The following is a 906,123-nucleotide window of genomic DNA, read 5'->3' as shown; positions in this document are numbered from 1 at the left end:
GATTTGTCAAGACAGTCGTGCGGAGTCGTCATTGGCTCGTTGAGAAATATTAAAGCACTTTTTAAAACATTAATGCGTCGCAACTTTATATTATGGTATCTGTACTGAGTGTTTGTACGCTAGTTCACTCATATTAAAACCAATTAAATATGTCTTAAATTAAAATGCCGAATGCCCGGACAATTTTCACTAAGAATATCGATTAGGAAATGCGAGATTTTACTTCAAAACGAGTACACGTGTTCGATCGCGTGTGTGTCCGGTATGGGGGGGGGGGTAGAGTCGTGTACGGCTGAGTAGTTGAGACGTGAAAGCGTAATAAACAAACTAACTTTAGCATTTATAATATTAGTTAGTACAGACATTAAAGGCAATAAATAAATAGTTACCGCTTAATAAATTAATAGTTAAATGTTACGCAAAACATCTAATAAACATAAATATACACAAGTCTTTCACAAATTTAACTCTTATCTTTACAAATGGTATACGAGAGATTTATTTATACTTCATTAAAATGTTAGTAACGTGTTAATGTCGGGCTCAGCTGATAAATAGGTTGTGTCCTTTAAGTAAAGGCTTTACGTCAATATTGCGTATTTCAACTTTAAGCGAGTGGCTCTGGAACATAAAGATGTAAGCCAATTGGAAAGGCATCTCGTTACAGAATCGTGAGAACGCGGAATATGTTGTTTGTGTTCAGAAATTGTCAGGTGTTGACAATTAAACGATTTTTGATCTTTTAACTGTAAAGTGGGTGACACACGTACGAACTTTAAATAGGCGGATTTAATGGTCGTGAATTTAATCAGCTCGATGTCGGTGACACACGCGAAACTTGCTCACGCAGTATTGAGATGTCGTAGATAGTAGCTTTGTGTTATTTAGGAATTACAGCACATTGCATTTTAAAAACTAGCAAATAAAGACGAAATCGATAAGTGTAGGCTAAGCACTGGCTTGTACAAGCCGAGCTATGCGCAAGGTCTTTATTAATAATAATATATACATACATATATGTCTTGGTATGGGCCTGTTATGCGGAGGAATGAGGACCATGTTGTGAGAATGGTTTTGAGAATGGATGTGGATGGATACAGAGGTAGGGGACGACCCAAGAAACGATGGATAGATTGTGTGAAAGACGATATGATTAGAAATAATGTTACTTGTGAGATGACGTCCGACAGAGAAGTATGGAAGAAGAAGACATGCTGCGCCGACCCCAAGTAAAATTGCGATAAGGGCAGGAGGATGATGATGATATACATACATATATATAATGATAATAAAAAAAAATTAACGTCATGAGATGTCGAAATTAAAGCTACATTACAACTGTTTATAAATATAAATAATGACGAATATTGTCGTAACGCCATCACAAACCTACGCGTATTGCGAAATTCAAGTTTTCAACAATTGTATTTGTGGTCGTTTTAAAAAAAACATATGGCCTCGGTTTTGAGACGAGTGTAGGCGTCGTCCTTAAAAAGAAATGCTGTCAGGCTCGAAGGACCAGTTCTAAATATTGACAATTGTTGTATTATAGTTCGATCATTTGACAATAATGTGAGTTTTACGTATAATTATTATAAAAGTATATGTAATTGTTAAAATATTGATTAAAACATTCTTGTCAATAATCTCCTTTAGATTTCGATGTTGAAAAAGATTAACTACTGAGTTTCTTGCCGGTTCTTCTCGGTAGAATCTACATTCGTTCAGTTTGTTAAAATACATGACTAACTTAATTTAACACATCACATACAATAATTTATACAGTATTTTAATTAGAATCCTACTAGGCAAAAGCCTTCTCCTTTTTAAGAAATATACCAAGCTGTAAATTTCCCACTGCTGGGCTTCTCTCCGATTAAGAAGGTTTGAGCTGCTAAGCTTATTCGTCGTTATACGTGTGGCGGATTTGCATCCAACATATACCTCATGGTGTTTTTCTTGTCTGCCGAGATATATACGTAACTTATAGTTAATAAGTTTGATAAATGAGTTTGTGTCGTCGTTTAAGACCTATTTTTTATAATGATAAATTTTGATAAACAAAAGCTGTATACATTTGTGATTTCGTTAAAAGAATATCACATAAATATGACGACAGCGCACAAAGCACAGACGTTAGCACAGATAAAGATAGAGTATGGATAGAGAAAAGAAGAAAGAAGTTTAAAAATAAACGAGTGCAATACATGGGCTAAAAATAGTTTGCAAAACTCATCGAATGTTCGCAACGACTGGCACATCGCAAACGGCTGCGGGTAGAGTAACAAAAGCGATCGTCGCCCGATTCGCTGCATACTACTGTTACGCCCGAGTATGCTTGTGAATTCAATTAAATTATTATTAGTGTTCAGTGCAATTGTTGTTATGTGGTATGTTTGATATGTGTCATAATATGTTGCATGTGTAATATAAATGTTGAAATAAATGTATAATAAAAAAAACAACTGAGATGGGACAGCGGTTAGATATACGTTGATCTAAACCGTTCCGGTTCCATTCATTATATATTTTTGCTAATAAATCATTTCGAACTCGATGAGTCTTGATCATGCCAGACAAACTACCGCTTGATAGATGACTAGATACACAATAACCTATGCTCAAATAAATATTACCTAATAGGGTACGCAGAGTAATACGTACTATTTTTTGTTTTGTATCATTTTAATAATATATTCTAAATTAAAAAAAAAACTATCTGAATTCGATATTAATCCATATTAAATGAAAGATAACTTTTCTACTTGAATATTATAAACCTTGGTACAGAGCCCTACCTAAACCACTGAGAAAATCTAAATATAGAGAATTCTAAATATATGAATTTTCAGATAGAAAGATAGACAGATTCATTAAAAAATTTAAAATAAACTTCGACGAATACTGATTAACTAAGTTTTAGAAAACGTTATGAAATTCATAAAGAATGCAACTGACAGTCACAAATTTGTTACCACCGTGAAAGGTGACGTCACTTCCTTGACCACGTCACTCAGTTTTCGTTCTACAATAATCTGTAAAATTTCAGTTATATGTATCAAATTTCATTTTAATCCATCAAATGGTCAGAATTATTAATCTCGCACGGATTTTTACGGCATTTTTATACATATGATAACATCAACTTAAATCAGTCAATTAAATTATTTCTGTTAAAAAAAATATCGTCCGGGTATTATTTATATCTTAATATCCTTAAGTAAATTAACGATATAACTGTGAAATTAACGTTAAAATTCGCGCCGGGCTTAAGTTACGTTCAGTGTACCGAGTAATGTATTATACGTGTTAACTTGCAACTTTGTAACAATTATAAGTTTCGGTCTTTATGTTCTTATGTAATCGTACTTAAATTTGATTCGTTTTTTTTGACATGCTTGAAATTGCATTAATATATTTTTTGATTCTTAAATATGACATATTTTTCGAATTTGATCCCATCTTACAAAAGTTGTGTTAGACTCAAAATAAAAGTTTTATGTTATTTTTTGTTTTAGTTATTATATAATTTTATTTTAATAATAGTTACTTTATGATAGACTAGCTAAACATGCAGAGTTTCTCGCGATAAATTTGTAAAACTTTACGTCAACCGTCAACCTCCTTTTACGCCCTCGAGGGGTGAATTAAAAGCTTATGTCCTTCCCCGGGACTCAAACTATCTCCATACGAAATTTCATCTAAATCGGTTCAGCAATTTAAGCGTGAACAGGTAACAGACAGAGTTGCTTTCGCATTCATTAATTTTGTAATAGATTATATCAAATCAAAATATAATTCATTCAAACAATTTTTGAATCGGACAATTTACAAGATCAAAGCGGTAATTTTAAGTTACCGCCGTTTCGTTATGCAGATTCTATCGAGAAAAACCGGGAAAACACTCAGTTTAATAATAGTGTTTTGTTTTAATTGCTCGCAATCATTTTTTGTTCAAGCTGGTCACTGAAAAACTTTTAAGCACTCGTATCGTTGATATTTATTACACGAGTAACCTTGGGGCAAGATTCTAGTTCATAAAAAAAGACATACCGAAGTTTTCTTTTATCTTTTTTTTTATATGAATTAGTACCGTCTCGTGGTATTGCCTTTAAAATGGTATTGTGAGACAATTTGAGTTTGTCTTTAATTAAGTCTCTTTATATTGTATAACTTAAAAGGTTATTAGGATATTTCTATTTAAATATGTAATTTAATTGTTGTCGCTTATTTATAGGAAACGTAAATGCATCCATGCCAGACTATTTCGAAGACACGTATGAAAAAGATTTAACAAGTTCTCACGCGATTTCTATTCTAGATTTATGGGATTCGTAATAACAATAAAATGATAGCCCGGGTCACTGACCCACCGTAGTAATAGTCGATAGAGTGTTTAGTTTATTGGCTAGGTCTGCACAACAGATGTTTACACTGGCGCGTATAGTTTTTAATAAAATTGCCGCTCTGGCTGCGCGCCAGCCGATGCAATCGCCAATATGGTGTTCGCCTGAACGTTGGAAGGACCCATCGCTTTATATGCCGTATTTATGATACTTGTGCAACATGTAAATTAATCTTAAATTAAACTTCGAATAATAATAATCTCCTCATTGTTAAATGAATAATTTATAAACAAGTTATTTTTTCTTCTGATTTCTTATCCTCAGTATATATTCAATAGTTTCCTTACATTAAATTATATGCTAAAAATAAAAAAAATCTGTAAGTAAAATTAAATGTCGCCCAACGTGGGGCTCGAACCCACGACCCTGAGATTAAGAGTCTCATGCTCTACCGACTGAGCTAGCCGGGCTTATGATCGTGTGATGAAATTGTTCATAGGTATACAATATTTGTTTTCGCTGTAAATACATATATAAATAAAACTTATATAATTACAGATATACGTTACAGTAAATAAATTATTAAAGCAACGCCTACGGTTACTCGCGGGTATTATATATTGTATTTAAACAGTAGGTTGTTGAACTTTCCCCTATTATTGCCAATTCATCTATAAAACGTCTAACAAATTGTTTTCAACTATTGATAAACAAACAATGGTTGACTTAGGGCAATCGTAACGACATTTTGAGTGTCTTTTGTTTTGTCAATTCAAATGTCAAAGAGTAAGTACTGAGTTTCTTGCTAGTTCTTCTCGATTTAGAATCTACTTTCCGGACCGGTGGTACCTTAACATTTAATTCAACACTGTAACTTTATTCAAAAGTTTCAAAAGCATAAATTACAACGGGAATGTATTTACAGATACATATTTACAATGGATTCAATCACAGTTCATTTAAAGCAACACATACCTACACAAGACGAAGAGCAAAGAATACTTGCGTAGGTTCCATGCTCGAGCCCGCGCTGTACGCTCGAGTAAGCGCGCGTATATACTACAATACCCATTGATTTATCCATCAATGTAGTGCTTACGCTCGCGCAGACGCGTTTCTGCGTTTCCTTTTGCACCTCTATCCGCTTTCGCATTTCATGCTCTCGAGATGCAGTTGCTTAGTTTATTAATATCAGATTTTGTTTGATGTATGCAATGTTCGTTCGTGCTTCGTCAAATGTGCAACATTTGTTATAAATGTGTAATATTTTTAAGATTCGAATATCCGTCCTCAGTCTTTTGTTACAAATTCACAACAAAAAACTCGCATTACTCTCGGGCATTCTTTTGAAATAGTTGCCTACATAATTTAATATCTTGCATCGTAATAATATGTGTAGACGCTTTTTAAGGGCGACAAAGTTTAATCATTTCCGACAAATTTCGATTGTTGAAATGTTAGCACACACTGCAAATATTTCGATTATATTCTCTAGTCGTTTTCATGTATTAGTTAAGGCCTAAATGTATATTAATAAATCAAATAAACCGTAGTCTATAGTAAATTATCGTTTAAAATAACACTGTCCGCCCACTGCGTTGTTTATATCGAGTTTACAAGAGTTACATCTGTAAGTATTTAGAATTGTTAGCATAAATTTCACTTGGTGACTTTTATGTATAATAATTTTTTTTTTCTTATTTGAATATGACAAAGGCACAAACTTATACGGCTTAAAATTAAAAATAATTACTGTAAAAGTCATGACCGCGTGAAATGGTGGGAAGAACGCCGGCGGTATACATTCGTTTTTTTTAGGTTGCCAAATAAACTGCGAGTTTGTTTTGACGGGAAGATTGTCTCTTATCTATGTATGTTTTTTCGTGGTTAATATATTTTATACATTTTGAAGGATACACTTATCATTTTACTTTGCCTAGTTCCATTAAATTCCATTTATGACATTAATAAATATAATTGAATTGCTCACAGTCACCAGATACAAATTTATTAAATACAAAAAAAATATATTTGTTATACCTTTAAATGTGTCAGTGGTGGGGGGTACGAAGGTCTAAGACAGATTTTATCTGAGGTTCATTCTAGTGTTCTTGACAGCCGTTCATTCTGGGAAAGACAATTGTAAAAATAGAGAGAACATACTGCCTTTGAGATTTCCAGAATTGTTATTGTTTGATATTTTATGAGAATTGAACACTCACAAGTGAATTGCAATCAGCTCTAAATTATGGTATTATATTCACAACATATATGTGTATCATTAATATATCTGCGTAATTTCATAGCGGATATAATTTATATTGAACGAAAATATTAAATAACTCGATGAAAATCTGGCTTCGCTCGGGTGAAATAAATAAAACTAAATAAATACGGTTTATCATTAACTTTTCATATATATTTTTAAAAAACGTTGTGGTTATTAAACATCTATATTTTATATTTAGATGGTGAGAACTAACAATTATCATTTGTGAAACAGTGCTCTGAACGCACCCGTAAACATCAAACATGGCCGCCCGTGGAACTGTCATGTCATTGAATTTCATGGATTTAATATCGAAATATCTCGATTAAAGTAATTTTGCGGATATATATTATCAACAAAAAATCATTAATTTTTTAACGATCAATAATGGTGGATAAACCTTTGCGAAATTATTAATATAGAAGATATAATAATTTGTTAAATTTTGCCGTCAAATTTTATTGAACTTTCATCTGATGTAGTCGCACAGCGTTCATTGATCATTTTGGAAGTAAAGCATTGGTTCTTTATAACGACTTGTATTTTCAACAGTAGTAGAAATATCACAAATGAAACAAGCCTACCTTGCTGTCATAATGAAAATGACTTATGTTCGTGTGATGGTATTTAACCTTACATGCTATGAATTAAGCGACGGTTCTGATACACCCATATATAGTTAATACGTTTGACGACGATTGATATGATATCAGTGTTTCTTAATTAATTTATTTTATTGACACATAAATATTTATTTATTAGCAATGTATTATTTATGTATGAACTTATGAATACATACGACACGAGAGGTATTGAAATGTAACCTTCGGTAAGTCGCTGTAGTAGTCATTTCCGGCTAATCCTATCTCTTAATAGAAAAAAAACAGCCTGTTGGGTTTAGGCCATTGATAACTTTAGAGCTTATCCAAAAACGCTAAAATACGAAATCATATAAATAATTGCGCCATCAAACACTTGGTTATGTGCCCCTGTAATTGGAGGGCTATGCAACTAATAGCATTATTTTAAACTTTTTTCAAATCTCACTATAGCTGTATCTCTTAACTTTTTATAGTATAGGCAGTATAGATGGGTAGTATGGAGACGGATAAATGGACCATCTGATGGTAAGTGATCACCACAGCCCATAGACATTAGCGTTTTTAGAAATATTGAACATTCATGACATAGCCAATGCGCCAAAACATTGGGAACTAAGATGTTATGTCCCTTGTGCCTGTAGTTACACTGGCTCACTCAACCTTCAAACCGATCACAACGATACTGAATATTGTTGTTTAACAATGATGAATGGATTGGAACTACTTAAACGGGACTGTACATAGCCTTACTTAATTTAAAGAATACCTAAACACAAAGATTGTTTAATGAGTAAGTACCGTAGTTTTGTTATTTTTTACTTAATTAAGCATTATTTAGTAATTTACAGTTTCCCGTAGCACCATTAACGAGTTCATTAATTCTAGTGTATTAAATGCCTTGATCTAGTCTAGTTTTATATCTAGATCATGAAAAAAAATGAGGCCGTTTTCATTGTATATATGCACATTATCTATTCTTGACTGTTATTATTTACTATTATTACGATTGTAGAAGTATTTGTTACAGATATATTTTTTTACTGCCAAAATTCGGTGAACTATGTCGCACTGAGGCAATCAAATTGTAATCCTATAGATTGTTATTCCTGTTTATAAAAACAGGCAAGCACTTCAAACTGAATGTCAAACCATTATAATTTTTTTATAATGTAGCCACCTTTTTTTTCTCGCTGGAAAAACCCACGTGAGGGAAAGGCGTAAAGCACGCGTTTCCCCCACGTGGGTGGGGACTCGCCGGAGCCCAGGACGCCGAGTGCGCCCCGGACAGTGCACAACGGAATACCCACTGAAAAACCAGCGGTACTCTCCGTCTCGTCGATGGGCGCCACAGGATCGCTTTCGCATGCTACCGTGACGCCCTGACGATAATGTAGCCACCTACTTATATTACAAAAATACGGGAAAATTGGTCAATGGGATATTATGGTAAGTAGTCACAATCGCTCATAGACATTGCCGCTGTAAGAAGTACCTAGTCAATACCCAACCAACCCTGGGAACTAAGATGTTATGTCCCTTGTGCCTGTAATTACACCGGCTTATTAATTTTAAGCCGGAACACAACAACACTTAATATTGTTGTCTGGCTGTAAATATGTGATGATGGGGTGGTACCTAACCAGACTGGCTTGCATGAAGCCCTACCACCATGAAAACGGTCTTAAAAATTGTATCAAAAACGTATTATGCGACAATTTGAGACTATTTAATCGAGTTTAAAAAAGCCCTATCATGTAAATAATAATAGATGACTTAAACCAGACCATGTCTGTGGAAATTTGTTATTAGATATCTTGTAGTTGGAGAAGTATTGACGGTGTAATACTTCTTACTGATGATGTCCATGGCCGAAAGTGACCATTTAAGAACAGATTAATTTTATACCGATATTAGAGCTCTGCCAAGTCGCTTCCCGTTCGATGTTGTGATATTATTATAAAATAATTATTAAAAAGATTATTAATAATAAAATTACAACAATAACTGATTAATTAGTTAATAAACCGTTTGATATAAACCACTATTGAATTATAAAATGTTAAACAGCTTCACCTACAAAAATTTTAAGTCTGTAATCAGTAAAACAGTGTGTCTTTTTCTTACGAGTGTAAATTCATTGATCGCAGAAAGAGATAAATTTAAGTAAATTACCAAACAATACGCAAAAACTAACATTTATAAGTAAGGTTCCATCATCTTTGTGGATAGCAGTCACTTACCCAGAGCATTTCCAGAGCCTGTCTTGTAACAGTTCAGATTCGAGCATTACATAACCAAAAAGGCCTGTGCATACCTGGAGTGGTAACATTTCTACAGCAGTAAAACAAAAGAACTGAGCGTAACATAACTTCATACGATTGTAAAAACTACTGACTCAACTGCAGATGCTTAAAATCGAATCTTAGATTTTTTTATAACAGATCATATAGCATAGTCAGTGACGCAGTACTGTAACGTAAAGCGTCAATAGCGCGATAATTTACGGAACGCCTAGCTGTGTAAAAAGTCGCAGGATCGATCCTGAGCCCTTGGACTATTCTCGTACCCACTTCTAACACAAGTGATAAGCTTAAAAGGAGGCGTAAATAGGAATATTTGTAATTCCGTAATTAATATTGGGCATTGATATTATTATTTAAAAAAAAATATATGTTGCTCAAAATCAGTTTCAGTACAGAGGAGTGCTGCCAGTGAGGAACAACCCTATCGTTTAAATTATAAATACGATTATACGAACAGCTATTGATTATTATTAAACGTTGGAAATCTAATGAATATTAAATAGCTTAATAGCTTTAAAATTAATACCACAGATACAATATGTCTTACGGAATGTTAAATGACTGTTCGTATCTCGGCCGGACCCTTTCTTCGAGTTTAGATTACATTGTCACAGATTGTAAAGTTAATCATCCACTTATACAAAGCGATAGCGATAAATCTTTCAATGCTATTTATGAGCGATATTATAAATGTGAAAGTATGTCTATTTCGATCTCTGTCACGTTCGAAAGTCTGGATTCTAATTACTTTGCTTATTATATGTCGAGGAATGGGACACTTTTCTCGTATAATTAGTAATATTTGTAATGTTATTAATTAATCGGTTTGTATTTTCACGTATTTTACAAATTTTAATTTCATTTTTTTGTGTATAACTTTTTTGTTTGTGAACCGATTTTATTGGCAATTTTTGCGTTTGTTTTCGTATGTTCCAAGGTCATCTCAATTTCATTGGTATTGGACATTATGAAATTTTTAATGAAAGCGTACTTTTAGATAATTCTTACGGTGTTTACTTTATTCTTGCATAAAAATGTTTGTGTTAATGAATGTTTTTTTCGTCTTGAGAACGAATGATTTTATCAAATGATGTGTACTACGCCTAATAGTACGATTCACAACTGACTAATTTCATCAAATTAAAATACTTAATGTTTTCAATGATAGATACAAAAATCAAGGTATTAAATAAAAATAGAGTGACCTCACCAAATAATAATCAGTCGATATTGTTTATTTACGTAAAAAGTGATTACTTATATATAATTTTCGACCTCTATAATTTTATGTTTATCGCAAAGGTTTAATATCGATGCACGGAAAAGTTTAATAAATAATCAAGTTCACAGCATGGTACTACTTATCCGATGAATTATCAATCGAAGCGTAAAAATATTTAAAGTAAACGCGATTAAATAAAGTAGGGCTACGTCAATACTCCATAAAACCTTGCTGGACTCTGCAATCAATCACAACGATAAGGACTTCATATATGGTCACAGACAGATGCAACAACTTAAACAAGGCGGCAGCTGCGTCAGTATATATAAACCAGACTGCCTCGTTGGTCTGGTGGCTAGATATAACGCCAGAGATCTCGAGGTTCTGAGTTCAAATCCCACATCAGACCGAAATATTAGGTTTTTCCGTCAATAATTTTCAGTAACAGCCCGGTGTCTCAAAGTTGGAAGTGTGTACCGGGAGTGTACATCTGTGTGTATCTCGGAATGCAAGTATTGCCAATTTTTTGTGGTCGCTCTTTCCGGTCGTGTCAGATTTACCATCCCATTTGTTTATGTAAGATAGGGGGGACCGAGAGTGCTAACTATTATCTGAAATAATTATCTGTCTGTTTTTATTTCGCTGTCAAACCACTCAACCGAATTTGATGGAATTTGGTATGAAGCAAGCTTGAACCCAAGGATGAACATAGGATTTATACTTGTTATGCCTAGCACCTGACGACAATACCCTAAAAGCGAAGCCGAAAAACATGTAACAAATATGTGCAACGCATTAAAGGCTAGATCTTTTAATAGAAAATTATTCCAGAAAACTTTTAGGTTAAGACGTTTCAAAATTGAGACCAAGTATCTGGTTCATTTATTTATTTAACATTCATACCAAAAATTTACATTACAATATTATAAATTTACAATTAGAAATATTTAGGGAATAGAACAATAATATCAATATCGGTTCAGTTATACTAATAACGAATACAGAAGTAATTATTCATTGTTCAGACACAATGAGATGACTGCACGATGTTTATAGACTATGGTTGAAATTTTTCAAAAAGTTATCAAGCAGCCGTAACGTGTCTTCCTTAAACGCCGACACTGAATCATAAACGTAATAAATTGTTATTAAAAACACCGAGAATTAATTGCTTCGTCTGAAATGTAATCGCTTCAGTGCTACGACGGTGGTTTTCCTCATTTATATTTAATGGAAAATATTTTGAGATATATCTGTGTATGAGTTAAGTTAATATGGGTGGTCCTTGTTCTGTAACATTGACTTCATTTGGAGGGGATGCGTGTGAGCCAGCTCGTCGTGCTGATTTTGTATTGTCGGGTATTCGATCAGCATTTTTTTAACGTGATACGTCTATTGGGGATAAGACAGTATGCCATGAAATGCGGTTTGACACTTAGTAAGAAAAAAACCGATGTATACTTCATACGCCAATAGTCCATTGCCTAGTTTAATTAAATTGCTAGAATTATGTATATTTTGCATTGTTCTCTAATTTAAATATACCTCATAGTATGTATAGTATAAAAACAATTGTTTTTCTATATATGTGCATTACAAGTATTAATAATATATGTTAACGAAAACATTAATTGTTTTCGTCATCGGTATATAAAATGAAAGTCCTTTATCTGTTTCAATAGAATATTAAGTTAATTGAATTATAAATACTGCTCATACATCAATATATATCAATCAAATTATTTACTTAATCGGTGGTAGTACTTTTTCTGGGGAGGTACCATTCGCTCATCATAAATTCTATGGTTGATGGTCTGATGGTTAGTATTTCTTACAGTGCTCATGTCTATGGGCTAAACCTATATCAAAGCCACAGTTTACCTTTCCGTCAAATTTCATTACGGTTTCATATTTTGTTTAGTCGTGATGACGTCATCAATATGTACGGAGTTAATCTCGCACTTATAACATAAATCTAATAATGATGGAGAATGGGAACAACTAACGGTAGCACAGTGTATGTGGTGTATCTAAGTTGGGTTTGATTCACTCACCAGGTCCACCAATCAAAATTGCGTTATTCCAGTATACTTGATTATATTTAATTAGAGCAGTTTTAATTACAAGTGCCAAACTGAGAAAAGACGTGCAGTTGTATGAATGGAGTTCTTATAGAAAATCTATAAGAACTCACTTCGTATCTCACTAGTGAAATGTTTTAAGCTATTTTACGGTGCTACACTGTTTTGATACGTATATAATTTAATTATTATGGTGAATGTCGCATATCGACACAAGCCACTTATCTTCGAATCTATTCTCACGTCTGCTATTTCAGTGTAAATAAAAGCTGGTTTATATTCAACAATTAAAAATATTGCCTTTAGTGTATTTTTTTTTTATTTACTCTGTACTCATTTATGGTTATACGAGAGCGTTTTAATAAATTTTAATTAATCGATTTGTGCCAGCCGTCGGTCGATATCGATGGCTTGCTTGATTATTTATAGGCAGATCACGCTGCCCTTTGCTATGCAAATCGTTGTTAATAGGTTCTCTGTGATGCTGACCGTCCAATAAGTCTTAGTGTAAGCAAAGATAAAGATTCTTTTTTTTTTTTAATTTTAATCGATATTTGATTCTTATATTATTTATATTCGAATGTACAATCTTTCGATATGAAAATTTAATGTTGATTTTGAATTAGGAATTGATCAGATCACTGACACTATTAATTGAGATTTTATATTTGTATATGTACGAATATAAACGTTATAATAACATGGTATAATAAGGTGTGTGAGAGAGAGAGAGAGAGAGTGAGAGAGCAAAAGGTCGCCTGCGGGGCGTAAACCTTTGTCCTTATGTGACCCAGTATAAGTTGTCAATTTATTACTCATATATTGGGCTAGTACAAATTTCAAAATACTCTGTGGACCACGGCTAATAATATAGACACAATAACAATAGCCAATAGTAAGTTTTCATAATAATCTATTTTTCATAGCTATACCGAGCTATACGACGCTAAGTCAAGTGGAGCTTAAGTCTAATATATGCTGTAAGCCATCATCACGAATATTCCCAATATGGGAGTTATAGTGCAGTTTTATTTTAATGACTTAGTCATTGCAGAACGGCTGTTTATGGAGACGAACAAGATTATATTTAGATTAATTAATGGATGGGTTTTATATGCCTAGAACTTTGTTATTATTGTTTAATTAGTATATATGCTTAGGTATTTTAATTGGCGTTTAATAAGTACAACAGGGAGTATTCGAGACGACGTAGTGGCTCGATTGATATTTGAATGTATTATACATGGGTAAAGGCTTCTCAGATTAGGAAGATACTTCGAGGTTACTTTGGCCCCTGACAAATGCAGGATCATAATAAGCACTCGTACTTAATCGGATTAGAACCCGTGAATTTGTTTTTGGTTCGTGTGTTCTCCGTTGATTTGTCGTTGAATTTCTTCATGAACAAGAAGAGAAGAATAATGAGCCTGCCGATGCGACGGCAGTGCGATTCTGTAAGAATTCACTCGTGACATCATAACCGAGTTACAGTGATACGCCAATTTGATACGTGTATTCTATACAGTATAAACGTTAATATTATAGTCGATGTCCCATATCAAATTCTGACACTCACGCACGTGTTCCGCGGTGAGTTTCGAGATTTTTCTTACAGAATAGCTCTAATGACCGACATGTTTCATTCGGTGAAGGGTTTATCATACATTATATGTCCTTAGTATTACATTGTTGAAGGGTGAGTGAGCCGGTGTAATAAAAAGTACGATAACATTTTAATTTCCAAATATGGTTTAGCATTGGCAATGTAGCGGATGGTTCATATTTCGTACAGTGCCGATGTCTCTGTAAAGTGGTGACCACTTGCCATCAGGTAGCCCTATGTTACGTGGAAATGTTGTACATATAAGATATAAGATATGTGCATATAACATGTATTTATAGGAACAAAACAACGCGGATCTATTAGGTACGTTGAACCTAGTTCTCACAGCCTTGCATATATTGTAAGCCATTACATCATGCCACGAGACTGGTGGTCCCGGGTTCAAAGTGAATATTTGTTTATTTAAAAGGTAAATTAACAGTGTATATATATTATACTAAAAGACATAGACTTCGTATTCAATCAAATAAAAAATTACATAATATTCACAGATTTTAACATACATGTACTTAAATTATTTTTTCAATATTTTATAATTATACAATATAGGAAAAACGATAGGAATTACTCACGTTAATGGAGTTTAATAATATTATATAAAAACAGCTTTAATATTATTACGATTTTATAAAAACGGTAGCGTAACTGATGGTAAGTGATCACCACTGCCTATAGACGTTCACGTAAGAAATATTAGCCATTCCTATCTAACCTTGAGAACTAATATGTTATGTCCCTTGTGTCTGGTTACTCTGGCTCACGACACACACACACACACACGGCTCAGAACACAACAATATTAAGCATTGCTCTTTGGCGGTAGAATATATTCTCATTGAAGTTATTTGATCATTATTTCCCTGTGAAACGTTTACTGATGGTTTAGGCAATCAAATAATTTTAGACGTCACGGGCTGTTTTACTCAATCGCTAATTTAATTTTTCATTTGATTGGCCATAGCTATTACTCTCATTTAAAGATGTCCAGTGGTTAGAGAATATGAAGCTTAACCGTAGACTGCGGGTTCAATTTCCAGCAAGCTTCGCTCTATTAATGTGCTTAATTTTTGTTTATACGAATAATTCGTCTCATGCTCGGTGGTGGCTAAGGAACATTTGCATGTGTGGGATGTAAATCTGCAACCAATGTATTCTCCAACCTTCATTGGAGCAGCCTGATCGAAGCTCCAAGCCTCCTGAAGGGTGCCAAAATCGACAGATTACTTTATTGTTATACTCATTTCCAACTTGTTCAATATTTCGTTGTCCATATTTACATACACAGTAATCATATGTTGCACTCTCGCTAGCATTAAGTGTCGGGTCAAGGCTGGTATTGAACCGACATAAAGTTAGTGATAAGGAAACGTCAGACATATCTCGCTCGGGATTTCGACATCGCTGTAATTTTAAGAGCAAAGATATGAATATGGAGCAAGCCAATAAAATAGTGAATCTACGTAACCGATAATTATAATGCAAGCGAAAGGCGTATCGATTCGTTTGGTATTTATGTTATAACTAAGACATTCTTAGAAGATTTATGTTTTAGGTTTTTTTATGTGTTTTGGTATTTACTTGTCTGTAGGATAATAATTAATTTGAATTATAAAAATGCTAAATAACTCATTGGTGATTTTAGTTTGAGCGTTCAGTTAATATTAAGGCTTTAAATATTTATAAAAAAAATAGTTTCTGTAACAATTGAATGCGTACAATGGTGACAAGAATGCTAGCAGCTTTTCTCCGTTTAATTTCAATTCCGCTCATCTGCGGAACCTCTAATAGGAGGTGGAGGCAATAAGGTGAGGTGTTATACTTTTGATTAAAGTTATTTGACTGTTTCTCCTCAGGTACACAGAAATGTTTTGTTATATTTTGCGCATTCAACCCGCAGGATAGCGCTGTTATACAAAAAAGCGCCAAACCTTTTCGTTTAGAGGACAGCCGGATTTGCGTAACAGTGGGATATTAATCTGATCGTAATTATATGACAATCCTAACATCTTAAACGATTTTGACAAGTCTGACATTACAATTACAAAATATCGTATTGTTGACAGTTAGCATCTTTGCTTTAAGAAAACCATTTTAAAAGACGATTGCATACATCTGGAATGAGGATGCTAAGTTGAATGTGTGGTTTGACAAGGCTGACGAAGATAAGGCATGATTATCTACATAAGAGGAAGTTTGGAACTGGCGCCAATGACGGAAAGCTTAGAGGAAATTGCTTATCGTGTTTTGGGTATGAAATGAGAAGAGGTGAATGACTTGTCATTAAAACGAGTATTGAATATAAAATCCGACGAATTGATGGAAGATAAAGGGTAAGTAGGATGCATTATGGGAAAGGATTTTGAATGAATGTTTGAAATTATGTCTGATTGAGATGAATGGGAGCAAAGAACATACTGCATCGACTAGAAGTCCATTGGGACAGAGTTACAAGAACTGAGACTATTTCTTTTTTGAAATGTAATCAGATATCGTTTGATAGTGTGGTTGTGTTATTTTTCTTTGTAAATTGAAGTTAAATAATAATTTAATTCTATTATTTAACAGTATATACATTAACAGTTTATTAAGTACCGTTGCCAGAGCGTTCCTCTAACTGTTTTATTTCTCAATATGAAAATAATGCTGCAAAAATCCGATAATCCACAACTTCACCACTAATAAAGCCAGTGCAGATATGTGATATAATTAAGACGTGTTTGTATCAAATCGTTCCATATAATATACCACTCACTAACAACTTTTGGAGTCTTTGTCGCATCGCTCCAAAAAATTTCTTCAAAGGTACTATTTTGTATTCGGAATATATTTTTCCATATACTGAACCAGTATTTCGTAACTCGACGTCCGCGAGCCTCGTTTAATTGGCAACATGTGCAAGTGACATAATAATCAAATGCCAATATCGCTACGGGGGGTCTGTGTGCTTAATCAATCCTATATATAATGAGAGAACTTCCAAAGTCGGCTGAGTAACTGGAATATATTTATAAAGTTTGCTTAACTTAAGCAAATTTAAAATTTGACTAATAAGTAACTTTATCAGATGATGAAATGGATACATGAAAAGTTTTATACAAAGAGAAGCAGTCTGATAATAAAAAACGTCGGCTTAGGATCGGAGCCAAGAATTCGATTAGCCTTGATGACTCTTAAGACCTTTTTGAATGTTTATGCTTAGATTAGAAGTATTGTATAAAAATTTAGGACACCTTTTTTATGGCATTGGTTGGCGGACGAGCATATGGACCACCTGATGGTAACTATTACTGTTATTACTTGTAAGCTTAGAAAAATTCATAATTTTAGTATTACAAATGATTGATTAATGAATGAAATGAAATAATAAGTTCCCTAAGAAATATGTCTTCAATATATTAAAAATATCACTCAATAACAAATATATCGAAGAGTTGACCGATACAATTACAATTGCTTATTATTTTGGCAGCTTCGTCCGCAACTTTGCACTCACTCACTCATTGATTGCATTCATTTGTTTCAATGAATCTTCATTCTTTAATTGTTTTATTTAAGAGTGAACGATTCTTCTTAACGGCTCTGTTATGCTGTCTATCGGTAGTGACAGAAGTTTCAAAAAATGTTTTCGTTGATTTTATTATCTGTTAAGATTTTCTCTCTTCAATAGTATTAAGATCTATTGATTTGACTACTTGGGCGCATATTTCTCCAAATTATGTATGTTGAACTGCTCTAGTAGTTTTTGTACGCATTTCTTTTAAATTTAAATTTTGTTTGTTACATTAAAAATTATTTTTATAATTTTAACCTTTTTTTAAATTATATAAAATGTTATAAAAGTGTCAATTCGCTAAAATCCGAGCCGTTAACCCACTTCCCACTGCCCATATATCGGTATTGCTAGCCCAATGCATACCTTTGGGATTTTCTTTGAATTTAAATAATAAAATTATTTATATTTATTTTATCAGTGCAGTGAAATAATTATCAAAATTAGATTTTATTATCTAATTCGTTTGTAGTATTTGTTTGGAAGTCATTTCGCATCGTTTCAGATTAATTATAATATACATCTAAAGTATCGAATCGTATAGAACGTGGATATTCTAAAAGGGTTAGTCTGAAAATAGTTTTCATTCTCTCTTCGTATCATTGTATCCAAAACAAGTGTATTTTTAATTCCGTACAATTTAAAAAAAAAAATGAATTCTGAACCAAAATCAAGAACCAGTCCAAGCTATAAAATGACCATCCTATCAATAAGTAACTTTACGCACATTCAGAATTGTAACAGTACTGAAAACTAACAGTTGAATATTTTAATTTTCACGCCATACCAGTGGTAATAAACTAGCGTAAACAAGATCGCCCTATTTACATGACTCACGATCGTAACTCAACTCTATGCGCCTGCGCCGGTTGTACAACGACCTCCGTACACTGCCGATTGTTCCGCATTGTCCTTATATTTTAATAAATATTAATAAACACATTAGTACTTAGCGAACGTAACTTAAATGCGTTATTTTATCCGTTTTTGTTTCAAAACTTCTTTGTTGATTCTAAATAAAGTGTTGACATCATCTGCATTGTTTTCTTCAATGATATATTTCGTTTTTATATATACATATATTACGTATTCAAAATACGTTATTCTTGTGCGAGTTCTATATAATGTTATTCATAATTTATAAATTTAATAAATAATTCATAAACATGTGTATATATTATAAACGTTGCGTAAATTATTTCGTTAATCTTTAACTGCTCAATATTATTATCACAAAACATGTGTTAATACGAGCTATAAATAAAACAGACAGATCGCCTACAGCTGTTAAAAGTGCCGTAAAATGCCATGTAGGCGCAGGCGCAGCTGATATTTCATAAACAGAGGCATTATGTTTTAGAGAACGACTTACAAATCGTCCTTGGGTTAACATAATCTTTGCGAAACCACAGCTAAATCATAACTTTGGATCATCGATGATTCTTTATATGTTGGTTTCTCTTTCTCACATATACATATACTATGTGATGGAAATGGAATGGCAGTTAAAGGTAAATGTTTTGTCCGTTTCGCACCGTCTCCGGCCAGTCTCGCAGCGCGTGCGGCGCCGTTCGCGCGGTTGTAACGCGTTATCCAATTCGAATTGATGAATTGACGCGTTCGAAATTCGAAATTTAAATCGAAGTTTATTGATGTTTTTGGCGCGATCGTGAGATAGTGCATGGTGTGATTTTTATTTGTTTTTTTTTTTTGACAAGAGTTACCAGTAGAAAATGTTACCCAATTACGCCTCTTAAATGTTTTCTTTTTTATTTCAAAGAAAAAATTAATTACTTTGTCATGAATAATAAATTAAAGTGAAAATAAATAATTATTTATTTTTCATCGTAATAAAAACAGATATAAGTCGAATACATAATATTCGATATACTTAGTATATCGAGAAAAAATATATAGATTTAAAGTAATTATATTAATCTTAATAAAGGTAATATGAAATTCAAAGAATTTAATAGGAAAAGTTCAAGCCACTTCTAATGACCGCTTACAAACATTTCCTCGTAAATAAATATTTCTATTATAGTAAACGTGTAATATATTTTAAAAAATAATAATAATTGCTTGCACAATGCAAATATATGTTGGACTAAACGTGGGCTTAAAGCTAAAAGCATTCTCTTAACAGCTAACCTTAAGAAGTATCAGAATGCTGGTTAGGTGTGCAAGAATATAAAGACATATTTACATAATTATAAGTAGTGGCAATTATTTGTCTAATAACGAATGAGTGAGCGATATTTTTTTTTTAACAGCGGCGTTTTACTAAGTTTCATAAAACGGTATACCAGTAATAAGCCTAAATATTTGTTAAATATATTACAATAAAAATCCTTTGTCACTTTGTATATTCGAGATAGGTTTAGTTAATTTGTAATGTTTTTTTTTATCGATATATTTAATCTGTCTGTTTGTCCTAGATTTCTTAACTGAACTGCTAGAATTTTTTATTTTGTTCTGATTACTTACGATTACATTTTATGTTAAAATATCTAAGTTAATTTTTTAAGTGATTCCAATCAATCTATTAGTTTCTGGGTAGAGGATATAGTGGAGCACTGTAGTTAGTTATGTATGGAAATATTCAAATCAATTTCCGTTTAAAGTCAGACGCGGAGATAGACTTTAAAATAACACCCTAGACCTTTATATAAGGTCTTAGTTAACACCTAATTAAAATAAGTTAAAACGTCAACATTAAAATGAGTATTAAAAATATATGTAAATATTTGATATAAACATTTCTAGACGAAAGTGATTTAAGACTTATATTTGAATATTCCAAGCGTGTTCGACAAGATCACAGATAAAGTAGAAAATTAAAATCACGTCTATGTTCTATTTCGGACACAATTTTGTTCACAATATAAACTAAACAAATTATAAAAAAATAATAATTGCAATGAAATATAATAGGTACTTAATGTTGTAATTTTAAGTACTTTGTTGCAATGTGCATAATTTTATTTAGCACATGCAGTTTTCACGTGTTATTTAATTAAATAAAACATACTTGTTTCGGGTTTGAACCCCAGCAATTTTCGGTTAAGAATTGTATTTCAAGTGTAATTCAGTACTAGATATCGGCTCAGTTACGGCTTGTTTACTAAATATCTTCGAATTCCATTATTATTTGACCTACCTAGGGGCCCCCAGTCTACTGCTAATCCGGCCCTGCATCGATTGCTATATATTATTGCTTGAAGTTCTGTGCGATTATAGAGTCACTAACTTGTTATAATATTCCGTCTTCGACAATAGTCCTGCGTCATGCTATAAAGCGTAAATGATATTTAATTGAATATAATTTCGAATTCCATGCCACTTCTGTTAATGTATGCACTAAGGACGAGACGTTTGAACGGCTATTCGAGACTTGGAAAACGTCCAAAATTCAGAATTGGCCTGATAGTTTCATTGTATTGTAACTTATAAAACAATAGGCCGTTTGTGTGAGGAGCTTTTAACACGAGCATCAATAAAATTGCGGTTCCAGTTATTCGTATTGCTTTGATGGAATTAGTGGTTTGTTTAAATTGTATACATATATGTTCGTATATATATTAAATATCCTTTTTTTAAACACTTATTGATATTGTCAAAGTCAAAGATAAATAAATAAATATTGGACAACATTACATTCATTACTCCGATCCCAATGTAAGTAACTAAAGCACTTGTGTTATGGAAAGTCAGAAGTAACGACGGTACCAAATACACCCAGACCCAAGACGACATAGAAAACTAATGAACTTTTTCTACATCGACTCGGCCGGGAATCGCACCCGTGATCTCAGAGTGGTGTACCCATGAAAACCGGTGTAGACACTACTCGACCACGGAGGTCGCCAAAAAAGATACCATAAGTTCAGAAAATGAAATCATGAAATGCGATCGGGCGAAAAATATCGGACGTGTTTTGTCTTATTTTGTTTTGTAATTTCTTTAAATTTTATATATAATATAGATATAAACATACTAACTGTTTATGACTTCGTCGAGAGGTTGCAGCGTGATAAATAAGAATTATGAATAAATAAAGAAATATACATTAATATCTATCTAATATCACAATATCATACAAATATATATAAAGCCGAGATGGCGCAGTGGTTAGGAAACTGGAATCTTAATGAAAGATGGCGGATTTGAATTCGGGCTAAGTCAGCTGAATTTTCACATACTATCTTGAGGATAGCCCAACCGTGGGAATGTTACTGGATGTTCCTTTTTAGTCTATATATTTTTAGGTTTATAAAATAAAATAATTATACCATTTGATCTCATTAAAAAGATATAAAATTCCTTAACGTAGTTGCGTAGCTAGAATGGTGAGATTTGTTTTGAATAAGAACGCATCTAGTCGTGAATGCCATATAAAAGCTTTTAAACCGAAATCATTTGTTAAACAAAATAAACTATTTCAAAAACTAAACATCTTGCTTCTTTAAAACCAGCTGTTGTAACTCAATGTCTCTTAGTCGGACACCGAAAACGAATTTATGACTATGTCGTCGTTAAATTTATTTCCTTATTCGAACATTGATGTAGTCTACGGACGTTTTCTTACAAACTTATTAGATAAGGAAAGTTTTGTTCTCAAGAATTTTAAAAATAAAGCGCTTCCTTCTTATTATGTCCTCCTGACCGATTTCAGTCACGGCGGCTATTCTCAATAGAGAATAGTCTCCTACGCCGGCGATATTATAGGGCTGAAACACAAATGATCTCTATATTATATCGCTTTCATAATCCGATGGAACGGATTGACTTGGAGGCACGGAACTGCTTACATCCTCACATCCCAAATTTGGGGCAATGAAATATGATATAAAGCTAACTGAAAATCCCCGGAAAGATCTAACCACGACCTACTTTTTATGCCTAACATCTGACTACCAACCCTTAAAACCCGATCGAATATAAATTACATTGATATCATACAATTTTCTTTATTAATATTGCACACATGCAAAATCGGGTGTGTCGCTAGTGTTATATAAAACAGAAGAGATAGTTTGTTTGTTTGTTTGTTTGTTTGTTTGTTTGAACTCGCAAATCAAATCAAAAAAATATATATTTGTTTTAGATAAGCTATTTATTGAGAGGGGTTATGACCTCACGCCGTAATAGCATGTAGGGTCGTAGGAGTAATGTATATGAAACTTCGCGGAAAATGGCAGTTACCGAACTAAAATATATAAAATTATTAAATAAAGAAGAAAAAATAACCAGTATTCAGTTGTTCTATGATTGCAAAGTTTTCGAATTACGTGTTATATATTTGTAGTCCCGGTAATATCAAATTTCCCAGAAACTTATTTAAATTTTAATATTTTTTAACCCAACTCCGAAGTTAGTCATTCCGTGACTCATTTGAGTCAGTAAGTCGGAAATAGGATAGTCGCTGGTTTGAACTGTCATAGTGACGCCTTCGTTATTTCTCTGGAGAGAATATACTGTGACTCTGTTACGATGTTTTGCGTCTCTGAAATCGTCTCGGTGACGGTTTTTTAGAAATAAACTTTAAATATAATCAGACAACAGACATCTAACAAGAAATTTTAGAACACTAATGGCTTTTGTCTCAAATTTATTTGGTGAAATACTTGTTAAATATATATTAACATGGGATCATGAAAATTGACGTGTTTTGATTCAGTATTTACAATAATGGGAGGGACACGATATTTAGAGCTATGTTACGCCATTGATACGTAAGACTAGATTATCAAACTTCCTAAAAAATGTGTGCATTTCGAATACGATTGCAGGTTCGTATTTCTATGTTCGAACGGAAATAGTTTCGAGTTTTATATAACTTTAATTTTTAAATCAAGAGATTTTAAGAATGGACGCGGTAATGTTTTCAAGCTAGACACAAATATTTTTAATTTTACTAAAAAGTTAATACTTGTTCAAAAAATTATATTTTGATATAGAATTAATATTCTACGCCAAAATATAATATCAATTTAACTTCTTTAAAATTATATTTTTGAACAAGTGATAGTATTACTTCAAGGCTCGTAAAAAATTAAAGGTTAAATAAAGCCGCGGTCGACATTTAGTCCTATATGAAAATGTAACACGATTGCAATAAAAGTATCTTCATCCACCTCGTATCAGTGTTCCGGCCATTATCTTAAACGTTCCTAACAATATATTCGATGTAAATAACCACGTATCGCGTAAACGCTTAAAGACATGTCTGTCGTAATACAGACGTCTGTAATACTAGAGATTTTACGCAAGCGACTAGAAATTATGGGCCCGACGTAATAACCCATTTCTGAGATCCGCAAAGCGTCGGATCGAGGAACCGAGATAATGCTATAATATGTTCCGAATTTTCCGAATTCATCCTCATATTGGGATTGCACTATGTGATATGATGTAATCGTTTCTGTATTATTATGTAAATCAAATAAAATGTTGATATATGTAAAATTTTGAGATGTAGCATTGTGTCTTTCCAATTGTCTTGTGCTGTTTGTTTATTTATTTTATTTTGAATAAAGGTGTTTGTTACACACGATAAATAAAGTGAAACAATTAATTGTATCCGATTAAATAGAAATAGAGCATGTCAAAATATAAAGCCAACTTGTAACCCATTAGCGGCTCATAACATAACATAACATAACATTAGTAATTTACAATAAACATAATAGGTGTCGTATAGGTAAAATCAAATATACATATTATTCAAGAAGGCCGTCATAAATGTGAAGCTATCACTGCTTCGCAATGTAGATTCTACCGAGAAGAACTGGCAAGCAACTAGTAGTTACAATGGTATCTTATTCAAATACTGTTTAATTATTATTTATTTTACAACGAATGCTAAGTCTTTTTAATTGTAAGGTATGTTTTTGAGGACAATTCTCCATATACCTTAGAACTATAGTTCGCTTTTATATGTATGTATGTATATATGTATGTATGTATGTATGCATGTATGTATGTATGTATGTATTGTGTATATATAAAAGCATGAATAATCACGAAATCTCAAAAACGAAAACACCTAAAAACTTGATATTTGGTAGGTAGGTTCCTTAAAGGGTGTAGATATCCGCTATGAATATCCACCCCTAAGGGGGTAAAACGGGGGTTGGAAGTGTTTTATAAATCTCGCGTGTGTAAAACCGCAGTTTCAGCTTGTTAAATATATTTTTTCCCGTTCCAATTAATTAAAAAAGTAAGTACATTTTGTGTATTTTAATATCTCAGTTTTTCAATTCCCATTACGCGTCCATATTAGCTAAGGTAGGTATTTCTGACGATACGAATCTTTGAAGTTATTCTTAACCGCGGAATGTGAACGCGAGTGGATTATAGGTTCATGTCATCTCATTATATTTACGACTCGTCCACTGTGTACACTCACGACAGCTAGCGGCTGTTGTTAAACAAATAACATCTATACAAACACGTCTGTGCTGATTCAGAGATCCAGTTCATCTGATGTATATTTAGTTAAAGTATCGAATTACTCGAGTGATGATGTCTTGCTCTTACCGTTGTTTTTTTTTTTATCTATGTATATGAAATTGTTTTTTTTTTATTAATATGTGATGAGAACTTTGTAATTTGTTGTATGGAGTAGAAGCGCATAGAGCAAAAATTTACAAATACCTTATAATAAATATATTTATATTAATAAATATTATTTGGAAACAATCAACAGCCTATCTTAGACATTTACATTTTATGACATTTCTTTGGGTCTTTCTCCTGACCTACTAACCAGCTTTCCTAGTTTTCAAATAACTCGAAAATTAAATCATAGAAATCATAGAAAAAAAGGATTATACTTCTGTGAATTCAGAATTGTCTATTTTAATATTTATTAGCAACTATTGACCCGTCGCGACTTCGCTCGAGAACAATTTATTAAAAAAAACATTATATGATATAAATATAATTTACACTTCAAAGTATTCACGAATAATGTTGCTTTCTACGATCGAAAAATACAATTAGATCAACACTCTACCTTCCTTACCTTCTTCATACAAACAAATTTAACCCCTTATAGATCTTATAGATTTACCACTAGTTTCAATATGATTATTTGATGTGCTGAAGAAACTAACAGCGAATTGATTAATAATATAACCTTCTGAGTCAGACACAGTCATCCTTATTCCAGACGCGTTACGCGTGCGTTATTCTATAGTTAAGTTTCGTTTCATAATTTCGAATGTTATTTCGTGAATAAAAAGTCAATCCGTCTCATTGAATAAATGACAAATAGGTTTTATAGACGTGCCTTTTTAAAAGTAAATATAAAAACGTATTACTAATATCGCGAGACAAAAAACTGGTTAATCAACGCGGTTATGATAATTATTGTTATGACAAAAAATAACCGCAAAAATTCTTCAATCGAACGCGTCCGGACGTGTAAATTGTATACTTAATTTTACTACTTTAATTTTCCTGCAAGTATTTAATGATTATACGTTAACTCGGCGGGTAACCTTGGCAGAAATACGCGGAAATAGTAGAAAAAAAAAATGGAAATTAAAAAATGTGATGGTCGTTGTGTCATTAATTTGAGTAATAAGTGAGACGGACCCCTCCCACAAACAAACATGGCTAATCACCGACTTCCATGTCGTTAATGGTGATTTCAATGATTGATCAGGACTCGAACGCGTTAATTTTGAGATGTCAAGGTTTACACTGTCAGAATTGTCCATTTTTAAAGATTACAAATGTTGTTTTTTTAATAGCTTTGCTAATATTCAAGTTTTCCTTGTGATAGAGGGAGAGGGAATGGTATTAAACCCAGGTCAAACGTTGACGTTCGAACTGGGTTTTTCTTATGAAGTTACGATTATAGTATGTGTGACATTGTATTGTTTTATTGGTAAGCTGTTCTTGCTTTTTGGGATATTAACGTTAATATTTTTTTACTATATTATTGTGTCTTTTAAAATCAATTTTTTAGCATTAGCAGCCTGTAAATTTCCCACTGCTGGGCTAAAGGCCTCCTCTCCCTTTGAGGAGAAGGTTTGGAGCATATATAAGTTGGCGGAATACACATGTGGCAGAATTTCGTTGAAATTAGACACATGCAGGTTTCCTCACGATGTTTTCCTTCACCGCCGAGCACGATATGAATTATAAACACAAATTAAGCACATGAAAATTCAGTGGTGCCTGCCTGGGTTTGAACCCGAAATCATCGGTTAAGATGCACGCGTTCTAACCACTGGGCCATCTCGGCTTATTTAAAATCATTAGTTACTACTAATTCAAATTCATTTCAAATAAATCTTATTAAAATCCAAATAAAAGTTTGTGAGAAACATCCAATCATACATATATATATACATGTTTGTTTGAGTTTCTTTCACCGGTTTTAGTATTTCCTTTTCCGAACCGGTGGCTGTGTTTTAATTGACAGTCAATAAGTAAACGTAAAGCTTCTGTAATGAATAAAGGTATTCAATTTGATTTAATTCGTTAGTCTTATGTTAACGAATAATATCAATTATTTTTCTGCTATTTTAATGAGTTTAAGTTGTTCGATGTTCGTATCGAAATTACAAGATTACAATTTAAATTGAATTCTACTTTTTTGTTTCCGAATTATTTATTTTTGTATGTATGTATCATGACAATAATAATGAACTAGTTTTGAAAAAATGAACTAGGTTTTTTATGATACCAAGTAAAGGTAGAGCCTATAATGCCTAAAATTCAAATGTTATTATTTAGATGATTTGACTTTGTTTTGTGCTATAAACTTAGTTTGTTTTACAGACTATATCTTATTTACTGTTTCAGTAACTTCATGCTTATCTTAGAGGAAGCTGTGCGTCTCTGACGATGATGTTATCTGAAGCCCACTTCATTAGAATGTCCGCAAACAAAACCGATTGTAAAAGGAATGTTTTATTAAGTTTTAATGATTACTTATCAAAAACTTGTTGATGATTTTGGGTTTTTTTTTATAACTTTTTTAAATTTGGCGCCCAAAACAGATTTGAGGCTTTTTATTGGGCTTATATTTCGGGTAGTCTATTTAAACACCTTGACGCATTGACGCTATGACAAATTAAAAAAAAAACGAGGTTGGATGACCACGACAACTACAGACTAATTGGTATAAGTTTAGTTCTTATCTAGACGTGTTTGAGTCTTTGATTTATTTAAAACAGCCACTGTCCAAGTACATGAGATTCTTTTTATGAAAAGGTTTCTTTAATATTTGATTTATGAGTTTTTTATAACCGATGACTAATAACGTATAATTGCTATGACGTATTGAATGTCATGCATATTAAGTTATTTAATTTCAATTTGTTCTTTATTTAAATATCTTGTATATAAAGATAGATGTTGTTATATAGACTGTTCACATACAAAGGCGCGCCCTTCCAAATCAAATTATCGATGCGTATTAGTAACGCTAATGCTTACAAGATGTCTAAGTGTGCGTAAATTAATGTAAAAACAAAGACAGCAAAAAATATATACAAATTTTTATTTATTTATTCTTAAAATACTTAAACTAAATTTGACATTTGGAGTATCAAAAATTGCATGAGGTGCAACAGACGGCAATCATTGGACAAAAGACTGATAGTACATGCATATTATATTTTTTTAATGACCGTTGATACAATTTAACGTAAATGCGCGCGCCTGATTGAGTAAACAGATCTGGACTTCGACACCGTTTGGTCGATCACTATAAAATTTGGCACCTGTTTTTTTTATAGAGTTTGTCTGTATAGCCACTTTGTTTTATCTCTGCTGTTCATGTTCAATTGGTATACATATATACGCGGGCCAACGTCTACTAGGTTGTGTGTATTACTTATTTAAAAGAAGTCTAGTGGCTACATAAATGGCGCAATCCCGAGGATTTTCGGAAAATTCTCATTAACAGTTGTTCTCGGAAATTGGAAGTTTACACTCCCGTGCCTCTGAAAACACGTAAATCCGTTATTCCTGCCCTGAACTCTTTCAGGTATGTCCTGCGTCTCGGCTGGTCTCTCTTGAGATTGCCCGCTGTGGTCAAAACACCCGGACGTTACCATCATTATCGTGAACATTTAAGATTTTTATTTTGTTTATTTAAATGAAAAATGCTAGCCGGAAACATAGTTATCTGATTGGTCGAGTTTTATTATCTGTCGAAATAATAACAAGGTCATTGTCTTATCTTCAAGCACACGGAAAGCGTTTAAGGTCGTTCTCTGAAAATATGCTTCTTAATATTAGTACCGACTTCCCTTATTTATGATATTGATAGGCAGAGCAAATGGATCTGATGGTATGCTGTCACCAACGCTGATAAAGATTGGCGCTGTAATTTTATTCTTTACATGGCCAATTCGCCAACACCAACCTTGGGAGCTAAGATGGGAACGCAGCTCACTCATCCAACCGGAACAAAACAATACAAAGTATTGCTGCTTGCCGCTAGAATATATGATGAGTGGGTGGTACCTACCGAGACGGGCTTGTACAATGCCACCCTAAGCCTGTATAACTTATGACTTTGCTTATAAATGTTGCTTAAGGGTTGATTGGTTGAACCATGATGTGTCTTATTCGAATGACAGAATTCATTTTTTAACTTAACTCCTGTTTACAAAGTTAACAATTAAAGCAGGTCATTTCTAAAGTCATAAAATGTTTGATGAAGGGAAATGGATATTAATTAGTCAACTATTGAAAAAGATTATTTATTTCTTCGTGAATTAAACGGTAATTATACAAAGAGTTTAATTCTACTGAGATCTCCAAAAACTAGTACAAACGATTTTATTTTAATTGACAATGTTTATTATTCAAGAAATAACTACAAATATTATAGACGTAAATATTTGAATCAACACAAGTTGAAATTCGCTGAGCTTTTAATGAATCGATATTTGTTTGTTTTAATTTGATTGACATCTGTTGAGACGATTAAATTAGCTTTCAATAAAGAATTTGATCGTCTAAAAACAATACAGACGAATTAATAACCTCCTCCTTTTTGAAGTCGGTTAAAAATATAATGTCTGTACTTGATTATACTATTAGTAAAATATAAGATTTATAAAATGTATATACTAAATGCCAATGGTTTTATACTAGAGGTGTTGCCAATTATAAAAACTCCTTTTTTTTTATAAAGCTAGTGAGAGGCTAATTACACTTACTTGCTACTGCAGAGGACAACCACTTCGGTGCACGTTTACGCGAGCAAACGTTGTTTATATTTATAAAATTGTAATCAAACTCTGATTGTTTCATATATATCAGAAATATTTTTATTGGAAGTAGCAAAAAAATTTTTTTTAATGTTTTCGGCAATTTTCTGTGATGTTTTGATACGTCAGTATGAAACATTACAATGAGATGACTGGACTGAACACGTGGATTTTAAAAGAATAACGTTCGATCAAATCCAGACAGAAAATACATTACGTATTTTCGGGTGAAAGGTATAAATAAACATGTGTTATTTCCAACCAAAATCTTAGAAATAATAAAAGGAAATCTATGTTACTATATAAAGCTAAACCTGTCTTTATCTCAAGATCTAGCAGTCCGATTTAAAATAAACGTTTTGCGTTAGATAGTCCATTTATTGAGAAGGGTTTTAGGACTACATAACATCATAATAAGATGTACGGAGGAAATTCTACTAATTTATAACGTTTACGATACGTTTCCGATCTAACTTCGACTGGACCACAACTGGATTTTCTTAGTAAACTAGAAAAACGTCTGAACGATTACGTTTCGATTCGATTGCGATAGTAAGGATTTGTTAGTAGAATTGTCTAATGTAGCAGGTTATCGATATAAAAGCTCTGCATCTCAATCAGTTATAAACAGTTTATTAAAATATTTTTAACACTCAGACAATGTTTTGTAATAATAAAATGATCTATCGTATTACTTGTATGATCTTGGCCTACGTACTCGTTCTGTATCCGACCAGTTTGGAATAACTTTCTACGGGGCACGCGGTATGCGAGCGACGTTTATGAAGAAATGTTATCACCGCTGGCTATCTTAATTACTTTGATCGTTCACTGTTTTTACATCAGTAAAATGTGCCGCTTTATCAAGTACCTGATGTGATACTTTTTTTTTAATTTGATCTCTATCAGGTATTTTGATTTAGCAAAGTTCAAAGAAATTGACAGATTCAGGAAGAACTTTTGGAACATGTGCCTTGTTTTATTGGTCAATTAACTTATTTGTTTTAAAAATGAATTAAATGTCATTTAGTAATGTACTTGTTTATTTGTATTTCATGTATTCACCATTTTGGATGACAAAATGTTTGATTTCATCACGTCTATCGTATTGTGTTGCGTATTAATAGATGCTAAAAACTCATTTATGAGGCTAATCCCATAACCATTCTCTGATTTGTCATTCGTTGACGTATTTTCACCGGAATTGTTGAATTGAATTTAGGATGGCGTGATCCAATTTCATGCAGTAGGACTTGTATCTATTGCCTCATCTCTTTTATGTGCAATTAACTAACTGACAGTGACTCATTGGGTAAACTGTGTTGAGTTTAATAACCTAGTTCAGGGGTTCTTAATCTTTTTGTAGTAGAGGAACGCTAAATTGTTTTGCATTTATGAAATATCGCCAGCCTCAAAGCAGGGGTCTTCAACCTTTTCTGAATTCAAGGACGCCGTGAGAGAGATTTATCGTAAATAGAATTTCATTATAAGCGAAGAAAAAGCGAAATAGATAGATGCTTTGAAGATTAATTAAGTATTGTATAATTTTTCGTCTTATTTTGTAAACCAAAATAATATCATTTTATTTTCCAATAGATTTTAATCGGGTGCTTAAGTTCCTTGCAATGAACACTTGGAGTATCTTAACGAAAACCGCCGACCGCGCCTTAAGAGCCACTGACTAGAGTATTTTAGTTATTATAGTCTGACGTCCATTTATGATGATAGATCAATAAATAACATTCTCTTTAAATAATAACTGTTTTTTAATAATTCAATGATAATTATTTTAACTAAAATATAATTATATATTACTATATTGGAATGTAATTGTTTCTAATTTGAATTAGGTTAAATTTCGATTTTTCATGATGAATGATTTGGGCTTATTTTCAAAATCATCGTCATTTTTAAGATTGTGTGCGTGCGTCTGTGTTCGCGTTGAAGACTTCTTTTTAGTTTAGACAATTTTAGTTTTCTCTATCGGAATGAAATATTTTAATCTTTATACTTTAAATTTTAATAGCTTTAAAACTCTCTTACGGAGTAAATTTTTCTCAAATATATTAATCGTGACTTTGAAAAGTCTACGATTTTAGGTTATATTCATAGCTCCATTATTATATTTTGCCGCCAAAATTCAGTCAGCTTTCAGTTTTGTTTTGTTTCGAATATAAATTAATATAAAATCATTCTCTGCAAAAAATCGCGTCTCGTGCTTAAGTATGCCCCGCTGGTAATGTTCTTAAGTACATTTTAAAAACGTCTTTCATTTGTCGCATTTAATCCAGCGTGTGTTGTTACTCCAATTTCTGGGAGTGACTCGTCCATTAGCTAAATTGCCTGAACGGCGTTTTGGTCATTTCCCGCTGTTTACTCTGTATGTCCTGCTTAGCCATTAGTTACATAATATTCGGTATTTTTATATTACTGTTCCATTTTCATTTTTCAAATCGAATAAACCTTCCAGCGTTTAACATTACGTCTGACGTTCCTTTGATAACGATGATGATTGTATTATTTTTCATTTTATGCGTGAATACAAAATATTTTCGAGGACAAGAAATTGCGATTCATGTTCTTGCGAAAAGATCACTTCTGACCTAATAACCAAGTGACAGGCATCGGTTACGAGTTCAAAGAAGTCAGCGATCTGTCAACCTACGACGTAGTTATGAATGATCACTAAGTTTTATGTTATTATATCGTTTGTACAAAAGTAAGAACAGTTATGTATAATGAGAAAGTTAAGAGTTTTACTTTAAGAAAGGTTAGCCTGTAAATTTCTCACAGCTGGGCTAAGGCGACATTTTGGAATTTATTTTATCCTACACGGGTAGGATTCCTCGCGATGTTTTCCTTCACCATCGAACACGAGATGAATCATAAACACTACAAGTCATCAATATATAGGATCCATAATTTATTAATATATAAAATAAATTTGAAAACAAAGAATGAACATCGAGGAAGCGTAACATCGATGTCGCTTCGACACAAACGAGCATATTTACAGGAATTCCCTGTTCTGATTCATCGGATCCTTTGGCGAAGCTCCAGTCTCACCCGGTAATAAATAATAAACAACACCGCTACGCTCGTTTTAATGATCTTGCGGTTTGATGCAATTATTGCTTTAGAATAATTTACTAAGTTAAATATTACACATTGTATTGAATCTATAAGATTTACGATTTGTCTTATCTTTTGAAAGATTTTGGATATGTTTGAGGCGTTTGGTTGTAGTAATAATTACGGTTGAAATTGTTTAATTTTTTAGCCGAGGTGGCCCAGTGGTTAGAATGCGTGCATCTTAGCCGATGATTTCGGGTTCAAACCCAGGCAAGCACCACTGAATATTCATGTGCTTAATTTGTGTTTATAATTCATCTCGTACTCGGCCATGAAGGAAAACTTCGTGAGGAAACCTGCATGTGTCTAATTTCAACGAAATTCTGCCACATGTGTATTCCAGCAACCCGCATTGGAGAAGCGTGGTTGAATATGCTCCAAAACCTTCTGCTCAAAGGGAGAGGAGGCCTTAGCCCAGCAATGGGAAATTTACAGGCCGCTAATGTGAAAAAAAACATGTTTAATTTTTTAAGTAATAAATGATGTTTACTTAGTGGTAGGGCTTTGTGCAAGCCCGTCTGGGTAGGGACCACCCAGTCATCAGATATTCCACCGCGAAACGGCAATACTTAATGTTATGTTCCTGTTTGAAGGGTGAGTGAACCAGCACTACAGGCACAATGGACATAACATCTCAGTTCCGAAGATTGGTTGGGCATTGGTGATGTAATGAATGGTTCAAAAAGCGCCAATATTTATGGAAATTGGTGATAATCAGCGAGTAGCACATTCGACCGCCCAACCAATTTGAAAATCGATTTAAGACTAATCTTCTTTCAATGCGTGTATCCCTTCAACTATAATTGTTAAAGTCAATGTCGAATATTACATTGTCATATTTCATTCTTAGAAAGCATATTTTGTCTCTCTCGTTTGTGGTAGGGTTGGTAAATATTCTTTTCGAATATTTTCTACGATCTCTCCTTTCGGTTGTTTGAAAGAAATAGTTCAATCGAAGTACACACCGCGGAAATATCTTCAACATTTTTGATCGCAGTTCTGATTCAGCGCGTCCTTTGGCGCAGTTCCAATCCCGTACCTAATATCGTTATACTAATAAATAATAAACGAAACAACGCTTTAATGGTCTCTCGTGGAATATTGTGAATGATTTTAGAAATTGATATTAAATTATCTGTGTGCCGCTTCGCTCGGCTTTAATTATATCTCGGCAATAATAATGGTTTACGTGTTTTATTTAGTTTTTATTTTAAATTAAATAAACAACACCGCTACGCTCGTTTTAATGATCTTGCGGTTTGATGCAATTATTGCTTTAGAATAATTTACTAAGTTAAATATTACACATTGTATCGAATCTATAAGATTTACGATTTGTCTTATCTTTTGAAAGATTTTGGATATGTTTGAGGCGTTTGGTTATAGTAATAATTACGGTTGAAAATGTTCAATTTTTTTAAGTGAAAAATTTAGTTTTTGTTAGAGGTAAATTATTGCATCGTCGGTATAGTTGGCTTATAAGGTTACGGGGGTAAGGCTGCAGTTTATTTGTGTAGAAATTTTCATGCCAGAGTTCGATAATTATTATTTACTCGAGCCTCGGAAAGTATGTATTGGCTCGTTCGATCGTTAGCTTTATCCTTGAAGGCCCTCTGATCGTGTCAGTCTGTTCCATTCCATCGGATTATGACGAAAAATAGAAAAACGGGTGCGCCTGTTTCCGTTTATACTTATGTACGATGTCATACGCAGTTTAATAGGTGACCTACATCGGTCGGGAGTCATAACTTTAAATTGGTAATGTATTCGAAAATTAAACGCTATTTAACAGCCAAAGAATTATTACTAACTATTATACAATACGGCCATTAGGAAAGCGACACGAATATGTTATTATAATTATTGCGTTAATGTGAATAAAGTGGCAAGCCTGGGCTTTAAATATTCAGCGCATTTAAAGCGCTCACCCGCTGCTTTAAGCCCTTTCATTTGATAACACGGCAATTTTTTTTTGTACAAGTGCTTATTGGTCTAAGGAGCTCCATATACAATTTACTTTGATGTCAAATAGCTTATAGGCAGTGGACGATCTAGACGTTTCTAATGACACCTCATTTGACAAATTATAATTTTTAGCCGAGTTAAAAATTTGTCGGGTAAAAATTAGTATAATACGTTAGTCTCATAAAACCAAATTATACTGTAGTGTACACAGATCTATAGTAACATATTCATTAGCATTAGATTTATATTTTATATAAATATATATTATCTGTGTATTTTATGCATCTGTCATCTCGAGTGACACACGTCGCAAAAGCGCGGGAAAAGAGGATATATAAAAATGGGCGCGCGGTGAAGACGGTGTGTGTGCACAGCGAGCTGATATTTAAATATAATATTTATTTTATTTAATTGGTAGATCGACTTTACATGTGAACATTACATATACAAAGCTAAAATATCTTATTAAATAGTCATTGTAATTAATATTAATTAATGTAATTAAAATAGCTTTCAGAGAGCGAAGCGTTTTAACGAGTTGCAATCTATGTTACTCATAGTGATAAGATCATAAAATGACTGAAAGTAATATAATATTATAACTTTAGTATAAAAATATTGAACAAATACGAAATCTATGTAAAACAAATAATTGTCATTCCATAAATATCACCGACTGACACAACGATGGCCAATGGTCCATTGAGATATAAACAACTTGGAGCAATATTTTTTATTGAGACTTGGTGCGCGGGCTGGCTATTGGTAACCATTGCATGTAGACATTGGCCGTAACACATCCTAACTATATTTTACATCGCCAATGCACGCCAACCTTGGTAACTGGTAGTTACATTGGCTCACTCATCTAATGCTAAGTAGTGCTGTTTGGTGGTAGATTGTATAAGATGGTGGAATCAACTAAGTGAAGACGAGAAAGTTGTCCTATTTCTACACAAAACAAATTTCTGCTTCAATAATGTGCATTTTCATAACTGATTCAATAAAAAATCTAGTTCAACACTTTATACTTTAAAACTAGAAAAAAATACAACCTTCAACCTTTATTGACGCTTATAAAGCTCTCAAGCACTTAACTGGAAGTCGGTGCTTGAGTCACGCTCACTCGACGTCTCTCCTTTATCACGACATCGGTGTTACGTCATCTGATAACGTAATACGAATAAATTAACAATTTAAATTAAAAAATGTATACTAGAAAACGAAAAAAAGTAGCTAGAAATCAGGCTCGTATTTGTTAACCACTCAATTTTAGTACGCTTTATTTATGTTTTAAAATACATCTAGTTCTCGGCGGTGAAGATGTACAACGCTTGGAAATGCTGCCTGCTTGTCAAATGTGTAATCACCAACTCGCATGGAAATTCTGGAATAAGCTCCTAATCTTCTCATGAAGAAGGAAGTCTTAGTCCAGACACGGGATATTATTAGGGCCGTTACTTTATGGAGGCTGACTGGCAAATAGACCATCTGGCAGTTGGTGGTTACCACCGCCCATAGACTTTGGCGCTGAAATATTAACCATTCTAGCGGGTTGGCACAAATCTAGGGGTTTCTACTCGTATATTTACCTCCAAGTAAATGTACGAGATGACGAGAAGAGAAGAGGATCTTAGTGTTCCCTCGTCATACGGTTTTGTGGAAACAAGGTACAAACCACTTGTCAGCTGTTCTATCGCTAAACAGTGAATAGTTTATTTTGGTCTGTTTCGTTTTACCAGAACAACCAGTGCAGTACGAAGTATATCATATATTAAATTCTGTAGTTGATGACGTACGCACTAAATTATTGCAATCTTTTCTTTGCGTTTATATAACTTAAAAGTTACTCTATATTTCCATTTTAACACGTAATTCAGAATTATAATTGAGTTCAATATGAGAAAACTTTAGATAATTTATAGTGTCGTACTACAAAAGTGTGTTTTTACTTAGTGGCTTACTGTTGGCCGCTACTTTTTTCGACACGTTCTCGTATTTGACAGTCTATCTAAACGTATAAATAATGATAGAAGAAAACTCATGATTTTCTTTCTATTAACAATTATCATATTATTATATATTATATATAATAACTATTAAGTATCTATTAACAATTCTTCTCGGTCACTTTTTGTACCGTTCAAGTTTTTCCTATAGTTGAAGTTATCAATAATTTGTTATATAATTTTTAATGTTGCTATTTTTCGGTCAGTTTGATTAATTCTTGGATTTCCTCTTTGATTGAAGATAACAAGTTGCCCATTTTAATGAAGATTAATTATGAATGTGTCATGTTGAAATATGTTGAGAGAGAAACACTCGTCAAATATTCGTTTTATTTGAAATCTGCATTGATTGGCTTGTCCTTGAGATCGTCTGTCGTAGCCGAAACTCAGTTTGGATGACACAATTACAACATCGAGCATTAAAACTAAAAATATAAATATGAACTCTGCAATCAAATTTTTCATCAACATCTAATCGCGATAAATTGCTGATCAGGGTCCTTTCCCAATGCACGAAAACTGTTTAATTCTGCCATATGTTTTTTTAGAGATTAATAAAGAATGTTTAGTACGGAATAGTTTGTGGTAATAAGCTTGTTTATATTTCAATAGAATCACAAGGCAGTTTAGTTCGTCTGTTCCGGTTCCCCGTACCGACAGACGCGTCGCAAAACAAAACTTCGAACAGTTTATCTTACATAATCGTATATAAACTTTGCTGCGCGAAATAGCGCTTGTAAAACGCCAAAGTAACTTAGACAGAAGAGTAGGTTCGTTGTTAAATTAAAGTGGAATACTTGTTCTGTATTTGAAATTTATTTCTTGAAATCACATATTTGTCTTTTACTGTATTAATACACGTATGTGTGTGTATAAACATCGTACATATATGTAGTTAGAATATTATGTATGTAGTCGATACCACAATATTACAAAGAAGCATTTTTTCGACGTAAATTATTTATGTATTTTATACAATCTATTTACGCACATATAAATTTTAATTTTAATCTGTTCTATAAATAAACCTATGCATATATGATTCATATACTAGTATGCGGGGTCATACGTTCAAAGAGTAGGTATAAGAATCGAGTTTTAAAACTTATGCTGTAGCAAGAAAAATAATTATGAACTTTTGCATTATTTAAAAGTAAACTTAAAAATCACCGCAATCATAATTGTCAGAACTTTTTTACGATTTGGAATCTAGAATAGCACTGTAGGATCGAATATCCTACCTTTGGTCTAAATGTGAAGTTATCATGGCGCTAGTAGGTATTCATTAATTCTTAGCTTTTATTTCTGCTAGAACTACTGACATATTTATTTCTTAAAAAAATATAATGATAAAATATTAAAATTATATGCATGTGGTTATTTCTACGCAAACTTTTATCACGTATAATGATGTAAGAAATAAGTTGACATACTTAGTTAAGTTTAGTAGGTTTTAGAACTAAATATCAGAATAATTTATTTCTTTTATTTTTATGATAAACTTTAGTATAGTAGAGTGTAGTGGTTAGAACGCGTGCATCTTATCTTTGATTTTTATCATGTGCTCACCGATAAAGAAAAACATCGTGAGGAAACTTGCATGTGTCTCATTTGAGCAGCATTTTTTTGAGCATTGGAGCAGCCTGGTAGAATTAGCTCCAAAATCTTCTCAAAGGGAGAGGATGCCTGATGTCCAGCAGTGGGATGTCTGCCATTGCTGGGCATACACTGCTAGGCATGGGCCTGTAAATGTTTATATATGTTACTTTATTACATACACATTAGTTATCCTAAAATTATTGATATTATATTAACAGTGATGCTGTCTGGAAATTAAAACAATAATAATAATATTTTAATTAGCCTACAACGTTAACTATTTGACGACAACAGTTCTACGTCTTACAAAATCAAGGTATTTGTGATTGAAAGAACTATTAATTAATTAATCAATGATTTGTTCATCGTTATCTAAGGTAACTTATATCGTTGCTAAATTTACATTCAGCAGCAAAAAAGCTCTATCTGGCTCTATAGGATGTACAAACGCCATTTAGAAAGAAAATCGATTTTGGTTATAAAAATAAGTTCTTCTCCGAAATGATTGACGCCGTCCGTCACGCAGTTTATGTACCATTCGTCAAGATTTCGACATTTGCATCAAACGTGCCATTAAATTCGAACCGTTAGCAGAGTTTGCGACGTGATATATGATGAGAAGTGACGGGCTGATTTAAACAATTTATTCAGTATAGAAGTTTTATACGATTTAGTTTTATTATGACATCGATCTGATAAGGGTTAATGATTTTTGGAATCGGGAAAGGGTGTTTTCCAAACCCGCCTGGTTAGTTTTACCAATTCTTCTATGACCAAACAGCAATAATTTGTGTTTCTGTAATCAGTTTTGAATGGCGAGTAAGCCAGTGTAATTGTTCAAGAGATTTATCAGCTTTTGTTAGATGCATAAGGGAGCATTGAAGTTCCAAATATAACGAAGGTGAATGATTCGGGTGATCCATGTTCAATTGTTCAGGGTAAACCCTCTGTTCGTGAATTCCATTAGAAAAATACCCGGTAAAGTTGCGGACCATCTAATATTAAAATATTCAATATGTGATACTTAAATTTAATTATCGTATTGTGATTCAAGATATAATAAATTCGGTTATATAAAACTCTTTTTGACAAATTACTTAAAGCAAAGCTATGCTTTGTTATGTTCTCCAATATTTTGCAATTTATGAAGTTATATTAATAAAAATCGTCAAATTTAATATAGTTAAATCGGAGAAGAAAACGTATATACTGGTGTTATATACTTAAATGTTCTCATTAGTCATGCTGTCACGGGAAACGTATATTAATTTAGGTGTGTTGAGTTGAAGCTTACCATGTGTAAAATATTTATTCAAATGTAAGGTACATTTCAAGAGATCTAAATAACCCATTTGTTTAATGGCGTTAATCGAGTTCATTATCTATTTGCACGTTCTATAAATTCGATGATATATATTTAATACTAGCTGTGCCCGCGATTTCGTGCGCGTTGTTTGAATTTAAGTTATTTGGATATTGTAGCGTGATTTTATTTTTATTCTATATATAATTCTTAAATAATCTTAAAGTAGCCTAAGTTACTCCTTATTACATCCGCTATCTGCCAGTGAAAGTCCCGTCTAAATCGGTTCAGTCGTTCCAGAGAATAGCCGGAACAAACAGACAGACAGACAAAAATTGTAAAAATGTGTTATTTTGGTATATGTACCGTGTATACATTTAGTAAAAATGGGTTAGTTTAATATTACAAACAGACACTCCAATTTTATTATATGTATAGATTTATAACGCATGCGTATCGTCTTCAAACTTCCAAGCAACTGTCATTCGATCACAATGCATACGATATTAGGTGTGTATATGTAGCTCGTTTTGCGTCCCACGTTTTATGCACAAAATCACCAACATCTGAACAAACGAGAACGCTCTGTGAATGTATAACAATAGAGATCAAAATTCCTTGCTAATAATAATGAGGTAAGTATATCAATGTTACCAATTACGCTGTCTGTATTGTTTGTTCCGGCTATTGTATGCGAGTTCCCCTGTTTTAATACGGGGACAAAAATATCATTGCCTGATTACTTAGAATGTCTGCTGGTAGACTGAGGCCGTACTTGTGTGATATTGTCGCACACTACGAACTTTTTTGTGGACTTCTACATCATCTACATGAGACCTGAGACTACGAAAGCCGAGGTGACCTAGATAGAACCTATCCACAATTATAGACCGTTAAAAAATTATTATTTTTAGTCGACAACATAGGTATATCAGCAAAATTCGTATAAGCGAGACTTTTATATATAAACCCTTAAATTTTATTACATGACAGTTCAACGGGCGGCCATATTTGAAGTTTACGGGTCATGTTATGGATGTTTGATAATAATCACAACTTTAATGAAATGTTATATGAAAAGTAAATGATAAGCCGTTTTTGTTTTGTTATTTTTATTTTACCCGAACGAAGCCGCGTTTTTCATCAAGTAATATTATAAAATCGATACAAAATTAAGTCAATTTCAATTATTAGAACAAGTTTCCATCACCGTAATTGAACTGTCATTCGTTTCGATAGTATTTGTATGGACATACGTAATGGGTCACCCTAATGTCTCAGTCGGACCGTTGATATCGAGATCGAGTCGTCTGACTCATAGAAATGACGATGTCTATACAATGTACGTATACTTTTATTTCCTGCGATTCAAGCAGGCTTCCTGCGGCTTCTACATTAGGCGGCCTTTTTTTGTATATGTAATTTATCACCAGACTGATATACCTACTCGATTGGTATTCCGTTATGAAACTTTCTGTCATATAATTATACCTTATTGAATATATTCGTGGCATAAATGGTCTGCCAGGATGTCCCAGTGTACAGAACACGTGGATCATAATAGGTGGGATTGAAGTCAAGTATAGGCTCCAGAACTATTTATTTGTGATTCAAAAATCTTAATTCATCGAATTAAACTTTGAGACGTTTACGATGGGAATTATAAATATTAATTTTTACTTGCACACGTTGATTTCGCCCAGCAGGATATTTATGGAATGCTTACTAAATAGAGCACGAATCGAAATAATACAATCTACATTTAAGATACCAATATATTAAATAAAATGCAAAATTCAAAAGGATTATTTTCTTAAACTATATCATTTCAAATTTGTATTCCGACTATTTTTTTGTGTTGTTTATATTAATTAAAATGATAGCAATTATACATAAAATAATTACGTGTGACGCAACATAGAACATTGTTGTTTGACCTGCCTTAGCTAATTACGAATATGGGTTACTTTTGGCTTTACAATTTAAACAACGAAACATTTTTTTAAAGTGTTGTTTCAGGGTAATAGTTATGTGCTTGTGCAGGTTAATTTGCGCAATTGTATATTTATAATACGTATATCCTCTTGATAATTCAATGGTTTTACAGCGTCAAATTCAGTATTCTTTTCATTGTCTGAGTTTCTTTAGCCGATTCTTCTCATATTCTTTTCCGAGCCGGTGGTAGTGTTTTATTTGACAATCAATAAATCAAACCACATAAAAATACTCCTCATTTCCGGCTCATAAAAGCACTTTTGAATCGTCATGTCTTATTTATCAATGTTTTTTTGACGTGAGCATTAAATTTTTGAATAGGTCAAGTTAAAAATAACTTTTGAATCTTATTATAGAAACGGACGTGCCCCAGGAAAGATGTATTATCTTTGCGGGGTCGGAAACTAGGTACTATTAGTTTGTAAGTGTAATGCTTCCATATATAATCTTCTTATCTTATATATGTATATATTTATTAAATAAAATATTTTTATTTGATTGGTTGCGTACGAATAGAGGTTATAACTAAAAAGGTTATATATATATATTATAAATATAAAGAAATGTTATTTAAAAATATTATTTTAATATCGTTAAATGTTTAAGATGTTATCATAGCGACGTTAAAAGACAATTCTAATGTTTATACCGAGTATATCAGTATTAAAATGGCGAATAGATTACGTCCTGTCGCCATTTCCTGAGCGACCGTTTAGTATGCAATGTTATTCGAATACATCCTACCATCGCCCATTACATACAGTAACCATTTTATGGTTATCCCTTTTTGATGCAGATGCTTGACAAGATTGTGGGAAATCTGAAGCTTAACTAATGTAGAATCATGGTGAAGCGAAATATTTGTATAAAAGAGAAATTGACTCATGCCTTCCTGCCATCTTAGGTTCGGATTTTAATCCTCGATTTGAGCCTGTAACGAGTTACTAAGTTTTCTTTTCAATAAATTCTCATTAATGAATTGGAGTTTAGGTTCTCCCGTATCTCCGAAAGCACAAAAATTTGTCAGTCGTGCGTCGGATGCTCCTCAAGATGCAGATTTCATTTTTGGATGGTGAAAGTGAACGAGAGCAGCAATGTAGACTTTATGCACTTACTCATGATAAATGTCATAACAGCAGTATTATAATTTTAATTGAAGAAAATTTAATTTAGTTCACTATATTTTAATAAAACCAACATATATATGTATTATTGTATAGTTATGGTTAAGAAATTAAACATCACGGCATATATTATGATAATGAAAATCGACATAAAATTGATTACGTATGCAAATCGCTGTTAAGACTTCATGCAAAAACAAACATCAATTTGAATCAATAAATGTCGCTTACGTCATTTTAAAATAATTCGATAAAATATACACTTACAATGATTTATTTAACGAAGTTATCGTATCTTAAATGTGTTATAAGAATAGGGGTCAATGACACTGAAAATACTAGCATAACTACGTGATACAAATTGATAAGTTCAGAAAATCAATGTCAAATGTTTGCTAAAAATGTATACCTACTTATCAATTGCGCTGTCTTCAGCGTGTTTCATCAATTTCTTGAAAAACGATTACATTCCTCGGAAGTTAAAGAAATACTTCCTAGAATTACTAAGGAATATTACTGGTAAAAAACCCAACAACAAATAATTATACAATGATCGTTCATTGTTTTCAGGAAATAATAATAATAATACAACTTATTATAAAGCAAGAACATGTAAAAGTTTACAATATCAATATCATAAAAATATCCAAGACGCTAACAAGCTATCTCTTCCAGGATTACAATTATAATGTAACGTCTAATAGGATTGCATATGATATCATTACAAATCATAACAAATCCAATGATAAAATAATAGAAAAATGAAACGCGATTATGGTTCAAATCATAGCACTTTATCGGGTATCCGGTTCGGACACTCCAGTAGCATTCATTTATCTGATAACCATTCATCGGAAGGTAGGAATGATACCTTATTGTGATGCGTTACATATGACACTTGATTCATTCGTATCGTTCCGTTTTATCAAGAATTCGTAGGCGTAACGTGTGATTGCGTACCTTGGTGGGGGATTGTTATGCACATTTCGCTCCAACCTCATATAGTCAATGAATTACTTTCGGATATCACGCACGTTCGTCTTCAATATTTGATTTGATTGATTACGTGTTTCGCTAAACTTGTGATAAGTGTAATATTATTCATTACTACTGGTAACTCTACCTCGTTTATGCAGTAATAAGCATCGATAAAGTCGAAGTGTTAATTTAAAGTCGAAAGTTTGAGTGTTTTAACGAAATAAAATTAAATAAAAAGTGTTTAAAAAATGGTAATGGAGTCTGCACAGCCCAATGGGCGGTTTTGGCCATTATCTCCGCGATTATGGCGTCGTAGCAACGAGTATTCAAAAGTCGTATTCGAACCGAGACGACCTCCGACTTCGCCGATCGAAATACGAAAGCATGAGAGAATCGACGAAACGCCAGATTTGTTACGGTCTAGAAGTTTCATTAATGATAAGTTAGATCATTTAAATCTGGACGAAGGAATAGAATTAAGGAACAGTCTAGAATATAAGAATAGATGGAGCGTAGATTCTAAGAAGCCACCGGTTAAAGAAACTAAAAAGGATGACGTTGTCAAATTGAGATCCAAGAAACAAAGACAGCCCAGACCGAACAGTCTCCAGCTGTTACTTTGCCCTTCAAGTTCGGGACACTACAGCAGTAACACGTGGAGATACACCAGGGTTCGATCGAAAAGGTTCGTTATTTTACGTCTAAAATGATTAAATTAGAATGAAAAGCTTTCATTTTTTTTTTTAAATAAGGTTAGACAATTATATAGAAAATAATTTATTGATTCGAACATTGTTGAAACTTTTTAGGGTACCATTTAGGGTCCTATTTGTTATCTTAGTGAAAAATCTGGCACGTTTACAAATGGATCCAGTTTCTCAGGTATAAAAGAAGTATGCGTTGCTTAATTACATCTTAACGTAATCAAGTTACTGATGACTGGAATTAATGAATTCGTACACTTTCCCTTACACTCGTGGTCGTAAATGTCTCCACCTTGCTCGACGATGTGGGTGGCGTGTGGAGGCTATTTTGAAGGCTCGATAAGCGATATTAAATTCGACTTCAACTGTTTGTGATGGAATTCGATAGGTTCGAATTAACATTGATTTATGATTCTACATATATTTGGGATGATTAACTATTAAATATGAATGAGTATTCATTATGATGTCGTTTAATATGTACGGTTCCACGTCTTGCTTTATATCTGTGTACATCTTAAATGTATCGTTCTTCATTTTTGCTCTGCGCAGTGTTTTCAGTTGTCTGTCAGTCTTTATTTCTATTAACGGTTACTGCTTCAACATTTGATTGAAATTTATAAAGGCTAAGCAAAGACTTAAGAAAAATGTTTTGGATTTTTTGTTTATATCTTGTTGATAACACTAGTTAAAGTACTAGTTTTTTAAAGAATTAGCACTATCTAATAGAACTTTACGAATTTACTAACTTTAAATGTTTTTCCTATGTGACTTGTTATAAAAATAATGAGAATGCGGAGTATAGTAAATATGCATATATATAGGAATACCTTCTTTTAATTTAAAAGAAGATATTCTCATATATTATAAATATATAGTTGTTATATAGTTTTCGTACACGGCCTTTCTCGCGTTTTAGCGTTCTTTAACAAAATAATATAATGTAAAAAGATTTTGCTTTAACTAATATACAAATTTAATTAAATAAAAATGACCCGAATATAAATATTAATTCAAAAAATAATTATTATGAAATGTATGAAAAAATAATTTTAAGTCGAAAGCAAAGAAATAATTAATTATGTACTAAGGATATCTCCTTATCAATTTTCTCATAGGTGTGCCCTGTAACTGTTTCTAGGTATATAAATATAATATAAATAATATAATATTAAATATTGGACAACATCACATACATTACTCTGATCCCAATGTAAGTAGCTAAAGCACTTGTGTTATAGAAAATCAGATATAACGACGGTACCACATAGACCCAAGACAACATAGAAAACTAATGAACTTTTTCTACATCGACTCAGCCGGGAATCGGACCCGGTACCTCGGAGTGGCGTACCAATGAAAACCGGTGTACGCACTACTCGACCACGGAGGTCGTCAAATGTATGTGATCTTTGTACCAAGCTCTGTTAAAGTATTCTGTTTCTCTAAACATCTTTCCCACATAGAAATCTATCGAGAATAAAAATATAATAAAGTTATAGGCGACATTAACTACAATAATTTATATATATAATACTTACTTGATAGATATCATACAAGCCAGGTTTCAACTTAACGACCCAGTCGAGCATCAAGTGTCAGTTTCTTGCAGCTTTTGCTGGACCAACCACGCTGCCGTTTATTAATTACACTCAATGCCCATTGGCTATTAATTAATTAATTTAATCTATAATCAACCCTCATTGGTTCAATTTTTGTTCCTATTCATGTATATAAATATTGTCGACATGATTAAACGTAATTAGCGAATATTTATAAATAAGTTGCGTACGAATCGTACGTTATGATTTACGTGCGACGAATAATTTATTCGCAAGTTATCGTCGGACGTCGAAATAATTGTGTTTTCCAACAACGATTTTGTTTGTACTATTGTGTCAAATTTTCGTTTTTTTTTTTTAATATATATATATGGACACGTGGACGTAGACAATTTTTAAACTGACAATTAAACAACTCCAAAAGTGTATTATATATGTTAACATTTATTTTCTATTTAAAAGTAATCAATAATATGTTTATTTTTAGGTTTTTCACGGGATCTTATTTATTTTTACCTGTTAGTATCAGTGGTTCAAATTTGGAAATTGAACTTTGCACCAGTTTCGGCCAGTTGAGCCGTTCGGCTGATATTATACACGATTTTACTGGTTGTATACTGTTAATACAATTTAGTACTAATATTATTAATTTTAATTAAAACGTTTAAAAGATGGCTTAGCTTAACAGTTCTAAGCTTGAAGTTAATGTGGTGATCTCATTTGATCGTGATTGAAGGTTTTAATTAGACCACGGTTTCTATAGTAACCAAGGTCGATAGTGTGACAGTCTTGTGGAATTACTATTTGTTTTGTTCCTTCGTAATATGAATACTTCTACCATAAAGCTTTATGAGTTTTTAATATTTATATAATTTACTATACTTATATAACAATTTAAATATACTTCATACAAGATATTTTTTAACATAAGATAAAAATAACCCAATAAAATTAAAGAAAAATACGTGCAATGTGATACGTATATGAATTTTAATGTAGCTGCTAATTCATAGATAATCAAGAGCGTGGGTAGTTAGCAGGTCAAGGACACCTAGTACAACTCAAATGTGAAACAAATATCCGCTTAAATCGACCTTTATCGAACCCGTTGTTTTTAGAATAAGAAATTCACCTCGGGCTGAAATCGCAGTAATATATTTTTGTCTTTAGCCGACGTGTGACATATTTAAAAATGAAGACTTTAATTTGGTTCTATTAAAACTAAACACTGAATTCATCACTTCACATGACTCTGTGCAAACCCGTCTGACTAGGTACCACCTACTCATCAGATATTCTTCCCTGAAAAAGTGTTTTGTGTTTTGGTTTTAAGGGTAAACGTGTCAGTGGCGCATTGGCGTAAAGAACGGTGGTCACCACTGACCATCAGGTGGTCCATTTGTCTAAACATGAATAAATGTACATAAAGACTATACAGTTACATTGAGAACGTCCTCCTTTTTCGGAGTCAGTTAAAAAAATCGTTCAAAATCTGTATTGACGTCCATTCGCGCAGCATCGCGTAATGAATATTCAACAGTCTAGATCATAACGAGGGTTTATGGAAACCAATTTAAAATAAAGACGGACAGTATTGTACGATAGTTTCGAACGTTGAACGGAATTACATTTTAATACATTTATTAATCCGTAGCTTTACAGGCGATATTTTTTAATTATAAAGGTTTTGAAACGATATTACTTTTTTTTCCGATCCAAATTAGGCAAACGTCTAGTTTCATTTACTCACTGTCCATTTAATTGTTTTTTTTTTTATATTGAATTTATTGTTTTTAAAATAAGAATACGTTGTTATTATTATTATTATTATATAATATATATTAAAATAAGAGGAACACTTCGTACTATTATTATACTTTATTATCTAAAGTATGTTGCAAACTACTATATGCATGTAGATTTATATATAGGTTATTTTATTAGAATATTTATGGATTCCTATTGTGTTTTGTATCAATAAGCAGTGTTATTAAAAGTTATCCTTTATATCCATAGTATTAGTTATTAATAACTATGGGTGTTAACAATATATTACTTTAATAGTTTCACTGGCCTATATATGAGCCCACACGGTTTAGTTTCAACACTCGAATCTTAGCAAAAGATTACAGCTTCAACTCATGGGATTTAGAGAAACGTAAAAATTTTCAAATGATGTGATAATGGTTTTAAGGCACAATATAAACGAAAAATAAATAGGCATTTTTTTGTAATAGAAACAGCAACACCGTAAAGCATGCGAAATGCCTTATCCCTTACTGTGATGTTTTCTAGGTAATCTGAAAATGAAGGATTAAGGTTAAGAGTTAAACTCAACCAAAATCGTCCATTACAAGTACTTAGTTAAGCCGTAACTCCTAAAATGCGAAGTATAATATTAGCTCTTATATTGTTAATACCAAGAAAAAGTGACTCAGATTTTCAGATGGAACAATTGATAAAAAAGGTCGAGATCCAACAGTATTTACTCACGCTTTCAAATCAGACGATGCTGCAGAACATAAATTAGCCGACCTAATTACGTAGTGCTGAACTAGTTTGTGTTTACAAATCGTGAATTACCTTTGTAAGTTCGTCGACCTTTACAATAATTACACTAATTTGTTGCATGTTTGTACTATTGTACATGTCAAGGGGCAATCCTTTACTTCTTCCATATTAATTATATGTTCGCGATTCCATTCCGATGTAACTTCTACGACCAATTTTTTTTTTTGTCTCACGATCTAATTGGCTATATGATGGTAAATGGTAACCACTTCCCATAGAAGACGCGCTGTAAGAAATATTAACCATTCCTCACATCGTCCATGCGCCACCAACCTTGGGAACTAAGATGTTATGTCTTGTGCCTGTAGTTACACTGGCTCACCCTTGAAACCTGAACACAACAATGCGGAGTACTGCTGTTTGGCGGTAGAACATCTAACGAGTGAGTGTAACCTACCCAGAAGGGTTTCCACAATGCCCTACCTATACGATCTCGATTATACTCCGATCCAACTTTGACCGAAAGGCAACTGGATCTCTGCGTTTGTATAATAGAAAAATAACTTAACGGCAACAATTATGTTTCGATTCGATTGAGATAAACTGTCAATGTGTTAGTAGAATTAGTAATTAGAAGTAGTATTGTCATAGCATTGCATTTATCTGCTGCTCTTATAGCCATACCTACCCGCTTCACGTCTTCACACTCAATAGATCATCATGAAATTTAACTTATAACGTCAGGAGTACATAAAAGAACATAGGGTTCCAAACAACCCTTATCCTGAAACGAAACCGCGGGCGGATAATTAGTGTTCTAGTTTTTGTTATATAACTAAAACGTTATCACAGTAATATGAAACGGTTGCAACATTAAACTAATGGTCAGTTTCACAAGTGCAATATCGTTATCATATATTGCGATCCATATTAAGGTCTTCAACCTGCATCGTCGTATGCAATTTTAGTTCACAGTGAGGTAAACGCAACACTCATACGAAACATTACTAATGAAGAATCGATATTTAGTTCAAACTGTGCAAAATTGGTGAGCCAATTTTATTACAACATTTCTCGATGTTTTATCTGGAATCATCTTTATAAGCATATTTTATACAGCAACGATATTTTTATCTAACGTTGGTAATTTATTTTATTGTGTCTGTTGTTTGATACATAATATATATCAAAAACAACTTCGTGCCAATCGGGTTCCATGACAGCTGTTTTATTTACGTATGCTGCATATTTTTTTTTTTATCGAAAACCATTCATTTTAGCCGAGATGAGATTGAGCCGAGATGGCCCAGTAATTAGAACGCGTGCATCTTAACCGATGATTTCGGGTTCAAACCCAGACAGGCACCACTGAATTTTCATGTGCTTAATTTGTGTTTATAATACATCTCGTGCTCGGCGCTGAAGGAAAACATCGTCTATGTGTGCATGTGTCTAATTTCAACGAAATTCTGCCACATGTGTATTCCGCCAACCCGCATTGGAGCGACGTAGTGGAATATGCTCCAAACCTCCTCAAAAAAGGGAGAGGAGGCCTTTAGCCCGGCTGTGGGAAACTTACAGGCTGCTAATGCTAAAAAGAATTCATTTTAGCAATTATAGCGGTAAGTGTCTTTCTTCTATTTTGACTGAAGTATCATTTTTTTTGCATCGATCTGCGCAAAAGCTGATAGATTATAACTCGCTGCGATAACCTATATGTCTGTAGGTATGTCGTCATCTATCTCATTCTTATCTAAAACAGTTCCGACTGTTACAAAATCGTATTAATTTCTTTTATTGTGATTCACGTCGAACACGTCTCAACCTGTTCCATATGAATCACTCTCCTCTTGCCCACGTCGTATTGTTTGTTTCCTTTTGAAATAAATATTGATAATAATATACATAGATCGAATTCCATAGCGAGCTTACGTGTTAACAACCACGCTTACATATAGATAAGTATTTAACCAACCGCATTAGTTGACGGTCTTTTTAGGGTTCCGTACCAAAAGGGTAAAAACGGGACCGTATAACTAAGACTTCGCAGTCCTTCTCTCCGTCAGTCTGTCACCAGGCTGTATCTCAAGAACCGGAATACCTAGACAGTTTAAGCTTTCACACAATTACTAAAAACAAATAAAATGAATATTTAAGGGGGGGGCTCCCATACAACAAACCCGGTTTTTTTTGCCCTTTTTAGCTCGATATCAATAATGGCAACAGATAGGCACTTAATATATTCACAAAATACTCAGTTGTACTTTTATTTTAATAATAAATAATATTTTATGCATGCTGTTTAGCGGTGTTCGGTTAAACAACGATTTCATTCTTTCTGTCATCATTGACAAGGTGACATTCTTAAACGATCTCGGTCCAATCGTTGGCGGAATGTCTCGAAATAAATTCCGCCAACTATTGGACCATACCAATTCCTTTAAAGCCCTTTGTCAAGTAATACATAATATGTTATTGTATATGCTTGTTATACGCTTAATGCTGTTACCATATATGTTCGTGTATTTAGTTATTTGTTACTGAATTATAAGGACACAATAAATATAGTCGGATTTTAAACTGGCGACCATTTCTACTGACGGAAACTGCACTGGAATATTAACCAAAGGACGCATTGTTGAGTTTTCATAAGCTTAATTAAATAATCATTGTTTGTGATGTAACTTTTGACAAAAACAAATGCATTATCATCAAATATATAAATAAAATAAAACATAATAGAACCGAGATGGCCCAGTGGTTAGAACGCGTGCATCTTAACCGATGATTTCGTGTTCAAGCCCAGGCAAGCACCACTGAATTTTCATGTGCTTAATTTGTGTTTATACCTCATTTCGTGCTCGGCGGTGAAGGAAAACATCGTGAGGAAACCTGCATGTATCTAATTTTAACGAAATTCTGCCACATGTGTATTCCGCCAACCCGCATTGGAGCAGCGTGGTGAAATATGTATGCTCCATACCTTCTCCTCGAAGGGAGAGGAGGCCTTAGCCCAGCAGTGGGAAATTTTCAGACTGTCAATGTAATGTTAAAAAAAAACATTTAACAATTTGTAATAATTATGGTAAAAGTATTATAATTTAATCAACCGAAAGGCAATTATTCGTGAAATCTAATACATAAACACAACGAGATCGACCACTAAAAGGGTTGTCAGCCCCTTTCACATACACGCAGCGCATTTGCATGCTCCGAATGCTGCCAATCGATGGAACTTCCCCCTATAAGGGGGGACACCCTATTGTACCTTGCGGCGGCTCCACACAGAGCCACTAGCCTGTGGATAATTAAAACGAAGGCCGCGTGTTGGCCGAGTGCAACTGTGGCGTTGCGTGCAATTTTGACTATTCGTCTATAGCTTTATATGTATATCGATCTTTATATTCAAGAATATACTTTATTCTTAATTCAAAAATTAATAAATCAATTCTATGTCTGATTTACAATTGGCAATATGTTTAACTGATTAAAAAAAAAACACTAGAACTCTTGTTCATCTGTCTTTCTTAATATATAAGAATACTTCATCATAAATTGATAAATTAAATTAAGGTACGATAAACAAATGACAATATATTTAAAAGTTAAAATAAATAACAGTTTGTAAATAAACGAATAAAAATTATGTTGATATTAGTTGTTGAAATTAATAACGAGTGTATTAATCAGAATTAATTGTTATTGAAAAATCCGTGTAAATAAATTATTTCAAAGATACGCTATCTTTTCACAGTTGAAAAACATAGATCATATTTTGGAATGTGTACTTATGTGTATATTTTTGTTACAGCCATGAGCCCGAGGGCGGCGGCCGGTGCGGCGAGGGGCCGCTAGCGCGCGCGATGCAGCCCACGCCGCAGGGCGGCTCGCCCAAGCGTCACGCCACACCTGCGTCTGGGCACGGTATGATTCTTTTTTTCATAAACTTACCAAATATAAAAGTAATTATCGAAAATTAACTACATTACGGATATATGAATAGTTACGGATTCGAAATTATTACTCTTTATCCGATTGTTTCGTTTGGTTTTATTTACAAATATTAGATTATTGAGAAATTGTAAAAGGGATAATTGTAAGGTAACAGTTTGACTTTATTTGTAGGCTTATTACTTGGTATTAGTTATAATATATAAAAACAAAAGCCTGAATAAAAAAATATTATTTATATCGGATTACGGTTTCAAAGAGATTTTTATTTCGGATATCCGATAGTTTTCGTTACGGTTACAGAGCTCCATGATATCCCGCATTTAATGTGAATTCATAAATCTACTAACGTATGAAGGCTTCAAGTGACTTCTAATAGTCCTAAAATTTAGATTGTGACACAGCCTGTTGATAATAATATGCAGTCACATTGGAATAACGTAAATCCAAGAAAATACTCACCAACGCCAAAATCTCTGTGTAGATAAGATGTCGGAAAATGTTATCGGATCTACCATTATAATAACTATTAATAAGAACATGTTTAAATTGTAATTCTAGCTCATCACAAACTCTACAAATTTTAACATTATTTCTGTATTTATTTGACGCGATATAATTAGTCCATAACTTGATTAATCCGTGATATTCATTATGGATTCACGACAAAATGGCGAAACTTTGGGAGTAAAATTAAACTGGATATAATTAGTTAAGTTACAATGTTGTATAATGAATAAAGATCTATTCATGAAGAACTGTTCGTAGAACATTATTTTGTATAGCCATAAGCTTATTTGTTTATCTCTACTTCGAATAAAATAGGTCATACGTCATACTCGTTACTTAGAAACTAAGATTACTACGAATAACGGATGGTAGGCTGAAAAAATGTGAACGTAAATGAAACAATTCTACTGCCAGTAAGCAAAACAAAGCGTTTTTTTTGTATATAGTTAACCGGACGTTATACATTTTGATTTTGACCCACTTTTTTCAGTACATTTGCTCACAAATTGAGAAAACTACTTGAAAATGCATGAAAACACCGGCCAAGGTTGCGATGCGCTGAAAGGCAGAAACAGTGAACGCATTTTTCTCGTAGCGTCATTTCCATAATGAGTTTTATCATCCAACTCGTTACGTACAAAGATGTTTAATTAAAAGTTAAAATTCGTAACAGATCTTAACTCGAAACGACTCGGTTCTCGGCGTTCGCTTTTGTATCGAATTTTAATTAACTTTTCCATTTGAATATTATTTTAAATTCAGCGAATGTGCGATAATTTTTGATTGAATTTGTTCGTCTGATATTGGTTGTCTTAATGGAAGTAATTGTTAATAATATGCTAATTTAAAAAACTCATATGAAAATATAATAATATTTAAAGTATATTATAGTTACTGTGCAGTATTACATCTTATATATTAACAGTGATTATGGGACGATAGCTGCACATAAAAAATCGGTTATGGTCTCATTTTGAAGAGCTCCAGCCGTAGATGTGCGGACAATTAAAAAGGATTCTTGATGGCATTTTACTAAATTGTTACGAATTAACAATGAATTTCTTTCGAAAAATGTTACTGGCCGCTCGAGAAAGCGGCGCTATGGATGTATAAGAAAAAAAATGAAAAACGTAAACAAAATTAAAGTAAATTGTTTTCGATAAACTCCAATACTAACTGAACTAATGTAGTGAACTAATGTATTAAATGTATAAAAAATATCATCATTTTGGCGCCAAATGCAGATGAGTGACTTGCAGTTAACAATGAAATTAAATCAAAACAAAACCTCTCATAGGTTTCGAAATTCCTAAAGAATCTTTTCAAACGCGAAGTTTCGCTTGCGACCCACTAGTCTATTTAAATATTATAAATACGAAAGTAAATCTCTCCGTTCGTCTGTCTGTTGCTCTTTCAAAGCCAAACCTCTGAACGGAATTTAGTCTTATGTTTTTATGGCTAACACGTGACGACCAACCCCTAAAACGCGATCATCACCGCGGGTGGCTACGGCGAGTAGATTATTAAACAGCTCGGCGTCAGTATTCCTTAATTTTAGTCAGGATTCATTAAAATTGTATGCGATTAGTAAATAAGAGTGCGAAGTTGCTCGGCGGTTATTCTCGTTAGAAACTACATTCTGGACCGCTGGTAACTTAACATTTCATAGCTGATTCAATAGTGCTTGTAAAGGATTTCTTGAATAGAGTTTTTTTATTTTTTTTATTTATCGTTTACAAACATAACAATGCATTTACATTTATTAAATATACGAAATAAGAAACGCCGACTGTATGTCAATGTGACTTGTTTAAAGCAGCTGGGAGACTCACATATTTAAAAAAAAATATTTTTTTAATGGGCGATTTAATGCTCGATTTTATTAATTTTTAATTAACGTTAATAATACATCAAAATCAAAATATTCTTTATTCAAGTAGGCTCATAAAGGCACTTTAGAATCGTGTCAGTCAGTCATGTTACTGTAATGAATTAAATGTGCAGCTGCTACCGGTTCGGAAAGTAAGTTCTACCTAGAAGAACCGGTAAGACACTCGGTGTTTACTCTTTTCCACCATTTTAATTACAAAGTATGTCAGTTAAGTACAATTACATTTTTATACTATATACGACTTCCGTGGTCAAGTAGTGTGTCCACCGGTTCTCATGGGTACGTCACTCCGAGGTCCCGGGTTCGATTCCCGGCCGAGTCGATGTAGAAAAGGTTCATTAGTTTTCTATGTTGTCTTGGGTCTGGGTGTTTGTGGGACCGTCGTTACTTCTGATTTTCCATAACACAAGTGCTTTAGTTGCTTACATTGGGATCAGAGTAATGTATGTGATGTTGTCCAATATTTATTGTTTATTATTATTATTATACATCTTGCCTAGAAATCAATAAAAACTACGTCCACGCCTTTTTATATTTAATAAAATCTTGTATTAAATATAAGGTAATTATATATAATTTTATGTTTAAATATAAGTGAGAGTAACAACAGATATCAGTGAGATAGATAGATTGGAATGAGAATGTCGGAATAGATAAGACACTTCGACGCTCGTTAGCCGCCACTAAAAAGAAAATGTCAGGAGGCGTCATTATAGGAGCCGGCGCTGATGTCACCGCTTCCGATGTTGCCGACGATCGCGCCACGTGGTTACTAACGAGCGGTCCATTTTAAGGTCTCTTTACCAAATATAGTTCAGAATTTTGTCATGTCCGGTTAAAAATGTAAAACTACAGACGTTTCAGTGTTGAGCTGAATCCTGTTCTCCTACTAAATAGAAGGTTTTTGCTTATTCCATAATCCTGTTCGAATATAGGTTGGTGATTACAGTGGCAGAATTACATCCGATACATGCAAGTTTTCTCTCAATGTTTTCCTACACCGCAGGGCACGAGATGTGTTGGTGCTTGCCGGGAACTTATTCTAGCCACTTTTCTAATCGTCCGTCTGTTCGTTTTTCATCCTTAATTTTTTAAAGTCTCGTCTTGCGTCTGAACTGTATTCGTTTTCCAAGTTGTAACTTCAATTATTCTTGACAAATCTGTACTGAATGAAAATGAAAATGAAATAAACCGGATGGAAAAGAAACTGAGATTCTCGTCGGTTCATTCCATTAGAATCTACATTCCGAACCGGTGGTAGCTTTATATTTAATACTGTAACATGACGATTCAAAAGTGTTTAGAAAGGGTTCCTAAAAAAAGTCAATTTTGATTTTCGTTGGCGCTATTAGATATCGATCTGATTGGTGTACATTACCGTGATACCACTACAGGAGGTACCACCACCTAAACAATTAATGACATTATTTTTGTATATAAGTATAGACAAACACTTTTATTTATATACTTCAGAAAAGAACCGACTACAAACTCGGTACTTTAAGCCACCAACTTACAAGGACATGTTAATTTAAAATTTAATAATATAAATGTATATATACAACCAGTTTGTCCAGGGAAGGGGCGTTCATGAATAACTCTGACGTATTGCATAATGGGTTATGGCGGTCGGTAAAACGACAGATAACATTTATTTATGGCCTATCCAGCCTGGCTTCGGCGACATCCTTCCGCCCGCATCGCTGTCACGAAATTTAACCGAAATAAAACGTTACGAGTTGTGATTGATGCTACATCAGCTAGCATTAGGCTCTCCATGTAACAATATAACAAAGGTAAAGTACGTGCCTTTAACTCCTATAACTGAAGCCATGTCTCCTTTTGATGTGGTGACACGTGGTGATCACAATGTTTGTCCAGATCTGACGGTATTAATTTAGACAATCAGCATAGGCACACTAAATTATGGTGATGCTCGGATTTGATTTTATCCGCAACCCACGTTTAATATTCTTATCTAACCTTACGTGAAACGGGGATCATTTAAAACAAAATGTATTTTATGTTAACGCAAATCACAACAACACTTCGAGAATTGTTTCTTAAGAAAATTAAAACTTATCGCTACAGTAATTGACATGGCGGTTTAATTAATTATAGTTGTAATATATTTTATATACTAGAAAGAACATACAAAAGCATATGCAATTTAATTTACTAGATTTTACTAAAAGGTAATGTGAACTTAATGAGATGTTATACACAGCCGGTGGTGGCTGTTTCTAAAGTGTTTCCGGTGACAAAAAAAAAATTGGTACTAAAAAATCGGAAGTTGCCTTAATAGAGATGTGGAATAACAAGTTTGACGAGTATTAGATACGGATGTTGAATCGTAAAATCAAATTCAAGTGTAGGTGGGAATATAATTACAATGTCGTAATTTAATTGGGACAATAACATGTTAGTTCCCAAGGAACCGAGATGGCTCAGTGGTTAGAACGCATGCATCTTAACCGATGATTTCGGGTTCAAACCCAGGCAGGCACCACTGAAATTTCATGTGCTGAATTTGTGTTTATAATTCATCTCGTGCTCGGTGACGGAAAACATCGTGAGGAAACCTCCATGTGTCTAATTTCAACGAAATTCTGCCACATGTGTATTCCACTAACCCGCGTTGGAGCAGCGTGGTGGAATATGCTCCAAACCTCCTCAAAGGGAGATGAGGCCTTAGCCCAGCAATGGGATATTTACAGGCTGCTAATGTAAATGTAAATATAAATCCCAAGGTTGGTGGCGCATTGGCGATGTAAGCAACGGTTATTATTTCGTCCAGCGCCATTGTCTGTGGGCGATGGTGACCACTTACCATCAGGTGGCCCAATGGCTCATCCGTACTTATATCGTAAAAAAAGATCGACACTTCGCACTGGATTTTTATTGATTTCCTACAGTTATACAAACATATCCGTTAGTAAAGTAAAGTAAGCGTGCTAATAATTCATTACTTTGGAGCTTATATCATGTCGCTGCTCCAAAGCGGATTGTGGATTCACACGTGGCAGAATTTCGATGTAATTAGACACATGTAGGTTTCCTCACGATGTTTTCCTTCACCGCCGAGCACGAGATGAATTATAAACACTAATTAAGCACATGAATAATCAGTGGTGCTTGCCTGGTTTTGAGCTCGTATTCATCGGTTGAGATGTATGCGTTCTAACATCTGGACCTTCTCGGCTCGTATATGCCTTATGTATGCCGTAACATTTTGATTTAATAGTTGGCTCAATTTCAATATTTGAATACCCGACCCATCGACGAAGTGATGAGATATCTATCGTCGCAACTTTACTTTAAAACTGTTTGTTTGTTATATAAGTGTTCTATTCTATATTATTCCTTTATAACTCTATCGATTTATAAAGCGCACACAATCAAATCAAAATATACTTTATTCAAGTAAGCTTTTACGATCACTTTTGAATCGTCATTTGACAAAACTATATTAATTTAAGAACTCAGATATGTTATATAAAAGGTCCGTCGTTTAAAGCTTTCTGATAATCCACGATCGTCTTTACGGTGAGTTTAAACTGAATTCTTACAGAATAGTTGATACATTTCTACTATTGCTCGACAAACACCATCGAGAATGGACTGAAGGTAAATTTTCCGCCGTGCAAATCACCCGTGTGTTATATTTTTTTTCCGAGAAGAAAATCAATAGGGCCGGTATTAAAGTTTCCTCATGGAAATCTTAGGAAAACCTAATTTTCCGGTAATTTAACGCTGTCGCGTTTCCAGCCCGTGAGTTACTTAGCCGAGTTCCACTGAACTATACAATTTGATTATTCAATGAGCTACACTATTTGCATCTCAACTACTTGATGGTCTTCCATATAACTACGTTACAATCGAATCGCATGGATTTATTCATAGGACTTGAGACCATATAAGGTATGTAGTGGCATTTATTGGTGTACGTCTCTACCGCTGACGAGGAAGATACGGCCCGGTTACTTAAGCTCAATAGCGAGTGATTGAGATGTTGGATTCCTGTAGAGCTTATCATAAATTAGTATGTTTATATGAGATTAATATACTTCGACATCGATTAACATGAACATTGACACGTTGACCTATCATATCATTCCGTGGAGAGGGTTTATATAGGCTGAACTTGTGGGATGATCCTCTGTTACATATCAACTTCTACCGTTCAATCATATATACACAAAGACAGCAGAACTCTGTCACGTTTCTGGTAGTCCTGTATAAATCTCTGCAAAAAATGGATCACCTAATATGACCTTTTAACCTTCACCTTTCACCTTTGCTAATTGACATTGTCGTGAATAGTAAAAGCCGTACCATTAATGCGTTGCCAACATGTTCTCCTTAAAAATATATAGAAATCCATGGGAGACGTATAGGGTACTGGGTGGTACCTGCTTAGGTGTCACTATTTTACCTACCACCAGTAAACATCGATAATATGAACTTGTCATGATGTTATTGTTATATAGGAGTCCATATTGATATTCCCATACTTGTTAAAACTATTTAATCATTTTAAAGGCAAGCTGTCCATTATCTAAACTTAATAACGCTGATTAGATACCTACTTTCACTTATATTGAAAAATATTTAGAGCACAATATGCTTAAGTTCTTGAAAATATTCAAACTAATTTCAAACTTTTAATTAGAGTTATATCAATTATTGTTATTTAATTATTTGATTGTAAGAGGATCTCGATCTTGAAGCTTAACTTTCTTTTAGAAAGACCACCTGAAAAAGTTCGTATATAATTATGGGTTTTAGGAAAATGAAATGGTATTGTGTATTATGATGTTATTATTAGCTCTAATTTCTGAATTAATATATGTCATCGTAAAATTATAAATACCGTTAGATTGTAATCTGTCTCGCGAGTAAGTCTAGTAACATACTGCTTACAATTTAACGCATTACTTTTCGGTAGATAATAATCTATCGAAGTGCGTAATTTCAGTTCTCATATAAACACTAACCTAACCGACCCTATCGTAAACTATCGAAATTTTATTTTGACTTAAATCACCGTTCACAATATTTCCGCAGTTTACAATCTCGCGAGATAAATAACAAACCAACGGTTTTTACAATTCTACGGTGATATATATGTATGTATATAACCTTGGCAGATGTTGCCCTCGCTGTTAAAGTTATGTAATGGATATATTGACGGTTTATATGGATTGTACATAAATTTGAATAAAGTAATAATATAAAGACGCTTCTTGGGATTAAGAACGGGTAGGTGTTGAATGATAATCGATTTTTTTTTATCGACGCCAACGATTACATTCCTAGAAGTTCAGTATGCTAATTGTATGTTGGTTAGAGAATTTGACTTGACTTGAATATATATATATATAATAACAATTATAGAGTTTGTTCTTTGAGTATATTCGAATCCTAGTTTTCTATGGTAGTTGCCCGCCCCGACTTCGCACGGGTGAAATAAGATTTTTTTTTTAAATAATTTCTGATATCCAATCGCTGCGCCGGCTAACTTCCAATCTAAACTTTCCAGAAGGCAACTCCAATAACATCAAAATCGGTCCAGCCGTATGGCCTATTTATATATAGGGTATTTTCCTATTGATATTAGAGAGGGAGAGAAATACGCAGATTCAAAACAGGTCAGTACTCTGCTCCTTTGTTTGTCTCTAGATATTTTTTGCAAAGCTCAACTAATAAATATGGGTATATTTATTTGTCGTGCTTTGTTTAGTTGTACTAGCTTCGTGTATTTTGGTATTCAAAAAACATATCTCGCTTCAAATCCATTCGTAAGTATAGACTCTTATATTTTATAGTAGTAGGCGAACAGGCAAATAAGCGTACGCCACCAACCTTGGAGCTAAGATGTATTGTGCCTTTAATAACACTGGCTCATCCTTCAAACAGCAAGGCTATGTATTGCTGCTTAGCGGTAGAATATCTGATGAGTGGGTGGTACCTACCCTAGACGGTCTTGCACTATGCCCTGCCACCGAGTAAATAAATTTTTGAATTTCCTATGGGTCAAAAATTACAATCTGATACGATGGGTAGTGCTCGTGACTAGTTTTACATAATTTATGGTGGGTTTTGTAATCCCCGATAACGTAGATCTATATGACAAACGCACTCTCGGCTTTTCATCAACATCAACCACTTCTTCTTCAAAGTTTTTATATACTAATCTTTTCGATATTACTTACTTAATTTAACAGTACGACGTATAATATTAATATTTTATATATCTAATGTTTCCATAAAGCAACAAATGTCCATTTCGGGGCTAACTCCTCTTCCCTGTTCAAGTCTGGCTCACGTCGCTTATCCTCACGCTCCAATGCAAGTTGGTAAATACACTTGTTACATCATTTCAAGTGGCACAGGCAGGTCATATCACGATCCCTTCACCGGCACATATTAGGCACGTGAAAATTAAGTGGTGCTTGTCTAGGTTAGAACCTAGTACGTTTAGGACCTATTCAATACACTGGGCCATCTTGCATCTTTAAAATAAAAATATATCTTAAATCTAACATTTGATAATCTTAGCTGTGCTTGTTTGAAGTTGACCCGTGACACGACTATCCACTGAGCCATTCCAGCTTATCTTTTTCAGAGCATAAGTAGTTTTAAGATACTTATAAGGTATTAAGTTAAATGGAACGATTGGGGATTAGCATGGATTCCTCCATTTGACGGCCTACTTTACAAATATAAACGAGATTTAGACTTCGTTGAAACCGTTTTAGTTTAATACAATTATACGAACTAATAGGATTTATACTTGCTTGCAATCAATGTGACTCTATATGATAAAATATTTAAAAAAATATATATTTATATGCAAATGTAATTCCCGCGAAACTTCGCTATTTTTTAAAAGTTTTTTTTTTATAAATTTCGAAACGTATGACAGGTTTTATTTTGATTTTATTTCATTTTAAACTGCAAGTCACTCGTTTATATTTAGCGCCAACCAATGAAAAATTATTTAAATGAAATTTTTAATGTCAAATAGTTATACGTTAGTTCAGTTAGAATTGGAGTTGGTAGAAAACAATTTATTTTAATTTTGTTTACGTTTTTAATTATTTTTTTCTTATACAGCCATAGTGCTCTCTAACCAGCCAGTAACTTTCGCTCTCTAAAATTAACTCTTTGTTAAATCGTAACAATGTAGTAAATTGCAGTCAAGAATGACCCAAAATATAGTAGGAATTCATGAAGTCGTACAAATTTGTATTTTTAATGAATGACAATGATTATTTATTAAATCGATTCTCTGCTATTTCATTATGAAGTATAAACACAGTAATTTGTTACACGTATTTTAAGCAAAATATAATATCGGCGTGTGTGTGTGTGTGCATAGTAATTTTCACGGCTAATTCATTTGTTAAATTAACTTGAATGCTTGAAAAACCTTAACAGTTTGACCAATATTGTATCTGTCTTTTAATTATGGTACAATAATTGCTAATTACATATTACAAAAAAACCTGTTCCTACAATATATGTACCTGTATATATACCTAAGGTAAAATTTTATAATTATATAAATTTGAAATTAAAATATTCTTTATTCAATTAGGCTCATAAAAGCACTTTTGAATCGTTGTGTTACAGAGTTGAATTAAATGTAATGCTACCACCGGTTCGGAAAGTAGGTTCTACTGAGACGAACCGGCAAGAAACACAGTAGTTAATTTTGTCCACTATGTTATCGACAGGGACAAATCAACAAATACTATATCCACGTTTTTTACCTTTAATATTATATTATTATTGAGTCATATGCCTTATTTGTCAATGATTTTGACATGAGCTTTAAATATTAATAGGCTTTAATAATTTTACTTGGTGGTAGGGCTTTGTGCAAGCCCGTCTGGGTAGGTACCACCCACTCATCAGATATTCTACCGCCAAACAGCAGTACTCAGTATTGTTGGGGAACAAGGGACATAACATCCCAAGGTAGGTGGCGCGTTGGTAATGTAAGGAATGGTTAATATTTCTTACAGCGCCATTGTCTATGGGCGGTGGTGACCACTTACCACGTGGTGGTCCATTTGCTCGTCCGCCTACTGATACCATAAAAAAAAAAAGTTAAAAATAACTGTTAAATCTGAATACAGAAACGAATACCGTGCCCCAGGAAGATGTTATAACTTAGCGAAGTCGGAATCTACGTGTTATTAGTTTACCTTTCCTCCTCGTGTCCATACAATTATTGTCACTGTTTCTTTCAAAAAGAGATATATTAATGTGAATATACATAATATTATGGTAAACTTACTGTGAAGTAAATATACCAACTTTATTAAAAATATCCATTTATGTATAAATATATAATTTATATTAAAAACTTTCATTTTGCACACCTACTGGTAACCTTTCGTGAACGTATTGAGGTTGGCCGGTAGATATAGCAGTTTAGCTTTAATCCCACCTTTTGTGTAATATAATTTTGTTGCACAACAAAGTATATTTATTTTATTAAGTATATGTTAATTAATTCAATCAATACATCCTAAAATCTTATCCAATTGCATCCGTTTTACTAAAAAATAATTATATTTGTATTGAATAGAAAAAGTTAACGTTCCCGTTTCCCTGTCCGGTCATATTTTTTGTTTTATTCTACTAGTTTCCGCCCGCCGATTCGCACGTGTATGAGCGTGTGACGTACTAGTGTAAGGAATAAAAATCTATGTGCTATTCCAGATTGTAAACTATCTTTGTGCCAAATTTCATTCAGATCTGATCAGCCGTTCTGACGCGATTAAGTCACGAACATCCATTCACACAAACTTTTGCATTTATATTATTTGTAAGATTTATAATAAATATGTTAAAGGTGGTTTTCAATTTATGAGTAAGGTAAACAAAATAGTCCACCGATAGTCAATTGTCCGACATGTCCGTTACGCCTTTGATCACACGGGTTCACTCTCACTGCAACATAAAGAATATTTGAAACTTGCTTTCAAATGCGGTTTGTCCGTGTTGTGAGAGGGTCAGACGTTGGACGGAGCAGCAGTGTAGCCTATCTCTATTACAAATTTCATATAAATCTGTTAATTCGCTTTTGCGTGATTTAGTAACAAACAACGAAATATACAATATTAAAACATGAGTAGGACTTCAAAAGAGCCGTAAGTAAAAACCGATATGAGATGCCTCGATCCCCAAACCCTACAAGAAGACGTGAATTTTGACCGAATATTTTGGGTTCTACTAAAATTTCATAGTCTTATGTGCTTATATATAATTTCATGTTCGGATGTAAAAACATATTTTATGAAAACTTTCTTGTGTCCTGTGCACACTTAACCAGTAAGAAGCAAATTATCTCCAAACCTACGTTTCATAAACAATTTTTAACTTTTTTTTGAAGTAATAATTTGTTTATTACAGGAGCGGCAACAGATCCATCAACGTTGAAGGTGCACCTGCCGAACGGAGGGTTCAACGTTGTAAGGGCGTCCGCTGACGAGGATGTAAGATCAGTATTGCGGTGTCTCGCCGCCAGGCTAGCGGCGGGCGATCGGGTGTACGCCTCGTGTTACGCGCTGCGGGCACGCAGGCTCACCAGTGGAAAGGTTCGTTTGTTTCAAGTTAATCATATAAGAATAATGTAATAATTAATGTCGGTTGGTGTTATCGTTTTGTGCATTACCAAACATAATCTAATTTGTATTTTTTGCTCTCTTTATTTTTCTGTTAATCGTTTACGCACACTAAGACATCTTGTAAGCAAGAGTGTTACTCAATACTAATGAGTCCCGGTGATTTAACGTGGAGGGACGCGTCATCGCGAGTGAACAGATCTTCAATAGTCCACTACTGCGCGAATGACATGAATGCGCGAAGTCTGTCGGTTAAGATACGTTTGGTATAGGGTTGGAGAGTATTCTACTACTCTAAATTTAGTTGGCACTATCTCAAAATTACAGACTGATACAATTTTCTTTTTGATTCATTCGGTGGCGATAAAGAATAATTCTTTATCGTCAAACAACTAGATGATTTTCATACGATAATAAGACACTTGAAAACGTTAGTACTTACATGGATTTGGATCCGAAACGACCACTATTATCGGTTAATGTGTGTAGACGTGTTTGGTCCACTCAAGTGGGCGTTCAGGCCACCTCTTATCGCCCTAATATTATTATTATTATTTAATTTAGATCCGATGGATACATCAAGACACGCCAGTATCGGAGCTGATAACAAAATGGCCGGCGAGCGAGTGGCGGCTGGAGCTGCGCGTGCGCTACTTACCGGCGAATCTTCGCGACCTTTGCGACTCGGACCGCGTCACCTTCCACTATTATTACGATCAGGTCAATAATTTTTAAATTAATCTCAGACATTTTTCCTTTATACTCAAAACTGCCTCTGCTAGACAAAAGCCTCCTTCTAAGGAAAACTTGGTGGTTATTCCTACTCTACGAAAATTTTATACGACACTTTCTCCTGTTATTTAATTTTCTCAACGTCGATATTAAATTCAACTCAATTTGCTCTGGATTTGATATCGCTCTCTTTGTTTAAGATACACGCGTTCTATGTATTTGTCACTTGTACTCTTTCTGATACATACATTGATTTATCTGGTGATATTATTTATAAATTATATTGGTAACAATAACGTTAATTCTAGGTCCGACATGACTACCTCAATGCCAATCATCCAATGGTGGACCAGGACTTGGCGATACAGATATGTTGTTTAGAAATAAAGTAAGTATTTAATTTAATTCAATTATTAATTCAAATATCTTGACAAATTTTCATGTTAAAAATATAATTTTTATCTGATGTGTAATGGCAAAATCTTTCCTAATTTTTTCGCAGAATTACCATAGATAATACAAGTTTCCCAAAACAGTCGTTTTCTTGCTGCAGATATTTCTGCAAAGACATGCAGATCTCTTTGGACAAGAAGTCCAATATCGAGTACCTGGAAAAGGAGTTCGGTTTGCACAAGTTCCTGCCCAAGTCCGTGCTCGAAGCGATCAAACCGAAAGTGCTGAAGAAGGCCATACAGCAGCAGTTTAAAAAGGTCAGTGAAGTTATAGGAAATAAGAACGGCAGACTGTTGCAAAAGGCTGGTGATGTTCTTTAAGATATTTTTCTTCCCCAGTGTAAGAGGAATTGTGCATTTGGAGATTTCAAACGGGAAACTTAACTAACTGTATTCTCTCCGTTTAAATTTCGATTGTAATTTTATTTAGTTCAATTAAATCTTCGTGTATCCGTGTACATATAACTAATAAATAAATATATTTGGTGACCAGACTTGATTACGCTTATACTTTCTTTAATTTTCTTTGCCTTTGGCAAAATCGAAAGTAATTGCCGATAGATTACAATGAATGCTTGTAACATTTTCCCAGGTGGCAAACCTGAGCGATACAGACTGCATGCTCAAATATCTCGAAACGATGCACACGCACTACGGCTACGACCGCGAGACGTTCACGGGCGCGCTCGGCTCCGGCTGGGCGATACCCGTCGAGCTGGCGATTGGACCTGACATAGGTACGGCCGTTGCATTTGACTCGCAAGATGATCCTTTTCACTCGATGTGTTTATATTTTTTGAGACTATTTCTATATTCGTCCATAATGAATGTTGATACGCTGACGCCACACTCCCAAGATGTAGGACGTGGAAAGATGATGTACGGTTTTCCAATGAACTCTAGGATTCTTTAATATTTTTCAAGCATTACAAATTGTCCCCATTACAAATAATAATATACCGTTAATCTCATGCTGGGATCGGTACAATACTAACAACAGTTTTCAAGGTCGTACTAGTTTTGCTCACAAGTACTGAACATCATTAGTATATTAAAAGTTTAAACGTATTGTTGCATTTGTAAACGTTATGGTAACAAACGCTGGTACAATGTTCTATGTTTTTTTTCGATAGATATATCGTACGTCTCGCACAAAGCCGGTGAGCCTCCCACCTACACGAAGATAGCGTCGTTCAGCGACATCGTCGCGGTGCAGACCTTGAAGTCGAACTGCACCCAACAGTCGCAGACACAGGTACCCATCTGCTCACGATAGACATATGCCCGTTCAAATATAGTTCCAGCAAAACGCATTGTTAAATCTCTATATTATTTTTTTTGTCTACTTTATAAAATGTCTTTATTTATTTTTGGCACTAGTTATGCAAAGTCAGATTGACAAAGGGTTCTCGTAGTCAAACCTTAACTGAATCTTCGGAATGGAGCGAATCACAGTTGCAACCGACTTTTTTGTTTTTTTTTGTCGCTATTTTTTTCATTTTCTTACAAAGAATCTTTTTTACGGTTATGGTTATATATTTAGTCTTATTGTCAATTGTTACAAGTTGACAACCTCCGTGGTCGCGTAGTGAGTACACCGGTTTTCATGGGTACGCCACTCCGAGGTCCCGGGTTCAATTCCCGATGTCCCGGCCGAGTAGTTGTAGAAAAAGTTCATTAGTTTTCTACATTGTCTTCGGTCTGGGTGTTTGTGGGACCGTCGTTACGTCTGATTTTCCATAACACAAGTGCTTTAGCTACTTACATTGGGATCGGAGTAATGTATGTGATGTTGTCCAATATTTATTTATTTATATTTTCTGTATTTAGACGAACTCATCGTGCGGTAAAGCGGCGTTGCAGCTGCGAGTGAAGGGCGCCACGGAAACGTTAACTATAACGTGCAGCAGTGTCGAGGTATACCCTTTTCGTTTATTTAAAATAAGTCTTGATACTTGATATTAAACGATCAGGGACATTGGCGTTGCAATAATAAATAACCATTCCTTTAAACCGGGACACGACGATGCTAAGTATTGTTGTGTGACGGTTGAATAAGTTAAGCGAGTGGCGCCCGGAAGTACTTTCACCAAATTCACCAAGTCTGGGAGATTCATTATATTACGAATATATGATAGAAAAGTTGTACTAGAATTTTTTGTTACAAATTTTCAGGCTGCGGAAAGTTTAGCAGATTTAGTAGACGGCTATTGTAGACTCGTGACAGACTCGCAAACGTCGCTTTGGAATCGGACAAGTGAGTATCTATTCGAAGTTCTTCTATTAGGTTTTGTTATAATTACGGTATATTATTATAAAAGTATACATTTTCAACAAATATTATTAAAATACTCCGAGAGAGCCGAGATGGCCCAGTGGTTAGAACGCGTGCATCTTAACCGATGATTGCGGGTTCAAACCCAGGCAAGCACCACTCAATTTTAATGTGCTTAATTTGTATTTATAATTCATCTCGTGCTCGGTGGTAAAGGAAAACATCGCGAGGAAGCCTGCATGTGTTTTCTTCATCATTTCCTCAAAGGGAAAAGAGGCCTTACCCCAGCAGTGGGAAATTTACAGGCTGTTTATATGTATGTTTATGTATGTTTTCGCTGTGGTCCGTTTATTTTTATGACGTTTTCTTTCTTTGCAAGCTACTGTATGGAAAAGTCTGAACTGTCAATGTAAGAGTAAGTATTGGATCTAAGCTCAACATAGAAAAGATATTTAATTATAATGTCACTGATAGATATTAACAGTAATAATCATACTTCTTTAAAATTATAACAAAAGTTGAATTATCTCAAATAATAATTCAAAGACGTAATAAGTTCGAACTCAATTGATTAAATTCAAGCGAAATATTTTGAGCTAAAACTGATGACCTTGACTATCATGGTGGGAAGCTTGATAATCTATTATTGTTTGTGTCTGGTAAATTTATCTTTAAGAGATTATCTCCTGAAATTAGGACGTATATTTGGGGTTGTTGTAAACATAATCACTGGTACGTTACAGCGGAGATGAGCAGCAGCTCGTCTGAGGGCAAGACGAGCTCGTGGGAGGCGCACACCACCGCCACCCTGCTGTCGGAGGACTACGCGGAGATTGTGGACGATGACGCCGACTACTCCACGCCAGCAGGTAACACCTAACGACAACGTACTGACTGTTCTGAGTGCATTAATTATCTTAAAACTAAAAAGCAATATCTGACCGCAGTCGCCATATTACATTTCATGTGACGTCATAAATCACTTGTACCGTTCTACACTGTAAAATGTAAACAGTTATAAATTCAAAATTATGTTCTACTACAGTAGTTCAGACATAACGAAAACGTTTCAGAGTTTAATAGTTCCGACTCAGAAACTTTACATATAGACACGCTGCAATTAAACTCGACTTTCGAAAACAATTGGTATAAGGTATTATTTTTAATGATGTATGTGTGATTAATTTTATTATTTTACTTCACAACAGTTCGGGACTACGAATTGGTTCGTAATCAAATCGAACTTACGGGTATCATCGGGGAAGGACAATTTGGTGACGTACACAAAGGTATTTATATATTTTATACTCTGTGTATATCATGGTCTCTAACGTCAGTCTCATTATTAAATATAAAACGAGCGCAGAAAGCCATTAGAGTGTCACCCGTACCCCCAGGCACGTGCCGCGTGTCGGGCGCGCCGCGCGGGCCGCGCAGGGCGCGCGGGGCGGACTGCGTGCTGCCCGTCGCCGTGAAGACCTGCAAGCTGGACGCCGACCTCGACACCGCCGAGAAGTTCCTCGAAGAGGCCTGTGAGTGACCGTCTGCTCGTTGATTCGCTATCATCATTGCTTTTGAACAACGACTTTAATTTACGACTTTGTAATTGTAATATGTACTTGTTATAATTTAATAATATAGGTTTTTATGCGAGGAAAGTACAAATATAATGTTAGAGGATTTTGAACTCTAAAGTTATATAGCAGTAGGATGCACAGTCCCACGGCATAAAGAGTTAAAAAATATGTCCACTTTATTTGCCTTATGGAGGTTTTTTATATTATAAAAAAATAATCATTACGTATATATTTTCCAGATATAATGCAGCAGTTTTCTCACCCCCACATAATCGGTCTGGTCGGTGTGTGCAGCACTCCGCCCATCTGGATCGTGATGGAGCTGGCCACGCTGGGCGAGATGCGAGCCTACTTGCAACAAAACGCGCACAGGTACCGCTTCAAAAGTATTCAGTGTACTAGTTTCTGCCAGTTCAGTATCACGTCGGGGCACCAGATGTACCCTTTTGTACTCATTTAAGATATAAATAAAAATCAGTTTTGTATTAGCACTGTAGACGTACGACTGACTACAGTATATAGTTTATTGAAACATATGGCTGTACATCATATTCGTTCCAAATATAGAAGAGTTTATTGCATTATTATAAGAGCCCGTGCACACGTCACATAGTTAACAGCAATACGAATAAAGCGCCTATGTCTCCCTTAGGTTAGAGACGTGCACCCTGGTGCTGTACATCTACCAGCTGTCGACCGCGCTCAGTTACTTGGAGAGCAAGAAGTTCGTGCATCGGGACATCGCCGCGAGAAACGTGCTCGTCTCCACCGCTACCTGTGTTAAGGTAGGGTATGACAGGGTCAGGGAAACCACCAGGACGCGTCTAGACAGGGTTATCGAGTGTTTGGGGGGGGGGGGAGATTTATTAGTAAACCCAAGCTGCAATTTACGAGACGAGCTCTTTATGTTAGTTTTGATGTAACTATTTTGTATTTTTTGTATTCTTATTAATAAAAAAAAATCACATGCTATTCATGGTATCGGTACCCTACATGCATACATGAAACAAATACGGTACAGATTAAATATAAAAAATAACAAATAAATGTGACAACCCTCATTGCCGCGAAAAGCGGCATTTGGCGAGACTTCAAAGGCTTCAAAGATGATCTTCTTAGTTTTTCATTACCGTGCTATGGACCCACGAATATATATGCATTACATAACTAATTTGTTATTATTGTATAGTTTTAAGTCTATAAGTGTTGACAACGAATACCGATGTACGGATAAATCCAATAGGGTTTTTGTTACATCGTTTTTAATACAGTACAATATAAATAAAATGTATATTCACTTAAAATAAAAAATAAAATGTATATTCACTTAAAATAAAAATAAAATGTATATTCACTTAAAATAAAAATAAAATGTATATTCACTTAAAATAAAAATAAAATGTATATTCACTTAAAATAAAAAATAAAATGTATATTCACTTAAAATAAAAATAAAATGTATATTCACTTAAAATAAAAATAAAATGTATATTCACTTAAAATAAAAAATAAAATGTATATTCACTTAAAATAAAAAATAAAATGTATATTCACTTAAAATAAAAATAAAATGTATATTCACTTAAAATAAAAAATAAAATGTATATTCACTTAAAATAAAAAATAAAATGTATATTCACTTAAAATAAAAAATAAAAATAAAATAAAATTATAAATATTATATGATAAGTGTTTTTTAACTGCTTCGTCGGTCTAAACAGTTCTTGGGATAAGGGGAACACTTCACGTTGAAACGCAATAATATTTATTTCTAACAAGAGTAAAGAGATATTGTCATCCCATTGAAATATAAAAGAGAACATAGACTGAATTTATGTTAACGCACACAATTGTGCTCTATAATATGGCCTGTGCATTCTAGGTTGTGAATGGTGGTTTTAAACATTGTCTTATAATAATACCTTTTAAATTATGAATCAAATGTATCTATAACGTGAAAAGATACAAATATAAGAATTTACTCATTTTCTGTTCTATCTTTCCGTTAAAGTAAAAAGTTAACGCAAGTAGAATATATATTAGTAATTAAATATTTATAATCTGTGTTTTTGGTGACAGCTGGCGGATTTCGGTCTCTCGAAAATGGTGGAAGATAAGTCATACTACAAGGCGTCGAGAGGCAAGTTGCCCATCAAATGGATGGCTCCCGAATCGATTAACTTTAGACGATTCACGTCCGCGTCGGATGTCTGGATGTTTGGTAAATATAATTTATTAATCGAATGTATCGTAGACTAGTCAGACTAAAGTACCGAGTACTTATTATTTTATTCGTTCAATGACTAAATATCAAATATCATCTTCCCTGCAGGCGTCTGTATGTGGGAGATCCTGATGCTGGGCGTGAAGCCGTTCAGCGGCGTGAAGAACAACGACGTGATCGGCAAACTGGAGAACGGAGAGAGACTGGCGCTCCCTCCGCGCTGCCCCCCCAGGCTGTACTCCGTCATGTCCCGCTGCTGGGCCTACGAGCCCTCCCAGCGACCCACCGCGCACCAGCTCAAGGAGACGCTCTTGTGAGTGCACCCGAATTAGTCGTTTATTATTTGTTATTGTTTGGCTTAGTGCGATCTCGTGTCCGTAGCTACCGCCAACTCATACCAATATCTGCTGTCAAACAAAAATACCCTCTACCCTTACCCCTCTATTGCTATGTTTAATTTAAATTTACTATCGTATATTTAAAATAATAAAAAAAGGAAATCCGGCGAGTGATTGGATACCTTCTATTCATAGATTTCGTGACAAATTAATTCGCAACGGATCTATTGTCCACGTAAATGTGGTTCAGTTACGTTACCAATATGTAGCTAACGTGCCTTTCGTTCCTTTAGCGAGATCCTGCAGGAGGAGCGCAACACCGCGTGGGACACCATGCGACGGGAGAACAGGAGAGTGGCCGCCGCCTCGTGGGGGGACGAGCCGCCCCCCAAACCCTCCAGACCCTCCACCAACCTCACTGGAGGTGAGCATGCTCTCTTACTCATCTATGGTGTACACAATGGCCACTTGAGAGTTCAATTAAATGAAATATAAATGAATTGTATGCAATACATGCTAACGGCGTTAATGTGTCGGCCAGCGTCGGAGGGCGTCGGGCCGCAGACGTACATCGTGGCGCAGAACCCGCAGGTGCTGGCGCAGCTGCTGCGCGACAACCCGCGCGCCGACCCGCACGCCTACACCACGCCCGCCTCGGTATTCAACACGCTCGCCGTCGACTTCGCGCAACCCGACCCCGCCCTCGCCGAGCCCGCCGCCCTGCCCTCCCCCCCGCTGGCCACGCGCCCCATCCCCGTCACGCAGCTGCACCGCCTCGACCCCCTTGCCCCCTCGCCCCCCGCCACGCTGGCCGGCCATGTGGCGGCGCCCGACAGCTGCGACAACCTGTGCGCCAACCCCGCGCCCCGCACGCCCGGCACCCCCCGCGCGCCCTCCCCCGAGGACCCCCGCGAGGCGCTCGCCCCGCTGCTTCCCCCGCTGCTCCCCCCGGTGCCCGACGACAAGGAGCCCGAGTCGTACCCCAGCCGGGTCCGCTCCCTCGAACGTAGCCCCCGAATCGTCGAACGCGGTCCGATCCGAATGGGCTCCCTCGAGCGCAACAGGGGGAGCCTCTCCCACCGGGGTTCGCCGGTCCCCGTCGCCCCCTTCGTTCGCCAGCACTCGGTTCCCGCGTCGCCCCCGCCAAGGAGTAGGCGCGACCAGGACATAGGTCAGTTCTCGGTCCAGGGAGCGATAAACGCCCAGCTGGCCGCCAGCGTGCTGAACAAGATCCGGCAGCAGCCCGAGCCGGCGCTGGTCGAGGAGATATACGACTTCGGCGGCGACAATGTTAAAAGTTGCGTCGCCATCGCCGCGCACAAGGCGGGCCTCGCCAAGAGCCAGTTCCGTCCGGTCGCGGCCGGCATGGCGGCGTCGCACCCGGCCGCCTACCCGGTGCCGGTGGGCGTCGTGACGGCCGTGCAGTACGGCTGTCCGATCCGTCCGGCACAGACTCAGCTGTCCAAAGCTAGCCACGTCCGGCCGGCCAGCCCGCTGGTCGCGGCCGACGCCCAGCAGGTGACTACAGCATTGCACCGGAGAGCATGATTGGCATATTCCTTTCGAAATTTTGTTTTGCATTCGATTTGTTTGTAGATAGATTCAATTTTTTTTTGCGCATGCCCAGTTACGGTACTGTCGGATTATTCCTGTAAATATCTCCTGGCTCGCGTGTGCGAGCGGCGGATAGTGCACTTCGGAATTGGAATGGTCGATAACAATCGCTAAAGACAAATGTGGCACTTGGCAGCTAACGTGGATGTAACAGGGTGGGAATCTCGGCGGCAACTAGCTGTGTAGCTGTGGTGTGTAAACAGTCGTCACATGTACAAAGGCTCCTCGCCCCGGTCCGATTGTTCCTCCCCCGTCCTTATTGGTTAAGAGCTTTTAATTTTTCTTTTTCACAGAGTATGTGTGCGTTGTTTTCTGCGGTAGACTTGGTTTTTATTTATTTACAATTTTTTTTTTATTTTTTCAACTGGCAATTTTTTTACAATAATGTCTGTAATTGCTCTAAATTCTCGCTTAACACATATACTCGTTTTATTTTAGTTTACACTTTGTCAATATTCTGGTTTTTTGTTATGATAATGTATATAATGTGTTTCTCTTTAATTTTCTTTATTAAGAGCTAACTTTGTGGTTGGTTATCTGTGGCTGGTGAAAGTTGGAACCGAATTAACACCGGAACCTTTGTTTATAAAATTACGAAAAAGATGTGTAAAATAAAAATCAATTTATCAAAAAAATTACCTCATACAAACTACCATTTAAAGATAATCCAAGGAATATTTATAAATAACTTAAAATTTTAATATTCGATGCAACCCTACTAACCACAATGATAGTTCTTAATAATATTTAACCGATAATGAGCTCTGTGTATATGGCCATAGAGTCCCGAGTTCGATACGGAGCAAGCAGTCGAGAGGAGGCTACTGGCGGAACTGGCGAGACAGCAACACCAGAGCGAGGAGGACAGACGATGGCTGCAAATGCAAGAGGATAATTTGGTAAGTAATTTGACTATAATTTAAATGTAAACGTGTCCCGATATTTTATCGTTAATAACTTTGTGAAGTCTTACTTAATTAGTCTACACTAGAGAGATATTTAACAAAGTGGTACATTTTCCAGAAACGTCTATCGAACGTGCAGCTGGCGCCGCCCGACGCGGATGGGGAGAAGGCGGACGTCGCGCAGACGGGCTCGCAGGAGACCAAGTCCACTAGTCAACCACATTCCGGTAAATATTTACAATTATATGACGATAAGTCGACGGCATAATTATTTAAAAGTAACCTTTAAACCACTGCTGGGCGGGGCAGAGACTCGTCTTCAAAATATATTTTAGAAGTTATTGCACCACAGCACACTCGTAAGAAAACTTTATGAGATACAGATAGTATCTGTATCTATATAATATTTTGTCGAGTTTTAAATGTCAGGTCAAGATAATTTGTAGTATTTTTACGAATAATACGTGCTAACTAATTTAAGTGGAATTAAGTATGTAACATTAGTGCCAAGATAAAACCATATATATAATATTAATATTACATTATACATGTGATATATCTGATTTACTTTACTTGAATATTTACGCATTGAAACCGTTCTCGGTTTCATTTCATCAATTCACATTTGTAACATTTATAAAAGGATTTATTATTGCGAACTACTCCAATTCCAGCTACGAATTCGTCAGAGACGAGTCCGGCGAATACCGTTAAATCCAAAGAAACCAGAACGCCCAGCGAGGACAAGGTGAGTACGATAAGTTTTATGAACATGTTTATAATCGACTTATCTGTACTCCCTCTTCGATCGGAACACGCCACGGGTACCTCTCATAAACGGGACCGCCTGCCCACTCGAGCGGGACACCGTAGCGCCTGTTCCGTGACAGAAGGAAAGTAATGTCGCAGGGCGCGGGCGAGCCGGTGTACGCGTGCACGACGGAGGTGGTGCGGCGCGTGATGCGGCTGGCGGGCGCGGCCAGCGGGCCGGCGCCGGCGCCCGACGCGCTGCTGGCCGCCGTGCGCGCCGTGGGCACGCAGCTGCGCGCGCTCTGCGCCGTCGTCGACGCGCTCGTCGCGCTCTACCCGCCCGCCGCGCAGAGGTCTCGCGCTCACAGATCACCCCCCGCTTACCTTTATTACTTTCACATCATTATATTTTGATTTCGACCTTGGTTTAATTATATGCATAATCATAATTTTAATAGCAACATCTCACTGTCCCTACCTACGATGGTAGGTTTCTTTTTTATCTAAATTGCGACTGAACGCTACTCGTACTCATATTTTTAAACAAATCGAAATGTCCGACCGAGGCCGGACGCATTAAGACACGAATAGATATTTCGTGAAAAACTTAACTCCGAGCTCTTTATTTTTCTCATTCTTTTTTTAAAATGTCACGGACGGATGTTGTAGCGTTACCCATTTACGTACACTCTAAACATCCACGAATTAATATAATTTCGCCTCCAGAACATTTTGTAAAAACGTTTTTTTGACGACTACTATAGGGAGGTGGAGATGGCGCACCAGGTGCTGAGCAAGGACATGGCGGCGCTCGTGGAGGCCATGCGTCTCGCCATACACTACTGCCGGACCACGCTGCATCACGACTACACCAAGTGAGAATATTTCATAATAGGTCGCATTGTATGTGCCTTGTGCCCTATTTTATATAATACGCTAAACGATATAAATGTCCAATTCCTTAGGAGCATGCTGGCAGCCGCGCACGTGCTAGCCATGGACGCCAAGAACCTCCTGGATGTAGTCGATTGCATCCGCGAGCGACACCCGCACGTGGACTGGCGTTCCGCCCTCGCCGACGAAGGCCCGGCCTGCGCCCCGCGCAACCAGACCCTCAGCTCGCAGAACCAGGTGTACGCGCCGCAATGTCGCACGCTCACACCGCAGAACCCAGAGCCCGCCGACGAACCACCGCGACCGGACTTCCGGATCGACCGGCCCGTCACCGTCGCTCCGGCCCGGCTGGAGCCTTCCGATCCTGCGCCCAAGGAACACAGCAGTCTGCCGGCCTCCTCCAACCGGGTGTCCACGCTGATTCACAACTACAACTTGTACGGCAACGTCCGGGAGCCGCAGCACGTTTACGGAAACGAGGGCGTGCCTTTCCAGCACTCGCAGTCGTGCGACGAGTCCAAGGTCGACCTGGCGCCTCTGGAGTCGGTCAAGAGTCGCGTCCAGGCGATATCGGGAAAGATCGAGTCGCCAGTGTACGCGGTCGGCAAGAAGCCGGTCCCGGTCGATCAGAACGTCGCTCCCGGCGACCGGGGCTGAGACGGACGGCGACCGGAGGGATCGATTTTAGTTCGCTTGTAGTGCCAGTTTGTTTGACGTTGTCTCCTCGGGAGGTCGGAGGCTTTACTGTTGCGAGGCTATGACGCATAGTGACTAGTACTTACAGATAATCAATGGGTTTACTTTATACTGAAGTATACAATGCCGCTTAAGATTTTTTTTACTTTAGATCTATTTAGAAGCTTCATAAAGACAATCTCTCGTTTGCTCAATGTCTTAGCGAATGTTGTGGATTTTATGATTTAGCCAAAATTTACTCCTCGACTATACGTCTATGTATATGTACTGTTATAAACTAAGATTCATTTATTGGACATTCGGAGTTTATGTAATTTAAATGTTTTCGTATAAGAAGTATCGACAGAGTCATGTGATTTAACAAGTTGAATATTGTTTAATAAGATGCCTAAACTTTTGAAAACAAACTTTAGCAACCCTCATTTGTTTAATGAAAAAAATATATGATTTTGGTTTGTAAAGAGATCATTAAAAATTTAAATTTATTTACAAGTGTTAAAAAGAGTCAAATTTGATTTTGTTTTCTTTTTTAAGTCTAAACAATCCAATAATCATTTTGGTTAAAAAAAACATATAGATACATTAACGTAACATATCATCGGCATTGTTTCGCTTCAAGTTAAATTTATAATCGTATTAACGTGACGCTTCATAAATTGTTGGTCTACATATCTATATCATACAGAACTATGTGTATATTATTCATTTACAATATATCCCAATTTTCATATTAGACCTCGTTTCAAACATAATTATTCATAATATAACAGATTATAATTTATCTGTTATTACATTGCCCATAAACAATAATAATAAAAATGTTATCCACGAAATTACACTTTTGCTTACATTTGAAGGATTCGTATAAAAAAAATGAAGTTGTCAATGTGACAGCAGTTGTTTGTAACATTTGTGGGTCATCATATTTTTTTATATATAAATTAACTCATGCAATCCAGACAAGCTCATATTTTATTCATAATGAATCAAAACTGCCTCAGAACAATAAATATTAAACATCGTTTTATGATTATAATATATTCTAGTATTATTTTGTAATGTTACTGTATTAAAAAAAATGTATATTATTATTTAAGGTGCGTAATCTGTCACAACATTGCATTTATTTTCTCGACAAATTCGTACTCAGTATTTTAACTGAAATGAATATATTTTTCTTTGTAAAAATGTACAAAACAAATCGATTGTCCATAATTATTTTAACTTTTATCCAAAGTTTTATTATAAGCGTAGATCTCAGACGGAATTTTGTAGAGGTAGATTCGTTTATTTGATTAGTTGTACAATTGTATCAGAATTTATTTATTGAAGAATCTTCTCGGTTTAATTTGTAAAGTTGTTTTATAATGTGTTTAGAGTAAGCAGGATGTCATTCCAAAGTATATGATATTGTAAACAAGCTCTTAGTCCCTGTATCGTAGTCGTGAGCTGGTCGAGATTATTTTACAAATATCCTATATGACGTGGACCGGATTTTGTTTATGCATTAAACTGAATAAAGGACAGGTCAAATTATGTCTTTCATTTTAACTCGGTTCCAAACCATCCAGTCTTAATATCCATTTATTAAAACAAAATGGCAACACTATAACAGGCTTCAAAATAGCTGGCAATCAGCATTTCAAATGATAATGAACTGATCATTATAAATGAATAATGATTATGAATTAAAATGAATTTGAAAAATTATGAAAATAATTTAATAAGACTTATAATAAATATATTACTTCCTGTTTAGTTGGTCAATCACAATTGACAATCGCCGACGAGGCTGAAATAATTTAAAGGATTTTTTTAATTCGATTGGTAACCGTTTGTTTTTTAGCTTCACTTGAAATGCTTATTTACGGCTTTGATTTTATAATTAATGATATGATGAAATTCTTGGATTTTAATCTTTCAATAAATACTCAAAGATGACCCTTATAGCTAAAGCCCGTTAACTAGATTTAAGAAACGATTCGTTTTGCTTACGGAAACCGGAATCGTCAAATTGATATATCTATGTAGACCTACTATCCGTTCGTAGCCTTTTAATACGTAAGTAATAAGCTCAGTTTTACCCAGTTTTTGAATTACGCCTCATATATTTTACATTGAATTCTACGATACATAAAATAACTAATCGTTTCTTGAAAATAGAAAACAGGCATTATTGAATTAGTCATAAACATACCCAGTGTAGAGGAGAAGTAACAAAGTAAAAAGTAGTAAGTAAAGTATAAAATATAAATAAATAAAAGACAAGCCGTTTTCAATTCTAATTTAATAGACAAAAAGTATAAATTCAAGCACGTTATGAGACACATAAAACAAATGTTCGTTACTAATTATTAATAATAAAAGTGACTAATGCGCTAAATTACACGTTATTTCTTGTAAATAGCAAGGGTAATTTAGTTTAAAACTAATAATAGTAAAATAAATCTAAAATTTGAGAGCTTGACATATTATCATCTATTACGATTAAAATATTAGCTCGTATCTAGCTTGACTATGTAATTATTCTACCCCAAATCTTCGATCTGTTAAATAATATATTAAAAACTCCGTAATATTACTACTGTTAAAAATAAAAATGAGCCTCTAAAATTGCAACACTTACATGAAACAAATATATTAATAAGAGTTTCAAGTTTTTGAAATAGTACTTGTGTACTTATCGGATACAAAATAAGCGTTTAATCAAAAACTGTTAATTTAAAACAAACTTCCTAACATAAATTTCAAAAGTGCCTTTTTCTTCTTAATTTGAATTATTAACGGTTAATGGCTACCTTAGAATGTTTTCGCATCACTCTATGGTTATAATAGGTTTGGATAACATTTAATACCAGCGACCATTTCAACGGATAATTATTGTTTAAATACATTAAGTACATAAAGTCCAAAACTACAACGATTTTCCGTATCTATGGTCAATTTTTTTTTATTTCTGTAACGAGTGTCAGCTAATTGAAACATACGACATAAAATAAAATATTAATATGAAACTGTAACATTATAGTTGCTTGACCATTTAATTTTTACTCCTATTTTAGTAACATAAATAATTGAACTTGTTTAATATCAAACATTCCAAATATATTTCAAGATTTACTAGATAGTTAATATGTTGTAATATAGAACCAAAATTTAAATAAATAAATAGGCCACTTAGAAAAAGACATATAACTTTATTCTGTTGTTACACATATTAACAGTCGAGGAAATTAGCAGCCATGAGGAGTTCGAGAGCGATTTCTGGAGCGATGGGGAACTCGGGGATCTCTGTTGAGGAGTTTGTGTAGCGGACCTTGTATGTAAAGTACATACAAACCTTTTGCAAGACGTGCGACCTGTGAAACAGAACACTATTGTTAAGAAAATCTCTAAAAGTAACAAAGACAACCAAAAATTGATAATTTTGGTTGTTTTTATAACTTTAAGTAAATTTAATCTAGATTTAAATAAAGTACATTTAGATTAAAAATACTTAACACAATTTTTTTTATTCAATTTCAAAAACCATAGACAATATTGTTGCTTTGTTGATTATAGTATTGGAAAATAAATAGTCAATATCAATCAAAAAAATTACAACACTTGTAAATAGATGTGTTGTACTGTATGAAATGGGACCCTTTTGTCCAACACTGAAAAGTTTGTAAATTTATTCGATGTAGAGTTTTCTTATATGTAATATTATATTAATCGATTGTAGTAAATTATCTGTGCTATCCCAAAAAAAAACTATTCCTTACTAAACTATCTCGGGCTTCATTCGAACCAGAACCCATCCATTCAAAGATTTTTTGCTTAGTGCTAGAATAACATGAACCCACCCATAAATTATTCTTTGTACTTACGGTATCTCCCTGAAGTTCACTTCATTGGCCTCATTCTCAGCAAACTGGCCAGGTCCACTCAGCATGGCCTTGATTGTACCAGATGTGAGAGCATGCTCCCGTTTCACTATGAACTCGTGTCCATCAGACGACACCAGCTTTACATACATAGCATCTGGTCCCTCACACCCACCATAAACTTTCTCCTCTGTGCCTGTTAACAATTAGAACTCAGAGATTACTATAGATTTTTAACCTAATGCACCTATGAAACCTGTGATAAATATTTAAGCTCACATCTATACTGGGACCTTCTCAGGTATAAACAATAACAAGACAAAGGGCATATAGTACAATATAAGTTATTAAGGATTTTCTTTTTTAAAATTCATAATTTTCCGCTGTTTTAGAAGCTTTCAGAATTATGGTTTCATTCAAAAGAACATGTACCTAACCTTATCCTACATTAGTAAAAATTAATTATATTTCATGGCTTTTTAAATAGTGATTCAAAAGTAACATAATTTATTTAATTTCCATGTTAGTTAATAATTTTTCACATTGAATTAAAGTGATTTTGACAGAACTTATCTTTTATTGGTTGAAATGTTACAAATTGTGTAAAACAGGAAAAAATAACTTAGTTTAGATAGTAAGAAGTAGACAAAAAAAATTATGAAACATTTTGAAATAGCTGTAAGCTAGAAAATTAAAGAATGAATTGGCAGCTACATGTCCTGGCTTCACGTGACTTCAATAAGGGTCTATATACTTATTTATAGAAGAAGAAACATAAAAAGGAAATTTCTTATTTTATTGCAGCCAAGAAAGTGGAAATTCTCGACTACAATATGAATGCATTGTATTTATGCATTATTATCTTCCTCTTGAAACACTCCTGAAAACCGCATTAAAATCCATTGTGTTGTGAAACAAAAAATTTAGTAGTATGGTTAGATCTTTAATTTTAGATGGCAGGAAGCAAATTTATTTTATACCATGTAAATATATCTCAGTATTGTCAATTTGGGATTATGTGATTATTCAAAGACAATTTTACCTTAACTGCCAAATATACAAACAATTTTTTCTCATTAAAAGCAGTATTAATATTAGCAATATTAAACCTTAATAAAGGGTAATTTGACATATATCCACTTCTCAAGAATATCTTACATACATTTTAATCAAGCGTAGGTTTCCTGACTACACTATTGCAATAACTGTGTTAAGTAAAAATTATAAAATCGAACTCTAACATACAAAGTTGTAAATGTGTAATCTGTTAAAATAAATAATATATTACCAGAACCAGCAGCAGCACTGGAGCGTTGCTCATCACCGACGCTAACGGCTGAGGGTGCCGCAGATGGCAGGGCAGATCCGACATCAGACATTCTTCTGAAATTTAAATAATTAAGAAAATTTAAAATAATAATAAAATAAAAATAATCAGAAATATAATCTTTGAACAATTATTTTGTTTGTTCAGTTAAGACTGTATGTCTATTTTCTCAAATAATCAAATAACATTAAGCCACTACATACTGAATAATACCTGAGCCAGTAGTGATGCCGAAAATTCACTTTAAGCTGAACTTAAAACAAGCCAACACTCATCACACAGACTCTACACAACACCACCCAGTGACTTATATTTTGCATCCAAGAATAAATTATACAGGATGCCTAACAATGTCTATATTAAAGCAATTCAATATATATACAGAAATATGATTATCCCTTACTACTACTACTGGTAACAATGTTTTATTTAGGCCTTGTTAGGTCCACCAAGTGATCACTCATTTTATGGCTAAACATAAATATTTTGCAAATATGAATAAATGTTACATTATAGGTATTACGTACATGTTGCCTAAGCCTATCAATAAAATAAAAAAAATAAATTTAAGATAATAAATCTATACTGGAAATAAAATATGATGTAGTATTAATTTTAAATACAGTCAAAATCTGTTATAACGATATTGAAGGGACTACTCATATTTAGTCGTAAAAACCGATAGTCGTAACAACCAGTGATGCTTATTTTTTTATGATGTGGTATTATTGAATGTGTAGGTCATAGGTATTAATAGGCAAAATATATAAATGAATGAAATTAAATTATATTTCGTTTATTTCAATCAAATCATACATATTAAGAAAGAACAATGTCATTTTCCTGTATGTATAAAATCTGTAATTTTAGTTTAGAACACTTTTGTCTTGTATACACATTTTGCAATTCACTTCGGAGTTTAATCAGCATATCGTTATAATTTCCCTGCATGTGAAACTGTTTATTAAAAAGAACAATCTTGCATAATACACTAACAACATTGAGATCATCATTTAAAGTTGCCACTGTAATTTGTTCATCAGTTCGTCATTTTCTTCTTCTTCAGCTTGTTGTTCTACAGATATAATTCTCCAAAAACATTAGCCAACTGTGGTTGTTTAATGCGGTATTTTGTAGTAAGCAATGTCGTTCAAAGCAATATTTTTGATAAGACAGTTATATAGCATTCAGCCGGGACCTTTGATTTTGGTCAATATAACTGATATGTTGTTCTAAACAATGTCACCATAAACGGTTTTAAATGTACATTAAATGTTAATGTACCAGTAATTTGATTGAATAATTTGAAGATGTTTTAAAAAGGTTGTTTTAAAAGGTCCAAAACAATATATGATAATAACTACTAGTATTCACCTTTGACCCCATATTGTGTATCTATGGCACCAAAACAAATATCAATAATTAAGCATCATATTTTGTATTGATAAAATTATAAATTAGTAATATGTAATTAAGCTTGGTTTGTTATTTCCATAATTATTAATTAACAAATTATTTTATATAATGTCTGAAGCATTGTTCAATAGGATTAACAGTACAATGAAAAATTTATTATTACAACATCTACAAAATTCTCAATAATAATTCTTAAATTTTATGATTATTTTTCATCCAAATAAAACTAAAAACAAAAAAATGCAGTTATTTATTTTTGAAAGACCATACGATTGATATGGATATACTGGCGAAAAATTTATTTTTAACATTTTTCTAAACAATGTAACTTGAAATCTTTTTTCTAAATACAAATTAAACTCACCCTTTATTTAATATATTTGCTTCACTGAAATATCGGTAACTAGAAATTAATATACTACTTTGCTGTTAAGAGATAGGTAGGTCTTATTTTGTTATAAATAAAACTTAATCATCTAATGATTCAGGTTATTAGATTTGACAAATTTTATATGACATAAAGGAATTATGTGTTGCCATTTGTTAGTGTAATAACTATAATTTCTATAAACTGCTTCAAAGAATGGAAAAAAATATTATGACAAATTAAAAAAAACTCTTCGAATATATATATTTAATAATATTATACAAAGCAAGAATTTATATATATATATAAATTCTTGCTTTATTATTACAAAATAAATTATTCATCGATAAGATAACTAAATACGAATATTTCAAAATCTTATTTTACAAGTTTATAAGTCATACCAATATATTGAAATAACCCTAAGAAATAGTCTAATAGATTTTATTACCAATTGACTATTATATTCATTAACATTTATATTCGAATGAAATATTATTTAAGTATTTAATATTTCCTTTTAGGATTAAGTTTAAAAAATAATTTTTCGATAATTCCTGCAATGGATTGTTTATAACCTTAAATACATGTTTTATTAGTAATTAACAATGACAATTTTTCTACTAGTATAATATATAATTATAATATAAAGTAAATTTTTTTAATAAAAAAATGGCATCACTTAACAAGGAGCCGTCGACGACGAATCGGCGGATTTTTTTTGACATGGCTTTTTGGCTTCATTTCATTATTTTGACATTTCGATGTCAACCGCTACGTATTTCTTTGAAAAAAGTCAAATTCACTTAATATTTCTTACCTTCTGTGCTATTTTCATTCAAATAGAATTGTGAAGAGTTTAGTATGAATCGAGCACTAACGGGAATCTAGGACAAACTCCAGAAATTCCGCGAGAACCATGTGACACGAATACGAAAAAGGGCTTCCAGACCGTCAATGTGACAGAAATGTTTTCTGCCATCACGACGGACCAGCGTTACCGCGGAGCCGTAACTATATCGACGCGTGATAAACATAGGGAGATATAGGGTAAGAGCGTTAAAAATGTGCGCGAGATGGCCAGTCCGCCACCGAACCCAAGAGAAGGTGCGGAGAGCGGTTCCCAGTTCACGGAGGAGACGGGCGGCCAACGTACGGCCGCCCCGCAGAAGACATTCATAGCGCCACCTGCCTCACAGCTGCCCACGAAGCTGGAATACGTCGCTCGTAGCGGCACTGGCCGCAGCGTCAAGCATACCTTTCGCACCGTCAAGTTCGCTCGTAGAGTGCCCACACTGCCGCCCAAGAAGCCCGACAGTGCGGTGGGCGGCGCCGGTGGCTCCAGCGCGCCAAGCCAGGCCAGTGGCAGCAGCGCTGCGCCCGAGCGCCGCCCTCGCCGCGACCGCAGCAAGCGACACGTCTGCACGACCTGTGACAAACGATTCTCTAGCCCTGGTAAGCTCAGCCAACATGTCCTGTCCCATACTGGTGAGCTTCCATTCTCTTGTGAATTGTGTGATAAGCGTTTTAATTCTAAATTTAAACTTGTGCGCCACAGTCTCATACACAGCGAGGCGAGAGCTTTTGCTTGTACTGTTTGCGGTAAGACTTTTAATCGTAAAGATCATCTTACTAATCATGTAAGGGTGCATAATCCTGTTAAAAAACTTTTTAAATGTGAGCGGCCAGATTGTAGGAAGTCTTATACATCTCTGCTTAGCTATAGAAAACATTCTGCATTACACTCTGCAGAAGAAGGTAATTTACAATGTAAAATATGTGATGAGGTATTCAATACAAAGCCAGATATAGTGAATCATCTCAAAGTTCATACAGGGAGCCGCACACCTAAGAGCGAGACAGATAAAAAGTTTACCTGTGATCATTGTGACAGAAGATTTTTTACAGCAAAAGATGTTCGACGACACCTCGTTGTTCATACAGGTAGACGTGATTTTTTATGTCCATACTGCCCACAAAAATTTGGACGTAAAGATCATTTGGTTCGTCATGTTAAAAATGCCCATCCAGATGAATCATGGAAGTCTGCTGCTGTAGGTACTTCGAAAGACCCACTCCCAGAAACTTCTTCATTTGAGGATACGTTTACTGATTTTCCAATAGAAAGTACCGATTTTGGTATTTGGAAAACTGTTACTCCTAAAGAGGAGATACAGGAGTGTCAGACAGAGGTGCCCGAATCTGATATAATTGTTGAAATACCAACAGATCTGGATATAAAAGTGGAGCCCTTAGACATAAAATTAGAGAGTCCACCATCTCCTAGTGAAATTCTCGAATATCCGGTAGTATATATGGTCCCACCGCCTTATCCTCAAACGCCGTCCGACTTGCCATACTTGCCGACGCAGCCTATTTCCGATCCATTGGATGTGCACTTGCTCGGTCCTGGCAATGTTCGATCTTTATTAATAGACCCAGGGGAGGGGCCATCGGGATTATCGAGTCAGATGTTAGGGTTGCTAGAAGAACGTGATCCTACATTCGTGAGTGAGGAAGGTCGCGTGCAGCAGCGGCTGCCAGCATTCACGCAGGCCTTCCAGACGGCTCAGAGTCCGAAGCCTCCTCCGCCCCCACCGCCGCCACACTAGCCTCGCCTGTACCGTATTAGCTGCATTTAGCTTATATCAATACCGAACTACCTCATTAGGTAAGGATGGTCTAAGCTGTAAAATATCTGTAATAGTCCATTAGTGATGTGGTTATACATATAACGACTTTCTTTTGGACTTTAATAATGCATGATCCAGATGGAATTTGCCAAATTGTGCATTTGTCTCAGGATACCAAAATATTTCCGAATTCTACATGAATGTTATCTAGTCGTGTATGTACTTTCGGAATTGTATATTGTTTATTTATAGCGCTTATGTATGACGTTTATAGAGTATAAATGGGACCAACTCTGTAAGCAATAAGAAGGTTAACAGCGCGCGTAGTCCATGTCTTCTTAGTTCTGATTTAATATTTTTTAGGACTGTGTAGTTAGTGAGCAGGATTTGTGTGAAGGTTTATGACTCTTGAAAGCAGTATGCTGTATGATATGTTTTAGAGAGGCGTGCTGCTTTTCGACGCGAAGCAAGTACAACAAAGAGCATAATCCTTGTTTTGGAAGTAGTCTTAAAAAATGATCGTTGGTTCAAATCAGATCTGTCAATTATAAATAACAATTATGAAACATACCATGGAGACTAATTAATTATATGGGAATCATTTTTATTCTATTTTACAGTTTAGTTTCAAACAACTCTAAACAACATTCAGTTAACTTACCTCAGAAGCACCCTGTGTTTCCTTAGCATTAAGACAATAAATGATTGGGTCTAAAGCAGAACGAAGTACATTGATATTAAATGATGATTGAAATAAAATGTGCCAAAATTCCTAAATTCTGGACAAAAAAAAAACGAAAAATAATAAAAAAAAATCTCTTTTGCTCAAATGAACAAAAGATATTTATTTTGATGTTTTCAATTTAGAATTTATCAACAATAAACTGGTATTATTATACGAAAAAGAGAAACGTATAAAATAGTCTCAGCATATTTTTAGGAGTATGAGCCAAATTATGTAATTTGTAGGAAGTTTCACTTCGAGACTAGGTGAGTGTGTCAAGATGTCTGTAAAAAATGTTGTAGGAATTCAAACGACTTGGTACGATTGAAATGAAATGAAAGGGTTACAGCTTTATTAGGTGCCTTACATTTATTCTCAAGTTTTACATAAATTTTTCAATGTCGAAAGAATTTCAGAGAACATATTTTCGGTGTAATTTTATTACTTTTAAAAATAAAGGATTAAGTGAAAATAATATCAATGAGTAATATAGATACGTAATAAATATTTTTCATGATTATCTTGCTCTGCGATAACTATTAATCACTTCGTCATTTCGAAAATTCGTTTTGAACAAAAATATCTTCCGATTTTAAGTAAATTTCAAAACTTTTAGTTATTATTCGTTAGTTGATTCTGACTTTTTTTTAAATCTTTACAACTTAAATCGCAGTGTGAAGTTTAATTGTATAATATTATTATTAATATTCATTATCAATGTTGGGCGTCTAGTAACAGCGAGAAATAAACAGAAGGATCCAATGTTGTACACGCTTCATATTATAGAATATGTAAATATTTCTAATCTTTTAGGTTAATAGGACTGTAAAAAATTTAATCTACCTCAATTGAAACTTATTCTTACGTCTAGAAATTTAATTACTATATTAGGTTAGTGAGAAAAGAGAATGTTAGTTTTTTTTCTTTTTGAGAAATACATGCAACCGAGGGCTGGTTAACACTTAACATAATTCTTGTTGTGTTAACGATTAATGTTAGTGTGTGCTGCAATATCGAAATCTTTATTTTTAAATCATTTTAATTATATATCATTTTGCTTTTTGTTATTAATTAGCAATTGTCTTTGATTATATTTTGAAATAAAGCAGAGTAAATGACATCGATTCTGATCAGAGACATGTAGATTTAATATAACAAGTGTAAAAAATTCATTGAACAAAAAAAAAAAAAATTAATAATTTTCTTTCATAACGTAGGGCCATTCCAAACATATTTTGGTAAATGTTTATATTATTCTGTGTTCATATTATACTTTTGAATATTAAATCAAAAGATGTTCAGCGTTTCGATGTGTATAATCAGTATAGAACAAAATATTAACTAATAATATTTATATTTAAATACATTACAATACAGCCTATTTTAGAATATCAATCGAAAATAATAGTATTATTGCAAATGTACATATACAAAGGTAACCATTTAGATAGGAAAGAAAAGTTTGTCTAATTTCCTCAAACGAGAGACAGTAACTAAACATACATTGATGCAATCATTGAAGATTTTAATGATAAAATTACCATTCAATTTTCTTCTACATCAGTCTTAAGCCACTAGTCATACAACAGCAGCGTTTTTATCAAATAGGTAAGAATTTACCAAGTGATATTTACCAATTTATAATATTTTATTTTTTTATAAATAAATAATATTTATAAAAAAAAAAACTAGGTGCAGATCCATTCTGAGTACAAATAGTAATTATAGCACAGGATTTATATACTATATTGTTTAGTATTTATACAGAGATATACAACGATATATGCAATATATTTTTGTATTTAAAAAAACTAGATTATAAATAAGAGACCTTAATTTTTTACATATCAAAGACTTGTATGACCATTTGTTGTTGCCGATGTTCTTCAATATCAAATATTAGAGTACATAGAAGTTGGCATTTATTTATTGAGCAGCAGTCAACAGACGATAAAATGTAAATCTATATTGTTTTTGAAACACAAAGTGTTCACTTTATTTCTTTTTAAAAAATATTTTTATGCATAATTTTTATTGTTACTATTTCTACTTTTCCAGTTTTTATTAAATCAGGTAATGAGTTTAACTCATTATATGTATTTATCTTTTTTTTATTGGAAATATGTTGTGTAATACCAAATAATTACATAATTCTATTTTGTGTTTACAATTGTAAGAATTCGAATATTTTTTTTTTATTTATGTAAATGTAAGTGTAAGTTCGGTTAACTGCAACGAAAGTACTGCGAGTAAGAAAAAACATTAAAAAAAAATCAAAAACATTTTGTTACGTATAGTTGAAACCTTTTTCGAATAATCATCACAAGATATAATTTTCAGTAGAGATTTTAGAATGTTAATAAATTTTCGGTTCTACATCATTTTTACGCAGCAGATTGATTACTCGTAGCTGAATGCGACACTGATTCGTAGGTATACGTAATTATGGTACATAACATAGGGGCCTTTAAAAAAATCTAGTTGTTTGAATTATAACAAAAGAAAAAAAAAATATTTTTAGATATCTACGATGTATGTACAAAGAATCTATTTTGTTACGCTTTTTTCGACTAAAGCATTTTTTATTAAATGTTAAACGTACTATGAATATATAAAAAATAAATAAATTGTGTAATAATCCCGTTACAGTCTGAAATCAGTCGATTATAAGTTGAAACAGTTATGCTAACTTTACTTGTAAAATAAAGGTAGTTTGACATTATTACTAACAAACAAAGGGACACGTGTACCACAAGTATCCTCGCAGGAACGCCTATTAAATAATTCTAAACATTGTACCTGTTTTATAATAACACAATGTAATATGGTCTTCATTGTAATAAATATTTTGGACATCAATTTGGTTTTTATTTTTACCTTCCATTAAATTTAATGTAAACTATGAAATAAAAAAAATCGGACATGTATTGAATGAATGAATGAATGAATTAAATGTAATTAGTTGAAATATATTTTTATTGCTGATCAATCCATTAACAAATAACACATAGACTTAGAACCAGAAATAACAAAAATAAATACCCAACCCACGGTACAATAGTCAAACGAAGAAATGCAGGTGTAGAATATACATTACAAATATGATTTTTTACATGATGTGTTTACATTCGATAGTTATTTAGACAGACATACATTCAATTGTATATATTAAAGATTATTCCGAAAAACACGGAAATAGGTACCTAAGTGTCTAAATCTGAATTTGAACTAAAATTGTACTAAACACTAACCCCCCGGGAATGCGAGACCGCAGGAAAAAGTATATCTATAGAAAAATATTAAAATTTTTCCGCGTTAGTCGAAGTAGCAATATTTAGGTCGAATGGAACCTAATAAATGCACGTGTTAACACCAGTCACCGGTATAGGAATGTTCAGAAGTGCCCGCGGCTCCCGTCGGCTTCTGCATCAGCCTGTGAACGAACTGGAAAGCTAGAAAGAATCATTTCACTGTCCGTCTTTTGATTTTCCTCACTTTCCCCGCTTTCGAGGGTTTATTTCTGAGTGATATACTATCTAAATTTGGCAGTTCCGTATCCGTCGACCTGTCGGTCTTCCCCGTGAACACGGGGTTGTCGTTAGCGTCGTGGTCCGAGCTGTCCACTCCGTTCTCCATCCTCACGGGGCTCACGTCCATCTCCTCGTCCGAGTCGTAGTTCCCGTTCGGCTCGTGCCGCTTATACTGGAAATGCCTGTACGTTATCTCCTCGTCGGAGTCTGCCTTCTTGTATCTACGATTGATGTTTTGTAATGATTGGTTCTTCTGCAGCTCGCCCTGCACTGAGTCCCTGATGTTGACCTCGGAGGTAGACTTGGAGCAGTAGTCCTCCCGGTCAGATTCGGAGTAGTTTCTGGCGAGTGCGCGCGCAGTGGGAGGCGCGGGGGCGGCGGGGGCGGCGGCGGCGGGGGGCGCCGACAGCCGCACCTCGGGCCCTCCACCGTAGATGTCGGTGAAGAACCGCCACAGCTCCTCGCTGAGCTGCGCGTGGTCGGAGCCCGCTTTCAACACGTAGGTCGCATTGCCATCGATTTCCTGGAAAACGAGACATTTATGGAGGTGCAATGCCGACATTTACCGACAGTATAGTTCATTTCTGTTTTTCAATAAGAATAGAGTGTATCAGCATATTAGTAATATTTGGCTCTTTTCTGTAAAGTTCATTCTCAGAGGTGACCATTTATTAATAACCTTTCTACTATTAAAATAAAACTTAATCTTTATATCAACGATGACGCGTTAATAATAATTTGTCTTCAATAATAACTAATTATCTCAATTTTAAGTGTATATTTATGACAATGTACTTAAAATTTGAATGCTTCAAATTCAAATTCTTTATTCAACATACGAGCTTTTCTTATTGATCGTAAAAAATCTAACACCGGTTTGGTAACCGACGATACACTCAACCAGACATTTTGACTCATAAATGCAAATACAATAAATAAATATTTATTATTGAAATATTATGCAAATTATATTATTCAATTTTCTGATATAGTTATATATTTACCTGCTTAGTGACGATGGAGGTGTTGTCGACGGGCGGCGGTGGGTGTCGCGACTTGTTTCGCACGAAGGCCTGCCACTGCCGGAACCATTGCATGCTGATCGCGAAAATAGCGCGGGGTCGTTCTTGCTCCTGAAAAAAAACATTAATTTGTATAATAAATATATCTTATTGATATTTACCAGTAAAGGGTTAACCAATGTAAGTGTGAGTAAACCATTATTACTACAGGAACATTGGGCATATTGTTTGCCGATTCACAATGAAAGTAATAATAGCAACACAAATTAACATATACATTTCAAATAAATAAATAAATCGGATTAGAGACTATTGAACGAACATATTAAATCAAGTTTCGTTTAGTGTATTGGTTAGATCTATTTTCGTCTCTAAACTTTTTGTTATGGTGTCGCCGTTCGTCGTTCGTCCGACGATAGAATTGCATTCGTTTACCTGGAACAGCGCGTGCAGGTCCGCGAAGGCGGCCAGCTCGCGCGCGCGGCGGGCGCGCAGGCGCTGCGCCGCACGCGCGCACACGCTGCACTCGTGCGCGTGCGACACGGCCGGGCCGCCGCCGAACCTACGCACCGATAGGTGTTAGAGTAAATTAAATATACAAGCACAGAATTAATTATTACAATGATGTTCTTTTACTTTAAGTTTAGCATAAAAAAGGGAACTCTTTGACACATTTCTAAATTTATCTTTACTCTTTCATACTAGTATTCTTTTGCCCCGAAATATCAATTCCTTCTCGGAACAAAGGTGTTACGGTAGACGGGCACCATACCGGACCGTGTTTGCTTATGGTGAAACTAAAGGAGTATTCGCAACGCATATAAGGGGTAGGGCAGTAGGGCGACGCACGTGTCGCGCAGGAAGTCCCAGAGCGGCTGCGGCAGGCTGGCGGCGAGCGCGTGCAGGTGCGGCGCGCGCTCGGGCCGCACGCCGCCGTGCACGCACACGAAGTCGCTGTTGTCGATGGGGCCCGGCTCCGCCCACGTGTTGAACCTGCGCGGCGCATCCGTGTGCTGTTAGTCTCAAATATGTTTTGGGGTTATTGTTTACTATTATGATGTCCGATTGTTCTTACTGAATCGCTGGTCGGTCACTCAGAGGTAGCAAAGCTTTGGAGTAATATAATATTCTAAAATAAAATAACTCGATAGTTTTACGAAACCTTTTTACCAAAATTTGTGGTAAAGGATGTATTGAGAAGTTAAGAGAAAAAGTTTATGACGTTTAACTAATGAAAAAGATAGAACTTTTGAAATTGAGTATGCAAGACTAACAACTGAGAATATCTTGACAGAGGAACCTTGTTGCTTTTATTGAGCCTACTCGGATTTAGACTAGAAGTATACGATATAATACTCTTTAGGTATTCATGTTGAATTTTTAATACTCACTTATTTATCCATGTTTTTGAAATGTAGAATTTGAGGTCATTTGGTTCAGAGCTCGCCGTTTCTAATATCTCAGCTGCTTTCTGCCGCAGTATCGTCATTTGAGGGTTCACTTTCCTGTGAATGTTTTTTTTCAATCATTTCAATCTGGTTTAAGATCATTTTTGGATTCGTTTAACTAATTAAAATAATTCTTAAATCAGTTATGCGTTTTTGAATAAGCTGGAGTTAAAAAATAATGGCTTAATATATTTATTTCTGGTGAATACTTAGTCAAAATGGGTGATGAATCGATCTTCGTTTATTTTTTTTGTATAGTGCTCGCCTGTAGAAGGGTACGTGTCGCGTCTGGCGAATTGCGTGTGCGTGCGTGCGCCTGCTCACCTGTAGAACAGCACGTAGGCCTCGCAGGCGGCGAGGTGGTGCGGCGCGAGGGGCGCGACGGCGGCGTCGTCGAAGGCCACCCAGCGCCCGTCGGCCGCGCGCGCCGCGCACGTGTAGTGCCCGCCGCCCGCCGTGCCCGCGTGGCAGATGACGGCGCACAGCGAGTAGCGGCTCACCTTCGACGTGCAATCTGCGGACACAGTCGCTCGATTGATTGCTTAGGCCGGCGTTTCCCGAGCTCCATTTGCCGTCTTTTTTATGCTCGGTCATTCTTGCTTGACAAAACATAAATTACTTGAATATATTGGTATATAATTAGCAGACCAATAAATAATTCAAATGTTTTGTATGTCCATAATATAGTGAAATAATTAGAAACATTGTTTTTATTTCACCGTCCCAACGAATTGCTTACAAATTTAATCATTTACAATAAATAACCAGCGTGGAGTTAGTGCCCAGGCGACCATTCCTTTCGCGAAGAGAACATTTGTATATTATATTTCTCAAAAATAAAAAAATAGATTTTCTTATTTTATTGTAAGCCGATAATCTCGGTATAATAAGATGCAATAATCAATCCTTATAACGTAAATATTCTGACAACAATTACCTCTCGGTGTACAACAAAATAAGATTTTACTATTTTACAAGAGAATAACTGATAACTCCCAAAAATAAAAAAAATAAAATAAAATCAAGTTATTATATATATATATCAGATAATATTTTAATGAAAAGTAACAAAACCTCACCTTTATGGGTGTAAGGAGCCATATTCAAATCGTTGATAGGAAATGATACCCGAGCGGCGACTTTAGCGCTGGACATTAGCTCGTGACGAAAGCGTTTCAGATGCACGCAGAGGACTTCCGGGAGACGGATCACGCCGGACATCTTCACGCCGTTGCGGAGCTTGTTGCAGCGGGAACAACTAAAATAGATACATGAAGCATTAAGTATTCCTAATATAATGAAAAAATTGGGAATAGACATATTTAGTAGCTATTACTATGTTTTTCGGATTATACGTGACTTTTTCATATTTATTTATGTAAAAAATTAATAAGATTATCAAATTAACTTTAACCATCTCACTGATTAAATGACTACCTTATACATGCAACTGAGCTGCAAAAATCGCCAAGTAGGTACTATGTTAATTGTTATTAACTTTTTTTTTTTTAATAATTGGCATAACTAATACGGTGCAAAGATATATTTTTATTTATCAATTATCAAAATAACCATATACTAATATATAAAAAAAAATTGTGTGTGCACGATAAAATTCGTATTGAGATGAATTTATTTGTGTTATTGACGCAATTAATGCCAGCTTACCTATACATGTTGTCCCCTTTTAGCTCATCGGCACTGAAGAAAGCAGCGAGACAGTCCTGCAGTGAGACGACGGGCCCGTAGAACCAGGACCGCAGCCAACTCAACAGCCACCATATCTGAACGAAATATTGGTAACGTCATTTGGTTGGTTTTATTAGATTTAAACGTTATAATGGTATCCGTATCGTTTTAAATCTATCTAGGATCACTATATTCAGCCAAACTAATTCTGAATATTTTACTAAGAGATTTTCTGCCATACAACATAAGCATATGTGCTTGACACTTAACATTATCTTTGTCATACGAAACCTTCGGTTTAAGAAGAGTAGTCTGTATTCATTTTGAGAAAAGGAAAGCCAAATGATATAGTAACAAAATATCCATAAATTATAATTTCTGTAATTATGTATAGCAGAAAAGACTTTTAAAGTAAAACATCGATAGAATTCAAGTTAACGTTTATGGTAAAATAATGGGTCAATTCTAAAGGGTTAAATTAAAAACATTTTTTTTTTAAATTAATTACCGAAAATACCTTTTTTTATTTTTCTTCACTTACTAAACTAAAGGGTTATTTAAAGCAATGTATGCGGTTTCGATTTTGTCTTAAGATTTTTAATAAAATTTTAGTTCAAATGCTACAGCTGTTTCAAAAATATAGTATTTACACTAAAAAAATATAACATCAATTACGAAAAGTTAGTGATTTTGATATTTGTCAGTACTGAATTAAGAGTGCGACGTTACACCACATTCATACATTGGGGGTCGCCCTCTGGAGGGCGGAGTGCTCACCCAGGAGTCCTGCGCGGCGTGCGGCGCGTGCTGGCTGAGCGCGGGCTGCTGGCAGCGCAGCATGGCCAGGTGCTCGCGCGACGGGATCGGCAGCGACAGGTCCTGGAACGTCTCCATGCGCGTCGACACCTGCAGCCACGCGGCGGGAACGAACACGTGGCACAATGTTACGAGTCTCATCCGGGGAAGTATTAAGTAGTAAGGCATCGCCGTCGGAGCGTCCGCCGCACTCACCCGATCGCATATGAGACACTGCACGGAGGAGAGCAACTTCCCGTCGAACACGTCGGACACGATGCTGCGGCACCGCGCCCCCCCGCCGCCGTCCCCGCCGCCGCCCGCGCCGCCCGCGCTCCACGTGTGCGTCCTGCAAGTCCTCCTATAGTAAGCTAATGTATAATACGCGGTCGTTGATGCTACTAGCGTGAAACATATTTCGCATTTTTTTTGTAAGTACGATTACGAGTGTGCTGCTATTTTTTTTAATGGTAAATGTTGCCTTTTCGTTGTAAGTGGTCACCACTGCCCCTAGACATCGGTGCCTTGTTACATTGACTCACGGGGGCTCCGGGCGGGGGTCGCGCGGCTCGGGTGCGTCGCTGGCGCCGCTGGAGCACGTCTCGTAGCGCTCCTCCGCTTCGCTCGAGCACGACAGCTCCGACTCCGACCCCACGTCCCGCTGGGTCGAGTCGGAACCTGGAAACAGATCGGTGCACCGTTACCGCGTCGTCCTGACACAGTTACGGCCACGGCGGCCGGTGTCAAATAATATAGGCATAGGTATTACAGTGTTAAATTGTATGCGCAAAAAAAACACTCTCTACACTGCAACTCTACATCGCTTTCATAATCCGATGGTGTCGAATTGCCACACGACCGGTCAGACTTCAAACACAAGGCCTTACCTTGTTTCTGGGCGGCTTTAAATGCCGAGGCACAGGAGTACAACACTGCATCTTCCTAAATCCAAGCTGTTAATGATAATGGCATGACAGATAACCTATCCTAGAACCTCGATAACTGCAGCCTTAATAATAATTCTACTAAACCAAAAGATTTTCGATTTCCGCAACACTAGGTGACCTGTATTCCCTTGAACTATTCAAGTCTTGTAACCTAAGCTAGACTTGACTTCTATAAAATAGGATTATGGAGTAAGGAGTCAAAAGGAGTTAAAAAGGAGTTTAAATTAAAAATAAACAGATAACATTATAACAAAGATACCGTAGACCTGATACCAATAAATGGGGGTACAGAATTCTTACTATGTTAATGTATTTAATCACCATTGATCTGGTGTGTGAGTACGTTGTAGGTGAAGTGGTGGGTGCCCGCGAAGCTCGCCGACCGTCGGTGTCGCGATACGCCTTCCGACTGAGACTGTACCCTGGTAACAGAAATATTTGCATATGTTTTATATAATCATTTATCATTCTGACTGTACCTATACTCAATTCCAACCATTACAGGAAAAAAGCCAAATAAACAACGTTTGACAGCAAATTGACGCGATTTCATTGGTCGAGCTTGATTAACCTATTATATGATATTCACTATGGATTTGCCAAAAAAATGGCGGTTTGAACGTCAACGAAACTTATCGGAATTTTGGAAGTAAAAAGTGGAAATAAGTGGTTAACTGCAATGGTATTGTATTATAAACAAATATATATTAATCATAAACTCTTAGTAGAGCATAACATAGCTGAGTTATTAGCAAATCGCATGAAATACTTCCAATGGAATAGGCTATAATATAGGTTGGATGGTTAGAAGCCCAGACTTAAGGTAGGCTAGATTAGTATCTAGCTATAAGCGACCAAAGCGTGAGCGAAGTTTGTGTGTTGGACGAACTTACATGCTACTTCTATGGTGTGTGTTCGTATAATTGTACCCTTATAATTCTAAAAACTCTTCTATAGTTGTGACACAATTTTATTGAAATTAGACACATGCAGGTTTCCTCACGATGTTTTCCTTCACCGCCGAGCACGAGATGAATTATAAACACAAATTAAGCACGTGAAAATTGAGTGGTGCTTGTCTGGATTTGAACCCGAAATCTAAGATGCAAGCGTTCTAACCACTGGGCCATATCGGCTCAACTGGACCATCTCGGCCTACTTAGCTTTATTTAGCTGTAATTAATTTTAATATATTTATGTGACGTCATCGGAAGTATAAATCGTTATTCTGCGTATTGCCTATCAGGGGAGTCCGAGGTTTAGCAAAGCATATTACCTTAAATAGCCATCAGCTCTGGTGTCGCTGTAAGCGGAGGGTGCGGGGGATTTCCGTCTCATTCTCGCGAAGTACGGCGCGTCGCTGGCTGTCGATACAAAATATATTTAACCATCGATCAACATATCATTCCAATAATATTGCTTATACAATGTACGTTACTAAGGCTCATGCAGTTTAGTTATTGAAAATATTTTATCACTCATTATCAATCATTAATTAATATTATTAATTCATTTTAAGGCCTTCTTGAAAAACGGATTTCTTTTTAAATAAAGACATGAACATTTTTGTTTCAAAAAAATCCATAACAATTATTTCTCAGTGGAAATAACGCCGATAGCCTATCAATAGGTTATATTTCTGTGCATATTTATTGACTATTCAATTGCACACATCTTCTAGCTAAGAAGAAAACCATTCACAAGATTGTGAACTTGTTAAACCAGCACGTAAGAAAGAGATAGCAATATTATGTTTGAATACACGTGTGTATAGTTATTGTAACTTCTGGTACAAATAATTTATAATTGTTTAATCTTATAAATTAAATCAGTTAATATAAAAACAATTTAAGAATAATATCATTGTGCTCCGTATTACGACCTCCGTGGTCGAGTAGTGTGTGCAACGGTTTTCATGGGTACGCCACTCCGAGGTCCCGGGTTCAATTCCGGGCCGAGTCGATGTAGAAAAATTTCATTAGTTTTCTACGCTGTCTTGGGTCTGGTGTTTGTGGTACCGTCGTTACTTCTGATTTTCCATAACACAATTGCTTTAGCTACTTAACATTGGGATCAGAGTAATGTATGTGATATTATATTATTTATGTATTACCTCCCGATGAAGCAGCTCTCCGTCTAATATGTACATTCCTGACATCATGGTCACCGTCTGCTTCTGAAGTTAGCTTATCTTCTGACGTGCTGTCCCACACCTGGGGGAAAACTTGTTGTTTTTAATATCCCTTCAATGGAATATATATATATATATATATTAGTAAATGGTAATGTGTTATTACTATAGGCAATACTCTGATTAAATTATAGTTATTATTGAACAATCTTGGGAAGAAATGTACTAATGTAAATAATGAAACCTTTTTAAAGTAACAAGCTCATCATTATTGTTACATACATAAGTAATTTAATCCAACAGGGTTACTGACATTATGGTTTTCACTTTTGAATATTAATAATTTTTTATTAGTCGTACAGTCTGTTGGTACATTTTTACACAGCATGGTTCTTATTAACGTGTAACATCTATCATCTCGTTTTCCTACAACATGTCTGTTTACAGAGCCTTTTTACGAATTATATCCCACGATTTTCAATTTTGTCTATTTGAGTATTTAGTACCTAGTATCATTTCGCAGATTTGTTATTTGTGGATAAACAAATTTACCTATTTGTATATTTTTATACATATCAATTTTTTTTAATACCCATAATATCATAAATATCCCACTACTGGATTAAGGACACTTTTCCTACTAAGAAGAATTACTTTACACATATGTATCTGATCAAGTTCAAGTTCGACTAATCTGATCAAGTTAAATTTGAGTTACAAATGTTAAATGGTTACTGACTAAAACAATTTTTTCGTACCGGTTCTTTTAACTCTTCATGCAGCTGATCGAGGAAGCATCGCAGGAACTCCTGCGTATCATGTTGGTGGTATCCTCGGAACATGGGATGTACCTGATGATCAATAATATATTTAGCTTTGAGCAAGTACTCGTATTGCTATGTTGAGAGCAATACCTTTTATTTCTATAAGTAAGTGATCTAGTAATTAAAATGCAGACATCTTATTTCTTATTACAAATATCACATCAATATAAACATTATTTATTATAATTTAATTCTGATTTATTAAAAAAATATATATTGAAGTATACATACATTCCGTATTCCATAGAGAATGCCATTAGGTACGACATAGCCTCTAGTCTTCCTGCTCCACATCTCTTTAATTAATTTTTGGTATGCTCTGGAAAAATAGTTACAATTACAAAATATATATATATATATTTAAATGTAAACAGAGAAGAATAATCAATTATATCTAAAGATGAATATATAAATCGAATTGAGCAAGTGTTGTGTGTAGAATTTTATATTTAAGGACTCCTTTTTATTAGTTTGTAACAGTAATATATATTGTCGAGGCAGCTAGTCGTTTGAGTGTGGACTGTGCTCGTGTTGAGTTACTGTTAGTGTTGTGACGGCGTCCGTGGTTGCCAAGGAAATAACAATGGAAAGAGATATTATATATAAAGAGATAGAGAGTCGAGATGGCCCAGTGGTTAGAACTCGTGCATCTTAACCGATGATTTCGGGTTCAAACCTAGGCTGGCACCACTGTGTTTATAATTCATCTCGCGCTCGGCGGTGAAGGAAAACATCGTGAGGAAACCTGCATGTGTCTAATTTCAACGAAATTCTGCCACATGTGTATTCCACCAACCCGCATTGGAGCAGCGTGGTGGAATATGCTCCAAACCATCTCCTCAAAAGGAGAAGAGGCCAGCCCAGCAGTGGGTAATTTACAGGCTGCTAATGTAAGAGATATTGTGCGTTTCAATGGCAAGAACGGTTATAACGTTTCTAATAATGAATGATTCGCAAAACGTCACAAAACTAAGCGTTCGTCTGTCGTGCTTCCTGGTGGGAGGTGCACAGACAAGCGGCGGCCGCGACGCACCGACTGAGGCCCGGCTTGGCGTCGCCGGCCAGCACGGCCACGGCGGCGGCGCACTCCAGGAAGTAGGACGTGAGCGGCTGCGTGTTGCTGAGCGCCTGCAGCGCCGCGTTCATGTAGCACGTGTTGCCCATGTTCTGCAGCCCCACCAGCCCTGCACGACGCCACGTTTTATGTAGGATTATAACGAATGCATTTATAATTATTAAATATATATATATTTACAGCCAGTTTTGCATTATGCGACACCCCACGGGGTCACAGTAAAGTTTACTACGGTTGAAAATGCATGTAGCAGATGATGAGCCTACAATAATTATTTTAAATATAAATAATTAAACTTACGCTCTATGATACACGATATATTATATTCTCCAATTGTTCACAGTAAGCAATATTGATCATTACAAATCCGTCTGTCCAAAGTGATCAAAGCAAAGTGTATTATTAAATGAGTTCCCGGAATGGCAGGTAGTACCTTTTGGCCGCTGTTCTTCGTCGTACTCCATATCATCCGGGTCGAGATCCTCGTCCGAGTTGACACTGATCCCGACCAAGCCGGGACGTGTGGTCACCGACATATCTCCCAATGTTGTTGAATCTGGACTCATCTGAAAATTATCATATTATTTACTTCTTTAAAATTGATGCCAGAAATTGATGTAGTTTGTACGTTGTTTTTATGGTTAAAAATTAAGAATCTTATATTTTACCATTCCTTATCTGTCTGTATACATATTATATTTAGAAATGTTTTCGATATAATCCACAGAAGACAAACATGATATTTTAAATATTAGTTTTGGAACGCTATTAGCGATTATAACTAACTAGCTATGCCCGCGACTTCGTGCGCGTTTTAATTTAAAAAAAAAGTTATTGCTGTAGCATAAGCTACTCCTTTATACATTAGCTATCTGCCAGTGAAAGTACCGTCAAAATCAGTCCAGCCGTTCCAGAGATTAGCCGGAACAAACAGACAGACAGACAGACAGACAAAAATTAAAAAAAATATATGTTATTTTGGTATTTGTATGTACCGTGTATACATACATATGCATTTAGTGAAAAGCGGTTATTTTAATATTACAAGCAGACACTCCAATTTTTTTATATTTATATATGATACAATGTACTTATTGTTACTTTTTTTCAAGCTGAGAGCCATAAAAAAGAGGTAAGTTAACTAATAGACGGTTTGTCTGAGGATATTGAAAAACAATAATTTTACTTTATCTAACAAGTAAAACTTCAAGCTAGCAACAGAAGGTAGTCAGACAGATAAAATAGTGAAATATAGCCACTTCAAAGTTTTCTCAGATGATATTGATAAGATATTCAAATTTAAAAAAGATAAAATATGTAAATATGGCTATAGGATAAATGAAAATAAATAATTCCTATTTTAGAGAACACATATTTTATATAGGTAGTGTTATATACTTAATAATAAAATATATAGAATGATATTCCAGACGTGTTACTTACTTTTGCCTGCGCAAGCGCGGCTCTGATGTGTACCTCTTTTTCGCACAAGTAGCACCATATTCGCTCGGTCGATATGTTCATATGAACACAATGGGATGAAAAATTCTGTAATTAAAAAAAATAAATTTTATAAAAACACTGGTATTCTTAAAAAAAAAAAAAAGTGTTTGACAAATAATTCATCTGCTCAAGGATAACTCATCATTTTTATAACACCAATACCTTCTTAACCAATAAGCTGCTTATTAGTATTTTTTTATAATATATATCTAAACAGACATGCTAATTCATGCCTTGGGTTACATTTTTTCCTAAATATAATATCATTTTTACAAATGCATTTGATTTCAGTCGAAGCGATTACGATTGTCTCTACAAATTATGATGTGAGACTCTGTTATATGTAAAAAATAATACTCAGAGCAATGAGAGACATTAAACATCTAATATGCAAAGAAATTGAATCTCTAAATACTTAGTATTTATTGATTTCTAGGCAGGATATACGAGAATTTAATTGTACTCTAGCCAAATATTTCGTAATTAAAATAATGGAAGTAACTACTGAGTCTTGTTGGTTCTTTTCGGAAGAATGAAATACATGTAATTCAATACTGTAACATGATGATTTGAAAGTGCTTTTATGAGCCTAATATATATAAAAGAATATTTTGATTTTTGACTCCGAACACAAGCAAAGGCACGTATTAATTTTCGCATTGTTAGTAGCCTTGTGTTATTATTAAACGAACTCCAGATAATGACGAGACCTTCATATTTTTGCTGACAGTTGAATGCAATCGATAAGAGCGTGTTGATTAAACGATTAGATTAAATAGCACGTGTTCAATTAAGCTATTCAAATGTAATTTAATTAAAAAAAAAAAAAATTCTTCCTACTTTGAACACCTAATTAACAGATTACCGATTTAGTTTTCCTGTTATTAAAGTTATCTTATATATTATAATTTAAAAATACTCGTCGCATGTTTTTGTGAACGTATTTAATACTCGCTTTAATCTCCGAAGTAATGTACGTGTTACTGTAAAAGCTCGAACTAAGGTAAATCTTAAGATTTTCCAGTAAAACCTAAGATTTACCGACATGATTTGGTAAATGTAAGTATTTATTATAAAGGGACGACTTTCTCGGACTTTTACCATTCCAACCTAACATGTAAATCCTAAGATTTACCAAGTGAATGATGGTAAAAGTTCGAATCTCAAAGTTTTATGGACATTTACCATTCATAATCGGTAAATAGGTTTTACTGGAAAATCTTAAGATTAACCGTAGTTCGAGCTTTTACGGTAACATACGAATTATCAGTTTATTTTCGCAGCTAGAAAGGCTGATTCTCGAAGAAGTCTAAATATTTTGTGCAAATTTACGAATATAAGACGTTTGATAATGAAGTCAGAATAAACGTGTCTTCGGAAAGTTTAGTTAAATGAAAAGTTATGTAAGAAACAAAACATTAAAGAAATGCCGGAGACTTGAGATTTATCACGCTTTCAGTAAGAATGTAAGAAATCTTTTCAAGTTTTGAAACAAATATACGTAATACAATAATTAACATTAAAAGAAGCTGTTGATTAAATAGTTATCGTAAGATTTCGGTGCGGTTAGGTATGGACAAGTTGAGACGTTCACGATGCTCTGCCAATAAATTTACGTCGAATTTCTTTACAAGATTTGTTTTGTTTTAATTGGTTTAAATTATATATTCAACTGTAAACATTTATAAAGATGTCTCTATAGAAGTCATTGGTTAGTTTAAAAATGTTTCGTTAGTTCAGTCGGTTTATTAATAGAAAATAAGTAGGTAATTAATTATGTCTTTGTGTATTATTTTGAAATATGTGTCGGATCGTGAATAGCCAATTGGATATAAACCTCCTTGCCTCTTAAAATGAAAGTTTAAAGTTTTTTTTTTATTATATATGACATTGGTTGGAAGACGAGCATATGGGCCACCTGATGGTAAGTGGTCACCACCACCCATAGACAAAGCGCTGTAAGAAATATTAACCATTCCTTACACCTATGCGCCATCAACCTTGGGAACTAACATGTTATGTCCCTTGTGCCTGTGATTACACAGGCTCACTCATCCTTCTAACCGAAACACAACAATACAGAGTACTGTTATTTGGCGGTAGAATATCTGATGAGTGGGTGGTACCTACCCAGACGGGCTTGTATAAAGCCCTACCACCAAGTAGAACGACAGAGTGTGCGTGAGACGACTAAGAGTAAAGGCAGCCAAAAAAAATACAAATTATCTTATATTTTTTAAGTTTATTTCAGACATTTATTTTTTAACGTGGAGGGGCGCGCCTTTTATATGAAAGATAAGCATGACTAAACAAAATTGCCATTTCACATTAACCAATTGATAGTTTCTTTCTTTTCTAAATATAGATTACAAGTGTCCTTTGAGGATCAAAGAGATGGCATTGTGCGTAACCGTTTGATTATGTTCAACAAAGGCGATTATGTTCTTGTAACTCTGTTATGCACTTTGAACTCTGAGCTATATCGGACTTGTTTATGTGTATATTATTTTTAGTCAAAGCTTGTTATTCAGACTAATATTATAAGTGAGAAAGAGTTTATTTGTTTTTTTTTTTTACGCTTCCACGCCTAACAAGGCAAACGATCGCTGTGTCATTTCGCATACACGTTGCCAGAGTTACAGAGAAGGGCAGAGGCGGGGGGGAAACTTGTGATTAATAAAACAAGCGATTTAATTACTTTATTGTATTTGTCTTTGGTTATGTCTACCAATTATAAAACTCTTGTAATATTCTAAAAAAATAAAATAAAATAATTTATTTTCAAATGTATATATAAAATAATTATGTCGTTAATATATTATTTATTATAAATTTAAGTTTATTATATTTATATTACTATATTTAGACGAAGATTTATATACTTAGTTTCGTATGATTATTGAATTGAAACATACATGAGGGTAAAGTATCTGAAGGCTTGGCACGGGTTCATCTTATAAATTGACCTTAATCCAAACATCGCTCTAGAGTCTTGGCATTGATTAATATCTTAATTATTTAAGAAAAAAAAAAAAAACTACATATGAGTAATTTTTTTAATTGGCAACTAATGCGTCTCTCTTATAAAAAAACTAATTTGATTAATTACAGGACTCGCAGGGCTGCAAACCATACGATCTGTTTAATTTAATAAAATTATGAATTCTTTCGCATTATCGACATTTGACTTGACTTAGCTGGGGCCCCCTTGAATCCACGGGGCCCTGGGCTGAAGCCCAAAAACCGTATGGTAGATCCGGCCCTGCACCGACCAATGATGCAAGATTACAGCCAAACGAATCTATTCGTCTTTTCAAAAACCGTTTGTTTGATTTCAAGGTACTTTGACATAACTTACTATTCCGTACAGGTACAATAACAATGCGTCGTTATGTTTTATCTAATAATTTAGATTTAACTAGTCGCCCGCGGTTTCGTTCGCGTCTTAGGGGTTGGTCGTTAGGTGTTAACCTATGGCCTTCCTTGGAATTCACACTTGCTTCAAACCAAATTTCATCAAATTCGCCGCCGTAGTCGTTTTTGAAGCGTCAATAGCGCAATGGTTAACGGGCCGCCTAGCAATGTAAAAAGTCGCAGCATCGATCCTGACCGCTTGGGCTACTGTCGTACCCACTCCTAACACAAGAGATAAGCTTAAAAGGAGGGGTAAACAGGAATATGAGTAATTCCTTAATTAATTTGGGGCATTGGTAGTATTCTTTAAAAAAAAAAAAAAAGAAATTTGCCCGTGAAAGAGCAACAGTCTTGTCTGTTGCTCGTTCACGGGCTTGCTTTAGACTAGAATAAAATATCATCGGAAATAGCTTTTACCTTTTGGTGTAAGGTGCTGTGATCATTTTTAACTTCAGAGCATCCGATGTGACGGCAGTCAGGCTGCAGGCAGATCCAGAGGTTTGGGCCGGGACATCCACAGTCGAAACATGTTAAATTCTGAAACAAATGTCAAAATATGTAATTACGCATAAAATGTAACTCGACGGAAAAATAAGTGTAAGGTGTACAGGGTTCATATTCGTATTAAAGTTTCTTTATTCCATCATAACATTTAAAATTCCTGAACAGGTAGGATGTGAGGAAGTGTTACCTTTCATACCCGGCTGAAACTAGCTTTTAAGTTTTGACATCGCTATAATTAGTTATTTCTACTAAATTTTTAAGTGTTACTAAGTTCTCTAGGTTTACTGTGTTGTTCTTGTTATGTTTACGGAAAAATACAGAACTTTTTGGGGGTCTTTAATATTAATATACTATTGTATTTGGGGGTCCGAAAAGCTGCATTATGGAAAAAGAGTTTAGAAAGGACAGTTTCTAAATGGATGAGGGTGATCCTATATTTTGTTCAGCACGAAAGAGAATAAAAAGACATAAATATTGAGCCATGGGAGACCTGTCAAGATAAATCTGGGCAGAAGAGAGAAGTTGGTGTATACCTGATATTAATCTTTAACTGATTTAAATTATATGAGGATAAAATGAATATCTGCTGTGAGTATTATTCCACTTAACAATGGTGTTTAACGCCTTCTAACGAAAAATCGAGGGGTGGAGCCCATTTTTCATTAACCATTCAAGATTCATAAAAAGATGTTCAGTGATCTTTGCCAAAGTGGATGATAAATGTTTAGCTCTATATGAATGGGAGAGGTTAGAATTGGTTTTGATGTGATGGATACCAAAATTTTAGACTTTCAAGGACATTCTCTTGAATAAAACCGGTTTCAATGAATTTTAAATTAATCTTAATATTTGTGTTAATCAATGCATTTGCTAGCTAGGCATCTTATTTATTAATGTTAGGAAAACAGTTAGTAAACAGTAAATGACAGTCTTTTACTGGTGTTAGTATATATAATATTTGACAGTACATACACCAAAAGACTATGTAAGAGCAGGATCCATGCCGGACCACTCTGCACTAATAAAATCAGTCATATAGTGTTACCAATAGTGAAAATAATACAATTATGAAGCACATTATTTCATACACCACAGTACATTTTATTACTGTTCAATAATAATTATAATTAATAAACAAAAAATAATTAAAAAGAGCGAGCCTTTTAGTTCTATAGAGCCAAGATGGCCCAGTGGTAAGAACGCGTGCATCTTAACCGATGATTGCAGGTTCAAACCTAGGCAAGCACCACTGAAATGTCATGTGCTTAATTTGTATTTATAATTCATCTTGTGGTTGGCGGTGAAGGAAAATATTGTGAGGAAACCTACATCTGTCTAATTTCAACGAAATTCTTCCAAATGTGTATCTACTAACCCAAATTGTAGCAGCATGATGGAATATGCTCCAAACCTTCTCCCGAGAGGAGGCCTTAGGCCAGAAGTGGGTATTAATGTTGTATGTTGTCTTAGTCCGATATGATGTGTAACATCTGACATTTCACTTTCGTACGAAGCAATATTAACATAACATCCTCTCGGAAAATAGGTTGGGACCATCTGAAGGTCATCTAGAACCATGGTTAAATCAAATAGCGCTCCTCCCCAGCTTCCCATTAAACACTTCCATTTCTTTTCACGAAATCACTTATATTTCAAGAAAGCGAGAGGAAATATTATGCTAGCTGGTTTTGGTATAAATTTACTTTTATATTTTTGCATACTATGTATGCGTATAGTATGATTAAATGAACTTTTTATTTCAATTTCAATTTGCGGTTAATGTTTGGCTTTTGTCCTATTGTGGTTAAGGTAGATTATATAGTAGCTGTATGACTACTCCTTGGAAACCAATGATTGAGTACTTTGAGCACTGTTTGAGATTTATATTGGGTGTTGGTTTCTGATGATGAAATATTGAATTAGTGTGATATCATAAGTTTTTCCTGTTATGTCAATAAAACATTGAGTTTTAAACTTTATTAATAATATTGATTGATTTATTCTTCAAATAAATAAAATATTTCTAAATTCATTGTAGTGCAATATAAAAAACATACAAATATCTAACAATGAAGAATATAGTTATTCATATTGAACTCTGTACTATATTTGCATGTATTTTATTCAACACTTTACATAATGTTTGTTATATAAACTGTGTTAGTGTGTTATGGTTAAAGTTTTTATTTACTTTGTCATTATTTACAAGGAAATCTATATGAAAGAACATTTACGGAAAAAACTTAAATAATCTATAAACAACAACAAAGTACCAGGAACTCATAAAGTATTGGTGGTACGAACAGTAACGTTTTGCCAATTGAATTTAGTTTACATAGCAGACAGTACATTGCACAATAAGAACACAAGTAAAGAATGCTAATTACCAATTACACTGATATTACGTTTGAGGTTAGGTGTAATAAAAATTATATGGGCATACCTCCTTAGACTGCCACAGGTCCTTTTCCAGGAAGTCAACAAGCTTGTTTAGATGTTCACACGTCACGCCTTTGTCCATTGCGAAAATTTTAACTTTGTAGCGAGGAAATACGTTAATATCAATAAGAAATTATTGAATCATAGTAGTCCCGCAAATAAACATTTTCTAAATTGTGAGGATTGCTTGAGTTGTTGTAAAAATAGTGGTAATGGATAAGAAAATAAGATTAAGAGAGCACATTTCGGATAAAGGCTGATAATTTAATTTAATTTACAGGAATTTCTAACACAAAACGTTCCGTGACGAGCGAAAAGTCAGATCAGAATTCAATAGACTATAAAATATGCGTTTAACGTATGTTTTTAATTTTTTTTGTCAGTAATCTTTAATAAATGTCATTTGTTATCAATCAAACTTTTTGAAATATGAATAGCGTATATATTTAAGTCATAATTTATAAGTAATCATAACTTTATTTAAGTTTGATCTGTTAACTGCCTTTTAATTTGATAATATAATTCTATGTTAATATTTACGAATTTAGTTCAAAAACAAATTATTACTGTTATAAATAAATTATTTTGTGGAACTTGATGAAATATTGTTTTGTCTAAGAATTAAGTAGATTTATTGTTTTATTTTTGTGGTTCTTACGAAAGATAATTATGCTTTGGGATATTGCTTTGTAAAATTAAGGCTGTAGACAGACGGAAAATTGGCTAATGTGTGTTTAATGATACGAAGAATCTTTTATGAATAAAATATTTTTATACAATTAATTCTGGTACTAGCTTATATATCAAGGTGACAATGACAGTATGACGATCAGTTTCTAAATCTTTATTACACTTATCTTCGTAGTTTGGTCCACAGATTTAAATTAATCTGTGCTCCTTAAAATTACAATTGACATTGACAGAATTAGTTCGCTGTTAAATCAAAATGTAAACAAATATTGATCTGTTCTTATCAAATCATTTTGAAGCTATATATTTAAAATATTACCATTATGACATCAGCTTCATCAAGCAGTGCCCGATCTTTATTTGCTGAGTCTAAGCAACGTTTAGCTGAGAGAGTTCAAGTTAATATGAATAATATAGCCTCTTTGGCTCGACAGATACAGAGAGGGTCAAAATCAAACGAGGCAAGTTAATCAAATAAGTATATTTAGCTAATTTACTGTATATAACATATTATTCATGCTTATTTAACTATTGTGTCGGCTATTTGGAGCTCTGTTAAACTATATAATAATTATGTGACAGTTTAAAAAATATATAAAACGAAATAATGTTATCATTAATAAAATTTTATTAAACACTATTATATTAAATGGTTATAACTTAGAAATAAAAATACTTTCTTTCTTTTTATTTCAGCTCCTGTCGAAAGCTGCACGAGACTTTGCTGCAACTGAGCACTTGATGGAAGGAAGCGAAGAAAATCTTAAAAAAATGCAACTGATTTCAGTTCATATGGGATACCAATACGAGAATATACATAAATCTGCTCAAATGTTAACTGAAATTAATGAACAGATTGCTATGATGCATAGATGATAAATTACAATATTGTTATACTGTTTGTTAATATCATCATATCAGTTTTAAAATAAATTACCTAATTAATTTAACTCAGTTATGTTAGTTATTTTGAAAATGGTATCAGGTGTGATTTAGATCAATCCTGTCATAAACCATAAAAACAAAAAAAAAAATACTGAAAAATGTATATTTATTTTTGAACAAAATAAAAAGTAAATGTTTATGTTATGAGCAAAAGTAATATAATAGATGTTTTTTTGTAATTTGTAATTAGAATGCGGTAAAAATTAAATATCTGTAGTGTATCTTAAATTTAAATTTGTTGAATTAGTATGAGAACATAATTTGCTTTGAACATCACTTATCATTTTATTATACATGTTATTCATTATGCATTATTTTAAATTAATAATGACAAGAATAAAATATGTTTTAGTAAAATGATTAAAAAAAAAAAACATACATACACTGAAAAATGTCTAATAAATTATTACCTATTAATATTAATACTCCGTGGTCTTCAAATTATGTGTTTCTTTATAACTATAACCTTTAAATTTAATTTTGGAAGCCTGTCTGGGCACAAATTACCTACAAATCACATATATAGTATTTATTAGGTGACAGAAGGTTTGAAGCAAGATTTGCTCATGAATTAGATTAAATAGAACCATATAAATATTAAAAAACAAAGTCGGTTTCTGTCTATCTCCACTTGCTGCTTCTACACTAGTCAACGGATTTTGATAAGGTTTTCACTGACTGAATCTTAGATGATACATCAAAAAAATGGCCTAGAAAATTGCAGGTTTTAACAAGAACTACACAAAAGTAGCCGATAGCATGTGTTTATCTTTTAAGGTTCTTTCATAATAACTATTTATACCCATTATAAAGTAATAAAAACTATAGACTATTTGTGAACCCATTTTCTTTAATTCCTTATTAATCCTTATTCAGATAAAATGTTTGCCAAGTCGTATTTGTTATAGAGTTGGTATGAATTTGAGCGGACGGGATTAATGCAAACAATGGAGATAGCTTGATCGTCGGTAATTCGAGCCTCGAAGCTGGTACTGGGAAGCTCCCGCTCAAAGTTTTGAGCAGTACTCCATATGAGGTTGAATTTGCGCCTTGTATTGTATTAGGCGATGGGCCGACGTGAAGTACTATATGCCTGTTTGGCTTTACCTTCTAATTGACCGCGGACCTGAACGATGCTCGAAATATTGATGCCAAGTATAGGAAATACTAGCTGTAGCAAGGGGAATGTTATTAAATCGTGGAGATATTTTACAAATGGGATTTTTTTTGGTTGAATTAGACTAGGTTTAGCCGGTCCCAGTCCGATACTTTGGTTAACAAAGACTCGATTTCAGACACAAGTTTATTTCGGTTCTCATCAACGTGTATAAGATGTCTGTAGTGCTGTCGTCCGTATATCAGTGAATAGTGAATATTGCTGATGTGCCATAAATAATTTATATGCAGAGTAACAGAGTATGTCATAGTACGCAGGCTTGAGGAACATCAGAATTAAAGAGGAAGAATTAAGAAGTTCCTTTAATTCAGAGTATGCACCGTCGAAACAACGGAGAACAAGTATAGGATAGCTATAATTTGACTGGTCTGACCGGTTTTTTTGAGGATCGGGTGCACCAACGTAGTATTCCAGCTCAAGGTCACGCCTAATGTCAAAAAATCCGGAAAAGATGTGTTAAAAAGAGTCTAGTTGGATGCGAAACGATAACCTAAAATATATGCTTTCTCCTTTGCGGAGCCAGCCAATGATTCACTGTCCCTGTGCGGAAATGGAAAAGAAGGGTGACAGAAATTCCCTAAAACATCGTTAACGAAAAATGTTTCTTGTTAAGCACTACATTTTATTTATTAATAAATTGCAACCGTGCGACGCCGGGTCGGTTTGTTAGTACTATATAATATATAGGTATAATATAAATACAATAAATTGTGAAAAAAAATATCATTAAATTAATCAAAACCTAACATCAAATTGACTAAAGTAACTGAGACGACTGAAAAGCAAATAGTAGAAAACTTAAAATAAGCAATCACACTTTGACCAGCTGCGAGTTCAGGAGTGAAATTGGACCTTGAACTGCTATACAACAAAAGCGGCACAAATTTTCAGTAATAAATGCCGTTTTATGATATTTGTTATACCTCTACAACTAACACATTATTTTTCAAATTAAAACTTTATTTTTCAGCAATAGAGTTTTGATTTGCTTGATTGCTCTGTGTAGTAAGTGTTTAGTTTGTAAGACGGCAGAGGTTTATAAGCAAATATTCAGTGTTGACCTTTTAGCAGATTTCACTGTTCTTGGATTTGGCAAAAAATTAGATATGAACGTCAATGTAGCGTCATGTCGTTGTGTCGTTACTTCAAAATGGTAGCAATTTTTTGCTAGACTGTAAATAGGAATCTGTAAGCTAGACTGTAAATAGGAATCTAAATATTGTACCCTTAATGATTACACATAAAAGGTGATACATAAAATATGCATTCTTTTTTTTACTCATAGTAAAAGATTCAGCTCATTTTTTTTTATTTAGCTAGGCAAATACATACTTTAAAAAAAAGAAATGTTGGATGTTGACTCATTTTAACCTTCTTATATCATCAGACAAATAATAATACTTGAGAATAAATAGCGTACTAATGATAAGAATAATGATTTACCCATTAATCCTACTTAGTAGTTAGCATTAAATATTGTCTATTTCTAATCACACGTGAAAGTAAATCAATTATGTTATACTTAACAATTTACTCGTGATGTAACTTGTAAAACTTATTAAGTTGCTCTAAAGCTCACATTAAACCTTATATAATCCCACTAATTATAAATTTCAACGGATAATTCAAACAACTGAGAAAACAGAACAGGTAAATGCTAGGTAGACGCTTTACTTCATTTGTTTCATAGTAATTATTTATTGAAGTTTGTTGCGCAACTTAACTTACGTGTCATCTATCTTTTAATCTCCATACACACATAGAGAGGTTGCTATAAATTATATATACCTTAATAGCCGATGAAGTGATGCAAATTATGTCTTAAGAATCGACGGTTGGTATAATGTGCAGTATAAATAACACGAATACGTTTCGGCACGTTATGAATGAGTGCGTATGTGTGCCAACCAAATTATATGTAACCTTTTTTACCGATTTATTTTATCTGTAACAATAATACACTCATATCATGTCTTTGGTTTTATCTTTTTACGACGAATCGTGTCTACCGTGCCATTGTATCCATTGTCCGCTCTAATTCTTGCACTTTCGTTTTTTTTTTCTGCGACATCCATTATTATTGTATTGGGAACGAGGTTATGCAACCACTGCCTTTGAAGTTTTGATATAATTTTTGTTGCTTTGTGTCGTAACAAGTTTATTATGATCGTGATAAAATGTTTAAAGTTAAATGATATCTTTATGATAATGAATTTAAAGTTCAATATTGTTTGTTTTCCTAGAATTAATGGTAAAATAATATTGGTGAAACAATTTGATCGTGACTACAGAAGCGACTAGGGTTATGCAAGTCAAGTTATAATTATCTACGTTGAAAGTACAAAATTAGCGGGTTCACTTAGCGTACGGTGGGCGAAGAATTAGCAACACATTGTGAAGAATTTTGAACTTTATCTTATAAGTTTATAAGGACTATATTTGAAATTAATTTATAATTAAATATATCAAATTGATTTGTAAACTTATTTCATCATATACAATTCGTAAATATACAAATTGATACATAATTAGTTCGAGTATTTATAGATGGATGTAATTGATTGTTAGCAATCATGACCTATTGTAATGAAATAGTTTATAAATAATTACAAAATTAGCGATAAAAAAACATGAATGATAGTTACGTTAGTTATATTTCTTCTGAGCAAAATGACTCAGTTTATCCTGAACGAAGGTGAATGGTATGAGTCCGGACAAGAACCTCTATGTGATTTTAATTATATTTGCACTGAAGGAAAACATCGCGAGAATACATGCTTGTCGAAACTAAACTCTACGTCGTATATCATATGAATATGTATATAATCAAAATCAAACTTTTCTTTATTCAAGTAGGCTCATTAAAGTTAAAGTTCGTCATGTTAAAGTGTTGAACTAAATTAAAAGCTACCAAACGGTTCGGAAAGTAGTTAAATTTTTCCACCATTTTAATTACAGAGTATGACAATAAAGTAAAATGAAATTTATATATATCAGTGATGTTGGGGATAGATTTGTTTTCAATAAGTAAGTTTAACTACTATAACCCGTGTGTAGGTAAGGACTGATGAATTAAACAGAGAATAGCTTAACTATTGAAGCGATCTTTGTATAGGAAACCAAATATTTTCGACAATATCCTTTTTACTATATTAACCTAATTTATTTATTAACACGTTTCAAACGCGTTTATCGCTTATTAGAGATAAATTATCTTCAGAATTACTTTCAACAGAGAAATCTATAAATACTATTATATTCACAATTGACTTTTGAACAAAATAAAACCTTAAAATATCGCACTAATTCTGAAATTCAAACGAAAATTCTCTGACTGAGGTGATCGACTCCTAAATAAATGTATTTCATTTTAAATATAGAGTTTAAATTGTACAGTCTCAATCGTATTATTATTTTATTTGTGAGCTCTGTAGCTTTGTCACGTACTAAGATTTGGTACGTGAGAGAAAATGATACAACCAATGTTATCACTCAATTTTTCGTTCACAGTTTTATAATATTAACAATATTAGGCCAATAATGATATATAAAGGGTTTTTGGTAATTCGACGTATTCCCGTTAGTTTAATCTGCAAGACAAGTTACATAACGATGTTTTTGGGTTTTAAGGCATTTTTGTAGAAAAAAAATTAAAAAAAAATTTAAATCATATCGTTTTCCGTCTCGCCTTTTTAAATTTGGACCTATAATTATTATTTTAATATTGATAAATAACAAATGTTTAATCCTTTTTATAAATTAGTAGAAAAAATTATTCACTTTTGGATCATTCTCCTAACGGGAATACATCGATTTACCAATAACCCTGTATAATTATGACACTGTTTATTACTTTTAATGAAATAATTAGATTTAGTTTTTGCTGAATGCAATATAGTATCGTATAAATGTTTAACAGAAATATATACAAATATCAAATCAAATAAATTTTATTCAAGTAAACTTCACAACGAAGCGTTTTTGAATCGGCGATAAAAAAATTACCACCGTTTCGGAAAGCAGCCTCCAGCGAGAAGAAACGGCAAGAAACTCGAATAGTCGCTCTTTTCAAATAAACAGATATACAATGCTGTTTTTTTTACAATAATTAGTGTCCTGTGATGGAACCCGAGCATAAATCCAAGCGTTTTTTTCTGAAAAGTACTCATTTAATGAATAATAAGACTTATTTATTAATTTAGTATTAATAAACTTTTTAAATTTCGTAATTGCTAAATTGGTTACATTTCCCGGTATCTTATTATATATGCGTATACCATTGCCCAAAAACGTTCTCTGTACCGTATGCAAACGGAAAGTAGGGGTTACAAGATTATTCTTATTTCTTGTATTAATAGTAAGTATGTTACCTTTTATGGAATACTTTTGTATATTCTTCTGTATAAACATTATATTATCATAAATATATTGTGAAGCAGCCGTTAATACACCTATTTCTTTAAAAAAAAAACAGAATAAATACTATTTCAATATCTGCTGCATTACCCCATAACAACATACCATATGACATAAGACTTACTTAATACTGGCAAAATAGAGATCGGTCTATAATTGTTTGGGTCATTTTTATCACCTGACTTAAATAATGGGATTACTTTACTTAATTTTAATAGATCGGGAAAAATACCAGATTGTATAAATTTATTAAGGATGATAGCTAAACAAGGAGCCAAGTCGACAATTACGTTGTTAATAATTGTAACTGATAGATCCCATAGATGGCTGGTTTTTTTAAGATTGAATGTTTTAAATTTTTTAATATATCGTACGGAATTATACTCTCAAAAGAAAATTCTAACCCATTCTGGGGAACATAACATTTAAGTAAGTCTAAGGCGTCATTGGGTGACGCATTAAGTCCTTTAGTAAATAAATATTGATATAGTCAAAACATTAGAGAAGTGTAACTTTGTATACTCTATTCTAACCATAGCAGGCAAAAGGTCAAATAAACAACATTTGACAGCAAATTGACGCGATATCATTGATCTTTGGGATTTTTGGAAATAAAATTAAAGTGGAAATAAGTAGTTAAGTGTGTTGTATTATAAATAGATAAATATTAATCATAAACTTTTACTAGTGCACAGTATAGCTGAGTTATTTAGCAAATTGCATGAAATACGTCTATGGTTTGTTTATCATTTTTCCTACTTCCATTGGAATAGGTTTAAAAGATTGGTATATATTAATCGTTGTATTATAGTTAAATATGATGTATTTTTAAATAAGTAGTTGTCACTTCACCTCATCGGCGCGGGCGTGTAGAACCTTACAAGTGAACAAAGCTGGAAATTATTGCTTTTTATCCGTCGAGCCTTAATCTATTCAACTTGAACATTTCCAATACAATAGAATCTGTAGAACAATACAATGCATCTACCTTCATACGTACACTTATTGAATACTCATCGTCAAATGTTAAAGGAACGATTGTTAGGTAAAAGTATCTAATTGTTGTGGGGTATCCATTGCAATGTGGTCATTGACCTGAAATAAAATTAACTTAAAGATCCTTTGGCAACTTATTTAAAGTTCATCATCATCATCATGATCAGCCTGTATTACTCCATTGCTGGACATAGGTCTCCCCCAAGGCGCGTCACAGAGCCCGATCTTCGGCCCTTCTCATCCACGTTCTACCAGCCAACTTTCGTACATCATCGCTCGAACGTGCCACAGGGCGTCCTCCACTACTAATGGCGCGACTAAGTGACACATACCGATGACGGGCAGCAGAGTCACCGGTGCGAGAAGTAGCAACCTGCTGCAACCAACCCAACCCGCATGCTCAGCGTGGCGGTGGTATTAATTAATATTAAATGGTATTATTAGTTTTGGTTGTTTTAATCATTATAAATTGTTTTACTTGCTTGGGCAGGCTCTTCAATCACGTGAGAAAAAAAAAGTCTCTCCCTTGTAGGGTCATGCCCTGTCTCTACCTGGCTACGCAAATGGCCCTAGAAATTTAGTGTGTTAATGCATCAGTTTTGAATACAGACGATTATTTCTCGGACTATAGATGTGTTACGCTCCAGATGATTTTGTCTAAAGCCTTAAAAATTTTATGAAAATTAGGTTGATGTAAAATGTATATATTGTTTATAGTTGTTATTAGGCTTGTCTTAATGAAGAATGCGGAAGTGTAAAAAATACCGGGCGCCGTGGGTTCGAGTGAACCTCGCCGGCGATGGTCAAGTCTTGTACCATAAGAATTGGACCAATAAGATCTTTTTCGAGGGGGATGAAAGATCGCTATAACATTACTAGCACCCGGCTGCTTGTAGTGGTTAAGTCAGGGCTGGTTGTAATTCATACTTATATATCTACTGTAATTTCGACTATCTGCTGTAGTCGAAAGATAACTGCAACCAATAGATGCAACATTATTGAAACATGTTGGCACGTCGATACTCGTAATATATATTTTTTGGTAACCTTGACCTTGAATCTTAAAATCAGTTATAAAATTTCAAGTTAAATGAGCTAAACATTGTTAAAAATCGCTAAATAAGTCTAGTCCATCAGTGTTACCTGCATTAAAAACCGAACGTATCCTTAATAACAAAAGATTGGCAACCCTCGGATATAACTAGTGTCTTTTTATTAATGTTAATATGTTATCAAACCAGGCAATGGTCAAGTAACCAGAAATAATTGTTTTAATATACATTATTTCTGTCCTTACATGCAAATTAATATTAAGGAAGTATGATAAGATCAATAATAAATAACAAACATATAAAGGGTTTGAAGTGCATCTTGAATCAATGTATGTAGAAGGTAAATGTATGTTTCACTTGTCAGAGAATAGTTAAGGAAGACACGTTAATATTATGCAAAAATAACCTTAACGTAAAAAAATATTTATTTACATACTTTATCTATGTAAAAGACGACATCCGTGGTCGAGTAGTGTGTACACCGGTTTTCATGGGTACGCCACTCCGAGGTCCCGGGCTCAATTCCCGGCCGAGTCGATGTAGAAAAAGTTTATTAGTTTTCTATGTTGTATTGGGTCTGGGTGTTTGTGGTACCGTCGTTACGTCTGATTTTCCATAACACAAGTGCTTTAGTTACTTACATTGGGATCAGACGAATGTATGTGATGTTGTCCATAATTTATTTTTATTTATTATTATATACTTTGTAAGTATGTTACCGCCAAAATAAATGCTTTTGAAGGAGTTGGGGCATTTGAACATATTCCTCCTGAGCACATGGGACAAACATGTGCCAATAGAAGTTTCATAACGATGTTTATTTACCAGATATTCTGGTATGTCTTTAGCGTACTAGGTATGTGCGTCAACTGTGTCGACGTAACTGCGCGCAAAATTTGTGGCCCCTGTTACGTAGATTACGGAGCAGTTCTTTTTTTATGGTATAGGTAGACAGACGTGCACATGAGCCACCTGCTGGTAGGTATATGGTCACCATCTTCTATAGACATAAGCTCAGTAAAAAATATTAAACATTCTTTACATTGCAAATGCGCCACCAACCTTGGGAACCAAGATGTTATGTGTTTATGATGGCCCTTGTGCCTATGATACACTGGTTCACTCATTCGAAATACAAAAATACTAAGTATTGCTGTGTAGCGGTAGAATATCTGATGAATGGGTGATAATTTACACAGACGGGCTTGCACATAGCCCTACCACCAAGTAAAGGTAAAAAGTAGATCCAACAGCATCCTGAAAATGATTGCGAGCAGATTAGACTGCAGGTATGCGAGCCAGCGATGACTCGAAATTCTTACTTACATTGACGTGACGTCATAGAAGTCGGAAGTTAACGATGCTATTTATTAATTTCTTTTCCCTGCCCATGCTCCAAACTATTTGGAGTTCACGTCCTTCTCTATCCAATCCCCCTCATACACTCCGTCCATGTCTTCTTAGGTCGTCCTCCTCCCCTTTCTTTCTCTATAAATAAAAGTAAACATTTTATCCAATAATGAATATTTTATGTCTGAATTAATCTTTAGTCTATGATAATGGTATTTTGTTATGTTTTCTCATGATCGTGGCCAGGAAATAGGAATAGACGGCGAAATATGTCATTTATATTCAGTATAAAACTGTGAGAGTTATAGTCTTAATAAGGCTGCTATTTATTTTATTTGTAAGCATGTGTTTTTCGTACAGATAATGAGAATGAAGACAATCAGATACTTCGCGAATGTGTCACAATTATCATGTTTTTCATGAAATCGTCCCAATGTGAAATTTAAGTTTATAATAATTTACTATTGTTTAAAATCTCCGTGTGACCTCTTCTTGGTGGTGACTTGGATTCGCGTCCGTGTCTTATTGATGACGTATTACTTTTTTTTTTTAAATCAAATTTCTCATTGCCATTATCTTATATCTGTCCGTCATTTCTTTATTATTATTATTTATTATGGCTCTGTTACATTATTATTTTTATTTAAAAAAATGTATGTGTTTTTTAATTGTTATTATAAACGAAATACCCTTTTGTTTTTGAGGCAGCGTTCATAAGAAACGCTAGAGACGCTCCGAATGAAAAGTGTTTTCTTACTTACGTTGCAAAATCGGGCTCAACGAAAACTATATCATCCATCCTAAATATTATTGAGAGGATTTTTAAAATCGGTAAATTGTTTTGTAGATTACGTCCTACATTAAAACTTATAAGCATACAAACTTTACTTATTTATATAAACAGGGTTTGCAAACGAAACTTACGTTTTCGCATTTGAAGAAAACATGGGTATTTTTTAATTTTTTTTTTTTATATCTTAAAAAATCCCAGGATATTATATAGTAGTAAAATAACGATTACTAACATATTATTGTAAAATAGCTGGATCGATTTCGATGATTTTTATGTGTCTGTTTATTTATCATTAATAAGGAGTTAGGTTGCCGCGTAATTCATGCAAAAGTAGATCATAACACAATATTTTTGTTAACTTTATTTTAAGTTAGCTGTTTACACTATTGCTAAGATAATGTGAAGATTCGACGTAATAAAATTACTTTTTTATGTCATTTTAATTACCTATCTAAGATTAATTAACATATAATTTTAACTGAGAAAGTATGTTAAAGGGTGAAAAATATGCTAAACCGAACGTACTTTGCAAATTTCATTCGTAATTCTTAAGTTCCGTTCCACGCTGTCATGATTAGGAACTATTTTAAAGTCTGATTTGTACAGTACGTTACAGGATAGTATCGTTATTTTACGTGAACTATTTTTTAAATGTAATTTATAATTTAGCGTTTTTTTGGGAGAGAACTCTTTCTAAATTGCCTAAAATGGATCGTATTATTAAAGTCGACGGCTTTGGGTTAAGGCTCTGTCTACTCGTCCAGCGACTGCCTACTTTTTTGGCTAAGAAAATTTTGTACTTAATTTCAAATCCACATAGTTCACAGTAAGGAGTTTGTATTGTTACATATGAGATCAAATGGAGCGTGATGTTACAGACAGGTGCTTAGGTAATACACCGGAATGCATTAATAGCTGTCCAATCATTGCTTGCGTAAACTATTATGTAGTTTATATTCATTCAGTGAAGTTAAATCCGAACCCTATATATTTACGAGTAAAAGAAAATTGATCGAAAGAACGTTAGAACAGTAATACCATACACTACAAAGGAAAATGTACGAAATATGTACATATTTTAGAGACGACTTTATCGCAAAGACAGTGATCTCTTTCAGATAGCCTTAAACCAGAGAAAAGAGAAAAGAAAAACAGGACACAACATCCCAATCTATGCAACTCTAAATATACATTAAATTGAAACGTCACATTTTTTTTTTAAATTTTTTATTCAGTTAATATGGATATTTGCTAGTCCCAATTAATAAACAAAAGTTTAATGTTGTCTGTGGGTCTGAAGTAACACACAAAAATAACAGTAACAGTAACGAATGAGTAAATACTGCTATAGTTACAATAACTTAAGTTTGCGTACATATTTTTTAACTGTTATTTTTAGACATTTAATTTGTAAATTAATTACTTTGCTGAGGTTATGTAATATTGTTGTATTTTATTGTTATTCCATGGTAAATTGAACGCGTGTGAAACGCTAGGGGATATGTGGTAACGACTAGAGTAAATGTAACAAAGCCTTCATTAAACGAAGAAATTTCAATTTTATATTTCGGTCCGTGAATATGAATTGTATTCGAACAAGGAAATACAGCTTTTCTGTCATCGTTCCACGCAGTCACGATTTGTACAGTAATTATTTTAATTTTGGTCTGAATAATATGTATACAAATATTTCCTATGTAAATGTACTTATAACAATATAATCATATCAATAATTCTTACGTATAATGTAATTTCGCTTCCATTTTTTGCTTAAATCTTAATCCTAGACTTGGTTGACAATTGTAATAAAGAAGATTTTATTTTTAATTGGGCGAAAGCTTACATTAGCAATTGAATCTCACATCGTGATTACATCCGATCTGATAAGGCTACATACACAGAATTTAATTGGCAATCAGATCGTGTTGTGTGTATTACGAATTAGTTCGAATGATATATAATATGTATTTTATATGCTTATATATTTCAAGAAGAGATCTTGTCCAATTTAATGAAACCATTTTTCTTACAAACAAATCACATACGCAATACGAACGAATAATTTCTATTTGACAGACATTTTAAGGTGATTTAATTTGGGTGCATTGTTTGTGGTGAATATGTTTCCTGATCATTTAAATATATATTGGTTATAACCGCTGACATATTTGTTGATTAATCTAACCTTAAGTATTACAGGTTTACATTAATGTGCTGCAAAGGTCAGATGGCAATCGCTCTGTATCGAAAATGGTAATCAACAAATTATATGAACTCTATTAGATTCACGTCAAGATTGTCATGTGATGGCAACATATAACCTATTAATAAATTACACCGTTACCTTAAAAATTTAATACATCCTAATATTTTATTATTGGAATGTTATTGTTTTTCACTATCGGCCATTTGATGTTAAATGACCAGGGAACATAGATATTGCTGTTGAAAGAAATATTAACCATTGTTTACGTCACCAATACTCCACTAACCTTGGACAATTAGGACGTTATGATCCTTGTGGCTCACCTCACCTTTAAACTCGTATTTTATGTCAAAGGTAGACGAACTGGCAAACGGTTCACATGATGGTAAGTCGCCAGGGCTGCCCATAGACCTTGGTACTGTAACCGATATAAATCTTCTCTCATATCACCATCTGTTTCCAATCTTGGGAACTAATATGTGGCTTGTGCCTGTAGGTACATTGGCTAACCCAAGCTTCAAACCGCAACACAGAAATATTCTCAGTCCCAGTGGCGTAGCTAGGTCCAAATGCATAGAAAAAGAATCGGGCACTCACCCCCTCTTTAACTTATATTGCCCTTCAAAATTATAGATAGGAAAAAAAATCTTGTGAGCAGGGTCGTGGTTTTCCAGCTTCAGGAGCTGGGAGTTGGCTGATTCGTTCTTTTCAATGCTTAGTTTAGATATCCCCCTCAGCTCTGGGGCCCTGGTGCACTGCACCACCTGGCCCTACGATAGCTACGCCACTGGTCAGTCCCTATTCAAACGAGCTGGCACAAAGTCCTACCACCAAGTAAAACCACTATTATGTTTTCAAGAAATTAACACTTATGTTATTAATTTAAATGTATCTTTAAGAATCAAATCGAAATATACATTATTCAAGTAGGCTTTTACAAGCACTTTTGAATTCATTCAATTTCAATTCAAAACGAGCAAGAAACTCAGTAGTTACACGTTTCTAAAATTTGAAATACAAAGCTAAATATCCTGCTTGAAAGTCGACAAGTATTAGCCAAATTACTTGGCCCCAAAACAATATACCTAATGTCAAAATATAATTAATGTACTTATTCGTAACATTCCTATTACAGAGAATATAAATCACACATAAAGCATTACAATGATATTGACAGGTTGTATGTTTAATTAACAAATTGATGATTACAAGTGATCTTTAGAGTTGCTTCATATAAATCCGTATTACAAAGATCCGGTAACGAAACTCATCAATTACATAACCGGGACGTGCGCATACGCAAGTATCCTGTGGAACTGTGATAAATGTTGACATTTTTATGCCTAGTAATTCTCTTTAATCGGCATTATCTCATTCTCGGTACTTGACCATTAATTATCTGTGTGGTTGACATTTCGTACAAATATATATTTTTTAATCCTTTTCAGAATCTTTATGCGAGGGATACAAGCTGCAATTATTTAATTCATCACAACGTAATTTTTTAAATCGGGCAACCCAATTTTGAGGTATGATATAAAAGTTAATTTTTCGAGTCGTATTTCACAAGCTATTTTGTCCATAAAAAGATATAACTATAATTATGTTAAAACGTCTTGTATCATATTAAAATCGTGTCCTACGATATAACTAGAAGATATAATAATTAGAGTATGTATATACGTCTAACATTAATATATGTCTATCTGAAGTATATCGTCCATCATATAACCAATCTGATCCTATAAATTATAGTTGATACAATGAATTCTGCATTACTGATACGTTTTCACCAATTAAACTTAGCACATAACATCCCAGATAGAAGTGATTTTATATAAATTTATTTATCTTTGAACTTCTATTAAATCAGAGTATAAAGTACATAAACATCGGGAAATCCTAGCAATTGTAAACTATCGTTCATCGTATAACCTATAAGGATACATCTGAAACGAATCTGCAATTAATTTATAGAGGACATCGAGTATCTCAAAGTGTGTGTAACACAAATGCACATCTTCACATAAACAAATCATTTGATAGAAAAATGATAAAAAATGTTTTTATTCCTGTTTAAGAAGATTAATTAAAAGAACTAAAGACGTCTAGTCTGTCTATGTCTAGTTATAGTTAGTACGAAAAAGTATAATTTCATAAATTTAGATAAAAACGTTTCAAATGTAAATAATTTCTTATTTTCAGAACGAAAGTTGAGATAATCCAGTGGCAGTGGATGGAACACGTTAAACGATTATTGCTGGTTCAAGTCCGACTCGTACTGAAACCTGCGTATATCGGCTGAAAATCTGATAATCACATTCATGATCTGGAATATCCTCAAACTTCCACCCGAAAATGATGGAGGCTTTAGCCCAGCAGAGGAGCATTTACAGACTGTTATGAAGCAATCAGCTATTAGATTTATATGAACATAAAAATTATTTCGCATAACTACAGTATAACGTAATAAATCTTGATAATTATAAAGGACTTTAAAATTATGATCTTTTAATCTGATAATATTTAATTAAATCGCTGTCAATAGTAACAAAGTTAATTTGAAATCATATTTTATATGCCCTCCGTACTGAACGCCCTTAGCCTAGACTAGAGATATACGTGAGGTTGAAACCTTATCTCAAAGTAAACGTGGTAATTGTTTAATTTATTAATGTTTAATTACAATGCAATTATGTATTTTATTGGAAAGCCTCGAATTTATTTTCGTTTGAGTATTTCTTTAAGGACTATGAATATCATTTCTAATATTTAGAATTTTTCCGTGAAATACAGGAAATCTAATTGTAAAATATAGACAATAAAATTAAAATTAATTTATTATTCAATCTAAATTATTAATTTATTTATTACTATTTACTGTTTTTTTTTAATTTAATTTATTTTGTTATATTTTATTAATGTGATAAATTATATTAGTGCACTTGGTAATTATACTATTTATTGCTTTATTTTTGAAATAAAATCTCTAGTATTTTAGTAATATACAATTATTTTACTAAAAAAATATACTTGTATATGTACCTTAAAATACAGGTTGTGGCCATCTCATAGAGTCGCACACTTTATATCAAATATAAATATGTTTGTTATGTATAACAAATGTAATAATGACTGCTGAAAAATAAAATAAATAAAATTGATAATTTATTTAATTAATTCAATATGGCGATCGACTATATCGTTAAAAGTAGTAAGAAAACTCGACCAATGACAATACTTGTTATACACATATCGGAGAATAATTGTTCCGAAATTATTATTTTTTATTTAATATACACATGCCTGGCATATGGCCCACCTGATAGACATTAGCACTGTAATAAATATTAATCATCCCATCAGTCTCGTGAATAAGACATTCGTAGATAATGTCGAAGTATCGAGCTCCACCAAAATAAAAATAAAAAACATGGTGAATATCCCGTTTTAAATACTGTTAGTAATATTAATCATCCCATACATTATGAGTGCGTCACCAAACTTGGGAACTTTGGAAATGTTACGAGTATGTACCTTGTTACACTGGCGCAATCACCCTTCAAACCGGAACACAAAAATACCAAGTATTGCTGTTTAGTAGTAGAGTATGTGATGGATGGCTTTTAAGACATTTTCTGCCTCGCACAAGCACTCTGTGGAACCAGCATTCGCCGACGGTTTTGCAGAACCGATACGACTTGGGAACCTTCAAGAAAAGAGCGTACTCCTTCCTTAAAGGCCGGCAACGCTTCTGCAAGCCCCCCGGTGTTGCAGATGTCCATGAGCCGTGGTAGTTACTTTCCATCGGGTGAGCCATCTGCTCATTCGTCATATATCACATAAAAAAATAAATACTCAGGCGGGCTGGTTAAACGCCCTACCGCCAAGAGTAGGAAATGATGATTAATGGTAATAGACAAAAGACTGTTGTTAACCTATTTTAAGTGCAATTAATTCTTTAAGTATGTTATCACGTATATATAATGTAAACACAGATAGAACTTCACGTATTTACATAAAATACATACATAATAAATTATAACTTGACACTTGCGGATGTAGATGTATATTATTGTATTCGTGTATTTTTAATATACTGCTATTCCTCACGATAAATTACGGTAAAAGGATATTTTAAAGATGGCATCAGTATCGAGTATCTTAATGATGATTAAAGTCTAAGGAAGTGTCATTCAACAATCGCACAATGAGATATTAACATCGTCAACGAACAAAGAATACAACAGAAATGGTACACTTGCTACGACTATTTAATTAGTATCAATTAATGGACTATTAAAAATAATATTATATAACTTTGTTTTGAAATTGAAACTGTTAGTAATCTTTTAACATAAGAATGACGTAACAATTTTACCAATGAGTAAGAGTTTTGAAGAGAAGATCCTATATATTCTATAAATTGTCTGGTGAATTACGTGAATATGGAAAGGTGTCTGAGGGTCAATGAATACGCTCGTGGCAAATTTTTTTTTAATTGCAGGTGTCCTTACAATGTTTTCCTTCACCGCTAAGCTCGTAATGGATTATAAATAAAAATTAAACATACTATAGTTTCGTGGTTTTTGTCCAGATTCGACAGTATTCAGACAGTACGATTTTCGGTTAAAGTTCTTGTGTTCAGTTCTGGCAATTCTGGCAAACATCGGCTAGCCGAGTAAGAACTTTCTTAACAGTAAAGATAAATTGTATTTCATACAGAAATAAAAAATGATTTTATTCATAATTTTAAGAGACCGCGACGACGTTATTTTTCTTCGTAGATTTATTTTTCAATTAAAGTCGTACTCAATAAGATATAACTTATTACAAAATAACAAAAGATCTAAACAATATAATACATACATTAATTAGATGTGAAAATATATTTTGTATATATAATGTATGAATTAGAATTTAGTTTGAATATGTATAGTTAATCAAATCGAAATTACATAAATAAAACGGAGCGAACAAAGTCTACGAAGAAGCAACTATTATTAATTATTTAAACAAAAGTAAACGATGAGACTTTCAAAGATGTTTGTTCTAAGGACTTCATAAACGATCAAGCTCGCTGTGCGGAAGTAGTGTATTATCCAGCGAGTTTATGATGCGAATAATTTAGGCTTTTAATACATGAGCAAACATCTTATATATATTTTGTTAATAAACCATCCCAAAAACTTTTCATTGTAAATTTTTCTTTTCTTTGATAGAATTGACTGTATATATCTCACTGATGGTCTAAGATCTTTCCTTTTTGAGAAGAAGGTTTGTAGCTTATCATCGACATATTCCATGTGCCGCAATTTTTCATCCAACAGAGGAAGGTTTTTTCACGATGTTTTAATTCACTACCGAGAACAACATTAATTTAAACGAAATCTAGCACATGTACAGTGTACGTATAGTGTTACTTGCCTGGGCTTGAACCCAAAATCGTCATCTATCTCCTTTTTTCCTTGGCGGACAGGCAAATGACCTCTTGATAAGTCGCCACCTCTCATTAACATCAGAAGAAGCTATGAGCGAAATGTATTTCGGAGTATGTTATATACATATTTGTGTAGTAGTTTTTTCAGTTAGGGAACATGAAAAATACGTCTCCTTGTTTATTAATATAGATAATATTCCTATACAATATCATAGGTCATTAGATGTAAAACATTGGATGCCTTGCTTTAAGCCGGACAACAGCAAAAAGTATTGATGCTTAGCAGTAGAGTTAATGAGAGACTACTCTCTAGATGAGGCAGAAATATTTTGAGAAATATGTATCAATAAAATAATTATATGAATGCAATCTTAGCCTAAAACACGCTCTGATTGACAAATGTGACAAAACAAACCAATATACATATATGTGCATATAACATAAACATAACATAATCAGCCTGTAAATTTCCCACTGCTGGGCTAAGGCCTCCTCTCCCGTTGAGGAGAAGGTATGGAGCATATTCCACCACGCTGCTCCAATGCGGGTTGGTGGAATACACATGTGGCAGAATTTCGTTGAAATTAGACACATGCAGGTTTCCTCACGATGTTTTCCTTCACCGCCGAGCACGAGATGAATTATAAACACAAATTAAGCACATGAAAACTCAGTGGTGCCTGCCTGGGTTTGAACCCGAAATCATCGGTTAAGATGCACGCGTTCTAACCACTGGGCCATCTCGGCTCTTTATGTGCATATAGAATTTATAATTAATATATTATATTATGTAGTTTAGACGTTAATATGAATTACTGCTTGAATTTCAAGAAGAAAATTGTATATCTTTCAATTTAAATATATTAATAATGCAGTTTCTTGCTTCTAATGCGTCCATTTATATAAATACAAACAGAGAGTTTTACGAATCTATGTCTATTTTATTTGTTTTAAATTAAAAACAAATAGTACCATTAGTTCATCATCTGCGAGGAGACGAATTATATAATTTTAATAAACAGTCTTACAATCAGTGTTTTTGATCGTTGAATCTGAAGGTAATAAGTTCTAAGAAGACAATTCAACGATTGCGATTACAATCCAGTTTTAATACGTTTTTACAAGGAATTAATTATTTTAGTCACTCTTTAAAAAAACACATTTACTTTAATTATATATAAGTAACACTATGAGAGCCGAGATGGCCCAGTGGTTAGAACGCGTGCGTCTTAACCAATGATTTCGGGCTCAAACCCAGGCAGGCACCACTGAATTTTCATGTGCTTAATTTGTGTTTATAATTCATCTCGTGCTCGGCGGTGAAGGAAAACATCGTGAGGAAACCTGCATGTGTCTAATTTCAACGAAATTCTGCCACATGTCTGCCACCAACCCGCACTGGAGCAGCGTGGTGGAATATGCTCCAAACCTCAAAAAAAAAGGGAGAGGAGGCCTTAGCCCAGCAGTGGGAAATTTACAGGCTGCTAATGCAACAGTATGAATCTGTCCCTCAACTTCACACGAGGGCGAAGCCGTAGGCGGATATTAGGTTTCTATGTTAAGCATATAAAAAAAGGTATTTGGTATAAGTTGGAACTTTATAAGAAATTCACGTAGTCCATATTGTTTCATCTCATTTTATTTTAATAAAGCAAACTGTACAGAACTATAAAAAAAAATGTTATTGTAAGAAATATACATTCACTACTCGTCTGCGAATATCTCATAAACATAGAGAAATTCATAATGAACTAGAGGAAATGTTTCCGGTTCGCAAGGTAAAAAAAAACGTACAATCGCTTCCGAGAGGAGATAAATAAGATGTAAACATCTGTTATGTCAAAGGTAATATAGATAAATTGTCTCTGGCGAATCAGACATTGTCAACGGTTTTAAAATAAAGATTTCATGTTTTATTTTCTTTAATTTGTTTACATATATTGAGTATGCTTTTTTGTGACAGTTATTTTTATTGAGGCTTAAGATTTTATACGTCTTTGACATATTTGTTATTATTAAAAAAAAAAACGTTTTCATAAAACATGGATCTCAAAAATAACTTCCTGCTTAATAATATATATCAGTTATTTTTTTATTTAATTTACAACATTCACGGGCTACGAGTTTCCCGTGCCTTTTTTTACATTTAACTTTTATACATTTTGGCGTTTTATATTTTATATTTTTACTAAACATCAGCAGATCTTGGCTGGACTTCAAGCTTGTCGTCTTCTTGGAAGACGTGGCCCACACTGACTTATTTTTTTCATTTTAAAATAATAATCCATAATAAATAATATATAAGTAATTCTTTTAATTCTATTTACTACAATGAGGCGGGCCCTGCTCCGCGCTCGATTAGAGAGCGTACAGCGTCGGCGACTCTGATGATGCGTTTATGTATAGATATAATATGTAATGATATAATTATAATATGTACATATATGTAGATTTATGATGCGCATGATATAAAAAAAGAAGCGTATTACAGGTATTTTAAAATAAATTACTTGGGTTAAGGCTTTGTGCAAGTCTATCTGGGTAGATACCACCCACTCAGCACATATACTACCGCTAAAAAGCAATACGTTAGTATTGATATGGTGATGTTTAAATAGTGAATGAGTCACTGTAACAAGGTATAGAACTGCTTAATTCCCAAGGTTGGCGCCATTGATGATTCAAGGAATTAATAATATTTGTAATAGAGCCATTGTCATTGTTCAATAGTGACAATTTACCATTAGATTTAACTGTCCTTCTGATTTCCTATTTTACATGAAAAACACAATTCTACCGAATTTACATTATTCTCAAACGTTTTTATGTAAAATAAATAAAAAATTTAATATGTAAATGTTAGGATGACAGATAACTTGCATTGAATTCATCATAAAATTGTGACTTTTATATCTACAATTATCACTTATAGACTAAACTTGCTTATGGTCGACTTGCATAACATTTTAATAGCTATATTATTAATATTAATAAAATAATTCACTGAATGCAATCTAGCTTTGAATACAAAGATAAAAATGTTATTATACAAGATGTTTACAAGTTATAAGCTATTTTTGTTATTATTTCAAAACTTTTTTAAAGGCGTATTTGCTTTTGTTCACTTACGATGGCGCGGACCTTTACGTTTATCGGTTGCCATAAGTGTGAACGACGCTCGTGTATAATATTTATATGAAGATACGAGATGTCTCAATGTGGGGGAGACGACTAAGTGTAAGGAAAGAAAAAAAAAACCAAATTACATAGAACAACATATTTGAAAAAAAATAACCCCATCATGTTATTTGCTTTGTGAATGAACAGATGTAATGTAACTTCAAAATTACTTTCTTCCTCACAGTTAAGGGTAACCATCTATCCTTGTTTCCTAGGATCTTCCGAGATTGGCAGTCTGTTGGCAATATTTTTGTATCAATAATTATTATAATACTAAAATAATACAATGACAAGAAATATATTAATATATTTTATTTTAATACAATTCAATAAATTTTATAGTTAATGGTTTCTGTAAATGATTTCTGCAGACCGCCATCTGTGTTTGTAATACACAATTCTAATTACTAAATATTTGAAATCTCTACCTGGATAACATAATCAAATAACATAAAACAAATAACATATTTATTTTTAATACTACAAAACTAAAAACTGTGGATTTGTTGTGATCATTATTTTAGAAAGTAAGGCATTTCACCACCTTGCATTTGATGGTAAGCAGGGATTTGCGCTCGTAGATAGCACTGCAAAAAATATAAACCAATCATGATACTGCCAATGTTCTCAGATATTACATTCATTGCATGAAATTACACTGGTCCACCCATACTCCATAAGCGCTATAATAATAATTGACGTGTGAGGGTACAATCCACCTGGTTGGCTGCTCTTTGTCCTAGATTTATCACGTTAAAGATGGTATCCATGTTTCAGTTCCGTCAGAGTCGTCATGACGATTCAATCAACTCGTCTGAATGTATAAATTTCATAGTTTGGTCAATATCTAGGCTTCGCGTGTTAAAACGTATGTAGAACCTAAATTATTTCGTCTGACCGATCGTGTCGACCTAGTTCTGTACGATTATGGTCACGCCCGCCGGTTCACGCGAACCACGTAATCTTTCATCTGTTGCATTGTGGGTTACGTTTTTATTGATTTATCTTTTAAATGTTTTTATTATTGTATTAACTAATAATTAGATAGTTAGCGCTGCTATAATATACAATATACTTAGACCGGGAGATGATGACACAAAATACTAGGTCATTTGTACCAGTATGGCGGTTCTCTAGGGATCTAATTACGTAAAGGCAAAAAGGAAAATGATGGTCATAGCGCTCGCACCGGCGGCCCAATCGCGTGGGTGTTAATCGAACGCGTCGGATAAAAAACGAGTGTCGAACGATTTGTTCCACAAAAATGCTTGTATTTTCAGATAGTCGAAAAAAAAGTAGGCGGTAGCGTAATGCCATACTTCTCGGGTGTGATTTACAGCCCGCCATATCGACGCGACCATCATTTTCCTTTTTGCCTTTACCAAATTAGACCCCTGAAGAACCGCCATACTGGTACAAATGACCTAATATTTTGTGTCATCATCTCCCGGTCTAACTGCGTTTGTACTAAAATAAATATTGTAATAGTACGTTTTACCGGCAGTAGAGTCATAGAGTCAATAGTATATCTATTCCAATAGCAGGAGTTAAGATAAATAAACAACATTGACCTTGAATTAAGATGACATAATTGGTCAAGATGTATATAATCTGTGTTATTTATCACCGATTTGTGAGTAAAGGGTGTTTTTAATTGTTTACGAAATAATGGTAGTAGAATGGAAGTGTTCCATTATAAATAAGGATTTATCAAAAAAATATTTTTTATAGTGTATAATTTAATAGAGCTATTTTTTTATTTATTTGACAACACAAACAAGTAGTACAACAAAAATACACAATAAACCCAAAGTCATCATAAGTAATCCGGTAATTGCCTACATTTTTACAGGTGTCCTGAAAGCTTTTATCAAATCGTATGGAATATTTTAATCAAAGGTTTGTTAATTTTTACTCCTCCTGCCATGGAAATATACTATTGCGTAACGTCAATATTTTGTCATTGTGGTCCACTATAATGGGTAACCGAGTTAGTGTTGCTATACGTAAGGAATGACTGATGTGAAGTTATCTATTTATTGTCGCATAAATCGAGTAAGAAATAATTGTTGCAATGCCTATATTTTCTTTTACATGAAAAAGATGGTAAACGGGCAGGAAGCTCAGGTAATGTTTTTTTTTTTAAATAAAAGTAGCAATGCTCTATTATAAGATATTATTAATATTGCTAGTTAAGATTAAAGCTTGTGTTATGGATGGCGATGACAGTAGCTGAAGGGGCAGGATTGATCTTGTGACTTTTTACATAGATAGATAGATAAACCATTGCGCTATTGACGCTTCAACATATGTCTACATATATAGTAACTGCGCAACATGTTTTTACTTTCTTTCTCGAAGCAAACGGAACAAACGTATGAATTTATGCTGAAATAGTATTTTAATAATTTAAAAAAAGACGAAAACGCAACAATCGAAAGAAATATCTTTATAAAAATACCCTCAATGATGACTTAAATGTTGTAATGAAAATTGGCCCTTTATCTATGCACGCATCGCGTAATAAACATTAACTATGAATTTTAAATAGTTCGATATGATTGTTATTATTATCAACTATTCCGGTTTCACTTGTGAAGTTATCGTGAAATGGTCGACCTGTTTTGAAAACGATACAGTTTCATTATCATACGAATATAAATTAATAATTGAAATGACTTTTGTGTGAAAATTGAGATACTATTTTAGATATTTTTTTTATTTACTAGTGGTAGTTGTACAGTCACCTGGGTAGGGGTGACCCGTGACACTTATTTACTTCACAACCAAATAATATATTCGTCTTCTATTTCTTTCTTTAACGAAATAAAAAAGTAAATAATTAAATTATGGGAACCCGTTGAAGTCTTTTCAATATGGCGCTCGTTAGGTTAACATTACTTATATTTCTTAGTATCGATAACTTCGATTTTATATTTCGAAGTTTCGTGCAAGTCTATATAAAAGTGTTATATATAATATATGTTATATTATATCAACCAATCAAATAATATTTCTATGTATTGCATTCTAGTATATGACGACACAAGATGAAACGGGCTTGAAGTTAAGTCAAATTAGATTGCAACGCAACAAAATAAATAAAAATAATTATTAGAAATATAAGTTCTCAAAATAACTGTTATTTACATATCTCCCTCTATTCTAGGGAGGAACGACGACGAATTAAATCTGTTGAATCCATTAAACCTCATTGATAAATTCTCATCACGTTATAGATTCACTTACGAAGGCGCGTCTCTCCGCGTTGAATTATCGGAATATTACAAATTTATTATATGAATATATTATACAAGAATATATGTAAAATATAATTATTTTATTTCTATTTGTACACACCAAAAGGTTGTTCGGTAACGTTATTTATATCATTAGTAATAAAACCTCTTTTTGAATATTATATTTCACATAAAATTAACAATAAACAACTACAAACATATCAAATTGCTATAAGAATTACGAAGTCTTGGATTGAAAAAGATATGTCTATAATAACTCAAATCCATTCTCGAATAACGTTCGGTAGAAATTAAACGTTTATTCCGAAGTTCGTAGATAATTTTAAACTATACAAAGAGGGTTATACTAGTGGGTTCAAACTTTGTGTTCCTGTGTTTCGGTTAAAGATCGAGTGAGCCAGTGTATTAGAAGTACAATGATTGTTTTATTACTTGCTAATGTGACATATGTTGACTCCATCTCATACTAACTCTAACATTCAGAGCCGTAACTAAGTTGGCGTCTTAAGTTGATTGTTCAAACTACAGAGTACACACTTGGCAGACTCACAGACTAGGCAACCGAAGCAGATAAAGCTAATTAGGATAAAATAAACAAATAGATTAGGATAAGCACCATGAAATGGAACAATTAAATTAGTAATACTCTCAAAATTATTGCGTCAATTCTTTCTTCTACAAGGGGGCATAAAATTTAAATATTGCCCGAATTTTGGTCATGACCCTAAACAGCGTAAATAATGTTACCAGTCTATTCATTATAAATATCTTAGATGCTGTTATATCGGAACTCTTCAAAAAGTTAAAAAAAATAATAATAAAATAATTAAATACTCATTTAAAATTTATTGAATATAGAATTAGAATAAGATATAGAATAATCTTCAGGCAGCCATCGTGAAAGTAGTTTTTAGGAGAACTTAACTCCTGCCGAGCCCTGCTTCTGTCCCTCCTTCTTATACTGCTGATCCAGCCGCTGAGTAGGGCTGTAACAATACGAATATTTTATCGTCAGCGTTGACGTTCAATAAATGAAATTTAAAGACGAACTATACGTTATCTGTTTTATAGTGCAATACTAGGTACGATTAAACTAATTCAATAACTTTAACATTAATGCAATATACGCAACAGTTGTATTCAATATACAATTATTGTTTATGTGCAAACGTTTTATATGGACTGTCGACATGGTTACCGCAGTAATATTATTTTATATGTGTCGACATTATAAATTTCGTAACAGAACAATGTTTAGATTTAAAGTACTTTAAAAAAAACATATGGTCTTTATAATATTCAATGTAAAGATCAGAAACTCAATCTAAAATTAACTGCATGCTTATGGAATTGTTTTCTGGAAACCATTAGATAGATTTAAAGTGAGATTGTTAAAGCCATATAGTTGTATATGGGTGATAATATTTGTGTATTAATTTACTGCAGATTCAGGATCAGAGGTAGCAAGGATCCAGTAGTACTTTAGAAGATTTTGACATTATCAAATTATAAATATCTATATATAACAAAATGGTACTAAGTTTTTCGTGTCAATTTATGTTGGTTAGACATGTGCCTGAAGGCATCAGTGCCTATGATCTCTCTGAGGTTTTTTCAAGTTGCTGTTCGGTCGGATTGTGAGAGTAAGGAAGAATAGAGTTCACCGCATTTACGAGCACACTTGCGTGCGCGCATCCGCTGGCTACTTAATGCTTATATGATCTCAGAACTTCAACAATATCTAGAGAAAAATATGAGAAGAAATATTTTTATTATTTGCAGAGTTCGTGACATTGCGAAGTTTTATGAATTTATAATATGACTTGTAACATATCAGAATTTATATGTAATAAAATGTCATAAATGTGTCGTTCTGTAAAATTAACGGAGACAATGACCCTATGCAGATAGATCAGCGCTATCTTCTCGAGTGATCTGTTAATAAAATTAATTATTCATTACAGTCCGTAACGGTATTTTAAAACGTAAAATTTTCATCAATTCATTGTTTTACAAGTTTTCATTAAAAATAAAAAAATAAGTAAACTTAATTCGAATGTGTTCATGCGAGTCTCTTTGGATCGCTATTTTTACAGGATAAATAAGGTAATAAACTCGGTATGGCTCGGAATATTCTAAGCCTTAGGGGTAAAATGGCTCGTATGACGTGACGGTGAACGGCTCGACGCTCTTTTATGCCGTCATGCCTTATATGCCGCTGCTACATCCTTGTGTGCGTGTAGCTCGGATACTGTTAACTTAGTTGCTATATATTTAGAAAATTTAGAAATAATAATAAATATAATTTTTTACCAAGCATTCCGTGATATATATATATAATTTTTTTGGTATTCCTGGTAAAATTGACATGGCTATTCAAATTATAATTGATGATAGATTTAGAAGGAGCATATATGGGCTATATGTCTCAAAGCTGAATATTTTTTGCGATATACCTTATTATTATGTTAATGTAAAGGGAGAGATAATTACCATTATTTTTATTTTTACAATTGAAGGTGAAAAACTACCAAAACTTAATATCTGTTAATATAATATATGTGAATACTTTTTAGATACGTATTATAATTTATTTAATTTTAATGTGTTGTTAACAATATTCTTCCTAACCAATGTGTCACGGTTAAAATGGACTCCAATGAATAAAATAATGATGCGAAAATAACAATGGATTATTAATTTAAAATAAAATTACGAAATCACGAAAAATATAATATTATATACTTTGTACATACGTATTTTATAATCGTAAATTTTGAAACAGGAAAAGATAACTAGGTACCGTTTTCAAAAAAAATTAAAAAAATCATTCGCCCCACTCTTGAAAGGCGAATGTTTATTCCGTGGGGAAGCGTACGCGCGCTTCAGTCGCCCATTCGCCGCCGCTTGCGCAGTCCGCGTCGCGCGGCAAGAGTTTTCCAACTACGGAAAAATTGTGTCGCGAGTGTTGGACACAACGCACGATCGTCCTTCACCTTACCTGTGCTAGACTGTGTCACTCTGACTCTGTGTTAATATGGATAGTGTGTATGGCTTTTAAGTGTAAACGTAGTGATTTTCTTTACGGCAGCGCCCCTGGTCCACCCTTCTGCTGCTAACTTCCTTAACACGTAAGTAACTTAAATAGTACCTAAATGAAAGGAACATTACTATACACTTGATTGAGACGGCCTTTAACTTTTACTATAGTCGATTAATTTTAAAATGGATTGGCGTTTGTTTCACTTAAAATATAACCTGACTAATTTCAGTAGTGCGAACAATGTAAAGTATTAAATATTTTTATAACGTGTTGCGTGTATTCTTTAATATGTCATGTAATATTATCCTTATAAAAACAATGATAGTTGTGTATTGTGTAATATGTTTGTGTAAGTGTGTTTTGAAACTGAAAGTATTGCGAGAACGCCGAAATGTCTGAGAGGCGTCAGAGGCGCTAATGGGTCGTTTTATTAAAATATTGGCAAGATTTGATTTTATTTATTTCATTCTTTTATTTCACGTATATATATGATATTTCAATATATTATTTTTGAGAATGCATTTGTAATGTGAAATTACTGAAATATTCTGTACCTAATATACTCTAAAAGTAAGTGTCATAAATGATTAATAATAAAATAAAAAAAAATATATTAAATTGAAATTTCCACTATCGTAACGATGAAATAAAACTAACTAACTACATATTTTAATAATTTAAATTAAGTTTTAAAAATAAATATTCAATTCTTTTTTCTCAAGACAATTTGTATATTAATTTTAATACGAGTTGTCGTCGATACTTATTATAATATCGATTTGCGACTTGACAAACCAGTAACACCACCTTTGAACTATAAAGGTCCTAATAAACTATACGTGTAGATTTTTTTTTATCGACTAATATATTACAAGATTAAAGTATATTTATAAGAAGTTAAGATAATAAAGAAGCAAAAAAAAAAAGAAAAACGTGTCGACTAGGGTTAATTCTTAATTTAAAAATAGTGTCGGTTTTTATTTCTTTTATTTTTGCACTTATTTTTTTTTAGAATTAAGGCTCAAAGAGGCAATAAGGAGGTAACATAATATACAAGGAGGTAAAAGGCTTAATGCAATTCACGTCTATCGAACACGGAAAACATTACGATAACTATTAAATTAAGAGTCTCTTTGACAGATCAAGTATTAAAACAAGTTTTTTTTGTTATTCCACCGGTGATATTTGCAAGTTTGAGTTAAAAAATATATCTACATATGTCAATAATTGTTATTTTCTACAACGAATATTTTTAAGATCAAACGTCAGCGATTTGGTTTGTTTTTCTTTAAGAATAGCTTCAGTAAGATTTATTTTGTATAGTTTATATTTTTGTCTCTTGTACTTCAAACAACAAAAAAAAAACAACACTACTTAAAAAATATTGATTTATTGTATGTAATTATTATATCATATGGCAATACTTTTAATTTTTATAATGATAAGTAAGAATTGATCGATTAGTAAGCTATATAGTCTACAGTGACCCTTAAGCGAAAAGGCTTTTTTTCTGACGCTATGTGCTTATATAAATATTTGAGAGCGTCGCCGGGCGTCATGCGGATTTTACTTGTTTGGTTTTTGCCGTTACATCATCCTTAATGGGGTATAAATAATATTTTAACTTCTCACGTAATTAATAAATCTGTGGGACAGTCGAGCTACCTATTTAACAGATTATTTTATGAGTGATTTCTTGTATTTTTTTTTTTTTTTAAGATTGTTTTGTCATTGATGAATAAAAAAGTTATTGACTGTTTTGAAATTGGTGTTTTTAATCTATGTTATTTTTATTGTAAGGCTAACAAATAAAATAGAACCTAACCAAAAGTTTGTCAATTTTTGTTGGATTGGACGTTTTTAATAGTGTTTTCTTGTAATTTTATGTTAATATCCATAATGTCATAATGGTAAAAAAAAACTTTTTTTTAAAATTAAGTGTGATTTTATCTAATGATTAGAAGTTAATTTTTTAATTACGTTTATAAATATATTTAAAACGATGAGAAGTTTACTTAACATTTATCATGAAAAGAAGTTTTTGTACCGTCAACACTGTGATATAATTTACTGACACACTTACGTACGAAAATAACTTACTGGAGATTTCATTTGCTCGAAATTCCATTTTAATTTGGCTTGGTTGATTTTCAAGTTGTTAAGGTAACAGTAAAGTAGTAAGTATGTTCTTTTTTTTTAAATACATGATATAGTATGAAAAAGTATTATAATAGATGATGTCCTTTATCTCTTTCGGTCGAGGCGGTCAACCTCAAGAGACTATTGCATAAGAGATGTCATAGCGGACTAGTGTGAACGCAAACACCGGTGCGATAATTCCCTCAGCATAATCCGATGGGACTACAATTCGACACGACTTTAATGAGTTCAGATGCAGGACCAACGGTTTAACTCTCTTTCCGACAGGACAGTTGACAACTTATATAATTCGGATTGCTATTGAGATTAGTTTTCACAGAAACACTGACTATATATTTTACTGCCCTGACGCGGGGTTTTGAACCCATGACCGGAATTTGCATTCTTATATAGTAGCAACTACACATACAAGTGAAACAGGTAATGTCTGAAATATTTTAGTATGTAAATAACAATAAATATATATATATATATATATATATATATATATATATATATATATATATATATATATATATATCTACATAAAGTCGCTTCTCGCAATTTGTACGCTTAGACCTTTTAAACAACGCAACAACTGATTTCAATGTTGATTTGGTCAAATAACAGATTAATTCGAAATAAAGAAACCAGCACAGAGAAAGGAAAATAATATCAAAATACTGCCCGAAAAAAAAAACTTAATATTCTTTTTTTCAATCTAAAATTTGAATATAGAACCTTATTGTACCCGTGTGATGGGTAGCTAGTTTATAAAGTTGAAAATATAATCCTTTTACAATTCAATGATTTCTAGTCAAAATTAGAAATAAATAAATACAGTTAAATATTTGTATATTAAAATTTTGCGATCGACATTTTGATTATCGTATTTATAACTTCTCCGTGGCAATTTGTATAATTATATAATATGCTCAACAAATGTACGATTCTATTTGAATGCCTGTCCATAAATTTTACTATGATAATTATTTATCCAAGCCTCCAGTAATAGTAATTCTATTAAGATTATCAGTTTTAAAGTTTATTCGTTTCCCATTTAAACAAGAATGTTGTCATTTTATTGAATAGACGATATATCTATAGTCTATAGTAATAATATAAAACTGAAGTGTTTGTTTGTTTGGTTGAACGCCCTAATCGCAGGAACTACTGGTCTGATTTCAAGAATTCTTTCAGTGTTAAATGGTTCATTTATCGAAGAAGGTTATAGGGTAAATACCATCACGCTACGACCAATAGGAGCAAAATCGTGTATGGCAAAATCTGTAATACAGCCGAATCGGACGAGCAGCTAGTTTTAAACATAAATAATTATTCAAACGAAAAAACTTTTCAACGCGCTAATTAATTAACGCTTATTTGATTTGTACTTCAACGAATTTAATATTCACTATTTTGTTGACGCCAGTGTAAAAAAAAAATGTGCAAAATTTTAGCTTAATTATTTGTGTAGAACTGGTTTAACGTTCAATTGCAAGGATTAACCCACACATAAGAACGTCACCTACTTATATAAAAGTTTTTCAAAAGAAGAAAATCATTAATTTAACTCTTTATTATGTATAGCCTACTCATTCCTTAAATTCCGAAAACGCACCTGCAAAACGGGAAAAGGAAAAAGAATTTAGTTAAATAAACAAAAAAACTTACAGTCTTACATAATTTACATTTAAATATACAATGAAAATTAGATATGTTCGTAATTTATCTTAGAAGTTCGAAATGTTGTTTAAACTTTTTTGTTTTTGCTCTAGCCAATCAAGGTGAAGTAAAATGACATCCAAAAGTTATGTCAATTGGGCAAAGTATACGATATTATTTATCTACAAACTTAATCTTAAAAACTACATTTTTTTTTGTATCATTGGCATAAAATGAACACACCTGTGCCTTATGGTATTAATAAAAAAAATTAACCAAGACTGATAATGGTTTGACATTAATAATGTTCTCAGATACTGAACGAATCTGTGTTTATAATAGATTAACTAATATTTATCTATAACTCATATATATTTATGTAATGAAGATGAGAGCACGCTTTAGGATCCGAAATTAGTAACGGAGTTGTTTAGTTTTGTGGGCGTTCTTTTACATTACGCATATATATTGTATTACAGCTTGCCTCGAAGATCTATTGATGATGATGATAATTGTTCACCATCGCTCAAAGAACTTAAATATTATGGCCCTTTCATATACTCAAGCGCTGTGATTAACTGGCTTGCTCACCTTTCAAACCCGAACATGACAATGCTGCGTAAAGCTGTTTGGTGTTATAATATCTGATGAGTGAGGTGGTACCTATTCAGATGGGTAGCACAGAGCCCTACCAAGTAAATTTTATTGGTTTTTGTGTCACAATACTCTCGATACCAGTTTGGTTATTATTATTGATAAAATAGCTTTGACGTTTTTTTTTATTAAGTATGTTTTTTTAATTAAACAAAGGGTTTAATTTCAAATATTTTTAGATATATAAACGTATTAAGGCATAGTACATTATATAGTGTCACATGCATTCTCCTAATGTCCTTCGTATTTTTTTATAGTTAACATTCCGTCAAAAAATAAACTCTGACGCATATTTTTTCTATGTTATCTTGTAATTTTGATGTTTGGCATATACCATTTTGTTCGTTAAACAAACTTTTTCTTAGGATATTTTAATTGTTTATATTACATAATAATATCAGTACATTTTTATTAGTTTATTTGTACTTGCTTTTCCTTAATACTAAACCGATCGATCATATATTTCTCAACTCACAAAACCATTAATCGTTTATCTAATTACAATTAATAAAAATACGCTGTAATAAAATAACACTTATTCCAATGATGTAAAGCCCAAATTAGTATGTATAATATTTTTATACATTTTATTGTGTTACCAAATACATATCTACTGTCAACGGATCTGAAATACCTTTGAAGGATTATATCCTTTATATATCAAACAATAAGAGTCATTTGTGCGTGTACGTTTTGTTAGTATGGGTGTATTGTATAGTTTGTGATGCAATTTGAAAGCCACTTTTAAATGTGGACTTTCGATTTCGCCTCTGAAATAATGTTGTAAGAGAAACAATATCCTTGTCATAGCTTTACAAGCTCTTGTTCAGTGTTTTGCTCGGAATGTATTATGAAATCAAATTAAAACGTTGTCTAAACCGATACGTTTCAGTGCGAATTACAAACATTTCATATTTTAGCCGTGAACATTTTACTATTATGAATGTGAAATTATGTTCACAAATAAAGTTGTTTCACAATAACGCCTTAATTGCTGAACATATTTAGCAAAGAGGTTGATTGCACGATAGGTAGATACTATTATTGCAAATATTTAATAGAACGACGTACCAACTAGAGAAATATATATAAATAGGTGAAATTCGCCCATTTCGCTGGCCATTAAATAAATAATTGCAAAAGGATTTACGGAATTCAAAAAAATCCTTTTTCAAATATTTATGTTCACGTTCGTCTTTCGGCTGTCACGTGTTCTTCTACGTCATACTGACGTTGCCAGCGTGTACGATAAAAAATAAATAAATCGTAATTAAACTTGTTGATGCTTCGACATAGATATAGAATATAAATTAATACAAGTATATACATTATTATACAAAGTCTTATCACTAAGAGTGCTCTTACCACGGAGGGAGGGATTTGTAATGGTGAATAAAAGATCAATAATTAATAATTTATATATAAATAGAACCAAATTTATATTTAACAAAACTAAAGTAACCGTCAGGATATATTCCAATCTTGGATCATAGTCCAGTTTCAAATATTAGATTTAATTACAGAACACAGCTTCTCTGTGGTCCCATAGACGGGATTGACTGTAAATACAAATCTTAAACATACAACTATAACATAGAATCATGGTCTGAATTAGAACTTGAGTTTGAACTTTAGATTTTTTATTTTATTGGAGAAAAAATCAAACAAAAATTAATACAGATAGAAAATACACAATGAAGACAAACAAGACCTAAATCCTTAGACTATACTCGCTTATACAATACCAATAAAGTACTAAAAAACTTGTAGGTCGCTGACAACAATAATCAATATAAAGATTGCACGGAAATGCAAGGAAAACAAAATTATTCATTACATAGTAAAATCAGAAGTATGGGTGTTTTGTTTCTAACGTGATTTTTAGTAACTTACCGTAAAAGGAGTTTCTAGGTTATTAACATCTATGAAAAGGGAATCCTTATTGTAGGTATATACATCTCTCGTAAATGAACGCAAGATTCTGCACTTGTAAATATTTAACAATAGACAGTGGAATATGAGAGGAGATCTGGGGGATAATTATATACATATCAAAACCGTAATGGTTTTGATACGTGCCCGATTCTATTCAGATCAAACTTAGACTATTCTTAACAACAATAAAACTCAGCTTAATCTTAACTGCTGACCAATTCTATTTATTTACGATACGATTTCGATTATATTCCGATCCAATTTCGATTGATCCAACTGGACCGCTGTGTCTGTAGAGAATTTGCTGGATATAAACACCATAAATAACGTTTCGATTTGATTGCGATGAATTATGATGTGACAATTTGTTAGTAGGATTGACACCACGAAGTGTTCCCGATGAATACCTAATTTAATTTGTTCAACAAGATTTGGACAATTGTGTTCACTAAAACATATATTACAAAGCGTTTACAAATTACTAAACGACGATTGCTTAGAACACACAACACAGTATCATACACAGTTCAGATATACTTTCTATACACTATGCTATCTTGGCTATTATATAATATATGTTGGTTTGTTTTAGTCATAATAATAAATATATTTTGAATGACATAGCAAGAATAAACTAATTGCAATTACGGAGAAAGTGACAATTTGCATGACTAACCGCCCAAATGGATTTTGTTGTAATATTAATATAAAATATCTGTTTAATAAACCGAGAAGGTCCATAAGGTATAATTTGTGTTTAAGCAATGATTACGGGTTCAAAACAAGGCGAACACACTGAAATTTTTGTTTATTTAATTTATGTAATAATAATATATTTCACATCGGAATACATCGTGAGAAAATCTGTATAATGTTGGATGAAAATCTTGCAAAGGTGTACCAAACACCGCTACCAATCCGCATTAGAGTATGGAGGACAAAGCTCCAAATCTACTCCTTAAAAGTAGAGGAGGCCTCTGCCCAGCAGTGGGTCTGTTATTTATTGTGCAAGTATATCTGCTTAGGTCATGAAAAAAGTAAAAAAAGAAGAATCAGATTTAACGTAAGTCATGCCACAGATAACAAATAGTTGAAATAAACGTACTTTAAACATACGTGTTATTTTTTTAATTATATTATCTCAAATGATACAGTTTTGTTATCTGTGACTCATTTATAATATAAAAAATCGTGATAAGTCACGTCATGGAAATGGTACGTCAAAATTAAAATGTTAATATTTTTTTTTGAATACAAAATCTACTCTTAATTTGATTTAGAACAATTTAATAATATATTATAAATACGTGTATTTATACAGGTATCTATTTTTAAAACAATTGTTGCAATGCACTTAAAATTGGTTAATTTATTACATACTTGCTAACTAAGCATGCCGTCTAAGTTATTTATGTGTACTGGTAAAACAAAAAACATTAATCATGCATTACTTGATTACTTGAATTATAACATAAATTATTTATTAATTATATTGTAATTCTATGGGAAAATACTGCATACTGGCAACCTTTGTATGAGGTCATACTTTATAGTAATCATAATTTTTCACTTTAATGTTTAAACCTATGCAAGCTTCATATAATTTTATTTGTTTATGAAACTATAGATATTATAAGTATATATTTGCTTAAAGATGTATTGCCAGCAACAATTTAGGGGAAGATTTTTTTGCCAATAGGCTATTTGACAATGCGAAAAATAAAGTGTCAATTATTGTAATCAGTATATATTATGAGTTTAAAAATGGTTATTTATTAACGAAAGTTGAAAATAATCATTAATTTATTCAAAAATCCATAAATAAAAATGCATTTTTTTAAACGTTTGTCACGTGACACAAAACGCTCTTGATTGGTCGGGTTTATGATGACGTCACTTGCTTGTTAACCTCGTTTACCAACTGTATGTGGATAATTTAAGCCACAAATTACAAAACAGGCAAGTGACATCAACAACCCCATTGCAGCGCCATATTGTCAAAGTAGCGTTTTCGCGCACTATTTAAATATAGAATTTTTAATTTGATATTTTTCACCAAATATGAACTAGAATTTAAAAAAAAAACAACTTGTACTGAGTTCCTTAACCTCTACTGAATAATATAAATTGGATTTTAAAAACCAGTCAAATAACCTATTATTTACATAGAACAATATGTCACAAGAAATGTATGTACAGATGCGGATGGATCTGAGAAGAATAAAAATTTTGGTAGAATTCTATGACATCTGGATATGACGTGGCCGTCTGATGTCAGGGGCCGCTGAAAATCAGTGTTGGGTATGACTTTAACACCACATTGCGTCACACTATTTTGTCGATTTTTTTAATGTATTTGAGTATTAAGTTTTGTGCAGACGTTTTGTATCTATTTAAGATTTTTTATTTCGTACGACATTGGCGAAATTATCTGTAAGGCACAAGAAAAAAAAATAAACGTTATTTTTGTAAAAAAAAAAACTGTTGTGTAAATGTATAATAAATGAAGTTTTGATGTATCTATGTGTTTGGATATAAATAAAGAGAATTAAAATAAAAGTTATATATTAAAAAAATGGTGTAAGGGCGAGAAAATTTGATTTCATTGAGATTCTTCGAAAGTGTTTTTTTATATGTCTAGAATTATGTATAACGGTAGTATTATAAATTATTATACATTAAATACGCATTGAACCTGCACATTTGGGTACACCTTACATTTGTGATTACGAAGATGTTAATTACGATACAATAGTGAGAACAGAACTGGTTTTTGCCGTATTTGATTTGGACATACAAATCTGCTTTATATGCCGTGTGTTTATTAGCTTTAGTGGAATAGCAAATAGATTTTGTCTGAGTTAAATGCTAATTTATTTTAATACGACCTAAAAACTATTATTTTTTTGTTATTTTTATTTTAAAATGATTGCGTAGACCTTAAGCTATAGGCGATAGTATCTTAAAGAAATGTATTCGTGTACATAATATAGATATATGTATGTATATACATACTCACACAGCTAAATCTCTTTGCTGACAAAGAATCGTATATGAGCTTCTAAAAATTCGACCCGTAATATCAAAATTAAAATTTAGACCAACAATTAGTCGAAAGAAAATTAAGGATACGCTTTAAGTGCGTTATGTCAGAAAGTTTTAAGATTTACATAAATTATGTAATTATATTTAATATAATTACATTGAACCTTAAATTAAATTTTGCAATTAATTCCGTATCGAATTAATGAAAAGGAAGCTGCGTGTATCGTAAGAGGATATGGACGTGTATAGTATTATTAAATTTAAATTCAAGGAAAAATATAAAGAACGAAGTTATTTTACTATTAAGCCGGAATAATAATATTCAATTAGGTCATAATCATCATCCGACGATAAATAGAAATTATCCATCGCACTGTTTATTTACATAATAAGCTTATTTACATAAGAACCGGCATACGTCCTGTCTTAGCTACAAATATACAATTCGAACTGGAATAAATAATAATAAAAATAAAAACGAAAAAATATTCTGATACGGCATAAACGCCCTTAAGTATTCTGAACATTTTAAATTTTCTGTGCAATTCTCTTTATTTATTTTTTCCGTAAGAAACTTGTACATAAATGAATGAAAAGTTAATACATTTTCCAGTTACGACGTGACCAATAGAAATAGGGATTCATTTTTGTATATAGATTTATTTCTTTTGAATAATGAGATATGAAATTATTAATAACAATTTATTAATATATTGGGGTTATTTCAACGTATTAATATTCTCAATCTTAATCGCTAGTTATATAAAATTCTGGTTTCATAAAAGAAAAATTAAGGCTTGCTTTCCTCTTGAGATCAGACAGTTTAGGATTATTTCACCACGCTGCTTCAATTCGGGCTTGTTTCATACTTATAATATAGTGGAAAACGTCTGTATTATCTGTTAATATAAAGGTATATATAATTTCTCAATCTTCAATGTACCCTGTGTGAGCAGCTTGCACGTTTGAAACGATTAAATGCCACAATGTAAAATAATCGTGTAATGATTTCATTAACCTTTAACATCTTCACAACTATTAAAAAATCTCTTCTTAGATAACAATCAGAATCAATCCTTTAAATTACATTGTACCTGTGTTTGTAATTATTTTAGCAAACTATTATTAATTAATTCTAACATTATTGGTGTATGGAAATACCACTGACTTGACATTTATTTATTTAACTCTTGGAGTTTACCCTAATACCTTCAGTGATCTACTGTATCTTAAAAGATAATTACACAACATAGGTATATGTAACTACAGATACAAGGGACATAACATCTTAGCTTCCAAGGTTGGTGGCGCATCCAAGTGAGGGACGGTTAATATTTCTAACAGCGCCAATGTCCAATGTGTTGGTGACCACTTAGCATCAGGTGGCCCATTTGCCTATTGTCTACGAAATTTGTCTACGAAAATTGGAACTTCGATATCACTTGGTAGAGATCACTTGTTTGACATTGATGAAACTTGGCATGCTGTCGTGCTATGTAAAGGTATAGAGGTAATATAGGCATTTTGTAAATTAAACATAAGATTGTCTTAAAACTATATACATATTAAACGTCTGTGCGAAATGAACATTTAATGTAATAAATGCCGTCTCATCAAAACCGGCCTGCAAATATCACGTTATGAAATAAACATTTCGTTGATATTAGAATGTATTAGAAGGTGCATCGCATGCAAACCGTCCGAGAGGTGAAGGTTGGTGAACCGGTGGTCATCTGCCCTTATACGTTAATATAATATCAGTATGAAATAATAATATTTTAAATCACGAAGAGTTTATGACTTTAGTTTTTAATTACTGTTTGTTTTCTTTTATCAGGCTCGAAGGACCAAATATTTGTTCTTTTTTTTCTTTTTAAAAATTATAACGTAACATGTGTAGTTTAGTTACTTGTAAACTTTATGGATTTAAAATTTACGATGATGGTTAGAAGATGTGATTCTTAACCGACCTGAATTATCAAGTGCTAAATTTTTGTGGATAATGCATCTCGTGGTCTTCGGGAAGAAAACCACCGTGAAGAAACCTGCATGAGAATCTACCGTAGCATATTATCGTAGTGGAGTAAGCTCCAAAACAAAAAAAAGAGCAAGGCTGTTACTTTTTTAATAAATATTTTATAAAATAATTACAAAGCTTGATTAATACTAGGAAACTTAGGAGACAAAATAAAATGATCATAAAATAAATATTATTATTCAAATAGACACGAAATAGATACATATTATAATAATTTTTACATCACTTTTACAAACAGTACAAGTAAATTTGAAAGGGTCACAATTAATGACAATATTAAAACTCAAAAATACCATAACTAATTACTTAGATTTAGATACAATTTTTGACTTATAATTATTTTGTATCAATAATTAATGCCATTTCTAAAACACTCACTCCTATGTCGCAGATTGCCATTTATAAAACGAGGATTTCTGTCATCGCAATATAGATATTACATAAAATATCCACAGATCTATGCATCTTTAGAGTTTACATAATGCGACCTTTAAGTACCCCAAGTGTTTTGTAATCGGTAGCATCACTGTAAGTTATTTCATTGCTTTCGCTTCGTGGGACGTGACCTCTCACTTCTGTGTGTCTATTTACTCTATGTTTTCATTACGAAATGTACATTTAAAGTTTCAGTGTTATATGTATTGTCAGTAAGTGATTGGAAATTTTAGAACTTAAGCCTTTATAACTATAAAAACTTGGACGATAATTAATATTTCTCAAGCGTAAAATAAGTTTATAATAAGATTTACTACTGTTAGATATGCTACTGTTTCTTTTTTTTTTAAGATCTATTTACTTTTGTAATACAATACGTTTTAATTTAATTTACTAACAAATTGCATAAATGTATTATTTAACGTGCAATTGTTTTAAAATCTTCATTATTGACCAAAGTAGATATTTATATTTTCGAAGAATTAAATCAGCGGGACCGTCGTTATTTAAGTTATTCTACATGTTGTGGTTAATTTTAATAAAGGCATATTGAAGAAATGGTAATTATCACGACAGTGCATCAAATGGTTTAACGTAAGCGACGTGAATAGCCTGCTTACAAAGTTAGCTTCCTATTTGTCGTACAATAGAACTATTATTGTTCGTTTTTAGTGCAAATATTGGGATCAGAAAAGAATGCCACTCACTACAAAATTATATTAAGTTCGCCTCGAAACTTCGAATCGATGGTTTCTGCAATTTTCGTGTTGTACGTTGATAATAATCGATCAGAAAATAGACATCAGTCGAATGGTTTTAACGTGATAAGCGCACATTTTTAAACGTACTTATGGCTCAATATTTGTAAGAATGTTTGCTTCAAACAATAAATCATAATATTAATGACTATACAATACATTATAATCAGTTAAATCTGAATTGAACTAGTAAGTAGATAATAAATTATTCTAGAATGATTATTATTTCGCGTCAAGATGTCATACAATAAATTTATATAGGAGTAATGAACGTTTTTAAACAAGCTACCGTTATAAGGCGTATACACAAAACCCAGATCTATGTGTAAACTGAGAAACTGTGTTAAGAAAAGTGCAATGACCTATACCGATACAGACCCGTATGTAAGATCAATGTACGAATATATAATACAAAGAGTATTTAGGCGTTAACATGTTTTTTTTTTTTTATTTATTACGTATGGCTTGTTAAAAAGAAAAAAACCTGTGTATTAAAACTGTGAAGTGCTTGCCGGCGATCTTTACTTAAGATCATGGTGTTGTATTTACTAGGTCAAATCTAATATGATGAATGAACATTTGAATGAATGAACCTAACAATAAGAGAATGGAAGCAATGAAGGGAATTTCTCATAAAATAATACATGAAGGTTACATTTTTACTGCACATCAGTGATACTTAATATGTTATCCATTGAGCTTCTCCTGCCAATCTAAGCATCATCATCTAACATTATGTCCTCCTCCTTCTAATTCTGAATTAAAGACCGCCTCACAAGAACCCTAAAGGTGGTACCCTAAAGGGTCATCAAATATAAAGATTTGTAAGTGAGAGTATAAGGTTTTAATAGATTTAAACTCATTTTATAAACGTTATATGTTATATGTTAAAAGAGTTTTCATCTTTATTTATCTGAATTCAGACTTACCCTTATTGTCTCCTCTATATATATATATATAAAAGCGAAATACCACTCACTGATTAATCACGAAATCTCTAATAAAAACTATCCAATCTAAGAAAAATCTAAGAAACTATTACACTTACAAACTTGGAATTTGGCAGGTAGGTTCCTTTTAGGGTGTAGACATCCGCTAAGAACTGATTTTACGAAATTCCACCGCTAAGGGTGTAAAACGGGGGTTGGAGTTTGTGTTTTATAAATTTCGCGCGGGTAAAGCCGTAATTTCAGCTACTAGTAATATAAATGTGAATTTAATTTTCCCTGTCTGTTTGTTCATCATTAATAAATCATGAAACAGATTGTTATTAAATCCGCTATAGTAGAGACCCTGGATAAGGAGAAAATCATGAAATTATATAAATAAGGGAATTTACAGGAAATATAATTATGACGAAGACAAAGTTGCGGGAAACATTGTGTGTCATTAGGTTCGTTTAAGTTTTGGTAGTTTGGGTGTCATAGAAGAAATATCTTGAAATGGTTAAGTTTGTTATTTCTATTAACAGTTTTTTTTTTTTATTCTGGCTTTTATTTGTGCCAAGAGGGCACATATTATTTCGCCAATGTCACGTGCGATCTATTAACAGAATAATCATGTTTAAGACATACTTGAGTCGGAACACGGTTAATAAATGCCTTGTTTTTAAACATGAAGTACTCGAAGATGCATTGACGTTTCGAGTGTTTAACGGAATACACATACCGCCGTATACCGTTCGTCTGGTTGTTTGGTTTCGCACTTTGTTTATTTAAAATATATTTTGTGCATTTAATGAAACAAACTTTATTTAAATTTATCTTGAAGTGGTTTTACAGTACTATGTTATTATTGGCATTGTAATGTGATAGTCTATATTAATGTTATAAATGCGAAAATAAATCTGTCTGTCTGTTGCTCTTTCACGGCCAAACCACATGGACCGAATTTGATGAAATTTGGTATGAAGCTGGCATAGGCTCCTTTTTATGACTAACTTCTGACGACCAACGCCTAAAACGCGAGAGAAGTCGCGAGCGACACTTAATTATGTTATTAATTTTTGGATTTTGATTATATATTTAATTTGCTCTATGTATTGGCGACATTTATATATAAAATAATTTGTTATTCAATTCTGTACATCCAAAAGTTTGCATTATTGTAAATTTTGAGGCGTTTATTCTGCTAAATAATTTGGTTCGGGTTATATGATATAAATATAAAAATCATAAGCGTCAATTTAAAGGCAAATTAGATTTTTTTCATATTAAAAATCATTTTGGTAAATCGACTTCTCCTTAATGGTTTTGTGTTATGAACGTCCTTTGCCAATTAATTTTCATGTGCTTAATTTGTCTTTATAATTCATCTCATGCTCGGCGGTGAAGGAAAACATCGTGAGGAAACCTGCATGTGTCTAATTTCAACGAAATTCTGCCACATGTGTATTTCACCAACCCGCATTGGAGCAGCGTGGTGGAATATGCTCCATACCTTCTCCTCAACGGGAGAGGAGGCCTTAGCCCAGCAGTGGGAAATTTACAGGCTGATTATGTTTTATGTTTTTAATTAGAGGAAAGTTATTGTCGTGTTTTAAGAATTATTATTATTAGTTGCGTCAATTACAATATATTTAGGCTTATGAAATTAAGGAAAAACTCTTGATGTTTATATAAATATGTGGTCATCACAGCGTGTAGATATCGGCTCTGAACGAAATATAAACCGTACCTAAGATTAAGTTGTTATGTCTCCTGTACTTTATGTTACAATGGCTCGCTCACACTTCAAACCGGAACACATAAATACTTATAATATGTTTTGGTAGAATAATAATGGAGTTATAATGAAATATGGTTAGTCACTAACTGTTTAAGTAAAATGTTTGTATCTAAAGTTTGATTTTGATTTTTTAATTGGTAACATTTAGCATGTACCTTTTAATTGTTTGTTATCATGCGTTTATTTAATATAACATATACTTAAACATAACTAACGCAAGGCTAACAGCTATGTCCCTTTACACTTTATGTATTATATACTATATATACATATTATGTACTAAAATAACTTATAAAGTCATGGAATGTGACCGATTTAGATAATCGATTTTTTTTCAAATAAATATTGGACAACATCACATACATTACTCTGATCCCAATGTAAGTAGCTAAAGCACCTGTGTTATGGAAAATCAGAAGTAACGACGGTACCACAACCACCCAGACCCAAGACAACATAGAAAAGTAATGAACTTTTTCTACATCGACTCGGCCGAGAATCGAACCCGGGATTTATTTTAGGGACTGATTTTGCAAAATCTTCGAGATATATTTTTTTATATTGGTTTAGTTACATTTAAGTATATGTTTAACTAGCGACCCATCGCGGCTTCGCACGGGTGCATTGCTGGTACTAAATATATTACAGAAAGTCTTAGAACGTTCACAGTTTATCAATCATTAGGAAATACAAACCGCTATGTCCCTGCATTTTAAATCTGTAATATCTTCGAAAATATTCATTTAAATTACATACTGTAAAGGATGAAAAGTACTTTATTGGATAAGGATTAATGCTGTATTGCTTAAAATTGTTTCGTAAATAAGCCATTATTTCTCGTAAAAAGTAAAAGATAAAAAACGGTTATTGTGGGCTATCCCTAAGAGATAGACATATACACTCCAGGACTTTTTTGTAGACCCTTTCAAGGTGTACAATACTGTAATACATTATTTTGGCCTATCTCGTTGGGCTTAGCCAGCGTTTGCAATGTAAGCTCAAAAATGTGTTTATTTACGACATCGCATTAGAAATCTCTAAAATTATCAGTGTTTCTCTACTATATTGTGCATGTATTATCCATATAAACCTTCCTCTTGAGTCACTCTATCTACTAAAAAAAACGCATCAAAATCCGTTATATAATTTTATAGATCTAATTATACATGGTGAGAGACAGCGGTTAACGACTTTGTTTTAAGCTATGTAATGATTATATGTGTCGAGATAAAAATAAGACAGTTTTTCTGAAGATATATTTTTACAAACGAAAATTTAAATGAAGATGACATAGCTGTTTCTAAGCCTTGCAAAAGTTAAAACTCTGTGTATTGCATTAATTAGTTGATCTTCATAAACTTGTTTTCATCATAACGTGTCGAATCCTGTCGTGACATGTTCGAAATTACTAGGTATTCCATTTTATCGGTGTAAGGTGTGTCAGTGTAGGAATTTGGACTTTTCTGTGTGTATAGCGGAAGTGACGTCTAACTATCACGTGACCTATTTGCTATAAGCGAAATAAAAATAATGGATATATTTTTCAAGTATGTCAATTCAACTGCAATGTTTTTAGATTAAAGTACAAATATATATATATATATATATATATATATATATATATTTATATTGGTCAACATCACATACATTACTCTGATCCCAATGTAAGTAGTTAAAGCACTTGTGTTATGGAAAACCAGAAGTAACGACGGTCCCACAAACACCCAGACCCAAGCCAACATAGAACACTAATGAACTTTTTCTACATCGACTCGGCCGTAAATCGAACCCGGGACCTCGGAGTGAACCCCACGAAAACCGGTGTACACACTATGGATCTGAAATTTGGACAATAACTGACTAGTTCATAAATTCAAGGTCTCTCACCTTGCTATTGAAATAGTGATTATGTTTGTAATGAGGATCATATTGTAATATCATTTTAATGGAGATGTAATCCGTAGTAGAAATGTCAAATAGACTTCAACGGGAGTGAGGCTGCGTTTGTTATTTACTTTTGTAATGATGAATTTCATTTCAATATTTTAGTATTATAAATGCAATAACTTTGTAAATATAATAATAGCTTTGATTATAATATTATAATTAAAATTAATATAAAAAAGGAAAATAAAAATAACCGAAATATCAAGCCTTTTTGTAATGTTTTTTAACTTGCATTTTATTGAAACTTTAAACGTGAGAAAATTACGCGTAAGGCATTTGCATGTAATAAGCACTGATGGCCCAGTGGTTAGAACGCGTGCATCTTAACCGATGATTTCGGGTTCAAGCCCAGGCAGGCACCACTGAATTTTCATGTGCTTAATATGTGTTTATAATTCATGTCGTGCTCGGCGGTGAAGGAAAACATCGTGAGGAAACCTACATGTGTCTAATTTCAACGAAATTCTGCCACATGTGTATTCCACCAACCCGCATTGGAGCAGCGTGGTGGAATATGCTCCAAACCTTCACCAAGGGGAGAGGAGGCCTTAGCCCAGCAGTGGGAAATTTACAGGCTGCTAATGTAATGTATGTAAATGTAATAAGCACTTTACTTTCATTTCACACCACAAAAAGTTGTATTTTTTTATATACATCTATACATATATATACTTCCCAGAAATTATGACAGGATTGTATAACTGTACGTAACACGATAAACAAATGATAAACGATTTTATACCCTAATAGTACTTTATTAGAGTACAACTTTGCTCGTAATAACAAAGGTATCTGAAAAAACATTAACGCGACGATAATGAACACTTTGATTACGGAAATAGAGTCGATTTTCGAGTGCCATAAAAAAAGTTCGTGTCTGAAAACTGGACCGCAGTTCAGTACACGTAATTGCATAATATTCAAGTGCTTTTTTTGGCATTATAGCACTAATCTCTAAAACCGGAACGGAACGATTTGAATCGACATTTCGAAATAACCTAACCTTCACAATTTAAATATACATTGTAAATTTACCGCTTTGTCTTGTAACTTTGCGGTTGATTTAAGTATTGGTGTTGATTCTGGTGTACGTAATATTTGAACTAAAATTATTTGACAGTGACGAAAGACTATCCTTTTCACCTCTACGTACCCAAATATTTATTTTAGTCCAGTTAAATTCGTTTGTTTTAAAGATACTAATAATACTATACGAAATTGGGTTTGTTTGTTACGTCTTAACTACGAAATCTGTTTCTTTCCTCTACCTTAAGGTTAACCTGGAAGAGATCGCTGTTTTAGCGATATGGCCGCCTCTTGTGCATTTTGTTTTGCTTTGAAATTTGGCATACACGTTGTCAAGGAAACAAAAAATAGACGTAGGGTATCTTACACTGCCCCCCCTCCCTGGGCGAAGGCAAGAAAACTATTTTATATAGAAATTTAATTTGCCTTTTTCAATGAAATTCAATTTATTTCAAACAAATGTAACAAAAACAAAATGGAATTTCCAAACGGACCAGATGCAAAAGTCCGTCTAGAAAAAGTAGATAAGACCTCTAATTACAATTTATTATTAAATACCAAAAACAATAAAATAAAAAAGTATCTCGATATTACAAAGTAATGTTTTAAAGTAAATTGTTTTTAGAATTCTACCTAAGTTTTCTATTTAAATATACTTCTGTGCGTTACTGATAAGATCATTGTATTTCCCACGAAAAATTCCAAGATAGAACTCCTCACGATTTCATTCTCGACAGCAGATCACGAACTCAAATGTGACAAGAATTTAACAGTTGAAATTTTCATTTGCACAGTTGTTCAAATTTTAATTTTAATATTGCTATATATTACAGATTCACAAAATGAAATATATAAAAATAATCTAATAAAATGATTAATGATCGTTTTAATTTTATAAACATAAATACAAATATAAAAAAAATTATAATCGTATTTCATTAAATAAATATTAGTCTAATATCTAGACTACATTAACATTTGTTCTTTATGTTCTGACGTGGAACATGAATATTAAAATATTATAATCAACTATTTTTTTCTTTCAATTTATTAAGTAACATTTGTAAAGGTATTGTATTTGAGTGCAAATATTTAATTAACGTATGCACACGTGACTAGAAGGCGAGTTCAAATCGATCGGTGAAGATCGAATGTGATGAATATCTGCCGTATCTGCCATATATGTTGCTAGTTTCTACCAATCAGCATTAGAGACTTCGTGGTAGAGTTGTGCAAGCCTGTTTTGGTATGTATCATATATTCTGTCAGTCAACAGTAATACTTATTATTGTTGTGTTTCGGTTTAAAGGATGAGTGAGCCAGTGTTGGGGGACATAACATCTTGGTTCCCATGGTGGTCCATTGCATTATTATTTATTACAGTGTCGTTGTCTATGGGTGTTGGTGACCAATTCGGTAGCCCAATTTGCAAGACTGTCTTCCTTTTTTTATATAAAAAAAATCCAACCTCATAATGAGCCTTATAAACTTTATCTTTAGTGAGAGAAGTATAATATATATCGTTCTTTAACATTAAATTGATTTAATATACATAATTGTATTTTAGAAATATTTTAAATTAAAAAATACACTAATAAAATATCAATCACAAAATTACATACTTCAACACCTTAGTACAAATATTACACACTCACCACAAGCATTGTCGTTTATCATAAAATTTATACACAAAAACTGCCTTTATTATTAAATACGTAAGAACGAAATTCGCGTGTAATGTTATTCATTGGTATCTAAGCAACATTCGGTACGGAAGTAGAGCTGTTACGTTACTGGCCAACTTTCGTTCTACGATTGCGCTCGCGCCGGCCTGTGAACATATTGAATATTGCAATGTATCGATTCGAATGTAACCGATTGTTTGTAATGGCTTTTTTTTAAAGTTATCAAAGAGGTTTTATAATAAAATAAAATCGATAATTTCTTAAAGAGATATTATTATATTATTGAGATCATTTTTTTATGTTGTGAATGTTTTTACTTTCTATTTTTAAATTGTTGTAATTGGCGAAATTTGTGCAACTTGTAATTTTGACAAATAATAGATCTCAATTTTTTTATAAAGAAGTGTGTCTGTGCGTGTGCGTAAGAATATTAAAAAAGCGTGAATGGTTACAACATTCATATAAATACAACATTTGTCGGCATGATAAAATCTTCGTGGCTGATTGTCAAATCGAAGAAAACTAAATTTGAATTTCGAATAACCTATGAAGTATGTTATGTGAAACAGTTTTTTTTTTTTATTATATTTGATAAAGGAGATACATTTGGGTGCATTAACTCTGCCTTTGTAAGTTGTCAAAATAGCAATGATATGGTATTACATTGGGTTATTTAGCGGCATCACCGAAGCGAGCTTTGTTTTATCACTATTAAATATGAAACTCTGAATATCATAAAGTACCTTAGTAATTATTCCTATTGCATAGCAGAGGTGATCTTTACGATTTTATATAAAATAAAATGTAATGATTGTTAATTTGATATAAAATCCATAAATTATTGGCAAAATCGTAAACTTTGATTACGGTATACCACCTAATAAAACCTTATGTTAATAATAAAATATACAAAAACAACTTTTATGAGTTTTCAGTATTGTTCAAAATATTTTTTTAATACATGAACCCATTCCAACTTGGAATCCGCCTTGACTTAAAAAACATTATTGAAATTATAATAACCTATACTAATATTATAAATGAGAAAGTAACTCTGTCTGTCTGTCGCTCTCCGATTTAATGAAATTTTGTATGAAGCAAACTGAACCCGAAGGACCATGTACTACATATAAAATAGGAGCAAAGCCGCGTTCGATACTAGTTATCGAAGTTAAGAAATAAAATCATTTTTTCTATGGCCGTATATACATACGTATAGCAGATTTATATATATATGTATGTATATATAATGATAATTAATGTTATATCATTTAAAAATAAAATAAATAAAAATCATAAAACATGGCAACATAATTTTTCTTCTAAATGATCATCAATTCAGAAAAAAAGTCATATCTTCGTGATCAAAAGGATTAAGCGATTCGATTGGACACGATTACCATAAAGCGCTGGTTTTAGTGCTATCGTTTGATAAATTTTACGATACGGGTCCGATTGTGATATCGTCTCTTTTGTCATGATATATCAGTTTCCCTGTATATGTACAAATGCAGGTAACGTGTTACCTTGGTAAGTTGAGCTTCAAGGGAATTTGGATTCAATTTACATTTTGTATTCGCTTTCGTTGCTACACTTTAATGTTCCGTGCGCTTCATCTTGCTTTTTGTTTCATAAGTAACGTTCTAAGTTACGAAGGGTTTCGATTTAGAAGGCTTTCAGACGTTTTGATTTTATATGTTATGTATATTATATAATTTAATTTTGAGTCACAAAAGTGATATAAATAAAAATATATATATAAATGGTATTTGTTTTATTATCCAATTCAACTAGACCGGACTTAAAGAGGTACGATACAAATAGTATTTATTGTACAAAATGTTAAATTGATTGAAATATACAAAAACAATGATTACCATAAAAAGATTAACGCTACATACACAGTCATCTAGAAAGTATTTGAATAAAAATATATATCTTAATTTAATGATCCATTGCTTAAACGTCAACAAAACATTGTGCCGTAGTCCATCATTAATTCATTTTCATTTAACGTAATATATATGTCGCAGCCAATTGGTTAAATTAGCCTTTTCATTGACAGCCTAGATACTATACTAAAAGGGGCCTTTCAACCAGTTTCCTGAATGACACCGGCTAATACATCTTCCATTCATAGAATAGTGACTCTCATGTAAATAAAAATATTTATATATATAGTTTAGGTTAAGTTAGGTTAGGTTATAGAATATAGAATTTAAAGTAAATTTCCTTATTTTATGAACGGAAGTGAATTGGCTGAGTGTCATTCAGGTCGCTGATAGAACAGCGCCTTTTATTAAAGTTGCCAGGCGTTTAATTGGATGGTTAATTAAGCTAGTTGCCTGCGACACAATACATTTGACTCGTATTAATATAATTAAATTGTATCAATACTTCCTTACTTATTAAATTTAAAATAGAACCGAGAAGATTATGTCATTTGATAGTTACCTTATCAGTATTGTACTTTGAAACGTTTAAATTTGCGTTTAACGGTCACGTCCTCGTGGTTTCGGTATTAAATAAACTTTATTAAGTATGAATTGGTAATAAAGTCACGGTACGCCTGCGGTGAAAATAAACGGTGACCAGTCCAAAGAGATATAGTCATCTATCAACAGCGTTGTATACTTGTTTATAGAAATTAAAAGTGTTTTTTTTTTATGATAGATAACTGTGGTTAAGCAATATTTCTTAGCGACATAGAGCTTATTTATTAGATAACTATTTTGTTTTTATCAATATTGTCTTTCAAAATTTACATCAAACATAATTTATATAAGATATTGAGACTTATAAATATTATAAAATAAAAATATATTTATCGAGGAATGCTAGATATACAAGCTGACGTCGTGATTTAGACGCGTCTCTTCTTAGACGATATGCCACGAAACGGAAACATTTCAATTGTTAACGTAATTTTAATTGGATTATGACGTAACAACAGTGAACATATTCACGAGTCAATTGGTCATGATTATTAATTGTCAATTTGACGACGATAAGACACTAAAACGTCAACACATGACGCTAAAACATATATGTATATCAATGGAAAATGAGGTTTAAAATTAAGTTAACAAATCTCATTTCGCAAAAGTACCATTTTGGCGCTTCAGCTTTTTTTCCTTTTCGCTGACTGTATGACGTCACCCTTTCCTATTTCGATCACAGTGACTATTCTTAACGATGCCAGGCGAACTATTATAGTGTTTAAGTGTTTACACAGCCACATGTGCACTCCCTATTCACTCATTTTCATAATTGGATGAGATGGCACTCTGACATCTCCAGACAGAGTTCCAGGCGTAGACTCAACGCCCTTATGAGCTTCCCAAGGAACGAAACTGTTAACACTGTCAATACAGACAATACATAAACCTATCTAACGGAAAACTAACATCGGATTGATTTAAAACATGTATTACAATTTTCTTCGCCTTATGTTTATATCCTGTTTCATTCGGTTTACCAAATTTATTCATGTTTATAGTTATGTTAAGATTGTAGCATTATATATATACTGACTAGTATAATATATTACACGACAAAAATAGAGAGTATTTACGTAAAAATAAATAATGTAATATGTAGAATATGGAACGATTCGGAAGAGAGAAGATTTTGATATGTAATATTAATAGATAAGCAGTTGAACTTCGTAGTTTCACTCGTTTTAACTTAACTATTAACGTGACAAGCGTGATGAGAGATGATATCAGATAAAATCCTAACGTCACATACGTTCAAGGGGTTAATTCTACTAATTTATAACGATTACGATACGTTTCTAATTTAATTCTTAAACTTTGAGTATACCACACAAAAAGAAACCTCAGCTGAATAATTCTAGTAATTTATAATGTTTATGACATGATCTCGATTCTATTCCGATACAATTTCGACCGACCCGCAACTGGATCATTGTGTAGTAGAATATTAAAACGGCTGAACGTTAACGATTATATTTCGATTCGATTGCGATACAATTACAATTTGTTAGTAGAATTGACCCCCAGTATGCTCGGTCAGTTCCTGAGATTGATGCATTTAATGAAACAAACTCTTCATCTTTGTAATAAATGTGGATTATCAATTACTTACCAACTGTAATTATCATTGGATCAGTCGATTTGATAATCGGTTATATGAATTTCAACATAGTTATTATTAAAGATTAAAACGAACATTTATATATTTAACGCTTGATTGTTAGTGATTTATGAATTATTCGTTTTATAATTTGCGGAAGTTGCAAATACTAAATGGTTAATAACTGATTTTACAATCACTACATATAAAACAAAGTAAATACTTATTATGTAAGTAGGTTAGGTACAAGTGCTGTATACAATAATGAAATGTTTTAGAAGATGAATTGTTTTCAACTTAGTTTTCATCAACACGATCCAGTAACGGAATATACAGTTTTCAAAAGATTTATATACGTACTCTAGGTATTTTGTATGTATTTCTTTATAATAAAAATATATGTGCAATACAGGAATGTAGAAATATCATTTCTTTTTCACGCATGGGAAATCTTCGAAAGATATCACGTGGCGATTTACGTGGGATTAACAATGACTGGCGAGGCTGAGTTATCGTTTTGACATATACGTCCTCTTCCCGTGCCGTTCTCACCTCCTGGCTATACAGAGATTTCCTCAAGACGCGAGACGCCCCTATATAATACTCGCCTACGAAGAAATTGTTGACATCTCATGTTCATCTTTCCTGTCTGGGTATTGAATATATATTTTTATTATTAGAAAAAAATACAGGTTACTAAATCTATTTAATTCGAATGCTATTTTTAAAACATTAAATTCATCGAATAAATAAACGAATGATTTATCGATTACGACAAGTCGACATTAAATATGGCAATATAAAAAAATATATATTAAAAGTAAAAACTGCTTTTAAATGTAATTTTAAATAATAAATGTTAAACGCTCTATAATAGTCTATGATTAGGTTTTTCCCAGAACATAATGTCACGTGACACGTGTCAATTTGAATATAAATTTGGAAAAAACCTGATGACTTCCCACTAGTTTTAAAAGACGTTGACGTAGAAAATGTTGTAAATTTTTTGAATCACACATCCTATTATATTTTAAGCTAGCCAATTCTTACTTACTTTTTAAACAAAAGTATCTACGATTGAAACCGCCTCGAAGTGTGTTCATTCAATCACGGACTTGTCAGGAACGCACTCAACGACCGGACATTAGCAGCGTGGAACCGACTTGAGAATAACTTTTTTGAAAAGTGAAAATAACAGAAGGCCTATTTTGTATTGGTATTTTATCCTTCTATAGAAAACGAATATATAACGTATGGATCTCATTAAGCTTATATAGATGCCTAGCCGTTGCCCGCGCATTCGCTCGCGTTTTTCGTTGGTCGTTAAGTGTTAGACTTAAAACAGTAGGCTTTATGGCAAATGCCATTAAATTCGATTCAGTGGTCGGGTCGTGTAGAAGTTACTTTATATGCATTTATAATATTAGTATAATAACTATAAATATAGAGTGAGTAGACAGAGATAGAGATAAATAATTAGAAAACCCTCGTTTTGGGATGTAGAGGCGAGCTACGAAATTATTTGGAATTTGTTTTAATTTCAATCAAAGTGTAGTTTTTAGCATAGCAAGACAAACGAGTGCATTGGTGAAAACGCACTAATTATTAAAGATTTGCGTTGCTTGCGTTTGAGAGGTTGGTCGTTAGATGTTAGGTGTAAAAAAGTATCTATAGCCTATTTCAATGGAAGTAGGAAAAAGATAAACAAATCTTAGATTTACGTATTTCATTAAATTTGCTAATAACTCAGCTGTATTGTGCACTACGAAGAGTTATAGAGTATATCTTTATTTATAATACAACACTATTGCACTTAACTACTTATTTCTACTTCAATTTTACTTCGAAAATTTCGATAAGAGTTTCGTCGATGTTCAAAACACATTTTTTTGCAAATCCATAGTGAATATCATAGATTAATCAAGCTCTCGACCAATGATATAGCGTCGATTTGCTGTCAAATGTTGTTTATTTGGCTTTTTTGCTGTTATGGTTGGAATAGAGTGTATGTCCTTCCTTCGGCGTCCTTCGTACCAAATTTTATTAATTTCGGTGCAGTGGTTTGGCGTTTAAAGAGTAACAAACAGACAGACAGACAGAGCTTCTTTCGCATTTATAGTATTAGTATAGATAACGCCTATCAGTTTCTGATAATTCACGATCGTGTTCCGCTGTGAGTTTCGATTTTGTTCTGATGTATATCTACATTATTATTAGTATTATGACTATTTCATGTCATTATCTATAATCCTATGTTAATGAGTGACGTTTTGATTGTCACGGATTCATTTTAGCGAACACAAGATCCGGAACAGCAAGTATGTCGTTACGATTTCATAGCAAGATAATGTGGTGCAGAAATCATTCATTCGACATGTTTAATCTTAATAATATACTGAGTTATTGCAGGCATTACCTTGGCAATAGGATATCCTATAGCTGGTTCCATTAATTGATAAATGATAACAATCGTTTCTCGTTTGACCACAGATAATGCAATCGTAGTGAATGTATCGCAGATTATAATGTTGCTCAATTAAAGTGCATTGTTATCAAAACTTTTTGATGGTAGCTGTTCCTTGATTGGGACATCAAAATTATAAACTTATAAAAATATATATATATTAAACCGCGTTTTATACATATTTAAAATATTGACTTTGAATTTGTTTTTTAAATAGTGTTGCATTTTGTTAAATACAGCGACCATTCTTACAGTCAAATGAAACTTAAAAAAAAAAAACACTAATTTAAATATATTAATATTATAATTCAATAATTAAACGATTCGATGTCGTCAATGCAAAAAGACGAAATATAAATTATTATAATAAAAATCGTGTTGAAAAAATTAAACGTCACACTGTTGCTATGAAAGGAGAACCGTGTTGTTGCAGCGGTGTGTGTTTGTTTATTATATTTGTGTGAAATTGCGTACATACATACGTATTGTATTTGTGTGAGTAACTACGAATGTACGCGTATCCATAAACACATTTATATTAAGATTTTAATTCTAATGACCGCGATATTCGGTTGTATAATAATTTCTGTATCGTTGATAAGAAAGCGATTAAAAAAAACGATAAATGGCATAACTATCTAACCGGGAGATTTTCTCCGTAATCGGAGCGTCGTGATCTATCTACTTCATGTTTTACATAGATACTATAACTATAGTATACTAAAAGTGTTACTAAGATTTTATATTCATTTTTTTTTTTCATAAATTTATAAAATAACATCAATTTAATGTTTGTCACGTCAATAGTGTAAACTTAAAGCGGGTGGAATTTTGAAAGGCACTTATATAATAATATTATATAGGTACGAAAACATTCTCCGCAAATCGCATTATGCTGCAACTTCTGGTATACGGTTTGATAGTTTTTCACTGAGACATATAAAAAAAGTATATATGTGTATCTATATAAACAGTTTAATTATGTTAAGAGTAAATTTCAATAAATATACTAAATGAAGTTAAATCATTGGTACAGTAATCATTGTTTATTTGTTTAATCAATATATGTAAATTTAATAACTGTTGCAATGAATATTATATTAAAAACTTAAATAAATATTGACATAAATTAACAATTTAAATATTACTAATGATTAAAAAACAAACAGAATCACTTCCATTTAACGTCATCTCCGTGGTTCTTTCGTGTGTCGCTTCCTGACTTGCGCGGGCGCTATACACACACTACGATGAACACGTGCGTTTTACGTAACACGTGTGGGCTAGTGTGCAACACGTTCACTTTCGATCGTTGACATAGCGCGAAGTTTTATTCATTGTTTTATCTTTATTTTTAGTGATTATAATTTATTACATTAATTAATACCATTGACATTCGTAGACTCACTTTAATATGTAATGGTTTTAAACATGTATTATTTCCATAAATATATTTTGAGTAAAGTAAAACATACTTATATGTCTTAATACAAATATACATTTCTTGATGAGTCAACGAATGTGTGGTAGTACTTGTATACTTATAATGATTTAGAATGTGAATGTTAAACAAGATTGCAATGGCAATATTTATGTCGTATATATTGTAATGAAAATTTATTGAAATGTAGTTTTGTGTGAAACTTGCAAGTTTTTACGCACTGGCAATACCGTGTCAAAACTTTTTTTCACATTTAATGTTTATTACGTATAGTTTATTTGTTACATTTTCGACGATGTTTCTTTGACGAGATATTTGTAGAATACGGTATTTTTAAAGTGCAAAAATGTGCGGCCGAAATCGTTTACTGAAAATGTTTAATGTTTTGCTTTGTCAAGTGAATGTACAAGAGAAGAAAGAAAGGAGAGAAAAGGAGGAGAAAAGAAGAGAAAAGAGAAAGGAAGAGATTGCCAGGAAATAGATAGATAATGAAAAATATTCGAAATGTCTAAACACCAAAATTGACTGAGCACTTGTTATATCTAACATGTAGAAAAAAATATTGTCTTTGTAAACTTTTTATTCGGGTATTGTAGAAGAAATGGGTCAGTCTGAACTGTCTGTACACAGACTATGTCGAAAGTCAGGTTCAAATGCCGCTAAACACCAATACGTGAGCACGTAAAAAGGTGCTTAATTCGTGTACAAAACGTTTTGTGTCGGCGATTTAAAAAACCGTCAAATAACCATAAATAACCTGTGATATAAATCGGATGGAATGTTCACATGAACATGTATCTACAAAACCACAGTAAAGCAGTCTGGCTGTGCATACACTTAAAAATTTTGTCCCTGAAAGAGAAACATCTTCTGCCCAAGATTGTATATTTTGGATTTTCCAAAAAAGTTACTAAATTATTACAAAACTTTGACAAAGGAATTCCATATACTTCTCGAATAAAAAAAAACTCATTAATAATTTTCAGCCATGACCCTCATTCTCAGGTGATATTATAGTTCACATGTTTGTATGCCAACACAAATACACTTCCCATTTGAACACTCGTATGCAATGGATCGGCAACGACACAACTGGAAAGAATTTAAACACATGATCAACAGCTTAACGCTTTCCCAGACACAAAATGTTCACAAGATAATATACTTTTAACGTACTAACTCGAACATAAAAACCCTATAGTTAGTCCTCCGGGATCTGTATCTGCAGCCTTGTACGTTAGAACATAGCATCTTGTTATTAAATTGCGATGTATTGTCGGCCATATTGTTTTAAAATACAGATATTTCTCGGAAAGCATTATTCGCCGCTTGGTACTAAAAAGATACTAAAATTTATTACGGAGAGTTCTAAATACAAACCGCGTAGTTTCAGGAAATGGCAACACTTTGAAAACACCTATTGTTAGCATATTGTAATTTCAATGTTCCGTACAACTGGATGCATTGTTTGAAAATATTTATCTTCTATGCAACCGCAGTCTAAGGTTTTAACACGGAAAGGATAATTATGAAACCTATTTATTTAAAGGATAGGAGTGAACCAAAGGTACCTATGGGAAGTGTTGCTACAAACAATAACGATTTGCCCGTTCTTGATTTATTCTAAGGTGACTGAATTCCCGCATTTCCTATACGGTAAGTTGCAATGTAGTCTGTCAATCTGCTTGGTATCGGTCTTGCTAAAAAATACAAATAATTGTTTATTTCATGAGACTTAATTTTGGTATTTATTGTTTAAAATTTATATTAGTTATTTTTTTTCAACAGGGCAACATTTATGCATACGTCATTGTTGCTTTATCATTAGAATTAGGAGACGAGTCAACGTATACATATAAAAAAGAGGTATATTGTGTATTTCTTGCTAGAAATAATAATAACAATATTTTTTCTATGTCTGACGATTAACTTAAATGATAATGAAGCTCTCATTCCCAAAATACTATTACAGGAGTCAGATCTTTTCAATAAAATTTGACAAGATTCATTACATTTGTAATAAATAGATTATTTAACAATTATATTGATATACTTAAAAAATATTTCAGAATAATTTGTTTTATAATGTAAATGACTAAATAACTATAAATTGTTTGTGTGTCTGTATTTTCGGTAAAAACTACAAAACCGACTTTAATTAAAATTAAAAATTAGTATCTATTTCTTTTAATCAAGCCGAAGAATTAACAACCAAGCCAATCGACCTTAAGACCGCAATTAACTCAAATCTAAGTGGTTAACGCTGCGTAGTCTTACTATATAAATATTTATCTTATGTACGCCCTTTTAATAATACCTCATCATCTATCCTCCTTATATGCTATTGCAAAATAATATGTCCTAAGTTACAACAGTTGTACTATGATTATGTTTCGATTATATCTGTCCGTCACCTACATGCTCATGTACATGTTACGACAATAGGAAATATGTCGTAGAGGAAATTGCACTCTTGCGCAAATAAACGACAAACGTCTCAACATACTTGACAAGTATGTTTTATGAATCTGTCGGATAAGTATTAAGTATATCTTTATTTAACTAGCTGCCTGTACTGCACAAGTTGTTCGCACGGATAGGAGTTGGGGTCAACATAAAACGGTTATACAGTAATAGCCTGTAAATTTCCCATTGCCGGGCCAAGTCCTCCTCTCCCTTTGAGAAAAAGGGTTTGAGCTTGTTCAACCATGATACTTCAATGCGGATTGGTGGATACACATGTGGCAGAATTTCGCTGAAATTAGACACGTTCAGATTATCTCACGATGTTTTCCTTCACCACCGAGCACGAGATGAATTTTAAATACAAATTAAGCTCATGAAAATTCAGTGGTGCTTGTTTGTATTTGAACCGGCAATCATCGTGTAAGATGCACATGTTCTAACCGTAGGGTCATCTCTGCTCAACGGTTATATTAAAGGTCAAATAAACTACTAATCCAATTAATATTACTTATAATATCATTTTGACGTGGCCTGTGTAAAGTAACAAAATGATGGTGCTCCATTAACATAATTCAATTATTTACTCAATAGTTGGTCACGTGTTAAGCATAAAAGTCACCTCAATTCATATAGATGAAATCATCTATATGAATTGAGGTGACTTTGTCGATGTTGACATCTTGGATGAACTTTGCCGATTTCGCTCGAGTTTTAGGGGTTGGTCACGTGTAAGAAATAAAAAGTACGCCTGTCTTTCCTTGGTAATCAAACTCGCTTCATAAAAAAAATCATCATATTCGTTTCAGTGGTTTAGCCGTATAAGAGTAACTGACAGACAGAGTTACTTTCGCATTTGTAATATTAACATATATTACGTTCTGTATAAGTAATGTTTTTCATGGATATATGACGTTTTACTTCTGTCACGTGTATCGAAATAAAATTTTCGCGCGCATTAATTTTTTTTTAATTTAATTTATGTTTGTTCACGGAGACATATAGAACCTTATTATATAGGAAATACTTCATAAAGATATCATTTCGTTATCTCTTTGTCTCGGCTAACCTAAATTTGATAACGGACATTACAGTGATTTATTAACAAAATTTGTGAAGGGATTTTGTACGGAACTACTTGTTAGGCAATGGAAAATTATACTTAAACCTAAAATTCATATTGTTTATGGGCTATAATTTTGAAATGTATGTTTCCGTACTTTTTTGATTTACGAGTTACGGTCGAAGATTTATTCGCTTTGATCATGGGGATATCGTTTTTATATACTTTAGGTATTATTCATATAACAGAACAAAAATTTTATTTGTTGCAAATATATATTTAAATAATATACATACCTAAATTAGATATGAGAAGAAAAAGGACTTTAGATATCCAGATTTTGATATTATCATTTTTTATGTCTAATAAAAGTTTGTCATGTCATGGTGCAGTGGTAGTTGTAACGTACCACTTAAAAAGAGGCAGCCTTCCTAACAATGGGAGATTTCCAGGTTCTGGTTTATACCAAAATAATAGACTGATACACCAAGTACACGTACCTCCATGTGGAGATTTGTTTTTCAAAAATACTCTTATTTGTTTTTTTTTTTTAATAAGATTGGTTGATAATTACGTGTTTAAATATCGCTTAGAGCTTTTAATAGTGTGATGGAAATACGACACAATGATAAGCTTGTACAGTCAGCCTCGAAAGCATTGATAAATATAAAAATTTAATTGTTATACATAATGTAATCTTATTCGTAGACAATCATTAGACGTCTAAAATAACTTTAAACTAAACTATTCATTAGAAGAATAATTTTTGTTTTTATTTTTCGAAACAAACAAACTGCCTCTTTCGGTTGACAAAAAAAAGGTAGATGAAGCCTGGTAGGTATTGTTTTCATTAATTTTCTATATTGTCTTGGGTCTGGGTGTATGTGGTACCGTCATTACTTCTGATTTTCCATAACACAAGTGCTTTAGCTACTTACATTGGGATCAGAGTAATGTATGTGATGTTGTCCAATATTTATTTATTTATTTATATTTATAAGTTGGATGTGAAAAATATAATTTTATAATTTTTTGTGGTTCACTGTACACGTACCATGCACAATACGCCTGCCCACGTTACACGAGATGAATAACTTACTATTAATAGGCGTTAAACGATATGTTTCAATTGGTACTAATATTAATATTTATTTTATATAATAATAAATTATTAATTTAATATAACATATAACATAACTTTTGCAATATTTCTATCAAACTGCAATGCCAAATTGACTCATACTAATTTAATGATAAATTGATGTAGCAAAAACATACTAGTTTGAAAATGTGCAATGACTTGAAACCATCGTGAGGAAACCTGCTTATGTTGTATGAAAATCGTCCACGAGCTGACGAGGCCCAGTATTTCTTAATACTTGAATCATGTAGGTAGGTATATAATTCTTACAAGTGATTTTTTTTTGTATTATTTTAAGGCCAGAAGTAATATCATACAAAAATATATCATCATCATCATCATCCTCCTGTCCTTATCTCAATTTTATTTGGGATCGGCGCAGCATGTCTTCTTCCATACCTCTCTGTCGGACGTCATCTCACAAGTAACATTCTTTCTAACCATATCGTCTTTCATACAATCCATCCATCGTTTCTTTGGTCGTCCCCTTCCTCTATATCCATCCACATCCATGCTCAAGACCAAAAAAATATATATGTTATAGTATATTCCAGTATTTACTTAAAGCCCTATTATTATATTTGGTGCACGTAGAGTGGTTCAGGTAAGCACCTAAGTAGTCAGAACTAAACCTGCGACTTACCTTTATACCGTTGTACAAGCTGTTACGGCTGTTATTTGAAAGTTATAATATGACAATTTAAATAGATATTTTTGTTACTGTCTTAAGTTGACAATGTTAAATAAATAAATGCTAGTTTTAAGTCACGACTTAAACCAACGCATTATAAGTTACTTTGATACAAAACTGTTTACCTTTAAAAGTTACTTTAACTGCATTTTAGTGTTGATTTTAAGCCCAGGTCTTGATTATCGTTGCAAAAATCTAATGCAAATGTTTAGTGGCGAGTTGTTGAGTAATTTGAGGCAGCTGTCTCGATAATTCCGTTTAAACAAACCAAAGAGGTCAAATGGCATTCTATACAAAATTTAATTTGAAAAGGCTGAGAGTCAAGAGGCGCCTCGTCCTTTTTAGGTTCTAAGAGCCTCTTTTTTTAATAAATTGTTAATTATTTCAAAATATTTAACACTCAATTACATAGCTTTTAGTCATTTATAAAAAACAGGGGTTGGTGAATACACTTGTGGCAGAATTTCGTCGAAATTAGACACATGCAGGTTTCCTCACGACGTTTTCCTTCACCGCCGAGCTCGAGATGAATTATAAACACAAATTAAGCACATGAAAATGTGGTGCTTGCCTCGCTTTGAACCCGCAATCAATGGTTAAGAAGCACGCGTTGAAACCACTGGGCCATCTCAGCACTTCTCAGTTTAACCCGCTTTAAATTTGTGACGAGACATTTGTGAATTTTGCGTTTTTCTAATAACAAAATTATAATTTACGATTGATTAATTTCTAGTTTTATAAATGTGGTTCAAATCACTCAGTGCAAAGTGAAGTCAGACCGAACCATAAATGTCCACGGAACCTTCATAGTTACTTTCTATCCCGCACAATGGGGCATACAATATGAAAAAAACAAAAAAACAAAACGTGTGTGCAAGTATTGTATACGTTTTTACGATTTAATTCAGATTAAATGTGATTTTGAAAGCGTTTTCACTTTTACAAATTTCTTATTAATGTACCAAGCTCTACATGCTTTCTTAGTTTTTGAGAGCATTTTATGTTCTGAAATGTTCGGTTTTAAGTGAGTTTTAATATTTAATATATAAATAATTATTAATTCAATCTCTTCCTCGTATAGTTTATATTGCATTAGCATTAGCAGCCTGTAAATTTCCCACTGCTGGGCTAAAGGCCTCCTCTCCCTTTGAGGAGAAGGTTTGGAGCATATTCCACCACGCTGCTCCAATGCGGGTTGGCGGAATACACATGTGGCAGAATTTCGTTGAAATTAGACACATGCAGGTTTCCTCACGATGTTTTCCTTCACCGCCGAGCACGAGATGAATTATAAACACAAATTAAGCACATGAAAATTCAGTGGTGCCTGCCTGGGTTTGAACCCGAAATCATCGGTTAAGATGCACGCGTTCTAACCACTGGGCCATCTCGGCTTAGTTTATATTGGGGGAGAAGTAAAGGCAGTTTATCTGGTTGCCTGTAGCCTTTCTCGTAGTATCGTCATCCTCTCATGATTTACATTATTATGTCAGTTATACTTAATTTAAATGTATTTTATTAGATTCACTTTGATCTTCATTAGGTTAGAAGTCTAGTGTGGGTAAAAAGAGGTTTGGGGAGTATTGTGTACAAGATTTATACGGATGAATATCGCTGTTACAAATCACTAAAAGAATATTAATATTTTAGTTTCGTTATAATTTTGTAGAGTTTATTTGTACTTTATTGTTAAGAGGAAGAGATTAGTATTTCTGGTTCTACTATAACTCTACCATTATCTGTGGTGAGGTCTGCAATATTAAAACATAAAATTCCGACCAATACTACTGGTGCGTTAATATAGCAATTTTATTTAAACTATTATAAAATAAATAAAATATAAAACAAATTCGAAAATTATTGCATAGATTTTATAAGTAGAAAGTCAAAATGAGAAGTGTTGTTCTATAAAGATCTAGAAGTCCAATATAAGATATATTTTTTTTAAAGAAAGAAAAATAAATTGTAAAGGAAAATAGTTGTGCATCCTAACAAAAATCTCTGCTCAATTCACATATATATATCTGTGTTTCTTCCGAATAAAAAAATACGTTAAACTATGATTATCGAATAATTTTAAATAAAGAATTTTAATACAAAAATGACAACATAATATGAACTCATTGAATTAATTTTGTATATTTTAAATAACAATAAATTGTCAGTGTCAACGTGAAGTCATCGAACAAGTGATATAAAATTAACATAAATGTTTAAAATAGTTACGGTGTATTGTGTAAATATAAATTTAGTGTCGTTTGTGATAAATTATGAATAATATTTAGTGATATTTTCGTGTAAATTGTTTGTTTACACGAAGTAGTTTAGTAAAGTTCAAACTGATTATTTAAAGAGGTTTCGTTCGTTGGGTTGCAAATAAAGTCTGAAATATATTTAATCAAGCTCGCAAGAAGTTTAACGCATGTCATTATTCAAACGTAATTTTAATTGAATTTTCATATTTTATTAATATAATATACATTTGTCGACGAGATCGCGTTTTCCTACCAACAGTTGAGCTGAGTAATACTTCTACTTTTTTAAGAATGACTGACTGTTTTATGTTATTTTATAATAGTTAAGTTATTTTATTTTATTTTATGATAACTATAACAGTTAATTAATACAAAGTTAAATAGCTAACAGTGTTTGTTTGTAAAAGTTAATAACTCTAAACGTTAATGTCGGGGCAAAGTGGAATATTAGGCAAAGATCGCAAAACACGTACATACTTCATTAGGAATATTTTGCAAATGTTTAATTTCCTATTCTATAGTTACAATCACTAAACGTAGTGTGTATGAAATGAATATTTCACGGTTAGTTATCCACAACCTTTGTTTGATGTTTCGTTATGTGTTCGCTACAATGGGAGCTTTAAAACGTTGCTTATATTTTTTTTAAATGTATTTTTTTTGTTATTTAAAACTCAAAATTAATATTGTATATTAATATTAAAAAATCGCTTAAAATTTATATCGTATTATAAATAAAGAATGTATATAAGTAACATAAAGTATATATATATAAATGTTCTGTCTTTTGGCTTCTTCAAAAATAATAATATTTCATTTAAAGTTCGATTTCCTTTAAAGAATATGCACTCTTCAAATATTCTGTTGCCGAACAGCAATACTTAGTACTGTTGTGTTTCGGATTGAAGCTTGAGTGAGCCAGTATAACCACAGGTATAGGGGACATAACAACTTGGCTCCCAATATTGTTAGCGAATTGGCGATATTAGGAATAGTTAACACTTCTTACAGGATCAATGTTTATGGGCGGTGATGACCTCTTTCCATTACCAAGCTGCCAAGTAAAAAAATATATCGAAATAAATTTAAAAAAAAACAGATCAAAAACATATTAAAAGACGTATACAATATTAGTAGTTCGTAATTGTCTCACTGTTCAGCGATGGCTATTAAGTATTTACTTAGTAAAATTTGAAGCTTATTCGTGGGTTATATGTGTATATTTATTGTTTCTGTTCGAGCACTATCTTATCACCTAGAGCCAAGATCGTGCGACCAGTTACAAAATGCATTGTTTGTCCTGTAATTACTTATTAAGCAAGATGACATCGACACGGCGGTGTACTCCGCGCCGCGACCTTGCGTGTGGCGAAACGCACTATATGTGACTTTTTGCATATTTAAATTATAGTTTTTAGATTCAAAATCTTATTATATGTTACGTTTTGGTTGTGTACAATACTCGCTCTATTGAATTACATAGATTTGACGATTGTTTTTTTAACTGTTGACGCTGGCTGTCCTGTAACTTTTTCTGATCTCATTACTATACTGAATTGAATATGGAAAAAAGTTATTCCATGTGTCAAAATAAAAAAAATCGATAAATCCAAAAGTACACAACTCAACGCACATTGAAAAGCAAAAAAAAAAAACAATTCTACTTATTTCCAAATCTCTAAGTTAAACGAGAAATAAAAATAATATATATCTATCGTATTAAATCAATTTTAAAAAGTACGGAATTGATCTTCATTAAACGATGTTTAGAACTATCAAATTAACTAACAACAGTATAATATTAAAATAGATTCCGAAATAGGGCTAAACATTTTTTCTATTGTTAAGCATCAAAGATGTCTCGCTTCACGAGTCGTGCAAACATGTCTGACTATTTAACGAAATAAATATGAACGATCATTATGGTTAAGTTACACTTTGTTAATATGTCATTAGCTTACATCATAGCTATTAAATCCAAAGTCGATTATAGATTTGTAAATACAATCACACAAATCAAAGATTGGTAACGATCAAATGTCAAACTGCAAGAATTATTTGTAATGTTTAAATTTTATTTGAAATATTTTTAATTCTCTAAATCTTCTTTCCTATAACATTTTTTTTTTTAATTGTTAAATGTTAGCTATGCAAGGGCGTGGTTTCACCCTGACAGAGTGACCGTCAAACTTTTAACTTCCAAATATAATTCCATTGTTTGTCTAAACAGTTTTTGAACAATGGAAGAAAATTCCTTCGCTATTACATTGAGAATATTATTACTTTAGAGTCAGGGATTATTTTGTATTCAATATCATAATATGTTTTAAAAATATTTTTTTTTTAAATTACATTCCTTAGGCACGCGTTAAATATGTAACATCCTGTCAATTTTTTTATTGAAAAAACCTCTCCTTATGAGGAGTTTTGGACCTACTTCCAGCACGTTGCCCCAACGCGGGTTTGGACACAAGCAAGATTCCTTTATTGCTTAGCACGAGATGATTTATGAAAACAAATTAAGCACATGAAAATTCAGTGATGGTTGCTCGGAATTGAACCCGCACTAGTCTTTTTAAATTTAAATATCGAACCGAAAAATATAACAATAATATTTTCCTTTTTTTGTCGTCAAAATTATCATTGTGATTTACATTATAAAGATTTCTTAGCTTAAATGACTCGGTGCGTTTATTTTTGTTGTTATTGAAAGTGAAGTAAAAGTGATTTATTTATTATTATTAATAAAATTCAAAGCATTAAAATAATGGCTCCGTTGCCAAATCTGCGTGAAACTACAGAATGTCGACAAACGCTGTATTGCTTAAGATTTAACGTGAAACGAAATTACCTTGTAATTAGTTACTTTTCGCGCTTTCCAAACGATGTTTCGAAAAACTAAACCGCTTATAATATTGTATAAATAATTTTAATACGTTTAACCTAATTTTAGAAAATATAGTTTTATCAGAACTAGCCGTTAACCTTTACTCCTCACTACTTGTTCATGGTTTAGTATAAGTAGAGTTGCAATTAATCTTTGGCTATTAATTAGATGCATTTGGCCGCTTGTATTCATGTATTGTATTCGATAGAACACATATTATTAAAATATTACTCGCATTTGTACTGGGTATTAAAGAATTTATTTTGAAAATAGATATTAATTAAAATGTATAAAAATAGTTTAAGTATATTGCGAAAAATATTCCTTTAATAATTACAAAATAGAATTTTGAAAATCGAGATAACTTCCCGCCAAAAACGGCTGCGATTTCGCCAAATTAAAAATAAATGGGAATTGCATTCGTTCTCTATTCAAAAGTATGTTACGTATCCACAGATAAAGAACATATTCTCTATTCAAAGCCACAGATTATAAATATTTTCATTTAAATGTTATCTCTTGAAATGAAATAATGTTTTAATTTATTTTTTAAGATAAAATTGCAATTGCCTTTTAATATATTTTTAGTACACTATTTATGTATGTCATAACTTTTTATTTACTCATAATTTTACATATCTTTACTGTTTATATTCTGTGTGGGTTTCAATTGTGTATCTATTAATATTATAAAGCTGAGCATTTATGACCTTGAACGCGTTAATCTCAACATTTACAGTCTTAGAAAAAAATATTGCTATAGGGCTTATTTATTGAAATAGGTTATTGACTGTACAGCTTTACGCTGTAGCCCTCAGGCGCAATAGCTAATGCAAAAAAAAAATGATTCGAATGATATCACTTATCTTTTTCTTCTTCTTTAAAAAATATCTGACATATCATTTCATCAGTCTCGTAGCTGTTGAAAACGGTATAAAAATGTTTTATGTTTTTATTGTAGATTAAACTAACAGATAGTTATTAAAAAAAATCATTATCTATGGTTCAAACAAATAGTCTGCTTTCTTTGTTCTGCTCTGTTGGATACGCGAACGTTGAAAACGATTTGTAATGTAAATTGTAATTATTTTATGTAATTGTAATTATGTTTAACATAAGAGTTTGCCTTCATTTGCACTTCTTTTTACATTTTAAATTATTTTTTATTGCGAAAAAGTAGTACTTTTTTTGTTTTATAATTACGAAATTTAGATTTACTGTGCTGAGCGTAGCGCAGCCGAATAGCATAGCATACGTGGTTCTTAACCGAATGTCCCAGGTTCAAGTCCTGAGGAATAGTGACTTTTATTTGCTTTATTTAGAAAATGTATTTATACTTTAGATCGTGTTTCATTGTCAGGATAACAACTTGGCTCGCATGAAATTCTGTTCCTTTAAATTGACGCCCTGGAGATGCTTGAAATAAGTTGGAAATATTATCTTTTCTAGATTAGGCCTAGTTTCTGATTAGTATATAGGGGCTTTTGTCTATACGCGGGACATAAACGAGCTATTACGGGTAAATATAAAATAAATTTGCATAATGCTTTGTATGCGAAATCTTTATCATATACTTAATTATAACAAATATATATTTTATTTTTAGTTTATTTAATGTGTTAAATACATTTATTAAGTTAATGATGTTACGTAAAGCATTGTATATAAATGTTTAAGAGTATTACAACAGACAATTGTATGTCTTGTCTTTGGAACAAGAGTAATAATTAGTTTAAGCACATTAGCGTTGTGGGGATCGTGAGAACTGAGTTCGTTCTGTTTACTTTAAACATCACGTAATATATTTTACTTAAATAACACCTCAATTATTTCCCTACACGGGTAACCGTCAGGAGTCCAGATATAAACGGAATTATGGCATGAACTGGCAACATTGTGATTGTGAATATCAAAACAATATAGTTTTACAAGTATCCGAACTCGTTTGTTTCATAACGGAGTTTTGTTTATTATTGTGGTTACGATTTGTATATGCCGGTTATATTAAGGTTCAGTGGCTAGAACACGTGAATCAGCAGAGTTTATTTCCGGACATGCTTAATTAATAATAATAAACGACATCGTGAGGTAATCTGCATATGTTTTATGAAATTTTACATGTTTTTTCCTTAAAAGGAGGGGTTACCTTTGTCCAGAAGTGGGACATTAATAGACTGTTTAATTTCTTTTATTTTTCTTACTTCCTATTCTCTACCTGCGTGACTAGGCACAGTTACATACTTTGTAGTCGTCGTGAACATATATACATATATTTTGATTGACGTTGTAACAATTCAAAAGCTAATTTGACATCTATGCGTCTAAGAAATTTTAATGTTATTTGTAAGTCGGTTGCTTGCACAAGTGTGACCGTAACTTAACAGAATCCATATATAGCAATGCACATTGTGGTTGACTTTATAATGTTTACCTTATTTAATAAGTGTCAAATATTGTTTCATTCACAGGAAACATAAAATACTTTTAGTAAGAGGTGGGTGTTGCGAAATAAACACAGGATATAGATTTAATGATTTTTCCAAGTAAATGGAGGATGCGTTGTATGTTTTAATTTTATGACGTCGTGATTTCTATTTTGTTTAACCACACGAGCAATTTTCTCAGTATTTTTTCACTCATTCGTCGTTATTATTTTTTATTTACGTCATGAGGCTATCGTTATTTTATTTTGATTATTTTTTAACTTTAATTTTGTAATGGCAACACCAAACAATACACTTGTAAAGGTTTAAATATCTCTGGTTAATATTATTTTAAAAACTTGAAAACTTCAGATATCACTATAATAATCTATTTATACATATGTACATATTGACTTGTGATAATAATAGTATTTTTTTCTTTCACAGGTAAGTCCCGGAACTCTCTACGTACAAGCACCTGATTCCTACAGGTACTATTTTTATTTATTAAATTTAAAATAGTGTTCGTATGTTTTGTCTCTGTCTTACCGTTGAAAGTTATGACGTTTTCTTTTAACCGTTTTCAGTTCGGCTAGCTCATTCTCAATGGTCCAGGAGATATAAAAATGGCTGTTTACTGTTAAATGCCAGCGTTCACGGAGAGAAGGTTACATATAAATTAAGTGGTCGTCCATTTACCTGTTCTAATTAAAAAATCACGATATTACTGTCTGTTCCCAGGGCGGCATTCACGGTCATTTTTATTTCATTAAATCATGGGAAATCCCATTCTATTTGCTGCGGTTAAAAGATAATCAACATATGTATTTCAACATATAAACTGTCCACCAAAGGTCGTGTTTATTTAACCTTATGGTAAAGAGTAAATCGATTATACTAATTTGCATTAATACAAGAGTTATCTTCAAACGGATGTGAGGAATCCGCATTCTTTAAGGTTCCTTCGTTTGGCATTAAGAACGGTTATGTTTAGGCGGAATATTGTGGATTTAAAAAGTTTATTCTTTGACCATAGTTTAAATAAAAAAAAAAATTAATTCCCTAGAATATTTGCTTACTTAGGAATAGTTTATAATTTCTTCATAACTTTTTGTAAGCCTGAATTTCTACGTATATGTGATTGAGTAAATTTTAAAAATAGAATGAAAAAATTAATGAATTACAATTTACAGAAAATCTAATAGAGTTATTCTATGAGAATAAACTCGAATTTATTGTATAACACGCTCGTGAAATGTCAGAAAGTATGAAACGATATTGCCTTTAACATTTATAACATTTAAAGTATACTCCTAATAAAATAGCGGATAGTCGTTAGTCGGTTTTTAATAACTCACGATTGAGATACGAAGTGATATCTTAGAACATGTTTACAACATGCTTAACAATAATATACATTGAACCCGAGTGGATTTTGGCGGTATGAAATATTTATTTATTATATTTCATTATCTTTACCAAGCTATAAAGTCAGACTGCCATATCCTATTCTAATCCAAGGAGTAAGATATACAAATTATAGATTTACGTATTCCATGCGATTTGTTTATAGCTCCGCTATGTTATCAACAACAGACAGTTCTTGATGAATATATCTTTGGTCATAATACAACAGTATATGTATGTATATATCCACTATAATTTTACTCCCAAAATTATTATAGACATAGACATTAAAACGTTAATTTTTCTTATATACACAACTAGTTTTCGTCGGCTTCGCTCGTTTTTTAGGTGTCGGTCGTCATGTTAGGCAATAAAAAGTGTCCTTCCTTGGAGTTGAAACTTGCTTCATGCGAAATATCAATAAAACCGTTTCAGTTTCAGATGATTTAAAATCTTAACCAATGATATCGCTACAATTTAATGCCAAAGACTCCTCTCGTGGCTGAAATAGACATTAATGAACGCTTCACATTAAAAAGGCACATTTGTTTGAGTAATCTCAACAGTTATCATCGATTCTTAACATATACGGTTAATATCAAAGCGTAATCAAGATTTTTGAGACAGAAAGGGAAAGTGTCGCTTTAATATACTATAAACGCGAAAGTGTATGAATTCGAATATAAACCAAATAATTAATCACCGATTCAATCCACGAACAGTTTTCACGTGAACAATATAATAGCCTTTCAAATAATGTGCTTCGAATCTAAAGCGCTACTTTCTTCGCCTTATCTTACGAAAGTGGACGTTTAAATTATATTAAACTATTGTCTCCGAATGTTATTTTAGAAAATTTCGATATTGATCGCGATTAGATATGAACGTCTGCACCTATGGGCTTTTCTTTTGACAAATGGGCCACCTGATGGGACTGGTCTTCATTGACCACAGATATTGGTGGTATAAAACATTTTCGCCATTCTTAATGGGTTACCAACCTTGAGAGCTGAGATGTTGTGTCCCTTGTGTCTCTAGTTATACTGGTTCAACCTTCAAAACGGAAGACAACAATACCAAGTACTACCACTAATGCTGGCTTTAGAGGAGGGGAGACCTTTACCCAGGACAAATTTACAAGCTGCTACTTTACCAGTGTTCGGGCTTTGCACAAACGTCTGAGTACCAACCAAAATTCTGCACACAAATTTGTACTAACAGCAATAATTATTGGATAATCTTGTTAAGGCTCATTTACTTTTTTGTAAATCAGACAGGATATTTGGCGACGATTTAACGGTGCTATTAATGGTTAATTATTAATACGGAAAATAATACCGTCACCACAATCTATACGCGGTCATCACGTCCCATTAAGTGATGGACTTGTCTTCGTACTGAACATTGAAAATCATTAAACAATTGCTTTAAATATGTTAATGAATGTTGTGAACGAAATCGGTGCTCCTAATATTGAATATATTTACATTGTATTTCTTTTAGGGTTCCGTACCTTTAAAGGAAAAAAGGAATCATTATAAGATCACTTCGTTATTTCTCTGACCGTCTGTCTGACTTCTTTTTCTGTCCGTCCATACATTCGCAAAAGGAATCAAAACCTATAGGGTACTTCCCGTTGACCTACAATTACGAAATTTGCCAAGAAGTAATTGTAGCATAAGGATATGAAAAATCCTAAAACCGGTAAATCTTTCAGTATGTTTGGGTGGTACGAAACCCTCGGTGCAAGTCCGACTCGCACTTGTTTTGTTTATCATATTTCATTTTCATGCTTGTACTTCAATCACATCGAAAACAAATCGACCTTGAGAATTGCCCACATTGTCTTTAGAAACTACGTACTCGGTTGACGCATCAAATTTTTTAAAACTTTCGTATTGCGAAACAAGGTGACGATTGGGATTACGTTCGTAACCCCCTTTTGAAGGGGATATATCGCATGGTGTTTTCTTCCTTGTTAAATTCTCAAAACGTATCCCACATATCCTTTAGTTTACTATTATATAATCAATCAATTTATTCAATAAAACTTTTTAAGACCATTCCAAGAAACTGGGTCGTACTTCTGGTGACTTACGAACTGGCGCTTACTTAGTTTCAAGACTGAGCCTCGTGATCCAGAGAGGTAATAGAGCCACCGTCCTGGTTATAATGCCACAAAAATCTATTTGGTGGCTTGTTTTTTTCTATAATTTATATCATATCTGTATACTGCATAGTTTTATTTAATTTAATTTATTTGTTTAATTGCATATCCTTTAAGTATAACCTATAAATAATTTGTCATGATTAGTTCAAAAATATATTTGCTTAGTTCGAAGTATTTTAGAGTAAACAAATCAGAGGTAAGTAAAGACTATGACGTGGTGGAACTAGTCTTGGAAGAAACTTAATTGGTTTCCATTATACAAGAGACAGTTTATACAATCATAATAAAAAATAAATGATCTGGTATTGTAACTAATATAAAAGTGCGGTAAAATATCTGATGAGTGGGTGGTACCTATTTAGACGAGCTCGGACAAAGGCCTACCACCAAGTAAGATGGACCCTTGAATATAAGAGCCTACTTACCTAGAGTAATTGTTATTTATCTGTTTCGTTTTTTTAACATAATTGTTAGGCAGACCGGTCACTTCAGCCCATGACATTGGCGACCAGTAAATCTTGTACAAGACTCATGTCCGAGACTGGGGGGTCTGATGTTTATTCGAATATCATCATCTATTTACCCTATTTAAAATGTAAGCATTGCGTACTACGTGGCGCAAGGAGTAGTACATTAACATAGAACGAAAAAAAATTTAAAGGAAGTCGAACAAGTTTTGTCATCAACGATATGTTTTACACACTTAAACTGTGTATGTATGTGTGTATAATTCTGGAATATTTATGAGTGAAGTAACGATGCTGCTGATTGGCTGTGGTAAGATCATTAAAATGCACAAGAATGCGCCTAATTTACGCCCTTGCATGGTTTACGCATGTTTATGTGCATTTTTCAGAAACGCCTTTTTATGTGCGTTTAAGTGGGTCAAGAATTTATCAATATTGTTTACGATAAAGGTTAACTGTATGTTTTTATAATTCGTTATAATTCGTATGGAAAATCTAACATTTGATTAGTGTTTATTTGTCATTGAAATTTTAAAACGTGTCTTAAAATATATTTATGTCATGTTTAGATCATCGTTAAGGATTATTTAAATTGATAATTAAAAAAAAATGTCTTGTTCTATTAGTTATTTTTAATAGATGTAGAAAATATTTAAAATTAGAGTTAAATTTTGGTTGGTGATAGGGCTTTGTGCGTGCCCTATCGGTAGATAAGCTGAATATTATTAGTTTTCCGGTTTGAAGGGTGAGAACAGCCGTCACTAGTATGAGAATTTGGAAATATGAATTAGTTTGTTAAAAACGAAGGTTTTTCCTGGGCCTAGATTTCTTGAGAATTTGAGCCTTATTACTCTAGTACACAAATAACTATACTATTGGTTGTTGCTATATTGCAGTCGGTATTTTAAAATCAAGGTGTTCAAATTGCCTTTTGGAAATTAGATTTTCCAAAATCAATGGAACTATTAGTTTGCAGCCCTGAGGTTTCCTTTTGAGTGGTTGGCCAACCATGCCTTCTTGAAAATTATTTGTGTATGTTTAAAAAATGTTTGTATATTAACCAACATTTTGTAAACGGTCGTTTGTAAAGATCGAAATGAATAATGACCAGGACTGTTTAGATTGCTTTCTTGAACATTTCAACCGTCTTAAAATATAAAATGCAATAAAACAAAAGATTAATTAAATATTTTTTCAATGAAATAAGTTTCTCGATGCTTATTGTTGTAACAATTTAGTTTTACCCAACTTTAAATGAGCAAACCATGAATTGAAATAGATGCAATTGTAAAAAAAAAGGTAAATTGCATGATTAATGAATTTTTTCCATCACTAATTTCATTAAAAAATCGATTTTGCTTTTGTAATAATTTTGACATTAAAACAATAATTTCGTTGCATCAACACGGATCGTAGCCGATTTGTTAAGCACGGATTCATTAAATTAATTCATATCTGCCTCGTTGGTCTTGTGTTTTAAAAGGCTAGAACCCGAGGTCCTGGGTGTAGTCGGGCCTTTAAATAGTTATTGGGATTTTCTATTGAAAAATTATCAGTAGCAGCTATGGGCTTTGGAAATTGGCAGTTTACACTCACCTGCCTTATTAAGTACGTTAAGACTTTGGTCTTGTGTTCCGTTCTATTGGATTATGGCTGTGAGGATCTTTCTTAATAGTAAATAAATAAAAACATTCAATTGTTTTTAAATAAAAATAAAATACAAAAATTTTGGTCTTTTTATTAAATTTTCGATAAAAATATATTAATAAACAATTTTTAAATAATCGATGTAACTTAATACGGAAGGTATATAAGGTTCAATGACTTTAGGCGCGATATCATTCTGAAATAAATTCGACCAACGGTAAAATGTGTATTTACTTAGCGACAATTTCGGAATTTAAACCTTAGAACAAAGTACATCAGAAATGACATAATTAAATTTTGAGAGACGCTTTTGTAACATTAAAAAATTGAACGTCGAAAATGATAATTTTGTAACCGCTGTGCGAATTAATTTTAAGGTGGAAATCCAATTTATAATATAATACTGAGTTTCTTGCCGGTTCTTCTCGGTAGAATGTACATTTCGAACCGGTGGTAGCTTTACTTTAAATAGTTTGTTTAATGACGATTTAAAAGTCTACTTGAATAAAGTATATTTTGATTTGATTTGATTTGATATGAATAAACGAACGGGCAAATGTGCTAACTGATAAGTGGTCACCAATACTCATAGACATTGGCCTGTAAGAAATATTAACCATTCCTAACATCGCCAACGCGCCACCAACATTGGGAGCCAAGATGTTGTGTCCATAGTGCGTGTAGTAACACTACTGAGTTCCCTCACCCTTCAAACTGGAACACAACAGTACTAATTATTGCTGTATACCGGCTAGTATAAATACCTGTACCTGTGATTGGAATCCCTTATTATCCTTAGAAAGAGATAGTTTATATAGTTATAGATTATCTCTTTCTAATGCTAGTTCCTTTTTGTGTGTAATCAAGATCAAACTTGTTTTATTACAAGTACCATACATGCCACTTCCATCGTATATCTCTTCTATGATAGATACAATCTTCAGACTTTTATAGTGTCGTCCAATTAGCAGAGATGTTTAACACCTTGCTCCTCAGCATATTTAAAATTAAAACTTATGTTAATGTAAGGTAATTTAAATTAGGTTAACGGTTACATAAAATTTGCATAACTTCGGCTTTTCTGTTGTATTCCATTTAAACGGATTTAAATTCGAGTTCCAAATTTAAAAACTCGATTGTGAATGAAACATAAAAGAATAAGGTACAAGTCATGAGGTTTTTTTTTTATTTCGTCCCTGTGATCTGGTAACACAGTTTATTAAATAATGTTACGTACCTACTTTAAAGCTGTAACTGCTAATCGATAAGATAAAATGTATTTTCTTGGAAGTTTTGTGTATTATAAGTTTTTTCACAGGAAAAAGGTTGCATATATTTAAATTCAGTTGCATCATTTTATTTTGCTTTTTTTATTAAAGCAGACGTGTCAATGATGACTTGTGGCTAATATTACTTTGGTACTGTGAATATATATACAATACATCTTACGCCGCCAATGCGACCAAATTTAAGAGATTAGAGTATGCCTGTAATTCCACTGGTTCATCATTCCCTCACCATTCAAACCGGAACGCAATCCCATAGCATATTCATCTTTGCGCGGTAGTTTCAGTGATATTCAACTAGGTAGGGCCCAGATGGACAAAACTCTACTCTAAAATAGGAACACACTTTCCATACTAAGGGGAATTAAAACTCCGGCCACACATAAAGTGCCTCAGATTTCAAAAAAATAAAAATGTTGAACTATCTCAAGTGTCATCTCCATCTATATACTCGTATATTATTATCTGTGCCATCGGAACTCAATAGATATGAACTATTCAACTAATGTCAGACATTTCGTAGTCGTCTTACACAACCGTCGTTCGCACGCTGCTCGCCGCTCGCAGTATATTTTTGTAATATACCCACTTTTGTCTGTTGCAATCAATGAAATCCATAGCTAGATATTGTTGCTAAACTAATTTATTCGAAAATTTGTCCAAATACGGTTTCGATGTTTTTAAATAAATGCTATAGTATATCTATAGATTTTTTTATGAACTTGTAAGATAATGGAGTGATGAGTGAAGGTATCTATGTGTATAAAATGTATCTCTCACAAACAGAATCAGTAACAGAACACAGAACACTTGCAAATTATTCTATTAATCTTTATAAATCCCAATGAATACACCGATGATCTATTCTCTCAAAAAGGCGCGCCCCTCCGTGCTAAATTATCGTCGTACATTATGAGCAACACTCGTATTTATAAGATGTCTTAGAGTGCGTGAGATGACAAATGTAAGAATACGCATTGAGTGAACAGATCTATACCATTAGCGCCATTCTGCAAGCAAGCCCAAGGAGCGTCGTGGTCGTCAATTTTCTTCATCGTGCTCGTCTGCACACCTATGCCATTTTTTTGGGTGAAGACTTGATGTGATATGAGATCTCATTACCTCTTCAACCCTAAATGTAAATGGTTGCACTAATACGAAAGGTCTATTCGTTAGCGCGTAAATGTGACAATGTCTGAGGTACTAGCTCGAGCTGACTATGTGTTCAGTGCAAAAGAAAGTTGTGAATGAGAGGGAACGGTAGACAGGTCAGCTTCCGTTCGGATATTGAATTAACTTCCATAATTTAACTATATCGTAACTAGTCAGACTTGCGCAGTACCGTTTGAATTTATTATTAATAAGGAAGAAACAATTTTGTATAATTTTAGATTAATAAAAAAATAACAATCTTTTGATTTTTTTTTTTGTTTATTTAGAGCTTCATCTTCCATTTTTATACTAATATAATGATATAACTCTAAAAATGTTTTTACTGGTAGAAAGTCACGTTGTTTCTGAGTGCTATAGCGGGGCTTAAATTATATTAATATCATATATTTTTCTTTATTAATAAATTTCATCTGCGCCAAGCAGGGACTTATAAAATAAATTTTATTTAAAGAAATGTGATATATCTATACCTAGTTTTTATATGTGAATTTAAATTCCTAGACAAAAGAATAAAATTTAAATATATCGACGAAGTGTCACGGACACAAGGGTACAGAGAGCGCCAGCGGAAAAAGTTATGTCGGTATAAGAGAACTCCGTACCGTTTGGCGTCATGACATGCGAGTCAGTCTTACGCCCAAGGCGTGTCAATAAATAAATCACATTAAAAAAAAAATAAACATATTTCATGAGTCACTACAGGCTATACATTGAGTTGACCATCCTAAGGCTGTATATAAAGAATATGAAAAAAAAAACCTAATTTGTAAACAGCGTTATAACATTGCAATTTAAAATCCAAAAATTAAACAAACATAATCACAGATAAGATTGATGTGTACAAATATAAGAACACGCATACACGTAACAATTTAAAACAATTCCACGTATAGTAAATGACGGCTATAAATCAGTGGAACATCTTAATTCCCAAGTCAAGGTGAATCGGTTAATTATTGTATGAAGACTATTATTTATGTTGACGCTTCCTCTCGACTCGACCCTTTCTGGACGCGTCAGCCAGTAGTTTTGTATCCGTGTGATATGTCAGCGTACTTATATATTGTATTTCTCAAGGTGTATTTAATAATTGGGGAGATTTTACCATTTTTAATTTGTCGGTGATTTTTTAAACGTAAATTAATGAAGCGGTATTTTGTTTAAACATTATGTGCTTTTTATTAAAGTTTTTTTTTTTTTTATGTATTTGAATACATAGTAGAAAAAATCTTATTACTCTCCTCGTATCGTAGGAGTTTCTTGGATGATTTGAATTTTATTTTTAATTGGTTTATAACCATATATTTTCTTATATATTTCATATCGTATAAATTTTCGGTAAGATAATGAAATATTCAATTCAACGGAATTTTTGAAATGACTTTTTTTCCTTTATCAGTTAATATTTGAAAGTAATCAATTATCCATTTCCTTATATCCAATTCTGATTTAATTAAATTTCACCCCATTAATAAAATCCATTCTGTTAGCTTACAGATCGTATTATTAAAGACATAATTATATACCTGATACGCTTATAAAACAACAATATATTTGCCATTTGCTGACTTAAAATCAAGTTAGTCCGTTGCTACGCGAAAGAAAATTAACAAAAATGTAATATATTTTAAGTAAAAATTGTAGGTTTAAAAATGTCTAAGAAATGTCAAACAATAATACTTTGAACCGTTTTGACATTTGTAATTCTTCAAGGATGTATTCATATCACAATTTATGTTTTTTAGTTTTATAATATAGAATCACATTCATTCTAGATTTAAATCAGATATTTATTTCAATGAATATATCTTAAATTTATAGATTGTTCTTAACATTTTGTTAAAAACTTTTTTTTAAATATTGAACAAAAAGATCAAGGAATCATTTTGTAGTCTTAGACGAGTATTTATTATAAATAGAATATGAACAAATGGTGACTATAAAAAACGTGTATAATTTTTATTTTATTTTTTATTTTGAAGCTAATTTGAATCTGCAACGGAAAATTCCATTTGTTTATTCAAATTACTGCTGAACTGATGGTAAATTATCCACTGACCAATGAATAAGGAAATAACTTGGATACCGCAGACGAAATTCAGAGAGAGGACGGGTCATAAATTAAATAAGGCTTTCTACACAGTTTGATTTACGCAGATTCGAAATGTATTCAATTCGCCACGTACGAATTATTTAAAACTATTAAATCATTTTAATTTTTAATAACGGCAATAGAATTGACTGAATTGAATGATGTATAAAGTTTATATTAGATTATTTTTATTAGATTTCAAAATATTATACAAAAATCCAAATATATTTTATTGGAGTAGGCTCAAAAACTTTTAAAACGTCTGTTTACAACGCTAATTTTAATGTAAAGCAACGACTGGTCCAGAATCTAGATTCAATTGAGACGAACCGGCAAGAAACTCAGTTGTTACTCTTTTTTATTTATAGTAGATTTGACAATTAACTTTTTTTGTGATAGTATTATTTTATAGGATATGACATTTGAAGGCAACGATCCTATACGTAAAGTTTGTAACGCAAAAAGGTTAAATATCATTTTTACTCAGTGTATGAACGGCCTAAAGTAATGCGCAATTTATCTTCTTAAATCGTATATAAAGTATGTCCAACTACCAGGATAAGGACCCGGTTATGTAAGTTTTAATTTACACAATACATTACATTTAGTGTTATTTATTGATTACGCATAACGTGAAGCATCGCGGATGTGTTCACTGTAATTATTCTAATAATGGCTGTACAAAGTTATGTCATAGCATTTAATTTAAAATATAAATTATTAATTTTAATCCTGTATATATAAAGAATAGTTAGACATTTTTAAATGACTGCCTCGTGGTTTAGTGGCTAGTTTGTAAAGTCGCAGATGTCAAGGTCCTAGGTTCAAACTCAAGGTCGGGTTAAAAAAGGGGGTTTGGTTTTTCCGTCTGGAAATTCACAGTAATTTCCTAACGCCAGGAACGCTGGTAATGTTTACAGTTCCGTGCATCAGAAAGCCGTTGATCCTACACTTTAAATCTTTTCTGTTGTATTGGATTCGCCGGCCCATCGGATTGAAAGTGTGACAAAGTACAGAGAATTATTATGACTGTGTTTGCGTACACATTCGTGTACTACAATGTGTCCTGTACTGGCCAGTCTCGCTAAAGAATGGTCCGAAAACTATCTGGTGGATATCTTTAGATAGATAGTTTTCGGAGCATTCTTTAGCGAGACAATAAAGAAATATGTAATAGACGCTTTAACTTATGAGCTCTAAATATGAGTTATCTGAATGAGAAAGCAAAAATATTGATTATAGACATTTTTTTTCCAATACTATAAATCGTACATTACATTAACATACATTAACAGCATGTAAATTTCCCATTGCTGGGCTAAGGCTTCCTTTCCCTTTGAGGAGAAGGTTTGGAGCATATTCCACAACGCTGCTCTAATGCGTGTTGGTGGATACACATGTGGCAGAATTTCGTTGAAATTAGACACGTGCAGGTTTCCTCACGATGTTTTCCTTCACCGCCGAGCACGAGATGAATTATAAACACAAATAAAGCACATGGAAATTCAGTGGTGCTTGCCTGAGTTTGAACCCGCAATCATCGGTTAAGATGCACTCGTTCTAACCACTGGGCTATCTCAGCTCATACATCGTACATAGGACGCAAATTACCTCAAATTTGATCAACCTACCGAAAGCTTAAGAAACGCGTATTATTTTGTGGACATATCAATAATTAGTGTAAATCCAGTGCCTATAAATCTTTCAAGGTGTCAAAATTGTGATTCATGGTTACCAGGACAACGAGTTCAATGAACCAATAATTGATTAATAACTTATTATAAAATCAGAAAGAATTTATTTTTCCCAAATTAATATTCTTAAATTTCGCGCCAGGAAAACTTTGTCACACAAATACTTTCGTGTTAATAAATAATTTGTACGAATTCGTCTTTAAAGCGTAACGAATGTGTTGTGCATGTAAATTAATTTAAGTGACACAAAACGACGTGGTTACGGTAAAAAGTGATGAATGTCGGTCATTCAGTGGAATATCCCGTGTTAAATGTACGTTAGTTTGTCATTACAGTTGGTGATATATATTTTTGTTATTATGAATATATATTTTTATAAAAGTCATGTAGACTGGTAAAGGGGCCTTATGGTAAGTGGAACTACCAGCGATAGATATAGGCACTGTAAGAAATTACATTATATTAGTTAATACGTCAATACCTAATCTTAACCTTTAAAATAAATCTTGATACCAATCTTGGGAATTAAGACTTTATCAAACCAGAACGCAACGATAGTAAGTATTGCTATTTGACAGTATATATGATACTTAACCATGGATATTGATATTACCTACCGGGGTGGGGGTGAAACAGGAACAACAGTGCTATTTGTCTTGATATTATAGAACTCACTTTGTATCTCACTCGTGAGATTTTTGATGCGTGCATCTTAAATGTTATAATAAACCATAATATTTCACGATCGTGTGCTGCAGTGAGTTTTGAATATGTTTCAAAATTAAGAATGTATTTAATGTATAGAATAGAAAAAAAAGATTCACATATATTTCGAACACTTTCAATTGAAAAAAAAATATGGTCTCTGGGCAGCAGGTTTGATGACCGAATGCAAAATGACCTTTGTAACCTGACTTCCGAACCTTGAAGGGTTCATTAGCTGTCGGTTCCACTTATCGTTGCAAATATATGATGATAATAATTTATATTTAAACATTCGTTCTTTGTTTTCAGTCTTCCGCGTTCGCTGAAGAGTGAATATAATTATAAAAAAATTACTTATTCTTAGAAATACTTATTTATGTAGTTACATTTATATTATAATTATATATTTAATAAACACATATTTTGTTATTGTTTCCGATTTCATAAAACTGTAATCGATTTCAGAAAGTCATTCGTATGGCTTTAAAAAATAATACAAGATGGTTTCCCGCGCAAAATGATTATTAAAAAATAAAAAGAGAGTCACGCATGGAATGAGAATAGGAGATTTTTGTGAATTGGATATTTATCTTCAGGACTATAATATTTATAAAATAAAACAAATAATAAATATGTAAATATTCTGTGTACTGGTGTATTTATTATTATATTGTATGTATATTGTTCGTCGTTTTGAATCATGGCGTCATTTACATGGGTCGCTAGATTTCTATGAAATAACATGTCATTGTTTCGAATAAGGACTCGGGATCGATATACATAAAAATATTCGATGCAAATTGTATATGTATTATATTATTCAGACGTCGAGGTCAATGACTTATTGTGATAAATATGTTTCATGATAAAAATCAACAGACGTCCAATGTCCAGTTTCCTGTATATGCTTTTGAGACTATGATTGCAACTTTAACCAAGGGTTTTGGTTTTTGTAGTAAACCTTCTTCAGATCTAATACAAGTACATTCAAGTATTTGTGCTTTAACACCATTTAACATTAGTCTTTGAGGTGATTTTAATTAGTTATTATGCATGGCTTACATAACATATTCTGTAACCATATATGTGTGAGAAAAAAATAACAAAGTTATTATTATGATCATTTATTTCAATAGAAATCTACAGATGTCATTATTGTAAATATATTAAGCAATCCACAGATAAATAAACGTCAGGATGACGTTTGTAAATAAATACTATTTACACAGATAACACTAATACTCTTGTGTTTAAATAAGATATCCAATTAGAGGAGTTGTCATTATTGTTCGGCCAGTATTTCAGTCATTGTGACAAAAAAATATAAATTGAAATGTAAAAATCTAACAATATTGTTTAGATTTTGATCGACTGTAAAAAATGTCAATTTAACTGACAATAGATACCAATTATAGCTTGCACATTTTAAATGTTTAAATGTTTACAGACTTATAAAAATAAATATTAAATATACTTGCTTAACTTTGGTGTGTATTCAATACGTTGTATTACCTATATAATTTAGCTAACATAGCATATACACAGCTCATGGAAGAGAGTACCCTTTTTCTTTCCTATATATAGTTTTATAATTACAAAAAAAAAACTACCCAGTTCTTCTCAAGTCAGGGTATTTTCTTATCCGAATCGGTTATATATTAATATATTTTATGACATAGAAAGGTGGATAAGCGAATGGCCTTTAATTTGACCATAGTTAAATATTGAATACAGGATTTCGATTTTATCACAATATTAACTAACAACTAACATAATTATTATATTTAAAACCACGTTTAAGTATGATATTAACGAATTCTATGCAATACATCAATAATTATAAAAAGTATAGGTATTTATTTTTGAGTTATATTTATTTTGTACATATTTTTTATCGCCAACTGTACGTAAACAAGTATTAACTAAAACTTTTATTAATATTTGAGCCCGACTTCTGAGAAAAGACAGTGTCCTTTTGTGTGGAACGTTCATCGACCTCTCGATATTTTGTTTGTTTATGATCGTATCGGGCGTTATTAATCTATGCTTTAGTTTTTTTGCAACTTTTGTTTCAGAGTTGCCATGACTAATTAGATAAATTGACATTTAATGTAATGTGTTTTAGTATGGTGTATAATTAAATTCTTTTGCTGATTTTACTTCATGTATGCTGTTTTATGATAGATTTATGTGATTTATCACATAGAAATATTTCACTTCGTAATATTTATTAACATATTTTTACCCATTAAGTACATTAAGTCCAAATCGTTACATTGTAATCACACTAATTTTTTTACACTTACATTTATAAATTGTAAATAACCTAATATGCCTGTTCAGTAGTTCGGATTAGTGGCTAAATTATCATATTAATTGAAAGAAAATTTAACTACTGCAATTATTTGAATCCAAAAGATTATGAATTTAAATAATTTATTGCGATTTGTGATTGTAATAAATAAAATGCACTGGCAACCCTATACTAATTCGTATTAACAAATGGGTTCAGTTAACGAATATTAAATTAATATTTCAACTTAACCAGTCGCTCCGATCGCCGTTGGCGAGGATCGCGTGCTTGATTCCATCTTTACGTTTTGTTAATGCTTAATCCAAAGCGTTCAATACATCTTAACCAATATACTTTGATTATGGATATGGTGACCATAACTTTATTGATTCTAAATGGGACATGACCTGTTCATTATAAAAACCTAATATTTTATGTTTTATGATTTATAATATTAGTGCCCATTTTTAAAAAAATAAGTAATGAATTTATCGAAAATTAAACAATTTGCCAGACTTTTCTCGAAGACAAAGGGACATATTGCAGAAAATCGGGACGGTTCTACTTATGTCGGGATGTATGGTCACCTTAAATTATGGTTTATTTAAAGTAATAAAACAAAATTTGTTTGCAAAGACGGAGTACATTTAAGTATATAATTGAGTGAACGCGTATTAAAATTATAAAACCAATTATTTACTGCCGAGAACATAAATACGAAATTTTGCAAAATGGTTGTGTAAAAATTACAGAATCCGTTATCTGATGACAGAAACTGACTTAACTTTGTGTTGGGAATTTTGCATTTGATCGCAGATATTCTACTGTCAAATAGTATTACATGTATTGGTCTTACACCGCCAATGCACCAACCTTGGTGACTAAGATGTTATGGTCCTTATGCCAATGATTAAACTGACTAACTCATCTCTCAAATCGGAACACAACAATACATTATGATATATAATAATTTATTTAATGTTTGTTGTTATTAAACGTGTATTTTGCCTTCATTATTATTTTATTAATGTTTATGACGGAGTGGCATGTCACAGCTTGTTTTTAAAGACATGACGTCAGCATTGCTGATGTCACGAATGTCAGGATTTGGATTTCTATCGATCATCGAAGGTATGAAATTAAAAGCCGGAAATATTCTTCTTTGATTTATTCCAAGCTTAGGAGGTCCGATCGCTTCGACGGCTCGAACAAACCTTCCTATACCGTTTTTTTTTTTTTTGTATCTGGATTGAGTAGTGCTGTTGGCCCTACTGGCCTTTACAGCGTCACCGAACGTTGGGGCGAGTGCTAAGACTCTGCCTTAAGGTGAACCCTTTTGGGCTCGAAAGTGACGTTCGTCCTGAGGGTGTCTCCTATGAGATCGCACCTCGGCTCAGAACGTAGTCGGTGGGGATGCTATGCCGGCGGGTGTTCGGCCTTTTATACCAAAAATGAGGGCACTATTCACTCAATATAACACCTATTTATGGACGGTAAAATATTTCAAACTAATTTAACATATCAAAATTCACTAAATATTATTAATTTAATAATCAAACAGTTTTCAATTATTAAAAATAATTAAAACAATAATTTCAGGGCACGTGTTTTTCTTAAATACGCGATTTTCCGCCGACATATACGTCGTTCATCTGTTGCGAATTTTTAATTTACTACTTTTTTAATGACACATCTTGTGTTTCTATGAATTATTTTCTTGTGAAAATTTTATAGGTCTGTGTTAAGAACACAGACCTTTATGTTCCCATTCAACTTGTTTGTTATATTGTTTGTACAACGTTGTTTTATCTTGTATTGTTTGTTTCTCTACTAAATGTAAAATAAAATTAAAGGGCTTGAACAAAGTCCTACTATCAAGTTTTTTTTTAATATTTTATATATAACTATTTGTGCCCCGCGACTTCGGTCTCGTTTTAGGGTTCGGTCGTCAGGTTCAAGCTTCCTTCATACCAAATTTCATCAAATTCAGTTCAGTTGTGTCAGAGCAACAGACAGACAGAGTTAATTTCGCATTTATAATATTAATATAGTTTTTTTTTAAAGAAGAGTTGCAATGCCCCTAATTATTTAAGGACTTAATATTCCTATTTACCCCTCTCTTTTAAGTTTATCACTTGTGTTAGGAGTGGGGACGATAATAGCCCAAGGGGTCAAGATAGATTCTGCGACTTTTTAAATCGCTATGCACGTAAAACATTGACGCTTTAAATTATAATTATTTTTCATGTTATGTGTATATAACAGAGAACAGACAAACAAACAGTCAAGATTAAAATTTTCGCTCGAGTCACATTGATAATCTCAAATAGTAACCGCTTAAAATTGTCGTTATTTTAAATGAAATCAGGCCATTACTAAATTTAGACATTGTTTAAAGATAAGAAATTATTCGTTTTCTTTCGTATGATTTGTTTGGAGTCAGCGCGTTAATTTTTCTGGTTGATTACACCTTAGTTACTCTCACAGCACATAGCAGTTGGGATGGGCTGAATCTGTTATATTATGTCAGAACTACAACATTACAAATATCGCCGTAGGACCGTACTCATAACTTTTTTTTTCTTTCAGTTTCACTATGGAGGCGACACGCCAAGTGTCGGCCCACTGGCTGTCCGCAATAGTTCTTATATGTTCATTCTTCTCAACTCATTCGCTCAATACTAAGGTAAGTTAAATAATATTTAATTTATATTATTGAACTATTTTAATCTTACAACGATACTTAAAGGACTAAAAATTTAATTATTCTTTTAAATATTATTTTTAGTTTTTTTTTTTTATTATCAGATTAGTTAAAATATATATCGCAATCCATAGAGATTATTTTTTTCTACTTAATTGGAGAATAGAAAGTGTTACATGACAATTGCATTCTTGTCGACATTAAACAGTGTTCAATACAATCACCATTATTGAGATGATTTGTTTGTTTTTAAGCGCGAACATTTTGACACCTGTCAAAATCTAATATTTAAAAACACGTCGTCTTGTTATATATGATAAGATATATTATATATGATAAGAAACGCTTGGTCGCGTGCATCAATAAAATTTTGCATTTTTTGATAGTCAAATTTGTATGTAGTTATATTAATTGATAAACATATATTAACGTTAATATTTATAAAAAACTATTTCTTACATTTTTTAAAGTATATATATTATATACTATATAACTATGCCGCAATAATAAAAAAAAAAACTAAAAACTCCTTTCGGTCAATCAATCTAAAAATTCAGCAATCCTTTCTACTTTAGTTCAAATAAAATAAAAAATATATACGAAAAATTAAACTTTAATAAATACTTTTATTAAATATGTTTAAATAAAAATTATAACTGATGCGGTATCAATAATTAAATTCGGAGCAAGTAAAGACCACCTGGTATCCACCACGCCCAATTTCATAATGAACCGGTTGAGTCCAACGGTTTGGGAGTAATTTTGTAACATATTATGACGTCATAACCTGTCTTCGTTCGATCGGCAGGTCACAAAACAAAACTACCGAAATTTATGTAAAAGAGGACCGAAGAAATTAATACAACCTTTAAATTTTATATTTTTTTTGTGTAGCAATTATACGTTCTATTTGAATTTCGATATAATCTGTTATGAAATACAGATAATAAATAATTGGTCACAGTGTGTAACTTATCTAATGACAGATAATGTTAGAAAAGTATGGGTTCATTAACATCAAAAATCAAGGTCTATTATTTATTAAAATATTGAGTTTATTATGTCATATTTTTTACAAAACTTTTGTAAGATATTTTGGACATATCCTCGAACTTTCTATCTAGACCTAATGCTACTGATATGCTAGTAGGTAGGGTAGTTCTGAATGAAGTAATTTTGTATCTGTACAAGAAATACAGACTAAATACTAGTACAAGAATGTTGTGTGAATGATAAATATAAATGTACTTGAAAATATATGTAACATATATGTAACAATATATAATGGGTATTATAAAATAAGTAGGAATCTGCTGTTGGGCAGGCAGAAACCCCTTTCGAGTCGAAAGTTTTGGGTATTATTCCACCATGCTGTTCCGTTTCCGTATAATTGGATACAAATGTGGGAGTTTTGTGATGATGTTTTATTCCGTCTAATACGAGAGGAGATATAAATTAAGGACAGAAAAATGTAGTTATTGCCAACCTGCAATATCCGGCTTAGTTTCGTGTGGTTTTACCACAGAGCCATCTCGGCTATGATATGGGTATAACCCATACTAATATGCTAAAATAAGATTTAATAATTATTTCAAACACATATAATTAGAGTTATAAATCAAAATGTTTTGCGTGCATTTAGGACGATTTTCTTGCATAGACAAATGCTATTTTCTTCCAAAAAATGCGGACTTAATTCGTTTATTATAAGTATATATTAGTGTGTTACTTCGAATTTCATCACATATATTTGGTTTAGATTATGTGTAAAGTGTTTCTCATTATGGAAATCACACGAAATTGTCTAGTGGAAATTAGTTACGTGAGCTCATAGCCTATGGCGGTGATTTGTACGGCCTGCACATATTACTAGCGGGAAAGACGTTAAGTATTGATTAAATTTGGATAGTGGCGTCATAATTCTAAATATAAAATATAATACATGTAGTATTTACCCCTTGATCGTCGTAAAAGCCAGTAAAAAGGGATTTATGAAAAGTAGTAGTAGATGTTCTAGGAATAATATGCTGAACTGAAATGTGAAAGCTTTATGTGTGTGTGTCAGTCAAAACGTAACGTGTCAACGTATGTATTTGTAGCAGCGTTGCAGAACTATCGATAGTTGACCTCGAAAACTATTCAGGATATCGATAGTACTGTCGATAGTATCGATAGTTTTAGACTATCGATAGCCAGCGATTTTTTTATAGTATTAGTTTTTTAATGTGAGTTATGTATTCGTAATGTATTCTAATCGCTACACTCAAGATTACTACAAAAAAGTTTCATTGTAATGCCACCGTCCTCCTAAAAGTTTAATGTTATGAGTATTTATAATGTTTATTCATAAATCAAACACAAAAAATATTGACAACATTTTTCACATTTATATATTTCATTATTCCTTATTCCGCACAAAATGTCTTAATTCTAAAAACAAATATTGTGGTAAATTTGAATTTTATTTATTTAAATATACACTATAGTTGGCTTACTAAATTACTTATCTTGAAAAAGTAATACTATCGGAAATTACTGGCTATCGATAGTTTAGGTTAAAAGTAATGGTTTTTGCAAAACTATCGATAGTACCAATAGTATTGCTCATGGGAAGCTATCGATAGTATCGATACTATCGATAGTATATTAACTATCGATAGTCTATCGATAGTCTATCGATAGTGGACTATCGATATGCAACACTAATTTGTAATGTTTTGTCTTATAGAAATAAAATTGTTTTATAAATAAGAGTTAAACATAGTTAAAAATAGTTACTGTACAATGGTGGCAAGAATTTTGTTAGCATTTCGCCGTTGAACAGTAATTCCGTTCCTCTGTGCAAAGGATGAATCAGCCCTCCAGTCAGCAATGGAGGCAATAAGGCTAGGTGTTATACTTTTAGTGAAGGTTTTAGGAGTACAACTCCAAGGTCCACGTGTTTGAACTGTAAATAATAATAAAGTTAGAATAATTCCAAGTTACAAAACTTTAATTAATAAATAAATCAAAATATACTTTATTCAAGTAGGCTTTTACAAGCACTTTTGAATCGTCATTTAACAAACTATATTAAGTAAAGTTACCACCGGTTCGGAATGTACATTCTACAGAGAAGAACCGACAAGAAACTCAGTAGCTACTCTTTTTCAACATCTAAAAATACAGTCATGTTAGTTAAATACAATATATATGTATGTTATATATCCTGCCTGGAAGTCAACAAGCATTAACTCTACGCTTTTTTATCGTCTGTATAATCTTGTATCGAATAATATGCCTTCTTTACTAATGTATTTTTTACAAATGATTTGAATTTATGAAACGGCAAAGTTAAAAATATCTACTACTAAACATATCACAGAAAATAAGGGTGGTGTCGCTCAAAACGAGACGCATATACGTAAAGAAGGATATTAGAGTAATATTATCCTGGTGTTTCTTAGATAGATTTCTGTCTTCCTGTAAAAAAATTTATTTCAAAACGACTGGAAGTAGGTTAGATGAAAGTTAGAGGGGAGTAACACTGCATAACATCTATGATAATAAGTTTTAGTATAACAACTAAATATAATTTTAGAGTTATCAGAACAAACAAATTTATAACTATATTTGCTTCAAGACGTAATTAAATCGTTTGAATTGTTAAATAAGCAATTTGATTACATAATCTTTTGTATCGAGGTCGGCTAGGATTCACTAGATTTTATGTCATTAGCTTCTGATTTCAATGCGAGTTACACCATGCTATGTTACAACGTATTTGACATACTTGGGTGGCCAATGTTTGTTAACTTAGCCTTATTCATCTCCAACTATAGACGGTACCAGTCGCGTAGTGATTTAGTGGTAGTATAGCTTATAAGACTAGAGTCAGAGGTCATGGATTCGTATCCCGGAAAAATATCATTATTTATAAGTAAGTATCCATAGACTGGCAAAGCAAAGAACGTTTCGAAAAGTTAAGTACACGCATACTGGAAATGTCGTATGACGTTTAGCGAGTGTCAAACGTACTTGTCACGCACACAAAGACACTAAATATGGCTCGTTTTTTTTTTTTATTCTTTTGTAGTTCGACTCCCCAGCTAGATATATAAATAGTATAAGGTTATTGTATTTTTATGTCAGGTAATTTTTTGTTTGGAAATTTGTAGTGACTACACTCTCGTGCTACGGGAAGTACATTCTCGCCGGTCTAATCGTTACTGGGACAGTCATTAAGTCCCAATTTAAACCTTATATAGTCTTATCATATTGCTCATCATCTTTTACTCATCACACTGTCATTAGTTTATTTTAAAAAGACGTAAATCACTCTTTCGAAGTTTTCATCTACGTTATTTATGAGTTAATGTAAAAGATATACATATGTGTATGATATGAATAACAAACGAAACTTAAATATGTTACTCGTGAAATAGTTCGATAACCCTTAGTCCACAGATTAATAAATGTAAGAGTTTTTTTACTTTTTAAATAATGTTTTATCGTGTTATTATTCTAAATTTGAAAGTTTTCTTATTGAAGAAATATGGAGAGGTTATTAAAAAGATTGTTTTTAATTACATATATCTACATAAAAAAAAAAATATTACTAAAGGTTAAATACCTTTAGTAATAATTCAGTACGCCCAGCGTAAATGGCTACTGCCGGTTTTTGATTCATTTTTAAGACAAGGAAAAGGGATTTTTTCTTTGATAGTTTCGTTGCTTTTGTTTGTTTTTAATTTTAATTGCAAATTCTTTCTGACATTTATATTTCTTTTTTCTTTTGAAATATTCTAAAATTATTATACAGTGCTCTCGAGCAAATTATTTTATGCAGTATTTCAAATATAAAACTGATATTTATGCAAAAGCTAAAATTAAAAATACTAGGAAATCAGTTACTTTACTTCATTTTTAATAGAAACAAATAATATTAGTGTAATATCTTATTTCATAAAGCCTGTAACTATTACTAGGCAGAAGTAATATTATCTTTGCCTCAATACTCTATGGTAATCAAACCTATTGTCCGTTGTCTATTGTTACGCAACAGAATGCCAATCAACAACACAGTTACGTGCGAATAATTTATTTTCCTCGAAAGTACATTTGGTTGAGTTTAAAGTTCGTGTATTCTTGACGTGTAACGGTAAAAGGCGAACCACAATACATTATTTTCTTAAATAAAATCTAATTACAATCTGTTATGGTTAAACACTGTAATTCGCCAAATTTTTTAAAAGATATTCTATCAGTGTTTGTTACCTTGTAAACCTGTCTAAATCCAGTGTTCAAGGGGTGCGATTTTGCTGATATGGTCAAGTCTTGAACCATAGATGAGGCGCCACAGAAGGTCTTTTAAAAATATTTTTTGGGGGAGGGAAGCTAGCCAGAACACGGCTTGCATCTAGAGTACAGTAGGTATAGTAGGGTTAAATTGGTGCAAACTTGAACCTATTATTTTATGACATAATTGTATTCATAGTTCATGATCATTATTTTTTTGATTTGAGTAAAATGCAGCAACACAAAATTTGCACGTACATTGCTGTAGAACTCGCTAGAAAGGACAGCAAGATAATCGTACATTACAGTTAAATAATTATCATTGAATATTTTATTTAAATTTCGAAGCGATTCTCTTTTGAAATAATAATCATTATATAAATCTTAGTTTAAAACAAAATCGCTTAACGCTGTCTGTCCCTATGCATGCTTTGATCTTAAAAATTACACAACGAATTTTGATGCGGTTTTTTTTAATAGATAGATTGATTCAGGAGAAAGGTTTATATGTATAATACATGCACAATATAGCAGAGAAAAATGTCATAAATAAACATTTTTTTTTAACATCTTATGAAGGTCTTCAAAAAAGTCGGCATAACTCACAATAACCATTTTTTATCCTTTACTTTTTACGAGAAATAATGGCTTCTTTTCGAAGCGATTTTAATTAATACAGCATTAATCCTTATCCAACTAATTACCTTAAATACATTGCGAATTTAATATAGATCAATATGGCCCTTTACAGCATGTAATTATATAATATATAATAAAGGAATATTTTCGAAGATATTACAGATTTAGAAGGCAGGGGCATAGCTGTTTGTATTTTCTAACGACTGAAAAACTGTGAACGTTGACATTCTGTAGTATATTTAGTTGCAGTATTGCACCCGTGCGAAGCCGGGGCGGTCGCTAGTAACATATTGTCTGAATAAAACAACGATCTAGTACTTCTCAAATAAAATGATAAAATAAAATAAATACAAAGAGTGAATCACCATGACATTTTCTAGGATGTTTTGACATTTAAACATACGTTATTCAATGTAATCTATATTAGTTCTTTTTTTTATTTATTTGGTCTAGCCCATTTGAGGCTATATGTGACTTCAATAAAAATGAAGTTTATCTTTTATAACTTTGGATTTTAATTTTTTTACATAATATTCCAATATTATACTATACAGGAAAAAAAACTACATTTTAATATGACACCTAGCGAGACAGTTTATTATGCATCTATTCGCTTATGAATACCGAACCCCCCTACCCCTCCTCAGACGGGTTGGTACAAAGCCCGACTACCAATATATCGTATTGCTTGAGATGTATATATGCTCAGACAGAAAGATCGACAATGTAAAATAACAATTAAAGGTTTCGAAAAATATTTCATACACATATATTGGTTCAATAATTTTTTAGTGTTAATTGCGAAAATATGCATTGAAAGTAGGTAGTTAAGCTTTACGTATTTTTATTTTATACGGTTATTAAATTTTACACCATAAATATGTAGAAATCAAATATAGAAAATATAAAAATTGTCTTTGTATGTAACTTTCTAGATTGTCAATCTACTGTCCGGGAAATAAGCTCATTTTAAGTATCATTTTTGAAATATTAAATTTAACTACTAAGTATAATGATAACACACAAATTGCTTGAATTAAGGACTTAGATAAATAAATAAACAATATTATATAAATTTTATTAACACGTGAAATGGTTGAAATTTTCCCGGTTTTAATGGGCGAAATGAAATAACACTGTTGCCTTAGTCAGTGGAAGAAATTAGCTAAAAAAAATATTGATCTTTTATTTATTTTTCACGTACAGATACTCCATACTACTAGCACCAGCAAATGTCCAAATATATTCGTAGAAGAAACAAATACTTGCGGTGTCATTTCTAAATATTCTATGTTCTATGTAATATTTTTAGTCAGTGTATTGACCGTGTCTTTCTTGTACCGCTATTCGATTTTAGTATTATTAATCACTGTAGATATATTATTGTGATAGATCATTATCTTTATTCATTGATGAGTGTAATATTAATTATTTAAACATCTTTTAATTAAAGTAATATATTTAAAGTCAAATATGGTTCTAATTTTAAATGATTGCTAGTTGCGGTTTCTCTAATGTTTGATTAATATTCTTAACGTTACCTGATCTAAAATAAAAGGAGATAACATTTTTTATCTTTAAATTAATAAGCGATAAAATATTTGAATGTTTTAAAAAGTGATATGTTATATATTTTTTAGCATAAGGATGTTTCTTTAGATTTTTAGGAACATATTGAAAAATAAACGAATCTTTTCAGACGATATTCAAGGTAATATCAGTAGGGCTTTATATAAAATTAATTATATAATAAGAGTAGTAGTTATTATTTAAAAGACTTGGTGCTTTTATACTTCTACATAATTTGTTTTTTTATTATTTTTCAAAACATAACGTTATTTCAAATAATTACTTACGTAAATGTAAATAAATATATTACCTAATATTGATTTAAATATCTTAATTACATTTAAAAACAAAAATCTTGTAACTGTTAAGTATATGTCACCGTTAAAAAGAGTAGAATTTTTTATATATTTTTAGTCACTTTCTTATTTTCTTTTTAAAACTAATGATACAATTCTGGCAACATTGTTTAATTTAAAAGTGGCAAGCTAAATATATAATGTTAATAGACTTAAATAACTTTTGTTATCTTAATAGCTTTATTTTTATTTTGTTTAATGTACGCCTCTAAATCTTCAATGTTTCATACGTTGCATTATAAGCGGTAGGATTCGATTTTACTGTACGTATTTACGTCACCGTAACGTACGATGGTTAGTCATATTGCCAATGGAACTCCATTAGAGAAAAGATAGAAGGTTTTTTTGAATTATCCTTCATTGAAACATAATAAAACCTAGTAATAGTTTAGTTTAAAAAATGTTGTAAATATGATTTTTTGTTTACGACTAAATATGTTTAAATTAGAAATAATTTACGAAATATAATCTATCTATGATTTTTACTCTTAATATACTTAGTTCTTTCCTGCTTACACAGATACTCTGGAGGCTACGAGCGAAAACGATTTTTGGAGTAACAAAAACATGATATAAGCTATTTCGAAATTCATGGAGGAGTTTTCATGATAGACTAACTTTTTTATTATATACTAGCTGTGCCCGCGACTTCGTGCGCGTTGTTTGAATTTAAGTTGTTTGGATATTGTAGCGTGATCTTATTTTTATTCTATATATAATTCTAAAATAAAAGCAGCCTAAGTTACTCCTTGTTACATCCGCTATCTGCCAGTGAAAGTCCCGTCGAAATCGGTTCAGCCGTTCCAGAGATTAGCCGGAACAAACAGACAGACAGACAGACAAAAATTGTAAAAAATGTTATTTTGGTATATGTACCGTGTATACATACAAATGCATTTAGTAAAAATGGTTTATTTTAATATTACAAACAGACACTCCAATTTTATTATATGTTTAGATGTAAACGGGCGAGCTAATGGGTTACATAGAAAGTAGTCACCAGCCATAGAAATTGGTGCCGTAAAAATATTAACCATTCCTTACAACGCCAATGCGCCACCATCCTTGGGAACTAAGACGTTATGTCCCTTGTGCTTGTAGTTACGTTCGCTCACTATTGCTGTTTGGCGATAGACTAAAATATAACTGTTGATAAAATAGTAGTGTACCACAAAATAGAATATTTAACTTATTAGTCTGAAATTTGTAATGACGTTATTTATTATAAAAGGTAAAATAAACAAAACTACATCACTATAATAATTTTGTGCGTCTAGGAAGGAATCAAATTTTAACCCAATTCTCCGAACTTTGAAGCCAAACAAACGTTGACAATGGCGAATTAACCACATATTGTATCGCAATAAAACACGCGTAGGAACACGAGAGAGAATCATACAATGGTTGTACGATAATCGATTCTAATATATATACTAATATTATAAATACGGAAGTACTCTTTGTCTGTCTGTTTCTCGTTCACATCTAAATGACTGAATCGAATTTAATGAAATTTGGTATCAAGCTACTCACTCCAAGAAAGGAGTTAGGCTACTTTTTTATGACCAAAATAAATAACTAAATTAAGCTGATTATAAATAGGAACAAATATTATTATAAATTTTAAACATTTTATAAAATTTTAAGAAACTGAAACTGACTATTTATATTGTTTTTGCTTTAATTTGTAGAATGAACGAATGGTTGTACGAACAGGACGGTTTTGTGGATCCGAAGATAAACATAGTTATCATAAACGATAAAGCTAACGCTGTATTATAAAGAAACAAACAAGTATTATTCAGACAATATTTATTTTTTAATTTAACAGCCCGTTAATGTCCCACTCGTGAGCTGAGGACTCCTCTTTTTTTAAAGGGAAGATTTGAAGCCAATTACACCACAAATTAATAAAAGATGGACGAAACAAAAAAGGAAATCCAAAATGGCACGAACACTGTATTTGCACTCTCTTTGGTGAAAGAAATATATATTTAAAAAAACAACTTTATATTAATAAGACATTCCACACGCGTCAATGTTCTTGGCACATATTCTATAATTAAAACCCGTGATATCATTTTTGTCACTTCCTTGCTAATATCTGAGAATTGGGTCGGAGTTGCTCAATATGATATTACGTTCAACTAGCTGTTTCATGGGATTTCCCATTGCCAACATCTCAGGAAGTATCCGATTTTTGTCGAATGTTACGAGTTTTCGAGTAAAATGATGATGATATGTCGTTTTATAGCCATCATCACTAACGAAGAATACATTACTTTTCTACACATCCCGTACAACCTTCATGCTTAATTTTCTAACCTTAATACTGGCAATTTCGACGCGACGCAACTGATTTGAATTACGAATATAAACATACATACGTCAGTTATGAAAAGGGTTTTATTTTTTTTGATTTTGAGAGGAATAATTGAATGACTTTCTCCAATTTTAAAATCAAGAACAGACAGTAGTCGGCAATAGTTGATCCGTTACATCTAGATCAAATTTATGGAGCTATTGTATTTCAAAACCAATAGTAATCTTAAATTAACTCGATTTCATCGGTCGAGACCTACTTAAGATCACTGTAACACAATATTCATTATCTAAGATCAATTACGCAATGAGCTACTTTTGAATATTTTCATATGTGTTTTACGGATTAAATCTTTTAATTTTAATTTTGATCATCCTTTAGACATAAATATAGCTTTCAAATTAAGTTTGAAAGCTCTATTTATCAGCCGAGATGGCCACTTCTAACCACTGAGCCGAGATGGCCCAGTGGTTAGAACGCGTGCATCTTAACCGATGATTTCGGGTTCAAACCCAGGCAGGCACCACTGAGTTTTCATGTGCTTAATTTGTGTTTATAATTCATCTCGTGCTCGGCGGTGAAGGAAAACATCGTGAGGAAACCTGCATGTGTCTAATTTCAACGAAATTCTGCCACATGTGTATTCCACCAACCCGCTTTGGAGCAGCGTGGTGGAATATGCTCCATACCTTCTCCTCAACGGGAGAGGAGGCCTTAGCCCAGCAGTGGGAAATTTACAGGCTAATTAAGTTATTATGTAAAGAACAAGCGTTTGTAACCCAGTAACACAGTTTCGTGGCTTTATCGTGGGACATTTGATTTTACAAAAGACCTTACACTACGTCTAAGTCTTTCGATGAGTAAAGGACGAATGGAGAATGAATGATTGAGGAATGGTTTCTGTTTTGTCTGATATACTAAAAACAAAGTATTCTTGGGATGGGATAATGTTGTTGATTTTATTGTATACCAAAATTATTATTAGAAAAGACATATTGTATACGTCGGTTCTTCTCAGGTATGAGTTTTTCCTTCCGAATCAATAACCAAGTGTAACGATTCTATATTGAATGAATGACTGAAAATTCATTCGGCGCATGCAGATTTCCTTGCCATTTTAATTAGATATTAAACAAGTTAAAAATTACACACACATTCTACCGTCAAACAAAAATAATTAATATTTTGTTTCGCTTCGATGGTTGAGTGAGCTAGTGTATAGGCATACTGCAGGTATATCCTTGAGAAAAACTTTTGTGGCCCCTTGGTGGCGTAAGGGATATCTAATAGTCTCAGGGCGATCGTGACCACTTACCATCTAGTGCCTACTGCCGCTTACAAATAAAGAAGTAAAACAGAACCTAATTTATTAAACGGTACTATTACTATGAAAATTATTTTTTAAAAAATGTTTAAAGTTTTTTATTACCGTTTACTGAACCCTGACCCAAACCCTAGTTGTATCTCCGTTTCGCTTCAGCGCGCGCCCTTGCTGCGAGGTCGGCTTTAAGATTATGACAGATTTTGCGGTAACTTTTTCTTTTACTTAATTTAATATTAAGCCACTTTGAATGCGGTGAATGTAATGGTTCCGTAGACAAACGAATTCGTGTTTGTCGTCCAGTGTTGTGGGAGTTATATTTAAACGATTAGAGCAGTATTTCTCAGTCTGTACTCCGCGAAAGTGTTCGACATTTTGACTGTTCCGTAGGAAATGAGTACTCAATAAACAATAAACAAAATTTTTATTTTAATATATAATTGTTTTTATTTAATAAATAATTCCTTTTTCTGCGACCACGAATTCAAGAAGTTTTCAAAAGATTATGAACCACTGGATTACAAATTCATTCGACTTGAGTTGAAGCAATTCCAATTGTCCTTCTTTGGTCAATTTTTGGTCACGTGACCATAAGAAGTCATTTAGATTTATGTTGATATTCTCTGCAGACGAATCCATTCTATTAATTATTTGGTGCTATTTTGTCTGTTTTCTGTGTTTAGTCGAAATTCCCTGGACGACCTGAGCCGGTAAAAAAAAATCATTGAGATAATCTTAAGTTGCATCCGGGGGACTGGAAATTGGTGTATGTCTTTGGCAATGTACTTGTACCTCAGAAAGTATGCCAAGGATAAACGGTATCCTGATACAGAACTCTTCCCGGTCTCATCGAACTTCCCATCGGATTACGAGAGTGAAAAAATATAGAGTACTCGTGTGACCTCACGCTCATATTCGTACACCATAATATTTGCTACGAAGCTGGTTGTCAACCTCCCCTGAGAATAACCGCCGTGACCGAAATTATTCAGGAAGACATCATCATCACTAACATGGCTAGCGCAGGCTTGTCAAATCAAATTGATTAACGTAATTTGACAAGCTCCAGATGCACGCAAGTGACAAGACTTTTTCCTCTTGCCTGTTGATTTGGTAATCTTTGATATTTCAAGCCCAAATGTCGTAAATAATAATCATTTTGTTAGATACGCCACAGAGCTTGTGAAAAACATTGCGATTGTGCTTTCATTACGATATCTATTGTAGTATTTTATAGCATAATTTGATCGATATTGAGTGAATAGTTTATTAAATCAATGTACTATATAACTACGAAGAAATGTGTTTCAGTATTTAAGTGTGTGTGTGTGTGTTGATGGATGTCAAATGTCATTGTAGATTAAAAAATATAATTTAATTGGTATAGCGACTGAATTACTAACCGGTCCTTTTAAATAGAATCTACATTCCGAAGAGGGGAGTTTCCGTTTAGTGATATCTCAAAAGTGTTAATGGATTTGATTGATTGTGTTAAAATCCATCTTCTACCATCAAATATTAATTAATTTAAAACAAAAAATAAATAAACGTTTAAATATTTTTGTCAATATGACAGTTGACGTTGTGCGTCGATTATTATTTAATATTTCTATGACGTCATGTGGTCTTGACACTCGAGACACATCTAGGAATCTTATATAATATATATAAATGTGAAACACACACGCACATAAAGCAACAATAACATATCACATACCTTTATAAATTTCAGCGTTGAATCGAAATACGTCTACTATTTAATACAGATAAGAAATTAAACACGAATTGCAATATGGAAACTTAATTATAACAATAACCTCGTTGAAACGCAATTTATATTTATATAATGTACCAGTTTATACATAAGACATTGTATAATTATTTTATATTGAATTAAATAATCTACAATTAAATATTTGTGTTAATTGCATTTGTTGTACCGTGAGAGCACAGATTATTTTGTCAATGTCAATTAAAATGCAAAAAGATAGATTAAACTCTACTTACCTATTGATATTTTTTTAAAAACAAATATTTGTCGTTGTTTTAATTTGTTTTTTTTTTTAGCAGGCAATCTGTGGCCTTTATAATCTGAATAGGATAGGATATAAACTAACTATTTATATTATAACAACAATATATGATATAAATATTATCGTAACATTTTAATTTAAGTGTTTTTTTTTTCAAAATGACCCTCATTTAGCTGTTTATTTAGTTGACGTATCATACATAACTTTAAAAGTTATGATCAATTAAAATATTATTGACATATTAAAAAAATCGCTATATATACATATATATAGGTATATAAAAGTATGAAGACAATTTTTTTTATTTTGCAAGGTATTTATTTATATGTATATTTTTTTTCAATTTTTAACAAAATAAAATTTGTAATAAAAGTTTTTCTATAACGCGAGTGACACTTAAAATTCATGTAGGTGAAATTGGCTGTTGATATTTGTATGAAAACAAAATGTTATGTGCAATAAATGTACTCGTATTTTATGTAACAGTTTACTGAAGTATCCGTTTATGTGTTATAAATAATATTTTATAAATATAACTTCACTGGTTATATAAAAGTGGTACGTTTTTTTTAAGATTATGGAAATAAAAAAATACCGTTCATAAAAACAACCTCAATCATGATAGCGGTAAAATTGTATCTTATTAGTTATGATATAAAGCTGTTTTTTCAATGTACTTATGTAGTACCTATAACATTTAGTTTCGCTGCGTTGAATGTAAGTTTGTTGGTTCACAATTACGTACGTATACTATGAATTGGAGCGTAAATTATTTCTTAAGGTTTGTGACTGACGAATTATAGAATTATTTCGATGTTATGTGAAATTATGTTTATGTTGTCTACTTTACCCGATGATATCCGATTGGAAACTTAAGAATTTTCTTAAGTATTAGAGGTTTTGGTGTTCAGCATTTTTTTATGTAATAGGTAGGCGGATGGGCCGATGGGCCAGATGATGTTAAGTGTTTGCCACCGCACTGTAAGAAATATTAACCAATCCTTAGCCAATGCGCCACCAACTTTGGAACTAACATGTTATGTTCCTTGTGTTTGTAGTTACACTGGCTCACTCAACCTTCAAACCGGAACACAAAAATATTGCTGGCCTGTCCGCCTACCTGTATCATAAAATAGTTAAACAATACATATATAACCTAAATATGTTCAATCGAAGTTGCAATAAAGAAAAAAACCTTAGATTTACGTTTTTCATGCGATTTGGTAATAACTCGGCTATATTGTACACTACTAAAAGTTTATGAATCATATATATTTATTTCTTATCCAGTATTATACTTAACTACTTAAATGCTTAATTTTACTTCTAAAATTCCGATAACAGTTTCGTCGACGTTCAAAGCGCCATTTTTTCGCAATTCCATAGATTAATCAAGCTCTCGACCAATGATATCGCGTCAATTAGCTGTCAAATGTTATTTATTTGGCTTTTCTTCTCTTATGGTTGGAATAGTACGTGCCAACTGTCGTAGTGTCAAATTATTTAAATTTCGAACAGATATAACTACGTTGATTTTTACCTATATATAAAATATGTTGTGTGATTAACTATAGGCCATTTTATAATCATAGCATACCAAGTAACAAAAAGACAAATTCCAACTATAGCGACCATTAAAGTAATTACTCAAATGCTATTTCGTGTAATCGAAACCTTCGAATTTGATCTTGGACTGGATTAGAAATGTTTGTCATTCACAAAAGCCATTGATTCAGCGATTTATTTCAATCGCATTGCTCTGGGGTCACTTATTGCATTACAATAGGGCCGATAATTATATGGCATGTGTTGTTTTGAACGAGTGTCGCTTTAATTGGCTTAACACGAGCTGCGAGAATTTTCAGTCGCTTTGAACAAAGGTTTTTTATGGTGCATTTGTATCAAGTGTGTAATGAAGTATGTTTATTGCTTTTAAAGGTTTAACTTATACTAATCATTGCGGTTACTAATTTTATCATATAGTTGATTTCAAATGAATACAGGATTTGTAATTATTTAAGCTGTTGCGATCTTATTAATAATAATATTCAAATTTTTTTTTATAGAACGACTATAATTTGTACGTCTCTAATTAAGCTGTGTGATTTTTGTTGACAACAACATCTTTGATATCTATTTATTACGTTACTATAGGATATCCTTATTTATATATTTAAGTAAACATTATTTATTATTTCGACATAAATGCCAACCAAGACAGCAAAGTTGTTTTACACTGGCTCACTAATGTAAATGCCGCTTAAATATTTATTATAAATGAGTTGTCGCCCGCGGTTTCGTTTGCGTTTTAGGGGTTGGTTCTCGGGGGTTTGGTATAATAAAGTAGCATATGTCCTTCCTTGAAGTTCAAGCTTTTTTCATACCAAATATGGAATCATCAACAAACAGACAAACAAAGTAACTCTACTTTATAGATATATTTATACTCCAGCTGCATTATCATTACCTTTGCATCGTAATGAATATCTTAGAACTTCTTAAATTGGCATTGTACTTACATCGTAAGGGTGAGGCAATATTTTTTTTATATCTATATTCTGACTTTTTTTTTTAATTACATATGCATACAGAAAACTTGTGATCTTGCAGTGGACAAATAAATTATAAGTCTCGTGTTGGTTATTATAATTTTATACAAACGTTTCTAATAAGTAACATCCTGTATGCAAAAGAAAGTTGTAAGTTAGGTTCAACAGGACGCTTTGAGCGTGAAGATGGTTCTTGAGAGAAAATCAACAATTAACATTGGTGCGACGTTCTTCCTTTACATTTGTCGGTCTCTATGAAATGTATATTCGAATTTAATTATTTGTGTATCCGTTCTGCTTTAAGTGTATTATTATAATCTGTTCGTTATATAAAAACGAACTTTTTAAATTATAGTTTGTGAAGCAGGCTGTATTATCTAATGCTGATTCGACTATTGTTTTACTTTCAATGTTGCCATCCTTCTAAATAATGATTTTTTTTATATTTTTGTAAAACTCAATAATAATAATAGATGTAATTAAAATATTAACAGCTTAGCTATCGAGAAGTAAATAAAACGATATTTTTTAAATATTTTTATAACTCCTTAGTAATCTCTTTTGTTTCCGAGTTTTAAGTCCTTTTTTCTATAACAATCTAATTGTTATATTTTGTTATCTTCGAAACAATGATTTTAATTACAACATTATGTAATATTTTTTTATCACTATAATATAACATTTTTTTCTTTTAAAAGATCTTTATTTCTTTTAAAATGTAAATCTATAAATAGGTTTATAAGCTTTGTTCAAGGTGCTTATAACAAAAATAAAACTTAAGTAAATCAATGACCATTATAACTAGACCTCAACCGTATCTTAACAAGAGAAAAAAAAATATTGAATTTGTAAGATCAAAGCCCCTCGACGAGTTCTTTTAAACTGGTCGTTGATCAATATGACAGATCCATTTAAATGTCCATGGAAAATAACGAAAGGCCGATGATCTTTAACTTTTTTTTATTTGTGTATAAGCGGTATGATATTTTCGCAAGCAAGTGTAAATTTGTGGTTAGTAAATAAAAACTCAAATATTCAACATTAACTGACAGGTAAGATACACTACGACGGCGCGGCTTGGCACGAGTGACATCTGTCATAAGTCATACGTCATGTTTCATTTTCTGCCATAGAACCATAATTCCAATAGGAAAAAAACGATGGCTTCTAAGCACAAAAAACCCTAATAGTATAATGGAATTGAATTAGTCATTTTTAATATTGAAAAATGGGTGGGTTTTATTATTTTTTTATTTAATTTTTATGATAAATCGGCTACTTATTGGAAAGTCTTAATTCAAAGGTTATTTGTGCCTGTAACATTATCTGAATTAATATTATGTGAATATTGAAATATTATGTATGTGGATATTTTCTTTTAGCATTTTTTTTTATACATATTTTTTTTTATATTTATATATATTATATTTATTTCAAAACATAGATTAGTTTTATGCACCGAGGATGTAACGCATTCAATGTTCTACATTTTGACGTTGCAAAAATGCAATAAGCACATATGTCAGTAAATGCAATCGTTATGAAAGCTGACCGCACCATTTTAGCGGTTTTAGGAAAGCGTATAAATCTATGTATATCAGTGAAAAATATGAAACATTAATGCGCCAAATTAGTACTTTTGATAGATGTGGTTTAAAGTCAAATTGGTAAACCTCATTTCTTCTAACGACGTTTTGAACTGACAATATGAAATTGCTTAATCGAAATCTGTAGTTACTTGAATTTAGTTCGGTGTTAAATAATTCGAAATAATAACGGAATACTTTACCATTTTTAGAAACTCTGTATATTTTTAGAATCTTAAAATGTTAATGATATTTGGTTTGTTAGCGATAAATAATCTAGCAGAGCTTGTTAAAAATATGAGCTTACCATTGATTTATGGAATTGAAAGGCCTTTTACCTGATGACTTATCACCACAATAGCAGTAAGTGATCTCAGTGAACCCATACCGGCTTAAACAAACCATTTGTTTGTGTAAGTGCGTATGAGTAAGAACCTCTCACTCATCACCATTAACAAACAGCAATACTCTTTTTTTTTATTATGAATCAGTGAAATTCCACAATGGACGAGAAGGTGTCGCATTGACTAAGTAAGGAATTGCTTATATTTAATCCAGTCCCAATCACAATTTTTTTCTGTCTTAAAGGAACTAGAAGTAGTAGTCGTTTTCGATAACTGTCAATAGTAATTAGCATTATATTTAATTCGGTTGCAAGCCGGGTATTAAAACAGTTTGCAAATATCATACAATTACCTTAAGGATAATATCACAAGAATTAATGGTGTATATATTTATTAATGCAGGTATTGTTTGAATGTGTCGACATGATCAGTACAGATCTTTGTCTTCCAACCTTGGTTAAATCTTGCACGTCCGACTGTCTAACTGATAACGACTCATTTGATACAATATCATCGGCCTTGACATAAATAACACCGGAAAACAAACCGACAATGGACTTCCTCTTCCCTTGTCGTGAACTTCACGATACCGTCAATAACTTTCTTCTATGCGTATAACGGAATACTATTACGTCAGCAAATAACCTCAGCCTTGTGCCGCGAAAAAAAAAAAATAGTTTCCTAATTCAATTTAACCGGATCCAGCAGCGCTCAGTGGTGAGTGTATATTAAAATTCGATTCGCGTATTGTCTCAACGTTAACGCCCAATGTCAAATCTAAACAGTATTTGACGCATGCGCCGTTATTTTACATTGAAAATTGCGTTCTGTTGACGCTACTAATAGTTCATTTTTGTGCGTACCGTATTTAAGAGTTGTCGGAACGTTTTTTGCACACGCGTCTTTATTTGTGTTACTGGGTAAAGGGCAAACGTGCGAGCTATAACATCTCTGTGTACTCGCCCGAAGTGTCGGTTTTTGCCTCTAACTATCGTGTAATCGTTGTCAATCATTAGGTTCTTTTTTCATGTTTAAATACAACATTAATAGAATATACTTGTCCTCAATATAAATTAATTAGTAGTTTCGTTGCACGAGTAATAAACTTCAGTATTTTTTGATAAATAACAAACAAACTTATTACGAAATATGTACTCATTTTATGTACAGTAGGGTTTTTTTATAAGTAAATAGTCACCACCGCCCACAGACTTCTGCTCTGTAAGAAATATTAAGCATCCCATACGCCAATGCGTCACCAAGCTTGGGAACTAAGATATTAACTCCTTTGCACATGTACATAGTTACACTGGATCACAAATCCTTCGATCAGAAATACAATAATACGCAGTATTGCTGTGTCTGTATGAGCGGGTGGAACCTACCCAAACGATCTTGCACAAAGTCTCACTACCAAGTATCAGTAATTATCTGTTAAATCTTTGAATGTTTTGGCTTATTTCAAGTCTTGTTTTGAAGAGAAAAATTGATAAAAATCTTTAAATCGTAAGCTTATGTGTTGGTATCAGTTGTCAAAACCGTTACTTTTATATCGTTGAGATTATTTTTTTAACTTAAATGATACAAGTTAGACCTCGCAACTTCGCCTTGCTATGATTTTTTTTTTTAATATGTTACCTGTTTTCACGAACAACCTTACAGGTTTTTAACCTTACCTTATAGGTTTTTTATAAGCTAGTCTATAACAATTTTGCTAACGTTAAGTTTGAGAAATGATAATATACATACCTCCGAATATGAATTGTAATATAGATGGTAAAAAAGTGAAGCTAATACCTGTTGACTGTTGACAGGTAGGATAGTATGTATGTAAAGAGTAACTACTGAGTTTTTTACCGGCTTCTTAATCTACTGCGTTTTGAAACTGCATTAATTTTAATAAAGTTGTGTAAAATTATTCAAAAGTGCTTGCCTACTGGAATAAAGTATATGATTTGATTCGTCTGTACAATAAAATAATTTCGTGTTTAATCTATATGGACTGAATTCAAACATAAAATAAGGCGATAACATAATGATATGTTTTGTGACTCATAAGTTATATGTCAAGTGCATACCGCATATATTTTATTTTGTTTTATGGCTTTTACTTGTGCCGAATTGACGCCGAATGGAGACTTCTTAATTGGACCTAATTCATTAGTCAGACTGTCATTTTCAATTGTCAAAGTGACAGACTCGTACGAAAACTTATCTGTGATGTTTTAAATTATATAACGTCAATTCGAATCAATTAAAGTTTTATTACTCAATTATTTATTAATTTTTTTCATTTAAGAAATAAAGGTTTACAATAACAACAAAATATTGCAGCATTAATCAATGTTATATATTTTGTTTGTTTATAGATCAACGTCTTTTTTTTTTAATTTCTTATGCTTTTAAAACATGACTAAGCAACAGACATCCAATACATTTGTTGAGTGTATAGTATTAATTTTTTTTTTTATATTTTCAAAAAACATACAAGTTCATTCAGAAGCTCTAAATGACATGAGATTTGATATGTCAAGTTAAATTAAGGCACACAGTGGTCGTTTCGAAATAAACGAATGGGAAATGGGCTCGTGTAAAGAAGGTACCGTTTCATATTGAGAAATATTAATGTAATGAAGATCGTTTGTGGTGATACACGTTGGCGCCACTAGCGAATAAGGTTCTATCGATGTCGTTGAAAAGATATTTGTTAGTGTGACCAGCTCAATATAATTTAATTATATTTTATTTCAAAAGATTGATAATACCCAAATAAATGAAAATATTTATTAAGCCTTAGCCTAGTTGCTCAGTCCTGTTTTGTTTCGATAAAAAAAAAGGAGGACGTACGATCCCGAAAGACAAAACTCGCCTATGACATTAGTAAACCGTATGTCTACCATAATTAATCAATGGCATAATGGAAGAATGGCATAATTAATCTTTACAACAATTATGAATAATTAATGAACATCTATAATGAAAAGCTTGCACACAGTAAGACATTTGACATTTCTAGACGCTTCTTTATCTTAGGGTAGACGTCACTTCTAGCGGCCATTTTAAGCGTGATCGCCTCATAATGATACTTCATATTTGAATATATATTTTTTTATTCTACATTAATGTAGGCAAATGAATTATTTCGCTATGCCTAATTTTCTTCTCAATTTTAGAAAGACAATAATAACAAAATCCAATAAGGACGATAGAACAGATTTTATGTGATTCCGAAAAAGTCTCGACATTTGTGAGACGTCTTATTATCTACAATAAGGTACGGAACTGTAAAATATTATTATCATGCGTTGAAATTTATTTATCGGATTGAACACAGTGTAGACCGTTTCGCTTATCCTGTTAAATCGAAGTTTTATTAATGCGGAAATCAAGAACACTGATATTAAACACAATTTTATATTAAAACTTTATTTGAATACACCTTACGCAGGCTAGTGAAGGTGTTTTTTTTTATTGAATGAATCAGTCTAATTATAGGCTCAAGGGTCTTAACGTACCAAATGCAATACTAGTATGTATGTACAAATAAAATTGTATGTTTTTAAGAAACTCGTCACAAAGCTATCCTTCGGACTTATACAAATGAATTCGATTCGAGTGGAAGCTATTTCTATCGTGAATCTTTGATTATATTACATAAAACCTTATTCCTTTCTTTGCAATGTAGTGTTACCTACATACATACAACTTCATCAATTTATGTCTAATTCATTTAAAGCGGCACCCAACTTGTACAGCGTCTACCATTTTAGTTTACATCTGTTTGTATTTTCCATTACATACGATACATACATACGACTAGTTCACCAATAAGAAACTATAATAAAAGTGTAATATAGTATACTAATAAAAGTTTCGAGCATGCACCTGACTCAATTTTTTGCATAAATAACCGGTTTTATTTCACGTATCATACTTTTTTATAATTATATTTTCCAATATTATGTCATCCTGTTATTTTATCATCTAGATTTCTCAGAAAATTATGAATACTTAAAGTTATATTACGGAAATCCGCGACATAGTTGCGAGTATTTTGATGTGTGAATTGTTTTACTACACAGCTGATCCGCACGGTGTCATTCGCGTTAAGCGTTACTGTATCCGTGGCTAAAGCGTGCTGTATTTAGTCTGTATAAAAAGTGCTTACTAACAAAGATTTTTTTTTAAATAGTACAGTTTGAAGCTGGGATTAGCGCATTCAGCCAAACAGACTATTTATATAATAATCTATATAGAGATTATATTACACCAATTACAAGAAGTAAACTGATACTGTAAGTACAAGTTCCAATCACGTCTATATTCTCCCTTATTGTACTCACGCAACAGCAGTGACATAACACTCCTTCCCGCTTCCGAGACCGCCATATTGCGTCACGTGTTGCAAAACTCGCACAGATTACAAATTTGTACAGATAATTAATAAACTTGAATCTAATCTTTTATAAAAAGTAGTTAAAAAAATATAATTTAGAACAGTGTCTACTTATAGAAACTTGGATTTACGGCGGTTTTCACGTGATTATGTCTTCTAGTTTCAATAAAGATATAAACTGTAGTAGATTTATTATGTTGTGATGCTTAAAAGATTCGATAAATAAAACTTTCTCAATATATAGACAATTGTGTGAATAATTCGAGTATTCTCTAGCTCGTTTATAAGAAATGTTATGTAAATAATAGAAAACGGCATCCCTTTAAAGACATTATTGCAATTATTAGATAAACGTAAATAGGATTTTCATCATAAGCTGTCAATATTATCTATAAATAAGCAATTTCGACAGCGTATCCAGTACATCACACTATATATGGAATGCAGGAGGCATTGAATAAACGAAAACACAAAATGTATTTAAAGACCCTTATATGGTGGGGCAGGAAGTCCGGTAACAATTATAAAGAAGCGTCAGTCACGGTCGAACTGGTGACCTTTACCATCAAACTAAGCTCTAATAGCAGTCTAAGCAAATTTAATTCTGAATTGATAAAAGATGGAATTGTGACATGATAATTACTGTATATTTATTACTTGAATCAAACTTACGTTTATCAATCATCGTCAGTCGACGTGTTTCTTTGCCGTGTCATATCTATGATATCAATCTCGCTGCCGATTCATAAGTTATTTCGCCAAATTTTGTATGACAGTGGTTCGGCTTGTATCATGAGTGAGCCGATGTATCAACGGACACAATCTTACATATTTATAGCGTAAGCTGATTTTTGGCCCAGTGATTATGAAACGATAGCTGCATATTTTCTTAGGTTATGATCTCATTTTGAAGAGATCCAGCCGTAGATGTGCGGAAAAATAAAAACTATTTTGGAGAGTATACTATTTGATTTTTTTTTATTTAAAAGAGGTCTCATCATTTTGGCGCAAGTAGCAAGATGAATGGCTTGCAGTTTACAATAAAATGAAATCAAAACAAAACCTGTCATAGGTTACAAAATTCCTAAAAAATCGTTTGAATAAACGCGAAGTTTCGCGGGAGACCCACAACTATTTTTCAACTGTTTTCTTTTGCGTGAAAATTCTGTAGCATTAAAAATAATCAAATTTACTTTAACCTTAGTCAATTTGTCTAACAGATGTTTTTAATAATATGTAATAAAGTTGTATTATTTTTCTGACATCCTTTTATGTTTTATTGCAAATTTATGACACACGTGTGAAGTAAAACGACAATGGTAATGTTGTCATAATTTTATTGTTGTGTTAAAACACAAGTTGTGTTTGTTGTAAGCTTCCTACTACGGCAAATTATTAATATCTTGATTATTATCTTTAGTTAATAATGGAAAAAATATTAATATGTCGATATTATATTCTTCCTGTTTACTTACGTATTTCAAATCCTTGTAAAATTAAAACTGAACTTGTTGTCGGATCTCTTCAAGCTTTTAACTGCAAACATGTCTCCTTCGTTCTTCTTTTATAATTTTGACGTTTCATTAATTTTAAAAAGTTAAAATAAAATATCAACTATTCAAATTCCAATTTTGAATAAAACTTTTTTAACGAATCGATATATTTCTGAGTAGCAGCGAGTATTAATTATTCTACATATTATATGTTTTTTAAAATAATATTGACACAACGGTAATTAACAATAATAACTCACCGATTTATATCATCGTAATATAACCGGTAAATATTCAACTAGATCTTGAAAAGTATTACGCAAATTTAAAAATAGTCATTAAAACAGTTCCCACAACCAGTTTAATTGCACAACAAATTAAAACAGATTACGTCCATGGCATCGCAGTTGCGGTGAAAACGAAAGTAATCAATAGAAAACGAAAGTGGTAGGTCCGTACTGTAGGAATCTAGTGTCGTAGACGACCTTAATACTTTTTAGAGCATTTTTTAGCATACAATTTAAATTTAAAAAACATACGGTGTTGCCAGACTTTTATGAAACATTTTTGCATGTTTATAATACTTTTAATGATAACAAAGCCTTATGTAATACTAAGTGTGGCTTTGAATTCTGTTGCGGCAACTTTGGATGAAAGGTTTTATTTAGAAGCAGAGGTCATGTCTGTATAATTTGCCATAAACATTTTTTATTTTTATTTCATTGTTTGATAATTTTTTAAAAGATGGTTAATAATTAACAAAGGTGGGAAATTAAAAAAAAATACTCTAGGAATATCAGTATATATTGTAGCAAAGAGTGCGGATATATAAAAAATGGCTGATATTTTTCGAAATGTAATCATAAGATATGATTACGTTTCGTAACATCCCATTATATCTCAATGCTATCTCATCTTCAAATTGTATCGAATGACATTTGAACCCAAGCAACGCCATCTGTTAGTAAGACATCCAAAATATTTTTACATAACAACTTTCTATTGTTTATTAATAAATAATGTGAAGCCGATACAATTTTATAAGACTCTGTTCATAATGAGTATAGAAAAATAAAAGAAATTGTTTTGACTTTTTTTTTTCTTCTATTTTCAATACATTCATACGACAAAATAATTTAAAAAAAAACATTTATAAAACTATAAAATAATAAATGATTGTTTATTATCTACAATGCGTGATATAAAATCTATAAATACGCTTTATAATTTAAGTAGAAGACAATTTTTCAATCGAAAATTTTAAATCGTAAAGAGATCGTCAAGGTTATTCTGCATGTTCCTTTCAGTTTTAAGTTCAAGTAGCGTAATGAAATGGTGTTACCGACCTATTTTGCAATAATGACAATCACCCACTCAAAAACAATAAAAATTCTATATAGGTACTTAACAATAAGTACTTTTTGGGTACTTAGCTGTTAAAATTTAAGGTTTATAACTCTTTGAAAATAATGCACTGTTATGTAATTATGCCGCTGCTTCCGAAAGAATAGATTATACAAAAAAACACTAATAAATATTGTAAATGCGAAAGTAACTCTGTCTGTGTATCACGCTATCATTTCTAAAATTTTGAACCTATGTTGTAAAAATTCGCAACAAACCAAGCTGGCGTCCCACGGACGGACATAGACTCCTTCTTTACATGGTTGTATGCAAGTTGTCGAAGGATTTCCATCACAAACCGAAATCTTTATGGGTAATGCCGCGGGTTCAACTAAACTTATATATTTAAAACAAGCACGTAACAGCCTTTTTGGTATTCAATAACGTACAGAACTATTTTTACTGGTATGATAAGTAATGGCATTGCAATTAATTAATATTTTAATATTATTACATATATTTTAATACTTTGTTTGATTAATGCCACCGATTTAAAGAATTTGAACAAATTAATTGTTTTTGAACATAACACGAGTTCCGGCACATTTGTTTTATTATTGTTTTACGTAATATTTAGGAAATAAGTGTTATTTATTAAGTTTTATTATATTTATTTTATTTGTAAAGTATATTATATAAAATGAACTTATTTTCAAATACTTATATATTCTATGCAGGTAATAGCAATGTTTTTTAGTACGATATACCGCTATGAAATATGAGTAAGCCCGAAAAACCGGGACATTAAAATTTGGCTTGAGTTAAAACTTTGGTATTCTGATCGATGTATGTCTGATCGATGCGTAATATAGACCAAATAATGTATATGTTTGTTACATTTAAAGCCATACAAGAAAATTATAGCTCAGTGTACGTGACAGAATGAAAATATTTTTCCATTAATATTTCGCTAGAACGTATACGAAATAATTTTCAATACAAAACGTTTTATGACGTCCATTCCACATCCATATAATTAAATTTTGAAAGTTTCGTTTGTATGACTGCAGCTTTATAATACTTTCAGCCTCGGTGTTCTGTCAAAATGTCAGTCAAAGGAAACGGAACATCATAGGTAATGATTATTGCTTGAGAATTTTTTCGTATAAACTGCTACATGCTCGAATCTTCGTATAATTTTTTTTTTTTTAGTAATAAATAATATTAAATCGAGATGACTTAAATCTGGGTCGGCATCACTGAGATTTAACGTGCTCTGTGCACGTGAAATCTGAATGATTAGTACTTGTGATTCATTTCGCACCTGCAGTTCTATTGCGTGGTAGAAAAAGCTCCTTACCTTAAATTTAGTTACCTGGCTCACTCACCCTTCAAACTGGAACACAACAAAATTATTATTGTTGTGTAACCAGCCCCGTCTTAAGCACAACAAGCGCTGTTTGTCAGGAATGATTTCTTGATGTCCCACCCTACTTAATATTCTAGAGACCTTTTGGGGGGCCTCACCGATGGTCCAAGACTTGACATTAATTGCCGAGGCGCTCCCCAAAGCACGTCCAGGTTTTTTACTCCCCAATATCCTAGGTAAGGTCGGACCGGTATGTAATAGTGTTGTTGTTTGGCGGTAGAATATATAATGCTACCTACCCAGGCGAACTTGGACAGCCACAAAGCTCTACTTAATTCAAAATTCTTTCCGATTCTTCTCGTTAAAATCTTTATTCCGAATCGATAATTGATTTTAATATGATCCTATTAAAACTACGATTCAAAAATCCTTCTTCAATAAAGTATATTTTGATCTTGATTGATGATAGTAAAAACAAAAAGACTGATAGGTAATTGATCATACAACAATTTTTATTAAATTCTAAACTCCATATTTCTCTACTAATTAACGGCATTTAGAACAACATTTAAAGTTAACATTTAAGAAATGTACAAATTCAAATTCCGAAGTCGCGTTAACCGTTATCTGCGCGTGCGCAAATAATACACATTACTTGTAAACATTCCTAAGTTTAAATGTATAAAAACAACCTCCTTAGTCCAATCAGAATTTTAAAATAAACTGTTGAATAATATTAGTAATTATTTCGTATACGTTTCTTTTGTATACTTCTGATATGTATCGTTTTGCTTATAATATATAATGATATTTATATATTATTTTTATTTTATGAACTTGGACGTTAATTTGACTTTGTCGTTTCTTGCCGATTCTTCTTGCTTGATTTCATATCTGATCATATATCTTTGCTAAACTAAGCTGTCCCTATTTATAAATTTTAATTTACTACTAAGTAAATGTTCTGTTAGATTTTTCTATCCTACCCATAAAGTAAAATATGTCTGGAAAAATTTACGTCTGTACATCTTGTTCGTAACAGATACCATTAAAATATGGTAAAGTATTTTATAAAATTTTATTATCGGTTAAATATTATAATAATTATGTTTATTACACAGATAATATATGTATATGTATTTAGAAACAAAATGCACAGATAAAAAAGACTATCGATTTTCAATGATAGAATTTATATTACCCTGCTTAGTTGGTTCGTAGTCCAAAACTAATTTTAAAATCTTGGGCTATGGTTGCTATGTACCCATACTTGGTGAAGGGGAAGTTGTTTTTTTTTTTAAATAATAGTCTTTATGGTCTTGTAAAACTAAACGTGTCTATGTCCGGTCTGAGAAACTTTTTGTGTACGTAATATAGGGTTGTCATTAGTTAACATGCTTTAGTCTTAAAAACTGAGAAAGATACTCGAATAATGTTAAAATTTATTTAACAGTAACGACGAAAAATTCTTTTTGCAGTAGTATATTGCAAAATTTAGAACTTAGAACGATATCGGTCAGCATATTTATTAAAAATGTATGTTACAGACGCATTAAAAACAAAACGATTATTTACACAACCACCACACCACAACCGCCACCACAACCAGTGAAATTGATGTTACTCTAAAATCTAGGTAAAGTAAAAATGGTGGCAACCCTAAGTATAGCATTCTTTGCCTATATATAGAAATACTTCTATATATAGAAATAGTCAAGAGTAGGAAAATAACTTGTAACCCGAAAACTATGTAGTTTTTAAGGCAAGACAAAACATGTCTTTAATGTGTAAACACGTATTTTTAAACGAAAATATACATGTAAAGCAACAAATTGATTTATAAATAAACCTATTTATCATAAACTTAAATAATTGGTTATGTAATTTTATTGGACTCTTAAGCAGAGAATGTTATCCGAAATTCATTGTTCTTCTAGAAAGTTTAGGTGGGCCATGCTACTGAGCGTAAAAGCGTTACTCCTTTTCGTGACTCACTCGGCGAGCCGTCATACTGTGAAAGGTTAAAATTTTGGAAGACATAAAACTCAGTAATATACTTCTTATTATGTATAGATAAGATAATTATAAATGATATAGTGAGTATATAAAGTCACTATATCATTTATAATTCACTTTTTATATTGTCTTATTGCGTTTGTTTTTTTTTTCAAAATAACTTATTCGTTTATAGGCCAAAGTAGTGTAATGTACATTTTTTTGTTAATTTACCTGATCATTTAGCCTATAAGAGTTACTCTTTTGTCTTTAAATTTTGTTGTGTACATAGAAAATAATATAGTAAATTGTTATTTAATTTACTTTTATGAAATAAACTAAAATTAGTTTTAAATGACTAATTGGTGGTGGTTATCAAACGTAAAATTTGTTTGCAAATCATTACCTACCTCAAATCACATAAATATTAATATGCCATAATGCAAAAAATAATAAAAACATAATAACCGATAGACAAATTTTCTCACCAACGCGTTACGACACGAACCGGTGCGTTTCTGGAGCAAGGTCGAGTAAAGATGGCCGCCATGTTAAGATGGAGGCACATCGAATGTCAGACGCTTTCGCGCCAATTTTGCTGTCATCGATATTTTTTTTTACTTTTATAAATCGACCATTATTGTTAAACATCAGAAAAATTAAAATTATTTTTAGTACTGATGTTAAAGTTTTGTAATGTTCCAAGGCTATCAGTAGAATGGCGGACGTTTAAATTACTGGTTTCGTGTGAAAAAATGTTAAATGTTACCAATACGTTTTAATAGGAAATCATATGCACCTATGCTTCCTTGCGAAATATTTATTCAACTATTCTGATCGTAGAGGTTCCTTAATTAGATTTCAGAGCTAAATGTGCTAAGATACACTGGTATGTGTGTCAGACTGCTGTCCCTCAGTTGGCAACAAACTTGACATTACAATTATGATATTTATGCAAAATAAAGGACGACCTGTTCTGAATTTTGCATATTCATATCAAATTCTTCAAAAGTTGATTTAAATAGACAAATTGTACTTGAAATTCTTCGACGTTTTATATTACAAAGTCATTGTAAAAAAAAAGTCGTATACGGTTTAGTTATAAAATACCGCAATGATTAAGTCATAAGATACAATAATCGGAATCCCTTATAAATAGCCATTTTTAGGACTTTTTTAAATTTGTCAGATAGGCATTACGATTTTGTAATGGAAATGTGTCCAAGAAACATATATATTAAGCCAAAGAAAGTAGGGAAAAGTTATGATAGATGGACAGCGTATATATGGACAGAAAGACAAATGATCTGAACAAGATATAGAAGCTTTGCATACTGATGATAAGCATGAAAGGATGCTTGGAATAAGAAAGCATGACCATATGATGTCATCATAAAAGTTAGAAAGATTTAAAAAATTTCAAATGCTTAACATATATAATTAAAATACATCATTGTAAAATAAATGGTGAAGAAGCAAGCTACTTAACAGTAATAGGTTCAATTCTCGTTCGAGAAATATAAACTTACTTTGCCAAATTTCACACTACTCCAAGCGCGTATGCTTAAAAATGGTCTTACTTTTGTATTAATATTACATTGTGCACGTAATTCACGCTGGTCACGACCTTACATAAAAATATTCTAAAACTTCCTCCGAAAGGCGCTCTTACGCCTCTTCTTATATAAGTATTATGTATATTTGTTTAGATTTTTTTTTCAGTTAGGTTATATAAAACTACATAATTCCATTATAATAGGACTAAAAGAAATATTACCTTACATCACCAATATGCCACCACGCTTGGGAACTAAGATGTCCCTTGTGCCTGTAGTTAAACTGGCTCACTCATCCTTCAAACCGGAACACAAGAATACTGATTACTGCTGTTTGGCGATAGAATAGCTGATGAGAGTGTGGTACCTACCCAGACGGGCTCGAACAAAGCCCTACCATCAAGTAATTGTATGTATTTGCGCACACAAATGTACAATTGTACACTATTTATAGTATGCCCTACGTAGTTAACTGATCTCCTTCGAGATTAATCGCAGCGGCCGAGATCGGTCAGCGGACATAATTAATTTACTTAACTTTTATCGTAAACGTTTTAAAACACGGTCATTGTTCAATAGCAACAAAATCATGATTTATTTAATACTTTCGTTTCGGCAACGGATTAATTTATTAAACCAAGGCCTTTTTTAATGAAACGTTCGCCCTCGATATTTCAATTACGTGAAGTTTTGCTATAATGCAATAGACAGCTACTAATAAATGTCTGATTTTATTACACAAGCATTATTTTTAAATTAATGTTTTAGTTCCTTTCTTTGTTTTAATTAAAAGTATCGTTTTATGCTTAGTTACTGTATTCAAGAAACGATTCGTTGAGCTTCCGTATAACGGAATTGTCTTACGAGGCGTAATTCAAAAAAGTTTCTAAGTTTCAAGTTACACGAGTGTTTTGATGTAAAAAGTTATAGGAATTACTTCAACGTCTCGTAACTCAAACTTGACCGGTACTTGATGTACATCAACGATTAGTTAAATATAGACCCTGGACTTTTCTTTATCAGGGAACTGGTATATCAAGTGGCGACTTCGGTCAAGTAATATAGATAGTTCAACGTAGGTAACGACAACTATATCATTTTTGTCTTGGTGTGCTAGAAAAGTGTTATTCTTTATAACACTTTTCTCAAGTACCTACTTAGTGTTTTACAAATAACTAATGTATTTATGATTTTTGTTTTATAAGAAAAAATCTTCTAAGTATTTGTATAACTATGTGTTTTTTTTTTCGTCAATGAACCCCTATTTTAGGAAGTTTATGTAACTAAGGGGAATTAATGTTATCTGGTAACACTGAAAGGTTTGTTACAAACTATGAACATTGTCACTGTAGTAATGAACGAATCGAGTAAATTGTGTCAAAGATTAAGAGGCGCTGCGTCTCCTTTATGATAACCATTCGCACTTTTTAATTTTTCAAAAAGAAAATATGACTAATGAGACTGCTACTTAATTTAAAGTAAGAAACTTTTATAATTTAATGTAAGAATATTTGAGTTAGTTTGGGCTGTGATTACATTACATAACATTTTAAAAATGATTTTATAAGCAGAAGTAGTAAGTTGAAAAACGTTTCAGAAGTTATAAGGTATTTATTAATATTTGAAATCCTTTAAAAATATAAACTGTATCCCACAGAATATAATCAAAATAGCTAATTTTGTGCTATAGTACTATGTCAAAATTCAGTCGCCTGTTTCTTAATAAAATTATTGGCTCACTGTAAAGGAAATATCGCGAGTAGTTAGCGAAGATCGCTTATGTCCGGAGAAAATGTGGCGTACCCATGCGAAAATCTCTAACCGTGGCTGTGACGAATTTAGCACGTAAATGTACCATTTGTCTAGAAGTCTGTCGCTCGCTGAACACGATCCACGCCAAACGTGTAAATTATGGCCTGTCTTTACTATTATGTAATACGTCTAACAGTTTGTTTGTAAACATTAGAGAATGCTCTAAGCTAGTAGAAGGATTTTGATAGAACTGTTTCACTTGGTAAATAGGGCTTTGTACAAGAACACATCAGATATTCTACCGCTACACAGCAGTACTCAATATTGTTATCTTCTAGTTTGTTAGTGACCCAGTGTAACTACAGGCATAAGGAACTTAACATCTTAGTTCCTTAAGTTGGTGGCGAATTGCGACATAAGGAATGGTTAATATTTCTTACAGCGTTATTGTCTATGGGCGATGGTGGCCGTTTTCCATCAGGTAGCCCATTTACTCGTCTGCCTACCTATGTCATAAAAATACTAACAGCATAGCTAGCTACAACATACTGTAGACATACATAATATATATAGGAGATAGGACTATTTGTAAAAAAAGTCGTTACTTTTAAGATGCACGAGCGAAGATTCCGGAAAGAACTAGTTAAGAAAACATGTTCTATCGTATCATCTGTCATTGAATAAAGACTGAGGCTTTATAGCTAGGCTAGTCTACCTATAAGTGCAAATCTCTATGTATTTTAACTTAGGTATTGCATCACGTGTTAGGCAGTATATGCATAGTGCATAGTGCATAGTGCATGCATAGAATATATAGCATATGCATAGTGGAATATATTATATACATTAATTACTTTTATTCGTTTTACTCGAGAGCTTTCTCGAAGACCGAAAGCAATTACCAGTGGTCACCAGAGGCCTCCCTCAAGAACTTGTTCATTACGGAGAGCCTCAAGAACCAAACCTTACCTGTACGCAAGAAACACAGTACTACGAGGTACTAGATCTCTTACCGGAAGGGAAGAAAATCTTCAGCAATAAACAAAAATAAAATATATGTTGAAAGTTTACTGAAATTAAGGGATTATTCAAAGTAAGCTTGTGGTATGGTTGTAATTAATGTATTATATAATATAATATAATTGTAATAAATTAGTAATGTAATGGGCGGATTGATCTCTAACGCAGCGATCGCCTCTAGGTAACCTAGGTAATCTACAAAGGGCCAATTATAAAATATGTGGGAAACATTCATTTAATTGAATAAATAATAATAAATTAACATTTCATACAATAAAACGATATATTTATTTTAAATAAAACTCGTATATACATGAATCTTTATTTATTATCACTGAGAATATATGTGAAGATATTTCCTAGAATATGTTCAAATAATTTACGTTATTTTCCTTCTCGGTAGAGCGTAAGATGATTTGCAAATACAAATGTTAACTAATACTGTAATTGTACATGTGTGCAATTAATTGCACACATACTAAGAAAACAATTATAGGTTTCGTTTGTATTGATGATACATGTTTATATGTTAATATAATAAGAACAGACGAAACACCCTGCGAGTAAAAGTGTGAGGGTAAATATAATACCAGTATATTATGTCCCAAAGATTCAATCATAGCGTTCAGCGCTATTGACAAAGCGTCAATAGAGCAATAGTTTTAAAGCCGCCTAGTGATTTAAAAAGTTGCAGGAGATTTGAACCCAAAGGGTCACGATCGTTTCATGTCCTGGCTAATTGTGACATCAATTCCATCGCGCACGAAGAAATTCAGCAAGTCTTTTCTTTGTCGTACCTCCAAAAAATGGAATTCTCTACCAGCACACGTGTTACTCTCCTTTTATAACTTGGGTTCCTTCAAACGAAGCGTGAAGAGGCATCTCAGCCATGGTGAGGGCGACTAGTGCAGTTCATTCTACCTGACCGTACTGGCCGTCTTCGCATTTGCCTACTATCACTTACCATCAGGCGAGGTAGAGTCATATTCCTACCCGGTGTATACATATAAAAAAAACTGTAAGCTTAAATTGAGGGGTAAATAGGAATATTAGTTATTCCTTATAATGGGATATGGCTGCTAAACTTACAAGGGAAACCTTAGAAGTAGCAGATATATACAGACTGTGACCTTTGGTTTTATTTAAAATTAATGATTTGAGAGCAAAACGAAAGCCCTGGGCGAAGTCTTGAGCAACCATTATGCAAAATTGATGCTTGGAACGTTAATCATAACTCATAACATTCTCTACTTCCTGTCGTCTGAAACTATTTGAATCCTACAATTTGTCACGAAAATAATTAAGGTCATGACGATTACCTAGCTCTCTAGGTATTGTCTATTATATTCAGTGCCTTTTATGCGGGGTCAGATTATAGTTGCTAAATTAAATTTAAACTCAAATTCCGAGTAATAAGGCTTAAAATTGAACGGTTGCAGTGATCATCATACCTAACCCAGGTTACCTAACTGGTTTCCTGTTCGAACTAGAATTACGTTACATTGATTTGATTCAGATATTCTCGGTGAGCAAATAAGAAAGTTCGTTTACGTAAGGCTTTGTTTTGTGTCATTATATTAAGGCCGATATCGGTAGGTTTACGTTAAAGCGATTGAAAATAACTTGAACAGTACATTTCCTACGGCACCAGGTTAACAGACAAGCCTTAAAAATATGTGGTTTTTTAATTGACATTAGAGTATTATTTTGAAGATTTTTTTTTAAGTGCTACGATTCCATTTTTTAGTTATACAGACTTATCTAAAAAAATCCTTATATTAAGAATGGAGTAGTTGATAGAATTATGTGATTCCACTCCTAATATACAGTGCCTTTAAAATATGATTCCTTAATGCTAAATCCGAAAGCTTTTATCTAGCAATCAATGTGCTAAATCATAAGTGGACTATTTAAGTGCGAGTTGCGGTTTAAAAGGCGCGGGCAATTGAGAAAGGAAGATATAAGATTTGATTAGCGTAATATTTGTATTAAGACAATAATTAAAAATATTATTACATTTCATATTTCGTTGATAGGACAAAATCTTTGAATTAAAGATAAGATTTTTTTTTTTTAATTGTAACTCAAATTCAAATTTTATAATATATAAAAAAAAAATGTTATTGCGATTCGGACTAAAAAAATACTAAGATTCCGTCTCAACATCACATATGGTATTTGTTTTAGCTTTCTACAGACACGACTTACCACTGGATTCAATGTATATATTTTCGTGACTCATACATAATCAACAAAATCTTGTATTTATCGTTACTTGTAATGTAAAGCATTTAACCAAATCAGGTGAGACAACGTTTTGTCAAACGATAATAATCTTTACGGAAATATGAGTAAAGTTTATAATTCTTTGAATGGTCAATACGTTTTTGGCATATCTATAAAGCGATAAAAGTTCAAAGTTTACATTTTTGGCGAATGAGACTTTATATATTACGTGTTAAAGTTGGTAATGCATCGTTTCAAAATTAGTATAAAATTGCAAGGCATTTATATCATAGGTCACAAATGCATTTCCATGATAAGAAGCCTTTTAACGCAGACACAAATGCAATAGTTATCGTTTCAAATAAACGCAAGTTTTGAAGGTTGAAGCTTGTTTTACACCTAAACATAAGCTATACTTACCTATCATATTATACAATATCTTCCTATTTTTATATGTTCACAGAACATATCATAACTTCCACTTTACATTAAACTTCTGCTTGCGAGAGCTATCGTTGCAAAAATATAATTTGAATTTCTTCTATCTATCTAGACAAGATTGTTAGTAATGCCTTATTATAAGGAATAACTCTTATTTACGCATCCGTTTATGCTTAAAGTTTGTATTAGGCGTGGGACAGGATCGATCCTGAGACTTTATACATCGCTAGACGACAGCGGCACTTAAACCATAGCGCTTTTGACATTTAATGTACAGTCGGGGTAAGAAAAGGTTCGTCACCTTAAGGTTTATTTTCGTGTGCTCAGTATGAGCGATAATCTGCTTTACCGATTGAGTAATTGCGTCGCAATGTACACTATTTTGAACCTAGTTATCATACTATGTTAGTTTAATTTTACATGCAGTTGTCTGTAGTGCTTTAGTTTCAAAATGTACTAAGAGTTTACAACTTGATAAAGGAATGAATTTGAAAACTGACGAAGGTTTTCTTACTCTGACTGTACGTAGCTATGCTGAAAATGATGCCTGTAGTTACTACAGGCTCGAGTTAGGTTACGTTTTGCACTGACAGTGTATAAGCGAAGATGAATACTGCATTATATAGTTCTTTCTCATTCTACTATACACTACTCGACATTTTAATAAAATAAGTGTTTAAAACGGGATATTTACCATGTTTTTTATTTTTATTTGGTGGAGCTCGATATTTCGATATTATCTACGAATGTAGTTCGATATTATGTACGTATCTACAAATGTCTTGTTCACGAGACTCACCAAATAAAATTAAAAAACCCTTTCATTTGATATCCATACCATGGGGGTGGATTTCAAACAGCCAGTCCGCCACCTTGGGGAGGCCGCCATATTGGATTTGTAAAGACGTTTCTTAGCTAGTCATGTATTCTCATCAGAACTCTGCATCAGAAAGCTGTGCAAAGTTTCATCCTAATCGAAGACCGGGAAGTGGGTCAAATTAAGATTCCAAGATTTTCTTACGTACATAGTTAAAAGTGAAGCTAATATAAGCGTGTTTAAAACATGGTAAATATCCCGCTTGAAACACTTTTAGTATTAAAAATAAACATGTCAATTTAAAATCTTACATTTTAATAAAAGTCTGTAGTATACACATACACTTGATGATGTGTCACTTTTGACAAATTATAAAACAGCTCGCTGCCTAATGTCTCAGTCAGAACAATGGATAAGAATCCATTCTTAAATAGTAGTAATATTACAAAAATACAATTAAAACACATCACCGCTTTCGTTGCGTCAGACGTGACGATCTAATTTCCCACGGACGTATAACAATTCTGTGCAATAAAGAACGAGTGTTATGTTAATTTTATGGTACTATAAGTACATAAGTCTTTCTAAAGTAGTAAATATATGTTTCTTTTAAAAAGTTTTGTTAAAAAACATAAGTTTTCTTAAAGTAAAATTCTGTATGTAACCCACTGAGCAAAAGCCTCGTTAGGATCGTCTGAAAAACGCTGTTTCGCGATTCCTCCACTTTGTCAACTAATTTACCTTTATTTATTGTTTACTAGCTATTGATTAGCTCTAGTGTTGCCAGTTAAAAATCAAATTAGAGGAGAAAAAAAATGATGTGTCGTAGGAGACCTGGTTAGGAACGAAGTTCCTTTCGCATATAGCATATATGATGTATTAAATAAGAGACAGGCTTATCGTCCTGATAAAATTAACACCTTTTAAAAATGACAAATTTATAATCAAACTATTTTTTTAAAACAATAACAAAAAAGTAATTGAAATAATATTATATTCAAATATAATATTGCTTAAGCGAATTTTTCATCCTGTTGTTATTTAATACATAATATATGTTATTACAAAAACGTATAAAATAATTTATTCTAAAAAATATCATTCACGTTTCCTTAAATTTTTCAATATTGATTAAGATCAAATTTCGAACTAAACGAACGCTAACACATAGTTAATCAGGAAATGTTAATGCGTTAACAACTCGACCACTCATTTTTCATCATACATACATACATACATACATCACAATAACTACGTGATATTGGCTTTCTTTACAACCTTTTTAGCCTAGAAAAAACTCGTTCAAATCACATTACATAATAACTGGATCACAATCGAGGCCAACCGACTCTTAACACTATACAATTACAACTCCAATTATGAAATGCACTATGCCATTTTAACGTTTATCAACATACGATAAGAGCTAAGATCCTGAGAACGTTATTTTATTCTGTGATAACATTATGTACGGACGACCGAATCATTGTGTCTTTATTTGAAAACATTTCAGGGGTTTTAGGGTCTAATGCGTGATGTTATAAAAGCGATAATCGTTTGTATATAAAATAGTAATGTATAATATTATTGTTGATGAATAACTATTGATCTACAAAACTTGTCATCCTTAGGCGATTTCCGGTCGCGAAGGAATGCGTATCAATGTGTATCCATCTATCAACATTCATTGAAATTATTTTTGCACAAAAATAGAATGTTAAATTGATACGATGTCGTTTTAAATCATAATTCGTTTTGCTCCTGTTATTTGGACTAGAATTACGGGAATTAACTTCTGGTGGTTCTTTATTCAAGCTCTTGTATCTGAGACACCAATAATATTCTACTACCAAACACCAATACTAAGTATTAAAGCGTCATTTTCTTAGTAAATAAACGTTTGTACATCGCTACACCATTCATTCGATTGTGATGAAACTTTGTTGAGTGGTTCTGCGTACGCTTCGGTTGCTGCCACAACAAACAACATAATGTATGTTTGTCAACATACACGTTCTATATAGTTTATTCAACCCGCGTGAAGTTGGGATGAGTAACTAGTTAAATATAAGCGATGGGCACAAGGGTCAAAATATCCTAAAGCCTATTCAAATCGAATAAGGTATGAAGATAAACAAACCTTAAAATTTGGGTAATTTGTTAATAGCTCAGCTACATTTTGCTCTACTAACAATTCTTGACAAACATATCTTCCATTTTAATATTCCTCTTTATTTTCGAAGGAACAGCTTCGTCGACATTCAAGACGCCTTTTTTTCGCAAATACATAATGAATATCATAGATTATTATACTTTTCGACCAATGATATCGCGTGAATTCAATGTCAAATGTTGTTTATTTGGCTGTTGGTCTCTTATGGTTGGAATAGACTATAGATCCTGTACTAGATAAGAAGACGCTGACGTTTCTTAGTATCAATACGGGTTCAAGAGATCATTTGATCGGTTGTTTTGACAGATTTGCACTAGTGTCATAAATTAATTTAAAAATAGACAAATGGAAAGTTAACCCTGAAATATGATCTCGTAAACGTGTGTTTTATGCTATTGAAGATTTCTATATTTGTTTAAATCTTAAGACTTTATAAATGTGTTTATAAAGCAAATCTGCGAATAAAATCTACTGTTATTAACATTATTAAGTAGCAATAACTCAAAATGAATACAATCGAAATTTCGTTAAAATATTAATATTTCAATAAAAAAAATCCATCTTAAACATAACAATAATTAAGGTAAAATTGTAAAAAAATTATAATATTAAAAGTGTTTATAGAACGTTTAATATAAATAAAATGGCAATAAAACATAGACGTATAAAGGATTGCTAGATAACATTATGTAAATGGCGAGAAAGATTGTAAGGTACTGTTGACCGCGACCAAGGTTTTCGACTTCGACTTGTGACATTCGAACGAAATCACTTCGATACGGATGTACTTTAAACCGATACCGCGCTAAACTAGTTCTTAAACGCATAAATGCTGTAAGCATAAAAATTGTAAAAAAATCCCAATCGTCTTAAAGGCTAATCGTTGCCTACGGCCGAATATATGTATTTTAAATCGATTGAAGTAAATTTATTGCCATTTATGTATCATAGACTATTTGAAATTTTGTTATTGATTTTGTTGAAGATTACACGAAAGAAAATCTAACGTATGTTCTTTTATAAAATTCATGATTCATATTATATATTTCATAATCACTGTGACATTTCTTTCGTTCTTCCATTGCTGCTCCACTACGGAACGTAAGGATATCTTTTGATATGTGTTAAGATTTTTTTTTCTATATCAATTAACCCTCTCACTGTCCTGTGACTCACGAGGTATTCGTGGTTATTACCTATTGCGTCTTCTTTGAACTAGGAATCTATAAAATAAGTTTTCATATACAAAAATATTAATAAAAATATTTTCATTGTTACAGATTCACGAGCACATGACAACAGAGGAGCTCAGGAACGTCTTCCACGTAGACCACCACAGTCACGTACCACAGTACCACTTGGTACACCTAACCCACCATCTCTCTAGGCGGAACATTCCCACATCGCACTCATCGAATTCACATTCACTAAACTCCGGGAAAATACCCCATGAAAAGATCTCAAAATCTACCAAGTCTAATAGTCAACCTTCGCTCCTCAACGATGAGATGTTCATCAAAGCGAAGGAGCACATAAAAGACGTTGATATAATTGGAGATTTAAATAACACAGTGAGTGTGCAGTTTAATGTGACAAATTCTAGTGAAGTTAGTGATAGTGTTAGTGATGGTGTTAACGAGCATCCAGTGGAAGGCCAAGAAGAAGATGTGCATAAAATCGAGCTGGAGGCGTTTGGGAGACTACTGAAACTGGTGCTGAAGAAACAAGATGGATTGGTGAAAAAGGACGGATTGAGGATGTGGCGTGTACTGACCAATGATTCGCAGCCGCATGGAGTGGACTACGAGGAAATGAATGCGGTGAGTTTAAAGAAATCCACTTTTATTGAAATTTTAGTTTTTTTTCTGTCTAAAATATAATATATTTATGTTTTTTTTTTATTTTACAAACTTTGTAAGCTTAACATACTCTGTAAAATAGATATTTATTGGATTAAGATATATTTCTTATGTGTTCCAATAAATATTCGTGAGTTATATTTCTAATGTGTTCCAATAAATAAATGTTCGATTCCGATGTTTATGAAACAAGAAAGTCCCAGACAAGACGTATAAAATCATTTCACTTTTAATTGCTTTAGAAAATTATTTTCCCATATGTTAATAATTAACCCATATACTACACCATCAATAGAGAAAAGGGAAACTGTCCATGAAAAACTAGAAACGACAACAACGATTGAATATTATACAACTGATACGGGAACTGTACAGAAAGCAAATTTCTACTATTCAAAAGAACTAGAAACAAATGTAGTTACTATTTTATGTAGCAATAGATACTAAATTCGCTTAAATAATTTATCCTTTGTTGTATAGTGTTCCCTTTGTTCTCGTGACACGCAAAAAATTCGCTCATCTAACGTAAGGTGAAAGCGTTACGTCTTCCCACGGAGGCTTATCTAATGAAGTTAAGTGAAGTCAGGTGATAACTTTGAGAAATTAAAACATTGCTTGCATTGTGTAATTATGGTAGAATAATTATGTTTTTATAATAATAATAGGCGATTATGCGTTTAGAGGTTAATTTTCAATGGGTATTTAATTTGTGCCGGCTATTGATACTTTGATAACGGCTATTTAAGTGGCTATTAGTCTTTTATAATGAAGGAATATTTATTTCGAAGTATTCTTCGTAACTATAATAATCCGAATAAAGGGTAACTCTATTGAGATAAACTTTACTCCAGAAACATCGATATGAAAGATCATTATTTTGTTTTTTTTTTTAAGATTTTTTTGGAATATGAAATGAGAAATATGACAACTTTAATCTATTTTAAAAGTTGATTAACTATTTTATGTAATCCTTTCCATTTGATGACCTCCGTGGTCGAGTAGTGTGTACATCGGTTTTCATGGGTACGCTACTCTGAGGTCCCAGGTTCGATTCCCGGCCGAGTCGATGTAGAAAAAGTTAATTACTTTTCTATGTTGTCTTGGGTCTGGGTGTTTGTGGTACCGTCGTTACTTCTGATTTTCCATAATACAAGTGCTTTAGCTAGTTACATTGGGATCAGAGTAATGTATGTGATGTTGTCAAAAAAAAAAAATATATATATATATATATATATTCGATGTTTCTTTTCTATTTCTTAATACGTCTTTCTCCTTTTTTCTCCTTGTATTACTTCTACGAAACTTTACGTCGCCTACTATAAAGCAATAAAATGTTTAAATTCCAAAGGTAACTAATAGTGGCATATGACTGTTCACTCAGATGACCAAAATGGTTTTGCCGAATAAAAATTTAACCGAACTTAAATCGTAACTGAACTCACGAATAATTATAAATCGGGGAGGTTGAAAGCAAAAGATAGGCAGCTTGTTTCGACAAGTTTCTATTTGATTGAACTCATTTTGATGATTAAAATTGTTTTCGGCTAAATTTAGTTGATCGTCTGAAATTATAATGGATTTATTTAGTTTCAAACTGCTTATTTATACAAAAACATCGCGTACCAACTGAGTTATGTAATGTAATTTACATTGTAAATCCATTTGTCGTTTAGCGAATTTGACTTGAGGATTTAAACATTACTGGAATTGGCAATCCAAAATATTTTAGCTGGGAACAATGTTATGCTTCTATTACGTGATGATATCAGTAATCTAGTCTGTCTATTTTTAAATATTAATTTATTTGTATGAAATATACGCGGTTTCCAGGAAACTTAATATTGAAGGTCTATGTTATTTTTTCTTAAACTATATTTAATTTAATGTAATTAACCCGAAAAACTGTTGGATATATTATAAAGTCTAGCACAATAGTAGATACTGGTATCATGAAAATATTGTCCTCCTTGTCCGAAGGCATAGCCAATTATAGGATATATAAAAGCTAGGCATAGGATATATAAAACAAAAAGTTGGGCCCAAACACAGGTGTACTATCAATTCCCTCACTTACATAACGGTGCAGCAATCAGACTCAATTGGAGGGAGTCCAGGCGAAGAACAACAAAATGGTCCACCATTGAACGTTAGCGCCGAAATTTTGCATAAACTGGAAAAAGTTTCGATACACGATTGTTAAATAATAAAATGACACGTTCATAGCAGAAAAATGATTATATACTTTTTTTTATATTATTCATATTTTGGAAGACATAAAGATACCTTATCGATATTGCAATTTTTTTTTTCTTAATTTCTAATTTTCACATCCCTAAAAATTTGTCGCCCTGACACTAGCCCCGACTGCTTCTAGTGTAAGCTCGAAGTCACAAGCATATTCATGTATGTATAAGAAAAATCACCGAAATCACATCACGTGGAGATATCTTATAAAATAATATATTATCAGAAAAGGAAATAGCACACAAATATCAAGTACATTGACCAGACTTGTCAATAAAGCATTAAAAGAGCTAATCAGATTTGACTTTTAGAATACTAAGACAAATGTAATTAATACATGAATAAATTGATATGATCACGTTTTACAAATACCACGTGATTAGTGTTACTATTTATTGCCTTTTTTATAATTTGTTTTATATTATCTAATCTATCGAGGAAAACTTTTGGCACGTTTTATTTATGTCATTAACATATATGACTGTTTTGTTTATTTATTTAAATACTAGCCTTTGCATGCTACTTCATACCTATAATATTAGTTCTTATAATTTTGAATCTAGTATTTAATTTTAGTTTTTTCTTTCATTCTTAGATTTCACCTCTTTAGTTGGTCTATGGCTGTTCACTTATTGGCATAACATGTTAAGCAGTTTCTTCTTAATTTGTATTCTCAATTAAATTGTTAATCTGTATATTAAATAACATCAATACGTTAAACTTTAATAATGATAGTTTAATAATATATTTATTGGATTTTCATTTTAGAAACTACATCTGTGGTAGGTATTAGTTATGTATAATTCTATTAAATAACATTCATTTGCATTCTTGTTGACGGACGAAGTGCGTAGTTAGTTTTGTTACGAGTTTGGAATTTTGACCAATCCAATAAATCTTTATGGAGAATTTTAGTGATTTACTCATATACATACATATGTATAATTTATAAGTTATATATATATAATTATTATATATAATAATAATTATATTAATATAATTATACATAAGGAAGTGATAGAGATCTATATATAACAAATATTTCAATTAATTACAAATGGCTTTGGGACAATTACGATCACTGCACGTGACTTTGAATCTACAACATACAAAAAAATTATACAGAGATATATTCCATAACATCCGCTTTAAGAACTAGTTACTCCAGACGTGTTGTATAAATATCGATACAAAATACATAAAATTGTATTATCTGATTGTGATTTCAAAATTTAGCGTTACTGAGTTACCTGTTTAAAAAAAACTGATAATACATAATTACAATTGTAAAGTAAATAACTGAATAGCTATGGTAAGTATTCCATGATAGCGTTTGGTTTTTATTTTATCAAAATCGGTTTAGTCATCGAATGTTGTTTACCGATATTTAACGTAGGTATTGGGTAGGTAGGTAATATATACTCTAAATCTATAATGAAACACTTAAATCCACAACAGCGCGATTTTTAAGACATTTTCTGCCTCGCACAACCACTCTGTGGAACCAGCTTTCGTCGGCGGTTTTTCCGAACCGATACGACTTGGGAACCTTCAAGAAAAGAGCGTACCTACTCCTACCTTAAAGGCCGGCAACGCACCTGCAAGCTCCCCGGTATTGTCCATGGGCGGTGGTAGTCACTTTCCATCAGATGAGCCTCCTGCTCGTTTTCCACCCATGACATAAAAAAAATAGGAGTAATAATACCTTTTATTAAAATTATTGCTCCAGTGGTAACAGTGGGGCTGATTCATTTTTTGCAAAGACGATCGGAATAAAGATTCAACGGAGAAATGCTGCTTAAATTACTATATATATAAATTATTTATATATAATATAAGGCTTTATTGTAAATAATTGTTACACAAATAAAAATATAATTTTTTTTTAATATTAGTTTTAAATATTTTTTGTTATATATTGCTATTTTTTACGCATGCCTGATTAAATATAACGTTTACTTTAGCTTGTACTTTTATATAAAGACGAGATAACCAAACTTCGTATCCGAATAAATGCCTAGGGAAAGAGGTCATCACTTTAAAGCAGCCAGATAAGAGGTATCAGAATTACTCTGAAAAATGTTCACTCGTGAATATTAATTTCTACGCCGATTGCCAATGTCCAACATTGGATCCAATACTTGTTAATTAATTTGCCTTTTTTGTTTCATTTTTTAGTTTAGACGTGCCACTTACCCGTGCAACTTTCGTGCCACGATAAATAAACCTGTGATTTCACCTATAGACCACCAAATCTCTTAAAGTCTGGCTCTTGTATTTGAATTTGTTCTGGAGCTACCAGGAAAACGACTGATATAGACGAAAAACATTGACATAATCCCCTCCCCCCACTCTTCAATGTCTCGAGTGATAATGACGTTCGTGAATAACATATTATGTCTAATGGCGCATATTCGCGTTGTAACACGTCTCGTGGCTGTGGGTTAACTTTTCTATTACCATTTAAATATAATTTTGAATCTATGGAATAACAATTAATTTTATATATTTATTTATCACGAGGAAGTTCATTTCTTAGTAATTATTCGTTATCCAGTGATATAAACTGCTATTTTTATTTTGTATGAATAATAGGTATATTAATTTAAATCGCGTATGATGTTTTCTACAAATGCAATCTGGTTTTTTAATTATCAGGCACGGAATATTAAAAAATCTATTCGATTGACTGATTATGAATAGGTGACCTAGCCTTGAACTCACTGAATTATTAACATATTATCATCTATAAATTTATAATAAATTATCATACGTCATTTTTTAATCTGTATTACATAAAATAAAACTATAACAGGACCGTGTGTCTGACGCATGATTTATTTTTTTTATTTTTATAGTTGAAGATATTTTATATAAGGCCAAAAATGTTGTTAATTTATTTACATTTCCTGTCTGTGATTGCAAGATGCTAGTATTACCCATCCTATATATTACATATTAATTTCTATGGCATAAATATTCCGGATACTACAAACTCTCATAAATGATTTGGTTATCACGTGTTATTGATAACCGATGACTAAATATCAGTTTCCTAACTAGGCAGCTACCAGTAGAGCTAGTTAAGAGTAGGAACACACTCTTAGGATTTACAGCAATAATCATTAATATTAAAATTTTGAAATTATTTTTCACCTTCAAAAATTTTACCAAGTACATAGGTAGGTATTATTTTTTAAATATATATTCTTATATAATCATTAGGTACTACTACATATAACATTAATAAAATATTTCAAATATGTTTAATTATAAAACAACTTTTATTCAACATACGTAGTAACGTAGCCTTAACTTTGTGAAACGTGCAGACATTTTTTCGCCATTTTGACCTTTGCTATCAAGGTCATAAGGTATCATGTAGCATGCGTAGAATGTTTTAATAGCGTTCATTTTATTGTTTGGTCATTAATATTGTTTTTATGTAAATTTAGTTTATTTAATTAAAAAATGAAATAATAATATCTTTAAAGTAAGTAAATAATCGAAAAGAAGTACAATTCGAATATACTTTCTGTATGTCTGTGTATTTTTCTTTTTTTATAGGTCAGTTGTCGATTAATTAGGGGTGTCGCCTATAAACTCATAAACTTTAGATTTCACTTAAAACATGTGTAAAACCTTAAAGACAAATTAAAAACTTATATTCTGTCGGATTACATGAAATTTATTACAACTATTAGTTAAGATCAATTACGTACAAGTATTTTCGTCAATTCTCAGCCTTTAGTTAAGTCGTATAATCGAACCCCAGGTCAAGCCAATAAATATCACAGTTTGCCTGTCTATAAATTCTCAATAGCAGCCTATATTAGCAGTGTTTACTCGTATCTCGGTGAGCACAAATGAAGCCGTTGATCCTGCGTCTAAACTATTTCCGGTCGAATCGGCTTTACCGTCCACAGGCCTGTCTTAATCCGGGTACCAAATGTTAGGGTGTCTCGCGTATAATGGTAAAGTCTGGTACCATTGGTGACGCGGTCAGAAAATCTCTTAAAATATTTTGGGGAGGGGAGATCGTCTGAATACTGGTTACACCCGGGCGTTTCTTGTGTGAGTTGCAAGAGTGAACTAGTGTTTAATCAGACATTTATTCATAATAATCCCACTAATTTGACTATTCTCTCTCGAGAATGGCCATCAAAGCCGCAATCGGTCAGGATGACGTCACCATAATTAACTTCATAATTTCATCTATTAATGACATCCCATAATAAACTGTCATATTTATTATGAGTTCGATTCCTATTTGTACACGTGTATACTTATTATAATAATATTTATACAATAAACAATAATAAAAAACATTAAATATCGCAACGTGACTCAAACTGGTCTGTCAGTTGATTGGTTTATGAACTGTGATGGGAAAATAAACCGATAATGTTTTATAACGATAAAATAATTTATGCGAAATGATTGCATCCTAACTTATAAACAATATGAGGATTATATTATTCAACAGCTAAATATAATTTTTATTTAATGATAACGATCTTCGGTTTGATAAATTTGTTTAGAGTTTTGTTTGCTGGTAGGAATCTGTGGTAGCCGGTCTTGTTAGGCTATCAGCCAAACGTCACATAACATAACTACAGGCACAAGGGACATAACAATTTAACTCCATAAAGTAGCCCATTTTCCATATATTAAAAAACATATTCAATTTATGTCAAATAATATTGTCAGTATTAAACATTAAGACGCTTGTGTTTATATATTCGAATAGCTACACGTCCCTATTTCGTAGAGTAACTACAATTCTTAAAGTTCAAATTTCCATGAAATACCAGCGAATAGTTACATAAATAAATCTATGTTTTAAATTTCGGCTTCCTAGACTATACACAAAGTCTAGACTCTAGACGATCAGCTTAGTCATACAGACGATTTTATAAGTGTAATACTCTACAGAATCATATAAGGTTCTCGAACTCTAACACGATCGTGAAATGTCATGAAAGCGATGTTGACTATAATTATTATGACATTTCAAGGCGACACGCATCAGAATAACTATCAACTTATCACGTGATCAACAATTGAACTGTTTTATGAAGTAATTTAAATGAAAGCGAAGTTCGAAAGCTATTATAAAACTATTTTTAATTAGTCGAGCGTGTGTGACCCCCCGAATCAAGTATTTAATAAATGAAGATTAGCTCAATATGACTCAATAATGCCCATAAACATTAGTGCCTGGTGTAGTTTTAACCATTTCTTACATAACCAATGCGCCACCAACCTTGGTAATAGAGATGTTACGTCACTTGCACATTCTCCCTTCAATCCGGAACACAACAATGCAAAGTATTGCTGCTTGGTGGTAGAATATATGATGAGGGGGTGGTACCTAACCAGACGGGCGTACATAAAACCACATTACCGATTCTTTTTTATGTTCAACAAACAGGACTAAATTAAAAAAAATAGAATCGTTTCGTCGATTGTATTTCTAACGAATGAGAATCGAATCGCAAACGCCTGTCATAAAAGCTCTTCTATATGAGACAAGTGAAGAGATGTTTTTTTTGACAAAATCATATGTGACTGACTTCGAGCGTGCTGTCTGATGTTACCATTCGAACTCTGGTCTGTCCGTCCGTTATAACCCTAATTTAATCACCTGATATGCAATTTAAGTAAATCCATAATTTCAAATTTATAACCATGTCTTAAGTTCATAATCAAAATAAATTATTGACCGTTTTTCTACATTACACTTAGTAACAGACGAAATGTTCGGTTCACACTAAATATATACAGGACTACGCACAAATTTATCTTGGTTACTTTTATACTGGAAATATTAAGGTTTTTGACCATTTCAATGATAAAAAAAAAAAATTCAACACGGATAATTCGCGAGCAACAGATAGTTCCAAAATTCACGTTATAAAAATATCGTGGCTAGGCCGTAATGGTCAAATAGCTAGAGAACGGTTGCATTAGGTTCACAGTTCTCACGACATGACTCATAACAGAGGTGGCTATACGACCCGTTTCGAGCGGGACCGTCCCGATTTTCCGTGATATATCACCTTGTCCCGAACTATAGCTTCTAGCTAAAATATATAATAATTAAATATTTATTAATAATTTTACTACGGGCACGTACAACGATGTTGTCTATTATGAACGGGACATGTCATAATGTCCCGTTTTGAGCCAAAATAGAAATGAAAATATATTTTATTCAAGTAGGCTTTTGAATCGTCGTTTTACGGACTATTATTTTTAAAGCTACAACAGGCTAGATAGGCCCCGTCTTAAATACAACAAGCGTCCGAGTGTTCTGGAGTTACACACCCAAAAAAAGTTTTTTAAGAGATCTTCGGAAACGCTTCACCAATGGTCTATTACTTGACCATCATTGATGAGGCGTCCCTATCGTCTTCAAGTTTTTTTAGGACGGGTCAGTTTGATAGTAGATTCTATCGAGAAGTACCGGCAAGAAATTCAGTAGCTATTTTTTAATTATATAAGTTATAAGTTTTATAAGTTATATTAGTCTCGCATACATGAATGGAAATGAAAAATATCAACTCTTCCATTTTTTATTTAGATTTAAATTTATAAGTAAAGTTAAATGTATTTGCGAAATTTTAATGTAGAAAATGGTCACATACCACGACCGCGTTTGAATTCGGGAAAGGTGCATTGTTGTCAGCCTTCGGAACTGGTGTTGCAATTCCTACTTCCGTGATCGAAATGGCTTTTAATTAAATATATTTTGATATCGTAAATCGATATTATCTGTATTGTGATTGAAGTTTTGGTTTTATCTACATTTAATATATTTAGTTCCGGATTCTTAGGCATATTCTTACTGTATATAATGACAGACCTATTTTTTTTTTTTTTTGGCAAAGTCGTAGGTGTTATTCCTTACAGCCGATCCAAATATACATTGGACTAAATATATATAAACAACTATTATGAATTCTTTAAAAAAAATGGCGAATACAATTTTAACGACGTTGCTATTGGAATAGCGTTATATTCTCAATAAATATATATAAATCAATAACTGTTTGTATTGCACAATATATAAGAGCTTTAGTAAATATAAATAAGTAGATACAGAAAAAAAATATACCACGTATGGAATATGTATTTTTTTTTCTTTATCTACAATCTACGTAGCGTAAAGGTTGACTAGCAGAGAACGCTTAAGTCCGCCTTATTATGTAACAGTTTTGAGGAAAGTTTAAATACAATAAAATATATAGGTATATACTTAATCAACGAATTCCCTTGAGGTCGTTGTAATCATTTTAGAGAGACATTTTCATTCGTTTCACTACTTTTCCTCAATAAGCCATGTAAGGTTCGATGCATCACATCGCATGCAATCCAATTTAATGGAATTTTTTCATTGTAACAATGCAACCTTCGTTTGTCGCTTCCGTTCATTGTTGTATATATCGAGGTATGTATATATTGTTGACCTCGCATTCTCGGTTTTAGTTCAGAGGTTAACAGAACTTACTGGTCATGTGAGATAAATTTTTAGTTGATGTGTTGAAATGGAACGGTTTGATCGGATATGTCGTCAATAGATAATAAAGGCTGTTCTCGTACGTCCATTTTGTAAAATGAGTTTTCGTGCCTTTACGAATTGGAATTTGCCAATTTAAGCTTGAACCGCATATTTGTTTAGTTGAATCTTTTATTTTCACATTAAGTTAAAAAACATTATAAGTACTAACTAGTAGTAATTGTAAGAGAGGCTTAAATCATTTCAAGTATTGTGAACTATGGTTCGAATATAAATACTATTTTCAATTGTCATTTGTAAACTAAATATACTAAAATAGTCTACAGATGGACGCTCCAATGTACGAGATATATTTTTTTTTTTAATTTCCAAAATAATATATAAAGCCTCACACACACGTAGGACGCTGCTAATAAACTATCTACTATCTAATATTACCGTTGAATTATTTACGATTTTTAATATTTAGTAAACGAACACGTTTACACTATCAGAAATATGAAGCTGATCGAAATTCTCATCACCTCCACCTCGCCGTCTAATTAGCAATGCAAGTGGAGCAAAATAACAATGAATGCCCCACGAGACGTTATTACTTTTAGTTTTCTCAGCCTTGACCACTTTTGATTTAATGTAGGTGTGGCTTAATACCACCACAGTGAGACATATTGTTTAATATTGATTTTATTCCTAAATAAACCGAGAAATTACTCACTCGGTAATCTCGGTATCATATAATTTTATACTTATAATAAGTCTTTGGTTGAATTTTAAATTAAAAAACAAAATAGTTTTGAGCGTTTGCGTTCTAAACGATATTACGAAACCAACTACTATCTCTAAATAGTATAAAACAAAGTCACTTCCCACCGCCCTTACACTTTGATCTTTTGAACTATGCAACGGATTTTAATGTGTTTTTCGTCAATAAACAGAGTGATTCAAGATGAAGGTTTTATATGACGACGACGACGAAAATTGCAACTTTCCCAGTTGGAAAACAAAATAAATTTTCTTTTTTTGTTTGCTATACATTCTTAAATTTGTATAAAAACCCTTATTAGGTATATATTTACCTATTTTAAATTATAACCAATTATTTTGGATAGAATTGGATCGTTTCAAATAAAAATAACAAATTATGAATCCTATCGTAAAAAATAATTATTATCTTAGAGAAAATAAATTCACACTAAATTTCCGAGAACCAGTGATTGATTTTAGACGATTTCCATTTGGAAAATTAATCGAATTTATTATTACAGGAAGGCGAAGAAGACATAGGAGATATCTACCAAGACGATGAAAATGGTGCCGCTCTTCTCATTAGAAGGCATCCGAAACATGGCAAACTCGTGGTGGTGAGTGTATCGTTTAACTATAACTAGTGGTTGTCAGCAGTGGCAGCAGCATTAGGCATAGAAGTCTATGTTCCTTGGGATTCAAGCTTGGTATATACTAAATTTTGGCTCGGCCCGACGGCGACAGAGTTACTTTCGTAATTATTTTAATAGTATAGATTCTATAACATTACCAAGAAATATAAATGTACACGAGCTGAGCTTACAGGACCAGAATAGTTATTAGATTTTTTTTTATGGAAAATTTCGTAGTTGTTACGTATAAATTTAATACTTATGCCAGCTTGTTCAAATATCATCATGATAAACTAGACAACAGTATAGGTGGCTAGGATATGAGGGGTGGCATTTTCTTTTAATATAAAATGTCAAATTTTATTTTCTTTTTTGTTTTTAATTTATATTTTAATCGAAGGTTAAAGGTTAATTATGCCAACTATATGGGTATCACATAATTTAGTATTAATACGCCTGGACTAGGTTCTGGACGATATAAATATTTATGAATCAAACTAACGACACATTTGTCTATCCTTGCATCTGTAGTAGGTTTTGCTCATACTCATAAATTATTTGATATGAAAACTATTTGGCGTTCAGAATGTTTCTATATGATTTAGAAAATCATTAACGTCATTGTATATAATAATTGTTATATGTTGTTGTCACTGTTATACGTATGTATATTGTCGTCTTGGATAACAATGATTTAATTGAATATGTAATAAAACAGTTCCTAGTTTTCCGAAGGAAAATACTCGTAATAATTCTTATTATTGTCTAATTATAAGTATTTTAATTCTTATCAATATTATTACGGATATAATCCAGCACGCAATATATACCTATAAGTATTATTTAATGAATAGTTAGTAGATTAATAAAAATTAAACCCATCGAGTTCATTAACCTCGCTCATTTAATTTATTCTGTTAAATGATATTTGTAATTGATTAAACTCTTTTCATTTAATATGTTATAATAATTATTTAATTATTCGTTAAGAATTTTCATATATGAATATATAAGGCGAATTCCTGACTAGCTTAATATGAAATGGCTTTACTAACTTTACATAGAGACGTGAAAGTTGAAAGAAGGATTCCTTTTTGAATTTAGAGACTCATTCGAGAATGTATTGCATTTTTTAATATTTTCGTTTCATACAAGCGGTTCATAGTGTTCCTAAACTATTCAACCGATTACGATGAAAGATGTTTTGCATACGCCAGCGAAGGCCCTGGCCAAAAATAGCAAGATTTTTCTTTGTATGTTTGCCTCGCAACAAGTAAGGCTAACTGTGTGAGTCTGCGAAGTCTGTACGGTTATAGTCACACAAAATTATTGTAATATGTACATTATTGAGATGACACGTGTCTTATTGTTAAAACTCATATAAATATATGTATTTTTGTCTTATGTAGTGCTAATTTGAAATATATTTAACAATATAATAATTAAGAATATAAATACTAATGTTTGACGTTCTTTCAAACACAAATAGATGAGTACGATCTCTGTGGGCACGGTTTGTGTACGTGTTGTCATGTTACGATATTAATCCGACCCAACGTCGACTCACAAAAATAAAACTCGGCTTAATCGTAACTGAGGGTCAATTATATTTATATCAATTACGAAACGATCATGATTATATTCCGATCTCACTTCGACGGAACCGCAACTGGATTGTTGTGTTAGTAGAATAGATTCCGATAAAGTGCACCGCTCGTTAGATAATACCTTGTATTGCTTTCCGGTTAGTATTGCATTGTATGTATACTTTAGTTTGGTAAAATGAGGAAAAACTTTATTATGATGTCAGATTAAGACGAAAAATCGTTAAACCGATAAAAATATATGATAATTATATCGATATAATTTTATTACTGGCTACTCTCGAGAGTCTGTCAACGCGTCACTTAAACCGGAAAACATAATATTTATTGCCAGTAATAAAATTGACGTGTTATTTAAATAAGTATGTATTAATTAAAATTTTTAACTATGTTTTTTTTATGTTTTTGGTACTAATTTAAGAATTATGTTAGGTAAACGAGAGCCGTGATAGCGCGGTAGAACACACGAATTCAACAGAACGTTTTGAGTTCAATCCCAGGCGAACTAGGGTTTTTTCTGTTGATTAATTTTTTTAAGATATAAAATAAAATGAATAAATTATTTTTTTTAAGATATAACTTAAAATATTTTTAAGAGCTCCATCCGTAAATGTGCAGAAAAATAAAGATGATTCTTGATTGGAATATACTAAATTGTTACAATTTAACCTTTGTTTAATTCTTTAATTCTTTAATAACGAATTCTTTAATTCGTTTTAGTGAGCGGAATTTAGTCACTGGCCGGTTACAGAGCGGTACTACGGCTGTATTCAAAAAAAATTAAAAGCATAAACAAAATTAAAGTAAATTGATATCGACAAACTCCAATTCTAACTTAACTAATGTATACTATTTGACATTAAAGATTTCATTTAAATAAGCTTTGTTGTTTGTTTGTTGTTGTAACTTGAAGTTTACAATGAAATGAAATCAAAACAAAACCTGTCATACGTTTCGAAATTCCTAAAAAAATCTTTTGAATAAACGCGAAGTTTCGCGGGAGACCCACTAGTATTGATTAATACTCGTAAATAAAAGTATAAATTACATTTTCCATCAAGCGTTACATACATATGAATCCTTACTGTATAAAACTTTATCGTATTATATATTCAGACATAGATTGTAGAACTTTCGATAAACTCTCCAAATTTTTATTACCGAAAATAACCTCTTTGCCCGATTATTGTCTTCCATTTATTTTTCTTTTTTTCTGGTTTTTATTTGTGCCAAAATGGCACAGGTTATTTCGCCAATGTCCATGCGATGGAGAAGACACGATAGAGATTGATCGGATTAAAAAAATAAAAATAATTCGCTTTTGACATAAGTTTGACAGGCTATAATTGTTTTTTTTTTTTTAATAATTGAGTATGTGATGTCGTCGTTCAGTATCCGAAACAGGATGTAGGTACTTAGTAAATATTTTGGACACGCGTCAAAGTCATAATATTATACGTGTTAGATTATTCGAGACATGGTGATGTGGGTTATCCCAAAGCGTGTCTGGAGGATAAAACGTTTGTGTGATTTGAAATAATGAAATGAAAATCATGACGGGATTATGTAAACCAATTTCGGTATTAGTGAACGATATTGTTAAGTCATCGACATTATTAACATTTATTTTGTTATCTATATAACAATATAGTTAATAGAATACATTATATAATCGTGACGTTTGGTATATAGAGTGACTTTTCAAAAATATTTATTATAAAGCGTGGAACTTAGTACACGTGATAGAACTCGAAATAATCTAGGCAGAAATAAAATTCGTACGTGACATTTGATAAATGATTTTTTTATGGTATATGTTCGCGGACGAGCAAATGGATGGTGGTGTCTGGTGGTAAGTGGTCACTACCGCCTATAGACAATGGCGCCTTATGAAATATTAACTCCTGACGTCGCTAATGCGCCACCAATCCTGGGAACCAGGATGTTTGCGCCTGTTCCTGTATTTACATTGTCTCACTCACCCTTCAAACCGAAACACAACAATACTGAGTAGCGCTATTTGGCGGTAGAATATCTGATGAGTGGGTGGTATCTACCCGTCTTTCTAAACCCGTATGGCTTCTCTGTCCGTCCTTCCGTCTGTCTGTCTCTTACTCTTTCACTGGCAAAAAACTGAGCCGATTTTGATAAAATTTGGTCTGAAGTGACCTAGAACCTAGAAAGACAAGCTACTTTTGTATGCCTAACACGTAACGACCAACTTTTAAAAGGCGAGCTAAGCCGCGTGCTACACCTTCTATCAAATAAAATAGAAATATATCAATGTATGTATATCGCTGTTTAAAATGTAGTAATAAGGTAGTTTTATACTATGTGCAATTTTATTTTAGCATTACAAATGTATCTGTATCAACAGATAAAAGAAAAATCGAAAAAGCCTAAAATTAAACATTTTTACGTAAAACGGATTACACTCAATCGTCACACATATATAGAGATTGTGTATTCAAATTCGACCTTGGAATTTTCTGTAAAGAAAGAGTTTAAAATTACCTTCCTTTAACCATTAATAAGATGATAGCAAAACGTTGCTTAAACGTTATAATCGTACACTAATACATCTTTGTAGCAGGAAATGAACGACTTCTAATAAAATAGTCATAGAACGATATTTCCACAGAATGGAAAACTATTCTTAGAAATATAGACTTTTTGTATTAAACTATTGATTAAAATAAGGACGTAGATTGGCATTTTTGTGCCAGAATTCACCTTGTAGTGCAATAAAATTAGTTGATAACTTAATTTACAACATAGTTTTTTTTTTTTTAAATAAAAAGCGAAGCAAACAGTTACTTTCACATTTATATTATTAGTATAGATAATAATTTATGTTATTTTGCCTCATCTTTCATTAATTCAAACAAACATACATTCAGACATTTATTTCGAACAATTTCGACATTAATATTATATTAATAAAGTTAAATAATGTTGTGTTTATAAATAATTCAAAACAACGAACTGTAAACATCGACAGACAAAAGAAACGCAAGTAGTCTAAGGCCGATTGCAACAGAAGCTAACAATCAGCGGGAAAATCTAACAAATTGTTGTCTTACAACTTATACATCATTATTGTTACATGGAGCTACTACTATTATGGTATTTCAATAGCCTAAAAGATACGTTAATATATATATTTTTAAGACGTTCGTCATTGTCGAGCGAAATTTTGAAGTTTTTTTTATTGTTAACGTCTTAATTATGTTAAATTGATTTTAATTGAATGTGACATATTTTTTAAAAACAGATAATTATTATATGATTTTATTGTAAAATAAAGCCTTTTTCGTAATACAATTTAAGTGTAAAGTTGAATGTGCTACACGTTTAATGCAACATAGAATTTAAAAAAATATATACAAGAAATGAACAATTTCGACGATGTTGATGAATGATACATGTCCACGGGTTCGTTCATTCGTTCATACATTCGGGATATTATACAGTTCTCATGATAAATATCACACTTTGATATTAAGCATTTTAAGAAATTGTTAATATTTTTAAATTTAGAATGATTTATCTTTAAAAGAAGATAATTTCCTTTATGTTTATTTTATGTGACTATTCTCAACAGGAGGGTTCAATCGGTCACGATTTAGTGATACGTCCGATCCCAGACACCATGGCCGTCCAAGATGATGAGATGTTCATGGACCCGACCAGCATGACTGACATGGTATCCATAGACACTGGTCTTCCTATTGGTGAGTTCATTTCTATATTACCACTTTTTATACATAACTATTAATTCTTCAAAAAATCCAAAACAGGGTGTTACATTTGCGTATTGACAATCAAAAATCTACCACCGGTTCGGAAACAAACACTTCGGACCTGAAAAGAACCGGTAAAAGAAACCCGACGGTATTTTACAATTATTGTTTTCATACAATAACAATAAATATATTTTCGTTATTTGAAATAACAGTATTAATACGTCTAACGTACGTCTATAAATACTTATATTGTTACTATATCATAACATTGCTAACATTCTAGAAGGGATAGTTTATTCCAACCGCAAGAGGAATAGAGTAAAATAAAAATCATTTGACATCGCATTGACGCGATATCATTGGTCTAGGGCTAGAATAATCGATGTTCATTATGGATTCGTGAAAAAATGCCGTTTTGAATGTCGACGAATCTGTTATCGGAACTTTGAAAGTAATATTAAAGTAGATATAAATAGTTAAGTGGTTTCTTTATCTTCAATCCTTCTTCGATTGGAATAGGATTTAGTCATTTACGTAAATTCGCTTAATAAGCAAGTTTACATGTTATCTCTAAATATTATTTTGTTATCTTGATTAGTTTTTGGTCATTAGTATGATTATTATACTATAGATGTAATTTATACATGGCAAATTTAAATGACTCGTTGGATAGGGATTAGCTTATGTGACTATACTTCTCGAGGTCATATGCTCAAATCCGGGGTCGGGCGGTATTTTATACAGAAAGCACAAACCTTTTGGTACTGCGTTTTAACCTTTTGGTTTTGCGTCTCTTCCGTCGTGTCAGATTTTCATCTGATCGATCGGTCAGATCATCACCGAATATCGCTTTGTAATCTTATGTCTAAACCAACATAAAAACAAGTGAAAAATAGATTAGATAGTTTCACTGACATCAAGGTCAAAGTTCATTTGAGATTTGTTCTAGTCCTAGTGTGTGAAAAAAAATTACCAACAGATGATAAGACAGATACATTTAAAGTGTTGCATTCGAATTCAGTTATTAAACTCATCACCAATTGGTGAGGAAGTTAAATTTCAAAAAACAATATATAATAGAATAAATCAACTTATTTAAATTGGCGAAGCAGTTATAGCTGCGAACGTTAAAACTGGTAGTTTCTCATTCATAAAGCTGTTTTATACCAATCAGGTGTATAACTGGTTTTTGCATATATATTTAACATTTATTAATTACTAATATATCTTATGATCGCAAGCTTGCAATTAAGTTTTCGTCGTATCTTCCTTGAATTGAAATAACGTCAACTTTAATTGGCTTCCTTTTTATATGTACTACCTTCGCGCGCCGGCTTTCATTTGTTTTTTTGTAATATTATTTTGTGTATGTCGGTATTTCAAATTGTAGATGAATTTTTCGATCGAGAGCTTCTGTAGCAACCCGGATTCTGGAAGTTGTGAGTTTACACTCCAGGGTTTCGGAAAGCATGTAAAGGCGTTGGTACTGGTCCTGTTTCGGATTTCCAATCTATTTATGAGAATGGGGATAAAATTGCACTTGTGTTAGTGCACACACTTGTGCAGTAATTATATTATATGACTTGTCTCCCTTGATAATGTCTGCGCAGATGTTTAGTCTCATTTGAAAATGATTGCCGTAAGAGAAAATCGGTCCGAAAGACTTCATCATATTAGAAAAAGTTTTCTTTTTTTTTAATTGAGAAATTCTCTATAAAAATAGAAGCTACAAAAAGATTGTTAATCCCTTCATTTATATATAAGTACATATATACACATACTTACTTTAATTTAAATTTATAACATAATAAAGAAAATATTAATTACTGTTTTCTTCTTCTTTTTTTTAGTTAAAAGAAAAAAGGTCGAACAAGAGCAACTCCAGAAGGCGTTACAAGGTGCTGGACATGTCATTATAAAAAGAGACCCGGCGCAAGGAGATCACTCAAGTGATTATGGTAAGATACTTGTGACCACTTTTTTATTGTCCTACTTGCTTGGAAAGAAAAGACTTGTCATTGAATAAAAATTGGCATAATTTTATTAGTGAATTATTTTCTAAAGTATAAGACGTATGTAATTTATACTACAGTCTCGACTATGATAAAAATCGATGTCCTTCGTCGTGTATCCTTGTCGCAGACTATCCGCGTACCATATTCCACGCCGATCGATTTAAGCATTCATGCATAACAAGACAAGCAAACAAATACACTTTCATATTTAAATTCCTACTCACTTGAGCAAAAAAACCTTTGAGCAAAGATAGTACCGAATTTAATATGCACTAAGAGTACTTTGGGGAGTAAATACATAGCAAGGAGCAGGCGAAGTGGACTTTGAACAAATGTTATATGTAATTGACGTCACGGTTAAGATAAGGATCAAGGAGGCATGAGGAGGAAAGGAAGAAGTTACCTTAGTTATTTTCGTTTATAAACTTAAAGTAAAGGATTCCGATTATTTATATACGCGTGTATATTTTAAATCCTAATAGGTTTGTATCTAAATTTTTTTAAATTAAATGTGTCTGATGTCACACGGACATAAATCGTTATGACGATAAATGTCGGAAACATGACTTCAGTCGCCATATTAAATATACATTATACGTTTGATCATTTTACATTTAGAGTTAACTTTTCGACTTGTTATATATTTTTAATCAAAGTAATCTATATGATTGATTTATAAGAATACGAGTGTGTTTATTTAATTATTACAAGTAAAAATAATTCATGAATTACATACATATGATGTATATATTTGTTACTGTAGAAGCTCGAACTACGGTAAATCCTAAGATTTTCCAGTAAAATCTAAGATATATATATATATATATTGCATACGGAAAAGCTATCAGCAAATCTATTATTAAAATTATTGTATTAATTATTATAAATTAATGTTCTCTTCCTTCGCATGTATTTATTTAAATACGTATAATTTATAGGTTGATTGACATTAACGCCATCTAGTGATCACGTTCGCATGGCGATTCACAATGAATATTTATAAATACATTATTAATAATGATCCTTTACAACTTTGTCTCTGATAATTTATTAAGTATATATTTTGTCACTTTATGTTTATTTCTGACTGCCACCACGATAAATTAACACCTTCTAACTTGAACAGTTCATCATAGACATTTTTTTTAAATATTGCAATTAGCGTAATTATCGTTAAACATTATAGGGCCTTAACATTAAAAAAATAGTAATGAAATGTAAAATTAAACTCATTGGAAGCCAGAAATGTACCCTTTGCTCTTACGGTTATTTATTTAAAGTTACATAAATGTTACGATAAGTGGATTGTAGGAAGTTGATGAATTTATAATTTATAAGAACATTATACGTGCAAGCAGTTTTGATTTTTTCTTTGCTTCCTCGATTCTATTTTGTCTATTGACAATTTGACTTAAAAAATATGAATATTCATATTATTATTTTTTTACCAATAGTTGTAATTTTTAACATGCAGATTATACAATAAAAATATACATATCGATTTTATCACGTTTAAGAGTTAATTTATTAGCAAATATAATAATATAATTTGTTAGAATAATATTTCAAAATTCAGCTCTGTTATTTATATTTATACTATACATACCTAAAACTCTATAGGTTATAGTCCTAACATGCACAGATAATAATAAAACAAACAACCTTTGTCCATTTGATAATCCGAATTATCCTTATTTGAGCATTTCGTGACTATTACGATTTTACGACAGACCTTTATTTTTGATTCGGTTGAGATATTTACAAGACGTGATAGACTGTGTGTTTCAATGCGGGTACCAATAAATTTCAAACGAAATATTATATTAAAAATTATGAACATTATATTTTATGTCTTCTTGCGCACAAATAAATACTAGCTTGTACAGATGCAAATCGTCCCGAATATTTTTTTATTTTTAATGTTCACGAATTTACCGCTGCAGACCCGAGTTTCTGAGGTTTGTAGTGATTTACTTCCGAGCTTTGCAAAGCGCTCAAGCCAATGGCCCTGCGCTAGATTTGTCTGCCCTATTTGTCTATCGCACGAAAATGCATCCGTGTTTGCGCAAAAACTTTTGAACTATAACATTTCAAGCACAAATGATTAACCTCGGGCTGAATAAATATCTTCGTTTAATTAATGCGAGTATCATTTCAAAATACTATGAGTATATGATTACCTACTACTTTAATTTAAGAATATTTGTAGTATCATACTTAATAATTAGATACCATAATAATTATAATGTTGGTTCTGCTAGTAATATTTGTATTTATGGAACTTTGATCATTAATCTTAATCAATGGATTTCAATGCTACCAGAGACGATATTTCTGACGTCTAAGCTAGAAAATATTAACTTTTTTTTTCGTATTAACCTTTCAAATGTTATTGATCATTTCTAATAAAACTAATTCATTTTATGACTAATAGCGGCCAGTAATAATTAAAAATGTCGTCCATAAATGCCAAACTAATTTCCCAGATTTTTTTATCTGTTCTTCAAAGACCACTTTAATCTATAAAATAATTATAGTCAAACTAAATGATTAATTTGGAGCTAATTCTAAATTTAATGGTACACATTAAAAATTTGGGAAATTTATTAATACCTATATCTACAACAAATTCGCGGAAAGACACGTCGTGTTCACCCACATGACAGGAAAGGCACCTATGAAAATTATGCAAAATGGCCGCGAAACTCGTTTCAAGTAAATGTCGTTGATTTAGTGTATATTAATAATTTTACGTATTCAAATTACCAATAAATATGGGAAGAGATGCCTGTCTGTCTGTCTTAATGATTACGTCTCGTAACAAATTGATTTTTATATCCGACATATTTTTTTGTCCGTTTTAATGAACTGTCAAATCGTAAAATATATATCAAATGTTTGTACTGAAAATTTGTATGAAGAAAAGAAAATTTGTTTGGTTCGCCCCAATATATATAGGGTCTCGAGAGTAAAGTTGGCATTTTTGGAACTTTTTGTATTATTACAACTACCACGTAGTTGGTAATAAGTGACAACCAAAACTACGGAAGTGTTTTTTTGAATTGCGAATGTACATGTACCTTTAACCATGTACATGTCAGAACACGGAAGAGTATAAAAACGATGACAAAATATATCTTTAGTTGTTTTTTTTTTTTTTTAATCGAATATTAATGTATTATCGTGTGAATAGATCGAGTGCTAAAAGTGTAAGAAATGTAATCTTTATGGTCGGTATCGTGGAGAGGTCATAAGGTCGAGTCTCGGGCATATTACGTCAGCCTCATAATATATTCGCGATGTTATTAAAATATCATTCATTAATCTTTTATTCGTATACTCGTGTTTTGGGGAAAACCATATATTTTAAAGAATTCACTATTGAACGCGACTTTGCTAATATTTAGGTGGATAGGATGGTACTTTTAATGTTCTTAGTTCGGATAATTAATTTATATGTAATATGATATACCTATCATATAAAATATTTCATCGTTTTTTTTGTATAATACTAGCTGATCCTGTGGCTCTACTCGCGCGGAATTTATAAATCTTTACCGAAACACACAAATCATCACTCCCCGTTTTACCCCCTCGAGAGATGAATTAAAAAAAGCCTATGTCCTTCCCTCAAACTATCTCAATACCAAATTTCATCTGAATGGATTCAGCGTGACGACGCAACAGACAGAGTTACTTTCGCATTTGTAATATTAGTATAGATTCCCTCCAATAAAATTATGGCTTGTACTGGAAGTGAAATCAGTACCGAACACAACAAAAATAAACGATATTGAGATACATATCTTTATGTCTTAACTTTCAACACACAAACAGCATCATTTAAATTTATGAATATATAATTATAAATTATTAAATATTTCAATTAAATTTATATATATTTATATATATTCATAAATAGTAGAAACACAAAAATACAGAATCAATAGGTATTTAAATGAAAATATAGTTTTAGTTAACTAAATTTGTTTATGGTTCTTTCTTAATATTATAACATCTAAAAATAATAGTAATGTATAAAAACTTTTGTAAATAAAATATATACGTTTTATAATTTAAAAATTAATTAAAACGATATATTTAAATTACGTCGTGTTAATGTATTTGACCATAAACAAGAGATTATACGACATTTTAAATTTTTAAGAATCGTTTATACTTTATGGAATGCAGGCGCCATATAATGTTAATTTAACAAAAACAAAATAATATTGTTTAACATTTATTTTTTATTGTGTTCATTTGAATTGATAAATTTGACTTTGTATGCTAATGATATACTTCTTTAATTAAAGAAAAAAAACAATATACCGCATTGTTTGAGTATATGCATAATATATTAACTTGTTAATATACATAATTATTATATAACAAAATGAAAACAATAATAATTACCTATATTTAATCGATTTTTTATTTGACTTCAAATGTATATTTTTTTTTATTTTAGCATTCATGGAACCAGACCATCTTGGCAAGCGTTTCAGAAGGAAACGATCGACAGAGTCGCTGAGCAGGCGGAAGAGAGAAGCACCATACGTTATATACCCCGAAATCCTTGTTATTGTTGATTATGATGGCTACAGGTATTCATACCTTTATTAAATAACTTGTTTCCTGGGTTAATTTTCCTTTGTAAATCATAGTACCATTTTGTACCATAAGACCTAATTGCAAAAGGCTGTTCAGATTTTAAACAGAACTTAATCTAATAGCATTATTTTTCTTTACAAATAAAATACTAAACCCGCTTTTATTACTATCAATTTTTTATGACGTGTAATTTTTTATGACGTGTAATTTTTTATGACGTGTAATTTTTTTCAATGGGTTAAATTCCGTGCGATGTTTTTTTATATAACGCATAAAAATTATATTGTCATTTGAACTATTGGTATAAATAGGTATTTAAAAATGAAACCTACGTAAATAGATTAATTACTTACTTAAAAAAGATAACGATGTTGTGTTTTATAATTTTTAATTAATATCTTCTCAGGTTACATGGCGGGGACAATTTGCAAATAAAGCGGTATTTCGTGTCTTTCTGGAACGGCGTGGATTTGAGATACAAACTCCTTAAAGGACCAAGAATAAGGATATCCATAGCAGGCATTATCATCTCTAGGGTGAGTAATCTTACAAAAGAATACTTGTAATCTGTATACTCAACATTGCCTGTTGCCAAGGAATCCATTTTATTTATTTCTATTTTTAATATCTCCTCTTATTACTTTTTAAAACCTCTCAAAAGAGGTCATATACTTTTTTCATTAAAAAAAACTTAAGGTATACATTTTGTTTATAGTATTTTATAATAAGGATTTATTTTTTATTTTCCTATTTTAATTAGATTTATTTTCTATAAGCTTGTTTTAAAACAGATAAAGCACATTGGTCATAAAATATATTTGACTAAGTTTCTCTTAATAAAATTAATACTTTTTTAATGAAGTGGGTTACCAGTACCAGCGTATAGTAATTGTGACAACACACACAATTACTAGGTATAATTATGTTTAAGAATTCTTAAATGTTAAATCATTAATGCGAAATTAAAGGAAAACTGTAATCATTTTAAATTACAATGATTTATAAATAAACGCGGAACTTTTTAGCGTCTCATTAAAACTTACGAGTTATTCATGCGTCATATATTTTTAATCTATACGTAATGACGAATGGGTGGTGCAGACATATTTATTTGCGCAAAATATCATTAAAATCACAAATCAATCGGAGAACTGAAGATCTTTTTTTAAATTAATATGTAAATACAGATTTAACGATTTAAAATTGTTTATAATTTATGACAAATCAATGTTTTATTCCATTGTTTTTTATTGTTTCGAAGCCAGTTTGAAATTAACCATCTCGTCCGTTTCTATACATAGTTCGTCTAGAAAGTTCTTTTTTGATTTCGGATAACCTTCAAGAACAGCTTCGATCATGTCTGAACAAATTCTCTTGCGTTTTCTTAAAAAAGGTTATTTATAAGATACATTATCATATTAATAGTTGTAATAATTTAATCTTAACATTTATACCGTATACCTGTATTCTTTAAAAAAAATATCGTGGTCGTTTAATATTATTTTTTTATCGTTAACGCTTACAACTTCAGTAGAGTTGCGCAAATCGATCAACTTGTTTTCTAGTTTGACTATTTTATTTTTAATTTCCTCAATTTGTGATTTCGCGCTATCATTGGTCGGCGCGGATAAGAGGTTTTTGAGGTTGAGTTCAGCAGTTTTTAGTAAAGATTTTTTTTCATCTAAACTGTTTGTTATGCTTACGATTTGCGAGTCATAATCTGAAAAAGAAATCACGTTTTAATAGTGAAATTTTTGACAGTTAAAATGTAATGTAAATAAAACAAATGAAACAAACTAAATTATTTATATATCTAGTGTGTTGAATTACAAAAGAACTAAAACAAATGAGCCAACTTTATTATCTTGGTGTGCGTGACAGCTACGCTTGACACTCATACTACATACGTGTAGTTAGTGGCCAACCGTTGGCCATTATTTTATTCTGTTTACCACTTTTTTTAATACTTAAAAAAAGTCAGACTAATTGATAGGTTAAAGTCAGAAATGCAAACACCAAAGAGATGAGAAAAGATTTAATTCGTATGTTAACACGTTCGAGAACGTTCTAGATCAGAAGCAAGTGAGAGATGTCAATTTTTAAAACAATACAGCCAAGGAACATTCTTTAAGACCCAATTATTATGCATTTATAGAGTAAGATACAATAGACATTATGTGAGACCTAAAACATAATTACTTTCCTTATGACATTGTGTTTATAAAGACAGCTCTAATACTGGTTAGAATAAACGAGACGTTTAGAAGATTTTTAAATTAGGAAATATGACGTAAAGTTTTGGTAATTGTTATAAAAGATCGACGAGCAAACTCTTAAAGAACAAAAATGATCTCAAAGTACAAAAATGATCTTACCTTCTGAATCGCTAGCTATTTCTGTACTATCAGTTTGTAACGCTGCATATACCTTCTGTTTACCGTACAATTTGCATCGTATTTTACCTGATTCGCCTAACGCGTCAAGCGCTTTTTGTATTGCATTTTTAGAATACGTGCCCCTCAAATTAACTGTAATATCTGCACACGAGTACGGTCTATTAGTATCGGCTAAATATTTAAGTACAGTGTCACTTGCCATTTTATAAATAATAAATTAATTTACACAATGTAAAATAACAACAGCAATGACAATTTCAGAAGACTAGCTTTTCGTTTTGCCGCGTATTCTTTTTTTTTTTTTTATTAATGAAAATAGTTATATGATATCATGTTTACAGCCAGCTATTTTAGTTTATGCTTAAATATATTAATATTAAATCGGAGAAAATAAAACAATGTTATGTATATGTATAAGTTAACTTTTAAAGCATATCTATTTTTTATGATATCTATTTATTTTTAATAATATTTCTTGATTTATGATACAAATTAACTCTGTGGTATAAAAAATAGCGACCGTTTAAACTATTTTTAAACATTCTGGAAAGAATTGGAAATGTGTGATTTCCAATTTAAAGTTACAAATTTACGACTTATAAATAAAGTAATAGAAATCCAATATATTGTGGTTTATATTATATATTATTTGTTTTTATTTTTTTTCACGGCTGGGCGTTTGATATAAATGAGACAAATGAAAGGATACGAGCGAAACAAGATATGGTTATTAATAAAAAATATATCGAATTAATTTGTATACATTAGCAACACCTGCAAAGAAATTTTGTTAAGCTTGAACCAGAACATTTGAATTTTTATTCGACTTCAATCAAAACTGGTCTTAATTGTAATAATTAAGTCCTTATAATGTATAAAGTTTTTTTTTTAATATTATAAGATAGCAAGGTGGACTGGTAAATAGGCCGACTGATATTAATTGATCACCACCGCTCATAGACATTGGTGCGGTTAAACTTATTAACCTATATTTAGACCGACTCTCAAGAGGTTACATACACTGGCTCACTCACTCATCAAACCGGAACACAACAATTCTAAGTATTATTGTTTAGAGGTAGAATATGTGATGAGTGGGTGGTAACTACCCAGACGGACTTTCACGAAGCCCTATCACCAAGTGAAAAATTAGTGGCTTAGCCTTGCTCAAAGTTTTTAAATAGGTATAAAATTATGTAGGAACTTTTGGAATTGTCACTTTCCTTTAACATTTTTTTTTAATAATTTCTTTTTTATTTAATATTAACAACAGTTAATATTAAAAACCATAAATATAGCCAAAAAGACAAAAAAGATCTACAATTTTGAATTCACACAACACTGTGTTTTAATGAAACTCGAATCATCAACTAAATTATAAATTAAAACAAAAAGTTATGTACGATAAAAGAAAAATACTACAGATTAAAGTTAGTTTTACATTATAATGAGGTTTTATATCTCGAATGAGACTTTATCCGTTATACTTAGATCTATTTACTCAATAAGGTGCGCCTCTCCACGTTAACTAATTATAAGTGAGTGACGGTAGTGCTTACATAATGGCTTCGAGTGTAACGACAAAAGAAACAAAAAAAAAATTTTGTTTACTTAATTTTATTATACATTAATGCATTTAACATGGACGGGCGCGCCTTCGTGAGTTAAAAGTACTATACTTACAAAATAAATGTCTAGGTACATATTGTATTTAGGGATATCTTAATACTATTTAAGGTCATTGGTTTTTTAAGGTCATTTACTGGTTGATCTTTGTCACTGATACGTTTTATTTAAGGTTTATACACAGAGTTTAATGCTCGCTCGTTAAATTATTTGTAAGTATTTGATGTACAAAACGATATGGCACCAAAAATAAATGTACGATTAGGTTTGAAAGGTTTTTACAATTATTTATCAAATATAAACCATCAATAGTTTTTACATTATTTTAAGAATTGTTATTTGATTGTTCACACATTCTAAGCGTATTTTCATATGAATTATCGTAATAATATACATTTAACCTACGAACATAACTATAGCTCATTTGTATATTCAATTTAATTTTTTTTTTTTTTTATAAACAGAATGATTACAATTGTTTTCCAAGAACATCAAAATTAATAAATTTGAATTTATTTTATTTTTATGACCAACGTAAAACATGAGACGAATACCTAAATTATATTAGTAGAACTAATGATTAAAACCAATTTCATCCAATTATGTTAATTATTATACTTGATTTTTTATTTATGTATTATATATGGATGCTTGATAGAATAATTTTTAAATGTCACCCGTCGAACGACTTTCAATCTAATTTAGTCTGAAACTATGATATATCTGACTTTATCGGATTTATTTATTATGTATTAAAAACTTTCTTAATATTTTTATATATAATTAGTATAAACTTTAAAATAAATTCACGATCAATTTAATATTACGAATGTGAACGACTCGATAATTATTGTACAAAAATATAGATTAAATATATAAAAATATAGATTAAATATATAATATTGTCTTCTATATTTGAATGCATTATTTTTATTTTTTTAAATAATCTTGGTTTTTATCGTATGTTGTGCATGTAAGAATTTTATACATCCAGGGTCGCGACGCCACACCGTATCTTGAAAGGAACCGCGTCGGTCGTGATGCTATCGATTCCGCTGCCGCTCTGACGGACATGGGCAAGTACCTCTTTAGAGAGAGGAGACTACCTGTCTACGATATAGCTGTTGCAATAACCAAGTGAGTGGAAAGACAAAAAAAATGGCGTATTTTTTTTTATTACAGGAGCAGAAAATAAATCTGTAGCTTCTTCATACTATTGCTTTATTTTTTTTTTTATTTCTAAGATATAAAATACATCAGGCATATTGAATTTAAAAAAAAATAATAAAATCACAGTTAGTCACTGTGTTTAAATATGTAATAATGTATTGTGTAATCTGCATTAATATGATATATAAATACAATGGCAACCTTAATGCGTCAACTTCATTATATTTAAATCGTAGTCAGAGTATGTACGAATATTGGTACGCATGACTACGCCATTGTTATTCAGACCATGACGCTCAAATTGATTGAGATTATCTTAAATAAAATTATAATTATATGCCCAGAAAAGTGCGATAAATATAAGAAATAGTATATTTAAATGTAGACGTATTAATATTATACAACGTATATTATAAGGGTAAGTATACAATTGAAATTAATTTATAAATAATTTGGCGCCATTATTTCAAGTTTAAGCGTGAGTTAATAATATATTTGTAAAAAAAAACCTTAGAAGAATCCGAATGAAGACGCAAAAACTGATTTAACCAACAGGTATGACATGTGCCGACGACGCAAGGGTGGTCGCTGTACAAAAGGCACCGCTGGTAATTCAATTTTAAACAAAAACCTTTACAAGGTTGCGACTGGTGTTGAAATACTCAGCATTAACCGAGGCTTAAGAGTTAAATAACTCGGCTTGATAATTTTAATTTTATGTTTACGGTAAAGGATTTGGTAATGGCGCTGAATGTTGTCATAGACAACGTTCCATTTTTGAATGGTCTTTGACACATGGTTTCGGTAATGGGAAGAGTTTTGATATAGAACTAATGACTGAATAGTTCGCCGCACGTTAATACGACAGGCGGTTATTTGAATCGAACCTTATCGTATAGGTGATAAACTCAGAGAAGAAATATATATATTTTTAAGCAATTTATTCAGCTATTTGTTTCCGTGGCTTTCAGACTAGACATGTGCAGGAGACAATACGCGAACGATGCGTGCAATAGAGGGACTGCAGGTAGGCGTGTGCCGAATTAACTGTTAATCCCCCCGAGCACGCCTTTTATCACATGTTCCTTCCCCCCTGTACACGACGTTTCACTGGAACCACGTTCCTCTGTTACCCATCCTCCCGAATCCGTGATTTCATTAGCACTCTGTGAATAATCTTTCTGCGCATATGTCTTTCTCTACACCATCCAATATTTCATGTATATAGAAAAATATTTTCCAACTCTACCTACGTAGTTTAGTCATAGATCTACTCCATCGTGTCACCTGTACCATAATTTTAATATATGTACCTACTTCTAGAGACTTTCATCTGTATATGATTCATGCATCAAACCTACATTGATTCTTTTTTAAAAGCATGTGATGACAATAAAGCGAGCATTTAAAGGGATTACTTTAAATAATCGCTGTTCATATTTTGTTGTGTATGATAAGTCAAAGATCGCCCACATTTATTTCAACATAACGATTGGCTTCACGCGTCAAACCTTTCAAAAGGCCTCCAGTGTATCTTCTTACATTAACAAGAAAGTTGCGTAAGGTCAGAGGGACCAGTCGGCCCTACCTTACTTAAATGACACGAGGACATTCGTAAAATAAACTAACCCGTCTATTACGTATAGCAAACTATACTTACTATTAATGACGTTCATAAATATTCAGTAAACACAATCGATTAAGCCATTTAAGTTGCATGTTATTTTATGTTTAAGTGCAAAAAAAGAGATACATTACCCATGAAGTTCAAGTGATGTAATTACTCGACAGTATTTGTGTATGATATGTAAAAAGTTAACATATTAAATGATTTTTTTTTCACCTAAAAAAATATGACATATAAACTAAAGTAGTTTATATGTCATATTTTTAAACGAATATCCTAAAATTATGCATATGCCTGTTATATTAATCGCATGGGTTACGCCTTAATTTTCTAACTTAGTTCAATATGCTTTGTATGTGCTTTTTCTTGTTTTAAATATCTTAGTATTCGCGTCTTCTACGTTCTCCTGTAAGTACGAGCCCATAATGACCTTTGCCACAAATCATCAATATATGTATGTCTTCATCCAATAATTTATCAACGTAAGTACATAGTTCACTTTCATACGAAACCTTGACCTGTTGAACCTTTCCTGAAAATTGTTTTTTAATTATTATTATTTTTTTCCTACACAAATACTGAGATATACTTTTTGATAGGATTCGCCTACGTTGGAGGCGCATGCGTTGTGAATAAACGACTTGAAAAAGTAAACTCTGTTGCTATCATCGAAGACACTGGCGGTTTCTCTGGCATTATTGTTGCTGCTCATGAAGTTGGACATTTGTAAGTTAAAAATTACTACATTTAAAGTTTGACTTTGCTTAATATTTTGTGTCTGAACAGTTATTTTGTTGGTTAAAGCCATTTATAAATATATTTACATGCATATAGTGATTTACCCTGGTTTTTAATATCATTTTAGGCTAGGAGCAGTTCATGACGGAAGTCCACCACCCTCATATTTAGGAGGTCCAGGCGCTGAGAAGTGTAGATGGGAAGATGGATTTATCATGTCTGATCTCCGGCATACGGAGAAAGGTTTCCGTTGGTCCCCTTGCAGTGTTCAGAGTTTCCATCACTTCTTAAAGTTGGTTTATCTCTTTCTATAAATAATTTACGCTATTTTATGTTTTAAAAAAATAGTCCCACGTTGGGCGCCAAAGTTTTATTCAAACTGTTTATTATTAAATCTTAAATTGTGACTATATTTGAAAAGACTTCATATTTTATAACTTTATATTCTAAATAAAATATTTTCGATTCGTTTTGTCTATCGTTATTGCGCATCAAAATTTAAGTAGTTTATTAGTATTGATCTTTTTTCATTCTGGAAAGAAAATTGTGCGATGATATTATACCTGTTTACATATATCTCAAATGTTTTAGCGGTGACACTGCGACTTGCCTATATAATTCTCCACACGAAGATGACTCACTACCCCGGGTACTCCCCGGTCGCTTACTTACTTTAGATGCGCAGTGTCGGAAGGACAGAGGAACTAGGTAAATCATAAATGCAATTATAATACATGACGATGTAATAAATATTATATTTTTTTTAAACGATATTGTATGATAATGTAAAAATATATATTTTGTTTTAAGATAATTATCATTTACGCTATGAATTTCAGCGCATGTTTCAAGGACGAGCGGGTTTGTGCCCAACTTTTCTGCTTCGATGCGGCAAGCGGATACTGCGTTGCTTACAGACCCGCCGCGGAAGGGTCTCCATGTGGCGATGGACAGGTCAGTACAGCCAAGAAAATCGTAGTAAATAATTTTATTTTTAAGATTAACTGCCTTCATTTAAGGACTTTAATAAGGGGTTAGATAAAATTGTATAATAGTTATTTATCGAGTATGTGAAAGCTAATCAAAATATTTTTATTCAAATATACTTTTCCAAGTACTTTTACATCATCAAGCGTATCTAAATAAATATTATGTATATTATATATTTTTTCTTATAATGAAGTGTAATCGCATAATTATACATTTCAGTACTGTATTAACGGTCGGTGTATAACTGAACACGAGAACATAATACCGGACTACTCGCAACACACGCCGAGCTACATACGACCCGAGACTAGTCCCTTCTACGGAAATATCACAAGGTCTGTATAATTTGTATTACCAAAATAATGAATGAATTTATTTTGAACTTCGGTTGAATATGAGACTCCAGTGAAGTGATTATTATTTAAATTACATTGGGATATATATTGCTGGAACATCACAATACTGTTACGAGCAACGAGATAACACATGATCTCGGGGTTGTCAGTTTGTGTAGAAACGAAACAGGATAATATACTAACGTATTATTTTAAACACGTACACAGTAACGAAGAAACAACTCAGCCATACGTAGCTAGCACGTCAGAACCTGAACCTTACAAGCCTAATTATTATCAATATTACCAAAAGAAAACAAGTCTTGAACCATCAACAACAACTACGACAACTACGACGACAACAACAACTACAACAACTAGAACCACAATGAATCCCTACAAATATTATTACTATACAACAAGACGACCAACAGAAAACACAGAAAAATCAACAGAAGCGACACAACCATCCAGCACACAACCACCAATTAACAATTACTCGATAACAACAACTAAAAATCCATACGATTTTAAAGATTTTACAACAAAGACAACAAAGCCGGAAGTGACCGAACCAAAACGGGGTTTCTTTAAAAAAGAAGAATTAGACAGTTACTTCGGGCGGGGCACGACGAAAGGTCCATTCTCAGACAAGGGAATAAAATCTCTATTTAAAATAGGAACATATTACTCACAAGCAAAATCATCAGACAATTCTATAAGACCAGATGCGAATTCTCAGCAAGTTCAAATAGAGCCAGCGAGGTTAGTCTTCTCTTACCAAAGGAATCTGACGTCAGGGGAGCTTGTTAGGACATAGAAATGCCAAATTAATTATTGGTAAGACACGAACATATGACCATATCGATGTCACTCTGTCAATCACCGTATCATCATGGTCTTTCGCATCTTCAATTATATCACAATTACTACTATTATTTCATATGCATTCTTTTCAGCCATTTACGTCCTGTCACTAAATAAATGATAACAAACTGTCGCGTAGATGTAGATATGTTTATACAAGGACAGATTGTAATCAATATATATTATACATATTTATAAATGTACATAAACTTTTAGTCATATCCATATTCAATACATTCTTATTCCTTCATATTCCAAACATCATAAAAATCAATACAATCATATAGATACTATATCTTCTAGAACCAAAGTAGACTATTTTCGTAAACTTATACATTTTTGTTTTTAACTTTTTTTTGTATAAGTTATTTTTTATAATTTTTATGTTTCAGTAGCCGCCATTAGCAAATCGAGCGGGAAAAACAATGAAGACTGCTTGCTGGACTAGAGACTGGTACCGAGGTATCGACTAAGGCCTGGATTGTTAACAAACCAGGCAGTTCGTCTCCAGCCTTTAAATACATTTCAGATTGTGAAACGTGCGCACATACCTTATAAAAATATTACTTCCACAATAAAGACTACAATCTATATAGCTCAAAGCTAGAAAAGTTTTATGTAAATACTCGATTTATTTACAAAATATACTGAATTATAATTTAATTATTTAATATTAATTAACTTAATTTTTTTATCTTCGAAATTTGTTTTATTACTTTGGTAATATTAAATTATACAAGAGGTAATATACAGCGGGTAATAATGGATGTGACGCACGTGCTTGTGTGTATAAGAATGTGTCTGAAGACAATATTAAGTGTCAGACATGTGAGTGATATTACAATGTGATTGTGTTACAATAAATGAACTCTAAGTACACTAGATATAATGTATTATGTATATTACGAACAAAACTGATTCGATAAGAGATTTTATATCTCTACGAAGTTTTGTGTTTAATGTAGATTTTTGTCTTAGTCTATGTTTTTATAAGTGGTTGTAAAAATAGCGTCGTTTTAAGATTACAGAATGAAACTGCCACAAAGTGCCTTTTTAATAATTAATTAAGCCGATAATAAACATAATTCACGTATACACCCAATATTTTTCTCTTATTATGCACTAATATCGAAACTATTGTGGATTTTTAAAATGTCTTCTTTACTTTTGTTTTTTTTTTTTAATACAGCGACTGGTTCGCATTCTTCTAAATATTTAAGTTTATCTTTTTAAGTTACTCTTTCTTACACCTTGTTATTAATATAAGTCTGTTTTTAATATCGAAATTTATTTATGTGACATAGCTCTATAATTTTAAAGTTACCATAGATTAAAAAATTGTAATTAGTATTTGGCAGTTTAGTTTTTAATAGGAATAAACCGTTTACTTCCAATTTTGACGTCACTTGCCTTTTAATAACTATTTATTATATAATGTCAATTATTTATGTATAAACAAATTCGTTTTGTCCTAAATTTCTAAACTTTAAGAAAAAAATATACACGAAGAAATAAAAACATTTTGTTTTATTGCCCACAATAAGGATAACTTAAATATAACAATTCCGACACCATTTTAATTACACATTCAAAATAACAAAAATAAAAACAAAGGATCAACGATACATTAATATGATTTGAAGAAATACATTTTTATCTTAACACACACGGAAAACGTCACTGTCAAACCTATATATTATCATGACTTGACTCATTTACGTATCAAAAGTTAAAATGTAACATAACACATAGTACGGTAACATAAGAAGGCTTAAGATGAATTACCAAAAAAAAAAAAACAACTAGGCTAATTGAATTTCAACCATAAATATTTTACTATTGCTTGAGTTACTGGTAGAAAAAAAGTATATAGTGTTGGCGGGAAATCTTGCGCTTTTTCAATTAAAACATGATACACTAAACAGATTTTCTTGAGCACTAAGTTTTAATTAGACTTCACAGCCATTGGAGAGGCGGTGACATTCTTAACTAGCAGCTTCGCAAACATTCCCACTGATAAGACAAACATGAGACCTGCTGGCATGAACTTTCTGCTATTATAATACCTGAAAGCAAGTTTTATCATTTATTATTACATTATATTTTTTACTGACCAAACTGATAGCATTTCCAGGAGTTATCCATTCCTTTTTTGAATTGAAATATTAGTTGTTCGTTATTGAGAGGTAATACAGATGTACTAACAGAATTCTACTATAATAATATAACCACACATTACCCAAGAAAGGATGAATTGATTTTACAGAAATGAAATTTGATGTTACTAGATTTTTTTTAAGTTTAGTTGAAGTACAGAAAAAATTGTTAAAGGAGAACCAGCTTATATAATATTATATGAGTAGCAATATATATCTTTCAAATATGACTTTAAATCTTATTCCCCCTCAAACACTTGACTGGGCTAAGAAAGAAGTTGTACATTTAAGCTCAACTCAGGTTCAAACCAAGACCCAAAGGTTAAGTAAATAGTCTATGAGTGCCACGTAACTGGATCATCCATGTATCATTAAACTATTGAAACTACAAAAGCTTACCAATTTATTTTTACAGGATAAGTTGGAAGGGCTTTATACAAACCCATCTGGGTATGTACCCACCAACCATCTTGTGCACTAAGGTGTTAAGTTCCTTGTGAACACAACAGTACTAAGTATTGCTGTATGGCAGAAAAATATTTGGTGAATAATTGATACCTGGTAGGTTTGCACCAGCAAGTATAAAGGTCTTATGTTAACTCATTTCTCTTGATATACCTCATTTATTTTTCTGACTTTCTTTCACTAGTTCTTATCAGGTCAAAGTATTTTCTTTTTAGAACTAGTGGTAGTTATTTTTGACAAGTAATAATTAAAGTGTAATGCTTCTATATTAAATAAAGGATTTTTATTTAATTTCATTTGATAATGATTGAAGCTCATTAAATATTACAAATCTCACCTATAGCCCATGAGACCTCCTAGAGATGTAGTTGTCCCCATCATCAGAGTGTAATTTGAAGGATCCTGGCTAAGTTGGTATGCGCCCACACCTTAGAAAAATTAAATTAATCAACTATTTTAATGGTAATTACTGAATTTTATTAAAAAAATACTGTGGTGTAGTAATAGTTTGTAGAACACTTAAATCTAATTATGCATACTGGGTGACAATTTCAATTCCAAAACATGTATGTTTTATTTATATTGTCTGTATTGTGCACTTTATATAAAATAATCATACTAAAAAAGAAAAAACATTGGACATAATGTAAAGTTACAGACAGCAAACCTATCTCCAATGATATACAAGTGGCAGATGTTCATCCAAGACTTGCAAGTTTGTTTGTTTTCTGGCAATACTAAGCATAAGATGAAATATAAATACAAATTAAGCTCTCAAGTTAAGTTGCATTTAGTCTCTTGCTTACCTAATATAGATCCAAAAATAAGCCCAGCTCCGAGTGACGGAATAGATCCTGAAAACCATAATAATAAACTTTAATTATGACAGTATATCAAATAATATTATATACTCATTGAGCAGTCTATCCATATCTCCCTAATTAAAATTTTACTGCTAGGATTTTATGACTTCAAAATATGTTTTTAATTAAAGGGAAACAAAATTTCTATGACATGTATAATTTTAATCATGAATAGTTAAGGCATATTATATTTAATTTTTTCCAAATGGAGAGCCAATACAAAATAATTCATTGTATAAACCACTTTATTATATAATTGCTTGGAAATGATTCACTAAAATACCAAATTGCTATAATCTAATTATTTAAACTTCTACAAATTTATATTAAAAGGTGAAGTTGTACTACTCGCTGCAGAAAATTCTCGAACGATAATCGTGTGAAAAAAATTGTTTCATTTTATCTAATCTTTGAAAAAAAATAATTTAGTTTATTATTATTTAAAAACTTAAAATATTTTAAATTTTAAACTATTTCTTATTTATTAGATTAATAAAAGTAATGTGGAATTAAACCATCACGAAGTTCGAGTACTTTTTAACTTTAATTGTATTGAAAGTAATAATTAACCTGCTTTCGCATAACCCATAACGCCACCAGCGGCAACGGTAGCTGCATAAGCGAAACCTATGATGTCTAGACCCATTTTAATTTATAATAACTAATTAAAAAATATTTATAATTATATAAAATAGAATGAAGAAACAAAACGATCGAATTCCACTACACAATCTATTATCATTGACAAATGACAATTCACAATTGACAATTTGACAGTAAAAATAAACTGCCAGCTCATAAAATAATTAATTCAAATAATATCCATCGATATCAAAAAAATATTTTTGTGTCAAATATTGGTCACTGAATGTTGACCAAAATATTGCGCCTTATAAATTTCTGAAATTTTTTCGTAACTATAAAAAGAAAGTAACGTTTAGACTTTCATAAAGTTGATCTCAATACATTCTGTAAAATTCTAAAATGTAGACATAAAGTATTGATGTGCCTTCCGGAAAACATACAGCATTGCAGTGAAGAAGCAGTCGTATACTTACTTTAATATGTGGTCGATGTTACATTACACGACTTAGTTCACCTGAATGTCACTAGGTGGCGTTAGTTAACCAGCAAGTGCGCGGGAATCGCCGCCATATTCCTTCATAGCGTTGTGTACTTTCGCCAAGTTGGTCGAAATTCGTAAAAAATAATTCTAAAGTGATTCAGTTACAATGAACAATTCATGTATCTGTGAATTTTATAAAAATAAAATAATTAACTAAGTGTTTTCGAAATCGTAACATATTGTATTTTTTCGAACTTTGAGTTGACTTTTCGAGTTGATTTATTTTCTAATTATGGATCGCCCTCCGAATAAAACCGCGGAAGTTAGTGAGTCGCATGTGCCTATTTCGGATGATGTTTGTACCGAAAAAAATGAATGCTGCCAGGATGACGATACCTCGAATTCAAGCAGTTCAAGCGACGATAACGAAAGTGAGGGTACTCCCAGCAAGAAACGCCGGCTGGATCTCCAGGTAACGGTCGATCCGAGAATCGACGCGTTATATGACCAGGTCAGTTTTCTCACAAATTTAATAATGCATCAACAATGTGGGACTGATAGCAACAAATTCAGTAGTTACGTGCACTCAGACCAAGTAAAAAATGCTAGTTCTTTTTTAACCAACTCTTCGGTGCCAGCAAAGATTCTAGAACTCGGAAATTATAAGACAGAGTTTGATGACAAAAAATGCATGAAGCCAGCCGACGGGAATAGGTTAAAACAACTTAAAGAGTTACATAATTTTAACACAATCTTATGGCAACACGTGCGCTATAATAAAGCATTAGCTGAAGTTACTGCATCTCCGGGATTTTGCAACCTTAAAATCAATGATGAATTGTGCTGCCTCAATAAAGGCAAAGACTTTTTGGCCCCTACCGAACTATTTGTTGCGGGACTGACCAATGCTTTGTTATAGCTAAAGGAGTTGTTGCAATCAGGCGTACAAGAAATACTAGATTGGGCTGTTAAAAACCCAAGCGAGCTAAATAGCGACAATTTATTTAATAATATGAGCGCTACGTTTGGTGCATCTTCCACCTCCTATAAAAATCGGAGCGCACACTACAAATCGTTTGTGGCAAGCGAGCGGAATGTGTAGAGATTAGACGTTCACGACTCGTATTAGAAATACCTAATAAAAGTGTACAAACTGCTCTTCATAATATTCCACCCAGCGAAGAATCTTTTTTTGACAAAACAAAACTACTGTCGCTTATTCAGTCCCTTGGAGGGCCACAATAATGGTTGGCACAATCACAAACATTCAAACCAAAAGATAAGTTTGGTCTGAAAAGGAGACTTAATGAATCTTCAAAATCTAAAAGTTACAATTCCACCAAGGCCAATTATTATCAAAGTTCAGATAAGAAACCACTAAACAAGTAAACATACAAAAACAAGACTAAAAACAACAAGCAAACTAAAAACTTTACATTTCGTAACAGAGATAAGAAAAAATTACTATCCTACACAATCATTCAAGGGGAGTCACCAGTTCAAAGACAGATGGCAGGCTTTAGATGCAAATAAATTTATCATGATGACAATCACGGGATCCCGAATACCCCTATTCAGAAAACCCCCTCTTGTTTTGTCTACAAAAATTATAATGGACCAGTATGCAACAAAAACTTCTCCTGCCATGACTCAAATAATTCTCGAACTAGTGGATCAAAATGTTCTTCAAGAAGTCTCCGAGTTTCATCTCAAAACTTTTTCTCCGGATGAAAAGCGATAGATCGATGCGCCCAATATTCGATCTTCGGAAACTAAACAAATATGTAGAAACGAAACACTTTCATTTGATTTCCCATAAAGATGTGCCGAACTTTCTCCAACCTGGAGACTGGATAATAAAGATCGACATTTCGCAGGCTTATTTTCATGTCCCTATGGCAAAATCACACAGACCCTTCCTCAGAATCAGTTATCAGAACCGTATTTACGAGATGACGTGCCTGCCTTTCGGTCTAGCTTCTGCTCCGCACCTTTTCTCTTCCATCACATGCTGGGTCGCGGAGACCCTGCGTGCGAAAGATTGTCGAGTGCTAGTCTATCTAGACGAATTTCTTCTGGTGCAACAAGACCAAACCAAGTTAAGTCTTCAGGCTGCGGAGGCCGTAAGACACTTGGAACTGTTGGGTTGGAAAGTGAATTTCCAGAAATCGGTCCTAACTCCAACACAAGACTTGGAATATCTAGGGATACGATGGCTAACGGCCAAGAACAAAATGGTCTTACCAAATCAGAAAGTAAAATGCATCAACAGCGCCCTAGAACAGATTACGCAAAAGCCACACATGAGTCTACGACAATTACAAACAATTTTGGGGCAGCTGAACTTTGCCAACTTTGTCATTCCACGGGGCAGACTACACTGTCGCAATTTCCAAATATTCTTGCGACGCTTCGACAAGAGACTACCCCGTCAAGTACAACGTATCCCTCAAAATGTTTACCGAGAGATGGTGTGGTGGCGCGGAGCCAATTATCACTCGTTACCGATACACAAAAAACCAGCTACCCACTTCCTGGCAACGGATGCCTCAGACATGGGTTGGGGCGCTCAACTGGATGGAAAAGTGATCTCAGGGAGCTGGTCACTCTACCAAAGGAGGTGGCACAGCAACAAAAAAGAATTATTCGCCGTTTTCGCTGCTATCAAAATGAACTCAAAAATATTAGTAAAGTCACATGTACTGATCCAATCCGACAATCGAACACTGATAGCGTATATCCGGAAAGAAGGCGGAACCAAATCTTTAGCGTTGCCGGAACTGACATTCAAACTTCTCCAACTAGCGGACAAATTCAAAATAACGCTGTCAGCATATTACCTCCCGGGGAGGTACAACATACTTGCGGCCAGATTATCACGAGGAAAACATCTGGCGGAATGGCACCTGATACCCGATGCGACAGCGGAAGTCTTCTAAAAATGGGGGTATCCCGAAATAGATCTGTTCGCGGCAAAAAATACAGCTGTTGTACGAAACTACGTATCAATAGACTGCAAAGATCAATCAGTATGTTATACAGACGCCTTCAGCAGACCTTGGAATTACCGGGTCACCTAGGTTTTTCCACCTCCCAGCCTATTACCCATGATGTTAGCACATCTGAACAACGCCAAGGGAACTTATCTTGTAGTGGCCCCAGACTGGCCTCTGGTGTTTTGGCTACAAGACCTGAAATCGAGGGCATTAGAGCTACCGCACGAGCTACAGAACCTCTCGGAAGTGCTCATAGATGTGACAACATCGCAACCTCCTCCACAAGTGCAAACATTAGCCCTGAAAGTCTGGAAAATTGGGGGTGGGGCGAACAAATAAAAGACTGGGCTGTAGAAGAAAAAGAATTATTAAAACTAAAGCTATAAAGAGAGCACTTATATGGGATCCTCGAATTGTCCTAAATTGGTTATCGGCTAACTCCTCTAAAGACACCTTATTCGACTTGTCACGAAGGACAGCAGCATTTATATTGCTAGCCTCGGGAAGCATAATCCACGATCTGACCCTTTAAAAATTTCTACAGAAAGTTTCCAGGATAACGGAGATAGCATCATTTTAATACCGGCCTTTGGGTCTAAAACGGACACTCACAATTATCGCCAATCCGCATGGAAACTCTCTAAACATGATGATCAAAACATATGTCCCGTCACATTAGTTAGAGCACTCATACAAAGAACACAAATTAGGCGGTTAACTAGCAATATCAATTTAAATAACCTTTTCATCACTGTCAATGGTGATATTACGGCTGCCTCTCGAACTGTAATCGGGAATTGGGTGCGTACAGTTCTTCAGGACAGTAGTATTAGGGGACCTCCGGGAAGCTGTAGGTCAGCGGTAGCTTTCCTGGGGTCGTTACATAATCAATTGATTGATGAGATATTGTCACGTAGAAACTGGAGATCATCCAGCACATTCTTTAATCATTACTGTCGTATAATAGAAACTAAAGTTAGTCATAACTCTTTTTTCAAAACATTTACACCAAATTGATTTTTTATTATTATATATATAACAATAATAATAAACTAATGATAATAATTTCAATGAGTATATTTGTTTGTATAGTAAGTAATGGAAGGAAAACAATATATTATTTCATATATTATAAATTTAATTACCAAATGTCATCGCTCTAATCTCACAAAATTCTACAATACTTTCTTAAGCCAGGATAGTAAAGACAACAATGTTATATTATATACATTTTATATCTTTCAAAGCATTAAAAGACATTAAAATGATTGTTACATTTAAGTTGTTTATAATTTATTAATTTCATTAGTTATCAATTTCATCATAGCGTTGTGCTTAAAAACAATACATATTTCACCAGCAGATAACAAACACGTCTTCACAGCAATGCTGTATGTTTTCCGGAAGGCACATCAATATAACGGTTTTACATAACAATAAAACCGATATTATGTGTCGAGAGGAAAACACACAGCATTGCAGAAAGTACTTCCTGGTGAAGACTATGAAGGAATATGGCGGCGGTTCCCGCGCACTTGCTGGTTAACTAACGCCACCTAGTGACATTCAGGTGAACTAAGTTGTGTAAGGTAACAATCGACCACAGATTAAAGTAAGTATACGACTGCTTCTTCACAGCAATGCTGTATGTTTTCCTCTCGGCACATAATATCGGTTTTATTGTTATGTAAAACCGTTATATTTTATAATATAATTTAAATGAAGGTATAGCTAAATTCTGAATAGCAATTTATTATATTGGGTCCGATTATTTTATTTCGTTTTGTCACGATATCTAGCTTTAAGCTCAAGCCCCAAACAGTAGTGGTAAATATTCAATTATTCTATCAAGAAATTCTCTGTAGCTATCTGAAGTTTGAAAGTTGAAAGATCTTACATTCAGTGGCGGATTTACGCATTATTGAAGTACTTTTAAGTTATTGAATTTTTACTGCTCTTATCCTATTACATTTACGTATTATTATTTACCTCGGTCAATGAAATTATAATGCTTCAAATTTGAAGCTGGCTAAGTTTTTTGAAATTTATATTCGAATAGTATTTTCTTAAATTTCAACAAACTATATATAAATCAATATCAATATAGGATTATACCAATTAAATTATTCAATTATTATTTATAAATCAATTGATCCATTTAAGATGAAAAAAGTACTGTCTACCGCGGAATGTGCAATGAAAAGTAAAAAAACATAGAAACAATTTTTTTGTTTTTGTTTTCGTTATACAGAATTTGTTTTTCATGTTGTCTGAGTTTCTATAAGATAATTAAAGCTACTTACCTGATGATTGATCAAATAAATTTGAGGATATTTTTTTTGTTTTTAATTACACAATTTTGTACATGGTTTATATTAAAGTTGTAGTTTTCGTGTAGAATAGATATGAATATAATTTTATGAGCAATTTAGTAACGATTTTCACGAATGTCTGGGATTTGCATAAGTAATGGTATTTCGGATTTCCTCCTACATGTAACATGACATTGACAGATCTATCAAATAAGTTATGAAGTTCAAAGATAAATTTTATGTTATTTACATTATATCTTCAAACTTTTTTAATTTGGAGTTAACACCCTTTCATCAAACCACTTCAATTATTAGAATCTTTAACTGCTATACGTCATAGATAAGATTCGTACTTGATAATGTAGGCTGTGTAATGTGGACAGCAGCATTTCGTCATCATTAACAATAGTTCGTCATGCCTTTTTTCACGCAGCTGATATGATATTAAAACTAAAAGTATGAGTTTCATTGCTCAAGGCTATACGATTCAGTTTGTCATCATTACTGGTAGCGCGTGAACGCTGTATAGCGAAAGATTAAAATTGAGACGTATATTTTTAGTAGAATAACTTAATTACCGGTAACCTTAACAAAGAAAAATAAAAAACGAAATAAGCCACGATGTTGAAAAGTGCCTCAAAAGTTACGATAAATACAGGAAATGTGTTAAACCTTATTGATATTAAGAAAAAAGCTGGACAAAATGTGACCGAGGAGGTTAGTTTCGTATTTTATTTAATTTAATATTATTATCGTAAAATAAAGTATTGTCATGTTTATCTCTATTTAACACATTACACGATATATTTTTCTTAATGTTATCATGACAGTGATTTGATTGCCTACAGCCAAGTACTTTATACATAAGTCAAATACTAATCTTTATGAGTATCCATCTTATCCTATATATTTTTTTATAATAATAAAAAAAAGGTATTGTTTCAAAATTGTTTGAATTCATATAATAATATTATTTCAAAATGGTTTTGGTTGCTATTAAAAAGTTTTTTTTAATATTATAAAAATAATATTAATTGTAATCTCACAGAAAATGTCTTGGTTGGAAGAGTTTTTATTATTTTTGTGTATGAGATGCCAAAATATATATTTTGCTTATTGTTAATTAATTGATTCTACTCTTGTTGCAAATATTTGATTCAATACAATATTTTACAGTTGTGTAGTAACATTGAGTTTTTTATTGTTTATATTTGGCCTTGACAACTGTTCTAAATTTCAAATGCAATTCAACTACAATGTTATATTATTAATTTTGAAGTTATTCAATCAATTGTTTTTATTTTTCTTATTACAATATAATTAGCTATCATTAAATCTGTTAAATATATGCATTGTGCTGTATAACACCTAATCCTATTTGTTTATTAAATATTTATGCTTTATATATTAAATACAATGAGAATTTAAGGTTAACTTTGCTAAGTAAATAAAAACAAAATTTTAAATGGAAAATAAATTACAGTTTCTAATTTCATGAATATTTAAATAAAATAAAAGTAAGTTTGTCGAATTAGAAGGTTAGTGTTAATGAGTTTTTGAAAATAGTTCTAATATATTTTTCATTTCATTAATGTAGTAGTTAAGTCTCTTACCTACATTTTTCAGCCTATACCTATACATTAATGTAACTAATTCATTTACCAAATTATCAAACCATTTACATAAATATGATTTTTCTCTTACATTTCTAATAATTTTAGTTTCAAATAACTCATTTTGATCTGTCATACAGCTGAATGGAATGTCTATCTTTGTTCATAAAAAAAAATCATGCACATTATTGATTTTATAAATAAGTAATTGCTTTTTTTGCATAGTCATGTTCTATCATGCTAAAATGTCAAACTGCTAAGTATGCAAGCAATAAGGCAATAGAATGATGTCATTATGTTATGTGATAAAATAATGTACTATTGTAACTATTTTCAATATTATCTTTTATGTTAAAAGCTATGTGGTTTTAACAATATTCATTGCTTATGTTTAATAATTATATTTTAACGGAAAAAAATATAGTTTGGAAAATATTTATATGCAACGTTATGTGGAGGGGCAAATGGGTCACTTGAGCATCAAATGTTGTTTTTAATTGACACTTAGCCTTATTTAAGGTAATTTCATGTTGACAATTATGTAGGAGTTGGCATCTCCGACTTGATGGTAATTTATCACCACAGGCCGCTGCTATGCAATGCCTATGCATATAAACTTAATCATTCCTTACATCGCCTACATATGCCACCAACCTTGGCAGCTGAGATGTTAAGGTGATTGTGCCTGTAGTTACACTCGCTCACCCTTCAAACCACAATACAACAAAACTGAGTATCTCTGATTGTTAGTAGATACATTGAAACTATTTAGTTGCATTTGTTTTGAATTCAAAAATGTAAAAATTAATTCTGGTAATGTTTTAAAACGCGTTATTCGAAGCACGAAGGTAACGATGGTGTTTACATAACACTTCTAAGTTAGTTGATACTTGAGTGTGAGAAATGTTTTATTAAGCTTGCTTATCATCAAAGTTACTTAGATTTTTTTTTTTATAATATCTGAATATATGTTTTACATCGAGTCAGAATAATATTTCAATTATATCTTTCCATTTTATAAATTACCAGATCAATAATATATCGCGGATTAGTATTATTAATTGGGATATTTTTTAAAATTAAAAAAGCCGAGATGGCCCAGTGGTTAGAACGCGTGCATCTTAACCGATGATTTCGGGTTCAAACCCAGGCAGGCACCACTGAATTTTCATGTGCTTAATTTGTGTTTATAATTCATCTCGTGCTCGGCGGTGAAGGAAAACATCGTGAGGAAACCTGCATGTGTCTAATTCCAACGAAATTCTGCCACATGTGTATTCCACCAACCCGCATTGGAGCAGCGTGGTGGAATATGCTCCATACCTTCTCCTCAACGGGAGAGGTGGCCTTAGCCCAGCAGTGGGAAATTTACAGGCTGATTATGTTAAAGTTTGACTTTTCAAATCGAATTACGCCTGGCTGCCATGCTTGTGAAGTCATATTTAAAGAAAAAAAACTATTTTATTGTCGAATTTATACGTTTATAAGATTGTGAAAAATGGAAAAAACTTTGTGTGATTACAAGACAAGGTAGAACAACAAGATCTTAATTACAGATCTTTGTTTCAAATCCGTGGTAGCTTTAACCAAATCTTTCGTTAATTCGTACTAAAAGACGTCCGCGCCTTTGTCAAATGTGAGACTTACGGAATATAATTTTACTAATTCAATACTGTTCACATTAAAACGAATGCGCATATGATATTGAATTCTGTTAATATTAAATAATCTACATTATTTACTTGACACCACTAACTACTCTAGATTCGAAATAATTTGGCATTTTTCTAATTAAATAATATTTTTTCCAGTTATCAGAGAGCATCAAACTAACGTTATCAGAATGGGGTAATAAAAACGGTTATCCTGTTCAAAATGGCACAACGCACGCGGATTCCTCTCAGGCTTCAGATTATATGGTCGTATCTACATCGAAGAACACTAAAGAGGCGCTTGTTAACATAACAAGGCCCCATGATGACGTACACAACAAAATGGCGGAAGAGGAACGGAAAAATCTAAAGATTGGTGTCAAAATATTTATAAATGAAGACAGTACGACGGCGTTAACGGAATGCATGGAAAATGGTTAGTAAAATAAAAATATTTTATTTCATATACCTTCAAGGAATTTAGAAAAATCATGCGAAACTTTTGTTTATTTCCATGTTATTAATGGACTAGATTTAGACATAGCACCTTTTTGTTCCTATATCTTCAAATCAGCTTATAATATTACGATCTATTACGGAAAGATAACACTGATAGACAAAAATGACCTTAATGAAAGTTAAATTAATTTGAATGGCATATTTTGTATCTACAACTAGCCTGTTAATAACCTGCATTTTTAAAAAGTTTGACTTTTATTCAGGATTTTTGGGAATATTTAGCTTCAGGTACATCTCTTGAGTGTCCAACAGTAATCAGCCAACATGTTCGGACTCCACTTGCCTTGGTACCGTTTTCCATGTTGGATATATCCTGATGGAATCGCTCGCCGTGTTCATCGCTAACGGCTCCCAAATTTTGAGGAAAAAAATCCAAATGAGAGTGTAAGCAGTGTATCTTGAGCGACATATTGCGTCCCATATTCTTGTAAGCTGATAAGAGGCTGTTGACCAACTCTTCATAGTTTTCGGCCTTGTGGTTTCCAAGAAAATTACAAACAATATTTCGAAAACATGTCCATGCTGATTTTTCGATCGGATTAAGTTTTTGTTCAAATTCTTTATCAGACAGTAGATCTCTAATTTGTGGTCCTACAAATATTCCCTCTTTTATTTTAGCATCGCTGATTTTTGGGAATTTCTGTTTCAAGTAACAAAAACCATCTCCAATTCTGTCCATAGCTTTGACGAAGTTTTTTATAAGTCCGAGTTTGATGTGCAAGAAGGAGGTAGCAATACATCTTCAGGGATAGGTCTTTGAGCAGATTTTAAATTCGGATAGTTCACTGTGTGTCTAGATTTGTGATTAATACCTTTGATAGAAGTTTGGCAGAAATAACAATCTGATACATGGTCTTTCTGTTCAGACCATATCATTGGAACTGCAAACGGCATATGACGAGATCCTTTAGCCCATGATGTTAATAAACTAACACACTGTGCACAACAAACAGTAGGAGTCTAGGTTTTGTCCAAATTCCGCACCGGAAAGCCAAAATAATTAAAATAACAGTTTTTAACTAATGGTGTCAAATTACGACGTTGACTTTTAATAGTAAGTTGACCGCAAATGTAACAAAAGTTATCGGGATGGTTTACACACACCCTGGGCATCTTATTACGATGCACAGAAACGACAATCACAAAGAAAACCGTTTTAATTTCAATAATTTAATATTAATTTATCGGAAACATACGTCGGTAAGCAAAATTCGCGTAATCAATTTAGTTTATGTTTAACGAAAACTGAAGGTGATTGAACAAAACTAAGTATGAGGTTTATATGCGGGTAGGTTAACTACTGTTTACCAGTGTAATCAGCGCAGATAATCTATACCCCATTCCAAACGAAGGAGATACACAAACCTTAGATTTACAAACATCTGCGCGAATTAATAATAACTATGCTAAACTAGTTGCCACGCCTGGTTTCGCTAGATATTAGGCATAAAAAATAGCCTATGTTCTTAATAGGAGTTCATACCAAATATTATCAAACTTTTTTCATTGGTTTGGACGTGATGGAATAACTTAAAGACAAACAGACAGAGTTACTATCGCATTTTTTAATATTAGTATTGAATATGCACTACTAAAAGTACAACACTAATAAAACTTGATTTATAATGTAACATTATTTCACTTAAATATAATATCCATTGTAATTTTATTTTTGATTACAGTAGCAACTTCGCGGTCGTACGCCATTTTTTCACAAATCCACAATAAATACTATAGATGCGTCTACTGCGTATACTGCGTCAGTTTAATGTTTAGTTTAATGTTAAATTTGTTTATTTGTATTTACTCTTCATATATAGTAGGAATAGGCTTTACAATTGTTCTACTATTTCCAGTAGAATGATAGTCAATTTAACTAACCGTCTGAGTCGAGTCATCTCGTTTAAACATTACAACTAGCTTTAAACTTAATGTAATACTAACAAGACAATTCAAAAATGCTCATAAGATCTATTCTAGTAAAGTAATTTACGCTCTTTTTGAAATGCGGAAAGTGAGGAACAAGCCTGGTTTTCTTGGAACATTCTGGTTTCTTGTTCATGTAATAATATTTACTAAGAGACAATCCGGTTATGGCGTTATTCACGTGAATGTATATCCTCGCCAACGTCATATTAAATTGGCGTTTTTTCAGTTTAGAATCGCATCAGCCAATCGGTTTGTGAATTCTAATTATTGTCTAAAGTTTTGGGTCTCGTCAACCAATCGGATTGTGAATTGACATTTTTGACTAAAATTTTCGGTTTCCTCAACCAATCATATTCAGATTGGCGTTTTTAATTAAAACATTGGACAAGTAATCAGATTCAAAAGTAAACAACGTCCAATAGTAAATTACCTTACAATGTAATTTATTACATATAAAGATTTACAAGATGCAAGATTCAATCCAAACGAAGTTTCCTGATAATAATTGATAACGCTATTCATAATGAGGGTTTCTATTAATAACACAGTTGATTCTCTTTTTCATTTTGTAATAAGACATATACTAATAAGACATATTATTACAATCAATTATGTATATTTTTGTATAAAAATGAAGTAAATTTATACAATTATTAATGTAATGATATATGTATTATACGTCTGTACATGCATCATACCTACATACATACATACATACATACATACAAGTAAGATATTTACATATATACATTATTTAGGTAGCGTGTAGCGTGATTTTGTATTTCAAAGGACTTCATATTGAATGATTTATAATGGTGTATTATGTTAAAGCAAAACGATTTTTTCATATCAACTTAGTTGATACTGAGATTATCGCGTTAAAAACTTGATTTTTAGGGTTGCGTACCCAAAGGATAAAACGGACCCTATCACTCAGACTCCGCTATCCGTCCCTTCGTCTGTTCGTCTGTCACCAGGCTATTGTCGTTTTTATAGATAATGGTATGGAATTATTCGTGCGTGAGTTCTACTCGCACTTGGCCGGTTTTTTTAATATGCTAATATAACAAGATTTTATATTATATAAGTACTTGTACTTTGTAGTGTCACCCGCTTTAAATTTTGACTATTCACGTGACAAGCGTGACACTCACGTTTTTGTCTGTAATAAAATAAATTGGCTCTTGAAGATAAATATGTACGCGATACACACATGGGACTAATGTTTCACGTTGTGCGAAGTCAGGGTGACAAGGTATCTTTTATCAATATAAATAAATATGTATGTTTGTGTTTGAGAGGATAATTTAATGGATCCTGTGTACAACCGCAGAGGTTCTTAGTAAAAGAAATTCCGCATTGAGTCATTGTGGGTCAAATTTATTAAATACGTGTGAGGTCACGTGAACGTCATCTGAACTAATTTGCCAGTTGATTATATTTGAGACATTAGAGGTTATCTCTCGATTATATTAATTTTACATTTTTTTTTGGCGACTTATCAAATATACGAAATATGATTTTGAGAAAAAATACTTATGTATATATGAAATTTTATGATTTCTGAAGTTTTTCAATTTGACGTACACGATTTCGTGACCCGTTTGACCGTTTCGAACCGCGCCTCTTGACATAACTACACAAGGGAACGCCTCCCTAACCCGCCAATTAAGTGTTAACTTGCTCGGAACAGAGAACTTCAAACCTTACAATTCAATCTCATATACTCATGAAATAAGGAAACCCTATCAACCTGACGATCTCAAAATTGACGATCCATTTACTACTTTTTTTGTTATTATTTTCATGTCATTAAAACTCTTTTCAATTAATCCAAAGAAGTATAACTTCTAACGCGTTTACATAAGTTCGCGCACCTTTTCCAGCGTCATTATATCCATGTGTGCAAAGCCAGAGCGTCCAGCTTTTAATAAATAACAATGTATATTCGTACTTCCTATTCCAATGGAAGTTGGAAAAAAGGTGAAACTTTACATTTAAGTATTTCATGCGATTTGCTAATATAATAAATAATAACTCAGCAATGTTTTTACACTAGTGAGAGTTTACGATAAATATATCTTTATATATAATACAACACTATTGCCCTTAACTACTTATTACCACTTTAATTTTACTTCCAAAATTATTATTATTCCGATAACAGTTACGTCGACGTTAAAAACGCCATTCTTCCGTAATATGGATTTACGTGAATATCATAGATTAATCAAGCTCTCGACCAATGAAATCGCGTCAAATTTTATTTAGGTTTTTCCTGTGATGGTTGGAATAGAGTATATATTTTTACTCTTTGCGTGGTTAAGCCATTCAATCAATTGCGATGAAATAAAAAAGCCTAACAAACACAATATTCCTTTTTTATATGTTTGTTCTTTAATATAAACGCTTTATGTAGAATCTTATGGTGCCCGTGCGAGGCCGGGACCGGTAACTAGTATTGAATACACGACGTGTAACTTAATTGCGGAACTAATGATCTTATCATCTTATATATATATAGTCTTGATGGTCGAGTGATAAGATAGTACACGGAATAATAATTAAATTAATATACATAATTGTCATTTCCTAAGAAACTGAAGAAAAATTAGAAAAAAAAATGTCAATGGCACTTTTCAACGTACTTAACTTTATCTGTTAGTGTTTTAGTGGATCAAATCTTCTGTCGTGTTCTCGTCACTGATTCTTAAGTCAGATTTCACCCCATCAATCGAAAATTTTGCTCCAACTCTTTGTGCTTGCGATAATCAAATATATTAGTAAATTCCAACGGTAGGTTGAGCAAAAATAAACAAACCTTAAATTAATACAGTATTCCATACAATTTTCTAATAATTCTGATAAATACATAAACAGTTATTTGTTAACATATCTTTATTTATAATACGACACTGTTCTAATAAACTACTCATATCCACTTTAACTTCCGATAACAACTTCGACCTCATTCAAAACGCATCATTTTTATCAGAATTCCATGATAAATACCATAGATTATTATGACCTTGACCATTGGCTGTCGTGTTATTTCTAGGTCGAAGTTTTTATTCACTACTGCCATTGGCATCGATTATTCTAGAAATAAGACGTACACAGACTTTTTAAAATGAATATACGAATAACATAATTCATACATTACATCATATTATGTAACTCATCGAGGACTTAAGGTGACCATTTACCATCAGCTGGCCTGATCTGGTAGTACCATTTATTTGCTGGGCCTCTCAATTAAACTTTAACTTACTTTAAATATAAAAAGGTAGTATAATATATATATATATTAAAAATATAATAATAATTATATATTTTTTTCAGTATTCACTGCTCTACATACGGAACACATAGAAAATGTAATATTAGCTTATAATCCGGATGTGCCGACCCGTGTCGAAGCCAGGGATGAGAACACCAAGAGCACATTTACAAAAGCATCCCCTATATCGTTGGGTAGTAATGTTGGTAAGTATTTAACCGTCAGACTGATAAAAATTTACTACTCTACTACAACCCGTTTTGTACTACTAATTACAATAATAAACTACCAACTACCATTTCGAATGAGCCAACGTGGTTTAGTGAAAATAATGCGTATGTGTCTAAGACTGATGAAATCCTGTCACAAGTATTGGTCTGCGTTACATATAAGTTTATAATCAATTTCTTAAAAGGAAGGTTATTTTAAACGCCGCTTTCCCATTTTAGTAGCGCCTTAAGATCCCCTATCCTAATTAACCGAACCCCTTTTTTAATGCTTCAAAACGCTTAGTGATTTTATTAAAATAAACGCAACCGACCTATATCGTAAGAGACACCAAACCCTCGAATATTTAATTTGTAATTATAGAAGAGGGCTATGATATGATGATATGATATCTACGTACTTCATACTGGCAGCCTTTACATACTGCAAAGTTCTGGTTTGAACCCAGATGGTTTGCGTATTATGACCCCCCCCCCAAATTTGCATTCCCGGCGCTAATCATGCCTACACTTCACTCCCTACCATCCTCTCCATATTCGTGATCATCCCCACTCCCTCGAGCAACTCAAACATTTAAGTTGATAGTGTAGATTCACCTCCATACAGTTACAAATAATGTCACTGTTACCTTCTGATAGAAAGGTAGTAATCTCTACCATTGAATCTCGCTAGGCTATCCTTTGCACGGTAGAGACCTGGCTACCCCATAACTGTTTGTAATTTCAAATCGCCTTTCGTACCCTATTCTTCCAGAATTGGAATTAATGTTATTTTACTTTCTGACGCTATCTTTTTTTTTATTTATTTAGGTCGCGTATCTAGTACAGAAATAGAGGCCGACAGTGAAGCAGATGCAAGAAAATGCGAAGCTATTCTCCCCGGTATCAAAGTATTATGGGCGGTACTCGAAGATTACGTAAAAGACGGTACGTGTAACAAATACTTTTTTTAATCTGTTTGTCCTTTAATATATACCATATTAGGAACGATATAATGTCACGTTCTCGGACTCTTTAACAATAGTTAAAATAACACACAGATTGAGTTTTGGACACATTCCGACACAGTGAGCCAGTGGACAGAGTGAGCGAAATGAAATGATTTATTAATAAATGAGCTAAATTTAACATGAAGGATGAGGAAGGATGGGTATGTTTCAAAGCATCCTACCCTCTCCTGCATCGGAAAAGGCTAAGGTTTACAACTTGTGCATTAAGCAACTTAAGTATACTCTGTTCCAATGGGAATAGGAGAAAAGATAAATAAACAACTGTGACCTTGAATTGACATGACATTAGTTACACTAGTGAGGTGATAATTATTGATCGAATGGGTAAAGAATGCTAAGGAACGATATATTTTATTGGTTTTACGTAATTTTTTAAATAAATTTTATATAAATTGCAAGAAAGGTACATATTAAAATTTTTAGATAGCAGCATTTTTAGGCTTAAATAAAAATTAGGTCGTTAGTTTTGATTTATATCGTGGTATTTCGCAAATAGCCTTATTAACTTATAAAGAGGTACGCATTAATAAAAAGCAACATTGTATGTTTCAATAATGAAGCGGCATTTTCAAGACATGGCGTGTTGTATAATACTAAGGTTTTGAATAAATAAATTTTTATATATCTTTCAAAGAAAATCTTACTTATCTTACTGTATCTTATATCTAAAACGACTTTAACCTTGAAATACATTTCTTAGCATTATATTTTTTGAAAAAAAACTATAGGACTGGCATATTTTTTGTAAAGTTTTTAGTGTAAAAACTCCTTAAATAAAAATGTATAAATTAAAAAAAAAAAAACAAAAAGTCTATTATAAGTAAATAAAGATTATATAAGCGAACTTGAATGATTTTGAATAACCACAAACAACGTTACTAAATGAACACCAAAGAAATTATTAAATATCGGAGTATTTCATGCAAGCTAATAGATATAAGATTTACACATTTAATATCATTTTACTTTTATGAGATATATTAAATTTTTGTTAATTTTAATGCAATTTAAAATTAAATTAAATTTAAATTAATTTATCTTACTTGGTAGTAGTACCACCCATCATATATTTTACAGCCAAGCAGCAATACCTAGTATTGTCGTGTTCCGGTTTGAAGGGCGAGTGAGCCAGTGTAACAACAGGCACAAGTGACATAACATCTCATTTAGTACGTATAGACAATGTTGTGGGTAAAAATAAATCATACGGCACCAATGTCAATGGGATGTGATGACCAATTACCATCAGGTCCATTTGTCCGTCCGTCTATAAACCACACAAAAAAAAGTATATTTTCCCATTCCATATAGATACGAAGATACTCTAACTAGGCAAGTTTCATTTCAATTAGTTTTGCACTTCTTGTGACACATCGTAAAACACAAATCGTTTTTTTTTTTTTTTATGGCTTTGATTGGCGGACGAGCATATGGGCCACCTGATGGTAAGTGGTCACCACCGCCCATAGACAAAGGCGCTGTAAGAAATATTAACCATTCCTTACATCACCTATGCGCCACCAACATTGGGATGTTATGTCCCTTGTGCCTGTGATTACACTGGCTCACTCACTCTTCTAACCGGAACACAACAATACAGAGTACTGTTATTTGGCGGTAGAATATCTGATGAGTGGGTGGTACCTACCCAGACGGGCTTGCACAAAGCCCTACCACCAAGTAAAATCGTGCAATGTATAATGCTACCTTAGATTATTTAGATGTCTATATAGGGTGTCGGGCAACTAAAACAAACGAGACAACTTTATTATCTTGGTGTGCGTGACATCGACGCTTGACACTCACTGACGTCATGCTACTTTACTGGTGTGCGTGCACGGTGTGGTCAACTGTTGCCAATATTTTTTTCGACCCGTTCTCAGCTTAGACAATCTATATATAGATATATAAATAGTCAGGGAATACTAATAAGATAACATTCCGTAAAAATATAAGTAATAAATATTTTTGTTTTCAGGACGGGTACAGCAGCTCGGCGTAGCTGACGTCGGTGGCGGTTGCCTCCGCAAACTTCATGCTTGGGCTCGCGTTAAACCCACAATTGCACAAATCAACCTCGCCTCGTGCTGCGTGGTTCCCCCCTCCCTGCACGCCTTCTGCAGGGCGAATGACGTCCAACTACTCACACACGCCGATCCACCTGGTGAGATAATTTTCTATCTTGCTCATTGATTAAGTTGTCTGAAAAACGAGAAAGGTCTTAAAGCTAAGATGCGTGAAAAAATATCGCCTTATTTAAGGAGCGAAGGTAAGACGTAAGGACGTAAAAAAAGCAATTGTATCTCGCTCATTCACGAAGTTCCAGAGTGGTAATCAGACAAAAAATCAATTAGGTATAATTCAGAAAGGACTTAAATTGATTGGAGCGAGCCCAGTAATTGTTTTAATTGTTCTTAAGTTTTCGCATATGTAGACGCTATGTATAATTTTTTTTTTGTTTTAGATCTCCTATCACTGGCAGCACTAAAAACACTCTCCGATGCAGGAATCGGTTGCAATAATTTAGATTGGTGTGCGAGATACCAAGTACATATAAAATGCAGAGGCGTCCTGGCCCTTAAAGGCTACGTGTGTAAAGCAACACTACAAAATAAAAATAAATAAAATTAAACCAATATTAAATAATTATAAAAATATTTATATTTGTTGTATGAATAAATTATTGAATTTAAACGTGATATCTGTATTAAGAACGTTTATTTTATCAAATTTAGACATGCTGTCATAGTATTGCCATATATAAAAAAATTATCTCGTATTTGAGAAAATTCGTAATGGCATGGGATAAAAATAAAAATGAATCACAAAAATTAATCAATCCATTACATATAATAAGTTCTGCATAAAATTTGAGTTATTTTTGTATTGGCATAAAAAATAAATATCGTGTCGCAGGAATAAATTACCTTCATTTTAATTAGTGTTATATAAAAATGTGTTTAAAAAATATGGCACTAATAATTTTATATGTTGCCAGTGAAAAAAAAAACTGTTCAAAACAGTATAACTATTAACATTTGTTTTATTAATTTTAATTAACAAAACTTGTTAATATTATTTTCTAAATTTTTGAATTGTCATGAACACCAGTAAATTATTATTATTATATTAGGATTTCATTACATGATTCAGGTATTTGAAGGTTTGGTTAAGATTTAGTTAAATGTTGATAGATATTATATAATAACATATATTTGAATTATTATAATTATTAATACAATGATAGTTATTGTACATGTAAACGGGACAAATAGTCCCGTTTACATGTACATCTATTTTGAGGGTATTTGTGCAAACTAATTTTACATGTCCGGTATGGACACTATTCGAACGGATAACGCAAGTTTATTTTATAAATTTGCAATTAATTCCATTATAATTGATAATTGGTAATATATGAAAAAATCTATTTTAATTCCATACAAAAATAAAATTAATAAAATCGATTTAAAATGTGTTCGATAATCGGTGATTTCACTTAGATATATTGATGATATTGTTGGACATAAAAGAATCGTAATTAGTTACTTTTGTATTTATTATTTCCTTTTGAAGTTAATTATATAGGATTTTATTTTATATCACTTGTTCGTATCTGTCGACACTGAAAAAAAATATCTCAAACCAGTCACAAACGATAGTGCTTACATTTTCAGCTTAATCCAATCACATGAGTATTTCACACAAATAAACAACTACGTCACTGAATTGACGTGTTGTCATTGGTCGAAATCTTGAATAAAGTTTGATATTGTCTAAGAACTCGTAAGAAAATTACGTTTTGAATATCGGCAAAGTTATCAGAAGATTGGAAGCAAAATATAGTGGATATAACTGTTTTAAAGTAGTTAAGTGGATTATTAGTGCAATTATAGCAGAGCTATTAACGAATCGCATACAATACATATTCCATGTATGTAAATCTAAGGTTTGTTTATCTTTACGCCTCATATTGGAATATACTATAGTATATTAAATTTATTTACTTTAGTATACATATATGTTATATCTTTTAATATGTATCGTTTTGCAATAATTAAACCTACTACAGTATTTATACGATTTGTATGTATTTAGTACTAAGAGTATGTAAATAATACTTTGACGGTCTTTATTGGCAATTATTTTTAGGTTATCAATTTAAAAATAGAATGGCTTTTATTATTTACAGTTATTTGTATTTTGTGTTTGGAATGTGACTTAGATATTTTATTGAATTTGTTTTTTATTTTAGCTAACTTGTGACTTTTTCCAGTGTATTGAAGAATGAACTTACTAATTTAATGATATATTACATTCCTAAAGATAAAATGTATTGTATTCTAAAGAAGGTCGTTGACACATATTTATTGATTCAATTTAAATTAGAACGTAAACAACAAAATAGTCATTGTATTCTAGAACGAATGTAAGATTACGGACATACTCGGATTTTTTCTTTAAATTACGCTAAATAGTATTGTCTATATCAAATACTAATTTACCGAAATTATAACAATTCATAGTGCGCTTAATAATTGAACATTTCAATCAAGATACTAGAATCATAGACAAGCTTCAACCTGTCAAAAGAAGAATTTCGTCGGTTCGTCGTTAGATTTTCTGCTGTTTGCGTTTGAATATTTAACAGTGTGCTTTCTTGCTGCTATCTAGTGAGCCTCATGGTACTGACTTTAAGTTATTGTCTTTTTTCTTGTCAAATGTCAATTTATATACTGACTACTGGACGCTTTTTAAATGTCAAATATTCATTTAAGTTTTGACGAAAAGGCAAAGGCAAAATTTATTATGAAAATGTTTGATAATATATATTTTTTTAATATTTATTATTTGATTTGTATTTCACCAGTATCACTTATACATTGTATTTTTTTTTTTAATTTTTCATCATATGTTAACAAATAAAAACCAATAATCTAAGAATTGAATTGAATTTAAATTGCGGACTTATCTTTAACTTAACTCATTTTAGTTTTAAGTAACTTAATTTGTTTTATTAAGTAAATAAACAGCCTGTCATACTTAATAAAATTACTTAGCAACTGACTATTACTCACAAAAACAAATATTTCTGTAAGATAGAAATAAACAGTGTTGAAAACGGTTTTTGTATTTTATTGTCCTAATAATATTGTGAATATGGTTAACACGATCAGATTTATTATACCACTTTAAGGGGTTGGCTACACGTTTTGTTTTTTTTTTTGTAGGCATATGACAAATGTTAGTAAATGAACCGCTTCATTTAATCAAACTGAATCGATTTGAACTTAAATTGAAGCAACAAAGATCGAACAATTTAACCTTTTTGTTATATTGTTGTGAATTTAATTTTTGTTGAGCAAGGTTTTTTTTTCTTGAATTGGTTTAGTATAATGGCATTTCACTTCACATTGCGCATATATATGTTCTGATGGAATGACCGGATACCTGTCGGTATATGGCCCATTGAAATTGATGATGTAATAAATGTTAACAATTCCTTACATCGTTAATCGAAGCTAAGATATTATATCCCTTGTGCTTCTAGTTACAGTACAGTTGCTCATTCATATTAACTGACAGACTATGGCACCATCTGAAGGAGTTTTTTGATTATATTTCATTTACAGAAATACCCAATAATCCAAATAGCTGCAAACGAATGTTTGCAAAACGTTAAGTGTAATATTTTCATTGTCCGTCCACAGGTTATTCGCTCAGGAACATTGTCCACTTGCGACAATAAAACAAAAAATATATATGAATATATTATTGGTGGGTTTACATTACGGCCTGTAACATGATGGTTTAATAGCCTATTTAAAAATATTTTCATATCATTTGCAGGTTTATAACGTGTTGGTGTGTTTGCAATTTGTGAATTTACCACATATTTGCTAAAACGAAACGATATAATTATGTAAACGAATTCGCTAAGCCCAGTGCCGCCTTTAAGTACTAAGTGAGCAAGAACACTTCAAATTTTCTACAAATATATATATTTTTTTCTAAAAAACAACTTAGAAAACATTTTTATTAAACGGGTGCTTGTTAAATTTTAATTTATTAATGATTCGGATAAATTCAGAAATATTTTACCCATCGTTTTGAAAGTGTTTTTTATCATTGGAATTAGATTCTGTCGAAAGCAGGTGACAAACGCTTGATCGCAGTTAAAACTCGAGTTTCATGTTTACAAATGTGTAAAATTTTAATCACGAAATTAATTTATGTTTTTGAGAATATAAGATAAATACTTAGGTGATATGTTATTGAATTATTGTTGACTATATTGAACCTATTTGAATAAACATAGCAAAATTTTGATCCTTGTTATTGCAATGGTGATTGCCTGAAATTTATTCGAACTTAAATCAATTTAATGTGATCAGAGAGCCGAGATGGCCCAGTGGTTAGCCCACGTGAATCCTAAAGAAACTTTCCAGATGTTCACGGACAAGCACCATTGATTTTAATCACGTAAATCTTTGTAATTCATTTTAATACTCATTCGTAAAGGAAAACACTGCGAGGAAAGCTGCAAGTGTCGGATGTCGAATTTATTTATATTGGATGTCTTAAAAGACTGAAGATAACTTATAAGTCATAAATAAATCCAGCATGAGAAAAACAACCTCTTTGACCTTAGATCAGGGAACAAATTTTCTTTACTAAAAAACATGAATATATTATGTTTTAACGCTAATATTCATTAGCGCTTAAACTGTTAAAAATGGTCCGTCGAGCCGGATTTGTATTTAATTATGATTAAAAAAAAAGTTTAAAAGCAGTTCAATGTGATTGTAAAATGTAATCCTCCATTATTTTAGACTTTGTATGCATAAAGTTAGATGACTCATAAAATTCGATGTCCCAATAATTTCTGTAAAACTAGTAAATTGCATAAACTTCAACACAGCTATAGACCACCCTCAAACGAAGAATTAAATCTCAATTTATATTCCAAAGCCGCAAGGAGCAACGAAATCAAGCGAATAACTTTATAATGGTATAAAATAAAAAGGGGTTAGCGGTAACCGGATATTGCCTTCCGTGGCGACCCTTCGCTTCCGGTGAATTTTTTTATGATATCAATTGTGGATTCTGTCATCGCTTTTATTGCGTTTGAGTTGGATCAGGTGCAAGGGACAATTTCGCTTGAAATTTCTAAAATCAACAATTTTCAAATTTAATGCATCCTTTATGACAGAACAATGTATTTCAAATTTTAAGTCAATAGTATTTAATTAATATAGAAGCGTTACACTTGCTTGTTGACGGTACAAATCTACCAGCTGGGCAACTAATATAATTTTGAGCAATACTTCCACTACGAAATATTGAATTAGTACCGATAACGCAAATTTTTTTTTTGGTGTATGTGGCGGAGAAACACCACGATTCGATAGCTTTTTCTTGCTGTCTTTGTCTACCATTTAAAATACTCGCTAATGAGACTTGAAACAAAACATAATCAAGTAATTAAATTAACATTCGTCTTGCAACCACCATCGCTAAAACGTCCTGGTATTTTGCGACTCCCAGCACAAACCTAAAGTAAACAACAACTCACAACTTTGTGAGAAAAATGTTTTTTTGATAGGTAGTAATGTTCTAGTTATTTAAGTATTCATTCTCTTTATTTTTGTGTTCTGTTGTCGAGGGGCAGTGAGACAGTTACATGTTGTTCTATAATTGAACTTTGACTGTATAAGAAGCACATTTTACTTCTAACCGTATCAGTGTCTCTGAAGACGATCACTTACCATCATGTAAGTTCATTTCAAAATGAATATCTAAAAAATGACATTCGATAAACACTGAACCTAAATCGGACAAAGTGATGCCCGATTTAGGTTAACAATCATCGCCTAAATACCATGCCTTCTATATTCTATACACTGAACCATTTTAACTCCAAATATCAGCTAGAGTTTTAAAACATATGTTTCCAAAATCCACAAACATGAGGTAATTCAATTATCGAACGTTGCACAATAGAGAGTTGTTTTGAAAGCGGGAAATTGTGCGGGGACAATTTCGGCGAGATCTGCGCGCACGCTTCACCGTCACGTGTACGGTCAGCATAACAGATGTATGTATTTGTATTAAAATAATTCATAATTTTCGCCATATTTTCATTAAAAAATCGAAATCAAATGTAATGCAATTTAAAGTTACCAATAGTTCGGATTTTAGATTCTACTATGAAGAACCGGTAAGAGCCTAAGAAGATACTCTTTTCCATCTATTAAATATACTATTGATTAAATACAATCAAATTAATATACTATATAACGCATGAAAATTGACGAATACGAACTCAACGCTTTTCTATCTAAACATATATTTTACTCCTACTTTAATTAAATACTCTTTCATTAATGTGAGATTTAAATTTCTTAATTGGAAAAATTAATTTTACATGCTGTATTAAATTAAAACAGTTGTCTCTGGAACATCAATACATCCTTGGGGTAAAAATGAAGGTCAAGACGGAACTTCGGTATTACAAGTACATCATTACTTCTCGTGCCTCATCATTTATTGAGGAATGCCAGATTTATATCTGAAATACTGCGAGGCCATAATCATGTATTGAACGCAATGAAATCGCTTCTGAGACACGTTCGCAGTCAGTCAACGACATGCAAGCCTGTGGTAATATGAAAAAATGGAATAGTTAATTTTGAACTGGAACAGCTTTGTAAGATCTACTGTACTTATGTAACAGATAAAAATAAAAAGGCATATTTATATTTTATTATGACTGTTTTTTTTAAATATTCACATAATATGTACAATTTGGTTTTATTCTTAAGTATGATATATGTACGCTACTGTTCAATATTTAGGTAGGTATATATTTAGTTTCGGGTAGATGTGTGGGATGTAAAAACATTGAAAATGTAAAAGAAGCTTGATAATTTTTGTTGAAAGTTTGGATAAGATGGTAATGATTGTATGAAATTTTGATTAAATATTACATCAGTAGATATAATGATTACATAAAATATAATTTAATTTTCATTACTTATACCTTTAAGAAATCCAATAATCCAAAAAGTATTTAATTCGGCATGATAGAGAAGATTAATTGAATTGAACTTAACAGATTAAAAATACTTCAATGAGCATTGAGTATTCAAAAACGTTTATTAAATTCTGCATTAGTATATCATCAACTTAGAACTCACTAGGCCAGGTCACCTTTCTTTGGGCACTACGCATGGAAAATTCAATCGACGTCAATTCTCCCTGGGAATGATTTTCTCGTAGTTGGTTCTCTGTTACTTTATTATGATGATGATTGAAAGATTGATACGGCTTGTAAGAAAACTGTGTGTGTGTTCAATTCACACGCGGTAAAAGTGAACTTAAACTTTTTTTATTTTTTGTGTCTTTTTCGTGGTACATTTTTGTTTCTTCGAGTTTCGAATCACAACGATTCTAAAGAAGTTTACTTCAAAACCTTAAATCAGCTCTTACGGCACACACATACCAGAGTCTTAAAATAAAAATAAATAATATATAGGTTTACGCACTCGCTTATCGTCTAAGGTTTCGTTAAAGATAGCATTTCAGATTCCGGCCACTACGGCTGAAATTCGGATAAAATTATATAATAATAATAATAATGTAATACAATAACACACACTTACAATGGTTTTCTTTGCTGTCTTACCAAAAATGAACTTAATTTCACCTTTTTCATAATATGCATTAAGAGCAAATTTTACTTCAATCTTATAAAATATAATCCTTAAAATTATTACTTATAGCTAAAAAGTAAAAATACAAAAAATATATTATTTTAATATAAAATATGACTAGAATTACAAGAAAAATATTAAATTAATTTATTGCTTCCTTTTGCTGACGGTACACCTTGCGCATGAGCATCAGAGCTTTAGTTCAGCGCGTGCGTTTGTCACCGTGAAATTGTTGCACTCTTGCTTTCTCGTGACGTGATGTCCTTTCGCTTTAATTGCTATGGATCATTATTGTCATTGTCGAGGTGACTGACCTGCGCAATGTCATTGCATTCCGTTACAACCGGTAGGTATTTGAACGCATTGAGTTATTATAATATGTAAAATATTTAATGTGTTTTGAATATTGTAGGTAAATAGGAACGTCAATGTCGGTCAAATTTGGAATATGTAAATAATTAAATTCGTAAAAATAACTTATAATTATTTATCATAATAATTAAGTATACTTAACGTAAAATAATTGTAATTTATGTCAAACAGTAAATAGTATTATTTAAAAAGGAGATGTTTTTAATTAACAGAGTTTTATTCGCTTGACTTTATGTATCGATCTAACGGAATTATTTTAATGTCATTTTCACCATTTCCAAGACGTCTGATGAAATTAAAAATGGCACACGTGACTATTACTGATGACAAAACAATACATTCGATCTAGAATTCTACTATCTTCAAGGATCGCCATCCTACAAAACAAAAAATAGTGGTATTGCAGGTTACCTACCTATTAGTAAGGTAAAAGGTAACCTGTAATTATAAATAAATAATTAATTATTTCGCTTAATTCCTTTTCTTGTTTTTTTTTTAAGCTATAAGGTATGTTAATGTAATGCCTAACTGGAATTATACTTATCCCAATATAAATTAAACTTATACAAGAGGTTGCAGCGCATTTAACGTTCCGGAGGTTTCGGTATACGAGTATAATAAAAATATTATTATACAAGAAACTACTTTTTACAGCGTTTTAAATTGAGACTATTGCCTTATAATAATGTTTAAAAAAATAAGTATAATACAAATTTAGTTTTTAGTATCATAAGTATTTTGAGTTAATTCCTTTATCAATATTTATCTGAATCGAAATGATCTTATCATTAACATTATGGGTATACATTTCAGTCGAAAAACTTGTACTAAATCAATAATGAACGTTTCAATAGATCGAAAACCATTCCACTGCCAAACGGTTCAACAGCTAATAATATTAATTCAACCAATACATAACTCACTCGTCAGAACACAAAGCGATAAAATATTTAATCAAATATGGATATTGGTTAGAGCTGTTGCAATTTCAAATTTTCAGAAACCATGGTGAGATGCCTATGTTACTCATGGAAAGCTTGTCATTTTGAATATTGAATAGGGATTCCTTATGCTTGAACCTCGAAATCGAGCTGACATAGCCCAGTGATTAGAACTGGCGAATCTTAGCCGAAGGTTGTGTAAACCTGAAAACCACTGCTATTTTTCATGTGCTTGTTTTGTCTTTAAAATCAATTCTTTATTGATAAAAGCAGTATGTTTTGGATTTATGCTAAAAATTTTGCTATGTATGCTAAAAATCACCAATATCCATTGATGTAGTGTCATGGAATCAATTCCAGCCTTATTATACAATAAAGGAAAGAAGGCAGTGGCAGAGCAATGGAAAATTTACAGGCTACTTTTACTTTAGTCTACTTATTAATCATTTGATAGAATATAGAGTCAAAAGATTAATTAATTAACTAATTAATATTCTTATAATATAGCTTTTATCTCTTGTCTCTATCTATTTCTGCACCTACCTGTTTTCGTACTAAGCTTCTATCACCAAAGGTTGTCTTTGAGTGATCGCCATAAGCGATAAGACCGCCATTTATCTAATGTATATATTGTTTCTCTTATATATTCATGTGTTGTGCAATAAAGTATTATAAATAAATAAATAAATAGAGTCTTTTATACATTCATATTGAATGTATGAATTGTAGTTGTTCTAGTGGCTAGATTCCACCAGATGTTAAGTGGTCACCATTGTCCATAGACAATGGCGCTGAAAAAATAATAACCATTCCTTACAATGCCAATGCACCACCAACATTGGGATCTTAGATGTCATGTCCCTTGTGCCTGTAAATACACTGGCTCACCCATAATTCAAACCGGAATACAATAATACTACTCAGTATCATCACGACTATTTGGCGGTTGAATATCTGATGAGAGGATGGCACGTACCCAGATGGGCTTGCAGAAAACCGTACCACAAAGTAAATGATACTATGAATACAACTGTGAATGTGTATTTACTTAGCCCCAGAACAACTTATAAATGGGTACTACCTGCTGATATGATTCAAAGACTTGGTTAAATGAATTTGGCTAAACTAGAGGCACAAGGGATGTAACATCTTAGTTCCCAGGGTTGGTGGCGCATTGATGATGTAAGGAATGGTTAATATTTCTTACAGCGCCATTATATATGGGCGGTGGTGACCACTTACCATCAGATGGCCCATTTGCTAGTCCGCCTACCGGTATCATAAAAAAAATTGGTTATATAGAACGTTCTTTACTTGAACCAAGTACAGTTCATTTATAGTACCGATAAAGATTTTCCTCTTCCTCGATCCGTGACGTAAGCGTTGCCTAGTTAATCATTGATTCAGTGATTCATTAATTGTAAGATATAATTAATTAGCATAAATAATTTCATTTATATTACTTCCATTTAAATAAACCTGTCACGTGGTTTGGATCAATAAAGTAACGAAGAAGAACATTTTTAAAACATCAGACAGGAAATAGTCTGTCTGGTATATAATACATAGACCGTGATGCGTCGTTACGAAAATATATAAAGAGTAACACGCTTAAAAGTAAAAGACAGTAATCTCACAGCTGAGTAAAGTACACCTCTCATCTTGAGGAAAAATCATGAAGGGTTTTACGAATTGCAATAAATACCACATTTATTTTAAATAAACCGACTTAAATACTTGGCTTGCTTTAAGAATCTATTAAATTAATGACTATAAATGCATTATATACTAAAATTATTATTATGAAAACAATGTAGATTACATTAAATAAATTATTATTTATAATCAATCATTGCATTATAAATTGTTTAATGAATTATTATTTATAAAATAAATAATTATAACGAAACCTTAGATGACAACAATTAATACTTCTACACAAGTTATGCCTTATAAATTTTATGATTTCTGCAAAAATTATATGCATTTTGAGCTTTACCTTTTAAATTAACCTGATGTCATATAAGTAGGTACTTGAGTGTATAAAAAATATATATTATAAAAGATTTAACTCTGTAAACGGATCCGCGGCCGTCCTTTAATTTTTATACTTATAGAAACGACCTTAACAACATTTTATCGATAAAATGAAAGAAACTGATGATGCTGAATGTAGACTTAACCGAGACTAGTCCGCGAGAAAGTTATCTACATAAATCTTATTACATATTGTATGTACAGTCAAGTGGATCAGAGACCCAGCGGCTACCTGTAAATTTTTACCGAAGATCTAGAATCATTGATTAATCATGTGCTTTGTTTGTGTTTGAAACGAGCTCGACAGCGAAAGAAAACATCGTGAGGCAACTTCTATATTGTGTCGGATTGTCTTATCTAGTAGCTCTATATGAGGCAGCTAATCCCGCGGTCCTTGGTGGATCCGACCCCATGAAGAGTTTTTTATCGATAAATTCTTAGTAACAGTACTGGAGTCTGAAAGTTGGAAGTTTACACTCTCATGCCTCGGGAAACACGTAAAGCTGTTGGTCCTGCGCCTGAATACTTTCCCGTGGTATTGGAAGTGCCGTCCCATCGGATTACGATAATAAGGGTAGAGCATCTGTGTTTGCACACACACTCATGAATTATAATATGTCCTGGGTGGGCTGGTCTCCTTTAAGATTTACTGCTGTTGCCAAAATCGACCAGGAAGTCAACCTCATATTGTTTCGGATGAAATTTTACTCCACGCGTATACATCAAGCCGCATCAAATAGCGTGGAGGGAGAGTGGAGAAATACTCCTAGCCTCTATCCAGCAGTAAGGTTTTTTTTTATGTTATAGGTGGCAAACGAGCAGGAGGTTCAACTGATGGAAAGATTGATTACCACCGCCCATGACCATCTGCAATACCGGGGGGCTTGCAGGTGCGTTGTCGGCCTTTTAGGAAGGAGTACGCTCTTTTCTTGAAGGTTCCCAAGTCGTATCGGTTCGGGAAAACCGCCGGCGAAAGTACCCGTATATACACAGGATTGTACGTTTTAAATCGTCATATACGATTAAATTATTAATCATTATTTCAAGAATATATATATTAGAGATGGGTAAGGTTCGTTGTATCTGTGCTAAGTCACAAACGCCAATCAAGATGTTATCTGGGGCGTGTTCGTTTCACACTCGTCTCCATCGAGCGCGTCTGATTGTTGAAAGGTTGCGAAAGTAACATTACTGCGTTATTGTTGGTGGCATTTATTCTCTTTCTCGGAATAAGTGTATTCGTATGTATATATTGTACGTTAACTCTTCAATTACATTACACGAAGGGATTTTTAAAGATTTTCGTGTGGAGGAAGTTGATTATTTACAAGGCTTAATACAAAACATTACAAGGCAAAATCGCTTTGTTTTTTTTTGACATAATTTATGGGTGTTTGGCTACCGAGTGTTCTATCTACAATTTTTTTTTTTTAATATTAACTCTTTCATTGGTATTGGATCGGTCATAAGAGAGTGCACTTGTGTGTGCACAAACTTATTGCGTTATTATTTCGCTTATGCGGTTAACTAGTCTCTGAGATTTGTCAAGTCTGAATTTGCTAGGAGAAGTCGGATAATTTTGTTTATCCTTTCGATCGTCGTCGGGAATAATAAAATTAAATTGAATTACACTTGGCATTTGTATAATGGATCTTCTTTGTATATGAGGAACAAGGGTTTTGGATATTTAAAACGAATTCCTGGTAGGGCTCTATCTTTCCTTGGAATAGTCAGAGAGACAATTGATTATCTCTTATTACTTCATCATCTTAGATACCATGGGTGGTGACTGTCAATGTGCGACCGACCATTTACGTAAGCAGCAAGTTATACTTCTCCCATTGTCTATGGCTGAAGGTGACAACTTGCCATCAGATGGTCAATATGATTATCTGCGTTTCCAGATCATAAAAATATACATAAATAAAATGCTAAATATAGACAAATGTTATTCCATATAAATAACATAAATCCTACACGGCATGTCCCATACTTGAGTTACTAAACGTAAGTAGGTATTAATAATGTTCATACCTAGCATTCATATGTTTATAACTTGTTTTATAAATAAATATTTATATATTATTATTTCCGATTAGTTACGACATATGAGTTACGATTATTATACACCAGAAAGGGCATTTGTTATATTTATTTCTCTAGAGTTTTCATTCGAGCATTTCTTCCACTGTAAGCGGAAGGACTACTTCTACTACTGACTGAGTGCCAGACTTTTCTCTAACACTAACAGTGACTATTCTCTCCGTCATGGTGGGATTTGTACTAAACGTTTACGCTCACTCCCACTGAATTTTCATGTGCTCAATTTATGTTTATGATTTACCACGTGCTTGGCGGTGAAGAAAAATATCACGAGGAAACCTGCATGTGTCTATTTTTCAATTATGCCACATGTGTATCCACCAATACGCATTAGAGCAGCTTGGTGAAATATGTTCCAAAACCTTCTCCTCAGAGGGTGAGGAGCCCTTAGCCCAGCAGTGGGAAATTTACAGGCTATTAATGTGTAATGTGTGTTTACGCTCACTATTTTCCCCCTCTTATTGAACTCTATTAACTATGGAATAAATGTTGAACGTAACAAGATACCTGGTCGGTCGCTGGTTATCTGGATACTGGGACAGTCCTTATAATGTGGGACTTATTGGACTCGTTAGGTATGTCTGGAAAACAGCATTAAAGGCCTCGGCAGTAAAAGCTAAAGAGAGTAAGGCAGAATATTTACGTCAGATTCCAAATTACACCTTTATATTTAAAACAGAGCTGGAAGTAACAGTGCTATATAAAACCTAGAAGATAAAATAGCGGAGAATTCTACTAACATGATATGTTCCCAATTACATATCTTAAGCTTAATCGTAACTGAGGGCAAGTCTACTTATGTATACCGTTATGATTGTATCCCGATTATATTCCGATTCAACTTCGACCGAACCGCCACTGTATTGTTGTGTAAGTTGAATTGGAAAATGGCTGAACAGCAACGATTTCGTTTTAATTAGATTGCGTTAAATTGACAATTTGTTAGTGGAATTGGCGCCCTGACCTTATTGCCTTCACTGGTGATATGACTAGCTCTATTTCCTTCTAGATATGCAGGATGCGACTGAAAATGCATTTCATGGGAGTCATGATTTGTACGGCAGTTCTTTTAAATTCCAATTTGGAAAATACACAGGATTTCGAAAAATTTGTTTTCTATCAGAATAATTACTTTAAACAAAACACAACAGCTAATTATTTCGTATCCAACTGAAAAATGTGATGTCAATACCTCGTTTCATAAAATAGTCAATAAAAAAAAACAAATACTTCTATACTTGTTGGTGGAGCCTTGTGCAATACGGCAAGATTGTTGGCGTATTGGCTATGTAAGAAATGGTTAAAATTTCAGACATTGGATTGGCATTAGACATTGGTCTATGGGTTGTGGTAACCACTAATATCAAGTGACCCATTTGGTCATCAACCTACCAATACCGTAAAAATAATAAAAAAATGTTTTTTATATCCCTTAAAACGAGACAATTAACATACTTAATATAAAATTAATAACAACTCAATGAAAGGAAAAACTCAAAAATAAACAATTGCTACTTCCAGCACTCGACTTCAACGATAAATAAAATAAAAAACCAAGACAGCTATGTAAAACGTGTAACATTTCCTCCTACCTACGAAAATTGGCCGATCGCCATGGGATGAGCCCGAATACGCCACGTCTACATTTTGGTCCATAAAGATGTAAACATCACGTTGTCTCGCTCTAACGCAGCAGCATATTCGATGAAAGAAAGAGATAGGAACATAAGATGCAGTTTCACAGCTAATGAAACGTAACCACTGTCCGGTTGCGCCTACGCATCTCGTGCCAAAATTGTCTCACAGCGTTGTTCTTTTAGTATATTTTTTTTAAATAATATAGAAAAGATATCCTATCTTAATGATTCTATTTTTAAATGTATTTATTTTTTCTTTAATTTAATAAATTGGATATACGCAAATCGAACTATCTTGCAACTTCAAATTGTTCATGTTAAGATAAATTTGTTCAAAATTGACACTTATTTCGGAAGATTTAAGACTTAAAATGTTTTAATGGAATGTTGTTGTACTTAAGTTGTACTAGACAGGTAATAGCAGAAAAAGATCCGTGTTAAATAACCTACACCAATAGAGTCATACTCTTTTAGTTATAGCAAAATTTATGAAGTGGAAAAGAGACGGCTATATTTCGATGGTATCCTCAAGAAGCTTGATGCATACATTTGTTGAGTCAACAGGTTTTGCCAGGTGCTACCAACAGTTTTTGGTGGAACTTTCATGATGAATATATTTTTTTCAGTAAATATATGTTTAAATCGTATCAAGATTCCTTTCCTATTTTTAATAAAAATATCAGTTTTAAAAAATAACTTACCATGTTGAAGAAACAATTTTTCTGCAAGATTTAAAAATCCAACGAGAAGTATTTTTTTGCAAATGGCAAAATTAAATGTTTATATCCGATCGCACACATGACTGACTCGCATCAAAAATGTTGAGGACGCCTGGATCCAGCGATCGCCCGTTCTGAGGTGCGCGTGCGCCTCCAGTCTATCGTGCACACCCGCCGACGCGAAGTGATACACCGTTTCTTAATCGTAATTTAAACTTCGCACTCCCATCGAAAACTCTGACACTTAACACATAGCTTAAACATTGACGTTCGAAAACTTAGTGAAAAGTGACAAAAGTGTAAAATTTTTTAACGTGAATTTTATAACAATGTGTATTGTAAAGTTAGTGTGACAAGTTGCGGTTAAAGTTCAGAGCCGTTCTGGATGTACTAGTTTATATATTGCGTGTATGAATATACTTGTATTAGGTACCTATACGAAGTGTTGTGTTAAGAAAAGAACTATAGATTTGAAGATATCAAATTTAAATTGAATTGGTACGTATTCATATATTTTATTAATATTTTTGCATCATTAGCAATCATTATAATATATTATTTTAAGCTAAACATTTAATCAAAAACAGCAAAAACATTGGCAGAATATTCTATAGTTATAAGTCTATTAAAATTTTATTTTATAAAAAAAAAAAACTATCATTAGAGCATTTTTTAAGATCGGTATTTAATATTCAGTTCGGAAATATTTGGTATGAATAAACCTTTTTTTAATTGATAATATTATATTATTAGTATATTATATTATACACATATATTTAATATTTTAACGAAATGTATGTGTCGGTTAGTTTAGTTACACGAAGCAAACAAATTCCACCTTTCGACCCCAATTTGAATATTTATAGGAATATGAATGGTTGAACAAACTTGTAATGAAAATTTTTAGAATTATATTTGAAATTTAATTTCGTCTGATACGGTTGTAAAAGACATTTATTGTTAAATATTTTATTATTATATTTGTTTAGCTGGTAGATTATTTATAAAATAAATATGCATTTCCCTATTTAATTTGAAAACGTAATAAAAGTAGATTTATTTCAAAGTTAATAACTCATATACGAACACTGTCAAAACCTTATAACTTTGAGCTTGAGTCAAGCTCGAATTAAAAAGATTGCAATAACATTTTGACTATGCTATACTGACTATAATTAATATTTAGATTAAGATCATTTTAAAAAGACTTAATCCAAATATACTTTTAACTTAAGTCAAACATTGTTGGTGTTGCGATGTTTAAATTCATATATTAATTTATTTTTAATAGAAAATTTTAAAGGTAAATTTAAAAATAATATTTGAAGACGTGAGTGGATGAAGGTTATATGTGACATTGTACAAAAATTATTTTATGTCACAAATGAAAGTGTTACGACATAAAATTAATTTTTTACAAAAATGTTACGTATCACCTTCATCCACTCGTGTCTTCCTTTTTAAGCGACATTGTTAATGTCAATTCATTTGAAAAAGTTTTTTATTTACTATATATTTTCGAAATAATAATTATCTATTTCAATTTTGAATTTAATCCATTCAAAAAAAGATATCAATCAAAAAGAAAATAATGCTACTTGCAACGAAAATAGTATGATTTGTTATCAGTAAAAATTGACAATTTATTAGAAGTAGCCAAATAAAATGCATCAAATATATTATATACTTTAGATTAGGGTAATAGAGTTCGTTTTCGTTTGGCCATAATATAAATATAATATTATAATAGCCGATCGAATATTCCGAACCAGATTTAACCTGAAATTTGATTTGATCTCTCCCCTCCGATGAATACATTAAAATAATATATTTCAGAGGTTTTGGATGGTTTATTTCATTTTCGTACCCAAATTTCTACATGAAACCATCAAACGATTTTTACGTTACACGTTAAATAAAAAAAAATATTCGAATCAATTAGTATTCTTATTAGAGTAACGGAGATCATATTATTGCGATAAAAATCCGTACCGACGGCCTACCAAGTCCAGAACAAGACTGTTTTTTTTGAAGATGATACAAATAATACGAACGATCAAAAATTCTACCACTTTTTTTCTGATCAATGAACAATAACAGTTATTCGTATCCAATTCTTGGAAATCACATCTTGTTTTCTTTAATAAAAGCCGATAGCAGATAATAATCCAAAAAAGAGCAATTGCCAAGATACAAAAACATTTACATTGAAAAAAAACCTCTTTTGCACTTATATCATGATACAAATTCTTAATAACACATAAAACAAACCAGAATGGCTTCCGTTTCCAGTAATTGGTAAACAAAAATAAAAATGACAATGTTGATGGCTTGAATTTGAACCGGCGACCACCGGTCAAATTACACCGGTTTCATCCACTGCTCTGTCTCGACTCAATGCGTCAATTGTACTGTTATTAAAATAATCATCTCATTTTCATCTCGAAGTCGTAACAACTTGAAAAGGTTTAACATCTCGTGTTTAGAGAGTTTTTGCGTTTATATTTCAAACTATCCGCTTCTCGCGGCTTTTCTCGCGTTAAACTTTACTGATCCGCCCTGAGTCGTAGTCTGTTGTCCAAAAAATCTTTCTAATCATATCTGTAGTAGTTCCTGGGATCAGTCCGTTCAAACAAACAAACAAGCTTCAGCTTTATATGTTAGTATGGATATTCCAAATATCATTGCTCAGTAGTAACGATTAACGTAAATTTAAATTCAAATTTAATAATAATTCTTTATTCAAATTTACTTTACGTTTAAATAAAGAATGATTATCCCGACTGAGGGACCATAGACGATAGACGGTATTCCATTTAAGTAAAACTTTTTTTTAATATTCATTCATTCAATATACAAAGAATTTCTTTTAAAGCTATTCCGTTAAAAACAATAGACACTCAATACTCGACCACATCGTAAATATATTAAAGATTATAATTATTGCAATAAATGTCGCAACGTTGTCTGATATTGCCGATCCAACTTCACGTCGAGTTTCGTTGGCTCGTAAAGAATAGTACCACTGATATCTGCCAATTAATCTGTGTAACTTGCTTGCCGTGACGTATAATTTGATATGATTCCACTATTCAATCTTAAGCAACTGTGACGTCATCTTCTAAGGAGGTTCTTGTCAGAATGTACATTTTTAATTTTTATTAATGGACCTCTCCTTTACTGTATTAATAAATGACTGAATAACTATTCAAAATAACCTTTGAATAAATGTAATAGCAGAAATTTTAAAATAATTGCAATATTTAGATGTTACCGTTTTAAAAAAAAAAAAACAATTTTGCTTATAGATATCTAACAATAACTTAAATATATAGCACACATATCATATACCCCCATTTTACTACCTCGATAAATTATATATCCTTCTCCGGGATTCAAACTATCTCCGTACAAAATTTCATCTGAAACGATTCAGCGGTTGAAGCGTGGAGAGGTAATAGACAGAGTTACCTAATTTATAACATTAGTATACAATACACTTTTATCTATATTTATTTTTTCCAAAAAAAATTATGTCGATTCTACATTTATTACAACGAAATGACATCAATTTTAATAATACATGCACGTAATTTTATTGTAGATTCGCTTTTACTCTTAAGATTACTTTATATTTAAGAGTAATTTTCGATGAGAAATCCTCAAATAACAGACGCGCTACGAAAAAACGACGTTCAAAATGAATAGAGTTTTTAGAAAAAAAAATTCAACGTGATACTCTATCAATTATTTATTATGAAATTTTGTTTAATATAGAGCGGGCTACAAATTAAATTTTTTATACAGTTTCGATGTTAGTGCGTTCGGTTTCACCTTTGATTTTTATTTATACGTCATGATAGATTGTCAGAAAGTAGTGGCCAAGGGCTGACTACTAAGAACACGCACACTAGTAAAGTAGTATGACGTTTGGCGTGTGTTAAGCGTAGCTGTCGCGCACACCAATATAATAAAGTTGGCTCGTTATTTTTAGATCATTTATTGTGCGACATATAGATATATAAATAATGTAAGTATAATATGTATCACTTATTTACGATGAAACAATAATATTTTCTGCAATTAGAGACTCTTCTTTGAGCTAGCTTGACTACGTTGCTAATGGCGTAGCCTGGTGTTTTCGCAAATATATGTGTTCAGCCGGTTTTATTTGTTAGTTTAGTTAGACAGACTTTTTAACATAAATACTTACAATTAGTATGGTTGTGTTCGAATTTCAAATTATCAAGTGTAACTACAGGCGTAAGGGATATAGCATCTCCGTTCCAAAGGTTGGAAACTTATAGACCCCGATATATCTATGGGCGGTGGTTACTACTTATTGTCAAGTAGCCCATCTAATTCATATAAGATTTACAAATTTATATCAAAGTACACATATATTTAAAAAAATAGCGACGAGTTTTTATTGTAAATAATTTATGTGTTAAAATGATACGAATGTTATTATTAAGGATGGAACTCGTTGTTTTTAAGTTTTGGCGTAAAACCCCTGGTTTCTGAATCATTTTGTATATTTATATTAAACGAAAGATAACATTGGTTAGCGGGTAATTTTCTTACCATTTAAAAAATACCGACCATGGTACAATGGCACGATGATATTACACACTCTCGGGGAATAATTTTCTTGTTTTAAATTAGTTGAGAACTTTTTTTTTTTAATGAAATATAACTGACGTAGGTATATTGCACAAAAACCTTTTTTTTTTGTTTAAACTGACTTAAAATATACAATAATAATTGAAATAAAAACTATTTACAAGTCGTTAATTATAATTATTATATAGACACAAAGAATGTCTCGTGTTCTACAAGCCCACTCCGGCTTCGACGAACAGAGTTCGAGTCAGTTCAAGCAGAGCGGGCATTTGCCCAACTGTGGGAATTAGAGCCTTAAAGAACTTTAAATCAAAATGTTTTTTAAATTTTCTTTTAATGACACCGAGTAGATTATAAGAATATTGACAATCTGTACTAATATTATAAATGCGAAAGTAACTTTGTCTGTCTGTTGCTCTTTCACAGCCAAATCACTGAACCGAATTTGATGAAGTTTAGTATGAAGCAAGCTTTAACTTCAAGACAGGACGAGGCCACAATTTTATTCCTAATAACTGACGATGAACCCCTAAAACGCAAGCGCTTATTTAATAAAACGATCGTGTTCGTGAAATACTGCAAACCGCTTTGGAGTATCCTAATGGAATGAACACCAATAATATATAGAATATTTTAGTAAGAAATCGTAACCAAATCGACTTAAATTTAATTTATTAATTAACGTATGTATACAGTATTTGAATTTTTCATGTTGAATTAATTAAATAATGTATTATTTTATTTAATGGAAAATTACAGAACGCTCGGAGTTGTTTTGTTTGAATGCAAATATAATCGTTGAACTTATGAAAAAAAAATAACCAAAAAAGGTTTTCATTATTAAATTATCGAATGATTCAAATCTTTCAAAATATTTTTCTATGTTGGTCGCAATAGTTTATACGTACCTACTTAACATGTTTATATATAACATACATATTTAATAGGTCTTCCCTAAATATGATAGTCTATATTTAATACATGTAGTTATATGTGTCATCAACAATAATAATTTTAATGAAAATAGTTATAAAGGGACAATAAAATTATTGCTAAGATATGACAAATGCATTTAAATACAAATTTAAATATTCTAGAAGATTAAAACTCTTCTTATTTCCTGTCCAGACGCATAATACGTTATTCAAATAATCGGAGTTCTACATGGAAAATTCTTTTGGAATTCTAAACACTACTCCTCACAGTCTTGTTTAGTATTTTGTTTTTATTTAAATTTGTACACATATTATTTTTCTATGTAGTATTTTAATTATTTAGTCCAGTGGATATGTACAAGGGATAAAGCATTAGGGCCAAAGTTGAATTGCTTATGTAAATATAAATAAATATAAATAAATATTGGACAACATCACATACATTACTCTGATCCCAATGTAAGTAGCTGAAGCACTTGTGTTATGGACATCAGAAGTAACGACGGTACCACAAACACCCAGACCCAAGACAACATAGAAAACTAATGAAGTTTTTCTACATCGACTCGGCCGGGAATCGAACCCGGGACCTCGGAGTGGCGTACCCATGAAAACCGGTGTACACACTACTCGACCACGGAGGTCGTCTATGTGAGTGTGCCACTACTTAAGGCCAGGTCAGGCTTAACTGTTTTATATATATTTTTATAGTCTATCATTACCAATTGGATTGGCTATTGTATATTGGTATGTACTATTGTTGAGTGATCGTTGTAAAATAAGTAACGAATACGTCATAAAGTTACAAGTGCCTGTTGCTTAATAAAACATAGCAATCCCCTGGTGTTGCCTCCACTGGTGACATGAGTTTAATCTACCGCCCAAAGGATTAAAATTGAGATTAAATAGGGAAATTTGTATATTTAATTTATATTTTATAAATTTATTTAAGTTCTCGAGGTTAGGTTTTATGTTAATTATATGTAACAAGCACGACTTCGCCCTCGTGGAATTTAATTTGTGACGGAAATTCTTCAAGGTCTTATATATAACCTATTAGCCACAACATTTCCTCGTTAAAGGGTGAAAAAGTAACTTATATCTGTCCTTATTTCACCAAAATCGACTCAGTAATTAACCAGTGAGAGCGACATTCGCAGACAGACAAAGAGAAAGACTTACTTTCGCATATATAATATTAGTTCAGATGTATATTCTAGATATTTCCACAGATACTGAGTAAAACTCATGTAAAGGAGTTATTCAACGCGACACGATCACTTCCTATACCACGGTGATGTTTTTTATTAGCTCTGTGCGATAATCAAAACATTTCTCTTGTTTTAGTTGAACGTACGTTCCGAAGCGATACACGTCCAACGTTAATAATATGATTATGTTATAAATACTTTCGCTACAAGGACATCCCAGCTTACTCTAACTTATACAAAAAGTAACCTGTTCAAAACTCGCGATGAAATAGTTATCTGAAGTTAAGAAAAAGCAATTCGTTTTAAAAAAAGTATCTCACACTATCAATAAAAGCTTAGATACTCATTTATTCATTAGATTCTAAGCTTAACGTTGATAAAAAGCGCTATAAAATTTTATTATCTGGATACTTTTCTTACAAGTTAACTTTGCTGTTCTTTTAGTGAAATGTTATTTACGTATATGTTTAAAAAAATACACTTTTAAATAATTATATCATTGAATATGATTTCGTTGTATTTTCTATTTGAGTAATAAAAATTAGTATTAATTTACTAACAGGAAAGTGTTTAATTGTATTCCAGTTAAATTGGTTATAACAGTTTTTTTTTAAATTTAATTATAAATAAAGGATGGTTGTTGTTTATTAGAAAAAAAAATACACAACAAATAAGTTAATTGGCATTCTGTCCGACTACCGGTGTTCTGTCCGATCGACTAGATTTTTATCGATGGAAGCTGTCTAGTGCTGTGACAGAGATTGTCGATAACTACGAGATAGTATCGATGTTATATTATGGAAACCGAAAGTGAAAGATCAGAGTTAGAAGTGATGTAGCGGTTGACAATTTTTTTTAAATGTCAACTAACAAATTAGTAGGAAAGTAAAGATATACTGCGTTATTTAAAATTGACTAAATTTCTAGAGTTAGATTACAGATAATATATAGATATAAGCAATCATTTATTATATTAAATGAAAAGCTAATGAATATTGTCTGTGCGTAGTGTGTACGTTACCTTTATTCATGAAATACAGTTAAATGTAAAAGATAACAATTATTGAATTAATTAATTGAAAAAATATTTTTAATGACTAATCACTCTTTTTTTTTTGGAATAGCCAGGGTATCAATACATACAGCCATTAACTATAAAGTATTTAGTTTTCAACACAGTTCAACATAGTTCAACGGTTGTAATCAAAAAATCGTTACTACTTTTAATCCTCCGTCTGTCAGAGTGTGTATCTCGCTTACAATTCCATTGAAAATTAAGTAAGTGTCACTCATTAAGACATTTTTAATACACAGGATATCTAATGAAATGATTAAAATGAAAAACATGACACCTAAAACACATGCTTGTAGTAACCCAATTCTCGACAAAATTCACATATTCATATGAAGGTAAATTATAGCAACTAATTTCATTGCGCGATATATTTTCTTCTTCATATCTGAGTTCGAGATTATAAACAACCCCGTTTGAAATGCGCAAATGAAATTTTATAGGTAGTTCCAGTTTGATATCCATACGACCATATTGGCTGTTCTATTAATATTTAGATCTATGCAAATGTAAAATAAATTTGAAATTTGAGAAATATTTTGAATAAAACCTTTTTTTATTTTATTAAAAAAATACTTTGACTGTAATGAAAAATACTATAAAATAATAATAGTGTAAGAAAAAAAACAATACGTCTTAACATATTAATTTTAAGTATTTCAGTAGTCTATTACTTATAACAGACTACTGACAAACTAACTAACTTCCACGTAAAATTATCATCAGCGTGGATAAAATGAGTGTGTGACACTCTTGCATACAAAATGTCTTAGTGTGCGTAAAATGACTGACAGTATAAACTGCAAAAAAGATTAGATGATATTGGTTAGGTTTATTTTAATAAGATTATTAAACTAACGACGATTAGCGCCTCCTCGTAAGTGAATTGATCTATAGGCAATAGGTGGCTCATATTCTGCGGAACGCAAAGACGTTACAAAGTCAGTCCAAGAGGAGCTTAAAGGTGACCTAAATTTACCATCGTATAATCTAGTCAACTATAAAAAATAATGTCTGTAACAAAATAATTCATACATTGATCAAGTGAATTTGGATTATGTATTAGATTAAATTGTAAAAACTATATCGTTGGGTCTTTTCGCTAACGCTCGCTAGTCATAAAATAATGTTTAATGTTTTAAATTTTCAATATAATAAATTACCTATGTAGGTAAGCGTCATAATCGTTTACTCGATAAATGATGATTCTGCATATAGGTAAATAAAAAAATATGATAATAAATACTCTGGGTGTGTACATATAAGGTTGAAAATCTATTGGCCAATGTAGTGTATGTCAAGATGTAGTTAGGTGTTTAATGTCACATAAGTGGACACACGTTTTGATGACGTCACTCGATCGTAAATCGGCATTTATTATGATAGCAGAAATAATGAATTATTTGGTTGTTTTCCAGGTGTGTTATAAATTTATAAGATTTAAAACAATTTAATATTACTTTTAAATTATATTTGCCGAATAAATAATAAGAATAAAATAAAAACATACAAGCATCACCAACGGACATTACTTTTTAATACAATACTAACGTAAATTAAAAATAATTCTTTTAAATAAAGAACGTTATTTTTACAAATGAAATTAGTGGTGCCTCTTGTAACGTGAAGGCGCGGCGACGCGTCGCAGTGCCGCCAACATTGACAGCTGTCAATCAGATTCAATATGGCCGTTCGGCCGGTTCCCGTACAAACAGGCCGTGCTATCTCAGATCTGATGCCAGTTCAATACCAGATGTATTAGATTATTGAAGAAGCTGTATTTTGTAACAAGAGTATTTTGGGGATTAAGGCTTAGCGACAGTTGAATTACTTAGAACATTAATCATTTTAGAAATGATTTCATGATTTTTTTTTATCAATTCCTAGTATTATCCTTTGACTTGGACATATCTTGTAATGATGTAGTCTTGGATCGGATTTACTTCTACTTATTAATATAACAAAGGATTAAATAAAATATCTTTGTAGATGGTTCGGATTTTGAATATGTATTAAAATTATGTTAGAGGAGTTAATAATTCTGCCAAGATTTTTATGTTTTTTATTATTAATTAAATATCATTTATGTATCCAAATTTTGAACTTGATTTAAATCAAATAAATAAACAAAAAATATATATTATATTTTAACGAAGCTAGAATTTTATAACTAAATATTTACATAATTAGCAGCCGTAATAATTATTTTCGTTTATTGCCCTTGACTCCATGTACCTGACATTTTTATTTTGTCAAACTTATTTACTTTGAATATTTATTACAGCTTTAGTTTTTTTGCAGGTATGAGACAAGGACAAAAAGAACTCTAGTGATGTGACGTACATAATGTGGTGTCGCGTCACTCAGACGCAGTGGACTGTTGGACTAGTGATGTGCAATTGACAAAAATATCGATAGTCGATAAAATCGTGAATAAATAACGAATGAATACACTCATGCTGACGACAGGTACAGTAGAAGATCAGCCCATGGACGGCAATATGCCATTTTCTTCTTACAAGTAAGTATAACATATATCACAGACGTTTAAAATTTCAATAATAGTAAAGCTGATAAATAACATTCTGTATGAACTTAATATACATAGAAGTATACAATAATACGTTCATAATTATGTATAAATGAACATACAACACATACCAACAGAGAAATCTTAACATGGCCCTAATTAAGACAGCCTAAATTATAATGACGATCGTAAACAAAAACGCTAGCTGCTTTCACATATCATATTATTAATTGATCAAATGCTTTGTTTTTCAACAAAGTCCATGTAAAGACATCATATCCATAACCGAGATGCAGTACCGTACGATCGAATGAAGACATTACGAAAAAGCGCAGGCAAGAACTTTTGTTCAATCGATGCAGAATTCGAATGATTACTTATACTTGGAAATTGTGACCGGCTTCGATCCGTCATTAACAGCATTATCCGAATTAATTAATCGTTTTTTACGTAACAACTATAATTCGGATAGTGAAAATTGTATCGAGTTAGATAATCGATTCTAAGTGGAGGATTTATGTTTAAATGTTGCCACGGAATCTTAATTTTACTATATGAGGAGTTGTTTTAGGTTGGTATCAGCCACTCATCTTTTAGTCCACCTTCTAAAATTCCGTCTAACATTAATACATTTTAGTGTTAAGTTTTGGCTCAAAAAACGAGTAATAGTATTACAAGATGATATTGTTTTTGTTATATTTTCCAAGATGATTCAGTCACTAGACTATTGAATTTTAAAAAGTTAAATTCCTAGGCTTGCTTGTTCGATTGGTATATTCTTGGGCTCAGTCGAATTAGCATTTCCCATCGACTCTTGATACTCAAAAATATGACTTTTTAGTCTTAAATTGTCAATTCTTAATAATTCTTGTGGTATTTTATTAATTGTATGAAATTCTGGCTTACATCCGGCATGTATTTTTTGCCGTAATAAAGTAATTTGCTAAATATTTGAAGTCTGCAAAACATTGTAGGTACAATAAGTTAATTACTCGACGACGAAATGTTTTCGAGAGGTTTGATTCGAGTGAATATACGATTATCTTAACATTTATTATATTTATTGTTAAACTAACATTCGCCATAAACGAGTGTGTACACTTAAAGATCTAAAAATTATGTTTCCTCAAACATTGTGCGATTTTTTTATAATTTCTGAAAAAGATAGATATGTATATATGTATATATCTTTATTATATATATATATATACATATAATAAAGATATATACACTACATTGAGATTTTTATTGTGTACATGACGGTTCAAATGCGTGAAGACATTTTTTTTTTTTGGTCGTAACCTATTTATGTAGCTAAATGGCAACAAAGCGCATTTAAGGGTTAAGATATAATTATTACTCCTTGTGTTTAAAATCCTTTATTCATAAACGCAACGAGTCAGTTTATCTATCTTATTAATATGTATTTTTAAATGAATATGTTACAAAACTAAGCAATTTATTGCATTATAATAATAGTTGCTGTTAATATAGTACATCAAAAAGTAATAATAGTACCTTTGAGATTTAAATCGGTCGTGGAGTTTATTTGCGGTTTGACTGTAAATAAATTTTATAACCGACTGCTGTCCATGGTTGGTACAAAATGAGCTCAGACACATAAACACTTATTTAAAGGTCACAAAATTCATTCAGCAATGCAAATGTATCAATTAATTTCGCGATTTCAAGTAAATAAACCCACAGCAATTACGGGACGTAAAAAGCCGTTGACCAATGAATTCGTCAGGCGGTTACAGTCCTCAATCGGGCACCTTTCATTTTAAAAAAAGAACCATACGCCATTTCATGTCAATTTTTGAATAATTCATCGTGCGAATGCGCGAGCGCATCGATTGATGCAAGCAAAAAGCGCGCGCTCGCTAATCTTCGCCGTCTTTCGCGTCGCTTCGGCCTTCCTCGGGACCCAGTGCTGCCAACCGAAGCATTTATTATTCAACTAGTTTTTGCAGTCACGCTGAGCAAGGACATAACCGGGAATGCATTTATTTGATAAATGATGTTTTTTTTTCTAAGAATCCAAACCGAAGGTTTTTTCATATAATTTTTCGGTGTCAACATTGAAAGGTAATTTTTTGTTGTAATCTGTGGGAATCGTTCACGTGGATTCAATTAAAAGAGCGTTATTAATATTGTCTATGTTTTGATTTTGATTGATATGTTAAGAATAACGATCCATTTAACTGCAAGTTTTGTGTACTGAAACATCTTAATTGGTGCATTTGTAAAATAGATTACGATCAGGCGCACGCTGGTATCTTTTAATGATTCATTTAATACTATAGAGTAACTTTTGTCGAGTTAGCTTCTAGCTTAGATACGGTATGATATTATTAATGGTAATTAATTTAATTCTAAATTCATTGTCGTTGGCCGTTAAGCCAATTACAAGTATCATCATGATGCTTGGAGTGCAGAAAAAATATAGTATTCGAATTTCCGAGCGTTCATCCCCCGCGCCCGCACGTCCGCCGCGCCTCGACGCCGCGTCTCGACTGTACGTGATTGGTTTATTAATTAGGCGAATCATCGTCGGGTTCCATTTTTAAAAATAGGCGGGATTCTTGCTGTGCGACTTTTCTTTTTAATTTTGGCCGGCGTTGCACGCAATTAGAGTTGCCAGGATACTTTTTGTCTTAATTCCGTTTCTGACGATAAAGGTCATTATAAAGTCTGTTTAACATACCTAATTAACAAAATAATTTTGGACTAGATTTGATTGCTTTCTAATACGTTAAATTATTTGAAGATTCAAAATATTTTATCTTTGATTTTAACATGATGAATTAATAATTATAACAGTGTATTTTATACAAAAAAAATTATTCCATGACCTCTGAAGGACCTGTTATTTTTACGTAACAATAAGTGTCTCATATTATCCATAATAACACTTGAAACACATCTGTGAAATTACTTTACCTTTATGACTATTTAATAGAAATAAGTTGCTTGGCATTTAATCAGAATCCTGCAGTTACTCGATGACTACATTTGGTGACATGCTTCAAATGAATCATTGATTTTGTAAATACGAAGTGATATTTTTTCTTGTTACCAAATACAACCTCCTTTTTGTTTAAATATTTGCTTAAAGTAAACGCATATAAAACTCCGATTAAAAAGTTAACATTCGAAAATCGAACGCGACGAAGTGAGGTCAACGTAAAAATAATATAAAAAGTTGTGTTCGCGGTCCGTCCGGAGTTATGTCTCCTGGTGAATACCGTTAGGATGCCTGCCGGGCCTAAAATGAGATGAAAAAAACCGAAAACTATTCCAATTGCCAGCGTACGGAATTCGTTTTGTCTGCCATAAAGTTTGAGTCGCTTTTTCTAAACGTGTTTAAACATTAGAGTTTACACTTCAAAGACCATTGACAACGGTGATGGGGATGGCAAAAATGTCTATTTAAACATGTCACGCGAAATTTAACATCAGTCTGTTACTTATGGTTTACAATCCTTCCCATTGGTAGAGTTAGATAGACTAAATGAGTTTTAGATAAAGTAAATAGCCAACTTTGGCGATATAGAGCATAGATTCTCAGAGGTGTAAAAACGTCTCCCAGTAGAAACTCTTTTCATTTTTAAAAGGAAAAATTATATAGTACTATATGTAACAATTGTCATTAACTCAATTACGCCAGAAAAGCTTTAAATGAAATCTCGCACAGATATATAGTCTGGAATTGCACATAGGTTACATTTTATTCTGAATAAAAACATCTGACATCTGCACCCTCTGTAATCTGTATGTCAAATGACATACAGGCAAAGCCGTAATTGGAAACTAGTTTTGTTACAAAAGCAGAGAGGCGACAGAGTTGGGGAGGTCTAGAAATGTTTGGGAACCTCATATCTCGACATACAAGTGTCAAGAAATGGATCTCATTTATTATGCACTTTCGCAAAAAGATACTTTATCCTTAAAATACCTTCACACCCTTTCGTCCCTTGGAGCGAAGTGGCATAGTAGGGTTCTATCGTTATAAAATTAAAATCGCGATTCAGTCAGTTTTTGTCTAATCTATTCGAGAAACAATGACCATCAACGTAATGATTGCGGATTCGAATACGGACAAATACCACTGAATTTTTATGAGCTTAATTAAATATGTAATTCATTCTGTGTTCGTCAATGAAGTGAAAAATGAGGTGAAACCACTTTAGGTTATTTTTGGTATAGGAGGCCTGAGCCCAGCAATGGGACATTTACAGGCTTTTGTTTTATAAGAACTTAAAGTTTTTTGGTTGGTGCTGATGACAAATGACTGGATATTCAACCACAAAATAAGAATTGTTATTGCTAAGCGATGGTATGGAGGATGAATTACCCAGTTGAATTATAGGCAATGATCAAATAATCCTATGAGTGCCTTTCAAATATCGATGTAAATCAACGATTAGACTGTTCGATAGCCTTCCTAAAAAGTCTTATTAAACAAATTTCCTCTCTTAGTACAAAAATATTTGTCTTCGTATAATTCACATTCAATAGAAATTCCTAACCTCTAATATATATATTTTATAACAATTCACGTCATTAATGGGAATATTCTAGCGTCAAATGCGTTATAAACAAACAGCCACGAATTAAAAAAAAAATATTTTTTTTAAATACCAATCCTTTAATTATCAATGTTAAAGTAAATGTCGTTTTATATATTATATTGACAAGTTTTATTTACGTTTTATGTAGTATAATTAAAAAAAAATTGAACTGTCACAAAAAAATATATAAAAAATGCTATATATATATATAGATACAAAGAAAATATATCAATACAAAATTCAACGCAAGCAACATTTCGAAGCGGGGCAGACAACTCGGCTGACCGCTACTAAGTAAGACGGGACATAAATTCTTCAAAGGCTAAACAAAATAAAAAATCAGAAAACCCCTTTAAGAGAGCTACCGAACTATAATTTATGGGCGGCCCAACGGCCATCGGTCCAAATAAAAAAGTCCACAGAGACGCAAAACGGTGAAATTGGAAATAATTTCGCGATAGCATCGTCCACTGGTAACTTTCAATTTTACGTTTGCAAATTTAATTTTTTTTTATTATTTTACTTTGGATCGTAAGTTATGGGACGTCGCTTTAGGTAGTAGGTGAAAAGTCTTTATAGATTAAAAACTATTTACATTTCTTTGAAAATCGAATTATTTAATAGATTAGATAAAAAATTGCGAAAATTTACTTTATAATCTGTTACGGCAACCAATATTACCATTAAATAACTTTGAGAATTAAAAAAAAAGCAATTGAATATTTCTATTTTTCTACTAGATATTTATAATTTTAGTATGTATTTACTAAGAAATAAATAGCATAATTATCGAATAAAATAATAATTTTAAAAGATTTTAAGTTTGTACAACATAATTTAATAAGAAATAAACGTCAAATAAGCATAATGAATAAAGCACAGATTATAAAATAACACATTTAATTCAACTTTAATTTAATTCAGAAGAATAGACCCGTATGTACATTGGTACGTATTTAGTTTCTAATTTTGTTCCATATTGACCACAGATTAGGCAATAAACTCATACATTACCAAATCGACAGACCACTATTGCTCCAGATAATTGAAGTCGAATTACGAAGAGTAAATTAGAAAGCTGATTTGACTTTAGATAAATATTGTCTAAAATACATGTATAAAATATTGCAATTGCGTTGATTAATTGTTTTATTATTAGATAAGTTTAAATTATATTATAGATAAAGATTTTAATTTTAGAAGAAATAGTTTTTCGAACCCAAGTTCGTTTTTTAAAACACATTTGACGTATTTCTTTAACATCGAAACGTCAAAGACTGTCACTGACTGTGAACTGTGCAGCCTAATAACATTTTATAATATTCTAGAATAAAAAAAATGAGTGTTTTAAAAAGTAGCTTGCGATAATTGTAGTCGATTATCAACAATCATCAAAGATAGAAACACGATCGAACATCTTACATAATTTAGAATTTGATACAAAACATTAAATTGATATGTGTTGATGATAAAAGAACACAAGAAAACGTGTTTCTAGTAACAGCTATAGTTTTAAAACAACTGTCCTAGATCATAGATAAGATTGGCACATCCTGCGTACAAACAGATAAATAATTCATACTTAACACGGCAGATGTATATTAAAACAACTATTTTAATTGCCATTATTTCTTGTACTGCAACTCTAAACAAGAGATATCTGTTACGTTAAAAAGAAAGTTCTAGATACAAAGTCGTAAATATTATCTATGTTATAGGTGTCACCATTAAAAGTCATAAAATTTTGTTTAAAGTTCATAATTTAACAAATTTACAAAATCAAATGCATCATCGAACTATTGTCGCAACGTAGTCACTAAAATACCAGTAGAGTTCCTAAATCCATCATGCTTTGAAGACAAACTCACTTTATAGCTACATCATTTTATCGAACACACACACACACGTACACACAAAATATATCTCATACAGTAGCACATGTACAATAAATGTAAATATTGTACGCTTGCTTTAATTGTCGAGATGACATCGTAAGGAAACGCATTTGTCTGAAAATGTGAAGATTTATTTTAATTTCCCGTTTTTCTTTCTTTTTAATATTTGTTTGCAATAGTTAGGTACAAGATTCTTTTTTTGATTTTTACATCGCATTATTATAAAGAAATATCGACAAATGAAATGAGTTTTGTTCTGCATCATAAGTTGTGTTTATGTAAGCTTGATAATAAAACGTGATACTGAATTGTTTTAAGAATTGGTTTGCGATTTGCTCCCTCTAAAATAAAACCCTAATAAAACTTCGCTAGTCTCTTTGGGAATAGGAAAAAAAACTTCTGTAAATTTTGATTCAATGTGTTGATAAATTGAACAATCACAACTGACTGTGTGAAATTATAATTTCCTATTTATATAAAAATTATATGAAGATATGATCCGCTATTACTTTGATTTACGACATGATTGCGTCACGCACGTCCCATACTCACGAACTATCAATAATGATTTGTCAAAATCGTCAGCTGACTAGTTCACTCAAGGCTGCAGCAGTGGCGTATTAATTTATTAAAACAGTAGCTAAGAAACGTAATGACATTTTTATGTTAAGTATCTGTGACATAGTTCTTTTGATATGAAAAAAACTAATCTTGAATCAATATGATCGATAGCATTTCTTCCGTAGATTTTGATAGTGCACTATTGTAATATTTTTATCGATAAAAAAAGTAAAGTTATTCTATTAGATAACGGGAGCTTCAGTGCGATTTTAGGAACCCGTAGATCTATTCTGAAAGAACGAAATGTATACAGTGAACACAGATTTAGTAAAGGAGCAACGCAGTGCTTATCTAGATTGAAAACCGCTACATTTGATTAAATATCATAACGTCTAAACCGAACTTAAACTTGTGTCTTGTCTGGTTAAAACTGCGACTTAACAGCGCGTTAAAGAAAATCTGTAATGACCTTAAGTTGTGCATATAAAATTAAATTGCTGTTGTTGTTGCAAACATAGTAATTGACGGCAGTTTCAGTGGAAACGCAAGATGACATTAGTTCTTAACTATAGATTACGTAATATATATGTAAATCCATTCGAACGCATCGTTTTTCGTAATCAACGTTAACTGACTGTTAATTGTACAAACTGCAATATAATAAAAACCTGAAGTTAGCGATAATTACCGTCTCTCTGGACCAGATGTGGATGATTGCAATAATTGCGTTAAATAAAAACCGCATTGTCAGTAAATACGACGTAATTTTTTTTTTTCATGATCTTATAATTATTTTTATAGTAGCGTTAAGCTGTCATAATGTAATAATAAAATAAACTCGGACTTCCTCTGGACGTTGGAATTGTAAATATGACCGTTTATTGTTAAAGTTTCACAGATTTTTAATAGTATTTAAGTGGAATAGTTGTGTAATTGATAATTAACTTTTTGCGAAATAATATAATATTTTAAGTATAGATATATGTTTTAAGTAATAATTTTTCGAAGAGTTTTTTTTTTATTTAAAATGGTTAGACTATCGAAACTTCGCCACCGACTTAGGGAACTCGGATGTTACTTGGTTTTTAGTTAGTCATCCCTTAAATCACAAGATGACAACACGGTTTGTGGGCCGAATATGTTGAGTGTGTGGTACACAGGCGGGGTATAGAGCCTCACCACTTTGGTAGACGTAGTATTCTTTTTTTGAAATTTATTCTTATCTATAACGAAATACTTTGTAATTTGTAATCATTCTTATAGAACACTAGCAAATCCGGCTACGCTTTGCTGTAGCTACGTTACACGTTGAAATATACGGTATCATAATGTTTTGCTAAAAACCTTCTCTGTAACAAGCTGCATATAATTAAATTTCATGTGAAAATAATTAGCCGTTTTTGCGAGATGCGCGTTAAAAAAGAATCAACCTTTTTATAGATACTAGCTGCTCGTGCCGACTTCGCTCGGCTATATTACAGATTCTTTACAGATTCTATCATATATGATTGTGCTTATATTGGTCGTATATGTATAGTCTATAGCATACATTTTACATACATTAGCAGCCTGTAAATTTCCCACTGCTGGGCTAAAGGCCTCCTCTCCCTTTGAGGAGAAGGCTTGGAGCATATTCCACCACGCTGCTCCAATGCGAGTTGGTGGAATACACATGTGGCAGAATTTCGTTGAAATTAGACACATGCAGGTTTCCTCACGATGTTTTCCTTCACCGCCGAGCACGAGATGAATTATAAACACAAATTAAGCACATGATATTCAGTGGTGCTTGCCTGGGTTTGAACCCGAAATCATCGGTTAAGATGCACGCGTTCTAACCACTGGGCCATCTCGGTTCTTAGTCTATAGCTTGGCCGTTAAATGGGCTATTTAACACTGAAAGCTTACATTAGCGCGTTCAGCCATACAAACAAACTCTTTACATTTATAATATTCGTATAAATATCACGTATTTGGTGTTCATTTGTTTTATTCTGACCAATTAGTACGTATTCTACTTTATGATCGTGAAACACCTAAGTGATATTTAATAGTAATAACTGTGACAAGGGCCTATTTATTCTCCCTTATTATGGAGGTATTTTGACGAAGGATCACCTGCTGAATAGCCCCGCCCAGCTGGAGGCAATTATCCAATAATAAATTAGCATTATTGAGGATTCCGTACCGTTATACAAACTTTATTTATGTTTTTAATTGCTTTGTCTTATAAATATTTTAAAACCGGAACGTATTCATATGCAACTTTTCTATACGTAAAACGTATTACAGAATTGTCTTTACAGTATAGTGAATTACAGTAAAGTAACAGGGCCCCAAATCTGCTAAGAAATTGTCAGTTTATCGTAATCGTTGCCGTTCAAACGTATAGTAACGCAACGATCCAGTTGCGGTGCGGTCTAAGTCGCATCGGAATATAATCGGGATTTACGATTAAGTTTAGATTTTTTTTTTTGAGGAATAGTCGAAGTTCGATAGGAATAGAATCGGGTACGTATCATTTTTATAGAATTGGATTCCTGTTACTCCTCAACTTTTTTTGGATATGGAGATATTTATGGAGATAGTTCTTCACCATCGAGTACGAGAATTATAAACACAGATTAATTAATAGATGTATTTGCCCGGATTTGAACCCGCAATGTTAGATAACATGCAATGTGTTCTACAAAATGAGTCTTTAGCCTCAACTCAACTATGATAGACCCAAAGTTCTACCGATTTTTTCTAAATTTTTGTTTTCTTCGTCAAAAATAAGAGTGAATTTAAATGAAGAATTCTCGATGGAATCCTTAAGTATTCGTGATTAAAGGATGTGTCTGGCTCATTAGAAGCGTCGCAGTAATGCAGTTTATATGTTAGGTAATACGCTATCTGTGTATCCTTATCAATATCGCTGCAAGTGCGTCGTCCTTACATGCCTGATAAGAGATTTGCAATACAGTAAAGATAGTGTTAATCATCTAAAACGCACGTGGAATTGTTGATTTTTGCAATCTTTTATAACTTTTCCTTTGTTTTTATTTTCATCCTTTTGCTTTAATAAACACACACACATGCAATAGAACGCACACGCACACTGGTTCATATCTTTGTCTTACATGTAAACAGTTTTACTTTTAAATTTTAAATATCTATTGACTGCCTCGTTGGTCTAATGTCTAGATTTAAGGCCGCATATCAAGAGTCCCGGGTACAAACCCCTGGTTGGGCCGATATAAAGTTATTGGTTTTTCTATCGAAAAATTTTCAGTAACAGCGGAATCTGTAAGTTTAAAGTGTGTACTGAGTAGGTACACACTTTAAACTTACTTACTTAGTAGAACAGTTGGTCCTGCGTCTGAACACTTTCCTCTCTCTCAGGCTCGTACTGATACTTTCGGTAGTTTTCACGTGATTGATACACAAAGGAAATAATCATTATATACACATTACATACTAATATAATAAATGTTAAAGTAACTCTGTCTGTTACGCCTTTATGGCTAAACCACTGAACCGATGCTAATGAAATTTGGTACTAAATAAGCTGGAAGCCCAAGGAAGAGCATAGGCTTTTTTACCCTTAGGGGTAGATAAGGGGTAGGTTAGAATTTTTGTCACAAACGGTTGAGTCAGTAACATATAGTAAATTACAATTTCGATGGATTTAATTTATCGTTTCCGAGTTATTTCGTTAAAATCTTGTAATCACTAAGCCTTGTTATATTCCGAGTAACGTATATTTTCTCAGAAGTGATTGTTTGCCGGCCGTATGTGATGTTGATGGTCGGTGACAATGCGTTGTTTCCACAGCACTGTTAATTTTTACTTGCGTGATTGTTTGATGTTTTAACATATTCGTTTGTAAATATCAAGGAGGCTGATGATAGTTTCAATTAATTCTCTTTTTTAATTAATAATTAGATACGTTCTTTTTTTGAATCGTTGTTTTGAAATATTATCAATTTTCTCTATGACTGATATTGTTGATTCTAATATTGTTTATATAAGATCTCCCTTAAAGGTTATGGATTTTTAATCGGCTTCCAGAAATGAAAGGTTCTGTGGTTTTCACGTTTGTCTGTGTGTGAGTGACTTTGTTGAAAACTACACGACCGCTTATTACTCATTCGATGAAATAATCTGAAAATTGTGTATAAAATCTATACATATAATAAAATTGGAGTGTCTGTTGTTAATATTAAAAAAAACTGCTTTTTTTCTAAATGCATTTGTATGTATACACGTTACATATATAAAAATAGCATTTTTTAAAATTTTTGTCTGTCTGTTTGTTCCGGCTAATCACTGGAACGGCTGGACCGATTTTGACGGGACTTTCACTGGCAGATAGCTGATGTAATATGGATTAACTTAGGCTACAACAATAACTTTTTTGTTAAATTCGAACGCGCACGAAGTCGCGGGCACAGCTAGTCTATACTAATATTATAAACGCTAAAGTATCTCCGTTTAGCTTTCACGACTAACTCAATAAAATTTGATAATATTTGGTACGAAGCTTGAACTCCAAGGAAGGACATGGGTTACTTTATTTAGCCGAAACCGCGGGCGACAACTATCGTCAAGAATAACTTTGTTGTCGTATGTATGTGTTTGTCGTGGTACCCGGGTAGCTCTATGTCTAATTTCATTATGATAGGTTCAGTTCCTAAGTCGTGATGACGCACCAAACAGATAGACATCAATCGCAACCATAATAATAGTATTAAACTTTCACCACAATTATAATTAGTTCTTGTCATTGTAAAAACAGACATGACAATCGAAACATTTATGTTTTGAAAATAATCGCCAGCTTTTATATAAATGCAAAATGTTATAAACACTTACTTGATTAATTCAGTAAATTAGTCTTAAACTGAACCAATGCAGACATGAGCGAGCTGATAACGTATCTGATAAGCGATCTTTATCGGATGCAGCGGAGCGAACACTTAACAGAAATACCTTGTGATATTATTCAATTTTTTTTTTAATTGCACATTTTTATATCAGGACAAGGTAGGCATTATTAAAAAAATAAAGTACTAGTAACAGTAGGATATGTGATAGGGTGCTTAAAAGATAACAAAAAAGTTTTTTTAATTTACACTAGTGACGTCATAAGACAGCCCTTAAGCTTGGTTCAGTTCAGTAGGTTGCAGTGCCTGATTTAAAGGTCAGGAGGCCCTGGAACCACAAAAGAGTGTAGACCCATTAAAAATAGAGGACTGAAGGCTCTAATAATTTTGTTATAAATTAATTTGAAACGTTTTATATCTGTCCGTCAGGTTTTTAAAATATATATTAAAATAACATTAAAATTGTTAGCTCATCGGAATCTTTATAGGAGCTCCTCTCTTGTGGAGAGCCTAAGGCAGTTGCCCCGGTTGTCCCTCCCCTAAATCCAGCACTGGTAGTTTAGTAGAAATGAAGTAACCCATGGACAGTCAAAATAAAAAGCGAAATAATACCTGTACTTTGGTCGTAACTGTGATCGTTCGAGTTTATTTGTCAAGTGATAATGTCTTCCAGTAGGTTCATCTATCGATATAATATATCTGAATACATCTGATCTGAAGCTATCACCATGTCAAGAACAATCATCCATCAGCAGCTTGAGTAATATAATAATGGTAAATAGACAGAAAGATGATGAGAAAAAATATGTATACTGATATTAATTATAACAACCTGTCAATATCCCAGTGCTGGGCTAAGGGCTTCTCTCCCTCTGATGACAAAGTTTAGGCTATTTCTATCACGGCGTTCTAAGCGGATTGGTGAATGTGTCGGAATTATATTAAAATTAGATACATGCCTTGTTGATGTTTCCTCACGAGCTTTTTCTTAACCGTCGAGCACGAGATGAATTATGAACACAAATTAATCATAACAATTCAGTGGTGCTTGCCTGGGCTTGAAGTTTGAACGCATCGGTTAAGATAAATTCCAACCCCTGAGCCATCTCGGTTCGTATTATAACATGATATATTTATTTCCGCATGAAATATATTTAAAGTTTTTCTGTCCAAAGTTAAACAAAGTCATCGCAAATATACGACAAACGTACGTATAAAGGTATAATAATTAATTATAATTTTCATCGATGTCATAATTACAATACACACGATATTAATCTTCATAATTTAACAATGAGTCACATTCCCATCTTATTTCGTGAAACGAAATCTTCGGAAGTAGGAAGCGGTCATCAAATCGATTGTGAGAGTAATCGTTGATACGTTGTTAGTGCGAATGCTGACGTTGTGCCGCTCACAATGGGCATTGTCTCGTGATATTTGAAAATATTCGACACATCATCTCTTGACGATTTAAATATCGATTTTTTTTTTTCATAGCCGAATGCTTAATCACGTTTTTTATATCAAAAATCGATTGCTCGCCGATAATAAATCTAATTGACATTTAAATTATTTTATTATCTGTTAGATTCATAGGTTTACGTCACTATCCGTTTGTTCAGGTTATTCGTAATCTCCTGAACCATTACTTTTTTTATGGTCTATGTAAGCGGACGAGCAAATGAGTCACCTGATGGTAAGTGGTCGTCACCACCCATAGACAATGGCGCTGAATAAAATATATTAACCATTCCATCGATAATGCGCCACCAGCCTTGGGACTGGCTCACTTACCCTTCAAATACAATATTAATGCAATGCTGAGTACTGCTGTTTGGCGATGGAATATGGATCTGATGAATGGGTGGTACCCACCCAGACAGGCTTGCACAAAGCCCTATCACCGAGTAAAAGCATTAGCTGCTTCTGAATCACAACTCATATGTCTGCTATCTTGAACGAAAACGAATCGTTTCTTGAAATTACTCGGTTTAATATCGAATAACGATATCAGTTGATTTAGATTAAATCGATTTCTGATTTAAAACTGTAATCATACTTTATGTTTAAGAAGGACAGTTATTGAGTTTTCTTATTAGATTCGCTTTATATAATTCAATCGCAAATCTCAATACTTTGTATCGCTTTATTCTAAAGCCTGGTTACAATAGTATTAGCATAATTGTTGTGACGTCACAACGTGTTCATTGAAATTCTAGTATCTGTCATCTACTTACATACTACTTTTTTCTTTTCCGTTATTAGTAGCCCTCTAATCCGAGTGGCAAGTCTTTGGTAGCCTCTCAATCACGCCTCGTGGAGAATTTTACTGTCCTTAAACAAAAAAAAAAACAAACTTTTTTTTTAAATAACCGATTTGATAACAATTTTGAATATGATGATTTAGATTTTTTTTTTAAATTGCTTTATCTCTTTTCCTCGAATTTCACAAACGTCTAAATTAGATGAAACAAACATTGAAAACTATACTTAGTTTTTAATTTACACTAATAATATATTTAGTTTGTATGTATGTATATACGATCTCCGGGCTAATGATCTAATTATAAAAATGTTTTCACTGATAGAAAGCTATATTATTTTTAAGTACTATATATACATTATATTTATATATTGAATATAATAATTTACTTTATTAATATAATGCCCCCGTGCGAAGCCGGGGCAGGTCGCTATACCGTATAATAATACAATATACGTACATATCTAACAAAATCATTTACAATATATTTTCATACAAATCAAGAAAATTTTATTGTATTTATCAAACAAATTTATTTCCAACGGAAGCATTAAATTACTGAAAAATGTCTCGATATAGAACAGCACGTGTTAATAAAAATAATATATTTTGAAGTCAACGTTTAATTCCATAAACATATTCATGTTTTGTTAAATGATTTGTTTTAACAGTTCGGTATGCGTTTTCTAATGAATCGGAACGATTGTGCGATTATATTTATATTTACACGAGAATAGAGAAAAACAATGGAATCTGAATGATCAACTGTTTATCTCCGTTGGTTATAAATAAAAATATCTTTGTTAGATATCATTCAACGTATCGCGATAAATAAAAACCGAATGCCTCTTACCGGGGCCGGACTGAGTCACGTAGAGGCTTCTAGGCTGTGCAGTTCTATGCCCTTGTCCCTTAATTTAAAAGTCAAAAAATCCTTTACTAACACAGGTTCGGAATATGAATTCTACCAAAAAGAACCACAAATAAAATTAGTAGTTACTTTACGTTTTAGCATAAAAAGTACTTTGGTTTATTTTTCTTATATACAAACAAAGCAACGCCGGTCTTGTAAGCAGTATTTAATATAGTCCATATAATAATCTATATTTGAGTTTTCTCAAACTCAGATTGGATTCCAATGGTCGGAACGATAAATAAAAAAAATGAAACGTTTGATTTTAAATAGATACATAAAATGAAAAATTCTTCTTTATAAATATAAAATTAAAATTTATTCATATGCGAATACTCGAGTGTTTTGTTCTGGGGACGCTCGCTATAGTTTCTGACTTAGTACCGTCAACATTAAATAGATGTAGCACGAATCGTTTCCAATAATTTTATTATATACAAAAATAAATGAGAATTAACTATTACTATTATTTTTTACAATTAGTTATACATGTATATTTTAGGCCATATGTCAATGATATTACATAAACGAATAGCTGAATTGAACGTACCTATATAGAATAGCATACATGTCCGATATATGTAGATATATATTTAACACGAGGCATATTACGATCAAATTACATAGCACTCATATTATCTCATGAAGGGCTATAAATACTAATCTTTGTGGAGTTCGACATCTGCGTTACCGATCGTCACATATTTTGCGAATATTATGATACGGTGTTTTGTGATCGTCATCTCCGCGTATTGTACCGTTAGCATCTAAAAGTTGACATTTAAATTTAATATTATTTGATTTAATTTCTTTATAAAACGAAATTTTAACTTTTTTATACATTTTATTTTATTTAAAAAAAAAACGATCAATTCAGTGTTTTGTTCAAGGATTTAATTATTTTATTTTATTTTCCCTCTGATGATAAAATCCCTTTTAAGCTCAGTCAAGTTTGAGTTTGCGATTCTCACGTCGCTAGTCTCAGCACCGTTAGCGCAACAAGCGACCGGCTGCAAGTAGTGTTCTAGCATATTCCCGAGTATTCAGTTTGAAATTTGAAAAATTTAAATTCTATATTTAAAAAATTTAGATCGCATTGTAATTTTTTTTATGAACATTTATCCATAACAATGGAATAGTTATAGGTACTAACGTACGAAATGTTGTTCCTAACCGTACGTACTTAGATAAACTCGTTAAACAATATACATGTTATTCATGACATTTTACCATAACTCGACTGTTAAATTGTATCGAATATGGATTGATTTGCATTTTAACTGTTAATATTGCGATAAGCAGTTCATTCGTCAAATATACCGATGTGTTCCATCTGTAATTCATTTGACGTCATTTATTAATTGGCTGTAGTAATAAGTCACAGAGTACAATCTAGGTTTATTTAATAATTATTTACGTTGGATAGTCTTTGTAACGCTTGTCTTAATAAAGGTATTTTAAGCTGCCATCAACGTCTGTTGATGGACGCTAATAGAGTCTTCTATGTGATCCACAGCTCAGCAGAGATAGGAAGCCTCTCTCGAGTATACGAATATAGTATCAAGTGTGAATATGTTAGGAGCGAAGGCAGATTTCTTCACATTTACGTAAATTTAAAGAAATATATATATTTTTTTATTCAAAATACATCCTAAAGAGTTGGCAGAGTGGCAGATGTACCACCTGATGGTAAGGGCATTGTAAAATCAACTATGCCTTCCATAATCAATGCTCCATCAACCTTGGAAACGAAGATGTTATGTTATTTGTGCCTATTGTTACACTGGTTCACCCAAACTAGATGACAAAAAGTCTCACGTAGATCTTAGTAAATAATTCATATTACACAGAGATAGAGACTTTTAGTGTACACTACATAAGAAAGAAATACTTATTATATAATATATATCTGTATAATGAGGTGACCATATAATGAGTATTTTCTTCCAGCGACGTTAGGGTTCGAATTATGTAATGTAAGAAATGGGCAAGGTAATTGGTTCTAGACTGCGTCCACCGACAAAACATTTATTATATTTAATAGAATAGATAATACTCACCACAGCTGCAACGCCATTTTTTTTAATTATTCGAATATTTTGCGCCCCTTCCGTTTTATGTTGATCTATGAGAGATACTTTTAAGCAACTATATAGAACACGAATAAAAAAAAAAAGGCTTTAATTTTCATATATTAATTTCGTTAACATTCGATTTAATTATATAAAATCGAATAAACGTTTCGACATTTGAATTGTTTTAAATGAATTTGGAAATTAAAGAATCATTTTATAAATTTCACCTCAAATTAAAATCTGCATTAATATGTTTGATTACGAATAGGAAAAATTGTTTGCAAGTATCATGACAGACGAGCTATCCTATAAAAAGCAACCAGTTACCGACTTTCTGATGCCGTCAAGAAGAAATATCAAAGAGAAAACGCTCCAACAATACCAATGTTCCCACAGTGGCGCCACTAGTGGCGTTCTTAGAAAACACGGTGTCAAATGCGGCGCCGGCGCGCTTTCCTTTAAATTTGGAATCGCGTAACGCGTCATGTTACTCAAGGTGTGGCAATGTTTACCAGTAACATGTGGTAGGTATAAGGAAATGTGTGGCCTCTATTCCTAGAAATTTTATTAACGTAATCTAGGTGTTATTTTTATAAACCTCTGCAAACTAATATATCACATTTTTAATAAAGATTGTGTTCATTAATGTACCAGCCTTTACATATATATTATTTTAATTAACTATTATTTTCAATATAAACGTATACATTACATTAGCAGCCTTTAAATTTCCCACTGCTGGGCTAAGGCCTCCTCTCCCTTTGTGGAGAAGGTTTGGAGCATATTCCACCACGCTGTTCCGGGTTGGTGGAATACACTTGTGGCAGAGTTTCGTTGAAATTAGACACATGCAGGTTTCCTCACGATGTTTTCCTTCACCGCCGAGCACGAGATGAATTATAAACACAAATTAAGCACATGAAATTCAGTGGTGCTTGCCTGGGTTTGAATCCGAAATCATCGGTTAAGATGCACGCGTTCTAACCCCTAGGCCATCTCGGCTCATGAATGCTCGAAGAAATGTTAATAAAAACGAAATAAAAAATACAAAATAAATATTTTTATAACAATTATTGTTTTCACATTGATGATGTTATCTTTACTAATATTACAAATGCCAAAGTAACTCTGTCTGTCTGCCTGTCTTCACGGCCAAATTACTGTACCGAATTTGATGAAGTTTTGTGTGAAGTAAACTTTAACCCCAAGGAAGGCTACTTTTTTAATTTAGGCCATCTCGGCTCATAATAAACGTATATCATTCTTAAAAATATTACGATAAAGGAATGAAGACAGGAGTTTAGAAGATCAGGGAAGTCGCCAATTGAGAAAAAAGTGAAATGCACACATAGACAAACTTTATACAGGCGTTATCATCATAATCTACTTACCCTGTTATTTATCTTCTCAAGAGCTGGCTGGCAAAAGCTTGGTCACCGTAAATAATTTAAGCCATTTCTTACATAACTAATACGCCACCAACTCAGGGAACTGAGAAGTAATATCCATTGTGCCTGTAGTTACACTGGCTAGCTCGTTCTTCAAATCGGGACAAGAATAATTCCAAGTATTGCAATTCGGAGATACAATATATGATGCTTTGGTTTTACCTAACCAGACGGTCTTGCAGAGTGTCATGAAGTAATCTAAAAGGATGACGTTCACACCCATTTTGTAACGATAGCTTCCCATTTGTCCACAATGCAACCCAAAAAACAAAAATGTGCTAATGTAGTCCTCTTTAACCATTTGAGACTGGCAGTTTTGTACCCTTCATCGGCAACCACTGTTTTAGAAGCGGTAACGTGTTTCATACATATACCCTTCTTCACACTGAGAATGTTTCATAGCAATGACAAAAATATAAAAAAAAATCAACAGCTATGTTATTTAATTTATATTTATACTAGTTGTAATTCGCGACTTTCCTGGTATTTTAGGGTTTGGTCGTCTGGTAAGATATAAAAAAGTAGCCTTCCTTGGGGTTAAAGTTTACTTCACACAAAACTTCATCAAATTCGGTACAGTAATTTGGCCGTGAAGACAGACAGACAGACTGAGTGCCAAAGTATGGCATTTGTAATATTAGTAAAGATAACATCATCAATGTGAAAACAATAATTGTTATAAAAATATATTTTTTTTATTAACATTTCTTCTTAAGTGGTTTTAAAATTAAGAAGCTACATTAGGTTAAGATTTTGATTGCTTCCTTTTTGTGCACGCTTAGTTCTTCTTTAAGTAATTGTGACACTTGGAATAGAATTTTACCTTTTTTATATTACATTATTTTAATCAGTTTACACATTGTTGAAGAACCAAATAAAATATACACAAATATAAAAAAGGTTACATTCAAATCTAATGGTCCCGAGGCTAAATCGGACTAAGATATTCTGTTTGTAAATCGATAAGCACTAACTCGATATTTTCGTATAGACAATACATCGATATTCACAACTCAACGGCTAAGTCAAACTCAGTAGACTTAGTAACTAAGCTCCAGTATCGGGGATCAATTAGCCGGAGTCATTTAGTTCGGCTTACAATGTTTCCTCATATCGTTTTATACTCACTACACGATGTACAAGCGAATTGACACCAGGCAGAGATTTCACAAATACTTTGAATAACTTGAACATGCTTTCTTATCATGAAATAAAATGCCTTCATCCTTTCTAGTTCTGAGTACGTGAGTTCCGAGTACTGTTGTAATTAACTTTGAAGATCTTTAGTCAATTTTGGTAGATATTTCGTATGTGGTCGATTCATTTGTCAAGAAAAATTGATTCGTTTACGGTATTTTATTAGTGCCACTGGTAACATAGTGGTTGAAATTCGACCATAAACGCTATTTAAATTTGAGGAATACGTTGTCTATTTTTATTTCTAATTTATTTTAATGATAACACTTAGCTGTTCAACGATACTAACAAAAAAAAAAATTTGTTTTTGTTTTTGACCATTTTTTATTTTTATTCTGTCGAGTATATTATTTATATTATTAATTTTTATACGTTATAATTATGGATTTTAATTCTTTGAAGACTCAGAGCCAATTAAGAGTTAGAGGTTATTATAAAATGTATACTATTGAATTCTTACTAGTTATTCGTGCAATGCTAATATGATATACGAGAGTTTGATAGCCAAGAATTACAGTTTTTCAAAACGTGTGACTAAATCTAAACATGTTATTGATTTCTGTCTTTGTTCACAGCATGATGGACTCAGGAGGAGCAGGTATCGAGTCCCCACCGACATACCACCGAAGTTACGAACAGTACGTTCAAGGAGCTGTAGAGAATAGCACCGATTCAGTACAAGACCAGACCACTCCAGAGCTGGTCGTCTGGTCTACGCTACCATACGGCTTGGATTACAGGGCGCAATATGATTACAGAAGCCCTTACGATACATCAAGGGATTATTCCTCCCAGCAATACGCAAGGGCGCCGTTTACCACGAAGATGGGTCAGGCCAAAGCGCTAAAGGAAGCCAGAATACGAAGACCCATGAATGCTTTCATGGTATGGGCGAAGGTAGAGCGAAAGAAGTTGGCTGATGAGAATCCTGATCTTCACAATGCTGACTTAAGTAAAATGCTAGGTAAGTTCTTTATACATTAATTCGTATTGTTTTTTTTTTTCAGAAATTTATATTGGTACCTATATGTCCCTAATATGTTATCTATTTTCTATCTATCTATATATGTTTTGATAATTCATATTTCTAATATACCTATAAAAAAACTGGTTATATTAAACGGAATAAAAAATCACAGGAAACCAACCCTTGCCCGATGACTCAGCGTAAACAGGCAATCTTCACTACAGAGCATTTGAAATTCAAATTAGAAGCGACTAGTTAAAAAAAAATAACATCTATCATTCCGAGTTCTATTAGCATAAAGTTATTTTCTATATTTAGTAATATTCAATTTACACGCGTCGAGTTTTTAGGTAGTGTTTTTTTTTATTATTTTTAAATAGGAATTGACATTTATTTAGATTTAATGTTTATTCTTTGAAAGGTATTTATAAAAACGAAATATTTCTTGTTCAAGTAGGCTCATGAAAGCACTTTTTAATCGTTATAAATATATATATGAGAGACATCATCACATACATTACTCTGATCCCAATGTAAGTAGCTAAAGCACTTGTGTTATGGAAAATCAGAAGTAACGACGGTACCACAAACACCCAGACCCGAGACAACATAGAAAACTAATGAACTTTTTCTACATCGACTCTGCCGTGAATCGAACCCGAGACCTCGGAGTGGCGTACCCATGAAAACCGGTGTACACACTACTCGACCACGGAGGTCGTCGTTATGTTACGGTGTTGAATTAACTGTTCGGAAAGTAGTGTCTACCGAGAAGAACAGCAAGTAACTCAGTAGTTTCTCTTTTCCACCAATTTAGCTATACAGTATCTTGCCTAGAAATACACCTAGAGCAAGTATATCTATATAATAGTAGCATTATATAAGAACTTATTTCGTATATCGCTTGTGACAAACATTGACACGCCATTTTGACGCCTGTATCCTAGTAATGCTATAATTATTAATGTCAATATTGTATACCACAGTCGGGTATTTAATTGTCATCTGCGGTGAGTTTCTGGATTCTAGCTCTACTGGAGTCGACTCCATATTTTTTTTCGCATTACTTTTTATTCTTGTCAAAACTGTTACGACTGTGTGCATTGGAATTATCAACCACATTGCTAATTGATGTCTGCATGTTTATTAAACGTCTAAAAAATCGTAAGTTCGTTTTTTTTGTGGAGAATATATATATATTTTAATATCGTCAAAAATAACTAGCTGTGTTTTAAAAGAATATCGTAATATCTTCTGTACGGCCAACATTAATGCTATACCACCCCTAAGAGTAATATGAAATAACTATATTATACATACATATATTTGAAAAGAAGAAGAATAGTTTCAAGGACCAAAAATAAAACCGAAAATGTATAAGGGTGCGCGCCCCCAGTATGACGAAAATGAAACTTTATGTCAGTACATTACATATGGAAACGTTAAATAAACATATAAGTCTCATCCCATTTAAAGAAAATTGTCAAACTATTTTGATTTTTTTTTTAATTCTACTATATAAATTTTAAACTTCTTTAATTCTATTATTTCACCTCTAATAGACAATGGCGGTAGAATATGTAACCTATCCAGGGTTTGCACAAAGTCCTATCTAGTAAAAAGGTTTTTGTTAAGTCAACAAATCAATTTATTTAAAAGTAAAAGTCGAAAGTGTTTGAATATAACATTTCTTGTATACCCTCTGCGACTGCATTGAAATTAATTATACATGGACGCTTTACAAAAAATCGTATGAGATGCCTGGTAATCCCTTATTGGCCTTAAATAACTTTGTCACATAGTTTTACTTACATGGCCAAGCGACATTACACTAACAACTCAATTAAAATGTACTATCTGAACTACGGTATGCACTTATTACAATCGGCCAAGTGTGAGTCCTTTTAATGTATATTTTTATTTTTATTACAAACTTTTTATAAATATAATTCGATTTTTTATTAAAGCTCACATACACACACACACATACTGTGTTTACGTCACACAAAAGTTTATTAAAAAAAGAAGGAGACCATGAATATAAACGTCAGATTTAAATTCCATGCGATTTCCGAATAACTCTGCTTTGTCATGAACGATAAATAGTTGTTGATTATATATCTTTGTTTATGATACAACATATAGAACTTTATATTCCGAACTTTGGGTAACAACTTCGTCATTACTTGCAACGCCATTATTTTGCGAATATCAATAGGCAACTTAGATTATTATTTGTTTTTTGGGGCTTTTATTTGTACGTTATCGAATGGCATCACGTCAAATCAATGTCAAAGTTGTTTTCGCCTTCACTTGTCCTGAGGTTGGAGTAGATTAAAGTTGTAACTTGTGCCAGAGGGGCTAAACATTTTTCTTTTCAAAAAGTAATCGATATATTATCGAGATTATGAACTTTGTTATTGTAATATTGTTCAATTAAATACGTACATTTTTGGTCAAATAATTTTATGTACATATATGAATACTAGCTGAACCTGCGGCTTTACCAACCTCCGTTTTACCCCCTTAGGGGTGGAGTTTCGTAAAATCCGTCTCCGTAAAATCTTAGCGGATGTCTACACCCAATAAGGAACCTTCCTGCTAAATTTCAAGTTTGTAGGTGTTATTCTGATTCTGACATTGCGTGATTAATCACGAATGTTATATATATATATATATTTATACATATATTTTGACCTTTTTACAAACGAAACCGATTATCGCCATTTGACTTTGTCTGACTCTAATTCAATCGACAAACTATAGTTTGAGTAAATGAGATGAGAGAGGACAGTGTGTTGATAACAAAAGTAACCTTCGTTTTTAAAGTCGAATTATACCTCATTATTGAAAAGTAGTCATCAATCTGCCAGCCGATTTACTCATCTATGGTAGTGCTAATAATATTAATACGGTATAATTCGTTATAATTACTAGCAGTTCGTCCCGACTTACAGTTATTACTAAAGGTATAATTATAATTTCTGAAGTAAGTTGCATAAGTCATAGAATCTTATATCATCGCAATTTATTGGGTCTAAGCCGTTCAGGAACACAGATAAAAAAAACGGTCCAATCGGTAAGGAGGAGTTCAGTGATATATACACGTTTAGAATCATGATGATGCCGATTTTGACCGTTGTGGCCAATATTAAGGCACCAGCCAACTTCCCAGGACATGCTTGCACACACTTGTGCACAGGTGCACTCTCCATACCCTCAATCTTATAATACGATGGGACGTCAAATCCGATACGAACGGAAAGAGTTCAGGCGCAGCACCAACTTTACGTGTTCTTTGAAGCACGGGGCACGCACATTTCCAACTTCCACCACCAGACTGTTACTGAGATTTTTTTAATGGATTATTATCCAATAACTTTAATGGCCCGAATGGGAGTTTGAACCCAGGACCTTTGAACCCACGGTCATGTGTCTAGCCTCTAGAACAACAAGGCTGTCAACGTATATAAATTATATACTATATATAAAGATAAGAGCCGAGATGACCCAGTGGTTAGAACGCGTGCATCTTAACCGATGATTTCGAGTTCAGACCCAGGCAGGCCTCACTGAATTTCCATTTGCTTAATTTGTGTTTATAAATCATCTCGTGCTCGGCGGTGAAGGAAAGATCGTGAGAAAACCTGCATGTGTCTTGTTTCAACGAAATTATGCCACATGTGTATTCCACCAACCCGCAGAGCAGTGTGGTGGAATATGATCCAAACCTTCTCCTCAAAGGGAGAGGAGGCCTTAGCCCAGCAGTGGGAAATTTACAGGCTGTTAGTATAAAGATGGATGACCCATACTTAATATTAAAATTAAACTAAATGTATGTATCTCAATAATAAAGTTATTTGATATAGTTATATTTATAATTACCGCGACCTTTATGGCTTTCTCCAACCGGGACATGAACTCAACTACGCAATGACTGTAATGTAACCCGAACAGTCGCGCACAATAGTGTTACAGAATAATATTATAATTTAAAGATATTCTAATATTATCAAAGTTTAAGGGACGTTTCCAACGTGTCATATGTAGGAAGTGATTGATATTTATTTCAGTGCCAATATTGATGGGCGATGACGGTCACTTATCATCCGTTTTCCGTTTAACAGTCTGCCTACATATATTTAATGAAAAAAAAAAGAAGTATAATATTCAAAATCAAAGTTTGACGGAAAGGTGCAATATTTAAGTGAAATTGTCCTGACAGAAAAATGTGCCACTTTTCTAACGCGTACGTAACACAGTACGCACGTGATAAAACATGGATTTCTACCATATTTATTATATCTTCCAGTATGTGTTTAGTATATTGAGTAGTATATAATATACAGAATATTATGAACATAGAGAGATTATATATAGCAGATATATTGTTATTATAGAAGAAAAAAAAACATTTTATCACATACTAAACATATAGTTTACAAAATCGAAACATTTCAAGTCGAATCGAGTAAGACAATTTCATATGTATATGATTAAGTATTCCAAGTAAATATTTTTATAAGTACACGAGAATTAATTATAAATAATACAATAAAGATTTGCATCAAATCTCATTTGTCATAGTTCGAATTAGAACGGTAACGGTACCTTTTGTTGCCGACTGTCCCACCATAGGTTAGATATGGCGAGTCATTATGGCGCACCGGCGTGGGTGGCTGATCGTATCATTCTTAATGAAATAAAACTCGTATAAAAAGTTGTACCCCTAAATAGTAGTATTATATTGAGTAACTAGTCCACGCTTTCTTGTGAGTGATCCAAGTAACTTATCGTTTAGAATATTTAATGATCGTGATAAAAATAGCCTGCAAATATCAGCGTTATATATATTCAGAGTTAAAAGATTATTCCACGAGGCTCAAATACTATCCCCCAATTTGCCCACCAATCAAATTCCCGGCACGTGCAGGTTTAATCGCGAAATTTTCGAAATTAGATGAGATACACCCAAATCAAGTACATGATTCAGTGCTTATCCGGATCCGGTTAAGATTCAACCACTTCGACCTTTTAATGATTTTTTTTTTAAATAGGCAAAAAGTTCAACTATATTTAAAACAAACAGAATCCTCTCTTACGCAGATTTATATTCTTGTACATTTAAAACGATTAGAGTCGTTTTACGTTACATTCATACAAACATCATGTACACATGGAAAATGAAACATAGTACCTTAGTACCTTGTAATAAGGTCGTGAATGGTTTACCAGCGTATAGAGAGCTATGTCGTATGTTGGTACGCGACTATTATTCATATCGGTATGAGTAATGCGCGTAAGTTATCGGCCAAAATATGGAATTACCGATGGCTTACGTGTCGCGGTCCTTGGTGTTTAATATGATATCGTTTGCCATATTATGGTTTTGCCTTTATTGTGTTATATTATTACTAATTGTGTTTATGTCTGGATCAAACAAGCAAGCAGACTTGGGGTCTTTTTATACATGACATGATACTTTATACACAATAAGCAATGTTCTAGCGATCTCTTCTATCTCCAAAAAATTTTTAAGAGACCTGGGACAGCGCGATTGTCCAAAATATGCTCATCCAGGAACCTCAACGCGCGAGGGATTTTCTTCCATCACCTTTAGTTTAAGACGATCCTGGCAACATTAAACGTCTTATATAATCATCTGATATAGATATACGACAATTAAAAGTATATTCTCATAAAGTGTCTCTGCTTTGGTCTATGTGGATACAAAAACTTATAAAATACAAAACCGTGACATATTTATTCGTAAGTTTGAGTAAATAATTATTTATGATGTACTTGTCAAAAATGATGTTCGTGTAAATATTTTTACATATAAATATAAACGTACTCATGAAAAGACGCCAAAAGAGGTTTAACAGATTTGGACTTCAAATTATGGAATAATTTCAACTGCATTAAAATGGGAATAAGCTAAAATTAGAAATAAGTGTTAAGAAAAGGCCACCTGCCTGGCGTTTTCTTAGGTAGTCTACACAATTTTACATAAAAAAAGTTTGTACCCTAGGCAACAGGTATGCAAAATTTCATTATGATCGGTTGAATAGTTAAGACGTAACAGAGTAAAGAATTACTTTTGAATTTATAAGTTACGATAATTACCATAAACGATTTTCCGTTCTTCTGCGTCTACGGAACCCTATTATGTCCTCCGTCCGATAGTCGCTTGACCGAATTATTGTAAATACATACGTATATGTTATGACTGTGTATATAATTGTATCTTTTATGTAATTGCTCCAGCTAGCGGGAATTCCTATACTGACGTATATCACGTAACACTTAGTTTTAAGATATATTATTGTGGTATTACGTCGAATTTAGCTATAAATATATTATGTTTATATATTCGTTATATGCATCATACAATAACATGACGTCTATGTTTTTTAATAGATTTTTTATTGACTGTTTAGTAAGTGAAGTTAATCGGTCACCCATACATACTGGAATTATATTCAGTATAAACAACTCCATAGAACATCAATTTGCCACTAACCGTGAGATCTAAGATTTTATATATCTAGTACTTGTAATTACGCTGGCTCACTCACTATGAACTGGTGATACCGATAGTGACGGATACATTTAATAGAATCTTGTGAAATGAAAAGTAGGTTCCCCTAAAGCCTACTTGAATAAAGTATATTTTTTTGATTTTGACATCTCACAATTTCTCCGGTCCATCTCTTTATTTAAACCTTACACACAAACCAAATGTTATATCAATATTTTAAATTAAATATTTGATAAAATTAATAAATATAAAAGTTTCAGAATTCTTGTATAGTATTAATTAAGAATTAATACTATACATGCATAAATTTGAAAGTGTTTTTTTTCACTTAGAAATAGCAATAGCTTTTGTAATTTGTAAATCATGATACATTTAATTAAGTGTATTTCACTTCTAGGCTGGATGAACGAAATCCCTCATAGAGATTATTTATCTTTGTAACACATTTTTATTGGTAATTATTTCTAAGAACATATATAAAAAAAATAAATATAATTTCATCTCAATCAGTTGTATGGAATCGGTTTAATATTCTAAGATTTGATCCTCACATACGAACAGATGAAGTCAATTAAACGCGTTTAATTACTGCTTGTTTTGCACTTATAAGCGTCCATGCATAGTTCAACGTATTGCGTTGAAACTTTCTACAGTTGTTACTGGAATTTATGATGGATTCTACGATAAACATCGACGTACAAAGTACGTACAATACATAAAATGTTTCTATAATAAACTCATTTAGCAAGTCAATATATCAAATCATCATCATAAATTACAGTTTATACAAATATATGTAAATATACATATTTATTATCAAAATACCCTTTATTGTACACCAGTAAACACATAGTTCAGTCACGTTTAAGAAGGATGCACAAGAGGCGGCCTTATCCCTAAAACAGCGATCTCTTCCAGGCAACCTTAAGGTAGACGAAAGAAACAGATATAGAAAGAAGTAGGGGTGTACAAGGCAGATATAAACATGATATATGATTTACATTACATTGCATTACAGTGAAATAATAATATATTTAATATAAAATAATCTACAGTACCTGATGCATACATTTATATGTATGTATCTAATCAGATATAAATTATATACAAAATTAATCTAAAATTCTCGCGAAAATATACAGCATTAACATGCAAGACAGTATTGTTTGTTATTATCTATATTTATAGAATATATAAGCCCTTCTTATAATACTGAATCGTATGTCGTAACGACAAACGGTACAATGACTTCGTCACGTTTACCTACTATATGTTCGTTTATAATAATAATAATAATAAATTATACGTATTTTAAATCTATGTTTACAATTATTATTTCAATAACAATCATTGTTAATGTTTAACGTAACCGTGTTAACTTAATGACTTTCCTCCTCCGTATACATACATTTATATAAAACCGAAATACCGCTCACTGATTAATCACGAAATCTTAGTAATTATAACACCTACAAACTTGAAAGTTAGCTGGTAGGTTATTTTTTTTTTTTTTTTTATAGTATAGGTGGCAAACGAGCAGGAGGCTCATCTGATGGAAAGTGACTACCACCGCCCATGGACATCTGCAACACCAGGGGGCTTGCAGGTGCGTTGCCGGCCTTTCAGGAAAGAGTACGCTCTTTTCTTGAAGGTTCCTAAGTCGTATCGGTTCGGAAAAATCGCCGGCGAAAGCTGGTTCCACAGAGTGGTTGTGCGAGGCAGAAATAGACATATATATATATATATATATAGAAATAGAGGTGTAGACATCCGCTTAGAAGGGTAAAACTGGGATTGGACGTTTGTGTTTTATACATTTCGTGCGGGTATAGCCGCAGAATCAACTAGTTAAGTGTTCATTTTGGTATATTTGTTTGTAACTCTACGTCATATATTTTTCTATTATAATACCCCGTTTGATTGTCTGGAAGAATGTTATTATCGATAAGATTGGATAAAGACATAAATAAATTCTAAGTATTATTTTGTACGATTTTCTTGCGGTTACAATAATAATAATAAATACACGATTCTCCTTTATTTTATTATAATAGGATAAAAATATTAAACCTCAGAATTTAACGATTTATAATAATAGCTGACCATTGTTTTGTCATGGAATTAAAAAAATATATTGCAATAAATATTACAAATAGCAAATAACAATGTAAATGATTTAACTGAATATTTTAATTAATAATAAATGCCTGGAGATGGGGTTAATTATTTTAAATGTTATTTTAAAAAAGGATTTAATAAACTGTCAGGTTTGAATATGGTTAAATAATAATTGATATTTTAAACGAATCTTTATACTTGTAAACAAACGGGGTTCCCCAAGGCTTATCAGCTTGTTCAACATATGTGTATTTATATATTTCAATAATATTAAAAATAGCCTTATTTAATGTGTAATCTTAGTATTTTAAAATAATTAATTTAAATTGTTACACATTACTTAGTTGTAAAAAAATTACGGATTAAAAATATGTTTGTATGTTTTTATAAATAACGCCCGAAAGCGTTGTCGGCCTCTGTGACAAAATCATGATTAACACTATAAAGCTAAAACGTCTGTCAAAGAAGTTTTTTTTTTAAATGTTTTAAGGCTCTGATATGAAAAATAATAGTTATTATTTTTAATTTTTTTATGATGTAAGTTGGACGAGTAAATGGTCCACCTGATGGTAAATTGTCACCATCGCCCATAGATAATGGCGCTGTAAGAAATGTCGCCAATGCGCCACTAACCTAAGATTTTATGTCCCTTGTGCCTGTAGTTACCCTGGCTCACTCACCCTTCAAACCGGAACATAACAATACTGAGTACTGCTTTTTGGCGGTAGAATATTTGATGAGTGGTTGGTACCTACCCAAACGGGCTTCCACAAAGCCCTACTACCAAGTGAAAGACACCTAGTGGCTAGATAAGGCCGCAGATCCCGAGGGTTCCCCATGCCTCGACCTATATCTGGAAGTTGGAAGTGTGCACAATCCCGTGCCGCGAAAGCTGGTAAAGCCCTTGGACCTTCACCTGGACCCTGCAGTCGGGTCAGACTTACCGTCCCGTCCTATCAGATAATGAGAGTAAGGGACTCGAGTGCACGTGTGCTTACACACACACACTTGTGCACTAGAATGTGTCCTGCGTATATAAAATCGGCCAGGACCACACCACATTGATGAGTGGTCGATGCTGAGTACTGCTTTTTGGCGGTAGATGAGTGGGTGATACCCACCCAGACGGGCTTGCACAAAGTAAATTTAAGTAATAGTTCTATGTATATGGGTTATATTTTCAAATCGGTTAAACATAATTAGTTGATTTTGATGTAACGGTGATAATATCGTAAAATTTAATATCCTAACAATAAATTATTGTTACCATCGAAGCTATATAAAAATTTAACATAACCTCTGAAACATATCAACGCTCCCAATAAATAGAGACCAAGTTAATTTGGACTAATTAATTATGGAAGTTAATACGTTCTGTGATTAAAACAATGGGTTCAATTATAACATTATATAAGTTTTAATTATTTATAAAGTCTAATCATTAAATCATAGTATCCTTGGATTTTCTTATCATTAATATGTTGAATTCTATAGAAGATGAAATAGGTTAATTTAATAGAAAAAATATACAATATTTTATTAATTGTCGAACACATATATATATATATATTGGTGACTCTAATTGTTATAATATTGGCGAGTCTACAGGTTTCTGTTAAACCGACAACGTATTTTCAGCTACTCTTATGTTGGAGACGCCTTTAGACGTAATGATGAAATAAAAATGAATCTTAATTTAATGCATTAAATTCTGATATTAGATTATAGTACAACAAACAAACAAACACTTGCTCTTTTATACTGATTGTAATATGTCATCAGGGGATATGTATACCGTGAAATTGGCTTTGACGAGACTTTAAAGAATTATTCTTCGTACGCCTAAAAAGGTTTCTAGTAAAAAAAAAGAATAGACGACCAAACAATTACTTAGATATCGTGTCTGAAATAAGCTGTGCCTGAAAGTGTTAAGATGTTTTCATATTTCTATTTCAACAGAAAAGTAATTAAATCAATATTATTACTAATGGTATATTTGTTATGTTTGTCTGTCCGACTCAGTACCTTAACTAGTATCCGTTTGTAATCTCCATAGCATTGTACAATCCCATTTAATTAAGTGCACTCAGTATGAGCGATGGCACGTGGTGACCATCATCGTAGCGGCCCGCCTTACTTGGTGTGCAATTTAACCAATTAACGACGAGGAGAACCCAAGGCCGAGACGTGTTACGCCTTGACTTTAAATCAACATCTCGATTATCACTTCCTATGCACATTTGAAAGATGTAATTACTTAACCCGTAAATGTTCGGCCTTCAAGGGTAGAACTCCTATCCAGTTAAGGAGTTCACTTTGAATTAGCAAATATACAAATAAGCGCAACCTCGTCTCGGCGCATTAAATGTTTACCAATATCCTTCTTATATACATTACAGCCTGCAAATTTCCCACTGCTGGGCTAAGGCCTCCTCTCCCTTTGAGGAGAAGGTGCAATATGCTGCAAGCATATTGCACCACGCTGCTCCAATGCGGGTTGTTGGTATACACATGTGGCAGAATTTCGTTGAAATTAGACACATGCAGGTTTCCTCGCTATGTTTTCCTTCACCGCCGAGCACGAGATGAATTATAAACACAAATTAAGCACATGAAAATTCAGTGGTGCCTGCTTGGGTTTGAACCCGAAATCATCGGTTAAGATGTACGCCATCTAACCACTGAGCCATCTCGGCTCGGAAAGTGTTAATTCATTTTATTATTTATAAAACCAATGATGTTTAGAAATATTTAAATATATATTAAAAATGTTCTTACAAACTAGAGTGTAATGTGAATGTCAATAATACATTTTTATTTTGATTTTGAAAGAAATATTATCTATGTACCTACATACTTCTAAAATAACACTATCTAAAATAAACATAACCAGTCTTATTCATAACAGCTATTTCGGGAGTTCGTTATAAGGAATAAATATAAATATGTATTAAAACTAAATAAAACTGTTTAAAAATAACTCGGTTTTCGTATGGACATAAACTACAAGTTATCTCTATGGTATATGTACTGAAGTCTATTAAATTCAAATAATTCATTCTTGCATTTTAAATATGCAAGATAAATTAAATATATTATTTATTGACATTGTAACAATTTAATTGTTGTATGATTATTAATAAATATGTTATTTCTAGTTGCAACCACAATTTATAACCTCATTTTAATACATTATTTATATGATATTATCTGTGTACTATAAAAACGCTTTTTTTTCTTATGGCAATAATCTCTACTAATATTATAAATGCGAAAGTAACTTCGTCTATCCGTTACTCTTATAAAAATCCAAACCACTGAACCGAACTGAAATTCAAAAGCTTGAACTCTAAAGACCCTTCCTTGGCTACTTTTTATGCCTAACATCTCAAACGCAGGCAAAGCCACATGCGTGAAACCAATAGTTTGGATGGATAGATGCTTGTAACATAATCACGTTAAAACAGCAAATTGAATCTGAATTAAATTTGACACAGAAATAAACACCTGAGCTTTACACGGGACGAATCCGCATACGGAGACAAGTTACTGTGATTGTTTTATAATCTGTGGTATAATTATTAATTCTTAATAAGCTGTAATAATAATTATTTTCTTATTGACGTGTTATTTTTTTTTTATTTATTTATTTAACAATAATCTATTTCGATTTTGGAAGAGTAACAGACTGTTTCACTAATGGGCTTATTTAATCTAATAATAAATGTTTATCCACCAAGACAAAAAATGCCAATAAAGTAACGAAAATTAAACTTATGCGAATAAAAATTCACCCAAGAATACGCATTGTAAAAATTCTTGACATTTTAAAAGCACTTAACTTTTCTATAGGCGAACAATGTTGTCCTTCCCGATATTGACATATCTATAGTTATCTGCCGCAAAGTAATATGACGTAGCAAAAAATTTTGCACATCAAGATAGTGACATTCGAACATAAAGAAATCTTAAGGTAGTCGCATATATCACGAATTGAAAGTTAATCCGCTTGATAAAATATATAATAAATTGTTACTTGCATTTAATTAATATTTACCTATTAGTTGTGGCAACATTGTTTCGCAAATATCACGTAATATGGAAAATATTGTTGCTATTCAATTAAGTTATTCATTCTTTAAAGAAATAAAAATAATTATAGTGATTTAAAGTCTAATTTATGACGCAATTTACAAAATAATATTTCATTTCTAAACTCCAAATTAAAAACATTCAAGAAAATTTTGTATAGTGTAATTAAAAGAGCAATTGTAATTACTCCGAGTATATTTTTTAAGCTAAATTACCTTTTACTTTTAATGAAAACGGCAACTCGTTGGGTAATTAAAACGAAGTAGCATATCTTAGATATTTCCCAGCAGACTATTTTCGGCTTATCTGTGGTAAGCGCCAACGTTTTTGGCAAAAGACAACTTTTTACTCTGTGCCCAATATGGCCGCTGTCAACTTATGGTAATATTATCTTGATGTGTGTATAATAAAAGGCATAAATCATATTTTTTATCTGTCAAATGACTGAGCTTAAACTGTTACCGATTAATTTTGAGTATTTCACATTTAATGTGCATTGGCACTTAATTTTAATTTTGTTCCAAAAAAAAACCACATTGAATAAAATTCAAAAACTTGTCAAAAGAAAATTTTTACGGCCAAACACTATTGAACTTTTATTATATTTTTTATCTATATCTTAGGATATCCCTGAATGGTTGATGGCGTTGGTTACGAATACTTTCTAGAATTGCCTTTATCGGCTTTTACGTCACAACATATAAAGATCTAGATTCCGTTAGCGCACGATATACGTATATATATTCACTAAAGATTAAATTATGGGAAGCCTAAAGGCCCAGTCATTAAGACTCGTAAACATCCGGTCAAACTCTATAAGTTTTTACAATTTTAATTAATCTTGTATCATAAGGTCTAAGCTACGTTGCGAAATAACATCCAAATGTTCTGTTAAGGCCTTAGCCCAGCTGTGGGACATTTACTTCACTTTATATTATAAAGTATCAATAAAATGACGAGATAAATAAATTGATAAATGAATTTGAAACACGTTCTAAATCGCCATTATATATATCAATGCACATTGTACGTGTGAACTCGTTCGAATTCCAGACAAGACGAAAAAACGAGAACCTGAAACGCGTTCTGATCGACAAACAGTATTTTCGAGTAATAGCTAAGAAACCTAGGCAGGTAAGTCGATTTCCACGAACGTTACGTACCGAAATCCATATAGAATAGCACCAAACTGTTCTAAGAAGTCGGACTAAAAGCGACCGACGCGCTTATCAATATTCTAGTCTTGTTCACGATAATAATACAATTAATTCTGTTGTCACATCTGATAACGAAGCCGCATAGTTTACAACTGCACTGACAACATTCGTATTACGTTTGGGATAGAGTGCAGATTTGCTTGAAGCAATTGCGAAATAATTTTGTAGGACTATATAAGAAAATGAGAAGTGGGGGTCATGTCGACTTGGGAGGTGATCCCAGAGGAAAATCGCATCTGCGCAGATCGAATGATATGATATTGTCAAGATCATGTCAAGAGAAAAAGTATGATGGATGTTAGAGATGATTTCGATATGCGAATTTCAAAATGTTCTACTCTAGCTATACGTCGCGGATTCTCTCTATAGAAATGTGTAAAACGATTTAATATGGAATGAATACTTCTTATTGAATATAATCTTCCGTTACCGATTTTTAATTATTCATATGTACCAAATTCTACAAAGAACAGATAAATTCCTTATTGGTGGTTGCGCAGTATATGCAAAACATTTGTTTCCTCATAACAAATATTAATATAAGCCGTTAGACTTTAATTTAATTATTTCGAACGATTATTCAAATCAAAATCAAGATCAAAACATGCTTTATTCAAGTAGGCTTAACTGTCAAACTTATGTATTTAAAGCATCATTTGACAGGATTATGTCACTAGTACCGGTAATGACCGGCATTCGTTTCAATGGTTCTTTAATATATTTATTGTTAGGGCCTGTGCAAGCTTGTCTGGTTAGATACTAACTAAACATTAATAGTAAGTATTGTTATGTTCCGGTTTGAAGAGTAAGTGAGCGCGTGTAACTTCAGCCACAAGGAACATAACATCTTAGCTCACTTTTTTCGCATTGGCGATGTAAGGAATGTGAAATCTCTTTTACAGCGTCAATGTAGACATTACAAGGGCGATGGTGACCACTTACAATGAGATGGTACCATTTCTGCACAAATTAAAATGCACAAGCGAGCTACTTATTGTACTTCCATGGTAAAGGACCAAACAAGCAGGAGAAGACAGGTAGGCATCAAACAGGATAAAAGTGTTTATATATAAGTTCATAATCTTAACCTATGATTTCTGTCAACAAATTTTGGTATGGGATAAGTACCTTAGCTTAAATTTTTTATAATGTTTAGTCGAGATCCAGTGGCTAGAATACATGAATCTTAACAGAAGATCGTGGGATAAAGCTTCCTTACGAAAAGTCGTTTGCGTGGTTTTGAATTTGTGTTTATAATTAATCTCGTAAGGAAACATGCAAATGTCGGGTGAAACTCTTCCATATGAGTACTTACCCAACTGTATTGGAACATATTGGTGGAAGTAGTTCCAAGCCTTCTCATCGAGACGAGAGCGCGATTAAATGCTATTTAAATATTTTAAAGAGGATATCTCTCACTAAATATTTTGTTTGCATAACAAAAAATATGCATTAAATAATAAAATTTAATTAATTAATTAACCTTTACAATCCATACAGCCAAAATATTTTACAACAGAAAACAAAAGCGATTTCTTCCAAGACCGTTTCGAAATCACTCCTAACGATATGCAACATTCAACCTTAATTCTAACCACAATAGCGTTGATAATTTATTGAATTATTCAACAAAAATGATCGTATAATTTCGCCATATTTCTTACAATGTATCAACTAGACAACGATTAAGAGTAATTACCAAATAGCATAATAGATTCTTGTATAATATTGTATAATAGATTCGTAAGCTAGCAACACTATGGCGTCTGTAAACTAGCAACACCTTTTGTAAGGCTAGAGTAGACTGACTGACGAGATGTCTTTTCACGATCAATCGTAAATCATGACTGAAGATTAATTTCTCTTTACTTTCCTATATATTAAATTTCAATACAGGAATTAATGTTATATATTTTAATTCAGTCTCTGTTTGCACCGTATTCCTTTTAGTTTTTGCAAACATCTGTCATCACTAAAGATTGGCCATTTGCCGCTTCTAGTAGCTGGAAAAACAATACGTCTAAGATTATATACATGACAAACACATGACGTATTTTTATATTTTTATTCCGTCCAATGTTATTTTAGTAATATACATAATAAAATACATATTATATCAGAACAATGTATTAGAGAAAAGTAACGGTCGGTGTATCCCACTGCTGGTCAAGACCTCTTCTCCCTTTGAGGACAAAGTTTTGAAGCTAACTCCAGCAGACTGATCAACTGCGGGTTGAATTTGACACATGCAGATTTTCTCACGATAAAACGCAATGATTCCGGAAATTCAGTGGGCTTGTAGCCGCAATCATCAGTTCAAATGCACGCGTTCAAGCCACTGGGATGTCTCGGCTCTAGTATTATTATACAAGTGTAAATATATCATAACGCTATCTCTGATTTGAAGTGTGAGTTTTATCTAGAAGCTATATGTCTACCGTACCGTTCACAAGGACTAGTAAACTGAGCATGGCATATTATAGAGCAAAAGTATGTGCGCGCACACATGTGCGCTCTCATAAAAGGCGAAGGAACAACTTTACTTGCTACCGAGAATTTGTGTGAAGAAAACTTTTTACTGGTTTTATTGAAGACTTCGAGATCTGTAGCCATACAAGCGAATGAGCTGGTTACTTTATCATCACTTAAAGAAACACCGCGACCGAATTCGGAGGTAACAACTTAATTAATTATATATTCAAATACCATACTGCTACGTGCTTCGATGGCAGAACATCGGATATGATATTTGAAGGACGTTTGTTCAAATTCTGCTGTGTCGTCATTGTAGATATTATTTATAAAACAACCAATAAGCATTGAGAAATATTATTTATACAACCTATATGCCTATACTAGTTTATGTAAAACGTTATGTTAGTATATCTTGGATGACAACTGTTTTATATATAGGCGTATTAATCAATAAAAGATCTCTATATATAGATGATTAAAAGCGTGGAATTAGTTTTTTGTTTATTTTCATGAAGTATTATATATTTTACTTTTTATATGTAATTACATTGATCGATGACAGTGACTACTGAGTTTCTTGTCGGTTCTTCTCGATGGAATGTAAATTCCGAATCCACAGTAGCGAACGAATACTTAAAAAAAGTAAAATAAATACTAGGAACATAAATATCATAGGTACTTCTTTTCAGAGAACCGAGAATAACCTAACGTCACGTACATACTTACCGTTGGCAATCGAAATAAAATACGAAATTTAAAATTTTAAAGTTGCGCACGCGCCATGAGTCACACACGCAATAGGGTCACGACTGCTCGGGCCTACTATACCGATATATCCATACTTCATACTGCCTTACTGAGTTTTGATTACGATATATTTACTTCACCTGAACACATTTGATACTGTAATATAAAATATATACTTAAAACATATTTATTCATTGTATCTTATAAATAATACAAAAAATTGTATAGTGTATGTACATATATGTCTTTGTATGTTTTTGGTGATAGTTGATGACGAATCCGAATAAAAATATTTAAATTACATTATTAATGTCGTGCATTGTGTGCCGAATTTGTGTCAAAGTACTCATGCTTAGTGATAAATTCATTTGAATACCACCAAAATTGTTCGGCACTACGACTTAATTTAAATAAAATGAACATTATTTAACTAAATAAAGGGTGTACTGTACGTGACGTTTGTATTAAATAAATAGTAAATGCCTACTAGATGTAATGTCATAAATTTTATTATTTATTTTTATTATCAGACGAAAGCAAAACCTTTTTGTTTTTTTTATTATGTTTATAACATCTATATTAAGTTCCACGGTATGGACTGAGCCTGTTGGAAGAGATATGAGTAAGTAATCAGCAGACTATTATCGTGTGTTTAAATTAAAATCATTAGTAAAATATTTAACGTTGCAAGAATATAAAATATCTTTACAAACAAAAAAAAAATTGACAAATATCAAGACTAGATGTTCCTACTACGAATTCGCCTACGCTGTGCCGCTACGGAGGTTCGAGCGTCGAATACATTATTTTGTTGTAAGTAGGCGAATCGATAGATATGACCGACGACAAATTGTTATTGCGAATTAATCGATCCTACAGTAATCGATAGATTGAGAGATAATCGATTTTATAGCATTGAAAACAAACGCGCTCGAGTTAGTCGTAACATGTTTCGTATTATCTGTTCCCAGCCGATAGAAAATGTATACTCTACGCCTATTTAATTACAAATAGAGAGTTGCTTGAAGAAGTATAACTTTTGAAACAATGACGATGCCGACTGTTAACGTTGATTTAACGCAGATATAAAATCTAAAGTCCGAAAGGGACATTAGTGATTTGAAATATAGAATAAACTTAAAAGGGTCGTTAAATAATATGTTCAAATAAACATTAATTCTAAGCGATAAGTATTTATAATATATGACTAGGTCAAAACTATTAAATCCAACTATTTTATGTTCGTCCGTAATGTCATTTTGTAGTGCGAATGCAATTACATAGAACATCTAAGAAGAATGGAGGACAGTGTAATATTGCTTAGTTAGAATTAACGAACATTAAGAGCCGCGATGGTCCAGTCGTTAGAACACATGAATCTTAACCGGATATGCGGGTTCAAGCACAGACAAGAACCATTGAATTTTTTCGTGCTTAATTTCTGTTCATAATTCATCTTGTGCTCAGCCGTGAAGGAAAACATCGTGAGAACTCTTGCGTATGTTAGATTAAATTTAAATTTAATGATTAAAGTATTACTTCAAAAACTTCTATATTTTTTTCATACAAACACAGATTTTTATATATTTATGCAATTTAATCTCTGCGACAAAGGATTCGGTCTTTCATCTTTGAATATTATTCTGTAAATTCTAACGCTCAATGTTTTAACGTCCTCCTTTCGGGAAAACTTTTTCAGAAAGGACCACGAGGATCTTTTAACTCTCAAACCCCAATATGATATAATGTCTTCAAAATATCGCAATGGATAAACCCTGAGTGAATAACATCGTTTGAAACGTTTGAATGCACGCACGATGTTAATATCAAGGTCCTTGACAGAGTCATTGTCACGAGGTCGATACTATCATTATCTGTATCCAGCAGTGTGATTCTGTAAGAATTCACTTCGCATCTCACTCTTGAAACGCGACTTGTGGTGAAACGCCGTTTTGATACGAGTATCCTATTAATGTTATAACTATGATAGTCAATGTCGGATATCACATTCTGATAATTCGCGCTCGTGTTCTGAGGTGAGTTTCGAGTTTCTTCTAAGAGAAAACGTCTACCGCCCCCAATCATCCTCATCAACAGCTTCATTTAAATAATAGACAAAAGTTAGATAGATTTCTAGCTGAACTTAACTTCTATGCGAACAGCTGTCTTTATCTAACTTTGTTTTTATTTTGCATGCAATTATTTCTGAAGCTCGTGCTAGAAGTGAGGAAGATAATATTCCAAAGCCCATGTTGTCCAGATGTTGACACTTTAAATGTAACATTTTTTGATGAATTATTTCTCATAGAAGACTTTTCAGAAAAACGACCATTTTTACTCCACCAACGGTAACGTCAATGTTGTCTCACTCCTCTAGCAACGCCAATACTATACACCTCCCCCTTGGCAACCAGCCAATACATGGGCGGTTGTGTCAACTGCACAAACATGCTTTCAAGTTTGTTTTTCCGTGCTTACTGTTAAAACTTTGTCAGAGTATTTATTTCTACATATAAACGCTAGGTATTTTAGAACAACTCACGTTTATTTTAAGAATTAAATAAGAGTTATATTCTTATCTTGCAGATGGTTTTATTAGTAACATATATGTTTATTGGTCATTCAAGTGTCAATTTTAAATAAAAACAATTGCTGATTATATATATCAGCATTTGATATGCTAAGATCCGGCAAATAGATTCAGGAGTTGCACATTTAGTGATTTGCATATAAACAAAACATTGCAATTATGTATATCGACACTCTGAATTGCAAGTAAGGAATAAAAAGTGTTTATTTTAAAATGAAAAATTGCATAGAAGTTAATGCCCTAGCTCACGTACGAACGACATGAGTCAAGCGAAATAAAATCAGTAATAAAGAGATTGACCATAGGCTTACAATCGGTAACTTAACAATTCATCGCCCGTACGACGACGCGTGCCAAACCGATGCTATTTGCAAAGGTATACGATTAATTTATTTATTGAAATCATTACTAATATCTGCCAAGACAATGGCCCCAAATGAAAATGCGTACTCTGTTATGGCATGTCGGAATGCTAAATGAAGCGGCGTGATTTCAATACGCCATTTTGCATTCGATTTTGAGGTTATTAGATGCAATCGGAATGCGTGCGGCCATGTTTGAATTCGATCGGCTGTATTCGGACTTCTTCGGCTCCCATCGATGACTGCTTTTGGTGACAATTGACGTCTGTAGCTGTCATACTTTTCTACGAAAATTGTCGTTAAATTAGTCATGGGGAAAATGAATTTACGATTAAAGATTTCGTGACACGGTATCGTGGTTGGATGACTATATACATATATGAATTATGAGTTTTGGCGCAGGAGTTGGAGTGAATTTTATTAATGAGAGCTCAATAGTTTTCAAAATATAATCTATCTACTTACCTAATAACGTTTTAAAATGACTGATTGACATACGACGTTCACCCTGTCTTAGAGTCTAAAAGGATGAAATTTTGGACAGGAATTCTTAATGGAACGATAGCGAATTTTAGGAGAAAAGTTTGTATAGAGGTTCGTCTTATTTCAATGCTTAAAATCGGTGTTTTGGGTTATATTTATAAGTAAAAGATAGTTTATATAGTATTTTCGACAATTCACCCCTAAGAGGGTGAAATTGGAAATTAATATAAATCGATCTTTAGGCACCTGTTTATGAGAAAGACAGTCATTTCAGCGCTTTGAAAATCCATCCATTGGGGTATTAAAGTACAGATTATTTAATATTTAAGCACAGGGCTACTAAATGTGTATCAGATAATACAGTTTAATAATCGATAATATAACTAACTCCCTGTAATTTTCAAATTCCTCATAATAATCAAAGCTTTGTTGGATATTTGTCATTAATTGTAGGATCCTCATAACATTGGGAGGGTGTTGAGTTGAATGCCAATTGCCTGATTACACTGCATTCAGTCAAGTGTCATTTCCTCGTTGAGATGACAGCATCGCGAAGAACGTGTAACTGAACGATTCTAATTCTGATACGAACTGAATTTTTCCAATTAATGTGGAACAGAGAACTAGATATTTTGTACCAATTAGAGAAACCGAAGCAAATATGGGACCACAAATTAATTTAAATAGAGATAAGAATATTAAAAATATTAAATATTAATATTATTTATGCAGAAAAGCCAAAAGAATGTTTAAATGACGAGTGGCGATTCAACCGCGCTTTAGCTTGAGCCGGCTGGTAGTTGGTTTCGTTTACCAAAAATATAAAAAGAAATTCTATCCGAATTCATTGAAAGGCACTTCGCTAAGACAATAATTGACTCCTTCGGGCTGTTCGGACTACACTGCTTGTCTCTTATATCGGGCTAAGAACATTCAGAATTATGAGCAGGGCCCCAATTCTACGAACAAATTCATAGTTTATCGCATTCAAGTCGAAAGGTAATCGTTGTCGTTCAGGTGAGTTCATTTTCTACAAACGCGGTGATCCAGTTGCGCTTCGGTCAAAGTTCGGAAAACATCGGGAACACATAAACGAAATAAATAAGTATTTGTATTTTGAGTCACGTTTAAGATGAGGTTAATTTTTGCGATTAAAAGTCGAAGTTAGATCGTAATAGAACCTTTATAAATACGTAGAATCGGCCCCAGTTCATAAAGAAAAAAAATTACAATTTTTTATAGCGAATACTTACGCGAACTCAATTACGTAAATAAGTAAATTAAATTATGTTTTTACATTAAAAAATGAAAATGTAAATGACGCTTTAGATTTTTATCAACTATTTAAACTGGCCTTATATGTTGAGCTGATCCTGTTATATTTTGAATAATCAAACCTAATTTGTTAATTGAATTAAGGCCCTTACCATGTGTATTTAGCCTTATATAACGTTATGCTTGTCAAATTGTAACAACTTTATTTGTAAAAGTCGATATAAAAACTTGTATTTCTTTTTCGACTCTAATGGAAGTCTTGCTTAAATAGTGAGAATTCTTTATTTGGTATCAGCAATGCGCTTCTGAATATTAATGAAGATTTAAAAATGTTTTAGTTTCCAAGTTTCATTAGTCGTGTATTTTTCCGTCAAAATTCTTAATGGTGATTTTTACCTTGAATCTTAATAAGCTGTTAGATGGATTTTTATTTTTTACTCATTTATACATTGCGTAGAGATCTAAAATAATTGTACAGTGTATGTTACAGTAAAACATATTTATTGTTTGTTGTATTTTTAAGTTCTATGTACTCGCTTCTGAGATAAATATCCAAATCATATTTGTTGCTTAGTTTTTGCGTCAAAGATGAACAGACAAACATTCGCATTTCGATATTACATCAATAGCCAGTCTCATTCACATTTACTCGTAATATAACAGATGGTATTTTTGTTGCATAGTATATATCGTATTCAGTTTCCAATCCCCGCAGCATACAAATGATTTTCATCAATAAACAAGAGGAAAATCCTGGAGATCTCTCCTTGAACGACGTACAGGTGGTCTCTCTGTTACTTTGTCCTTTTGTGAAGGGACTTTTTGGACTAAAATAATAGCCTTCAAATAATATTTGATTACGTTTTATAAAACTATCAAGACATTCATACCCCAATTCTTGAAAGTAAAAATGTGAAAAATAAACTTATTTAACGACCAATATATATATATTTTTTATAAGTTTTATAGTAAACAATTAATAAATCAGAAAATTGTTAAAATAAAAAAAATATCGATATTTTAAAATCACTATATTTTGAAACAGTATAATAAATATCATCTATTCATGTATTTTAAAATTATCTTACGTTGTGCATAAACAGCACACAAAGAACATAAAATTAAAAAAATACCAATCAACCTTTTTGTTTAAATATATAATATTGTCATCATTAATTGCGTGTACTTGTCAGAAATAAAACGGAGACAAAATGTAGAGCAGGAATGTTTGAATTAATCCGTTAAAAATTCAATTACCATTGAAAAGTGATACACGAAAGGCCAACAGTCTAAATCACATTGTCACAATTTGTTCATTGTACTGGCAACACTGACGGACTACACAACAGAAAACTTTGACAGATATATAGATTAATTCAACAAGCAAGCATTATGACTTTCATTATTTTAATACAACATAAAAGGTTGTAAATTAACAAAAGTATTTAATCAAATTTTTAATAATATAATGATTATAAAAATTAAGATTGTTGTTCTGCAAGTAACTGTAAACACCGATGGCGAATATGATACTTGAGTTGGTCTGGTCTTACTTGTAAATTAAATTGCTAATTAAATAAATAGTTTTATAAAATTACGAAAATATCAAATCATAATCATAATGCACCAAGACCATCGACTATTCCAGAACCGATTTATTCAGTCATTTACCATTCTATTGAGTGTTCTGATTTCAAATGAATAGTCAAACATTGAGTTTTATTGGTAATGTGGTTTTGCCAACAATTATTCAGCCAAATTAATAGTAGTTTATATTATTTAACCCATGATAGCTTAATTGGATATAAATGAACTTTTATGTGAGCGATATGAATTAAAACGTAAGGCTATTTGTCAATTTTTCAATCAATAATTTTCATTTTTGATTATTAATGTCTTTAAATTAAAGCGCACGGTTCGATGCAATTGCCATCTGATTGTCGCACGAAAGGCTTCCAACCCAACTCATTGCTAACAGTGGCACGTCACCTGTAGGTACGGTTGGACATTGTTTTAGTGTAATGTAAATACTATTAATATTTAATTGCCTGCACAAAGCGATCCAAATTGATTCATGCATTCTTTAATGGAATGGACGTAGGGCATCGGATGTCGGGGACGTGCACGAAATTGTAATTCATCTAGTTTTTTGTTACAATTTTAATTTTGTATTGCGTTCGATGTTATCTGTTGTGTTTTAAGGTTATAGGAACATTATTAAAACTCATTTGTTTGTAATACAACCTCGTTATAAGTAATATATCATTAGATTCATAAATTAATTATCATCTATACGCGTGTACCTATCTTGTTTCTTTATGTTCATGTAATTTTTTAATGACTGTCGATTTATTTTCATCCTTCTTAATAGAACTTATACTTCAATACATGTTTATAGATATTATGAATTGAATATCGACATCGTTTTAATCTATTTTGGTAATTGTCCACACTAGTAAATGTTCATATACTTTTTATAACTATGAGATCCAATGTCAAACATATATTCGTTATTTTTGTAATCATATATCAATAGATTATGTATATGTTTGTGTAATTCATTGTTCAATTACAAAATATGAGCTCTTAAAGTTTTGATAGCATATTTTTGATGTTAAAATAATGTCCTAAATATAAATACGCTTAGAGATCAATATAAGTATGTTTTTAAATTTGAATTAAAAGTAATAATAATAAGTAACAGTATTTGTTAATAATATTTGATTGTAGTACACACTACCACTGTCACTCCTACGGTAGTAGTAATTAGTAATAACTTGTTTTGCCGTGTATAGAATTGAATATTAATGAACACTGATTATGTTCCAGTTTAAGCGAGCGAAGTCCACCAACCACAGATTGCAATAAAAAAAAAACCCTAATTTGAATGCTTTAATATAAACTCACATAAGGAACAAATAGAAATACCATATCTATTAGAATCATAACGCATTCGTTTTTAAGTAAATATTTACTTGTTTTTTAATTTATTTTTGTTCGAATTAAATTCTAGGATTTATTTAGCATTTTGGTTAGATAATAAAACATAATTAAAGAAACGATGGATGGATTGTGTGAAAGACGATATGGTTAGAAAGAATGTTACTTATGAGATGACGTCCGACAGAGAAGTATGGAAGAAGAAGACATGCTGCGCCGACCCCAAATGAAATTGGGATAAGGGCAGGAGGATGATGATGATGATGAATAAAATATAATTAATAGATAACACTCAATTATTATGCTTGCTGCTAAATTAGGATTTTCTTAAATTTTAAGTAATTCATTCATAGAGTAAAATTTAAACTAGCGAGAAAAATTCCTAGACGCTTTTGGTCGGATTTATTAATTCACTCATTTGAAATACTATCCATCAATCAGCTTTTTATTTATTTTCTCTTCAGCCCAGACGTGGTCGCAACCAGAGACTTAGGACGGGGTTCATATTTATTAAATTAGAATTTATTGTTCTAAAATACTTATTTTAGAACACGATTATGCATATATTGGAAACGGCTAGGGTGTTCTCTGTCAGATTATCTTGTAACGTGATTGCTCTCAAGTTGTTTTTAGACGCCTTAACTTAGGAAATGTTCGACATCGTAGGGTTTATTTTCGATTTAATTGCTAAGACAGTAAGTTAATATTATGAAATTTTCGTTAGGTTGTCTATTTTTAGAAGATATGCCGACTTGAGGTCGGTTGGACATGAACCCTATGACACCCCACTCGAACCGCGCCTGATTCAGCCTTCTACGTGTAGGTATACGACAACAAAGACATTCTCGGTTACAAATATCTGGACAAGATAGATAGAAGGAAATCCTTCTGCCCCATAATATGATTGTCATAATAAGGTTACGTGTAAGGTTTTATTAATAAATACAGATAATATATCCAGAATATTTAAATGATATATGAGAAATATAAAAAAAAAAATCTTTAAATACATTGTTCATGCAGCACAGCATACATTATATATTATTCGGACAGTATCTGAATACATTAAGCGATATCAACAAACTGTAAACTTTAAAAACAGTATATATGTATGTATATTCATATTGTGCAGTGGACAGGTAAACTGACAATTACAGCCTCTGTGTCGGACGCCGCCTCTCCACTGCTTTGTGATCGCCGCCGACCGACCGGCCAATGGCGGACGCGCGCACCAACCAATGGCCGACCTGCGCGTGCGCAAGAATTAACCGCTTAAACTGTATCGATAGAGTAATTGTGGTTACAGATATCTATTTTCAATTTGTGTAAATAGTATCAATAATAAAATCTTATCAATTTTTTCAATTATTGTCTGTTTATACAAAATATATGTACGTCTATAAGTTTCAAAAGGAAATAATTTTACGGTAAATTTCAATTAAACTCATAACCAGAGTGAATGATTATTTAAAAGTTGGTCTAGATATATAAGTACATATTTTTATATGTAATCCTACGTTAACACTTTTATTTACGAGGCATAACTTCAATTTAATTCTAAAGAAGTTCGATTTTTAAATCGGGAATAACCAATAAGTATCGATAGCATCGCGTTTTGTCTTTGCATGTCGTTCGCCCTTTATCGATATCGACTGTCCGATTTCCGACTCTAATTGTGTCGCGTATCGTAAATCGATAAAAAGGGAACCCGAAATGCAAATGAGAACGCTTTATAAATAATCCACAGATACTTTTAGGTTAATGCAAATTTACGTTTTTTCGAAACTCGCTCAATTTTGTTAACTAAAGTGTGGATGATTTTTAAATATTTTATATCCTCTCGAAAATTAAATGTTAATAACAAAAATATTTGTATTACGTAATAAACATAATGCTTTTTAATTTCATACAGATATCGGTATTAGTTATTTGTTTGATTGTCTGATGAAGTTAAATTGTAATATGGATTATAATGAGAAAGGTACAAGGGCGAAGGCCTGCTTATATAATGTTTGGATATCATTTTTACCATATGTAGCAGATATACATTCGGCAAACGTAGAGTTTCTCTATATTTTTCTTCGAATTAAAATTAACAAAATATAAGCCCTTGAAAACTAAGTCTTAATTGCCTGTATTTACCCCCATCTCGATCGCGATTATTAATTAGAATTTTAATGATTGTTAAGCCAAACATACAAAAAAATCTTCTTTATATTCAAACATATCCATAACGTTGTAAGCACCATCTTGTTACTAATCGTTTTTATACTTGAACGTGATGTATTTTGGTTAAATAATCGCTTAAATACCTTTAATGCTGGCTTAAAACTAAATTAATAATTAAATACAGACATGGTTCATATTATTAGCATAGGAATAAACTCGATTTCCTGCTACGTCACCTGGTCGTCCATTTTGAATTGCAAATGAATTCAGATTTTGAATTTTCGAACGCCTCTTGCGTAGGCGTTCGTTGAGTATGAACAACTTTTTTTATATAAAGAGATTGTAATTATCTTTTTACAGCCAACTTTAATTTTTAATGACTTAAACTAATTAAAATAAAACAAAAAAGATATATTTCTTGCGTCAAAATTATTTTATTATGTTTGAACTGAAAAGCAAAAAAATAAGATGTGGGTTCATTTAAACCGATTTTTTTTTCCTATTATGAAGCGTTCGTATTTTATACACGAAATATATTTATATAATGTTCAAAATCCCCATTTATATTGAATTGTATAACATAAACTAAGTAGATAATAATTAAAAATATAATAAAACAAAGGAAAATGTAACGGTCGTGTATTATTTCATGGCTATTTCAGAATATCATGTTTTAAGTTATGTGTAAATTTATTACGTAGAATAGAGTAAACATTAAAAATAATAATTAAAATCTAACAACTAATACTATATTATCAGTTAGATATATACTTAATATCAGGAAATATTAATAAACATCAAATACGACGTATTTTGTAAAACTATTTATCGTCATAGAATTCTATATTCAAATCGTACATCAGAACAGAGATCAAAGATGTGTTATTTACCTCCATTTCATGTTCATTGCATCAATCAATATCTAAATAACAGATAAGATAAACACCATGTAAGACAAAATTATATGCCTTCGGATGCTATTTATTCCAGGCGGAATAAAACCAGTACCGTTATACGAGTGGGTGGATCGTGAATGGTCGTCTTTAATGAAACTTATTTATTTCGAGTTCGAAGAACTCCACTATGTATTTACAAGGATGATACGCTGACATTTCAATAATTATTCTTTATTGTTATGTATTTAGAACACAAATTAGCGAATTCGTTTCAAACGCCAAAAAAGTATTTAATTGATTCGGTTAACGTCGACGTATGTTAATAAAGATATGCCTCTTCTTCAGATTATATTTGACAGCTGTCATATACAGTTTTACAATAGGAACAATATTTTATCTACATTAAAAGATGGCGGGTTTTACTATAAATCAAGCAAATACGTATTACTTACTTAATAAAATATTTTGATTTTGATTTTGTTATAGTGGTCTCAGATTTTTTTTTATGGCTTGGCATTTATACACATACTAATCATATATTTTTTTTTGTTTTAGGTAAAACCTTTATATATCATCGTAATAAGCTAATTCGTAATTTATAACTGTAAGGTGATTGTTCCTAACGACAATTGGGTGTCGACTTTATCTCGAATCAGATTTAATTTATTGTTATAAAAGTCGTTAGAACCAAATATTAATAAAATATTCAATATTAACACTATATAATATTGATTAGGTATTTTTTTGTTAATATTTCTAAGATTCTGCCCAAAAAAGTAGCATTCCACTATTCCTAACTAAGGATACCAAGTAGCGGTACAAAGTATTGATATGTGTATTTGATGAATTTATAACTTTGTACTTTTGCCTAATTCGTTATTTTTTTTTTTTATTTATTTTCGTTTTCTGTTTACCACGACCACGTCACAGCGAGTTAATCAGCCATTAACAGTTTTGTATACATGACTTGTGTTATAATTATTATTCAGTTTTTTTCTTCATTAAGTTCGCGTGACTCGCGCGAGGTTTGAAAATGCTACAATTATATGATCTTAAGGTCAAATTGTTGCCTCGATGGGGAATAAAAATTCCATACTTAAAACAAAAAATACCGTATTAAGACGTATCTCTCTAACACGAGTTCATAAATTACTTACAATGTATTTATAATTTGAAGTTAAAAATTCAGCGAAGCATTTTATTTTATATTCCATTTCAAAGATATACTAATTAAAGAATAAGGTATTTACAAATATATATATTATAAGTTGTACACTTATTAATTAATGATTAATGTTTCTTTGTTTAGTATTTAATTAATATCACATTGCGTCCGGTTTATTTAATATCTTTGTAGTTTTCTGTTTTCTTTTTTTTTTTAAATGTAATACATCTTAACTGACACTACTAAGTGATTTGTTAACGTTTTTAAATTTAGAATGCACGAGATGCAATAAATACACATCCATTTAAAAATATCCAAATAGTTTTCTCTGCATACTCTTTCTTATTTACAAATTTTTCCTCTATATCTTTTATTAAAAAGTACAGAGTTGTCTAAGTTTTTGCGCCAGACAGAGACATGACGTATCCATTCATATTGATTGTACGATGTCTGACATTAGTTCCTGTCACCCTGCGAGGCACAAAGGGCCGCCATTCACGATGCGCCGTGCGTCCGACACGCGTCGCACGTCATGCACGATGTGAATGGGCAGATGGCCTTAAAGGCACTAATTAATATTTAAATGTAAACTCTTCAAATTGTCACCGAACAGGTTTTAATCGTGGACTGATTTTCAGATGATATAAATTAATATAGATATTCTAAATATAAGAATTTTTTTATATTTCGTCTTTATAAATAATTAACGTACGTAAATATCGAGTTCCTTTCACCGGAGACTCGCCGTCTCGCAGGGCTTATAATAGTGCAGGCGTGTATGCGCAAAAACACGTGCAGTCTATTCCTTTAACCTCATAATCCAATGGAACGGCAGTGCAAACACTAGCAATTCCTCGACTCCGACCGGCTATGTGGAATTTCCCGACAGAAAAGCCCGGCGTTAGAATCTAGACCTTCGAGGTCTTCGACCTTATAAATCTTGAAATATGTAGTATCTTCTACGATTGCCAGTCTGTTTTGTAATAAATGATTTATGACTTATTATTATAACATAACATAACATAAACAGCCTGTAAATTTTCCACTGCTGAGCTAAGGCCTCCACTCCCTTTGAGGAATGTATGGAGCATATTCCACCACGCTGCTCCAATGCGGGTTGGTGGAATATACATGTGGCAGAATTTCGTTGAAATTAGACACATGCACGTTTCCTCACGATGTTTTCCTTCACCGCCGAGCACGAGATAATAATTATAATTCTATAAACACAAATTAAACGCATGAAAATTTAGTGGTTGCTGAGTTTGAACCCGAAATAATTTAATTTTTTTGAAATTATTTTTTTGAATTTATTGAAATTCATTGAAATCGAAATCACTGGGCCATCTCGGCTCTCATATTATAATAATTAGTATTGCTTCATGACATTGCTATTACTAACGAACAATTAGTTTTCATCTGAAACACAGCAAATATTATATAGAAGATTATCGTTAAAGTAGGCATTGTAGTTACAATTATGTACTAATCAACAAGGTGAGTGAGCCAATGTAAATCCCAGTAAAAAAGATATACAGATAACATCATCATCAGTTGCTTTCATTGCATACGGCACGAATTGTGAACGAAGGTTATTAAGGGCATTTAAAAATAAAACAAAATGTTTATAATAAAATAAATTCTTAATTATGACTTATTAAAACGTAAGTCCATCAATTATATAATTAAGTTGGTATAAAATACGAAATTAAAACGCAATTTACTACGTTAGAAGGGAAATTAACGCGTAAAATCTCATTTTGCGTATTCATAACGCTTTGAAATAATTGACACGATCTATATTAGTAATATTAAAATCACTCACGGTGCGTTAGTGACACTGTGTGGTGGTTTCAAGCAATAAAAATGTGTTGCTATTACTATTGGAAAGATTGTCATGAATTTTTCATAATTATTACTGATTGACTGAAATTATAAATGTCGAATCTAAAGCTCACTAACTCCACTCTTTTTTTGAGATGAGTTTTTTGTGTGCGTGTGTATAATTTTCATGTTTTATTGTAATAAAGATCAAAATTACATTTACGAATTTTAGCGAACCATTGTTACATCTAACTTTTCTATACCAGTATAAAGTTACAAGTTGTCATTCGTAGTTTAGTTGATTCAAGAAGGCTTTGTCTTATTTAAACTTTCAAGTTACCGTTATTGTAATTTTTCTGAAATGGACACCTTTGTCAAAATTTGTTTGCGTATTAATTTCAATATAGTAAACGTCAAATGACGTACAATTTGACATGTAAACTTTTTTTCAGAAAAAAGTCTAAAGTCTTAATTCATTCGGACATATTATTTATTAAAATTAGATATTATTTTGCGTATTCAAAATCGTATCCTAGTTTAATAGTAAAGTAATAAGGCTCGCGTCGAATTATCAAGCCGTACGAAATTGATTGATACAGTAAGTAACGTTATGGTAATCGCTGTATAATTTGACGCAATTATTATACGTCGCCATTTGACGCCAACAGATCAAATACAGATTTATGATCATCTATATCATAATTAGAATTCGACTGAATTATTCATATTTGAATTAACTACAATATTTCGGAGTTATGTTATCGGTACGACGAAGACCTATAATGATATTGAATTATGCAAAAATTATCCTGAAGGCATTCAACTTCGAAATCCTTAACAGTAACATTATTGATAATTTCTAAAAATAACACATATTTTTTTATCTGCTCGACCCGGGGATTTAACCCAGGACAATCGATAGACTAACGAGGTAGACATTTAAAAGGAGGTATTATTACAATTAATAGTAGGCATAATAAGGAGCTGCATATGATACAAAAAATAATTTAAAAATCAAAGTTCAAGTAGTGCCCAATTTTGTATTTCATTCAACGACTTATTTCACCTTCTCACGGTTATTTTAATATCGATGTTTAAAATAATAACATAAAACACGGGCTGTAAGTTGACGCCTGTTTAGACTTCAAGATGAATGGGTGTAATGAGAGATTGTTTTTATCGTGTATGTGGATTTATGAATGAATCGTGAACGTTTAAAACATAGTTTGGTCACCGTGTACTATCATATCCGCTGTTTGTAGAGAGTTTTACTTACTTGGTGGTAGGACTTTGTGCAAGCCCGAGTAGATAGGTAAGTAGGTAGGTAGTTAAGCAACAGTAATCAGTTGTTGTATTCCGGTTTGAAGGGTGAGTGAGCCAGTAAGGCATAAGGGACAAAACATCTTAGTTCCCATGGTTGGTAGGATGTAAAGAATGGTTATTATTTCTTACGGCGCAATTGTCTATGGGTGGTAGTGACCAAATACCATCAGGTGCCTGTCCGCCTACGGAAGTCATAAAAAAAAGTTTAAGCCTTATCAAATCGGAGGAGTAAATGCAAATAAACAACTTTGACATTGAATTGAGACGATATCATTAGTCGAGATCTTGAATAGTAATCTATGATATTCATTATACATTCATCACCATCATTAAAAGCTCCGTTTACAAATTTTCGCCAGTTTACAATCTTACTAGAATTCATATTCGTGCAATTTTTTTTTTTTATTATAAATTGGTTAGTTTTCTATGTCTGGTTAATTTTTTTTCTTTATTTTATTTTTACAATTGATACAAAAGTAAATATTTAATGCCAGCTCATCTAGCATTATTATTTGTCTGAAATAAATAATATCTTATGCTAACCGTACCACACTATGAGTACATATTGATAGTTATTATTGTTTTTTATGATGACGCTAGAGGCACTTATTCTGTTCATGATTATAGCTTATTAATAAAAAAGGAAGTAATTAATATATTAATTATTCCATATTTAATGATGTTTTTGTAAAACGTAAATCATTTATGAACTTTGAACTGTTTGATGGTAGTTAAATATTATATGACGTAAGTGGTCTGAATTGAATTTTAATAAAGTTTACATAAGATCTTGTTTAGCATATTCTCGTTTGAATGTATTCATGTATAATAATCTATTTATGTATAATAATACCACTCATCACAGGATCTCAGAAACTATAGATCAGATTGACTGGAAATTTAGCATAGTTACTCGTTTCGCAATGCCGTCATAATAACAAATTGCTTTAGGAAATTATATCTTTAAGGGGAAACGAGATGGACTTTGTATGAATTGTACTACAAAATCGGGACGGATAGGCAGTTATTAATAAAAGCACTAGCTTGTAAATATCTCAGCACTAAGCAAAAGTCTTCGTTACTTCTAAGAAGTTCTTGATTCCTAAGAAGTTACGAAGTAGATATAAGGTTGGTGATGGTGCAGAATTTTACCGAAAACTAAGTTGTTCTTATTCCGATTTGAACGCATGATCTTCTTTGAAATAATATTTCCACTGGGCCATATTGACTTACCATCAATCGTTAATTAAAAACAAACTTTTATTATTAATTAAACGAATGATTAAAAAACATTATGTGTGAAGCAGACATAATGAAATTCTTATATATTTAAAAGTATAAGTTATGTTTAATTTATAACACAAGAATTTCATCGTGGAATCGTCAAAACGTGCCACAAGAAAGACTTATAAAAGGTAAAACGGATGCCATTATAGGGTTGTCGATTCGTAGTTGTATAAGTAATTTAAATATTAATAATTCTTAAAAATATGTATACTAAATTAGGTACTTGCTTAGGGTTAAATACAAGTAGACAATAAATTACACAATTACGTTATGTTAAGCCCTCTGTCGATGACAGTCGATTGTTAAAGGGTTTATTTATATTAATAACCACAAATTGGCAATTAAATACTTTCGGTAAATTTGGAAAAAAAAGTTATAACAATTAATTTAATATATAATTTTGGACTCAATAAATTGTAACAATTCACAAATAAAAAACAACTAATTTAAAAAGATATTCCATTTTTAAAATCATCGATTTCTGTTAGAATTTTTTGCAATAAAAATAATCAACTTGTTTTTTAATACTTTTATAAACGGTGACCCTAACGTGTGGAGTTTTATGCCACAAATGACTGAGCGTTCTGTGTTAAATTAACGTGCAATATTTTGCTCAAAAACGGCAGGCGTCAAGTTTCTCACCGGTCACCGAGGGGACACACGGGTGAATGGTTGACCGAGTGCAAGATAAATAATAATAATACGACGAACATAAGACACGCAAAACGTTTGCCAATTAAAGAATCTTAAAATTCTAATGTGTTAACTATTTCAATAACACGTTAAAGTTTTTTTTTTTAATTATAAAATTAACTCTTAGTATTACAATAGAATGCCTTGTTGGCGCTTACTCAGCCTTTACATTGTACAATATTTATGGGACAATAAAGTTCAATAATAATCAAATTACATACAAAAATAATTATATAACCGTTAATTTTTAAACTTAATAATTCATTAAAATAATTATACTTGTCTTTTAGTAGCGCTTAACGTGATAATATAATTTTTTTATATCAAAAATAAATAACTTACAAGTTACAAATAGGTACTTAATAACAAGAGTCGGCTAGTCAATTAAAATATCGATATTCAACAGTCATTCATCGTTAACACAAATATAAGTTACATTAAATCGAAAAAAATGACGCTCAGCTCAGATCATAGGACCATACTTTGTTATTATAAAAATATAAAAACTTAAATGGAAATAAAACTTTATTTATTTCTAACTTTGATATGACGAGTTGTCTTTGGCAGTATCACCGTAAACTATGAATGTTTCATATTCAATATGTTATACACATGCATGTGTGCGTCAAACGCATGGTAGTGTATATCTAGTGCATATTGTATAAAAAATATTAACTTTCTGTATTCCTTCTCCATATAAACTTTATCTGTGCCAAATTTAATATTCCTCCAGGAAAGAATTAATGCATAAAAACTATTAAAAAAAATTGAGCAGCATTTTAACACTCTTCAATCAACTCACTGACCACGTAAAAATTGAAAAAAAAATGAAAAGATGAATCCTATTGAAATTCAATTAAAACATTTACAAAAGGAAATAAAATCTGTGGAAATAAACAAAAAGAAAGATTTATTTGAGATCAATTATTCGAAAAGTTCGACTAAAAATCGTCCCGTATGTTTACAGTAATATATAGACAGACTATATATCGATAGTAATCGTTCACCATGCTTTACTTGCTGAATTAGGTACGGACTCGAGTTAAATGGACGAATGTTCGTAGGAATGTTCTTTATAAGTATAAATGTTGCTTTTAACCTATAAACGTGTAGTCTCGTATTCAGTCTTCAGTAACAATTGAGTGAAGAAACAAACAAATTGTAAATAAATATTGTATCGGACTTTAGTATCCAATATTAAAATGGCGTAGAAGAAATATGAGTTTTAATTTGATAATTATATAGTCGGACGGGCATATGGGTCAACTGATGGTAAGTGGTCACCACCGCCCATAGACAATGGCACTGTAAGAAAATTAACCATTCTTTACATCGCCAATGATCCACCAACCTTAGGAACTAAAATGTGATGCCTTGTGCCTGTAGTTACAATGTTGAATAAAAAATGAACGGGCATCACGCTAAGATAACACAAGTCATATACAAAAAATAGTTAACAAGGCCTCAATACTACACTTTAATAAAAAACATAAACGAAAATCATCTTCTGAAGTGTAAGAATTTATACTAGTGGCAACATTGTAGGTACAACAATTTCTAAATAAATGAAATCCTAAGTAACAAATATACGAAATGTAAAAAATCTCAATTACAGGAATATTCGACACGAGAAGATTTATTCCTCCTAAACCGTTGAACTCAAATTGTTCACAATAAATTTACATTCATAATCGTACAAAGTACCGAGCGAAATTGTCAGAACGCATACAGAATGTTGCCATTTCAAAATCGCGAAGTTCGCGCCGTTAGCACATGAAACTCCCTATAAATCAAGTTAGCAACAGTGTTGCCATCGTAAAAAGTACGCGTAAAATCCATGGAGATAATTCGATCGGTTCTGCGAACGATTTTGGCAGATCTTAAACGTTCCAGATTACATTTCATGTACCACTGTTGAAAAAGAGCTTCGTAAATATACACATGTATAATTTATACTCAAATATATAAAAAATATTCTAAAAAAAATTATCGTTGTCGTGACAAGCTTGATTTCCATGTTCTTGTATGTTATAAACTACAAGATATGTCTATATTTATACACAAAATCGAAATATTCCTTATTGAAGTAGGTTCATAGAAGTCGTTTTGAATCGTCGTCGTGTTGAATAAATGTAAAGTTAGCACCGGTTCGGAAAGTAGATTCTACTCAAACGAACCCTGCGGTCCCTCCCTTATTTGACTGGCTTATTTGGTCCAGTAGCTAGATATAAGGTTGCAAATCCAGATGAGGTCTATATCAGGCCGGACTGATATTTATATCATAGACTGACGTTATTGGGTTTATCTGTCATTTCAGTACAACTCGTAAAGCTGTTGGTCCTCCGCTTGGACTCTTACCAATCGTGTTGGATTTGCCATCCTATCGGATTACGAGGATGGCGAATAGAGAGTGCACCTGTATAAGATTTCCAAAAATACGTACATTTCTTTTTCTTAAAGATTGATCTGGCACTAGAAATAATGAGATGATTGCGAGGGATTGAAAAATATAATTAAAGCGGACCAGATATGCTATTCATATATTTCCCAAATATAAAATATATATAATTATATCTAAATGTACCATTTAAAGTTTTATATAACCACTGCTTAATTTTCAGTGAAAAAACTTGAAATGAGACGAAAGAAAAAAACTTGAAATGAGACGAAAGCTGAGTTACGTTCAGCCAATAAGTTTTAAGAGGTCATGTCTTAACACACCCTGATCGTAAAACCAAATTTCATGATTACTCCGAGCTGCAGTTGACGTACGAATAAATTCATCAGCTTACGACATTTACGTGGTTTTTCACCGCCGTTTTGCTGCTTTGTCAATATCAAATTTGTTCGGAAACAAAATTTAAATTTACAATGTAACTAATATACACATATTTACGATTGGTATTTCAAAACTTTAATATATTTGCAATGGTTTCTCATAACTTATATTTAGTTTTTTTTCTTTAAATATATGCTACAGATAATAGTGAAACTATTTTCTTTATTGCACGCCATCTTGGAAGTGTCAAAAAGGAAATAAAGTAGAGAACACATGAGCGGTCCCGTAACCGCATACACTTACCGTTACTAGAACAATTTGTGACCCAAGCTATAAATTTGTTCAAATAACAGAACTTTAGGTTAAGACTTTAAATAACTATAACCGTAATCAAACGATTATTTTGAATGTTATTTAATTTTAAATCTTAATTTTACTTGATTTCAAGTCTTGGTTGTTGAATGATCATAGTTGGAAAAAAATCAAGTCAGTCGTTCTTTTTATACGTATTTAATTTACCTATGCTACGTTCATTAATAACTTACTTTGATAACTCGTTACTCAAACGATCATATTTTATTGTTTATGTATAAAATCGATATCGATAATGTGCTTAAGAATATTTTTAACAAGCAACTCAAGCTTTATTCAATAATATAATCATTAGAAAACTCGATTTGAAAATGGAACGTGTAACCAAAAATGTCAACTGACGAAAATGTTTGCCAACATTAAAAAACTAAAAATGGATAGCAATAGAGATTATCAATAGAAGCAAAGATTATTTTTTTGTCATCATACGTTTTGGCGCTTCTATAAAGAAATATTTCCCTCAATCGTTATGTTATATAGTTTATAGAACTACTACTTCGAAAACAGTGAAAACTACCAAAAGATAATCCCATCTACATTGTAGATTAGTCACTCATTCAACAAGACACGTCAATTGAACACAATCCGTCGGATGTCAATTGAAATCTCAAGGACGGCTAGATGGAGATAAAAACAATTGGTAAACATGAACACGTGGAGATAATTGCGGTCCGGTCTAAGCAAACAATGTGCATTGTCTTGGATCCTGCAGGGCGTTCACATCGAAGAAATGGTCACATCTGTCGACTGCCGGTGTATTTAAGTTTTTCTGAAGTTATACACCCAAAAATAGAAGATTCTTTGTCGAATCTTGCTAATATATATATATTGGCTTTACAATTGATAACAAAAAATAAATCAGTGAATATTATAATGAAAATGATTGTTTGTAATTGTAATAGATAACAGCATACGAAACGCCCAAAAATTTTAAGAAAAAATTAATTGTATTGAAATTCAATAGCTATAATTAGGTATATTTGGTACTGTCTGCCAACTTTTCGAGATGAAAACGAAGATCGCCCAGTGTTGTTTGTGATGCGCATATATATCGCGCGGGTGTCAGCTCCGCAATGACTTGCCGTCGGCAGAATTCTTTGAGGACATTCAACATTCAACCGACGGTTCGGAAAGGAAGCGACATTCTTGAGAAGGCTGACAGTGTCACCTGCGGATTTCAATTTTAAAACTACGAACGTCGAGAAATTAAACAATCCACCTTTACCTTTTGGATCGGTTCCCTGAATCTTGTCCAAAATAAAACGTCTTGAACAATTTCGATTCTGACAATGAGAAATGATGATAAATACAAAGTCATTTCATTTAGTACGAAGTGTCTGCCGTTGTTGATGTATTTCAGATATATTTTTCATTTACACATATAAGATTGTCATTCTTACAGACTCTGTACAACAACAGCGTTAGAAAAATTTGGGTCCATATGCATTATTTATAAAGTATAGTAGTTATCTATATGTACTAAAATTCTATTAAAATAAACAAATCTTATACATTAATAGCGTAAGCCAATTTTTTGTCCCAGTGACTATGGCAAGATAGCTGCGCAAAAAAAATCAGTTATGGTCTCATTTTGAAGAGCTCCAGCCGTAGATGTGCAGAAAATTTAAAAGAATTCTTGATTGCAATTTACTAAATTGTTACAATTTAACAAATAATTAAATTTTATAGAAAGGAAAAAGCTACACAAGTTTTAAAAAATCTTTTGAAAAAACGCAAAGTTTATAAGTTTGTAAATAATTGAGTCGCATTGTTAATATTACGTTGAATCAAATACGTCATCACCAACTAAACCTTCAACTCGATTTGACCTCCGCACTATAAAAACGGTAAAATAGCACGGGAGGCTATACAAAAGACTCCCGCTCCCACGATCAGCTGATCGCCACATTCGGGCCTCTGACCCATATTCCGACCTATGACGTATCCGACAACAATAGGGCATTGTTCTTTTATATTTGCGCGAACATCAGGAGTCCCTCAAGGTGCACAACTGATGGTTCATTCACATCTAGCTTTCATTTAAATAGGTTCATTTGTTTTTCATTGTTAAGATCAGCTGTTTTCACGAGATTCGTATCTACCATTGATCGGTGAGAGGTGTAACAGTGAACTTAAGCATTGTCTGCAACGAGACGGGTATTAAATTGTATTGTTTTGGATTACGTAATGTAGATGTCTCTCAGTCGTTTATCGTTAGATTAAAACGTTTATCTGTGACTTCTATATTTAAATAGTGTAATGTCTTTATCTTTGGTGTTATCGTTTATTTTGAATCATACTTATTTATATTCATGAAATTCGATTATCAGTTTATATTTATTACTTTTTTATTTAAACTATAGTCACACAGTTCCAATTTCGAATTTGATTCATTTTAAAAATCCGTCACCGAATGTCGCGTCCACGGAGGTTGGTTAATCAAACGGTAGTGAATGAAAAAGAACGAATGAATGATAAATAGTTCAAGTTAATCCGCCCTTATCGCCTGGGCCTCCCGTGCGGTCCAAATATGAAAGATGGTCCCGTGTTGAGATAACAATTCCGAGTAATAGCTTTCTAGGGAGCGGAGAGGATTTGAAGAGATTATTGTTTTGATTGGCATGTTTCGTAAACATTATGAGACTTACTTGTATCTGTGATAAAGTAGAGCGTTGTACATGTATCGAAATTGTATTGAGTATTTTTTAGTGTAAACAACAAATAGTGTTACCAATTGAAATAAATATAAGATACTTTTTAGTTAAATTAGTAAAATTTATTTAATTTTTTTTAAACTTGGCAACGATTTGATTTAATTTTTTTTAAATATTTTTTGAAAAGTTAAATAAATACATTTCGTATTTAGAACAACATAAATAATGAGTTTGTTTTAAACTCTGGCTGTTAATATACGAATATAATTAAAAAAAAAAAACAACAGTACCCCACAAGACACCATCCGTGTCGGCCATGACAGATGTACCAACTGTTGAGTTAGCGCGCTCCGATCCTTGATACAGAGTAATTGTATCGGTATGCATGGTAACAGTGTTGTGATTTTTATCGATATTTTTTCGTTGACTCGAACACTTGAGACATAATATCTGACACTCAGACTTAAAAATTACAATAAATTAAGCGTAACTACATTTTATGCATTATGAACTCCACAGCGTCTTATATGATTAATAAATTCAGGGCAACACAAAATAAAAATATCAACGTAATTAAATAAAAAATTGTTATGATTTTCCAACTATCTGTATAGTCACGCATTAACATTAACTTTAACAGCTTGTAAATTTCCCACTGCTTGGTTAAGGTCTCCTCTCCCTTTGAGGAGAAAGTTTGGAGCATATTCCACCACACTGCTCTAATACGGTTGGTGGATACACACGTGGCAAAATTTCGTTGAAATTAGACACATTCAGGTTTCCTCACGATGTTTTTCTTAATCGCCGAGCTTGAGATGAATTATAAACACAAATTAAGCACATGAAAGTTCAGTGGTGGTATTCGCTTTAAATGTATCGATACTGGGCTGTGTAAATTAATTTTATCGATATAGTGTCTACATCACTAACTTCACTATTTGTCGACGGTATCAGCACCTCTCGAGTATCCATCACTGCTCCGTCCGGTGATAAACGCGCTACCTTATTAACCGTTCCGTTCCATCATTTGTAACACGGCCATTTACTAACAGACATTAGGTAACATTACTTATGGTTTGTTTTTAACCAGTTATACAAGTTATTGAATGAAATAATGAATGAATGAACGAAATATATTATAAAACAATGCCTGACTATTCATATTTTTTATTATGTACGTTTATAAAGTATTCAAAAGATCTTATGTTTATCATACAACATTAATATATTTAACTATACTGAAGTCACTGTAGACATTTTAATTTTATCGTTGACTTTTATATATGGATATAATAACTTTACACAATAAATATAGAATATATTATAATGTATACTGTCCGGTCTGTGTATACGTCACAATCAATTCATTAAATTAGCCATTCAATGAAATTCCTAGCCACTTTACTAAAAAAAACTTATCTTACGATCGTTGAGGGACGCTCCTGAAAATAAGGTTGTTCTTCAACAATTTCGAAACTCTGTGGCACGCCGTGTCTGTCCATTATCAAATAAGGCAATCTGTTAAAAACCAAGCAATTATTAACTTTAACCAGTTGACCGTAACATATATCTTTACTAATTTCATAAATGCTGAACTGATTTAGATAAAATTTGGAATAGAGATAGGTTAGTTTTTATCACGAAAATCATCCCTTCGATTGTGAAAATATGGGGATTCAATGATTTCTTGAGTAAGAAATATAATATTATAAATTAACTTTTCGTTAAATTAAATAACTTAAATGTTTGTGTATTTTAATCATTCAGATAAATGTTAAAAAAAAATAAGCTAGAAATAAAATATGTATTAATTATCATCCCGATTGGTTAAACGTTATAGAAGTGATGTACTGAAGCGAGATTTGAAGGCGAGTTACAAAAAAATATTATAGTAAACCTTTCCATGTCAAAATAAATATATAAAACCTTCATACCGTAATATACAGGGTTATTGGTAATTCGACGTATTCCCGTTAGGAGGTGATAGGGGTGATTATTTGCGATAATTTTAACTCCCATATGCATAATGCAAAAGTGAACCATTTTTGAGTTATAACGTTTTTTAGATTTTTTCAAAATAAGGCAATTTCAAAAACTTTTTAAAAAAAAGTATCAATTAAAATCTATGTTTTTCTTCTGATTTATAAAAACGAATAAACACTGGTTATTTGTCAATATTAAAACAATAATTATCAGTCCATATTTAAAAATGCGAGACGGAAAAAGATTTTATTTCAATTTTTTTTTCCACAAAAATGCCTTAAAAACAAAAAAAAAAACTCGTCCTTCAGATTATTTTAAAAACATAACCGTTTTATCAGCTCTCCAAAAACGTATAACAACTAGAAAATTATTTCAAAACAACGGAAATAAAATGACCACAAAAGACGCTGGCAGAAATTTGTATTCGAACATGAACGAATTCGGACTAAAGTTCGCTCTTTAATATTCACACAAAATGAATTAAAAACAATACCCAATGTAAATAAAACTAAAATACAAATTTAGAACTCAAGTACTAATTCGTAGTCAAATTATTCGCGGTTTTTTATTCTTATTTTGGGGTCTTCCGCGGATAATACAGGCGAGACGGCGTAAACTAGGGATTTCAAGTGACCCCAGACAAAGAACTCAACCGGCGTTTAGTCCGAACTCCTACCAGGCCACGGAAACAAAACTTAAATTCGCTGTTTGAATGTCTCGCAAATAAGTTTAATACATACCTATCACCTCCTAACGGGAATACGTCGAATTACCAATAACCCTGTATATAAGAATACATAGGTATCAGTATGTAGATTTAAATTTCAATAATCGTCATTAATTCCACATTCGATCAATACGTGTTGTCTAAATTTGATTTTATTGAAATGGATAACCTTTTTTTTTCTATATTCCAAATTCAAAATAATACTTCTATGTCGTTATAAGTATCTAGCGATCGATAAGCGAAGCGTGACTTTCAAATCTCGACTCGACGTGTGCCCAATATCGTTTATGATGACTGACAATATTATGAATTAACTTTTTGTAACGACTTCTATATGGAAATAATTGGATAAAATATTAATAAGTGTTACGCTCCCTTTGTTGTGTTCAAAGGATGACGTTTTTGACAGTTTTTTTTTTATAGACATGAAAGTTTATTTGACATCTTATGTGTAGTCGCTGTTTTATGATTTGATGTATAAAACCTTTTTTAGGTTATGTAACCTTACACTTTGGTGCTAAATTGATTTTAATCGTTTCGTTTAGTTCTAAAAAAGATACAAAGAGAACCCATATTATTTTTATAATTAAATTACTGCATAAAACGAATTTTAAATAATATTATAGGTTGAAAAAAAAGACAATCGTCTATACTACGTTCGATATTTGTATTTATAATACTTATAAATATAAAAAAAACGTTTTAAAGCGTTAAGGCATTGAGTGAGCTAAAGATATAAAAACTTTTTTAAATAACCTTCTTAGCCCGACGTAGACGGGTAATAAAATTTAAGACGAAAACGTCAACCGCGTCACAGTATGCAAAAGCCTTGAAGTCGATGAAGGAAAAATTGTTACCCAGAAACGCAACCGCAGCCAGCCAGCTTCTACAGGTAATGGTAGCAGACGAAATATTAAAAAAAAAAACGGTATAGCCGAATGTTTTATAACTCCCCTGTTTTTTTTAAAGATTATAACAGTAAAAATACTTAAAGATAGTTCGTGAAATATAATATAATAAATATAACCACATCTAATTGAACTTAACTGGAGGGCGAATTATATCTTGTAATTTTTCAAAAACGAATCGCTTAATAAAACATAATTGCGGGAATCAAAGGTATTATCTATTTATAGTTATTTTGTTGTTTTAATGATATAAAATACTATACTAAATATAAATTTTAACGGTGTAACAGCGAACCAAATATCACGCTGTTGATAGCGTATCAATTTAAATAACTTTATACGGTGTTAAGAAGATATTTCTTTGTTTAATTTTAAGTATTAATATGTATATTCGCTTATTATACTTCTTAATTATACTTGACCTCAAGAAAGAATCGTACCGACTTAAGTTTTCCTCAATCACGTCACAGCAGCGATTGTACTTGACATTAATGATTGTAATATAAATGAAATGTGTCAGAAGTTCTACAATAATCTTTATACTATTATATAGCAACAATGTATTAAGATGAAACTATGAAGTGTAGAGGGCACAATCTTCGTGTAAAAAAAAGTGTACCTCAAAATTAGGAAATTTGAAGGTAGCTAGAGTGTTAAATTCGGAAGAATTACGCTATAAAGTAAAACGGAATTAGTAAAATAACAGTTGGTTAATTAATCTGAGTTTAATTATTGATTAAAACAGTTAAATCTAGTTAAGGCATCAGAGTCACATCTTACTATAATGTTACAATAAAGATTATTATTACAATTATCTGAACAAAAAAAAAATGGCTGCAATCCTGCCCCAAATACATGTACCATTCGACTTTCAATTTTTGATTCCAAAACAACATTGATTTCAATGATAGTAATCATAAAAAAAATCTGTACACGGTTGATTAAGAAGTAAAAATTCCATCAAAGTCTACAGAGATTACATTAATAAAAAGCTATCACATGGTGTAGAAGAGGAACAGCTCTTAAATGTCACACGGCTAGGCAAAGACCTCATCTTAAGAATAGGTATGGAGTTCGAGCTTTTACTTGAGTTTTTCCCGTTGTGGCTGGACTTATACCAGACTTTGTTATTAACGTAGCAATGCTTGACTGTACTCGAACCCACGTTCTTAATGTAAGACCTTACTTGTTATATCCAATTAACCATCCCAGTACATGCATACATACGTTGTTGTGTATAAATATTTATATTTGCATATATCAATGATTGACATGTTTCTGCTGTCTGTACTTAGAAGCAATAAACCCGGACGAAGTCGCATAAAACATTTATATGATTTACTATGTACTTAATGCAGCCACTTGCAATAGTTGTTTAAATGCATTCACATATATAGTTAAATGCTAGCGGATTGTCCCAACTTCGTCTGTTGAAATAACAATATCTAAAATATGCAAGCCTATTAATTAACTTTCTAGAATATTCCATTTATTTTGTTTGATAGTGGAACTCCGTGCACATTCTTCGGGGTATTCAACTTATTCCACTATGAAACTATATGAAATATTCATTACATATTATTAAAAAGTCGATTGAGCATATATCAGCTATATTTATATTGTAGGTCTAGGGAATATTACAGCGTTGATTCTTAAGTTGATAGCTCTTAAGTATTAAAGGCATGGCAATGTACATGAAGCTAATTTTGAAATACGTATGCAATAACAAATAAAAAAAATTTTTGATTGTGGATTTTGGTACTATGATTTCAGTCGCCAATAAATCCAATAGGTCAGTATTAGTAAATAAGATTTTTTTTTAATTCCTTCTAGAATAAAAATGGTATTTAATTATGAAGTTTATCGTCAATTACTTTTATAGTTTCCTCAGCCTGCTAAACTTAAAAAAAAAACTATTCACCTAGTTCTTATATATCGTAACATATATACATATATGCAAGACATGTCACCTGGGCGGGCAGTCGCTTTAATAAATTGAATATGTTAAACCTTTTTTGACAACCACACGGTACAGTCAATGAAAAAATGTATTCGTTGTAATATAATATGTTATAATCTGTGGTAAAATTGTTTCAAGTTAATATATTTAAAGTAAATCGTAAAACTATTATTTTGTCAGTAAGGGTTAATAATTATTGTCATTAATTATATATTTATTGGTATTCATTCAGAAAATTAATTGATCTATTTGTATTGAACAAAATATGCAATTCAAATATTAATTAGGATGCAAATTTAGTATTGAATGCGTTTTTTTTTTTCATAAATAAAATAATATCAATTGTTTAAATCTGTCCGATTAAATGTCAATATACTATTAAGAATATATAATTCATAATCATGTTTTCACAGTTTATAATAAATGATGTACTTAAAATGTAATAACATATAATATACTGTTGATAGAATACTCCTATTTAATTAGGTTAAGTATAAATGGTCGATTGTATGTGCTTCAAAATATCCCTTACAACAATGGGTTCATGTGGGCACTATACATTTCTCCTGGAACCACTCAAATTCAAATATATTCATTTAATATTATTCATTTTCTGGTTGTAAGGCATTGTAGAGTTTCATATTCAAATGGTAACTATCCTGATATAGATAAATATAATATCATCTATATAATTCCATTTAATTATTACTTGCTACATAGTCAGTTTATATATATATATATATATATATTTGTTATAACATATATTTGATGCAAAGACAATTTTTTGACAGAGTTTTTATATGTACGTATAGACAATAAAATCGTTGACTGTAAGAAATCATTTCTAAAACATTATTCATCTCGCTGTACAAATTATAATTTTAATATTCTTCACGCCGGACGCGTTTCTCCGCCCACACCAGAGATAAGTCGATTTCTTTTAAAAGCGTATTATAATTTTGTACGTTATAAAATCACTACTGTCGAAATGTATGCAATTTTGAAGACATCGAAATAAAATGTGTAATAACATGATAAGACAATATTCTGATTTGTTTTTGTTTTTGCTACAAAACTGTTTGTTTTTTTTTTTTGACCAAGGTAAAGATTTAAACTTATATAATTCGTTTTTCAGGTTATAAAAATACTAGAAAAAAAATAATTGAATTATTATGTTATGTTATGTTCATTAAAAAGTTTAAATATAGTTCGCGTGTAAAGGTTAAATATATTTTTCTAATTCAAACATGTGCACGTGTCTTTCAACTGTGAATGAACGAACCGGTACTTTTATTACCAACTTATAATACTGACGAGATGTTTAAATACACAGAATATTAGACTCTATTACCGAGCAGTTAACAGTTATATTTTTAAATATTATTTTATTAATAGTACCTTAATGTTGTCAAAATAATTGTACTGTGCTAGTCGATTTCATTGATATTGAATGATAAATGAATGTATCGAAGTACAACGGATTGCGCATAGGCGTACAAAAAAGTTTGTTTGTGAAAATGTTAGGCAGTTCATTCACCAGCGATTGACATGAGCACAGATTATAAATAGACGTTACGATACATTCAATTCTTTTTTTAATTTGACAGTTAACGACACTTATGTTTTACTTGTCAAGTATTTATAATTAAATTAAAAATATACTGTTTCCTGCCACTTTCTAAAAGTAAAATAAACTCTGGTTTTAGGAAACAATAGCATTGTTTCTTCCTTTAATATTCGACGAGAATTCCCAAAGACAAAAATATAAAAAAAAATACATGCTTTTATCGTTGAAGACAGAATATTTAAAATTATTTTGTACAATTTGTTTTAATTTTACTATAAGAATTAAAATAAGGATTTATTTCAAAAAGTTTAGTTTTATAATCTATGAAAATATAATCCTACATTCGCCAAAATAGAACAAATAAAAAAAAATACAAGAAAGTAATTATTAGTACAATATTAAAAGCCTCTTCGCTAATCTGCGTTTTCAATAGGACCATTAGTTAAAAAAATGTAGGTATTTAACGATTTATATATGATCTATGACATGTATTTAATCATTCATCATAAATTCTAAACGTTTGTCAATTCGGTAGATAAAAACGAATATAATTATACGACAGCTTCCGCCCACGATCGAATCAGAGATATGATTAGTAACTTATAATTTTGCTTCAATATCTCGCATATTTAAGTATTGTAATGTTTAAAAAGTCGAAATTAAACATTCGATTAAATAAATGTATCTGAACTAAAGATCACAAGTTCAAATTCGTGCTAACGCCTCTTTGTTTTTCAAGTGGTTAATTTATGTTAGCAGTCCAATCTCGTCGCTAAAGTAAAACATGGCAAAAGTAAAGAAAATTATATTTGTCATTTGGAATTTGAGACCGTAGTAGTAGTTGCTCTTTGAATATTTTTAATCGTCTTAAAGAGCGGCCAGGCAGAGGAACCATCTACTATTCCAGATGATCCACTGATGTTGCTGTTGATAAATATGCATTTATAAAGTATTTTGTGCTCGGGGTGATGGGAAATATCATAGGAAAATGTAGAGTACGTAATTAAATATTTTCCGAAACCTTCTCTTAAATAGAAGATCCATTACGTTATAGGTCTTTAAAGATTTATACCCTTTTTCTTTTATTAATATACTGAGTTAATTTGCTATTTATGTATATGGAGACATAGCGCCACGCGCGGTTAGGACCGCACCTCCACAGGATGTTAACATTATTTTATGGGCTTTTTTGCTCGTTGTTTGATGAGATCATACCGATTGAATCTTAAATATCAATTGGTATGAACATTAATCGTGTTATTTTGAATGTTTTCATTGTTTCTAATATCTTTATATCGATGAATCTATATTTAAGAATCAAAGTTTATTTATAAATGCCAACAATCACACAAATTCTCTTTAACTGGTATCGAAGGATTGGTCTTTAATACCAATTTAAGATCATTTGCGTACTTATTTCCATTTTTTAGATTTGTATCAGTCATTGAACATCAGATACATTTTGCTATTTCTGAGTGATCCCATATATTATTAAGTATTATTTATATAACTTTGGTGGTGGTAGAATTTAATAACATTGCCAAGTGTACCTACCAGAAAACCGTATTTTTCTGGTATACTTGGCAATGTTAATTTACGCAAAGAACTAGAAATGTCTGATGTTACGTCAAAATAAAGTCACGTCGCAACAATCGTTAAGATTAATAAAAATAAAAATCTAACTCTACTACGGTTAAAGGAACAATTAGAAACAATTATTTATACAAAAAATATTTAAGTAAAAATCTTGAGATGACCAACAAATTATATTTAATAACACTCAACTTGAAAATATGATCATCATCATCATTTTATAATGCAATAGTTCCACAATTGAGTCTACGTCTGATTTATAAGATACTGGCATAATAACACGACCATCACAGATTTCCTTTCGAAATTTTAGGTTTTCATGATGTGATCTGCTATTATCGGAAACCATAAATACTTGTTAAGGTTTGAACAGGCCAGGTTTATTAAATACCTACTTACGATTCTGTTTACTAACAACCTCTCAAAAACTGTCATTTTTTGAAATGCTAGAAAGCAGATATTCAAGAAAATCTGTTAAAACATTTAGGCCAATTTACTTTCTAGTGATACATTCAAAAATAATATACGTCCATGTTCAAAGACGATATCTAGGAAGTAGTTCCATCGTTGAATGTAACTTCGATTTATTCATAATAAATTAAATTTCCAGAAATCTATAAATGGTTTAACCAGTCTAAATCTTGATTACCTGATTGGACAGTTTGTCTCGACGAAGTGATCTCTGGTTGGCTCTTGGCTGTAGGTTTGTTGAACGAGTCTAGTTTTTATGTAACAAGTTCTTAGAAATGGAGCTCGTTTATTATAAAATTGTCATTGAGGTAAATATTGTGGTCCGTAAACGTTGTTGACAGTCAAATGATAAAAGTCCGCCATGTTGGATTTTTTGTATTGTATCTGTTTAAGAGCGTGTAGGTTATATACGTTAATACGTAAGTTCAACTTTTTTGTTACATTTTTATAAAAACAAACAAAATGAATAAAGATTTTTATATTGAATTATTTCAACCATGACAGTTTGTACTTTTGTTTTAGGTAGAAGGATCAGAAGTAATAAATAATTTGTCACAGAGTTCAAACGAAATATACGTTTAAACACTTGCTGTCTTTTTTAAACTCACGACAAACACATGATAAAGAAGTCTAAGTTTGGAAATCAAAATATGCTTACATTTATAAGCTGAAGTAGTATGAATAGAAATATAAATTTAAAAATAACATACATAGCTTAAAAATGGAAGACATTTTATTTTATATTAGAAAGTGTGGAAACGTCTGTTTTGGCTACATAAGAAGATGTGACTGTTGAATAATAGCCAGATACAGTAATTACCATGTCTCTTATCTTACCACAATGTAACTTAAAGAATAAAAAAACAGATTTTCGAAGAAATTTATGGTCATCATTGCGAAAATCTTATTATATATTTTGATTTTAGAACGCATAGACCAATCTAGAGACTTCGAAGAGGTTATAGTCATGAAATAATTCCAAGCACAGATAAGCTAACCAGCGAGGGCAACGTCACGGGTGGGTGCGCGGACTAATTGTGAGCCGCGACCCGTGACCGACAGTTAGTCGGGAGCGGCCGGTCGCGAGGTCTCCTCGTTACGGTGAAGTTGGAATTATAATTTATTTGGGTGTTACTTTTGATACGAGGCCTTGTCATAAGCAAAATGCCTTTTCACTTAGTTCTTCTTGGTTCTTTGTTAAGAATTGTAATTGAATATTCGTATTGCGTTACATTTCGACAATTCAGAAAAATCAAAAAATGTTATTTAAGCGCTACGTAGTAAACGGGCATAAAATTTGTTTATTGTCTCTTTTAAAAGTCAATGCACTTAAATTACGATCTTTGTCCGTCCAGCCTTGTTAATACATACTATTTTTTTAGAGTACATATTTAGATGTTCTGCCATTACACATTACTCCATCACTACAACTGATTTTAGATTTTGTCGTCCTATACATCACTCAAAATCAAAAAAAAAAAAAAATTAATAATAAACAACAATTAAATACAAAATTAAAACTATTGTTAATAATAAGAAATAATATACTTATTAACATAACTGTAACTGTAGTATTTATCACTAATCTTTCTGTAACTAATATTTTGGGAGTATCCCAAAAAGTTACTCATCGATTTTGTACGATGCAATATGGCAAACAGTACATTTATAGCGTCCAAAATGTTATCGTTTGTTGTAGCTGTTTAAGTACATAAATTAAATTTTCTATTAACAATAATTTCGTTGGTTATAACACTACATCATTACGACCTTTTTCTTAATTTTCAAAGACTTCCAAAAATGTTTGTAAATACATTTTACATATATGATACAAAAATAAAACAATGAAAAATTAATCATCCGCGTATCACATTAGAGTAATACGAACGGCAATCTATTTAATGTAAATAAACTTAGTGTTTGGAAATACTATAAAAGATAAAATAAAAGAGAAGCAAAACATCATAAAAGATTGTTATCTTTAACTTAATCTATGTTTAGTTATTTATTTTAGTTTGTGAATAAATGCAAATTAACACCAATAAATTAACGCCTCAACTGACCGCCCAATCCGGTTGCCCAACTGAGACGAGAAACAAAGCGATCGGCCGGAAGTGGCCAGTTAACCGGCAAAATTCAAACGAGCCAATGGCGGGTAATATCCGTTCCGTTTTCGCAATCCGAGGCGCTGGTGCGTTTCAGAACGAATTTAGAATTTGCATTCGGATCTACGGTTTCGATCGACCTGAATATCTATTGGTGGATTAAGAATTTTGGAAATCGAACGCAATACTGGTTGTATCTAAATCTACTTTCATGTGGAACCATTTAATTGTTTGCTTAATGGCTTTCAGTTGTGTCAATATTGCGCAACTTACACGTTAATCTCATTTCTTGGGATGCATGAATTGCTCCATGAAATACTTTGATCGATATTCGGTTTTTCGATTTCATATTTGTAGGTAGACTGCCGATTAGGTGCCATGATGGTTTTTTTATGTATAGGTAGGCGGACGGGCTTATAGGTCACCTGATCGTATCACCACGCTGTATGAAATAATAACCCTTCCTTATCAATGCGCCACCTACTTTAGAATCTAAGATGTTGATCTTGAGCCTGTAGTTACCCTGGCTCACTCCCTTCAAACCGGAAGACAGCAATACTAAGTATTGCTGTTTGGCGGTAGGATATCTGATGATTGGATGGTACCTACCCAGACGAAAGCCCTATCACTAAGTAAAATTGTAAATGACTGATTGGCATTGCAAGAAATTTTAACAATCCCTTGTATCGTCAAAGATCTATCAACCTTGGGGACTAAGAGGGTATGCCCCATGTGCCTTTACCATGGACAATATACGCGGTACATTAATGTTAAATAAATTGAAAGTTCATATACATTAAATATCAAGATATATTGATTTTCAAAGTTCAATTGACGTAATAATAATTATAAATAATTAATTTAATGAATACTTTCAAATTCCGCCATTGGAAAGTTGTAACGTATGAATGTACTGTAATATCGCGATTGAAACTAGAATCGTAAACACTTCGAGTGTCAATATAACCGATTAGTATGTAATAACACAAACACACATATGTCCTACTGCAGGAAAAGGGAAGGATTTTCCGCCATAAGGAGAGATCACGGAACTCCTCCAGAAACAGTTGAAACCAAAAATATTGATAGAAAATAGAAGATATTTGTTAAATATACATGTACATTTATTTAGTATGTTACTAAAAGTATTGTTAAAAATGTAAACATGTTGAATTAGGCCTTTTTATTCTTTATGCCTTATATTTAATCCATTTTTTTTATTTTACAGGTAAGTTGACAACATGTACCGATATCAGGAATTACGAGGTATAGTAACAGATTAGTCATGAAAGCAGCCGGTTCGTCGCGTTAAGCGCTTTAATATTAAATTATCGAATTAAATAACAATATAGAACCTAGATTGAAATAAAATCTAAACAAAAATTAGGTAAAACCGCAGTAAAAATTATGTGAAGCAAAAACGAAACGCGCCGCGAGATGGCGCGATAGTCGCTCCAATGGCGTACACAATTAATACCACACTTATCTCGGCTAATTAACGATTGCAACGACCTAGAATCTTTAATGAGGCTGAAGCAAGATCCGGTCGATTCGGTTGCGCGAGCGCATCGCGAGATTTGTTTTACACTGGTACGAGTTGCCGATAAAATGCGTTTTGTTTTTGCATACATTTACAAGAGAATAATATGATATTGTCTGATACAAGTTATTCGGTGTTTCATAATATAATACAATATTTATTAAAACCTCTTTATTTTGACATAAAATAATACATAATTAAAAACTTTACTACTACCGACTAAACATAACAAGCAAGGATTAAAATATACGAATACATTGACTGTCAAAGATAAAAGACCTCCATGTTAATACGCGTTGTTCAATTATGTTTATTTTAATCAAGATAATGAACGCGAAGTTGTAATGTGACGTGGCGACATATCCATTAAAGTTGACGGATTTGGGAGATAAGTAAAAAGTTTAAATAAAAAGTTACACTTCAACACGACAATACTCGGAAACTTTGATTAACCAATAATTAACTAATTAATCGAATACCTAAGACCTTAATAATAAATCGACGAAATATTTAAGACTTAAATATCTTTATTTTTTTTAATTCGGTTCTTTCGAATCAAGAAGTGCGATATTGAATTTGTTGTCGTTCGAAACTAATGAATTTGTTATTAGTTGACAATGATGCTTAGAAATAAATAAACATTTATGTAATATATAATACGGAAATATTAACGGAAGATTGCCGGTTCAAATTCGAGCAGGCACTTCTGAATTTTCGTTTGCTTAATTTGTATTTATAATGCATCTCGTGTTCGAGGGTGAAGGAAAACATCGTGCAGAAACGTGCATGAGTTGGAAAATCTTCCACACGTGTAATTGTGTATCCACTAAGCCGCGATGAACGTGTTGGAGTAAGCTCCAAATTATTTGCTCAAAATGAGAGGAAGTCTCAGAAGCGGGTACTTTTTTTACTGTAGATTTTGAACTAAGAATATGATTACACAGTCGGTATACAATTATTATTAGTTAGGTACTTATTTAATTTTGTGTTTATAATTGTATAAATACGTTAACATAACATTACCTACTAAATTAATTTTTAATTTAAAATTATTATTTTTTATATAATAAAATACGTCATAGAATTAATTACGTCGACTCGAATCGTAGTTTTTTCACGTTTTATTAAGGTTTAGGTATCGATTTATTCTTTACAATTGAGATATCATCTTATTTTTAAACATCAAATAAGGATAAAATTATTTATTTATCGAAATATTATACTTCTGTCAATTCAATGCATTTTTTAATTTAATGTCATAATTTTTAGTTTTAGGATGACGAGTTTTCTCCTTACAAACTACAAAAGAAATATTTTAAAAAAAAAACTATACGTAACTAAATCGATGTCTTTTTAATTTTTGTTCGTCATATAAAATAACTTTTAGGTATAAATGACTTCAAAACTAAATTACACGTACAAATAAATGCTCAAGCAAAAAAATAATTTAAATAACGTGTTTTGATACGTGCGTTCGCTCTCTGTAAAATACCGACATTATTACATATACATTTTTAATTTATTCCTAATCTTACATACAACGCCATAAACGAAGATCGAGTTTTTAGCTCCAAGTTATAAGGAGCCATCAAAATCTAGACCGAAACATGTAACCAGTCCAAGGATCATTAAAATGACAAACACGCGCGCGATCGTTTTTGACATCTTTATCTGCGGAAGAAAATCAACTTGAAGTTTTTGCTCGATTCCTTAATAAAATCTGAAATTATAATTTAAAGTTAAGAACAGGAATCATTTGCGAAGTTATAAATATGGCTCAGGCTCAGGTGAACTTGGACTTGGTTTGCGAGGAATGTCTTTTTTTTTTAATTTTTATTATAACGCAAAGGTAGATTGGATATCATTATAACTTTTTAAACATAAATTGGAAACGACTTATCTAATAATTTTAATTTAATTTAAGCTCCGTTAATGTCCCACAATTGGGCAAAGGCCGCAGCTCAGTTAAGGATAATATTTCGAGCTAATAACGCCACCCTTCTCCATTACGGGTTGTTTAAGGAACTTAACGAAGAGATGATGAACTCGAGATCATCTATAATTACGATTTGCAAGTAAATGTTCTGTTATCTTTACCCAGATTCAAACTATAGATGTCGTCTGTTAGGCCTTCAGATCCACCATACTTAGGTACCTAATGGAGACAATATTACAGCTAAGTCTCAAGATTAATCTCTGAATCTCTCCCATAATCCTTTACTCTGCATGACAACATTAAGATCCCCTCATATAATATTAGCTATATTTGAGCACTAGATATTAAAGCTAACCACAAAAGGAATGAAGACAAATAAACAACATTTGGCATCGTATTGACACGATATTCATTACGGATTCGCGGAAAAATGGCGTTTTGAATATCGAAGAATCTGTGATCGGAAGTTTGAAAGTGGATACAAGTAGTTAAGTGGATTAAATCAATCAAGAACAGTTTGTAGTGTACAATATAGCAGAGTTATATGCAAATCGCATGGAACAAAACCCGCTAAGCTTCTCAGGTCATGGTATTTTCTTTTCCGTCGGCGGTAGTGTTTAATTTGAGAATCATCATGTGTTGTTTTTATATTGAATAAAATAATTTGATTTGATTTGATTTGATTTGATTCCTTCTCCGCTTGGAACAGGCTACCGATGTTGATTCGTTTCATTAGCTATAATACCCATATAGTTAATGAAACGAATTAACATCAGTGACCTTCCCGAGCTCGCTCACCACATGACATGCAATCATAATGTGTTTCGCAAGACATTTCGACATACGTGTACCGTAAGTTTTCCTTTTTTCGTGGGAAATACTGCCGTTTTCTCCACACTATACAATGAACCTCTATAGAAAACCGCAAACCTAGTTTTGCGTTTATTTTTGACCTTATCGCTTGGGATTACGGGCTATTTTACAATGATGAATAGTTGATTAAAGTTGTTTCTTAGATATGATATTAACGGTGTTTAGAGTAATAACATTGTAAGGTCTAGTACTTAGTGTTATGAGATTATTATCTGTAATCATAAATTATTCGAAAATATTGTATTTTAAATTATGATTTTTAGCGAAATTTTACTCACATCATATTTGAATATTCTGGATCACTATGAGCCGAAATATGGCAAACGTATTGCGTTTTAAAAGTAAATAACAGTAAAATTGAATCTGTATATACTTCATAGTTGGTAAAAAGTGAAATGTATTCTACTTTGAGCATTGCGTTACACGCATATTACAAATATTTGATACATTGTCGAATTTATACGTAACGTGTACGTAAATATGTATGCACGCCACAGTAATTCATACTTTCTATCAACAAATACGTTATTTGATTTTTTAAACATTCCTAACTGGCGGTAATATTTTATTTACCTTGTAAAGTCACGATTCAAATGAGCCTACTTGAATAAATTATAATTATGACTTTGTGACGATACTCAGCATAATAATTGATTGTATTCTGACTCATATTTAGGATACTTTTTATTCCGAGAAACGTGTGGTACAATATTCGTACGGACGAAGTCGGAGGCTACGTATTAATTATAGCACCTATAAGTAATGCGTAGTCAAGACATGTTGTAATGTTATAAAATTTATTTTGTCTCAAAAACGTAGAAAGACGTAAAGTTCCCAACGGACGGAAGTTGCATCAGGTGGTCGCTTAGTATGCGCGGGAGTGTGCACGAGGCTTAAAGGATGCAGAAACATTATGAAAACCTTGGTTTTGACGTTTATGAATAAACTTATGGGGTTAAAGACGACACAGTAGCCTCTTCGCACCGATATCTTATTTACATTGACTTCCTCTTGATAAAATTAAAAACACATAAAAATATTATATCTATGTGTTCACATAACAAATATATTTGGTTTAAACGGACTAGTAAATCATGTATATTATTAATAGTTATTTCTCATCTGAGTAGTAACATAATTCTTTATTATACATATATTTCTTTTAGTACGAGTATCCGAATTCGAACAAATAATAGATAAGAAACAATTAAGATATACCTATTTAGTTACCTATTTTGTAGGCTTCTACATTAAAAGGTCTTCGTTTAATTTCAAGCCTCTGCAGTTTTTGTTATTCCCGATTTATAAGCCATTCGTATTGATTTGTATGCACGTGATGCGAACGAATTTAAGGACAAGCGAAATTTTTAAATATCGATAAATTTATTATAATAATTGATCCTAAGAAGAAACTGAGGTTTTTGTATGAAAAAGATCAATCAAGTCACCCAATATGTTTATCAATATCTATAATAATAAATAAGGCGACACTTTAAACCAATATACACAAAACTTACACCAGAAGTTAAAGCGCGTTTCGGAGGAGGTTTTAGTATATAAAATTACGATATAAGTAACTGCTCTTCACAGTTTCACGCGCTTATAATTTATATTATTATATTAGTGAATTACGTGTTATTTTTATAACATATGTGGACTGCCTCCTTACACTATTTTTTTTTTATGATATCGGTCGGCGGCCGAGCAAATGGGCCACCTGATGGTAAGTGGTCACCACCGCCCGTAGACAATGGCGTTATAAGAAATAAACCCATTCCTTGCATCACCAATGCGCCACCAACCTTGGAAACTAGGATGTTACGTCCCTTGTGCCTGTAGTTACACTGGCTCACTCACCCTTCAAACCGGAACACAATAATACTGAGTACTGCTGTTTGGCGGTAGAATATCTGATGAGTGGTTGGTACCTACCCAAACGGGCTTGCACAAAGCCCTACCACCAAGTGAAAGCCACCTAGTGGCTAGATAAGGCCGCAGATCCCGAGGGTTCCCCATGCCTCGACCTATATCTGGAAGTTGGAAGTGTGCACAATCCCGTGCCGCTCCCGTGCCGCGAAAGCTCGTAAAGCCGTTGGACCTTCACCTGGACCCTGCAGTCGGGTCAGACTTGCCGTCCCGTCCTATCAAATAATGAGAGTAAGGGACTAGAGTGCACGTGTGCTTACACACACACACTTGTGCACTAGAATGTGTCCTGCGTATATAAAATCGGTCAGGACCACACCATCATCATGTTCTTCACCTTTATGAATCAATTTATATATAAATATACATGTGACTGTATAAGTATGTTATCGAATCTCGTGTCGCTATTAATGAATTCACAAAATATATAGAAAATACATTAACTTTAAAACATTTTTTAGCACGTAATCAATGAAAATAAGCCTTATCACCGTACCCTGGTCCGATGAGTATCCAATGACACCAACTACAGCAATAATTTTATCAAGTAACATCCACGGAGGGCCGGCTAGTGATGTACTATTTCCTTCCTACGCACGTGCACGGAAGGACGACTCTTAATGTGTCTACGTTATACACGTAACTTTTACCTACAACATTAGAGACGTATGTTGACGTAAATTTATGTTTTGTCAATTGAAAAATATTTGTACGAGCCGTGAACTAAATATTTGTGTTCAGAACATTTATTTAGAAATGGTAATATTTAAGAAATAATATTCTTTATTTGTAATTTGTGTTTATAATTCATCTCGTGCTCGGCGGTGACGGAAAAACATCGTGAGGAAACCTGCATATGTCTAATGTTAATGAAATTCTGCCACATGTGTATTCCACCAACCCGCATTGGAGCAGCGTGGTGGAATATGCTCCAAACCTTCTCCTCAAAGGGAGAGGAGGCCTTAGCCCAGCAGTGGGAAATTAACAGGCTGTTAATGTATGTATGTATGTATTTGTAAATCTTCGTCGGTATTTTCGAAAACTTTATTTCAGCAGTATTTCGTACAGTTAGGTAAGACTCAAGGTTGATGAGGCCCCGGTGTATTGCGAACTTATCAATTGCACAACTGAAAATTGAGTTAGTTATACAGGTTATACAGGCTGTTGTATTTAATACAACATAATGTTTGCACTTAACCGAATGGTTTCGTATGATTCAGTTTTTACTTAAATGTAAGGTAGAAATAAAGAAAGAACCGTAATTCCTTAGTAACTTAAATCAGAAAAAGATATAAAAATTTAAGCAAGATTTTTATTTAACATTATAATTATACCAAAATAGAACACCCTGTATACACTACAGTTGCGAGCAAGCCGTGTGAAAATCAGATAACTCGATTTATGTATGTATAAGAATATTTTTTCCCAGACAATAGTGGGGCCATATGGGCCGTTTTCTTAATCGTAAACCTTTCTAAATTCTAGAGGTCGAATACGAATTAGGATGAGATCTTTGTTAATTAGCAAGCTAGATTATGTTGATTAATTATTTAACAGCCAGTTAGTTACAATGATAAGGCGATATAACTTCAATTAAATATAATTAAATTGCTAATGTAACGTTACAGAATGGAATTGTTCCATTGCAAAGTACATAACTCGGTTCTTGTATTTTAAAGCTTATTTAAGTTACTTTTGTAAGTTTACTCTGCCAATGACAAGCGGTTGTAATTCTATCGTGTAAAATATGTACTGTGTGGCTAGTGGCTATCAAATAATAATAATATATATGTCCTGGGTTCAAACCCCGATTTATATAAGTAACTAAACGGAAAAATTGTCACGACATATGATATACTGTGCACCAAATTCACACATCACATTACATTAACAGCCTGTAAATTTCCCACTGCTGGGCTAAGGCCTCCTCTCCATTTTGAGGAGAACGTTTGGAACACCTCGCTGCTGCAATGCTAATAACATGAACATTCAATAATGCTTGCCTAAATTTGAATCATTGGTAAAATGCACGCGTTCGAACCACTGGCCGTCTCGGCTCTTAGTCGGCTTTTTTCAGTTGAACGTTACAATAAAAACGTCTATATTTATTAATATAGATATATGTATATTATGTAATGCTCATTTCTGTTATATTATATGTACTGTAAGCTTAATGTGTTATTAATATGCAATATCATTCGTTTATGAAATGCACTGGTGACGCAACAATACTTCAACCACTGAGCGAACCTCCTTATAAAGATCTAGCAGCATAACATAGATTATTTTTACGCCAGTTCTTTTAATATGTTTGTTATTGTTTTAGTTCTTATATCTTTTTATATATTATTGGTATTTATTTCTGTATATTAAAGGCATTTTCATTTACTCCTTTGGCAACCGAATGAACGTAATTACGAATCAAAATTCAAAATACCACGTTTATATCAAGTCATGAAATCTTGAATGATTGTATGAATGGAATGTTATTTCATTATCAAAAGTAACGTTTGTAAATCTGTACTTATATTCAATGATTATGTAATATCTACTAAAGAAAACTATGAATTAATTATCGGTAAGTTTTATTAAGAGCTACAATAGTTTGTATATGATAGTAAATATACTATTGCCCAGGTGACAAACAAACGAAACGACGTAACAAAAGACAAATAATGAAACATTAATAAAATAGAAAAATACGTTTTACCAACATGTTCTTAAATTGAATAGCTTCTACAAAGAATGACCGGTTAAAAACTCAGGAGTTATGATCGACAGAAGTTATTATTGATATGAGACTTGTAATAGTCACGACCAATTATATCCCATATGAAAATAGAATTATTTAAGCTATTTTAGCATCTAAGTAATCTTGTACAAAATACTATGGCTTATCTATACTAATATTATAAGCGCAAAAGTAACTGTCTGTCTCTTCAAAGCCGAACCACTGTACTGTACTAAATTTGTGTAATTTTCTATGAGCAAGCTTGAACCCCAAGGAAGGATCAAGACTACTTTTTTACACCTAACGAACGATTCCAAAAACGTGAGTGACGGGCGACAAGTTGTAAATATTTGCTATCGCCCGAAAATAACATAAAGACAATTCAAGCCACAAACCAAACAACATATAATATGAATCCTAAAATAACAGGAGCAATTTTACAGAACATCGACTCATAAACTCGATTGCAACTTATATATCGATAAACGATTGCAATACTTGTTATAAAGTCATAACCGAAAGGAACACTACACCATATACCACAGTTCGACAACGTTTAAAAACATTTCCTAACAAAATATATTAAATACAACAGAATAAAAAAAAAACAGCTTAATTATACCATATATCTCATTACGTCCAACAAAAGGTAGGCAAGAAGTAACAATTCAGCCCTACGTGTACGTGGTGCAACTTTTTGCGAAATTCATACATTGTGCATAGATGCATAGCGCAATAGCATGGGAATACTTTGATCATTGTCACGTTCGAACATTTGTTTAGATTGGACCGTGATTACCGTTGCGAAACTTAATTTCATTGTTAATTCGCTTAATGTTCATATCTTGGAATATTTACGTATTTTATCAGCGCAAGCGCAACTTATACTGGTGTTGACGTGGTGTTTCCGGTCGTGTAAGATTTTTCGTCCTATTTGGTTGTAAGAGTAAATAGGGTGTAGTTATGTGCTCAATTCAGATGAGATGAGATCGCAATCAGTCAGATGGACATCGCTTAGCGCTTGGCTATTTAAAGTTTTAACTTAAAATATGAAAAAAAAAATTGCTTACAAAACTTTCAAATGTACATACACGCAACGCATGTCGGGCATTGTTGCTAATATTAACATTATATTAAACTATAATTAATTATATATCGAAATAAATATATAATTTAAAATCTATGATTCTATTAAAATCTATGATTATTATAATTGGTTTAAACTTAGAAAATATTTGTTTCAAAATCAAAATATACTTTATTCAAATAGACTTTTACAGGCACTTTTAAATCGTCCTTACACCGTATTTAGATCAAATCTACCACCGGTTCGGAATTTAGATTCAACCGAGAAAAATCGACAAGAAACTCAGCAGTTAGTCTTTTCCAACATTTGAAATGCAAACTTACGTCAGTTAAATACGTTTTTTTTAGCATTAGTAGCCTGTAAATTTCCCACTGCTGGGCTAAAGGCCTCCTCTCCCTTTGAGGAGAAGGTTTGGAGCATATTCCACCACGCTGCTCCAATGCGGGTTGGCGGAATACACATGTGGCAGAATTTCGTTGAAATTAGACATATGCAGGTTTCCTCACGATGTTTTCCTTCACCGCCGAGCACGAGATGAATTATAAACACAAATTAAGCACATGAAAATTCAGTGGTGCCTGCCTGGGTTTGAACACGAAATCATCAGTTAAGATGGTTAGAACTTTTTAAAAAGTACGAGTAGGTCAAAAATTTAATTCTAGTAGAGGCGTCACTCTTTCCTCAATTAAAAAAATTATCGTATTATTTATTTTGTCTATTCTGTCAGTCTTACTTAATTTAATTAATTTTACCCAAAAAAAAAAGTAAGATGTACACATGTCAATAAAAGTGTCGTTTTAATGAATAAACTAAATAATTTCGTATTCAGGTCAGTGCGAGTGTGTCTCGTAATTAGGAAACATATTAACATAGGCCGTGAACCGACCTGGATTGTTTAAAAATAATATACGTATTTAAAGTAACGACAAATAATCTTCATGTTGGTATCACTGTGATGTCATTTACGCGACTGCATTTTCATTTAAGATAATTAAATATATTGTTTTTAAATTTACTTCATAATGTAACGTCGTCGGTCTTATTTGTAATTTAACAAAAAAAAATGAATTTGATAAACTGACATTTTATTATATGTAATTTCAGTAGTTCGGGATGGCAAAATAAAGTTATGTTTTACAATCATGTTCCAATCTCTCTATGTTTCTTTACAATCCCTCACAATCATCCAATTGTTTTCCTTATGACAGCTCAATCATTTTTAAAATAAGAAATAGTGTTACATGCCAGTATTAAATGTTATTCCATATAAAATAATATTAACTAAAGTTGTACAAATTATTGATCAATTAATTACAATAATAATTGTATATATTTATAATATGTGGTATTATTAATGATATAATTAATTATGATATCCTATGACGTAGCACTCTATGGAGGCTAGTGCTAGTCTCTAACATATATTAATATGTATGTAAAAAAGTTAAGAAAGTGTGTAAAGATTCGACAGTTTCCAACAGATTAAAAAATAGCTAACATCAAAATACATTAGTCTTTTTATATAGATTAAATACATATTTTTCATGTATCTAAGAGTTTTTATTTTAAAAGGTATGTTGTGTACCTTTACCACATAGGCACACTTATACCCACCTATTCTACTTATTTTATTTACAGCATTTCAGCTATGACGAATTTGTAACTTATTTATAGATTAAATTTTATTTCACTACTAATATCAATACGAAACAGAATTCAAATGAGATTGTACAGATAAAAAATGCGCGTCAATTTCGACGTCATCTTTGTGCTTTGTTTTAAAACCTGGATTGTTCCATTTTTAAATTGTAATAAAATTGTTTCTAAATTATACACTACGACATTACAAACCAACGGATTTATGATGTAAAATTTTTGCACCTCACGTAGATATTGCAAAATGAACCTTTCACTTGTTGATTAAAATTCATCCGACGCCCCCTGGCCCATGCGAAGGTATCATCATATTATTATATCATAATAAAGCTAATATCACGAATTATATCGATACGATAACACATTTATTTATTGATATACTGTCTATACATTAAACAATACATCGGTAAGCAACCTTTGGCTGAATGAAGTTGAACCATAGCAAATTTAAGCGGTCGATGAAAATAATTGATTTCAACATTCTATTATTAAAAAAAACATTACTTTTCTACCCTCAGCACACTCCTAGTTGTGTAAGAAGTATGAGGTTATAAATTAAATAAATAGAGCCACAAGAAAGATTTGAACAATTGACGAAAAAAAAAACCCTTAAGATATAGAAATATTCAACATTTTCTTTCCAAATATTTATAATAACATGACTTCATTATTCATGACACAATTTACAAAATTCAGGTTTTTGGACATTTTCTACAAAGTTATAAACCTTATTTCAACAACAGTTTCGCTGTTCTTTCACCTTTGATCTAGTTGGGTACCCACCCGCGACCACGCAATATAAACGGATCACACGTCTTCACACGACTTTAAACCATATATTCAATAGCATAAGGGCTTGACTGCCTTGTGTGTATTTTTCGCTGGGGTGTTTAGAGCAAATTGCTCTCGTGTTAGGGTTTCCGTTCGAATATTAATGTCTTAAGTTGATTTTTATTCATGAGTTTCGAAAAATTGTTTGATATGTTCAATTGTAATTTGATTCTCGGTCTCTTCAGATCTATTCTGTTATAACAAACTCGAACTCACCACAAGTAGTAAAATATCCAAAAGCTATAAGCGAATTGAAAATTCTCGAGTGAGATACGAAATCAGTTCTTTTAGAATATTTTCTACTGTAGAATAATTTTGTATAGAATTATCTATTAATGTCCTGACAAAAACGAATATACGCTCATATTACGTTACATTCTATTTTTCAAAACAAAAAAAAACTACATTTAAATAAAGAATCAGTTGATTTTTACACGAGCTGTCATTGAATAATTATGCTAAAAAATCGATTTAAAATACTCGCAACAAAACCATAACGTACCATTTATAAGACCATCAAACGCGCTCATTCACGTTTTCTCTTAATTTTTTGCAAAGACCATGATCCAGTTAGAAGTGGGTGATGCTACACCGTGAGACTCTCCCACAATTGTGGCGACTTTCTCGAATATCTTAATTATGTGTGTCGCCAATTCAAATTAGCTTAATGGTTATTAATACGATCACTATCTGAGCTTTAATTAGATTTTACCGTAATATTTTTTGTTATATATATTTAGGTCACAATTGCGAAAACACACTAAATTTTTAATATAACTTATCTCGTAGATATGTACGTTCTGAGATGACTTGTATCGTTGTTAAATGTTTTGAAATCTTTATAAATACAATCAAAAGTATTAACAAGCTCAAATGATTTCATAGAATATAACGTATCTAGTCATATTTACAGTAAGTACACAAACAGCTATTGAATCCACTGCTGAACAAAGGCGACCTCCTCTTGTAAAAAGGAGGTTCGACCACGCTCCTCCACTGCAGATTGATAGCTATCGTATACTGTGTATAAAATATTTTTTCACTATTACTAAATGCTTGTATTGACGGGCCATATAAATTAATAATGTCAAGTGAAATATATAATTTACATATTTAAAAATACATATATGTATTTAATTATAACATACAACTTATCTTTATTACAATACAATATTACTGAAAATTTAAGCTCTATGTAATTTCCTTTGCCTATTTTATAGTTATACTCATTTAAAAAAAAATTACATTCTTGAGGTTAGGTACATTTTGTATCAATTTTAGTAATATAAAGAACTAAGTGTACAATAAATATTAATTAAAAAACATACGTTACGGCACAACAGCCTTTATTGCTTAAAAGAAAATTATTCCAAATGAAACAGCTTAAAGTGTTTAATATACGCCTATAAATTAAATCAGATACATACAAAGTTTACGAGGCGTTAAATTAAATATTACGATATCTATCGCTAACAAAACATCATATTGACACAACAAATAGACGCAGGATAAGATCACAACAAATATGACTTAACAATTCTATATTTAAATATAACAATCACCCCTATGTCAAACAATATAAGAACTATTTTTCTATCAAATACTTAACTTTAAAAATTGTCTTTTCTAGTGTTGCTCTTAAAAAAACTATCTAGACGGAACCGCCCATTGATTTCCATAATTTCATTACATTTTGACGACAATTCAAAATAAACCTTATATCGAGACAATAACACTGGTTTCACCTTACCCGGTATTAATGAATGAATTCATTAACAGATAACCATAACGCACTGATGTTTTTTTTATTAAATACATACTCTATTCATGAGGTATTAAAGTACAGTTTCATTTACCATATTCATCAAATCATTTTTTGTGGTTGTAAATTTAATTAGTCGCTTGGGTGGTGCTAATGGTTAAACACTTGGCTTATGAAATATTGTGATATATGATAATTATGTTAGAAGCATGTAATAGCTTGTTTTATGGTTGTAATGCTAATATTTAAACGTGTTAACGATAAAGACGACATTTTAATTACTAAATCAAAATGTATGCAAACCTTATTTTATAACGAACTAAAATTACTTAACGATTTAAATATACGATCTTGAAATATTAAGTTAACTACTTATGTATGTTATTGAAAATTTGAGAAAAAAAAATCTAGTAATATTGGCTGTTTATAGTTATCTCTTACTCAAAGTAATATATCTTTGTTAAAAAAAAATATATCCAGCAATTTGCTATTTTATCTGTCCAAGTTTTGTTTATGAATTGTGTGATTGTATTTATGTTACTATAAACAATTTTCAACGTAAAATACAACATATAGTGGGCAAGTCAGTAAATACTAGCTTGTCTATTCGTTTAGTCTCGTAGACCAATGGGACGGCAATCTGCAAAAGCATTTAGGTATTTTCAAATACACGAAAATATAAAACTCGTAAACCCAACTCTTGCCGAGAGATACCAATAATAATTAAATAAAAAAATTTTTTTTTGGTCCAATCGGGATTTCAGAACAAGATCTGCAGCCGTATAAGCCGGCTAGACAAATGCGGTTGATGTTTGCCACTGATAGCTTTCTTAACACTTTTTAAACTATTTTATAAGTATTTATATTTTAAATTATTTTAATTATTATGAAATAAACAAGGCTTACATAAAAATACTAAAATTTCCATTTAAAACAGACTTTTTTCGATATTTAAAGATACAATGTGTAAGAAAAAAATCAATATCTATGACAAAAATAATGGCTCAAATGTAAAGTAACGTAATATACCTACTAGTGAGTTAATGCGAATTATAAATGCACATATATTTATCGTCTTTGGTTACTGTTAGCGGTATACCAAGTATAGTTTTCTCACATGCGTTGCGTAGCCATATTTGAACGCGTTGTGAACCCCTGACTCCGGTAACACGGAAGTTACGGGTTCAAAGCTGCACTTGTGAAGGGTCACGCTTTAATTAATGACAAACTAATATGACTATTATTTATTACTATCTGATTAAAACATTTCTAATATTTTACAAACATTAAAACAAATATCGCCGTAATATGACATTGTTTCTTTTTTTTTTTAATTAATTCGAACTTAAAAATAAGTTTAAGAAATCCCTTTAAGCATATTATGCTGCTATAATGTAATTTAGTAAACAGAGAGATTAAAAATTACTTAATTTTTATAACTCGGTTTTCCTCGTCTAATTATTTAATTTAAAAAAAAATCTTGGTAAATAAAATAGTTCTGTGTAATTAAGCACGTTTAAATAATTATGGTATAAATAAAAATGTATACATTTACTATTTTAATTTTAAATAAGGTTATAAACCTTCTAATTTAAAAACGTTTTCTCCAAGAAAAAAAAAGTACGGTCAAAGATCACTGACCTTGACTAATTAATGCTAAAAAAGAAATATGAAACTCAATCACGGCATACAGTTACGGTCATGGGAACTGACTTTCATGCATATTGCACTACTTCGATGCTAAATTATACATTTATTGCTATAATTAAAAAGGATCACCCAACGATGCGAGTAATACTTGCATTTTATAAGAAAAAAATATGTTATCTGTACAAACGCCATTAGTACTATGTTTAATCTGTAGAAAAAACGCGCGAACTTGTATTGAGATTATTGTTAAAGTGACAATAAAATGTTTAATGATAGTTTACATTACATTTGTAAATCTCATCATGTTTACCTTTAGGTTTCATCCCAATTTACCCCTCGAGAAGTAAATTAAAAAAGTAGCCTATGTTCTCGGGGTTTAAGCTTACTCCGTGACAAACTTCAGCAAAATCGTATTAATATTAGTATGTATCCCATAAAAGTATGTCGTGCTCAGTTTATAACTTTAAGATATATTATTTTTATCTATCCACATATATATGATCACATTAATTGTATAATGTTACTTATTTATTTTAATAATTGTGTAATTAGTATCAGTGGAAACTTAGCTGATGTATGTAATATTGTATATTATTATGCCATAAGTGTCATCTCATTGTTTGTTTCCCTAAAATAAAGAAAATAACAAGCTGTCGAAATCTTAACGTAAAATAAAAATAAATATTCTCAATACTTATGTTATTTAACGTTGTGATTTTTAAGTCTTATTACAAAATAAAATCAGAGACCTCTGTCGGGATTAGTGAAGAAAATCCCGGAATTCAAATGCTGGCCATTATCATAAAGCCTAATTTGTATTTTCAATTATTGTTAAGTCTATTGTTTAAGGTAAATGAAATACTTTCTTACACACAATCTCAATTTTCTAGCTAAATGTTATAAGAACTTTTTGATAATTCTATTTAATTTTATTTCAGAATTAAATTGAATTTTTACTTACATTTATGAAGTATTGGTATGGTTTAATGAATCATTATCGACCAATTTTTTTCTTAATATAAGATGAACGTGTTTGTACCTTGTTCATTTTGCATGAAATAAAAAATAATAATTGAAAAATTGGTAATGACCGTTTATGATAAACAAAATGGCAGGATTCACGTTTCGATGGCATTAATTGTATCGATTAAAATCGAATGTCAGTGGAGCATTAAATGGGTACCAAAAATCGAGTAATTTCCTGTTTAATAAAAAATAACATAAAAGCGAACTTCTTCCATAGTGTAGAACATTTCTTGGGGTCATAGCACCCAACAGGAAGCGACGTCACGGGTCGCCGCGCTCGACTCTTACGAAAAATAATTCTTTCTAGCTATACGCTTAGTGTAATGTACCGAGACATTCCTATATTAATATTAAAAGAAAAATAAAGATTAAATGGTTTTAACTATTAAAAAAGATTAGTAAACGAATGAATCTCAGTAGAGCCAAATGGCTTCGTGTTATAGTACCATAATAATGCAGTTTATTTTTTTGTAAATGTAAAAAAGCAAATTAATATATTTAGTTCTCAATTTATTTGAATGTTATGTTATTTGAATGAAATTTATATTATAATAACATTGTGACAAATGACGGTTCTCTATTTAATTTTTTTTTTAATTTTTTTTTTACCAATCACAGTAAATTTCCTCAAAATGCATACTAAAAAATACAAAATTACCCATAAACAATTGCAAAGCGCAAAACGACACGCACATATAAAATAATGGAAAAGAAAGTTGACCTGACGTTTCCCATACTCTGCCTCCATATTTATGACGAAAGCAGAAACTCAATCTATAAATCATAATTGTTTTTTTTTTTCACAATTATCGATAGCTTCCGTGTCACATGTTTTTATAAAGAAATAATAGGTTATAATTACTGTTCTTTGAATTAAATCATTCTGCCCAGTTAATTATGTATATAAGACTATTTTCCTTTCATGATAAAGTATAAGTAACTACGTTTATTTATTGAAAGAATTTAATATCATTTAATTTTAACGCGTCTCAAAAATATTTATGGTAAAAATCAACAACGATTTTACCGTGTATAAACGGGCTAATCAAAAAACGATAAATAAAATTACGCTGCTTTCACGACCCGACCAAAAACGTGTGACATCTGCTTAACGCTACGTTTTTACCTGCGATAAATATTGTCCAGTTAACGCAATAAATAACTTTCAATTTTTAAATAATGAAAACTTCTTGAAAACTCCTATATAAATATGGCATAATAGTAGTAATCATAACGATTTAAAATTAAAAAAAGTCGCACTTTCGCGCTTGAACGTAATTTCATATTTCGAACACCCACATCGCGTCAAAGAGTCTCCGTCCCTTCGTCCCCACAGGTATAATTAGGAAGAATGATCACAGATTTTATGCACGACAGGCGTCGAAAGGGCCGGCCCGCGCCACGCAAATATATTACCGATTTTTCTTATAGCACACATAAAATATGCTCATAAAATTGTGGACCGTGCGTTTAATAATAATGTCCCATAACAGAATGGTCTTTATTAAAAAATATTGCTACACTCATATTTTGCATCATTGTCATGATTGATTTCATTCATAAGTTCACAGATACTAATCAACTAAATAATATATAATCAACATGATATTGATATTCAATTATTCTTAGATATCCGACCACACACAATCGATATTGACCACAAAATTGATCGATTTATCGATTTTAGAACAAAACGGTTCCAAATTTGAAACCGGCGTTCTCGTGGTCTCTAATTCTGTTTTCCCGCCTATAATTGACACCGACACGCCTTTTTCCGTCCCTGTTCAACTTTCACTGATCGTATACGTCTGTCTCGTTCGACACGTCATGTCACGTGCGAGTCAGCGTAGTGACTATTTTGACAATTATGTCATTTGCTTGTCATGGGGTGTCATTTGGGCGACGAACGATTGCCCTGTAATTTTGTATGGAAACGTGGAATATTTGGGGTCATCGACATTTGTTTTAGTCTGGGAAGATCGGTAAAAAGTCAATCGTTCAAAGAACGATGACATGTTATATAATTAGAATTCAAAACAATTTATCATAATATCATATATTTTCATTTATCAGGAAATATATTTGAAAAACATCACCGAGCGTGACCGTGAGTACCGCGAGTACTGGTGCTGTAGTTACTACTCATTCAACAATTAATTATTCTACCGCTAACAATCATACTTTGTATCGCTGCGTTTGAAGGGTGAGTGAGACAGTGTATTTTTGGGACATAACGAGATAAACAACGCGGTTTGCGGCACATTGACCAATTGACCTATTCGCCCAGGTAGCTCTTTGCTCGTATTCACCAATAAACTTAAAAAAATGCAAAGAATTTAGTTAGGTACTGAATATTTTATGTAATATTTTTCCTGTCGTTGTTTTATGTGTAACATAAAAAAGGTTGTATGCTTGTGGCTAACACAATTAGTGGTAAAAGCAAGACCTATCTTTTTTAATAATAAAGTAACACAAGTTTTACTTAGTGGTAGGGCTTTGTGCAAGCCCATTGCCAATCAGCAGTACTTAGTATCGTTGTGTTCCAATTTAAAGGGTGAGTGAACAAGTATAACTTTAGACTAGTTAACAAGGTTGGAGAGGGATCGGAGTTCTAAGGGATGGTTATAATTTTTACAGTCCAGATGTCAATAGGTGATGGTTATCATTTACCATTAGGGGGCCCATTTGCAGTCCGTTTACATATTTAAAAGCAATTTATATGACAACGTGTGAATATAAAATATTAAAATTTATACAAATGTTGTCAGACTTTTATAAAGATTAAATTTTATCTCAACATCGTGACTAGGAATTTCACGATAGACTTCATCTCGTTATTGAGACGTAAACGCTATTGAATTAAATATGAGCGCTGAACTCCGCCCTTATACCTGTTCCATCGTGCTACGATACTATTGTTATTGCAAATTAAGGACATTGCCGTGAATTATATATAAAAAATAAACATAACCATGAACGGCATACATTTGAAATAATAAGTTAAGAGTAAATTTTCCACTACCAGACTAATGCCACCTGTCCTGTATGAGGAGGCTTTAATCGAATTCCATCATTGCTCAATTGCAAGTAGACAGGAGCAGGTATACAGGAGAGAATTATGTTTAAAAGTTAATCATATACATGCAAATTTCGATGATCTTGATGATTATAAAAAAAAAACCATACAAATTCAGTGGTTAAGATTTACGTGCGCTAATAACTCGGCCATCTTGTTATTTGAATGAGATGACAGCTATATATTCAATACATAGATATACAATCGTGTATTCGACAGATAATTATATTATGAATTACTAGAGGGAAGATTGAGTACATCCTCTCTCGGTACTACCGACGTTCTACCTTTAAGAAGCCTGTGTTTGCTGTTGTTGTGTGCCTGCCTAATAAAAATGAGTAAGTGTAGTTACAGATGCCAGATATATAAATAAATTACATAATTAGAAAAAATATATACAAGAAGTTGATTATCATTTTTCAGAGTACCTAACACACAACACTTATAACCTTTTAAACTTGTTGCTGAAAAGCCATCAAACCTTCACCCCTCCAAAATTTTTTACTATATATAATTCGTATATATATGTTATGTATATATGTTTAAATAGGATAAAAATTTACACGAATATAAGACGAACAGTTGAAAGGTTCTGAATCATTATATACTTACATTTGATCAAAAAATCAACCTTCAAACTGCAACATCACTAAAATAATAATCTCAAGGGCAATTGAATCGTTATCACCAGTAGCGAAGGGTTGTGTTTGCACATCGCATTCTAATGTCGCCTTTGTCTACGCCGCCTGCGCCCGCGCCGCTTCGGAGAACACGCGACGGACGAATATTGATCTAGTAAAGTTTCAAGGATGTGTTGCGATGTGTACGTGTTACTTGCTAAATATCAGTTAAGCTTTAGTTCGAATGGTGTTGGCTAAAGTTCCATTCAATCATTCATTTGAAGATTGATTAAGTAATTTATTTTAATAGGTTCAATCCTAATTCTATTTGATTTATATTAACAATTAAAAATAGTACATTCCTTTTAAATTGCGATAATACGTAATAATGCTTACATTCTATAATGTAAACAAAAATAATAATTAGTGTAATCCCCTAAATGGTTACGCATAGAAAAGATTTCAACGAGTAAGCTGCCGAGATTTAATAAGCGTCAAATATATTTTTTTATAATTTCGCTTTAAGTTCAAATTACGTCGATTAATAATTACAATTGTAGTTTTTATTCTGTAGTACAAACAAATAAAAAATCAAAAATATTGTCGTTTAAAATTTTCCTTATAAAATTTTAATAAAAATATATATATTGCGAACTATGAATTACAATTATGACGGAGGTAAATTAAATTAAAATTCGCAAAACATCTAATATTATAAATATTACACAATATTATGACGTCATAAAACTTAATTCGTCATTTCTTCTTTAGACCAGACCGAACGAAATCGTTTTAATTAAACTAATTATATAACGGAGTCTTTCGTTTTAATTACATAAAGACAATTATAACCATACATTTTGTTAATAACAGAGATATAATATTAGTGAGACAAACATCTCATATGAACATAACACCAAGATATTGAACATTAGTCGCCATATGGACATGTTAATAATAACTTATAATAACGCACGAAGCGTGCGTGCCGCTATGCGAAAAACGCGCGTTTTCATTGTTCGTTGAACGTTACTTTGAACAAAAAAATATTACCGAAAAATTTAGTGTTTTTATATTTATAATATTATTATTTCAAAGATGAGGAAATTTCGTGAACGTAAAACATTTTTTAAAGAAATCTTGAACGACGCTGATCTATCACTCTGTCTGATTCCATTTGATTTATTTCGGTGTAAAAGAATCACTTAATTTTTTTAAAAATCTAAATTGCAATATCTTCAATTGCCTTTGTCTCTTCTTCCATCTTACCTGACATTGTTGAAACAATCTATATTCTCCACAAATAAATTACATTTAATTAATGAGGTCCCACCACTATATTTATTCTACAATCTATTCTATTCTACACTTATAAAAATAATCTATTACAGTAGATTATTTTTATAACAAAAGACTTACAATAGGCAAAGATACCAGTGATGATGACGTCATGACCGATTTCGGTCAAGGCGGTCAATCTTAAAAGACACCAGCCAACTACGCAGGACATATTATAGTGCAGAAGTGTGTGTGCAAATACAGGTGCTCTCTCTATTCCCTCACTCTTATAATACGATTGGACATCAAATCTAACAGGACTGGAAAGAGTTCAGGTGGAGGACCAACAGCTTTACATGCTTTCTGAGATACAAGAGTGTACACCCTTCCAACTTCCAAATCCTGAGCTGTTAATAAAAATATTTCGGCAGAAAAACCTAATAACTTTTTCGTCCCGAATTGGGTTTGGATTTGAACCCGGAACCTTGGAATATGCGGTCTTATATCTAGCCACTAAACCAAGGAGACAATCAAATGTAAATATATTACATCTTAGACACACTAGTTTGTATATTGGAAGGGGTTTATCTGCCAATAAAATAAGGAAAATATACTTTATTCAATTAAACTCTTACGAGCTCTTTTGATTTGTCATTTTTTAAGAAAAATTAGGTTTAAAGCTGCAACCAGTTCCGCATATATATTGTACCGGAACTGATTGAACTTTTACGGAACAAAGTATATTATTTTCTTTTCGGAATGAACAGGATATGCATGATATTGTATTATTGGGACAGTTATTCTTTAACGAAACATCCCGAAAGGTGTCTCGAGCTCTTATACGCTGTCTTGTCTATCTGTTTATGAATTATGTATGTCCGTGAAATAACTAAAAAATAACTACTGAAAAACAAATTCATTCGCCACGTAAACATATAATTCTTTAATGTATGTTTTGTCAAGTAGTAAACTGGCTTTCATTTAAAAAGTATTATAAAATCATTTAAGTGTATGAAGATATCATAACAATTTTATTAACATGTTACAGTTTAACCCATCAAATGTCCGTCAATAAAAATCATATCGTGGGACAATGGACTTATTCGTCGGCGCGTGCTGGCGACGTGACGTACGCGCCGCGAATACTGTCCGCCTAATGACTGAACTCCTTTATGTCTTCACCGTAGTAACGGCCTAACTTATATCGTAAGATACACTAAAATACGGTAAAATATGTCAAATATTATCCGTGACGTGAGACGTTCAAAATATCATATGTGACTTTAAACTAAGAATTTATAAAAATAAAATAACATAGAGTCAATGACAACCTTAGATCCATTGCAATATTTTTTTAATTAAAAGAGTAAGATTTGGATAAATAAAAAAAAATTGACATCGAATGAAAATTCGAAATTTAAATAATCGGGAAAATTATTACAAATACTTATAATTCTGTTACGTTCAGAATTTATTGCTAGAATAATAAATAATCTTAAAAACGAATCCTTAACTAAAATACATTATTCATAGTTTGTTTTAAGAACGACGCTGAATCATTTATTATAATATATAATTATTATTTATTAACTGTGAACGCAGAATCGATTCCAAAATTGTTCGATTATTCGATTCGATGCGGTCATTCGTGATCTTATTTATTTAGGTAAGCGGAAACTATTTCTTAAACGACAACCTTTCGCCAATCACTTTATTTTATAGTTTTTCTTGTAATCGAAAAAAAAATCAACGACGTCGGGGCACGCGCGGAGTCGCCGTCTGCGTACGCGACTAGAATCCTAACCCGTTAGAAAGAGAAGCGTACATATAATTTCTCGACATCAGAGCGAGATGTATATATGATTAATGGGCACGACCAGTAACCGAGAAATGCAGTCAAATTAGGAGAAATAAATATCGATACGATACAGTATTGAATACCTGATATAAGTTAAAAGTGTAAAGCGAAAATTGAATGGAGCACGTCTCATATTGTTCGGTATGGTTGGAATTTTACTATTGATGTCAACGCAACGTTAGACTCACAGCGACCCGTTCGGTTTCGCTAACGTATATATCTATGACAAACCGATAACGAGATTTTTTTAATATTGCCTACTTAAAAAAATCAGCTTGACCAATATACATAAAACTAATATCCAAAACATGCAACTTGTTTCGGAGAAGGGTTTCGTATAGACGTTTTCACGTTTTTTTGACGTTTTTTTTTACATTTTTTTGACGTTTCAGTTTTACCCGTTTTAAAATTTGACTATTGTCGTGACAAGCTTAAGTTTCATATTGTTTTACTATTATATATAGACGTTAGATTTATTTGTAGTTTATATGAACTATTCAATAGTGAAAATTAGATCATTGCCGGTTGTTAGATTATCGAGAACTGCAAACACACAGCGAGAGTCATATCGTTACGATTTATAACATTCTGTAACGATATCCGTAAATATTTAAAACGTTTGAAATGTAACAAAGTTTAATTTGACGTAACTCGAATATAATAAGAAATATTAAAACGAATTAATAGTATAGTTATAAAACTTGTCAATTAATTATATGTTTTGATTGTTGAAGTAATTTTGGTTTAATTATTCTACACAAATTCGTTAATAACGACACCAGAGGAATTAGGCTTTTAATTGAATCTAAGTAACAATAAGATTCGAAAATAAATAAGGCTCTTTACGAATTACATAATATATACACGGTTCTATGTATTCCTATAATTCATCACAACATTATATAAGACTTTAAATATATTAAAAACTAAACTAACGTGTATTTCATTGATATTTTATATGTTTACGGTATGTAGTAAAAATTGGAACGTGAAAGCCTGAAAATGCTGGGCTAAGACCTCTCCTCTTGAAAACATTTTGATCTTATTCTACCGAGCACTTCAATACGTTTTGGTTAACACACACGTGGTAGAACTTTTCCCGAGACATACAAATTTCCTCACGACGTTTTCCTCCACTAGACAGAATGAAATAAAACCACAGATTAAAAACACGAATTCCCTGGGATGGGATGCGATTAAATCCGCAATCATCAGTTAAAGGAAAAACATATACCGTCTTCAATTATTACAAACGTTTACAAACAAAACCGTGTTACTTTAACAACTTAACAAACTATCAACCGAGACCAAATGATAATTTTTAACTCAAAAAATATTTACAATACAAAAAGTCTTACAATACATACTTTAGTGCATTACGTATTCTCGTGTAGTACATAAAATAGATTATAGTCTGCCAGTAACCTAGGGCGGTGGAGCGTTTAGGCAACCTAGGCACAATACCGGCTCGAGGCATAGAATTTACGGTGCTACAAACATTTATTACTTGTCGAAGATATGTACTGCATTTGATGCGTGGTACAAGTTCAGAAAAAAACATTGTCAAGGAGTTTATTCCAATTTATTTTTAATTCAATTTTATTAAATATTTTTTTAATAGTTTTTTTTTAATAATATAGTTTTATAAATTAATAATTTAATTAAATATTTTTATGAGTATTATATTCGCTTATTAATCGACAATAGATTTCTAGTTTTGGTAATTTAAAAAATATATCTTTAATAGATAAATTAAAACGTAAAAACATAGCAATATTTTTTTCGTTTAGATTTTATTTATACTAAAAACTTGAAACAAAAAGTCTTCCTTCGAACACTAAAAATATTATGACTTTTCTCACACATATCTACTTATTGAATTACAAACTTTCGCTCATAATTCAGACCATAAAATAAAATTTTCGTTTCCGTCAATAAAGTCTCCGAATAAAGCCTTCTTTATGGATTTCGGCAGCAATTTTATTTCGCTGGCCACTTCGCGGAATGCACAGATAAAAAATAAAGGAATTCTTTATGGTAGACAGTAACTTTAACGTTGGCACTACTGTTCCGTGGGAGGCAATGTGCGTTTCTAATAATATTTTGAATACTTGCGAGGTTTCTAAGTACGTGTAAAGGAACTGACGTCATCACGCTTACGACAAGGAATGAAAGCTTGGCTATTAAATTTTTTTATTACCGTGAAATAGCTACTAACGTTATTATTTTTTGATAATTCGCTTGAATTAGCTTTATCATATATATTACGCCATACAATCATACTTACATCACTATTTTAAATATATTCAAAATTCGAATACATTGTTTCAACATTGAGCTAAAGTAAAACAAGTCTTAAATTCAACTCGACATATTCAAAGTTACCGATAGATTAATAACCCGAGCCGATATAGTTTATTGCGAAGGTTTTATAAGCGAAGAAAAAAACAAAGAGTCCTGCCACTGCCACCGCAATACTAAAAGAAAAGCAGTCTTAAAAAACGACAAAAATGACAACGCACTTGGAATCGAAATGCAAAAAAATACCGAGGGAGTGAGACGGGTGTATACACCGTTCCAGATAGAGTGGAATGGCAGAAATTTCGAATTTAGAATGCAGCGCGTGCGTTGGACATCCGTTGCGGCAAAAAATCTGGGCTGCCATCTATCGGCACTTTGTAACACTATCGATTTTAACAATTCGTTAAAAGGAAAATGTTTTGCTTTTGCGTACCTACTTAATTCACAAAGTTGTTCATAAATAAAATATACACTTACCTCAAATTTCTAAAAACGTTATAAAACCTCAATATTAATTAGTGATAAGTCTTGATACTTTTCTTCGCGAATCTTTAAAAAGTAATCTTTATGTTATATTTATTAATAACATTGGTTTCAAAATAAATACTTGTATTAACTACAAAAATAATTCAAAAATACTAAGCATTTGTTGAATAAAAAACAGGTATCATTTAACTTTTTAATGATACAGTTTAATTAATGATACGGCCGGACCACCGCGCGTCATAACACAATTGATTGATCGAAATCATTACGCCTTATCATTAGTGTATTTGTACCTCTTCTAATTTTGCTTCTGTTTCATTATTTAATTTAACGAGAATTTAACAAGTACTCTCATATTATTTTTTATAAAAGGATCGAAAAATTCCTTCATCTACACAGATAATAAAATCCCGTAAGGCATGTATCCATTTCGGAATATCGAGCGTATAAAAAAACTTTGACAAGATGTCACTTTGACGGATTTGAGCCATTTAACGAAACACACCTGAATCCGAACCACCCTTAATTTAATGATGCTATTTATTATGATAAAAGCTTGGTATTTTTTGTGGTTTTCGACGAAATATATTGTAAAGAGTTTTTCTTACAAAAATCGGTTCCATATCGATATAATTGAATCGATTGCAATATCTCGGAAGATCGACGACTCGTCATTTATTTTGGGAAGGTTTTTTTTAATATTCTGGAAACTTCTGGATCATTTGTTATAAATAAAAAATGCATGAAGAAGCTAACATATTTATCTTGATTTAAGTATAATATACAAATGAGATGTTATTAAATCCTTATATTGAATAAGCAAATAAAAAAGTACATGTAAATATCCCACTGCTGGGCTATGGCGTCATCTCTTTAAATAGGTTTGAAGCTTTCACCACGCTGCTCCGATGTGGTTTGGTGTAAAATGGGATGCACTTTGAAATAAGACACCACCGAGCACGATATGAATTATCAACACAAATTTAACACACAACAATTCATTTGCACTTACCTGGGTTTGACCACAAGGCCATCTTAGCTCACCCCCTATTATACAGTATTTAGCTAACCGCATCTAAACATATATTTTTTGTTATGTAGTATCTATAAACACTAACTAACTTAATGTAACTTTTTATGAAATTTACCCATAAAATTTGAAGCTTATTATAACAACATTATATTCACACCGAATCGTCTGAAATGAAAACAGCAAAATGCTTTTACATATATGTATATTATATACTAAAACCTTCACCGAAAAGCGCAGCATATTTTGATATAAGTTACACTTATATCGGCTTAGTAACCTATATTGATTTCAGTGAGGCATTACAAAAAAAAAACATCTCAGTAGAATATACCTATTATAGGTACCTATATAAATAGACGTCCCTAAACAGAAATACACGATAATTAATTACACATCTGACAATACGAACTCCTAAAAAGGTCTACATACACTATTATTTTTATTATGAAAGCATCTCATATGTACTCGGTGCGCACGCGTCGGTTTTATCAACGACACTCTATAATATTGATAAGGGGTATTAGGTTTCTATACGCTACCGGTGGTCCGATACACACAGACGGATTATTTATAATACATACGAAATAGTATCAAGATTGGTTTCAACGTTCGTGACGATATTACTAGTACGTTAGTAGTGACTTACCACAGATAAAGATAAAATCATTTGTCACGTTATTAATTAAATGTAAAATGGCGGCAATTAAATGTCCCACTACTGAACAAAGTTTATAGTTACGACGTTATGTTCGTATTATAAAAAATAAATATCTACTAATTTATTTATTATAAATGGATTACAAGCAGAATAAAATATATATTATATGCTTTATTTATATGAGAAGTATTCAAATGAAGGTCTATATAATTATAAAAATAAAAAATAAGAAATAGTTACTGGACAAAAAAGTAGTTATTACATGTCTGAAATATATATATTTTTTAATACATATATCATATCAGACCATTTTTATGCCCCTAACCTAAGCCGAAAGAAAATAATACAATGAGTAGTTAAATTTTAACGATTAATTAAAACTAGTTGTATAAAATAAATTATTTTAAAATGCATACTCTAATGAACAATTGTAATAAAATTATTTTAAATAACAATTTATTATAGACTAACTATTTAGATGTTTACCTATTTATAATTATAAACTGATCGATATATTTTCTTATTATTTTCACATACAAACATCATTAAAATATTCAACCATTGTCGATAAAGAAAACATCGATGATCCGCGCAAGCACTAATGTATCGAACTAAGGAAGCCCTTACTCATTTGTCAACTTGACATTTGACATCAGTCAAGCAGGTTCAACTTCGTACCTGGGTTATGTTTTTGTTTCGTCGAAAACGTTTTAAGCTTCAATTACTTTTGTCATATTAACTTTTTTAGTTAATAATAAACTTATTATAATAATACTTATTTGTGGTTTAATATAATTAGGTGTATATTTTGTACAATGAGAATTATTCTTTTTTATAGATTAAATATTGTATAGAACGAATAGTAAGACAAGAACCGTTGAGGTAAATTAGAGGATATTATTCGAATATATTTATAAAAATAAAATTTTAATTATTTTTATAAAGATCTCGATGGCCCCGTTCATCAAACGAGTCGGTATTTGAAATAATTATTTTCAGTATTATAATAATATACAATTTAACTTAACAGACATTTTCTTAAAATATTTTACTAAAGACGAATCAAGGAATAGATCAATAAATCATTATTGCATATCATGTAATAAATTACAATAATTACACACGATATAAATTAGTTAGCAATTAAAATAATTTATAGTTTTTATCGACTCGACCGGCGCCTCACTAAAGCTGTGCCAGTAGCAAGTAGCGTCTCATTGATAAATATCCTTAAAGATTGTTAAAGCTCCCGATAATGCCTCCGCCAACTTTATACTTTTCGTTTCAGACTGAAAAATACTTTACTCTCTATAAAATAGAGTTTAAATTTCATTAAAACGTTACCAGTTGTTCGTAACCAAGTGTAAGGTTATTTATGAGACACTCACGGTAGGTGTTTTATAGTTATTTGATAAACACTATCGTGATTATTTAGCCTGAGTTTGTGACAGCTGCTGTCTATTTTGCATTCATAAAATTCCGCTAATGTTACGTTCAGGAATGTTATCTTGATACTTTTCAGCGTTATTAGTAATGATAGTTGACTTTTGTTATATTTTTTTAATAAAAATACGTAAACGGATAAAATCAGTTATTCCTACGGAAAAAATTGTAATATTAAATACTTCCACTTTGATTTTTGGCTACTGAGTTATAAATAAAAACCAAATATATCCCAAATTTTCAAGGAAAATCAAATCAATCAATTCAATTTATGTTTTTGTTTTTCAGGTAAAAAATGGCGTTCACTCACACCGCAAGATCGGCGACCGTTCGTAGAGGAAGCTGAAAGACTGCGTGTCATCCACATGACTGAACATCCAAACTACAAATACAGGCCACGCCGACGAAAACAAAACAAGGCGAGACCGAACCAGCCCGCCACGCCATCTAGTGCTCCACCATCCGCCTCAGCAACTCTAGGATCTCCTTATGCCAACGCCACCGACTCTCCTGACACACGTTTTTCTCACAACCCAGGAGCTGGTTTCTCTCCTTATCGGACCTCACCTCTCGCTTCAGACTCGTACCAGTCTAATCAGTTTAACGGCCACGTTCAAACACCAGAATCATCGCCCGCTAGGTCTCCTGAGCCCCAAGGGAGAAGAAGTGCGCCAGCCGAAGCCCCTCTGCCTACCCCAGACGCATCGCCAGTAGAAAATGAAAAGGAAAATTTCCAGTACGAGGAAAGGCGACGAGCTATCAACGCATCGTCGATGTCGGACTCGTATTCCTACAAATCATATCGGAATCCTGGTTCATTTTCTCCAGCTCCTGTCGCTGCTATGGGCATGGCTAATGGTATGTACGTAATGTGCACCCAGAGGACATTAGCTGAGCAGCCACCATTGGTTACTGGGACATTTTTCCCGCCAGTAGCAACGTCTCAAGACCAGCAAGCTTTGGGGTCGTCTGCGCCAAGAGTCTCGTCCGCACCAAGTGGACCTCTAACTACGGAGTATAGCATTCAGTATCACCCGTACGACCAGTACGATCAGATGTATAAAACTGAAGATTCCTATGTGTCACACTACCCTGACCAGCCTAAAACTGAGTACGAAGAATATAATGCTGGTGGAACGTATTTTGCGGAGGAGCCACCGAACCAGCCTCAAGAAACGGAGCAAGGTATGATGAATCCTCGATCTGAAATGCGGACAGGATCTCCGGAATCAGACCTGGATGCACGCGAGTTTGATAAATACCTGGACTATGGAACGGAAGGGGCCATGGAGCAGTACAGATACGAACAACAGCAGCAGCAGCAGTATAGGCAGCAGTATTGCGGAGAGCCAGCACCTGGCCCGGAATACTGTTCAGAGAGAATGTACCCTTCTCCTTACGCTTCTGTTATCTCGGGAACACCCCCCGCGGGACCGTACACGCCGGCCCCTCCTGGTACAGATGTGAGACCTGACGATGAGTTCAGCGTCATACTCGCGGGCGTCAGACAAACATGCTACAGCAACTGACTATAAGAATAATCTAGAAATATAGGAACTCTTTTAAAGTAGCCCAAAGAGTTATTTTTTGAGATCGGTGATGTATTATTGTTATAAATATATAAGCTTTGTTATCATTGAATCTTGATTGTTCGAAAATGTTTTAAATAAATTGAAGTGTTATTAATGTAATGGATATTAACGTTATCGTAAAATTCTTTAAATATTCAGAATTGAATGCATTGCCTTCAATTGCCACGTGATTGTTTCGTTAGTACGTCAAATATATCGGTATTATAATATTATAGGCAAATCAAATGGACTGAGCAAAACGCCTTTCAAAATTGAACGCTCTACGAAAATGCAAAACGAATGTGCGGTCAATACGTACTTCTTTCTGTGAGCAAAAGCATAGGCAAGTATCATCTCATACTCAACCTTGTAATTTCCAAACAGCCGCAGTTTCATTAGTCCATACCCTGCCATCGTATATCCCGAAGAAAATATCCCGATTTTTGTAATCATTTAATTGTAAATATAAAAAATAAGTATTTTTATATCAATTTTTATTCGAATAATCATTCATTGTGAAAATCAAAATAAATGTTGAATTATTGAGCTTGAAATCTTGATCGTTATTTCTTAATTTGAAGAAAAAAAATACACTAGTATTTTTTTATTATTTTTCGCAAAGAACTGTTGATTGTTATGTATTTGGTGCTAAATTCAACAGTACTTATACAGAACCTATATCCAGAGGTGTCGTTTCCTATGTAAAAGATTATTTATTTGTATACTATTTTTGTATATTTTAAGAAACGAAAAAAAAATGTGAATTCAAATGAAAAAATTAGTTCTTCCATTAAGGCTGTAGATATAGAAATTCAATTATTGTTAGTTTATAACTTTGTCTGTATAAATCGTAAGAGCATATAATGAAAATATCTCATAGTTTATAATATAATTTTTACTAAAATCTTAGTTGAAATATTATTAAGTTTAAGCAATTTTTTAGTTTTAGTTCAATAAAAAACTCGCACTGCGAAACTACGATCTTCCTGTTTTGTAAGAAAATTTATAAGAAGCAATAAAAATTATATTCTTAATGTATTTGTATTTTTTCTGCCTGTCATTTAATAACTAGGTTCAATTATTATATTAAAAGTATTTACATAATGTTAAACATAAGTTTTAAATTTAATGTCTAACGTCGTCATCTTAATAAAATAAAATAAACAAAGAAAGTTACAATATTACATATATTTATATTAGAAATAGTTACATATTTTAATTTTATCTTTTAATCGAGTAAAAAAACAACTTTTTAATTTTAAAAAGCACGAATGAAATTCCATACTATTTTAACGTAACAGACATTTTTTAAAGTGTAATGAATAATCGGCACTTAGATTTAACATTAAACAGTCTATGTTACACACGTAATCTACAAAAAATATATTAATTCACGTAACTAATGCACCGATTAATGAAGACTCAACTTTAAAAATTCATCCACATTTACATTTACCTTGAAATTAAATTAAGTACACACGTTAGAATAATTATACACGATATTATGCTAATACAAAATTAACAGCCGCAAGCCGCCGGCGAGAAAATAAGTAAGTAATAAAACAACAATAAGATCTAAAATCAATTCACAAAACTTTACTAAATTTCTTAATACGGCAATAATTCAAATCGCACGTAATTATTACTTACACAGTAACAAAACGTATTAATCATTATAATACCTAAAACATAACGCACATGTAACTCGTAATCGCTAAGGATTGTGCGAAAAGAGATACTAAGTCCAACAGAAAAGGTATAAGTCCAAACAAGATTAAAATTACTAAATAATCTGTGTGGCAGGAGTATACGCCGGCCCGCGGCGCAAGCGCTGTAATTATCGGACCGAAACCCGCCCTGCCGTGCGCCCGCGCCGGTATTGATGTATTGAAGGTCCGCCAAAACAGGATATATGCAAAAACAATGTTTTGAGTTTGTAAATCGTAATTCGTGCAATATGGTCCCGGTGATTTCGTGCCCTTATTTCGGTAGTTAACGCCCTAAAGTTGAATGAACCTTTTATGTATAATCAAATGTCCTATCAAATAGGATCGTTGTTTGTGTAAAATGAAATAAAATGCATTGTAAAATGTATTTCTGTATTATTATTATTTTTTTCTGAGAATCACCAACGATTATACATAATTGTATCAACACAATTATATACACTCTTAATTATTTGAAGCTTCACTAAAGTTGAAACAATTTAGCCCACAGAATTAAATTAAACTAGATATCACAAGATATCCGACTAAGCGTGCCCGAAGTCTGTGCTGTGCACAAACTCGACGCGCTACCACTTCAGTTTGTGTTTGAGTAATTAGGCCATTATAATCTGTAAAACTCTTCTACGATAAATTCGAGTCAAAACTTTCGGTATGTAATTTTGTTACTTAAATAGATGTAATTCATTTTGAAATATTTCATGTTTTTTTGTGTGTTCATACTATCTATTGAACCTACGGTATCTAGCCCACACTAAATCTGTGTTTAAAACCTCAAATAGCAGTAATGCATCTAGCGAATAATGATAAAAAAGCTAAACTGTCAAAAGTACAAATTCAATAATGATATCGCACGTCAATGATTGAATTTGCACTAATATGAATTTATATCTGACACTCTAAATGTATCCTAAGCAGTACGCTTGTTAAGAAACAATTACTTAAGTATATACCTCGACAATATAAGCTTTCGTGGGCGAATTGTCAACATTGACTAACGATACTAAATCTTGTTAAGACAACGACATTATTCATTATTAATAAATAATCTGTTGATACATATAATTTCGGACTAGTCTATTCCCCACTTTTTGCTGAATAAGCAAGCCAATTTTACGCAACCATCCAATAAAGAAGATCAACTATCTAACAATTTTCATTCGGGCAACATATTCATAATATTTCAATTATGTCTTAAGACGTCAAGTAGAAAAATAAATGTAATACGTCAATTAAGTCACAAATATTTATTAAAAATAAAAAAAAGGGATATAGCAATGCCCAATTTAAAAGAATTACTAATATTCCAATATACTCTTCCAATTAAACTTAAAGTTTGTGCTAGGAATGGGGATGACAAGAGCCCAAGGAGTCAGAATCGAATTTGCGACTATTTAAATCGCTAGGCAACCCATAAACCATCCCCACCGACTACGTTCTGAGCCGAGGTGCGATGTCATAGGAGACACCCTCAAGACGAACGTCACTCTCGAGCCCAAAAGGGTTCACCCTAAGGCAGAGTCTTAACATTCGCCCCAACGTTCGGTGACGCTGTAAAGACCATTAGGGCCAACAGCAATACTCAATCCAGATACAAAAAAAAGAAAACCATAAACTAAATATTGACACTTTTTTTTCAATGTTTAATAGACATATCCGATGATCTCATAGTAATAGAATGGTGACATAATTATGCACCTCATAATTGCATACAATGCATTTATTTCTAATAAAACTCAATACATGTATCAGAACTGACTTAATTTCTTTGGATGAGTGATTTTGAACTTAAAGTTCTTGTATGTTTGCATCACGCAAACCAATGTGTCCAGTCTACCTATTATTAATATATATTAATACTAGTAATTATTAACCTACTTTAACACATTTAACATACATACATAACTTCTGTCTATTCTAATATATACATATGAAAAATAATAGAACCTTATTTAATTATCAATAAAATTGTGTGAAATTCGTTTGTCTAAAAAAAATTCGAATGTATTACGTTGTATGTATATTGTTGTATGTTAGAACTATACGATTATTGAATAAGTCATCATTTACTTGCCCTTTATAAAATGATTGTTTGATACAAACATACAGTTGATACAATGTGTAAACTGAATGAAAATTTAACCAGCCGCCTGCTTGAACCTACCAGATACATACAACATTAAGAGCCTGTAAATTTCCTACTGCTGGGCTAAAGCCTCCTCTCCGTTTGAGGGGAAGGTTTAGAGCATATTCTACCACGCTGCTCCAATGCGTGTTGGTGAAATACACATATCTAGATGAAAACCTGGCTTCGCTTGGGTAAAAGAAAATTAAACAAACATAAATATAAATATAGTAACTACTATACCCGAAGTACGAAATAATTATTTGGAAACTTTCTGAACGCACCCGTAAATGTCAAACATGGCCACCCGTTGAACTGTCATATTATTTAATTTAATGGATTTAATATCGAAATATCTCGATTATTTGAATTTTGCTTTCGATTGGGTCTATCATAGACCTACACAAAACGATTAATATAGATATATTTTCTACAGAAAATATCTAAGTAATATCTGAGAAAAGAAAATTAAAATAACCAAAAAAATATTTAGGAAGCCAACGCGAATTAAGTATAAAATAATATGAGTCAATACTTTAAGACAGATCCATGAGAGAATGTTGTGAAAACATTTTAAGCTTTGTTAAAAATAAATAACATTATTAATGGTTAGGTTAAAGTTATTCAGTTAACAACTATCATTTCTGAAATTGGATGTGTAAGTGACTTTCGATAAAATATCCAAACTTCACAATATATTTCACTAGTTCTTCCGCGTGTTTATTGCATTGTCAGTCGTAGAGTTTGGGTAAAATATCAAATTACATCAACGCGGTTCAGTGGTTTCGTCGTGAACGCGTAACAGAGAGACAGATTTACTTATGCAATTATAATTTCTTTTATAAGTCTTTTCCAAAGTGAAGATTAGGATTTACCTTGGATTCGCTCATAAACCGATGCGACTTCAGCAATTCTTATAAATATGAACGTCGCACAGTAATCACAAACACTGTAAGCATAATTACTTATATATATTATTTGATTTTAAACCATTTTTATATAATGCAAATTTTGACTTTGTAAGCAATACATTACATTTATTAGCAATACAATAAATACAGTTTGGTTTGTTTTTCTAACGAAACAAACGCGCAGTGTATATCTTACCTTACGTAAAACAGCAACAGTTTTAACTTATATTAAACAAAAATAATCTTAGTGTAATTGATATTATAGCATGGTATGCCATTATTTCAGATTCCAAATTATTGTAAACTAGTTGTTGCCCGCGGCTACGCTTTAGGGGTTAGGGGAAAAGGTTTTACTATATAATATTATTACATAAGCAGGTGCGCTTTAAACACACTTTAATACATAGCAAAGGAAATCTAAGATTACAATTTACACATTAGTAATACCGAACACAAGGATCATTAGTCATCAACCGTTTCCGGTTGACAACTTTCTTATCAGACCATATGGAATTTAAAGCTTACATAAAATGGAAAATAAATCGTTTTCATTTCATGGAACATATAAAAGTTACATATTAAATAATCAGCATTTGATTCCTCCTCAAAATGTTCTGAATTAAAATCACATACGATTCAAATTGTAAAATTAACCTTCATTGAAAAATAAATCGTGTTTCCGAACAACAAAGTTCATAATACGATATTTTGCAACGCCTTTTGTACTAAACTTCGTCTCATTGCCCGTCCCATTCATAAATAACTCTGAATTGTTTATGATTTCAATACGACTTACGTAAATATATAGCGTTAAGAACGAAAATTGTCTGAATGTATGACTATAATTATTAGGTAAAATATATGAATCGACAACATTCAAGTTTATAGGAATTTGAGAATTATGTTGCATAGAAATATTTAAATTAAGAGTAATGGCTTTGTATATAAATATGTTAAGTAAATAGTTTGTTAAACCGGATCGATATTGCATTATGACGTATTTAATTCCTAATAACGTTTTACATTTAATACAGTTTATTATATAGCACAAAATATTGTAACAAATTTGACAACAAACGTTTGCAAAGACAAAAATAAAAAAATGTTCTTTAAGCAATTAGAATTATTTCAAAAACGTTGCTAATTAAGGCTAAGGATTAAAGTAAATTAACCATGTATGAATGTAATTATTCGATATGGTTTTTTTTTGTAAAATATGTAAAGGAAATACGAAATTCTCTATGGAATACTATCGAAGCGTATTAAATAGAAAAGCAAAATTCACAATTGACATTACACTTGTCAAAAATAGCACAATAAAAAAATGTCTTTGTTTTTTTTTTTAAATACGTATCTTATTATGGCTTAGGTTTATGTGTATAGTACTTATCGACATCCTAATCGTTTAATGTCTATTTTTTCTTTACCTTAAATCATGAACAGGAAATTAAAATCGCTCTATGAAATCAGCTAACGAACCGTATTATCGACCTCGTTCTATTTGCAATTGTCATTAAAAGTATTAATATTGTCTATAGTGCAGTCGACGTTTTAGACATGTTTTTTTGACATGAGATTTATACCCTTATAGATTAGAATACAGATTTCCTTTTTTTTTTACATAAAATATGCTATATGAAATACTAGTAAGAAACTCCGTGTTGTAAAAAAAATTGAATATAACTTGAGGGCAAGCAACGGAGCATCCTGAATGAATAAACTCCAAAACTCAAGAACAACCATTCGCAGACGGTCGTTTTTTACCGACTTCAAAAAAAGGAGTTTCTCAATTCGGTTGTATTTTTTGTTTGTTACCTCAGAACTTTGCTATTTTTGAACCTATTTGGAAAAACCTTTTTTTTACTTGGAGGTGTGGTGGGTGTTATACTTCCCATTAAATTCGTAGAAAATCACGGGATATCTTAATTGTGATTTTTTTTTTCTCAGGGTATTATTGAAGTCGTCATTTTTATTGTTATATTATTTACTTGTACATTACTGAGCTAATTCGGTTCTACACAACCACTCACTTCACTGATAAATGTAATGTATTTTAATATATTTCAGCATTTCTATATCAAAAAGTCACATGATAAGCGACCATATATAACAATTAAACTTCGTATGAAATAAAAAGTAGCCAATAAGTTAGCATCGTGTATTGCAGTTACAAATAATTGCTTGTTGACATTTGACGAGTGCTGGCTGAATAAAAAAAAAATAATGATCTAAAATGGCGTCTTCCAACTCGAAATAGTTATATTATATTACATGATGCTAAATTAACTGTTTGGTCTCAAGAACTGCCAGTGGAATTTGAATAATTCTTATTGCGTTACATTAACCATTCATTGAAAAAGGTTATGTATAATAATAATAAATAATTATTTAATAGCATTAAAATAACAGTGTATACGCCTTTATAGTACCTATTATTTTTTAAAAGAACTGCGTACTTCTTCTAGGCAACTCTGAAATTTCTAGGTAATTATTTTTATGAAAATTTCAAATTTCAGACATTATAAATATGAACTTAGAAGCGGTATAAATATTAAATATTATTATCTAATATTTACAATTATTTTTAGTGGTCTAATGTGAAATATTTTAATCAGTTTTTTCGCATGAAAAAAAACCTATGGAAACGTACCCAAATTTTCGTTATAGTAATACGTGTTTGTTAAAACTGACTGTTAGTCAATAGTATCACTTACTCTCAATATAAGCACTCAATAGTTCACTGGTAACACCCTGGACATATGAAAAACGCAAGTTAGGTTGAGAGAAAAATGGGAAAATTGGATATTTCCCATTAAACAGGCATTACTAGTAAGTACACAATACATAGACGCACACATACATACAAACATAACACACTGCTAAAAATCACAGAATGTAACTTCAAGATACTCAAAATTATTCCTTTTACTTTAAATTAAAGGAAAAATATGGAAAATGGAAATGTTCCCATATATTAGCCGAAAGTGATAAATTCTTACATATTTCAAGACGACAGCAGTTTGTAGCAGAAACGTTTCACTTTAACGTAACGATTTCGACTTGAACGTTCATATTTCAGAACATATATATTTTTAAAACTAACAGCCTTTAAATCTACTCTTCTGCTGTCTCCTCTTCCTTTGAGGTGGAGCTTTTGAGTTTGGATACACATGTGGTACAATTTCATTGAAATTAGACACATACAGGTTTTCTCATTTTGTTTTTCTTCAGCGCTGAGCATGAGATGACAAAAGATAACGACAAGAGATAAACAAAAATGAATGACATGAAAATTCATTGGTTCGAAATTTCCCTTGGTTGAACCCGTAATCATCGGTTAAGACGCACGCCCTCTAGCCACTGGGGCATTTCGGCTTATATTTTTTAAATTAATAATATCCTTTATTGTACATGCATATCCTGAGCTACACTACCGTCCCTCAGCGCATGCGCACGCGACAGGCGCGGCGCGCGCAAAGAGCGATCCGTCTTTGAAGATAGCGCCAATACATTTATTACCGCCGATGCTTTGCATAGCGAGCTTTGGACATTCACAATCGTTGGACTTTTAACAATCCGAAAGTATCGAACCGCTAATTATATACATCGGATGATATTTGAGATTTATATGTAATTATGGACACATACATGATATATAAGTCCTCTTAATAATAAGGCTTAGTACTAACAGTCCGAAAATGTTCCACTGTTGGGTGAAGGCAGGTATTCCTCTCTTGTTAATGAGAATTGCCTTATCCCTATACCCTGCTCTACAGCAAAATAATTTAGGAAAACGTGGTGATGAGACTAATCTCATGGGACACCAACCAAATACACAGGACATATTATATTGCACAAGTATGTTTGCAAACACAGGTGTACTGTCTACTCCGTCACTCTCATAATCCGATGATACTCCAAATACGACACGACCGGAGAAAGTTCGGGCGCAGGACCAACTGCGTAACCTGCTTTTGAGGCGCGAAAGTGTATACACTTCCAACCTCCAGACTTCCAGAGTTACGGAGAATTTTTCTACAGAAAAACCCAAGAACTTTTTATCGGTCCAACCAGTGGTTTGAACCCAGATCGTTAATGCGTTGACACATTAAAGGGGTCCCATGTCGAGCCCCGACGGGAATTTCTTAAATAGTAGAGCTATTATAAAACAACTCACTTCCTATCTGACTCGTGAAATGTTGAAAACCGACTTGCGGTGTCACGGTCTTCTATGCCAGTATTCTTTAAATGCTATTATTATAACTAGTATTCGCGTAGTGTTCGAAATTTAATCATAAAGACTATTAAAGAAGGAGGTTATACATAATGAGGTAACCATATGTTTTTTTTTACCGACAAAGCTACCTAACTATATAAGGAATGGAACACAATGACAACAGTAACAGTTCATAAAAAAACGCTTGAGCACCACGAATCTTATTGCTCAAGCACCTGTCGTCTTAATCCAGGTGTCTTGCGTTGGGGGCGGACCATAAGAGAGACGCCCTAGCGGGTCGAAGATCGTCGGCACACTGCTTGCACTCCGGCGCTTGTTGTGCTTAAGATGGGTCCGTGATATCCTGGAACAACTAATGTAACACAATCAGAAAGAGTTTAGTCGCAGGTCCCAAATAATTTACGTGCTAACGACTTACGAGAGTGTAATATAAATAAACAGCTAATACTAGCTAAGCTAACTTCCAAACTCCGGGCTTCTACTGAGAACTTCTGCCTGATGCCAGAAAACTCCAATCCGATCCAGGACTTGAAGACAGACCTAGACCAACGCAGCAATAAGACATAAATATTTATAACATATATTTAGTCATTTTGTGTCTTTTTGTATCGGAGTTCTCTTAAGCGGCTTACAGTAGAGTGAACTGGCAGATATCTTCACGTGAGGAAAAAGCGTTTTGTCCCTTTAAGTATACATTTCTCTCTTTTTCCAATATGTAAGGTCTTAATATAACATTATTGTTGGTTATTGTGTGTGGTGGGTTTTATTAACCATTTTGCCAATTTTTTTTTAATTATTATTCTGTAACGTTGTTATTTTATTTTATAGTGTGTGCTTTCTAATACATATTATATGGCGAAATATAAATACTTTTTGCAAGCCATGACAACGATCTTTTTTTTTTTTTTAATAACTATATTTTAAAAAATAAACCTACGTCATAAAATGTCATGTAAAAATATAAAAATCAGCAAAATCAAACCGCATATTCGCGCTATCGCTTCCTTATCAAAATCTCTTTTATTTTCCTATGTTTTGGAAACACGGATTACGTTTTGCACAATGGGTCGTTAATGAATTGTTTTGGTTGATACGCATGTGGGTTAAAAAGACATCTTCGATAGCGCACGTGGCAGCGACGTGGTTAGGCACTTGTGGATCTACACACGATAACGTTATATGATCGTCAATCGAATCGATATCGATATAAAAATTGCTCACTTTCAATTTTACTCGTGAAATTTTACAAACTGACTTCCGGTCATACTCTATTTTAGGTCTATATTCTTTAAATGATTATTTTATTAATAGTGTTCAGCCAGTGTTCGAATTTCAAACATTTTTTTTTAAATTGGAGTTTGGTTTGATTGTCATCTCGATTGATATTGATTTTATTGATATTAACGCAACAGCCTTATGGTAAATATCATATTTATAAAAGCAATACCCTTAGTTTTCCCTCAAATAAAATGAATTGTTTCTGTAAAAAGATTCCGCAGATATTTATACCTATATCCGTATCTATATATTATATTGTAATATTTTAAATTTAAATGTCATGTCAAAGGAACATTATAAATGTTAATTCATATATTATAATAAAGATTTTTATTATAATATATGAATTAACGATATATGAATTTACCATAGAAGACAGAAAGTCTTAATGTAATAATTGTGATAAAAAAGCGCCGAGAGAAATGAAAATTTAAGTGTTATGTAAATATATCTAATAATATCAGATCATTCTATGTAAATTTGTGGAAAAGAATACCTACTTTCTAGTTGATTATTCTTGGTAGTATCTACATTCAGAGCCGGTAGCTTTACATTTTAATTCTGGAGTTTAAGCCCCAGGAAAGATTCCCAGTAGCAGTCAGGAATTTAGAAGCGTGTACACTCTCGTGCCTCGGACAGCACGTAAAACCGTTGGTCCTACGTGAACTCTTTCCGAAAGAATCGGATTTGCCGTCCCACCGGATGATGGGAGTTAGAGAATAAAGAGGTTTGGGCACACACAATCATCTGAAAATATATATAAATGCGAAAATAAGTCTGTTTGTTACGCTTTTATGCCTTAACTTTTCAAGCTGATCTTCATGACGATTATCATACACATTGGGGTACAGAAAAATCAAAGATCACGTAAAACACACGACAGAACTACGGACGGCAACTTGTTGATTACAATAATAATTTCAATTAAATTTGAAGTATAATCTCAATCGGTAAATGCTTTAAATGATTTTTTTTTTCAATCGACTATTTAAACACTAAGCTATAGCAATCAGTGGGGCCACATAAAAACGTCGTATTTGCACCGTCACCTCGACATCCTGTCTCGGCCCGTTCCGTCACAGCCTATCTCATTAACATAAGCTATGACTTATGTTTTTTTTTACCATGAATTATTGGAAGAGAAGACTACCTGCTCACGTTTTAAATATATATTTTAATATGTAATATGAATAGTTTTATTTTATATTACAGTATATCCCACAGCTGGGCTATGGCTTCTGTTTTGATCAGAGGGTTTGGAGTTTGCACCCGCCGCGCTACTCCAATGCAGGATTCCTTACGATATTTTCATTCATTAGGATCAGATGATATCCTGTATTAAACTACACGTATTAAAAATGACATGATGATCAGACGAGTAGTTAAGACATAAAAGCGTAGCAAATAAAAATACTTACTGATTTATAACATTTGTTAGACTCAATAACGTTATAATAATACTTATTAAACAATTCGATATTCAAACATTATACTTGAACGATCTCCTTTGAGGAAACTTCACTTATTACACGAACTGTCTGTCAAAACATATTAATATTCATAAATCGACACGTTGCATACATAAATAAATCAGGAATTCATAAATAAGCAGACGGACCACCCCTAACTTTACTTTTATCAACGCTTATCGTGCCCAGGATTTTTTTTTAATTCAATATCATTTATTAAATAGAAGCATTACTTATTATGTATAATTTTTTATCCGACAGATGCATTCTTCATGATAGTTTCATTTACCGAGGTAGAGGTTAATTATAAAAAAAATTAACACAAATATTAAATACGTATATATACGAATTTATAGTGTAGATGTTTTGCCTACTGGATAACAGTGTATTTTTTTCAATTTTTTTTTGTTTTTATGAAATATGTAGGCAGTCGGGCAAATGGACCACCGTGTGTAAATGGTCACCGCCGCCCATAGAAATTAACGCTGTAAGAAATTTTAATCATTGCTAACATCTCCAATGCGCCACCGACCTTGGGAGCTAAGATGTTCCTGCCTGTGCTTACACTGGTTAACTCACCATTCAAACCGAAACACAAAAATACTAAGTATTGTTGTTTGGCGGTAGAATATCTAAAGAGTGGAGTACCTACCCAAACGGGCTTGCACAAAGTTCTACCACGGAAAAATGTAAAAAGTAAAGTAATAATATGTTCTCTTTGAGGAGAAAGCTCCAATCAGGAAGCCTTACGATGTTTTCTTTACTGGAAATGACTTATTAACACAAATTAAACACATGAAAATTCAGTAATGTTTGCCCGAGTTAGATCTCGGAAGATTAAGATTCCCATCTTGTTAAAACTGCATATATCACGATTCTCTTATAAAAAGTTCTTATTATAAATATAAAGTCATCCGCAAAAGATACAGGCCACTTTTGACATTTCTGCTTTAAAAAAATGATAATAAAAAATGTTAATTTGAGTACGTTAGCTGGCAAGTCAACTAAATAAATGTACTGTTTACTTTTTTTTTAATTTTAATGACTGAGGCTCGTGTAAATGCTAATTACTTCTCAGTGCATATTTTGGCACGATTTCGTGGAAGATTTCGTTCAGTCTCTAATTTTATAATCAAATTACATCTGCTAGTATTTTTGCTGTCATGTTTTTTGTTTTCATAAAGGTTTCAAAATGTCAATTAAACAATCTTATCAAACATTTTAGAAAATCTAAATAATATTAATATTGTAACATTCTTTTAAAAAAATATTAAAGTAAAGGGTACTGTCACATTTACTGATTGTTATTTAAATTAAATTTGAATTTCGAATGCATTTTTCTTACCTTCATGCCAGTAGCTAGTGCTATCAATAGCCTAATTGCGAGTGAATCCCGGGTATGCTAGGGCTCTTAGCTCCAGGAGATGTTAATGGTTACTCGCAGATGCCGCTGCGTAGCGGAGGCTAATTTAAACTGGATGCTTCGATGTACAGGCACAGGGTACTCTCTTTACGAGGTTATTACTTATTTAATTTAAATATATAATAGGGCAGATTAGGTGCTTTAGGTTATAATTTTCTGAATCCTTGACAACATGTATGCAAAATTTCATGATGATGAATTTATTAAGTGGAAGTGTAACGAAACAATTTTTTTTTTTTTATGGCATAGATGGCAAAGATCAGGAGGCTCATCTGATGGAATGTGACCACCGCCCATAGTCATCACTTAACTTGAGGTATTGCAGATATATTGCCGGCGTTTAAGCAATACGTAGGCTCTCTCTTGTTGAAGGTTCTTGCTCGTATCAGTTCGGCATAACCGCCGGAGGCAGCTGGTTTCACAGAACAGTTGTATGAGGCAGAACGCCTTAAAAAACGCTCTTTTTTGGATTTTTGGAAGTTGACCACTTTTTCGACGTGTTCTCATCATTGATGTTTGAAAATCTCTCCAGACATATGAACAATCAAAGTATGACAGTCCACATTCATTAAATTAACGTCATCTACAATAATAATTGAAATCCTCCCAGCTTTTCTATCAGTTACTTCAATATTTTTACCTATTTAAATGAGTACATCAATAAACAAAATTATTATGAAAAGGCAACAAATATCGTTACATTTTGCACTTGGGCTAAACGCATTTCGCGTAACCCTGTGCTCGTCATTATTTTATTTATCGTCGCACCCTATCAGCGATATCGGGCTCCGATAGCGCCGACGCAGGTAAATGAGGCTACACTGATTTATTCTACACTTATTAGCTCCCAAGTTTTTACTACGATAAAATTAGTTAAACCTATTACGTCACTGGCAACTTTTTAATTTATATGAAAATATAAAACCTACTACAATCAAACCTTTTTGGAATTCCGATGAACTATTGAGTATTATTTATATTTCGAATACATTGATAAATAATATCATAATGTACACTAATCACTGTTCTATTTTTTCAATTTGTTTAAAAAAAACACCAATTTTATATCTATATAATATGTATATAATTATTAACATAAGAATTATTAACATTAAGGCCTTAAAACAAAAAATTGAAAATAGTTACTGCACAAATCATAACCGCGTTGAATGGTAGCAAGAATGCTAGCAGTATTTTCCCGTTGAATCGTAATTCCGATCTTCTGAGTCAATAATGAATGTATATAATAAGCTCCTAACTGAACTACCACTACGGTTCGACACCATTAACTACGGCTCAACAAACAGCGCACTAGTATTAATTGTCTTTGCAGACACAGGTGTAGGTACTCCCTCCATTCCATCACTCTCCAAGTCCGATAGGACGGGAACCCGACTGGAGAAAGTTTAAACGCAGGACAAACGGCATTCCTACTCAAGGGAATATATCAGCTTACCTTCATTGTCCATTACTGGTCCGAACTGAGATTTGACTTCCAAATCTCAGATTCTGCAACCATTTAAGCTAACCTAGAAGGCCAATTTTGTAGGTATACTCGTATACCTACAACTAACTATAGCGTATCCCAATCGAAGTAGGAATAAAGATAAACAAACCTTAGACTTACGTATTCTTACGTTTATGATTAATGTATCTTTATTTATAATACAACACTATTACACTTAACTATTTATATCTAATTTAATTTTGCTTCCAAAAGTTTCGTCGAAGTTCAAAACGCCATTTTTTCGCAAATCCATAGTGAATATCATAGATTAATAAAGCTCTCGACCAATGATATCGCATCAATTGGCTGTCTAATGTTGTTTATTTGGCTTTTCTCCTCATAGTTGGGATAGAGTATATACTCACTCATTATAGATTTTCTGTTAACGGTAAGCACTACGAACTAAATACATTACAACACTTTGGTAACTAAGATGTTTTCCCTTGTACATGTTGTTACACTGGCTTACTCAGACGTCAAATTGAAACAGAACAATATTAAGCATGGTATATATGATTAGTGGAGTACATACCCCGGCTTACACCAAGTGAAGTTGTTACTTAAAAGCTATAAATTTTTTCCTGTAAATAATAAAAAGACATAGGTACATTCAATTATAAAAAAAACGAACTGCGTTAGAATTAGTATTTAATTATATTAATTTTTCATACAGGTTCTATAAATATAATATTAATTATATATATATATATATATATATATATATATATATATATATATAAGTAAAATTGTGTATACCTAAGTGCTGTACATTTCTTGTCGGTTCTTCTGAAAAGTCGACATACAATCGGTAGTCTTACTTGTTTTGGGTCAACTCGAGTAAAATTATTTTCATTTAATTTATTCGTTAAAATTTACAGTTTTTGTTAATAATTATCTTATATTTCTATAATTACTATTAAATTAAGTGAAATATTACAATATCTAAGATCAATAGAAGCATCTTTTGTACTGATAAGAAAGAACAGAATATCGCTTACACACTAAGCCCATTTTAACAGGCAGATAAAAAATCAATAGACCTTATATCAAAAATCATCGGTGTTGATATAAATTAAAAAAAATCCGTAAAGTAAATATATAAAGATATAGTTCAGATATGCAGATAGCAAATCTTCGATATACGTATGGGCACATACGCTGCGGGAGCCGTCCCACAAAGCGCGACAGCCGACAGGCTACCGCACAGATAAAATATACCGATAATATAATATGTAACCTCCATGGAGTTTCAGTTTAAATGAGAGCTTTTATTTACGTCTTACGATTTATTTATGGACTTAACATTGTACATTACAAATATATGTTTAAATTGAAACTATTTGAATACTGTAACTATTAAAAATAACATTCTAAAAGATAACCTAAATATTTAAAAAAATCCGCAAAATCAATAGATAAAAATAACAACTTAATAGTAATAATAAGGCGTAAGTGCCTCGAAGGTTAGAACTCGTATATTAACAAACATTGCCCTTAAACGTTTTATCTTAAGACTTATCTTGATTGTGTATGGTTAATTAATTCTGCTTTGATTGTGCTCGTCAGATTGAGTAGATTGAAGAGGTATTAAACTGTTGATACGGGATGAAATTGATCTCATTGTCTCAACAATCACCGTTGAAACGACCACACGTAATAAAAAACGTTTGTTGGACAATATCCTTCACGATTATATTGTTTTTTATTCAAGTAGTTCATGTTATTTTTGTTATTTTTTTTTTTATTCAAAATACAAAGGCAAAGACCGGCTGTCAAGAAACTTGAACGCAGTATTCAGAAAAAAAAATAACTTCTAAAATTATCGATTAATTAACAATTTATACATAAAACAGACTGAAAATAAATGAACAATAATTTCACAAATAATAGAAGCTGTTATCTGGTTTATTGTCCGGGTTCATAAATAATTCAAGTAATCATATATGTTATTTAGTAATTAATGTATCAAATGCAATGATGGATAGACAAGGATAGAAATAATCATGAATTTTGTAGCAAATTCATTGTCATACTAACACACGGCTCCACTATCTGATTGGTTGATTCACCATGAGTCTTCTTTTACAGCTGAAAAGAATTAAACAAAAGAGGTTTATAGACATTTACTCCTCAAAAAAAAAAAAAAGCCTCTTATATTTACGTTAACTATTTTTAAGGAAAATATATGTTAACCTAATTTTAAACAAGATATATCGATAAAATAAAAAATAAAAATTTGCTTAACAAAACGTTAGTAATAGGAAAAAAAACAAGTATTTAAAACGTATTGCTAATTTGAATGTAAATGTTTGCATTGACATAAAAATTAAATCTCGAAATCTCGGTACTTGACAACGATCCTTTCTTCTATCCACCGGGCAATTACAGCGGAATTAAGTTTATAAATGCGTGAACATTACCCAATTTACAAGCACCTATGTTTGGCCACCGATCGTCAAACCCAATACACCAGATTCAGCATTAACGAGACACACGAGTATATCGTTATAAAATATGAACGCTACTATCAATACCTATCGGCTAATCAGTGAGCTTTTGCGAGTATCTCCCGCTATCAGATACAAGCGCATAAAGATGCTGCGGATAGCCGTATCTCAGATGATAGCCGCGATAAATGGACGAGCGCAGCCGAAATACGGCGGAATCGAACAAAAAGGTGCGCGGGCGCAGAATAGCATCATGCATAACGTACTATGAATTTTATTTAATGGTCTACTTTAACACTAATTATTAATAAGCTTATTATCACGAAGCTACAGTCCTATGTGTTTACATTTACGAAAGAACAAAAATATATTATATAACTACATGGTTATATATGAATTTTTCGTGTCATGTTCACGTTCATGTTTCACGTTCATGTCTGTTATTTTTATTTACAGTAAAAAGAAATAAAGGTTTATTACGATAAGTCATAAATTTAGACTTCCAAGAAATATATACAACCAATTGTGGTATCTAAATTGACCATTGTATACCTTTGTAACCATTCCTCAATCATATTGATACTTTTAATATAAACTGACATTGCGAAGTCACATTTCTTTTAAGAGATAACTATTTTAGAAAATTAATAAATGTCCCAATCCTGGGCTGGGAGCTTATTCCACCATGCTGTACCATTGCGTTTATCTATATATTATATTTTCTTCTATTCCAAAATCTCGTCATTTTTGAAATATTATGAAAATATTTCTGGAACATACGAAAACACACATAAAAAAAAACAATAAATTAAAGTCTGATGTATAACACAGCAGAATAAATTTTTAAAAGGACTAGTAACAATAATAGTTTTTTTTATAAATACACAAACACACACACAACTAATAGGAATATGTAATTAGATAATAAATAATAATTTCTCTCTTGGTTCCGTCCGGCAGCAAGCAGTCCAGGCGGTGTTCGCAAAGGCTAGAGTGACACTCTTATTTAGTATCGGCGACCGGTAGCACACGCCTGTCGCGGCCACATGCCTGCAAACTGTCTTTTTGATATTGTGGACTTTGTGTATGCCCTAACGTTGTACTGACTTCAGCAAAGGCTATAGTGTTAGATATGTACCAGACATTCCTGTTTTATTTAAGTCTTAATGTGATCGTTGTTATAATTGACAGCGATGGTCACTTCTACACCTTTATTTACTATAATTAGGTTTTGGGCTTTGGTTTCGCGACTATTTGAGTTCGCGTATTTTTGCTGGTCTGTGTAAGTGTTTGTAGATATTCGGATTCACTGTGTTTCGGGACCAGCTCGCCGGCATTAGCGGGAATTTGTATTCGAATTTGTTGCTCTTCTATAGTATCCTGCCTTTTGTTTTATCATTTAACATAGATAGTACCGAAAATAGAAGTGTATTCGTAAATTGGTACCAAGTGCAAATCAAATTAAACTTTATTAAGTATAGAAAGCTTACACTTTCTTATTTATTGTCAAATTAAGACCACCACCAGTTCGAAAAAGAAAATTCCGCTTACCTAAGAAAACCAGACGAAAGAAACTCAATCTACAAGTATATGACGTCAAAATTTAAAATGGCGTCCATTACCTAAATGGTTACATATTCAAAATACTATTCATTTTTAACGTGAACGAAACAGACTCTATTGACCGGCTTTTATATAACCTTAATCCTTTTTTTACAACTGTATCGATTTCTTTTGTTTATTTTCGATCCACTAATTACACATAAGTATCAACGTAGATCGAATCTGCTTACCTCGGTCCCTTCCTGAACGATCGTCGCGCTGATCAGAATGGACGAGAAACGAACCGAAAGACATAATGTGGACATAGTCGTCTATATTTATGTAATAAAGCTGAGTAGTTTATATTAATAAATTCGAAGTAAGTTTTTTTATCTTTATATACCTCCATCCCCTTACTCAAGATAGTTTAGTAATAATACAGTCCATGTTTAAGTGTCTAAATGTTGATGTCACATATATGTCACCTTGAAATCTGCGTTCTCGTGAAGACAATCATTCTTCATTAAAGCGCTCCCTAGAGCTAAGGGATGCGTGATAATATTTATGTGGTAGGAGAAAGATAATAACTTGCGACGTTAGCTGAATTTTAATTCCAAATACACACACCATTCGCACGTCTCCGCGGCCGACACGGGAAAGTACGTACACGTCAAAATCACATTATGACGTAAGAAGCTAACGTATAGACGTCAATTAATCTAGTAAATTGTCGTCAAGTACTTATCATTTGTGTGAAACAGGCACGTATAATATTTAATATAATAGTTTTAAATTATCAGTAGGGCTTTGTAAAGCCCTTCTGGTAAAGTACCTCCCACACATAATTTCTTCAAAAATACCTAATTTATAGTAGGTAGTGCAGTATGTTTTCTTGTTCGACTGTCTTCTTGGACATAACTTCAATTTATACATCTACTGATTAACGTAGGTAAATATAATTAATATTTTTAAATCTTCCCAACAAACTTCGCTTGATTGAGCTCACCAACTTAGAATTAATTAGATATTTTATAACGTTAAATTTTCTATATATATCTCATTAGCGTTACCATACCGTTTAAATATATTCTTGACCGTCGTGGCTTCTGTTCAAACTAAATAAAAATAAACAAAGCATACATTAATGTACTTCTTAACTTTTTAATAACAATGGTAAATTAGCTTTTTGTCTGTAAACAAAAAATGGCATGTCATCACTATTCTTTCCTTTGCAATTAAATATTTTTGTGAACGGTTTCACAATCCTTAACTTGTAAAGAATTCGTTTACAAAACTCCGCCTGCGCTAATGAAATACTAAAAAGCTTAATCTAATTTTACAAGCATATAATTTACAGTTATTTCAGAATTTGTAAAACAATTCCAATTTTATTGCGACAATTGATTTGATCGCCGATATAATTTATTTATTTTTTTAAACGTAGAACGTGAGTTAAACTTTTTATTTTTTATTTTTGTAGAAGGCAGATGTGCATCAGCCCAACTTTGCCTATAGACATGAGCATTGTAAAAAGTAAACACATTTCATAGACTGCAGTAAGTATTGCTTGTATTTTTTTTCTTTTTTATCGTAAAGAAGCAAACGGACAACTTGACTCGTGATAAATGGTCATCTCTGCTCATCGATCATTGGTTTTAAAAGAAGTATCTACTCTTCCTTACTAATTATATTAACTGGCAGTACATGGCACGACTCCGTCCCGAGAAACTTAAAAATAATAATTATTGTGTTCAAAGCATGACACGTTTCTCCGTTTCCAAAAACGTATATGACCATATTTATTTGTGAACGGCACTTTAAAAGGGTCGATTGGATAAATAATTCAAAATCAGTTTTAATAAATTCTTATACTATAATCTTCTATATTCGTATATAAAACAAACAAAACAAGCAAACAAAACAGAACACTAACTTCTCTGTTTGTCAAGCGACTATCTTTTTTTCTTATTAGCTTGAGAGCTATTGGCGACCTTTAACGTTACTAAATTGGAAATAAAAGTAGAATAAAAATGTTTGAAACGTACACTGCTATATGTTATCTACAAATATTCAATAATATTACGACCTAATTCCGATCAAATACTAATAATAATGATAGATCTGCCGCCAACAATAAAAACTATTTTCACTTAATTCGTGAAGCATATTTTTCGAAACTGAAAATATTCCTCCACGTTCTCGATTACTTGAAATTAATTGTCATTTATATTCTCGTTGTTTATTTAGCATTTCTATTTGTCATCTTCTTTCGTGTTCTTAAAGTCTTACTGATTTTTTATTCTATATTCTTTATTGGTAATTTTTCAACCGAATTCTAGGCTAAGTTCACCAGTGTTCCCGTCACAAGCATTGAATATCTTCAAAGATTTTTTGTTTCCAATTTCAGCCAGTGACAAAGATATTTTTGAGTAATTGCATTAATTCGGCGAAACGAGTTCCGACTCATTGATTTGTATTCTGATTATGACATTCCGTATGACAACCAAAATGGTTTTTCGGTGGGATATTTTGGAAAACTTGATTTATGCTTGCTATAGCTGTAAGTATTGGTCGGTTCGGGAATTCTGGTTGGACTTCATTGTCAACATATATGAACACTACGGTGATTTTTTAAATAAAATGATTGTATTTAAATATTTTTAAGGACAAACATTTATATACAAAAAAAATATATTGTCTAAGCTATTGATCGTTGAGGAGTTCCTTCGCTTGGAGCCAATCTGAGGTCATACTTAAAATGCATCCTCATCGGAACTGAATCAGCATTTAAGGTCAGGTGAGTTAGGTTATGAGGAAGTAATTCTAATTGAGATGACAAGATTTGACCCAAACAAACTCACAAACATTGTAAAATAAATAGGGTTAGTTTTGAATGTCTCTCTTTATTAATAGCTTCCAATAATTATAATAATAATTTACGAGTACTTGGATCCTTGGATGGAGTAATACCTGATATTCTATAATACTTAAACGAAGAGACATTTTTGTAACACCTAACTTGAAATATTACTATTCCTAAATGAATAGAGAACATGAAACAACAAACTTTACAAAAATCAGCGCGGCTTGAAGAATGTTTCGGTACAAACTTTTTTATATGAGTAGCTGCGTTTCGCATTTTCAATCACTTTAAATTCAAACTATTGACGTTTCAACAGTGATATTATTATTTATATTCTCGTAATAACTAAATGAATCCAACGTTACTGAACGTAAAGTTTTAATATTTTTATACTCTATCGTCAATGCCATTACCTACTTCTAAAGTCTAAACTACAACATTAAATTTACATACCAATGATACTTAACGTTTAAAAACAAAGAAGTTATTCCAAGCGTTTTCGAACGAAACAAACGGGATGACCAAATACAGCCATTTCATAGGTCACGTTAGGGCTTAGTTAATTTAATTTGCTTTAGCTAGAGCAATTCTCCATATACTCGTATTCAAATAGCGAAGAATTGTATATTCGAATATAGCTAAATATCGAATTTCGTACAGCATATCTGACCGAATTGACGTACCTATTTGACGTGAATCTAGGTGGCTTGTTCAAATCTGATTTAATATTTGTTCGTGCTTTAAAATAACATAGACAACTGTTTTTTTTTCAATTAAAAGCAAAAGTTCAGTTGCAGCATCATTTTTAATATTATTTCTTACGTATTTGAATTCCAAGCAAAAAGCCAAATACACCGACTACTGATTAGTAAACAAATGTTCGTCGCAACTATGATACAAACAGTGTGTTTATACCTCTCTCTTGAAAATAGCTGTCTAGATATTATGTCGCTTTATAAAATAAATTATAAACATTTTCTCGGAGAATGTATGTATATATCGAAGAAGTTCCTCCAGGGTTATATTTAAAAAGCGTGACGTCAGCATTGCTGACGTCACTTTCAGCAACATGATGTTGATGGCTCATTTTGCAATGAAATAATAAAACTATTTCAGCAAAATAATAGGTTTATTCAACAATCGATCAGGACACAACGTTCGTCTGAACAGTCCGACAGCTCGAATGAGAATGAACCCCCGAGCAACCGTCGCACTGCTTTTTATAGCAAAAATCATAACAACAACACCTGTTGAACACAGGAGTTCAATCAATGACATAACATTTAAAATTCATTATTATGTTTAGTTTTCACAATTATTAACTAATTCCTGTTCCCTTTCTAAACAGCAAACAACAACCCATTTACAAATTAATTAGAAATAACTTGATTAAACAATCAATTTAAAGCGTTTGCGCCGACACGGCCATTCTGAAAGGCGGTGCGCGCTCTGCACCAGCCTTATCTCGCCGTTTTCTTGTAGTTTTCTCGTGGTCAATATCTGTAAAAGAACAATTTTTGATTTGAGCCTAGTATCTGTTAATAACTTCTAACGAATCACGAAGGGTTTTTTATAATGATGTTGTTGTATTTGTACAGTTTTATAATGATAGTTCGGAGTTTTTATAAGGTTCTCGTAGTGTCTCGGAGGTTCTCGGCGGTTCTCGAAGAGTCTCGGAGGTTCTCGGAGGTTCTCGAAGAGTCTCGGAGGTTCTCGGAGGTTCTCGAAGAGTCTCGGAGGTTCTCGGCGGTTCTCGAAGAGTCTCGGAGGTTCTCGGAGGTTCTCGAAGAGTCTCGGAGGTTCTCGGCGGTTCTCGAAGAGTCTCGGAGGTTCTCGGAGGTTCTCGAAGAGTCTCGGAGGTTCTCGGAGATTATAGTAAATGTGTGCAATCGCATGTAACTGTATGTGTGCGTGTGTGCGTGTGTGCGTGTGTGCGTGTTTGTATACATGATGTTAAGTGTGCTTATGTTTCGAGTGTGACCGTAACTCGTCCAAATGTTAGGTTATAATGAAGGAATATTACTTACGTTTATGTTTTTAAATACTTATCGTTCAGATTGTGATTGCTCAGGTAGCTCAAGGTTGTGCGAGATTGATGGCATATTTATGCAATCCATATCTTGCTGTGGAGCCGGCGAAGGAAACTGCCCAGGATATGGAGTAGTCCCGACACCGTTCTGTGGGGCTGTTGCATACACTTGGCTCCAATTAGCTGCATCAGGTTGAATGCGAGCTGATGAGGATGTGGTTTGGATCGGAAGAGTGTCCGAATCCTGATCCCACTTCTGATATCGAAGAAGTTCCTCCAGGGTTATATTTAAAAAGCGTGACGTCAGCATTGCTGACGTCACTTTCAGCAACATGATGTTGATGGCTCATTTTGCAATGAAATAATAAAACTATTTCAGCAAAATAATAGGTTTATTCAACAATCGATCAGGACACAACGTTCGTCTGAACAGTCCGACAGCTCGAATGAGAATGAACCCCCGAGCAACCGTCGCACTGCTTTTTATAGCAAAAATCATAACAACAACACCTGTTGAACACAGGAGTTCAATCAATGACATAACATTTAAAATTCATTATTATGTTTAGTTTTCACAATTATTAACTAATTCCTGTTCCCTTTCTAAACAGCAAACAACAACCCATTTACAAATTAATTAGAAATAACTTGATTAAACAATCAATTTAAAGCGTTTGCGCCGACACGGCCATTCTGAAAGGCGGTGCGCGCTCTGCACCAGCCTTATCTCGCCGTTTTCTTGTAGTTTTCTCGTGGTCAATATCTGTAAAAGAACAATTTTTGATTTGAGCCTAGTATCTGTTAATAACTTCTAACGAATCACGAAGGGTTTTTTATAATGATGTTGTTGTATTTGTACAGTTTTATAATGATAGTTCGGAGTTTTTATAAGGTTCTCGTAGTGTCTCGGAGGTTCTCGGCGGTTCTCGAAGAGTCTCGGAGGTTCTCGGAGGTTCTCGAAGAGTCTCGGAGGTTCTCGGAGGTTCTCGAAGAGTCTCGGAGGTTCTCGGCGGTTCTCGAAGAGTCTCGGAGGTTCTCGGAGGTTCTCGAAGAGTCTCGGAGGTTCTCGGCGGTTCTCGAAGAGTCTCGGAGGTTCTCGGAGGTTCTCGAAGAGTCTCGGAGGTTCTCGGAGATTATAGTAAATGTGTGCAATCGCATGTAACTGTATGTGTGCGTGTGTGCGTGTGTGCGTGTGTGCGTGTTTGTATACATGATGTTAAGTGTGCTTATGTTTCGAGTGTGACCGTAACTCGTCCAAATGTTAGGTTATAATGAAGGAATATTACTTACGTTTATGTTTTTAAATACTTATCGTTCAGATTGTGATTGCTCAGGTAGCTCAAGGTTGTGCGAGATTGATGGCATATTTATGCAATCCATATCTTGCTGTGGAGCCGGCGAAGGAAACTGCCCAGGATATGGAGTAGTCCCGACACCGTTCTGTGGGGCTGTTGCATACACTTGGCTCCAATTAGCTGCATCAGGTTGAATGCGAGCTGATGAGGATGTGGTTTGGATCGGAAGAGTGTCCGAATCCTGATCCCACTTCTGATATCGAAGAAGTTCCTCCAGGGTTATATTTAAAAAGCGTGACGTCAGCATTGCTGACGTCACTTTCAGCAACATGATGTTGATGGCTCATTTTGCAATGAAATAATAAAACTATTTCAGCAAAATAATAGGTTTATTCAACAATCGATCAGGACACAACGTTCGTCTGAACAGTCCGACAGCTCGAATGAGAATGAACCCCCGAGCAACCGTCGCACTGCTTTTTATAGCAAAAATCATAACAACAACACCTGTTGAACACAGGAGTTCAATCAATGACATAACATTTAAAATTCATTATTATGTTTAGTTTTCACAATTATTAACTAATTCCTGTTCCCTTTCTAAACAGCAAACAACAACCCATTTACAAATTAATTAGAAATAACTTGATTAAACAATCAATTTAAAGCGTTTGCGCCGACATATATATCATAATGTTTTTTCTTGTGTGAAGTCGGGACTTGTCTCTAGTATTAATCAATAAATACTCTAAACGCCTAAAGGTCGCTGGCGTGCGCGGCCACGTAAATAATTAGATAGGACTAATTAAACGCAACTACTTAGACTTCGGGCCCGGTTTCACGGTCTACGATAACAGGAGGTTTAGAACACGCTATTCCTTTGTGGGGTTATATGTAATTAAATTCTTTGTTGAATGGCTGTTAGTTATGCTAACAGGGCACAGATTATTTCGCCAATGTCATTTAAGATGGAGAAGACACGAAAGGGATTGATCGGTTAGACCGAGTGACCAATTTTTTTTAAGATAAGCATAATAATAGTAATTCCCTTGCTAAATCATTAACATTAATTTTATTTGATTTAATATTTTTCATACGAATGAACAAAACGGACTAAAAACAAACGTCAACGAACATACATCACTTATAGGGCGAGGGACTTCAGGAGGGAGAATGAAGTAAATAGGATGAAGTAGTTTTGGACAAATGAACAGGAGACGATTACATTTGGGTATATTTGTCACGGGCAATGTATCAGAATTTCATTTGATATCTGCATAAATCTTACGATGTTTTATTAGTAAATGAATTCAATACATAGTCCTCGGTTAAAGTAGACGCGTTCTAGCCATTGGGTCGTATTTGCCGAACATTAGACAATGTTAACCATATTGTCAAGAAAAATAAAATAATCCGAATAATTATCAATCGAAATTAGTATTTATAAGTTGTAGTGAATATATTAATATTTAAATATATTATTATTTATATTAATTAATAATGATATTAATAATTTACAGAACTGTAACTATTCTAAACTAAATTAAAATTTATGTAGGTACTATACTTTCTGTCATCCTTACGATCAAAAATAATTACAAGAATGTTATTTGTAAACAAGCATAGATAAAGGCATTAGATATATGGGTAATTACTAAATACTAATAAAATATCTGAAGTTAAGTAGTTTTATCAAAATACTTTTACATGACTAATTTCAGTCGTCTTTTTACGGTTTAAAAAAAGGTTTTTCTCTTAATTACAGATTAACAACAAGCGTTTATGACGCTAAGCGTACGGTGCGAATGGTCTCAAGCCAAATGCGATGGTAATGTACCGCGGCGGCTGCTAATTCCGATTCGATACCACTTAAGCGGTATTCTGAAAGCTATCTAATTTACTGCCTCCACGTAACTAATGTATTTCGTTAAAATAAGCGATATTTATTCGTTATGATGATGATAAAATTATTGTTTTGACATGAACGGTATTCGAAATTCAAAAGTTTTGGATTACAGATGTATTTCGGTGGTAAATACGTATTGTATTTGGTTTCATTATTACGAATACAATATGTTAAATAAAGCAAACAAATTCTTAACATTGAGATGAGATCTTAAAAAATGAGATCATTTTTATATAATTTTAACTTTTAAAACAAGTACTTACTTTATCGTTTTTATAAATCAGAAGAAAAAAGTAGATTTTAAACGAAACCTTTTTTTTGAAGTTGCAATTTTGACTTATTTTGAAAAAATCTAAAAAACGTGATAACTCAAAAATGGTTCACATTTGCATCATGCATATGGGGGTTAAAATTATCGCAAATAGTCACCCCTATCGCCTCCTAACGGGAATACGTCGAATTACCAATAACCCTGTATATATAAGGGATTGCCAACGATATAGATAACTTATATCTAAATTGTACTTAAAACAATGAAACATACTTTTATAAATCAGGAGAGACATGGACTGTGACACAGCTTACACTAGTACAGTCGTCAACGTAAAATATCTCATAATCTTAATTAATAATATAAATCTATATATGAGTTACACAAGTACAGTCGTCAACGTAAAATATCTCATAATCTTAATTAATATTATAAATCCAGATATGAGTTTATTTATTTAACTGTTAGTTACGCCTTAACTAATCAACCAATGAAATTTTGTATACCCAAGGTACAAGGTTGCTAAGACTGTCTCTTTGGGACCGCTCTTATAACAAAACCTAAGCTAGGCCAGTGGATAGAGGCTCTATGAATTTATGACGTGAAACAATTATTTTTATACATGGGTTCTTTATACATCTTTATACAGCTCTAATCAGCTGCAGTGACTAATCCTATATTCTGAGTTTCGTTCAGTGTCATTGCCCTTATATGTTTTTATATCCAACGAAATTAATGTATACCGAAATGTAGGAATGAGAACTTCGTCTGTGGTACCACCACTACTAATATTACAATGCTCTGTCCTAATAATTTAAGACTCAAATTGGAAGGGTATTGAATTAAGTAAATTAGATCTGACTACCAACTTATGTAGAAAATAATTATACTTGATATGTAAACATCCCTACGATAGCGCGATGCATTGTACTTATAATGCCATGTATTATTGAATTGTGTGAAATAATTAAAATAATAACTTTTCTTTATTATAAAACATCGTACACATTAAGAAATAAAAAAAAAAAAATGACGCTGTTCTAATGAATTATTAATCGCATTTTAATATAAAATAATGAAATAGACTTTCTTTATAAAAATGATCCTATAAGTTTTACTTTAAACGTACTTTTCCTTTTAAATGTTAATTTAAAACAACATATAAGACCTTATTGCAAGAAACTTTTTGCATTCATGACGAAAGTGTCTTTACTAATGCGGACCAGAGTCTCCTTAACCAAAAATGGTTTTCAAAGTAATTTATTTTGTATAACTTTTAATTTGCTTAATCGTCAAGCCATATATATCTAAGTAAATTACTTTAAGCCATCACCAGCCGCAATGATACCGCACATTACAGCTCCCTGGCCATTTTACAGACCTTATACGGTACATCTGTACTTCTATCTAATCTAATCCCTTCAGTTTACTTTCTTGGTACAATCGAGATTAAACCTTTTTTCCAATGAAATAAAATCCGTTTTTCAATGCCTTCAAGCTAATTTGTTTCTTTAGATATGTACCAATGATTATAGACTTTATTATTGAGTGTGTTAAAGTAGATTATGCTTTGAGTAAATATTTTCGTTAAGACCCTTAACCTAGGCGTGAGCAATCGAAGGTACATTTGTTTAACTTACTGTTTGAGAAGATCTTTGGTTGGAAGAAACGCTAATTTTCAGTATTATAGAAAGCTTAATGGATTTCCGATGGAAATTGAAAATATTTATTAGGTGAAGAGATTAAAACTTTCATTTCGCTAGATATCTAAACGGACAACCTTTTTTTTTCGCGGTCATATATTTTTTTACATTAAATTGCCATATATTTTTGAAAGAACTATTAAATATATAGCCTTAGATTTACGTTTTCATGCGATTTGCTAATAACTCAGCTATATTGTGCACTAATAAGAGTTTATGATTAGTATGTCTTTATTTATAATACAATATTATTACACTTAACTACTCATAACCATTTTAATTTTACTTCCAAAACTCCGATAACAATTTCGTCCAAGTTCAAAGCGCCATTTTTTCGCAAATCAATGGTATATATCATATCATAGATTAATCAGTCAAATGTTTTTAATTTAGCTTTTCTCCTATTATGATTGGAATAGAGTATAGTTAAATTAATATTGTTCAGTCTGTTTATTTTATTTTATTTTTATTTTCGGCAAACATACAGCTTAGTATAATACACAAACATTTGATACCGTCGACAAAGTTTATACTGTTACATTACATACATGTCACATTGTTACATGGAGTAAATCTAATTAGAACAAGTAATTAATAGATAATCAAAGTAAGTAGGTATATGAAATAAGGTTTTTCTTCAAAGTATTCTAAGTAACAAATCAAAAAAAAAACAAAGGATATTTATGACATGTATATAGGTACAGTCAGCGTCAAATAATTAGAGGCGCTCAGGGTATTCAAATAAACAGACGCAACCAAAAATTCAATAATACGTATTTAAGCATGAAACGCTATTAATACTGCTACTAACTTGCTTTAATATTGCACTTGATATTGATATAACTGATAGATAATTGACATGCAATGATAGATAAAAGAATGTCACGTAAACAATACTAGATTGCCTAAAGAGGTTTTCATCTTTGGAAAGCCGTTTATGTCTATAATATGCTAGTTTATTTTTCTAATGTGTTCCGTATTTTTTAACACTTAGAATGATTGGATACCATTGGCGAGATGACTGTAACCATATTTATGGCAGTTTGACTGAAACGATCTATATGACATTTTAAACGTCTCGACCTTTTCAGCGAGTATATTGTTGACAACAATAAGGAAACTTTGTTTGTACCGATATTATTGACTTTTTGGTTGCTTCTATTTATTTGAATACCCTGAGCGCCTCTTATTATTTGACGCTGACTGTATGTTCTTTCTAGGGTTTCAAGCTAGATAGATAGCAATACTAGATTTAACAACCTATATTTTTATTCGTATGTCCTGTTTATTAGTAGTTTATGCCCGAGGCTTCGCTTGCGTTTTAGGAGCGGTCGAAGGTTTTAGTCGAATATTCATTATATTGTTTAATATACTAATATTATGAATTATTATATGCCATAATACTGTTATGTGTAATAGTTAGCGCCCGCGGCTGCACTCCCGTTTTACGGGTTACAAACAGATAGAGTTACTATTTCATTTATAATATTAGGAAAAGATGAGATTTCTTCTGTTTTAGTAGTTTTCGTGGTTTTTTTGTTCTATTGATACTAGGAACTCATGAAGGCAAATTTAGTAGACTTACTTACAGGGAATGATTACCTCTGTTAGTAGACAGTGACTGTATGATAGTTTTGTTACAATAGCAATGGATAATATGGAGTCAAAGTTAACACAAGTTCTTTTGAAATTCAAATATTGATAATTTATAAATTAGATTTTTTTTAAGTAACAAAACGAGATGAATTTTGAACATATAATGAGCACATGAAAATTTAGTAGTTGCCCGAATCTATAATGATCGGATGAGATGTGTTGTTATCACTGGGTCATATGTCCACTCGAGCGTTTATAATCAGTAAAAAAATATATAATACAGGAATACAATATCGTAGGAATATAACATCATAAATAAAATCATTTTTAAATGTATTCTCGAAAACATAAAATTAATATAATATGAGTTAGTGAGTTATAACAATTTCCGGTGCAACGTCTATCCATCATGCGAGACAGAAAAAACTAAAACGCTATTTACGAATAAAGAGTTCCATATTCAAATCGTGGCCGCGACGATTAGCATCCAAGATGGCCGTCTGATTTTCGGCCAGTGATACAGATTTCAATTTCCTGCCTACGTTATCACACTTCTGTCATCTAAGTTTGACAAATAAGTTCATTTTGACGAGTCGGTTGGTTGTAGCAGGCAATTTATTATTTTAGAATGATTATGCAGTAGTTGAGACTGTATAGTTTAAATATATTCTTGGTCTGCTTAACAATGTATGTCTATATATTTTTTGTTTTGAATAACTTAATTTTATAGTATCGAAGATTATTTGAACACGAACCTCCTTCCAGGAGTCGCTTTTGAATAAGGTACCTATTAAAAATATTTAAATATTCTTTAATAATTGAACTTTTAGCTATATTCAAATTTCATTTTATATTAAATATGGAACCCATATTTTACGCGATATACTTAATATAACAGCAACGTTTACAAAAACAAATGAAAAACCCACAGTTTTTCACACGTAATGGTCAATTCCTTCTTTTAATTAACATAACAGTCACTTTAAAAACCAATTGACAATCGGCAAAGACGAATACCCTAATTTAATAACTTAATTAAGTACTCGTTGTCGCAAATACTTCCAAGTGGTTTTAGTTCTTCTCAAAATCTTAAGGATGCTTTTTTCTATGATTAAAATAAGTCCTCACCACTAGAAAGATTTCCGCGCGATTGAATGATAAACCAGAAAACATACTTTTGTAAAACTTATATAATTTATATGATAAATAAAGCAGTTGCTTAAATACAAATTATCTTTTTTTTAAGAAGTTTTCTTTTAAAAAATTAGGAGACGAGTGGAAATGCCATAGGATAATAGACGACGATGATGAGGTGAGATCATTAAAATAATTAAAAAAAAAAAATGGTTCAACGACAATGCATGATATCAAGTTATGGATTGAAAATAAACTATCTATTTACGTTATAAAAATGCAACATTATTTTTAAATTATCTACGAAATTTATTTTTATTTTTTCTTATACCCGAAATTGTTAACCTTTCATAATCTTTCCATACAACACTTTGATCATGATAGGTCTCGTAACAAAAAAAAAAAAAAACAATATTTAACAAGTTAAATATTAATAAGATGAATGTAATTGAGCAAGCTTAGAGTTATTTATATTGAACGACATTAAACGCCAAATAACTGACTAAGATACTTTACTCGTAGTATGTCCCTAATAAAGTAGATTTTAACTTCCAGAAGCTATCACCAGCGCATGTAAGCATGTAAAGTAAAAAGCCGCCTCGGCTGCATCGAAATAGCAAAATAATTGCAACGCTCGGCCTTAAATCCAACATCATTTGTTTATTAAGGGCCACCGCGCGCCATTTTAGCATAAATACGCACTATAGGGCTGACTGGATGAATACTGGTGGAGATGTAACAATTCAAGAGTATAAAGGCCTAAACTTACTTTGATTCTCTTTTCAGTGACACGAATACAATACAAATAAATTAAAATTTAAAAATATTGCACGGGTTTCAATTGGCTACTTTATATGGGATAAAATTGAAAAATGATAGTTTTTCTAGTCTTTGGCAACGACTTCGAGGAATAATTAGCATACATTATATTAAATATGTAAAGTAAATATTAATTTTGCAAGGAAAAAGATTTTTTTAGCCATAAAAATATTTTTTCATTATAATACGGAGGAACCAGGAAGATTTTAAATACCGAAAACTACCAGGCGAGCATACCGCGTAGAGAAGTGGCCGGTCTCTGTCCACTTGTCATCGGTTGCGAGCACTCGCATAAATCCAACGACGACATTCTTTGCGGCCACCGCCGCCGCGTCTCTGTGCTCCTGGTACTCGGCCCAACGAGACAGGCTTTTCTTTGTCATGTGTAATTTTTATTAAAGTTTTTTTTTATTCATTTACATTTTAAATTCATTCTGATTTATATGTAAGGTGATTTAAATAAAAAGACAATATTTTTGCTTAAATAAATAGTAAGTACATTTAATATATTGGTTTGTTTGGTACAAAAAGAACATGCAGAAGGAAAAGTTTTCCAATAACTCATTAAAAAATTAAACAGAAACTGGGGTAAAACTAAAATCTAAATATAAATCTACATTTATACAAATATAATTCTGATATAGGCAACAAAAAAAAAGAAATCTTGAGTAGGTATATTGAAAGATAATTAATAACATTACATCTAATAAATAAATGCAGCATATTGTATTAAATTGTTCAGGTAATCTATACGAATGCACAGGTTGCAGGAACAATCAAATTTAATGTACATCACATAGAGATGCGCTTACCCACGTTGCGCCCACATTGTAGTGTGACCATCTTTTGAATTTAAATAATTTATTTATAACTGGAAAGAATAGATTTTTTTCAGAGACTTAAGTTTTTCTTAACAATTATAGCCAGTGACAAAAATTTACTTTTGAGTATTTGCATCAATTTGACCGAAACGAGTAACACATTGATTTGTATTCTAGTTGAATTCTAGACATTCCATATAACAGACAACCAAAATTGTTTGTGGTGGAATATTTTGGAAAAGTTGATTTTATTGTGAAAGTTTATTATATGTGTATTCGTATTTACCTTGGCTGTTGGACGTTAAGGAGAAGTTTCTTAACCTGGACACAATGCTGTATGTAGGATCAGGTCATTCTAACTAAAAAAATGTAACGTCATCGTATCTGAACCACGTAAAATACCTACTCCTTGGGATTATAATAAGTGGCTCTCGTTCAGCTTACAAGATTTGACCTAAACTAATATACAATGAAAGTTAAATTAAGCTTGTCAAAAAAAAGTTGTATTAATGAAGTGAGTTCCCAAAATGTTTTACAATCAATGCATTTTTTTCGTACTATTTTTTTTTAAATATTATTAACTATTAACTACTAACCTCGTCCGCTTCGCTGGGCAAAAATTAAATAATTCTTAAAAAGGGGGAAAGATCAACGGAATTTAAAAAAATTACCTATCGAATTTCGTATGTGTGAGAAAATACAGTAGATACCAATAATTATGGCGGCAACGAATAACGTTGATTATGAACATTTCCCTGTCTGTCAGTCAGGTTTGTCATTAATATGTTTACTCTTTGTATCAGTAACTTATAAAACAGGAGTTAATTATATTATGATAATTTGACTATCTCTATATATCTAAACATATATTACATTAAACTTGTCGCAATCTCTCTTTTTATGGCACCAGGGCAGTTGCCCTGGTTGCCCTCCCCTGAATTCGGCCTCTTGAGAGCTACCGTACTCAAAATCGATTAAGTTGGTTTTAATAACTTAACTAAAGAACTCTTGGTCTTATAATCTAATAATTCATGCTAACCCTTCTCCACTAAGCACGATTTTTCCTGCCAATCAATAAAACGATCGCGGTGCAACGAACAATCGCAATGCATTGCACTTAATATAACGTTAAAGGTAACCTTGCTCTCAATGAGCTATTATTTAAGCTAAGATTTATTAATATTCAAATGTAAATTAATTTTATATTACGTATTTCAAGATTACCTAACTGACATAGGGTCAGTTATAGTGGTAACCAACAATAATATAAAATTTTAACGAAAAAAAAAGAAACAAATAATATTATGAGAAAATAAATTATAAATGCCGCCCGTATTTTCACCTGGATGAAATCTTTACTGAAATTATCTCTTAAACAGGTGATTTTTCAAAATAAAATCGAGATTAAACGAATAGCAGTAGGTAGTCTCAAACAAAGAAGAATTTTCCGAATGAGATCATAAATAACGGAGGTCTGAAATAAGAAATCATTTAAAAAAAAAACACAACCATATTGAGAATATTAAGAAATTAAAGCTGGAAAAGTCAGATAGTCTGCGAGGAGTAATTAGAGAGGGGAATGCGTTAATCAGTAGAAAAAAACGGACTTATAATTCAAGGAGGTTATAATATCTTGTTATAGGATTAAATTAAATGTAAAAGCTACTGTTTCGGAATTTAAATTATATTGAAGAGAATCGACAAGTTAGTATGTAGAGTTTCTTTTTCTTAAATTAAATATCTCGTCATATAGTTGAACATTTTTATCACATTTTATTGTGCTAGTTTCATCTGTTATTGTTTTTTTTTAATAAGATTAAATTTTATAGGCAATGGTAAAAATGTAATGTTTTTCAAAGTTCAAGCCTTTATTTCAATTAATGATGAATATATATGTAGAGACATAATATTAATATCAACACACGTTACTAAATAATATTTTCGTGAACATTGGAAATTATTTTTATTATTCAATAGCTACTATCCCTATATTAAATAAAATGTTTTCGATAAAAAGGTTGCGACATAACAAAAAACTGACGATCCTAATTTTTCATATTTGAAAAATTCTTCTTTTTTATAATTTAGAGGAATAAAGGCGAAGTGAAATTTGAGAGGCTTTTGATATAAGTGATATACTTATGATGTTTAATTTGTAGAAAGAGTAATGTAACGAGATGCGTTTATATGCGTTTATATTTTAACAGCTTTAGTAAGTTTCTTACGTAAGCTATTTAATTTTATGCGTAATATATACGCTCCGAGTCGGCTGGTTTATATTACGTAAGAACGAACTCGAAACTCATCGCAGAACACGATCGTGAAATGTCAGAAAGTGATATGCACCATTGATTTTAATAACAATTATTATTACATTTGAAGGATTAAAATAGCATATCACTGTAACTCGGTTTACCAAGTTTCAAGTGAGATACGAAGTTACCAACTGCGTAAAATGCAAATTCACATCTTTCTCTAGCCTAAGTAACTACCAGCACTTTTTTGGCACACTCCATGCTAGACAGCGCGAAACCAAACAGGCAATCTTCTCAGGGCCACCTGAAACGGAACTTGCAAAGAAATCGAACTTGCCTGGCACAATTAATTTTTTAACACATGAGTTTTTTAATAATTACAAGCTCTTATTAAACCTGATAGTACGTATCCGCGGGTCAAATCACAGTAAATCTCAATTGATTAGAAGATTTGCACTCTGGTATGGCACTTACATACAAATACAATCTACTATACAAAAAATTAATTAATTTCAGTACAAGAATTATATGAAAGGTTGTCTTCTAATTTTTATGTTGCTGTTTTTATTGGTACTTAAGTATTATCATAATATTTGCACATTAGGTATATATCAGTTGTGTATATAGACGACCTCCGTGGTCGAGTAGTGTGTAAACCGGTTTTCATGGGTACGCCATTACGAGATCCCGGGTTCGATTCCCGAAAAAGTTCATTAGTTTTCTATGTTGTCTTGGGTCTGGGTGTTTGTGGTACCGTCGTTACTTCTGATTTTCCATAACACAAGTGCTTTAGCTACTTACATTGGGATCAGAGTAATGTATGTGATGTTGTCCAATATTTATATTTTTATATTATATTATATTTATAATTCGCTCCAACTTTACATACCGCGACTTAATCGAATTGGGATATAAATGAGCTTGAATTGATAACTTTCTTAATATTTAGAATCATACCAGTTTCAATGTATACATAAAGTCAAATTTAAATTACTATTAAAACTTTACTAATGAAATCCTTGATGGCCTAGTTGTTACAAAACGTCAATCATAACCGATGATTCAGAGTTCAGGCAATCAGTAATTTGTATTTATAATACAATTAATTAAAATCTCGTGTTCGCGAGTAAAGAAATACATCGTGAGGAACCTGCACCTGGTGGATAACAACTCGCCCAGTGCACCTACGAACCCATACTGGAACAGCATGGTGGAATAAGCTCCAAACCTTCTCCTCGTAAGGGAGAGGAGGCTTGAGGCCAATAATTATATATCCCAGATAATTAATTATTATATAATTTCATTTTACATTATATGTACGCTAAAAGAAATGAGATGGTACAGTAGATAGTACTCAAGGTTTTTAATTGATGATAAGACAGATCCAGTGACGGGTTAATCTTGGTTGCCCTAGGCCTATGTGAGATTACCATCTAAACTGAGTAGTTCGAAAGTTTGAAGGATATATAAGTTTAAAGATTTAAATTTGTGCACAGTTCTACGAATGGATTTTCGAGTATTTAAATGTAAGTTATCAAAGGGTGCGACTACTAAAAAACAAGTTTTGACGTCACCCTAATTTTTTTCTGCCCTAGGCCCAGACCTCACGGGCCTAGTCGTAAATCCATCACCAGATAGATCACTTAGGAAATGAGTATGAGGCCCTGTCAAAGGGTTATCAACCCCTAAGTTAACCACACACAGCGACAGGATTAGTCAAGTTCGGTCGTTAGTCGATCGTGGAGCGCCATCTCTCGGCGAGGCGTGGCACGTCACGAGTGTGACGTCATCTGATTGAGCGATGAACTCGGCCCGTGTCGATCACGGCGTATTATTACAGCGAGGGATTATCCATTCAGATTTTTATATACAGGACGTTGTAACTTGCTTTTTCAGTTAGATTTGCTAATTAATAGCCAACCTCGTTTTAGACTAACTTTCTATTTTAATTTTATCTATTAGTACTTTGTAAAACCTGTGAACTATTCACATACTATTTATCCTAAAAAATTTCCTATATCTCAGTTTGCAAAGATCTTAATCTTATATAGGTATATCTTACTTACAGATTTTAAGAAAAATATATTAAATTTTAATTTGAGTGGTTATTGCATGTAATTTTTTGTAATAAAAATACATATATGCAACAGCCTGTATATTCCGGTTGAAGCACGGTTCGCAAGCTCTTATTAATAATATGAAGAAAGGCAAACCGAATCTGATCGAAAACTAACAGTGGGAGTGCTTGAATTTAGTATAATGCTCCACACAAGTTTTGCTTAGTTCCTACTTAAAATTGCAAACTAATCATATTCAATTTCTAACATTTTTACTGATCATTATACAGGTATGTGAAGGTACAAAGGTTTGTTTACCTACTTTATTGACTATTTACGGCTTTGTAAGTCGTAACTTTCGCATTTAGATAATAATTTAGATAACATAGTGAAGCAAATATTGCAGTAAAAAATAAGGAACAATGAAAATAAATTAGGAATATTTAATTAAATAGAATAATCTTTGAACAGATAATATCAAGAAAAATATAATAAGTACGAAAAATCATAAGTATATTAAACAGCAAGTTCTATTTAGCCTAGTGTACGTTTAAAACAAACACGCCACTCCTATACCTATCATAATACCGATATCTTTGCGCTAAGCTCGCGAAACATAAAAGTATTCCTGTAATACCTCATTCAATAATAATCCACGAGAGAGATTGAAACGATACCCAGCTTCGCAACGTAAATTAATATTTCGCAAGAGAAATTATAATAATTACTTCTTAGCTTAACATGTTGTATCAATAATTTTCTCTGAGAAAATATTGTTGATGAAGCAAAGTTTATATTTTATCATTTTGAACAATTATTTTGATTTTATTATTATATTGACTATACATAAAGTAAGCTACAAATGGCTGTTGATAATACCTCTCTATGTAAATTTTAATTGATTTCTGACTCCGATGAAAACAACAAAATATAAACTAAAAATAATTATATACGTTCAAAATAACCGCCACCAGATAACGACAAATATTTGACCATTTTTTATTTTACCTTCAAATTACGCTTGTGTCTTAAGTATTTATAAATTGGAATTAGTTTTCAAATACATATTTATTACTAGATATTTTATAATTTTAAATACATTAAAATATTCTTCCATATTTTATCTGTGCCAAGACATTCTAGATTAAAAATAAAACCTTATGTCAACGCAAACAAAATTATGTCAAAAATATTTCTAAATTTCGTGTAAAAACAAAAACATTCACACATTCAATACTGCGCTATATTCCATGTAAATTATTAGTTTAATCAATTACATAAATCATAACGTAATGGCTGAAAAGTAAGTGATTATATTTTATATTCGTTGGAGACAACAAAGTTATCAGATAAGATATTATATAAATAAACATTGTTCTCAACTTCTCATGTATATTTAACCAGAAACAACAAAATAGGTTAATTATTTCCTATTAATTTCTCGTTATTTGTTCAAGCTACAGAATAGCCATCGCTATTGTATATCTAATTCATGTGCTGTTATTTTCCTTGGTTGTTATAAGGCATTTTTTATCTTGATAACGGTGCTACGTATTTTTACAAATGACCTTTGTTTTTTTGCGCTAAATACACTTCCCATAGTGAAAGATTTACCATAATAATATAAAGATTGTTTGTAATACTATATGTTGTATAAAAGTATAATCTAATCAAATCATTATGATATATACAAAAATAGGTCAAAGTCGATTGATTTTGCTTTTTATCTACCCTTCCCAACATAAACCCTTAAATATATATATATATATAAGACATGTTTAACAACTAAAAACTGTTCAAGTAATAGAATATTTCATAATTTAAAATGATGAATGACTTCAATATTATCTTGCAATATATGTAGACATTAATAATTAGTTTATAATTAGATTTTATTGGCACAAATTATTACATTATATCTGTGGTCTGACTGAATTTGGACATGGCAACCAATCAAAAAGAAAACCAGCTGACTATGAAGGACATAAACGGTTTTATCGACCTCAGGATCTGTTACCTTATGTCAAGCAACTAGACCAATGAGGCAGTCAATTTTTATTGTATATTATAATATCTTATTTAAACACATTATAGCAATAATAGAAACTATATAAATAATATAAATTGTTTTTGAAGGTGCGATCCGAATCTCTGTGATAATACTAGTTCACCTACAGAAGATGAAAAGCCTTCCGGTAACTGGTGGGACTCGTGGATATCATCTGCCAAGACAAAGGTAATAACCAACTAAATAAAATTAGCCTTAATGGTTGTTAAAAAAACAGAAAATATATTAAAAAAATATTTAAAACTAAATTCAAAATAGCAATGTTAAATTTGCTCAGAAATATACATGACTTGTTCTACAACCACGTCTTATACGCGTGTGCGAGGCTACATACTTGTTTTTTAAATTTAATTTACAACATCTATGGGCTCACAGTGGCCTGTGCCTTTTTTTACATTCTACTTTTATACATTTTGGTGTTTTATATTTTTACTGAACATCAGCAGATCTTTGCTGGACTTCAAGCTTGTCATCTTCTTGGAAGATGTGGCCACACTGATCTTTATTTTTTATTTTAAAATAATATATATACATACTTATTTGCACATTTTTAACTTTAAATTGGAAGAACTTGCATATATATGCGTTCAATCCTTACTTTACTTAAATTTTTGGTCGAAAGTTTTGAATAAATTATTAACAAAAACCTTCAGGGGAATATTAATGCATTTTTGTGGTCACTTCCTTAAATTATTTGATAGTGATTGATAGATATTGAAGTAACAGCCCCATTACCTCCCAACGAGAGGCTTGGATTGGAAAAGACACCATTTTGCTTTTTTTTAAATATGATGCTTATTATAAGTATGAAGCATTTTCTTCTGACACATGTAGTTTTCCTCGCAATATTTTGAGAGATATAAAGCCAAGCTTGAGATTAATCACATATTTAATTGCTCTCACCTAGATTTGACACTTTGACTCAGTTAACACTGGGCCATCTGTGCTCCAGTAATTGTTATGGAAATATATTTTTCGATTCAGTCAGCGGAAGTGTATACAATGGTCAAAAAGGACTTGGACGAAATTGGTACAGCAGTGAAAAGCGAAGCCAGCCATGTGTTCAGCTCCACTTCCAATGTTATTGGCAAAACTTTTAAGGTAAGAAGTTTGTTTATTTACGTGGCTCAGGGTAAGACCGAATCGTACGCCGTGACGGCAAACGTCATTACGCTCTTCTACGCCCCCTTCCCCGCCATCTATACGGATGTTATTATCGCGAATGTTATTAAAACTCAGTCTGTTACCTCTTCGGCTCAAACCGCTAGACCGACATAAGTGAAATATAATAATAAAGATAGTTTGAGTTCCGGGGATGAATAAAGGTTACTTTTGTCAATTTATACCCCGAGGGTATAAATGGATAGCGCAGGTTTAGGTGGTATAGGTAGTGTTATAAATTTTGTTAATGTTCAGCTAGTACTATATATTTAATTGTTTTATACTATACTATTATAGTAATAATAAGATGATATATTTGTTTTATTATCGTCACTATGTTTTTATATACTTTAATTGATATTTATTAATTAATAAATGTCACATTAGCTGGACCCACCCTTATGGCCACATTTATTTTATTATTTAATATGGTGTCATAAACACATACTGATTTAAAATTTATTAGTAATTAAAATTACTTTTTATCGTTGATATAAAAGTCTTTATTACATAATATTGTTTGAAAATGTTCTTTAAAGACAAACAATATTGATAGTGATTATTATGATAAAAATGTTTTCATATGTTTTATTGAATAATTGATGAGTTCTGGACAAAGCCGTCTCATAAAGGATTTATTTTCATTATACATATTTATTTTCATTCCAGTTGGATGTCCCTGAATCACCAGCTAATGTTATGAAGAAAAGCTTCAGTAGTTTTATTGGTTTGTATTTATTCTTATTTAATATTATAGTTAACCGGTATTTAGGTTCTTCTATTGAATGATATAATAAATAAAAAATCGTATGTTTTGGGCCAAAATCATCATTGATAATATACATTTGGAAACTATGTTAGCTTTAAATGTAACATATAAAACATACTTTTTATAAAGTGGGTAAGTTGCCGGACAACGTATTATATTACAGATTTTTATATTTTTTAATTTTTGTTTAAGGTCAAGTCAGTACAGTTCTGAACCCCGAGCCAGATGACGAAGATGACACAGAAGTGATTCTTTCGTCTGGTGATACTACAATGCTGTCCACATACAAGGTATTATAAGAAATGATTCTCTGAATGGAAATATTGCGCGCCTCGAGGCCAACGGCTGCAACATTTTCACAACATAATATCGTCTTTATGAGGCAGCAACACATGATACCCAAATGAAGAAGGATTTTTTTACAACTACACGACATATGTATTTATAATGTTAATGTTCTTAATATATTATATAACTTATTTTAAGTTTTTTTTCATGTACTAAATGAGATAATATTTTTTTTGTATTTTATATTGGGTTGGGTATCAATACAATACTTACTTGACAGTAGGGACGTTTGCAAGCCTGTCTGGGTAGGTACCACCACACATCGCCTATTCTACCGCCAAACAGTAATACTTTGTAACGTTGTATTCCGCCTTGAAGGATTAGTGAGTCAGTGCTCACACACATAACACAAAAGACTTAGTTCCCAAGGTTGGTGGCGCATTAACAATGAAGGATTATAATTTCTAAAATTTCATTGTCTATGGACAGTGGTTACCACTTACCATCAGGTGGCCCCGTTGACCATCCTTTACAATATAACAAAATATAAGTATCTGTTTATTAGTCAATAGCCGCTTAGTAAAAAGCTAGTCCGATTCGTAAAAATGGCTTTGCTAATCATAATAAAATATAAGCATATATAATATTATTATTATTGTATAATCCGGTTTCCCTTTTGTTTTTAATAAAATAATTTTTAGATTATTCTTGTCATGTCATGGGAAGACGGTACAAATGTGTTGTTACTCTTTCCGCTGCAAATATTTCAATAAACCAGCCAAAATATTTATTTACATTCTATTACCTTCCATAATAGAAAGAACTCGAAGCCCTCCAGCGTGTTGATGCAACCTACATAGTACCAGCCTACAGTCCTGAGTTCGAAGCCTGGCGCTCCAGCTTAGAAAACTCCGAGACCATTATAACACCATCGTCCGTGATCAGGCGCTTGGACTCCAGCCCATTGCTGAAGGCACAGTATGACAAACTTGTCCCCGATGCTGTTTCGCATGAGGAGTTCTGGGAAAGGTAATAAAATAATTCCTACATTAAACAAATATATTTAAAATTATAAGTAACAAACAATGAATGATCCACTGACGATCTATACTAATATTATAAATGGGATAGTAACTATGTCTGTTACCCCTTGACTCTTAAACCGCTGAACCGATATAGATTAAACTTTTTTATAGAGATAGTTTTACTCCCGGGGAAGGACATTTTTTATTATTCATCCCTCGAGGGGGTAAAATGGGATGTGACGGTAAAGTTATATAAATATCGCGCGTTTAAAGCAGCTGGTATGCATATCAATCAAAGAATAACCGAAATCTGACACATGCGGGCTTCCCCACGGAATTTTTATTTCCTACATTACAAGTCCAAATTAAGTACATGAAATATCGGTACCTACTTGCTCGGATTTACACCGGTAATCATCAACTTTTTTTTAAATATATTTTGTATATCTTTACTAAAAGATACAACCCGTTAGTGTTTTTAGATACATATGGTTAGAATTAATTGGACGAATGCGTTCTCGCGATTTCTCCACTGAATCGGTACGAGAAATATGAACATTTATTCGGCACATAAGAACTTGCAAAATGCTTCTATTAACATCTCTGTCTGTTTGTCCTAATATTAACTCTTATGTTTATAAATTTATTTTTCTAAATCTTACATCTATATAAAATCATATTTACTCCTTCAATTCTCGTCCTCATCCAATAAATAATTGTTCGTATTCCAGGTACCTGTTCCGCGTGGCGTTACTGCAGGACCGCCTGGCGGCTGCCTCCCGCAAACAGCCGATCGAGGAACCCACCGCAGATCCCGTGCTAGCTCATCTACCGCTACAGACACCGATAGAACAGTAAGTATTATACTAACTAACTAACTATACTTAATGTATAGAAAGGCAGATCGAAGATAGGGTCACTTATTTTAGTTTATTTTACTTAGTTTTCAATAGATACGCATACTAACCAATGAACCACCGGATGGTAATTGGTTCTACTACCCATACAGGTCGGCTCCGTCAAAAATATTAAACACAAGCTGTGCCCGCGACTTGTTTCGCGTTATTGTCGCAGCCTATGTTACTCCTTATTACAAAAAAAAGTTCCATAAAAATCGGTCCACCCATTCCAGAGATTAGCCGGAACATACAGGCAGACAAAAAATTGAGAAAATGCGTATAACGCAGAGCAGTAAGCTAACCCTTATAATTTTAATGCTGTACCAGCCGTGGTACCTAGATCAAAATTAGTATATACTATATTCAAGTAGGCTTTTACAAGCACTTTCGAATCGTCGTTTTACAAAACTTATTAAGACATTATATCAACGGAACTATTAAGTATAGTTTATTTAATTGGACTTCAACAATACAAAATATTGTTGTTTGTCGGTGGGCTAGCTTTTGTTTGGATACATTATTTTATTTAATACTCAACATATAATCACAATGACGAGCTAAGAGGAGCTAACAGAGCTTGACAATTTAAAATACAAATATGACATTATTACTAATGCAAAAATAATTCTCATATATATCTCATTTTTAATATAGAAAATATGTTAAACAAGTATTTTAGTTACTTTGTCATAAAAATAGTGAAATGTCAATTCAATGTCTATAATAATTATCTTTCCAGAAGTCCTAAAAAAGTACTTTCCGGTATAAACACAGAAGCAAATGAAAAAGACATAGACAATGTCGTCGCTTGGGATGATGGTAAGTAGTAAAGTAGTAAAATGAGTCTTATCACGTAGCATTAAGATTCAATCCGTCAATCGTCAATTTAAATTTCGCAGAAGATTTCGCAAATGACGTAGAACTAACAGAAGAACAGCAGACTCTACTTCTCGAAGAGTATGAGAGAGAAATAGCCTCGAAGAAAATAAACAAAACGTCGTCACGCGATATCACAAACAATAACAAAGAACCCAGAGACAAACTGAACAACGAGACGGATAAAAAACAAAAAAATAAAATTAAAAGTCCCATAAAGAAAACAGATGAATGTGGTAACAATTTGGTAGAAGATTACTTCGGTGAGAAGGACCAGGTTAAGGATGACGCGAGTGCCAATTCAGATGAGAGCTGGGAGAAGGAGTTTGAAATTGAAGAACCGGTGCAGCAGAAAGCCTGATTGTTGGCGTATATGTCGTCTATATATACACTGAAATAGCAATGGGATGTAGAACGATTACAAGATATAATATATACAAGTCCCTTACACAATGCAAGGGAATAAAAGAGACGACAAAAGGGAGTACTACATCTAATAAATTAAGTATTCAATGTGCCTGATCATAATACATTGATTAGAAGCTCAAAATATACTTTTTTTATGAAATCAAATGGTAACCCTATGCACAAGTATACACATTGGCAACACTGAGGATATATATATAAATATTGCCTTATTCAGCCTGCCCATATTGTTTACACGACCCTATTATTACATAATAGTATATAAATGCTAAGTATGATATTCTATATAATCACACGTACGATAAACATAGGGTTATATATACATATAAAGTAAATAATAAATTGTAGAAATAGTGTATAAGGGACTAGAAAGTGACATTTGAATCATAAATTGACGTTTGGGAAGTGAAAATATATGACATTGGAATAGTTTGGAATGAATCATTAAAATAATAAATAGATTTTGATGAAACTCTGCATCACGGACGTGTAATTTAAAATTAGGTAAATCTTGAACATGCTCACAAATACAATATAAGCGAATAGTCGGCATCGAAATGAAACGAATCATACGCAAATTAGGCAAATACATTAGGTGACAGATGGAAAAAATATTGTGATTTATTTTAAAATAGAGCACATGGCTCTATTTTATTATGCCCCAGTTCGAAAATTCAGTAACTGTCAAATTATGTTTTTTTCATATCTTTCTTATGTCAATCAGATATTGCAAATAAAATAGTGTTGATTCAAACTGCAATTGAGATTAAATATTGGTTGAAAGATTGAGAGATTTTGATAAGAATTTCGATAAACAAAACTAACAGACAGTGTGTTGCATGAAATATTAAGGAACCCATAAGCAATACTTGTCAAACTGCCGTCTAAATTGTTAGACGAACTGACAATTTGCAATGTGTTACATAAATTTGATTTTAAATATATTTTATTAATAATGTTTTGTATTATGCTTACGAAATTTTATTTTGTTTTACATTTAATTTTATTTAATATCAAATCGCTTACGTCTTGTTTTCGAAAAGCTAAACGACGTAACTAAATACTGAACCGATCTTTACTCACTTATTTCTTCGTCGGTGGCAATAAATCAATGATCATCTATATTAAAGTTAAAAATTTGGTAATCTGACTTTGATTAGCGTTTAAATTCAGTTGAAAGAAAGCTACTGAATTAAAAAAATATACACTTGCACAGATAATTAATCGAATAAAAAGGGATATATTATTTGTGACTACTTACTTTTTTAAATAATAAAAACTTATTTTAAAACACATTTTGTATGTCTGAATCAAAGTATGTATGTTCTTATTGATAGTATATATTTAGTTAAATTTATTTAAATATCGATGGAAGTTGAATATAAAATTATTCATATTTATTTGCCACAAACTAACCTATCTAACTGCCTTAAGATTAGACTTTAATTTTAAAAACTAATTATTTACAACTTCTCAAATTAACGGCAAGAACTTTCTCGAGTATTGATAAAATAATAATTGTTTTGATTCGTATGTGATAACTGTTATGAAAAAATAATAACACATACAGGTATTATTGCATTTAAACACATTACTAAACAAAGGTATTCTTTGAGAAATAAATTTCAGTCTCGATTGACGTTGAAAGCAAACTTCTAATGCAAAAGTTTGTCGTGTGATTTGATCCTTTAAATGTTTGTTCTTACAGAATAGAACTTGCATAATTAAACATACAGATTGTGTATGTATCTATTCTAAAATAAATTTATAGATTTTTTTTTGTAATAGTTTTGTCTTCCCTTGAATTTCTTTCATTTTAAAATTCTTATTAAATTGTTTTAAATGAAAAGAATATTTTTTTTCATGTTTGAAATAGATTTTTTGTTATATCTGTATTTAAAGAATATTTTTGTATAAAATTACAAACATATTAAAAATCATTGATTAATTACAGCAATATAATAACTTTTGACTATTGATACTAATACTACATGTATACATATATATATTACGATACGAGTATATAAAACCTAAATGTTTGATTTAGGATTAGAGTTTGGTAACACAATATCATTGAATTACAGTATAATCCAGAATAATAAGCTAAACAGCGAAACAAATGAATGCCGTGAAGTGAAATGAGTAGATTGAGGTTGTGTATTTGATTGCCCGTACATATAACAATATTAACCATTCCAATTCATATTATCATAGAGATCCATAGAGATTGGACTGAGCAATAGTTTGAAATAATTAACTTTATAAAGATACATCTGGATATGTAAAGCTCGATCCATTCTCTAGGTCTATGATTAATACACAAAATAAAAACAAACTTTCTCTATGGGAGCATATTTTTTTATTTGACAATAACTGTTGTCACATAACAAGGATTTCATAAATATTTAATTTTATGTTAGCTTTATTTAAACGATAAATAATTAAGATTGTTAGAATGTTATGATTATAAATTAAGAGTGTGATATACATTTTCGTTTATTTGATAGTATTAAGACATTTAAATTCTGTCAGCTTATATTTGTCGTTCGCAGAAGGGAATAGTTTAGCAAGTATTTATCGAGACAATACACATTATATCTATTTTATATGTTTTTGGATATAATTTACCTATAAGTATAGGATACGTCACCGCTGTCATTTGAATTTGACATTAGATTTCGTTATGTTTGTGTAAATTATAATTATATTAAGAATATGAATAAAAGTTATTAAAAATAGCGTCTTTTGTTTTATTATATCTTTATCTTTTGTTTTATAATAAACGTTAAATTTTAAAGAATGATTTTTAAATAAAGTGAGTTCGGTTTTTTGCTTGTGTTAGAAATACTTATTTATACAGTTACATTTATAGTATTATTATATATTTAATAAACTCATATTTATTTTATTGTATCCGATTTCATAAAATAATAAAATAAATAGTATTAATAATAATATAAATAGTAGTAAATCATAAACCGGACTTATCAACAAAACACTCGTGATATTGAAAAGTACGGTTTGTTTTGGTTCTTTCCTATTCCCATTGGAATAGAGTATAAATGGGATATTTTGTCAATTTTGATTTTATGTCAACCAGGATTATAAGATTTATAAAATTAAACAAATAATAAAAAAAAACATTCTGTGTAGGAGTGTATTTATTATTTGTTTAAATTTCACATGAATGCATCAAATTTAGCAAACAGGATGTTAGGGTACTGGAAAGGACATAGGGTATCTGACGTAACACCTGACACCACTTCCTAAAATTGTATACCTCTATAAAAATCAAATGCGCAAATAAATAACACATGTTTTTCGATAATATTTAATCGTTTCCATTTTTTCGTGACGGTAAATTTAGCTCCGATGGTAGTTCTTGCAAGTGTGGGTAAAATGCACCTGGCACGCCTGCGTTTAGTTCTGATGGGGTGTCTCCGGAACGTTGATACGGATGATGAGGGGGCGCCCCCATCCATTGAGGATACCAATATAGACCCTGGTGACATCATTTATTTTTAATTAATCATAACAAACAAAAAAAAATCTGTTTTTCTATCTTTCAATCTATACACATTATAGGTTATACATAAAAGACAATATTTGAAAATAAAAAACCGGCTAAGTACGAGTTGGACTCGCCCACGAAGGATTCCGTACCATTATATATAACAACGGCAAAAAAAATGTCTGTTGTATGGGAGCCCCATTAAATATTAGGCATTAATAATTTGTTATTATAGCGGCAACAGAATTACATCATCTGTGAAAATTTGAACTGTCAACTATCACGGTTCATCAGATAGAGCCTGGTGACAGACGGACAGCGAAGTCTTAGTAATAGGGTCCCGTTTTACCCTTTGGGTACGGAACTCTAAAAAAATTACGTGATAACTTTTGATTGAATCTTCTGCCGGTTAAGTATTATAGCTTATTAGTATCATTAGGTTATATCCATATTATCCGAGTAACAAAAGAAAATTGTGTATATTTACATATATATATACAATGATCACCTTATTGTTTCCTGCCCCCGAGCAAGTGTATCTGTACTCGTTGACGGTTAGCGGGTCGAGGTAGCTGACGCCGGCTATGGAGCCGTAATTAGGCGGGAACATGAACCAGCATCCGTCCAACGAATCTATCATAAAGGTTGCGATTTATTTTACTAGTCACATTTATCTGTAGTTATTGACATTTATTGGTTTAAAATGTTGCCAGCCACCAGCAATATGTAGCATATATCTACATAGTATCTACTATTCATCCCATTAAAATTTTAACCTTTTTTATATATATAGATATATGACGAAGTAGCTTGTCTCAACTTGTTTTTATAAAAAATATGACGTCAGCATTTCTGACGTCACGAATGTCAGGGTTTGGATTTCTATCCATCCTCGAAGGTATGAAGCTAAACGCAGGAAATATTCTTGTTTGATTTATTCCAAGTTGAGGATGTCCGATCGCTTCGACGGCTCGAACAAGCGTCTCAATACCGGCGGGCGATCGGCCTTTTATAAAAAAATTGTGTGGGGGAACTATTCACTCAATATATATTATAAGTAATTATTATTATTTATATATCCAATATATACCTTACCCGTACATAGGTTATGTAGTAATCTGGCGTCCTATCAAAGACAATTGGATTTTCCCATAGACATTTACTACTCTTTTCTGATTCGTAGTAATTTGTCATTTGTAGATAAATGTGAAAAGTGATGCCAAGGAACTTACATGTAATATTTGCAAATTCATGTCCGGGTGGTTCGGTGGAGAGATGGTACGCTTCTGTAGTCTGTTCGATGAATGGTGGTATCGGGGATAGTCCCGTGCCGGGATCTCCCGGGATAATAAAGGGACCTGGAAATTATATTGTATATAATGCAATATTGTACATTTCTACAATAATACGGCATGTATTATATTAAACGATATTTTCCTACAACAAGAATTGAATTCAAAATTCCTACTAACGATTGAAATACTCGAAACGCGGGTCACATCCACGTGTACACGTATAACCTACTTGCCATTTCGGTTCTATCAGAGTTAATCTATATAAAATTAAAATATATATATTTGTGGTTTCAATATACGCAATAATTTCTTACCTCCATAAAAGTTAGTGTTGTTCCACTCGCAAACGTGGTGGTCGCATACTAGAGGGGTGAACTTCTCTTTCGTGTAGTATGAGTGTCCGTTTGGTAGAAACTACAAAACTTAGTTGTAATTAATGGAGTCCCGAGATAAAAGAAATACCCTTGTAAAAACCTACTAATTAGCTTCCAACAGTTACGAGAGAGGTTTATTCCGCAGTATTAAAGGTTTGAAAATTTAATAAGGAAAATGTTAGTTTATACGTCTAAATAGTTGATATACAAAAAGTACCATCACAGGTTTTGTTCATTCATGACGAGGAGTCATAATAGGCTTTTATTAAATCTTTATTTACAAGTATTAATAAAGATTTTTCTAATAAGGACTCCATTTTCCTCTCCCTCCCATTTTTTGTCAATTTATTTGTTAATATATATAGAGGATTATCTCTTCGGATTTTAAGTAAATTAAAAAAATACCATCGATTACATACCAACATGTAATCATAGTGTCTAAAGCGTATGCCTTGAACATTGAAGTCCAATATAAACGAGCCCGACGTGATGATACACGAAACAGCGGTTAATGGCGGTAGTTTATACATCACGAGACCGCATTTAACTATCGCCTTTGGAAGCGAGGACACGTCCCTAACGTGCTGAAGGCTCTTCTTGAACGGAAATCTGCAATATTATTATAAACGATTTGATACTGAATTTTTACTCTTTAGAGTAATTATGTATAGTCTATATAAATATATTAAATATAAAATGGAAACACTTAAATAAAGGTATCTTATTTCAGGAATTAGTAATTAAAAAAAATAAAATAAAATGCAATCAAATATATGTACAATGTAAATCTGGTCTGTAGGTCTGTAAAAATAAATGGGGCCACTATATCTTCATATCAAATTGACGCGATATCATTGGTCGAGAGTAGAACCTAAAGTGGAAATAAGTGGTTAAGTGTTGTATTATAAATAAAGATATATTAATTATAAACTCTTAGTAGTACACAACTAACTCAGTTATTAGCAAATCGCATGAAATACGTAATTCTAAGATTTGTTTGTCTTTTTTCCTATTTCGATTGGAATAGGTTCTTCTAGATTTTATCACTCTAAGAATGCAGGAGATAATAGGATATGCAATTTCACATACCTAAATATGCAAATGCCAAGGTGACATTCCAATCCGTGAATATAATTGTCCATTTCGAACGCGACACTTGGATCTTCTTCGAGGAAGTACTTGTTATCGTCCATGAAGTGGACAAAGCCCAAGAAATGGAAGCCACGACCCCTACAGTGGGGAGTGATACCTCTGCCGATGTTATATATATCGCTGTATAGCTCGGATATAAATATATATACATTCTTACCACAGTAAAATTCTGAAAATAGATGATATAATAATAAAATGCAAATTGCAAAAAACACTAAAAAGGAGATCTTATTGAAAAGTTTTGAAGGCTTCTGCATAAGAGCAGAGAATACCAGCCAGCAGTAGGATATTTCTGAGGTGTTAGTTTACTTTTTAATAATATCGTTTCGTAGCCGGTCTTCAGTCTCTTCGTTTATGCATTCTAAACGTTAGTATTTCGACGACTTCCATGGTCGAGTAGTGTGTACACCGGCTTTCATGGGTACGCCACTTCGAGGTCCCGGGTTCGATTCCCGGCCGAGTCGATGTAGAAAAAGTTCATTAGTTTTCTATGTTGCCTTGGGTCTAGGTGTATTTGGTACCGTCGTTACTTCTGATTTTCCATAAAACAAGTGCTTTAGCTACTTACATTGGGATCAGAGTAATGTATGTGATGTTGTCCAATATTTATTTATTATATTTATAGTATACAATTATGATTTTTAAGCGATCTAAATTAATAATAATGGTATCTAGTCGATCAATGTCGATTTTACCTTGACTTAAATAAAATTCCGAAGGAACAGCACCTCCAGCTCCAGAGTTATACGTGGCAACCCTTTCTGTTTTTATAGCATTGTGATTGTCGTACATCGTCAACATATTGTCTATTGTATCGTCCAAAGCGATTAATAATACCTGTATAGGAAAAAAAACTAGCTTAGCTACAAAAACATAAAAAGACCTAATTAAATATTTTTTCTGTAAAACCTATGCAGGGGACCAAGATACGTTCCCGATCCTATTCCGATCCAACTTCGACTTTTCCTCACAACCTCAGCTTAACCGTAAATGAGGACCAATATACTACTTATTCATTAAGATTACGATACGATAGTTGAGTAGGAACGCGGCTTTACGTTTAGTAAACGTTGCCGTGTTTACGTTTTGATTCGACTGCAATGGCCTTTCAATATGTCAGAAGAATTAGGGCCCAGGAGGTAAACCACTTTCCTTATACTTTAATGCATGTTAAGAAAATGACATTTAAGCCAACCGCCATTCGGAGATCTGTCATCAATAATGACCTCCATATAAACATACATGAATATATATATATATATATATTATACAGATAATATATTCCAAACTTAAATAGAAGTGAAAGGTATTGGGTGGTATGAACATGGTTTAAAGTAACTCAAAAAAGTTACCTTTAATTCCTTAATGTGCATAGTAATAAATCTCGCGAGATGATCCGTTGCAATATGCACGTGTTCATTGATTATGAACTGAAAGACAAATTTTAACAAAATAATTATTTTTGCCAGTACTCAGGTTGTTTTTCGAAAGCGTTGATAATTTTTGCAGTTGTTGTTGACACGTGCGTAAAGATTTCTGGTATAGTATCATAATAGGCGTGAGTTGTATCAAAATAATGATTTACGAAGAAATAAAAGAAGTATTGGAACGCATACTTTCTGTTAGACAAGTATATGATTATATATTTGTTCGGTTACCAAGTATATTTGTATGTATTTCTTTATATTTATTTGCTGTAACGAATCAAAACTCCCAAAGGGCACATACCGACTAAGAGTATGTACGAGTTGTTAGATATAAGGTTATTTGTAAGTATATTTGAAGAATTGATTCTTATGGTCGCATCTGGAATAGGTACCCCTTTTCCAAACGGTACCTGATCAGGAGCTCTCTTAATCTTCATCATTTCGATCTGATAATGCGCCAAATGGTCCAGTTTATCAGTGGGATCGTGGCCGTAGATCTCATAAGCGTCGATGATCATTGCCAGGGATATATTCTCGCTCGGTTCTTGACAACACGGGTGGTTTCGTATATCGTAGGCATTCTAGAAGGAAAATTTAGTTTGCTAGAACTAAGTCGTTGATAACAATACAATAAAAAAACCCCGGAGGCACGTTTTAAAATACTGGGTAGTAATACTTGATATACCATTTATAACTGGTAAGGATTACTAAGTTTAGTGTTTACCTACATTAACATTAACCTAGATACAAGGTTAAGTTTATAGCAAAGTAGATATATATTTGATTTTCGATTGATTATTTTAAATAAACAAAAAATTAGAATACTCACTACAATTCTGGTAAAACATGATGAAAAAAGAAAAATTACTATAAACCGAACAATACTTAGGTACATATCGTTTCAAACAACCATTTAACTAAAAAATATCGTTACAAACATCAATTATTTTATTTGCTAACGACCAATTAGTAAAAGGTTTAATTTGATGACTTTGGTAAAATATTTCCGTTTGATATTTCTTCCTTTAAAACCGGAATGTAAAATTATATATTCGATACAATTGTAAACATAAATCAATTCACTTTATAAATTGGTTAATTACGATGACCACCATACTCAAATTTATTTTCTCAAAGTATACATATCGTATATGTCCCATATCTAGGCATAGAATTACACGCAGGAAGTACAAAATAAGAAAAAAATAACCCGCGGAGTTTCTTTCTCTGATTCTAGTTGTTGAAGATTTAGCGAAGGAAATAAGTTAGTAGATACATTAAAAATAATGTAGTGTAAATTCTTAAAAATAAAATACGTCTAATGTTTAATATATTACTAACATATTTACGTACAAAAACGTCGTGCAAAACTAATTTTAGGTAGGAACAACGATATGTGTTTACGCTATTTCTTGTTGGGAACAAACATATATCATTGTTTGCTGATGATACTTCCTTAGTATTTAAAATTAATAGAAAGCAGGTACAGTATGACGCTATAAAGCTATCACTGATAGTCTGATATACACAAACTAGTTTAGCGTTAATAATCTTAGGCTAAATTTAGGGCAAATGTGCAAAATGCAAAAGCTGATGTACTTATCAATTGGGAATCGATGGATCAGTTGAATCAGCTGAATTTCTTGACCTTACTGTTGATTCCAAGTTGCAATGGATCCCCTATATTAACGGATTGTCAGGTAGACTAAGCTCTGCGGCATTTGCGGTCAAAAAATTAGATTATTTACCGATGTTGATACGGTTCGCTTAGTATATCTCAGTTACTTTCACAGTATAATGTCTTACGGTATTATGCTTTGGGGTAACGCAGCCGCTATCCATACTATATTTGTGCTGCAGAAAAGGGCTATTCAAGCGATGTATAACCTAGGAGATAAATAATCATAATCAAGTATTAACTGTTGCTTCTCAATATTATGAAATATACATGTACGGAAAAATATTAATGATTTTATGAGAAAATGTGATACTCATTGCATTCATAGCATTGGTACAAGGAACAAACACAATCTTGTTACTTGACTGTATAGAGTCAGTAACTCTTTTTTATGCAATTTATACGATTCTACAACAGGATCCTAGAAAGCGTTCAAAATGCCTCTTTGCCAACTTTAAAAAAAATTACAAAGAATGCTTGTATGCGAAAGGTACAATTAGTGGGTTTATGGTTGATAACACCACACCTTTGACCTTGGTAATGAAACGATCGCCTCCTGGCTATTTCTTTTCAAATTGAATATTTGTAAATAATAACATTGACAAAAAAAAATATCCCTGCTGAGTTTCTGTCTCGCCGGTTCTTCTCAGGTCAGGGTATTTTCTTTTCCGAACCGGTAATAGTGTTTAATTTGACAATCAAAAAGTAAATTAAATGCTTCTTTATTTAAAGAAGGAATTTTATTTGATTTGATTTGAAAAGTACTTCTATCTTAATGTAATATACGAGAATATCAGCATTAAACTCCAGATTTCGCTTGTCAGCTCGTATATTAAAATCATATATATTTTTTAATTATATTACCTAAAAAATATTTCTAGTATACCTATATTTTCTATATAACAATTAGGTATAATTAAACTTTTTCCGGAATGTAGTTTCATATTGGACGGTACCTACACTCTAGACTAGGAATGTTATTGATTTATAATTTCGGATCTGGATACGGATATATGAATAATATTTTACCGGTTTCAGATATGATTACGGATACGAAATTATTTCGGATTATCCGATTGTTCGGTTACAGATATTAGATTGTTTAGAAAATTTTAAAAGAAAAAAAATATAAGACATTAATTTGAATTTATTTGTAGGCTATTATTTAGTATTAGGTATAATTACAGGAAAAAAACCTGATAGCTTTACAACACAATTGGCTACTCTCTTTAAGTATAAATATCCAGAAAAATAAAAATATGTTTCTTTTTATCGGTTTCGGTTACAGTTTCGAAGCTCCATAGCACCCCGGCTCTAGACACTTGTCGGTTGAGAGCTAGGCCGAATTTTTTTTTTTTATACTATAGGTAGGCGGACAGCCTAATGGGCCACCTGGTGGTAAGCCATTACCGCCCATAGACATTGGTGATATAAGAAATATTAACCGTTCAATCTTCGGAACTAAGTTTATTATGTTCCTTATGCCTGTAGTGACAACTCACCCTTCAAACCGGATCACAACAAAACTAATTATTATATACTATTTGCCGGTAGAATATATGATGATTGGGTGGTACATACACAGACGGACTTGCACAAAGTATTAGGTACCACCAAGAAAATTCTAGAAACATTCTAGAAAATTATCTGAAGTCGCCTTACTAAAACAGAAATGATTCAAACTACGCTTATGTACTACACATACAGAATACATAGACGATTATATATCCTTTTAAATACATATGTAATACAAACTAATATTATAAAAACGAAAGCATCTCTGTCTGTTAGCATTTCACGCTTAACTCACTGAACCGATTAAGTCGTAACTTGATATGGAAATAGTTTGAGTCCCGAGAAAGGGCATAGGTTACTTTTCTAAATCACCCCTCGAGGGAGTAAAGTTGGGTGTGACGGTTTTTGTGCTATAGATAAATTTTATAAATTTCGCGCGGGTAAATTCGCAGGTTCAGCTAGTTTTATTCAATTATAGTTATTTATCTCTGTTGTTTTGTCTTTATAGAGGAGAATGATTTATATACACAGACATTGCTTGTTGAATTAACGATCGTACATTAATCTTATACGATTAACTGAATTAAAGCTCTATATTTTATTCTTAGTAATGACACTGGTAGGGTCTATATAATAGAGAAAATTTAATGAAAATTCTCATAATGTTCATCTAATTCATTTCGGACATCTCATGGGAACAATGTTGTGCCAAGTTTGGCCGCGTATCGATCGTGGTACCGCGCACCTCGGCCGCGTCGAATTCAGTCCCAAACGAGTCAAACTGTGCGAGCCATTACAATAAAGAAAACCATTTAAAAATGGTCTAAACCAACCCATTTCCTTTCTACTAAAGTGCAAAATACAAAAGTGTTGATAACAAATCAAAAAACATATACAATGTTTAATTATGGGGAAGGAATTTAATATCACAAAAATGGCTGATCAATCCAACGCCACGGTGAAACAATAATGTAAAGATATTTATATAGCTTAGTGTAAAGAAGTCTTCCATTGTAGAATTAAGATTAATATAATTATAAAACTAATTAATGTATATCTGTTGCGTCAATTTTGACATAGTTTTAAAATTCGAATATTGATTATATTGAATCGATAAAGTATTGGCAAAGAGGTTTAATATATTTCTTCTGAATAAAAAAATAAAAAATGCTCAACCTCGGGCGTATCAAGTTACCGCCGCTCAAAAATGTACTGGATGTGGCTATGCAGACTGTTAGGCAGCAGGTGCCCGAGAAGCCTGGCCCTCCACCACGTCCTCCTCAAAATGTTCGATTTGCAAATATGGGTAAGAATTATTTCAATAGATATTTATCCTCATTTTAGATATTAATTCATTATAATTGCAACGTTAAATAATGTAACAGTTGTTTTCTTAATTTCAATTTAATGAACGAATTACCTTTAATCATAGTAACACATATTTTAAATAAGAATTTCTAATAGATTTAATAAATAAACAGATACAATATATGTCTAGAATAGGCTTTTATTATTTCAAGAAGCAGTATGATCCCATTTAAAAGTTTTTCCCATAATAACAAAACCGAAATAACCTAAATAAGTTATATATTATGTAATTCATATAACAAAGGTTAACCTTTCCGCCCACCCTAGTTACAATTGACGTGCAAACTAAAGTTCATTACTTCGATGGAATTTAAAGTAGACCTTATTTATGCCATACGTTGAGTTCATCTAATTTGATCATCTTTATTTGCTATCAGACATGGGAGAGAGCTGTGAACTGTCGACCATGAACGAGACGACTTCACCGACATACCAATCTACTAATCCAACAAATCCATTCTTGAGTGGTGAACTGCAGGCTGAAGATTCTTTTACCAGTTACCAGAACACCTACCCTCAGCAAGATGGAGCTCCGAGGTATACTTTTACAGAGATACATATAAGCTAAAATAAAAAAAAAATGTAATAACATTTAAACTGGATCGCGTCTTTGTTACAGAACTCAAAGCATGCAAAGTGTTGATTTTTACGCTTCATCTGAAGAAGGAGGCTTTGAAGAAGGTGGTGGTAAGCCAGGTGCAAAGATTAATGAGTTTCAAGCCGCTTGGAACGTCACCAACGCAATCCAGGTATAAAAATATATTTTTTTGTAAATAACTTAATATGTAATTGCAGCTCAAACATAACTTAAAAGTCGAGATGGCTAGGACAGGTAAATCTTAAAAAAAGATTGGATGTTCAAGTATACCTTTAAATTTTCACGTGTTCAATTCGTGTTTATAATTATTTTTATGATTCGGGGTTAAAAAAAACATTAGGAAATATATCTGTCTCGGATGAGTCTTCCATATGTGTAGCAGCGTGGTCGAAGTAAAAACTGACTCCTTAATAGTAAAAGGAAGGACTGGACTAAACTAGCCGTAGAATATCTGCAGACTTTCTTCTTTAAAATATAACTTAGCTATATCTTTACAGGGTATGTTCGTGGTTTCGTTGCCGTTTGCAGTTCTACAAGGTGGATATTGGGCAATAGCTGCTATGATTGGAATTGCTCACATCTGCTGTTATACAGGTAAGATTCTGGTTGAATGCCTGTACGAAGATGATCCAGTTTCCGGCCAGCGAGTGCGTGTTCGTGATTCTTACGTTAGCATTGCTAAGGAGTGCTTTGGAAGAAAATACGGTGCAAAAATTGTGAACGTCGCTCAAATTATCGAGCTCCTCATGACTTGTATCCTATACGTCGTTGTCTGTGGTGATCTAATGATCGGTACTTTTCCTGATGGTTCTATTGATACCCGTTCTTGGATGATGTTGATCGGTATATTCTTGTTACCGCTTGCTTTCTTGAAGTCACTCAAAAGTGTCAGTATGTTATCCTTCTGGTGTACCATGAGCCATCTTATTATTAATGCAATTGTACTCGGTTACTGCATTCTTTATATTGGTGACTGGGGTTGGTCAAAAGTCAAATGGTCTTTAGATTTTGAAAACTTCCCCATCAGTTTGGGTGTTATTGTATTTTCTTATACGTCACAAATTTTCTTACCCACGCTAGAAGGTAACATGGAAGATCGATCTCGCTTCGAATGGATGTTGAATTGGTCGCATATAGCTGCAGCGGCATTTAAGTCTATCTTCGGATATCTGTGCTTCTTAACCTTTCAAAACGACACCCAGCAGGTTATAACAAATAACCTCCGTTCCGCTGGATTTAAAGGGCTGGTAAATTTCTTCTTGGTAGTCAAAGCAGTACTAAGTTACCCATTGCCATATTACGCGGCATGTGATTTGATGGAAAGAGTTTTGTTCAGAGGCAAGCCAAAAACAATATTTCCTCCAATTTATGCTTTAGATGGAGAACTGAAAGTATGGGGGCTGGCTTGGAGGTTAGGAGTTATCATGTTCACGATTCTAATGGCTATATTTATTCCCCACTTCGCCATCCTTATGGGTTTTATTGGCAGTTTCACGGGCACCATGTTGAGTTTCATATGGCCGGCCTACTTCCATCTTAAATTGAAAGGCAATCAATTGGAAACTACAACTATTGCTTATGACTACTTCATCATAGCTCTTGGCGTCTTGTTCGGCATCATTGGGATGTGGGACTCGGGGTCTGCCCTCGTAAAAGCATTTAAAATCGGCTTGCCGTTTTAAGTTGATGTAGTGTTTTAGATGATTGTTGAACTATTTTTAGATTAACGCATTTATTTCGTGTATGTTCATCACGGATGCGATACATCTTAAAATTTTAACCGCCAAATAATGTCTAGTCTGATGTGATTTCTTTTGTGTATTTTAGCCCTTTTAGATATTAAGAAAATATACTAGCTGTTACGTTACGATGTTCAATTTTATTTATGTAATGTAATAATTACATTTATGTATATACGTATATTAGACAGTTAAAATTATATTTACAATATATTTAAAGGATCCAATGTCTTCCAAATAGAATTTACGTTTTAAAATTCTTCGACAACGAAGTCTTCCATATTCAAATGTTACATATAAGGATATTATTAAATTCACTTATTATATAAGATAGAATGAAAAGCATTTACTAATATCATGTGCAATGATAATAATGTGTTTTAAAAGTAACTACTAAAAAGTTTTATTAAAAAGAGTTCATACTTGTTGTTGTGATAGCAGATATTTTGTTTGCTTCTTATATTAAATTTAGTCAATAAAATATCCATTGTGTTAGTATCGTAGATTAAAAACTTTGTGGAGTATATTATACAATAATAGATTATTCATAGCAAATCCATTTATTATACATTTTAATCCAAAAACATACATACACGCTCGTTTCAATAATACGTCATTGTCATATATAAACATACGTCATACGTCAAAATTTTCGATAAATTTTGTGTTCAATGACGATGTAGTAGCATTATTTTGCATAAAGATGAGATTAATAAATCCAAGAAAAAAACTGATTTACAATTTCAATTTTGAAAATTATTAAATTGCACTTACGTTTATTCATGATGACAGTGGAATAGCATAGCATATTTATATTCAATTTTTAATAAACTAGGTCTAATTGTTGTTAATTATATATTTTAGATTTAAATATATGTAATACTTACATGGTCATAACTAGTATTGTGAAGTTTCACGCTATGTTCTACGTAACATTAAAAAAAAACAATAGAATCAAGGCCTTAATTTATATCCTGATATTTACTCTCAGAAATAATTATAAAAACATTAGCAGTATATTTTTATTTATTATATATATTATGATAAATAAACCACAATATACAAATTACAAAATAAAAGCAATGTTAAATATATTTAATAACCTAAAATTGAACCATATATATATTATCAATTATTTTAATTTTTATGTTTTGTGTAGAATTTGTATTATTATCAAATGAACTTTGATTTTTTATAAAACTATTGTTAGATTGAACAATTTATGACGATTCCATTTTTTATGTACCTATCTTCATTAAAAAAATGTATCCCTATATGTATGGCTATAATTAAACGTACGTCTTCCTATAAAAATTAAATTATGTAAATGTCAATAAAAATGTTTATCTATTAATGGAATTGATTATTACAGTATTCAAAAAAAATATTCAAATAAAATGACAGTAAAATGTATTCATTATCTATGACAATAAATATGTAATAATTGACAGAATTACAGACGGTAAGGAATAGTAAGATGGCGTTTCAGTAACATTATTCCAAATTTGAAAATAATATTTTAGATGGAAAGCATTATTAATTTACTAATAAATTTTCTGCACTTACATTAAGAGCTCAAATTCATAAACCTACTTCTTGACGCTATTGCCCCTTGGCATACCTATTTTCATAATTAATAGAAAAAAAAAGTGAAAATTTTAAGTGAACAATGAAAATACTACTCTTTAAAAAAGAGATCTCACTGCGGCTGTCCTCCACTGACAAAGTTTAAATATCGAACAAAAAGAAATTTCATGTCATAAAAAAATAATGCAGATTATAAACTAGACGTAACGATAGATTAAAAAACGTTTCGTCTGCACATGCAGTGTCCGTTTATCATGCTTACGTTAAAAATGTTTAATTAGAAATGTAATCAAATGCAATAATGTTTTATATAAAAATACTCAGTACGCATTACGCATGTATTGTGATGATATAAATTCTGTGTGTATTTTAAATATTATAAAATGTTATTCTATATTGTGTTTTATTTCAATTTCTTTATAATCCCGACTGAAACAAAATCATCTTTCAAATAACATACTATACCTACATTGTTAAATTTGTTGTCGGCCTAGTGCTAACTTATGAGGCTGATCTTGAGACTCTGGGCTCAAATCCCGAGTTGGACCAAAAAAAAGTAACAGCCTATAAATGTATCACACCTAGGCTAAGGCCCTCACGCCTTTTAGTGGAGAAGGCTTAGAGCTTATTCCACCACGCAAATTCAAATCGATTCGACGGATACCCATGTCGCAAATTCTCATCCGACAAAATCAAATTTCCACATGATGTTTCACCAATAAGCATGAAATTAATTATAAACACAAACCAAGTACCTACATGAAAACTCTGTGGTACGTGTCCGGGCTTGAAACCGCAATCTTCGGCTAGGATTGACGTATTCTACCCACCGAGCCATCTCGGCTCTTGGATATGTTATTGGTTAATTATTGGCAAAAAATACGGTAGCAAACGGTAGTAGCAGACTGTGTTTATATCAACGTGCCTTGGAGAGCACGTAAATCCATTAGTCCATCCTTATATGAACCTTATATGAACTACGCAGCTGGCTCCCTTGGGAGTAGCTACCGTGGCGGAAATCGGTCACCTATGTAGTATGAAATACAATTGATATAGTAGGTATTTCACTGTTTCATTGGCTTTAATCTACTGGAAATATTTTAAATAAAATTAAGACGTTTATTTAAAATTGTTTATTTTATTATTTTAAACTTTATTAAAACATATATGTACATAAGCCATTATGTTATTTATATGTATCTTAGGTAGACTGTCAGAGCTGAGAACTCGTCGACAAAATAGTGCCCAACTCTCGACCTACACGCACACTAGTGTAGAATGAAGTTACGCGAGTGTCAAGCTGATTTTAAAGATGATTCTTTCGTTTCAGTTCACTTGTAGTGCGACACTCTCGACATATAAGTAATATATGTATATCATATCGAGTCTTCCAACTTTCCACCTAAATAATTAGCTTAAAACAAAAAAAAAACATACGCACCTACATTTTTAATGACCAATTAAAACGTAAAGTTATTAAATTAGAGTAACCAATCAATTAATCGAAAAAAATCAAAATAGCTTTGGCCATGATGGAAGAATGGACGGTTCCACACACGCGCGCGTTTTGTTTGCAATATGCATCGGTATGTTACAGATAACGGTAAGATTTCTTTTTTTTTTTTTAATAGTAAACTAAGAACACAGTCTAATGTAGAAAACGGAAATGCCTAATGCTCATGTTAAGTATGGATTCATTTTAATTAAGATATGTAAATATTCCTTGGTCAGTGTATTTACAAATAAAAATTACTATACGTCTATCAGTCTAGCTGTATATTAATTTATTTAAGAAATAACAATTGTCATGTAGTTTCCAGACGATCTATATAAATTAACAGACTGTGATTTAAATATTTTTCGACCTTTGTTTTGTTCTATATGCATATATACTGTGAGCTGTCATATCTGTAAGAACAGATAAAATATTAAGAAAACAGCAAAGCGGAGAAAATTGCTAGTATTAAAAAAAGATTTCCTCCCGCAGACTCCGTACAACATCCGCAATCATCCATGCTGCCTGGAGCCAAATGAAAATTTAACTCTAGCGATGATAATAGATGCATTCGAGATATACGGACACGACCCGACGGACAAGCTGGACAACTTGTGGTTATACCAGAACGAGATGTTGAGGATAAAGACGGCTGAGGATCAAGTATATTAATTATTATTTGTTGTATTAAATAATTAGGTTCAGTCTGGTTAGGTACCACCAGTTCATCAGATAATCAACTACCAAACAGCAATAGGTAGAAATATTGTGTTCCTGTTGAAAAGGTTAGTAAGTCAGTGTAATTACGGCACGAGGGACATACAATGTTCCAAGGTTGGTACCTACTTGATGGCGCATTGGTGATTTAAGGAATGTTTAATATTTCTTACAGCGTCAATGTATAAGGGCGGTGGTGACCTCTTATCTACGCTATAACATAAAAAAAAATATATTTAAAATTAATTTTTTTTTTTTTTTTGTGGTAGTACTTTTTTTAACACGTTAAGTCCACGAGATCATAAATTTCATGCGTTTTTATATTTCTGTAATTTAACTCACTTAGTTGACCGAACGAGCGATACAAAGTACTACTCTAGTATTTGGTAGAATAAATGGTGAGAGTGTAGGAACTCCAATCACTGCTCTTTTGTAGGTACTTATAATATTCGAGAAAATTCGTTTCAAAAATACGTGCACATACACAGTCCCTCACCCACACACTCATCCAATAAGCACTCAATTCTAAATGTTCCTTATAGAGTTCCATTTACAGCAACAACTCCTTTAGTAGGACGGTTTGCGGCAACTAATTTAGGTACTAAGTACTTCGCCAGTTTCTCATTGGTATACAATTTTAAATAAACGCAGCTCGTCATTAGACCTCGTGAGGCTCGTCAATTATCCAAAGGATGTTTTATTAAACATTTCTCCTTACTGGATGTTTTTTTTTTATACTTATATTTATTATTTTACGACTATTTAAAGTTTTGTTATAACTGTTCAATAATCTCAAATAGAGGAAATCATTAAAAATCGAACCGATGACAATGACTTCCGAATGTGGAAGACGAATTTGTGATAATACTTGATTTATTTCTTGTCACTCATTTTGTGTTCTTAAATTGCAGTACTTAATCAATGAAAGGGTCCACATAGCGACCGATCACCTGGGTCGCTTCATCAAACTACACATACAAGAATTAAAAGTAAGTTTATGGAAATAAAAAAAACAACTTTAATAGTGACCATAGACTCCACTAATGCTAAAAAATAAATAAGCAATATTAAAAATAATAAAATAAAATACTACTACTGTAAATTTCCTACTGCTTGGCTAAGCCCTCCTCTCTCTTTGAGGAGAAGGTTTGGAGCATATTCCACTACGCTGCTCCAATGCGGGTTGGTGGAATACACATGTGGCAGAATTTCGTCGAAATTAGACACGTGCAGGTTTCCTCACGATGTTTTCCTTCACCGGCGAGCACGAGATGAATTATAAACACAAATTAAGCACATGAAAATTCAGTGGTGCGTGCGTGCCTGGGCTTGAACCCAAAATCATCGGTTAAGATGTACATGTTCTAACCACTGGGCCATCTCGGCTCAATATAAAATATAAAATAAAATCTTAACATAAAAACTCAGGTTCTTCTTATAACACTGGACGATGTCATAGACAACATGTTGACTATGTATGAAAATCACAACTCTATAGCGGCCGAACGAAAAGCTACGTATACGGGCGGACCAGTGCCTATGGAATTTTATATTAGTCAAGGTACTGTTACAGGTTAAGCTAGATATTATTTACATATTCAATCCTTTGACCACCAACGAACAAAAAAACAACTGCCAATGACAATGATATTGACTTTTATTTATAAAAAATATAGAAATGGATTATATTAACAGTCTTAATAAGTTTTTTTTATTAAGATTTTAGTAAGTTTTTTTACATTGGTTATTATTTTAAATCAATTTTGTGGGAATTTTAAAGAGCGACCTTTAGTACGAATTCGGTCATGTTCGAATACGAATTTCCACCAGCGTCCTTTCTGATCATTTTATTTCGGTTGCTTTGAAATAAATTCCTAGTTTTTATACATTTTCGGAAACCTAAGTAAACGATTATGTTTTTAAAATAATCTGCAGAACAAGTTTCATAATGATTTTTTTTGTTTTTCAGGCATATTTGAGGGAAAAAAATTAAAAATATATTGAAATAATATCGTTTTCTGTCTCGCATTTTTAAATTTGAACCGATAATTATTGTTTAAATATTGAAAAATATCCAGTGTTTAATCGTTTTTATAAATCAGAAGAAAAAAATAGATTTTAATTGATACTTTTTTTTAAATAAATTTTTGAAGTTGCATTTTGGACTTATTTTGAAAAAATCTAAAAAACGCGCTAACTCAAAAATGGTTCACTTTTGCATCATGCATATGGGGGTTAAAAATATCGCAAATAGTCACCCCTATCACCTCCTAAAGGGAATACGTCGAATTACCAATAACCCTGTATATATGTTTATATTCACGTGTCGTATGTGTGCCAGACTGAAGGAACTAAAGCAATATTTATTTAAATGAATTAAGAGAACGACTAATGCAATAATATAACTTTAAAACTGTCCTTTATCACAAGAAATACATAAAAGTCTTGGTATGTAACGGACATACGAACACATTTATATATTTGCCATTTTAAATTGTTATATATTCTATTTTTTTTTTTAATATGACAATTACTTAATTAACATTTTTTTAAATTCATCCAATCAAAACTAACTTCATGTTATTGTAAATCTTATCTGTAAATTTCTTCATTTGTTTACAGAATTTTACTGCGGAAAGAATGTTTATATTTTTTTCTCGGAGTTGTACAGCGACATATACAATATGGGCAGAGGAATAGCGCCATATTGCAAAGACCGCTCATTTGTTTTCTTAGGATTCCTACATTATCACGACGAGAACAAGTACTATCTTATAGACGATCCGAGCATATCCTTCCCAACGGACAATTACTTACATGGTTTAGAATGCCATATTGGCATTTGTATATTTAGGTAATAATAACATGCTTATGGCACCAAGCTCCTCCAATGCGGTTTGGAGAATACATTGGTGACCAACTGAAAAACCCGAGATGGCCCAGTGATTAGAACGCATGCATCTTTACCAATGATTGCGGGTTCAACCCCAGGCAAGCACCACTGAATTTTCATGTGTTAATTTGTGTTTATAATTGATCTCGTGCTCGTAGGTGAAGGAAAACATCGCGAGGAAATCTGCATGTGTTTAATTTCGACGAAATTCTGCCACATGAAAATTACAGGCTGTTACTTACTGATATCAGAGACACTGCTTACATACGAGCCGCTAATCACACAAAATGATCGATTTTATTTAATTGTTTTTCCTAATTAACATTATCCTTTTTAAAAATAAACTTAATATCAATAACACGATTTAATTTAAAGGTTCCCATTCAAAAAATTGATGCAAAGGGAAAGAGACGTGACGACTCTGCCAAAAGCAATTGTGAAATGTGGTCTCGTGATGTACAAACTACCGCCGCTGACCGCCGCTTCGTGTATTATCACGTCTGGATCATTCATATTAGACTTCAACATACAAGGACTGCGGTATCGACATTACGATTTTTTACTAGTAAGGATCTCTTATTATTTTAGTGTGGTATCCTCTATCTTGCAGGTAAAACATTTTTGCGCAATGAATTATCTTTGTCTATGATTAATGGATAAGGATTGAGTGTTACGTATATAATTATTGAGAGAAATATTGGGCGTCTCAAGTACACGTGATAGAAGTGAAACTTCTTGAAATATATCGTCCTCTTTCTCTTTTGCTCGACTTCTTCTTTTCTCACGTATCGAAATGTGCCTTAACATGATGGGACCTTAAAATGTTGGTCTCAATTCTCGATTATCGAATCGCCGCCTGAGAAGTTTCACTTGAATACACGGGAAATTATAATAAAACTAATATGAATTTACAGATAAAAGGAACGAGGAATAATGTCCCAAAGTAGATAAAATATTTATTTTATTTATAACATTTACATTGCAAAATCTTTTAAGTTATTACCACAAGACATCACCATTGAAAGCCTAAACACGTAAGCTAAATGTATAATTTCAACAGACTACCCCAAACGGTAACACATACTACACTAAAGAAGAACACACGCCATTAGTGTGCAACCACCACGTCTGCGAGTGGAACTACACCAATCATTACGGCGGTATGTTTTTTTGTGGAATTTATATTAGTGATTGCTATTCGCTGTGACGGCGTGGCTAGAGTCTGAGAAAAGATGCTCTTTTCGTCGTTCCGTACTATAATTTTTTGTACAAATCTTTATAGCCAATGAAGTCAATTAGACGATTACATTAAGACAATATTCATAACAGCCTGTAAATTTCCTACTGCTGGGCCACGGCCTCCTCTCCTTTAGTGGAGAAAGCTTGAAATTTATTCGACCATTTGAAGCAGAGCCAATGCGGCTTGGTGGATACACATGTGGCAGAATTTGTTTGGGTTTTCCTCACGATATTTTCCTTCGTCGCCGAGCACGAGATGAATGATTATTATAAACATAAATTGAGCACATGAAAATTAAGTGGTGCTTGCCTGGGTTTGAACCCGTAATCATCGGTTAAGATGCACGCGCTCTAACCACTGGGCCATCTCGGCTCTACTATATATATTAATATTCTTATGAATTCTTAAATATAAAAGCATAACCCACCTACGCGACAGCAAAAAGTCGAACACTGCAGATTCACGCGCGTTTATGATACACGACAAAACGCGGCGCCAAATAACTACATAGAATTGCACATTTCGCGTGAGACTTACCTCGCAAATTATAGCGCGACGAAGAATATAATATAATTCAAAAATCCAATATGAGTAAGACTCATAATTTTTAACAGCCATTAACTAGAACTCTCATATAGAATTATATTTTTGAAATCGAACAATCGTTAAAAGAACTCCCAAAACATTTCAGTGATTACGTTTCAATAAATTATCTTCTAGGTCCATTCCTAATCCCGGGCGATCCAGGAACGGGCATCGATCCGGTGCCGCCATATATAGAGCCTACACCCAAACCCGAAGAACAGGAGGAGGACAATATAACCGTACCTTGTAAGCTTAGGAACTTTCGATAACTATAATATTACATAAAGCCGAAGAGTTTGTTTAAATGCACTTATCTCTGTATCTACCAGTTGTAAAAAAATACTTAGAAAGATAGTTTATAGAACATCAAACTACGACCCAAGGGCCCAGGACCAGCTCGTTTAACATTTGATGAAATCTTTTATATAAAAAATCGATCGCGTTTGCAAAAGTCTGTTTCAAAAATGTTTCGGTATTATTAATATAACAAAAATCTCTGTTTTCACTTATTATTGTATTTATCGCCGAATAACATTTAAACAGGACAGACTTCAACGTCCGGTGTATGGATGTAGGAACTGCAGTATTCGCAAAACATGAGTATTCCTTAATGTAACATAAATTAATAATAATACAATGAACAATGAATTAGTTTAGTAAGCTAATCGTTTGGTAATGAAACTTTCGTTTAACTTTTATTAATTACTTGCGACCCGGTACGGCTTCGCACGGGAGCAATTCATTAATAAAGGAATATATGTACTTGAAAATAATTTATACCCTTCAGCACTCAGGAATAATGTAGCTTTCTATCAGTGAAAACATTTTTAGATTTCGATTTTAAGTTCCGGTGATTACCACCTACATACAAACAAACAAATTTTATATATATAATATTACTATAGATAAAAAACTACCTATAAATAATAAAACCTAATAAAAGTTTTTGAGTTGAGTTCAGTACTATATTATGTCACTAATCATTATAGTCTTCGTCGAATATAATATTATATCCTTATTGTTGAGAACTTTTTCTAGTCTATCCAATACAGGAGGGAAATAATTGTATATAATCAATCATAAACAATTTAAGCTATTATTAAAAATAACATTAAGCAATTCGAGTTTCAGTCAATTCAGAAATTTGTTATTATTAACCGTCAATTATGTTTATAAATAATCGTTAATTATATAAACATTTTAAATAGATATTCTCGACGGCTGTCTATTCATGTACCCGCCTAATTACGGTTCAATAGCCGGCAAGAGTTACTTAGATCAAGTTGAACTACACGACCAGAGATTCACGTGCAACGCCGGAGGCGGTAACAAGGTGAGACGTGGCGTTTATATTTAAACTTGAAATTGATAAGTATTTGGAAGAAAAAATATCTTTATAAATTATTTATTTATTTTTCAATGGATACCCGATTATTTAGGAGATAGTATAAAGAACGAGTGTGTGTTCAAATATAGGTTCTCTCTAATCCCTGCCTCTCATAATGCGGTGGGACGCAGGACCAGCAGTTTTACGAGCGTACTAATAATTTCTTGATTCCCAGTAACTTTTATATAAACCTAAGATTGGTACCTTTACTATGGTATACTCATGTCAAAAAAAAAAGTCAATTAATTTTTTTTAATAGCAATTTGACTCCCTTTTTTTATGGCATAGGCTCAAGGCTGTCGGACCAGCAAATAGGCCATCTGATAAGTGATCACCACTGCCCATAGATATTTGTATCGTATGAAATTTCTTACATACCTAATACGCCAACAACTTAGACAACTGAGATGTTATATTAACTGTGCCTGTAGCTGGCTGGCTTACTCACCCTCCAAACCGGAACACAACAAGACAAACTTGCTGTGTGGCGGTAAAATATATGAATAAATTGTATATCAATAATATTAAAAATAGTTACGTAGTAATTGTTAAATATCTTTAACAGGGACTCTATTGGTATCCGCAATGGATGGGCGCTGTGCCCCACCACCCGTATCCCTCGATAGTGGAAGAAAAAGGGGCTTTTGACCCCCCGGGTCCCTTCTATCCACATCAAAACTACGAAATGAATGAAGAGGATACGGACAATTAGGTATAGGGTACAATTTTAAGAGAAATAAAAGATATTGTCAACATAGTATATTTTATATGACCCCTCCTAGCTGCTAACCTCAAGAGGAATGGTATTCATTAATATCTGGTTGTCGAGCCCCCTTCGTGGTATTGACTGGGGCCAATGTTCGAATCTCTTTACAATTTAACAACATATTAAAAGAAACAAAAATAATGATTTTAGAATATTATTAGATATTATCAACCTATCAACCACAGCAACGAGATATCTTAATAACTTTTAATCTACGTACATCTTAATTTTCTTTGTCCGAAATCTGATTTCACGATTTTTATTATTTAATATTTTTTTAGCAATTATAAAACTATATAATAATGTTGAATGAAACAAACACTTTGATTAACAAAACATATTATTATTCTTATGAGATAATTTCACGAGAATTTGCATACATAATTGTATCCACTTACGATAGACAATAGCTTAATGTCAAAGTGAAAAAAGGCCCATTCAGCCTAAATAACTTTTATAATTTACTCCACTTATGTAAATATAAAAACGATTATCAAATATGGCACTCAATATAATTTCTTTCTATGACGCTACCTCGGGGTAAAATGAAAAACGCTGCCGTACCACCTTTCAGTTCAAAATACTTCGACACTAAAATGTCACCCAAATTCTCGTTTGGGTCAACAATATGCGGCATTTTATCGTAGCCTTCATAATACACATTAACATTGTTACACATGTATTTACCTTCAGCATCCCACGGTGCTGGAAAGACCTGTTGTAATTGTCTGATAAGAGGTACATTTTCCGGGCAACCCTTTATAAAATCTGTCATTTGATGCTCTGGATATAAAAACAAAATTGGCCACATTAACACCCCATCCTCTATATGAACTATTGCATCATGAGCACCAGGCAACGTTGGTTCCAGTTTCGACAAATCAATGTCATCCTCGTCATCACATTTTGATATCTTGATGCCCCTTTTAATAATAGTTTTAATGAGTTCATCTTTATCTTCGTTTCTCTTAGCATCAGATCGACCTTTCTTTCTTTCATCTCGCTCTTGAACCATTTTACTTTTCTTAGCTTTATTGAGAAGTTCAACGACTTCTTTGTCGTTTTTGCTTTCTAAGAGTTTCTGACAGTGATCAATACATGTGTCATATTTTTTGGCTTCGAATGCTGAGTTGGCGGCTCGTGTCCGTGCTTTGTTATGTTTAGGATCAAATGTCAAGGCTTTCTCGCTATCTAATAAAGCTGATCTGTAATTCTTCAAATACCAATGTGCGGCTGCTCTATTGTTATACAAACTGGCATTTACGTCAGCATCATCACATCTTACTTTGATTCCTTCTGTGTAACTGGAAAGATATGAAACTTTGCGATTTATATTTAAAGATAAAAGGTTCTTAAGGAAACACAGAATACAACTCAATATATTGTACAATCTTTATAAATATATTTTTCGTTATCATCTGTTCTTTATAATTAACAAGACAATTGCAAGACTATTAAGAGGATCAAAAAAGTTTATTGGCTTTTCAACATATTTTGTTTATACAATAAATAGTATAATAAACAAGTGTCTTAGTCTCGTAAAAAATTTAAATCCTACCAAATTACACATGTTAGCAACAAAAAGTCAATAATGTTCATATAGATAGGTATTAATTCACATCATTAAAGCATAAACTTAGAATATACAAATTTAGTAAAACAATATAAAAATTTAACTAGTTAATATATCATTAATTACTTTTAATGATAATCTGTGGTAACGAAGGTAAATTGTTTATTGAATTTATGGGATAAAAATGGAACCACAATTTTTTAAAACTGTTATTACAAAATAAACAATGGGAATATTTTTTATTTATTTAAATAAGTAGGTGGAGCTTTTTTATTATTATAAAAACCAAAACCTAAGCTACCATACATGTTTAATTGTGAACTATGAACATTGTTAATATTAAGTAAGTTTTATATAAGTACTAACATCAAAAACAAAAAAGCTGAATTAATTAAGTTATATTTACCCTAATAAAGCCAGTCTGTAGTTTTTGTGCTTAAAGTTAAAATTTCCATCTTCTTTGTAGCTGTTTGCTAATTCTAGTGGTGTGTTCTCTTCAGGATCATATTTGAGCTTCGCCAAGCCTTCTGCAAGAGGAGAGAGTTCACCGTCCTTGGGAACTGACTTCATAAAGAATGGATGTTTATCCATTTCTTCCTAAAAATAAAAAGTATTTAATATACTTTTAAGGAATTTGAACAATATTTATCTGATATGGGTGTAATATTTGCAGATAATTCAGTCTAAGTATGTTCAAATTTCAAATAAGGGCTTTATATAATCAGAAAGCTTATGATCATAGATTATTTATATATTTAGATAGAGCTCAATACAGAATAAATAAAATAAAATAGCCGAGTTTTTATTTTGGTATTGAATTACATCTACCCTTGGTACTTTGCTTAGTGGCTCATTATAATGCATTCTCAGCTTTGAAAATTATTTTAATTCGAAAAAAAGAAACCTTTGCACACTGCAACACTAAAATTAAAATAACTATGAAATATCTATTAAATTCATAATACTAAGATTACTAAACAATAATGGCAGTAGGAAATGTAAGCTGCTATAATTAGTTATTTTAACATCAAACATACCTACTTTGTAAGGCTGAAAGCTATTGAGTGCTAATAAACCAGAGTATGGGTAAATGAGTTTGTATTTTTTACAGTATAAAATAGTTGTGCCCAATAACCATGGGATAGTCCATAACTAAAAAATTGATATAGAAAAATAATTACCTCCCAGCGATCTTCGGGCCAGCCATCAGTATACCTTTTCTTTTCTAAACTATTTATAAAATCATCAAGTTCTTCATCCAATTTCTGACAAAGAGCGAGTCTTTCTACATCAGTCATAGGCGCCTTTTTATTTGTTTCTGTTTTATCACTCATTTTTTATACTTCTTTTTTCAATTTAAAACAATTATATTTACTTTACTCGAAAATCATATCTCACCTAAGTAACACATCTGAACTCACTTTATTAGATGCAGAATTAGAATTTCTTATTGTTCCCTTTTACCATGTGGAATCTGAGGAATTGCCATTGGTCATGTCAAATTGACATTCGTCACGTCAAATTGACATTGGTCATGTCAAATTGAAAAAATTAAATTCAAAACAAAAATGAAGACTGTGAAAAATGAAAATAATAGTATATTTTTTTCTTTTAACTTATTTATCGGCTCTGGATACAAGATCTTAACAATATCTCTTAAATTCAGAAAAAAAATATAAATGCTACATACCGCATTGAACTACTACCTTATTCTAAAGATTATTTTTGTTTTTAATTTGAATTTAAGAGCAACTCTAAGAATTTATATAAATCATTAAAACCAAAGTAATTTGAAAGAAAAAAACAAAAGCACCAGCTGATAATACATTTTTAACATAAACACTACGGTAACTTTTTGTTCTAAATGTGTTTTTATATTTATTAAAAGAAAGTAAAAACAAATTAAATTTATCGAAAACTTTGTTACGACTCATTTATTAAGATACATTTTATACATACGCATTACATATTATACATAATATTTACATATTACTTTAAAGATACATTTTGTACCTTACTTATCTATTACTACATCATTAGAATTATATATAGTAATACTACTGCATAGTTACACAAAGCCGAATTACCAAGTCAGGACAACAAGACAATGGCCTTATCGAGGCCTCTTTACGCTTTTCTAACTTTTTAAAATAAAATTTTATTTAGTAAACATGTTTTTTTTACTATATTGCGCAATGATGCGTTCACCCTTATCGAATAGTAGAAATATATAACTCTTAACAATTTTAATAACAAACTTATTCCCAATTCTTGGTCTGTCTAGGTTGATGTGAGTTATCCAAGTTATCCAAGCCCAATTTATATAATGCGTCTCTGTAGTTGCAGCCTATAAATGTCAAACTGCTGAAGAGAAGGTTTAAAATTAATCCAACACGCTGTTGCAATTCAGGTTGGTGGAATGACTTGTGGAAAATATTTATCCGACATATTATGTAGGTTCTCTTTTCATGTTTTCCTTCACCACGAAAGACGAAATTTATCTAATAAGCATAAATTAGCACATGGAAATTGCGTAGTAATTGACTGAACAGGAAAATATTCGATTAAGACACATGTAGTATTCTGGGCTGTCTCGGGTCTCTTAAATGCCTAAGATTTTCCTAATTGTTACACTGGCAAATTATAATATTTCTGCAACCGTATCAGATATAAGATTAGAGATAAGAATGCATGTTGCTGGCGACACTAAGCAAATTGACGTTTAAGCCTTGACGGCTTTAATTGACATAAAATTTCTTCCAAGCGGAAAATATACTGTTGCGGTGTTTTTTTTTATTTTGATAATTATTTACGTTATTGAAAGTGTATTAAAATGTAAGCACAATTGACCTTTCGTAAGTGGCGCTTGAAATGAAGTATTGGTCCTTTAACTTTGTATACTATAGGTAATCAAACTTGAAACATAACCGGTCTATTTGAAAACAAACTATGTCGGACGCATGGGAAGAGATTCAAGCCGTCAAAAGCAAGAGGAATAGTTTGAGAGAGAAATTGGAAAAGAGGAAAAAAGAAAGACAGAATATTCTAGGCGCTACTTTACCCAGCGATAAAAATGACGGTTCGCAAGTTGCAACCAGCAGCTCAAAAGATAGGGCGACTGGAAGCCCGGCACCTGGTAAAATTGAAAGTAATTGTTTTTATATTGATTTTAGGTACAATCACATCAGTTGTGGAATACTTTTAATTAAAAATATGTTCATATAAAATAACTTATCTTAATGTAAATCTTTAAACAAACTAACACTCATCTCATGGTACATAACTTTATGATATAAAGTTACTAAATTCTTATTTTTGTCAAAAATATACATAATATATAGCTTATTATAGAATGTATCCAGTTTACCAATATTATTCTAATTAAATTAGAAAAAAATATGTATATGCAATAATAATGATATGTATTTTATATATTGATAAAATATTTAATTTTTTAAAATTTTTATATATTAATAAAATGTTTAATTGTTGCATAGTGCCAACTCAAGCAGAAAAACCGAAGCCCCTAGTGCCGTCAGCTTCATTGGAAGTGCGTTTGTTACAAGTTCTATGCGACATGCAGCTACAATTACCTGCAACTGCGAGTGCCCTTTTACCGGGACTTGGGGATGTTGATACTGGTATTGTGGCCAGTTTGTTGCAGAAATTTGCAACACAAAAACTTATTACGTGAGTTTAACATTGATGAGAATCATTTGAAATGAAAATGCTGGTTATTATATTTCGACACTTTTGAATTCAGATAACAAAGATACTTTGTTCATAAATTAGTTAGGCACTTACATAATATTGAAGATCGATATAAGGTGTTTAAGGTTTGTTTAAGCTAAGCCTAATTTTATTACTAAGAATGTCTCTGATAATGAAAACCGGAACCAAAATGCTCAGGGCTGGATCTACCATATGGTTTTTTGGGCTACAGCCCGGGGCCCTGTGGATTGATGTGGGCCCAGCTAAGTCAAGTCAAAGTATAAAAAAGAGGATAATGCGAAAGAATCCATAACTTTATTAAATTAATTTAATTAATTGCAGCCCTGCGGGTCCTGCAATTAATCAAACCCATTCAATTAATTTATTTCAAGTCTTCGTTCAAATATGTCTTAGGTGGGCCCCTAAGTAGTGCATACTTATTCTTATCTTTGCTTGATTGAAAACTATTTAATCCCATTGTTGTTGTGCTTATGAGTCCTATATTTTTTATATTTTATTCAGAATAAAGGAAAGAACTGAGAGCACAACTGACGCTAGTATTGAAGTAGTGAGCGCTGAATCTGTCAGATTGGCCGCAGTATTGGCCGCTCTAATGGAAGAACAATCTTCCACAACTAAGAGAAAAGGTACAAAACTTAGTATAATGCAGTTAATAATACAAAATATTTTATTGTAAACCAACATAAAAATAATACAATGTTATAAAATATGCAATCTTCAAATAGACTTTGTCTTTGTATTGCTAAAAAGTAATTGCAACCAGACTAGACGAGAATGATATTTTATTACCTGTGGTTTTTACTTTTAACAGATAAGGTTTTTTTTTCAGGCGACAACACTACAGAAGAAGGTCCAAATCCCAAGGTTTCAAAATCAACAACCGATGAGAAAAAAGCAGGAAAAAATGATACAGATATAATGGTGTATATTTTTTTCTTTTTTTTTTTTTTAACTTTTAAATTATTATAATACTTAAACTGTCTTCACTTTATTAATGCACATTCTTCTCTCTCCATTCAGTCTCTGCTGGCAATGCCGTCGAGTCGAGAGAAAGCCGTCAAAAGAGTGGGTGAAGAAATTATGGACCTGCTCAGCAAGCCCACGGCTAAAGAAAAATCTCTAGCTGACAAGTTCAAAAGTCAGGGAGGTTAGAAATTATAACTCAGTTTTTCAATGTTTACAACATCGCGTTAAATTATGGGCTACGAAAAGATTGAACCGTGTGCGTGTGCCCCCCAGGCGCGCAGGTGATGGAGTTCTGCCCGCACGGCACGCGCGGCGAGTGCGGCGAGGTCGGCTGCCGCAAGCTGCACTTCAAGAAGATCATCCAGAGCCACACGGACGAGACGCTCGGCGACTGCTCCTTCCTCAACACGTGCTTCCACATGGACAGCTGCAAGTGAGGACCCATACCATAACATCTAACTGACCTGCCAGCTGCACAGGACGTATTAGACTGCATTCATATTAGAGAGCATGCATACTGCAGCGTGCACTAAATAAAATGAGCTGCTTTATTCAGCATTAGGTTTGTTGAAAGCAAAAATGCACGCCTTATTACAAAAAGGCCGGATATCTTGCCTCAATACTGGTTATATTGTTTCACGTCACGAAAAGTGATAAACAAACAGACACTCCAGCGTGTAAATATCTCTAATAATGCAATTTTTATAGATATGTTCATTATGAAGTGGACAATGCAGACCCAAACGTGAATGCAAGCAAAGCGGCTACGGAACCCGCTGCTAAGGCTAGTCATAATGGTAGGTTCAAATGATCAAATGTTGCTCTGTGTATACATAAACCATTATTTAATATATATATTTAAAAAAAAAAGCAATCCAATACAACATTTACAAATAATCAATTACAAATTCACACAAACATATGTAATTAGATCCCAGAAAAATGAACAAATATATTCAATTTTAAAACTTCAGAGATGTAATGGAATATTTGTATTAAAGATTATTATAAAACTTATAACTTGGAAAGAAATAATTGCCTGCGGGCCTTTTCAAATAATAATACAGTTTTATTATTATTGTGAAACATATAAACTCCTAAAACGTCTCAACTCGCTGAATCTCTTTTGCTGGTTCTTCTCGTATCTGAGGTGTTTATATTCGAACCATTACTAGATTTTTTTAAATCATTACTTCTATATTTAATAAAGATTTAATTTTAACTCGATATAAATTGGACTAAATAAATATGGCTGACTTACAAGATAACACAATCTTGTGTGCAGTTTTTAAATACATACTTTAACATGTACACAGAGGATATTTTGATAAGCTCTCTTTATAATATGTTTATGTATATTTATAAATCATAGTTTTTTTTTTATATTTCAGGTACTAACGTAGTACCAAAGCCCGACGGAGTACTGACTCTTACCCCCCCGCAGTGGATACAATGTGATCTCCGATATCTCGACATGACTTTTTTAGGTAAGACAATATATAAAAAATATGTATTACACGACGGCTATAAAATAAATTAATTTCAGTGGCTTGATGCTAAAATGGCCAGTCGCTTAGATAATTTATATATCTGTCGGAGGAACAGGATGCCGAACAGTTGGGTTCGGGGATTGATCCGACATTTGGAAGACTATGTGGGCGTGCAATGGCGATATTCACAAAATAAAACGTATTTAATATCGTCTAATCACTGTATTAATTGATTCAAATATTCGTACACCACAAAAATATCAAAAGATTACAATGATTCATCTCGATTAAGAGCAAATGGGTTTGTAAGCAACCGTCGCATTCGAGTCGCTTGTCAAAACATAACGGCTCGCGTTGCCATGACACTTACAACTCCATTCGGGGTGACCCGCTCTTAAAAGTAAATCAGCCATCAAACATTATTGCCAACTTCTCGATTCATTAATTATCCAAATCAACAACCAAAGTAACCCCGCCCCGTTATATATATAATGTCGCACAGCAAACGAGCTGACTTAATTGTCTTGGTGTGCGTGACAGCTACGCTTTACACTCGTCAAACGTCATAATACTTTACACACACACTGGTGCGTGTATTAAGTGGCCAACAGTCTATCTAGACACAAATAATCAAAACCAGTAACAATAACCCTCACTTTTGATAATCCGAATAGAAACAATGAACATATTCCTTTTTGCGTAATATTGTTGTTTACAATGGATGAGCTTTAGTGTTGTCAATAAAAAAAAGAAATAAGGATAGAAAAGAATCGATTTTCTTCAATGGAAATTACTCCGCTGTATTACTTTAAAAGTTACTTAAATGTTGTACTTAGTATCTTAGAGAACGGTTTAAATTTCTTGGTTATCACAGCATACTTAACTAACGCCCTAAGAAGGATAATAAACTAGTAACCTTCTGCAGTCGGACAGAAACCTACTTATTTATCATGCAAGACTATTCCGTATACCTGCTCATATCAATTTTGATGTTCCGATAACAGCTTGGTCGTCGTTCAAAACGCCATTTCGAATGACTCCTTAGGTTATTTAAGATCTCGGCAAATTATATCATTTCAATGTATTGTCGCTTGTTTCTTGCACTGCTGACATTTTAAGCCGTGCTTTAAGTCGGAACATTGAATTTTATATGTATTTATGTGTACTGTATCTTTTTCCCCAGGTAAATTCGCAGTGATCATGGCGGATCCACCTTGGGACATCCATATGGAATTGCCATATGGTACGATGTCTGACGATGAGATGAGGTGTTTAGGAGTGCCACAATTACAGGACAGCGGCTTAATATTCCTTTGGGTTACGGGCAGGTATGATTTGAACGGCTACTTGTAGTACTCTTTGCAAATTATTTTTAAATAAATTATACAAAACATTAGATTAACGCTACTATATTCTTTACCGGCAAAACTCAAAACGTAAACGAAAGTAAGCGAGCAAAATGTAAGTTTTATTTTGTAGTGAAATATTCTGGTTAGTAAACAAACCTAACCTAAACTCACAGGGCGATGGAACTGGGTCGAGAGTGCCTTAAGTTGTGGGGCTACGAGCGAGTGGACGAGCTCATCTGGGTGAAAACGAATCAACTGCAACGCATCATACGCACCGGACGGACCGGCCATTGGCTGAACCACGGCAAGGAACATTGTCTGGTTGGTCACTTGAATATGTTTAGTTAATTTGACCAAATTTGACCCTTATGATCAGTGCATTACGTCATATATTCCATTGACTTTTAAAGGCTAAGATGAATGAATTTTGGTCCAGATTGTATATTCGAATGATAGCGATCTTATTTACACATCATTTTCAGGTCGGTATGAAAGGTAACCCAGATAATTTGAACCGAGGCCTAGACTGTGACGTCATCGTCGCGGAAGTACGCGCCACGTCACACAAGCCGGACGAGATTTATGGCATTATAGGTAACCGTGGTTGAGAATTGATTTTGATTGAGACTACTCATCTAGTATTAATTTTTTTCTAGTGTGAACTGGTAGAAACCCTCACGTGAGGACAAAGCGTTATCCTCCATCCCACTCCCCCTCGAGGCAACCGTTGTATCTCTTTCTCTTCTTCTCTTTATTATATACGGCTATATAACATTATATAAACTTATTTTTGTTTTAATTCACACGGGATAACAAAAATTTTGTCATTGTAATTTCATTATTCTCAAATATTTTTTTTGTTAATTTCTGTCTATGTGTGTTATTTAATACATAATATATAGCGTCTAAATTTAGTCCAACAATAATTCTTGGTCTATTTATATTGTTATATTTCTATTTCGTTTCCTGTGTTTAATTTTTGTTTATTTTCAGAGAGACTGAGTCCAAGCACGCGAAAAATAGAGCTATTCGGGCGACCACATAACGTACAACCAAATTGGTAAATATGTTTAATATAACAACATTACAATAACTATTTAGTTAAATAATTTCATCTCGAATTTAAAACAAAGCTTTCATAAAAAATATCAACATCAGTGTTCTGAGCTCACGGCTATTGTCGATGACAGTTGAAATCAAGTTTATAGGTTTATATCATATATATTATATTCTGGTATATATAACCTAAAATTGAGGATTAATATCCACATGAAAAAAAAACTCATAAAATGTAAACGTCTTGGATATTCAAGGTCATGAGGACCCAAAATCGGGTTTATTTGTAAATATCTCGCTTCCTATGCCTTAATTACAATATATAAGGTTTATACAAATTTGTAAATTACTATTTATTATATAAGTATTTGATATAAAAAAGTTCATCAAAGTCGGTTCACTGGTTTGGCCGCGAAAGAGCAACAGTCAACAGACAGGAATTACTTTCGCACTTGTAATATTAGTTGAGATTACTACGAATTTAAGAGGTGTTAATTTTCAAAGACACCGATTCGACAATATTTTATTTATCAAATTTGAAGGCAAAACAAAAATTTCCATATTTCAAACAAACAATTGACAAAAGTTTCAAATCGTACTTCACCCGCATAATTTCGGTGATAAATTAAAAAAAAATACTGTAACATCTGTCTTTTACTTCTTGACAGTAGCTTAATAACAAAATTCCATAATTCTAACTATCAAAAATGACGAAACTCCATATAAACTTGCTTCCTAAGTTTCACCTTTTAAGTAGAAGTTTCATCGCGAGCTGAAACATCGAATATGACTGGGCTTTTTTAATTTTCAGGATAACCCTAGGAAACCAAGTAGATGGAGTGAGACTCGTTGATCCAGAACTGATAGCGGCTTTCAAGAAGAGATATCCCGATGGCAACTGTATGGCACCACCCACTCCCGACCCTGGACTACCATAGACATTGAAGGACATTTTAAATTTGGAATGTTAAAATGTGAAAAAGTGCAAGAGTGCTAAATAATTGGTCTTCTCATTGCCTTTGTGGAAGTGCACAGAATTATCAAAGAGTTGAAATTTTATTATTGTTATTTAAATAACAAATAATTTTAAGCACATATTGTGTTAAGTGTAAGTTTTTAAACATGTAAATAAATATATTTTTGAAATTATAATATTTTTATTTCGATTAAAAAAATATAAATATGACAAATCAAAAATAAAAATATTTGTATAAAATATTAAACTTTATAAGTACATGTAATTTAACAATACGACAAAAGTTAAACAGTTATTCAATACTTCAAAAAAATTAGTAAAACGCTGGCTGGGGAGACCTCCTGCCTTTGGGTGAACTCGGACGAGGATTGGTGGGAAAAGCTCTTGGCATATTTCCTAAAGTCTTGTCTCTGGAAATAAAACATTTATAAATAATTGTAAGGAGCATTAAATGGACAATACCGTCGGGAATCGGGACACAATAAACTTATTTGTAGAAAGTTAACCCTTAGAATTTTCACTAATTTAAAAGTATAATTTTAACTGTATTTAATGTATGTGGGCATTGATAGATGAAATGAATAAGCATCAAACATTTAAGACAAATTAAATTCAAACAACCACATAGTTAATCGTATTATATATCCACATAGTTAATGTATATATTGTACTAGTTCGATTTTTTTTTTCTCTAGAAATTTCACGAATAAAAGCCGAGCCTCGAACAGCAAGTTAAACCATTGGTCATGTATCCGATCTCAAATAGTATAGGATTGCTATCTCATGGGGTTATAGGAGCGAGGTAATATAGAGTACACCTGCCACACATCTGCGTAGTAGCCTTGTCCAAATATTCGGATATGATTTTGTAATCTATTTTATCTATGTATAGGTAACTGACAGACAAAATATACATTACAAGTAACTCATAGACAATAATGAGATTTTTTTAAAATTTAATATTGTATTGAATAGTATTAAAAAGCAAGTTGAAATATGACAGCAGTTAATAAACGCACCTAAGCTCTTGATTAACATTTGATTTCATTCCAATATTATTCGTCTTAGAGTTTACGTAACGACACAACTTCTCCTTTGGTGGTGGGCTGAAATCAGTAATCTTATAATGAAGTTAATTTTGTTTGTTTTTCTTCCAGACTAGAAGTACTATTCGATTTAAGAGAGAAGTTTCAAATTATTTCAAGGTATCATTTAACAGTCGGAAAGAAAATTATCGACAAACAGATCTTATGAATGTAAATAAGATATTATTTTTAGTCGTTTTCTGTAAATAAAAAAAATCTCGTTTACACAATAGCACATGGTAAAAATACAAGAGATGTATGTAAAAAGTATTGTATTCTAATAAATACTTTACTAAACTTTACATATTTACATAAATATTTTGTGTGTATGAAGTGGAACTCCTAAACGGTTGGACTGATTTCGATAATTTATTTTGTATATATGTACCTGAATTGTTTAGATTAGACTTAGTAGATGGGTTGGCTGCCAAACAATCTACCAAGTCACTTGGCAGTTCGTATATCATTAAAAAAAAAAATAAGCTTGTAACTAATAAAGATAGTTAGTATAATTAGTACATTACCAACACTGCTACATTTCTATAACCAATAAGAATTAAAAATTACCTTTTTATATCATTCATTTTAGTTCCTTGCCTTTCTATCATTAAACTTTCTCTCAGTCTTCTTTGAAACTAAAATAGGAAAAACAGTATAGACAAACTATAATATAAGTATATAATTATTATTATGAATACAAAGATGTAGCTAAAAACATATAGGCAATTATTCATATAATATATTACATTCATACAGCCTTAAAAGTCTAACTGGAAAAGGTTGTTTTTCTCGATGTTCTGCACCTTCATTTCGCGACAATTATTTATATTTTATATCCCAAAATTCAAGAAGTAATACACATGACGCGTATAATATTAGAGTCAAATTTTAGAAAATTAAGTTCTTGCCCTTTTAATAAATTTATCGACGTCACATTGTAAATCTACAACATACTTAGAAAAAAACCTGAAAATAGTCCCTAAATAATAGTATAGAAGATCAATAATAAAATATGTTTTTGTAAAACGTGCATTACCTTAATGCTGTTCAACATGTCACCCTGAGTAGCGAGTGGCCTCTCGTCCGAGCGGACGGAGGGCGCTTTACGACCAGCAGGAGCATCACGCTGAGCTCCCAACGAAGCAGCGCCGATAGATGCATCTCGAGGAACTGACACTATTAAAAATATTAGCCTTTACAACTTTCCTATGATTAAAATTTCGGATCATCTATACATAAAATAAAATTGGAGTGTCTTTTTGTAATATTAAAATAACCACTTTTTACTAAATACATATGTATTTATACACGGTACATATAATATTTTTTTTTCAACTGTCTGTCTGTTTGTTCCGGCTAATCTCTGGAACGGCTGGACCGACCGATTTCGACGGGATTTTCACTAGCAGGTAGCTGATGTAATAAGGAGTAACTTAGATTACAACTTAGACTACAACAATAACTTTTTGCTAAATTCAAACGCGCACTATTAATATATGTCGAAAACATGTTTTTATTTCTGAGTTGTAAAGGCCTCTCCGCGTTCCAAGAACGCACATCTAATGCTCGCGTATTGTAATTCCTGGACCTTCGGACAACACCAGAACTTATATAGGACATCTAAAGAGCCGAAATAAGGTCTTACATTCATGACGCACGACTTCGCAAGCGAGTGTGGAGAGGCTTTCGGAACTAAGTTCATAACGAGTGAATCGTTTTTGTTATTAACTCAATTTTAAAAACGTGACTGGTAAAGGATCATCTAACTATTTTTTGAGTGTATTAGGTAATCATATTATTTACTTATAATAGTATTATCCCTATCTCATGCACATAATATGGCATCATTAGGGACTATTAAAATTAAATTAATCGTAAATACACATTTTTATTGGTTTGGTATCCACACAACTAGAAGTTTTTAATTAATTCCTAATGGATGAGTACATGGAATGATCAAAGTATGTTTTTTATTTTACACAGATTATTATAACATATCATCATTACATAGTATAAAACAAAGTCGCTTACCTGTCCCTATGTATGCTTAGATCTTTAAAATTACACAACAGATTTTGAAGCCGTTTTTTTTATCTATTAAAATTCAGTTTCATTCAAGGGGAAGGTTTATATGTATAATACATGCACAATAGAGTTGAGAAACACTGATAATTTTAGAGGTTTCTGAAGTGATGTCGTAAATAAACACATTTTTTGTGCAAACGCTGGCTGAACCCTATGAGATAGATCAAAATAATGTAGGTACTATAGTATTGTGCACCATAAAAGTCTTCAAAAAAGTCCGTGATGATCTTCTATCGTTTAGGGATAGTCCACAACAAACCATTTTTTATCCTTTACTTTTTACGAGAAATAATGGCTTATTTTCAAAGCGATTTTAAGCAATACAGCATTAATCCTTATTCAATTAAGTATCTAAAATACATTGTGAATTCAATATAGATCAATATGGCCCTTTACAGCATGTAATATAAATGAATATTTTCGAAGATATTACAGATTTACAGGGACTTAGTGGTTTGTATTGTCTAATGATTGAGAAAACTGTGAAGGTTGTAAGACATTCTGTAGTATATTTTGTATCAATATTGCACCCATGCGAAGCCAGTGTGTATCGCTAGTTAGGAAATAAAATTCATGTACTAACAAAACAACTTTATTTATTACTACAACTAAATCACATTATCCATATACATAATGGTAAGCACTGCTCGTCCCAATTTAAGACAATCCTTTGAAGAATCCAATTTCTAGATCAAATTCTTTCCCCAGCCATTATTAAATAAATATTATCATAGGGGCTCCTATAATACATTAAAATCAATAGTACAGAATAATATAGATACTAGAAATGGATAATTATTTGAAAATTTTTTTTTATAAGAAAGAAAAAATTTACATAAAAAAAATGTTTTTATATAAATTGGCCAAGTCAAAAATCATAAATTTAAAAATACAGTTACTTTAATGGTCTCTAGTATTTTTTATCATAACTATCTTACAAATAAAGACAACTGAGGTAATTCATAATAAACTAACTACAACTGAATTAATTTGATACATTTTTAATCTGTTCCGGTTTCTCTTCCTCTGTACTACTTTTACCTACAATTTTTTTTACATCTGATTTGTATAGCTGTTTCCTCAATTCTGATGGACCAGCAAATACAGCAGGGGCTTGCTTCGTTTCCGGCAAATAAACATCATATGTTCTAAAATACTTTAAAATATTTTCTACATCTTCCTCTTTCATTTTATATTCGTGAGCTATTTTCGCCGCTGTAACCTCTTCAGGATTCACTTGGTGAGATGATATATAATCTATGGCATGTCTTAATGTTGTTTTGCCATATGGAATCTTCGCAGGTTCCATCAAACCAAAGTCGAAATCCGGTACGAGCCCGCGATTTTGGGGCAGCGGTCGCTCCAAGCCTTTCTGTTGCTTCTCTTTGGTGACATCGTCTTCTGGTTTTCCGTATGACGTTACATAAACATCTTTGAGCCGAGCATCTAGTTCGGTATCTTTTTTATCGAGTTTCGAATCGAGCTCCGGATCGATTTCATGCACCCTTTTTAACTCTTCAGCCGTCGAAGGATATCGAGGCGCTACTTCCGGCTTTTCTTTAGATATAACCTGGTGAGCCCGGTTTTCTATATTGAAAGATTTAATAGGACGCAAAGCCTTCGATACTAAAGCACCCATCTCAGGTGGCGTTAGTAGTAGTATTAAGATATTATGTATTTTTAATCAGAAAACATCGTTCTAAGAAATATTGCGCTAGCAAAAACATATTTTACATCACCCGAGGTTATTATTGCGAATTTGACTTTTGAAATAATTTTCAGTCTAATGACATGCGTCAGTGTTAAATGACATATAACTGTTTTTTAAATAATTGCCAGTCAACATTTTCAAAATAAAATTGTTAAAGTAATGGTATGGTCGGATAACGCACATCTAATTAATTTTGTATTTATCAATGCAGTTTAATATAGGTAATATACTGTATCTAAGATATTTAGTGTATTAAGATATTTTTTTAAATGTATGGCGGTAAAAATATGAATAGCTTTAATTGAATACGTATACTTTCATTTACTTACATTTTAGCTTAGACAGTGCCTCCTGTATTGTAAGTTTTGAATTTCGAGCGGAGATAATTCCTAATTGAGGAGGTGTATTGGTAGCACGGGACTGTTCCATTACTGTTCTTGGTGCTGGGCTTGGACTGCGACCAAGACGGCGGCGGTATTGTATTTGATTTGGTGCTTTAGGCACTGTTTTAAATGAAAACTGGTAATTACATTTTGTACATACACTCATGAAGCTAATGATGCTATTAATATTAAATAGTGAAGGAGTTAATATTCATACGATAGACCGTTTAATTTTATTTTGGATTATTTATTGTCCGTCCAAAGTACCGGAATTAAAAATGCAACGTCTGCAATATTATATTCAAAAAATTATAATATTAACAATTATTGTTAAATACGACCATTCGTTTTTAAATATAGATTCAAATAAAAAAAAATAACAACTATAATAAAAAAATACCAGTCATAATTAAAAGACTAAGACCTTTTACAATCACAGGAGGTATAACGACAAATAAACAACTTTGACATTTAATAGATGTTACATCGTTGGTTAATACCATGAGCAATAGTCATGGAATTTTGCAAAAAATTACGGTGAAATTGTTTTAGGAACTGAAAGTAAATTTAAAGTGGACGTAAACAGTAAAATGGAAAAAATGTATTATAGACTGTAAAAACCAAAAGATTATACTCAATAACTTGCAATAATAATTTAGTGAAATTTCTTTTTCTTTCAGGAAATAAGATTTATTATGTAATATAGTAATATCGTTTGGTTCGGGCGTACGTGTACACTGTACATACATACAGGATATTACGTAAAGATAGATCATTGTTATGAGTCCATTAGACGGTATCAAGTGGTTTTCTAAATTTCCTACAGTTTTTCTACAAGTCACGTTTTATATTATTTTACTGTTAGAATAATCATGGAAATTAATTAATCCATATGTACATTAAGACCTTAGAACTGTACCTGAAGTGAAACCTGAAGGTATATTTTTTTGAATGGTTGCAACATTATTAATTAAACGTTCGGTGAAAACATTTGATCTTCTAAAGTTGTATTGCGGTTTGACCAATATAGAAGATTTCAAATCTTTCATTTTTGGCTCATTGGCTACTGAACTACGCATTAAAATGTTCTGAAAAAAAAACCAAATAGTTAATTCGTGAAGTCGTGACATACTATTAAATAAATACAAAGTTAATTTAATTTTTACCCTGGCATCTCTATAAGTTCGTACAATGGGAGGTGGGGAAAGCGTGTTGGGAGAGGCAATCTCAGTATTCTTAACAGTATCCTGAAAATGTAATTGTTGTAGTAATTAATGATTATTCTTTATCATATGTGTTGTATGTCATTGAGTCTTAATCATACGTTTGATTGAATACTATATCTTCCTTGTGATTTTGGAGTATTGCATCGAGATGATCTAGTATTACGCGGTTCACCAGCACCAGTTCCAGTCCTCGATCCCGTCCGACTACGATCGCTTGAAATTCTAGAATTACACAATAGAATAAAAAGTATTTAATTAAAAATTATGGTTAATCAGTTAAATTAAACTGATAGCATTCACAGTTACATAGTTTAACTTTTAAAAATAATAATTGGAAAATAAAGCGTAAAACAAATATTTATCAAATCGTAAGAATATTTTAATGCCGATAACAATATTACATATATATCTTTAAAAATATTTACTTAGCTATGACTATTATTATCCCCTATAGTACCTATAGTACACAAAGCGCTACACTAATATATACTATATTTTTTGTGAATTGAACAAAAGTAGCCTTTGTTTTCAGGACCAACTCTTTCCGCACCAAATTACATCAAAATGGGTTCAGCGTGAACAGACAGAATTACTTTCGTATTTATAATATTAGTAGGGTATTTAACATTATAAAGGCATAAACCAAAATCCTACTCATATATCCAGACGGTCAAATATACTTATAAATACTAAAATAATGCCATGCACAATTACTTCGTTTAGGATATACTAGTGGGTCGGCCGCGAAACTTCGCGTTTATTTAAAAGATTTTTTTCAAGAATTTCGAAATGTATGACAGGTTTTATTTTGATTTTATTTCATTGTAAACTGCAAGTTACTTCGGCGCCAAAATGATGAAACCTTTATTTCAATGAAATTTTTAATGTCAAATAGTATATATTAGTTCAGTTAGAATTGGAGTTTGTCGACAAATTATTTTAATTTATTTTAATTTTGTTCACGTTTTTTACTTAGTAGGGCTCTCTAACCAGCCAACAATTTTTTCCGCTCTCTAAAATGAGTTCTAATAAATTTAGTAAATTGCAATTAAGAATCCTCTTTATTTTTCTGCACATCTACGGCTGAAGCTCTTCAAAATGAGACTATAAGCTATTTTTTATTTGCAGCTTAGCTATCGTCCCACAATCAGCGTGACAAAAAACGGCTTACACAATTAACATATACGATTTCTACTTGCACTATATAATACAAAGTATATACCCTCTTTTTGTATTCTTTTCGATAGTCATCTTCTCGTTGCATTCGATCTGGTTCTTTTCGGTTGTTTTACTAGGAACTGCCTCAATGAAAAATAATATTGTTAGTGGTAAACAATATAGGTACAGTTACATTATAAACGTAATGAGCTTAAGTTTACTAACCAGATTCAAGAGAATACAACATTTATTTGAATTGCATCTGTTTGGTGTTATTTTTGCACAACGTACTGCCAACCACCAAAGTTTATCATTGAATCTTTTTTTACACGGCTTACAGCAAAGATATTTTTTCCATATGGATACATTTTCTTCCGAATCACGATCATAACTAGTTGATTGTTCACTTAAAACACTATTTTTTAAAATACAGCCTTTCATCTTTATCACATTTTGTTCAGACTTTTGAACTGTTAAATCACACGACGTAATGAATTTTTCATCTTCGAAATTTTCATTATCATCTGAATGTAAATGAAAAAAATGCTAAATGTTTTGACAACTTTCCGTTATTATATCAATAAAAGGGTTTTAAAATAACACTGTTCTCGCGTGATGTTGGCAGTACATTATACAAAAATAACACGTTCAAACAATGTTACTTCAAAATCACCATAATTTTATGAAAATAACACTGTCTGAACTACAGCTGAAAAACAATTTAACTCGGTGATATGTACCTTCTCTTATTCTGGAAGCTTGAGGACGTACAGGAGACATTTCCGAGTGGGTCAGTCTTTGCATTGGCGGAGGCGGTGATGGCGATTTGCTCAACACCACTGGCCTATATCTACGAGTTATCTCAGCTATGGAGTAGATGCCGAATTCGTGCACTGGGAACTTATCCACATCTTGATAAGTTCGTCTCCTGCCACAAACTTTATAAATTTGAATTGGCTTAATCTTTTCGATGAAATGTATTATTTGTTTAATGTATTAGTATTACCTGTACAAGTTTCCTTGTTTTATTAACCAAGCTTCCAAATCCTCAAGCCATCTCTAGACATTGTAAAAAATACTTTTTAAATGTGATACTTTTAGAATACGTGATTTTTAGTTGAATTTTAAACATAGACAATGGATTATTTATGGATTAAAACAATTACGTAATTGTTTCAATAAGATGTTCAACCTGTGTACCTGTTGGTGACCAATAACTGATCCCGGTCTGCATATCCGCATCCATGCGATAGCTTCATGAGCTGTCATACGATAGTGTTTGATCAAATAACATCCTATAAGTGAACCAGTGCGACCTAGACCTGCCTGAATCAAAGCTTTATTCAAATTAATAAGTTAAAAATTTGTTCTAATAAATGTTTTTTATAAATTTAATTTTCATCAGCTCAAACATCAAAAGTACGTGTTTCAAGATTTTATCCATTTATGATAAGTAACGAAATCAGATAAACGCTCTTAAAATGATAACAAAATATTTTCTAGCCACGTGTGTTTTTATTAAATTCATAACCTTGCAATGTACAGCAATGGCGCCCTCAATTTCTTCACTTAGTTGCAAAAATTTAAATAATATATGTTGCGGTGGACACGATCCGTCAGGAAAAAATAAATTGCAGTGTTCTATACCAGCATTGGTAAAACTATTAATAAACAGGAATTAAATAAGTTATTAAGAATATTTCGATTTTCATTTTCGCAAATACATATTTATACGATAACTCACACTTTAGCGTCGTAAAGTTTCTTGTTTAATCTTACAACAATTTTAACATTGCTTTCAAGGAAATAACTAATGTAAATTTCAGGTGGATGATAAAAATATCCACTGTATTCCACGGGTCCAATAAATGCTAAAAACTTTCCTAAAATAAAAATAAAATAATGCATAATACTTACATGAATGCGTAATAAATAAATTTTAGTAAACATCTCAATTACCAGGAACTATCCAGTTAAGATCACCGCCATGAACTCTATCCCATTTTTCATATTCATCATAATTAAAGTCTTGGAAGTTAAAAAATCTTAAGGCACGGGCTTTAGCTAAGCCTTGCAGACAATCCATTAACGTGATTGTAAATAAGGATTCACCTTGCGATGCATCTTGAAACGGTCTTAAAATTTTAAAGGTTCGCTCTTTAATTATAGTTTGAAAAGGATTATTATTTAATGTTTTTTTTTAAATCACCTGTACGTTTGTCCGTGAACCAATAATGGTTTTATAGCATCTTTCGGCTGTAAGCCTAAATTTAACACCCCGTAACTTCCTAAAAGAAACGCAGCATTGGCCTTCTTCTTGGGATCCACGGACGTATAATGCACAATACATTGTTTATTTAAATATAATTTTAATTTTTCATCTAGAGCTTTACAGTACTTATATACACATCCTAAGTTTAAAGGTCCAAAATCCCCATAATAGTTTTCGTATACCAATTCATTATCAATTGAAAAAAAATGTGTATCACTCGTGTTTTTAAGAAATTTTCCTTGTCTTACTGTAGCAAAATATAAAACGTTTTCTATATATTCAGTTACAAATAAAATATCCGAATTCCGTGTCATGTTCCGCAGAGTGAAAATACTTTTCACATAATGAAATAAAATTTTGAATTGGCCTTATTATCCATTTCAATCAAGCAATCATGACAACTAGACACATGTAATAAAAAATTAAATAAATATAAAATTAAGCGTATAATTAAAATGACGCTGTCGGTTTTAGTTTTTAATTTTAATTAATATCTGAGTCATTATGTATTGCCAGTATCGTGTAATACTTTTTGTGGCAACATCTAATATATTATCATAAGTCAATGTAAGACAGAAACATGGCAACCCTAGTCTTTTTCCGGTGCGCAAGGTAAAGTGTCAAAGAGTTTGTTGAAAGTTTTGCGAAATCTGTAAAAATTTGTGTGATCTTTTCTATTTAAGTGCATTTTGAAATAGTGCCAATATGTTACGAAGTCATTCTACTTATTTTATTCCATATTTCAGGTTTACTACAAATTTTAAACCATGGCCGATGTCGATGTGTAAGTATTGTTTTGTTTACTTGTATTTTGACTATAACTATATTTAATTAGCACTGCATTCAATCTTATAAAGATAAAATATTATTCAAATCATAGATTCACATTTATTTTAATTTATAATTATTTTAGAAATAGTCAACATAACCTAAAAAATCGAAACTCGTGTTATTAGTTTCTAGTTGTTATAATTAACATTCTTCTAAATCTGTATTATCCCGTTCACCTTCAGCTAACTCTTAGTATTTGAATGCCCTAGTCGTTATTTTTACAACATTATTTAACTACCAATACAAGTCATTAGTAATAACTATTCAAGAGAAACATCACGATGAATCGTGTTTAAGATGAGTAATTAGAACAGAAAATGTGATAAAATATTTTACAAAGAAATCTTTGAATGTCCCACCTCTGGGCTAAGGCCCCTTTAGAGATGAAAGCTTGGAGCTTATTCCACAACGCTGCTGAAATGCGGGTTGGTGGATATATTATTTGATAACACCTTAAATTCTTATGTTAGGAGATTTCCTCATTGTATTTTACGGCACATGTATTATATTTTCATGTTTCATTTCATTTGTACAGCGAGGTCCCCAACAACCCCGTCCTGAGCGGAGGGGCTATGGATGTGAACACAGCTTTACAGGAAGTTCTTAAGACTGCCCTCATCCACGGCGGACTTGTGCACGGTCTCCACGAAGCTACTAAAGCTCTTGACAAGTAAGTGCATTATTCCTTTATTATGTTTTAAGGTTAAAAATTAATCATAATGTCTCAATTCAACCTCATTTTAACATACCTCTCTAATAATTTAATACTGATAGCCTAGTTAGATGTACTTACATTAAACTCATTTTCTTATTATTTTGTCCCTGAGTAATTTCGAATTTTTTTAACAGGTTTAGTAATTTGTAAATCATAATTAAATAATTGGGCTATAGACCTCACTAAATATTCACTTAACATGTGGCTGTTTTAGTCACATGTTGAGTGGAAATATCTGTCACTAACAATGTAGTGCCGGATCAACTTTATAGCCAACAATATTGCATACACATAGTACCGCAGTGCTTGTTTCTACAAGATTGTGGCCTCCCAAGTGTGCGACATATTTATAAAATCTTTTAGAATTTATTTTTAATCTGTACTGGACCAGTGTATCTACTTCATTACATATGTACTTGAAAAAATCTGATTAAAATTTTCTATAGATGTTATTTAATACTTATCTATTATCTGTAGTAAATATTTTTTTCATACAACACTTTCAGAAATCACATAAATATTTTAATTTATTTCTTGGTTTCCCATGGAAAGCACATTTTGTATAATTGTAGATCACTTACTATCCATACTAAAATAATTTATATTAATGAGGATAATTCACTGCAAATTTGATACCATTTAAATTATGTTGTCATTAAATAGGAGGCAAGCAGTACTCTGTGTATTGGCTGAAAACTGTGATGAGGCTGCATACAAGAAATTAGTGCAGGCCCTTTGCAATGAGCATCAAATCCCACTTGTGAAGGTATGTTAACAGTATGTTTTCCTAATAATTTTCTTTTTATGGCGGCGTTTATTTAAACTATGACTTTGTCATTTTCAAATGATGACAAAAAGAGAAATCTTACCTCACATGCTTAACAGTGTTATTTTTATAGCTATTGTATATATATACAGGGTTATTGGTAATTCGACGTATTCCCGTTAGGAGGTAATAGGGGTGACTATTTGCGATAATTTTAACCCCCATATGCAAAAGTGAACCATTTTTGAGTTATCATGGTTTTTAGATTTTTTCAAAATAAGTCAAAATTGCAACTTCTAAAATTTATTATAAATAAAGTTTCCATTAAAATCTACTTTTTTCTTCTGATTTATAAAAACTATTAAACACTGGATATTTTTCAATATTTAACAATAATTATCGGTCCAAATTTAAAAATGCGAGACGGAAAACGATGTTATTTCAATATTTTTTTTTATTTATTATGTACAGGTAATACGTCGATTTACCAATAACCCTGTATATTATTTCCATCAAGGTTTTGTCTTCTCTATTTATCTCATACAAGGGTAGATCTCCTACAATTTCAAATAGGTTTAAAAGTGTATATTGCTCCGCACGAGCCACTCTGTTCTAATAGCAGAGAAGGCCAAAGGAGCAAATATTGAAATGTATGCCCCTATGGTGACTTACACCATGTGAGTCAACTTTCCTAGCAAACAAACATTTATTTAGAAATATTAATAGAACGATTATAAATCTTTTAGAATTTAAGTCTTAAAGAAATTATTTCCTCTTCCACTAAGGAGGTGGGGGTAAATTTGTCATAGTTAAATTTAACACAAGTTCTGTTTCATTTGTAAATGTTTTGGATCCAATTATATAGAAGAATATATAAGAAATATAAATGTATCTAAAAAGATGTTGAAAGATTAATGATAGTTATTTTTATAAGCCCTAGTCCAAATGTTAATCTTAATAATTTAAAAGATTTCTTAAATCCATTTTTTAAATTTAAGCCATTATTAAGTACTATTATATAAAGATTAATTATTTTTGATTTACATTAAAGTAATTATACATCAAGATAATATGTTCATACTCTGTTTAGGTGGACAACAACAAAAAACTCGGTGAATGGGCAGGTTTATGCAAGATCGACAAAGATGGCAAGGCCAGGAAAATTGTTGGATGCTCATGCGTTGTTATCAAAGTGAGTATATTAAGTATAGTTAATAACTTTGTCAAATAAATGTTTTAAAATGCGCTTGCACGAACACTAGCAACTTCATAGTTGAAAGTGAATATAATATCAGCGCAATATAATATTGAGCGACCCTATGGTGTCGTGTTATTTGCACAGGCTACCTTCCTATCGCACAAACAATATTACTACTACAACTTGTCCTTTCCAATTCCATTCATCTGAATTAAATTATAAATTATCTAAAGATAATAAAATATTCGACTTTGAGTGTTAAACTTTATTATATAGAAATTAAATGTATACTTTTGTTTACAGGACTTCGGTGAGGAGACACCAGCGTTGGATGTGCTCAAAGACTACTTAAAGTCTTCAAGCTAATCCTTAGGTCTAATGTCTATAAATAAACAATAAAAAACCAAAAAAATTATGCTATGTTTTATTTAATAAATATAACCATATGTCACTATTTTAACTTTAGCTTGAAAATCTAAATAATCAACAAAAACTTAAAGCCCATTAGAGCGAGACTGACTACTTCGTCGGATAAAAATTAATATTATAAACTTGTTTAAATCAAAAACTTACCCTTTGGTTTAGGCAGGCATATCTGACGGATTCAATAGGCTATTTGACAATGCGATAAATAGTGTCAATTATTGTAATCAGTATATATTATGAGTTTAAAAATCGTTATTTATTGACGAAAGTTGAAAATAATAATTTATTCAAAAATCATTTTTTTTTAAACTTGTCACGTGACAACGTTCCTGCCTGGTCGCGTTTATGATGACGTCACTTGCTTCTTAACCCAGTTTGCCTACCATATGTGCCGCAGATTACAATACAGGCAAGTGACGTCACCGCCCCATTGCAGCGCCATATTGTCAAAGTAGCGTTTTCGCACGCTATTTAAATATTGAATTTTTAATTTGATATTTTTCAGCAAATATGTACTAGAATTTACAAACACAACTTTTACTGGGTTCCTTAACCTCTACTAAATATTATAAAATGGATTAAAAACCAATCAAATAGCCTATTGTTGTAATAAATACAAAAAAAAAATTAAATCTGTCGCCGTTTAAGTTCATTATTTAGATTAAATTAAGAGTTTATTAGTCGTTAGGAAAATAAATTTAATTTCACATGCATAGACTTGAAAACTGATCACAAATTTCCTTATGCTTCGGCCATTGTTGAACTTGACATTCTCTGAAATAACAGAAATATATTTTACAAACACGAAACTAAAACAATTTATAATCGTAGATTAAACTGATTGTAGAAAAAGTACATTAAAATGTTGCTTTACAATATATTATTTAAATAATTATTTGTTTTTCCGTTGGAAAAAACTGTCTAGTAGCCCGGACTCCGGAGTTTGGAAGTTGAGTGTTAACACTTACAGTTTACACTAATATCTCGAAGAGCACGTATATCATAGATATTGAGATGATTCCATAGACAATAACTAATTGTATTCACTGGTAACGTGCATTCTTAACAAAAACATATGCCCTGCGCAATTAACTAATCTCTATTGTAAATGTCCATCGCAGCCAAAATCGGTGAAACATCATCATCATTACTTCAATACTGTATATTGTATTGCAGACTACAGTATTTATTTCCAACAATAATAATCTGAAACATATACTAGTCTCACCTGCCACAGTACCACTCAGTTTTGCATCTTGAACACTTTTTACTTGCTTTATCACCACATTTAGCGCACTTTGCCCCACCACTATCCATCGCAAGTGCAGCGTCACTAGTGTAAGATTCTAGAAGCTTTTTCGCCATATTTCTAGAAGATTCGGAACCATCCATTTTGAAATGCTCAAGTTGTGCTTTAGCTAGCGACTTGGTGCGCTTGTGGACTTCTTTTAAATATGATTTTTTTATCTGAAAAAATAAACGTAAATAAACTATTCGAATAATAAATAACGTAATATTATTTAAAAATATTGTTTAATTAACGTTTCTTTACTATTTTTCGTGGAAGACTATATATAGCCTAAACATATATTCTAATGGAAGTAGAAATAAAGACAAACAAACCTTAGATTTACGTATTTCATGCGTTTTGCTTATTACTCAGCTATATTGTGCAATACTAAGAGCTTGTGATTAATATATGTATCTTTATTTATTAGGTCCTTACACATGAAATTAGCGTTTTGTCGTACTGACCACTTTGATCTAAATTATCTCCTCCTTATAAATTCATTTAGACATTGATTTGGTTTTTTTTTTTCAATTTTTTTTTCTTTAGCGTCGCTCTATGTAAAATGTAATGTGTCACAATGGAAAATGTGAAATATCAGAATATGTGAAATATTAACGAGAACGAGTTCTACCGTGACACCAGTGCTGCAGAAACAGCTTGAAGGCACGGTGGCTTCAACGTTTTTGTTCTAGAAATTTTGACCTTCAGAACCAACTCCCTGGACGGCTGCAGACCAAAGTGGAAAATAAAGAATTAAAGGCTATTGTGGAAGCGGATCCATCTCAAAGCACTTCAGAGATGGCTGCAAGCTTCGCGTTAAGTGATAAACTTTATTAATAAACTTGAAGCAAATCGGGAAAGTAAAAAAAATTGAACGAGCAGTACTTAGCAAACACGCGTCGAATGCCGTATTACTTTGCTCAACCGACTCAATAATGAAGGGATTTTAAATCGAATCATTACTTGCGATGAAAAGTGAGTACCTACTGTACGATAATTGGAAGCGCTCGCCGCAATGGCTGAACCCTCAAGACCCAGTCAAATGCTGCCCTAAACGAAAATTGACTCAGAAAAAATTACTTTGAGTGTTTGGTGGATTAATGCCGGTGTCGTTGACTAAAACTTTCTAAAATCTGGCCAAACGATTGCGGCAGATATCTATTGTCAGCAACTGCAAACCATGAAGGAATAATCTGCTAAACAACCGAGATTGGTCGACAACGCAAGACCACACACTGCACAACAAACAACCACTAAGTTAGATGAGCTACAATTGGAATGTCTGCGACATCCACCGCACTCCCGGACCTTGTTCCAACAGATTACCATTTTTCCGGAATTTGGACAACTTCAAAATTTGGACAAGGAAAAAAAATTCAACTCCGATGCGGCAGTTCAAACCGCCTTCAAAGAGTTTATTGATTCTCGCCTTCATGGTTTTTTTAGTAAAGTGATTTAATAAATATGAGAATACCTATGAGATGGCAAAAGTTCATAGATAAATACGGTGCATACTTTGATTAATTAATATATATGTATTCTTCCCATATAAAACACCAATTTCATATCTAAGAACCTAAAATAATATAACACTATTACTCTTAACTACTTATTTCCACTTTTAAAATTACTTCCAAAATTCCGATAACAGTTTCGTCGTCGTTCAAAACGCCATTTGGTCGCAAATCCATAGTGAATATCATATTTTAATCAAGCTCTCGACCAATGATATCACATCAATTTGCTGTCAAATGTAACAACATATTTACCTTTTCTCCTTTTATGGTTGGAATAGAGTATACACTAACCTGTGGTACTACTTCAATAAGCGTGCATCCCGGGTTCTTGACGCCATTTGTACGATTATGTAGGCTAGAGTAATCGCCCACGGCTAACCGGCACAGGAACATTTTCAAATCGCCCAACGGTGGTACTTGATCTAACATTGCATCCGTGATTTTTGCTTGAAGCTAACATTATCATGATAAAATTATTGATTACATTTGAAGAAAAAATTGTCTTAATGTGTTTAGAATATGTCGTTATTGAAGTTTAATAAACTCATCAAGTCATGGACTGCCTAAAAATGTGAAGGCCACAATCGATTCTGATTTTTTGGACTATCATTTTTTTCTCTACAATTGCCAATACTATACTACGAGAAATGGTAAATTATTTAAAATTACCGAACAGAAGGAAGAGCGACGACACTCGTCGATAGTGTAGTGATGAGGCAATCTTGGCTCTAGAAGTAATTGGCGAAGACAAAGCCAAAGTTGAGCTTCGCTACGGTGCAGTTGAGAGAGATCCTCGGCGGACGGCTTGGACCAGCGCCCAACTGAACAAAAGTTTTTTTAATCGTGCAGAGAGACGAGAATATCATTTACTTAAATAAAAACTCGATATAGTATAATAAATAAATATAACTAAAGAAAACGATTTCTTTGAGCATTATTAAAGAGAAAACCGAGTAAGTTCAATCAGAAAAAACATGTTAATCACATAGGAAAAACTGTGCATTCAAAAGGAAAGACACTCGATCGCGTGATTCCTTAGTTTGTGTTTATGATTATTATTATTTGTATATTGGTTGTGAGTCAAGATACACATATAGATCAAAAATGACAAGAAAGTGGTGTTTATGCAACCAACCCACAGTGGAATAAGCTCCAGACCTCTTTTTAAGAGGATAAGGCGCATCTACCGAGCTGTAAAACACTTAAGAATACTTTATAGTTCTACTGAAAAGCCACGTATTACATACAATTAAATATCTGGATATCTCCTTTGTCATTAACTTTCCGCCAGGGTTGAAGCTGTATGAGATGGCATAGAATAGAAGGAACATCATAGGTCTTGTACAAGTTAGTAGATATTGATGCGCCTATACCCGCTACCTCCATGTGCTCTGCCAAATACCTGAAAAGTTGACTTCTATTAGAAAAAGGAAATGAAACTATTATCTGCGGACTGTAACTTTATATTTACCGAACAATTGAGATACATCTCATGCTGATGTCGAATTGTAAGTCTCTTTTCTGACGTTCAAGTTCCTCGACCGCTGTCTCACTGTCTAACTCTTTAGCAGATAAGGGTTTTAAATATCCATTACTGAAAACAAATCGCTTTTTAAATCAAATACGTAGTATTGCAGAAAAACGAATTAAGTTTACGTCAAATATATTAAGCCCAAGAGTCTTGTTATCTAGAACATAGGACACTGAAGATCTAGAACTCATCCCGCAAATAAAATGGGTAGATATCCATTAGATTGCAACGAAACGTATATCTCCAAAAATCCGAATAGGTACAACAAAAATTGTGGGATGTCTCAGAACGAAACGTACACCGTGAGATTAGTTCAGACTTCACGTTTATAATAAATCCACCTTAAACCATCCGAATTATAAATACGTCTACTTTAAAACAAAGTTTTGGGTGATATAATGGTATTCCAGATATGCATGATTTTAGTTGGTATTTCCATTGTACATAGTTGTTTTTTATAAGCACCTGTAATATTTAGCGAAATACAAATCAAATACCAAATACTGAACAGCCGAATATTCGTTGCAACTCAAACGAACACAAGTACCAAATACGCCTTACTTTATTAGAGCGACAAGAGCCGTTAGCTGGTCGACGGTGTAATGGATTAAGTCAATAGCAACTTCACTGACGCACTGAGCACCGTCTTCATGAAAAAGAACAGTTTCTAGCAGACCTATAGCCGCTGCCTCGTGGTATAGCTGGAACAATGAAAAAGAGCAAGAGCATGCATAAAATTTGAACTTTAATTCTATTGGTGTGCCAAGGGGAACCGATAATAATGCCGCGAAAAAACCCTTGATCAGCTTTTTCAAATTATACAGATAATATAAAATATATACAAAATAATACTTCCTACTATACTCTATTCCAACCATAACAGGAAAAAAGCCAAATAAATAACATTATTTTGACAGCAAATTGACGCGATATTATTGGTTGAGAGCTTGATTAATCTATGATATTCACTATGGATTTGCGAAACAATGGCGTTTTGAATGTCGGCGAAACTGTTATCGGAATTTGGGAAGTAAAATTAAAGTGGAAGTAAGTAGTTAAGTGTAATAGTGTTATACTATAAATAAAGATACATATATTAATCATAAGCTCTTAGTAGCACACAATATAGATGAGTTATTAGCAAATCGCATGAAATACGTAAACCAAAAGTAAAATATAATTGTAATCGTAACTGTCGAATATCATAACTTACCACCATATACACACCAAAAGTATTTGTAGGTGCGGGTTCCAATTTCATTATTTGCGGGTAGATTTTTAAACGCCACACTTGAATGCAAATTGCTTCCTGAACCAAAACCGGAAGCTGAAATAATACGTTCATAATTAATTGTATGTATTATTAATCATAATTATCAACTAAAGCTTTCCATAAGCCAAATAAATGTGTTATTTGTTTCTTAAAATACATAATCAATAATACAAAACAATTTTACACCGTCATCGTTTACGATATTTGATATTTTGGCCTGATATTGATAGTGTAATATGAATTAGATATAATTTAATCGGCAACTTTTAGAATAAAAAAAAAAAGTCATGAAATTATGTAAAAATATACACCTAAATACAATCAAAATCATTAAAAACTGTTTTAAGCATGAATTAAAAATTTTAATATAAATATTATAGTAAAATTACTCAATTATTTTAATCGTACCTTTCCGTAAGAGATAAGGGTTTCTTTTGTAATTTCTTCTTGCATAGAAGAGGCTTCTAGAACTGCCTGTTGGTTCAGTTTTTGCAACCGAATATGCCAGTCAAGCCATCTAAAACAATAGTTGTTCTTTTTGGTACTTGTACATATTATTTTGTAGTTTAAGCACACTGAGGTGATTTATTGAGACATGGCAATGTTGTTCTCATTCCTTGTAAAAAGATTAAAAAAAAAAAAAATTACGATTAATATTATTACTGTTTAGCTTTCCCTCGTATTAACTGTGAATTTTACTGATTAATCATTGGTAGCCCGACGAAACCAATAGTTCAAGTACCTAGGATGAAATAAAAAACATAGCCCTAATCCTTAACGTTACAATATATTATGGTTATTTATTACACTATATAATTATTATATTTCGTCATTTACATAATATAAAATCTTACGCTTGGTTTCCAATGGCATCTATACACCAAGGTTCCACACTTTGGACGTACATATCGAGTTCACCAATATCTAAAGCACTAAGTTGAGAGTCTTTTTCTACCATCGTTTAGCTTATTACTAAGTTTTGCTATAAAAAATAAGACCCAAATATTTCTTTCATTCAACTGCCTATAACCGATATTAATAAATTAGCATATCAACTTCGATCTATTTATTTTTGTTGTTATAGAAACCGACAAGTTATAAGACTTTTTTTATACTATCATTGTATTTTTTTCTTTCTACATTTATTGTACTCATATTAATGAAAATATTTATTTTTATTATTTAATTATGGTTTATATTTTTTAAAAAGTTAGAACGATAACTTTCTAATATTTAATATTTTTAAGTTTATTTTTAAGATTTTGTTGCCACATAAAAATTTAATAAATATGGCGATTACCGGAAGTCTATGGTTTCTGTCGTTCTTTCTATAATTTGACACACGTGCCGCGTGGAGTTTTGCCTCGCAGGTTGCTAATTTTTTAATTATTTATTGATAATTTAGTGTAAATCAGGTCATTTATTATCAAGGAATAAAGTTACAGTGACAATATATCAAAAAACTTGAAGGGTTTTGTGAAAAGTGATACACCAAGGAGTGGTTAATATCCGATGCCAGTGATCACTAACTTATTTTTAATAAAACTTTAATATAACCCATTTAGCTTTTATTTTAAGGAAATATAACTAACTAACTTGTATATCCACCTTATTTTCGAAATTAAATGTATTTCTAATAACACTATTGACAATTTTCTAACCTATAACTGATGCATGCTTTGACCAAATATTGTGTAAATAAATATTACATTAACTGCATAAAGGTTTGCAATTGAAATATCAATCTAACGATTATAAACTTCCGACTTTCACACATGGCCATTGTTTTGTCTTCGAAACATGTTTTCGTAAAAAAACATTCTTTCTAACCTTATCGGCAATCTCATTTAGCTTTAAAAAAATATTAATAATATACGTACAATTGTATATTCGAAATTAATAATGTAGACAGATTTGTATTTTGATCTAATTATGATATTATAGCTTTCGTATTTTCATTGTTTCTTATGCTTTGATATTTATATCACAGCACAATGGTGGCGACAACAGACAAAAAGGCTCCGGCCGAGAAGAAGGTAGTTAAGGGCAAGGAAGACAGCAAGAAGCTTCCCGCAGTCCCTGAGTCAGTTCTCAAGCACCGTAAACGCAGGGAGGCTCTCAGAACCCGTCGTATTCAGGTTATTATAATTGTCTTGTTTTTACAAAAAAAAAACTTAAATAAATTAAAGTTTGCTTCAGTTGTCAGCTGTTGAAGTTTTTAGATATTCTATTAAGAGGTGCCCTATCCAAATAGCACACATAGTTCAACAATAAGCATGAATCACATGTATTCCCAGGATAGGGAATGGGTTAATATTGTCATAACAAACAATTGAGCTAAACCTAGGAGACTAATAGTTTCTCGAATATTTGATTCAACCACTAGTCACTCGCAGCTTCACTCGCGTTTTAGGGGTTAGTTGTAAGGTATTAGGTATTAAAAAGTAGTCTATGTCCTTGTAGATTTAACTTAGTTCATACCAAATTTAATCTAATTTGGTTTAATGGTTTGGGCATCAAAGAGCAACAGACAGAGTTAAATTCCCATTTATATTATTACATATGTGTTCCATGTATGCAAAAAATGTTATTATACTAAAATTATATATAGGTTTTACCAAATCACTTTCCAATAAAGATCTTACTAATAATAATAAATAATATTTGTATTAATGTCAAATATTTTTAAATTTGTAATTAGTCATTTCCGTGATGATAATAAATTGGAAGGCATAGTTCATCTGATTAAGATGCTGTTAAAACAATTACCTGATCTAGTTTAATGTAGTAACTTCTCTTTAGCATGTTTATATTAAAAAGTTTATTATATTTAGGTAACGATCAAAAGGCGTTCCGCTGCCCACAAGAAGAGGAAAGAAATCTTCAAGAGGGCTGAACAGTATGTTAAGGAATACCGCATCAAGGAACGTGATGAGATCAGGCTGGCCAGACAGGTAATGTAACCATTTTTATATATTTATAGTTTGACATTTGTATATGTACATGTTGGATCTTAAAAGAAAAAAAAAATAAGGTTTGATAGTTGTTCCATAAAATATAGTAGTAACATAACTTTATTGTGTAGGAAAAGAAAAAAATATATAAATATATGCTGACAGTAAACAATTTCACAAATAGGCAGTCTTCTTGTTAAAAAGCAGTTTCTATCAGATATCCCAGTAAAGAAGAAATATTCCTAAGTATGTATATTATTAAAATACCTGCTACTTATGAAAGTTTTTAGATAATTTTCAATTTCATTTTATATTTTTATTATACAAAATGAACTATTGTCACAGACAATGTTTTTTATTAATAAAATAATAACTTTTTCATTGTAATTAGGTGAAATATTATCAAAGACAATAGTATTAAAAAAAATCTAAACTGAAAGATTGAACCTTTGACTATATATATTTTCATAATATTGGGGAAAAATATATAATTTTATATAATCTTTACAGGCACGCAACCGAGGCAACTACTATGTTCCCGGTGAAGCTAAGCTTGCTTTCGTCATTCGTATCCGTGGTATCAACCAAGTCTCACCTAAGGTATGTTATATGATTTATTATTTTTTTGTAATAAATGAATATAGAAGTATATGATGTTTTCATATACACTTAGTTAAAGGGCTTCCTGCATGCTGTCAATACTAAGTATTGTTGTGGTCCTGTTTGAAGGCTGAGTGATCCAGAGTAACTGCAGGCAGAAGGAATATAACTTAGTTCTACCCTGGGTGGGAGGGAGGATAAATCAAATAGTATTTCTTAGTCTCAAATCCCTGGAGCGATGACTAGGGTACTATGACCACTGACCGGTTACTATCAGGTTCAGACAGTCTATGTATGTAAACAAAAACAATCACAACCAACAACTACCTGATTTGTTAATATGAGGCAAAGGAGACAGAAAAGTTTTGTATTGTATAGATAATCCCATTTTAGACATATTTGGTTGGATACTATTTGGAGTCTCAACATAACAATTTGCATTTTTAATTCAATTTTTTGTCTGTTAAAAAAATGGTTTTCCAGAAATGTAATCTAATAAAAAAAATTATATTTTAGGTACGCAAAGTCCTCAAGCTGTTCAGATTGCGTCAAATTAACAACGGTGTCTTCATCAAGCTGAACAAGGCCACAGTCAACATGATGCGTATTGCTGAGCCCTACATCACTTGGGGATACCCCAACCTGAAGAGTGTTCGTGAGGTAAAGACTTTGCACCTTACCAGGAAATAATTTAAAAAACAAAATTGTACATTCATAATAAAAGTGAACTGCTAAGTTACGCTTAAAAAAATCAATTAACTTTGGGAATTTTAATTCAGTAATTTTTATTTGCAGCTGATCTACAAGCGTGGTTTCGCTAAAGTGAAGGGACAACGTGTACCCATCACTTCCAACAAGGTCATTGAAGAGAAACTTAGCAAGAGCAACATCATCTGTGTGGAGGACCTCATCCACGAAATCTTCACTGTCGGTGATAAGTTCAAGGTATGTTTTTTCTTACAACTTGTAAATATTAAGTACACACTGTAATTTAAAAAATTCTATAGTAGTCTTGGTTAGTATTTTATTATGACTGCGTAACTAATTTTAAACACCTAAATATATACTATATACTTTAAATGATATTAAGTTAATGTACCATTAGGACGAAACACCTTTTCCTCTTCACAATTATTCAAATATAAAAAAATAAAAAATTGTTCTGAAATGTGCGATTTGCAAAGTCATGTACATAAAACGAATTAATTGTTTCAGTATGCAAGCAATTTCTTATGGCCATTCAAGCTGAACAATCCGACCGGAGGCTGGCGCAAGAAGACCATCCACTATGTCGACGGCGGTGACTTCGGTAACCGTGAGGACAAGATCAACGAGCTCCTCAGGAGAATGGTCTAAATAAATAGATTATAATTTTAAAATTAATCTCCTTTTTTATTTATCATCATTCGGTATCCTACCCAATCCTGATATGGTTTCAAGCAAAGTGGGAATTATATAGTTATGGAAGGGAGTTACATTTTCATGTTTTAAGTACTAAGTTGATCAAGAAATCTAGCTAAATGCTAAAGCTGAAATGAAACTACAATTGTATTAAATACTATATTATCAGTCTATAATAATTATTGTCATTCTATTCTCACTAGTATTAAAAACTTAAAATTTTAATATGATGACTAATCTTGAATTGGTAACTTTATAATTTTGGCTTTTAATGTAAATGTTGTACATGATAAACAGTTCTATTTAATACTTGTGTCAAAATAAAGCTTTTCTTTAATAAACATCAATAAAAATATCCATTTGAGTTAATTTTCAACAGAGATCGGCTAATTTCTCGTAACAAAACTGACTTACTTATGTTTTGTTGAATATTATTTAACAAAAGCTAGTCACCAGAATAGAAACAGGAAATAATTAAAAGGCAAAAATCTGTAGTTAAAAAAACAGTGTAATCACATAAAAGGCAAAACATTTATAATACACCTACAGTAATGGACAATGTGACTAGATTTATAAAGAATATCTTATATAACTAAAGCCCCAATTATATTCCTTTGGTATTGATCAAAAATATTGATGAATTCTTCATTTGAATTTTTTTTCAACAAGCACGCTTTAATTTTCCTTTCCATATTCTGAAATAGAAATATCTTATTAGACTTAATTTCAATACAACATATATATAAATAAAATAAACGTCAATGAAATTTTATTAAAAATAAAATAATCTGATAATGCACTATGATTCTGCCATCGAGGTTTGTAAAAAAAGGGTAAAAATAATAGTGATTTTTATGATATTTCATAATTATCTATTTTCAAATAAAGCTGATATAAAAGGTATAGCAGCATGTCAGGCCTTTTTAAAAAAAAATATTCAATTTCAAGAAATTATTTTCGTCTACAGTGAAATATCTTATGGCGTTTTCATTATTTGCGGATTATAAACACAGCTCTACTATTCGCACCTTTAAAAGGTCCTGGGAGGCTTACACTTGGCAGATGATATTAGTGATATTTTCATGAATCATGATTTGTTCATGGAAATAAGTCGTAATTTTAAAAGGTGAAATATGAACGCTGCTGCTAAATAGCAATATAGAATTTAAAGCTCTTGGAAAGCGACTAGTAAGTTCTTTGGCTGGTAATGGTTATTTAGTACTACTCTCATTCAAATTACAATCCTATCCATGGTTTCTATACTCGCTGCATATTAACAGAACATATCGGACACTAGTAAGGATACCATGTAAAGAACTTTTTTATTTAAGTATCTGTAATTCTCGCAGCAAAATCACAATCACAAAGTTTTTTATAAATAAAAATATGATTACCTCAAGAGAATCATATAATGTATTGCTAGCAAATTCGTATTCGTAATTCCTGAAACCGTTGTGAGCGAGACCAGCCAAAAAATTTCTGATCCCAAAAGCAACTTGAGCATTCTGTGAGGTCACCTTTAATATGGGATCAAAAATACCATCATTTAAAATCTCTAGTTCCACTCTTTCATTGTCTATTATAAAGCAAAGATTACTCCGTGATTTCAGGAATTCCTCTGATGATAATTCATTCAATAAATATTTTGCTTTGCTAATATAAAATTTTTCAAAAAAGAAATTTCTATTTTTCAATGAGTCCTGATAGTTATTTGGTAATTTGACATAAAATGACCATTTAAATGCTGTTCTTGTATTTGAAACTCGGTTAATTTTAAATAATTTCCCATAGTGTTTGTAAGTTGTTTCATAAATTAAATCTAAGATGGATTTTTTTGGTTCCTTAATAAATTTTATGTTATGTCTTGAATTATTAGTTTTAATAAAGTTTTCTGGATTTAAAACAATTTTAACAGAATGTAAGTTTGTCCACAGAGTGTCTTTTTCATTTAGAGCACATGGTATATAGGTAACCAACTGAATGTGTAAAGTAACTTTTGTTAAGTTCAACATTTGTGTATTTAACGGTATGACAATGTTCATGGTTTTCAACTGTTCTTGAACTGTTATACTGGTTGTTTTTAATACTTTGCTCTCAGACAGCAATGTTATATGTATCTTTAAATTACCAAAAAGGTTGGACAGGATATCACTAAATTTTTGTTGCAAGTGACAAGTTGTTGTGATTTTTATGAGGAAATATAAATTATCAGTATGAAAATATTCCTTAATATTATTCGTCATTGTGAATGGAATATCTTCATTCAGTATATCTTCATAATTATCTAATATTGTAACATTATAATGAATTACTTCATTCATTATGTCTTTTCTATTAGATAAAGCTAGTGTCATAAGATAATTTTCTTCTTTCTTGATACTTTTAATTATTTGATCATTTTTTTTTATTTCTTCCATAATTTTGTCCAAATAATCACAATTATTTAAGAGATCACTCGCTGAACAATAATCGCCATCTGTTGTAGGATTGTTTAAATAGCATGCTTCCTCTTCGAGTGGTATTAAATAAATCAATTTTGAATATGTTACACAGACAATTTGATCTGCAACCTTAATAAAATCTTTGACATGTCTTACAACAAATTCTCTAAATGTTATACTAGTTTCAGAATATGTGTTTTCAGATTTCCACATAGAAATTCCATCGGTGTATATCATAGTGCTATTAATAGCTAGACATTTATTTATAGCAGTATTTAAATGTATAATATTAGAACGTAATTTATATTCACTAGAAAGTGGTTGTTTTATCAGTGTACCGGATGCTAAACTTATAATAATATTCAAATGGTTTTCGTAAATAAAACTTATATTGTTGATTTGAGATGGATAAGTAAGTAACTTTACTGGCGATACAATTTCTTGAGTCGATTTCAAACATATTAGAAAAGCACACAATGTTAAATTATCAAAACTTACGATCACTAACAGTTGATTCGTCCATTGAACGTCTTTTAGCTGGAATAAATCTTTAATGTCAATAAATTCTGTTTCACTTAATGCGCGAGAGCTAAAAATCATCTTTCCACAAATAACATTACTTGCACATTGTATGTTTTCATTAGAAATTTGAATTTTCTTTTCCAAAGGAAACACTGAACTTATTTTATGGACACAAAAGTATAATTTTGTTGCTTCTTTTTGTATACTGAATGTAACATTGTTATTTTCGTTGTATTCAATACATAAAATTCCCTGTTCACGTAGCTGAAAACTACTCTTAATTCTTTTTTGAGCGGACTGTTTAAATTTTAGTGGAGATATGTAAATAAAACCATTGTTATCTAAGCAAATTAGATAGTTAACCGATAATATTACTTGAGCCGTACTAAATTCAGTAAAATGTATCCACTGGCAATCGTTATCCAAGCTTTCATATTTCAGCTCATCGAATAAAAATATTTGATATTTATTCCAAAACACTATTGACCGGCTGGACACATTGTACACTATGTTTAAGTTGTCAACTAACGGATGATGAAATTTGATGACTTTCAAAGCATCCATATTTATTATTTTCTATGTATTTTCGTTTCAATAAAAAATGATAACTAGTTTGTCTTGAAATCCATTTTTTCCCGCCTTTTCCATAGTTAATTCTAATTGTATCAATATTTTTTGGTGTCAATGTCATCTATCAATTCAATTCAATTCTTAGTTTAATGGCTTTTAGTTGTGCCACAGGGCACAGATTATTTCGCCAATGTCACGTAGGATGGAGAAGACACGAAGTCATCTATCAAATCTAATCGCCTTACCGAATGTCATTTTCTAGGAGAATGGTGTTGCCAGTTCGGATTTAAATGGACTTATGTATATAAAGTTAAAAAAAAAATATTCAAAAAATCGAATTAGTTGCTCATAAAAATAGGTGTTCCACAGGGATCAATTTTGGGTTCCTTTCTATTTCTAGTATATATAAATGATCTTCCTTTCTATGTTAAAGGTATTTGTGATATAGTGTTGTTTGACGATACTTCACTGATTTTTAAGGTCGACAAGAAAAAAAACTGACTATGACGATATGAACAGTGCATTATCCCAGATACACGATTGGTTGACAGTAAATAATTTATCTTTGAATGCTCAAAAAAATTCATTCAAACATTCTGTTAGCCGCCACAGCTAGTATCGGAATACTTGGCGTCGATGTTTCGAGCCTCGTTCAGTTCCGCGGTCAATTGGAAGGCAAAGCCAAATTGGCATCAAAAAAGGCTCGGTGTGCTCAGCAAGGCAAGACAGTATTTCACGTCGGCCCATCGTCTAAGACTATACAAGGCGCAAATTCGGCCTCACATGGAATACTGCTCTTACCTCTGGGCGGGTGCTCCCCAGTACCAGCTCCTTCCATTTGACCGTATCCAACGTAGAGCGGCTCGAATTATCGACGATCAAGCCCTTTCCGATCTGCTTGATCCTTTGGCTTATGTTGGATTGCTCTGCATCTTCTACAGAATTTATCACGGGGAATGTTCCGAGGAATTGTTCGGATTAATCCCGGCTGCTGAATTTCACCTTCGGACATCTCGTCAAAATTCCAAATATCACCCGCACCACCTAGATGTCCGAAAATCCACAGCAGCGCGATTTTTAAGACATTTTCTGCCTCGCACAACCACTCTGTGGAACCAGCTTTCGCCGACGGTTTTTCCGAACCGATACGACTTGGGAACCTTCAAGAAAAGAGCGTACTCTTTCCTGAAAGGTCGGCAACGCACCTGCAAGCCCCCCGGTGTTGCAGATGTCCATGGGCGGTGGTAGCCACTTTCCATCAGGTGAGCCTCCTGTTCGTTTGCCACCTATGACATAAAAAAAAAAAAAAACAAAATGTTTTTATCCTACCAAATGTTAGAAAGCAAAATTATAATATATCTTTAAACGGTGGCTGTCTTGATGTAGCAGATACTAGGGTGTTTTTAGGAATAGCATTGGATTCCAAACGTCAGTGGAGTCCTCAATTATCGTCCCTGACAGGAAGACTCAGCTCCGCAGCATTCGCGGTTAGAAAAGTTAGACAACTAACTGATATTGATACCGCTCGTCTAGTATATTTTGCTTATTTTCATAGTATTATGTCATATGACATATTACTTATGGGTAACGCTGAATATTATATTACGCTGAATACGATATTGAATCTGTTTTTATTTTACAAAAGAGAACAGTCCAGTCTATTTATAATCTTGGAACTAGAGACTATCTTAGGGATGTTTTTAACAAAGTAGGAATACTCACTGTTGCTACACAATATATTTACAACAATATTATGTTTATTCACAGTAGCATTGATCACTTTGATAGAATCAGTGATGATCGTTGTATGTGCAAGAGTCGTATTGATAAGCTTATAACGCCAAGTTTCCGACTCCGCAAAGTCAATAAATCCTTCGCCTGGGAAAGTATCCGTTTCTATAATAAAATTCCGCAGATATTTTTAACTTTACCGTTTCATAAATTCAGATCATTTATAAAAAAATACATTGGTAAAGAAGGCATATTATTCAATACAAGATTATATAGGTGATAAAAAAGCGTGGAGCAAATACTTCGTAACTTCTAGGCAGGATGTACTATATATACATACATATGTAATTGTTTTTACTAACATGACTTTGTATTTTTAAATGTTGAAAAAGAGTAACTACTGAGTTTCTTGCCGGTTCTACTCGGCTTATTTCGAACCAGTGGTACCTTCACTTAATATAATTTGATAAATGACGTTGCAGAAATGCTTGTAAAAACCTTCTTGAATAAAGTATATTTTTATTTTTAGATTATTTTTTATGTACTTTTTCTACATCAATGTAAGTTAATTGATATATCTACTATAGAATGAAAACAATGAGGTCTAAATAATGACTAGTCATACAGGATCTTTTGTCACAAGTGACAATCTGATTCAAAATCTCATGTGTCTGTTTATTCAAGAAATTGAAAGTTTTGACATTTTCTGGTTCATTGCGTTCATTCATATTTCGTTGTTGGCAGTTAAAGGGTTAATATATTTTACTTTTACATACTACATTTTAAGTCAAGTAAGATAAAGAATAAATTAAGAACAAATTCAATTTTTAAATATTTTATTTTAATAATCTTCAGTAACATACATATTTACAATAATAATAAAAAGGGACATCTGAAAAAAATAACGAAAGTAAAAAGCGAAATCTCTTTTTATTTTAATTTCATTTGTTTTACTTGGCACACCGTTCATTCATTAAAAAGGCATATTTAAATAATTATTCTTTTTTTTTCCATGTTACTTATGGATTTTGATACTACGGTATTATATAATATTATCCTTATATTTTTAGATCTGTGCTCGTCAAGAATACATAATCGATAATATATAAAAAAATATAAAATCAAATTCATTTCACGGTCGAAATCATTTTAATAAGTTTTCTTCATTGATAGTATCTGTTATTTTAATACAGGTCGAATTTTTAAATGCACGTGGTAGGCCATTGGATAAAGTTATTTATGTATTATATAAAAAAGCTGGGGAGTTTTGAGTTAGAACGTGTTAATTTCTGGAACTATCAGCAATAATAAAAAAACCTTGATTTTAATATTCTTGATGAAAGGCTATTTAACATCTACTTCGGCCCACGGGGGGGAAGGTATATAAAACCATGCAGAGCAGCCTGCAGCTGAAAACATAGGGCGAAAAATACTAGAAGCAGTCTTGGTTTCGACTTTGATCAATTTACAAAATTGCCCCGAGATAACAAATACTTTCCATTTTGGCCTACCTACGTACACTTTAAAAAAAACCTTGCTTAAATACAAATCATATATAGGACGAATGTCGTTTTTAATTTAACGTTAGTTTTTAAATTGTAGCCAAAACAATGTGGTTCCAAAACAAAACAAACCCTGTCTAATATAGATATTGTGCGATATATCTGTAAAAGATTATAATTTAAAACATTTTAATTGTTTAAATGTAAATTTATAATAATTAATTAAAAAGATATTTAAATACTTAACCGTCGGTATACGGTTAATCCAACTTTAAAATCTAATTGGCACACTTTCACAATGAATCACTAGCAACACTATTACTAATATAAAAATATTAACTAAAGAGGTTTCATGTTAAAATTAATTTAAGACTGAGTGTGAAATTCAAATTCTACATTAACTATATACAAATTTCATTTGATATGTGATTTTATTGCGGTGGATCACTGACTTTTTTCTATGTACTTTTACTTAATAAAAATACTATTTCAGAAATAAAAACTGGCAATATTATTTGACAATTTATTATCGGCCATTAGTTTAGTCATCAGTGTGTTACATTTACATTTAAGGCTGGATTACAAGGTGCTCAAAAAACTTTACGTTCAATGAACTAAAGAAAGCAAAAATAGTGCAAGTTTCATAATTCCAGCAGCAAGAGAGCAATCAATAGTTTAATTTGTAAATATTATCGCAATACTAAGCTACTGATTGGTAAGGCTATTGATGAATAAATCGATATGAATGAAGTTATCGATACTATCCATTTATTACTTTGCCGTGCCACATTAATGATGGAGATTAAATTATTGGCCGATAATATTGAACAATGTGCGTCCTCTGTTACTATTGGTCTTTAAATAGAAAATGAACTACATCTCACGCGGCAAGTAAATGCTTAATTTATCTATATATAATCCTATATTTACAAAATTCTCACAAACTTGAGTATTTCATAATTGCACTTTATTTTAATGCGGTTCGGTTCATCATAAAATTAACGATTTCACTGTTTGGTTTTGTACCAATATAGTTGATTGACGTTTTTTTTTAAATTTCGAAAACATTTTGTTTTAAGACAAACAAAAATGCACAAGACTTTATTGTAATTATATTAAGTAAATTATTGTTGAAAATAATAATAGTATTACGATGTGGACTTTTGGTTATCATGAAGGATTTTATTGTTCTTGTATTTGTTTGTCCTTTGTATTAAGTCATTAATTGAATTTAATTTTTTTATGGCAATAAAATTAATCTGTCATAATATACTGATGACACAAAACGAATTTGGAATGCTTTGCGATGCTTATACTATATTGGCATTATATATTTTATATAATAATTTAATTAAAAACGAAAGAGCAATACAAATAAAAACAGACATTTTAAAGTTTACGTCGATTTTATAAAATGCCAATGACTTTTTTTTTTAATAACATCATATCGAATTAGAAACCGACATTGTGAAGAACCTAGTCTAATATATCAAATGTTACCATTACGAAAAATTTACAAGTTTATGTTTATTATTTTTCGTAACGTGCGCGTTTTCCACGTATTCGGGACGCCGAGGTAGTGCGTGTGTTACTTTTTGATATCTGGATCCATTTTTGTTTTGTCCATCGTTGATGATACCATTCCACTTTGAGGATATAACTTGTCTAAATGTTTTAGAGATTCGTTTAGGAAATTCTGAAACAAATATATATTTGATTAGTATCTGCGTTTAATTCTTTTTTTTTATGATATCGGTAGCCCGACGAGCAAATGGGCCACCTGATGGTAAGTGGTCCCCACCGCCTATACACCATGGCGTTGTAAGAAATATTAACCATTCCTTACATCACCAATGCGCCACCAACCTTGGGAACCAAGATGTTACGTCCCTTGTGCCTGTAGTTACACTGGCTCACTCACCCTTTAAATCGGAACACAACAATACTGAGTACTGCTGTTTGGCGGTAGAATATCTAATGAATTGGTGGTACCTACCCAGACGGGCACGCACAAAGTCCTACTATGTGTAATGATCCAATTAAAAAAAAATCACTGGTCTAATAATATTGTTTGTTAACGAATAGCTTGAAGGCAGAATGCTTATAGATATAGACCATTTACTGGTTAATGGTCATAAGCAACGTCTGCCAACAGAAAAAGACAGTAAAAGAAATATAAAGCATTCTCTAAATTTTAGTTGTCATGATGTATTTAAATTTATATATATGAATAATTAGCGTTATGTTACCTGTATAGCGGTGAGGGCAGCGACAATGGCTGGACCACCGAACCCGTGCGAGATGAGCGAGAAATGCGTTAGGTGTCGCTGGATAGCGGGCTCCAGCAGGTGAGGCGGCCGCGTGTTGCACAGCGGAGACCGGTCCTGGTTCAAAAGGTCCATCACCTCTTTCACCACCTGGAAATAGAGGGAATTTATTCGATGACTACTTTCCATCCGCGACTTCGCCTGCGTGTAATGTGGGGGTTGTGTCTGGCAAGCGTACCTACCGCTTCAACAATTATATCATGACAATTCTATGTCTACGTAAGCAACGTAGTTTTTCTACATTCCTCCTGTGATTGGACAATATTGTATAATAGAGATTATAAATATGGCTTGTACATTAAAAGGCAACCCAACGAATGTAAGATGGTTTCTCACCTGCTTGGTTGCCTGAAGCAAGTCCCTCCGGCGTCTCGCGTCGTGTTCGGCGTACTGCCGCGCGAGGTACTCGGCGAGAGCGCGCGCTGGGAATTCCGTCTCGCACACGTAGCCGAAATCGCGAGCTAAATGCACTGCCTCCGCTGTCAACAACATTAAGGATGATTTTTTTTTTATAATAGGTAAATAGACCACCCGATGGTAATTATTGTCACCACCCATGGATACTGGTGCCGCAGGAGATATTAATGATTCCCCACATCGCCAATGCGTCACCAACTTTGGGAGCTATGACGTTATGTCCCTTGTGCCTATATACATATAACAATACCAAGTATTGCTGTTAGGACGTTGAATATCTTATGAGTAGGTGGCACGAACCCAAACGGGCTTGCAAACCCTTACAACCAAGTAAAGTGCAATAATGTACCTGTTTTCTAATAGTCCATGAATTTACATAATTATTTTAAATATGTCTATTCAATTTTATTATGAATTCAATCAAAATATATAAAAGTAAACGAGAGTTTGAATATTAAAATCAATTGATATCTATTGTGAATTAATTAGATTATCCATTTATGGCTTTAAACAATTACAATCCATGTGCAAGTATAACCCACACTTGCATACGGATTGTAAAAATATTACCATCGGTTTGGTAATAAGCAGCTCAGATTTCAGAAGTATTAGCGAATGAAATGTGGGTGTGTCCATAAAAGAGTAAGAATTTCCTGTAATCTGCGTTCGAGCCTCACCTTCCACTAACGAGGTCAGTAAAGTGACATTTGCAGCTTTCCGTCTCCCTGCTGGCAGGTTAAGACCGATTTTTTCTAACTTCTCACGTAGTAATCGACCGCCATTTTTGCTCTTTGCTCTGAAACGAAAACAAAAAATACAAGTTAGATGATAATTTTAAATAAACATACACTAAGTAATAGTTTATAGTCAAAATATATATTTATATTAATTTTAATGTAAGATTTCACTTCGAAACTCATTCGTGAAAACTTTGTTACGCTATCAACGATCGTCTGATCGGAGTTTTGAGTTTGTTTTTACAGAATAGCTCTTTTGGTCTTCAGTCGGATTAGTACATGGTAAATGGTTTAGAGATTAAAGATCATTCGAATAATGTCAAGCAGTATGGTTTTAATTAAGCAGTGTTTACACTTTTGTTTCGAAAAGCAGTTTCAGGCGTTCTGACTGACTGGCCGTAGCAGACTGCCGCCGTAGCCAAAATAGGCGCAAGAGGACACTATTTATTTATTTTTATTTATATTTAAGATAAATATGCCATCACATAATAGAGTACATAATAATGAAATACAAAAATGAAACATGCTTCTATTAAAAAGATACGATAACTTCAAGCGAAGGTTATCATAATAATAAAATTAATTTGCATCTATTATTCTATTACTTTTGAGCGGTCAGTCGAAAAATAATATAGTATTGTTGCCATAACGAAATATGAACAGATCTGTCAATTAAAAGCGGTAAAAAAATTGAGTGCCGCTTTAATATTTGGACAACTGGTTAACGCTTAATGAGCGTAGAAACCATATTTATCATAATGGTTGATTTAAAAACACAATGATAAAACTGTACTTGAATAATGAAATCTTTTTATACAATTATTTTCCTTTTAGTTTTGTTTTATTTATCGTTTGAAATCAACGTCAAGCGAAAGGCAGAAAAAAGTAAATGTCAAATATTGACAGGTCGCGTGTTTGAAGTTCAGCTACTAGCCGCTAGATCGAGCTACAGATAACTATCGATTACCGTCAAACTAGTAGTTCGTGATTGACGCATAGAAAGTTACTTAAAATTTTGTTATTACTTTTAAAATTGGAACACACAATTTTGTCTCTTCAATTTTAAAGCTCAAATTACTACGGCATAATATTATAAAGCCGCATTAATAAAATTGGTATTTCTTAGCGTTCGTAACGCGCTACCAGTATTAAGTATTAACCTTTAAAAAATAAAAGCTCGTTAATGAAATTGTTTTTATAAACGATGGCGTTCAGAATTTGAATTGTAAGCCGAATGCGCTGGCTTGTTAGGTTGATTGATCGAAAAAAGTTGATAGTTTTTTTTTAATTAACCGGTTTTATCGGGTTAATAGAACAGTTAGTTTAATGTAACTATTTTTGCATATCACTGTCATAAGATAGTATTATATGTAAACGTTTGAATTACTCAATTTATTTAGAAGAAGAATTAAAGTTAATTATTTTTCATTGTAATGTTTGGTGTAAATGGTTTTTATATTACATACGTACTTTTTGATGATTAAACAAGTTAGACAGATAAGAAGACGAGCGGGCGACCTGAGGTCTTGATTAGGCAAAACACTAATATTATATAGATTTATTGCAATGTCATTGAACCCGCGATCATTAACAGCCAAATCATAATAGTTGAAAATGTCGGAAAAATACACCTGTTTTAATAAAAAATGTCTTAAAAGCCAGTACTTTAAAAAGTGAGAATCTTTCATATTTTTTTATTACTCGTACAATTACCAGATTATTGCGTAATTATGATTAAATCTGTGTGAGTATGCACGTCACCTAAAGCTGTTAATGTAGGTTAATTGTCAAACATATTCGCAATCACAATCACATTTAAATTGAATCCTATCCTGATTACGAGCTTACTGCAATAATACAAATTGTGTTTGGTTAATATCCTTGTATCGATCTTTAAGTCAGAATTAAGTATAATTCGATTCGAATATATGTTTAATGGCTTTCATTGTGTCAATTTTTTTTTATCGTAATATAATACGAAAGCGAAGGTAAATATTGCAATGTATGTATTATTGATGTATTTCTGTGTTTGAAATTAAAATTGTCTGCGTGAATTCTTTAGGAAATCAACAATTGGAGGGTAAGCTACGTGTAACATGTAAAAATTTTTATATGACAAATGGTGTTACCCTTTTAAAAAATTGAAACAGATAAAATAATATATCACCTTTTCTTGTAAATTGTATTAATTATTTAATAAATAAAGACTGGTGACGGCCAAAGAATGGTCATTAAAAAATTTTCAACTGTTCCCTATTAATGGTGGGCGGGATTATACAACATAATAGGCTCAATTTGATAAACCAACGTCTGGTTTTGAATTCCCCTTTTAACGGAATGCGGATAAATTCTTCGATACAGGGAATGAAATTTGATGTTTGAGCAAGGTTCGATTATTTGAAATAATGTTTTATATTTTAGTATAAATGTTATATTATATATAATGATTAAATACGGAACATAATTATGTTTAAAATAGTAGTAGTAGTAATTGCGATTGCGTTATTGTAAAGATTTTAAATTCATAACAAATTTGTATAATAGTTGTCTTAAACAAAAGTGTTTGTGCATTTCTACTTTTGCATTGAAGTTTATAAAATATAGTATATAAAAGAAGTATATTTGAATTATATATATGTTTGAAGTGTATAATATATTTTTAAATTTGAAAAAAAAAACATTCAACATATTACATGCCACAACGTATTCCAAAGACAAAACTTTTTGGTATTTATTATTTTTATAAAAATAAACGATACATTATAATACAAACGAATCAATAAAAAAATTCTACCAAAACCAATGATTTCCATTTATGTTTGCAAATAATCCCACGAAACCTTATCAAAACTCTTCGGTCAGTTTTATTCAACAATATTTTCACACGTTCGCTTAACCATGGACAAAAGAAACGAGAATCACGCGCAGCTAACGAGTCAAACAATGATTTTGAATTTGGAATCAATGGAAAACTAAATCGGATGAATCGACAGATTGGAAACTAATGGGCAAGAAATATCGAGTGCGTATCGAATAGACTGTCCGATAGATGAGTTTATCAATCATCTACATGTCTTTGATTTCGTTATGATAATTACTATGCGAGTATCGAATAGTACCGTATACTATCACAAGGGTACTTATTATGTATCATACGATATCGAATTTAATATCGATGTGTGTTTCACATCGGACCCTGTGTATGAATACAAGTTATGGACAGCAATATATCTTCTATTTTATTTTTAGTAGTACATATGAATATCTACGCCATTTATAAAAAAAATATGCGACTAATTACTTGTACCACAGATTTAGATATCACAACATGTCCGACCAAGCGTGCCCGAAGTCTGTGCTATGCACAAATTGACGCGCTATTATTCTAGTTTGTGTTATTGTGCCATTAAAAACTGTAAGACTCTTCTAGGGTAGTAAATAGAGTCCATGGAGAACCTACCATGGGTTAGTAATTTGATCACATAGATGTAATTAATTTTGAAATTTATATATATATATATAGAAGCGAAATACCACTCACTGATTAATCACGAAATCTCAGAAATTATAATACCTGCAAACTTGAAATTTGGCAGGTAAAAAGGGGTTGGAAGTTTGTTTTTTATAAATTTCGCGCGGGTAAAGCGTCAGGTTCAGCCAGTCATTTTAAATGAATACACGTTCAATTCGAAGTACACGAATAAAAAATGATAACACGTTCGGTTTTCATGCTATGTTGTGAACATGCATCGAATACGTATCTAGCTTGTGTGTACTCTAAATCTGTGGCCTGTGCCGACTTTGTTCAGTTTAAAAAAGAGTGAGTGAATGATATTTTTTAAAATAACAATTAATAATAATAGAAACAGTAGTTAGCTAAGCAATCAATCCGGTCGTACGCTACATCTTACGGTCTACTTGTTTTATTATCTCTAGTGAGTATCATTCGTCTAAATTGCAAAGTGTAAACGGAATTTTATAGTAAGGAACAATTCTTAAAATTATTACTATAAGGATTACATTTGTATCTATTAAGGTCCAAGCGGCCTGGATGTTTAGATTAATCGATCCAGGAGAATTATTATTAAATCTTATACTAATATATACTGTCAAATATGAGAACGCGACGAAAAACTACACACACTATTAAAATATGAAGTTTGGCGAGTGTCAAGCGTAGCTGTCACGCAAACAAGATAATGAATTTGGCTCGTTTGTTTTAGTTCTTTTGTAGAGCGACACTCTATCTATAAATATAAATAATCTAAGCATCTATCAATGAATAGGTTTTCATATGCGAAATGATTTATTCAAATACTTAATTTTGATAGATTAGTGCGTTCAAACGAATCGAATTTCTAGCTTTATAATATTGGTATGGATAAATAATAGAGCGATAAAAATTAGTTTAATTTTACTACCAGTGTAATTACGATTGCAATTGCTTAGTTCCCAAGGTTGGTAGCATATTGGCGATGTAAGGTATGGTTAATATTTTTACAGTACCAATTTGGGTGGTTGTACTACTAACCATTAGGTTGCCCATTCGCTAGTTTGCCTATTATAAATAAATATTACTAAACGAAGACGTTTATTTTGTTCCCTAAATGTAAAACTACTAAGACTATATGCACAAAACAAATGTAGGGCGTTTCCGAGAAGGTTTTAATATAAAATACATGCCAGGTGTCTACTGACTTTACTTGTAAATAAATCAAACGTTTTCGTTTTAAATCATAGTTTTCGTTCTGTATATCTGTTGCTGTAAAAATGCCATCGAATCTTCGTTTTTAAATAAGCATGGGTATACATTTAAAAAATAAAAACTTAATACACATTCCGAATGCGATCGATTCGTGTTCAATTACCCGAATCAAATACTAACTGATTGAAAATTAATATATCTTGCGTTACTGTATAACGATCCATCAATAAGGCTCGATTCATTAGTCAGATATGAAAGTTACGATATCACAATCAAAACTAATGTCATACATGAAAGAATGAATGACTTGTGTTCGGGTTTTGTAATATTCACATTTCTTATTAAATGAAATGTCAAATAAATTTTTAATCTGTTTATACTTTACACTTGTAATACATTTAAGATATTTATTACACAGATTATATCATTTTAATTTTTTATTTTTTTAATTGTCACAGGTGTAATATTTTTGTTGTTTTTTTTTTAACATTATTGAATAAATGTTTTAGTGAACGGTCTCGTTCAGACAAAAAAAAATAAGGTAATTTATGACAATTGTCAAGATTCAAAATCGTGCTAAGTTTTTGACGCTAAAGTTTTGATTTTATTATTAAACTAATACATACTTATAAAGTTACAATTATTTTAATATTAGCTATAAATACATTACGAGTTTTTACTAACAGACCACAGACCGCTATAACTTTTACTGTTTAACGCCTTGCCACAAATAAAAAATGCTTAATATGTAAGTAATCGTTGATTTTATTAAACTCGGTATAGTTTGCGGTTACCGCAAGAGATATTATAAGCAATAACAGTTATGAATAACTAGGGCTGCCTAATAGTGATTTGATTTGTACGGTAATGTTAAAATGATTGCGTTTTATTTACTTTGTTAAAAAAAAATTATAATTTAAAACTATATACATTTTAGTATTAGTATAAGGCATAAGTGAATACTTCGTTACGTTTGTGTATAAAAAGATAAGATCCAGATCCTATAGAGCATAAGATTATTTTTTTAAGAGTAGTAGCAATGACCCGTTATAATGAATTAATAATATTTAAATTTATCCCTCCATTTAAGGATAGCCCTTGTGTTAGTGGGTACAACAATAGCCCAACGGATCAGGATCGATCATGTGACTTTTTACATTGCTAGGCTGCCTTTAAACCATTGCGCAATTGACGCTTAAAATTGTTTGAAATATATCATAAACATACCTTCTTAATACGCCCCCCAACAGAGACGCGTTCAAGCACTCTGGTGGCGACAACCTCCTCTGCACTTCCGCTACCGTGACCTTGTACTTGCTGGTGGAAGATAGCAGTGACAGTCGCCCTGGTACGGAGCAGAAGACATCGTTTGGCGCGCATGTGCCAGTACCGCCTAGACCGTCTCGACCCTTCATTGCTGCAACAATAGAAAATGTATCAAAACTTAATTATGTCTGTCAGTTAATGTACTGACTTTTGAGTTAATATCCAATTGTTTCTATCACAGGTTTAAACTGGATAGCCATTAAGTTATAAATGTGATATATTTATACTATTACAATACGTAAGGTATATTAATGTGTGTTCAACATTGTGTGTGTGTGCGAATCTTTCTTAATACAAGCAGTATGGCTTTGTGTCTTTGTTCTTTGTTGACATTTCTTACTGTACTGTATTATATATATGTACGATCTTATAAAACCAATAACTTGAAAGTAGATTTGTTATAGAGGAATTGAACTGATAAACACCTGTCTTTTAATAGTCAGAATAAAAAATTTAAAACCGTAAAGTAATTGTACATCCAGTTATGAATAAAAATGTTTAAGTTATGTTATTGCATCTATCTATATATGTATATCTATAGACATAGTATATCTTAATAAATATCTTGAATGGGTAAAGACGTTCTTAACCAAAGATTTCGAATTTCAATTCGAGTTTGCATGACATTGTGGCGAAAGAACATAGTAAGGAATTTTGTTCGATGTTAGTGAGTTGAGTTTGTGAGTTAAATGAGTTTTGTTCTGTTCGCAGTAGTACAAGTGATTTCATCCGCATTCGAGCATCGTGAGGCATGGTGGAATAAGTCCTGAAGCTTCTCCTAAAATGGGAGGAAGCTGCAGCAGCTGATTGACGTTAACAGACTATAACCTCACTAGACTAAGCAATAAAGAGAAACAGCTCAACATCTTAAATTAAATTTTGATACTTTATTGCTAGAATACACCTATAATCACAGATTAATATTATATTTAAATATTATTATAACACGTTTGATAAGCTACCGTTGGCAAATTAAAATTAAAAAATTGTCTAGAATTACACTCGTGAACTGTCTCTGTCAGAACAGCGAGTGAGAGAAATTATTTTTAAAATATATTTTTTATAAAAATAAATGGTCAGTGCTTTATAATTATGTAGATAAAATTGTCAAGCGTAAGATTTTTTTAGTTTATCGGCTAAAAAGATTTTCATACAATGTTTTATCTATATACCAAGGAAAAAGAAACTACACTACACTAAACAAATGTTAATCTATAACTAGATAATCTAATTTATTTACATAATTTTAAACATATAAAACCTCTTTACTTTATTAATTGTACGTGAAAGTTTGCAATATGAAAAAACCGCTAAGAATACGGGTGTTTCAAATTCCCCGCGTCGAATACCAACAATGGCAATCGTAACAATTAGCGCCACGCCCCAAACATGTGCTCAGCGTGAAATCCATTACCATTACAATATTTCTCTATGGAAACCCTAATACAATAAACATTACTGTATCATTAGTTCTGCACCATGCTGGCTGGTTGACACCGTGCTTTCGTAGAAAGAAAATTAACACGGGTAATTTTTTTTAAAGTTATTAGCCAGTTACACTTTCATTTAAAGACTCTATTGTTAAATAAACATTGTTATATTTTAATATTATTTGTTTCTATGTGTTTCAAATATATTTTAACATTGAGTACGATTTGTATTTTAGTTTATAGAAATTAAATAGAAAGATGCATTCTCCATAAAATTAATCAACAGAAAAAGTTAAGCTTCTATCTTAACAAGTCATTTCCGTATCCGACTTACGCTATTTAAATATCCAATGATTGATCGATACTTTTATTTCTCTGAATCGATTTATTCGGTTGAATGAGATCGATTTTTTTGTGTATGAAAAATCGATACACGTATCCGATAACTGTATGATGGCTAATTATCGCTTATCAAGCGGGTCATCGATGAGGAAATGAGTTAATAACTAACTTGTTCTATCATTTGATTGTCTTTGTGATGTCTATAGAGACGTTTTGCACGCAGTAGGAAGTCTGAAGACTTATTTGAATTTAGAATGTATTTAAAAAAAGAATAATTGAGATTCCATAATTGCCTTCAAGAATCATTTGATGCTTTAATAGCTCGTCGGTTGTTTTTTTTTATTCGTGCAGCTGTTAGCGTGGCACTGATTTAGCAAGTAATATGACTTCTTAGGCTATTTTCATACTATACGCTCGTATTAATATTTTCGTTTCATGTTTAGCTGTAATTTTTTTGTTCTTGCCTGTATACAAAATGCATATTTTTTTATTTTAAATGTTTATAATTTGTAATGAAAGTGGCGATCTGAAGGTATGTTAATATGTAATAATTAATATTAACTTATACTTCCTGTTTTTATAAGATTTTAGAAAATATTTTGAGTGGTTTTTTTTAAGTAAGTAATTCTAAAGTAGAATAATTAAATTTTGTTGGCAAAGAGCAAAATTTACAAATTTTTAATTTCAATGTTGAATTTCCTCGATATACATTCTAATAACACATTCAAAGTTACTAAAATGACTACATATTCGTTTTTATTAAACGGAAAACCAAATGTTTTGAAATAGAAATGTCAAGAATAGATCGCTTAGACCGAATATGGTGTTAATATTAAGTTTGTAACCCTTGTCGTAAGCAGTCGGAATAGGCACCTAGGACCTAATCAGAATAGAATCCTAGTTGCCAGGGATTAAGGCCATCCACTAGGCCATCTCATCTATAGGCCAAGTGGATGGCAATAATATACATAATTAAAAAATCCTCAAATTTGATATAAACTTACTTTTCAACAGAGGAAGGTCTGTCATAAATCCAGTGGTATCATCCATGCCCGCATTCTGAAAAAAATATGCATTATCAAAATGACGGAATGTCATAATATCTTAATACCACTATTCTATTATGGAAGGAAAATTCCGTGAATAAAAAAAAATCCGATTAGGAACGCGTCCGGCGGAGGGTTTTAATTTATTAAGATTATTAAATTCCGATTGGCTGTCTGACATATTTCTCGATGTTTAATATCGAATAAAAAAAAGTTAGACGTAGCGTAGATAAATTGCTACTGTTTACTCGATATAATAGATGATATAAATTCTGTAGATTAAAGTATTACAAATATTTTAATTAATTAAATTTTTATTACATGAAAAGTCTATTATACTTAGAATTACAAAAAAAAAAAACTAAAACGGAGTGCATATAATATAAAAGCGTAGTTAATCGTTTGTATTAAATTACTAAAGCGTGATTCTAGAAGAATCTTACCTGTGTCTCGTCTGTTGAGTGAAGCGCGTGGTGCAACGCAATCTCGTGTTGTTCGCGCGCGCCGTACTCCGCCCGCCTGTCGCCACCGCCGTAGCTAAACCCGCCGTGTGACAACTACAGACAAAACTACATTGTTTAAACAAATCACTTATAAGAATATAACTATTATTAATATGTAGATAAATTGTCTATGTCTAAATCTCATTGTCTCTGGTTAGTACGTATTATATTTGACAGTACGTCAGTTGGCAGATAAAGTTAGTATATATATTTAATTTATTTCAATATATTATAACAAGAGGACAAAAGTTAAATAAAATACATTTGAAATCGCATTGACGCGATATCATTGGTCGCGAGTTTGAATAATCTATGACATTCATTATGGATTTACGAAAAATGGCGTTGGAACTTCAACGAAACTGTATCGGAACTTAGTTTAGAGGAATAGTGTTGTATTATAAATCAAGATATATTAATCAAAAACTGTAAAAAGTACACAATATAGCAGAGAATACGTATATCTTTGGTTTATCTTTATTCCTTAACTATAGTGTAATTAGTAGTTAACAAGACAATATATTTATGGTGATAATGATACAGCCATAGAAACTATGAGCATGAAGGTAAGTTCGGGGTGGGATGTCAATTATTATCAGTCTGTGGTTGTAACGATTCAGCAACATAAATACACAATGCAATTGGATGAATGGATATTCTGGTATTTTTCACTAGTCAAAAGATATTTCTTTCGGTTTTTATATATTTTTTATATTCAATAGAAATTTTAATTTCTGAACATTTAATGAAATACTACATATTTCTTTTTTAATTTATGATATTAATATGACTTTAAATGTTATATTTTAAACAATACAATAATTTAAGAGATAAAGATTTCGTTTTAAAATATATTATAATCATCATATGGTATGTATAAAACCTCTTTAGATAAAATTCTTATAATAAATATGAGTATCATAACTTCATGGTATTATCCAACGACAAAATATCCGTCTAAAGTTCGCATTGTATGGATTCCCGGACGTTCCGGGACATTAGGGGTTAATCTACTAAAGCATTTCCTATATTAAAGTATTGTGTGTTACAACATCATGAAGTACGTTTCTAATTGATTAGTTCATTGAAAGGAGTTTGAAAACATTTTCAATAAGTTAGTATATATTTTTTAGTGAAGAAGTATAAAATATTCTCTATATTTTTTTCTTGTTTATGGCAATTCGTAATGCGACGTTAGATCGTTTAAATTTCATAATGATAAAATATATTTTTTTAATAATTTTTTAAGTGAACACATTCCAAATTTAAATTTCGCCGCGCCGCTTTTGGCCTTAATATGATATATGTTTTATTTGCCAATATTATTTTCTCACAAGTTCAAACAAAAATATTTCTTTTCTTCCCAATAAATAGTAATATTTATACACATACGTTATTTCTAACCAAAATAATGTATCGTAAGTATAATAATTTCGATATGGAGGGTTATTTTAATAACGTAATAATTTAGGGTAAGGTTACAAGTATGTCAAGATTTCGGAGCTGGCACGCGGCGGCCGAATAGTTTTATAAGACCGTTGCGAATCGATTTCTTAACGTAACTCGTGTATTGTTAAATAATAATAACGAAAATGGCAGTAATATTCATTACGAGTTTATATTTTATAATCTATTCTTAACGGTTTTACGACTGTCAGAGTACTTTTCATTGTGTAATTAGAATTATCTTTAGTATCTATGGTGTTAATAAAATTAACCGAAGGCTGTCGTCGATGTTTTTTTTTAAATTAATGCTTTGTTTTAGAAAAATGAAAAGGAATTCATTATACAGCCTTTGAATTGTAATTTTTTGATAAAAATCTACATAATTTATTTTGGGATCCGTTTTATTTAATAGAGCTGTAATAAGTATTGTATTATTTTCTTAATGTACAAAATTTCTGATTTGCATTTCAATAACAATATTGGTTTAGTGGTTAGATGATATAAGGACGTAGAGTCCTAGAACCTCCCGTGTTCAGACCCCAGGCCCAGTGGAAAGGTTGTTTTTTTTGTCAAAATATTATCATTGTATATACACCCCTGTACCTTAGAAAGCAAGTTAGGCCATTGTTCGTGTGCCTTAAACCGAAAAGAGTCCGGTCGTATTCGATTCGCCGTCTACCGGATTTTGAAAGTAAGAGACTATGTTAACAATCACAATATCAAATTAGTCAGTTGTAATAATAAGTACAAACATGTAAAGGCTTACGTGGTGTGAATGTAACGCGTCATGGTGGTCGCGGTGGTGACGTAAGTGTGCGTGTGGTTCGTGGTGGCCGTGGTGTCGTGGTAACAGCTGCTGCGGGGCGTAGTGCTGTGCGTATTCCGGCCCACCGCCACCTCCGCCGCTGTATTCCATACCATGGCTCTGAGGATCACAGAAATTGTTAGATTTTTCTCATGGTAAAGACAAAAAAAGTGAGAATGGTATCTAGGTTATTTTTTTTGATTCAATTAATAATTTTTTTAAATACTGATTGGATTTGAAATGTAAAAACCTTTGTTGTAATCATTTCTATGTTAAATATCTTTGTTAAGAATAAAGTAATATTATTATTATTATATAAATAGGTATGTGAAAGGCAGTTGAAAAAAACATTATTTAACTACTTTAAATTTAATAATGTTCTATTTTACTTAAAAAAAATATTAATATTAGATATCACTTGAGATCATTTTAAGTCAACTCACTTGCTTAATTTACGAAATATATAAGTAATATTTTTAATAAATAACTTGTTTAAGTAAATATTTAAGTAAACATTATTAAAAACTAGTAATATTGAGCGTTAAATTATAAAACCTTGTTTGATTAATATTAATAAAATAGTGTTTAAACCTGTTGTTGATGATGTGGGCTTGCGGGATGGGCTGTCGGAGCGAAGGGTGGCGGGAAGTACGGTGGCTGGAAGTCGGCGAGCGAGGGCTGCGCGCCGCGGAACCCGCCGCCGCTGAGCCCGAGCCCGCCGCCACCGAGGCGCTCCTGGGTACAAGAAGCCACAGATTAATAAATAAATAAAATAAAAAAATGTTACTATATGGACTGATTTCAGTATATTCAATTGTATCATTAGCAATAATGGCGAATTTAGCGCAATATTTTGGCCGGAAGTCATTTTAAATTCAGTTGTAAGATTTCACCGGTACATTCTATAATAAGTAGATTTGAATAAAAGCTACGCACCTAATATGACACGAACGTAATAATTCATTTGCCAATAAGGCCTTTTATTAACAATAAATAAACAATAAAGCGTGTTTTATTATCGGAATAAATATGAAAAAGGCATATTTCTTTTTTTTTAATTTATTTAATAAGAAACCAACACAACTAATAATATATATCTGTTATCTGTCTCTAACTATTATCCTGTCAAGTTGAAGATTAAGAGGAAAATATTGTTTTAGCTATTATACGTTTAGAATGGGGTGATTCTTTTAGATCTTTGAATCTATACTCTGTGCGCACTTTTAAAATTATTATTAATTATTTGTTATATAATAATTGTAACTAGGTTATGACTGTACTTGAATGGATACCACCCACACTCGGAACATTCTACCGTTAACTCATAAAACTAAAACATTATATAAACCAGTACGAATGATGAATTAATTAGATTAAATGATAAGATCGTTACAATTTTGTCACATGTTTCATGTTTGGCAAATCGGTAATATCCGGTATAATTTTGGCATATTGGGAATATATATTACAATGCCAATCCAATATCATTGTCAATTTATTAGCAATGTTATAGTGTGTTTACGTAACAGTTTTTCTTTTTAATTTATATAACCAAATTAGTATTAGTCAGTTAGTAGTTAGTAGAATTAGCTATAGATAAAACTTGTCACAGCTGTTTTGTTTAGACGTAAATTGTTTATCGATTGATATGTTTTAAGATTTTTTTTAACGTATTTGAGATATTTTATTCGACTCAAGTATTATAAGACGTAGTGCTAAAACTATCTTCCAGCAGGCAAAATATAATTAAATCTCAGAATTACGTAATATTTTTAGTTTCTCGCGGTAGTAGAGCACTACGAGGCTGCTTCGAGTTCGAGACGTGCAGTAAGAAATAAACTTACGCACTAGACTTAAGAATATTTAATAATCAAAGTAATATTCTATCCTACAAAGGATTATTAAATTAAACTGTAGGTTGTAACCTTTTTGCACTTTACAACATAAACCAATCTTATTAAAAATATACTTTATTTAAGGAAGCTCTTAGAAGTACTTATTAATTTTAATTTTGGAAGGTAATTTGCAGCATGCATCGGTTCAGAATATAGATTCTACTGAGAAGAAGAAACTCAGAAGACATTTTTGGATCAATCGAGAAATGTACCGAGAGTTATCCATACACAATTTAATTCATGCATCACTAGTTGTCGCCTCCGCCTTTGCTCGCGTTTAAGGGGTTGGTTAATCAGGTGTTAGCCAAGCTTGCTTTATACGAAACAGACAGATTTACTTTCGCATTTATAATAATAGTATACAAGTACGAGAGTCATACTATATCAAAGCTATTGTAACATCGTTAATAATCATGTATATTCATTACATTACATTTTTTTACATTAGCAGCCTGTAAATTTCCCACTGCTGGGCTAAGGCCTCCTCTCCCTTTGAGGAGAAGGTTTGAAGCATATTCCACCACGCTGATCCAATGCGAATTGGTGGAATACACATGTGGCAGAATTTCGTTGACATTAGACACATGCAGGTTTCCTCACGAGGTTTTCCTTCACCGCCGAGCACGAGATGAATTATAAACACAAATTAAGCACATGAAAATTCAGTGGTGCCTGATGCACGCGTTCTAACCACTGGGCCATCTCGGCTCTTGTATATTCAAAAGACTTAATTAAGATCTAAGTATAATTACATTACTTTGTCTCAACGTGTTCAAAAATATCACTTCAATGTACCATAAGTGTGAATTAAAATTAAATCAACAGTAATAAGACCGGCTGACATCAACGAGCTAATCGCTGCATGATTAATGTTATTATCAAATCAACATTTCTTTGTATTAAAGCTTAAACATTATTCTATTGTATAACTTAAATTAAACGTGAATCACTGCGGTATCAAAGACCACGTGTAGCCTTTGATAGGGTTAATTATAGGTCCAATTAATAAAGAGCTTATGTAATGCTTAATGAGATACAAATGATATGTGAACTATGATGATGGTGGAGTCTTTCAAGGGAGATGAGCTAACTACGCAGGGTTTTTTTATGGCATTGGTTGGGGACGAGCACATGGGCCACCTGATGCTTAGTGGTCACCACCGCCCATAGACAAAGGCGCTGTAAGAAATATTAACCATTCCTTACACCACCTTTGCGCCACCAACCTTGGGAACTAAGATGTTATGTCCCTTGTGCCTGTGATTACACTGGCTCAGTCATCCTTCTAACTGGAACACAACGATACAGAGAAATGTTATTTGGTGGCAGAATAACTGATGAGTGGGTGGTACCTACGCAGACGGGCTTGCACAAAGCCATACCACCAAGTGATATTATAGTGCACATGTGTGTGCGCAAACAGAGGTCAACTCTCTCTTCCTTCACTCTCATAATCTGATGGGAACGGAAAGAGTTCAGGCGCATGACCAATACCAACATTGTTCTCCGAGGCACCGTATTTTTGTGTCGTTTATGTAGTAGTGCTGTTAGCTAGGCGAGGACTAGACTCAGCCTTGAAATTGAACCCTTTCGAGAGTGACTTCGTCCTGAGGGTGTCTCCTATGAGATCGCACCTCGGCTCAGAACGTAGTCGGTGGGGGGAGGCACCGTAGTGCATACTTCAATCTTCCAAACTCGGGGCTGGTACTGAGAATTTTTCCATAGACAAATCAAATGACTTTTATCGGCTCGACCTGGGGTTTGAACCCAGGACTTCGGCAAATGCTGCCTTATATAGCCACTACATTAACGAGGAAGTGAAGCATATAAAATATATGTGTGTTATTTTGTTAAATATAATCAATGAACAGTTTGATTGGACTCTGCGAAGGTACTTATATAATTAATATTATATATATGTATTATATTCATTAAAAAGGCCGCGTCTTCTAATATAAGTTTTATATATTTAGGGATTGTTATTAAACATTTGTTTAATTTATAATTTAATCATATAAAATAATGATATATTACTATTGGTTTGAATTAAATGAAAGTTTTGACATATCAATGTTTGAGTCGTAAATAAGAATCACAGATTATAATGAAATCACAGTGTGATTACAAGCGCACGCGATGTTCGAATTATATACATATAATATAACAGTAATGAGCGTCGGTATGCACTCGAAATGATTTTTAAATTAATCATTCTAGATAATAAATAATGTATTTTATAAATCTGTCCGTCTGCCATTCTGATATTGGTATTTGTGAAATTATTCTGTAGCAATAAACTCGAATTTTTTTGTAATACTATTAATTTGTACTAGCAGACCCGGTTACGTTTTGCCGTTGCTACGTTGAATGATTATGTAGCTTAAAACCTTCTCTAAAACAATTTGATAACAACACACAAGATGTGTTAGTTTAATGAAAATTCCAAAAAAAAAACAGCGACCATTTTTTAAATATAGATGGGCATTTTTTTATAGTTTGCGCAACGTTAAAAAATTGTATTTTTTTTTAAACATATATATTATGCAATAATATGAAAAGTATTAAAATCAGTGATGTCTAAATTATCATAAAAACAAAGAAATCTGGCAAAACAGTATGTAGTATATCAGATATTACGAATTAAATGTATCCGACCCTGATATTTTCTTCCTCTGAGTTACATACTATTTTACCTTGATTTTAGGGTGAAATAAAAATATAATAGTCAAAACGTAATCCTTTATGTAACAAAATAAAGTATTAATCATAAATATTCTCCTACTTTTTATACATCCTCTGATTTACAAAACTACAAAAACAGTAAGTCTGTTTTTTTACAATTTTTGGCGTTATATGAGATCCAAATAATATTATAAACAAATCATAAAACTAATAATATCACAAAACAACAAATGTAGAAGATACTATGTGCTTTGTCCATAATTATTTAGGTATATTTAACAAACAATTGTGTCTTCTTTGGTTGACTGTCACTCAACGGAATGTGGTGGAAATTGTAAAGAGGCTTACAAGTATGAGTCTAAAAAAGACTAAATAAATAATATAATAAACACTGGGTGGTTAGGCTTTGTGCAAGCTCGTCTGGGTATGTACCACCCACTCATCATATATTCTACCGTCAAACAGCAGTACACTCAGTATTGTTGTGTTTGAAGGGTGTCTAAGCAAGTTTAACTACAGGCACAATGGACATAACATCTTAGTTCCTAAGGTTGGAGGCGCTTTGGCGATGTAAGGAATGGTTAATATTGTTTTTCTTCACCTCTTCATATCTTTTTGGATCTTGTTTTAATTTTTCCCGGTATTTTTTCATTCTCTCAGCTGCAGTAAGTGCCATTTCAATATCTACAACAATAATTTGTAAGTACGTGTCTTAATAAACATTAATTAAGGCTTTATTTTTTATAATTTATTAAAAAAAAAAAATTATTAAATAGGTACCGCTTCCAATTTTAAAAAATTATAAAAATCTTAATAAAAAAACCTTTTCAAGAAAAAAAAATTACAAATACATAAAAAAACATTACCCTTCTTCAGGGCAGTCAGGTTAAAATATAATTTTGAGGATAACAGTATTTTAGCAATGTAAACGCGGACTTAGTTTCGACTGAGTTACGAAAACTGTTGCCGTCAAAATCCCGTCAAAAAAAAAATGATTGTGCTGAGAAATGATTTTCTATACTCTATTGTTATCATTTATTGTGAATGAGTTAATGTTGCCATATGTAATTAAATAAAACGTAACAGTATTAAAAAAAACATTTACTTTGACATAATTATGTTAACTAGATTTTTTATTCGAACGCATATATAATGAAGTAGCAATTTAAAACAAGATTTATAAGTTCAGTAATCAAATCTCCATTTTATACTTGATCTGAGATTAAAAATTGAATTTAGATCAATTGCCAAATATCGAGTTACGCATTCTTAAATAGTTGTAAACACGCGACAGTCTTAAGACAAATATTAAACTTTTATACGTGACAGAAGTGAAACCTTTTTGCGTCAGTGTTGCTCGTAAATATCAAAAGCAGAATCTACATCAATTTACTAAAATTATATTTATAATACAATTAGAACGTTTTTAGGAAGTTCAGTAGAACTACACTGTAGAAATAAAATATTACAGATATTAAAACTTTAGAACACATGTTTTAATATAGCATTTTAAGAATGAGTACTCACTCTTAAAATGTCACTCACCAGTCAGACTATAAAAAATAGTATAGCACAGTAAATCGTATTTTGACGAACCAATGTTTTATATAAAATGTGTTAATTTAAGTGAGATATTTTAAATAGAAATTGATTCATACTCAAATATTACCAAGTTTAATAATATTGTTCATATTGTTGTGCAAATATTTATCATTGATTTTTATACACATTTTTTTTATATACAAGACAGTTTGTCTCGTGTCTGTGCTAATCAATAACGATTGCACTCGATCAAGTTTTGTTTAACTAATATGATGACCGGATGTGGTGAAAATTAAAACAGGCAGGTACATTACGCAGTGAGATAATTACCTATAGAAAAGATAACTGTCAAATAAATATTATTATTTATCAGTAGTAGTAAGATAATATTTATTTTTATAGTATTTAATAGTCAAATGGTAACTTATTTGTTAATGGTTCGGATACTCCGCCAATTGTTCTAATGAAATATATGGCTGAATATGATTGGGCATTGTGCTAGTTTTTTTATCACATATTCAAATTATTTGTTCCTTATTGTAATATTCGAATTTTTGAATGTACATTCTGAACTCTCGGTACGATTTAACAGTACTTGCCTATTTGAATATTAAAAATAAACTTTATCTTTGATTATTGTAACTAAATTTACTTGGTGGTAGGGCTTTGTGCAAGCCCGTCTGGGTAGGTACCACCCACTCATCAGATATTCTACCGCCAAATAACAGTACACTGTATTGTTGTGTTCCGGTTAGAAGGGTGAGTGAGCCAGTGTAATCACAGGCACAAGGGACATAACATCTTAGTTCCCAAGGTTGGTGGCGCATAGGTAATGTAAGGAATGGTTAATATTTCTTACAGCGCCTTTGTCTATGGGCGGTGGTGTCCGCTTACCATCAGGTGGCCCATATGCTCGTCCGCCAAGCAAAGCCATAAAAAAAAATTACTTCTTAAAGTGTATTTTAATATAGTGAATTTGTGATATAAGATTTTTTTTATAATCATTATATATACGAAAATAAGTCGCTGAAATTTTAAAATATATAGTTTTTCAATGAATAAATGTTATTTTTTACAAACTTTTGAGATCTAGTTGATTTTATAAAAAAAAATGATAAAAATAAAAAATAAAAATTATGCAATGACTGATAGAAAAAAATATAAAAAACAACAAATTCCGAAGCTATTAAATGTGATGAACTTAAAATTAATTAACGTAATTTGGTTGAATGTCGCCATATTTCATTGCTATAGTTAAAAGCTATTAACGCCATTTCAATGTCGTAATTGGTCTAATTTTTATAAGATTTATGCATTATAGTCTCTAATTACTTGACATTTTCTCATTGACACAGATTAAATAATTAATCGTGCAAAATAGTTCGAATTGCAAAAGGTTAAAACATGTCGATAATTTTATTACGTGATTTCGGTATTTTTATTTTGAAATTAATGAACCGTTGAATATTTTATTAATTAGTAAGTTGCCCTTTGTAAAGAAACAAGCAAATAATAAATTGACAAGAGGATCTGAGAGATATCTATTTTTATAATTGAGAAGTCTATTTGTGATGCCAGAAGATGCGATGCATTACGGAGGAGGTTTTAGTATATACTTAATATTATTATTTAGATAACTGATCTTGGCAGTTTCACTCTCTTTCATTTAAGTCAAAGACTAATACTAGTAGTAAAGTTTTAATATACCTTTATATTAGAACGACATTAAGATTTATGTTTGACAATGTTTTGCAAGCATTATATAGTTCAAAAAAGAAATATCTATAATAAATTAAATTTAAATAATGAAAATAAATAAAATCGTAAGAGAAAATTATTATACTTCAAGTCACCAAACACTAATTCCATCTTTTTTAATCTGCATTCCATATTTCGTAAATATATATTATTACAATATAAGTCATACAAAAGTGAAAAATATACGAGAAAGATGGTATTTTATGATAATAATAATAGTAGTAAATTTAATGTGTGTACCAGTTATACTTCATATATACACACACACATATTCATGAAAAAAGGCACAATACGTACACAATAATTTCCTACATTATCTCTTTAATTAAAAAAAAAAATACTTCAAAAAAAGAACTATTACTAAGTCCCTTTTATCGAAACATATTTTTTTTATAAATGCTACCTTAACGAACCATTGCTTTGATTTCCATATTTTTAAAAATAGAACATTTTCTACAGCGTAGGTAATATTTATGTGGGTGTAAACATAGGTTGCTAGTGCAGTAACAGGCTATAAATTATCGATATCGATACGTCATTTAATATACTGTTATATGTCTAAATCAATCAATCAATAGAGGAATGTGTAATGGCCGATGTGTCTATATTACAATGCAGTTAAATTGACCAATATGTAAGTCTCATTAATACACGGAATAGGCAGAGTCTATTCGTTAGCTCGTCAATATAAAATGGTTTTCCGCAATATAATAATGATGTCTGGGTTTAGTTTGTAGTATCTTATTACTTATTATAGAATTGAGAAGTATGATATAAAATTTTATCGATTATATATTGAGAGTAGTTTGAAGATTCGAGTTTGGGCTTCGTGACTACTTTTCTTTGTATAGTTTCTACCGCTAATAATATTGCAGAGGATAATTTATTGCTAGTTTTTTTTCATGTTTTTAAAATTACTAACTTTTTTAATTATTTTAAATAAATTTTACAATAGAAGATTTAGCTTGATTTTAAGTTTATAACTTAAATTTTATTAGTACGTGTCGATAAACCGTGCAATTGAATTTCAAAGCAGTTTTAACACAGCCGATAGATCTGTTATTTTGTATTCATTTTACCTTCTGATTCAAAGAAAGTCAATGGTTTGAAAAGTTTAGTTTTATATTAGTATCATTAGCTTAATATATAAATGTGTTAACATTAATGCATGTAATGAAAATAACATGAAATAAATTAAACCCTAAAATAAATCGGAACGAAACGAACCAATAATAGAAACATTGAAATTCTAAAACTAATTTATACAAACTAGTGCTAAAAAAGTTCAGACGAATGTAAAATGTCCAGTCATTCTTAGATAGGTTTGTAAAAAAAGTCAGTCAGCTAGTCATTTTGACGTAGTAGGTTTATTAGATGGTATAAATGCTTTTATTACGTTTCAGAAAATAAATTAATAATTAAAATACGCTCATATGATACCGTTAAAGATAAATGAGTCACTATGTAAAATGTACGTTTGAGTTTTAACTTTAGAAGCAGCGAATGAAACTTAAACCGACTCGACCACGAATTGTGCTTTAAAATTCTAAGATTTTGTTTTGCAAATCAATTTCATTAATTATTTTGAATGTAATCCATGATGGTAAAGAAAGAAAATAAGTCTAAATCCTTCTTCTTCTTTTGCCCAACATCAAAATCTTTTTGCTGTAGGGATATTTGTAGTATTTTATGATTCTCACCATAGGGTATTCTATGTACTTAATATATTTAATTAAATGTTTAGAATGTATCCCTTTGTTCGTACGTAAGACCACTATCCTATTATCTAGTTATATTTATCTTCACATATAAATCTTCTGTACGTGTGTATGTAACTGAACTCCTAACAGTTTGACCGATTTCGTTTATTTTTGTGTGTATTTGAATGAATCCCTGGATGGGTTAGATTGGACCAGGTAGGTGTCTCTACAGTCGGGAACTGTAATTAAATACATTTCTTGAGTTTTTATATTACCTACAAAAATTTTAATAAAGTATTTGAAGATAATTTTACTAATATAAAGAATGTGAAAGTTTCGATGAACATTTTTACTTAATGACGCCAGAACGGCTGAAAGGATCTGAATAAAATTAAATACAGAGATAGATTATCGTCTGGAATAGCAAATACGTCACTTTTCATCAATAACAGCTGCACTCCTTCATCATACACCTTCACCTCGTATCAGCCGGGCGAAGACGCGGACGGAAAGTAGTAAGTAATATATGCTTGTGTATGACTACGCGCATGACCGCGAGTTCCCAGATATATAAATATATAAAACTTACATGTGTAGCTTAACGAGTCAATTCATCAACATCGAATTTGCTTTTTCCATATACTCGATGATTCCATTGAAGTTTTTTGTCGCAAATATCACCAGTTTTAATGTGCGTTCTGAATGATATAATATATTTGATTTGACAAGTTGAAGACTACTAAATCATTTTATATAATAATTGGCCATGTGTTACGGGGCGGTTATTTTTTAAAATTAATTATACTTTATTATTACTAAGATGTAGGTATTATTTACAAAAAAAGGGAAACACATTATTTCTTCCCCTTTTTTTAAATGTAAGGGTAAAATGTAATATATTAAGATTAGCCTTATATATTTATATTAAAAAAAAACAATTATGTATTACCTGCACCTCAATCACGCTGGATAAATCCACGTACGCCACCGCCAGTTTTTTATATCTTCCCAACAAAAAGAAGGTATAATTTTTTTTTCGTTAACAACACAATTTTTTATTGCACCATCTAATTACATTAAACTCACTACGAAATTGTCCCCGTTTTCTTGTAAAGTTCAAAACGTTAATCGAAACGCTGAGAAAGCGAACTACAAAAAATAAAACAATATGTAAATTTTTATCCGAATATTCGATAATTACTGGCCCCTTACAAGGCGGACGATTCCGGCAACGATCAGTAAGTGATTACTTCTTAAATTACAACCTTACGTTCGAAACTCGCTTCGACCCATTGGACTACCGGATCCAATGTTATAAGTGATCGACAACAATTTATATCTCGTATTAAATAATCGATTGAAATTATAACGATTTTGACACACGTGTGCACTAAATTCGAAAATCGAACCGTAAGCGAATTTCATTTAAATAAATATCGATAATTTCATATCGCCACGTTAACATCCCTAATGTTTATTAGAATTTTATTATGCAAATAACGTTATAAAATCGATTTTGCATGGCGATTATATCCGATACTCTAGAAATAAAAAATAATTAATATAGAAATCGTTTAGGCGTTGTTTTATTATGCCTTCTGTAACGGTATATTTTTAATTACAGAGCTCGTACGTTTTTTTCTAATCGAACTTTTAGTATGATTACTTTGCTGTAAAGTTTACAAATAAAAATAAGATTGTGATTATTGAGGCACATGCCTAATTGCGTTTATCGTTTTATATTTAATGAATCATTTATTCGTTTATTATGACATAAGATTAAAAAAAAAATCAACTGGAAAACATATTCAGCCACATTATTTATATAATAAGAATAATTTGATTAATATTAATAAAAATAAGTGAGCTTTAATTAACGTTATACATGTAATTCACAAAGCACTATCGAGTTGTTTACGATAATTTTTCACGAATGACCTTGCACTAGCGATCGTGCGCGTCGCGTGCCAAACGGTGACTGCCGAGGGCGGTCCTCCCTCGGGGTATTTACTATCGATACTCGATTCATGTTTGACCCCTTTTACTCAACTCCGCTGCTAAGGAGGGTAATCTATTTAATCTCTATGCGATTTAGGAAAAAAGGTTAAATAAGTTTTATTTATTTATGATACAAAACTGTATACATATCATTACATGACATGGTTGTCCTAATTCGATATTACAGCACGTTTATTAAGAATATTTAAAATAAGTTTCTACGTTATATGTATATGCTATAGTCAAAGTGGCTAAAGTCGTGAGGATAAAATATATATTTAATATTTATAAAGTAGGATTTTAAATTTATATTTATGACACAATAAAAATAAAATAATTGATGTCGTCGATCGTCTTTTATAACAGTGCAGATGAATTAGAATTGTGTGATTTGAAATTTGATTTAATTAAAATACGTCACAATCGCAACAAAAAAAAACTTTGTCAGCGAGAAAAGCCCACGCACACTGTTTTTTTATAATATTATATGCTGCATTCAGGATATCTCAACAGAATTCTCCGTGCTCTATATCCAGGTATATTTGAATTGTTATGTGACATATACATCAGAGAGATATATCTGAATGATAACTATGGCACAGGATTTAGTTTGAAGCCATGTTGACATCTATAACGTCGTGCTACATGAAACTGGCAGGTTCGATCCTAAATCACACTTTATTCGAGGAAAATGAGAATGTTTATAATTCATTTGAAATAGATAATATACTTAAGAATTTAACTTCATTTTAAATTAAGAACAATAATATTATTTCTAATTTTAATAATCTTATTAATAGCGTAAGCCGATTTTTGTCGCAGCGATAATGGGACGATAGCGGCACGTAGAAGATCGGTTATGATCTTATTTTGCAGAAAACTAAAAAGGATTCTTGGTTGCAATTTACTAGATTGTTACGATTTAACAAAGAATTAATTTTAGAGAGAGGAAAATAGGTACGAAAGTTCTAAAAATCTTTTGAATAAACGCGAAGTTTCGCGGGCGACCCACTAGTATAAATGATCGTTCCATTAAGTGAATTTATGAATGTGAGTTACAATCGAGAAACAGTGTTAAGGGTTAGACCACGTTAAACCCCACCCCGAGGCGATAAATAATTAGTAGGACCTACGATCGTACTACGATTGGTGACCATTCGACTGAACAACTGACTGTACACATTGCACGGCGAAATGCCCTTTATTTTTAAATTATTAAGAGCTATTAAAGCGTGTACTAAGTCTTATTCAGAGTGCTCTGTAATATTATATACATGCAGTTAACTAAGCAGAAAATTGAATATACATGAAATTTAAAGAAGAATAAATGTAATTAAACGAAATACTTTGTTTATTTAATAAGAGAATATTTTATATGTGACCATTGTAACATTTTTAAAATAATTAAATAATAAATTAACATAAAAAGTGTCAATAAAATATGTGCATATTAATAAAAAAAAAAACAGTCACAATGACAGAAGACAGCAAGTATTGAAAGAGGTTTTATATGTCTTTGTTAATGAGATAAATATAATCGAATACGTTTTCGTCCTCAGACACAAGATACCTATCATCTTAGTTGGAGGAGCGTTGATGGTGTAAGGAATGGTTGTTTATACTTCTTATAAGAGTGTGCGAAGGATCTATATCCGAGTAATATAGTTTTGGATATGATTTTAGAAATTCTATACAAAAGTTAGGTTGATAAATTTACAATCTTGCTATAATCAATATAATGTTATTCGATAGTTTTCTGGAGTGCAGCGATGAAATACCGACAGGAAATACATGCTCGAATGATTTTCAGCCACATTTGTGTCTATTATCCCGCAACGGGGCTGCGTAGTTGAATGAGTTCCAAACATTGCCAAAATAAAAGGAGACCATGTTCAGTAGTAGAATATTTAAGGATCATATAAATTTATTTCACATTTTATACACAAGATTACCATATCTATATTCATTAAAAAAAGTGATGTTAGGTTCGCTGATGACAAGTTTTTTTTTTTATTAAATCTATGTAGAATGGCAATGAAAACGTGATTCTGCCACGTGACGTATTATGTTGTGTAGATATTTTATGAAAAATATAATATTTTGCAACCAATTTATAAAATTTTGGATTGTGAACGAATGAAACGAACGCGTCGCCAAATTCATTCACATTTGTTCAATATCCGCTATTTAGTCGCCCCAACGTAAATGTGCATTTGCCCCGGGCTATTGGGACATTGTATATAATACATATATAATATATACGGAGAAGGGCTGGAATCGATTTATCTTAACGTCCTTATAACGAATTCTTTACTTTCATTAGTATGTGTATAGAAAGATATAGGGTACATATAATGCGTCTTAATCAGATTGCTTATATACTATATAGTGTACCTACTCTTAAACTTGATCAATATAAGGGATTTTCAGGTTTTTCTAACTAAATGCAAAAGGTTTTGTGACAATTTTAGGAACTAGGGAATACTCGTGTCTTGCTGCACGATACGTTGTGTGTGTCGTGTATTTTATAATGCTTTTTTATTTCATTTCATTTTATAATATAAATCTATTGGAAAAACTTCAATCAAAGCAATTCGGTAAATTGTCTAATTAAATATGAATGTATGATGTATTCATTCTATTGTTAAAAAAAGTACTCTTGAAATTACTGGCCAATGAATAAATACAATATAACAAATAAATGAACGGGAAAAAAATAATTATGCCAGAAGTTTCTTTTTGAATTTCGAATAAAGAACGCGCGCCAATTGGTACTATCGCCCGAGGCAAGATGGCGGGGTGCCTATATGGCTAGCGTTTCGTTCGGAAATATGAATTCTATTTGTCTAATCACGTTCAGAAATTGTAACGAATGTGTAACTTTTATACTTTATATGTATTCATATTGTAACAGTTAGTCTGGATAGTATAACAAAATAATAACTCTATGAACATTCATTATAAAAATAAGGAAAAATTATTATGGAACAATGTAGTCGAACATTTTATAATCTACTAGCTGTTGCCCGCGGCTTTGCTCTCGTGGAATTTAAATATATTTACAGATAAACTTAAAATATAACGTTAACTTTTAATTTTTTACACTTTTTTGTAAACCACATTGCTGTTTGTGTTGTAGAATATCCAGAAACACTTAAAATACGTATCTACTCATTTTTAATCAGTATACCAAAAATAAAGTTTCACAATTCTAACTTAAAAAACGACGGACTTCCATACAAACTTTCAATCCCTATTTCAACCCCTTAGGGGTAGAATTTCCGAAATTCCTTCCTTAGTGGGTTTCTACTAAAAAAAAAGATCCTACTTACCAAATTTCATGGCCCTAGCTTTAATAGTTTAGGCTCGGCGATGATGAATCAGTCAGTCAGGACATGGTATTTTATAAGTATAGAAGATTATTTATGGATATGTGACGCGTATAAAGTAATAACTATAATGATAAACAACTCCTAAATGACAGAACACAATTACTTAAAGCTGAGATCAACCAATTTTATGTTACACGGTTACTTATACAAACTTAAAAACTTGAAGGAGAATTCTAATACTATAAAAAATCGATTTCGTTTTTTTTTCCGGAATCACGTAACTAATAGTGATCTTAATATTCATCTTTCATAATATGATTGTTTACAAATTCAGGACAGTTAATATAGACTTATAATAATGTCCTTATTTTTGAAACGAAGCTTGGTGGTAGGACAGTGTTATTTAGTATTGTTGTACTGTGTATATCGTAGCTCCCAAGGTTGGTGGAGTATTCGTGTGATGGAAGAAATGGTTAACATTTTTGACAGTGCTAATGTGCGCCAATATGTGGTGGACTCACCATCAGGTGGTCCATTTTCCCGTCCGTACTCATTACACAATATATTACGCTAATGTGGTCTGAGAGGAAATTCATAAGGAAAAAAGAAATACGGAAGAATTTCTTTCCACATACCTGTAAATACTATAACAATACGCGAAAACTCTACGTAAGATTTGTATATCTCCAAAATTTATATAAAACATTTGTGACCTCCGTGGTCGAGTAGTGTGTACACCGGTTTTCATGGGTACGCCACTCCGAGGTCCCGGGTTCGATTCCCGGCCGAGTCGATGTAGAAAAAGTTCATTAGTTTTCTATGTTGTCTTGGGCCTGGGTGTTTGTGGTACCGTCGTTACTTCTGATTTTCCATAACACAAGTGCTATTGCTACTTACATTGGGATCAGAGTAATGTATGTGATGTTGTTCAATATTTATATTTATTTATTTATTTGTAGTCGTGACCGCTCTCTGACCGATCTGTCACTAATTGTCATATCGATATTATTTCATTTAAGCACTGAATAAAATAAAAAAGTAATTTACTCTGAAGTGGTAATACTGAGTTTATCATAAAACTTACATTTTTAAAATGAATTTTAGAGACATAATAAAATGTTTGTGATATTTGACTCCAAACCTACTCCTGAAGCCTAAGCCCATTTGTGGGAATTAAGGACTGTTAAAGACTGTTATTTCGTATTCATTTAACGAAAAAATACATGATTACAGATATATTGACGTATGTCACTTAACTCAAAGTTGTTCGTTAAATAAAAAGCCCGGGTAAACTAACTTTCCGATGAAAGTCAGGGCGATTACCTAGTACCGCATGTATAGATTGAAGATTGATAATAATTAAATGCTATAAGAAGAAAGTTAACAGCGCTATATCAACCAGTTCCGCGTAATAAGGCAAAATGCAATTGCTGTCAAATTCCACGGAGATTAATTTGCAATACTTTCATAATTTTTTTTTTACAGATTATTATGAACTAAATCAATATCCGAATGAATGATATTTCGTATATAATTTTTTTTATAAGGATTCCTCAATATTATAAATGTGAAAGTTTGTTTGTGTGTATGACATGCATTGATCGGTGTGGAATTTAGCACAGACAGGTGGGCGATTCTACTAATTTATAACGTTTAGGATATGTTCCCGATTCTATGCCGCACCAACTTTGACTAGTCTTCACAAATTCTTTGCTTCACCTGTATCGTAATGGGTGGCTAATTCTACTAATTTATAACTGTTAATACGATCAAAATCAAAATATAAATATACTTTATTCGAGTAGACTTTTAAAAGCACTTTTGAATCGTCACTTAACAAAACATATTAAGTGAAGCTACCACCGGTTCGGAATGCAGATTCTACCGAGAAACGACAAGAAACTCAGTAGTTACTATTCATCAACATTTAAAAATACAAAGTTATGTTAGTTAAATATAAATATATATATTACATCCTGCCTGGAAGTCAACAATTATTAGCTCCACGCTTTTCTGTCATCTATATAACCTTGTATTGAATAATATGCCCGCTTTACCAAATTATTTTTTACAAATGATTTGAATTTATGAATCAGTAAAGTTAAAAACATCTCCGGAATTTCATTATAGAAACGGATACCTTGCTCCAAGAAGGATTTATTGAATTCACGCAATCGGCCACTTGGCGTTATAAGCTTATCTTTACGTCTCGTGCACATACAATGATTATCACTAATTCTATCAAAATTATACTGTGAATGATAATACGATACGTTCCGAATTCAGTTCCGAAGCAACCTCAACTGAACCGCAACTGGATCGAGGTGTTAGCGGAATAGACGACTAAACGGCAACGATTACGTTTCGATTAATTATCGATAAAGTGACAATTAGTTAGTAGAATTGCCCTGGTTGTGATGTCAAAACGAATACAGATTATTAATCTCCATCAAATATTGCTACTGATTGAAGTAAATAAAGCCGTGTAAATAAAACTTATAATTACTAAAGATGTCTTTTCTAATATATATTTATATATTCCGTATAGTTACTCTTCTACGGTGTAGTTCATTTGTGTTTATAATTTATTTCGTGCTCGTATAAGAAAAACCATCTTGACGAAAATTGTGCCTCATGTCTTTCGAACGTTGGGATCAGCTCTAAATCTTTTCCTCTCGAAGAAACTCTTAGCCCAAAAGTGGGATATTTGAAAGCATTCTTTAATGTTAAATAAAGTTTTATTTGTTTTATGAAAATAGTGCTGTAATCATAGTAATCGTGATTTCAATGTTATCAGTAGTCAATACGGTAGGCAAATGGAGCTAGGTCCTAGGGTCAGTAGGATAATCGTGCACGCATGCGCAGCTTAGACATATTGCGCGCGCAATTTGTATTAAGAACTTTATTATTGAAATTAAAATGTGTATAATATTTTTTTTTTTTAGTTTTTATATTTGAAATAGGTAAGGGTTTATATTGGAGTTGATTAATAACTGAGCTCTTTAATTCAATACGATTTTTGTAGTTGGTGCTTGTTTGTACAATATTAAATTTGTAATTGTACTTTAAAGTTTCTTCTTTACAATAGTTAATATTAAATTTTACGCATATTAAATACCAAGCGTATTTAATTTTACTTTTATAAAAATTATATTTACATGTTAAATTTTAAAATAATAATTCAGTGTTCTTAATAATATTTTCCATCAATTTACATAGGTATGCTAATTGGTCGTAACGAAAACCTTAATCACTATACAAAATCGCATACCTGGCAACATTTGCAATGACGCATGGTAATGTTGCCAGGTATGCGTATGTTTCCCGGACTTCCGATTTCGCGGCGAAAATGAATCATATGATTGGTGATTTGCAAATGACAAATAAATAAATAAAATCTTTATTTAATAAAGTTAATATGTCAGCTTTATTAGCGATTGTTTGTTTGATCGAACGCACTTATGGAATTACCTCTGGAATATATATTTCTGGAATTACCAGTGAGATTTGAAAAAATATTTTTGCAGTTGATAGCCCAATTTTTAAGGAAGGTATAGTAAGGCTAACGGGGCGGAGTAGGAAGGTTTAACGCAGGTAAAACTAGGTTGAGCAGTTTGCTAAATCAAATTAGTGTATAGAACTCGTGGATCTTATATTATATTATCTTATATCTTATATAAACACCCTTTTCATGTTTATTTGTGTTTATAATTCTCAGCAATTAATTTGTAAGGAAACTTGCACGTGGCTGTTGAAGCTCTCACGTGTATCTGTCCAGGAATAAATTTCAATCATATCTTTGATTTGTAGAGAAGGCGTCTGCCCAACCTTTGCTCAGACGTATAACAATTACAGGCTGTTTTACTGAAGAAATCATGAAAATACATGATGATGAGTTATAAGTTAACTAAAAACATAGGTAAATATTATCGTTAACTCTACTTAAAAATGTTTTAAGGTCGTAATTAGATAAACAACGCTATTTTCTTCTTTCGAATGTCAAATAAATGATCATAAAAAGAACTAAATAAGTGTTTAACTAAACAACCGCTAATTATTGATAGATAAAGACATAAGTCAATACGGTTTTTGTTAAACGTGCTATCAGAGCTTTAAATATGTGTACATTTCTGACAGCAGGAAACAGGTAAGAGCTCAAAGATCAAGACCATTTGATCCGCTACTTTAATCTCAATCACACGTTATAATAAATGTATAAACTCTTTATAATTGTATTGTAGTGTTGCACGTGTAAAAAACTTTTTAATTTTTTATCACATATGAAAAGAGGATAGATTTTCAATCAAAGAAGGAATTAAGATAAACAAACCTAAGATTTACGTGGGTATTGCATGCGATTTGCTAATAGCTCGGCTATGTTGTGCACTACTAATAGTTTTTGATTGTGTTCTTGATGTGTGATTATTTAAAATACAACATTATTCTCTTAACGACTTATATCCACTTTAATTTTACCTAAAAATTTCGGTAACAAAGACGTCAAAGCGCCAATTTTTCGAAAATCTCTAATGATTTTATTCAAAGTCCACCAATGTTATTGCGTCACATTAACAACATTAATTATGTTGTTTATTTGGCTTTTGTGGTTGGAGTAGACTATATATAAATATGTAAATTCATATTTTGTATCTGTAACGATTTGGCTCAGATTATGTATTTACATTCTTTTATAAATAATTATTATTATCCCAGATAAACAAAATGTAAATAAACAACGTATTATATTATTTAAGATATATATATTTTATTTTATAATATTATGGAAACTTTTTAGTCTGTGGCTGTTTATTTTCGAATGGGACATGTTCTATAATGGGTTTTTACGATATTGTTTGCAACAAAACTGCTTAATTATAAAGAAAAAATAAAAAAGGAATGTACAAAAGATGCCGGTACTGGTCCGTTATCTTCGTGGAAGTATGTGATTGATTCTGTAAGGTTTATCTTCCATTGCGATCTATCGCTTTGGATATTATATTTATTTAATTCATAACGAGAGCAATACGGATCTTTATTTAAAGACAATTTGAGATGAGGTTATGTGAATTTGATAATCGTCTCGGCAAACGTAGTGTAGGACGTCCTCAGACACGGTGCAGTGACGACTTGCGCAAGACGGCTGGCAGGACCTGGATGCGAGTTGCCGAAGAAAGACCACAGTGGCGTTCATTTGGAGAGGCCTATGTCCAACAGTGGACGAATGTGGGCTGATGATGAAATACTGTCATCAAAAACATGTTCTTTACTTAATGTATTATATACCCGGTTGTTTTTTAGTAAGTAGGTATCTACTTATAAATTGCAATAAGACTTTTAGTATTATGTATAAGAAAAGGAAATATATGGTCGACAACAACATTGCGTGTAATTCTAATTGTAGAAAAAAATAAAGCGATATAGCTTTTCATATCCAGTGGAATATAAACCTATAAGGCTATTGTGGTCAGATGTGCTATTACGGAGAGGTTTACCGCATATAATGGTTATTGAAAATGAATCTTACAACCTTAGTAGGTTGGGTTTAAATTCGTTTGATTGTTGTTTTTGATTACTGCCGTTTGTTTCTGAATAAAGGTTGACCACGAACTAATATTGTACAAATATAAATAATATTATTTGATTACGTATTCGTCTAGATAGAGCGTAGCGCTTCAATTGCAACCAAAGAGACATTTAAAGCTGAGCGTATCCAAGTATATGTAACTTCTTTTTTAATTTAGTATGAATTCTACCCATAAAGTCGGGACGGACATCTTGATATAAATTATGTAATTATCTTTAGTACTAGCATACTTGCCAAAACTCTACGCAATCATGTATAGCTATGTAAGTATAACTTTTATTCGTGTATACTTAAGGCCTATAACTATGTAAATACTTCTTATATAAATATACCGTTTCATTTTTCAACTAGTTTATATTAAAGAGATTCTTTGGACGTGTTGTATAAAATTTTAAGCTGGAATATGGATGCAACGTTTTCATGTGTCGCGTTTACATGAAACGTTTCTGACGCATTGTTTAGCAACGAGTTATACGCGCTCTCTTTTATATACGTGCTATAATTATCTCTGACGTCACCAATAGCAATATTTAAAAAAAACTGTTTAGTCAGGTAGGAGAAAAAGAAAAAAATACTAAGATCGCGCTAGAAATAATGTAATGTAGGAATATTATTTTAATTTATTCCCCGTTAAGTTTGTGGTAATTTTAATAAAACCATTTATTTCTTACGCATTGAAGGCTCTATTGACCTTAATTAAAAATTCCTGTTTAGTTATTGTGTAATCTGACATCTCAGAACAGTGAGCGCTTTGGAAGTGGTATCGTGTTACAAATGAGATCTTATTATGATAATTATTGTCGTAATATTGTATTTTGATTAAATGACTTCAATATAATATCAACACTATAAAGAACCTTATTTTTTTTTTATTTTACACATTATACAGAAAGGACAAGGTGTCCTTATAAGTACCCTGTTTGTCACCTTTAAGTTTAGATTACATATGTTAATTTATTAAGTGTTAAGTATTCAAAATACAATGTAATCCTTACTAATATTATAAAGACGAAAGATTGTATTTGTCTTTTACACTTTCACGAAAAAAAAAACTAGTGAATGGTTTTTAATGAAACTTTACAGCTCTATAGCTTACACATAGGAATAACGCATAGACTATAATTTATAAAGATATTGTGTGGATAACACCTGACAAGTGACAACCTTCTAAAACGAAATCCGCGGGCGAAAATAATATTTAACTTTTTTATAACAAATCATATCTATATGTAAACAAGCAAAGATAGTTCAGTACCTTTATCTCCTCGGGGTGTTAATCGATCATCAATTTTCATTACGAAAGTTTGTAATTGGCATTATTTTTTCATGACGTAACATATATCTCTATATATAAGTAAGGAAATATCTTAAAATGTTTAACATATAAACTAAATGTATTTGTATAACTAGAACAGACTTGTCTTCGTCTTAATGTATGTATGTTTTGAATGATATCATTTTCAAATCCATATTAATCTGTGAAAGGCACGCATGATTTTGGAGCAACTTTCTACACAAATGTATGTGTTGTTACATGTCGAATTACATACATGCCAATTTTCGTCTTATTTATAGTGTAATAAAAATTGTAATCGCATGAATTGTTCCCGATGTAACTGTATTTACGTCCTGTATGTATGACTGAACGTAACATTATGAAACTTTTATGTGAAACAAGTTCTATAAATTTAAATATAGTTGGAATTTTTAATTTCTTTAAATAACTAATGTCCATTATTAAGGTTTAATATAACATACATAACAAGTTTGTACTTAACTTGGTGGTAGGGCTTGTGCTAGCATAGGTAGCCTAGACTAAGTAGGTACCACCCACTCATTACGTTTTCTATCGCCAAACATAAATACTCTGTATTATTGTGTTTCGGTTTGAAGGATTAATGATGAGTATAATTACAGGCACAAGGGATATAAGATTAGTTCCCAAGGTTGGTGGCGCATTGGCGAAGTACTTCCTACAGCGACAAAGTCTATGTGTGTGTATTTACCATCAGGTGGCAAGAAAACATAATCAAATTACGAACAAAGTATAATATTAATAAAATTAATGGCTTTAATTATGAATGTTGCTCTTGAACAATTATTGAAAAATAATACGCGATTAGTTAAATAATGCTGTTTGCTTCTTTCGCACGTCGAATCAACGGTGACAGAAAGAGTCAGTTTAACTGAAAACTAAGCAATGTTTATATGTTATTTTTTTTTTTTTTTTGGTGATGCTACTATGGCAGGAACCCTCGCGTAAGTGCCAATAAGTGTTAAAAGTTTTTATCAAATCGGGTGTAAGATGCGCGTTTGCAATTAACACGACCGACAGAAAGTATTAATTTTCTTATATAATATTTTATAATACGAATTTGGTTTTATGGATTGGTTAAGTCGAGTTCACCTAATGTTAGAATGGATAGGTGAATCCTATTCGATCGAAAACATCGTCAGGTATTCTGAGCGTGTCGTTTGAAAACCTGCCGCATGTTCACCAACACTAAAATAAATTAACTCTTCTTACCTACATCGATTTTTTTTTAACGATATTAATAAAAGCTATTCAACTAATAACCCAGTCAGCGGATTTCAACCCGATGTTAATTATTACAACATCAAACCAATTAAGAGATAAAATTGTGCGACACGACTCGAGCAGATACAATGGAGTTACGAATTAATGCTTTAAATATTTTAGGTTTTAGTTCCAATCAATGGATCGCGCCATATAGCGCTATACAGCGATAAAATAATTATTACAATCTCAGCTTAAAATAACTGTTCTGGTGATGATGTTGATGATAGAATGGTAAAATCTAAATTTTGTTTTTGTGTCTGTATGTAGTCGTGCTGTTGGCCCTACTGGCCTTTACAGCGTCACCGGACGTTGGGGCGAGTACTAGATGCAGCCTGGAAGTTTGAGCCCTTTCGGGCTCGAGAGTGACGTTCGTCCTGAGGGTGTCTCCTATGAGATCGCTCCTCAGCTCAGAACGTAACGAGTCGTAGGGGTATAATCTAAAGGGCGAGTCTAATTTATATAGCATTGACAAGCAAACAGAAGGTTGGTCTATGCTCTATGGTTGCATTTTGTCATTACGCCCATGACATTAGACATACGACAATGCGAAAATTACTTATTATTCATATCTGTTCCTAGTATCGATAAAACTAACATTACTGTAATAAAAAAAATGCTATGAGCGTTACATCCGGTAAGCAGATATATTGTATAAGTTTCGAGTGGAACATTGCCTTAAAATCTGATTCATAAGTGAACGGTCAATGGAGCAAGACTCCAAAAAGGACTAAGGCATGTGACATTAGTAAATGTCGGTTACGATTCAAGTGAGCACATAAAGAGAAGTCTTGTTATTGAATATAAATCGATGTATAATCTATATAATGAGTATTTACTGCAATGTGCATCCGCTTAGCATCAATTCAAAATAAGATTTGAATTTTTTTTCGAATTATAAATATACTGTTTTTTTTTTCTTATGGCAATATGGCTCATGGTGTAAGATATTCTGCCAATGTCGCGATTTTAAGGATATAAATCGAAGACTTATTCTGTGGTAGTTCATGACAATTTGATGAAATTTAAATAAAGAATGAAATCTATTAATTTATAGATAAAGACGCTTTTTTCTGATTTCGTACTATAATTTATCAAAGTTTTATGTATTAAGGCTTATCACAGCGATAACCAAATTCGCTTATCGGTTTCGTAACAATAGAAATTCTAGATCACTTGTCATGTTACAGTCGTGGTACCATTAGTAAAGGTCAGGTTATGCTGGTCGCCGCCACCCACGCGAGAACGCCTTTACTTTGTAATACGTTTGAAAACAGTTAGCTATTACCATGGTTGCTCGATTTCGACTCATTTCAATGCGAGTTTAAAGTGAGAGTTTACAAGACAATTTTTTTTTTCTCATGTTCTAAACTTTTAGTAAGATGTGTGTATAAAGACTCTTTAAATTGAAACTTAAACATACGCTCCCACATTTTTGGAAAGAATACTATATTTTATTTGTTTTTGTAAAGGTTCAATAATTTTCGATCGTTTAAATTAACCATAAAGTGACTCAGCTATCAATGATATAAAAGTAGTTTTTGCTTTTATATATAGGCAATGTGGAATAAGTGCCAAGATAATTTGATTATTATGAGCTGTTGGCAATTTCATTTCCAAAATTACCAATTTAAATAAAAATGCTGTGCAACTATTAAAATTTCCAATCGAAACTTTTCACAAGTCCTCCTGACTCGAATTTACTCTAATCGAGTTTGAAACGAGAACAAATAGTATAGCCCGTTTTTATAGGCTATCAGAGTTCTTACAATAATATATATCCCCTTCATTTTGTATACACTTCTATTGTATTTTTTTACACATAGTTAGGCACGTATTGATAAATAGCCACGCAGTATCTCATCTGGTTGCTTCTCCGTTACAAAAGAACCCACTTGCCGCTAGAAACGTTTTGACAAACGAGTTTTATATTTAAAAATTAGATGTACTACAATATATTGTACAAGTATGATTTAACTTACTATTGAAACGACTCGAGGTGTTTTAAATGTAAGGATTAGCTTTCAATAGATTTTAATAAAGTTGTCATGATATTTGTCAAAATTCTAGTGATCTAAATACACAGTAGGTAATTAGTTTATAGAGAAAATTATGATATAAAAATAATTTATTCATTTCGGATATTACACCCTACATACAAACTGACTAAGGCTAAGGCCTCCTCTCCCTCTGAGGACTGCTCCTCAGCACAGTATAAATAAAAGCGAAGAGGTTGGTGGAATACACATGTGGCAGTATTTCGTTGAAATTAGACACATGCAGGTTTCCTCACGATGTTTCCTTTCACCGCCGAGCACGAGATGAATTTAAAACACGAATTATGCACATGAAAATCAGTGGTGCTCGTCTGGGTTTGAACCGGCAATCATCGGTTAAGATGCACGCATTCTAAACACTGGGCCATCTCGGCTACAAGCTGACAAATTTTATCGTTTTTATAATATTAGTATAGATTAACGGCTTATTAATTTCCTTTTAAAGTTTTATATAGAAATTACAAATTAACGTCTTCGTTATCTTTTAAAAAATATTATCTGCCCGTATGATAAAAAACCAATCATATATAAATAAATTATTAATTATTTTACACTTAGCTAGAATATATATAATTATAGCTAGCTGTTTATCCGACAGGTTTCCTCAGTCAGTATTGGCAACGACTTCAATGTTATAATTTTATTTTATCAATAACCACAATGATCTAGTTAGTTAGAAGACTTGCATCTCAACCGAAGACTTCGGGTTCAAACCCACGCAAGCACCACTGACTTTTCACGTGTTTATTTACATTTCTAAATGATGCATGTGTGGGTTGACAATCTATCGCATGCACAGCAAACTAGCGTTGTAGCATAGGTTTTTTAGGTCATAGATAGACGGACTGACCGACTGTAAGTGATTGTAAGTGTTCACCACTGCCCATAGACACTGGTACAGCAAGACGTATTAAACATTCCTTATAACACCAATACCGAACTTACGAAATAAGATGTAATGTATCTTGAGTCTGTAGTTACACTGTGTCACTCACCCTTCATTAGAAACGCGACAATACTAAGTTTTGCTGTTTAGATTCTGATTCTGAGGTAGAATTTATGAGTGTACCTCCTCAGATGGGCTTGCATAAAGTCTAATATGGTGGAACAAGGTCCAATCTAGGTTAAATCTACTCAAAAGGAGAAGACGGTGGACATTTGATGCATCTTATATCTCGTAAACTACGAAATAATCGACTCATATGCCAAACTGTATTAAAATCAGCTGTTTCATTATTGAAATTTGGTTTATCTTGTCAATGAGGTTAGCTTTTACAAACAACATGTGATATATACAGACTCTATAGCATAATTTTATTTGGTAAATTTAGACGAAAATAGTAAAAAATTAACATGTAATCAAATTGATATATTATAATTAATTACGGCATTCTCGTAAAGCTCAAACTACACTGGTTTCACGAGAGCAAAAACTGTCCCGTCAACTTACGCTTGACACATTTACTTTGCAAAGGTCGTCGAACCCTGACCGAAAGTAGCAAAATTTTTTCGTTATGTAAACTCGCTTATAAGGAAAACTTGTATGATTCACGGTGTAGTCTCGAGGCATATAAAAATATCGGTAATGAAATTTAATAATAGTTTTTTTTTAAATTATTGATTGGTACTAATACTTATAAATGGGTCAAAGGTACTGGTCACTTAGGTTCAAAGTTATAATTACTTAATTAAATATCTATCACAACCCGAGAAACATCCTTAACTATTATGTTGAGTATGTTATACGACATTGTCCATTAAATAAAATGACAGGATGAAAAGATTTGCTAACCCTTTCCAACCCTAATAATGAGAAAGAAATATATATATATATAGATCCTGTTAACTGTCAATCAGTTTTGACTTTTAAACACTTAGGCCTTATAGTAATTGTGCATTAAATTAAAGAGATTTAAAATCCCGTTTTATTACCAAATATTAACAGGTGGGGTTTTTCGTCCAGAGAATTGTAACTGCAACTCAAAGGAGAAACCACCATTCCGATCATTTTTCTTAAATAATGTATTAAGTTTTATATCATTATAAGTTAATACCTATGCCCACTTTTTAAAAAAAATTAAAAGTTTTCGATTACTAATTATAAACATAGAGCGGTACAATGGAATGCGCAATAAAGCGTTAATATCACCGCAAGGTGTTAATAAAAAAAGTCGAATGTAAGATATTGTTATCTCCACATGAACCGAATATATTTGAGATAATGTCGTGACTTAATAAAGCTTGGTGCACATTATAATAAAACAAGGATTATCTGTACAGAAAAGGTCATTCATTTTCATTCAACCACTAGGTTTTAAATAATTTTAATGATTTTTGTTATAACGTAACGTAATAAAATGTTTTTTTTTATTACGATATAAGTCCAAGGCACGTTGACATTAATCGTTTATCAACAACAAACAACACAAAGATATAATATTTTTATTTTTCATTTAATGTATATACTGAAGTTTAAAATATAATTACTCTCCAATCATTAACGGGGATTGATTGAAATTGTGGCAAAAATGTACAGCTTTAAATTGCGACATAGAACATATTTAGTTGCCAACAGCCGTGGCGGCGGGGAACGTCTGTTTTTCAGTCTGAAAGCAATATACTCATAAAGCCGAGTGCATTTTCATACTGTTTTTACCAATGGACAGAGTGATTCACGAACAAGTTTTTGGTGTATAATTCACAAAGATTTCGTGTATATTGACTGAAATATACCGATGTCGGAAAAAAAACATACCAATATGGAGTTTTACTGGCGAGCATTATAAATGTTTTATGTAGGGAATTATTCTACTGTGATACTTGTGAAGCCAGGAGCAAGCCACGCCGGGTGGCTAGTATTCCATAAATGTATACGTTCTGCTGCTCAGTCTGAACAGGCTTTACGTTATCAATTAATCCCGATCGTAGAAAACGATAACTGCGTTAGCGGTTCACCTGCAATTTCGCCCTGAAATTGCAATATGCTAAGCATTTATAACAGGTGCTTCTAGTAAAGCCGATTATTTTAAAATTTTGGTTACTTCGACATCTGGTAGTGTTTGGATCAACGGAAGTTTATAATTTGCTGTCCTCTGCAACTTCAGTTGAATTTTGTCACGTGTGTAACCATCAACCTTCAGAACCAGCAGGATGGACTTACGTCCTTTTTCATTTACACAAAAATATACCATTGTCTAGCACATAAATTATCAATTACTGACTTAATTCAATAAAACTTTTGATAAAAAATAAAATGGATATTAAATTACGTCGGCAGCTATAATAATATTTAGATTAGACTCTTCGCATTTGACCTGAATGTTCGCTAATGTCGTTCAAAGAAATATAGCGTTAATTTGATACTATTTATTTAATATTTCTCAATAACGATCACTCACGTTGAAGTATGGTACTTATGCCAATTTATAGAAAAATAACGTTAAGTATTATTAAAATAAACAGATAATAATCGAAATCGTCTCATTATATGCATTCTATATATGAACGTATTTTTTTTTATTTGACAGCTGTCAAATAAAATAAAACATTAGAGTTCGAAGTGTTTGTGTTATTCTTTCTAATGAAATCGTTTTGTGTGAAGTTTTTTAATTAAACGCTTATTATGTATTCGAATTTTATTCAATAAATGGACTTTAACTTTTATTTCGAAGGAATGTGCCATATTAGTTACTAAATCGTTAATTAACGATTGTTTTTTTTTTAATTCAACCCATATTAAACTTTTGATAATTAAAAATCAATATATGTACATATTTACAATTATACTATGCAAAAATTGTGTTTTTTTTTTAATTTGTGATCAATCTTTAATTGTTCATTTAAAACTGTAATTATATTATAAATCCTGAGCATCTTGATGAAATTGTCTGTGTATTCGAAAAGTAAAGATTCTTAGGGCTCAAGATAATTTGAAAATACAAGTGTACATAAACGGGAGACATTCCAAAACTTTTCTATGGGTATGAAAGAAACGATGGAGAAAAATTAAGCGTACAAAACCTGAAATAAAATAAAATAACTTTAATTTTAATAGCTACATTCTTTTCTTTTGTTTTTTTTTTTTTTTACTCAAGTGTATATAATCGTAAGTCGTAACCCAGATGCGGCACGCTTTGTGCCCAATATGGTATTGAATTTAGGCAATTGCTCCGTGACGAATACGGAAAACAGCTCATTAAGCGTGTACTTACATGCGAATACATCGCTTATGGAATTTTAAGATAGAATGTAAAGCACCTTTAATCTTAGTTAGTCTTAAATTACACAAAATAAAATATGTCCGAAAAATCTAAGCTCCTGTTAAGTTTTTTTTTTTGGCAGTACAATTAAAATTTTAAAATGTATCGTTAATTGTTTTTTAGGAATAATACAACGGATTTGTTGCTTTTTATTAGGTCAACAGTAAAAAACTACAGTATGCGCCAAAAACAAAAAATGGAGGGATAAATTTAATTCTGATGCGAGTTCTAATTTTGTTCACTTGAATAAATAGTAATTATAAATCAATATAGCTTGAATTATTAAAATAATATAATGTGATAACGTAAAACCACTTTTTATTCACTAAATAAATTAAATGATTGCGATTTCTGATCACAGGTTTAATAAAATGTCAAGACATTTGAATCTATAAAGATATATTAAAAAATAGTGCAAACGGCCTAAAATAAAAAAGTGCCATTTTTTTTAGTTTTATTCATTTAACATTTTTATTGCTCAATATTACCTGACAAGCCCACAGACTGTGTAAAAAATATAAATAAATAATTGAAAACATAAAAAATAAATAAGGAATGTTCCGTTACAATGAACGATTACATCTTCATTAATGAATCGTTGCAAATTATTTGAATCTTAACGAACCGCTCGATTTATGTTGGAATTAACCTAAATTATTGCATTGCATCGCAATTTTATTTGAACAACTTATTTTATTTGCATTTACAAAATTAGTGATTATTATGTTTAAAAAATAAAATAAGTATCATTTTGTATCTATATTATAATCTAATATTTTATGATTCATCTAGGTTTAAGTTGGACCTTAACACTCTTTGTTAACACAAATGTAGACAAATTTGATCTAATCACCTAAATGTATTTCATCTGTAGCATTTCAGTATTTCGTCCTAGGGACCAGGCTGTATTTTACGCATGTCGTGGCAAAAAACTTAAAACTCGCAACACCAAGCGATATGGCTAATCAGCTTGTACGATACGTATTTCATAATACTGACATGTCAGTTTGACAGCTGTCACTCAGTGACCGAGTGACTTATTGTTCTTACACTAACACGTCACGAATTATTAGACCGATCCTGTTATCGTTTAATGAGCGTGAAGTGTTTAGATGTTAAAGTTAGTTACATTGCAGCTACTTTCACTGTTAAGATTGATTAAATTGTCATAATCAATGGTTATAAAAAAACCTGTCATGATTTTGAGCGGGAATATAATTGATACAGATAAAAAATACGTTGCTGATAAAATTGTTTTGGTGCGTTTTACATCCATGTATTGCAATGTATTGAACTTCTTACAAATTTGTAATTAAAATAAATTTACCGCGCGTCTCTTCTGTCGGGATGAATTTAAGCACTTGTATTTCATTATTCATCGAATATGACTCAGAAATGAGACATTCAAAGACATTCTCCGGATTTGAAACAAATTATGTATATAAATAATATACATAACAGGGATATTGTTTAAAAAAAAAGAATGTAGACATCGTACTATCAAACTATGGCTACGAAACGATCACATCAAATTATAAGTATTCAACGAGTACGTATTATATATTAGAACTGATTTAATAAATATTTCCGGCGAACCTAGTTCAAGACCACTTTCTAAATATTAAAATCAAATAGTATTATCAGCGCTGTGACGGTTAAAAATTAATTAAAATTGACGTGCTTTTTACATTCCTTTATATAATTATTCTATATTTTGTCTATGCCTAATAATATACAGTGACGCGTGCGTACGTAACATTGCATATTTGATTTGATATAGAGCAGTAGTTCCCAAACTTATTTTTCTCGTGGACCACCTATTGCCATGTGTCCATAACCACAGTTTGAGAGACACACTTAACTTAAATTTGTTTAATATTGGTGCTTTTAATTCTATCCTTAGTAACCCTACGAGTATTTCAGCAATTAAAATCTATGAATTTGTTAGTGATTCTCTCAAACTGATGACGAAAAAAAAAGGTATCTTTGGCATCAAGTATGTGGTGATCAAGTTCATGTCTGAACAAGCATTAAGCATTGTCGGGCGGATAGCACTTTGCAAGCCTGTACACGAAATTGTACGTAATATCGAAAACGCAAGTTTGGACAAGTAACAGTCGCTATTGTATTTGAGTCAACCTTCTATATTCTAGCTAACTTAACTTACTATAAAGCATGTAATAATTTTATAAGGTGGTTGTACTGTAATCGTATCCCTAAAGAAAAAAATAACTGTATTACAAGCGTAGCCAGAGGTAAATCTAGGAGGGATCAGCTTATCTACAACTCCCGTTCATTATTTTAGTTAAAAATCATATTTTATGTTTGCTCATAATTTGATCAGTAACTCAAGGAAGGGTTTGCTGAGTGGGCTAATAAGGAATAACACGTTGCTCCTTTTCCTCTTAAGAAGAAGGTTTATTCCACTACGGTGAACTTTGACCAGTTGGCGCCATCTTGATATCGTTAGATATGGTTTATATTCCTCATGATACAATGTCTATGGTTAAGTTTGACTTATCAACCTAGTCTTCATTTTCTCGTCAATATTTATATGACGAATAAAGGATCAAGACATCTATAAAAATCTATACTATTATTGTAAATACAGAGCCGAGATGGCCCAGTGGTTAGAACGCGTGCATCTTAACCGATGATTTCGGGTTCAAACCCAGGCAGGCACCACTGAATTTTCATGTGCTTAATTTGTGTTTATAATTCATCTCGTGCTCGACGGTGTAGGAAAACATCGTGAGGAAACCTGCATGTGTCTAATTTCAACGAAATTCTGCCACATGTGTATTCCGCCAACCGGCATTGGAGCAGCGTGGTGGAATATGCTCCAAACCTTCTCCTCAAAGGGAGAGGAGGCCTTTAGCCCAGCAGTGGGAAATTTACAGGCTGCTAATGCTAATGAAAAAAAATAAAAAAAAAAAATACGAAAGTAACTTTTCCTGTCTGTTTGTGGTGCTCTTTTACAGCTAAGCCACTAAACCGAATTCAATGAAATTCGGTATGAATATAGCTTAAACTCCAATAAAGGACATAGACATTATTTTTTTATGCCTCTGATGACTAAACCCTAAGATGCCAGCGAAGCTAGTTTGTACTATAAACAAGCCAAGGAATAGTTTATTATTTTATTTATTATTAACATTAGATTGAAATTAAAGAGATTTCTTAATTATTTCCACGCCATTTCACAGTAAAAATTCGATAAGTCAGATCGCATTGATGTTTATCTCGTAACGGATCTCAAATCTTTTTCATTAATCTGGACAAGAATCATTACGAAACTTAAAAGTACAGTTTTAAATATATAGAGAAACATATTGTGTACACCATATTGTAATATCGATGTTATATTGACGTTTATCTTCTATGTCTATGACGTTATTTTAAAAAAAAAGAAAAGTCTTTTACAATAGTTACTTTCGTCATGATTATTTGATATTTTATGTATAATCTGTGACACTAAAATTAAAATTATTTTAATCGACGATAAATATTCGTTTTGTAGAAACGTTATCTTTAATCTGTGGTATAGTAACTTATGAGAGTGCATCTAGACAGATAACTAGGGATATTTATTTTTTACATAAGAATTATTAACATTAAGACTTTAACTATATACAAATAAGAATTAAAAATAGTTTCTATGTAAATCATGACCGAATGGAAAGATAGCAAAGATGCCAACAGCATTCCCCCGTTGAATCGCAATTCCGATCCTTTTGGCAAAAAATTATTCAGCTCTCCTGTCACCAGTGGAGTCAATAAGGCGATCACTCGTGTGTTAATATCATAATAAAATTTATTAAACAAATTAGACTCGTAGTAGATTCCTTCAACAGCCACGGGACATAGGTTGCCATATGATGGCAATATGATATTAACCTAATCTGCCAATTTCATACTTACAAGAAAGTACATGTGTCAACCCCCCCCCCCACCTCACATCTGTTTGTCTAAGCGCGTTAAACTCAAAAACTACTGAACGGATATTCAAATCGAATCGAGGTTACAATTTATTGAAGTTTTTCGTAAATTGGAAAACTGGGAGCTTCGCTTGTGTTTGCCGCGTAAGCCATATGTCATTATTGTACTAGCAAGTGCGTTGACGGTTTAAAATTGAGACTACAATTTATACCTAACGGATCGCGTGAGCTCAGATCAATTTATTAGATAATAATGCAATACATACTTGACTATTTATAAATTGATGAGCTCAACTCTCTTATGATCTCGTATTATGTATACAAAGTTTGTATTCAACTACAATACAATGGCGTTGCGGTGAAATCAAAGCCGTGACCTTTCGTTGCAAGCCGACCTTTTCACCGGTAGCCCATTACGGCTTCTGATTTTGTATTATCTTTATTCCTTGTGGTATCTTATCAATTTATTACTGTGATATACAATTGATTTTACTATCAGATAACGGTAAATATATTATATAACATAACTAATTAATATACATTAATTTAAATTTGGAATTGCCTTTGGTGGTAGAGATTTGTGCAAGCCCAATGTTCTAGCGCTTAATATGGCAATACTTAAAATTGTTGTGTTCCGGTTTGAACACCGGCACAAGGGACATAACATCCCACATTCTCGAGATTGCGATTAGCGATGTAAGGAATGATTAAAATTTCATATAGGTGTCAATGTTCATGGGCAGTGGTGACCACTTACCATCAAGTAGCCCATATGCTAGCCGATCCAAATTATAAAAATTAAAATAAATTTATTAAATTACTTATAATATTATTTATACTTTATAGTACTTTAAAAGTAAATTTATGCTAAACTATTTTCCAGGAAAATTGTTTTTTATTTTATATAGGAAGTACGAGTAGTTGGGCCGTATGATGCTAAGCCTTGGCCAAAATACTCCTTAAACTACTACATAAACCATAAACGTGTCTTGTTAATGACGACCCGATTTAAGTAATATTAGTTATTTTAATTAAAGTTGCGTGTTAATATATATAAAAGTGTAAATTCTGCACTTAATATTATATTCTGTCAAAGTCAAATGTGTCAAAAATTGAGAAAATTATGTACAACTTATTTTTTTATTTTTTTTGGCATAGACAAAGGTACAAATGACTGCCATAACGCTTTATAATATTTTATTATTACTTGACAGATGTCTCAAATAGTAATAAAAATATTTACCGAACAAAATAAGATCTCGTGGAATGGTGACGAGAATGCTACAAGCAACTTTACATTATATAATACGAATACGATACTAAAAGTTTATTTATAAATTATATATAAGTATATATGGTTGGTTGGCTTTAAATGAGCAACAATGCTTCTTGCCATTTCTTCAGAGTTGAAATATTTACGATTCAAAAATGCTTTAGTGTATACTTTACTTTAATAAAATGTATTATGGGTTACAGAGTTACAATATATCAATTATTTTATTATAACTGTTAAAATCATACTATTATTCAATGCATATTATCTATAATATAAAGTACTAAACTTTTATGAAATAATCTCTTTAACGTAGAGTTAGTATTATTATTTTCAATTATGTTGGGCGTTTAAACGCTTAAAGCTTAACTGTAAGTATTGACATCTAAGGCACGGACATCACGACTGTTTATATTGTCAGTTTAAAAATGTGTTCATAAACCCTAGTTTACCAATTTAACGATATTTTTTCTTTAAATAACCATTATATCTAGAATTAACTTTTATATCTAGAAGTCTTGTAATAATTATATATTATTTTATAAATAACTAATACTTGTTATGGTTTATCCCGTTTATTTCTTATTCATGGCATTAATTTTATTATTTTGCTATTAATATCTAATAATAATATTTAGTTGACTTCGAGAGATTAATGTTTAATGTTGCCCGTTGCAAATATTTGTATAATTTGTTTTAGTTTAATTATTATCATTCACAGATAATTTTACTTACTTTATTCTCTTCATCATTGCCATTCATATAATCACCGCTGTTATGATCATTTATTTCATCATCATTTTTATCACCGTCGATTCTCAAGTTATCTTTTAAAGAGTAACCGTTCATTTCTTCACCGTCCAGGGCGAATACAGCTCTGACGTCGTCACTTGTGTCATTAATTTTATAATCAGTGATTACACATTGATTATCTGGATGTCGCAATTCCAATCTGATCGTTTTATTCGTATCTTTGTCTATGGTTATGTTTATATTCGGCTGAACTATTTTGTCTATAGCAAAACTATCGTTCATATCGAACCTAGCTTTCCTTTTAAGATTCATATTGACCGATTTATCGATTGTTTTACCTTTATTATGTGAATCGATTTTCGCTTCCTCGATTATAAAATCGATTTTTTTCCGCTTGATGATTAAATTTTCATTAAATATGTCGTCGACTGTTAGATTCTGCTCGGTCATATCGGACAGGTTGGTTTCGTTAATTTTGGTCATCCCCGATTTGTACGACGAATTTAATTGGTCACATTGTGTTGAACGGCTGGGGGTCATCGTGGGCCATTGTCGGTTTAACACGGCGTAAATCATCGAAAGATCATTATCTGCATCGATATGACCGCTATTTACATCAAATATAAATTGACCTCTGATTTCGTACAAAATAAACACATAAAAATGTCTACTAAAGCTCCTTTAGAACTGGACGGCGTATTGTTACAGCGTTGGGCAATCGTGAACTTTTACAAGATTATTGGTACCATTACCATTCGTATGAGAATTCTATTTTCTTTGGTATGATTATTTCTTCTATCTCTGTCTGGCACGTGAGCACGTCTCTCTCTAACGATGTTATTGTTTACTCTCCCGATAATGGTATTAGGAATCGATCCAATATGTCATTAGCTGCTCGTAGATGTCTATAATATAACACAATAAAAAAAAAAAAACTGACGCAATACAAAAGCACTTAATTAAAATTGTCAAGTTAAAAATTGTCACTCATATTTTAGATAAATGAAAACTTAGGATCTCGGGCACATTTTATTCACAAAAAAAAAACTGACTGAACGTAAAAGTAATTATTCGAAATTCAAAATTTCCCGCGTTCGGCCACGTGAGCGAGCGCGCGTCGCTCGAGGCTATCACATGGAGTGGGCGCAGCGCGCGCGCCGCCACCAGACATGATAAAGATGGGGATTGCGCAGTATACACTTAAATATCAGATGAATACACCCGAGACGATCACATCTCAGTCCATTTTAGTTTACTGCATATAACCTAATTAACAATAAATCTTTTGAAAAAGAGAAGGTTTTTATTAATGACAAAACCATAATAATCAACAGTAATTTAAACTATACGATAAGTCATTAGTATAATTAAAAACAGCAATTAATCGGTAATTAAAAGGGGAACATATTTTTATAACCTTTAAAAGAAGTGAGCTTAAATGAGATTAATCTGAAAGCTTAGCATATACTGTAGAAAAAGCTTCCTCCTCGCACCACGTCGCGAATCTATAACATTATTCCTTTCATATATCCAGTTTGATTGTGGTGGCGATGTGTGCGTGCAAGTAGGTCTCTCGTTCGCGTGTGTGAGTGTGAAATGATTTTCGTCTCCGCGTACGCATTCTGATTTGACCTGAACTTTTCGACAGGCCTTTTATTTATTCAGTGCAGGTTTTAACCTTAGTTTCAGAGTTTTAAGCTCGGATGTATGAAATAATTACGTAATTTTTTATTTAAAAGAGGTCGCGTAAAAGGTTAAGAGTTTAAAAGGTTATGCGTTTCTGTAAAAGCTATCGTAACATGTCGCACGGGCCCTAAAAATGTATCTGTTATATAAGAATTGGTACGTGAAATCGCTATGAAGGAGTTTCACTTGATTTCGTCTACATATACGAGTATTTACTAATCTTCGAACGCGACTTCATTCAAACTATTTATGCGTCGAAAAATCTAATACTTTAATTTTTGCGAGTAAACCATATCATATCAATTGAAATCTAATCAAAATATTCTTCATTTAAGTATATCAGCTCGGTATACTTTTGAATCGTAATATTACATTTAGTTAAATTTAAAGTCACCAACCTTACCTTATTCATATATCTATTTATAAACGAGCCAACTTTATAATCCCGGTGTGTGTGACGGCTTCGGTTGACACTCGCCAAACGTCAGTTACGTAAAGTAGATGACTAGGCCACTATTTTTTATCAAAGCTTTGACATTCTGTAAAAATAAATAATCAAAGCTAACAACGATTCGTATTGGATTCTACCGAGAGGGCAAGAAATTAATATACGTATAAACTGTTTAAATACATTACCCTCCCCACCTGTCCGGTCGGGTAATAACTACTTCATAAGACATAACATTCGTCGGTCGATTGTCTGTCGGTCATTAATATAGCCGAGATACAATCAGATATTGTAAAATACGATGTCAGGTAAGCGAATTGTGGAGGCCATGAAAATACTACTAGTGACGTGCCCCGGTTTCTCTTCGCAATAAACAAAAGAAATTGCTTAGTCATTAATTAAAGCCACTAGAATTTATAGTAGTTTAACGTTTATATAGTTAGTAGACGAGTTCTGTCTCTTTCTATCGCATGTTTATTTGCTGATGAGAGAAAGGGATGTTTGTGTATTATGCGGTTTAGCAACTTTGTTTCAATCTTGACCGAAGGTTGTGGATTCTAATCCGGGCTAACACTATCGACTTTGCATGTGCTGAATTTTTGTCTGTAATTAATTTGGTGGTGATAGAAAAAGTCTTGAGGAAAGCTTTAGCTTAGCGTATTATTAGGAAGATATAAAGAAAACTTAAAAATAATATTTGTTTAATCGAATATTTAATACATCTTTGTTGCCGGTAATGAATATTTCTACCAAACGCTTAAACATAAGAACATTTTTTTTTTAAATTATTTTTAGCTGTTGGCAGAACCAACTGTTTAATAGTGCAGAGCCTGTGAAAATAGCTCACACATCGTTATAAGTATTCCTCGCCAATCGCGAAGATTAATTATTATTATCTAAATTAATATTATAAACAGCAAAAATGTGTTTGTTTGTATCTTGGTGAGAGTCGGAACTATCGGTCGAATGCTGAAAAAAATTCCACTGGTAGAAATCTACAATATTGTTAATGAGTGCTATATGGTACCTACATATAATATTTCTATCTTTTTGCTAGTGTGCTAGTCCTAGTACTAGTAGTAGTGCTAGTCCTAGTACCTAGTCAAATTAAAGACGACGTTAAGATAAACAAATCTTAGATTTACATATTCCTTGCGATTTGGTTAAAACTCTGCTCTATTTGCATTATAAATAGTACTTGATTAATATATGTACCTTTAAAACTAACATAGTTACGTCGACTTTAATATTACTTCGAAAGTTCCTCAAACTCAGTAATTGCGTACTCATTGTAATATTGCTGTTTCGTTTATTCTAAATTTAAATCACTACAAGCATTTTCCCGCCAGAATATATTTTTAAAAAAATATGAACTTATGAACTGACAAATGTAAAAATATATACAGTAACACAATATGAAAAAGTCCTCCAATCAAAATTTCTACGTATTTGCCCTGAGATAGTAATAATTAATAATAAAAAACGTAACGTTAATTTAAACTAATGAACTTATCGATTTCAAATCGTAATTGTTGGTTAACAAACAGCGCCTAATAAGTTTTTATTCACATTGTAATTAGTGCTAGTAATAAAAATGTTTTTATTTATTATGAACACAATAGTGTTGCCAGGTTTTTTTTCTATGAACACTGGAATTTTATGTAATTAGCGGTATTGAAGATAGCCACTAAAACAAATTCTATACTAACTATTCAATAGTACCTATAATAGCTTTTAATAGCTCAATTTAATTTATTACTGTTGATAATAATAAATTTTAAGGAAATAAAAAAATGATTCGAACGAAAAGCCCTTAATAAGTATTTCATTACTAAATTCATTTTCGTCTTAACCAATTAATGAATTGTAAGATAAGGCGAAACGAAAATTATAAAGTTAATCTACAAATCTGTTTGTTAAATTTGGTGTTCATCGTGAAATCTTCAAACGTTTATTTTAAACTAATTTCGACACAATTTTCATTCATCAATGGTTGTCACGTGATATCATCAGATGTCACATAACATTTTGTTGCGTATTTTTATAATCTGTCTCGTTTTTTTTTTTAATAAAATTATAATATATTTATCTCTAACTCTGTCTATAACTCTGTCTATCGTATGTACTACGTATAGGTTTTACAAAACAACTTTGTTGTTATTTCTTTTTTTTGGTGTAGAATTTCATTAATGTTTTTCCTACAAATGAATTAGTCGGTCGATATAATATCACTCTGTCAAAGATATGTACTTATAAGATAATTATGTAAGCGGAGAGGAAATTACATTAATCTCATATTTAAAAATCAATGCGTTACGAATATAAAAATTATAGATAAAATATATTATTATGGTATGATGATTCATGATTTTTTTCTATCTTTATTATTGACAGAAGTATCGTGTTAAATGTTGGCGAAGCCTCAATTCCTGCACGTGGGCGGAGGTCATGTGTTTTGACATGTCAACAGCTTCCATGGGTCAACGACTTGAGCAATAATAGACGGTTCCAACGACACTTTACACCTACGATACACTTCATAAAAAAGTTCAAACTTTCGAACACTTGACATTGATAGGCAAAGAATGTTAATTGTTGTTATTTTTATTTGTAATTGATCAGCTTGTCAAAGTGATTTCAATCTTTTTAAGTACTCAAGTTGAATGAGTTGTGACTGTAATTTAGTAGGTTAAAATATTTTTATAAAGCTTTATATTAAATCGTATCAAGTTATCAACGATAGAAAAGTTATTTATTGCCCTCTATCTGTTAATAGCAGCATTATTTGCTTACTTGACGTAGTTCTAAAGTTGAGCAATAGATAGCGCTAAAATATTTTTATAAAAAAACCTAGACAACGTACAGTAAAACTTATTTAACTGTAATTTTAACTATTGCAGCTAATAATAATTGCAAAAGTTATAGTTATAAAACGTATACTTAAAAAAAACACTTAGTACGAATGGTTTATATATTCAATATACCGCCACCTAGCGACGAATAGTCGTACTTTTATGATATGGTCTCAAGATCACTCACCCAGGTGGCATTACTGTCGTTAGACACAGTTTGAAATGCAGGAACACAACGAAAAGTCATTTTCTTCACAATATTCTCTTATTTCGGTCATCAATTAGATTTCTTCGGGCAGCTTACCTGTTAAACAACATACTGTTTTTACACGGGTTTATATGTATATACACAAGCTTTAGTAATCTGTTGATGATTACAAAACGACAATTCTGTTACAATAAGTTTTTAATTCACATTTTGTTGTATGAGTTTTAAAAGAATTTTCGAGATTTTATAGTGAAGTTAAGAGACTCAAAAGTGAAATGAAAAAGATTATTTCCTGTTTAATTAGACTTAGCTATTACCTCTGGTAACCCTGTTAATCTAAAGCTGTAATGCTAATCTTAAAATAAAATAATTATATTATAATAATATTTCGTTATTTATTAAGTTTATAATACATGTAGTGATAATAATTACAATTAAATGTTAAAAAATAAAATATGTTGAAACATAAATTATACTTTCATATATGTATATATTTGTGGATAGTGTGTTTAATCAAGATATGTTATTAGACAGTTATTAAATGTTTGAATTCTTCTAGTGTGATCTAACAAAGGCAAAGGTCCGGTGTATGATTTATAGAGGTCTGTATTGACGAGATAATTGCAGCTTATTATCGTCTGTCTGAGCGATGACTCTACGAGTGGTTTTTTTAATTGTTGGCACGGCAATGTTACTATTCTTGTGAAGTTATTATTATTATTTTTTTAAAGTTACTAGGAAATTTTGTTGTAATAAGATTTACATTGTTTTAAGTAAATGAAATAAGACTAATAAAAAATATAAAGCAATATTGAAATTTAAAGAGAAGTTGAAGAATACATGATTACGTTTATAGATTTTTTATGTTCATGTTCAAAAATATTTCACACGTCTATATAAAGTAGGTAGCACAATGTCTTCGTTTAATTAGCTCTTTTTAGACCATTGTTTAGCGACATGCTACTTCATATTATAATCTATTTTTAAACACACAATTTTAAAAATAACTTAAAAAACGAACAGGAATTTTATTGACAGTTATTTTTATGCTGTACCGAGCACAGATTATGGTAAGATTTCTAGGCATTCCACGCGGCCCGTGCCACGCCTCGGGCGATCGCTGGCCAGCTTTTTATACCGTCAAAAAATGCTTTCACAGCAATTTGAACTTTATATTTTAAACATTTGGTTTATTTTTATTCGTACTCTTTTATCGTAAAATATTTTCGTTCGTACAAGTGTTTTATGTTTCATTGTAGTTTCATGATTTATTTACACTTCAGTTTTTTCGGTTCTCGCTCTGTAACTATGAAATTAAATTTTTATGTACATTATTAAAAATTTTAAACGTAAAGTAAGTATAATGCAAAGTAGGTAATTATTATAAATAAGTAATGTAAGTATTTTTTGATTTTTGTATGTACACCTTAAATAAAATATGTGTACGAATTTTTTTTTTAGAAAACTGAAACAATTATAACCTTTTCAATTTGCATGCATCTTCATAACAATTATAATGGTATAGTAACATGTTTTTATATGATGAATGATTTTAAAAAGGAGTAATAATAAACTCCCATGTTCTAAAACTATAGATAATATATTTTTAAATCTTTTTAATTTTTTTTAAACGTCTATTGACCAATTACTTTTACAAAATTAACTAACAACAACATTCCGGCCCATGGTTAAGCTTACGATTAAAATTTATGTAAAAACGGAAGTCAATATGCATTACATTTCATCCCAAAAGGTCCTTCTTTGAAACTTTCTTCAAGATAAAGTAACTTTTATCGCTTTTATAATAGCGATTGTTTTCGCTAGAAAGTTTGGAATGCGTATTAAAAATTGGTAGCCCCGTTCATTTCAACATTCCATTCCCGCCTGTTCGTTTTTTGAATCTGGGCTTGTATTAAATTGCCAGTAATTTACGTTTTTTTTTTCGTGACGGTTCAGACTATCAATAAAAGTGTAACAAAATGAATATACAGATTCATAATCTTAATTTAAAGATTTATTAAAATTAATTTATATAAAGAAAATATTAAATAATTAATTTAACATTTGCGTTAAAATTTCGTATTATTGAAGTTTAGACTACTTGAAAACATGTTCTCCACGCATTAATTGAATAAAATTGGTATAGTTATGATTTTTAAATAATTTAATTAAATTATGTTATTCTTTAAAATACTTTAAGTAATACCATCTGAATAACCAATCACAAGATGTAGTGAGAACCATTCGTTGTGTATCGTATCTTATTTTAAAGAAAACGGGACCAGACCTTTACATAAGAGTTTTCTTAAAGTTTATTAGTAAATATTATATATTATATATTCGCTGTGCCCATAGTCACAAATGCATCTAAGGGTATAAAGTATTAAATTCACAAATAAAAATGAACTCGTTTTTATTCCATGATGACATACTAGGCGAATAATGAGAATCCTATATTTAGTCAAATTAGTTAATACGAATTTGATCGTCGATTTAGAAACAGGCGGTTAGCCTCAGACAACTTTTCAAATAGCATCTAAGAGTTTTAATACATTCAAGATTTTAATCACTGAGTAAATGTAACGAAACTGGTGAGGGCGTGGCGGTAAGATTGATGCTCACTCGCCAGAGATTGAATGATGACGTGTATAATATGGACTTGGATACTCTGATGCTGTCCATCTATTGACAGAGAGAGACAGATAGATTCGTTTTTTTTTTGAGAAAATTATTATTAATATGATTGTCACGAATTAGTTTAAATTAGAGAAATGTTTTTATTCAATTTTTAATTTGTCATTTTAATAAATAAAAATATGTATATTCTCTAAATAGCCATTCTAAAAAGGAACAATTCATACCATAAGTATCATCATATCAGGGATTTTACATAAGAACACAGCGAGTAAGGCTGGAAGGTTTTTTTTTTTATTTTAGATACAAAATAAAACGGCCAAAGTCGAGGTTATACTGATTGTAAGTCATCGTAATGACGGCACGAGTCAGTCTCGCTCGTAACTCGGATACTTGTAATTAAATATAACATCCGAAAATCATGGACTTTTATCGTTTAAGACTGTTATTAAATATAAGTACTTCGATGTGTTAGATGATGCGATTTTTTTTATTTTTATTTATGCTATATCTGTTTTCAATATTTGAATAACCAGTTATAATCTACGCTTCGGCCCTTCGGTAGTGGTAATTAATTTAAAATATTATTTGGCAATTGAAACTATATTCAGAAATGTAGAGATAGAAAAAAAAGTTAATTATAAAAATCCTTTTTTTGTGTATAATATGTTTTAAATCCATCCATCTTATATAGGTATACAAGATGGATGGATTTAAGACTGGGTACTGAAAAATAATCTTAAGACTGACCATTAAAAAGAATAATATTGTGTATTACATATTTAAAAAGTATGGTTAACAAGTTAAACCGATTTAAGTATGCGAGTGAGTGACAAGTGCTAGTAATTACAAATCCTATAAACTTTTTAACTGTAATGAAAAGAGTTAAAAAAAATAATCTTAATGTAACTTCTTAAGATAAAAATAAAAAACTTATTAAAACACTAAAATATATTAAAACTAAATTCTACCTAATTTTCTAACTGAATGAACTATAATTCCCGCTAATTTAACTGCTTTGACAGTGTATGCAAATATCATCAAATATCGTTCCGCTGGAGAAACTTTTTTATAATTGACAACTACAAAATACTATTACTTACCTAGTTTAAAGGTTATCAATAAACTATACTTATATATTAAAAATATATATATCGGCGCCAATTGCTGGACATATATTGGGTTAAGAGGATTTGCACAGAGCCGAAGCTTTAGAAAACAGTAGTCCTTACGAAACCACCCCTTTTCGCTTTATTAATCAATTGTAACGTTTTTGTGTTTTTTTTAATGCAATTAATAAAACCCAATGGTCGCTACTGTATAATCGATAATGATAGCCTCCCATCCATGGAGTATATCCCTAATGAAATACGTGCGGTTACCGCGTTACGAGGCGGGGCGGCGCGTGCGACGGTCACGACTCGTGTAACCCAAGCTTAACTTTAATTAAAGAACAAGTTGAACGAGTAAATTTTTGTGGCTTTGGCATTTTTTTTTTAAATAACATGACCAATAACTTAAAATCGTAAATGTAGTGCAAGGAACACCCACATGCAGCCAAAAACCGGCAATAATTTTTTCCATGTCACCCGTATTATCGCAGATACATTATGAATGTCCCTACTAATATAGATTATAATGTGTGTTCGTTTTCCTTATGAAACTGAAGCTTCCCAGCGACTTAGAGATATGTATCTACATACCGGAGGGTGATGGAATTACCTATACATTACAAAACAATACAGTTAAGTTTAAGATGTTGAAAGTAAAATCTAGTACGTCAGGGTAACTCAGGATCCGGTGAAAACCGGTTATTGATGATAATTCCTTAGCTCAGTAATATTTTCGATCATTGCCTATAGTTTACGACGCCATTTTGAAGTGTACTACAATTCAGTGCCAGAGCAAAATATAATGGCTAAGCTATGAAATAATTGAGAGATTTAATTATATAGATTGTATTGCTCAATGAATCTTAAGCGCATGGCATTAGGAATGGTTTTCAAATGTAATCACGCTTTTCCGTTATAGTACTTATGTTCTAAAAAAAACATGACTATAAACCGACTTTGATCATTAACCGCTGATTATATTAAGTTTAAATGTATGTAACTTGTTAATATTTGGAATATTATAAAATTCAATATCGTTCGTATGACTCGTTTCTTGCAAGGCGGCCGCTGAAAATCAGTTTTGAAATTTGAGAACCTGTTATTTGACTTTAAGCTGAACGTTAGCTGAGTGGGCTATCCTGTTTTTGACGTCACAATGTTGTGCAAATAACGTGTAACCTGATAGTTTTATTTTATAAATTACTATCTTAAGTTCTGTCATCATTTTATGATATGTAGATACCCTTGTGCAAATAAAGATGTATCTCTTCAATTTTAATATGGATATAATTAGCTTTCCGACTGGTACACGGCAATACCCAGCAATACGTCGTTTAACGTTTCTTTTTAAGTAGTTTTAAAATTAAGAAGCTGCATTAGGTAAGATCTTGATTGTTTCCTTTTCGTGCAGGCTGTGTTCTTCTTTAAGTATTTGTGACACTTGGAATAGAATTTTACTTGTGTTATGTTATATTATTTTAATCAGTGTACACATTGTTGAAGAACCAAGTATAAAAAAATACTGTTAGGCTGGGTAGAATACAGTAGAGTGAGTACAGGTGAGTGATTGGTATCGATCCAGATTAGATAGATAGACAGCCCTACCACCGATGGTAATAGAATGCCATTTATTACTTAAAATATGCTGGTGGTAAGTTCGGATGGATTTTATACGAATTAAGCTAAATATCCTAGCTCAATTCAAAGTACTAACCATGATGGTCCAGTGGTTGGAAGTCATGAATCTTAACCCGAAATTGGGGGTTCCGCTGATTTTTTATGTTTTAAATGTATGAAAGGCGGTTAAGGCATTGTGAGAAACCTGCTGCCAAAAAAAGTGACGGTCGATTTTGAGTTTTTAGATTTTGTAATTTTGCCTCGTGGTAGGATAGGATCAGGGGAAAATCTTCGCCCATTACATATGAATTCAATTTATTTATTTTTCTATGTACGTATCTATTAAAGCAGCTATTCTTCCAATAATACAAATTAATACCTTTAATATATTTTATGTTATAATTATATTTTAATAAAAAACTAAGCTAATGAAACCGATTCATTATAATATTTCTTAATCATTTTCCTTTTAAACAAAAGATCGTTGAACTATCGGCAAATAGACTACGAATGGATAGAGACAGAACTATTCGTTCGAGGGAGATAGAGCGACTATTATCATAATTGATGGCTGTAAATCTAGAGGTGTCATGGTTTCCGGTATAGGAAAAATATGAAAGAGTTTTAAAACGTCAATTTTGATATATGAGTCTATGAATTAAAATACAGAAATATTTATTGAGATTAATAATAATGATCAAATTGTTGTTACAAGGTTTTTGTGGTGAATCAGCTAATAAAGTTAGATACTCTACCGCCAAGCAGCAATACTTAGTATTCTTGTGTATCTGCTTGAAGAGTTAGACAGCCAACGTGACTCCAGGCACAAAAACATCTTACAAGTTCACAAGGTTAGTGACGCATGGGCGATACAAGAGCTGTTTAATATGTATTTCTTTTGGCGCCAATTTCAATGAGCGGTGGTGACTCATTACTGTAAGGTTTGCCACACTGCCAACCTATTTACTTACAATACAATTCGATAGCAACGTGTTTGAAGCCAATGGTTTTCCTTCAGTAAAGTCATTTGATATATCAGTGTTCTGCTTTAATAAAGAAAAAAACACGAAAGCTATAAGTCAATCGGAACCTCATACTGTGGTTTTGCATGCTTTATTAAAGGAAACGAAAAAAAAACTTACCACAAAACATCTCTTTCGAAAAGAGTAAAAAGTATTGACATTTTTAATCTAAATAAGACTGCGTGTGCGCACGGAATACAAATTTTAAAAAAACGACGTGTTCGAAATTTGAAACATTTAAATTGCATGTTACTGCTACCGTGCGCGCGGTTAAATCCGATTCTTTTTCCAAATTCCATTCGCGGGTTGTTATTATCTCCGCCGATTTGCTCAATCAGTGTTACCAGAACAAAAATTTTTAGTCTAATTCGTGAGAGTTCGAATTTTGTTTAGCGTGAGAAAAGTTCTGGTAGATTTTTAGAGGAAATCATAAAGTATAGGCCGAATGGATATGGATTAGAGGTAATTTACCTAATCTATGGTTTCAGCTTTCCCCGAATATCCTAGCCAGGAATAATGATCACATCATTTGTGCAATTTAATATCGACCTTATGTATTCTTTACGATAGCTAATAGCAGATAGCGTGTGGTGAGAAATTGAATAAACGCTAAAAATCATGAGATGCATGACATTAAATTAATAAATAAAGCATATTTTTCTAGATATGATAAAAAGGCGTCGAGTTCATATTTGTTGATGCAGAATATATAAATATAATTCATGAAGATATGTATCTAAATTAATTGGAAAACAGTAACTTACGTATCGAGTTTCTTACCGGTTTTGTCAGTAGATACTATATTCCAGTGATAGCTTTGCATATATTTTAATGTTGTATGATTATGATTCAAAAGTCCTTGGACTTAATGGAATAGTGTATTGTATTATATCAATACATATAATTATATTATATTTAAGTATCAATTTAAGATGAGCTTATCACATCAGATAATTCTATTCAGAAGGTGAAACTTGTAGTGAAATGTCGTCGTTATTTGTTGAGCGATTAATAAGTTCTGCACAAGAACACCCCTTTTTACCGTAGTCATAGAAAACTCCAGACTCTAAGTTAATGGTGGTACTGTCTCCATACTATAAGTTATTGTCATGCTATTTACAACTAGCTAAAATCTACTACGTCTTCTCTCTGATATATAATAATATCATAAATTATATTAAATAAAATTAAAAATATATTTGCTTTCAAATATTTAGATGTTAGCAGTTAATATTATTGCGGTCCTTAAGTTGTGTAACGAAATACCATTAAAGGAAGAGCGCGGAAAATAATTAAATTGAGATAATTTGAAACCCAACGGTTGCTCGAGCGACCCGCTGCGAGGTCGCACTTCGAAAAAGGAACGCGTCAACCGAACTGTCAGTGAGAGACCGAGAATGAAAAATGTTGCCAGACTAAAAAAACAACCATTCATTCATTCATGGGCACTCGCGTTTAGAAATTAGTTTATTTTAATTACTCGGTGAGCGTATTGTTATATTAATTATCGTGCAGTCGAACTGGACAATATATTTTATTGTCTTATATGATTTATTCGTCTAGTTAGTAAGTTATTCGAATTTTAATTTGGACGAGTTTTAATGGGTTACGGCTGAATGGAGTTCTAATTAGGAAAACAAGCAGACAGCTATGAGTAATGTCAGATATAAATTCCGGTTATGATTTAGAAAAGCGATCTTCTATCGAAACACAACGGCTTTGTGTCCGTAACAAATTGCTTTTAGAAAAAGTTGAATGTGAAAAATGGCTGGATAAGCTCCTATCATATACACAAACATCGACAACATTAATTAAAAAAAAAAAACTGAGTCAAAAATGATGAACCTATTCGATTTATCGTTGTTTATTGTTTATAAAAATATTATATCAATGCTTTGCCTTTATCGAATTTGCCAAATTTAGTTCGAAATCTAAGAAAATAATTCATTTAAATAATAATTCTATTACCGTTGAGTATTTTAAAAGTAATTTTTCATCGTAGGACATTCCAAATAAAGGAAAATGTATGGTTTTTTTTTTCGTTATTCCAACGTCGTAAACTATTCCTATATTATTAGCAGCCATAAACCCTTTTAAGGGTATGTACCTATCAATTCATACGATACTTCATTAAGGATCAATGTCTGTAAATCAAAGGGCAAAACGACGATAAACTCATTTGGCCTTTGCCGCTTCTTCATTCGAAATATGATTTAAAATAAAAATTATTCATTATTTAAATTCAAATACAGAATATATAACATAAATAATGGTATAGATTAATGTAAATTTTCGATTTGCAGTTTTTGTTTTGTTATAGTTTTTTTTTTTATTATACTTTAGACATAGATTAAATTTTTTTTAACTTTAAAATTCGATATCATTTATTGATACTGATTAATTATTATAATCTGTATGTATGCATCAAAATTTAGTTTAATATTTTATAGCAAATGAAGTAAAAAATCTTACATTTTACGTAAAAAATAAAAAAGTTTAAATGTTTTGTTTCAAGCTCTGTAAGCAATTATAGTAGCAAAGATCAAACGGATGCTAAAAAAACGAGTTTAAAAAAGGCATTCTCATTCAAAAATCTAATTTTGAAATAAGCAATTAAGCCCCTTGTTTGAATAATTATGAATCGATTTGTGGGCGGTGCGTTTATGACATGTCGCATTTATTTTTGACAAAATCTATTATCAAAGTGAAATTTATTGTAACAAAATATACAAAGACCATAAAATATTATAAAATCTTATTCCAAGATCATATTTTCTAAATGTAATATAAGATTGGATAATATTTTGATTAACTCTGAAGTCAAAACAATTTCAATAAAACCTTTTTTATCAAAAGAATAGACATGAGCGAAATTAATTTGTACATCGCATTTATTAAATGTGGTCGCGTTCAGTTCGGATAACTTGCCAGCAACGCTCCCGTTCCAAATTCAAAAATCGAAATTAATGGCCGATTTGACAGGAGCGTTATTGTGCGGCTAATTTTATTTTTTTTTAATCTTATCAACGCGATGACAGCGGCTTAATGGGATCGCACCGGTTGTTTTAAAGAAATCCTTTTCATTTCATTTGAGATTATGATATTTTTTTTAATTTCCTTTGAGACGAAGTCGCAATGGCCGACAGGTATCCTATTATTTTCACAACATTGTAAAATCGTGGATGAGGCGTTCAGAATTGATTCATTTATTCGTAACTATAATAATTACTTTATAATGATATCTCAATATATAGAATATACGTAGTTATATTTTGTTCTTTATGATATTTTACCTACTTTATAATATATTATAGGTATTTTTTATTTCTCTTTGTATAATTTTATTTAACTCACAAATTTTCCCAACATAATGTATCAAAACTTACCTATTACACCTAATATTAAAAGCTTTATCAAAATATTTTGGGATTTTAGGATTTATGCCATAATACTTCAGTCATAGAAAAAAAGCTATACTGGTGATACAATATTGTGATATATGTATATCCTTTAAAGATTATAATTAAGCCGATGTCGCATATCATTTTCTGATGCTAGACGGTCGAGTTCTATATCTAATTTTTGAGCCTGTTCTCGTAGAAGAACCATATCGGTAATATTTGCTGATATAGTTCAACGTATAACTATGATATCCATACTTTTTTCAAATCTCTATTTAAAGTTTTTTTTACTATATGACAATTTTTTTTTTAATTTAATCAGACCTAAGCATTGAAGATTATGGATGACAATTGACAACTAAAGTTTTTAACCATAATATATGGTTAGGAAATGTTATCAAATTTGTATATCACGAAATCATAAATAAGCATTGTTTATGGTCTTCGATCATCAATTGTCGAATTGTACCTAATGTTAACCTATAGTAACATCCCTTAAATATACCATAGCATACCACATACATATATATAATGACATTATTTCATGTAAAAGGTTTGAAACTGTTCAACCACGCTACACAATTTTGGTTTTATACGTTTATCGGATTGCTTAGCACGAGATTGTAAACACATATTAAGCACAAATATACTCAGTGGTTCTTGGATTTGAACCGATTAAGATCCTCGCGTTCTTTTCACTTGGCCATCTCTACTCACGTTTTTATATCTACGTAACATGAATTCAGTTATGAAGAATTTGATAGAACTATTATTGGAGTTTTGATTTGGTTTAATTTATCATTATACATCGCCAAACATGAGAACTAAGTTCAGTCTCTTTTGCTTGTAATCACACTGGCTCACTCATCCTAAAAACTAGATTACAATAATACCAAATTTAGTGGTAGAATCAGCTATGAGTAGAGGGAGTCTACCCGAATGGGTATAAAGTAAAGATTTCAAGTAATTAATCGTCGTTGGCTATCAAGCGTGTATACGAAACGTTGAAAAATATATAAATACATTATAAATTAATATTCATTAAATTATAAGTTCGTGCCGCGATCGCGTATTATGTTGATTAAATTAAATTGCCTCTATTAACGCTATTTAACATAATTACAATTACATGAACGCAATTATCCATTAAATTGATTATAATTTTTAATTTAACAGCTGTTTTTTTTTCTTTAATCACGTGATATTAACATTGTCCTGCTCGCAGAGGACCAGAAAATATTCGAACAATTCATTCCTTTAACTAACGGTTTTATACTTTCGAACCTTTAAAATAATATAAAATATATAAAAAAAGTATCTTTAGGTTATGCACGTTATAAACTTACAACTTCTATGACAACCATCTAAGCAACTAGGATCTAATAATGTTATCGATCATCAGTTAACCAATCGAATGTATATTATTCGAGTAAACTCTACAGCAAAGCATTTTAAACCATCAGTATTTGAACTCTACCACTGTTTCGGAAAGAAGCCTCCAGCGAGAAGAAACGACAAAAAACTCGCATAGTTCTTTTAAATATTGTTCTTTAACAGTCCTGTGTAAACTAGCCTAAATCCAGGTATCCAAAAAGTAATATGAACAAATAGAGACGTCCCTCAAGATTATTAAAACATTATTGACCAATAGAAACAGATAATTTCTTAATACAATTCGAATGAAAAGTGTAGACGTTAGTATTTTATAAGTTTATAGATACCTAAGAACAAATCAATCTTGATAAATATTATTGCATATTTCGTTGTACGGTAATGTTCTAATCAATTTCGGCAACGGCGGACAATTCAAAGACCAGCTATGCACAGGGGATATCATAGCGCACAAGTGTTCGGGCAGACAGACTCACTGTACACACTATACCTACCCTCACTCCCATAATCCGAAGACACGGAAATCTGTCACGACATACGTGAACGTCAGACACAGAATTCTTGCGTGTATTCCGTGAAACGAGAGTGTCATTCTGACAACTTTCTAACGAAATTATAACCCAATAACTTTTTTTATTTGATTTCAACATAGGATCTCCGATCTACAGCCTTATAATTAAGTCACTACAGAAACCATGAGGCGATTTATTACAATGTATGGCATTGTTTATGATGTCTGTGTTTAATGTGGATAAGGAAACTCCGATCCATCAACTCCTTAGACTAAATCATATACATGTGTATATAATAAGTATATTGAAAGTTAAAATTAGGTACAGCAATCGATACTATAGGTAAACTTGTAGGTATTTCATTAGTGAATTTGAAATGAAAAATTAATGTCTATAATAAAATTTACCAATACTTGACACTACCTTTGAAATAATAATAATTTATTTGTTTAAAGAATAAGGAATATTTTGTCTGCTGCGTATGACGAAATGTTTTTTTTAAATTTTGTGTTCCTTTGGGAAAGTCTGATTTTGTCCCTTTTTAAGGTTTCATAAGGTACCTACCCAGCGATGTTCAATTGATAAGTGTTCGGATCTCGGCGGTCAAGTAGTGACTGCTAGTTGCTAGTGTGTTATTGTAAAATTAATGATTAATTAAGTAATTAATATATAAATAATATCGTCTCAATAAATAATAAACTATCACAGAATGTAGGTACATTGTTTTTTTTTTTAATTTAAATATTAATCATGGCAAACATTGCGCACTATTAATATTAAAACTTATTTTTGATGCACAAGTTTCATTATAGTTCATTTTGTTTTACCCTGCAATCATTTTAGATTATATCCGGTGTCAACGGGTTTGTACTTTTTTATTTATAAAATGGTTTCCAATAAATAGTCAACTGTGCCTCAAAGTCGAGTACGAGGATACGAGAGGTCGTATATTATATACGACAATGTTGTCAAATCATTCATCCATTACAAATAATTATCTGCAATTATTGTTAACCGTCTAGGTAAATCGTATCAACTTAAGAAAAAAAAAAACGTAAATCAAAGAGAGGTTTAATATGGAAAGATTATGTTGTTATTTATAATCTATTGCCTTTGTTTGTATATGTCAAACTTTGACAAAAAACTATATAAAATAGGCATATCAATTAAGAAAAAAACTTAACCTACAAGGACATAAACATAAACGGACCATGTGTAATATTTTGTTGTTATGTACGTAAATATTAAAATTATGTATCTTAAATACAATTTTATCTTAATCGTAAATTGTATTTATTAAAATTTAGTACCGACGGATGAATCATTATTGATTATATATATATATACGTATTAAGTAGGTATGGCGTACGTTGTCATTAAATACTTTATTCGAATGTTAATTATTTTAGGTTAAAAAACCGGTATCTATCTATATATACATATATATTTCATTTTGAAAACTATTTTTATTTTATTAACAAAATCGATTAACAAGATTTAGTGATAACATAATACTTATAGATATATATCTAATGATATTTGACACAAAAAGAAAATTGTTCGTAATTCGTCCAGAAACGAAAAGAAATGAACGAACTTCAACCGCACCCGATATATAGGTACCTATCTATTTAATTTAATTATTGTAGGAATAGTATTGTATTGTCGATTCAACAGTGCTTATAACAGCCTCTAATGAAGTAGTCTACAGAAGTAGTAAGTCTTAAATTGTTGTGTAAAAAGTCTAATTCAGTTGTAATTCAATTCATTTCAATTATAACAATTAATTCTGCATAGATTTTATTTTATTGTGTAGCCTGATGATTTTATATATTATACGATGCTTTTCTTAATCAAATAAATAAAAACAAAAAAAAATCGTCAACCCGTTTTAGGACGTGTGGGGTCCTTTAGGCATTTTGTTGAGCAAGTTAACCGTACTCGTCGGTACAAATCTTATACCCGTATTAAATATAGTTTTTTTTCTATTTAGGTATATCTTAACATTAACATCTTCATTTTAGATGTAATTCATATTGGTGTTTAACTGAGGTGGATCCTGTGAAGCTTACCCAGTGAGCCAGTGTTTTTATAGACACGGAAAACGCAATCAAGATGCTTGGCAAGACATCAGTAATAATGGAACTTTTATTGATGTTATAGTCGCGTATTATTTAAATATTTTATTTTATCTAACTGCTTTGTTTGACGTAACTTAAAGGTCGCTTTTTCACTCCAGGACCACGAGCCAGCGTTCCTACTACGCCAACGTCAATTTTTTGAGCGCCTATCCCTACTTATTATACCTAACTACTACCTAGTAAGAGATATAATATTATTATCATTAGTATATTTGTTTTCATAGATAAATCTATATAGGATCTGTTACTTTTGATGCGTCCTCCATACATATATTATTGAAAACATTCCTGGGGCAGGTAGCATTGCCGATGTTTTTATAATATATTTATGCTTGGTTAACCGTATACAAAAGCCTAGGTCTAGATTTTTAGGTAAAGATTGAACGAAATAAAGTACGACGCCGTCGCGTCGGTGCCGCTTATTATTATAAATATTTAATTGTAACCAAACATAAATCAAGCAGACGTATCTTGGACGCAGGCCGTAATAGTAGCAAATCACGGTTCATTGTTAGACTTATAAGAAACAAGACAAAGGTCAATTTTATTATGCCAAGATCGTGAGCCTTCGCAAACATCACTCAATGGAAAAGTGATTCATTAATTATTATATACAGGGTTAGGGGTTTAAATTTGTATTAAGTAAGTAAGTTAAGTAAATAAGTAAGTATTTTTACATTGGTTATTGTTTTAAATCAATTTTGTGGGAATTTTAAAGAGCGACCTTTAGTCCGAATTCGGTCATGTTCGAATACGAATTTCCACCAGCGTCTTTCTGATCATTTTATTTCGGTTGCTTTGAAATAAATTCCTAGTTTTTATACATTTTCGGAAAGCTAAGTAAACGATTATGTTTTTAAAAAAATCTGCAGGACAAGTTTCATAATGATTTTTTTTGTTTTTCAGGCATATTTGATGGAAAAAAATAAAAATAAATATTCAAATAATATCGTTTTCCGTTTCGCATTTTTAAATTTGGACCGATAATTATTGTTTCAATATTGAAAAATATCCAGTGTTTAATCGTTTTTATAAATCAGAAGAAAAAAGTAGATTTTAATTGATACTTTTTTTTAAATAAGTTGCATTTTTGTCTTATTTTGAAAAAATCTAAAAAACGCGATAACTCAAAAATGGTTCACTTTTGCATCATGCATATGGGGTTAAAATTATCGCAAATATTCACCCCTATCACCTCCTAACGGGAATACGTCGAATTACCAATAACCCTGTATATTAAATAGGAAAATTATAAATAATTATAATACCTAACTATACAAGAAAAATAGGTATATGAAGTAACAGTTCTTGAAAAATATATTCTAAATAATAAAGATTCATTGCTTTTTTTATTCTTCAAAGTTTGTCTCGAGAGTAATTTGTTGTGGCGCTAATTATAAAGTTGGAACTCAACTCCGTCCCGAGGGATCGTAATTATATACTCTGTGGCACTTTTAAAACATGGTGATATTTTAAGTTTTTTTTATTTAGTATTCGATATGTCGAAAGTAAACCTTTTATTTAAATAAAAAATATTTGCTCGTCGAATAAGAAAAATAATATAGAATTTCCTACAAATATGTAATAGTCATAAATAAATAAGATTTAAACACTGACTCATATAATATTAATTTTATTATATTGTAAAATATTAAGCATATTTATAACACGTAATTAGATCCGAAGATTTAAAAATGCTTAATCCCAAGGATTTGGAATGTTGCATTGTTTTAAAGATTAAAAAAAAAAAACTTTCATAGATTTAAAAGCGCGAATTATATAAATATCACTGTCGGTGAAGCAACGTTTCAGAATATATGTATTAAGTTGTCACTCATACCTCACGATGGCACTGCATATAAAGGTTCATACCGTATCTATAAGGCAAACATATCACAGTACAGAGTCTATCACATGTAAGTTCCGCTTCGAGTCCATGGCACACTGCTCATCGCTATCGATTCGGCAACGCCCGGGGCAACGCGTAGATCACAGAATCACGCGTACGAAATGTAATAATAATCGACCATCCCGCGGGCTTATCGGTAAACGACTGCAGGCGAAAAGGTTTTAGCTGGGGGCGAAACGCCGTGCGTAGCTCGAGGCTCCGCCCCGGGCCTACGTCATTGGCCCGAGTGCGGCGCACCGCGGTCACGTCGCCTCCCCATTGGCTACTAGGCCCCTGTCGCGTGGGGGCTCCGTGGCGGACAATATTTTGACGTTTTTTTTACCGCGGTGGCATTTCTCATCGAAGCGATTAATTCTAATTCGCCATGGCTATTGTAGGGTTAAGTGAGCAGCGTGATGTGTTGTATTTGTCGAGTGAGTTTTTACTTGTGTCAGATTTTGTATTGACGGGTACGTTAAATGTTTGCATAGGTTTGTATAAACGTTTTAAATCGTAACGTGCTGTGAAACACCTGTTTACATTTGAAGGTTGTACCGATTGTTGATGCTGAAGCTGCTCTTTGAGATGAGACACAATAGTTTACAATGCTAACAATAGAAGTGTGCACTTTAAGGAAAAATGTTTAACGTTTTTTAATCCAATTTTGCCGTGTTAACAATGAAATTTCATGGGAACAGCAGGATGTTACTAATTTTACTTTTTTTATTATCAGAAAGATATTGTCACAAGCCTTAACATGTACATTCTGGAGATTGTAATATGTATCTTCTAAATTTGAGTAAAAATTGTATGTGAAATTGTTCGGTATCTTATAATTTATGTTTCACTAACACTTTAATGGTTATTATTCAAACGGTTTAAATACCATTTGAAGTTAATTACGAATTACCTATTTAGTATATTTTATACAAACGATCCGGCTAGACAAACAGGTGAAATGGTGCTTTTTGAACGATATTATTAAGGATCCAACCATCTTAAGATATCTATATCGCCAAATATCTAGAAATATAAGAAAAATATAAGTATATTTAGGTAGTATTAACAGTGTATTTTTCAAATATTTGTATCGTGCTTGTATCGTGGAATCTAAAACAAGATGGAACAACAAAGAAAGACTTCAGCATGTATCCATAGCATTATTATAAAGCCTACTTCTGATAATTTAAAATTACAGGTAACTTCAGGTAAGCTGTCATAGGAATAATGTTTCCTAAATAGTATAGTGTATAGTTTTAGGGTAAATTCTAAAACATAATTATTAGAAAGCTATTTCATAATAGTTTATTTAAATCTTAATTATAAATGTTTACCAATTGTTTTCAAAACTTTTTCTTTTAATTTAGGCTGTAATTTAAACTACCTTTTGTCACTAGCCTCAATACAATAAAAAAGTATTCTCAACAGCTGTCAAACCCTGAAACCATTGTGCGGTCGAAATTACAAAACATTGAAAAACTCAACTTTCCCGATATAATTTCACATAATTAATTTCGTGTGGATGTTTTAATAACCAGCCTGAGGTGTTTGACATTTGGTGTGCGGAAACCAAAAATGGGTGTTTAAATAAAGTATTGTGTATGTTGCACTGTTAAATAAAAAAATAAATAAAAAAAATAGAAGAAAGTCTGTTTAATTGTCAATAATTGCTACATTTTGTTATGCTGATTTAATTAATATATATAGATTATAAATGTTTAATTATAATACTAAATAATAAAAAGTTAATACTTGTCTATAGATAAATTAAAATTATTGTTTATAATAAGTATAATTTATATTTTATAAAATTGAATGGATAAATAAATGCTTATTACGAAGACGGTTTAACGGACCTTCCAGATAAATGACGTAGATTAAGAAAATATATGAAATGAAATAAAACTTTGCACTATGTTAGGTTAATACAGAGTAGGTATCCAATATACTTAATACTTAGGTTTTTGTCAATAGGAAGAATTACCATTTCGTATTGACAAGAACCTTAATTAGAAAATTCTATACAACCAAAGGAGTTTTTATATTTCTGATTTTTACTAACGTTATTCGAAATGTACTAGCAGCCCAGTGTGTGGAAGTTAGCAGTGAGGTACGTCCGTGTCTCGGAAAGCACGTACAGCTAGTTCCTGATATCTTTCCAGTTTTGTCGAACTTGCCGTCCCATCGGATCATAAGAGTTTCAAGAGAGTACACAAGCGCAGTTGGTTATGCGCCCTGAGATTAGCAGCCGTGGCCGCTATCGGACAGGAGGACATCAGCATCGATTGTTGTCACTTAACATAATTAAACCTATAATTTGATATGAAAAAAATATATATTTTTAATTTTTAGTGTAATGGCTTTTTGTGGCAAAGGTACAGATTATTTCGCCAGTGTCGTGTAGGATGAAGAGGAAAAAGAGCAAATGGATCGAAAAAAAAATGTTCAAAATAAAAGTTTTAGTTTTGACTTTTGACACTTATCTTTTCTTTTTATAAAAATATCATCTGTACTTGATCACCAAGTTTGGCCTAATTTTACATAAAAAATTACATTTCCGAAACAATATGCCCGCATTAGGCATAGGTATTAAATTTAAAAAAATCATTAATCATAAAACGCGATAGACAATTTCATATTTCGCCACGGAACCCTAAAATAGTATTTCGTCTAAAGTTATCTAAGCGCAGAAAACGACAATCGACAGTTTCGGAATGATTCACCACGGTGACCCGACGCGTATTAAAAACATGTTAAAACAACGTCAGCCATTTGATAAATTCACGCTTTTTTTGTCAGTCTTATTTTAATCGATTTGTCGTGGAACCGTTATTTCGAATTTCGAAATGGAACCAACGGATTTATTTTAAATGATATTTAAAATTGGAATTGGGTTTGTTGCGATTTGCGTTTTTTTATTCTTTTTTTTTTAGGATTTTCAAAACGTGTAATAGGACTCATAAATAACATTATATACACTTTTTATTATGCAATTTAAACTACTTTTGATAGAATCATGTTATCTATCAATTATATTTGTGTACTTTTACTATATATAATTAAGTAAAAATATACATATATGTTTCCGGTAATAATATTATACATTTGCTTATGTTTAGAGATTATAAATATCTACAAAAATAAGTACGTACACAAGTAACTATTTACTTTTTTTTAAGGATTTTTATGACTAATGCGTAAATTAAGAAAAAAGTTTTAAAGTTTACTATTCATACATTTAATTTAAATAATATTTGTATTATATTTAAAGTCTCTTACAGATAATATAATGTTATAACAGTTAGTACATTCTTAATTCAAAACTAAAAATAAAAAATAAAATTGCCGTTGAGTCAAATTGGTATACTTATCCTAATTAAATACTATGAGGACATTCCGACATACCAGAAGGTTGACAGATCGATCCTTAATTTGTAAATGATGAGGTATGAATATTCAAAATTATATGTTGAGAACTGATTACTGACTCACGTGGATCAGGTACATTAAAGTGTAGGTAATGTACTTTTTGAAGTTTAAACTGGCAAAGGTATTACAATAAATAGCTTGTAACTATTATTTCAAATTTATTCAGTTTATTATAAATGTAAAGATGATTATATTTGCGGCAAGTGTCCTACTGCTTGACAAAGACCTGACTTTTGATAAGGACAAAGTTTGGAGGTTATTCCTACGCGTTAGTGGATATTTTGATAGAATTACATTCAACACTCGTTTTTCGTACGATGTTTTCCATGAACGCCCTGCACGAGATTAATTCAAGACATAAATTAAGCGCGTGAAAACTCAGTTGTAACTAACTTGGACTAAAATCAATCTTCAAGGCTCCCGTGATTTGCATACTGGACGATATCAGCTAAAATATTATGTAATAAATTTATTACATTTTATCCATTCTATAATAACTTAGGTTTAATAGTAGCTATGAATAGTAATCCAATCGATTCCAAAATTATTATTAGACACATTAACATATCTTCAAAGTTGGTACCCACGTGTAAAGTCAACGTGCCCTGATAATAAACTTAAAGAAAATTATATGGTAACATTAGACTCGCGTGCTGTTTGAAATACCTCAATAATTGTGATAGACGGACAAATGCTTCGAATATTTTCAAAATTACTAGTCAGTGTTGGGGTAATTTTATATGCCTTGTACATTATCGTGGAATCTATGTTAAAAAAAGTTAATGACGTCATACAGTGATTACCATGCTTAATACCTACTGGTTTGATTCAAAATACGTTATTATAATATGTTTTAATTAATATTATACTGTAATATTTTTACTACACTATTTTCTTTCAGTCATCTGCTGTCCTTTCGCCAAGTTTCTAGAACTCTCTTTTAATTGTCACAGGAAAAATTACGATATTTAATACATTGTATAACTTATAAAAAAAATATTTTTCGGTCACCTAATTTTTTAAAATCACTTCAACTTTTGAGACCGTAGTAGTAGGGCATTGTGCATATTCTAGTCACTCATACACACTAAAAATGTCCTAAGCAAATCCGTTTATATTATATTATTACCTTATAAAAATTTTGCCAGGGGATTTATTTAGATATCAAATAACACTGAATGAAAGATACTGTAAGTATTTAATTTATGTGATTAACTTTAAAAAAACAATCATATTCATATCATATAGGGGGTCAATAGGGTGAGTCTCTAGCCCTGGCCTGGCTTTCACGAAAAAGGCTTCTACATAACATCAGTTCTATTAAAGGCAAATAAACGTTCACGTCCACCGATCTAATGTGGGTTGCATTGGATCCACCAACCCGCATTGGACCAGCGTGGTGGAATAAGCCCCAAACCTTCTCCTCATAGGGAGAGGAGGCTTTAGCCCAGTAATCGGAAATTTACAGGCAGTTTGTACTCTTTCAAATGTTCACATTAAAAGAAAAATCAAAACATTTAAGTTTCTCAATTTATCTAAAGTGCCCAGTTGAGATTAGGCTTCCAGACTTTTGCGCCATTGATTTACATGTAAGTATATAAGTAAATGTTTCGCGCATGGAAATCAATAACGATGATCGACTAAGTATATCAATTATTGTAAAGCCGAACAATGGATATCTCTGCTCTAAGTTTTAAGTTAGCCCCCATTCCAATAGAAGGATTCATAAACAAACCTTGGATTTATATACCTACCATGCGATTGCCTTATTGCTCCTATAGCTCCGTTGACATTCAAGACACCAGTTTTTCGCAAGTCGATATTGAATATCATAGATTATTATTTATTCAAGATCTCCTCAATGATATCGCGTCAATTCAATTTCAAATTGGTTTATTTAACTTTTACTCTTGCGGTTCGAATAGAATATAGTTTATTTAATTTAACTCGTCTTAACTAATATATTTCTGCACTGCCACTTGCGACTACAATCGACAGGCGAACTTATATTTAAAAAAAAAAAACAATATCAATATCTATTTCAAATTTAATTTTAACATTTCAATTAAAATAGTTTACTTTCAAGAAGTTTCTATATTTTGACAACAAAATGTGTAAGTATAACCGTCTGATATTTATGACATTCGACTTTTAAAAAAATATTCTTTATGTATTTTCATCCTAACAGCATCGTACATTTCAAATCAATCACAATTAACTTTCCAGATAAACGTTTGAAATTATAGCTATTTATTATAAAAAGTAACAGCACGAAAGGAAATTATTATAATTCGGTTGAAGGATCACATGGCTAATCTGATAATCGTCGAATCTTGGGCCATTTTTGTGTCTTTTATTTTCTTTTTGTGTGATTCGAAACCTGAGAAATAAGATTTATTATTTGGTAGACTGATTGAAATATTTGTATTATTATAAAAGCAAAACAATCAAATGTGATCTAAGCGATATTTGGCAAAGAAATTATGAATTAATAAGAGTGTTATTATTTTCGTTGCTTAACAAGATATTTCAGTATTAAGAACCTTTATTACATTTATAAAGTCCAATTATAATATTTAGCAAAACGTCCCATTAGTAAAATGTTCACACGAAACAGCCACTTCTGAGTACTTACAGTTGTAATTATCAATAGAAGTTGGTAAATATTAGTTGTATTTAAATTTGATACAAGTGTCAAATTTATATTTATTTTACTATTATTTTTTACGCCTACGTAAATTTCGCTCCTGATATTGCCTGAGTACAATGAAACAAACTATACAATAATATAAGACAATAATTATTATTATAATAAGTGATATAACATTTATACTTTATATTTATTTATAATTATAATTATTATTTATACAAAATCGGACACAGGAGATCGAGTGAGTGAAATAGGTTCTCACTTGTTGGTGTCGTGTACGTCTAAATAGTACTAGAACGTGAGTGAGCCAGTGATATAACGGATCAATTTCTGTATAAGTTCATGATTCAATTACGTAAAATGAATATGCTTTTACTTTATATACATAAGTACTTTATGTATAAACTTACTTGTGATTAACTAAGCGGGTTAAATTAGAAAATGATTTAATAACATAATGCTTAATTGAGTTAACTTATCTCGCTGACTTGATGTCATCAACAAGAACACGGACGTGAGCTATTACAGAATAGAGCGTAATAGAGTCACCCCATCTCAGCTCGTGGGCGTCAAAAGAACTGACTGAGAGTACAGTAATGATTTGTTAAGTTCTTTTGGAACACGTTATTGTCTGAACCAGTAAAGTGACGCGATAATAACCCATCAATAAACGCAACACCGAGAAGGGTTGATGTTAGCTGGCTATTGGTAATATGTCCAAATTTTGTTTTTTTAATTCTGTTTGTGATGTGCTGCCCAAATGCAAATGATGATGTGATGTGCAGGCGAATGGTGATGATCAATTAAACATATTGTACAATGGTAGATAGAGCGCATGGATCATATTGCATAGCGAATCAACAAAAGCGAATACAAAATCAATACCGAATGTCAATAATTAATAATTAAAGTAACGAGTATTTTGAAGTATTAAAGATAAGATATACTTTCGCAATATAGCAATTCGCATTGGCTCATAATTTTTCTGTATTCGCTTTTGTTGCTGCAGTATAATGTTCCACGCGCTCCATCTGGCATTATGATCTGTCTTTTACATCGTAAGACAAGAACCTTTTATTTGAACTGAATGATTGTTTTCGCTTAATAAAGTTTTTTATGCTTTGGGAGAAATCGTCCAGTAATATGAGTACAGTTTTCTAGTCAATTAGAAAATTATCAATTTTTTTTAAATAATAATGGAATTGTAACAGAACGTATAAATCCTCGACATACATTTTTAGGTTTATTTAAACGAATTTCATCCAACTATTATCTGTACGGCCGGGTCAGATCGTTTACACCAATTTAAGCGGAGTGCACATCACCCGCCGGACAATTTGGACCGATCTCTAAGACAATATAATTTGACTGATTGATTGCCGCGACGGATACACGCAAAGCGTTCGAAAATCGAAATCGAGAAGGAATTTTTGAATTTTATTATTTTTTTAAATTTAGAATGGTATTTACCTATTTGTCAGATTTTATATATATTTTTTAATATTGTACTATACCTATAAAGCAAAGATACAAAATTAAGTTAAATTTTTGAATTTAGTACACTGTCTGATTCATTGTCGATTTTTTTTTGTTTCGTTTATTTTGATTGCACCAAGGAGCAACTTATATCTGTTAGATTTTGATATTCAACTGATTCATTATATTATTCCTTATATTGCCTACTTATTTTAAAATAGAAAGTAATAAACTATTATGTAGATATTTTATAATGGTACAAAGTAATATGTCAAACTATTTCACCATTTTATCGCTAAACTGGTAACAGCAATCAGTACGGATATGGTCGATATTAAATTTTATTTAAATCTAAAATGCTATGAAATGAGTAATTACGTTAATTTTTTCGTTCAGTTAAAATTACGTAATATATCATACAAGTATTCCATTGAAAGTTATAATTGAAATACATGAAAAAAATACCGTACATAATATTTACTCAAACCGCGATAAAGTATCAAAAACATGTACAAAATTACGACAGATTTTTGCTAAAAAACCTGTTATTTATTACAATACATTAAGGCGCATCAAAACGATCCGGTTTAATAGAGCTTGATTGTTACAATCAACATCATGTGATTTATTCGTATGAACCGAAAATGATTCGACAATAATAAACATACTCAGTTTTAATTTAATGCGAAAAAAACAAAATAGAATCGAGATAGATCATTCTATTATGTTGTATGTAGGTACTAATTGTCGTCCGCGGCTTCGTTCGTATTTTGGCGGTTGGTAGTCAGGTGTTAGGTTTATACAAATAGCCTACGTGCTTCCTTGGGATTCAAGCTTTTTTCATGCCAAAATTTCATAAAATTCGGTACAGTTGTTTGGCCGTGAAAGCGTGATAAACAGACAGATAAGAGTGACTTTCATAATTATAATATTAGTATAGATTTATCATTTTATAAAAATATTTTATGTAAAACATGTTTTAATTTGTCAAAAACAAAAATGTTTACAATATTGTAAGATTAATTATTAAATTATCCAAAAAGTATTTACTGTAGCAATTTAAGAGCGCTATGTTCGAACGTGTAGACATAATATAATATTCATTTTTAAACGAGGCTTTGATAATCTATTATTTATTCCATATATTTAAAATTTCTACGTAACACGTAAACTATTACACTAAAAAATATTAGTGAACTTAGTTAATTCTTGTACAATCTGTTCTTTTAAGAGCTGAAATCAAAATACTACAGCCTGTAAATAGACCACACATATAATATAAAACACATAAAAGATAAACCATATTGTACAAGGGATGTTTGAATTATGCATCGATTATATGCAAATCGTTTCTGTATAATCGGGAACAGGTGCATCGATGTTTCCGATAAAGAAAATGGTGAACGTCCGAGAATTGTTAAGAATCTAAATTAACGTTAATTTTAAAGTTTGTTCGGAGATTTTTAATATTTAATCTCTTTTTTATTAATGGTATATCCTGCATTGTTATAACTCAAAGCATAAAATAATCTTTATAAAATTCTAAAATGACGTTTGAATTCGAATGAATCTAATGACTATAAATAGAAATACTTTATAAAAATAATACATTAAATTTATTTTAGTTTAAATTATATAAGACTTTTTTTAAAGCACAACACAAATTACAGTAACATCATAGAGCCGTTCGGCGTTCATATCTGTTTGGAATTTTGAATTGAGAACGGAATTTGATTTCAAGCATCGATCCGCCAATTCGCGCCCTCGTGCTCGCATGACGTGTAATGACAGCTCTCGTAAGGGTTAGTACTCACGTTGGTTTCAATTTCAGTGACGGATTACAGGCTATTATTACGTAATCGAATTGCAGTCGAATATAAAAGCAACGTTTGAATGAAACATTTTATGCAATAATATTCATTTTTATTATAATTATGTACTGAGTGAAGTGCATGTTAGCGTTTAAATATTTGCTTAATGTTGGGAAAAGTTAAACAGTAATATACTTTAGAAAAATTTTAGTAAATGTTTTTGTTTTTATCATGTATAAATATTAACATGAAAGCAATTAAAGAGGAAATATAATATGTTTAATTAAATAGTGTTTTTTTTAAATTTATAGCTAAAAGTGATTATGTAAGCGATATTATTAGGTTGTATGATCATGTGCTTTCGATTAATATAAAATAAAAATAAAATATCTTTATCACAAAAAAAATGTCGATACAAAGAATTTATTTGAAAATAGAAAACTCGATAATTCTTACATTCTAATGTATCTGTAAAAAATTATCTTATACATATTTTTCTGCGTAATTAATGGCAGTTTATAAGCAAATGGGCTTGTCTTTATAGTCATTTATGTTGCAAGCATCGCTATGTTATGTGCGATGTAAGATTATAAGTATGTAATTATAGTAGGTCGGCACATAGACGTGTACACCCACTCAAATTAATCACTGGTATCTTATATACTGGATAATATAATAGTAGATATACGGAGACGACGATGGCTTAGTTGATCAAACTCGTGGATGTCGACAGAGGGTCGTGTGTTTGATTCCGAATAAGCACTGTTATTTTATGTTATAACCTATGTTGAAAATTCTACAATGGCGGTCTCGACTCTATCAAAATAAAACACCACTATTATTTCCTCGTTTGGTGAGTTAGATTTGGACACGTCTATAGATTTTTTTCAAACATCTATGTTTAGGTACTGAATGTATGTATGTTCGAAAAGTTAGTAAACCTGTCATATCTTTAGAAATAAATATATTAGTGAGTCTAATCAATCCATCCAACGCGTAGTTGCATAAACATAAAACTTTGCTTTATTAACAATATTTAAATTCATACTATATTTCTTTATATAATTTCATAATTGAAGCACGTGCATTTTCTTCGCCCAAGAATACCAGAATAGTGGTTAGTATCGAGATTAATGTCTACTACAAGCGAGTATTACGCAGTTTGTGGTTATGTATTTAATAAAGACATTACTCTGATTTTTTTCCCTATTATAAAAAGATAAGAATCTTATACTGCAATATAATAATTTTAGTTATTTTGTTATGGTAACGTTTTTTTTTTAATATTATAAATATAGTTATTACGAAGCGATAGTGTATGACGTGTGTACATATCTTTAAATTTGAAAGCGATGTTCGAAATTCAAATTCGAATCGAAGTGGCATGTGCCGTAACGCGTGCCTTATTCGTTGTGTATTGGCGCGAAAATCGTTTGTGAAGTAGTTTTTTTTTTCAATAATCTATATTTTTACTTTCTTTGTGAAACACATAGTAATAAGTACCTTCGCCACATACTCTTCAAATGATTATAATTTCCCACAGCTGGTCAAAATAGGTACTAAAAACATTGAATCGACTTAAACTATATTTGAATAATCGATGAACAAGAGGAATCGAATAATCCTAATTCGAATAATCGTTAGGCATATTAAAATTGGTCATCCCTTAAATAAACGTCCACATTTTTTATAAAAGTAACTAATCAAATTAACGTATTTTCTCAGGTCCTTAACCATTATACCATAGAGTGTAGTGTGTAGTTGAACAATACCTACTTGTACGGTCACGCGCCACCCATTAGGGGAGGGCGGGGATAAAAAACATAGTTTGCGAGACACGTGCCCACTCGATATTACTTTATTAATTTTGACAGCTAGTCTTGTTAGCTTTGATAACTAATTATGGCGGGAAATTTGACAGCGTTGAAATATATATTCATTATACGTAAAAAGATATGTCTACCTCTACATAAATTGTGAAATAGATAATTTTGTATGATTAATACAGCTTTTTTTTTTTTTAAATAACAGATAAAGTTTAGATGGCGAATGAATAATAAATTACATACACGTTGATAATTAAAAAATAAATAGTTTATGAAGGCCCTGATGGCCTGGACCATCACTTGAATCTAAACCGATGATTGTTGTGTTCCGGTTCGTACGGTGAGTGAGCCAGTGTAACTACATGAATAAGGGACATACATCTCAGTTCCCAAGATTGATGGCGTATTGGTTTTGTTATAGAGTTATTAAAATTTTATACACTCAATGTCTATAAACAGTGGTGGCTGCTTACCATGAAGTGGTCCACAAAGACTTTTTCTTCAAAAAATATTAAGAATACCGGATTGAGTTATATCCAATAACATCAAATAGCAACGACATTAGGTATTCCTATACAAAACTAAGAAAATTCCGATGTCCTTAAACACACACCGGCCCCTTGTAACTTGAACTCCGTATAATCCATTATTTCTCTGTAACAGATACGAGTAGCTAGCCCTTAAATGTATGTAATATACTTCACAATATGCGATAGGGCTCTAGGGTACATGATGTTCTTGGTACGTCACAGTCTACCTTTATTAGCCAGGTAAAATACTCATTAGTTATTTTACCGAGAAACACTGAGCTTGTATTGTTTTGTTTGGATTTCAAGTATAAGTAATACTATGGAATTATGACCACTTACCATTGCTTGGATAATTCATAGAATAGAAATATCAAGTATGGAAATGTAAGGAAGTGTGGAGTGAGCCAGTTTAAGTACAGGCACGAGGGACATAACATCTTAGCTGCCAAGGCAGGGCAGGTGTTGAGTATCCTAGGTCCTTTATTTTTATTCATGACAATGTGTATGCAAAATTTCATGTTAATCTGTTGAGTTAATACATAGAAACGAACTCATTTTCACATTTTTAACATCAGCATTACTGTTGTTTGTATAGTCATAGCTTATAAGACTGCAGATCTCGTCCATGTGACCCATTTATTGAAAGTGATTGAGCTATTCCCAGTTCCAGGCTAGAGTATGCAAATTGACAGCGTTTACAGCAAGATCCGATTGCGTCAGATTGTTGTCCATCGGATCGTGAAAGTAAGGGAATAGAGAACACCTTTGCACTTTTGCGCCAACGCAGTTCGCTGTGATGACAAATCGGTCCGGAGAACATTAGCATCAGTACATTTTTAGCCGATCATTCCTAACGTCCGTCTGAACTCTATCCGTCGTGTCATTTTGTAGTCCCATCGGATTATTGGAGATGTTCGCGCACATACCTATTCCTATCGGATTAGGAATAAAGATAAACAAAACTTAGATTTAAATATATCATTCGATTTGATAATAACTCGTGCACTACAAAGAGTTTATGATTAATGTGTCTTTATTTATAATCCAATACTACTTATATCCACTTTAATTTGACTTTCAAAATTCCGATAACAGTTTCGTCGACGTTCAAGATACCATTTTTTCGTAAATCCATAGTGAATATCATAAATTAATCAAGCTCTCGATCAATGATATCGCGTCAATTTGCTGTCAAATATTGTTTATTTGGCTTTTCTCCTCTTATGGTTGGAAAGAGTATCTATATGTATATCTCCTGCGTAAATTAAGATGATATTACACTGTGAGTTGAAATAATGCCGGTTGCAAGTAACCCATTAACCTCTTATCAATAATAATCTGGATCAATAACTTAATTGTATAGCTCACAGCAGGTTCTCTGCGGGAGGCTGTTAGCGATGTCATTCTCGCTGTGCCGCCATTGTTGTTAAGCTGTGGATATAGGTAATCAAAATTTGTATTAATATTTTACACATAAAACACCCTTAAAACAAGTTTATTATATCAAGTCATAAATATTATTTATTTTCAATCGAGTATTTGTTTATTTCAATTGAACACGCATAGCAATTATCAAAAAGACTACAATGTTAGTTCGCATAAAACAAAACGCGACACTATAAAGAACATAAAATAATGAATACGCTATGACATGGGGATAAAACCATAAAGTAATAGATCTTTTACGTGCCGAGACGAATCCCGTCATTAGTTATATTAGATTTGTGGCCGATATGATAAAAAACTGTAGGGTTCTGTAATTATAGTCGGTCGACGCGTAATTTAGGGGTCTGTGACTCGCTAGGGTTCGCTTTGTGATATGTTTTTTTTTGCCAGACGATATGGCGATAAATGTTATTGTTTGGTTATTTTATTGTTTAAAACATATCTGAATTTATATGATACATAATTATACAGCTTATTTATTTTGAGCTAACTTCAGATTAATTCCACTTGTTACTAAAAATATTGTTTACAAAAAATACATGTGTTTGTATATATGTATTACTTATATATGTAGTTGATATAAGTAGTTTGGCTGACTGATACATGGGCTATGTAATGCTAAGTCACCACAATCACACAAGATCACCACCACCATCACATGGACATTGGCACTCAAAGAAATATTAAACGTATTACATCGACTATGCGACACCAATCTGGGCAACTAATATGTTAAATGATTTTGACATTGCTCAGATGCGGGTTGGTGAAACACGTGGCTGATTCTCATCCACTACATGCAGGTTCCGTCACCATCTTTTCTCACATGGATCCAATGATGCTTTCCCGGGTTTGAGCTCAGAATCATAGGTTAAGGTTGATCTTTCAACTGGGCTATCACGGGTTAAAAAAGTATTGACCATAATTTTTACATAGTCTTAAACTTTTCAATGGGAACTGTTTTCAATATAGAATATGAATAAAAAAATGAATTCTTATTGCAGTTGTAAAAATTACACAAAATTTATAAAATACTTCTATATGATTATTAAAGACAGAACAATAACACAACACTTCATACACATGTTTAAACAAAATGTACGCATGCGTCAAGCACAAAAAGAAGTCATAAAACTTATCATAGCAAGCTGGCTTTAAAGGAGGTCGTATCTTTCTTTTTTAAAAACATGAAAAAAAGGTCTTTTCAAGAGTGCGGTCCGGTGAAATTGTCTATGGGCTGGGCTGGGTCATTTATCGTGACGGCCCGAGGCTCGTGCTTACGTTCAGCCAGGCTATTGGACTATTACATTGCCTTGAATGTGGAGTAAAGTATACCTTACTTTTGTTTTATCTGTGGTGATATCAGTAAATTGTGCTCTGTACTAAGAGACTATTATTTTTTTTTTTAAATTAGTTTCATTAATTTGTTGTTATTTGTGTCTTGCTTTCTTATATTATACATAATAATTGTATTGGTTATTGAATTTAACACTAATTGTTAAAAAAATATATACATAAATTATAGATTTTTAATTTTTGCAACTAATAAATATAGATAAATTATTAATAAAAACCTTTCGTTATTTTTACAGTACAAACAGAAACATAATATATTCTATGTTACAGACACGACAATAAACGATACAATTAAAAACGTTAAAATATAACAACAAAAGAACAGTATTTCAAATATTAAAAATGCAAGGATTTTATGAAATAACGAAACATCCACAATGGTTCTATAAGATTTTTCTGTGTTTAATCTGTGCTTATTTATTGCCCCCCTCCCCTCCTACCATCTGTTATCATTCTGGCATTCAAGCATTCAAGCAATTCAATAAGGCGGTTTTAAAACAAAAGCGGTGCGTAGAAAGGCGGTCGTGATGGCTGCGGGCCGTGCGATCTGCCACTTCGGTAACTCGGCGCTACGGTTTACTCAAAGATTAAGTACACAGATGCGATAAATTATAATTTAATATGTACAATAGAGAATACTTGAAATAAGGTGGGTGGACCATGGAAGGCCACTCTAACAAGTAAGCACTTTTTATTCGTTTATTAACTGGATAAATGAAGGAACTAAATTATTAAGTAATACTTTGTATTATTGTGGACCATATAAATCACTTTTTTTTTAACCTAGCTTTAATCACTTTTTATTAAAATTAAGTTTTATTAAGCTCTCCCAAATGGCCTTGCAAGGAACACGGCTCCAAACAAGGCCAATATACATCAGTCGTTTGACTTCAAAATAGAATTGTAAAAATTGATATATCTAATTTTACTAAAATTACATAATAAGCTCTTTCATTTAAGCGAATGAAAGAGCTTATTATAATAAATGTCTGTTGAACAAGAAACAATCAAAATTTGTCCTTGAACATGTTTAGTCACGTGATTATTTGTCTTTTTTTTTATTTCATTTTGATATTAATTTTTTCACGTGTTAGGTACCCTAACTTCTAAGTTGTGTAACATTGTCATGTCAGAGAGCTGTGTCTCTGTAAATGCTTAATAAGTAAACCTACTTTTATATTCATAATACTAGTAAGGAGTATTGCAATCGGCCATTGAAACTTATTTATGATAAGGTATTTCAAATATTAAATGCCGATACCATTGCATATATTATATGTAAACTATTTAAATACTATACTAATATTTTTCATCCCTACAACAACATTATAAAATATCTATATATACTACAATAACAAATAATAAATTTTCAGCTGCGGCAAGCTTGAACTCCAAGGAAGGAGTAGTTTCTATTCCCAATACCTGACGAGCAACCCCTAAAACGCGAGCAAGGCCGCGGCAACTACTTATATATGAAACATACATTGAAATCGACTGAAAACTGGCTATATAATTGAAAGTTGTTTCCAGAAGGCCTTGCGAAGGAGAAAAACAGTCAGCGTTTTGGGCACTCTGCTTCGATGAATACTTCTTAATTTTAACAATTTGTGATGAAATATATTTTTTAAATCAAAATATAAATATTAGTATTAAAAAAAAATGAGCTGTCGATATTTATAATCTATGACATATCTTCGCTGTAAAGAATAACATGAACTAGCAATTTAAAATTCAGGCCACCTCTATCACAATGTAATAAGATATGAAATAGCATATCAAAATTTGTTCGGAAATAAATTGTGAAAATTATTGTAGGCGTGATTTGAATGGCAGGTGTGTGATGTGGTATTCAATACCTATGCGGAGCTGTATGTAGTATATACCTGTAATTACAGGTTACTTTGTATATAGAACATATCAAACGGTTTTTATAGTGTAGAGGTTGTCTCTACTAGTAAAACTATCGTGAAAAATACTCTACTTTAAAAAGGAAAATAAACTTCAATCTTTCTATTTATAAAAGCCTAGAAGTTTTTTTTATTTATTTGAAAATCGAATCGGATGTGGTGTTTCCTGACTCAGGCATTCGTTAAACAACTACAGTTATACGAGTTAGGCGTCCTTGTCATAATTTGTCAAGCTATGTTAGTTGAATGAATATAAGTTCATAGTAAGTAATGATTGATCCGAGATCTCATTGTAATCGCTTTCTCTGAGGAGAGCTCCTTCGAACAATGAGTTTACCACACAAGGATGCGTTATTTGGAACGGGATCGATCCCGTAGCATCTGTAACTCGTAACGAAGATGGCCATCCCAGGTGTTTTACTGGGAAAGCTTACCACATATCTCCTTTCCCCCAAGGGGCTTGGACAACTTTCAGAAGGTTTCCTCATCGTGGCCAAAAAAAAAAACAAAATTAAAATAAAGCTATGAATGAGCTAGTAGGTTTTATATAAGTAAGCTTTATTTTAACAGTGGCAACACTTAGTATGGTGAGCTTAGATCTGCCAAACGCAGCTACAGGAACTATGCTAAAAAAAATATTCCAATAATGCTGATCGAAGTTCAGTTGAGATTCAATGTAAATCATTTTCAATATTTATGTTAATGTTTGCAACTTATAATTAGACATAAGATACAGTTTTTTTTTCTAAATAATACTGACAATGTTGTCAGAAACAAAAATGATATTTTTTCATCCTAGACACAGACTACAACGGAATATATATTTTTTTGTATCACTTCTCACATATTTTATTACACATATTATTATACATTATATAATATTATTATAAACGTCCAATCACTGTTATTAGTGTAAGTCGTTATTATAATTGTCGGCTTAAACGGACCAATCAAGTAACAGCTAACTATAGCATTTATTGAGTTTAATAGCTTACAATTACATTGGTACTTAGGGTACTGATGAAAAAGTAACAAATTTTAAATATATATTTGTGTTAGTTTTTTTAAAATAAACATAACGATTGCTTGAACAGGATGTAGGTAAGTACCTAATCTTTTTAATTTAATGGTTACAAAAATATATATATTGTCAATATTTTTTACAATATATTGTAGTAGGTAACATAAAATGACAATACTGTTGATAATTTCAAATAAAAAATATATATATTTTTGATTGATGTAGGAAGTTTTCTATATAATGTGTTATATTTTCAATTGCATAGTTTAAATTTAATCTTAGTTTAAACTATATTTTTACTAGATATTATCGATTTATAGGCTTTAGGCAGAATCTGTAAAACCGATAAAGCGTAATGTCTTACAAACTTCAAACACAAAAATATATATATGTATATATATATATTAGTAAAATATTAAATCATGTATCTTAAATGATAAAAATATCTTACATTTTAAAGGTTACTCTTAACAAAAAATATATTTGTTTAATATATGCACCCTCTGAATCAATAAACAAACATCATTTAAACACTACTATAAAGAACTCATTTACACGCCGTATTAACTGGGAAATGGAACGTAAAAAACTGTACTTAAGTTAATAACATTTAATTCATACGAAAATATACCTTAACTCAACGGAATAAGAAACAATTATCGTGCATGTAAAATGCTTTGTATAGAAAGCTAGGCAATTTGAACAAATGTCACTCGTCATGGATAAGGCAATTGAACTGTCAGATTTTGGAGGGAAACAATCACAGCCGTCCATTATGCTGTATTTAATTATTATCTGTGGATCGCTTAGAAATAAATTATTCTTGTGGTTATTTATCTATTTATATTTATAGAATAAAAATTAGTTTTCTTATTTAAAAGTATTAAGCTTTTAGTCGAAAATAACACCTTCTCTATATAAAATTAAAGTTTTCGATTTGTTTTTTTTTTTTTGATCAAATATCAAAATTGAAATTCCTAAAAAATAAACTAGACAAATAAATAAGATAATCTATTCGGTACTTATAAATTGTTTGAATATAAACGCGGCTTTTAAGTTGTAATTTTTAATTTAAACGACTATCATTGACTAACTGAACGCAACCGAGGGTCCGAACTCATTTCGCGCCCAATTTGGACTCGATTAAAAACAAATTTCTATCAGAATGCATTTCTGTTTTAATAGGGTTGTAGTAATTTACGATGACGTTTAGTTATCGATAAAAACACAGGGTGATTTACGCGCTAATCTGTGGTAACCTTCATTCATGCGCCGGCTTTTTGAAATGTATCGCTTATTTAAATAAATCTGCTTTTGTTCATCGAAGTAGTAGTAGACAGTTACTTTTGATTGTAATTAAATTGAAACGATGCAACAAGAATGATGGGTTATTTATATTGATGAGAATTAATTAAGACATTTCAAATTAAATAACACTTAATTTTCAACAAAAGGTTTGAGTTAATTAAAAAATAGTTGTGATTTTATGACTTAAATTCAATAATACATTATTTTAATAATGCGACGAAATGTCGTTACAATGATTATATATCTAAGGTACAGCACTAAGCATGCGCCATTGCGTCGACATATTGCACAGTCCCCATAGACGCTCTTTGATGACATCGTGGCGTACCCCTTTTAGTTGTAAGCCGTACTTTAAAGTTTTTTTTTTTTATAAACTTAATATCAAATGAAGAGCAAGCAAAGAATAAAAAAAGATGAGATTTTTAATTATGATTCAGAAATTTAGTGAGTAATCAACTAATGAAATATGTAATGCGTTTGAAGATACTGTACGGATAAGGTACTGTAAGTCTATACGGTTACGCGATATTCTTAAGCTTGTACCTATATTTTATATATTTATTAAATATTAATTCATTGTTGATATATTATGCGAGTTTGAATAGTTAGATACTACACTCATATTAAATAATAATTATTCAATCGTACATTATGAAGATGAATCGTACATGTATTATTATTATTTTCAATATACATGCTATAGTTTCGGATCACTTTACATAAACGAAATCCTATTTCATATATTAATAAAGATACGAGAGTTACATCACTAAAGTTACATCATTGCCGTTTTGATAAGCATTCAAAGAAATTCTTTGACACCACGATGTACTCTAATATGTCCCTTTTCACGCAAACTGTTTGAGGTCTTTAGACGTTTTGAAAAGCTGTAAAGCGAAAAAAGATTTTCAACTGATATTCAACATAGAATTTGTACAAACGCAAAGAGATATTTGCCTGTTTACTTACATTAAAAAATAATTTCAAACAATTTTTTTTTTTAAATATACGAGTAAATGTCTAAACTGCCAAAGAAATAAGCAACTGTCAACCGTGACACTTCGAATTATAAATTACAACAAGAATATTCCATTAAAACAATTACAAATTGCACCTTTAATTACAGTATAGAAAGTGACAGTTTGACAAAACGCGTAACATAAAAAATTAACGTTATAATGGCGTGCATATTACAGATGATGTTTCTTGACGCCCGGCTCTAACAAGATGTATAATTTTTCAATAAATACTAAATTGTAGGCCTGTTTTCAAAGGACGATTTCAACGACGGAGGTTTTAATAATTTGTTCAAACGTTTAATAATAGAGATTTTTTTTTTTTAATTTTGTTTTTTTGTTAAATAGTTAAGTATTTTATCTATATTTAGTAGCCTGCTATTAAGCTAGCTTAGCTTATCAACTATGTTATAAGTACGTGACTTATTAACTGAGTATGTGCTTAATTTAGGATATGACTCATGATAACAATACAATGTCAATATTTTACAAAATATGCCTCAGTAAAAATATTATTAATATTTAAAAACAATTTTCCCTTTGGCTGCATTTGTTATGCCTTTGTGTTGTTAAAAAATAAATAAAAAACAATAAACAGAAAACAATGGAACTTTGCAGAATGATGATCGCAAAATGACTTCGCGCTTAAGAAGTATCATTTTTTGAATACGTCACGGAAAATAAAATTCGTTGAATAAATATTTATATGATTTTTTTTTTAACTTAACATGTATAATTAACAATTTTTTGTCAGTTTACAATCTCGAAGGATTTATTATCCTTAGGATTCAACGAATGCACGAAATCACTAGGATCACTTATGTAATCCCAATCTAATGAACGAAAGCTGTTGAAATTTATTACATAAATATTTTGTTTGATGCTTTAGTAGTGTTATGCTCTAGTCTGTCTGGGTATGTGCCAAGGTATGAGTGAGCCAAAATAAAGAGATATTAATCATTCCTTACGTCGCCAATGCGCCACCAACCTTGGGAAGTACGAAGTTATGCCTCTGTGCCTATAATTACACTGGCTCACTGTAATTCTAAGAAGTGGTATTAACGTGTACTATAACAGATGAGTGGGTGGTACCCACCCAGTGAGCTTGCACAAAGTCCAACACCACGATACATTGCTATTTTATTTTTTATATTACTATTTAGTATATATTCATAATTGAATAAAACATTTTTTTTTGTTATATGTAATAATATGATACAAAACCGTATTCACGACTCTCACTTGGATGGATTTTGCGAACTATGTTGCTTACAATTATTCCGATACACTCACATAAGAGCTCTAAAAGGTATGTCTAATTGGATGTTGGTGTGATTTAATGTTTTCAACAGATAATAAAAAGGTTGAGCACCCAATAACGCACTTCATGTTGTCCTTGACAACTGAGAAGACAGATTATAACCAAATGTTATAACTGAAAACCGATTATTTATGCATTGTTTGTCTTTCACTGTGTAATTTAAATTCGTAAAGGTATCCGTCTATAGATGTATGTTAATTAGTCCCACAGGTGGACTTATTATCGAAAATTTACATTAAAAGAGCCTATTATTAGAGGTTTGGTTTTGTAGAAGAAAAATAAATAAAATATCAAAATATATTCATCGTAAAATGCTAATGTCTATGGGCAAATATGCAATCTCAATATTTATCTTAATATGAAAAGAAACAAAAGGCTATTCTGTCTTCTTGCTTTCAATAAATTTGTATTACATTTAAATACATAAGTTTATTAATACGTTTTAAAAGTTATAATATTTTTTTTACCAAAGAATTATTAACAATAAGGCCTTAACCATACAAATAAAAAAAATAAAAAGCATTCTTGTCACCGTTTATGATGTCATCTGTCATGATTTGTACAGTAACTATTTTTAATTTTAAAAAATCGATATAATAATGATTAAATAAAAGGTCTCGATTATAATGCCATGGATTTGTAGTGTACACAAATCTGTAATAACATAATTAGTATTAGATTTATATTTTATATGAATATGTATTATCTGTGTATTTATGTATCTGTCATCTCGAGTGACACACATCGCAGAAAGCGCGGGAAAATAAGATATATAAAAATTGGCGCTCGGTGAAGGTGTGTGTGCGCAGCCAGCTGATATTTAAATATAATATCTATTTAATGTAACTTGTAAATCGACCTTACATGTGAGCATTACAGGATTAACTACAAATATTAAAGCTTCAAATGTTAAGCTACAATTTTCAATCACTAAAATATTTTTAGAAAATCAAAAAATGTTACAATAACACCAATTTAATTAAAGGTAATTGACATGTTTGAATTAACGTCGGTTACAATAAAGTGAGTCACGATTCCTCGAAAGTCAATAAACGTAGTTCACACGTCCATGGGAATGATAAATCAACTAATAAGCCGCCCTAAGGCTAAGCACAACTCACGAATGCCAAAAATTTTTGGGCAGTTCACGTTTCAAATTCGTGATGGCGAAATGTAATTGACGTATTCGAGTTTTAATAATCGCATGGGAAAATTATAAAACCTTCTATTTGTGTTTTTTTTTAAATGGGTATTTTGTCAACGATCCTTTTTTGTAAGTTTCGTAAGAAAAAATTACATACCCGAATAATTTATATAGACATAAAACGGGTTATAATATTCCTTTTTTGGTATAGGTAAGCAAATGGGCCACCTGATGATAATGGTCACCACAGCCTATAAAAAGTGGTGCCGTAAAAACAACTATACTACTGCGCAATGCATCGACGTTGTAAGTAGTTACACTGGCTCACTCACCCTTTAAACCGAGACATAATAGTACTAAGTCAATACTTAGTACTATTGTGTCTCGGTTTCGCCAAGCAACAATTTGCTTGGCGAAACAGTATGACTTAGTGGTGGTACCACCAATTAAAGTAGCAAAACGGTCATAGAATTGTACCATTGCAGAGTTAAGATTCCATTTTTAAATTAGAAAGGAGATTAAGGATTTGGAACTTAGTAAGCCGTCTTTGACGCCCAGTTTTAGATTATTTTTAATTTGACTTTTCGGAAAAATTTACTTTTACAATTTTCCTTAGATAACGAGATAAGATGGCTTATTTTTTTAAAGAAAACATTGATGTCAGTTTTATTTATAACTAGCACAGCACTGGCACATTTTCGTAATGTTCTGAATAGTATAACTAACAAGTTATAGTTGGTTATAAATAGTTTAATTTAAAATATTACGTTAATATAAGACCCCTTTGTACACCACAACGTGGTTCAACTTTCGTGGGCTAGATCCACCAGAATCTTCGTAAAGCTCATCCTCGAAAAGGCTATTCAGAACTTTCCATGTCTTCTTAGGTCTACTCCGGCCATTTTAAAGATTTGATCTTGTGCTTTATTAATTGTCATGACGAGGCAGACTTTAAGCGAGAACTGTAATCTTTTGAACTTAAAAAGGTATTAAAGACATTCGTGGGGTATACACTGTTTCTCATCCATCCATCATCTAGTGATAACTGTAGCCCCTATAAAATTACGATTGAGTGCCGTTACTATTAATCTAGTGCCATTGCATAATTTTGCAGACTTCAAGACTATCCTATAAACGAAATTTCAACCTCTATTTCAACCCTTAAGGGAAAGAATATCCAGAAACGTAAAGTCGTATGTACTCATTTTTAATCAATATCCCAAAAATAAAGTTTCATGTTTCTAACTTGAAAAATGACGCACTTCCATACAAACGTTCAACCCCTATTTCACCCCATAGGAATACATATATAGAATAATTAGATAATATAGTAGAATTTCCAAAATTCCTTCCTTAGTGGGTGACTCAATAAAACGGTCCTACACATCAAATTGCATGGCCCTAACTTTAATAGTTTACGCTCGGCGATGATGAATCAGTCAGTCAGGACTTGTTATTTTACATACATAGATGATTCTAGTAATTATTATTACCAGCAACAAGCATTAGTTAGCTACGACTGTTATTCAGGACCTCAGAAAACGTTCAGAATTTTAATAAAAGTTTAGTGCGTTGGTAAAACAAACAACATATACATTTTTAATTTTTTAAGTGGTAATACAAATTGAAAATCGATTTCAGGCCGTTTCAAGTAAAAATAAAATATACAATCGTTAATAAATCTCGATGAGTTTCTTTTACCGGTTCTTTTAAGGTAAGAAGAATTTGTTTCCGAACCGATATTAGTTTTTTAACAAGCATTTAAATAAGCATCGATTTTTTGAAATATTAACAAAACATTATTATACCTAAACGTCAGTATATAAATAGAAATAAAACGCAAACATTTTATTAGGCGTACCTATTACTCGACTACTGGATCTTGAAATCCCGTTTGATAGATTTGATGAAATTGCACTTCAACAAACATAAGGATAATTAGGTAACCTCCTTGTTATCAAAGTTAAAACGTATACTTTCTAAGTGAGGTGCTTTTTATATTTAAAATATTCGGCCACCGGATTGTTACACGGGACGCTGGGGGCTGGTCGTGTATCGTGGGGTCATGATCGCCGCGAGACAGGAGGATGGTCAATTAGAGCCGGGCTATTACATACTGTACAAAATTATCATCGATGCACTCTTTGTGTAATTACAAGTAGGTAGACACGTGTGTTGTTGCGATGTTTATGTGTGAGTGAGTATATTAAGGGAAACATTTGAATATTGACCTCAGTGTTGTTCAAACGTTGGGCATATTTTTATGAGGTTTATTACAAGATCTATTTCGTATAATAGATCACTTTCGATCTCCAAAGCAATTTATAAAAGTAATTGTACAAAATTAAGCGAAATATCTTCTTCTGTTTATATTTAAAGCTCACTACATACATACAAATCGATATTGTTATGTAACTCATGTAGATTTCCTTACGTTGTGAATAATTTGAATATGACATGATTATAAAAAAAAAATCATGTAAAAATGCTTGACCTGATTTGACACAACTGACAAAGAAGGCAATGCAACTTATAATCATTAATGAGAAGTAACCCATGTCATGTCTCCTAGTCATTAGTAATAAACATATCACCTGTATCAGTATCCCTGTTAGGCTAAGGCCTTCTCTCCGGCGCCTTCAGACCCACATAACACCGAACAAACATAATGTGGAGGAAAAGCGTAATGCGATAATCCAACGAAAAAAAAATGGCAGCCGTGGCTGAATCTGGAGGTTATTCTGAACATCGCCATGAACTATAAAGGACACTGAATAGGAATAGGCTCCTCATATACGAGTTGTTACCAACAATAACAATATATTTAAGAGGATCCGAATTGCGATTCAACGGATAAATGCTGCTAGCATTCTTGCCACCATTCCACGCGGTCAAGATTTATGCAGAAACTATTGTTAATTCATATTTGTATATAGTCAAGCACTTAATGTTTTTTAATTCTTATATAAATAAAAATTATATACCTACAAACGAGAATATACGGTTCAAACGAAGTCAAAGGCGTAGGAAGCTTCGCCTATTCTAATCGAAAAAGGCGCAATGATAGACAAATCTTAAATTATTCCATGCGATTTTCCACAAAATTCGTAAGTATTAATTAATATTCTTTATTATAAACATAATAATTGTGTTTGAATATGAACTATTAATCCTATAGAAAAGGGATGATTTATGAAAAATATAAAAAAATATAATGAGGAAAGGATTAATAATATTATTATAATTTCAAATAATAATATATATTTATAATACTAAAAAGAGTTAGGTTGTTTCAACATATTTATTTATAATACAACACTATTCCACTTTAATTTTAAATTACAAAGTTTCTTTAACAATTTCACCAACATTAAAAATGCAAATTGGTATTTGTTATTCAAGATCTCGACCAATCATATTGCATCAATTCAATGTCAATGTTGTCTATTTGTCTTTAGTCCTCCTGTGATTGGTTGATAAAGAAATTACCTAATGACTGATATCAAAACATTTTCAGGCTTGTGAGCTTTACTAACAATTAGGTGGCTATTAAAACATATATACTAATATTATAAAGAGGTATTATTTGTTTGTTTGTACGTAGGGGATGATCTAAGGGATAGTTTTATTGAATACTAGCGACCCGCCCCGGCTTCGCACGGGTGCAATGCTTATACTAAATATACTACAAAATGTCTTACAACGTTCACAGTTCTTCAGTCGTCAGACAATACAAACTGCTATGTCCCTGCGTTTTAAATCTGTAATATCTTCGAAAATATTAATTTAAATTACATGCTGTAAAGGGCCATATCGATACCAAAATCCGTTGTGTAATTTTAAAGCTCTAAGCATACATAGGGACAGATAACGGTAAGCGACTTTGTTTTATACTATGTAATGATAAATTAAAATTTTAATTCTATTTCTTTCTTATATATAAAATAAGTTATAAACGTAACATAAGTAACGTATTTACTACAACAAACTTGTTGTACATACATGTATACCTACTTATATTTTGTAACCAAAATCATTCTCGCAATTGACGATCATTACCGCGCCCCGATCGTTACCCATTATATTCTTACGCTAAACATTTTAAAGCTGGTATGAAGGGCATCGTTTCCTACCATCTCCACTTGCCTCTGCCCCGGGGCCGGCAGATAATATTGTGCATCGGGTCTTAGTCTTATTGGGACTTGCCGGGAGCCGCGGGCGCGGATATTTTCAAAATAATAATTAAACGGATACATATATTATGCCGTTCGCATATGTAATGCGTTCAGATGCTGAGATACAGTGTGCTTGGTGAATTAATGAGGGGGTGCTTAGATATATCACATATCAAGACTATTCGATACATATTACGTGATCATTCTAGTGCTTTACTTACTAAAATTAGTATCAAGGATCAAAACAGCAAAGTCCGACTTAGTTCCCATTAAGAAATTAATAGGAAAAAAATAATTCAATTATTTTATATACTTTATTGACCGTCACATCGTGACCTTGGTAGGTGAAATACCGTCAATACGTCGTCGAACTATTAAAGAAATATAGGTCACAGATACCGACATACATACATACATTTGCGCGAACAACGGGTAAGTAATACTTTGCATTGACGTGCACCGCTTACTGGGGACAGTATCTGGATATTTAACGACTCTTTCACGGACTAAGGAACAATTTATTCGTCCAGTGTCAATGTCTATGGGCGGAGTCATTTATTGTCAGGTGGTACATCAGCCTGTCCACCTGCATGAATTAAAAAGAAATTACAATTATATTTTTTATTTCATATAGGACCAAGAAAATCAACGACCATTAAATTCTACATATTATTTTTATATATTCTGTAATATTTTGTATAAAATAATGTATCGTACATTAAGTATTTTTTGAATTTGGAATTTATTGTCAAATTTGTATCATCCTGTAGCGTTCCCGTTTAACTGACGTGCAGTGCGCAGCGCGGTCATTACCGGACGCAGGACTGCCCGCGGCTGGCGTACTGTATGGCAACCAGAGAAATCGAGACGATCCTGCACAACATACATTATCAAAGATCGTATATTTATATTGTTTGAATCTTAAATAAGCTGTCAAATCTAAGGAATTAATGTTTCATTAAAGATTGTTTGAACTGATTTTCCAGCACCAAAGTTGTTTTGTTAAGTGTCACAATGCAATCCGATTAAAACAATAAATCATTATCTATTACGTTTCTAAGTGTATCTATTACAGGAACAAGGGAGATCACGTTCGTTTGGTTGCGGCGCAGGGACAGTATAAGAGTATTGTCTATGCGTAAGATTGTCGCATACCTGCGACCTAGGTATGTCCTCTCTCGTTTGATGAACTATATAAAATTTATTATTTTAACATTTAAACGTTTAAATAACGGTAAACATGCCTATGATGTTGTAAAAAAAATTTCGATATCGATATTTTCGATCTGATTATTATTTCAAAGAAAACTAGTGAGTTTTGAAAATTCCGTGTGTGTTTAATACTACAACCACAATGTTGAGATATAAAATAATAAAAATATTATAAATCTATTTTTAGGTATTTATGAAAAAAGAATATATCAGCTCGAAACCTCTTTAGGGCACTAATAAAATTATCTAGGTTTGCTTGCGATGCCTATCTGGACGTTACTTTCGTTATCAAAATTATTAACTTCTACATATCAAGTGATAGTTATGTCTATATCACAAATAAACCAATTAATTTTTTTGCCTAAATAGCTGTGTATGAATTAAATTAAATTTACTGCACTCTATCAACATCAACCATACATAACATAACATAACATAAACAGCCTGTAAATTTCCCACTGCTGGGCTAAGGTCTCCTCTCCCTTTGAGGTTTGGAGCATATTCCACCACGCTGCTCCAATACGGGTTGGTGGAATACACATGTGGCGGAATTTCGTTTAAATTAGACACATGCAGGTTTCCTCACGATGTTTTCCTTCTTGCTGTTTGGCGGTAGAATGTATGATGAGGTGGAACCTACCCTTATCAAGTTATTCAGAAATATTGAAAAATAAAAAAAACTCAAAACACCTACCCAATACTATTATTAAGGATAAGACATATTATGAGTTATTTAGGCTCAAACTTATAATACTTATGTAATTAACGGTTATATAAATACAATAAAACACACAATAAAACATATACAATTTCGATAGTTATTGATCTTTCGGTTAGGTTAGGTGAGAGTGTATATAGTTTCACTGAAATCTTCGACAGATTATAAACCGGATAATAATGCGTTAAATTGTAAGCAGTATGAGAAGGGCCGAAGATCGGGCTCAGTGGCGCGCCTTGGGGGAGGCCTACGTCCAGCAGTGGAATAACACAAGCTCATCATGATGATGATGATGATGTTACGGTTCACAATCTTTCGACAGTTCACAATCTAGCGAGATAGATTATAATCTAAAGGTATTTACAATTTTACGGTGATATATATATTATACATAATATTAATTTCTCCAAATTAGGCGACAATACAAGTACAGCTGAATCGTTATACGAATATATAAATGGCTGTATTCATTCGCGAGAGTACGACGTGGAGACTGTAGGCATTTGTAGAGTCGCGGCATAATGGCGGCCGAAGGGAAAGGGTTACTTACCCTTTGATAGCCATAGACTTTTGAACTCATAGAAATGGAAAACTTGTTTAATAACCTGTACTTGATATGTAAATCAATCAAATGGATCTCGTTCTTTTTTTAAACAGTTATTGCAGATACGCGTATTCCTCGTACTATGGATCGTTGTTGTTGGATTTTTTTGTTATAGGTCTTTTTTTATTTTTTGTAATTCAAATCTTCATCTTTCGAAACTGACCAGAATTTGTCTTTGTCCATAATTTTTAAATAATTATATTAATTTAAAACTAATTTTATCTTTTGCGTAACTGCACAATCGCATTAAATTTTCGTTAAATTCTATTTAGTATTATTGTTATATAAAAAAATATATAACCAATTTTTTTTTTAAATAACATTAGCAATTCTAGTAGATTTCAGATCTATGGTTGAAGGCAGAGTGTACATCAATAGGTAAACCCTCCCCCCATTGTTAGATCAATAGTGACTTAAATAACAATAATCATTTGTCTAACTGTGAGTTTTAATCTATCCGGCTTTTGTTGTTCGATTGACTATACGAACGAGTATTCATGTAAAACTGCCGCGCTTTAAATTTTATTTTCACATACATTTTCGTTGAGTTTAATGAGACCTGTCTTTAAAACTGGTTCACACTTGTATTGGGCCATGAATTGGTGTGTACTTAGCTTAAGTAATTTCAGCCTACGGGAGTCAATCTCGAAGTGTAACCAACTATGCATTATGTTATATAATACGGATGGGACGAAACCTGGGGAAAATCGGGAGCAGATACGTGCATTCCGAGGCACAGAAATGTAACACTACCAAATTTCTAAATCCTGTAGTATAATAAAATTTTCTAGTCATGAAAACCAAATATTTTTTACCTGTCCGTAACTGGTAATTTTAAAATTCTTCAAAAATTGTTACATAGAATTAAATTTCGTCGGTAACATAAAGTATGGCTGTTGATTATTGGAAAAGGTGATTGAGAAGCTTGCACGAAACCTTTATCGTAAGCAAAATACTAATTTAATATTACTACGAACGGCGAAGGTGAGGTGGTCCAGTAGTTAGAACACATGGATCTTATCGTCAGCCGAAAATTATTGGCTCAAACCCAGAAAAGTATTATTGGAGTTTTCATGTGCTCAATTTGTAGTTATAATTCATCTCGTGCTTTGCAATGAAGAAAAATTTTGTAAGCAGACCTCCACGATTTCCATATAGAAGTGGTGGAATAAGCACCGAATCTCCTCAAAAGGAGAGGATTTAGCCTAGCAGTGGAACATTTATAGGGTGTTAACTTACTGCCAACGTGGTTTGATACTTTGGTTTAAATTGTAGAGATAACAAAATAAATCATAACCGACTCTATATTACTACAAAAAGATTTAATATCTGTAAAAATAATTTAAAAAAAAAACAACATTTATTTGAAAGGCAAAACAGAATCGATCTCATCTGTCACTAAAGCGACAAACACTATTCGTTCGCTCATTACCCAACAATCAGAGCACGCACTAACGCGACAAAATAACCATGAAGTTGCTTCGTGTTGCATTTACCCGCCCAAATGAAAAACTCAATTTGTTCTACTAAAATCAACCTTACAACGATACAAATAAGGTACTCATAATACTCTAAAATATCCACTAAGTTCACTTTATGATGCATTTATACGACCAATTCAAGGAGATATAAACTTAAATCAAATATGAGCTTTATTTCATAAGAAATAAAGTTCATGTATTCGCTCGCTTGGGTCAATATAATATAGACGATGCATAAGATGATTGTACACGCCTGTTACACAGTGAAATGAAAATTTTACTCGTAACGAAGTATTCTACGGTAGAGTTTGTTTAAATGAAATGCTATTTATGAATATTATATATATTTTACATTTTACTTTAGTTGTAAAAAACATGGCGATCTTTGAAGAACTGTTTCTAAAGAAGGATTATCTGCCTCATTGGTGTAGAGGCATAGGTGGGTAAATCATAAGGTTGTAGATCTCAGGGTTTTATGTTCAAACATCGCTTACACTCCTGTTTCTCAGTGAGCACGTAAAGTTTTTGGACCTACGCTTGAACTATTTCCAGTCTATCGGACTATAGGAGTAAAGGGTTAGAGATTGCTCTTATGTTGGTAATGTTACATATATTTGTACGTTGTGTGCGAAATCTTTGTACTCTAACTACCAAATGTAAAGTATTTACATACGATATATTAAGAATATAAATGCAAAACTTTATAATAAATATTTTTAATTCATATTTGAATAGATTTAAGGACTGAATGTCAATAGTTCTTAAGGTTTAATAATGCTCACATGTGTTTTGCTTACATTGATGCGAAATAAAAAATCCAATGTCATCGATCCCTACACGATCTATTGACGTTCGTGTTTTTTGTTCGTGTTGCCGTTGGTCTGATAAACCAACAAACACTTTCACATACGTATATAATATTCAGGACGAAGTACGAAATTCAGAGTCAAAATATTTTGTTCACCTCACAGACTTTACATAATAACACACTTTTAAATCATCATTATACATTTAAATGTATCTCCAAGCCGGACGTACATAGGATTTAGATTATACCGAGGAATTCAGCAAAATCCGTAGCTACTGATTAAACAACACAAGTAGGTTGATAATATACAATAACATAATTTACAATGGATACGAACTTCTGAAGTCTACTGATCTTACCGGTTCTCTTCGTAGACTCTACTTTCCGAATCAGTGTTAGTATTTTAATATAAATCTTTTATATAAAATTGTAAAACGACGATATAAAAGCTATTTATTATTAAGTTATACTTTATATAAAATTTACTCATAAGGGAAGATACGAGTACACACTGATGCCTGCAAATCGATTACACGCTACGTATTTTACGAGAATACTTAGTGATAACATCTAATTATACTCGACACAACGACCAAGGAGCATTTATCTTGTGTGTGTTATCTTTTCGACCATTAACATTATCTCTAATTATTTAAGGGACGTTTAATTTGTCAATAAATTTTCCGCTACAATAAACATAGATGAAAATATTGAAATACTATACTTCAATGAAGCAGAGTTTTTTACTTTGGTAATTTTATTATTCAAATTATATAAAAAAAACATTTTTATATTGTGTTTCAGGAACACAAACTTATAAAAAAAAATAATAATAAGTAAATTCATTTTATTATCACAAAAGATTACCTTCAAAACTTTAAGACGCTCAAAAAAGGTTTATATAGAAAATTTCCTGCCAAATAAGATTTTCATCGTAAAGGAAATTGTTGGAGCAAACTAAATAGTGGCAGCACCTGGCCGGAAGTAGGCTCTATTGGCGGAAATGGAGCGACCGACCGGAAATCTCAATTTACACCGACGGTTTGTTAGTTCTTATCAAGGAAACGAGGTTAGAATTCATTTTGTATCGAGAGTACGGTTAAGAAAGTCTTTATAATTTTCAGTATATTCATAGCAATGATCGGAATATTAATAATTCCATAGATTATAAAACGCGCTCTAATCGTTTCTTTTGTTTAATTATTGTGTAAAAACTTTATGAATTATTACATTAGCAGCCTGTAAATTTCCCACTGCTGGGCTAAGGCATCCTGTCCCTTTGAGGAGAAGGTTTTGGAGCATATTCCACCACGCTGCTCCAATGCGGGTTGGTGGAATACAGATGTGGCAGAATTTCGTAAAACATTACATATATCTTATCGTTTCCGTCAATGTCAAAAGGACTCCGGCTAGTAAGGAACGTCTCGGCGACGGTCGTAACGGCAAAACCAAGCGCATAGCATTTTGATATCGACCACACTCTGAGCGTTGCGATCTCATAGAAGACGATCATTTAAAGGTGAAAATGGATCAAATTGCAAACATATTGTTTTTATAAGACCTGTCTAAGATTTGTCAAAGGCTAACTGCCTCATAATAATACATTAAAGGTTCTCGCTATCAAGTTCTAAAGTCTACATAACAAGCATAGAATAAGAAAATAAAATATAAAACTTCTATTACTTTGATTTGAGATACGTATTACCGGTATTCAGAAAATAATAGTCCGCAAAGTTGAGCAAAGCCCTCATCTCCCTTTGAGGAGAAAGCTCGGAGCTTACTCCACTTCAGGTGGTTACACATGTGGGACGATTTCATTGAATTAGCCACATGTAGGTTTCCTGCACTGTTGAGCACAAGATGAAGAATTATAAACACAAATTAGCATTAGCATTAGCAGCCTGTAAATTTCCCACTGCTGGGCTAAAGGCCTCCTCTCCCTTTGAGGAGAAGATTTGGAGCATATTCCACCACGCTGCTCCAATGCGGGTTGGCGGAATACACATGTGGCTGAATTTCGTTGAAATTAGACACATGCAGGTTTCCTCACGATGTTTTCCTTCACCGCCGAGCACGAGATGAATTATAAACACAAATTAACCACATGAAAATTCAATGGGGTTCGTCTGGCTTTGAACCCGCAATCACCGGCTAAGATGCACGCGTTGTAATAATTAAGCCTATATATAATTCGAACGAAAAAAAAGTGTTTTATATATTTGTACAGTTTGCAACCCTCGTCAGTAGCGGTGAAAGAAGTTACTCCACACAAAGCTCACCCCAAAAATGTTTCCTCCAAAAATAAGATTCGTACACGCAAAGTTTTAGGAAAAATAATTAGGAGGTCGCTTTCACCGGAGGGCCGGTCCCCTTTGTGGGGGGATCTTAAATAATTACACCCCCCAAACATTTACCTAACAAGATTACAGGGAATTACCTTTCGGCTTTTCTCATTATACTTGTTATTTATTTTTCTTATTACAGGAAACATTATTGTTTTGTTATTTACAAGTTTTCTCCGCGATTTCGTTTGAGATGAGACAATTTTGAAGAGAAACTTCTCTATAGCAACGTTTCTATTGACTACATGTAACGTTTCAAATCGAAATGTATAAATTCTACCACTTGGTGGTAGGGCTTTGTGCAAGCCCGACTGGGTAGGTACCACCTACTCATAAAATTCTACCGCTAAACAGCAGTACTCAGTAGTGTTGTGTTCCGGTTTGAAGGGTGAGTGAACCAGTGTAACTACAGACACAAGGGACATAACATCTTAGTTGCCAAGGTTGGTGGCACATTGGCGATGTTACGAATGGTTAATATTTCTAACAACGCCATTGTCTATGGGCGGTGGTGACCACTTACCATCAGATGGCTTATTTGGTCGTCAGCCTACCTATATATGGTCTGTTAATTTATTACATAAATGTATAATTCATATGACACAATTACTCGACTCTTGATGCGACGTAACAGAAATTGCGTTAAGATCGATAACATTTTTTCGCCTCATTTCGAACACACTGTGACTTGCGAAAACTTCACTACTGGAGTCAATTTGATTTACAATAAATTCATTTCAGTAATTGTAGGTCCCCAGTATTGCGAGAGGCTAGAATTATATATTTAAATAGATATATTTTTTCGTTTAACTATGAGATTTGGCAATAAGCAGTTTACTTATTCGCTTTAGTAATTGTTGTGAGTTGTGTACTTCGGGATTTTCCAATGTTTTTATATTGACTACTAAACATATTTTACGAACAGACATTCGCCATTCTCACTAAATGTATATAGATCGATGCCTTTTGTTTCGTAGTACAAGATTTTTTATTATTGTCCCCTAATTAACGTCCCACGTTTTCTAAATAAACTCTTCGAATAGAAAATAAACATTGTGAAAAGACTAATTGCAGTATTTAACGATTTTGTCCAAGGCGGCCATTGTGAACGGAGACCAGCTAACAACGAAGCGCTGTGTGTGTACAAGAACATCTGCACGCTTTTACATATATAATAGAAAGCAATTCAAAATGACAGCACAGATAAGAAAACTAATATAATATATTACTAATAAGATTATTGCAGTATTACTTGAAAATTTATTAAAAAAATGTTTTTAAATTACAATTTTTTAATAGTAGGTAATTATCGCATAAAGACCGAAATCAATAGACAAGAATGAGGTTTAATATGTTAATTTATTGAGTTTAATATATTTGTCTTTGTAATTACACTGGCTTACGTAAAACTTGGACACAGTAATCTTTAATATAAAGTTGATGTTTGAATGTGAAATAACTTTGAATGGGTGGTATTACCCAGATGGGTGTATAGAAAATATTCATTTCTATCTCTTTTTTATCGTAATTAAAAAAGGGTTGCACGATATACAATAACGATTCGTTAAATAAATAAATTTGGCTTAAATAATATAATCATTATAGTCAAAATGGCGGATCAAATTCTGACATTTCACAAATATGTAGGTACTGCTGAATGTTGAGTTACATTTGTCTATTCATCTTATTGATGTCCAACGCCCTCGAATATTAAACTCGTGCCTAATTTTTATTCTTAAAGTAAAGGTATAGGCAGCCTGTCTCACAAATGAATCGTTAACCTAACAAAGACGAAGTCTTGGAGTAATAAGTTTATCTTTATTAGTAAACTTTACGCTGATGTTGAGGATTAAATGAGAAATGCTTAAAATGTATTACAGAATAAAAATGATATAAAAGTGTAACAACATCTTGTTGTAATTTAGACTTTATTTGTATATATTTACGGTTTACGTTATTTGTAAACACGGTTAGGAGTAAATAGTAATATTCGTAACGGGTGGCGTATGAAATTTTAACAATTTCTTACTTAACCAATGCGCCACCAACCTTGCGAACTGAGATGTTAGGCCTGTAGTTACACTGGCCCACTCATCCTTCAAACCAGAACACAACACTACAAAGTATTACTACAACAATATATGACGAATGGGTGGTACTTATGGTACATAACCAGATGAGTTTGCATTAAAGTACTAAGGTTACAACATGATTTGGCTACGAATTCCTCCTAAAAAGTTGTGTTTTTATATTAATTTTAGTTATGATATGAATGATCTCTTTATATTAGGAGTTGACTATAAACGCATAAAATGCCGACGGCTTGCCGCTCCGAGAGATTGTGGAGACGGGGAGGTATGTATTTCGACTGATATGGTTTACGTGGTCCATAGGATTCCACAAAATGCTTACATACGTATATAATTACGTGTCAGACTATAGATGTACTAATAAAAAAAAAGTCAGTAAATCCTTTATGGTGATAAATACAATTCTTTGAGCTGATTAAGATAATTTCCAATGACAATTTCACTAAGATTATAAACCAGCTACCTACCTAACTGTGGTTCTAGAGATCAGCGCAATCTTACATACAGACGGACGCGGTAAGCGTTTAATTTATAATAATATTCCAGCTCTTGCGCGCGACTCTGTCGCGTTCCAGTTCCCGTATTCGAAATAGCTGTAAGATTATCTCTTCACCACATTTAATTATTAATTAATATTAATTAATTTATCTTAGCGAGTCACACGAAAGTCATTGTCGATTGTAATGAAATTTCTATATATGTCACTTCCTTGCGCCCGGTATTTTTGAATTGATGGTAAGTGGTCGCCATCGTCTTTAGACAATGGCACTGTAATTATTAACCATTCCTTACAAGATGTCATGTCCCTTGTTCCTGTAGTTATAATAGCTCATTCGACCCTTCAAACTGGAACACAGCAATACTGAATACTGCTGTTGGGGTTGAATATCTGATAAGTGGATTGTACCTACCCAGACGGGCTTGCACAAATATCTACCACTAAGTTAATATATTTAAGGAACAATGTGTTTTGCTTATATAGGTGTGAAGTCACGTTTTTCACTTAGAAACAGTGATAAATGTGAACGACTCTAGAGGATTACTCGAAACTCACACCGATCGGTTACTGATGTACCAAAAATCATGATTCGTTAAATTTAGAAAACGTACACAAATCATTATTTATGTACGCTTCATGATAATATCTCACTGCGCACTGGTGTTCAGTATTTCATTATTGTTAAAAATAGATATAAATAAAAACATAGCGTGTAAAGATATATTAGCCTAAGTATATAAAAACATAAACATAGCAAAAATAATATAGACTTAATAGTTACAAATATGTAGTATATGTATTCCAAAGGGTCTCAAACCGTACACTCGCTTAAAACTTTTGCTCTGTTAAGGTTTTCAAAGAGGCATGTAGCGGTGTGTGTGTGTTTTGTATGTGTGCCCCGCCCCGAGCGACGCGAGGCGCCTTCGGTGTCGCCGCCGGGGACGTCGGCGGAGAAGCTGGGAAGTGACAATCTCAAATTGTCGTATTTCACTTGAATTATTCGTTACAAATGTGCGATCACTTTAACTCTAAACGAGACACCAGGCTTTAAATCATTACTACAAAACTGTCTTTGATATTTTGTCGTTGAACTAAACGTAAAACTGCATGTTTTGTATGTGTATACGACTATGATTTTATATATCTAGTGTTGACTCTTTTCTATTAATATTATATTAGATTAGTAATTTGTTGTTTTCCAGAATCAAGGAAAATAAATATGTTTAAATAATAAATGAAAAACACAATTTTCTTTTCAGGATTAGGTACGTCTTTTTCCGCGAAGTCCGTCATCGTTTACAGTAGACATAGGGCGGGCTACTGTTCACAGCCTGCGGCCTTCCTGACCAATCACAGCGCTCGGAGCTATATCTCTATCTCTCTTACACCCGCTAATCTCCTTATAACGCTGTCTTTTTCACTTCCCTCGGCGAAAATCCTAGCAATAATCACTTATTAAGACATATTTAACCTTGTTTGCACCAGGATAGAGTTCATTTTTCCGTCCAATGGGTAAAGTCGCTTGGGGCGTTACATTCCTACGACAATGTTTATTTGATATCGAGCTTCAGCGACGATTTTCAAGTTCAGATTTCCCTTTCAAATGATTGTGAACCTTATTCTTTTGCCCATTAAATCTAACACGGGGAAACGTTTTGACGAATCCTATTTACGTGTGCAATGCTGGCATTTTCATTGTTACACTTCAGAATAGCGGATAAGATAATGCAAATTGATCTTTAGCGGGTCAGTTTAAGATTTATAATCGTCTGTTATGGTGGTGGTTATGTGGTTTTAGAAGTGTGCAGTTACATAGCTCGGGGCGAAAGCTATTTGCGATGACAATTTTGCGAGCGTCGGCGAACGAAAATATGCCTTTTATTCCGTACTAGAATCGGGATTAAAGTGCTAAAACGAAATTGCTGTCAGAAGGGGCTTTGTAGGAATTTGTGAACGACACCTAAATGTGTGGACCGGCGGTTTAAACATTAATTTTGCTGATAACGAAATATTTTGAGATTTCAATGATATAATTATTTGTATATTATTTTGTTCTGATCGTATCTCGCGTTATTGTTGAAGTTATGTACCGATTTTTGAGCTATAGAACTTATATATTGATTCACATCTGAACTTCGACAATGTTCGTATATTTTTTAAGGTCTTCTATATTTCATAATATAATATATTTGAAAAAAAAAAATGAAAACGGACGCGTTTGCTCATGCGATTCTTAAATATATATGGAATTATTAATTGCATTTAAAAAAATATATGAGAAATTGAATGTCATCACGCATTTGAAGCTTGTAGACAATCTTCTAGAATCGCGTTGAAAATTGCTGTTTCTTATTAGGTAATTTTATTATGAAAACGCTATCCATACAACAACCGTCTGAAGTTGGATATATGTATATATATTATAAATTAAAGCTTAGATATCTTTACAATTCACGAAAGATAAATCGGATGTCATTTATATAATATTGAATATTTTTATATGTTTACAAAACTCTTAATATTAATAAAATAAAACGCTTGATTAAGTTTAATACGTAACAGTTCGATAAGTGTTTAGCCTAATTTGGTAGATTTCACTGTCACATGATGGTAGAGTTTCGTGCAAACCCGCCTTTATGCAAAGCCCCCACAACATCTTAATGTCCAAAGGTTGGTAGTGCATTGGCGATGCAAGGAATGCTTGTAATTTCTTATTAAGCCAATTTGTATTGGCGTTGGTTAGTAACTACCGTCCAATCCAAGGTGGTCCATTTATCCGTCCGCCTGCCAATACTATTTCAACATTTAAATATTTGACAGATTTTATTGGACAACAAACCTACTTTTAATGTTACATCTTAAACTATATTCAATTTGGCTGTTTTTGTGAATGCTAATCGGGTATTAAGTAGACCTTAGTGTCAAGTTTTACATATTAAGTGCGATATTAAAACATACCATCTTTTGGTTGTGAATAAACAAGGCCTTGGTGATAACGATATTAAATTTCTCTCTTATTTAAAGTTTAAACAGAAAATTATTTAAAAATCAATCAATCTATATGTAAAGGGGAATGTACCGTCTGTCTGAATATCATGGTTGAACTGTAAGATTTTATCCATCAGCCTACTGTTGTCCACTGTTGGAAATAGGCCTCCCCTAGAGCGCGCCACTTTGCTCGGTCCTCTGCTTTCCTCATCCAGCTTCTACCGGCGATCCTGCGAATGTCGACGGACCAGCGGGTCGGAGGTCGCCCTACTTTACGCTTACCGAGACGCGGTCTCCATTCTAGGACTCGTCTGCTCCAGCGGCCATCGGTCCTACGACAGATAAGATAGAGACTGAGTATATAATCATGTAGAGTCACCCTAAGGAAGGATTTTACGAAATGGTTTATAGGGGGCACCCCTTGATCTGCAACAATATCTAATCGATTCAACTTGCAGTCCTCTATAAGTCAAAACCAACTACATATGGTCATAAATATGTTTCTGAAAATAGACAATCGTGTTGCTCATAATTTTCCAACAATATTTTTTTATATATTAATCTAAGTACAAGACCATTTAGGTAGCTACCTACTTGAAGCTTCAAGTTGCTGCCAGCTAGTTGAGTCTCGAGTCTGGTATAGTCTTTACAGAACAGAGAACTTGTGCATGCTAACTGTGGACATTTATTCCAAACTTAACTAACAGTTGAATGCGGTGTATTTAAATATATTTCCTTTATTTTATTTTATATTGACTTTATATATTAAGGAAAAATCCAAAAAATGACAAGCGAGAACTATTATAGAAGGGATACTTATCTCTTAAAGCGATTTCTTTAAGCAAACTCACTTTCACTTAATGGTAGGGTATTGTGCAACCGTGTGGACCCGTCTGGGTAGATACCACTCATCATATATTCTACTGCCAAACAGCAATACTTAGTATTATTGTGTTCCGGTTTGAAGGGTGAGTGAGGAACTTGTAACAGATAACGTTGGTGACACATTGGACATATTGATCGGATCAAAAACAAATGAAAAGAATAACAACAAAAAATATAAAATAAAAATGGGACTAAATCAGTAATATCTTTATAATATACATATATAGTCCATAGCACGTAACTATGACGTAACTTTGTATGTAAAGAGCGTGATGTTATATTGTCATGCCACAGGACACACGAGCAAAATACATATTAGATACTTATTACTTTACTCTACGATCAACTTTGAGATTGTAATAAAGCTAACCATTGCTTATCTCGGTTGAAATTTCATTAAAACTCCATATCAAAGGCGAAACGGGAAACCTCATAGGAATACCGCAAAAAAAACTCGAATTAATAAAACTGTCAGTGCGGAAACAGACTTTCGAATAACATTGTTTTCTTCCTTGTACATTTAATTCTTATCGCATTCGTAATAAAGGTGATTTTTTTTGTATTTTTTGACTCAAGTTTTTGTTACGTTTCTATTAAGAATCCTGCAAACAATCTCCCCTAAGAAAATTCAGAAAAATGTAATTTACAATAACAAGTCGTTTTGATTTTTTCCTCTTTATTTCCTCTTTGACTCCGCCTTGAATGTATAATGTATTAAAAGTTTGTTTGTTTTGTACACGGTTCGTCGTAACTGTATTTTGATTTCATTATATAGAAACAATGTTTTTGAATATTACTTTCGAGAGCCAAGGCAGTCCAGTGGACATGAAACGTGAAATTAAACCGAAGATTGTTTTACCTGAACTTATTGCTGAATTCATGTGATTTAATGTGCTTGATTTTTGCGTAAAAAATATTATTTGGTATATGTACCGTGTATACATACATGGGCATTTAGTAAAAACGGGTTATTTTAATACTACAAACAGACACTCCAATTTTATTATATGTATAGATTATCCCTCGATATATTGTTTATAGCTTAAAAATACAGTTTATTATTTTATTTCAGTTTATTACAATAATTTTATTAGTGGTGTTTCTCCTGTACTAGTTGTACTGGTCACACCTTGCCGGGTTTAACTCGATTTTATTTTCACCGAACCGAGTTAACTTACTCGATACAGGGCTACTCAGGTTTGAAGTGCGAAATTAAATTATACCTAATCACGGTATTTTCTCTTGGGATGAATTTATTTTATGAAAATTTTAATTAATGTCATATACATTATTAATTTAATGATCTTTGTTTTGTTTTTTTTTTTTATTTTGATAGTTTTTGAGCTCTGGTTACACTTGATCTCGTGTGAGGACCTGATGATTTATAATACAGGTCATCTATGCCTAGACACCAACACAAACACTGTAAATAGTTTTCTTAACGTCGTTTATGATTTATATAGAAACATGGAGTTTTATTTCTGTGAATAGAAATAAAAAATATATTAATTTTTACATCAATACATTTAAAAAAAAAAACAGAAAGGACAGTTTTTGACGCAACTGCTAAGAAATCACTAAATAAAATCTGTTCTTTTTTACAAAACAATAACCTACTAATAGCTATTCAATTCAGTTCAAAAACATCCTAAAATTCTCGTACAAGAGATTCGTCACGTTCGTCGGTGCACGTGAATTATATTTTTTGTTAAATAAACAGGTGACTTATCTCTCTATAAATTCTCACAAGGATAGCGATTTCTTGGATTCCTATAATCTTAATAAGAGTTTCAAAGAAATTGCTTATTGATAAAAATATCCAAGGAACTACTTGAACGTGTACTTTATTTTACCAACTTAGGTACTTGAACTTTGGACTTTCTGCAAGCTTTGTTGGGTAGATACCACTCACTTATCCCTTATTCTACAGCCAAACAGCTAGTATCGCGTTCCGGTTTGAATGGTGAGTGAGCCAGTGTAACTATAGATAAATACATCTTAGTTTCCAAGGTTGGTGAGGCATTAACGATGAAAGAGTTGATTAATATTGCTTACAATTCTCAATAATAAACAAGTACTTAATTATAATTAGACATAACAACATCCAACAAGAAAAGCAAAATTTAAATTTCAAAGTAGCCTATGATAAAGCCTTTGATGTACATTGAGGCAAAGAGATGTTTTGTTAAATATCGTTAACAAAATAATTCAATCACAATATTATTTTTTTTCGATTCCTAAAATGTTAAAAAAAAAGATAACCCTTCGAATATCAAAACTCGCAATTTTAACACTCGATTTAATATTGGCATCATTGATTGAATACACGTCAGTCAACAGGATATTAAAAAAAACTTATTGTGGGTGTATAATCTTGTTTACATTACAACAAAGAGTTTCTATCAAAATAGAAATCCTTCTGTTTTTTCAATGGCCAAAGGGAATTTATTTTGACAGGTAAGTAGTCTAGGCAGCGTTGCGAATTATTTAAAAATCTTGGATAGCCGAGATCTTTTTAAGCTTTCTTTTTAGACAAAATAACGTCAGAGCAATTATTATTAATTCAGTTAATCTATTTTAAACGTATTTCATTTCCTTTTTTTAGAATATAATATTTTTAAAAGCACAATTTTTTTTCATTACATAATAAATTAATTTATGGTATTAAAAAACGACTACATATTCCATAAATACCTTTGAACATCTACATTATCTTTTCTTAGCATTCTGATAAAAAAAACTAACGTCACATATGTGCCCTACCTACACTGCATGTTAAAATATTCAGCTGTCATTAGTGGGGCCTTTCACACTGTGTACATTGTTCTTGAACTGCGACATGAATCAAGTCTGTTTACTCGCGTTTCTTGCATGATGTTTCATAACTTACAAACAGACTCTATGAGAACTTTTAAAGATGCTAGTTAGGTATAGCTTGTGTAAATTCTTAGACTACTTTTTATGATGTATTTGAAATAAAAAAAACGCTAAAAACGGTCTCGCTTTCGGCTGTCAACACTATCAACTTTGCCATTCATCTACACTAATAATTTTAAAAAAATACATACCCTTAGTATGTGTGCTGTGTCAATATATTCACACGTACACACATCAAAATAAATTAATTTAGATATTGTGTGTTACAATTTAGGCCTTAGCAACTTACAAACAGATAATTAGCAAACTGACCTCTTCATACATACAACTTAAGATGCATTAGCAATTCGTCGCAATTGCTTGCCAACCTATGGTTAAATTGATGAGATACTCGTATCAAGGCATAAAAAACAATCAAATAAAACACTTCATAGTAAGTAAACAGTATCTACATCTAGCCTATTCCAATGGAAGTAGGAGAAAAGATAAACAAACCTTAGATTTACGTATTTCTTGCGATTTGCTAATGACTCAGCTGTATTGTGCACTACTTACGGTTCTTGATTAACACATCTTTATTTATAATACAACACTATTATACTTTACTACTTTTTTATACTTTAATTTTACTTCCAAAATTCCGATAACAGTTTCGTCGACGTTCAAAACGCCATTTTTTCGCAATCCATAGTGAATATCATAGATTGATCAAGTTCTCGACCAATGATATCGCGTCAATATGCTGTCAAATGTTGTTTACTTGGCTTTTCTTCGTTTATGGTTGGAATAGAGTATATATGTTTACGCTGTAGGAAATTTTTCTATAGTTTTTTAACATTCTAGCGGTATAACCCAGTAATATAAGATTTAAACTTATCTTATTCCAATTCATGATGAATTTTTCAAATTTTGAATGAATGAAAAAATGAATTTTTTTTTCAACATAGAAAACTAATGAACTTTTTCTACATCGACTCGGCCGGGAATCGAACCCGGGACCTCGAAATGGCGTACCCATGAAAACCGGTGTACACACAACTCGACCACGGAGGTCGTCAAATTTCGCGCGTGTAAAGCCGGAGGTTCAGCTAGTAGTATTATAGGTATTAATTTCATATCATTTAATATTTATCGAACGACGAATAATGTACACGTTGTTAGTACATTACGATAATGTCTCTCTGATCGATTTTAGCCAAATTAAGACTACCAATTTCACAATTCCATAAAAACCCTTAAAGATTTTTTGGAACAACAGGGCTTAAACACTGGACTTCGAGATCTGCAGCTATATAAGCCAGCTACTAAACCAACAGGTTCGTTAATACAAGATTTATGTAATAGCTTATAAAATAAATCTAAATAGTTATAAAACATGACTAACTAGCAATTAATCTCACAGCATAATTTACTTTTGATGGACCTTTTAATTATATACATAGTCGGCTTTTCTCGTCTTATTCTGGAACTGTTAAACTACGACCAGCTCTAAATCAAAATCAAAACATACTTTATTCAAGTAGACTTTTACAGGCACTTTTGAATCGTCATTTTATGGAACTGTATTAAAAGAAAAGCTACCACTGATTCAGAATGTAGATTCAAAAAACTCAGTAGTTACACTTTCTTATGAAATATGTTATGTTTGTTAAAAATAATTCAATACAATATGTTTTTTTTTTATGATATCGGTAGGCGGACGAGCAAATAGGTCACCTGATGTTAAGTGGTCACCACCGCCCATAGACAATGGCGCTGTAAGAAATATTAATCATTCCTTACATCACCAATGCGCCACCAACCTCGGGAACTAAGATGTTATGCCCGTTGTGCCTGTAGTTACACTGGCTCACTCACCCTTCAAACTGGAACACAACAATACTGAGTACTGCTGTTTGGCGGTAGAATATCTGATGAGAGGGTGGTACTTACCCAGACGGGCTTGCACAAAGCCCTACCACTAAGTAATATGTCCTGTCTTAAAGTCCACGCCCAAGCTAGTGTTAACTCCACGCTTTTTTATCATCTATACAATCTTTTGTTGAACAATATTCATTATCGTTTTATTAACACGATTTTAATTTATGAACCGGTACACTTAAAAATATCTGCGATATTTGTTATAGAAACGCTACAATACCGATCCGTATAAATCCGGTATATTGATACTAAAATAAGCGCGATTAAAGTTAGCCGGACGTACACAGCACAAAGGTCTTGTCCTATAGTACTAGAGCCTGGATATCATGCTCAGGCACCTCCTTCAACATTCTTATTAACTCTAAATCTATTATCAATTTACATAATTTATTTTAGTTGTATTTTTTTATTGTTAAACGACTGAATTTTCTAGTTATTAATTATCTGTCAGTTCAATTTTCGTTATACGAAGTTCTCGTTGTAGATACTGCATGCACATCGACCTGATTTTGGTAGTCAGTAGTTTTTAATAGCTTTTTGGTATTGATTAAATCTTATATCGAATACTTATAAGTTATTTGTATATTGTGTGATGTCGTTGTTGTTAGAAGAGAAAGAATATTCTTTTTTTATTTGAACGATTTAATTAATATAATTATAATTTAAAACTGTGATTATTTTAAGTACAGCTTACTTACGTACTTAAGCTGTATTACACTGGTTTTATAATGTAAAATAGAACGATCTAAATGTGGTGAAAATAATCAATATTTCAATGGTCGGCGCGACTCAGCATGGGACGTGCGTGGCGCGAAAATTATAACCTCCTAGCGGTCTGCGCGCACAAATCAATTTGTTGTTAAGCTAAGTGTACATTACAACATTGTATCAAATAAACGAGGGCACACAGACAAATAAACATAATTTCTATGAACGGTTTTAATAATGTTGATATAAATTAAAGTAAATCACTGATTGTTGATATGCAAGCATCGTGTTCAAATATGTAAAATGAAAAAACGAAAACAATATATATTTAATAGTAGTACTAAAAACAAATACTGGTATTAAAAAAAAAAGGTAGAAAAAATAAATGTATTTAGATTTGATAATGTCTAATTATGGTTATTAATCTGTTCGGTGAGCTGCGCGTGTGTACAATCCTTAGGACATTCCGAAACAAGTCATAAAAGCAAGGTTGCTCGTAACATCATGAACAAGGTAATACCGTCTGTTTAAACATGTTATAATCGAGTTACGATTTTTATTTTCGTCCTATGATAATTAAATTACAACAAGTAGGAAAAATATTATATTTATTACAATTTATGTTATCACGAAACTTTATTGCACTTTATAAATAAACTTTATCGATTATAAATATTAATAGCTATTTAAAAATATTAAAAAGTACTGGCTGGTGCATAAGACCTGTTTTACATTACTAATGTATTTTTTCCATTGCCTTTTCAAGAGGAATTATTTAATTTAAATAAAAAAATGATATTATGTCAACTATTCAAATGTAATAATAATCATTTCGACTAAATAGGGTTAATATAATATCGAGAGTATTAATCCGAACTAGATGCGAATAATTATATATTTGATTGTTTGTTTCGCTCATAACCTATGATCATGAAAATTTCTGTACACGTTATTAGGAGTACAGAAAAGGTCAAAGGATACGTAAAATATAACACGCCCTCCCGTAAAGTCGTGTGCAGAAACTAATAAATAGTTTTGATAATGCTTTAAATTAGTAAACTACTACCAGTTGAGTAATTTATCGGTGCTTATAAATGATTAGACTTTTTTTTATAATGCCTGTAGGAAAAAATCTACTAATCCTATATATAAAAAGCTTATATCAAATAAAGCAACGCGGAGAATGTTTTAGTATATAATAATATATAAACAGCTATGTTCCGCAGTGTCACTGGTTTTACGGCTCCGTTTCACGAAAAAAACGTGAATTTCATGTTCTTGTATATAATAAAGGAACAAAGATTAGTAAGGAGAGACAATAATACTATACTTATATATAATATAATGCGAATGTAACTCTATTTGTCTGTTTGTTACCTTTTCACCCGAATTTGATGAAATTTGGTATAAAGCACCCTTGAACCTTGAACCCTAACGGATCAATACATTATTTTTTTTAGCGGGACAATATCTGATGGTACGTACTGAGACTCGCACAAAGCCCTTCAACCAAGTAAAAGCGTAATATTATATCGAGCTGTGCAATGCAATGTAGATAATAATAACTAATCCACAAATTCAAAGTTGCACAGCGAGATCAGAGTAAAATTGAATTAAAAAATTTGAAAAGAGCAATGATCTGACGAAAGGGGTTATATATAACCGGATGCGATATGCGCAGACTTGAATCTATATTTATATATAGATGTTTATGTTCAGCAGTGGACTGTGATAGGCTATGATCAATGTTTTATTTTGATACGAAATGAAAAGCCGGCTTCGCTACGTCTCGCTTGCTAAACAAATATAAATGTACTAACTACCGTACCTCTCACGAAATTATTTTTTAGGACACACTTTCTGAACGCACCCGTAAACGTCAAACATGACTGGCCGTTGTATTGTTATGTTATCGAATTTTATGGTTTTGTTCTCGAAATCGAAATATCTCGATTCTACAAATTTTGCGGTCTAAAATCAACTAAAAATCTATAATCAACTAAAAAATAATTATTTTTTAAAGATCTATAATTGTTGATAATGGTCTATCGTAGACCTGCTCGAATTTATTAATATAGAAGATATTTAGATCATTATTTTCATTGGTTGTCGAATTTATTTTCTAGATGTGACCACGCCCCTTCCTTTGTCCGGATACGCTCATGGTATAAGATAGTTTTATCTAAAATTATTACATTGAAATACTGCGACCAATTAAATTCATCTGTCATGTCGTTGACATAACCGTAACGAGGATCAAAGGCTCTGCGAGTGACGTCATCAGACGAAGTCTGAGCTGTATTATAATCCTAATTCTAAATCCGTAAATAATAATATAAAAATCCTTTGATATTAAAACACGGCTGCTGTATTCAAAGAATTCGAATAACGAACGTGATATTTTTTTAAATAACGATTTTGTAAATTAACAGCAAAAATTTACTTTAAAAATTTTACTTAATTAATATAATTAACAATATATAACAACGACGCAATTCAAATGTATAATATTTATTACAATTCCTTTAAAAAAAAACCGTCATTTGTGTACAACCTCTTACCATTGAATTTGATAGTCTATCTTACTCATACAATAATAAGTATTATATAATAGAACCTTCTCCGATAAAAGATCTTCGGGAAGGTATAGGATTCATGTAGTAAGAACTATAGTGTACAAGAGTGCACACACAGATGCACAGTAATACTTATAGAAGTAGTTTAATAGTTATTTCAATTAGACAAAAACGTTTCCGTAGTAATTACTATAAATTCGAATTTTTAATCTGTTTCACGATTTATTTAAATATTTTTTTTATAATTTTAGCACTTAGTAATATTCTAAAAGATATAACTAAGGGTATTATAATCACAATCATGACAAAAGCGCAGTCTCTGTGATGCGAGTGGCGTTAAGCGGGGATCAAAGACCTCTGCGAGTGACGTCACTTTGTCCTATTATAATCTGTATCCCTCTTGACATTATTGTATCACAGGTAAGTTTCAAAGCATTACTTTAAAGAGTTCCCTTAACAATGAACCTTTCTAATTTCTCCACGTTTAGTTGATGGACTCTGACATTACAACATTGCTTTTATTTTAATATAATTAATTCGTATTTTATTTTTTATCGATATGTTTTTTTTAAAAGCCCGTGTCATAATGTTTTTTTTTTTCTTGTTTATGACAAAAGTGAAAGTCTAGTCAACATAAATTGGATTGTCATATTTTTCATTATTGTAATTTCAATTATATATAATCTATAAATTCTCTACGACTCATATTTCGTATAGACTTAATTAAAACCTATAGAACCTCTTTTATTTATAAAAAAGAATATATCCTATAGTAATTGAATTACAAGCAGATATTCCTGTTAACAGTGGAACAGCGGGATTTTCGTGTTACACACATATTTATCAACGCATGCCAGCCAGCGTGAGGTCGTTATGTGACTACTTTATAAATAAAATAAATTATAAGCAAATAAAAGTAAAAAATGTTGTCGATGGTTCGCTCTCTATCATAGATCGGTCGAGATAGTCGATAAAGTATAAGTGAGAAAACTTCTCTTTCAAAAATTTTTTTTTCGAAAATTTGTAATTCGAAGGAATAAATATATATTTAAGAAAATAATAATAACATTTTTTTAATATGAATACACAATTTCATACATATATAATTATGTAATTATATAAAAATGGTAAAGGTTTAAAATTATTGTTATAAGTTAACTAGATGAATTATGATTTAATTAACAACGTGACCGACAAGAAATAAAGATAGTTATTAGGAAATAAAAAAATTTAAAAAATACATTGAAAAAGCAGATTATTTATGACACAAATGAAATCAAAACACCGTAATAGGCGGTTCCCCGGCTTTACACGCAACATTTGACAAGTAATTTTCAGTAAACAAGCCCATCTGTCACTCGCTTGAACTGCGTTTAATGAGTAAAAAACTACACTGTGAATAATTTATTATATTTGAAATGAGAAGCTTAGTGATGTGTTATAAGATATTTTTACATGTGTAACTATCGATACTTTTATTACAATTAAACTTATATAATAATACATATTATATTAAATTAAGAATGACAATTTTAAAATGTCTGACTGCATGCAACGCAGTCTTTACCTGTATAACAGACTGAAAATTTACACAGATTTCCTTGTAGAACGTAGAATTGATTTTTCAAAATTCATCCCTTTCGGGTTTGAGGTGTAGGATGAAATTATGCATGAAATTGCCGATATTAAAAATTTGTAAATCGTTGTTAAGCCTTAGGGTAATAAGCAACAGACAGTTGATAAAGCTTTTTTGAATATGATTTTGAAATTATTTGAAAGTCAGAAATATAGAAATTGGTGTTTAAATTTGTATTTATTAGAAACAATTGTGGTGTGCTAAATTATATCTGGCAAGAAAATGTTTAAATTTTGCCATATAAGTTTCACACGCTATTATTGTATATAAAAATACCTATCACTTTTTGTAGATATATTTTATTAAAAAATACCTTAAAAAACAAAATGAAAATCAAATGTGAAAAGCCCGCTATAACGATCTTTAAACTAAATTTCATGATGACATTTTATCGATATGATCTCATCCCTACATATCCTTGAGACTAGGAACGATGACAGATGTTAGATCGCCGCCGGCCGCCGGATGAGTACGCGTAACGCTGAATGAAATAATACCTACTCGTATAAAATCTCAAGTTCCTGTCCTGTATCTGTGAAAATAATAGCTATACTTGAATACTAGTATTTTATTAACATAAGGCCTTAACTATATATTAAAAATAGTTATTTTACAAATCATGATCGCGTGGAATTGTGGCAAGAATGCTAGCAGCATTTTACCATTGAATTGTAATTTCAATCCTCAAAGTCCAAGTGTTTAACGGTGATTTGTCAATAATAGTTTTCATTACCATGTCAGTTCGAGTACAGGATCAGACCACGGAGGCAATTACATTGCGGAAGGGCGTGAGACAAGGAGATGTAATATCTCCGAAGCTCTTCACCAAAGCAATGGAAGATGCCTTCAAACTCCTGGAATGGGAAGAGCTTGGCATCAATATCATTGGCGAATACATCACTCACCTTCGGTTTGCCGACGATATCGTAGTCATGGCAGAATCATTGGAAGACCTCAGCAAAATGCTCCAAGACCTTAATCGTGTTTCCCAACAGATGGGCCTCAAAATAAACATGGACAAAACGAAAGTCATGGCCAATTCCCATGTAGCGCCCACCTCAATATCATTGGGGAACTCGATTTTCGAAGTGGTAGACGAATACGTTTATCTAGGACAAACGGTCCAACTAGGAAGATCCAACTTCGAGAAAGAGGTCACTCGGCGAATCGGCGAAGGGCAGCGTTCGGGAAGTTACGCAGCGTCTTCACGTCAAAAATACCTCAGTGTCTTAAGACGAAAGCATATGAACAGTGCGTGGTGCCGGTGATAGCCTACGGTGCCGAGAGTGGTCTCTAACTGTGGGCCTTTTAAGAAGGCTCAGAGTCACTTAGCGAGCTATGGAGCGAGCTATGCTCGGCGTTTCTCTACGTGATCGAATCAGAAACGAGGAGATCCGTAGACGAACAAAGGTAACCGACGTAGCGAAGCGATTCAGCGAGCTGAAGTGGCAATGGGCAGGGCACATTGCTCGAAGGACTGATGGCCGATGGAGCAAAAAAGTTCTCGAGTGGAGACCACGTACCGGCAAGCGCAGCGTAGGGCGTCCCCTCGCATGATGGACGGACGATCTGGTCAAGTCCGCGGGGTATCGCTGGATGCAGGCCGCTACTCACCGGTCAAGGTGGAAGTCATTGGGAGAGGCCGATGTTCAGCAGTGGACGTCTTACGGCTGAAATGATGATGATGAGTTTACATTAAACGAAATTTATTCAATTCTGTGTATGTCCAGACCAAGACAAAAACCTTGAAATAATAAAAGAAAAGTTAATGGTGAAGCAGTTAAATTGTCATGAGCAGGACTTCGGAATATTTAACATAGCAGACATTGATATCATAATCAACGTGTTAGAACTCAAGAACGCTCAACTTTACGTAAAGTGAACACAACACTCACATTAAATGCAGATCGAATTTATTGAATACGTATAGGTGTGTTAAGTTCGAATGTACACCCGTTTATTTGTCCGGACTCTATAATTGAAGTTTATTTATATTTATAGCTATTTTCCTCGTGTGAGTGAGGTTGTGCAGTAAAGTACGTCACACTCCGTACCATTGTCACCGTGTATGCACACATGCAAGCGTAACTAACAAACGAACTCACTTCTATTTACAACATTGCTTAGGATAAAAAAGTAAACCTTTGGTCTTTCTGCACTGATAAAAATAGGACTTAAGACGTTACGTCCCTTATGCCTGAAATTAGACTAGCTCAGACACTTTTCTCATACGAAATATTCTTGAAGAATAGTACTGACGAGCCTTAATCAAGTTGAGGTGGCCAAGTGTTTAGAACGCGTGCATTTTAACCAATGATTGCGCGCTCGAGCCACTGAATTTTCATGTGCTTAATTTGTGTTTATAATTCATCTCGTGCTCGGCGGTAAAAGAATACCTCTTGGGTAACTTCCATGTGTCTAAATTCAATGAAATTCTTTCACATGTGTATCCAGCGGCCCGCATTGGAGCAGCTTGATGGAATAAGCTCCATACTTTCTCCTCAAAGATAGAGGAGACCTAAGCCCAGCTGTGGGATATTTGCAGGCTGTTAATTTACTTTTACTAAGCCGTTTATGAAACTTATTTTAATTTTGTAAGAAGTTATTTAAAATGCTTTGACTGCGATCTAAATGAAATACTGTAAGATATAATATTTGAAATGTCTCTTTTTAAATAAGTATTTTGAGTGCGAATTTATTTAATGAACACAGAACGCCTATCATTAATATTTTACAACCAGTATTTTTTTTTGCCAGAATGTAATTTCTATGCACTGAGATTTCATGATTTTTTTTCAAATTAATATATAATTTTATTATTAAAAAATACATTAATAGCAAAAGTACAAAATTCTTGTTTTTTTTTTTTCTTAATAGTTAATTTATTTAGACTTATAATGATTAAAGAGTCGAATGCATAGTTGATTGAATAAAATACGAAATTCGGTCATTTTCATGTTAGTGTGCAAATGAACTCTTAAACATCTTTTTTTTTTTAATTCAACGAATATAGTATTTATATTTAAGGGTTGAACAGAATAATTGAAAGAATTAACAATGTTATGCAGTAGTGTCTAAATTTAATTTAAAATAATGATGTGTTTTTAAATGTTATAAGAGCAGCAAATTGACACCTAATGTTTAGTGGTAATCATAACCCATATATCACCATTGCGCCGCGAACCTTGAGATCTAAGATGTTATGTCTCTTGTAAAACATTTTTTTTTTATATTCTCGTAATAATGTTCTTTAGGATAATTAAATAATTATTATTAAAGCGCGAGTAATTTAGCCGACGTGTCAGAAATAAAACCTATTTACTGCCTACCCCTTTGCATCAGACACGTTAATTTAAAAACTTCAAATATAGAATTCATATTTAAAATTCGAATATCGAACGGCGAACAAATTCGCGGGAAATAATGCATAAAGCGATCCCGCAATAAGTTATTCAGGAGACAATTGACGAGAGGGGCGGGTTTGTTTTGTTTTGAACGCCGATACAATGACTAGCAATCACCCTTTGAACATGTGTCAGCGCTTACCACGTCCACCTTACGTCTCATTTCTCAGAAACAATAGGTTTACTTCGAGTTAAACAAACTAGATTAAAACGGCATAGTTTCATGTTTATTGAATTAGATTTACTTTAGAGTAACAGCATTTGAATGACATACTTCTGGCCTTTGGACGTTTTTCTGTTAAGAAGGAATATAATTACACAAATCGACCGCGGTGTTTATACACTAGTAATGGTAGTCATGGATTTGAAACATTTGTTTAAGATTACTGCGCCATTCGTCTCGCTGTATTATTTATTTTAAATATAGTATAAACTAACTTAATATGCAAAAGGCATCACAATATCAGCCTAATAATTTATAAAATTACACTATAATACTTCTGAATTTCTCATATAAAAGACGAAATCTATTTTGATTGTTTCGTTATTCTAAGAACGACGGTAAGCTAATAACGAATATACATTGTAGGTAAATAGATTCAATAGACAATAAGAATGTCCTGTATCACATATAACATTTCAAATGAAAAACATAATACGTACTCATAACAAATATAAAGCGATCTTTGACACATTCTATTTTCAATTATTCACACTAATATTGCTTCGATCTCATAGTCATTAGATTTTTATTTTTTTTTTATTTTATGACATTGTTATAATAATATACTATTTGTATCTTTTTTTTTTCAATACTGTTTCATTAATTTAGGTTTAATTGGTACACATTTAAGGACATCACTTAGTGTGACATATATTCGTTAATTTTAAGTGTTTAGCGATATGTTGATGGTGTGCAATAAATAAAGTGTGTCGAAGTGTTACCGTTTGCGCGGTAGCGTGCCCGCGCGGCTGGACGTCGCCCCCCGCTGCGTCACCGTTTCATAACTTGACTCCTTATGAACTTAAAGATATTATTAAACGTTTGACTGTTGCAACTGTTATATTAAATTAACAACGTAAAATATAATTCTACTTCGCACCATTAGAGAAAACGTGATTAGAATAACTGACTGTTTTTTTTTTTCGTGGCAAATGCAAAGGAGTATTACTCAATTTCGAGAGTGAAATTGTCATTGCAATGAGATACGACAGTCACTACTAAACTATATAAACCAAGTAAGCTCTGATGAGAGCTTACTTGGTTTTTTTTTTTTTTTTAGTTTTTATAGCAAAGAATGAGTTGGATTCATGTTATGAATGTACATATTTCTTAAGATGTGTTTTCTCCGAAGTATCTAGTTGACAATTTATAAGTTTACAACTACTATATTAGAGATTCTTCTGATAAGCCAGCAAATTTTGTAGCACGCAAGTGTACCACAATAACCACAGAGAAACAAGCTCACCTTCTTACTCACTCTTTTAATGTTTACAACCTAAACAGGAAACAGGATTCTTGGCATTTGTTAATTTTTTATTATTCATAAGATACAATCTGCTATCAAAATATAGTGACGATAATTAGTCAATTTTTTTTTATTGTTCGCTTTCATTTTAACGACATGACACACTACAAAAACAATCTTCTTTCTGACAAGCAAGATAACCGGAAACAAAACAGTAAGAATTATATTTGTTCATTCTTCTTAAAAAGTCAAAGGTCATTCATGACAACGCTTCTTCGCGAATGGGATAAATAAACATAGGATTTTTCTGACACAAAAAAATAAAGCAAAGGCCTTAAAACGAATTCCTAAAAATACGATATAAATAATAATGTATCCGTATTTTAAAAAACTAAATTCTACTTAACGTTGTACATACATGCCAGGTGGTACATATTTAAGCATCAGTACACATTACAATATATATATAATATAGATAAACCCAGCAAAATATAATCAGAAATGCTCCCCTATTATACCATTAGGTAATGAAAGATCGTCGTAATCCGGGCTCTGTAGTGTGCACGTTGACTAATGTAAACAGCCTCCAGCGTGTAGCACCGGTCTATCGATTCGCGAGGGGATTCCAAATTTAAATTCTTGGATTTATTTTTTAGTTACAGATTCAAAAAATAAAACAACCAGGGTGGATATTATTTCATTTTACGAATTTATAAAAGCAAGCTAATTACTAATTCGTACAATTTAAATAATCATAGTATTATTAAATATTAATAAGTATTTGATATCCTTATTTATCTTTAACAAACGGGCTATAATAACTCAAAGTGACGTTTTTAAATCGTACTGGTAATAAGCGATATAGAGAGTTCAACGATATTAACACTCCAGCTTTAGATTTCACGCGTTCGTATAATTTCTTACGAAAATCGTTAATTAATTCAAACAAACACACTTAAAGAATCCACGAGTTTTCGAAGTCGAAAGTCTATTGTCTATGCCCAACACCCGCTGAGTCGCAACGGGTTCATTTTCCGAGCTGTCAGTTTTAAAAAGAGAATAGATTTTTTAATTGGAACATATTCGCGCGGATCAATCGTTCGACGTTGGGTTTTTTATAGAGGAAACGTGGGGTCCTGAATAGGGAGTGAGTCGCCTCGAGGTATTTGGTTTCGGACGAGTAGGCATATTGGAATAAGACAATCTGGCCCCCAACAATAACCTCGTAACAATGAGTGCTCCGAATCAAGGAGTAAAGCCACGTCAAGTCCTGTGTTTATTGTGCGATTTTTTTACATCTTTAGTGTTCACTATTATAAAACTAAAATAGTCTGCTGCAGAAACTATTGAATCGAATTACGTTAAAAGAAAATCGGTAATAATTAAAACTTTAAAAACATTGTTGACCTAAACATGCATGTTATATTTAGGGTTTAGGTATGTATTTTATATTGCCAGTAGATCACATTGCAATAGAATTATAACGAACGAGTCAAGTTTATTATATTGGTGTGCGTGACAGTTACCCTTGAACTACGCTCGCCAAAATTCAAACAACTTTACTAGTGTGAGTGTACTTTATGTCCAACTATTGGGCACTATTTTTATCGACACGTTCTGCATTATGAAAGTGTATCTAGACATACATATATATAAATAATCCAAGTTGGTTCACAACCAAGTACCTACTAACGATGGAATTGTAGTTGACATCGAATAAATGCACGGGAGTAGGGGGTAAAAACTAACAGAAATTATATACATAGACAATTCGTTAAATTCACCTTTTAAAATGTTTTTTTTTTGTTGTTGTGAATAACAAACAGTTTATAGCCGTAATTTACAGATTGCAGAGAAACGAAATTCAAAATTTAAAGCAGGTAAAACTGCGAATCACAATTACTTATAAAAATTTAATATTACGTAATAAAACCTTCTCCGAGACTCGCTTCTACTTATGGTATAAGCTTTGCGTATTCAAATTTAGTAGTTTTTTTCAGTTAGGCGTTACAATAAAACATCTCATAGTATATTACTATAGATGTTTGAAGGGTACACATTTAAAAACAATGCGCTTGTTTAATTTTATACGGACAGACAAAACAGGTCGACCAACAGATATAGAGTAGCAGCCTGTAAATTTCTCACTCCTGGGCTGGGACCTCCTCTCCCTCTGTGGAGGTTTTAAGCTTACTCTGATGTGGGTTGTGAAACATGTGTCAGAATTTCGTTGAAATCAGACACATGCTGGTATCCCCACGATGTTTACTTTCTCCGCCGAGCACGAGATTATATACATGAAAATTCAGTGGTGCTTGTCTGGGTTAGAACCCGCAGTCATCGGTTAAGATGCACGCGTTCTAGCCAGTGGGTCATTTCGGCTCTATAATTAACAACTCGGCATTACAAAAATATATATTTGACAAAAATCGGATGATTCTCGAGATGTTGCCGATAGGAGGGGATTTCCCATTTCGTCTGCTACGGTCCGTTATATTAACTTCACATCGTATGAGTGATTAGTAAAAGACTTATTTCTTAAATTGTCCTAATTATATTTACATACATGTCTATTATTTCCGACATACAAAATAATAAAAATCTAGATACAATGAAAATCTGTAACTCAATAATAGTCTTTTTCTAAAAGACAACCAAAAGAAGGCAATGTCTTTTGTCTATGCCACAGATTACAAACGGTGTCCTCAAGTCCCACCGATATGTCTGACAAATGACTCAGTTAGCAATAGTCACAGATAAAGTATATGGTAGCTACAGGCTAGACTGAGCTTGGTATAAGCTGGTGGGCGTGGTCATTACGTCGGCTCGAGGCGATCACGACGTCGCTGCTAAAGACGCGACCACGCAATTAGGCAGCGCTTTTACTAAATTATTCGTTAACGTAAAAATATGACCAAATTCGATATTTAAAATTATAACTTATTAATTAAAATAAATAATTTAAAAATGTTTATTGTTTTAAAATGTTAACGAATGGAAATATAATATATTATTTCAATTCGTTATAATTTAAAATATAGTTAGGTATATAAATTAAAGGTTACAAGTAATATGCTCTGGAAGCAGAGTTAGAATAAGTATGAACATGTGGTTAGTTAATGTGGAGAGCGATACATCGGCTCGCGGCGATCACGACGTCGCTAAGGATATGACCATGCTACCTATATAGCAATATAAATTTAAAAATGTGACATTCTAAATTTAAAATTGACTTTGTATTTATTGATTTTTGACTATATAGAGAGATTTGTGGTAGATATACGTTGCTTATTTGTTAGCGGCTCGCGGCAATCACGACGTTGCTGATAAAGTTACGATCACACTATCTAAACAATCCAACAATACTATTCGTTTATTTTGGCCGATTAAAAATATGTCATTCTAAATTCAAAACTAGCTTCTATATTTGACTGTACAGGATGGCGGTTTGTGGCAGACATTATATGGAACCTATTTGCCAGCGGCTTGCGGCGATCACGACATCGCTGCTAAAGTTACAATCAATCACACAACCGTCTAGCTATACCACTGTCAATGCTACCGGCCGTAATAAATCGTTCCAAATTTAAAATTGATATTTTGACGAGATTTTTAAAATATAATGCACAGAAGTTGCAGTAAAGAGCATTCCTATATTAGTATTGATTACTCATTATAATCGTATTTTATTAAGGATGCATTAATACCGTTTTTAATTCGTATGGATGAAAAAAAATGGAATATTCTGGAAAGTTTCACCTTTATTCTATCAAAATATTAGTATAAAGTAAGTTAAATTACGCCAAAGCAATTCAACGAAATGGATGGTTCATCGTGGTAGAAGTTTCCGTCAGAGGCTTGCGGCTATCACGATGTGCGATAAAACTAAGATGTGGTCATAAAATGATAAAATTATATGAATTTAGAAGAGACTCTTGAAATACACATCTTTATTGCCAATCGTTAACATACAAATGTATATTCAATGTTGTCAATACATTCAAAATTATTTATTATTAAATTACTTTTTCATTGAATTATTAAACATTATTTAATTTTTTATGCCAATGGGAAACTATATTATAAGTCAGTTGATTAAATAAAATAAACTGATTATTATGACAAACAAAATCCAATATATTGTTTAAAATTTACAATCACGCTCGACCAATGTGAACGAGACCGAAGCCGGCGCGCGACTGTCCGCTCGCGTGCCAGTAATTGCTAAGCGTTCCTTTTTTGAACAACTATCACGACTTTTTCGCTCCAAATATTTTTTCTTTTTAGCAAGTTTAAGACATTCTTCGCATACGGCCAGGCAATTTTGTGCGTTCGGAAATTTCAGGCATTCGTGTAATCATGTGCCCTTATGTTTGTGATGTATGTTTCGTGTAATGGCCTCGATAGTCGTTTATGAAGCAATCTTTACAACCTGTTCTTATATAATTTTATATGGATTAAATTAACATTATTTTACAGTGTCGAAACGTAAACATTTGCTTTTTTTATTTATATGTCAACTTTATTAATAAATATTTTAATAATTTTCCTATACTTACTAATATTTTCTTCAATCAGATTATAATTATAATTAATTAATTATTAAAATAACTAGAGCTATGAGATTTCTTGAAAAACAAACTATTATTTCTTTGAAGTACACCGACAAAGTAAACACGAAGTTTGGTACACTTTGATAGGGCTAAAGCAATAACAGTAGAACTTCTTTAATTAACCATTGTACAGTTAGATCACGTAACTAACTGCAAGAGTTGGAATACAATTAAAGTCTTGGTGTTTCTTTGGACGTAGCTTCTTTAAATAAATCTTATCTACCTGAAAGACTGATTATTTATTGTATTTATTATATTTATTATATGTCGGATTCATTCAGGTCAGTGAAAAATTTTTCGTAACGTTTTTGCAGTATTTCTACTAATCCCGGTTAGGTACATTTATTTCGCAGTTAAAAGTCTAGTCTTCTTCGAGTAATCTTTGAATATAAATTTAAAAAAAAATGTGCATCGAAACCTCCTTTTTGAAGTTGGTTGAAACGCGAGAAAGGATGTATTATGATTTATTATCTGTAAAAGATTAAATTTAGTAAATTGATACGAATGATAACAACGCTTATAAGCTAACAAAATCATTTATTTATTTACAAATGTATGTTTTGCAAGTTTTATTTTTAAATTTAAATAAAGACTTAGGTAGGTACTTTCCGACGTTTTTACCTTTTTATGAAATAAGTGTAATAAGGACGGGCAAAAGGGCCACTTGATGATAAAAGTGGTCATCATCGCCCATAGACATTGCCGCGGTATGAAATTTTGTGTCATTCCTTAAAGCACCAATTCGCTATTTACCTTGGGAGCTAAGATGATAATATGTCCCTTGTGCCTTCCACTATCCTACTCTTCACCTACCCTTCAAACAGAAACTCAACAATTGTTGTTCAGCAGTAGAATATGTGATGAGTGGTGAGTAGGTGGTACCTATTCAGGCGGGGTTCCAAAAAGCTCTACAACAAAGTAAGTACTAACAAAGTAAATTATAATTAAAAAAGCATTTAATATAAAAAAATTAAATATAAAACCTATAAAATATTGCTGTATTATTTAAGATCATTGATACTTGTTACATGCAAATATTTAAAAAAAAAAAAGTAATCTCAATAACACTTTAGTTATCGTTTTTAAAGCGAGATTTTTTATCATTACTTACAATCATTTAACTAAAACAGTCACGAAGTATGTTATTAACAAAAGTTCCATTTGTACATCAAAGACCGCAACAAATAGAGTAATAACTGAATTACTGTTAAATAATCCAGCTTAGTGACGAGCGAGGGCTCCGTTATATCGATATACAGGAACATGCAATACACGCTTGTCACGTCAAAAGTGTGAATTTAAATTGTGTGAAACTGCAAAGCTGCGCACTTATAATAATACATACTAAAACCTTTTCCAAAACACGCTACATCTTCTGATATAATTTTATGTAAAGCGTAAGCCGATTTTTGTCCCAGTGATTATGGGACGATAGCTGCACATAAAAAAATTGTTATAAAAAATTTAATAATTTTAGCGCAAAATTTAGATTAGTGACTTGTAGTTTAAGTTAAATCTAAATAAAAACTGTCATAGGTTCCGAAATTTATAAAAAATATTTTGAAAAAATTTGGCGGGAGACCCACTGGTATTAGTTTAATAGTTCGTTCAGTCAGACATTACAAAAAACGTGTCCTCCTTCATTTGTATAGACTAACTGTCCCCTTTGTGTAGTGTATATCTTAAACTATTGTAAATAAGAATTTCGACGAGGCCTAGTAAGTTATTGGATTTCTCTGTCAAAATATTTTTGATACTCTTCAATAAAAAGTATTCAATACCGTCTTGCGTCTGAACCCGGACGCATAGAATTTATTTCAATTATTTGATTTGTAAATCAAAAGTAGTTTTGTAAGTACTTATCTTAAATACAAACAAAAAGTATTATATCATTTTAACAATAAAACAAAGTTATATCTATACGTATAGTAAAGATTTTAAAGGTTCTGTACAGTTTATTTAATTTGTTAAATTTTATTTAATCTTTGACTATATACAAGCTGTTAATTCTACGGCTTCTAAGGTTATAACTATTTCTTTAATATAAAATTAATTACACATATTAACGTTAGATTCCTGTCGATATGTCATTATTATTCAAGCACATCACTATCATCAAAAAAGCGAGTTGCAATGAGGGCGAGTGGTCTAATCGGGTAGTTATTTAGAGAGAGTTTAGGGGCCATTTCCATTTGCTAATCGTTGGGGGCCATTGGTGACTCTTGGTTTCGTTTAACATTACTGATTGATTGACTTGCTTATAATATCGCAGATACCGTAGTCCTAGATTCAAGCCCAGCACACGTCTGAACGTAGAGCAGAAGAGTAATATTTTAGTACTAGTTTTCGTCCGCGGCTTCGTCTGCTTGTAAGGGGAAGGGGGATGTTATTCGGTCGTAGGCTTTAGGTATAAAAAAGTATGTCCTATGGCTGGGACTCAATCTTGCCTCATACCAGATTTCAGCGTAACAACAGAGTTACGTCTGCGTTTATATGTAATATTAGTATAGATCAAATATATATATATATATATATATATATATATAATACTTCCAAGTTAAAGTTTTGACGTCAACATTCTTTAAACTATTGAAACTCTAAAATGTAACTTGGAATCGAACATGTACACCTTCTCATAGCTAGTAATTTCTAGTTAACAACAACAACAACACAACAAACAACAAAAACAAACAACAGGACTAACAAAGCATATTAAAAATGAAAAATTCCAACAATTGGAATTTATAACGAGACATACCAGTTCGTTTTAAACAACAGGACAGATCAAAATGAGACCTAAAACCTACCCCACACGTATGACAAATTAAAATCCCAGCTCAAAGCGAAGGGGTGCGGTGAGCAAACAATGGTTTTCTTTATTTAAACATTTCTACTCTGTAATTATTCGCCCCTCAGACGCTTCAAACGACAAATTTTGCCAATCGGCTACCCACAGAGCTATCGCCTTAACTAAATTATTGTCCAAAGATATTTTATGGGGACGATAGATCGGACTCGGAAACAATGTGACCATTACAAAAAAATATATATAAACACGAGTATATATTTGCAAGGTTATAATAATAAAAAAATGACGAGAATAGGTGACCATTAATAATTATAATATCATATAGTAACATAATATTACTATGTTGAAATCATATACAATCCATTATTCGTCTTCGCCGTAGTTAGATTATAAAAGAATTAATAAATTTGATACTGTTAACAAAAAGTTTCATTTGATTTTGATTTAGTTTTAATTATGCCGTTATTGTTCATTTAAACAAATTGGTCATCACCGAGTCCCAAACTATGAAGAATATAAAAAAATACTGAAAAGAGTCGCAAACTCGATTTTCATGTAAACTAAAACTGTATTATTGGGTTTTTGAATAATTCGTTTTCTGAACCATGAATCAAATTTTTTTTTTTTTGGAAATGACACAACACCTAATCGACGTCGAACAATATGAACAACGATAATTCTGGGAAGTTATGAAATACGGCCTCCTTTGAGTATTTGGTCATCCATGTCAAGTTGAAAGAACAACCAACTGAAGATTAGACGCAGCACCAAATACCTTAAGTACTTTTCGAAGCAAGGGAGCGCAACACAGACAATTTCTTCTGGGACTTATTGATATACAGCCTTACAAACTAAACCAAAGAGGTAAATCACAGTCTGCGAAATACCTTATGAGTAATACTTCAAATTATCGCGACAATACTGTATAATTTGGTTTTAACCTCTTACCCCGGTAATAGTTCATAATCATTGAAACGGCTCGGTAATTGTTGCAAATTATAGAAGGGCGGAAGGAATCCAAGTAATTTTTGTCATTATACAATTATACAATTTTTATTTTCTCTCTAATTTTCTGAACATTGCTTTGAAATATACATTTAATAAATGTTTTAGATTTGAAACCTTACATTTTCAACAGTCTATGTTCATTAACATAATTCCAAGCCCGACTCGGGACAAATCTCTAGTTATTTTTTACATCATTCATTCATTGTCATTCTTTAAGTGTTTTTTTTTTTAATAGATAATATATTTATTAAAAAATAGATAACATTAAGTGCTTAAATATATATACAAATATAAATTAAAAATAGTTACTGTATAAATCTTGACCGCGTGGAATGGTGGCAAGAATTCTAGCAGCATAATAATAATGAATAATGGTACAACATTGGTTTAAAAAAATCATCTGATAGGTACATCAAATTTTATACTGAATACGACTATAATTATTATATGTATGACATTAGTATAATGTCTTTATATACAATGCTTATTTTTACTGCTAAAATGTTTTTAATCCATAAACGAAATCAGATTATATTTAATATACTAGATTATAAAATCATCGTCTTTACAGCTCTGGATTCCCTGGGAACAGGCGCTAATTATTTTCCTAATAAATTAAACAGTCGGGAATTTTACTTGAATATTTCTTAATCAACATATTATTAAACTTGACTGGTTGAAATTGTGATGTTGAATCAGTAAACAATTTTTTTGAGAATTCTCTACTGCTGGGCTACTCTCTTGTGGGGGCGCCGAGGCTACAGTTCTAGATCTAGATATTATCAATATTTTAGTTCAATTAGATGTGAGAATGAGCTTAAAAATCCAGCTTCTAAATTAGACGAGCTCTATAACGTCTGATGACAGAGAAACTCGTGAGAAATTAGTGCGTTTTTAAGTACATAAAATATCTCAACTAAATTTAATTTAAAAGACTAATATTTGCTATCCCTTTCAAACCTAAACATGGAAAAGAAACAGCAATATTTTTGTTAGCTAATAAGCTTAATTCGGATATCGTGATCACATCGTTAATGAGTGGAATATGCATCATTACGGTTGCTGTGATTGATTTAATATACAATAATATTTATGTTTTAATTTATTAATTATAATTTGATGTTCCCTCTTTATTTTTATTTAAAATTTATTATTTGACTTCATAATTTGTAGTCATGTAATATCGGAAATTATTTTTGGTTAAGTTATAGTTCATATCGTGCTCGGCGGTGAAGGAAAACATCGTGAGGAAACCAGCATGTGTCTAATTTCAACGAAATTCTGCCACATGAGGACGAGAGGAGGAGGAGAGGACGCCTTAGCCCAGCAGTGGGAAATTTACAAGCTGCTAATGTATATCAACCCACATTGGAGCAGCTGTATAAGCTCCAAACCTTCACCTTAAAAAGGGAAGACGTAATTGCCCAGCAGTACTTCACAACTACATAACTATGAGTGGGAGTCCGTCCATGAACGATTTTCATGTTTGCTTACGTACGTCATGAAAACATTTTGTTACAGATACAAAAGACATTCAGATAATTATGTATCCATCCCATATTCTACCTTCACACAGCGATATACACTTACTGCTATTGTTGAGTTCCGGTTTCAAAAGTAAGTTTTTACTGCACCACCATATTGCCGTCTTCCATATACATTATTCTTCTAACCCAAAGGTTGTCTAGAAGAAATGGCTTATAAGCCATAAGACCGCCTTTTGCTTGGCCAATTTCGTTTTAAAGAAAATATACTTTGTATCTTTATGTATATTTGGTGTGCAATAAAGAGTTAAATAAAAAATTAAATAAATAAATAAGCCAATGTAACTTCACGTACAAAATACAGAACATCTTAATCTCAATGTTGATGACGTATCGACGATGTAAACGATGGTTAATATGTAAAGTGGTGATTACTTCCCACCAGGTGACCCATTTAACTGCCTACTTATTTTAAATATTAAAAAAAATTAGCAAAGCTAACAAAGACCCGCAATAGTTTACTTTTTACCATTGCCCATAACTAATGCAACATAAAAAAAAATGAAAGCTATATCGGCCATTAAATAGCTGTTATTGCCATTACTTTTACGTCTTAACATAGCAATTTACTGAGACGTAAACATAGTCTATAATAACGACATAATAAATGGTTTAAATAATCTAATCGACACATCTATCGATGCAAAACAAAAAGTTTGCGTAGGCTGCACCTAATGGCAACACTAGCTCCTGATCGTGGGTATGTCCCTCTTAAATAATATAATATATATAGCAATTTACATACAATCTTTTAGTTAAAATGAAAAAATATAATTTGATGTTTTTTGCTCTTAATTCACCCCTCAAGGGGGGGAAATGGTTGGTCACTATTTAAGTGTTATAGGCTATAGGTAATGTTTTTAATTTCTCGCGGTAGCCTACCTACACTACACCTAATAAGAGAAACATGATAATAATATTATATATATATGTTTTGTATATCAGAAAATGCGATTATAAGTGACCAGTATATACCAAATGTTCTGTTAAAGTGTTATATCTTACACTTGTTATATTTTTTAATTAGATGTAGATGAACACCTAATTAAACATTGTAAAAAGTAATACTAATATTATAAATGCGAAAGTAGATCTGTCTATCTGTCTGTTGCTCTTTCACGGTCAAATTACTTAACCGAATTTGATGAGATCTTGTATGAAGCAAGCTCGAACTTCAAATGGCACACATTTTTCGTCCTAACACCTGGCAACACCTAAAACGCAAGCGAAGACGCAAGCGACAATTAATTAATACATAAATTAAACTATTATTTATTATTATTTAAATATAATAATGATTATTATATATTTGCATGAGGCAAGTTTTTGTGCAACCCCGGATGACGGTCACACCCGCTCATCAAACTCAATACACTGTATTTATATCATCCGGTTTGGAGGGTCAGTAAGCCAGTATAATTATTAATTACAGGCAAAACATCTTCGATCATGGAATCTTAGACGTTAAGTGTGTGCGTTGACGTTGTAAGGAATAGTTTATACTTTTATAAATATTACCAATTTATTTGAGTGACGCCGAGTATTGATCATCAAGCCAAATCAAAATATTCTTTATTAAAAAAAAAACTTATGAACCGTTATGCTAAAATTTAATAAAATTTTTACATTATTTCTTCATCATAAATTTATTATTAGGCTGAGTTGGAGAGGCCCAATTGTGTTTACCTTTTAAAAAAATAGAATAAACTCTGGTTACATTTATAAGCTTTATATTATTTACGATAAAATAAAAAATGGTGTAGTGAGCCACCGGATGGTGAGTGTTTAACACCCACGCACGTAAACACTGTACGATACTATATTTATTAAGCATTCCTTGCACCGACAGTGCACCTATATCCATGGGAACCAAGATGTCCCTTATACATGTTATTACACCTGCACTTACTTCAAACCATAAACGACAAAATAAATATTTAAAATGTATTTATTTTTGATGAATAATTAACAAGACACATCCCTGCCATTAAAGTTGGAGTTGAATACCGGAACTCATCTTTAGCCGAAATATTGTAAGTTCAATTCGTACACCCACACGAAAAGCCAAGATATTACTTGTTCATATAATAAAGGCGTGGATGCCGGTCGTAACTGTTCAAGTATAGGAAATATTTTTAGCCACAAACATCTCACATTTCGACCACGAAATATTTGAACGTCGACAAATGAATCTGATTAAGCATTCGGATTACATATTATTTAAATTGAAGACGTTTCGTCATCATTCAAAGAGTAATATTGTATAAATGAAAACGGAACCACTCACTGATTATACATGTACACGAAATCTCGGAAACTGTAACATCTACAAACTTGAAATTTGCCAGGTATGTTCCTTATGGGGTGTATACATTCGCTATGAACGATTTTGCGAAACTCCAACCCTAAGGGGGTAAAACGCGGGCTGGAAGTTTGTGTTTTATTAATTTCGCGTGGGTAAAGCCGTGGGTTCGGCTAGTATTATATAAAATAGCGACATTAAATCTAAGTACAATAATTTAATTCATTTGTCGGTAAAACTAATAACATCGTGAGCTCAGGGGGTGAAATCTACTAACATATATCGGTTATGATACGTCCCCGATTCTAGTCCGATCTAACTTCAACCGAACTGGAACTGGATCGTTGACTAAGTAGAATACGAAAACGGCTGAAAGGCAACGTTTTCGTAAAATTGATCCCCAGATTGTTGCTGATGATTGAGTCCAGCCAACGCAACTTGTAATTTTTATATTATACTATACACATGTAATGTATGCAAACAATAATTTTAAAATATTACATATAAAAACATAGAAAAGCGCTTCAGTTTCTATCTCCGGTTCTTCTCAGGTCCGAGGTGCTTATTTCCGAACCGGTGGTAGATTTTTGACTATCACTAAGCAAATGTAACGCTTCTATATTAAATAAACATTTTTAACTTTGACTTTTGTATTTAATAACGAATATTATATAAATGTAATAAAAATTTGGAAAATAATTCATAAATATTTTGTATAAATTCGTCGAAAAAATAAAACATTTCGACTGGGAGCTTTACTGACTTTAAGTAAAAGTAAAAGTTAAAATTATTAAGAAACATTATGTACTACGCGTCTACCGCCAGAAGTTGTAGCTAACACTAATTATTAGTCCCCACACACTAGAATGTATGACTGTTATTTTTATTATACAGAATGACCAGCAATAGCAACCCTTGCAGCAAATAATCATAGAACTGCAAGCCCAATAAAAAACTAACAAGTCCTTAAAAGCCTTAGAGCTCCATACAATATATATTCCGATACATTACGACTCGCAGTCACGAAAACTAAAAGTCCCAATAATTCGTGGTCACCTCATCGCCCCCGGCTGTGCGCACGCGCTTGATAAGCAATACACTAATAACTATGCCCGGACAGGCAACAATTACGTACCGTTAGAAATATTACCAGCTCTCGTTTAGCAAGGCGACAGTAATTGAAATATCGATAACGCCCCCTTTTGACATCCCTAGTGAAAACTTTTTTTTTTCTGAACAGGTGAGTATAAATCTAATTCACACTACAAATTTTAATGCAAAGTTTTAATATTTTACGTTTCTGACTACGAAGTTAGATGAAGTCACTACGCTACGGGTACCGAGTTAAGAAATACTAGTAACGTTAAGAATACTAATATATCTTATGAAATAAGCATCTCTAGCGTATCACCCACTCGTCATATATTATAAACAGAAAACAGCAATACATATACCTACCTCACATTTTTTATGCAATTTGCTGATAACTCAGGTATATTTTGCACTACTAAGAGTTTATGATTAATATACCTTTATTTATAATACAACACTATCACACTTAACTACTTATTTTCACTTTAATTTCACTTCCAAAATTCCGATAACAGTTTCGTCGACATTCAAAACGCCATTTTTTCGCAAATCCATAGTGAATATCATAGATTAATCAAGCTCTTCAAATTGTTTCAAATGTTGTTTATTTGGCTTTTTTCTGTTATGGTTGGAATAGAGAATTAATATTGTTGTACTACGATTTTGAGACACAGCATAAATAAATATAGAATGGACATTACATCTTAGTTTGTCGAGGTGGCTCGTGTGATGAAAGAGGAATATTGCTTACAGCGCGTTTATCGATACCCATAGGTTGTACAACAATATAAGGCAACATTGAGGAGAACGAAGGAAGAAACAAAATACAGGTCTAAGGATTGGCCTCACATTTTATACTTAGACTTTTATACTTTATTTTATCCTGAAACTACGCATTTATTACAAAAAATTACATTTTTATTTTTATAACTAATTAGGCCCGAGCAAAGCTAAGTCGCCTAAGTACTATTTGCCTTATATTATATACGTAGTAACTAGTTTACGCTCGCACTTCATCCTCGTGTGATTCGAATGCAGGTGTCACTGATAAAATGTTTAAAACTTTGTACAATTCCAAACTAAAACATTATCAAAGATCCATCCATCTTATTCTCATAGTCATTATCATCATTACATAGCATAAAATAAAGTCGTTGACTGTCCCTATGAATGCTTAAACCTTTAAAATTGCACAACGGATATTGATGCGGTTTTTTTAATAGATAGATCGATTCAAGAGGTTTATATGTATAATACAAACACAATACAGCAGAGAAACACTGATAATTTTAGAGGTTTCTAAAGTGATGTCGTAAATAAACACATTTTTTGCGCTTACATTTCAAACGCTGGCTGAACCCTACGAGACAGATCCAAATAATGTATTACGGTATTGTACACCTTAAAAAGGTCTTCAAAAAAGTCCGCAATGGTATATGTCTGTCTAGGGATAGGATCAACTGAGTAAAATAAATGTTATGCTAGAAGTATTAAAGGTCGTGAGCATGGATGTGGATGGATATGGAGGTAGGGGACGACCAAAGAAACGATGGATGGATTGTGTGAAAGACGATATGGCTGGAAAGAATGTTACTTGTGAGGTGACGTCAGACTGAGAAGTATAGAAGAAGAAGACACGCTGCGCCGACCCCAAATAAAATTGGGATAAGGGCAGGAGGATGATGATGATACTAGTAACAAGTAGTCGTCCGTCGTCTCTAAAATAATAAAACATACATCAAAACACTAACGTAAAAAAGGAAGGTAATAGCTTGTGTATATTCCACTGTTGGGCCAAGGCGTCCTTACATATTAAGGAACGCTGTCTCAATGCACAAATTAAACACATAAAAATGTAGTGATGCTTACCAAGTTTGAACCCGTGATCTTCGATTTACCTTCACGTTTTCCTACCACTGGATCAACTTGACTCATCAAAGCATATTCTAAAGAAAATTTTATTTAAATATTAATAAGTAATTACAAAAACAGACATAAAATCATACACGCATTAACAATATTTTTGTAAATACATATGAAAGCGTTTCATATACGAAACATTTGGGTTAATCATAACACTCGAGCGAAGTAAGATATATTTTTTATGATGTTTAATGTGGCTGGAAAGTTTTAAATGTGTATTGTGTATGGGGACTAATCATAGGGCGGCGCGGCGCTTAAATTTAGAATCCCGGGAAAGTGGGGTCACGCCATAATTAATGTCTGGGACAGCTTACCCGCTAAAACATTTAACGCCCCAACCTTACGAAATAATTCCAACATTTTATTAAAAATAAAATCAACAAATTTAAATATTCCGCGTCGACGACAGACGAAATGATTAATTGATGGAATTATAAAAAATCAATAAAAGAATTTAAAGAAGCCACATTTGTAAATTAGCACAACAGATAAATAAAAACATCGGCGCCACGACATTCGTTCGAAACTTGAAAGCACGCCGCGGTGATACAGCGCGTTTATGAACGCACTCAATAAATTACAACGCCTAATCACCCCTAATTGGGATGTGTCGTGACCCAACTTAACCTCGGGTCGCGTTCGAACAAGAACAAAATAATGCAAACATAATGATACGTGGCGTTTCGAGATCGCTCAACTCTTTTAATTTTCAAACGTTAAACTCAACGTTCCTGAACTGTAATTATCGTCGCGTTTCCGAACTTAAGTATAAGGATAGAGATATTAATAGTCGTGTGTTTGCTTTTTTCTTGATTTATTTAGTTTTATAGATATGGTAAGATTAGCGGTTGTAATCGTTTTTGTGAGCCGCTAATGGTTATAAATGTATGTGACCGGTGCTTAAAAATGTTTCAAGGGATTCATGTTTGGAACAAGCCTGTTATAATTTTATCATCATGTGTGGTTTAAAGGTTCTTTCATGGAAATCATTACAGCTTTACGAAAAAGGATTTTCGCAAATATGAAATTATATAATTAGGATGAATCATGAATACCTTACCCTTTAAAGTGCACTCTAGTATTATCTAATACTCAGTATGTTTTTTTTTTAAATAAAATATAGATACAGATCTATTTTTTATTTAAGTTTCGATGTTTTATTCTTGAAAAACATCTTTGTTAGAGGTAATTTTTTTTTATTCGTAATGTTTACGAGTGAAACTTATAATATTAACATAACGCAAAATAGGTTTTACTTGTGGCAACTAATTAAGTGAACTTACTCTCGCTGTTTTTTTTTTAAATATGGAACTAGTGATAAAAAACAATAAATACTCTTTAAAACAGCAAAGCTTAAGTGTGTATTATAATGTATCATCACGATAAATCATTTAACATATTCTATACGAGTAGGTACCACATTTGCATTGCACCCCCGACCGCAGACCAGCACGAACACGCTTCACTAATTGAGCCATTTCACAGATAAGTAGATAAAACACGGAATAGGCCAAAACCCTAAATTATGCGTATTATTTGCATATAATAACTGTGGGGTTGACATATTCCTCCAAATAATACAAAACGCCGTAAAACACGACAAAGTCAAACAAAAAACATACGTAACGCAATGCCATAGAATTTCAAATTATTTAACAGGTTCTCACAAATAGGGATGTATATAACAAGGTTACAATTGAGTTTTATTGTGCGGGACTAGAATCCCGGGGGATTCGATGATGCGACAATCCCGCGCTTCGAATGCAGTTATGCAGATCTCGTAATGATGCCAGTTAAGTTGCGTTTTGATGTTGCGGTTCTTTGTGAGCGTGACGAATGTGTTTGTTTTAGATTGATGCCGATATTTTAGATTTAAATCTTGAATATAAATGGAAAAATTCGAATAAGTATATTTTAAATTTTAAATTAAGATGGTTTTATTCTTAAAGAACATGCTTAATCATAGAATCAATATTTATCATAACAGCGATTGAATTTATATTATCAATAATACTTATTATGATTATTATTGGGGTCTTAAATATATGCGTTTGCTTCTATTTCTGCTGAACAACATCATAGGATTTCCTTTCGTTAGGAGCCGAGATGGCTCAGTGGTTAGAACTCGTGCATCTTAACCGATGATTTCGTTTTCAAGCCCAGGCAGGCACCACTGAATTTTCATGTCCTTAATTTGTGTTTATAATTCATCTCGTGCTCGGCGGTGAAGGAAAACATCATGAGGAAACCTGCATGTGTCTGATTTCAACGACAGAATTTCGTTCCACACACGTGTATTCCACCAACCCGCATTGGAGCAGCGTGGTGGAATATGCTCCAAACCTTCTCCTCAAAGGGAGAGGAGGCCTTAGCCCAGCAGTGGGAAATTTACAGGCTGCTAATGTAATGTATGTTCCTTTCGTTTATTTTCAAACAGACACACACACTTTGGAATACTGTGTCAGAACATATCAGTAAGTATGCAGGGTATGTTTTGATTTTGTGAGTAGAAAATATATATAATTCATATAAATGTTCAAAAATATTATTTACCTATTCGTAATTTGTGCTCGTTGCTGATGCTTGTATACAGTTTTAATCTCGCCATATTCAAGATCGATAATATAAAACGACATAGAAAAACGGCACAACTTTTTTTTTTTTTCTTTATATGTAATAGAAGCAACGAACTTAAATACGATCACCTAATATCCACAGACCACGAAAGTTCCTAATTATGTGCAAATCCGCACTTCCCAAGGGCCATAACGAGCTTACTATTAGCCGTCTCGATCCCGGGAGGAATGATATTTCATTACCGCATGGGAAAAGCGTGTGGAATAAAGTCCGGGATAGCGTTGAGTACAAAAATCAACACTTACATTGCTCTTCGTGTTGTTCATTTTGAGAGATGGACGTTAATGTTAGAAATTCGGATGCGGTGTTAGTTGAAGGCAAAATTAAATAATTTATTTAGTCAAAGTGTGTTTTTCTATTTGATGATTTAATTTTATTTTCATGTCAAGTAAAAAAGATTATTATTTTATTAAAAATACGTAATTGTACAGATAGGTAACTACTAGTGTTTGTTCAGTGGTCGCAATTCAACCAAAATTGATATTGAAATAAATAATATCCATATAGTCTGATTGTCAAAATTTGTTCTATTAAAGACAATAAAGCTCTTGACTTTGCCTTAATATATATGTATATCAAAATTCATATACTCGTATATATAAATAATATCAAAACAAGTCAATAATATAAATCATAGTATGGATACTTTATTTCTCATATCGCGGATATGAGAAAGAAAATGGCACATCCATTTGATTTTCAATTCGTTATTCTCGTTATCCCCCGGGATTAGCACCGGGACGTCAAGTGTCACTCAGCGCGAAGTATTGACAATACAGATTATAGGCACATAACTGACCCGACGCTAGTGAGCTTTATAAGTCTGTGAATAATATTTGCAACATTTTGGCCTTTGCAACAAAATTCTATATTTAAAAACAAACAAGTAGTATCCATCTGTAAATGCCCTAAAGCTGGGCTTAGACCTCCGATGCGTATTGATGTAATATACACATGTGACTAATTCTCAGCCCACACGTCATGCTGATTTTCGCAAAATGTTTTCCTTCACTGTTGAAACAGGTGTGTTGCTAGTAATTGTATCCCCAAATGAAATCTTCATGATAAATATGTAATTATCTGGATAACATTATTTTCATTACATTCATAGACTAAACTCAGATAATACTATAACTAAAATAACCTTTATTTATTTTCTTGCAATTAATTTAAAACACATTATATCACAATAGTACACGAATATTAAAAATGAACTGTTTAAATGTAATAAAAGCAATAACAAACTCCTAAAAGTAAAATGTCATTCATCGCTTTGTGTATTTATAAAACTTGAGGTTTCAATGATATATCGATTGCTGACTCTATAAAGAACCCAGAGCTGAGTTAATAAAAGCGCTATAGCTGTACAAATAGAGTCACGTGACCCCTCTGGCGGTCACGTGGCAGACCACAGAGGAGATAGTGATCTTTCGCGCGCGAAATTGTCTACGCTCAGGTCTGACGTTAGACCGTTATTTCGTTTTTGCTTCTGACAGGGTATTAAGAATCTGTCGCCATAAGCATTGCGTAATTAAAATTCTTATATTAATTATTTGTTTTCTATTTTCCATTTGCTGTTATATAATTTATTAATTTGCATATTTCCTATTAAAATAAAACATAACATATAAATGTTGATACGTTAACAATTAAATAAATAATATAATTTAATTACAATTAAAGTCTCTATATTACTAAAAATAGTTTATTATAGGAAAAAGGTTTTAATAATATTTAGATTACAGCGTTATTATTTTAGCTGTGCTTAAAAAAAATATTAGTTGAAATGATACCATCAATAACATCATTTTGTCGTTAATCAGCGCCATAATATTTTGACCATTATGAATATTTTTTGTCGTACGTCCTAGAATGTAAATAACCGAAACGAATATACTTGGTGGTAGGGCTTAGTGCAAGCCCGTCTATGTAGGTACCACCCACTCATAACATATTATTTTATTCTTCTTCTATTCATAATCAGCAATATAAAGTATTCGTCGTGTTTCGGTTTAAAGGGTGAGTGAACCCGTGTAGCTACAGGCACAAGGGACATAACATCTTAGCTCCCAAGTATGTTGGCGCTTTGGCGATTGTAAGGAATGGTTAAAATCTCTTATTGGATTTGCATGCAGTATTTGCATTTGAGTATCCGTCTAACGTATTACAAAAAAATAAAAAGGTCCATACAAATACCGTTGAGCTTGAATGTTAACGAAAGGAAAGAAAATATCGTGGATTCTTAGAAATCCATCTGGGCCCCAATATATTAAAAAATTTACACTTCTTCGCAATCGAATCGAAACGCACTCGTTGCCCTTCCGTTTTCCTATTTTACTAACGAATCGGTGGCTTCACTTAATATAGTTTGTTAAATGACGATTCAAAAGTGCTTGTAAAAGCCTACAAAAAGCCTTGAATAAAGTATATTTTGATTTTGGTCTAATTGCGGTTCGGTCAAAGTTGGATCCGAATATAATTCGAATATTACTAATCGATGTTAATAATCAGAATTAGTGCTCAGTTACGATTAAGCTGAGGATATTTTATGTGAGGTATAGTCGAAGTTTAATCGGGAACGTAGCATAACCGTTAAATGTTAGTAGAGTTTCCTCCCTGCATGTGTCACAATTCTTCGATAAGATTAACTATAAAAAATCCTACAGGTTTTTTAATTAATAGTTTTAATTTTTAGCATGAATGTTGCGCCAATGATAATAATTAAAAAGAATTAGAAAATCTTTACCAAAATCGAAAGTGTTATATCCATCGCGTCATCACCTCATAACTAATTACAAGGCCTTAGGCATTTCCTTGATTATCTGTGACCGATTTTTCGACTTTTTAGTACATCGCTCTAGGCGCCAGCTGTCAACGGTACTGTGTAATCTTTTATAAAATAAAATAAAATGTGTAATTATAGTTGTTATGGTCAATTAATCATTGTATAATTTGAGATTTCATTGAATAGGAAAGGTCAAATGTCAGCTTTTACTTAAAGAAGTATTTATCAAATTTATGTAACACTAGGATGTTTCTGAATGATCTATGCTTAAAATTTTTAAAAATAAATAAATATACATAAATAACATCTGATATAGTTGTTGAAAAATAACAATTCATAACAATTTGCAAGGCAATACATCGTTTTCAATATAATATTTTTGGAGCGAATTTAATTTCTGTATGCTCATTATCAAATCCTTAATTGCTTGTGTTTTTTCATATGAATATCGGTACTACAATTCTATATCAAATTTTATTTTTATTTTATTATATAATTTTAGATTATCTAAAAAGTTTTGAAAAAGCCATAAATCTAATCTTAAACTTAGACCACGTATGTGTTCCATCGCGATAAAAAGTTTACGCCCATTTTGTGTCTCAAAATATCTGCGTCAATTCCAATGATTGAGGCATAAATGCGAACAAAATACTACGTGTAATTTGATGTGTTTAATCCAATGTTATCTATACTAATATTATAAACTAGTTTTCAACCGCAGCTTCGCTCGCATTTAAGGGTTGGTTGTCAGTTGTATTATACACACAATATTTTATAAATTTTATTCTGATGCTTAAGATATATTATTGTAAAGTTTAAATAAAATCCGTTCAGTAGTTTTTGCGTGAAAGAGTAACCAACAGCCATACATTCAAACTTTCGCCTTTATAATATTAATAAAGATGTAAAAGTTACTTTGTACTGAACTGGATTTGATAAATTCGTATGTAAGTAACTCGAACCCCAAGGAAGGACATATGCTAGGTTTTATACGTAAAATCTACGACCGCTCTATAACACGCGGGCGAAAACTAGTTATTTTATATTATGTTACCGGATAATTATAAGGACTATTATTTTATAATAAATCTACACGGATTGTAAACTGTCGAATAAATGTGAGTGGAGCATTAAATCTATATTAACAATTCCGTGCGCGACTACGATAGACCAAATCAAAACCTATCCACAATAATATAGTCATAATAATTTTTTTTAATTATCTTTTTATCTATTCTCGTCCTCATTACTTCCTGTTTCTAATTTGTATTAGATATAATTGGAAATTTAATTGATTTATGTGTTATTTTATTGTTTTTTCATATTACTGTTCTATTGTACGACTGTAATTGGCCCGTTATATTAAAAACAACATACGTTCATAATCTTTCGATGATTCATAATCTATCTAGGCTCACTACAAACGAATGGTCTTTAAAGTCATCTACATATATATTTCTCGATATCTTGTGTCCATAAAGCGGTCGGTCTTATACCTGATCTGTCTCAGGTTATCCCGATCTATAGAGTGAATTGGGAGTACCCCTGTGTTCATGAACTCTACAATATCCTACGCAGTTATTCTAGATAAAACTGCTGTGACCCTCATCAGTACGTGGACGGGCGAATGTCTCTGATGGTTAATGCCCATAGACATTGGTACTTTAAAAAGTATTATTGCTATTCATTCCTCATGTACCACCAACTTTAGGAACTGCGATGTTATCACTGACCAATCATCCTTCAAACCGGAACACAACGATACTAGTAATTACTGCTTGACGATAAATACGAGTGTGACTCTACCACCAATTAAATTATATAATAATATCATCTGAGTGTTGTAGTTGGACTGTCTCATGTTACGGAGACATGGTTAGGCGTGATATGCATTGGTAATGAATACTAAAGCGTATTATATAGATTACATTGTCTGCTGTCGAATTTTGCACACAATAACAATTACAGAACAAATCCTCTTTGAAAAGATTTATTTTCCCATGCCACAGTCTCTACTGGTGATAGGAAACTGCCCAGAGAATCCGAATTGAATTTAATGAGGATAAGGTACTAGCATTCTTCTAAATATCAATTATTTAGTTTATTTACGATGATCGGACGAAGCTTAAAACTCAATGAAAAATATCCATAACAATGCATAAAAAAGGTGCGTAGTTATTTACGCGCGTGAGAAGTTACACCTCTTCGTTTTAATTAAAAATAGTCCTTAGTTGCATGCAAATATTAATTACCTACTCATTAATAATAAAATTATCATTACTATCACTACTATAACTCATTCACACATTTAAACATTGTAAATAAGACAAGATGTGAAGTGGTCTATTTGGAGCGATCTGACAGTTAACTTGACGCTTAGCGAGCAACTTCATCATGTAACTAGTATCCCTGTCACCCTGTGCGCACGCGTCATAAAAAATCACTTTAAACCTTGGAAACAAAATAATGTAGGTACGCCATATTAGATGAGAGTCAAATATATTTAATTTATAACGTAATATAAATGTAGATTATTCAATTAACTTCGAATGTGAAACTAAATTCACGTCATCCCAAAAAAATATTATGTAACATAAAATAGAACTAAAAAATATTTAAAATAAGAACACTTCTAAATTGTTTATGTGCTATGTAAGTACACGTAATGTTGTATGCGGGCCTTGCAGGCTCAACTGCAACCGCCAAATTGCCTCACAATTGTAAGATTTATAAATAAATAATAGTTCAAGTAAATAAATGTATTTTTGTGTGTGTGAGCTATTAACTTTGAACTATATTTATTGCTTTACACAATGGTATAATAAAATTTAAAAAAAAATCGTAAAAAATCTGAAGAAGATTTTGAGACAACCTTTTTAATATTTTATGAAAGTAGATAAGCCATTAACAATAATATATTTATGTAATTCTTGAAGTAGTAATCAGTACAGAATGATGAAATTTTTATAATATTTATATCAAAATTTTAACATTTTCGATATGACTCTTCACGATTCTAAATTCAAATTGTTACCGGTCGCGCACGGGCCCGTGTTGCCAGTTATATAATTAGAAAATGAAAGGGTGGCGCGCACGCAGCCCGAGGCGCGACCACTACTATCGCTCACCATCGTGGTATTAGTGATGTGAATGATATCGATAAATTTAGGACAACGCTAGCATTAAAATGATTATTAATATAATAGTTTATTAGTGATAATCAGTACTATAGTGTGTATTTAAGACGGATATTATTCTGGTATTTGTTGGATGCTAGTACATTGAAATTTGTATATTTGACCAATTCTATGTCATCTTAAACCTTTAAAAGTTATTTTTGCGAGTCATCGTACAATTTAATGTAATTTTTAACCGTAACTTAACTGGACGTCACTTATTCTGTAACACCGGTTACGCCATTTTAATACGAATATCCTAAAAAATATTAAAGTAAATGTTGTGTATCCGATTCTGATATTTCGCACTCCCGTCACACTATCTCTACGACACACAGAATATCTATACTGACGCAAAAGTACCCGACAAATTACTTTTAAATTATAAATTTAACAAGATTGTAATGTTGTTGTTTGTAAATCCTAATTTTGCGTTTTATTAAAATAAAATTAATGTTTTAATGCATTTCTTGTAGTTAAAACATTTAGTGGTACAACTTGAAAAAGTAAAAACGGTATATTTAAATGCATAAATGAACTATAATATGAGGAAATAATAGCTGAAACCCTTAAATTATTTTGATTCATCGATATTTGTAGTCCACAACACTATTACAAAAATTTACTCCCCTTACCTGCGGGCAGATGGCAACATTCTTTATTTTCGAATATTAATAAGGAGCGTGCAACATTACGCCGTATTTCACATCAAGTAACATCATTATCGTCCATCCCGTTTACACTCAAGCCTAATCCATATATCCGTACTCGTCTAATATTCAAATTTAGAATAATGGCGACCTTTTGTAAAACGACTTGATCACAAGATTTAAACAGAAATGTGGTTTATAATCTGTAATCATCCTGTGATTAATATTGGCATAATTATAAATATTCTTAGTAAATTCGCAAGTTATCTATTTTGAAAAAGAACATGGCATTATTGTCGACGAAAGTAATAATATTTTTATTCTATGTTAAAGAAAAATGCGTATCAACAGATTTTTTTTTTATTATAAGTAATAACTTTTTATATTAAATATACTTTACTTGGATAGATTCTGTGGTTTAGAACGACACGAAACATCTTTACTTTTTATTTTTCTGTTTGGAAAATTGGCGACTTGGTGAAAAGTGATCACCGCCGCGCATAGATACTGTGCAACCAATCTCGGAAGCTAAAAAGTTGTGTCCCCTGTGCCTGTAATTCCACTGGCTGATTGACCCTACAAACCAAATCACAGCAATACTAAGTATGCTATTAGACGTTAGAATGTCTACTTGTATAAATTCAATTCAATTCTTAGTTTAATGGCTTTTAGTTGTGCCGACAGGGCACAGATTATTTCGCCAATGTCACGTAGGATGGAGAAGACACGAATGAGATTGATCGGTATGGGTGTACTTGTATAAAGTAGGTATATACACATTTTGACAACTGAACTGTTTTTATGTTTAGAAAATCAGTTTTTGCATTTTTTTTGAACTGTTTTTATGGTTAGAAATTCAGTTCTGGAATAAGGTATTTTTAAATTTCGAATAAATTCCGAATTTTATTTATGCTGTGAACAATAACAATATTTATTTACAATTTTTATAATAATATAAATTATTTTTAACGAGAGCGGTTGGGATCTCTTTAGTTATAAAAATGCTTATAAACTACTCGGAGTTCGTTTCTTTCGAGACATGATTTTCCTTAAGTCATTTTTCCAATAAGAATGTAATGTAATGAAGTAAATACTCAAATTCTCCTATTTGCAGCATAAACCTTATTAATCCACATTCTAGTAGTATTCCCTCTAAGTATTTTTCTCTCGCCGTATAATCTGGTCTGCGTGTGATATAGCATAAAATATTTTTTATTAATCTATATAATAGGCGAAATAAACCACTTACTCTATGGCCCGTAGCGTGATATAGTTCTTAATAGCTTTATAGCGAGACAGTAATTCCTAACAATTTTAGTGTCAATAGACCGTGGACCGCTCTCATTAAAGTGCCTCTGAAATGTATGACATTATGACAGCCGCGAGGTGGGCCCGAAAATTCATGTAGGTTCACAATGATTTCGTGATAATTTCGGATAAGTCCCTATTAAGAAAATTTAAAAGTCTTTCTTTGTTCAACAAATGTTCTAATAAACGATTATAATAATGTTAACGCTTCATAAAACACTTTTAACATCCTCAATGTATCGCTAACCATAGAATGTATGATTTCATGTCTATCACAATATGTAACTATAGAATGTCAATGCAAACTCTCAGAATAATCAAGTTTTGTTAACAAATAAATATCGCTAACTTAAACAATACGTAACACATGTTAGCAAGAGTAACTTGCATTTTATTAATCTGAAAATAACAAAAATATATTATTGATAACATTTTCTAATAATATTTTCTTTGAACTACAGCGAGGGCAAACATCAGTTACGAATTATTCATATTTCATATACCTACATACTATGTTAACTACTCCGCGTGATTTCACAAGATTTAAACGTAACTCCTTCGTGTATTTTATCGTGAAGTTATATAGTCTCAAATACCTATCCCAATAAATAAAGATACATGGACCTAAAACAAAACAAAATCGAAACAGATAGCTAGATTAAAATGTACAAACACACAGACAGTTCTTCATAAGATTAAGTATTAGTATATTATTATAAAAAATATATATCGTAGAATAAAACTTCCAGTACTCATACACAGAGAATGGAAAGCCGAAAAAAAAAGGCAGGGAAAAGTTTAATCATTGTAAGAAAATAATTTATATTTTTATTATTATTTCGTTTGGTCGGTCTTGTATATCCCGGGGCGGGATGATGTCCGAGATCTTCTGACATGGATAGATTCTTGTTCAATGTTTATTATTAGATAACTTTTCAGTAATATAATAAAAGAGAAACTTTTGAATTAAAATAGATTATAAATTGTATAACAAAATAGATTATAACTTGAGTCTTTAATAAAAACATTTATGTATAAAATAATCTTTTTAGAATAGAACACTCTTTCTTTGTGTCTGTCCATTAACATTTTTTAAGCAATGCGTTTGAATTCGGTTTGGTTATCGCAATTATTATTAAGATAACATCTTCGGCAAAGTTTTAGCATATATTTTTTACATTTATATTTAACTAGCTTCCCGCCCCGGCTTTGCACAGGTATGGTAAGGGTATTGCGTAACGCTCCAGTAGACTTCATATTTCAACCAATTTACACAAACTTTTAATTAATTTGTAAACCTGAACTTTCGTCATGAATCACTCCGTCCATTGGTGAAAACACTATGAAAAACAGTTTTTAAGTTTATTGCTTTCAGAAAGACAGACGGGGAGGATTATTTTGTTTTATTATATGTAGGTAGTGAAAAACATAGGTATTACTCATACATATCTCATCTCTTAAAAATTTCAACAGGAAACGTCGGGATAGCATTTTTCTTTAATAGTTTGGGACATAGTAACCATTTTTTAGGTTTAGGAATGAAACATAAATGAGAAATTAAATTAAATTTATTTGTCACGCAGTATTAATACTTAGTAAAATAACATAACAGTTTTCATATAAATAAAATGGAAAAGACGTGTTGAAGAATGAAATAAATATATAAAAAGTAAATATTCTAGTAATTATCAGTACTGAAATCATTCTGTTATTATGGTCACCCTACCAAATACCAGAAGACATCGCGTGACAAAACAGGGGCACTTTCAGAACGAAGATTCCTATGGGAACCGAACCTAACTTTGCCCTAACCCTGATAAATCGCGAGTTTACAGGAATGCCCTAATAAGCTTCAAACGTGAACCGCATATGACACCGATGGTAGATCGAGTGAAATATTAAATTTTATAAATTCGATTTTTTATTAAATGTTTAGGTGGGCTGGTAAATGTGCCACCACTGCCACTAAACATCGGCATTGTGAACTAAAACCATGCCTTACATCGCCAATGAGCCACCAACCTTAAGAACTAAGATGTTATATCCCTTGAATGTAGTTACACAGGCTTATTCACCTTTCAAACTGGAACAAAACAATTATTTTGATTGGTGATATAATATGTGATGTTATCTATTCAGACAAGCTTACAAAAAGCCCTCCCACCAAGTAAACTAACAAATAGGATGACTGATTTTTTTATCACAAAGACGTAAGTATCGCATATGTAGTAGTCAATACTATATTTAAATAAATTTGTTTCAAAAGTATTAATTTAGAACAGTTTTTTTGTTTATTCATTAATCCAATATTTTCAACAGTTGTTTTTATTTATTTATTGGAAAAGTTACACCATCAACTTATCACCGAGCACTTAAAATTAATATCTGACTTGGGTAACATACAAAGTGATACGTCTTGAAAGGTGTAAACAACATTATCACCTCAATAATACATTTTTTAGAAAAAAAAACAAGCGTGAGATCTAAGTCAATACTTCTGAATATTTTTCGACATCTCCACTCCTTTTACCAGCATACCTAACCTCATAATATATAGATTTATATACTAATTACTAAATCAACGAGACAGTTATCATGACATTATAAACTTTAACATGCAACAATGTAAATTTTTATTTATCATAAAATTGATATAAAGCATTCGGCTTCGGTGTGACTGTAGCCTTCATAAGTTGCAATTATGAATTTTTAGGCTATTATTTTCTTGGGCTAGGTTAACATTTCTTAATATGCAGTTTTGGAATCCGAATCGTGACTTTCTTGGATTCACGACTTTTGGATTTGACTCATCTTTGAGTTAAAGTTTTAACCGTAACAAATTATATACTTAACACATCAACAATTTGAATGTTTTGGGATAGAGGTGGAATGTGAGGTATAAATGAGGATTTGTATTTATAATGTTGGTTATTGTAGTTTATTTCTAGAATCTTCATAGTTGTTTCGATTAAATATATTTTTTAATAATCGGATTATTTTTTTTAAATATATTTTTATAAATTATATTGTCGGATGTATTTGACATCGAAACTAGTAGAACGCAAAGAGATTGTAACTAGAATTATAAGTAATCACGTGTGTTCTGTAATGTGTTTCGTGATCGTATGTATTTCTCAACAAAAACAACTTTCTGTATCCCAAATAGAGCTCCGGTTTAACTTGACGATATTATTTTAACGAAATACTTCTAGATATGCAGACGAGCAAATTCATTGGATCCATCAATGGACGATTATAAAAATACATTTATTGGAAACTCGCTACACACTAATTTAATTTAATCTCGACAACATAACAAATTAATTATTTAATAAAACACCGGATTAAAATAAAAAAAAAAAAAACTGCACAGACGTGACATAAATTATAGAAAAAGCATGCCATCTAAAATATTGTCCTGTGCATTATACCTAGGTAGCTGGGACTAATCACAAGGCTCAGTGTTGAGCTAAGTAAGCGCCAGCTCGTGTGTCGTCAGCAGTGTGGACCAGTTTCTTAGAAAGGTATTTTATTACTTTTTATAGGATTATAATAATGAAAGGGAAAAATGTTAAACATTTAGAATATTCCACTTTTCTAGAGGTTCAATGTCACTCTAAAATGAAAATACGGAAATGAATAATAATATTTCTTCTACTCTTTCGATACTTTAGTATCAATTTTAAATAATATTTCTTATCCATATATAATATTGACCTGCGTACTTCTAGCCTATATTGATACATACGGATAGAAAATCTGTACCCAATGGTCGCCGGGAAGAGATTGCTGTTTTATGAATTCAACCGCGTTTGATTCCATTTTGATTTATATATTTGTTCTTTTTTCAAAATTGAGAGCTTCTTAATTAGTCACTGGTATTATTTACTTTCAGTACTTGCAGCAGGAGGTCGGCCTTTCATTAAGCTTATTACACGAATTACACATTTCCTGATCACTTAAAAAAACTTATTTTTAGAGTGTCTGTGTGTATTAATATGTGTGTGTATATATTATATATATATATATATATATATATACATTTGTGGTTCGTGTATCCTGAATATATACAGAATATACTAAAAATAAAACTTTAAAATGAAATTTATTTTCCTTGCTTTCGTAATCATTTTTTAAATTATTTTAATGTCTGACGTGAAATTTAATCGACTTTCGGATCTTAGCAATCTAATATAAGCACCGGTTTCCAAGCAAACTATTTATTTTACTAAGAATATAATTTATCGTGAACGATTACTATAACTTCACTTCACTATAATTTAAACTTCATTGCAGTTATCATACAATATATAATAGTATAATTCATACTTACCAATATCAGACTTTAAATACAATTTAACTAAATAAATTCTGCATTAAAATACGGTTTAATTTATTAAATTATAAATGTTATTGACATGAATGATATTTTAGAAATATATAAAATTTATGTCTATGATCTCCGCTATACTGCCTACCTATCATATTAAACTCGCACTTGAAAATGTTATTGCCGTTCGCCTGAATTTGTACTCCGCATTATTTGATTAAGACGGAGTAGTAACCCTGTGAGAGCGAATGAAGTTACGAGTCAGCAGTTTGGATTTTGGACGAGAAATATGAACGCGATCAACCGACAGAACTCACTAGGTATCGATATCTATGTATACGTATCGTATTGAGAATTTAAAAATGATATCAATAAGACTTTCATAGAAAAGTAAAGCTAGGAATGCTGGAGCTGCAAATAAAGACGTTAATTAATATGGAAATTAAGTTTTGAAGTAAATGGCGCGATAAGAAAACTATTACGGTTATTATAATTATACAAGAACATTCACAAAACTTTAGATTAAATATTGGATACAAAAACAAAGGAACCATATCTAAGCTGCGTGTCAGAATAAGCTCCAAGACTAAAATCGTATCCTAATTTTTATTACTAAACATTTAACGAAAATGTAGGTAATCATTTCGTCAGATTAGTCTTTATTTTAATCAGAGAGATTCCAATTTATAAACGTTGTTTTTTGTCAATACCTATAATTTAATATTATATAGATATTTATTTTCCTTTCTTTTTTAAAAGAGTAAACCAAAACTTCGTAATGCAACGTTTCTATGGCGTCGGATCATAATAAGCCATGTCATACAAGCTTTATATATAACAAATTGAGCAATGGTATAATCAAATTTCCTTTTTTATTCTAAACGAAAGCAGAAAAACTTCTGAAATTAAATATAATTATATTTTCTTACCTCAAATTAAATGCATTTATTTTCTGTTTTTATACTTGAATTATTAAACAAATTGCCTTTAGTTTTATATTCTAAGCTTTACAATATAAGAGAATGTCATTTGTAGAGCGTCGCGCCATCACTTATCGAAAAGAACAAACTAAACGTTGAAAGGACATCCGCCACCTTGTGGTCAATAGTAGTACCTTATGAAATAAATATAATTTATAAAGAATAATATAATAGCATTCATTCCAAATTCATTTAACAAAAAGCATAATTTAAAACATTAGGGAACGCTATTATTATTATATTATATAATGCAAATCTTGTTGGCTACATCAATTAATACAAAAAAGATGTTAATTTATTTTAGTTCACCATTTGCTTTATATAGTTTTTAGAAATCAACTATATATTAATATAATTATAATTTTATTATGAGCAAGATTTTATTTTGTTTGTAATGTACAGAATATTACATTATTATGAGTAGGCTGAATAGTATAACCATGTACATATAACGACACTGACAGCTGTCATATACAGCGTTATTTAGCATTTTATTTTCGCTTGTCATTCCGTACTCCTATTGTAAAATCCATAAAGTTCGTTCAATAAGTATTCATTTAAAAAAAAATGGCTTTATTAGATCTTAGTCGTTTAGACGAGAAAATAAACTTAAAACCAATTGATTCGCTTGCTTCTATTAATAACGATGTACTAGGATACACTCAAAATTTTATAAATTGTTCTCAACTTGCGACTCCTCCGTTTGCAAACGTAAGTGAAGGTTATTTTGCCGAAAAACCTTTTGTTTTATTAAGAATTTTAAATATTAAAAGTAACTAAGCAAAGACTAGCATCGAAAACTTAAAATAATTTATATATATATTATCTTGGTCATTCCGTTATGTTGTCATTTTTAGCCGGTAGAGACTTTAGCTCAATTTAATACGAAAGATGAGACTGGACGCCAAATAAAAATTGAGTTCGATCATGGTACGACTACTCTTGGATTTCGTTATAAGGTATGTATAAAAATAATAATTAAATATTATTTCTATGAATGTAACTGCTAGGAAAAAAAACAGCAAAAGTAACAGTAACCCTTTGTAGTTATAATATTGACTAGATACATATATACACCTATAAGTTGTTCGTTTTGTAGGGAGGAGTATTACTCGCCGTAGATTCTCGAGCAACTGGTGGTCAGTTCATTGGTTCTCAGTCAATGAAGAAAATTGTAGAAATCAATGACTATCTACTTGGTAAGTGGTATAAAATTAATTTAAAGACATAAAGAAATAAAACATGTGTTACATTGTGTAATATAAATTTATATGAGCAATCACATTATTATTATTTTGTTCAGGTACTCTCGCTGGCGGTGCTGCAGATTGTGTCTACTGGGACCGTGTGCTAGCTAAGCAATGCAGACTCTATGAGCTACGAAACCGTGAGCGTATCTCAGTGGCCGCAGCCAGCAAGCTGATGGCCAACATGGTGTACAATTACAAAGGCATGGGACTCAGCATGGGAATGATGTTAGCTGGATTTGATAAAAGGGTACATACTATTATCAAGTTGATATATTTGATACATTTCTGGCATTTCTTATTCTTGTATAAAAATATGTTACAATATTTGCAAAATCTTGATACATAGTAATGTATGTGTCTAATTTAAATACAATTATGCCACATGTTTATCCACCAATCCACATTGGATGTGGTGGAATTAGCTACAAATCTTCTCAAAGGGTCAAACCTTAGCTCAGCAGTGGGATATATAGAGGCTGCTGCTTAAATGTATAAATATATCTTGCCTTTAGGTCATTAAAGTTATAATATTCAAGCCAAAGAGCAACTAGCTACAAATATTTTTTCTAAAAAGTTAAGTTTTTACTAATATTGCTTTTTACCATTTGATTAACCTGTGTACATACAACGGTGCCATATTTCTAAGTAGCATTGTTACATGATGCAAACTATATTAATATCATAATATAATCTACAAATTCTATTCTAGGGTGCACAATTGTATTATGTAGACAGTGAAGGAACTCGTACTCCAGGGAAAGTGTTCTCAGTGGGTTCGGGTTCAGTGTATGCTTTTGGTGTTTTGGACTCTGGATACCGCTGGGATCTTGAAGATCTTGAGGCGCAAGGTTTGTACCTGATCAAGGATCAAATATTTTTTACACATGAGTGGTATACTTTACCTTTATTTCTAATATATTTAAACATGAGTTAATTAAGAGAAAGTAGGTTTAATTAGCAAGGTATTTTACTGGGATGATTAGGTTGATACCACACAATTATCGGTTATTCTATGATAAAATGGAGAGTGAGTCAGTTTAATTAAAGGCACAAACAATTTAACACCTTAGATCTCTGTTTACTAACACATTTAGTGTTCAAAGTGGTTTATACTTCTTGCAGTCCCCAAAACCTATAGGTGAAAAATAGTCATCGTCGCTTATATGCCTTACAATACTTCCAAGGAGGTGGTATTTGTAGTAGTTTCACTGTCGTCCCATAAAGAAAATAAACAATACTTAATTTTTATACAGAGTTGGGTCGTCGCGCCATCTACCACGCAACGCACCGTGATGCTTACTCTGGTGGTATTGTCCGTGTGTACCACATCAGTGACAAGGGCTGGGTCAACATCTCCAACGAGGACTGTTCTGACTTGCATTATAAATACCAGGAGGAGAAGGGGGTCAAGGATGAATAAATATAAGTTTTTTTAATATATAATGTTTTTAATGCATTGACATATTTTATTTATCATCATTGATAACAAAGGGATTTTTATTAAATATATTTATTTAACTTTTAATAACATTTGTGTTAGGTGTTTTGTTCCTGAAAATTTCAAGCAGCAGCTGATTTATACTTTACAACAGCAATTCTGAAAATCCTTAATACTTTTATTCAATATGAATACAATCTTTTTTTTTTAATACAAACTAATAAAAACAATAACATATTAAGTTCAATAATAAATACTTATAACAATATTAATTTGGCGTTTATTTTAATGGCTCAATAGAAATAGGCTAGGAACTACTTAAATCAAACTTAAAAAAAAGGGTTCAGGCGAAATAGCATCCTAATACTAGGTATTTTTGATTATTTTTATGTCTAGATAGACTGTCACAGTTTAACAAACTTGTACTTAAAGCAGAGCAGTTTTATAGAATGCCTGGAAAAAAATGGTGACCAACAGTTGGCCACTAAGTACACACACACACACACACACACTAAAGTAATAAAGTTGGCTCATTTATTTTCGTTCTTTTGCAGTGTGACACTCTACCTAGATACATGAATAATCTAAGGTAGGTATAAATAATTAGGCTTTTTTATTTTTATCCTCATCCTCTTTAACAATAATTTCTTCAATAGTTTCTTCCAGCTCCCAATCTTTTAAAGGCACATCAGTCAGCTTATAAAACTTGCCATGTTTTCCAATTCCTGTAAAATATATGCATATTTTATAACATGCTAAGAATCTCTTACTAATGTAAGGTCGTACAAGTTGAGCTGTTATCTTTGATGGACGTTGGGCCAATGTGTTATGGTGTATATATACTTGAAATGAATTAACTTGTTTACTTTTTTCTCGGTAATGCTTTATGAACGAACTATATGTATAGCATTTCTCTTCTTCAAAAATGAAGAAACAATTGAAAGCATATGAGCAATATGCATTTGAGGATTAGGAACAATTTACAATTACTATGTATGGAAATTTTTCAAATATTGATCATGTTGAATTATTTTTCCTAAGCTATCTGCCATAATATTTTTTTATTTACATTGGAATATTAAATAACACAATACAAAGGAAACCTTTGGTACAATTTTGTAGGATGTCTTTTTGATATTATTATTCAGATCCACTGGAGCTTGCTGTGTGCTTCAATAAACTTCAAGCGTTTCTTTAATGAGATTTTTTGCACAAAACTTTACTTAAATGAAATGATTATTTACCTCCTTGAAATTTCTTAATCCCTTGGTTTAAATCTTCAATTGCTGAACCTAACAAGCTCTGCATCACTGCTTCATCCCGCATGCTCTCTTCACTATTGGGATTCAACTGGGAGTTCACAGCCGCTAGCTTGTCCATTATCAGCGCGTTTTGTGGGAATTTGATGATAGATTTTGCCAATTTAATCGATTCGCCGAGCGCTGGATTAACATGTGGAAAAAATTGATTAATTAATTATAAGTTATAAAACCGTTTTTTAATATCGATTATAAGCTTCGATATACACAGTATCGATTTTTGTATTGGTCTTTGCTCGTTCAAGAGGTCTTAACACAATGTTAAGCTAGCACCATTCCGTTAATGAAAGTTTTTATAATATTTGTTTGTTTAAGTCTTTGAAAAATGATATTCCAAAAAATATAAATGTTAGTTAACAATTTGATACCAATAGTCTTCAACACTGTTTGCCAGAACCCTATTGAAATTTATATGCTTTTTAAGACAATTTATTTTGGAAAAAATTGTTATATATTTGTATATGGCTGAGCCGAGATGGCCCAGTGATTAGAACGCGTATATCTTAACCGATGGTTTCGGCTTCAAACCCAGGCAAGCACCACTGAATTTTCATGTGCTTAATTTGCGTTTATAATTCATCTTGTGCTCGGCGGTGAAGGAAAACATCGTGAGGAAACCTGCATGTGTCTAATTTCAACGAAATTCTGCCACATGTGTATTCCACCAACCCGCATTGAAGCAGCGTGATGGGATATGCTCGAAACCTTCTCCTCAAAGGGAGCGGACGCCTTAGCCCAGCAGTGGGAAATTTACAGACTGTTAATATAATGTATGTATATGGCTTTGTTGCAACACGCTACAAGATGGCGCTGTAGCACATTAGCTTTAATACCATTCACAATGACATTGAATGTAAATTATAACATAACATGGGACATTTGCTGAAGTTAGCTAGTATAATCAAATAATTAAAGTGGATATTTTAATGAATGCATGGAATGTAAATATTTTGATAATCATACCAGTGCCAGTAGTGGTAAGCTTGCAGGCAAGGCCCATAGTATTCGCATCACAACCAGAAATCGGCCGACCCGTCATTAACAAGTCCAAAGCGCGAGACAGCCCTATGAGTGCAGTCAGTCGCCTGCCACCATAGAGACTTTGAGGAGCACCTGGAACAGAAAATATAATGTATATGACGCCTTCCGTGGTCGAGATGTGTGTACACCGGTTTTAATGGGTAAGGTCAGCAGTAGGCCATTAATAGGATGGTAATTATTTTCAAATCACTAAATACATTTAAAAGATTTTTTTTTTTAAATTAAATAAGGGTCTCATTCCATTATTAAATAAATATTACCAAATCGCCTTCCAAGACATCCTAGTACCGCAGTGTCTTCGATCACTCGAAGGTCACAAGCCAAAGCCAGCTCGAAGCCTTCTCCCACTGCATAGCCCGTTACTGCAGCTATAGTGGGCTTGTCGCAAAGTGGTCGACGTAAAAGACGAGACTGTTTAAAAAATAAATGAAAACAAAGTTATTACAAAGAATTACAGCTTCACACTGATTATTGCTATGTAAATTTCTAAGTTTCTTAGGTATAATATTTTAAGAGCCTCTGCTGGTATAGTAGAACCTCGATTATCCGAACTAATTGGGAACTAGATCAGTTCCCAATTAGTTCGGATCAAAGCGTCATCAAATGCTTATTGACATCCAGGCAGGAGACATAACATACATATAATTGTATTTAACTAACATGACTGTATTTTTTGACGTTGAAAAAGAGTAACTACTGAGTTTCTTGCCGGTTCTTCTCGGTAGAATCTACATGCCGAACCGGTGGTAGCTTTACTTTAAATAGTTTGTCAAAAGTGCTTGTAAAAAGCCTACTTGAATAAAGTATATTTCGATTTGATTTGTTTAGATAATCAAAAGTTCTAACAATCGAAATGTGGGTACTTTGGGACAAGATCAAACAAAAACAACCTTTTCACATAAAAACAGTACAGCCTATTAAAATTTGATATAAAACACCTAATAAAAGTCACTTGCTTTTTTTATCTTTATAAAATCGTCAAGTCTTCATTGTACAGTTGCACGATTAGGCGCAACGCACCAACGTTCGGATAAACTAAGTCAGCACTCGGATAATTGAGGGTACGGTTAATCGAAGTTCTACTGTATTCTTGTATTACACAAACAAGTTACTTTACTGTCATAGTATCATACTGGACTTCCCAAACCGCACCAATGTCTATCTAGTCTCGCTACCGTATCATCTTTCTACCCAGTTGAATCGGCATATCACCATCCATGGTCTCAATTTTAGGCACGCTTATTACAATGGAAACTAGTCATTTGATATGCGTGATCAGCCCAGCAGTGTCCTAATTTCGTAACAGCGAACCTTCTTCGAATGATCAAATTTAGAGTTAAGTTCTTAACCTTAAATTTGTTTGGTTGGTTGTTCCGCTGTCCGTGTTCAACTGATATTTAGTTAATTGGTCAACTTTCTTTTCGAAGCTATTTCTTAAGTATTGTGGAGGGAGCCTCAAAGGATATGTACACAAATAAAATTCAGACAATTTCGAAGGAATGCAGAAAGTTAATTAAAAAAAAAGAGATAATCTTTTTTTAGTTCATATCAAGACAGACCAAGCGAGATGGCCCAGTGGTTAGAACTCGTGCATCTTAACCGATGATTTCGGGTTCAAACCCAGGCAGGCACCACTGAATTTACATGTGCTTAATTTGTTTATAATTCATCTCGTGCTCGGCAGTAAAGGAAAACATCGTGAGGAAACCTGCATGTGTCTAATTTCAACGAAATTCTGCCACATGTGTATTCCACCAACCCGCTTTGGAGCAGCGTGGTGGAATATGCTCCATACCTTCTCCTCAACGGGAGAGGAGGCCTTAGCCCAGCAGTGGGAAATTTACAGGCTGATTATGTTAAGACAGACCCACTTTAAATACTTGTTGAATCTATCTAGACAATATCAGCGCCGATTCGAAGTAGTGTGTGATTACAGAGGACTTGTAGAAGTGTGATATACATGCTAGGTAAGCAAACGGGCCACCTGATGCTTAGTGGTCATTATCATCCGTATATAAGAAATATTAACCATTCCTTATCTTTCCTATTCAGCAAATCAGCATCACTAAGTAAGCCGTTTGGATGCAGATATGTGAAGACTCAGTGGCCCAGAAGGACTTGCACAATCACTACAACAATGTTAAAAACACTGGCCAGAATTCGATTAAGTATTCCACACAGGTAAACATTAGAAATACTCAACTCACATGAATAATTTACTATACTAGTCGCTATAGCCTAACTTGCTATGGGTACATAAAATCTACAATCACTCTGGTAAAACTTTAGAGAACAGTTTATAAAGCACAAGAAGGAAGTATAAACCACTTCTTACAATGAAGATGTGCCACATATCACAGGATCTAAGGCACTACATCTCTTTTTTTTTTAATGTAATGGCTTTAAGTGGTCATCACCATTATAGACATTTGCACTGTTAGAATTATTAACCATCCACTTCGCCAATTTACTATCACCCTTGGAAACTAAGATGTTATGTCCCTTGAACCTGTAGTTACACTGGCTCACTCACCCTTCAAACCGCAACACAATAATACCAATTATTGCTGCTTGGCGGCAGAATATCTGATGAGTAGGTGTTACCTACCCAGAGTTTGCACAAAGCCCTACCAACAAGTGCATCTCATGAACCTGTAATAACATTTGTTTCCTGCAGACACCCACCCACAGAAGAATGATGTGTGAAACTTAAATAGTGAATGGAAGGTGCCCGTATAAACTATGACATGATCAATTTTATTTATGTATTTATAGACTGCTAGAAGAAAGATGCCATGTCTTATACAGACAAGGGCCTAATATAGGTACTACAAAAATATACCTCCAGTCATTGCTACAGGAAGTACGAACTACTGTCTATAATATTATCTTTGATTTTAATTTCTTTTTTGTTAATAATAAAGATAAGTATTATGTGCTTAATAATTTAGATTAAATATATAAATAAGAAAAATAAAAGATACATATCCCACTGATTGCAAAATTTTCGGCCCTTAACATATTAATTATTATATCAGGTATTTATTAATACAAACCGCTGCATCTACTAAGGTATGGTATCCTTTTTCTCCAACTTCATCCAGGTCGAATCCTGAACAGAAACTTCCGCCTTCACCGTTGAATACTAGGACTTTTGCTTCGGCATCTTTTTCAAAGGCATTAATAGCTTCAGTCATCTCCCTTAAAGTGGCTTCATTGAGACTATTTCGTGTCATTTGACGATCTATATTTAGAGTTGTCACACCACCATACTTTTCAACACATATGTCTGTAATTTGAAATTTTAAAGATACATCCAATTTCACATTAATTTTCATATAGATAATCAAATAAAAAGTCACTCTATTTTGGATAAAAATAAAGATACTTCTTTGTTGCCCAACTAAGTATATTTTAAGTCAGGTGTTTAGTTAATAATTTTAATAAAACTTACTCTTTTTAATTTGCTCGACATTCTTTGGTTCTTCCTTTGGTTTTTGTGCATCACTTTTGGATGAAGCATGCCTAACAGTACTTATCCTAGCAAATGATAAATTTGTAACTGAGATTAACTTTTTAATCAAATTCCTCATGCTTAATAATGTTAATCTATTTAATATCTATTAAGTACTATATTACGTTCCGGCAATATTCTCCTAAACTGTTAGGTTATGTTTATTAGTTGTCAAATTGACAATTTAATATTTAAAAAGTTCAGTGATTTATTTTGTTTATATGCTTAATTAACAAAACATTTAATAATTTAAAATTCAATAGATATTAAAACATTTTTCGTCCTATATTATTACTATTACTATTATTAGTACTATTCTTTAAAAAATAAATTCAGTAATTGATTTTCTTTGTTGCATATTATATTATGTAATCGAGCTGGCAACATTTAAAACTGTGTCTTGTCAAGTGTTATCATCAGCAAGAGAACGTCAAAAAACAAAATATCATTATAGCCGAGTTTTCTGGACAAATTCATTTAGGACACGTGTACTTGCTGTATTTAGTGTTGATTGAATCACGATTGCTTCATTATTTAGAACATACAGAAATCGGTGACTTCATAGAGTCAGTGTTGTTTTGAACTTAGTTGAAAAGCGGCAAAATGTCGGAATTCAAGGACTGGTACAATAGTGTACCATTTTTCACTCGTTACTGGTTAACGTTTACAATAGCTTTAAGTATTATTGGAAGATTTGGAATTATAAGTTATAGAACCTTGATTCTTGATTTCTATCCATTCATAAGCCAGTTTCAGGTATGTATCTACTAATATTTGAATTTGAATGTTATATATTTTACTTATCACATATGTATGTGTACAATAAAAAAACAATTAAATATATGTTTTGTCAAGTTAAATTTTATATTCAGTGCCTTTTGGTACTATTCAAAAACTTACTATAGTTTTTTAATTATACTTAATAATTATATATTTTTTATTGTTTATATTGTAAATGTTTTGTAATATAAATAGTATAGTAGTATATATATATATATATATAAAAGAAAACTTTCTTTAAACAATAAAGAGTTTATTATTATTTGAATTATTCAGTATATTTATATATATATAAATATTCTGAATAATTCAAATAATAATAATTTCAAAAAAAAATTTAAAATTCAAATATATTTATATATATATAAATATACTGAATAATTCAAATAATAATAAACTCTTTATTGTTTAAAGAAAGTTTTCTTTTCAATGAACTAATGTTGCATCATTGGTTTATAATTAGCAGTATGTTTTTTATTTACATAAACAAATGCATACCAACAATGTTATAGTTTGAAGAAAAGTTTGCTTTAAAATTAAATAATGTTGCATCACCAAAAAATATTTTACTAGACTAAACAGAATCTAGATATAATTATCTAATTATTTTGTGCAATATAATATCAAATACAATCATATTATATTAAATTGTGCCTTCATAAAGTTTAACATACAATTGTGACAAAAAAAAAAAGTTTTTGTTTTGTATATATTTTTATTTAACAAAATTGTATGTACCCTGTCTTAAACATAACATCCTATCTTACCCTACCTTAACTTACTTTTAATGACTAAGGGTACATTTACAAAAACACAATTGATATGTAATCATTGTTTAACTGGAGAATACACAGAAATTGTAAATTACATCAATCCAAATACACCCTAATAGTATTATGGAATGTGTGTAAATTTTTAGATACACAAGCTCACATTAAATTTTTTATTATTTTTTTACAGATATGGCGACCTATCACAGCCCTATTCTATTACCCAATAGGTCCTTCCACTGGCTTCCATTTCCTAATCAATTGTTACTTCCTCTACAATTATTCACAAAGACTCGAAACGGGCATGTTTGCTGGTAAACCAGCAGACTACTTCTACATGTTGCTGTTTAATTGGTTGAACTGTGTTATCATCGGAATATTAGTGAATTTGCCGGTAAGATGAGATGTTTTATTAATTATTCTGAATATATTTTACATTTAATATTTACATTTCCTTTCGTGTCTAAATGTATGGTTATACACTCTAAAGTCAACAGCTGTTGGTATTACATTCCTTTTTCATAAACCAACTGTGTTAATTTATATATATTTCATTTTTGTTACTAAAATAGGTATAGTTTAAACATAATCTTGGCAAAGTTATTTAAAAACTTTTCAAAAGTAAAAAATATGCTAAAAATCAATAATAAAGAAATAGAAATCTTATACTTTCATTTTTCTACTTTATTTCATCTTTCTACAAATAAAATGATGTTAAGAATATAGATTTAAGTTTCATTATTGTCCACAGATCCTAATGGACCCTATGGTGCTGTCAGTACTGTATGTATGGTGTCAGCTCAACAAGGATGTGATTGTGTCATTCTGGTTCGGCACTCGCTTTAAAGCTATGTATCTGCCATGGGTACTTCTAGTATTCAACCTAGTTATTAGTGGAGGGTAAGTTTATTTATGTCGCTAATTGCACCCCATACATATAATGCAGATTGTGCAGCATATGCTGGTGATTTTTTAATAATAGCAGAAACTAGAAATTATATCATTTTAGATTACCAGTGAAACTCAATGGACAATGTCCTTATTATTGTATTGCTGTCTAGTGACAAGTTTACAACAGACAGATAAAAAAACTTTGATTAAATATGAATACATCTGCATTAATAAGTAACAGACTTACAAAAGTCAAAAGTCAAAGTCAATAATCTTTATTCAATGTAGAAGTGCTACACTTGCTTATTGATATTCAAAAATCTACCACCAGTTCGGAAATAAAAGTTTTTTTTTTAATGTCATTTTACTATTATTGTTTTCATACAATAACACAAAAAATTATAGTTCCTAACCTTGTGTAATCGGCTAATTGAAGTAACAAGTTTAGGTTTGTTCCTAGTAATAACAATATGTACGTCACAGTTTCTGGAAAAATCGTTGTTGTTTTTGCATACATACATAATATTCTGTTATTCCGTTGTTTCTAGATCATTCTACATCAAACATCAACATCAACATCTAATGCTTCCTCATTTCAAAGTATTCATTTGACACATCTTACGTTATGAGTAGTGAATTTTAATACATTTTGTATTCATAGTATTTAACAGTAAGTTATTAACATTAAACCAATGTAAAATTCAGAAGGAGTAGCCAACATTTTTATACACTTAACTATTTAAAAAAAAGTTAGTATACTATTGACAATTTCTTACTCTTATGATCTGATGGGACGGCAATTGGTCACAACCAAAGACAGTTCAGGTGCATTCATTTCATTCAGTTTATTATTCAACAAGTTGACGTGATCTCCTAGGCACCAATTGTACCATAAATATAATAATATATTTATTGCTTCTAGTGGTGTTATGGAATTGCTGGGTATCCTTATTGGACATCTTTCGTTCTTCCTGTTGTTCAAATATCCTCAAGAATTTGGCGGTCCAGCTCTTCTCACTCCACCGGCTTTCTTGTGAGTATGAGATTAATATTACAATATTATTAATATACTTGTTTAGTTTCAGCTAGATATTTTTTTGCTTTATTTGTAGGCTATTATTTTGTATTAGGTGTAATCACAGAAAAAACTAATAGCTTTAAATACATTACAGACACTATTCTCTTTAAGTATAACCCTATGCAAAAACGGAGCTATATAATATTTCTGCTGAATATTAGGTGTATATATACTTTGTACTAGCTCAACTGGTTATGCTTACTATTGTTGTGTTGTGGTTTGTAGGGTCAGTGAGCCAGTGTAACTTTAGGCACAAGGGACATAACATCATCAGGTTCCCAAAATTGTTGGGTGCATCTTAACCAATGAATTTTCATATGCCTCATTTATGTTTATAATTCACCACTTGCTCAGCGGTGAAGATAACATCGTGAGAAAAACAGCTTATGTCTAATTTCAATGGAATGTCACGTCATGTGTCGACACGATAGCCCATGTTGGACCATTGTGGTGGAATTAGCACTGAACATTCTCCTCAAAGGAAAAGGCCTTAGTGAACCAGTGGCACATTTACTGGCTGTACTTAGTAAAATTAAAGTGGTTTAAAAATAGCTGTACAATTAAAGATATATTATTAAAATAAGTGCAGGCAGATTTTTTGGCATTGTGTACTTTTTGATTATAAGATAAAATTTAATTAACAAAAAAATATTTTATTAAAATAACATAAGTAATAATTATAAAATGAGTATCATAAATGATAACAAAATATGAGCAAATAATTAAATCATAGATATTCCTGCAATATTTTTTATTTACTTTTTATCAAATATCTGATTTGATATTAAATAATCTGGTCAATGATTAAATCATTAAATGGATGTATTTGCCCGGATAACATAACATATGCATTAGTATTCCAATAGTAAACTTCTAATTATAAAACTGAAGTCGTACTCTTTAGAAATAGACTGATTTTTTTTGTTTAGAAAGCAAATCTTCCCCGACACGAGGTACGTTGGCGGTTTTGGTACTGCACCTCAGGCAAGGGTGCCCACGAGACCCGGCGGTACCGTCTTTGGTGGACATAACTGGGGCCGTGGTCAAGCTCTAGGAGGCAACTGAGGAGACGTTAACAAACCAAATAAACTTTTATCACAAGTGAATGCATCGAATTTTATTAATTTAAATTTATAGCGTATGTTCTATATACGCATGTGGAACAAACTTGACAGGAATAGTTAAAAATGATGAAATGATAAACTTAAAAAGAAATATATTTAAAAGTATTAAATATACAAATGGTTAACATTAACGTTGGATCCACTTTAGATCCGATTTTTGATAGCTAACAATTGTACCTAACTAAAAAAAAATATGAAATTAAAATCATTATCAAAACAAAAAAGGCATTTATTTACGTTTTAAAAAACGATTATATAAATTTAACATGAATTGTTGTATTGTGTGTATGACATGTGTGTATTAGAGTACTTTAAATAATTCCTTTGACACAACACAACGCCGCTATAAAAAAAAAGTAAAAATGATCAGTAAAGAATAAAATAAATATTCTTAATAGATAATATGATTTCTAGTTTTAAGTTTTATAAAACTTTTTAAAAGCAATTTCTTCCTTATCTTATTTTGTATGTGTGAGAAATTAACTAAAATGATATTAAGTATGTAGCTGGTATTCCAGTTTCCTTATATTTTTTTGCCATTTTGCTAAAATAAAACATCGTCGTTTTATATTATTTTTTATTTATCCAAACCATTGTGTTATCGTTTAAAACTTCAATTATACAAAAAAAAAGATTTATTTTAATGTGTCTTCTTTGTCAGAAAGAGAAATAAGTGTTTAAGTCCAGGCATATTATACTGGCATTGGCGAATCCAATTCAAATAATAATATATATCATATAGTATATCAGTTTATTACCGATGATATATATTATTAATTAGGTTAATGTCTCATTCCTACAATTCGGAAAAAAATCAAATTAAAGTTATATGTATTCGAGCAGTAATATTATTAAAATGTATATTTGTTCATATACATCTTAATCTTAACGATATTGATATATCAACATATTTATTACAATTAGGTAATGTAGAAAATTACAACTTTTGTTTGATCAATTCACTGTCAAAAGTGTAATGAAAATTAATTTGGTTTTTATTCCATTCTCAAGCGAAATAAAAATGTAAATACATTTTAAGTTGTTTAAAGACATGAAAGCCTTGGTAGTTTTAATATTTGTGTGTATTTAATATGTTGATAATAAATATTTATTGTTGAAATATACAATAATAGATTTATTAAAGGTAGAGATAAAGGTAATTTTCCTTAAAAAAGTATATGATAGACTGCTTTGGTTCGAAGGTTTTTTTTTGTACACTATTATATGGAATTTAATAATCTTTGTTTTGTATATAACAGAGTTATTTTAGTAATAAATATTATTTTCAGTTTATAATTGAATTTCTTTTTACCTATCTATTTGAGAAAACTAATGGTAATTTTTAATTTGTTAAGCTAATTTTAACTTCTAAATGAGCAATGAGTCATTGGCACAATATTTTTTTTTTATCCAGTGTTCCAATTTCAATTAAGTTATTTGTAACAAAGCTGTTTCCTTCATACAGCTGTGTACAGGAATTTATAAAAACATACCTAATCCTGGTGTACTTAGTGAATATTAGAATACCTACATAAAACCAGATGATAATATGACATTGCAGAATTTATACTACAATACACATAATATAATACAATACTACAATATTCTTTAGTACTAGTCGTCGCCCGCGAAATCGCTCTTGCTCTCGCTTTTTACTTGGGGTAAAAAGTCAGAAGAACAATCAGAAGTGAATTTTAATAATCAGGATGGCTGGAAGTCACTTATGGTTGCCGTTTTATGGTGAACTTTATAAGTAAATTCTTTGATAGGTAATCTCAGTGACTGAAACATTTAGTAGCAATATAATCATTGTTTTCATATAATATGCTAAAAAATCATTTATTTTAACAAAGTATTGCTACATATGGAGGTTAAGATAAATAAAAATTGTTAAATGATTAATGATAACTTTACTATGATAAATAATTATACACATTTCTAATGGTGGTGATCTTTGGGATCGGGCTTGCCATATTCCTTCTCCCACATAGCAATAAACTCTTTCTTCCTTTCTTCACGCTTTTTAAAGTACTCAGGGTATTGAGCCTTTTCTAATGGGTGCCAGTAATCTAGCACCCAGTCTGGAGGTCTAACCTCACGCTCATGGGCCACACCTCCATGGCTGTATGGGACTGTAACAAGGAATACATAGTTATATTTAACGAACATATTATTATAACCCAATACAAATGTTATTTTGAGTGAGTAAAACATATATTTATACTGTTGTATAAGATTTCTTAAGATTTTGCATACATAAAATAAATGATCACAAAAGTAAAACAATCAAACTAAATTCCAGAATAAATTATTCCAATGAGTAATTTTAAGGGCTTTTGTTTATATTAATAAAGATTGCTTACATTTCCTAGGAATTGGATGTTGGTTAAGGAAGAGTTCTTCCTCGCCTGCCTTCAGCAGTTCAACAGCTGTACGCATGTCTTTAATGTTGGCATTCTTGTCGAAGCGTTCTCTCATCAACACTGCTTGGTAACGGTAGACATTACTGAAATATCCCAAATACTATAAAACACGTTTTTTGCGTAGTAGTGTTATTGCATTGATACAAATTACTCATCTACGAATTTTCATATTAACATGAATAAAATACAAAAATTATATGCATGATATCCTGAATAACAACTTAAGCTCTACATTAATTAAATAATTATATATAAAAAATTAAACCTGATCACATTTTTTACTTTTAACGTCCTGATAACAAAAAAATAAATAAAAATCTGCAAAATAAAAGGTTAATTGTTGAAAACAAGAAGTTACGTAATTGTAAAGGATATTTATACTGTAATAATTTATAATTTTATTTACTTACCGTCTATCGTAAAACGCTTCTAAATTACGCAAAGATCTTTTATATAGACTGCATACTTTTTGAGCGTGAGTTTTTATGCCCAAAGGAACGTTCGCCATTTTCACTATTTACATTTGACAGTCTGAACTCTCCGAACCGATATCTGTATATTTATATGATTTTGACAGCGTCAACATTGACGCTGACGGCTCAATGTAGTACAGACCTTTATTCACCAATATTGTAATGGTACATCTACACGGTTGTTGTGTCTCAAGCATTCACAGAACCACAAATTCTAATTAATTAAACTCGTGGCAAGTATTAGCAAGTATTACACCCGCATTACAAAGTATGTAATGTATTTTACGTCAATTTGATCTGTTTAGAATGTATAATCTGTAATATGATAAAATAACAAATAAAACAAATTATTAAACGAGTACTAAATAAAAAAAGCTGATTTACCTAACGATATAGTATCTCTAGATAGTTAGTTACTTATAGGTATGTTAACGTCTACCATGTTTGGAGACTGACGACGTCAAAAGAGTATTCTCAAACGTGTGAATATTTGATATATGACTGTATACAGGTATGTATTTGCCAAGTATTTACTCTCGATGATTCAACATAGGGAGGGAGTTATATTATTTGTGTTATTTTATGATATATGTTATTTATTGCATTTTATATCGACCTTGGTGTATAAGAGTAATTAATTAGTAGAAAAAAATTGGTACATGCGTGTGAATGTAGCATAAGAAACGCTTTATAGAAAATAATATTACTATGGCACAAAACACTTTACTATTGTGGCAACCAGAGAAGCAAAGCTAGAAAACTCAGTACCAAACGGTCTGCCTTTTTTAGTGGGAGGTGGCATTATACGCACTATGTTTTTACCAAGATATTAAATCTCATTACGATCGGTTCAATGGTTTAGTCGCAGGCAAGCTAACAAACGGACAGACAAACGGTTACTTTCGGATTTATAATAATAGTTTGATATAAACCGATGGTAACTTTCGATCTATTACGTCTTCTGTTCAGTCAATTCTATATACTTTATTTGCACGGAATTAGCGTGAAATTAAATATTTGCATATGTAAGCAATTAAAGTGACAAATCAACTAATCGCGGTCATAATTTGTTCAGTAACTATTTATAATTTTTATTTTTTATACTATTCAGGCTTTAAAGTAAATAATTATTATAAAAGAATTTCTCTTAAGAAAATTAACCATTTACGTAACAGACTAAGTAGTTATTTTTTTATTCTCTTATAGTTAAGTCTCTTAAAAAGGTGTTTTGGTATAGTTTCTTTCATAAAATCTGTTTTGTCTTAACACTTTATTTTTTGTGATGTTTCACTGGTCCACTTATCGCATTCCGTGTATTTTTCATTTTAAATTATTATAATTCTAATCCTCATCATGTTCGAGGTAGAGATTCTAAATTAAAAATTTTATTCATGGTTATGGTTTATTATGGTTCCTATAAGTGACGACGTTTCTAGAAATTATAAGAACATATCATACGCGTTATGACGTCATAATGTGTGTAAGTACACTTTAATTTATCATCGAGAAAGCAAATGAAGGAGATTATTGATTGTACGTCTAAAGCAGTTAATTAAAGGCAATGGAATTTAGACAGACAATTTTGCTATATTGTTATACTTATGTTTATATTCCTAATATTTACGAATTTGGCTGATTCGTAACTATTCTCTGAATTAATATCGAACTTTATTGTCTTTAGGTCAAACATACCTAACCAAAAACGATTTTTGTTACATTTCTCGTTTTTGTTCAAAAAAATGAAGGTTCCTTTCCAGTATACAAACACATACTTAAGGATCTGATACTACGCTGTTATGAAGTTAACGAATCAAACTAAAGGATTCAATATAAATTAGTATAAAAAGCTTGTTTATTTCAAAGGCGTCTTGAACAATTTTGCAGTTTATGAGTCCGTCGGTGTACTCATCTATCTCATACATATGTTTCCAATTTAAAAGTGAAGATATTGTATTTCATATCATTTTGTACACTCAACGACGATCCCTCTAAACCTTATCGGACCTGTGTATATTTAACACCTCATCGGAGTTGCGAAACTATAATGTGCTGAATTGATAGGACTGCGTTGGGTCCGTTCATTTCCTAATCTTTTCTGTGAGGTCCATCAAAACAATATTTTTAATTTTCCGTAAGCACCTCCTTTCAGTACATTCCAATGATATTGAGTTTTTTTTTTTATATTCCGAATATAAATAGTATGTAATACCTTACCTGAAGAATAGCGAAAGTAAAAAGTTTTTGTACGCAGTTGTATTTTACAAGACTAAAAACAGAGTTAATCTATGTTAAACATCAGCGCGGCCATAGCACTCTCCGATACTCCGCCGAACTCCCTAAGTCGACATCAAATAATAGATTAGAGCGTTAAAACAGCTTAACAATGGTAAAGCCCCAGACGAGAATCAACTACATGATGAAAGAATGAGCTAAATATATATATATTAAAGACTATTTACAAATATTGTTGTAGTTGTTGTTCAAACGATTACATGAATATTCTTATATATATATATTGCACAGTTTCACTGACTATCTTACAGCTTGATGACGAGAAAAATAGTTAGTGTTGGTGCATAAGTTATTAAATAAATTTGATGTAATTCTTGAAAGGCTTCTATTTTAGTATTATTCGTCTATTAATGAAATTAAACAATCTATTCTAATATAAATACAACTTTAGACCATATTAGTGATGTGACTATCGATTACGAATTATGGCATTAACAATAATTATGGGTACATATATATTATATACGATTGTCATTTTGTCATTAAGTTACTTTCGTCTATCATAGAGTCTCTGGATTAAGGAAATGAGTAGGTATTCATTTGTTATTTTCTTGCATTTAAATTGAAACAAATGTATAATGTGGGTAAATAAAAAGAGAGATATATATATATGTGTGTATATGTATACGTATATATATACATATACATATATATATATATATATATATATATATATATTGTATAAACCAGACTTATTTACACAAATATTAACAGCCAAACATATTAACACATTGACTCTAATTCGTTTTTTCTATAATTTTCGATTTTTTTTCTTCCATATAATATATGATAGTAAATAAATGTATACAAAATTATTGTATATCTATAAGAAGAATCATATTTTAAAAATTCCTACATTCATCACGAATTCGATTCAAATACAAAGCGACATTTAAATTTCACTTTTTAAACGATTCGAAATCGAAAATATCAAGTATAACGTAACATTATAAAATGCATACTAATATGCGAACTATACCACGATCATATTGGGGTCAAAGAAAGTTAGAAAAACGGACGTGGCGAGATGACCATCGAGAAAGAACCGGTCGCTCTGAGATTTCGATTCGTAATGTAATCGCACCAGACTCATTTTTTTGAAAATAGAACGCCCCACGAAATTATTCAAACTACGAAAGTGTATCGGCTAGAGCTCTACACTTTTTTTTCAGGTTCCTTAGAAAGTCCAAAGAGGTTTTAATAACATAGTCGCGTGTATGCGACCTACTAATACTAGTCAGCCAGTGTTGAACCGACACTCGGTGCGGTGGTACCATTACCATCGCATTGGATATAGCAAGTAAATAATAATTAACTTTTCTATTAAATAATAGTGAAAATTGAGTGCAAAATATTTTGGATTTATTTGTGAATATCGTTCGGAGACCTGTTTTATATTTCTTTTGGTAAGTTCAACGATTTATTAAAAAAAATATATATTATTAACATGACGTATTTTTTTAATACAATCCAGCATGTAACTTATTCTACAATACATATATATATTTTTTTATTATTTTGCAAAGAAAATAAAAATAACACAAACATAAAATAAGTATTAATTTTATCTTATTTCAGTTAAGTAATTGTTCAATCAATGTTATTTTTTTTAAACTATATCCGATATATTCATAAACAGAATTAAAAATAAACTTAATTTATAGAATGAAACGATAAAATTTTATTTTTTTATATCAAACTACAATATTATAAAAAAAGTTTGAATATAATACAATTAAAAATATATTACCTATATTTTTAAATTATATTGCTATGTAAAGTTTATTTATATTTGGGTAATGGCACAGCAATTAACTATTTTTTTAAATTTAAATAACATACCAAAGACTTACACAGTAATGTATTACACGACAATAGCACTTAAAAATATATTGACAATATAAATCTTAATAATCAAATCAAATCAAAATATACTTTCTTCAAGTAGGCTTTTACAGGAACTTTTGAATCGTCATTTAACAATATATTTAAAGTAAAGCTACCACCGGTTCGGAATGTAAATTCTATCAAGAAGAACCGGAAAGAAAATATATATTAAAAAAGAAGAAATTAATATATTTAAAAACGAAGAACTTTTAATATTTGTACATAATATATTAAGTTGTTTTTTATAGAGGGGAAAGTAGGTGATTGAATTACAAGTCTGAAAAATTAATATTACATTCAGAATAAGGATATTACAGAAAGGTTATATATCAACCTCGACCGCAATCTCTTAAATCACTAAACATTCAAATATATTTAAACTTATTATATCTTTAGAAATTTTGAAAGTTATCAAATACAGACGGAGACTTGAAATTGCAAAGATTTATTGATATTATGAAAAGAAAAATATATTGAATATTTTGTTATGCATATAAACAAAATGACAATGCCTGTTTTGACAAGAAATTCTAGTGGGATTTTATGAATTCATCCAAGTCGGTCAAGTCACTTATGATGAGTTCAGTGACATACACGCGTTTAGATGAATTATATATAAATATAAACCGAATTATCAAACTTTTTGAGACACAACAGATAATCAATGATAATTTTAATAAGAAACAGTTTTTGTTTTAGCATTATTAAGACTCACTTGAAAATTCGTTTTGAAAGTGCACTTACGGAGTTAATTTCAAGGATGTCATCCTTGTGTTTAACACTTAAATGTTACCAAGCAGGATAAATAAATGAAGGTCTCTTTGTTTCTTTTTGTTACCGGATTATTGTAAATAATTTTATTTTCTTAAACCAAATCGACGTTAATTTTTAATTTGATCTGTAAAGAGTGTCCAATAATTATTATAAAACGCAAAAAATATTTTTGGGATTATCATAGTATTTATATTAGGATATCAATTTTAAAAAATATTAATACGGAAGTCTGTAATAGACTTAACGGAAGTGTGATAATTATATATAAGTGAGTGATAGAAAGTTTTTTTTATTCAAATGTAACTTCACACTGACCAATTTTTCGATGGCGGTTTCGTCTGTTTTCTAATGCAAGTGAAAATATCTAAAAAGTAAATATATTCGCCCTAAATTTTTAAATGTATTTATAAATAATATTATACCAAACCATTTCAATAATTATTTAATTATACATTTTCTTTCAATAAGTCGGATTAAATAATGCAATGGATATTTATGTGATAGGGGCGACCTAACTATCTTAGAAAATCTAGCACAAAATAAATAAGACGAATTAAATCTATACAATACTATAAAAATGTTTATTCCTTTCCAAAATAAAGTTTAATCTCTTGACAGAAAACATCAATAGAACTCTTTAGGCTTATTTTTTAAAGGGTTGCAGTTGCAGGACCCTGAGACTGACTGAAGCCAACAGTGATCTGAAACACCATATTTACGCAGAAAGCACTTACAAATATTTTTTGGTCTACAACTAGAAGCCACATAATAACATAGGATAATAACATTTCCGTGTTATCATTTGTTATTTTTCTTTCCCTTGACCTTTGGTTTCCGTGTTATACATTTTTTTTTTAATTTTGTAAAGTCTAAATAAACGGTAAGTCATTGCCGAAATAATTAATTTAACCTTAATATATCCTTTTTCCGACTACCTCCATGCTTATGTTATTACGGAAACAAAATAGTCTAGTGCCTACAACTAACTAAATATTACTATAAATAAAAACAAAAGCAGAGCTCTTTGATACCAAATTGTCTAGCTACTGGAACTCAATAGTTAACGTAAATTTAACTACTTAAATTTTATTATTAACTCGTTTGCAAAAAAACAACAAAGTTTAATTAGGATTTTTCCAGAAGACATAATAAAAAGAGATTAATCTTTTGTGTAATATTATTTTATAAGTCTTTGATAAATATTTGTTTCATAAACCATTTTAGAAACGCGTGTAACCTGCTAACTAATAATATGGCATAAACGCTTTTAAGAACTTAATATTTTGAGGCTTTGCCACATCTATTCGAAAATATTATGGGTATGTGAAAGCGTTTGGATAAAATTAAATTAAATACCATTAAGTTGCTTAACGAATTAAAACCTGTTATGGCCCTCGGTCACGGTGCCATTAGATTTCCACAGTACAGCCATTACATTATTTTGTTGTCGCTACGTGGTAATATGTACACGCTAATAAAGTCCCTATTATTTAAATATTACATGTCATATTCGCGTGTTCATAATAATTCGATTAGTTATAGTTTTCGATTACACAAGGCGCATTTAGCGTAACAGTGTTGATAGTTTCTGTCAACATTTATTCTTCTCAAGGCTCGACTTAATTTAAGTTTGTTTTCTTAAGTATCGTTTGCATAATTCAAGTAAATTGTATTGAATACGCAATTGCATTGCAAAAAGTAATTTGAATGTTTTGTTTTTATTTATCTACTATTGAATTTAAATAAGGAATGGTATTGAGGAATCTGTTATGCAATTTTTTTTTTTACGAAATTATCTCGCAAAGATGGCTTTGGCAACAGCAATAAATTTCATTAATTATCCCAGCAGAAAATTACAAACAATAATTAGAATATAATGTTTATAAATTTATACCTATATATATGTTTATATATTTTCTAAATTTTATTTTTTGTACTAAATATACATAATTATAATAAATTAATAATAATCTGTGCTTGTTCCTTTTTTAATTATTTTTTTTTCACATTGTTACCGAATTATTCAATGAAATTATTGTCATTTTTTAATTTTTTTGTGATCACTCTTCATTTATTTATTTATTTATTTATTTATTTATTTATTTATTTATTTATTTATTTATTGGAAAAGTTACACCATCAACATATCACTAAGCACTTAAAATTAATATCTGTTGGGTAACATACAAAATGATACGTCATTAAAGGTGTAAACAACATTGGAATGATGAATCCTCTGGAAATATTACACAGTATCACAATCACAAAATAAAGGTCAACTATATATCGACGAAAGAGTTATTATATAGTTTTTTTTTTGTTATGAAAATTAATTTTAAAGCGTCAGTAAAGGGCCCTACATCACATCAAGTTTTTATCTAGGTTAGCAGTTTACGTAACATTTCACCCGGATGCAGAACGGGTTTTGAAGATTTTGCAAGCGTTCTGTTTAAATGATAACTTAATATCGACGCATATGCTTTTAACCAGCTGTTGCTGATATAGCGCTGCTAGTAAATGTTCCATAGCTGGTCAAATCGTAACATAAGAAAAATAATTTAAGTATTGTGTTTATTACATTAAGCTGCTGCAGTGCCGGCTTTTTAAAGAATGAGCAGTTTCGCGGGGAATTATAAAAGGTCTTTAAATTATCGTTATTATAAAAAGATAATAATATTGTGCAATGAAAGAAACTTTGAATTATTTTTAAGTGTCGCTAGTTCTTTTGTAGAGCTCTGAGAGTTCTACATTTATAGAATCTTTGTTCTCTGCCAGTTACAGTACATTACTGAATGTAAATAAATATAAATCTAGTTTCAAGATAGGGAAATGGCCTATTCTTGTTTCCGTCTAAAGACAACTAAGTACCATCAGCTTAGTTGGAATTATAGGCGATACAATAAAATCCGAGTGTCTTGTATTTCCTCAGTACAAGTAAATTCTGGATGTTTTAGACGTAAAACCGATAAACAATCAAATCAAATCAAATCAATCAAATCAAAAATCTTTATTCAATATAGAAGTGTTTACACTTGCTTATTGATTGTCAAAAATCTACCACCGGTTCGGAATTTAGCACCTCGGACCTGAGAAGAACCGGCGAAAGAAACTCAGCGGGATAACTCCTTATATATTCATCATTTGCTTCTCGCGTTGTGTTTAATTATAAATTAAAATGTCTGTGATATTGTTAGCCATATTTACAGACGTTTCGTTACTACAAAAACGACTGTATAACAGAAAAGTAATGAACAGTGGATACATTTTTCACCATACGCCTATGTGAATGTAGCGGAATGGTCAAGCCACATATTGACTAAGGTGTAGAGTTTGTGATGTTAGGCCTTGTATAGTTAGCGTGTAGAGTTAGACGCTTAGCTCTATATGGGATCTGATAACTTTTTGACAGTCATATGGTCTCATCTTGGTAACATTTTACATAAAACAATATTTATACTGGGATTATGGAATTTTTCGATATACCATATATCTGTAGCCATATAAGTATATAGCCAACGAGGCGGGCAACCTATTTAAATTTGTCATACGTTTCTATTTTAAAGACGATAAGAACCGTCAGCAGTCAAATTTCAAATCATAATAAGGAGAACGAATGTGGTGTGAACTAGAACGAAACGGAACCGTGAAACTTTATACACATTGTTTGATATATTTGTTATCAAAAACTTTTAGGCCGTGTCCGAGTAAATGGATGCTGCGCTGAAATTGAAAAAAATTGTGAAATTCATTCATTCATTTGTTAGTTATTGCTGACGTATTTAGTTGATAGTGTTAGTTGTGCATTTTGTTTAGAATTTGTATGGTCGAACGCGCTTATCTCAAGAACTAGCGGACTCATTTGAAAAATGATGTCTGTTCTGATAGCCCAGTCTTGTTCAGATTATAAGGCTTGTTTGCCAACTATCCTAACCCCTTACGAGTGGTGCAGGAAGCAATAACCATAAATGTAAACCGATATGGCAAACTATATGTAACAGGAACCTTATTTCAAATTAAATTTTGAATTGAAATATCTTAATATGATTATTGAAGTTGAGACTGTAAACGCTGAATTTTAATTTATATTTATTATTTTTTGTTGTACTTACAGCCTTAATACACAAAAGTAAAGTAAGTGTTAATGTACCACTACTGGACAATGACCTAATTTTCGTTTTGAAGAAATTTGGAGTTAAGTCCACCACGCTGTTCCAATGAGGGTCGGTTATACACATGTGCAATTGTGCAATTATATTTACTACATTAATTTTAAGATTACAATGACTCAGGGCGGCAACCTCGGTGACTTTCGTAACTATTACCTATTTTTGTTATTGATATTCCTTTTCTCAATTAAGTTAACGGAAATTCCTAATAAACATCACACAAGTACTCAAAACCTTAACCCCGTTTTACGTATAACAAGCGCCGAGTGCACGCAGTGTTTTTCGGTCTCCCCTTCCCCATAATAAGATATATCGCCAATGCGCCACCAACTTGGAAATGTCCCTTGTGCCTGTGCTAGTTAGATTGGATCGCTCACCCTTCAAACCGGAACACAACAATACTGAATACTGTTGTTTGGCGGTAGAATATCTGATGAGTGGGTGGTAAACCAGACGGGCTTGCACAAAGCAAGTAGTGGTGGAATTGAAAAACGTACACGAAATTATTATTATTTTTTTTAAATAAATGTAAATAATAAATATAAATATTGGACAACATCATATACATTACTCTGATCCCAATGTAAGTAGCTAAAGCACTTGTGTTATGGAAAATCAGAAGTAACGACGGTACCACATACACCCAGACCCAAGACAACATAGAAAACTAATGAACTTTTTCTACATCGACTCGGCCGGGAATCGAACCCGGGACCTCAGAGTGGCGTACCCATGAAAACCGGTGTACGCACTACTCGACCACGGAGGTCGTCAAATTAATTTTTGTGTTAGAAATTGCCGAACAATAAGAAACGAATTGCAAATCATAAAACTGCGGTACAATCTGTGCTCGTTTACCGTAATTATAATCTATTCAAAGAGTTAAGCGATGTGCGCGTGTTTGTTTTTAAATTGTTTTGTATATTGTATGTTTCATGGTTACGCCTCGTTAGTACCTCGTTAAGATATTATTATGATTTTTTATTTAATTTTGTAATGACTACTAACGTCCAGTGTTAATTTATGTCACTTCACTCTTTAACGTATGTTATCTCAGAGGGATAATATATTGGATTAGCATAACTTGGAATATAGAAATTGATAGGCTATAATGTAATTTAGAGACGAATTTAAAAAAAGGCGGCTATAGGGTTAAATTATATATATATATACTAATATTATAAAGACATTAAAAATGTTTGTTTGTGTGTAAGGGGTAATATCCGCTACTAATGTTCCAATTCTAAATCGATTGTACCTGCAAAACTTAAAAGTCCTAGACTAGACCTAGGCTCAAGCCTGCTTAGCCAGCTGGAAAATCCACCGCTGATGTTTGTGATGAAATGTTTGCATACTATACCATAGGCACCTACCTAGACTGCACGTGTGCGTTGTATTTCGTATTATGCTTTCGTAATGCGTTGGATACGTAACGGTAAGCTATAATAAAATAAGTACATAAGTATATGGACAATGTTACTTTCATAACATTATTTTATATTTTTATTTCTCTTAAGACTATTGGACCATGGACCAGGCAATTGTTCATGGTAATATCTGTCAATGCACCACCGACGCTAAAGTAAAAACACTGCCTTACTCGCCCCTCAAACCAGAACATAAACATTAAACATACAAATTCAAAATTTACTTTATGTAGGTAGCAATGTACAACTACTACGTTCAGAATTTAAATTTTCACCAATCATAGTAATAATAATGAAATGTCAATAGGTAGTATGTACATAGAATATATACACTGTCCCTGCTTCGTCTTCAGTTACATACCCAATATTTTAAAATCTTTGTACAATCCACGCATAGTTTAAGGAGTTTCAGTTAAATGCATAACGGCATGAATCACCGTTCGTCCCCATTCTGCTTCGTTGGCCCGGACTTTCCCTCCACGACTACCATAATAAGACCATATCAAAGTACATTCGATCTTATTTCAAAAGAAATAAAGAATACATTTGCATTCATCGAATTATCTGTTAATGATAAGGATTAGGAGTGTCATCTATAAAGCTACTCGTAAAATATAAAAAAGGTCTAGTGCATTGAAATTAATGTTCTGTTATATGTGGAATAAAGATCAAAATAACTTCAAGTCGATGTAAAATCATAATATTTTTAATATTTGTATTACACCTTTTGGTCATACGGTAATAATAAGTTAAAATTAATTTCAACTGAACGATAATTATTATTGAAAATAATAATTTTTATTGTTGGGGTTGTAATGCTATAGTTTTTAATTTCAGCTTCAAATACCAAATTTGTGACGACTTAGTCGTAAATTTTAACAGCCCTATTGTTCAATTAATTGTTCTCTTAGCATAATGGCTTTTAGTTGCCAACAGTACGCAGATTATGTCGTCAACGTCACGTAGGAATCCTAGTGTTTATTTATAATTGCAATTTATTACAACAGCCTCGGATTATAAAACAAAATGATGGAGCGTGCGAGACAAACTTTGTGCAGACCGAAATTAGGCATGTGTGCGTGACACTGCTGGAGAAATACGTGCGCTTGTGTGCGTGTAGGGCTGCCACGATCTGAGTATTCCGATGTTTGCCTTGAACTTTTCATGCTAATTTCAAAAACTAAATTCAATGTGGAAATCCTAAGACATGGTGTAAGCTCATTATGAGTATTTTATGTTAAAACATGTTTCGGAATATATTTATGGTTTATATTATTTCGTATATTTTTAAGGTGATTAAATATTTATGGGCTAAAGAATTAAACTTATTCAGCCACGATGTACGAACAGTCTAACGTTGTGAAAGTTGCAGGTTCAATTCTGACCCCTTGAACTATTGTCGTAACCACTTCTAGTATAAACTTAACGCTTGGTTGTAGCGGAAAATGCAATGTTGTCATAAAATAATACGGAACTAAAGTTTTGTTTATTTTTAATGTTTTGAGTAATTATTACACACAGTAGTATTACAAGTATACTTATGCGTTATTTATTTTTAAGTAAGGTTATCGCTGGAAATTGATAAATATTATAGGCACTCATTCATTTTATTTCTGGAAAAAAAAATCATGTTTCCTCGCGACGTTTATTTTACCACCGAAGACAATGAATTATATACACAAAACCGATAACTCGGTGATCGTTGGTCGGATTTGAACTCGTTATCTTTATTTAAGATCCACGTAGTCAAGTTCAAGTAGCAAATTCGGCTCGATTTAATTTAACAAAATATATTTATATAGTACACTATAATGTTATCGATCCCGGACGATATTCTTATATAAAAAAATCTCAACAGTTTTATGGAAAGTGCAACATAATCTACGAACTATAAACTAAATAAAACATTTCCGAATAAATGAAATACAGTTACATTGGCACAATACGAGCATCAGCGGATGGAATGCATACAATATTATATTTGACACATCTCATAAATCAAGTTTTGTAAGCAGGTGAGGAGAAATAAGACAAGCTATTCAAGTACTGCGTTGCAAATAAATCTTCTTAGTATCATGTTTTCCTGGTACATTATTGCTCATTGTTTATATTGTAATTGGAACGTAAATGGATGTTAATGGATAAACAATAACGATATGGTATTGAGGATATTATAAATGAATTAATTATATATAGTGGCCAATTTTTTTTCGTTATTGGCAAGGATTTCAGTGACGTCATTGACATTGAGACTGTAACCTAAAATGAGTGCCTATAAAGGTGAGCGACCTAGGTAACGACAGTTGAACAGAACAGAACCTGTCATTATTTAATAAATTGAAGAAAAAAAAATCTTATATTGTAATAAAATAATACTGAAAGACATGGCATTTTAGCGCTGCCAATTAGTAACGACATTTTTTTTTAATTTTCATATTAAAATTGTTCTTTCTTATTTTATAAATGAATTACTACAACTACAATGAGTTGTATTCTGTAATCGCCCAGAGTATAGTTCATAATAATGTTAATCTATGCCTACCTACTTAGTAAGTTTTGTTGTGCCACTACAACTAAATATATTAAATAAAATTGATTTGAATGAGTCATTTGTACCCTTAAAAGTGTTTTAAATTTATCATACATATTTTTGTACCTATTATTTTTTCTGTATATACAATACAATGCTATATTAAAATATGTTTGAAAACCAGTTATATAATATATAAAAGTAAATAATATCTGTGAGGATATATGGTTTCCAAATACATATATCATTACAAATGCATCTGATATGAATTTAGTTTAAATTCGTGTCAGCGCCATGTGTACGCAGAAGGGCTGAAAGAAATGTACATGCAATCATACGTGAAAGTTACGATACATTATAGGTTCCTTACAAATAAAAGTATAATAAATCAATATAAAAAAATTTGTACATTTTACGATACGAACATTAGTAAACGTCAAGATATATTTTTGATTACTTATAATCATGGTTATTACATCAAATATAAACTAATTATTTTTGGTCTTATTTTGATTTTAAGAATTTATGAAAGCCGCGAAATTACTATTCTTAAAATGTGCTAGTAGATTAAAACAATGTTGGGTAAAGTAAGGAATCTTGCTTATTTTCAAAATAAACCGTCAAAATATTTAAAACATTTTAAGTTAACATTGGATGCTTATGCATAAACATAAACATTTCACTTCATCTCGATAACGATAACATCAATATGTTATTAAAAATTTATAAATAAAAAGGAAATCTGATAGTATTTTCTATGTTTAGTTAGCATTACTATATCTTAATATACTGGATATATAGTTATATATAGGATAGTTTCTGCAAGAGACATTTAATCGTGATCAAATTATATACACGTTACTTTGTAGCGATAGTCGGTTTCACTTAGTTAATTTCATAATTGTCAGTAGCGGCAATTCTGGTTTTATATATTTGTTTAAGCCATACACAAATACGAGGCGAAGTGACGTGCTCGTCTCCTGTAATACAATACCCTTGACACTTAGAAGTTTTGCGGTTGTAATTGGTCATAACGGAATGACACGCGAGTCGATTTGACACAGTTATATGGCCGACAGAATTTGCATCCTTGCGCTTATGATTTCATAATCAATCTCCTTCGTTTCTTCTTTGCCCAAAATCTATTTAAACTTGATTCAAGCAGGTTTTTGCGAACACTTTTGATGTGTCAATTTACAAGATTAAATTAATAATACGTTACCACTAATTTGGAATATAGATGCTATTGAGTCGAACCAGCAAGAAATATAGTTATTATTCGTGCTCACAAATAAAATTAGTTATCTATTTTAATTGAATGATATTTTAAAGTTGAAAGTAGTAATTTAAATTTAATTGAAAGTAATAATTTGTATGAATGAATATTTGTTTTTAAAATCCAATTATTTTTTTATGTATATCATGCGGAACTCTAAGCAAGCAAGCTGTCCCACGGGACGGTTGCGATTTGGGAGTAACGGTAAGGCCAATGACCGCACTTGAGCTCCAATTTTTTTTTTAATGACTGCGTTTGTTTTCCGGAGCTTTATGTATTTATTGAACCCCTTCTTAAAATTTACCCAGAAGTGTTTTTTTGCCCTTGTAATGTATATATGTCTGTAAAGGTATTATTGTTGTTGTTTAGGTTTATTTGTTGAAATTGAAATGGATAAAATCATATTTTTGTCCTTTTCTGATTAAGTGAATTTATTACCAGGAATCCATAAAATCGAATCAATTGTTTTAGAGTCATTGCTTCTAAAAGAACGATCACAGCAATTCAAATAATTAAAAAAAAAGCATTTCATCTACAACTTGTACACGAATAAGGTAAAACTATATTTAATAAAGCACACATTTTACCCAAACTCGTTTTACGCCTACCTTTTTTAATATTTACCTTTTTTAATAGTTTATTTTTTAATAATAAATTATGATTCTCAGATTAAATACCATACTTCTTAAAGGAACCAGTATCAGTCTATTTATAGAATATAAAAAAGTTATACGAAAACTTATAGTAATTTTCTCCTATTTTTATTGAAACTATTTACTATTTTAATAGAAATGGCACAGACGTGGTATATGTGCTCTTTTCTAGTATTTTTCATAAATTGTAATTCATAAATTTTTCAATAGATACAGCACATTATGACATATACATCTACATGGATCCTGCGTCGTAATTCATCGAATTCAATCAATAATTACAAATAAAGTTATTTATAGATTTAATACGATATAATAAAATCTTCACCATTTCTAAACAAAAGCTTAATAAAATTCATACACGTGTTGAATCAAGATTAGTTTTATAGATACGTATGAGCTGCTTGTGAGTCATGTCAAGTTCAGGCCAAGCGACAATCCAAGTCAATCATGCAATGAATTGTAAATTAAAGTAAGTTTTTTTTTAGTATGCACTATGTTAATATATAATGTAACTTTTTTTTTACCGATTGAATCCTAAAAGTGTAAAGGCAGTTATTCTTATGACGTAAGATCCGTAGATGATTTATATACCTAGATAGAGTGTAAATAATTAAAACAAAAGAGTCAATTGAATTGCGATTCAACGGGGAAATGCTGTTAGCATTCTTGCCACCATTCCACGCGGTCAAGATTTATACAATACCTATTTTTAATTAATATTTGTATATATTTAAGCACTTAATGTTATTAATTCTTATGTTTATAAATCTATTACTTACGATATAAATCTATTACGTAATTGTAACCGCCTAATATACCTACATTATCTGAAAAAAAAAAGAAAAAGAGTCATCTTTATTATCCTGGTGTGTGTGACAACTACGCTTGACACTCGCCAAACGTCATACTACTTCATTAGTGTGCGTGTACTTAGTGGCTAACAGTTGGGCATTATTTTTTTTCTACTTTGAAATTCTGTCTAGATATATACAGAATCAACGCTAAGATGATTGAAAACAAAAAAAAATACGAGCTAGATATTATTGAAAAAATTATTAAAAATATGTTTTTTATTAAGTTTATTGTTTCATTTACTTTTTTTTTTTTAATTCTTTTGACAGTCGGTATTCGGTATATTATATCTCAAGAGATTTGCTAAATATTCTATAAGAAGAATAACGTGTATGTCAATTATATTTTGCTTTATTTTTAAACTATCATAAACAATACTTTGATATATTAAAATTCAAATTCCTAAGAATATTTAAGTCATTGGAAATGTATCGATATCAAAGATCTGCTGGTTTTATGTACGTACCTAAGTTGAAAGAAAAATTCTTAGAATAAATAATTTATTTGTTAATTACATTAATATACATGTACAACGTAAAAACATTTTTGATGTGAGTACATTTAAAATATCTTTTTACTCATTATTATAAGCTATATTACAATATTCTTTAAAAGTTATATTCCATGTCCGTGTCTTAGTACAAAATATCCCATAAGATCACGTTACGAAATAACTCGAATCGCAACACGACAAAGTAGACGGTGATTTTGACAATTTACATAGCCCAATGTACTTTAAAAGGGCAACAGTCTACATAAAACACTTTTAAAGTACAAGAGTACCTTATCCACAGTGTGGCAATATTTCGGGAGCTAACGGTTGGAAGGTGCATCGACCGAGCAGTCAGACTCGAGGAGTTTTATTGCGTGACGTGTATATGGTGTCCCGAATTTTGTGACGAAAATGTGAACGTAAGTTGTTCTATAAATACGTAATACAATTACGATTTTTCTTTTATTTATAATAAGTATATTTATCACATTTGATCTTAATATAGTGTTGCCATAACAATAGAATAATAAAAATATTTTGAATACAACTGCCCAATTGCCTTTGATAAATTAATTATTCATAAAGAAATGTTTTACATTCATATTCATTTAATTTATAGATGGTTTATATTCGTCATTTGCTTTTTCAATTAATTACAGTTTAAAACGATATAATAATATACCTACATGTTTATAAAGCCTTAATGATGTCGCGTTAAACGCTTTATAAGTACTTAGATACTACACGTACATAAGCCCCTATTTAACCTTGCGTTAATATCTACATCATAAATATATATATGTGTAATATATATGTATATCTACAATATTTATGTATATTAATATAACGTAAGTATTACTGAAGATTTTATCTTGTTCGTCTTTTATGTATTGGAATGTGCTAAGCGGTCACCACCGCCCATAGACTATGGCGCTGTAATCCCACTAACCTTGGGAACTAATATGTTACGTCCCTCGTGCCTTTAGTCACAATGGCTCACTCACCCTTCAAACCAGAACACAACAATATTGTGTACTGTTGTTTGGCGGTAGAATATCTGATGAGTGAGTGGTACCTACCCAGACGGCTCGCACAAAGTTACGTTCAGTTAATGATCAAATTCAATGCAGAACTTTAGTTCTATTATTACTTTAGTAATCGACATAAACAAAGGTCAGATAATTAGCAATATATATGGTTACATCTCCTCAGAACTGATAATAATTAGTATAGAATCTGCATGTAAGCAATATGACGGGGAAAGGACGTCCTCATTCTTGATGGAGCGACGACATACGCAAATTGGCTGGTAAATACGTAACAGATCACTTGTGTGCCCTACGAGAGTCCAGCAACGGCCGGTCACGGGCTAACAACGTTGATGAATGTTGGAATGAAGTAAAATAAAATCTTAATATGTAATTCTTGCAACACGCAATAAGATTCAACGCTGGAGTCTCCCAAACATCACAATCCTGAATCGATGGATTAGTAAGATAAAGCGAAATTAACTTTAAATTCAAGAGCATATGAATGAAAATTGCTTACAAGATTTTAACAATAAAACCTCACGTATATGAATACGATACACTGATGGACTTGAAATGGGTTTATTGATCATGATTATAAACATGACGGAATACAAAACAGCGTAAGATATCATGAATAGCAAATCATCACTCATAAATATAGACAATACGTAATGTAATTAAAAAAAAAACAATTAAATATTTTTGACGCAAGAATTATTTGTATATAGCGGACTCAATTAAGTATAAACTTCGACCAAAATTAACGATTGCTACTTTGCAAAATAATAAACGCGTAGAATTGTGGCAAGTATTATTTTCGTCGAAATATGAACCAGCTAGTGACTAGTCACTATATTATATTATATAATTATAGACAAATCTCCACTAGTGGAGATGATACGAAAGGCTATTTGTAACTCTACATAGTATAAAACAAAGTCGCTTCCCGCCGTCTGTACGATTAGATCTTTTAAACTACGCAACGGATTATAATGCGGTTTTCACCAATAAAGAGATTGCTTCAAGAGGATGAATTTATATTATAGTAGAGAAAAGGGCCGGTAGCTATTGATTTATTGATAAAGGTATTTGCACTATTACTCCAAAGTCCAAGTGTAGCTTCAATAATATAATTTAGAGTGAGAGGGGAATATTAGCGGCGTTTGTTCACTTCGGCATTTCATACGTCATTTATTTTATGAGACGGAACGAATGTGTCAAATCATATATTTAATTAAGTCTTATTGCTTAGCTTTTTAAGCAATATATTCTGTTCATATGTTAATTTTTTAAATAATGCTCTGTCCATTATGAAAGAACGAGATATATCCGCGATTAACAGATTTAAAACTGAGGCCGTAGGTGTAATATCTCGCTTGCTTTAAATTATTCTACAAGTTATGACATTGATGTCATAATCTGTGCTCTCTTGGCACAGCTAAAAGCCGTTAACCTAAAAAATGAATTGAAATGGAACGGTTGATGTATTAAAGATGGTGACATAGTAGTTAGCGACCTATTGAAAAGGCTCTCGAATGCATTGCATATTTACACAATATGACCAAAGGAAACAACACTCGTCGACTTATATACATAATAATATAGTTATGTTTATGGTAACTACGCGTAGGAAGATTAAGTAACCTTTTACTTAGTTGCAAAATGTGCTGAGATAATTGGTGCAATAAGATAGTGCATCATATTAGTATATTATGACATTAAATTAACAGTTGGTGGATACAAAAAAACACCAAACGCTGCAGTTTCTTAACGATATCTGTCTTGATATGAAAATAACATGACAGACATAAGTAAATAAGATAATTATTTTAAATTTGTACTCGTATACAATAATGCACCAATTACCTAAATTGGTGCATTATAGCAAAATCACAAAACTTTCCCGTTTTTAACGCGAGTCATACAAAAAACCGCTATATATATTAAAACGAAAGTACATTGCTTTCATTTGAAACTTTCGCGGTAATTTCACCCGCGTTTATGCCGTTTAGTGATTTTTATTCCCAGCGAAAAGAAAAAGTTCGTTGAAAATGATCAAACAATGGAGCTATTTGATGCAATTTTATATGAGCTACATCTTAAATTCGAAAACCAATGGTTCTATTCTGTAAGTAGCAACTCGAAACCTAAGTAGAACTCGGTCGCGAATTGTCATTAACATCCATATAAAGCCGTACATACAATACGAAATTGTGAGAACAATTTTTAACCTTTTGATGTAAACCATTTTAACATACCGTACTGAGTCAAACCTGTGATAATAACAGATACTCAAAAGTTTTTATAAACAGTGTTTTTAATAACTCTATACAATATATACCAGCAAATATTTTGTTATTTCGATGAGAGAATAATCTGTATTACAAATTAATAAATAATTCTTTTTAAAACGTCATTTCTAATTTTCTTAATTACCACAGATAAATTATTTCCGAAACTTAAATGCCAGTACGAAGACAAACTTAGCAAACATTAAAAAAATATTACAATTATTTCTTTACACATATCGTCGGCCATACCAACGACTTTATTGGTATTCGCCAATGCGGTATACATTATGAATATTACGATGCCATTATTATTGTTAAAATATGCTCAACCTCTGCGTGTATGGTACAACGACAAATATTAATGTTTATCATTTATTTAGGTGAATTCCTCTATCTAATGACATTGTATTTACGTAATCACTGACAACTAATCAAATAAATCAAAATAAACCGACTCTAGTTTATTTATATAGATATAGGTAAATAGGTGACATTATTAAAATAAGGAATGACATCGGTTTTGAAGAATTTTGAATTAATTTTTTTTTTTCATCTTTGGCAAGTGCCTTTTTGTGTGTTATTTGTGCCAGCATGATTTCTAAACTTGGTAAAATGGGTGAAAATTGAATGTCTTTCTTGTATTAAGTGTTTGATCTTGTTTAACTACTAATTCACTATATTAATTATTATATAGTGCAAATTAAATAAATAAAGGCACAAAATTAGTCGGACACAATAAGATTTTCCCATAGACAATTGACTACTTCTTATTATGTTCCTAATTTTTTTTCAATGGTGTCCGTAATTTTCGTGACTAATAAAGTTCGCGCTACAACTCTCGATCTTCAAATGCGCGTTCATTTATCATTACTTTCACTTGCCTTTCACGTCACAGTAAAAGTGATAAGCTTTGACAATGGGAATTTTAAAATCGCCATTTTCGCTTTCTGTTTGCAACGTGAACAATTCAACAGCTCATAAAATGGGACAGCAGCATTTACAAGTATGTAACTATACTGCTTTTTAAACATTGAAGTATAATTTTTAAACTAGATATTTCATGAACATTTTTGTTTTTTTTTAAACTCATAAGATGAGGCCACGGAAAAAATATTTTAATCCAAAATTAAAAATAGCAATACCGGGTCTTTGTGTAAGCATGATAAAATTAATAAAAGTAATGCTATAAGTATTTTTTCCAGTACGAACTTATAATTAATATATAAAAAAATATATATTCATTCGGACCATTGGATTCGATCATTAAATAATAATTAAATATTATGTACGTATATTATGTATCATTGATATAAAAGTATACAACCGAAAATAATTATGTTCGATATTAATATTATTGTAGTCAATAATGTTTTATGACTTAAGTATTTAATAAATACCTTCCTGTCACTTTCTATTTATATATTAAGTACTTAAGTTTTTTATTATTTCCACTTTTATAATATAATCGAATTATAATTATTTATGTAAAATTATAGATTTATAAAATAACACTTGTTTTTTTCGTATTAGATTTAATGCGTTCGCATGACGTTCCGAATGATTCGATTGGACGTTTGTACAATTATTGTACAGAAGTTTCGGCCATTACAACATCAATATACAATAATAATATATAACGTAATAGATGGTATTTACTTCAAATAATCTGCTAAAACTATACATAGTTTGTTTTGTTGACTGTACCTGATAATCTTGTAATGAGTTAAAGGTACTTAAGGTATTTTTGTAAATAGAAAAACCAGACTAAGATGAATAACAAATATTTGAAATCATATTCAAACAAGGAAATAGAATTTTGTCAAACTAATTTAAATTATTAAAGTCTATTTAAATTATATTTTCAAGCATTTTTATACGACACTCGAAGCCTCTACTTGCACAGTAAAACTTTGATAGCAGATACCTTAACGTACGTCAACGACAATTTTAAACTCTATCGGCTGAATGGTATAGGACCGTATACAGTAAAAACTATGATACAATACATTTTATTTAAATAGAAAGACGGAATACTTGTTAACTTTGTAAATAACATACTTTAATGGTAGGTCATGTCTTACATCATTCCATGACATAAAATCATGTTCCATAATCCATTACATCATAATGATGGGCGACTTTTGCAGTGGGTCAATTGATTATGGTCTAAAACCATGTTGAAATCGAATGTAACCGAATGATTCCATTTTTCGTTCTGGTGACCGAATTTCATAATAATAATATCATAATCTAATTCATTACACATTTCATTGGAAATTAACCAAAAAAATCTCAAAAAACAACCTTAGAATACCTTAGAATAGAAAAACTTAGGAAGACAAGCGTTTGCATTCATATGTATTTGTAATAAAAAAAAAGTTATTAGATATATATAATTGGATATTTTTGTAAAGTTGATTGACTTAACATTAAAGTCTAATTTTTTTTTAGATATACGAAAATGGCGACGTCCGTCCTTCAGCCCGAAGATTGCCGAAGAGAACATGAACCTAAACCCGATATTGATACACCCCGGCTCACCGACGATGAAAGGATTGCCATCCTGGAAAACAATGAGCGCGAAACCGGCGATCTTCCTCAAGAACTAAGGGAAAAAGCCAGAGTTGATATAAGGGAGGAAATAACATTAAGGGAACATGCGCTTGCGCAGATGAGGCATTTCATTGAAAAACATCCTGCAATCAAGAAATGTAGAACTGGTAGGTTTTTTAGTTGGGAGATAGACTGGCTAATGGGTCACGTAATGGCAAATGGTCAAATCTGTTCATAGACACTATTTGAAGATTAAGTTAGGGTCATGTCCTTTTATTAATAAATATATTCGCAGTCATGTTTGGCGGCTGAACAACGATAGTGATTTGTCATTATTCTATAATCATAATATAATAAACTATATGACGTGATATTTTTTTTTGGTTTCGATTAAGCAAGGTATGTTGTAAAGTTGGTTATTGTGATATAAATTCAAATAATAAACCCATAAACATCGCTAAACCAGATTGATCTCATATTAAACAACACTAGCTCCTTTAAATATCTAACATTAAAAAATATTTTATAAATTTGAAAGAATTCGTCGCAACTTTTTTACGTACTAGTGTATACCTACATGTGTTTATATATATACTGCATGTTGAAGTGTGCGTGGAATGCTAAATTCAAATATTTAAAACTTTATCGTTCGTGTTTAGGCATCGAACACACTTGAAAAATTAGGCTTCGAATTTCGAATTTGGAAAGTACCACTGAGAGGTCACTCTTAAATTTGTGTTTAAATTTTAACTCATGTTAGAAGATGAAGGGAAATTGAAAACCTGTCAACATTTGTTGAAGTGAAGTCACCAGTCACCATATGTAAATACATTCGATAACTAGCAGTGGCAAATCAATTTGTTCGAGTTCAAACTAAACTTTAGATTCTAAACCTTCCATTTGACAGTAATGGAGACATTTACATAGCAATAAGTTATTCGCCGTATTTCTACTATGTAGTTCCATATTTAAGGGGAATCGTGATTCATTTTTTAAAATTGGAAAAGTCTTTCCTAATTGAAATATTTCTGAAACCACAAACAGCTTTAAATTGAAGGATTTATGTGAAGGTTTTTCCAGATACACCATTTCTGCTTCGTTTTCTACGCACAAAGAAATACTCCATCCCCCAAGCCTGTTCCATGCTGGAGAGATATCTGACCATACGGCAGATGCATCCACATTGGTTCCAGAAGCTCGATCCTCTGGATCCCAAAATAGCCGCAATTATTGATGCTGGGTATCTAGTTCCACTGCCGAAGAGAGATGCTGAAGGACGGAGGGTCGTTTTATCTTGCATGGGTTTGTATAGATCATTTATAAAACAGTTAGTTCCATTTAGGTCATGATTTGTCCGCCGTGACATAACAGTGATAAAAATAATAAAGATATTTCTATATAAAAGTATAGCTATAATTTCCATAATATGTTAATAATTATTAGATCTTTACCAGACTGTGGCGCAACTATTAATAGTTAAGCAATGTGTTTTGTGAATTTTACCGTCTTAATACAACCCATATTAAAATTTGAAATTGTTGAAAATAATTGTACAAGATTAATCTTTATAAAATTTGAAAAAGTGTTTAAACGGTTAAAAGATTTCACTAACTTAGTTGATATACATTTTTATAGATACACAAATGTTACTTACTCCTAAATAAACAGTATTGCGAATATTGTCCTTCTTAATTATTCCGGTTCTTCAAGGAAACAGACGATTTGAGTGAGAAGTGATTTCGTTGTTTTCACTCCACGATGTTGCACCCGTAGTCTCCCCGAAAAATAAACGACGTAAAGTGAACCCGGACTTTGGTTAATAAAAACAAACTGGTACAAGTACAAGAAAAACAAAAGCAAGTAGACAAAAAAATGTTATCGCGTTAAATTAATTAATAAGCTTGGTGTTTATTAGCATAAATAAACTCACATTTAAAATATAATTATGTACTTCCTAATTCCGGAATTTCTCTACTTTCTTTATTAAGAATTAATTATTTTCATGCTATTATTTACCTTCCTTTTCATAATTATATTTGATTAAGCAAACTTAAATAGAACCTTTTTGTTTTTAGATTGCAATTTAACATAATAATCTTTGACTGTTAAATATGCTTAAAAAAAAACACGATTTATATTTCTATAGTACCGTTACCATATCATAATATTTTCAGGTCGCTTCGATCCACACGTTTATGACAGCAGTGTGATGGCACGCGTTCACTCCATGATCGTTGAGCTGCTCCTTGATGAACCTCGTTCTCAACTGTTGGGCTACACGCACGTTAATGACGAAGCCGGAATGCAAATGCCACACGTGAGCCTCTGGTCACTCAACGATGTGCGGGTCATGTTAAACTGTATACAGGTACATATATAAAACATCGTGTCTTTATAAAATTTAACACATAGTTTCTTTTTATTTTATTTTTTGAGCGAAAAGCAATGTTCTGTTTTCCATTATTATGCCTTTGCCTTAAAATTAATTTTAAAATGGAGATGTTTTAAATGTTGTAAATGGAAAAAAGCTGGAAAAAAGACGGATATACTATCTGTGTCAAAAATGAAAGGTAAAATAAATGTTGGGATAAGAGACGAATGGAAGACGAAAATGTATGGCCCCGCCATTAATAAATGGTATAGGTTAAGCGGATGGCGTTGAAGTATAAAATTAATAAATAAATATATATTTATATATATATATAAAATTGCGTTACTGCCTAATATTCGTTTACTTAAAAAAAGAAGGGGGAGTAAAAGAAAGAAGGTTGAAATTGAAATTATGTTGTTCATTATTATTTGACGTATAACAACGTATTTTTTCTAATATAGATTTCAAAATAATCGATTTCAAATAATTTAATGTTTGCAGAATTCCACTCCAATGCGTCACAAGCGTACACACTTCGTCAATATACCGCATTATGGCGTCAAGTTCTTTGAGTTCGCAATATCTTTGCTCAGCGATAAACTTAAGGACAGAGTTATGGTAAATATTTACAATGGAAATATATTTTATGTGAAATGATGAATAATTTAAACAATTACTACAAAAACAGTAAAACAGTTTGCGACGACTTTATTAGTAGTATAAAAAATTTTAATTTTTATTTTATAAAGCGATTATTTATTTACAGTTCCATCGCACATCGGATGATTTAGTAAAACACGTCGATCCTTTCATTTTGCCTAAAGAATACGGCGGGACAGTTCCTCTAAAAGACATGATTGATGAATTGAAGCGTAAACTTTTAAAGCATAGAGAAGATTTGCTTGCTTTGGACGACATGTGCATTGATTTATATGCACTTGAAAAAAACGATTTGACTCAAGACATACATTCAACTGCTGGTTCGTTCAGAAAACTGGAACTTGATTAGCTATAACTTTGTGATAGATGTAGGCTTAAAGTGAATATTATTTTAATTAAATACTCAGGAAAATATCCAAATTTTAAATGTATACATAATCTTTTAAAAAACATATATTATTTGTATTACATTTCCGAATGTTTCTGTATTTCCTATCTCATAATCATATTTCCGATCTCATCGATGTTTTTTAAACTTTATAGATTATGGTTTAACTTTAAATTAAACTAGTTAAATAATATAAATAAAATCGCTTTTATAATAAGGAATTATATCTTTATAACTTTTATAGAAACTAGTAAAGTAGTGGCAGCCGTCGGTGGTCACGTTACCATTCTTAAACTGATGACGTCATTGTACATATAAATTACAATGATTAAGTATAATAATTTTCATTAGCAAATTCTTTTTAAAGGTGTGATTAATGACATGACAACCTGACTGCTGCTTAAATAATATTTTTAAATACTTGATGTATGTTCTGTCCGTTACTAACTTATAAAGCAGTTAGATAACTTTAAGAAATAAATAGCAAATAAGTAATTAATTAAGGTGTTCCATTTTGTGGAAAAGTATTTTAATATTTAGTATAATATGCTTAAAATAAATACAATATGAATAAATGAAGAATTTTATTTATCCTTACCTTTATCAATTTAATTTAAAAAATATATTTATATATAGAACTAAGTTCTAAAGTAATATTTTGGAAAGAGATTATATACAATAAATTAATAATATCCATATTATTACAAAAATTAGAAAAAAGCATTACATGATTTACTTATTTTATTTTATACTTTATTTATAATATTGTACAATTTCATCGGTATCATTTTTGGACGATTACCACAGACTATAGAGTAACCTTGAATTGCAAACTGACATGTTGCTAACTTCGCAGTAGTTTTTCCCGCAGTTTGGCGTCCACCGATTGATAAAAGAATTTTAACGCGTTTTTTCTGTGTATTTAGATCAATAAGACAATTCTTTATCCTAATGATTTGTTTTCTAGTGATGTTTTTATAGACTTATTATGTTGTTTCCGTGATTGCTTCGTTTGGGTTTTCCTGCTGTGGTGATTTTTGTAAACATCGGGAACACAGGCCCCACGTCTATGACTTCTTGTACGTATTTTAGCCATTATCACATCTCATAAGTTAGTTTTGTATAATCCATGAAAAAAATGAGTAGTAATGTGTAACATTTGTGTAACTGATCGTGGATTAACCTCGAAATTTTGTTGTTTATTTGGTTGTAAAAACTTCATGTAATCGAATCGTGGTTGGTAAGCGAAAATGTTATGTCGCTTGAAAGAAACCACGAACGCAATTGTATTGACCAAAACAACTAAGTATTTAGTTTTCAAATTCGGTACATTATTAGATTAGTATGTTTGATGTTACCACGTCATAATTTATGTTATGATTTCGATTTCTTAATGTTTACACGGAATATTAATATATTCACTACCCGAAAAACACTGCACTTTATCTTTTAGATATACGACACTCAACACTCCGTATTTGATTTATTCAATATTATGCCTTGAAGCTTTTAAAATTCTTCAGTGTGAAAGTTTTTATGTATAATACCATATTGTCAAAAAAGCGTGATACAATTTGTAGCATCTTTTTTAACAAAAAACAATCTCACAACTAAATGCCATTCACTCAAGAGTAGAATAGATTATTTTAGTTTTTAATTGAATAACATGCATATTATGAATAATTTTACAGTATAAGCCCATGAAATAAGAATTTCACAGAAATAATATGTTATTACAATTATAATTTTTTAATTTGTAAGCAAAAATTGGCAACTACAGAGAATTTTGCATATTCAGTTATCATCTTAATTGGATAAATGTCAGGCATCACTTTAATTATTAATATATGAAGTATAATATTACTGACCTCCGTTACAGTTTTGTGGTTAGTTGATTTAAAATGGTCAAAAAAGTTTAAATTATTAAATCTCACATCCATATAAATAATTTAATTGCCCTTTGTGTTATCAAATTATGTTTTGTTTTAAGTAAGTTTTTATGAACAGTTTGTATGATCAAATATAATTTTACAAGTCTAAATTAAATGATATTAAGAAGGATCAACTAGAACACTTCTTTTATAATTCTTTAAACTCAATTATTTATGCATACTTATTATATTTCCTAATTGCATTATATTTTTTTGTTCTTAGTAGAAAAGCTTATCCTATATGCTTATTTGCAAAATTGTCTAGTTTTCTAAATATTTTCTTTATATTTTATGAAAAAAGAAACTTGTTTAAATAAAAAAGCAGATTTCAAACTTAAAGAACTTCAATTAAAGTATTTACTTATCTACTTACATTATGTATTTCATATTTTTTTAAGAATGCGCTTACATTACAAAGCTTATCAGTATTTATACAAATTCTAAGCAATACAACTTATTAAAATGCATTGCATGAAATTATTCATTTAAATATATCACATTTATTATTTATCACTAGCTGCTGTGTGCAGTTTCAGCCTCGTTAAACATTCATGCTCCACCTGGTAGGTCATGGTGTGATGTTAAATAGCGTTTTACCTTCCTCAAGAATGGGGCTATCAAATGCAATTTTTTTTTTTCAATCTTACTAGTAAATTACCGTTGAAGATTATTGTGTTCAAAAATAAAATCAAACTCTTCAGTTTCATGATATATATTTATATATATATATGTTATAAGATAAATTAAACGGCTCAATACCTGTTCTGGGAATCAAAACAATTGTTAATAGTAAAACATTACTTTTTGTTTTCTGAATGTAAATATAACCAATAAATGCATCTATAGCTATACTGTAATCTATTTTATAAACAGCATTTAGTATAGCATTTAACGATTTAAATAATGGATTAAGAATCCTTAATGTTAATGTCTATGGATATAGATAGTCAGCCAAAAAAAATTAAAATTGGGTTAACTATCCCATTACTGACACATGAAGATAAATTAAAAAAATAAAAAGCACATTTAAAATTTTACTGATGAATTTTTTTGTAAAACTATTAACTATGATCACAAATGTAGGAATAAATATTGCTTGAATATTAAATTTTTAGTAGAATAGACTAATTATTAAATAAAATATATTATTATATATTATTCAATAAAATAATCACCTTGCATAATGATTACCAATTTTATGTTACTTCTATTCCAGGTGAATATTAATAGTTACTTAAGAGTTAGGACTTTTAATGAGATAAACATTGTACAGATAATAAAGCAACTAAGTTCATTACAACTATTGTCCTCCTATCATAGTACATTACATAAAACTGTTCTCTAGACATCTAGTGTTGTATTAGTTTATACTCAAGTTTATTGAACACTTTAAAATTTGAAACCGTTTAATCATATAATAATTGTCATCTCTTTTATTTAACAGTGGCAGAATATTTTGCACTTAACTAGCATAGATGCACAACAGAAAAAAAAAAAGTATTTCTAATTGTTATGTTCCACTTTATAATCTTCTGTTTGATAATTCATATTATTGTAATCATTCTTCATGAGTAATGAACATTTTTTAATCTTAACAAACTCCTTTTAATTTTGATTACTAAGTTTGTTTTTTGAACATCTATATAAACATATATAAATAGATGCATCGAAAAATATCATATTTCTAATAATTTTCATAGTTTTAAATCCAGCTCCAACAGTTTGATAATGCTATTTTATAACTTTTCAATTCATAAAGTATAGTCATTGTCTTTTTTACGTTTTAAAATTGACATGTATATATTCTGTTAAAGGGTAACAATAGCCTCTGAGGCTACTGTTAGAAAATATTCATTTTAACAACCACCTTCCCTGACATTTAGAGTTATTTTAATTTTGTTGTTATTAATAACATTTTTGTATAACAGTCTTATAATACCTTAATAATATAAAATCATGAAATTTCACCTTCCAACAACTTTAACAAAATTTTAGGAAAAGAACAGTTTTGTTAATAGCAGCTTATTCCCAGAATTGCCATAACATATTAATGTATTTCTACCTAATCTTTAGTTCATGAAATATGATGTATGGATTATTTATTTCAATTGTTTTAGATAAATAGTCAAGTACTAATAATTGGGTAAGTGCCAATGATTAGGTATGTTTCTTTATTATTATAATATAACTATTCATAGGAATGAGGTGGTTACACATGATGGATTTACTATGCCATCTTTATTTTAATAGTGATTTACAGAAATAAATGATTCACACTGTAAAAAATGTGTCAACTATAGAGCTTGCCTAAAATATCCATTGTTATATTGTATTGGTACTAATCAATTATATTTTTTTACTTAATTTGAAATTGTTAGTGATTCGGGTTGTTTTATTGTTATAGGTTACTCTAGAATTAGCAATAATATTCTGGGTGCTAACATGCCAGCCTGTAGTGACTTAGAATAACCCAATATGATCTCACTGATAGGGTTGTAGTTTAATTGGTGTTAAAACTTAATCCAAGCCCATCTGGGTAGGTTTCAACCACTAATCACATATTCTACTGCCAAATAACAATACTCAGAATTAGTTGTGTAGCTATGAAAATACGAGATGGTTCATATTTTCTAGAATGTTAATGTCTATGGGTACTTGTATAAAGTTACTACCTGCTAGATCATCTGCCCACCTACTTTAATAAAAATAAAAAAAAACAAATGACATTGACAAAAATCTAACAATATGATATATATCTGTTTATGAGATTCCTTATATATATAAAATATACATACAATACATTAATTTATTGATAATTTGTAAATGAGTAGAGTACTTGAAAAAAAGTATAGTCAGCATAAAAATATAATATGATTATATATATATTATTATGTAAAAGCTTACGATATAGATAGCTATAGATAGCTATAGAAGCCTATATACTATTAGTTACAATGTTTTGCATAATCATGTTGAAGTCTTACCACCTGTGTAACTGACCTTGTAGGTTTCTATTTAAAAATTGAGATCGCTGTACTAGGGTGGATTAGGTTTATGTTTGAAATATAAGTTTAGAATCCTATATAATTATTAGTAGCACTTGATTTTATAGCTGTAATTTTATGACTTCTTTTGTTATATAGACAGGTAAATGGGCCACCTGATAGTAAGTGGTCACCACCACTCATAGACCGGAAAACAGAATACTAAGTATTGCTGTTTGGCAGTAGAATATCTATTGAGGGGGTGGTACCGACTCAAAGAGGTTTGCACAAAGTCTTTCAATTTTGTGTACCTTGACAATTAGTTTACTATTATACAATACTTTTTAATTTAAAGACTATTGTATATATCAAATTTTCTAGTAGGACTAGTTGCCGCTCCCCAATTGTCCATGTGAAATAAGATGTTTTTCTTTGTATACATCATTGTAGACATAAAACAAGCTCATCACGGTAATATACGCCTAAGAGTTATTCAGTCTTGTTTAATATTCTGGGAAAGCTGTTCTTTATCTTTGAATTAAATTTAATAAAAATGAATGATGAGATAAATAATTTTTTCATCGTTATATCATAATATGTTAGCTGTAGAAAAAAATGTGTTTAAAATTAATTTTCAATTTATTTGTGAAATAAATTGTGAAAAATTACAAAATAATAAATAATTACTACATAATAGATATATAAACCAATTAAGTGTCCAGTAATAACTAAATACAGAAAACATGCTATATTGATTGATTCTATATAATTGAATATAGGTTTAATTAAGGTGAGATTCGGTTTATTGTTAATTTGGAATGCACATTTGTATCTCACTCAAGATTTATTTCTTAAAGTTCAAATCAAAATGAACATAATAAGATATTTGAATAATAAAAAGTATTTTATGTACATAATAATAATTACAAGCACTTTAAAATATTCCTTAGCATAGCATAAATTACATTAAAAGCGCTATGAAGCCGCTTCACATTGAAGGTGCCATTTAGATTTATAATATTAAAATACTGTTAATTAATTATTCATACAATTAATACCTGCCTTAAAAAATGGATTCCATGTTTTATTTTGTATCTACCTGAATTAATAAATGAGAAAACTTATTTTGTAATACCTAACTATATAAAACTTTTAACATTAAACACTTCGTTCGAAGTTTTAGTATATTATATTATAAGTAGCTGTGCTTTGCAGTTTCATCCGCTTTAAATATAGACTACAGTAGAGGCATTCTGTAAGAAGAAAGTCGCAACTCACCGCAGAACACGATAGTCAGAATGTGATATGCGACATTTAGTATAAAGATTATAGAATACACGTATCAAAATGGCGTATCACCGTAACACGGCTGTCAAAAATTCACGAGTGAGATACGAAATGAATTCTTTCAGAATCACACCGTTGACGTGACAACTGTGAATTCTTCTTCATCTTGTATCTTCATAATAATTTTTGATATATGTTTTTATTTCAGATTGGCAGCATGGCGGAAATAGTGTACCCGCAAGGCTGCCGCCCAATCACCGATGACCTTGGACCAGACGAGCTCGTTCGAAGACTCAAGGTATGTTATCATCAAATAGAGTTCTACTTAAATTGAACATCGTAAAATTGCTTTAGATTTAGGTGAAGGTGAGAAGAAATTGTTCGCGTAAATAATAGTAACAATTTGTTGATATAACATGTTGTAAACCCGATATCATTAGATAGTAATATTGCCTTAAGAGCCGAGATGGCCCATTGGTTAGAACGCGTGCATCTTAACCGATGATTTCGGGTTCAAACCCAGGCAAGTACCACTGAATTTTGCTGTTAATGTATATATGTATTGCCTTAAGATAAATATGTCTGAGTAACATAATGTTCATGTATTCAAAATAATGGTGACACTTGGTGGTATGACTTTTTGCAAGTCGGTCTGGATCGAATACCAATTCATTATATATACTACCGATTTACAACAATGTTTAATATTATTGTGTTCCGGTTTGAAGAGGTGGGTTAGCCAGTGTAACTACAGACACAAGGGTCATAACATAACATCTTAGTTTCAAGGTTGGTGGCGCATTGGCGACGTATAGGATGTAAGGGACTATTTCTTACAGTGCCAATTGCTCAATGGGCAGTGGTGACCTTACCACCTTAGCTTATCATGAGTTGGCCCATTAGCCAGTCAGCATTACTATATATAATAAAAAAAAGTGTAACAATACATCTTACAAAAAATTACATTTTTTTAATTCGAAACATGGTTAAGTTAGAAGTAATGTGAAAAAAAAAATCAACATGGTGGTTGATAATATTAAAAAGGTAATTGCTTTTTTCCATGTCTTTTTGAGTAGACGTGTTCAGGATTTTCTTAAAAGTAGTAGTAAATCTTTTTACTGCCAATTTTGTTCTCAATCATATTAATTAGTTAAACACTTTTGGTCATTTAGAGTGAATTCTTTTTGTGTATATTGATTGAATGATTGATTTGATTGATTGATGATTTTCCATAACACACTTGTGTTATAGAAAATGAGAAGCTTTAGCTACTTATACTGGGATAGAGTGTAATGTATATGATGTTGTGCAATATTTATATCTATTTATTTACATAAGTACAATAAACCTCAATTTTATAAGATTTTTTTAATGAAAGCACTGAAGTATCTTTTACCAGTATTTAGAGTTATTTTTTTAAAGTTTGATTGTTATATGTTCTTTTTATTTAATTTTTCTTATACGTTTATTAATTTAAGTCGAGTTTTGTTTCATTATTATTGTATTTTATTATTCTAAGTGTTGGTTAGACCTGTGTTGTCGTAATTTTCTTTTCTTGTTTATTTTGTATATATGCCGATGCTGTTTATTATATAAATACTAAGTTACATTCTATCCAATCAATAAATAAAATATTAATGCTTTAATACATTAGGCCTTTGAAGTATTCTATCGGACGACCCCAGACGACCTTCTCACAGGGCTGCCAACATTACTTCTAAGAGTTGAAATATTTGATGCGGACTATTTTGTGAAAGCAAAATAAAATACGGATTCGTAACGAAACTTTCAAATATTTGCTAAGCAAAAGCCATTCGTTATTTTTCGTGAGTATTCGTTTGCGAAAAAAAGTTATTGTCGTGTTTTTATTGTCACTTGATTGTAACTCTTTAAAGGAAATCAAGTCTAGCGTCAGTTAATATTATTTCGGTACTTATAAATAGACGTCACCGCAGCAAAAAAAAAAAACTGCGAATTCGGTAATATAGGTTAGGTTTTTTTTTATTTATTTACGATAAATAATCAAATAATAAATAAATGAAACCTAAGTTTAGCGTATATTGGTGCTTCATCCTTAAATACCGTTATTTCTCTAGAGAAACATCAGCTGTTCTAGTTTCAAATGAATTTTAATGTATATTGGTACGTACAATTATTATAATACATTACAATAAGCATAGTATATAGAGTTTTCCGGTCCGTGTATATGGGATTTTTATCTACTAAAACACCTGCGAATTCAGACCTCGACACGGTGAGAGGCCGTGGGATCGTTTTCACGTACATAGCCACTATTCCTCTGCAGCCCTTGTCAATGCGTTCGTCAGGTAGAGGCTACCCTGGTTGCCGCCTTTCATTGGGCCATCTGAAACGACCAAGCTTAGGCCTAGGATATTGTATCGTGTTTTAAGCCCTGGTATGACACCTTTGTCGTCTACGCCGAGCGAGATTGGTCCTTATTACGTTATGTCGTCTCCTGATGTTCTCTCAAAAGACGACTATGATCTTCAACACCGATTCCGTGTAAAGCATCGCTGTCATAACTTCTCGTAGGGAGTAGTCTTGTCACACCTACGGCGAATGTTATGCGGTATCCCGGTCCACGCCACAGTGGTACACTGTCTGACGTGGCGTGGCGTGGACTAATTACTTTTGTAAGTCAAATGGTCGCGTTTTGTGCGCTTATTTGTCGTCTTCCCACCGTCTTGCTCCATGGACTATATGATAGTGATCTCTGGTAACCGTGTTGAATGCGTTGACGATATTCAGACTGATCGTCAACGATGCGTTACCGAGCAACCGCCTGCTTCGGTCGTCATATGATGCATTCTGTGGCGGTTCTGATTTCGAAATAGATCAGATAGCTTACACATTTAGCTGACCCTATGTAAACAGCCTTATTGTGGGTCTTAGGACAAAGGCAAATTACTGAGTGAAATGAAAATGAAAACTATACCTAGTATTATTATAATCGAATAAAGAAAATTTTATTCACAGTAATCAGAGGAATGATAAAAAATATTATGAATTCGGCCTTTTTTTTTTACAGTAATACTGCCTGTTACTATCTTTTTGCGATATTGTTTACAATTTCAACACTTTGTTTTGACGTCGTATATCGTTTTTACTTGTTCGTTTTCGTAGCGCTATGTTAATGTCACGTGTCTTTTCATTATTCTGAGTCGGAACTCTGGTGGTTTTTATCCGTCGTTATAAACCGCAGAGGTATAAGCTATTGCTATTACATTTTCGTTTAGGAAACTCATTGTATTCATATTTAAACGATGTTATGCATGTTATTAATGAAATTATGAAATGAAACATGTTCCAACGTGAGTGTTCACTATCTACTAATATTATACATGAGATAAATAACTGTTTGTCGTTAACGTCTCCACGCTTAAACCCCTGAACCGATTTAGATGATATTTAGTACAGAGATAATTTGAGTCCTGGAGAAGGACATAGGCTTTTTTTAATTCACCCCTTCAGAGGGTAAAGTTTTGGGGACGGTTTGTATTCTATAAGTTAAGTTTGATAAGTTTTGAGCGGGCAAAACCGCATGTTCGTCTTGTAAACTGAGATACGTTTTTTTTTTTAGTAATAAGAGATTACGTTTTTTGATACCCGATTGCAGCGAAGCATCTTTCGCTACGTATTAAATAAAATGCAATAAAATAAATTGACAACGTTTGAGAATAGTTAAATGACAACTAATAAATAACAGACAATAGAGAGGTAAGGTCGCCTGGAGGGGGTGTAACGCTTTTTTACTTACGTGATGATTTCTGTCAGTGTTCACTCTACTATAAGCGGAGTAAAAGAAAATTCGGTCCAATAATAATTATATAATGTAAGTTTCATAAATTATTAGTGTCCGACCGAACCTTCGGATTCAGACAAAACTTCAGCCTGTTTTGTCCAGTGTTATTAAGAAGATAAGCTGAAACAAACAATCAAATAGACAAACAGTTTTGCATTTATTGTATAAATAAAATGTCTTGAAGAGATGGAATCTCGAGAGAGTTTATCTCGACAAGACTAATGTTAGCGCAGCCTCCGGTATTTAATAATGTATATGCATCAGGTTTTTGTTGTTATGAACCTTTGTTATTTGGAGACGTTTACGAAACTTACTCGAGACAACTGTGCTTGAAACTGGCATTATTAATGGTACGGCTTTGTGTGTTCCTCTAAGTAGGTACGACCCACTGATCGCTATATTTCACTACCAAAAAAACACTTTGTTTTGCTATGTTCAGATTTTAACTGTTAGCTAGTATTTATCGTGCTCGTAGATGTCATGTTTGGCGTATTGAACGAGGCAAGGTGTAGTTTGAACTACATAGTCAAGTCCCGGGAGCTTCAAATAGACTTTTTAAAAAAATTATAGAATTTATTTGAAAATTAAATTCAATTAAACAAAAATTAAAACTTAATTCTATAATGAAGACAATTGGCAGTATTGCATGCCAATCATGTAATGAATCATTAAACTTAAAATTATACAATATTCATTTTGGAGGAATCAGCAAGTAAGTTGACTGGAATCTCACGGGATGTCTGGTTCCCAGAGATTCCTTAGTTGGCAGAAACTGTGTACCGCGCAACATAACTACATATGAATTATTTATTAAAATCTGGCGTGCAAATGAAAGAAAAACAAAAGAGAATTTAATTGAATACGTCACAATATTCAATCTTCTCTCATATAAGTCAAATCGTTATCGATGAATTTATTTTGCTAATGTGGACATACAGAGGTGATTATATGTACTGCATACTGGTATATATACATAAATTTCGCTACGTCTACTTTTTTAATTTAACGACAAATGGACAATCTGATGGTGACTGGTCCATTTGTCTGAACTGAACCACTGCCTATAGACATTGGTACTTTGAGATATAATAATCATTCATATTACCAATGCTCTACCAACTAGGGGAACTAAAACGTTATGCCCCTTGAGCCTGTAGCTACACAAGGATACTTACCCTTGGTGCTATTATTATAGCTCAGCAACTGTTGCTATCAAATATTTGTTGCGGATTGATAAACGTTGCAGTCGATGAATCAGTATTATGGAGTATTATGCTACTACATATGTCCAACAGTTGCGTTGCTGTTGCTATACGTAATGACCCTGCTGAGTAAATCGTATGTAAGTATGAGTCGAATGATAATATAGAATTAGTATTGGCCAAACCTTAACCAAGTAGCGGAACATTTACACGCTACCATTAAGATTTCTACCACAGAACTTTACAAGATAATTTTGAATAGTTCACTATACCAGCACAGCAGTTTGATTCTGTATGAATTCATTTCAAATCTCACTCGTGAATTTTTGACAACCGACTTACGGTCATACGCCATTTTGTTGCGTGTATCCTATAAATTTTATAATTATTATACTCAATGTCGCCTATCATATTCTGAGTGAGTTTCGAATTTCTTCTTACAGAATGCCATTGCAGACCATGCTCTTCTGTTACACTTGTATAATATAAATAATAAATGAACTCACACGCTAAAAACACAGAGAACGAAATATATATAACCGATTAATGTTTAGGTAGTGGTTACCTACTTTCGAATGTTAAGTCAATTATGACATAAAGGGAGAAATTAATATTTCACTAAACAATTGCTCAACGTTTATTAAGGTCGTAACACTTAATCTAAAAATGGACAGAAATCATCTTGTAAATCTTACTTGGTGGTAGAGCTACGTTCAAGCCCGCCTGGGTATAGCGATACTTAAGTATTCTAATGTTCCGTGTTGTGCCGTTCCGTTTACCACTGCGGTCATTTTTTTTGTTTTCTTTTCTTTTTAAATATTAAACTATTCGGCGATATGAATAATGAATGTATTGTGAAAGCAATTAATTAAATATGTCAGGATTATTATTATACATATAGGACTTTTAAATTAAATTAATTTATCATTTATAGTGCTGATTTCAATCATGCTATATTTAAAGAATTGGCGGGAAATGATTTAATCTGTAATTTATTGTGATACAGATAAATCGAGCTAAAGTAAAGTATTACTTTACGTTTATTTTTGTGGTTTCAAAACCGAAATATCCAAATTAATCCATATTACTTATATCTGAGTGTTTGAGTGGTGTATCGATTTTTCGGGAACTACTAGTCCGATCTGAACGTTACATTTTTAATAACTACAGCTGTAACCATATACTTCAATCTGACAAACTGTTAGCAAGCAACCGCCTTTTTTAATCGAGCTTCTATAGTCTATACATACAATAAAATTGGATCTGTTTTTAATATTAAAATAACCGCGTTTTACTAAATGCATATGTAGGTATACACGGTACATATACCTAAATAACATTTTTTACAATTTTTGTCTGTCTGTCTGTTGTTGTTTTCTGTGAAAGGCTGGACCGATTTTGACGGGACTTTTACTGGCAGATAGCTGTTGTAATAAGGAGTAAGTTGGCTACTTTTATTTTAGGATTATATGTAAAATAATAATTAAGTCACGCTTTTTTAAATTCAATCGTGTACGAAGTCGCGGGCACACCTAGTTTTAAATAAAAATAAAGGGACTTTTTTTGGGATTTAGAAAAAGAAATCTTAAGCCGCATATAGCCAGTATGAAGTAAAATTGCATTAATATTTTTTTATCATTGAAAATTTATTCATAACTCGGATATGAGCCGAACTGAATGTGTAATTTTTTCCTCATAAAATACTGATAAAATACGACGGATCCGTAAATGATTTCAATTCTCCGACAACTTTGTACATTTTAATTAATCGACAAATGTTATTTTAAATGTTTTAGTGAATATTCGAAATGATAATCTGTACATTTATATTTGAATGTCGGAATTTTTCCTTGATATTTTTAAAAATTAAACCGGAATCTTTATAGGACCACACGTCCGTCTGTCCGTCTGTTAAGACCGTTTTTCTAATGAACGCGTAAAGGTGTTTGAAATTAATATCTTACAATGAAATCTGCAATCCCTTGGATTAATATAGAAATCAAATTTCTAAGTCAACGCAACCATAACCGAAACGGTATGCCCCGTTTATGCCTCATAGCATTTTGACACTCACGCCGCAATAAAAACCTATAAGGCACTTCCCGTTAACCTAGAATCATGATATTTGGCAAGAAGCAAAGTCATGTAGCACAAGTAAAGGGGAAATCGGAAAATCGTAAATTGGTAGTTATCACAAAAAATATTTTAATACTCGATCCTCGATATCGACGAACTAATTTAATACCTACAAGTATGTACGGAACCCTTAGTGTACGAATACGACTCGACCTTGGCCGGTTTTTTTATTTATTATAAATAACATTATATTTCAAAGTGTGCTAAACGATGAGACCATAATATTATTAGAAGAATATTCTCTGAAAAAATGGAACTATCCTGAACAAATTCAATGCGGATGACAATTTGACATTTACACAATTTTCATCCATATATAATAGGGTGTCCCTTAAATTTCAACTTCGATATATTTTTAGGCATAACTTCTTAAAACTTTAGTAATATCCCAATGTTGTCTAGAAAAAAATATAAGCCTGTTTTATTAACGATAACCCGTGCCGACTTGCGATTTAAACTTCTCCATACTAGTTCCGCTGCGACCTCTAACTACGTATTTTATTTGTCATTTTTTACGTTATTTTTAAGATTATTAGTGCATCATTGTTTATTGCAATATATATTATAAATATGCCGATAGGATTGCGAAGTGATAAACACAATTATTTCCTTATCGGACTGCCTAGCCATTAAATAAAAGAAGCAAAATTATCATCTAACGGAAAAGTTTACGCAGTCTTATTGTACGATATTCGCGAAGTTAAGCTGACTGTCATTAAAGTGCAAATCTTGTGATTAGGGAGTGTTTTATATTTCTGGAAAAAGCAAGAATTCTGACGAAGGCATTTCTGACCAGAAAAAAAAATCAAAAAGAGGTGGAAATAATGTCATAACACCTGAACTTGTCGCAGCTTTATGTCTATGCCCAATAAGCATAAGAGACTTTGTTCATATTCTTCATTCGGTTTTAGAAGCGCTTATTCTGAGCAGAAATTAATAAATCCTCGGTTCAGATAATTATTATGAAGATAAAAAAATCCAGGGCAGAAGCAATAAAAACTGACTTTCAGAAAAATGTACCTGACGAAGTCACAGACTTTTGGGATGGCAAAATATTAAAGTTAAAACTACTAAAGCTGCGACACAATATGTTCACAACAATATTACATATATGTATTTACAATATTATACATCCTTTCGAAAAAACAGTGACCGGACCATCATTGTATGGGCACGAGGAGGAAAGGTAAACTTCTAACACCTAGTTTCCGAATTCGCAATGTATTCAACATCCTTCTTGGAGATGGATGTAGTCGTATCTATATTTATAATTTTATTAATAGTGATTTAAATTTAACGTTAAAAAAACATTACTCCTACAAGATATTAATGATAAAGAAGATGTGACTTAGTATTTGTTGATTCACACGAAGGATATATATTAATTTAATTGTACTTTATTGACAAAAGTTCTACAATTTAAATGGTGGAAAAGATTAAATATTCAGTTTCTTATCGGTTCTTCTTGGTAAACTCTACTTTCCGAACCAGTGGCGGCATGACGACTCAAAAGTGCTATAATGAGCCTACTTGAATAAAGAATAAAATAGAAGAATCATTTTGATTTGTTTTGTTAAACCTTGGCTCGAATGCACTAAGGCGACTAAAGCTCCTATCCAAATGTGTGCTTCTTAAAGGCACTTAAAGAGTATGAATTTTAATGTAAAAATTTATAAAGTTTATATATACAAATTTAGCCATCACTCATGGTATTTATGTGAAGAGGCAGTCACTGTATCGCTTTTTAAAGATGAAGATAATAACAGATGAAAGTGATTGCCAACTTAAACACGGATAAAAACTCAGATTTTGGCAAACGCTAAGTTTCATCCAAGGGAGAACTGATCTAAAAATGTTTCAATAAGCTAATTTTTTGTGCGTTTATTACATTACTTGATGTGTTTATTTTTGTTATTTAAATTGTTTTTCTTTAAAACACTAGATAATTTTGTATCGGAAAAGAGCAAACAATTTCTTTCTCGATTACAGATCGACGACAGTTTTCTTCTTGGAATGGTAATTCTCCTTTTTTGGAAACTAAAAGAAGAATAAGTCGTTTGATCATTGTAAATTACTCTGCTGAAAGGGCGGTCAAATTAATGCAAGATTTTAACGGAATTATTACAGTTGAAAAAGAGTAAAAACAATTATTGTTGCACTGTGTCCAGGAACATAAAAGTTTGTATGCAGACTGTATAAAACTACATTAAAGATCAGTTACTCCTGACTGATTATTATTATTTTATGTTTTTAACTAAAGAATAATGTTTATCTTATTTTATTTCAATTCTTATTCACTTCATTTGTTGTATTTTTATATAGTTTGATATATATTTATGTTAGTTTTATAGCGGACAAAACTATCAGGTAAATTATTGACTTTTAATAAACTTTGTAGCTTGGTCGGCCCGAGTTGCGATCATGTTAAAAAGATGAAATTTCATATTTGAGCATGTTTTAGCATTTATAAAAAAATAGACGGTATGCATTTCGAAATTCAAACAAAAAAATTTTTTGGTCATATAAAGAACACCCCTGTATATATACTATAGAACACAATTTCAATGTTATATAATTGGATCTGTTTGCGAGGTCGTCTTGTACCAATCTACTTTTCTCCCCACTCGTTCTAGATAACTCCCTTGGATAACGTAGTATTCCATTGAAATTGCGTTGCTGTGTTTGCTTAGAAAGGCAAATCTTTTGAAATTTTCGAGTCCTGATTGACTTTCGAATCCAATGACCAATCTCAAAGACTAGCCATCAGTGCAGGATATATTATAGAACTAGTGCTCTATTCCCTTACTCATATTTATATGAAACAACGATACGACTCCATTGAAGAGAGTCAATGTCAAAAAAAAAATTGGGTTTTCCGAGGGCTGTCGTTAGTTTCCTGGACATTAATTAAATAATTTAATATTTAATTATGTACAGATAATATGTCCTTGAATCTGGTCCTTATTTATATTGATGATAAATTTAGTAAATTATTGTGTAAGTTTTGTATATGCCCAAAAATAGGTTACTTTAACTATCAAATATGATTGTATTTATGTATTTTAGTAATGGTATCAGTGGATCATATACGAGTAGATATAACGATCTTTAGTCTGAATGTTATGCAGTCGGAAACTATGTTATTTGTCAACAATAGCAGCAACGTAAAGAATGCGATTGAGCGCCTAAAGCTAAATATGACAAGAGACCTGTCCAGTATTACAATCAAAATTAAAACGCTTCGAATGTTTACTCCGTTACGAAACTATAACAAAAAACAACATCGTATTAATTATTACAATACGGTGTGGTGTACATTGATTTTAACAGCGTTATAATTTACTCAAACCCACGTTTGAACGTATTCGATTTTATTCAAGCAGTTTTTTGTGTCCTGGGACAATTCTACTAACTGTGATGATACGTTATAATTCTATTTCGATCTAACTTAGACTTTTCGTCGCAAAAATTAAACTCAGTTTTATCGTAACTCAGGGCAAATCTACTTATTTATATCAGACAGATACGATTGAGATTATATTGCCATCCAACTTTGACTGAACCGCAAATGGATCGTTGCCTTTATAGGAAAACGTACGAACGTAATTATGTTTCGATTCGATTGTGATAAACCGTCGATTCGTTTGTAGAATTGGAGCCCTGAGCTGTTTGACTTAAAAAGTGTATAAATATTGTATTGATATGAGCGAGGAATGTAAAAGAGAGAACATTTTCTCATTATGTATTTACGTCGGATTATGTAATTTGAATAAATTGATCGTATAACTTTTCAAATACAGAACTGTAGTGTATTTAACACGAGTTCCTTCCACTCCCTTTGACCTTGAACAATCAGGTCACCGTAATGATGCTTACCATAAAAAATTATTATCATCTAAGATCAAGAAATATGTAGAATTTCATCTACGTAGGCTAAGAGGAATTGGTACTAATTCAGCTTACAAAAATTTGACTTAAACGAACATTTCCAGTTCAATAAAAGCTTGTAAAGAAGATGGATCTTAAATGTTGTTTCCGATCTATATTTAATAATTGCGTGTCGGATTTTAATTTTAATTTTTAAGTTTATGTGTCATAAAATATGTTTTGTCTTACTTACCTTATATAGAATACTTGATAGTTTTTAGTTAAAATTAATTAGGCAACTAAGTTAAGCCAAAGTCTTGCGAACAGCTCGAGTTCGGCTTAAAATTAAAATCGTTACACTTCGTTTAAAAGTTCGCGAGATGAAAGGGCTATAAATTCAAACCTCAACTTTAATACATTTTGCAGATCGAGATAACTTTTGTAATCGTTTAAAATTATGTATTTTTTGTCTTTGCGTTCGAAATTGGCTCCTTGAGTTCATTGTCATTTAAAAATATTTTCCCGGAAAATATGTTTTTAAGTATAATTTTTGCTTTGACTTGTTCTGGCTCGGCTTATTATTTAAAGTGATTGTACAAGCATTGCGCACTCGTATTTATGAAGCAACTGTCATAACTCTTGCTCTTGTGAATTGGCATATTGTCTTGCAAAATTAATACACCTCTGGACAATTTTCCTTGAGGGCTTCGCTTTTGATGTGGCGTAATCATAATATAACAGTTCTTGCACAGTTGACTAAGCTTCCTAGAGCGGTCACCTAGGGTTAAATTTGCCAGGTGGGCATAATTGTTACTCATAAACGAACACTTCCTAGCTTTAAAAACGTGGTATAATTACATACTTTTCTTAATTTCGAATATAATAAATACTAATCCTTACTATGGGACGGGATGGGATTCCACTATGTTCGTCAGCCTTTTGGACTTTCCCTTTGTGCTGAAACATTTCAAGCTTCCAAAAAATATTTCGTAATGTTTAATGACACCGGTAGACTCTGGAGAGTAAACAAGACATTTAAGGGCAAGATCGCGATGTAAAGACAAATTTATTGGGACCACTGAACTTGGAAACCATAGTTTAACTTTTTCTGATGTGAGTCCTAAACTCCGGAACCTTCGATAGGTAAACCTAAATCACCTGGACCATATCACGTTTTAGCGATAATATTACGGAAGTACTAAAAAACGTTAGAGGATTTGGTGATTGGAACGTTTGTTATATAGACCTTTTGTTATTGAGACTTATTGCTGAAAAAACTTTTGCGATATTGGATTTTGTTGATAGTCGTAACAACCGTGAAGCAAACAATTCATACATTCGTTTATTTTATGTTTATGAATGGCAACGGTAATAAAATATATCATAACGGCCTGACATGGTTTAAATGTTTTCCTACGAAATCATATATGACATAGTATCATAGTATATATATATATATAATTTAGTATTTAGGGGATAAATGGATATCACCGAAGGAGACGATCGTATTAAGACGAGATGTTCGATATCTTTTGTAAATCAAAATTTTTAAGTTATTTTGCTTTTGTATATGTTGTTAAAATTTGCAAGTTTGTAAAATATGTACTTTGGAACAAGAGACATACGTCCGCTTCAGCATTGTTCTCTCAGTTCGTGTAATATATTAAACATTTGGTAAAAATGAAAGCAAAAATTGATATAATCGATACTTCCAAGCCAAGTTTGCCGGACAAATTGATAAAAATTAATATCGCCTTATTCTGACCGACTCATTTAGCAAGTAGCACACCGTTATATATATTTTTCTTCACACAATCAAAACACACTGAATTGTCTTCGTATTAGACGATCAAAATATTACATTGTTACTTTCGAAATCATATGCATATATAATTTTTTAAATACAACTATACGTTATCGATTTAACAATGAATATGTTCTGGTCGAATTACGGCTATGGCCGAATTTCGACCAGAACTATGATTGACACTATCAAATGCAAATCGAACAGTAAAAATTAAGGCCACAAATTTGTGTGAATCAAGTCCGATTATAGGGAAATCCGACATGGTTGGTGAGAGATTCAGTGAAGGACCAACACTAACAATACAACTTGCCACCTCCTGTCTGTAACTGAAAGTTTCTAGATATAACTAGAACTTTCTGGTTTCAGCCAGAATTCGAGCCCGGAATCTCGATATTATTAATTTAGTTAAGTAATGATTCTTAGATAGACTCATAATCCACTAGTAGATATGTATACAAATTCGGTTTCTTCATATTTTTTATTATGTTTTCATAGTCATGGTTTTATAAATGCAATTTTCTATCAGCTCTCCATTAACTACGTCTTGGTTACTATACTATAATAATCATTTAGGTTGAGATTTAGGTTTAGTTTAAGTTTGGTTGGAAATATTGCTTGGTAATTAAAAACTACTTTGTTACCATGTCTAGTACGTCCAGTAAAATCTGTTATGTTGGATTACTAATATTGTGTTTATTTATTTTGTATTAAGATACATACATTCTAAATCGTAATAAAAATTATATCTCATAAACTTAGGTATATTTTTTTATCATAGTCTATAATTAATATTTTTTTTATCATCAGGCCCTGGCTCACACCCTCCAGGGTCTGGGTCAGGATGAAGGCATGTACCAGCAGTACATACCGCTGGCTCTACACCTAGCAGACGAGTTTTTCCTAACACATCCATCACGAGATGTCCAGCTGCTCATCGCGTGCTGCATCGCAGATGTTCTTAGAGTTTACGCACCGGAAGCTCCTTACAAGGACCAGGAACAGGTAAAGTATTAACATATATAAGTACTGACATACTATCTATGTACTTGGTTTTATTAGGTGTTAAATCTCGGTGCAAGCCCGTCTGGGTAGGTACTATATCACTCAAATTATTATGTTCCGGTTTGAAAGGTGAGTGACTCAGTGTGCATACAGGCACAAGGAACATAACATCTTAGTTCAAGGTTGGTGGCGCATTGACGATGTAAGGAATGGTGATATCTATGTTATACATATATTTGTATATAAATATAAATGTAATGGGACAGTAGCAGTAAGGCCTCTTTTAATTTGGTTTTCTCTCTCCGTCAAGTACAAGATTAATTGCAGAATTTTCATGTTTTTAAAAATGTATTACGTTTGAGAATATTTCTCTAATTTAATTGTTGTGTCATTTGTTTTTCAATGTAATTGACGAAATTGTTATTTCTAAACTTATATTTTCATGCATGAATAGTTAACTGTCTTAAAAATGTATAACCCGTTTATGCTACGTGAATGCTACGTTTCCACGAAAATAGTTTGCAAGAGTTGCCAATTTTCCTTTTGAGGAGACGCCGCTTTATATTTATTGAGAAAAAGTCCACTCACGTGAATCCTATAACTATATAATCTTATAAGAAGTTCTACAAGAAACATTTAAATTTCAGGTGAAAACAATATTCCTGTTCCTCATCAACCAACTCCAAGGACTCCGGGATCCAAAGGACCCGGCTTTCAAGCGTTATTTCTACTTGCTAGAGAACTTGGCCTACGTGAAATCATTCAATATGTGCTTCGAGCTGGAAGACTGCCAGGAGATATTCTGCGCATTATTCTCTCTCATGTTTAAGATTGTCAAGTGAGTAAAACAATTTTGTAATAAATAATCAATTAACTAATATTAACTGGTGATGTTGTCTTGACGGATTTGTGTTACGATGGCGTTTGTCAACGCATTATCCGACTGTGCAGGAGAGGTTATAGTGCACAAAAAGAGGCACTCTCTGTTCTCCTTCGTTATCGTTCAGGTGCCTAAACAAAGGTTTTAAGTGCAACCTTCTATATAATCTTAGCTGTTTCCGAAAAATACTTGGAACAATACTAAGTACAGTACTTCAGAAAATATATAATACGCAATAAAAGATTACTTCATAAGACTTGCGTATTTCGAGCCTTTAAATTTTCTTAACCTTCTGAGATTTGGCTTCCAAACTGTGACGCTATCAATGCTAGTTTGGCTAAGAATACTCAATTCGGGGTAAAAAACTGAGGTTGTCCAGTAGCATTGTATTGTGATATTTTGTCTATATTGACGTGTTTGTAATATTTTCGAATACGCCAAACGTTTGGTCAAACACGTAGCGATATCGCTATGCGAACACGCTTGGTCAGGTGTAGCACCGCCTTAACTGAAACCGGATTAGTTAATTATAATATTATGAATACTATAAGTTCATTTATTAGTAACTGCTGAACATGTTTGCATAATGTACAAATATTTTTTAATATTGATATAATTTGTATATATTTTTATCATATTTCTTTAAATGAAGAGTTCGTTACTCTTCACTCTTAAACACATCCAAAGTTTGTGTGTGTTTGGTTGAAATACTTTATTGTGTCCATGTATTTATTGTTAATATTATCATGATTTCTTTCTCAGTACGGAACACTCGTCAAAAGTCAAGTCGTTCATGCTTGACGTTCTCTGTCCCCTCATCACCGAGTCGGACGTGGTCTCCAACGAGCTGCTAAACGTCATACTCGTTAACCTCGTGGAACCGAACAAGCGAGAACATAAACATGCGTATTCCCTCGCTAAGGAATTAATAGTGAAAACGAGCGAAACGTTGGAGCCTTATATACAGGCGGTGAGTTCATTTTTGTATATAGGTTTTTGTATATAGGTTGTGTATAGGTTTGCTCGCGTTTCAGGAGTTGGTCGTCAAGTGTTAGATATAATAAAGTATCCATGTTCTTCTTTGGGGCTAAAGCTTGCTTCATACATAATTCCATCAAATTCGGTTCAGGAGTTTGGTCGTGAAAAAGCAACAGACAGAGTTCCTTTCTCATTTCTATTATTATAAAATTAGCTAGACGTAACTAACTATAGATATTTTTTATTTTCAGTTCTTTAATCACGTTTTAATCTTGGGAAAGGAAGAGAAGAATCTTCTAATATTTTCTAAAGTATATGAGTTAATATACGAACTAAATCAATGTTGCCCGTCAGTACTATTATCGGTACTGCCACAGTTAGAGTGTAAACTTAAATCGGCGCACTTTCAAGAGCGATTGAGCGCAGTCGCGTTACTCGCTCGAATGTTCTCCGAACCGGGGTCAACTCTCGCCCAGCAGTACCCCGCCCTGTGGCGAGCCTTTCTCGGCAGATTCAACGATATATCCGTTCAGATACGAATCAAGTGCGTCCAATATTGCATGCACTTCCTTGTCCACCATCCGGACCTGAGAAAAGATATAACGGAGACGCTCAAAATGAGACAGCACGATGCGCACGAGCAAGTTCGCTACGAAGTTGTTATGGCCATAATAGCAACCGCCCAAAGAGATTTCCAAGCGGTCGCCGAGTCGGAGGACCTCCTCCATTTCGTCCGCGAAAGGACGTTGGATAAGAAATTCAAAATACGCAAAGAAGCAATGTCAGGCTTAGCGATGATATATAAGAAGTTCTTAACGGAGGAAAGCGTCCCACCGGCCACCGAGAAAGCGGTACAGTGGATCAAAGACAAAATCCTTCACGGGTATTACATGACAGCCCTAGAGGACAGATTGCTGGTCGAGAGACTTTTAAATACATCCCTGGTTCCGTACACACTGCCCCCGCCGGTGAGGATGAAAAAATTATACTATTTAATGTCAAATGTCGACGACAATGCAACGAAAGCATTCATAGAGTTACAAAAGCACCAGCTGGCCGTACGGCGTACGGTCGCCGAATGGATAGAGTTGCACAGGAAACCTGCAACACCGGCCGTTCAAAAGGAAATGATCGCTAAGGTCCTACACATAAGTTCGAAATTCCTACCGGAGTCTGTGAAGGCTCAAGAGTTCCTGAATAAATTTTCGAGTCACATGAACGCCGCTCCCGAACTATTGCAAGGAATGGAGACGATTTTAAATCCCAATGTCAGTTGTGAAGTCTGTGTCCGGACAACGGTTAGTAGTAGCCTTTTAAATAATGAGTTTCCTAATTTAATTGCTTAATTAAAACTTGAAGCGTCAACAGCGTAATGGTTTGATATAAAAAGTCGCAGGATCGATCTTGACCCCTTGGGCTATTGTCGTCCCCACTCCTAACACAAGTGATAGGTTTTAAAGGAGGGATAAATAAAAATATTAGTAATTCCTTAGTTACTTTTGGGCGTTACTACATTTTTTTAAAATAAATTGTTAAGGTTGTTAATAAAAAATGTTAATTGTTTTACAGTCGAACGTCTTAAAAAAATTGGGTCAGCCGGTTATGACGAATCTATACTACAACACAGTGAAGATGCTCCTGGAGCGAGTGAGCTCGGTGATGGTGGACCACGAGTCGCTGCTCATCCTGGTGGGATACGTGGAGGGTGCCGTGCGGGGCGTCGACCCCTCCATAGCAGAGGAGTGCGGTTAGTGTTCACTCATCGAGTGTATAATTTTTAGAAACAGCTGTATAATATTTTGGAGCATTCTGTATAAATATATTTCTATAAGCTTATCAACGTTGTATTTATAATTGGTCTCGTGCGCGGCGATAAAGGAAAACATCGTGAGGAAAGCCATATGTGTTTAGTTTCAATGATATTTTGCCACATGGGTATCCACCCATCCGCAGTGGAGCAGTGTACTGTGTAGTGTACTAGCTCCAAACCTCCTCGGACCAGCCTTTATCAACGACCTACGAACACAATGATGACATGAATATATTTGCAAACGGCGTGTGCGCAGGCATCGACGTGTCGCGCGCGGCGGAGCGCGGCCTGAAGCTGCTGGTGATGCTGTCGTTCGTGTTCCCGGCGCACTTCCTGCACGAGGACGTGCTGCACCGCCTCACGTCGCTGCTGGAGCTGGACGACGAGGCCGTGGCGCCGCACGTGCTGGCCGCGCTCACCTTCCTCGGGAAGTACCGCCCGCTCAGTGAGTGTCGAAACCGATCATTATACTATCAGTCTGTCAATCCAATTTCTCTCAAAACTTTTTGCAAATAAAATAAATGAACTGTTTAGAAGTAGATGTTTTGATGAACTTTTGATATCTGATTGGTCGGTTGGTTTTCATGTCAGAAATTCAGTCAAATGGACCGTCCATTTATATAAATAGTAATATATCATTTACTAATTAATAATCTTATTCGTAGGTGAAGCCTGTCCTGCGTTGTTCCCGAAACTGATCACACTCTGTAAGGCATACGCTGAAGTGGGTACTCCGAAACAAGCCAAAAATGCTGTAAGGTATGTATCATCTTAATTCTTGTTTTATTGTGATAACATAGACATTACCGTCTTGTACGTACTTTAATATTAAGTTAAAATGAATGTTAAATTATAATTATGGATTTTCTATTACTCTGAACATATATTATAGTTTATTCTAAATTAGGATAACATCTTAGTTATCAAGGTTGGTAGCGCTTTGAAGAAATATTAACCATTCCTTACATCGCCATTGTCTATGCGCGCTGATGGCTTAACTTCAGGTGGCCCAATTGCTCGTCTACAATTATAAAAAAATATTTTAATGGCTTTATTTATAAATGTTATTAGTAGGTGATTAGTTAAGTAATTCTATCTTCATCTTTCGAATGTCAAATCATAACAGAAACAAAAATTAGTGATCAACTAACACCTAAATATCCGCTAAATAACTGTTCTATGTAAAGCCAATATTGTACAGTCAGACAGCAGTCAAGTAACAAGCTCGTTCCCTTCCAGATGTCTGTTCGTGAACGTCCCGGAGCAGCGGTCGCAGATCTTCACGGAGATCCTCGACACGCTGAAGAGCACGCTCAGCCCGCACTCCGAGCACTACCGCACCGCCATCGTCACGCTCGGACACATCGCGCACAACTTGCCGGACAACTTCCCCGTGCACATCAAGAACATCGTCTCCAGAAAGGTACACCTCGCGTATAATGCGTGTCATAAAAATAAATAACTGACTACTATTTACATTCTGGTCTATGACTTAATATTGGCTACTCAAATAGTGGGTGAATTAAAGCTAAACAAACCTTTGATTTACATATTACGTGCGATTCGCTATATTATACACTACAATCTGATTATAGGGTTACGTACCCAAAGGATAAAACGGGACCCTATTACTAAGACTCCGCTGTCCGTTTGCCTTCAGACTAGCTCATGAACCGTGATAGTTTCACTTTAATTTTTTACAGATGACTTATTTAGCGGGTCTGACTTCGACCTTATTTAATACATATTTTTTATAATATAACACTATTCTACTTAAGTTTTTAATTTCCAAAGGTCAGATTGTTGTCATTCAAAACGCCCTTTTGTCGCAAACACCACATGCTATATAGATCTCGACCAATAATGTCATATCAATTCAAGGTCAAAGTTGTTTACTTATCTTCACTCCGACCACTGGAATTAGCTACTTGCATTCCTCTATGTTCTTCATAATATATAGGGCGGTACATACAATTCTGTTAATTCATTTTATTAATAGATTATTTTTTTACTACTTCAATAGATAGTTAAAGAGCTACTAGTACGTGAGGGTGGGGGTGGTCCAAACGCGCCGGATAACGACTGGTGCCCGGAAGAGGAATTACCGGAGGAAACTCGTTGCAAGTTAGAAGGACTCAAGTGTATGGCCCGCTGGCTGCTGGGCTTGAAGAAGGACGAATTATCTGCACAGAAGACGTTTAGGATGCTCAATGCTTTCATTGTCCATAAAGGAGATCTACTACAGGTAATTTAAGTTTTTTGTATGACCCCATCCTTTCTTTTCGCATTTGACAAACAAAAAAAATGTTTATCAAAACTAACCACTACATAACGTAGCATATTTCAATCGAAGTAGGAGTAGATATAAACAAACTCTAAATTTACATACTCCATTCGGTTTGCTACTCGATAAAGCCGAATCACGAATCCGAAAAGAAATATCATAGACCAATGTTATGGCATCAGTTTAATGTCAAAATTGTTTTTTCATCTTTGCTCCTGATCTGGTTGGAATTAAATATATAAATATTTGATACGCATGGGATCGAAACCCTAACCCTTGTACTACAAAAAAATATGAGGTTATAGAGAGCCAATAGACTTGTCCGAAGCGTCAGGACAATAGTTTGGTGGTGGCTAATTACTGAATACAATAATCCCCAACATCACAAGCCGCTGAATCATGTTCCCAGCAAAAGCAGGTGTCGAAGGCGGAGATGGCGCACCTGCGGCTGGCCGCCGGCGCCGCCATGCTGAAGATCTGCGAGCAGAAGGGCGTCGGCGACCAGTTCACCGCCGACCAGTTCTACAACCTGTCGCATCTCATGGTGGTAAGTACGCACTCACGACACGCATTTTTACACTACAGTAATTCAACAAATGTCAATGTTGAAGAAACATGAACAGAGTTGGTCGTTTATATGATAAACGAGTGCTTTGACGAAGACTTAAATATCTAATACTTTTGCTATTATTGCATTCGATTTAGGAAAATATTTATTAGTACTGGTTTTAAAATGACCAAACATCTTTTAAAAAAAAAATGAAAATATTAGGAGAAATCTAAGAACGTTGAATGTGTTATACATTGAAGTATGTGCTTATGACGGTTTCTTGTTTTAGGATGAAGTACCGCAAGTCAGAGAAGGTTTTGCGGCTAAATTACATAAAGGATTATCAAAGGTAATAATTCAATTCTCGTAGTAAATTAGTTGTAATTTTGACCAATGTAAAAAAGCAAAAGATGTGTAGATTTCAATAAAATTTATCACAGTGAGTTGCTCCCGGTGTGAAAATCAAGGTTTTCATAAAATATCAAGATAAAATATACTAAAAATACCTAATAATAAGACACTATGTCCAGTATGTACTTAATGAGTTGACGATTGCTTTGTATTTTTTCAGGGTATACCAAACAAATGCCTGCCTCTGGACTTTATGGGTATGTACGCTCTGGCCGGCCGCGAACCGGACAGGCGCATACGGGGTATCATACGCCAGTACATGCTAGCTGACGTCGTACGACGCAGGGAGTACGTGCGGAATATCACTATTGGTACTAAAGGTGAGTTGCCGAGGGCAAGTTGGGAATATGCAGAATGCTTATTGAATTAATAAGAATATTAATTAAATTTATATTTGTGTCTTTACAAAGAAAATTATGAATTAGGATAAAATATACAAAACTTAGATATATTTTTTTTATTTATAAACTTTACATAAATATATAAAAATAAAGATAAAAACTGTTGGCTATATTATAGGCGATAACTTCAACACAAACGAAAACTAAAAAGGCCCAAAAGGATAAACACAAAAATAAATTTTCCATAAGAACTGAGATGGCCTAGTAGATTACAATCATCAAATAGTGCTTACTCAGATATAAACTCACCACAGGTTCATATGATTTACCAATATTACAAAAACGATAAATATATAACCAACTTCTCTTATATACTCTTGTCTACAATACCTTGAAAACATACCTCATTGTCTATTAAAAGTGGGTCTATGGAAACAATATAAATAGTTGTATCGTTTTTTTTAAATATGTAATGTTAATAAAAATTGTTGATTGTTCTAGTTGAACGAGCAGTGAGCCAATTGCCACACATCCTACCGGATTACATGATGGTATTCGCAGTGCCAGTACTGGCTCATGATCCAGGATTTACCGCCTACGATAACGTAGCACAGCTTAAGGTATGTATCATTTCAATGAAGAATAATTGATTTGAAAGATTCTACTGTATGAGATTGGCCATCTCAATGGTCTGTATTGATACTGGTTAGAATGTTATCATATTATTGCTTATTAGCGATGAGCAACATACTAAGTAAGCTTGAATATAGCTTTACATATTAAGCTTAAAAGCTTGACACATTATTTTAATATATGACGACCTCCGTGGTCGAGTAGTGTGTACACCGGTTTTCATGGGTACGCCACTCCGAGGTCCCGGGTTCGATTCCCGGCCGAGTCGATGTAGAAAAACTTCATTAGTTTTCTATGTTGTCTTGGGTCTGGGTATTTGTGGTACCGTCGTTACTTCTGATGTCCATAACACAAGTGCTTTAGCTACTTACATTGGGATCAGAGTAATGTATGTGATGTTGTCCAATATTTATATTTATAAATATGAACAATAATAATAAAATATGACAAAGAGAACTATGGAAAAGTATGCTTATTCATTTTTCCCAAGAGATTCCCATTTTCTTCCAGTAAACCCAAGGAGAAAAACTAATAAAGACTGAAAATAAATTAAAACAATTGGACACATAAAGTCATAATATAAAGCATATGACAATGTAAAGTGAAACTGAGATATATTCTCAGCTGTATTTCTACATCGTATGAATCGCTTACTGCCGTCTGTACGCTTAGATCTTTAAAATTAAGTAAAGGATTTTAATACGGGCTTCAACAGTAAATAGAATGATTCAAGATTATTATTATTTATTATGTTTGTTCTTACAACTAAAACATACATATATGTATAGCCTTATTGTACCCGTGTGAAGCAAGGGACGCCTAACCTAACCATCGTCTCATCTTATGCTATATACTAAATATGAGTTTGATTTCCAGGTGATAAAACAGTGTCTCTGGTTCGTGCTGGAGCCTCTAATAACTCGTAACGATTTCTACTGCTACGGCTTCTACAAGAGTCTCGTGGAGCGAATGAAAAACCACAAGGACGCATTAAATGAGACAGACGATTCTTTTAATTATGTAAGTTATTGATATTCTACAATTTATTTATCTTATGATTAAGTTCTGTACTACACGTGTTGGACTCGTTCCCTGTCTTATAATCTTAAATATTTATAAATCTAGATGAAATCGTCGGTCTAGTGACTAAATTATACGGTTGCGGCTATGCAATAATTAGTGACTGCGACGACCAACGACGTCCTTGTATAAATGATCACGACGATACAACTGAGACGCACAGAGCTAATGACCCCCCCCCCCCCCCCGCAGAAGCTGTGGGCGACGTGCGACCTGGCGATGTCGGTGATCTGGGCGCGCTCCACGAGCTTCGAGCTGCGCGACTTCCCGTCCGACGCGCGCATCCCCACCATGTACTTCGCGCCGCAGCCCGACTTCTTCATCAACACGCGCGTCTTCCTGCCGCCCGAGCTGCAGGTGAGGCCCGTCTACTCGATCATGTACTCCGTAAGACCTTGACTGGCGTATAGAAGAAGAATACCTTTAAGAGGAAACACTAATAAATTGTTACTCGAAATCTTTGTTAATTTTCAAAAAGCAAATGCCAATTATACTTTTACAATTGTTCTGAATATTCTGCGACTGCCTCGCCGCTTCGGCGATGAGGCCTCCGGTCGCGCCCCCCACAACTTTTGTTAATCCAAACGTCGAAGTTAGTTTAAGTATCGGTGTGCAACAGGGATGAAGGAATGTATGTGTCAGTTCCAGCCGAAGCGGCAGCCGAGCGCGCCCGAGGTGGCGGCGCGCGCGCGCAAGCGCGGCCGGCCCGGCGACTCGCTCGACAACGCCAACGACGTGGAGGTGAGCGCCCGCACGCGCCCGCACGCGCCCGCACGCGCCCGCACGCGCCCGCACGCGCGCCGGCGGTTTTCTGTCGATATTTATATTTAGCACCCGGGTCGAACGCACGAGTACTATGAGCCGGCGAGCATTTCACGAGTCACTCTTTAATGCGGATTGGACATTTGTTCGTTAGAGGCAACTGTTATTAGCGGAATCCGACGACTGCTTTCACTTTTCTATCTATAATTTTTTATTAGGAACTATAATATAAGGTCTATTAATCGTATATATTATATTAGAAAAAAATAAGGATATCTCACACCAATAATAAGGATAGTAAAGTAACCAAAAAAATATTTAATAATATATTTTATATATTATATTAGTTCAACATATAATATATAATATACATAACATTCAGTTTGTAAAAAAAATACTTCTGAATCTACCATTGTGCAATCTTAAAGTTCAGTTATTATTATTTATAATAATATTTAAATTATAAATATGAAATATTTAAATCATTAGGAAGCAGAATAAACTAGTTTTATGAGTATTAACACAAGTTCAATCCCACGACGCACACTCTTGACTTTGACGATTCGAAGTTATATCCGTTTTTATCAGTGATTTCAACCTATATTTACACTAGTCTTTGGTTTCTCTAGTATTTAAGTGTTAGTCAAAAAAAGTAATTTGTTTCATACAGAATTTCATCAAATTCCGTTTAGTGGTCTGGCCGTGAAAGAATAACAGACAGACCGTCATTGTGGTGAACAATAAATTATGAAATTTGATAATAATTAATATATTTGTAGAAATATACGTAAATATTTTGATATTGAGTCATCGAAGCGCCTTATTATATTTATTATATTAAAATTAAAAGTCGTAATTTTTAGTCTGTATATCACGTGACCTAAAACACGAGCCGCTATGGTGTGACGTCAGGTGGACAAAAACTAATATTTCAATATCATCTGGCACTTTGTACACACACTGCACACAACTTTTCTGGAATTTTAATGCTAGTATATTACAATCGGACGATAGCGATTGGCATTCATTATTTTCCCAAAAAACACCAAGTATTTATAACGTTGAATGAGTACCGGTCGTACATACACGACTGTTGTTTTGAGAACAATGTGACGTCATAAAATGACTGACAGCGTTTTTGCGGGAATAGAAAATGTTTAAAATTTAATTTAATTTTATGGCAAGAAAGCGTGTTTATTTTGCTGAAATACATTATTTTGTGGCTTTTTATTAGGAACATCAACATTTTGAAGTACTTTTTCAAATATAGTATAAAACCCTACTTTAAAGGCATGTATGTATGTATGGGTCAAGAAAAGTTGATACTTGGTGGCTTTGTGCAAGCACATCTGGGTAGGTACCACCTACTCTTCATATATTCTACTGCCCAGCAGCAATACTTAGTATTTTTGTGCACCGTTTTGAAGGGTCGGTTCGGCAGTGTAATTACGAGTATAAGAGACAACAACTTAGTCCCCAAGGCTGGTGGAGAATTGGCGATGTAAGGAATATGTAGTTAGAATTTCTTACCGCGCTTGTGTCTATGGGCATTTTCCCGTGCGTCTACCATATTTTTTTTTGAAAAAAGCAGTCATTTTTACAAAAGATTCAATTGTTTCTTTAAGCGTGTCAAAGTTGAAATCTTTATTCAATATAGAAGCGTAACACTTGCTTGTTGATTGTAAGAAATTTAAAATTTCCTCATTGAATATTTTTTTAGAAAATAACTGACTGCAAACATACATACTATCTTGTGATCGTCGTCCGAAATAAGTCATTTCATTTTTATAATGACGAAAAAAATAGATACCAAACATAGATGCCTAGTTTCCACTTGTTTCTATTATCATCACACGATATACCCCGGGATCTCTCGTGCATTCATTTAAATCGATACTTTGAATTCAATTGTATTGTTTTAATTTATCTTTAGGTTATAAACGCTCGGCTTAAATGAGTGTAATCACAATGTACGTGACATAAATATTCTATATTTATTTATTTTTTAATATCTAACTGTATTGTCGTATATTATAGACTTAATGGCCTGCATGCAAAACTTTCTCGTGACAAATTAACGTCGGCAAATTTCTGATAGTAAGACTTTAAAGTTGAGATTATCCTTTATATATTAACATATTACAAAAAAACCCTGTAGTTCTTGCATTCACGATTGTGTTATAGGGAGGGAAATGTATTGTAAATAACCAATAATATATTGTTATAGCTACGTCTCCTCTCCGCTTTATTTAAGCAGAAACTCCTTTCTCATGTCCTCTGCTATAAATGCTTTAGTGAAGTCCGAGCCATAAAATTACCTGTACATGCTCTACACACGTGCTTGCGGCATTATACAGTTTCATTATTATTATAAATATTTCATAATATATAGTTGGTTGATAAAAATCAGTTCATCGGTCTTTGATAAATAATTTAAGCATTATAATTGTCGAATAAAGTAGCGGGCGTTGTACAATGCCCATTATATATATTAAATTTCATTTCAGCCTGTCGTTGGCCGATCTGGAAGTATCGATGCTAAGGTAAACACGCTACATCATTATATGCAATTTATACGAAATTATTTCAAATAAAAAAAAACTAGATAATGCATTGATTTGATTATTTTTTTAATTTTTATAGCGTGTAGTTTATTTGGCGAAGAGAAAATAATGTAAATTGCTATTTTATTTTTGAATTATTTAGCGTTGTGTTTATGTTAGCATTTGGAAAACTACCATTGCCATTATACAAATAAAAGTAAAAAAAACAAATTTATTTTAATATTGTTAAAATCATTTCAAATTTTATAGCAGAAGCAAATGGTTTTGGTAGTTTTGTATTGTAGTAATACAAATTTGTGATTCGTAGACAGGATTCAATATATCATTTGCTTTATCTTAATGTTTGTGAAAGGAAAAAACGTTTTGAGTTGCATGTTTCGAAACGGAGCGGAAAATTATTTACCTACCAAAAAAACTTCTTATTTATGAAATCTGTTATTATGAAACTTTGTTATTTACCCTATAGGGTTTAAATTTGCATGCCGGAGAACTTAAGGATAGGATGTCATTTTGAAACAAAAAAAAAATCACGTTGTATTTCTTTTATTTGCTTCTAATTTCGCATGTTAGATAAAGAGTTGTCTTTACCGTTGGGTATGTCGCCTACAATCGGCTCTACGAAATAAATACGAATATGTTAAGGGGTTCACAACTGTCATGTTTGAACTATGATTGTTTTAATATCTAAATGTTACTCGAGACTCGACTGCAATAGTAAGTATATTAATAATAATATATTATTGTTAATTACAGCCATCAGAAGCGTCGGATACGCAGATAATATTGCCTGGAATCGAACAACCACCAGAAACGGAGCTGGAAGAGCCTCAAGCGAAACGCGTCATTAATGACTGAATTATTTAAATCGGGATGTATTCTATTAATAATGGAGTCGTTTATGTCATTTATACGATGAAATTGAACTTTGTTATTTTTTAATATTATCTGTTTTATTTTTTATCTGTGACCATTGTGAAATTGATAGTTCAGTTTTAGTTTAATTTGATACAACTACTGTTTAAACGATTATTGTATTTACTATTAATTGTCGTTATTAGCATAATTAATATTTTCTATAATTGAGGTATAAAATTCCTGTAAAAGTTTATTTTTTAATCGTGAAACTTAAAATAGATATGATGTAAATTATAGTAACCATTCAGCCCAGAAGAATAATAGCGTTCTTTTAATTTAAAAATAAATGTCAATTTCAAAACTTTTTAGTAAAGTAAATAATATGTAATACAAATTGTGTGCGTTTATATAGAATACATCCCTAATTCCTAAGGCCCAGACAAACACCCAGTCAGGTATCATTACGCTTAAACCCATTAAGACTGGATATTTATACCCTGAATGTCATAATAAAAACAACCTTACCACAAGGAGACAAAACTCAAATTCTATTATACTAAAACGAAACCTGAAGAATCTTTCGTCTATAAAATATGAAGAAAAACATTGAAAATTGTATATGAGGTTTTTTATCTGTTGCGTTAAATTTATAAAAAAAAAATAAAATCAGTAAATGAAATAGTGTTGTGAAACAAAAAAAATAATTTTGAATCATATACGAGATATTTGATCTTTAATTTATTTACCATCGGTCCAAATATAATTGAATAGATTTTGTAATCTACATTATCGATAATAATGATTAAATCGACATCATTAAGGTTTTAAAGTATTTTGATTTTATAACAACATCGTATTTAAACCGGGATTTGAATTTGTTTTTAAAATATTTCTGTCTAAGACCATTTTGGGAGATGAAATACAAAATAACAATCTTTCGATTAATTAAGGATGATTTTAAAACGAATGATTAATAATAATCTCCCAAAATGTTTCGCTTGTAGAAAATATGTTTAAAATCTTTAGGCCCGAGTCTATACAGCCTACTTATATTTAACTTTAACGTCAAAATAGTTTACGAGTAAATTAAATCGAAGTAAAGTTTAATCGTGTACCACGGTTCAAATATTGTCGCTACATTTGTGTAAAGGCCCATCTGGGTGAGTTCATATGAAACTATGTATTCTATCTCAGTGTCTTTCTAGATTCTATATTTTATGTATGATGTTAAAGTGAATATAAGTAAGTATATATGTATTTATGGTTTAATGACTCACTTGGTATATTATGAAGGAGAACAGTGTAATATAGTGTTTGATTGTAAGTTATGATACAATATTTGTTCGCTCGTTGTTTTTAGTTTTAATTTAAACTTCGGCTGGTCGATTATTTTCTCATTTTTTTTTTTATTTTAATCTTTTTCAGCCTCATGGGCTACGCCTCGAGGTCTAATAGGGATTCATGAATACGCATGGTGTTTATTGTATTCTTTAGTAATGACATATTAATATCGTCCTAGCAACAATATGATCATGTGTAATCAATGATTTTACAACGGATCGCTTGTTCGGATTTAAATTAATGACACAAAATTATTTACTTTAAAAAAAAATAATGTTAGTGGACATCGTCGCGTTTTATATTTAGACTCTTGTGATAGATACAAGTTATTTCATTGTTAAACTTTATTTTTAAGTTACGTTGGGAATATTACTTTGTACCACTTGATGCCACCGAATTAAATATGCTATTTTTGAACTAAGAAATTTACATATTAGTCATTGAATTGAACTGTATGTATTTATATATATATATCCTCATATTATTTAGTAATGATTTCATCGGTGAAAATTCTGTTTTAATATAAGATGATCCAAATATATATATATTTTTTTAGTGGATTTTTTCCCAACGTCGCCTCAATGTCCACCAGCTCTAGCTTGTGATAAGTGTATGATTTATAATTATTTTGTGTCGTTTAATTGATTTAAGTGTACCAAAAACTTGGGAGAGCCCGTGACGGCGTGCGACACCGCTCGGTGGACGCAGTGATGATTCTCTGTAGTTATGTATTAAATAAATAATAAATACATATGATTTTGTATTTTATTCCCCCACTTAATTATTAAATAAGAATTCAGACGAACAATTCGAGGAATCTATCAAGGAATATTATAATTATACTATAGATTCGAACCACAAGGATTTAAGATAAATAAACTATACATATAATCTATGGTATTAATGGTGGATTTGTGAAACTATGGCCTTATGAATCATTATCATCATGATCAGCCTGTGTTATTCCACTGCTGGACGTAGGCCTCCCCCAAGGTGCGCCACTGAGCCCGATCTTCGGCCCTTCTCATCCATGTTCTATCGCCGCTCCACGGTGCCGCAGGGCGTCCCACACTACGCTTTATGAATATTAATTAGAAGTCAACTTAAAGTGGCCCAATTAGGTGGAATAGTGATGTATTTTAAATGATTATAAATTATTAAGACCTGTTCGTAGTGCATAGCAGCAGAGCAATTAGCAAATCGAATGGAAAATGTAAATTTAAGGACTGTTCGTTTGTTTTAATTTGTTTAATGAAACGAATTTGGTTAGGACTATTTGTTTAGTAATACAAAATACAAATAATTTTACTTTAGACTTTTATTAAAATGGTGTCCATCAATCGTGTCTGTAATCCGGCTGCGTAACTTCTTCCGGGTTGTACGCCGGTCCGTCCTCCAGCACGTGAACCGGTGGACGGACCACCGGGTCAATGTCTTTCATCGCTTCTATCAGTTCAGCTGTCGTCTTGTATGATGATATTGTATGTTTTACAAAATCTCTAGAAAGTCGAACAGGTTTTATTTTTGGCAAAAATTAAGTCATCTCGCCGTCTCTTTATTTACAGTTTTTGAAATCATTAAGAAGAGCGGTTTGGCGGAATGCACTTAATGTTTTTTTATGGTGCGTTCAGATATGGCGAACGTTCCGCGTATTTTGAAGCACACTGATCAAATTTGAACGCACTCTAAGCTGGTGCCAAGTGGGAGTCCACTACTAATGCTTTAGTTAAATCCTTGAAAATCTTCATATGTTATTTAAAAATAAATAAGAACTATTGCCTAAAAACTTAGTTTCCAGTCTCAATTCTCATATTTAATTGCTAATTAATCATTAACATACTTGGTCACTAATCTAGAGTCTATAAAATATATATATAATGTAAAGTATATACCTAAAATAAAAAGCCTTGATAAAAACAGCCGGTTGGTACTCGTGTCCGCATCGCTCTGGTCCGAAACTCATGACTCCCATTAGCCGATTGTGTTGCACGGCCGGGGCACCGGCATCGAACTATGGACACAAGCAAAGGTTAATGAGACCATTATTATTTTAAAGCATTATATTTATTAGAAGCCAAAGCATGGGTTTAGAAAGGATATAAGTGCTTAGAAAGACACCCAAAGTTTTTCATATCATTTGCCATTGTTAAAATAAAGATACTTTGGCGCCTTCGAAACTTTGCGCCGGATAGAGGCGAGGATCTCTAGTCACCTAATCATATCTCCTTTTGCACAAATGCGTCCCCTTATATTTATTTAATTGTTAGGAGGCAATTTGCAATTAAAACTTACCAAACATGCATCTCTTGTACCATTTCTCAATGAAGCACAAAAGAAATCTGGCGTGAACTGAAAACCGTTGACGAGCTGATATGCGTCACTGCAATAGCTGCGCGTGCGCACCTTAAGTCGAGCTGTCATCAGGTCCGGTGTGTGATCACGGAACGACGTATCTGAACCCTGAAAATTATTATTCATAAGTTCACATTATGTCAACTTAGTCAATTGAATTAAAAAAGTTTAAATAATAATATAGTAAAAAAAATACTACATACTTAGCAATGGAATAACAAAAATTATTGATTTCTCATTTGATGACGTGAATATATTATAGATCCGACTGATTATTTTAAAAATAAAATTTCAGTATGTTCTGGGACCAAATTTCAGATTTTATATTTTATTTTTTATATTTTATTATACTCTATGTTTTTATATTTAAAAAAATATCTGTATTAGCACACAGTTTAATTACATAAAACATTTAAAAACACTAAAGAAAAGTTCTTTAGTGTTTTTAGATGTTTTTTGGCGGAATGTTTTTTAAAGATCTGTCAACACTTTCTAACAATCAAAATAACTTTTAAATCAGAAATCATTAAAAAAAAAATTCAATATTATTTTTATAAATAAATATTATGTTATATTTACACGTGTAGCTCCCCAGCCCGTTACAGACACAAAACTTTGTGCAAAGGGCTCCTTCATACCGTCATATATTCTGATAAGGTTGATGTGCTGTTGAAATTCTGTAAAACGGTATTGAAAAAAAAATGTTTTAATATATTTTTCACTTTTGTGATTTTATTCTGAATCATTGATCACTTTCGACTGACTACGATGTCTTTCTCTGACATAGCTTTCCGGCGTAATATCAAATATTTTATATACAGTAGAACCTCGATTATCCGGACCTTCAATTATCCGAACGGTGGTGCTTTGCAGCCGTTCGTCAATTAAGAATTGAAAATGCAATTTTTATAAATAAAATAGCATTTTACTTTTTTTAGGTATTTTTTATTACGTTTTATATTTTAATATGTATTTCAAATTTTAATAGCCTATATTGTTTTTATGTGAAAAGGTGTTGATTTGGATTAATATTGTCCCAAAGTATCCACATTTTGATTATCCGAACTAGTCTCGGTACCAATTAGTTCGGATAATTCAGATTCTACTGTACTCGTGTACTATCTAATTGAAGACAATAAGATTTAGACCTAGACAATTTAACTAGTTAGTTTACTAATATGATATACCTGTAAACTAACTTGAAAAATTGTATATGATATACCTGCTCCTAACGCACTCGTAAGAATTCAATTTAAATTTTATCTTCATTATCTTTTTATTAACTTATTTACAAATAAGATAAAAAAGTTATGATGTATCCTATATATATATATATATATGTATATGTATACGTAGTACGCTTACCAAGGTTTTCAGAAAGTTTCAGCAAGGCTATATCAGCGTGTGGAACTGGTTCCTCTTCAAATTTGGGATGACGAATTGCTCCGGCCACATCAACCAACGTCCCTCCCTCGTGAGGATGGGCGCTGCCCACCCTGATCTTGACATATTGCCCTAAAGTCTTCATCGGTGCAACGTGGAGGACACTGAATTTAAGGGACCGAAAGTAAAAATTGCACAAATGCAAACATGAAAATAATCATTACACAATCATCGGTAATTAGCTCAACGATATTTCAAATATAATATACGAAGGCAAAATGGATTAAGATTAGGAAGACAAGTCCTTGATCAAAGAAAAGAAGATCCTATTCCAGTGTTATAAGGAGTAAAGATAAATAAAGGACTTTGACCTATAATTAACATCGGTCAAGATCTAAGATTTTCAGTTATTCAGTATGGATTCGTGAATAATTAAATACTTGCAGCGGTGTATCACACCGCATCGATCCGTGTATTTTAAATTGCTTTATGTGAATATGGTGATTGTGTTTCAAATAAATAAATGGCATTTTGAATTTAGGCGAAGTTGTTATTGTAACTTTGGCAGGAAAATTAAATTGGACATGAATATTAAAGTGGAACAGTAAATAAATGTATATTCATCAAAAAATGTTTGTAATGCATAATATAGCAGAGCTTTTATGCAGTATTTGCAAATCGCATTGAATATATAAATTCAAGGTTTCTTAATCTACTCCTTCTATCATTGGAATATATTTATTTATATATTGAAATATATCATTAATCATATTATGTTCAGTCGGTACATAAAGCGAATCTAATCCTAAAAACATTCTTTAGGTTACTCCCCCACTCCTAGCACAAGCTTTAAGCTTAATTGAAGGGATAAATAGGAATATTAGTAATTCCTTACCCTAAAATGAGCAACACCTTAGAAATATTCTCGTAGTCAATGTTTAAAGCCTTTCTGATGCTTGTTCCAAAGCCGAACAGCACGAACAGTGATAGAATTAGAAACAAAACCAGAGCCATGAATATGTACATATATGTATGTAATGAATAAATAATTATTGTCAGACAATCATTTAAAATTTATCTTTAAATAGTAGAATAGTCTAATAGGAGTCAAAGAGAATAGAGAAAAGTCTAATAATTAGTTGGAATCTCAGCGTCATCCACTAGCGAACCATTTAAGTTGAGCGTGATAGTCAGAAATATGATAACATTTTCGAAGGTACAAGACAAACCGAATAGAATTGTTTAAAAGACGTGTGACGAGAGGTTGAATAATAAAATATATATATCTCTTATAATATGAGAAAGTTTATAAAACGATTCTCTAATCTCAGGGTAATGGTTACTTAGCGCCTGATTTCGGAAAAATGAGAATATCAATTCATTTGAATTTTGAAGCATTGATATAAAGCTCGTGAGGTTTTATATATGTGCACCAGAGGGCAGTGAGATTAAGTCAATATTGGGAATATATGTAAGATGTAGTATAGGACCAAGTGATATTGTACTCACTAATTGAGACAATGTGCAGCGGTCAGCACCCAATTGACGTCAACAATGGTCCCAGCACACCACAGTCTACCATTTATTATAATAGCAGCTATGTACGGATAATTCTTTGTATCAGTCGCGTTTCCACCGCGAATTCGCAAACTATCTTTATTACTATTCATGCTGGATACATAATCGTTGCGGATTCTCAGTGCTTGCTTTTCTTCGGTGTTGTGACGGCGACGTCCATCTTGTAAGGGCTCACGCTCATCGGTGTCTAGATTAATTTTGAATTTCACTTAAAAGCAAATTAAATAGTCTTGGAAACAATTCATAACATTATCATAGCTTTTTGTTCTAAAGTAGATTTAAATAAAATTAACGTCAAAGAATATTAAGAAAATATATATTTGTTTATTTAAAAATCATGTTACAATATTATATTTATAACACATTTTTACATATCTTAAATATGCATCTCTGACTTCCAATCCAGAGTGAAACATTTGACAGAAATCAGTCTTTTTACTTGTAAATTTAATTTAAAAACTAAAAAAGATAATAATGTACAATTTTCGTTACACAGCACACGCATACACAGCACTTGGCTTAGCGCGTAAGGTCAAATATTTGGCACATTCACAAATAATCTGACAAACATGACATTCACATTATGGACTGGATTTGAAATCGCTAATCATTACAAATATTTCAGAATATTTGCGTAATTATTGTTATTTGTTTGATATATTTGACTTATATTGAATAGAAATATATATTTGCTGTCTGTATTATTTGCTATATTTGTGGAAATTAATCAATTAATAGTTGAGGAGTTCTAATAATTACTGCAAATACGCATAAAGGAACTACCATCATGTTACAGGACTCATATTTTCATAAATAATGCAATATAAATATATTAGCGATAAATCATGGATTTTGGATGTATTCCATGGTTACTTTGTTACCCTCAAGTCTTATATTTATAAACGTATGTAATTTATCTAAATATTTATATAATTGTGAAATTTACGATGTTTATAACTTACTAACTGAAGTATCTTTTCTTTCCACATTGGTGAGTACAAGATCAATAGAAACAACCGTGATTAAAACCACTGAACTGTAGAGCATTGTCCATTTGGAAATGCCGCGTTATCAAAAAAGTATCGATTACTTTGAATATAGAACAATATATTTTTATGAGAAATTTACTGCTTTCAATTTATTTTTGTTACGATTACGACGTAAAAGGTAAATGTTATAGTAGGCGAAGTTTTAAGCAAATCTGTCTTGCTTAAAACTTGGCCTACCGAGGTCCTAGTTCAAACCCGGTTCGGTTCAGACAAAAAATATTGGGTTTTTTGTTTAGAAATTCTCAAAGGCAGCACGGAGTTTGGTGTTTCTGTATGGTTTACAAACCTCTTTTATTTTATTAAGTCATTGTTATTAAGACAGTTGTTTTTTCAAGTCGCTGGATTTGTCTAAGAATCTTGAAAATTCAGGAGTTATTAAGTAAAGAAATTAAACAAAATATAGTCCAGCATAAATTATTTATTGGCATCTAAACTTATTTCTAATAATACCATAATTAATTCGTCAATAATATCACAAATCTCGAATCAACAGCTCAATAAAAATTAAAAAAATCTTGTATACAAATAAAGTAATTTCAACTTTATCACAGCATAAACATTTCATTGCACAATCAAAACAAGCATAAACTTTTTAGAATCTAATCTGTACAAAAATGTATTTTTTTGTTCTAGTATCTTCGCTTTGTTGACCACAAAATATTCTGCCAATGGCATGTATAATAGATTTAACACATAGGAGATTAGTCGGTATAAAATTTTGAAGTGCATATTAATGATAAATACGATATAATTAATTCTTAATCACTGGAATTGCAAAATAAATTATGTCAATAATTTGACGCCTTGAATTAAAGTTAAAGAATACTTTTCTTTACTATTTATGTATAATTTAAAAAAATATATATCGTCGTTCAGCCTGCAATATTCGCAATGTGTTTCTTTCTTATTTTTAGATTTTTATGCCGTTTTAATCGTTATTTCAATTTATGTAGCTTTCGATGTATGAACGTCACATAGCTAAATTTTAAAACTTAAACTAACAATTTAAAAATAAGAAAAAAAAACTCATAGCTACTTTTGCAGGCGCAACGACGATATGTCAAACACAAAAATGTTTAGGTAATGACGGTATGTATAAATAATTATGTGAATATTATTATTAATAATAAAAACTGTTAAAAAACTCTGCGAATGATTGATGAGGAGCGAATGGTTTGTTTCAAGATCTGGCTTCTTTGGGCACACAACAATATACGCGAAATTTAAACTGACATTATTTGTTGGGTTCTGTTGTTATTTTCTTATTAATATTATTAATATATCTGTCTTTCATGTCGAGTTACTTAAACAATAATTATTTTTATGAACTCAAAAGTTTTATTTGAAAGGAAACCTTTTTTTATTTGTTAAGAAACCTAGTCAATAATCAGTTAATTTTGAACTCTTTATGAAATAAAAATAAAGTAATAAAGTTCATTTATGTTTTATTGTTTTTGTACAAATTAAATTAAAACAGAATATATATATTTTTTTGTTGTTGAAGAAATGGCACAGATGTAATAAAATGAGACGGAAATAGAGTAAAGAGTATTCTATTTCCGTCTCTTTCACACTATCACAAAGCATACGAATATAAATATTGTTCCTTGGCTTTTATAATTATGCAAGTGCGAAGTCACCAAAGAAAGTTAGCGAGAAATATACATAAAAAAATAAATTGAAATTGTAATATCTACATACAGATATATATTACAATTTCAGATCCAGAAAGAATCGTCGACGATAGATTAATGTATATTCGAATTAAAACATTGTTAGAAAGTTCATAACATATAAAATGATATCTATACTTTGTTTTAATAACATATATTATGTTAAAATAATTTAATTTTGGAATGCAAAGTATTGTATATTAGGATTAGAAAAGCCGACTTTAAGACATGATTTATGTTATTGACTGTTCGGAACTGGCGCTATTTTGTCGTGCAGCACAACAACAACAGCATAACGCCAATCGCCACTGCAGTTCTAAATTCGAATTACGCTCTCCGCCATTCGGCTCTCGAATGCTTAACTTCATAACATGTGTCCCTTGCTTACCTTTTATAAATTACAATCGTGCTGTTACAATTACTGATTTAAATTTTTTTTATTAATATTTTATGTCTTCAAATCGTCCGTTTTTAGTCAATAATATTTTTAAATAGCATATAGTAATATTTATAATAAATGGGGAATTCCGAGCGTATAAAAATAATGGTTTACAGTCTACTCATTTCGTTCCCGGTTTCCACATCTTTCCTTTTCTCCTTCTGTCTGCCATCTAGAATGGCATAGATTTCCTCTACGGTTCTGTCTTTCGTCTCTGGGACATATAATACGGTATATAACGTGCCTATGAAACAAACCAATGAGAAAAGTATGAAGACCCAATGTATTCCTAATAGTTTTAAGAGGGGGTCGTAGGCTTTCGTTTGGAGGAAGTCACTGAGGGCGTCGACGCTGCTGACGAATGACGTCACCATACCACGATGCTGGAATAAGAGATTAGGATTCCATCAGTTAAAAATAGACTATTAAAGAATATAATAATTAAAATATTATCAATCTATCATATTTTATTTACGTGTATTGTTTTTCTTTTTATCTTTATTAACTTTTTGTGAAAGTTATATCAATTGTCGATAGGAATTATATTTATTGATTACCTGAAAGTAATCAAAAAGTAAATGATTTATAAGTATAATTCTAGTTCAGAATCAGTTCAATCAAATATAACAAAACTTACTTGGAATGAAAACAACTCAGACGTTATGACGTATGGCACGGGCTGGTAGCCAGCCGCGTCGGAGAAGATGCAGAGACACATGGCGACCACCGGCAACCAGGCGGGTAGCCATATTGACTTGGATGTGATATAAAACCAACCGCCGAGCGCCAGCATTGAAAGACCCGTCGCGAATGATGTCACAGCGAGCAACCACTGGAATCATTGAAGAGCGTTGTTAGTTAGACTAGTAAATAATTGTTTTTTTAAGCCTTCGACGTAACCTAGTCTCGTCTGACAGTATCTGTCTTTGGTATCACACGCTCCAGAGTAAAAGGAATTTTTATTTTAAGTCGGCTGGCACGCTAGCACATGGACGGTTCGGTAAAGTAGTTTACATCGCCCATATACATTGGCCCATCCTTCGGAACTAAGATGTTATGTCCCTTGTGGCTCTAGTTATACTGGTTATTCGCCCTTCTAATCGGAATACAACAAGATTACTTAAGTCTTGCTGTCGATAGAGGATGTGATAAATTGTGTAGAGGCCTGTACCAAGCCCTACCACCAGTAAAGCATGTGTGGTGTTGCTTAAAATAAAATTAATTATTATATTTTAATATGCCATACCTTTCTGCCAGTCTTTTCAACAATACAACTGGCAACGATGGAACCCAGTAGCTGTATGACTCCAACGACAATCGTCTGCTTGTTCGGACTAAGCTTGAGGCTGATGGATTCGGAAGCCTGTTCGAAGATGGACCCAGCGTACATGAGTACCACGAGGTAGCCGCACGTCTCTTGTGATAACATGACATTTACTGCTATCCTGAACGCTTTGAATGTGGTTTTGTCTTGCACTGGAAAAGAGAATATTTTACATATAAAGCATATACTTTCAAATATGTTATTTATTTATAAACTCTACTGTACATAAGTTACAGGATAATATGTTTATATACGTATAATATATCTATTTTCAAATTGCCAACGAACTTTTTCTTATCGTGTTTCGTCAGTTTTGCGTGACCAAAAAGGTTGTGCAAATTAAAGATAATAAAAGAACTATTATAAAATAAATGGATGTAAAATTAATAAAGTTTTATTTACGTTTAAAATAACATAATGAAAAATATTTTTTATTGTGTTTTTTTTTTTGTTATTCTCACCGATGCTCTTCCAGGAAGCTTTCTTCATGGTTCTTGCGTATTCTTCCTCTCTTTCCATTACCTGGATCTCTTCTTCGAGGTTCTTGTCATCTACAGTGGTGTGTCGTAGCCACGCCAACGCCGCTCTGGCCTCCTAAATATAAAATATTGTTTTTAAATTAAATTAAGTATGATTTATTAACATATATGCTTTTTATTTTAAGTCTGTGGCTTAAAATTACACGTACATAATATAAACTCATAATTATTCATACGTTGCAATGTAATTTATAATATGTATTTATGACACTAATAATTTGCATCAAAATTAGAGCTAATTTGAATATCGCAACGTAAAATTTTATTCCTTTTTTAAATGTAAGTAATAGGATTACTTATTGATAGTCAAAGAAAAATAAAAGCCTTCTTTAATACTAATTGTCGCCTGAGGCTTCTCTGATCTCTCGCGATTTAGGGGTTGGTCGTTAGGTGTTAGGACTTAGGTATAAAGTAGCCCATGTTCCTTGGAGTTCAAGCTTGCTTCATACTTAATTCGATTCAGTGGCTTGACCCAGAAAGAGCCACCAACAGACAGATAGACAGAATTACTTTCGCATTTATAATATTAGTAATCAAGTATAGATTACGTAACTTCCACGATTCCGATTTTGCTAGCCTTACCCGGCTCAAAGATCTCCACAAATATGGATGTTATAATCAGAGTTACTTAAAGAATTTACCTGGTATCCAGTTAACACGGAACTAATGTTTCAAAAGCGAGTCCAAATTGTAACAGTTTAAACCAATATAGACAAATGAATTCATTCATGATAATATTCATTCAATCAATAAATTGAATGACAAGGATTATATGACGTAATCAGATATAAAGCGTGTGATGGGCTGGTGTTAGATGCTCTTATATCCTTTGGTTTTCTGTTGTAACGTAAGCTGTCTTAATTTGCCGTTTTATAATATTTCATGTAGTAATCCATTATTAGTAGAATTGTCCTCATACGGGCTAATACTGTTGGTATTCGTAACGTTTCATTGGTTAAACAAGTGTCGGGATTAAATTATTTTATTCTAACGAAGTCGGGACGGGGCAGCTACTGTATCAAAATACCATGCTCGGACTGTTCTCGGCAATAACGTTGTAAATGACAATAATTTATTCCACGAATCATTTTTATTTATTCCATTATACATGACCGAACAGTTATTATTCATAATTATAGAAACAAATACAATTAAATCGTTTTAAAGTTATAAACGACTGTTATAAATACTATTTCTTTGTCTTTTAGCGATATAATACTTTGAATTGCCATATGTTAAACAAGCTGGTGCCCGCGACTCCGTTCGTGTGATTTAAGTCTCAAAAGTAGGAGTATTATATGGTTGACATATCTGTGTATCTTTGAATCTGTCGTGGCTTTGTAGTTCCCAATAAGTATTTGTCTAACTGCGTTATGTATATTACACGTAGTGACATAGATTTTTTTGCAGTTGCGAACACGTGACAGAGCATCATAAAGCTAGCCGGGTGCACTGGACACGCTTAAAAGTAAACATTTTTTTTTTTTGAATGAGAAGGAACCGGCTTGAAAACATAAAATCAACTGCGCCGTACCCATTTATATTTATATAATATTTATTTTCAAACGCAAAGGGATGACATAACACTACTGGAAATCTTTAAAAAGGTTTTAACCTCATCAGCCCTGGTTCCATAATATCTCGATGTTAAAACAAACGCTAAATGTTACGCCAAGGTTACTACAGTATAAATCAGTGAAAACCGCATCCAAATCGGTTAAGCTGTTTCCGAGATTTGCGGTAACAAACGAACAGATGAACAGACAAAAATTCTAAGTCACATTTTTGTGCTCTATTGCGTTAATACATACCCCCTCCCCCAGTACTATTTTTTCTCAAATATCTTCGACGTACAGATTTCGATCAGTTACGATTTTATTTTATGTATAGATAGAAGAGATAAGCGATTTCCCATTTAATCATGCAGTAATAAAATTCTATAATTTTTCTATGATAAAGTACACGAATGAAATAATAAATATTTCACAAAGTAGGAATTCACCATAGGTAGGAAAGTTAAATTGTCACGGGATTTGAACCCCCACTTATCCACTAGATGGACGAAGCAATTAAACATAGTTAATAAACTATTGTAAGCTATAAGGTATTATTACGCGTATTACGTCAAAGTTCCGTGTCAATCAATTACATACAAAATTACACAATTATGACGCGACCTTAAAATTGTTTTTCTTAGATAGTGTAATGTTTGCTAAAATTTTAATTAGAATAAAAATTAATGAAGGGGATAGTGTGGTTCTCGAGGCCCTTTGTAGGAATACAGCGCTGGACAGAAAAAATACCGATTGATAGTTAACCAAAATTTGAGGCAGTCGGTATATATCCTACTGGCCTGATGGCAGTTCTCTTTTAAGGAGAAATCTAGAAGTGTTTTCCACAACGCTAAGTACCGTACTCGCTGTTGATGCAGGCGATGTGTTCTGACAAGTAGGTACAAATGCGAAAGGTAAAAATATAACTACTTAACTCAACCGATCATCATAAAATTTAAAGTAATACGATAACTAGTATCTTATACATTTATAGGTTTAAATAATACCGAGTTACACTTTTACCGGATGATTTAAATCAACTTTCGTCAATATCTAGATATAATAAAAAAAAAAACATTCATTGGTCACGAGTCCATTCATATTTAAGCGCCATATTCCAGTTCTGTCAGTTTGCGGAAGTTTTGCAATAGCATTGGAATTAAATAGTTTATATCTTAAGCGTCCGTTTAATGTTGAGCTAAAATACATATTTCAAATAATAAGATAATAACTGACAACTTAATAAGAATTTAGTTAAATAAAAAACGAAAATACCAATATAATATATTTTTAATCTATGGAATGTTTTAAAAGCTAATGTAGAAAAAATATTATATATCATTAAACAATCCTTATAGTTATGAAAATTACAAAATTGATTCGTTAATTATATATTTTTTTGAGTTTGTTTATATATTTTTTATCTGTTCTCTAAAAAGTATAACATTGTCTATGGTATAAAGCATATATTTGAAGTGTGCTCATGTTATTAGGTCAAGGCCTGCATAGTAATTAATTAACTCTAGATAATTAAAGTTGAATGATCGTCAAAGGTTGCAGACTGATATAGATAATAAAAAAAAAACATATTGTCACACTTAGAAAAAAATATTAATATAAAAAATTAGCTTTCTTAATTTCTTTCCAAAACGGTGACAAATACTGAATACGAAAGACGTTAGATTTGCCAAAATTAGAGAAATAACAATGTCAAAGCTGAGAACGCTTAGGAAAAAATAGTGGCCAACTTTTGGCCGTAACGTACACGCACCTGGTGTGCGTAAAGTAGTTTGTCGTTTGGCGAGTGTCAAGCGTAATTGTCACGCACACCAAGATAATAAAGTTGGTTCGTTTGTTTTACCACAAACAAATCGAACTCAAAATCTTCGTTACTGAGCCGTAGCAGATGAAAAAAAAACCTACATACCTACTTTGTATTAGTTTAATCCAATGCAAAGAAAATACAAAATGTGGAATATTTTGTCGGTATTTTTCCTTATGAAGTTTCTTAGAAATGACTTTTACTTCGGTAAAACCCATCGGATGTTGGAACTGGATATTGTTATTTCTTGTCATACGGATACATAAATATATTTTCAATCATTTCATAGGAACGGCGAGGTATTTTCTAAACGCCAGAAGACGGTTGCGAAGAATTATAGTTTTTAACTTGGTAGATTAGCTTGCACAAAGCCCTACCCGTAAAAAAACGGGTACATACCACCCTCTCATCAGACATTCTACTGGCAAACAATAATAGGTAGATTAGAGCCAGTGTATTTGCAGGCACAAGGGACATAACATCTTAGGATATTTCTTAAAGTGCCAATGTATATGGGCAGTGGTGACTACGTAGCATAAGGTGGCGCATTTCCTCAAACTATATTACAAACTATAAGAAAAAATCACATCTCAGTAGGGACGACCTAGGTAATAATATTATGGCAAAGTAGTAATATTCTGAAATATATAGTTGACGGATATGAATAATATTTATTTTTGGGCTTTTTTCCTTTACATTCGATGTATTTTTAGATATAATTTAATTAGATGAAAGGAAAAAATTAAATAATGACCTGTAAATTAAATCTAAAAACCAAAATATGACTTTTTTGTTAAACAGTCAACATCTACTACTGATTAAAAATAATTTGTACAAGGAGTTGAAGAAAGCTTTAATATTGATGGATGTTTTGATTCGAGTTGGGCTTTACATCAAATGGACTACAAAAATGAAAATTATACATGTATAATTTAAAGTCGACGAATCGATCGTTTTTCATACGATATAAAACCTGTTATTCGAATAAAACAAAGAAATAAGTCGTATCCTTGCTTATTTCGGAGAATACGATATCAAAACAAATCATGATATAGAAAAAAGGATGAGGATTATAAAATAACTCACGATTTCTCGTAGTTGCGTACCTTTTTACCAATTCGACATTGTATATTAAAGACGAACACCTAAATTATGAAAGTTACAAAAATATGTCTTTGAATTTTGTGAGTTTCGGTGCGATTAAAGCTGACATTAAAGTGCAACCTAATAAAAATATACTGTTCATAAATTAAATCTATCTTGAAACCTATTTGTGTTTTCTAATTTTGCTGGAAAAATTGCCACGTACCTAAGATTTGCGAAGGTATACGCAATTACACTTATGATAATAGTATTAGATAAATCTGTGGTTTGTTACCATTTTTTTAGAGGGATAAACATATCGATTAAAAGCCTATTCCAATCGAAAAATATATGTATAAAAAAAAACCTTCGTTTTAAATATTCCATGCGATTCGGTAATGGTTATGTTGTGCACTACTAACAGTTCTTCATGAACATATCTTTATTTATAATAAAACACTTTTCCATTGAACTACTTATATCCACTTTAATTTTACTTCCAAATTTTGGATAACAGCTCCGACAACGTTTGAATATTTTTGCGAATCCATTATGAATATCATAATTCAAGATCTCGAGGTCGAAGACACCAATGGTATCGCGTTAATTCAATGTCGAAATTTTTTTAGTTTATTTTTACTTGTGGTTGTAATAGACTACAGGCATATAAATATTTAAATAGCGGATTGTGCAATTGTGTTCCAGTTTGAAAAGTGAGCCTGTTTAGTAAACGGCGTATGGCATGCCTCTAACTTAACATTTATATATGTGTATATGCAAATGCAGCAACACTCCCCAGCTTCTCATGATCATAGTTACTCTGTGGGATATCAATCAATTGTTCATTTCCAATTTAGGGAGTGTAATATTGTTAATTTCCAAACTACATGTTGTTGCTAAGAATTTCTTATCTAACCTACCAAAAACTTTTATTGATTGGATGATCTAGGGTTTAAATACGTTTGCCATATACATTGGCTTAGGTTAGCCAACCAATAAGACAGTCCAATAGACATAGTTTTTTTTAAACTATTAGTACAGTCGGCGTAAGAAAAGGTTCGTCACCTTAAGGTCTATTTTCGTGTGCTCAGTATGCGCGATAATCTGCTTTACCGATTGAGTATGACATATTGCGTCGCAATTTACACTATTTTGAATGTAGTTATCATAGTATGTTAGTTTAATTTTATGTGCAGTTTTCTATTTAATGCTTTACTTTCAAAATGTACTAAGAGTTTACGACTTGATAAAGGAATGAATTTGAAAACTGACGAAGGTTTTCTTACTCTGACTGTACCTATATTACATACTACCGATAGCCGATTTTGACATCCGTCGTATTTATTTCCACACCCTATAGAAGATAAACAAATCTTATATTTAGGTATGCGATTTGCTCTGCAATGTTGTGCACTACTGAAAGTTCTTGATTAATATATCTTTATTTATAATAAAACACTATTCCACTCGACTACTTATATCCACTTTAATTTTACGTTCGTCGACTTTCAAAACGTAATTTTTCGCAAATTTATAATTATTCAAGCTCGACCAATGATATCGCGTCAATTGAATGACAAATGTTGTTTGTTTGACTTTTGGTCCGATTGTGGTTGGGATAGAATAGTCTATTTAGTTTTATATGTACATATGCTATTTTCGAATAGTGTAGAACTAGTTCCCACCCACGTGAGAGGGGGATGTCATATATTAGGTATTAGATTAGATATTTTCGACGACGTCCATGCACAATTTCATGTGTAACAAAAACATACTCTTCCGCACTTATAATATTTTCTTAATATGTATAAATAATTGTTACTAAAACAACTCACCTTTAATTTACCCTGCTTGACTAGGAATACTGGTGTTTCAGGCATAGCAAGGAACACGAACAAGTGTAATACGGGTATGGCCGTGCACAGCCACATGACGGCGGCGAATGAGAAGAAATCACCAGCGATGTAGACCACGAGGTAGCCGAGGTTCTGTGACAGGATGAAGAGCGAGCCCAACGCTCCGCGTATGTTGTCTGATGCCACCTGGATTACAGAAAAATGGTTAATATTTGATGATTCATAGCTGTTCCCCATGACCATCCAACTATCAAATGCGAAAGTCGATTTGTTGTGTCCGGCCATTTTTTAATCATTACACATTGTACAACCGTAAATACTGAGTCTTAATTCGTAGTTTAGTTTCTAAACACGATATATCTTTGTGTCTCAAATGAATGCAACCATCTAAGTTTATGTAATTGTATGCTTTGTGTATGCTTACATAAATTTCAAATGTCAAACCAATATCGACGTAATTCGTATTTATAATTCATCTCAAGCTCGGCGGTGAAGGAAAACGTCGCGAGGAAACGTATCATGTATCTAATTTGAATGAGATTCTGCCACATTTGTTTCCACCGACCGGTATTGGAGGAGCGTGGAGGAATAAATCTTCTCCTCAAAAGAAAAGGAGGCCGTTTACAGGCTGTTACTATTCTTTTTAATTTTAAATATCTTCGGTCTGATTATCGCCAAAACCCGTACAGGTAAATCAAGAACCATTAGTTCAAGACAGTTCTAGGTCAAGTAAATAGTGACGGGCGTTTATATATTAAGCATTTAGTTTAATTAAGCCTTTTAAGGAACTCATTTTGTAATTATAGACGATTAACACGTTGGACTACTTACCTCTTTTAAATATAATGGCGTGACGACGTAACAGCCTGCACATGCTAGGCCTGCGACAGCGCGGGATGCGATCAGAGCCCACGGCCGAAGGGAGAAAAGGGTGATTGACCAGCTGATCTGATAACAACATTATATTATATAAATAGACAAAGACAGATGTTTAGACATCGCTAACTTTAGGAATTTTATGTTAGAACGATACCCCTTTTTTCAGTTTTTTTTTTGTTATTATTTTATTAAGATATTCATAATAATTTTGTTCGATAAGTTTATTATGTTCTTAGTTATAAGTGAAAAATTTTCTGGTACATGTGCTCATTTATGTTAAAGTTTAAAGAACGAATGGTACTGACTGTTTAGCAAAAAAAATAAAATAAAAAAAATGTATACATTGTGCAAGGAGGTTTAATTACATTTAATTGCTTTTTAGTTATAGTTTCTTTTTAAATGTCATTTCAAATTATTTTTTATGACACGTTTTATCTCATCTAAATCAAAATCTTTTTACGACTTTCTAACTGAATTCTTCTAAACAATAGCAATACAGGGCCTTTGTTTAACTTCTTTCAATAAAAAAAATAATTAAATAAGTATAAAATAATATGTAAATAATAAAATTATACATATTTATTGTTTCCCAGTATCAGTCGGCGAGGTGATACGAATTGTAGAGCATTAAATTATTCTGTAAATAACGTCATTGAAACGAGAACATATTATAATTGTAAAATTTATTTAATTTATTATTTTATGCTATAACTTAGGACGGGTGCAATTCATTAATAAAGAAAATTATATGATACAAGTATAATTCATACCCTATGAAGGAAATAATGTAGCTTTCTAGCAGTGAAAATTTTTTAATAGGTTCACTAATTCTAAAGGTCACCTACATACAGACAAACAAATTTTATCTCTTTATAATATTAATATCATAAATAATATTAGTATCAATCAATCAAATCACAATATACTTTATTCAGTATAGTTTGAATAGATTTTTAATATCAGTAGGCTATTGGGAGCACCTTTGAATAGTCATTGGAGGACTAACGAGTTTGGTCTTGTCCAATTTTGAGTTAAAGATCATAAATTTACTCTTTAATGAACATAGTCCACTTGTAATGAGAAATTACATATGAATAAAATGATTACAAAACACAATAGTGAAAAATTAAAAAAAAAACAAAACAAATCAGCAAAAAAGTTCTATATTGATTTTTAAGTTTACGTTTAAATATCGAATAAGTCGTAACACTGATTACATTTTGTGTGCCCACCCTTAATTCGTTTGTTTATCATAACTAACTCAAACCCTGTGTTATACATATTTTTGTGATTAAGTTTTGTATGTATATCTTTTGTATGAAATTTAATAACTAGTATGCACGTTCTGAATTTGTCTAATTGTTCAATTTGATGAAAAGTTTCGGGGATATAAAATTCTGTGTCGCTTCGGTTAAGTTCGGCGCAGTTGAATGACCTGCGTATGTGCTAAATACAGTCCTAGATTAGGTCAGTCCTTATAGCGACAATACCTTAACACTTCGTTATATCTCCAAATCGCAATTATATATCGCTGCAGACATTTGTTTAAATGCATGTATATTTTTTATATTATAATCATTCACGTATTCATTACATAATATAATAATACACAATTAAAAACGATTGCTGAGTGGTCGAAAACCGCAGTGCTAGAAGGACATCCGGCTTCATGTTAAGAGAAAAATATATATTTTTTATTATTTAAATGTTATGCAATACGAACAAAGCTTTGGAATCTTTGTAAGTAACAATACGTGTGTCGCAGATGGATTGGATCAGGGCATTAATTCTACTAATAAATTGACAGTTTATAGCAATCGAATCGAAGTGCCTATTCTACACAATGCAAACGCAACGATCCGGTTCGTTTGGAATCTATAATCAGTAGAATTAGTCTTCAGTTAGTTTCAGGAAGAGTCGAAATTTGACCGGAATAGAATCGGGAACGTATAATTCCGTTACAATTTCGTAGAATTGTCCCCCTGATGTTTAACAAAACCTTTAGTTGTTTTACAAAACAGATTTATTATATAAAACAGCTGTACCACGTTCAGTTCATTGCGCTACGGTTGACAAAGCTGCTACCCGAGTTATGATCTAATCAGTAATTATAAAATACCGATAAACGTCATAATCGTCGTTAAAAAACAGATAATCAAGCAATCGACCTACGTCATATTGTAAATCTTATATAATTTTATTATTTTATCTTCTATATTTCAAGCCACAGTATCATAGATTGATTTAGCTAAACATTTATGACTGTTGCTGAATGATTAGTCTGTGATTGTATCATATACTCATTACAACATTAATACGACATTTAGAAAGAGTAGAAGTCTTTAATGGCCTTTAAAAATCGCCTCGTAGAGATTAAGTTTAGACAGTCCATTATGAAAAAACCGTTTTTTTTTTGTAACTTAGTGACTAAGAAATCGACGTGAATATATAATATTACAAGTACAGATTAAAAATAGAAAAAAAAAAGTTTATTAAAAGAAGTTAATTATTTAATGATTATTTATAAAGCTTTGAAATAACAAGCAAATAACTACATTGTAATTACTTAAATGATAGATAGTCAAGTATTAGATAATTAGAATGTTATGTGTAACAATTTTCTAGCAGAGAGCGGTTGGGACCGCCTCTATAATGATCAAATTAAAGCCTCGGTCCGTTGGCAACTATTTGTAACGGATACAATACAGATAAAACATTTTTTTTTTTAACTTATATTTATGTCTACGAGTCTGTTTATGAAATATAATTATTTTGTTCTAACAAAAGTTAAAAAAAAGATACAGAAATAGAACAAAACAAAATTTAAAAAAGTTATTCTAATTATACAAAACCGGTGGAGTTTTGAAAAAAAAAAAACAACAGACAGTCTGCGCTTTTGACAATATTTTAACTTATTCCTTGTAAAATTCGATCGATTTATACAGTTACAAAGAATACTCGAGCTTTTTCAATGGAACATCGAGCATCGGTAAGACCACGAGATTTTTTTAATTTTTCATCTTTTATTTATTCGTGTCTTCTTATGTTAAATATGAAATAATCATTTTGTAACTTATACAATGAATACTATCAGTTTTTTTATCAATCGAACTATATCGATTCTCAGTAACTATTATACTCAAAATTCAATTCACAATAATGGTATCTTAATGTACTAAAAGAATCATTAAAATTGGTAGAAATCATTCATATCGCAAACATACAGGATAACTTAGCACTTTCAATTATCAAAATCGGTTAAAAGTACGTAAGCTATTAAAAAATAACACTTATTAAACTAACATAGATTAAAAAGTTACCTGGTTTAGGAAACATTGCTTTACAAAGAACATAGAAAACCAATCTGATTTGCCTTAAATACAGATTAATATAATCTTAATGACATTTAAACATAATTAAACTAACGGGAAACCATTGGTTAAAAGGTGACCACAATTTTTGAAACATGGTGGGAACAAATTTTTACTCTTTGACTCTAATTTCTGATTTCAAATATATATATATATATATAATTTGAAGCTATATTATGTTGTTACGTATGTTACGTTATGTTGAACCATTCACTACCGTTCAACAGTTACGAAGGTCATTATAATAAAACAGTAATTTTTAAGCATGCTTTGCTTTGCTTGTATTTGCAATATTTCACTATAAATATAGTGACCAGATATTTTATACCACATAGTCATGGAAGCATATTTTATAGCATAGGGTAGACTGGCATATGGGCTACTTGGTGACAAATGGTCTGTAACGTCCAAAGACATTGGCACTTTAAGAAATATGAACCACCCCATAAATAATAAAATAATTTTTAATCCTGCGACGCAACCTACGAACAGAACAAAGCTAGACAGTATATATTTGCCGCATAAGTAGTTCCAACAAAAATTGACCTTTTTATGTCAAGTCGGTTTGCCAGCTGGCAAGCGGACCACCAGGTGATAAGTGGTCCCATAGTAACGGCTTGAAATATAGTATATAAATGAAATATAAATATATATGTCCCTTATGACTGCAGTTACACTGGTTCCCATGACCTTCAAACCAGAACACGGCAATATTGAGTATTGCTGTTTGGTGGTAGAATTTGTGACGAGTTGGTGGTACCAATCCTGTATATATGTTACAACAAAAACATAGTTACAACAAACACGTTTCAAAATATAACGTTAAACTTTTAACAGAATTTTAACTTACCACAAGCATTAAGGAAGTCAACATTGTGGTGGTCTTCCTGCCCCACCTATCAGCTAGGTCACCTACTAGGAAACCGCAGAATATTGGTGGGAAGAAGGTCACTGAGGCCATCCAAGAGATCGTTTCGTCTGTGATTGGTTCTGGAGCTGGTCCGTCTTCTGATTGCAGGATAGGCGTCATTGGAGACTGCCAGCCCATTAACATTCCGAAGTTCAGCACCGGGATGGTTACTAGAAATAATAATTATGTCATTAGTGATATTACCAAATTAGTTTTAAGAGGCATATTCAAAAACCTTCTTGACTACTTATTTAGTTAATATACTTATCTATGTCGCTGTAACTGATATGTTTTTAATTTAAAAAATGCTAGAAATGTTAATTTATTATGTTTTGTCTCAGTTGCATGTAACTGTTATTTAATCGTTGAGCAATTAAAGGTTCTAGTTAGATCAGGTTAGATCAAGGTTCGACAGATTAAAACCTAACGTTAACAGATTATTATTGTCTTGTAATTCATTCAAAATTATCAGGTTTTATTAATGTTTTTATGTGAAAATGATCTTTACGGAAACGTAATTATTTGTAAGCCCAGTATATTCGCCAAATTGGTTGTTTTTTTTTTAATTTGTCGATGATATTTAAATTGCTTCGTACTATACCTCTTTATAATTTTAACTTGCATTGTATGATATACTAAAACGATGATATAATAAAAGTAATATCTCATTAATGTTTACAGAGAAATCTGTATTTATTTTAAATCTTTAATAGATACATGACCGTAATTACTTTTATATGGAAAAAGTCGAACTAATTCTAAACCGATTAAATTATTAGTCATGAAAAAACCCTAGTCATGAAAAAAACTTAGTAAAACGAATCAATTAAAAAAAGAACTTCATTTTAAACCGTATGAAAATTTATATTGTTGTAAATAGTGCTGAGCTGATATTTACACAGTGGTTTATAACACGTGAAATTATGTGTTCACAATCGGTTAAGCATCACTAAATTTCCATGGGCTTAATTTGTGTTTCAATTATGAACATGAGTAAGACGAATTTCTAAGTTTCTCCAAAGTCACACAAGTCCAGCTAGCATTTACCCAGCAATGGGGTACTTATCGAATGTTACTTTACTTTATAATTAAGCCGAACTCAATTTTTTACTTTTATTAAGCGTGTTAAATGCACAAAAGCATATAAAATATACTTTTCATAAAATCTCGTTGACAGTTTCATAATCAGTGTAATTTAAGTATTAAATTCCATTTAATGTAAGGCAGGGACGACAATTTAGCTGGAATGACGGGGCATTTAATAATTTAATTCAAATCTTTACTTGCGCGGACACATTTACTTAAAGACTAATGTGAATTAATGAAAATTATTTATAATATTGTCATTGTATTAAGTTCAGGCTTTATTTATATTAATAATAATAAACAGAGACATACAGAAACACAGAATAGTACATTTTTATACGTTATTAGTAACATGCAGTTAGCTGCACGTTCCGACTACGTAGGGATAGCATGGCTGTTTTTAACATATTAAATACCAATTACTTAAACGCCTGAATCGAGAATTATGCATTTCAATAACATTCAATTCAAGCAGTTCTTGTAAATATAAAGAAAAAGTTCCTGTTTACAATTATAGCTTAAAGTATGATATTACTTAATTTTTTTATACTTTCAAATTAAACAATATTTTTGTAAGAATAAAAATTATAATTTAGTTTTATTAATGTTTTCTATTCGATTCATTATAATAACACAGTCTCTTTACCAAAATAATAAAATAAATACTACACACAATACTCAGTTCTTTTATATTCTGCGTGTTTTTAATTGTCTGCGTTCGTTTATTATGTGTCCTTTAATAAATACATTTGATTAATTTAATTTAATTTAAACCTGCGCAGGAGTTGATATCGTGTAGGCGTTATTGCGAACGCAGACGCAGGATATTACGAGCTTTAATTTTATAATTAATTTATATACAAATATTTAAACTCGTAAAAATTTGGCCGCAAAATTCCACGGTGGTTGCATGTGTGCGGGCCGCTTGTTTGACATCCCTGATGTAAGGGAACGCGATCCGAGATGCGCCTGAGTTGATCATGAGTAAGAAACCAGTTCCTCATGCAAACAGCGGTCGTGATCCCGTGAGTCATGTGTGAACTTTGTGAATACAATTATGGGATCAGTTTTTAACATAATATAATTAGAATATAAGTGATTTGTATCATACTATGTCACCGTACTTGTATTTATTATGTATTTACAAACTATACATATACAGTTAAAACCCTTTATGGCGACATCGTTTAGAACAAAATATCGGTTATATTGACCAAAATCAAAGGTCCCGGCTGAATGCAATATAACTGTCTTATCAAAAATATTGCTTTGTACGACATTGCTTACTACGAAAAACCGCATTAAACGACCACATTTGGCTAATGTTTTTGGAGAATGATATCTGTAGAACAACCAGCTGAGTCGTATTGTAAACAATTGCTACTGAAGCAGACGAGTGCATTGATGTAGATAGGTCTATTGCGATTTGTGCACCGGTTACGGAAGATGATATTATACGAGAAGTTCAAGAAGAAAAAGACGAACTGATGAACAATTTACAGTGGCAACTTTGAATTATGGCCTCAATGCTGTTAGTGTATTACGCGAGATTGTTCTTTTTAATGAACAGTTCCACATGCATTATAACGATACGCTGATTAAACTCCAAAGTGAATTACAAAATGTGTATACAAGACAGAAGTGTTCCAAACAAACTAAAATTACAGATTTTATGCATACAGGAAAATGATATTGTTCTTTCTTGATACGTATACGTTTTGATTGAAATAAACTAAATATAATTTAATTTCATACATTAATATACATATTTTGCCTATTAAAACCTATGACCTACACATTCAATAATACCACTTCATAAAAAAATAAGCATCACCGGTTTTTACGACTAAATATGAGTAGTCCCTCCAATGTCGTTATAACAGATTTTGACTGTATGTCAATATAAAAATATTATTTATTCAAGTAGGCTCATAAGAGCACTTTTGAATCGTTGTGTTACAGAGTTGAATTAAATGTAATGCTACTGCCGGTGCAACGGTTCGGAAAGTAGATTCTACTAAGAACCGCCAAGAAACCCATTAGTTTCTCTTTTCCACCATTTTAATTACTGAGTCAGTAAAGTACAATTATTTTTTTATACATATTCAGCCTAGAAATCAATAAATATTAAGTCGGCGCTTTTTATCTGTAATATAATCAGTTATATGTAAAATTTTTAAACAGCAATTAATTAATTCAGGAATGAACTGATTTTTTTTTTAATTTAATAAATAGGCCACCTTATGAAGATGTCATCACCGAGTATAGACAGGCGTTTTAAGAAATATTAATCATCCTTTACATCGCCAATGCTCCACCAACCTTGAACCTAAGGAGCTATGTCCCTTGTGCCTTTAAGTAAAATGAGTCACTAACCTTTCAAACCGGAACACAACAATATCAAAGATTGCTCTATGGTGATGAGTAGGTACCTACTAAAACGGGTGCACAAAGCCCTACCAAGTACATCAATAATTTGTAACATCAAATTTAAATAGATAAATAAAGTACTCGTATCTAATGAGCCGAGATGGCCCAGTGGTTAGAACGCGTGCATCTTAACCGATGATTTCGGGTTCAAACCCAGGCAGGCACCACTGAATTTTCATGTGCTTAATTTGTGTTTATAATTCATCTCGTGCTCGGTGGTGGAAAACATCGTGAGGAAACCTGCTTGTGTCTAATTTCAACGAAATTCTGCCACATGTGTATTCCAACAACCCGCATTGGAGCAGCGTGGTGGAATATGCTCCATACCTTCTCCTCAAAAGGGAGAGGAGGCCTTAGCCCAGCAGTGGGAAATTTACAGGTTGTTTATGTTATGTATGTTATCTAATAATACTTTTGTAATATTTAAAAACACAGAATTATATTTATTCTCGCTGTATTTTATAATGCAACTCATTATTTATTTATATCATACAACTAATCACTTAAGACATTGGTATTGCTGTTGCTATAATTATTCAATTATACACTTAATTAACATTAAATATTTATGAGTATCTCGGTGATATACGTCTTGCCTTGCGATGTATCAGATGCCTGGTGCCGTTACCCTTTTGTCATCTCTACATAAAAGCTTAACATCTGGACGGAAATTATGCATAAAAATATTTAGTAATATCAGTAATTGTAATTCCATGATAACCAATACTGTGTTTCGAACGTGATTCATTAACGAACATTTGATCAAACAAACATTATTTTTCTGTGAAATTAGTATTTTTAAAATATTTTGTACTCTTATTTACGAAGTCAATGCTTACTATGAGGTTGATTAGTTCATCTCATTCAATTTAATTCGGTTCACTCACAATGCTCAGTTCGTAAGGAAATCTTTGATTTCGGTGATGCATTGACTTTAATAATTATAAAATCAATTCTCACAGAATCGATCTGCTGAACTGAGTTTTACTAGCATAACTTTTTCATCAAAATTTTTTTTTCTCACAACGATTTACAACAATTAAATTCTTCATGTGTGTATAAATATTGTTCGACACATAGGCATGCGAAATATTGTAATTAACATTTACGTGCTACACGTTCATCAGTGAGTCAACATTTTGGAAACGAAACGGGGGCTCTAACTAAATGGAAAACACTTCAAAAAGGAATGACGCAACATATATTTCACCAAATCTCAAATTTTAAATGTTTCTTTACTGAATTGGCAATAATGGTCGTAGTATTTTCATCGATTATTTCCTCCTCTTGTCATATTTCTTTCTCTAATTGTAACTCTGTCTGTTTGTTACCTCATCGCACCTAAATCACTTACTGACTGAGACGTAGCCTGGGTTCTGGATAAAGATATATAAATTACAGGAACAAAACTTCCTGTGGTATTATTGGTAGGACCATAGGAAACGAAGATTTTTTGGATAAATAATATTGGCGCGGAAGGAGACGCGGGATGAGATGAGAAACGAAAATATTATAGACATAAAATACAAGAAGACAAAGATACCTAGATGTTATATATTTCAACACGTTTGCTTTTATCACACAATGTTAAGTGAGAAATGTAACTTCAAAAGCTATATAAAAATCTCTACTTAAAAACATAAGACAGCAAAAAAATCTAGCCTGTAACTAATAGTTTAGATCATAAAATTATTTAAGATATGGTATTAAATATCCTGCTTTACTATTTATAGAGATCTGACTAAAAATAGACTTGCTGGTCTTTACTTAAGTTTTATTGCTACTTAAGATACAATTTCCCATTATAAGAAAATAAACCTTACATTCAATGCCATATAGTTTAAATTACTTGTGACGCAAGAGAATATGTCGAGACGGATGTTATGGGAGAGTTGTTAGAGAAAATAGCTTTCAAACAAACTCGTATAATATATATTATTTAATATTAAATTAAATAACTGTCTTAAGAACTGTAAGCTAAAATACAAGTTTCCCATTAATAGAATACATACAGTCTGTACTGAAAGTAGCCATTTCACAAGGATCAATTTTAGGTCCCTTTCTTTTTTTGATATATGCAAATGACCTTCTAAATGATCTTTCTATGTTAAGGGCATTAGTAATGTTTATTCATGACACATGCATGCGTAATATATTAATTAAAATTTACTTAATACACATTAATCAGTGAGTCAACAATTTGGTAACTTTTTTAAGTGGACGATAAACAAACTAATTATGACGACGTAATCAATGCAGTTAGTGAGAATTACTGGTACAGATTACTGACAAGTTGGTGTTTAAAACTAGTAATTTAGTTTTTAATGTCAAAAAGTACTGTAGTATTTAATTAAACTTATATAATAGAGTCAAGTTAATTGTGATCTATATAGAATTGATGTTAGTTTTTTTTTCAAAATCACTTTGAATTCGAAATTTCTGATCTCATCTGAATCCTTAACAGAAAGAGTTTTTCTGCAGCGTGCATATATGCGGATGTTACACTTTTAAAAAATCTGAAGCAAAAAGGTTTCATTTCTCTCACAAGTACTGTTGCGCGTATTTTCTTTCTGTTAAATATTGGGTTGTATATTGTTAAATATTTTCTATCTGGCTTAGCAGATAAACATTTGTCAATTGATCTTACAAAGGTCGGCTTGGAGACGACTTTTTTAAACTTTTATCTAATTGGTTCTGGTTTTGATAAAAAAGTTGGCTCATTTCTAAGTGTAAATTGTTGCAATTTAGTGGACAAAAGCTACCAACTTTAGAAATCTTAAGCGAAGGTCACTCGCTGACATCCGGGACTGTTTAATTTGTATTCACAGTTCCTGATGCGATAAACGATAACAGGTTGAGGAAATCATCCAAACTCGTATGGAATAACAGCAACTGCCGAGCATTTCCTAGTACATTGAAAGTGGTGGTAATATTACTCGTACATTTAACAGTAGTCATGTCAGGTAGTAAAATTGCTATGCCTCTTTTGACCTCTTCATAAAAAGGCGTTTGATAACTGCGCACAACACTATGCTAATCAAGCTAAGAATATTCTTTTCAAATTTGAAATAGCAGTGGCTCGTTGGAACCCATAAAAGATACTTATATGTGCTTTGGTATTGAGTGTGAGCATAAGTCATAATTATTTATATGTAGATACGACTACATTATATACATTTTTGCATAGCTTTTACTATTGTGGTTTGTCTCGTGAGGAATTTTTATTTACATTATAAAGAGGATAATATTTTTTGCTACATGTATTTAAATATGTACATTATTGTGCTTAACTACCGCAAAGAGTAAACACTCGTTGCATTTGTTTCTATTGTGAGACAAATTCTATTATTTTAACAACATAAAGAAAATACAGTAAAATACAATAACTGTACTTTAATTTTACTATACTATATTTAACTTGCTTACTCGTTAGAATTGTGGTGTTTTTTTTACTAATCTCCCTTTTGGAGCTCCCTAAAAGCCAGTCTATAGAGTATATTATAACATCACGCTACGAGTTACGCACCAGAGCAGTACCTACCCGACATTTGAATGTTAAGTTTGAAGTTTTTATTTTTGTAACTCAATCACGTCTCCACAGCCTCACACTATAATTATATACATTATTATATACTTAACAGTCTACGAATTAGTACATAGATAATGATTTGCTGCAAAAAAACTATATAAACATTAACAAGTAGGTATATGCAAACACGGTTACAAGTAAAACGTTTAATGTTAAAGTGGCACATAGACATTGGCGCTGAACTAAAAAAAATATGAACCATTCCTTTTACGGCCAATGCGCCACCAATTTTGGGAACTAAGTTATGTCCCTTGTGCCTGTAATTACACTGGCTCACTGACCCTTCAAACTAGAACATTACTAAGGATTGCTTTTTGGCGGTGAATTTGTGATGAGTGGGTGGTACCTACCTAAACGATTTTGCATAAAACTCAAGTAAATAAACTTTACATCATAATTTAAACTAAAGGATTTCAGAGAAAATAAATAATAATATAAAGGCGGTCTCACCCATGAGGGCCATGAAGAATTGATTGGCGATGCCGCCATGTTGGATGCGCGCGAACCATTGCTGCGGCAGATGAAGCATATTGCAACTGTGCTTGTTAATTGTATATTTTAATGACTCATCTTAGAGTCTGTCGAACCTGTAAAAAATAATTAGGTAAATATTTTTTTAATACTTGTAAAATAATAAACCTAAATTTAACAATGAAGATAAGATACGTGTAAGGCGATGTAAAAAGTCTAAAAGCCGACCCCTGTCACTTAAAACAACACAAACATTAATTATAGACCTATACAAGATACCTTCAATAGTTGACATTTTATCAATAATTTTTTAGTTTAAAATTTTAATCTTTATCAAACAAAACTAAAGCTTTGGTGCACAAATTACTCATACATAATGAATTCGCATTTATATCACGCCTAGTTTTCGTGATAAGCACTAGACCATCACCATACTGGTTCCGGTTCACTCCTAGGTCGCCAGTATATTTATAATAATAATAATCATTTATTTACTTTTACTCATATATTCATATTATGTATTTTTTTACAGATAAATTAAATAGTTAACAAATATAGACAAATTAATATTTCAGATCACACACTAAAAATAAACAAAATAATTAGTCACACTGTACGATAAATTAAGCAATAATATATAAAATAAAAAATTAATATATATATATAGGACAACATTACATACAAGAAAGGCTAAAGCGCCAAAATAGTACTTTTGCGAAATGGGATCTAAAATAAAGTTAGTAAAGCTCATTAACCAAAAGTACTTAAGCCTTTTTTCATTTCCACTGACAAAATATTGTATTTTGTTTTATTTTTATAAGCTAAGGAGTCAAGATGGCCCAGTAGATAGTATTTAAACCTTAACCGAAGATTGTGAATGCAATCCTATTTAAATTCAAATACAATAGTGATATCAAGTGATAAATCTACCATTTTTAAATGGCAACACGAACACATACTTTATTTTATATCATAATATTGATATAGATTTAATTTTATAGTCATGACGCTCATAATTATGTCTTTGTTTACATTAACATACTCACAGTGAAATCATAACGCATTTTCAAAGTAATCATTCTTGACAATTATTATTGCTCAGGATTTCATTTGTCATTAATACTAATTAAAGAATAATAATTCTGTAAAAAAACTATTTTTGAATTAGGTAACAGTTTTAATAGAAACTTGAAATGTCACGTGACTCAAACAAGCTTGCCTTAGATTATAATTATTATCCCAACGGCATATTGAATTAAGATGACAATGAGGTTCAAATTTCAAATGTGAATTGTTGCAAAAAAAAAAAATTACAATTTAGCGTGGCCGAGTTTTTTTGCGTTGTTTTTTTTTTAGTTATATTTAATATAAAGTCTTACGTAACGACGAAACAAATGTGTGAATATCTATTATATTCATTTAACCCGCTTTTTATAAACACAAATTACCAATTTTTCGTTATAAATTAATTATCAGTTAGCAGAAACTTATCGAGACACGTCTTAGTATGTATTATTCAAATCTTATTATCTTTTTTAATATAAAAAAAATACTACATGAAATTAACGGTCGTCAATGTTTTAGTAGTCTAATAGCACGTGATATAACCTCTTAGATCCCTCCATCGATAACGTACATACGTATGTATATGTAATTAGTGTGCATTTTACGCAAGTAACTCATTTCAACAAGCTTTCGTTTTTATTTAATTTAAATTCTTTTTTTTTTCTACACACTTTGCATCCGTGGGTTTTTTAAGGCTCTTTGTAGTATAGTCAAAGACAAAAGGCTTTTTTCAATATGGAAGCGTTACACTGGTTTATACTATTTCCATTTCTTTATTTTCTCGATGACAGCTCCCGTGAAAACTTGAACGAACGTCTTTTTTACATTATTAATTATTTTATATAATATGATGTTACACACGTACAAGGTAATACCAGAGTCGGAGAAACTGATAGGGATGGAACTATATCGATAAACGTAACACGATAACTGACCCGATATTTTTTTACAAAATGTAAGAAACTAAACTACTACCGGATAGTTTTGTACAAATTTATTGACTAATATTATATTTCATTGTAAGATGTTGCACGTATTAATTCTTGATTGATAATGCTAACTTCTTTAAAATTTTCGATGCTTTTGTAAAATAAGTAGGTAGGTACTCGACAGTGGAACGAAATAATTATAACAGGTAATCTTTATTTATTTATTTTAATCAAAATCTGATGAATCTTCACTGTTGCTCGATGAGCTCTCCACATCTCCATCCCCATCTCTCTTGAAAAAATATATTTGAATGTTTTTGTTGTAAGTAATTTGTCTTTGTTCAAAATATAATAAATATATGCAATCGATATCATTACTTATTTGGTCACAACACTACAAATATCAAATTAGAACTGCCATCGAGAAAATAAAGAAATGGAAATAGTACAGTGATAGAAACTCAGCGGTATTTTTTTTATTTTATATTTTATAATTACTGTTTTTATACGAAAACAAAAAAAAAAAAAGTTATCGCCTTGAGGCGCTCATCTCATTCCCAAGGTGTGCCAACTAAGAAGTCGAAATATGTTTGTTTGTTATAGTTCGTTTGCATTCTTATTAGTTCAAGGTTTCTTATATTGAAACATCATATTTGACGACAGAAGCACAGTTCGACCCTTCTAAGATTTCATGCAAATTATTTCTTATTGATAATGTCTATGGCAAAGCTCATTGCCATCGGGCCGAGTCTGAATTTTAGTTTTAAGTGATAAAAAATATATTTATCAGTTCATAAATTTAATGTGACTACGGAAATTATTTTATTAAATTGACTAGAGACGATTTATCTAACTAAACTAACAATTGTGAAATCTTGCTTATCTCGAACTATACACGAATGACAGATAACTATGATATAGTTATTGTTACGTGATCGAAGTGTCTGCGGCGTGTCAGACGGGATAAACTCGATGCTTTTTATATGACCTCTTAAAGAAATAAATGATATTTTCATATGACAATCTTATATCTCTGACTTTTCAATGTCACGCATAATCTGGGGGAATTTGAGGATTTCTTTTGGAGTGTCTTATGATAATTCCTTCAAAGTAATTTCGCGGTAAACCAAACGCATCGTAGTGTTCGATTTAACTCACCTAACCAGTTTTAACCGGTTCCAAAAACAATTGCTGCATAATTAACATAGTATTTGATTAGATGATCGTTCGTTCCCGTAATAATATACATAATATAAAATATAACAATACTAGTTGTCGCCCGCGGCTTCTGTCGCGTTTTCGGGATCGATTGTTAGGCAATTTATCCTAAGTTCTTGTTTGGGGTTCAAGCTTCAAAAAAATTTCATCAAATGTGGTTTAGTGGTTGGCAGCCACGAAAAAGTAACAGACGGAGTTACTTTAGCATTTATAATATTAAGTATAGTGTATAATTATATAGGTAACGTTGGTGTAAACACTTTTCAATTTCTTCACTGTTAACCTTCAGTGATATTTTTCTCGGCTTATCGACAAGGCCAGTCGCATTTCAAATCGGGAATTTAATCTGCGATTATTAGGTTGTTACTTCTGAAATACAATGTTATTTTTTTAATATGCTATACGATCCATATTTAAACAGCCATTCATAAAAAATATAGATAAGATGAGGGTTGATCAAATTGATTGAATAGCCACTTAAATTAAAAATATCTACATGTTTATTGTATTATAACGCGTATACATTATATCAAATTCGTCGGACTGTATGTATATTATTGCGTAAAAGACAAAGGATAATATGATGATCGGAATATTCTCAACTTAATTTGGCAGCTTACGTCAATGCGTTCCGAGTTGTCTACACCCAATCCATACTAGACGTGAGAATTTCAATGAGATAAGTCTGATTGACGACTTTAAGCGTTTTATATCTTGTTAATATTCGCGATGTCACGTACTTATACGTCACAATGTGATGACTTTTTATTAAAGAACATAGGCAACAGTCTCGAGTTAAAATGCCAGTAAACATCGTTAAGTTTTAACGTTAACGTCTTTATTTATTTGTGTACAATTATTTTGTGCTTGACGTTAAAAGAAAACAACGTGAAAAGAACATGGCAAGAATATTAGATTTTTTTTTGCTTTTTATTTACCATTAGAACAGTGTTTAATTTTAAAATCTTAGTTTGATGAAAAAAAAAAAATATATATATATAATATTATATTTATATTTTCTGATGTCTTCTCTGACGCTTACAAAGTGGTGAGATAGCTTTAAAGTCGCAGTGTAATTTATTCAAAGCAGGATATTGAGTCAATGTATCAATCATATTGTGACATGATTCATACAATATACTCATAACTTCTATAGTATTCATTACAAATTACCCTCTTACTTACATTATATTAAAGCCTATTTAATAAAAGTGCAAATTGGTTTATATTGCCTTACAGTATTAGTTAATACACTAAAGTGTAATGTCTAGAGGACAGCTACTGCGGGACTGATTTTGGCGGGATTCGTGTTTGAACGTCGAACTTGAGATGTCAGACCAGACCAGAATAACAGTGATGTTGGGCGAAAATCGTTTAATATTTTTTTCCTTCAAGTAATTTCGCATTAAATTCTATGCCTGAGCGACAATTTTACTAACAAATTGTCACCTTATCGCAATCGATACGAAACCCGATTTTCCTATTCTAGTAACACAGCAAACCAGTTGCTGTTCGGTCGAAGTCGAATCGAAATATAATCGGATCGTAATCGATATAAATAAGTAGTACTGGCCATTAGTTACGATTAAGGTGATGTTCATTTTTTTAGGAATTGTTCTTGATTCCGCCTGATTTTATAATTAAGTATGACAAACATAAACACTGATTTAATAAAAATAATAATATTGTTTAGGTTTTGTCACACTCGTCGTTTAAAAAAGATAAACATTATGTCATTAATTTCACGGAGAATAGTCTCCATGAAATTAATGACATTCGTTCATTACTAAACTATTAGATTTCAACGTACCCGTTGGGAATGCATTTGTGTATTACCAATAGGTCTGCATATGAGTGTTTCTCTGCTAATTGGAATATAGCCCATATAACACTGTCCCAAGCACGTTTGTTTTGGAAATTTAAGTAAATACAATTAAAGGTATTTATAAATGAAATTTGTATCGTGGAAAAGCCCACACATTTTATTATTTATTTGCGAGTTTTAGACGATTTTATTGAAAACCGCGACTGTTATAATCATACAGGGGAATGATTATTTGGAGGATAAACATATTTTTATTGTTTGTATGACGTTGTTCGACCTCTTTTTATACCATAGAAGTTGCTGCATTGCAGTGCATTGAAGTGCCCTTTAGCGGTTGCAACGAGGATCACAAAATCCTCCAAAATACGTGCCAACTTTCATAGTGATTAGTTAAACAGTGTTAAAGTCTTTTTGTATACCTAATAAAATTATACTCATTAATTTTCCTAATTAATATATAGCGTTAATATGAATATTATATAATTTTATTACGTTTAATAGAATCGTGGGAATTGTTATAGTAAATTTCAATTATTGTTTTGTTGACATTGTGAAATGTTGATAACCGGCGGAAATCGGTTTTGACCGGTGTAATGCGGCGCTTGTTTTATTGTCGTCACCAATTGTATTGGGTTGATTGTATGGTTTAACAGTCTACTGAATTGAAGCATTAAGTATGCGTAAATGTCAGTAGTTCAATGAATTTATTCAATAATACAATCACATTACATAATTTGTTTTAAAAAATATTTACCCACAGTTCTACATATAAACTTGTGCATTGTAATCAAATCAATATAAAATTTGACTCTGATTGACTATTGTATCATCAATTATCAAGCTTGTTATGTCAATTTGACGTTTAACTGTCATCCGCCAGAGTGCGGATTCCACCGAAAACAACCGGCAAGAAATTCGACAGTTGGTCGTCACACTAATTTCGTTTTATATTTATAAAATGTATATAAGATTATGTATGAAAACCAATGTGTTATTTTTATATAATTTCTATAACTTTGTAATAAATAATAATAGCATTGCTTATTTTTTTTATTATGTTGCTAGCAAACGGGGTAATGGACCACTCATTGGTAAATGGACACCATCACACATAGAAATTGGCGCCGTAAGAAATATTAACCATTTCCTACAACATGTGCGACCCAGCTTGGGAGCTCAGATATTATTTCTCTCGTGCCGCTTAAACCGGAACTGGAAAAATAAAATAAATAAATAAATTTTCTTATGATAGAAATAAAAAAAATATCTGGGAGATTTTATTAAACTGTTCACATTCTATATAATATAATTCAGTCACAGTAAAAACTAATACAAGTAGTACTAGTAATAAATGAAAATAACCCTAAGTAGAACTACGAAGGAACCCGGGAAGAACTACAGTGAGTGCTATTCCATAAAAAACTCACTACGTAATTACGTATCTCACTTGTCAAATGTTGAAAACATTTACGATGTTACGCATGTGAGGTCATAAATATTACAAAGTAATAGTTATGTTACTTCGAATATAATAATAATATTGAAATGGCAAACGCTCAGATTATGGAATAAAGGGTACACAGAACGCGAACAAGAAGACGGCTCGTTTCTCACTACAGATAATTTTTATTATCTTTTGGTCCTTCACTATAATGTTCCGCGTGCTCTATCTGATATCTGAGGGTATTTTTTATTTATTTTTTATTTTGTCGTAGGTCTTGCGTTTTTTTTTAATCTAGAAAAATAACCTCGAATTATAAATATAATATTATTTTGTTTTTTGTTATGTGAATTTCTTAAGGATATATTTTAAAGGGATTTCAACGACTTTTCCGGAATATTTTATCGCAATAGTACTTATTTGAATATGTTCATTTATTCTAATTTTTATAATGATCAGCTATTGGTCAACTTAAATCGGATCATGTGAACCAAAAATTTGTTAACATTCAAAAATATATTTATATTTATTCAAGTACAGTTTACAAGCTCTTTAAAATCGTCATTTTACAGTATTAAAAATAAAGCTATAACCTAACTTGTTGTATACTTGTTTTTTTTTTTTTTAATCTCAAATATCTTACCAAGAATAATCGCAAAATTCCATACAAAAATTCCGTTATGAAGGGAAACCGCGCGTGTGCCCCAGTAACTAAGGCACCATGTTTGTTGAGAGCTCGACAAATGTGTGTATCTTAAGAAATATGAATACATGAGCTTATTTCCTGATGTTTCATGGATGTTGTTGTTAATAGTTTATGGTTATACATAATCTGAACCTGTATTTTTTACTAGAACGTATTACACATTTACATATTAATATTTAGTTTTGAAATATATAAAATAAACTTATCTGAAATTTAATAAAAATTTTACGGTATATTTTTTTTTATTTATTGTAAAATTTTTTTTAAAAAAAAAAAGTAATAAGCCTGTTAATATACCATTGCTGATCAAAAGACTCCTATTCTCTCAATGAGAAGCTTTCGAGCGTATTCCACGATATCATGGTGGAAAACGCTCCAATGAACGCCGAAATAGTTCGATATATTGATCTATGTAGCAGAATTTCATCCAACACATACAGGATTCCTGACAATGTTTGCCTTAATAGCCGAATTTTAAGTACAAAGAGCTGTGATGGCACAGTGCAAATATAAAACGAAAATTTCGGATTCAAACATGGGCACCACTGACTTCGAATATATAAAATTGCGTTGATATCTCATATTTTAAGGCACAATTTATTGAATTAATTGTAACAAATGACCTATTTTGTGCTAGCGGTCTTATTGAAGACAGCTTTAAAGCGGAATGTATTAGGGACGCTTGATCAACGTTAGTTATACCGATTAGTTAATGTCCAGTTACTATATTCAAGAAACGATTCGTTTACGAGACTTAATTCAAAAGTTTCGAGCCAGGATTGTGTCGTAAGTACTCAAATGAAGAATTTTATTCAAAAACTATTAAATTGGCAACGATTTCAAAATAAGATAATAAAATATGGATTTTCTTTGTCCTATTAAGAATTAATTAGTAAATAATAAAGATCATTACGGTTTAATTGTTTACGCAATTAATGTCGAATACATTGACGTAATATGTATTTTTGCAAATATACATAATTGTTGTCGATATAAATTTTCATAATTTATTCAATTATCGAGTGAATATTATTTATTTATGATTTCTGATAACACAGATTCATAATGAACATACTTCAAGGGTTGCTTATGGTACTCACTTTAAATATTAATTTTTTTTAAATTTTTAATTATATTATTGCATTTGTGCCGTTTGCAGTTAAAAAAATATTTAAAGTAGTATAAAGATTAAAATCAAACGATTTTAGAATTTTAGATCTCGTGGCAGGAAGGCTTGTTAAATTTTCCCAGAGAATCGGAATGGCGATTCAACGGGGAAATGCTGTTAGAATTCTTGTCACTATTCCACGCGCTCGTGACGCGTACAGATATTGATTGAAGCCCTTAAAATAAGTTATGTAATTTTCTTTAATATTAACTGTCATTTTGTTTAAAACTTGTATAATATTTATTTTTAAATTAATGCCAATATTATCTCTCAAAGACCAATTTCGGTCAAGGAAGCCATTTTTAATGAAGTAAAGCTGCTAAAACGGGGAGAATTTCATTGAGATTAGACACATGCAGGTTTCCTGACCATGTTTTTCTTCAGTGCCTAGCACGAACGAATTATAAACATAAATTAAGCACATGGAAATTCAATAGCTTCCTGGGTTTGAACTCGCAACTATCTGCATTACTTTTACTGGAGTTAATATATAGTGATGGAACAAGAAAACATTGTAAATGATTGCTTATCCCTATTTTAAACATAGTTAATTTTATTTCGAAAAATCGTTAACCCGAAGACGAGATGTCGCGTGAAAGATCTTTCACACGCACATCAAGAAGGGTCACGCAGTCACACAGATTACAAATAAACAATGACATTTGAATTGACTATTTCATCTTGTGTGTCAACACAGTTACATGATCATTTGTAATTACACAAGCGTAAAGATTGAATAATTTTAGTAAAATTTTCTTAAAAATATGTGTATAATATATTTAGAAAAAAAACGGCGTTAATGTTACAATATAGGAAACTACTAATGGCTCACATTTTAGAGGTTAGTCGTCAGGTCGTGAAAACTCTCAAAATAGCCTTAGACTACATCTTGCGGTCTACTTAAGAAAACATAATCGTGTAATGACGTCACTCGTTTTGGCTCGTTACGATTTATGTCATATTCTATAAATATTTTACACTAAAAACACACACACACACATGATCGCGCCCTTACTGTATGAATTAAATGCCGAATGAACTGGCACATCTGTTTCGTAATCTTGTAGTCTCAACTGTTTTTTTTTTTCTTAAATATTAAAGGTACAAAGACTTTTCTCAGAAAGGTTTAATTCATTACACCTGGTTTCTTAGGATTAGTCACTTAAATTTGTTGAGATATTATTTGGGCTTTCGTTTTATTTAGGTTTTTTCAAATTGTTAAGTAGGTAATAAAAGTGAAAAAGTAGATGAAATTAAATTAATAAATAACATATACATTGTTATCGTTGTATAGACCTATATTTTTTTTTAATTAAATGAATATAACGAAGAAGAATTCTTGACCACAGATACAAATAAAATTGTTGAACAACAGAAAAAAAAATCATTTTTGGATTACATTTTTAATTATTTTTCTATCATAAAATAAGCCAGTTTATTATTAATATTTATTTAAAGTTGAGTTAATTGAATAGCTTAGTTTAACTAAATTCGTCATTTGCGTCGTTGTAGGTACTATTCTACTCAATGAATTTTGATGTGTTTTGCAATGTTGCTATACGTAACGTTTGAATGTTGATGTAAAATTTTCCACAGCTTGCTCGTCGGCCTCGGCTAAGAGATCACGGGCCTGCTCCTGGTACGTCTCTCGGCAGCGCGGACCATGTGAGTGGCCTCGTTGGCTAGGGGAGAGTGGGAGGGCTCGCTACTCGAGCCTCCCAGGTGTTTTACACCGGCGAGCGGCGGAGCCAACCCTCTTATCCGGCGCAGGGCGTCATCTTCGTTGACGCCCAGCCTCCAGTGGCGGACTCGGGGGAGTTCGTCACATTCCGACATAGAGGATGAGGATGAATGCGCGCACTAGGCCCCCGACCGGGCGGCATGCGTAAATGCATTTCCTTCTCGTACAAAAAAGGGTAGGTTTGTATATACCTAAAACGTACGATCGATCATCAAACATAGTATTTAATAAATCTTCTTTTTTAAATTCTTCAAAAACCAATTAATTTATCGAGATTAATTTGGTTTAGCCACAGTCAGTAGTTAATATTTCTCAGATAGATCTATGACGACAATGTAACCTAACCTCACTAATATTATAAATGCGAAAATTAGTTTCATTAATTATTTATATACACTTACACATAAACGAACATCTTGAAATTTTGCACATACATTGTCAGGGAATAGAAAAGAACATGCATAAAGGGTACCTAACACATGCCCTCCCCATTTCAGCGATACAAAAGCAGTGTAATAATTGTAGCTGGAAGATAAGGAATCTAGCTTTATGAAGTGTGTCATAAACAAGGAGGAAGTTTTTCATGATGATTAGATGAGATCGAGAAAGAGAAAGACTCAAGGGAAAGAAATAAGATACTCTAATGGTCTAAAATGTATATCTTCTCTACATTGAAAGCCCAAGCCTCGGAAAACTAGGTCGTTGACCATATTAAATAAAACTCAAGTTTCTATGTTCTTGCTCTCGTAATGTGTTTTCTTTGCGCTTTTGTATTATTGATATCAGAGACGTTTAAAATAATTCTTAGTTACAATTAAATGCAATAAGTTATATATCTCTAGTATTGGAAATATATAACGTAGTTTTAGTGAATCGTGTAAGAAATAAAAAAATATTTGTCAAGTAAGATAAAATCCGATCGGCGAATGTTTTTTGTAAGTAATCCAAATGTCGACGTAATCTTACGCTTATAAGTAAACGAACATCTTTAAATTTAGCATACTTTGCTTTAAAGCGCTTTTAAATTTTCCTCGAAGTATAACTACTGTGTTTCGAACAGGATATTTGATGACATTTTAAATATTATTTTCCTAAGGAAGTATAGCTATACCTGTTTATTAACTTTAAATTATACGATTGTATCTCGATAAGCTTATCAAGAATACAATCACATCATTTAAAGTTACGTAATATAATACTATATAATACTACCCTCCGACTTTAACGTACTATTGTGCACAAGAAAATTTAACAATTCACACTTGACAACAATAGACCTATAAGTTGCTGTAACTTTATTTAAACAGAGGAATAAATTATTATTAAGCAATATCCAGATAAAAAATACATTATTAAAACACCCAGTCCTAATATTATATTTATAGATATCCTACAATAAAGACGAATTCAGAGCAAGTATTCAAATGAGATTTTGATATTTTATACCTTGACCTTGATTAAATAACAATTGAAGATTTTTAGTCGAATTACGTTATTGCTAATATTTTATTCGACGACCATAATAGCACTATAATTATATTGACTGAGATTATCTTAATAGTCATATTCAAAACTTTTATAGCTTTAAAATTATTGAAATATGAATAATAATAATTCATGCACTTTTGGGTCATTTGAGGCCAGTTTGGGGCCTTTTTCGGACAGACAGGGGTGCCTTGAGCCGCGTGTCGTTATTTTTAATAAAGCAACTGTGTGTTGTTTGTAATTATTATTATTATTAAACAAACATTTAACAAAATATTTGTAGTAGTGATTTTTTTCGGACAAGCTTAAGAACAATAGTTGTTAAATCTATAAAATAACAGAACAGTATTTGTATGTAAAATACAAAACAACAACAGAGTTTAATGGTTGTGAAGGACAATTTAAGTGTAGGATTAAGGGAACGATAACGAAAGGTTGACTACAATATGAGATTTTTTGTTCTTATTAAGTAAAAAAAGGTTAACATTCACGGGGTATTTCTTTGTCATTTTGGAGTAAATTTAAAGATGATTATCGAAATATCTTGCAGGTTTTAGTTTAGCTAATAATATATATTCTTACTTTGCTCAGAGTAAATTTCAAATGCGGCTCTGGATGTTTTATCGAAATAGAGGACAATATATTACTATAACGCTTAAAAATATCGACATGTTATAATAGCGAACCTCTTTATGACATCCGTCTATAAACTATGCCACAAGTATAAATTTTATTTCGATAAACGTAATAAATCGAATGAATAGTCGAAAAACAGGATCTATCAATATGATAAACAAAAGCTATAACTCAATGCTTGAGCAAACGAAAACTTATTTTATTAACATCATTTAGTTTGGGATTTATTCAATAATACTATATTTAAATATGTACTTACGATTCTGTCACTCGTGTACCACCATTCATTATTAATTATTCGCACAGTACAGTCGAGTAAGTATAATATAAGTTACTTTCTCTTTAATTTCGTCGATTAACACACAAACTCGATTTAAACACTAAAAGTTAAAACGATACGAAATAAATTATATTCTTTTAATTTATTATATCACTGAAATATTAACTTCTCGTCATTGAGATCGACCGAATTATAAAAATGGATAATAGTTGCGCGCGCGCACGTACATTCTCTGCGGATGCACGCCGCTCACTAGACGCCCGGTTCATTGGTTGGTGTTATAAATTAAAATGTAAACAAACAAAAACCCACTTCCTGTCCGCCAAAGAGTGTCCGTATTATCTTTCTTTCTCTCTCTGTCTTACACATATTCCTGAGCTTTTTTTTTTAAATAGTTTAAATATATCTAGTAATAAAAGTTCCCATGGGACTGTAATTAATTTTATAAAATATTGTTTGGCTTACAACAGGCTACAATTTCAAGATTTTGTTGTTTAATCACGCATTGAAAATTTCAAGACTCCTGGAACCGACATATGTAGGATTCCCCCTCTCTAAAAGCTTTAGCGATTGTTCGCCTTCGGCACGAATCGTAGAGCAGGCGCAGTCCGACAAGGAGGGTTATAAGGGTCATGACCCTCCCAAAATTGTATAGGTACGTCGAAATAAAAAACATTCTAAATCACGCAAATCACCGAAACTATATTTCGTCTAATATGTTAAGACGTCAAAATACTTTGTTGAGATCATCCAGAGTTAAGCCCATATGATCTTATAAACTTTGTTATGTAATAAAACCAATTTAATTTGAACAAATGTCTGTGACTATAATCGCTCCTGTTGGAGAGGCCGCGGTTCGTCTTCATTTACCTGTCGGTAATCCTGCTCCTTCCGTGCCTCGCTACTCAGAGCTTTCGAAGTGTGAAAGAGTAGGAAAGCTAATAAAATTACGAGGCAAATAAATAAAGATATGGTTAATATTATTTTCTTCGACATAAAATACTAATACATATAACATATATTTGTGCGAACTTTCGTGATAATTAGTCAAATAAATACTCGATAAACCTGAAAGATACCAATCCACATCTTCTCATGGGTTCTGCTCTGCGCTAGTGGTAGTATTATATTTATTGTGGATCAAATGTGTTTAAAGTGGGGAATACTTGAATAAACTATAATTTGTGTGTTGAACAATTCCTGTCGTATGATATTTTGTCCAACTAATCTCAGGGAGTATAATAACAAAAATCCAAATTGGTCTATTATTTTACGGTAAGTATTATACAGTAGGTATAGAAATAGTTACCCCTCACATCATGTACACATATTTGTAACTTTGCTGATTCATAATTCAAATAATTTGTTAAAAAAACCTTAATAAACAAAGAATATTATTATAAATTTTGGAAAAGAGTAATTACCGAGTTTCTTGCCGGTTCTTCGGAATTAGAAATTAAATTCCGAACGGATTTAAAAACAGCTTGTAAAAGCCATGCCATTTGAATAAAGTATATTTTAATTTATTTTATTGCTATTTAAACAATAAGCAGGAGATAGCCTTAATAATAAAATTAAAAGTAGTAATTTTTAATCTGTATATCACGTGACCTAAAAGACGAGCCGCCATGGTGTGACGTCATATAGACAGAAATTGTCAGCTCAGTAAACGAGGTACATATCTATTAATTTTCATAGTAATTATAGGTTATGTTACTATCAACTTTATTTATACATATACATGAAAAGGGCGAAGTAATATTAGATTTTAATAAGGCGATTTTACTAACATTTATATAATCCCTCACATGAATACAATCGAGTTTTAGTTGATAAGTAATTCGTTTTGCGAGTTCCAACCAAACATTCCAATAACATCGTTCACTTTGATATGCACTTTTTCTGGAGTTTTATTGCTAGTATTTGTACAACCAGACACTACACACCGACGACAGCGATTGTAATTCATTATTTTCCCAAAAAACACCAAATATTCATAGCTGTTAACGTTGAATGATTGCCGGTCGACTGTTGTTTATACCAATGTGACGTCACCAAAATGACAGGCAGCATCAACTTTTGCGGAAATAAAAGAGGTAGGTAGAGTAGGTAGCATTACTATGAGAATTCACGATAATGCATTGATATGTTATCTGAAGAACTATATGCATTCTATAGCTGTATGAATTCATTTGAGTATCGTTTGATATCTCTGAAACTGCTGATCTTAATTGCATAGATTATACAGCAGTTAACAATTAAAATACCTATGTCATAATTACTTATGTTATCTATTACTAAAAACTTATTTAAACAAAGGAATATATTATTAATTATAACGTATTTATTATAACGAATGTTTGTTCAGTGCTCTAGAATCTAGCTTAGAGGAAAATAATATTCTATTCTACTCTTTCTAGCTTTAATATACAAATAAAAAATAAAATACATTTATAAAAAATGATAAAATTAATTTTATGTTCAGAGAACTTCTTTACTTTATTTAGGGCAACCCAAAAAAACCTACTCAAGGTAGCTAAACAAAGTAATAGGATTTGAATTAGGTGTTGTCTTAACGGTTACTTAAAGGTTACTAAGACATATAATCTATTCCAACCATAACAGGAAAAAAAGCCAAATAAACAACATTTAACAACAAATTGAAGCGGTATCATTGCTTGGGAGATCGATTAATCTATTATATTCACTATGGATTTGTGGAAAAAATGGCGCTTTGAACGTCGAAGAAACTGTTATCGGAATTTTGGAAGCAAATTTAAAGTGGAAATAAGTAGCTAAGTGTAATAGTGTTGTATTTATAAATAAAGATTTATTAATCATAAACTCTCAGCAGTGCACAATATAGGTGAGTTATTAGTAAATCGCACGAAATAAATAAATCTAAGATTTGTTTATCTTATTTCCTACTTCCATTGGAATAAGCTTTTTGCATTACGATGCCATAAACATTCAACATTATTATACCTCCGTAATTTAATGAATATAAAAAACAATTTAAATACAATTAAGATATAAAAGAGGGCTATAATATAATGAATGATTAAATAACTTAAGATAAAAACAAAAACGAGTAATATTAAGGGCAAGTCCTTGAAACAAGATTAGTTTCATATTGCGACATATGTACAACATTCCTTCTAAATTCGAATAGAACATTTGAAAATTTTTTTTTTTTAGTCTATTTAAAGGGCCAAAGTAAAAGGGGAATTTCAGTGCTATGAGCATCATCAATAAGAAAATGTTGTTTTGATATTAAATATGAGCAGAATAAACTATGTTCGAAATATGAAAATTCAAATATGTTTTTTTCTCAAATTATCAAAAGTGATTATAATCGGAGTTTGATCACGGGAAAAATTGCTCTCTACACTGTAATCTACATAAATTTGAATACATAATTTATTTTCATCATAAATGGCTTTTGATATGTGAATGCAAATTTTTCCTATGGTTTTTTTCCTAGAACATATTAAACAGCTATATTATCATTAAAGGATCTATTTGTTAAATTAATTTTAAATTAAACCTGTTAAAAATCAAAGTAAGAACCAAAAATTACTTCATATTAATATTCGAATGTGGTTTATATACGGCCAGGTTGTAAGAAATGGTAATGAAGGCTTCCAAAATAGTTAAAGTACTTTAGGAGACTCTCGTCTTTGATACCGTCAGGGGAAATTAACTGATACTTGATATTGAGCACCCATTTCTAATTGCAATCGGTATAGGTACCTACCAAAAAACATTAATATTTGTTAGGATTCACCAATAACATCCTCTGTCTCAAATTTATAGAATTAATTTAAAAAAAAAAATCTGTCGTTGTATTGCATTGTTAGTGAACTTTCACGTTTTTTTTTGAAAATAGAATATAGTTTCAGTTTATTTTTTTTTTCAGTGGAAAGGCAGATGTGCAAATGTGGATGTTTATGTTTTATTGTTATTAGAAATGTATATTGCCATAAATATGATTTTCTTTTATAAATTAATAATAATAAAGGTGTTTGGTATTAAAAGCTAAAATCACAGATTTAAAGATAGGTATTATAATGTCAAATATTTTGCAAATAACATCGCATACTATTTGGTAGAAATCGTTAGACTTTGTTTGTATTACCTTAAAAGTTTCTTTTGGTAATTATTTTAACAAAAACAAACACGATTTTAATAGTATTGATTCTGTATGAATGGAATATTAATGATGACAGAGTTGTTTAATATTAACTTAATATAGTATCATACCCCATATGGTATGATAGTATAATAAGTTAATATTTAAAAATAAACAAAAATGGATGACTTTTTGTAATCCGATTAAGAAAATTCCAGATGAATAAAATTTATGTAAGTAGTTTAAGAGCCGAGATAGCGCAATTTTCATGCGCTCAATTAGTGTTTATAATACATCTCGTGCTCGGAAACAAAGCGAGGAAACCTGCATGTGTCTAATTTTAATTAAATTCTGCATGTGCATGTGCGTGATGGAATAAGCTCCAAAGACTTTTCCTTAAACGGAGAAGAGGCCCAGCAGTGTGACACTAATATACTGTTACTTTACTTAACGTTACTTTAAAATTTATTATGTTAATATGTTTTATATTTTATGAGATATTTAAATAAGATAGTTGTATTAACAAAGAGTACGAGAAATTGGTCGTTCTTGTTTTGGCAAATTTTAAACAAACTTACTTACTTACTTACTTACTAATACGATATTCTTGTACAATTACCAAATCCAATTGAAATACACTTTACTTAAATAGGACCTTGCATTGTTCCTCGTTCTACAAGATTACATTAAATTAAAAGTTGTCCGATTCAGAATGTAACCGAAATGATAACGAAAAGAACTGTCAATTTCGAACATATTCAACATCAAACTTAATCAAATACAATTGAAATATTATATTTTGTTGCAAGGAAATCAATGAAAGCTAAATCTCAAGCTTTTTATTCATCTATATAATATTTTATCGAGAAATATGCTTTATTAATAAATATTCATTGCTAATATATTTATTCATTCTTTGTAATTCTATAATGTGGTAAGTGACTTTAGTGCGATATTCTATCTTAACACTCATCACGTTTCAATAATGATTGAGTTTACAGAGAAAGATAATATAATATTATCTTTATAAAGACGAGTAATTTTGATTGACATTGACGTATGTTTTTAAATTTAAACAATATTAATTTTATTATATTATTAACCCTTAATGTTTGTGTTGTTCTAGGTTACGGAATAACAAGGAAATTACTACTACTATACTTGGCTTTAAAATTTAATTGAGTTTGTTATCTCAACCATACCGATCAATCTCATTCGTGTCTTCTCCATCCTACGTGACATTGGCGAAATAATCTGTGCCCTGTGGCACAACTAAAAGCCATTAAACTAAGAATTGAATATTAATTATATTTATATGTTTTTGATAATCGTTTCAATGTTCTTGGTGGTATGTTCGATACACGAAAAGTGGTTTTGTAAAGAAATTTTTAAATTGTATTTTTTCAATTTTATTAAAAAATATATTTTACGATATTTCATTGAAATAATATTGTATATACAGTAAGTAATATTGTTTAATCACATAACATGAGCGTTTGTTAAATAATTACTTTACAAACATTGACTGTTTTTGGTAAGCTTGTTAGCACCTTGTCCTAAAAATTCTTTGAACCCACACACTAAGCATTTCAAAGTGATGATTTAATCCATAGACAAGAACGTTTTTTTTTTATTTAATATTTTTTCTACGATCGTCATATAACAGATAAGTAATATGCATTGACTATATTACTAAGTAGGACTTAATTTGAATGATACTAGTATCAAAATTGCTTATCATTCTAATTCGACTTCCAACATTTCACGACTTATAAGTTAGATGAGATACGGAATCCCGGCGTCACCAACAAATTGAAAAAACTGAGTTTACTTGTTTTATAATTCATTTCATTCTCGTCCTAAAGAATTACCTATATTCTCTTATATATTTATAATTATATTTATATTTACGCAATTATATTTATACTCCCCATCTGAGCAGTCAGGTTATATACATTAAAAGCCTTTTTCTAAAAAGCTGAGAAGGACTTTTTTATGATATTGATAGTTGAACAAATGAGCCACCTGTTGGTAAGTGGTCACCACCACCCATAGACAATGGCGCTGTGATAATAGATTATCTACATCACATCGACAATGTGCCACCAATCCTGGGAACACTGGCTCCACTGGTTCACTCAGCCTTTAAATCGGAACCCAACAATGCTGAGTACTGCTGTTTGCCGGTAGAATATCTGGTGAGTAGGTGGTACATACCTAGACTCATCAAATCAACAACTTTGTGCAACCACCGAGATTTGATCTAATTTTTATATTATTATTAAAAGAATATTCCATTTCAGTAACTATTATTTAAATCTATACTAATATATAAAGCGGAAGAGTTTGTTTGTTTGTTTGTTTGTTTGTTTAAACGCGCTAATCTCAGGAACTACTGGTCCGATTTGAAAAATTCTTTTTTTGTTGAATAGTCCAATTATAGAGGAAGGCTTTAGGCTATATAACATTACGCTGCGACCAATAGGAGCGCAGCGACAGTGAGAAATGTTGCAAAAACAGGGAAAATTATTCACATTTATGGACTTTCGATGCGTGCGCAGCATAAACGTTTTAAGTTACTCAAAAAATGTGTATGACAGATATATTCCTCTTTTAATAATAAAAAAAAAGTCCGTGACACTATATGTCTATTTGTTAAGAGTGTGCTAGCAGGCGGGGCGCGGCGGCGGCTGAGGGGGAGGCGGGTCAGCCCCGCCGCCGCGCTCGCCACTCTCACCCGCGGGTGTAGTTCTGCGAAGTAGCAATGCACATAAAGACTTAAAAAAATTAACATTCTTAATAGTTAAATTATTTATCAAAATTAGGTTTTGTTATCAGCTTATTTGCTCATTATTTTTTATCGTTTAAAATCGGTTACATTTAAATCATAATCTGCTGTAGTTTTAACTTACGATATAAGATAAAATTTCAATGAACATTCCTTCGTACTTTGCAAGTAAACAATTCAAACGTTTCACGGTATAAATAAGGTATAAAAATTACATTACACACGTAAAAAAGTTCAAAATGGCGAGCGATACTTTCACCGATGCAGATTAATCATCACTGAGAAAATAAATTATGCAAATAAGCAAATAGGTGAATATCGTTTAAAATGACTACACAAATAAATTAGTAGTTCAATATTTCAAGTAATTTCTATTACGTTCAAGCATATTCAACACGGTTGTACTATAATCACCTTATGAAATAATAACACCAAAGGAGAAACAATCTAAACTTCTTATTGTTCGGTTTGTTTATCTTATTACGTTTAAGTTAATATTGTTTGTTTTCAACCGACTTCAAAAAGGAGGAGGTTATCAATTCGTCTGTATTTTTTTTTTTTTATATGTCTGTTACCTCATAACTTTTCACTGGATTTTGATAATTTTTTTTTGTTTGAAAGGTAGTGCTTCCCGTGGGGCCCCATTTTAATTTTATCCTGTTACGATGATGGTATCCTTATGAAAACGATATAAGTCTTAAATGTGCATTATGTATGTGCGCGATAAATAGGTGAATAACTCAGAATTGTGCCAACCAATTTTAATGATTATTTTTTTATTATAAAGGATATACTTCAAGGGTACTATGGTGAAAGTTTGGTAAGGTTCTGAGCATAGGATCCATGACAAAGTAACGGTACGGAAGGGAACGGAACAATTCTAAGGAGCACGTTAGCGATACTCGGCCGAATCTTTTAGAAACAAAAATTTTGACAAAAAAAAACCGACTTCAAAAGAGAAAAAAAATAATATGCTCTAAAAAGTAAAAAATAATTGCTTATTATTCTACAACTTAATAATCAAGTAACTTATTCTACTTACCAATATGTAGGTACGTTCTGTGTTTCCACGCAAGGAGATAAGTATGTACCTACCCACTTTAAATCTAACTTAACACAAACCTATGAATAACAAACAATGATCACAATATTTTTTAGATTTATACTATGTAAAATGAAATTAAAAATATTTAGACTATTTAAAAGTCAGCAAAGTTATTACGATAATATATTATAGTTAAAATTATTGTTATTTTTGGAGGCGGTGTCAGCCAAGGTAGGTTTGTAAATATATGATATACTCCAAATTTGTAAATCTGGTCTATCGATAAATACACTTCTTCTTGATGTTTTTTTAAACCCTATACGTACATAGTGGTCCTATATAATGACAGAAAATTGGAATCAAAATTGAGTGTTTAAGCAAACGTGTCTACCGTCAGGTATTACAATTCATGAACTTTTCTCCTAATCCAAGACAAAGAAAAGTCATTCAGATTTACTATTACATTTCCTGTTGAACGTTTTGTTTGTTTTGGCAGAGTATGAATTTTGTTTGTGATTTATTTATTTACAATTGACTTTTTCTTTTGTCTTACATCCAGATGTCGATACACCTGCATCGAATTGTTAACAAAAAAAATATTCGCAATCGTACACTATTGTACAATATTTCTTTTATGTTTAAGAAAAGGGTTGTCATAATTGACCGTATAACAATAAGCAATAAAAACACAGATGTTGGTAATTTATTTAGACAAACTTTACCGGTAATTTTAAGAGGAACTAGAGCAGACATTGTAAGGTCTTGCTTTAAAAGTTCACCGTTATGGAAATTTGTCCATACCTTAAAACTATCTACGAATATGAGAGCACATTTGGGGGGAGGAAGTACAAATTTTCTTTCAAAGTTACTTTTAATAGGAGATGGAAAAGTACCTCATTCTGAAAATAAAATTGAAATTGATCGCGATTTAGGAGAAAAAGTGACTAGCATAGAGGATTTAATATCAAAAGTTTACCCTAATATCGTCGAAATAGAAAATAAAGATTACCAATGGATGTGTCAAAGGGCAATATTGGCGGCGAGAAATAGTAGCGTTGACGAAATTAACGACCTAATTTTAACCAAACTTCCAGGCGATATAACTACCTACACATCTATTGATAATGTAATGGATCAAGAAGATGCTGTCCATTACCCACAAGAGTTTCTCAATTCTTTAAACCCGAGCGGCCTTCCACCACATTCCCTGAAGTTAAAAATAGGTGCTGCGATAATTTTACTCAGAAATCTTAAACCACCAAATTTATGTAACGGGACCCGCCTTCAAGTAAAATTCCTTCGCAATAACGTGATCGTTGCAACAGTTTTGACTGGTCCGGCAGTTGGTCAAACAGTGCTTATACCTCGCATCCCAATGATTCCAAATGATTTACCTTTTAATTTTAAAAGAATTCAATTTCCCATTAAGTTATCTTTTGCCGTAACCATTAATAAATCACAGGGCCAAACATTTAAACACGTAGGAATCGATTTACGTCAAGACTGCTTTTCACACGGCCAACTATATGTCGCGTTGTCAAGATCGGGTTGCGGGCAAAATGAGTATGTTCTTCTACCACAAGAAAATAAAACTAAAAATATAATCTACGCTGAAGTACTGTAAAACATATTATTAAATCTTATTGACGATTATAATAACAAAAACCAACGTGAGCAATCAAACGATAATCATGATAGTGTTTCCGACAACTACGCGAACGAAGTCGCGGGCACAGCTAGTATGTATATAATTGTTACCTTGTAATTTTTACAAATTCCATATTATTTCATATTCGTAACCGAAACTATACGGAACAATCGGATAATCCGAAATAATTTCGTGCCCGTAACCGTATCTGAAACCGGTAAAATATTAAACACATATCAATTTTCAGATCCGAAATTACATATCCATAGCACCTCTGGTTCAAATCGTTTCCAAAGACGTAAAAGGCATTTTCGTTATGTATAAAAATTGTATATTTTTATATCAACAACATGTCTCTTATAAATGAACAGGCGTTAGGTTGTGTAAATGTAAAATAGTTACTACATTTTGTTCTTAGGACAAGCTTCGCCCTTATAAACGGGATATACTAAACATAGACATATTTTATCTGTTCCCTATATCTATATCAATATATATGTTATCTATATCAATTCTGTTACGCATACATAACTTAAGATGCGTTGTTTAATTTCACATATGAAAGATAAATTTATTAATTTAAAAAGAGATATATTATTAAACATACAAAAAAAGATATATTTTTATTCTTGGGGTATATCGTTAGGCTGCTTATTAACCATTGACACTATTGACGCTTCAAATCTTATTAACAGACATTCTAAATGTGAATGGATGGATGTTTGTTACTTAATAACCCAAGAACGGCTGATTAGATCTGAATTTATTTTTTGTCTGTGTGTCATTTGTTGTAGGGCTACTTGGCCTTTAAAGCATCAGTCATCAGTCATCGGGCGTGGGGACGAGTACTAGACTCAGCCTTGAAGTTTGAGCCCTCTCGGGCAGAATGAAATTCTTGCTCAACCGGTTTTTATCCTATTTTCCTTAACACCTGCACTCACCCTCTTCTCTGCTAGTAATTTTATAATTTATCTTATTTCCTTATCTCTTCTAATAAATAATAGGCAGTTTATTTGGTAGAGACTGATACTGATTTTATTCAATTCAATTCATGAATTCTACTGGAAAAGACTAATTTGAAAAACCACTGACACTTCTAGTTCTTCATAATTTTTTTGTATACCTATATAATTCAATTTAAAAAATATATATTTTATTTCAAATTCTCTTAAAAGTAATTTTGGAAAATGAAAACACATACATTCAACAATACATGTATATTGAAATTTAACACTTTATTTACTATTTACAATTAAATTCCTTTATATGCACATAATTGTATAACTTAAATTATCTAGACTATATTTGAAAACAATAATTGTTTTCTTATTAACAATGATCATTGAAATTACAAATAAAATTTTAACATATGTTTAAAATTTCGTTACTCTACGCTTATTAATATGAGATATTATTAACTAAACAATATTAGTTTTAAACAATATAGAGCGAGACATAAGATAATTGAATTCGCTTAGTGTAGATGAAATGGCAATAGGTCATAGACTTGAGACCAATAAGCTCCTCTTAAACTAACGGGAAATTATAAAACCGTCCGTCATCAGACTTGTCATGTGTCATTTGGAATGTTCGACCACTGAGAGAGGACGAAGGTCGTATGCATACAGCCAATACGATGTTTTTGACACTAATGGGAGCTTTAAAAAAAAAACAATAAATAAATAAATGTAGGTTGAAAGTTAACAGAAGTCGATGATATAGACATTTAATGTGAAGCGTTGGATGTCGTACTACAAGAAGAGTATTAGATGTTAATGTATGAAGAAGCAATAAATGGACTGTGGGATTCCAAGTTCCAAAAATAGATTAATTTTATTGACAATAGGAGAAGAGATAGAGACGAATAAAAGAGACAGCTCCCTAAATAAATAAATTTAATTATGGGATTGTGTTATTTTAACAAATTAATACATTGATTTATTTCATCGTCGTCATCAGTGGTTCACCATTGCGTGGTGATCAAATAATATATATTACGAGTCATTTATTTACACCCTCCATTATTTTTTTCAAATAAGGTATCAGTTTTATTTAAGTGCACACGCGCGTATATCTTGCTATTAAAATGTTATTTAATAAAACTAACAATAAGCGCGTATTGCGCACGCGTGCTAGTTTTATATTTGTGAAGTGTTAATAATATATTTATTTAAATCGTCATTATTAATATCAGCTTTACTGTGTAAAGTTTGTTTCATTATATTATAGACAATAGTGCGATTCTGTAAGAATTCACTTCGTATTTCACGCGCCAAATTTTGACAGCTGACTTACGATAATACGCCATTTTGACACGATGTTATAAATTTTATAATTCATTAGTAGATTGTCGCGTATCACATTCTGACATTTCACGTTCGTGTTCTGCGGTGAGTTTCGAATTTCTTCTTACCGAATACAATTTCAGTTCTTATTACATTTGCGTTCCGTTTGCAATCACGTGACTGTCCATGTCGACGCGATGGCGGTGAGAAACGTTGTCCTCCGAAATATGTCGAGCTTATCTCTATAAATAACTACAATAATATTATGAACGCCTGTGTTCATTTTATTAGTGAGACTTTAAATAGTTTAATAAATTCATTTGTAACTTGATCATTTTTAACAGTAAGAAAACATTAATTTTCTTTAATAAAAATATTTAATCAACTTTAAAGCTCTTGATTTTATAATTAACCTACACAGATAATTGTGTTTTTATACCTAATAGTTTTAAGTACATTAAGACGAGATTAATTTCATAAAACATTTTTTGATTAAATCTAAGTGATATCTTTTCTTAACACTAAAATTAACGATATTCATCCCAAATCGGATTTATTCTAAGACAGTCTTGATTTGTATTAAGCACAAATCGTTAGGACGGAATAATATAAGGCATACGTTAAGATATCAAATATATCAGCGATATAATTCTATACGCCTTCTTCAAAACCTCCTATTAAAAAAAATGCGTAATACCATTCAAATTGAAAAATAATATATACAACATTCAATAGCATCGCTTGCGTTACGGCACGGCCTTTATTCTATCTTCTTCTTTTTTATTCCTATTCAATTTCTCGTAGATTTCTTCAACGGATTTTTGTCTGGTTTCCGGGAAGGATGTTAACGTGTAGAAGCAGGCGAAAAAGCATACGACTGCAAAGAATAAGAAGGTCCAATGTATGCTTATCAGCTCGCAGACTTTAGTGAACCATTTCATCTGGATGAAGTTGCTTAGTTTCGCGCAGATATTCGCAAACGATGACACTGTGCCGCGTAACTGGAAAATGGGGAAATGTGTTTTTTCGTATATTAAATCTTCAAATCTAATCAAATCAAAATATACTTTATTCGTGTAAACTTTATCAATTAAGTTAGTTGTTTGTTAGCTTCAAATTTATTTTGAATCTATATTTCCTTTGAAAACCATATGCATGTAATTTTTACGAACTAAATTTAAAATATAAATGTATAATTAGCGTCTTCCCCTTATTTAAAAAACCGAATTCGATGAAATTTGGTATGAAGCAAACTTGAACTCCAAGGAAGAACAAATGCTACTTTTTTGTCTGACACTGACAATGACAACCAAACCGCGAACCATAAAACGCGAGCGAAGCCGCGGGCGATAACTAGTAAAAAATAAAATCGAATTTGTTAATTTTTTTTCTGTCACTAAGAATTATTTTAACCACGAGCGTCACTCAAACTCTATGTATTCGTATAAAACATACAATATGCATCGCTACCAGTACTAAAAGGTGTGCAAAATTTCAACTCAATCGTATGTATGGAACATATTTAAAATGTATTTGTTTTAATCTCACCTGGAAAGTGAATAGATCCGTGATAATTATATACGATATCGGTTGGAATCCGGCGGCGTCAGCGAAGATACAGAGACACATGGCGAAGACTGGAAGCCAGCCCGGTAGCCAAATGCCGATGCCCGTCAAGTAAAACCACGCGGACAGTGCCAGCATCCCCACGCCCACTGCGAACGACGTGGACACCAAAAGCAACTGGAAAACAACACGATAAAAGAATCAGTAAGTGCACCCCTCCCTCCTCCTTCCTCTCTGTGATATTGAATATACAAATATTCAAATTGACCAAAAACCCCACTTAAAATCTTTCGCCGGTTATTCTCAGGTCAGCGTGTTTTCTTTTCCGACCCGGTGGTATTATTTAATTTGACAATCAATAAGTATGTGTAATATTTTACATTGAATAAAGGGGTATGGTTACTATTTCTTGAAGCGCCAATGTCTATGGGCAGTGGTTGCAATTTAAGTTCGCTTACCTACATTATAAAAAAAATGTCAATCTATGAATTGACTTCATCTAATTACCTTCCTCCCAGTTTTCTCTACAAAACAAGTTGCAACCGTAGAGCCCAAGAGCTGCACCAGACCGATCATCATCACCTGCTTGTTCGGGCTCAGTTTCAAGCTGATGGATTCTGAGGCTCGTTCGAAGACGAAACCAGCGTATATAAGTACGATGAGGTATCCGTCAAACTGTTGAGTGATTTTAATCACCAGGGTGATGATGAAAGCTTTGAAGGTAGCTTTGTCTTTTACTGAAATATTAAACACAAATGCATTTGTAATTTTTAGTCGTAATTCATTATCTGTAATTGTTGATGATGATATCCTTCTAACCGTTTTCGGACACAGCGAACAATCTCAAGATAACCTAGCCAAATACAGAGGACATAAACTGCACAAGTGTCTGTGAAAAAACAAGTGCACTCTCGATATCCTCACTCGTATAATACTATGGGAGATAAATTGATCGATTCGACTAGAAAGAGTTCAGACGCAGAACCAACAACGCAGACTTTACATGCTCTCCGATGCATGACAGTGTACACTCGTCTAACAGACTCCGCACTCAGAATTTATCGACAGAAATCCAAATAAAATTTTAGTGGGCGACCTGCGGCCATAGGTTTGGTCTCAGATCTTCAGCTTAGACCATATACTATATATAATAGACCAAAGTGGAGGCAGTTAATGTGTAATTACAAGAGCAGATGATACAATATGGTAGAAGATGTGAACAATGTTTCTTAAACTGTTAATAATAATAATTAACCTATTTATTCGTCTTTCTGAGTTTAATAAAAAAGTCTGATTAAGCTAACAATAACATAGACCACTGTCCGGATATCTGTGATGAATGATGAATGATGAATGTTAATTAGTTATTTAAATGGTATTTTATTTAAAATATGAAAAGAAATTATGAGTATTCATGTTACAAAAAAAAAATGAATGCAAATAAAGGCGATAAAACGTAATTCATATCTTATAATAAATTTCATGGACAGAAATACTATAGCTTCAAAGTCATACGAAAACAAGGAACAAATGTACAACAAACACAATACACGCAAATTATGAATACAACATGACTGATGCAAATCTGATGCAAATCAAATGCAAATATCCAAGTGACCTACTTACGATATTTGTCATACAAGTAGGAAACGACCTTTCGATATATATATATATAATTTTGTGTTTAATTGTCTCATTTGTTGGATGTATTTTTTTTTATTTTAACCTTTTAGTCTTCTCGTAAGAACTTATGTGCAAATCATAAAGCAATTTTGAGGGTGGTTGAGGTTTTTGTACATCCTTTTATACATTGTATTGTATTATACATCATGATTTGGAGAGACAGTCAGTGTAATTATTATGGTTAAATAACCTTTATTCTATTTCACTGAGCACACAAAAGTTTCAATAATTATTTTTTTTTAAAAAAAAGTTATTAAAAATACTTAAAGAAAGTAAATTGTGGTTAGTGTTAAAACAAATTTTGAGATTTCAGGTGAAATAACAGACACAAGAGGCAAAATACCCAAGATCAAGTGCTAGGCTCATTGACGGTTTCACGGTTCATAAATAAAGGGGATCACTAATCATAATGTGATCTATTTTCTAGTCTGCCTTCTTAAGATAAATTAAATAATCGAAATATACTAACATATAATCATCCAGACAGACTTAGGATCAGCTTTGGCCTGTTTCTCAACTTTCACGATATTGTCTATCTCCTGTTCAATAGAACCGTCTAGCACGCTCACTCCACGCAACCAAGCTAAGACAGTTTTAGCTTCCTGTAAAAATTGAGTTATACATACTTTAGGTTAAAATACGAAAGAATATTCAAATGTTTTCCTATTAAAAACGTTTCGTGAGTTTCAAATTTAGACGTAAAACAGTTTAATAAAAAGTACCGGACATTAAGTCAAATTATCTCGAATGATAGTTAACAATGTAAAATAGTTTAGCTATTACCAGAGTAAGCCCCTTGGCGAGCTAAAAATCCGGTAATTAAATCTTCTAAAATGTTCAATATATAAATAAGTCACATACATCAACTTTTTCCTGTTTCACGAGGAACTCCGGCGTCTCTGGCATTATTAAGAAGATAAAAAATACTACAGTTGGAACTAATAGCCCCATCCATAGCATCGTGGTCACTTGAAGTAGATCCGCGAACACATAGCTAGCTAGATAGCCGATGTTTCTGGAAAGAATAACATTTGCGGTTATCTCTCGGTAATTTAATTAAGTTTTTTGGGGAATAATTAAAAATTATTACCTATTTAATATAAGCAACGATCCAAGTGCTCCCCTTAGATCTATATCACTGATTTCTTTTAAATAAATCGGTAACACGATGTAGCAGGCTGAACATGGTATGCCAGCAATGGCACGGGCGAGAATCAGTGCCCATGGTTCCAAGCAGAGCAGTTTTATTTGCCAATATAACTGAAAAATACAATAAATTATTACAGCATTATAAAGGCGCTTTAAAACATAATCGACGAAAAGTTTGCAAGTTTGAACGCGATAATAAAAATTACCCGAACTGATTTGATAATTTGTTTTTGCGTGTCCCCTTTTCCAACAAGCGGAGCAATGACCAAAAACGTCAACAAATCTGGCGAACTGTAGGTATCGTGTACGCACAGCGACAACATTCGCACGAACCAGGTGCGTCGGCGTGGTTGCTGTTTTTTTCATTTTTTAACCAAATTCAAAATCGAAGGAGTCTTATTGATGATATTGGTTTATTTTTATTTTTCTGTATGAGCATAATTCAGTAATATATACAGGACCGGACCGTAAGTTTAGGGGTCCTGGGCTAACTACTTAGGGGCCCACCTAAGACATATCTGAACGTAGACTTGAATTAAATTAATTGAATGAGTTTGATTAATTGCAGGACTCGCAGGGCTGCAAACCATAGTATCTGTTTAATTTAACAAAGTTTTGGATTCTAGTATAAACTTTTTTATTTAATTTATTTTTAAATTAACTGTTTTTCAGAGCGGTTTATTTTTATGTAGATTCTTATCAAAGAGTTAGGTTTATGAAGTAGTTATGCAAGATACGAATTGAATTGAGTGAGACCGCAGAGCACGGGTTCATAATTCGTATGTTATAAGAAGTAATAAAACCGAAACCGAATACGGCACAATAAAGCATCTGCGCTATACTTACATTTGCAATTATATTTGTGATAATCTTAATGATAAATCACGTCTATATATTTCAAGAATGAAAAACTTTGTTTTTCTATATTATTAAAATCTAAAGGGATAATATAATTGTTTTATTTATGTCAAATCAAAAGATAATACAGTGACATATGTTCAAAAATATGATATATCATAGAATATATGCAACCATGTCGCAATTATAATCGCTGGTAAAATGGTATGCTTTTATTAAGACATCTAAGGTGAAGGAAGTTTAGGAACATTCCAATTAAATCTTTGTGTAAATCTCAATTGATAGGAAGGAAGCGGCTGATCAATTTTTTTGTGTTAACGATACCACTTTTTACGGGCTATTGTTATACGCACAAAAACGTCAGGTCTGATAATAGATTTTGAGCGGAACCGGTTTTCGTACTTTGTTTATCAACAAATTAAATATAATAAAAAACCATCAACATTTAGTTTTGAGCGCAATTGTCTATTATTTGAAGTTAATTGTCTAATTTCCGTGTATTTTCGTTGAATTTGGACACATCAGCTTGTCTATTTTATACGTCTAAAGATGCTTTTGAATGTTACCGTATATTTAGTAAAAAAAAAACGACTTTGTTGGAATACTTAGATTTCTAGGTCTTTCGGAGGCTTTCATAGTACAAGAGGAAAAAGCTTAGATGTTATGGAGATTGCTTTTTTTAAATCTTAGTAATTGGTTTTTATAGAGAGGTCGAAAAAGGTCTTATCCAGTCTCGGCAGGTTTTTATAAGTTGCTGAGATCAGATTATTGTGTGATTTTCATTTAGACTCATCTTGTTTCCGCATAATGCAAAATTCGTGTTAGCCTCTCCGAATACAGTTGCCCTCTACAATTAATCTTCTTCTATACATACCATTATTTAAATATAGACTTATTGTTTTACATTTCGACATTCAATTCGACTTGAGTTTCCATGCAACATTCAAATTCCTAATCAGTGGTAACGTTGGACCACACAAAGATGCTTGTGATAATCTATTTGGATAAAATACTTTTGATTTTATATCTTTCAGCAAGCATTTTGGCTTATATTTTTGCGAACGATCAATGCAATCAGTTTTTTTTTTATTTGAAATTAGAACATCCTAAAAATATGCATCATACGATTATCTACACCGATTTTTTTATGAAACATTATATACTACTAGCGACCGGCGCCGGCTTCGCACGGGTGCAATGCTGATACTAAATATACTACAGAATGTCTTACGACGTTCACAGTTTTTCAGTCGATAGACAATACAAACCGCTATGTCCCTGCGTTTTAAATCTGTAATATCTTCGAAAATATTCATATAAATTACAAGCTGTAAAGAGCCATATCGATCTATATTCAATGCACAGTGTATTTAAGGTACTTAATTGGATAAAATTAATGCTGTATTGCTTAAAATCGTTTAAAAGCCATTATTTCTCGTAAAAAGTAAAGGATGAAAAATAGTTATTGTGGAGTATCCCTAAGAGATAGACGTATACCATCGCGGACCTTTTTGAAGACCTTTTTTAAGGTGTACAATACATTATTTTGTTCTGTCTCGTAGGGTTCAGTCAGCGTTTGCAATGTAAGTTTATTTACGACATTACTTTAGAAACCTCTAAAATGGGCTATAAAAGGGATGACTGAAAGACAATTGCATGTGGCGGAGATGAGAACACTGAGAGGAATGTGTGGTGTTACGCGAATGGATAGAGTAAGGAATGAGTACATAAGAGGAAGTTTGAAAGTGGCACCGGTAACCGAGAAGCTATCTGGAAACCGGCTGTCTTGGTATGGGCATGTTATGCGGAGGAATGTGGACCATGTTGTGAGAAAGGTTTTAAAAATGGATGTGGATGGATATAGAAGTAGGGGACGACCCAAGAAACGATGGATGGATTGTGTGAAAGACGATATGGTTAGAAAGAATGTTACTTATGAGGTGACGTCCGACAGAGAAGTATGTAAGAAGACATGCTGCGCCGACCCCAAGTAAAATTGGGATAAGGGCAGGAGGATGATGACTTTAGAAACCTCTAAAATAATCAGCGTGTCCTCTACTATATTGTGCATGTATTATACATATCAACCTTTCTCTGTAATCAATCTATCTATTAAAAAAACTCGCATCCAAACTCGTTGTGTAATTTTAAAGATCTAAGCATACACAGGGACAGACAGCGGTAAGCGCATTTGTTTATACTGTGTAATGATATGCTTATAATCACATATTATTCTTTCCCTCAATGCGACTTGAGTGAGATATCTGCAGGAGGACTTGACTCCTTATTTAGTGGGTCCATCAGATTTTGTGGCATAAATAAAAACACCCTGATAATCCTCCCTTGATTTTTACAATGAAATAAAATCATATCCGACTTTAAATTACGTTTTCTGTTTATATTATAATTTTAAGAGATTTTTAATTAAATGATATATTAAATGACACTTAAAACGCGATCTCAAGGTAAATAAAATGTTAACTAATTAAATCTAAATTATGATACAGTGCAAGGCCTCGTACGTACTTCCTTATTTCAAGATGTCGTTTGTATTTAAAATACTAATGAATCTATGAATTTTAAATTATTAATTTATTATTGTTGTTATTATTTTTTGTGACTTTAAATATAAATTATCATACTAGTTATACGTATGTCGTAAAGGATAAGTTATGTTTGTCTGTTTGTGGATCTTATTATGATAAAAATTCTATATAAACTGACTTAGAAGTCTACTACTCTACACTCTACATGGGACTCTACATGTTGGATGATATTTCTAATTATTGTTATTAATAATATATCTTTATAGTACAACCATATTGTATCTCGATGATATCATAAACCAGATTAATCCATGCATATACTAATACATACTATATCATGAATACAAATATTTATATGTTGTTATATTAAATAATTTTACTTTATCCAGAGGTCATCTGCAACAGATCGTTTTGTTAGTAATAAAACCCCTTTTGATCATACCATGAATGGTTTTTTTAACACGCTCTCAGTGGCTTCGTCTGAATGTATGTAACGGAATCTTTGAACGTAATTCTTAGGATTAGATTCAAAACTTCTCCGATAATCAAGAACCAATGACAATACGATAATTTGATAAGTTTTTTACAACAACATGATGATCTTGTTAAAAAACTTAACATGAAATCTGAATAAAATATTGGTATTAATGATTTGCCCACATTGACTTTGCGATTTGACATCTTTGCGTCGGTAATTGTTTAATCTTTGGCGAATATTTTTAAACTATTTTATTATTATTATTACTATTTTTATTTTATTCTTTTCGTTAACAAAACAGCATAGTTTTCTTCGAAATAAAAATATCGTGGCTGGCTATCAAGGCACAGCGTAAGCAATTTAAAAACAAAATACGAAGTTAATAGTACAGTAAAGAACTCTCTTCGTATCTCATTAGTGAAAAGTTACATAAAAGCATCAATTTGTAGTCAACATACTCTTTGTAATACTATAGCCAATATCGCATTTCACATGCGGTGAGTTTCGAGTTTGTATTTTTCAAAATCATAATAATACGCGTACGGTGTCAGCTTAGATAGCTAGAGTGATTTTAATAGCTATTGGCACAATTAATATTACTTCATAAATATCTTGACATTTTTAATGTTTTTGTTTTTTTTTGTTAAAGATTAAATTTGTTTAGAATATATTTAAAAGAACACGCTGTGAAATCATTATCCACAATAAGTTAAACTAACTATTATTACGTTAATGAGCACCGCATCAACGATCATAATAAACATTTTTTTTTAAATAAAATGTTAATAAAATCGAACGTAAGATATTCAAGATAATCTTAAATCGATCCTGAGTATCGCGCTGTTCAAAATAGTTTTTTTTAGTATTATTAGGCTGATTGGATTTGATCACCAGCTTCCCTACACATTGTAAGATATTAACCATCCTTTATATAACCGTTGAAGTCTGAAATCTCTTGTGACTGTAGTTACACTGGCTAACTTAAGCTTCAAACGGCAACACAACAGTGTAAAGTATTGCTGTTAAATGATATAACATGTAAAACATCAAGGGCAGATTAGAAAACATATGTGTTAGATGTATTTTCTCGTCTACTTTCGGACTCGAGTAATATTAAAAATCGATTTATTAAAAACAATTTACAAAACCAGTAATAACAATTGAAGATCCACTAATTTTTCTACCTATCCGAGTATTTTTTTCTTTGAATTTATATGAGACTTTATTTTATATTCTATTCAATTATAATATTAATAAGACTCATAAACATCCATACAGAGTAGATAAAAATCTTGAACAATCACAGAACAAGTGATATATGTATCTAATTATATTTAATCTAAATTATACTAGATATCTCATAAACTGTACGCTTTCAATTTAACAAAATTTCTTTAAAAAAGTCAATTTTTGAATATTACATTTCACATATCTATTTACCCTAACGATGAAGATTGTACTTTCTTCAAATTAAAATAGCAGGTAAAAATTAAATTTTATATTAACTAAATATTTGTTTAATATATAATTAAAAATCGATTACTAAAATCGATTCATAATCGCCTAAAATAACGTGAAACAAGCACATAAAATTAGTCGGAACTGATAATCTCTTTCATCTTGAATCGTCAATGAAATAGACTAATTATTTATTCATTGTGTTACATATTTTCGCATTTAATTCGACATCAATTTTAAATATTTTAGTGATATGATACATTATCATTAGTTACAAATTATCTTCATTTGATTAAAATTATAGTGCGCAATGGTTATTTTAAACTAAGTATATGTCTGTTTAGTTAAATAAAATCTATATATTATGGATTGCAGGTAATTATCGTATCAATAAACAAAGCAATAAGGTTTATTGGCCTTTGGTATATCGACAGTAAATCGACATAATGTTCCAAGCCACATGAAAATAGTTTCATGAAAAAAGAACTAAATTATATTATAAGCTACTGATTTCGAACCTGGAAGATTGACTAGGAACGTGCAATAAAGGGACTAAGTCGTAAATGAAATAATATTAATTTATAATTGTGTTAAGCTCACACATCTGCTATAGCGGAAACAATATTGTACGCTATACATAAAAACAAATTAATTTGGCAATTTATATGCTGAATACATTTTGTATAATAACAACTTCAATTTGTGCAAATCAAAGTGTGAGGAATGATTTTTGTTAATAATTAACAAAACGTCATAACAAAAAAATATTCTTAAAATATACGTTATCTCTGAAACAGTAAGGTATCTGTATAAACAGAAAGGTAGAGAGCTCAAACTCAAACAAATATAGTACAGTAAAGTATAGTTATCATGTACTTAATTTGTGTTTATAATTCATCTTGTGTTTAGCGATGGAAATCATTGTGGGGAAACTTGTATGTGTCGAATGAAGTTCTGCAACTTTAATATGCTTTGAAGCTTACATATTATTGCTTTTCGTCATTGAATCGTATCTGACAATATATTTTGTATTTTGGGTGTTCCAAGGAGTCCAATACTTGAGCCAGTTTTGTATCTTATCCACAGAAATAGTACAGAAGAAGACGGTAATACAAACATACTTACAATCAATGAAAATGTTGTTATCAGAGTCATCACTTTTCTTCCGTATCTATCAGTGAGGTAACCCATGGGAGCTCCGAAGATGATTGCCGAGATGTACGTAACAGATGTAACCCAGGATATGTCGCTACTTGTGTAAGGATCTGGCGCAGGGCCTTGAGGTGTTTGAAGAAGCGAGATCATTGGAGACAGCCAACCTTGCACCATGCCGAAGTTGAGCAGTGGAATCGTTACTGAAAAAAAATAATGCAATCAACGAAATGGTTTGAATTTGAATTTGTTTTGTTTAGTTTTTTGAATTTGGTATCTGAATAAGCTTTGTTGCTTTTAAGATCGTTTAGATTTGTTCATAAAGATTTTTTATTCAAACTGATAGTATTTTGTAGCAATACTAAGATTAGATTAATTATATCCAAAATAATGTAATACAGGATATAAGTATATTATTCATTTATATGCGTTAACATTTTTGAAAAATCTCAATTTTTTCGATTCGAAGTTCGTAGAAAGATTTCGAAATAAGTATATGGTCTTTACTCTAATTGTACCCGTTACATAATAACACAATGAACACACACAACAACAGCCGTCATAATTACATACATATATAATTGTATTTAAGTAACATGACTTTGTATTTTTAAATGTTGAAAAAGAGTAACTACTGCGTTTCTGGGCGGTTCTTTTCGGTAGAATTTACATTCCGAACCGGTGATAGCTTCACTTAATATAGTTTGTTAAATGAGGATTCAAAACTGCTTATAAAAGCCTACTTGAATAAAGTATATTTTGATTTTGATTTAAGATACTTTTAGAAAGTCACAGAGTTAACTTATTTAGATTCCGACACTGAAAGGTTTGGAAAGTAGACTGTGCAAACCAAATCACACCAAATCTTTATTTAACTGACATCAACATAATGTCTAGGTCAAGTAAAGGACCTAATCACGATTCGGAGTTAACAAAATCTGTTTGTGTTTTTTAGTTTATGTTTAAAATTAACCTTCTATCAGAGTCGGCACGTCAATGTCGCCGGGATCAGTTCCGGTGATCGACTTTGACAGCTCTAGGCGGTTATATCGTCGAGCTATTGAACCTTGAATCAACATAATATACAAAGTCGGATTTAAAGGTCTGGAGACCCTGGGGCTACAAAGGAGTGGAGGCCCTAGAGCAGCAGAGGCGTGGAGACCCTAATAATTATGTTATGAATTAATTTGAATATTTTAATTTCAATCAGTAAGCTATAATTTATTTACTCGTATCGATAACTTTTAAAACAGTAATTAGTAACATTATTATAAATCGACTATATCTAGATATTTGTTAACTTGTCGGAATCTCTGTTGTAGGAGCCCCTCTCCTAGAAGCCCCCCGGGCAGTTCCCTCCCATAAACCCGGTCCTGATCATACAGAACTAATGTTATGTCTTAATGTATTACTAGTGTTCTAAAATAAAAGAAGAATAAGGGATTAAATGCGTAGTGTTCGAGAACGATTTGCATCTAGGTTTTTTTTTAATTTTATTTATGCAGAAATAATCTTCTTTGCGTAGTTGTAAAAAGACGTTCTACCTCATTAATTGCATTACCAGTTTAGAACTGGTTACGAAAACTTCCCCTTAACGCCGCTTAACATTATTTTCCTGTTTATCAAACTTTATTAATATAAATATCGATTTTCTCATGCTAAATATATGTTAGATATATAATTGATTATAATTACAAAAGATAATAAATTGATTGTGTTTATATCGGGTCACGAAAAGGTAGATTTATGGTCGTGCGAGTTTTATGAATTAATTTTGTTTAATGGTTATCTAATACATAGTTCAAAAGTTTCAGTATAAGTCATGATGTTGACTTTTCGTAAGTTTGGATAGGTACCCAGAAGTAGACCATCGTTACATTCTACTGCCAAACAGCAATTAGTATTGTTATGTTCTGGTTTGAAGAGTGAGTGACCCAGTATAACTACAATCATCAACCAAGACGGTGCATTGACAATATACTTCTTAGAGCGTGACTACTTACCATCAGGGTCTATAATATAAGACAAAATGTGATAGATTATCGCAAATTTGTTACTTTGACGGATTAAAAAAGTGATTGAAACTCATTGCAACCGAAGTTCCATAATAGCGGTGCAGGTGAACTTTCTATTACGTAACTCTTGTATACCGACAGGTCAGCAATGCGACCGCTAGAGAGATCAGGCGCAAGGACAACGATTTTACGCACGCAAGCGCAACGCTGCAAACTTCTGAACTCCGGTTTGCTCACTAATAATCTCTCGGAGGAATAGATAACTTTTAGTGATCCATTCTTAAAGCTGATCTTGCACTTCGACGTTTGCTGATATATACATAAGACATATTTAAATACCACTAGAATTATATAACTTTATAATCTTAATATACAGGGTTATTGGTAATTCGACGCATTCCCGTTAGGAGGTGATAGGGGTAACTAATTGCGATAATTTTAACCCCTATATGTATGATGCAAAAGTGAACCATTTTTGAGTTATCTCGTATCACGTATGCATATAGGGGATAAAATTTTTGCTAATAGTCACCCCTATCACCTCCTAACGGGAATACGTCGAGTTACCAATAATCCTGTATAATTCGTATAAAAATGCCATACATATTTATATAGTATCTTTTTATGCTGTAAGTGATGGGAGTAGAGCTGGCTATGACTCTGCTATAATCATGATTACGTACTTCATAGATATATACGCCATTGATGTTTTCAAATCAAAATCCTTTATTCAATACAGTCTTATCGATTATCAAATTAAATACTATCACCGATTCGGAAAAGAAAACCTGAAAAAACCGGTGAAAAACCTCAGCGGATTTATTTTAGTCAATTTATGATTATTTTAATCAAATTATATTATTTGTAATCACAGGCACAAGGGACATAACATCTTAGTTCCCAAGGTTGGTGGCGCATAGGTGATGTAAGGAATGGTTAATATTTCTTACAGCGCCTTTGTCTATGGGCGGTGGTGACCACTATGCCCATATGCTCGTCAGCCAACCAATGCCATAAAAACAAAATTATATATATTCAATATCAAAAAGAAATATACGCCAGGAGGCATAACATTCCCTAGGCGTGCTATCAACCATGACCATTTAAAACAATAATTTAGATCACGTGGCAAAAAACTATTCTATGTAAATAAATATGTACAACTGACGTGAACAACATGGAATAAGTTGGTACAGAACTTCAGTAAATAAAACATTAATAGATGTTTCAAACAGTTAGGTATTTACAATATTTAATCGATTAATCTCATGTCAGTGTTTATACTACAACTACCTTTATTAATATCACATAAATATTCGCCTTAGCTTGCTTTTGCTCACAGATTCAGAAAATAACTAAGCAAGTATTGTAATTGAATAAGCCTTTCTAAACGCTCAAACAAGACGGAGCTGCTTAGGGAATGAAATGAAGATGACGAATCATGAATGAATCCTTATTCCAAGCCGTAGATTTTCTTCTTCGAATTAAAATTAAATCAAGGTACATCAAATATTAAATTAACATGGTTATTTTTATTTGGTGGAGCTCGATATTTCGACATTATCTACGAATGTCTTGTCATGTTCACGAGACACCAAATAAAAATAAAAAACATGGTAAATATCCCGTTTTAAATACTTGTAGTAATAGAAGGTATATAACATCTTCAATTACAGAAAGGAACATGAAAATTCGATTCACAATTGACGAACTTATCGAGATACTTACATCCCGACTTATCGTTATCAGGTTTTAGGCTTAAAAATGTCCTCCCTTGGAATTCAAACTTGCTTCATACCAAATTTCATGGAATTCAATTCAGTAGTTCGACTGTGAATGGGCAACAGACAGACAGACAGAGTGACTATTGCATTTATACTATTTGTGTATAAAATCTGGAGAGATTATATTAATTTTATAATTGCCTAATTGTTACGATATTATTAACAATAAATCATTTCAAACAGCTATAATGATTGTGCTGATGCTACTCGATCACATGGACTAACATAATTGTTACGCTTTTGTATATAGATATTTCGTGTTTGTCCCTCGTTATATCACAATACAATTAATTTGCATTCATTACCATAATCGTTTTAAAATACGATTTAATTATCTCCATTACCTATATTAACGGTAATGCAATCATGTTGATGACCATCCGACCGATTATATCGATTATTACTTTGAATTTATAAATAAATACTTAATAACGTTAGGCTAACTAAGTGCCAAGTAGAATAGATTTTTTTTTAAATTTAAACACATTACAATATAGAGAAAAAAAAGGCAAAGGTAATACTTTATTAAGTCTAACGCGTAAAATTTAAATAATAAAACTAAAGTAAAAGGAGGTCTTATCATATTTTTGAACTGTATATTGATTTTCATTGATCAAATGTTTGGGGATGTAACCCGAATATTATGATACGGCGGATGGATGAAAAAAAAAGCCATCGTGACTAGTCTTTCGTTATTACTCAAATATTCTTTAATTGTTTTATTACATTTTACATAATCACGTTTGTTCTTGTTTGTAACGTGAAAATTAAAAAGCAATTATGAAAAAACTCTACGATGAAAAATTGGGGCCTAAGAGGAGGGGGGCCTTCTTGGTACTATTCTACTCTACCGAAAACAACACGACAGTTATTAAACTTATTTAAGTAATTATAAATTGCTTAGAGTCATTTTATTCGTAATATAATATGCAATTTTAAATTATCCTTGTTCTTAATTACGTTGAATATATTATTACTTCAAGTATAAATTATTATAAGATGTTTTTAAATTTTATATTCCATATTTGTCATTTGATATTAAAAATGGCATTTAGAACAAAATAACATATGTTAAATAAACTTGGTACTGTTCTTTTAACTGTATTATGCTTTTGTTCTAAGCGTATAAAATGACTATTGAAACAGTATCGAATGTTTTGTTAAGGGAGATAAAAATAAGTACATATCTGCATGCATTATTAATTAGTTCAATAATAATAAAAAATATTCTATTATTTTTTTTCCATTCTTAAAAAGAGATTTTTTTTTCAACCTTCTTTGTTAAAAATAGTCGATTGATGTGTAAAATACTTGACAATATATATCAAAACGAGTCGTCCACGGCTTCGATCGCGTTTTAGAAGTTAGTTGTCATGTGTAAGGCAAAAAAGTAGCCTTTGTCTTTCCTTGGAGTTCAAGTATGCTTCATACCAAATTTCGTCAAATTCGGTTTATTGGTTTGGCAGTGAAGAAGCGATCGACAGACAGACAGACAGACAGAGTTACTTTCACATTTATAATAATGAATGATGATGATACTTGACAATATATAATAAAATAAAACGAAAGTTCGTTTCAAATTTAAAAACCGATAATGTCAATTGTTACAGGATATAATATCAAGTTTTAGAAGTAGTTGCAAAGCCTTAAGGTCACGTATCCGTTCGGCCAAACTTACTTTTAATTGCATTTAAAAAATAGTTTAATTGCTTATATGGCACAGAAAAATATTAAGTGAGATATTTACTCGAAGTTTTGTATAAGCTTTTTAAGGAAATCGATAAACGATTCAAGAAACCTCATACGATAGAAACAATAGCAAAGTTTTATAATAATCATCAGATTTTGACCTTGACCTTGACCACTTTAGAAATTATTTTTTTATTTATTTAAAACAAGAATAATTAATTGAATAAATATATCATCGTGCTTAATATTTACTAAGCCAAGTGTTTTAGGAATTAGTTTTACTTACTAAAGTAACAATGACAAAAATGGTCGCGACGTCTTGTCAGCGACGGGTCGTTTGCCTTAATCAAAATAATTTTAATATTTAATATCGATATCATAAATTTAACGAGCTGACTCGACAAACGTCCTGTCTTAACTATAATAATATATAATGTTGAATCCTAAATAGTATGATTAAAAAATATATATATTATTTATTATTCTAATGCTTTATGATACACAAGATTCTAGGCTTTATTTTCTGGCGCGTAAATGAATAGTTTTGTTGGCATTCGATTTTGGTATAGAAAAGTTAATATGGTCGTTAAGTTTTCATAAAATTGTCTAATGTTCCGTGCAACTTTCTTATTTTTTTCTTTCATTGAAGGACCTCATGACAAAAAATACAACAAAAAAAGGATTAGCGAAATCGGTCCAGCCGTTCACGTGTGATGTCGTGACCAAGGGAAATAGGGATTCATGTTTATTTATATTTAGGCATTTTCCTCTTTATTTGACTGCTCTTTTCTGTTCTCTTATTAGATTCCTTCCACCGTAGACTATCTTTTTTACTCGTATATCATCTGTTTTTAAGAAGTATAGCGTTAAAATAAAAATGTTTCACAGTCGTGTACCACTATCCTATAAATTAAGTTTTAAGGACACATTCTAGTTGTATTTCTGTTACGAGCTCCCATAGCCTGTCAAATTCTGAACTTTTTAAAACATATTTTATGTCCATAAAGCGATTTGAGTATTTATTTTATTATTTTTTTTCTAACCAGGAAATATATTATTGGAGAAAGGTCTATTAAATGATCATTTATAGGAGTGTCTAGCATTCTTTAAATTCCTTTTAGATGTAGTCTTGTATTTAGAAAGTGGTCTTAAATATTCTGCAACAAATATTATTATAAAAAACAAGTTTTGTATTATTTTTGTAATTTGGACATCGTTAGTGGGTCAGGTGATTTATTAATAGCTTTTTAGGAAGCACGATAACTATAATAATACGATAATTTGTAAGAGTTTCACATTTGTATCGTACAGATAGTTTTATAAACAATTTATTTGTATACAAAGTATATTTGTAATGCTAAACGTATTCATTTTATTAGTGCAATTATTTAAAAGAGATATATAATACATTTTTTAGTAGTGTAACTTTGCAAACGAAAGTACTACTAAATTACGCAGAAGTATAGTGCACAATTGCACATGACTGCACATGTGTTTCATTACTATTATGGCGATACACAGACGAGTGCTTGAGTACATGACAAATTGATATAAATATAAATACGTTACGAAAGCGTAACACTACACTCTTCAAATTCCACTTTGTTACTCTTAAGGACTTTCTTTGACAGAAAACTCTTTTTTGAGGACGTATTCTAATCTGTTACCTCCGGTTAAGCAGTCGTGCATCTAGCTTACTGATTAGGTCATGAATATATACGATTATTATATTTAGATGAAGGTCGATAATATAATATCATAATGATATAAAAATATGTTCTCAACAAGAATTAAATGAATTAAAAATATTACCTTTTTATCTTATAGTGTCTATCGCAATGGCAATAGAAGTAAAAATAAATAAACATCTTTAACCTTGAATTGCTAGGGCGATGTCTAAAATATTCTATAGTATTAGTGTTAAAATGGCGTTTGAACGTCGGCGAAATTGTTATCAGAAATTTAGAAGCAAAATTAAGTGTCTGGTATAAGTTATCTCAAAAAGTGTTGTATAAATAATGATATATTAATCGAGAGCCGTTTTAAGTGCATATTATAGCAGATCTATTAGCAAATCGCGTGGAATATGTAAATCTGAGGTTTATTTATTTGTACATCTTCTGCGATTAGGACCTGGACACGATTGACGAACTTACAGTATTGGAGGACCTGATCAATCAATCAAAATGTACTTGTTCTAATAGGCTTTTCTCAAACACATGTTAAATGTCGTTTTAAAAGATTATATTCGATTTTATTTATTCGATTGGAATTTAGACTTATCGAGAAGAACCTTCTTAGTTCTTCTTCTCAGTTAAGGTATATTAATAAAATACATTTATATTTTGTGCTTGATATTCAACAAACACACGCTTTTTTATCAAATATATAATATTATATTGAGCGATTAATTTATGATAATATTACAAATGCCATGTCTGTTTGTTACGCGTTCACCGGCGAACCACTGAATCGAATTTGATGAATTTTGGTAAAAAGTTAGCTCGAACCCCAAGGAAGAGATCGGCTTTTTAATACCTAACTCCTGACGATATAACCCTAAAACACGAGCGAAGCCAACTACAAGAACAGATAACTAGGATATTTACGGGTGAGTAGATTGCTTGACGATTGTATCTTATAGGGATAAATTCCTTATTTTACTCATAGAAAGTCGGAACGGACACGGACAATTAGTCATTTATATAAATCACAGTAACTAAAATAAACGCACTTTGGATAGATTTCTTCTCGATAGAATATTAATTAATTAGGTAGAATAATTCAACAGTGTAAGATGACGATTCAAAAGTCATTTCAATAAGTATACTTGAATAAGGAATATTTCGGTTTTGATTTATGATTTAATTATCACAGAGGATTCATGTTAACAAAATAAGTGTATGGTAAATATAAATTACCGTTTATAATTTGCAATTCTGACCGTACCTAGTCGTACTCGGCTATTAGATCGTTCGAATTGCATTGATACAGATCGTATAATAATATTATTATTTCAACAATTAAAATACATACAATATCGTACAATGTTCAAATACATAATTAATGGGTATTTAACCTTAAAAAATAAATATATATTTTTCATAACAACATTTATTTAGTAGGTCATATTAGGTTATTTTTAATCCGGATTTGCTTAATTAAGCTCTCCCCTGAGGGCTAATCCGGGTAAGGTGGGAATCTTACGCCGTAAAACACGATGAGGCTCCAATAACGTAATCGTTTTTCATCTTGTATCAAGGAAATATATTGTGAGCGATGGATAGACCAACACGAGTGTGATCCTAAAGGTTTTCGATAAATTACCGGATGTAAGGAATCTTAAGAACATAAAACGATATGTAAATAAAATATAAAAATGAAAATATAATGTAGTGTGAAAAACCCATCTACCAATGGTAAATTCGTTTCATATGTAGAAGCAGCCTTATTTAAGGGTCATTGTACTTTATAAAATAAGAGTATGCATTTGTACTTTGGTCCGCAATGTGACGTACTAACCTGTTTATTATTTTTATCAACATTCGATTCTGGTTTAAATCGGTCCGTAGAGTATGTAAAGCTGAAAACATACGGAGCTCCTACGAAACACCGTTACACGGTGGAGTCTCGAGGATATTATTATATGAAAGAATCCTAATTCATTGGTTTTGTGATTGATTAAATTAATTAAAATTATAGATTATTTATATTAATATTTAAAAGTGAAAATTAACTTTTTCGATTGTTTGTATTGAAAAAGGCTGTCTGTACGTTTTGATCTTTTAAACTACGCAACGGATTTTGATGTGATTTTCATCAATAAACAGCGATTCAAGAGATAGGTGTATACCTACTACGATACGCATATTATAGTAGAGAAAAGCCGAAAATTTCAACTATCGTAGCTGAAAAAAAAAAGGATTTTTTTTTCTATGTTTATTCTTCAATGTTAAAGTTGTATATATGTAGATACTTATTGTACCCGTGTGACGCTAGTTTCACGACCGTACTATTTTTTTTATTTTTTATTATTATATCGGTAGGAGTTCGAGCAAACAGGCCACCTAATGGTAAGGCAGACAATGGCGCTGTAAGAAATATTAACCATTCCTTATATTACCAATGCACCACCAACCTTGGGAACTCAGATGTTATATCCCTCGTGCCTGTAGTTACACTGGCTTACTCAACAAATATTTTCCATTGCCTATAGATTTAAATTTTAGTCATTTTAAACATAACAACAGAGATGAATAAAGTACCTGAAGCAATTCCAAGTGCACGAACAATAGGAAGAAGGCTTAAGGAAGCAGCAATCACCTCTTTTAGACCAGCAAATGGTCCAAAGCTGTCTGCAGCTTACAGACAAGTTTGTTAAAGATTTGCACGTGAACATCTTAACTGGACTGAAGAGCCATTGCTCTTCAAGCCTCTGCATTGTTCACCGATGTGGATAGGACATGTTTAAATGGTACAGAAGTTCGCATAAGAGTCTATAGTCGACGTGGAAAAATATATGCACAAAGTTGCATTGAGGAACATTATTTTTTGAGGAAGTTCGTGTATGGTGTGATTTCGATGATCGAGCAAACGGAGTTTGTGTTCACCGGCGTAGTTCGTCAAAAACGAAAAACGTTACAAGAGCCACATACAACGCTATAAAACAGAGGTTTTTGAAGCACACGTGGTACCTTACATGGGGTTGACAGGGGAAGATTTTACTGTAATGCAAGTAATGCCCGACCCCACGCCACTGCACAAGAGGTTGGGAGGGAAGGAGTATTGAGTATCTTTGGGGTAGTTTTAAAAAAGCTGCATATGCGAGAAATCCTGTGCCCACAATAAAGGCAACACTAAGAACAGCGATTACACAAGAATGTAAAATATTCCGAAAAACCGCGTAACAACCCTAATCAGATCTATGCGGAACGGATTAGAATCTGTAATAAGGGCATGTAGAGGTTATTATTAAAAGAAAAAAAATGTGCTTCAACTTTTTTTTAATTATAAAAGTCAATTTTTAAATAAACCAATAATAAGTAATTTTTGTTACATTTATTGATTTTGTTCAAAAATATAGTATACAAACATACACTTGATTATATGACGCTGTTATGAAGTTAACGAACCAAACTAAAGGTTTCAATTTAAATTTGTATAAAAAGCTGGAATTCTTGGTATAAATATTTATTTCAAAGGCGTCTTAAACATTGATGCAGTTTACGAGTCCGTCAATGTAGGTACGGTATTATACGTACAAGTGCTAATAATATGCTAAATGCGGATTTGTTATGACATTTTATGTAAATTAAAATTAAATACAAAACGTTTTTTCGTTAGCTTTAGTAAACATTTTCGTGTTATTTCTGTCTCTCGTCGGTTGCACTATATGATGAAAAGTTTCGGCTTAAAAATAGAAATGTTTCATCCAGTAACAAGTTTAATCAACTTGGTTTAGTTTGTAAGGATACTGAGCCAAAGTTATATTAAATTAGTTGTCGCACGCGGCTTCGTTCGCGTTTACGGGGTTGGTTGGTTGGCCGTCAGGTGACAGTTACAAAAAAAAAACAAAACACACACATAAGTCACATTCAAGAAAGATGCACAAGAGGCGACTTTGACTAAAACAGCGATCTCTTCCAGGCAACCGTAGGAAGAGGAAAGAAACAGAGTTAAAAAGAGGTAAGGATGTACATAGCAGAGATAAACATAATATATAAATATCTCTCTATCGGGTATTTCAATAAATTCTTTGATATAAAAAAACTCTTCTTCCTTTATCAGTAATTTTTAAATGAGTAATTAATAAACGTAAAAATTATCGCATACCAAATTTGGATATCATATCTTACACTAAAATTATGAAGTTGTTCGAATTGTGGGGTCACTCTCCTGTGGACTCCAAGGCACTGTTGCCAAGCCCCCTTAACCTAGCACTGGTATTGATAGTGTTCCTGTTTACTGTTTCCTATATATTACAAAATTGTCGTAACGATGCGACATCTACGAAGTAAAGTAGGTAACAGCGTGACTACCGCCATTTTAGAAAAAAATTAATTATGATATATATCTAGTTTAGTAATATATATTTTATATGACGTTTATTAAGTAAATTATTCGTTTGTACATATGCAAGGTGTGGGTTTAGAGGTTCAAACAACACCCGAAATTTTTGCCAAGCAAAGAAGAATCATGTTAATGAAATAAAACTTTATTTAAGTACATAAGAATTATTAACATTAAATCCTTAAATATATACAAATATCAATTAAAAATAGTAACTGAATAAATATTAACCGTTATATATGTTATATTATACTTAAATATTTTAAATAAACAATCAATTATCTTTTGTTTTTTAAAAAAAGATTGCGTGTAACGTAACATTTCCTCACGCGGGAGTTTTAAAGTAAGGTGTTTTCTTTACTTCCGGCTGGTGTGTTACTGTCCCAGGTTCAACACTCGACCACCCCCGGAAGAAATTCCTGGCTATGACTCATGTGTACATAATTATTTTTTATCTTATATTATTATTTTATCTTTTAAGACACAATTTAAATATAGCATCATAAAAAAGTCGTTAATTTGGCGTATGTACTTGGTTATATGACATTCCAAATTATTACGTTTGCGCAAAGATCATTTTCGCATAAGAAATAAATAAAGATTGATGATTTTGAAGTCACTTAATTCGGATGTAATCGGTTTTACGAATTTTGCCGATGCTACATCTAGGTTGTGTCGTACTATACTCTATTCCAACAATAACAGAAAAAAAGCCAAATAAATAACATTTGACAGCAAATTGACGCGATATCATTGGCTAGAAGCTTGTTTAAACTATGATATTCACTATGGATTAGCGAAAAAATGGCGCTTTGAACGTCGACGAAACTGTTATCGGAATTTTAGATGTAAAATTAAAGTGGAAATAAGTACTAAAGCGTAATAGTGTTGTATTATAAATAAAGATATATGGATCATAAACTCTTAATATTGCACAATATAGCTGAGTTTATAGCAAATCGCATGAAATACGTTAATCTAAAGTTTGTTTATCTTTTTTCCTACTTCTATTGGAATAGGCTATATGTACTAAGTCCATAACTGCACCTTCTACCTGATAAATAGGTATATTAGGGCTTAATGTGAGGTTCAGCGATTGACGATGAAATTATTTTAAAACAAAAATATTTAATGTAGCACTTTGCGTAATTTTTTTTAATACTTGTATTAATTGTTTTCGTGTCATAAATAAGTTTTTAATTGCGAAATATGTTTCGGAGTCTGTATTGAACTCACTCTTGGGCAATGCACTGAAGCCCTTAAAGTTCAATTACCTGATTTGCTTTAATTAACAAATCGTGGCAGACTTTTTAATACTTTTTAATTCTAAAACAGGTTTTATTAATTTTTTGTTCAATAAAGTTAAATCAACGCTACGTATTTGTATATAACCCGTCAACCTTAGATGTTATATTTTGTTTTTGCATTGAGGTTATTTACTACTTAGGTTGCTATTGCTCATAGACATTGAAGCTGTAAAAAAATTTAACCTTTCCTTATATCGCCAATGCGCTACCAACTAAAAATTAAGACGTTATGTCCCTTGTGTCTGCAGTTATACTGGCTAACTAAACCTTCAAACCGGAACATAACAATACTATATTTCTATGTGTGGTGGTAGAATATATGGTGAGTGGGTAGTACCTACCCAAAAGGGTTTGCATTAATTACTGTATAATTAAATAAAAATAATAACACATATATATATATTATTTATAAATATATAGAGAACATACATGTAAATTAATAAAAATAATAAAGTGGCAAATATTTGAGAATATTTTTTATAATTCGTCAATGAAGAGGCAGAAACGCTTAAAGTCAAAATTATACTTTTGGAAAATGCATTTTAAAGTAAATACTTTAAAGCTCATTTCCCAAAAATACCATTTTGGCGCTTCAGTTTTTCATTCGTTCCACCGAAGATTTGATATTTCCTTTAAAATTATTTATCCATACGTACAAATGGTATTTACTATTACTATATGTTATTAAATTCAATAAACATATTGTTATGACTAATTTATTTTGCACACATTTTTAAATGTGAATTCAAAATGGTAAGAATTAGTGATAATAGAATTACAGTAGCAATTAACACATCCTTCGTAACTGATACGTCACAGATGATGTCAAATCTTGTCAAAAGTATATCATTTTTATAAGCTGACTGATACGTACGAGACTGGACTTGGGTGGTATTTATATTTTTAACAATAAGGAAAGACCCAGTATGGAACATGTGTGTTTCTTAATTGGGCAACCACATAAGTGGTAACCATTCCCCATTGACAATGGTGGCGTATGAAATTGTCATTTCTTACATAACCAATGCTGCACCAACGTTGTTAACTGAGATATTACGTCTCTTGTATCTGTACGGGGGCTCACTTGCACTCCAACCCAGAACATAACAATTCTAAGTATTACTACACAGGTGGGCTTGCACAAAGCCCTACCACCAAGTAAATCGAAGATTTGAGTTCGAATTGGACATGAACAACGCAACTGAATTCCCCCTTCCCTTCTCTAATGTTGTACGTAGTTTTGTCATATCCAATATATTCACTAAACTGAAACGGTGCAGTCTGGTGGATTAAGCTCTACGCTGTTCCGTCGCTGTTATTTATGACATAATAGATTATCTTTGGTTGCCACTTAATAAACATAACTGTTTCAGTATTATAAAACATTAAACTTAATTTTCTTGTGTAATAAATAATATTTTCTGATGTTTTTAGTATTAGTGTGAAGTTAGACCTTTGGAATGATGTGATCACATTTACGGTTGAAGACTTTCCGTGTCGTACTTGCTGTACTCGTGGGAATACAATTTGACATTTACGTATGAGTGTCATAGTAAAATATGCATATCGATATTGGAACGAAGTTGAGTGAACATGCAAAGATCGTCACGTAAGGAAAAGCTTTATGCCCCCTCTGGGCGATTCTTCCCTCTTTATCTCTGCCTCTTTCTAGAAATAGTTCTATAAAAAAATATTTTAAATTTATATTTGTTATTTTTTTTATAACAATTAATTTATTTTTATTTAACTATTCTCGACTGTTATTGTTTTATTTCAATTTATTATGTTAACGAATACGATTCGTTCCAACCGGCTGTCAAACATTATTCGTTTTTATATATATATTTTTGCTTTTATCATGCCTAATGATTAAAATATTGTAAATGTACTTTAATGTAAGTAAAATATTTTTTTTAATTTATTATTATATACCTATATTAACATTATTTTTATACACTTAAACACAAAATGTTATGGCAATAAAGCGTACTCGTCGGTACGGAACCATATCATAATCATTTATATTTTTATTATTTATAAAACAGCGACATCGTCGGTTATTACGGCTTTTTATGGCGTGTTTTTATGTCTCTGATGTGAATTTTTGCCTCTTGCAAAGATTCACATCAGATACATAAAAACACAATAGAAAATCAAGATGTCTTTAATATTTGGAATTATTAATGATTATTGAACGCTTTAAGTCACTTGTTCACTTTGATAACTCGTTTATTGAGGAAGATCTTAGGCTTATATTGTGGGTATGATACTAGTGTCTAAGTAGTCATCATATATCCGTCGTTCCGGTTTAAAGGAAGAGTGAGCCAGTGTGAACAATAACAATATCTTAGTTCAAAAAGTTAGTGGCGCATATAACATAATTAAGTTAAACAAAGACAAAGATAATTAAGTTAGCTTAAAGTACTATTGTCTATACGCGAGGATGACTCTTTACCATAAGGCAGTTAATTTGACAGTCTGTCTGTCTTATCAATTATAAATTTAAAAAGTGAACTTTTTTTCCGTTCTTTTCTGTAATGTCTATCTTGTAGTTTATTATAAAGTAGAGCTACAATCGATATTAAAACGAGTAGTGTTTGACAGCCGGTTGGAACTAATCGTATAGAATGTGTAAATCTAAGGTCCGTTTTATCTCTTTTCATTCTGTCAATGTCACTCTGACACTTAGAAAACGTTCTCACTGATTCAGACTAATCAAGTATAATCTCTAACAAGCAAAATATATACATATTTACTACAAGGAAAATTGAATCATTTGGAAGATGTCGCTGTACAACTACTGACAAGTGATTTTTTTCTTTGTGAATAAGGTAAATTTTTGAAAGGCAGACTATGGGTGGTTATGGGGGATTATGACAGTTTCGTTGAGTCCAGCGAAAGGATAGGTAGGATCTACTAGGATCTGAAAGCGACGTCAAATGCAAATATGCTTAATAAAATATATCCTTGATATATTATTTTTGTAAGCTGCAATGCGATTTTTAAATGATTGTACTTTTTACCACGAGTTCAATAACGCGTTTAAATTTAGGGTTCGTAATGCCAGGTGATTGGAATGAGTCTTTAATCACTTATGAATATAGACAACGTTTAAAATATCTTTTATTCTCAATCTTCTTCTTTCTTATGACCTCCTGACCGATTTCAGTATCGCCGGCCAATCTTAGGAGGACATATGTATGTTTGCACAAACGTTTGCGCAAAGACATCTCTGGTCCCTCGGTCTTATAATCCGACATGAAAATTCGACACGACCGACAATAGTTTAGGCATAGGATTCCGCGGCATTTATTCCTGATGTAGGGATATGTAGTATTTAAGGTATTTGTAGGTATCATTTAGTTTATTTTAATTTTGTCTGGAGAGCATGAATACTAAAGGAGCGTGCTACATCACTAAGCTTATCCTATATCCTTTTCTCAGCTGAGACACGAGCTGCAGTATAAACTTAACTTTAACATTATACAATTAAACCTTAATGTATGTTGATTAAAGTGTTTGTTCCGGTAAAACCAACTTTTAATTTGCTTCACTCGCTCGAGGAATGATCTTCTATTAAATGTTATCATTATTATTTTTTATTTGCTTTTTGTGTTCAAGGAATGTCTGGTTATAAATTGATATGAATTTTCTTTTTAAAATAGGATACTTAAATAAAAAAGAAGGGGGGCCGTGTGCATGTATTAGTAACATTAGTAATTTATTAGGTGCAGTACAGACGCTTGTATCGCTTGGATTGATAGTGTTTCCATCAAAATATTTGTTTAGATATCTTTATTTAAGTTACTAGAACATTTAAAAAATGCAAAGATGTTTTTTATATATATTTAATAATCTTTATTATATTACAATAGTCTAATAATAAAATAATACATTTATGTACTCACTTGCTTTGAAGTATAATTACTCAGAAATAAAGATTAATGGTTTCGAGCTTGACGGATGCAATACAGTTTTTAGTAACGCAGTGTCATTATTTTGTTTTCTACGAAATTTTGTTAAATATTGTAAAAAATCTTGAATAAATCGCAAATGAAATACAAAAACGAAAAATAATCTGTTATTTACCTTAGAAATCTATAAATTATGCATACTATTATTAAACATGTTCCAATTTCTAGACGTTAAAAAATTTGTTCTAATTCTTATTTTGAATAAATTAATTTTTTTTCTTTTTCTATTTACATATATATATATATATATATATATATATATATATATATATATATATATATATATATATATATATATATATAAATTATAAATTCCACTACAATAATATAAATAAAAACTATAGTTAAGTAAAGAATACTTAATATTATGATATTAATCTATCACCGTTTGATTGATGAATAGATCTAATAGATAGTCATTGTTAGTTATTATAAAGACATCGTTAATATTATGCATTCTTTTATCTAAAATGAACGCATGATTATGTCTACCAGTTCAACGAAAAAATTAAAAATGGAAGCTATCTGTCTCCAAGAATTCCATATTCAAAATAACATGAAATATCTTTTTTTATACATGATTGATTTTTTTTGTAATAAAATTACCTGAAAAGTTACTTGACCAATATACATAAAACTTATAGCAGAAGATACCTCACGTTTAGGAGAAGGTTTAATATATTATTCGTTTCGCAGTTTCGCACGCTATTGACGTGAAAAGCGTGATTTTCATGTTCTTGTTAAGTTTAAATTACAAGTCAACACGTAGAAGTAATTCATATTTATGTAAATGGCAACAATTAATATAATGATTTGTTATTGTTGAATTATTTCTGTTAATAAACATTCATTCATTCATTCACTTAGCGAACATTTAAAGTTACATTCATCTCCATAACAGTAAAAATGTAACTCGAAGTATTTATGACTGAATATACATTATTAAACAATTCATTACTAAATAGTTTTAATAAATTAAAAAACACACTCTGTCTTTTATTTTATGCATAATTTTAAAGAAAAAAAAAAAATACTTTAACGTATATAATATTTCCAATGACTGGTAAAAAAAGTTCGGAAATGAAGAATAAACTTACATTTAAGATAAAGGTCTGGAAAAATATCAACGATTTTTTTTTTATAAAATGTTATCAATTACTACTGTACTAATTATAAGTTGTCACAGATCATAATTAATACAATTTATAATAGAAACTATTTTTTATAAAATAATTATTTAAACTATACGACACGATTTGATATTATTTAAAGTTTAAAATAATATCTTAAATTATTCCAATGTTCAAATGATTCCAATTAATTTTCAAATATTTTATTTTACCCTGATTCACCGTTAAAATGACATTTTAGATCGTTTCAGCTTTATACCGTCAAAAGATTATTTTATTGCAAATCGAATCTGAAGCCGCAACAACTTAAGCGAACTTTTTTCATTATGAAATATTTTAAAAATAGTTGAATTAAAAATGCCTAGAAATAATATAACACTAGTTTAAAAATTATATATAAGTATTTATAGAACTCACTGATAATTGCGAATAGATATTGATTTATTCGGGTCCCATTCTGCCACATGAATTTTGAAATTAGAAAATTCATTTTGAATTTTAACTTTTTTTTTTTTTAGTTCGTCACAAGTTTAACAACATTCACCCAATCACTGCTGCGTCTTCCTTCATACTGACTTGCGACGGTAGATGAATGGAAGATGGTAAAAAACATTCGCTCATTTGTATTGCGTTCCTCATTCCGACAATATTAATTTAAATAATTAACTTAACTAACTTGCTCGGTGATAATAAAGTATTTTTATTTTCTTTATTGCAATTTTTCCAAAAAGTTTTTTTTTGCACTGTTGCTTATGATGTATGCTTTTGCCATATTATAATAAAATAATTACTATAATTTACTTTATATATATAATTCGCTTAAATATAGCAAGTTCATCAGAAACTTTGATAGCAATAACCAAAAATAACATTTTTTTTAAGGAATTACCTAAAACTGTCGTATGCTTAGGCAGGGTTAAATACATGAATTCATGAAGACAACTGTAGATGATAAAGCAGCTTGAAAATAACGTAGATACCAAATACTTAATTTGATAAATAGAAAATCACTTGAGAAATTATTTAATTCTAAGTGATTTATGTTAGTGTCGACACCTTTATACGTAGACAAATGACCACTTTGACAATAACTATTATTAATTTTCAATATGCTTTTATTATTTTATTCATTCACATATCGAATATGACAATTTTACAAGGCACTTCAACAATTATTATTTATCAAATGCATATTTTTTTTAGCCCGCAGAAACCAATGATTCAAGGAAACTACCCAAAAAATTGCGTACAACCAATCTAAATGTTTGGACGTTGCATTTTGCTACGAAAAGATATTTTGTATATGTGTCATGGACTGGACTTAATATATATACATGTTTCTTTTACGGTTTATTCCCTTTAACTAGTTTTTAGTAAGAAAATAGCATGTTTTACGTTAATCAAGAATTGCACGATTTACAAAGATCAAATGTTACAAATATATTTATGCGATTAATATTTATTTTATTTTTGTTTATAGTCTAATTTTTTATTATTAGAAAAAGATCTTAAATAAAATAATAAATGTTTTAAATAATCTTAATTTTCAAGGTAGCGGAAATATCGTATTCATGTTTGAATATTAAAATAATAAACAAACAAGACGCTGCACACATGTAGCGAACGTATAATAGCAGGTCAAATGCATGTGTTGATAAACATTAGTTGTGATCAACCGGATTGCTGTGTATTTTCCAATTTATAATCGAATTCTTGCATATGTAATTAAATCGATTCGAAAAATGTCGAGATAATTTTATGAGAAAAAAATATTGTTAATGTTTCGGTAGATAATTGGTAATTAAATACGTTTTGTTTTTTGTTTATCTTGTTGAAATAAATTGGAAGGAAGGAAATGTTAAATAAATTTGAAGAATAAAAAAAATCGTAACATACCTACTTACTTAATTTTTATTGTGTTAGTAAGGTATTATTTTATTATTACCATACATTTAAATTGAATATATTTTTCACTTTCTTGCATCACAATTAGATAAAAATATCACTTTTCGAGAATGTGCATAGTTCTTTTATTAAAGTTATTAAATTATTACGATTTTATAAATCATAGATTACGTTATAAATTTATCATGCATTGCGTAATATTACGTATTTTTTCAAATAACTTTGAAGGTTATATTTAAATAAGAAAACCTTAATATCAGGTAGGTACTTACTTTATTTATGGCTTATAAGGTTATGTCAAATAAATAGAATATCTTAAGTTATTTGTGTTTGATAAGTATAAATTATGTTTATAATTTATTTTTAAGTAAAAATTTGTAAAACTACCCAAGACGGCTCCGGATGGGTGTAACAAAGGTCTAGATAGAACTTTTATAATATTGAAGGACAAACATACAAAAAAGTCTCGATTATTTGATCACGAACGTTTTCGAGCATATGCAGAACAACTCAAGAAATTTTCTTCACAATTGAATGAATGGTGTAGGACCGGATAGAGAACCAACATTCCTTTTTTGTTTTTATAGAAGAAGATTGAAATTAGGGTCAAAAGAAATGGTTATCATTATTGGACCATACTATATTCTGTATGGATGGATGGATGACACTTATAGAGTAGGGATACAAGATAGATGGATGTGTACGCTCAGATGATGAATAATAGAGGAGAATGGAAGGAAATAAGATTCTGCGCCAACCTAAAATAGACTGGGACACGGGTATGAAGAGTACTATCATTACATAGAAAAAAAGAAAGAAAATAAGCTTTTTGTCAGTCCCTGTGTATGCTTAGATTTTTAAAATTACGCAAAGGATTTTGATACGATTTTTTAATATTTTCGAAGATATTAAAGATTTAAATTTAACGCAGGGATATAGCGGTTTGTATTGTCTAATGACTGAAAAAACTGTGAACGTTGTATATAAAGACATACTGTAGTATATTTAGTATCAACGCGCGGGTGCAATACCCGTGCGAAGCTGAGGTGGGTCGCTAGCATTCTTTATAATAATAAAAAATAATCACTGTCTTTCTTAATGCTAGTGCATAATAGCCGTGCCATAATGATATGAAATAGGTAGTAGTCGATTGGAGTGTACATCAACATTACCATCTGCAGCCAGAATTCACCCACTGCTGGTTATAAGGCTCCTCTTGTATATGTCTAATGCCGGAATATACTGGTGCTGTTTCAATGAAAGGCTAACGTCAGTATAAGGCATTCTTCATTATGTAAGCAAAGTTTAAGGACTAAGCAGATCCTAAGGATTAAAAGAAAGGCTGTCAATTTTTTTGCACTTGCAACTAGTTGTAAGTGCAAGCCTACGAATGACTCAGTACGTACGGGAATAAAGATAACTTAATTCCTAGTTCGACTGGAATAGGCTATAGTTTATTTAACTTGCAAGGATTTTAGTCGGAAAATTAATTGCATTATTTGTCCCATTGTCACTGTCAAGTATCGCCGTGACGTATCTGACGTGTACTGAATAAGTATAATCTGTTTTTGTTATCTGTATTGTATTATGTATCTGTAGTTGTTTGCTGACGCCTGACATTCATTGAGAGGAAAGGTCTTGTGTAAACAAGTTAAAAAAATAAGTTCGAAAAAGTTGTAAATATCTTGTTTTACTATTTATAAATATAGTTAAAAGTAGGCTTCAAAATGTTAAAAGCTGTGATACTTATCGGTGGTCCACAAAAAGGTACAGTACACTTTTATGATGTTGTACGTCACCGGCTTTTATCGGTGCGATAAGAATTCCTTGTATTGTTTGTTATTGGTACTATCATGTAATTCTTATGATGACTACTCTATAAATCATCGTGATACCCTTAAATAAACCTGGCTTTACATTTAAATCAGCAATCAGAATTAATTTTTAAGAATTTCACGTATTAGTATTATTTTGTATTTTAGAATTATCTGTTGTACTAGGTATTATGTGTAAAAATGTAAATGTTTGTATATAAGTTCATATATACTAATAATTATCATTATAAAGTAGCATGAAACTTGGCTAAGATATTGTTTAGGCCATTGATGTTACATTTATATTTATGGCTTTGATTCACAAGTTGCAAGTCTATAAAGTAAAATGTTAGGAATACAAAATATATTAAATCATATAAACTTCGTATACCAATTGTAACTTATGGATTAAAAATTATTTAACCACAACTTGACTATATATTAATTTTTTAATTTTACTTAGAAACAAACAACAGTACAAGGGCTGGTCTTATGACTTATTATACTAGCCAGCCGTTTTTAATGAAAGGGTATTTAATATGAATTTATTTGTTTCAGGAACAAGATTTCGTCCCCTCTCTCTTGATACACCAAAACCACTGTTCCCGATAGCTGGTCTACCGTTGATACAACATCACATAGCAGCATGTGCAAAGCTGACAGATTGTAAAGAGATCCTCATAATTGGTTCGTACACCACAGTGACTATGACTCCGTTTGTTAGTGAAATGCAGAAGGAATATCACGTTATAATAAGGTATATATGACAATATTTTTCAATATAGTAAAGTTTGAGCTTGTATATAGTACATTGCTATGCTAATGCCTTTTACGGACCTAAAGGCCACTTAAAAAGGTTTTAAGCTTGAAAAGCAATACAATTCATAAATATATTGTTTGTAAAATATATTCCATGGATTTGCTAATAGCACAGCTGTAATGGTCTCTAGTTTTGTGATTAATATTTATTTATAATATAACACTGTTCCACCTAAATCCTTATATCCACTTAAATTTTACTTGGTGGTAGGGCTTTGCGCAAGCCCATCTGGATAAGTACCACCCACTCATTAGATATTCTACTGCTAAATGCTAACAGTACTCAGTATTGTTGTGTTCCAGATTGAAGAGTGAGTGAGCTAGTGTAATTACAGGCACAAGGGACATAAAATGTGTATGTATGTAAATATGTAAACTGTTTTAAAATTTAAATTATATTAAATTTCAGATATCTTCAAGAATTCACTCCACTTGGCACTGGAGGAGGACTCTACCACTTCCGGGACCAAATTAGAGCAGGAAATCCTACAGCATTCTTTCTTCTCAATGGCGATGTTTGCGCTGACTTCCCGCTTAAGGAATTATGGGCATTTCATGAAGAAAAATCAACTGCTATAGTAAGAATTTATATTTTACTTTATAAGACCCAATTTAGTTTCTATAATTGACAATGTCCCTGAAATGTGACTTTTGATTCTTAATATACAAACAATTAATATCAAGGAGTATGTCTACATATGTTGAAATTACTGTTAAGCATTATTTGACAGAAAACATGAAGGATATCCGAATATAAAAATAGATGGCATTGCCATTGCTCTGCCAACTTTGGCATTGATGAGTTTGTCCTTTATATATGTCCAATATTATGTCACTGGATAGCACTGTTAATATAAAGAGATTATATTATAATCCAGTGACAACTTTCGATAGTTTGCAATTTACTACAATTTTTATAAACCAACTTATCTAGTATTCATTGTGTATTTAATTCTACTGGATATTAAATTTAAGTTAATAATTGTTTTAATATTTCAAGGTCACAATAATGGGAACAGAAGCGACTCGTCAACAATCAGTTCACTATGGCTGTATGGTTCGTGAGCCTAACACAAAGGCCGTGACACATTACGTGGAGAAGCCGAGCAGCTATATATCTACACTGATCAACTGTGGAGTTTACGTGTGTTCGTTACAAGTGTTTCACACAATGGCTGATGCATTTCAAAGGAAACAGGATGGTTTTTACAAGTATGGATACCTTAATTTTTATGTTTTTCAGTTGTGCCAAATTGGACATTATTTCATGTGCGATGGAAAAGACACGAAAAAGATTTATTGGTATGATCTAGGTTACGGGCTTGATTGAATTTTTTGAAGCCATATTAGTAGTCAGACCAACCAACCTAAAACAACACAAATACACAACATTCATAGGATTAGGAACTGTAGGTGAGACGGAGAATATCGTAAATGAAATGGTGGAGTTTTAGGCAGGAGAACAGAATAATATGGGATATAATAGGATATGGAAGGAGGAGGGAATCTTTGCCTAAGCCTCATTACATAAAGTCCTATCTACTGAATGGCTTGCAAATTATTGTAAGGATCGTAAGGAGGAGAATATTTTATCAATATAATTATATAATTTCACAAATATATTTTGATTGTTTCTTACACATTCTTCTCAGTAGAATCAACATTCCAAACCAGTTCTAGCTTCACATTGACCTTGTTGAATTGAAATTTCAAATGTGCTTTTAAAAACCTACTTGAATAAAGTACATTTTTATTTTATAATTCTTACTTTACAGTATCCGAGCATTTAATATCTGAAGTTTATTTGTTTTAGTGGTAACGGTCAAGGAAGTGCCCACCCTGGCTACATGTCCTGGGAACAAGATGTTCTGGCATTGCTCGCAGGAACTAACAAATTATATGCAATACAGGTATTTTATTTATTTATTTAATTAGAACATCCAACAGAAGTATCAGTAGTTCCAGTACTTGTTATTATATACTTGTGGGATACTTATGGAATAAAGTTAAGATGGCGCAGTGGTTAAAACGCGTGCAAGATGTACAAATGATTGCGGGTTCAGACCCAGGCAAGCACCACAGAATTTTCATGTTCTTAATTTGTATAATACATCTCGTGCTGTGCGTGAAGGAAAACATCGTGAGGAAATCTGCATGTGTCTAATTTCAACGAAATTCTGCCACATGTGTATTCCACCAAACCGCATTGGGGTAACGTGGTGGAATGTGCTCCAAAACCTTCTCAAAGGGAGAGGAGGCCTTAGCCCAGCAGTGGGAAATTTACAGGCTGTTAATGTAATGTAAAAATTTAAGATAGAACTGAACTAAGTTTTTAAATTAAATAAAGAACTAAGTTTAATTCATTTGATTGGTTCAGTCTCCTCAGCATTATGATTTCCTTGTTCGATTTTCAAAAACTCAGTCTATTATTTTACTCAAGTTATATCTATTATATATAAGTATATATGTGGTTACAATAGATAGCAAAGGAAGTGTTGATAGAATTAAAGTATTTTTTAATCTGTGCTGATGAGATTTCAAACCGATGTTGACAACTGTCAATGTGACATATGACAGTACACTAGAGTGAGTCTTTCTCAATCTCACATTCCGATGGGACGGCAATTACATGAAACGGAAATAATTCAGGCGCAGGACTTACGGTTTTACGAGGCACAGCAGTCGAAACTGCCAAGTTTAAGACTCAGGGCTGCTACTTAGAACTTGACCCAAATAAAATGTAGCAATAGTTTTACAAGTATTCAAATATGTGAAAAATATGTTTGAAACTTAGACTACATTTTAAGATGATTATATCATCTTTTGTTACAATTTATATTTCGATTATAACGTGAGTGATATACTCATTACATAGTATAAAACAAAGTCGCTTACCGTTGTCTGTCCCTATGTATGCTTAGATCTTTAAAATTACACGACGGATTTTGATACGGTTTTTTTTAATAGATAGTTTGATTCAAGAGATAGGTTTATATGTATAGTACATGCACAATATAGTAGAGAAACACTAATTTTAGAGGTTTCTCAAGTGATGCCATAAATAAACAAATTTTTAGCGCTTACATTGCAAGCGCTGGCTGAACCCTACGAGATAGATCAAAATAATGTACTACAGTATTGTACACCTTAAAAAGGTCTTCAAAAAAGTGTTAGGGATAACCCACAATAACCATTTTTTATCCTTTAATTTTACGGGAAATTATGCAATGTTTATTTTCGAATTGATTTTAAGCCATACAGCATTAGTCCTTATCCAATTAAGTACCTTAAATATATTGAGAATTTAATATAGATCAATATGGCCTTTTACAGTATGCAATTTAAATGAATATTTTCGAAGATATTACAGATTTAAAACGCAGGGACTTAGCGGTTTGTATTGTCTAATGACTGAAAAACTGTGAACGTCGTAAGACATTCTGTAGTATATTTAGTATCAGCATTGCACCCGAGCGAAGCCGGTGCGGGTCGCTTGTTTTCCATATAAATTAATTAAATTCAATGAGCGATGGATTGGTCCACACCATCTGTAAAAAACCAACAATATTTTTCTTCAAATTTTGACCGGCACACTTACTGCTTCGGAACTTCTCAGTGTTTCAACTTGCGACGTCTCACCAATAAGACTATTGTGAAGACTCAACTCTCACGCGAATTAGTATCCAGCTACATTCTGGGACGATATTTACCCTCATTTAGTGTTGTGATTAATGAGTATTTTTGACTTTTGTGACTATTTAAATACGGTGTCTTATTCGAAATGCTTTCTCAGTTTGCAAGATATTTACTCACGCCGATAAAATGTATTTTAGGAAATCTTTGATCCCATGCCTAAAATGTTACTGTTTCTTAATGTAAAATTATAATATAGGTAACAAATTGGTGGTCACAAGTGAAAACGGCCGGTTCAGCGATATACGCGAACCGTCATTACCTGGAATTGCATCGAGATCGGCTCAGCCATGCGCCTTGCAACATCCTACCCGATGTGTTTGTTCATCCCACCGCTGTGGTTGACAGTACTGCTGTGGTATGTACAATTTGTATTTATGCTTAGTAATCGAACGATTTTATATTGTCTATTTTAGATATTTTTATATTTAAATCCATATTAAATGAGGGCAAGTACATTAAGTATATAAAAATAAGTTCAATATTAAAAATTGACTACGAATATTTGCACTCTTAAAATTACGAATATTGCAGTCTGAAATTCTTATTTACACACTATTGAATGATTTTTCATCTAATAATTAGATATATTATATATTTTAATTGAATATAATGTTCAGAGGATAGCCTGCGTCATTTTTTTTATTTGTAACGGCTGGCAAATTGTCATTCTGATGGTAATTGTTCACCGCAGTTCGTAGGCAATGGCGCTCTTGAATCGCAATGCGCTACCAACCTTGGGAACTAAGATGTTATATTCGTTTTGCTTGTACACTTGCTATTTAAACCTTCAAACTGGAGCACAATATTATTGCTGTTTAACGGTAGAATAAGGGATGGGTACTACTCAGGCGGGCTTGCACAATGTCCTACATACGTAAAAGTCGCATCCCATGTTAAATATGTGACATAAACATACTCGTACATTAAACGTAACACGATTGTGATTACTTAGCACTAAAAGTACAATTCATGCCGAATAAATTAGTACTATAGTTTAGCTTGGAGTTAGTCTTTAACAAAGTCAAATCGTTGGTTAAGAGAACATTAATAAATTAATCATATTATTCGATACAAGATTATGTAGATGATAAAAAAGCGTCATGCTAACATTTCAGACAGGATATATTCAATATAATTTTGTTTAACTGACATAACTTTGTATTTCAAATGTTGGACAAGATTAACTATTGAGTTTCTTGCCAGTTCTTCTCGGTAGACTCTACATTCTGAACCGGTGGTAGCTACACATAAACGTAAATGAATTGATCGATTCAAAAGAGCATTTAAAAGGCTACTTGAATAAAGTATATTTTGTTTTTGTCAATATCACTGTAGTTAGGTCGTTTATGTTTTATTCTAGATCGGTCCGAACGTGTCCATCGGCGCAGGAGTGACCGTGAAAGCGGGCGTCAGAATCAAGGAATCTATAATATTGAACAACGCGACAATACACGAACACACCCTGATCATGTATTCCGTTGGTAAGTTGTTATTAGTAATAAGTAGCTAAAATTGTCTGTGTCTAAATCTCCTCTGAGGAGAGCGCCGCAGGCTCGCGAGCGGAGCGCTGTACGGGAGGGATCGCGGATGCGTTATATTGACACGATCGCGAGATTCGTGACGGGGACGAGCTTCGCAGTGGTTTTGATGGGCAGGAATCCCATATATTACATTAACAGCCTCAGTGAATGAAATCGTCGCAACGAAACTAGCATTATAATATTGAATGAAGTTCTAATATATTATATGTATATGTCATAAAAAAGCAGCACGATAGCTGAATGCTTCTATATAACATAAACAGCCTATAAATTTCCCACTGCTGGGCTAAAGCCTCCTCTCCTTTTGAGGAGAAGGTTTGGAGCATATCCCACCACGCTGCTCCAATGCGGGTTGGTGGAATACACATGTGGCAGAATTTCGTTGAAATTAGACACATGCAGGTTTCCTCACGACGTTTTCCTTCACCGCCGAGCACGAGATGATTTATAAACACAAATTAAGCACGTGAAAATCCAGTGGTGCCTGCCTGGGTTTGAACCCGAAATCATCGGTTAAGATGCACGCGTTCTAACCACTGGGCCATCTCGGCTCAAAAATGGAATCCCATATATGCCGGTTTCATATTCAATGCGGTCAGACCGACTGAATGTCAAGCGTCGCCCCGCTATATGAAACATGTAGTACGGTGTGATGACGTGTTGCCATACCGAAGTGACGGCGCCTCTAATAATATCGATGTTTTTGTGATAAAATCTGCCGGGCGTCACCAGGTAAATATATTCATAGCATAAACAAACAACTTTGACCTTGAATTGACATGACATCTATGGTCAAGTCTTCAACAGTCTATGGTATTCAATATGGATTCGTGAAAAAATTGCATTTTAAAAAGTTATCAGAACTAAGGAAGTAAAATTAAAATACTTATAATATTTAATGGAATAGTTTTGTATTACAGATAAATATAAATACATTAATTAAATACTCTTTGTAATGCGTGTAATTCTGTGCTTTGTTTATCTTTATTCTTGATGCAAATGGAATATATAATAAATAAAATAATAAGAATAAACGTTAGATTTTCCTTCGGATTGTATAATTTCCGTATTTGTGTTTTTCCCTGCAGTCGGTCAAGAAGCGTCAGTAGGCGAGTGGTCTCGTGTGGAAGGGACACCCTCTGACCCGGACCCCAACAAGCCCTTCGCTAAGATGGACAACACTCCGCTCTTCAACAATGAGGGCAGACTTAACCCGTCTATAAGTATATTAGGTGAGTACAATTTGACTATGTTGTACCTACTCGGTGGTAGGGCTTTGTGCAAGCCCGTCTGGGTAGGTACCACCCACTCATCAGATATTCTACCGCCAAATAACAGTATTATGTATTGTTGTGTTCCAGTTAGAAGGGTGAGTGAGCCAGTATAATCACAGGCACAAGGGACATAACATCTTAGTTACCAAGGTTGGTGGCGCATAGGTGATGTAAGGAATGGTTAATATTTCTTACAGCGCCTTTGTCTATGGGCGGTGGTGAACACTTACCAACAGGTGGCCCATATGCTCGTCCGCCAACCAATGCCATAAAAAAAAATGTACGTACTAAACTCTGTCACCAGACGCTAGAGACGTGTATATACTTTCTAAATATATATACATAACATTGGTATTACCATTTTTTATGTATTTATGTCAAATATGTAGGCGGACTGGCCAATAAGTGGAGCTTGCGACAGTGCAACACACACAAAGGACTTAACATCTTGGTTAGTTAGTTAGTTTCTGAGTTTCTTTCGCCGGTTCTTCTCAGGTCAGGGTGTTTCCTTTTCCGAACCGGTGGTAGTGTTTAATTTGACTATCAATAAGTAAGTGTAATGCTTCTATATTGAATAAAGGAATTTGAGTTTGAGTTACCAAGGTTGGTTTGGCTATGTGAGGATTGGTTAATATTTCTCACAGTGCCAAAATCTATTTGTGGTGGTGCCTTACAGTATGGTGGCTCATTCCCCAAGTCTACCTACATATTTTCAACGAAAAGAGATTATCTTTACAGATAATCTATAGTCTACTCCAATCGAAGAAGGAATAAAGTTAAACAAATCATAGATTTGCGTATGCACCGCGATTTTCTAATAGCTCAGATATATTGTCCGCTACAAAAAAATTTAATATGACTTTATTTATAATACAACACAATTCCATGTAGCCACTTATATCCGCTTTAAAGTTTTGTAGATGTTCAAAATTTGTCGTTGAAATACATAGACTATACGGAAGCATTATTATGTTTTAAGTTCCTGTATTTATTGACCTTTTTTTCCAGGTGCCGGTGTGGTGGTTCCAGCTGAGACGATTCTCCTGAACTCTATCGTGTTACCGCATAAACATTTAACGAGAAGTTTTAAACACGAGATTATCTTATAGTATAATATTAAAATCAGCCCAGATGGACTAGTTTGTACAGAAATTTTTAATAAATAATGATGTTATGGATATATAATTGTGACCCGAATATATCTAAGCAATTTTTTTTTTCAAGTGGTCGTCGTCGTTCAAATCTGAAACTAGGCAAGGTATATCGGAAATTGTTTTGTTTTGCGGCTGATATTTATGGAAACTAAAATAATCTGCTTGATTAGACTTTTTTTTGTTGTAAATCTTGTATCTCATCGTGAACAGGAATTTAATTTGTTGATTTAGACCAGCTGGTAGTACTAAGGATCAATTGTAAAGGAAGAATGATAAATGGAATACTAAAGAAAAACGCTAATTTTTATCGCGTGATACATTCTCTTATGGTCACTGGTCTAGTCCCGAGATCTTGGTAAAGCAACGGGCAAGTAACTTCTCAGCGGCCATAAACCCGATAGTCCGTAACCGGATAGGTAGATAGAATAGCCGACGTATATGAAATATCTTGGAAATATATATCATTAGAAAAATATATCAAGGTTAGCCTAACATTTATTTTAATTAACTGAGGGTAATCAACGTCATACGAAAACGTTCGTCTCCTCTGAGCGCTGCTCGCCGAGTGGGACGAGTCTACTTCATTGCTTATTATAGTAATATAGTATATTATATATATAGGTAAATAGACTACTATACAATCTACTGCTACTTATAATTCGTTAAGCTACTTATTGATAATTCGTTCGTGCAATAAATTAAATGAGAATCATCTAAGCTTAAGAACTTTTAGTTTCTGGTTTCGTCATCCATAGATACATACTTGAATTATTTCCGCTCTAAACAGATTTAAATCTATAACTTACATAAATCACCCTGAAAGATTGGCTGTATTAGAACATAATGAGACTACTATTTTCTCTAATGTTTGAAAACATATCATGTATGTAAAAAAATCATTATTTTTAATGTACCGATTGTATAAACCAAAGCAATTGTTATTATTAGGGGCGGCTTATTTGAAATATTAAACATTCCTATAGATACCTGTGAAATGATTATAAAAATCAGTTGTGTGTCATTTTGAAAGGAATATGTACCATAGAGCAGAGGCTAACCGGTGCAGAAACCATAATCCGAGTGGGTATTATTAGTTTGTGCCAATATAAGCAAGCTATGTTAAAACCTTGTCTTTATAAATCAAGCTTTTTTGGACTTAATAGATCCAAGTTTGCTGCTAGATGTGTGATGTGTGCAAAATGAATTACTAGTCGCCCGTAGCTTTGATCGCTGTTTAAGGGTTGGTCGTCACGTCTTAAGAATAAAAAGTAGCCTATGTCCTTCCTTGGAATTCAAGCTTGATTCATATAAAATTTGATGGAATTCACTGCAGTGGTTTGGCCTTCAAAGACCAACCAACAGCCAGACAGAGAGTTACTTCCCATTTATAATATTAGTACAGATAAGCAGTAAGGAAAACGCGCCTGGTAGCGTCAAAGTACGCGATATAAAGACATTCTGCAAGATTCGACGCTTTCGTTGACGATATAACCGCTGCCCACGAGAACGCATGTGCATTTCTGTCCGTGACATACGTAGCCATTGGTATTCCTATACCTGGTTGGTAAATTAAATAATCTATCACCACTCCTTGCTCAAGCAGGATCCTCCAGATCTAAGATCTTTGCCAGAGAATCTATGGATAACATCTACCTGATAAAATGGAGTGGTGGTGATGTTCCTTATGAAACTTCTTGGTTTTTGGTTTTGTATATATGTCGCAGACAGCTTAATAAGCCATTCAATTAACAGCCTAGCCTATTTGCAAATTTTTTAAAATCGCTATTTTATCAAAACTAACTGTAGCACTTCGGTTTTCCTGTACCCATTTAAAAATACCACTTCGTATTGGCATTAGAGGTAAGTTTAAATCGACCTAGTTTTGTTTACGCAGTGACTACTTGTTATTTACTTAAAAGTTGAAATATTATGTACAGTTAAATTAATATTAATTTAATTATCACAGTAAAAATGTAATTTGTATATTTTGTACGTAATAAATATTAAAAAAATACTTCATCGTTTTATTTATTACAAAAGAAATTTACGCACACGTCGACAAATTCACGTCGACGAAAATATATACTTACATATTAATATTATTTAATAAAACCTCTAGAAGATACAGTCAAGTATAAGTTTTATGTAAATATATTGTTTTCGAAGTTTTTTCAGTTAAGCATTATTAAAAAAGTCTCCCTTATTTATCAGTTCACCAGTTTTAGATATTAAAAATTGCTTTTTGGGCTCTCTTTGGGGTCAGTATGTCTGAAGTTTAAGCTAGGTCCATACCACATCAAATTCAGTTCAGCGTTTAAGTCGCAAAAGCGTAACAGACAGACAGACAGACAAAGTTGCTTTCGCGTTTATAATATCAGTATAAATAGTATAGAATACTGCGTTATTTTTTCAAATTGATATCATTACTTGCTTGGGTTGTACAGATTTTGTGTATTTTTATTAAAAAGGAATTCATAATTATATTTTTTCACTTATTGATAAGTTCGTATCAGTATGTAAATAATACATTTTTAATTTATTTTGATGTTTGTAATTGATTTTATTATAATATGGTTTAGTTATTTCGTTTGACATTTATTTTGAAGCCAAATTTAGTAAGAGTAACAAACAGAGAACCTGTGTCTTCACCCTCTTATTGAAGATATCGTAAGCTCTTAAGTTAACGAGAACATCGTGGAAAAACTTACATGTTCCTGATAAAATTTATGCGCTATGTATAATCCCGTTTAATGTAGTGAAATAATCTCCAACCTTTTGCAAGGAGTGCCTTTTTTACGGGCTTTTATTTTATATTCAAACAGGTTGATTTAAAAGGTTTAGGTAGATGGAAGATATTACTTTCCACTAGACCGTAAACAATTAAATCAAACGCGAAGGAAATGTAATCGAGAAAACGTGGTAATTAAATTAAGAACAAAGGTCACGTTGAAAAATCCTCGACTTTTACGCGGTAGACTGAATTGCAATTACTTTTAAGGCTTCTACGAACTACAGACAAAAGAGTATTATCATTTATTACTAATGATGTGCTTTGATTTCATTTTAGTTTAGAATTATTTTTTAATTATTGATCTTCGTTTAACTGTTATTTTATTTTGATCGGAAGTGTTTCTTGGCACGGATTAGTGGGGGTGCGGTCCGCAATTAGCATTATGGCGTCTAGTTAGATGTTTTTTTTATTGCATGAAATGTGTTAATTATAAATATAATATAATATATTTATCCACCACTACTGCTAAACATTTTCTTAAATCTGCATACAGATTCAGACTTTAGCCAGAGAAAGGACGAGTCTTTATTCATGCTTATATAAAAAAAAAATCTAAGATGTGAGTAAAATATTATTGTGTAGCCAGCTTTATTGAAGCAAAGAGTTTAAGCAATGCGAGGTATGAGTTAGAGCGTTTTGTTTTAATTTTATATCAAGATTTTTCCTCATAAACTCTTATTTGATTTAAAGTACCGAGATAAATATTCTTTGATAAAATTATTTCAAAGGTTTAAAAGTTTTTCGCATTTTTTTCAATCAACTTCTACAAAGAAAGGGAAATATTTGTTAGATACTTATTTATTTACCCGAGATGGTCTAGTAAACCTAACATGTGTTGCTTAATCAGAGGTCACAAGTTCAGAGTAAGTTAGACAGAGATTTAATCCGTCTATATTTTGATACTGCATTCATTCGATTCAGTTATCTTATTCAAGTTTATGGCAAATAAGATGCATTAGGTTAAGGCCTGATTACAGTACTAGACACTACAGAATATCAATTCAAAGTAATTATCGAACGTCGTGTTACCATTATAGGGTATAGAGCTTTATCAACTTAATGTAATGTAAATGTATAACTCCATGTTTACCTACAGCGATAGTTTTTCACTAGGTACACTCGGGGCGGCTATATTAGGAGGATGAATGTTTTGTGCTAAATCAAAAATTATTTTCTTCATCATCCTCCTACCCTTATCCCAATTTTACTTGGGGTCGGCGCAGCATGTCTTCCTCTTTCATATTTCTGTCGGACGTCATCTCACAAGTAACATTCTTTCTAACGAAATCGTCTTTCACACAATCCATCCATCGTTTCTTTGGTCATCAAAAATTATTTTCTTATCTACTATAATATCAACAATTTAAGATACTAAATGCAACATTTCGATAATAGGGCGTTATTTTTACAGTGAATAGGATCGGCGCGAAGTGAATCCTATTTGCAAACTCGCCTCTCCCAAACTATTGCTGACGCTTCACCATAAGTGTATCAGGAAAGTCATATCCATAATTTAATCCAAATCATGAATCTTTAAATTTGTGAGTGAGTGAGCGAGTGAGCGAGTGTAGTAAGGGTAAATAAAAAAAGAAATTACATTTATCACAATAATACCCGATGGCTGGGACTCTTACGAATGTATCATCTACATAGTTTTGAGGTCAGTGAGCAAAATTACAGCAAGTTAGCCTGTGGTAAAGTTTGCGTTCATTTAATAAACTTAAAGTCGGAATAAATCTCATAAAATCCAGGAATAAAAAGTTGTTGAACTTTTTTATACTAATAACATAATACTTTATTAAATAACGATAAATTCAATAATGGTCACTCTATTTGGATTGATATAAATGCGACTAGATTTTTTTTTAAATACGCAGCATTTGTTTTATTTTATTGTAATAACATCGATTGGTATTGATAGTGTATATCACATATTTGATCTTTGATAATCAACCACTAACCGTTTATAATTGGTATTAATATATTGTGTCACGTAATAATCAAATGACTCAGCATAAAACTAATAACTAATATTTGTTATAACTACAATATAATGTAAGTGACATGAGTTGTCACGTTTCCCGCCAAATGGCTATTCTATGTTCGTCTAATGCGTTCGTATTGTAAGCAACGGCATGGCGTTTAGAGCCTGGGGCGTAAAAAAATATTTCTTTTTTTAAGTTTGTTGTGACAACTTTGTTTGATTTTACTTTGTAAAATATAATTAGATGTTTTAATCGGCTATTGTCAAGTCTATAAATTTTAGATTCAGTTAGTAACAAAGCTATAACTGAAATGAATAGATTTAATTTTATATTAATTAGATTAAAAAAAAAATCCCACAATATCATAGTATAAATTATATAATAAAATATAATACTACTATTATAAATAATATTTACTTATTTTTAATAATCTGTTCTTTAATAAACCAATAAATTTGATTGTACTTATAATATATTTTTATTCATATATTAAATGTTTATTTTTAAAGTTACTTTTAGGGCGTTATGATTATTTTTATAATGAGCAGTTGAATTAAAATTACAGGATGAAGCTGCTCGCTAAACCGCCAATTAAGTGTCAAGTCTCTCGAAACAGACAGACAGACACACCTTATCTTATTTTACAACGTTTATTTTATTACAAATTCAAATTGTGAATGTTGTGGTAGTGGTGAAAAAGAAAGAAATTACATTTATCATAATAAAAAAAAAAAAAAAAAAAGAATTATTGGCATGCTGCAGCTTTAGTTACGTCGAATTTACGAAGTCTGTCCTATCTTAATTAATGTATTCGATGTCGAAAAATTATGAAGCTGTGGCTACATGATTTTAAAAGTTTCTCTTTTTTTCGACTTAAAGTAAACACATCAATTTCCATTGAAAGCTCTTTCACGATTCTACAGAATTGTAAGAAGGTTCTGGTTTCATCAATCAATTTGGAAGATGTTTCGGCCGTCTGTAAACTAACAATACACGGTACTGTTTTTGCACTGCGTATAATTTAGAAAAAAAGGTTTTACTATACTTATTTCAAAGAAACCATACGTATTTGTGCGTGGATATTTGACATCAAATTTATGACAATACTTTCGACTTAAAATATTTATATTATAATCTTTCGTTTTCCCGGTGCAATATGTAATTTTTTCCCAATAATATCTATCTCTTGTGTTTTATTTACTTGCGTCTTACAAGAAGAAGGCGAAAATAGGAGTATACAAATCGATGTAAAGACTGTCTTCCTATGCGTTTGTAGCTATAGGCATAAGAAAATATTTTTTGTCAGATTATATCTCACTTTGTTTAAATTTCTTCCTACTTCTTGCCGTACAATCCATTCTCGTCACGCCCCACAATTCACGACAGTATTATAATTTAATATTACAATATCTATTTACGATGTAGATAATAAATGTTTTGGTATAAATTAAATAAAGTGACTTAATATATAAATATAAACAAGTAGGCACGTACTAGCACTGATTTAATTTTCAAATTTAAATTTAACATAACAGTACCACCAGTTCGAAACACAAACTACATTATCATTATCAATATATCGAGATAAATAGGATTAAAACTTCAATAGTTACTTTGTATATTTATTTATCGAAACATTCAATCTTTGCACAATTGTATTGTTAATTGTATTGTTGCCTGCATCTTCGGGCTAATGGCTGGATATGAGGCATCAGGGAATGAAATCCTACATCGGGGCGATAGAAAGTTTTTCAGTATGTCAGACAAAAAATCTGAGAAGCAACAACGTAGCGGTAGCGGAATCTGGAAGTTGGAAGTGTACTTGCCGTTCTCATGAGAGTGAGGGATTAGAGCGTTTGTGTGTTTGCGCACACACTTGTGCCCAATAATATGTCCTCCGCAGTTGGCTAGTCTCCCCTGAGATTGGCCACCAAGGCTGGAATCGATCAGGATGACATTATTGTTATTATTTGTTGTTTTCACACGCGGCATTAACCTTGATTTTTTTTATGGTATAGGTTTGCGGACGAGCATTTGGGCCACTGGCGATGTAAGAAATATTAACCTTCCTTACATCACCAATGTGCCACCAACCTTGGGAACTAAGATGTTATGTCCCTTGTGCCTGTAGCTACACTGGCTCACCCACCCTTCAAACTAAAATATGACAATACTGAGTACAGTTGTTTGGCGGTAGAATATCTGATGAGTGGGTGGTACTTACCCATACGGGCTTGCACAAAGCCGTACCACCAAGTAAGTAAGTGAAATGAACATTTGTTTTAATCATTCTCCTGTTTACTCTGGAATATAAATTAAAATGACGCCCACGGTCTATAAAACGGTATTGAAATATAATTGCTATATCTCAATGATAACTTTTAAATTATATTTACATAAATAACAGACCAAGTTATAATGTAAATTATTCACAGATAACCTTTAACATTTAATACTTAGGTTTAATATAAATTGAAGGAACTAATAAATTTTGTAAAGAGCATTATATTAATTTTCAATTATCAAAACGGTTTTAATTTTTATTTATTATAGGTAGGCTAGGAAAAAGGCCATGATGGTAAATACCACTCATATACATTGACGCTGTGAGAAATATTTTTTGTAATGGCAAGTCGCGGGTACGAGCTAATGTAAAATATAAAACATTTATTGACGCGTTTTTGCGCGTCAGAATCGTATGTCAAGACGGCATTTTTTTTTGTCTGTGTACAGCGTCACCGGGCGTTGGGTCGAGTACTAGACTCAGCCTTGTAGTTTACGCCCTCTCGGGATCTAAGTGACGTTCGTTCTGAGGGTGTCTTCTATGAGATCTCACCTCAGCTCAGAACGTAGTCGGTGGGGTGGGGAATAGCCTGATGCTCTCTTATACCGTCATGATCCCCCTTGCCGCTGCTCTCTAGAGCCTATTCCAACCACAAGAGCACAAAAGCCGAATAAACGACATTTAACATCGAATTGACTCGATAATATTGGTCGAAACTTGAACAGTCTATGACATTTTTTAGAGATTTGCGAAAATATGGCGTTTGAACGTCGGCGAAACTGTTATCGGAACTTTGGCAGTAAAATTAAAGTGCATATAAGTGGTTTAGAGGAGTAGTGTTGTATTATAAATAAAAATATATAAGTCAAGAGCTGTTTTCTGTGTATATTATAGCTGAGATATTAGAAAATAGTAAATACAGCAAATTTATATAATAAACAAAACTCTATGATTTTAATTATTTACACCAAATATATTTATTTATATTACTTTTCCTTAATTATTCGGTGTTTCCTATCCGCTGGACTACCCGTTACGGCCAGGTTTTTTTATATTACCTGCAGACATTTTTTGTAGAAGAAATTTATTAGAAAAAGTATGTGTAAGAATACAATAAAGATCCATTTCGAAATTGTATATCTTTTGTGGTTTAGAAAACACAAATATGATAGAAGTATTTACCCCGGTGGACCTCTTTTACAAATAGTTTTCGTAGAATTGTATCAGACAAGTGATATTGCACCTTATGGCGTTGAGTTAAAGTTCAAAATTGACTGTCGATATTTTAACTCTAGGTAAATCACTACATATCCATTTAATATTTTCTACGTCCACTCGGCTTTTCAAACGACCTGTGGTTTTCTGTTGAGTGGAAACTTTCAATGGAATAAATCTATACATTTATACGTATTGCGTCGCGATAGCGCAGTGTTCAGAACATGTCATCTGGACATAAGAACGAAAATTAAAATCTGGGAAAACACGACTGAGTTATCTATCTCGGTGAAAAAACATAGATTTGTCGGAAAATCTATAAATGTTTCGAAATCTTTTTCCTTGATAAGCGAAAAGGCTTATCGAGAAAACGTATGGCTCATTCATAGGCCGTTTCTTGGCTCAGATTGTATCTCGCAGTCTTTACTCATAGAACCACTTTAATTAATTAACGCTCTATTATAGAGAGTTCTCTCAATATGTTTCTGTAATACTAATGGTATTAAAAGTCGAAACGGGCTAGTTATTAATAATAAATTCTTATTTCAGAACATAAGTCCATATTTTGAGTTTTTTACAAATTTATTAGACTAAGCCGATAAAGTAATTACGATTTTGTCTTGTTTAATTTTCCACTTGATTTGGTATATTTGATTTCCGTTGGCCGAATTTTTAATTAAAAGGGGACAGGGGTTATTTTTAAAACACTGACCTTTGTAGTATTTCGCCTTTGTACTTGTACTATGAAGGTTTTATCCTGATATATTGTTTATGATGTTGTAAATAGCACTCTATTAATGTCCCCCTACTTAAAGAGAAATGCAAAGGAATATTCTCTTAGTAAACGGGTTGGAACTTATTCCATCATACTACTCTAAAGCGGATTAGTGGACACAAGATACAGAATTGCTTTGAGATTACAGCAAATAGTCAAAAGTATAAATTTTAAGCGGTGAAATCTGTGAAACGTATCTACTTATATAGTGTTACGAGACTAGCGCTAGCCTCCATACGGAGCTACGTCATAGGATACTATAAATATATACAATTATTATTGTAATTAATTGATCAATAATTTGTACACCTTTAGTTAATATTACTTTATGGGATAACATTTAATACTGGCATGTAACACTATTTCTTATTTTAAAAATGATTGAGCTGTCATAAGGAAAACAATTGGATGATTGTGAGGGATTGTAAAGACATATAGAGAGATTGGAGGATCATTGTAAAAAACATAATTTTATTTTGCCATCCCGAACTACTGAAATTACAATAGTAATACTTGTGTCCACCCTCGTCTTCGCTGCTTGTGAGACGTTAGGATTAACAAATACCTTATATGTTATCCTAGACTAAGATATGCCTGTGTCAAATTTCATTTAGAGTCATCCTGGCGTGATTGTGTAGCAAACATCCATAAGTTGAGATCTACACGTTCTGTCCACTGCGCTATCATGACGCAATATGTATAAATGTTTATATTTACTCCGTTTAGAGTTTATTATTTCTTTCATTTAGGTAATACAAAAATAGCGTTTCCTCATTTAATATCTACACTGATATTATAAATGCAAAAGTAACTCTACATCTGTTGCTCTTTTACGGCCAAACAACTTAACCGAATTTCTATGAAATTTGGTATGAAGCAAACTTAAACTCCTGGATTATGCATCACACCTTATGAAAAATTCCTAAAACACGAGCGAAGCTGCGGGCGACAACTAGATACGAATATTATATAGATTTCGACGCGTATCGGAAATGTCATGTCCATTGAAATGTATGTCGCTTACGTTAATGCTACAAAAATATTTTGTTAACGACACAAGCACCACGGGCAGCGTGTCGCCTCTTTGATACGTTGACATTTTTGTCACGTTGCATGTTTCAGGGTTAAATCGACGTGCTTTTAAGGATTAGGACACACATATCGCATGTTTGTGAGCTTTTTGTGATTAATAAATGTGAATTAAATTCAATGTTTTTTATAACTTAATTATTTGGCAAGAGTAGTCTTGATAGATTTCTATGGATTTCTTTGTTGTAACTTCCTTCTAGAAGGTTCACTGATCGCCATAACAATTGGTTCAAACATAGACAAGGCAACGTATAAAATGTAACACTAGTAACCTATGTGTTCACATCAATATACATAATGTGCATTAGAAAGTACTTCATAATTTAAAAAATCTTTCGTCAAAATTCGAAAATTTGGCAAAGTTTTTACCATATTTCCAAGTTTCATTAGTTTATCAGAACCGATACGATTTGGAATTATTTAAAGAAAAAAGAACCTCATATGCCGGCAACGCATCTGCAAACTTCCTGATGATGGCCCTGGACGGTGGTAGTCACTTTCCATCAAATGATCCTTCTGATTGATAGCTAGCGATTCCAAAAAAAAAAATCATTTTACAATAACGTTATAATTTGCAACTTAGTACTCGTCTATTGATCGTCTTTTTGGTTTAGTGGTTAACTTGTACAGCTGGAGATCACGAGTTGCCGGTGCCAAATTCAGATTAAGAAAACAAAAACAGGGTTTTCCTTCAAATTATAAATAAAAAAATAGCAAGTTTGCATTACTCTCCTGTGCCTCGGAAAGTAATAGAGGTTGTACTGTGACTGAAATCTCTCCGCTCGTGTCGTTAAACTATAAAAATGAGGAAATAGAAACTATTTGCGTACGTATCTGTGTACTTATAATATACCCATCGCTATTTGCAATACATTACATTACATACAATTTAAATATTAGAATTTTACTTTCATCGCGCCTTATGAAGTTTCACTACAAACAAAATATGTGCTTTTATTTTACATGGCAGAAATTCTTATGCTACTGTTGCAAAGCATATGACGGCGTGTCTATGAATAGAGTGTCTTGTTACTTGCACTCTAGTGAAAAATCGCGTCTAGGGTAGCGCGGTCATATTGATTTAGAAGGAATCGGAATATCACCAGGGCGCAGTGTGCAGCAATTAACTACCTATTATTTAATTATTATAAGATATAATATTTTTGTTATAATTTGATGTATAAAAGAATTAATGTAACAATTTTATTAATTGCCCAAATATATACTAACCATGATGAATTTTGATGGAGGTTTTCCTGTGCCTTTTGATTTTTTATATGTCTTGACAAACTGTCAAAGCGGAGAACGCGTCGAAAAAAATAGTGGCCAACATACGTTCACTAGGTATACGCACACTAGTAAAGAAGTATTACGTTTGGAGAGTGTCAAGCGTAGCTGTCACGCACACCAAGATAAAAAAGTTGCCTGTTTTGTTTTATTTCTTTTGTAGTGCGACACTCTGTTTAGTTATATAAATAACTAGCAGAACCTGCGGCTTTACCCGCGCGAAATGTATAAAACATAGCTTGTGTTTTATACCAAACCCCGTTTTACCCCATTAGGGGTGGAGTTTCATAAAATCCGTTCTTAGCGGATGTACATCCTATAAGGAACCGACCTACCAAATGTCAAGTTTGTAGGCGTTATAGTTTCTGATATTTCGCGATTAGTCAATGAGAGCTATATATATATTTAGATATATGTAAAAATAAATCCCCTTTATGTCACTGAACGTGTCGACGAAGGTTATATTTTATAATTAAACGCAATTATTTAGCTGACAAGGACTATATTTCTTGAAATACAATTCGGTAACTTTTTAAAATGTCGCTTCCCGCGCTTGGTAACCAACCGCCATCTTATTTTTCTGCCCCGCCCCACCGAGCGGCCACCAGTGTGCCCAGTTGATAAAAAAAATCATTCACCCGGTAAAGCTACTTTAAATTTAGGATAATTATTAAAATAAACCTTACATATAGTTATATATATATGTAGATTTAAGCCGGCGCGTTTACATATATCATTTAAAAAATGAACAATACAAATAAAAATATATGTATCGTAATAGAAGGTAAGTTCTTATTTTAAAATTTAAAATGATTCAACGGTCTCTATGAAACAACGGTCGCACGGTTGTTTTGTTTTTAAACAAGGCTGAGTGACTGATGGTTGGCTGGTTCGCTTCTTTGTTTAAACTTTTTCATTCTTCACGCTTGTTGGAACTTTTTATTTAACGGGAAATTGTTCTTCTAATGTTAAATGTAAACAAAGTACACGTTTAATATATATTAATACATTTTTTGAACTATAATCACATGTACATATTATAGTCTAACCGATAAGCCAATCATATTAACAAAATACAGTTTAAAAAAAAAAACTGAAATTGAAATGACACGTTTTTTTTTACCGTCGTTAACTTCCGTTTGAATAATTTTTTGCAACTTTTAGTTTATAAAGAAATTTGTTTAGCATAAACTTTTTTCAACAACCTTTTTTTTTAATGATTTCGCAATTACAAAAAACATTCTCATTTGAATTTTAAAAATAGAATACAATATTGGCTAAAAAGAGTTTAGAAGTACCATGCGTATTATATGTATAAGTATAGTATAAGCGTTTTTCTTCTTTATCTTTGGCTTCTAGCTTTGTCATCTTTCTGCTCACTTGTTGAATGCGATATCTTTTAACAATTACGGAACAATTTTAGATAATTGAAGCGAGTACGAATAATAAAACTTGGAAAAGTTAATAAAAGCGGACCGTCCAAAGGGTGAGATGACATTATTTTACTGACATTTTATTTTAAATCAATTATATATTTTTTAATTAAAACTAATAACAATTACATCTGTTTGAATAAATATTCATCTATAAAATAGTCTGTCCTACCAGTTTATTCGTTGGTTGCGTAAGTCAAATAGCAATAAATGTTCAATGTTAACGATTTCAAATTAAAAATTCCGACATAAATAAAGGATACAATTGATATTTAGGGTAATAGTCCTTATAGCATAGGAAATAAAGTCTAAAATTATTGACTGATATCGAGCAGTACTTTCAAACAATTTTTAATATTATGGGTTATTGGAATATCTTTTAAGAACTAATGAATACTATAATAAATCTATTCACTCACGGAGCGCCGTCCTCCCCACAACGTTATACTAAACGTAGAACTTAAGGGAAAAGGTAATAATCTTATCTGTATTTATTGGAACGAAATCCTTTAACGCGGCTTGGATAAGAGAACTGGGCGGTATTTGCAGAAGAAGCGTTATCTCCCTCTCCGAGCGACTTTTCCCTCTTTCTCTATGTCTTTTTTATCTCTTTCTATTATACACGGTTTTATATTTGACGACCTCCGTGGTCGAGTAGTGTGTACACCGGTTTTCATGGGTACGCCACTTCGAGGTCCCGGGCTCGATTCCTGGCCGTGTCGATGTAGAAAAATTTCATTAGTTTCCTATGTTGCCTTGAGTCTGGGTGTTTGTGGTACCGTCGTTGCTTCTGATTTTCCATAACACAAGTGCTTTAGCTACTTACATTGGGATCAGAGTAATGTATGTGATGTTGTCCAATATTATATAGCATTATTTAAATTTATTTTTGTGATAGTTTTAATTCACACAGGATTTTTAGTAACAATTTTATATTTCGTCATTTGATTATTCTCAAACGTTGTTAAATATTTTCCTTGTTGTTTAATATAACGAAAGCGACTTCGTTCCAACTGGGTGTATCGCACATCTCTTCTTTACTAATTTTCTCACACACACTACGACGTATCGGATTTACCGTGGAAGGGCGTGCCTTCGTGAATGAATAGGTATACTATAATTTCGAAGCAATTTTTCTGAAATTATATACTTTATTGCATTTCAACGGCAGGAGTAGTAAAGTTAAACAAACATGATTTACATATTTTATGCGATATAATAGCTCTGTTTTAATATACTCTACAAATAGTTAATAATTAATATAACTTTATTTAAAATATAACACAGTATAATAACAAAGGTATATTACAATAAGACTTATGAAAAATTGCAATGAATTTATCATTCAACATTGCCGACATTCAAAACGTAACGACGTATCCATGATATACAATAATACGAGCAATGATATTATTCAATTAAATATCGAATTTAATTATTTATTTTTCCTCCGTTATATATATATTATATATAGGGTTTCTGTTTCTATTATGTACTTAACTATACAACTACCGTTCGCATGGCTTTGTGACCCGTAACGCTGGGCCAACCTTCTCATTACTTATTCCATTCCAATAAAAATGCTTTTGCAATGTTCCGGTTTAAGGGTTGCGCCATTTTAATTACAGACACAAAGGGCCTTAGCAGCATGGCGATGAATAGGCGGTTTATGGAATGATTAAAAAATATAAAATGAGTATACTAGGAAACGTTTGCTCTCTTTTCTGTATTATTTTTTTTTTAATTTATTGACAATAGTGATTATAATATATGTAACGAAGGTAAATGAGGATCTCGTTATAAGATTTGTAATTAGATGGTCATGAGATATCGTATCAGACTAAATAATATTTTAATCTTTTAAAATCGTTTATTCTTTTTTTATATTTTTGATTATTTCTTTATTTTTCAATGACGGCTGTAAACCCGTGACCGACGCCCATCCAGTCGCCGCCGCTCCATCCACTTCACTCCTGCGTACTAAAGACGATATTGACATTATTTTAAGTGTCAGATAAAGCAATAGATGGCATCTGCGACATATATATTTCCATAGAATTGTGAATACAGTTTGATTGTAATCTATCTCGCGAGATTGTAAACTGCCGAAATATTCTGAACGGTGATTTAACTCAAAATAAAACATAAAAAATTTCGATAGTTTATGATGCTTCGGTAAGGTTACGTTAGTTTTTAAAATTTAACTTTAATTAGCGTCGTGAAAAGTAATGCGTTAAATTGTAAGCAGTATGTTACGGTTCACAATCTTTCGACAGGTCACAATCTCGAGAGTTAGATTATAATCTAACGGTGTTTACAATTTTAAGGTGACATATGTGCTAAACAAATGAAACTAAGGAAATATAAAAATTATGAAGATTAATAGTCGATCAAAATAAAGGAAGAATAGTGGAAATAAAATTCAGAAACATATTGTATATTGTTTATAATAATTGTTTAATGAAATATGCCGCCCAAGAGAGCATCTTGCGGCGTAGCAAGATAATCTCTGTTGTTCATAAAGTGTGATATTTTGGAAAAACATTGGTGAGAACCTTCAATATGGATTCTTAGAAATTTTATATGCCATAATATAATCGGCCTTTGAAAAGAAGCCGTTGATTTAAGGTGGTAGATTTTTGAAAATCTATAAGTAAGTATTACGGTCCTATATTGAATAAAGATTTCTGACTTTCACTTAAGTTGTATTTAATCTTCATTTAATCTTCGAAATTTACCGAAGTCAGGGTTCTAAAAGATTCTTATCTACTAAATAGCCTGCGATAATAATCTTCGGACACGAATCGCAGAGGCTGCGGGATCGTTTACACATACGCAGCCACCCATGCTTAAGCGGAACTTTACTCAGAAAAATGCTTCCATTGTCTCAGCCGGGCGGCTTTCCTGGTTCCGCTTACGACATACATATGTTCCTTTATATTCTGAAATCAATTTAAATATATAGTTTTTCATTTTTATTTTTATATAAATAATCAATAAGACTAAAAATGACAATTTTAAATTTCATCTGACAAATTCACAAGTCTGTGCTTTTTCAAATTTTCTAAGATTTCGTGTCAAACTAAACATTTAGTAATATATCATTACTAAAAAACATTATATAACAGTTGATCAAGTAAGGACCTCAACTACTCGTAAAGTCAAGGTAAACCAAGCTATCAGAAAACGCATTTCCAAGTAGACTTGGTCTCGGGATTGACAAAGATTAATAGACTTTGTGGTAAGCATGTGGTGTCGTTACGTACACTCATGATATCAATATTATTCACAATGATAGACCAGCAGTGGTTTTCCGTAAGATCTCAGTTCGGGAAATACGTTATTTCAAAGTGTGTATTCATTAAATGTTACTAGGGATTGCACATAAGTCGAAATTTTGCCAAAATCATTAATAAAATACTAAAATATATATTTGGCTGAACTATATTTGGTTGGCGAACTTTATTTTCTCCTTTTTTTCCAGTTTTTTTGTAAACATGGAGCTCGTTTATAACTAACAAATAAAAATAAAACAGAATATCGGCTGACAAACAGAGGTGAAAAAGGTACCGAACTGTCTTTGCCTGTTTTAGATAACTAGTTGTCAACCGCGGCTTCGGTCGAGTTTTAGGTATAAAAAAGCACATGAAAGGATCCTTTGGGTTCCAGCTTGCTTCGTACCAAATTACCTTCAATCCGGTTCAGTGGTTTGGCCGTGAAAGAGCAACAGACAGAAAGAGTTACTTTTGCATTTATAATTTTATAGTATTTTAAAGTGAATGTCATATAGATATCACTTTCTGACATTTTACAATCGTTTTCTGCCGTGAGTTTCGAGATTATTGACTATTAGCAACAATGCTAAAACACAATAATACAAATTATTTAGTTCCGTAACAAACATCGTGTAGACATACAGAATTAACACGAACAGTAACGATAAACTTGTTACGGGAAGTTTCTGACTTCGCAAAGTCAATGTAAGTTTCAAATTAAGTTACTGTATAATAAAATTTGGCAAATATATTTTTACTTTCGTTGTTAAAGATGAAACTAATTAGCAAACTATCAATCTACGTGGTAGGTCCACCTTCAAGCCCGTCTGTGTAGATACCCCCACTCAACACATATACTACAGGAAAACATCAATACTTTGTATGGTTGTGTTCCGGCTTGAAGCCATCGTAACTAGATTCACAAAGGACATCTTAGTTTCCAAGATTATCGGAATGGTTAATATTTCTTACAGCGCCGATGTCTACTGGCGGTGGCGAAGATCGGGTGGTCTATTTGCTCACTCACCTAAGTATTTTATTAAAAAAAAACTAACGACCTGACGAATGATAACGAAGAATGCTGTAAACGTAAAAATCTATACCATTCATTGTGTATCTATCTGGTCTGGTTGAAATCTATCTCGTGCACATCTATAGCAAAGCCTAATGATACCTACATTCAACTGCCTTTATAATGAATATTAAAAAAAAACATACTTAACATACAAACTATTTATTAGCACTTTATAGAGTTGTAGTTCTGTAGTCCAGTCATTATATACAAAAAACAGGCCGAGAAATGTAAACCGAGAAGGCTGATTTCTGGATATGTTTTAGGATAGCCTTAGAAAACCTTAACTTGAAATTATCGACCTCGATTTCCTATGTACGTTAGGCGCCACCTGGAAAAAAGGGTTGAATTTCGTTTTTTTGCGATAACTCGACTGTGCTGCTTTTCTTTTAGCTGAGTTCTTTTTGCCAGTTCTTCTCAGTTCAGGATATTTTCTTTTACGAACCGGTGGTAGTGTTTTATTTGACAATCAATAAGCAAGTGTAATACTTCTATATTGAATAGAGGAATTTGAGTTTGAGGTTGAGTGCGTCCTGATACGGGAATTGGTTTATATCTCAATAACCATCAACCTACCGTTGATGGTTATTGAGATATAAACCACTTCGGCTTATGTATAACACTATGTCTAAAGAAATATCTCCGCAGTACCATCGCGTATTCGGGGTGGGTAGCTCGTTAACGACCAAGTATACGAGTACTCTTGACTCACTCTCATACCAATAAGATGGCAAACCTAATATGAGCAGGAACAGTTCAGGTACAGGCCCGACAGTTACGTGCTTTCCACGGCATAGAAGTGTAAAGTTTAAACTACACTGTTTACGCTGTAAACACTTCCAAGCTTCGGGCTGCTTCTGAGTATATCGTGGCAGTTTTATTGACCTGACCCAAGGAATGAACTGGTAATTTGCGGTATTACAATCTAGCTACTAGTCCAATATTCGGATATTATGCAAATACTGCATCTATTTGCATAATATCTATAGTTGTTATTAGTTTACCTCGTGTCTATACAATGAGTGTCACTGTACCTTTAAAAAATATCTATTTGATTGTAAACATATATAATATTCTTATACAAAATACAAAATCACACACATAGAAATCAAATTTCGCGGCTTTCAATATTAATAAATAATCAACATCAAGCACACACTTCAACTTCAACTAGGCGTTTACAAGCAGTTTTGAATCGTCATTTTACAGAATTATATTAAGTAAAACTACTGAAATGAATCAGCAAGAAACTCAGTAGTTACTCCTTTCCAACATTTGAGATACATTGTGTTTGTGAGATACGATTGAATATAATATATCCTGTATGGAAGTCAACAAGCATTATCTCCACGTTTTTTAATCATCTATATAATCTTCTGTTGAATTCTTTATTTATTAATGCTTTTTTAACAAATGATTTGAATTTCTGAATCGGCAAAGTTAAAAATATCTTTGTCTGCGTGTGCGAGTGAGAGAGGAAAAGTGTTAGGTATGTCCTTCTCTGTCTACCTGATAACGGTTTCCGCAGAATTCCATGGTGATCGGTTGAGCAGTTAAGGCATGTAAGCGTAACAAACAAGTAAACTCACTTTCGCATTATATTAGTTAGGATTTTATAAAGGTCCCAGGTAAACGTTGTAGAAAATTGCAGTCGCCGTGGTATGCGAGTCAAGTGAGTAGAAAATTAAAAAATTCCGAGCAAAGCTGATAGATTATATTCTTATGCTCCACATAATTGTGGCTGTTCAAATCCCTCTTACAACATTATAAATACGAAAGTCCGTAATGATTTGTCTTAACGCAGCAACGAATCATCTTCATGGGCCGAACTGTAAAATGAGTTATTATGTTCCTGAAAAAAATCATGGTCCAAGTGATCGTAAGTTGTTCTAAATTAAATGATGTATTTGTTTATGGGCCGCCGATGTAAAAAGTCGGAGGATCGATCCTGACCCCTTGGGCTATAGTCGTCCCCACTCCTAGCACAAGCTTTAAGCTTAAATGTAGGGTAAATAGGATTATTAGTAATTCGTTAAAATGGGGCATTGCTACTTACTATTCTTTAAATAAAAAATAGGTATGCCGGAATAGTCAAAAAAAATATTTTTAATTGTCAGCTATACTAGTTCAGCTGGATTGGTGTGTATGCCTATATCTAATAATACTATATTGGCGCGCGTTTGAGGTATGACTCGTTTGTCGTGACGTCACACAACATACAATATTAATAGCCTGTAAATTTCCCACTGCTGGGCCAAGGCCTTCTCTCCCTTTTTGAGGAGAAGGTTGGAGTAGGTATTCCACCCCGCTGCTCCAATGCGGGTTGGTGGATACACATGTGGTTTCCTCACGATGTTTTCCTTCATCACCGAGCACGAGATGAATTATAAACACAAATTAAGCTCATGAAAATTCTAACCACTGGGCCATCTCGGCCCTTTACTGGGCCATCTCGGCTCTCGACGTCACTCGGCATGTCGTTATCTTATACCGCCATCGCCTCTCGGTTCATTCACTCGCACATAAAGTGAAATTTTTATTTACTCGAAAAATATGATCTATGATATGCAAAAAACTGAAAATAAACGAGACGACAAAATAAAAAAATGAAGGCAGTAATTAAGTATCGGATGAGAAATGTTTTCTCAAAGACATATACCGATGCAAAAAGCGACGATAACTGCCGTCGCCTTATAGTTACTTCTTTTACTTATTAGTGCACGGAGTCGAAATCGTTTCTTTATTATAATTGACGACCTCCGTGGTCGAGTAGTGTGTACACCGGTTTTCATGGGTACGCCACTCCGAGGTCCCGGGTTCGATTCCCGGCCGAGTCGATGTAGAAAAATTTCATTAGTTTTCTATGTTGTCTTGGGTCTGGGTGTTTGTGGTACCGTCATTACTTCTGATTTTCCATAATACAAGTGCTTTAGCTACTTACGTTGGTATCAGAGTAATGTATGTGATGTTGTCCAATATTTATATTTATATTATATTTATTGCAATTTATTATTAACTTTCGCATACAGTGTATTTCCATTTGTATTTTTCCAATTTTTGACGATATATGGCCAAAAAAACCTTTCAAAGTTTTCAAAACCTTTAAAAGTGGCAAAAGGGATGAAACTATCGCCGTCTCATAGTTACCGACAGCATGAACTATTTTTATTGCAATTTATTATTAACCTCAATTTTAATAGTATATATTTTTAAAATGTTTATCTGAGTATAGTACTTTTCATTTAATCCTATAATATGACAGTGATTCTGATTTGATTTTCTTATCTTTTCGGTAAAAATATGCCTTACATTGAAAACACGTAAAAGCCAAAAATATATTATATAGCGCGTCGCTTTGGTTATGTATGGTTAATATTTGTTACAGTGTCCATTTTATGGACGGTCGTGACCACTTATCATTAGGCGCCATATTTACCAGTCTGCCAATTGCATATACATATGCAAATTATTATTTAATAATAAAGTGCAATACTAAGATGTTATGATTATTAATAACTCAAATAGAGGCGAGGCAAATCCAGTTAAAATTACTTTATGATTTTAATTGAAAATCATTTTACAGAATGACGTATAGTAATTAAAGTTTCCGACCACTTGTATTGCCATTCGAAGTTTAATACAATACGATCTGAAGTTAGAGCAATTAATCACAGCCCGATTTTCAGTTGTTTGTTTTGAAGGTTTAAACAGTGACAAAGTACATTGTACATTGTTAAAGGGTTAGTGACCGCAATTTTTTTTTTTAATTTAATTTTAGAAGGCAAACTATTTAATTCAATTTATGGTAAGTGGCTAGTTTATGTAGAACGGTTCCTGCGTTCAAACTCCGGAGTTCATGAATAAAATGTGATGGTGTTTTTGTTAATATCACAGTGGGAGCCCGGAATTTGGAAGTTGACAGTTTTGAAATCTCTTCAGTCCTGTCGGATTGCCGTCCCGTACTCCTCGTACGTACATTTTTATACTTTCTGTTTTTTATCTTAATCTTAGAATATAAATTATTATCAAGCATTACAATAGAAAACTAATATTTATCTACAAACAGTATTTTATCTAAGATGTCAAATTTTTTGTTTTTTTTATTTGGTGCGTGGGGGGTGCTGTTGATATACGGTAATGAATGAATGAACAAATTCTAAAAACAAATATCTGGTACAAAGCTACATTATTCTTGAGTGCTATAGAGTATAAATTATATTTTATACTAGCTGAGCGCGCGATTTCATGACAAAATCGATCCAGCCGCTCCAGAGATTCGCCGGAACATACAGATAGACAAACAAAAATTGAAAAAATATTATTTTGGTATATGTACCGTGTATAAATACATATGAATTTAGTAAAAAGCTGTTATTTTAACCGCTTTTTACTAAATTCATTTTATTTTATTATCCTCCATTTTATTATATGTATAGATTTATATAATATATTTTTTTTTATTAATAACGCACCCGTGTGAACCTGGTTGTTCGCTGGCCACTGTATAAATTCTACAGAAATAATTTTAAAATGTTCGTACATATATTTTTCTTTGACAAGACTGGCAAGTAAGAAAAATATACACAGAACATAAATGACTTCGTTTAGCAGTAGTTAGTGAATATTAATTGGATATGCAATATATAACGGAGTATAGAACATATATAATACTAGCAATTAAACGTTAACATCCGATAATATAATTATATTATACAAATGGGGCTCACGTTTGAGATTTGCCACCTGCGTTCATGGTTGTCAACTAACAAGAAATTTACAAATTTTAGGCAGACAACACGCAATTTCAATTATGTTCGTAGTAAATATAAAATTAAGAAGACTCATATATTTAAAAAACCCGCAAATATAGCTACCGTAATGTTTTACCGAAGAACTGTAATAAACAGATCTCGTTAAAAAGCTACTTTCCATTATGAGTAATAGTATCTAATATAGGTTTAAATGAGATTTTTCTAATTTATAAAATTAAAAAATATGTTATATTGTTGGCTAACTTTACGAACATAGAATAATATGTCGAGAAAGCGTCTATTCGTAAACAATTAAGAGGACAGTCCTTGCGGAACGCCAAAATAGCGCTTACTATTTTTAAAATATCTTAAAACTGGAGCATTGATTATGGATGAAAAAATACATTCAGTATCTCAATAGATATATCTCAAGTTTCACCGGACGATATTTATAAAATTTGTATCAATAACCTGGTAAATTAATCGTCAACATCACTCCAAACACTGAAATCGACCTTTTCTATTAACATTTTTTAAGCTATTTAGCGGCTAGTTTATACATGTATTTTTGGTTAAATGGGGACACGAAAGTGTAAATAATAAGTTCACCGTGTTCAATTTCTATTATATCTCACAATATTATAGTAATTTTTACTTAAATATTGCTTACTTTTTGGCATTCGTCGTCCATACATTTTAGTATGGAGAAAATCATTTGACGGTTTTGACTTATTATTCGACATCGCTGTCAATAAATTTTCAGTCCCTCCCCAGAGCCCAAGGTGAGAGCACGTCAATTTTTATTTCGAGCCGACTCTTATAATTTCGCAAAACGTCTACGCACACATAGACAAGTTAGCATAAGGGTGGGGCGCGAGTGTCGTGGGACACAATTATTAATTTTTATGCTGCGGAGCTGAGTCTTCCTGTCAGGGACGATAAATGAGGACTCCACTGAAGTTTGGAATCCAATGCTATTCCCAAAAAAAACGTAATATTGGCTACATCAAGACGGCAACCATTTAAAGATATATTATAATTTTGCTTTCTAAAATTTGGTAGGGTAAAAAATACACATTTCGTTTTTTGAGTATTCAAAATTAAATTATTTACTGTAAACCAATCGTGTATCTGTGATAATGCACCGTTCACATCGTCATAGTCAGTTTTTTCCTGTCTACCTTAAAATCAGTGAAGTATCGTCAGTAAACAACATTATAACACAAATACCTTTAACATAGAAGAAGATCATTTATATATACTAGAAATAGAAAGGGACCCAAAATTGATCCTTGTGGAACACTCATTTATAACGTAGATCCAGAAAACTTTATGCCATTAATGAAAACTTGCTGGACTCTTTGACTTAAATATGAAGCAATGAGATCAAGAGCTTTACCTTTAATGCCGTAGTATTTGAGCTTATAAAGAAGCGTCTCGTGTTCTACACAATCAAATGCTTTAGACAAATCACAGAATACTCTAATAGCATTCTGTGATTTTTGTCAAGCATCGTAAATATGTTTAAGAAGTGCTATTCTCGCATCAGTTGTCGAGCGACCTCTTGTAAAACCGAATTGCTCACTATGAAAAATAGTATTTGTACCGAAATGGACGAGAAGTTGATTTAAAATATTTTTTTCGAATATTTTACTTAAAAATAGAGTATTGAAAAAAATTATATTTAACTTCGTTATTTATATTTATAAAATTTAAGAAGTGATTATTTAATGTGTCTTTACTTTAATTTAATTCGGTATATCTACCAACCTTAAAATATCAAGAAAATAATTTAGTTAGACGAAAATTATTTAGTTAGACGAAAGCAGTTGAAACAATAAAAATCATAATGAATATTTGACATCTTAATGCACTCTGACCGCACCCTATGCTACCAAATAATTTATAATTGCGTTTGCGAGTGACAACCTTATAGCTAATACATTACTCGTAATTAAATGTATTTTTATAAATCCTACGTTACGAACGCGCAATGAAAATTTAATTTATTCGTTGCACCGAAAACAAGCAACTAATTATCTCCGGGGATGCGTACGATACACTGCACAATGCAACTGTATTATTGAAAAGTACCTATGTGTGTGTTCTAAAATGAATTCCCACGCTTACAAACTACGCTCTTAAGGTTTTATATCGATATTTTTTTTAAATAATAATAATGAGTAATACTCAAATGTAAATTGTGATGCTGTCTGGTAATAATCATTTGTCGTATCTCCACGATTTGAGAACATCTATATTGATGCCGCAGCTACTATCGGAATACTTGGCGTTAATGTTTCGGACCTCGTACATTTTCGCGGTCAATTGAAAGGTAAAGTCAAATTATTATCTAAAAAGTTTCATAGATATGATATTTTGGGCAGAGAACATTATTATTATTCTTAAAGCCGTTTGTGAAGGAAAAGGAAGGTTTTTTCTATTAATAAAAAAGAATTTCTAAGATCAAAGTTTCGATGCAAAACAATAAAATAAATCTTATTTTGCACAAACAACAATAACCGTTTCACAAAGAATCTTAACATTTGCATTTTATTATGTTTTCATGCGACCTACTTTTGCTATGTAGTTTCTGGAAGTTAAACTATATAATAAGCAATAGGTGATAAGCATTAAGTTTGCTAGAAAATTGAGATTAATAATAATGTTATTCTATAGTAACAGCCTGGAAATTTCTCACTGCTGGGCTAAGTCCTCCTCTTCCTTTGAGGAGAAGGTTTGCGGCATATTACTGCGTTCTCTGGTTTCCCTTGAGATACGCCGCCGTGAACGAAATCGGTTAGAAAGTCATAATTATTGACAATTATTGTTGACACAAAATATTTAAATAATTGGTTACATTAAATAATATAAAATTCTAATTGAACAGTTTTAGTTACAAACAGCCAAATTACTAATAAGGTTTTATATAACATACTTGTTTATGTCATATCTTTAAATAATTAAATTATCTTAACCGTTCGACCACGCATTGTTACATCGTCAAGGAACATATTCAAGTGCAAACACATATACTCGCGCAGACTTAATCGAACATCAAAGTGTTGTTAAACTCAGGCGCGCAATCTTTAAGTTCAAAGGAGTGCAACTTTTATTTGTTAATTTTATTAATTATAGGATCTAAGCGTCTCAATAACATGTGATATAAAATATATATAAATAAAATGATTTTAATTGAATCGTAGCAAATGTTTTAGAAAGAAAATACTAATCAAATGAAAATGTTTTAAGAATGTTACCATTACAAAAAAATAACAAATCACATTCAGAATATTTAAAAAGTTATTCTTTTTTCTATATTGTTAAGTTATTAGGCATTCTATGAATACCTTTTATTATCTTCGACTACTGGAATTAAATAAAAAACTCTAAATTTAAAAAAAAAACAAAAAAAAAAACGAAATTGCATATTGCATATGATAAAATACTAGCATTTGCCCGCGGCATTGTTCGCCTGGATGTTAAATATATTTACAGATAACTTAAAATATTACTTTAATCTAAGACCTCTTTGTATACCACATTTGTGTGTATTTCACCCCTTAGGGGTGAAATCTACATATCCAAAAACGCTTTAATATGTATCTACTAATTTTTAATCAGTATACCAAAAATAAACTTAAAAATGACAGACTTCAATACGAACTTTCAACCCCTATTTCACCGTAGGGGTAGAATTTCCAAAATTGCTTAGTCGATGTCTACTCAATAAAACGATCCAACTAACCAAATTTCATGGCCCTAACTTTAATAGTTTACGCTCGGCGATGATGAATCAGTCAGGACTTGTTATTTTATAAGTATAGATTAACAAGCAAGCAAGATGAACGTAATGGCTTTTTTTAATTATTTTATTGTAATTTTGGTGTAATGTATTAATACAGAGTATGAATACGTTCTCCTTTTTTAAAATATCCGATATTCATTTCCACATTTCCATTTTATCCGGGTCAAATTAAATGAACGAAGATAAAAATAGAATACTTTTTTTTTAGCATTTCACTATTGTATTTTGTACGCCATTGTTTCGTCGGAGATGATATTTAAGCTGCTAGTAAATTTTGATAATCAGTAAAATAGTTTTATATTAAGTTAAGAGTGTGTTGGATTTTTTTTTATTATGTCCGGACAAACACATGACTCCACTCCACCTGATGGTAAGTGGAAGTGGAATCCAAACGCGAAGACGATTAGTACAGTCAGCTAGAATGAGCTGCACCAGTCACCCTCGCCATGCCTGCCCGCAAGATGCCTCTTCACGCCTCGTTTGAAGGCACCCAGGGTTTAAGAGGAGGGGAACACGTGTGCTGATAAAGAGTTTCATTTTTTGGCGGCGCGACAAAGAAAAGAGTTGCCAAATTTCTTTGTGCGCGATTTAAACGATGTCATAGTCAGGCGGTGACATCGCGAGCCAGCACGCGTAGAATCGTTAATATTTCTTACAGCGTTAAAGTCTATGGGCGTTGGTTAAAACATACCACCAGGTTAACCATCTGACCACTGACCTGTCTACCTATTTTAAGAAACGCAGACTGAGAAATTATACAATGTTTTTATAAGATCTTGATGATATTCGTTTATGAAGTTTAATCAATCCATCCACATAAGGAAAAAATATATATAAAAACACGAGGATATCATATGGAACTGGATGTGATTTCTAAGATGTTTTGTGAATTTAATCTATCTTATCCAGTATCGTTTAAGACTATATGATATATTTATATAGTAAAACTCTTAATACATAATGTAATTTTTTTTAAATAAAATGTTATTAAATATTTTTTAATTATTGTTTTCTTGTATGACTCTCTCTGTTCCTTTCACACCAAAATAATTAAAAAATATTGGCATCGATTGCATTAAAATAAGTCCCTCCCTTTATTTTAAGCATTTATGTTTCCTAAACATCGAATTGTATTTCTTTATCATTAAAAATATGACGTCATAGAAAATGTAATATCAGTTTATTTGCGGTCCTCATACAAACAACATTAGAATATATTTTACATAAAGTATTATATAAAAAATAAAGTACTTTTTTAAATAATTTTATAAATATTTAATCGTAACGTAAGTCTTATCTGGTGATTATGATATCAACGAATGTATCATGTCGTTTTAACTTTAAGAATTTAATTTTTTTTTTAAAGGTTGTAAGGAATAATCTTCGTTAACAAATTATATTGCTGCTCTCGTATTGAGTTTGTTAAATAAATTCATTAAGCAACACCTTAATTAAGCAAATACTTTTAAAGTTTATTATACCATGCTGCATTGTGGGTTTGATGGATAGAATAAAAAAGTATCAGCATTTCACACTGAGCACGAAATGTTTGACGACCACAGATTGCACAGACAAAGTCAAAGTCAAAGTCAAAAATCTTTATTCAATATAGAAGTGTTTACACTTGCTTATTGATTGTCAAAAATCTACCACCGGTTCGGAATTTAGCACCTCGGACCTGAGAAGAACCGGCGAAAGAAACTCAGCGGGATATATTTTTTTTTTTTAACCATTTTCCATGTTTTTTCCGTGACACATTGACTTTTGTACTTGTCTGGATTAGAACTCAAAATCTTCTATTATAATTTACTTATACCATCCACTGGGCTATCCGATAGTCGACCACAAGACTTGGATAATGCACTTTCTTAAGTCACTTTATTAACTTTAAATTATCAAACAAAGTTAGTTAGTAAAGCAAACTGTCGGTTCGTTTGCATTTCAAACGCATGCTAACAAAACTTACGGACCACTGCTTCTCAAAGGGTGGACCCCATTATTTACTATAGAATAATGACAGAGTAGAACGTTACACGACCTGAAATTAGGTATCTTTAAGTGAAGTGACGGATTTAACCGACTGATCTCAATTAAGTTAAATTAGTGTGAATCGAGGTCAAATAATTTTAATGTGAAGGTTACCTTTAAAACTATTGTATTGATTGTCTAGGTGTCCTTTAGACCTCGTGAGTCCAAAGTTAAGGGTAAAACTATCTGTTTTGGATACGTAAATTCAGTATGATAATCGAAAAGTTCCGAGAGTTGTTATCTTATATTGTCTTATGCGTTTTAAGTTTTTTGTACATATAACATTTGTCTTATTATAAGTAGAATTTGGCAAATGGTTCAAATTTTTAATCAAACGGATTGATCTAAGACATCCCTGATATTTTTTTCGAAAAGTTTTGAGCTTGTCTCGTTACTCTAGCATTCTAATAGTCTATTGGTCTAGGTGTCTAATGGCTTACTACGGGTTCAGATTCCCGAGGGTCTAATTCAAGGTCGGGCCAAGAAAACGTTATTGAGTTTGTCCTCTTTTAATTCTTATTAGCAACTATGAGTTTGGAATACGGCACTGTTAACATTCATATTGACTCGAGTTGCACGTAAAACTTATTGTCTGGACTGAATAGAGTCTGAATGAATTGATAATGCTGTTTTCAGTTAGATGTAATGGTCGAAGTTGGCGAGGAAGACATCATCTATTCTTAACGTATAGTAAATTTGACAAAGTGTCACGTCTGCAAATTAAATATATTTACAAAAAGAACAAGTTATGAGTGTTCAATAACATACGAAACATGTTCTTTTTAAACTTTTTCATGTGATTGTCTGTTTTTTTTTATGATATCGGTAGGCGGACGAGCAAATAGGCCACCTGATGTTAAGTGGTCACCACCGCCCATAGACAATGGCGCTGTAAGAAATATTAACCATTCCTCACACCGCCAATGCGCCACCAACCTTGGGAACTAAGATGTTATGTCCCTTGTTGGCTCACCCACCCTTCAAAACAGAACACAACAATTCTAGGTACTGCTGCTTAGCGTTAGAATATCTGATGAGTGTGTGGTACCTACCCAGACGGGCTAGCACAAAGCCCTACCACCAAGTAAGTCTATTCGCCTGACAGACTGCTATTTGTAGGAAACGGTACGTAACAAAATAGTACATTGTTACATTAGATCAGAATTCAAAACCAGGTGTACTTATACTATTCATTATTATAACTAATTACGGTAATACATGTTCACTTGCCCACTGTAATTAAGAATAATCTGATTAAGTTAATCTCTCATCTAAGTTAATTAAAACAATCTTCAAGTTACACGATGAGTTCCAGCTGTTAAGTTGGAATGAAAATATAATACAGGAAGCACAATTGCAATAACAAAATAACTAAACTCAAGCAAAGGTACGGATTCAAAAGTCTAAAATAAAAAAGAAAATGTATTTGTATTTACAAATGAGTTTAAAACAAATTATTATAAATATACATAAAGCTTTTGGTACATTATTTAATATTTGTATATAATAAATTTATCTTAATAAAAAAATATTGATTGATGAATAGTATATACACGACTTTACGCTTTAGGCGAACAAATTAAAAAATAAGAATCTCAATCCAGGAATGAATTACTCGACCAATTATTATTTTAATTTACCGCCCTCGGCGTTTACGTATTAATCGTTAAGTATTATTTATTTGAACGGCTTTATTTATATTTTTATTAATTTGCAAATAGTAAATAAAATATTTAGAAAATAATTATTATGTTTCCTTTCGAAAACATTCAAATAAATTCACACCAATGGCTTGACAGATTTGTTGATTTGATGACGTTGCGTCGTACAAGTAAAATAAATCTTACCGATATTATAAAAGAAAAGTGTGTTCTCTCCTTTGACTTGGTCACTAGACCCAAAATAAAAAAGTTGATTTAAAAAAAGGTTTTATTTGTTTTTTTTTTTACGCATTGACATCTTAATAAATCGAACGATCGTCATAAAATTTTGTCAGAGGTATATAAAGGGATAAAGGGTACATAGAATCTATCCACACACTAATCTTACTCGTACGTGAGTGGAAGTCATTTATGCAATAATATTAACAGTTTACAAATTGATGTTTTAAATTTCAAATAACATGACACTAGATGTTAATCACTTAATATAATTAATGCTTAATATATTTTCGGTAGTCACGGGGTTCAAGTTGAATTAATTTGCAAATAATTTGCACCAAAGTAATTACTCCTACGTTTTTAAAAGAGGGGTAAGTGGGCCGCATGACGTGAGGATGAGATAAATGGTCATCATCGCTCAAAGACATTAGTGCCGTAATAAATTGCCACCGACCTTGGGAACTGAGATGTTATGTCCCTTGTGCCTATAGTTACACTGGCTCAATTCGAACTCAACAATACTGAGTACTGCTGTTTGGTGGTAGAATATCTTATCTGATAAGTGAGTGACGGGACCAGACGGGCTTGCACAAAGCCCTACCAGCAAGTAAAAATAGTATACATCCATAATCTCAAAATCCGATTATATGGTAATCCGACTCAACCAGAGAGAGTCCAGTTCCTGAGACAGCGGCTTGACGTGCTCTCCGAGACAAGGGAATGTAAAATTAATTAATTAATAAATCCAAATTGACAGGTTGGCTATTGGTTAGAACGCGTGCATCTTAGCCGATGATTTCGGGTTCAAACCAGGCAAACACCACTGAATTTTCATGTGCTTAATTTGTGTTTGTAATTCATCTCGTGCTCGGCGGTGAAGGAAAACATCGTGAGGAAACCTGCATGTGTCTAATTTCAACGAAATTCTGCCACATGTGTATTCCACCAACCCGCATTGGAGCAGCGTGGTGGAATATGCTCCAAACATTCTCCTCAAAGGGAGAGGAGGCCTTTAGCCCAGCAGTGGGAGATTTACAGGCTGCTAATGTATGTAATGTAATCATACATAATAAAAATAAAAATACACATAGCGAGGGAAAAATAAAAAAAATCTCTACCAAAATAAATAAATTCCGTTCAGCCAGAAAAGAGCGAGTAAACAAACCGTCGTAATTGCTAATAGTCTGAATTGTTCGGAACTTTATTAATATGTCCCCGAGGTACCGCGGCGCCCGAGCGATATTAACGAGTAATTAAACACTGCTTCCGAACAATATTTCTCAGCGATAACAAATATTATACTGAATATTTGTGTTCGATGTCAACGCTGCAAACATATTTAATTGAAAATGAAATTCAAATCAAATATAAATTCAATATGAGATTTATATAAAATTACCAGTGAAGGGTTATTGAAATAACCCTTCAATGGTAACTTCACTGGTATGAGATTATTATAATTCAAAATATCCATGTACGTAATACATATTTCTAATTTCTAAATACGTTAGGAAATGATACGATTAAATCGAATTCCAAGCCGTGTTCAATGTTGAAAATTAATTTGTCAAATCCAGTATCTGCTTTTCAACTTAACCTATTGAGCGCAAATTTTTAAGTTTTAAGGATAAGGACTCGTAAACCGCCGTTATAATGTCGTTCTCAAGCTGCTCAGCAGAGATACTTGGGAGATGTGATAACTTGAAACTTATAGATGTTGTGAGAGCCTTGACCAAGGATACAAGAGTTGCTATTAAGCCCTCACTGGTCCCAAACCAGTTTCCTTGATAAGGAGACCGTAATCTGCACCATGAAGATGCTCAGTTTGAATTCAAACCAGATTGACTTGAAGAGGTGGACTTATTCAGTTGTCCCGATTTTTATTGTCCGAGAAGTTCAGGTAGGCATATTTGACACGGTCCTTTTACTAAAAAGGATTTACCACCATCGGCGTTCGTACTTTTATGAGCCGTGCGGAATTGGGCGTGATGATGACAAAAGATTTGATGAACGATTTGTTCCCTGTGTACAGTATTGGAAAACGCTGTAGCGAAAATTTAGTGCAAATATTTGTGTCTAACTTCAAATTATATATTAATACCGTTTACAATTTAAAAACTTGGTCTTCTCTAACGACCGACGACTTACAGTCTCAAACGACCTCACTTATGAACGTTGTGTAGCTTTGTTTTATTAAGCACTTTCTCTCTTTCTGTCATCATTGACTTGACATTTGACAACAATAAAAAGACGCTTCATTGTTTGACTAAACATCATTTAAATAACATTTATAGATTTGCATAGTTAGTTAACTCAAAATATATTCACCAACCTTCTTTAATAAATGGGCGATGTGAGCTATATCTTCATGCTACGACTCTTAGGGGTGGAGCAATATCCATAAACGTCAACGGCATCTGGCAAATTGTACTGATCTTTAGTTAATGAGATTTAAATAGTTATTGAAATCGGTGAACCTTTCATAATCGACCATAAAGGCCATCTATGAGATGGACACGTGTTGAATTACAAAATCTACACTTGAAATTAGAGTAATACATTGATCACTACATGGAACAGTGATAAAAATGGTAATCTAACGCTGAATCAAATTTCCGATGGCAGGTCACCTAAAAATCCAATACTAATTTTTATTATTGTATAGATTAATTACAGAGCTGAATATTTAGTGTTGATTACTGTCTGTGAGGTACTAGAATAATTGAGACATCGGACCTTGGACTTGTAACCTTTCAGATTCCATTCCGTCAAGATTTATTAAATATTAAATAAACAAAAAAGGTTGCACAATGATATTACATTTGCAAATTACTTTAAATTCGTAATAGTTGCTTTTTCAGCGTCGTTTCAATAATAAATGCCATTTCACTCCATTCATTGCTCATATATTCTCACGTTGAAAATTGTTAAATGGACATACTTTAGTTGCTTTACAATTTTTGCTAATACTCCATTGAGATAAGGTTCTTTTTGATATGAAACAATTTGCGTTTTTCGACGTTTTATATTTCAGATTTCGAAGCTAAATTAAAGGTAACAGATGATTAAATATTCAAAACAAAAGGGCCGTTGGGGAAGACTCCCCAAGAGATACTTTAAGCTCATTTAAAATTAACCTTATTCCTTTGATATAAGACTCAATTTAACCTTCGCAACTGAATGTAACCATAAGAAAGAAGAAGTTTAAAGGATCTATTATCTTAAATAGAAACAGATTTCGTTTGTAGGTAATGTTCTTACTAAGTCTTCACATAATAGGGAAAATGATAGGACTTTAAAGCCTTAATAATTACATTGATAATGACCACAACAGTTTCTGACTATTTGATAGGAAGAGATGAAGATGAAGATAGACGTCGGTGAGAACTGAATATTACGGGTTCATTTGGTTTGTGTGTCAGTGCCACTGATTTTTCCCATAGTAGGTGGTAAAAACGTTGTGAGGATTTCTACATACGGTGGATTTATTTCTGACAAATTCAACTCAATAATTAATAGACGGGGAGTTATAGATAGAGTTTCTGCAAAGGTTTTTTTTTTTAGAAATTTTCAATTCAGAATTTTGTCTTAACATTGATTATTGGTAAACCTTACAAAAGCAAAATATTGAATGTTTTCTGGGATCCTGTTGTAAAAGCGTTATTTATAAACTTGTTTAAATAAAATTGACCATATATTATTATAATATTTCTATACGGTTTATATTTGATAGTCGCAAATATGATCACGGATCCAAATTTCTCTAGTGACTTCTATGCTATATCTGCAGGAATACTCATACATAAATGCATACACATCTACAAGCCAAGATGGCCCAGAAAATAAAACATGTCATGACTTCTGGTAAAATTCACATTTTGAATATTCCCCGAAAATTGACAGTTTCTTATGGGTTTACCAGCATATGCAAGATGAAAATCTCCATTTGTGGTCACCAAACCTTCTTTCCTCAAAAAGGATAGAAGTCTTTAAGTCAGATCATTAAAAGGATGTTTTTGTACTTAATTTAGACACATCCATACAATCCTTCCTGTGTTAGTTTCAAAGCTGTATGTAACACCTTCTCTCGTAACTCATACTTAAATAACCTTTCATATTTCTGTCCAATACTCATGAAAAATCCAACCGCTTCTGGAACCACTCTGACTTTTCACGATAGTAATACATAATAATATTCTTAGTCCGAATTGAGCGAATACAAAAGCGATCTGAGGGTATGTGTTGCATAGCGTATCCTATACCGGAACCAACGCTACAGTCGGTAAGTCCAATAGGGAAATATTGGCTTGTGAAAAAGATCAAAATGATGAAGAAAATTTTACAACATCTGCTGGTTAGCTTTATTAAAATTTTTAACCATCGGAAGTAGAAGAAGCTCAATACGTCGGCATATAATATATTCTACTTTTTATTTGAGTAAGATATCTTTGTTTCAAAACATAGCATATTAATAAACTAACAATTCACGCAATATAGTTTTATAATGTTCGTCTAAATGATATATAAACTGCATATATAGTTATATATATATATATATATAAATATATATATATATATAATATATATATATGTATATATATATAGTATATTTTTTGACAAAATCTTAATAAATTAATCTTTAGTATTTTAGTAATATAAAATTATTATTTTGTTAAAAAATATACTTGTATATTGTACCTTGAATGCATGTTGTGGGCGTCTTAAAGAGTCGCGCACTTTATATTAAGTATGTTTTATTTAAAACATATGTAAGTGTAGTGATTACTGATGGTCCTTAATTAATAAATAAATAAACCATATATGTATATATATACGATAGCATACCACCTAAGAATACGTTGCAATCGGACTTTACTTCTTTGTGGTTAAGATCCATGTGTGCTAAATAAATATGATGTATTTCTTGTCGTACTCCGTTTTTGAAAATAAGTCTTTTTATTAAGTTAGTAAATAGAACAAAAAGTTACATATCTAAGAATATCACACGTGACCTCACGGATATTTCCCGGATCATCGCCATACCCTTAAGGAGATTCAAGCTTCCACGTCGCTGCTATTCAATCCACTTACACCGATACATTTATCGTGCCCGGAACTCATATCCTAGAAATAATTTTACCTGAAATCCACTTCATGTATTTTATTTCCCAGCCGTCTCGAGCAATGTTGTAACGTAACTCATAGTAATAAAGCCAGCTATCTAGCTGGTCTATCATCTGCTAGTATCATTGGTACGTCTGTACCAATGATCTGGAGAAGCGGGATCTTTGGACAGACAGTAGTCCAAATGTGGACTGATTCAATGATAATGATTATCTAGGTTAGTTCTCTTTGCCAATTATTTATATTAATGTGTAAATAAGCTATATGACACTGGTATGTGTTATAATTATGTTGCTTTTTTTTTTTTACTTCTTTTGGATATAGATACTTCTGAATAGTATCGGTTTATAACATATACGAATCTTTCTATGCCAAAAGTCATATGTATATTACGCATGACTTTTTTCATAGAATTAAGCTAATTTAAATATGGAATGTCTTATTAATTTAACACCTTTAATTTTGTATTGTTATAAAATAAATGTAACATAATCTTATAATTGTTTTTAATAGGATTGCTTTTATTTATTTTTATGTTATATACGTAATTGGACTGTCAAATGAGCCACCTGACTGTAAGTGCTCACAACTGCTAACAGACATTAGTATTGTAAGAAATATAAGTCATTTCTCATATCCCCAATGCACCAAAAACTTAGTCGCTGAGATGTTATGTCCCTTGTAACTGTATACTCTATTCCAATCATAACAGTAGAAATGCCAAATAAACAACACTTGACAACAAATTGACGCGATGCCATTGGTCGAGAGCTCGATTAAACTATGATATTCACTATGAATTTGCGAAAAAATGGCGTTTGTAACGTCGACGAAACTGTTATCGGAACTTTGGGAGTAAAATTTATTATTATATTTGTTTAATAAGAAGTTAAGTGTAATAGTATTATATTATTAATCTCAAACTCTTAGTTTTCACAATATATCTGAGTTATTAGCAAATCGCATTAAATACGTAAATCTAAGATTTGTTTATCTTTATTCATACTTTGATTGGAAAAGGCTATAGTTGCATTGGCTCACTCACACTTAAACCGGAACACATAACCCTTCCACCAAGTGAACCATTGTCTATGGGCGGTGGTGACCACTTACCATCAGGTGGTCCATATGTTCGTCCGCCAACAAATGCCATAAATAATAAATAAATAAAAATAAAATAAAAAAATAAAAAGCCTTTTATTTCTCGCATAAATTACAGTTAATTATGATTTACATTATAATTATAATATTAGATAATAATGTGCATTAATAACATAGTTATGTTAATTGGATTGATAAATTATATAATATAAAATTTAAAATATAAAAAATAAGATTAAAATGTTCCAATAATTTATCACGCAGGCATGCAAGAACACCTCTTACGTGAGGGTGAAGGCCTCCTGCAGACTTTTCCATTTTTCTCGATCTTTGGCAATCGTCTTCCAGTTTTTACCCGCTATTTTTATTATGTCATTATTCCAACGAGTTATTGGTCTTCCTCTCTTTCTAATACCGGCAGGGCCCCGCCATAAGGTCAGTCTAGAAGTCCAACGGTCATCGCTCATCCTGGTTACATGACCTGCCCAGCGCCACTTTAGCTTCTCAGAGAAACTAAGTGCATCTGTAACTTTAGTCTTTTCCCGTATGATATTGTGTGGAACTTTTTGTATTTTTCTCACATTTGCAATACTTCTTTCCATGCTTCTTTGGCAGGATCTGATTTTGTTCCTTACTCGTAGCGTGTATTTCCACGTTTGGAAGCCGTAGGTGATAGAGGGGAGCAGGCATGTGTCCATTAGTTTCTTCTTTAAATTCATAGGCATGGTTCCCTTCAGTATTTCTTTTAGACTCCAGAACTTTTTCCACGCTCCTGAAATTCTTCGTTCAACTTCTAATTGATTGTTTTGTTTTCCAAAGGAAATTTGTTTGCCTATGTATATATAACTATCTACGTAATCCAATGGTTTTTGGTCGAGATATATGGGGTGCTTTGTACTGTTGGACATAATTTTTGTTTTATTCTAATTTATTTCCAAACCCACTTCGTAGCTCATAGTTTTTAGTGAGTGTATCATTGATTGCATCTCTTTAGCACTTTCGGATAGTAGAATAATATCGTCGGCAAATCTTAGATGGCTGATGTATTTACCGTTAATGTTCAGCCCTGTTCTTTCCTATCCACCCATGACTATTATATTCTTACCCGTGCTTCTTAAAGTTTTGTTAATGGTATCATAGAAAAAATCCACTTCGTCTTCATTTGAAGCCTCTGTGGGTGCATAGACTTGCAATATGTCTAGTTGGTATCCTTTTATATTTAGTTTAAGAAGAGCCACTCGTTCTGATATTCCATTATAACTGACTATGCTTCTTTTGAGATATTTCTTAACAATGAAACCAACACCATATAATCCTCGCGTTTCCTCTGTACAACAAAATATGAAATCGTCGTATTCTTGGATTGATGTACCGGTACGACGGATTTCAGACAGGCCGATTACGTCATATGTTGTGTTTTTCAAAGAGTGCTGATGGACTATTAATCGGTGGGTTGTTGATAGAGTTCTCACATTATATGTTGCCACTTGAAATAAATCTTTTTTAGTATTTTTGTTCCTGGAAGGGTTTTCTGGAGGGTTTTGGTCGAGCTCTTCCGCGGTGACCAACCGTAGTGGGAGATGAAGGGTCGGAGGGGCTGTTGTTAGTTGTTGTTGTTGATGTTTTACGTGTCGTTTTCTTTGTTTTCAGGCTGATCATGAGAGTTGGCAGCGGGGAAAAAGTTGAGCTTTGGTTTTTGTATGATAAAATCTTTCATGTTTCATGTCTTTCTCTTTTTATAAGATTGTTTTGTATGTAATGTGATATGGACAAGTTTCTTTTATTTGTGTGACTACGAGGAGAATGTTGTACTTTATCCTTTATTATGATCAGTTTATCATAGCTGAGGTACTCCTTGTTTCCTAATTGATTTTCTTTTCTAAGTTGAGATTGTAGCTCTTTAAGCTTATTTAGGATCTCCGATGGGTAGTCCTCTTTCAGATAATATGGCGTGTTTTCTAGAAGTTTTTTATTTATTAAGATATTTAATTTTAATCCCATTGTGCTGAAAGTTATTTTTATTGGTCTGATCATATCCTTCTTTTTTCCAAGTCGTCTGACAGCTTCTATACTATAATTATTATACTGGAAGTTAAAGTGTTTATTTATTAAATTTATTACAGTATTTTCTAACTCATGATAAGATTTATCTTATTCTTCAACGCCAAACAAGATTAGGTTTTTTCGCCGTATGTGTCTCTAAAAGTTTTTTATCGCTGTACTTTGTTGTTGGATTTTTATTTCGAAAAGATCTTGTTTCGCCTCTAAATTCGCAAATTTTTCATTTAGATTATTAATAATAGTATGCGATATCGCATTGTCAATAAAACCAAGGATATATGTGAGTTGAATGGAACTGGTTTAAAATTCAATTACAAGATTTGATATAAAATACTTAAGAAGAGATTACCTGTTGAAATTCCTGATTATCTTAGGGCGATATTCCACCGACCGCATAATGATAAAATTTTGTTTTACAAAGTTTCGCATGTACGAGTCTTGTTTAAGTTGGAAAGTTGTACGCTAGAAATATAATAAATTTTAATCTCCTAAGTAATTGGGAGATTCCCTTTTTGGTTACTACCAAATTTTCGTATCCCAATAAGAAAGGCGAAAAGAGACGGAAATATATAAAAATTGTAAATATGAAAGAGCGAAAAAATGTTTTGTATTTAGTGTTGCAAGTATTAAAAATTAAACAGCGTTTGTCACTAATATGAAATAAAAATTCAATGTTCAATTTAAATAGTTCATTTATTTGCAACTATCATATTTAATCACATATAGTTTCAAATTGAAAAACACCAAAAACTTTAACATATTATGAAAAACTATACACAGGTTTATGTCATACAATATCATTATCAACTATTTAGAAAGCTCAGACTTTAGATTTTAAGATAGAAAATATTAAACTGTAGTACGAAAACAACACTCAATTTATAAACTAGATAATTACATTAAGTCCGTTGAACTGATATATGATTTATTAATTAAAGCATTATGATTTTATTAGAAAATTATTATGCCCAAGTGCCTTCATTCTTTATTCGATCGGCTTTGACAGGAGAGAGATCATGCTTTACTTACTCTCCGAGGTGCGAGAGTGTGACGCCTTCTGACTTTGCTATTTAGTTTTTTTTTATAGAAAACCAAAGCACTTTTAACTGCCCGACTCGGGATTTTATACCGGCATTTAAGATCAGCGGATTTCTAAATTAGCCTTAGTGGATCAACAACAACAAATCAATTTAAACCACAATAATAAAACATACGTGATAAAACACTTAACAAAAATAGCGTGTCACCGCAAGTCGTACATATTTCGTTAGTGAGACCCGAAGTAGGTCGGATGGCTTATAAGAGATAAGTAACAGAACAAGATGAATATTTTAGTATTAGTTTATCCAACAAAGCTTTAAATGGATATTCATGGATGTATAGTAATAAATTAAAAACTATTTCATACATAGGTATATACGTTGTATAAACATATTATATTCAGTCGTTACGTTTACTAACTTAACGCTTATGATGTTTTTTTTCAATCCTCTTTCGATATACGAGATGGTTTTTACCTAAAGATATTTATAAGATCGAAATACTGAAAGAATAAAAATGTACATTGATAAAAAAACAAGATCTCCTCTCTCTTTCGCACTTGGGCTAATTTACAATGCTCTCTTCTTTTTACTTTCCCTTCTCCGTTTACTTTAGAAATACGATCATACATAAGTCGGGTTTTATTATAAGCCTAAATCCACAACACAATAAGAAAATATACAAAAGAAATTATATTTTAATAAGCTTATATGTAGAATATATAATCGAGCGAATAGCAAAATTATAAATGATTATATAATTTATATATATTATTATTATTATATAAATTGCATGGTACAATAACAAAACTATAAGTATACATTAGTACTCTAAATAACTATATGTATTTTTGTTCATATTCGTATATAATTTGGAATAATTAATAATATACAATAATTTTAATTTATAATTTCTGATACAATTATTTTAATCAATTCATGTAATATATTTTCCAGGTAGTGTTGATTGTTTTATATGTATACTGTATATTATCAGCAGTGGTTTGAAAGTATTAGCATAAAGTAATTCGTGTTTTTTTTTTTTAGATATATCGGAAGTTTGAATATTATGTCACATTATTGTAAAAATTGACCTAAAAATCTAACCTCACTTTTTGACGACGAAGAATGAATTAAAAAAAACTTATAATCTATTTGAATTAAAAAACAATAATAATGTTTATAAGCATTTGAATAAAACTCAACTTATGATAATGAGCCCTAAATTTTATTCGAATCAAATTTAATTTAGTTTGTTTTTTTTTAAATAAGTTTTGTCAAATATCATCTACTTTTTAAAAACATAAAATCATTTGTTTTTGTTCTCACTCTGTCTAATATTATCATAAATCTTGATATATATAGAAATTATAATAGAAAGTTCTTAAATTATTTATCTGTGCCAAGAAATTGACATATTATTTTATGAAGAAATAAAGAAAATATAGGTAATTTTGTGGCACAGATAAAATCTATAACAGATCATTCAATATAAAAAGTTCGTAGAAAGTTTTATATAGAAAAATATAGTTAGTTTACTAACAATAACATGAACTTACATACAACACTACAATTAATATTTAACCAAGCGTCATTTTGCTATAATTACGTAATACTGACAGTACGTCTAAATACACTTAGAAATCTATTTTTTTTTTTAAATAATAATATGTATTTTGTATTATCTAACATCATTTAAAGATAAAAAATCATCTACGATAAGTTGGTTACATATTATTAACTTAAAATTTAAAAAGAAAACAAATCATTCTCATTTAATTCTAAGTTAAGATGTAAATTTTCATACCATATAATTTCAAAATTATAATTATTTTGTTAAAACAAAAAAGAAATCAAATTAAAAAAATCTGTCAACAAGGAAGACGTCGCTTAATCTTACGATTTAATAGGATTTAAAAAGTACTAAAGGGGCTGTATAGTGCAATTACCTTCTAAGAAAAAATAATGAAATCAAACAAAAATAATATCTGTCATTTACATATTTCACGTACGCAGTTTATTTTTTATTTTTGACAAGATGACGGCGATTGTCCTTTTGTAGTCGGCTTGCCATTTCAATTGTAATAAAATCTCGTGGTTTCGACGTTGACAATAATTATTTTGTAAAATAGTGAAATTATTAATGTTATTCAATTGTAAGTTTTTATATTTACAAAAATATTAAAAAATGCCCAGTAAAGTAGATCGGTAATAGTTGCTTGTAATCGTAATATTGCCAAAAACTGTTTAGTTAGCATTTATTGCTTGAAATGACAATCATTATATACGAAATATTAAAATTCGTTGAGATATTGCTTTAGAAGAATAAAAATGAAATATATCAATAAAATCTACGTCAAAACATTGATGTCAAACAGTCTTGATTAATCGTGGGTGGATTGAAGAGGCTATACGTCCTACACGGTTTGCGCTTAGACTAATTTTATACAAGTACCATTCAAAATCAACTTCTTAGAAAATTATGGTATGCTTTAAAGGTTCTTTCCGAGCTTCAAAGTGACGCTCACTTCACAAATTGTTTATCTTAAAAGGATACTAATTGGGCAAGAATCTTTTTGAGAGTTTTATTACAACATTTATAAAAAATTTTAATTACATTTTTGTTGTATATTATTTAACAGAAACAAGAAGTGTAATGTCATGTAATGTAAATGTAAAAATTTGAACGGTTGTTGGCAATAAAAAAATTATAAACTATTTGAATATACATGACATATGATAGTTATATTATAAGGGGCCATTCATTTATTACGTAAGACGATTTAGGGGGGAGGGGGCTCGACCATGTCTTATGTTTTCTTACAAGTTGGTGAGAATGAGTCTCGATAGCTCTTACGTAAGATAAAAAAAATGCGCAAAGTTAAAATTATTTGAAAATGGTTCGATTGTCGAGGTTCGCTCGGATGCGTATAGGTATAAAACAATATAACCATTTCCATGGCAACGGGCGGGCGATAAAGATAAAGATTAGTAGTACCTTTGAAATTACAAATAAATATTACAAAAAATTGATTCTTTGAAACACAAACAAAAAATAAACCAAACGTGTATTCATTTTTTCCTTTAAATTTTATTTTAATCGTAATAAATATTAAACAGGGAGGAGGGGGTTGGCCTATTCTTATTTTTTCTTATAATAGCGGGGAGGAGGTCAAAAACAAGCGAAAATAGTCTTACATAATAAATGAATGGCCCCTAACCTATCTTATCAGAATATACATACATTTATACGAATCAAATACGAATAGGAACAATAATGACCTCAAATTACCACGATCTGACGTCTGTCATTTGATAAGTACGGCTAGCAAAAAAATTAAATTACCACTTTTAAAATTAAAACAATTTTTTTTTTATAATTTATTTATAAAAAAATATTAGCAAAACTATGGAAGTCATAATTACTTTTAGTATTATAGTTTAAATTTAAAACAGCTATGACGTCAGAAGATGTATGAGCTTAGTTCTATTCTTATTTGAATCGCTATGTTTGTCAAGCTTGTATCAGAAATAAAATAAATTACATAATTGGAAGATATCAGTCAAAGAAGAATGAAAATATAAGTTTGAATTGTAAATGTACTTAATAGACTAGAACACAATTTCTACAACAATGTTAAATCCTATTTCTTTGTCAACAATATTTAATATACAAAAGGTTGTACTGACTTATGATTGATCCTATCATTTTATCAGCTCCTGGTACCCGGAGCAGGCCTTCAACCGTCTTGATTTTCATTTCGATAATTTGACATCTAACAAGATTTTCCTTCCAAGTACTAAGTAATTTATTAATTACATTGTTTTATACTGATTTGAAAAGTTAGTATTTTTTTAGTAGCTTATAATTTTTCGACTAGGTTTGATGATAGTTTTTATTATTTAACTGAAAATTAACTTCAATATATTATAATTTAGCAAAAGATAATGCGTTAAATTGTAAACAGTTACGGTTCACGATCATTTAAGACTTTAATCAAACGGATTTTATTATTTTAAGGTGACATATACTATTATTTTAAGGTGACATATACTATTATTTTAAGGTGACATATACTATTATTTTAAGGTGACATATACATACGTTTTAATATGCATGAATATAGTACGAAATATCACATCTATCTCTTTCAAACAACAATGATTTCATATTCTACGCGGAAATACTATTTCTCTCTTAGCGATATAGATGAAGACTTTTACGCATAAGACACGATTAAGTTTATATTCAATAATCTATTTTAATATGCATGAATTGTCACTAGCTCAAATAGTGTGTATTTAATTTCAATCGGTTTGATGGAACCTGTTTAAAATTCATTCCGAACATTAAAACCTTAAACGCTAATTGTTAAATGAAATCTTGTAAAACATTTTATCAGCGCTCTTTTTATAAAGATTATTTTATAGTAATCTGTTCTTATCTATCTCATTAGGCATAGTGCAAGAAGTCGCGGACTCTAGAAGGTAAACTTCATTGAGTGAGATGAGAGTAAAATTTCAAGGTCGATTTTGAGTGCACGCTTTCAGTTCCATCACGTATACTGTTTATATAAATAAGGAGAGGGTTGTTCTAGCTGTGAAAACTCATCGCTTTTACGTAACTGAAGACTTTTACGTTAAAGAAGCTATGACTTGATTGCATCGCTAGCCTATTTAATACATATGCAATAATGCCTGTTTCACGACAGAGCCGTCATGCTTGTCTTTAATAATACGTCCAGTTGACAGAATGTGATAGTAAAATTAACACCGAAAAAACAATTCACTTACATTTAAAATAAATATATGAGAAGTGAAAAAATAATAAAAAAATATTTGATTTAAAATAATCATAAATTTAAATTGAAAATGTTATTTCCTTAGAGTATTACGGGTTGTAAAATAGTACAAAAGTTTTCTACGTTTCTAAGGAATAGGATTATACCTTTGAAGGTATTGTCCGGATGAAATACTCATAGAATGTTAATGTTTATAGAAATAATAATAGATATATTCATCGCCGCATAAATAAAGAATTTATGACTGTTTTATTCATGTTCATATATTTTATTGACAGCCATTTCAGTTCATGAAAACTATGTAACGTATTTCAACTATACGTGTTTTGTTTCACTTACAAATTACACGACTAATTTGAAAGAAAGAGAAGATTACACTT

At 32.0% G+C, this 906,123-nt stretch overlaps 34 protein-coding genes and 1 non-coding gene across 50 annotated transcripts; 18 read left to right on the top strand and 17 right to left on the bottom strand.

Moving 5' to 3' along the window:
* Nucleotides 1–4,743: 4,743 nt before the first annotated feature.
* Nucleotides 4,744–4,816, bottom strand: Trnak-cuu (transfer RNA lysine (anticodon CUU)). Its single transcript has one exon. It is a non-coding gene; the product is annotated as a tRNA-Lys (tRNA).
* A 14,731-nt stretch (nucleotides 4,817–19,547) lies between these two features.
* On the top strand, nucleotides 19,548–79,107 carry LOC113403108 (focal adhesion kinase 1). Its single transcript, XM_064219045.1, has 28 exons — nucleotides 19,548–19,681; nucleotides 44,506–45,032; nucleotides 52,936–53,048; nucleotides 64,906–65,090; nucleotides 65,682–65,837; nucleotides 66,158–66,237; nucleotides 66,403–66,559; nucleotides 66,894–67,038; nucleotides 67,435–67,556; nucleotides 68,132–68,218; nucleotides 68,477–68,558; nucleotides 68,956–68,991; nucleotides 69,320–69,445; nucleotides 69,785–69,865; nucleotides 69,974–70,108; nucleotides 70,393–70,525; nucleotides 70,806–70,938; nucleotides 72,233–72,374; nucleotides 72,486–72,690; nucleotides 73,009–73,139; nucleotides 73,257–73,603; nucleotides 73,682–74,233; nucleotides 75,112–75,228; nucleotides 75,353–75,461; nucleotides 75,909–75,986; nucleotides 76,133–76,337; nucleotides 76,749–76,859; nucleotides 76,950–79,107. The coding sequence occupies exons 2-28, from the start codon at nucleotides 44,596–44,598 to the stop codon at nucleotides 77,533–77,535; spliced, it is 4,791 nt and encodes a 1,596-aa protein (XP_064075115.1). The 5' UTR covers nucleotides 19,548–19,681; nucleotides 44,506–44,595; the 3' UTR covers nucleotides 77,536–79,107.
* Nucleotides 79,108–80,753: 1,646 nt separating this feature from the next.
* On the bottom strand, nucleotides 80,754–84,702 carry Eloc (Elongin C). Its single transcript, XM_064218986.1, has 4 exons — nucleotides 84,548–84,702; nucleotides 82,729–82,823; nucleotides 81,444–81,636; nucleotides 80,754–80,933 (listed from the first exon to the last, which is right to left on the bottom strand). The coding sequence occupies exons 2-4, from the start codon at nucleotides 82,817–82,819 to the stop codon at nucleotides 80,792–80,794; spliced, it is 426 nt and encodes a 141-aa protein (XP_064075056.1). The 5' UTR covers nucleotides 82,820–82,823; nucleotides 84,548–84,702; the 3' UTR covers nucleotides 80,754–80,791.
* Nucleotides 84,703–85,249: 547 nt separating this feature from the next.
* On the top strand, nucleotides 85,250–90,766 carry LOC113403125 (zinc finger protein PLAG1-like). Its single transcript, XM_026643578.2, has one exon. It carries the CDS (start codon nucleotides 85,627–85,629, stop codon nucleotides 87,160–87,162), a length of 1,536 nt encoding a protein of 511 aa, XP_026499363.1. The 5' UTR covers nucleotides 85,250–85,626; the 3' UTR covers nucleotides 87,163–90,766.
* A 99-nt stretch (nucleotides 90,767–90,865) lies between these two features.
* LOC113403112 (ubiquitin carboxyl-terminal hydrolase 20) lies at nucleotides 90,866–109,580 on the bottom strand. 2 transcript variants are annotated; one of them, XM_064219034.1, is made up of 21 exons: nucleotides 109,233–109,580; nucleotides 106,703–106,822; nucleotides 102,812–102,916; nucleotides 101,802–101,934; nucleotides 101,327–101,477; nucleotides 100,525–100,612; nucleotides 100,228–100,320; nucleotides 99,452–99,551; nucleotides 98,615–98,702; nucleotides 97,660–97,760; nucleotides 96,934–97,069; nucleotides 96,608–96,749; nucleotides 96,374–96,502; nucleotides 95,576–95,691; nucleotides 94,987–95,165; nucleotides 94,232–94,421; nucleotides 93,851–93,964; nucleotides 93,309–93,452; nucleotides 92,895–93,021; nucleotides 92,442–92,570; nucleotides 90,866–91,960 (listed from the first exon to the last, which is right to left on the bottom strand). In XM_064219034.1, the coding sequence occupies exons 1-21, from the start codon at nucleotides 109,308–109,310 to the stop codon at nucleotides 91,370–91,372; spliced, it is 3,054 nt and encodes a 1,017-aa protein (XP_064075104.1). In that variant the 5' UTR covers nucleotides 109,311–109,580; the 3' UTR covers nucleotides 90,866–91,369. The 2 variants fall into 2 exon arrangements, with proteins under 2 accessions (XP_064075104.1, XP_026499337.2); XM_026643552.2 differs by having other exon boundaries at nucleotides 96,608–96,740.
* A 560-nt stretch (nucleotides 109,581–110,140) lies between these two features.
* LOC113403147 (uncharacterized) lies at nucleotides 110,141–471,299 on the top strand. 3 transcript variants are annotated; one of them, XM_064219048.1, is made up of 3 exons: nucleotides 110,141–110,379; nucleotides 110,615–110,838; nucleotides 471,288–471,299. In XM_064219048.1, the coding sequence occupies exons 1-2, from the start codon at nucleotides 110,242–110,244 to the stop codon at nucleotides 110,792–110,794; spliced, it is 318 nt and encodes a 105-aa protein (XP_064075118.1). In that variant the 5' UTR covers nucleotides 110,141–110,241; the 3' UTR covers nucleotides 110,795–110,838; nucleotides 471,288–471,299. The 3 variants fall into 3 exon arrangements, with proteins under 3 accessions (XP_064075118.1, XP_064075119.1, XP_026499394.1); XM_064219049.1 differs by lacking the exon at nucleotides 471,288–471,299 and adding an exon at nucleotides 438,686–438,699; XM_026643609.2 differs by lacking the exon at nucleotides 471,288–471,299 and having other exon boundaries at nucleotides 110,615–110,852.
* Nucleotides 137,608–271,220, top strand: LOC113403114 (A disintegrin and metalloproteinase with thrombospondin motifs like). Of its 6 annotated transcripts, XM_064219046.1 has the most exons (18): nucleotides 137,608–137,864; nucleotides 179,204–179,247; nucleotides 196,280–196,376; nucleotides 236,254–236,793; nucleotides 247,864–247,959; nucleotides 253,183–253,312; nucleotides 255,175–255,282; nucleotides 259,811–259,946; nucleotides 260,360–260,489; nucleotides 264,970–265,112; nucleotides 266,117–266,172; nucleotides 267,372–267,498; nucleotides 267,638–267,802; nucleotides 268,102–268,218; nucleotides 268,350–268,464; nucleotides 268,720–268,835; nucleotides 269,064–269,675; nucleotides 270,095–271,220. In XM_064219046.1, the coding sequence occupies exons 3-17, from the start codon at nucleotides 196,287–196,289 to the stop codon at nucleotides 269,653–269,655; spliced, it is 2,661 nt and encodes an 886-aa protein (XP_064075116.1). In that variant the 5' UTR covers nucleotides 137,608–137,864; nucleotides 179,204–179,247; nucleotides 196,280–196,286; the 3' UTR covers nucleotides 269,656–269,675; nucleotides 270,095–271,220. The 6 variants fall into 6 exon arrangements, with proteins under 6 accessions (XP_064075116.1, XP_026499341.2, XP_026499340.2 ...); XM_026643556.2 differs by lacking the exon at nucleotides 179,204–179,247 and having other exon boundaries at nucleotides 270,098–271,220; XM_026643555.2 differs by lacking the exon at nucleotides 179,204–179,247.
* On the bottom strand, nucleotides 261,201–262,551 carry LOC135194135 (homologous-pairing protein 2 homolog). The gene is made up of 3 exons (XM_064218987.1): nucleotides 262,329–262,551; nucleotides 261,415–261,673; nucleotides 261,201–261,336 (listed from the first exon to the last, which is right to left on the bottom strand). Exons 1-3 carry the CDS (start codon nucleotides 262,549–262,551, stop codon nucleotides 261,201–261,203), a joined length of 618 nt encoding a protein of 205 aa, XP_064075057.1.
* LOC113403146 (transmembrane protein 14C) lies at nucleotides 271,215–273,908 on the bottom strand. The gene is made up of 4 exons (XM_026643608.2): nucleotides 273,757–273,908; nucleotides 273,130–273,177; nucleotides 272,661–272,751; nucleotides 271,215–271,768 (listed from the first exon to the last, which is right to left on the bottom strand). The coding sequence occupies exons 1-4, from the start codon at nucleotides 273,830–273,832 to the stop codon at nucleotides 271,648–271,650; spliced, it is 336 nt and encodes a 111-aa protein (XP_026499393.1). The 5' UTR covers nucleotides 273,833–273,908; the 3' UTR covers nucleotides 271,215–271,647.
* LOC135194138 (uncharacterized) lies at nucleotides 276,205–277,191 on the top strand. Its single transcript, XM_064218999.1, has one exon. It carries the CDS (start codon nucleotides 276,205–276,207, stop codon nucleotides 277,189–277,191), a length of 987 nt encoding a protein of 328 aa, XP_064075069.1.
* Nucleotides 279,769–292,489, top strand: LOC113403135 (glutamate--cysteine ligase regulatory subunit). Its single transcript, XM_026643594.2, has 6 exons — nucleotides 279,769–280,277; nucleotides 282,985–283,261; nucleotides 288,616–288,759; nucleotides 289,591–289,707; nucleotides 291,769–291,954; nucleotides 292,255–292,489. The coding sequence occupies exons 1-6, from the start codon at nucleotides 280,182–280,184 to the stop codon at nucleotides 292,413–292,415; spliced, it is 981 nt and encodes a 326-aa protein (XP_026499379.1). The 5' UTR covers nucleotides 279,769–280,181; the 3' UTR covers nucleotides 292,416–292,489.
* On the top strand, nucleotides 307,465–422,142 carry LOC113403122 (putative transcription factor SOX-15). The gene is made up of 4 exons (XM_026643575.2): nucleotides 307,465–307,813; nucleotides 317,458–317,677; nucleotides 338,059–338,447; nucleotides 419,826–422,142. Exons 2-4 carry the CDS (start codon nucleotides 317,601–317,603, stop codon nucleotides 421,064–421,066), a joined length of 1,707 nt encoding a protein of 568 aa, XP_026499360.1. The 5' UTR covers nucleotides 307,465–307,813; nucleotides 317,458–317,600; the 3' UTR covers nucleotides 421,067–422,142.
* Nucleotides 459,662–466,080, top strand: LOC113403132 (BSD domain-containing protein 1-like). Its single transcript, XM_026643589.2, has 9 exons — nucleotides 459,662–459,823; nucleotides 460,657–460,756; nucleotides 461,573–461,689; nucleotides 462,419–462,476; nucleotides 462,711–462,808; nucleotides 463,624–463,835; nucleotides 464,563–464,685; nucleotides 465,470–465,549; nucleotides 465,630–466,080. The coding sequence occupies exons 1-9, from the start codon at nucleotides 459,813–459,815 to the stop codon at nucleotides 465,965–465,967; spliced, it is 1,137 nt and encodes a 378-aa protein (XP_026499374.1). The 5' UTR covers nucleotides 459,662–459,812; the 3' UTR covers nucleotides 465,968–466,080.
* Nucleotides 469,350–483,851, bottom strand: LOC113403159 (uncharacterized). 2 transcript variants are annotated; one of them, XM_026643628.2, is made up of 10 exons: nucleotides 483,718–483,851; nucleotides 474,202–474,372; nucleotides 473,717–473,794; nucleotides 473,060–473,201; nucleotides 472,302–472,533; nucleotides 471,632–471,821; nucleotides 471,153–471,252; nucleotides 470,776–470,901; nucleotides 470,052–470,176; nucleotides 469,350–469,534 (listed from the first exon to the last, which is right to left on the bottom strand). In XM_026643628.2, exons 2-10 carry the CDS (start codon nucleotides 474,307–474,309, stop codon nucleotides 469,364–469,366), a joined length of 1,272 nt encoding a protein of 423 aa, XP_026499413.2. In that variant the 5' UTR covers nucleotides 474,310–474,372; nucleotides 483,718–483,851; the 3' UTR covers nucleotides 469,350–469,363. The 2 variants fall into 2 exon arrangements, with proteins under 2 accessions (XP_026499413.2, XP_064075117.1); XM_064219047.1 differs by lacking the exon at nucleotides 483,718–483,851 and adding an exon at nucleotides 474,621–474,719.
* On the top strand, nucleotides 477,740–481,268 carry LOC113403124 (vesicular inhibitory amino acid transporter). Its single transcript, XM_026643577.2, has 4 exons — nucleotides 477,740–478,290; nucleotides 478,730–478,889; nucleotides 478,972–479,101; nucleotides 479,448–481,268. The coding sequence occupies exons 1-4, from the start codon at nucleotides 478,152–478,154 to the stop codon at nucleotides 480,630–480,632; spliced, it is 1,614 nt and encodes a 537-aa protein (XP_026499362.1). The 5' UTR covers nucleotides 477,740–478,151; the 3' UTR covers nucleotides 480,633–481,268.
* Nucleotides 483,769–491,350, top strand: LOC113403128 (uncharacterized). The gene is made up of 10 exons (XM_026643583.2): nucleotides 483,769–483,879; nucleotides 484,264–484,434; nucleotides 485,400–485,477; nucleotides 485,917–486,049; nucleotides 487,111–487,342; nucleotides 487,757–487,946; nucleotides 488,442–488,541; nucleotides 489,342–489,452; nucleotides 490,415–490,539; nucleotides 491,159–491,350. The coding sequence occupies exons 1-10, from the start codon at nucleotides 483,817–483,819 to the stop codon at nucleotides 491,303–491,305; spliced, it is 1,350 nt and encodes a 449-aa protein (XP_026499368.2). The 5' UTR covers nucleotides 483,769–483,816; the 3' UTR covers nucleotides 491,306–491,350.
* Nucleotides 491,351–491,681: 331 nt separating this feature from the next.
* On the bottom strand, nucleotides 491,682–494,433 carry Dpit47 (DNA polymerase interacting tpr containing protein of 47kD). The gene is made up of 3 exons (XM_026643588.2): nucleotides 494,114–494,433; nucleotides 493,339–493,529; nucleotides 491,682–492,663 (listed from the first exon to the last, which is right to left on the bottom strand). The coding sequence occupies exons 1-3, from the start codon at nucleotides 494,264–494,266 to the stop codon at nucleotides 491,853–491,855; spliced, it is 1,155 nt and encodes a 384-aa protein (XP_026499373.2). The 5' UTR covers nucleotides 494,267–494,433; the 3' UTR covers nucleotides 491,682–491,852.
* A 1,223-nt stretch (nucleotides 494,434–495,656) lies between these two features.
* On the top strand, nucleotides 495,657–502,667 carry LOC113403123 (N6-adenosine-methyltransferase subunit METTL3). The gene is made up of 13 exons (XM_026643576.2): nucleotides 495,657–496,080; nucleotides 496,430–496,622; nucleotides 497,166–497,290; nucleotides 497,494–497,585; nucleotides 497,685–497,811; nucleotides 497,904–498,063; nucleotides 498,339–498,427; nucleotides 499,022–499,117; nucleotides 500,304–500,448; nucleotides 500,643–500,790; nucleotides 500,952–501,063; nucleotides 501,463–501,529; nucleotides 502,337–502,667. Exons 1-13 carry the CDS (start codon nucleotides 495,882–495,884, stop codon nucleotides 502,461–502,463), a joined length of 1,680 nt encoding a protein of 559 aa, XP_026499361.2. The 5' UTR covers nucleotides 495,657–495,881; the 3' UTR covers nucleotides 502,464–502,667.
* Nucleotides 502,668–504,149: 1,482 nt separating this feature from the next.
* On the bottom strand, nucleotides 504,150–512,853 carry LOC113403160 (dual specificity protein phosphatase CDC14A-like). The gene is made up of 14 exons (XM_064218998.1): nucleotides 512,359–512,853; nucleotides 512,109–512,284; nucleotides 511,894–512,032; nucleotides 511,681–511,810; nucleotides 511,350–511,475; nucleotides 511,156–511,208; nucleotides 510,890–511,077; nucleotides 510,214–510,289; nucleotides 509,090–509,213; nucleotides 508,932–509,012; nucleotides 508,685–508,853; nucleotides 507,712–507,885; nucleotides 504,623–504,762; nucleotides 504,150–504,221 (listed from the first exon to the last, which is right to left on the bottom strand). The coding sequence occupies exons 1-14, from the start codon at nucleotides 512,733–512,735 to the stop codon at nucleotides 504,150–504,152; spliced, it is 2,025 nt and encodes a 674-aa protein (XP_064075068.1). The 5' UTR covers nucleotides 512,736–512,853.
* LOC113403140 (protein NDUFAF4 homolog) lies at nucleotides 506,248–507,472 on the bottom strand. The gene has a single exon (XM_026643599.2). It carries the CDS (start codon nucleotides 507,308–507,310, stop codon nucleotides 506,657–506,659), a length of 654 nt encoding a protein of 217 aa, XP_026499384.2. The 5' UTR covers nucleotides 507,311–507,472; the 3' UTR covers nucleotides 506,248–506,656.
* Nucleotides 512,854–513,013: 160 nt separating the features above from the next.
* Nucleotides 513,014–516,346, top strand: Rps12 (Ribosomal protein S12). Its single transcript, XM_026643604.2, has 5 exons — nucleotides 513,014–513,205; nucleotides 513,788–513,922; nucleotides 514,631–514,733; nucleotides 515,824–515,925; nucleotides 516,235–516,346. The coding sequence occupies exons 1-5, from the start codon at nucleotides 513,189–513,191 to the stop codon at nucleotides 516,295–516,297; spliced, it is 420 nt and encodes a 139-aa protein (XP_026499389.1). The 5' UTR covers nucleotides 513,014–513,188; the 3' UTR covers nucleotides 516,298–516,346.
* Nucleotides 516,347–516,978: 632 nt separating this feature from the next.
* Nucleotides 516,979–522,942, bottom strand: Zmynd10 (Zinc finger MYND-type containing 10). 2 transcript variants are annotated; one of them, XM_026643580.2, is made up of 10 exons: nucleotides 522,824–522,942; nucleotides 522,378–522,486; nucleotides 521,910–522,023; nucleotides 521,258–521,397; nucleotides 520,637–520,759; nucleotides 520,413–520,567; nucleotides 519,835–519,986; nucleotides 519,457–519,618; nucleotides 517,586–517,824; nucleotides 516,979–517,131 (listed from the first exon to the last, which is right to left on the bottom strand). In XM_026643580.2, the coding sequence occupies exons 1-10, from the start codon at nucleotides 522,925–522,927 to the stop codon at nucleotides 517,062–517,064; spliced, it is 1,368 nt and encodes a 455-aa protein (XP_026499365.2). In that variant the 5' UTR covers nucleotides 522,928–522,942; the 3' UTR covers nucleotides 516,979–517,061. The 2 variants fall into 2 exon arrangements, with proteins under 2 accessions (XP_026499365.2, XP_064074976.1); XM_064218906.1 differs by lacking the exons at nucleotides 521,910–522,023; nucleotides 522,378–522,486; nucleotides 522,824–522,942 and adding an exon at nucleotides 521,666–521,815.
* A 304-nt stretch (nucleotides 522,943–523,246) lies between these two features.
* LOC113403138 (large ribosomal subunit protein uL30) lies at nucleotides 523,247–526,906 on the top strand. The gene is made up of 7 exons (XM_026643598.2): nucleotides 523,247–523,339; nucleotides 523,960–524,107; nucleotides 524,804–524,923; nucleotides 525,434–525,523; nucleotides 526,040–526,183; nucleotides 526,319–526,468; nucleotides 526,739–526,906. The coding sequence occupies exons 2-7, from the start codon at nucleotides 523,964–523,966 to the stop codon at nucleotides 526,877–526,879; spliced, it is 789 nt and encodes a 262-aa protein (XP_026499383.1). The 5' UTR covers nucleotides 523,247–523,339; nucleotides 523,960–523,963; the 3' UTR covers nucleotides 526,880–526,906.
* A 506-nt stretch (nucleotides 526,907–527,412) lies between these two features.
* On the bottom strand, nucleotides 527,413–530,560 carry LOC113403117 (uncharacterized). The gene is made up of 2 exons (XM_026643565.2): nucleotides 528,319–530,560; nucleotides 527,413–527,619 (listed from the first exon to the last, which is right to left on the bottom strand). Exons 1-2 carry the CDS (start codon nucleotides 530,449–530,451, stop codon nucleotides 527,509–527,511), a joined length of 2,244 nt encoding a protein of 747 aa, XP_026499350.2. The 5' UTR covers nucleotides 530,452–530,560; the 3' UTR covers nucleotides 527,413–527,508.
* A 4,576-nt stretch (nucleotides 530,561–535,136) lies between these two features.
* Nucleotides 535,137–605,193, bottom strand: Tfap-2 (Transcription factor AP-2). 2 transcript variants are annotated; one of them, XM_026643585.2, is made up of 11 exons: nucleotides 604,989–605,193; nucleotides 589,297–589,413; nucleotides 549,366–549,509; nucleotides 548,736–548,894; nucleotides 546,464–546,577; nucleotides 545,979–546,033; nucleotides 543,104–543,293; nucleotides 537,112–537,230; nucleotides 536,354–536,496; nucleotides 535,940–536,107; nucleotides 535,137–535,386 (listed from the first exon to the last, which is right to left on the bottom strand). In XM_026643585.2, exons 2-11 carry the CDS (start codon nucleotides 589,354–589,356, stop codon nucleotides 535,279–535,281), a joined length of 1,260 nt encoding a protein of 419 aa, XP_026499370.1. In that variant the 5' UTR covers nucleotides 589,357–589,413; nucleotides 604,989–605,193; the 3' UTR covers nucleotides 535,137–535,278. The 2 variants fall into 2 exon arrangements, with proteins under 2 accessions (XP_026499370.1, XP_064075041.1); XM_064218971.1 differs by lacking the exon at nucleotides 589,297–589,413 and having other exon boundaries at nucleotides 604,989–605,187.
* An 86,087-nt stretch (nucleotides 605,194–691,280) lies between these two features.
* LOC113403151 (proteasome subunit beta type-5) lies at nucleotides 691,281–693,524 on the top strand. Its single transcript, XM_026643614.2, has 6 exons — nucleotides 691,281–691,537; nucleotides 691,684–691,785; nucleotides 691,926–692,025; nucleotides 692,130–692,323; nucleotides 692,786–692,924; nucleotides 693,330–693,524. Exons 1-6 carry the CDS (start codon nucleotides 691,394–691,396, stop codon nucleotides 693,494–693,496), a joined length of 846 nt encoding a protein of 281 aa, XP_026499399.2. The 5' UTR covers nucleotides 691,281–691,393; the 3' UTR covers nucleotides 693,497–693,524.
* A 222-nt stretch (nucleotides 693,525–693,746) lies between these two features.
* LOC113403150 (probable enoyl-CoA hydratase) lies at nucleotides 693,747–699,559 on the bottom strand. The gene is made up of 6 exons (XM_026643613.2): nucleotides 699,329–699,559; nucleotides 698,931–699,163; nucleotides 696,135–696,285; nucleotides 695,797–695,946; nucleotides 694,759–694,956; nucleotides 693,747–694,239 (listed from the first exon to the last, which is right to left on the bottom strand). Exons 1-6 carry the CDS (start codon nucleotides 699,465–699,467, stop codon nucleotides 694,118–694,120), a joined length of 993 nt encoding a protein of 330 aa, XP_026499398.2. The 5' UTR covers nucleotides 699,468–699,559; the 3' UTR covers nucleotides 693,747–694,117.
* A 219-nt stretch (nucleotides 699,560–699,778) lies between these two features.
* Nucleotides 699,779–704,372, top strand: Der-1 (Derlin-1). The gene is made up of 5 exons (XM_026643615.2): nucleotides 699,779–700,144; nucleotides 701,129–701,332; nucleotides 701,690–701,838; nucleotides 702,752–702,862; nucleotides 703,837–704,372. The coding sequence occupies exons 1-5, from the start codon at nucleotides 699,992–699,994 to the stop codon at nucleotides 703,970–703,972; spliced, it is 753 nt and encodes a 250-aa protein (XP_026499400.1). The 5' UTR covers nucleotides 699,779–699,991; the 3' UTR covers nucleotides 703,973–704,372.
* Nucleotides 704,373–705,926: 1,554 nt separating this feature from the next.
* LOC113403155 (NADH dehydrogenase [ubiquinone] 1 beta subcomplex subunit 9) lies at nucleotides 705,927–707,051 on the bottom strand. The gene is made up of 3 exons (XM_026643623.2): nucleotides 706,865–707,051; nucleotides 706,395–706,537; nucleotides 705,927–706,163 (listed from the first exon to the last, which is right to left on the bottom strand). Exons 1-3 carry the CDS (start codon nucleotides 706,960–706,962, stop codon nucleotides 705,970–705,972), a joined length of 435 nt encoding a protein of 144 aa, XP_026499408.1. The 5' UTR covers nucleotides 706,963–707,051; the 3' UTR covers nucleotides 705,927–705,969.
* Nucleotides 707,052–710,438: 3,387 nt separating this feature from the next.
* LOC113403154 (clavesin-2-like) lies at nucleotides 710,439–733,149 on the top strand. 2 transcript variants are annotated; one of them, XM_026643622.2, is made up of 6 exons: nucleotides 710,439–710,625; nucleotides 729,054–729,322; nucleotides 730,236–730,457; nucleotides 731,330–731,523; nucleotides 732,028–732,144; nucleotides 732,293–733,149. In XM_026643622.2, exons 2-6 carry the CDS (start codon nucleotides 729,064–729,066, stop codon nucleotides 732,533–732,535), a joined length of 1,035 nt encoding a protein of 344 aa, XP_026499407.2. In that variant the 5' UTR covers nucleotides 710,439–710,625; nucleotides 729,054–729,063; the 3' UTR covers nucleotides 732,536–733,149. The 2 variants fall into 2 exon arrangements, with proteins under 2 accessions (XP_026499407.2, XP_026499405.2); XM_026643620.2 differs by lacking the exon at nucleotides 710,439–710,625 and adding an exon at nucleotides 723,548–723,699.
* Nucleotides 733,150–733,389: 240 nt separating this feature from the next.
* Nucleotides 733,390–767,858, top strand: Pds5 (precocious dissociation of sisters 5). Of its 4 annotated transcripts, none has more exons than XM_026643617.2 (20): nucleotides 733,390–733,653; nucleotides 738,985–739,074; nucleotides 752,419–752,613; nucleotides 753,261–753,451; nucleotides 754,256–754,463; nucleotides 754,723–755,769; nucleotides 756,041–756,218; nucleotides 756,538–756,726; nucleotides 756,947–757,040; nucleotides 757,521–757,704; nucleotides 758,305–758,526; nucleotides 758,984–759,112; nucleotides 759,405–759,464; nucleotides 759,687–759,846; nucleotides 760,369–760,487; nucleotides 761,377–761,520; nucleotides 761,773–761,937; nucleotides 762,223–762,321; nucleotides 764,850–764,885; nucleotides 765,660–767,858. In XM_026643617.2, exons 2-20 carry the CDS (start codon nucleotides 738,994–738,996, stop codon nucleotides 765,759–765,761), a joined length of 3,603 nt encoding a protein of 1,200 aa, XP_026499402.1. In that variant the 5' UTR covers nucleotides 733,390–733,653; nucleotides 738,985–738,993; the 3' UTR covers nucleotides 765,762–767,858. The 4 variants fall into 4 exon arrangements, with proteins under 4 accessions (XP_026499402.1, XP_064074922.1, XP_026499401.1 ...); XM_064218852.1 differs by having other exon boundaries at nucleotides 758,981–759,112; XM_026643616.2 differs by having other exon boundaries at nucleotides 758,975–759,112.
* Nucleotides 767,859–768,438: 580 nt separating this feature from the next.
* On the bottom strand, nucleotides 768,439–773,506 carry LOC113403512 (uncharacterized). The gene is made up of 7 exons (XM_026644094.2): nucleotides 773,378–773,506; nucleotides 772,347–772,602; nucleotides 770,820–771,001; nucleotides 770,034–770,131; nucleotides 769,395–769,562; nucleotides 768,995–769,113; nucleotides 768,439–768,601 (listed from the first exon to the last, which is right to left on the bottom strand). Exons 1-7 carry the CDS (start codon nucleotides 773,460–773,462, stop codon nucleotides 768,439–768,441), a joined length of 1,071 nt encoding a protein of 356 aa, XP_026499879.2. The 5' UTR covers nucleotides 773,463–773,506.
* Nucleotides 773,507–774,892: 1,386 nt separating this feature from the next.
* Nucleotides 774,893–809,206, bottom strand: LOC113403514 (solute carrier family 2, facilitated glucose transporter member 8-like). Its single transcript, XM_026644097.2, has 9 exons — nucleotides 808,963–809,206; nucleotides 796,469–796,605; nucleotides 788,854–789,083; nucleotides 784,585–784,701; nucleotides 783,733–783,939; nucleotides 777,362–777,494; nucleotides 776,823–777,052; nucleotides 776,214–776,408; nucleotides 774,893–775,959 (listed from the first exon to the last, which is right to left on the bottom strand). Exons 2-9 carry the CDS (start codon nucleotides 796,545–796,547, stop codon nucleotides 775,687–775,689), a joined length of 1,464 nt encoding a protein of 487 aa, XP_026499882.1. The 5' UTR covers nucleotides 796,548–796,605; nucleotides 808,963–809,206; the 3' UTR covers nucleotides 774,893–775,686.
* Nucleotides 809,207–820,937: 11,731 nt separating this feature from the next.
* On the bottom strand, nucleotides 820,938–850,315 carry LOC113403515 (facilitated trehalose transporter Tret1-like). The gene is made up of 8 exons (XM_026644099.2): nucleotides 850,157–850,315; nucleotides 831,745–831,974; nucleotides 825,221–825,390; nucleotides 824,992–825,145; nucleotides 824,600–824,732; nucleotides 822,955–823,184; nucleotides 822,430–822,624; nucleotides 820,938–821,882 (listed from the first exon to the last, which is right to left on the bottom strand). Exons 1-8 carry the CDS (start codon nucleotides 850,227–850,229, stop codon nucleotides 821,628–821,630), a joined length of 1,440 nt encoding a protein of 479 aa, XP_026499884.1. The 5' UTR covers nucleotides 850,230–850,315; the 3' UTR covers nucleotides 820,938–821,627.
* A 2,942-nt stretch (nucleotides 850,316–853,257) lies between these two features.
* On the top strand, nucleotides 853,258–862,221 carry LOC113403516 (mannose-1-phosphate guanyltransferase alpha-A). Its single transcript, XM_026644101.2, has 9 exons — nucleotides 853,258–853,411; nucleotides 854,017–854,215; nucleotides 854,687–854,855; nucleotides 855,278–855,489; nucleotides 856,091–856,187; nucleotides 858,170–858,328; nucleotides 859,334–859,454; nucleotides 860,603–860,746; nucleotides 861,797–862,221. The coding sequence occupies exons 1-9, from the start codon at nucleotides 853,372–853,374 to the stop codon at nucleotides 861,895–861,897; spliced, it is 1,242 nt and encodes a 413-aa protein (XP_026499886.1). The 5' UTR covers nucleotides 853,258–853,371; the 3' UTR covers nucleotides 861,898–862,221.
* Nucleotides 862,222–906,123: the final 43,902 nt, after the last annotated feature.

This window comes from Vanessa tameamea, chromosome 25 (assembly GCF_037043105.1).
Source record: "Vanessa tameamea isolate UH-Manoa-2023 chromosome 25, ilVanTame1 primary haplotype, whole genome shotgun sequence".
NCBI classification, from domain to species: domain Eukaryota; kingdom Metazoa; phylum Arthropoda; class Insecta; order Lepidoptera; family Nymphalidae; genus Vanessa; species Vanessa tameamea.
The sequence above is the reverse complement of the archived record's forward strand: the minus strand, read 5'-3'. Positions and strand labels throughout refer to the sequence as shown.

Excerpts from the sequence above, each read along its gene's own strand:
- LOC113403154 (XM_026643622.2), top strand. The coding sequence starts at position 729,064 with ATGGCGACGTCCGTCCTTCAGCCCGAAGATTGCCGAAGAGAACATGAA. Across the intron at positions 730,458-731,329 it reads GGTCGTTTTATCTTGCATGG|GTCGCTTCGATCCACACGTT; the intron begins GTTTGTATAGAT and ends TAATATTTTCAG. Across the intron at positions 732,145-732,292 it reads AACTTAAGGACAGAGTTATG|TTCCATCGCACATCGGATGA; the intron begins GTAAATATTTAC and ends ATTTATTTACAG.
- LOC113403515 (XM_026644099.2), bottom strand. The coding sequence starts at position 850,229 with ATGAATTTTCTAATTTCAAAATTCATGTGGCAGAATGGGACCCGAATA. Across the intron at positions 825,146-825,220 it reads TCGTTGCTTATATTAAATAG|AAACATCGGCTATCTAGCTA; the intron begins GTAATAATTTTT and ends TATTCTTTCCAG. Across the intron at positions 823,185-824,599 it reads GTCTGTCTGGATGATTATAT|TAAAAGACAAAGCTACCTTC; the intron begins GTTAGTATATTT and ends TTAATATTTCAG.
- LOC113403112 (XM_064219034.1), bottom strand. The coding sequence starts at position 109,310 with ATGGACAAAGGCGTGACGTGTGAACATCTAAACAAGCTTGTTGACTTC. Across the intron at positions 97,070-97,659 it reads ACTCACACACCAGATCAATG|GTTCCGACTCGACCCAGCGG; the intron begins GTGATTAAATAC and ends ATCTGTTTCCAG. Across the intron at positions 95,692-96,373 it reads ACGCCGCGCAGGACTCCTGG|ATATGGTGGCTGTTGAGTTG; the intron begins GTGAGCACTCCG and ends TATTTCGTTCAG.
- LOC113403155 (XM_026643623.2), bottom strand. The coding sequence starts at position 706,962 with ATGGCGAACGTTCCTTTGGGCATAAAAACTCACGCTCAAAAAGTATGC. Across the intron at positions 706,538-706,864 it reads GAAGCGTTTTACGATAGACG|TAATGTCTACCGTTACCAAG; the intron begins GTAAGTAAATAA and ends GGGATATTTCAG. Across the intron at positions 706,164-706,394 it reads ACATCCAATTCCTAGGAAAT|TCCCATACAGCCATGGAGGT; the intron begins GTAAGCAATCTT and ends TCCTTGTTACAG.
- LOC113403146 (XM_026643608.2), bottom strand. The coding sequence starts at position 273,832 with ATGGGTCTAGACATCATAGGTTTCGCTTATGCAGCTACCGTTGCCGCT. Across the intron at positions 272,752-273,129 it reads TATTTTTGGATCTATATTAG|GTGTGGGCGCATACCAACTT; the intron begins GTAAGCAAGAGA and ends AATTTTTCTAAG. Across the intron at positions 271,769-272,660 it reads GGAGGTCTCATGGGCTATAG|GTATTATAATAGCAGAAAGT; the intron begins GTGAGATTTGTA and ends ACTTGCTTTCAG.
- LOC113403128 (XM_026643583.2), top strand. The coding sequence starts at position 483,817 with ATGGACGGTTCCACACACGCGCGCGTTTTGTTTGCAATATGCATCGGT. Across the intron at positions 485,478-485,916 it reads TACACATACAAGAATTAAAA|GTTCTTCTTATAACACTGGA; the intron begins GTAAGTTTATGG and ends ATAAAAACTCAG. Across the intron at positions 488,542-489,341 it reads CTACACCAATCATTACGGCG|GTCCATTCCTAATCCCGGGC; the intron begins GTATGTTTTTTT and ends ATTATCTTCTAG.
- LOC135194138 (XM_064218999.1), top strand. The coding sequence starts at position 276,205 with ATGACGTGCCTGCCTTTCGGTCTAGCTTCTGCTCCGCACCTTTTCTCT.
- LOC113403117 (XM_026643565.2), bottom strand. The coding sequence starts at position 530,451 with ATGGATGCTTTGAAAGTCATCAAATTTCATCATCCGTTAGTTGACAAC. Across the intron at positions 527,620-528,318 it reads CATTATATGATTCTCTTGAG|AATATGGAAAGGAAAATTAA; the intron begins GTAATCATATTT and ends TTTCTATTTCAG.
- LOC113403108 (XM_064219045.1), top strand. The coding sequence starts at position 44,596 with ATGGTAATGGAGTCTGCACAGCCCAATGGGCGGTTTTGGCCATTATCT. Across the intron at positions 68,559-68,955 it reads GTCGCTTTGGAATCGGACAA|CTACTGTATGGAAAAGTCTG; the intron begins GTGAGTATCTAT and ends TTTCTTTGCAAG. Across the intron at positions 74,234-75,111 it reads TCGCGGCCGACGCCCAGCAG|AGTCCCGAGTTCGATACGGA; the intron begins GTGACTACAGCA and ends ATATGGCCATAG.
- LOC113403514 (XM_026644097.2), bottom strand. The coding sequence starts at position 796,547 with ATGCTTCATCTGCCGCAGCAATGGTTCGCGCGCATCCAACATGGCGGC. Across the intron at positions 784,702-788,853 it reads TGACTTCCTTAATGCTTGTG|ATCAGCTGGTCAATCACCCT; the intron begins GTAAGTTAAAAT and ends TGTTGTTATCAG. Across the intron at positions 777,495-783,732 it reads TCAAGCAGGGTAAATTAAAG|GAGGCCAGAGCGGCGTTGGC; the intron begins GTGAGTTGTTTT and ends TTTTATATTTAG.
- LOC113403512 (XM_026644094.2), bottom strand. The coding sequence starts at position 773,462 with ATGCTCTACAGTTCAGTGGTTTTAATCACGGTTGTTTCTATTGATCTT. Across the intron at positions 772,603-773,377 it reads AAGAAAAGATACTTCAGTTA|ACACCGATGAGCGTGAGCCC; the intron begins GTAAGTTATAAA and ends AAATTAATCTAG. Across the intron at positions 771,002-772,346 it reads GCTGCACATTGTCTCAATTA|TGTCCTCCACGTTGCACCGA; the intron begins GTGAGTACAATA and ends CCTTAAATTCAG.
- LOC113403160 (XM_064218998.1), bottom strand. The coding sequence starts at position 512,735 with ATGACACGGAATTCGGATATTTTATTTGTAACTGAATATATAGAAAAC. Across the intron at positions 510,290-510,889 it reads AGCTTCCAGAATAAGAGAAG|TTCCTAGTAAAACAACCGAA; the intron begins GTACATATCACC and ends TCATTGAGGCAG. Across the intron at positions 507,886-508,684 it reads ACCTTCAGGTTTCACTTCAG|TGCCTAAAGCACCAAATCAA; the intron begins GTACAGTTCTAA and ends CATTTAAAACAG.
- LOC113403150 (XM_026643613.2), bottom strand. The coding sequence starts at position 699,467 with ATGAGGAATTTGATTAAAAAGTTAATCTCAGTTACAAATTTATCATTT. Across the intron at positions 695,947-696,134 it reads ATGTCTTGGAAGGCGATTTG|GTGCTCCTCAAAGTCTCTAT; the intron begins GTAATATTTATT and ends TTTCTGTTCCAG. Across the intron at positions 694,957-695,796 it reads GCTTACCACTACTGGCACTG|CGCTCGGCGAATCGATTAAA; the intron begins GTATGATTATCA and ends ATGTTAATCCAG.
- Eloc (XM_064218986.1), bottom strand. The coding sequence starts at position 82,819 with ATGTCTGATGTCGGATCTGCCCTGCCATCTGCGGCACCCTCAGCCGTT. Across the intron at positions 81,637-82,728 it reads CAGTGCTGCTGCTGGTTCTG|GCACAGAGGAGAAAGTTTAT; the intron begins GTAATATATTAT and ends AATTGTTAACAG. Across the intron at positions 80,934-81,443 it reads GTGAACTTCAGGGAGATACC|GTCGCACGTCTTGCAAAAGG; the intron begins GTAAGTACAAAG and ends TCTGTTTCACAG.
- Rps12 (XM_026643604.2), top strand. Across the intron at positions 513,923-514,630 it reads GCTACTAAAGCTCTTGACAA|GAGGCAAGCAGTACTCTGTG; the intron begins GTAAGTGCATTA and ends GTCATTAAATAG. Across the intron at positions 515,926-516,234 it reads GCTCATGCGTTGTTATCAAA|GACTTCGGTGAGGAGACACC; the intron begins GTGAGTATATTA and ends TTTTGTTTACAG.
- LOC113403125 (XM_026643578.2), top strand. The coding sequence starts at position 85,627 with ATGGCCAGTCCGCCACCGAACCCAAGAGAAGGTGCGGAGAGCGGTTCC.
- LOC113403159 (XM_064219047.1), bottom strand. The coding sequence starts at position 474,686 with ATGTACCTAAGTATTGTTCGGTTTATAGTAATTTTTCTTTTTTCATCA. Across the intron at positions 473,202-473,716 it reads TGCACATTAAGGAATTAAAG|GTATTATTAATCGCTTTGGA; the intron begins GTAACTTTTTTG and ends TTTCCTATACAG. Across the intron at positions 471,253-471,631 it reads GACACTATGATTACATGTTG|TTTCTACCAAACGGACACTC; the intron begins GTATGTAATCGA and ends TAAGTTTTGTAG.
- LOC113403138 (XM_026643598.2), top strand. The coding sequence starts at position 523,964 with ATGGTGGCGACAACAGACAAAAAGGCTCCGGCCGAGAAGAAGGTAGTT. Across the intron at positions 525,524-526,039 it reads TCAACCAAGTCTCACCTAAG|GTACGCAAAGTCCTCAAGCT; the intron begins GTATGTTATATG and ends ATTATATTTTAG. Across the intron at positions 526,184-526,318 it reads ACCTGAAGAGTGTTCGTGAG|CTGATCTACAAGCGTGGTTT; the intron begins GTAAAGACTTTG and ends TTTTATTTGCAG.
- LOC113403140 (XM_026643599.2), bottom strand. The coding sequence starts at position 507,310 with ATGGGTGCTTTAGTATCGAAGGCTTTGCGTCCTATTAAATCTTTCAAT.
- Pds5 (XM_026643616.2), top strand. The coding sequence starts at position 738,994 with ATGGCGGAAATAGTGTACCCGCAAGGCTGCCGCCCAATCACCGATGAC. Across the intron at positions 754,464-754,722 it reads TGGAGCCTTATATACAGGCG|TTCTTTAATCACGTTTTAAT; the intron begins GTGAGTTCATTT and ends TTTTATTTTCAG. Across the intron at positions 761,938-762,222 it reads TCCTGCCGCCCGAGCTGCAG|TTCCAGCCGAAGCGGCAGCC; the intron begins GTGAGGCCCGTC and ends TGTATGTGTCAG.
- LOC113403122 (XM_026643575.2), top strand. The coding sequence starts at position 317,601 with ATGAATACACTCATGCTGACGACAGGTACAGTAGAAGATCAGCCCATG. Across the intron at positions 317,678-338,058 it reads ATGCCATTTTCTTCTTACAA|CATGATGGACTCAGGAGGAG; the intron begins GTAAGTATAACA and ends CTTTGTTCACAG. Across the intron at positions 338,448-419,825 it reads TGACTTAAGTAAAATGCTAG|GTAAAAAATGGCGTTCACTC; the intron begins GTAAGTTCTTTA and ends TTTGTTTTTCAG.
- LOC113403132 (XM_026643589.2), top strand. Across the intron at positions 460,757-461,572 it reads TATCATCTGCCAAGACAAAG|TCAGCGGAAGTGTATACAAT; the intron begins GTAATAACCAAC and ends TTTTCGATTCAG. Across the intron at positions 463,836-464,562 it reads CATGAGGAGTTCTGGGAAAG|GTACCTGTTCCGCGTGGCGT; the intron begins GTAATAAAATAA and ends TTCGTATTCCAG.
- LOC113403135 (XM_026643594.2), top strand. The coding sequence starts at position 280,182 with ATGTTGAAAAGTGCCTCAAAAGTTACGATAAATACAGGAAATGTGTTA. Across the intron at positions 283,262-288,615 it reads AACGGAATGCATGGAAAATG|TATTCACTGCTCTACATACG; the intron begins GTTAGTAAAATA and ends TATTTTTTTCAG. Across the intron at positions 289,708-291,768 it reads CGAAGATTACGTAAAAGACG|GACGGGTACAGCAGCTCGGC; the intron begins GTACGTGTAACA and ends TTTTGTTTTCAG.
- LOC135194135 (XM_064218987.1), bottom strand. The coding sequence starts at position 262,551 with ATGGCAAGTGACACTGTACTTAAATATTTAGCCGATACTAATAGACCG. Across the intron at positions 261,674-262,328 it reads AATAGCTAGCGATTCAGAAG|ATTATGACTCGCAAATCGTA; the intron begins GTAAGATCATTT and ends TTTCTTTTTCAG. Across the intron at positions 261,337-261,414 it reads ATTTTTTTTAAAGAATACAG|AAAACGCAAGAGAATTTGTT; the intron begins GTATACGGTATA and ends ACCTTTTTTAAG.
- Der-1 (XM_026643615.2), top strand. The coding sequence starts at position 699,992 with ATGTCGGAATTCAAGGACTGGTACAATAGTGTACCATTTTTCACTCGT. Across the intron at positions 700,145-701,128 it reads CATTCATAAGCCAGTTTCAG|ATATGGCGACCTATCACAGC; the intron begins GTATGTATCTAC and ends ATTTTTTTACAG. Across the intron at positions 702,863-703,836 it reads CTCACTCCACCGGCTTTCTT|AAAGCAAATCTTCCCCGACA; the intron begins GTGAGTATGAGA and ends TTTTTTGTTTAG.
- LOC113403123 (XM_026643576.2), top strand. The coding sequence starts at position 495,882 with ATGTCGGACGCATGGGAAGAGATTCAAGCCGTCAAAAGCAAGAGGAAT. Across the intron at positions 497,586-497,684 it reads AAAATGATACAGATATAATG|TCTCTGCTGGCAATGCCGTC; the intron begins GTGTATATTTTT and ends CTCTCCATTCAG. Across the intron at positions 497,812-497,903 it reads CAAGTTCAAAAGTCAGGGAG|GCGCGCAGGTGATGGAGTTC; the intron begins GTTAGAAATTAT and ends TGTGCCCCCCAG.
- LOC113403114 (XM_026643556.2), top strand. The coding sequence starts at position 196,287 with ATGGAGGCGACACGCCAAGTGTCGGCCCACTGGCTGTCCGCAATAGTT. Across the intron at positions 247,960-253,182 it reads AACATGGCAAACTCGTGGTG|GAGGGTTCAATCGGTCACGA; the intron begins GTGAGTGTATCG and ends TATTCTCAACAG. Across the intron at positions 253,313-255,174 it reads AGACACTGGTCTTCCTATTG|TTAAAAGAAAAAAGGTCGAA; the intron begins GTGAGTTCATTT and ends TCTTTTTTTTAG.
- Dpit47 (XM_026643588.2), bottom strand. The coding sequence starts at position 494,266 with ATGAGTGATAAAACAGAAACAAATAAAAAGGCGCCTATGACTGATGTA. Across the intron at positions 493,530-494,113 it reads GGCCCGAAGATCGCTGGGAG|GAAGAAATGGATAAACATCC; the intron begins GTAATTATTTTT and ends TTTTATTTTTAG. Across the intron at positions 492,664-493,338 it reads TACAGACTGGCTTTATTAGG|TTACACAGAAGGAATCAAAG; the intron begins GTAAATATAACT and ends ATATCTTTCCAG.
- LOC113403516 (XM_026644101.2), top strand. The coding sequence starts at position 853,372 with ATGTTAAAAGCTGTGATACTTATCGGTGGTCCACAAAAAG. Across the intron at positions 854,856-855,277 it reads AAGAAAAATCAACTGCTATA|GTCACAATAATGGGAACAGA; the intron begins GTAAGAATTTAT and ends TAATATTTCAAG. Across the intron at positions 858,329-859,333 it reads TGGTTGACAGTACTGCTGTG|ATCGGTCCGAACGTGTCCAT; the intron begins GTATGTACAATT and ends GTTTTATTCTAG.
- LOC113403147 (XM_064219048.1), top strand. The coding sequence starts at position 110,242 with ATGACATCAGCTTCATCAAGCAGTGCCCGATCTTTATTTGCTGAGTCT. Across the intron at positions 110,380-110,614 it reads GAGGGTCAAAATCAAACGAG|CTCCTGTCGAAAGCTGCACG; the intron begins GCAAGTTAATCA and ends TTTTTATTTCAG.
- LOC113403151 (XM_026643614.2), top strand. The coding sequence starts at position 691,394 with ATGGCTTTATTAGATCTTAGTCGTTTAGACGAGAAAATAAACTTAAAA. Across the intron at positions 691,538-691,683 it reads CGACTCCTCCGTTTGCAAAC|CCGGTAGAGACTTTAGCTCA; the intron begins GTAAGTGAAGGT and ends TGTCATTTTTAG. Across the intron at positions 692,925-693,329 it reads TGAAGATCTTGAGGCGCAAG|AGTTGGGTCGTCGCGCCATC; the intron begins GTTTGTACCTGA and ends ATTTTTATACAG.
- LOC113403124 (XM_026643577.2), top strand. The coding sequence starts at position 478,152 with ATGCTCAACCTCGGGCGTATCAAGTTACCGCCGCTCAAAAATGTACTG. Across the intron at positions 478,291-478,729 it reads TGTTCGATTTGCAAATATGG|ACATGGGAGAGAGCTGTGAA; the intron begins GTAAGAATTATT and ends ATTTGCTATCAG. Across the intron at positions 479,102-479,447 it reads ACGTCACCAACGCAATCCAG|GGTATGTTCGTGGTTTCGTT; the intron begins GTATAAAAATAT and ends ATATCTTTACAG.
- Tfap-2 (XM_026643585.2), bottom strand. The coding sequence starts at position 589,356 with ATGACTTTTCGTTGTGTTCCTGCATTTCAAACTGTGTCTAACGACAGT. Across the intron at positions 537,231-543,103 it reads TTGGGGGGCGTATTAAGAAG|AGCAAAGAGCAAAAATGGCG; the intron begins GTATGTTTATGA and ends TTTTCGTTTCAG. Across the intron at positions 536,108-536,353 it reads TGCTTCAGGCAACCAAGCAG|GTGGTGAAAGAGGTGATGGA; the intron begins GTGAGAAACCAT and ends CTCTATTTCCAG.
- Zmynd10 (XM_026643580.2), bottom strand. The coding sequence starts at position 522,927 with ATGGTAGAAAAAGACTCTCAACTTAGTGCTTTAGATATTGGTGAACTC. Across the intron at positions 521,398-521,909 it reads CTTTTGGTGTGTATATGGTG|CTATACCACGAGGCAGCGGC; the intron begins GTAAGTTATGAT and ends TCATTGTTCCAG. Across the intron at positions 517,132-517,585 it reads ACTGAGTGGTACTGTGGCAG|AGAATGTCAAGTTCAACAAT; the intron begins GTGAGACTAGTA and ends CTGTTATTTCAG.